At 46.5% G+C, this 1,087,862-nt stretch overlaps 1 protein-coding gene and 1 pseudogene across 2 annotated transcripts; one reads left to right on the top strand and one right to left on the bottom strand.

Moving 5' to 3' along the window:
- The first annotated feature begins 300,271 nt into the window (after positions 1–300,271).
- PRPSAP2 (phosphoribosyl pyrophosphate synthetase associated protein 2) lies at positions 300,272–1,047,197 on the top strand. Of its 2 annotated transcripts, none has more exons than XM_069645686.1 (11): positions 300,272–300,361; positions 455,985–456,126; positions 504,636–504,688; positions 537,336–537,402; positions 594,544–594,716; positions 598,721–598,836; positions 638,177–638,232; positions 742,457–742,605; positions 864,293–864,363; positions 960,643–960,789; positions 1,046,208–1,047,197. In XM_069645686.1, exons 2-11 carry the CDS (start codon positions 456,044–456,046, stop codon positions 1,046,364–1,046,366), a joined length of 1,074 nt encoding a protein of 357 aa, XP_069501787.1. In that variant the 5' UTR covers positions 300,272–300,361; positions 455,985–456,043; the 3' UTR covers positions 1,046,367–1,047,197. The 2 variants fall into 2 exon arrangements, with proteins under 2 accessions (XP_069501787.1, XP_069501788.1); XM_069645687.1 differs by lacking the exon at positions 300,272–300,361 and adding an exon at positions 343,663–343,682 and having other exon boundaries at positions 1,046,208–1,046,508.
- Positions 927,823–928,502, bottom strand: LOC138566107 (coiled-coil domain-containing protein 169-like; annotated as a pseudogene).
- Positions 1,047,198–1,087,862: the final 40,665 nt, after the last annotated feature.

Genomic DNA, 1,087,862 nt, shown 5'->3' with positions numbered 1-1,087,862 from the left:
CTCATTACGCCCTGACCACATCTTGCTGCCAGGCGGGGAGGTCCCCAAAGGACGCTAGGGGTCTGAGGTGATGTCTGTTAACCACCCGACCTGTCTTGAAACGCTGACCAAGGAGTATAACACGTGCCCGAGTCAGAAGGCCGAATAAAACCCTGTGATGTAATGATGGTGAGGGCCAGTGCTTGCCGATTGCAGTGGCATCCTGTCGCGGTGGGCCCTTCGCTGACCTGTCTCGCCTGCTCTGTCAGAGAGATGATGCATGAGCGTGTGTGATAGGACCCAAAAGATGGTGAACTCGGCCTGGTGGAGGTCCGTAGCGGTCCTGATGTGTAAATCGGTCATCCGACCTGGGTATCGGGGCAAAAGACTAATCGAACGATATAGTAGCTGGTTCCCTCCGAAGTTTCCCTGAGGATAGCTGGCGCACGAAAACCCCAGTTTTATATAGCAAAGCGAATGATTACAGGATTTGGGACCAGAATTATCTCAACCTACTCTCAAACTTTAAATGGGTATGAAGCCTGGCTCGCTATTGTATGAAAGTGCTCAGTGGGCAACATTTGGTAAGCAGAACTGGCGCTGCGGGATGAACCGAAAGCCGGGTTAAGGCGTGTGATGCAGACTCTCATCAGACCCCAGAAATGGTGTTGGTTAATAGAGACAGCAAGATGGTGGCCATGGAAGTCAGAATCCTGAAAATAGATGGTGCTGGAGCGTCATGCCCATACCTGGCCGGCGCTGAGAACCGCGGGGGCTAAGTCAGTCGAGTAGGAGGGCTGCTGTGGTATGCACAGAAGCCTGGTGCGAGGGCCCAGTTGGAGCCCCCGCATGTACAGATCTTGGTGGTAGTAGCAAATATTCAAACGAGAACTTTGAAGGATGAAGTGGAGAAGGATTCCATGTGAACAGAAGTTGAACATGGGTCAGTCGCTCCTAAGAGATGGGCAAACGCCGTTCGGAAGGGATGGGCTATGGCCTCCGTTGCCCTCAGCCGATCGAAAGGGAGTCGGGTTCAGATCCCCGAACCTAGAGTGGCGGAGACAGGCACCCTTGCAGCGTCCAGTGCGGTAACACAAATGATCCAAGAGAAGCCAGCGGAAGCCGCAGGCGGAGTTCATTTCTTTGTGAAGGGCAGGGCACCCTGGAATGGGTTTGCCCCGAGAAAGGGGTTTGAGTCTTGGAAAGCGTCACGGTTCTGGCAGCATCCGGTGAGCTCTCGCTGGTCCTTGAAAATCTGGGTCAGATGTTGTAAATCTTGAGCCAGGCCGTACCCATATCCGCAGCAGATTTCCAAGGCGGACGACCTCTGGCATGTCAGAACAATGTAGGTGTGGCAAGTCGGCAAGTTGGATCCGTAACTTCGGGATAAGGATTGGCTCTAAGGGCTGGGTCGGCCGGGCTGGGCCGCGAAGCAGGGCTGGGAGTGCACCATGGCTGGATGAGCCCCCCCCCCCAGGGGGGCAGCGCTGCCTCTGGATGCGAGCCGGGCCCTTCCTGTGATCACCCCAGCTGCAGTGTTCGCCTCTCTCGTTCCCCCTCTTGGGGTTCAGGGCCGGCATTCTGCCTTGGCCGACGCCTAGCAGCTGACTTGTAACTGGTGCGGACCCGGGGAATCTGACTGTTTAATTAAAACAAAGCAGGGCAGGGAAGAGTGGCAGCAGCTTAAGCACCGACCCCAGAGTATGGGGCGTGGTACCTAAAGCCTGTGCCCCTGGACGGGGAGTATGCCCAGATGGCCCAAGTTGTGGTTGCCGCGGCTCACTCCTGCATTTGTCTCCGGTTGGCATGGAAGTGCCACCCTGTGGCCTCCAGGGCAGCCGTGGCGTAATTACCGGCTTCAGTTCATTGGCATTTGTGGGTTGCTCCCGGTCCTTGGGCAAGTATCAACCATGTGTGGCCAGGTCCAAGACGAAGTGTGTGTCAAGGGGCGCCCTGAGTGGGTCCCTTTCCTCCACGTGCGGGTAAATGCGCTCGCCGTGGCCGGCCCCGAGTTCCACAGTGTGTGTGTGGGTTAGTGGGTAAGTCCTGGAGGGAAAGGCTCTAATGTGGTGGGAAAAGCTCTGATCAGGGCCCGGCCAGAGCTCCAAGGCGAAAGCCCCCGAACCTAGTGGTAGTCGCAGGGAGCCCTGGTGGGGTCCCCATTGCTCCCCACAGGGAAAAGCTCTAAAGGGGCCCTGCTAAAGCTCCAGGGTGGCTGGCAGGGGTCGGGTGGGGGTCCTGGCCTTGGGTGCCTGTCTCACGTCTGGGTTGACTGTCCCCAAGCCCGGTGGTGATCGTGGGAAGCACTGTCCCTCTCCGGAGGGTAAAGCTCTAATGTGGCGGGAGAAGCTCTAAGGTTGCCAGGGCCAGAGCTCCAGGGTGGCTGGGGCTGCTGCCCCCACTGGCCTTGAGTGCCAGCCTTTTGCGTGTGGGTCGAGAGTCCCCAAGCCTTGTGGCAGTTGCGGAGAGCCCCAGAGGGAGAAGCTCCAAATGAGCCCTGCTAAAGCTCTAGGCTGGCTGGGGGGAGGTGCTGGCCCCCCCTCCCCCAAGCACCCAGCCTTGGGTACCTGTCTCACATGTGGGTCGACTGTCCCTCCCCAGAGGGATAAGCTCCAAGGTGGATGAAAAACCTCTTAGGAGGGGGAGGGACTCTAAGGTGGCCTGGCCAGAGCTCAAGGATGACAATTGGTGCTGGCCCATGCTTTTGGGCACCTGCCGGTCCCCTGTCCTTTGTCAGGCGGGGGGGACAAAGGCCCTTCCTGTCCAGGCCCATTGGAATGCATTGACCTACCAGATGGCTGCTCTCCGAGCCTGGCCATCTGGTCATTGGCCAGAGGAATGGCCGGCTGGGCTGTCTCTGGAAGTCCCAATGGGCGTCAGTTTGACATTTTTCTCCAGTTGGGTCTATAAGAAGCCCGACGCTTTTGCCGAGAGGTCCCACTCTGTCACTCTGGGTACACAGATGACAAAGCTTAGTCACCTTCCTCCGGATTACTATAGACTGGGTGAGAGGGACCTGTCTGTGCTCCTCTTGGTTCTCGCTGCCCAACCCAGGCTCCATGGTGAAACCACAGCACCTCCTCGGCCCGGCCAGTGGGCGTGCCCCACGCAATGCACCAGCAGAGATTGGCCTGCTGGGGGTCCTCTTCCGAGCACTCCATGGGATTGATTTGGTCCATCTAGGGTTGATCTGCTTGGCCAGCCTCTGCTGTTTCAAGCAATTTTCCTCCACCCGCCTTGGGACCGTGTCAAGGGTGTGCTTCCCTCGGGGAGGGCCCCCTCGTGTGTGCGGCTCTAGAGCGAAGGCTGAGCAGCCCGGCAACTCCCAGTGGTCAGATCAGACGGGATCCCCTCACAAGCCACGACGCGACCCCTCCTCCACCAAGCACGTTTCTCCAGCAGTTCGGAACGCACCTTGGCTGCTGACCCCCTCTGTCGCCATACCAGTGGCAGCGTGCTGGTGAACCCCCCCCCACCGCTTCAAGATGTGCCTGGGCCGGGCCTGGGCTCTCCCACCCACCCACCCTGTGGCATGGCGGAGCAGGCCCGGCCGCCGGCACCCGCGTGACCAACCTTGCCACCTGACCCACACACGTCTAGGGATGCTCTTTAGCGCTTGGGTCCAGCAGACAGCCCCACAGGGTGCGAAAGTAGGCTCTGAGGCGGTCGCGCAGCTCCCCCTGTTGCCACCCTCTAGCACGTGCGGCTACCTGGTTGATCCTGCCAGTAGCATATGCGTGTCTCAAAGATTAAGCCATGGATGTGTAAGTACAAACGACTGGTACAGTGAAACTGCAAATGGCTCATTTAATCAGTTATGGTTCCTTTGATTGCTCCATCTGTTACTTGGATAACTGTGGTAATTCTAGAGCTAATGCATCTGCTAATGCTGACGAGCGCGGACGTCCCGGGATGCATGCTTTTATCAGACCAAGACCAATCCGAGCTTACCCGGCCGCTTTGGTGCCTCTAGAAAACCTCAGGCCGATCGCACATCCATGTGACCGCGATGATGCATTCAGATGTCTCCCCTATCAACTTTCGATGGCACTTTCTGTGCCTACCATGGTGGCCATGGGTAATGGGGAATCTGGGTACTATTCTGGAGAGGGAGCCTGAGAAACGGCTACCACATCAAGGAATGCAGCAGGCGCCCAATTTACCCCATCCCGAATCCGGGAAATAGTGATGAAAAATAACAATACAGCACTCTTTCGAGGCACTGTAATTGGAATGAGTACACTTTTTAAATCCTTTAATGAGTACACATTGGAGGGCAAGTCTGGTGCCAGCATGTTTATATGAAAGCGTCACAACCCTTGCCCAAAACCCCCTCTGGCAAACCCATTGGACAGGTGGAATCAGGACTCGGGCCTCTAGAGCCTGGCATCCTCTTCCAAAACCCTCTTGGGGCCACTCCTGGCGCCCATGGCGCCAGGCTCATACACCATGAAAAACATGTGCTTGGGAACTACTTATTGTGTCGTCAGCCAACATGGAGGCATCCACATAGCTTGGTTCCAGGAACCAAGCTATGCGGCCTAGTGTTTTGGGTGTGGTAGCCTAGGGACTACTTTACCTGGACTATTTTGTTGGGGCTATTTAAACCACACCCGAGCAAGACAACACGCTTTGCGTTACTTTGCAGCTTGGAGCGTGACGCTCACCGTGTCCAGCTATTCCCTCGAACCTCGGAGAAGCAGAGCCTGCAAGGAGACAAAAGGAATATCATTAGCAGCAGCATCTTACCTGCAGTCTTCATCCTTAGCCACTCGCAGCTACTGAGAACAGCTTCGTCGAATCTGCACGCCTCCCGGACAGAACGACCTGAAAGAGGAAGATTTGTATTTGTTTATTTATAACGCGCAGACCATCAGGCCCGGGGGCATCAGGGCGCAATTTGTACAGGGTTGCAAGAAAGATATATTGAGGCAACATTAAAGAAAGCAGTAGAGACATTTGTAAATTACGAACTGCTAAAAAGGTTTACCTGGCTGGTCGCCTCTCGGCTGGCACCACTCCGGACATCCACTCATGCTGAAGAACACCGCGACCTACAAGGAAGGAAAACCCAGGTTAGCAAAGGCAAGACTTTGCAGCGCTGCGCATAGCGCTTACTTACCACATCATAGCGCTCTTAATGCACCATCATTTACCAGCGGGGCTCAAGCAAGCCAGTTCGCCGCGCTGAAGCTCTGCATACCTAAGGGAGAAAAAAAGACATTTTAAACAAAGAAAGGCATGCAGGATAGCAACAAAACTAAAGAACAGCAATAAGACCTACCTGAACAATATCAAACCGGCCGGCGTCAGTGAAGTAACTGGACCGCACACGCCCATGAAAGACAACGCGCCCCTGCAAAGAAGGCAGGACGGAGAGCACGCCTAACTCTACCACAAGGTGAGGAGAGGGCCCCAGAGGGGCAGAAATCATACTGGCGTGGAGGGAGGATACTTACCCTGGTCGGTCAATCTTGAGCACAGTCCTCCTGTATTTTCAGGCAGAACCTTCCCCGTAGACCACATCTGGGCAAAGCTGAGAAGCATATCAGCGAGTAACACGGCTGGGTGGCGTCCCTGTGGATACCAGGTGAGCGTAACATAAAGTGGCTGCAGTTAATAAAACTCATAGTTGGATCTTGGGATCGAGCTGGCGGTCCGCCGCGAGGTGAGATACCACTGCCTGTCCCTGCCTCTTGGCGCCCCCTTGATGCTCTTGACTGAGTGTTCTGGGGGTCTGAAGCGTTTACTTTGAAAAAAGTACAGTGTTCAAAGCAGGCCGGTCACCTGAATACTTAAGCTAGGAATAATGGAATAGGACACTGGTTCTATTTTGTTGGTTTTCGGAACTGGGCCCGTGATTAAGAGGGACGGCCGGGGGCATTCATATTGTGCCGCTAGAGGTGACATTCTTGGACCAACGCTAGACGAACCAAAGTGAAAGCATTAGCCAATAATGTTTTCATTAATCTACTGTCGTAGTTCCAAACATAAACTATTCCTATTAGCGATCTGGCAGTGTTATTCCCATGAACAGCCGAGCGGCTTCCGGTAAACCAAAGTCTTTGGGTTCTAAGGGGGAGTCTGGTTTCAAAGCTGAAATTTAAAGGAATTGATGGAAGGGCACCACCAGGAGTGGAGCCTGCTTCTTGAAACCTCGCCCGGCCCGGGCACAGAAAAGAATGACAGATTGATAGCTCTTTCTCGATTCTTTGGGTGTTGGTGCATGGCTGTTCTTAGTTGGTGGAGCGGACAAGACTCCTCCATGCAAACTGATTATTTGCCATGAACAAGGAATTCCCTTAAGTGCGGGTCATAAGCTTGCGTTGATTAAGTCCCTGCCCTTTTGTACACTCTGCCCGTCGCTACTACAGATTGGATGGCTTAGTGAGGTCCTCGGATCGGCGAGAAGACGATCAAACTTGACTATCTAGAGGAAGTCGTACAGGTTGGGTTTACCTGCTGTAGACGTTCTGCCACCGGAGAGAGGGAGCCCCGAGTGACCCCCATCATCTCAATGAGCGGCCCCTGAGCCGCCAGGTATGGGCGCGCCCCTCCACCCTGACCCGCCAGCAGACGGATGTTGGTAAGCGCACCCCAGTCGGCCTGGAAGTCCAGAGTGTGAGCCGAGGGAAGCACGGCCGTTCTCGAGGGATGCCTCCCCAGGCGGACAGGGGCCTGGTGAGCCCTGAGCCATGGTGCACGTGGGCGTCTAGGTTCCCGCTCACCCACATCCGCGAGCGATGGCCAGGTCCGCCGACGCAGCGGGCAACCTTCCCTCTTGCCCAGGTCCCTGGAGCTCAGCTCTGTGCTAGACTTTGAAGACTACCCAACCCCCCCACACCCCCCCCTGCCTATGCTGTCTCTGGGCTGCCTCTCCATCCGACCCTCCCTTCCCCCCGAAAGGGAAGCAGCACAGGGGGTTGGGGAAGGATGAGCGGGATCAGGCCGGGTGGAATTACGTCAGAGCGCCCTGCCTCTGCCGTGGGAAGCCCTGCCGCCATGCTGTTGCAGGTGGCGGGCAGGCTTCCCGGGCTGATCGCCTGGATTTTTTTTTTTGGGTTTTTTTTTGTTTTAAGACCCTGATGGTCTCAGCTGACTCCCAAGTGGGGAAGCTAGACTGGGTGCTGGGCTGACTTGCCACGGCGGGCGGGACAGCCAGCGCTGCCTCCCCCCTGGCCTCTCTTCATCCCATTTTGCTTCTTCAATTTCTCATTTTATAAACAAAATGTTCGCCATTTTAAAGATTTGAACATTAACAATCCCCTTCCCCGCCTGCCAAGCCCTCCGGATCACTGCGCTGCATATCTTCTGAGGCAAATGTACATGGCATAACGGGTCGTAGTCTATAGTATATCCAATAGTCTTAGTCACTGAGGACACCATTCTTCACAGTAGTCTTTGTGCAGGAAGTTCAGGATGGCGTCCCACTCGTTCTTGAATGTAACGTAACCCCCATGGATAGTGAATGTTACCCATTCCAGTAAAGTGTAATGACACATTTTTGCTATCCATTCCTGTTCGCTGGGGATTGTTTTATTTCCACTTTTGTGCAACTAGGGAGAGGGACGCCATGATTAGAACCATATTTGCTTTCCTCTGTGGTTTAGTCGGGAGTGTGTCCAGCATGTCACTCGGGCCCAGCATAGCTTCTCCATTTTCTGTCCATATTTGGGTTGACCACTTCCCAGAACGGTTTTAGGATGGCGCAGGACCACCAGACATGGAGCCACGTGCCTACTTCTTTGCAGCCCCGCCAACACATCTGTGATACTGAGGGGTATATTTTATGTAGCTTCTCCAGTGTTAGGTGCCACTGCACTAGTATCCTGGTCCACATTTCCCTGATCTGCACCCCTCATCAATTTGGGGATTCGCTGCTACACTTCCCACCACTGTTCTTCGGAGATCGGGAGGGGCAGCATGTTTGCCCATTGTTTCATATAGGGCCACTGGACCTGTGCCTCTGGCATGTTGAACAATTTGTAAGTTTTACTGATCATTTGTCTATCACTGGAAGTTATTAGCAAGTACCTTTCTGGCACAGTTAATTCTCTGGTGGTGGATTGTTTCGTATCTCGAAGAGAGCCAGTGCTGCAGTTCAGCATAGTGATACCTCTGCTCCTCCCCCTGCAAACCCAATGGATTGTTTGCAGAGCTGGAATGACTTAACCTCCTGTCCCTCCTTGTCCCTTGTGCGAATGCTGCCCGCTTCCTCCCACCTGGCATATGCTCCTTTCTCTAGCCCTGGGGTAAACAGTGGGTTGCGGAATACGGAAGTGAACGGAGATGGGTAGGACATGATCTTTGCTTTTTTTAACCATACCATCCCATGTATCCCCCACCAGGGCTGTAATTCAGCTTATGTACGTGTTGGGGGGAGGGGGGCTGTCTGCTCTTGGGCACCACAGGACCTTGTCTAGGGGCCTTTCCCACCACTGCCTTATCCATCCTTTGCCAGATGCTGTCTGGATTCCCATTGAACCAGTTTCGGATTACCCTCGTTGGTAGTAAATTTGAAAGTTTGTAACTCCCATTCCCCATGCCCCTGTGGGAGTGACCAAGACTCTCAAGGCCACCCTCTGTCTTTTCCCTTGCCAGATGTAGTTGCGTACTAGTTTATTCAGGGTTTTGAAGAATTTCTGGGGGGAGAGCCTGAAAGTAATATAGCGCTCTGGGGAAAATTATCATTTTAATGACATTGATACGACCCATCCATGATTTGTCAAGGAACCTCTCTCTCCCAGCTTCGTCTTGATAGTTTCCAACAGGTGGGGATAGTTTGCTTGGTACATATCCTCTAGGGTACTGGTTATTGTCACCCCCAGGTATCGAAGGAATCCCTTTCCTTGTGCAAATTGGCCTGTATCTGATGTTTCTGAGGGCGTGCCTTCTTGTAGCACCATTAGTTCAGATTTTTGGTTGTTGGTCTTCAGGTCTGCCACTCTGCCAAATTCCCCTAGGAGTGTTGTTAACCTCCCGAGGGAAGTGTCCACGTCTGTTAGCACGACTAGGAGGTCGTCGGCAAAGGCCATTGCCTTATTGTCTTCCCCACCAAATGTAATCCCCTATATTCACCTCTCCTGTCTAATTCTAGCTAGGAAGGGTTTGCGAAAGTTTGCGTACAGGAATGGTGACATGGGCAGCCCTGCTTAGTACCCCGAGTGATCCTTATCGCCTGGGAGACATGCCCATTGATAGCTAGCCTGATAAGTGGTGCTCCATAGTTGGTTTTGACCAGGTGGAGAAGGTCTGGGCCAAACCCCATAACCACCATGGTAGCAAACAAGAATGACTATTTGACTCGGTCGAATGCCTTCTCTACATCTAGTGCTAACACCCCTGCCCTCAGGACTGCCCTGTTTGACTTCACTTTCAGATGGGATATTCGCCTAATGTTGTCAAACGTTTGTCTCCCCTTGACAAAGCCTGCTTGAGCGGGTGGATCAGATCAGTGATTACTTTATCCATTCTAGATGTTAGAATTGTTGTAAAGATTTTGGCATCAAGGTTTATTAGGGTGGTAGGAGCTACAGAGGGTTTGTTTCTTGTTTGGCTTAGGGAAGAGGATTACCTTGGCCTCCTCCATGGACTGGGAGATGCGGCCCGTATTGGAGGAGGAGTTGAACGGGGATGCCATGAACGGGACTAATGTGGCGGGGTACCCGTCCGGGCCTGGGGCTTTGTTTGGTTGTAGCGATTGGATCGCTGTGCACACCTCGTTTTAGGTAATCTTACCTTCTTAAGTGCCACGCTTGCTCTGTTCTAATCTTTTTAGCCAGCGAGATTTTAAGAAGGCCTTTTGGAGGTCACTCTCCGTTGCCTCTGTAGAGAACTCTGTGACCGCCTGCAGGATCTCTTCTGTACGTGTGGGTTCCTGTCCCTCCACCATCTGAATGTGGCATATTGTACCTGTCGCCTTCTTCTGCTTAACCTACCTAGCTAAGAGCCGGCCTGTCTTGTTTGCCTGGAGGTATACTTCTGCCTCAAGAATAGGAGCGTTTTTACTGCTTGTTTAGCTAGAAGGATATTGATTTGCCCTTTGATATGCCTGTACTCCCTCCTGATCATTTACCCCCCCCACCTTATCGGTCTCCATTACCCCTGTTCTAGGTCCACCTGGAGGGTCTTCTCCTGTTTGGCTCGAGATGCCTGCTTTGCTATGAGCATCCCCTGCATGGTTGCCTTAAAGGTGTCCCATACTACTTGTTCCTGCACCTCTGGGGTCTTATTTTCCCCAAAGAAGTCGCGGATGGACTTGTGTATCTCGTCGCAAATTACTGCATCTCAGCAGGTGTCAGGAGAACCGCCGCTTCCAGAGGTCCCCCCATTGGATTTTTAGCTGCAGGGGAGTGTGGTTGCGCAGTGCTATGGTTTCCCTTTCTATGATCCGTACTTGGCAAAGCAGTGTCACCGAAACCCATATGTAATCCTTGAGAATGTTTGGTGCACATGTGAGTAGTAAGTATACCCCTTGGAGTCCCCTTTTAGTTCATGACATGTGTACGCTAATGCCATTCTGTTATGCATGCCTGTAGTTTACTAGATGGGCCCTTAGATGTGGGTGTCCTGTCCGTGGATGGGTGCCACGCCAAGTTAAAATCCCCTGTCAATATAAGTAGGCTCGTTGTTAACTGGTCTAGCTTCTCCAAAACCCCCTGCAATTATCCGTCCTGCCCTGAGTTGGGGGCGTACACTGTAGCGATTGTGAGGGCCCACCCCCCATTGTAGCTGGATGAAGCGGAATCTACCTTCCTTGTCGACTTTTGTGCCTATTTCGATGTCAGGTAGGTGTCTAAACGCTATGAGGACCCCTCAAGCTTTGCTCTTGTCGTTGTGCTGCAGAACCTGGGGGTACAACTTCATTCTGTGTCCGCCTTGCTTATGGAAATGGGTCTCCTGGAGCGTCACAATGTCGGGCTCGGTATCCTGGAGGAGGTTCTCCAGTTTCTCATTTGTCTGTGTGTTTAGTCCTCTAACATTGAGTTTTAGTATTTAGATCCCTTTTCTGCTACCCATACCCAGTTCTGTCCTAAGAGTAACCATGTCGAAGCGATCCCCCTCGATTAAAGCTTCCCACCCTCCCTCTCGCCCCCTGTGGCTGGACTCGGCTCAACTTCCCCAAGCTGTAATGTCATCCTAGGTTGCTGGATCTCGTTCCCATCCCAGAGGATAACTGTGCCGGGAGAGCCATTCCTCTGCTCTCCCCTGTTTCCAAGCTCTGTCTCCCGTAGCCGACCCTTAGGCTGACATTCCCTGTGTAACCCCACCAGGTCTTAACCTTTGTCTCGTGATCCCCCACCGCTGCTGTTAGGTGGGCAGCCTATTCAGCCTGGGGCTTCGGTTGCTGAAACCCCCCCGGTCTCCTCCTGAGCCCTGCAATTGTTTGCATCTTGTCTTTGACCTCTCTACTCTTCTCCACCCCCATGGCTTCTCTTGGTGGCCTTCATATTCTGGCCTCCTATTATGTCCTCCCCCTGCATCCCTTTCTTCTTCACTATTCAGGATCTTGGGTCCCTCATCCATGGTAGTGATGTGGTGTTGGCGCCCTTCCCACTTGAAGACCATTCCAAAGGGGAATGTCCACCTGGTTCTTATCTGGGCTTTGGTCACCGGGCCCATTTGCCTACTCATTGTTAGTATGGATTTGGCCAGGCGCTGGAAAAGTTCTGACGGCGCTGTTCACTTTTATCGGGGTTGCTTTCCTCACCTCTTGGAGGATCCATTTGTTTTGGTCGTATCGCTGTAAAGCCATCGCCACTTCTCTTGGCCTGGCCCCGGGTTCTTCTCGATGCGGACCTTCTATCTAGATGATGTATCCCCAGCCATGTCCAGCAAATCTTTGAACACGTGCTGCATTGTTTCCTTGAGGTCCGCATCGCTCACATTTTCTGGCAGCCCCTTCACCCTGATGTTGGACCTTCCCGAGCGGTTCTCCAAGTCCTTGGCTTGGAGCTCCAGGTTGTGTCGCTACTGCCTGCTGCTTCGCTAATGCATCTATCTTCCAGGTGTTTGCTGTGAGTTCTTGAATGGCATTTTCATTTGCATCAATTCAACTGTCGCCTTTGATTTCCTGCAGGGATTGTGTAAGTTCTGTGCGTATTAGGCTTAATTGTGTCTGAAGGGTAGTAGTCATTTGGTCACTGAATGCCTTAAAGCTCTTTTGCAGCACCTTGCTCGTGACCTCTTGCCCTGTGGCAGTGTCGGGGGGTTCCATAGCTTTTTGAGGGTGCCTTCCTGTTTTCTTGAGATCTTGGCCCTTGAGGGGCCATTTTTGGCCTCCTTGGCCTTGGTTCGCAACCTTGCCTGGTGATGGCGAGTGCCTGCCTGCACCTTACTTTAGGGGGCTTCTCCCCAGGCCTCTTAGGTTCCTCTTGACCCCGGGGTATTGGCCAGTTCTTCTGTAAGAAGGGGATGCTTCTCTCTCCCTCCTGTGTGCAGTGGGGGGGTCTAGCTCCCCTTTAGAGCCTGGGTTGGTTGCCCCCTGGGTCTAGTATGCTCCAAGGTGAAAGTGGTCAAGGTTGTAGTGTCGCACTGGCCTGGAGCTTCTTGTATTTCTTCCTGGGGTGCCCCTGTGCTCCCACCGCTCCTGAGCCTCTAAGTATGCTCTTGTGCACCTGGATGTTCCTTCTCTGTTAATCTTGCATGGCAGGGTTAGTTTTCATAAGGGTGGATGGTGGAGTGAAGCAGCGCTCTCCTGCTGAGTCAAATGCTGGGGGTTGGGAGCAGGTGCTGCCCCCACCCCTCGCCCCCGGGTTCCTTCCCTGGCCATTAGGTGGGGGGGATGCTGCAGGAGACTTAGTGCTGTCACCCTTCTATTACTGCAGTTTGCCTCTGATGTTGCTGAATGTTATGGATTTGGGCCTTTGCCTGGGTCTGGGTATGCTGCGGTCTCCTGCTGTAGGGGGTCCCCTTCCAAGTGTAGGTTATGGTGCGCTGGGGCAGATGCTTTCATAAACCTCCATGTCCGTTGTTTGGGAGGTGAGCGTCTTGCATGTGACAACTGCCTTAATTATGCCTACTTACCCTGTGCCAGCTGGGGCGCATCACAGCTCATGGGGGGGCCCTGCGCTTTGTGGAGCCGGGCTTGCTGTATGGGGCAGAGGCAGGCGCAGGATTTCGGGGGAATACTACATGCTCCCTCTCATTTGTAGCTGGGTGTCCTGGCTGCGCTGGCTCTGCTGTATTGCTGTGCTGCGGTGCTTTTGCCAGTGTGTCCCAGCGGGCGTGCTGGTCCGGCAGCCTTGTCTCCCCCAGGTCGGCCGCCGGGGATCGGCGGTGGTCTGCTCACACTCCCCAGTCTCGCCTATGTTGCCTTGGCTGAATGGGCACCCTGCGTCTTCTGCACCACCCGCGTGGGTTCTCTGATCTTTTCCGGCTCAACTGCCAGTCCCCACACAGGCATCGCTGCTGGCGGTCTCGGGTCCACTCACTCTGCCCCCAGACGCTCCCGTTGGAGTTTTCTTGGGGACCGCTCGGTTCAGAGGTCGTCCCTTTTGCTTTTGCTGCCCTGGGCTCTTGTAACGCTGCTTATTGCTCCTTTTATGGGCGGCCGGGGAGGAGCACGCTCCTCACGGTGGAGTGGTCATGCGGGCCATCTTGGAATCTTATGAAGATTTTTTTTTTTATGCCTTAGTCTGCCCTTTCTTGAGTAATCTTTCTTCTTCCCCGCTTCTCAATCTATTTTTCGTCCAGGATGTGGCACAGAGGGGGTGCTGGTCTCCAACGTTGATGTGGCTTGGCTGCACGACTCGGGGAAGCGTCTGTGCTTATTACTTGACTTATCTGCTGCCTTTGATACCGTTAACCATGCCGCCTTGCTCGTCTGGGCCGGCCTTTCTGGTGCCGTTTTTTCCTGGTTTTCTTTGTTTGTTTCTAACTGAACAGGTAATTTCCACCCCCCCCCTTTTCACTCTGTACCGTCTGCCTTGAGATGTAGAGTCCCTCAGGTTTCCTCCATCTTCCAGGTTTTGTTTAACATGTACATGTAACCACTTACCAAGCTTATCTGCTCTCACAGCTTCCACGGTTATTCTTAACAGATGACGCAGATCCTGGTCCGTTTAGAGCTACAGTGACCAGATTTAGGGCCTGTCTCGAAGCTGTGGGTGCATGGATGTGTAATAGCTGGTTCAGGGGGGGGGAATGAGGTGTTGGTGGTGGGCCCTCCTTCCTCTACTGCCTTTTGGACCCCCTCTTTTTGGCCATCTTTAGGGGTAAATATATTAGCTTTTCTGTCTTCGGAATCTCAGATACGTCCAGTATGTCAAAGGGGTTATCTTCAATTGAAAACCCCTTAGTAAGGTTCTTTGTTTACTCCTTTCTCAGTTACGTGTCCTTACTTGTTATGTCCTCCATGGACCACTGCAACACCCTATTTCTGGCACAAACTGTCTACTTCTTATGGCATCTTTAGGTCCTGCGGAACTTTGCAGCCAGAGTAGCCACTTACACACCTAGTTGTGCTCACATTACTCCATGTGTGCCCCATCTTCATTGGCTATCCAGGGCCACGCCTATTCAGGTCAATGGCTAATGTCTACTTCATCATGCCTTTTATGGAACTGGGGCAGAATATCTACAGGCCAAATTCTGTTTGTACATTCCTGCTCGGCCACTTCGCTTTGTAAATGTCTGATATTAAATACTGACAAAACTCCCTTGTACATATAAATCCATTATACATCCATATAAAAGTGCTGTGTGCAAAATGGGTAATAAAGTCAAAGCAGGACCATATTACTTAAAAGAAAATCATAACTTGGAAATGCGAGTATAACGGATTCAAAAAGTGCCAGTTGCGCTTCAGAAAAGTGTCTAGTGTTTCTGAGTTCCTTCCACTCTAATCACATTTTTAATTTTTGGCAGTGAGAGTTGCTTTTCATGTTATTTTAACTTGCTGTCCTATAAATCCATATTTTGAGTGACATTTTAACTTGGAAATGTTCTGAGACCTTTAGTTGTCTATAGTTTACTTGTACTTGTTCACACCAGCGCCATTATGAAAAGCAAATAATGTATAGATCGATAATTGCGTTACAAACCTCCGGCACTGTGTATCAGCGTGCCTCTGCTGAAGGTGTGAAGTTGTGATATCTGTTGAGCCCTTACAGGAAATATTGTGACAAAAGATTGTGAACATTTGCAATAATTAACTTTACTTTTTCTGTTATCCAATTCTTGCAGCTATTCATGTGCAGTTATGAGAACGTTTTTTCCATAAATGTTTCACTATTCGGCTTCTTTTTCTTTCAATCCCCCAGGTAAAGGAGGTTCACGCCATATGGCTCCACCAATTTGATCTTTGGTTTACACATATATATGTATCATTTGTTGCTTTACAGTGTAAGCACTTGTCATAATAAAACCACTTCAATTACCCAATTGTCTATTTCTTTAAGCTAATGTGTTAGCAATTTTTATTTTAACCCTTTAACTGCTCAAATTCCAAGTTAGGAAAGGGTGATTTGTGCAAGTCAGGCAACATCTATGTAGGGAAAATGCCCATAGTTTGGCGAAAGATTTGAAAAAGACAGTTAAAGAAGGTATGTGCTGGACATGGTTGGACGTGTAATGTAATGGCTTTTGTGAATACTGAGAAAAGCAATGCCCCGCTAATTTTCCCTGACTTTTCCAGTTAGGAAATTGCATATTTTTTGTATTTTTTCACAAAACAAGCAATACTACAAGCCAAAAACAGAGCCATAGTAAACAGGAATGTTGTGCTGATGGCCTAAACAGACATGAGACTTGAGCAGATTACAAAAGCATACAGTGCCTAAATCAGCAACTACATTTAGTTCACATTTGGGAAATTAAAGGGTTGTGTAACAAAGTGCTGTAGCAAAAGTATGAAAATGTTAAACCAAGAGAAAACAACAAATGTCCCACATTCCCACACGTGTCCTGATGAAAACTGGACCTCGTGTCGGTGCACCTACATGGGTGCAAATGGAAAAGGCTAAACCACTGATAACATGAGTGTTTCAGGAGAGCAAACTCCCTTAGGAACCCACAGAGGTCTGACTTGTGCAAATTGCCCTAGAATTTATTACCCAAAAGCCTGGCAAAGTCAGAAATATTGGGAAAATAAACACAATTTTAAGACATTTCCAACCTGGAAACTACTGAAACATACTGCCAACAACACATGGCCTACCTTCCCACAGGTGTCTGGGTGAACACAGTACCTTATGTGTGGGTGTACCTACCTGGGTGAAAATGAAAGTGTGGAACATCCCCAAGTACAATGGCAGTCCCAAGTAGCACAAGCAGGGTCTCATCCATTACCCTGAGGGGAAATTCTGTAATGCTGCCTAGCCAGAGCTCCAGGATGGCCGGGGGTGATGTCCCTGGCCTTGGTTGACTCTACCATGTGCGTCCACCATCCCCAAGCGCAGCGACACTCCCAGGGAGCTCCAACCTTTCCCAGAGGGAGAAGCTGTAACACAGGCCAGCCAGAGCTCCAGGATAGTTTGTTCCTGGCCTTGGGCAGCTGTCTCCCATATGGAGTGACCATCTCCCAAGTACAGCGGCTGTCCCAGGGAGCCCTGACAGGGTCACCTTCCCTGAGGAGTGGGACGCTTCTGGGGCTTCCTGGAACTGCTGCTGGGCTGCGGGACGGTCAACCCACATGAGAGACAGCTGCCCAAGGCCGGGGACATGCCCTCCAACCATCTTGGAGTTCTGGCTGGCCTCTTGTTACAGCTTTCCCCCACCAGGGAGCCCCGGTAGTGTGCCAATACCTCCGTGAAGGAAAAAGCTGTAATGTAGCCCAGCCAAAACTCAGACGGCTGGAGGTGATGTCCCCGGCCTTTGGCATCTGTCTCCCATGTGAGACCACCATCCCCAAGTGCAGTGGCAGCCAAAGGGGGCCCGGCAGGGTTCCCCTCACGGAGAGAAATTGTATAATGCAGGTCAGCCCAGAGCTCCAGGATGGTCAGGGGTTGCTGTCCCTCATGTGGTTTGACTGTCCACAACCCAGTAACGGTTCCAGCGAGCCTTGGCAGGGTCCATGTCCTTCCCAGAGGGTGAAGCTGCAACGAAAACCAGCCAGAGCACCAGCACGGTTGGGGGTGCTGTCCCTGGGCATTCGTTTCTCATTTGGGTCTACCGTCCTCAAGCACCGCGGCTGTCCCAGGAAGCCCTGGCAGGGTCCCTGTCTTCTCCCAGAGGGAGAAGCTGTAATGCAGGCCAGCCAGAGCTCCAGGGAGGTGGGGGTGATGCCCCTGGCCCTGGGAGGCTGTCTCCCATGTGGGTTGTCCGTCCCCAAGTCCAGCTGCATTTCTGGGGAGCCCTGGCAGGGTCTCCATTCCTTCCCGGAGGTGAATTCTGTAACGCAGCACAGCCAGAGGTGCAGCCTGGGCTTGCGGACAGTCAACACACATGGGAGACAACCGCTCCCAGGGAAACACCAATGTTTTGCTGGCATGGTGGGAATTTGTGGCTTGACCCTACATTTGTGTCCCTGCCCACAAAAATACAACCCCAGACTGCCCAATCCCGTAGAATAAAAAAACTACTTGCATAATGCAGCTCTTTGCGTAAAGAAACCTGTAAAAAAAAAAAAAAAAAATTACCTATGTTCAGCCCAGCAAAAACAACTCGTAACTATCACGCTCCGATCACCACCCCCCTCAAAGCCATCCCTCGTGTTCTAGTGACCCTCATACCCCAGTAAAAACACATTTGCCCCTTCCTAGGGGCTGATTTTGATAAAGACTATTAGTGACCCTAACACCATCTACCAGTATAATTATAGGTTTATGGTTTTTGGTGGACCCCACCCACCCTCACCAAACTGGTTGAAAATCCTCTGCCCCCTCCCCTCAATTTCTTTACATTTTTTTATACCACTGATGGTGGGTTGGAGTCAGGCCATATTGGATTGTGTAATGGGTTGGAGGGGGTGGGTGGTGGCGGGGTGACCTACCCCAAAATCTGACATTAAAAATAAATTGGGTACAAAAGAGTTGGAAATAATTCAACTAGTTCAGGTTCAATTTTAACACACAGATCCATAATTAGGCTAACATATTTCACACTTTGGTCCAATTAAATGGTTATTATAAATCTAGAATATGATAAATATGTAAGAACCATGAACTGATAACTCGAGTAATATAATAAATGAAAATAAGGCCTACTTTAACAATATAAATACTTTCATGGAATATGAATGACTGAAAATATAAAACTGTGAATGAAAAGAATTGCATATTGAGTACAACAATGAACTGAGTGACAGCATAAAAAAAAGGAGAGAACTGTGACTGTTTCTAGGTGGACATACGGGAATGGAGCTACGAGACACTGGGGGGGGGCTGCACCTTCAGAAAGATAATAGCCAGTATATAAGGTATTCCCAAGGTGTCTACCCTATCCACTTTATCCTTTGCCAGGTACCAGTCTGTAATTTAAGAGCTGGTAGAGTTTTGAAGAATGAACAACTCTGCATTAGAAGGCCAAAAGATCTTTGGGTATCGTTTTTGATCCCACTAAAAGTACATTTGAATATACAGTCTGCAGGATGGACTGTGGAAAAGACCTACTTGAGCTTGGGTAAGCAATGAAGTTGGCAGATGAGGAGGGTCAAGGTTGGCAGAGTTATTGTGCATCTGCCTGCAGGAGGCACCATGGTGGGGTCAGGCAGCTACCATGACAGCGCTGATTGACTTCAAGTTGGCAGCAGACAATTTATAACTGATAAAAATCACTAGATCTGAAGATGGTGAGTTACTCAGAAGAGCCAATCACTTTGTCATGTACACACAAGGAGATGGGCACATTAATAAACACCCTTCCTTTTCCAGTATATAAAAAAGGGGCAGGACTATACAGGGAGGCTTTCGTAGAAGGCCTAGAATGGGAGTTGAAACAAGCATTGCAGTAAAGAGCGGAGTAAAAGAGGAAGAAGGAAAGTGAAGGGAGTTGAAGGAGAGTAAGATTTGAGGTGGATGGGAGAGGAAGGTGAAGATGGATCAAAAGAAAGGAAAGAGTAGAGCAGCGTGAAGAGGGGAAAACTAGCAAGGGGGAAAAGGAGAGATGAAAGGTGACACAAGAGAAAGGAGGAAAGTACTTGGAGAACAGTTTAAAAGGTGCTGTGATGACCCTTGCCCCTGGCCCTCACTGGCAAGTCAGCCTTCAAGTTAGGGCCAGGTCAAAGGCCTTAAAACCTCATCCAAGACTCTCTTGGAGTCAGTCCTGGCGCCTTTGGCGCACGCTCATAACCATCATGAAGACCAACATTAGAATGGGACTATTTACTGGGGACTATTGAACTTGGGGGTTTTCAGCCAACACAGAGGCACACACATAGCTCAGTTACAAGGAACTGAGCTATGCGGTCTAGTCTTTTGGGTGTGGCAGGCCTGGGACTACTTTACCTGGACTACTTTGGGTGTGGCAGGCCTGGGACTATTTTACCTGGACTACTTTACCTGAGACTATTTAAACTGCACCCAAACAGCAGAACATGCTTTGCGTTATTCTGCCTTGGGCAGTGTAACGCTCACTGTGTCCAGTTCTTTAAATCCAGCTTACCTGAAACCAAGGACCTGCAGAGGGAGAAAGAACACTAGGAAACTTACCTGGAACAGTATCCTGTCTTCAATCCATCGCCGACTTCAGTTCCACTCACCTGAAGGTACGAACTCCATCCTCCGGCACCGCATGCATCCTGGAATATCATGACCTGGAAAGAGGAGAAAGAAAGACCGCATTAGTAAGCGTTTATTCGTGTTTCCTCCCGAATGAAGAAAGCCACACAATTCTTAACTGGGTAGTCATCTCGTGGTCAGTATCATTGCTGGAACATTACGGCGAGGAACATTGCAACCTACAAGGAGAGAAAAGACACAGGTTAGCAATATAAAAGGCGAAACAGCGCTGCACATCGTGCATTACTCACCGGACAACATCGCGCACACCGTGCTTTCGCCTACCGGCCCATGCTCATCTTCAAACGGCATGACAACACTAAAATACCTTTCCATGCCTAAAAGGAAAGAAGCAAGACATTATTATTTGAACTAAGAGGAACATAAAAATTGCATATAAAGACTGTAAAGCAGCAAACCTACGGAGTGGCAGCAGGCCTGGATTCCCACAGGGGGGGCTTGCACCAGTGAAGTAACTTGGTCGCTGCTCGCCCCCCACATCTACGCGCCCCTGCCACGAGGAGCAGCACGGAGAGTCCACCTTTTACAATATTAAGGTGAGGAGAGGGCCCAAGGGGAGGAAGGAGTTTAGGCCGAGGGAGGTGGGAAAACATAAAGACAATATGGTATTGAATCCAGCTCTCCTATATTGCAGACCCATCTTTAACCAGAGTCCTTAACAAGGGACCGAGAGAGGGTTCGAGAGTGCAAATCATCCAACCAGGGCTGGGTGGCTGTTAGGGAGAATTCTCTGTTTAGGCTGAATTTCCTAACCTATTGAGTTCCCCAGCAGCTTTGCTGGATTTTTGGAGTTTATTTTTTTCTCCTGCCAAGAGTGAGACTCTTTTACCCTCACTCTTGGACATGATTTGAGTGTGTTCCTTTGACTCTAGATGTGTTTAATGGGCTACGGGGTCTTTTACTCCATAGGGCTTCATGTGTTTTTTGTCATGTGTGTTACACAGCACCCTCAGTGCAGTAACACAGGTGTGTCATAGTGACCCCCCAGTATAGACTCCATACCCTGGGGCTGACTACTGTCTCCCAGGGCATGTAAAGTCACCATTGACTTTACTAGTCTTGAATTCTGAACAGAACCAGTACAAACCATCATATTGTGGACGTACTGCCCCGGGGTCTGTTAGTCGAGGGGGGACGTCTCCGTCCGCCCTGATCGAATTTTGGCTGGTGGCAGTGGATACTACTTTTTATATTCAACCGCGAATATTTCTCTATGGGATTTTCCCATTGTTCGAGGATACTATCTTTATTTATTTAATTACGATAGCCTCGAAAATACCGCCGGTTTATTTCATTATTATTAATTCTCCGGTTGGTATTTTTTGCCAATTCGAGCCCTTTGTTCCACTTTTTGGCGGGCTTCTCCACAGAAGCCCTCCAAAGTGGTGCCACTCTGTCTGGGGTACTTAGGAGGGGTGGAAGGGGATTTAGGCACCTTGGACTGAGTTGCCTAGGCAACTCAAGTCGCACTCCGTCCTGATTGGCCCACCACTTAGCATGTTTGAGTGACAGCTAGGCTGAGTGAATGGGGGTTTGCTGCATAAAAGCAGGGCTTTGGGGACTGGAACTTCAGAAGTCGCCACAGGACCTAATAATCCGACGAGGGAGAAGCTGAGCCGACCTGCCACGACGACACCACCGGTGGAGCCCTGCTGGACCGTCTCACCACTTTTCCCAACGACCAAGGAGATCTCCCGCCGGAGAGTCTTCTTCCTTTGACTGGTGGGAATAACCGGTTTCACCGTCTTTTCGCCTTCCCGACGCATCTCGTGGCTGCCTTGCCTGTGCCAAGCACCCCGGCAACTGGAATACCACATTTTACCACGACCGCGAAATAAAGGGTAATACCTTTAACCGGAAAACTCTGCGGCTGGTTTCTTCCCTGGCAGGGCAACGACCTTCATCTTTCCTCCAATTCGAGATCTTCTCTTCCCCTGGACGACGCTGAGACTTGCACCCGCTGCCAGGAACAACTGCCACCGCTGGAGGATCCTTCCCACTTAAGGTACCGTGTTCCGCCTGGCTTCCCTTTCCACCGACTCTACGGGGTAGATTTTGCCCCCGGCTTTCGAACCTGAGTTAGCCTGGGACACCCTGGCTTAACTTTTCTGAGCCTCCCTAAACTCTTTTCGAACACTCTGCAAGACTTTCAAAGCCTAGTGTAACTGTGTGATCTTGGGCGCATTTGTGCTCTGCTCTCTCTAAGAGTGGGCCCAGCCTATGGACTTTGGCTCACAAGTGACTTTTGCTCTTCTGCCTTGCTAAAAGGGTTCCTAAATCTTAGAGTGGTGTATCTTCCCATATTCTGTCTTTTTTCCCTCCCTTCTTCATGAACTTATTGGAGTGCCATCTATAGGTAAGCGCTCACCTCTGTCTGGAAATAAGTGGTGTTAACTAAGACTTGTCTGATAAGGAATAAGGGTTGTATATATTATAATAGTAACTTTGTGTAGAGTGTTTTACAAATAAGAGTGCTGGAGTGTTTCAAAACGTGTCTTTTTAAATAAATAATTATATACTTTGATACCAAAGCTCTAGTCAGTGTTTGCTTGTGCTATTGTATCTGAGTGCCTATTGTGTATACTTTGCATACTGCCTAACTCTTCTTGAGGGAAGTCTGACTGCTCAGCCACAGCTACCAGGTAAATCTGGGTGGTACAGACTGCTACCAAGTGGGTTTACTGCTAACACCTGTAGTCCTAAATCTTTTGCAGTGTTCCCAAAGGGAACTGCGCAGGTTTCTGCCTAACAGTGGCATCCCCGTGGATACCAGCTGAGCGTAACAGGTACAGACAAAATCGGTGTAGGAAGATGAGGGCCACAGATGGAGGAACATTTTGGGAGAGGTACTGAGGAAGAAAAGGAATGTGGAGGAAGGAAGAAGTGCAGACGGTGGACACTGAAAATAAGGTAAATGCTGTGGAAGAAGGCCTGTGTCCATAAAACGATGCTAGCTGGTGCCTCGTTGTACATCTTAACCTAATAACTAGCCCATCAAAAGTAGAGAGGGCTATTGGAAAGACGAGGAGTGCAGTACCCTGGGTAAACCAACTTGACAATGGTTTAACTCTCAACACCAAGCTGAGTCGGCCTCTCTTCGGTTTCTGGCCCTGCCAATGCATCACATCATCAGTTTCTGGCCCCTGGAAGGGCCTATCTTTGTCTTCAAGCCCAGGATTGCCAGCACATCTTCAAGCCCAGGACAGACAAATGGTCTTTCTGGCCAGGAGAGCAAACAAATCTTCATGCCTAATAGGGTCACTGTGTCGTCAACCCATGTTCATATAGAGCACTAGAGGGAGACTAACTGAACCATTCCCACTTGGCAATACACCTCTAGTTGAGTAATATTAGAATACCGAAAGTGGCTATGGGAATAAAGTCCTCTAGAAGAAAGGGGGACTCCTTACAGTGTTAGGAATGTCAGCAGAGGGAATGCTATGGGTGTGGGATTTGAACACAGAACACTAGAAGAGAATGCACGGCAAGTTGTATGGTGCTTGGTGTAAGGGTAAGGACAGAGAGAGTTGTTACAGCATAAAGATGAACTTAAAAGAAATGAAGTCACACGTACTAGCTGTGTTCTGGTTCACTTCCTTAACTGGTGATGAGTTGCGGCAATGACAAAGATCCTGCACTTGCCATTGATTGTGGTTGCCCTGGCTGAGCAGGTACAGGGTTAGTTGCACAGTCGAATGGTGGCTCAGTTGGACTCTCCAGGTATGTATTGGGGATTATCTGGGCTGTGCGTGAGCCTGTGAGGACATAGGAAGCACCCTAGCAGCACAGCCGTGCATGCAGATGACAGAACACATGATCCAAGGACAGATCGTCCGGTGTTGCAAGTTCTTACCTGGCAATTTTAGACATGATAAGGAGTTGACATGTCTGTTGCATAGCTATGTAACAAGCTGAAGGCCTTTACTGCGGGCACTGCGCTCCGTGCAGAGCCCTTCCCACATGCAGTGTAGCGACCGTAAGAAACACTTGCACACACAAAGAAGGGAGCATGCCATAGTACAATTGTCTATTACTCTGAGAGGTACTTTTTCATTGCACCTTAAAAGGGAGATTACAGACATTTGTCCCTGTGAACAAGGTTGACAAATACCAAGACCACGAAAATAGGGAAGCAACAGAAACAAGTGCAAACATTATGGCAAATATACCAGGCACTGGGTTATTCCTAGGTTATTAAGTGGAAAGAAAGATTCTAGAAGTATATGTTAGCAGTATATGGTAGTAATTATTTGAGTAAAAAGAAAGAGGCACTGTTTTATTGTCAAGGTCGGCTGGACAACAATTCTTAAAACTAGCTGAATGCATCAAGATGGGCAACTAGTTTGATATATGCATAGCCAAGATGGACAAGCATTACGAGGTGAAGGGGAATAACAAGCCAAAATGTTATCAATTTGCCATCAGACAACAGAAATATTGTGAGACCATTGAGGAGTTAGTTACAGCACTGTGAGGGTTGGCTATAAAGTGTTGTTTTGAACATTATCAGACAGAGTACATTTGGGACAAGTTCATGATCAACGGGAGATCAAGAGGTCCCCTCGTCTAATGGGAATTAGCCCACTCACACTGAAGCAGCTATTTCCCATTAGAGAAACGGCCCTGCGACCTGGAGAGGCAGAAAAGTCAGAAGGCCGTTTCTCTAATGGGAAATAGCTGCTTCAGTGTGAATGGGCTAGTTCCCATTAGACGAGAGGACCCTTCTACCTCTCCAGGTCGGAGGGCCGTTTCTCTAATGAGAAACAGCTGCTTCAGTGTGAATGGGCTAGTTCCCATTCCATTTCTGTAATGGGAAACGGCTGCTTCAGTGTGAATGGGCTAGTTCCCATTAGACGAGAGGACCTTTCTGCCTCTGCAGGTCGGACGGCCGTTTCTCTAATGGGAAAGAGCTGCTTCAGTGTGAAGGGTCTAGTTCCCATTAGACGAGAGGACCTTTCTGCCTCTGCAGGTCGGAGGGCCGTTTCTCTAATGGGAAAGAGCTGCTTCAGTGTGAATGGGCTAGTTCCCATTAGACAAGAGGACCTTTCTACCTCTCCAGGTCGGAGGGCCGTTTCTCTAATGGGAAATAGCTACTTCATTGTGAGTGGGATAGTTCCCATTATTATGCAGGACTTGGCCACTAGGGGCACAAAGAGCCATTTCTCTAATGGGAACTAGCCTTCTCTGTGTGAGTGGGCTAGTTCCCGTTATTATGCAGGACTTGGCCACTAGGGGCAAAAAGGGCCATTTCTCTAATGGGAACTAGCCTTCTCAGTGTGAGTGGGCTAGTTCCCATTATTATGCAGGACTTGGCCACTAGGAGAGCAAAAAGGGCCATTTGTCTAATGGGAACAAGCCTTCTCAGTGAGTGGGCTAGTTTCCATTATTATGCAGGACTTGGCCACTAGGGGAGCAAAAGGGCAATTTCTCTAATGGGAACTAGCCTTCTCAGTATGAGTGGGCTAGTTCCCATTATTATGCAGGACCTGGCCATTAGGGGAGCAAAAAGGGCAATTTCTCTAATGGGAACAAACCTTCTCTGTGTGAGTGGGCTAGTTCCCATTATTATGCAGGACTTGGCCACTAAGGGACAAAAAAGGGCCATTTCTCTAATGGGAACTAGCACATTCACATTGAAGCAGCTATTGTCAGTCTGAGAAATGGCCCTAACAACCAATGGGAACTAGTATCAACCATGCAGTTAGTGTCTGGTCGCTTGCCGTGGATTTTGTCCGCTTATTTCCCCCTATTAACCGATTATTGTTGCGCTTATTCAGTTCTCTGATACAATCAAATGAATAAGCGGTTAAGAGGGGTAAGGGGCAAAAACCGTAACAAGCAGAATCACTTGCCCGGCAGTCAGCAATCCAATCCCTGCTGCGACGCAGCGACCCCTGCTGCTAAATTCCATTAGCAGCAGGGGTCACTGTCAGTGCCGAAGCAAGGATGTGAAGAAGCACTACAATAAGCCACGGGGAAGTTAACTCTTATTTAAGTCATGGTCTAGGAGTTAACATCCCAGTGGTTTACTGTGGCACCTTCACTTTTCCACATGCAGAATGCTTTCTATGGAAATCCTGCTTTTTTGTCATCTACCCGTGACTTTCACTGGACTGTAAAGGTTAAGGACACTCTCCGCTAGCAGTGCGAAACCACCTACCCCCTCCCCTTTTGTGCCACTTTTTCCTACAGCTCTGGACACTCTGATAGGCCTCCTTGTGCAGCCGAATTCGTCAGATCAATAACACAAATGATAGATATTTTTGAAACGATGGTGGAATAATTTAGCAGCAACGTAAACACATAGAAAGTAGTTTCTATTGCTCAAAGCTATCTTTTATTCTCGCCTGACAAAAATACACACTTCGTTTTTAGACCCAAAGGAATATGTGTGCTTCTGTGTGGGCTTTCTTGGTTCTATCCTGCTAACGTTTGATTTTTTTGGGAAGAATAGACATTAGGAGAGCACTGAGAGTGGTGCTGTATTTTCTATGTTCAAATATCTCTATTGATTTTTTTTTAAATGGGTACAAATAAACATTTAACAGGTGGAAGGAAGAACCAATTTTGCATTTTGGCGTTGGAGAAAAAGGTGGGTTTATACTATATTGTTCAAATTTGAACTCTGTTAAAAATAATACTGCCCCTAGAAAAGTTTGCTTGCTCTTGTTATATAGGTTCTCATTTTACTTTGTGCACATGTACCTTTTGTCTTATTGAAAAAACTCCACAACACGTGATCCAGAATCAGGAATTTGTGTTGGAATGCCAACATGCCCCATCATTTCATTAAGGAATGAACGGTTTCTGAAAAGATAATAAAATATATTTGAATACATAATAAAAACTGGATGGAATGGGTCCTGTGGACATGCTTGTGTTTGAGAAGTGCTAGCCAGGCTTCTTTCATGTTTGATGGAGGAGGTTGATATTGAGAGGTATTATGGTTTTAGGCAGAAAGCTGGGGACCACACGAGTGGAAGATCGCTGTGTGGCAAGCACACATAATAAAGACTTAAAAATAAAATACCATTTTTTTTTATAAATGCTTTTTCTTCGAACATTTTCTGTTTGGTTTTTCTCTATATATATGTGCATTATTGTTATCTTTCTTACTTTTGAGACCTAGCCACAGTGTTTTAGAGGTGCGCTTGTTTTTTCAGCTTGTTTGGGAGTCAGCTTGTTTTGGCCTTGTTTTGAGTGGGCATTCAGCTTATTTTCTCCTTTTGACCTGGCAACACTGGTTCCCATCCGAGAAACGGACCGTAGCAATGGCCCGCCTACTCTTCGTCAGAATCGTCACATGACTTCCAATGTCATCTTTGTGATTTTTGGGAGCAATTTTAGTGAATGGGGAAAGCTCTGGCTGCCAGTAGAAGTGGAACTGGAATCTGTGTGCTTTGGCTTGCAGTTTCAGCGGCTAAGGTGGGCATTTTAACAACAGATGGAGCCGTCTGGAACTCCGGGAGGCTCTGACTGCAAGAGCAGCAGGCATCGCAGGAAGGCCTCTGCTGCCGGTGCAAGTGCAACCAGAGCAACCAGAATCTGCATGCTTTTGGCTTGCAGCGATTACTGTGGGCATTTTCTTCGGGATACCGGAACGTTTCTACAAGACCCCTGATGGTGCGTCTGACTTCATCTTGTCCCTCATCGTCCTTTTCCTGAGCGAGAACCGGGAAGGCTCTGCCTGCCTGCCAGCCTGCAAGAGCAGCTGCAATCTGTGTGCTCTTGGCTGGCTGAGAATACAATTTGCATTTTCTTCGGGCTACCGTCCGTGAACGGTCCTGCAAGACACCATATTGAGATGGGGGAGCGGAAAATTACATTTACTTTAAAAATCATGTTCAGCTATTCAACGTGAAAGGTTTGGAGGGCTAAGTATAGGAACAGGGACTGTCGATGGTGGTGTTTAACTGATAAAAGGGGGCTAATAGAGTAATTTAATGTTTGATAAGGTTGTGTTTAGGATGGGTGGTTTTACAGGGGGTCAGCTGGGGCTATCTGTGTGGTTCAGGAGAGGCACATGGGCTTCTTGGTGTGGGTCTGCAAGGGGGAAGGGGCATCTTGCTATGTAGAGGGAGGATGGGGCATTATGTTATTGGTCTAGCGGGAGGGATGGGGCATCTTGGTGGGGTCTGAATGGTTGGATATGGGCATGCTAGTGTGGGTCTGGAGGGATGGGGCACAGTGGTGGATCTGGAAGGAGGGATAGGGACACAGTGGTGTGGGTCTGGGAGCAGGGATGGGGCACATTGGTGTGGGTCTGGGAGCAGGGATGGGGAACATTGGTATTGGTGTGAATCTGGGGGCACATTGGTGTGGGTCTGGAGGGCGGGATGGGGCATCTTGGTGGGGTCTACAATTGATGGAGGCACATTGATGTGGGTCTGGTGGGAGGGGTAGGGACACTGGTTTGGTCCTGGGGGCAGGGATGGGGCACATTAGTGTGGGTCTGGGGGAGCGATGGGGGCACATTGGTGTGGGTTTGATAGGAGGGACGGGCACATTGTTCTGGGGGAGAGATATGGGCACATTGGTCTGGGGAGGGATGGTGGCATCTTGGGGTCTGCAATGGATGCCGGCACATTGGTGTCGGTCCTAGACAGGTATGGGGCATCTGTTGGTCTGGAGGGTGGCAAGGGTCATGTAGGGGTGGGCTGGGAGGATGGGGCATCTTTGTGTGGGTCTGGAGGGAGGGGATGGGGCACATTGGTGTGGGTTTGATGGGGGGCATTGGTCTGTGTCTGGGGGAGGGATGGGGGCACATTGTGGGTCCTAGGGAGGGATGGTTTATCTAGGTGTGGGTCTAGAGGGCGGGATGGGGGCATCTTGCTGTGTGAATGGAGGGATAGTGGCATTGGGTGGGGTCTGCAATGGATGGGGCACATTGGTGTCGGTATGGAACCAGTATGGTGCATCTGTTGGTCTGGAGTGTGGGATGGGGACATATGTGCATCTGCAGGGTGGGATGGAGGCACATTGGTGTTGGTTTGATCGAAGGGATTGGGCACATTGGTGTGGGTCTGGGGAGGGCTGGGGCATCCTGGTTTGGGTCGGATGCCGACATCGCTGTGGGTCTGGAGGGAGGGGATGGGGCACATTGGTGTGGGTTTGATGGGAGGGACGGGCACATTGGTCTGAGAGAGGGGGGCACATTGGTGTGGGTCTGAGGAGGGACGTGACACATTGGTGTGGGTCTGCAGGCAGGGATGGAGCATCCCGGTTTGGGTTGGGTGGGGATATCACTGGGTCTGGAGGGAGGGGATGGGGGCATATTGGTGTGGGTTTGATGGGAGGGATGGGCACATTAGTCTGGGGAGGGGTGGGGGCACACTGGTGTGGGTCTGGGGAGGGAACGGGGCATCCTGGTTTGAGTTTGATGGGGACATCAGTGTGAGTCTGGGGAGGGATGGGGGCATATTGGTGTGGGTCTGGAGGGAGGGATGGTGGCATCTTGGGGTCTGTAATGGATGGGGGCACATTGGTGACAGTCTGAACAGGCATCTGTTGCTCTGGAGGGGGCATGGGTCATTCAGGTGTGGGCTGGGAGGGTGGGATGGGGCATCTTTATGTGGATATGGAGGGAGGAGATGGGGCACATTGGTGTGGGTTTGATGGGAGGGACGGGGCATATTGGTGGGGGTCTGGGAGATGGATGGATTGTCTAGAGGTGGGTCTGGAGGGCAGGATGGGGTATCTTGCTGTGTGGAGGGACTGATGGCATCTTGGGGCGGGGGTCTGCAATGTATGAGGGCACATTAGTGTCGGTCTGGAACATGTATGGTGCCTGGGTCATCTAGGTGTTGGTTGGGAGGATGGGATGGGGCATCTTTGTGTGGGCCTGGAGGGAGGGATGGAGGAATCTTGGTGTGGGTCTGGGAGGGATGGGGCACATTGGTCTGGAGGGAGTGATAGGGCAAATATGTCTGGGTCTGAAGGGTGGGATAGGGCATCTTGGTGTCACGGATTTCCCCCCTTTCTCACCTGAGATCGATCCTTGCAGGATTTCTTGGGAGACGTCTTCTTGCGCACGGATCGGGTTTTGTACAAGCCCGCACAAGCCTCTTCTGGCTCCAGCACGCGTTCAGTGTTCCGGGATACTCAGAGGCTCCGGGAAGTCCAGGAAACAAGGAAGGTGTACACGAAGACGGCACACGAAATCCGGGAAGCAAGGTAGAGAGAAGAGGGAGAAAGGGAGATGGGATTTAGAGGGTCTGGGAACCAGGAACAGGAGAATAGTTCAGCGAACTAGGGAGCACACGTCTAGCCACTACCAGCGATAGCGTTGAGACGCGCAGGGCCGCAGGGGCGTGGTCTATTTGTAGAATATGCTACGTCCGACGTGGAGGCTGGTGGAAGGCGTACCACGTTAGACGACCATTTTGGGAGTACCAAGGAGTGCAAGCCCCGTTGTGATAGGGACCAGGAAGTCCAAAAGGGGTGTGTTCTGTGGATCATGACAGCATGCCTCCTCCGAAAACCTGTTCCACCAGGTTTGCCCGGGTGTATAATATGATACCTTCTGAGCAATCGAGGGGTATTCAGATTAGAAATTGGCTCCCAGGTTCTTTCACTAGGAGGATATCCTTTCCACTCGACCAGGTATTGGAGTTGACCCCATTTATACCTGGAGTCGCATATTCTGGAAACTTCATGTTCCAGCTGGTCGTCCACAACCACGGGGTTGGGTCTGCAGGATTTCCGGGAGGATCGGATGTAAGGTTTTAATAAAGAAGTGTGAAAAACTGGATGAATCTTGTTCCAGGAGTCTGGCAACTTGAGCCGGAATGAGACTGGGTTTATGATTTCCTTTATGGAAAAGGGGCCATAATATCGGGGGGTCAGTTTGTTTGGTCGTAAATGTCGAGGCAGTAGTTTCGATAACAGCTAGACTTGATCACCGACGGCATAAGAAGGCCCTGGTCTTCTTTTGGTATCCGCATAACGCTTAGTGTGTGTCCTTTTCTAAATGTTCTTTGGCTTCCTTGTGTACGTTGATGAGAGTTTCAATCCAGGAGTCGACGGTTGGTACTGGTGTGGGATGTGGGAGAATGGAAGGTTGAACTGACGGGTGGAATCTTTGGCTGCAATAAAAAGGGCTAGGGTTGACTGCCGAGTGATCAGAATTAATGTAGGCAAATTCAGCCACGGGTATAAGGAGCGACCAGTTGTCCTGTACCTTGGTGGCGAAACAACAAAGGTATTGTTCCAGGGTCTGGTTCACACGTTCCGTAGCTCCGTTAGTCTGTGGGTGGTATCCTGATGAGAGGGAATGTTGGACTCCTAGAATGCGACATAGATGTTTCCAGAATTGTGAGATGTATTGAGGTACTCGGTCTGATAGGATCTTGGAAGGGAGTCCATGAAGGTGAAATATATGTTACAGGAAAATGCCAGCGAGTTCTGAGGAAGATGGCAACTTGTATAAGGGTGTAAAATGGGCCATGTGGGTGAATAAATCAATGGTGACCATAATAGTTGTATAGCCCCTAGATGGTGGTAATTCCACGATAAAGTCTGTAGCGATGAATTCCCAGGGCCTAGAAGGTAACATAGGTTGAAATAGGAGACCTGCCGGTTTCTTGTTATCATGCTTGTTTTGATTGCAGACTGCACAGGCTTGAATGTACCGTTGAACGTCAATTTTCATCTTAGGCCACCAAAATTGTCTTTGTACTAGATGGAGGGTGTTGGTGACGCCACGGTGCCCGGTGTGAAGAGTGTCATGACAGAGGTTAATGATCCATAGTTGCAGCTTCTGTGTGGGAATGACCAGGGCATTGTGCTTGAACAGGTACCCGTCTTTAGTTGCAAGACTCCACCGATTTGTCCCCGTGAATTCTTTCCAGATCTCAGAGGACTGGGTTTACATTCAAATATCTTCCAGGAGACTGACTGCTTGGGCTACAGAGATTGTGTGGGGAAACATCTTTGGGTAGGCCCGATCTTCAAGAGTTTTGTAATCAGGACGTCGAGATAAGGCGTCAGCAATTATGTTCTGTGATCGGGGGACATGATGGATGTGGAACTGGTACTGGGCAAAGAAGAAGGCCCAACGGGCTTGACGACTGTTCCTACACTCCAAAGATTGTAGAACTTGGAGATTTCGATGGTCCGTACGGACCTGGACAGGATGTTTAGCTCCCAGAAGTAGATGTCACCATTCGGTGAAGGCTTGGCGGATGGCTAACAGCTCCTTTTCCAAGACAGAATAATGAGTCTCGCTGGGAGTTAGGGTTCGTGAAAGATAAGCAATGGGGTGCTCCAATTTGTCCTCAAATTCCTGCTTTAGCACTGCTCCTATGGCGTAGTTAGAGGCATCCGTCTCCACTAGGAATGATCGATTAATATCGGGTTGAGCTAGGATGGGGCCTTGAGTAAACTCTGTTTTTAATCGTTGGAATGCCTTGTCTTGAGCTGAGGTCCAGAGAAAGGGAGTATCTTTCTTCAAAAGAGCAATGATCGGTTGAACTATCTCAGAAAAGGACGGTATGAACTTCCGGTAGAAATTGGCAAGCCTCAGGAAGGAATGAATCTGTTTCTGTAACGCTCACCTGATTCCCGTAGAGGCGCCGGTCTTGACTGGGCGAATACCGTATCTTCAAAGGTGATGTGTAGCACACGGTTGGCTCTTTAGGCTGGACCTCTGTGCACTGTATGTCTGACTCGAAGGGTAAGATGTCTGCAGATAGAAAATATGGGATTAATGAACTGGGTTATGGAATGTCTCTCTCTTCTTCCCTTTCTCTTCTCCTGTAGAACCCCAAGGTTAACGCTCTCACCTTAGGTAAGTGAACGCCGTGCTCTCCATCTGCCTTGGGGCAGGGTGCTGTAAACAGTTTCTTCACTGGATAAGGGGGGCAGGCCTCTTGACTTCAGAGGACTGCTGTCCGTCGTTTACTCCACGAACGGTAAGTTTCGAGTAGTTCAAATGTCTTTAAAAGTCTTTTGTAACGATGTCTCTTGTTTTGCAGGGTTCCGGCGATGGCGGATGACGGGCTGAAGTGAGTTGAAGATGGAGCCCGTGTGATGAATAGAAGCGCCTGGAAGCACGTAAGTAAGCGCTTGTTGCCTGCTTCACGATGCGCTCTAACTGTCTTTTTCTTTTGCAGGTACAAGTTCGGAGCGGCTGCAGGGTGCCGGAATACCCACTGGGTTAGGTGTGGAAAGGAGTAATGGCACGTGAGTATTAAAGTTACCCAATGTCTTTAAACGCACCTTGTTTTGTCTTTCAGGTGCGGGATGCAGTGCCGAAGGCCTCCGGAGCGTGCGAAGAGTTGGTAAGCTTTTGTCTTTCAGATGCCGGAATGCAGCGCGAAGATCTCCGGAGCGCACGAAGAGTAGGTAAGCCTTTGTCTTTCAGATGCCGGAATGCAGCGCGAGGCGTTGGTGACAGCCGATGGACCAGGTAAGTGATGCGCTGTCACTGAAGACCGTAATGCTAACCTGTTCTTTCTTGTCTTTATAGGTGTTGCAGAAGACTGGATTCAGGATGGTAAGCCTTTTTTCCTTAGGCCCAGGATCAGATGCAGAAGACACGATGAGCGTTCTGCTGCAGAGGATGCAGAATAACGCAAAGCAAGATTCATCCATCGGGTGTGGTTTAAATAGCCTCCTGTAGTGCTTAGGTGTCTCCTTCCACAGCCTCGCCTAGTTAAGAAAAGAGTTCCTGCTTTCCAGAAGAGTTCCAGTGTTCTGAACCTAGGGAGTGGCTCCTGCCCCACCCAACAGGAAAAGTAGTCCCAAACAGAAGAGGATCAGAGGCTCAACTGGCAGGTAAGTAAGCAGCATGGTCTGCTGCAGGTAAGTCCACCCAAGCATTATGAGCCCGGCGCTTCCAGCGCTGGGACTGGGCATATTTATGAGCCTGGTGCCACTGGCGCCAGGACAGGGTCCAAAAGGTCCCAATTGGGACTGGTTGGCACTCGGAACCTGGGTTATGGATCTGCTTCCAAGGGAGTTGGGAAAACCCTGACCTTTTGGAAGCAGAGATCATGACAGTTTCACAGAAGTGGGAACCGGCCAAGATAGTATGGCTTTTACCTTTGAATGGTCCATTCCAATTCCTTCTGGACTAAGGGCAAATCCTAAGTAATGAACAGAAGTGACATGAAAAAGGCACTTCTCGGGTTTAGCTAGGAGTTTGTGTTCACGTAGCCGTTGCAAGACTGCCTTTACATGCTCTTCATGCTTTAGAAGGTCCTTGGAGTAAATCAAGATATCGTCCAGGTAAACGATGACAAAGAGGAACAGCATGTCAGAAAACACCCTATCCATAAAGCGTTGGAAGACCGCGGGGGCATTAGCAAGTCCAAAGGGCATGACCAAGTATTCAAAGTGACCAAAGGGTGTTCTAAAGGCTGTTTTCCATTCGTCTCCTTCCCTAATACGGATCAGATGGTAGGCACCCCTGAGATCCAATTTCCTGAATATTACAGCTCGTCTCACCACTTCCAGGATATCAGAGATTAAGGTCAAGGGGTAGCGGTCCTTGAGGGTGCATTGATTTAATCCACGTTAATCAAGACAAGGTCTAAGCTCTTTAGTGTCTTTCTTGGGAACAAAAAACAACGAAGCTCCAGCTGGGGATTTAGATGGTCTTATGGTGCCATTTTCAAGGTTAGTATCCAAGTATTCTCAAAGGGCCCTTTTTTCCGGTTTGGATAGAATGAACATCCTTCCAAAAGGAATCACTGCTGAAGGTTCTGTATCTATAGCGCAGTCTTCAGGTCTGTGAGGGGGTAGGGCCTGGACTATAGCAGTTGAAAACACATCAGCGTATTCCTGATAGGCCTTAGGAACCTGTATGATATTAGAAACCATGAGTGGGCCTTGCTGGTCTATTGGCGTGTTTTCGGAAGATGTCAAGGAGGAATCCAGGAGTAGACAGTGAGACATGCAAAACTCAGAACCAAGAAACAAGGATCCTGCTGCACAGTTGATTTATGGATTGTGTTTCTGTAACCAGGGCATGCCCAGTACCATGGGGTAATGAGCCGACTTAATGATGTCAAATTCGATCACCTCTTGGTGATGGTTTATCGAGAGTTGGATCTCTTTGGTCTGCAAGGTTCTAGGTCCTGAAGTGAGAGGTCTTCCGTCGATCGCCTCCACAGGTTGCATGATGCTTTGTGTTTCGTATGGAATGTGGTGGCTAAAGACCCAATCTTGATCAATGAATATTCCCATAGCCCCACAATCCACCAAGGTCAAAATGGGGTAGGTCTCATTCTTGGATGGCGATAGGAAGGCCTGTAGAATCACTAGGTTGTTCTGTCCAGAAGAGTTCAAGGATGGAATAGATGTGGAGCAAACATCTCTCTCCCGAAGCCTTGCTCCATCTAGGATCGGGAGCTGGCGTTTCCCGAACGCCGTGGAGGGGCTAGAGGGCACTCTCTAACTAGGTGTTTATCCGAGGCACAATACATACATAACCCCGTATGGATCCTTCTCATCCTCTCTTGTGGGGATATGGGTCCACGGAAAGCCCCTAATTGCATGGGTTCTGGATCGTTGACAGAGACTGGAGTAGGGTCAGGTTTCGATGAGGTCTCTAAGGACACCTTCTGGAAGGGCATCTTGGACTTTTTCTTCTCTGCCTTCCTTTCCTGGATACGAAAGTCTATCTGCATGGCAAGATCGATAAGGGCCTGGAATGAACTTGGGCGAGCCACTCTGGCTAATTCGTCCTTGATCTCATTTAACCCCCTTCGGAAAAGGGTAAAACTTGCTTCTGAAGACCAATCCGCTTCCTTAGCCAATTGTTTGAATCGAGTTACATACGTAAGCATGTCCTGGGATCCTTGCTGAAAATCAAGTAGATGTTCCTGGGTGCTATAGACCTGTTCTGGGCGGTCAAACATGGTCTTAAGGGCCTGTATAAATCTGTTGTAATCATCCAGGAGGGCATCTCCAGAATTGACCAATGGTGTAGACGAGGTTAGTGCATTTCCGGAGAGGTGTGAGATTATAAAGCCCACCTTAGCCCTGGGAGTTGAAAAGTAGTAGGGCTTAAAGGTAAAGTGGACTAAACAGGAATCAAGGAATCCACTAAGGGTTTTTGCAGAACCATCGTATTTGTCTACAATGCCGCCCAGTAGTACGCTTTCCTTTGTGGCAGAATCACGGGACAAAACGAATTGTTTCAATGCAGCGTTTTCCGTCTTTAAATTCTGCACCTCGGTCGTTAATTCTTGCTTGCCAGGCATGAGATCCTGAACGGCCGCTTCCATGTTAAATTCAACTTCGGTCGTTTGGCGCCTCAAACTGTCACGGATTTCCCCTTTTCTCACCTGAGATCGATCCTTGCAAGATTTCTTGGGAGGAGGAGTCTTGCGCATGGATTGGGTTTTGTACAAGCCCGCGCAAGCTTCCTCTGGCTCCAGCGTGCGTTCAGTGTTCCGGGATACTCGGAGGCTCCGGAAAGTCCAGGAAACGAGGAAGGTGTACACGAAGACGGCACACGAAATCCGGGAAGCAAGGTAGAGAGAAGAGGGAGGAAGGGAGATGGGATTTAGAGGGTCCAGGAACAGGAGAATAGTTCAGCGAACTACGGAGCACACGTCTAGCCACTACCAGCGATAGCGTTGAGACGCGCGGGGCCGTTGGGGCATGGTCTATTTGTAGAATACGCTACGTCCGACGTGGAGGCTGGTGGAAGGCGTACCACATTAGACGGCCATGTTGGGAGTACCAAGGAGTGCAAGCCCCGTTGTGATAGGGACCAGGAAGTCCAAAAGGGGCGTGTTCTGTAGATCATGACACATTAGGCAAAGTTGACCCTCATAAACTTTGATCGCCTAAAAAACTTGACCCCACTAAAAGAGAAAAATTGTAGAAATAAAAGAGATTCTTATGCCTTCTTGTATACCAGAGAAAAAACCTCAGATAAGGTCCCTGTCACCCTAGAGAAAATAATTTCTGGGTAGAATTGATACAGGAAGCAGGAAAGAACTATTAGATCAGAATTACTTCCTCAGGGAGGGAAAGAAGTTAGAAAGGAGAAAATAACCTGTGTACATAGCTACATAGAAAATACCCAGTGACTCAAATCCCGATCACCATTTTGGGAAAGAAAGTAGATCAAATGGTAGCAATAATTCCTAATTTGTCAAAACAATTAGTCCTGGGAAGGGATGTACCCCAGTTCGAACAATGGGTTTCAAAGGTCGCTCAAATGAAAATGAAAACCTCTATAGGTGAACCTCCTCATCTAACAAAAATAGAGCTTCCTAACAAAACTAGCAGAGGAAAGAAAATCAGCAACCCGAAAACAAGCTCAGGAAATATGTGGCATTTCTTAGACCGACAATTTAGTTGTTCCACAGTGGAATCCCGGAAGGATAGAAAGCAAGGTATTCTGAATTTCCTTTCCTGGGTTCCATGTGAAACACTTCAGTCTAACCAGCATTGGGGAATGATATGTGAGAAACCTGAGGGTATTCTCACTCCTACTCCCCTGGGATCTTCTATGCAGGTGGCCAGGGGAAGGCCATCGCTATTGGATCCTGGCCCTGGGGGGGGCGAAGCGAGGGAGGATCACCTGGGTGGAGGGTCCTTGATGATTGGGAGTAGGGAACCCTTGGACTAGACATGGTACCTCCTTTTCCTATTGATGACAAGCCTAACCCTCCCCCAACCTTTATGGGCTATTATAAGCCAGCTCCCCTCATCTTTCCACATGGGACATTTGACAGTACTGGGATGAGGAAGAGATGACTAGGAGTTATGCACACCAACATGAAATTACACAACTTTGGTACAGAGATGAGGAAGATGGCCTCACAGGTGTACCAGTGTATAGACCAAGCATGTCTTACTAATCAGCCTAACTATAGTCAGGCAATTAAGAGAAAAGACACAGACCTGCAACCCGTTCACACAACCCAGGTGTATAAAAGGGATGTGGACAGGAAGGTGAGCCATTCTGCAGCAGGAGAAACCCAATGAGGACTGAAGTAGCTGAGAGTCCAGGAGAGTGTGAATTGGGAGCAGCAGCTCCATGCGGAAAAGATGAGGCAAAGGAAGCAGGCCAAATGAGGGGTCGTCCTTGATTCCATCAATAGGACTGCTCATTGTCCCATGTTGCTGCAAGAGAGTGATAGTGTCTGAGGGGCAGAGAAAGACCCCCTGCAAGGAAGTTGCCAAGTTTGTGGACAGCACAATATGAAAAATAATGGTATCCAGTCATTGCAGCGAGTACAAAGCATTGAATGCCAAAAGCATCGAAAAAAAAGCACCAAATGCATTTTTTCAAAGGTAAAGGTTTTATTTTAGTTATAATGGGTTTAAAGGGGTAAAAAAAACAGGAGTTGTAGAGGACCGCCATAAAAAAAAGAAAAAAAATGCATTCAATGCTTTTTTTTCATTGCATTTTTTTAGATGCTAAGGCATTCGATGCTTTTGCATTCAATGCAATCGCTATAAACCAAAATAAGCTCAAAGTGAGCTTGTGAGTTTTCCCGATAGAGAAATCCGGTGTCACTGTAACCGTGAGTCTCATAAAGTAAACCGCTATTGTTAAATGAGACCAGATACTTGTACAATGTAGCAAAGTGGTGCTCTGCCTTGTTAAAAGAACAAGCATGTTTTTGTAAGTCTCAGAAAGTTATGGATTCTTCCTTTTGGAACCAATTAATGTGCTGTTGAAGTGGTCACGTGCCGTAGAAGGAACGCTATCGAAAGTCTTCAACCAAGGAAGGAAAATAAAATACGTAAAGCGTGTGAGCTGCGAAATCACTAAAGGTTAATGCATATTAAACACCGAACTAAAAGTGAACCTTAACGGAAACCATTGCATAATGAATACCGGATTTAAGGGAAATTTAACGTTGAAGCAAGCCATTGAAACTGTGAATACTAAATGCATGTTGCACAACAAATTAACTTGAATCTTGAAGCTGAATATAATTAAGCAACATAAAACTACATTAAACTCTGAACTGCAATTGAATAATACTGAATAATTGTTGCAAAACAAATGAACCCACATTTCGAAGCTGAATACATAAAAGGCTGAACGAAACCCAAACAGCAAACTTTGATGAATGAATACAGTGTGTGTGACAAGGCTACCATTTGAAAAGGAGTGTGTGACACATGGTGGCAGAGCCACACAGCAGCTACGAAGAAACCACAGTTTCCAAGAGCACACCCTAAACCCAGAAACCAATAAAGGGAATCAAGTAAAGGTGATTTGGTGCACAGGAGCAAGTACCAAAGAACATGTGTGAGACATTGAAGTCTTGGGTAAGGGAAACTTGATACCTGGCAGGTCTATATGTGTTGTCTTGGGATCAGAGTCTCAAGACCCTCTTTTGTTTGGACTGTGTTTTTTTAAAAAACTTGGGTAAGGGAATCCCAGGGTTGATTCTGAACTTTATTGCCTTGAACTGGAGAAAGGTAACCGTCAATACTCTTTTTGTGTGGAACTTTCTTATGCTTGGGCAAGGGGAGCTGAGAGAAAGCTGTGAGCTGGAAGAAGCTCAGAACTTTGAGTTAAACACTGTTTCTTTTGACTTTGACATCCCTACACATTTTTTGTTTAGTTGTGAGGGCAAGAATAGGTTTTGGATACAGACAGACTATTGAGTTGATTGTAATTGTAATTGTATTGTTTATTTGTAAATCGCTTATACACAAGGGAGTTGTGAAGTGATTAAGTAGGGAAAGTTAGGCCTTCAACCATCCTGACATTTAAGTTGATAAATATCTCTTGTTTGTACTTTAAGTCTGTTGTCTGAGTCTTGCTGCTTCACAATGCTTTCACACATGGTGTCAGGTGTGGGATACTGTTCAACTGATACTAGTTGGGGGAACCCTACAGTTTGAAAAATTAAGTGCCAGAGCATAATACTCTTCAGTAGCCACTTCAGGCTCTATTGGGTTTGTGTCAAGATATCACAGGTAAGCACACCCCCCTCTGCTCACACCGCATTTCTCAATGCTACGACACCACTCCTACGGGTAGTACCAATAGGAAACGCTCTGTCTCATGCCATCCACGATACGGTTTATGGAAATCCGCAATGTCATTTGTCCGTAAAAGTGCGTTTCGTTCCCTTTGGGAGTTGCCATGGAGATGTTGGTCCTCTGGACACAGACTATGGCGCATGCCGTTGTGCAGGAGTGACTTGATCCATTTAAGCTCCGCCTTAACAGAGTTTGGTGCTTCTGATTGTTTTCACGTAGCTCCTTTGTATCATGCATTTTTTGAACTCTGTTTCCTGTGTACCGACCTTTTTCTTGTTATAACGGACCTTGCCCTGCCTCATCCCTGAGTTAGTCTAGATATCCAGTTTTTCGATGCTGTTTTGTTTCACAGACTTCTTTGCCTCTAGTTTTGTACCAAGACACCCAAACCTGCCAACTCGGACTTCAATTCTGGATTGCCTTTGTCTTCCGTTCTGTCATTGCAATTGCCTGCTTGTTGCCGAATACAGTTTTCCCTCTGGACTGCCTGTTACTCTACCCCTCTATCCTGCCATCTGCAATCCGTTTCCATCCAATTACAGTACACGGACTAGAGACTGCCTCATGTGTATTTTCTTACCTGGTCTAGGCTGTCTCGTGCCGTCGTGAATAGGTGGATTACTAGGAACTTTGTGGACATTTACTAGGCATCCTCGTGCCGGCGGGATAGTCTTCCTGGATTCTACGGACTGCAGGGAGGATCTACATCCTCCTACTTCTATCACACCTGTGGTAAGAACAATCCTGTATTGCTATCTTTCTCCTATTCTTGTTAGCGTTATTCCACGCTTACCTGGTTTTGTTTATTACAGGGGACTATACATATCCATGATAACAAAAGTGCACTGCTGGTATCTTTTTCTCGAAGTAAGGCCATGTGAGAATTCTTCTCCTACACAACATGTGCTACTACCATTATCAGCACTACGATATCTCAGCTGGTACGGTAGGGGCTATTCTGACAAAATCAGAAGCCTTTAAAAATGGACACAAACGACACTGTGGCGAATTTGGTTCAGATGCTTGCTGACATGGAAGCCGCCCATGACTCCATGAAACGCTGTATCATTGAGATACAGGCAGGTCTCAGACCATCAGGGGCTGAAGCCTCTGCTCAGGTGCTTGATGCCTGAAGCGTAGACAGGGTAGGGCCTGAGCGGACAAGACCCACCCAAAATCTGTAAAATGCCCACTCAGCAGCACTGTGTGGGCATTTACAGATGTTCATGTCACTGTGGTGGGCCCAACTACATTAGCTTCAGGCCCCACTTGTTAGACAATCCTGGCTGCGCCTCTGGTTGACGCCGGTCCCAGCTCCTCTTTGCCCCGGCAGGATACTGTTCCTGTATATATGGCGGCTCATTTCCCTTTGGCTTCGCCAGAGCGATTCAACGGCGACCCAAAGAACATTCGGACCTTTGTCAACCAATGTCGGTTGCACTTTTTGTGCAGACCAACGTCTTTCCCAGATTCCACGACTTAAGCCACTTTTGTGCTTTCATATTTGGGTGGTACTGCTGCCGTGTGGGCTAATCCTTTATTGGAACAAGGCAGTCACATGTTGTACGACTGCTATGCTCTGATAACTGCGTTAGGTCATGTCTTTGACACTCACTATAAGACGCAGGCCACGGATCTTGAGTTGGTAACTTTGCAGCAGGGTGAGACATCTCTATTATCCTACCTGGTGAAGTTTAATCAGCTGGTGGCCGAGACGTGATGGCCGGATGAGAAAAAAGCTGCCTTGTTCTACAAGGGGCTTTTGGACACCTTGAAGGACACATTGGCCACCGTGCCAGTTGTGCCTACGGCTTTCCCAGAATTACTCGACCTAGTCTTACAAATCGACGCCCGTAAGGCTGAAAGAAAGGGGGAAAAGAGAAGCATACCTCCTGTCAAACCTGTTGCACAGATACAATCCACTGGGAATGGGGAACCTATGCAAATCGGGGAATTGCGTGGTCTGTTATCCTCTGATGAGAGGGTGTTATACAAGGCATCACGAGATAGCTGGTTACCTTTTCTTCCTGGGGAGCGAGGAGATGAGGCTGCCAGTCTGTCGATGAATCTTCACAAGATGAAAAGAGCAACTCGGGGAACCGACCCAACACCCTCCTGACAATAACTGACAGGATTGAGCTGAACCAGCTCCCAACGCCACGGGTAGCACTTCTCTGAATTTACGTGACGTCAGGACAGTGTAAACACTGACAGAGTAGGCTAGGTGAAGTCCGCTGCGGTACCAGCTGATCGATGGGCAGTTCTTCGGTATTTCCTTGGTTGTAGAAATGGCACAGATACCGGCAGGACACAAGACCAGTAGAAGGGAACAGAGGACGCAGACTCTCGGATGCTGACGATCGCGCGTGCGCAGGACATTCACAATGGCTGCGCCTAAGGAGGCGGGAGCCCGGACCGCGGTACGCCGACGAAGACGCCAACGCGGATACAATGTTTTTTTTGTGGTTGTTCTGAGCTTTTTTTGTGGTCATGTCCCAAGAAGCCTTCAAAAAGCATGGAAACGCCAAAGCTAGGCAATATAAGGAGTCCAGTTGTAGAGTGGTCACTTCCCAGACCCCAAGTCCTTGGGTCCTTTCACTATTCCTGCTTCTTTTTCTGCTCCATCTGGCGATACTTGTTCTGCAGCAGCCATCCTCGACTCTGGAGCTACTGGTAACTATGTTGATATTCATTTTGCCCTAGAAAAGGGGATCAGACTATCCCGAAACCATGTCCTGAGTTGGTCAAAGCCGTGGATTGTACCACGTTAGTCTCTGGTCTAGTCACGGAAGGGACAGTTGATTTGTTGATGGCCACTAATGTGGGCATACAGAAACTATTGATTTTGATCTTATTGCTGCACCTCAATTTAGACTCATTCTTGGGTTACCTTGGCTCAAGCTACACAATCCACTGGTGGACTAGCATTCTGGGGAGATTGAATTCCAGTCCTCCTACTACGAGGCACATTGTCTGTGTTCAGACATCAAGGAATGAAATGATATGATATGATATGATATGGCATTTATCACGTGCCTAAACACAAGTGTTTCAAGGCACGACGAGGCAAGGGAGGGGGAACAGAGGAAAGACAGACAACGATCTTACTAGACCAGGTGTCATTCAGATTGTGCAAGTGCATGGGAAGGGGGAAAGGGAAAAGTGCGTATGGGGAGGGGAAAGTGCAGTACATGGCATAATAGAATAAAAAATACGGCCATCTGGTGGCAAGTGCAAGGTAAGTGCAGACATAAGTGCTGGTAGGGGGAATGTAGGGATACAGAAAAACAGTCCCCAGGTGCGGGGGTTGCCAGGGAGGCAGTGCAGGTGTGCAACTGGCGGGGCCTGGCCCGAGATCAGAAGGGTGGCCAGGTAACCAGTGCACTTTCAGTTTCAGCCAGGAAGTCAGCAGGGGAGAGGGGTAGAGAAAGCAGAAGCAAAGAGGAAGGTTTTAAGGTGCTTCTGGAACCGGAGATGGTTCTCCTCAAGTTTCAGGGAGGCAAGGCGGCTGTTCCAGAGGGAGTTCCCCAGACGAAGAAAGAGATCTACCACCAACTCGTTACTTGGAGAAGCGACTGACCCTGAGGGAGATGGAGGCGAATGAGCAAAGAGCTTGAGAAGGAAGATATTTAGGAAGAGAGAGTTGAAGCTATTGAGGCATCAGGCCCCAGAAGGCCTTGTGGACAATGCAGAGGATTTTGAACTTAATCCTTGCAGCCACTGGGAGCCAGTGCAGAGATTTCAGTCCTGAAGAGATACAATCCCTGGGCTTCAGGCCAAGGACAAGTCTTGCAGTCCTGTTCTGGATGAGTTGCAGAGGGCGCAGAGTAGAAGCAGGCAGATTTAGAAAGAGGCTGTTGCAACAGTCCAGCCTAGGGAGAACCAGAGCTCTGGAGACAGTGAGCTTCTGGGGGAAAGAGAGGAAAGGAAGAATACCTTTGAGGAGGGGCAGCTGGTAGTGTGACTTCTTAGAGACGTCAGAGATGTGAGGAGAGAAGGAGAGTGTGGAGTTGAAGATGACCCCTAAGGTTTTTAGCCTTGCAGGTGGGAGCAGGAAAAGGGCCATGCGAGGCCGGCCAGAGAGTGGCAGGAAAGGAGGGAGCAGGTGGGCTGATGAGGAGAATCTCAGTCTTACTGGCATTAAGGCAAAGATCATTGGTGGCACGCTACTCCTGGATAGCAGACAGACATTCAGAGATGAGTGAAGGAGAAGAGATGGCTGAAGGTATCCTGAAAATTAGCTGGGTGTCATGCGCATAGCACTGGAAGTTGGGGCAGAGAGCGGCAAAGCGGTGGGCAAGAAGTGCCAGGTATTGGTTGAACAGCCAGGGAGGGAGGTTAGACCCCTGGGAAACACCACAGGTAGAGATAAAGATAGAGGAGAGGAAGGACCCAAGTTGAACCTGGGAGGGTCGATCAGAGAGGAAAGAAGCCAGCCATGCCAGGGCCTGACCAGTGATACCCAGGTTATCACGGAGACGGTTGAGCAGGATGGCATGCTTGATTGTGTCAAAGCCAGAAGAGAGATCAAACAAGATGAGGACACAGAGGGTGTTGGAATGAAGGTTGGAGAGCAGGTCTTCACGGATGTTCAGGAGAGCAGTTTCCATGCTTCTGGCAGCTCTGAAGCCAGACTGATGATCAAAGACAAGCAACAGATTCAGTGTGGAGATTGAGCTGGAAGATGGCCAGCTTTTCCCGGAGTTTGCCCAGGAAAGGAGTGATGGAGATTGGGTGATAGTTAGCCGGGCAGGATGGGTCGGCAGAGGGTTTCTTAAGAAGAGGGTGCACAAGGGAGTGCTTCAGGGGGGATGGGAAGACTCCAGTGGCGAAGGAGTGGTTGCAGAAGTCGGCCAGAGCAGGAGCCAGGGAGTCGATGTGGTCCTTGATAGCTTTGCAGGAACAGGGATGAACCTGTTTTGACAAGACTTTCATAGATCGGACTTGTCTAGAAACCTCGTCTGGGGAGAACAGGGGAAAGGCAGAGAAGGAGGGAGGAGAGGTGGCTGAAGAAGGGCCAGAGGAAGAGCAGGGAGTCAAGGGAGGAGAGGGAGAGGAACAGAGAGAGGACAGGATATCCTGAGTTTTAGAGATGAAATGAGAAGCCAGGGCCATGCAGAGGGCCTGGGAGGGGACAGGAGAGGTAGAGACTGCAGCAGGATTGGCCAGCTCCTTGCAGATTTTAAAGAGTTCAGCCGAATTGTTGGATGACGCAGAGACACAGGCTTGGATGTGGGATCTCTTCTTGGTGCGGACAGAAAGCCGGTATTGCCTTTGGAGCAGGCGGCAGGCCAGTTTGTCAGAGGATGTACCGGAAGCACGCCATTTCCTCTCAGCCACCCTGCACTTGCGTTTAAGGGTGATGAGTTCTGAGTCGTACCAGGAGTTGCAATTTGCTTTGGACTTCAAGCGGATCCTCATGACAGGGGCAAGTACATTGATAGTATCAGATATTGCCTAGAGACCCAAGCTACTCCTCACTGATGAGCCCCAACAAGGGCGAAACATGTTTGGGGATTCTTGTGGTCTCGTGCAGAAGGGATGTGGCCTAGCAGTTCGGGCTGGACTGCCCCTTTTGGGGTGGGGCCAAGCCTGATTTGCATATGGCCTTTCCGCTTCTGTAATGGCTTGGCAGGCGAAGAACGGTGGTCTGGAGTGAAAGGGGCCCCTAGGGGTCCCTCGTGATATGGAAACAAGGCAATAACCATACACGTAAAGATGTGCCAGACACGAGGTTCAAATTCCCAATGCTAGGGTTTATTGCAAGCAAAAATAGTCCCAATTGGCCAATTCTGGTCTCACGCCCCGCAACTTGAGTTTCCTAGACCTCGAGGGACGCAAGAGAGCGAATTACGTACATAAGTTACATATATACAAAATGCATATCATACAATCAGCTATGTCATGTTTAACACCCTCCTTTATTAAGTTTCTTTGAACTCGGGATGACGATGGACATTTCCGACGGGTATGACAATTATGACACTTTCGATGTCTATTCTAGTAACAATGTGCAATTTAGAAAGTGCGGAGGCATCTTTTAGTTGTTGAACAGAACACGGTGGTTCTGTTCTTGGAAGCAAGCTGCACACGGGGGAAGAGCCACATTCCATGCTTTGCTATCTATGAGGTACTATTCGTGTCCTGGGAGCCGACACGCTCTAAAGGGTTTTGGGAAGGGGGCCGTAGGAAGAGCATAATTCAAGCCTTTAGCTGTTTTATTCTAACATATTCTACCATTGTACGAGACTGGCTGGCAGCTGTGAAGTGATTAAATGCCCTGCAGCTCTCCCTCAAGGCTACAGAGAGGGAGCGTGGGCATTCCTTTCTGGGCTACTCATGAGGAGTTTTCAACGAACTCCTCAGTCCCGCGACCTTGCCCTTTCATATTCAGACAACAATGTTAACAGTTGAGCAGAGTAAGCAGAATCCGCAAGAATTGCAAGCTGCAAAGCAGTTTTAGACAGAAAGCAATGAGCAATGGTTAACAAGCAAAATGGCGATTCTGCTACGTTTAAAATGGCCGCTTGTTGGTCAAGCATAACAGTCTATATTTCTATAATTCGGTGCATAAGACGGTTGGCCTACGGCCATCAAGTTACGTCTGTCATTCAAATGAAGGGTATTCACTTTTCCAGATTGACAAACCCTCCTTTTGGCCATATGCCAAACGTCTTATTCATTCATTGTATCCTCCTCCGATGAGGATAAGTCTGGGGTATCTATGTCTGAACCTTTCATGCTATTATCAGCATCATCTTCATCATTAATGTCTATAGCCATGAATTGTTTTACTGTTTTTGTTTCATCAGTGTCTCTGTTATTTTGGCCATGCGTTTGTTTTCCTCTCGACACCATGTGCACACATCCCTTAGTACATCTGTAGTATTCCACCTTGATGATGGTCTCCTAGCTACGGCGTCCCTGCATGCCGCGAGGTTAGGAATGTTTAGGTTTGAAGAAGGATTCCACGGTGAGGGTTAGAAGGCAGAGAGACATAGATGAGAGTGTGAGCGGCAGTGCAGGGCGCCGGATCGATACAAGTAAATAAACGTCCTATTTACAATCACGTTGTCTCCCGAGCATACCTCATTTGGCGACGAGGATTGCCGGCGTCCTGAGGACCCACGAAGACCTCGGAGATCAGGGACCGAGAGCGGGCCCTCCGAGCCGTCGCACAGCGTTGCTTTGGCTTGTGCTGTATTGGGAGAGAGAGAGCGGATGCTCCGAACTAACGTAAGATAAAACGTTGGTTTGTGCAGTTTGTACGTGATACCGAAGAAGGAAGGAGAGCGGATGCTCCAAATCGACGCGTGAAGCCGCGTTGATTTGTGCCGTGTGTTTTTTTTTTTTTTTGCTTCAAGCTGATCTGATTGGCTGCAGGGCCGACAAGAATACGTATAAACACTGTGTTTCCGGTGTATTAAAGAAAGGGACCCACCTCACAGACACAGATCATGTGATCCGTTCCTCCTGGAGTCAGGCAGAATGAGGAGCGAATGATAGTCTCCTCATCCTCTTCACAGTATTTGTGAAAAAAAAAGAAAGGGAATTTAAACAATTCAAGCCAGATTGAACAGATTGAACATTGAAATTGGAGCAAATTCATTAAAATCTCATCTAACACGGACAAAGCTATACAGAGTATTGCAAGGCATTAGTATACAACCCCCAGTGAGTTTCCTTCCAACTGCAGGACAACCTGTTGTCAATTGGTTGGAATGGAAGGAATTTTGGCTGAACTATGTCCAAACAGTTGACCAGGAAGGTCTAACACACCACAAGAAGAAATCGCTACTGCTTCACGCTTTGGGGTTGGAAGGGCAAAGAAAATACAGAGAGTTACCAGAGTTGCCAGTAGATGAAGCTGGGGATGTTGATGAACATGAAAAGGCTATAAGACAGCTAGACAAATATTATACCCCTGAGACTAACGTAGCTATAAACAGGTATAACTTCTACACCAGAACTCAAAAGGAGCATGAATCTATCGAAGATTATGTATCGGCTTTAAGAGTGTTGTCACGCACATGTCGTTTTGGCAATGGGATCACCCTGGATGAATTTATAAGGGATCAGATTATCATACACGCAAAAGACAGTTTAGTCCAGGACAGACTTTGGATGGTGGGGAACCCATCTTTGCCGGAAACTATGGCCATTGCCAAACAAATAGAGCACAGTCATTTGTGCTCCAAAGAAATGAAAAATAAAAAGCAAGAGGCTGTTCTAAATATGCAGCAACAGAATGACAAATCCTCATTAGACTCAGGAGAACAAGGCATGGTCAACGCACTGAGGACGAGAGAACGAGCAGAAAACTACGCTGTCAAGAGTAATAGATCTAGAGGATTTGAGAACAAAGGACACTCAGTCAGAGGGAAAGGTTGGGTGAAAGCCAAACCCAAGCCGAGTACCGCACAATCTAAAGAAGCCCACAGATGTTATAATTGTGGAAGGTTAGGACATTTTGCTTATGCCAAACATTGTCCTGCAATAGGACAAAAGTGTGGGAATTGTGGAGTTAAGGGACACTTTGCTGTCACATGCATACGGAAAAAGAGAATTTCTGTCATACAAGACGAAGATGAAGAATCGGATGAAGAAAGAGTAGTCGCCATCCGCGAACCACCTGGGGGAGAATTCAAATGCCCGAGTTGTGTCATAATAATTGACAATTGGAAACTCAAGGTAAAGGTAGACAGTTGTTCACCATGGACGATCATCACGAAGAAAACTTGGAAAAATCTATTGGCATGCGGTCTTAAAAGCAAATTCAATGAACCTGATATAAAAAACCCTGGTGGATTCGAAGGGTCAAGGATCAAGATGATTGGCTGGTTTTCAAGCATCGTAGAATTTAAGGACAAGCAAGCAGAAGTGAAGATCTACGTTGCAGAAAAAGGAGTTAACATTATTGGCTGGAGAGATCAAGCTGGTCTGCGGATCAGGTTAGATCCCTGTGAAAATGAACAAGTCTTGATTGTCAATACTAGTCACAAGCGGAGAGAAGAAGTTAAGATTGTGAACGGTACACAACAGAAGAAAATGGGACTATTAAAAGACTTTTCGCATAGGATTCGCCTGAAGGAAGGAGCTGTACCTGTCAGACATGTGAAGTCCAGACCCATACCTTTTGCCATAGCGGACAAGGTTGAACAGGAATTGGCGAAGTTGGAAGCAGAAGGAGTGATAGAAAAGATTGAATCATCGGAGTGGGCAAGCCCCATTGTGGTTGTGATGAAGAAAAATGGGAAACTTAGAATTTGTGTAGACCTCAGAGATGTGAATAAGAACGTCATAGTTGACATTTTTCCGCTTCCTGTAATACCGGAAATGCTGAATCGCATGGGTAGTGCAAATGTGTTTTCTACTCTGGATCTCTCTAGCGCATACCATCAAATATCTCTGACGGAAGACTGTAGGGACATCACAGCATTTGGTACCCCACATGGGTTATATAGATACAAGGGCATGCCGTTTGGGTTAGCGTCTGCGGCAGCCGTATTTCAAAGGGTCATGGAACATGCGCTGAAGGGGTTGAAGGGGATATTTGTATATCAAGACGACATCACTGTATTTGGCAAAGGTCGAGAAGAACATGACATGAGGTTAAAAGATGTTTTGTTGAAGTTGGAGAGCGTGGGATTGAAGATTGAAAAGAGTAAATGCAAGTTTGGCATGGATGAAGTTGATTATTTGGGACACACAGTTAATGGCAAGGGATATAAACCAAAGAGTGATGCTATGAAAGCAATCAGGGAATCTCCTAATCCCAGTAATAAGGATGAGCTTAGATTATTTCTAGGATTTTGCGAATATTATAACAAGTTTGTTGAGAAATTTGCAAATGTAACAGAACCATTAAGGAAACTGTTAAAAAAGGAGGCCAGATTTGTGTGGAGTAATGAATGTGATAAAGCAGTGAATTGCATCAAGAGGCAAATCTGCAATTCCACAGAATTGGGTGGGTATGTTTTTGGCAGATTGACCAAAGTTACAGTGGATGCTAGTGGTAATGGTCTAGGAGCAGTGTTATCCCAAATTGATGAAGGTGGCAAGGAGAAGACCATCTGCTATGCCTCCAGATCGATTTCAGACACAGAAAGCAGGTATTCTTTAATTGAAAAAGAGCTATTGGCATGCTCATGGGCTGTAAACTATTTTAGGAAGTATCTGTGGGGTTGCAAGTTTATCATACAAACAGACCACAAGCCACTCATTGAGGTTTTGACTGTGAAGGGAATGTGTAAAGCATCACCTAGGTTAGCTAGATTAAGCATCAAATTACAGGACTATCATTTTGTGACTAGGTATGTACCAGGTAAGAGAAATGTTATTGCAGACTACTTCTCACGGTTACCGTTAAAAAATATGGATTTGGAGTTAGAAAGTAATGAAGATATGGTGGCAGTTGTTCTTGAAGTGACCTCTAAGGAAAAGTGGCTGGATGAGATTACTAAAGACATAACACTACAAAAAATTGCAGATTTTAAAATGTTGGGATGGCCAGAAAAGAGATTAGTTGATGGAGAATGTATGAAGTTTTGGAAAGTGAGGGACGAGTTGTCCATGGAAGAAAGATTTTTGATGAGGGGGAGTAAGTTGATACCTCCGAAAGCGCTGTATGAGGAACTCATAGAGAAAGCACATCAAGGTCATCCAGGCATCACGGGGACTAAAAGTAACGTACGGTCTGTATACTGGTGGCCAGGAATGGATCTCTTAATTGAGAGATTTGTTAGGAACTGCTGGCCTTGTCAAAACAGTGATAAGAGTTGTAAAAGTTTCAAGTCAGAGCCTGTTGTCATAGATAAAGGAGAGCCTCCCTGGATGAAGTTAGGTATTGACATTGTGGGACCATATGCAAGACTAATGGGGGAGAAAAGGTTTTTGATAGTTATGATTGATTATTACTCAAGTTGGGTGGAATTGAAAGCTGTCAAGAAAGTTGATTCGGGAGAAATTATCAAATTTCTTAAGGAAATTTTCAGGAGAGAGGGTTTTCCCAAAACCATTATCAGTGACAATGGTGTTCAATTTAAAAGCAAGGAAATTAGAGAGTTTGCCACAACATCTGGGATTGATTGGAAGTATTCTTCTTTGTACCATCCCCAAACCAACGGGTTAGTTGAGAGATGTAACAGGATGGTTGTGGAGACAGTGGAGTTGGCTTTGAGAAACAACATGCCTGTGAATGAAGTACTTATGGAAAGATTGTGGAATATAAGAATGTCAGTCAAAAGGGGTATGGAGTTGTCTCCCTTTGAATTGATGAGGGGCAGAGCCCCCAACACTCTGCTCACTCCAGAGTGGGTAAATTGCAAAAGGGTATCAGAACCCAAGGAAGTGAGGAATCGTAAATGCCATGAAGTTAAGAATAAGATGTTGTTAGGATATAAGCGCAGGATTGAAATTTCACCAGGTGATATGGTAAGGATAAAACTAGGGCACAGTGTTAGGAAGGGTGATTCCAAATACAGCAAACCGGTTAAAGTTTTGCAAGTGCTTGGTAAGGCAATAAGAGTAAGTGGTGGATCAGTATGGAATATTGACAGAGTGAGCAAATGGAATTGGGAGGTTGAGCATGGTAGGGGGAGTCATCCCAGACGGGATCAAGGATTTAGTGAATGGATGAGAAATTATGTAGGACTTCAGAGGGGTAGTGAGGAGAATTTGAACGTGGAGACTGACGATAGATCTCAAAGTGTGGGGGAAGATGTACATGTAAGAGAGAACTGTGATACCATAGCTGGTAGTCAAGGTTTGGGAAGTAATCATCAGGAAGATGATCCTGGGGAAGACGGTATACTTCAGAGAAGTAATTCTAGTACAATTGCTGGAAGCAGAAGTGTTGATGACAGTCATTTAGAGTGTGAGATTGTGCGCAACTCTAGAGAAAAGAGGTTACCGTTCTGGTCCAAAGACTATGTCATGGGGAAGTAGAGACATACAAATTTTATTCTGTATTTTATTTTCATGTTTTTCCATCTGCATATTGTTCAATGTTGCATTAATTGTTATGCATTATCCATTATATAGACATGTTATTTTAGTCTTGTAGTATTCCATTGTTAATTGGTTCTCACCATATTCCTTAAAAATTAAAAAGGGGGAGGTGATGTAGTATTCCACCTTGATGATGGTCTCCTAGCTACGGTGTCCCTGCCTGCCGCGAGGTTAGGAATGTTTAGGTTTGAAGAAGGATTCCACAGTGAGGGTTAGAAGGCAGAGAGACATAGATGAGAGTGTGAGCGGCAGTGCAGGGCGCCGGATCGATACAAGTAAATAAACGTCCTATTTACAATCACGTTGTCTCCCGAGCATACCTCAACATCCATCAGTTATTTCAGTGCAAACTATTGGTAAGCATTGTATGCAACAGCAACATGTTATGAATATACCAAGTACCATCATTAGTATCGAAATTAACTTCCATCCCCAAGACCGCAATAATCCCCAAAACCAGGATCCTATCCCCCAACCCCCTTCTTCAGTAGAGAGTGTGGAATTTAGGACATGTAATTTCCGGATTGCTTTAAATATCGTAGGGGAGTAATCATCTATATACACACAGCATGCAGTTTTTACGAGTTTGCAAACTCCCCCACGATCAACTAATATATCGAGAGCCATCCTGTTTTGGAGTGCCATTAGTCTTATTCCTTTTTCTTCTAACGTCATATTCAATAAAATATCCGTTGTTGAATCTATTGTATTTTTTAATATTCTAGACAGTTTTCTTATATTGTAAGAATTTTCTATTTGGGACAAGAATGGTATAAATGATTTAGCTATATCTATTGCTATCATTCCATCCTCGCTACTCCTTTGAGTTCTACCTTTTGATCGTCTGGCTACTTCTGCTGTCTCCAAGAGGAACACTCCTGGAAACAGTAGACCTAGGTAGCATGTACCTCCCAGTTCCTAGGTAACCATGGATATGCTTTTTTCCCACATATAAAGTAAACAGGGTCCCCTACGTACACAGGTTCTATTTCGTGCTTTAAAACCACTGTGTTCAGGCAGTTGCTAAACGTTCCTACTTTATAGGAACCCTTTTTCTGTAAACATAGGGGAGCAGTTTCGGGGCTGTGATCCACTGTATAGGCAGGGGGCACAGCATCTTTATTCCATTCATCCCTCATTCGAAATGTCATTACTGATGTTTCTTCTGCTGGCGTGGTTGGACTATTTTGCCTATGTAATCTATCTAGTCTTGTTGTCTTTCGTGTATTCTTCCTCATGGGATCTGGTGAAAACATGCAAGCTTTGTGGAATATGGAACAACCCGCAGGTCTCATGATCACTTCCTCAAATTCATTCATATTGGTCTCATCTAGCTGACCCGTATTACTCTTGTTCCATTTCCCAAAGAACATTGCACTCAATGATACTTCACATGAATAAACCAATGGTAACGGTTGTACATACCAGCCTATCCCTTTCCCACCATGCTGTGGTAAATGGGCACAAACCCAGCAATCTTTTTTCTTTAAAACCGCATGATGAGCAACAATGTATTGTTGCTGTATCCTTCTCTATGTCTTTCTTCCATTGGGGGCAAAGTACCAGTGATTACATGAACCGGGCTTTCAGTAGCTGCTTTTGGCAAAAGTGTTTCTAATGGGTGCGCGTACTCCAGGAACCATAGTGTAATAGCTGTTATTGTTGGTACTACCATACTTAAGAAACACAGGACCAATGTCCAAATCAGTACCTTATTCCTTTTACCATGCTTTTTCCCTAAATTTACAGTCTCTAAATCTATCATCTTTTCAGCAGGGGTGCAGGAGAAGGCTGAAACCGGCCTTGATTTGTTCTTCATCGTCCTTCTTCTTGCTGGCAAAGTTCGTCGCAAATGTCTCTCGTTCTCGATGCCAGAAAAGTTCAACGAAAAATGTCACAGTTCAATTCTGCCAGCCCTTTCACAGCCTAGATCACCTACCCACTCCGAGCGAGATTAGTTGTTCTTTCTCCCACTGCTCAGACGATTTCTGAACAGTTCTTTATTGATAGAGTACTATGTGCATCCAGCTTGTCCCGCTCTAGCTTAGGACACATGTACTTTATCAGCCTTAGTACTTATGTGCGTCCAGCTTGTCCTGCTCTGGCTCCTGACACATGTACTTTTATAAGCGCACCGAGGAGCCGTGAGTCTTGAATTGTCCGACTTGCACAACTCTCACACTTCTCCCCTCTACGCCCCTGGCTCCTACTCCGTCCGTGAGTGGAACCAAAGGCAAAAGAAAAGCACCAAAGATCTGTGGATCACTTTGCCTGTCGAGGCCGCAAATTATACCGTTTCACTCCTGGTATTGTATGATCCGTGAATAGTGGCGTTGCACTTCCAGTATCAGGCTCAGTGTCAGCCTGTGGCACAATGATGGGTAGCGATGAGCGCCGTGGCAATGATGTAGTTTCTTTCTTTGGATTTGGTGCATTTGCAGAAACCGGTGGGCGCCAAAGGGGTACACGCGTTGTTTCTGCTCGTGTTTGCAATGCAGGGTTTGTGTCGCTCGGCAGTGATGTTGTTTCTGCTGAGCAACGTTGGGGCACTTTTCGCCCTCTCCCCTTACTGGCAGCCTCCTCAGGCTCTGTTTCGAGTTTCACTTCTCGCTTGGGCTTTGTTTCAACTTTCACTTCTCGCTCAGGCTGATGCTGTGGCAATGGACTGGCAACAGTTTCTTTCGTTTCCGAGACCGTTTCCTTTCTCTGGTTGTCGGAAGTTGTCAGTAGTCCTGGAAATCTTTTGGCATGTGTCGCATGGATCCATGCCTTCCGTCCGTCCACTCGGATGGCCGTTTGCGTCGCCAAAAGTACTTGGTAGGGGCCGCGCCACCTGGGTGCTAATGCTGTCTTCCGCTCAAAGTTCTTTATTAAGACCCAACTTCCAGGCTCCAGCGAGTGCTCCGGTCCGGTGTATCGCACTGGTAACGCCTCCTGCACCTGCTGATGAATCAAACGCAACTTCTGCATTAAAAGGCCACAGTACGTGCTTAACATAGGATGCTCAACCTCACATAATCTTTTGGGCTGCGGTGCGCACCATACATTTGCCGGTCTCCCCATTATAATTTCATAGGGGGAGAGCCCAGTCTTAGCCTGCACAGACGTGCGCATGCACAATAGCGCTAGGGGTAATGCATCCACCCAACTCAACTTGCTCCCAGCACAGATTTTAGCTATCTTTGACTTTAAGATTCCGTTTTGTCTCTCCACAAGCCTGGCAGAACTGGGATGCCTGGAACTGTGAAATCTCTTCTCTATCTGCAGACCTGCACAGATCTGTAGCACTACTGCGCCCACAAAGTGTGGGCCGTTGTCTTACCACAGGACACGGGGCAGCCCAAACCAGGAGAAATACTCCTTCAACATTACTTTTGCCGTTGACATGGCAGTACAGTCTTTTAAAGGATATGCCTCCACCCACTTGCTGAATGCACAAATCACCACTAACACATACTTGTAGTTCTGGCACCTTTCCATTTCTATGAAATCAAAATGGATCACCTCAAATGGCATAGAGTGTGGGCCAAAACTACCTACTGGAGTCATGGTTCCTTTCCCCACATTGTGTTGCAGGCACGTAATACAATTCTGCACTAGCCTTTCTGCATTCTTTTTTATGTGCTCATTTTTCCATACTGTGGATAAAGGCTGTACCATCTTCTTCGTGCAAATGTGGGTAGGGCTATGTGCCATTGTGACCATTGCAGTCACGTAACAATTTGGCAACATCCAGTTCTTTGTTTCTTTGTCCACCCAACAACCCTCCAAATCTAACTCAGCAGAGCCCTCAGCCCACCCCTGAATCTCTTCGGTCGTGGCCTCAGCCTGCATTTCTTTGACTGTGGCAACTCCATTCTCTATCATACAAGGTACTTCCTCAGTCTGTACTGTCATCATTTTATTTCCCAAATCTGTGGCTGTTTGCTTCGCAATCATGTCTGCAAATGCGTTTCCCTCTCCCACTTTACATGTTACTTTTTTATGCGCCTCGCATTTCACTATAGCTAGGCGCTTTGGAAACGTGAGTGCAGACAACAATCGCACAATCAAAGGGCCATGTTGAATCCTGGCCCCATGTAATGTCAAGAAACCCCTCTCAGCCCAAAGTCGGCCAAAGTTATGAACCACGCCAAAGGCGTACTGGCTGTCAGTATAAATATTCACGTTCAAATTCTCAGAGAGTTCACAGGCTCGGGTCAGTGCTATTATTTCTGCGGCTTGTGCCGAATTGTAGGGTATTCTTCTGCTTTCTACAACACTCTCTAGGGTAGTAATTGCATATGCGGCCGTTGATGTGCCATCAGGTAATTTAAAACAAGAGCCGTCACAAAATAACTCCCCATCTGGCTCTTTCTGTGGGATGTCGCTCATGTCAATTCTTCCCTTTGTTTCTTCTTCAGTGACCATTAAACAATCATGGGGTGGTGATTCGTTGTCACCAATTTCTGCTATGGGCAGTGGCATTAATTCTGCAGGATTCAATGCGCTACACCTCATAATTTGGATGTGGGGTGCAAACAAGATGGGCTCATATCTTGTCAGTCTAGCTGAGGTGAGGTGTTGCGTCTGTGTCCTATTTAATATAACGTCTATAGCATGTGGCACCATCAGAATTAAAGTGTGCCCCAATACCATTCCTTCCGTTTGTTTCACTGACGCAGCAGCCGCTGCGACGGATCGCAAACATCGTGGTAGTGCGCGCGCTACAGGGTCCAGCGCGGAAGAATAATAGCCGCACGGCCTATTTCTTCCACCTTGTTCCTGTGTCAAAACCACCAATGCACATCCTTCACTCTCACTCACAAATAGTCTAAAGATCTTTTTATAGTTAGGAGTGCCGAAAACTGGCGCAGCACACAATGCAGCTTTCAATTGCTCAAACGCTTTCTGACATTCCTCATCCCACTGTAAAGGCATCACTGCATCCTTTTTAGTTAACTTTATCATCGGCTTCACAATCAATGCAAAATTACTGATCCACTGCCGACAATAAGAGGCCATGCCTATTACAGCTCTCACTCCTTTTTGAGTTTTTGGAATAGGCATACTAGAAATACTTTCTATGCGTTCTGGTGTTAATCTTCTCCCTTCTTTCGAAAGTAGGTAACCCAAATAAGACACCTCCTTCTGATTATACTGGAATTTCTTCAAACTTGCCTTGTGACCATGGGTCGCTAAGTGTGTCAATAGTAATATAGTACTTTCTTTGCAGATCTCTTTCGTGTCAGCAGCTAATAACAAGTCATCTACGTACTGCAAGAGTACGTAACCTTCGGGTAATTCTAGCATGTCTAGCTGCTCTTTTAGCGCTCTGCTGTAAATGCTCAGGCTTTCTGTGTATCCTTGTGGAATGCATGTGAATGATCGACCTCCTAGAGTGAACGTGAACAGATATCTACTGCTTTTATCCACTGGAATGCTAAAGAACGTGTTCTTCAGATCAACTACACTAAAGTATTCTGCAGTGGCCGGTATCATTGTCAGTATCGGTGTGACATCTGGGACCAAAGGGAATTGTGGGTCTACCACTTTGTTTAATGCGCGCAGATCAATTATGAAACGATAGGGTACTTCATTGCCTCCTTTCTTGTAAACTGGAAGAATCGGGCTGTTACACGTGCTACCTGCAATTTCTTCAACCACCCCCAATCTCACCAGGTCAGTAACAATACTTTTTAATCCCTTCTCACCTTCAACCGAAATTTTATACTGGGGAATTCGTTGTAGTGTGACACCTTCATTCAAAGTTATTTTTGCTGGCTCTATTTTCAAGCATCCTACATCGTTATCATGCATTGCCCACAGACAGGTTGGTACTCTACTTAGCTCTTCTGGTAACGCTTTTGACATAAATTCCGTCACTGGTGCATCGTGAGGCCACATCGTGAGGAACACCCCATCTGCCGTACAATGTATGACTGCCCCCAATTTTCTCAACAAATTTAATCCTAGCAAGTTCTCTCTACAATTTTCTGTCAAAAGAAATGGACCCTGTTCCGTAAATGGTCCTATTGTAATTGGGACAGCTTCGGACATGGGGTTAATTACTGGTGTACCTGTGAACCCTACAGAAACATTCTTTTGCCCCGACAGTGGGATCTCCGGAACCAAGTGGTGGTCTATCAAACACTTCTGTGCCCCTGTATCTACAAGGAAACGGTGCTCCTTATTCCCGACTCTCATTTCTACTTAGGGTCCTTTCTGATTCACAGGAATAGACACTGGTTCTGACCCCTGCCGTGGGCTGCCCTATCGCGAAAATAACACATCGTCCGATGTGTAGTCACCACTGCTGCTATAATACGTGTTTGGCTGTGTATCAAAAATATTCCCATTTCCCCCTCGGTGTCCTCCACTCTGATCATTTCTCTGTTGGCCCTGCCCGCCCTGATTTTGGTTCGAAACACTTTGGTTCAATGCCTGGTTCTGTTGCGCTTGGTTTTGACCATAGGATTGGTTTTGAGTACCTCCATTGGTATATCCCTGCTGCTGCTGCATGCTATTTCTGCTTGGGCCGTTTGACCCCTGATGTCCTCTATGAGGCCTTCTCTGACCAAACCCACATCTATTCTGTAGGTGCGGGCATTGCGCTCGCCAGTGTCCTTCCTCCTTACAGTACGCACATTGATTTACTCCCAATGACACCCCATGCATATTATTCAAATTTCCTCTACCTTGTGCATTTCCTCTACCTCTATTTTATCCAATGACCTGCTGCAGTAACACCCTCGTTTTTAAATTTACTCTATCCTTCACCTCTCTTTCTTTCGCCACATTTACCCTGTTCTCGTAATATTGGGCTATGTGTAATATCTCTCACCGGTTTTGCTGCCCAGGAACTTTCCGATGTCATTAACATATCTTGAATTGGTGATACTAGTCCCCTCACATATTTATCAACAAATAGTCTTTTCCCCGACTCTGTGCTCACATCCTGCCCACTGAAGTCTGTGAATACTCCTTCAAATCTATTGAAATAATCAGTTACGGGCTCATCCTTGCCCTGTACACATGTAGTTAATTTGTCCCACTGAATCCTTTTTTCTGGAATTATTTCCCTCAATCTCCGCATTATCCGTTCCGGTAGATCTGCCATGCGGGTTCCCGGATTTTCCCCTACTTTTCTATTTTTGTCCTCCAATAGTAACTCCGCCCATGTTGCGCCAAAAGCCCCCACGTCATCTACCGTCCTCATCTGTTTCCATATATCTGCTGGCAAAATGACTGGGAAAATCAAATCTATATCACTCATAGTAAGCACTGCTCATCTCAGGGTTGACTCTACTTCTTTGTAGAAACCTGCTGGATTATTTCTTATATCGGTAATCGTCTGTTTTATAGTATTCACCTCTTGCCTGGAAAAGGGGACATGCACATACTGGGCGGTGAAATGGGCTGGTGTTACCTGCGCTCCTACTGTACCCGTCGCAGGGATCTCTACTTTTGGTACAAACGTGGGCGGAACCTGTCTCATTGGAAATGCCCCACTCACGATCCCTCCCCCTTCTCTTAGGTTCAATAGTATTCCTAAGTCCAGTGATGGCCCGTTTCTCCTGTACTTCGCTCGAATGCTCTCTTGTATACCGCTAGTATCTCAGGTGGACTGGCCTTATTATTTTTTATATCCTTCTCCATCAAATGTTCAGCCATCGATTGCAGTGCCTTTCTTTTCATTGGCATGGAATATTCGTCAAATATGTCATGTATGACCATTGTTGGGATACTAGGATTCGACACCCACTTTATCGCTTCTCGTATACACACTTTCAGCTTGTCGCCCCTCTGTACAGATGACATTGAATGTCTCCGCTGTATGTATGATTCTACCGTCCCTCTCCCCTCTCTTCTAATATCCCAACCCCTGTATCCAGATGCAGCAAACATTTCGGAATATACATTATCCAACTCATTTTTAAGATCAAAAAGTCCATTCACATGTTACTTTACTTCTTCATCTTTTATTCTACAACATGCTAATTGGTTCAAATCTAACAATCGTTGTGGCGGTAATTTGTCAAGTAACTTTTTCCATTCTCCCACCAAAAATTTCCCCATGCATTCCAACACTACCTGTCTCTCGTTGCTTCTTCGGTACCCATACAATGAGGCCAATGCTGCCGTCCCATCGTTTCCTTCTATGTACATTTCTGCCTCTTGCCGTAATTCAATCTTTCTTTCTTTGCTGATCGCGCTTCGAGTTACCCGTCCAAATACTGTTCCTTCAGCCCCGCCTCTCGCCTCCCCGGTCTCAATTTCGACTTCAGGAGGGGCGGATGGTGCTGAATCTGTCTCTGGAGCGGGAGGTGCGGATGGGACAAGTGACACAGGTGGCATCTGTGAAGGGCCTTCCTGGATGCTGGGAAATTGCGTGTCCGCGGTCTGCGCTTGTGGGAGGGCTCGAGCTGTGGGTGGGGCTTGAGTTAATGCTTGCGTGAGGGGAAGTGCTTGGGCTACGGGAGGGGGTACGAGAGCTACTGGTTGGGCCTGCGCAGTCACTACTGGCGTGTTTGGTTTCGATTCTGGTTTTGGGCCTCGACCCATATTAGTTAACAAATGTTCCATTAATTCGTCTGCTATGTGTAGTTCCCGCTGCGGGTATACTCCTTCTATGTTCATTTGGTCACGTCTCCCTTCCCGTCTTAGACTTGCCGTCCACTCCTCCTCCTCCTTTTCTTCTGCTACCTCAAACTTCGTTTTGTGCCTACGCGCATGCTTCTCTCTACTCCTAAATCGGAGCATTGCTTCCCTCCTCCAATCTTTGACAATCTCAAAAGCTGCGGGTCGCGCTTTTTTCCTAATCAGCACCCTTTCTAGGTTATCTATCCTCGCAATCTCAAAGCTACCATTAATCGGCCACTGATGGTCGGGTTGCTTTCTAGTTTGCCTATGCCAAATTTCACAAAATATTATCGCACCCACACCATATTTTGCATACATGTCATAAGCCGGCGTTCCCCCAGGCGGTGCACTTTGGCCATATTCCAAGGACTGTCTACCGCAGCTGAAAAGCCCTGCTAAAGTGGACAGTACTCCAGGCATGTTTCTTTAACCTTCCCCTTTGGTTAGCTAACCTTTACCTGGACGTTTGGATTTGCAAAATCAACACTCTACCAAAAATCAGGTTTTTATTTGAATCGGGGAATGACTCACCTGATAAAACAAGTCGCCTGTCCTAACGCAACCTCTCCCAACGTCATGTCTGCGCTTCTCTGGCTTCTGCCTCGTCTCGGGACCCTCGCCTCCTTTGCCCTCTGGCCCGGTACGTCGATCAATGATCAGATGTGTGCAGATCTGCGGAAGAAATCTCTCCTCACTTCTACAGGGCGCCCCGTACACCTCTTGATCCCGGCTCGATTGTCCGGTCCTCGCCGTTCTTCCGCCTTTACTCCGTTACAACGTATACGATGGGGCAAGTGGGGGAGGGTCCCTATTTGGGCGCCATCTTGAAAGGGGCCCCTAGGGGTCCCTCGTGATATGGAAACAAGGCAATAACCATACACGAAAAGATGCGCCAGACACGAAGTTCAAATTCCCAATGCTAGGGTTTATTGCAAGCAAAAATCATCCCAATTGGCCAATTCTGGTCTCACGCCCCGCGACGTGAGTTTCCTAGACCTCGAGGGACGCAAGAGAGAGAATTACGTACATCAGTTACATATATACAAAATGCATATCATACAATCAGCTATGTCATGTTTAACACCCTCCTTTATTAAGTTTCTTTGAACTCGGGATGACGATGGACATTTCCGACGAGTATGACAATTATGACACTTTCGATGTCTATTCTAGTAACAATGTGCAATTTAGAAAGTGCAGAGGCATCTTTTAGTTGTTGAACAGAACACGGTGGTTCTGTTCTTGGAAGCAAGCTGCACACGGAGGAAGAGCCACATTCCATGCTTTGCTATCTATGAGGTACTATTCGTGTCCGGGGAGCCGACACGCTCTAAAGGGTTTTGCGAAGGGGGGCCGTAGGAAGAGCATAATTCAAGCCTTTAGCTGTTTTATTCTAACATATTCTACCATCGTACGAGACTGGCTGGCAGCTGTGAAGTGATTAAATGCCCTGCAGCTCTCCCTCAAGGCTACAGAGAGGGAGCGTGGGCATTCCTTTCTGGGCTACTCATGAGGAGTTTTCAACGAACTCCTCAGTCCCGCGACCTTGCCCTTTCATATTCAGGCAACAATGTTAACAGTTGAGCAGAGTAAGCAGAATCCGCAAGAATTGCAAGCTGCAAAGCAGTTTTAGACAGAAAGCAATGAGCAATGGTTAACAAGCAAAATGGCGATTCTGCTACGTTTAAAATGGCCGCTTGTTGGTCAAGCATAACAGTCTATATTTCTATAATTCGGTCCATAAGACGGTTGGCCTACGGCCATCAAGTTACGTCTGTCATTCAAATGAAGGGTATTCACTTTTCCAGATTGACAGGAGGGTTGCCCAGAGCAATGGTAGTGGTTAAGATTCATTCTAAACCTTCCAGCCATCACCTCTTTGTTTTTGCTTTGTCACCCCGAGTGGGACGGGTATGCCCAGACATGGGTCCTGTGCCTGCTGGGCCTAGAGACACAAGCTACTCCTCACTGATGAGCCCCAACAAGGGCGAAACATGTTTGGGGATGCTTGTGGTCTCTAGCAGAAGGGATGTGGCCTAGCAGTTCGGGCTGGACTGCCCCTTTTGGGGTAGGGCCAAGCCTGATTTGCATATGGCATTTCCCCTTCTGTAATGGCTTGGCAGGCGAAGAATGGTGGTCTGGAGGGTTGCCCAGAGCAATGCCAGTGGTTAAGATTCATTCTAAACCTTCCAGCCATCACCTCTTTGGTTTTGCTTTGTCACCCGAATGGGACGGGTATGCCCAGACGTGGGTCCCATGCCTGCTGGGCCTAGAGACCCAAGCTACTCCTCCCTGATGAGCCCCAACAAGGGCGAAACATGTTTGGGGATGCTTGTGGTCTCGTGCAGAAGGGATGTGGCCTAGCAGTTCGGGCTGGACTGCCCTTTTGGGGTGGGGCCAAGCCTGATTTGCATATGGCCTTTCCCCTTCTGTAATGGCTTGGCAGGCGAATAACGGTGGTCTGGAGGGTTGCCCAGAGCAATGCCAGTGGTTAAAATTAATTCTAAACCTTCCAGCCATCACCTCTTTGTTTTTGGTATTGTCTTTGGAGCAGGCGGCAGGCCAGTTTGTCAGAGGATGTACCGGAAGCACGTCATTTCCTCTCAGCCACCCTGCACTTGCGTTTAAGGGTGATGAGGTCTGAGTTGTACCAGGAGTTGCACTTTGCTTTGGACTTCAAGCGGATCCTCATGACAGGGGCAAGTACATTGATAGTATCAGATATAGCAGAGTGGAGCATGGAAGGGGCTGTGTCATGGTGTGAGTCAGCCAAAGGGGGATAGGGGTGAGAAAGTGGCGGCGAAAGCCTCAACTGACACGCGCTTCATGGGTCGGTTGACCGAGAAGGTGGGTGGCAGTGCTGGAGTTGGCTTGGCCTAAGGGGTAGAGAGGGTGAGCTGGGAGGAGAGGAGAAAGTGATCACTCCAGGAGAGAGGAGTGGTGATAGGGATAGAAAGGGGAAGGTCTGAAGAGATCAGAACATCCAGAGTGTGCCCTGCAGAGTGAGTCAGGCCGGAGGGGAGAATAGAGAGTGAGAGTCGCAGAGGTCGCGAAAGAGTCTGGGGGTAGGACAAGAAGTATCCAGGTAGATGTTAATGTTTCCAAGAAGGAGGAGTTGAGTGGTCGAGACCAGGAGGGAAGAGGAGAGGTCCGCCCATTCAGAGAGGAAGGAGGAAATCTGACCAGGTGGCCGATAGATAGTAGCCACAGTAAGTGAATATCTAAGAGAGAGAGAGAGAGCCTGCAGATGAGGCATTCAAAAGAGGAGTAAGCCTGCGGGTGGTGTCCTTGTCAGGCTCTAATGGATACGGCTGCAGTGGTTGGGGCAGTTGTGACCGCGCCATTACCTAAGGAATATGAGGACTTCCTGGACGTTTTTGAAAGCTTGCTTCCACACCGTCCATACGACTGTCTATTGATCTGGTGCAGGGGGCTAAAATTCCTTCTGGACATGTGTATTCACTTACCCATAAGGAGGATCAGATCCTGAAGGAGTACATTGATAAATCTCTGGAAACAGGTTTCATTCACCCTTCACGCTCTCTGGCTGCATCCCCCTTGTTCATTGTGCCGAAGAAAGAGGGGGATTTACGGCCCTGTATAGATTACCGGGCACTCAACACAGTCACGATGCGCAACCAATAGCCGATACCTTTGATATCAGTGCTATTAGACCAGTTGGGAACCTCAGTGATGTTCACAAAATTAGACCTACGTGGAGCCTACAATCTGGTCAGGATACGTAAGGGGGTGAGTGGAAGACTGCATTCAAGACCAAATATGGACTGTTTGAATACTGCGTTATGCCCTTCGGGTTATGCAATGCCCCTGCAACCTTTCAAAGTTTTATGAATTATGTCTTTCGGGACATGCTTGATCAGTTCGTCATCGTATATTTAGATGACATCCTGATTTATTCCCCGTTCTATGAAGCTCATGTGCTACATTTTTCAGCGGTCCCACAGAGATTAATGGAGAACCACCTTTACGCTAAGTTGGAGAAGTGTATATTCCATGCCAAGGAAGTAGAGTTCCTTGGTTATGATATCACTAAGCATGGAGTCCAAATGATTCAAGCCAAAGTACAAGCGGTTCTGGACTGGCCTGTTCCCACCTGTCGAAAAGCCTTGCAATCGTTCCTCGGATTCGCTAATTTTTATAGGCGTTTTGTCCAGTCTTTCTCAGGCATTGTCGCCCCACTAACTGCTTTTACCAGTTGTAGGAAAGGCTTCACTTGGAATGAGGAGTCACAACAGGCTTTTGAGGCACTTAAATCCACCTTTACATCAGCACCAGTGTTGCAGCACCCAGACCAGGCCTTACCCTTTTATGTAGAAGCTGATGCTTTTGATGTGGCTGTGGGTGCCGTCCTGTCTCAACAATGCAAAGACTCAGGTCTTCTACACCCAGTTGCTTATCACTCCCAGAAAGCTAACTCAGTTCCCAGAGAAACTACAATTACTGAAAGGGAACTGCTCGCTGTACGCAATGCCTTTATGGCTTGGAGACACTATTTGTTAAGAACGGTGCTTCCGGTTCATGTATATACTGATCACCAGAACCTCTTTGCATTGCAGTCTGTCAAATGCACCACGGCCCGCTGGCATGAATTATTTTCTATGTTTAATTTTCATTACCTACCGTCCAGGGCCGTCCAGGGCCCTGAAGACTTTGATACAAGAATGGGTGCTTAGTAAACCTCCTGAAATCACGGAATATAACATGGATACAATCCAGACTCTGCCCTATGTTCAAGGCCGGGTGTACATTCCAGATACCCACACTCGTAGTATCGGCCTTCAGTGGTGTCATGATTCCATGTTAGCAGCTCACCCAGGTCAGAGAAAAACTTTTGATCTCCTCCACCGTTGGTGTTGGTGGCGTTCAATGTACAAAGATGTAGAAGAATACATTTCTACTTGTGCCCAAAGTAAAATCACGGCTGCCAAACCAATGGGTCTTTCGCAACCATTGCCTGTCCCGGAACACCCTTGGACCATGCTTTCTATGGACTTGGCAGTGGAACTACCGGCTGTGAGTGGTTTTGATACCATTTGGGTAGTCATTGACTATTTTACAACAATGGCTTTATTCATCCCTTGTCAGGGACTACCAGCTGCCCCTCAGCTAGCTGATCGGTTCATGAAGAACGTATTCAGGTATTTTGGACTTCCTGATCCTGATATCATCATATCAGATCGGGTGTCGCAATTTACATTGTGTTTTTGGAGAGCTCTCACTTCCGCTTTAGGCATCAACAAGCGTTATTACAGCACTTAACACCCGCAAACAGATGGACAGACAGAGCGTCTAAATGCCACTATGGAACAATACCTAAGGTGCCTAACTCTCCAACATCAAGAGACGTGGTTTTCCGTTCTGGTTATGGCAGAATTTGGATACAACAACTCATTGCATACTTCCACCAGTTCTTCTCCGTTTTATGCTCTTTATGGCCAGCATCCACATACTCTTCCACTAGATCCAGTGATCTCTTCCAACAGTCCTGCGGCTCAAGCTTGCATTCGAGACCTAGTTAGCCTACACCAGTCTGTGGAACAACATCTAACGGAAGCCCGGGACTGTGCTAAGACCTTTGCGGATCGGCATCGGAACCCGTCCCGGTTTACCAGCCTGGTAGGAAAGCGTGGCTGTCTTCTTAAGAACCTCTGTATCCCTGGTCGCCGGAACCTGATACCGAAGTTTGTTGGTCCGCATTCTATTACTGAGACTATCGGTCCCCTAGAGGTACGTTTGGCTATACCATCTAGTTGGAGAATCCATCCTGTGTTTCATGTCTCTTTAATTAAGCCCTGTGCTTCTGATACCAGACTTCCATCACGTCCATGTCCGGTTTCAATGCAAGGATCTGATGAGTATGAGGTAAACACCATCCTTGACTCCAGGCTCTATAGGGGGTCCACCAGTACCTTATTGATTGGAAGGGTTATGGTCTGGAAGACCGGCCCTGGGAACCCCAGGAAACATCCACGCCCCTGTTCTTTTGTCCTGTTTTCTGGTCGCTCGGGAGGTGGGGGGATCTTTGGGGGAGGATGCTGTCAGGATATCACAGGTAACCACGCCCCCGTCTGCTCTCACACGCATTTCTCAAGGCACAGCCACCACTCCTACAGGTAGTACCAATAGGAAACGCTCTGTCTTATGCCATCCACGATCCGGTTAATGGAAATCCGCAATGTAATTTGCCCGTAAAACTGCGTTTCGTTCCCTTTGGGAGTTGCCATGGAGATGTTGGTCCTCTAGCCACAGACAACGGCGCACGCCGTTGTGCAGGAGTTGTGTTCAGCGTCGTCAGATGACTTGATCCATTTAAGCTCAGCCTTAACAGAGTTTGATGCTTCTGATTGTTTTCACGTAGCTACTTTGTATGACGCATTTCTTGAACTCTGTTTCCTGTGTACCGACATTGTTCTTGTTATAAAGGACCTTGCACTGCCTCATCCCTGAGTTAGTCTAGATATCCTGTTTTCCGATGCTGTTTTGTTTCACAGACTTCTTTGCCTCTAGTTGTGTTCCGCGACGCCTGAACCCTGCCGACTCGGTCTTCAATCCCGGATTGCCTTTGTCTCCCGTTCTGTCATTGCAATTGCCTGCTCGTTGCAGAATACAGTTTTCCCTCTGGACTGCTTGTGACTCTACCCCTCTATCCTGCCATCTGCAACCCGCTTCCATCCAAATACAGTGCACGGACTAGAGACTGCCTCATGTACATTTACTTACCTGGTCTAGGCGTCCTTGTGCCGTCGTGAATAGGTGGATTACTGGGAACTTTTTGGACATTTACTAGGCGTCCTCGTGCCGGCGGGATAGTCTTCCTGGATTCTACGGACTGCAGGGAGGATCTACATCATCCTACTGCTATCACACCTGTGGTAAGAACAACCCTGTATTGCTATCTTTCTCCTATTCTTGTTAGTGTTATTCCACACTTACCTGGGTTTGTTTATTACAGGGGACCATACATATCCATGATAACAAAAGTGCACTACTGGTATCTTTTTCTCGCAGTAAGGCCAGGTATGGTATTCTCATTGTCTCACGTGTATTGTACCTGTGCCTTTTTCTTGCAGTTGGTGGTGTTCCGTGTGCGTCCTCTACATCTTTCGATTAATTGATCCCACTGCTGGTACTATTTAGCACATCAGAGGGGTACATTGGTAGGAAGAATTTTTCTCCTACACAACGTGTGCAACTACCAGTATCTGCACTACGATATCTCTGTTTGTACGGTAGGGGCTATTCTGACAGTTTGATATCTGTAGTAGTAGGAAGGAGACAATTCCTCCAGGTGAAAGAAGACTGATGCCTACTGGCTTGATATTGATTCTACCCCGAGCGAGAGGAAAACGCTAATTTCTGCCAAAATGCTGGGTTACAGTGTAGGACAACACTCCGTTAGAAGGCAGTGCATTACCTATGCAGTGAATCACTGGTTATATTTATTTATTGTTCACTTGTTAGGCGCTTATACAGGAAGCAAATACTGTTTCAAAGCACCCACAGGGCAACAGGGCGGGGGCAGGGAATAAAAGACAAGGCAATTAAACAATGTTAAATAGTTAAATACAGAGATATAAGAAGAGACAATGGGGAGGGGAAGACAACCCTACTATGCCTTGTGAGTTCAGATTGTGCAAATGTAGAGGGGAGAGGCGTATGGGATAGATTCTGTGGTGCTCATGGAGAGCAGCAGGTGAAGTGCTATGAAGAAAGGTAAGTGTGACCTCCAGTGGAGGGGGGGTGAGCTGAGGCAAGTGAAGAGGATGGACAGCAGCTGGAGGATAAGATGTGGGAGGTCAGGGCCAAGAGGATGCATAAGGGCCCTGCACACCAATGAAACTACTGTGTGATTAGCAGGGGAGAGAGGGAGGAAAGGAAGAGGTAAAGAGGAAGGTCTTGAGGATTTTTCAGAATTTAAGGAGGTCCTGCTCAAGATGAAGAGGAAGGGAAAGGCTGTTCCAAAGAAGGGAGGCCACTGAGGAAAGTGATTGACCACCTGCCCTCTGTTTAGCAAACAACTTTACACACAAGGGGGGTCATTACGAGGTTGGAGGTAACCATGCCGCAATATGCAGCATGGGAACCTCCTTACCGGGTACTAGGTCCGGGTTTCTCAAATGAGGACTTACCGGGCCATTCCAACCTTGGAGGAGCCAGTAATTCCTCATTCAAGGAACCCGGACCCGGTACCTCCCCATTCCCATTCGAGCCCCCATAGGGCTCAATGGGAATGTGGAGGGAGATAACAACGGGCCCGTTAATAACGGTGCCATTGTTAGCTCCCTGGTCTGCTAGCGGGACCCGCTAAGGGCACCTGGTTTTACCAGGCACCCATTGCGTGCCCCGCAAGCTGACTCGTAATAGGGCGGTAAGGGGTTAACGGCACCGGCACCATTACTGGCACCGTTAACCCCTTACCGCCCAGCTCGTAATGACCCCCAATGAGTTGGTGCCAGAGGAACGCAGGTGTCTGGAGGGGGAATATTTAGTCAGAAAGAGTTGCAGGTGGAGTGTTCCCCCGGCCCCTAGACAGCCTTGTGGATGATGCAGAGGATTCTGAATGTAATCCGTGCTGCGATCGAGAGCCAGTGAAGACTTTGAAGGGCAGGAGAGATGCGGACCCTGGGCTTGAGGCCAAGGAGAAGTCTTGCTGCCTTATTCTAGTTTAGTTGAAGGGGTTGCAGAGTGGACGATGGTAGATTAAGTAGGAGGCTATTGCAATAATCAAGCCTAGAGAGAACCAGAGCCCGGGTAACATTGAGTCTCTGGGGGAAGGGGAGGAAAGGTAGAATTCCTTTAAGAAGGAAAAGCTGAAAGCGGGACTTCTTGGCAATGTCCTGAGTATGAGGGAGGAAGGAGAGAGAGGAGTCGAAGATGGCTCTGAGGTTTCTGGCTTCCGAAGAGAGAGCAGGGGGAGAGCCCAAGGAAGAAGGCCAGAGTGAAGGGAATTAGCCGCGTGCTGGGGTCCCAACAGGGAGGATCTCTGTTTTTCTGGTATTGAGGCAGAGATCATTTGAGGTACACCAGGCCTGGATGGCTGAGAGGCCGTCAGGGATGATGGAGGGTGCATGGACATCTGTAGGAAGTTTGAAGAAGAGTTGTGTGTTGTCAGCATAGCACTGGAAGTTGGGGCAGAAGGAGGAAATGAGGCATGCCTGCAGAGTAAGGTAGATGTTAAAGAGCCAAGGCGAAGAATGGAGCCCTGGGGAACGCCACAGGTGGAGATGGAAGTAGGGGAGGAGAAGGTGCCCAGCATGACTTTGGAAGAGCGGTCAGATAGGACGGAGGTCAGCCAGTCCAGTGCCCACTCTGAGATACCAAGGGTGTCATGGAGCCTTTTTAAGAGGATGGAGTGTTTCACTGTGTCAAATGCAGAAGAGAGATCAAGGAAAATGAGGACAGCAGGGGACTTGAATCAAGGGATGCGAGCAGTTCTTCACAGTGTTCAGAAGGGCAGTTTCCATGCCTCTGGATGCTCCAAATCCAGATTGATGGTTGTGGAAACCGCCAACAAGTTCAGTGTGGAGGTTAAGTTGGGGCAGGGCCAACTTCTCAAACACTTTTCCCAGGAAAGGGGTGATGTAGATGAGGTGATAGTTGGCTGGGCAGGAAGGGCCTGCTGATTTTTTTTAAGCAGAGGGCGCACAACGGAGTGCTTTAGGGAGGATGGAAAAGAACCAGTAGCAAAGGAGTGGTTATAAAAATCAGCAAGAGCAGGGGTGAGCGAGGAAATGTTGTCCTTGATGGTTCTGGATGAGCCAGGGGTAACCTGTTTGGAAGAGAGCTTCATGGAGTTGATAACTCTGGTGACCTCTTTCGGAGAGACAGAGATGAAGGAGGAAAAAGAGGAAGGAGGAGGGTGAGTGGTCAGGTGAGGCAGGGGGGAGGGATAGATTAGAAAAGTGTGTGCCAAGGCTGTTCATTATGTCCTGGGTTTTGGAGGTGAAGTGAGTGGTGAGTGCATTGCCGAGGGCCTGGGAAGGAGTAGGGGCAGAGGATACTGATACTATTGAAGAGGCACACTGTTGTCAAATCTATTCAAGTTTTACTCAGATTAGGGTTCTGGATCAGCCTCTTTCAGAATTAACGCGAGGAAAATGATACAGTTCATTACTCATTGTTGATATTACAGATGAATGCATCTGGTTATAGCCATGAAGAAGCTCCTTAGCCTCCACTGAAGTAAAGTTGGGTGCTATGCGAAACACGTGTTGCCCTCAATTGGATGAAAACAGTTAGGATCAAATAGTTTGTTTTGGAAGAATCTGTTTTGGAACAAGTGAATGAAATAAATTCAAGAAGGAGGAATTATCTCTCTGTGGCAATCGTTTTGTCTTCTTTGTCTCTGTTTCAATTGGACTTGTTATATGGACTAGTGACCGGATCTCATTGCTCATGACTGTTATTTGAAGTTATACATCATGATATTATGTTAAAAATACTGATGTTTGGCGCAGTAGGGGTGCAATTGTCATGGGTGCGTTCCAATAAATATCTCTTGTTTGAACTTTAAGTCTGTTGTCTGTGTCTTGTTCCTTGTTGCCTTCACATAGGACAGTGGAATTTCCGCCTATGGAATTTCTGCCGGTGGAAAGTCGTCATAGCGCCAAAAGGAAGCAGAGCGGTTGTCATGATTCGACGTCTCTGCCCCTTCTGGACTGCTTGGAAGGTCTGACACCGCTTTGAGGTGTCCATCTTTGCTTCCAACATGGCCACCGTTCACTGGAAGGTTGCGGTCTAGATGCCTGGGCTTGTTTACAGCATCATCACTTAAGCCCCGCTCAGTCCATGTGTCAGCACGTCTCAACGCTCGGTACTGGTCTGCCGTGCTCAGCGCTCACTCCTGTACCTTCCTCTCCATTCCTTCCTGGTAGCACCGCTCCCAGGTTGTGCTGCCACCTCTCCTCGTGTCTCCTGGCTTCGCTTCCCTTGGGTTCCGTGGCTGCTAACCTTACCTGTGCTTCTACCTGTTGCTGCCTACCTTCCTTGTTTCCTGACTTTGCGCTCTTCTTACAGCGCGCTGTTTCTTGGACAGTACTCCTCCGTTTCGCCACCCTCCTGGCTGCGTGGCTGTTATCCTCCAGCTCAACGGATACTGCAATTACTACTTACCTTTGTATTCCTTCCTGGCTACCGTTCGGTAGTATCACTCCTGGATGAATCTTCCCTGGATTTGGTAACCGCCTTGCAACCATCATCACGGTCTACCATGGCTTAGGCAGTAGCCCCCGGTGCTAGCCTGTTTGGCCTCTGAGCCAGCAGGGTGGCGTCAGGGGAGACTTGCCCCTTTCTCCACGAAACACAGACTACAATAAAGAGAAAACAACCACAAAGAAGACATCAAACATTAAACAACTGAGAAAAGAATCACAATCCTCCGATTCTGACAGTTTGAGACGCCCAGATATCAACACAGCAGCCAATATGGAACCCTCACTCCAGGACCTCTTGCGAGGTATGCAGGAGTTGTCCACAAAAGTCCAAAACTTCAAGGCAGAGAACACAGCCTTGAGGCAGCTTGTCCTCTCCAGAGATTCAGCATTCCAAGTGAGCGTTTCCACAGGAGGCATAGTAGAAAAGTACGATGGAGCTGCTAAAACACTGCATTCATTCCTGGACTCATGTATGGTGCATTTTACCTTTAAGCCCTACTACTTTTCTACTAACAGGGCTAAAGTCGGCTTCATAGTATCACATCTCATTGGCAATGCCCTCACCTGGGTACACTTCTGGTAGCCGATGGAGACTCTCTGCTGGATAATTATGATGGATTCCTCCTGGCATTCAAGGCCATGTTTGACCGTCCGGATCAAGTAGTCTCAGCCCACGATAAGCTGCTCGAGTTCCAAACATGTAGCCAAGACATGCTGACATACGTTACACGATTTAAGCAGCTAGCCAAGGAAGCTGATTGATCACCCGAGGCATGCTTCACCTTGTTCCGTAAGGGGCTCAACGAAGAAGTCAAAGATGAACTGGCCAGAGCGGCTCGCCCTGGTACCTTCCAGGCCCTTTGTGATTTATCCCTACAAATGGACTTCCGTCTACAGGAAAGGAAGGCTGATAAAAGAAAGGTCTGTACTCTGCAGGTCAAACCCTTGCCTGTCTATCCCAGTCGCAGATAGGCTCATCAGCCTTCAAAAACAAAAGCAGAACCCATGCATGTTGGAAACCCTACAAGGACCCTTGACAGCGCAGGAAAGAAACCGAAGGATCAGTAGCGTGTTATGTATGTACTGTGCTTCAGATAAGCATTTGGTCAGGAACTGCCCGATAGCTCCACCAAGAAGGTCGGGAAATGCCAGCACCCGATCCTGAATGGAGCCCAGTTTCGGGGAGTGATACCTGCTCCTTTTTTTCTGCCTCCTTGGACCCGGCCCAAAGATCTACCATGGTAATTCTACAAGTGACCCTGGCTTCCCCACAGGAGTGGCTCATCCAGTCCTGCTCTTGGTAGACTGCAGTGCGATGGGCATCTTCCTGGATGATGAATGGGCAAAACAACATCTGATACCCAGGGAGTCCAAGGACTTGGTACAGGCAGTGGAAGGAATTGATGGACGCCCACCATCTTCTGGACCTATTACTCATCAAAGGGTGGAACTTCTGCTATCCATCAACAACCACCAGGAATTGTTATGTTTCGACATCACAAGGCTGTCCACTATCCAGTGGTCTTGGTCATTCCGTGGTTCCAACCTCATAACCCATACATCAATTGGGCAGCAGGATCCTTGTCCCTTGGTTCCAAGTTTTGTCTTTTGCACTGTCTCTCCTGGAAAGCTCAGCTAGTGGCATCTACCGAAAACAAGCAATTGGAAAGGCAACAAATCACTGTCTCCAACGTCAACCATGTTCCTGAAGCCTATCTCATTATTCTGATGTCTTCTCTAGTGCCATCGTTCAGACTCTGCCCCCCCATAGGCTAGAAGATTGTGCTATCAAAACTGAGGAAGGAGCTGTCATACCTTTCAGGCGGATGTTTGTTTTGTCAGAACCTGAGAAAAGAGCCGTCTGGGATTACCTGGACACCAATCTGGAAAATGGCACCATCCATCCTTCAAAGTCCCCCGCAGGAGCATCATTATTTTTTGTACCGAAAATGGACACCAAGGAACTCCGTCCATGCTTGGACTACAGAGGCCTGAACCAATGCACCCGGAAGGACCAGTACCCCTTGCCTCTCACTGCAGACTTTCTGGAAGCCTTGCGGGATGCCGTGATGTTCACGAAGAGTTAGATCTGAGAGGGGCCTATTGTTAAGCTGTGCGTCTCTGGGGCGCTGCGTACCTGGGGTTTCGGTTGCTGGTCTCACTGGTGACGCCAGACTGGTAGTCTCCAAACCGAATGTAGATATGCAACGCTAGGAAGCGACCCCGACCCAACCCTAATGGAACAGGGATGGATTGGAATCACCTCCCAACGCCACTGGCTCACCTCCCTGTGGATTACAGTGACGTCGGGACAGTGCAAGCACTGACAGGGAGGTGACTAGGTTGAGCTGGTACGGTCCGGTAGAAAGCCACAACTGGAGGACGAGAGGTCTTCAGCACGATCCACCAAGGCAGTTGATAATCCGGAGGGCTGGCACCCAGAGCCACAGTGACAAAAGGTTCAAGGCAAACAAGGAGGTCAGGAAGAGAGAATGGACCCAGGAACAGGGAGACCCAAAGAGAGGGAGAAGGCCAAGATGGAATCCCCCCAACCTCCTAAGAGCCACGGAGCCAAGGGAGCTAATCCCAAAGGAATTGGACCTAGGGAAGGGAAAGGAACTGGCGGGTAGCAGGAGTGAGGCAGCCCGTAGCCGGGAAAAGGAAACAGGAATCAAGGAGCAGGGAACTGAATGCGGGCACCAAGCAACGGTAAGTGGGGACAAACCGCGTTAAGACGCGAACAGTAGAGGGCTGGACGCTATTTACAGCGTCCAGCAGGAAAGCGAGGCGTGGACCGCTGGCGGGACAGCGCATGCGCGATGGCCGAGCGGGCACCGGAACGAGGCTTGGAACACAAGCTTGCCTGCCCGTTCCTGGTTACCCGCGGGGCCTGCGTACGCAAGCGAGCGCCGACCCGCTGCCCACAGCCACGCTTCCCAAGCTGGTAACAGGGGTAGAACCGCCACGTCCGGGAACGGATGCGGCGAGAAGGCCAGGTAAGTGTCCTAACACCATACCCCCCTCCGGAAAGGCCGGAAGAACCCGGCTTCCAAGGAAAACGGGCATAGAACTCCCTAACCAAACGAGGGGCGTGAACGCTCCCAACAGACTCCCAAGTGCGATCACTAGCAGGATAGCCCTTCCAGTCAATCAAATACTGCAATTTACCCCTGAAGAGACGGGAATCGCAAATCTCCTGCACCTCAAATTCAGGGAGACCACCCACATCAATAGCAGCGGGCCGGGGGCAGGCACGATGGAAGGGATCAGGAAGACAAGCTTTCAAAAGAGACACATGAAAAACAGGATGGACCCTCCAGGATTCAGGCAACTTGAGTTCAAAAGCCACCGAAGAAATCCTCCTGACAATCGGAAAGGGACCCAAATATTTGGGGGCTAGTTTCAAGGGTATGTTACGTGCGGGCAAATGTCTGGAGGATAACCACACTAGTTCACCCACCCGGAACGGTGGCTCAGGGCTCCGGCGTTTATCGGCCTGTCTCTTCATGGCCTCACGTGCCTTGGCCAGGGTACCAGCCACTCGACGCTGTAGATCCTGGATCTCGGTAACAAGGTGATCCGCCGAAGGAACATTACTTGGTAGCACCGGAGTGAAAGGTAGCAGTCTGGGATGAAGGCCAAAAGTACAAAGAAAAGGACTTAGTCCAGTTGCAGAATGAACCGCATTGTTGTACGCAACTTCGGCCATGTCGAGATGCGACATCCAATTGGTCTGGGAGGCATTGGCAAAACAACGGAGGTACTGCTCCAACGTTTGGTTCGTCCTTTCTGTCAGTCCGTTGGTCTGGGGATGGTATCCAGAACTGAGAGCCCTCCGGATGCCCAGATGCTGGCACAATCGACCCCAAAAGGAAGAGACGAACTGGGAACCACGGTCGGAGATAATCTTAACAGGCAATCCGTGCAGGCGATATACACAGTGCAAAAAGGCACGCGCCACAAGGGCAGCCGTGGGAAGTCCAGGGAAGGGTATGAAGTGGGCCATCTTGGTGAAACAGTCAATGACGACCATAATGCAGGTATGTCCTTCGGAGGGCGGAAGGTCGACAATGAAATCAGTGGCAATTGTATGCCAAGGAAAAGGTGGCGTTTCCACAGGATGTAAAAGACCCACAGCCTTCAGGCGCGGAACCTTGACCTGGGCACAGATGGGACAGCATTCCACATATCGTCTGACTTGCAGGGTCCATTTAGGCCACCAAAAATGCCGGGAAACAAGCTCCTGTGTAGAACGTATACCACGGTGACCCCCAATCTTGGAATCGTGAAAGCTCTGTAGGATTGTCTTGCGTAGCTCATCCGTGGGTAGGTACAACTTGTTCTGGAAAAAGAGCAATCCGTCCTTCTCCCTAAGCTGGCGACGTCTTACCAATGTATCCCGAGAAGAGTCCGACGAAGTGGCTTGTACCACCCTCTGCAGGAACGACGGCACGGCCAGTAGAAAATGCTTAGGAGCGATTACAGGCAGGTCCCGTCCCTCATGTTGCACATCAGCAGCCAAAGAACGGGAAAGGGCATTCGCCTTCACGTTACAGTTACTGGGTACATAGGTGATACGGAAATCATACTGTGAGAAGAAAAAGGCCCATCGTGCTTGGCGGGAGGTCCGACACTGTAAGGAACGTAGAAATTGCAGGTTTTGATGATCAGTGCGTACCTCAACTGGGAAACGTCCTCCAAGAAGGTGATGGCGCCATTCCTCAAAGGCGGTTTTGATGGCCAGTAGTTCTTTCTCGATGATGGGGTAGTTCCGTTCACTAGCCGTGAGTTTTCTGGAATAGTAGGCCACAGGAAACTCCATTCCAATGCTCGGATCCATCTGAAGCAGAACGGCTCCCACAGCAAAATCCGAAGAGTCGGCTTCCACAATGAACGGCTGGTCTTCTTGGGGATGGTGTAAGATAGGCGCGGAGCTAAAGGCCTTCCTTAGTTGCTCAAAAGAGGCGGCAGCATCGTGCCCCCAAACAAAGGTTTTCCTACTGCTGGTCAAACAGGTTAAAGGTGCAGACAGCAGTGAGAAAGACGGAATGAATCTCCGATAGAAATTAATGAAACCAAGAAACCGTTGAAGAGAATTCCTGTCGCTGGGAACCTTCCATCCTAGGATAGCACGAACCTTGGCTGGATCCATGTGTATACCCGACGCACTGATCACATACCCAAGAAATTCGATATGGTCCTGATGAAAATGACATTTCTCAAGCTTAGCGTAAAGGTTATTCACATGTAGCCGCCGGAGTACCTCCTTTACTTGGACAATGTGTTCTTCGAGATTTCTTGAAAACACTAGTATGTCATCCAGGTATACCCAGACTGAGGTCCCGATTAAGTCGGAGAATATGTGATCCATCAAACGCTGGAAGACAGCAGGGGCATTACATAGCCCGAAAGGCATGACTCTGTATTCGTAGTGCCCGTTTGGGGTCTTGAAGGCCGTCTTCCACTCGTCCCCGGCCTTTATTCGTACCAAATGGTAGGCTCCACGGAGGTCAAACTTGGAAAACATCCTTGACTCACGTAAAGATTCCAGGATGGATCGAATCAAGGGAAGCGGGTATCTGTCCTTTCGTGTAATGTCGTTTAATTGGCGATAATCAACACACGGGCGCAGGGTGCCCTCCTTTTTCTTTACGAAGAACAGCGGAAATCCTGCCGGGGAATTAGAAGGGGCAATATACCCTTTCTGAAGACATTCATCGAGATACTCCTGCAAGACCTCCTTTTCTTGAGCGGTCAAGGAGTACACCTTGCCGTGTGGAATCACAGCGTCTGGCAACAGGTCGATGGCACAATCGAAAGGTCTATGAGGTGGTAAGGGTATGTCCTTAGGATCAGAGAAAACCTCATGAAAGCCAGCATATACAGAAGGAACAGAAGAAACAGAGAGTAAGCGTGGCACACCAACCCCTTCAGTCTGGGTGGCGACTGATGATTGCGTTGGAGAAGAACCGACATGGCAACAGTCCCGCACACAACGCTCAGAGCTGAAAACCAAGGTCCGAGTCTGCCAGTTGATGTTGGGGTTATGATGTAACAACCACGGCAGCCCTAAGATGATCGGATAAGAGGGAGTCTTGATGATATCCAAAGCGATCTGTTCATGATGTTCGTCAATCCATAATCCTAGTGACTCGGAATGTTGATGGACCGGACCCGAAGACAACGGGGTACCGTCAATAACTTCCACCACTGAAGCGCAGTTCTTTTCGATCAAAGTGATACCATTCCTGATGGCAAAATCTGCGTCCATATAATTTCCAGAGGCTCCGCAATCCAATAATCCAAGCACCCCTATGGGTTCTCTTCCTGACCAAGAGACCCGGAGCGTTAAGACCATAAGCACGACTGATTGCATGGGTTGCCGAACCAGTACCGTATCGGGAAGGACTGTAGAAGGAGAGGGGCCCATCGTCGCCTTACCCCTGGACGACAGGCCATTCAGTTTTCCGACCTTCGGAGCGGCCTTGATGGGCAAGCACTGAGATAATGACCAGAGGCCCCACAGTACAGGCACAACCGTAGGTCACGCCTACGTTTCTTCTCGGCATCAGATAGGGGGCCTCTAACCGCTCCTAGTTGCATTGGTTCGGGGTTTGGTTCAGACGAGGTAGATGCTTTGGTTGGTACTGGGACGAATCTTGAAACCGTCCTTTCTGAACGGCGCCTCTCACCCCTTCTCTCCGATAACCTGTGATCAATCCGCATCACTTGTTCTTGTAATACTTGCAGGGTTTCGGGTTCTGGTATATGGAGGAGTTCATCCTTATATTCATCTCTCAACCCCCTACGAAAAAGGGTCTTTTGAGTAATCTCAGGCCACAGTGAATCGGTGGCCAGTTGGCGAAAACGACTGATGTAGGCGATTATATCACTGGATCCTTGCTTCAGGTCCATGAGCTGATTTTGCGCAGCAGCGGCAAGGTTGGGAGACCGGAATACTTCCAGAAAAGCCTTCTCAAAGGCCACAAAGTCTTCCAGGACTGGACTCTCGGCAGCCACCAAAGGAGTGGCCCAGGCCAAAGCGTTTCCGGTGAGATTTCCCAAAACGTACCCAATCTTAGCCTTATCCTGGTTGAAATGTGTAGGACGGCATAAAAAATGTATCCTACAATGATTGCAGAATTCAGCTACCCGTCTGGGGTCTCCGTCGAACTTTATCGGGGTGGTCTGAGCCATCACAGACTCTGCGGAGGTACCGGGGTGAGTCCCTTGAGCTACCAGCTGACGTAAGGCCACATTTTCCTGATGCAGTACGGTCATCTCGGCGCGCAGGGCCCTGATCTCATTCCTCAATTCTTCGGAGTCTTCCATTACAGAACCGGAGCTGGTTGTTAGGCGTCTTAATCTGTTAAGCTGTGCGTCTCTGGGGCGCTGCGTACCTGGGGTTTCGGTTGCTGGTCTCACTGGTGACGCCAGACTGGTAGTCTCCAATGTAGATATGCAACGCTAGGAAGCGACCCCGACCCAACCCTAATGGAACAGGGATGGATTGGAATCACCTCCCAACGCCACTGGCTCACCTCCCTGTGGATTATAGTGACGTCGGGACAGTGCAAGCACTGACAGGGAGGTGACTAGGTTGAGCTGGTACGGTCCGGTAGAAAGCCACAACTGGAGGACGAGAGGTCTTCAGCACGATCCACCAAGGCAGTTGATAATCCGGAGGGCTGGCACCCAGAGCCACAGTGACAAAAGGTTCAAGGCAAACAAGGAGGTCAGGAAGAGAGAATGGACCCAGGAACAGGGAGACCCAAAGAGAGGGAGAAGGCCAAGATGGAATCCCCCCAACCTCCTAAGAGCCACGGAGCCAAGGGAGCTAATCCCAAAGGAATTGGACCCAGGGAAGGGAAAGGAACTGGCGGGTAGCAGGAGTGAGGCAGCCCGTAGCCGGGAAAAGGAAACAGGAATCAAGGAGCAGGGAACTGAATGCGGGCACCAAGCAACGGTAAGTGGGGACAAACCGCGTTAAGACGCGAACAGTAGAGGGCTGGACGCTATTTACAGCGTCCAGCACGAAAGCGAGGCGTGGACCGCTGGCGGGACAGCGCATGCGCGATGGCCGAGCGGGCACCGGAACGAGGCTTGGAACACAAGCTTGCCTGCCCGTTCCTGGTTACCCGCGGGGCCTGCGTACGCAAGCGAGCGCCGACCCGCTGCCCACAGCCACGCTTCCCAAGCTGGTAACAGGGGTAGAACCGCCACGTCCGGGAACGGATGCGGCGAGAAGGCCAGGTAAGTGTCCTAACACCTATCATCTTATTCGCATAAGGAACAGCGATGAATGGAAGACTGCCTTCAGGACACTCTTCGGCCATTTTGAGTACTTAGTCATGCCCTTCGATCTCTCCAATGCCCCTGCTGTGTTCCAGCGTTTCATGGACAGGGTGTTTTCGGACATGTTGTTCCTGTTTGTCATCGTCTACTTGTATGATATACTGATTTATTCAAGAGATCCAGCCCTGCACCAAGAACATGCTACCCTGGTTTTGCAACGTTTACGGGAACACCATTTACTGGCCAAACCCGAAAAAATGCACTTTTCACGTCGCCACGGTCGATACCTGGGATTCATCCTAAGCCCTCAAGGGGTAGCCATGGACCCTTCCAAAATCGCTGCCATCACTTCATGGCCCACTCCATCCTCGGTTAGACAGATTCAGTCTTTCCTGAGCCTGCGAACTTCTATAGGAAGTTCATTCCGAACTTTTCATCGCTTGTTCAGCCAATTATTTCCCTTCTAAAGAAAGACGCACCTTTCATCTGGTCTACAGCACAGTAGTCTGCCTTCAAGACACTTAAGATGAAGTTCACTGAGGAACCTGTCCTAACACAACATGATGTTTCCAAACCCTTCCTGGTAGAGACTGATGCTTCAGAGTATGCCACAGGAGCTGTCCTGAAACAGAAACAAGATGACGATCTAGAATATCCTATTGCATACCTCTCCAGGACATTAAGCATCAGTGAAACACATTATTCATTCCTAGAAAAGGAGTTGCTAGCTATCTGCCAAGCCTTCACTGATTGGCAACACCTCCTACTAGGTGCTCGATTTCCTGTTCAAGTAAGAACCGACCATAGGAAATTACAGGTGCTTCAGTACTTGAGTGAAGAAATAGCCGTCAGGCCCGCTGGGCATATTTCTTTGCCCAGTTCCAGATAACCTATGTTCCAGGATCATCAAATGTACTGGCAGATGCTCTATCCAGGAGTCATGATTATATCCCTGACGAATCACTGCCCCTTCCCTGGATGTTTCCGGATAAGGTCTTCATCACCCAAGCCGGAATGCTTCGGGATGAGATCCGATCGGAGACTCAAACCTCGGGCCTGTGGAAAGAATTCTCCAGCACCAACCCATGGGCCATGTCAACTAACTACGGTCTTCTCTTTAAGGATTCAGCCTTAGTGGTTCCTACTCAGAATCTAAGAGAAAAGGTGTTAAGTCTTTGTCATGACTCCTTCTTCTCCAGGCACCGGGGAATCAAATCCACCCTACACACCCTTCAACAACAGTTTTGGTGGCCGAAGATGCGCCTGGATGTCCAAGCCTAGATTCAGACGTGTGCTGTTTGTGACTAAAAGAAGTATGACAACCAAAGACCAGCAGGACTCCTACTTCAACCAGAGCTTCCTTCACGTCCATTGGAAACCATTGCCACCAATTTCATTTTGGATCTACCTCCGTCGAAGGTACACACCACTATCATGGTTACAATTGATCTCTTTTCCCACATGACACAGTTCACTCCACTAAGAAGATACCCTCCGCCAGCGAGATGGCTAAAATCTCTGTAACAGATATTTTCAGACTACATGGACTACCATCCAAGATCATGCACAGGCACCACAGCCATCATGGAATCATTCACAAAGCTGATGTCCATGAATGTACATCATTGGATATTTTGTTTTACTGACTGGAAATTGAGGGAAATATCTATTAACCTAATCACACGTTTGGTACATCAAAAATGTGTTACCAAATAAAGAAGTGACATTCATTAAAAAAGCCCATACTATGGATTCTCCTTTTTAATATATGGAGATATGCTACTTCTATAGTTTTAAAGGAAAGCATCTTTAAAACTGTAAATGTATACTAGGGCTTTGAGTGAACTACCCTTTTATCCTTCCGAGGAGGTGTATTGTACCCTAACGGGCCCTGCAAGAAACAAACTCTTTTCAGCAGGATATTCTGTCTTTTTAATGGGAAAGTAACAGCATGTCTTAGCATTGGGCTGCTATACCTTACGTATGATAGGCCTAGCACGTCTGAGGTGGAGTGTGCAAACATACACTACTGTGAGTGATGGCTGGGCATAGTATTCTCTGTATGGCACCTTCATTAATCTAGTGCTCTACAATTCTAGACAAATGCTTGCACTGCCCCTTCCCTGCCAGCCATTCACAGACAGTGGTATGGTTGGTTGCATATGTGATAGTCCTAACAAACACAGTAGACTGGGCCAGAACCAGTCACAAATCCAATACACAGTGCGAATAACACAGTCTGCCCAAGAGGGCGTCGAAACTGCACCATCCTGTTACCAAATTAAGCTCAGTATGTTCGATTTAGATTTTATTTGTACACTTTCGGCTCATTTGAGACTTTCTGGACAGCAATTGAAATAACAAATCCACACGAAAAACACCATCAAATTCATTTGAAATAAAATACAAAATAGACTAAAATACAAACTTCATCAACAATAAATAGTAGAATCGTCTTCAGAAAAGTAAAAATCATCACAGAAATGAACCAGTTAAATATATAATAAGACCACTATCAACTTAGTAATGCTCATGGGTAGAGTTTAAAAAACATCTTTCATCATCACTCGCACCCCTGGCAATTGAAAAAAGAACACAAAAGCCCAAAATCAACATCCTTTCTCCACGCCCCAAAAATGGAGAGCGCTGTTGATTCAGTGATATTCCTGTTGAAGTCCCCCAAAAGAAAGGACATTGCCGACCTTAAATAACCATAGGCTGAACATAAAGAGGAAATGGTGCAAATATTATTCTTTAGCAGGACACATTCTGCGCATAGGGTTGGACCCACACTTCCTCTTTTCATGTTGCCAGCCAGTAACAGGTTGTCTGCTCTGGCCATGGAAAAGAGGCGTCTGATGAGGGGGTTTACAAGATCTCTCAAATAAGTTTGATGTCCAGCTCAACCAAAGTAGACATCCACCCGTCCAGTTGGGCCAGTCGCACCAGCTCATCCTCCACTTTGTCCTCATACTCGCCATTTGATTGTTTTGAGCTCTGCCAGAAGTGACCTGTAGGATTCAACAGCGCAAAAATGTGGGTCCACGTTAAATCACAAACCCAGTATGTTAATGAACATGCTAACTAGATGTATATTGAACCAGCAATTTAGATATGCCAAACTGGATGAAATAGCTCACTGGATTAATCTACACGTCGCATAGATGTATGCAACTGGGAGGTCATTGATTTGAAATCGAATTGAACCCAGAATAAGCTACTACTTCTCAATAGGGTTGCAATGACTTCAATGTGGCAATAATACAGGTAATTCACAGCAGAGCTTGCATACACCCTTTAGCAATAAAGCTTATTTTAGTTTATTTATTGTAAATAGGTAGCACTTTATGCCATCTTGCTACTACCTGTGTGTACCTTACAATCCCGTCAAAAAAGAGCTGCAATACATTTAATCAGGTTGTACTTGAACATCTCAGCAGGGCAGGGCAGCTGTATTTCTAATAGTATTGTACATGTACTTTTTCAACAATGCTGTTATACTTTTTAAGAGTTACTGGCACTTCTTAGCAGGACTTTTTTTTCAAAACGTTTAATAAGACAGTAGATAACTTTTGTAAGCAAGGCTGGGATTCTTTTAATAGGACAGAATCAGCACATTGTAGCAGTTCTGCTATACTTTTCACCAGATTTCTTAGTACTCAGCAGGATTTCTATAGATTATTGGGATACTCTAAATAATTTGTTGCAGGGTTTCCTTACAGCTGTTGCAGTGCTGACACCATTACCCTGCTGAGTAGGTATTATGAACACTCGTATGGTGTTCGCATGCAACTCGTTTTACAAATTCACCCTTGTTGACTGTCACTGCTGGAGGTGTTCTGCCCAGGCAAGTCAGTCTAAACCTGGTCCCAACTCCTTGCAGATGTAAGATAGCATCATTTGACAGTCTAGCTCCCTTCTAGACTGTAAAGGAAAGCTACCTTTGCTGGATTAAGATACATCTGCAACTTATATTGTCATGAATACAAGTGGAGGGTCTCTAATGGGTCCTAAGGAATTAATCACACTGCATATATTGGCAGACAGACTATCTAATACACTCAGTAGCCAGGAAGAATATCACCATTCCCATCCTATTTGGTAATGGCAGCCAATGAGAAGCCCTTTCAACATGGGCCACAGGGTTTCTGTTTGATCAAGAACCAAACCAGATGAAGATGTGTATTCTGAGCCCGTTGTAATTTACTGGTAAGACATAACTGGAAGGCATACATCAATAACTTAGCAGTAGTTGTAGTTGAGATGCAAGCTGATAACAAGTCCTACTACAAAACCACTATGTTTCCCCACCATCAGGGGAGCATTTGTTTTAAAACGAGAACATTGAAATCAGCAATTATTTTAAACCATCACCACTTGGGTTTGATGGAACCTGTCAGACTCCAGGATAACCCTAGTTCTTCATTTTTCGGGAAACAGAGTGACGTTGCAAGAAAATAAAGAATTTCAGAAATCAGCGTTGGGGAGTCTGCTTTTTCACTAAGAAAGCTCTCAGTCTTCTCAGCAATCAACAAGTGACTATGGTCATCCATTGATGAATGTGTTGCATGCTTATGAGTGGAGGAAGCAACAAGGGTGAATCAGGAAACGCATACAATATTAGTTCAGTGTTGTATGCATAGGATTGGACTAAGACCATTAAATCGCTAGTCAAGTGTATATTGAACATAATTGGAGAGAGTAGAGAGACCTACAGAAGTCTAACAATTTGAAACTTCTCAGATTGGAAAATCTGAAACCATCTTAATGATGTCGCAGACAGCCTATCAAAGGAGCCACTCCCATCCTTTATTTAAAATTATCCAATAGTGTCTGTGCATTGGGCACTGGACATGGGCATAGCTCTCTAGACAGCTTCTCCTCTCAGACTTTACTCTCAAAATATTTTCAGCTCTTCTTACATCCTAGGCCATGTTATCCTCACAGCCAGTAACAAGTGTGGTTCCAATAAGTATATATAGCCCATGGTTACAAACATTCTAATGCTACAGTGAGTTTAGTGCAGTGAGTTTTCATGATGTACTTAGTGATTCAAGCATACAACCCTTCTATCAGAGACATATTCATCAAGTATAAAGATCTGTGGTCAGTCTTATGTTCCCAAAATGGTCTTTGAATTCAAACAAAGCAGCCTGGGATATTCACTATGCTATTTGCCCCTCACCCTTTCACCAGGATTTACATCTTGGAATTATATACTTCTATTTAAAAAAACTGTGGGTCCTTTTATGAGCACCAAGGCAATGTGTAATTTTACCTGCTGCTAATAATTTACCCAAATTAGAAAAGTATAAATGCAGTTGCAGATCCTGCATCCTGGTCCTCCAAACCCTTGCAAGAATTGTCAGAACCCCGGTAACACCCACAGAAGCTATCCCCATTCTGATCACCTCTGCCAGTATGGTGAATGCACCCTCGGCGGGACAGTGACATTCCTATTATTTTTTATTTTATTTATTGAACATTTGTATGGTGCCTATAAAGCAAAACGTGTTTCCAGGTGCCACAAGACAAAAAAGAGGGGGCTTGGGGGAAACAGAGGAGAAAACAACAATAACGGTCCTACTAGGTCTGGTGACATTTGGATCGTGCAAGTGCAGTATACGAAGTGCAGGGGGAGGGTGCAGATCAGGGGGAAGAGATGGGTTAGGGCGAGGGGGAGGAGGGAGAAGTGCAGCACAGAGGGGCCCTAGGTGTCATGACCCACAGAATGCGCCCCTTTTGGACTTCATGGTCCTTATCACAACAGGGCTTGCACTCCTTGATACTTCCAACATGGCCGTCTAACGTGGAACGCCTTCCTCTGTCTTACGTCAGACGTAGCATATTTTACAAATAGGCCGCGCCCCACGGCCCCGCGCGTCTCAATGCTATTGCAAGCAGCGACTAGACGTGTGTGTCATAAATCTCCCCCCGTCTCACCTGTGATCGGGATCTCTCTTGTTCGGCCGCAGGACTCTTTCTGTGGGTGGTTCGGGGCTTGAATAGGCTCGCCCGAGCCTCGTCAGGTTGCAGAGCGCGTTCAGAGTTCCGGGAAGTTTGTGGTTCCAGGGTGTCCAGGATTAGCGATAAACAAGCAATGTAGGGGGGAAGTCCAGGAACAGGAAAAAAGGCAAGGAAGGAAGTATGAGGATCAAGGAAGCAGATGTAGAGAGCAAACACACGTCGGGTTACTATCGAAGATAGCGTTGAGACGCGCGGACCCGCAAGGGCGTGACCAATTTATAGTACGTGCTACGACGTGAAAGCTAGTGCATAGCACGGAGCTTGGTACGGCCATGTTGGGAGGAACAAGGAGTACAAGCCCTTCGTGACAATGACCATGAGGTCCAGAAGGGACAATTTCGCCGGGTCATGACAGCATGCCCCCTCCGAAGACTGGTTCCTCCAGGCTTGCCTGGGTGAATAAGATGGAATCTTCTGAGCAAACGAGGAGTCTTTAAATTAGAAACTGGTTCCCATGTTCTCTCGCTAGGGGGGTAGCCTTTCCACTCGACCAGATATTGTAATCCACCCCTTCTATACCTGGAATCACATATCCTGGACACCTCATATTCCAACTGGTCGTCCACAACAACAGGTGTGGGTTTGAAGGGTTTTCGAGTAGAACTAACGTAGGGTTTCAACAGGGAAGTATGGAAGACTGGATGTATCTTCTTCCAAGAATCCGGGAGCTTAAGTCGGAAGGAGACAGGATTGATGATCTCCTTTATAGAAAATGGACCATAATAGCGAGGAGCCAATTTGTTTGGTCGTAGTTGTCGAGGTAACAGTTTCGAGGCTAGCCAGACTTGATCGCCAACTGAATAGGAAGGTGATGGTTTTCTCTTAGAGTCCGCATATCTTTTGGTTCGAGTCTGGGCCTGTTCTAACTGATCCTTGGTCTCTCTTTGTAAGTCGATCAGCGTCTGAATCCAAGAATCAAGGGTAGGTACCGGAGTAAATTATGGAAGAACTGATGGTAAAACAGACGGATGATAACCTTGACTTCAATAGAAAGGGCTGATCTTGAGAGCTGAATGATCTGAGTTATTGTAGGAGAATTCGGCTAAAGGTATAAGGAGAGACCAATCGTCTTGAACCTTGGTGGCAAAACAATGAAGATATTGTTCCAGGGTTTTATTTACTCGTTCCGTTGCCCCATTGGTTTGTGGATGATAGCCTGAAGAAAGGGCACGTTGGATTCCTAGAACACGACAGAGATGTTTCCAGAATTGTGAAATATATTGAGGTCCATATATTGAGGTCCCCGATCCGAAATCATCTTGGAAGGGAGGCCATGAAGACGAAAAATATGTTCCAGGAAAATTCCAGCAAGTTCTGAGGAAGATGGTAGTTTATACAATGGTGTAAAATGAGCTAGATGAGTGAACAAGTCAATGGTTACCATGATGGTTGTATATCCTCGGGAAGGTGGTAATTCAACAATGAAGTCAGTGGCAATAACTTCCCAGGGTCTGGTTGGCAACATAGGTTGTAGAAGCAGACCCGCCGGCCTCTGATTATCGTATTTGTTCTCACTACAAGTTGCACAGGTCTTGATGTATTGAACTACACTGGACTTCATCCCTGGCCACCAGAACTGTCTTTGTATAAGACGGAAGGTGTTGGTTACCCCTCGATGGCCGGAGTGAAGAGTATCATGGCATAGATTCATTACCTTCTGTTGAAGTTCTTTTGTCGGAATGACCACTGAATTGTTCTTGAATAAATATCCTTCCTTGATTGTCAAACGCCAGGGATTTTTCTCGGATATGTCCTTCCAATAATACGCTGTCCTTGTTCGCGGAGTCGTGTGACAAGACGAGCTGTCTTAGCGCCGCATTCTCGGCTTTTATATTCTGCATCTCTGTGGAAAGTTCTTGCATTCCGCGCATCAGGTCCTGAATAGCATTCTCCATGGTAGAATCCGTATTGATCATTTGGCGTCTCAAACTGTCATAAATCTCCCCCCGTCTCACCTGTGATCGGGATCTCCCTTGTTCGGCCGCAGGACTCTTCCTGTGGGTGGTTCGGGTCTTGAATAGGCTCGCCCGAGCCTTGTCAGGTTGCAAAGCGCGTTCAGAGTTCCGGGAAGTTCATGGTTCCAGGGTGTCCAGGATTAGCGATAAACAAGCAATGTAGGGGGGAAGTCCAGGAACAGGAAAAAAGGCAAGGAAGGAAGTATGAGGATCAAGGAAGTAAATGTAGAGAGCAAACACATGTCGGGTCACTATCGAAGATAGCGTTGAGACGCGCGGCCCCGCAAGGGCATGACCAATTTATAGTACGTGCTACGACGTGAAAGCTAGTGCGTAGCACGGCCATGTTGGGAGGAACAAGGAGTTCAAGCCCTTTGTGACAATGACCATGAGGTCCAGAAGGGACAATTTCGCCGGGTCATGACAGTGTGCTCCGTAGTTCGCTACTCTGTTATCCTTGTTCCTGGACCTCCTAATTCCATTCCCATACCCCTCTTCCTTCTTCCTTGTTTCCTGGACTTGTGCGCCGTGTGCACACCTTCATCGTTCCTGGATCCCGCAGTATCTGAATCCCAGAACTCTGAACGCACCCTGGAGTCAGAAGAGGCTCGCGCGGGCTGATACAAGACCAGGTCTGTGCGAAAGAAGACACTGCCCAAGAAGTCCTGCAAGGATCGCTCCCAGGTGAGAAAGGGGGAATTCCGTGACAGTTTGAGACGCCAAATGACCGAACTCGAAGTCGACATGGAAGCGGCTGTTCAGGATCTCATGCGGGGCATGCAAGAACTAACAACCGAGGTACAAAATTTAAAAGCGGAAAACGCCGCTCTCAAACAATTAGTTCTATCCCGTGATTCTGCCACAAAGGAAAGTGCATTGCTGGGCGGCATTGTTGACAAATACGATGGCTCGGCAAAAACCCTTCGTGGATTCCTTGATTCTTGTTTGGTTCACTTTACTTTTAAGCCCTACTACTTTTCAACTCCCAGGGCTAAGGTGGGCTTCATAATTTCACACCTTTCCGGGAATGCTCTAACCTGGGCTACGCCCTTAGTCAATTCCGGTGATGCCCTCCTGGATGATTACGACGGTTTCATAAAAGCCCTTAAAACCATGTTTGACAGTCCAGAGCAGGTCTATAGTGCCCAGAAGCGCCTCCTAGACTTTCAACAGGGATCCCAGGATGTGCTTACATATGTAACCCGATTCAAGCAATTGGCAAGGAAGCTGACTGGTCTCCTGAAGCAAGTTTTACTCTGTTCAGAAGGGGACTGAATGAGGAGATCAAAGATGAGTTGGCCAGAGTGGCTCGCCCAAGCTCATTCCAGGCTCTTATGGACCTTGCCATGCAAATAGATTTTCGTATCCAGGAAAGAAAGGCAGAGAAGAAGAAATTCAAAGTAACCCCCCCGAAGGTATCCTTCGAGACTACCTCCAAAACTGACAATAATCCAGGGTCAGCTACTGAACCAGAACCTATGCAGATAGGAGCCTTCCGTGGACCCATATACCCGCAAGAGAGGATGAGAAGGATTCATACGGGGTTATGCATGTACTGTACCTTGGAAAAACACCTGGTTAGAGAATGTCCTCTAGCCCCTCCTCAGCGTTCGGGAAACACCAGCTCCCGATCCTAGATGGAGCAAGGCTTCGGGAGAGAGATGTTTGCTCCACGTCTATTCCATCCTTGAACTCTCCTGGACAAAACAGCCTAGTGATTTTACAGGCCCTCATATCGCCATCCAAGAATCAGACCTACTCCATTTTGGCCTTGGTTGACTGTGGAGCTATGGGAGTATTCATTGATTAAGATTGGGTTTTTAGTCACCACATTCCATACAAGACTCATAGTACCATGCAACCGGTGGAAGCGATCGATGGAAGAACCCTCACTTCAGGACCCATAAGCTTGCAGACTAAAGAGATCCAGCTTTCAATAAACCATCACCAAGAGCTGATCAGATTTGACATCATTAAGTCTGCTCATTACCCCATGGTCCTGGGTATGCCCAGGTTACAGAAACATAATCCTTATATCAACTGGGCAGCAGGATCCTTATTTCTCGGATCTGAGTTTTGTATGTCTCACTGTCTATTCCTGGAATCCTCCTTGACACCTTCCAAAGAACCATCAATAGATCAGCAAGTACCACTCATGGTTTCCAATATCATACAGGTTCCAAAGGCCTATCAGAGTTATGCTGATGTCTTTTCAACTGCCATAGTCCAGGCTCTACCCTCTCACAGACCTGAAGACTGCGCCATAGACACAGAACCTTCAGCAGTGATTCCCTTCGGGAAAATGTTAATCTTATCCGAACCTGAAAAAAGAGCCCTACGAGAATACTTGGATACCAACCTTGAAAATGGCACCATAAGACCATTGAAATCCCCAGCTGGAGCCTTGTTGTTCTTTGTTCCCAAAAAGGACACCAAGGAACTTAGACCTTGCCTCGATTATCGTGGATTAAATCAATGCACCCTCAAGGACCGCTACCCCTTACCCTTGATCCTGGATATCCTGGAAGCGGTGAGAGGAGCTGTAATCTTCACGAAACTGGATCTCAGGGGTGCCTATCATCTGATTCATATCAGGGAAGGAGACGAATGGAAAACAGCTTTTACAACACCCTTTGGACATTTCGAATATCTGGTCATGCCCTTTGGACTTGCTAATGCCCCTGCCGTCTTTCAACGTTTCATGGATAGGGTGTTCTCTGATATGCTGTTCCTCTTCGTCATCGTCTACCTGGACGATATCCTGATCTACTCCAAGGACCCTCTAAAGCATGAAGAGCATGCAAAAGCAGTATTGCAACGACTATGTGAACATAGACTCCTAGCCAAACACGAGAAATGCCTGTTTCACGTCACCTCTGTTTATTACCTAGGATATGTCCTTAGTCCAGAAGGAATTGTTATGGATCATTCAAAGGTAAAGGCCATACTATCTTAGCCGGCTACCACTTCCGTGAAACAAGTTCAATCCTTCCTGGGGCTTGCCAATTTCTACCGGAAGTTCATACCACCTTTTCTGAGATTGTTCAGCCGATCATTGCACTCTTGAAGAAAGCCACTCCCTTTCTCTGGTCTACACCTCAAGACAAGGCATTCCAACGTTTAAAGACAGAGTTTACTCAAGCCCCCATCCTAGCCCAACCCAACATTAATCGGCCATTCCTAGTGGAGAGGGATGCCTCTAACTACGCCATAGGAGCAGTTTTGAAGCAAGAATTCTAGGACAAGATGGAACACCCCATTGCTTACCTTTCACGAACCCTGACTCCCAGTGAGACACATTATTCCGTCCTGGAAAAGGAACTGTTAGCCATCCGCCAAGCTTTCACCGAATGGCAACACCTACTCCTGGGAGCGAGACATCCAGTCCAGGTCCGCACGGACCATCGGAATCTTCAAGTTCTACAATCCTTGGAGTGTAGGAACAGTCGTCAGGCCCTTTGGGCCTTCTTCTTTGCCCAGTACCAGTTCCACATCAGTCATGTCCCTGGATCACAAAACATAATTGCTGATGCCTTATCTCGACGTCCTGACTACGAAACTATTGAAGATCGGACCTATCCCAAGATGTTTCCCCATACGATTTTTGTAGCTCAAGCAGTCAGTCTCCTGGAAGAAATTTGGATGCAAACCCAATCCTCTGAGCTCTGGAAGGATATCTCAAGGAAGAATCAATGGAATCTGAGAACCAGGGATGGATAATTGTTCAAGGATAATGCTCTAGTCATCCCCACACAGAAATTACAACAAAGGATATTAAACCTCTGCCACGATACCCTTCACTCCGGACATCGTGGCATCACCAACACCCTCCGTCTTATACAAAGACAATTTTGGTGGCCTAGAATGAAGACTGACATACAACTGTACATCCGAGCCTGTTCTATTCGTAGTCAGAACAAACACGATAACAAGAGACCGGCAGGTTTCCTACTGCAACCTACACTACCAACAAGACCATGGGAATTCATCACTACAGACTTTATTGTGGAATTGCCACCTTCCAGGGGATACACATCTATCATGGTTACCATTGACTTGTTCACTCATATGGCTCATTTTACACCCCTGTATAAACTACCATCCTCATCAGAACTCGCTGGAATCTTCCTGGAACACATTTTCCGTCTTCATGGACTCCCTTCCAAGATCATATCAGACCGAGGATCTCAATACGTCTCACAATTCTGGAAACATCTCTGTCGCATTCTAGGAATCCAACGTGCTCTCTCATCAGGTAATCATCCACAAACCAGCGGAGCTAAGGAACGTATAAACCAGACCCTGAAACAATACCTTTGTTGTTTCGCCACCAAGGTTCAGGATGACTGGTCGCTCCTAATACCTGTGGCTGAGTTCGCATACAACAATTCCGATCACTCAGCGATTAAGACCAGCCCCTTTTATTGCAGTCAAGGATTCCATCCATCAGTGTTACCCTCTGTTCTTCCACATCCCACACCGGTTCCTGCCGTCGACTCCTGGATGGAAATGCTCATCAATGTACACAAGGAAGCCAAAGAACACTTAGAGAAGGCCAGAATACATACCAAGCGATATGCAGATTCTAAAAGAAGACCAGGGCCTTCTTATGCAGTTGGTGATCAAGTCTGGTTGTCCTCAAAGCTATTACCCCGACATTTACGACCGAACAAATTGACCCCCCGGTACTATGGTCCATTTTCCATCAAGAAAACCATAAATCCAGTCTCATACCGGCTCAAGCTACCCGACTCCTGGAAGAAAATTCACCCAGTTTTTCACACTTCTTTATTAAAACCCTACAAACGATCCCCCCGGAAATCTTGCAGACCCCCTCCTGTGGTGGTGGACGACCAAGTGGAATATGAAGTGTCCCGAATATGCGATTCCAGGTATAAACGCGGTCAGCTTCAATACCTGGTTGAATGGAAAGGATATCCTCCAGGTGAAAGAACCTGGGAACCAACTTCTAATCTGAACACCCCTCGATAGCTCAGAAGATACCATCTCATACACCGGGGCAAACCCGGTGGAACGTGTCTCCGGAGGAGGCATGCTGTCATAACCCACAGAATGCACCCCTTTTGGACTTCATGGTCCTTATCACAACGGGGCTTGCACTACTTGATACTTCCAACATGGCCGTCCAACGTGGAACGCCTTCCTCTGTCTTACGTCAGACGTAGCGTACTTTACAAATAGGCCGCGCCCACGCGCCCCCACGCGTCTCAATGCTATTGCAAGCAGCGACTAGACGTGTGCTCCGTAGTTCGCTACTCTGTTATCCTTGTTCCTGGACCTCCTAATTCCATTCCCATACCCCTCTTCCTTCTTCCTTGTTTCCTGGACTCGTGCGCCGTGTGCGCACCTTCATCGTTCCTGGATCCCGGAGTATCTGAATCCCGGAACTCTGAACGCACGCTGGAGTCAGAAGAGGCACGCGCGGGCTTATAGAAGACCAGGTCCGTGCAAAAGAAGACACCGCCCAAGAAGTCCTGCAAGGATCGCTCCCAGGTTAGAAAGGGGGAATTCCGTGACACTAGTAGCTTCACAAATACTAATGGGAGCCCAGCAGGGCATGTGCCCTGGGGAGCAAGGGTGGGGGTCAACTAGTAGGCGGACGGGGGTGGAACAGACTCAGTACGCTAGTCAGGGAAGGGTGCCTGAGGAGAAGTGCTGGTTAAAGGGATGTAGGGAAAGACTGTTTGAAGGAAGGCCTGGCCCCGGTAAGATAAGAGACACAGGTAACCAGTTTTTAAATAATGGGTTAAAATGGTGCATATACAGCACACTTTCTTTGAAAAATTAGGTAAAAAAACAGACACATTCCCAGACACTGTATTCTACACCCAGGCATCCACCCACCGAGAACACACACACACACAGTCACATTCCTACTCATTCACCCACCATTCACTCACTCACCCATAAACCTTCTCTCACATGCACTCACACTGCATTGTTCACACAGGCACGAACCCACCCAGAATATGCAAACACACACTATCACATACATAGTCATTTACCCACCAGTCCCTGGCCCATACCACATACATAAATCTGACATGCACCTCACACATGCAAAATACACATATTGCACATACAAAATACATTTTACAAATTCTTACCGGTTTCCTGCAGAAGCTTTGGTCCGCCGTGTAACTCCAGACCTCTGGCTTCTTTGCACTGTTCACAGGCAGGAACCAGGAAGCTCTCCTGTATATGACCCGGCTCGAAGAAGCTGGAGAAGTTGTAGGAGCTGAACATGACATGGGACACATGCCACAGCATGTCACAAAATTTCCTGTAATCCATGCCATGGAGACGTGGCATGCTGTGGCACGTATCGCACGTCAAATTTGGCTCAGACCTCTACTGTGCCGGAGGCGGAGCGCCTCCTTCCCACGCTGAGAGCCCCGACCTAGCTTTCGCTGTGATGGATGAGGACTGGGCAGGGGATCCCCCTTGGACTTAGTGTGGTGGAGACCCCCAAACTGCAGGGGCAGCGGGGGCCCCCGATGAGTCAGTATATGTTGTATTAGTAAAGTTTGTTACTGTTCTTTTACTCTTTATTAGATGCTATGATAAGTTTGATCCTATCTCCTAAAGAAGGATGTGGAGATTCCCGAAATGCATTGAGATGAACAAGTTACTTACCCCTGTTAACGTTCTTTCGACTGGATGTTTCTCCCATGTATTCCTTATCTTTGATATATTTTCAATATCCCAGCTTTGCTGCTTCAGAATTTGTTTTTCAGCAGGGTGCGCTCTGCGTCGATGTCCGTCGAGTCGATGTCCCTCGGAGGCCTCCGTCGCAACGTTGATGTCACGGCAGGCATATGTAGCATGCGCAGCGCCCCTGGCCTCAGTTCCATTTTTACGAATGGAGCATTACCTTGTGTTTGACGGTTACTCCCCCTGAGAAAGCGTAGGCTGCAACAGCAAGCAGAATTCTACTGCGAGATAGGTGCTTTCCCAAAGGCATAATCTTGGCCCGAGGAAGAGTCCAAACTGTAATGTTTAGTAAAGGTGTGCACAGACGACCATGTGGCTACTGCACATATATCCTTTATCGGAACTCCCTTCTGCAAGGCAGACGAAGTTGCAATGCCCCTGGTCGAATGAGCTCTTAGGTGTTCTGGTGGATCTTTACCTGCCAGTTTGTAGCTTTCCGATATATAGTTAGTATTATCCATCTGCATATAGTTTGCTTGGTAATGGCTAGTCCTAGTTTGTGACCTGAAAGCCCACAAACAACTGGTCATCCTGTCGTAATTTTGCCAATCTGGAGATGTAAAAGCTCAGTGCACATCTAGGGTCAAGCCTGTGATGTCTTTCCTCTTCTTTCCCAGGATGAGTAATATGAAACTCAGAGACGATTTTGGGGAGAAAAGAAGGCTTCACCTTCAGTACCACTCTGTCTTTATAAAAGACAGTATGAGGAAGCTTGCAGGATAAAGCCTGTAGATCCCTCACCCTTCGGGCTGATGTAATTGCCACTAGAAAGACAGTTTTCAGTGTTAGTAATCTTAAGGGACAAGAGTATAAAGGCTTAAAAGGAGCTCCCATCAAAATGTTTAACGCCAGGGTGAGATCCCACAGTGGGACTTGAAACGGGATTGGAGGGAAAACATTAGTCAGTCCCTTTAAGAATTGAACTATTAGAGGAATCTTAAAATAGGAGACTTCCTCTGAAATGCGCTTAAAAATAGAAAGCGCTGCCAGACATCCTTTGATGGTACCATTCTGGAGCCCCAGATTTGCCAGGTGTAATAAAAAGGATAACACCATCTGTGAATTACATGAAAAAGGGTCAACATTCTTATCTCTACACCAGCTGCAGAACTTATTCCAGCAGCAGTGGTACAAAGATTTGGTTGCTGGCCTTCTCGCCGAAAGCAAAATCTCCATTACGTCATCCGGGAGATCCCAATCTTTGTATCTCAGCCTCTCAGAAACCATGGATGAAGGCTGAGAGTCCTGATATCCAGATGGAGAACCCAACCCTCCTCTTGCGAGAGAAGGTCCTCTCTTTGTGGAAGACGTATCGGAGGGCAGATGGACATGTCCAGAAGGTCCGGGTACCATGTCCTCCTGGCCCAATCTGGGGCAACTAGGATTATGGATCTCCTGAACTTTCTCAACCTCCTGATCACGTGAGGAATGACGGGGATTGTAGGAAATGCTTACAGGAGTGGAAATTCCCAGTCCAACACAAACACGCCCCCTAGAGCTTGTCAAACTCACAAGGGAATAGGGGACTCAACCCCCTCTCCCGAACCACAGAAGCCGAATAGATCGACCCTCCCACCGTGGTTGGCACAGGCGCCTGAATATAATATCACAGGTAACCTGGTGGAAGCCAATGGGGGGGAAGACGGAGTTAGGGAAAGGGGGTGGATTGACAAAGGAAAGGAGGGGGAAACATAACAAGCAAGTACATAGCAATATAATACTTTGTAGGTCAATGCTCCTAAAACCTGTATCTTACTCCTATTCCTATATCCTAAACCTCATAGACCTGTAATGAACTTAGTACATACCATATCAAGCTTTTCATACTCCTAGTAATGTCCTTATGAGACACCACCCTTGCCCACAACACAACAAAATAGGGTTAGCAACTTAGACATGACATAAGACTGAACATCTTTTGAAACACTCTTGAAACATAGGGGTTTTGCAGATAAGCAAAATGGCACAGACAAATGAAGGTACGAGACTCATGGCCCAAGGGGCACATTGAAGCAACAAACATGGGTTCAACCATACTAAGCACATGTCCTCTGGCTGTGTGAGGCCAATGGAAAGAACTCTGAAATCATATTTTATCTCCACATGATACTCTTCTTGCAAAACGGATATTAGCCAGTGTTAGAAGTTGGCTGTTCAGAAAATAGATGGCGTGTTAAACATTAGCTGTTCAGAAAATAAATGGCTTGTTCCTTGACACGCTCTTCCTTATCGTGGCATCATAAGTAAACACATAATTCAGGCGTACACACATAAATATGCCAGAAGCGTGAGGAACTTAACTGACGGTCCGGACGCCTTACAGGACATCCAGACCCTGAAGATCAATGCCCCAACACGGAGAACGAAGCAGTTCACCGCCGCAGCCCAGCACTGGTTTCTTTCAGTTAAATAATGCACCGTCGCGGCCCGGAATACAGCTTCCCAGTCCTCCGGCGTCCCAGCGTTCGTGCATTACCTCGCGTCCTCAGCTGCCGCCGCCCGTGCAGACTATCTGTAATTACCTGCACTGAGGCACGGGCTGCGGCGGTCTTTAAGCAAAGCAGACCACAATCAGAACCAGCTGGCGTGCCGCGCAAACGCTAAGGACTACAGACTTCCCAAAACATGCTGGGAAATGTAGTTTTTAGCTACTTAGCGCCTTTTTGGGTACAAGAAGCGCCTTCCTTTGCCCCATATCTGATTCCTGACAGTACCTCCTCTCTTAGGGCCCTTTCCAAGTTTTGCTTTCTCCGGGTGATGTAAATGAAATAGGCGCACCAATCTAGGTGCATGGACCGCACTAGCCGGTTCTCATGAACAATCCTCAGGTCCATACCCTGCCCACTGAATGAGATACCACAATTGATTCTGTCTCCGCCGAGAGTCCAATATCTTCTTCACTTCGAATTCCATCTGCCCATCCTTGATAATGGCTGGTGGTCTCTGCACTCGCGTCCCGGGAGCTGCGGGTTTAAGCAAAGACACATGGAACACTGGATGTATCTTCAAAGTTTGAGGCAACTTCAATTTGACCGCTACCTTAGATATACATTTCACAATCTCGTAGGGTCCAATGAATTAGGGGCAAATTTACGAGGTCCTTTCAAAGGAAAATTGTGAGTAGCCAGCCATACCTTATCTCCCACCTTATACAGAGGAGTCTCTCTCCTTTTTTTGTCTGCATATTTCTTATACTGTTCCTTAGCCTGTTCTAAATTGGCTCGTGCCTTCTGTCTGATGTGTAGAAGTACTGTTTTCTATCCTGAAGCATAGGAATATTCTCCATGTCCGGTAAATGCTCTGGTAACATATTCTGTGTTTGACCATACAAACATTCGTTTGGAGCAATACCCAACGAAACGTGGTCAGTATTATTATACGTGAATTCCGCCAACCATATAGATTGCACCCAAGACTCTCTGCCATCATTTAAATAACAGCGCAAATACTGTTCAAGCGTCTGATTGACTCTCTTTGTTTGTCCATCCGTTTGTGGATGATAACTGGTGGACAACGCACAGTCAATTCCTAACATCTGACAGAAAGCATGCCAAAATTTGGAAGTAAATTGAGAACCTCTATCCGATACAATACTCTTAGGTAGACCATGTAATCTGACCACATTTTGTAAGAACAACTCTGCCAATTTCCCCGCTCCCGGAATACCTTTACAAGGCACAAAATGGGCTTGTTTAGATAAATAATCCACTACCACCCAGATTGTGTCGTACTGGTCATCTGGAGGCAAATCAGTAATGAAATCCATGTATATCTGTGTCCAAACCTTCTCCGGAGTAGGTAAAGGCTGGAGTAAACCTGCTTTCTTAGTAGGATTTGACTTACTTCGTACACATGTTACACACTCTTGAATGTATTTAATATAGTCTTGTCTTAATCCTGGCCACCAGAAATACTTTTCCAACATACTTTGAGTCTTTTTGCTTCCAGAATGTCCTGCCAGAGGGGAATTGTGACACCATTGCATCGCTTTTCTTTGCAGGGCAAGCGTTGGTAAATACAATTTCCCTGCATAATAGGGAAGACCATTGTGAAATGTTTCTGCGGGATTCACCCTTCCCCACTCCATCCTTTCCTTTCCTTTCATTTCTTGTTTTACTTGTCTCAATAATTGAGTCATTACCGCTCCTACTACTTTTTCCACCGGAATGATAGTCTTAACTTCTGTTATACTGCTGTCCAGATTTTTCTGCCTAGATAAAGCGTCAGCTTTACCATTATTTTTTCCTGGTCTAAAAGTAACCACAAAATTAAACTCATTAAAGTACTGTGACCACCGTAACTGCCTGGGACTCAATGTATGGGCTGTCTTGAAGTACTGTAAGTTCTTATGATCTGTGACCACTGTTACCTGATGTTTGGCCCCCAGCAAATAATGTCGCCACTTCAGAAAGGCTGCTCTAATTGCCAATAACTCTTTATCAGTAATAGAATAATTTTGTTCACAACCGGTAAGCTTACGAGAGTAGAAAGCTACTGGATGCCACACTCCTTCTTCATCCTTCTGAGACAATACTGCCCCAACAGCCACATTGCAAGCATCAGTTTCTACTTGAAATGGTTTCTCCGGATTAGGGTGTTTCAGTACTGGAGCTGACGTAAATGCTTTCTTTAACTCTTGAAAAGCTACTTCTGCCTCAAGAGTTCCAACAAAATTTAGTGGCCTTTCTTAATAATTTGGTAATGGGTGTAACAATTTGTGAAAAATTAGAAATAAATCGCCTGTAAAAATTTGCAAAACCCAAAAAGGATTGGATATCCTTTATGCATTGAGGCGCTGGCCATTCAGTAACTGCTTGCACCTTATTCTTGTCCATTACAATACCAGAGGGAGTCAAAATAAAACCAAGGAATTCTACTTGGGTGGTATGGACGGCACATTTTTCTAGTATTACATACAACTGATATTCTTGTAATTTCTTCAACACTGCCCTCACATGCCCTATGTGTTGCTCTTTAGAAGATGAATAGATCAAAATGTCATCAATATACACTATGACAAACACATCTAGGAACTCACTCAACACCTCCTGCATAAAGTATTGAAATGCTGCAGGAGCGTTACACAGTCCAAAAGGCATAACAAGATATTCGAGCAAACCAAACCTAGTCCTGAAGGCTGTCTTCCACTCATCACCCTCCTTAACGCGAATCGAATGATAGGCCCCTCTCAAGTCTAATTTGGTGTAAACCAATGCTGTTTTCACTTGGTCCAATAACACTGAAATCAAAGGCAAGGGGTACCTGTTTTTTACTGTCACCTTATTCAGCGCCCTATAATCAATACATGTCCTAAGAGTGCCCTCTTTCTTTGGGACAAAGAATAATGGTGATGAAACTGGTGAGGTGGAATGTCTAATAAAACCCTTCCTTAGCATGTCATCTATATATTCTCGTAAATGCTGGTTTTCTGTTTCAGTCAAAGCGTAGATTCTACTACATGGTAACTTAGCTCCTGGTTCCAAATCAATCACGCAATCATAGGGTCTATGGGGTGGTAACCTGTCCGCTCCCCCTTTGTCAAAGACTTTAGCTAAATCATGGTACTGATTTGGGATACTCACAGCCATTGCTCCCACCATTTGTGGTTCTGCCACCTGGTCTGCCAAATATAATGCAGGTCTAACTTCTTCCTCCATGTGACCCTCACATTCCACCCCAGCAAATACCACCTCACGCTTAATCCAATCAATTTTGGGATTGTGATGAAGTAACCAAGGCATGCCCAAAATGAGTCCAAACTGAGGTGCCGCTATTAAATCAAATACAATTTCCTCTACATGTCCAGACTCACACCTCATTACAATGGGCTGAGTTTGTTGACAAATGGGCCCTGAAACCAATGGTGATCCATCCACCGATTGCACCCCCTCAACCTGAGATTTTTCCCTTAACGGTAAATCCAACCTTTTTGCCAGACCAATGTCAATGAAATTACCCGTGGCCCCAGAATCCACCATTGCAGACACTGTTTCGCACAGGCAAAAAACAAAGTTACCAAAATGTACAAATGTGAATTTCTTTTCCCTGTCTTATTTGCTATCCAATTGGGGAACCTAGTTTTTTCTGGGCCTGTCGCCTGAGTTCCCCCTAAAGCCGGCCCAATCCTTTTCCCGTCTCCCCCTTGTTTCTGTCCACACCTGCTCCTTTCTTTGGAGTATTCGGGCATGTCCTGATATAATGTCCTGGTTGTCCACAGTAAAGGCACAAGTTATTAGCTTTACGTTGCTCCTTCTCTGCTGTAGACAATGGCCCCCTTATTCCACCAATCTGCATAGGCTCTCCTTCTATATTCCTGTTTCCTTTACCCCGATCTAATCTGGCAAAGGGCAACACTTCTGGTCTTTTCTTCTCTCCCCTGCGCTCTCCTATTCGATGATCCAATCTTAGTGCTAAATCAATCATTGCCGTACAGGTACTAGGTTGAGGTTCTACTTGAGCAAAAGCATCCTTCAATTCCTCATTTAGCCCTTGGTAGAACAACACAGTCTGTTTATTCTCAAGCCAATCTGTTTCAATCACTAACCTGTTAAATTGGGTAACATAGGATACCAAGTCCCTGGTTCCCTGTCTTAAAGCTAACAGTTCTTTGTCCTGAGCCAGGGAAACTTCCCGGCGATCAAACAATCTTCCAAATTCCCCCAAAAATCCATCCCAATTATACAATAAAGGATCATCTTTCTGCACCAAAGGCATTGCCCAAGCTGCCGCATCACCAGTTAAGTAAGAAATAACAAATGCTGTTCTAGCCTGTACGGTCTCAAAAGCCGTAGGTTTACACAAAAAATGCAGTCGGCACTGTGTCAAAAATGTCATATATTTCTTAGGGTCTCCTGTGAATCTTTCTGGTGCCGCTAATGGCACACTACTAGGGGACTGCACCACCACTGTAGGGGTGACTCTATCCGTTTGACCTCCTGTAGAGGTTCCAGACCCATCCAGAGGGGTGCTCTGTGCTACCAACCCTTGTACCTGGACTTTCAAAGTACTGGATTCCTGTCTAGCCTGCACTAACTCTACTTGTATATCTTGTAGTGCTTTTAGCACATCCGCTAAAGAGGGAGGATTCGTATCCATTTGGCCTGGGTGGTTCAATTACCCCGAAATCGGGGGCAGGTAATTCTGTCAAACTTACAAGGGAATAGGGGACTCAACCCCCTCTCCCGAACCACAGAAGCCGAATAAATCGACCCTCCCACCGTGGTTGGCACGGGCGCCTGAATATAATATCACAGGGAACCTCATGGCAGCCAATGGGGGGAAGACGGAGTTAGGGAAAGGGGGTGGATTGACAAAGGAAAGGAGGGGGAAACATAACAAGCAAGTACATAGCAATATAATACTTTGTAGGTCAATGCTCCTAAAACCTGTATCTTACTCCTATTCCTGTATCCTAAACCTCATAGACCTGTAATGAACTTAATACATACCATATCAAGCTTTTCATACTCCTAGTAATGTCCCTATGAGACACCACCCTTGCGCACAACACAACAAAATAGGGTTAGCAATTTAGACATGATATAAGACTGAACATCTTTTGAAACACTCTTGAAACATAGGGGTTTTGCAGACAAGCAAAATGGCACAGACAAATGAAGGTATGAGATTCATGGCCCAAAGGGGCACATTGAAGCAACAAACATGGGTTCAACCATACTAAGCACATGTCCTCTGGCTGTGTGAGGCCAATGGAAAGAACTCTGAAATCATATTTTAGCTCCACATGATACTCTTCTTTCTTGCAAAACGGATAATAGCCAGTGTTAGAAGTTGGCTGTTCAGAAAATAGATGGCGTGTTAAACATTAGCTGTTCAGAAAATAAATGGCTTGTTCCTTCACACGCTCTTCCTTATCGTGGCATCATAAGTAAACACATAATTCAGGCGTACACACATAAATATGCCAAAAGCGTGAGGAACTTAACTGACGGTCCGGACGCCTTACAGGACATCCGGACCCTGAAGATCAATGCCCCAACACAGAGAACGAAGCAGTTCACCGCCGCAGCCCAGCGCTGGTTTCTTTCAGTTAAATAATGCACCGTCGCAGCCCGGAATACAGCTTCCCAGTCCTCCAGCGTCCCAGCGTTCGTGCATTACCTCGCGTCCTCAGCTGCCGCGCCCGTGCAGACAATCTGTAATTACCTGCACTGAGGCACGGGCGGCGGCGGCGGTCTTTAAGCAAAGCAGAGCACAATCAGAACCAGCTGGCGTGCCACGCAAATGCTAAGGACTACAGACTTCCCAAAGCATGCTGGGAAATGTCGTTTTTAGCTACTTAGCGCCTTTTTGGGTACAAGAAGTGCCTTCCTTTGCCCCATATCTGATTCCTGACAGAGCTCCTATTGGGGGAAATTCCCTTGAGCAGTAAAGCTTGCACTTCCAGTTGACACCGGTCGTAAACAGATCCACTTGAGGGGTTCCCCAAAGGGTGAAGATCTCTTGAAGGAGTTCCGGAGCTAGTTCCCATTCGTGGTAGACTGTGCTCTGCCTGCTCAGAGCAGAGTGTCCATCGTTGAATTGTTCTCTCCGGCTAGGTGAACTGCCAACAGAGAGATTCCTTCTTGTATTGCCCAGAACCAGAGCTGCATTGCCTCTCTGCACAGTGGTAGTGACCCTACACCTCCTCCTCTGTTGTTGAGGTAGTACGTGGCCACTGTATTGTCCATCATTATCAGGACATTCTTTCCCTATACAGAGGGCAAAAAGGCCTTCAGTGCTAGTCTGATTGCCCTCAGCTCTAAAAGGTTGATATGTAGTTTGGATTCCGATGGAGACCAACAACCACTGATGGTCAAATCATTGGTATGGGCTCCCCATCCCATGAGTGAGGCATTCGTCACTTACCTCCGCCCATGGTTCCCAAAAAGGTTCTCCTTTCACAATGTTCTCCAGACAGGCCCACCAATGTAGATCCAGTGAGACTCTGTTTGGGATTTGTGGGAGATCTGCCATCCTTCCTGAGAATTGTGACCACTGGGTTCTGAGAGCTCACTGGAGAGATCTCATTCTCAGGCAAGCCTCTGGAACCAGAAAAATGCAGGATGCCTTGAGACCGAGCAACCTCAGAAAATCGAAGGCTGGTAGATGTTGGGCATTCTGGAATTTGGTCACCATCTGCAGAATGTCTTGAGCCCTCCCCTCTGGTGGCGAGACTTTTCCCAGGGATGCATCTAGGACTGCTCCGATGAATTGAAGTCTTTGTGATGGTATCATGTGGGACTTCTTTAAGTTGAGGGAGAAGCCCAGCCTGTGAAGGGAGTGACAGGTGGAGCTGCGATGTTCAAAGGCCTGTTCTGGGGACCTGGCCCTGATTAGCCAGGAGTAGACGTGAATACCCCCTCTCCTGAGACTCGCTGACACAAGCGCCATTAGCTTGGTAAAAACCCTCGGGCGGAGGTTAGCCCAAATGGCAGAACCCAAAACTGATAATGAGAACCGCCAACAGCAAACCTAAGGTACTGTCTGTGCTTGTGATGGATCGGCACATGAAAGTAAGCATCCTGAAGGTCCAATGATACCAGCCAATCCTGAAGCTGGAGGGCGTGAAGGATCTAAGAAAGGGTTACCATCTTGAACTTGTCCTTCCTCAGGAACTTGTTCAAGGGCCTCATTAGGACCCTGGCGGTATGGGTTTAACGGCACTGGTAGAGCTGCCGGCGCCGTTAAACACATACTGCCACATTACGAGGTCCCCTCGCGGGACCCGCTAAGGACATCTGGTTTTACCAGACGTCCTTAGCGGGTCCCGCGAGGGGCCCAGCATGCTAACAACGGGCCCGTCATTAATGGGCTCGTTGTTAGCATGCTCCCCATTCCCATTGAGCCCTATGGGAGCTCAAATGGGAATGGGGATGGACCGGGTCCGGGTTCCCTGGATGGGGAAATACCTGGCCCTCCAAGGTCGGAATGGCCCGGTATTTCCCCCATTCAGGGAACCTGGACTCGGACCCGAGTTTGGAGGCAGCCATGCCATTTTTTAGGGCATGGCTGCCTCCAAACTCGTAATGAGGCCCTAAGTCTCTTAAGTCCAAGATGGGTCTCAATCCTCCGTCATTCTTGGGGATTAGAAAATATGGGGAGAACCAACCCATGTTCCTCTCCACTACAGGTACTAGTTCTATAGCACCTTTCTCTAGCAGGGTTCAAATCTCCTGCATAAGGAACGGATCTGGAACCTTCAAAGAGTTGTTCCCCGGGGATGACTCTAAGGTTTATGCAGAAAAGGTAGGATGTAACCATGGCCAACTTTTTCGAATGCCCCAGCATCTGAAGTAATAGCCTGCCATTCTGTCAGAGGCTGTGACAACCTGCCTCCTACAGCAGTCTTATGAACGAACTCCTCAGAGCTGTTTTGGAGCGGCTGATGCAGTGGCTGAAGGTAAGGTAGCTGCTGCTGTTGCGGTCTTAGTACTACAAAGGCGGGGGAATCGCCTTTGTCCTCTTTGAGCCGGCTGCCCTCTGCCGCTTCCAAATGTGGAGTAATGGCGAAAAGGACCTACCACTCCAGGGTGTACCTGTGGGGCGGTTCGCCGTTTGTCTTATTGCAGCTCCAAGGGATTTGGCGGCCGTCTTGGAAGTTTGCAGCTTCTCCAAACTTTCATCAGCTTTGTTCCCAAATAAATGCATGCCATCAAAGGGCATGTTGAGAAGCCTGAATTGTACGTCTGGGGCAAATCCTGACTTTAGCAACCAGGCAAATCTGGGCATTTCTGTACTTGCCGCAATAGCTCTGCTGGTACTGTGAACAGAGTCGAGACCAGTCAGCATGGATTCGCACATTGTGTCTTTCCCTTCCTTGAAAACCGTCTCGCTCCTGACCTTCGGGGATATGGTCAGCCGCCATAGAAATGCACTCCCAAAGGGTGTGTGTTAACCTTGCTAGCGTGCACGTAGCATTGGCCGATTTCAAGGCCATACTGCTGGCCGAAAAAAACATTTTGCCCATGGCATCATACCGTTTGTCGTCTCTATCCTGAGGTATTGTAGGATAGGCATTTTGCCTACTTGTGGAAGTGGCTGCCTGAACTACCAGGCTTTCTTGTGTTGGGTGCTTGGAGAGGTAAAAAGGGTGAGAGCTAGAAACTCTGTACTTAGTTGTCAGCTTTTTATTTAAATCTGCGATAACCTCTGAAGCCTCCCAGTTAGAAGCCACTTGCCTTTGTAAGGCTTGATCAAAAGGGACAATTGGATCCTCCTGTGGCCCTCTGTCCAATAAGTCCGTAAAATCATCCTTTTCAAAAACAGATGTAGGTCTTGACCACCCCATGTATTCCATGACCCTTGACATTAGCTGTCTATATGTTACCTCAGCGTGTTCACCAGAGTCTGCTTTTCCAAATTCAACCTCAGGAGAGGTGTCAATTGCACTAGCCTCATGAAGGCATTCTTGTAAATTCTTTATACGTGAGTCCTCTGATACCAGTTCCTCAGGCACTGATGGTGTTCCATATTGTAATCCAAAAGGCCTTTCATCAGAGGATTCCTCTGCATCTTCATAAATGGAAGACAGGGATTTGGAGAAATCTGAACGTGGTAAAGGGGTATAAGTCTTCTCAACCGCAGTTGACATTATATTTGTTGTTACAGGTGCCGAAATTGTCAAATTGTCCACGTGGACATGGACGTTGATTGCTTTGACAATGGTGTCTATGGCTTTGGTGGTTGCATCGATGGCTTTGACGATAATGTTGATGGTTTTGACATGTTGCGTCGAGGAGGTCGACACTCGAGGCGTCAATGTCTTTTCCACAGTTATTGGTGCCTCGATCAAGTCTCTCTGCGCCGATGACGTTGACGGTTTAGTCTTCAAGGTGACTTTTTCTCGACTCGAGGGATGGGAGCGCTTTCGAGGAGACTTGGCCGCCGGGTCTGAGGATGCACAGCTTTTTTGCTTCCGATGTCTTTCGACTGGAGCATCGCCTCTAGGTGTATTCGAGGGGGGCAAGGCCGAGTTTAAACTCCTCCCACTGGCCCGGGGAACTGGATTTAGTGGGGTAAATGACCCGTTCCAGTGAAGTTCCAGTGAACTAGAAGACGTGGAAGATGGCAATCTGTGGTGCCGTTTCTTTCCTTGTTTTGACGAATTGTGTGAACCACTTTGTGAACAGGAACGTTTGGACATTTTCGATTAGGGGAAACTGTCCTCGACTCGTCTTACGTTTTTTGTTTTGACGGGGTAGAAGGGGATTTTTGGGCCTTACCTGCCGCAAGTTTCCCTCTATGCTCTCTCATGGCTTTGGACGTGATAGACAGTCAGTCCTCCCACTCCGAAGACAGATGTGTCGTCCCCAGGCAGATCCTGTGAGGGTCCGTCACGGTCATCTTTTCTCCGCAGACACAGCATTTTTTGAAGCCGGATCGAGGAGTGGATGCCGCCAAAGACGAAGCCATTGACCGTCGGAACTCAAGATATGAAGAGATTTCGAAGACGTTTTCGAAGATGTTTCTGTGAGGAATGAGGCATACCGCAACCGAAGCTGTAAGCGCAGAAAAACGGAACTGAGGCCAACGGGCACTGCGCGTGCTACATATACCTGCGGTGACGTCGATGTCGAGACGGAGCCCTCTGAGGGACTTCGACTCGACAGGCATCGACGCACAGCGCCCCCTACTGAAAAAAGAAAGCGTCAAAAGCTGGGATATTTGAACTATATCAAGGATAAGGAATACATGGGAGGAACATCCAGTCGAAAGAACGTTACCAGGGATAAGTAACTTGTTCATCTCAATGCATTTCGGGTGTCTCCACATCCTTCTTCAGGAGAATAGGATCAAACGTATCATAGTATCTAATAAAGAGTAAAAGAACAGTAACAAACTTTACTAATACAACATATAAGGTGCATCGGGGGCCCCCGCAGCACCTGCATTTTGGGGGGTTCCACCACACTAGGTCCAAGGGGGATCCCCTGCCCAGTACTCACCCATCACAGTGAAGGCTAGGTCGGGGCTCTCAGCATGGGAAGGAGGCGCTACGCCTCTGGCACAGTAGAGGTCTGAACTAAATTTGACATGCAATACGTGCCAAAGATAAGGAATATGTGGAAGGACACAATCCATTTGAAATATTCATATGGGACGTCTTGCATGGATGGATATTACAGTGTCATCACCAACTCTTTGTGACACGTACATTTGAATGTTTGCACATGAAAGTCTTGTTTAAGAAAGAGAACATAATTGCAATGTACTTTTTAATGTTTATGTTACATGCTTGAATTTGATCATTTTGATTGTAAATTAGAGTAAACTGTCAGAATTATACAAAACTTGTTTGTCAGACATTATTTGAAGAAATTAGGGATGCACTTCCCAGAAGTGTGTGGCATTGTTTGCACAAATTGCTGAGTGTAAGCAGACATACATTTTGTTGATATAGGTTTTAGTTGCGAACCTATGAATGCCTGCACCCATAATTACAATAATTACTTACAAGCGGTTTCAAGAATATCTTTAAAGTAGGTAGTGCAGTCTTGTTTTATCTAAATTATAAATTTTCCGTGCCACAGAAGTCTATTGCATTCGAAAAATGGTGCATAATTCAAAGTATTAAAATTACTCCACATGGTCGACATCTAATCTGTCCTTAAAATGGACGGTCAGAAGGTGTGTTAGAGGACAGAGGGCCTCATTACGAGTTAGGTGGAAATTCAGCAGTAAATCTGCCAAAAAATTGCCCTAAAGAATTACTGTTACTGCCACTTGGTCACGTGGTGGTGGTGTAATTCCTCATTTATTTTTGTACTCCATGGGCTTTTATTGCAGAATTACCGCAGCAGAATTATCACATGGTAATTCCACCAATTCTGCTGATTTTTCAGCGTTGAGTGGGAAGATTTACCTCCAGGGTTTTCCTGGAGGTAAATCCTCTACTTAAAACCCAACCTCATAATTTGGCATAGTGATAAATGTGGTGGTAACTCAGTTATGAGGCTGTGAGTATTGTTGCTTCCCAAACAAAGGGACTGAGTCCACTATCTAGTTACTGTTGGCTTATAACAGGGGTACCCACAAACATTTTCTAGGGGGCCAAAATGTTTGGTTTTCACTTCATTGAGGGTTTTCATTAATCACTTTATTCGGGGGTCCCGTTGATCACCAACATACAAAGTCCACCCCAAAACATTAATACCTTCATTATAAAAATAGTGGGGGATCCAAGTCCTGAAAAATAATTTGCTACTTTTAAAAACACATTGAGAAAGTAATATTTATAAAACATAAAATGACTGAATGATTGCTTCGTCTGTGATGCTAACATGTGCATGTGCAAGGCTGTACAGTACTTCACGCGCATAGCTGAATTGTGTGGGAGGATAGCGCGGAAGTAAAGCGATCACCTCTTTCACATGTGACCAGCCTGTCCTTTACAAGTTTGAATCCTGCTACAGTGCTTTCTTTTTAGCCTTCCATCTCTTTTGAAGTTGATGAATGCAGTACTATAAAATGGGGTAATTATGCCTGTTATAGAGTGCTATATACGAACAATTATGTAAGGCGTCTAAGGCACTATCCGTAATTGGATGGTATTATTGAGGCATTTGAGTGCTGCACTTGGCGTATGATGACTGCATCCATATATTTAAGGCCTTTACCTTATGTTTGGTGACTAAACTATGCTTACGACATTAACTGATATCACAGTGGAATGTGAGGCTGCATGACCTGTGATGGTGGCAACTGGGTGTGAAGTTGCCATTACATTTGCTGACTAAGTGATTCATGTGAGCCATTAACTAGCATTGGATGGCGTTGCTGGGGCATATGAGGCTGTGCTTGCATGTAATGGCAGCACCTGCACACCTAATGCACTTTTAAAATGAAAAGTGCTGACTAGATGCAAACATCAACAAATTACATTCAAAGGCTGAAACATTTGGTTTGTCAATGCATATTTTGTAATTGTTTTCTTCCTCTCTCATGGGATATATATTTAGATTTGCAAATTCCTGCTTGTTGCTCCCATTTACCACCCAAGTCTGCGACATGCTGACCTTCTGCCTTGACCCTGAATTTGATGGTAAAATAAATACTACTACTAAGGTTTAGCATAGAAACTCATAAAGAAGGCCACCTATCAGTGGCATCACTGCAGTGCCTGGATTTGCAGCATAGGCAGAGCAAACGTGAGATAGGGGGCTCAGCAAGTGGTCTGGATGAGAATCTATGGCTTGGACTATACCAATTTGCCCCAAAACTTAAAAATAAAGTCCTAAACTGAGCTTACGCCTGCTTCTACTGAAAGGAGGTAGCGTCTTTGCTGCCATTACCAGTTTACTAGCACCAACCCGGTTCTTAAACCCCATGATTTTAGTGAGGTGATGTAACTGGCCAGCACCCACTCTCTGAAAATTGTTCCACCGCTGTCCCGAAGCACATGTGAACTGTAGGTCAATTTGTCCCAGGGTTGTATGTCCAAAGCAAGCAGGGCACCCCATACCTGGCACATGGTTGCCCAGATTCAATGCATGAAACTGCCACACTGCCGGACAAATTATGCCTGCCCCCAGGGAGGCCCAACACACTGTGATACCATAGTACAAGTGACCTTGAATGTTGACTCGCCATGCACCTCAGCATGTACTAACGCACATTTCAATGTCTCCAGACAGACACTCAAGACACCCAGGAAACATCTGAGTGGCCGGACTCTCCACGTCACCAGCATCAACCGGTGTCATAAAGCCGACGGGCCAAGACAGTTCAGGGAGCCGGAGTATGCCACAAAAGAAAAGGCCCCATGGAAGCGTGCCGCCTATGGCCACGCCTACTGTTTGAAGGACACAGCCACAAGGCCTTCACAGGACCCAATTGTAGAAGCTGCGCCACAAGCACCATGGCCAAACACCACTACAGCTGGGGCAACAGTGGACTCACACATGAGTCAGGGTGGGGACGACAGCCTACAATGCCAGCAGGCCACTGCAAATACTGCAGACGTGCTGTCTGAGTCAGCATCCCACACATCAAGCCAGCCACAATCCCCCATTCACCATTTCTCCCCTGAATCCTCCCCCCTGCGCAGCCTCTCACCACTGCATTCACCACCTTCCCATCATTTATCCTGACGTGCTCTACATTACGAACAGGAGTCCTCCGACGTTCAGCACATCATCATGTCCCTGGACGTACACAATCACCACAGCCAGTGGTGGGCCCCACACTGTAGGCCATCTGAGACTGGCTAGACTGAATGGAGCAGAGGCAGGACAGAATGCGTGCAATAGCACAGAAGCAATTGTGACATTCACAGGCAATGCAGGATTGCATACAGGGGACATCCAGATGGTTGTCTTGATCTATAGATCGTCTGTGCAGGAGCATGATGCACAGCAATGCCCGCCAGTGTCTCGTGAGCCAGAGGGTGAGGGAGCTGGCAGAACAGTCTTCGTTCTCCAATGAATCCATGGCCAGGGACATTCACCTCACCATGCAACATCTCTGGGGAAGCGTGCAGGGGAGTTTCTTGTATACTACCCCTACTAAGGGGTCTTTGGCAAGCACTCCACCCAGGCGTTCACAGTGACGTATATTGAGATCCAATAATCCACACCTGTGAGGGATGTAACCAGGTCTTTATTGAGAGTTCATGTTAGGCTGCAGCTCCCTTCTCTGGTGAGGTACATAACTGACAACATCTTCTAATATAAAGATTCTTGAGCCTCCATGTTCCTACAGCATCCAAAAGCAGTGTTCCATTTGGAATGGTGTTACATCAGTCTCTGAGCTATATACAAAATTCACTATTTACAATATAACACCGTACATCACATTCCTAGAAGCCTTCGGACAAAGGAGAAAAGAGGAAGTGCTAGTGGGTGATGGGTGATGGTGTTGGGGCCGGGGTAAGGGGTGAATGAGGGTGTTGGGGCTGGGGTGTGGGTTGGGTGATGGTTTTGTGGCTGACATGTGGGGTGGGCGATGGTGTTGAGGCTGAGGGTGTGGGGTGGGTGATGGTGTTGGGGCTGAGGGTTTGTTGATCTGACAATTAAATTGTTACGCTCACCTGGTATCCACAGGGACGCCACCCAGCCGGGTTACTCGCTGGTATGCTTCTCAGCTTTGCCCAGATGAGGTCTGCGGGGAAGGTTCTGCCTGAAAATACAGGAGGACTGTGTTCAAGACTGACTGACCGGCGTAAGTATCCTCCCTCCACCCCCGTATGATTTCTGCCCCTCTGGGGCCCTCTCCTCACCTTGTGGTAGAGTTAGGCGTGCTCTCCGTCCTGCCTTCTTTGCAGGGGCGCGTTGTCTTTCATGGGCGAGTGCGGTCCAGTTACTTCACTGACGCCCCCGTTTGATATTGTTCAGGTAGGTCTTTTTGCTGTTCTTTAGTTTTGTTGCTATCCTGCATGCCTTTCTTTGTTTAAAATGAATGTCTCTTTTTTTCTCCCTTAGGTATGCGGAGCTTCAGCACGCCGAACTGGCTTGGTTGAGCCCCACTGGTAAATGATGGGTCATTAAGAGCGCTATGATGCGGTAAGTAAGCGCTGCCTTTGCTAACCTGTGTTTTCCTCCCTTGTAGGTTGCAGTGTTCTTCAGCACGAGTGGAATGTCCAGAGTGGTGCCAGCCGTGATGCGACCAGCCAGGTAAGCCTTTTGAGCAGTTTGTAATTTACAAATGTCTCTACTGCTTTCGTTAATGTTGCCTCTATATTCCTCTTTCAGGTCGTTCTGTCCGGGAGGCGTGCAGATTCGAGGAAGCTGTTCTCAGTAGCTGCGAGTGTTTAAAGACAAAGACTGCAGGTAAGATGCTGCTGCTAATGATGTTCCTTTTGACTCCTTGCAGGTTCTGCTTCTCCGAGGTTCGAGGGAATAGCTGGACACGGTGAGCGTCACGCTGCAAGCTGCAAAGTAACGCAAAGCGTGTTGTCTTGCTCGGGTGTGGTTTAAATAGCCCCAACAAAATAGTCCAGATAAAGTAGTCCCTAGGCTGCCACACCCAAAACACTAGACCGCATAGCTTGGTTCCTGGGAACCAAGCTATGTGGATGCCTCCATGTTGGCAGACAACATAATAAGTAGTTCCCAAGCACATGTTTCTCATGGAGTATGAGCCTGGCGCCATAGGCGCCAGGAGTGGCCCCAAGAGGGTTTTGGAAAAGGATGCCAGGCTCTAGAGGCCCGAGTCCTGACTCCACCTGGCCAATTGGTTTGCCAGAGGGGGTTTTGGGCAAGGGTCGTGACATAAATACAGTTAAATCATATATATTTGTGCAGTGTTTATTCCATGGTGTCCATACATGAGCATTCAATGAATTCACAGTGAGTTAAATGGTGCATCAGTGCCAAGTCAGAAGAAATTGTCCATGAGGTCCTGGTGGACCATTCGTCTTTCCCTCACTTCCCCATGTATGTCCTGTGGTGCCCTGTAATCATCTGAGCATGAGAGAAAATGGTCCTCATCTGGAGGAATGTCTATGTTCCTTTGTATGCACAAGTTGTGCATTGCGCATATGGCGACTATTTTACCAACTTTCTCAGGGCTGCACACGAGGGCACCACCTTTGTGGTGGAGGCACCTGAATCTGGCTTTCAGCAATCCATATGTACACTCAATGCATGACCTAGTGCTCCTCTGGGCCTCATTATACGCTCTCTACTGTGGTGTACCAGGGTTCGTCACAGGTGTCATTAGCCATGGTAACTGCAGATAGCCGGCATCACCTGAAAAACATGAATATACTGTGTGAGACATGGCATTGTGTGGGTCGGGGAGCATGCATATGGTCCTGATGTGAGGTGGGCCCATGTGCGCACCTCAATGTATGTGTATGGTGCACCTTGTTCAAATTTCTGTGGTTGGGAATTGGCCTACATGGTACACTTGCAGTCATTTACAGTGTATGAGACATCATTCATCGTGTATATGTCACTACAATGTTATCAACAATGCAATTATCGCTATTGCTGTGACTGAAGGCCAGGTACAGCCCATCTCCATGCTTAGTCAGGGAATGGGTTTGAAGGGTGCTCAGATTGCGTACTGCGTCCTTGCATGCCAGGATGTCCTGTGTCGTCACATGAGTACAGTCTGTGTACTGGGGTGAGTCATTCATGGTACGTCGCTTGTTCTGTGCATTTTTGTTGTTGCATCATGGGACTTGTAGTTGTGTCACATTACTACTCCTTCTGTTCCCGATGTGGGTAACAGTGATATGCCTAGTTAGGATTTACTACTACTTACCCACAAGCCAGGTACGCTGTCCTCTGAGTGTGTCCATATACACTTGTAGGGTGCTGTTCCTCAGTATCATGGCATCATGTGTGGCCCCAGGGTATCAGGCACAGTAGTGGCTGATTGTGAGGTCTGTGTCACATATTATTTGGACATTCATGGAATGGTACTGTTTCCTGTTCCGTTTTGCCTGCTCCATTGCCTGGTGGGAGGTTGGGGAGGGGGCACTAAAGCCACATGTGCGCAATCAAATGCTGCTATGGTGTTGGGGAAATGGGTAATGGTGTAGAAACATGCCTTTGCTGCGTGTACCTGCGCCAGGGTGATGAGCATGGAGATGAGCTGATGGGCATGCCTCATGAACGTATCCAGGACTTAGTCCTGCACCTTTGAGAAAGTGGGCTGGGACATCCCATGCTGTGTCCCCGACAGTGTTCTGGAATCCGCCCATGGCAAAGAAGTGTAGGACGGACACAAGCTTCATCAGGGTGGGGATGGAATTCCTAATTGAAATGGCACTCTGGAGATCGGCATGGATCATGGTGAGCAGGTCTGTGAGGGTCACTAATTCGCTGACCGTCAGTGTCCATGGGGATGGGGGCGGACACATGGTATGGGTGCCCTCCCAAGGGCACGTCTCCTGCACTTTTGTGGTGCCAGTCTCATCCCTGTTGGAGTTGTGCATGCTACTGTAGCTGGATCGATAGTAGGAGGTTGTGGATCTTATAATCGACATCTGCTTGTGGCTGCATGTTGCTTGAATGTGTGGGGGGGAAGTGCTCCTCCTGAGTGGATCTGATGCACCTGTGCCTTAATTTCAGTCACCTGCATGCATTTACCTCCACCTTTTTGGTGGAGGCAACTGCACTTTTTCTTTTGCCGAATTACCACCGATTTTTGGAGGTCATTCTGCAGATTTTCAACTTGTAATGTGGAAATATTTATTTTGGTTTTGGAGGCAATTCCTCAGATGGAATTAGCCCCTGCACTAATTCTGCCAATTCTCTGAGGAATTACCGGTGGTGGTAATTCTGCCTGAGGTAGTTCCGCCAGAGGAATTACCGCTGATTATCTGTGGGTCATAATTTGGCATAGTGTTAAAGTTGGCGGTTATGTATGTCTTCTCTAGCATCACCAATTTATGTTGTGCATTAAAAAAGTGCATATTTCCCCTTTTCATTTCGGGTGGCCCAAGATTTTACTTGCCAAAGTGTTAATTCTTCTACACATATTGTGGTAGATTTTCAAGAATTCACTTGATGGGTTTTTTCCTTCACATCAACCCCAGATGCGAACCCATTTACAGACAAACTGAATGTTTTACATATATCGCCCATAGCAGCCTGGCCTGGGCTATTTGAACTGCACCCGCAATAGGGCTGCTTGGCATGAGTTCCAAACGCTTATCATTATTTACAAGACAACCTAGAAATCAGAATAAGAAATGTTATGTTAGTTTTGTATTATTTTGAAAAGCTATTATGATCCAATTGAGAGCTGATGTTTTCTTCAGTCACTTGTTTCCTTACCTGTGACTGGCCCGCAGCGATTGTGGCTGGCCCTGTGCTGCGGGTCCGCCAGCCTCTCCTACTGTATGTTTCCAAAGCTTTCTCCCGTGACCAGCTGCCCACAGGGGACGAGCGGTGAAAGAACGCAGGGCACTCTACCATTTCCTTGAACTGCGTATCATTAAAAAACGCAACAAGTGTCTTCGTCTGCAGCGCTCCATCATGTTTTCAGACAACCTTTCCGTCATTTATTTTACTCACAATTTTATCTACTTTAGGACAGAAGCGCGGTGACCTTGCATTTTTTTTTTTGCAACAGTGCCTGCCTTCTCACAATGCCAACGGCCAACATTTCCAGTCTGCTGTGTTACTCTGTGATAAGCTTCTTTTCTCCATGAAATATTGAAGGTCCTTGCTGTATTTTGAAGCAAATGGCGCAACACCTTGGGATGGGTAGCAGGCGATTACGGGGGCCAACTTTACGAAATAGTTCGCAAGACACTTAAAGGTGGAACTGGCTATATCCGAAGAAGTCTGCGTACAGCCCCTCTTTTCCATCATACCCAGTTTTTGGGTAATAGTTGTGGAAAGTGGCAATTTAACACATATATAGCACAAAGGAAATACCCAAAAGATGTTGAACCATCAAGCATATAATGCACCACTGGGCAGTTAGTTTTGACTCTGAAGCCGGTCTCAGGATTTTCGAGACTCTATGCAGTGAAAGACATGCAGACCTCATGGAGAAACTCAGTAACTCCGACGGACACCGCACCACCCGAAGCAGGTGCACGTGCAGACTTGAAAACCTGAAAACCACTGCCGCAAAAAGGAAAAGACCAGAAAGCAAGCCTTCTCTGCCTCCACCCCAAGACTATGGAACTTCCCTCCTGCCCCCCAAACCCTGTCTGCATTAGACTCGCCCCCACGCTCCTACAATTGAGAAAAGAACTCAAGACCCAACTCCTCAAGGAGTCTCTCCTCCTCAACACCTACGCCATCATGTCGCCCCCGCGCCTCCTAACTCGCGAGAGGCTGTCAGCCCGTTTTTAAAATTTTTTTAATTTAAAAACCTTTTTATATTTTATTGTTTTAAGTGTGGTCCTAACTCGAGAGAAGTGGAGCACTGTACAGAGTGTGGGTGGCCGGCATTTGGGCTGGCATCCTTTAACAGCTGTGCAGTACTGTGAGGTCGGTGCATCGGTATGTGCGTTCATTGGAATAAGTTGTTGGTCAGGGGTTGTTGAAAGAGCCATCTTTTGAGAGATTTGCGAAATAGGAGAATTTTGGGAGCATTCTGAGCCAACACTGGGACCGAGTTCCCAAGGGTGGGTGCATGACAAGAGAAGGATTGTTTGTGGGTCCTCTGTAGACGAGTTGTGATTCAAGATGGTTAGTCAATTTGCGGCTCGAGGAGCGTGTGCCACCAGATATTAGCCACCAGATATGCTGGTGTGCTACTCGTGACTGCTTTGTAGATGATACTTGCAGTCTTGAACAGTATCCCGTCTTGGAGTGGAAGCCAATGTGGTTTGTGCAGGATGGGAGTAATTAGGTCAAATTTCCATGGTCCTGTAATTAGACATGCTGCTGCGTGGTGGGCTGCTTCTAGGGGAGCCAAGTGAACAGCTGCACGCCCTGTCAGGAAAGCATTTCCCCCATCGATGTGTGAGACCATAAGGGCCTGTAATATGGTCAGGAAGTCCTGAGGCAGGATCAAGGGTTTGATTTTTTGAAGGGTAGAGATTCTGTGCCAAGCTATTTGGTCCTTATTGGCTTTATGTTTCTGGAAGGACAAATTGCTGTCAATGGTGAAGCCTAGGAATTTTGCCAAGTCTGAGAGCTATTGATCAGATCCTTCTAGGTGCATATCATTGATCCATTGTTGGACAAGTTGTTTTTTTGTGGACGGACCATTTACTCTGATGTACAACTGAGAATCGTCTGCGTATTGGCGGATGGCTATATTGGGATCTTTGATGAGAGTGGCCAGAGGTTAAAGGTTAAAAAGGTTAAAAAGGATTGGTGAGAGGATGGAGTCTTGCGGGATTTCGAAGGAGAGCTTGAGTCAGATATAACGCAACAAGTTAATCTGGACAGCCTGGTGTCTGCCTGAGAGGTAGGAGGTAAACCAATTCAGGACATTGATAGAGAATCCCATCCCGTCACCTCCCCGCCACCCCGAACAGCTGTACCCCTCCCTGTCCCCCTCTGAAAAGCACTCCATTATGCATCTGTTCTATTCTTTTCTCTGTAAAGCACTCCGTTGCTTCTCGAAGCTAGGTCCACACTATATAAATGCAATAATAATAATTTGCATATGTATTGGCATCTTCAGAAGTAACATCACAAAAAACGACATTGCAAAGAGTGTCATCAGTGCATTATGGGAATTGGTAGCCGGCAGGGGCATGGTCTTGGCCTCCCAGCCAATGAGGAGGATCAGAACAGCTTAACCACACAGTAAAGCCCCAGCTCCAAGCCTCCTCATAGCTGGAGGCCACAATCTTCCCCCACTGGATAATGAGGTAAAAGCTCCCCCACACTCCGCATCCCCATCCTCCTCTCCTCCTCTCCCCCCTTTTCTACACATTTCACCCCCTCCAATCTCTGCCCACTTACCTTCCACTTCCATGTGCCTCGCTGGCGCCGGGAACAGTAGTGTTCCCGGCACGTCCCGATGCCCGACTTGCCGCCATGGAAAGGGAGAAGGGAGTATGTGTAGTTTCTTCTCCTCAGATCCATGGTAGCCATCATTCTTTGTATTTTTGTAAGTTAAGAAACAGCATGTGTGCTACAACTCCTGTGGTTTGACCTCATAGGCCGCTCAAAAAGAGGAATTCCATGCTCTGGAAACGGCATGCCGCTGCTCCTTTTCTCCGGCGCTGGAAGCTGCGTTGGAAGGGAGCAGCAGCCGCTCTCACAGGCATCTGTTGGCATGGTAATGCCGTAACACCAGCGTGGGCGCCAAGTCAGCTGATTGCTGCCTTCGGCCCTGCCTCCGTCTACACCTTAAAAGCGTAACCAAGTAGAAGCTTGCTGCCTCTGACTAGCGACTTTCCGAATTCCTATGTTTTCTTGGTACATCTCATTACTGCTGACCCAGCTTGCCTAACGGACTGTTTCTCGTCTTTGGCCCTTATCGGTACTTTCATCACGGACTGGTCGTCTTCCTCTGGTGTTCAACTACGGTCTGTTTCCTGCTTCAGACACCACCCAAGGTACGCTCCACTTACCTTCCGGCAGTCCTCTGTGCTTGACTCCTGTTGCCTGCCTTTTCAGGCTGGTTTTGAGGTACGATCCTACTTACCTCTTTTCCAACAAATAGCTGTTTATCTGTGTTACAAACTTGGCTCCTGGAACGGATTGCTTACGCCTCTGGCCCCAGTAGTTCCGCGACTTGGTTTAGACTCTTGGTTTAGTCTTCCTTGACTCCTCCCTCGAATAGCTTCCTCACAACTGTCCCATTGTCTTCATTCTCTGTCAGGATGTCTGTAATGTAAAATGTCTACCATCCTACATCCAAACCAATTTCCAATCCCTTACACTAAACTAAGGAAAAACTGGGCATCTTCTTAATCCAGGGGGAGGCTTCTCTCGCTCTCGGGGCACGGCCCTTTAAAGTTCAGTTCATGACGTGAAAACACAATGAGTGACACAGTTCTTAAGTAACAAAAAGTGGGGAGTCCCTTCCCCTTGTCTCCAACTCAAAACTGTAACGTCAAGTCTGGTACACTATCCTGCCAGACTTGACAATAGAATTCACAACTCCAACAAATGTGTATTTCTTCTAAAAGTGAGTCCTTGTCCCCTTGTTTCAACCTTTTGTACTTTGCCCCATGGATCCCAGATCCCTTTGGGCTGTCTCGGGCTCTCCCTGACTTGTTCTGTCGCTTCTGCATGGGTCCCAGACCCCTTTAGACTTCCTCGGGTTCTCCCCAACTTGTCTTTGGGCCTCAGCCCATTTTAAAGTGGCTCTTTCTCTTGTTCGGCTCCCTCACCCCAGTGCCTTGCGTTTTTGGTAGTTTGTTTTAACTTCTTGTACTCTTTCACCTGAGTCCTAGATACCTCTGGGTTGTCTCGGGTTCTCCTTGACTCTTTCACATTGGTCCCAGATCCCTCTAGACTGTTTCGGGTTCTCCCTGACTTTTTCACATAGGTCCTAGATCCCTCTCTCTGGGTTGTCTTGGGTTCTCCTTGACTGTTACATTGGTCCCAGAACCCTCTGGGCTGTTTCGGGTTCTCCTCGACTCTCTCACATTGATCCTAGACCTCTCTGGGCTGTATTGGGTTCTCCCTGACTTTCTCACATGGGTCCCCGATCCCTATGGGCTGTCTCGTGTTCTCCCTGACTCTTTCTGCCATTCCTGTGTGGGCCCCAGACCCCTTTAGATTTTCTCAGGTACTTCCTGACTTGCTTTGGGCCTCAGCCTCTTTGAAGTGTATCTTCCTTTTATGTGGGTCCCTGTCCCCTGTGGCTTGCTTGTGTGGGCCTTGCCCACTTTCATATGGGTCCCAGACCCTAGTGTTTTGCACTGTCCCACTGAACAAACCTGGTGTACTCTCCTGCCAGGTACTGTTCTGCATAGGCTATGTTACACAGTTTGTTCCAACTTTTCCTTCCCCTTGTACTTCTCTCGGGTCTCTGACCCGATTTAGCTTCTGTAATTCTGTTGGGCCCCAGATGCCTTTACATCAGCCTTCCAGGACACTTGGTTCACTCTCCTGCCAAGCGCTTTCTGATGTGGCACATGGGTTTGTCCTTGACCCATGTATCATTTGCTTCACCTTACTTTGGGTCCCCGACCCGCCTTGTTATATTGTTATGTTATAACATTTATATAGCGCCAAAAGCCCTAGGGCGTCCAGGCGCTTACTTACAACAAGAAACAGAAGAGACATGGTAGCTGTGAGGGAAGCTTACGTAAACAACGTAGTTTTCAGAGATTTCCTAAAGGCCAGGTGGTCCGTTTGTTCCCTAAGTATTTGTGGTAGATCATTCCACGCATATGTGGCCAGAACTGGGAAGGAGCGTCCATTTCCCTGTGTTCTCGTGACCCTAGCCACTTTCAAGAGGTGGGCAGAATTAGATCAAAGGTCTCTGGTAGATTTATGTATGGAGACTTATGCCTTTAGGTAACTAGGTGCTGATCCATGAATGCACTTATGACATAGAGCCAGGAGTTTAAAGGAGATCCTGGCTGATATAGGCAGCCAGTGCAATTCCTTCCGGGCAGAGGTGGTAGGTTCATTACATTTCATGCCATAGATGAATAGATGGATGGCCGCATTTTGTATTTTTTGCAATCTAAAGATGTCTTCCTTACTGGCGCCACCCAGTAAGGCATTGCAGTAGTCCACTGGCGGAAGAATGACGGCCCTAACCAGTTTTGCTCGATTGTCTTTAGATATTAGTGAGGCCACTTGCCTTAGCACTCTCAAATAATATTGGGTATTTTTCACAATGGCGTCTACTTGGGCACCTGCGTTCAAGGTGGCTTCCAAGCATGTGCCCAAGGTCTTTACCTTATTTACAACTGCTATCTGGCTGCCCTCTACCTGAAAACTGGAAATGGTAGGGGCTAAATTCTCCATAGATTTCTTGGATCCATATATCATTAATTCCGTTTTAGCAGCATTTTGACACAGCCAATTTGTGGTCATCCAGTTTTTTATGACTTGGTAGATCTCACTGAGCTTGTCTTGGTCCTCCTGATAATCACCTGACAACACCAGGGACTGCTGAAAGTCATCGGCATAGTTTAGTAAAGAAAAAGCCAAGTCTTTCTAGTTCTCTACACAACAGCACTATGTAGATTTTAAAAAGTAGGGGGGCTAAACACGCCCCCTGGGGGACACCACACATGATGGTCTCTACCTCAGAAGCAGAGTCTCCTCAGTACACTCTAGATTTCCTGTCTTCCAAGAAGGACTTGACCCAGTTTACCGCCCCATCAGCAAGACCACCTGTGTCATGTAGCCGCTTTAGCAAGATCCCGTGATCCAGCAGATCAAAAGCTGCTGACAAATCCAATAATATCAGCAACCCTGACCTACCTTTCTCCACTATGGTCAACATATAAGTCTGGAGGTCTACCAAAGCACTCTCCGTACCATGAAAACGTCTAAAGCCTGATTGTCTTCCATGCAACCAACCCGAGTTTTCCATATGGAGGTGGAAATGGATTGTTGCCACCTTGTCAATCAGCTTCAAGAAAAACAAGGTGTTAGTAATAGGTTCCCCTTGTTCAGTTTCCAGCCCCTCTCAAAGACCCAGGCAGCACCCGTAACTTGATTCTGGGCTCTGGCTGTGTGGTGTCCTGCTTGGGCTTTTCCGACTCTCTGGGTTCTCTCTCGCAACTCTGGGTCTGCCGGTTCGTGGCAGCACCTTCGCGGACGGTGAATTCCGTCAACTGCGTTCCCCGTCTACAGCTTCTTCCCGTGGTTCTACCTGGTATCCAGTGATTTTGACGAAATCATTTTCAGAGAGGGATGTTTCAACGAAACAACAATAACAAAAAAATACTGAATGTTTTAGTTTTGTATAGATAGGGCAGGGTTAAGGGATTTACTTCAGGTGGAGAGGGGGCTCGGGTGGGCTTAAATCATAGGGGAACCTGGGGCTTAGGAAGCCCCACCAATTAGAAAAAATAATTATTCAGTGATTTTTTCAGTGTTATGGTTTTCGGTAAAACATTATTCTCTGTAATTCTTACGTTAAAATCACATAGAACCGTTCTACCTTTGCAGCATTCAAACTTTGCTCTTGGTTCCTCCAGGCAGGCTTGATACCTGAGTTAGTCCATCTTCTAATTTATATTCTGTATGGCCAATAGGCACTCTCTAACGACTAGACTGCCTCTTCTGGTTCACATCAATAATCCTCATTGCGCCACTGTTCCTCCTCGTCACACTTCTGAACTGCTGATCTCTGTAGAGTTCAGTATCACTCTTCTTTGTCTCAGTATTTTCTTGAGACTTAACTTCCTAAACTCTACAAAGTTGAATGTAAGTGTGTGGAACTACAGGCTACTGAGTGGTACCTAGGGAAGGAGGGTCACACAGGAAGGAGGGGAATACTGCTTTACCCCAAGGTGATTGTCACTGGTCCCCTGGAGAGGTTCCCTCCCCGTGAGATTTGCCTGCCGATTACCACCCCCAGGGGGACTACTTGGTAGCAGCCTCACCTCCCTGGCCTCATAGTGAGTGGCTTCCCCCATGGAAGCAGGGACAATATCATGGGATTCATCACACCTCCCCTTCCTGTGTTCTACACTGAAACAGAAGGGTTGCAGGTCCAAGAACCAACATATGATCCTATTGTTCGTATCCTTTTGGAGACTAAGCCATGTAAGGGGCGAGTGGTTAGTGATAAGTCGCCATTTTCTACCCATCGGGTAGTATTTGAGATACCCTATCACCCATTTTATTGCTAGCACTTCTAGATCGATGGTGGCATAATTTCCCTCTCAAGGGAATAGTTTCTGGCTGATATATAGCAAGGGGTGTTCCACACCATTGTATTTCATGAGATAACACTGCACCTATCCCCTCCGTCTGAAGGATGAACTCCTTATTGAAGTTGGGGACCTTTAAGACTGGTTCACTTCATAGGATTGATTTCAAGGTGTCAAAACTAGCCTGATCTTCCTTTTGCCATCGCAGCTTTTGGGACTCTACATTCTTAAGCTTGTTGGTTAAACAGGAGGTGATAGCTGAATAATTAGGAATGATCCTCCTGTAGTATCCAGTAAGACCCAAGAAAGCCCTTAGGTCTCTTTTAGTTTTTGTGCCTAGTGTTTCCTGTACGGCACAGACCTTTTCTAGCTGGGGGTTGAACTAACTCATTCCCCTCAAAAAATCCCAAGTATTTTACAGACGATTGAGCTAAGTGGTGTTTCTTGGGGATGGGGGTTAGCCTAGCTTATCTGAGTACTCTGGTGATTTCGTAAAGGTGGACCATATTATCTTCACATGGCATACTATGGATGACATAGGGCCTCATTACACGGAAGGCGGTAAGGGTTAATGGTCACCGGTAATGGTACCGGTGACCGTTAACCCTTACCGCCTTACTACGAGGTCCCTTAGCGGGTTGGTACTTTAACGCCTGCTTTTAGCAGGCGTTAAAAACCAACACGCTAAGGGACCTTGGTGCTAATTACGGCATCGCAAATTTGCGGTACCGTAATTAGCACCTTCCCCATTCCCATTATGCCCTATGGGGATAATGGGAATGGGGTCCAAAAAAGCAAGGAGAACGTTTGGATTGTACCAAACATTTGGGTAATAACCGTGAAGCCAAACAAACCGGATGTCCTGCCTGAAATGTGAGTTCATTTTAAATCTGCATATTTCTTGGTTTGGAACGAGACGAAATGAAACCTGCCAAGGCCCTTTTATGTCCTGCTTGAATAACCCGAAATCAAGACGTCTGCAGAAGGTGACTTGCAGGAAGATGGAGTAAGCGAGGGTAGACTGGAGGGATAAAATCCAAACGTACATTGAAAGGGGCTTACTCCTATGGAGGCATGGGGGGATATTATTATATGCAAACTCTGCCAGGGGGAGTAAGTCTCTCCAGTTGTCTTGGGATGCTGAAACAAAGCAGTGGAGGTATTAGTCCAAGGACTGTAAAAAAAGATAGGTGAGGCGCGCACTCCAATTCCTGGCCAATATACTACCTGAAAAAATAAAAAGAATAAATGGATTAAATCCCAAAGTGTCCAATTCACTGAGTTAGATCCCAATTGTTGCAAAAATATTCACAAGGTTAGATCCCAATTGTTGCAACAATATTCACAGGGTTAGATCCCTTATGCTGCATTGGTACTGCTGTTCTCCTCCTTCAAATATTCATAGGGCTGGATCCCTTATGCTGCATTTGGGCTGCTGTTCTCCTCCTCCTAGCGCTTTCGTGTCCCAACACTCTTCAGGGAGGCTGTGTGGCCTTTCACTTCAGGTGAATCCAATTAAATTGCTAATACAGTCTCTAAGAATTATGGGAGCTGTAGTGAAATCATTAGTTCAATTCGGGTGAGCAAGGAAAGACTCCCCTCCAGGAGCACACATCTTACCCTTAGCAGGGGGAGGGGGGGAAAACCATAACTAGGATTCTCCACTGTAGGGAAAAACATTTCGGTGCTGCAGCCTCTGGAGTCCGGATCTCCACAAATTACATGTAAAAAAAGAGAGGTGAGGCGCGCACTCCAATTCCTGGCCAATATACTTCCTGAAAAAAGAAAAAGAATAAAGGGTTACATCCCTATGAAATGCAGCAGAAGGGATCCAACCCTGTGAACATTTTGGCAACAATTGGGATCTAACCCAGTGAATTGGACACTTTTGGGATTTAACCCCGTTATATATTTTTTCTTTCTTCAGGTAGTATATTGGCCAGGAATTGGAGTGCGCGCCTCACCCCCTCTTTTTTAGTCCAAGGACTGGTTAAGGCACTTGGGGCCCGATTCATAGAATTAAATTGCGCAGAAAAAGGGGCGCTTGCATGGAAAACGCGCGCTAGCGTCCGTTCGCTGATTGATGGAACACAATGCGCATGGCTTACCAGCGACCTGCGGGAATCCCTGCGTGTCAAACACGTCACTGCGACACTCCAAACGCCTTGCGCGAGACGCCCAGCGAAGGCGCATACAGTCTTGCGCAGTCAACTAAAAAGGGGGCGGAACACGTGGAATGGGGAACAACAAGCGTAAATGTGGGCGTTACGTGAGAAGTACCACAGTAAAATACTCGCAATGCCCACACGTGCGCTAACATGTATTCATGGAATCGAACAGGGCTCACCGTCATCCGGAAAATGACGCACTAATCCGGAAACACGTCCGCCACGCGAAAGCAGGCGTAAGCGTCACCGCAGACTAAAAAAAATGCATAAAAAGGGCATGCAAAAACCAACGTGCGTATACAGCTACGATGAATATCCCATTTTTTGCAGCAGTGATCGTGGGACACCGCAGGAGGAGGATAGCCAGGGCATGCATTTATTTACCCAGGACCATCCTTTTTGGGATGCCTGATGACCAGGTCTATGGCAGGTATAGGTTTCCACCTTGTATCATATTAGACCTGGTCACAGAGTGGGAAGATGACCTCACATCACCCACCCTGTGCTCCCAAGCACTGAGCCCCTTGGAAAAGGTGCGCAATGTACTGCATTTTTTGGCCACTGGTAGAACAGTGACAACTGCCATAGTCGGGGGGCATTTCACAGGCCACGCAGTCACGCTGTCTACAACAGGTGTTGGCAAACTTGACTGCACGCCCCTCAGTCTGCAGGCACATATACATGCCCAGAACACCCGCAGAAAGGCAGGTCGTGGTCCAGGACTTTTACGGGGTGGCGCACTTCCCTAAAGTTCTTGGTGCCATCGATTGCACCCATGTGGACCTACGTCCACCTAGAGCCACAGAGCACATCTATTGCAATTGCAGGCACTGGCATTCCATCAACGTGCAGGTTGTATGTGATGCCACGGGAATCATTACTTCTGTACATGCTAACTATCCAGTGTCCACACATGATAGTTTCACATTCAGAATATCACCCCTACACCGGGCCCTGGAAGCTGGGAGGCATGGCAACACATGGCTCATTCGTGAGTACAAATGGTCGGCAAATGCATGCATGTCTCACACAGACAAAACCACACCACTCACAACCCATCTCACCTCTACAGGGGACAGTGCCTACCCTCTGAGCACCTACATGATGACGACAATACGGAACCCCACCACACCAACCCAGGTAAAATACAATGCAGCCCATATTGCAACTAGGGCCATAGTGGAGTGCACATTCGGAGTGCTAAAGTCGCGCTCCCGCTCCCTTGACCACTCTGGTGGTGAGCTACTATATGCACCACCAGTAGTGTGCAGGATCATTGTGGCAGCATGTGTCCTCCACAACGATGCAACACGGCATGGCGTACCGGTGGACATGGTGGTGCCCCCACATCCCAAACCACATGCATGGCGGCTGTGCATGGAAAGGGAAAGGGCACGTGGCGAGGCTGCCCGTATCCAGCTTGTGGCACCATTTTTCACCTAAAATCCAACCCCTGTGGAGTGCACACAGCCCTGGCACATTCCAGGTGACAATCGATGATGACAAAGAGACAATCATCTGTCCCAACCTTAACACCCTGAGAATCTGTCCTTGGAAGTGCTACATTGTGTGCATCCCTTAGTACTGAAAGTATCTCAATCAGGTGTGCACAAAAGGAACACATGGAAGATGGAGTATGCCAATAACACCATGCCAAAGAACACATCTAAATTGCGGTATGTCACACAAACCCTCCCACACTTCATGTCACCTGGTTGACACATCATGACATGCAATGTCCAAACTGAGAAATAAATGGGCAACCCACTGTCACAAAGCACTCAACGATCAACGGAACAAGTTCAGAAATAACTCACTCATCAATGTGATAATGAACACAGGAACATGAATTGGCCAGTAGAACATACCAGAAACACAGGACCCAAGAGTGAATCTGTCTGACAGTGACCATTCAAAATTGCACATGTGTCTCAATGTGTAGTGACTTGCACATGGCACCCTTTTATATCCGTGTGGCACTGCCAACCAAAGGGGGCAGGGAAGCGCATACAGCAGGAAGGCTAACAATAATGGAGATAGTCAAGCCAATACATGAAATGGAACATGAACAAAGGATGGATCTCAATGTCCAAACAAAAATGGATGCCAACCATGCACTGGACAAACAATCATGAATCCCACTAGGGGTGTATACACAGGTCAGACTTGAGGCTGGCCACAGATATAATGGAAGCCCAATGCCTCTGTGTAAGTTACTTTTACACGCTGCACTCCTTGCAAGCCCATAGAAAGGGGAAGCAGGAGTGGCATATGTGTCTGGACCCTAAGGCACAAACAAGGAGGGTACCAACACGAGATAAGCCTGCATGGGCCCAGTTGGAATCTACAGTGGATGCCCTCGGCTGCCACACAAAGCAACACACTGTCACATAAATGCATAATAGACAAAAACAACTTTTTTAAAAAAATCAAAAATGCCCATGGGGAACCGGGGGAACCCAGGCGGGAGGATGTGCAGGGTGCACGTCAACACCCACATGTGTGGATGTTGATAAAAAAAAACCTCCATGGGTTAATGGGCCGCACGGCTATCATGGACCTGTCGCTGCTGTCGCCACCCTCTGGTGTTGCATCAGAATGTGGCAGTGTCAAGGGAGGATCACCACATATAGCCCTGGTCTGGTAGTCCATGGCAGTGGCCATGCGGGACTGAGATGCTTGCATCTGCAACATGAGGGCCCGGAGGTCCCCATGCAACACCTCACGGGATGCACGCAGTTCCTCTGTGATGGTACGATTCATCAGTTGCATCTGCTCTTCAGACTGTCTACTGCTGTCTGCCTCTAGTGCAGCCAATGTAGTTCTGTGGGACCTATACTCTAACCTCTGGGCTTCCCGGTGGGCCTGACCCTATGCAGCCATGGATGCACGCAGAGCCCTCAATTCTGCCCGTCGGCCCCTGTTACTGGCCACCATGTTCAGCCTGTGTGAGCAGCATGGGACCACAATGCCTGCTGCTGGTGCTCCACCTGTCTTGCTGGGGGTACCGTGAAATTGGCCACCCTATCCATGCCCTGAGCCAACATTTCATATGAAGCAGCCTGTTTTTGTGCAACAGCATACATGGACTGCTCACACACAGTATCGTCAACTAACACACGGCCATTGTGTTGGCAGACCCCATGCCTGCCTGGGCCAAGGGAACCTGGCCCTTGATGTGATGGCACTGTCTGTGGCTGCAGGACTGCATCCCTCCCTTGATCAGCTGGCCCAGGACCAGGAGTCAATACTGTGGAGCGTGACCCTGCAGCCGTATCCACCACAGACGGATGCACCGACACTGACTGGCCCTGTGAGGGGCCGCCCCCCTTCAGACGTTTGGGACACAACAGCACCCACATTTGATGCACTCACCTGTGACGACACAGAGGTATCCATATCTGTTTCACCACCAGAGACAAACGTTTCCTCAGAGGCAGACTCAGACTGAGTCAGGGCCAGGATGGCCTGCAGCACTAGTGGATCTTCATGGGCAACCACACCACATCCTCCACTGGTGGTTGGTCGTGGCTTAGTACCCTGTTCCTCCTCCACATCCAGTGCCTCATCACCTGCACATGGACAGAAAAATAAATGAAGAGCCATGTAAATAGCATCGCCCACACACATAGGCATCACAATGTCGTCATGCAACACATCAGCCTACCATGTCACAAACTCCCGCCCACGTACGCAGTGTCAATGCAAGTGAAGGGTAGAATGAAAGCAGCCATGGACATGTGTGGAAGAGCTAAATACAACATGTAACCTGCTTCACACACGAGCACCTGACTGGCATAGTTCATTCACCAACATCACTGATGCAAATACACATATGCCACGTAGCATAGTCATGCCTAAACTCTAAAACTCCATGAGATGGAACTTGGTCACTACTGTCCCAGAGCCATGTACAATGGATGTAACATGACATGTAATTCACAAACTCAATACACACAAGTGTCACAAGGTGCTACAATGCAAGGGTGGTGGAATAGAGTGAAGCCAGACACACCCAACCCATGAGGCCAGGTCACATTGACATCACGCGAGTGAATAGGCACGGTGAAGGTGAGACCTGGGGTTGGAAGTGGGAGTGGGAAGTGCAGTACATGGGAATGGCATACTGATAAAATACAACTACATAATCAGCAATGAAAATGCGGCGGCCTGGTGGAAGTGTAAGTGCAGACATCACGTGTCAAATTGCTGGTAGAGAGTTGTAGGGGTACAGTAAACAGCCACCGAGTGTGGGGGATGGCAGGCAGGCAGTGCATGGGTACAACTGGTGGCTCAGAGGCGGTGTCAGAGATCAGAGTGTGGGCAGGTGACTAGTGCATTCTCTCAGTCATCCAGGACTCGAGCAGGGGAGAGGAGGAGAAAAAGCACAACAGATGAGGAAGCATTAGAAGTGCCTCCAGACCTGGAGAAGGTTCACCTCCAGTTCCATTGAGGCAGGGAGGCTGTACCAAAGGGAGGCACCAGCCAAAGATAGACATTAACCACCAACTAATTGCTATGAGAAGTAACTGACCCTGAGGGAGTAGGAAAGGGATGATCAAAGACCATGAGAAGGAAGCAAATTTGGAAGATGAAGTTGAAGGAACTGCGGCACCAGGACCCATAAGGCCCTGACAATGCACACGGATTGGAAATGAACAGTCGTAGCCACTGGGAGCCAGTGCCATCAACGTACCAGCAATTGACATTTTTGAAAAAATGGTAATATCGGATTTAAAAAAAATCAAATATGGAGCACTAAGACACAAGAACCTCAGCAGAGGTGAAATGTCAATAGTTCAAAATTTATATTCCAATGACAAGATAACAATAAGACAAGCCGACAAAGGTGGAGCCCTGAGATTTCAGAACACACATGACTATGAAAGGGAATGTAAGAGACAACTTGATGATCAAACAATCTATTCCAAAATAGATCATGAGCCTACAAATGATATTCGCGATAATTTGGAAACACTTATAGCAAAGGCGGAAGAAAGAGAGATGATTACCAAGAAGAACAGAGCATTTCTTCAGACTCCAAGACCAACTATCCCACATTTCTACCTTTCATCAAAGATTCACAAGGACCTAACAAATCCACCCGGAAGATCCATAGTGGCTGCAACAGGAGGCATTTTGCAGCCCCTTAGAACATACATTGATTACTTTCTGCAACCGTTGATAAAGAAAACAGAAACATACGTTAAAGACAGCATGCATTTTTTGAACATTATGGAAAAGACGCTACAAATTTAGTGATAGCCAGATTGGGGACAAATAACCAATTATTTAGTAATAGAAAAATAAAGTAAAAATCTATTTCAAACGGTTCGCATTCAAGTTTACATTAATTTTCAAGAACAAGTCAAGATTCCATTATCCCTTAGTGGGTATCAAGGGTGTACGGCCTACACCAAAGGCTAATGAGCCTAGGTCGTTCTTTTCACTTCAGCCAGTGCCATCAACACAGTCCTAGGGAGATACAATACCTGGCCCCAAGACAAAAGGACTCACAGTCCAGGTCTGGATGAGTTTCAGAGGGAAGAGAGTAGAGGCACAGAAATCTTGGAAGAGGCCTTTGCAGTACCCCACTATAGGTATGCCCAGTCCTCTGGAGACAGTGAGCTGCTGGAGGAAGGAGAGGAAAGGAAGAATACCCCTGAGGAGGTGCAGCTGGCAGGGTGACCTCTCAGAGACATCAGAGATGTGCGGACAGAAGGCGAGTGTGGAGTGGAAGATTGTCACAGGCTATCCACCATCACAGGTTGGAGCAGGAAGAGGGCCAAGAGAGGCTGTACAGAGAGGGACATGGAAGGAGTGAGCAGGTGTGGTGATGGGGTTTGTCACGGTGTGCAGCACATTGTGCGTATGCAGTCTGCAGGACAACAAGCACGTGTCAGTCCACCATGACATGGTTCACCCGTGGCAGTCATTTAAATGCAGGCAGAACTGCCAGACAATCATTACACTTCATTCAAGCAACATACACATGTCCTGGAAACACACGCATCACCACTCACCAGACATTCCCTCTTACATTGGCAGGTCTTCCACACCTTGGATCTGCTCCACATCAACCATATCACTGATGATCTCTTCATGTGGAGTGAGTTCTTCGTCCTCTTGTGGTGGCCCATCCTCCAGTCACCAGAGTAGAGGTGTAGGTGGCACCCAGCTTATCTTTGGCTCGGCGCTGGAGGTCATTCCAACGCTTCACTGCCTCAGAAGCTGTGCGCCTCTCAATGCTATCAGGAAATAGTGTCTGAAAATGAGTGGATACAAGCAATGGAATCAGATGAGATTCTGAAAAAAGTGAGAGAAAGACTTGGAAGTGGTGCAAAACGAATAGAGATTAGAAAAGGTGAGCTTTCAGATGCTATTAGACATGTGTTTGATGAACTGCATGTAAACAAAGGTTTAGTTTTGAGGAGTGGAAAATGATATCCACCCATTGGAGTGAGGAAGAAAATATTGCAGATAGCGCATGAGGGACATCAAGGGATGACTAATACTAAACAGTTGGTCAGGCAAGATTTTTGGTGGCCTGGAGTAAATTTGGAAGTAGAAAGGCTCATTAGAGATTGTTGCAAGACTCTGCCAAAGGGTATGTTGCCAGACTAGAACCAATGACCATTACATCTATACCCACCATACCTTGGGACTGCATTGGTTTGGATGTCGTTGGTCCAGTAAGGAGCAAAGGTACTTTGAAATTTTGCATAGTTCTTATTGATACACTGCCAGGTGGGTGGAGGTTGAGTGGGTACAGAACAGTTGTTCCAAGGATATTATTTCATTTTTAGATAGAATATTTAAAAGGGAGGGTTATTCAACCACCATCATTACTGATAATGGGGTGGAATTGGTATTTGGAAGAGATCAAATCATTCTTAAATGACAATGGTATTGAGCATAGGACAAGTAATATTTATCATCCCCAGCCAAATGGCATAGTGGAAAGATTCAACAAGGTGATAAAGAATAGTATCAGGTGTGTGTTGGCAAGCAATTGTGATTGGAGGAAAGCAGTTGAAGATACACTGGTTGCACATAGATTCACGCCAGATTCTACCACTGGAGTTTCATCATTCATTTGTTAAGTGGTCCGAACCTATTCAAGTGGTAAAAAGATCCATGGGGCCATTGAGGTTTCGGAGGGTAGGGTTTGGAACGTGAACAGATTATGCAAGTGTTCTAACCAGGAGTGCAGGTTTAGGAATAATGTCAAGGTAGGCAGGATTCTGAGGAGGATAACGATTCCAGAAAAGGGCAATTCCTGGAGACGATCTGCACAAAAAGGGTGTGTAAAAGACCGTCATATTTTAGGGATTATGTAAATTAATTCCTCTGTAAGTCAAGTTCTTTGATCTTACATTTTGTTTACAGAATATTTTATGTCTAAATGTGTTATTTACGATATTGTACTATAGTTCACTTTGTTATACAGGTTTTGTTTATCTGTTATGTTGTAATTGTTCTGGTTATGTGTCCTTGTGCAAATACAGGTAAAGGTGTTACATTTTCATTGTGTTATATAAAGAACAGAGGTGTGTAGTATTGCATTGTTAGTAATCCTATAGTAATCCTGTATTTTCTAGGTTCCATATTCCTATCTAGAAATTATTGGAATATGGGACATAAGTTTACAGGTGGAAGAATGCTGCTGTAGCAGAATGTAGAATATGGAATACTTCTTGCTTTAGGAATAATGCAGTTATGTTCAGTTGCTTTTGTGATATTGATGTGGCGGTGGGCTAAACTCTCTTACTTAAATAAATTCCACTAACTATTCAATTGCATGAGAGAATTCTTCATTGTGTAAGATACACGTTGTGATCAAGAGACTGTCAAAGAGAATCTGAAATAAAGGTTGGCCAAGGACACAGGCTCATAGAGAGGAGGCCTGTGTTGTCGAAAGCTTGAAGAATAAAGAATCATAACAAAGTGATGACGGTTATCGGTTGCCTGACCTGTAATGGGTAGGCCGTGTGGTCTGACAACTGTGCCTAGACCGTGAGACCCCCTACTTGGGAAAAGCCAAATGTGAGAAACCTGAGGGCATTCTCACATGCAATTCCAAGGGATCCTTTGCTCAGGTGGCCAAGGAAGGGCCATCGCTATCGGATCCCAACCCTGAAGGAAGACAAGCGAGGAAGGATCACCCGGGTAGGGGGGCCTTGGGAAGTGAATGTGAGGAGTTCTTGGGTGAGACACAGTAGTTTCCTTTACCTATTGACGGGGAAACCTATATCCCTGAAGCCTTCATGGGATATTCTGACCTTTACCCTATGAACTATGGAAAACCCTAAAAGCAATATGTTTCCTTAGGTAATAGGAGAAGGAGAGGAATAGGAAACCATAAAGGCAAAACATGGCAAAACCCTTGTCCTAACCTTGATATTGACCTATCATTACCTCCCCTAACCTTCAGGAAACACTATGAATCTCATCCCACTCATTCTCCTGTGCCATTATTTAATACTCAGATAAGGGGACAAGAATTAGGAATAAGGCATACTATTTATTCAACACACCACCGTAATGCTAAGATAAGGAAGAGAGAAGTAAAAGTAATACATTCCCCCTTCTCTGACCCAGATCTACCCGACCCCGCTAGCCTTCATGGCATATTGTGGGTCCCCTTTCATCCATTCCCCAAAGTACTTACCTAGTACTGAGACGAGGAAGAGGGAACTAGGAGTAATACACTCTTCCTATGTAAAACACCACTCAAGTACTGGGATGAAGAAGATGACTAAAGAGGCACACCAGTATACTCAACAGACATGTCCCACTGATAGGTTCAGATAAAGTCAGGCAATTGAAGTTAAGCATGCCCACCTGCAACCTATCAAAGTCTCAGGAGAGTATAAAATAAGCAGGAACAGAAAGTATGTTGAATGTGTAGGAAGGCAAGTTGGGAGAGCAGCTGAAACGCCAGATTTGCCCAGGACCAGACAGAGGAGAATGGGATGCCGAGATGCTGTGAGTCTGCAGAGTGAGACAGCGAGACGAAACCTGGCGGGGGAGCCTTGTCTCCAGGAAGCTGGAGAAGTCCACAGAAGCGAGCCGGGAGGCATGTTGATTCCTTTTGAGCCAACTAGGAAGAAATGATTGTTCCCCTGGGCTCAGAAGGGAGCCCAGGAGTGCCTGAGGAGCAGGTGTGAGACCCTGACCTCAGAGGGAAAAGACGTTATCAAGAATTCCAGCCGTAAGCCAAGAAACACAACCAGTGAGTTTCAGACAATGGGAAACCCAGTATGTGGAAGGCACTAGTGAATACATTGAAGCAAAGTGGTCGCGAGTGAGGAAAAACTTGTTTTCGAAAGTCTCTGAACACTGTTAAACAGTGAACAATGAGGCAATGGAATGCTAAGGAATACTAAGTAATAGAGTGGTCGTGTGTCAAAGGAGATACGTTCTCAAAAGGCTCTGTAGGAAAAAGAAAGGCCTAGAGACCACCAGGGGGCGTGGGACAAGATGGCTGCTTAACTTCGCAGCTCCTGCTACCTCTGGTAAAAAAAAGGAGAGGATATCGAGTGTCATCGCCCAAGAACGTAAACTCTACATGCCTGGCGAGAGCTGAATGCTGCAGGGAGCATTTCTGCCAACATAGAACCCGTGAGACGGCCTGGTGCGGAGCAAACATTAGACCGAAGTCCAAGAGGCCCCCAGGAGAAGGTGAAGCGGACAATGTGCACCAAGGAAAGAAATCGCAGAATCTGGGGATTGCTGCAAACTGACCAGCCCATCTATGACACTTGGTAGCAGGGTAGGAGCTGATCCGAGACGCAGCTGTCCCGAGACCCAGCTGGAGCAGTGACGGCGTGAAAACGCAGCGGAATGGGCTCAGGACCACAGAGGTCCACGCGGTTCACTGGCAGAGCCAGGCAAGCAAGGCAGTCCGTACACCCAGCCCTGTTGAGGGGTACACTGCACAAGGGCAGTGAGTGATTGGACCAGCCAGTGTGGTGCACCCAACAAACGAAAGGAACACCCTGCCTGAGACTGCTGTGTTCTGACCTGGGAAAGCAGGGGTGCGCACGGGCTGCCAGTGGAGCCCGAACGCGGGGGAGACCGCATCCCCGGTCCCAGAGGGAAGTGAGCTGCTAGAAGGAGACAAGAGGATGGAAGCGAACTGTACGGGGTGCCTAGCGGTGGAGTGGAGAACCCTGAGAGGCACTGTGGAGTCAGGTACATCTGCCCCCCCATCCCCCGCAGTCCGGGGTAGAAAAAGATTGCAGATAAACCCTGTGTGGGGTGCGGAGCGGAGGGTAGCCGAGGGGGGGGGAACGAGACCACGTGGGGACACATCGGGCGGCCCATGACAGCAGAACATTGGGAGACCAACGTACCGGGATGATTGGGAGATTCAGGAAGCACGGAATGGTTGGACTGCAAGGGGCCATGCCATCTGAGCACTGATTAAGCAGGAGGTGACCCATGTGAGCAAAAGGGAGACACTTGGTCTAGTCAGGACACGACTACTGTGTGCATGAACCGGGGAGGCTGAGCTGGGTGCTGCCACTCAATCACCCACTGCTGCACAATCAAGGTAGTAGCCCTAACACTAACGACAAGAGGTGCCGGTAGCACATACAAGCAGGGACATCCAAGGAGAACCTTTGGACCATCAAGGCTCTGCCCCACGTATTGGAAAGACACTGCGCAATAGGACGCATGCAACGCCCTGACAGAGCCTAACAGCCTGAAGGTCGCCTCTGGGGCCCAGGTAGGCCTGCACCGACCCCAAGAACACCTGCCCAAAGACGGTGCACATAGAGGGAAGCAACGCACAGCGACAGCTGGGGTGCGAGACTGTGGTGACTGCTGGGTCCCACCAACCCGTTGCACCTTTCAAAGGGCAGAAGGCACAATTAAGGGGATACAAAGGACAGGACTCCTCCGCCTACACCACCTGTAGTGAGAGGAACACCGAGGGGCTTCCCCGGAGGTACTGGCTGGCAAAGAGCGTGGATACACCCCGTGAGGAGGGGGCGGGATAGGGAAGCAGCTGAAACCGGCTCATCAGGGCCACAGAGGCGACATGCGCTCACTAGAGGGAGAGACAGGCCAAGCCCTGCCGCCTGACACAAAACTGCGACACGTCTGAAACAGTGAGAGCCCTCACCCAGGCACAATACAGTCAGGTCGGCAGCGGAACCGAGATGTCCACCACAAGTCGAGACCCGCACTAAGGCCTAGGGTTGGGTGGGAGGCACCTCCCGGGTGGGAAAGGAACTATGGCATAGAAAGCTGGTGACGCTGCAAAGGACTCACCTGCTGACATCGACATGTCCAGATTCTCTACCAAGGAAGACTTTGGCGTATATATATATATACATTTTTAAGATACACTGACAGGTTTGAAGTCTTGAACTGAGCCAAGCAGCTAAGAGAAATAGAATTCAAGAGCTCCAAAGTTGCAATTTACCAGGATCTATCAAACCTCACCCTGGCTAGACGCAGAGCCTGCAGGCCCCTCACAACATGGCTGCAAGATAAGGGGATCAGATACAGATGGGGCTACGAGTTCTCACTGGAATTCGAAGAAGAGAGGATGGAATACCGCCTTACTTCAGCAGAGGAAGCTGAACAGGCCCTCTGCCACTTAACTGCGGACCTAGGTGCTGAGCCGGAGAGACCACAGGCCCCCTCCACAAGTGGCGAGGGGTCGAGACCCGCGCCGGGTCCGCAGAGGAGGAGGAGAGGGCAGACAGGGAGAAAGTACATGACGCTTAATGGACCCTTACCTCGCAAGCAGCCCGCTATGCAGGACAACAGACCAGAGCAGGAACCAAGGGAACAGGGTACATGAATGACGAAACAGAACTACAGGAGACCGGGCAAACACTCCCAGGAAAATTAGTGGTGATCCGGAGTGAGGCAGAATACTCCGCTCCAATGTGGCCCTCCGTGAAAAGGAGGGCGTCTCCAAGATCATGAACGAACCTATGCAACGTTTTTTTTCTTCAGTTCAAAAGTTACAGGGGGGTTTGCACAAAGGTTATGGCTATCCGGACAGAGGCAGCGATGAGGAGGACTACAGCTCCCATGTCGATGAGCAAAAAGTGAAGATGAGTCACACTCAATGTTGATTGCAGACATCAGAGATGGGAAGGGGTGATGCCGCAAGAGGACTGCTGGTGGGGACACTGAATGTAAAACGACTTAACTCCCCGGCCAAGAGATCATAAGTGGTGAGAGAATTCCGCAAGGTGCACCTAGACATACTCTTCCTGCAGGAGACGTGTTTACTCCACGGAGAGGAACGGGCGATCAGAGGGGCAGGAATTGGTCAAGTTCACTGGGCATCAGGAAGAGTCAAGAAGGGGGGAGTTGGCATTGTGATTCACAAACAATGTAAATTGTGAGACTGCACGACTACCCGCCTTCTAGAGGGGAGGTTATTGATACTTAAGGGGATTTTAGATGGGGCAAGGGTACTCCTGGCAGCAATATATGCCCCTAATCAGGGGCAGGCGCAATTTATAACAAATGCACTTAACGCAATACAGGAACAGGAGGCCAACCTCTACATAACAGGGGGAGATTTTATCTCATGGGCGGATGAAGTGAGGGATAGGAAGACTATGGGGACCATCTTACGGGGGGCAGTGGGTCCCAAACCCAGGCACCTGGGATGTACACTAATGGCCCGTGGCCTAATCGATGTATGGATGGAACAACCCCCAGGGGAGGAAGGATATACATTTTACTCGGTCCCGCACCACACATACACTAGGATAGACTACCTTATCATTAATAGGGATCAGGGGACGAGAATGACTCATAGCGAAATCAGGCCGGTGGGGTGGACTGACCACAGTATGGTGCTTATGTCCCTTGACATCACCAGGCTTTACAGGCCAGACAGTAATTGGTGCTGCAACAAAACCCTTTAAAAGGATACACTCTTCACTAAACAACTGGGGGAGGAAATTACTGAATACTTTGCAGTAAACGACAATGGGGAAGTGAATAGAGGGATACTCTGGCATGCAGGGCAGGCCACCTGGAGGGGACTACTCATCAGAGAGCGGGCGAGCCGTAAAAGGGAAAGAAACTACAGAGATGAAAAGTTGAGGAGCAAGATAGTGGAAGGGGAGGGGAGGATGCATGCGATGGAGGGGGACGCAGAGGAATTTCGGGAACTGATACGCTCCAAGAGAGAAACGCTCCAAGAGACAATCATTGAAGGCACTAGGAATGGGAGAAACTGTGGATATTGAGATACCTTAAACAGAAATAAAATGAGAAAGGTGACAAAGCGGACGCTCTGGGCGCAGAGGGCAGAGAGGTCGGTATCATCCCTGGCAAACACCAGGGAGGGCACGAGGGACTCACCCAGGGAGATAGCAGAGGGATTTGCACAATATTATGAAACCCTTTACACGTCTGAGGTGCAGAGGGGGGAGGACCGGCGGTAAGGGAATACCTGGATAGAATAGACTTGAAATCACTCACCAACTTAGAGACAGAGCAATTGGAGAGCCCCATAACAATAGAAGAGGTACAGGAAGCAATATCCTGTCTCCCCAACAAGATGGCTCCAGGGGAGGACGGATACACCATAGGATTCTACAAGAAATTTTTAGGGGCCATATGGTACAGATGTATAACCACATCCTGGAAACAGGGGAGGCCCCAGACATCGTCAGTAAAGCCCTGATATCAGTGATCCCTAAAGAAGGAAGGGACCCCACACATTGTGCGTCCTACCGCCCTATCTCACTATTGAATGTCGATGAGAAAATGTTTACACAAATATTAGCATCCCGCTTTGAGAACAAACTGCCACGGATCATTCACCCAGATCAGACGGGGTCTATAGCGGCAAGACAGTGCCCTGACACGGTTAGAAAAACCCTATTTCTCATGGAAAATGTGGGAGAATGCCAAGTGAACCACGCGCTTCTAAGCCTAGATGCGGACAAATGTCAGAACTTGATAGTCGTGAAGATTATGAAAGCCTCTGTCCCAAAGTACCACACAGAGAGATACCAATTAACTCTCTGTGCAATCCTTGAAGCCACAGGTAATAGGTACTGGAACGCCGGAACCCTGGAGCACCGGTACCCCCAAGCCGCTGTAAGGTAAGCAAGCAGTTAGCACAGAACCAAGCAAGCAGTAACAGACAAGGACATAAACTATGAATCACTAGACCACTTACCTAGTGGTGAAAGGGAGGAGGCTTTAACCAAACCGTGGGCTCAGGGACGAATAACGTGATGGGCGTTCTAGAAGTACCCTCAGTGTGTGGCAGGGGCGGCAGCAGTAGGGTGTAGATGGTTGGTCGCCGCTTTTGCTGTAAAACGTGCCACACACTGGAAATACCTGAGAAGACACTGTTGTTTCAGCCAAATTGGGTGAGGGAAGAACTTGAAGCGTGGTAGCAGAGCTGGTAAAGCTAAAAAACAGTCTGTGCAACAGATCTGTGGTCGAGTGTTCCAGAGAGGCAAAAGGTAGCAACAAATCCGAAGGGTATATCCGAAGAAGTCCAAGTACAAAAGTCTGTGGGTCGAGATACCGGAAGAGCAGGGAAGTAGGCAAACAATCCAAGGAATAAGCGAGCGAAATCCGTAGTCCATAATCCAGAAAGCCGGTAGTCGAAGTTCGTGAGTACGCCAAACAGTGCTGATTAGAACAGCTGTGAAGCACTGAAGGGCGAGTAATCAGAGCATTTATCCTGTCGCTATGGGAATGAAATCACGTCAGCAGGTTTTCTGTATCACGTGATCCGTAGGAATAACATGTGAACAGGTCTTCCGTGTCACGTGATCCAGAACAGATCATGGTTGCCTGACAACAGGACGCCTAATCCCGCCTGTACCAAGGCGCCAGGGAAGCTGCCAGGGAAGGAACGGACGTAAGCGTCCCGGGTGATGGTATCTGACGCCAGTCCATGAGCGATGCCAACGGGCACCGAACCGCTGCCGCCCTATTTGAGGACCAGGGGTAGGAGTGGATATGTGTGCGGGAGGGACAGTGGAAGAAGGGGAATCAGACTGCATGACAGAGCCCCCCCAAAGGCCGACGACCCCATGGGCTGGACGGGCACTCACGGTGAAACCGGGCAACAAGAGCTGGGGCATGGACGTCAGCAGCGGGAACCCAAGATCGGTCCTCAGGACCATACCCCAACCAATCCACCAGATACTGCAGCTTACCCCTACAGTTACAGGACCCCAGGATAGCACTGACCTCGTATGCATCGGGGGTACCCAAAGACACAGGAGTGGGGGAGACACAATAAGGGTCAGCGCAGGACAAGGCTTGAGCAATGACGTATGAAACACATGGTGAATACGCCAATCGGCAGGGATCAAGAGGCTTTAGGCAACAGGGTTCAGGACCTGTAGGGACCAAGAACCGGGGAAGGAGCTTGCAACAACCAGGCAGGTGCAAATGACGGGTAGAAAGCCAAACCCGATCCCCAACAGAGTATACAGGGGCAACAGACCGTTTCTTGTCCGCTGCAGATTTCATGGATGACTGAGCCTCAAGGAGATGAGCAAGGGTCAGGGCATGTACCGTGGACCGCTCCCTGATGCAGTCCGAGGCAGCAGGAGTATTAGATAACGAAAAATCAGGGAAAGGGAAAGGGATGTTGACCATAGAGGGAATAGAACGGAGAAAAGCCAGTAGAGGAATGTAGGGCATTATTGTAGGCAAACTCGGCGAGATGTAACATGTGAAGCCATGACTGCTGGTGTTGCAAAGATAAACTACGCAAATACTGCTGCATAGCCTGGTTCACCCTTTCCGTTTGCCCGTCCATTTCCGGATGGTAAGCAGAGGAAAAACGGGCATCTATACCGAGCAGTTTCCTGAGGGCCCGCCAAAACCGGGATGTGAATTGTGAACCCCTGTCAGAGATCAGGACCGAGGGCAACCCAAACAAGCAAAAAATAGACTTGAAGAATAACTCGGCCAAAAACGGGAGCGGATGGTATTCCTGAGCAAGGTATAAAGCGAGACATTTTTGTGAAAGAATCAACCACCACCCATACTGTGTCGTAACCCTGTACCCGGGGTAGGTCAGTGACAAAGTCCATCGTGAGAGTGTGCCAGGGTTTTGGGGGTACAGGTAACGGTTGAAGCAGACCCAAAGGGCGGCCCCTACGGTTTTTGCATTGGGCTCATACTGAGCGGGTGTTCACATAAGTGTCTACATCCCGTTTCATCGAAGGCCACCAACACCAACGTTTAAGTAAGGCTAGTGTACGCCTTTGAGCAGGGTGTCCATTGATGATGGCGTCGTGGGCCTATTCTAATGCAAAGTTACGAGTGTCACTGGTGGGCAGCACTAATCTATCTTGTACGAAAGGCAGACCGTCATGATATACAGGATTCCATTCAGATAGATGGTGTGGATGTTGGGAAACCCATAGCCGTATGGAAGCCAATAAAGACAGTGGAGGGGTGCAAAGACAAACTACATTACCCCGTTCCAATAGGGTTTCGGGAAATATCAGAAGGGAAACCCCCCCAGGGGAGCGTGATAGTGCATCTGCCTTTCCATGTGCTACACCCAGTCTGTGTTTAATTTGAAAGTCGTATGCAGCGAAGAACAGGTGCCATCGTACTTGGCGACTATTGATGCATTTGAGTGAAGCCAAATCTTGTAGGTTACGATGATCTGTAAACACTGTAGCCTGGTGCTTGGCCCCTAAGAGGTGGTGCCTCCAAACCTGGAAGGCATCCTTTATCGCTAGGAGTTCTTTTTCTGTAACGGTGTAATGGTATTCGGTGGTAGTGAATTTCCGGGAGTGAAATGCCACAGGGTGTAAGCGTCCAGAGGACGGGCACGTCTGAGAGAGCACAGCCCCCAATGCGAACGAAGATGCATCTGCCTCCACCACAAAGGGTAGTTTGGGGTCGGGATGCTGGAGGACCGGGGCTGTGGTGAAAGCGGATTTGAGTGCCTCAAAAGCTGCTTGGTGCTCTGTTGACCATGTAAATGGGACGTGAGGACTAGTCAAGGCTTTGAGAGGTGCCACAAAAAAGATGAACCGCCTTTAAAAATTAGTGAACCCAAGGAAGGATTGTAAGGTCTTGAGGTTTACTGGAACTGGCCAGTCTAGGACAGCACAAATCTTGGACTGATTCATGGGAAGTCCCCCTGGTGAGATATGGAATCCTTGGAACTCAACTTCCTTGGTATGGAATTGGCATTTTTCAGGCTTGGCAAAAAGAATGTGTTTACGTAACCGGGACAATACTTCTCTTACATGTGACACATGTTCCTCTAGGGTGGAAGAGTATATGAGAATGTCATCCAGATAGACAATGACATATGTGTCCAGAATGTCACTGAACACTTTGTTCATGAAACGCTGGAACATTACACAAACCGAAAGGCATAACCGTATACTCGTATAGACCGTGTCGGGTACAGAATGCTGTCTTCCATTCGTCCCCTTCTCGTATACGGACCAGATTATATGCCCCTCTAAGATTGAGTTTAGTGTAGATGGAAGCGTGTGTCAATCGGTCCAGCAAAGGGGTAATGAGTGGTATGGGATAACGGTTCTTTATTGTGATTGCGTTAAGACGCCTGCAGTCAACATAAGGACGAGATCACCCTCTTTCTTAGGGACAAAGAATATCGGGCTGGCTGCAGGTGACGTGGAAGTTCGGATATGGCCTAAACGCAGGGCCTTTTGGATATAATCTATTAGAGCCTGGTCTTCGGAGGGGGAGAGGGAGTAGATCCGTCCATTAGGTATCGTAGCGTCGCAAACAAGATCTATAGGACAGTCGTAAGACCGATGTGGAGGTAGGTCCTCAGCGGTCCCTTCTGTCATGCCGCGGCAGGGATGGCGGATGTGGAATCGCTGGCGGTTCTGTCCGCCGTAGCATTTCACTCCTCGTCTTTTCCGCGTACCGCTCTAGTCGTTGTACGCGATCGTGACCCGGAAGTATAAATCACTTCACTTCCGGGTCGCATACGCGTTGCAACGTTTCCGGCTGCCGCTCCCGTTACTGGTATTATTCCTGCCTTCCTGCCTTTCGTTTCGCTGTTTCCACGCAGCTGTGTTCCACTCTTGTTTCTCTGCCTTGCGCTTTGCCTCGTCCTTGTCTAGCCTTCCTTTCTCCTTTTCCCCTTTCTTTTTGCCTCTACTTACCTCTTCCTTTACCCCTTTTTCTTTTTCCCTTCCTTCCCAGTTTTGTCTTTCTTTCCTATCCCTTGTACCTATTTGGAACTCCGTCTACCAGACCCGTGCCTGCTTACCGGACTGCCTGTGTTTAATCCCTTGTACCTATTTGGAACTCCGTCTACCAGACCCGTGCCTGCTTACCGGACTGCCTGTGTTTTATCCCTTGTACCTATTTGGAACTTCCGTCTACCAGACCCGTGCCTGCTTACCGGACTGCCTGTGTTCAATCCCTTGTACCTATCTTGGAACCTCCGCTTGCCCGACCTGTGCCTGCTTTTCGGACTGCTCTTCCATCAGCGAACTTCATTCTTCGATCATCCACCTGAAATACTACTTCTAGGGGTTTTTTGTGCCTTCCGGCTTTTTTCCCCCTGTGAGGCGCTCTCGGTAGGATAACCCCCGTTGCCCCTATCTTAGTGGCACGGTGGCATCCTATCGAGGGCGTCCTTATCTTCACAAGAAAAAAGAGAAGCCTCCACGACATAAGGACGGAAAGATCAAGCAGAAAGAGGAAGGTGAGGAGTTTGGGGAAGGTGGAGAATCCGCCATTTCATCAGAAGAAGAAGATATAACCGACATTAGTGACAGTTTGCAACGCCAACAAGAAACTGAGATGGCAACCCGCCAGCAAGCACAGGAATTTATAGCTGCAGTCCAAAACCTTAATTTGGAGGTTCAGAACCTTAAGACAACCAACGCAGCATTGCAGTTAAGAATGAATGAACGGGAGCGACCCTCTGCAGACCTACCTTCGCTCCCTTTGGTTTCAGGCAAATTTGATGGATCGCCGAAACGAGTCAAGGAGTTCTTAGATGCCTGTAATCTCCACTTTTCCTTCCGTCCGCAGACCTTCACATCAGATCATGCCAAGGTAGGATTCATGATTACCCACATGACGGGTAATGCCCTGGCGTGGGCCACCTCTTTGGTTAACCAACCAGATCCTGTGCTGCAGAACTATAATGATTTCAAAACCCTGCTGCAGCAAACATTTCTACGCACAGAAAGCACCTTTCTGGCCTCTGAGGACCTCTTAGACATCCGTCAGGGAAACACAGATCTTCTCTCCTACATCACTACATTCAAGCAGATAGCCGTCGAAGCTGGCTGGCAGGAACAGGCCCAATATGCCATTTTCCGTCGAGGGTTGAGAGAGGATCTCAAGGACGAACTGGCACGTATCGACCGTCCGTCCTCCTTTTCGTATCTCATCACGGCCGTTCTTCGGATTGATTTCCGGCTCTCGGAACGACGGTCAGAAAGAAAAAAGAGCAAACTCTACAGTCTCCCTCCCCTAGAAGCCCAGTTGCCTTCTTCTCTACCACCTTCACGTCAAGGCAAAGAGGAACCGATGCAGATCGGTACTGCTCGTGCACCACTCACCCCGGAAGAACGGAAGAGACGAAGGGATGACAACATGTGTATGTATTGTGGAGCCTCTAGCCATCTGTTAAGGAACAGTCCTGACGTCCCTCCGAGGCGTTCGGGAAACGAGCGCCCTCGGTGAGTGTTGGGACGCACTCCCGAGGGGCCATTCCTAGTCCTTACGCAACTCTGTCGATAGCATCTTCTGGCATACCGGAGGATTCTAGGTTGATGGTTCTGTCAGTCACTCTTACTGTGGGCAGGACCGTGGTCCCAACTCAGGCTTTACTCGACTGTGGTGCAGCCGGCAACTTCATAGATACCTTGTGGGCTAAACAAAAGGGCATAAATCGTCTGGCCAAACAGGAGGATCAGAAAGTCGAAGGAGTGGATGGTGAGCCTTTAATTTCCGGCATGATCACACACACCACTGAAGAATTACACCTAAGTATCCAGCAACATACTGAAAAGATCTTGTTTGACATCATCCGAGCAGCCCATTTCCCTATCATAATAGGGAAAAGCTGGCTCCGAAAGCACAACCCTCACATTGACTGGGCAAAGAACGTACTCAGTTTTCAGTCCACCTTTTGTAGATCCGAATGTCTACCTGAACCAAGGTTTGAGACTGTACAGACTACCAGTGTTTACGACTCCAGACTCATACATTGTCTTCCACATCATCTACAAGAATACGCAGAGGTAGTGACAGATAAGAAGCCTAGCGACCTTCCTCCCCACCGACCGGAAAACTGCTGTCTGGATCTTGTTCCTGGTGCACTGGTACCCTTCTGTAGGATGTTCCCTTTATCTCTCAGAGAAAGACACTTCCTCCGGGAATATCTGGATAACAATCTGGCCAACGGGCTTATAAGACCTTCAAAATCACTGGCTGGAGCTTCACTGTTTTTCATCCCAAAGAAGGACACACAAGAGTTGAGACCCTGTATTGACTACAGGGGTCTAAACAAGGTGACCATTAAGGACAGGTATCCCATGCCTCTTATCACCAAAATCATCCAAGCTGTTCATGGCGCCACAATCTTCACAAAATTGGATCTCCGGAATGCCTACCATCTTCTCCGGATCCACAAAGGGGATGAATGGAAGACAGCTTTCAGGACCCCCTATGGGTTGTACGAATACCAAGTGATGCCCTTTGGGCTCGTCAATGCCCCTTCAGTGTTCCAGCGTTTTATGGACCGGCTTTTTTCAGACCTGCTGTGTCAGACCACGATTGTTTATCTCGATGACATACTGGTGTATTCAAGAACTCCGGAAGCACATGTAGTCCATGTCAAAGAGGTCTTCCAGAGACTAAGAGAAAACCACCTCTCGGTCAAATTAGACAAGTGTGTCTTTTCTGCAACCTCCATCCCATATCTGGGTTTCATATTATCCAGTCGGGGTGTCGCCATGGATCCCCGCAAAGTATCTGCCATTTTGGAATGGCCTTCACCTAAATCCATCAAGGATGTACAAAGATTCCTAGGTCTGGCGAACTTTTACCGGAAATTCATATCCAACTTTTCCCACCGGATTGTACCTATTACCACTCTACTCAAGAAGAGCTCCAATCCATTTTCCTGGTCCAGCGAAGCTGATGATAGTTTCCGCAATCTCAAGGAAGCCTTCTGTACCGCCCCCATCCTTCAGCAGCCAGATCAAGACCGGCCTTTCATTGTCGAGACAGATGCTTCTTCATCAACTATGGGGGCAGTTCTTTTGCAGGAACATCAAGGAGTGGAACATCCAGTCTCCTATTTTTCCAAGACTCTCAATGACAGCCAAAGGAACTACTCAGTCATAGAGCGCGAATGATTGGCCATGGAGTCAGCCTGTTTGGAGTGGCGTCACCTCCTACAAGGAGGTAAACACCCATTCTCCATCAGAACCGATCACAAGAATCTACAAGTCCTGCGACAGTTCGAGTGCTACAACACACGGCAAGCACGTTGGGCTCACTTCTTTGCCCAGTTCGATTTCGACATTACCTACATCCCAGGGCAACAGAATTTAGTCGCGGACGCTCTGTCTCGCAGAGGAGACTATGTGACAGAATCCGACAGGACACATGATCTGATGGTCCCTTTGACAAGGCGAATAGGAGTACTGTCCACTTTCTTGAGGCAAGTGAAAGAAGCTTCAAAAGGGGGTTTGAATCTGAGAGACACCCACAAGACATCGTCTACGACGTCAAGGAAGGACTCTACTTTGTGGATGGCAGATTCTATCTACCCACTCCAGAATTCCGGAGATTGGCGTTAAAGTGGTGTCACGACTCCAAGTTGGCAGGTCATCGAGGTACCAAGGGCACGTTGGATTATCTGCAGAGGCACTTTTATTGGCCGGAGATGCGACGAGACGTGGCCTGTTATGTACAATCCTGCCTGACCTGCCTTCGCAGCAAGAGTTCCCGTCTTAGACCTTTGGGGCTTTTGGAACCTAATCCTGTTCCCGACGGTCCTTGGGAAGTTGTTTCTACCGATTTCATCGTGGACTTGCCTCCTTCTCAAGGGTTCACATGCATTATGGTGGTGATCGATTTCTTTACTAAAATGGCTCACTTCTCCCCGTTACCAGGTGTACCGACAGCAGTAGCTATGGCCAAAACATTCATCAAGGATGTCTTTCGTCTCCACGGGATACCAAAGAAGATCATCTCAGATCGAGGTAGCCAATACACCTCTCGTTTCTGGAAGAATCTCTGCATCCGTTTGGGTATAGAGAGAGCTCTAACGTCCGGGTTCCACCCTCAGTCCAATGGACAGACGGAATGTCTGAATGCCACCTTAGAGCAGTACCTACGATGTTACGTGAACCTTCAACAGGATAACTGGGTTTCTCTACTACCCCTGGCAGAGTTCTCCTACAATAACTCCTTTCATTCTACTCTCGGTTTCACCCCTTTTTTCTGCAGCTATGGCTACCATCCCCAGTCTATACTGCCGGTCTCTAATGTCTCCACCTCTTTACCCACAGTTGATTCCACTCTCGCCTTGTTGAGAGACGTTCACCTGCAGGCTAAACACAACCTTAGCGAAGCACAAATGAGATACAAGGGCCAGGCCGACAAACTTCGGAAAACAGTACCTGATTGGGGGGTGGGTTCTCAGGTCATGTTGTCCACAAGATACCTACCACGATGGGTACACCCTTCTAAACTCTCCCCTAAATTTCTGAGACCATACGAAATCACCCAAGCCATCAACCCGGTAGCTTTTCGTCTAAAACTACCCAAGAGCCTTCAGAGGGTTCACCCGGTGTTTCATGCCTCACAACTTAAACCATTCCATGCAGACATCTGGTCCCGTAAAGAGAAGAAAACCCCCTTGCCTGCCACTTCGACCCAGGAGGAATTTGAAGTAGCCCAAATCTGTGACTCCCGATACCGCCGGGGACGGCTGGAATTCCTGATACGGTGGAAGGGGTATCACTGGTCAGAAAACTCTTGGGAACCAGCCTCTCATGTACATGCCCCACTTTTGGTCCGCAGGTTTTATCGCTCTCATCCGGGTAAACCGGGGGGAGGCCTCCATAGAAGGGGGCATACTGCCATGCCGCGGCGGGGATGGCGGATGTGGAATCGCTGGCGGTTCTGTCCGCTGTAGCATTTCACTCCTCGTCTTTTCCGCGTACCGCTCTCGTCGTTGTACGCGATCGTGACCCGGAAGTATAAATCACTTCACTTCCGGGTCGCATACGCGTTGCAACGTTTCCAGGTTCCCTCCTGTGTTGCTGCCACTCCCGTTACTGGTGTTATTCCTGCCTTTCGTTTCACTGTTTCCACGCAGCTGTGTTCCACTCTTGTTTCTCTGCCTTGCGCTTTGCCTCGTCCTTGTCTAGCCTTCCTTTCTCCTTTTCCCCTTTCTTTTTTGCCTCTACTTACCTCTTCCTTTACCCCTTTTTCTTTTTCCCTTCCTTCCCAGTTTTGTCCTTCTCTCCTATCCCTTGTACCTATTTGGAACTCCGTCTACCAGACCCGTGCCTGCTTTCCGGACTGCCTGTGTTTAATCCCTTGTACCTATTTGGAACTCCGTCTACCAGACCCATGCCTGCTTACCGGACTGCCTGTGTTTTATCCCTTGTACCTATTTGGAACTTCCGTCTACCAGACCCGTGCCTGATTACCGGACTGCCTGTGTTCAATCCCTTGTACCTATCTTGGAACCTACGCTTGCCCGACCTGTGCCTGCCTTTCGGACTGCTCTTCCATCAGCGAACTTCATTCTTCGATCATCCACCTGAAATACTACTTCTAGGGGTTTCTTGTGCCTTCTGGCTTTTTCCCCCCTGTGAGGCGCTCTCGGTAGGATAACCCCCGTTGCCCCTATCTTAGTGGCACGGTGGCATCCTATCGAGGGCGTCCTTATCTTCACAAGAAAAAAGAGAAGCCTCCACGACATAAGGACGGAAAGATCAAGCAGAAAGAGGAAGGTGAGGAGTTGGGGGAAGGTGGAGAATCCGCCATTTCATCAGAAGAAGAAGATATAACCGACATTAGTGACACCTTCATCAAATACTGTCTGGTAATCATGATATGCTGCGGGTATACCAACAGTGATGGCGCCTACTGTGTGTGAGGCTAATTCAGGCAGCTCATCGTCGTTGTTTACTGTAAGGAGCGCGACAGCCCCATAGGCCCGCGATGGTGTAAGCAATGCCTCTGGTTCTATGAGACAGTAATTCTGACAGATGTTGGATTCAAATTGTACCTGTCCTGTTCCCCAGTTGATAAGCGGGTTGTGTCTTTTCAACCAGGGAATACTCAGGATAATACCAAACTGTGGAGTGAATATTAGATCAAACTCTCAGATTTGCAATAAACCTCCCTTCCTTCCTCCTCACCTTTATCGTCTAGGTCGTCTTCTTGTGGTGCTGTCTTTCTTCGTCTGCGTATTTCCCTGGTTTTCTTCTTATCGTGTAAATAAGGTCGGTCTCTGCTGGAAGCCACGCTGTCGGGAGGTAAACCTCCAACCGCGGGGCTCCCCGGGAGACCGTCCTCCAACAGGGAAAAAGCCTCCTGGCTGAAAAAACCCTGTATTGGATCCTTACGGATGTTTCACAAGAATGGCTTCGTTCAAGGTACGTAGTCCACACGAGGAGGATGAGAGTGTGAGAGAGAGACGGAGTAGCTTGGAGATGCAATGGAGAAAGAAAAGAAAACAGGTAAGGAATACGGAACAGCAGAGCGGAGGGAGACAAGGTAATGGAGAGCGGAGAAGCCGGAGCTGCAGAATGTGCCTGATGCGAGGAGGACACAACACGGAAAGCAACGGAACGGGAAACGAAGGTAAGAACAAAAAGAAAACAGAAGTAAGTACGCTCGAAGAGGCGAGAGGGCAGAACAGTAGGCAACGATCGAAGGGACGATCGCGGGAGAGAAAGACAGAAAAGATAACAATGGAGCGTTAGCTCTGAGGGTGAAAGTTACTAGCGTTGACAGGACGGTGAAGCATGACACAAACGTAAGTGTCTCCCTCTGGGTATCCTGAATGATCATTGTGAGTGGTGCAGTCTGTTGTCGAATAGGGTCTGAAGCAAGTGATGTACCGTCCATGGCTTGCACCGGTTCTGGGTGTCTCTTGTTAATCAGAGGTAAATTGAGTGTACCTGCTAACGTTATGACAATGTAGTTGCCTGTAGCCCCAGAATCAATGATGATATGGACTGAGTGTGTGGTATCGGAGTCGGGATTCAGCACGTACCATAACAGGCCTTATGCAACCAAAAGCGGGGACTGAATCAGAGGGGGACTGGTGAATGCTCGCCCTAGCCCCCATGTTTAGGGACAAGCTTTCTGAAAAACCTGATTCTTGAGCTTTGGAGGACGTGGACATTCTTTAACAAAATGTCCGTTAAGACCACAGTAGAAACAGGCATTGGCCGATCTCCGACGTTCCCTTTTTGCGGTGGTTATGGGGCTACGAATCCCACCAACCTGCATAGGTTCCCCGGAAGACTCGGAAGGCAAAACATGGGATTGTGTGCCAGAAAACCCGACTTCGGCCTTCCGTTCAGCCCTTCAGGCATCCACCTGTAATGCCAGATCCACCAGGTCAGGGAATAGCGTTGGTAAAGACGGAACAACAGAGAGGGCGTCTTTCATGTGATTGTTTACTCCCCTGTAGAATACCACAGCCTTTTTGTTCTCTGGCCAAGAGGTTTCTACCGATAACTGGTTGAAACGAGTTATATACTCTATGAGGGTGTTTTTCCCTTGGGCTAATTCATGCAACTCTAGGTCTCGTGACTGAGCCTTGTGTCGGGTGTAGAAGACCCGGGTCATCTCTGCCACCAATAGGTCAAAATCATATAAGGCCAGACTGTCATTTTCAAGCAGAGAATTAGCCCAAGCAGCAGCGATGCCGGCCAAATGAGAAAGTGTGAAGGCAGCCTTAGTGGTTGAATCGGGGAACGCTAGTGGTCTACAAAGGAAGTGGAGTTTGCACTGGTTGAGGAACGTGCAGAATTTTCTGGGGTCACCATGGAATCTCTCGGGAGCTGCCAACGGAAAAGGATTAGGAACCACCAACGGGACAGGGACGGGCAGTGTACTGGAGGGGGCTATGGCTTGTGGGGGTGCTTCCCGAACTCAGGGTCAGCGGGTAGAACGGTACCTGCTTGAACCAAAGCGGCCACGGGGTCACCGGCTGAGGCCTCCATAATCCAAACGACAAACAGGCTTCACAGTCTATCAGAACTTGATAGTCGTGAAGATTATGAAAGCCTCCGTCCCCAAGTACCACACAGAGAGATACCAATTAACTCTCTGTGCAATCCTTGAAACCACAGGTAATAGGTACTGGAACGCTGGAACCCTGGAGCACCGGAACCCCCAAGCCGTTGTAAGGTAAACAAGCAGTTAGCACAGAACCAAGCAAGCAGTAACAGACAAGGACATAAACTATGAATCACTAGACCGCTTACCTAGCAGTGAAAGGGAGGAGGCTTTAACCAAACCGTGGGCTCAGGGCGAATGACGTGATGGGCGTTCTAGAAGTACCCTCAGTGTGTGGCAGGGGTGGCAGCAGTAGGGTGTAGATGGTTGGTCGCCGCTTTTGCTGTAAAACGTGCCACACACTGGAAATACCTGAGAAGACACTGTTGTTTCAGCCAAATTGGGTGAGGGAAGAACTTGAAGCGTGGTAGCAGAGCTGGTAAAGCTAAAAAACAGTCCGTGCAACAGATCCGTGGTCGAGTGTTCCAGAGAGGCAAAAGGTAGCAACAAATCCGAAGGGTATATCCGAAGAAGTCCAAGTACAAAAGTCTGTGGGTCGAGATACCGGAAGAGCAGGGAAGTAGGCAAACAATCCAAGGAATAAGCGAGCGAAATCCGTAGTCCATAATCCAGAAAGCCGGTAGTCGAAGTTCGTGAGTACGCCAAACAGTGCTGATTAGAACAGCTGTGAAGCACTGAAGGGCGCGTAATCAGAGCATTTATCCTGTCGCTATGGGAATGAAATCACGTCAGCAGGTTTTCTGTATCACGTGATCCGTAGGAATAACATGTGAACAGGTCTTCCGTGTCACGTGATCCAGAACAGAACATGGTTGCCTGACAGCAGGACGCCTAATCCCGCCTGTACCAAGGCGCCAGGGAAGCTGCCAGGGAAGGAACGGACGTAAGCGTCCCGGGTGATGGTATCTGATGCCAGTCCATGAGCGATGCCAACGGACACCGAACCGCTGCCACCCTATTTGAGGACCAGGGGTAGAAGTGGGTATGTGTGCGGGAGGGACAGCGGAAGAAGGGTAATCAGACTGCATGACAACAAAGCATTTGACTGGGTAGAATGGGGGTTTTTGTTTGAGGTGCTGAAGAAAGTTGGGGTGGGAGAGAAGATGTGCAGAGCTATTCAGGTGGTTTAATCTGGGCCCAAAACTAGAGTAGCAGTGAAAGGGGCGAGATCTAGGGAATTTGGGCTAAGCACGGGCACAAGACACGGCTGCCCGCTGTCTCCACTCCTCTTTCCCTCGCAATGGAACCCCTGGGTGAGGAAATTCGGAAAGACACGCAGCTCAGGGGAATAGGAGTAGGAGAGGTGTCGCATAAATTGAGCATGTATGCTGACGACATACTGGTATACCTCACCAAAGTGACGGAGGGAGTGCCAAGAGTGCTCCGGGTGATAGGGAGATATGGGGAATTATCGGGTTTCAAGATAAACATGAACAAGTCAATCCTCCTCCCATTAGGAGTGATAACGGGAGAGCGGAGTAGGGCATGGGAATGATTGGGGATACGAATAGAAGAAAACAGCTTTAAATACCTTGGGGTTAGAATCCCTAGAGAATTAGATAAACTATACGGAGAGAACTTCCCCCCCTACTGCACCGACTTTTTAGGGACTTAGACAACTGGGCAAAATTAACCATCTCATGGCTGGGACGCCTAAATGTGCTCAAAATGGTCCTCCTCCTCAGGCTGCTGTACCTCTATCAGGCACTCGCAATAGAAATGCCAGATGCACACTTCGGAGAATTAAAAAGGAGAATGATAAGATTCCTCTGGGAAGGGAAAAAACACAGCGTAGCCTATAGCCTTCTGGTGCAACCCAAGAAGAAAGGAGGGGTGGGGTTCCCTGAGATGCGTACTTATTATAGGGCAGCCCAGTTTAGAGCTCTTGTCCCCCACCTGAGGGGAGATAAACAAAAGAAGTGGATAGACATCGAGAACCACCTGTTCCTCCCAGTGATGCTTTGTGAATGGTTGTGGGTACCACGAGAAGCAGCTCCGGGTAAGGTGCAGAGACACAGAATTCTGGGCCCGCTCTGGTCTCTTTGGAGAGTTAAGAGGGAAATGGTGGGGGTAACAACCTGGCCCTTACCCCTAAGCCACATCTGAGCATCTCCCGGGCATGAGAGATTCCAACACTGGCTCAAGGGTGGCATGGAAAGGGTGGGGCAAGTCCTGAGGAAAGAGGTGTTCATAGAGGTAAACGAGCTAGAAGATAAGTTGGGAGGAGGTAAGATATCAGTATTTAAGTACCTTCAACTTAAAGGGGTACTGATGTTTGAAGATTGGAAAGATGGCCTGCAAAGGGAACTGACACATACAGAAAAGGTGCTGGACATGGGGAAAGGGACGAAGGGGCTCATATCCGAATTATATCAGGCCCTACTGGAGGCACGTGGGGGAGAGATAGAGGTGTACAGGAGGAAGTGGGGGAGGGACATGGAGATAGAAATGGAGGACAATCAATGGCAAAGATTACGTGAGAGTGCCCATCGCACCTCGGTGGCCTGTCAATATAAATTTAACGAGTTAAAACTCCTGTACAGGTGGCAATGGGACCCAGTAAGACTGGCATTAATGTACATGCATGCATGGATCCCCAGTGCTGGAGCAAATGTGGACAGAGGGAGGACTACTGGCACATTTGGTGGTCCTGTAACAGGGTGCAGAGATACTGGAAGGAAATCCTGGGCTGGATAAGGGATCTGGATGGGGTAGACAGACGGTTGGACCCACTCCTGGTGTTATTTGGGATAGAGGTGATTGAAGGCGACTGGTATGATGTATAACCAGTGAATGGGCAATTGAAGAATGATGTATGTTAACCATGTTGATCTAACAATAAAACCAATTTGGAAAAAAAAAGGCCTTTTGCAAAAAGGGGAGCTATGCGAGAAGACGAAGTGTGGGCAAAATAGCGTAAGGGGAGCTACACGAGAGGCAAAGTGTGAGTAAAACCCCCACGAAAGACTGTTAAGAGTGATTTACAAGCAAAAGAGCAACATGAGAATGATAGAAGATGTATTAAGAGGAGGAAAGTGTTAAAGAAATATACAGCAGAAGAAAATATGGTGAAACAGTGATTTACACGGAAAGTGAATGTTGAAAGAGAATTTCATTTTGGCTGACAAGTGAATCATAAGAAGAGGGCACATCTGAAGTCAAGGGCACCTGGTTACACGACCTATAATGGGTCGACCGTGCATTCTGACAACTGCGCCAATACCAGGGGAGACCCAAATGAAAGTGTGAACAAGCTGGAATTGAAGAACACAATATATCAAGTAGATCTAGATAAAAATCAGGACTGGTGTACATCTATTCAACAAGCCATGATAGATAAGACCACCAAAATAAAAGAAGGAAGGAATTGAAAAAATAAAAAAACAGATCCCGTTAATCCTACAGAAGGGGTTCAAACTTCCAATAGGCTACAAACAATACCAGAATTTTATTTTAAGAATATATCTGAGGATGAACTTAAGAGTTGTTCTCGCCAAATTGAAGTCGTCCACTTGCAAAGGAGATCAATTCCCAGCCATATCTTTTAAGGCATGCTCAGAACTGCTCATTGGTTCCCTTACTAAGATTGTCAGTACATCATTCAAAGAAGGCATAGTCCCTAACAGGCTGAAAGGTTCCTGGATCACTCCCCTTTAGAAAAATCTGACCGAGACCCTGGAGAGGCAAAGAACTATCAGCCTATTACCAACTCCACATTCATCCTAAAAATTATGAATAGAGTAGCTTATGAGCAACTATCGGCATATATTAAGGAATACCCTATTCCTGAACAATGGGCAATCAGGCTTCCGTCGGGGTTACAGCACAGAGTCTGCTCTTCTGGAACTCAAATCAAATATGATGTCAAAAATCAATGAAGGATCCACTATGCTATTGATGTCTTTGGATCTTTCAGCAGCATTTGGTGGAACATCAACTCCTCCTGGAAATGTTGGAGAACAGAGACAAATTTAGTGATAATGCTAGAAATTGGATGCAGTCTTTTTTAGGCTCAATAAAAATTCAGGTACGCAGCAAACTTTTCATATTGCCAACCATGACATCCAGGTGAAGGAAAAAATCAAAATCCTTGCAGTCACTTTTGATCAATCCCTGAGTATGTCGGCCCATGTTAATAACCTGGTGTCTTCATCCGTGTACTAAATCAGGCTCTTAGCACACATAAGACCATTTCTGTCGCAAGCGGGGTGTGAAACCATTGCTAGAGCTATTGTATCTTCAAAATTATACTACTGTGAATCACTCCTCATTGGTATAAATTAAGTTGAATTGAAAAAACTTCAAGTAGTACAGAATAGTGCTATAAGAGCCATCATGGGTTTACGTAAATATGCACATGTATCGGATGTAAGAAGGAAGCTGCCTTGGCTACCAATTGAAGAAAGGGTGGAGTTTACACTCCTCACCATGATGTTTAAGGCCTTATCCGGTGATGCACCACTCTACATTGCTAATAGATTAAAAATCAAGCAGGAACCTACAGGTACCGAAAACCTTCGTGGAAATAGTGAGAAAGGGCGCGTTTTTGTCAAGTGCTCCCATTAAATGGAATGCACTACCACCCATTATAAGAAACTGTGGGACATTCAAGGAATTTAAAAACAAACTTAAGATGCATCTCTTCAGAAAACCTGGCTCCAACCCCTCTTCTTTCTTGGATTAGCCCTACTTACAATCTGCACCCATATGCCTCCGGGCCAATTTGGTTGTGCATAATAAATAACAAGAAGAAGAAGAAGAAGAAAAGAAAAGCTATTGAATATGGGGAGCGGAACCCCTAAAGAAACTAGTTAAACTTTTGTGTTTTGGAAAAGTGGAACTTAACCAGTTGAACATTTGTGTTTGAAAAGTGGAACTTTGTCAAACCAAAGGGGCTTTGAGCTTGGGCAATGGAAGCATGAGAAGCCTTTCGAAGTGTGTGAACCAGAGGGCTTTGAGCTCAGGAAACAGAACCCAGGGAAGCCCAAGGAACCTTTGTGAACTAAAGTACTGTGAACTTGTGGCAAGTGAATCCTAAGAAACATGTGGAACTTTGTGAACCAGAGAGACTTGAACTCGGGGAAGGGAGCAATAGAAGAGCTCCAGTGATAAGCTATCTTTACTATTGAACACAATTTAGCTTACCAAGATATTGAAGTCCCCTACACATTGTTTATCTGTAGAAGTGAGGGCAAGCATAGGTTGTGAGACAGACTGTATTTTGCTTTGGACTGACAGACTTAGACTTCCCTTAGTTTTCTTTCAGGTAGGGAAAATTCCCACCTTAGAGTTAGGACAAGATAGGCGTTACACCATCCTGACCAGTAAAATAAAGGTTTTAGAATCATACTTCTGTTGTCTGTGTCATCTCTTGATACCATGCCTGTCTCACACAAGGAAAGCAAATGCAAATAGGTTTATGTTTTGCAACAACCTGAAATGGGAAATTTAAGTGAAGAAACAGAACTGTCTAAGTCAACTGGTACAAGATACTAATCTTAAAGAAGCTGGGAAAGTGTCCCAAGGAACCATAGTCTTTTGAAAGCTAAAAAGTTTGAACACTTGGAGAAGGGAACCCTGAGACTTTGTGAACTGTCTTGAACTCTTGGGGAAGGGAATCCCGAGACATTGTGAACTGTGTTGACCACTGAAGTGAATTACTGGATGACTAAAGATTTGAACTGATATTGTTTTGAAAGCCGGAAGAGTTGAACTCTTGGAGAAGGGAACCCTGATGTCTTTTTGGAACTGTTATGTACTTTTGGAAGAGGAAACCGAGTCTAAGCCAAGAGCTGGAAGGAGCTCTGAACTTTCTTTTGAAGACTTTTCTTTTGATGCTGACATCCCTACACATTGTATACAGTTAGCTGTGAGGGCAAGTATAGGTTTTTGACACAGACAGCCTTTTTATTTGAATTTACTGACATTGACCCGCATTACGAGTTCGGCGGTAACCATGCCGCTATTGGCGGCATGGCTGCCGCCGAAATTGCGTCGGGTCCGGGTCCTCGGAATGAGGACTTACCGGGCCATTCCGAGTTTGGAAGGCCCGGTAATTCCTCCCTCCAAGGACCCGGACACGGTCCTTCCCCATTCCTATTTCAGCCCTCATAGGGTTGAATGGGAATGGGAGAGGGAGCAAACAACGGGCCATTACGAGATGGCCCGTTGTTTGCTCCCTCTTCCCCTAGCGGGACCCGGTAAGCACGCCTGGTTTTCCCAGGTGTGCTTACCGTGTCCCGCGAGGGGAACTCGTAATGCGGCGGTACGGAGTGAATGGCACCGGCACCTTTTACGGCACCGTTCACTCCGTACCGCCAGGGTCGTAATAAGGCCCATTGACTTTCCTTAGTTTTCTTTAGGTAGGAAATCCCACCTTAGTATAGGGCAAGTTAGGCCTTACTCCATCCTGACAAATAAGAAAAATAAAGCTTTCACTTGGAAAGTTGAATCTCCTGTCTGTGTCTTACTTCATGATGCCTTCACAAAGGGTGTCAGGAGTGTGATGCGGCTCAACTGATACAAGTTGGGGAATCCAAAATGTTGAAAATCTATTTCCCAGAGCATAGGAGCCCTGTGAGACAGGAATGGTATCAAGAGATGACACAGACAACAAAAAGTAAAAGTTTAACAAACTTTATTTTGTTAATCAGAATGATGTAACATCTAACTTGCCCTAACTCTAAGGTGGGAATTCTCCCTAACTAAAATAAAACTAAGGGTAGTCCATGTCCGTAAGTCCAAATCAAATCTGTCTGTGTCAAACCCTATGCTTGCCCTCATGTCTAATACTAAACACAGTGTAGGGATAGTCTTAATTAATTAAACAATGTTCAAAATAAAGAACAGAGCCAGTGCTTGCTCCCGTTTTCTAGTTCAGGATACAGTTCCAACAGTTTCTAGTTCAAATGTTCCAACAGCTCTTGGGTTCCCCTTCCTCAAGTTCAAAACACACTTGATTGCAAAGTATATTGTTCCACTTGATCACACTGTTCAAAATTAAGAGCTTTAGGTTCCCTTACCCAAGCTCAAACCATACTGCTTCAAAATTCTTTGTACACAGTTCAATTAGACTCTCAGGGATCCTTTCCCTGAGATAACAATCACTTCACTTGATAATGATCAACTTGGCCTTCACCATAAAGTTTACTCTTTTATTTCCAATATGAAATTCATATATCTTCATCCAACTGTTTGGCTCTCAATACGCAATTCATATATCTTCATCAAACTCTTTGGTTCTCAATATGCAGTTCAGATAACTTAGGTTTTCTACAGGGTCTCTCTGGTCTGGGCGCAGTTGTCAGACTGCACGGTCTACCCATTTCAGGTTCTGCAACCAGGTGCCTGTCATGAATCCTGCCCCTCATGTCCCCAGCCCTCCAAGATGTCAGGCTGGAGCCAGGCCACAATCACCTACATGGCCCTCAATGGCCTCTCCATCCCTCCAAAGACCCACTTGGAGTCAGACTTGGCGCTTGTGGCACCAGACTCACTCACTCCCATAGGATAGCATTGGGAATTGGACTTGTAGTGCATTGATGGGGACAAGATGGATGCCCCCACATATTTTGGTTCCCTGAACTGCATGTGCAGTCTAGTCTTTTGGGTGTGGTTCAGCCCAGAGACACCTGGGATACCCAGAGACTATTTCAGCCACGTCCAGGCTGAGAAACATGTTTTGTGTTTTCTGCACCTGCAGCGTGACACTCACCATGTTCGGATCGGTCTCCAGTAGGCCTACATCTTTCTTCTGCGCTCAGCTCCTGCAAGAACAAGAACACTGTTGGGGACAGCCTTACCTTGCGGCGCTTCTGCCCATCATTCATCGCTCCTTCTGTTCTGCGGGAATCTTCGGCGGTGCCATTCCCATCCCGGCACGCCGCTTCCTAAGGAAAAGGGAAAAGAACAGAAAAAAGGCATTAGTAAGCATTCAGCAAATCTTCGCTTATTTTTAAAAACTGTACGAGCTTCAAACGCTTACCTGAATCCCAGCCGCTCTGGGGGAACTCTGTCTCCGGAACTTCTCATCCATCTGCAAGAGGGAAAAGACATTCCAGGTTAGCGTGGAAACATCTAGAGGCGCTGCATACCGCGCTTACTCACCGCATTTCTTCTTCATAACCGGCATCCACGCTGAAAATGTCGCGACACCTAAAAGACACAGAAAAATAACTCAGTTCAATACAAATACGAAAGGGTCGCATTGCGCATTGCACTCTCACTCACCTTCAGCGCTACTCATCTCAGCAGCACGTCGCCATCCCCGGACGCCGGCCATCATCTAAGGAAGGAAAGGAACGAAGTTAGAGAACTGTTCAAAAGACTCATTATACTTACCTGTCGGACTCTTGCAAGTGAAGTAACTAGGCAGCAACGAGCCTGCATCAATCAACGCGCCCCTGTGCTGAAAGCAGGACGGAGAGCACACTTTCCAAGAAAACAAGATGAGCTGTGGATCAAAGGGAAGGGTTGGACCCTGGGGAAGAAGGGGTTCAAGCACACAGAGACAATAGGGAGTTAAACTCTACCAATCCTGTGTTTCAGGCCCAGTCTCCAGTCGAATAGACTCCAGGCGCAAGGGTTTGAGGTCATAAGAGGTCAGAACAGGCTGAGTGACGTCCCCGTGGATACCAGATGAGCGTTACAGTGCCCTGGCCTTTTGTTTGATCACTCGGTTTCCTCTTCTCGCGCCTTGCTTGTTTGGAATCCCTTTTTGTTACTGTTTGTTCTTATAGGTGAACCCTCGGTTATTCACTGCTTTCTATTTTTTATATGTCATTATTTTGCTCACACTTCATTGCTCCCACTTCATGGCTCCCCTTTTCTGTTCATCAACAGCCTTTGTAAAGCCTTTCTGACTTGTTATCAGTTCAGGATACTTTTCAATTATCTTCCATTGTTCAGGGACTTTTGAAAAGTATGCATTTTTCATATGTGACCACTCTGACATTCTGTTTCCTTGTAATTGATTATTTATTTCACATTCACCTGTTTCATTCTTACAGAGATTTTCGAAAACGTGCCGACTGCATGCAACCACTCCGATACAATGTATCTCATTCACTTTCATTTGCGTACCGGGTTTCTCACATTCTATGAAACTCACCGGTAGCGTTGCTGTTCTTTTGCCTTTTTCCATCGGCACAACGTTCCTTTTGTTTTTCAGGTCAGGGTCACACTGCCTGCCCCTCAGACACTCCTGGGTTGGCTTCACTGCCCAGGAGAAAGAGCATTCAGTTTCCACATTGAAGTCAAAAGGGATCAGCATGCCCCTCGGCTCCCTTCTCTGCACTTCTCCGGCTTCATGGAGACACAGCTCCCGCGCCACGCTTCCTCTTGCTATCTCACTAAGCAGTCTCTTGGCATCTTGGCTTACCGTTCTCCACTGGCTGGTCCTGGGCAAATCTGGCATCTCAGCTTCTCTTCCCACTTGCTCGCTTTCCTTCCTTTTACTGCTTCTTTTATATCTTTGATGTGTAATAGGTTGCAGGTGGGCATGTTTAGTCTCATTTGCCTGACTTTGCCTGAACCTATTTGTGGGACATGTCTGCAATGTATAATGGTGTGCCTCTCTTCCTCCCAGTACTAGAGTGGTGTTTTGTATAAGAAGAGTGTATTACTCCTAGTTTCCTCTTCTCAGTACTAGATGTAGTACTAGAGTACTTTGAATGGGAGGAGTGTATTACTCCTAACTCTCTCTTCCTTGTTTCAGTACTAGGTACTGGCCACGGGGAATGAATAGGATGGGACTTGTAATCTCTCATGAAGGCTAAGGGAGGTGGTGATAGGTTAGTGTCATGACTAGCAAAAGGGCTTTGCCAGTTTCTGTCCTTGTGTTTTCTTGCTCTTTTCTTGCTTCTGTTATTAAGGGATAGATATTGTTTTGAGGATTTTTCCTGGTTCATATAATATAGATCAGAGTATCCCATGAAGGCTTCAGGGATGTAGGTTTCTCTTTCCAAAGGAAAGGTGCAATACTGCGTCTAACCTGAGGACTCCTCATATCCATCTCCCAAGGACCCTGTACCCAAGTGATCCTCCCTCGCTTGTCTTCTCCCAGGGTTGGGATCCAAAAGGTGCGGCCCTCCCTAGGCCACCTGAGCAAAGGATCCTTGGGGAATACATGTGAGAAGGACCTCAGGTTTCTCACATACCCTTCTCCTTTGATGATGGCTACCCACCCAAGGGCTTGAAGGTGGGGAGGATAGAGTCGGAATCTACTGTTCTGCTTTTGGGAGGTTAGACCAATTCCAGAGAGGTGGTGCTGGAGAAAACGTCTCTTCCTGCCAAGTGTAATGCAGATTGAAAGAAGGTGAATGTGGATGTATGTCTTGTAATAGGGAAGAACAACCTGTAACATCTCTTCCAATGATGACCTAATCGGGAAGACCAGGAATTCAAAGGTTACATCACTGTTTCATCCCAGCCAAGAACTTCACTGGACAGCTTCTCAAAACAGGATTGGTGCCGAGAGACAGCACAACAGGACTGGATCCGGGTTCGATGCATCCACCGTCTCTCAGTTCAGCTGAAGCTATGTGTCTCTTTTTGCCAGCCTCGTCTGATGCCCCCACAATCTAACTTACACAACTACAGACTAGTACTTTTCCAGAAAGGTCACCTAGTGATAGCACCTCACATAGACCCAGCCGATGTACTCTGGCTCTGTTTCTCATGGGAGCCGAAAGAACTCCTTTTGATTCCTGCAGAAGTCGAACAAACCTTGACTGGCCTGTGCAACAATAAGATGTTGTTCCAGTGTTTCAGTAAATGCAGACGATATTCAGAAATGAAGCTTTCACTGAGAATTGGAAGCAAACATCCACTGCTGCACCCAGCATGCATTTCACATAGACTCCATATTTGAGTCAAATATATTACATTTGTAAATGCATTACATTCCACCCTTGGAGATTCGACTTTCATAGCTCAGTGGCACTAAATTGGGTTTCTAAAATCTATGAAACATTATAGCTAAGCTAGAAATACATTCCAAACAACAACAAAACAAAATCAAAACCATCAAAATGATGAAGATGCAAGCAAACGTTTAACGTAGGGTCTCACCATTATTTGGGATCCATGAAAATAGCCAATCCCACCAGTTTCCAGAATGAAAAGAAGTAGCCTCCTTTGTCAAATCCTTCAATTTTTGGATGTGGTTTTGCACAGACTGGGAATGGTCACTCGGGTTAAAGCAGCACATTTCTTCAAAAGCATTGCACCCTAAAATATGTTTCAATAATAAGTAGTCAATAGCAGCTCTATTCTGCAAAACTGCTTTTCTCATAACTTTGCTATCTAAAAGCAATTCTTCTGAAGCTTGAAGAGTATTATTCAGCCCTTTCAATACTAAACATGCTAACTTAGAGATGTATAGCCCCAGTAGCTAATCCCCAAACTCCCGCCAAAGAATAAGCTAGAACTTCTGGTTCAGACAATAAATGCACATTTGAATCACAATCTGGGGTTAGCCCGATAGATGAAAAAATCAATCTCTTAAATCTAGGTAATGCTGGCTGCAAAGGAAACAAGGTTAAGGCGTGTCACGTTACTGCACATGGTCCTCCAGAGATGTTAGCAGGAATGTAAGTAAAAGTAGCATTCCTGCATGGGAATAACCATCCTACTGGAAGTTTGACATGGTTCAAACGACTAGCAGCTACAATTGTATGATTACAAGTCATGGTATTGGTCACGTTGGTGCACGTGCTTAGAGCACATGCACATAGTTCTTTTTTAAACACACTCCAGTTGATTTCTTTATTCATATTCAATTGCTGACACTTACCAAACTACTCTGGCTGACAAACATTAGAAAACAAATATCTCCTTTAGCAATATTATAGGTGTGGATTTTAGTGAGATTTCTCAATTTTTCGTTGGTTTCCTGACTGAACTTAAAATATTTATAAACTGAAAATGACTGATGAATATCATTATCCTCCACTGAAGAGTCATTAGGCATCACACTAAAAATGTGTCTCAAAGTTGTAGCAGGTGTTGGCACCACTACCAGGCAGGTTGTCAGTAGGTCCATTCCATTATGTGAGTTTGATAAGCAAAAGCAAGCGATATTTAAGATTCCTCGAGCCAAGTAAGTACATATATTTTCTGTTTCGCCAATTTGTATTTGGTTCATCCTCAATGCTTTGCGAATCCCTTTCTTTGTGCCTGCTTGGACTGGTATGTCGGTGTAGGCATTAAGTGACCCACAAATCTCATTCTCCAACCTCATCAGATTCAGATTGGTAGGTTGCGAAAATGTGACATTGTTAATTTGCTTCCGCTCTGTGTTACTTGAGTCTACCAAATGGAGTCCACTTAGAATTACCCTTACACCAGCCAGGCACAGAATCTGTAAAGCAATCCAGAAAAGGCATATCAGTGCTGATAATCATTATCATCAACCCCTTCACTGCTGAGGGTTTTCCCTCCTATTGCTGAGCCCTTTTTGGAGAATTCGGTATGTCGCCATTCAATCCCTTGTAACTTTTTTATTACATGGGATATCTCGGCCAAATTTGGCTCCTTTTCTTCCCACTTGTAGGCGTTCATACCCCCATCAAGGAATCCTAATTTGCTGTATGGGGGTGAGAGAAAATAATAAAAAAGAGAGCACATTTTGTGTTTTTTCACAAAATGCCAATAAAATGGTGTATAATGAAGCCTGTGGTTTCTTCCTTGTAAGAGCTAGGAACAAATGGTTTGCTGTTCTGAATTTGCCAGTCTTTCAAGAACAGGTTGTGTGGAAACAAAAAAAACATATTTTTTATAAGGTTACCATCAGTTTTGTGAGATGTAGGTGATATTTCCCTTTTTTTCCAATAGGGCATGCACAGACAGAATGGAAGAGGAGGGTAGGAAAGCTGAATGGGAAGACAGAAAGGCACATGGATTTTGCACGTTTTTAGACAGCAACAAATGAAATTAAAGTAGATATGTTTTGTAAATAGAATAGAATCAAAGAAGGCATGATTCCCACCAACGCTTCAGAAATGACCCGACCCAGTAACATTGTAGTTAAGGGTTGTTTAACTGGGTTTCATATTTTCCCCTGAGTCTCTTTTTGTGTTTTAAGACAGAAAGGCATACATTCCTTTTTTTTAAAAACTTTTTTTATTAATGGTCATGTCAAGAAACGCATTACATGGTAGTTAGTGTATATAGCGTACAGCATTACAGTCAACAAATAAATATTTAAAAGCGTGGCATTATGGTGTAAATGTTGAGGAGATGTCGTCATCAGATAGCAAATTACATAAATAGCTTCTAAAGGGGGCCCAAACATCTTTAGCGCGGCTCGTTACAGGCATGGATAGTACAAGCTGTTCTTTACACTCGTTTACATATGTTAATTCCAAAGAAAACAAATACTTTAGGGGTGCGAGAGAGGCCGCGATCTGTGTGATATTTTCAATTATATAAGCAACATTGCCCCAGAAAACAGCTATTAACGGACAGGCCCAATACATATGATTTGTATCCGCTTGTAGGCTGCCACACTTCAAACACTCGCCAGTACAATTTTAAACAAATGTAGCCATCTTTGCAGGGGTGTAATGCAGCTGGTTCAGGATTTTAAACTGGATTAAGCGTAACCCAGCATTTGAAGATACAGTTTTCGTCAATTGGCAGTATCTGCGCCACTGCTCTTCTCCTATCATGGCCACCACATTTATCTCCCATGTAGCTTTAATAGTATTTTGGGATTGGGTATGTGATTGGATCAGACCATACAGTGTGGATATGCCTACTTTCGTATCTTCTCAGAACATTATAGCTCGTATACACTCATGGGTATCTGGTTCTTTCGGGAACATCGGCCATCTACCGCTAAATGTAGCCCTCATGCAATGGTACTGTAAGAGTTTCAGCCGGTCGCGCCCAAGTGTGTTAACAAAGGCCTCCCGGCTAACGTAGTTGCCGTCTGGGTACATGTCACTGCATTTTCAACTGCTTGTCTGGGTCCCAGGTTCTTTGTTGTGCCTCACCAAATGTGTGAGTGAATCTGGGGAAGTGCCATAATAAGGCTTCAGGGTCGTATGGTGTCTCCATATTAATTCTCTCGTAGATCTTCGCCCACGCTTGGACAGTGGCACTAACTGGGTCATTGATACAAGGGTCTTTGTGGTGCACTTTGAATATAACAGAGTGTGATTGAGTGGGGGAGGTTGCATATCTCTCTAGTGGGATATGCATGGCAGTGTCTTCTGGACGATACCAATGGTTGGCGAATTGGGCTTGGGCTGCCAAATAATAGAGTTCAAAATCTGGCATGGCAAGACCTCTGCTTGTTTATGGCTCTGTCAATTTATGCCCTTTCATTCTCGCAGCGCCAGACCCCACACGAAAAAATGTAGTGACTAGGGATTGAAGTTTAGAAAATAATAATTTGCCTGGCCATAGGGGAACATTACAAAAGAAATATCAAAGTTTGGGGAGGACCACCATTTTTAAGAGTGATATCCGCCCATAAAGGGAGACAGGGAGTTTAGCCCACAATTGTAGTTTCATGGACAGCTGTTGTAAGTAAATTTCATGGTTGTCAGCATCTAACGTATGTCGTTCCCTTGAAATCTTAATGCCCAAGTATCAGACCCGAACCGGAGCCCATCTGAACCCACTGATATTCGATGAGCATTCAGTAGTCGGTGTGAGTGGGAATAGCTTGGATTTAGAATTGTTAATTTTATAACCAGAATATCGTTAAAAATCATGGATATCTCTCATAATAGGCTCAAGGTTCTGATCCGGATCCCGGACATAAAGGAGTGTATCGTCTGCATATAATGATATCATTTGTGGGGGCCCATCATCCTGATGCCCCAGTAACCGTGCATTTTACGTACAAAGGCAGCCATTGGTTCAATTGTTAAAGCGAAAAGTATTGGGGAGAAAGGGCAGCTTTCTCTGTTTCCTCTACCCAGGAAAAATAATGTGGATAATGTGTGGTTTGTCAGAGCTCTTGCACCCGGCTTGGTGTATAGGAGTCGTACACATCGTTGGAAGTATGGGTCTATCCCAAAGCTGTTTAGCACCAAAAAAAGGTATTCCCTGGACACAGAGTGAAACGCCTTTTCGGCATCTAGGGCCGCTACTACTGCCTTTGCATCTGGGTTCACCTGTGCCATTACCCCAAATAAACGCCGGAGATTGAGGGCAGTGGATCGCATGGGGATGAATCTCGATTGGTCTGGGTGTACTAACTTGGGCATCTGGGTGTGAAGTCTTGTTGCTAGGATTTTGGCAAATATTTTCGCATCTGTGTTAATCAAGGATAGTGGCCTGTAGGAGGCCATGTCATGTGGGGGGTGGTTTGGCTTCAGTAATAACATTATGATAGCTTCTCGCATTGAATCAGGGAGAATGCCTCGCCCCATATAGTCAATAGGATAGGGGCCAATTCTCCATAGAATTCTTTGTACAACTCTACTCCCAGGCCATCGGATGCCGGGGCTTTCCCAGATGTCAGTGATTTAATGGCATTTCCGATTTCCTCCAATTTTATGGGTAATTCTAAAGTGAGTTTAGCCTCGGGTGGAATCACAGGGAGACTCAGCCCATTTAAGTATTTCACCATTTCGTCCGACGTCATCTCATCATGATTGGAATATAACCTCAAATAGAACTGTGTAAATTGATCATTTATATCCTTATCTCGGGTCACAACGGTTCCGCCTGCTGTTTGGATCCCAGCCATGGGGCTACAGACATTTTCTGCTTTTAACATATTAGCCAGAGACTTGCTGACTTGGTCTCCCTCGCTGTATCTGCCGGCTCTTGCCGGGGCAACCATGTATAATACTTCTCTTTCCGCAAGTTTATGAAATTCACTTAATAGGTCATTCATCTTTGCCAGGGCCTCCCCGCTATGCGTACCGCTGAAGCTATTTTCACAGTCACGCAGCAGAGACTCAACCTTACCCAGTTCCTCCCTAGTCGTTTTAAGCAGTCTGGTGGTTTTGGCCATGAAAATGCCTCTGACCCAGACCTTAAAAGTCTTCCAGAGTGTAAACCGAGAGCTAACTGAGCCATTATTTAGGGCGAAGAATTCTGTAATTTCTGCATGCAGGGATTCGGTCACATTGGGGTCTCTCAGGACTGTGGTGGGCATCCTCCACCATTTTGCAGGTGGGGGGGGGGAGTCTCGCAATTCCATTATGGAGATAGGGGAATGCTTGGATAATGTGCATGGAAGTATGTCACAGCTGTGCACCCTGTTAGTAAGAGAGGCGGTCAGTAGCCAGTAATCTATGTGGGATTCTGAATCGTGCACCGTGGAGTAATAGGAATATTGCTTGTCTAGCAGGTGAAGGGTCCTCCACATGTCATTTAGGGATAATTGCAATAGCATTTGGTGTAGGGTGTGAGCTGATTTAATAAGCGTCGGGGGAGCATTGGATGACCGCTCTAGTACAGTGTCTAGTATTGTGTTAAAGTCCTCTCCCCATAACACCCATGTCTCATCCAGGGGGAGGAGCATATCCATTATAGCCTGATCAAAGTCTGGGTCATCGATGTTAGGCCCATATGTATTCACAAGTACCACCCGGTGACTCGATATTTCACCCCATACAAGCACTTATCGTCTCCTCGGGTAAACCTTGCTTTCCATATAGCAGAACTCCAATGAGGGATGAGTGAGTGTGAGGACCCCCCTAGCCTGTGTGGAATACTCTGTATACTATTGAAGAGGTCCCCAACTAGTGAGGAGGAAGTCCGTGTACACTTTCTTTAGTGCATGGGTTTCTTGTAACATCAGGATTTGCGGGTTGTGCGGCGGCACCTATGCACCTACCTTTTTAGCCTTACCTGGGTTATTGACACCCCTAACATTCCAAGTTAATAGCTTAATTTTCAGCCCTTTTCTCATAGAAACTTTATCTGCCATTTACATTCATCTAATTTATTTCTTCCATTGTCTGTACTCCTATTCCTCACCTCGTTCTTAGTGACATGACCATTGTTTTCAAACTTTTCAACTTTCCAACTTTTGCTAGTCTCGATAAGCCATACCTCCCACCCTCCAGGTCCATCAAGAGTTAACCATTGAACACCCCCCACCTCCCACAGCTCGCACCATCAACCTCAACTAGATGATGTTTCCCTAAAAACCTTTGGAACCTTCCCGAGGTGTGTATGTTGCAGCTTCCTGACTGCCACAACTGTTTGCCACTGCCCGGGTGTCAACTCACAAGTATGTATCAGTGCCACCCATTTGGATTTCTAATTAACACATACAAATGATATAACAGTCCACTTCCTTCAGTCTGCTGGGTCGCCCCTCTCTTCGTTGAGTCGTGGGCTCCTAGTCTGATCTGCCCCCGGTCACTAGGTGGCAGCGGAATTGAGGCTTCGATATAGTCCATAGCAGCTGCAGGGTTCTCAAAAAATGCACTCTGCCGCTGTGTTGTATCCGCAGTTTAGCCGGGAAAATCAGTGCTTATGGGATTTGGCGTATACGAAGTTGCCTTTTCACCTGTTCATAGGATCTCCTTTGGGCCCGCACGCCCGCAGCAAAGTCTGGATAGATGTGGATGTTGTTTTCTTCGAATTGTAATATTCCCATTTCTCTGGACATTTTGAGGATCGCGTCTCTGTCCCTATAATTTAGTAACCTGGCTATGATGGTACGGGGTGGAGCCCCTGGTTTAGGCATCGGGGCAAGGGTGCGATGGGCTCTTTCCACCAAGAAATGATCCGAGAATGATGCAGAGCCAAACAAGGATTTAAGAAGGGCTTCAACACAGACCTCCATGGGGCTCTTAAACGAGGATTCTGAGATGCCAACTATTCGGATATTGTTTCTTCTGGATCTAGATTCTAGATCCTCACACTTGCCACGCATCTTGGAGAGTTCCCCCTTCAGTTGCGTTATGTCGCGGCTGTGTTGCCCAAGTTCATCTTTGGTAGCACTTTTCCTGAATTCGGTTTCAGTTATCCCAGCAATTTCTTTTTCCACTCTCGCCTCGAGTGACCCAATAGTGGCCACGTTGTCATCCAACTTTACATTCACGGATAAGAATCCAGATTACATAGTGGCCAGTAAGTGATCATCTCTGGGGTTTCCCCGAGGATGTAGAAGGCGTGTCTCCAGCCGGAGTTGATGTCATAGCTATCGATGCTGGGGTCTTTGAGCTTGCAAATGAGTCCATTGGGCCCTTCTTTTTGGCACCCGAGCCTTTTGTCATTATCGTTGAACGGGATCACTGTGTGTATGGTGCTGTGTGAGCCATCCAAGGTGGGCTATGGATCTCTGTGAGGGGTGTCGTGGCCCCAGGGAGGTGACTGGTCGGCCAAGAAGGTGGTGACCGTCCATATCTCAGTGGTGGTGGCCTGTATTACAGTGCGGTCGCCCGGCCTGTTCTTTTATAAAAAGAGTATGTGATATAGTTGGCGACCGGAACAGTCTTCACTGTCTGGCAATAAATGGTTCCTTCACCGCACACCCAACTCCCCACACTATAGAGGGGATTTTTCCTCAGCTCAATGGTAGTCGTGGCCTTTCAACTCTGCAGTGGAGATTGGGCAGGCCGCGTTGGCTAGGATTATGGGAGCGCCCCACTCGCTGGCTGGTTGTATCGGGTTGCTCAGCCTCCGTGTATAGTTTTCCTGGTGGGGAAACCCGGGAGTCCAGTGTTAGAGAATAAGTGCACCAACGTGAGAAGGGGTAGATCACCAGGCTCTCCCAGATGGGTCCCGGAGGAACACAAACGCCATCAGCTAGGTGCCTTCACCCGCAATGCAACCCGCTCCTATTTTTAATGGCCTGCACTAAGAGTTCTCCCTTACACCCCGCTTAAAGGTTCTGTATGTACCGCATGACATGCGACAGGGCGTACCGCGTTCCTCCATTTTGTTGCACAGCCTTCAACAGTCCAACAGGATCACTGAGTGATATCTCAGCTACACCTTTCTGACCAAGCAGTGTCCGAATTATTGAATATTTCAGGTCTTTAGAGCCCCTGTTTATCACCTGTATAAGCTGTACTGGGCACAACTGCAATATCTGGATCACGTGTGTCACTCGATTAAAATATTTAGCTTAGTATGTATCCACCTCCGTATAGATGGGGCTGCTCTGAGTGTGTAGAATCTAATATGCTTCTCCCCTATTCTCGTTTCTGTTTGGTGGTTTATTCACACCTGATAATACGTTGCGTGGCAGGACAGTAATCTGGTGGGTCTCTGTGCCGTCGTGCGTGCAGGGCAACTCGGTCGCTCCAGGTCCCCATGCTCCGGGTATCAGGGACTGCACCCCAACTTGTCTGGCACACGGGCATCCCGGCTGGATAATCGGGGGAGAGGGAGTGGTGTTCCGATGTTATCACAACGGGTTAGGATCTCTTCACCACTGCGTCGGGATCCAGGCTATCTCGCCACAGCATCAAGAATACTTGCTCCATAGCTTGCACCTGCTTGGCGACTGGGAAAGACGAAGAAATTAGGGTTTAGAAAGTCGGGCAGACGTTGCAGCTGGCTCCTCCCCTTTTCTATGGCCTTCACAGCCGCAGCCTCTCTTCAGGTGATGTGCCTCATCTCATAGATATTGGCAACGGATCAGTTGTCCAGTAGCCACCGCTTTGTCTCGAGCCATTGATTTCTGCACACAATCTCGACAGATTTCCTCCAAAGTATATCAGAATGGGCCCCAGCTTTTCCCACACATGTAAAACTGCTTCTTAGGGTGGAGGGTGACCCTGATGTGGATAGATTCATAATCAGGATTTAGCCATTTTACAGCTGCGAAACAGCGCCCCAAAAGTCATACATTTCTGAGGAGTAGACAAAATTCCAAGTTTAGGAAGGGGTTATTTGCACAGGTGAGGCAACAACTATGTAGGTAAAATTCCCATAGTTTGGGAAAAAATTTGAAAAATGACAGAAAAAAAAGGTATGTGCTGAACATGTTTTGCCCTTTAATGTAATGGCTTCTGTGAATATTGAGAAAAGCAATGCACCGCTACATTCCCCCAACTCTTCTAGTTAGGAAATCACAAATTTTTTCGGAATGTTTCACAAAACAAGCAAGACCACAAGCCAAAAACGGAGCCATGGAACACAGGATTTTTATGCTTACGGCCTCAGTAGACATACTTAGCATGAGAAAATAAGGGAAACAAATGTGGTGAGGAATGGCAAGCATATATTTTCTGAAAAATACCTTTTGAAGGATAGGTGACTTGTGCAGGTTACAAAAGTGTACAGTGCCTAAAGCAGCGACTAAATGCAGGTTACATTTGGGAAATGAAAGGGTTGTGTTACAAAGGGAAGTAGCAAATGTATGAAAACGTTATCAAAACCAGGAGAAAACAACAAATATTCTACCTTCCCACAGTTTCACAAGTGTTCCGACGAAAACAGTACCTCACATGTGTGGGTGTACCTACCTGGGCGCAAAGGGAGAAGGCTACACCACTGGTACATCAAATGCCCTGGGTAAGACTGGATTTGGCATTGTGGACAACGCACAGATTTGGGCTTGGTGTGTCGCAGCTATCAAGGAAAACAGGGAACCCCATGCATTTCTGAAAAGAAGATACCCGTGGGAATACAAAGAGGTCTGACTTGCGCGAATTGTCCTAGAATGCATTACCCACAATGCCCTGCAAAGTCCAAAATGTAGGGAAAAAAACACAATTTTCACACATTTGCCACCAGGAAACCACCGAAGCACGCCGCCAACAGCACATGTCCTACCTTCCCACATTCTCACAGGTGTCCCAACGAAAATGGTACCTCACATGTGCGGGTGCACCTACTTGGCCGCAAAGGAAAAAGGCTAAACCACTGGTATTCCAAAGGGTTTGGGGAGAGGACATTTTTAGGATTTTTGTCTTGTGGACAACCTACAGATTTGGGCGTGGGGTGTCGCAGCCACCAAGGAAAACAGGGAAACCCATGCATTTCTGAAAAGAAGACACACGTGGGAATCCACAGAGGTCTGACTTGCATGAATCGCCCTAGAATGTATTACCCACAAGGCCTGGCAAAGTCCAAAATTTAGGGGGAAAAACACAATTTTCAGACATTTGGCACAAGGAAGCCACTGAAACACTCTGCCAACAACACATGTCCTACTTTCCCACATTCTCACAGGTGTCCCGATGCAAACAGTACATCACATGTGTGGGTGCACCTACCTGGGCGCAAAGGCAAAAGGCTAAACCACTGCTATCCAAAAGGGTTTGGGGAGAGGACATTTTTTGGATTTTGGTTTTTTGGATTTATGCATCCCATGTGGGTCGATCATCCCCAAGTCCAGCAGCATTTCCGGGGAGCCCCGGTAGGGTCCCCATTCCTCTCCGAAGGGAAAATCTGTAATGCAGCCCAGCCAGAGGTGCAGCCTGGCCTTGCGGACGGTCAACCCACATGGGAGACAGGTGCCCAAGGCCAGAGACATCACCTCCGACCATTCTGGAATTCTGAATGGCCTGCGTTACAGCATTTCCCTCCGAGAATGAACAGGGACCCTGCCGGGGCTCCCTGGAACCACCACTGTGCTTGGGGACGGCGGAAACGGCTAATATGCTGGAGCTGATTTTGCAGATTGTGATATCCTCTCAAACAATTCTGGTCTCTTGGACAATGGCCAACGTAATTCCGCTCTTTAAAAATGGCAACATACATGACTCTAGTAACTACTGCCCAATTGTTCTGCTGGACGCCCTTGGCAACATTTATGTAGCACTCCTCCTAAAGAGACTAACGCGCTGGATGAGTGAGCACGATTGCCTTGATATTTTCCAAGCTGGGTTTGTCAAGGGCTTGGGTACAGCAGACCCGATCTGCATCCTATCGATCTTAAAGGATAAAAAAACGGCAAGCTATACCTGGCTTTTGTTGACTTTCAGAAAGCGTTTGATAGCATTGACAGGGGCCACTTATGGCTCAAACTGACAGGTTGGGGCTGCCCTGAAGTCTGGTGGCCCAAATAAGATGTCTACACTCGAACACCTCTATCAAAGTCTGCCTTAATACCGAAGGCTGGCTAAGTGAAGCTATTCCAATAAATAGAGGTGTAAAGCAAAGCTGCCCATTGGCCCCATCCATCTTCAACCTCTACATCTATGACCTGAATAAAACATTGGACAAGGTCAGATGCTTTCCACCATCCATAGAGGGGGTAAGGATTCCCTGGCTATTATATGCCGATTACCTCGTCATTGTGGATCAAACTGCCATTGGATTACAGAGCCAACTGAATGCCCTAAAGGATTATGCTTCTGAAAACATCTTACAAATCAACATAGCAAAAACAAAGATCTTGCAACTAAGGAACGGAACCAAGCACAGAGGAAAGGTGATAGCTGGTTCCTTTTAAAGGATGAACTAGAGGCAGTGAAAACCTTCAAATACCTAGGGGTGTGTATTTCAGCTAGTTCGGTGGAAATACACACTTGGATTTCGCTAAAAGAGAAAGTCACAGCACTAGCAAATCAGCATCTGTCAGTTTTCCATTGTCCCCATCTTAGAAATGTACAAAATCAAGGTGGTCCTGATTCTAACATACGGAGCGGAGGACTTGCTACGGTTTCCCACCAAGCACTGGGATGTCCTTGAAGGGATCTTTTGGAAAAGGACACTGGGCCTTTCTAAATCCACCCCTATTCAGCTCATCAAGCAAGAGCTGGGCCTATGCTCTCTTCAAGCAAATGTCGAAAGCAAAAACGTAAACCTTTTTTGCAAATGTACCAACCCAGGAGCTCCGCCAGGGCTGGCAATCATCAGATTTGCTCTCCTTAAAAACAATACAAATATTTTGTTCTTCTGGGGAACAAAGTGCAGAACAAAACTAGCTGACCTTGGAGCAATTCAAATCAGATTTCATGAGAATCCATGAGAATCCAGCTGAACCGCTTCAAAGCCAATGAAGTGATTTTGACCTGGGAAGATCTCAGACTGCAGATTCTGTAGAGTTGTGGGACAGACAGAAAATCTGCGGCATCTATTTACAGAATGCAAGTCGCGAAGAACGCTCAGAACTAAACACTTCAGTCGATAGCTGACAGATTTTGTTAACATTACTTCAGAGGAATGGTGGCCTCTGCTGACAAGAGGGAAGAAGATCGGCCTCTCATTGGCTGAAGTTCCAGCCTCTAGGTCTTTTGGCCACTTGTCCTTTTGGGATGGATGATTTTTGATTTTGAAAACATTTTAAATTAAAACTGTTAAGTAAATCAAATAAAAAATGTTTAAAAAAAGAATCACCCATTTCTTCCAGTCAGGTAAGGGTTCCTACTGTGTTTTTTTCAGAATAAGAAAATAAACAGGTCTCGACTCCTTTGAATAAGGTTTCAAAGTCGTCTGATTCTTCTGAATCAGACTCTGCTGAAGAGAATGGTTTTTCTAGGTTGGTCTCTAACCCTAATGGTCCCGCAACGGATAGTAGTTGGGTACCAAAAAAAAGGGCGTCAACAGGGGGAGGTTTTAGGGCACTAGGCCTAATAAAGGTAAAGGCTGGTCGAACTTTCAGTATTATTCGTTCCCAATGTTGTATATTATAATGAGAGAGTGGGAGGTTATCTAGGAGTACCTGCGTTTTGAAGAAAAGATCTTGTTGACCAGTCGGGGTACTTAGTTGAGAAAATAAAACCTCTTTTAGAGTGGATACACGGTCAGAGTTAAGGAGTTCAACTATTCTATTTTCCCCATCTGGTGGTACGACAATTATCAGCATGGATCTTCAATTTTTATCAGTTGAATCACATCCTACCCTTAACACCATATGTGGAAGGCATGGTATGGAAGTCAGACTGACAGAAGTGACCACAGTTCAAGGGTGTTTATTGAACGTTCAAAGAGGTGTGATAAACGCCTATCTAAACCTAAATGTAAGATGGCAGCAAGCTACGACCATCAACTAATAAAGAATGCAGTCCTAGTGGGGTCTTGTCAAAATAAAAGGGCCTATACTAAAAAACCTATTGCCAATACTTACTGATAATTTACAAATAGTGTGGGGAATGTTCATGAAAAAGAAAGAAGTGTTCACAAAATGATAAGTCAGAATGTACGGGCCATTGGTCTCCTCATCCCCACGTTTTCAGCACGGGGCAAGGCGGTTCACTTGAGCCAAGCACACACTGTGGCTTTCTTCACACAAGGGACAAGTTCCAATTCCAGTATCAGGGCCTTCTGGGCTCAAGTCTCTTCTCCATCAAGGTCTCTTGATTTGGAGGGCCTGATGTACAAAACAAAAATAGAAAGTTCCTTTCTTCTTATATGGTTTGGGATCCTCTCACGGGATCCCCCTCAGCCGGGCTCAGATCCCTTTATTTTAGGATTTCAAAAGTAGTCCTTCTTGGGTGACTCACGGTTCACCCCGGACCCCACCTTTCACATTCAATTAGTCTCCTTCAGCCGGGCTCGGACCAATTGAAATTCACTTAATACTTATCGAAGACTTTCGAATGTGCACAGGGTTTTCCTTGACCTGTCGCAGGACCACTTTGATACAAAGTTCCTTTTTTACAATGCAGTTGCCATTCAGTTGGATACCTTACAGAGACCTTCCAATGAGCACCCACATGGCGCTGGACCACTCTATAACGGGTATCTTTATTTGGCCTTTTCAAAGTACATTCACTCCTTTAGTTTACACTTGTTCGCGCCTCTCATCACATGCGCTTCAAACACTGTCCTTTGTGGAGTTCTTCATACAATGTTGCCGCTTACAACCTTGGTTCAAACACAAGCTGATTTCGTATCGGTTTCTCCGACTCACCGGCTGGGCTGCTTTTAATGGCACAGCTTTCTTGCAGGAGCCAAGGACAGTACCAAAGTGCCAATTGCTCCTCCCGGCCTGGGTTATCAACACGGGAGCGCACCGGATACCTTTGATGCACAGTGTCGGATAGATCAGCATCAGTCCCGGTCTTAGGCTTCTCACATTCCAAGGGTTGTGAATGAAACAGTTTCTCGAGGTCAAGGGCACTTCCCTCTTTGCCACACTCCTGTTCTGACCTACAGAACGCACCCCTTTTGGACTTCCTGGTCTTTGTCTCAACGGGGCTTGCACTCCCTGGTACTCCCAACATGGCCGTCCAGCGTGAAACACCTTCCTCGCTCTACACGTTGGACGTAGTGTGTTCTATTAATAGACCACGCCGCCCGTGGCTCCGTGCGTCTCAATGCTATTGCGAAGTAACGACCAGACGTGTGCTCCGTAGCTCGCGGAATTGTTATCTTTGGTTCTATCCCAACAACCCCATTCCTAGATCCTTTCCCTTCTTTCTTGCTTCCTGGACTCGTGTGCTGAGTAGCGCACTCTCTTAATTTCCCGGATTCCTGGATCGTTGCATCCCGGAACTTTGAACGCACGCTGGAGTCGGAAGAGACTCATGCAGCCTTATTCAAGACCCAATCCGTCCGCAAGAAGGCATCGACCAAGATATCCAGCAAAGATCGGACTCAGGTGAGAAGGGGGGAACTCCTTGACAGTTTGAGACGCCACCCAACCGAACTCGATATGGACATGGAAGCGGCCGTCCAGGACCTGATGCGTGGCATGCAAGAGCTATTAACCGAGGTACAGAATCTAAAGGCAGAAAACGCCGCTCTCAAACAATTAGTGCTATCCCGTGATTCTGCCACAAAAGAAAGTGTCTTGCTGGGCGGCATAGTGGACAAATACGATGGGTCGGCAAAAACCCTTTGTGGATTCCTGGATTCATGTTTGGTCCACGTTACTTTTAAGCCCTACTACTTTTCGACTCCCAGGGCTAAGGTGGGTTTCATAATTTCCCACCTTTCATTAAATGCCTTAACCTGGGCTATGCCCCACGTTAATTCCGGCGATGCTCTCCTAGATGACTATGATGGGTTCATACATGCCCTTAAAACCATGTTTGACCGCCCAGAGCAGGTCTATAGTGCCCAGGAACGCCTGTTAGACTTTCAGCAGGGATCCCAGGATATGCTCACCTATGTAACCCGATTCAAGCAATTAGTCAAGGAAGCTGATTGGTCCCCTGAGGTGAGTTTTACCCTTTTCAGGAGAGGACTGAATGAGGAGATTAAGGATGAGTTGACCAGAGTGGCTCGCCCAAACTCATTCCAGGCACTAATGGACCTCGCCATGCAAATAGACTTTCGTATCCAGGAAAGGAAGGCAGAGAAGAAGAAATCCAGAGGAAATCCTCTGAAAGTGTCCTTTGAGAGCACCACCCAGACGGACACAAACCCAGGCTCAGTCACTGAACGAGAACCCATGCAGATAGGAGCCTTCCGTGAACCTATATCCCAAGAAGAAAGGATGAGAAGGATTCATACGGGGTTGTGCATGTACTGTGCCTCAAACAAACACTTGGTTAGGGAGTGTCCTCTAGCCCCTCCTCGGCGTTCGGGAAACGCCAGCTCCCAATCCTAGATGGAGCAGAGCTTCGGGAGAGAGATGTTTGCTCCACATCAATTCAATCCTTGAACTCTCCTGGACAAAACAATTTGGTGATACTACAGGCCTTCCTATCGCCCTCCAAGAATAAGACCTATTCCATTCTAGCCTTGGTAGACTGTGGAGCTATGGGAATTTTCATTGATCAAGACTGGGTTGTTAGTCATCATATTCCATATGAGACACGAAGCACCATGCAGCCGGTGGAAGCAATCGACGGAAGACCCCTCACTTCAGGACCAATAAGCCTGCAGACAAAAGAGATCCAGCTTTCCATAAACCATCACCAAGAGCGGATTAGATTCAACATCATTTGATCCGTGTCCGGGAAGGAGACGAATGGAAAACAGCCTTTAGAACACCCTTTGGTCACTATGAATATCTAGTCATGCCCTTTGGACTAGCTAATGCCCCCGCAGTTTTTCAACGTTTCATGGATAGGGTTTTTTCTGACATGTTATTCCTCTTCGTCATTGTCTATCTTGACGACATATTGATCTTTTCCAAGGATCTTCTAAAGCATGAAGAACATGTAAAGGCAGTATTACAACGGCTCCGTGAACACAAACTTTTAGCCAAACCCTAAAAATGCTTGTTTCACATTACTTCTGTTCACTACCTAGGATTCATCCTTAGCCCAGAAGGAATTGGTATGGACCCTTCAAAGGTAAAGGCCATACTGGCATGGCCCGCTCCCACGTCCGTGAAACAAGTTCAATCCTTCCTGGGGCTTGCCAACTTCTACCGGAAGTTCATATCCACCTTTTCTGAGATCGTTCAGCCGATCGTTGCTCTCTTGAAGAAAGACACCCCCTTTATCTGGTCTACACCGCAAGATAAGGCATTCCAACGTTTAAAGGCAGAGTTCACGCAAGCCCCCATCTTGGCCCAACCCGACATAAATCGACCATTCGTAGTGGAAACGGATGCCTCTAACTACGCCATAGGAGAGGTCTTGAAGAAGGAATTTGAGGATAAACTGGAACACCCCATTGCTTACCTTTCACGAACCCTGACTCCCAGTAAGACACACTACTCCGTCCTGGAAAAGGAACTGTTATCCATCCGCCAAGCCTTCACTGAATGGCGACATCTACTTCTGGGTGCTAGATATCCAGTTCAGGTCCACACGGACCATCGGAATCTTCAAATTCTACAGTCACTGGAGTGTAGGAACAGTCGTCAGGCGTGTTGAGCCTACTTCTTTGCCCAGTACCAGTTCCACATCACTCATGTTTCCGGATCACAAAACTTGATTGCTGACGCCTTATCTCGACGTCCTGACTATGTAGCCACTGAAGATAGGGCCTATCCTAAGATGTTTCCCCACACGATCTTTGTAGCTCAAGCAGTCAATCTCCTGGAAGAAATTCGAGTGCAAACCCAATCCTCTGATCTCTGGAAGGATATTTCAAGGAAGAATCAATGGAACCTAAGAGTCAAGGAAGGATATTTATTCAAGGACAAGGCACTGGTTATTTCTACACAGAAATTACCACAAAGAATAATAAACCTCTGTCAAGATACCCTTCACTCCGGACATTGTGGCATAACCAACACCCTCCGCCTCATACAAAGACAGTTTTGGTGGCCTGGAATGAAGTCCAACGTACAGCAGTACATCAAAGCTTGTACTATCTGTAGTCAAAATAAACATGATAACAAGAGACCGGCGGGTCTTCTACTGCAACCTACACTGCCAACAAGGCCATGGGAATTCATTGCTACGGACTTCATTGTGGAATTACCACCTTCCCTAGGATACGCGACCATCATGGTTACCATTGACTTGTTCTCTCATATGGCTCATTTTACACCCCTGTGTAAGCTACCATCCTCGTCCGAACTTGCTGGAATCTTCCTGGAACACATATTCTGTCTGCATGGACTTCCTTCCAAGATCATATCTGATCGAGGACCTCAATACGTTTCACAATTCTGGAAACATCTGTCGGATTTTGGGAATCCAACGCGCCCTCTCATCAGGTTATCATCCCCAAACCAACGGGGCCACAGAACGTGCTAATCAGACCCTGGAACAGTATCTTCGGTGTTTCGCCACCAAGGTTCAGGATGACTGGTTGCTCCTGATACCCGTGGCTGAATTCGCCTACAACAATTCCGATCATTCAGCACTTAAAACCAGTCCCTTTTATTGTAGCCAAGGTTTCCATCCATCAGTTCTACCCTCTGTTCTCCCTCATCCTACACCGGTACCTACTGTCGACTCCTGGATCCCAAACCCTCATCAACGTATACCAGGAGGCCAAAGAAAACTTAGAGAAGGCCAGAACACAGACTAAGAGGTATGCAGATTCCAAAAGAAGACCAGGGCCTTCTTATGCAATTGGTGATCAAGTCTGGTTGTCCTCGAAATTATTACCCCTACATATACATCCAAACAAATTGGGCCCTCGGTACTATGGTCCATTTCCCATCAAGGAAATTATAAATCCAGTCTCATACCGGATCAAACATCCGGACTCCTGGAAGAAAATTCACCCAGTTTTTCACACATCCTTATTAAAACCCTACATCCAATCCTCCCGGAAATCCTGTAGACCCCCTCCTCTGCTGGTCGACAACTGACTGGAATATGAAGTGACCCGAATTTGCGACTCCAGGTATAAACGGGGTCAGCTTCAATACCTGGTTGAATGGAAGGGATATCCTCCTAGTGAAAGAACCTGGGAACCACTTTCTAATCTCAAGACCCCTCGGCTGCTCAGAAGATTTCACCTCATACACCCGGGCAAACCTGGAGGAACGGGTCTTCGGAGGAGGCATGCTGTCATGAGCTACAGAACGCACCCCTTTTGGACTTCCTGGTCCTTGTCTCAACAGGGGTTGCACTCCCTGGTACTCCCAACATGGGCATCCAGCATGAAACAACTTCCTCGCTCTACACGTTGGACGTAGCGTGTTCTATTAATAGACCACGCTTCCCGCGGCTCTGCGCGTCTCAGTGCTATTGCGAAGTAGCGACCAGACGTGTGCTCTGTAGCTCGCGGTATTGTTATCCTTGGTTCTATCCCAACCAACCCCATTCCTAGACCCTTTCCCTTCTTTCTTGCTTCCTGGACTTGTGTGCTGAGTAGCGCACTCTCTTAATTTCCCGGATTCCTAGATCGTTGCATCCCGGAACTTTGAACGCACGCTGTAGTCGGAAGCGACTCGTGCAGCCTTATTCAAGACCTGATCCGTCCGCAAGAAGGCATCGACCAAGAAATCCAGCAAAGATCGGACTCAGGTGAGAAGTGGGGAACTCCTTGACACCTCCTCGGTCTCGCCGCCTTTCTCCTTGTGTTAAATCGCCATCTTGGAACGGCTGATTCCTCGTGTGATTTTTCTCGCTCAGAGTATGCTTTCGTGCTCCGCCTTTTATCCGCGTGGGGAAGTGTGATGGGAGTCAAGTGTGTATAAATTAGTAATTGCCTGACCTTGCCTGACCAAGGTGTTGGGACATGTCAGGTATACAACTTTGGTGTTAGTCCTTTGTCGCTCACGATGAACTGTCCATGAGAAAGTGTTTGTGTCAGGAAAGGGGGGTGGGGATAAGCTTCTAAGTATCCTACCGGGCAGGATGGGAAAACGGTGTGTCAGGAAAGGTGATAGCGCTTCTCACCCTTCGGTGTCCCACTTCCACTCCCCGTAGACCCCTCATCCAGGTGATCCTCCCGCACTGGTTCACCCCCAGGAACTGGATCCAATAGTAATGGCCGTGTCCTGGCCACCTGGATGACAGATCCCCGGGGACCAGCGGGTGAAATACCTTCAGGTTTCTCACAGTCTCCACCTGCGCTATGGGGTCCTTCAACCCTTCTTTGAGTCCCTGATAAAATAACACAGTTAATTTTGCTGCCAGCCAATCAGTTTCAATAATAAGTCTATTAAACTGTGTTATGTATGTCCCCAAAGCTCTTGTTTAGGGAGGTAATGCAAGTAATTCCTTGTCCTGCGCGAGTGAAACTTTCTTGCGGTCAAACCATTGCCCAAACTCCCTGGTGAAATGATCCCAATTGCACAGCAAAGGGTCAGCTAACAGAATTGCCCAAGCAGCAGCATCCCCAGACAGATACGAGATGACAAATGCTGTCCTAGCTTGTGTGGTAATGAATACTACTGGCTTACATAAAAAGTGAGGTTGACACTGGTTCAGAAAGATCAGACATTTCCTTGAATCCGTGGATAATCGTTCTGGTGCCGCTAGAGGCACATTTAAAGGTTGATTCACTACCACCGTTGTAGATCTCCCTGTGGAGGATGGCGAGACCCCCTGCAACGGTGTACTCTGGGCTATCAAACCGTTCACCTGAGCATTCAAAGCTACTGTCTCCTATCTGGAAGGTTCTGCTTGTATATCCTGCAAGCCTTTAGCAAACCAGCTAAAGGCGGGAGGAGGACTCCATTTAGCGTGTGTGGTTAATCTTCCTGTATGGGGGCTGATTGTTATGTCATACCCTGAGGGATATCCGCAACCTCTCCCTAACTACGAAAGCCGAATGGAGTACGACCCTCCCACCATGGTTGGCACAAATCCCTCAGGTCACCATGAGGCAGCCAATGGGCAGAAGACAGTTAGGGGGAGGTTGTGGATAGGTGGGGGAAAGAGGACCACTGGAAAGAGGGTTAGGAAACATACATGGATAGGAATGGGATTTCTAGGGAAAAGTCATGCAAACCATACTGGCCAAGCACTCCATTGATTAGTGCCTGAGTAATTCCTGCCAGTCTTCAAATCACCAATACCTACACTCCTGCCAGTAACCTAGATTAGGCCTCAGTCATACCAACACTGCTTTCCAAAACTTGAGGTACTTAATTGCCACTGTGAACAGATACATAATGAAAACATGATGGAATAAAACACATGATGGAATGTCACATGAGCACAGGTTTGCACTACACAAAATAAGTGCGAAAAGCCCCTGCACTTAGTTGCCCACTTTGGTCTCTCTCATACAGAGAGATGCTATCCTGTTAATTAACAGAGTGTTGCTTAAGCACATTAATTCATGCAGATCTCATTAGTTCATAAATAAATGCTACCCTGATCCTTCACAGGGCGTTTAACTCAAGCACAAAGATTCATGCATTGCGTGTTAGGTCATAAGCAAGCTCCTTAGTAGAGTGGTACTTCTCTTAGGCTAAAAGATTCATGCATTGCGTATTATGTCATAAGTAAGCTCCTTAATAGAGCGATAGTTCTCTTAGGCTCAAAGATTCATGCATTGTGGCTTATGTCACAAGCAAGCTCCTTAATAGAGTGGTATTTATCATAGGCCCGGGGAGTCTCCCAAGGCTTCCCCGAGCATATCGCTGTAGGCGAAATTCCTCACTCAGCGTCCGCAGCTCTGGGGGAGGTTGGCGTCTGCTCGCGGTCACCTCTTTCCTCTCAGTACCCAGGTTGATGTTGGCTTCACAAGCAATGCCGAGGCTCCCCGCCGCTCAGCTGCTATTCGTTCCGCATCCGTCCCGTGCCTCCAAAGTTACAAACAATCAGCACAGAGCACGGGCAGGTGCAGAGCTTTTCAGGACCCAGCGGCAACAGGAATCATGGGGGTTGTAGTCCAACAATGTTTGCAGGCCCAGAGACCCACAAAGCCAGGGCTTATTTGCCCATCCATGATGACTATGTCCACAGGGGTTGGTTGCCCTACAAATCCTTACAGAAGCAGCAAGCAGGACGCTGAGCACTTGCTGCCAGTTAGCCAGAAGGGAGGCAAAATATGCAGAGAAGAACCGGTAAGTCCACAGAAGGGCAGAGGGGACATTGGGGCATATTGGCAGATATGCCAAATATCGTTAATGAACAAAACAGTCCCTGAGCGAGTACATACAAATGAACATTGTTGTAAAAGTGATAAATTAAACAGAATAAGAGGCTTGTAATCGTATGCATGTATGCAATGCATATATGAAAGAAGTCCTGGCAGAACAGTGTACCAGGCAGATATAAAGCCAGAAAAAATCCAATATCAGAGACTATCTGTATCGGAGAGGTGTACAGAGTACACATAAGAAATCCCAGGCAGGAGAGTATACCAGGCAATGTGACGGTGTGTTTGAATGTGCAATAAAGTGCGTAAGTAACAAAAGCCATGGCAGGAGAGTATACCAGGCAGTTTGAAAGTATAAAGAAGTCGTTATGTAAGAAAACCCTAAGCAGGACAGTATACCAGGCAAATACAAGTTATGAGAGTATTCAAAGAAGAAAGTCCCTGGCAGGAGAGTATACCAGGTGGATGTTAATTGTGAATGCATGTTTCCAAAAGGAAGCTCTGATAGGAAGGCCTATCAGTCATCAAGTTGAACTATATCTAAAATAAAGATTGATTCAAGAAATCCTGAACAGAGCACATCAGGAAAAGGTAGGGGATATCAAAGGAGAAAGGAAACCTGGCAGGAGTACACCAGGTAGTCTAACACAGCAAATTCCAAGAATCAAGTTGCTGTGTGTGCCAGCCGCATTGCTATTCAAGACACTGATAATCCTGAAAGGAAACCAAAGTGAAGAGAAATCCAGGTTAAGGGAATCAACTTTTTGAGTTGGAGTTACTCATTTTCTTTGTGAACATTTATACATCACCCACAGCCAAAGATATTTTCCCTTTCCACTTTAGAATTACTTTGTTAGAATGTGAGGGTCAGGATAGAACTTGAGACACAGAATGTTTTGTTTTGGACACTCTGACCACTGTTTTGGGCACCTCTAGTGCAGGGACAGAGAGGCATTTTACCAACCCCTTTTATTTTAATAAAAGTCTTTGACCAAAGCTATGAACCCTTTGTGTCTGAGATTCCTTGGTGACTCCTCATACCACTCTTCTTCGTCACAGTACCTGGTAGGAGGGAAACAGGTCTGCCAACAAGGGTCAGGGACCCACCTCAGCTTGGAGGAGCCTCCAAGACACTCTTCTTTGATGAAGTACATGGCAGGAGGAAAACAGGTGTGCCAACCAGGGTCATCGACCCACCACAACTTGGAGGAGCATCAAAGCCACTCTTCTTCATCAAGGTACTTGGTCAAAGGAAGCCAGGTCTGCCAACCAGGGTCAGAGATGTATCCAAACTCTACTTCTTTGTCATAGTGCCTGGTGAGAAAAGTAGCAGGCTTGCTAATCCAAGGCTAGGGGACCCCAGAGACAGACAAGAAGTTGGACCGTGTTGCAAGCCTGAAGAAGGCTGAGGTAGGGAGACATTCCCAAGAGGTTGACAAACTGCACCAGAAGCCTAAGGAAGGCTGGGGAAAGGAGATATCCCCCCACCATTTAAAGGAACTAATAAACCCTGAACTGTCTTATTGTCCAGGGGATGATTCCTCTGGGCCAGGAAGACCTCCTTTTCATTTAGTTTAAGTTAGAGTGGGACAGACAGAGTTAGGATTCTGACATTGGACATGGAGACTTTTTGCTTTCGACATCCTGACAGTGACATTAGTTATTTTGGTTGAAGCAGGGATACACCTCTTAAGAGTTAGGGTCAGATAGGCTTTTCTTTTCCTTTTATAATAAAAGTTTATGTCAACTAGTAGGACCGCTGTGTGTCAGTCTTACTACTGCACCTTTACACTGGGCATTGCACTTTTTAATCATTTGTGGTTTGTCAGAGTAATCACACACATGACAATCAGTAGTTTTCAACAACTCTCTTCATTACTGTGTTCTTAAGGAATGATTTGGACCAAACACCTATAGGATGTAGGGGAAAACTGCAAATAATAAGACCTACCTACATTAAACAGGGTAAGGATGGGACAAAGTAACAGTGGTATGTATCCAGGTGTCCAACAAATAGTGGTATTAATGATCCAAACACAAAAGTTCAAAACCTATTCTTGCATGTTTTTTCCCTTATGTGGGGGCACCCTATTCTACAAAGAATGTTCAAAGGATGCAGCAAACAGAACATCTTCAGAACCTAATCTTAATGAGTCCTTAGTCTCTTGTCTTCAAACAGAACATTTGCACAATTTGGCCAACAAATTAGTTATTCGATCCTAGCCTAAAATGCCCAACCTTATCTAAGAAATCAAATAAACAATTGCATCTGGAAAGGTTCTTCTAGGCTTTACTCAGAGTCTGGACTCTCTTTGTGTCACGACTGTGCTAATGGAGCACCAATTGGCACCCATTGCGGACTATTTGGAACTCATTCATCACAAGGCAGAGAGGGGGAGTAGATCTCTCTCCCTGCAGGTGCCTCCCTCTGGAATGGCCTTCCTGCCCCTCTCAAACTTGAGCCGGACCACCTGAAGTTCTGGAAGCAGCGCAAGACCTTCCTTTTCGCTTCTGCTTTCTCTCTCTCTCCCCTCCTGACCGACCTGTCTGCTGCGCTGACTGGTTGCCCGGCTACCCTCAGAGTCTCACTGGTAGCAGACTCCCCCATGACCAGTCGCCCCTGCACTGCCTCTGGGCCTACCGTGCACTTAGGGGCTGTATCTGGAACCCTAAAGCCCCCTGCCTCCTTTCACTTATCCCGAGCTGCGCTGCCCTCGCTGCACTTACTCAGAGCAATGCTGCCCTGATTGCACGTGCCCTCTTCCCCCCTGCACTTTTGCGTATCGCACTTGCACGATCTGAATGACACAAGGCCTAGGAAGATTGTTTGTTTTCTCCTCCCTCTGTCTCCCCTTCCTTGTCTCCTCACGCCTAGAAACACTTGTGTACAGGCGCGTTATAAACAACTTATCATATCACATCATAATCCTTCCCAGACAATGCCTATTCATGTTTTTGTCTTTACTTTCCGTTTGCAAAACTTTGCTACTTCATTATTTAATTTCACGAATTACATATCCCATAATGCACCTTGCATCAGTTCTCATTCCATCTATTCCTATGCAGCAGTCTGAGAACTACAATCCCCAGAAGCCCTAGAGAATAGTGCTGCTTTCACTTTCCCATGTCCAGAAAGGGAAGAGGCAGATTACCTTCAGGCGTGGTGCTCCAGGTGCAGCTAACTAGCCTGCTTCCGCACTGGGCGAGACAGTATTTAAGCAGCTGCCTACAGGAGCACAGGGCTCTTGCACTGAGTTCGCTGCCTGCCCATTTTTCTTTGATCCTTGGATTTCTGCTGTGTTCCGTTGCTGCTGTTTCCAGAATCTGCTCCTGTTCCAGTGCACTATGTTCCCTGCCTTGCAGCCCTGTTGCTCTGCCTGCACTCCCCTGCCTTCTTCCCGCACCTCTGTGCTTCCTCTGCTGCAGCCCCCTTCTCCCCTAATTGCAGTCCTCTGTTCCCTGTCTGAAGCCCCTTGCTCTCAACCACCAATTATCTTGTGTCCTGCCTGCAGTAACTTGTTCTGTGCCAATAGCCCATGTTACTTGGCTTTAGCTCCCTAGATTCCAGTCCTAAGTTTCCTTATTATTTCTCTGCAGTCCTGCCCTTGTTATTCCAGTCCATTGTTACAGTTCCTTGTTACCAGTATGCAGTTCAGTACTTATCCCAGTCCAGAGTTTCAGTCCTGAGTTTTCTTGTTCCTGGTCTATAGCTCAGGCCAATGTTCCTTGATTTCTGGTCCTTAGTTTCTAGTCTGCAGTTCCAGTCTCCTGTAGCATTGTACTTAAATTCTTGCGTTTCCTCTTTCTTCCTGAACCTTCCTCACTGACTTCCTATTGTTTCCTTTGAAATTTCTGTTACTGTTCTTGATCTGACTTGTGCTTGTGTAATTCCTTTGTTTAGAGTTTACCTACTGGGTTTCCCAGCAGGCCATCTCAGCCCCTTTTTTTTGTCGTGTTTCAGTATTGTACCTTGTCCCATATTGTTAACAGTGTGCTGGTTCCTGTTTCAGGAGGCCGTCACTGTTCCGTTCCTGCTGGACTCATACAGGCTTCAGTCTTGTGAGTGCTGTTTCCTTGTTTGTGCTCACTCCTGCTGCTCCTTTTGTTGAGGATTCCGAGTGGGGCCCTGTAATAATAACCAGCTCAGAAGGCTAGAGTTTCCTCTAAACCTGTGAAAAACTCTTGCCCCATTCTGTGTACACCATATTTGGGAACCTAACATGTTTGTTGTTTTACTTGTACTCCCTACCCCTTTCTGTTCACTGCCTTTGTTGCCTGTCTGTATTTTATTTATTTATTTTGATTATTTGTTATACGCCCAGACCGGGAGGTATCACGGCGTAGGTTACAGGCGGCTTACTTTTCTGCTTAAAATTTAGGGTCATAATATGCATGCTTACTTTTCTGGTTACAATACACGGTTATTGCATGAGTTGAAGGATGTTAGCTTTCAGGTTACAAGGTATGAATATTACAGTTCTGATTACAAAGCAAGGTTCAATAAAATACACTACAGTATATTTACTTTTCAGGTTACAGGTATGGACACTGCAAGGTTTATAATCATGTCTGAGCAAGTAGTTATTACCTATCCTTTCTTTACTGCAGGATTCCTTACATTCCTGTTGCTTGTGCACCTTTCTCCTCCCGGCTTTGTGGACACGCTTCTGCCCTTGACGCAGCGGTCTTTCTGCTTTCACCATCACTCTGAAGACTTCCCCCAGGGGTCAGGTTCTGCAGTTTTCTTGTATCAGGTTTTCTTTTTGTAGGCTCTTGCTTGTAGCCTCTGGTTTCTTTAATGTTCACTGCAGGTCTTCCCCAGACCTCTGGGTTCTTCAATATGCACAACAGGTCTCTCAGAGACCTTGGGTTTCTCAACACTGTGATGGGTCAGGGGCTTCACCCTGCCATGGGGGATATGGAACCCTTTCGGCATGTAGCAGGGGGGCTACCAGGGGTTTCAACACAGCCAGTCCTGCTCTAGAGGTGAGGTGGGGGAGGAACTTGTGAGGCCCCCAGTCTCTGCCCCTCTTTGCCCGTTTGTGCCATTTTGCATGTAGTAGGTACCACTGTCTACCACTCAATGCCTGATTTACCTCATTCTGGCAAGAATTCTGTTTCTGTTTTTGCAGTGTAGGTGACTTGATACACTATGGAAAAAAAGTACAGTTGTCGCAGAAGAAAAAGAAATATTAACACCCTTCCAGTGAAGCAGACTCACAGCATCTCTGCATTGGCAGCATAACAGCGAAGACCTGCAACTTAGAGACTGCAATACACAAAAGAAGGGGGCGGGGCCTGAAGTGTTTTTGAAATCGCCCATGGCTGTGGCAAAACCTCAGGGTAAACAACGAAGGTAGATTGACTAAAGTAAGCAGGTGATCAAATGAGGCAATTGGGAGGGGAGGATAAGGATGACACAATAAGTTAGTTGTATAAAAACAAATCAGGCAGAATGAGAGGTGTTCGGGTGAGGTCAGGTGGAGCAAAGGCAGTCCAAGAGATCAGGCGGAGGAAGGAAGGTGGAGCAGAGTGATATGGAGGTTGGGTTGGAGCATGTTACAGGTGAGGTGTTGGCAGTGAGAGAGAGTAGTTATGGTGTGTGGTAGAGGTGCACTCAGTTTTCTTTTATCGTTACTGAATTCAAATCAAGTCACATTTTTTCACTATAATAACCTTCAGGTGCTCTTTGTTGGATCTGTGCTACCAGATCAAATGTAAGAGAGAAGACTTGGTCCCTCTGCATACACCGGGGGGCAAACAAGGGCACACTTTCAAACAATATAATTGTAAGTAATTTCAAGTATTCAGACACAATACTTAATCAAAAAATATATTTTATGTCAAAAAGTCATACATTTTGTAAGCAAATGCAATTTGTATTCCAAATGGATATACCTTTTCCATACAAGGCAATTCATTCACATTTCAATATGTACAATTTCAAAAAATCCTTCAATTTCTTAACATAATTACATTGACAGTAATGCTTTAGTAGAAAGGAAAGAAATTCATCCTATTTCGTGTATGGGTTCAAAACAAGTAGTTAAAATAAAGTTAATCCAGATATCCTGATAGGAGTTATTTGTTGGTTGTACAGATTAATTCTTCCTATCTGTTACTACGCGTTTCAGTCACCTCAGGCCCTTCTTCAGTTAAAGATATCTAGGGTTATTTCTTCTCTTAGAACAACTGGTTGGCCAGCTATTGTGGGCGTTCATTTCTTTTTTTTTAACCAATCTTTTAAATGTTAACATATTATCATTACAAAACTGAGTTCAACAAATTCCACATATCCGCAAAACAATAGCAGTAAGTATAAATGAAGGATAGAGAGAAAAGAAAAGAAAAAACACCCCAACCCCCAGGAATAAACAAGAACAAATAATATAAAGCATTGAAGAAGTCCGGAATGCATACACCAAGAAAACATCAAATTACAAAATATCTACATATATGAAACAACACAATCACAATAAAACGAACAAATAAAAAAACATGCATGTTCACTTATCTGAATACAGGATACAATATCTGATCTAATCTGCGTCCAGAAAGGACTTCCATATCTTATCAAACAAATGTCTCTTTCTTTGTGCTGAATATATCACATTTTCAATATTGCATGTTCGATACATCTCCTCCAACCAATTGTTCGTCGAAGGGTAAACAGTCGATTTCCAATTTCTTTAAATTAGCTTCTTCGCAAGCATGGCACCACGTAAAATCCATGTTATCTGATGACTACTCAAGGAGTCTAACATAGTGGTTTCTCCCAGGACTTAAGTTTCAAAATTAAAATCTAGATTTTCATTAAGAACCTTGTTCATCGTTGTTGCAATGTCCTCCCAAAATTTCCTGACCTTCTGACAATCCCATAACATATGTTCCATAGTATCACGAAAGTGACCACATCCCCAACAGTTGTCTGTCAATGATAGTTTTCGTTCCTTCAATTTCACAGGTGTCCAGAAAACCCTATTCAAGATCATAACTTGTAGGGATATTTCTTCCAAATTCAGGGATACTCTTTTTATATTTTCACATATCACATATCTCATTCCAACTTACTGCAGACATCTCCTTCAGACAACAAGACCATTTCCTTTTGAGCTTATCATTCCCTTTCGCAAAATTGTTCAGTAAGTTATACATTTTGGATGCTGAATACTCATTTTTGCCAATCTAACGTACAACTGTTGGCAAATCCGATGTGGTCAAAGAAGGAATTTTCACTGCTTTCTTTAACTTCCTATACTCGCCATATGTACAAGTTGATAAATCATACTCCAGTCTCAGAGCTCGAAACATCTTCCATTGCATTCCTATAAAGAGATCCATGACTCTAGTAACCCCTGCTGACAACCATGCAGGCCAGAATAAGGTTTTATTGTTCAATTTGATATCCGGGTTCATCCAGATAGACGAAACCTCCGTCTTACCAGGTGTCAATCCTGCAGATAGCTCATATGATCTCCATGTCGATCTGAGGAAGTCGGTTAAAACAGATTGACTAACCCGATCTAATGTGGTAGTGGACAGAAGGGCCCCAGTATTCAAGAGACCCACACCTCTAGTTCTGCCTCAGCCCATTCATCACCCACTTCTTCCAAAAAAGGTAGAACATTTCGCAAAGAAAAAGCTTGATGATATTTTTCAAAGTTTGGGACATTTAACCCTCCTCTGTCCTCTCGTAACTGCAATTTCCATAGCTTTAACCTCTGTGATTTCTTATTCCACAAAAAGCATTGTAGGATACTAGTCACCCTTTTCCATGTCTGGTCACTCACTGGAAGGGGGATCATACTCAAAATGTAATTCAGTTTCGGAGCCATAACATCTTTATAGCATTAACCTTTCCAGCAATGGACAGGCCTAGCTCGTTCCATCGATCCAACTCTAGTTTCATCTTTTGCAAAATCATGTCCGAATTCAGGCACATCATGACTCTCAAGTTTCTGGTAATCCAAACTCCCAGATACTTCATTTGTATCGGGCAACACTTGAAGCCTAGGTTCTCCAGAACCCTACCACTTGTCAAGTTTTAACCTGGCAGAGCCTCCGATTAAGTCAAATTGACTTTGTAATTTGATAGCTGGCTGAATTCTTCGATTAGACCCATCAACTCCCGGATGGAAGAATCCATCTCCTGAACGACCAGCAGCAAGTCATCAGCATAGAGCTACAATTTTTGGCATATCCCATTGTATTCGACTCCCACTATTTTCTCATTTGATCTAATCGCTTCCGCCAAAGGTTCAATTGAAATTATGAAGAGCTGTGAAGACAGGGGACAGCTCTGTCTAGTCCCTCGTTGCAACTCAAACCTCTCCGATATAACTCCATTCGTGTTCAACTTAGCAGTTGGATTTGTGTATAACAATTTAACCCAGCTCATAAATCCCAGACCAAAGTTCATCTTCTCCATTGTGTTCAACAAGAAGCTCCATCCCACCCGGTCAAAAGCCTTCTCGGCATCTAGAGACAAGGCAACTGCTTCCAAATTACGCTTTTGACAAACTTCCAGTGTAAGCAATAATTTTCTCATATTGACAGGCGAAGTTGTTCCTTTAACGAAACCTGCCTGTTTAGGGTGAATGAGCTTGGGAATTAGCTTTTCCAACGTACTGGCCCATATCTTTGAAAGAATTTTAGATTCACAATTCAACAGACTGATCAGTCTATAGCTACCTGTTTCGAGCTCAGGACGACCCTGTTTATGTAAGAGCTATATAGTTGCATGCCTTAAAGTTGACGGTAGTATCCCTTTTGATCTACTTTCCTTAAACATCTCCTTCATCAGTATCAACACATCTTCTGGCATCTCCCGGTAGAATTCAATCGGAAATCCGTCAGGACCTGGACTCTTCCCCAAACTAAGCTTCCAAATTGCCTTCCTTACATCAAGAGAAATCTCTGAATCCAGAAAGACCTTTTCTGCATGTGTCAACTGTTTTATATCCAATGACTCAAAAACGGATTCATCCGGTCTAAGTCCACATGAGTTTCAGCACCATACAAGTTGGTATAGAAGTCTCTAAAAACTCCATTTATTTCAGCTGGGTCTCTGGTCACAACCTGATTACCCTTTATGGCCTTAATTGTTCTGTCTCAACCAATGGGCCAACAGCCTGCTACATTTCTCACCCCTTCATAATATCTGCACTTGGTTTTGAAAATCATGAACTCTGCTATCTCACTCAGAATTTTGTTCAAGTCAAATTTTAGTTTCAGCAATTTCGTCAATTTCTCTGAACCAAAACTACACATCAGATCCTTTTCCATAATTTTGATAGACACGTTTAATTTTTCAGCCCCCTCAACCTGTCTCCTTTTTCTAATCCTTGATAACTTCATTGGCACTCCACGCATCACACATTTGAAGGCCTCCCATGGAACACCAGACCCGACCTCCCCATTCAAATTTGATTCAATATATTCCTCAGCCTCTTTAATTAACATCTCTTTCAAGCCCCCCTCCTTCATAATCATAGTGTTCAACCTCCAAATCTTAGACCTGTGCAAAGTGTAACTGAGAGACATATCCAATGTGATAGGTGCGTGATCAGAAATCAAGATAGATTAAATTTCACAATTTTCTACATTCTGGGCCACCACACGCGACGTCAAAACTGAGATCTATGCGAGAATATATATTATGAGCATTGGAATGAAAGATATATTCCCTCCCACTTGGATGCTTTAACCTCCAAACATCAGACAAACCAAAATCACTTATAAGTAAGTATAGATAATCCCTATCATTTTTCCTACCATCTCTGCCCATTTTGCAGGTCCTATCCAAAGCCGGGTCAACCACCAGATAAAAATCCCTGCAAATCATCAAATCCTTTTTCCCCACAGTGAACAGCTCACGTCCTAGTCAATTAAAGAAAACACCACTGTTCATGTTTGGAGCGTATATATTACAAACCGTGAATTCCAAATCCTGTATCTGGAGTGTGATTAACAACCAGCGACCTTCTTTATCTGATTTGGAGCTAACAATTTTACCTTGGAAATTTTTCTTAAACAAGAGAGACACCCCTCTTGTACTGGAGCTATAAGTTGAGTGTAGCATTTGCCCTGCCCAACATTTCCCAAACTGAATTGCCTCATCACTTGATAAATGAGTCTCCTGCAATAGGATTATATCTGCCTTCAAGTGTTTCAGGTTTGTAAGAACCTTCTTCCTTTTAATGGGATTACTCAAGCCATTAATATTCCAAGAAATCACTCAAATAGAATCTCTTGTTAAATTAGCTTGGACCGCCATGTCAGTCTTATGTGAATCTGGACTCTCTCAAAATATCATGAAAAAAACAATAAAAGAGACCAAACATAAAAGACCAACAAATTAAACAAAAGAACAAACCAAAGAAAAACCTAAACCTAAAAGCAAACAAATCTAACCTAAAAAACATACCACAAGACGGTGCTGAACTGAGAATAGAACAAGTAACTAAACTGTGTCCCCTTTCCTAACGGAGAGCTTCAACTCCCTATAACCTTTAAATCAATGAAATAGAACAAAACATACTATATCCCTCCTCATGAAAAAGAGTATAATACCCAGGAAACACTATAATGCGCTCTCAAAGTAATTATATACCCGAGATATAAACCTCAGAAAAAACATAAGGCATCAGCCATAAAAGAACCATTAAAAGTATCCCTCAGAAACCCCTAAGTACCTGCCCGAAAACCCCAAAACCAAAGGTCTGAATCTAAAATGGCCTATCAAGATACTGAGTAAAATGGCCTATCAAGATACTGAGTAAAATGGCCTATCAAGATACTGAGTAGTAAACTATTCACCTCTTCTCAACCCAAAACCCAAGTTCAAATGTAATGATGTGTAACAACGACGCACAATTAATATTAGCCAGCTTGCGAGTGCCATTACTAAGGACAATACTCCAAACCCTAATATTAACAGCTGCCAATATTCATTTGTCTAGCAGCAATGGATCTATCTTCGAATAATACCAACCCACTGGCTACGTTTGTTATATGCCATCAATATTACTATGCAAAGGTGTAACTACTACCCACTCCTCATCAGAAAATAACTGTATGCCCAAAGCAATCTAAAGCCAAACTGTACAGTGGAGCCAGCGACATATAATAATTGACTTTATAAAATAAGCATTTCCTTGCATAGCCAATTACAGTCGTGCCGAGAAAAAAACCCATATTTGAAATTAATGTTATACCATATTAATTCGACTATTTGTGATGTGAATATTAGCAATAACTAGAGCACCTCACCCAGCACTCATAAATACTCCAATATGTAGAACCCAAGCAGTATAGTTGCCAAGGTAACATCCTAAGAAGGCTGTCAATTATTTTGTATATGACCCATATTTGAAATCCGGCATTACCTAGGCATTACTTACAATTCGAACAAATATATGAAATAACTGGCCTTTTTTCCAAGACAAACCATATATATGTGTGGGGATGTGAGGGTGGACGGAGAGGGAGAGCGGGACGCACGGCCAGAAGAGCCCGCTGTGCCGCGGGCGTGTGCGGCGCCGTACACGGGCGCCGGGAAGGCGTCCCTCTTAAAGGGAGAGCCTTGTCGGCGTCCCGCGACGGTGCCGGCGTTGCAGCCGCGGCGCCGCGGGTGCTCACAGCCGCAGCGCCGCGTGTGCCCACGAGGACCGGGTTCACTGGCGCTGCGGCTGGGAGACCCGCGAGCACAACGCACCTCGGCGGCCTCCGGCGGCGAGCGGCGGCGAGGCTCGGGAACTAGAGAGCCCGACTCGTGCCGACCGCTCGGCGTCGGAGGTGTGCCAGACAGCTGGGCAAGGACCCATAGGGGGCAGCCAACCAGAACCCCCTCCTTACCTCATGCAGGGCAGACCCAGAGCGGCAGCGTCGGGCCTCAGGCAGGACGGGTCTCCGGGAGACATGCCTCGAGAGAGACACAGTGTTGGGGGGGCGGGGCCAATGGAGAGGGTGTGGCTGACAGCAGGGAGGGGAAGCTAGAGCCAGGCAGCCAGAATAAGGGAGGAGGTGGGGAGGAGGCAGCACTATTCATAGAGGGTGGGTGGCTAGGGTCCCCACCAATCAGACAGGGGGGGAGGGAAGTTGTCCCTTTTTCCCTCCAAACCCCAGGTATAAAAGGGACTGGCCTAATGGCGTTTTGGTTGCTTTTTGCAGGGGGAAGGAGAGGAGAGTGAGAGCAACTGGTGGGCCTATCCGGGTCCGTGAGAGTAGGAGACACTCAAAGAGAAGAGGAACTCCTGGTGCCTTTTACTCACAGTGAAGTAACTGTGGGATCAACCTGGAGTCCAACTACCTTGGTTAAGACATTGTGTAATAAAGGTCTACAAAACTCCACTCCGCCTACTGTCCTGATTTCTACAAGTGGCGTAGTCGGCAGGATTAAGGAGAACGCAATGGAGAAAATAATACAGACACTGTCAGAAGGGCAACAACAGTTGCAACAGCTCTTCCAACTTCAGGCCCAGCAGGCGGCCGCTGATCGCCAAGCCTTTCAGCAGGCCATACAATTGCAAGGTACCCTGCAGTCCACTTCTCAAGACAAACACCAAGAGACGATAAAACACCTGACGGATGCTGTCACCGGCACCCGAAACCAGCCCATGGTCCCTTCCGCAGTGTTGCAAAAATTCAAGGAAGGTGAAGACCCGGCTTTCTTTTTCACCACATTCGAGAGAATCGCCCGAAACGCTCAGTGGCCGGTGGACCGCTGGGGCCAGTATGTTGCTCCCCTTTTGTCTGGCATCATGCAAGGTGCCTACCAGGCCGTTAACCCAAACGGAACCACGCCTTACGCGGAAATAAAAAAGGCAGTATTGGACCGGTTGGGACTTGACGAAGAGGCCTACAGAATGAGGCTGCGCGACACTAAACTCAAACCGGGTGAGAACCCCCGACAACTCTTCTACCGAGTTAAGGACCTCACCGAGAAATGGTTACAAGTACCGGGAACAGGTCTCCAAGATGTCTTAGATAAAGTCACCCTCGAGCAGTTCATTGAGGCCCTACCCCCTCCGATGCAAAGATGGGTCCGACAACATCACAGGCCCACCTTATCTGAGGCGGTGGACATAGCGTCGGCCTACCAAAAGGCAGGGGGAGCAGGTAAACCCTTCGGAGTCGGATCTCCCATTCGCAATCCAATGACACCATTGGAACCCCTCCCAACCAAGAGCCTGCGAGGAGGGCTTCCCAAATGGAGAGCAACGGAAGGACGCCCTTCTGGATCCGAGGAGAAGAGGAGCGGTCCCGACCCGCGATCCACCCAGTTGTCCACGGGATACCGACAACCGCAATGTTATGACTGTGGCGAGTGGGGCCATATCGCCCGGTTTTGTCCCCGGAAGAGAGGCACCGAGCCGATGGAGATCGGATTCATGAGGACCGAGCAACGACCAAGATGCCAAGGTCTCTACGAGATGGACGTCCGGGTAGATGGGAACCAAGCCAGGGCCCTACTCGACAGTGGAAGTCGACAGACGGCGGTACTACCAACCGTAAGTGATTCTCCTTACCTCGCCAATGTTAGTATCCCGATTCGGTGTATACATGGGGATGTAAGGACCTACCCCATGAAATCCATAACAGTAGAGGTGGGCCCTAACATTGCAGAGATGAGAGCTGCCGTCCTCCCCTCCTTACCCGCCCCAGTGGTGATTGGGACCGATCTACCCCACTTCCACCAGACTATCAAGGCCCTAGACCAGGGATGGTGGGAAGAAGCACCCTTTGCCAGGGAGCCCATCCCCCCGAACACCCAGGGACGAGAGAGACCCACCAGGAAAAGAAGGGAAGCTCGCCTTGCTCAGTACGCATCCATGTATGCCACCCAACGGATAGCCTGGAACCCGGAGGACCATGAGGATTCCATCCGGGGAGAAACCCTGACGGACCCTACCTTAACATTGGCCCGCGAAAGGGCCATCACTAATGGGGACCCAGACCTGACCAAGGGAGCCGGTTTTATATCTAGACAGGGCCTACTCTATCGGGTTTACCAAGAAGAGGGAGGTACCCGGAGGGAACAACTACTCCTACCAAAAAAACACAGGGGCATTGTCCTCCAGTTGGCACATAATCACCCTTGTGGCGGCCACATGGCCTCCCTAAAGACACAGCAAAACATTCTAAAACGCTTCTATTGGCCGGGGGTCTATGGGGAGGTGGCGAAATTCTGTAAGGAAGTCTGCCAGTTGACGAGTGGGGAAAAGCCAGCCAAAGCGCCTCTGCAGCGGATGCCATTGATCACCATACCCTTTCAAAGGATAGGTATAGATCTGGTAGGCCCGCTCGAGCCAGTCAGTCGTGGATATCGATACCTGCTGGTCGTTGTGGATTATGCCACCCGGTACCCCGAGGCCTTCCCCCTGAAGGGGACGTCGGCTAACCAAATATGTGACCAGCTCATCCCCTACTTCGCACGGGTAGGCCTACCCACCGAAATCCTCACCGATCAGGGTACCAACTTCATGTCAGCTGTCATGCGACAAGTCTGTGAAAGACTACAGATCAAACGTCTACGTACCTCAGTCTACCACCCCCAAACGGATGGGTTGGTGGAAAGGTACAACCAAACAATAAAGAAAATGATGAAGAGGGTAACAGGCCCAGAGGGGAAGGACTGGGATAGAGTCATACCCCTGATCCTTATGGTATTAAGGGACACCCCCCAGTCCTCGACAGGATTCTCCCCATTCGAGCTACTGTTTGGAAGACAGCCCAGAACAATCCTAGACCTGGTTAAAGAGGATTGGGAAAACATTAAGGAAACATCCCTCACCGAGTACGCTGAGGACCTTAAGAACCATCTATCTACTTTAAGGGGACTAGCGGAATCCCATCTAAGTATAGCTCAAGACCGACAGGAGAAGACATACAACAAGGGCTGTCGCCTAAGAAAGCTAGAACCAGGGGATAAGGTACTGGTGTTACTACCCACCAGTACGAACAAAATGTTGGCTCGGTGGAGAGGTCCTTATGTGGTGAAGGACGTAGTGGGACCAGTGAATTACCGGATATACCAACCTGACCGAAGCCCATCATATAAGGTTTACCATATAAACCTACTAAAGAAATGGAACGAGCCTGCACCGGTCGATATTCTGACCACCCAGGATACAGGGTTGTTACACGCAACCGGCCAATTGGATGCGGTGCAGTGGGGTGAAACACTCACTGAACACATGAAGAACGAGATCCTAGAGACGCTCAAACCACACCGCAACACCTTCTCCCATTTACCTGGAAGGACCGACCTAATGGAGCATCGTATCGAAACCCTACGCGGACAGATAGTCCGGCTGAGACCCTACAGGATCCCAGAGGCCCGAAGGTTGATCATTAAGAAAGAGATCGAAGAAATGATTAGGTTGGATATCATTGAACCCTCAACCAGTGCATGGTGTTCTCCAATCGTGCTCGTACCCAAGCCAGACGGGCGGTACGATTTTGTATGGACTTTAGGCAGCTCAACCTGATATCCCAATACGAAGCCTATCCCATGGCCAGGATGGATGAACTGCTGGAAAGGTTGGGTGCTGCCCGGTACCTCAGTACCCTGGACCTCACCAAAGGGATACTGGCAGATCCCACTACGGGAATCTGACAAAGAAAAAACCGCATTTGCTACACCACAGGGGCTCTTTCAATATAAAGTGCTACCATTCGGGTTGCATGGGGCTCCGGCCACCTTTCAGAGGCTGATGGACGTCCTCCTACAGCCCCAAGACCAATACGCTGCAGCCTACCTGGACGACATCGTGATATACAGCGCATCATGGAATGACCATCTAACCCATCTACGCAAGGTGGTCGGCACCCTGACCCAGGCCGGACTCCACATCAACCCAGTGAAATCAGTACTAGGGACCCAGGAAACCAAGTACCTCGGTCATATAGTCGGTGGCGGCGTGATTCGGCCACAGGTGTCCAAAATCGAGGCTATTCAGGGGATCCCAGTACCAACTAACAGAAAACAAATTAGGGCCTTCTTGGGGTTTATAGGGTACTATAGGCGCTTTATTCCCTGTTTTTCTTCCCTGGCTGCGCCACTGACAGAGGCGTTGAAAAGCGGGGGTTCCCCAGACCTGTCAACCAATTACGCCGCCATACTGGCCGTTGAGGGACTGAAGCACAGTATATCATCCCACCCGGTGTTGGTATGCCCGGACTTCCGGAAGCATTTTTTTCTGCAGACGGATGCCTCTGGCATGGGGTTGGGGGCGGTCCTGACGCAAGAGGTAGACGGGTTCCTGCGACCGATCTGTTTTGTCAGTCGGAAGCTCCTTCCGCATGAGTTAGCGTATTCGACTATCGAAAAGGAATGTCTCGCCATTAAATGGGCGGTGGATTCATTGCGATACTACCTACTGGGGAGGAAGTTTACGTTATATACCGACCATGCACCCCTGCAGTGGTTGGCGAGACACAAGGACTCCAACCAACGTGTTCTACGGTGGTTCCTGTCCCTCCAGCCCTTCGACTTCGTTACCTTGCATAGACCTGCCGGCTTTCAGCTGGTGGCTGATTACCTGTCCAGGAGTTCGATCCGGCCCGACCGGCCTGGATCTGTGGTGGGGGTATGTGGGGATGTGAGGGTGGACGGAGAGGGAGAGCGGGACGCACGGCCAGAAGAGCCCGCCGTGCCGCGGGCGTGTGCGGCGCCGTACGCGGGCGCCGGGAAGGCGTCCCTCTTAAAGGGAGAGCCTTGTCGGCGTCCCGCGACGGTGCCGACGTTGCAGCCGCGGCGCCGCGGGTGCCCACGAGGACCGGGTTCACTGGCGCTGCGGCTGGGAGACCCGCGAGCACAACGCACCTCGGCGGCCTCCGGCGGCGAGCGGCGGCGGGGCTCGGGAACTAGAGAGCCCGACTCGTGCCGACCGCTCGGCGTCGGAGGTGCGCCAGACAGCTGGGCAAGGACCCATAGGGGGCAGCCAACCAGAACCCCCTCCTTACCTCATGCAGGGCAGACCCAGAGCGGCAGCATGGGGCCTCAGGCAGGACGGGACTCCGGGAGACATGCCTCGAGAGAGACACAGTGTTGGGGGGGCGGGGCCAATGGAGAGGGTGTGGCTGACAGCAGGGAGGGGAAGCTAGAGCCAGGCAGCCAGAATAAGGGAGGAGGTGGGGAGGAGGCAGCACTATTCATAGAGGGTGGGTGCCTAGGGTCCCCACCAATCAGACAGGGGGGGAGGGAAGTTGTCCCCGATTGGCCCTTTTTCCCTCCAAACCCCAGGTATAAAAGGGACTGGCCTAATGGCGTTTTGGGTGCTTTTTGCAGGGGGAAGGAGAGGAGAGTGAGAGCAACTGGTGGGCCTATCCGGGTCCGTGAGAGTAGGAGACACTCAAAGAGAAGAGGAACTCCTGGTGCCTTTTACTCACAGTGAAGTAACTGTGGGATCAACCTGGAGTCCAACTACCTTGGTTAAGACATTGTGTAATAAAGGTCTACAAAACTCCACTCCGCCTACTGTCCTGATTTCTACAATATGCAAAGGAGTTTACCTGAGCTCATTATGCAGCACATTAAACAGATATACTATCCTTTTCATACATGAGGATGCATTACCCAGAAAACTTAGAAAAACCCTCCCCCTGACACATATCCATGCAACCTGACTCCAGCACCGTTTCCACAGGAACCCCTGTTCACCAGACCCCATGGAATGACCACAATTTATCCCCACTAGAGGGCCACAGTAATCCATACCTGATTGTACTCTGCCATTTCCGTGAACACGCTTATGCTCCTTACAGAGAGCGTTACGTCACACTACGTATTACGCTTTCCCCACAATACCATCGTAATGCGAGGAAAGGACCTATAAAACTCTCACATTCAAAACATATTCAAAGACAAACATTCCAATACGTTCAACGGTAAATGTACTTCAATATCTCGTAAACTAGCCATTTTTAAACGAAATCTATACGAATTACAAACGAAACATTTATAAACTGAGCTAAATAAAATAAATAAAAACAACATTAAATTAGATTGTGTTTCTAAGTAATGCACACACACGCTAATTAGTGGAGCTACGGCTTTTATAATCCAAGATCCATATTTTGGCCTCTTCCAGATTCCCAGTTGTTTTCAAACCCGATGGAAAATATATTTTCAGAATCGCAGGTGTGACCAGAACTGCCTTTAACTCCCTGTCTTTTGGACTTTAAGTCTAGCATCACATTTTTAATTCTCAAATCCTCCAAATCCTTTCTCATATCATTATATGCTCTATAACTTCCAGAAATCTCAGAAGAGCCAGCTGAGTCTTTTTCCAACTGCCCAACCCTATTGTCCAGATTAGCCACCTTGCCATTCAAGTCAGCTCTCATCTCCACAACATACTGGGAAACCTTTAACAGTAGCTTGTAAATGTCCTGGATGCTTGGGGGTTCTTCCTCCATGTCAGCCTTGGTCTTTTTAGAGGCAGGATTATCAAGGGAATCAATGTTTTTTTTAATTCATTGCACCTGTATAATATCTAAGATCAGGGAGACAGGAGCTCTTGCTTCAGCCTGCTCAGCCAGCATTACGGAATCTATTGTGGGCCTTCAATGTCTCTATTATTCATGCAACGGTTCTAGGTATACTTCTTAATATTCTGAGCGAGATATGTTTCATTCACCCAATAGCCTGTGGGTTAGACTGTTCCGTGTGTAGTTCCTGTAGGTATCTGTCTATGTGAGAGATGTTGCTGTAATGTTTTCCTTAATGATATAGATTTGGTTGCGTGATCTCTAACGAAGTGATTAGCAGCTAAACTGCATATGTTCGTATATTTGGTCCTCCCTCTGTTCGCCGAGGTATAGTATACGTGGGTTTTTCCTCTGACTAGCTTTGGAATGTTGTCACAGCTCCCATTATAGCGGTTTATCTTGCTGTACGATACGTGTTGAGAGAGAGTAGTACCTGATTGAAAGAGTGTGGGTGAGTGAGAACGCTAGAGAGCGTGATGGGTGTTTGGTGTAGTGTAGCTGGATAAGTGTGTGAGAGTAAGGAGAGCAGTTTAAGGAGTGAAAAAAGTGGATGAGAGTGGTAGAAGAGGAGTGAGGTCAGAGATAGGGCGAGTAGAGTTGTGGGGAGAGTAGAGTAGGGAGAGGACAGGATGCTGATGACAGACAAGAGAGGGGCAGCCTTAGTGTGCCACAGTTCAACCTGTTGCCATCAAACCATTGCATTTCTTGCGGAACTTGAAATAAAAACCTGTTAACCTATTTCTCTAGTTTGGGTTTTAATACGGCCATCCTTAACAACTTTCACTAAAGGTCTCTTCCAGGCCTTGGGTTTTTCAGCATGAGCTTCAATGGGTCTATTCAAGATCTTAGTTTGAATAGGTAACCCACCCCCATTCAGGGTGATTTTCAGACAGCCTATATTTGTCACCCTCCTATCACAGGTCAGTCAAGAAACCCCTCCCCTCCAGCTTTCCTGTCCTGACACTGGACCCTGCATTGGGTACACATTTGTTTAAAAAGCCGTCATTTTGGGCAGAAGGGTTTATGTGCTAGGTCCCTCTGGAGTAGTTGCTAAAGGTTGGTCAAGGTAAGCTCTATCCAATCTCAGGTAGCACGGCCCCCATGCATCCAGGGACAATTGGAGAGTGCCTCTTCTTCCTGCCAAGACTTTCATTTTCCTTTTCCACTTCTTTTATATTGCCTATGGGGTTTTCACACTTCTTTTGTCCTTGAAGATAGATTGGCGCCTTCATGGTTTTGTATCTTCATTTCTGATTGGTTATCTTGCTGTGTTGCGCTGAACAGATATTTCAATCCTGGTTTTCTTGGTATTGGATACTTAGGAGATTTCACTCACCAGTTCTCTGCATCTATAAATGCTTCCAGTACCATTGACGCCATTATGGAATTAGTACCGTTCGTTCTTACTTGAGTGGGGAGATAATGCGCAACTTCGACTGTCATCTCTTTCTTCTGGCCATGGGAACCAAGGTCCACCAAACTCGGTTTATGGTGAGTATGGGAACTTCTGGGCTGTTTCTGCCTGGCTTTGCACTTGCATGTTTTGGCGCCAAGTTGGTGGGTTTCTTAAGCACTCCTCTCATGTCTCTGGCAGCTGTAATGTGGGGAACAGTTTATACATCGGACTCTGGAGTGCTAGTAGTCAGAACGGGTATCATAGGCAGATTGGCCTGTGAGCCTTGATCTGAGGTTTGAGCAGATGTCTCTGCCATCGGTTCTATTGGGTTAGAAGGAGCGATCTGAGATCCCTAAGTGGGTATATTACTGTGCCTTGTTGAAGGTGGCTCATCGGGTAGCAGCTGGACCGTCACAGTCCCTAGCGACTCACCCCCTCACATAATAAAATGGGGAGTTCTTGTAACCCACCAAAGGAACCAGGAGTCCCTAAACACCCTCACTGCCACACGTTGTACACACAAGGTAGATGACTGCAGACTTAACCTAGACCCCTCTTGGATGAACATGAACACATTAACTGGGTTGCAGATAAGGGGATCACGATCGGCTCTCAAACACCAAGCTGAAAAGGAAAACCAGGCCTAGCATAGGCCCTGGAGGTGGACGGCCATCTGGACCCTTGGACAACCACTGCTAGCCCTGGAGAAAGGACCCTCCCTCTCTAGTCCTATAGTTTCAGTGACCAAGCTGTCAACTGGAGGTGTCGCAGAGTGGGCACTGGCATTGGAGGCCATCTTAGCCGTTTGGACCCTAAATGTGGAGGATGGTGTTCTCGGCTAGCTGCAGACAGAGGGGGAACCAGGGTTCTCATGGCCAAAGTGGAACCACCAGAAACAGATGTGCACCTTTCCTCCTTACTCAAATCTAGACCCTCTGAATGAACTGGAATGGAGGAAAAGCAAAGATGAGAGATGTGGGCCATGGAAAGGGAAGGCATCAATGCTCAATGCAGACATGTACCTCAGGAGGGGAGAGTCCTGACTTGAAATGAACAGGTCCACCCTGGGAACAATGATCCTGCTGCAAATCTCCCTGAAGCTGGAGACCCTTAATGGGTACTCCATTGGGGGTAAGACCCATCCTAGAATTCTCCACCTCCGGATGTAAGAGGCCTGAAGGAAGAGAAGGTTGGTCTCTGCACAGCACATGTTCTCATAAGACACTTTCTGCAGGGAGTGGAACCGTGTGCACTCCTGCCCTTTAATGTAAGGGCCCAAAGTAGCACTCTACTGCAGCTGGGAGTCATGGGCATGGGAGGATCCAGGAGAAAGTCCTGGAGAAGTTGGGCCTCCTCGAGACACCAAACCTTGCTCTCCATGATGTGATACGTCATTCAGATCTTTCTCTGGAGTAACCCATGAAGGCATAGGCTCAGTGAGTCAGAAGGTGGATCATCAGTGACTTCATGCCTGGCCTAGGGGACCACAAAGACTGACACACCCATATCTACTAGGACCATCAGCCAATAGCAGGCCTTGGTATAGTAATTCTCCAGTAGGGCTAAATACCTGGTCTGTACGTTGAGCGTCTTGTGAGGAGGGAGACACTCCCTTCCTTGGTATTAAAGAGCCCTCCAATTAACTCCATGTCCTGGTTGGTGGTCAGCAGGGACTTTGTCATTTTTAGCAGCCAGACAAACTTCTTTAGGAGACTGTGCACAAGGAACAAGTTACTTACCTGTAACTGTTGTTCTCCAGCATGGGACTGGCATGGATTCACATGCTCATGAATATTCCCCGTCGTCAGGCCGGGAATCCTCGGTAAAGAAAAAATCAGTATCAGTTTCGTTTCTGATCTGTCTTTCTCAGTAGTAACCAATCACTGGTCTCTGAGTCATACTGCCCCCAGCCAATGACTGCCCTCTCCCTAAGCCCCGCCTCTGGCAGCCATCCTCAGATTTGGTAGCACGTAAAGTGGCAGTATGACCAAGTGAAGAGCCACAGAGGGATAGGAGGGAGGGTTTGCATGTGAATCCATGCCAGACCCATGCTGGAGAACAACAGTTACAGGTAAGTAACTTGTTCCTTCTCCAGCATGGGGTCTGGCATGGATTCACATGCTCATGAATATAACAATACATAGCAGTACACACATGCACAACCACGGGAGGTGGCAAAGGCTCAACATTAAGCATTACATCAAAACTCAACATTAAGCATTTCTTACCTCCTCATCAGGCTCACCTTAAGCGAACAGGTTGCGCAGCACTGCTTGGCCGACCCTGGACTCCTCCCTGGAATCCCAGTCGACGCAGTAGAACCTCGTGAAGGTGTGCGTCGACCTCCACATAGCAGCCCTGCAGATGTACAGCAGGGGCACACCAGACAAGAAAGCCATGGTGGCAGCGATAGCTCTGATCGAATGGGCTCTTGGACGGCCGGGCAACAGTCGGTTTGCCAACCGATGACAGTGCATGATGCAGCCCGTGAGCCATCTGGAAATGGAAGCCTTCGAGAGAGCCTTCCCTTGGTTCACAGGTCCAAAGTTCACAAACTGCTGTGATGTCCTCCGAAAACTCTTTGTTTGGTCCACGTAGAACTTCAGCGCTCTAGCTACATCCAGCGAGTGCAAAGTCCTCTCGGCCGGTGACGAAGGCGACGGGAAAAAGACTGGTAACACCAAGGGCTCGTTGAGATGGAAGTCCGACGGCACCTTGGGCATGAAGGAGGGGTGCGTCCTCAGCACTACCCTCGTATCGTGGAAGGTCAGGTATGGAGGCTTGCAGGATAGCGCCTGGATCTCTCCCATGCGTCATGCAGAGGTGATGGCCACCAGGAACGCTGTTTTCCACGACAGAAACTTCAACGGGGCCGAATGCAGCGGCTCGAATGGCGGACCCATGAGCCTGGTCAGCACCACGTTGAGCTCCCACGCCGGGGATGGTGCCTTCACCGGTGGGAATGATCGAAACAGTCCTTTCATAAATTCCTTAACCAGGCGATGAGACCACAGGAATGACCACCCTGTAGTCCTGGTGTATCGGGAAATCGCTGCCAGGTGTATCTTGATTGAAGCGTGAGATAGTCCAGCTTTGGCTAGTGACAATAGGTACGGCAACACTTGAGGGGCCGTAATCCGCAGAGGGTTAATCTTCTGTGCCCGGCACCAGATAGAGAACCTCTTCCACTTATGTCCGTAGCACTTGAGAGTTGAGGACGCCCTGGCCTTCGCAAGAACCTCTCTGCAGTCGGCCGGGATATATTACCCTCCAAACTCTAGTGTTGCACGAGCCAGGCCTGCAAGTTCAGCGACTCTGGGTCGTGATGAAGAATGGTGCATCCTTCTCTGGAGAGAAGATCTGCGTCCGCCGACAGCTTGACTGGTGGGGACGCTGACAAGTCCAGAAGGTCCGGGAACCAGATCTGTCTCGGCCACGGCAGTGCGACGAGGGTCATTCTGCACCGGGACTTCTTGAGCTGGTTGATGAGTCGGAGCAGCAACGGCAACGGTGGAAACGCATATAGGAACAGGCCGTCCCAGCGGAACGAGAAAGCATCGCCCATGCTCCTCGGTTGGGGAAACCTGCTGACGAACCTCTGGCACTTGGAGTTCGTCGCTGTCGTGAACAGGTCGATCTGGGGTTTGCCCCATCGCTGAAAGAGTCGGTCCACTTGGTCCTGGCGTAGTTCCCACTCGTGGCAGGAGAGTAGCTCTCTGCTGAGTGAGTCGGCAATGGTGTTTTTGATCCCTGCCAGATGAAACGGCACCAGAAACATCCCTTGAGCAACGGCCCAATGCCACAGATCCTGGGCTACCTTGGATAGGGATGGGGACCTGGTTCCGCCCTGCTTCCAGATGTAAAACATTGTGGTGGTGTTGTCGGTGAAGATCCTCACTACCTTGTCCTTGAGGGACGGGAGAAAGGAACTGAGGGCCCAGAACACTGCCCGGAGCTCCAGGATTTTGATGTGGAGCAGCTTCTCCTCCAGGAGCCAAAGGCCTCTCGCGTGGAGATCTCTGGTGTGCGCACCTTCTCCTCCGGGAGCCAAAGGCCTCTCGCGTGGAGATCTCTGGTGTGCGCTCCCCACCCCTCCAGGGAGGCATCCGTCGTCACCGTCACCTGGTGGGCGGGGGTCTGAAAATCTGTTCCTGCCTCCAGATGAGCGCGGATGCCCCACCACCGGATCGCTCGACGGAAGGTCTCGTTGAGAGGGATCCTGTCTTTGAAGCTGCCCGTTGCTTGTATCCAGCGGGCGTCGAGGAACTCCTGTAGAGGGCACATCCGAAGCCTGCACAGGCGCACAAGATATATGCAAGAGGACATCATCCCGAGGAGGGACTTGATGGACCTCACCTTGGCCACGTCCGTGGCCAGCAGATGCTGCACCTTGCCTAGGATGGCCTTTGTCCTTTCCTCCGACGGTGAGGCCAGACCCGCCACTGTGTTGAACTTGGCTCCCAGAAACAGTGCGACTTTTGAGGGGACCAGGTGGGTTTTGGGGAAGTTGATGGAGAACCCCAGGTCCGTGAGTAGCTGGACGGTCTTTGCTGTGTGTTCCACGGCAAGCTCCCTTGTCCTTGCGCGGATGAGCCAATCGTCCAGGTAGGGGTAGACGTGGATCCCCTGTAGGCGCAGCCACGCCACCACTGGAGCGAGGCACTTGGTGAAAACCCTGGGTGCCGATTTCAGTCCGAACGGGAGGGCCTTGACCTGGTAGTGCCGCCCTTGGACCACGAACCTGAGGAACCTTTGGTGTCCTTTTAAAATGGGGATGTGAAAGTATGCATCCTCCAAATCCAACAACGACAGGAAATCGCCCTCCTCCAGCTGTTCCAGCACGTGCTGGAGGGTGACCATCCAGAACTTCTGTGCCTTGATGTACTTGTTCAGTCGTCGCAGGTCCAGGATGGGTCGCCATCCTCCTGTCTTCTTCCTCACAAGGAAGTACCTTGAGTATACTCCGGAGCCCCGGAGCCTCTTCGGGACGAGCTCGATGGCACCCTTTTTTTGAGCATCGGCCTTACCTCCAATAGCAGTTGAGGGACGTGATTTTCCTTCCTGACCACGGGTGGAATGCGGGGGCACTTTTTTAGGAATTCGAGGGTGTGCCCCTGGGCCAGGGCGTTCAGCACCCAAAGTCCGGTGGAGATGGACTCCCACACGCTGACGAACTTCGCTAGCCGGCCTCCCACCGGGGTGCTTCGGTGGGGGCCCGACACCACGGTCGGTTCAATATTGCTTGGAGGACGCCTTGCCGCCTTGGCCTCCCTGGCGACGACGGCGGGGTACACCCGACTTGCCTCGTCCTCTATAGGCTTCCTGCGATGAGGAGCGGGCCGCTTGGCGGTACATAGAGTAGCCACCGCCGAATCCCTTGGAGGTACCCTGCTTGCCTCCGGTGCTCCGAAAGGACGGCCTTCGTTGCCGGAGAACACCTAGGGCCTTAGCTGTCTCCGTGTCCACCTTGATGACTTGGAGGGACTCATCCACTGTTTTCCCAAACAGATTGTTCCCCTCGAACGGCATGTCCAAAACCTTGGCTTGTACGTCCTGGCGGAAATCCGTTGCCTTGAGCCACCATCGTCGTCTAAGGCAAACGCTGTTGCCTAGCTGGCGGAAACCAGTGTCGGCAATGTCCGTTACCACCGTTATGGCGTGGTCTGACGCCACCTCGCCTTCTTGCAAGATCTCCAGGGCCTCGGCCCTCGTCATCCGGTAGGAAGTCCAACAGGGGGGGCGATCTTGTACCATAACTCCCTGTCGTAGCGGGCCACGATCGCGAGGGCGTTGGCCGCCTTAATCGTTGTTGCCGCCGACGAGATAACTCGTCGTCCCATTGCGTCCAGCTTCTTTCCTCCGCCGTCCGGCGGGGAAGTTGACGTTGAGGCCGATGCCCCCCCCCCCGCTTTCTTCTTGGCTGCCGCTAAGACGACCGAGTCAGGGGTCGGTTGTGCCCTCAGGCACAAAGGGGCCGCGTTGGAGACCCGGTACTTCTTCTCGTACCGATCCCTGTTGGCAGGCGTCGTAGACAGGTTTTTGAGAAGGGTGAGACCCTTGTCCCAGATGTCATCCAGCAGAGGCACGGCGAGGACTGTTTTCCTCTTGGCCTCGTGCCATGGTAAAGGAAACCTCCATTCTTCTTCTCTTCGGGGCAGAGTTGGAAAAGCTTGGATGCCCTGGTGATCATTGCATGGAAAGATTCGATCTCGTCGGGCGGGGAGGCCCGGGCTGGGGGCAATGGGAGCTCCGTCCCGTCGTCATCGTCGGTACCCGTCGTGGCCGTGTCCGTTCCCGTGTCATTTCCAGGAATGGGGGACGTGGGCAAAGGTTGAGTACGCCGCAAGGTCTGAAAAGGCGGGGCTGGATGGATCCGTCTTCTCTTGTTTGGGGGGCTTCCCGCTGGGCCTGGCTCCTCCGTCGAGCCTGGTTCCGGTTCCTCCGTTGGTGGTAAGGGCAATCTCGCCCTTATCTACGAACATAAGGATTGTATTGCCAACAAAATGGCCGCTGAGTTGTCCTGCGGCTCCGGAAGCGACGGGTGACTAGGACCCTCGCCGGTGCCGCCGTTGCTCTCGTCGTCCCCTTCGTCGGGATCCCTCCCGTGGGAACGGGCCTCTTCGACGCCCTCGTCGAGGCCCTCTTAGACTTCTACCAGCTCCTCCTCGGATGCTGTGTCCGTGTCCACAATGGCCACCGGCCCCCCCTCTTTTTCTGCCGGGGTTTTCACAGGGGACTTTTCGATGGGTTTGTAAGAGGCTTCCCTCCGCGGAGGCAGGGAGACTCTGGGCCCCGAGGTCGCCTCCCCTGGTGTAGCCTCCACAGGCTGCGCCAGGGCCGCAGCAACTTCCTCGATAGAGGCCTTGGCCAGGTGAATCATGGCCTTTACCACCTTCTCTGGGCCTGTGGCCTTCACCTTGGGGGTAGAGTCACCGCCTCGCTCCCCCTCGGCTGGATCCTTCGAGCTCGACCGGGGCCTCTCCAGAAGCTTCGCCGGGTTCTCGGCCTTCCTCTTCCCTGAGCCAGAGCGTTGGCTCGTGGTTGATGGCGCTTGAGAGGATGCGCACTGCCTGGCAGCCGAGGAGCCCGACCGTTCAGCGCTCCCGGTGCCCACAGACTCGCAGTGCTTTGCCTTCTGTTGGGCCCCTGTCACCGGGGTGCCCTCATAGGACTTAGAAGACCGCTCAGACTTCTTCTTCTTCTTCTCACCTGACGGGCTCTTTCCTTCCAGCCAGTTGGAGAGACGAAGGTGTCGGTCCTTGATGGTCCGTTCCGACATGTTCCTGCAAAACGCACAGTCCTTCTCCACGTGCGTTTTGTCCTCATGAAGGCAGTAGAGACATTTCGAGTACTCGTCCTCCTTGAACACATTCTGCAGCTGGCATCCAGGGCAAACCCTGAACAGCTTTCCGGGCGTCGAGCTTCCCTTCTCCTGGGCCATGTTCGGGTAGGCCGCATAAACTCCTGGACTCCTCCAAGAAGCGTAACTCGAAGAAATCTTCACCCTTGAGGGGCGTAGAGAAATCCGACATGGATCCCGTTAATCGGATGTAGAGGCGGTGGAGCGTGAGGCTCTATTTGACCGAAAAATTTGAAATTCTCTTTGAAAAAAGCGCGAAAACGCAGCAAAAGCTCGAGAACTAAACACGAGGACTCCCAACACTTGAGCGTGCGGTAAAAATCTGAGGATGGCTGCCAGAGGCGGGGCTTATGGAGAGGGCAGTCGTTGACTGGGAGCAGTATGACCCAGAGACCAGTGATTGGTTACTACTGAAAAAGACAGATCAGAAACTAAACTGATACTGATTTTTTCTTTAATGAGGATTCCCGGCCTGACCACAGGGAATATTCATGAGCATGTGAATCCATGCCAGACTCCCATGCTGGAGAATAGTCCTGTCCCTACATGTATGGGCAACGAAGGAGCATGGAGGACCTAATCTTCCAGAAAGGAAAATACACAGATGCCTGAGCGTGTAACATCGCCATCATGGGAACCAGAAACTTTGCAAAAACACTTGGAGCTGAGGTAGACAAAAAGGCCACAGCTAAAATGGCAATGGTCTGTCTTCACGGCAAACCTGGAAAATCTCCTATGTCCTGGAGGATGAAGATATAGAAGTAGACATCCATGAGATTGATGGATGCCATGAAGTCCCATATGAAAATTCCGGAGAGGGTCCCCTGCAGTATCTCCACCTTGAAGAGAGCCTCTTGGATGAACTGATTTATCTCATTTAGGTCTAAGATGTGGCACCAGTCCTCAGATGATTTTGGCACAAGGAAGAGGAAGTAGTTAACACCATCTTCCCACCGTACTCTGGAAACCAGGAAAATCGTCCACTTTTGGAGGAGTTTCAGAATTCCCTTGTGTAGTGCCATCCGCTTCTGATGATTATTGTGCCATGTCGTGACTACTACACCAGAGTGTAGGGATGGTGGAAGAGAGCACAGTGGCCAGACCCAAGTGTCGCAGACTTTTTCTTCCCAGCCCTTGCTGAAGGTGACCCTTTAAAACCTCCTCCTCCCACCAGAGATAGTAGGTGGGGATCTGAGCTCCAGAATTCAAAAAGTTTCCCAGGCTGAAGAGGGGGTTCAAATTAGGCTTCATGCGCTTATAACTCCCTCTACCACTAATCCTGCCTCAAATGCAGCGCTAGGTCCCTAAAATGATTGCCTGGACTGGTCCCTATAAGAGGCCTTTGGTTGGAAAGGCTAGGGCTTGGAGGGCATAGTCAGGGCCTTGTCCGCCTTAGCCTGTTTGACTAACTCATCAATCTATGACCAAAAAAGCTTTTGGCCCAGGAAGGGCAGACACATAAAGATGGCCTTCTGGGACACTTCATTTTCTAGGTCTAAGCCAGTATCGCCTTCTGGATGACACCACCATATCATCCCCCAATGCTATGCTTAAGAACACGGTGTGCAGTCATAATTTCGAATGCATAATTCGAATGCATTAATCTTGAAAATAAAAATGGCGACATTTTTTTCTCAAATTTATGTTTTTTATTTTATAGGTTTTTTTTGGGTCTAGTTAGTTAAAAAAGGGTTAATAAACAAAAAACAGGGGGGTGGCGGGGAACCCCCCATTAAAAATAAAATAAAAAAAAATAATGAAAAATTCAACATTTTTTTTCGACATTTTGCATCCGACATTAAGGCATTCAAAATGATTGCATTCGACTTATTGACTATGAACCGGAGAACACATTGCAGGAGATATCAGAAGCCAGCATGATCTCTTTTTCATTTATCTTCAAAGGATCTTTGCAGTCCTGCCCGTCCTCCAGGACGGGGATGAGGTACTGGAAGTCTTTTTCCGGAGAGACTGATCATGTAGCCACAGAAGGCAGTTGCCCTCAGTTCGATGTTTGGGGCTTCATGTGACCTCTTGAGCACTGATTCTACACTCGTGGCCACTGGATCTGATGGGGCAGTACTCTCTGTAGCCATAGATGAGTGTCTGATATAGGAGGCAGGAATAAAGTCCACTTTAAGAGTTTCTGGGAATTCTTGAAGGAAACTCTTCAGTGGACAAACCTTCACCCACCCTATTGGAACAGCGTCTTTCTCAGGTTCCCTCCACTTCTCAGTTTAAGCGTCCCAGATACTCTGTAGCAGTGGTAGGCGGGTCTTCGGAATGGGAACTGTGAGAAACTTATGGTGACAACAAGTAAGACAGACACAAGCGATCACAGTTCAAGTGTGTTTATTTCAACAATGAAATGATGTATGCAGGTTGGAAAAACGCCTAATCTAAACCTAAATTTAAGATGGGAGCAAGCGTCAACCATGAAATCAAAATAAGGCAGTCCTAGTAGTGTTGTGTCAAAACAAAAAGGGCTATACTAAGAAACCTATTGCCAAACCTCTCAACTAATACAAAAAGGGGTGTGGGATAGTTCTCAAGAAAAGAAAGAAGTATTCTCAAATAATATGTCAGGATGCAGTAGCCTGGATCTTCCTTCCTCACGTTTTGAGCACAGGATAATATGGGTGCTTGGAGCACAGTACAGTCCCAGGCTTCTCCAACACGAGATGACAGTTCTTTTTTAAAAAAAACTTTTTATTAAAACTATCAAGAGAACATACATGAAGAATTCAAACTTATTATAGTAATGACATTAGAAGAATATCAATAAATCAATTTCTATATATTTTTATATTCACCCCATACATCCCTCCCCCCTCATATCCCCAATCTATACCTCTTTTCATTTAAAAAATGTTAAGTCTTTAACTCCTCCCCGCTCTACCACTAACTGTTTAAAGCATTTTATTGAGAGGATAGCGAGGTCAAGTAACCAGTCATCAATAGAAGATCTACTATAGCTCTTTCAGCATTTTAAAATGTGCTTCCTAGCAATCATCAGCGCTCTGTAAGTCCAAAAGAGTAAGACAGCAGACACCCCAAGATCCACAGGAAAAACCCCTAGCACACATATCAATGGAGTATGAGGGTGTGAAGAATCCAACACAAGATCTATCCGCTCAATGATAGCCTCTGAAAAATCAGCAATCTTCGGGCATGACCAAAACATGTGTAAACCTGTTCCAATAGCTGATTTGCAATTCCAGCAAGTATCACCTTGAGTGAGTTTACAGCGTTTCATCTTTGAAGGGGACCAATAAATACAATGTGTTACCCGTTGCGGAGTGTATCTCAAATCTAAATCTATTTTATATCTACATGGTCCTGCACAAATCTGGTTCCATTTGCCATCTAAGAGATCAAAACCTAGTTCTGAACTCCATGTCCCCCTACCACAATCAGAAGCCATATTAACTTCCTTTAATGCAAGGCGCTTATACAAGATAGAGGCCAAAAGTGGTTCAATCTTAGACAAATGCAATATAGGGGGGGACCTCATGTAAGGAAGCGTTCAATGGAGTGAATATTAATTCGAAAATTCCACATAGCACTCGATAATGGCATAGTTCAGATAATTGCAGCTTATAATTGAATCTCAGGAACTCAAAACTTGTAGTTTATCTCATGTGGGGTTCGACCAGAGTCTCTCGAGTTAGCACTCACGTGGTGCCAGTTTGCCTTTGCAGCTGGTCTCCCCTTTACACTTTCAACAGTTCATTCAAAGTTCATCAGCTTTGGTTCAAAACTTGCCACTTTGTGATTCTCACTCATCACAGCCCGGTTTCTTATCGGTTCTCCCCTCGACTCATAGGCTTTGTCGAACCGCTTGGCTTTTGGCATCTTTGGAGTCACAGCGGTACCACGGGTACAGGAGCTTCCTTTGCGCCTGCTTATTGGCATAGGCTTGCCCCATGTACCGTTGACATCTGCTTCAGGACACCTGTGCTATTGTTCGCAGTGTTAGGCTCTCTTCCTCAAATGTTCTGCGGGCCTGGGACAAAAAGGGCAAGGTCACTTCTCGCCTCTCCACCCTCTCAATTCCTGCTGCCTTTCTCCTTCTTTTGAACTGCCGCTTGTCAGCTGTCTCGTTGGGCTGTCTGCTATGCTCGCCTTGCTCATCCTGTGCTCTCTGGCTCCACCTTTTATCCCTGTGGAGAAGGGAAAGGGCTATCAGGTGTGTGTGATTCTGATCAATTGCCTGACTTTGCCTGACCCTTGTATTGGACATGTCAGGTAAATGGCTCGGGTGTTAGTCCGTTGTCCTTTGCGTTGTGCGAAAGTGTTAGTGTTAGAAGGGGGGGGCAGTGGTTTAGAATCCCCTCTCACTCCCCGAGGAACCCCCATCTAGGTGATCATCCCTCACTGGTCCACCCCCAGGAACTGGATTCAATAGCGATGGCCGTGTCCTGGCCACCTAGATGACAGATCCATGAGTTTTAGACAGGGAGACACTGTCAGGTTTCTCACAGCACGTAGAAACCATACACATCAGTGATCCCTAAGCGACTGGGGCAACGGTTACATGATGCAAATTCAGGTTATGCAAGTGATTCTTCGAGGTTCTCCTTTTGCAGGAGTTTCCTTTAGCCCATGGCCCACATAAGGCCTGGCTACATACCTGTCCCCTTAGAGAAAATTAGAAATAACGACACAGACACAAAGGTGTAGCAATAAAATACTTTATTTTGTGCAGTGTTTGTTTGCATTGTGTTTACTGGAAAGAGCTGCCTGCACTATTCCAACCAGCCCACCATGACACTGGATGGAATGTTGGAGAAAAAAAAAAGAGTGACCCTGCCCACAAATGGGATAGACAGGGGAAAAACATGTTGAAAAAAGAAACCGGTAAGAAGGAAAGAGAGAGAAAAGCAGCTCTCTGTGGGCTGTGCCCTTGAGTGGAACCCCCAGGCCTAGAGACAATTATTTTTGGCCAGGCTGCGAGTATGGAGCGAGATGGTGTTCTTACCATGGGCTTGGGCTGTGTACCCAGAGAAAACTGGGCACCCACAGGATGATGCCTTGAGTGTACTTCAAGTTTAATGATGGCGGCATCCTCATAATAACAGCAACACCGCCTGAAGAGGAAATGGTAATAGGCTGCACCAGTGAAGGTGGGCAAGCTCCCAGAGCATGAGGCCTCTGACAAGATAAAAACAGGGCCGTGGGGCATAGTATTGGTTGTGGGCACCCTCTCCAGGGAATACAGGCACCCATAAGATAAGAAAAAGCTGTGGGAGTGCCAGTGAGTGTGGAGGGCCCCCAATCAGGCATAGGGACTGCTTAAAGAAAGAGTTTGTGTGTGCTGGGCCATGCTGTGAGATTGGGTGGCCCCATGTGGTGAATTGGGCCTCCCTAGAAGACCACATACTAGGGGGTAAACAGCCCCCATTTGCATTAGGTGGCAGACCCCTCTAGCCCCCCATCTAACCATTAGAGACAGCACCTTCAGTCATTGAAAAGGGGTTGCTGACTACAGTAGTCACCCCTATGTAATATAATGTGTTTTATATGTTATTGCTTTTGTCTATTTAAATTCATAGTTAGGTGCATGTTTATAGTAATATTTATGTTTATAGTAATAGTTATGTAGTATAATATTTATGAGAGAGGGTGAATGTTAACAGTTAAGCATGGGGGGATGAATATATTGGGGAGAGTTGTTAAAAAAAAAGGAGGGAAAAAAGGTTGGTGTTAGTACCATGGCATGGGGCAGGTAAGGAAAGGGCAGGACCCTGAGAGGCCAACTAGGGTGTGTGGCCACCCACTGAGGCCATCCTCTGGCCTCCCTCTTCAGTAGGTGGTGCCAGGTATAGTTCAGGTTCTGTTGCATCAGTTCAATCCTATGGGTCCACCTCGGACCACTCTAAAGACAGGTGGGCTGACGGGACAGATCCCTTTGGAAACAACTCATACTAGGGGAATTTAGGAGGGGACTAGTGCAAGGAATGTTTAGTAATAAAGTTCATTTGTTTTTACAAATAAAGAAGGGTCCCCTTTGGCATCCCTAAAAAATCCACCTTGACGTCTGTGTCTCATGAAGGACTAAGTTAAGGAGTCAGGGTGTAGACCATCTCCTGTTTAACAGCAATTTTATTTGCAGTGGCAGTGCCCCTCCCTATCAGCTGGACAGGTGTAAGGGAGGTGTACACCCTTACCCCTGATGGGGACGGAAAACAGGGGCTACACTTCCCAGCCAACCCCTTCATCATCAGACACCGCACCTGGGGGCTTGGATCCTCTCACTGAGGCACGAGTCTAGGGAAAGAACAGCTAGAGCAGATGCAGGGGCGAAGACAGGGGCTGGAGGGGAGGCAGCCTTGTCGCAATAGCATTATTTACTGTGCCCGTAATCATTGCACCCAGCCATAGAAACATTGATGGTGAAAGCATGGTCAGGCATGAAACCAGATGGTACAGGGGCCAGGATCCTGAGAGGAGCAGGATCATTTCTGCTGCTTGGGTTTCTCCTGTGGAAATGTGATTTGGAGCAATGCCTTTCACTTCTAGGTCTGTCCTATCCCCCCTCGAGCAGAACATGTGACCTTCCATCATTCGTTCTATAGGGCTAAGCAAGGACCTTTGGATCGGCTTCTCCCATGTTATCAAAAATAATGCAAAATGCTTGTAGCGTGCAATAAGTCTTATGCCAAAAAGGAGCAGGTACATCTTACTTGACGAGTTGCCACTATATAACGTGCTGCAACCGCCTGCTGTTTCGGATAATGGTTCCCCCCAACTACTCCCTCCTGCCGAATTCCTAAAGCTGTTCCATGGAGTGCCACATCCCTTTCTCTCACACTAGGGTTGTCAGATGACTCCATGCCATGCGGGGCACCCTACTCCACTCATGGGCTTTGCTTTTACTTTAGATTCACTTTGTGTATGAGGTCTGTCCTAACAGAGTCAACCATACTTGACAACATTCTATGACCAAAAAGTGGCAGGATTTCTCAGGTTTAAAAAATACTAATTAGAACGATGATATCATAACAGGGAATTACATCATGTGACCTTTGACATGGGATAGAGAAGAGGATTCCCATCTTAGTAATATAACATTTCCTGCTGGCCATTTTCTGACCAGAAGTAAACCAATCACCATGTGTAAATAACAACCCACGCTTTGTTACTTTTCATTGCTGTGTCCCACCTGAAAGTAAGCATTTTCTATGGCACCAAGCTGTGCATCATATGGGCCCATATCGTTATGAAATGGGAAATTAAAAATCCTGGCCTATATACTAGCCAACAGAATGCTCGGGGTAATCGAATCTCTAGTCCACCCAGACCAGTGCGGATTTATGCCGGGCAAATCCACGCGAATGAACCTACGCAGGGTCCAGATTGCCCTAGACCGAGTATCTGAAATCCCGGACCCACTAGCCCTCCTTGCGGTCAACTTCGAGAATGCCTTTGACTCTGTGGGTTGGGATGCTCTATGGGAGATCATGAGGCGGATGGAATTCGGGCAAGGCTTCATGTCATGGGTCAAACTCCTCTATGCTCTTCCCGAAGCATTTGTAAGGGTAACGGGCGATCATCCAGGATGTTCCTGCTGGGTCTTGGGACCAGACAAGGCTGGCCCTTCTCACCTCTATTGTTCCTTCTTGCAATCAAACCTTTAGCGAACAGACTAAGAACAGATGTAAACTGGACTGGGTTCACCTGGCCGTGGGGAGGAGAAGATTAAGCCTTGCTGTATGCAGATGATCTCCTTATATACCTCGGCAACCCACTGGTCTCCAGCCCAATCATGTCCCAGATTCTCGTGGAATATCAACACTTTGGGGGACTCTGCTTGAATATACAAAAATCAATTTACTTCCCTTATTCAGGGGCACGATGCAGCGATCCCCGAACCTTGTCCATACCCTGTCTCGGTATTGGGCTTCACCTACCTGGGCATACGGGTCAGTTTGACGCTAGATGATTTCCTCATGCTTAACCTGCAACCGGTGGTGGATAGATTCATGAACAATGTTTCACACTGGCAGTCTCTTCCACTATCACTATTGGGGAGGGCGGCACTGTTTAAAATGATGACGCTTCCAAGGCTCCTCTAAGTCCTACAGAACGCCACACTTCCCATCCCCATCGAAACCTTTGTAGCAATTGATAAGACTCTACGCACACTGCTCTGGGGTGGGACGCAACCCTGCATTGCGCTCTGTACTCTCCAACGCTCAGTGTGGGAGGGTGGTATAGGATTACCGAATATTCACATCTACTACTGGGCCACACAAATAGGGATGGTAAACAAATGGCTGCATGGCTACCCAAGGCTCCCGCACAGCTGGGTAGAAATGAGCGATAGCAGCTCTTTTTTCTCACTCCAGATACTGTACGATGACAACAAGAGCCTGAGAGGGATACCAAGAATGTCACATACCCTGGAGTTTGGGAGGAGGCGCACTGACACATAGGATGGGTCAGAAGACCAACACTCATCCAGCCCTTAGGGCACAACACATACCTCCCTGAAATACAGAGAATGCGACACTTCGGAACCTGGGAGAAGAGTGGTTTATGCACGCTGGCGGATATTATTCAAGAGGGGTGACTTGTAGACTTTGAGACCCTGAAAGGGAAATATGGGTTGCAACCTATAAATCACTTTAGACACACACAGCTCATGCATGCCATCAACTCCCAATTTCCGAAGCTTGCTGAAATACCCGCCTGCTCCCCTCTAGAAACAAATGTTCTCCCGGACCGCATTCCTTCTAAGGTCACCTCCACACTTTATCAAGCGCTCAACTCCTTCGGCACTGGGGAACTTACAACACTGAAAGAAAAATGGGAAAGTGACCTAGGCACATTAGAGGCGGAAGAATGGGTACAGGTGTTGATGTTCTACCGGGAAATAGGTATTGATGCCAAGTTCGGACTTATACAGCTCAGAATATTACACAGGTCATACTACTCTAGATCAATGATGGCTAAATGGGACAGGGCCAATGATGGGGAATGTCTCTGATGTAAAAGAGCAGAAGACACCTTTTTCACATGGTCTGGGGGTGCTTAGTATTACAGGAGTTCTGGGTGGCGTGCATCACTAGACTCTCCGGGATAATGGGATCCCCAGTACCAAAGAGTCCCAAAACTGATAATATTGGTGGTGTGGGAAGAAACAGACTTCATCAAACATGAGAAAGCATTCCTTGGAGTGGCACTAGCGGCAGGAGAAAGAGACTAACCGCTGCCACGTGGGGTTCTACAGATACAATATGCATGGACCGATGGTCCAATGAAGTGAGCAGATGTGCCTCCCTGGAACGGCGTATTTACACCACAAGGGGGTGCCCTCGGAAATTTCAGAAAATATCGGGGAAGTGGGAGGAATAAGGACTGAGTTCAGAATACCGACGGATGTCATAGAGGAAGCAAGTGACCCTCGCCCGCTGGCAGCCTCCCCCTCCCCCTCGCATGCTGAGAACTTTGGTGATCCATGTATGGCTTATGGTGTCTATCGTCTATATTGTCTTCTTAGGACCCCGCTGCCTGTATTGCTAGTGTGCATTCATATTGTTCTTTCTTTCTTGTTCTGGAAAACTTAATAAAAAGAGTTATAAAAAGAAAATACATGTATTTCCTCTATTCCTCTCATCTGTGGTTCAATAAACTCCCACTTTGTTGCTGCTGTGAGAAACCAGAGGGTGTCTCACCCGCTAGTCCCCGGGAATTTCTCTCTCCGGTGGCCAGGTCACAGCCATCGCCTTTGGATCCAGACCCTGGGGGATCACCTAGGTGAGGGGTCTTCAGGGAGTGGGGGTGAGACAGCCGATGGTGAGACGTGGTATTCCCCCCTTTTTTGTTAATCTAAACCACCCTATTTTGTAGGATTTTCCAAAGTCCCAACTCCCCCTCCCCCTTTTTACTCAAACACTGGGCCGAGGAAGAGGGTGACTGAGAGTAACCAGACTAACTCTCTCACAACATACTGGACATGTCTCGTTAATCGGGTCAGGCACTTTACACTAAGTGCATGCACCTGATAACAGTTAGCTCTCCTCACACAAAAGGCAACACCTGAAGACACATGTTAGGGAGAATTCTCTGTTTAGGCTGAATTTCCTAACCTAGTGAGTCCCCCAGCAGCTTTGCTGGATTTCTGGAGTTTGTTTTTTTCTCCTGCCAAGAGTGAGACTCTTTTCCTCCCACTCTTGGACATGATTTATGGTGTTCCTTTGAATGTTAATGTGTTTCATGGGCTATGGGGTCTTTTACTCCATAGAGTCTCATACGTTTTTTTCTATGTGTGTTACACCGCACCCTCCGTGCAGTAACACCGGGGTGTCATAGTGACCCCCCACCATAGACTCCATACCCTGGGACTGACTACTGTCCCCCAGGGCATGTAAAGTCACCATTGGCTTTACTAGTCCCAAATTACTAACAGAACCAGTACAAACCATCATATTGTGGACGTACTGGTAGGGGCAATTTGATTGCCCCTGGGTCTGTTATTCGAGGGGGCACTGTCCCGTCCCCCCTCGTCGAGTTTTGGCTGGTGGCAGTGGATACTACTTTTTATATTCAACCGCGAATATATCTCTATGGGATTTTCCCATTGTTCGAAGCTAATACTTTTTAACATAGCCTCTAACATACTGCCGGTTTAATTATTTAATATTAATTCACTGGTTGGTATTTTCTGCCAGAACTCGGTTTTAAAATGGCGTTTGTGTTTGCCTCTGTAACTCCAAACCAAAGGTTGAGCCCTTTGTTCCACTTTTTGGCGGGCTTCTCCACAGAAGCCTCCGAAAGTGGTGCCACTCGGTCTGGGTACCACAGGGGGTGTGGGAGGGGGTTTAGGCACCATGGACTGAGTTACTTTGGTAACGGAAGTCGCACTCTTGTGTGATTGGCCCAAGTGGTGAGCCGGCCGGCTCACCACTTAGCATGTTTGATTGACAGCTAGGCTGAGTGAATGGGGGTGTGCTGCATAAAAGCAGGGCTTTTGGGACTGGAACTTCAGAAGTCGCCACAGGACCTGAAAATCCGACGAGGGAGAAGCTGAGTCGACCTGCTACGACGACACCACCGGTGGAGCCCTGCTGAACCGACTCACCACTTCCCAACGACAGAGAAGATCTCCTGGCTGGAGAGTCTTCTTCCCCTGACTGGTGGGCACAACCAGTTTACCTTCCTTTCTCGCATCCCAGGACGTCTTGTGGTCGAATTCCCTGTGCCAAGCACCCCAGCAACCTGATAGCCACTTACCACTGGACCGTGAATAAAAGGACTGCTCCTTTTAATTGAGAACTCTACGGCTGGTTTCTGCCCTGGCAGTGCAACAGACCCCTGCTTTCCTCCCCGACGAGATCCTCTCTTCCTCCGGACGAAGCACCGACTTGCAACCGCTGCCAGGAACAACTGCCCCCGCTGGAGCGTTATCACCATTTTAAAAGGTACCGTGTCCGCCAGGCCTCCCTTTCTAAAGATTGCTACAAGGTAACAATAATCCCTTAACCGACTGGGCTGGCTGCCTTGACCATCTAACTGGTCCCTTTCTTTTTGGTCCAACTCTTTCTGAACTTATTGCGAGACTTTTGGGCACTTTGAACCGTGTGCCCTTGGACACATTTCGACCGGAGCCTCTTAAAGTGGGTCCGGCCTTGTTAACTTTGACTTTACGGTTTTAACCTGCCTTCTTCTCATACTGTGTTCTTCCAAAAGTGTTGGGATCTGTTTCTATCTTTGCTCTGCCTTTCTCTCCCTTTTAAACCGATTGATTAGAGTGCTATCTTCGTTAAGCGCTCACCGCTGTCTGAACATAAGTGTTGCTTTACTTAAGACTAGTCTAATAATCGTTGAAGGGAGTGTATATCTTTTAGTGACCGTGTTTTTGAACTGCTTGATATTAGTGCCAGTGTGTTTAACTAGATGTGCTTTTAAATAAATAATTATATCTCTTTTACACCAAGCTCTGGTCAGTGTTTGCTTGTTCTACTGTGTTATTTTGACCTATTGTGAATACTCTGTATACTGCCTAACTCTTCTTAAGAGAAGTCTGACTGCTCAGCCACAGCTACCAGGTAAATCTGGGTGGTACAGACTGCTACCAATTGGGTTTACTGCCAACCACCTGTAGTCTTAAATCTTTTGCAGTGGTCCCAGAGGGAACTGCACAGGTTTCTGCCTAACGCTGGTGTACAGCGGTGGGATTTGTATTGAGTATACACTTTAGTGTGCTTTTTGAATACTTTAGGACAACTAACCACAAAGCTTAGCACTAAAAAGCTGATTTTCTAACTATGTCTGCTATGGAGAGTTATACCCTAGAATCATTGTCTGCCAAAACTGCTGATTGCTTAAAAGTATTGTGTGGACATAAGAATCTCTCTGAGAAGGGCAAGAAAATGGAACTTGTAGAAAGATTGTTAGAAAAGCAAAGTCTGGGTGATACAGAGGAATCTACCCCCCCAGCAAATGTAGAAAACAGTGATGGTATTGATCTGAATCAAAGTCTCGATAATGAGTCAGAAGAGGAAAGTGAACCTAATGAAGTTAGCCACTCTGAGCCTCTGTCTGCCTTACCTACTGGGCCTTATCCAGGTCCTACATGTAACCCTGCTTATTTTGAACTTGAAAAAATGAAGCTTGAATTAGAGTACAAACGTTTTATTGCTCAATCTGAACGAAACCAAGAGCTAGAGTTCAGAAGAATGAATGCCCAGGCTGAGCAGAAGCAAGCGGAGTTGAGACTCAGAGAAATAGAGCTTAATCATGAACTAGAAATGAAAAAGTTGTCTGTGGAAAATGCTTCTCTCTCCTCTGGTTCCTCTAGGAGTTCCAGTCCCAAAAGACCCCTGATGCCTGAGGAATTAGTGGGTATGTATGAACCTAAGTTGGATGTGTTGGATTGGTTAAAAATGTTTGAGTATAATCATGGGCTCCAGGACATCACAGGGAATGAACTACTTCCCTGGTTGTTCTCTAGGCTTCCCCCTGTTGCAACTGATGTGTTAATGGAGTTGGGGGAGGTGGATAAGAAGTATTATGAATATGTGAAACTAGCTTTAATAGCTAGATTTGGGAAGACCCCTTCCCAGTACCTTAAGAGGTTTAGGACCCTCAAAAAGCATGATGGTACCCCTTGGGCTACCTGGGTGAGTGAAAGTTTGAAAAACTTAGAGGGATGGATTAAGGGTTACAGGGTTAACACTTATGAATGTCATGATGCCTACCCCCGGAGCACCAGGCCAGACCCAGCACCCCCGGGAGCAGGCATCACGCCCCCGGGTAAAAGCCAAGCGGCCCTTTATAGGGGCTCTTTGGACTCCGTCCTGGCGCCGTTGGCGCCAGGCTCATGTTGGACATCAGTCCTGGCGCCATAGGCGCCAGGCTCATAAGGGGAAGTGTTTGGTGCACTTACCTGAAGCAGACCATGCTGCACACTCACCTGATGCAGACCATGCTGCATGAAGAACCAAGCCAAATGAGGCTTAGGAGGGACTATTTTTCTGAAGGAACTATTTTGTTACTTGGGTGGGGCTCTGGAAGAATACTCACCTGGAACTTCTTCCAAAGCTATTTAAGCCACGCCCGGACAGCCACACGTGCTTCGCGTTGTTCTGCATCCCAGCAGCTGAACGCTCACCGTGTCTGCTCCTGCACCTGGACTCCAGCCACGCCCGCCTCGAACCTGGAACACCTGTAAGGGAATAAGAGAAGAGAAAGGTGAAAACCAAGAACTTATTCAACCTTCTTACCTGCATCCGGAATCTTCACGCCAGCATTCCTGAAGGAAGACTTCCATTTAAAAGCACCGCGTTGCTCGCTGCAGCGCCGCGCTTCACGCACCTGTTCCCGAGACGCCGCCCGGCTCCATCGCGGCTCTCAGCACCGGTCGCCACATCTCTGCACCTAGGGGAGAGAAGAAGAGACAAAAGGTGAGCAAGGGAACACAAGAGGAAAGCCGAATTTTCAGCCATATTACTTACCGGCTTTTCTTGGTGAACCATTCCACATCTCGGGTCGGCGCCGCATCTTTGGCAGGTACCGCACCCCGGCCCCTATGGGGAAAGGACAAAAGACATTACTGGGGAATTATAAAGACATTTAGAGGGGTCGCCCCCATCACTAACTCACCTGATTTACCACCGGCAATTTAACCCCTCAACGCATCGCCTTTGTTCTGCACCTGAAATAAAGGACAGAAAAAACAACATAAAAGGAGGCTCACACTTGAACTTTTGCATCTTCATACTTACGGCTTATCGCTCAGAAAAGTCAAGTGGATGTGCCAGCGCCATTCTGAAAACCAGTGAAGTAACTGGACGAACGCGCACCCCTGCACCAGAAGCAGGATGGAGAGTTCATCCTTCCAAACCATAAGGTGAGCTTAAACCGGGGGTTTTGGAGGAAGTCAGAGAAGAACAAAGGGGGGAAGGGGGGGAGCAAGCACACTATTCAGCAGACAGTTAATCCCCTTTCTCATCTGCAGAAGGATATTCCTTTGGGCCTGACAAGCAAGATTTGGGGGTCCTGTTCAATCGGTGGTCCGAATTCTGCACATCACGCTTGAAGAGGCCACAGCAACCCAGACCAGACCAGCGCCTCCGTGGGAGCCAGGTGAGCATTACAATGAAGGAATGAAGAATCTTGTAATGTTGGAGTCAAATTATGATGCCTGCTCTCCTGAGCTCAGACAGCACTTGGCTGATTCAAAGGAATTGGATTCCAGGAAGTTAGCTAAGGCTGCTGACTTGTGGGTTGCCAACAGGGCCACTCACAAGGATTCTGGGGCTACTCAGAAAAAGGATGAGGGAAAACAGCCAAAAAAGGACTCCAAAGAGAATTCTCATAATTCCAATTCCAAAGAGGGCCCCAAACAAAACCAAAAGGGTAAGCCACAAGGGAAACCAAATCAGGCTAGTGTACCTTCTGGCGCCAAACCAGAAGGAGGTCAGAACAAGCCACCATTCCAGAAAGCATTTGGTAAATGCTTTGTTTGTGGCTCTATTGACCATGTGAAAGAAGATCCCAGATGTAAGGGTAAACCATCAGGGGTCCAGCTTGTCTCCTTAGCCTTCGCTCCAGAGGGGGGAAGTACAAATGGCAAGTGGAAACTTTCTATTACTGGCTGATGAACCCACTGGAGTCTCAGCCAGTGTTTCTTTAGTGTCTCTGGGTTTGTGAGAACAACAGAACTTAGATGTCTATAATTCTATCCCAGATAATACTAAAGAGTATTATAAGGACAGTGTCCAGGTGAATGGTCAGGAGACTCCTGCCATTAGGGACACTGGGGCCAGCATAACTGTGGTGGACAAATCGTTTTTTCAGGCTGAGGATGTTGCTAAGGCACCCAAACGCCTCACCAAGTTAGCTGGAGGGCCTGTGCAGATGCTTCCCCAACTACCAGTTCTCATCCAGTGTAATGACATGACTGTGAAAATACTTGTCAGCATACAAAGTGAGGTGCCAGGAAGGGTTCTGTTGGGTAATGACTTGAAAACTCTTGGAGTAGTGTCACATACCCCCAGACTTCCTAGTAAAAGGTTACAGGAGCTCACCAGACCTGCAAGGGAGAGAACCATGAGAGGTCCTCCCAAGGAGATGATGAAGACAGAGATCACTCCTGCTCCACTGAAGATGTCAGCTGCTGTATCTATGAAACTAGAAGAAAAAGGGAAACCTAAAACTTCTAAAAAGAACCCCACAGCCAGCACTCCAGTGCAGCCAACAAGGACTTCCCCTAGGTTGTCCAGTTACACAAGTAACTCCCCCTCCAGCTGAGGCTGAGAGGGAGGTACAACCCTGTGTGGTTGGACTAGACTCTAAGGAAGAGCTAGTGGAAGGCCAGGAACTCATTGGAGATCTGGATCCTGTTGACCATCCTGAGCTGCAGTCTTTACTGGCAGAAGGTGGACCCAACAGGGCAGACTTCAGTAAGGGACAGAGAGAATGTCCAACTCTGGAAGGTCTTCCCCACCAGGCAGATGCTCAGGCTGAAGGGCAAGAGCCTGGGAAATATAGGTTACACTGGGAAGATGGCCTCTTCTACAGTGAACCAACGGAGTCTGCACCTGGGGACAACAAACGACTTGTAGTAACCCAAGAGAACAGACCACAGTTCTTGCAGTTAGCCCATGAGATTCCTTTGGCTGGTCACTTGAGTTTCAAGAAGACTAAGGAAAGGCTCTCACTCTACTTTTATTGGCCAAAGATGGGGGCTGAAGTAGATAAGTACTGCAGGAGCTGCCACACCTGCCAGACATCTGGTAAGGTTGGCTCCAAGAATGTGGCACCTTTAGTGCCACTCCCTGTAGTGGGAGTCCCATTTGAGAGAGTAGGGATTGACATTGTTGGTCCCCTTGATCCTCCAACCTCCTCAGGCAACAGGTTTATACTTGTTGTAGTAGACCATGCTACTAGGTACTCCGAGGCAATTCCTATGAGGACTGTTACGGCTCCGGCTGTGGCTAAGGCCCTCCTTGGTATTTTTACCAGGGTTCGGTTTCCTAAGAAAGTAATCTCTGACAGGGAGTCGAATTTTATGTCCCACTACATGAAAGCCATGTGGAAAACCTGCAGAGTTACTTGCAAGTTCTCAACAGCAAACCACCCTCAGACAAATGGGTTGGTTGAAAGGTTCAACAGAACCATGAAGAGCATGATTGGTGCTTTAGAGGACCCCCTTAAAAGAAAGTGGGTCCTTCTACTGCCATGCCTTCTCTTTGCTTATAGAGAAGTCTCTCAGGAGGGAGTAGGTTATTCTCCCTTTGAACTTCTTTATGGTCATCCGGTCAGAGGTCCATTGGCCCTGATCAAGGAGGGATTGGAGAGTGCTTCTTCCCCCAAGTCAGTCAGAGTGACTGACTATGTGATAGGTATCCGAAGGAGAATGTCGCACATGATGGCAGAAGCAAGTGACAACTTGAAAGCTGGACAAGCATTGGTCAAGCACTGGCATGATCAAAAGGCTAACATGGTTGAGTTTACTCAAGACCAGCTAGTTCTCGTTATGATTCCAACAAGGCAGAGGACCTTGCAAGACAAATGGATGGGACCCTTCAAGGTTGTGGGTAAGCTTGTAGAGGTCAACTATCTGGTGGACTTGGGCAATCCCAAGGAGGCTCCAACAGTCGTCCACACCAACAGACTCAAAGCGTATGCCTCCAGACCTGATGTAGGAGCTTTGCTTCTAGCATCATCAGAGGAAGAAGATGTCATGATGCCTACCTCCAAGGAGCCAGGTCCGACCCAGCAACCCCAGAGGCAGGCATCATTTCCCCCAGGGAAGTGCCAGCGGGCCGAAGCTGGGGCCCTTTGGACACAGTCCTGGCGCCTTAGGCGCCAGGCTCATGTTGGGCGCCAGGCTCATAAAGCTAGACATGTGTTCAAGTGTTTTAAGGTACACTTACCTGATGCAGACCATGCTGCTACATCCAGGCCCTCTTGAGGCCTGAATGGAACTACTTTACCTGTGGAACTACTTTCCACTGGGTGTGGTCGGGGAAGGATACATACCTGATCGGTGGAATGATACATACCTGGAACTTCTTCCAAAGCTATTTAAACCACGCCCTATCAGCAACTCACGCTTCGCGTTGTTCTGCTCCTCGCAGCTGGACGCTCACCGTGTCAGCTCCTTCATCTGGACTTCAGCCACGCCTGTCAGCATCCTGGGTCACCTGCTAAGAGAGAATTGGTAGAGAAAGAAGACCTTAGCTGCTAAAGCTGCATCACGGAGACTTCACACCGACGATCCTGAAAGGGAAGACATCATTTTAAAAGCATTTCGCTTCGATCGCTGCAGCGCTGCATTTCACTCACCTTTCCTGGGCACCTCCATCTTCAGCAGCGATCATCCGGATCCGCAGCCACTTCCCAGAGCCTAGAGAGAAAAAGACAAGAACACAAGGTGAGAGAAGGAAGGGAATAGGAAAAGCTCAGTTTCCTTCTAAGACTTACCTGTTGGGTCATTCCCATTTCATTTCGGGTCCTGCCGCTTCCTGGCATTCCGGACCCCGGCTCCTATGGGGAAAAAAGACAAAGACATTGAATGAGCGAATGCAAAGACATTACCCGAACGCTCATCCAGAACTTACCTGTCATTTACTGGAACTGCACGTTTCACTTCGGGTCGGCGCCATATCTCCGGCATTCCGAACCCCGGCCCCTAAGGGGAAAAAGACATAAGCGTTAGCGCTTGCTGCAATAAGACAATGAACATTATTATCAAGCTTGAACTTTTGAACTCTTGCTACAGAACTCTTACAGCGCCTTACCTGAATAGTCAAGCTTATTTGAACTCCCATCAAACCTCAATCCAGTGAAGTAACTGGGTTTCAACGCGCCCCTGCATCAGAAGCAGGATGGAGAACTCATCCTTCCAGACCCTAAGGTGAGACTTCACGGGGAATCGAGGAAGGGTATCGTGGAGGGTTGGAAGGGAGTGGGAGGCTTGAGCATTATTCCGTCAGTAGGTAATACTCCCTTTTCACGCACAGGGGAATATTCCTGCGAGCCAGTGAGTCCATCTTCAGAGTCCTGCGCTTCACCATAGAAGAAGCACCAGCACTCGAAGCCAGACCTGCGCCTCCGTGGGAATCAGGTGAGCGTGACAGAACGCGAAGACTACCCACAATTTCCCACCCGGGCGCTATGGAGACTTCCGAGACAGATCAGCTGGCCCAGCTTTTGGGGGAATTACGGGCAGAAGTGCACTCAGCCCGCCAGGAGACTAACGCTCTCAAAAGAGAACTGATCCTATCCAAGGAAAGAACAGATGACCTGGCCAAAAGGTTATTGCAGGCCCAGGCAGGGCACACTCCTTTACCTAATTCCGGAGATACTTCCACATCAATGGGTTTGAATAACCCGGTACAAATCAATCTACCTGGACACATGCCTTTGGCCCCGCCTTAACGTTTTACGGGGGATCCCAAGAAATATGCCGTCTTTATGAACCAATGTCGTTTACACTTTCTATGCAGACCCGGGGCCTTCCCTAACGACCAGACCAAGGTAGCCTTTATACTATCTTACCTCAGTGGCAGTGCTGCCGATTGGTCTATTCCATTGGTAAATCAGGATGATCCCATTCTCCAGAATTTTCAGGGTTTCCAGGCCAGCATGGAAAGATTGTTTGCTCGACACTCTCAAGGACAGGCCCTTGATAACGAACTGCTATCCTTACGACAAGGTAATCAGGATCTTCTGTCCTACGTTGCCACCTTTAATAGACTGGTTGTGGAAACTGGATGGCCAGAAAACAAAAGGATCACATTGTTTCATCGAGGCCTGCGCGGAGAGCTTAAGGATGTTCTAGCTCAGATAGTAGATCCATCCCAGGTCTGCGCAGACTACATAGACTTGGTGGTTCAACTTGATCACAGACTTCAAAATAGAAAAGCAGATCGGTTCAAGTACGAAACCCGAGTACCGATCAAAACCCACGCTAACTCCAAGAGTACCGACGTATCCGAACCTATGCAAATCGGCGGTGTTAAAGGACCATTAACACAGAAGGAACTAGAGAGAAGGCGGCAAATGCAACTTTGCCTGTATTGCGGGACTTCCGGTCATTTTCTTCAAAATTGTCCGGTTAAACCACCTAAGAAGGTGGTTGGAGCCACTGATAACGATTTATTGACACCTGATTCGGGAAACGACCTAGCCCGACAAGCATAGGGGTCCGCTTGCCGAGCTTGAAAACAAACTCTTTGACCTCGCATTTTGTCATGCCAATGGTGCTCGTGGACCCAAAACAGCCTCAGCTGTTGCATGCTATAAAAGCGTACATCGACAGTGGAGCTATTGGAAATTACATAGACCGTGAATTGGCTTCCAGGATTAAGCTCCCTCTCCGCCCGAAAGTAACCCAAGATGTCATTACTACAGTAGATGGAACCGAAATAGCCTCAGGGCCTGTAACGCATTCCACTGTTGAAATGACACTGGTGGGTCAGGATGGACATCGGGAAGCAATCGTGTTTGATGTGATCAAGGCCCCACAATTTCAAGTAATTCTTGGAATTCCTTGGTTAGAAACACATAATCCCAGAATTGACTGGCGAGCAAAGAAGATAAGTTTTCCTGATTGTGAACCAACTTGTTACCCAAGAAATCCAGTTATGGGTCTAGCCTCAGCAACTTTCAACCCTGTACAGCTACCGTCAGAATACCAAGAATTCCAAGACGTTTTTCAGAAGGAACAGGCTAACACGTTACCTCCCCATCGGTCTTATGATTGCCAAATCGATCTGGTACCCAATGCTCAACTACCTTGTAGTAGGATTTATGCTCTTACGGAACCTGAGAACCTACATTTGCGTCAGTATTTAGATCAGTACCTAGCCAATGGTTTTATTCGCCCGTCCAAATCTCATGTCTCCTCAGCTCTGTTCTTCGTGCCGAAAAAAAAGAGGGCGACCTTAGAACATGTATAGACTATCGCGCCCTAAATCAAATAACGATTAAGAATCGTTATCCTCTGCCCCTGATCCCTGAGCTTATCGACCAGGTGAAAGACGCTTGTGTGTACACCAAGTTAGATCTCCGAGGAGCTTATCACCTGGTGCGTATAAAAGAAGGCGACGAATGGAAGACTGCATTCCGCACCAAATTTGGGCTCTTCGAATATCAGGTGATGCCCTTCGGTTTGTGCAATGCACCTGCCGCCTTTCAGTACTTTATGAATGATGTTCTTCGGGAACTTATCTACGTCTGTATCATTGTTTATATTGACGACATCCTGGTGTACTCCTCTTCAGAATCCGATCACAGAAAACATGTTAGGGCAGTTCTTGAGAAATTGCGCCAGCCCAGACTATTTGAAAAGCTCGAAAAATGCGTTTTTCATACCACAGAAGTGGAGTTTCTCGGATTCATCCTGACACCTCAAGGAGTCCAAATGGACTCGCGAAAGGTGGATGCCATCCTCAAATGGCCATCTCCTAGCTCGGTGAAGGGAGTTCAGAGCATGCTCGGCTTCGTCAATTTCTATCGAAGATTCATCCCGGAATTTTCCCGAACAGTCCAACCCATCACAGCTCTCCTAAAGAAAAACAAACGCTTTGAATGGACTCTTGAGGCCGAACAAGCCTTTCAGGACCTGAAAACCAAATTCACCTCTGCACCTATATTGAAGCACCCGCACCCAGATCTCCCTTACATTGTGGAAACCGACGCATCCAGTTCGGCCATGGGAGCTGTCCTGTCGCAAAGAGACCCAGAAACTAACCAACTACACCCTGTGGCCTTTTGGTCCAGGAAATTTTCTCCTCCTGAAATCAACTACGCAATTACCGACAAAGAGTTACTGGCTATTAAATCTGCTTTCAAGGCTTGGCGTCACTACCTTCTCGGGGCAAGACACACCATCACCGTAATTATGGACCACAGAAATTTACAGTATTTAAAGACGGCCAAGGCTCAATCTTCACGACAACTCCGATGGGCTCTATTCTTTGCAGAATTTGATTTTGTAATTACCTATCGCCCTGGCTGCAAGAATGGTAAAGCGGACGCCTTATCCCGGATTGGCATGGAAGAACCCAATTCGAGTTTAGAACCTGTGCCAATCATACCTGAACAAAGAATCTTAGGCCTAACTTCATTGCAAACTATTGAGGACATCCAAACGCAAGTAAAACAACTTCTAGACTCTTCAGCCTTACTGGAATGGAGTCAAAAGGGTCCTCATTACACCGTTAAGGATGACTTGCCCTACTTCCAGGAGCGGTTGTTTCTGCCTAGTAAAGAATTGCAAGAACTTGTTATTGCCCATCATCCTTAATCATTAATGGAAGGACACCCTGGTATCGCTAAAACGGAGGAAAAAATCAAACGCCACTTCTGGTGGCCTTCTTGGAGAAAAGACAAAGTCTTTTGTATTGTCTTGCGGAATTTGCGCCCAAAACAAGGGTCAAAAGAAAAGGCCAGCCGGCCTACTTCAACCCTTGGATATTCCACCGGCACCATGGCACACCTTGTCAATGGACTTTATAACTGACCTGCCTCCTTGTGCTGGTTACAACACTATCCTTGTAATTGTGGATTTATTCCCCAAAATGGCCCACTTTATCCCTTTAAAAGGTTTGCCTTCAGCTTCCACCTTGGCCAAGGAATTTCTGGAGAATATAGTTCGCATACATGGTTTCCCTTCCATATTAGTCTCGGATCGTGGAAGTCAATTTATCTCCCATTTTTGGAAGAAGTGTTGCCAACTAGCACAAATAGATGTGCGGCTATCCACCAGCCACCACCCCCAGACCGACGGACAAACCGAGAGAACCAATCAGACTCTCGAGCAATATCTTCGGTGCATGTTACACCAATCCGAGTTAAATTGGAAAGACATCCTTTGGATCGCAGAATATGCATACAACAATTCAGTGCATTCTGGAACCGGACAAACTCCTTTTTATACTTTGCATGGTCACCATCCTCGGACCTCTGATCTAGATTCACCTCTGACCCTGGAAATGCCCGCAGTAAATCATCTGCATTCCACAATAACCCGAGCCTTCAAAGAAGCTGCAACTCATTTACAGCAAGCCAAGAAAAAGTATAAAGAAAACGCTGATTTGCACCGAAGTAAAACTCCTCCTTACCAAGTAGATCATCAGGTATGGCTAGCAATGAAACATTTACCACTCCAGGGCCCGCGAACCTTCAATCCCAGATTCATAGGACCTTATCCCATCAAGGCTATAATCAATCCCGTGGCCTTTAAACTGGATTTACCGTCTAACATGCGTATTCATCCAGTTTTTCATGCATCACTTTTGAAGCCAGTACAACCAGGGACCCGACTGTCCAAGCCTCCAGACCCAGTTCAAATTGAAGGGGAATTAGAATTCGAAGTTAAAGACATTTTAGACTCCAAGGTGTTAAAGTCCAAACTCTTCTATCTTGTTGACTGGAAGGGATATGGACCTCAGGAGAGATCGTGGGAGCCTAGTAACCATGTTCACCACCTCGATTAATACAAAGGTTCCACCGGAGATTTCCGAACAAGCCAAAACCCCCGGAGGGAACAACCTTATGATGCCTACCTCCAAGGAGCCAGGTCCGACCCAGCAACCCCAGAGGCAGGCATCATTTCCCCCAGGGAAGTGCCAGCGGGCCCAAGCTGGGGCCCTTTGGACACAGTCCTGGCGCCTTAGGCGCCAGGCTCATGTTGGACCCCTGTCCTGGCACCTTAGGCGCCAGGCTCATAAAGCTAGACATGTGTTCAAGTGTTTTAAGGTGCACTTACCTGATGCAGACCATGCTGCTACATCCAGGCCCTCTTGAGGCCTGAATGGAACTACTTTACCTGTGGAACTACTTTCCCCTGGGTGTGGTCGGGGAAGGATACATACCTGATCGGTGGAAGGATACATACCTGGAACTTCTTCCAAAGCTATTTAAACCACGCCCGATCAGCAACTCACGATTCGCGTTCTGCTCCTCGCAGCTGGACGCTCACCGTGTCAGCTCCTGCATCTGGACTTCAGCCACGCCTGTCAGCATCCTGGGTCACCTGCTAAGAGAGAATTGGATAGAGAAAGAAGACCTTACCTGCTAAAGCTGCATCACGGAGACTTCACACCGACGATCCTGAAAGGGAAGACATCATTTTAAAAGCATTTTGCTTCGATCGCTGCAGCGCTGCATTTCACTCACCTTTCCTGGGCACCTCCATCTTCAGCAGCGATCATCCGGATCCGCAGCCACTTCCCAGAGCCTAGAGAGAAAAAGACAAGAACACAAGGTGAGAGAAGGAAGGGAATAGGAAAAGCTCAGTTTCCTTCTAAGACTTACCTGTTGGGTCATTCCCATTTCATTTCGGGTCCTGCCGCTTCCTGGCATTCCGGACCCCGGCTCCTATGGGGAAAAAAGACAAAGACATTGAATGAGCGAATGCAAAGACATTACCCGAACGCTCATCCAGAACTTACCTGTCATTTACTGGAACCTGGAACTGCACGTTTCACTTCGGGTCGGCGCCATATCTCCGGCATTCCGAACCCCGGCCCCTAAGGGGAAAAAGACATAAGCGTTAGCGCTTGCTGCAATAAGACAATGAACATTATTATTAAGCTTGAACTTTTGAACTTGCTACAGAACTCTTACAGCGCCTTACCTGAATAGTCAAGCTTATTTGAACTCCCATCAAACCTCAATCCAGTGAAGTAACTGGGTTTCAACGCGCCCCTGCATCAGAAGCAGGATGGAGAACTCATCCTTCCAGACCCTAAGTTGAGACTTCACGGGGAATCGAGGAAGGGTATCGTGGAGGGTTGGAAGGGAGTGGGAGGCTTGAGCATTATTCCGTCAGTAGGTAATACTCCCTTTTCACGCACAGGGGAATATTCCTGCGAGCCAGTGAGTCCATCTTCAGAGTCCTGCGCTTCACCATAGAAGAAGCACCAGCACTCGAAGCCAGACCTGCGCCTCCGTGGGAATCAGGTGAGCGTGACAGAAGAAGAGAGTGAAGCTCTTCCTGATCTCCTCAGAGGCTTACCTTTAGACGAAAAGATTGAAGGAGTAAATCTCTCTTCAAATCTGACACCTGAGCAACAGGAAGAGTGCAAATCCATGTTAAATCAGTTTGCCTCTCTGTGTTAATGATAGCGTCACGAGGGCGCTGCGTACCTGTTCGTCCGGTTTGGGGCCTCGAAGATGATGCCAGACTGTCTGATGATCTGTGGAGATGTGACTGATGGCGCGGGAAACCAGCCCAGCTCCCGCCCAAATGGTACCGGATTGGAGGTGAACCGGCTCCCAACGCCACGGGTTCGCTCACCCCTGATTAGCGTGGCGTTGGGACAGTGCAAGCACTGACAGGGGGAGCCTCCTTGTCGATAGTTCAGGGTCCACAGAAGGCAATAGGATCCGGATGGAAACTGACAAAGACCAGAAGGCTTGTGGTAGAATAGTTCTTCCAAGTATCAGCAACAAGGCAGCTTGAGACAGAGGCAGACAAGCAAGGAGAACCAGAAGGAGCAGTAGGACCCAGGACCAATGGGAAAAGGCCTGCGGGGGGGGGGGGGGGACCACCCCAAAACCAGAATGGGAGCCAGGAAGAACAAGCATCCCCAACCCCAGGAACGGAAGGAGAAGGGAACAGGGGAAGAGACTAGAAGGGAACCAGGAGGGAATAACAGGCAGGAACAAGGGCAAGGCAGAAGGACTCAGGAAAAACAGGTAAGTAGAACTAGGAAACAGCGTAGACACGGTCCGAAACAAACCACGTTGAGACGCGGTTTGAATAAGGACCGGGGCTCCTTATATGTGGCCACCAACACCTGGGAGGCTTGCCACGCAAGCAGTGCTGTTTCCCAGGCATTGGTCTGCCCACAACGAGGCTTGGGCCGCAGGATCCCCCGAACCGAGTACTCTGCGCACTGCGCATGCCTGGAGAGCGGCCGCCCGCGCATGCGCCGAGCAACGCGCACAGAAGACCCGGAAGCGCCCGAGACCCAGGACAACCCCGGGCCCCGAAGACGGAAGCGCGGGTAAACCCTCCAGGACGGGGAGCGCCGCAGCAGGTAAGGGAGCCCCAAGACAGGCGGCGTGACACTATGCCCCCTCCCAGAAAGACCCGGGGCCCCAGGCTTCCAAGGAAAACGAAAGAAAAAGTCACGGACAAGCCGGGGTGCATGCACATTACAGCGCGGTTCCCACGTGCGATCACACGTAGGGTAACCCTTCCAATCAATCAGGAATTGGAGCACACCCCGACGAATCCATGAATCACAAATTTCCTGAACTTCAAACTGAACAGAAGAGCGACGTGGACCGGAGCGCCTATAGACATCCTCTACATAGGGCTTCAAAAGGGAGACATGAAATACAGGATGTACTCGCCAAGAGTGGGGTAATACTAGCCGAAAAGCCACCGAGGACAAGCGCTTGGCAACCTTGAAAGGCCCATAGAACCGGGGTGCCAACTTAGTGGGTAAATTGCGTACTGGCAGGTTCTTAGAGGATAACCAAACCAAATCGCCCACCTGGAAATCAGGCTCTGCGTTCCGGTCCTTATCTGCCTGCTCCTTCATGCGCTCTCGTGCCTCCGCAAGGGTACTCCGGGCCAGGTCGTGTTGTTTCTGGATGTTGAAGACCAATTGATCTGCAGACGGAACAGCGCTGGATAACAAAGGAGAGAAGGGAACAAGCATGGGATGTAGTCCAGCCGAACAAAAAAAAAAGATTGATACCGGTGGCGGCATGGGTTGCATTATTATAGGACACTTCAGCCAGATCCAGGTACCTCATCCAGTTGGACTGAGTGCCATTGGCATAGCATCGTAAGTACTGCTGTAGGGTTTGATTAGTCCTCTCAGTCTGACCATTGGTGTGTGGGTGATAGCCTGAGCTCAAGGCTCTGCGGATACCAAGATGCTTGCACAACTGATGCCAGAAAGAAGAAAGAAATTGTGAACCGCGATCTGAGATGATCTTCTCTGGTAGACCATGTAACCGGTAGATGTTGTGTAGAAATGCCAGAGCCATCTGGGAGGAAGTCGGGATTTTAGAAAAAGGAATAAAGTGTGCATACTTCGTGAAACAATCCACAACCACCATAACACATGTGTAACCCTCAGACGGTGGAAGCTCGACAATAAAGTCAGTGGCGATAGTATGCCAGGGGTAGGGTGGTGTTTCAGTAGGCTTAAGTAAACCCAAAGGCTTTCTCCTGGGCGTCTTGGTCTGAGCGCAGATGGGACAACTCTCCACATACTGTTTAACTTCTTTGGCCCATCCGGGCCACCAGAATTGTCTGGAAATCAACTCTTGGTTAGCCTTGATACCGCGATGACCAGCTATCTGCGAATCGTGAAACCCATGTAGAATGTCCAACCGAAGAGTACTCGTGGGTATGTATAATCGGTTAAAAAAAGAACAGAAAACCATCGCGTTCAGTGACTTGTAGTCTTTTCAGTAGGTTAACTCGTTCTGGATCCACCAAGGTCTCTTGCATGATTCTCTGCAGATGCGGAGTTATGGTCAGTAGGAAATGTCTGGAAGATATCATCGGAGTGTTCAAACCAATACCTTCTTCTTCCTTCTCCAGAGAGCGGGATAAGGCATCAGCCTCCTGGTTCTGATAGCTAGGAATGTAGGTGATGCTGAAGTCATAGTGGGAAAAGAAGAAGGCCCATCTGGCTTGCCGAGCGGTGCGACACTGCAAAGGTCGCAAGAACTGCAAGTTGCGATGATCTGTACGGACTTCTATGGGGAAACGGCCACCAAGCAAATGGTGCCTCCACTCCTCAAACGCCGTCTTGATGGCCAATAGTTCTTTTTCTATGACTGCGTAATTCTGCTCACTAGAATTGAGTTTCCGTGAGAAATAGGCCACAGGGTGTTCATCGCCGGATGTAGGGTGTTTCTGTAAGAGGACAGCGCCAACAGCGAAGTTGGAAGCATCAGCCTCGATGACATAGGGAATCTCGTCGTTAGGATGGCGCAAAACGGGAGCTGTACTGAACGCCGTCTTTAAACGATCAAAAGCTGCTGACGCCTCTTGATTCCAAAGGAAAGGTATCTCGACACTGGTCAAACGTGTCAATGGAGCCATGACACGCGAAAAGTGTGGGATAAAACGCAGATAAAAATTGGCGAACCCCAAGAACTACTGGAGAGACTTCAACTCGTGCGGTTGTTTCCAGTTCCGGATAGCCTTTACCTTGTCAGAATCCATGTGTATTCCTGCATTGCTAATCACGTATCCCAGGAACTCCATACTACTCCGATGAAAAGAACATTTTTCGGCCTTGGCGTACAATTGATTTTGTGATAGTCGTTGAAGTACTTCTCGGACATGCGAGACATGTTCCTTCAGATTGTCAGAGAAGATCAGAATGTCGTCCAGGTAAACCCAGACCGAGATGCCAATCAAGTCGCCGAAGACGTTGTCCATAAACCGTTGGAAGACGGCTGGGGCATTACACAACCCGAAGGGCATTACCCTGTATTCGTAAGGCCCAAAGGGTGTCTTGAAGGCCGTCTTCCACTCATCCCCCTCTTTAATTCTGACCAGGTGGTAGGCTCCACGGAGATCCACTTTGGTGAAGACATTGGCCGGACGTAAGGACTCCATGATGTTCTGAATCAAAGGTAATGGGTACCTGTCCTTTAGAGTTATGTCATTGAATTGGCGATAATCGATACAGGGCCGCAAGGTCCCTTCCTTTTTCTTGACAAAAAACAGGGGGAATCCGGCGAAGGATCTGGAAGGTACGATGTACCCCTTCCTTACACAATCATCAAGGTAGTCCTCTGCACTGCGCATGCGCGGAACGCGGCCGCCCGCGCATGCGCCGAGCAACGCGCACAGAAGACCCGGAAGTGCCCGAGACCCAAGACAGCCCCGGGCCCTGAAGACGGAAGCGCGGGTACACCCTCCAGGACGGGGAGCGCCGCAGCAGGTAAGGGAGCCCCAAGACAGGCGGCGTGACACTCTGTTCTCACTTTCACCAGGCTTGACCCCTTGGGGACAGCATGACATACTCACTGGTGACTGTCTGCCAGTCAAAAGCAGAGGATAGCGAATGTAAGAACCCACATCAAAGGTGAGGTCAGCAAGATGCTTGATCTCGGGGTAATAGTGCCCTCTACTAGTCCATGGTCTAGCCCAGTTGTGTTAGTACCAAATGCAGGATCTAAAGAACTTAGATTATGTGTGGATTACAGAGCTCTTAATGCAGTCACTAAGACTGATGCCCACCCTTTGCCAAGGACAGATGAGTTGGTGGATAGACTTGGTGCAGCCAAGTTCCTCAGCACATTTGACTTGACGTCAGGCTATTGGCAAATAGCCCTGACAGATTAACAAGGGGGGGTCCTGGGAGTCACTCTGCCAGACATTAGTCCTGGTTACGAGAGACTTACCCAGAGTCTTTAGCTCACTATCTTTCACAGAGAAGAAATATCCCAAACATATCAATCTTTGTCCTGCCCTGGGGCAGTCCAGCACCGAAATGCTAGGCAATTCTCCTCTGAACAACAGTACCAACAGAAACCCCAGACGCGTGTTTCGTTCTGGTTGGACCTCATCAGTAGGGTGGATCTGTGCCTCTCTAAGAATAGTGAGCAAGGGGTCCACGTCTGGATTCCCCTAGTAACTTAGGGTGCTGGACTGCCCTAGGGCAGGACAAAGACTGATATGTTTGGGATATTTCTTCTCTGTGAAAGATAGTGAGCTAAAGACTCTGGGTTAGTCTCTCATAACCAGGACTAATGTCTGGCAGAGGGACTCCCAGGACCCCCTCTTGTTAATTTGCATATTTAAGTAACTTTGAGTCTCACCCTAAGTTACTAGAGAAGCCTGGGAAACTTGGAAAGAAAAACCGCAGCGTTTTCCAACACAATAACGTTGTATTTATGTTTTCGGTCGCTTCAAAAGCGACCGCAAACATAAATACAACGTTTTTAAAGCTGCGGTTTTATTTCTAAGTTTTCCGGGCTCCTCCAGCCCGGAAAACTTAGAAAAAAACCCACAGCTAGTGCTTATTTTTTTAAAAAATAAATAGTACTTACCGAGATTCAGCTGCAGCTTTCCTGCTCTGGTCTCCGGTCCCCGTCCTCCGCGAACAGCACTAATGAAGGGAAAGCCACCCAGCGGTAGCTTTTGTTTACAACAGCTGGCTGGCTTTTCCTTCATTAGTGCCGCAAAAGCCAGCACAGGAGGCCATCCATTTCACAAAATGGATGCGCCCATGTGCTTGCTTTTGCGAATTTTGAGCTTGAATAGCTCAAAATTTTACATAGGAAGTTTTAAAAAAGAGAATGCTAGTATTTTTTTTTATGTTGCCTATCTATTTTTTAAATAAAATGTTTTACTAGACCATGCCTTTAAGCACATGATGATTGGAGAAAGACATGTAGAGTCCCTTTGACCTATTCGTGTTTGCAAACCGCATTGCCCAAACCTGTCCGGTGTCCGATTTATTTGACTATTGATCCTTCCTATTCACATGAGTTCTGCCCATTCTCTGACAACACAATCGCTCTCCTGAAATGCATTACTACTGATCTCCGTAAGTGTCCTGGGTGAAGCCATCTGTTCAAAAACCCTGCAGGTTTCACAAATGCCTATCCCTTACAACAATGGGCTCTCCTATTTTCCAGGGATCATATCTTCCCTTCACCCTCCAGCACTTGAACCATCTGCAAACTGACCACAACCACCCTATTTATCAGCTTGCAGAACCAGTTCCCCGACTATTGATGTGCCTTTGCCATGATTGCGCAAACACCCCTTGATACATAGAGCAACCACACCTCATGTATTTAATATATTTTACTAAATTTGTAAAATTCTGCCCATACATGTATACCATTAGGTGTGCATTTTATACCTATTATGATCTCCTTTCATGACCGCCATTCATACAGCTAAACTCCATGTGCATATAGTGATCGCCTGCTTCACCTGAGTGTGGAAGGTTTCATTCTTATGTTTCTGTCTGCATGCAAATTTACAAATGTATCACCTCTACACAAAATAACACAAAGTAACCTAAATGTAACACTTATCCCATTGGCACACCTCTGGAGTATCACACAACTCCTTCCTAGCCACGGAAGCCAAATGTAGTTGACCCCTCCCACCTTGGTTGGCACGAGCCCCTGACTTAAATATAACAGGTACCCTAAGGCACCCGAAAGGGGGGGGGGAGAGAGAGGGATCGGGAGAGGTTGTGCAGGGGGTGTTTAGGGAAACCAGGAAAAGGTTTAGGGTTTCTTTGCAACTGGATAGGTATGGGGAAACATAGGGAAATAGACATACGAGATAGATTACCCTGAAACAACTGCACCACCTGACACCTCCAAGTCAGTACTACACCCTTCTTGATTAGGATGTAACTACCCTAATGGTTCCGGCCTAATCCTACTTCCTACCTAACAGAGCAACCAACATAAGCCCATATAGTTATTGCTGGCCATAGATAACTGCCACTGCTAACAACATGAAAAGACAATGCACAACTTCAACATGTGATATTTCCCATGCACCACTTCCTGAAGGGCACTCTTCAGCTTCTCCAGTTACCACCTTAATGCGCTCTCCATGTTTAATATAATGACCGTTTGACAACATGAAAATGACAAGAGCAAGCAGTACCTACAACATTTCATTTCCTTCTCTGCCGTTGAATTGATGCAAACAAATGCGGTCCCAGATTTCCACCCATGCAAAATGTTCTTAGCAAGTTCACAATGTTGCCCGCACTTTAGTTTCCACAGCGGACTTCATGAACGTTGAGCGCACTCTGAATGGTGTGTGACAATACCAGTCAGTATCAACGTGCTCCACATTAATCTTCAACAGCATGCAACAGGAATTAGTGTAACGCACTGGGAATGGTGCGCGACGATGCCAACCAGTACCAAATGCACCCACAAGTCTTCACAGCATGCACTAGAGTTAGCGCAATGCACTGTGTTTGGTGTGCAAAGACAAGCCGGCAAATATCAAGTGTGCTCACACACTCTCATGTCACTTAATGAGACCTGGGGGCGGGGGGCAGCTCGCCCGCACCTCCCCAGGTATGAGCTGATACCGCGTTGGACGGGCCACCGTCATAGCCTGCTCTGCCCCATGCTCGGAACAAAGCGCCACAAACGCTTTGTTTCACGGTCCGGCCCGGATTCTTCCGTTCTCCTGTGTCCATGCTCCTGCTCTCCTCGGCCCATGCCTGCCACGGCAAAAATCACCAACAGGCAGCACGGGCCAGGGAGAAACTTAAGTAGTGCTTGCACAAGTTAGCACACCTGTCTCCAACTGTCACTGGGCTCATGGGAAATGTAGACTTTCCCCATTTCCTGCAGCACTGTGTATTTTCAGAGCTGCTGGCACCATGCAGCCCCTATTCCTTAAACCCATTTACCATAAACATTGTAATATTTGTAGCAATTTGCGTAAGTGACAGAATTGACAATGACGTGTTCCCGGGAAATGTTTTCCTAAACTTCGAACATCTGGCCGAACAACTTGGGTGGGGAAAGAACCTTAAAAAATGCTATTTGGGGCCCTTGCTAAAAGGGGAACTCCAAACTTATCAACTACTCAACCTTGTTACGGGAGCCTCGTTTCTATCCATCAAGGAAGGCTTGTTGAAAAGAGTAGGGCAAACCTGCAATTTTTATCGGTAGAAATGACGAGACATTAGGTTGAACCTGGGAGAAACTCCTTTAGAGATGGGCGAAAGGATCAAAAACACGGTAACCTTGTGGACTAATAATAAAACTCTAGAAGAGCGGACCGAGATGATTACCTTAGAACAATTTACAAATTCCTTACCCCCTTTTGCATAAATCCGTCCTTCAATTAAATCGACCTACCCTAGCCATGGCGCAAAGCCATGCGGATGCAGCTAAATACTTGCAGCCAGCCCATCGATGGGAAGAGATCATAAACACATCCATCGCCCTACATCCCAGGGACTATATAAACAAGGGGGGTCATACAGAGTCAAGGAAGGGATACCTCGAGAAAGAGTCGAGATAAAGAAACCTGATCCGAGACCTAAAGATGAAAGCAGAAGGGAGGAAGCAAAAGGAAGCAAACCACCTCCCCTTGTCTGTTTTTCCTGTAGAGAAATTGGACATCTAGCTAGACCCTATCCAAAGACTATAAAAGACGAACGTATGAAAATAGGCTGCTTGAAGGGTGAAGTGTGGGAAGAAGCTGAGGAAGAGCTAGAGATATTTAGCATCTGCTTATGTCAAACCCCTACCGAGTTCACCTATGAAAAGGCTTGGGTAAATGGGAAAACAGTAAAAGCCTTAATCGACTGAGGTAGTAAATGGACAGCAATACAGGCCGAGTAACTTGTGTACATGGGGACAAAGAAATATATCCTAAGATACCAGTACACATAGAAATCTGGGGCAAGACATGCAAAATACCATCAGCCATAATCCCAGGGCTCCCTGAAGAAGTTATTCTGAGGCAAGACTTCACCATCTTATCTACTCTCCTACAGGAATCTCCACCTCCCTTCTGAGACTTTCTGCCCGAAGGTTCTGCCAGGAAAGTCGCAATTCCCAGAACTCTCCAGTATGGAATTGGGAAAACTCAAAACCCATCAAGCCCGAGACAGACTTTGAAACCCAGTTCGTAGGTTATTGTAGTATGTTAGATAAGATCACTTCACCTCTAGCTATTAAAACCGATCAGTGGAATATGCGAGAGTGCCTGGACATCTTTCACCCCTGTTCGTTGGCCAGTCTTAACGACAAGAAATCTAACCAAAAAACAGGTATATCAAACTCGCATACGGGAACGATATGTGAGAAACCTAAAGGTGTCTCCCTAACTAGTCCCCGGGATCTATCATCCAGGTGGCCAGGACACAGCCATCGCTATTGGATCAAGTTCCTGGGGGTGGACCAGTGAGGGAGGATAACCTGGATGGGAGGTCCCTGTGGAGTGGGACACCGACAGGTGAGTCGTGGTATTCCCATTTTTGGTCACCTTTTCCCCATCCTACTATGCAGAATACTCCAGACACTGTCTCCCCCCTTTTCCGACACAAACACTTTCACACAACACGAAAGACAATGGACTAACACCAGGGCCGTTTACCTGACATGTCCCAATACAAGGGTCAGGCAAAGTCAGGCAATTGACCAGAATCACACACACCTGATAGGCCCTTTCGGTGGGGCAAGAGAGCACAATACGACCAACGCAGACCGCACGACGTGAGAGCTAACTCAGCACAGCAGTTCAAAAGCAGGCGAAAGACGGCGCATACCGAGGGGGTGACAAGGAGAGAAGCAACCTTGCCCTTTCCGACCAAGGCCTGTGAAACCTCTGCAGATGGAAACCTAAGACTGAGAACAATAGCCAGTGTGTATTTCAGCAGATATCAACGGTACAAGAGTCCCTCCTCCGCTGATAACCAAGGCGGGGAGAGACACTGGTCTCTGTGGTACTACCCTTGACTCGAAGGAGAAGAAATCCAAGTGGTTCATCAGAGCTAGTGAGTCGAGGGGAGAGTCAATTAGAAACCGTACTGTGTTGAACGAAAAGTAGCAAGCAGCTTATTTGAACTTAAAAAGGAAGTAATGAGAAAACCAGCCACAGTGGCGTCCGGCACCACGTGGGTGCTCACGCAGGAAACTCTGGGCGATTACCCGATGGTAGAGACTACCGTAACCAGAAAGCCTTGGGAAGAGGCGAAGATAGGTCAAAATGGTCAGACAGGGGTCTTGTAAAATCCTCTGTACCGTCGAAAGTCTTTGACCGACGGATGATTGTAAAGCTAAGGGAAATTAATCCTGCATGGTGAAATCAGTATATGAGCAGTGCGTCGTAAAGGTTGGCAAAAGTGAACCTGGCGGAGGGATGCTAATGGGAAGGGATGAAGTCTAAAGTGCCACAGTGCACGGTCTGTAAAGGTTGGCGAGAGGTAACTCGGCAGAGTGAAGCTGACAATCAGGGGCAAAGCCTGAAGAACTGTTTAAAAAGACATTATGAATGTAAGAAGTATTGGAAGACCAGGGGAAGTGAATTGTCCCCCTTGTCAGTTGGGTCCAAGCCTGACCGAGGGAGATCCAGGGGTGAAAAGTCATCACCCAAAGCTCATTGAGAAAAGAACTGTTTGTTTTGTTGAATACGTTTTGTGAGGGATCTGTGCCCGGAAGAGGGGAAACCAGTGGTGAAGCCATCAACCAACGTTTATGTGGAAAATAACTTTGTTTGTTTGTTGAATACATCAGGCCTTCGTAGGCAAGAGGCTTTTATTAGAAAAAGAAAACCAGCGAAGAACCCGAATGGAACTGTCGGCTCGTGCTGAGAAAGCTTGAGCGTGTGCTCTGCTCCAAGACCCCATCTTGTCCCCTGCTGAAAACGTGGGGAAGGAAGACCCCTGGCAATCACATCCTGACTTATTATTTGTGAACACATGTTTCTTTGTTGAAAACCCTATCCCACACCCTTTCTATAATTAGTTGTAAGGATTTGGCAAAATTTTTAGACTCTTCTAAACGTTGTAGGACTGCTGCTAACCGGTCGTGGTATTCTTCTGTTGTTGCTCCGTACAATAGGATGTTGTCACTGATGTTTGTGGTGCCTGCCAGGCAATTCAGGACTTTCCGGATTTCGTTTTGAAAAACTTCTGCGGCTGAGGATATCCCGAAGTTCAGCCTCCGGTATCTCCTGAGGCCTAGGTGGAACAAGAATGTTGTGATATAGTGTAATTTTCGGGCTAGGCATATTTGGTGACAGTCTGAGCGTAAGTATAATTTGCTGAAGATCTTCGCTCCTGTTCGATCTACTATTAGCTTGTCAATCGCTGGGGTCACGTGTCATTCACGTCCTATGGCTCCATTGGGTAGCCACATGTCAATGCGGGTTCTGACTGCGTTTGGTTGTTTTGTGGTTTTTGAGCCACGACCATGGGGGATACCCATGGTGCCGGTCCTGAGGACTTCTCAATTATCCCATGGGATTCCAGCTTCTCTAGTTCTCTTTCTACCGCTTTGCGCAGATGAAAGGGGACCTGGCGGTGTCTCAGTCTTGGGTTTGATCGTTGGATCAATGTGTAGTTTGTCTGTTCTCCCTCGAAGGCATCCTATGCCTTGGAACACCTTGTTGTGTCTTGCTACAAGGTTGTCAATGTCAGGTGTGTTGAGGCTGAACGCAAACCGCACTAGCCTCAGCTTTTCGGCAGTACGGCAGCTCAGGAGTGTCTCTAACCCTGCGTGTACTACATCCTTGGCACGTTGCACCATTGTGTGTTAGGTCTGAGCGGAATGATCCAGTAACTGGTAGCGGCTTTTGCATCCATATGCGAATAGCTGCATATGTCTGTCATGGAGTCGGGACACTGATTCGATTTTATTGAACTTCAGCAAAGGCATGACATTTACTGTCGCTCCGGTATCAAATACAACCTTGGTGGGGGTCCCGCCGGCTAAGATGATGCAGGAGGGTCGTCTGGACTCCCTTCCTCTGGGTTTGTTTTTCTGGGGCTTGATGGCGTATATCATACGGACGCATTCCCCTTTCTTCTTCGGTTGATACTGTTGTCTTTCTGGGGATGCCTCCTCTTCTGAGGTGCCACCCGTGTCACTGCTGCTGGGTGATCTTCTTGCTGTGGCTATGGCCCTTGCCCTGCCCTTCTCCTTCCGTCTGGGGTTTGACGCCTCTGGTTGATCGCTTCCCTTCCAAGGGGGTGGATTAAGACAGACTGCAGCAAAATGATTCAGTCTCTTGCGACAGGTGAACCCTAATGCTGGGCAGGGCTCTCCTCTATGTCAGGGTCCTCCGCACAGCTTGCATGAGTCCCGCCGTTTTGATGTCTGTCCAAACGTGGTGTTGGTGTGTCGTCTGCCATCTTGTCTTCCTCTAACTGCTGCCATCTCCTACTCTTTCTGAACGTTGTCGAGTGGCAGGAGCTGCATGGTGGCCTCCATGATTACAACTAAGTCATTGGTGCGTTATCGCAGTCTTCCCATGGCCTGGATGCAGTCTAGGGCGATGTTCTTCTCAAAGAGCACAGCTCTGCGTAGTTTGTCTGAGGATATCCCTTTGATAATTTGTTGGTGGACAGCAGATTCCTCATCTGGGAATTCGCATCCCAGCACCATTTCCCAGAGGTGTGCGTCGAAATCATCAATGTTTTCTTTTGCCCCTGCTGGGTAATGCTGAACTGGAATCTTTCGTAATCGGGGGTTTAACTCAGGTTTGAATTTGTCGTTCAGCATGGCTGCATCACAATCATCTGTTGCGCCTCTGTTAGGCGTGTTGAACAGTCTGAGTGCTAAGTCGCCAAAGTTAAATAATATCAAGGTGCGCAGTTTCTTTGCTTCCGTTGCATTTTCAGCTTGCATGTTTAATTCAAATTATTGGAGCCATATCTCCTAGCGTAAAGCTGCTCCTGTAGCATAAGGAAAGCTATTCACTGGGCCCATATGAAACAATGAGTTAGGCCCAAGATCCTTTCCCTGACTTACAAGTGCCAACACAGAGTAGCCACTCAATATCTTCTAACAATATCCATCAAACAATCCGTTCAGTCATTACGATCCAATGATACTCTCTTACTGAACCAACCACGCTACTGCTTGGAGAAATTTGGTGGCAGAAGCTTTGAAATTCACGCATCCAGCGAATGGAACTCACTCCTGAAGAATATTAGAGCATCCTCCTCTCTGACTATTCAGGAAATCAGTGAAGACCCTCCTTTTTAACTTGGTCCAACCGTTCCTCTCTTAGTCTGTCTCTCTCTCCTCTGCGCTCCGAGGCCCATTTCCGTGTAGCACATAAGAATTAAAATAAATTAAATAAATTAAATAAGGGTCAAACGGTGTCATAAAAGTCCCATGCGTGGGATCAAGTCCTGGTATTGGCCCCTCCACTACGTTCTCACCTCATGCAGGCTGGCATGCTGTGGCGCTCTTTTCCTTCACCTGCAATTATGAGTGTGGACTCCGGCGGTGCACTGTCTTTCCGGATCGCTGTCTTTCCAGATGAGCCAGCAGCTGTAGCGTCACCGATGGCATGCGGCGGAGCGCACGTGGGGTCGGTCAACCTTCGTCGCCAGTGTGAATATCACTCCCCGACCTACGGATGTCAGCGGGAAGGTCGGGGTGATTCTAAATATACAGCGCACGCATGCGTTACGGAGCGTTAATGAAATGTGACCACACACACGTCTGTGTTACTCGGCTCTGCCCATTTCTGGCCATCGCTGCATATTTATTTCCTGTCACAATTTCCCCAGTGACGTGAGCTGGGCGCCGCCTCACTCATTTGACTCAGGGTATGTACAATCACCACAGTAAGGTGTCCGATGGAAGAACGTGGCAACTTTTCAAATCCTTTCCTGCTTGTCTTTTATTTTATTTGACCAACTTTTTGTGTGTATCCCAAAACAGTTTTCAAAGGCCACTGTACTCGTATTTTATTAATTTTCCTATTATTTTTAAGTTACATTATTTGTATTGAAAATGTCATAAGCAAGGTTACATATGGGTGAATTAAACGGATTCCTATTTCTGATTAGTGCATTTTTCTCTTTGGTCTCTCCGAGTAAGTCTTCCATTCCTTGTCCTTTTCTTTTTTATTTCAAGGAGCAAGAACGATGCAGTGTGATAGACAAAGCAATACAAAGATGAGACTAACAAATCGATCAATCTTAATAGGAAACAGTGCTGCCATCTTACATTTTCTGTTTTCCACTGCGTTTGTACGAAATTCGTGCTTAATTTTTAACCGTTGTTGCATTTGCAGGATATCGGTTTTCATTGCGAATGTAAAAAAATCACAAGTAATTGGTAAATGTTATGACATATTTGGAAGAAATACATTTACACATTGGATTACTACTTAAATACCATAATAATTACTGGATCTGAAATATTCTGGATTGACTTGCAAAAACATAATTAGTTGAATGTTGATGCCCATCTCCCCTTTCAGTTAACAAACTCAGCCCAACATTCTAAAACAGCCGCCATTGACTTTCTCCATCCTCTTCTTAACTCAGATGCACAACCCTGATTGGCTGGCTGACGTGGGCCTGCCCCCGGCCCGCCCCCTTCTCTGTCAGGTTGTTTGTGAGATTGTGCGGGAGACAGATAGGAGAGAGGCGTGTAAGCAGCGGAGTCGGAGTCCTAGCACAGGTACTTATAGCAGCTGTGGTGATACTGTAAAGAGGCTTTTGGAAAAACAGAACTCAATATAGAAATAGGCCACAACTAAGAGATAAGCAATATGTTAATATACTGTTACAGGTGTACCCCTAAACCCCTCGACTCCATTTCCCGGCTATACCCCCTTTACCAACTATCCCCGCCATCTCGTGGGCTGATGGATGCACCCGCTTGTATAGTGTGCATTTCGGGTGGCGAAGTCTAACCGAGGGTTACATTAGATGTAATTGTGAAGGGTACCTTATCTGCATAACGTGGCCTAAGGATTGAATGTGCATGCTCCTACCAGTTTCAAAGGGAAATACTCCGCATATGCAGACCTTGTTGGTGCTTGTGTTTTGGAGGCAATGGGGTTGCTATGACCAACCTTGTGAGGTCGGGAAACGTGGTATTTAATATGGTGAAGGCACAAAGTAAAACATGGTACCCTTCATTTCTCCGAAATAAAGTACGAGGAGTTGGACTGGAGGATAGCTTTCCATTGAGGTGTGGTAGGTATGGGCGATGGTGAAGCCTGCCACCTGGCTTTAAAGGAGGATGGGGACACTAGAGGGAGGTGGCTTTTGTCGTGATTTAAAGACCTCAAGAAGTCGTTTGTCTAAAATATTTCTAGAGCTTCCTGCTGACAGTGGCAGACATCACGTGCACACGAATATAGAAACGATACACACGTGTAGCCTGTTTGAAAGCAAATGGGCTTTACTTCATACTTATTTAATAAACTTTTGGTGCACTGTATGGCCATGTGGTGTTTCAGTTATGAGAAAGAAACTAAATGCTTCTGCTGGGAGGTCTAGAAGTACCGTTTTTATTTGTTTTATTAATCATTTTCCTGCGCTGCGTTCCTTTCTAAAAGTTGTGGAACGCAAACAGACCCAAGTCAAAAAGGAAGATCAATCTATAATCATCCGGTGACTCCATTCTAGAGTCATCAATGGCAAGTTCGGGGAGATCATCTGAAACCATCCTGAAGTATGTGTATAGGCCAAAATATTTAAATGAGCGGACTCATTACAGAAACTGCTCCAGGATGAGTTCTGATTACTTCCAGTGATGATCTTGTATTAGTCCAGGATGACAACATGACAACTTCAGGATGGGTGGGGATTACACCAGGATGACCCCATGACAAGTTCAGGATGGGTGGGGGTGGGGGGTTACTCCAAGATGACCGCATAACAAGTTCAGGATGGGTGGGGGGGGGGGATTACTCCAGGATGACCCCATGACAACTTCAGGATGGGTGGGGCTTACACCAAGATGACCCCATGACAAGTTCAGGATGGGTGGGGGGATTACTCCAAGATGACCCCATAACAAGTTCAGGATGGGTGGGGGGGGGGGATTACTCCAGGATGACCCCATGACAACTTCAGGATGGGTGGGAGGATTACTCCAGGATGACCGCATAACAAGTTCAGGATGGGTGGGGGGGGATTACTCCAGGATGACCCCATGACAACTTCAGGATGGGTGGGGTTTACACCAAGATGACCCCATGACAAGTTCCGGATGCGTGGGGGGGATTACTCCAAGATGACCCCATAACAAGTTCAGGGTGGGTGGGGGGGGGTGGGGGATTACTCCAGGATGACCCCATGACAACTTCAGGATGGGTGGGGGGATTACTCCAGGATGACCCCATGACAACTTCAGGATGGCCCGTGACAACTTTAGGATGGGTTTGAAATTGTGAACAATTATTGCAGACAACTTCAGGAGGAGTTATTTCATGTTGCTTACAAACGATTTAGGAAAAGGCTTTTGATTCCTTATGTGTAAGACGGGTGTATTACTATAGGATGAGTCTAGTTAGACTTATGGATAGTGTACTGGAAAACCTCAAGGGAATTTTCAGCCGTTACTTTCCATCTTTGCCTTCTTGGCTACAGCACTCAAATGCCATTAACTAAGGTTCGCTGATTTAGTATACAAAACTACAAATCCAGCCCGCAATGTCACAAACCAACCTGTAAACTACCTCATTTCACTGCTAGCTAACTTGGCATCACACCCAATAAACTCCCACAATTACAAATCACTGCACTAAAATTCACACTTTTAGTGACCTAAAAAGAATCTGGTAAAGGTCGACCTCCATGACAGCCGATCACTTCTCCCAATACCACTATGAGCAGCTAGCAATTAGTTTGACCATTCACCACACCCAAGAAAACACCAGCTGACCCCAACAGAAATCCATAGCACAGAAATGTACCATTTACAAGTTGGCACCAACCTACAAATTCACCAGATCAAATATATAGTTCTACACACAAGAGCACTTGCATCTTCAGTTTCACAGAGCAGCGTGTGAGGTACAATTACGTTGTCGATTAGTAGCAGGGGCTGACATAGCAACCAAACTCGGTTGTGGTGCTGTTCCAATTCCATAGTTTTTTTAAGACCGTAATCAGAATGATTGCGCAGGTGTGTGGGAAAGTGTAGGTCTCACTTTACTGTCCAAACAGGCATGGCGGTAATACTGTAACAAGGACACACTGTTGAGAAGAGGTGGTGATAGAGTTAAATTAGATCTGTTTGACAAAACATTTGTAGCAGACAATTGACTTACTTTATAGTCCAATATTTTGTAGTTGTTGCGCAGCTACATCTTTGGGAACTGTAACACTACATGGAGATCTGCTGATTAAATGCAGTGTCTTTCAATTGTCCAGGTGATGTAAAAGGCGGGTTCTGAGGAAGGAGTGTAGGAGGAATGAAGAACACAAGCCATCCATGCCAAAAGACTTAGGTTTTCCAGCTTTTGTGAACAGCCATTAATAGGTTTTGGAATAGTCAGTTTCCACCCATCAGCTTTTACAATACAATTCTCTGTTTTTTTACTGCATCTTCTTCTTATAGTTCACTCCAGATTCCACCAGTAGCTGCTTTTTCACTGCTACCTTGCTTTTAAAGCCTCAATTAGTCCCTCTGCTTCACAATAGGTTTTTATTATTTCGTCAAATGTTTCTGTGTCTTAATACTGTTTCTTGGTTGCAGGTATGAAAAAGGCAAGTTGAAAATTCATAATGCGACTACCAATACAACAAACATTTTGCTTGAGCTGTACAGTGGGATAAGTGACTCCCCTTAAGCGCGATCCTATCCGTCCCCATCCGTATCCTTGGATTTTTGCTTATTCTTGCTCTCCTTGGCGCTTTCCCTCCCTCCCCATGCAGCTACTCACAACTCAGTCTAGCTGCACACATACTCTGACCTGTACTACGGTCCCCGAGGGCGTTCAACCCATAGCGCTTTGACAATAACTTAAGAGAAATCAGTAGACCATCTATACTTCAGAGAGTTACTCCAGAGGAAAGAGATGCTGTAAAAGAGTGGTGGAAATTGTGCAGCATTAATCTGTATGTGTGAAAAAGGTAAAGCCTCCGCTTTGGGACGTTAGATGTACCCTCTTCCCCGAAACAGCAAATATATGAATGTCAGGAATCCTCATGTGGCAGGGGGAAGCATGCAGCGTCAAATAATTACAGACATTGAGAAACACATGTATACTGTCAAAAAGAGGTTAAAACCTCTTTATTTCAGGACTTTGCTTTGTGTCCTATGCAGGCAGAAGGCTGGGTTAGGGCAGAGAAGCCTATCCGCCCCTAAATACACTGGCAGAAGGAAAAGGACTTCAACTCCCAGCAGCCTCGCCTGTCCAAGAGCCACTGGGAAGCTGGAAGCCAAAGCCTGACTGAGCGCGCATGCGTATCGCGAGCACGGGGAACTCCGCTTGCGCTACGGGACCCAGGGGAGAGAAGACGTGTTCCGGCGGGCTCCTGCAGGCAGCCTTCAGCGGGGCCACACCCCGCCTGCGAACTCTGCAGGCCCCGCTCACGTCTTCAGATAAGTCTAGTTCTCATTTATTTATGTGTTGACAGCTCGAACACTCGTTGTGTGCCGAGCAAGTTTTTGGGGAATTTGTATGCAGGGCTCCAGGGCAACGTAGTTCAGAGCTCTGGCACTGTTAATTCATGCTGATCCTTGAGTCGGAGCACCGGCGCTGTTAACCCTTGCTAATCCTTCGAGTCGGTGCACCGCCACTATTAATACTGCTAATCCTTCGAGTCGGAGCACCGGCACTGTTAACCCTTGCTAATACTAACACTTCAGAAGTTCCTAAGTAAAAGCTGGGCTCCGGCGGCACAGGTTACGATGTTTAAGGCAATTAACCTTGATCCCTTGATGCTCACTCATTAATGTTTTGATCTCTTGTAGCAGAGTTCCGTCTTTCGCAGTACGACTAGAACATTGGACAATAAGGCCCGAGGCACCCGCTGCACTACTGAAGCTAAGTGCCTTCATTTCGTTTGATTCTTTGAGATAATAAGTGTTTGCTCTACATATGATAGTATTCCAACTGTTCAATGCTTGATGTAGGGTGGCTAATGGGTATGATAGTAATACCCAATAGGGACAAATCACTAGGGAAAAGCAAAGTCAATCGTAGACTCAATGAGGCTGAATTGTACACTACTGTAGGAGTCAAGTTGAGGAAAAGCTTGCCCAGGTGCACTAGCAAAAGCATATGCATACTTGTGAAGGAGTGAAGGAGTGAATGGGCGGAGACTTTGCAATCTTATGAAACCCCAGGAGGGGCATCACGTCGAGTCTTCTCAAAACCTTCCCTATCCCTCCCATTTCCCTTTCCTACCCAGTTACCCGGTTTTCCTAGTCTCCCATACCTATCCAGCCAGCGGACCGTAACCCTCTTTCCCCGGAGGGTCAAGGAAGCCTGTGTTGTTAACACTCCAGGCCCCAAGGCCCAACGGGGAGGTAGGTGTACGTGCTACCTCCGCGCAGGACCACGAATCGTGACAATGAACAACAAAAAAATACATTGCTTACCTGACTAGAAAAGCACGACTGCCTTGAAATCCTTTTCTTCACGTATTTCGCTTCTACTTTCATCAAGACCCTCTATCAGCCATTTACAATTAACTTCACCAGGAATTGCCAAATCCTCAAATTCCCCATCCTTTCAAATACACAGAATTGTCGGAATCGAAGAAAAGCACATTAAAGAGTCCCATGATTTGAGTTATTGCCTAAAAGAAGAAATAAAAAAAAAAGTAAATTTAGTATGCTCCAAGTATTTGTGAACCAGGCCTGCACTCAAAACCATTGATTTATAGTGTGCTTGCTATGGATGTTCCTGCCTGATGTGTCCCATTTTTTGAGTGACACGTCCCTTGGTGCTTGGTAACTTCCTCCAAGAATTTCACCCATTGTGGCTTTAAGTTGCATCTGCTCGCTGATAACATTAGAGATGTGTGTTCTGGAGAGGCAATACGTTCTTAACTGCAGAGCTCTTGTACCTAAAATGCTGCAGTCATTTTATGTGTGTCCTTTAAAAGACAAGCACCTGTTTCAGTTTCTTAAATGTAAATATCAACTAGAAAGTCCCAGCTTGCAGACAGCAACATGTACAGGAAATGATAGGGACTAGAAAAAGGAGGGTATGCAGAGACAGAACCCATGACCAAAGTGATCTTTACTGGTGGGAACAAAAAGTAAATATTACACCTTAGCAGGAAGGTCTTTGCTAATATGAGCCAGTCACTATCCTCCAGAAGGGTTAGAAGTCTCCCCCCGTCCCCATAAGCATTACTACTGTGCCATCAATTATGCACTACAGCTGAACTAGTGCAGCACTCATAGCAGTGGAAAATCCTGCAAAAAAGTCAATCAAGCCATGGGTAAGTTTTGCAGAGGCATGGTTTGTCACACATGCACCACGGCCTGTTACATGTAGTGAAAGGTAACCCAATTTACAGGAGTACCCCTTAATTACGCTCACACCAAAATGAATGCACCCCTCTAGGGAATTAAGGCCAAGAGGCTGTATCTTGCAAGGATAACAAATTTAATCTGTACAGAAATGAGGATGGGGCAAAGGACTCTGCCCCTGAACAGTATATTCTGTCCCTCAACCGCACCAAGCTCCTGCAGGCTGATGCCAGGCAGGGAGCTTACTCTTGACTTGGTCACTGGATACTGGTATGCCACATCCAAAACTGTCCTTCTTCCTTCCCGCATGGCCGGGTTTCCGTTTAGGTCAAACTACTTAGCTTACTACATATTTCATCATTTTGCTATATTATGAACATTATATATATATATATATATATATATATATATATATATAAATAAACACACCTTCCCGCCATACTCTCCACACATTATTCTCATATTTTTATCTGATCCAGGATATTCCCCTTAAACCCTTGGTTGTCCCATGATTCTGCATTGTGTGCATGAGCCCCAGCCTGCCTGTTTTTTTTTTTTATGGACAGGAGACAGCTGCCAAGTTATGTGCTGGGCTGCTAGCGCTAGCAGGGCACACCACAGCATTGCCTGTAGTCTATTCTGAGCACAGGCTGCATTCTTTCTGGGAAGGGAGGCGGGGGGAGTATTTTTGACTAACACCATGCTAATAACTGCATAAGTTTTAACATTTACAAATTCATTCTGCTAATGGTTATTTGCACCTTTTATTTAAATAACTGCCTTATATTAATGCCTCTCCTCCCCGATGGTCTTTTGTGGTACCTAGAAATAGTAACAGAAGTCTTGCCCAAAAAAAATGAACAGAAGTCTTGTCTAATCCTAATGCGCTTGGAAATGAAGGAAGGCGCTAGCTCCTTTCCAACATACCTCCCTTTTGTTATTTCTACAGTAACAAACTCATCCCCACCAGACATATCTACAATCCCAGAAATATTAGTCTGTGTTTCGCTGCTTATTGTATGGCAAGGTGTTTTAGATCCCCCAATTGATTCCATCATCTTTGCACCATTAGGGTCTATATGAACACAACATCGGAGACGCAGTTGGCATGTGCAAAAGAGGACCAAGAAGAACACGATTACAGGCACCAGTATTTTTACTGCTGCCCCCAGCCAAGACGGGACCCAATCAAAGGCAAGCGATAGCCAATCTGTGTTCTTCAGTTGAACACCTAGATTGTGCACCGCCTCAATGACGTGGGATAGTGACCCATTCTCAGCATCCTTCCGGGGTATCAAAGTGCAGCAGCTGCTTCCCAATTTATTTTACACACTCCTCCTTCTATGGCTGTTAGCAAATCCAACATGTAGCAGTTCTGCATCGCCATGAGTCTCAATGCACGAAGCTCTAATTTGATGGCATTGAACCCATTCTCTGTGTCGTTGGCCAGCTGGACTAGCTCCCATCGGACGATCTGAACCCACTTAGTGTTAGGACACGTACCTGGAAGGCTGCGGGTCGCCACTTTCCTTGGCATCTCTATTCCAGGTATCGGATCAGTGGGAGGGAGATTCCCCGATGTCCGAATCAGCTGTTTGGTTCCGGCTACGGGCGCACGCGTGTGCCGCGGACCAAGGCGATCGATGGCTTGTGCTCCAAGCCTCGTTCTCGCCCCGGAAGGACCGCAGTGCATGTGCGGAACTCTCCACGCTCCAAGCCTCGGTTTCGTTACACGGCTGTAAATAGCGGTTCGGTGCAGGAACGAATCGCGTCTTAACGCGGTTCGTTCCTGACCCACTGTTTCGCCGCCCGGCTCAAGTTGGATCCTGTAGCCTTTCGCTCTGCTTCCCTGCCTGGACTTCCAGCCCCCCCCCCCCTTGCCTGGCCCCTTTGTTTTCCTGCCGGACCTTCCAGTTTTTCCCGCCTGGTTCCCTGCTTTCCAGCCAGGCCGTTCAGCTTCCCTGTCTGGTTCCCCTGTTTTCCTACCGGGCCATCCTGCCCTCCACTGCTTGGTTTCCCTGCCTGGTCTCCTGCATATTGCCTGGTTTTCCTGCTTCCCTGGCTGGCTCCCTACTCCTTGCCTGGCCTCCCTGTTTTTCCCGTGGTTCCCTCTCCCTGGTTTCTCTCCTTTGGGGTTCCCTGAGGTCATTCTGTCAGCCTTCTTGGTATCCCTATTTTTGTTGCCTTGCTGGGGTACCAGTCTTCTTGCCTGCCCCAATTGAACCTCTGCATCTTTTGGACTCGCCAGGGCCTGTACTCTCCGGCTACTCGGCTACCCATCATTCCTCAGCCTGCATATTGACTGTTACTTGGATTCCCATTGAACAGAGAGTGCCTGGTTCATCCCAGCGACCTTCTGAGCTCTCCTTCTGGGCTATTCTACAGAGCTCTCACCACACTGGACTTCAGGACCTCCTTGTTGCCCGTCTTGCCCGTGCCAGCTACTTCGAACCTAGATCAACTACAGCAAGAAGATCTTTGGCGTCGGGGTGTTGTCCTCGTCCATTCCTGTGCCCTCAGGACTGGATTGAGGCTGCTTCCTTGTGCCATAATCTCTACTGGTTTACCCGAATTTCAGACTGGCTTCCCCAACGCGGACATCATCCGGAAACAGAGGTACGTCCAAGTTGCGTGACGCACACCTTAACACTTAGCGTTAGCTGCTGCTTGAACTCCAGGAGCCAAAAAAGATGAAAAGAAAGTCTCTGCTGAGCTAAAAAGCCAACACTTGTCAGGTATTCCTTTGAGCAGTGTGGAAGAGTCCTGTGAGACATAGTTTGATCTCTTCTTTCTTCCCTGCTATTGAAATCATCCTTTTTTCTGACAGCATACCAAATTCTTGTGTGGTCTGCAAGTTTCTTTCTGCTTATTTATGTGCTGGAATGGCTGCTGGCACCTTGACAGGCATTTCTTCTCCCTTCAGGTGTTCTTCTGGGATTACTAGCAAACCCACTAGTAATCCATCACTGCTGCCTTACCTTTCGTCATATCAGGGATCACAAGAGTGTGGTTGAACTGTGTGTTTGCACCAACAGGAACTGGTCCTTCATTGCTAAAACACGTTCATAATTCGTGTGTCTATGTATTCGCACTGACTTCTGCATTGTTGCAATTCACGTCAGCCTTGTCATGTATTGGGACCATATTTGCGCACACATAGTCTCTACTTGGGCTATTGCTTCTCCGCTGTACTCGATCAGTCCATCTGCCAGGCATGTCACTGTGGTGCCCTGCAATTTGTCGGTGACATGTGAGTAACCTCCCAAGGAAGAATATTGTCATGACCACTGTGAGGGGGCACAAGTTGTGCCACAAGCAGGCTCCCACCAGAACCCTGAGGGCCTTAAAACCACTGCAAAAGGGCACCTGGAGCCAGTCCTGGCGCCTTTGACACCAGGCTCATATGTAGGAAGGAAGGGCTGTTCAAACTAGGTCCCATTTATGTAAATGGGCCTTTAAATCCAACATGGAAGCACCCACATAGCCTAGTTCTAAGAACCAAGCTATGCGGTCTAGTGTTTTGGGTGTGGCAGGCCTGGAACTACTTTCTCTGGTACTACTTTACCTGGGCTATATAAACCACACCCTGACTGCAGAACACGTTTCGCGTTATTCTGCAACCAGCAGCGTGACGCTCACCGTGTCCAGCTCCTGGTCTTCAGCATCTTCCTGTAGTCCTGCAAGAACAAGAACAAGATTATTCTGTCTTACCTGAGAAAACACCATCCAGCCCTCAGCATCTCAACCAGGCTACAATCTGTGGAAATCGAGAGAAGAAGAAACATCACTCACCTGTGAGTACTATCTTACGGATCCCACAGCTGCTGCATCGCGACTTGCAATAACGAGAAAAGGAAAAACAATATTAGAACGTGCGTGCTTCCAAAACATCGAATTTCATAAGTCTTACCTGAATTCCATCGCGCTACACTGCGCTTCCATCCGGAGCACCACAGCAACATCTGCAAAGGAAAAAGAGACATATTCAGGTTCACTTTCAATATTAAACAACTGCACAGCGCTGTACTTACCTTGACGGATTCCGGGGGCCTGTTTTTCATCACGCTCTCATCCACTCGCAGCACCACAGGGGCCTGTGAGGAGACAAAGAAGAAAACACAGGTTAGCTTTAAAAGACAATAAAGGCGCTGCACGCTTTCTCTTACCTAGAAACGTGCCTCTCCATCCGGCACGCCAGCATCAAGACCTTTGCACCTGAAAAGAAGGAGATAAAGACATTAACGAATTCCCACCATAAACAGAACAAAGACTTACAATTAACAAACCTACCTGCCTACCAGCAGATTTGGGGTCACAGCAGGCCTGGGCCCAAGGAAGGCATACTGCAACAGTGAAACAACTCGGGCAGCTCGCCAACAAACGTCAAGCGCCCCTGCACAAGAAACGCAGGACGGATAGCTCACCCTACAAATAACTAAGGTGAGAAAAGAACCCAGTGGGAAGGGAATCGGTCAGTGGGAGGTGGGAGATTCACCCATTAGAGACATTTATGCAGATTCATTATTCAGCACTGGGCAACTACGCATCCAAGGTTCAAGATCTCAGAGACTTCCAGACGCCCCCGGGGATATCAGGTGAGCGTAACAGAACGCAAAGCCTTTAAACCTTATCCACCTGGGCGTCATGGAGACATCTGAAACCAGTTAGCTCAGCTTTTGGGACAATTACGCACCGAGGTACATGCAGCCCGGCAAGAAACCAATGCCTTAAGACGAGAATTAATAGTCACGAAAGACCGTACTGATAAACTAAGCAAATAGCTACTACAAACACAGGCACGGCAAGCTCCATTGCCTGGATTCGCCCCATCCGTTGCTACACCGTCATCAGTCAACCCAGTACAGATAACGTTGCCGGGAACAGTACCTCTGGCACCACCAGAACGATTTAATGGAGACCCCAGAAGGTACGCAACATTCATGAACCAGTGCCGTCTCCATTTTCTTTGTAGACCTGGGGCTTTCCCAAATGACCAGGCGAGGGTGGCCTTCGTGTTATCATATTTGAGTGGAAGTGCCGCAGACTGGTCGGTACCTTTAGTGAGCCAGGATGACCCGTTACTGCAGGACTTCGGGGGTTTTCAACAGGAGTTGCAAAAGCTATTTGCTCGACACTTGCACGGACAAGCTCTTGATAACGAACTCCTGTCCCTCCGCCAATAAAATCAAGATTTGCTGACTTATATTGCTGCCTTTAATAGACTCGTCGTGCAAGCGGGGTGGCCTGAAGACGAAAGAACCACGTTGTTTCATCAGGGTCTACGAGGAGACCTGAAGGATGTCCTTGCTCAAGTGGTAGACCCACCTAAAGACTGTGCAGAGTTGATCAACCTTGTAGTGCAGTTGGACCACAGATTACAGGATCGAAGAACAGACCGAAGTAGACTCGAAAACCGTGCCATGTACGTACGTTCAAAGGACAAAGTCCATCAGAAAATACTACAGAACCCATGCAGATTGGAGGAGTATGACCCCCTTTAACCAAGTTTGAAAGAGACAAGAGGAGACAGCTACAGTTATGCCTATATTGTGTAATAAATCTGGTAACTTCCTCAAAGAATGCCCAGTGAAACCTCCAAGGAAGGTAGTAGGCGCTACAGAGAAAGAAGATGATGGAAAGGAATCGGAAAACTACCAGGCCTGGCAAGCGTATAGGTCAGCCTGTCAAGCGAGAAGGACTCACATTTGGCCCCCTACCAGTAATCTTGATCAATTATCAACGACTGTCTCGGATGCATGCCATAGAGGCGTATATAGACAGCAGAGCAGTTGGTAATTACATAGATCGAGATCTGGCAACAGAAATGGGACTTCCCTTATGCACAAAACAAACAACTGAAAAGGTAACTACCGTTGACGGTACAGAAATTGCTTCGGGACCAGTAACCCAACGCACAACAGAATTAACCCTTCTGTGTCAGGATGAACATCAAGAAGCAATCACGTTTGACCTCATCAAAGCTCCTCAGTTCCAGTTGATCTTAGGGATGTCATGGTTAGTAACTCACAATCCCCATGTAGACTGGCGTGCAAAGAGACTGACCTTTTCTGACGAATGTGCCCACGCTTGCTACCCGAAATCTATACCACAGCCAAACCTGAAATCTGTTCAAGGAATAGCATCGGGGATCGCGGAACCAATGGACACCTTACCAAGAGAACATCAGGATTATCAACATGTTTTTCAAAAGGAACAGGCTAACACATTACCGCCACATAGGCCCTATGACTGTCAGATCGACCCGATACCTGGCGCACAGGTTCCTTGTGGTCGAATTTATGCACTTACGGAAACCGAAAATCTCCACTTGAAGTCCTATCTGGATCAATACCTGGCTAATGGGTTTATCCGCCCGTCAAAGTCACCGGCAGCCTCTCCTTTATTCTTCGTACCAAAGAAAGAAGGAGATTTGAGGACTTGCATCGATTACTGTGCACTTAATCAAATCACAGTAAAAAAACGCTACCCTTTGCCCCTTATCCTGGAACTGTTGTACCAAGTCAAGGATGCCCAAATCTACACCAAATTAGACCTCAGAGGAGCATACCACATTGTACATGTAAAGAAAGGGGATGAATGGAAAACCGCATTTCGCATCAAATATGGCCTGTATGAATATCAGGTAATGCCTTTCGGGCTGTGCAATGCCCCCACAGCGTTCCAATACTTCATGAATGATGTATTACGGGAATTAATCGATGTCTGTGTCCTGGTCTATATTGATGACATCCTGGTGTATTCCCCCTCTGTAAAAGAGATCATGTGGAACATGTGCGCTTAGTCCTTGCAAAACTTCGCCAGCACTAACTGTACGCTAAACTTGAGAAATGCTCCTTCCATGTCACCGAAGTGGAGTTCCTCGGTTTTGTTCTCTCGCCAAAGGGAGTCCAGATGGATTTACTCAAAGTAGATGCCATCCTTAATTGGCCATCACCTTCTTCACTTAAAGGAACCCAAAGCATGCTTGGCTTTGCACATTTTTATCGCCGATTTATTCCAGATTGCTCACGGATAGTCCACCCAGTCACATCGTAACTGAGAAAAAACAACAAAAAATTCCAATGGACTGAAGAGGCGGAACAGGCCTTTCAAGAACTCAAGAAAAGATTCACCTCTGCACCAATTTTACGACATCCTCGCCCAGATCTCCCCTATGTAGTGGAATCTGATGCTTCCAGTGTAGCCATGGGAGCAGTTCTCTCTCAAAGAGATCCAGAGACAGGCCAATTACACCCCGTGGCCTTTTGGTCACGTAAATTCTCACCACCAGAACTTGAATATGCAATTACAGGCAAAGAATTGTTGCCAATAAAATCAGCCTTCAAAGCCTGGCAGCATTATCTATTAGGTGCCAGAGATACCATCACAGTAATCACAGATCACCGAAACCTTCAATACCTAAAGTCAGCAAAAGCCCAAATCGTCATGAGAGTTGCGGTGGGCTTTATTCTTTGCAGAATACGATTACGTAATAACATACCGACCGGGAGTTCGGAATGGGAAGGCCGATGCCTTGTCTCGTATGGGTGTTGAAGAGAAAACAAACTGTACCCTGGACTATGTTGCCATCATCCCAAGTGATAAACTACTGGGACTCACCACTCACCACCACATTGACTCCGAGTGAACTTCAAGATAAGATTTGAACCTTAATGAACCCCGAGATCTTGCAGAAATGTAATTCCCAAAAGAAAAAATAATATTAGAACACGCATGCTTCCAAAACAACTAATTCCATCAGTCTTGTAACGCTCCCCTGGTATCCACGGGGACGTCACTCAGCCTGTTCTGACCTCTTACGACCTCGAACCCTTCCCTGGAGTCTACTCGACTGGAGACTGGCGTTGTTTTCTTGGGAAGTGTGCTCTCCTTCCTGCTTTCAGCGCAGGGGCGTGTTGATTGATGCAGGCTCGTTGCTGCCTAGTTACTTCACTGGCAAGAGTCCGACAGGTAAGTATAATGAGTCTTTTGAACAGTTCTCCAACTTCGTTCCTTTCCTTCCTTAGATGATGGCTGGCATCCAGGGATGGCGACGTGCTGCTGAGATGAGTAGCGCTGAAGTTGAGTGAGAGTGCGATGCAACCCTTTCGTATTTGTATTGAACGGAGTTCTTTTTCTGTGTCTTTTAGGTGGCATGACGTTTTCAGCGTGGATGCTGGTTATGAAGAAGAAATGCGGTGAGTAAGCGCGGTATGCGGCGCCTCTAGATGTTTCCACGCTAACCTGGAGTGTCTTTTCCCTCTTGCAGATGGATGAGAAGTTCCGGAGACAGAGTTCCCCCAGAGCGGCTGTGATTCAGGTAAGCATTTGAAGCTCGTACAGTCTTTAAAAATAAGCAAAGATTTGCTGAATGCTTACTAATGCCTTTTTTCTGTTCTTTCTTTTTTCTGTTATTTTCCCTTTTCCTTAGGAAGCGCCGTGCCGGGATGGGAATGACACGGCCGAAGATGCCCGCAGAACAGAAGGAGCGATGAATGATGGGCAGAAGCGCCGCAAGGTAAGGCTGTTCCTAACAGTGTTCTTGTTCTTGCAGGAGCTGAGCGCAGAAGAAAGATGCAGGCCTACTGGAGACTGATCCAAACACGTTCAGTTTCATGCTGCGGGTGCAGAAAACACAAAGCATGTTTCTCAGCCTGGCCGTGGATTAAATAGTCTCTGGGTATCCCAGGTGTCTCTGGGCGGAACCACACCCAAAAGACTAGACTGCACATGCAGTTCTAGGAACCGAAATATGTGGGGGCATCCATCTTGTCCCCATCAATGCACTACAAGTCCAATCCCCAATGTTATCCTATGGGAGTGAACAAGTCTGGTGCCACATGCGCCAAGTCTGACTCCAGTGGGTCTTTGGAGGGATGGAGAGGCCCTTGAGGGCCATGTAGGTGATCGTGGCCTGGCTCCAGCCTGACATCTTGGAGGGCCGGGGATATGAGGCAGGAATCGTGACAGTCTTACCTGAATTCCAGGGAATCGGTCAGAGGGAGGTGGGAGATTCACCCATTAGAGACAGTTATCACAGTTATCACAAATCTTCCCTTCCTTGCAGATTCATTATTCAGCACTGGGCAACTACGCATCCAGGGTTCCAGATCTCAGAGCCTTCCAGACGCCCCCGGGGATATCAGGTGAGCGTAACAAATATGGTACTTGTAGACACTGGCGGTATTTTGTGTTGCCATTGCATAACGCTGGGTCTAGATCAATGCTCAACTGCACGCTGTGTGCCTGGAATGTGTCCTTTATCCTACATAGTGCAAGATGTACTAGGCAGTGTGCCTCTATAATTGGGACTGGATGTGGAACCAAAACCTTAGGAGTCCCTGATGCGTGCGGTATAGGTGAACACATAACTGTAACGCTCACCTGGCTCCCACGGAGGCGCTGGTCTGGTCTGCTGTGGCCTCTTCAAGCGTGATGCACAGAATTCGGACCACCGATTGAACAGGACACCCAAATCTTGCTTGTCTGGCCCGTAGGAATATCCTTCTGCAGATGTGAAAGGGGATTAACTGTCTGCTGAATAGTGTGCTTGCTCCCCCTTTCCCCCTTTGTTCTTCTCTGACTTCCTCCAAAACCCACGGTTTAAGCTCACCTTATGGTTTGGAAGGATGAACTCTCCATCCTGCTTCTGGTGCAGGGGCGCGCGTTCGTCCAGTTACTTCACTGGTTTTCATAATGGCGCTGGCAAATCCACTTACCTTTTCTGAGCGATACGCCGTAAGTATGAAGATGCAAAAGTTCAAGTGTGAGCCTCCTTTTATGTTGTTTTTTCTGTCCTTTATTTCAGGTGCAGAACAAAGGCGATGCGTTGAGGGGGTAAATTGCCGGTGGTAAAATCAGGTGAGTTAGTGATGAGGGCGACCCCTCTAAATGTCTTTATAATTCCCCAGTAATGTCTTTTGTCCTTTCCCCATAGGGGCCGGGGTGCGGTACCTGCCAAAGATGTGGTGCCGACCCGAAATGTGGAATGGTTCACCAAGAAAAGCCGGTAAGTAATATGGCTGAAAATTCGGCTTTCCTCTTGTGTTCCCTTGCTCACCTTTTGTCTCTTCTTCTCTCCCCTAGGTGCAGAGATGTGGCGACCGGTGCTGAGAGCCGCGATGGAGCCGGGCGGCGTCTCGGGAACAGGTGAGTGAAGCGCGGCGCTGCGCTGCAGCGAGCAACGCGGTGCTTTTAAATGGAAGTCTTCCTTCAGGAATGCTGGCGTGAAGATTCCGGATGCAGGTAAGAAGGTTGAATAAGTTCTTGGTTTTCACCTTTCTCTTATCTTATTCCCTTACAGGTGTTCCAGGTTCGAGGCGGGCGTGGCTGGAGTCCAGGTGCAGGAGCAAACACGGTGAGCGTTCAGCTGCTGGGATGCAGAACAACGCAAAGCATGTGTGGCTGTCCGGGCGTGGCTTAAATAGCCTTGGAAGAAGTTCCAGGTGAGTATTCTTCCACAGCCCCACCCAAGTAACAAAATAGTTCCTTCAGAAAAATAGTCCCTCCTAAGCCTCATTTGGCTTGGTTCTTCATGCAGCATGGTCTGCATCAGGTGAGTGTGCAGCATGGTCTGCTTCAGGTAAGTGCACCAAACACTTCCCCTTATGAGCCTGGCGCCTATGGCGCCAGGACTGATGTCCAACATGAGCCTGGCGCCAACGGCGCCAGGACAGAGTCCAAAGAGCCCCTATAAAGGGCCGCTGGGCTTTTACCCGGGGGCGTGATGCCTACTCCCGGGGGTGCTGGACCTGGCCTGGTGCTCCGGGGGTAGGCATCATGACAATAACAGCTTTCATTGATTACATTCCTTCCTGCAGTGCGCATATCGTAGTATTGGCTATTGGAGGATTCTGGATACTCGATGTCAGAAATGGCGTCGAAGCCCAACCCCTTATATAAAATCATACGTCATTCGTACTTCCCGTTTCATTAGTCTAAGAAAATTTGTAGGGGTGGCCGGCCAAAAGTGAGACATTTTGTGATTGTCTTCTTGTTTCATAGATATGTTAATACCAGCATTATTTTCCAACTGTCCACCCCCCCCTTATATGGCCATCCCATATAACAAACATGCCTTCATCCACTCCAACAACCACGACCAGTGTCATACAAAACAACAGAATACTAAAAGACACACTGCATCATTTCTAGAAAAAATATTAATGTAACTTAACTGTATCCCTACTTAACAGAGAGGTTGGAAGATGTTGGTCAGGCATCCTTACATATTCCTGGAGAGGAGAAAAAAAGGCTATCAAGAAAGAGAAAAAGAAAGAGAGAGAGAGAGAGAAAGAAAAAAAGAGAGAAAAAGAGAGGGAGAGAGAAAGAGAGAGAGAAAGACCCATTTTTCCCACCAGGGCCGTCAGGGTTCTGAACTTAAAAAAAAACAATACAACAGAATCCCTCCTGCACTGTTGTTCCTTTTCACTACATACCAGCAGATCATCCACATACTGGATGATTATGCTAGGCACCTGAATATTTCCCAAGTCGGCATGCAGCAGTCTATTGAAAATACTTGGACTTTCAAAGTACCCTTGGGGTAATCTTGTGTGCTCAAGGCGCTGTTGACCATGTGTAAATGTAGTGAGATACCATGAACCAGGGTGAAGGGGGATTGAGAAGAGCGCATTATTTAGATCCACCACTGTGAAGTATGTCGCTGTCTTGGGAATGCTACATAGGATTGTTGCTGGATTTGGGACTACCGAAAACTCCCTTCTGCACCACGTCATTAAGAGGACGTAGATCCTGGATCATTCCCCAACTACCCCTTGTTGCTTTCTTGACTGGGTATATGGCCGTACTACATAGATGGCACAATGACCCCTTGCTCTAATAGAGCCTGAATCGTGCCCTTTATCTCTTCCTCTGCTTCCCTTGATAACGGGTACTTCCGCACCCTTGGGAGTACTGCTCCTGACTTCAATGTAATCTGTACTGGGGTCACATCTCTCAGTAACCCAACATCATGTGGATTAACACTCCATAAGTGTGCTGGCACATATCGCATGTCCTCCACAAAAAATAAAGACGGGATCACCACTACCATCAGGGGGCACTGTACCTTCCTATATTGCAACATGATATCAGAGGGGAAGCAGATTTGCAAAATGATCTCCCCATTTTGCTCAAGGTCCTCAAATAACTCCTCATCAGTCATTTCCTTCAATTGTACTGTCGGGTCAACACATAGTACTGTGCGCCACTCGCACCCATCCTGGTCTGTTCCAATCAGGAATACTCTTTTGTCTGACACTACTAGTCCTTACAAATCTAATGACAATATTGTCCCTGCTACCACCTCGGGTGGCACCATGGGTTGGAAAATAAAATCTGTGGGCACTCGCCAACATTTTGTCGCAATTTGAGGCACTGCTTTTGCTAATACCTTGATACCGTAGACAAATATGTCTGGGATCACAGGAACCCCACGGTTCTGTCCCCCCTACCCCATTTTCCCTGTCCTCCTTCACCCCATAATGCCGCAATAGTGGCATTCACAATTTGTTGAGTGTCTCCTGTCCTTTCACCCTGAACCGGTGCCGTCACTGGTGCTTGGACGACAATCTTATTTAGTTTCTTTTCCACTGGTTTTGCTTCATCCGTTTGCCGCTTCTGGTCTGTCTCCCATTCCCGCTCCTTGATTCTCTTACAATGGTGGACTATTATACTTTGTATCTCTGCCCACCCTTTGGCTTCAATTCCCACAATTGTATCTAGTGCCTTCTGTACCTCTTTTGGGAGTCTCCTCTTTACAATAAAATAGAAAAATGGTACCAAATGGTCCCATTGCCCTCCTGTCTCAACTCTCCACATTTCCTGTAACTTCAGAATAAACCTAACTGGGTCCTCATCATCACCCATTATGCACTGCATTAAAGAATGTAAGTCAGGGGTATCTGGGTACATCCTTTGTAGGGCATCCCATACCCTTGTTCTTACCTCATTAAAGGCTGCCCCATCATATTCATTATCTGCCCTTGCAATATGTACCCAACCTGGTCCCCAACTTTGACAACCAGTAAACTCTTAAGGTCTCCTAGTGCTAAAAGGTACCCCTGCTGTTTGTTTTTCAAATTCATAAATCCATTTAGTGTTGCCGGCTGTAAGCTGGGGGAGAGCTTTAATACTGCTTTATCCCTACTCCTTTATGTCTAAGAGGCATCTGCCTATCTATTTTGTTATTCTTCTTGTACTACCACCATTAAATCTGGTCTATCCCTCCTCACTGCCTCCTGTGGCAGAGACGGGTTTCTCACCGCTTCTTCTCCTTGATCTCCTTCTTGCCCTGCCTCTTCATTATTTTTTCCACCTTGATCTTCATTTTCCCTTGCTTGTTCTACTTGTTGTCCCATGACCGTCCATACCCTCTCCCCATCATCTTTTCCAACACAAAACATTTCTTATTGCCCCAGGGTTGAATCTAAACAAAACATCTTCTGACTTTCAATCCCCTATTTTCTGTACCGCTACCCTTATTTCTGGTGATGCTTCTTCAGGTTCTTGTAACCTGACTAACCTTTCCTGCAACACTCTTAACTTGTTGTCTATATCTACTTGTGGACCCACTCGGTACACTGATGCTATGGGCATGTTAGCGCTTGTGGATGGGTTATATGGAGGTGGAGGTGCAAAAGCTCTTGAGCTCCCCCTAGTTGCTAATCCTGTTGACACTCTCTCTACCACTGGAGGCTTATAGACTGGGTTTGGATACCCACTGCAGGTTTAGGCGTTACAGGGAATATCCCTCTAAACTGGACCTTTTTTTTTTAACCTTCCTGATCTTCCATATCCTCAAATAATTGATCTAGAATCGCTTTTCTTTTTTGGAATTTCCTGCCTTCATATTTTGCTGCTAAAAAGACCGCACAGATTCACGCACTTGGGAAAGAGACGAGATGAAAGTTTCGTGAATATTTTTTCAATCAAATTGAAATGAATTGTTTAATCTTACACATGACTTTTGTGTAACTCAGGATCAACGCGGCATTGACGCAGAAGGGCAGGAAGAGTGTAACTGCTCATAAAAGTGCACCGTAGCCACCATTCCAGAAGGGATACAAACAGCATGTAGACAAGAACTCTTGCTGCGAGTATAGAATACACATAATACATAGAGTAGTTACGTTTGAATAATATTGACCAGTACTTATATGATTTGTGCCTTCCCTCTCCCTGTTTCTTGACCGATAGGTGACAAACCATATAGGAGGCTTTCCCTGAGACGTTGGCCGTATATAACAAAGGAAAATTGAGAAATAAACCACGGATGTGGAACAGCACCGCGAGGTAAACTGAAACAAAATTTGCATGACATGATGTGATGACTAGGTGCTAGGTCTCCGTAACTAATAACCAGTAGGGGGAAAAAGGAAAAAGTACATATGGGCAGATTTAACTGCACAGCAACAAATTAGTTGTTGTGAAGTTAGTTTTGAAGTACGAAAGCAGGAAAGGTTAGATACGCGGTTCCGCAAGTACTATAGGACAGAACCGGTTTATAAGATAATGTGAAAAGTGGAAATTCCGGTTATATCTAAAATTGGGTCAACAGAAGTGATTCATAATCAAATTTAGAAATACATATGGTTTTTCTCCAGCTGGGGAAAATCATGCTTGGTATGAAATTTCGAATACTGAGAAGATCAGAATAAAAAGATCCTCACACTCTGAAAAGAAATCTCAGGTTAGTTTTTCTAGTATATCCCCAATATATTTTACACAGTGCTAACTGTTTGTACATGGTGATAACATGTTTATATGTATGTTTAGATTTTAGATTGTCTTGGAGCTTAATATGCTGGACTATACAACACGTCAAATGTAACAATGTGGTGAAAATAAGAAGTGTCCTGAAGACAGAACCCATGGAACACGCTATTAAGATAAATTCAATGTCGTGTAGTTTTCAAAAAATTGGTTCTAGAAACACATTTTGATTGTTGACACATTTTTGCAGACTACTGTAAAAGACATGTTTGGAAACAAATTTGAAAGGTTAATTGATTGAGTAATTGTTTTACTTTGTTTTTGATCATTCATACCCTCAAACTCATCAACTTTGGATGAAGACCGTTTATATTAAGGTGTTATGCAGAATAAGATTGAGTCATGTCTATTCTCTATGATTATTTTAATATGTGTATGTAAAAACGGTGTTTTGTAAATATTAAAATATGAAGTTTCAAGTTGATGTACCTTCAGCCCAATTAATTAAAATGCTATTTGTGATAAAATAAGGGGGATATTTACAACAACACAGTGTTAGGACAGGAAGCTGTTTTTGTGGAATGCTTTATTGTTCCAATTCCTCAGTCCTCATCCACACAGCCCCTCAAAAAAAAAGAGGACATTTTCTCTAGTATGTTTTTCATATGGGAGCCCTGCTCTGGCCAGGAGCAGGACACCCCCCCTTCCTTTGTTTCTACTATCCATTGTTTATGCTACCTATTTATTCTTTCACTATACAGTGGCAGCACCCTATGCATATGTTTCATTGGGGTTTCTTCCTCCATTATGTTGTCTAATGCTTCACTTGGACCCTACTTCTATGCTGCAAGAGCTTCTGTGTATTAACCCAAAAATACAGATCAACCCACTTTTTCTTTGATCTCTCTCTCTCTCTCTCTCTCTCTCTCTCTCTCTCTCCTTTTTTACCACAAAAGACAGCAAGCGAAAAAATCTACAAAAAGAATGGACTAAACTCTAGGCCCATTCCTTATACCGAGCCACTACTTGCTTTTTTTTTCCCCTTATATCATTTATAATACCACCTTCCCCACTTAGTACACTGAGGAACCTATTGCTTTTATCGTCATAAAAGAATAATGCGTGGTACTACCTTCTCAACCTAGCAAGGCTGAGGATCCCTTACTTCCCACTCCTTATAAGCGGAGGCTCCCTTTTTCCATTATAAAAAGTAGAAAAACAAAAATGTGTTAATTTCAATACAGAACCCATCTCCTATCCAATCTACTCCTTAACACATCACCTGAAATCCAATGTATTCCTTAACAAATCACCTGAAATCCTATCCAATTTATTCCTTAACAAATCACCTGGAATCCTATCCAATCTATTCCTTAACAAATCACCTGAAATCCTATCCTATCCAATCTACTCCATCAACCTCGTACTTCATCCACTTCACCATACTATCATTCATACATACATGTCTCCTTTTTATCTCTTGCATTTATACTCACATGTGTTCACTCGCGTATCCTCCGTTACGAAGCTGGCCTGTCTTGCTCTCTGGAGCCACGCCCTGCTTCAGTGAGCTGAGAGGATTTCTTTTAAATGGCTCCTTCTAAAACTGCTTTTATTTGGAGCACCGATCTCTGTAGATGGGCATGGCTCTTTCCTGGTGACTGGCCTAGGCTTCACAAAGTACGGGGGAAAGACTGAGATTACGTCGGGGTCACCACTGAAAGGTAACCCAACTTACAGCGGTACCCCTTAATTACGCTCACACCAGAATGAATGCACCCCTCTAGGGAATTAAGGCCAAGAGTCTTTATCTTGCAAGGATAACACATTTTATCTGTACAGAAATGAGGATGGGGCAAAGGACACTGCTCCTGAACAGTATATTCTGTCCCTCAACCGCTCCAAGCTCCTGCAGACTGGTGCCAGGCAGGGAGCTTAAATACTCTTGACTTGGTCACTGGATACTGGCATGGCTCATCCAAAACTGTCCATTTTACCTTACAAGGGATGCTGCAGCCTGCACGGCCGGGTTTCCGTTTAGGACAAACTACTTAGCATACTGCTAGCATGAAGGCAGGCGCTAGCTCCTTTCCAACAGTAGATAGCTTATTAATTAGAGGTTTGGGTGCACCTATCTGAGGAAGGCATGGACCTATTTGTGTGGAACATTGTAGGGGAATTGGAGCAGCAACAGCGGTTAAAGCCAGTGAGGGGCAGCCAGTAGGAGCATTTATCCCCTACATCGCGACGGTTTGAAAGCCATTAGCCTGATCAGTAGAACAGTCATTGTGTGCAACTGGGATGGAGTCGCCCCATCCACAAAAAGGGGGCCTCTGTATGCTGAACAGCTAGGGTGCCTTAAGGCACTGGCCTTCAGACTGGGGGGCCCGAAGGAGGCCCGGTGGTGGAGGGCTTGAAGGATTATGGTGACTGTTTTTAATAGAAAATATTAGCATTTATGGTGGGGGCCAGTAACTATATTTTACTCAAGAGGGGCTCAGCATAAAAAGACTTGAAGACCACTGCCTTAAGGGAATAAAGTGACCTCCCACTTTCAAATAGCAAAGCAATTAATAGCACTACTTTCACACCCAGGTCAGTAAACTCCTGCTAACGCACCAGTCCTCTGATACACAAGGTTGCTGGAAAATCTGGAAAAGCAAGAAAATAGCTCAAGCTCCACAACATCTAACTGTTACGCTCACCTGGACCCCACAGGGTTGTTGATCGGACCCGGACAGCTGCGGTCTCCGTCAACGTGATGCGTAGTGCAGAGATGACTGCCTGGACTGGCCCGCCTAGTCTTGTCTGTTGGACCCGAAGAAGTATTTTCCTGCAAGTGGAGACAGGGATTGGCCACCTGCGGGTTTTAGGGATGGCCTCCCAACTGTTCTCGCTCTCCCCCACTAATCACCTCCGATATCCCCTTAGTAACCTCACCTTATGTTTGTAAAAGATGAGCTCTCCATCCTGTGTGTCTTCCAGGGGCGCGTAGATACCAGTTACTGCACTGGTTTGAAGGCGTTGGGAGAGTTCCGGTAAACATTGACTCTGAAGTCCCATGGGAGATTGGTAAGTATCAAGTTCAAAGAGTTTAATGTGCCCGATGTTCACTCTTGTCCCCTTCCTTCCTTAAGTTGCAACTGAGTTTGTGAGAAGAAGGTCTCGTAGCTGCTGCTGGCGTTCAGGTAAGAGTCTGTGTTACCCAACGCTGTCCGGTAACTATTGCATGCGTTAACGTGTTGTTTTTCTCCCTCTTTACAGATGTGGCATATGAAGATATGGAGAATAATACCGGCGGTGGTAAATCAGGTAAGTCTATGGTGCTAAGAGGTATTTGTTGATTCCCTTGGCTCACCTTGTTATTCTTGTGCCCCTAGGTGCCGGAGTATGGCGAAGAAATGATGGAGACAGTGCCGGATCGAAAGATGCTGTGAGAACTGGTGAGTATGGCGCCGTGCTGGAGCTGGTGAAGCGACGCGTGCAGGACTGATGTACTTTCCAGGTCGGGAGATGAAATGGATCCGGAATCAGGTGAGGAATTTGAAATAAGTTTGTTTTCTAACCTTGTCCTTCTCTTCCTCTTTATTCTAGGAGCTCCGGATTCGAGGCGGGCGTGGCAGAAGACTGGATGCTGGCTGAAGGCACGGTGAGAGTCACGCTGCTGGATGCAGAATAACACGAAGCATGTGCTGCTGTTCGGGCGTGGTTTAAATAGCCTCCAAAGTAGTCCCAGGAAAGAAGTTCCCCAGGACCACATCCGAGTAAAAAATAGTCCCTGTAGTAAAATAGTCCCATCCAGGCCTCACGTTGGCTTGGATTTATTTGCAGCATGGTCTGCATGAGGTAAGTAATGTCTATGAGCCTGGCGCCTATGGCGCCAGGACTGATTTTTATTATGAGCCTGGTGCCTACGGCGCCAGGACTGAACCCAGACAGCCCCTAGCTGGAGCTGCTGGGGTTTTTGTAAATGTCTGGATGCCTGCTCCCGGGGCTGATGGGCTTGATCCGGATGCCCGGGGGTAGGCATCTTGACACTAACGAGAATGAACTGGTCCCATCATTAGAGACAAAAAAAAAACAAGAAAACACCATCACGATAAAAAGCATTCACCCCAAATCATCATAAACAATGATCACAAAAGATCTTTTCAAAATGAATGACAGGGATCACTAGCCCTAGCAAGCATTCAATAAAGTTTATAGGCAAACTATCTTCCATTAACTGCTGAGGTCAAGTGGTTGGAAAAAACAAACTGTATTGAAGAGGCAATAAAATCCCTCGGGGAACCTCATCAACCTATATAGAGACTGTGACATAAGTAGAACTAGAACATGCAGTAATCCAGAGTCCCTGAAACGTACATTTGTAAATATTTATTAAATCATGTAGAGATTTCCCCAAAGTGTTGAACAAACTAAACATGATGGAGTAGAGCACAAGTCAATGGGGGGGGAATTAGGACACTGTCCCCCGCGCATAAAGGCTGGTACAACTAGCCCTACTGTGAACCGCAAAGGCAATGAAAAACGGGGGTAAACAAACCCTCTATGTGTTCTTTAAAATAAATGGCATAAAATGTTCTCCCTCACGGGTATAGCATCCATAACTTCCAGCAGTGAAAAAATTATATTCAAAAGCATTACAATACAAAATGACGGTTTGCTTTTTATAGGGGCAGCAGAACCTCTTTAGGGGTGCTTTGACCTTGAACTTAACAGAGTACTTGTCCTGTACACTTTTCACATTACACAAATCACAAAAGGATGCACATACTGTAAACAATCTTCCCCAGCTTGAACAAGGTGGGGACGAGGTGGCTGAGACTCTCCTTTAATGCAAATTCAGTTGCTGGACAATTAATGGATGCCACTTTTCAATGGCTTAAGTGAAAGCAATTATCAGGTTGCAAACATTTTTAAGAGAAATAAATAGATGGGGCATCTGTTGGTCAGAGGAGACATTTTCTCTCCCTTCTCAATAAGAGCTTGGATGGCCAATATCTGCAACCATTCCCTGTATACAGAATCACAAATGCAAATCTAATTGGAGCTTTTGTAAAGTAAAGTCCAAAGCGCCCTGTGCCACCAGAAGCAGGAACGCAGGAATCAAAGAACGCATTCATCAGGGCATTTCAAACAATCCCAACCTGAGACTACACCTGGTGGTGTGTGCAGCACACCCCGTACCACACAACAGCTCAAACAGTCTGCCACACACTTCAAAACGTAGCCAGCCTTCATGCCAGCCAAATAAAATGTTGCCACTTGGCACCCTGCTTCAGAATTTAAAGATGCTGCGAAAGTCTCACACGAGCCACACATGAACAATCCTCACACAAGGGAATCTATGCCAGTGGGCATCTGTGCACCAACATGCAGCTGTCTGGGCAACATATTGAAAATTACAAGCACTGTGCCCTTTATATAAAATAGACACATTGTCACAGGGGCTATGCAACACTGCAATGTTCTTAAGCAGACAACAGAGTCACATCTTGAGTATCGCTGGGCCCATGTAACTCTTTCCTTCACAGTAAAGCACTGGAATGATTTTGCTCGTATCCACTGAAGGTGCGGTCATGTGTACGAGTTGTATATGCACCGTACCGTACACATAGCAAGTACGCAGATAATGGACCACTTGAAAAAGCAACCTGGAATTTTGCAAAGGTTTGCTTAGTACATTAAGCTTCCGCCATTCAAGCCCACACGTGCACTGTCCCCTAGGGAGTGGGGCGGGTCCAAGTGCTCCTCCAAACTAGCAATCAAAATATATGTTAACATATAGCGGTGCCAGCAATATAGCAATTAGGTCTTCAACAGTGGTCTTCAAAAGTTTTTGACCCAGAGCCCCCTTAAGAAAAAGGTACCTTGCTTGGGCCGCCCTATACACATGGACTCCAAAATGTTTATCGGTATGCGAACGGTTATCGCCCGCTGGTGTAGAATGTTACCCCAAATGGAGGTGTGGGTGCCAAACACCAAATTATTTCAAAATCATTGCTTGCAATAACTTAAATTAGAGGACAAGTATTTGTAAACACAGCGTTCAGAATGTTTTGCTACAGAGGACTTGACTAAAAGTAGTGTTGGATATTTATTTCCTACAGTAACGTTTGACATGTAACAATTTGTTTAAGTACAACTTGATTACTATCAATGCAGTTACTTGCAAGTTGGACAGTGGCATACTGGAGAATTAGTGTTAAGGGTGGGCCTGTTTTTCAGAGGCCAGCCTGTCCTTATTGGGTTCCATTTTTGCAGTAGCCAACCACAGGTTTTCTTCCAGCTTTGACCGATATTTAGTCTTTAGTGCTGCAAGTGCTAAGAATCCAATCTCGCAAAGGTACGGGGTGCTGAAAGGTAACAGAACATTTGGATAAAGTTGGAAACTTTGCATTTTGCCAAAATCAACCGAAAGACCATTTTTTGAATTGGCTCTCCAGTAGGCGGTCACTTTGGAGCTCCATTAGTTCCTCCTGGGGTGTATTGGGAGGTGAACCCCTACGTCTGGTAGGAAAGGTTGAGCCACTCAGTTATTGATGCTACAATTGTCCTCTGGAAAGTACGTTGAGACTGGTTCTGAGATGGTTTCCTATTAGTTCAGCAACACATGAAAGATCATACTCTGTCTCCTCAAGAGCATCTGCTAATAATGGAAATGCATCGGAATGCGGACAACAAACCTCCTCCTCCAAAGCTCCAGCTTCTTTTTGAATGCTGATATTTTTGCGCTCATAGCCAATGATGTGGTTTCTTTCATGTGCCTTGCCGGGAGAGGTTTAGAATATATAGCTTTTCAAAGAGGTTGCCATAGTAAGCTAACAGTACAAGCCAGTTTGATTCACACAGAGGCTCTTCTTTCGTCTGGTCTAAGCCCAGTAGAAAGTGTCTCACTTTGTTCCTGAGTTCCTAAATGCGATTTAAAACCTGTCCCCGTGAGAGCCACCTGACCTCTGTGTGAAACAACAAAGCATCATGTTCAGCTCCAATTTCTGCACATAATGTGGCAAACAAACGGGCTCTTGTGCGGTGCATCTTAATAAAATGTACAATCGAAAATGTACAATCTTCAGAACAGAAGTGAGCACCTCTGAGAGTCCATTCCCCGCATTGCGCACAGGCAAAGCTTCCCAGGGGATCACGCAATGTGTCCACAATATATGTGGAGCTTCTGCCAACACTTTTGCTATTAGTCCAGCTCTAGCACCGCATATTGAAGGGGCACCATCCATGCAAACACCAACACACGCCTCCCACTTTAGGCAGTGGGAATTTAGGAAGTAGTTAACAATGTCAAAGACTTTAGATGCAGTTGCTCTGCCCTGAATTGGTTTTCAAAATATTTCTCCAATATTTCTTTTCCACGGCAGTACCTCACAAAAGCAATCAAATGTGCTTTTTTTTTAAACGTCAGGGGCCTCATCCAACGGTAGGGCAAACTGACCATTCCATGCGGAATATCAATTCTGTACTAATATCAGAGGACAGGTCAGTGATGCGGCAGAAAATTGTGGTGTTAGACATAGGGATACTTTTGCATTTCTCTGCTACACCGTCACTAAGCATTACCCGTTGACAGCGAGAATTGTTGGAAGAATTACTTTCTCAGCATCTGTAAAGGGCTTTTTGTTTTGGCCCAGATAATGTGGTAAGACGCTTCCAAAGCATTTACAGGTACTGAGGCTGCATTTTTAACAGTGTCTTTTTGCTTTTGTATACCTTGCAAGCTGCTGTACAAACAAATCCCTGGCCTTTTTTTGCTAAAATCGGCATGTTTGTTTCCAAATGGCGCCTTAATTGTGTTGGGTTCAGGCATGCTATAGCGCCGTAAATCACACACAACAGCTTAACTTGTCCAGCAACTGCGAACGATGTGAACCCAAAGTCAAAATAAGAGACATCATATTTCCGTGTTTTTGCATTTCTTTTGTCTGTTTCCACCTCTCCTCCTGCTTTCCGTTGAGATTCCTACCATCCTTGGGCACTAGGAAACTATACAGTTGTATGTGATATTTCTGCATTTTAAAGCCCAAACACAAAAAAGACAGATTTTTTTTCGGCCATTTGTGTATTGGCTTTAAAATGCAGAAATATCACATACTGCCCCAATCCCTTCCCGACCCGCGCATTATCTCGTTAACCCCCAATTTCACCACCCACCACCCCCATCCCACCCACACACACACACACACACACTCCAAAACTCACCTCTGCCTCCTGCGATGACTCCGCTGGGGTTCACAGTGCCTGTCAGCCCCTGCGCGCACTCGTGTGCGGCAGGGGTTTGACAAGTATGATAGTTCAATTTAGAAAGAACGCTCTGTGTGGTCATGGATCTGTCTTTCAATATCGACCCCTCCACCCATCGGTACAGTGAAAACGATCTTTTCACTTAGTAGCAACGATCCTTCTAAAAAAGGAACCTTCATCTGTGAAAACATTGCAAAACCCCATTTTAATTTATGTCACCATTTCAAGTTTTCAAAAATGTTAAATGTTTTACAAGATTTAAAATGGCAAACACCATATGCAAAGATTTAAAACGAACCATGTGAAAAGGATGGGGAAAAGAAAATTATTAAAAAAAAAAAAAAAGTCCCCAAAATAAACCATGTGAACAGCTTGGGGGAAAAAAACTCAGCAAAAATGGGTCAGCAATACTGGTTGGATAAAAATAAAACACCACATTGATGCAGGTGTCAGATTGTGAAGATTGTGAAGTTTTAGCTCGATTTTGAAGTGTGGCCCTGGACCAGGCCACAGATTGGCGGCGAAAACCACACACGGATGCACATTGCACAGGGCGATATAAACCATCAGCATTTCTACTCAACCAATAGTACATATGGAAAATAAATCCTTACCTGACTGTGTGACTGGTTCAAGTGCTTCACTGGATTTTTCTTGCTGGGACACATGTGGTTTGGTTGACATACCGACGCTTGGAGCGATGCTGCTGCAATGAAAAAACAGTTAGCCAAGGATACATAATCTACCTGAGACTTCAAAATTAAGATTAGATGAGCAGGGGTTAAAACCAGCTCTTGGGCATTAGGCATCAGCTAGTAAGCAGGACATAATGCTGGGAAACTAGAAGAGAGTACACATTGCACTGTAAATGCAACTCCCACATGAGACATGAACTTTCAGTACCGCCCCAAACTGTAGATGAGAAAGGAACAGCCTCAACAATAGGTTTGAAATCCCAGATTGTGACTCCCAACTATACATTTAAAATTGCCCCACCGGGGGGCTCTGTTACGCAACTTGGAAATGGCTGCCTTAACGTATTGCTCAGTTCAGGGCGACATCCCAAATTGCTTAGAAACCTCTTTGGTGCTAACCTAATCTTCGCAAAGATGGGCTTCTACTGGCCAAGGGCACATAGCATAGTCTGCCTTTCCCTGGTGCGCTGCAGCGGAGCAAAAGCCGAGATATCCGACCCATTGAGACTCCCACACGATTCCAACAGACGTCCCGCTTCCAACGTCATCCTCTGCGGCGGTTCTCCTGGCGAGAGAGCGCGGCTTCCGAGTTCGCTGAGAGGAGCCCCAGCGGACCGCTGGGTGGGCACAGAATACATCATGGCTGAAATTCTTCCGCCGGAGTGATCTTATTTTTGGAACCTTCATCGCAGACTGTGGCGGGCACCCTCCCTGTCCCTGCGCCGTCCACGGCGTCACTCTGGAGCATGAAGTGACTGTGTTGCCGAGGGCGGGAGACCTCCTCGGTCCTGACCTTGGGATCGGAGTGGTGGACTCCGATTTCTGATTCACAAATTTATCGACTGGCAGCGGCGGGTACTCAACCCAACTTCACCTTATCTGCTTTGACGCAGACACAAGTTGGAGCCCATTAAATCAGAGGCAGCGGACCAACAGCCACAAAAGACTGAGGAGCCCCTCCGGAGACCACTGGCAGATACCAGACCCCCCCACTTCCAAATCTTGGTGGGAAGCGCAAATACGTGCCAGGCCACTGCTTCCTCTGGGGAGGTCCACTCTGGCTCCACAGTGTTACCGAGGCAGCAGAGCCCTTGCACGCCCTGCCCCTCGAGACCGGGCTGGTACTAACATTCCTTGCAATTATATATGCACCCTGCACCCCTGCTGAGGTAATCTCTTCCCGATCTTGGGGGGGAATAAGACCGCCCCCTACCACACTTTGATTCCGGCAGCTGGAGCACACTACGGCCTGCGTATTACATCACCTTTAAGTGCACGGCTCTCTGCCATCAGGGAGCAGGCTGGGCCGCATGGATCAAACAAACTGTCAGGCTCCCCCGAACACACAGTGTGTGAACCTTACGTGCTGCCAGGCGCGGACCACAGTGCTCTCTTCACCTTGAAAGGCATCCTCATAGCAGCCTCCTTAGCCCACATCCAGTCGGCGGGAACAATGCTATCTAGTTCACTTGAGACGCATCCTGCTGTTATACGCCACTGACGTATGGGTCAAATCAACTACAGTCATTAGGAAAACTGGTGCCACTCGCTGTGGACGCCGAGTGCCATTCTTCCTACATGAGAGCCCACAATCCATTCTGCCCTGCATGGGGCTAGTTTCTCTTGACGTTGTTGGGGTCATGGCCCACCTGACTGCGGTAGTGGAGTTAACGACCATAGGCGTAAGGTAGCCCCAGCTCGGGGACTGATCTAAGCGCCCATTGCCTCCTATATACCATCCGGCCTGTGCCTTGGTAGTCACCACGCCAAGCTTCATCTGCAGCTCCCGGCCTTGTTGAGACTCTACTATCGTCTCCTATACCCAGCACTCATGCGACACCTAGACCGGGATACAGTGCGTGATTTGCTAAGATTGTACTGCCTTGCGTCTGCTGGGCCACCGCCTGTCGACTGCAGTGAAGAGATCGTACCACCTCCTGGGATATAAAGCTTGTTTGTTTATTTATTTATAATGCGCGACAGACCCGAAGGTATTAGGGCGCTGAAGAAACAAGAAGACTTTCAGCTTAGGTTACATAATGGCATATAAAATACAGGTCAAAATAATGTAGGCATAATGTACACGATATAGCAGAAGCATAGATACATACGATATAAGAATAACACTGTACAAACGGGACATAAATACACAGAGCACTCTGAAATCTATTTACAATGCGGGTGAAATGAGGGCAGGTGCATTACTGGTCATTATCTTTGAGCCATTTGATAAGATTCTGTCTTAAGTTAACGTATGTTTGGTCAGCTCTCAAGGTAGGCAGCAAGGAGTTCCACAGCTGTGCTGCTTTAACTGGGAAACTGCTGCCCCCTTTAGACAGTTTACATCTTGGCACAGTTAGGCAATTGGTATTAGCTGTTCTAGTAGGCCTACTAGAGGATTTTCTGTTGACTCTCTCAGTAAGGTAGCTAGGCGCCGCATTATTTAAGTATTTATAGGTGAGTGAGGCAGTTTTCAGTCGGATTTTATCGCTAGTGGATAGCCAGAAGTACTGCCTCAATCACTGAGATGTGCTCTTTCCTAGCTATACTTAAGGCAGCTCTAAGGGCATTATTCTGGAGTGTTTGAATTCTCCTGACAATGTATTTATTGGCACCAATGTAGAGGGAGTTACAGTAGTCAGCTTTTGACAAAATTAGGGCTCTGGCCAGGATATGATGGCTATTCGTGGATAAGAATGGTTTACCCACTCGAATTACTTTGCATGTGTAAGCAGTGGCAGACGTTATAGAGTTTACTTGTTTGGTAAATGTGAGGGTGGAATCGAGGTTACCCCTTTGGCGACTTTGATGGAATTCCCATCAATGTTAAAGGAGATGTATTCAGGGGCAAGTTTTTTGAGGTTGGATGTAGTGCCAGGATAATAAGCTCAGTTTTGTCATCATTCAGGCATAGGCCATGGGCTGCCATCCATGCCTGAATGATGATGTAAACTCTATTTACCAAGGCAAAATCCTTATCATAATCCCCGGAAAGTGGTAGGAGAATCTGGGTATCATCTGCATAGTTAGTGTAGGTGATACCAAGAAGGTCCAGATCATTGAAAAGGGGCTTGGTAAATATCTTGTACAGTGTGGGTGAGACACAAGAACCCTGGGGCACTCCACAGGTGATAGCGATAGGGTCTGCGGCTGCTGAGGGGGAGAAGACCCTCATAGTCCTATTGCTGAGGAAAGATTGTATCCAGACTATGGCCTCCTTTGAAAAATGTGCTGCTGAGTCCAGATGGTTACATAAGACCTTATGATCCACCAGGTTAAATGCAGCCGAGAGGTCGAGAAGGAGAAGCAAGGATGATTTACCCTTGTCCCTGAGCTCATCAATTTGGGCCTTGAGATCAATTAGTGCTGTTTCCGTGCCATGTTGTGGCCGAAAACCTGATTGGCGGGCTCCTAGGAGTTGGTTGAACTCCAGGTAATTCTGTATGCCACTTTAAGATTTTGAGGAGGAATGGCACTGTAGTGATAGGCCTATAGTTAGTCGGTATGGTTGGGTCTAATGTCTGTTTTTTAAGTAGAGGGAGTACCCAAGACTCCTGGATGGTACCTGAGGAAAAAGAGGCATTGATTAGCTTCGATATGAAAGGTGCTAAATCTCTTGCAGCATCCTTAATTAGTTGGGCTGGGCATTGGTCGCCCTGACAGTTCGAAGGTTTGAGGGAAAGTATAACTTTTTCAACCTCGAGAATAGAAATTTTGGAGAAACTAAAGCTAAAGCGGAGTGAAGGTTTGTGGGAGGGCGTAGGAGTATTATTGAATGCAGTCCTGTTGGATATGGATGCTTTTTTTGTGATCTTGTCCTGAAGGGTGGAGACTTTATTGACTAGTGCGTGCTGAATATTGGAGCACCACATTTTGTCCTTCACGCAATTGTCTTGTGCTGGGATAGGAGTTTCCAATTCTTTTAAAAGTACAAATAGTTCCTTCATACTGGAGTTTGCTTTCAAGATTCTATTGTTATAGGTTTCTTGTTTAGCCAGTAGTATTTCTTTCTTGTATTGAGAAGATATATTGATTAGGTTGGTTCTATTTTCAGCCGAAGGAAGTAACCTCCATGAGACTTCAAATGTTCTCTTTTCTTTTCTCAGAGTTTTCAGGTGTGGGGTAAACCAAGAGTTTAGGTGGACTTTAGGCTTACTTTGTCTCAATTTTAGAGGGGCAATGGCGTCAAGAGCTGTGGTCATAATTTTGTTGTATTCGTCAACAGATTGGGCGTCATACTGTCTGTTAAGGAGTTGCCACCCAGTCAAATATTCTCCCCTTGTTGTGTGTTGGTAAGTTCACTCTCTGGGTGAGGCCTCTTTCTGTCATGATATTGGCCACGTTATTTGCTTGTTGGTCTTTAGGGTCATTAAAACCCAAGTTCAGATCCCCTAGCAATAGTAATTGCGAGGTACTTTTTAGATTGTCTGATAGAATGGTGTAGATATCCTCATCAAAAGAGCCGATAGGTCCTAGAGGTCTATATATAAGGTGAATGGTAAGTGTTTGGGAGTTAGCAATAGGTAGTTTGGCTGTAAGGGATTCACACAATTTGATGTCTGGGGAGGGGGCTAATCTCATGGATAGATTAGATTTGGCAATGAGGGCTATGCCTCCTCCTCTTGCTTCACATCTGTCTGCTCTTAGGATGGTATATTCATCAGGGACTTCTAACATAAGGGCAGGACCAGCTGCAGCATGGAGCCAGAATTCGGTGATGGCAAGAATTTTCTGCCAAGATAAGGTCAGCTATCTCTGTTGCATGTGCAACTAATGATCTTGCGTTTATTAGGGCCCCCTTGAGGTCTGGGGCAGAACTAAGAATGGGATGGAAAGGGTACTAATAGAAGCTTCAGCGGCCTGTGATCTGATGTGAGGCTTGATCTGTTGGGATTAGTTATGCGAGAGGCTATACGATGTGAGAGAGTAGGAGTGGGCTTTTTTGTAGTAGTGATTTGTCTATTGGGTGGGTTTTTTCTCTGGCAGTCTATGTTAGTCGTGGAACTGGCAGGAGGTTCGAATAGTTTGGGCAACCGAGCAAGTGTTACACAGTTGGGTGAACTTGTAAACAAGGGCAAGCCAGCCCTCCACCCTCCTGACTTCTTCATTCTTTGGATCGGGCACTGCGTAAACCTCTACCATCGGGCGAGAGCTACACAGGTGCACTTGCTATTGTCATATCTCCCGGAGGGTCTAATCTCCTGAACTGCTGTGCGGCACTGCTGGTGGGCAGACATACTTGCTTTGATCACCGAGAAGTGGACCCGTAAAATGTCTACTCTTTGCCCTGCTGGACCTGTCCCGTCGCAGAGCCCCGCCTCAGCCTTACACATATCCTCGTTTGGCCATGACTAAAGAGGCCAGCAAGAGGCAGGGCTCAATTAACATGTTCGCTAAATCTTCATCTAAGCTCGGCGAAGCCCTGCTAGCAAACAAAGCCCTCCCTACTATGTCCACAGCATCTACAGAACCCACAAAACTCAATAAAAATGATGGACTATATGCGAGGGGTTCACCACACTTCACACAAAACTGACGATATGAGCAGTACGATCAGTACTATTAAGGCCCGGATGGAAAAGACTGACAACCGAGTGACCGATGTGGAGTCTAGGGTCCGCCTGGCAGAAGATTATATATTGTCACTCCGATCCGAGGTGACCTCACTATCTATGCAAGTGCAGGTGATTAGCAAGAAAATTGAAGATCTGGAGTCAAGGTCTAGGCGCAATAACTTGCGAATTATCAGCATTCCTGAGGAGAAAGTCGCCGGCCCTATGGAAGATTTTGTGGCACGCATACTTCTCTCACTACTAGATGTGCCTAAACCCTCACTGCAGTTTGCGATCGAACACTCCCACCCATCACTGGCAGTGAAACCCAAGCCTGGTGCTCCCACCCACCCCATCATTACCGGAGTACTAATCTATTGTGATCGGGATGCTCTGTTGCGCGCGGACGGAGCCGAAGGTGAGCTAACGCTCAGCTACGCCAGGATCCACTTGTACCCAGACTTCTCCGTTGCCATCGAACAAGAGCGGAAAACATTTCTAGCCGCCAAGAAACATCTTCGGAAACTAGGCGTCAAATATTCCATGATGTACCCAGCGAGACTGAGGATCGAACATTCGGATGGTCTACTTTTTCACTATTCTGGAGGAAGCCTCCAAGTTCATAGATGAGCATTTTCCTGGCTAGTGCTCACCTCACGTTCACCCTTGGTCAGTACCGGATTGCTGTAGCTACAGGGGCCCTCCCATACAACCCTGGGGAGAGGTACCAGGCCCACCTGAGTTTCTTTTTCTCATACCAAGGCCTATTGATGACTTAGGTTCTTGAGTGCCTGAGGGCCCGCTCTGATTTTGTTTCAGTCCCACACAATGTTTTTCTCTTGCTGGTTTAATTATGCACCACACTATGGCTTTTCAACCCCTACGTCAGTTTGGACGCCGTTCCTGGCCAGCACACAGCACCCATGCAGTGCTGCCAATGTTGCTGTTTTGGTTGATCGGTTTTATGGGGTTTCACCCTTCTGATTGGGAGGGTGGTGAAGGAAGTGGGAGGGGTGGAATTAAAGGTTGAAAAAATGCTTGACATGTGATTCAAGATACAAGCTGCAACTTTCCTTCACGCTGAATGGCCCATGATTCAATACTCTCCAGCTGGGACTAGGCCATACTGGTCACATGCATTTCGGGTCTCTCTTGCGTTGATGCTGACTTACCTATTGAGAGGACAACCCCCTTTAGTCTGGTCCGAACCCCTTGGAGCATGCTCCTGTTTGGACGTGTCCCTACTGATAATAGCCTACCGTTTGGATGGTGGATGAAAGCATTGTATTTTTGAGCTGGAACATTGGAGGATTGGGTAACCATACTAAAATGCGTAAACTGCAACTGTACGCTGAGCGACACAAAGTTAAGATTCTTTTATTTACAAGAAACTCACGCTTTGACCAAGGGTTGTGAGGGGTTTGCTAGCTCATGGGGTCCTCAGCGCTACTACACCACCTACTCTTCCCAAAGCCATGGAGTTATGATCCTAATCCACAAAACTCTCAAATTTGTACATAAAACAAATACATGTGGACCCCTCGGGCACTATGTCTTATCTCTACTCTCCTCTCTGCTAGCTGGGTTCCCCCTCATTCCTATAATTTGGGGTGGCGACTTCAACACTATTGTTGACACTGACCTTGATAGATCTGGAACAAAAGGTTTGCCAGCTCTCCAAGGCTCCTAAAACCATCATCGAGGTGCAGTCCCAGCTGGGTGTGGTAGATGCATGGAGACGTACACACCCTGACTCCCGGGTTTTCTCTTTCTACTCCTCAGTGCACGACTCACACCCACGTATTGACCAGTGGCTAGTCTCCAACATACTCATGAGAACTATCATCCAGATGACTATTTTGCCCAGAACATTCCCCAGTAACTATTTTGTTAAAGTGGGGTGACAATAAAGGGGGGGGGAACGGAACGTGCTCGTGGAGATTGAAACCACAGGCATTGCTAGATACAGCATTTGAATCTGAACTTGGCTCTAGTATTGATGACTTTTTTCTACCAGGTCTTTCGAGTCTCAGGCAACCCTCTGGGAGGCGTTTAAGGTGTACATCTAGGGTGTTGCACTAGTTGCACTAGCCAAGGAGGCGGGGATCCTTAGATTAATCCGGAGAACCATTGTGGAGAATGAGTCCCTGCTTGCCAGTCTCGAAACCCAATATGCCTCGTCCGCATCTGTCACCATTCTCAGTGAAATAGGGACAGCATTAGATACCTTTCAGGCCCAGGCTGATGGTGAGCGGAAGTTCCTTGATGACCCCCAGACTGCCCGCAGGTATGGGGAAGGGAAGCGCCCTGGCCGTCTCTTAGCTAGATTGATCCTTCAAGAGAGGGAGGCACCCCATATCCCGGGTATTGAAAGAGCAGATGGTTCACAGGAAATCAATGACAAGTTCTGCTCCTTTTATGAAACGCTTACTTCTAATACGGACACAGCCCCCAAATCTTCCTAGACAGTCTGCTGCTCTCGACGCGGTCCACAGAGACCAGGGACGCCCTTGATCGCCCGTTGTTGGCGCGGGAGCTATCCAATGCGATAGACACATTATCCTCAGGGAGGGCAACCGGCACAGATGGGCTCTCCACCAAATTTTATAAATATTATAAGGCCTGCCTTGTTCCCTGGTTGCTGGCTGTGTGGGAAGAGGCTTGTAGGGTTGGTGTGCTTCCCCCCTCCCTTCGAGAGGCGGTTATCTCAGTGCTACTCAAACCGGCTACACAATGTGGTTCATACCGGCCTCTCTGCCTCATCAATTGCGACGTCCAAATATATACAAAAGGTACTGGCCAGCTGGCACCGTATATGTCATTTGTTGTTCACCCAGACCAGTCGGGTTTCATTCCGGGACGCTTCACTTCTCTCAATCTACGCCGGCTGTTCAACATCTTTGCCCGAATTTGGATATGCAAAAAGCATTCGACTTAGTTTCTTGGAGGTTTCTGTGGTTGGTTCTGGAGAAATGTAACTTTGGTCCCCATTTCCTATGCTGGGTGAAACTCTTGCACTCCTCTCCTGTCACCAGGGACTGCACTGAAGACCGCTGTTGCACTCAATTTGAAATAGCTAGAGGCAGCAGACAGGGTTGCCCTCTCTCGCCACTAATATTCGCCTTAGCCATTGAACCCCTAGCGGAAAGGATTCGTCAACGGCATGCGCGCAGGAGTATAAGACTGTCCGAGACCCCTGAGATCATTTCTCTTCATGCAGACAACGTTTTACTTTTCATCCGCTCTCCAGAAGACAATTTGGCCCCAATATTGGACGGCATTATATTTTTTGACGATTTATCAGGTCTAAAAGAGAGCTGTTCCAAATCCGTATTGTTCCCACTGACCGATACCACTGTGGCCCCCAGTGACCTCTGAGGGTTTACCTGGTCCCAAACAGATTACATACCTCGGGGTAGTGGTCGCACGACACAAGACTCTGCTATATGACTTTCATTTTGGGAATTACCTCACCACCCTTATCTGAAAGACAGTAGAATGGGTCAAATTCCCAATCACACTGGCCGGCAGAGTGGCTGTTCTAAAAATGTTAGTTCTGCCACAACTTCTGTATAAATTCATGAATATACCGCTATGGCCGGCCTGTGAATTCTTTAAGACACTGACCCGGACTGTTAACTCCTTCCTTTGGCACTCTGTGGCTGTCCGCCTGAAACTAGAAACATTAGCTACTCCAACTGCACAGGGTGGGTTTGGGAATTTTGAGAGATACTGGATCATTGCGCAGGCCCACTTTGTAGCGTTCTGGTTTGTATCCAGTGACTCCACTCCCCACGTCAAACTCGAGCGCCTGGCCGTAGGTGGGCGAGAAATCCGCTCCTTGGTCCTCCCTTCCCCAGGCCCCAAACTGGACCCCATGGATCCCGCCGGGTCCATGATTATGGCATGGAACAAACTCTGGAAACAGACGGACACCCCACGCCCATTCCATGGTGACTTTCCCCTCTCGAACCACCTCCCTTAATCTCCCAGAGTAGACGCTGCAACAGAACGTCACTGGGCCGAGGCAGGCCTCAACTCTGTACGTAATGCATTCACCGTGGGTACCTTCTCTAAGTGGCTTGACTTGTCTGTATCCCTGCGAAGACTGTCATCCTGCTGGCTTCACTGTGCCGGTTTGGGTCGGTCTCTCAAGAACAGATGGCCCGACTCCCCCGCGATATCTCCTGACAATTCAATATTGTCGGAGATCATGACGAACACTGCGTCCAAAGGGAGGGTCTCCAGATTGTATGGCCTTCTCCAGGGTAGCATAGCCCCTCATGCGACAAGCTCAGGGCAACTTGGAGTAGGGATTTGGGTGTTGAAATAACTGATAAACGGTGGGAGTTCATGTGTGCCCGCACCCACAAAGTCTCCTTCAACTCTAGGTTTAAATTGATCCTATTTAAAATACTTCACAGATAACACTAGACCCCAGCCAGATTACATCATATGTCAGCGGACCAGCCTGTCAGCGGACCAGCCCTCCGAGTGCCCCAGGTGCAGAATAGACAACACTGATTATATACATATGCTCTGGTTCTGTCCAGAACCTTTCTCCATTATGGGAAGAAATATGTGTAACTGTTACGCTCACCTGATCTCTGCGGAGGCGTTGGGGCACGGTTGCAGCCCTCCCAGAACTTGAATCAGCCCCTTCAGGCCTCTCCCCCAGTAGAAAAGCTTTGATCGGTGGTACGTGGTGATACTGCTCCTGTGTGGAGATAAGAGTGTGTGAGTGTGCCAATCTGTGCTTGTTGTACCTCTCGAACCCTTCACCCCAAAGTACGGTTTCTGTGAGCATGCGCCGGCCCATAAAGCTCACCTGTGAATTATGGAAGATAAGCTCTCCGTCCTGCTACTTCTGGCAGGGGCGCTTCGAATGGGATCTAGTTCCTTCACTGATCCCTGATAAGGATTAGTCCAGTCCAGCTGCGACTATGCTTCTCCTTATGATTGGTAAGGAGTTCTTGTGATGCTGCTCGTTCTCTTTAATGTCTGTATATGTTGCTCCTATTTATGCCCGCAGTAATGTCTCTCTTCTGTTTTCTTCCCTTAGATGGAAATGCGGCCTCAATGCAGCTCTGAGACGTGAGATGCGGCCGGATGGAAGATGGATGCAACCGCAATGCTTGACAGCAGGTAAGTGACGGTTTAAGGGAAAGCACGAATTATGGCGAAGCGCAACCTTAAACTGACTGTTTTTTCGATGTCTAACCTTGTCTTCTGTTTTTCCTTGCAGGCGCTGCTGTCGACGATGGAGCGTGTCGTATTGCGCGTTCTGGAAAGTGTAAAGATGAATACCTAGTTCGCCAAAGAGATGTACAGGTAAGAACAGCTTCCCCCAGTTGGTAAGTATGCTGGCAGGAAGCAGGATGTCCAGGAAGCAGGATCTTCAAAGGTAAGCCTGACCTCAGGCGACGGTGAGTGTTACGCTGCTTGCAAATGCAGAATAACGCGAAGCGTCTGTCCTGGAGAGTGAGCACATGCGAAGGCATTCCATTAGCAGCCACACCCAAGAATACACTTGGGGCTGCTTAATGGATGGAATGTTCAAGGTTAATGCATCCTGCTTAATGGATGGAATGTTCAAGGTTAATGCATCTGAAGTAAAAGGTCCATAATAAAAGTCTTTTGGTGTTAAATGGATGTTCTTGTTTACTTTTGTTCATGAGCCTGGCGACAAAGGCGCCATGACAGTGTCCACCCAGCTCTCCTGTGCCTGCGACCCCTGCATGCCTGTGCCCGACCTCATGACCATGACAGCAACCGTATCTAAAATACTCAATTGCACTATTAACCATCTCCATTGCCATGCCTCTTCCATGAGTTTCCCCGCCTCAGCCGTGAGCTCAGGAAATTGGCCGGACTATGTATGTTGCTTGCAACCTGCTGTATTCTGCTACTCTGGCTTCGTTCTAGAGTTCCCACCCTCAACCAATGGCTTCAGGCTGTTACCCGGGCTTCCAACACAGAGAAGCGCTGGGCCAGCTTGCAGCCAGCAGTGTGTAGACCCAGAAACATTTGGACCCCCTTCCGATCCTATTTGTTCTCCTTATCCAGCGAAGACGAAGATGACACCAACAACCCTGTTTCCCCTGTGCCCAGTTCCGTTTAGGCTGCTTCTACGATGGTTTTGGTTCCTAGTTCAAGGTTTACAATGCTCATTATTACACTATCATTGTCCTGCCCGACCACTCTGCCACTCTATGTACTTCCCATGTAAGTTTGCCGAGTACTCACATGCTGCTCACTGTTCTCTGTTGTACTGTCAAGCATAATCAATAAAGTATAAAAAATAAAAATAAAAAGTGCCCCACCATCACTTTCGGCAAAGGCATTCTTACAGTTGGTAAGTACTACTACAGATGTCAGCATTATTCATGGGGCCATTGCTGCTGAGGACTATTCTGTCCAAGATGGGATGATAAAGCCAATTTGTGTTCCTGCAATTGAAAAAGTACAATAAAAAAAATATTAGACGTACCAGATTGACTGTACCAATATTATTTGCGCACTACACTCTGCCAGTCGGCACACATCCTCACCCGCACACAAAAGGGACCTAGGGTGCAGGGTCCTACCGGGAAATCTCCAAAGTTCCCTATAGGCCAGTCCACCACAGCTGGCAGAGAGAACAGAGAGCAGTCAGAGCACATACCTGAAAACGTGACTCATACTCAGTGTCACGACTCGCTCCCTTCGCTTCCGTTCCCGCCACTTGGGGGCATGTTTTGGGACTTATTCCTTGCTGGACATTTCCTCCGAACCTAATGCCACAGTGCTGTAATGAATTGGGAGCGCTAAATCCCTATTTTCCAAACTACTTCCCTTCCGGATCCATTCCAGGTTTTTGGCAGCCAGCATGCTTCTTTAACCAAATGACTGTGCTTCCCAGAATGCCTGGCCCACTGCTCCACCTCCACCCTTGCAGGACAAGGTTGGGTGGAGGATAGGCAACACCTGTGGCTGCAGGTGCAGCAGTCAGCACACCTGAGGCGTGTGCTCGTTAAACAGCTTTAAAAGCCTCAGTCTCACTTCAGTCCAGGGCTGGTCATCGTTTGCAGTGTTCCTGTTTTTGACTAGTCCCTGGTTCCTGGTTCCTTGCCTTTGTACCTACTTCCTTGTTCCTGTTTTCTTGTTTCCTCCGCCCTGAATTTCGGATTCATGAGCTAATTGATTTCTGCTCCCTTGATTTCCCTTTTTGTCTTCCTCTATTTGCAGGCAGCAATTCTCAGTGCTTTCCCCTTTTAGATGCAGCCCAGTTTGTCTGTGTTCTATATTTCTTTGACTCTGTCCTTTGCTGCTGTTACCCATTTGCCTTAGCCTTCCTCTTAGTTTAGTTTCCTGTCTTTTCCTTGGAGGGGTAGGGAGAAGTTTGCATAGGTTATTTCGTTTTTCCCTGCTCCTGATCCTTACTTTCTAGAGGATCCATTCCATGTTTTCCACTGCACTTCTGCATTTATTTTTCCCTTTGATTATTAGGTGTGGTGTGCGGTAGTAGCTAGCTCCTGTGTGAATGCTTATGTTTTCCTCACTATTTTGTAGACACTATTCCCACTTAGGTATTTAGTTTTCCTTCCATTGCTGTTCTAGCCTTTCGGGGTCCCAGTTTCTTCAACAGGATTCGTGGGCTAGCTGACATTCAAGAGGTTTATCTCGTCCTCGTGAGTACAGTTCTTAAGTTCCCTTCTGTAATACCATCAAGAGTGTTAGTACACAGATCCTGTCATTGCTTGCCCTCCACGTGGGTTTAGCGCTGTCAGTACCTTTAACAGCAATTGGGGGTAAGGCGCTTGCCGACTTTCCTCGCGGTCAGGTGCTTACCCCACATCCCTTTTCATATATTGGTTTTGATGTCACACTCTATTTGCACTCCTGGGTTCTAGCATACCTGAGTCGTAGTTCCTGGGTGCACATTTCCCTTGCCATATTCGCTGCCTTTGTACTCGCCTGACTAATCCTGACAGTATGACCAGCCCAAAATTCCCATTGAATATGGCAAGTTTAAGAAAGAAAGGCAGCAAGGCCTCTAACAAGTTAGTACAGAAAGCTTCCCCTACATTTACCTGTGACAATCAAATCACTAGTCTTGGCTTAAATGAACTCCTTGTCACGAATGGGCATTTACGAGCAAAGTATTTTCCCCATAGGATGGCACATCCTACATTGCCTGATCCTAGTTCGATCTTTTGTTCTGATCCCGATTCTATGTCAGCGCAAGCCTTAGCCGCAGAAAACAACACACTGTTAGACTTATTATACAAGAGTACCTCTGTTGTTGAACCCCATGATTCCAGTTGTGCTTCACCTCAGATAGAACAGTTTCATGGTACAAACATAACGAATGGAGGGGTTCCTTGCATAACTTCAGTTTTCTACCCTCAGTCCAAATACTTCTTTGCACAAGTACATACGGTAGTCCCTAATGTCAAGAGGTCTAAGGTCAATAGATTGCTTAAGGGTAATACAGACCAAGTTAGTATGAGAAAGTATAAATCTCAGAACCTGAAAGCAGTTGAGGACAATGCACAATCGGTGCACATCCAGATTGCTAGTGCAGGATCCAGCCCTGATGCCACTATGCCTCCCCCTGTGCCTACTGATAGTGATGTACAGTTACTGCAGGGCATGCTAAGAGCTAAGCTTGAGGAGTTAACACAAGAATTCATTTCTTTACAAGAGGAGAATAAGATCTTGCACGCATTCCTGAATACACCTCAGACTTTATCCATTGATGTTGATGAAGTGAACACAGTTCAGCCCCTGAGTGCAGAGACTTTGGTAAACCATGATAATTGCCAATATGGTAGATCTATTGGAAGTGAAAGTCTTTCTTCTAGCACAGCGCTCAATCTGGGCACAGTTTCTAACAATTGTTCTGCTGATTGTCAGGGATTGCAGTTAGCTGAAGATTTACAAGCCACTCCTTTACCTAAAGTTTCCTGTGTAGCAGTCTGTCATAATTCTGAGCTAGCACACATACAAGCTTCTGATCTCCAAACACAATACACAAAGGTGGCATACACAGATTCAGTCACTACAGTAGGCTTAGGTCCTGCTCTTGATACAGCTGCTGAGACTGAAGTAGATGTTAAAGCTGATGTGGAAGACGATCTTACCTCTGGGTTCACTCTTCCTTCTGCCAATTCTGATCAATACGAACAGTCAGAGACAGTACAGATTTCATGTTCTGATGAACTCATTCCACAGTATACAGAACCAAAAGACCAGCAGGCGATTCCTGAACTGTTGATTGTTAATCTGCCTCTTTCAGAAGCTAAGACAGAGGAATGGACAATTGACGAAATCCTGATTAACAGAGACTTTACTATGGTGATTCCACTGGTTGATTTTGACTTCCACAAAGAAAGAGACTCTGTGTCACCCACTAAAGAAAAGGACTGCAAGGGTACAGTTCAGTCCTTGGTTACTGGAGCCAAGGAGTCTAATGCCCTAAAGGTGCCCTCCATTCCTGAGCCACTAATGTGTCTATCAACTTCTGAGACTTCTGTGTGTCCTCCTACAACCATTGACTCTTCTATGATCCAATCCACAGCCCTGCAGTCATCTTTGGTACACCTGTCTTCAATCAATGAACCGCTGCCATGTCTGCCATTTAATCAAGAGCCTCCACCATGCACGGGGTTAGTCCCAAAGACCCTGACATGTTTGGATTCAGCTACCGAGATGGCTCCAACTCGCATGCCTTCAGCTTCAAAGTTTCCTCTAGCCTGCCTGTCTTCAGCTACAGTGACTCATCCAGAAGATCATCCTTCAGCCAGAGAGCCTCCGGTAGTCCATCATATGTGCATGTCTTCAGTTCCAGAGTTTATTGCTTGTTTGCCTTCAGTTCATGATACACCGGTATCCTGCTTAGCTTCGCTTCCAACATCAGAGGTATACCTGTCTACACCATCAGATCCTGCTATATTTTCTACTGCTCCAGACAGTCCTCCTGAATCCCAAACATTTACTGTCGATGAACGTTTAGATTGCCTTTCTTTTGCTTCAGGAGGAGCACCAGAATGCCTGCCTTTTCCACAAGACGATTCTCCCAACTGCTTCACTTTAGCATCAGAGCCTCCTAAAAATGCAGCATCAGAGTTTGAGACTTTTGCCAGCTCCCGCTTCAGAGTCATCAAGCTGGACCAAGTGGTGAGTCAGAACCACTCACCTGGGTGTGCACAGGGGGTGGTGCAGACCGGCGTATTACCTACAGAACTTGTGCAACAGAATTCCGCCAAGAAGCACCAGTTGGGTGCTAGTAGCCAAAGGAAGGGAATGACGGCTGCAGTTCAAGATGTGTCTGTTATTGCTCCTTCTGCGAGTGTGCCTGAAATACCAAGTACTGTGTCTATCACTCCTATCGGTATGCCAAACGTCCCTGCTGTTGTATCCAACGTGCAACAAAGTGGCTACACGACTGTCACCAGGAGTACCAGCCTCGTACAACCCATGGGACTTCCAGGCATCCAAGGCGTAGAATATGTGCAGTCAAACCTTAATCATTTTCAACCACAAGCCTTTTCCCAGATGGATGACAGAAAAAGATCTGAACCTCTACCTCAGCCGCCACCTTCTCTAATGGCTGAACATGAACATTTCCTGAAGCCAGCAACTTCCTCACCTCCCGCAGGTCCGCTCTCGGCAGAAAGGCTAACAGAACTTCTACCATCGTCTAAGGCAAGTTGCACCAGCCTGCCTCCCTCCTCAAAGACTTACAAGGGTCCACTCCCAGTGACTGAGCTTCCTGGACCTTCCAACTCTGCTCCAGGTCCTGCAAGTTCTTCATGCCTTTCTTCGAACCATGAGTCTCTTCCTCACCCGAAGTCACCGTTTCCATCAGTATCACCTCCAAAGACAACACACTCCTATCATGGAAGCCCATCTGCCTTTGCCCACAAGCCACCATTTCCATCAGTGCCACCTCCAAAGAAAAAGCACTCCCATCATGGAAAGAAGAAGTCTCGTACGGGTGGCGGGCACCCGAAGAGGGCCGTAGGAGGGGGTATACTGTCACGACTCGCTCCCTTCGCTCCCGTTCCCGCCACTTGGGGGCATGTTTTGGGACTTATTCCTTGCTGGACATTTCCTCCGAACCTAATGCCACAGTGCTGTAATGAATTGGGAGCGCTAAATCCCTATTTTCCAAACTACTTCCCTTCCGGATCCATTCCAGGTTTTTGGCAGCCAGCATGCTTCTTTAACCAAATGACTGTGCTTCCCAGAATGCCTGGCCCACTGCTCCACCTCCACCCTTGCAGGACAAGGTTGGGTGGAGGATAGGCAACACCTGTGGCTGCAGGTGCAGCAGTCAGCACACCTGAGGCGTGTGCTCGTTAAACAGCTTTAAAAGCCTCAGTCTCACTTCAGTCCAGGGCTGGTCATCGTTTGCAGTGTTCCTGTTTTTGACTAGTCCCTGGTTCCTGGTTCCTTGCCTTTGTACCTACTTCCTTGTTCCTGTTTTCTTGTTTCCTCTGCCCTGAATTTCGGATTCATGAGCTAATTGATTTCTGCTCCCTTGATTTCCCTTTTTGTCTTCCTCTATTTGCAGGCAGCAATTCTCAGTGCTTTCCCCTTTTAGATGCAGCCCAGTTTGTCTGTGTTCTATATTTCTTTGACTCTGTCCTTTGCTGCTGTTACCCATTTGCCTTAGCCTTCCTCTTAGTTTAGTTTCCTGTCTTTTCCTTGGAGGGGTAGGGAGAAGTTTGCATAGGTTATTTCGTTTTTCCCTGCTCCTGATCCTTACTTTCTAGAGGATCCATTCCATGTTTTCCACTGCACTTCTGCATTTATTTTTCCCCTTTGATTATTAGGTGTGGTGTGCGGTAGTAGCTAGCTCCTGTGTGAATGCTTATGTTTTCCTCACTATTTTGTAGACACTATTCCCACTTAGGTATTTAGTTTTCCTTCCATTGCTGTTCTAGCCTTTCGGGGTCCCAGTTTCTTCAACAGGATTCGTGGGCTAGCTGACATTCAAGAGGTTTATCTCGTCCTCGTGAGTACAGTTCATAAGTTCCCTTCTGTAATACCATCAAGAGTGTTAGTACACAGATCCTGTCATTGCTTGCCCTCCACGTGGGTTTAGCGCTGTCAGTACCTGTAACAGCAATTGGGGGTAAGGCGCTTGCCGACTTTCCTCGCGGTCAGGTGCTTACCCCACATCCCTTTTCATATATTGGTTTTGATGTCACACTCTATTTGCACTCCTGGGTTCTAGCATACCTGAGTCGTAGTTCCTGGGTGCACATTTCCCTTGCCATATTCGCTGCCTTTGTACTCGCCTGACTAATCCTGACACTCAGTCACAGAGACAAAAAAACAATAGCGCGAGAGAAAGAGCATCAGCTTGTCATATTTTCCCCTTTCTATTCCCTGCCTAGAATAGTTGAGAAGTCCAGCCTGCTGGCATTCGAATCATTCATCTACATATGTTACATAGAATCCGACACTGTAGTGCTCAACTCACCGAGCTAACTTTCATTAACATTGAGTAATAGCCATGTAGCTTTTACTGCGGTTCGGTGACCGCGCCGACGTAGCAGCAGACTGATGCGGCTTCCATGCCAGACACGAGGGCCCCTGGCTTCTCTGCAACATATGGTGGCCCATGCAGACAAAGGCCCGGCACCCACAGCCAGGAAGATATACATGAATTCCACTTTAAATCACTTCTATGGCAGCAGTGCACCCAAAGTACTGTTGGTAATGCAGTGATTTTAGTACATCAAGGGATGCATAGACTCGCTCTATAGTAGATGGCTACCGGGGTAGCTCAGCAGGTTGACAGATAGCTGCTGAGGCATTATTTATGCAAAATATAATTATGTGTATTGATAAATTGTTTTTTTCTTTTAATGTGCTTAAGGTGAATTTAACCAAAACAATAAAAACAAAATATATGCAAAATGTGTTACTCTAATGACTTTTTGCAATTACTTATGAAAAAGGAAGTGCTATAAAATGTGTTTGGCCAAGGGATGGGTTGGGCAATGGGTTCAAGTATTTCTGCCTCTGTACTGAAAACCAAAAGTTGGCACCAATGAACCCAGTTTAATTTCCTAATAACTGCTGTCAGCACAACGGAAGCATTTATTTGTGATTAACCAGTTTGATAAACATACATCTTTATAAATATAACCTGTATATGTATACAATACATCTCAAAGAAAACCAGTGAACGCAAGTTTTAGCAGTGTTTTTGAGTTTGGAAATGACTTTTTTCCTATGAACGTGTAAAATGCACATGTGAACAACAACGTGTCTAGCATGTAGAATGCTTGCTTGCAACAGTGATCCCCCTCTCCCCGCCACAGTGATGTTCATGCCCCATTGATTTCCGTGGTGTCCCTTTCAGGACAGAAGAATACAAACGGGATGAGCAAACGAAGCCAGGAAAAGCGTGAGTGACGGCTGCAGAAAGGAGCACCGTGAGGATTAGGTCACTGAGCCCCCAGCTTCCCTCTGCAAAGCAGGGGCTTGGTAAAGCTGGTCATGGGTGAGGCAGGCTGGGTCCCAAGATCCGGCCAGACATCTGATGCTGGATCTCGGACCTGGCCAGAGCCGTCCCATGGATCAGAGGGGTCTCAAGGCAGAGGGGCAGCCAAGGCAGGCGGGTCCGGTGTTGTATGATATCTGGCTCCCCCGCGGCAGATTGCTGGAGCCCCCGCCTGCCTCCTCTCCCCTGTGGCCCCAAAGGTGGGGGCACAGAGGGAGAGAGGTGCAGGGGGACCAGGATTGCAGTGATCCAGCCCCCCTGCTCGCCTCCTATCCCCACAAGTTGGTCTTCGTGGGTCCAAATGGGGAGAGGGAAGCAGAGGGACCGGCAAAGGCCAGTAAAGCTTGCTTCCCGGCACCCCCTCCAAATGTGGCGTGGGGGGGCTGAGCTGAGAAGCGGCATCCCTTATCAGGCAAGAAGACGCTGGCGGCACCAGCAGTAAGCAACAACGCAGCATGGATGTGCGATCCAAATGCAGGAAAGCGCACATCCAGCCTGCGTTTATTTCCGGTTTCGTGGCCATGTCGCACTGACTAGGCTTGCGCATGGGGGGGCAGTGGTTCGCCATGCACAGTTAAGTGAGGTAAAAAGAAAAGCATTTTCTCTTTTCTCGCCGTCCTGGATAACCCGTCCCACAGATTGAAGACCTCTGCCTACAGTATGGCCATTTTTAAGGCAAAATACTCAATTGCTATCTTGCTGGTAAGACTACATAGGAGTCCGCATTTTCAATGTATACCAGCATAGTATAAATGGGCATGCAGGCACCTAGTCAATAAGACAACGCAGGGAAATGAAGATACTCTGTCCTATACAGACAGATGAAGAAATGCCGTAGGGGGATGGGGGAGAAATCAAGAAAGACATCTTGTGGTACAAACAGACTCTGGCCGGTATAGCTCAGTGCACTGCCTGGCAGCACTGAGTGGTAAACTTAGGCACATCTCCCTGCAACGTTCAAATCAGAACCCCTCCAGTGGCGGCACATATATCATCCCCAGCGCAGGATGGCTCGGTAGCCGGAGGTATCCAAGCCTGCGTGAGCCTGTGCAGCAGTGCAGAAAAAGAAGCAAGCCTGCGGCAAAAATGGGATCGACATGGGGCTTCATTTCCAACTGGGTGAGCTCTTTGCTGTTTTAACAGTGAAAGCTGCACTGCGCAGATAAGGGTTAAGAAAGATGGTGTATAATCCGACTTGCCGCTGGCAGCCGAATTTGGGAAAAACATCTGCCCTGAAATTCCCTCGGCATGCACAGCCACAAAACACTTCTGTTAGGGGACTGGGGAGCCGGGATGGGGATAATACCAGCCAAGACGACACACAAAGATCTGCTGCAATCAAAATAGGAACAAACCCACCGGCACCTAAATATACCTGGCGCTTCAAAACACTTCCGAGATGTAGAAGCGCCTTATAAATACACAATAAAAAATAAATACCTGCCCCTGCATGACATGGAGTGGTCCTTGCTCCGTGATTCTCTTCCTAAGCGCACAAATAGATGTCTGAGATGAATGAATTGGCAAATATGGAGAGTGTGATGTATAGGAGACTTAGTAAATTTGCTTTTTTTGAGAAAACATGGGGTAGATTTTTGCAGTTGTTTTAAATTGACATTATAGTTGTTTGGTGGGGGTAATTGAGAGATGTATTTGAGATGTTGGGGATTTAGGGTATTGTATATCTCGCTGTGTACATAGTACTGTGTAAAATGTGCTTTTCTTGTGTTTTTTTTTCATGTGTTATTTGATATATGCTGATTGTATTGGGATTTGTTATGGATGTTGTGTAAATAAAGTTTAAAAAAAAAAAGAATAGGACGTCCTACGTGAAAACGTCACAACGACTTAACAGAAATACATCATGACGCCCGCCGTAAAGGCATATTAGAAAGTATCTGCAAATTTTCAAACATACACAGAATGCTATCGGGTCTCATAGGGACTTTAAACGTGGGATTGATAATGAAAGCAATATAAAGTCTTTCTTTAGCCTTCTCTGCCACGCATTACAAAGGGGAAAATGAACAACCCCTCCACGGGGAATGGCAAATCGTCCCCTAGGCAGGAGAAAAAAAAGAACTGTTATGCTGGAAATTCTTACCCAAATGCGTCTGGACGAAAAAGAAAAAAAACACATATCCCTATTTGATACACATACATATCCCCATCTGCTGCACATAACAAATCCTTCAGCCCTCATAGGCCCCCCTCCACCCGGCCACCTCCAGCAGGGAGAATAACTATTCAATGTACTGTTCACTGGTACAGTGGAAGCCCCAGTGGGAAGGGAGAAACACGCTGTGCCCAGCCCCACTGCACAAAACACATCTCCCCGCGGCAAATTATCCATCTGCATCAGAAAACCCCAAAAAGAACTGAATCCTCCTGTACTTTAAGTAAATCTCACCATGATGCACATTACAAACCCCCAAATTTCACAGAAATCCCCCCTTCCCTATATTGCCGCTCTGCATTAAAGTAACAATCAACATCAGATAATTTTAAGACTTGTCATTAACCAAATTCAATCACCAAATAACACGTTTTCAAGCAACAAACGACAATCAACTTAAATATAGTTCGCCTGCAACGTCTTGCCTTCCCACTCGTGCCGTCCAGCTCTTGCAAAAGAGATGACGGAGTGAACGTTGAAACCCACGTGATGCAGAGCAGCCTACGTGATTACGTGCAGCGGAGCGTTGCTACGGTCCGTTACTCGGATGGGCACACTAGACACTACCCTTTCCGAAACGCTCATGTCCTGATTCCAGGCAGCATCAGGTGAGAGCATGCGAGCCAGCTCTTCTAGTGAATTTTATATGCATTTCTTTTAGCATCCATTAATTTAGACGTTGTCACCCCTTTGTTATATTGTTAAGAGGAGCCATTTTGCAACCTCTTGAAATGCATGTTGAAGCTGTGATTCGTTGTATTGTACTTATGACATGTTGAAATTAAACATTGTAAGTACGTGACTTTCCAATCATCTGGTTTTGAAATTACACAGTATTGTAGACACAGTAGCTCCTCCGAAGCTCATTTGCGGTACGGTTCAGGCTCTGGAATGCTCGAAGACCCAGTAACTGCTGTAGAGCTACTACACAGATCCTGCTCTGGTGTAAGCAGTGGTGTCGCCAGGAATCAAATTTAGGAGGGGCACAGAGGGGGCCAAAGACAAGGGTTGGTGGCGGGGGCACAGACAAAAGTGGGGGGGGGGGGCGCCTATGAAAGCGAATGTGTCATGTCAAACGCACTCCTCCAGAGAGGCTTTTGTGCACACCAGCTACCCCCACCACCTCCCTTTCCAGCAGAATGCAGGCATGAAACCATGCAGTGACTAATGTCCCATCATTAGCGGTTTTGTGCGCTAAATTCTGTTTGGAGGGGCTGGTCTTAGCTGCTGAGGGAACTGAACTGTTTTGATTGTTGTGCTTATGAAGAATTATGACAGTCTCCATTCACTATCTGTTTCTGCTCAGCAGTACACTATGCTGTTGTTCAGCTCTTGTGTTGTGTTGCATTGACAGTGTAGAGAGCAGCCCAGCTGAGGTAGGGTGGGCACAGTGGGGGGACCTAAGATTTCAGAGGGGGGTCCCTGCCCCCCAAACCTCTCCTAGCGATGCCACTGGGTGTAAGTGACTACATATATAATAATCAGGCCTGTTTCTTGACTTGGGCGAAGTGGGCAGCTGCCTGGGGCGCAATTGCCCTGGTCCCTGGAGGGTGCAAATTCCCTGGGTGTGGGGCGCGATTGCTGTGAGGAGAGTAGCCGCAGCACAGTAGTGGCAGCTGCTGACTGGCAGTCACATAGTACTTGCGTAACGTTATGGAAGTCAGAGGTTCTTTGAACTTTCACGCCACTTGTGGTGGAGGCATAAAAGGGCACCTTTCCTGGTGGCCGTCCGCCTTTGTAATCAAGCAGGAAAAACACAACACTGAGGAAAAAAAGATTGCTGGCTTTGAGTGTTCCCGGCTTCCCGCCAACACTCTAATTGCTTTTTCTCCGGACCCGTGCGCAAAGAAAGAAGACTGCATTGTCTCACTGACTCGGTTGTGTGCAGAACTACTCAGAAGTAAGGTAGGTACAGCCCGATGCTTCTGTTGACATTTCAGAAAATGTTCCTTTAAATTGTGTACATAGCGTTTGGCTGGTGCTCAAACAGTAGTTTGCGTAGTTCAGAGTGCATTCTGGACAAGAACAGGTAAATGGGAATATTTTGTTTTACGCTTTCTAGCACAGATTTTTTTTTCAACGTGTAGACGCCTGCCTCGGTTGGATCGAGTGCGTGCATTGGAATCGCTTTGCTGTATTCCTGCTTCGTCTTTAGAATGTGTCCCGCACCTGAAAGGGTAAATGGCAGAACGTAGCTTCACTCTGTTCTGTCCCAAAAAAAAGTCTAAACAGCAGAAACATTTCTCAGTTAGAGTTGAAAGCATATATTGGATGTTGCTGCTGTTTTGGGCACTTTCAGTCGCAACCTTCCTTATTTGTTGGTTTTAATTGGACAGGTTTGAAACTTGGTACTGTTTTTTTGCAGTTCAGAGAACTTCATTTGTTTAGAGTGAGGATTCGGGGTAGGAACATATGGAACTAATTGCACTTTTTTCATAGTTCCATTGAAGTTTTATCCCCATGCAAATTGTTCTTCGTCCTGGTGGGAGTCCTTTCTCGTACTGAGTTGGCTGCAGTGGTGCAGCTAGGATTTCTCGACCGGGTGAACCTGCGCTGTGTACACGTGGGCCTATGGTACAGGGTGAACCTGTGCTGTGTACACGTGGGCCAATGATAAAGTTACCCATAAACCAAGGGGAATATATTTGATGAGAGGGTTTGTTTGCTTTTAATCGGACCCGCAGACAGGATCAGAGTTTGAGCTTTGATGGTATATCTTTATTTCATTGTTTAGAACAGCAAAATGGTACTCCTTTCATCGGCAGGGCAAGGATGATGGGCAGAAAGGTTCTGGGCAGAATTCGAAAAAACACAGGCAGCGCAAAGATCTCTGGAGGTTTATATGCATGTGTAACTGGCCCTATGGGGTGAGCCCCTTGCATGGACAGATGTAAATGTTTTCTGCTGCACAACAGTTAATCTGCATACAAAATAACTCTGAAGTGTGAATATCTGACCACTACTAATGCAGTGAGAGCAATGCCCACTTTTTGTCACATGCTTTTTTTTCACACTTTCTTTAAAATAGGCAGAAGAAGCATGCCAAGGCATACATTAGTTTTCAAAATTGATTAGCAGAGTTTGCTAATCAAAAAGTTCTTGATTAGCAAACAAGCCCATTTGATTAGCAATGCTGTACTAATGTGTTTGTCACCAGAAGTTATTTGTACCCAAGACATAAAATGAGCAACAGTACAGCATGTTTGTGTACCGCTGAAGTAAGAAATTAGTGAGATGAGGCATGGCTTGCAACTTCTTTAAAATTCCACTAGACCTGCAGTTCGAGTAACTTAGTTCACCTATTCGACCTAAGAAATACACTCGACCCATGGCAACGGTTGACAAAAAATGGAAATGCGCTTTCAGTAAAATGGTGCATACCTCTACAAAACCACTTTGTTTGGCACACTGCTGCCACCCAAAGGCTAGCCATGCACAGTGAAACTTGTATTTGACATTTACTCCAACAAAGTAAACGCTAACTTAAAGTGTCAAACATTCCCTGCAAATGGTACTCGCCCTTTATCAAATTTCTCGACTATGCGAGTGGGCGAGTAGACTTTGCGATTCCCTGGTTGAGTATTTAAAATGTAAATGGTTTGCTGCATGAATAGACACAAATAAATAGATATAAAAAAACATGAAAATAGGGTGGCCAGCCCTCCCGCAGGTGCTAATATATAATGCAATCATAATCATAGAGCAAAGCGAGCTCTGGAGGTGATTGGTGTGCGTTATTGCTGTAGATCTGTAGTTGTACAGACTGGATCGAACTATTGATCACAACTTTGCAGAAACTTCTGGTTAGCTTTGTGTATTCATTATGTAAGAGGAAAGAACATAAAAGACTAAGCAGAGTGGATCGCATAGCAGGAAGGGAACTGGGCAAACTGGGTGGAAAAATATAGTTTGCATTTCACTTTCAGGGTTAGCTGGTATAAAGCAGCAGACTGATAAGATAGAATGTCATGGAATTTGTGCGATTAGCTTATTGGTGGAGCATCCATTTCACAGATGTATGCATGCAGCCAGCAGATTACAGAACTAGGTGTGCCATCAAAAGCATTTGACTGGATCTATATTTTCAAGTGTTCATGTGTGATTATGATGCATCTTCCCCCAACAAAACGAAATATAGTTGACACTATGAGATTTAGATACACTAACCTTCACTGTAAAGCATGGAAACAATGCAGTGTTGTATAGTAGCAGTACTGTAATTATACATTATGTAACTTTTTTTTAGTAATAGAATTACATGACTGTCTTAAAAAATGAATAAAGTTAACACATCCTGGTCTTTGTCAGACAGGATATAGTTAGCTTCATTAAAACATTATCCCGATTACTTTTGATTTGAAATTATTTGAAAAAACGAAATCCTGCCTAGCACTCATACACATGCCTTTGGCACTTATGAGTGGAGCAGATGAGTACTGCTGCCATTATACCCTTTGAACTTGCAGTGAACAGAGAAAAGAGGGTGGAGAAAGCCTTGAGGGCAATAGAGGAATTCAGGGTGAGCTAGGTTTTCATTGAACAGGGAAACCTAAATAGCTAGCTTTGCTACACAAGTGTCAATTTAATTAACAAACCTACAGAATTGCACAGCAAATTGCTATGCGACACTGCTTATTTAATTGCTTGTACGCTCTAATCCACTTTTACAGGCAGCTGCCATTTTTATGTGTTTCATTTTGCAGTCCTATAAAGGTTATATAAAACATGCCTACAAGTACCAGAATGCAATCTGATATGAGGTTTATTATTTCAGTCCAGAAATTGGACTACTTGAGATCCTGTTATGTGGGTTGAATTACTTTGGCCCCTGAAGGCCATGTGCGATGGACGGATGGTATAGTGAATGGGTTCCACTTCTATTTAAAAGTGTTTCTGCCATTTAATAACTGACCAAATGTAAGGTGTCTTTCACTGTAAGAGATTATGCCCAGCGTGTGTAAGGCTCAGGTCATGCAGACAGCGTGAAAGAGATTAAAGTGGGACAGAAAACGAGATTGTCAAGGAAAAGGTGAGGAAAGCGAGATTAAGAAAGGGGGAACGGAAAAGAGGAAAATATAGGCCCTATAGGGTAACAAAATGGGGCAGAGATTGCATGTGAGAAGGGGAGGCAATGGGCAGTTAAAGAGCAAGAGTGAGATGGAAGAGAGCTGAGGGTAGGGGTAGATGTGACTCGCAGGAGGAGGAGGTGAAATATAACTGGGAGAGAGCACTGTGTAGAGACCGCTGTATCTCACTTGCTGCGAAATGCACACTGTAATGTGAAAATTGGCTATGCTCCAGGGCTGCCGGAGGACTATGAAGTGGAGTCCAGCCCTCTGTGCTCACATCAGCTGAATGCCTCCTTTTGATGTTTCGTCCGAAGAGTTGTTTGCTGACTGGTACTTTGCTTTTGCACAGAGCACCCTGCGGGTACTGAAAAGTGAAAGATCATAGATGTGCCAGTATTCAGGATGCAGTGATTTGCATCCTATGTGGGAAGTTGGTCCTAGGTGAAGTGAGGTATGCTCTTACCCTAAGGCCAGCCACAACCTGCTTTTTATTTACCTTAGTGCCCCTTGCTTCACTCTGGGCTCGTAACGAAGCTCACTAGCGCTCCTGTTGTGTTCTGGTTCCTCACCTCTGTATTGTTCCATTTCAGATTTTGCTTTCTTAATGGTTAAAACAAAGGCCATTCAGTTGAGGAATATTGTATTAGATCGATTAAGTTTCTGGTCAGATGCTGCCTGCCTATTTCATCTGGAGGCTGGTATCTATACTGTAGATAAGTAGGATGTTTCTACTGTATGGCTATGTGAAATGAGTCGGAGGCTGTGATTGAGACCTTCTGCCCTTTCATTCCGCACAAATAGAACTATCTGAAAGCACCATGACTTTCAAATGACAAACAGCACTTCAAAAACTGCTGAACAATCTGACCTGATTTGACCTGTTTGAGGTCATTGGGGAGATGTAATTGAAAGGAAACCCTGTAAATAAAATGTGCCATATGGTCCTAATTCAAGCAGCCCTCCCTCTGAACCAAAAGTTATTGCCTCTCATAAACCGTAAAAGTGCAGTTGTTAACACGTGGAGTTTCCAGACTACCTTTTTGCCCCATCTGCCAATTCAGAGCCTTGTTTTGTTGTAGTTGGATTGCAGCGTATTTGGTTGAGAGAGGGTTTGACACTTGCAATGTGAGATGGTTAACTGCAACTTGTCAGCCAGTGGTAGGAATTGGCATACAGTCCAAATGCTCAAAGTTTGCTTCAAATAGGTAGGGCCATGATGTGTAGCCTCTCCAAATTTGGCCCACTTTCAACTCCTCGCCTTTAGAATGGAGCCTCCTTACTGCTACTTTGCTTGGCAATAAATGCATCATTTAAAATGAATTAAAAAAAAAAAAAAACTTTTGGGGGAGTTTGGATTATTCCTAGCAAGAATGTTGCAACATATTATAATTGGGCCATACTTTCTGGCTATTTCTTTTACTTCAGGCATTTGAATGCACTGGCTATGTCGAAACCAATAAGACCTTCGGGAGCACACAACTGGGAGAGAAAAAAACAAGTGGCACAAGGTATCAAAAGTGCCAAAGTACTGTCTTCATTTTTTAGGAGGCAAGAGAAGACTTCAAAAGAAGTAGATAAGCGTGCTCCCCAAGGCCAGGCAACGGGCATTCCTGAGGAAACTGTACTGCCTGTGGTCATGCCACAAGTTTCAAGAGGTGAGGCCTCAGGAACCCAAGCACTAGAGGGCAATGATGACCAACAGGAACAAGGCACTAAAACGTGTTGGTTTGAAGACATTTCTTTATGGCCTAAATTAATGCCTGGACACGTGCATGATCAAATTGTAATGGGAGGGCCACAGGCTATGCCACCTCGTAGTTATTCATACCCAAAGGATGACAAAAATAGACCTTTTTCTTCTTCATATGGGCTCATGGCATTACCTAACAAAGAAACAGTCTCCAGGCCATGGCTACAATATTCTATTTTGACTGATGGTCTACTGTTTTTGTTGTAGGCTTTTTGACCCTATGCCAAAATCAAAACTTGGTAGTGATGGCATTAATAACTGGAGACACATTGGTAACTATTTGAAAATGCACGAAGGGTCTCCTGAACATGCCAAATCCAGTGGCAAGTGGGTGGATGCTGAAAGGTTCCTCACAGGACACGTTGGTATTGATTCTCTCATGCAAGATCAAATACAGGCAGAGAACAAACGTTGGCGGCCTGTGCTTGAAAGAATTATGTCAATTGTTTTTCTGTCCAAAAATAATTTGGCATTTCATGGCTCTTCAAACAAGTTACTTACTCCACACAATGGAAATTCATTAGGCCTTGTTGAACTACTAGGGACATTTGATCCAATCATGATAGATCATTTGCATCGAGTGACCTGACGAGAGATCCACAGTCCCTATTGCAGAAATGACATTCAGAATGAAGTAATTAGTTTAATGGGGTCACAAGTAAAGAATACAATTTTACAAAGGGTGAAGGCTGCAAAATATTTATTTTGGATTGTACTCCAGATATCGGCCACACTGAGCAACTGTCTTACACTGCGAGAATTGTGGATATTACAGGCAAAGACATTTCTGTGAAGGAATATTTTATAGGGTATCGCCCCGCAGACGACACATCTGGTGAAGGACTTGCAAACCTTCTGTATTCTGAAATGTCAAAATGCGGTCTAAAGATGGACAACTGCTGTGGTCATGGGTATGATAATGGTCCAAACATGATTGGGGTAATCAAAGGAGTCCAAGCGCGGGTTCTCGAGCAATACCCCTGTGCATGTTTTAACCCATTTGGCTGCCACAGTTTAAATTTGGTAATTGCTGATGCTTCCAAATCCTCTGTGAAATCTGTTTCTCCTTTTGGTGTACTTCATAGACTCTATAATTTGTTTGCAGCTTCAACCAAACGCTGGAGCATTCTCAGTAAGCATGTAAAAAATCTTTCCTTGAAAAAGGTCTGTGAAACACGAAGGGAAAGTAGAATTGACAGCTTGAGAGCTGTCCGGTATCAATTTTGTTGAGATACACACAGCACTCATGAGCATTGACGAAAAAGTAAATGACTCAACATTGTCCTCAGAGGCTAAATCCCTTGCTTTACACATGGAATATTTCGGTTTTATTTGTACTTTAGTTGTGTGGTATGACTTTCTATTTCAGGTGAACATTGTAAGCAAATCCATGCAGTCAAAACAAACTGATTTGCCGGCCTGCAATGACCTGCTTAAGAACTGCATTGCCTCGGTCAAAGGGTATAGGAGTGTTGGTTTTGAGTCTGCTGTAACAGCAAAAGAGAGCACCTTACTTTTAGATGTTGATCCTACTTTTAAGACAACTAAACGGCATAGGAAAAAAAAGAAAATGTTTGCGTATGAGACTCAGGACGAGACCCATGAGAATGAAGATCTTTTAAAAGTAACTTTATTTTGTACCCTGATTGACACCATAACTACTTTGCTTGAAAGGCGCTTTTCCAAGTTGTCTGCGCACAATACAAGCTGGGGTTTCGTGTAAAACATAAAGCTCTTACATGGAAGAACTAATACAACTGTGCAAGCACCTGGAGCAATTATGAGAAAAGGGTGGTGATGGTGCACCAGAATCTGATATAGATGGTTCCCAGTTGGCTGAGGAACTGAGACATATCTAGCCATAGCTTCATAAGTTCTATTATGCCCCTTGAAATTTTCCAGCACATTCATCATACAAAAACACATTGTTTTTTCCAAATGTGTGGGTTGCCATGAGGTTCTTACTAACAGTTCCAATTACAGTGACAAGTGTTGAGAGGCGCTTTAGTAAATTGAAACTGATAAAGACATACTTGCGCTCTACAATGGCCGAGGAAAGGCCATCATCCCTTGCAATACTTTCAATTGAGAGGGAACTTGTTGAAAAAATGAATTATGCAGCAGCAATAAAGGCTTTTGCAGCAGCAAAGTCAAGGAGATTGCCCTTAACATAGACTAAAAATTGACTCAAAACTTCAAAAGTAGTATATACTGTTTGTGTACTCTGTTTTGTCTGAGGAATTACTGCAAAGTTCTCGAATCATGATGTAATAAAACCGATTGCATTTGGTTAGCAGTGATTTGTTGACCTTGGGTAGGAGTTGCTTAACAGTGTAGTTTGGGAGTGGCACGCGGGGGTAGGGGTGCATTTTAGTGTTTTCCCTGGGCACCAAATGGACTAGAAACTGCCCTGATAATAATACCTCTGCAGGCTGATTACAGACGTGTACTGTCTCCTGCTCCTCTATTTTCGTTATGTCCCCCTTCCCCTTTTGCAACGATTGGACAGGTCAGCTCTCATCAATTGTCCCGCAAGGATAACTCTGCGGCAACGTGCTCGCCTTGGAAACAAGACAACACAGAGCAATACAGGTTCGATCCCTAGGTCCGTGCTTAGAACCCTCTGGGTATTAAGTGCGTTATAAACACGCAACTAAGAGACATATTCCTGTAACAGTGCCTCGATGCCCACGTGCTGTGTGAGTGCTTTAAAAAAGCAAATCAATAAATAAATGTAAACTGCGACTGAATGGTGTTCGCTGTCTTGTCCCCAAAATCCTGAAAGCATTGGTGAAGGATCTCCTGGATGACCACTTGATCTTTTGCAGTATCTGCCAGCGCTGCCAAATCCTCTCCTGCCCCGGACCCCTGATCTCCCTAAGCCGGTACCCTGCTGTCTCTGCGCCAGAGTCTCTGCAGATTGCCCTCCTGTGGTTTCTTCAGACTTGGGGGCAGCTTGCATGCCCTTCCCCTTGTTTTTGGAAATGGTGCGTAGATGGGTCTGATTTGAGGGGGAGGGGGGCTGGCTCATCCTCTTCTCCCTGATATTGTTTCGCATCCTTCGGACCTCTTCTGGACATTTTTTCAGGGCGTAGGAACCTCCTCCCTCCGCCGCTTTGTGGGTCTGCCCTTGACTGTGGGGGTTTGGAACTTCCCCCTAACTTTGTGCAGTTGAGCCACTGTTTATCCTCCTCCTCTGGTTTCAAATGACCCTCCTCCTGGTCCTGGTGCCAGGATCACTCTACCCTGAGCCCGACCAAATGGCCTCTCCCTTATTCTTCCTTGCCCACCATGGATGTAGATGGATTCTTTAGCCCTCTATTCAGCCTCAGGATTGGCCTGGGAGGCCGGGGCCCCACGGGTCATTGTCTTTTATGCATGGTGCGTCTCTTGCTTCCTTGTCTCCCTTGCTGTGCTTCTGGATCTGGGTGCGCTGGCTGAGGCACTATATGCAGTTGCAAAATTTACCTCAATGGGCCTCCAGACGCCCCGGCTATAACACCACAGGGCCTCCCCTGGTCTTCTCTGCAAAGAGCTGGCTTCAAAGCTTGGGCAGGGGCCCTCCCCACTCCTCAACGTCACTCTGCTCAAAGCTGGTGATCACTGCCTGTACTGGTCAGCTTCTGCCTGCTTGCATCCTTTCCTTGGGCCAAGGCACATGCTGACCTGTGATGGTTCTCCCGCAAGGAGGGGCGAGGGGAGTCGAGCCACTCGGGGTCGCCGCCTTCCTGCCTCATCGCTGTGCGGCCCCTCCTGAGCCTCTTGGCCGCTCCGGGTGCTCTTCTCCACTGCGCAGCTCTCAGCAGTGGGCTACCGGTATGGCCCCTGCGAATACTCCTGATCTCTCTGAGACGCTGCTTTGCCGGGGTGGTTCGGCCCCGCCTCGATCTTCCCGCTGGTGCTCGGCAGCAGGGGAGCCCCTGCACCACGAATCCAGCCCCGGTGGGCCTCCAATATTGCAGGCAGCTCCTTCCTGACGGGCTCCTCTGCCGTTGACAGCGGCTGCTTTCTGCCACCCTGCTTCGCAGCCGCACAGGATCCTTTGCCGCCCTGGGTCTCCCCCGAGTGGTTCTTCATGCTCGCAGTCTGCAAACGTGTCTCGGCTTGGCCTGCACTGGCCACGGTCGCAGTGCCCCCGCACCTCAGACACTTTGGACACAAAGGCCGCACACCCGCCTCTGCCGAAGTCCCCCAGCAATCCGGGCCGTTGCACTCCACCACCGCAGCCTCCATTCATAAATCCTCACCTAGGGAAGGCTCTTTTAATCTATCTTTTATCTTTGGCCCCGGGGGGAAGGGATGGGGTTAGAATCCCAATCATGATGCACTTTTTAATGGGTATCCATCATAGATGCCAGTACAAAATACTGTTTTTAATTATTTATTTTTATAGAAAGGATGAAATGTGCTTTGATGTGGCTGCACTGGCATTTTGGGGCATGCAGTCTAGCCATTCTTTGCTGTGGCATGACATTCTTTTTTTTTTTTAACGGGATTCTATGACAAAGCAAGCATGATGAGTGTTATTATGTGTCTAGACTGGCATTTAGGGCAGCCAGCAAGCCATTTCTTACTGTGGCATGGCTTTTATCACTGGTATCGAGGGGAAAGCAAACATGATGAGCATTATTATGGTTCTAGACTCGCCTGCATTGTGCAGCTAGCTAGTTTGGACATGTTTTCTTGTTGTGACAAGACATTTTTAAAGGCAAAGCCAACAGGAGTGTGAGGCAGAGCCATGATGGGCATGTTTTCTTATAGTATCATTACTGGTATTATGTTATGTTCAGTTGATTTGTGTCGCATCGCTACCACCGAGGGGCAGTCTCCAGGCACTCTCGTTGATCTGCAAAAAAGTGGGGTGGAGGATTAGTGGGGGAAAAGGGTTAGAGGGTAGGTTCAGAACCAGGAGTAATTGTTGTCTGTGAGTGTTTTGCATGTGGTCACTTGTGAGCGGCCTCGCGCATTAAGATTCCATGCCTCGGGTGTGTGGTAGTGTTTTGTGTTGGTGTTAGTGTTTTGTGGTTATGATGGGTTGGTCGTGTGCACTAGTTAGGTAGTGTCCATAAGGATTCAGAGTCACAGGTGGTCGTAGCTGTAAGGTAGTCGGGCATCTTGTTGTGGTGTTGTGTTTTAGATGGTATTGGGCCTTGTGGGTGGTTCACTCTGGATGTCGGCATAGTAATGGTTCTCTATATGTTTGAGTGTGGCTAGTCCAAGATCTGGTGTAGAGGCGTCAGTTATGTAGGAGGAGCAGGAAGGGAAGAGGGTTAGTAAAGTCAGTCAGTTCTTTTTGGTCTGTCTGAAGCGGCCCTTTGGATGCTGCTTGACGGTATCTAGCCAGGTTCTTGTTTGCGGTTCTTTGTACCCTCTCGTCTCCTCTCTAGTTGTTTGTCTGTGGTGTTGGTGTTGCTGGTGTCACTTCTAGGTTGTCTTTGTCTGCTGTATAGCCAGTTTTTGAGCAGCTTCCTGAAGGTGATGTGGTCTTCTGTGGTTCTAATTACTTTGGGCATGTTGTTCCAGGTGTTAGCAATTAGACGTGAGAACGCTGCTCCGATGAATTTTCTTTTTTCGTGGCGTTTTGCCTCTATTTGTAGGTCGTTTTCTGGATCTTAGTTCCCTTCCTGGGCAATACCGCCTAATCTTTTCTTGGAGGATTTCCGTTCCTTGTCTGTGCAATGCTTTGTGGGCGATGCAGAGTGATTTGAATTTGATGCGTTTTTTTTTATTGTTAAGCAGTGTAGGGTTTTCAGTGCTGGAGTGATGTGGTCTCTTCTGTTTAGTCGTAGTAGGATCCTGTCTGCTGTATTTTACACCCTTTGGGGTATCTTGGTGAGTCTTTCTGGCATTCCTAGGTAGAGGCTGTTTGCATAGGTAATTCTTGTGAATATCTGGGATCTGAGTAGTTGTAGGAGGAAGAAGCATTTTTTTGCGATTGCATTGACTTGCGTTTCCTGTCATAGTCCGTTGACCATGAGTATTCCTAGGTTGGTAGTCTCTGGATGCGTTCCCATGCTGATTGGCCAGTCCCATTGTGGGTTCCCTCTGTCGAACCCTGTGGGTTCTGTTTTTGCCAGGTTCAGTTTGAGGTTGTTCGTTGTCATCCAGTTGTATATGTCTGTGAGGCAGTTGTTGAGGGTTATTATTTTGTTCCTGTGTTCTGTTTGTTTTCACAATCAGTTGTGTCGTCTGCGTAGTTGTAGGCGGTAAATCCGTATGATCGACTCAATTTCATCAGTCGGCACATGTAGATGTTGAAAAGTAGAGGGGAGAGGCTGGAACCCTGTGGGACTCAGCAGGATATCTGTTTGGTGTTTGAGGTGAACGGTGGCAGCTAGGTTCTTTCGGTTCCGTTTGTTAGGAATAAGGTAATCCATTTTAGTGCAGATTCCTGCATGCCACATTCCATCAATATTTGTATTAGTGTTGAGTGGGGGATTGTGTCAAGAGCTGCTGAAATGTCCAATAGATTGGGTGTGGTCTGCGTTTATTTTCAGGTCGTCCCATATCAATAGAAGTGCTGATTCTGTTCTCTCATCGGTCTGAAGCCAACTTGTGATTGGTCGGGTATTCTGTTTGTTTCAACGTGTTTAAGATGGATTTTGTAGACGTGGTTCTCCAGGATCTTCGCTCGTTAGGGCAGGTTGGCTATCGGTCTGTAGTTGCTTGGGTCTTCCGCGCTTTCGGACCTTTTTTTTTAAAAATCAGTGGTTTGATGTATGCGGATTTGAAAAAAGGATGGTACTATTCCTCTTTACTATTCTTCTTTTGAGTGATAGGTTCATTAGGTTCCAGAAGAGTGTTGCTGGGGTTCTGTGGTTGATGATTCCTTAGAAGACGTCCCGGGGTGGGGGGGGGTCAGGAGTCCCTTGGAGATCCTGCAAGGTTTGTGTCCTTAACCCTTTAAGTGACATGGGTTCCCCCCCCCCCCCCCCCCCCCCCCCAGTGCCAAGGCCTTTTTTGGTGATTTGGGTATGTCACCATTCAATGCCTTGTAACTTTTTTTGTTACATAAGGTATCTCTGACACATTTGGCCCCTTTTTTTTCCCACATGTAGGCGGTTCTAACGCCACCCAGGAATCCTAGGTTGCTGTAGGGAGATGGAGAAAATAACCAAAAAGCAGGAAAATGTTGTGTTTTTTCAAAAAATGCCAATAAAATGATGTACAAAGAAGCCGGTGGTTTTTTCCTTGCAAGAGCTAGGAACAAATGGTTTGTTGTGCTGAATTCCCCAATTTCCTTGCTTTCAAGAACAGGTTGAGTGGAAACGAAAATAAATTATTTTGATGTGGTTATCAACTGTTTTGTGAGAGGTAGGCGATTTTGCCCATTTTTGCCAATTGGACATGCGTGGACGGAATGGAAGAAAAGGGTAGGAAAGCCGAAATGGAGGACAGAAAGGCATACATTTCTGAAAAGTAGACAAAATTCCAAGTTTAGGAAGTGGTGATTTGCACAGGTCAGGCAACAACTAGGTAGGGGAAAATTCCATAGTTTGGTGGAAAAAGCGGGAAAATGACCACAAGGTATGTGGTGGACATGGTTGGCTTGGTATGGCAATGGCTTGTATGAATTTTGAGCAAAACAATGCTCCGCTACATTCCCCCGACTCTTGCAGTTAGGAAATCACACATTTTACGTGGTGTTTCACAAAACAACCAATACCACAAGCCAAACACTGAGCCATGGTACACAGGAGTTTTATGCTTACGGCTTGAACAGACGTACTTAGCATGTGTAAATCAGGAAAACCAATGTGGTGAGGAACGGCAAGCATACATTTTTTTTGAGAGCACAGGCCGACCTTTTAAAGGGTAGGTGACTTGTGCAGGTTACAAAAGTGTATGGTGCCTAAAGCAGCGACTAAATGTAGGGCGCATTTGGGAAATGAAAGGGCTGTGTGACAAAGGGCACCAGCAAATTGGTCGAAACGTTATGAAAACCACACAAACGCAACAAATGTCATACCTTCCCGTGTTCCCACACGTGTCACGATGAAAACGGTACCTCACATGTGTGGGTGCACGTACCTGGGCGCCAAGGGGAAAGCCTGAAACACGGCTAACCCCAAGTCTTTTCCGACAGCTGAATTTCACGATTTTTTTCAGAAGGGCACACCATACAGAAATGGGCCTAGGGTGTCCAATCCACTAAGGAAAAGGGGGAACCCCATGCGTTTCCAAAAAGAGGACACCCGCGGGAATCCGCAGAGGTCTGAATTGTGGGTTTTTTCCCCCCAAATTTGGAATTCTGGGGCGATTTGCCCAAATCCGACCTCTGTGGATTCCCACGGGTGTCCTCTTTTGAGATGACACAAGGTGTCGTTGGAAAGGGGAGATTGAGTTTTGCTTTAATCTGTGTTTCGTCTGGTGTCTGTGGTCCAGTGGTTGTATTTGCCCCGGCTAAGTTGGTGGTCTCTTGTATTGTCTATTTATGCTCTCAGGTGGTTGGTGATTTTGTCACAAAGTGTTTGCGATGGGGTGATGGAATTTTTGCTGGAAGAGGTTTTTTTAATCTCTGATTTTGAAGTTATTTCTGTGAATTGTTTGCCGATTCCATTCTTGTGGCGTAGTAGGTTTTATTTTTTTCATTATTATAATAATTATTCAGTGTTTTTTTTGCTTTGCGGGCTGTTTCTTTGTACAGTTCGAGCTGTCTTTGGTATTTAATTTTGTCTTGTCTGGTGTATTATTCTGTCAATTTTGCAGTTGTTTTTTGGAGTTTTTTCAGTTCTTCTGTGAAACATTTTGCTGCCAGTCTTTTTGGTGTTGCTTTGAATGTTTTAGCTCGTGCTAATTGGTTAAGGGTTTTGGTGATCCAATTGTTGAGTGTGTCTTCTGTTGTATCTATGTTTGTATCGGTGGGATCTCTTTTGCCTAGGTTGTCGTGGTGGGTTGATGGAATGGCGGCCTTGTCCGCTAGTTTCTTGCAAAGTTGCGATTGTAAGAAGATGGTCTGTAGATCTGGAGGAATACTATGTTGGATTGGTCATTGAGTTCTATCGTGATTAGGAGGGATTCATAGTCATCCGTGTTGGTTGTGATGATTGGAGATGCTCGGGCGTGTGTTTTTTATTTTTTTTTGTATAATTGTGATTCCGCCTCCTCTTCGGGTTTTCTCTGTTGGCATGTATTAATTTATAATTGTCGCGTATTCTTTCATTCACTATGGCTTTATAGTTGTCTGATAGCCAGGTTTCTGTAAGGAAGCGCACGTCTCGCTTAGGTCATTGATTTCTGTTAGTGTTCTGCCATGGATCTAACGTTGACGAGGCTGCAGTGTAGTTTGCTTGATTTCCCTTTTGTGTTATTGTTGGTATGGTTTGTTCTGACTGTTGTGTTGTTGGCTGGGTTTCCGTTCCATGGTGGGTTTCTCCCGGTTGAGTCTTTTGGGTGGGGTGGTTCTTTGTTGGTCAGCCTCTTTGTCGATTAGACCGATAAGGTTTATGGCGGCGTTGGTTTTGTTCTGGGTGGTAAATGGTGTAGCTACCCCTCTGTTGTTCCAGTCTTGCTTATATAGGGGGTGTAGAGTGTGATGGATTCCAATTTTTTCCTTGTTCTGGTTGGGGTATTGTCCATGGTGGAGACCGTGTTGGGATGGTTTATTAGTTGTCGTGTTCCTTTTGGTGTCCTGGTTGGGTCTGTATCTGTGATGCTTGTTGGATTTCGGTTTGTTGTTTTTGTGCTGTTTTTTTTTTTTTTGTTTACAACGTTGTCGTAGGTGGACTGATAGCGAGCATTATAGTCTGTCTTTGCCCTGCTATTTGTATGTCTCCTTGGGCCATCTCAGATGTTTGTCGAGTTTTTTTGCGGTTGTGGGATCATGCTGGTCGGTGCCTTCCCCAGTGGTTTGGGATTTCTTAGTTCTGTTTTTTCTGGCTTCTTTGTCTTTCTTGTGGTGAGGCATGATGTGTGGGTTGTGTACCTTAATGGGTGTCCTCTTTCAATTGGTGTTTTTCCTGGTCTTTTGGGTTTAGTCTAGTTTTTGCTGTCTGTGGTTTGTTGATTGTATTTGGTAGGTTGTGGGTAGTTGAGACCTTGGTTGATGGGACTTTGTTGTTCTGTTTGTTTATTGGTTCTTTCTTTTTTGGATCCTATGTGTTTTTTCTTTTGTGTTTTTTTTTTATTTTTTTTATTTTTTTATCCTGGAGGTACTTTTGGTTGTGGTTGTTGATTATTGGATTTTGCGCAAAGCAAACATGAATACATTGTGAAGGAGTACATGTGAATACTGGCATATATTGGTGCAGTCATGTTGGGGCGAATTCTCATTTCTGTGCTAATTCCCTTCAACCTTAGAGACTCCCACCTCTTTTGCTGGACTGTAGGACATTTACATTTTAACCCTGGAGTGAGTGAGACCTTTTTCCCACTCCCTCATGTGTTTTGACCTGAATTGGATTATGTGTTTTGTGGGAGTCTAACAAACTCCATAGGCATCTACTTTTTGTATGGTGACACACACTACCTTCAGTGCAGTGTCACTGAGAAATCCTTTAGATTTCTCATAAGGTTTATAATACCTTTTCTTGTGCGAACTGCTGTTCCCAAGAATAGTAAAGTGAAATTGACTTTACTTACCTTTTCTCTATGGGTCCAGAGCACACCATTTAATGTGGAGTGCTGGGGGGGTTACCGAGTAGCCCCTTATTCTACCTTATCAAGTAAAACCTTTATTTTACCCTCCCTACTTTAAATAACTGGTGGCAGTGGTTTAATTTTTTCTACCGCAGGCAGAAACCTCCGCTGCAGTATAGCACCCATTGGTGAACATTTTATCAAAATGGCCCCGGTCTTCTTTTTTCGTCATTTTCGTGAATTCGGCTAATTTCGTGCATTACTGGCGGGAGGTTGAAGAAAACAGCTATTTTTAACAATTAACAAATGGCATCTTGTTTCCCTTTGTTTAGAGGTACTAGACAACGCTGTCCCCAATTATTTATATTAGCCTTGCAACCTTTTCTGGAAACAATTAGAGGTGATACGACAATACAAGGCATTGACCCCAGAGGTGTTAGATTAACGAAGTGGAAAAACCTGTCTTTGAGAAAATAAACTGCATGTCCCAGAATCCAATAGGGACTGAGACGAAGAAGAGGGCTGAAGAAGCATGTAGACGTAGAGTACAGGCAATTAGGCCTTACAGCCTTTGCAAGAGTCAGGCAATTGATATTAATGGTTTGCACCAGAAAACCAATCGCCCCACTGAAGGCTGCAGCAGAAGAGGGAAGGAAGGAAGGAAGGAAGGAGCTGGAAGGCTGGCAGTAGAAGTAGAAGTAAGAGCATGAGACTGGCAGTTGATGAGGAAGTGTAATCGCCTAAAGGACGCAGAGACGTGGAGACCGCAGATTTCACCTGCAAGTTCTGGGAGGGTCCTGTGTTCACAAACCCTGCACTGCACTGAGAAAGACGTGCTGAGAGTGAAGGTTTTCCCAGGTGCGTCTAGTGGCTGTAATTGCAGAGCCGTGACTGTGCTGAAGCCAGATGCCCGTAGCAGAAAGCAAGCCGAGGGACAGAGGAGTGAAGTAGACTTCCAGTTGGCATTGCTAGACCTGAGACGCCCGTGCTGAAGAAGGGTGTGGGTCCCAAGTGTGCCCAAAGCCATAGAAGAAGTGGAAGAAGTCAGGAAGGTGAAGCAGCCTGCAACTGCAGTGTTCCTGGAGCCGGCGAATGAAGCTTGGTGTTCATGTTCACTCCGAAAACCTTTAAACCTGCAGCGAGCTGACGACATCGTGCCACTCGCCATGAACACGACACACGGCTCAGACTCCAATGAATAAAGAATTTAGTCCCAGATTTCACATCGCGGACCCCTGTGATACTTACACGGAGCCCCAAGTCGGATGGCTCTGCCCACCACCCTCCTCACCCCATTATCAACATGCTTACAGCACTGCACCATCACACCAGAAGGACCTTATTTGACACACTCATGAATACAAGCTAAGAGCATTGCCAGACACGAGCCTTACATACCTTGTGCTCCTGATTGCTCATTCCATAATGTATGATCTTTATTTGCAGACCCTCATTGGAATAAAATTTGCCTTACAACAGTCTATCCAGCCCATTCCCCCAAGCCACTAGCAGCGTGAGACATCCCCCGTCTGCAAACGCTGCCTGGTCAGCTCGTACCAGCAGCTTTCACTGTTTTTCTCCCTCCCCCACCCCCCCCTCGCACCTCGGACCCAAGCACAAGGTCAGCAACACTATTTTAGACAAAGACAACATCACTTTGTCTGTCTATGATCCTTATCTGATCGTTATCCAACATGTAGTTTCATACAACCCTAAGGGGTAGCTCTTTTTAAGAGATCTACATATTTTTTGTTCTTATTTTGTTCCCACAATTATAGGGAGACACAATCCTGAGAACCAAAAGAAGGCACCACATCTGAGAGCTCAAACGTCTGAGGACCAGGCTTGACACCATCCCAGCCACTTTCATCCTTGGGAAGTCTATTCCTGACGTAGACCGAGGATCGGTCACCATTGTGCCATAACAAAACCCATACTAAAAGGGTTTTATTGTCTAGAAGGACATGTTTTCCTTTGTCTCCCATGCACTACTTTCTTTGGTAACCCATGTTTACTTGTATCGCTATGCTGTTTGTGTACATGGATATGATTATATTGGTTTTTAACAATACGATGAAGTTGCTTTTGCTTTTACTTACACTGTACTTAAAATAAATGTGAAACATTGTCACTGTTGTGTGCTTAAAAATGTTGGGTTTATGATTCTGAATCTGAGACTTATGCTTTGATGGATGTGCTTGCTTCAGACAAACTGGGATGTACCACCTTGATTGTTCTATTACCAGAATGCTGAGCAACCTGAACTAAAACTCGTGTGTAAGCCATCCAAGTAAGGCTATCGGGGAAGTCTGTAATTTGTTTACAAATAGCCTTCACTATCACTGTACTTTTTTATACCTAATGAAAAAATGGGTCACTGATGACTGTCATCACTATGTTAATCTTGTTGAACAGGAAGACTTACACAATTAAGAGTATTTACTCATTTAAATCGGCGGCTACCCCCTCTGTGACACACTCACTCCAAAACCTTGCTGGGAACTATTAACCAGCTCTAAAGTGGCTTGCGTAAGAGTAGAAGCAAGTATAAACTGTTCATTCTAGTATTGCTAACAATGGAAATTAATCACACGCACTTCTGGTAAAAGTCGTAGTGATCGAGTAAGAAGAAAAGCATCATATTTCCCATTGTTGAACTATTAACTGGAGTTCTCGCATTTCCCTAATCGAAGAGGGAATGCTTGGTAAAAAACATTCCGAAAACCCCAGCGTTGACTTTCACAATTGTTACACGTATTTACAGCATCAAAGCAAGGTCACGTTTGGCCAGTTGTGATTCCTGGTAGGAGTTAGAAAGCCGCTCCGTGATAATACGTGGGAATACAAGCACTTGCAGTCATTTACGGTTAAAGATCTACTACCTTAAAAAGTGGTTGCATGTGCCTAAATCTGCTTCTACTTTGAAGAATGAACATTGTAACATTAAGAACAAGTATTCTTTAAGTTGTTGTACTAACGAGAAGAACAAGCATTACCCAAGCCAAGAGGCAAACCCTGTTTAAATCTATCCACCTGATTTGCGAAGTTGTGAAGTCCAGTGTCCTCTGAAACAAGTGTGATATTCTTACCTGAACTCTTGGGCAAGTGCAGGATTGCATTAGCGTGGAAGTCCACTGGAGGTCCCTGAATAGAGGTGTGGTGGGAAGACTTGAGGAAATGCGTGGAAGCGGAGACAGTGGTGTGGCACCGAGCAGTGTTCAGGGGGCAGAGGGAGGTTAGTGATGTTGCGGCATGGAATGCATTAACTCGGGTGATGTACGCCCCGCATCCCCCGGATGAAATGCCTCCATGAGACCCGCATGGCGGCTGCAATGGGTGAACTGGGGAATAAGGAGTTGGGATGGGGAAGGGGTGGCCGGGATGGGAAGTAGATGGAGGAGGCGTTTTGGGTACATTTTGTTAAGCTGTTGAAGTCCTAGGGCCTAGTTTTGCTGTGTACAAGTGGGCTTACATGGACTGCAGCATACTTTGTCGTGAGCATCAGATGGACACAATGGATGGATGTGACAAATCTGCGCAGAGGCATCGAACATGGACTCAGAAATTCCTGAAGCTAAGCCATGCATGTTTTATAATTTATTTTATTTATTATTATTTTTATTTTATTGTACAAGCCCTTCTCTTTGTTGAAACAGCAAATAAAAATTGAGACGAGCATGCAGTATATAAATATATTCTAATGTGATTAGCATGGAAAAATTGTACATTTTAATGAATCTGCTTTTCCTTTTAAGCATATAACAATCTGTGAGTGATAAGGGGGAAAACCATATTGTTCTCCAAACGTAACCATGCCAATGCATTACTATGATTTACAGGTGCAAACCACATCTGAGCCTGTCTTAACAGAAATGCTGAGTGATACTTTCTAAAATCCGGAAACCCCACACCTTTCTGAATGGGTCTTTTGAGTTTACGAATCAAGAGTGTATGTTTTCTTTTTTCCCATTAAAAAATTGGCCAACATGAATCAATCCTTGGGATGAAAGGAAACTGGCAGCATATATAATGTATACAAGATAAATGGAGAAATCATAATTTTGATGTTTTCAAGACGACCCCACCAGGGCAAAAACAAAAGGGACCATGAATCGGTTAATTCTTTAGTTATGCTCACCTGGTCTCTGCGGAGGCGTTGGGGCACGGTTGCACCCTCCCGGGGTGAGGTAGCTCGGGTCCGACTTCGCCCTCTGCGCTTATGTGGTGACTGGTGCTAATAGGTGATGCTGCTCGGGACTGCTCCTGCGTGGAGAATAGGGGACGCGAGTATGCCAGCTTGTGTGCCTGATCCCCCTTCCAGACCCCTTCTCCCAAACCGTGGTACCCGTGGGATGCGCTGTCCCTGGAAAGCTCACCTGATGATTCGTTTTGGCGAGCACTCCGTCCTGCTGCTTCTGGCAGGGGCGCTTGTATGATCTGGACCGAGTTCCTTCACTGGTCCCTTGCACGTGGTAGTCCAGTCCTGCAGTGACTAAGCCACAATACTTCAGGTAAGTGTTCCTGTTTGTCTGTTTTTGTTGTATTGTAAAGTTTGTTGTCTTGTATTGCTGTCCGTTCCACTTTTGATGTTTGCTCTTTTGCTTTCTTCCCTTGCAGGTGATGTTGCCAGCCTGCAGAAGCTGCGGAGCTCGAGGCGGCAGCCGGGGGGAACTAGGAACGAAGCTGCAGCGGTACAGTAGCTGGTAAGTTGTTAACTAGGGGGCGCGCAGGGTTAAAATGCAGCCAGCCCTAGGATGGATGTTCTAACCTTGTCTTTCTTCTTCTCGGGGTCCAAGTTCATGGATGAGGAGTGCGGTGCTGCGGCGTCGGGATCAAGATCGCTGGATGTCAGGAGATGAGTCTGCAGATGAAGCGATGAAGCACCGGTTTCCTGGAGGTGAGTATGCAGGAAAACGCTTGATTTCCAAGGTAAGTAAACTGGTCCAAGCGGCGGTGAGCGTCACGTTGCACGCGAGTGCACAGTAACGCGAAGCACCGGCCATAAGGATGGAGCAGCTTCTATAGTTGAGCTTCTGAAGCCATGCCTACCAGGTTCACCCTGCCTGCCATACCTTGCCACACCCGATGAGTCAGCACATGAGGATGTTCTCTGGAATAAAGGCTTTCAGCTCCTGGAAAGTTCTTGTAAAATAACTTGGGCGCTGAAATATAGTGTTCCTGCTCGCATCGCTATATGATCCTGGCGCCAAAGGCGCCAGGACTGAGTCCAGCTAGGGCCCCTGTGTTTATGGGTCCCAAAGGGACATAAGTGAGTCAAGTGACCCATTGCCCCCATCACTAGATGGTGTGGTTTTTGTGTTCTGGGGCCTGTGGCCATGACATTAATTCTAGACAATACACTATTCATATTTTCTTTTATAGAAGAGGAAATATGTATACCCAAATATTTAATCCCATTAGGGCACGATTTCATACCATAAACTTGAATGTGATGTTTAGAGCAGTGGATATTGCGGGGTAACATTTCAGATTTGTACATGTTTAACTTGTAACCCGAAGCCATTGAAAAACGTGCAATGACACCCAGAAGATTATGTCAACTAGTGTTGGGATTTTTAAGGAGCAACAGAACATCTGCATGGGCAGCTAATTTTATTTGTACACCTCTGGGGTCAATGCCTTGTATTGTCGTGTCACCTCTAATTGTTTCCAGAAAAGGTTGCAAGGCTAATATAAATAATTGGGGACAGCGTTGTCTAGTACCTCTAAACAAAGGGAAACAAGGTGCCATTTGTTAATTGTTAAAAATAGCTGTTTTCTACAACCTCCCGCCAGTAATGCACGAAATTAGCCGAATTCACAAAATACTCGTGGTATAAAATAAACAAAACCAAATCCGAAATAATCCCCTTAACGCAGTCCACAACACAATCCGAAGCTACATCCCAATTCCGATGGTCCCCGACGTCGGCTAGATACTTGTGCATCATTATGGCAACTGATAAGCGCACCTTCTATATTAATAATTATGACCCATATTTATCTTTATTGGAATGCAAACTCCTCCTTTCCACGAACGGCCGAATATCCCTTTTAAAAATGGTAGTCGTGCCCAAGTTAATATACCTGTTCAGTGGTATCCCGATCTGGCCTTGTAGAAAATTCTTTGATAACTTGGCTACTAGCTTTGTGTGGGCAGAGGGCGTGGTGAGACTCAACTGGCCCAAATTGTGCGAAAAGTTTGATACAGGAGGTCTGGCTGCTCTAGACTTCCAACTATATTGCTACACATCACAAGCACATTTTGCAAAATACTGTTCTACATCTACCGAGCGGTTTGCCCACATAGGATCAACATTGGGCAAAATACTGCAACTATACTAAGTCGGTTTTCCTGTGCGCCAATTTCAGGCTGATTCAATTTAAAATGTTGAACCATCTACATATTACCCGCAGTAACATGTCCAAATTTGACCCTTCCAAACACATGTACTGGGAATGTCCACCCATCAGAGAATTTTGGGAAGAAGTGGCCAACATTCTTAGTGATATACTAGACACACGTATACCAGCCACACCACTGAAGTACCTACTGCGGGACAGTAAAAAACTGCAGACTTTTCTCAGTGGCGGGGGCAGTGGCCAAGAGAAACGTTCTCAGGAATTGGAAAATTAAAGCCCCCGTACCCCACATGCATGTTTGGCTACGGGACCTAATGTACCTCCAAGAGTGCGAAGAGAACTATGTCAGGGGTATACAGGCCATCTCTAGACCGAAAGACATCTGGGTGACCCATATTCATTATTTGAATAACACACAGGACGAGTCAGACGAGGATGACCACCAATCGGATAGCAGATGCTGTTGTTCTAGAGACACTTATGCATGTTATACGATATAAAGTCCAAATGTGTACGAATGCAACTAAGAAACTCGTGCTTGCTGTGTAGTGTTTGTCCGTGAAAAATAAAGTTTAAAATAAAAATAGCTAGCTTTTTTCAGATGTGAATAGAATGCCTTTATCATAGATGGAAAGGAGTTACTGAGACCATGCCGTTTAAGTGCGTCAAACATAAAATCCCGTTCACCCTAGCAAATGCTTTTCTGCATCAAGAGCTATAGCTGCATAACCAATTTTAGAATGATCAACAATATCTAAGAATAGTCTTATATTGGACGAGGACAATCTGCCCTTTAAATATCCAATCTGATCTTTTTTAACTAAAATAGGTAAAAAAAAAAAGGAAGACCTGTTGGCCAAGACCTTGGCAAAGATTTTATAGTCTGCATTTATTAGGGAGATAGGCCTATAGTTTTGGGGGTGCTCAGGGTCTTTATTAGGTTTTGGGAACACAATAAGCATGGCTTCTGAAAAGGTTCCTTCAGATTTACTATGTGCCATAAAATGAGTGAAAAGCTCTTCCAGCTTGCGAACTAATACGTTTTTAAAATGAGAATAGAAGTACATGGAAAAGCCATCTGGGACTTTACCTTTTTTGAGATTATTAATCGCTTTGCGGATTTCATTTTGAGTAATGGGAGTTGTCCAACGAGCTAAGATCAAGCGTAGGATAAGAGAAGAGACCCAGCGTATCTTTAACAAAGGATACTCTTGTTCCTTCTCTTTTAATCTTGTGATGTTTGCTCTAACACCACTTATTGTTGATCGTTTCTACCTTCTAATCACCACTATTAATCTTTGAGTTGTGTCCTGGATCTGAATGTCTTTCACATACCCGTAGCCCTTCTATTTTTTGCCTGGCGGTTCACATGCTCTTCCACCCCCCCCCCCTATGCCAGGGACAAATCACTTACAACCCTCCTGCAGATGAGCTGCAAGCATAGGAGTGCTAGGTAGTCTGCTAAATAAAACTGATAGGAATACCTCCCCCCTATTAGGCCCACCACCAGGTTCCCCCCTCTCAACCAAGCCTCCCGTTACCTGGTTGACCATGGGCTATAATGTAGCATGGTATACACCGTATGCGCATTGGGCAGAGCTTGATTGAGCCATCCCCATTGCACATGCTCAGTTCAGTATGGTATGGGTAGAGCAGGGAGGCTTGCTAAACCGCGTCCAAATTGATGTCTTGGGGCGTTAAAAGTAAACGCCCTCAAGGCGTAGATTACAATGAATCCCTCCTTGTCCTGTCTCAGACTTGTGTGGGGTTGGGGGCTTGCCGACCCCCTGCTCAGCCTGTGTAGGGGGCCTAGTTTGGTTAATGTATGATGTGACAAGCTATAGGCTGGGCAAGACTGGGTCTTCAGTTCCCACCTACACCTTCGTTCAACTCGTGACACTCGTTTTAGGGTACACTTTCCTCTCCTGTGACCCAAGGCTTCACCCTCCTCACCCCCATGCTGCTGAGCAGTACGCCAGAAGAATCTTCTGGAAGCACGTGCTCAAGAGAATGAAGATGAGCCTTGGGTCTATACAGATCTTGCAGATAAGGAACATTGTGCCCCCACATGCCTGCTCTCCTTCTCCCCACTCGTGATCTGCTCAAAACACAGCATACCTCTTGTAAGCAAAAAATTAAGTAAAAGGGGCATGGCCCGTGTACTTTCCTTTTACTTTTGACATGAAGCAGTGCTGTTAGGAGGACTCACCTGCTGACTGCTCTACAACCCTTCAACTGCTTAGGTGGCTGCTCACCTTGGTTCCCTACATGGAGTAGTTGGAGATTATGACCGGAAAAAAATCGAAACTGCCTTTAAATAAACGTCGTCTTTTAGTTCTTGATTCAGTTGTAGTACCCAACACATATAAGGGCTTGCACACCATCCACATTCACCATGTTACATTTGGGATGGTTGAGTGACAAATCATGTGGTGTCATGTATATTGATTTGTATTTGACAATGCCTCTTTTGTTTGCTTTCTGTGTGTAAAAATGTCGTGGTCTAGGAAGTGTTGCTACAATACTACATTGAGCAGCATGCGATATTCGTTTCACTAGAAATGCTTATTTATTGGAAGGTACTAAGTAATCATGAAGGCAGACCAGTCAAGTATGTATTGCCAAAATAAAATAAATATTTTATTTAGGTGGGAGCCATTTCTGGTAAAGAGAAGGCTTGGGTAATGGTACATATTAGTAAGGAGCAGGGCCCAATATTTGCAGAATATCTATATTATGACTCATATTGACAGCTGGATGTTTTTTAATGCTGTGAGTGTCACGATGCTGGATACCTGCTTTGCACTTCTCTATATGTTTCAGACTGCTGGTCGTTTTTTTTTTTTTACACTTGTGTTTCATCCTGCAAGACCGTCCTATATTTCACACTTCATGCTCTCATGTGAGCCATGTGCTGTCAACAACTTTGTGAATTCCTCTCCTTGCATGGTGGTATTAACTGGCCGTTCATGGTAACAGGTGCAAAATGGTGCGACTACATGGGCATTTAAAAGCAGTGCCTGGCAAATACCTATTACGTATACACAAGCCAAAACTGTTGGCTTTGCCATTCTTTGTTTATCACAGGACTTCAGTGAAGGACACACAGCATGCTTCTACATGATGGCTAAAGGCAGACCTGTTTTAAGACATTTTTATTACACCATTAGCAGGTTTACAACTTTATTTAAGCCATTAACTCTCAGAAGACTACTTTGTAAAAACACTGGCAGGCACTTTGAGCAGAAGGTTTGATGGTAATGCTTGACTAAAGCCAGCTCAGAGTTCCATGTGGTGGTGCTTGGGCGTGGAGGGGATTGTACTGGGTGCGAATGTCCATAGAGATTAACATGGGCAGTCAATAGGTTGCAGATTACCAAACGCCTACAAGCTGTGAGTCCTGCTTCATATGCCATTTCTCCCTATCTGTACTCTAATGCAGTAGTTTCAGCATGTGTCGCAAGCGACGCCTAATGGCCCAAAATAAAAATAGATGTGATGCTGAAGTCTTGACTTTGGATGAGAAGTTAAACATTCCTAGTGTAATTGGAAGACAGCATTTCCTTCTCATGAGTTAGCTTCCATGCAGTTCAATGCTGTGTGAAGAGAAAACATGTTCTAATGCAAATCAAGTGAATGTATCCGCTGAGGTCATGCACTGCACCAGTACCTGAATAAGCTGCTGGGTTGGCATTCTCCTGGTGTGATTTAACATTATCCAGCATCACCGACTGTAGATGTGCACATTCCATGTGCTAATTAGCCCCCCCCATTATTATTCTGCTCCTCTGGATGCGCTACTAGTAACGTAAACACGGACAAGGCACTGCTGACGTTTTGGATGGCAAAATTAGATTCTAGTGTCCCATTGACAAAGAAAACAAGCATTTCAGCAATTTGCATGCTCATGGTACTGCAATAATCCCCTGCTACGCGATCCTTGCAAAGTATTTGAGAATGGTGTAAGATATACAAGTGGTATTGATTTCAGAGGCGGTAGTAGTTTCATACTGTATCAGCGATTGCCTAAGTGATGTGGCACAAGTATGCATCCATCTACTGTAAGAAGTTAGACTAATTCCCTGATGGACTCATGCAAATTCCCTGATGCAAAATTCTCTTTACTGTTGATGACCTGGGATCTGAAGTATTGGAATATTTTTTGTTTCTCTTAGAAAGCTGCTTGTAAACCTATTGGCTTCATATAAAATATTTTATAAAAAATTGAAATGACATAATGCACCATTCACATTGTTTAAAAACAAACCAAATCCTGGGGGAGACCCATCCCAGCCCACCTCTCAGAGGCCGTTGGAAGGGTCCGCTCACTCACATATTTTACACCCCACCACTTAAACCTTTTTACATTTCACCTGCCACCGCTGAAAACTGTTGTTGACCCTACATGCAACAGGAGCTGGACTACCTTCTATCCTACCTTAATGCTATAAGCCTCTTCCGATGGACATCAGACACCAGAGTGTTTTTTTTAGGAATACCGGGGATCAATTTTTATTTCAAACAAAACAACTGTAAACTTTGCCCATAAATAACTCCCTATTTTTTCTATCTACCCTGACATGATCTCCTTCATAGGGATCTGCACTACCAGCCCACCCAACTGGTCTGGTTTCTGGGGGGTCCCTTAGGGTGAACTAATGGAACAAACCCTCCTGCCCTGCCACGTGTTAGCCATCTAGGAAGATGGGCCAGAGGATGGCCGCCATGGGCAGTCACTTCTCCTACTTGGCCTCTGGTATGGCAGGCCGCCACTTCCACTTTACCCCCCTCGTGCCAAGATATTATCTTTACCCCATTACTTGAGCCCCATCCTCTAAATTGTTACCCGCCATTCAGAATAATAACCTGCATCTATCTTTTAAGCATAAATACATATATATTGTATGGGTGTGACTGCTGCAGTCAGTCACACACTGAGTTCTTCAAAGCTGGCACAGTACCTGGCTGCTGTGGTGGTGCAATGGGCCAGTGCTTGCCCCTCTTTACTGCTTCTCAGGGACTGGGCTGCCATGCAGGCCCTGTTCTTGTCATTGCGGTACATGGGACACCGCAATCGCTGCTGCATTTCCCCGTGCCAGTAGGAAGTGAAGAGTAAGGTCTTGAGGAGTTTCCGGAATTTAAGGTGCTCCAGCTCAAGACGGAGAGAGGCAGGGTGGCTGTTCCAGAGGGAGGCCCCTGCAGAGGATCAAGATCTACCCCCGAATCTCTGTTTGTGAAAGCGGCTTACCCGCAGAGAGTTGGTGGACGAGCGTAGCACTCTAGAGCCAAAGTATATAGGAGAGCGTTTTTGATAGTTCGAGCCCCGGCCCCAGAAAGCCTTGTGGATTATGCAGAGTGTCTTGAACTTGATCCTTGCAGGCACGGTGAGCCAGTGGAAGGATTTCAGCATTGGAGAGATGCGGTTCCTGGGCTTGAGGCCAAGGATAAGTCTTGCGGTTCTGTTCTGGACGAGTTGTAAAGGACAGAGAGTAGAAGTAGGAAGATTGAGAAAGAGGCTGTTGCGATAGTACAGCCTAGAGGGAACCAGGGCTCTCACGGTGGTGAGCCTTTGGGGAAAATGAGAAGGTAGAATACCTCTGAGGTGCAGTTGGTATTGGGACTTTTTGGAGATGTGAGATGGGAAGGAGAGGGTGGAGTCGAAGATGCAGGCTTGAATGCAGACTCTTTTCTTGGAGCAGATACAGAGTCTATGTTGCCTTTGAAGAAGATGGCACGCCAGTTTGTCAGAGGGTGCACCTGAAGATCCCCATTTGTGTTCCGCTGCTCTGCACTTGCGTTTAAGGTCATCTAGATCGGAGTCTTACCAGGAGTTGCACTTTTTGGCAGGCTTCAGTGTCATGACGGGGGCAACAATGTCAAGAGTGTTGGAGATGGAACAGTGAAAGCTAGAGAGGGCTGTATCGGGGTCGAAGTCAGCCGCAGGAGTTGAAGGAGGAGAGTAGGTGGAGGCAAAGGCAGCCACTCACACTCTTTTCATAGGTCGGATGACCTTGAAGGCTGGAGGTGGTGTAGGGTGTGCCATTGCTAAAGGAGAAGAGAGCTTCAAGTGAGAAGAGAGTGATTACTCCATGAGAGTGAGGTAGTGAGAGGATTAGAGAGTGGGATGTCGGTGGAGATGAGAACATCCAAGGTGTGGCCAACAGTATGCGTTGGACCAGAGGGTAGAATTGAAAGAGAAAGGGAGTCACAGAGGTTGCAGACAGGTCCGGAGAGTCAAGATTGATGTTAAGATCCCCCAGCAGGAGGAGTTGGGAAGAGGAGGAGAGAAGAGGCCAGGTCAGCCCATTATGAGATGAAGAGGGTGCACTGGCCCAGCGGCCGATGCAAGGGGGGGGGAGTTGTGAGGGAGGTGGTTGAGGTTGGCAGGAGGCAAGGTAGCCAAGGTGTGCATAGTTGGCAAGGGAGCTTGGGCGGCCGTAGAAGTAGGTGGCAGGGGAGCCTGTGAGGAGGAAAGTTGATATGGCGAGGAAGGAGCCTATCAAAAAGTAAGAGGTTGGGTTGAGGCCCTTGTACCAGGATGGTACCATTTCGATAGACATTTATGATGGCCCTGGAGGTGGAAAAGGAGGCAAGAAGGGCCTCCCAGCGGGTGACACAATTTATGTGAGGAAGAGCAAGGCGAGTGCAGAGCGGCCATATGGAGAGTCCATAGGTCGTGAGAAGGAACGATAAAGAGCATGTCTGTGAGAGTCTCTCTGTTGGAAGCACTGACTTAGTTGTTGGCGATGGGAAGACCTGGGTTGGAGGCCAGTATGTGCTTCTTGCGTTTCTTCCTGCCAGACTTGGTGAGAGGTTAAGGATAGGAGATGGATAAGCAGTTTGAGAAGATGGGGGAGATAGAAACCGCCATAGTGAGGGGCACAGTGTGTGGTACACAACCAGGCAGAGCAGTTGGGATACTTGGGAGGAGGTAGGCAAGGAGGTAGGCAAGGAGGGAGCAAGCGCACAGGAGACACAAATGGGATAGGGAAGAAACAATGGGAAATGAAGAGGGTGAGGGAACAGGTAACAGACCAGAACAGAGGGCAGAGGGGGGTAACCAGTCGGCACAATCCCATGAAAAGCAGGATGTGAACACACCTGAATTCGATTTTCAAAAGAAGCAGCAAAAACATGTAGGATGAAATGAAATTATATTTTATTTATATTGTCGCGCCCGCACACAAGTGTTTTAGAGCACGACCAGGCAAAAAGGGAGGGGAACAAGGGAAAAACAACCAAAAAAAGAAAACCGCAATCTTACTAGGCCCAGTGACATTTAAGAAAGCGCAAGTGCATGGAAAAAGGGAAAAGGGAGAAAGTGTGCATAGTGGGGGGGGAGTGTGGAGCAGAGCAGAGGAGAGAACAGAATAAATACTAAATAAAGTAAATAAAGGCAATAAACCATAGTAGTGTGGCAGGTGAAAGTTTAGTCAGATAAGGTATATCTTATAAGTGCAGACGAAAAAGTGGGAGGGGCCTGTATGGGTACAGATACAGAACCCCAGTGCAGGGGGTGGCCTGGATGCAATGCAGGAGGGTGACAGGGTAGGCAGGTACCTGGGCCCGAATGACAGAGGGTGGCCAGGTGCACAATGCCAAGAGAAAAAACAGATCAACGGGGAGAAGGGGGGTAAAGGCAGAGGCCAAGAGGTAGGTCTTGAGGTGCTTCCGGAGATGGTTTTCCTCAAGTTTCAAGGTGGCCGGGAGGCTGTTACAAAGGGAGGCCCCAGCCGAAGACGATCTACACCCAGCCCGTTTCTTTGCAAAACAACTAACCCCGAGGGCGAAGGGCGAGCGAGGGGAGGTATTTACAGAGGGATAGTTGAAGGTATTTTGGACCCAGGCCCCAGAAAGCCATGTGGACGATGCAGAGGGTTTTAAATGTAATCCTCGCATCCACTGGGAGCCAATGAAGGGAACTCTGGACTGGAGAGATACGACCCCAGGGTGTATCTCAGGATGTGCACACAGCTAAATTCGATTTCTTTTTTTTTTATTTCTTTTTTTGGTCAATGGGTATAGCAGCACAAAAGTGTACAGGGGTGTAGGCAGTGTAAGTGTGAGCCCAAGAAGGAAGAAAAGTGTTATGGCCTGGTGCTTGGAATAAAAGAGAGAGCTGCCTTCTGAGCTGGATTAGAGAGATTGTCAGGAGAGGCACAGGCACAAAGTCGGGAGGATGATGCAGGCAAATATAGCAACAGTCCACACAATCATGATAGCTGAGGGGGGGGGGGATCCCATAGCCCAAGGGCGCCTGGATTAGATACCCAGCCTCCAGGTGCATATTGATGATTGGAGTGAAGTAAAGGGGTCTACAACGCCCAGACAGGCACAGAGGAGCAAACGATTTTTCTTCAGCATCAGAACCTTCTTATAGAAGGCATAAGGAGTAATACATCTTTTTAAAACAATATTTTATGGCAAACTCGCCGCTCGATCCAAAAAGCCCTGGAGGGTTTACCTTGTTAGGCGGATGGTGCTAAATTCGGTGGTAGGTCTCAGGAGGGCTTGTGGTGGTGGGGGCGGCAGGGTGCCACCTGCTCCAAAGCAGCCTTCACAAAGAGTGGGTACGTAGAGAGAGTTGGCGCCCATGTGTTGGTGCTCATGTGGTACCTTCATGCTCCTTTTCAACCCTGCTCACTGCCACACCTCCAGTGCTTGTTTTCACCTTCACCGTGCTCTCTCGGAACCTTATTGTAACTCGCTCCTTCCACACCTGTGCAGCGCTAGGAGGCTGACCTGCGCATTCTTTGCTGCGCTCTGGCGCACTCAACTGTTCGCAAGGATGCAGTGACCTAGGACTTTGAGGGCTTCCCGGCCCACCTAACACTAGGTTGGTGGATTTCAGGCAGGCTCTACTGCCAGCTCCTAGGCTACACCTGGCATCTGTGACCACCGAGCATTTGTCTTCAGAGCCTGCCCTGTCTGGCCACGCTGCCCGGTCCAGTGCTGCCGCTCACGCCGCTCTGGGTTGGGGTGCCCTGATCGTCTTGCTGGCTTTCTCGTTCTGCGGCTTGGCTTTCAGGTGCCCCGAGTCCCCGTCCCTGTTGGTTCCCAGACTGTACCGGGCATGCAGCCCCAGTGCGCACGGCTTAGCTGGTCCTCTCCTGCCATACAAGGCCTGTTGTGTAAAGTTCCAGAAGGAGCTCAGTCGGCAACCTGTTTCACCCAAGACCGTTAAATCCAACGGGTTCTCTGTCCTTTTTTAATGTTCTCTTCCCCGCTCAGCCTCTTCCTTGGGTAGGGAAGGGCTGTCCATGGTCTTTACTGGATGGTTTAGACCTTAGTAAAAGAAGTAAGGAACATAGTAAACGCACTACATAAACAATAAATAAAATACTTTACAAATTCACCCGCGAAACCCCCCCCCCCCCCAGACTCGCCCTGTCATTATTTTACCTTGGGGGACAAGCAATGTAGCCCCCTCTAACTGGGCCCTACTTGGGCCAGGGGCTACGTACCTCAGATACTGTAAACCAGTCTGTTTAAGCAATCGTGCGAATTAGGAATCTTGATTACTAAACTGGGAATGGCGTGATCGTGCAGGTCCATGATGTGCTTTGTTGGAACACGATGCTTTGTGAGGAATGCTCTGCAGGTGTACTTATTGGTAAGTTTACTTTTTGGTGAAAAAATGAATCTGCTTTAGCACTTTTTGCAATCTGCATCTGATTATTTGTAATGCATCTTAAGAGGAGCTTTTGGTCACTGGTATGAAGTGCTGCCGATGTGACAGGGTGGCTGATTGCCCTGTTGTAGATTGGTCCCTCTGTTAGCTGGAAGTCTGATTTCGACTCCGCTAATATGTCCTGCTCTAAATTGTAGTATCGCTCTATCTACTGATGAGGGTCAGATTTGAACTTTGGTGAAAGGTTGGATGAATTTATTTTGTTGACCAGAATGATACAATATCTTGTTTCAACAGTTGCTTCAGAATAACAGCAGCTCTTTTATGTATACACTTTAATATGTGCACCTTGTACCATCCTTCTGACATTTGCCCAAATAAACATGGCATGGTATCTGTGATCTCTCACCCCTGCTCTCCTCATGAAATTTTGCATGCGCTACAGGCTTATTTATGCGCCTTACAGCCAATGCTCCAGATGGGATTTTGAGGTGGGAGTTTTTTACCCGATATTTTGAGATTTGAAGAATAAATCCAAATTCAAGCGAATAAAAATGAGTGTTCACCTTTGCAAGAGAGTAAAAGGTATTGGACATCGATCCATTGTGTGCATAAAGTTTAACGTTTGGAAAATACTATAAACAACAATATAGTTGTATTTCAAGTTATGTGGCTTCAAATAATGTATAGCAGATGTGGAATATGCTCTCTCACGTAATAACTTGTAGTTGTGTGCTAGCCAGCTGCATTTTCCTGACATTAGGACACATGGCCTCTTCTATAGCTACAGAACCATATACCAATTAGTTGGGTATTGATAAAGTCCCTTTCTCTACCAGCATCACTACTATGCCTTTTCTCTCTGACTGCTGCCTCTTTACCTGTGTTTCATGGCCTCTTCCTCATGTTTTTGCTCTACTCTCCCTATTGCTACTTTGTTTCCCTGTCTCCCACTTTGTTGCTCTACCCATCACTTTTGAGTGTTTCCATGCTTGTTGTTGTGGTCTCTTGCTCTATATCGCTCTGCATATCCTGCCGGAATACTGTTATTGCTGTTTCTCTCTGTCTTGCTGTCTCCATTGCTGTAACTCCAGTGTCTCTCGCTCGTGTTATTCCTCAGTTTTCTCTCACATTGTATTACTCTGGCTCTCCCTCCTTTCTATTACGGTCTCAGTTCTGTCTGTCCCAACTTCAGCCCTTTGTCATGTGTCTCCTAGGTTCGTTATTGCTCTTACTCTCCTTTTTTATTTGGAATTTGGCATATCAATAATAAGTGATACAAGCTGAACATGCATTTCCATCATTAAATATAGCTAAGTTTGAAAATTAGGTGGTGGTTGCTTTTTAAATGTATGCAAACTTATTAGGCTGGAAATTGCAGATTTAGAGTTTCCAATCAGCAAATGCTGAACTTGTTTCCGTGCAAATGCTTTACCTGCATTAAATGCCAAGTATGGCAGCACTTATGAGATGTGAGCTCTGAACCATCAAACATTTACCCTCTTATCTCCTTATTAAACACATATCACTGCATGCAGATGCATGAGCTCACTGAGCTATTGACAGGTTTGGAACTCGCAAGTGAAACGTTTATCTGTGCGGCAGGTTTATAAACCCGCTGAACTAAGTTTCCTGATGGGCTTAGTCGGGAAACAAACTTGTCTGAAAGGCTTTTGGGGTTGGCGCATCGGCAGTCCCATGCATGACTTGCGCGACATTCGTCCCACGCTCCATGCCTCTTTCAATGAAATATCCTACACATGAAGCGGGAGATTTATAGAGGTACTAGAGATTTGGCAGTGTCGCACAACAGTCAGGCATGAGAGAATCGGAAGTTAGGAAAAGCGCAATACTGAGAGCAGGATGGCTTAAAGCCTACCGCAGCAATTACGTTTTTCTCACACTGTCCACCAGTGTGCAAAATACCATCTCAGGAGAATGGAGGGGAGAGGAGAGGTTAGTCTGTGTTTCTCTTCAGTGCTTTAGCTACATACTGAAACTGCAAACACATGTTGGTGCTGCGTCATTACCATGTCACTGTTGAAAAATGCAGGTAGTTCAAAACATAGCAGGCCTGCTAAGAAATCTGGTGTCAGGAAAGGAAGAAGGCGATGGATATGGCAGGGGAAATGTGCACAAAATACACAGTAAACAACCTTGAATATAACAACGTGCATTCAATACCCAAGACTCGTGTATACCACTATAAGAAAAGGAATGTAGGGTAAGCACTTAGAACCTCCTTATGACTGAAAGGAAAGTCGGCAAACTCCTTACCCACTATGCTATTACAGATACTGACAGCGCTAAGCCCACATAGAGGGCAAGCAGGGACAGAATCTGTAAGCTGACACTCTAGACAGTACTGGATAAGGAATTTGGAAACAGTACTCACAAGGACCGGAATGACCACATGAATGCCAGTACTCACGAAGACCGGAAAGACCACTTGGATGTCCGTATTCACGAGGACCGGAAAGACCACTCAAAAGTCAGTACTAACCCACAACCCTGTAAATCAAACAAGAACCCAGAATGCAGTAAAGGCAAAGAGTGAGGATGACTAAATACCTAAACCCAAGTCAAGAGGCAAGAAGGAATAGTACAGTGTGGAAAACAAAAGATAATCACACAGGAGCTAGTTACAACAGCTTCCCACACCTAATAATAAAATAGGAAATAAATGTAAAAGTGTAAAGGAAAACATGGCATGGATCCCAATAGAAGGCAAGGATCAGGAGCAGTGAAAACGATTTCAAAAGGGAAACTTTCCCACCCATCCAAGGTGAAAAGGCAGGAAACTAAACCTGTAAAGGAAAGATTAATGCAACAAGTCTTTCAGTAGCAAAGGGCAATTTCTAGGAAACAGTGAACACAGGCAATTGGGCTACAGCAAAAGGAAAGCTCAGAGAAAGGCTGCCTGCAGACAGAGAAAGGGAGAAAGGGATTTCCAAAAGGCAGAAATCAATTAGGCATACAAAATACGAATTCCAGGACAAGGAACAAGAAACACTAACTAGAACTGGGCACAAAAACTAGGAACCAGGAACAAGGGACCAGTCACGACAGGAACGCTGCAACAATGACCAGCGCTGGACTGAAGCAGACTGAGGCTTTTAAAGCTGCTTAACGAGCACACCCCTCAGGCGTGTCGCCTGCTGCACCTGCAGCCACAGGTGTTGCCTATCCTCCACCCAGCCTTGTCCTGCAAGGGAGGAGGTGAGGCAGTGAGCCAGGCATTCTGGGAAGCATAGTCATTTGATTATAGTAGCAGTAGCATGCTGGCTGCCAAAAACCTGGGATGGATCCGGAAGGGAAGTAATTTGGGAAATAAGGTTTTAGCGCTCCCAATTCATCAGGACACTGTAGCATAAGGTTCGGAGGAAATGTCCAGTAGGGAAGAAACCCCAAAACATGCCCCCAAGTGGCGGGAACGGGAGCGAAGGGAGCGAGCCGTGACACTATACCCCCTTCCACGGCCGACTCCAGGCGGCCGTTACTTGCACAAAACATCTTCTTTCCATGACAGGAGCGCTTTGTCTTCAGAAGTGGCACTGACGGAAACGATGACCCACGGGCAGAAGCAGAAGGACTGGAATGAATAGAAGCAGGCCGCAGTCTATAAGAGCCATAGGTGGGTTTTCGGTGAGGAAGAGACTCATGGGTCGAAGAAACGCATGAAGGACTTGCAGGCCCCGAAGCAGAGTTGGAAGGTCCAGGAAGCTTAGTCACTGGAAGAGGATATGCATACATCCTTGAGGAGAGAGGCAGGCTGGTGCTACATGCCTTAGACAATGGTAGAAGTTCTGTTAGCCTCACTGCCGAGAGTGGACACACAGGAGGTGAGGAAACAGCAGGTTTCAGGAAATGTTTATGTTCGGAAGAGGAAGGTGGCGGCTGAGGTAGAGGTTCGGATACTCTGTCATCCATCTGGGTAAAGGTTTGTGGTTGAAAGTGACAAAGATTCGCCTGCATAAGTTCCTTGCCTTGGAGGTCTGGAGATCCAATGGGTTGTACTAGGCTGGCACTCCCATTGACAGTCATGTAGCCAGTCAAGTAGCCACCTTGTTGCACGTGGGATACAACCGCAGGAACGTTTGGCATACTGATAGGAGTGTTAGACACAGTACTCGGAACATCAGGCATACTAGCAGCGGGAGCAAAAACAGGCACATCTTGAACTGCAGCAGACATTCCCCTCCTTTGGCTACTAGCACCCAACTGGCACTGCAGCTGGAGGGCCGTGCCCGTCCCTTCCCTCAGACTCATGTGGGATCCGGCAACAAAAGGGTTGTCAAGCGGTTGATCCAAACCGGACTCCAAACGCGGACCGTCCAGCCCGCTATCCTGGTCGGCTACTCGTTCGGTGACTGGGCCGTGGTGGATGGCATCCGTTTCTCTCTCGTAATACTCCAGGCAAGTCCAGCGGCCTTGCATGTAAGGCCCTCCCGAGTCGTGAGCCGGCTTGATGTTTCTGAAGAGAGAGCTGGCAGAAGTCTCAGGCTCAGATGTTGCATATTCGGGAGGCGCTGATGCTACAGTCAAGTAGTTGGGAGAATTGTTTTGTGTACAAGGCAGACATTCTGGTGATCCCCCTGAAGCATAAGAAGGGCAAGATGAACGTTCATCAGTAAATGGTTGGGATTCAGGAGGAATCTCTGGAGCAGAGGAATATGCAGCAGGAACTGACAGTGTAGACAGGTACACCTCCGATGTTGGCAGCGAGGCTGAGCAGGACACAGGTCTCTCATGAACTGAAGCCAAACTAGCAGTAGGCTCTGGGACCGAAGATATGCACCTAGAATGTACTACCGGAGGCTCCATGGCTGAAGGATAATCTGCTGGATGAGTCACTGTAGCCGAAGACAAACATGCCAGAGGAAATTCCGAGGCTGAGGGCATGCAAGCTGGAGCCGTCTTGTTAGCTGAAGACAAACTTGTCAAGGTCTTTGGTTCTGACTGCGTACATGGTGAAGGCTCTTGGGTGACTGGCAGACATAGCACTCCTTTATTGATCGAAGATACGTGTGCCAACGATGACTGCAGAGCTGTGGACAGGATTATTGAAGAGTCAATGGTAGTAGGAGGACAGTCTGAAGTCCCAGAAGTCGGCAGACACACTTGTGGTTCAGAAATGGAAAGCCCCTTTAAGGCAGTTGACCCCTTGGCACCAGTAACCAAAGTCTGAGCTGTACCCCTGCCACCCCTCTCCTTAGTGGATGACACAGAGTCTCTTCCTTTGTAGAAGTCAAAATCAACCAGAGGAATCACCATAGTAAAGTCTCTGTTAATCAGGATTTCGTCAATTGACCATTCCTCTGTCTTAGCTTCTGAAAGTGGCTGATTAACAATCAACAGTTCAGGGATCGCCTGCCGGGTTTTTGGTTCAGTAATCTGTGGAATGAGTCCATCAAAACATGAATTCTGCACTGTCTTTGACTGCTCGTAGTGACCGAAATTGGCAGAAGGAAGAGCGAACACAGAGGCAGCATTGTTTTCCACATCAGCTTGAATGTCTACTTCAGTCTCAGCAGCTAGATCAAGGGCAGCACCTAAGCCTACAGTTGTGACTGATTCTGTGTATGCCACCATTGTGGATTGTGTTTTGAAATCAGAAGCATGTATGTGTTCAAGCTCAGAGTTATGACAAACTGCTACACAGGAAGCTTCAGGTAAAGGAGTGGCTTGTGAATCTTCAACTAACAGCAATTCCTGACAAACGGTAGGACAGTTGTCAGAACCTGTGCCCTGAATAAGCTCTGTGCTTGAAAAAAGACTTTCACTCCCAATAGATCTTACATATTGACAAGTATCATGATTTACAAAAGTCTCCGCACTCAGGGACTGAACAGTATTCACTTCATCAACGGATAAAGTTGGAGGTGTATTCAGAAAAGACTGTAACATCTTATTCTCCTCTTTTAAGGAAATGTATTCTTGTTTTAACTCCTCAAATTCTGCTTTTAGCATGTCCCGCATTAACTGTACATCCCTATCAGTAGGCACAGGGGAAGGCATGGTGGCATCAGGGCTGGATCCTGCCCTAGCCATCTGGAAGTGCATTGATTGTATATTGTCATCTACTGCTTGCAGGTCTTGTGATCTATACTCTCTCTTCCGACGTGGTCTGTGTTTCTTTTAAGCAGACTATTGGCATCAGACCCCTTGGCATTAGTGACCACAGTAAGAATCTGTGCAGAGGAGTAAGCTGTAGACTGAGGGCAGAAAACAGAAGATATGCAAGGAACCCCTCCATTCTTCATGCTTGAATCATGAAACTGTTCAATCTGAGGTAAAGCACAACCGGAGTCATGGGGTTCAATAACAGAGGTACTTGTGTGTATAAATTCTTGCAGTGTGTTGTTTTCCACTGCTAAGGCTTGTGCGGACATAGACTCTGGATCAGAATTAAAGACAGAGCTAGGATCAGGCAATGTACGATGGGCCACCCAGTGGGAAAAATACTTTGCACGTAAATACCCATTCGTGTCAAGGAGTTCATTTAAGTCAGGAGCAGAGATTCGATTTTCACGGGTAATTGTAAGGGAAGCTTTCTGTATAGACTTGTTAGAGGCCTTGCTGCCTTTCCTTCGTAATCTGGCCATGTTTGAACGGGAACAACGGCTGGTCATTCTGTCAGGAAAGGAAGAAGGCGATGGATATGGCAGGGGAAATGTGCACAAAATACACAGTAAACAACCTTGAATATAACAACGTGCATTCAATACCCAAGACTCGTGTATACCACTATAAGAAAAGGAATGTAGGGTAAGCACTTAGAACCTCCTTATGACTGAAAGGAAAGTCGGCAAACTCCTTACCCACTATGCTATTACAGATACTGACAGCGCTAAGCCCACATAGAGGGCAAGCAGGGACAGAATCTGTAAGCTGACACTCTAGACAGTACTGGATAAGGAATTTGGAAACAGTACTCACAAGGACCGGAATGACCACATGAATGCCAGTACTCACGAAGACCGGAAAGACCACTTGGATGTCCGTATTCACGAGGACCGGAAAGACCACTCAAAAGTCAGTACTAACCCACAACCCTGTAAATCAAACAAGAACCCAGAATGCAGTAAAGGCAAAGAGTGAGGATGACTAAATACCTAAACCCAAGTCAAGAGGCAAGAAGGAATAGTACAGTGTGGAAAACAAAAGATAATCACACAGGAGCTAGTTACAACAGCTTCCCACACCTAATAATAAAATAGGAAATAAATGTAAAAGTGTAAAGGAAAACATGGCATGGATCCCAATAGAAGGCAAGGATCAGGAGCAGTGAAAACGATTTCAAAAGGGAAACTTTCCCACCCATCCAAGGTGAAAAGGCAGGAAACTAAACCTGTAAAGGAAAGATTAATGCAACAAGTCTTTCAGTAGCAAAGGGCAATTTCTAGGAAACAGTGAACACAGGCAATTGGGCTACAGCAAAAGGAAAGCTCAGAGAAAGGCTGCCTGCAGACAGAGAAAGGGAGAAAGGGATTTCCAAAAGGCAGAAATCAATTAGGCATACAAAATACGAATTCCAGGACAAGGAACAAGAAACACTAACTAGAACTGGGCACAAAAACTAGGAACCAGGAACAAGGGACCAGTCACGACAGGAACGCTGCAACAATGACCAGCGCTGGACTGAAGCAGACTGAGGCTTTTAAAGCTGCTTAACGAGCACACCCCTCAGGCGTGTCGCCTGCTGCACCTGCAGCCACAGGTGTTGCCTATCCTCCACCCAGCCTTGTCCTGCAAGGGAGGAGGTGAGGCAGTGAGCCAGGCATTCTGGGAAGCATAGTCATTTGATTATAGTAGCAGTAGCATGCTGGCTGCCAAAAACCTGGGATGGATCCGGAAGGGAAGTAATTTGGGAAATAAGGTTTTAGCGCTCCCAATTCATCAGGACACTGTAGCATAAGGTTCGGAGGAAATGTCCAGTAGGGAAGAAACCCCAAAACATGCCCCCAAGTGGCGGGAACGGGAGCGAAGGGAGCGAGCCGTGACATCTGGTTATGATGCCTCCAAATGTTCTTTAGCCCTGCTGTGAATAGTTCATTGTCCCATATGACCGCTCTGCTGAGCAGCTAGGGTACTGTCCTTGAATATATAGCAGAGCTGTTGGGAAGTACTAGCACAGTAAACCCTACTAAAAATACATGCAGCAATGTTGGGAAGTGTTGACCTGGCCTCATTTAAAAAATAATAGCTAGTTCTGATGGGGGAAGTACTGCTAATGTCTCATTTAAATTATATAAAAGGCCATCAAATAATTACTGGTAGATTTTAACCCTCCCTATCTGTATGAATTATTACCTCCTCAGTGCAGGGGACGGTGGCGTAGTAAAAGTAATACTCATACCACACGTCGAGCCATGCCTTGCTCGCTCTGCTATGACTAACAAGTGAATGTTCCCTTTCATGCATGCACACACGCACACATGCAAACACTTTTAATATTTTAAAACTATACCAAACATATCTACTAATTTAACATCACAAGCCTTTCGTAATGAGAAATGCCAAACGGCTGCTTGCTCAGAGGCTCTCGTGAAACTAAAACACATCAAAAATCCCAAGCCATTAAATGTCATTGATGTGCTTGTGAGATGAAGAGAAAACCTAGTATGAAATGCCTATGCGAATAACTAGTAAACTTGAAAAATGATACTTCAGCGGAGCAGGCTTTATTAAAACCAATGAAAACAGCAGAGATAAACACAAAAATGCAGCCCTTGCTAGAACACACTTTTACACTGTACTACACCAATCATCAAAATCGGGCTCAATAAGAATACCAATTTTAATGAAACTCCTAAAGTGTCAAAGCAATTTGCAATGCACATTAGCGATGCAAAATTCTTAAATAACATTGTAACACAGAAAATCAAAGCATTTGAACAAAGTGAAACACACACGCACAATTTTTTTCCAAATGGTACACTTTACAGACTCAAAGTATTGCTAGATGAAATGACCAACACAGGAAAGTGTTAAATAAACAGATCATAACTCTTCCCAGGTTGATGTCAGCAGTGAACTCCATGATTTATGGGGCTGCGGCTAAGAATAGCCTTGTAAGGGATGACTAGGAAAAAGAAATGTGCCATATTCCCAAGAATTAAGTGAGTAAAAGGCCAGATACGTACCTTACCCAGGGAGGTGGGGGGGGGTCAGGGGGCTGCTTACAGCATCCGTATTTATTGAAGTTTCTTTAGTGCCTTGCTCAAATTTAGTGTTTGTCACCCTTATCTGCCAAGAGTTGACTTTGATTAGCTTGTTACTTTCTGACCATGCTGTCTAAGCAGCCCCTTCTCTATAGTCCGTTGTTTTTGTTTCTGCACATAATGTAGGTTATTGTTTTCCAGGGCTCGAAATGTTTTTACCACTAAGAATTACTAATTAACATATTTCGAGTGCATTAAGCTAAATGCAATCTACTGAACACAATTGGATTTTCTGGAATCAAGGGGGATTTAAAGACCATGCAAATCGATGGAAAAATCCTGTAGTAATGTACTTTAAATCCAGATTTGTTTTGGTTGGGCTGGGTACATGCATCACCCAGTAAGCGGGAGCTACCGCTCGGTAACCAGGAGTGAGTAGACCATGAACTACAAATCGAACTTCCACATGAGATGCACAGTACTTTTTGGTTATTATGTATAATCCATTGTATTTAAATGTCCTAATTAGCGATTTAATTCTTTTCGACCATTGGGCTATTTCATTACGAGTTTAAAGGGTAGTGACCTGGTGAGTTTTAGAAGATTGGTTGTATTAGTCTCTCATCCAAGGGCAGGAGTATCGCCCGGTCCTGGCTCTTTTGGGTTGAAATGTTTGTCCAGGTTTTCTTGGGCACTTAGACACGATTAGCAAGAACGAGACTTTCTCGCGCCCGTTAAGTGGCTTGCCCTGTAGTCCATTGTAAAGGACATCTGCGACTGACCATGGCTATTTCTCATGTATCTTAGGTTTTTGTGCCACTTTGCAGCTGTGCTTTGATAGTAACGCCCTCCAAATTTTGCTGTACATGTAAGTGTACATGTTATGTGAAGTTTCTGTATCCACCATTTTCCACGGCAGTCCATCTTCTGTGGCAGTGGGCAACAAAGTGAACTAATTGCTTTATCCCTTCTTGACACAGTCGGCTGTGAGCATTTAAGAGATTACTTGTCACCCTTTGCCCATCTGTCAGAGAACAAGTGACGTGTGCCTTTTCCCCCTCTAGTGTTTTAACTCTTTGAACAGCCTTTCCTGCTCTCAGCCGGCTTATGGTGATCCTGTCTCTCCTGTTCTTGTTTCAGCAGGCTCCATTGCAAGAGGTGCTTCCCCTTCCCTATTGTCCTGTTGATTGGTTGGGTGATGGTCACAGGTTAGGCGGGTGCTGTTTCCACAACACAAGCCTTGATGTGCATAAACAGAGAGGTTTATACTTGCTTCAACAAAACATCTGTCCCCATAGGAGTCGTCTTTGTAAAAGTGCAATCCTCTGACCGAGATTTCAGGCGGGTATTCTATCCCCTCTGCCCCATCTGAAGGTAAATGGTACACATTAATATTATGCTTAAAATGGGTATGCCACTGCCATCTTGAATACAGTATCAAAGGCAAAGGTTTGTCCTGCAGCTTTGAAGGAAACCTAGCAAGAGCTGTAGCGGCATGGTTCTGCTGCTTGTGGGCAGCGCTGTTTCATAGTTGCTTCCACACAGTGTTTCTCCTAGTCGTCCTTTACCTGCGATCTCTGTTATACGTGAGTAACTGGAATGCATATACAGGCATACATCGACTGTTTTCGCCAGCTCTGCGTTCCGACTCCTGCTCTGTGCATCTATAAGCCGATTTGGCTCGGCGTTTTGGGGGTTTGAGAGCAGTGCTGTGCAGACATGTTACTCTTTCGTGGCCATCAAAGCTGATTACTATCAGCCGCCACATTCTAGCGTTGATTATGGCTATGAAGGGTTTAAAGTGCGATGTTTTAATTGTGCAGTTGGTGTTCATTAAAAGGACAGGACAATTCGGAATAGGTGTAACCTCGTTTTGTCATTAAGTAGTGTCATACAATTCAGCAGAACACGCTTCTTCAAAGCAAATCTTTTACTCCTGGCCTGTGCCAATGCATCGAGTCCTTCTTTGTTGGTTAACATGTGCAGCTGCGGAATGTGTGCTTTGTTGCTGCTTTGATAAACTTGGCAACGTGGCTTGCTGCTACGCTGTGTACCGCTGCCTTGCCCTTTGTGTTTTCTCATAACGGCAGAACCGACTGGCATCCCGCTTATCATTTGGCACACTTGGATCGTTATAAGTATTTAAACTCTTCAGTTTCTGCCTTGTGGTATACTGATGATGGGGTTTGTGTTCCAACGGAACCGAGCCTGATTCAAATAGATCAACTCTTCACGCATGGGAAGTGGCTTTATAATCTCTGAATCCTCTCAAGAAGGCTGACCGTCTAAAGGCCATTGTGCGTGGATTGGATCATGGTGGGAGGGGGGTGGGGGAGACATGAGCCTGATGGTACTGCTACATATGTGCATTTTCGCATTGGTAACCTGAGATCTGCACACAGGCCGTCATTTTAAACCTGCATGTGGTCAAAGATAACATCTGCACATGGCTTCGAATATTCCTAAAAATGTTAGCGTTTCCTAACCACAGGAATTTCCTATTGGGCGCACTTTTCCCACACATTCTGCTCCATTTGCAGTCCAACTCCGGCCCTCGAGGGCCAGAATCCCGATGGGTTTTCAGGATATCCCTCATTGATATTAATGAGGAAAAAATTGCATACCGTTTTAGAATCATTGTATGCAAATGTCTCATTAATATTAATGAGGGGCATCCTGAAAACCTGACATTGATCCGGCCCTCGAGTCCTGGAGTTGGACAAACCTGATGATCATTCCGCTGCAAGTTAGTTGTGCAGGAAACTGATCTATGTACATTTGAGAATATGCAAGTTTGGGACTGTGTGGGTGTTCAGAAACATGCATTACCTCTACTACGTCCCGCTTCCTTGTCACAGTACGTGCTTGTGGCACCAGGTTCAAAGATGTTTTCTGTAAACCCTGCTATTTCTACTTCTCTAGTATAAAGGCGACCTTCTTCTCCTGGAATACACCAGCTAAAGAATGTCCTGGCTTCTGGCACAAGTTCTTGGTGAAAGGCAGGGCAGTATGCTGCCATTTCTACCCTTTCACTGCTGCGCTTCTGAGGGTTGAGAAGTCCATGGTTGAGGGTGCAACTGGCTAGCTCCCAGGGTGGGAAAGATCATGGCCCCCTGCTGGAGTCCGTTTGAGCAAAAAGATTGACCGGCTAACTTATGAGGCGAGTGGAAAAAGCCCTTCAGAGACTGTAAAAACAGAAGCTGCTAGGTAGTGAATGGCATGAAAAGTGCGTACCAGACTTTAAAATAGTAGGGTTGCTGCTGAAGGTAAACATTGCCACCCTAAAGAAGCCCAGCACAGCATTATAGATTCTTTAAAGCTTGTTGATTGTGAAGCAGGGTACAAGTTCATATTCTTGCCTGTCTGACGTCCCTAACTTATCAGAGCACCCGTACATATTGGGAAGTACCTTAAGGAGTCGTAGGACCACCAGCTACCTTGACAGCGATCATTGCTGGATGACAGGCACAAGCATGGATAGTGGCTCACAGGTGGCCATTGTGTACAATCCGTTCTACAGCAAAAACCTGGCGCATATTGATTGGATTGTGTCCTCCCACGTATTCCTCATCTTTGATATCCGATATCCAGCTTCAGCTGCTTTGGAAAAAAACTTCGGCACGGGGTGCTGTGCAATGATGCGGTCGACCTGATGTCCCTTGCGGCCCTCAGTCTCGAGGATGATGTCATATAAGACGCAGCACCCGTTGGCTTCAGTTCTGTTTTTCCACAAATGTTATTGCTTCGAGAAATGCAGCGTGCTTCATAACTTCATATGCGAGTATGTCTTCTTCGTTGACACCGACTACCCCGAGCAGAGATGCAAAAAATATTTGAAAAGCAGAAACCCATGGCAAGCCATGCTCCTACTGCGCCATCCAAAGAAGCCGGTAAGGAAAGGGCTTGACCTAAATCCTGCGCGCCCTCGATCCCGGGAGGAAACCTGATCCTCATTGAGAGCCGTTGAGGCCTTGATGTGATGACGTATCATCGAAAGATTTGTCGAGCCGTAAGCATAAGTCGAGCGCCCTCGACGCCAGCCAAGCCCTCATCATTGACGTCGCCTTCGCCGAAGGCAGCTGCGCCATCATTGCCAGCAGCGCCGTCGAAATAGACGTCGAGCGCCCCATCAAAACCAATGGCGCCTTCAAAAAAGTTTTAGACTTCTCCTCCAGCGTCAAATCCACTATTCATCAAACCCTTGATGCCTGAAAAAGCATATGAGGAATCAAGGTTGAAAGACCTTTATGACAATCTGCAGACGGCTAGTGGGGTGGACACCTTACCTGAGCCAGAGCTTGGCAGACCAGAGGCTGGGGAGCATGCTGGTGCGTCATATAGACAGTTTATGTTCAAGGTAGTCGAATATATGTGGAGTAGGCTTCTGTTACCATTTGTACAGGATGATCTGACGGACATTCTGGATAAGGGTCCTCAGATTCTATACTATCTTTCCACATTGCTCTCCAAAAAAGGGTGGCAGCGAATTGAAGACGCCAGAAACCAATCCACTGAATAAAAAATTGACCAAGTACCACTGCCCTTGCAGTAGTAACCCCGACGACTACCTGTCTAAACACCCCACTCCAGAGAGTTGGGTAGTACAGGCAGCTACTGCAAATTCTAAGCAAACAGATTACCCTACCATCCCTACAGATGGGGACGAAAAAAGAGTAGATGGATGGGCAAGGAAGGTATTTTCTGCAGGGCGTATGGCGCTCCAATCGGCCAACTCCACATGTGCCCTTGTAAAATGTACATTCATTCTATGGGACTGCATATCCATGGCGACAGAGCACATTCCTGAGGGGGATGAAAGCGACAGGTTCTTAGCCATGATTAGAGATGGCAAAGAAGCCATGTGTGAGTCTCTTCAGTCAGGTCTGGATTCTGCTGACTGCATCAGAAGAGCCTTGGCTACTGGCAACATTATCTGCAGATTTTCGTAGTTGAGGAAGTCTGGTTTTGCACTGGATGTGCAATCCAGACTCCTCAATTTACCATTTGACGGGTCTCCTTTTTCTGGCACCAAGGCTGATGAAAGTCTTGAAGTTGCAGACCTCTAAGGCGGCAGCCAAATCTTTAGGTGTCGCTATTAGGCAGCCTCAGCCTTTTCACCCTAGTGTACAGACTTTGAGGGGTAGCTCTTTTCGCTAATACTCCTCAGTTGGAAGAGCGAGAGGAATGGCTGGTCAAAGAGGCCAAAGAAAGTTCCCTTGTGATGGATGAGGTAGAGGTGCAAAGCCAGCTCAAGCAGGGGCATCTTTACCATCTGCCACTGCATCAGCTGCCTCAAAACCTCTCTGAGGTCTTGCGTCACAGTTCACCAGTGGGGGGCACACTGTCTCAGCATCTAGAAGAATGGCGAGACATTAGTTTGGATGCTTGGGCATTGGAACCATAGCCTTCCTTTCATGCAAAGACCTCGGAGCAATCCACTGGGGAGCCACTCTTTGAAGATTACAGATACACTCCTTGTGAAGGAAATTTAACGCTGCTAGAGAAAGGCGCTATAGAGCTGGTGCCTGTAGCAGAGAGGAACAAGGGGTGGTATTCCGCATATTTCCTAATACTTACCCAAAAAGGACAGAGGACTGAGACCCAGCTTGGACTTGAGATACTTGGACAAGTTCCTCAGGAAGGACAAGTTCAAGATGGTCACACTTTCTCAGATTCTTCAGGCCCTCCAACGTCAGGATTGGATGCTGTCATTGGACCTTCAGGATGCTTATCTGCATGTAGCAATCCATCTCAAGCACTGAAAATACCTGAGGTACGCTGTTGGCGGTTCTCATTATCAATTTCGAGTTCTGCCATTCTGGCTGACCTCCACCCAAGGTTTTTCACCAAACTGATGTTGGTAGTGGCAGCGAGTGTCGGGAGGGGGTATTCACGTTTACCGCTACCTGGACGATTGGCTGATCAGGGCGAGTTCTTCCGAACAAGTCCTGGATCATCTCAACGTCACCTGCCACCCTCTTCACAGACTGGGCTTCCCTCTCAATCACAAGAAGTCCCATATGACTCCTTCTCAGAAACTCCAGTTCATCTGAGCTGTTCGGCACCCGAAATGAGGGCTCAAGACATTCTACAGATGGTCACCAAATTTCTCTCGTCTCCCGGCCTTTTTTTTTTTTTTTTGTTTAATTTTATTTTTCTGCTCGGCCCCATGGCATCCTGCATATTTCTGGTGCCAGAGGCCCGCATGAGAATGAGAGCCCTTCAATGGGCTCCCAGAACTCAATGGTCCCAGTTATCAGGAAAGATGTTGGACCTACTTCAGGTTCCAAGCAGGGTCGCGCAGGATCTTCTGTGGTGGGCCTGCGAGGACAACATTCTGAAGGGAGAACCGTTTTGGCAACCATGGCCGGAGATAACACTATAGTGATGGAGGCCTCACTGGGTGGGGAGCCCACACCAACCATCTGACAAGTGGTCGTTGCTCTCCATCGGAGTCCAAACTACATATCAATCTTTTGGAACTGAGGGCAATCGGACAAGCGCTGAAGGCCTTTCTGCCCTCTGTGCAGGAAAGAATGTCCTGATAATGACGGACAACACAGTGGCCATGTACTACCTCAACAAAAGAGGAGGTGTAGGGGTCACTACCAGTGTGCAGAGGCAATGCAGCTCTGGTACTGGCCAATTCAAGAAGGAATCTCCCTGTCGGCAGTTCACCTAGCCGGAGAAGAGAACACTGCGGCAGACGCTCTGAGCTGGCAGCGCACAGTCTCCCATGAGTGGGAACTATCTTGGGAAGTCCTTGGAGATTTTCACCCTTTGGGGAACCCCTCAAGTGGATTTGTTCGGGACAAGTGTCAATCGGAAGTGCGATCGGTACTGCTCCAGGGAATTTCCCCCAAGAGGAGCTCTAGGAGACACGTTTGTAGACTGGGAGTTTTCCCCTCCTGTACGCGTTTCCTCCAGTCCCTGTCATTCCTCACGTGATCAGGAGGTTGAGAAAGTTTGGGAAATACATGATCCTAATTACCCCAGATTGGGCCAGTAGGAAGTGGTACCCGGACCTTCTGGACATGGCCATCTGCCCTTTTAATACGTCTTCCACAAAGAGAGGACCTTCTCTCATTAGAGGAGTGTCTGGTTCCCCATCCAGAGGTTAAAACACCCAGCCTTCACCCATGGTTTCCGAGAGGCTGAGATGCAAGGATTGGGACCTCCCGGATGAGGTAATGGAGATTTTGCTTTTGGCCAGAGGGTCAGCAACAAAGTCTTTGTACCGTTGCCGTTTGAACAAATGCTGGTGCAGAGACAAGAATGTAGACCTTTTTCTGTGCAAAACACCCGAGCTGTTATCCTTTCTACTATCGTTCTGGGGCTCCAGGTTGGAACTATTAAGGGCTATTTAGCTGTGCTGTCCATCTTTAAGTGCTTGTCTGAAGAATGTTCATATTTCAAGATTCCACTGGTGACTCAATTTGTAAAGGAGCTCACCAATGTGTTCCCTCTCCCGATCTCCTTTCCAGGTACCAATTTGGGACCTTAATCTGGTACTAACATTTCTAATGTGTGCACCCTTTGAACCTTTACACATGTCCATTAAGGTTAACTTTTAAAACAATTCTCTTGGTAGCTCTAACTTCAGCCCATAGTGAGTGAATTGCAGGCACTTTCATCAAGGCACCCTTTACTACCTTCCATAAGGCTAGGGTTGTTCTGAGGGTTAAGCCTTTATTCGTACCCAAAATCATTTCTCATTTTCACGTAGGTATCCCCCACCTCATCCTGGTAAGGAGGAGGAGAGATTACACAGGTTGGATCCTCGTAGAGCACTGAGCTTTTATATATCTAGGCTGTCAAAGCTTTGCATTGATGATCAGCTTTTCATTGGCTATACAGGCCACAAACTGGGTCAGGCTGTTATGAAGCAGACCTTATCCAGGTGGATCATTCTGGTAATTTCAGAATGACAGACTGGCAGGTAAGGGTCCTCCTGAAGGATTAAAAGCCCATTCCACCAGGGGCATAGCTACCTCTACAGCCCTGAAGAGGGGTCTACCAATAAGGTATTTGTGAGGCAGTAACGTGGTCTACTATTCACATGTTCACAAAACATTACTGCCTGGAGTCTTCCCTCGGTCAGGATGGGAGCTTTGGAAAAGCAGTCCTCCATGCGGTTAAAATTCGTACTCCCTCCACCGAATCTAATACTGCTTTGGGAGTCTACCAAAAATGAGGAATACGTGGGAGGACCCAATCCATTCCAAGAACAAGTTACTTACCCCTGGTAACATTAATTCGACTGAATGTCCACCCACGTATTCCTCATCGCACTACCAACCTACCCCACAGTAGAATTACCCATGCTATTACAGCTTTCGATCCTTCATAGTGGAGTATGGTCATTCCTGTGGTTATGTGGATATTTCTACTGTAAGAAAAAACAGAACTGAAGCCAACTGGCTTCGATGAAATCATCCTCGAGACAGAGGCCCTCGAGGGACATTGAGTCGACCGCATGAATGCACAGCGCCCTCTGCCGAAAATGTTTTCCGAAGCAGCTGAAGCTGGATATCAAATATAAAACATGAGGAATACGTAGGAGGTACATCCAGTCGAAAGAACGTTACCAGGGGTAAGTAACTTGTTCATCTCATTGAAACCATTGGCTGGACTGAACCTTCTTGTTATGGGAAACAGTCCCAGCAATATTTGTGGTGCATCCAGATCAGACTGCAGTTTCCATGTGATATAGATGGAGTCTGCACCCCAATCGACACCCTTGCTCTGGGATGCAGTAAGCGAAATGAAGAACCTTCAACACTGCTGGTGATGGGAACCAATTCCTCGATATTCACATGGCTGTACGGTTGGTAGTTGGCTGAACCACGATATTCCAGCAAGTTTTCTATGCACCACATGTGCCAGCAGGTGTATCTTCAGAGCAATCAAGTCCAGAGCTCCTCCTGATGGACATGATCCGTGTGAGTGACGAGGTACCCTTTAGGGAGGGATTACGGCTCTTAACCCCAGAAACGTGGACCATGTATGCTACCACCCAAATGATCTTCCAGGAGTCTAGGAGCCCCAACACTTCTCCCATCGTTCTCGCTCAGGAGAACTGGGATGTCCGGATGATATAGACTATCGTCGACTTAACACATGCGCTATTCTGGACTAATGCACCATGCCCTGGGTAGTCTAGGCATTGGATTGCCTGAAGAGTAAGTGGTTTTCAGTCCTGGACTTGCAGAGTGGCTCTTACCACATTCTCATGCACCCAGTGGATCGTGCGAATACCGCTTTCATCTGCCCTCTCTGATTCTACGAGTTTGTCAGGATGCCCCAAGGGATTTCCAGTGTATCAGTGTAGTTCAGTGTCTTATGGAGCAGACTCTCTGCAATATAATTCTCCTAGAGGTGCTCTTTTACCTTGATGACATTGTTTGGTAGGACCCTGGAGGAACGCAACAGGATGCTCATGAAAGTGCTGGATCGCCTATGGGTGCAAGGGCTAAATGTGTGAACTTTGCCAGTTTTTTCGGGCAAGCGCCAAGTACATGGGAAACATTGTGTCAGTGGATGGCATTGCCGTGGACCTGGCAAAGATGGATGCTCTCACCTGGCCACGGCCTCGGACATTAGTTGCAGTTTTTCCTGAGATTCTGCAACTACCGGAGGTTCGTTGCGGCATATGCCAACATAGCCTGACACCTTGTATACCTCAAACAATGGAAAAGGAACTGTTGTGGTAGCACGCTGGTGTCAAATGTAATCTCAATAACTCTTTGTATACTTCAAAGGATATCCGTGCAAACACTGTAAGGGTTCACACCCTAAAACCCACACTAAAAATGAATAATCCATAAATTCCTGAAGAACACTTTGTAGTAAAAGTGCATTCACACAGGGGAATCCCCAAATCTAGTTTTCTTTATTAATTATATATTTCTTTTATATATTTAAACACAAAAAGAATTCTTGGTTCCAAAAAAAGGTTTGACACTAATATATTTAAACAAGAACCAATTAATTTAGTGATCCTTAAACTGTGTAGTTGGGAACATACAATTGCAGAAGGTCATCAAAAATGTGTCAGGAGAATCTTAACATAAAATATCAAACCATGTACTTTAGGTAAATTCTATATGCATACACCACAAACTTTTAGAAAGTCCACAATATATTCAGAGTAACAATCTTCCAATCATTTTTCGTCCTTGTATTCAAAGAAACCAAATTTGTGTCCTTTTTAATCATTCGATGCATTTCAGGGGCAATCCATCAGGAACAGATACAAATGTTCATAAATTCTAGAACAGTTAATAAAAAATAAATATCCTCTCTGACCTTTGTCCAAATAAGCTTAACTATTTTTATAAAATTACTTAAATCAAACTTCGATCCCGTATGGCCCCACAAGCCACCATTTTCTATCCTCAAGAAGCTATTCTACGGTAATAGGCCTTCAACCAATTATTTTTGGAAGAATCTAAATAAATACAACTAACAATAATCACTAAAATGTTATTCGATTACCTAATACTCAAATGATTAACCAAAATGTCTACACTCTCGGACTTCATTTAGATGCATCCATAACAAACATGGATACTAATCTTTGTTTGCTAGTTCCCTCATGTTACTACCATTCTCATCTATATTTTACTAAAATCTTGGTCAAAGAAAGTCATACCTATATCCAGATAGTTCTATGTCAGAACAGGGACTGAATTGGTAGAAATGAGAGTTAACTAACATCCTCTCTGCTGTTCATCGTCAATGAGCTGATCTTATTTCAGTAAACCATAGAATGAAGAATAACTATTACGTTGTCGAAAGGGCTTATCCAATGTTTTTTTCACCTGCTAACTGTGAAAACTGTGTGCGCGGTTCATCACCTCTTGAACACTACCCTTTTTTCCTGCTTTATGTATGAGGAACATCTAGCCTGTACGATCTTTCATGGGAGCTATATTGGATGTGAAACTCATTTCACTTATGTGTTTGTAAAACTACTTTAGGATAATGATGGCTGTATGTAAATTCCCCTTAATTTCCATTACTGATGAGGGTGATTAATCACTCAAAATGAGTCATATGAAAGTATTTAGCTATTATTTATTTTGTTGATCATTGTATTTTATTGTAGTTTGAGACAGAACTACTCAAATACTATTTCAATAAACAGTATTGAGTTACATGTCACTGACCATAAAGAGCATTTCAAAAAGACATATAATTCTGGGAGTCAACATAACTGCTCTGTAGGGTGCTTACTCAACCTATATGTAGGGAGTTCACCGTTGGTCAGTATGAAGGCATGCGCACATCAATTGATAGATATTACATTTAGTGAGTCAATTATATCATGGTGTTACAATCACTTCGTTCTTATTGTTCCCATTACTGAAATAACTATTCTTCGTGCAAGTTGAAATTGTGTTAGGTGGTGTACAATTTTTAGATCGTAATGTGTGCAAAATCATATATTGATTGAACAATTATGATATTGTTTGCAAATAATATAAAACAGTTAATTTATTGCTGATTCCAGCTTGATTATGTTGTGGTGTTTTGCCAACTTTATTATTTTAACTGGTAGGCAGTCAGTCATAGTAATATAACAGTGCAAGGTTCGAAATTTCTGGGAGCTATTTTAGCTCCAGCTCCTCTTCCTTAGGAGAGCCGGATTACCTTGAAACCAACATCTACCAGGAACTAAATTTGGCTCACCCAGTCCAAGTGTTCCCTTACAAACCTGAAAATGTTAATAAAGAAGAACTGGGACACATCTAGGATACATCAGATCAGACATAATGTCCAATAAGTTAAACTTTGCATCTCGTGTGGAAGTTAGATTTGTGGTTCGCTGTGTACTTGCTCCTTTTTACCTAGCTGTAGCTCCTGCTTACTGGGGGATGCCTGACACCTAGGAGCTGGTTTTAGCTCCTACTCATTGAACCTTACTTTTGAGCCCTGCAGTGTGTAGCCCTGCAGTGTGCAGCCCTGCAGTGTGCTTTGGCCTGCGTCTCTACATGGGCTGGCTCATTGTTATTCATGAACCTGATGACTTAGGTTGGTTGGCAGGGCTATTTATCCATTTTTATGAATAACAATGAGTTGGACTCTGACAATGCTGGGCACTGATGCTGGCCTTGTCTGCATGCTGCTCCACTTACCTACATTGCTAGAAATTCTCTACTGCAATAACCATCATGGTGGGTTGTCAACAATAGGACGGTCACCAGCCAGCAGCCCCAATATACGGTCCAGGTCAGTGAAGAGGAGTCGTGAGTGGCACCCTATAAAAGACAATCCTGCTGCAGTGTTTGATAGCCTAGTTCATCAGTTAAACAATGATTTTGCCTTCATTTGGACATCGATTTACTATAGGAGGAAAGCATGCTGGCTCTTTTGTTCTGTGGGTAGATGGTTAACATGTTGCACTTGCCACCGAAAGAATCGGAGAAAAATTTTAACAATGTGTTTTAAAGAAACACTTACAAATGTATTGTATTTCCAGACACAGCTATGTCGATTGATAGCTGTAAATCGCATAGTGGATCCATTACCCTTGATTAACAGGTGGGATTTGTAGCTTTAACCACAAATATGTTGACCGTAATGAGCAGCCGCGGGGAGTAGCCAACCCCAATGTGTAACAGGCATGCTAAAAGATATTTGGGCCCTGGCACTTCTTTTCTTACAAATTAAGCTCTGGTTATCATACATCTTTGATCCCACATATCCCATAAAGGTGTTGGCATCTGGAGAAAAGGGATGGTGCCTATTGTCCCTCTCTGGGTTTTTCCTGTCCCTCAAGGGGGTGTGGCATCACCCCAGAGGGATCCTGCTTACCATGTCCCCTTGGGGGTATTAAGCGTAGGGGGCTCACCTCCTTAGACCCAAAGGGAGTGGCTCCCCTTGGGGATAGGTGACTAACTCCTGGGATTCGTCACAGGAGACTACTTGGAGGACTAGGTCTAAACCGCCTTCAAATTGGATGGACATGCTGATAAGCTAAGGCAGCAGGGAAAACATTGGCCAAGACTCGTGGGAAGACATCCAGATTCAGTCGATTAGAGATGTTATCTTGAAATCTGCATCGGACATTCGGGCAAAGAGTGTCGCGCCAACACCCGGAAAATGTCTACACAACCCCTGTGCCAGAAGTCCTGATGCCAGGCCAGTGGGATCAAGAATCCGCTGGTTCTTAAGAGTGTTGAAGACTGCCCTCAGACTGGTGTTTGAATAACATTATCCACTTTGTTTACTGTATAGAATGGTCAGCACAACAAGACCCATCACGACAGATCTAGACTCTGCTTCCAAAAGGAAGAGACTTGCATTGCTGACCAGAATACTGGAGCTATGGGAGGAACAGGCAATAGCCCGGGTTCTCGGGGAGGGGGAGAATCTGGACTTCGACTGTCAAATTCTTGTGCCAAAACCGAATGGGGAAATCTCAATTGGTTCTCGGTGTGAAAATCTGAATACGTTGATGGCCTTGGAGAAATTAAAAATAGAGCCACTACAAAGGATAAGCCTGATGATCTGAGATGTGGCTTTCTGAACATCGATAAACCTACAGGAGGTTTATTTCTCTTGTCCCTATAGACAGAAATTGTCAGGAATTCCTGAGATTCACAGTAACAGGGTATCGTTGTCAATTCAAACTGCTCCCATTTGGGCTCAAAACGTCACGATAGATGCAGCATTGCAAAAGAATGGGTGTGAATGTCTTCCCATTCTTGGATGATTGAATAATCAGATCCTAAATAAATGAGCGCTTGAGAGTTCGCACTCTGGGAAACCTGTAGATTGCTGAGATCATTGGGTCTGCACCAGAAATCACAATTGGAGCCATGCCGGGATCTGCAATTTATCGGTATACACATTCCCATACTGCAGAAATTGAAAGATTCCCCAAATTCATGACTGGTATTCAAAAATTCCTCTGGGGTTTCATCCCCCACATAGTTCTTGCTACAGACTAGAGTGTCCTAGGATGGGGAGCCATGCTGGGAAGAGAAGTGCAGTAGGCAAGAGGCGAACAGGTCCTTCAATTGAAGTGATTCTGTGATCTTTATGGCCATTGGAGATGGCTACTGATTGGTATCTCGTGCCTCCTGGGATGTCTAACATCCTCTCACAAGTGTCACTTGAGCGTGTCCACGATGGTACAAGTTGCATGGAGATCCTCTGCTCCTCCCTGAACTAGAGTGTCGCCCATGGACACCTGCATAGTTCACTCAATTCAAGAGATGGACAGTTACTGATATCTCCTACATTCCTGAATGTCTAACCTTCTCCCACCACAAGTGTCATATAACTGTCAACACAATACCACAAGCTATGCTCGGGGATGCTATGCTCCTCTCTTCACCACTGTCTCCCAAATGACATGTGCAACATTGATTCAGTCCATGAGAGACTCTGACGCCCTGCTTTTTCTTTTCTCCCTAAATGTCTAACTTCCTTACATTGTGATTCACCAGAGATGGTAAATGGCACACAGTGTGCTGAAAGACTACTCCCTGCACTGGTGTAACCCAAGGGCTCCTGCGCAGTGACTTCAATTTAAGAGATGGACACTGATGGTTATCTCCTGTCTCTGTGGATCTTAAACTTCCCCCCCGCAAGTGTTGCATCAAAATGTCTGCACAATGGCACAAGCAACGCTAGGGTATTCTCTGTGCCACTGTGTCGCGTTGGGGCACGTGCACTGTGCGTTAACTCACTTCTAGACTCTGTACGTCTTGCCTCCCTGAACATCTAGCAGTTTATCCTGCCAGGTGTTGCTTTTCTTTTCTCCATACGACAATGAGTCTTGCCCAGTCTTGTGCGTGTACCCCTTGGACCAGATTAACAAGCTGATCTCACTCGGAGGAAATCATTCCTCCCGTGCAATGCCACTTGTGCAATGGATAATTGAATGTTGCAGTAAGCTATCAAAAAATGCTAATGACCTTTTTTAAAATATTGCTCTAAACCCCCCCCCCGCACACCCTCTCCCAACCCTTCATCTCACTTAACTACTCTTTATTGTCACTTTCCCAAATGTCCAAATCCTGCCTCCACAAAAACCTCCTGCCTTTCTGAAGGCTGGCCAAAAGTGAATAAAGTTCAGCCACATGACTCTTTACATAGCCAGCGGGTTCAAACCTTTGGTTCGAACGTTGGGAAGTTCCACGGTTTAGAACTTTTTGAGCCACCTGAAATTCGGGTGGTCTGAAGTTTGAACTATTAAATTTGCCTAGCATTGGCAGCTACGCATAAGGTTTTTGATAAGCATTTGAAAAATGTTGCATTTGGGTGAGAGGATAAGGGCTTACATCCTCCAAAATGTGCTATCCCATCAATTCTCCAGTTCTTGCATGAAGGGATTGAGATGAGTCTAGCGATATATTTCCTGTCAGCGTAGTGGGTAGCAATAAAGCTATTTAGAGAACCTTGGGGCCAGTCTAAAAACAGAATAATTTGGGGTCTAAGCTACTCCAGCTTTTTCACATGCCATGCTGATGGTACCAGTAGGCTTGCCAGCATAAGATCTTCCTTTGGTGTTGAAAGCACTTAGGATTCCCCTGTTTTAACCTTTAGAATCGATGTATCCTAAAATCAATGAAGGCAATATATTTGGCTCCAATTACCCCAGCTAGAAGGTTGGGTCATATTGGGGCCTTATCATACAACCATCCGTATCTGCAGGTTTTTCCAGACTCCTTAGTGCTGCAGTGTGTCCAGGGTTTCCGCTAAAAGTAGTGCACAAATTTCACCAATCTCAGGAACCGGTTCTGCTGGCCACCTTTCAAGAGAGACCATCCCCAGAGGAAGAGCTCTGACACGTGCTGGACCTAAATGTCTATATTGGCATACTTGGATAGAACTCCGCCATTTAGCAAATCTGACAGTCTGTAATCTTCAGGGGTAATAATCGTGGTAGAAGACATCTGTTCTGACCATCAGATGGATCAAGTGGGCCATAGAGTAGGCATATACAGCCGCAGCTCAGTAACTGCCAGGTGATTCAGGGCAGGTGGACTACAGGAATGTCTGCCCCTTGTCCTTTATTGGTATGCCTTGTGATTCAGCCCATCTTTAGGGCAGCTACATGGGCTGATCTTTACAGACTGAACATTCCATTCCCTAGCACTGTGACTTTTGGGAAAGGGGTATTGAGTTCCAGTAGTTTGGTATGCATTGTTGAATACATCTTTGGTGGAGTTACTTTTGGATCTATCCATCTGTAAAAGCTTTGGAATACCTCACAAGTAAGTGCTGGGACGAGGAAGAGGGTCGTTGACCTAATGCAGGATTTCTTACAGTAATTTTCATTACTCCTAATCTTTGGAGACACACTACTTGCAGCCAGCTCTCCCTTCTCGAGATTCTGTATGGGCCCACGTTGTGCTATTGAAAATGAAAGTGGTTCATCATGGGAGGGGGAGGTGTTTATGCTTTAGAAGGAGAAAAGATTGGTGTTTGCAGAAAAATCTTGGGGAAAGGGTTCCGGTCATGGAGGCAGGCGCCTGACGAGTACTTTGAGGAAGAGTAGGACTACTGACGGTTACGGTCCCAACATTACCTAGTTAATACCTTCTCTGACATTCTGGGATGCACTGCCACTTACTGGATATTGTATGTGCTGTACTCATTCTTCCGATTCTAACCGGGCCATAATAAACACTGTTTGAATTGGGCATTCCTTACTGCTTTTTCCAGCTGTTAACATGTGAATGGGCCAGATGATGTCCATATGGACTCTGCCCCGTAGCAGGACATATTCGTTACAGATATTATCAGCGACTGCGTTGCTCTATTGTTAACATGTGCAATTTAGTACGTGTGTGCTGAGCAGACAGAGGGCGGATCTTCAGCCTGAACACCGATACCGTGATGACCACCGGCGCTCTTGAAGTCAGAATGCGAGACGCCAAACTGAACACATAGTTTTAATTGCTCGCGGGCGAGTTCAGTCACATGATATTTATTGTTGCACTGTGCCTGACATTCTCCGAACAGATTTTTTTTTGAAGGTTATCTTATAGGACCTTGAAGGACTGTACCGGGATATGAACTCCCTAGACAATGCTAATTTTGTCTTAAAAAATACGTTTTCGCACTCTGTGCTGGAGCCATTAAAATACACAATTCCGACCTTGTCCACAGAATTCATCTTGCGTTTTAAAAACGCAAGCATTACTGTGGGGCTTTCTATCGGTGAAGAGGCTACTCTCCTCTCACAGAGCAGTGCACGGATTACTGTCTGCATCTTCACAGGCCGCAGATGAGGATCACCGGGCCCTACAGGAATAAGTGAGAGGCAGGCTGCAATGCTGTGAAAAAGCACATTTGCCCTTTTAGAACGTTTCATTTGTCACGTTACCTAAACCTTAGCGATCTTTTATTGAGACTACTTGTGCCCAGTGTGAACTTGGGTAGCCTTGCGCCTCGTTTTCCCACGTAACATCGGAGCAGTGCGTTTTACCGGGTTGACATTTGACTTGCTTATTGATGATTTAAGACTAAACAAATGCGGTTGGTCAATTCCGTTTTTCTGATGAATGTTCTGCGAACCCTTAAGCGCACGTTAAAGTGAGAAGTCCTTCATTTCTTTACTTTGTGTAATGCAGACATCACCAACGTGCCCTTTTACGTTCTCTGAGGCAATCCTACAATCAGTTATTTCCTGCCGGCGGGTTAATGTCACGTTTTTGATGACATCACTCCTCGTTTTGGTTAGAAACGTGCTTATTTGAGGGGGAACGCCAAATGTGTTAATCTGGTTAAGCTTCTGCACCTTGTATAAGAGCAGAAGTCCTACATCCACAACTAGCAGTGCCTCGTGTTATTCGGTTGTTTTCAACTTTAGGTCCTGTACCACAGTGTACACTCATTTGAAATGTTGTACCTTTATCAACAAGTGCTTCCTTTCCCTAGTGAGCTTGAAGTTCATTTGAAGTCCTTAAATAGACTGTACTGTTCCTGCTATTACGTTCGCTCCTGCTGCAATGTTGCAATTGGCCCTAGGAACACCCCCCTTCCTGTTGCAATTGATAAAGTAGCCGTTTTAATTTTAAGTTTGAGGCAAATGCATCAAAACACCAAGATGAGGAAAGCACGGAAAGTTTCACGAAATGATGGACTACAGGTTGGACAGGGTGTATACCTTCCAACCGAAATATGATTAAGGAACATGAGCCACATCCAGAAGCAGCACACCTGGCTCATCACCTGCCAGCTCTGATGCTGACAGTGATGGAGAGGTAATTTGTTATATTACTCAGAAGTATGAATGTATTACTTTGGTTCAAATACTACTTATATTTGTTTTCCCCATTTTTGAACGTTTTGAGGTGGGGGTGCTGGGGATGGTGGGCGGGGGGGGGGAGTTTTCCCCCATGATTTACTTTCGTCTGAAAGATGAGCGAGTTGATAGAAACACCTGAGCAACAGAGGTTGGGGAAGAGAAATGATTGGGAGGGGCTTGTTTGTGAGAGAATCTATCCTCACTTCCTGCATACCCAGTCCTTCACTACATATGGCTTCCTCTGAAATGCCAGTTAATACATTGCCATGATCCTACTTGCTGCCTTGCATGTCAGATGAATAATGAGCCTGATTATTTGAATCTGTAAGGATGTAGCTAGATATTTTTTGGGGAGTGGAGGGGGGTATTGTATAGTGCAGCATACACTCATGGGTATCTTCCTGCCATAACATCTCGATTAGCGAGACCATTCAGGCTATCTAGTAACAGAAATTAAAATTCGATTATAAAAAGGTCCTGAATCTAAATTGATTAGCTGCTTGCCGAAGAGATTTTGGGAGGGTGCTCCATTACTTTGATGTCGAGAGAATGTAAGGTTTTTCATATATTTGGCATCATCTGGGCCTATACTGATGATAATTACAAGGGTCCATTTGATGTATAGTTTGATTGAGGTGGAGGTCGATATGTTATTCTAAATGGGCTTATAAACCAAGCACATTGAATTTAAATAAGAGCCTGTTGTGAACTGGGAGCCAGTGCAGAGCCCTTAGTCCCATAATATTGATCACATGTATACAGGATCTATATAATGTGGGTAGCAGTTTTATGTACTTTCTGCAGCCAAACAATCAATTTAGATTGTACTCCCAGAAAAATGATGCTGCTGAAATCGAGTCATGGAGAAATTAAAGCATTGATCGCCATAGCTTCATGTGGTAAGAAAAGGTATAGTAGGACGTTTTCATTTCTTTAGATTTACATAGGTTATAGTTTACCGTTGATGATGATTTGTTCTACTGTTTACTTTTTTGGACTTAAAATGTTGTGGATTGTATTATGTAGAACATTTCAATAAATGCATGTTGTGAAAGTGTTTTGACTACCGAGATCTGATGTTCATCAACTGTTGGGTCCAACTCTTTCAGATTTCTTATCCTACTGCTGAAGGGAGTGGACGGTGCCAAAGAACACTAGTCCAAGGATTAGTGGTTCCTTTAATCACAAAAACGTCTGTTTTAATTATTTTTAGTTATTGCCCATCCTGATCTGTAAAGCTTTCAAGCAAATTCTACATTTTGTAGCTGCAACATTACTCTTCCCAGATAGTTTTATAAATATGTGGGTGTCAACTGCATAATTCAAAGTGGGTTTAACTCTTAGATCTATCAATGAGGCCTCATGTGCTGGGGGTTGAATGTACAGATTAAATGGTAATGGAGAAATTGGTCAGTCCTGTCGAACCACACATGCACAAGATTTTATTACAGGACGTACATTGGTACAATGTTTTCTTTTGTGGAGGAAGTATGTTAACCAACACAGCACCTATTTTCTGACACCAGCAGGCTTCCACACAGTAAATCATGGAATCATTTTGGACAGACTGAAGGCCGGTAACTGATGTACTATCAGGGGGCACAGTACCACTAGCATCTGCCTCCTTTTAGTTAATCCATGATTGCTGTGGTGGTGTTTAGTGCAACAGTCAGATCTGAAACCCAGTTGTGCTGGGTATAGGAACTCAGTTTTCCACAATAGTTGTATCCATTCAATTACTACCTTCTAACTCTTTTGCAAGAAAGGGTATTTCAGAAATAGGGTGAGCATAGAAAGTTATTTTGTTAAATTTGTTGCATTGTTTTTGTCTGAGAAAAGCCTTTTCGGCTTAATTAATTTCTTTTGTGTTTTACAATTGATTAAATGCATTTTTCGCAATGGGGCCAACATTTGTCCTCCTTTCTTTGCAATGTTCTCAAATGATGCCTTTACAAGTTTGTTTGCCATTGTCTGATTTCAATTTTATCCACAAAGAACAGTAATGTATTGCTCAGGCCTGTTTCTAAGAACTGCTTGTTTGACAAAGGGGAGTGGCTGACTGTGTCAAAAGCTAGAGGTGCTTAGAAGAAAAACTGAGTTACTTTCAAACACTGTAAATTCTCTCCCCGCTGCTGCCTTTCCCCCCAGAGTTAGCTATCCAGTGTCGCAGTTGGTAGTATTCCATTCTATCCGTTTCCAATAAACCTATGTCCTGCTTACATTCCATAAAGGGATGTCAGTCCCCTGCATCATATCTCTCAACTTTGTACAACCCACCTTTCGCCATTGTATAAACGCTACTTGCATGGTCCTTGGTTGGAATTGTGGGTTCCCAAATAAAGGAGTAAAGGGGGATGGTTGAGTATATAAGTGACCCCTTTCAAGTAGGGGGTCCCGTATGTGACATACCACCGCCAGTATGTGACTGTTCTGGGGTCTGTCTAGCCTATTTAGCTGAAGTATCCCCTCAAGGAGGCACCCCGCTACTGCCCTATCCATCCTATCCCAGGGTTTCGATAAGTCCCCTTTAAACCATTCCCTCAATACCGTTAACTGTGCAGCCTCGAAATATTTTATAACATTTGGGAGTTCTAGCCCCCCCCCCCCCATCATCCCTAGATGCCATTAAGGTGTGCAATGCTACCCTCTGAGTTTTATTACGCCATATAAACCTCTAGACCATTTTGTTCATTGCTGTGAAAACATGACGCAGGATTAATAGAATAATAGAGCACCGTTGGAAGTATCACCATTTTTATAGTGGCCAACCTACCCATCCACGAAATACAAGAGGGGTCTCTGTCCCCAGATCTTCCTTCACTTGTTTGAGGAGTCTCGGGTAATTGTTTTCATACATCTGTGATATTGCTTTAGCTAAATTGACCTCTAAATATCTTATGCTATCATTGGCCAACGCAAATGGAGAGCACTGAAGTAAGCCGTCTCTGAATCTGAGAGTCCCAAGGCAACAACTTCTCCATGTTTACCTTGAGACCTGCCACAATTCTATTTCTGCTAGTTTCAACGCCGCTATTGATGTCTCGGGGTGTACTAAGGTCAAAATAATGTCATCCGCAAAGGCGGCTACTTTATACCCCACCCACTCCCCGGCCCAAAGGGATTCCACTTATTTTCACCTTCTGCCGAAGTTTGACCAACAAGGGCTCTAAATATATACCGTAAAGCAGTGGCGACAATGGGCATCCCTGCCTTGTTCCTCGCCGTATTTCTATTTCACCAGATTTTTGTTTAATTGACAAGCGCATTATGGGAGCCTTATAGTTTGCCTCTACCATCTGTTTACATTTAGCCCCCACCCCCATGCGTGCCATTGTAGTAAACAAGGCTACTCCAACCGATCGGGTGCCTTTTCTGCGTCTAAAGACACCAGTGCCGCCAGGATCTGCCTTGTATTAACCTTCTCTATCAAGTGGATGACTCTTTGTATTATCCCACGTGTGTCTCCACCTAATGAACCCTGATTGGTCCATATTAATAAAATTTGGAAAGGGAGGCGCCAGTCTCGCTGCCAACACCCTGCGTACACTTTCGTGCCTATATTCATCAACGCAATAGGTCGATATGTCCCATGTTTAGTTAGGTCTAGGTCTTTTCCCTGTTTTCCGAATACCGCCACTTTCGCTTCTGTCATAGTTGCTGTTACTCCCTCTTTAGCTGTAATTGAGTTGAATAACCCTACCAACCTTGGGGTCAACTTGCTTCCATATTTCATGTAAAATGCTGCCGGGAATCAGTCTGGCCCGGCCACTTTATTAATCGGCAATGCCCTGATAACTGCCTCCTCCTCCCTTATGTCCCCTTCAAGGCACTCTATCTATAGGTGTAATTTTCGGCATTGATACATCTAAAAAGTATTGTTCTACCACCCTTGGGTCTGGCCGCCCTGAGGCATACGTTTCATAAAATTTTGCAAATGCCTCTACAATGGTTTCTGAATCTGTGACCATCGACCCGTCGGTTTGCGCAATTTACTGCACCATTTTAGCTACTTCTGATACCTTCAACTGCTGAGCAAGCAGCTTGTCTGTTTTGCTAGCTTGTATATAGTATTTTCTGCTTAGTTGTTAGCAATGATCTCTGCCCTACATGTACGCAGCAGCTCCAATTGGCTCCGGAGTTCTTTTAACCTTTTGTACAGTGGTTTCGTTCAGTGTTTGGCTATAGCATATTGGGTATCTTTTAATTGGGTCTCAAAGTCTTTCTCCATTGCTATTCTCCGTTTCTCCCTCTGAGCTCTTAACGTAATGAGTTCCCCTCGCATAACTGCCTTAAAGGCATCCCAAATCCCCCTCCGGTGATATATTTATACTATCGTTAGCATGAAAATATTCATCTATTTGTCCTCTATAACCTCTGCCATTCATCATTCAGCATTTCCCCTGGAAATTACCAAGTCCACAACCCGCTACACCACCCTCGTTCCTTAATACCAACAGTGAGGAATGATCCGACAGTGAAATTGACCCGAGTTAGACTTCCTTCACCTCTCCCATCAGCCTAGCTGTCACCCACACAATCTATTTGATTGATAGATATGCGGAAAGCACGTGTAACTCTTCTCGTCCCACCTCCTTGTCCGCCATACGTCTTGCAAGGTCAGGTTATCAAAGCTTTCCTTTTAATGCCTGTGATGGAGGTGATGATCCCCCTCCTCACCCCGTACTCCTATTCTTCTTGGGATCCCATGCCAAGTTGAAATCTCCTGAGAGTAAGATCTCAACCACTGCAAAGCCCTCCCAATTTCTCTGCCACCTCCCGCAAGAAGCTATCCTGTCCTGGATTGGGTGCATAGACCGTTGCCATGGTAACCTGTTCCTGTTCCAATTGCACAATTACAAAAAGATATCTGTCCCCCAGATCTGCCTGGACCTTCACCACCTTACCGTGTCTCTGAATCCCATCAAGACCCCTAAGGCCCTCCCCACCACATTGGATTGGTAAATTCGTGAGAATTGCTGCCATCTAATACCCGATTTTGCCAGCCTTCTTTATGTGCATTTCTTGTAGCATGATAACATCTGCCCCTCCCTTCTCATTAATGCTTCCACTTTTTTGCGCTTCACCAGGGAGTTTAGTCCCCTCACATTAAGTGATAAAACTTTAAATATTAGACACAATGAGAGCATCTATAGTCTCCTTTATTTTTCCCCATTCTCCAGATAATTTCACCATCCCCCTGCTTCTGCCCCTTTGTCCCTTCTACATCCCCCCCACTTTTCCAACTAAAACTACCCCCCAACAACAAACCATCTGAGGCCCAGACCAAAGATCCTAAAATACCACCGGGGACTACACCCAAGGCCTTGGTCCATGAAAAGGCCTGAGGTAACCCCCATCTGGAAGTGTCCGAACACCTCCCTCAGATTCCCTAATTGTACACATCAGCACCCCGCTGCAGGTTAAGTACCCAATATTAATCCTCTCATACGCCCCCCCCCCCCCCCCTCCCGCATTGGCTGTATCCCTTCCCCTAAGCGAGAATCTATCCATGTCCCTCCTCTGCTCCTCTCCCTTGGCCTCCTCCCCCTGGGCTTTTCAATCTTACCCCTCTACCACCCAACCACCCCTGTACTGTGGACCAGTCCCACTGTCTCTGGCCTTGCTGGAAGGAGGGCCTTTGTCGTCTCTCTCCTTGGCCTTCCTCCAAATTCAACAATGTTGGACCTTCTGCACACGGTGTGATGCAATGTTGCACTCCTTCTAGGTTGAACAGCAGTCCAAACGGAAATGTTTTGCAACGAGGGCCTGCGTCACATGCCCCATGGCTCTACGCTTTTGCAATGTTACCAAGGGCAAGTCCTGGAACGGCTGTATTTGTATCCCATTCACTATAACGCCCTCTGCCAACCTTGCTGCTCTCAGAACATTCTCTTTCATACCGTATAAGGTAAGGGCAACCAGTACATCTCTAGGTCTTACTCCCGGCTACCTTCTCCTGGGTCCCACTATATGTATACGTTCAAACCCAACTTCTGGTTGCACGTCCCTCAGCAAGTTCCAACACATTGCTGTATTGTGTTTTTCAAGTCTGAGCCCAAGATTGTTTCACTCAAGCCTTTCACGCGAATATTGGACCGACACAACCTGTTCTCCAGGTCGTCGTCTTGCAGCTCCAGATTGTGGGACACCCTAGCCAGTTGGTCCAACAGTTTACTATCCTGACGTACCTCCTCCAATGTCTCCGCCACCCCCTGTTCAGTCACAGACACTTTCTCCCAATGTCTCCACTTCGCCTTTGACTTAGGTCAGCAAGGTTCTCAGTTCGTCTTGCATCGCTGTAAACTGCTCTTGGAACGTATTGGTCATTCTCCCCTCCGTATCCTTGATGCATTCCTTGAAATCTTCTTAATTAAGAGCCATCTCTACCGTCTCTTGGGCGTCCCCTATCTTCTCCTCCGTGTCGCCTTTCTTTACTTCTGATTTGCCCCCTTCACTATGCCTCCATAAGCGCTCCAATTGTCCTTCTTGAGCCCCTGGTGATTGCATCCTTCTGGCCCGAGTGCCCTTCCCTTTCGCTCCTGGCATCTGATTATCCCTTCACCACCAATATGTATAGCACAACCACACGTTTCAGGAGGTTATAACCGTGCAGGTAGTTGCAAATGTCAAGTCTCACTCTTCTCATGCATGTGCCTCTCAGGTAGTGCTTGGCTTCTTCCCTCTGTGTTCCCTACCAACTGCCACTTTGCCACCTCCTCGGATCTGTTCTTTCCCCCTTTGTTCCACCTCCAATAACTCACTCCGGTGGCACTCCTCTGGGTGTAATCTTCTTGGGGGGCCTTGCTGTTCAGTTAAACTATTGCTTCCTGGTCCCCACTGCCTTGCTTCCTTACTCCTTCCCACGCCTGCCACCGGGCCTGCTGTCAGCTGTCCACCCTTTCTTCCTTCCTATTCATTGGCCTCCACCCTATTGTCCTCATTTAGCCACCATGGCACACTTATATGGCTCCCTCTGGGATCACGCGGTCTACCTCAGGGGACCAGGTGTCCTTGATTGGCCGCTCTCCTGTATTGAGATAATCCTCCCGCACAGTTACTCTCCCTGACTGGGCGTTTCGGTTCCCCTGCTCCGACTCCTTTTCTCTGCCTGGGGGTCTCTATCTGCTCTGTCTTTCTCACCTCCGATCAGCTGCTTTCAGGTCCTGTCAATGCAGCGCTGCGAAAGACATCCACATCAGCCGGCTCCTCTGTCTGCCTTCCGTGCCTCTGCATGCACATGGGCCGCTCCTCGTTGGAAGGTGAGGGGGGCATCCCAGGCTACCCACCTGGGTCGCCGCTCAGTTCTGGGTGCCTTACTGCCTGGCCCGCATCCAAATCACGGATGCCCGGCCTGCTTCTCCATTATTATTTTTTTCTTTTTTTTTTTTTTAGCGTAGCGGAGGGCAAAACACCCCAATTCACTGGCTGCCATCTTGGAATCTGTCGGAAGTCTGCATTTTAGGCTATTTTGTAACCTCACGTACTCCAGTATCTTTGCAAGGTGCTGTTACATACTTTTCTTCTTTTTTTCTTTTTGTGGTGCCCCTCTTCTCTGGTTCATCTCTAGTTCCACAAAGTGCTAGGTCTAGGCGTTACGGATGTGTCTGCATTGCCAGGGAGCACAGGATTAGAGCTATTTTTGTATGTTTTGTGGTGTGCTTGCTTCCTTGCCTAAGGTTGACGGTGTAAAGTAGATGTCCTTAATACTCTGCGATCGATATTTACTTTTTGCTTGTTCAGTTATGGTTCCCTCTTTACTACAAGAGCAATGTTTGAAATGGGTTGTGTCCTCCCACGTATTCCTCATGTTTGATATCTCCAATATCCAGCTTTAGCTGCTTCAGAATTCTTTTTTCGGCAGAGGGCGCTGTTCGTTGATGCGGTTGATTCGATGACCCCCGAGGGCCTCCGTCTCGAGGATGACGTCATCACAGGCATATACAGCACGCGGAGCGCCCGTTGGCGTCAGTTCCGTTTTTAGGAGTAAGCTTACACTTCAAAAACTACGGCGTGCTTCATTTCCTCGAAATATCCGAAAATGTCTTCGTCTTCAACACAGACTACCCTGAAAACCTGGTTTAAAGTGTCAAGACTGCGATGTCAAGATGTTGCTGACTGATCCGCATCGAGTATGTTTGTGGTGTCTTAGTGTGGAGCACAAGACCTTGGCCTGTTCAAAGTGTCAGTCGATGACCGGAAAAGCTATGAAGTAGTGTAAGGCGAAATTGGCGGTAGGTGGATTCCCAAAGAAATCCCCATCGACTACCCCGTCGAAGAAACCTTCTGGCGAAGCGAGCAGTGACTCTCCTCCAAAGAAAGAAGGCCATACAGGGCCAGGTCAAGGAGTGGCTCCCACCACTCCTCCTCGTCGAAGAGGCGTCCTAAATTTACTTTGACACCCTTGTCCAACTCCTCTCCTGAGAGGGCTATATCTTGTCCCACTAAGGCCTCCACTCCAGCTGAATGGAAAGCATTCAGGCAAGAAATGCTTAAGATGTTCGTTAGCCAGAACCCCTCCAAACAGGCAGGCCATGCTCCTACTGCGCCTTCTGAAGCCAATAAGGAAAGGGCTCAAGCCAAATTCTGCGTGCCCGGGACGTAGGCCATATCCCTATCGAGAGCTGTCGAGGCCACGACACAATGAGAAATCAAGGGATCCTTCGAGTCATAAGTCGAAAGACAAGTTGAGGTAGAGGATGCCAGCGGCCCCATCGACTCAATCAGCGTCAAACGTCTTCGATGAAGACATCGACTCCTCTGGCATCAGGCTTGACATTTTTGAAGCCTTCGACGCCTTTACCTGAGATACAGCAAACCTTCCCTTCTTTACCAAGAAAGAATTTAGTTAAATCTCTGACCTCTATTTATGAGGAGAGTGAGCCATCTGATAATGATGTGCCCTTTGGTTTGCAGTATGACATACCAAATGTCCATGATAGTTTCATAACAGAGGAATCCAGACTGTGCAGACAGCCAGTGGGCTGGACACTTCACCGGAATTGGAATTTGGATAGCCTGAGTCAGATGAGCATGCCTCTTACAGGCTGTTGATGACCAAGGTAGTGGATTACCTGGGATGGAGCAGACCTGCCCCCCCTTTGAACAGGATGACCTTACAGATATCCTAAATAAAGGTCCTCAAAAGGATCCCATCTTAACTTTTCATATTGCTCTTCAGAAGAGAGTAAGTGCCAGTTGGGAAGCACCGGAGTCGAGTCCGGTAGTAAATAAGAACCGGACCAGGAAATACCGTCCAAGTAGTGAACCCAGCTACTTGTTGAAACACCCTATCCCAGAAAGTCTGGTGGTGCAGGCAGCAACCGCTACCTCGAAACAGGTAGCTTATCTGACCATCCCACCAGATAGGGATGATAAAACGGTAGATGCCTGGTCAAGAAAAGTATTTTCTGCTAGGAGCATAGCTCTTAAATCAGCCAACTCCACGTGTGCCTTGGCAAAGTTTTCATACACTCTATGGGACTGCATTTCTATGGCAGCTGAGAATATTCCTGAGGGGGAGGAAGGAGACTGTTTCTTGGCCATTGTTAAGGATGCAAGTCTCTTCAGTCGGGTTTGGATTCTGCTGACGGCATCAGCAGAGCCGTGGCGGCAATCACTGTAATTCACAGATTTGCGTGGTTAAGTAAATCTGGATTGCAGCCGATGTGCTGTCTAGATTCCTTTTTAAAATGCCTTTTAACGGGTCTCATCTTTTTGGCAGCAAGTCTGACGAAAGCCTTGAGAAGCTGCAGACCTCAAAGGCGGCAGCCATCTCTTTGGGTGCCGCTATTAGGCAACCTCAGCCTTTTCATCCCAGAGGACCTCTTGGAGAGGTAGATCCTTTCGCTGCTAATAAGTTGGAAGAGCGAGAGGGATGGCTAGTCAAAGAGGCCAAAGAAGATTCCCTCGTGGTGGACAAGGGAGAGGTGCAAAGTCTGCTCAAGCAGCGGCATCTTTACCAACTGCCACTGCTTCAGCTGCCTCCAAACCTCTGAGGTCTGGAGTCACAACACCCCTGTGGGAGGTAGACTGTATGAACATTAGAAACCATAGCCCAAGGTTACTGCCTACCCTTCATTGAGAGACCTTGGAACCATCCACTGGAGAGCCATTCTTTGAAGGTTACATATCCGTTCCTTGTGCAGGAAATGTTGACCCTGCTAGAGAAAGGTGCTATAGAGCTGGTAGCTGTAGCTGAGAGGAACAAAGGATGATAGTCTCCATATTTCCTAATCCCAAAGAAGTATGGCGGACTGAGACCCATCTTGAACTTGAGATACTTGAAGATGTTCCTCAGGAAGGACAAGTTCAAGATGGTCACACTTTCTCAGATCCTTCAGGCCCTCCAACTCCAGGATTTGATGGTGTCATTGGACCTTCAGGATGCTTATTTTCATGTGCAAATCCATCTGCACAAAGTAACTGAGGTTCGCCGTTGGTGGTTGTGCCATTTGGGCTGACTTCCACCAGAAGGTTTTCACCAAACTGATGGCGGTGGTGGCAGCGAGTCTCAGAAGAGGGGGAGGGGGGATTCACGTCTACCCCTGCCTGGATAATTGGCTGATCAGGGAGCTTTCTCCCAAAAAAGTCCTGGATCGGCTCAACGTCACCTGCCAGTCTCTTCACAGACAGGGCTTCTCCCTTATTTACAAGAAGTCCCATAGAACACCATCTCAAAAGCTCCAGTTCATCGGGGCTGTACTGGATACATTCTTGGGAAAGAGCTTGCCACCTGAAGTGAGGGCTCGAGACATTCTGCAGATGGTATCCAAGTTTTAGAGTGCCCAGCGTCTCCCGGACTTTGACTTTATGAGATTGTTTGGCCTGATGGCATCCTGCATTCATACTTCAGGTTCCAAGCAGGGTCAAACAATCTCCTGTGGTGGGCCTGCGAGGACAACATTCTGAAGGGAGAACCTTTTTGGCAACCATGGCCGGAGATAGTGACGGACGCCTCACTCATAGGGTGGAGAGCCCACGCCAAGAATCTGACAATCGTCGGTCGTTGGTGTGAGAAACCTGAAGGTGTCTCCCTGTCTAGTCCCTGGGCATCTATCATCCAGGTGGCCAGGACACCATCGCGTTTGGTCCAGTTCCTGGGGGTGGACTAGTGCGGGAAGATCACCTGGATGGGGGTTCCTTGGGTAGTGCGAGTGGGACACCACCGACGGTTGAGATGGGATATCCCCCTTCTTTCAACACCTTTTCCCCATCGTACCACGTAGGATACATTGGCAGTCTTACCCCCCTTTTCTGACACACAAACGTTTGCTTTTGCACACCAAAGCACAACAGACTAATGTGAGACATGTTTACCTGACCTGTACCGACGCAAGGGTCAGGCAGAGTCGGGCATTTGACCTAAATCACACACACACCTGACGTCCCTTTCCTTTCCCCACAGAGTTAAAAGGTGGGGCAAAAGAGCACAGTATGAGCAAGGCAGACTGCATGACGCGAGAGCTAACTCAGCACAGCTGTTCAAGAGGAGGCGAAAGATGGCGGAGGTCGAGAGGATACCAAGGGGAGAAGTGAGCTTGCCCTTATTGACAGGCCCGTGAAGCCTCAAGAGAAGGAATAGTATGACCGCGAACAATAGCCAGCGTGTGTTGCAGCAGATGTCCACCGTGCCAGGGCGCCCGACGCATGGCCCAAAGGTACCAGCCTTGAAAGCAAAGGAATACATCACAGCCGGTGAGTCGAGGGGAAAGCCGATCAAGAAACCAAACTGTGTTGAACGAATGTAGCAAATGGCTAATTGAACTTTGAATTAATAAAGGAACTTTTGAGAAAGTTAGGGGAAAAGCCTGTAACAGAGGAGTCGGGCACCACGTGGGTCCTCACACAGAAATCTATGTGCGATTACCCGAAGGTAGAAACTACCATAACCAGAAGGCCTTGGGAAGAGGCAAAGAGAGGTCCGTGTTCAATCAGGGGTCTTGTAAAATCCTCCGTACCGTAGAAAGTCTTTGACCGACAGATGATTGCGAAGAAGGTAAGTGAATCCCGAAATCGGTAATTAATTGTTTAGTAAAGTTGGCAAGAGTGAACCTGGCGGAGGGATGCCAACGAGAAGGGGCGAAGTATGAAGTCCCTATGAACAGTGTGTTGACAAGGTGAACCAAATCGAGGGAGACTTGCACTGCATTGTTTAAAAATACATTAATATTCGTGAAAGCAGGAAATATTGCAAGATAAGGGGAAGTGAAGTGTCCCCCTTGTCATTTGGGGTCAGAGCCTGACAGAGGGAGAGTCAGGGGTGCAAAAGTCATCACCCTAACTACCGTATGAAAAGAACTGTTGAATTGAATTGTCGATGAACGACTGTGAGGGGGTCTGCGCCCGGAAGAGGGGGTCCCAGGGGTGAAGCTGTCACCCAAAGCCATACGAGGAACATTGTATTTGTTCAAAACTATCAGGCCCATGAGGGCAAGATACTTTTTATCGAGAAGAAACTTCAACCACTAAAGATCCTGATAGCTGATACAGAACTGTCATTTAATTTGTGAAGGGTCAGTGCCTGGAAGAGGGGGACGCAGGGGTGAGAGAATCACCCGACGGACATTTGGAACTGAACTTTATTTTCTTTGCTTGTTTTTTCGACCCTCAATAGTAAGGGACTTTGAAAGTAAGAGACCTGGCCATCGAGCCCCTGATATCTAAAAACAGAACAGCCAGCTCGTGCAGAGAAAGCTCGAGCGTGTGCTGTGCTCTGAGGTGCCACCTTGTCCCGTGCTAAAAACATGGGGAAGGGAGACCTCTGGCAATCGCATCCTGACTTATTATTTGTGAACACTTCTTTCTTTATTGAACCCTAATCCCACTCTGTATAATTAGTTGTAAGGAATTGGCAATAGGGTTTTCTTAGCGTAGGCCCTTTTACTTTGACACAACGCCACAAGGACTGCCTTATTTTCATTTGATGGTCAACGCTTGCTCCCATCTTCGATTTAGGTTTAGATTGGGTGTTTTTCCAACCTGCATACAGTTTAATAAACACCCTTGAACTGTGATCACTTTTGTCTGTCTTTACTGTTGCCACCATGAGTCCAAACTCCACATCAATCTTTTGGAGCTGAGAGCAATCAGACTTGCGCTGAAGGCTTTTCTGCCCTCTGTTCGGGGAAAGAATGTCCTGATAATGGACAACAGAGTGGCCATGTACTTCCTCAACAAGAGACGAGGTGTAGGGTCACTACCACTGTGCAGAGATGCAATGTAGCTCTGGTTCTGGCAAATTCAAAACGGAATCTTTCTGTCGGTGGTTCACCTACCCGGAGAAAAGAACACTGCGGCGGCAGATCTTCACCCTTTGGGGTACTCCTCAAGTGGATCTGTTTGCGACCAGTGTCAACTGGAAGTGCAAACTTTTACTGCTCCAGGGTATTTCCCCCAAGAGGAGCTCTACGGGACGCGTTCGTAGTGGACTGGGAGTTTCCACTCCTGTACGCGTTTCCTCCAGTCCCCGTCATTTCGCGTGTGATCAGGAGGTTGAGAAAGTTCGGGAAACACATAACTACCCCAGATTGGGCCAGGAGGACGTGGTAACTGGACCTTCTTGACATGTCCATCTGCTCTCCAATACATCTTCCACAAAGAGAGGACCTTCTCTTGCGAGAGGAGGGTCGGGTTCTCCATCCAGAGGTCAAGACACTCGGGCTTCACGCATGGTTTCTTGGAGGCTGAGATACAGGGATTGGGGCCTCCCGGATGACGAAGGCCAGCAACAAAGTCTTTGTACCGCTGCTGTTGGAACAAATTCTGCAGCTGGTGCAGGGACAAAAATGTGGACCCTATGCAAAACATTAGCAGTGTTATGCTTTCTGCTGTACTTGGGCAATCTGGGGCTCCAGGTTTGTACCTTTTTAAAAGTTATTTGGCAGCGCTTTCCATCAGCTAGCACTCATCTGAGGAAACTTGATATTTTAAGGTACCTTTGGTGATGCTATTTCTGAAGGGACGCACTAATGTGTTCCCTCCATCTCCCTTTCAGGTTCCTGTTTCGGACCTTTGTGTGCACCATTTGAACCACTCCATTGTTGTCCCTTAAGGTTATTAAGGTTCAAGACCATATTTTGTTGGTAGTACTAACTGCAGAGCGAGTGAGTGAGTTGCAGGCACTATCCTCTAAACCACCATTTACAGTATTTGATGAGGACAAGGTTGTCCTGAGGGTCAAGACTTTATTTCTGCTGAAGTTCATTTCAGACTTTCATTTAGAACAAAAGATTGTGTTACCCACTTTCTATCCTCCACCTTATCCTGGCAAGGAGGAGGAGAGGTTGCACAGGTTCGAATCACAAAGGGCTCTGAGCTTCTACATTTCATGGTTGTCACAACTTCGTCTGGTTGACCAACTATTCATAGGTTATGCGGGTTATAAACTGGGACAGGCTGTAACAAAGCAGACCTTATCCAGATGGATTATTCTAGATATTTCCAAATGCTACAGGCTGGCACGCAAGGATTCTACAGAAGGCTTGAGGGCCCATTCCAATAGGGGCATGACTACTTCTGCTCTGCAAAGAGGTGTTCCTATTAAAGCATTTGTGAGGCAGCTACGCGGTCTACAATACACACTTTCACTAAGCATTACTGCCTTGATTCTATCCTAAATCAGGATGGAAGCTTTGAAAAAGCTGTCCTCCATTCTGTTCATGGAAACCATTGATGGCAAAATTCTTACTCCTTCCACCAAAACGAATGCTGCTTTGGGAGTCTATCAAAGAGGAGGAATATGTGGGAGGGTACAATCCATTCGAAAAACAAGTTACTTACCCCATGTAACGTTCTTTTGACTGGATGATGTTCCTCCCATGTATTCCTCATCGCCCTCCCAACATACCCCTCGGTAGAATTTCCCGCGCCATTAAAACTTCCGTTCCATCAAGGTTGAGTACCGTCATTCCAGTGTTTTGAGGAACATCCAGTCGAAAGAATGTTACCAGGGTAAGTAACTTGTTCTTCCATTAGTCTTTGACTATGCTGCCATTTCTTGTTACCTTTTTATTTATGTGCCAAGTACCTTACAGTACCATGCATAGGGGTCCTTTTTGTTTCATGGCTCTAGCCACCCTCTAAGGATTTTTTGTTTTGTTTGTACAAGTGTGCCTAGGACAAACTGGTGGCAGCAGTTTACTTTTTAAGTATCTTTACTTTGTTTTAGGGACCATACTGTGTTTTACCGTGTTTGGCCCAAAACTGTGGCCAGTGCCAAACATGGCCGTGCCACGAATCTTTTGTTCTGTTCTTTGGCCATTTTGTCCCTCTGCTTTCCCCCAGATCGAGAGACATGGGTATTCCTTATTTGGACATGCAGCCTCCCACGAAAACCACATCTTTCGTAGGCTCCTGCATGTCACATGTGCTAGTGCCCAGGACGAGGGTTGGGACTGTCTGGTCCCAATCCACACCACTGGTACCAGTATGTCTGGTAGCCTGAATGACTGGAACCCCTGTGGGTCACGATTGGCCCATGCCTGGCGTGCATACAAGAGAGCAGATCTTCCATTGGTTATCCTAGAATAGAGCGCAAAATGAATCTTGGATAAAAGAAGGGGTTCTGCATCCATTCCAGGTCGATCACCTGAAGTTCACACCGTAGCGTTCAGTATCCTGAACGCAAGATCCGACCTGTGGAACCGCCGGAGACGTGCTAGGAAGGTTTGGCACCCTGGCCACGCTGTTTTCCTGTCGGACCCCTGCTTCTGTATCGTACCAAGAAGGTCTTCAAGGGCGCTTCAACCCTTTGGAGTAGTGGGACCAACTACTCTCGGCACATCCTGCTTAGCCTCTCAAAGAGCCTATTCAGACGTTTTCTTGGGCCAGCTAGCAAACTGACCAGCTCGAACCTAGGGTATCGTACAGGAGCGCTGCCGTCCCTAGTTGAGACTCGAGACTTTGGGCATCGCTTACTTGTAGTCCTGGTCCCTCTCCCACCAGAATTTGTTGTCTTAGCTCCTCTGTTTTGCAATTTATGAGTGTGCCACGCCGCAAGTATTTGAGGTCCCTGTGTTGCCCTGCTGTGATGACTGTCACTGAAAGTGCCTGCAGACCGACCCCACCGTGTCCTGAGACATGCTGCACCGGAACTATCCTTCTCCTTTCTTCGAGAGCTGAGCAAAGGCTACTGTCCCTCCACGGACGATCGTCCTGTCCCGCAGCCGCTGAGAGCCAGAGCACCATGTAACTGCAGGAGTGAAACCTAATAGCGAAGGGGACTAGACCGGCAAAGTTTGGTCTGGACTGTGTCGATGGTCGGTGAGTACTTGCATCACTTACCGGTGGCCCCCTGGCTCATCCATCTGTTTTTACACATGAGAATCCCTGAAAAGATACTCCCCTTAGGTGGGCTAGCCTGCGCTCCCCAGCTAGATCCTCTTCAAGGAGTACAGCTTTATTCTTCATCGCATCAACCCCCTTCCTGAATAGCTACAGCTCTCTGAAGAAAACCCACTTTTTGCTTTACGCACTACTGCGGGCTGTTTACGCACTGCTGTACTTTGAGCATACGGCTCCTCACTTCTTAGGGCTGGACTGCATAAGATAGGGATTGACTTCTGCCTAATGCGATATCTGTGTTGAACCTAACCCCTTCTGTTGCACGTTGTGGTTATTTTCTCCCCTTTTAGCAGCATTAGGCTAAACGCATTTTGGTATGTTACATGGTGAAAAGCGTGTGTAGTAACTGTTACATTATTTACTTTGGTTTATTCGTGTTTAGTAATAAGGCCTATAGTAAATGTATTTTTGATTCACATCTGTCTAAGAGTAATCGGTGAAGTGTTACTGTGTGTGCGCCTTGTGGGCTTCTGATCACTCTCGCCCTTCCTGAGACTTAGTCTTGACCACCTACCAAGCTACCGCAGATTGGTCTGGTTTGTCCAGAAGGTTCCCCTGTTCCACTAAACTAGAGTGACCTCCTAAACACCAGGTCAGAGTTTAGAAATGCATCTTAACATTCAGTGCCATAAAAATGTTAAATCCCTGAAGCATGACATTTTCCGGAACGATAATCGGGAGAGTTTGAGATGTTTGATAGGGTCAGATACGAGACAATTCTTGGAAAAAATCAATTACATTGCGGGCAGGCCTACCCCTCCTAGGGGTGACCATCTGCAATAAACATTGGTCAACTGCTACACTAGGAAATCTAGAACCCCTGAACATCTGGAAGCTCAGGAGGGTCCCACTTAGAGACCATGGGCTGAATGCCCATGCCCGTGGGACATCGAGGATTTGGTTCTGGGCTATTGGTAAGCTCAAACCCTCCAGAGTCCCATGCACGGATGGTCTGCCCCCTTACGTTCTGAAAAAAGATCCATGAATATGGTCTTATATTCTTAAGGTCCAGTTTCATAAACTTTTTAGAACACATGAATTGCTGCTTTTTTGGACCTTAGCATCCCTGTTAATAAAAAGGGTGAACATCGGACCTCTTTGCAATTATAAGCCAATCACGCTGATAGATGCGGTTAGCGAGGTCTTTTAACTTTTGTTACTCGGAGACCTTAAAAGGTTCCTGAGGGAGTATTCTATCTTGTATCCCTGCCAAGTTGGCTTTAGTTGAAATATGGGCACTCCGTTAAGTGCCACTGTACTGGCCCACTTGCTCCACAAGGTGATACATGAGCAGGGTGGGAACATGTATATGACCTCGCTGTACTTGTTGGTGTTTGATTGCATTTATCGTCCGCTACTGTGGAGGAAGCTCCAGAATTGTAACGTCCCTTTTAATGCTGGTACAAATGATTGCACTTCTCCATAAAAATTCTAAGGTGAGGATTCGACTAAACCAAGAGGGGTCCGTGACCAGCTGGATTCCTGTTAGAGATGGTGTAAATCAGGCTTGCACCCTTGTGCCTACCTTGTTTAATACATATCTCCATGACATGGAGCCTTCTCCTCCTTCTGCATCAACAGCAACCCCACCCCTGTTTCCTCCCATGTCAAAACTCTAGGAGTTTACTGTGATGCGGAACTCAACATGCACAAACACGTCAAGACTGTCTCCTCATCTGCGGCCTACTCAACAAAACTCCTCAATTTATCCAGGAAACTCACCAGTGACAACTGCCTCTTACTAGCCAGAGCCATCATAGGAAGCAAACTCTACTACTGTAATGCCATCCTTGCAGGTACCTCCTCAAAAAATCTAAACCACAACTACAGCTAATCCAAAATGACGCCCTCAGAGCAGTATGGGGATGAAATGCTCCGACCACATCTCCAAGGTCAGACGTGAAGCGCACTGGCTGCCAGTTCAGGCTCGCATAGAGTTCAAAATCCTTTCCATCACCCATCGTTGCTTTCATAACACTGCCCCACCCTACCTCACCCATTGCATCACAAAGAAACCCATCACACTCTGCCTGTGCTCCGCCTCCACTCGCTCCCTAAACACACCTAGGTTCGCCAGGAAAAGAGCAGGAGGATCCATATTCAGTCATCGCTCCCACCCTTTGGAACACCCTGCCCGCAACATCAATGAAGACCCCTCCTAAATGTCCTGCCGCTAAAAGATCAACACATTTCTTTTCAACAAGTATGAATGAACCAGTATGATTGCTTCTATGTTTGCTTAAGCACCCATGACTCTATGCCTGTAAATATCCTTTATCAATGTACCGTTTTCTCTGCAACCTCTAGCGCCGTGATACCTCCCGAGTCCTGGGCTCTATCAACAAAGTCAATAAATAAATGAAAATACAGGTTGTGGGTGCTGGTCTTCAAGGAATCATCATCATCACAATATGGTCTAGCTATGAACCCATAACTCTGCACAGAATATATTAGTGGGCATTCCAGTAAGCAATACGTCCAAAAAAGTCATACCTCTACTGACACCTCTTTAAACTATACGCAAATAATCATTACTAGGCAGATACACCACGAGTTCCGCACTTGGGTTTTTATAGTGCGCGGCATAAATATTCAACATGACATAACGTACTGTGTCCGTTCTTTTGGTCAAATCGCACATTTGCATGTCACAGAATTAGTCACAAAAAAAGACACACTTGACAAGACGCTGCTTCGAGCAGATAGTTCCGAAAAGCAGCAATGTAAAATATATGCTGCAACAGGAACATGACGAAAAACCAGAAAATTGTTTTGCTGTTAACGCCTGGGATATATCATCTCTGTAAGAAAAGTAGATCCAAGCCCCCCGCCCCGGCTCCCTCGTCCAGCACTGTTTTATGACACAAACCATACCCCAACTCTCCTAAATACCTACTCTCCTAAATACCTAGTTCCCTTCATTACTATGTCTCTGTTCCACTCTTGAATAATTTAGTTGCTACTTACACTTCTGGCATATATTGTACGCATCTTACTATAATTCATGCATGTCCGTTCAAGCTCGCTTGCGCACCTTAGGCAGCCCTCTCTATCATCGTGCGAGACAGGGTGACCTTGCGTGCTCATACTAAATACGTCTCCTGTGTGTTCATTCGCTTGTCAAGTTGCCACATGAAGCACGAGGAACTAGGCCTTGTGCCAATCAGCCATGCTAGTGCATAGGGGAGAAGTGCTGGTGAAGGGGGTGGAAGGAGAAGCCTATGGGTGTAGAATTGCTGGAGGAGGGCCGTTGACGATAAGAGCTAAGGGGAGCCAAGGAGGAGAACATCATGCTAAGTGCTAGTATGGTCAGCTCTCGAGGGTGGTATGTGTAGTGATCAAGCTGGGGCAGTTCAATGTTGGGTCAGGGAACCTGTGGGATTCATGAGGATCAGACCACTGGTCACAGCGACAGTGGGGTGATTACCGGTGACGGGGAAAGAGGCATAGAAGGGTAGAGTTTTGGCCAGTTTGTCGAACTGAAGCAGGTGTACCAGAAGTCTGAGAGGGGCATGGATGCTGTTGAGAGGCCTGGCAACCACTCTCAGATTGGAGAAGTATTTGACCTTCATGGAGTTGGAATTAGAGGAGCGTACGGCTGTGTCGGGGTAGTATTTAGAGAAGGAAAGTAGGAGATTGCGTGGTATCGGGCCCCAGAATGGTTTGTGATTGATGCTGAGGGTCTTTAATTTGATCCTTGTAGCCACCTGGAGCCAATGGATAGATTCTGGGGCTGCGATGGCATCCTATTCACCCCTTCCCATTGCCCTTTCAGAAAACGTAGTGTTGACGGAATGCACCTCCACTTCGTCCATATAAAAAACATATCCCTCATTGGAACGACTTATTGCGTCTGCATCACCATATCCACGAATGACATTCGATGCGGTTACCCATGCTTCAATGCTTAGAAATGCGCATCAAAGTCTGCAACTATCTGCCAAGTGCCTGTACAATGTCAGTTTCACTGGGTGTCTTTAGCTCAATTGTTCGTCTGTAGAGCCCATAGATACAATTACCATGCACAACCACAAATTCCTCTCCTTTCTAGCATTACATGAATGCAAAATAAATGTCATCTACCATGTTGTACATGTGAACAAGGTGAATGGTGGTTGGTGAGTTGTAAGCAAATGTGCAAGAATAACGTGGTCTAATGCAGTTGGGCTAATATGTACAAACATTAGCGCCCCTCCAACTTTTACTTGCTAAGATTGCTCGAGTAATAACAGCCATGCACCTACTATTTATAGTTAAGTCGATCCTTTTTTGTATTTCATTTACTTTATTTGTTTGTGATGTTTGTAATGCGCTTATAGATACCATTATTTGTATTTCAAAAAAGCCTCAAGACCGAACTGGGGGAGGCGGGACCGAAGGTGGTCATGAAAAGGAGAAAGATAATGGTGGTTCTACTATGCCATGTGATCTAAGAATTGTGCAAGTGCATTAACGCAGTGAGAGGAAGAGCGGCGTGTGGGAGTGCCGGTTAGCAAAATGCAGAGTGCTAGTGAGGGAAAAATGGAGCGTGCATGAGAAAGGAGTTGGAGGGTGTGGAGCGGGGTGTGGTGGAAGATGTTAAAAGGGGCTAGACTACTGCTAAGGGGAGGCCCTGAGCGCAAGTGCCATGGATTGCATCTGTTGCAGGGGGTTTGGGTCTACCAGAGGGTTTGACGGACACCAACCCTGCAGACGAGGCATTCGAAGGAAGAGGGAGTCAGATTGTGAAGGATGGTATCAGGCACTCATTCAGGGAACAAAAGGGCCACCCCACACATACTTTTTTTTAAACCACTAGATAATCTGAAAGCATATGTATTAATAAATTAAAAACAAAAATAGTTTTCCTTGATTTAGAAATGAAGGCACATGCTTCAAATAATCAAATTTCCATTTTAGGGTGTGTGTGTGTGTATGTATATGTATATATATTATATATATGATAAGCAATATAAATGAAGGAAAGGTAAAATAAATACATGAATGCATATGAAAGATGATTACATTGGTGCAAATAAATACATTTTAATACATTATCGAGCATTAGAATTGCAAGTGTTCTACCATTAGATTGTTTCTGTACAATGTTCAAACATTGGAGAATATATTGAAAATGTTACTGTGAACAGATTTTGAAGACTGCTACAAATCATTTAAATCTGGAAGTCAACCTTTCAACAAGTTTCCGTTTTGGAGGACAAGGCTTGTTTGCAATGTTCTATGCCATTGTCTGTGTCCTGGGAACAAAATCGGGAGCCATTCCATGAGTATGCATGGCCAACAGAGTCAATGTCCGATCTTTCATGAATTCAAAATCCATTTCCTGGTATATTGGCTTTGACACCCATTGTTTGCTTCGTTTTGTAAAGGCCTTGAGGTAACAAAGCATTCCGAAAGTTCCTGCAGTTCATGCTTGTTCCCTCCCAACGTTCTCGTTGTGTGCAAGTACAGCCAATCTTGTTCTCGCCCCCATACCGTCTATGCCGAAATGCAACCTTTTTGGCCTGTACTTTAGGCAAATATTATGTAACACCTCCAAATGTCTAGTATGGCAGAATTCAAAGAGTTCCTTCAGGTCTCTTGAAAGCATTTTAGTGTACACAATCTTCTCAAGTGCTGTGTGTGTGGAGGGGAACCTGGCACTAACCACTTCTTCCTACGCTCCTGCGATAAAGGTCCATGTCCACATTTGTGGAAATGTTCGTGTTCTCTCCATGAGTGTATGTTGGAACAATGGTGCATCAGTGAACACAATTTTTCAAGTAGAATTTCTACAGATCCATCACCGGTTTTGGAGCTCCACCAAAGATGGTTGCTGATAGACTGAGACCACTTAAAAATGTTTTCCGAACCTTTTTTTTTTGTTTTTTTTAACCAGCCGCTGTACTTTTTTTTTTTATTTTTTTTTTTTTTAGTGATTGATTTTGCAACGTGCCATACATTGAATTGATGCTGAACTTGTAGAAACTGCTCTTGCATGGCTTTGCAATTCCAACGTGCCTGTCAGTGGCTGTCAGTTCTAGTTGCATTCCCCTGGATTCCAAAAGTTCGATGGATTTAATGAAACCATCTTTCTCCATGGCCACAGACGATGTACAGTCAGACACCTGCACGATGACCGAACTCGCCATTTTTTTTACTTTCCATGTCTTGAAAGTTTTAAGTGCAGTACTTACCGGAAAGTCCTGCACTGTCACTCTGTCTGTCGCCAGCTAGGCAATCTTTTTTTCCAGAGAGTGTACTGTCCATTGACATCTGTTCGATTTTCCAGGAATGACTAATGGCGGGGAACAAGAATCCCCTCTGATGTTTGTAGTACTGGGTTTTAGTAAGGAAATCGAGGCCCACAAATTGACAAACTGGAAATCTTAGTGAAAATCGATCTGCTGAACAGCAAAGCTGCTGAACAAAGTACATTTCCAGCAGGCACTTCACCAAGCATCGGTTGAGCAGACCATGAAAATTGTCATGATCTCTGCTTCCAAAAGGTCAGGGTTTTCCCAACTCCCTTGGAAGCAGATCCATAACCCAGGTTCCGAGTGCCAACCAGTCCCAATTGGGACCTTTTGGACCCAGTCCTGGCGCCAGGCTCATAAATATGCCCAGTCCCAGCGCTGGAAGCGCCGGGCTCATAATGCTTGGGTGGACTTACCTGCAGCAGACCATGCTGCTTACTTGCCTGCCAGTTGAGCCTCTGATCCTCTTCTGTTTGGAACTACTTTTCCTGTTGGGTGGGGCAGGAGCCACTCCCTAGATTCAGAACACTGGAACTCTTCTGGAAAGCAGGAACTCTTTTCTTACCTAGGCGTGGCTGTGGAAGGAGACACCTAAGCACTACAGGAGGCTATTTAAACCACACCCGATGGATTAATCTTGCTTTGCGTTATTCTGCATCCTCTGCAGCAGAACGCTCATCGTGTCTTCTGCATCTGATCCTGGGCCTAAGGAAAAAGGCTTACCATCCTGAATCCAGTCTTCAGCAACACCTATAAAGACAAGAAAGAACAGGTTAGCATTACGGTCTTCAGTGACAGCTCTTCACTTACCTGGTCCATCGGCTGTCACCAACGCCTCGCGCTGCATTCCGGCATCTGAAAGACAAAGGCTTACCTACTCTTGGTGCGCTCCGGAGGTCTTCACACTGCATTCCGGCATCTGAAAGACAAAAGCTTACCAACTCTTCGCACGCTCCGGAGGCCTTCGGCGCTCCATCCCGCATCTGAAAGACAAAACAAGGTGCGTTTAAAGACATTGGGGAACTTTAATACTCACGTGCCAATACTCCTTTCCACATCTAACCCAGTGGGTATTCCGGCACCCTGCAGCCGCTCCGAACTTGTACCTGCAAAATAAAAAGACAGTTAGAGCGCATCGTGAAGCAGGCAACAAGCGCTTACTTACGTGCTTCCAGGCGCTTCTATTCATCACACGGGCTCCATCTTCAACTCACTTCAGCCCGTCATCCGCCATCGCCGGAACCCTGCAAAACAAGAAACATCATTACTAAAGACTTTAAAGACATTAGAATTACTCGAAACTTACCGTTCGTGCAGTAAACGACGGACAGCAGTCCTCTGAAGTCAAGAGGCCTGCTCCCCTTATCCAGTGAAGAAACTGGTTACAGCACCCTGCCCCGAGGCAGATGGAGAGCACGGCGTTCACTTACCTAAGACATCTTACCCTTCAAGTCAGACATACAGTGCACAGAGGTCCAGTCCAAAGAGCCAGCCGTGTGTTACACATCACCTTTGAAGATACGGTATACGCCCAGTCAAGACCGGCGCCTCTACGGGAAACAGGTGAGCGTTACAAAAATGTGTTATGGAGGTGGACACAGCTGGCCTGGATTTTCAGGTCGGTGGCTTGGACTACACGAGAGAAATTCACAAATGGCTCCCTGCATATTCTCCCATGTAATTTATGATCACATTTAATCATACACCTACATCCCATTCCCTTTCCTCCATAAATGTGGGATATTCCGTCCATTGGGATGGGGCCGAGGCACTTTTAAAGCATCTAAAAATGTACTTTTTTGTCCAGCCCTGGCTTCCTAAGCTCCTCCCTGCGCATCGCCCTCCAGTCCTTTCCTCAGTGCGGTCGGGGTTGGACGCACTTGCATCTCAGGGAATATTTTTCTTTTTGTTCCCTTGTCCTTCATTTTCCTGCTCTGGTTCCACGGTCATCTTTCTTCCGTCTATGCCGGAGCATCTGGAGATCCACACTCTTTGCCTGGAGTGCTTAGGCCCGGAACACCGGTGGGACTCGTGCTTCTATTGCGACTCCCTCTCGGTTCGGGCACTCCAGCGTCGGCTTGTCAGGTGGGAGGATGTGTTCCAGCGGATTCCTCCACAACATTTACAGCAGTTCATTGAAGAAAAAAGGAAACAACCAGCAAGTTTGTTCCCATTTAGGGCACCCCAGCCAGGGGACTCCTTCCCGGGTTCTTCGGGTTCTGGGAGGGGCTCAAGTAGCTCTGTTATCAGGGATCCCCCTGAGGTGTCCTGAACGGGATCTAATCGGCACTCCGGAGTTTCGTCCGAGGTCTGCCAGGACCAGATCTTCATTCGAGGTTCCCCTTTTGGGGGCTAAAGTTAGGCCCAGTATTTCTGGGGCTGTTTTCACCGGAATCAGTCCTGAGGTTTCCACATCTGGAACCAAGTCTACCGCGTCTCGGTTTGAGGTTCCTGTTAAAGTGACTAAATGTACCAGGTTACCCCCGAGGTTCCCCATCTTGGGGCTATATCTAAGACCAGCAAAATTGAGGGGCCCCCTTTGGGGGCTCTGACTTCAGTGGGTGACCCTGAGACTTCCCACACATGGGCCTGTGGTCGAGGCAAATCTGCTGAGGGGCAATGAAGCCAGTTAACACCTTAAGTCTTTGAGTACCGGGTCCGCCGAGGTTCCCTGACTGCAGGCTAATTTATCAGCAGTTACGAACGGGTCGCAGAAACACTCTAGGTCTGCTAGCACCGGCTCTGCCGAGGTTCCTTGTCACAAGGATAAAATGTAACATAAGTCCCGTGATTTCCCTGTGGTGGCACGGCCTCACTGGTACCTGTGACGCAGTTCACCTCAGGCGTTAACAAAATGGCGGTCTAACCCGTGTGTCCCACGGCGGCCATTTTGTCTACCTCTCTCACACCAACGTTCACAACAGCTGGAACTGAGGGGCCCGTCTTTGGGGCTGAGCAGCCTTTTCCATGATTTGTGGATAACAAGAACCCGTTCCTCCCTCCAATGGTTTTGTGTGCTCGGACTCCGCTGCTGCACAGTCTCGCTCCCTCCTGCGTCCACTCCTTTGGTTTACGTGGATCCAGTTGGTGGAGGACCATCCTGGCAACCATCCTCTTTGCGATCCTGGGTGTATACCCCTTCCGCACCGCCTCTGCCCATTCCGAGTGCCTAGACCACCTTCTGAGGTTGTGTATTTTGGCAAGTTTCAGATGCTTATGCATTCTGATCCCATGAAAGCGTACTTTAAGGATTTATTTAAGGAAATGTATCCTAAGCCGCCTGAACCGGCCCCTGCTCCGGCAATCCCTTTGCAGGTGCTGGTAGTGCCACCACTCCCTGTGGGGCCTCCACTGCCTCGGCTTGTGGAAAAGACTCCTGTTGCACAGTTAACCCTGCCCTCTCGGCCTGAGGCGCCACGTGCAGTGGATCATGTTTCTGCTCCCGCCTCACTGGATGAGGGCCAAGCGGAACAGGACAGCGATGACCCGCCCCGCTCTATTAGAGCCTTTCACGACTGGGTTGTGTATATGATGGCGTTGCTAGACATCCCAATACCCAAGCATACGGCTCCACAAGAACGGGTACTTTCTCGAGCTTTTACGCTGTCGACACAGGACTCACTGTCCTGTTCCTTCAAAAGAATGTCCTGGCCCAAGCCCGCAAAGTCTGGAAAAACCTAATTCTGGGCAACACCTAAACAAGAAAATGGATGCTCGCTACAAGCTACACTCGTCTGAAGACATACCCTTGTCTGCATGTCCGCTCCCCTCATTGTGGTGGCAGCAGCTACATTCCAGTCGAAACCGGCCTCTACATCCTTCACTGCAGTGTCTCGGATCCTTTCCAAAGAGGACAAGCTTCTTGACGACATTGGTTTTTTTTCCCAGTTCAGCTCTTCAGCTGTGTCGGGCTAATGCCTAGCTTATCCTGCTGGCTGGTAATGTCAAGCTGTGGAAGGAGCTTGCAGAGTTTCGGGAATGTATTCCTCCTGATAGGCTCGAAGACTTTAAGGGTGGCTTATCCGATGCCAGAGTTCTGGCGCGGGATCTACTTGAGGCTGCGGTTCATCAAGGAGACACTTCTGCTTGAAGCCTTATGGTTGGAGTAGATCTTTCCTGCCAAGCGTGGCTGCGGGCTACAAAGTTTTCAAAGGAAGTTCAGGACAAGGTGCTTGTTTCCGCCTCCGCCCTGTCCCCCCCCACCCCACCGTCAAAGGTACAGAACTGTTCCACTCCTCCCCGGATGAGGAACTCAAAAAAACCAAGGCAAGCACTCAAACTGGGGGCAAAACTGTGGCAAAGAAGACTGGAGACCCAAGCGCTTGTAAACTAATTGGTAGAGAAATGGAGGCAGGTCAGTGTATGACGTGGGTATATTGCCTGATACTCCACAATGTGAACTCAAACTGCCAAGCCATTGTCGATCCTTGCAAAAACCCCAGCAAAGGCACCTTATACTCAAGAGGTTGGGGTCTCAAACAAGGTCCTTCTCTGGTTTCAGAGGCTTTCAGGACCGCTCTGCGTGCTGCGCTGCTCAGAGGCTCCCGCTAGTGACCCTCGCCGTAAACAGCAAAGGCAAGGTGGCCAGTTTTTCTCTCAGTCAACCGCCTCCTCTTCAGCAACGGGTAGTCTCCCCGTTGATAAAACATCTAAATTATATTTTCCAAAGGTCGCATGAGATTCCGGTGGGAGGACACATTTTGTCTCATCTGGAGGCGTGGCAGACCATCACAGAAGACTGATGGGTTTTGTCTGTTGCCCGGGCAGCCTTTCGCTTGCCCCTCCCACTTACCTCACCATCTCATCCTCCTCTCCAGCAGACTGCTCGTGCACAGTCCTTGCCTGCAGGTTGCTGCGGCCAATCTTCAGTCACTCCTTCAGTTCCTGTTCTATCTTGGGCGGTCGATGAACTGGCAGAAATCGTTGATGGCGGTTGCTCAAGACCTGAACTTTCTAGGTTTCTGTTGGGATACCGCCAGTACCAGAGTGTTCCTGATGGAGGACAGGATTACGGACCTTTCAGCCACGTGTCAACCCATCCTACAGCCCTCCCACATGTTGGCCTAGTGGTTCCAGAGACTCCTGGGCCTCATGGCCTCTTGCGTGTTAGCTCAGCCTCTTGCATGCCTGAAAAGGAGGCGCACTCCGCTTGCTCTTAGGAGCTGCTGGTCCCAAGCTACGGCTCCAGATTTCAAGATGATTGCAGTCCCATCCTGCATGACGATGGATCTTCAATGGTGGTCATCCGCCAGCAACCTTTCAGTGGGCACCTCCTTCCAGTAGCCCTGCCCAAAAGCAACAGTTACTACAGACTCCTCCCTTCTGGGATGGGGAGCGACACTGCGTCGCCTTGAAGTGTACAATTTGTGGACGCCTCAGGACAGGTGGCTCCATATCAATTACCTGGAGCTCCTGGCAGTTTTTCTGGCGCTCAAGGCTTTTCAACACTCTATCACCAACAGTGTGGTTCGAATTTGCACAGACTATTCCGTAGCAGTGTTCTACATCAACAAACAGGGGAGCACCAAGTCTACCCCTCTGGTGGACCTTGCTATCCAAATTTTCAATTGGGCTATCCAGCACAATGTTTGGCTTCAAGCTGTGTACATTCCAGGTCGCATCAATGTGGCTGTAGACTGCCTCAGCCGCCAATCTGCGGCGAGTTACGAGTGGGAGATAACACTGATGTTCTCTCCAAGATCTTCCAGCAATAGGGTTCTCCAACGGTGGACATCTTTGCGACATCGAACCGGAAACTTCCTCTTTGTGCTTCCAGGGACGGGCTCGGAAGTGTCTTCCTTGAGGATGCTCTCGAGATCCCGTCGGACAACATGAAAGCTTACGCTTTTCCTCCTTTGCTGCTGATTAATCGGTCGCACTGGAAACTCAGGCAGGAGTGCATCAAACAGCACTCTCTCTTCATAGCGTCTTGGTGGCCAGCCAGCTTCTGGTTTTCAGAACTACAGCACGTGTCGGTGTGCTCCCCGATCAGGTTGCCGCAGATTCCCGACCTTCTTCACCAGAGCACAGTTGTGGCCCCCCTCCCCACAATCCTTCAGCTTGGCAGCCTGGTGCCTTAGTTCCGATCATTGGCGCAGTTCAACCTCTCCGAGGACATGCGTATTATTCAAGCAGCACAAAAGCCCTCAGCGAGAGCTCAATAGAGGAGCAAGTGGCTCTGTTTTTTTCATTGGTGTCTAGCCAAAGAGCTTGATCCCAGACAGGCTTCTATTGGCTGGGTCTTGTTTTTGTATCTGACCTTGCATACTCTGGCATCCATGTCTTATCATGCAGGACATATTTATCTGCCATTGCGGCTTATCTGGCTACAGACAGTTGCTCTTTTTTACTGGTGATCCCAGTCATCAAGAGACATTTTGCAGGTCTTCATCTTTTCCCGCTGGTTCGAGCCCCTCATCCCAAATGGGATTTGAATGTGGTCCTCACTGCTTTGTCATAAGCCTTTTGAACCCATGGCCACTACCGAGCTCAAATACCTTTCTTGGAAGGTGGCCTTTCTGATTGCAGTGACATCGGCAAGATGAATAAGTGAGCGTCAAGCTCTCTAACTTTCCACAAGAATGCTGTTGTGCTTCGCACTTGCCCTTTTTTCTCTACCAAAGTGGTTTCTGAATTACATTTAAACCAGTCAGTATCTTTACCGGTCTTCTTCCCGAACTCGGTCCCCAATGCTGAGAGGGTTTTACGCAATCTAGACGTCAGACGTGCTCTGAAGTTCTACTTCGACAGAACAAGCAAACTTAAAAGTTCTTCACAACTCTTTGTTACCTTTGGTGAGACGAAAGGGAAATCAACCGCGAAAGCGTTCATCTCTTGTTGGATAGCCTCCTAGCAGTTCCTATTTTTAGGTGTCGTGAAGCAAAAAAATTGTTTTGTACAAAGTAGTGGTTGCTTAAGTGTTGCCTCTCAGCAGACCTAAATTTCAGGCTCTGTGAAGCAAATGATTGTTTTGTACAAAGTACTGGTGACAAATATGAATTAATATTTTGTTTAACCAACACATAGATAACAGAATAGAGTAAAAAGGTAGTATTGTGGAGCCAACAAACTACACCTCTCTTCTCTCTAATGTGTTCTTTCTTAAAATGTAGGTAGATTGCCTAAAGTGCAGTTTGATTTCGGTACGCCTACAAATACAAAAAGCTGCCTTTCTCCCATTGTTTAAATGCTTACGTCCTCGCTGTACACAATTGAGTAAGCTGTTGACTAAGTTGTAGGTTTTTCTGTCTACTGTTTATTTGTAAGTTTATAAGACAGTGGTAGTACTTAAACTACGCTGTAATATGTGACCTAAAGTAATAAAGGTCTAAAGACTGGTTTTCCAGCCCTTTCAGAATTTGGATTTGTATGTTTTTCCTCCCAAGATGCATAATCTGTTAAGTGCGCAGTATTGTATATGGAGATGTATGAGAATTGTGCCTACAGCAAATCATTGTAGCCTAAATGTTTGAGGTCAGGACTACCCCCCTGTTCTAAATGTATTTCCGAGGCCTACAAAATTCAAGGCTTTCAGCCCTCAAAGGGCATTCATGCACATCTGGTCCATGGCAAAGCGGCTGCTGTTGCCTTCCAAAAATACATACCTTGGGAGTCCATAGCCAAGGCTGCTACATGGGCTGCACCATCAGCTTTTTGCAGACATTATTGTCTTGACCTGAGCTCCCGGGCTGATGCCCAATTCGGCCAGGCAGTTCTTTAAAATGTGTTACAATAAGGGATTTTCCAACCACTCGTAGCTCCTATGGTCAGTGCTTGGTAATCTCTCAAGTATGGAGGAAAGGGGACGGTACGTAGGAGTATGACAGTTACTCACCGTAGTGGCTATTTTACCCCTAGTCCATAGTCCCCTTTCCTCCATATGCCCGCCCGCCCCCCCTCTAATAAGTATCCTCTATTGTTGCTAAACGGTCCTGGATCTGGCGATAGAAAAGGACTGAAGCACAATGCGCGGGCGGAGCTCAGGAAGGCAGGCTGCGGTCAAGAGCGGTGGCACTGCGTAAAAATAAAAGGACAAAAAGTAAAAAAAATGTAATGCTGTAAAAGTGCTCCGGTCCCGTCCCGATGGACGGAATGTCCCACAAGTATGGAGGAAAGGGGACTATGGACTAGGAGTAAGGTAGTCACTATGGTGAGTAACTTTGTCATTTGTACAATATCTAGCAGGCAGCAGTCGAATACAATGTATTTTTGCTCCTTTAATATTCAATCGTCCTACAGTACTGTTTTGCGACTCAACGGTGGTGGCTAGGCATACTGAAGTCGAGATCTTGAGCAGATTAGTCAGTCAATCGCGTTGATGCTTCAGCCTCTGTTAGTTCAGGCTTTGATATTTCCGCATGAATTGCAGAAACGGGTAACATTGAATGTTTGGTCTGTGGAAAATGTTTACAGGGTGTAGATTGTGTCAATTGGTCTGCAAGCAATTGCAATGCATCTTCAGTGTCTTCAGGTTCATCTGGGCGACTTTTCACAAAGTAGCAATGGTCCGTGGTAACTTTATATGGTTCGCAGGTGAGATTCCATACTTTTTCCGGCCCCTGGACATATGCATCACGACTCTGAATATTGACTGGACCACAATGTGCCTCAAAACGTAGTTGCTCCATTTCGACATTCCTTTGGCAAGCGACATCTTTGGTTTCAGTTGTTGTCTGAGTCTTTATACTCCTCTTCCTTCTGGGCCTCTAATGGATTTATAGAAACACATGCTCAATGTATAGCACACATACAGAAGATATGATTTTCCAACTAAAAACATATGACTAAAACATCCTATTAAAACTTCTCCAAAACAAACTGGTTTGTTTTTTACCCTCGTTTTCTTAATTAGCTTCTAAGCTGTGGACTTCGCTTTACTGACCACAACACCAAGCTGAGAAAAGAGCATTTTATATGGTTTAAATCTATCTTGAATCTTTTCGACTCAAAGAAACATATCTACAAACAGAACCAACTTGACGGACGTTAAAACATTATAACATTTTAAAAATGTCATCCCAATCCGATGTGATGCTCAATTATATTTCATATTATGTTATCTATACCTCTGGTCCATGTCTCTTCAATTTCGACATCTTCAGTGGTACATTCCTTGGACATAATCATACGAAAAAGTTAAATGTAAAATCTTTCACAGAGCATTTCTCCACAAAGTACTTTAAAATGATTGCGAACATTATACTATAAGGTTTGTTGTTGCAATATGAATGGAACATTCTTATGACCATAACCTTGAATACTGTGTATGTGATTTGGTCATAATATACATTTCACATTTCACCCGATAACCTTCCGAGATGACACATGGACTTGATCTGAGATCACCCTGCAAAACATAGTGATTATAATGTTGCCTTCAAAAGTAGTTTGCTTTGGAATCTATTCTGCATTAGGGAGGAAGTATAATGTTAGTAACAAAAACTGAAAAGTTTCAAATGCTGCAAGGTTACATGCATTTCTTTCTCAAAGTTTATCTTTTGTAGAATTTAATTTCATTGTAGCACAGAAACTGTAAGTACGTATACCGCATACTCTGGACCTGTTGCAAACGAGGAAGTGATTGCAGTGGAAGTTCCACCATCCCCCTGTAAGAAAGTACTTATTTTAATATGGATGTAAAAGCAACATAAAACTGAAAACATGAGATGCACACAATGCGCCATACTTAGACACCCATACATGCCACTTTGTGTAAATAACTAATACTATACATAATTACTTTCAATATGTCTAAATTCCAAGCATAACACATGCATGTATTCAGTCGCATATAAAGGACTAGTACAATATAATTACTTGATGGGCAAGTGAGGTTGCTGTTGACTTTGGAAAAGTCATTGATGAAGAATCTTGCTCCTTCATTTTCAGTACATTGTCAGAAAAGTGTACAATGGAAAAGGTACATTAGTATAAAAAAAATTGGCCACACCCAATGCTCCATTATATCACTTTGTGCATGTCGGTTGGGCTCACCATTGGGATAAAGGATGTGTTGGTGGTTTTGTTACTGACAAGGGTCTGTGCTTCCGTCGGTGAGCGCCACGTCAAGGGCATGTCAACCGACATATTTCCAAAACATTAGGTGACTTTTAAAGGGCACTACGGATGTTTTGACTAAGGCTCCCATTTCACTGATTTATTTGGGTGTCCCGAAAGCAGGGATAGAGAAAGCAGACTAAAGTGAAACATTTTACAAGTTAGGTAATTCTGGTAACAAGGGCAACTTGCGTAATATAACATTGATGGAAATAAAAACTGAAAACTCAAAACCGTTTATCAAGTTACCTTTTCAATATACTATTTTAATGGATTGAGAGATCATTGAGAAGACATATTTATACAGACCATGTCTTACATACCAACAAACATAACCAATTCATCGTCTACTACTTACCTGAGCCAGCGTGTGCCGAAATTGGGTCGGAATTGCATTTGGAAGCAATTTACAAAGAATTCTGTGTCGAATCTTTTTTGTATACTTTGATTGTTTGTACATAACGTCTGTAGGCTCTACTTTCAATCTCATCCACTGCAAATCCGCAATTTGTAATCCATCTTCTTATTAAATCTATATCCTTCGGAAATATATGCAGGACTGTGCCCGGAGTTTTGACATGGCTCACAGAAGGGCAACCGAAAACGATACATGTAGGCATTCTTGAAAAGTCCCTAAGATGTGTAGAAAAAATATAATTCATTACAAATATTAATTTATGAATGTGAATAAAGCAAATATTCCACAGCTTTGTCTGTAAAGTTTGTTTTAAAGAACGGAAACCTGTGTAACCTAGTCTAATTAACACAGCGATTACTTTTGCCAGAACTGATTGTTATACCACAAATTGTAACGTATTACTGGTCCATTGAATGAACTTTCAGCCACCAAACGAAAACATGCTTTAAACATGGATCAGGAAACATTCCATTCTGTTACAATGCACAGTGATGCAATGTGCTATTTACCGAGATCATAATGCATCACTTAAGATAATGGTGAAGTCTTTAGGATAAATGAAAATTGGAATAGTGTGTACATTAGGCGGAAAACAATAGAAACTTTCAGAGCAGCGATCGATGAACATACAGAAACGAATAGGTGACGTACCCTTACTTGGACAAACAAATTAGCCGGGGAACAGGTAGGTTGATGACGATGTATCTTGTGGATTGCAGAGATGTTCTACTGGTAAATGTCAAGGTGTTTAAAAAGGCTTAGAAAAGTGAGTGTGTATGTGAATGTGTGAAGTGTTTGTTGACACCCACTCAGCCTCGATGCAATGTTTCACATCAGCCATACCCACCCATGCAGCCCCCTTGCGAGCGCACGGCATAGGCCTGCTCGTACTGGCCAATAGGGCCAAGGCTGAACCACAAACGCAAAATGCTTGCGTGGGCCATTTTTAAAAAATCAATGGCCCACTTTTTGGGGCAATGTGGCCCAGTTTGATGAGTTACTTCAATATGCGACTAGTTGTAGTGAACACTTACTGAATAAATATATATATTTTTCAAATATATTTTATTAGTGAACTAGCGCAAACAAAACTGATATGAACAATGCTTCTTCACACCGTGTGTGATTCACCATAAAGTACCCCCCAAACTTTATTCTTCCACACCCCCCATTGATCCCCCACCCAATCATTTCCCCTCCCTCACCCCATCCCCGTTCACACGCAGGGTGGCTGTGTCGGATATCTCATTGGAGCCTACTTTTCGAGCTCCTTCAATAGTTTGTTCCACCTTTTGATGAGTCTTTATTCCATATTTGCTTTGTGGTTTCTCAAATGTCCTTCCAGGGTCTGGTCTAGGGCTTACTGGCACTGTTCATTCCCGATTCCCACTATCTCCGGCTCATGTCTCCTCTCTCAGGCTCTTCTCTTGTCAGTTGTGACCGTTGTACACAGTCTATTCCCTACCCGTAAGTCTTTCTGTAGTCTCTAGGTCCCCAGTCCTGACCCCAGTATCTGAGCGTGACCTCTCTGGATTGTACTTCTCGAGAAAGGCTGCCCACTCAATTTCTCTCGATGGGGTCAAGTCATGTATTTGCTTTGGCAGCTGTTCCATTCTATACATGTACAAGGCTTTCAAGATGCATTCACTTGGAAATTTCTCTTCCTTCCCCCTACCAAGCAAGCCCTGGCTGCCAGTAGCAGGTAGTGGGGCATATGCAGGAGTTTCACCCATTTCCCCCTCCACTGTCTCCATTCCAAACAATAGAAGCAGAGGGTCCTGATGTCTTTCCACCCTGTCCAAGACCTTTATCCATCCCAGGACCTCCTTCCAGTATTCCTGTACCTTCCCACACACTCACCACATATGCCAGTAGTCTATTGTTTGCCCACATTTCCTCCAGCAGTGGGGGGTTAGCCCCTGGGTACATTTTAGATTGTTTTACTGGATCCCACTGCCACCTGTATAAAAGTTTGATCCCGTGCAACTCATACTGACAGGCCACTGACGTTTGATGCACGTTCACACATAACCTTCTCCACTGGTCAACTTCCATTTCTATTCGCATAGCCCTCTCCCATTTCCTCCTGAATGTTTTGGTCTCTCCGCCTTGCCTCTAGTAGAGCCTGGTACAGTTTGGATATTAGACCCCTTGTTCCCCTCGTATTCATTATCATTTCCGTACCCATCAATTTTCTTTGCAATTCATCCTTCCATTTACCTGACATCAACACCACTTTAAGCTGCAGGTATTTGAATACTGAGATCTTACCTATACCCAAGTTCTTTTCAAGCTCTGCAACGCCTATTAATTCATCCTTCTTGAGGGCTTATCCTATTCTTTCCAGCCCTGTGTCAAACCAGTCTTGGTATCTCACATGGTCTGGGATGTGGACCTGTATTGGGGTTTGGGGGGTATATAAGATGCAATGGGGATGGCCATGTTGTGACTCCTGCCATTTCCCTTTTTTAATCCTCCACAACTTTGAAAATGGGCCCAGGATCTTGTGTGCCTTTAGCCTTCTCAGAACTGCTTTCTGCAGCGCCCAAAGACACTCCCCCAGCGTGACCAGTCTCAATTGGTAGTTCTCAATACCAACCCATTGCTTCTGCTTGTCCACCCATAGGTGAGGGACCAAGGGCCGGAACTGAGCTGCTCTATAGTAAGTGTGCATGTCTGGTAGGCCCACTCTGCCCTTTTCTTTGGGCTGCATCAGTATTCTGTATGCGACTCTGTTTCTTCCCTTGCCACAGAAATTTCACTAACCTTCTATTCAACTCTATAAAATGCAGGTGTGGCAACTCTATTGGCAGTGCCTGGTATAGGTACAGCACCCTGTGGAGAAGCATCCTCTCACCCGCGTTTAGTCTGCCTATTCAAGAGATGGTGAGCTTTGACCAAGTTTCCAGCTCACCGAAGAGCCTGTGCAGTAGTGGGGGGGAAGTTCAGCTTGCAAATTATATCCAGTTCACAGGGTATTCTCACCCCAAGGTATTTTATGCTTTCATCTTCCACCAGTATCCCTAGCCTTCCCATTCTCCTCTTAGTTCCCCAGTTACGCCTCTCAAGGGAAGTAGTACTGACTTATTTACGTTTACTGTAAAGCCTGATACACTTCCGGAATCTTCCAGTATCTTAAGTACCCTCGGGACTGATGATATCTCTGAAAGATATAACCGTATATCATCTGCATACATACTTACTTTGTAGCTATCCTCCCCCACCTCGACTCATCTTATCTGGTCATCCTCACGTAACTTCTCCCCCAGCGGCTCCATCTTCAAGGCGAATAGAAGGGGTGACCGGGGGCATCCACCCTCGCCATGGGCCCTCATTAGATCGCCCTGATTGCCTGACACATTCTGTCTACAACCCCTGTCTTCCGCAGTATAGCAAATAGGAAGCTCCATTCGACCCTGTCGAGGGCCTTTTCTGCATCTAAGTTCAGTAGAGCATAGGCCGCTGGGTCTCCCTTAACGTGTTCAATGAAGTCCAGGGTTTTCCGAATCGCATCAGGGCCCTGTCTACCTGCTTAGCGAGCCCCGCCCACCTGGTGCCTTCCTGCTTTCTGCTCTTTTTCCTTACTTAAGGAGCCCTCCAGCCTCTTTTTCTTTGCAGATGGGGAGCAGGTGCAAGTGGATCTAGGTCACCTGGCCTAAACACCACCCACCTTCTTAGCCCTGCCTCTTGCTGCCTGCTCTTAACTATTAGATCAAGGGCATCTGTCGCCCGGCGTCTGCAGTGAAGGGCTGACTAAGAAAAGGGCAATTCCTGTTTGGACCTGTTCAGACCAGGAGGACCCAGGGCCCGACCCCCTTCTCAGACAGCAGGTAAGCAAGCACCAACATGTGTTACTCCTCCCTCCACACAGGCCGTCCCCACCCCCTCTGGTCCCTCTGTGATGTCCCCTTGTGCCCCCACCATTCTCGCGCACATGTGTTGCCTTTTAAGCTTGATTCTTCTACCCTGCTCCCCCCTCAACTCCCTCAAGCCTACTTCTGCAGGAGTCTGTCCTGATACATTCTGGTTTCACCATCCCCGTCTTGTGGCCAATGCTGGATTTGACTTTTACGGATTTAATTCATGCACAGTGCGTCACCCTTTCTCAACTCTCATGCTGGACTTTCTTTGCATCTTGTACTCATGGTGGCCCTGAATCATGCTGTTCCAATCTTCATCTTGTATCATGGGTTGCAACATTGTGTTACTACCGAATTCTGCAATTGTATTCACTCTCCCCTCTTGCTTCCCCACTCTTTTTGACTGCTAACTCTCTGTTCTCTCCTCCTTTCCCTTCTCCCATTTCCTTTTCTCCTCCCCTTACTTTCTTTTATGCACTTACTCTATCAGAATTGTCCCTGAACCTAGTATGATAGCAACCTCATCTGTCTCCTCCCCTTTCCCCTTACTTGTTTTTTCCTCTCGCCCCCTCCAGCACCATCTGAAATGTCATCAGACCTAGTATGATAGTCGCTTGTTTTGTTCCTCCCCTACCTTTCTGCACTCCTCTCCCTCACCTCCTTGTTTTTCTCCGGCTCTACCAGAAATGTCGTCAGGCCTAGTATGGTAGTCGCCTGTCTGTTTCCATTTCCTTCCCACTCTCCCCCTCCCTTCCTTATCTTACACTATCTGAAATGTCGTCAGGCCGAGTATGATAATTCATTTCACATCCTTACTGTTCATGGCCTGTAAGAATGTCATTGTATTTTCCCTTGTTCCTTCCCTTGCCTTGAAACGCTTTGAAACACATTGTGTATAGGCACTATATAAATAAACTATCATATCATATAAATCCCATTTGGTCTGGGTGGACGATGCAGGGCATTTTCCCTTTGAAACGTGTCGTTAAGATGTGTGAATATTTTTTCATCTACATTTAAGAGTAAGATGAGACGACATGATAAGCATTGGGCTGGATCCTTTCCTTCCTTTGAAATTACTGATATTAATGCCCTACTAATTGTTGTCAGCGCCTCCCCCGTGTCCAGGATGTGGTTATATAGCTTCAACCTTTTGTTGTATCAAGACCCCAGCATATCTCTTATAAAACCCTATGGTATATCCCGTCTTCTCCCGGTGCCTTCCCGTTCGGGACGCGTGATATCTCCTGTACCTCTTCGGCTGTTATCGTGCTCTCTAAGTGTTCCACCTCTGGGCCTGTGAACCTGGTTATTTTCACTTCCCTTAGGTACTTGCCCACTATAGTTTCCTCCCTGGGGACTTAAGATTTCTAGAGCTTCTCATAATATTGGCCAAAACCTTCTGCTATGTCTTTTGGTGAGTCCCTGCGGCCCTCTTTGAGGCCCCACAAAGTGGACACCCATCAATCCGCTCTCTGCACCCCGAAGCCTTGCCGCTAACAGTGCGTCTGTCTTGTCCCCTTTTTCATAGTATTTCTTTTTAAGGTACCTCAATTTCCACAGGGTTTCCTCCATCCCTAGCGCTTTGAACTCCACCCTCCTTTGATAGCAGCTCTTCCCTCATCTCGTCAGTTTCCCTACGTAGCGTGCATCCTTTCCTCCCCTCCACTATCTCTTTTCGCAATCTCTCTTCCTGCAGATGTCTCTCCCTTTTCCGTTGCACACCTTCTCTAATCAAAAGCCCCCTCCAAGTTGCCTTCCCTGCATCCAAAACCACCCCTGCACGTACCTCCCCTGTGTCATTTATCTCGAAATACTCTGTTATTGCTTTTGCCAATTGGTCTGCAAAGAGAGGGTATTTCCAAAGCAATTAATTACAGCACCAGCTACTATCCGGTCTGTGCAAACCTTCTATATCTAAGGTCACTTGTACCATGTCATGGTAAGTCCACCCCACTGGTCTGTTACTGCAGCTCATCACACTCGCCCCCTGGTCCCCATTTAGGAATAGATCATCAATCCTAGTGTACATTTTTGTGTGGGGCTGAAAGAAAAGGTATAGCCTTCTCGTGCGGATGCTGCTTTCTCCACACATCCACCAGACCACGTGCCTCTATTGCCCACCCTAGGTGTCCTAATCTGTCTTCTCTCTCAGGCCCTTCCTCCCCTCCTTGCATTTCTATCCCATGTTTCATTCGCCTAGGAGTTAGTCTCCTCCTATGATATATAGGTCGGCTTCCAGCCTTTGTATTGGGTCAAGTGCACTCTGTGTGAATCGTGCTTGCCCCTAGTTGGCCGTATACCGCTGCCAATAGTACTCTTGCCCCCTCTGAGGTACACTGCAGTATAAGTAGCCTTCGCTGCAGCAGTTCGGTGGCTACACACTCCTGTAATCTACATTGTTTATGTATGACAATTCCCACACTGCCTTTCTTGGTCGTCCCGAACACCCAGTGAACCTGTCCTATTCCCACTCCTCCCCTGCAGTTGACGCATTTCCTTCAGAAAAAGCACATCCAGGGAGGCCTTACGGAATTCCCTCGCGACTAGAGACCTCTTCGACTAGAGACCTTATTGTTGGGGAATTTACGCATTTTACATTTAATGTTCCCACTACCAGACCCCTGTTAACTTCCTCTCCCCATTTTGTTTGTTCCACCATGCCCTCCTTTTCCTCCTTTGTATGGTTAGTGACTCTTCACTTGCCTCATCTTCCCTGTCGTGGAATCTACTTTTTCTTTGACTGAGACCGTCCTCACTGGGGCCCACCCCATTACATATACCCCTTGTCAACTTCGTAACGGTTTGTAACTTTAACCTGTTGTGTTCTATAAAGGTGGTTGGGACGTGCACTCTTTACCACAGAGAGCCACATTGGGGCAGAGTCTTTTTCCTCCCTCCAGTATTCAGTTTTCATACCTTTACTTTCCACCTGATATCACAAATGTGTCTCCAGCCGTGTCACAGTGTTTTCTCTGGAGTTATTCTGATGCGGCTGTTCTGGTGTCATGGGTGTTTTATGAGGCGATGGTCCATTCAGTTGCATGTATTTTCTACCCGTTTGTCCTCTTTTCCTCCTCTACGGCCTGGTGTAGGTCTTGGTTTTGCCCTGCTCGTGATTGGTCCTTCAGGGCCCCTCATTTCAACCTCCATGTTTGCGGTGAGGTGACGTAAGTCTTGCTCTGCTTCATCTGCTGAGGTTATACGGTAGTCTACTGCCTCTACTTCGAAATGCAGTGAAAATGGGTAGCCCCATCTGTACCCGATGCCTTTTTCTTGTAAGCACTTTGTGAGGGGCCTGCAGTCTCTACGCCTGGAGAGCATGAGGTTGGACAAATCTTGATAAATCGTAACCTTAGAGCCTTCAAAGTCTATTTCCCTTCTTTGCTTCGCTCTCTTCAATACTTCTGTTTTGTCCTTGTAGCTCCAAAACTTCGCTACTATGGAGTGGGGGCCTCTCCCGTATGGTTTGTACCCTCTCCTCCACTTGCCTTGGGGTCTCCCTTGCCATCTCTTTCATGCCTAGTATCCTTATGTTATTCCTTCTCTCTATTTTCTAAAGCATCCATTTTCAGCATCACTTCCTCTTCTCGAAGCTCCAGCTCCATCATCCTGATGTCGAGCCTCATTTCCACCAAGTCCACGTTGAGCTGGTTGAGTTCTAAGCCCTCTACATTGCTCTCTACAGTGGCAATCCTGCTAGTTAGGTTGGTCAGCGAGGCCTGTATGTCTCGCCTGAGACCCTTAATTTCTGCCAGGATATGTCCTGAATCTTTCTCCGTGGAGAAGAGGGACATGTCCATCTCCGCGGCCTTGCTCGTTGACCCTCCTTGTTTCCCAGGTTGCTGTGTCATTATGAGCATCTTTTTCTTGCTGCCAACCTAGGTGCTACCTTTGCTCTCTTACAGGTCCATTCTTTTCTTCCTTCCTTCCCCCTGTCTGCATCTTTTCCCCCTTCTTCTGAATGCCCAGCCTCTGCATGTTGACTCTGCCCTCTGAATCCTCTCCGCGAGCGCCTGACCCCCGAGTTCCTCTCCTCTGCACCACTTCTATTGCTTTCCTTCTAAGCCTGTGGTGTCTGTACCGTCTATCACTGTCTTGTCTGTTTTGTGCTCTCTGCACTTCTTGTTATTCAGTTCGGTGGCGCCCCAGGGTTTGAGTTTGGCCGTTGGTTAGCAGTGTTTTGTACTTCTCACTCCCACTTTGTATCTGTCCTGGCCAGGCCCCAGTTCCCCCTGTATAGTCTGCAACGTTTATGGAAGAGCTTTCAGTGCTTGGCGTGCTGCTTCTCCTCACACCCTTGTTATCCTGTGTGGGATGGTGCCCCTGGGGTTGTTTCAACTTTGCTGTTGTTTGCTGCCCCAATATTCTCCTCAAAGCTACGTTCAAGTCTCAAAATGGGCTTTAGGATCCTCTCGTCTTGTTCCCCGGGAGCCTGTCAATCGCTACACCTTCCGGACACTTCTCCGGGCTCCTCTGGTGCCTTGCTGTGCTTTTAGTCAGACGCCCACTACGGGGCTGGAGGGGTGGGCTGGGGGTCAGCTTCTCCACATTTGCCCTCTGGTGCCCTTTTCCTGTCCCCCTGGCCTCTCCATTCCGCACTCGGCCTCTCGTCCTTGCCTCCTCCTCTCCCTGCTCTTCCGTGGGCTGCCCCCTCTCCCAAAAGGGCTCCTTCGCCCTCTGCTGCGGTCTAATCTACCTGCTTGGGCTCCTATGGCGTATACACTCTTCTCGACCTGTGCCTGATGGTGCCCCTCGGAGTATGTCGACTCTGCTGCTGTTTGTTGCCTAATGATTGTTGAGGCTTTCTCTGAGACTCCTGGGGGGGGGGGGGGTTGTTGACCCCTTACGCTTTGCTTCCCAGGGGCCAGTCACTTTCTGCACCTTTCAGCTGCTCCACCAGACTCCTCTACTGCCTGCCGTATCTTTGTATATCAAAACACCCACTTCAGGGCTGGGGGGAGGTGGTGGGGGCCCAGCTGTGCCAGTGTTTCCCTCATGCGTCTTTTGCCTGCCCTTCCGGCCTCTCCGCTTTTCACACGGCCCTCTCCCGCGCCGCCTCCTCTCCTCGCTCTTCTGGGGGCTTCCTCTCTCCAGCAGTGGCTCCTCTTACCTCCGCTGCAGCCAAGCCTTCCCACCTGGGTTTCTTTTGGAGCACAGGTTCCTCTCTGCTCCCCTGTGGGCTACTGCGCCACAGGGACTTCTCCTCGCTCCGCCTCGTTGGGGTCAGCCCACCTGGATCTCTTCTCAGGCACTCGTCCTTCGTTTCTGCAAATGCGGCTCGGCCTACTTTCCTCCGCTATTCTGCTGGGATGCCCTTTGCTTCATTTCTCTGCAGCTGTACTCGCAGAGCTCCTGGGCAGATCCTCCGTGCTTTTGTGCACTCCTGCCCGTTCCAGGACAGAGGCTGTCTCGTCTCTCCTTCTGTTGGAAGACCCCACCTTCGCCTTCTGTCCCGCTAGCTCCTTCGGATCTGTGTTCCCTCTTCAGTATGCAGCTTTCTGGGATCCTTCCGTCTTCCCCCATTACTTCTCACCCTTTTTGGATGTCTTTTCTGGGTGGAAATGCTAGATCTCATCTCGTTCTTGCTGGAGGGAGTGGGATAAATATTTTTTTTAATGCACAATTTGCATCACCTTTTCATCAAAATACTGCCACTTGGTACTATTCCAACAGTGTCTGAAAAAGAATGAATAGCGACTTTGAGCTGTGGGCCACGTTTTCATTGGTGCCCGAGACAATCTTATGGCCCAGTATGACCCTGTTCATAGGTGCCAACTTCCATTGATACTAGGGAGGAGGATGGATAGGGAAGAGGTGACCGCAAAAGGCAATGAACACTGCTCAAGGGACAAATGCATATTTCAAAGGGATTGTGTCCTCCGACGTATTCCACATCTATGACAGTTGTGTCCCACAGCTGTGCACTTGGGAAAAATTTCAGCAGAGGGCATCCTGCATCAATGGCATCGAGCCGATGTCCCTCGAGGGCCTCCGTCGAGGGTGTAACGCTCACCTGATTCCCGTAGAGGCGCCGGTCTTGACTGGGCGTATACCGTATCTTCAAAGGTGATGTGTAACACACGGCTGGCTCTTTGGGCTGGACCTCTGTGCACTGTATGCCTGGCTCGGAGGGTAAGATGTCTGCAGATAGAAAATATGGGATTAATGAATTGGGTTGTTGAATGTCTCTCTCTTCTTCCCTTTCTCTTCTCCTGTAGAACCCCAAAGGTTAACGCTCTCACCTTAGGTAAGTGAACACCGTGCTCTCCATCTGCCTCGAGGCAGGGTGCTGTAACCAGTTTCTTCACTGGATAAGGGGAGCAGGCCTCTTGACTTCAGAGGACTGCTGTCCGTCGTTTACTGCACGAACGGTAAGTTTCGAGTAATGCTAATGTCTTTAAAGTCTTTAGTAATGATGTCTCTTGTTTTGCAGGGTTCCGGCAATGGCGGATGACGGGCTGCAGTGGGTTGAAGATGGAGCCCGTGTGATGAATAGAAGCGCCTGGAAGCACGTAAGTAAGCGCTTGTTGCCTGCTTCACGAAGCGCTCTAACTGTCTTTTATTTTGCAGGTACAAGTTCGGAGCGGCTGCCGGGTGCCGGAATACCCACTGGGTTAGATGTGGAAAGGAGTAATGGCACGTGAGTATTAAAGTTCCCCAATGTCTTTAAACGCACCTTGTTTTGTCTTTCAGATGCGGGGTGCAGCGCCGAAGGCCTCCGGAGCGTGCAAAGAGTTGGTAAGCTTTTGTCTTTCAAATGCCGGAATGCAGTGTGAAGACCTCCGGAGCGCACGAAGAGTAGGTAAGCCTTTGTCTTTCAGATGCCGAAATGCAGCACGAGGCGTTGGTGACAGCCGATGGACCGGGTAAGTGAAAAGCTGTCACTGAAGACCGTAATGCTAACCTGTTCTTTCTTGTCTTTATAGGTGTTGCTGAAGACTGGATTCAGGATGGTAAGCCCTTTTTCCTTAGGCACAGGATCAGATGCAGAAGACACGATGAGCGTCCTGCTGCTGAGGATGCAGAATAATGCAAAGCAAGATTCATCCATCGGGTGTGGTTTAAATAGCCTCCAGTAGTGTTTAGGTCTCTCCTTCCACAGCCACGCCTAGGCAAGAAAAGAGTTCCTGCTTTCCAGAAGAGTTCCAGTGTTCTGAATCTAGGGAGTGGCTCCTGCCCCACCCAACAGGAAAAGTAGTTCCAAACAGAAGAGGATCAGAGGCTCAACTGGCAGGCAAGTAAGCAGCATGGTCTGCTGCAGGTAAGTCCACCCAAGCATTATGAGCCCGGCGCTTCCAGTGCTGGGACTGGGCATATTTATGAGCCTGGTGCCACTGGCGCCAGGACTGGGTCCAAAAGGTCCCAATTGGGACTGGTTGGCACTCGGAACCTGGGTTATGGATCTGCTTCCAAGGGAGTTGGGAAAACCCTGACCTTTTGGAAGCAGAGATCATGACAGTGGGTGGACGTCACCGGATGTTATATATAGGACGCACTGCGCCCGTTGCCTCGGTTCCGTTTTTTCTGACAGCGAACGTGTTAGCTTCGTTAAACTCGGCGCGCCTCGTGGATTCTTCGAATGTCTCATGATGTCAATTTCTTCGACCCCTCTGACTCCAAGGTCCGGGTTTAAGACTTGCCGGGACTGCAAGTCCAAGATGTCGTTGACTGACCCGAACCGTATTTGCTTATGGTGCCTGGAGGAGTTGCACGACACAGACGACTGCTCCAAATGCCAATCTCTAACATCCAAGGCCTTGCGTGAAGGAAGGGGAAGCTCTGTGCAGGTAAGCCATAAAAAAAAAAGTCCCGTAAGACCGGATCGAAGTCTAGGGTTTCCACCGACGACTGGAGGGGCGACTCTCGGCATCGGGAGGAAACACGAGGTACTCTGTCCCGGAGTGGGTCCCGCCATTCCTCGTCTTCGCGGCATTCTCTGAAGCACCGCCACCGGTTGCCTTCCTCGTCCTCCTCGGAGGATGGTGCCGGGCGTAAGGTCGCCTGTCCCACAAAGTCCTCGACGCCAGAGGAGTGGGCAGCGTTTAAAGAACAGATGATGGCGATTTTCCAGTCGCAAGGCACGGTTCCTGTTCCGCCTTCTCGCGAAGCTGGCAGAGAACGTTCTTGATCTGCGGCTCGCACACCTTCGGGCTTATGTCCCGACTCGCACCGGTAGCCCTCGACGACCCGTGCGGATAAGAGCAGTTGCAAGAGACGTGCATCCAGGTCTCGGTCCTCGTCTCCAGTGAGACCATTGCAGCCTGTCGACTTGTTCGGCGCCGGGCCATTTGGACTCGAACAAGGCTATTCCGTCATATCTACCTGTAGCGGCGTCGACGCCGAAGGTCTTGGCGTCGACACCTTCGATGCAGATTCCGGCATCGAAGCCCTCGGCGTTCTCAACCTCTATTCTCGACGCCTTCAGTGTCGAAGCCCTCAGCACCCTTGGCGTCGAGGCTCTCAGCGCCATCGGTGCTTTTTGGGCGTCGGGTGTTCGAGGAGTTTCCTGCAGCTTCCTCTGTCTGGGAGGCCGGTATTGGGATCCAGGCCCTATTCTGTCAATTTGGCTGGGCTTTCGAAGCCTTTGCCTGACGTTTTTGAAGAGGGCGAAAGATCAGACATTGAAGATCCTGTTTCTCAGGATGATGCTCTGGGATTGTTGGGTGACAGTCCATTGGATGAGTTGCGGCAGTCCCTATATCACACTAGTGGCCTGGATACTTCTCTGGAAGTTGGGAGTTGGAAGGCCTGAGCCGGGGGCTCATGCAGACTCTTCTATAGGCGGCTCATGTCTAGGGTTTGCGAATACCTGGGGTGGTCCAGTCCTCCCGAGGATTTTATTCAGGATGACCTTACTAACCTCTTGGACCAAGGTCCCCCCTCTGACCCGGTATTGTCTTTGCATTCTACATTGCAAAAAAGGGTGTCATCGGCTTGGCAGACCCCAGAATCACTTCCGGCAGGCAATCTGTTAGCGACCCCAGCTATTTGTCTACTCGCCCCACTCCTGAGAGTTTGGTGGTTCCGGCGGCTAAGACCACCTCGAGGCAGCAGGTGTACCCTACCATCCCTCTGGATAGGGATGACAAGCGCTTCGACGGATGGGCTCGGAAGGTCTTTTCGTCAGGGAGCATGGCCCTGAAAGCTGTCAACTCTACATGTGCACTGGCAAGATTTACACACACTGTGTGGACCTATGTTTCCTACGTGGCTGAGCATATTCCCGAGGGGGAGGAAAGGGATGGCTTCCTAGCCATCTTGTGTGATGGCAAGGATGCTATGTGTGAATCCCTTCAGTCTGGGTTGGACACGGAAGACTGTCAGCCGGTCTATGGCTGTGAGCACCGTACTACGCAGGTTTGCGTGGTGCGGAAATCAGGGTTTGCTCCTTATGTGCAATCCCGTCTTCTGAACATGTCCTTTGATGGCTTTCATTTATTTGGCAGCAAGTCTGACGAGAGCCTTGAGAGGTTGCAGACCTCCAAAGCTGCGACGAAGTCTTTGAGCGCTGCAGTACGTCAACCTCCGCCTTTTCGTCCTAGGGGACAGCAATGGAGGAGAGGTTCCTTTCGTTTCTACTCTTTTGGTAGATTGAGAGGAGCTGCCAGTCAAAGGGGCCACAGTAAGAGCACCCGTGGTGGAAAACAAGGTACTCGGGGTGCCAAAGCCGCTCGGGCAGTTGCCTCTTTGCTCTCAGGCACTGTTGCAGCCGTGTCAGCTCAGTCATGAGGCCATGTCCCATGGTTCGCCGGTTGGGGGCAGACTTGCGCAGCATCTTGGAGAATGGCGTGCTATTGCTTCGGATGTGTGGGTTCTGAATATCATAGCCCATGGCTACTACCTTCCCTTCCTTCAGCGGCCTCACGACAATCCACCGGGGAAACTCTCTTTGAAGCATCCAAGCCCGCTCCTGGCACAGGAAATCCTATCCCTGCCGGAGAAAGGCACCATAGAACTGGTGCCTGTAGCAGAGAGGAACAAGGGATGGTATTCCCCTTATTTTTTGATCCCAAAGAAAGACTTTGGATTGAGACCCATTATGGATTTGCGTTGGTTGAACAAGCTTCTCAGGAAGGACAAGTTCAAGATGGTCACTCTTTCTCAAGTCCTCCAGGCCCTTCAACTTCAGGATTGGTTGGTGTCTCTGCACCTCAAGGATGCTTACTTTCATGTGCCGATTCATCCCAAGCACAGGTACGCGGCTGGTGACTCGCACTTTCAGTTTCGGGTCCTGCCGTTCGGATTGATCTCCGCCCGAGGGTCTTCACCAAGCTGATGGTGGTGGTGGTGGTGGCTGCATACCTCGGGAGAGGGGGGATTTACGTCTACCCCTACCTGGACGATTGGTTGATCAGGGCGTGTTCTCCCGAGCAAGCCCTGGATCATCTGTCCGTCACCTGCCATTCCCTTCACAAGCTGGGCTTCTCCCTGAACTTAAAGAAGTCGCATTTGACACCTTCCCAGCGGCTCCAATGCATCGGAGCAGTGCTTGACAGGTCCCTGGGGCAGTGTCCGCCTCCCCAGGTGAGGGCTCATCACAATCTGCAAATGGTGAACAAGTTTCAACGGGCCCAGAGTCTCCTGGAGTTCGAATTCTTAAGGTTGCTGGGCCTTATGGCATCCTGCTTTTTTATTTGGTGCCAGAGGCCAGACTGCGGATGAGATCCCTGCAATGGGTCCTCAAGATGCAGTGGTCACAGTTCTCCCGCAAGATGTCGGCTCCCGTTCAGATTCTGATCTCGGTCGCCCAGGATCTTCTATGGTGGCTGACGAAGGGAATCTGATGAAGGGGGCACCGTTTTGGCAACCATGGCCAGAGGTGACGATCATGACGGATGCGAACTTCACAGGATGGGGCGCCCATGCCAATGAGTTGACAGCCAGCGGCCGTTGGTCTCCGTCAGAGTCCAGACTTCATATCGATCTATTACAGCTGAGAGCCATCAGGCTGGCTCTGAAGGCTTTTCTGCCTTCTGTGCGGGGGAAGACTGTCCTGATTATGATGGACAACACAGTTACATCAACAAAAAAGATGGGGCAGGGTCACTCCCGTTGTGCAGGGAGGTGATGCAGCTCTGGTTCTGGGCCATCCAACAGGAAATCTCGATCTCTGCAGTTCTTCTGGCAGGAGACAACGCGGTGGCGGACGCTCTGAGCAGGCAGAGCACAGTCTCTTTCGAGTGGGAGTTGGCTCTGGTGGTCCTTTTGGAGATCTTCGAACCTTTGGGGGACCCCGCAAGTGTATCTCTTCGCCACCAGTGGCAACCGGAAGTGCGAGAGATTCTGCTCGCGGGAATTTCCACCAAGAGGAGCCCTAAGGGGATGCGTTCGTAGTGGAGTGGTCCTTCCTACTGCTGTACGTGTTTCCTCCAGTCCCTGTCATTCCTCGGGGGTTGTGGAGGTTCGGTTCCTGAATGATCCTCATTGCTCTGGATTGGGCTAGGAGAGCGTGGTGCCTGGACCTTCTCGACATGTCCATCTGCCCTCCACGCCTTCTTCCCTACAGAGACGATCTGCTCTGACGCGAGGGGGGTCAGGTTCTCCATCCAGAGGTCGGGTCTCTCAACCTTCACGCTTGGTATCTGAAAGGTTGAGATACAAGGATTGGGACCTCCCGGATGACGTGATGGAGGTGTTGCTTTCGGCCAGGCAGCCTGCAACAAAATCCTTGCACCGTTGCCTTTGGCGGAAGTTCTGCGACTGGTGCAGGGGTCAGAATGTGGATCCTTTCCAATTTTCCATTCCAATTGTGTGGCCTTTTTTCCTTTCTTTAGCCCACAAGGGCCATCAAGTGGGTACCATTAAGGGTTACCTGGCGGCGCTGTCTATATTTAAGTGCTTGTCTGAAGAGTGTTCTTACTTTAAGATTCCTTTTGATTTCACAGTTTCTGAAAGGACTGTCTGTGTTTCCACCGTCCCCTTTCCAGGCGCCGGGTTAGGATTTGAATTTGGTTTTAAAGTTCCTGATGGGAGCTCCGTTTGAGCCTTTACACTCTTGTTTGCTGAGACTGTTGTCTTTTAAAAGTGTTTTTGGTTGCGGTTACTTCCGCACGCAGAGTGAATGAATTGCAGGCACTTTCTGCCAAGCCACCCTTTACTGTTTTCCTTAGGGACAGGGTTATCCTGCGGGTGCGACCTTCTTTTCTTCTGAAGGTTGTGTCTGAAATTCATTTGAGCCAGAAGGTGGTTCTTCCGGCTTTTTATCCTCCTCTGCATCCTGGTAAGGATGAGGAGAGGCTGCATAGGTTGGATCCGAGGAAAGCTTTGAGCTTTTATCTTTCACGGATGTCCCGGTCAGAGTGGACGATCAGCACTTTGTAGGTTATGCTGGACACCGCTTGGGTCAGGCTGTTTCCAAACAGTCCTTGTCCAGATGTATTGTTTGGACTATCTCTGAATCATACCGTTTGGCGGGGACGGACCCTCCGGTAGGCTTACAGGTTCACTCTACTAGGGAGAATTCTCTGAAAAGGCTAATTTCCCAAACCTAGTGAGTCCCCCAGCAGCTCTGCTGGATTTTTGGGGTTTCTTTTTTTCTCCTGCTAAGAGTGAGACTCTCTTACTCCCACTCTTACACATGATTTGAGGTGTTCCTTTATCTTTCCATGTGTTTTATGGGCTATGGGGTCTTTTACTCCATAGGGTCTCATGTGTTTTTGATGTGGGTTACACAGCACCCTCCGTGCCATAACCCAGGGGTGTCGTAGCGACCCCCCAACATAGACTCCATACCCTGGGACTGACTACTGTCTCCCATGGCATGTAAAGTCACCATTGGCTTTACTAGTCCCAAATTATGAACCGAAACCAGTACAAACCATCATATTGTGGACGTACTGGTTGGGGCAATTCGATTGCCCCAGGGTCTGTTGTTCGAGGGGGGCACGTCTCTGTCCCCCCTGATAGAGTTTTGGCTGGTGGCAGTGGATACTTTTTATATCCGACCGCGAATATATCTCTATGGGATTTTCACATTGTTTGAGGCTACCAACTTTAATTATTTAATTCTTATAGCCTCAAACATACCGCCGGTTTATTTATTTAATATTAATTCACCGGTTGGTATTTTTTGCCTGAACTCGATTCTAAAATGGCGGTTGTGTTCTCTTCTGTGACTCCAACCCAAGTCGAGCCCTTTGTTCCACTTTTTGGCGGGCTTCTCCACAGAAGCCTCCAAAAGTGGTGCCACTCTGTCTGGGTACCACAGGGGGTGTGGGAGGGGGTTTAGGCACACTGGACTGAGTTGCCTTGGTAACTCAAGTCGCACTCTTGTGTGATTGGCCCAATGTAACGCTCACCTGATTCTCGCAGAGGCGCCGGTCTTGACTGGGCGACTACCGTATCTTCAAAGGTGATGTGCAGCACCCGGTTGGCTCTTTGGGCTGGACCTCTGTGCCCTGTATGCCTGACGTGCAGAGTAAGATGTCTGCAGATAGAAAATACGGGGTTAATGAACTGGGGTTATTGGGGTGTCCCTATCTCTTTCCCCTTCTCCTCTCCTGTAGACCCCCACAGGTTAACGCTCTCACCTTAGGTAAGTGAATGCCGAGCTCTCCATCTGCCTCGGGGCAGGGTGCTGTAACCAGTTTCTTCACTGGATAGGTAGCGCAGGCCTCTTGACTTCAGAGGACTGCTGTCCGTCGTTTACTGCACGAACGGTAAGTTTCGAGTAACTCAAATGTCTTTAAAGTCTTTAATAATGATGTCTCTTGTTTTGCAGGGTTCCGGCGATGGCGGATGACGGGCTGAAGTGAGTTGAAGATGGAGCCCGTGTGATGGATAGAAGCGCCTGGAAGCACGTAAGTAAGCGCTTGTTGCCAGCTTCACGATGCGCTCTAACTGTCTTTTTATTTTGCAGGTACAAGTTCGGAGCGGCTGCAGGATGCCGGGATACCCACTGGGTTAGATATGGAAAGGAGTAATGGCACGTGAGTATTAAAGTTCCCCAATGTCTTTAAACGCACCTTGTTTTGTCTTTCAGATGCGGGATGCAGCGCCGACGGCCTCCGGAGCGTGCGAGGAGTTGGTAAGCTTTTGTCTTTCAGATGCCGGAATGCAGTGTGAAGACCTCCGGAGCGCACGAAGATTAGGTAAGCCTTTGCCTTTCAGATGCCGGAATGCTAACCTGTTCTTTCTTGTCTTTATAGGTGTTGCTGAAGACTGGATTCAGGATGGTAAGCCTTTTTCCTTAGGCCCAGGACCGGATGCAGAAGACACGATGAGCGTTCTGCTGCAGAGGGTGCAGAATAACGCAAAGCAAGATTCATCCACCGGGTGTGGTTTAAATAGCCTCCTGTAGTGCTTAGGTGTCTCCTTCCACAGCCACGCCTAAGTAAGAAAAGAGTTCCTGGTAAGAAAAGAGTTCCTGCCTTCCAGAAGAGTTCCAGTGTTCTGAATCTAGGGAGTGGCTCCAGCCCCACCCAACAGGAAAAGTAGTTCCAAACAGAAGAGGATCAGAGGCTCAACTGGCAGGCAAGTAAGCAGCATGGTCTGCTGCAGGTAAGTCCACCCAAGCATTATGAGCCCGGCGCTTCCAGCGCTGGGACTGGGCATATTTATGAGCCTGGTGCCACTGGCGCCAGGACTGGGTCCAAAAGGTCCCAATTGGGACTGGTTGGCACTCGGAACCTGGGTTATGGATCTGCTTCCAAGGGAGTTGGGAAAACCCTGACCTTTTGGAAGCAGAGATCATGACACCCAAGTGGTGAGCCGGCCGGCTCACCACTTGCATGTTTGAGTGACAGCTAGGCTGAATGAATGGGGGTGTGCTGCATAAAAGCAGGGCTTTGGGGACTGGAACTTCAGAAGTCGCCACAGGACCTGAGAATCCGACGAGGGAGAAGCTGAGCCGACCTGCAACGACGACGCCACCGGTGGAGCCCTGCTGAACCGTCTCGCCACTTTTCCTGACGACAGAGGAGATCTCCAGTCCGGAGAGTCTTCTTCCTTTGACTGGTGGGGATAACCAGTTTTGCCTTCTTTTCACCTTCCTGGAGCATCTCGTGGCCGCCTTGCCCGTGCCAAGCACGCCGGCAACGGAATACCACGGCTTACCACTACCGCATAGAGAAGGGTAGTACCTTTTAAACGAAGAACTCCGCGGCTGGTTTCTTCCCTGGCAGTGCAGCGACCTTCATCTTTCCTCCACGGCGAGACCTCCTCTTCCTCTGGACGAAATACCGACTTGCACCCGCTGCCAGGAACAACTGCCCCCGCTGGAGCTTCCTTCACACTTAAGGTACTGTGTCCCGCCTGGCTTCCCTTGCGACAGATCGTTCGGGGTGACAGTAAAGCCTCGACTTTCTATCCTGGGCTGGCCTGGGACAACCTAGCTAACTTTTCCTGACTTTAATTTCATCCTTTTTGTGCGAACTATCTACAAGACTCTTTGGGCATAACCCCACTGTGTGAACCTGGACCCCTTCTGCTTGCTCTCGCCAAGAGCTGGGCCTTGCAATTGACTTCCTTGCTCTCCAGTAGAACTCTGCCTATCCTGCCTTACTGTGGTTCTTTTAAAAGTATTGAAATTTGTGTTTCCATAACTCTGCCTTTTTCCCTCCCTTTTTTTATATAACTTATTAGAGTGCCATCTTATGTTAAGCCTCACCTGTGTCTGAAAATAAGTGGTGTTTCTCACTAAGACTTGTCTAATAAGTAATTAGGGTTGTATATAAATAATAGTGACTGTGTGCTGAATTTACTTGCCTCTTTTGTAATAGTGTAATCTACAAGTGTGCCTTTAAATAAATAATTATATACTTTTACACCAAAGCTCTGGTCAGTGTTTGCTTGTGCTACTCTATCTCTGTACCTATTGTGTATACTGTATATACTGCCTAACTCTTCTTGAGGGAAGTCTGACTGCTCAGCCACAGCTAACAAGTGAATCTGTGTGGTACAGACTGCTACCAAGTGGGTTTACTGCCAAACACCTGTAGTCTTAAATCTTTTGCAGTGGTCCCTAAGGGAACTGCACAGGTTTCTGCCTAACAAGGTGTGTGGCTGCCTCCACTGCTCTACAAAGGGGTGTTCGTATTCGCAATATTTGTGAAGCAGCCGCATGGGTCTCTGTCTATACTTTTGTTAAGCACTATTCCCTGGACTCCATCCACGGGCAGGATTAGGCCTTTGGTAAGGCAGTCCTCTGTTCAGCCATTTGATTGGGCAATATAAATTTCCTGTTCTAAATTCTTTCCCTCCTCCATATGTGTGGTACTGCTTTGGGAGTCTGTCATAGATGTGGAATACGTCGGAAGAAACAATCCCTTCGAAGAACAAGTTACTTACCAAACTGGTAACGTTCTTTCGATGGGATATTCCTCTGACATATTCCACATCGCCCTCCCAATCTGCCCCTCTGGAGAATTTCCTCTGTGATTGCAGCTTCCATTCCGCAAGGCTGTACGATGTTATACTGGCAGGAGACTGGTGTCACACGTTCTGAGGGAAAATACTAAACTGAGGCAACGGGCGCCGTGCGTCCTATATATAACATCCGGTGATGTCGACCCTGGACGGAGGCCCTCGAGGGACATCGGCTCGACGCCATCGACGCAGGACGCCCTCTGCTGAAAAGTTTCCGAAGTGCACAGCTGTGGGACACATCTGTCATAGATGTGGAATACGTCGGAGGAACATCCCATCGAAAGAACGTTACCAGTTTGGTAAGTAAATTGTTCGTTGATTTCAGGGACGGGTCTTGAGGAGGAGTCTGGAGACACTGGGTCTGGCCTGGCCATGTGGACAACGGATATCACAGAATATGGGACACATTCTTTTAGGATAGGCGCAGCCACATCAGCATGGCACGGAGGCATGGGGACATGACTGGTCAAGGAGGCAGGAAATCAAATTGTTTCACAACATATATAAGACCAGAGCTAACATAAACAAGATCTTTTACTACCATTTAAAAACTTGATCACATCTTGGTGGGGCACCGGGGGGATGGAATGGGACAGCACACATGAAAGATTAGTTTATTTAGTGGCATTCAGGGAACCCCTCGGAATACTTTGTTATACATCTAGGAGGAAGTGGTCTGGTGGATTTAGGGAGACAACTGACCCAGGACATATGCAAGTACTTAGAAGGGATGGCATGTAACTGGAGAAATATCGAAATATTTGTCCGAGATACTGCCCAGGAGGATCTGTTGAGGGGTGGCATCTAACAGAGCCATAGATATGGCCAGAATAAGCTAAATGGAAAAGTGGAAGCATTTTGTATAAACAGGGGCCTGAATTTCATAAGGCACAGGCGCATAGTCTATTCTGACCCAGAGTGTTTCCACAAAAATGTAACACACCGATCAGTAAATGGGATGAAATTATTCCATACAAGGATTTTAAACATACTAGCAACAAGGGGATGCGAATAGAGCTTTAGGAGAGCAAGGGTCTTTTGAGTGAACCCGCGTGGCCCTGGACCCATTCGGGTGTGGCGACATGAGCCTGGAAGAAAGCTGCCAGCAAGCACAAGAGTGCTCACCAGACAACCTGAGAGCCCACAATGGGGGCATTCGGTCAGCTAAGAAGGGCAACTTCCGGTTTCCCGGTTAAGTGCCCAAAAAGTACAGAACTATGATAACACTGCACACCTTTTCATTTGTGAAATAAACACAGTAATTGTGTTTGGTTTATTATGCTTAATAAAAGCCACAGCCTTTTATTGCCAACACAAAAACATTCTGCATATTTTTGTATGATGCGTAATGTATATTTTCAATGCTACACAGAGGCTAGCGATTCCACAGCTTGTGTGGTACCTTGAGCAGCCACACCCACCCAGCTGACTTGTGAGCGCACGCCCACAGGTGTAAACTGCCATTGATGCTGGGGAAGGAGTGGGATGGATGTGGGCGAGCGCAAAAGGGTACCAACCTTCTTTCATGACCATAATAGATGGTTGGGCGTGTTCTTGACTCACTGAAAAATTCAAACTACTATTCATATTAACTCATTTGTATTTTATTTATTTTAATGATGTTGATGGCACAAACTACAAATTGTATAGATGAGGTTGCGGCACAGTGTTTAAAAATCCCCTGTACTGTCCGTTCTGGGAAATTTGGCACGAATGGCTTACACAGGCCGGTATTACTCGTTGAACGCAGAATCCAGGCCTTTCATGAATCCACCCACACGATAGGCCACAAGCCTGTACCATTTGAGAAAGAGAAACTGAAATATTTTACTTGAATGAACCAGATAAATGTACTAATTTACTTGAAAATGCATCCTAATTTCGATGCCATAGTTGCACTTAAAGTAGCTTTCAGAAAAAACGTACTTGTGCTTTGAAGTAACGACAAATTATAAATGCGAACACCCATTCAAACCAGAACGGTTTGGGACATTGGGAAATATTGTTTTTAAGTCGAAAGAGATAGACCTGTTTGGAAGTTAAATCTAGCGATGAACACTCTGGTTTGAAATAAGTAAGAGAAGTTTATTCAAGTTACAGAATTCGAAGCTACAACAATGTAGAACAACATGAAATGTTAGTAGTCTCAGTGGTCAAATATACATCAGATCTAGAGTATACTTACTCGTTGTATTCCAAGGGCAAACTGTTGCTCGAAGTTTGTGCATAAGCATCATCATCATCATCCTCCGCAACACGAACCATGTGAGGCAGGCTGCCCTGAAGTCCTGCAGCTCGGTAAGACATAGTGGTGGTGTCTTCTTCAGCTACGTAGGCCAAGCATTCAGAATTTTCTCGACAGCAGCAGTTCTCCACCTCGGTTGGGACGACCTTTCAAACAGTGCAGTTACACCCGGTGAAAACGTCTTACATGCGATCAGGCTCTGGTAATTGATCATAACAACTCTCATCCGCTTCCCGATCGTTTCCACTTCTTTGTCTTTCAGTTAGTTCCTCTTCTGAATATTCCGGCTCGTACTGTTTGGGCTGTATGGTTGCCATAGTTCCTGAAAATTGAATGCTTACAAAATCCACAGTCGGGGAAAAAATGTTTTGTTTGTGTACACCAACTACTGTTAAAGAAGAAGAAAATACATTGCAATGTTACAAATACCCATAGAGCAAATAAATGAACATTCAGCACAAACTATGACATTTCGCATTCACACAAGTTAAAATAGAAGTTCAATAAGGTTTGGTGAAGACATTGGTAGATAATATGGGAAATATTTAAATAAAATGCAAGTACAGAGTTAAATCAGTTCTGCTAGTGTAAGTACCTGTTCGCTGGGTGTCTGACTAGGAAGATAGCTGAACAGAGCAGAAACGAGTCACGGGCGATTGCAATAGTGAGACGAAGGAAAAAGCAAGTGCAATGTCTGCTCAGAAAGGGTTTGTTAAAACTTGTCTAAAGGAGACATCCTGGCATTTCCATGGAGACACGTCAATAGCCTGCCCACAGAGAACATTGATACGAGACGTGCTTTGGCGTTGTGAAAAGGGGCGTAAGCATCTATTGATGTCAGTTTGACGGGTGGGTGATCTGTTTTCTTGCTGCGAGGGCACTTGAATTTAGGATGATGCATCAACAGATGAGATTAGCACAAGATGGTGGCTCCTAACCTGTTGTTTTCTCATGTGTAAAAGTGAGGAAAACTCAGGTAAGATGCGTAGGATTTTTTTTTAATATCGATTACAGTATGCTTAAAAATACATGCCTGAACGATCAGGACAATAACATTTTTGAGCGAACGTCCCCTTTTAATACGTGTTTGAATGTGGACGTTATGATGTAGCGCCGTTCCCCCAGAATGGGATCAATGGTTTCAGCCTAGAGGTGTAATTAATGTTCTCTCGGTACAGCCACATTTGGTGGAGGACGTCCAGAATGTGGTGGAGTCGGGAGTCACTGTGCCTCACGACTTGGATAAGTGGGGTTGAGGTCCTTTGAACGTGTTGGCAGGACCCTAAACGGTAATCGCTGCATCTTATTGCACAGTTGTTCAATGATTTGTGGTGTTCGCATTTCCCATGGCCTCACTTGTGTTTTTGTTTCAGGTTATTTGGCCTATAAGCTGACGCTACTGCACTGCCTGGTAATAGGCGAGGTGGCTGCGAGTGCTTCAGTTTCATTTAAGTTATTTCTGATCAATCTAAAAGAAAACCAGAGGAACACTTAAAAAAAATATATAGATTTAAAACGACATCGAGCACCCATCTTCTTTTGCTACCTTTATTGCATAACATAGCGTGATTTTTCTTTTTTTTCTTTTTTTTTTTATTATTTCAAAGCAGGTGTATACACATGGTGGTGCATTATCTTATTGATTGCCCATTTCTTGGTGGCTCCAGGCCCGAAGATTATTCTTCGTACAATCAGCTGAGATTCATACCAGAACAACGAGGTATTCAGCAAATCACTCTTAATGCCTTAGGACCGACAGGAGGCTTGCGTTTACAGCATTGAAAGGTTTGCTTGCGTACACCCCAATTGTGGAACATGCTGCATAAATCACTGTCTTTTTCTTTTCTAGATAATCTTCCCAAATGACTACTAGGGAAACGTATTTGTAATCAGTAACACGCCCTTTCTTAGACATCCCACCCCCTGCTCGGAATCTCTGCAATATATCGCCGTGTGTCCCTACAGAGGCCCGCCGACACTTGCTTCGTGTTTTGTTTCGTTTTACTTTCGGTTCTCCTTGGATGCAAGCGCATTTTGTAGCCATCCCATAACATGTGCGCACGGTGCACTAAAACCTCATTTCTTAAGGAAATGCTACCTTCAAACTGCTTGCATCTGTAGTGGACATAAATGCACATTCCCTCCGTTCTTTCAGAGAACGTGCACCAGCACTGCACCTACCAACACCTGCATTTCCAGACAATTTTGCACCACTTGGTGCTTAAATAGGGGACGTATAGAACCTAAAATTCCTGCATCCATACAACACATTTGCGCCCTAAAATACCACATTTATATGGGCCGTATCCACCTCACCCACTGAAGTTTCCCATAAAATACATTGGTGATATGCAGACAGAGCAGTTTCTGCTAGGGGGCGGGGGGGGGGGGGAGGGCAGTGAATTCATAGATGGAGCCGAGCCATTGGGTCAGCTCTGGCTCAAGGAGCCAAATGCGAGGCAGTAAAAGACGCATGGCACCCGCAGCCCTGCATCCCCACAACAACAAATCCAAATCTGTTGTCTTGCCCCTCCCCCAACACCTCAAAACTCTTACCAGATGCTCACACTCACCAACATCACAGTCCCAGCTTCTTGTTCTGCCTCCCCGTTTCCCTGTGGCTCACAACAGACCCCTGCATGCTGTCCTACGCCCCCACAACCCATACGTGGAACCCAATTATAGCTCAGTGAAAACTTGATTTGCTGAGGATCACACATTTAGTTGAAATGAAGCTGGGATTTTAATACAATTTTCACTTTAGACATGAAGCTCTTCAATCCTTATATTAAGAAAAAAGTATAAATGCAGCTTTACATTCTAGTGCGTATTCTCCCATGCACAATAGAGCAAACAAATTAATTGAAGTCTAAAAATAATCCTTCTGTTATTTCCAGATGCACACAACGTTTACATGGTCACCTAAGTATACCCATTGTTTGACTCACGCAGGAAATGTATTTTGTATGATCCGAAACCGATGTTAAGATGCACAATGTTTTCTTTATTTGTGCTGCTCCGAGCAGGACAACTAATGTATATAAACTACACACTTCAAAAGGGTGTGTCTATTTTCTGACTGTTTAATTGTCAGGGAAAGCACAGATTCGATAGAAACCTGCAGGGTCGAGGTTGGGAGGGGTGGTTTTCGTTACAAATACACCTATGAATGTTAATCATTTAACATTCAGCTGCCTGGGAAGATTACACCTGCTGCATTTAAAGGCACAGCTGACGATAGGATGAATGCTTGCAGGACCCTTGCTCTGCATGTCTCCTCGATGGGGGTGAGCTATATGCTATGGGGCGAGATGAGATTGGGCTGTTGAATCTCTGAGGCCCGTGGCTTTATTCTCTGGTTACTTTTGACTCAGCCACTTGGCTCAAGTCACCCTGAGCCCTCCCTCCCCAAGTGAACCCTAGTATACTTCTCGTGTGACAGAATGCCATTTGTGAGTGTGCCATCATGAGCTTTTTTTTAAAAAAAGATGTTACTACGCAAATGAGGATGGTTTACTCGCTCAGAAAATGGGCTCTGCTAAAAATGCCCAACTTTCAAAATGCTCCAGTCTGAAAAGTATAGTGTTCGAGATGGGACGCTAGCAGGGGATTGGCCAACACTACCTTACCTTTGTATTGTCTAAAATGCACACACGCATTGTAACTCCTGTGACGTATCTCCCATACCACAGGTCCCCAAGGGTGTTCATCCTACAGCACTTTGAGCCCACACCAATGGGGAAATGGTGCTATTCAAATGCCAAGTTACAGTACATGCATAATGTGCAGAGCCCTGTCTACTGACACACCAGCAGCTGCAATGTGTCTTGCAAACATGGGAGCCACAGAGTAAGATGTGCCTCCCTAGAACAGACTGCTGGAATCAAACTGAATTCCAACAGCCATGGGCTACCTTTTTAAATGTATGTTTCCAAATACATTTAACTGAATTTCCTCTTTGCATGGTGGCAGTTCTTTGATTACATATACATGTAAGCTTTGTATGATTATGACATGGTAACATTTTCTTTTTAGTAGCGCAGAGCTGAAGCTGTTTTTCTTGCAGGAGCAGTAGCAAACGCACTTTTGGTTGCTAGCTTATCTTGCAGCCATGCAGAGCCCAGAATTGATTACTTGAAGTTACGGGCACTTCCATTTTGGTGCATTTTTTTGCATCCCTTCGGATTGTGCGAGTACCGTATGTTGGAGACGAATCAAAGCTTGTAGGTGTTTGGTCATTTTTCCACCCATTGACTGACCATGTGTATAGTATTGGGCATTTCGGAGGCACTGCTATTAGATGCCCACAAAAGCCCCGAACTGTTGGCATAGCCAATGCTTGTTTTTTGAGCTGTTTATTTTATAGGCATGCAGTGATCATTTCCCCCATAATTTCACACTTTTGGAGGGTTTTTCGATTTCCACATTGGGCGAATAGTTCAGAGAGTAGCAAAAAAAAAAATGCTGAACTTGCTAATGGAAAACAGCCAAGAAGTTGTTTGGGCCTTGATTGGCCATGGGTGGAGAGAGGATTCCGTCTAGAAGTAAGAGTAAATTAATCAGTGGAGGAAGTGGGCCGGAACAATATGGAGCTCTGCTCTTTCAAAATGTGTCTTACCATAGCGCTTTCCATTGAAGCCCGAGGCCCAAACCCCTCATGTTAAAGGCGCCCTATTCCCTCACAGCAATTACGTATGCAATTGATTTGCAAGCTGCATTTAGGGAAACTGGAAAGTCTTCTTTTGTTCATGCAGGTCAGTCTAAACCTTCATGTTGAAGTTGTTTAAAGGGGTATAATGGGGCTCATCAATTGTAGACATTTTACTGTTCGTGTCAATTGTGACAGATGAAGTATTGCATGTTTGAATTGCTATGCGATATGTGGCTGCTTTGCATGACATCATTCAGGGCATCCCACATTGATCTAGTTCACTGAGGCTGGATCTCCCCTCCCCTCCCGCCCCACTCCCCTCAACTGCCCTATTAGGTTAGGGGGTTGGTGTTCAGAGTACATGTTGTCCATTTCCACCACTGAAAGAAATCATGGCATCAAGAGAAGTTACGTAGATATGGGCGGCCTGGAGCCAAGGGGAGCCAGCCAACTGCCTAACCACAAGGTAAATCTTCAAATAAATATAAAGAAGCCTTCCAGGATCATATTTAAACGGGAACTATAGAAGTCGACCTCGCACACATGGGATCGCTGCCTAACGTTGCATGTAAACGGGTGGTGTTCATGCAATTGGCTGCTCATTTGACGGAGTTACTGCTATGAATACAGCATAAACGCAGCTTTAAGGGTAAGACATGGGAGTGCACATCCTTCCTCGTTGCAGGTGGGGGAGTGTTTGTGCTTCACAACAGGGGAAAACACTTAAATACTTGCTGTCTACAGTGAACTCTTGCAGGTAAAAAATAAAAATGCAACGTGTTCTTATTTCTTGTCGCAATTTGTATTACGCATTCGAGGAGGCAAAGCAGTAGGTCTGTCTGAATTATGGTCATGGGTTTTGCGCAGAGGTCCCTTTCCCTCATTGATCTTGATGAAGGACAACCCGTCCCTATTCTGGTGTGATATGCTGAGTACCTTGCTGTTCACGATGATTCCACTCTGCTAGATCTACCACTCACCTCTGGAGAACACCAAGAACCGTGCTCTCATGTTGCCCCTTGACATGCGCGATTTGGCCACCCATTCGTGTTTTTGCTTGAAGTTCTTGGACTTGTAGTTTTCTTTAAAATAAAAATGGGAGCGAGGCATTGATCTTTTAAACTTACATAGAAGTGAGCGACAACACCTTTGACAATAAGCTGATTGTTTGAGTGTAGTTGCAATGGGTAATACAAACCACATTGGCATAGTCTGGTTACAGTTCACGCATAATGTGAAACTATTAACTATGGAAATAATTGTGGTCTGATTAAATCTTTAGTGCTGGTAATGTTGTAGTTGAAAAAGTGCCTTACAAGCAGCATACACTGCCCATGCTGCTCAGATCACTCTTAGTTGGAGGAGATTGGCGACTTTTGAAGAGAGATTTTGTAGAAGTAAGATTTCAGAACATTTGATTGTTTTGATTATGGTAAGTTGGAAAGGCTTTGTTTTCTTTTAGCAGTGGCGAAAAGGACCTGGCTTAGAAATACTATCTTTAGCTATGTTTGTAGGAGTTGTCGCCCCCTCACCCTCCACCCAGCCATCTTCCACATTGCAAGTTTAGATCCTAATTTCACTTTGATGTAAGGCTGGTATAATTTCCCAACAGAAGCAACTAGCCACCGATTGACAGTGATGGCCTACAGAGCGTGCAGCATGAAGCAAAATCTTCAGCCAAACAGGTTCACCTTTTCAAAAATAGCTCTACGTGATCCGTGTCCAATTAGTTGCTATTTGTATCACATCACGTGGCACCCTGCAGATGGCGTTGAGGAGTTATGCCAATCAAGTGCGCAGTTTGACTAATTTTAGTTTGAAGATTGTCTGCACATTTCCTTCAACGCATGTAAAATATTTCACAGGGCAAATTAACAGCTCTAGATTTGCTTCCGTGCAAAACAGTAGCAGCACATTGATCAAACTCTGCAGAAAGTTACCTACAAATGCAAAGTCGTAACTGCAGAGAACTTCTCAAATGACCTGCCATATCGAATTCAGCCCTCCCCCCAGGTTATCAAATGTATAGTTGATAATTATCAACAATGGTTAATGTCTTTCGAGCACTTAAGAGTTTCATGGTCTGTTCTTTGATCTGGTTGGTGGTTCTATTTAGTGAACACGTCTAACAGAGCAGAAGAGATGGGCAGTGTGCTGCTTTGTGGAGGCTTCAATCCCTCTGTGGTGCCCCTTCACTCTGCTTTGGGTGTATGATTTTATTATTATGGTATTTATTGAGCCCGGAACTAACTTTGAAAATCAATGGAGCCCTTGAGGTAAACAACCATACAGATACATAACGGAGCACTTTCCAGAGGTATACATCAGTATAGATGCATAACCGAACGCTTTCCAGAGGTAACAGAACAGATATACTGCTAGGGGTAGGATACAGAGGAGGGGTACAGCTGTGGCGGGGCGGGCTTATAGTGCGTCATGTGGTGTGAGGGGCGACATGATGGCCTAGGTGTTGAGGAGGAGAGACTCCTTGAAGAGGTGGGTCTGGAGCTCTTTTCTGAATTTTAGGAGCTTGGTGGCGAGTCTGATGCTGACGGGGGAGGAGGTCTTGGGGCGTTGGAGGAGAAGACTTGTTTGCTGGTCCTTTCTTTTTGTAGCAGCCGATTTCAAGTCTCCACGTGTCCTGGCTTCTGGTGGTGCACTGTTTGCTGGAGATGCTGAGTTTTTCTGCGCGGTATCTTGGTTATTTGAGGGTGACTGCCTTATAGATGATGCAGTAAGACTTTAAGCTGATTTGTGCATGCAGTGGGAGCCAGTGAAGGTCGATGATGGCCAGGATGATGATGATGTATCTGCATAGACCCTTGATGAGTCATGAGGCCGTGTGGGGGCACAAGTGAGGACGGGAGGCCTTCGCTCTGAATCATTTTACCAATGCAGGTTTGCTTTTGTGTTATAAACCTCAGGTCAACAATCTGTCTTACATTCAGGTTGTTTTAGGTCTTGCTGAGTTTCTGCTATAATTTGCTCTCTCCACCGTTCTCTTCGCCAGCTCTTAATCTGTGGGTGGATACTCAGGTTTGTTAGCTTCAGTGTTTCATAAATCTGTTTAGTGGGGGCTACACCATCTTGTCCTGGGACCTACTTGTATTAATGTGTGTACCCTTAATGTCCTTTATTCTGCAAGCACTCATGAACTCAAAGCATACTCTCGGGGCAAGAATTCAAGTGGCAAAGTACCAGCCAGCTATCAAAAAGTAATTTTCCACTTCAGTTGTATACATACACACAGCACACCATTTCTCACTCGCCAATAGACAAATAACGTTCGCTAGTGGTGAGTGCACATTTCGCACCCCGATACTGATTTTGTGTTTCATCTTATACTTGGTACTGGTTCTGTATTTTTGGCTTTCTGTGAATGCTCTCTGGTAGCAGTGGCAAGGAGTCTAGTTTTGCTCGTCTTGTTGGATCTCTCTTCAGCATATGAATGTTGACCACAATATTTTACTCCCCAATATTTTACTCCCCACATTTGTGTCACTGAACCACATAACCAGTGCCACTTATTTGGGTTGATTTCCAGGAAATATTGAAACCAAAATTCCCCAACCTCTCAAGTCACCTGATGGTGCCGTAGGCGGGGGTAGGAGGGTCCTTACTCTGCCTGGTCTTGTATATTAGTTATTTAGCTCCCCGCTTTAACCTCGTTCACAAGTTGACCTAGTTAATAGTGAGCAGTTGTTGTTTTTCCACCTAAAATTAAACAACGTTTTGGCTCCCCTCCTCTCAGTCAAACACAGGCCCTCGGACAGGTTGGGGGGGTGAGGGGTGTGGTATACTCCAGTTTGGATAATGCCCTCTTTGCAGGCGCACATTCTTTCTTTCTGCTTAAACATCTGAGGCCCTTGCTTGAATGCCATGGTTTACCTGGTTTGTGGCTTGCCTTCATGATCACGTTTTCATCATGAAGATGTACGAAGTGTGGAATGTCCAGTTCAATTGAAAACTAGCTTGTTTGGACAATAATTCCTCTAACCTACCTGTCCAAAAGAAAATGATAACCTGGAACCGCAGTGTTTTGTTATGCGATTGGACAATCTGCAGGCTATATGAGCTGTTGTAGCCCACACATTGTTCAGCATGTTGCAGAATGCCATGCTCTCTACTGGGGCTGCCAGCAATGTTTCTCACCGCACTTCAGTTCCTGCTCTGCATCAGCACCTACTTGCCTCCCAGCATGGAGCATGGTGCGCAGGACACCAAAACAGGTGTTCTCAGTAGGATTTCCCATGGCTGCTTCTGATCTTGATTCACATTGATGCATGATTTTCTTCCCCCATTCATGTCTGTGTAGCTTTCTCAACACGTCGCATATTCTCCCCTCTTACCTGCCCCCAGTGATGCCTTCCACCAGTCGGCCATAGCACTTCCACATCCCCAGCCATGCAAATGATTTCTGCAGCACCTTCTGCCCGCCTTATTGGTGACACTATAAGAGAACTCTCCTCCCAAACAGCCACATACTCCTTTGTCCCGTCCCCTTTCCTCCATACTTGTGGGTTATTCCGTCCTTCGGGACGGGACTGTAGTTTTTCTGTAGTACCATACTAAAATGTTCTGTCTGTGTTTTGTTTTGTTTTGTTTTTTTTTTGTTGTTGTTGTTGCGGGCCCGAGCACATGCGTTGCTACGGGATCCACCTCCCTATGCCCAACCTCCGGGCCTCGCACTTCATTCCGTTTCTCTGGGGGGTGGGGCCGGATGATTCAGCACCAGCGGGTGATTTTTCCTGCTCTTTCCTCTTTCATAATTCATACCCTCATCTCCAGTATCAATCTTTTTTGACCTGCATATGCCGGTACAAAAGGGGGCTGCCTCCTGTGCGTCGTGTTAATCTGTTTCAGATCCCCTCTTGCGCTGCTTGGATTGCCCGGGCCCGGATCACAGGTGGGATGCGTGTTTTGCCTGTGATGCACCTTCGGTTGGGGCCCTCACTCGACGTCTTCACTGCTGGGTAGGAGTCTTCCGTCCGGTACTGTTTGAGCACATTCGAGAATTTGTTGCTGTGAAGAAACATCGACGCGTAAGTGACTTCCTTTTCAGGGTACTCCAGGCTGGCGGTTCCTCTTCAGAGGCCCATGGTCGATGGGAGGGGCCGTTAACACCCTAGCAGTACCGGCACTCGTCCTGAGGCCCTTGAGGATAATTTGGATACCAGAGCTCGCTCGGGGGCTAACACTCTTACTGTTCCCTCGAAGAGGGCTAAAGTCCATACCTGCAAGGCAGAGGTTCCCCTGCTGGGGGCTGAATCTACTGGTGTTCCCTTCAGCAGGGTTAATCTTCCCAGCAGCACTGAAGCTCCCAGGGAGCTACATATACCAGGGTTCTCCCCGAGGATCCCTCTTTGAAGGCCAGGTCTAATACCAGCATCATTAAGGTTCTCTGTCGGAGGGCTAAGCAGGTCAAGGTTCCAACTACTAAAAACCATTCAGTGCTGTTGCAGTTCAAAATGGACTCTGCCTCCTCAGAAGCGTCATCCTCTGTGACATTATCCCCATCTCTGGTGCCAAAGGAGCAACCCAAATCCACTCTTTGTGCATCATTGGGAGGTGATCCTTAGAGGATGGTTCTGAGGGCTTTAGGAGAGAATGATCCCTTTGCTCCCTGGCTAGAGTGGTTGGCTCAGACTAGAATGTCTCTGCCCCTTACTCTCTGTGCTGGTCACCCCCTCACCACTCTATTATGCGGATCTGTGGTTGTCTACTCCCACTTGGCAGCCTGTTCCTAACGAGTCATGGTCACAGCCTACTCCAACTCGGAGGCCTACTCCTCAGCAAAGGTTGCATCAATCAGAAGAGGCATTCTTTCTGAGGTTCCAGATGCTGATGCATTCAGACTCTATGAAGGAGTATTTCAAGGGCATCTTTAGAGCGATAATGCCAGCCCTCCAAGGATACGCCTGCGGTGGCAACCCAACCTCTGCCACCACTCCCCCTTGAGCTTGAGCCTAATCCGGTTCCTCTGATTCAGGAACCGGCTCCTCCTCCAGGACTGGACTCGCAGGCCCCCAGCAGATCCAGATCTCAGAGGAGGGGGGGAGGAAATCACACTGTAAGCAACGACCTTTCATGATCGGCTCATGGACCTTAAGGGCTTTCTTGAAATCCCAGACCCACCTCCTTCGAAGGCGGGGCTGCTGGCGTGGGCAAAGTCAATCAAGAGGTCTGACAGAATGGGGATTGTCCTGCAGAAGGACGTGCTAGCAGAGGTGAAGAGGATCTGGAGTAAACCACATTCGGTCACTCCCACAAACAAAAATATCGACCTCTGTTAAAGGCTAGTTGCGCTATCGGCCTGTGCGCAACCTTCATCTTCAATGGTCACAGCAGCAAACAATGTTTGTGAAGACAGCACCTGTGTCTTCCTTCTGCATCACAGGTGCTCAGCAAGGAGGATCGTATCCTTGAGGGCCTGGGCAAGAAGGTGGTTGCAAACTCTGCCTTGCAGCTGAGGCAGAGCTGCTCGCAGCCACAAATCAAACTACTTCAGAAAGATTTCAGATTTTCAGAAGTTCATTCCTCAAGACCGATTGGACAGGTTTTCAAGGGCTGTCCGTTGGATACTAGAATGGTCATGCAGGATCGCCTTTTTCTGTATTCGGGAGATTCCAGGAGCACAAGGGCGGGACTGCAGGACAAGATCATCCAGTACGCAGCGAAAAAAGCAGCAGAAAACTGCTCCCAGTGGCTTTTTCTCCCACCAAGCTGCATCAACCAGCTCTTTCAGGGCCTCCGCTGACGAGGCAACCAAATGATGACCTTGTTCGGTCCCTCTGAGCTCTTGAAGCAGGCGGAGTCCAAGCTCCTAGAGATTAAGGCAATAGAGTTCCAGCCCCATAAATTGGAACAGAGGTTCTAGTCCCATCTGTTCATAGTGCCTAAAATCAGCCAGGCAGACCTGCGCACCATTTTGGACCTTGCAGACTTCAATTCTTTCCTCTTGCTAGGCCCTGAAGACCCGCCGCATGTGGAAACCAAGGCACAATCACCATATACTAGTGATACAACAGACACGAGGTTCGATTTTCCAAGTACTATTGTTTATTGCAAAAATATGCTCAGTCGGCCGACTGGGGTCTATCGTCTCGCAATGTGTGTCACCCAGACCTCGTGAGACGCAAGAGAGTAAGCATCATTTACAGTTACATATATACAAAAAGCACGCCTTCCAGGCACCTCAGAACCGCCCATAATGTATCTTTTTGAGCTAGGGTTCGGTGATTGACAATTATGACACGTTATGACAAGTTTCTTATACTTAGCAACAGTTGCAGACATATGTGTTTTGTTATACAGAACATAAAGCACTTGTTCAGCAAAGATCTTGTGTTTGCGAGAGAGACACTTTCCAAAGCACGTTATCTACTAGTTTCTATTCGTGAACTAGGGGGCAGCCTGTTGTACAAAAGATCCGCGAAGGAGGACCGCTAAAAAGTATAATTCATGCTTTAACTGCCTATTGCTACAGCTTTAGCGAGACAGGCCGGCACCCGGGCCGCTGATTAAATGCCATTTCTGCTTGCTTTCAAGGACTCAGTGAGGGAGGAAAACAATGTATTTCTGTACTGTTTGGCATTCCTGTCTGGGCTGATCTTTCAACATGCAAGCTGTGGCCTCGTACCGTGTATGAGCTTTCAGAGTATAATACGCTTTGCAAAGCACTTTGACAGAAAGGGAAAAAAGCAAATGGCGGATGTTACACAAGATGGACGCCCTATGGTTATACTGACGATTCTGTGTTTGCGATGTAGGTCATACGATGCGATTTGGTTTTCGGCCAAGATTATATACCTTCTATTCTTGGTTAGGGTCTTTTCTGGACTTACACTCCCACTCCAAAATTCAAGGTGATCTGCCCCGCTGAAATCTGGTCGGCTTTGCAGGAGGACTGGATCTGTGCAGTGGATCTGAAAGATGCTTACTTGCATATCCCTATATGGGTCCCTCATCTGAAGTTTTTGAGCTTCTCGTTGGGGGAGCACCATTTTCAGTTTTGAGTTATTCCGTATTGGTCTCGACTCGGCATCCAGAGTGTTCACAAAAGGATGGTCACAGTGGCCTCCTTCCCCCGTCTGCAGGGTATTCATGTCTTACCTGGCTAGTAAGGGACCTATCCCCAGAAAAAGTGAACTCTCATCTTCATTACCTTCTGAACTTACTTTATGACCTATTTCTTTCAGTTAACTGGAAGAAGTCAAACCTGACCCTGTGTCATCGCTGGGTCTTTATCGGCTTGCTTTGCGACACGCGGGAGGCCAAGGTCTTCCCTACAGCAGAGAGGGTAGAGGACATTCAGATAACTTGGTCTGTGTTTTATTTCTTCCAGCGGCACTATTGCGTGGTAGTTTCAAAGGATGTTGGGGCTGATGGCCTACTGTGCCCAGGCAGTTCTGCTAGTCAGATGGAAAGAGGACGACTCCGCTGATGCTCTCCTGGTCACAGGGGTTGGATCATCAGTCACAGTTCATTGGCATTCCTCAAGACTTGACTGAAGACCTTCTCTGGTGGGCAGATCCCCAAAATCTATTGCAGGTTGTACCCTTCCAAGGCCTATTGCCCCAGGCGACCACAAAGACTGACTCCTCCCTGCTAGCATGGGGAGGGGGGCAATGCTGGACGATTTCCAAATATACGATCTTTGGATGGGGGTGGACCGTTCCAGTCACAAACGATTTGGAACTGAAAGTCATCTTTCTGGCATTAAAGGCTATTCTACCCAACTTTCAGGGCAACACTGTGTCCACAAAAACGGGCAATGCTGCCTCAATGTTCTATATCAACAACCTACCCTCGTCTAGCCCTGGAATTGTGGGAGTCCGCAGTCTGCAGTCGCTCACAAGGTGCGGACCCAGGCATTCCACCTTCAATGTGAAAGCAGACCAACTGAGCCGGGTTGTGGAAGCCAACCACGAGTGGCAGCTACACCCAGAGGTGGTGGTGAGGGAATTGTTCCACCAGTGGGGTTTTCCCTAGGTGGATCTTTTCGCCTCCAGGCTAAACAGCCACTGTCCTGCCTATGCATCCAGAGGGGGGACAGGCACTGGCATCGCTGGGGTACGCATTAGAGATCCAGTTGAATGGGATGATGGCTTACGCCTCCCCTACCCCGCTAATGCAATGGGCCCAGTTTCAGGAAGCAGAGCACTGTTTGCTCATTCAAGTTGCACCATGGTGGCCAGCCAGGTTCTGGTTTTCGGATCTACTCAACCTAACGAGGCAGATGCCATTATCTCTACCACTTTGCCACGACTTTGGAGGAGGTCAAGATTCTCCACTTCGTCCCACAATCGCTGAGCTTGACAGCATGGTTCCTTAGGTCCGATATCTAGGTCACCTGGGACTCTCAGATGACAACATGCAAATATTACAGGCGTCCCAGAAGGGTTCCACTAGGGAGCAGTACAAGAGTATGTGGCTTAGATTCTGCCACTGGTCGTTGGAGAAACTCAAAAACACTTTATCGGCTTCTCTAGATGGTGTACTTTCCTTTATTTCTTACTTGGTGGAGTCTGGCAAGAAGTCCTACACCTGCAGAACAAACTTGTCAGCTGTGGGTTCCTATTTGAATTCAAACAGCCAAACCTTCTCCATCGAGGATCCCGTGATAAAGTGTTATTTTGAGGGACTGCGCAGGTTGTTCCTGGTGGCCAAGTCGCCTCATTTCAATTGGGATTTAAATGTCGTTCTAAGAGTCTTGTGTCATAAACCGTTAGAGCCAATGGCTTCTGCGGATATCAAACTGGTGTAGTCAAAGACTGCATTCCTGGTGGCCACAACATCAGCCAGGGGAATAAGTGAAATACCGGCCCTAGTGGCGGATGAGACGTTCATGACCTTTCAAGACAAGGTTGTGTTATTCAAAGACCATCTTGGGAAGAAACGATGAGTGTGTGCATATCATATTAATCAGGAGATTTGCCTCCCGGTATTGTTTTCAAATCCAACCTCTGAGTCGGAGAGAGTGCTTCACTCCTTGGACATTTGGAGAGCTCTTAAGTTTTACATCAACTGGTCTAGGGAATTGAGGAAATCTAAAAGTGTTTTTTTACTTTTGGAGGGACAAGCAAGGGCGCATCAGCTTCAAAATCAACCATTGCCAGGTGGATTGTGGTAACCATTCTGGGAAGCTATTCCATACAGAAACTGCCACCACCAAAAGGTCTTCAAGCCCACCTGGTCAGAGCTAAAGCAGCCAAAGTGGCATTTCAAAAACACATTCCATGGGGAAAAGGCAGCAACCTGGGCTTCACCATCGGCCTTCTGTAAGCACTATTACCTTGACATGAGCTTGAGAGATGATGCTCCGTTTGGTCAGCGGTATTGAATGAACTAATCTTTATTTCAAAGGACATGAATTTCATAAAAACAATACAAATTTAAAGAAATACATTGAGTTTTATTGCATAATGAAATAAGCAAAATGCATTCAAGCATACACAATTTGAATGCGTGCACCCACAATCATTCGAGCAAGTTGTCTGCAATCAACTGTATTGTGGCTTCTAGGCACATGTGCACAGCCCTGCACGCTCTTTCGATAACAGTGATGGTATAAAACTAGTTGCTTCTTTTATTGAAGTACAATTTGACCTTCTTAAAATTTGGAATTAAAAATCTTGACCTAGGTTTGTAGAAAAGTGGGCAGAAAAACAAAAGATGAACCAGCTCGTGGGATAGATTAACATTGCAAGGACATCGGATATTCGATTCGGAGCCCATACAGTTCATGCCGTCCTGTCCCTTAAGTAGTGACAGTCAACGGCTTGTCCTCAAGTGTAGCAAGACACTCGTCTTTCGTTTGTAATTAAACCAATGCATATAATCAGCATTTTGTCCACTGCTACCATAGTCATGGTACCCGAGGACAGACTGCTTTTTGCACTCAAGATGGCCACGCAAGTACCTTCCATGCGTGTATTTTTCTCGCACCAGAAGAACGTCAGCTTTGGAATCATTTGCTGGAACAGCATAAAGCCCTGACAAATCAAGGCTCCCAAATGCTTCTTCCAAATAACTCAGCCAAGTAATATTCCTACAGGTGTCTGAAAGTGTCAGATCCTGTAGGATCTCATATGTTAAATGATGCTCAGTTTGGGACCATAGTATTATCCAAAATAAGGTTTTAAGCCAAGGGTTTGGTGCGCTGATATAAATGCAAAACATAAAATAAATCTATAGTTCAATCTTAATTCTCGATGGAGCAAATGGATTGAGGTGCTCTTTGTTACCCCCGAGACCTTTCGGGGGAATCTATTTTCCTTAACGTGAATCAATTGGACTGGATACGGACCCCAAACCTATGCACCATAAACACATGATGCACGGGCATAGCCCGGTAGATGTTGAGTGTTGGATTAATATTTAAACAACCCATCTATAGTTCAAACCTATGCAACGCACCAAAAGCCTGTACATATTTCTGCGTTGTTTCGGAAATATGATCAGACCAATTTGCCCCACTACAGAAAGTCTGCCCTAAATAGATGATATTTTGTCCACTCACTCAAGATTATGTCCAGATGCAAAAATGAGGCAGGCTTTTGACTTTTGAATGGCCTACCAACACACACAACTTGGGTTTTCTTTATATTTATTGACACATCTCTACCACCCATATAGTTCACATAGGCATTAACAAGTTTCTGTAGTGCTGACAGAGTGCATGCCAGCAACACTGGTTCATCTTCGTATGTCAGCACAGTAATATTTCTCCCCGTCTTTTTGTGACTTTATTTAATCCAGTTGCAGACAAAGGTTGAACAATAGTGGGGCCAGGACACACCCTTGCATGACCATGCGTGAAATGTCAAATGATGTAGATAATTTTCCTTTATTGTTAAACCTCACTGTTTCCTTCAGGCCTGCATGTAGGGAGATGAGTATATTCAAAATGGGTGCTGGTAAGCCCATTGTTAGGAGCAAATTCCACAGCTTTGTGCGGTTAACCCTATTGAAAGCTTGACGGGAGGTCCATGAACCCTATGTAGACTGGGCAGTCATAGCCTTTAACATACTTTTCCAAAATCAAGCTGAGGTTCAGGACCTGCTCCACTTTGCCAACTCCTTCCCTGAACCCATATTACTACTCTGGCAAAATGCTGCATCCTTTCACCCAGTTTGCCATAAGAGTATAGATCACCCAGCCATTTTGCAGTGGCATCAATCAGGGATATTGGCCGATAACAGCTGGGGTTCATCATGGCTCCTTTTTTGAATATCTGAATTATTGTGGATTCCTTTCAGCTATCTGGAAATGCGCTTCTGGCCAAAAACTTATTGAAAAGTTTTAGTAATCATGGGCACCCATATTTGATTGTAAGTATTAGGATTGAAGGTGAATCAGATGCGCTGATCCGAAGTAATCAATTTGAACATAAATCAATGGAGCTGATAGCACGAGAAAAGCTTCTTGGGCTTCAAGTCTTGATAACTGTGTGAGTCTTTATAGTAAAATCAAAACAGAAGAGTCTTGAGATTCAAACAAAATATTTATCGTGAAATCAAAATGCAGGAGTCTTGGAAGTCAGCCGACACGTGTTTCGACTCTCAAGGTCGTTATCAAGGCTGTATGATTGACAATACATAAGTTCAAAAGTGAAAATGAATATTTTAACATGGCAAAAGGAACAACATATTGCAAGATGGGAAACCAAAAATAAGGACATTGTCACATAAAATCAAGAAAGATGGTGTCAAAAAACAATATCATTCCATGGTTCATTAGTGTAGATGATACAAGCATGTTCATGTTGAGAAATAACCAGCCAGATGGCAACACAGAGTAAAGTGAAAACATTATATTAATTTAGTGGTCACAGAGATGTGTGAAAATGACCAATTGTAGGTAAATATATTTTACATATTTGAGAACCCAGATTCCCATATTAATCAGAAGTGAAAATAGTTGGGTCACCCATGCTGGGAAGATTTTACCTACAATCTCTTTTTTTCCACTGGAGTTTTCCCAACTGCTCTGAAGCACTCCCTTGTGCACACTGCTCTGAAGCACTCCCTTGTGCACCCTCTGCTCAAGAAACCCTCTGCCGACCCCTCAATTCCAGAAAACTACCACCCTAGCTCTATCACTCCTTTCCTGGGCAAACACCTGGAGAAGTTGGCTATCTCTCAGCTGACCCTCCATACTGAATCTATTGGTTGCTTCCACGGCCATCAGTCTGGCTTTAAATCGCCCAGAGGCACGGAAACTGCTCTTCTGAACACCCGTGAAGACCTGTTCTCAAACCTTGGCACCAACACCCCCTCTTTCCTCATTCTCCTTGACCTCTCCTCTGCCTTTGACACGGCTAACCACAGCATCCTGATCGCACGTCTCTGCGACACCCTGGGAATCACAGGTCGGGCTCTGGTGTGGTTAACCTCCTTTCTCTCTGACCGCCCATGCGAGGTGGAACTCGGAGCCTTTCTCTCGAATATCGCTTGCTCACCTGTGGCGTTTTTCAACGTCTATATGATTGCCACTTTCATCTCTAACTTGCAGTGTTATGCGGATGACACACAACTATCTTTCAGGCTACCCTCAGCCGCAGCCTCCTCCTCCTTGCTCATATCTGACTGTCCGCTATTCAGTCTTGGTGTGCTGCAGACCTCTGCCTCAATGCGAGTAAGACTGAGATAGTTTGAATTGGGACCCCTGCTCCCACTTTCCCACTTTCACTTAGGCTGGCTTCCCTGGCCTTGCGCCCGCGCCCACCTGCAAGGCTAAAAGCCTTGGGGTCATCTTTGACTCCACTCTTATTCTCCTCTCACATTTCAGACATCTCTAAAAAGTCTAACTATCAGCTACACCTCCTCAGAGGTACTCTACCTTTCCTCATTTTCGCTCAGCAGCTCACTGTCTCCAGAGCCCCGGTTCTTTGTAGGCTGAACTATTGCAACAGCCCCTTCCTCAACCTCCCTGCCTCTACTTTGCACCCTCTGCAACTCATCCAGAACAGAACTGCGAGACTAATCCTTTGCCTCAAGCCCAGGGACTGCATCTCTCTGGCACTGAAATCCCTTCATTGGCTCCCTGTGGCTGCAAGGATCAAGTTCAAGAGCCTCTGCATTGTCCACAAGGCTTTCTGGTACCCGGGACCTACCTACCTTAATACTGTCCCTCACGAGCCCTCAGCTCATCTACTTCCAACCTTCTCCAAGTGAGCCGGTTCTCCAAGCAGAGATTTGGAGGGAGATCCTTATCAGAATGTGCCTCCCTCTGGAATAGCCTCCCTGCGGCCCTCCGACTTGAGCCTGATCTTCTAAAGTTCTGGAAACTCATCGAGACCTTCCTCTTCTCCTGTTCCTTCTCTCTCCCTCTACCTTGCTAACCTTGCTCTCTGCTCTCGCCCTCCTCTTCCTTACAGCTTGCTGACTGGCCACCTGGTGTACCTCAGAGTCTTACAGGTCCTGGGCAACCCCGCCAGTCCTCTCTTGCATTTGCCTCAGGGCCCTGCACCCCACCCTCACTGACTTGAGAAACAACCCATGAGAGTGGCTCTCTGTACTTACCCCAGTCTCCACCGACTGGATGCACTTCACCCCCACCATCCCCCGCACCCCTGGACCGTCTGTGCACTTGCATGTTCCGAATCCACCATGCCAGAAGATAGTCTGTCTGTCTTTCCCCTGTACCCGCCCCTTACTTGCACTTGGTAAAACTGCAGAATTCCGGTCAGGCCTGCTTGCTGTGTCTCAACTGTTAAATGTATTGTATGCCTCTACTTTGAATGTGCAGACTATTATTGTTTCCGAATTTCAACGGCCCTGAGTGACTGTTTTACCACCTGTTTCCCACACTCCTTGAGCACTTTGAAAGACTGCTGGTCTATAGACGCTATGTAAATAAACAATACCATGCCATAGTCTCCTTTCTGCCATACGGCCTCCCTCCCCCATAAAATGTCCTCAGTTACTTCTTACCTGCCCACGCTGGCCAAAAAGTACTCTGGTGCAAGGCCTGGAGACGGAGCTTGGGGAGGCGGAGCCTGTAGCCAAGCATACGCTCTGCCCGTGACACATAAATAGGACAGAAAATGTTTGTATGGTGCTACAAAAAGCTACGGGCTTGTCCCGAAGGACAGAATAACCCACAAGTATGGAGTAAAGTGGACTATGGACTAGGAGTACAGTAGTCATACGTTGAGTAACCTTTCCTAAATGGGCCACTGTTTTGTCTTTTGGCAAGGCGTGTTCTAATAGCTTTATATTGACCAGGTCCAAAGGGCTGGCCTGGATGTTATGAGTCCTTAAGCCTTGTTAAATGTCCTTTCTGCACTCAGGCCTTTTACTCTGTTCTCAGAGTTCATAATGCCCAGTGCAGCCTTCGGGTGCGGTCTATGAAGCTTAATTATTTGCTGGAGGAGTTTTGTGGCATCCCCTCATTGGTCATTTTCCCTTCTCTGTGAGACAGCATAGCTTGGAAATCTCGTTTAACCCACAAATTGACCAATGAGGCAAGGATGGGGCACATCCACGATCTGTACTGCCGATATAGCTCTCGGCAAGATGCTTTCTTGCAACACAGCCGTGTTGCTGCTATCCCCTGCAAGCACTGCTGCCTGGGGCTTCTCCAAACTGATGCGGCCTGGGAACACAAACCTTTCCACCCAAGATCTGTGAAACCTGGTCTTGATTGACAACCCTCCTCCCACGCCGCTGCTCCATTTCTTGGCTGGGCCATGCCCAGACGCAGCCGTGTGTGGTATGTTGAGAGCAGCGGACCCCCCCCCCCCACAGGTAATTTTCCACACAATTTATTTTATTGTGCAACCGCATATATATATGCTTGATGGACCCTGCCCTCTCTTATGGCTGTACTGGGAGTTATGGGCCTGTAAATCTTGTTAAGCATCCTTTCTGCGCTCTGCTATAAATCCCGGTGTGGACAGAGGGGTGGGTCTGTGAAGCTTAAGAAGATCCAACCACAAACCTCCTGTGCCACCCTCTAGCCTTTCCACAAGATTAAGACCTACAAAATATAGAGTCGCTTATAGCCAAGGTTATTTTTACTGTGGCCTGCTGACTGGCCCTTGGTACCAGGCCATATTGGGATGAGGTGGGCACTAGTCAGCCAACCCCCATTCCAGAAGAAATGACTGGGTTATCCAAGCTCTAGAGTAACTTGTGCATAGTGGGCTACACGATTCAGTGGAAAATGGGTGGCCTAGAGCACCACACAGACTTTTTAACAAGTGCCTAGGTGAACCTACAGGTTAGTATGTAGTACTGCTTCGCCTGTCATTTGTAAACCAGCTGGCACCTACAACCTAACACAACTAGCATGCAGAAATAATTTTTCTAGATCTGAAATTTCAAGTTCATAATCGGCTTGCTTCTAAATTGTATAGACAGCTTACTTCATTTAATTCTACATGCTAGAAGTTATCTTAAACCTTCAGGGATTTTACAATGTTGAAAAAGCACATTGTAGAGCACAATCCAGACAAGGGAGTGATCTGTTTAATGCACAATCCAGTAAAGTAGATCAAGTCCCTATTAGATTCATCACAAGGTTTAATAATCAAGTTGGAGCTATAAAAGATACTTTCTAAACATTGACTGATACTTGAGTGACAAAGATTTTATCAAACTATTAGATGCTCCCCCCAAAGCCCCTACTTTAAAAGACAAAATAGACATGAAAGTGAGATTGGGAGAGATCGAACGGCTTCTACACGTGTAACACTTGTAAAATATGTATGCATTCTAAGATCTGTAATCATTTTAAATGAATGATTTAAAAAAATGGAAAACCAAACGTGTTAACTTGTTTAACGAAACGTGCAGTTTGTGATGGAAGGTCCTTGTAAACGTATGTGTATTGGTCCACAATAGCACTTTTAAAACTTTTAACACGATGGATTATTCAACATTGTAGAGTCATAAAAAATGGTGGTCAGTTATCATTTGACTTTGCACTTTTCAGAAGTTCATGGTCGTTATGTGACACTGACATTATCTGCCATTTCTCATGTTCTAGAACAGAATATATAAGAAAATGCAATAGGGAACTTGAATCGGCCCATTTAGAATCTAAACTCCTAGTTTAATTTAGCGTATGAAAACAAATAGAACGTTGATGGAGCCTTTTGTCTGTCTTGATTAATTCCATACACATTCTGTAACTTCCTATTTTACAGTATGATGAAATTGCTGACATGTGTATTTAATTGTAAGTTGCTGTAATTTTTCTTCTTAAAATATTATTAGCGTTTGTTAATTTGACGTGAATTCCTTCGTAATTCAATGAAGTGATGCTGCCCACTGGGGATGAATTATACAATGTATTTTTCTGTCATGATTCTGCTAGTCGCACTTGCACTTTGGCTCCATAACGTCTGGGGTAGTTGGAATGGAAAAATGTGCTTACTTAGAAATATTTGGTTTCTGAAGGATGTTAACTAAAATGTATCTATGTTGAGCCTAATTTGTTCCATTGAACCTCAATGCTGACATTTTTGTGAGATGGCGTTGCTTATGGAGCAGCCATTGGATTTGTAACACTGATCAAATGACGTATTTGTATTTTATTTATTTGTCTAGCGCATCAAGACCCTGGGGCAATTTATAGATAATTACATTATAGTATTATACATTTACATTTGCAGTAGTGTACAATGAAAACACAAGAGCACAAGCAGTGAATGTACAGATCTATCCAGGCGGGGGGAGGGGGGATTTTTACACTAATGGTTATATCCCTTCTCAGTTATGGTCCTGTTCCCTAAGCCAAGTTTTGATCTTATTCCGGAAAGACATGAATGAAGGCTCTGCTCTAATGGAGATCGGGAGCGCATTCAATTTTTTGGCAGCGGGAACTGGGAAACTAACTCCGCCCGCCCGTTGTTGGTTGAAATGTGGAATGATGACAGTGTGTTCGAGCAGTTCTGCTAGGTCGTAGTGAAGTGCGGCGTGAGAACATGTCGCAGAGGTATATGGGTGCCCGATTATATAAACACTTATGTGTTAGAGTGAGTGTTTTGAATTCGATTCTTTGTTTGATATTTAGCCAGTTTAGATTTTGTCTAGCTGTGGAAATATGGTGTTTCCTTGGGATATTGCTTGCAGATCTAACTGCATTATTCTGCATGACTATTTTGTTGGGACATTCCTAAGTATAGCGTGTTGCAGTAGTCAAGCTTGGCTAACACTAGGGCTCTTGCTACAGATATGCAGTTGGTTGTAGATGGGTAAGGGCGGCAAGCTGTAATAAGCTTACATGTGTATCCTGTGGCCGATGCTAGGGCATTGGTTTGTCTCGTGAGACATAGTGACGAGTCAATGTAAATACCGAATGTTTTCACATCATTAGCTACATTGATTGTGTTACCATCGATATTGAATGTTTTAAAGGATGAATCTAGTTTAGACAATTTGGATGGGGAGCCAAGTAGGAGTACTTCGGTTTTATCGTCGTTTAGACATAAACCATGTTTGGCCATCCATATTTGAATAACGCTGTAGATGTAATTCAGTATTTTGCTGTCTGCAACGTAGTCACCAGTGATGGGGATGAGCATCTGGGTGTCGTCTGCATAATTTGTATACGTGACACCCAGATGGTCAAGTATATCAAATAGAGGCTTGGTCAATACATTGTGGGACACTGCAGGAAACTGGCGAGGGTAGGGCGGAGGCTGTTGGGGCAAAGACCCTCATGGATCTATTACTAAGGAACAATTTGATCCAGGAGTTAGCTTGGTCAGAGAAATGTGCAGCAGATCACAGGTGCTTGCATAGTATATCATTGTTCACTAGGTCAAATGCCGAGGATAGATCAAGTAGTAAAAGCGGGGCAGATTTACCTTTGTATTTTAGAGCCTGGATCTGGTTCTTTAGGTCAATAAGTGCTGTCTCTGTCCCATGTCTAGGTCTAAAGCCTGTTTGTATTAGACCTAGTAAGTTATTTGTTTCCAAATATTGCTGAATTTGGAGATAAGCTGCTCGATCCTGAATTTTCAGCAGGAAAGGAACGGTAGTAGTCTGGCGATAGTTGGATGGGTTGTTGGGGTCCAACGTTGCCTTTTTAGGAGTGGTAGTACCCATGCATCTTTCAAACTGGTGGGCACGGTACTTGAGGCAAATGAGGCATTAATAAATGCAGTGATAAAAGGAGCTAGTTAAGTTTCAGCTTCTTTGATTAACTTAGGAGGACAGAAATCACCTTTACAGTTGGATGGTTTCAGCTCGAGTATGATCCGCTCTACTTCTTTGATAGTTAGAGGTTTAAATTTGAATTGTGGCGATGCATTAGTAGATGGAGGTGGGAGATTCTGGGGTATGCTGTTATTAATGAGGTTTTTTTTGGAGTCTATTTTGTTGAGAAGCAACGTTATTTTGTCGTGAAATGCGTTTTGTATGTTAGTACACCATTAGATGTCCTTAATACAAGGGTCAGGTATAGGGGCAGGCGACTTAAGTTCTTTTAGAATGTTGGAACAATTCCTTAGTGCTCAAGTTCGCTTTGGCTATACGGTCATTGAAATTATCTTTTTTTGGCTTGGACAATTGCTGTCTTATAGTTTAATGAAGCCGCAGTGAATGTCTTTATTTTGTGTGGAAGGGGAGTTTTCCCAGTTAGTTTCTGCAGTACGTTTCTCTTTCCTCAGAGTCTTTAAGTGAGGTGTATACCATTTGTTAATATGGGCACGTGGTTTGGATTTTTGTAATATAAGAGGGGGTATTGTGTTAATAGCTTTAAGGATGCTCTCATTGTATATATTCACTAAGTCAGAAGGATCCGACAGGGTGATATTAGGATGAGTTATTGGGCGCAGTAAGGGTAACAAGTTTTCTATTGTAAGGTTACGTTTACTTCTTTTCATTGAAGCCAGAGCTTTAGTAGGTATAGTGGGGGTTACGGCCTTGTCAATGGTGAAAGTAATAAGGTGATGGTCAGTCCAGGCGCAAGGCGTGTTGGTCAGTATCTTGATGGTACAGTTAAGGTCCGCTAACCATCCTAGGGTGCGACCTTTGATGTGCATAGGGCTAGTTATGCGATGGGTAAAACCAAGTCCAGGTAAGGTATTCTTGAGGGTGGATGCTTTTGCATCTTTTGGATCCTCAAGGCTGAGGTTGAAATTGCCTAGGATAATAACTTGGGACTTACATTTCGTGTTGGACAGTATTTGAGATATGTCATTTTCGAAGGTAGTGGGGCCGCCGGGAGGACGGTAGATTAGGTGCATTGTAATGGTAGCTGTGGATAATTTGACAGTGAGTATTTCAGCAGATGGTAGGTTGTATCGGAGAGGAAGTTGAAACTTCTCTTTTCTACTTGTGCGCAGAGCCTGCGAGCTGAGAAATGTATTAGCCTGAGGAAGACCTGTTGTAGGATGGAACGTGTGGCAACATTTTAAACGTTTTGTAGGTTTTTCTGTTCCTCTTTTGTTGATGAATATATTGCAAGCTAGCATTTTGGACAATTTTACACTTTCTAAATAAATTGCACGTTCTGCACTGAAGCACTTGAATTTGTGCCTGTGTAATTGTTTTGACCTCTTGTACCGTTTACTACTAAAACGGCTGTCTTTGGTCAAGTGTTAACGTTTGTACATGGACTTACTTTGCCAGGACCTGGAGGTTATGCACATTTTCGGTCTTTTAAATGTAATTACCGGCTTCATGGGTCTACTTGAGGAATTATGTTGATTTAGCAGCACTTTTTGAAATAGTATGCTGAGAAGTTGCCTTAATTGATTAATTATAAGCTACATCGAGTAATAACTTTAAAAGTCTGAAAATACATCAAGTTAGCGATCGCACACACCGAGCATTGTCAAAAGGCTGGCATTGTAAAAAGACTTGCAGTTGACTGAAGCCTTTTTCACTTTCTTTTGGCAATGTCATGAACGATGTCTGGGTGCCACTGCATCCAATTTGAAAATATTAAATCCAAGTTTGCAAATTTCAATTGTTTTGGGGGTGGTTTAGAAGCAACCACAGAACCAACAGATGCATGTCTCTGCATTAAAAGTAGCACAATTTCTGAGAAATATTTCTTTCAACAAGGCAATCCAACCTAATTTAACATGCCAAAGTTGAAAGCTAAAACATGGAACAATATTTTTACTATTTTAAAGAAAATCCGTTCTTTTCAACATTGCACCTAATGCATGCTCCCGCTGAAACTCATTAAAATGTTTGCCTTATAAAGACAACTTGGGTATTTCAATGTTCCAAAAAAAAAACATATTTTATTTAACAAGTTTTGTGTCCTTTACTCACTATTAAACAAACAGGTTTTACTTCACCATCACAGCGCCAAACCCCTTAAAGCTGTTACCACCATGTGCGAAAAGCCTTATAGACATCTGGAGGAGTCGTAATTGCTTGTTGGGATAATGACTCTTCCCTGACTTATGGCACTCGGCTTCGCGGGTGGCGGGTCATCATCCCACCATAACGACCCCTCACTCTGTCACAAGACTATAATGCGATGCATTGTTAATGCTTTTAACATTGTTCCCTGGAAAAGGTCCTTTCTTTGTCAACTGTCCAAAGTTCCGCATCCGTCGGGCTATGAATGGAATTAGTTTGAACACTGTTAAAATCGCTCTATAGCGAATTATTATTTAGAGCAAACAACCTTCATGCGTTTTCTCAGCAGCCATGCCTGAAGATCATTCAGTAGATCGCGTTCCCGCAAACGTTTTTGTACGTGTAGGATCATGCATAAGTCTGAAATATTTATGCACAATAGTCTGAGGCCATAAGTATATTGACAGCGACCTTTGTTTTCATAAGTTTGACATGTCTTCTCCATAGAAATGTTAAAGTAAGAACCTATTTTTTTATATTAAAAAATGGTTCATATACCAATGTCTAATAGTGTTTCACTTGTTTTCTCTTCGACTTGCTTTTTATTTCTGCCAGTTTTATCATCCTCCTTATTTTGTACCGTTTGAGATATGGACTCAAACACAAGTGTTTAAATACTACTAGCAGGGGGAGCCTTGTAACTTTCAAGTGCTACCTTCCCTTGAATCCCTACAAGTAGATAATGAGGACGTGGGCCGGAGTCCAGATACTCCATTAGCAGGATGTTTGCGGCAAAGTTAGGACTGTAAAAGACCAGATTGGTTCCTTTGTAGACTTCCCATAGGTCTCCTACCCCAGTAAGTAGTGATTTGAAGGAATGCATATATATATATTAGTTAAGGGAATAGTTCATGGATAAGTGGTAAATTGTTAGTCTCCTATATCATTTGGCTGTCGAATTGTAGGGTAACAACCATTTTCCATTATTGACAATGACCTAATGTTTACTGAGAAGTTATTTACTTTTGTGTGGAGAAAAATTGATTCTGGGCAGCTTTGCTACCTTAATGTTCTCTTCCATAGCAAGGATATTGTGCGAAGGAAGCAATTCCCAGGGTTGGATTGTTGTTCTGAGCCTTTGGTAGCTACCATTGACTTTGTCTCCCTCCTTTTGAGCACAGAAACATGAACTACTGGCACACACACATTTATGTATCAATGCCTGCTCTGTCTAGGAAGCTGCTTTCTGAACTGGTCTGGTAGGGCTAAATGATAATGGATCCCCTGATTAATTGAATTGAGTTTTTATGTAGAAACTTCGTATCCTGTGTAACCATACCCACGGAATCAAAATTAAGTTGGACCAATTCGACTTCCACTGGTTAGCAAAGGAGATCTGGGCCCAACGGGGGTTTTCCAACATTCGATTGAGGGAAGAGTTGATCTGGTCAGCCAATTACTTTCCAATCTTCGGACCTGCTTACCAAAGCTTTGAATACCCTGTCAGGGACTTTGATTTGTCACATTGATGTCCAGTCACACAGAAGGTAATATGCCTTTATGCTGTAATAAACCCCAAAAATTAAGTGCTCGTCAACAACTCGGGTCTGTGTCATTTGAAATTATTTTGTACTACTGCGCTTTAACATAGTTAACTAAACACATGCCAAAGGGGCACATGGCCAGTAATGGTCAGCAAAGTATAAAGACACATCGAGGGTAATTGGGCCAAGGAAACTACATTTACTGCTTATTAGCAACACCCTGAATAACTGCATATGAAGCCTGGTAAAAGCGTATTTAGCTGCAGCGTCAAGACAAGAACAGGGAAGGCGTCATCCCTTAAACATGTATCTTTGTTACATTGTATTGAAAGTTTGAGTTACTCTTATTACAAGCAGCGCATTTACCGTCCATCCTCTTACTCAGCCTAGGCTCAACTGACATTCACAGAATCCTGCACACATCCAACATTGTCCTGTGCTGCCGTTCACTCGGATACCAACATTCTAACCACATTCCTGGAGGACAAGATCGACACACACATTGGACCACTGACCCATCCATTCTCTCACAAACTTAAAGCTGTAGTTCGGTCAGAAATGTTACTCGCCCAGTCGATCAGGCATGTATTTTAGAGCATACATCACTCGTTCTTTAAATAAAATAAAAAATGTCCAAGGCAATTTACGTGAGTTTTTTTTCTCACTTTAACACGTGAAAACAACTGGTCGGATAACGCCATCTTGTGCTAATTGTGTCAGTTGATCCATCGCCTTAAGTTCAGGTGCTCTCGAGGCACGAATTCAGATCACCCGCCCCTCAAACTGGCATCACTAGACGCTCACCATGAGCACCCCCTATTTTAATGACATTAGTGGGCAGCGTAGCCAAACGTACCTTGTCACCACCAACGTCAAAACGTTATGTGACGGAGAACCAGGAACATAAACGCGTATATCCACAAACAGACACAAAACCTGTTTTTCACAAAAAGGATAAAAACTGTTTATTTTGAAGAAAGCAACAATAGTCAAGTACTTTTAATTTTGATATAATGCTGAAAAGGGGTAATTAAGTCCAGGAAAACATGGGCAACTTTTCCCAATAGAGGTTATAGCTCGCGAATATCGCATGGTTCTACTGTGATCTTAGAATTCTGATTCCGTTCATCGATTAAACCCAGTCTTTGCATTCTTCACAGAGTTATTTTCCATCGCTGATTTGTGATTGACGCACATGCCGTTCCATTACAATGAAGGAATGAGTGGTTTCAATTACAAATGCAACGCTTTCACATCTGCATGTTTCAGAACCTGTAGGCTGCCATGTTGCTCCTTATCATTGCAACCCGCAAAAGGACAGATTGGATCTGGCGATCGTCCCAGATAATGGTTATCACAGATGCGTTGCTGATGATTGTCCAATTGCAGTTGAAGAAGCTGTTGACCGGTAAACTATACCCATGTCAGGGGCACATCTGTATAGTAGAACTATGAAAAATCCACAATGCAAAAATATATTTAAGTACCCAATTTATAATTGTAAATACACATTACATATTTGTTACTATCAATTTAATTTACAATTACCACATATTATGTGTATTTGCTTCAAATTGAGCATTCATCCACCACAACGTGAATCATGTAGAATACGTATTATTTAAAACTTTGTTTCCATTTTACCATGTGTTTCCATTCTCCCTATGTGACGAATGACCAACCGCTTCGAAAGACATCTCAGTAATAGAAACTTCCTATGTAAGCTTTCAGTATAGTGAATCTTTTCACTTCTTTATGAATATTCGACACATTATGACCTTGAGATTGCTAGGGCAGTGGATTTAAGAACACATAACCATGCAACCCTTCATCCGTGGGGACGTTTTTTTGGCCAAAGTGGACCACTTTTCTTCTGAATTAAAGAAGAACTTGAATACAAAAGCGGTGGGTTAATAAATATATATGGATGGACCTGGAAGGGAGGGGGGGGGGCGATTTTTCACCAGGCTGGGTCGACTGTTGCAGCCAGGGCAACACATGCAATGAGCAAAACTAAAAAGAAAAAAAAATGTACGAACACTAAAATTATAGCATGCCTCGAATGAGTGCAGTTTTGAAAGGCTTACTGACTTCTAGGTCTATCCATTTCAGCAATCATATTGATTTCTGCATTGATGCATGCATGCCTGGTTGTTCTCCACATGTGGGCTTCCACAGTAAGATGTAAATGTGCAAAGGCCACAGACGCATGTTCATAATGCACATTGGCAATATATATTTCTTCGCCCGTTATTTCAATGTTGGCTAACATTGTAGCACATACACCTTTGGTCTATTGCTATCTGCAGCCACTTATCATGATTCCTACTTTCCAGCAAGGTTAGACATCATTTATTTTATTTATTGGTTAATTGTAAAACGCCCATGCAAAAAATTGTTTCTAGGTGCCACAAGAAAAAAGATAGGGGGGAGGTGGGGTGGGAAGGGGGCAGGGAATAAAATTGAACAGCCCTACTAGGCCTTGTGCCATTCGGATCATGCAAGAGCAGTAATAAAAAGTACAGGGGGGGGGAGTGGGAAGGGGGGAGGTGTAAGTCGTGCAGAAGGGAAAAGGCTAGTGTGGGAGGGAGGTGTGGGGCAAGAGGAGGATCTATAAGTGCAGAGGGAATGAGGGGTGGGGGAGTAAGGGGGTCAATGGGGCTAGGCAAGAGCTAAGGGTAGGCCAGGTGGGCAAGTGCCAGTGGAAGCAGGGATTGAGGACCACATGTAAAGCGAGAAGACTGGGGAGGGCCAGGCTCGGTAGGGAGGCACACCCCACCAGGCTTCTCAGGGGAAAGGGGCCTGGAAGGGCAGGTGCAGGCTGTGGGCGGCAGGAAGACAGGGTGCTGGGGTCTACTGGGCAAGGAGGGCCTGGTGCCCTGTGGAGCACAGAAGGGACCAGGCAGCCAGTCAATCCCCACAGGTGGGAATTAGCAAGGGGCAGTGGGGGGGGGGGACTGAAGAAGAGAAAGGTTGGGTCTTGAGAATCTTCTAGAACTTGATCAGGCAGAATCCTGAGGGGGGCAGGGGGGGCTTTACAGAGGGATGCTCCTGCTGAGTAAAGAGATCTACACACTCACTGTTTGGAATAGTGGCTGATCTGCAGGGAATTGCTACTAGATGACTGAAGGTCTCTCTAAGAAGGAGGTATTGGGGAAAGAGTTGGATGTAGTGGGCTCCCTGGCCCAAGAAAGACTTTGGGATGATGCAGAGGATCTTGAACTCGATCTTTGCAGCCGCCAGGAGCCAGTGGAGATCTTTTTGGGCTTGTGAGATGCAGTCCTTGGGCTTGAGGCTAAGGAGAAGTCTTGCAGTCCTATTCTAGATTAGTTGAAGGGGGCAAAGGGAGGGTTTAGGCGGTTGTTGCATTAGTACAGCCTTGAGAGGACTAGAGCTCTGGAGATATTGGGTTTCTGTATGTCTGCTGCTCCAATTTCCTTCTTAGATTTTTCAGCAATTGTGACTTCATTACAAACAGGGCTTGAAATTAGGATTGGATAAACTGGAATTACATGCGTTGCCTGGGTATCCAGCAGTAACTTGTCACTGGGGGCTAATATTATGGAACAAGGTGCTATTTTATGGTGCTGTATTAGTTGGCCTGGGGGAGCCAAAAGTAGCTCCTGTTGACTGTTGCTTTTAAGCTCACCACTCCCTTCTCCATTTGATTTGAGTCACATCCTTGAAATAATCATAATGACATTTATTGTTCTAATGTAAATCAATTATATTGATGGTAATAAAATGCACAAATCAAAAACAGAAATGTTAAGGCCCATCTAGTGACATTACTTCATAAACAGAAAGGGTATTTAGCAGAAAATCCTGGACTGTCACAGTCCATCACCAGCAAGCCAGAGCCTTTTGGCAGTGGGAGCATTGTCCATTGACAACAGTTCGAGTGTCCATGCCTGGCTAATAGCGGGAACCACAAGAAATCCTTCTGATATTTGTAGTACTGTACCTATGAAAAGATCTGAAGTCCCACAAAGTTAGAAAAACTTGAAATTGTACTGTGCGTTGATCCGCTAAGCAAAGCAGATGAACAAAGTTAATTTACAGCAGGCACTTTCCCAAGTATAGTTTGAGCAGACCATGAAAATGAGTTATGGTGGTGTACACAGTAACTGCACAGGGGGCCTGGCCTAGCAGTTTGGGCTGGGCTGCTACCATTGGTAGCAGTACCCGACTGATTTGCATCTGGCTGGACCCCTTTTGCAATAGCGCAAGATGGGCTAAAAATCTGTAGTGTGGAAGGTTGCCCAGAGCAATGCCAGTGGTTCAGATTCATTCAAAACATTCCCCCTATCAACTTTTGTGGTTATGGTGTACTCGGCTACCCTTGATCTTCAGGTTGGTGCCATTGAATACATAGGTGAACGTCACCAATGGCTCCCCACAAATCCTCCGACGCAATTTATGATCACATTTAGTCGTTTTCATAATCTTGATCAGGCAGCAGTCTAATGCAATGTATTTTGGTTCCTATAATAGCCAATTGTCCAAACAGTAAAGTGGTTTGTGATTCCATGGTGGTGGATAAGCCCTCAACACTAGGAAGAGTGAAGTCCACATCACAAGTACAATCGTCAATGAGTAGCGAAGATGCTTTGATTACTTCTGTGTATTTCCGATTTGCCCACGTGTATTTCTTTTTAGAGGGCATGGATTGTGTGAGCGGTTCTGCAAGCAATTCTGAAACTTCTTCTGTGTTGTCGGTTTTCTTTGGGTGACGACGTGTGCTGTAACAATGATGTAGGGTTACTTTTCATTGGTCAATGCTGCATTCAATTAAAATTCTGGCCACTGGACATCTGCATCACGACACTGAATCTTGTGAGGACCATGCTGAACCGGATGCTGAGCCTCAAAATCTATCTTCCCCCAAGTGACAACGGTTTGGAAAGCGACCTCATTAGTTTGTGTAGTTGTCCGAGTCTTTATGCTCCCCTTCTTCCTAGGCCTCTAATCGAAGAGAATAAAAACATGCTTTATAGCACTCATACAGGATATATGAATTGCAACATGAAAATGTAATATCAATAAAATAACTAATCACTCTAAAAAAAAAAAAACCTTTATATACCCTTGTTTTCCGAATTTTCTTTGAAGCATTCAAATTGGATTTGCCGACCACCAGACCAAGCTTAAAAACAGCCTTTTGAAATTGTTCCAACCTTGACATTTGCTCTTCCACTTAAAGAATCATGCATACATATATAACGAAATCTCACTATGGAAACAATTAAAACATATTAAATATGACCTCAAACATGGATAACTGATATTTTGCAATATCTTAATTATACCTCTTGTCCATGTCTCTTCAATTTCGACCGCTTCAGTAGTACATTCCTTGTGCATAACCAATTCAAAGAACATTGATTCAATTGTTAAACAATTTAATGTTAAAATCTTTGATCTCACAAAGTACATCTTGAGAAAGTTAATGATTGTCAACGGTACAATATCAGTTAAACTATGTAAAAAGATATGGTTTATCGTTTGATTAAAATTTCTAAATTGGTATGCACATAAAGTTGAACACTGTGTACATGTAACATTTCAAAAAGACATTGAAAACTGTACCTGATCTTCAGAGATGTTGCAGGGAGTTGTGGGAGATCATCCTGCAAAACATATTGATTAAATTGTGGCCCCTTTAATGCGTTGTAATGTTATTTTTTTTTTCACCTATTCCATTTTTCGCTAGGCAGCTAAAAGTGTATAAACTTAAGGCTTTTACCTAGATTCAGCTCTAACCTTAAGTAAACAGGTTACTGCTATGTCCTTGGATACCGCTTACACTTGTAAGTTAATCAGGGCTTGCAAACCATTCTTATCGAAAGAAAGCTGTACCATCTTAGCCAGAGCCCTCATCCTCTTGAAGTTGGACTATTGCAATGCCTTGTACTTCGGTGCGAGCAAGTACATTGTTAATAAAATCCAAATCCTCCAGAAAAATGCTCTTAGAACAGCACTTGGCATACCTAGGAGAGAGCACATTTCGGAGATGAGGAGACCGAACAAATGGCTCTCCATCAATGACAAAATTCTGCTTAAAACGGGTTCATTAACCCTCAAATGTCTCAATAAAGCTGCACCACTTTACCTCTCGGAGAGAATGGTCAAAAAATCTACTTCACGCCCTACCAGAACAGCCTATTCATTCTGTCTGGTCGTTCCAAGATTCAAACTAAAAAAAGCATGCGGAAGTAGTTTCCAGGTTATGGCAGCGCAGACTTGGAACGCACTCCCTCATTCCCTTAGAGCGGACTAATCTTTCCACAACTTTAGGCTCAATACCCTAAATTGTCTCATAACAAAGGACATTTGACACCCTTGTTCGACTGCTGACACATGACCCCTTTGGCGTTGTAACCTTCTGCCACTGACTGTCTAATGCGTGCCTATTCCTGTTTCTTACTGCCTTTGCCATGTACCATTATGTATATTCTAACTGCATCATGTAAATATATCATCCTGTATATGTCCTATGTAATATTATGTATATTCTAACTGTATCATTATGTACATACTATCTGTAAACTTATGTAACATTTGCCTAAAGTATACTTTTAACATCTTGCGCCCAGATACCTTTGGGTTTGGTGCGCAATATAAATCAATAAACAAACAAAACCTTTCATATAGTGAAAGGGTCTGTTATTCAGTGACAAAGTACATTTTTCTGAAGGTTTACTTTCATTGTTGCATACGTTTCTGCGATAAATACATTAAGGTTGTTGATCTAATGCCTTGCAATTTGCTGACAGTATTGCAAATCATCCTTAAGATAAGTTATCTTACATGTAGAAAAGATATTGTTAATCAAAAACTATTAAATACATTATCAATTCTCATACCTCATCCTCCAGACCGTAGTATGCTGTTGAAGATCTAGGCTCCACCTTTATAACAATAATTTGTATAATAAAGATGTAACATCAACAACAAAAAAATTACATGTAAAAGATGGTTGATATTAACAAGGGACCATACAAGTCAGTTTGTATAAAAAGCTAATGGTATACATAACAATAATCAATACGTTTTAAGTTTAACTTAAACAAATACATATTTTGTATAGTCGCATCTGAAGGAATATTCTAAAAAAATGACTTGAAAGGCGAGTGAGGTTGCTGTTGACTCTGGAATAGTGGTCGAGGTAGCATCACAGTCCTTTATTCAATGTATAAATTCATACCATTGTTCAATAGAAAATGGACATTAGTATTATAATTTAGACCACAACAAAAATGATAAATGTTTGTGTGCAAGTTGGATGGCCTAACCAATAGGATGTTGGATGTGTCTGTGGTTTCCTCCGTGGTAACGGTCTGAAATTCCATCAGTGCAGTCTATATAAAGACAAACATGGTAATTAAAAAAATAAAATGACCTTTTATTAAAGGACGCAATGTGAATGTATTTGGAAATGCTCCCACTGCACTGAACTATTGGAGTATCTCTAAAGTAGGGATACAGAAAGTAATCTAACGTTCAGAATGTACAAATCACAGTACACCGGGTCACGAAGGAAACTTGTGTAGTAAAATATCAATTTAAATATTCCCCAAAAACTGAAAAAATTTCATTATATTACCTGTTCAGAGACTATGTCAATATATTGAGTGGTCATTTTATACAGGCACATTTTGAAAATGGTAAACTACTTTTAAAAATTCACTGTCCACTATGCACCTGGGCGAGCGTTTGCTGAAATTCAGTTGGAACTGCATTGGGAAGTAATTTTACGAAAGAATCTGGGGCAACACTTTTCAGTTTACTGTGATTGTTTGTACATATCTGACAAGTGCTCCCTGCAGACACGGAATTGATTGCCCCTCATGTTATCCAAGACATCCTTTGCTCTGCTTTCAGTTTCGGACACTGGAATTCCAAAGCTCAAGAGCCATTTTCTTATTAAATTTAAATCCTTTGGAAATACATTTAGGACTGTACTCTGACATTTAGCATGGCTTTTATTAGTGCAACCCAAAAAGATGCAAGAAGAACTTGTTGGATTGTCCCCATGGGCGGTTCAAGAAATATAAATAAGTATTACTATTAAAAAAAAAAGTATCAGTGAGTAAACCAAACATCATATTGCTTTGATAATAAAAAAAAGAACATACTTTATATAAAAAATGGCACCTAAAGCAAACATGAATTGAAAACATGCACTATGAAATATTACATTTGGAAACCATACTCTGTAATGTTATGTGCTAATTACAGCGATAAAAATGCATAGGACGGTTCATAATGGTGTAGACTTTTTGAAGGAAGTAAAATGAGCAATAGAAAGGGGCGTAGCAGAGAACCTTGACACTACAGAAAACAATAGTAAAAGTTGACCAACCGTTACTTGGAAGAACAGATGAGCAGACTCAGCAAGCAAGGTAAGAGATGTTTTCTTGTTAACCCCCACGTTGTTTATAAAGGATTAATGAAGTTGGTGTGTATGTGAATGTCTGACCTGTTCGTTCACACCCACCAGGCCTCTATGACAAGATTTGACATCCTCAATTATGCCACTGCAGCCCCCCCCTGCAATCCTGCAATCGCACGCCCATAAGTGCAAACAGACATTGATAGCGCAGGGGGGATGGATGTGGATGAGGAGGGCACAATAGGCCCGAATGATAGTCAAAGGACACAGACATAGAGTTCTTCCAAGGGGAGTCTGGAGGCACCGGGTCTGGGCTGGCCATGTTGATAAGGGTGCCCATGCGAAATAACCCTTTGATGTACATGGTATTCGGCACCTTGAGCGTTCCATCCTACTAGCCCCCTTGTGAGGGCATGCCCACGGGTGCAACTGTCATTCATACTGGAGGGGGGATGGATGTGGATGCGATGAGCACGATAAGCCACTAAATTTGTTGAAGCACACCAATCTTTTACGATGCTCTTAGATGTGGACTTAAAATAAATACTAACAACTGTTCAGATTAACTCATTTTATATTTTTTTATTTAGTTTGGTAAAGTGGCTTGCAATGACGCTATAAATTATACTGCTGCGGTCGATGTACTCTGTATAAATCCATGGTATTGTCCGTGGTCACTGGAGGAATTCATCACGAATGGCTTGAACCACACAGGCAGCTATTACTCGTCGTACATGAAACCTCAGTCTTGCATCAATCCACCATGTAAAGTCATGATCTGCCACAAGTCTGTACCTTCTGTGTAAGCGATACAGACATAGTTTACTTGAATGAACCCAATAATTGCTTTTTTGTGTTTGCAGTATCTTGTAAAATGTAAGGCATTGTTATGCTTTAAAAAGTACCTTTTCGTGCAAAGTACTGACAGTACTTGTGATTTCAAGTAGGCATCAATTAGAAATGTGAATGCACATACCACCAAAAACTGTTTGGGAGATACAAGTGAAAGAAACATAATTTTTCAGATGCTAAATCTAACAGTGAACAGGTTTGTTTCGGATTAGAATGAGTAATGTATTCAATGTACAGAAAAATTCTTTAGTCAGTGATCCATCCAAGTTATATTGATGTAGGGGAACAACATATTATGTTAGCCGTCTCGGTCAACAAACATAAAACATATATAGAGCGTGAACTTACTTGGTTTACGAGGGCGAACTGTAGCTCAAAGTTCGTGCATAAGGACCATCATCATTCACACCACAGACGTTGAAAGGCAGGCAGCCCTGAAGTCATGCAGCTCAGTAATGCTTAGCAGTGGTGTCTTCTTCGATAATGTAGGCAAAGAAGCCAGAGTTTTCTCTGCAACGGGTGGCAGGTACACCAGGTGGAAACGTGTTCCATGGGGTTCGGGCTCCTGTGATTGATCCTCATGAGTTTAATCTGAATCCACAATGGTTTTCTCTTACGCGGATTTCCTCTTCTAAATATTCGGGCTTGTACAGGTAGGGCTGAAGTTTTGCCATAGTTCCCGAATAGTGAAGAAGCACAGAAACAACAGTGAGGTAAATAAAATGTAGTGTAAAGGTTCAATGAGGTGAGATAAAATTACAGGATACTATGTGGGGTTAACAACTATATTTATTAGCAGAGATATTATATATATATATATATATATATATATATATATTTTAGGAAGGAGCAGTGTCATACAGTCTTAGCTCCACCAGTTGTTGTCGTTCAACTCTCATTCCACATTCCGTATGATGTAGTAGGAATCCACGGTTCGCCCTCTAGTGCAGGGAATAGTCAAGAGGGCCATTCCAGTCTCCCTATATTCTGAGTAAAAGAACAATACTACACAAAACAGTTAACAGTAAAGAAGCAAGGTTTCCCATTGAAATTTAAAAGAAAGACAAGCAAATAAATAACCATTTTACAAAACACATTGTGAAAAGACAAGTTTAATAGGCTCAAACTTTAGTTTGCAAGGACATTTGTCCGTAATATAACAAATGAAAAGCAACTACTGAGTTAATTCATTTTAGGCAGTATAAGTACCGGATCTCAGTGTGTCATACTTGACAGATGGCTGAGCAGAAAGAGGTCGGGGTGTCATGAACCATCAAACTCTCCCTTTCTGGGTCTCCTGGTCCCTGACACGTCGGGGATTACACTCCATAATACTACCAACATGGCTGCAAGCTCAGAACGCTGCGCACCAGTCTTCACGTTCTACGCAGCGTACTCTATAAAGAGGCCACACCCCTGCGGCGCCGCGCGTCTCAACGCTGCTGTTAGCTGTGACCGAACGTGTGCTCCGTATTCTCCCTTGTATTATTCTGTTGTTTCCTGGTTCGTGGAACCCCTTCTTCCAATCTACCTTCCCTCCTTCTTATCCAGCCCTTCCCAGAACCCCTGCACCGCCTCCGCGTGCTCCATATCCTTTTTCTGAATTTCCTGGAGTTTTCCCTTGATCCCGGACATCGAAGCGGAACGAACACTGGAAACCGAGGACGGTCGAGCGGGCTTGTATAAGACCCGAACCATACGAAAGAAGACTCCTCTTAAAGAAGTCATCAGACAACGAAAACAGGTGAGAAAGGGGAACCCTGTGACACGGGGAGCTCGAAATTAAATGCACTTAGACGAAGGAAAAAACTCCAACGTTGTGTGATCAGAAAGGGTTTGTTTACACTTGTCGAGGAATGGCGTGTCTTGCTATTTCCACGGAGACACATCAATAGAATGCACACAGAGGACGTTTACATGAAACGTGCATTGGCGTTATGAAAAGGGGCATGAGTGTCTAGTGATGTCAGCCTGGGGGGGGTGGCGGGTGATTTGAATTAGTGCCGCAAGGGCACTTAAACTTAGGGCGATGGATCACCGGATAAGATTAGCATAAAATGGCGGTACCCTACCTGTGGGTTTTGCATGTGTTCGTGTGAAAAACTCGGGTAAATTGCATTGGACATTTTTTTTTTAAGAACGATCGAGGTATTCTCATAAATACATGCCCGATCGTTCACTTCTTCTCAAACTCAGATGGAATCTCCTTCCTACTAAAGAAGTCCTTTATAGAAGGAAGGAGATTAGTGATTTGGACCTTTTATGTCGATTCTGTCACACCTCCGGGGTAATTGAATCTACACGTCATCTTTTCTTAGAATGTACTGCTTTGAAAGGTCCTAGAGATATTTACTTGGGTAGATTTAACACCCTGGGTCTATTGGGGGCAGAGAATGTTATTTGGTCCCAGTCGCTTTCAATTTCTAAAATCAAAGACGGGCTCGCTGTGGCAGGCTTTAAGTCTCTTGATTTGTATTCCCATTCTATTTGATCAATCTGTTTGATGGATTCTATCTCTATATTCTATCAACTTCACCATGTATGTATACAAACTCTAGAATCCTTAATGACACTGCTGCTAAATTCGTTTTGTGGAAATTTTAATGTGCACTGAATTTTTTAACTAATTCTTTTTATATGTGACTTATTGATAGAAAAAGGAGATGTGGATTTTTATGTCTTTTTTTTATCATATTGGCAACGAAATTAATATGCATTGTAACATTAATGTATGATCCTTCTTGTTTTTTTGTAAAGGTTTCTTTTGTAAACCATACACAATAAAGAAAAAAAAAATACATGCCCGATCAACTGGGCCAATTACATTTCTGACCAAACAACCCCTTTAAAACCCCTTTTGTGTGAATAAGGATGTCCATTTTATTTGACTGACTTTGACTTGTAATTTTCAGCCTAAACCTGCGTTTACCATTATATTGATAGCCAATAAGCTGAAGTATTTCTTTTGTGCACTGTTTAAAAGCCACCATTTTAAAGTGCTTTATATTTTCAGTTACAGACGTTAAGTAGGAGAAACATCTGGCTTTGGGAATAAAAACTGATAGATGTTCTTCTGCAAAGTTGTTGGGTAGTGTTTTGCAGTGCACTTGTTAACATGAACATGAAGTCATTTCAGTGTCTCTCTTAATTTCCCTGTTGATAGGTTTTTATAGGTGGAAGGACAGTTGGTCCTGACGTGTGGCAAAAACGGACAGAACAAACATGAACGCTACAAAGGGTGGACTGATGCTGTTCTCAGCCAACTCCAATTCCTCCTGTATGGAACTGGCAAAACGGGTTTCTGAGTAAGTATTATTTGCTAAGAACTGTATTCCCTTACGCAGCGTGGTCGTTTTTCATTCGTTCATAATCATCTTATCTCATTTGAAACTGGATATAAATGAAATACTGTGTGTAGGCGTTGGATAATGTAGCTGTTTGTGGCATAGTCACCTAAGATAGGCCGATATTCTGCATGATTAGTTCATACATTGTGCGTGCCATGTTTAAAGAAAAATGGTCTGCTTTTAAAATACTTGGGTTTGATATTTCTACTCTATACCTCTAGTTTTATCACAGAAGTAGTTTGATCCTGAGTGAACAAAGCTTGAGTTTTGATTGGCTGGTTTAAGTTTTTTGATACACACGCCTCTTTTCATGCTGAGGTAGTTTAAATGAGGCTCAAATGTATGGGTTATTTTGGGGATTGGCGTTGGAGGAAAGAGATGGCACTGAAACAAGATCTCATCTATTTTGTTAGTGAGTTTACTTTATGAAATGACTGGCTGCAACTCGACTTCTTGGTAGAGTGGGCTAAGCTGCAAGAGTGAATTGTAATGTCTGCCTTTGTAAAACAAACAATATGCAATACAAATGCACACTAAGCCATTTAGAAATATAGTTAAAACTGCTGTCACTTCACCGAGACGTGCGTGCAGAAATGGGTAAGGAAAGGCCTTTCAAGTGTTAATACTTGACAGTGTCTGTTCTGACGCAGAATTGTTGAAATCATCAAGTTTGAGCAAATCTGTCTTTTTTTTACATTTGCTAAATTCCGAAAGAACAAAAAACAAATTCATAGTTGACGCACAGTTTTCCTCTTGGAAGTGAGTTTTCATCAGGCGCTGTAGCCATACTGAAGGAATACAGTGAAGGGCCTTGAAGTCTTTCTCTCGTGTTGCTTAGTATTCCTACTCGGGCAATGATTGTTGGTGTTCTTCCTTTTGGCTGTGTCTAAGCCTTTAGATGTGATGCCAATCAAAATATACATTTCTTTCTTGAAAGTAGTAAAATCATTACTCCATTTTGCAGATTACTGCTGCAATCTGCTTCTCTCCATTTATGTTGATTCTCTGAAGTGCTGATTTGGGATATTTAAGATATTCCTTCTGCCCAATCCTGATCCAAAGAGCCCTTTTGGGATCTGTCCAGACTTAGCTACTCTGATCACAGGATGCTCCACAAGAAGAGCATCTGAATTACCTACAACCTGGCTGAGAGTTTGAGGGTTGGAAGACTTGAGAACTCCCTCTACTGGTTGGTTCCTTGAGAACTCCCTCTACTGGTTGGTCGGTCCACTGGGACTGTGAAGCTTTGATCTGTTTCACCAAACACCACACTTCCTGGTGCAAAGTGGCTCAACACACACACACACTTGTATGGAAATGTTTCTATGAGAGGAAGCAGTAATTGAGTGTGAATGGAGGGACGGCATTGGTAGGAGAGAGAGAGCGCGAGAGAGAGACAGATAGATATCACTTGGATTTAGGATTTGCACTCTTGAGCTATCTGACAGGCTATGAATATTGAGTTAAACATTTGTTGTTGGATTGGGTTACAGAGATGTCATTTTAAAGAGTTCACATACAAAACAATACAACATGAAATGTATACGTAATTCCATTGCAACCCTACACTTTGTGTTATCGAGAGTTGGGTGAAGAACAGTCTCTCGGTTGTCATTCTCTTATTGGCGTCACCGGTACATAACGTGGGTTGTGGCAGCAAAAAAAGAGAAAATCCAAACAGTGGTTTACCCAGGATTTTAACAGGGCAGGGCATTTTTCACATGGGGCGTGGGGGGAGTGAAATGCCTCTTTCGACAGTGCTGCCATTAACACCAAAACACCAGCTAAAATAAAAAACTATCAAAACCCAGGAAAAGGGCCCAACTATCAGTGATGTATACAAAAGTACACACCCTATTCTATAGGTACAGGGGATGAATGAAGCCAGTCATTGGTCTCCACCAAAGAAATGTCAATATACCCAACCGTTACATTACAAGAAGGGAGATGTTGAGCCTTAGGAATTAAACAAATGCCTCATATCTGGTGTTAACCATAGTTTTGGTGAGAAACAAACATATGTACGTCGGCAGAGATCTAATAGTTCATAACCTTTAGTGCTCAGCATAGTCCATCCATACCATTACACGAGAGTAAAACATAGCAGTTTTAGTGCTATTAAATCATTTTTATGATCTTTCCTTTAAGCTGTTTCAAATGTGCCCTGGTGATAAGTTTACAAGCCAGTGAGGGGGGAGGTCCTTTCAGGTTAACTTACATTTGCTGACAAATACATCTGTTTACCAGCGATTTATGAGGTTATTCTACTGATAACGATATTGTGATTTATATAGCACAAATACTTCAAGCACCATCTCTTCAATCACCATCTCTTGTATTTCCTTACTGATCTCTCTTCAAATGGGTTCCTCTTGCTTACAGGTCAACTTGGGTGTCAACACCAGCAATTCAATTGTCCTGTTTTATAGCAATTCTGTTGAATGTGCATACCACAGAAACAGTGTGACATGGGCTTTTCTGCGCCTAAACACGTTCTGCATGGTTGACATGTTTTCTGGCCCTTACCGAACGACCAAAGTAGAGCCAATTCTGAAGGGCTGTTAATTGAAGACCATTAAGTATCTTAATGTGCTTGCAGGAGTATTGTGATTCCAGGATTGTCAGCAGAAATGTATTCTGCATACCTTTTGAAATATCAGCTGGGGCACCTGGCTTCTATATAATAGAATGTGGACTACTTCTGCTGGTACAGTTTGAGACACTGTGGAGTTTGAGGTACATATATAAAATACATACTCTACACCCCTCTAACTGCAGTTTATGCATAGCAAAGAGCTCTATTCCTCTGTGGCCTATAACTTATGGACCTGGCATCTATCATGGCCATAGGATGCAACACATTCAATTTGCTCCCTCTGGATATACCAGACCATCTTTGTTTTTGCAAGGTTTACCGGTGGTCTGTCTGTTTTTATGTAAGGCAGTTAGCCATTGCTGGGCATCCTCTGGTGTTAAGTTCGTTATATGCGATTTATCTGCATGCAAATTGCAAATTACTTAAGCAATATTACAAGAGAAGGGGAGCATTACCGGGCCAGGTAATGCCCCAGGGCCATAGTTGGATTAACGAAGCACGGGGCATTACTAGGCCCGGTAATGCCCCCCACCTCCCATGTAATATTGCTATTAGTACCCCGGCACATTGTACCAGGCTATTTATAGTTTTTAAGTTGAACAAAATGGCTGCCATGGATCAGGAGAAAGGGACTATATGTAGTCCCTTCTCACTTCCATGGCGGCCTTGCTGACGTGGGTGCTGCGCCGGGAACCCTACTGTTTCCGGCTCCACCAAAGGACAAGAAGGTAAGTGGGGAAGGGATTGTGGGCTATCTTATTGGGTTGAAAAGGGGGATGGGAGGTGGGGCTCGGGAAAGCACATTTACCTGAAAACTTGGCGAGTGAAGGTGGCCACCAGCTCTGAAGAGGCTCGGAGCAGGGACTTTACTGTGTGGTAAAGCCCCCACTCCGAGCCTCCTCATTGGCTGAGAGGCTGCCACACCCCACCTCGCTGGGTACTGAAATAGAATATCGTCTCCCAAATTTAGGGTATCTCCTATAGCACATTTTTCAAATCTAAGAAGTATGATGGCAATAACATTGGTGCTAATGGACACACCTGGCTGGACCGCCCCCCTTGTTGATACAAATGCCTTATGTAATTCTTCCTGCAGCCCCACATCCTACTGATGATTTAGAGCCGTTATACACTTGCTGTATCTGTAAGTGCAAACGTCAGCCATGCTTAAACCTGCCAGATGGGCCCTCTGGATATTTGTCACTGCAGTTTCAAAAGCAAGCAAGGTGACAAACCGTTTTTGTTTTCCTCACCACCCCATTTTTCAATTGGTCAGATATGACCCATTGAGGACTGGCCTACTCAAAATATGGCTTGCATATATAGGTTGTTATATTGTTGGATTATGCTTAGTCTTCTACTTAACTTAACAGACACTTTCTGTACACTTTGCCTGAGATATCCAGCAGCGTTAGTTGGTCCATCTTTGGTCCGTATTTTCAGAATCACACCCACTTTAGCTGTTGCCTTTCCCTGTAGTTCCAGATATCCCGCCCAACTAACTCTGCTGGGGCACACTATATGAGGCCATTTGGCCAGTCAGTTTTGTTTTCTCTGTATCCCTGCTAATGGATTATGAGCTAGTCTTATGTTGGTTATAGTCATGAAATTAGGTGATATTGTGGATGCACATTGCCATCCAACAGCAGTTATTCATAATAGGTAATTCATTATTCTGCTGTGTTACACCGAGATTTGTTTCCTTCGAACACACATGAGAAGAATGCTGCTGTCATTTTGCTGGATACATAAAAGAAAGTTGTCCCATTGCTTAAATTCCTTAGGTTTTCCTCATTAGGAGCGTTTGTTGGATATGTTCAGTTCTTAGTATCAAAAGATCAGACCAGGACTACTTGAACATTTAATTAAGGTGTACCAGGGGTGTTTCATATTCAGCATCAATTTTAGTTCCTGGGTTTCTGGCCTAATGCTTTATGAACGGTGCGATCTGTCCGACCTGTACAGATCTCTCAGGCAAAAGTCCCTGGATTAGTTTGTGGGGTTTGGTCATGCCAGTCCTCACCTGGACGCTAATTTCGTCTGATTTCTTTTAAAATGTTAGAATTTGCCATGCTGGACGGGTCATTTTTCGCCTTCAGAAATGTGTATGCCCTCAAGCAAAAAGGTCGGGTTTACGTGGGATTTACTATTTGATATTGTCCTCAGCACGGAAGTAAGGTAGTACAAGAAGTTAATGATGACTTTCTGAAGGTTACTTTAAATTCTGCACACAATATCCATTTGAACACTTTCACCATGGCATTTTCTTTCAGCTGAAATGTGGCCTGGGCTGAGGTGTACACTATAAATCTATCATATTGTCTCTGCAAAACCAAAAGTTTGACTGGAAGGTTTTGGATAAATCCTAACCACTGGCACAGTCCTTGCAACTCTCCAGACAATCGATTTTCAGCCTGAGAAGCCATTACAGAAGGGGGAAAAAAACATAAGCGAATCAGACTTGGTCCCAACCCAAAAGGGGGCAGTCCACGGGAACTGCTAGGTCACATCCCTTCTGTACCAGACTACAAGCATCCCCAGACATATATTGGCCTTGTTAGGAGTCATCCATGAGAAGTAGTTTGGGTCTCTAGGCCCTGCAGGCTCGGGACCCCCTGCACCAAATTTGGTTCAGGCTACCCCAAAAAGACAGTGCAAGAAAACATTTACAAGAGACAAACCTAAAGAGAGCACTCTGGCACTGGATAAGCAGGTGGAGTGCTAGAACTAATTTCTAACTCCCAAGATTGTGATCCTGCTAAATACTTCAATGTCCCTCTGGAGGAGCTGTTCAGTACTCCTGTCCGGTCTAAACCTTTGGAGATTTTGGCTCCAATCTCCTCTTAGAATCAGAAAATGTATTTTTTCTTCTGCACAAAAACATGTTGTATTGACAAACATCCAGGTTCTTATGCCCATGATGTTTAATATTTATAACCCATGGGCCACTTCAGTACCTTCAGAATTATTGGCTAGAGTAGATTCTTACACTTCCTCTAGGAGGACAGAAGAGCAGGTTGACCCTCCAGCAATGGCAAAGGAGAATACTTCTACTGGACTTGCAACCATGCTGTCGGCACCTTTCCTATTGGTATTAGTGCAGAGAAAAAAGGAGAAATTGGGTCTTTCAGAGGTCCCACCTGATGATGGTGCTCCTGCTCCAAAATAAAAAACTGCTGTCCAATGACGGACACAGATTCTGAGAGTGAGCAACCAGCCCTTTCCCCTTCCAAATTATTGTTAGAAACTTTGTCCAAAACAATGTATGCTCTGGAAATGTTCCCGGTGGGTAAACAGGAAGCATCAGGAGTTTTTTTTTAATTTTATTTTTTTATTGTAGAGGCTCGAGTATACCTGACATTTATTGACCCAATGCTCGGCACTTAGACAAATACACACTACACATTATTAATCATTTGAGTTTAGAAAGGAAGACATTGGGAGTGATCAATTCTGGTTGAATTATACAGGGCCAAATCTAGGGTTATTTCCAACGCTGCTTATTTAATATGGAAACACATTATTAGTAAATGGAATTTTGTTCATAGGATGTGAAATTAAATTATTTAGAGGACATTTTATTTTAGCTTTAAATTGTAGCTCAGCATTTTTTAAAATGTTTTATTGTTTTAATTACAGATGAAGCAACATTAACACATTCCCCAACTTCCCCCTTTCCCCCCCCGCTTCTCCCTCCTCTCTCTCTCCGGAAGATCATTTACCCTCCACTCATGTGGGGATTTCTCTCATGCCGCAAATAAGTCCAATGTTCTCCAGCATGGGGTCTGGCATGGATTCACATGCTCATGAATATTCCCCGTCGTCAGGCTGGGAATCCTCATATTCCCCGTCGTCAGGCTGGGAATCCTCGGTAAAGAAAAAACCAGTATCAGTTTTGTTTCTGATCTGTCTTTAGTAGTAATAACCAATCACTGATCTCTGTGTCATACTGACCACAGCCAATGACTGCCCTCTACCTAAGCCCCGCCTCTGGCAGCCATCTTCAGATTTTTACCGCACGTTCATGTGTTGGGATCCTCGTGCTATTGCTCTCGGGGGTTAGTGCTATTTTTTCACGTTTTTTCTCAAAAAACTTCTTTTTTCGGTCCAAAGAGCCTCAAGCTCCATCGACTCTCTATCCGATCAACGGGGACCCGTGTCGGATTCGTCTGCGCCCCTCAAGGGTGAAGATTTCGTCGAGCTACGCTTTTGGAGGACTCCAGAAGTTTCTCAGGCCCGGTCATGGCCCAGGAGAAGGGAAGCTCGACGCCCGGAAAGCTGTTCAGGGTCTGCCCTGGATGCCAGCTGCAGAACGTCTTCAAGGAGGACGAACACTCTTTTTGTCTCTACTGCCTACATGAGGACAAGACTCACGTGGAGAAGGACTGTGCGTTTTGCGGCAACATGTCGGAGCGGACCATGAAGGACCGCCATCAACGTCTCGCCAACTGGCTAGAAGGGAAGAGCCCGTCCGGCGAGAAGAAGAAGAAATCATCCGAGCGGTCTTCTAAGACCTTTGCGGACGCCCCGGCGACGGGGTCCAACATAAGGCCAAGCACCGCGAGTCCGCTGGCACCGGGAGCGCCGAACGGTCGGGCTCTACGGGCGCCAGGCAGGGCGCACCCTCCCCGGCACCATCAACCACGAGCCAACGCTCTGGGTCGGGTAAGAGGAAGGCCGAGCACCCGGCGAAGCTCCTGGAGAGGCCCCGGTCGAGCTCGAAGGCGGAGGGGGAGCGAGGCGGTGTCCCCCCCCTCAAGGATAAGGCGGTGAGCGCACCTAAGGTGGTGAAGGCCTTAATCCATCCGGCCAAGCCCTCTATCGAAACTGTCGCGGCGGCCCTGGCTCAGCCTGTGCAGGCTACACCAGTGGTGGCGACCTCGGGGCTCAGAGTCTCCCTACCACCTCGGAGGGAGTCCTCTTTTGTGCCCATCGATAGGACCCCCGTGAAATCCCCCGAGGGGAAGAGAAAGGGGGGCAGGGCGTCGTCGTAGATTCGGCCTCAACCTCGGAGGAGGAACTGGTTGAGGTCTTAAGCCACGGCCTCTGCGTGGAAGAAGACCGACCCGTCGGGATGGATCCCGACGCAGGTGACGATGACATCGCCGAGGGTACCGACGGGGCCCCTGTTCGCCCGTCGGATTCCCCTCTGCCAGCGCCGCGAGACAACTCGGCGGCCATTTTGTTGGCTATACAGTCCTTATGCTCAGAGATAAGGACGAGACTACCGTTGCCGACGGAGGAACTTCTCCCGTCTGGGGACCCAGAACCCGGACCTTCTGGTGTTCCCCCTACTAAGAAAAGAAGGATCCAGAGTGGGAGAGATCCACCTCCTTTTCAGCCGTCGCGCCCCGTCCAGCCCTCCTCCCCGTCCACCCGAGGGGATGATACGGGGACTGACACGGCAGCGACGGGTACGGACGACGAGGTATACGACGAGGATGTACCGTCGTCGCCTCCCACCAGGGCTTCTCCGCCCGACGAGATTGGATCGTTCCACTCCATGATCACCAGGGCATCCGAGCTTGTCCAACTCTGCCCTGAGGAGAAGAAGAAGGAAGGTTTCCTTTTATCAGCGGCGCGAGGCCAAGTGGAAGACGGTCCTCTCAGTGCCTCTATTGGACGACATTTGGGATGAGGGCCTCACCCTCCTCAAGAACCCTTCCACGACGCCAGCTAGAAGAGACCGGTACGAGAAGAAGTACCGGGTCCCGGACACGGCCCCCCTGTGCCTCCTGGCGCAGCCTACCCCGGACTCCGTCGTCTCCGCGGCGGCCAGGAAGAAAGCGGGGGGGGGGGAGGGTGGCCTCCACATCGACTTCCCCACCGGACGGTGAGGGAAAGAAATTGGACGCTATGGGACGCAGAGTCATCTCGTCGGCAGCGACGACGATTAAAGCGGCCAACGCCTTGGCTATCGTGGCCCGCTACGACAGGGAGCTCTGGTACAAACTGGCTCCCCTGCTGGACTTCCTGCCGGACGACAAGAGGACAGAGGCCCTGGAGATCCTGCAGGAACGTGAGGTGGCTTCTGACCACGCCATTACCGTTGCGACGGACATCGCCGACACTGGGTTCCGCCAGTTGGGCAACGGCGTTTGCCTTAGGCGGCGTGGATGGCTCAAGGCTACGGACTTCCGTCAAGACGTTCAGACCAGAGTCCTGGACATGCCCTTCGATGGGAACAACCTGTTTGGGAAAACAGTGGACGATTCCCTTCAGGCCATTAAAGCGGACACTGAGACGGCCCGGGCCCTGGGAGTTCTGCAACGACGACGGACGCCCTTTCGGAGCAGCAGAGGCAAGGGCGCCTCCAAAGGTTCCGGCGGCGGTTTCTCCACCTACCGTCAAGCGGCCCGCTCGTCGTCTCAGGAGGCCTACAGAGGACGAGGCAAGTATGGCGGACCCCGCCGTCGTCGCCAAGGAGGTCAAGGCGGCAAAGCCTCGTCGAAGCAGGATTGAACCGGCCGTGGGGTCGGGCCCCCACCGAAGCACCCCGGTGGGAGGCCGGCTGGCGAGCTTCGTCAGCGTGTGGGAGTCCATCTCCACCGACCGTTGGGTGCTGGACGCCTTGGCCCGGGGCCACGCGCTCGAGTTCCAGAGACGGTGTCCGCGCGTCCCCCCCGTGGCCAGGAAAGAACTTCACGTCCCTCAACTTCTCCTGGAGGTAAAAGCGATGCTCAGGAAGGGCGCCATCGAACTCGTCCCAAAGAGGCTTCGGGGCTCCGGAGTTTACTCGAGATACTTCCTCGTGAAGAAGAAGACGGGAGGATGGCGCCCCATCCTGGACCTGCGACGTCTGAACAAGTTCATCAAGGCGCAGAAGTTCCGGATGGTCACCCTCCAGCACGTCCTGGGTCAGCTGAAGGAAGGAGACTTCCTGTCGTCGTTGGATTTGGAGGATGCCTACTTCCATATTCCCATTCTAAGGGGGCACCGAAAATTCCTCAGGTTTGTGGTCCAAGGGCGTCATTACCAGTTCAAAGCCCTCCCCTTCGGACTACGGTCGGCACCCATGGTATTCACCAAGTGCCTCGCACCGGTGGCGGCGCAGCTGCGCCGCGAGGGGGTCCACGTCTACCCCTACCTCGACGACTGGCTCATCCGAGCCAAGACTAAGGAGCTCGCCGTGGTTCACACGGCAAGGACCGTCCAACTTCTCACGGACCTGGGATTCTCCGTGAACTACGCCAAATCCCACCTGGTACCCGTGCAAGACGCTCTGTTTCTGGGAGCGAGGCTCAACACAGTGTCCCTTTTGGCCTCCCCGTCGGAGGAGAGGACCAGGACCATCCTGGGCAAGGTGCAGCGGATGTTGGTGGCCGACGCGGCCAAGGTGAGGTCCATCAAGTCCCTCCTCGGAATGATGTCTTCCTGCATCTACCTCATTCCCATGTGCAGGCTCCGGATGCGCCCGTTGCAGGAGTTCCTGGACGCGCGCTGGATCCAAACGACGGGCAGCTTCGAGGAAAGGATCACACTCGACGAGAGTTTCCGACGAGCGATCCGGTGGTGGGGCACCCGCGCGCATCTGACGGCGGGCATGGACTTCCAGACCCCAGCCCACCAGGAGACAGTGACTACGGATGCCTCCCTGGAAGGGTGGGGAGCGCACACCGAAAATCTGCACGCAAGAGGCCTTTGGCTCCCGACGGAGAAATCCCTACATATCAACGTCCTGAAGCTCCGTGCAGTGTTTTGGGCCCTCAGGTCCTTCCTTCCGTCCCTCAAGGGCAAGGTGGTGAGGATCTTCACCGACAACACCACCACCATGTTTTACATCAGGAAACAGGGCGGAACCAGGTCCCCAGCACTGTCCAAGGAGGCGCAGGACCTGTGGCATTGGGCCGTCGCCCAAAGGATATTTCTGGTGCCGTTTCATCTGGCAGGGATAAAAAACACCATCGCCGACTCACTCAGCAGGGAGCTGCGCTCGTGCCACGAGTGGGAGCTACGGCAGGATCTAGTGGATCGCCTCTTCCGACGGTGGGGCACACCCCAGATCGACCTGTTCGCGACAGCGACGAACTCCAAGTGCCGGAGGTTCGCCAGCAGGTTTCCCCAGGCGAGGAGCATGGCCGATGCTTTCTCGTTCCCCTGGGAGGGCCTGTTCCTCTACGCGTTCCCTCCTTTGCCACTGCTAATCCGGCTCGTCAACCAGCTCAAGAGGTCACGGTGCAGGATGATCCTCGTCGCACCTGCGTGGCCGAGGCAGATCTGGTTCCCGGACCTTCTGGACTTGTCAGCGTCCCCGCCAATCAAGCTGCCGGTGGACGCGGATCTACTCTCCAGGGAAGGGGGCGCCATCCTCCACCACGACCCGAAATCGCTGAACTTGCAGGCCTGGCTCCTGCAGCGCTAGAGTTTGGAGGATACGACATACCGGCCGACTGCAGAGAGGTTCTTGCAAAGGCCAGGGCGTCCTCGACTCTTAAATGTTACGGACACAAATGGAAGCGGTTCTCTGTCTGGTGCCGCGCACAGAAGATTAACCCTCTACGGATTACGGCCCCCCAAGTACTGCCGTACCTGCTGACGCTGGCCAAAGCTGGACTGGCACACGTGTCCATCAAGATTCATCTTGCGGCGATCTCCCGATAACACCAGAACCACGGGGCGGACGTCCTTGTGGTCTCATCGTCTGGTGAAAGAGTTCATGAAGGGACTGTTCAGATCGTTCCCGCTGGTGAAGGCTCCGGCCCCGGCGTGGGAGCTCAACGTGGTGCTGACCAAGCTCCTGGGACCTCCGTTCGAGCCTCTGCACTCAGCTCCGTTGAAATTTCTGTCGTGGAAAACAGCGTTTTTTGTGGCCATCACCTCCGCACGACGAGTGGGAGAGATCCAGGCCCTTTCCTGCAAGGCCCCGTACTTGACTTTTCACGCAACGAGGGTAGTGCTCAGGACGCACCCCTCCTTCATGCCCAAGGTACCGTCGGACTTCCATCTCAACGAACCCTTGGTGTTGCCTGTGTTCTTCCCGTCGCCTTCGTCGCCGGCTGAGAGGACTTTTCACTCGCTGGATGTGGCTAGAGCGCTAAAGTTCTACGTGGACCGCACGAAGTGTTTTCGGAAGACGTCACAACTCTTTGTGAACTTTGGACCTGTCAATCAGGGGAAGGCTCTCTCGAAGGCTTCCATTTCCAGATGGCTCTCCGGCTGTATCATGTACTGTCACCGGTTGGCAAACCGACCGCTGCCTGGCCGTCCGAGAGCCCATTCCACCAGAGCGATCGCAGCTACCACGGCATTCCTATCTGGTGTGCCCCTGCTGGACATATGCAGGGCTGCTACGTGGAGGTCGACGCACACCTTCACGAAATTCTACTGCGTCGACCGGGATTCCAGGGAGGATTCCAGGGTCGGCCAAGCAGTGCTGCGCAACCTGTTCGCCTGAGGTGAGCCTGGTGAGGAGGTAAGATGCTTAATGTTGAGTTTGATGTAATGCTTAATGTTGAGCCTTTGCCACCTCCCCTGGTTGTGCATGTGTGTACTGCTATGTATTCTTTATTCATGAGCATGTGAATCCATGCCAGACCCCATGCTGGAGAAGGAACAAGTTACTTACATGTAACTGTTGTTCTCCAGCATGGGTCTGGCATGGATTCACATGCGAACCCTCCCGCCTACCCCTCTGCGGCTCTTCACTTGGTCATACTGCCACTTCACGTGCTTCCAAATCTGAAGATGGCTGCCAGAGGCGGGGCTTAGGTAGAGGGCAGTCATTGGCTCTGGTCAGTATGACACAGAGATCAGTGATTGGTTATTACTACGAAAGACAGATCAGAAACGAAACTGATACTGGTTTTTTCTTTACCGAGGATTCCCAGCCTGACGACAGGGAATATGAGGATTCCCAGCCTGACGACGGGGAATATTCATGAGCATGTGAATCCATGCCAGACCCATGCTGGAGAACAACAGTTACAGGTAAGTAACTTGTTCCTTCTTATTTTGTCTGGACACTATTGTTCCATATAGTCTGATTGAAGGTAAACCAGCACTGCCCCCATTCTTTCATAAAAGTTCCTTTTGTACCCTGCAAGGTATGAGTTAGTTTCTCCATTGTCACCAATGTCCACACCTTCTGTAGCCAGCCGTACACCGTTGGTGGGTCCTGCTGTTTCCAATTTTGGGCTATAGTAGTCCATGCCGCTATCACCAGGCTCATAAAAGTCTGCTGTTGTGATTTAGTGTATTGCCTAGCTACTGGGTCCGTAAACCCGTATAGCCAGACCTTCTCTTCCAATTGGGCCACGTTTGGGAACATCCCCTGCATCTGTGACTTTACCTCGGCCCAGAATCCCTGGATCTCCTTGCAGTCCCACCAAATATGCCTCCGATTCTCCCCCCCTCCCCAACCGCCCTGCAGTCTCTCCAGCAGAGTTTGGACGTATGCGGGAACATCTTGTTTAACCTCACCGGAGTATAGTGCCATGCATTTCACCCACATTTCCCTCATTTGGACTGAACGGGTCAGATTAGGACTGCTTCCCCAAAGCTCCTCCCATTGTGGTATGCTGATTGTTTCCTCCAGGGTTACGTCCCACTTCAGCATGTAGCTCCACCTAACATCTTCCTTCTGTACATTAATAAATTTGTATAGTGCCGACACTAGCTTCCTAGACCCAGAGTTGGTCAAAGTGAATTTTTCAAAAGGTGTGAGCTCCGTCGAGGCCACATGTTTTATAGTGGGTGTTACCAGCCAATGTCTTAGCTGTTCATATTAGCACCTGTCTGATTCTTTGAGCCCTAGTTATATTTTGCATGCCTCGAAGGAACTGACCTCCCGGGCCTGTATCATTTCTCCCATTTTTGTGCACTCTGCCTCCTCCCATTTACTAAACGCCCCCTTTTCCATTCTGGCGGGAAATCTGGGTTCCCAAAGATGGGTGTGAACGGGGCCAGCGCTTCTGTCAAGGTGCCCCTCCGCGTTTGGTCGTCCCATACCTCCAATGGAGCCCTCACAACATCGCTGATGTGAAAATTCTGGTGCCTATATTGCCTCCCTTTTCACAACATCTGCACCAGGGGGGGGAGTGGGGTGGTAGACCTAGCCACCGCCCTGTCTTGCTCTGCCCAGATTTTTTGCCGATCCTCCCCCATCCACTCCTTTAATACCCATAGTTGCTCAGCTTGATAATACCTGAAGAAATTGCCCCTTCTTTTACTGGAGCTGTTAGAGCCAATCTAGCTACCCTTGGGGGCTTCTTTTTCCATATAAATTATATTACTTTAGTGAGTGCTCTGAAAAAAGACTTGGAAACTGTTATCGGGATAACCTGGAAGTAGTATATCAACTTGGGCAGCATGGACATCTTTACCAAAGCTATGTGTCCCCTCCAAGAAATTGCCAGGGGGTTCCACCGCTCCAGGTCACTCTTAATTTTCCCCAACAATTCTGGATAGTTTTCCCCAAATAGAAGATCCACCCTGCTGGTGAGGGTTACGCCCGAATATTTTATCCCTTTATCCGCGATCTCCCTACAAATTGTGCTAAATCTCAACTGCCTATGAAGACGTTGGTTCTAGAACAGGCTTGAAGTTTTTGGGCAAAGCCTCATTTGGTGTCTTAGATTTCAAAATCTTTGGATTCCAAATATGATTCCTTAAGAAGATCCTTTTGTACTGATAGGAAACTTGCTAGTTCAACCCTCTGTAATTTCGGCAGGCTTGGGGTCTAAAGGCAAAGGGCCACACCAGCTTTAGCTTTGAATAAAAATGCTGAAGCATGTGAAATTCTAGGCAATCGAATCACATGTCAAAACATCACTGCGACCGAGACCGATAAATGCAGCCACGGTGTTATCAGGCTTTATTCTCAATTGTGAGAACTTGAGTGATTGACAGCATTCCTACTGCAGTTCAGCTTCTGGATTTCCAGTGACAGAGTGGCTGCGCTGTTACAACTTCATTATAAAAAGACTTTACAGATATAACGGCAAAATCCATGACGGGAGCGATATGCATGTGGAGGCATACCGATTTGTTGGCTACCTCCCAGCACCAGGATATTCAAGAGAAAGTCTTGGATTTACAATTTGATGGTGAAACATTGTTTGATCTGTTGACAGTGTTGCAAAAGTGCAAGGCAAGCGTTACAGCAACAGAATCCTTGAGCACTAGTTCTTCAAGACAGTCTTATCAAAGTTTTATAACCTTTAAGCCACAATCTTCTGTGAATAAAGGTATAGCATCCTGTACTTCCAAGGCAAAAATGCTTCCCTAAAGAGATACAGGTACAGACCAAAGGTGGAGGCTGTTTCAAAATCTTAATCTACTTCTAGGCAAGATCTTAAGTCTATTTCACATCCAGCCGGGCATGTGCATGTCCACTTTAAGGAACATACATCTCCGGTAGCAGGGAGAATTTCCAAATGTGTACATCAGTGGGGAAATATTACTCTAAAGCTGGTGGGTCTTAAACATCATCTGTCTTCTCTTTGACCCTTTCTGCTGTTCCACCTGCCATCGGAGCTCCAAAACTCATCACAGGAGATTCTAAAACGTCTCTCCAAAAAAGAATGGTGGAATAAGAAGAGTTCTGGATCTTTCCGATTTGAACCAGCTCCTTATAGTGGAGATGTTTGGGATGATGACAGACCCTCAGATCCTGGCCGATCTTCCAACAGATGGTGTAATTAGACTTCCTGGATGCTTACGTTCACATCCCTATCTTAAAAGAACACAGTCGGTACCTAAGGTTCTCATTAGGAAAACTATTATCACTACACTTTATCACTACACTTTTCTCCCTTTTGGTTTAAATTCTGCTCCCAGAATTTTCACAACAAGAATTTTTACAACAGTGGCTGCACACCTACAGCTGAAGCAGGTCGACCTGTACCCTTGCCTAGATCACTGGCTCAGAGGCTGAGGCTGCAGACAAAGTGATTTTAGAAAGTACAAGTGAAATGCAATATGTTTTTCAATCTAGTTTTCTCAGTAAAGGTACACCAATCAAACCTGCTCCCATCAGAGGATTCAGTTGTAGCCGTTATGGACACCACTCTTACCAAGGCCATCCCTCCTCTAGACTGGGTCTTGGCAGTCCATGTGATTACTATTCACGACCATGACAATTGATGTTGGCTTGGTGGTTTCAAAGGCTTTTTGCATCCATCTTATCCATTTCACAAGATTAAGATTGTGGACTGTTGCAGGAGGAGGACTTGGACTACAATGGGTCATGGTGCAGATTATTTTTATTCAAATAAAAAGAAAAATGCCTATCTGACGCGATAGCTATGAGGGAAGTTCCCTACCTTCTGAAACAAAAACTAAGTGTGCTCGCTGTGATGCTGCAAATGCATTGGAGGGACAGGGCCTCCGTATTCTTGTCCTTTATTGCTTTTTCATGTATGTACTGTCTTGTTTTCTGTGCAGGAGTTCATGTGGGACTCCTGGCGGGGCGGTGCGGCTCTTCCTCTTTTTGGTTTGGTGTACAGACCCTTGGGATACCCTTTTGGCACCCATGGGTGGGAGTACGACCCTGTACTCCTAGTGTATGTTTTTGTGCACCTGTGTGTGGCCCACAGAGCAGGGCATGGGCTGGTGGCAGCTCCATGCTGAATTTGACAATGTTCTATACCCAGGCCCTGCCATTGGAATCAGTTGATTCCTGATAGGAAACAAGATAAGCCCTGTGGCCTTGTGCTTTCTATCACCTGTTACCTTATTTTCCCGAAGTCCCGGGAAGCCCTGACTCTGTCCCTTCTCCCTGACTGTCTGTTGGGTGGAAGTTCCATATATGGTAGTGTGTGGAAGTCCCTGCCAGACTGGCTGGAGCCTTCCCAATGACTGTATGTTGTGGGTACGCCTGTGGGGTGGTACCTGGGTGAATGGAGTGGGTGACGAATACGCATTTCATGTTATGGGTGTCTAGTATCTGGTGTTTTGACACAATGACTGAGACAGCCCTGCCCGAAACTGGGATGAATGCCTTGTGGAGTGCCGAATGGCAGAGTGCTTGTCCGAATCCACTTTGTGTTGGGAGTGTCTGGATGGAGAAGAATGGCCTGAATGCACTGAGAGCCTGAGTGGCTTCCTGACTGTCTGAATGCCCTTCTGAATGATTGGTTGCCTGAGGGTGACACAGCAGAGTGAATGGGAGATCAACCGTATATCTGGGGGCCTCTCACTGATGGAAATCGTTCAGAAGCTGAAGTTGAATTTTGATGTTTAACCTTGAAGCCAATCTGAAAGCTGCTGTGCCTTCAAGGAACTGATCCAAGAGAGGACCTGGCTAGGAGACCTCTTCCTGAGCTATGAGGGACCATCGTGCACAAGCTGACCTTCGCCAAAGCTCCCTGGAAGTCAGTCCTCGAAAGGCTGCCGACCGGAGACTGGGACAGCCGCGGAATCACAAAGCGAAGCGCCCGGAAATTGATCACGGTCGCCGACCGGAGCCGCAGTGCTGCTTTGCCTAAGAACACTTTGAACGAAGGACTCCCTCGCTCATCACTGACGACCACTTTCTCCCACCGGAGAAAGTCAAGGCCGTCGACGCACTGAGGAGAATCTGCCAGTGCGTTTCCCACCACCCGAAGACAGCAGAGACCGCGACGACCCGTCGCCCTGCTGGGCCGAAGTTCTTCAATGACTCTTTGCGGTAACTAACTATTGTCGTTAAGGTGCACCACACGCCTCTTCTTCGCAGGGCGTTCACGGCCGATTGTCGACGAGCACTGCCAGGACCGAAGCTGCTTCCTCGACGCCTATTGGTCACCATTTCCTTGTGGGATCTCGACAATCCATGGCTCCTGCCTTAAAGGGAGCCGCTCAAGAAGGACCAGTCGACGACCCGACGTCTAACTCTGCTATTCCATGTATATTGGGGTGGTAGAACCTTTTTAGAGGGAAATAAGACTCCTAAACGATATATATGGACTGGGCTTGTATTATATTTTTATTTATAGCTTGCCCAGGTGGGGGGATCCTCATAGAGCACCTAGTGGTAGGGTCCCAGTATTCTGCCTATTGTTCTAACCAACCTGCTTTTCTCCTAGGTCTATGGTTGGTTTACTTTATTGACTGATTTGTATGACATTTGAACGGAGTACAGTAGATGCATTTTAATGGAATCGGAGTAATTGTGGTACCACATAGAAACTATATATTTACAATTTTAGAATTGTCGGAGCACAAAGTGTGTTATTGTGTACATAACTTGAGCCTGTTTATATAAAGAACTGTGTTTTTACTAACATATTGTGTGGACATTCCTTTGTGGGAGCTTGGGGACTACACTGTACTTAAGAACCAGCCTGCATCACCTCCTGAGAGCTTAAGCCTTGATTTCTCACCCATAGCTACCGAATAGAGAATCTTTGCTGGGGTGCCCTGTGCTTCCCCCTCTGCCATATAGAGAGCAGGAGTGCAGACACCCCCTCCAGTCTTTACACTCGCCAACGTTCAAAATTAAAGAGTCTGGAGTATACATTCTTAGTTACTTACTGGCCCTACCACCTTAGAAATTCTAACTAAACGGAAAAGGAGGATTGCTTAATAGTCTCGGAATGGGCTTGTTCCTGGCCAGACTCATTGAAGACTTCTCATCAGTCTCAGAGTTCCTTTAGAATGTCTTTACACAGTTCAGTCTTAGTGTAGAGTTTGTTGTTTAATATATATGTCCTCTGGAAGTTTTTCTCCTCCGCCCTTTGGGAAAAAGACAAATTCTTAGTTTTTCAGCTTTTTACCACTGGTTGAATCCCTCCAGGAATAATTTCCTCACACTTTGTGGCACTGGCACTCCCCAAAGACCTATGACTCTTTGGTAAGGTTATTGGTTCTCAGTCCAGTTAATCTCATATATTTGTCGGCTCTCCCAACCTTGATAACAAGCGCACATATCCCTTTTACTCTTGTTCACAGGGTATGTGTCCATTTGAGTCTCTTAAATTCTTTTACTGAGGGCGGCTTCCCCAGCCTTGATATACAGTGTTGGTATCTCTTCTCCCACTGTTTTACTTGGGTTGTGTGCCCTTTCCACTTTTTCAAATGTTCATACTGTTGTCTGCTTCTCCAACCGTGGTATGCAGTACTTGTCTCTCTCTCTGTTTTATCTGGGTATTGTGCTGTTTTCCCAGCTTCTCGTATCGTGGATGGCTTTGGCAGTCTGTGACCTCAGTTTACAACCCTCACTGGCGTCCTCATGTTGGGAGCTTTTGCTTCCCTTTTTGGGCTCGTCTCATTGGTACCAGCACTCACGTGGTGGAGCTCGGGGACTGGTGCTCCTTTCTTTCTGCTGGTCTCGGCGTCGGTTGCTGGAAGCCAGGCCCACCACAGTTCTCTAGTGGTCGCACCACTGGGGAAGACTGTTTTCTTCCTGTCTTTGTTCCCTGCCTGACCGGAGCCTATTGCTCCGTCATCGCACCCATCTCATAGCCTGTAGCTAGTGAGTCGTGTTTCTGCTACACAACTGCTGTCTCGGTGGCTTCACGTAGCTCCACCACTCCAGGATGTGTCCTCCGAGGCTTGCCTCTGCATATCTACGATTCTCCTCCCTCTATCGTTGCGCACTACGTAGGTCTCGCTCCATTCACAGTTCTTACTGTGTTTAACTATGTCCTCACAATCAAAAAAGGTGCCCTTCCTTGGCGGTATTCAGATGTAAGTCAGCATAACCTGAAGCCAACAGGGTGGAAGGAGGATCACTGGTAGTTGTAGTTAAAACATGAGCACAAACCAGTTTTTCAAGTCCCACATAGGCAGACAATGTAGTCCGTTTTGGGAGGCCCTCATTGGACTGGGAGTCCTTGTCCCAGAGTGGGGGAGTCCCTACCATTGAGGTCCCATTTGCCCAGACCCCTAGCGAGTGTTTTGCTCCCCTCGGGAGAAGGGACGAATTGATTCAACACAGGACCCTGCAGTTTCATCTGGCCAGCAGTTGGAATACATATCAGATCCTCCAGGCATGATGGTTTTCATCCCGGAGCAAGTTTAGGAGGGTCTGGCCTGGTGGAACAAGGCATAAAACCTCCTTTATAAGTTTTTTCATTCCAGCCAACTCCGATTTTGGTGACTGCTGACTTTTCGGAGTACGGTTGTGGAGCTCAGTGTTCGTTTAACAACTTACGTCTTTGTTCTAATCAGGATGCAAAAGATTGCATATGTTCTGGAGCTAAGAAACCTTTTCTATGTTCTGAAGTCTTCCCTACCCTCAATTGCAGGCAAAGGGGGTACAGAATTGCATAACCATTATTACCTCCATGTTTTATATGCATAACTAGGTAGGAATCCCTCCCGATTCCTATGCCTGTTTTTTGGAACAAATGTGGTATTGGGGTCCTCCAAAACTACGTTTTAGATTGTATTGTGTCCTCCCAAGTATTCCTCATCTTTGATATTCGACATCCAGCTTCAGCTGCTTCGGACAAAATGTTCAGCATAGTGCACTGTGCATCAACGCAGTTGACTCAATGTCCCTTAAAGGGTCTCTGTCTCGAGGGTGATGTCTTCGAAGGTATATATAGCACGCGCGGCTCCCGATGGCTTCAGTTTAGTTTTTCCGAGTAAGCTTACGTTTCGAGAACTACAGCGTGCTTCTATTGTTCATTTGCGAACACCTACTACCCTGAAGACCGGCTTCAAGAAGTGTCGGCACTGTGGCTCCAAGATGTCAATAACTGACCCACAAAGGGTATGCTTGTGGTGTCTCGGCGTGGAGCACAAGACCTCGGCCTGCTCGAAATGCCAGTCGATGACTGGAAAAGCTCGGAAGGAGCGAAAGGGGAAATTGGCAGTAGGTAGAAACCCCAAAACATCTCCATCGCTACCCTGTCGAAAAATCCATCGGACATGAGAGAGGTGACTCTCCTTGAAGGAAGAAGGTGAAAAGGTCCAGGTCGAGGAGTGGCTCCCACCACTCCTCATCGTCGAGTAAATCGAGGCACAACAGGTCACCTCTTCGACATCAGACTCCTCTCCTGAGAGAACTTTATCCTGTCCAGCAAAGGCCTCCATCCCGGCCGAATGGGAAGCATTTAGGTTAGAAATGCAAAAATATTTGAGAAACAAAAACCCTCGACAAGCCATGCTCCTACTGCGCCTTCTAAAGCCGATAAGGGAAGGGCTCAAGCAAATCCTGCGTGCCTGTTAGCCCAGGACTAAGGCCAAATCCTCATCGAGAACTGTCGAGGGCTTGACGCGATGAGAAATCATTAAAGGATCCTTCGAGCCACAAGTCGAAGCATAAATCGAGCTAGAAGTCGTCGATGCCAGCTGCTCCATCGACACCAGCTGCGCCATTGACACCAATAGTACCTTCAACACCATCAAAGCTGTTGAAGCCGAAAAAAAATTCTGTAAAAATATCGATGACTCCTTGAGCGTCGAGTTCAACATTTCTGAAGCCTTCGATGCCCATTACAGATAAGACTTGCACCCGTTTACCAAGAAAGGATAATTTCAAATCACTAACCTCAATTTATGAGGAAAATGAGCCATCAGATAACTATGCGCCATTTGGGCTTCAATATGGTACACCAAATGTATCAGAGTTATATCAGAAGAGTCCATGTGGAGTGGACACTTAACCCTAGCTAGAATTTGGTAAACTGAAGCTGCTGAGCATGCAGATGCATCATATAGACAGTTAATGTCTAAGGTTGTAGATTACTTGGGATGGAGTGGACCTACCCTTCCCTTTGAGCAGAATTATCTAACCGACATCCTTGATGGGGGTCTGCAAATGGATCCCATTTTACCATTCTACATTGCTCTCCAAAAAAGGGTGATGGCCAATTGGGAAATGCCAGAATCAAGTCCGACAATAAACAAAAACCTAACTAGAAAATACTGTACATCTAGTAGTGGCCCAAACTACTCGAGGAAGTCTGGTGGTGCATGCAGCTATGGCAACTTCAAAACAGGCAGCTTAACCAAACATCCCTCCAGATAGGGATGACAAGAGAGTAGATGCATGGCTCTTAAATCGGCCAACTCCACATGCGCTTTGCAAAAGTTTTCATTCACTCTATGGGACTGTATTTCCATGGCGGCTGAGAACATTCCCGAGGAGGAGGAAAGAGACGGGTTCTTGGCTATTAGTTGGCAAAGAACCCATGTGCGAGTCTCTTCAGTCGGTCTGGAGTCTGCTGACAGCATCAGCAGAGCCAAGGCAACAAGCACCGTAATACGCAGATTTGCGTGGTTGAGGAAGTCTGGATTTGCGCCGGATGTGCAATCCAGATTCCTTAACATGCCCCTTGATGGGTCTCCCCTTTTGGCAGCAAGGCTGACGAAAGCCTTGAGAAGTTGCAGACCTCGAAGGTGGCTGTCATGGTGCATGCTCCTAAACCCCTGAAACTGGTGAGCCCATCCCTGACAACGGCATCCTTAAGGGCTTATCAAGCCCAAAATAGACTCTCCTGGACTCGGTCCTGGTGCCAGGCTCATAGTAGGTGTTGACTTCATGGGACTATATTCTCAGTTTAGGGAGGCTGAGCCTTTCTGTGCAGGGTGTGGCTTGGGACTACTTTACCTGAAGAGGCAGGATACGGTTAAGGGGCTATTTGTCTGGAACTACTTGCAAGGCTATTTAAACCGCACCCTGCAAACAGAACACGCTTTGCGTTATTCTGCACTCCTGCAGCGTAACACTCACCGTGTCTGTTCAGCTCTTGCACCTCTTCGGCCACGCCCGTCCTGAGTTTTCCGTCCATCGCCACCTGTGAAAATAGAAGAACAAGAGTTATTAAAGCGTCGAAGGCCTTACCTGCAGTCTAACATCCCGGCCTCGCCTTCCGGTTATTTATGGACCACCGCATCTGCAGAAGAAGCAGAAAAGAAGGTACCCACGCGGGTAGCTACACTCGACTGGGGTCGGCATCCTCCATCCATCGAGCGGGTCTTCCATCATCCTGAATTGCGCCGCACCTCGACATCATCCAGGAACTCCATCGAGTGGTTCTTCCATCTTCTTCCTGGAATTGCGCTGCTGAACAGAAAAGACACAGCAGGTTAGTCACGCACAGCAAAGGAAAGCTATTCAAATGAACATTTAGCGCGCCTCGCACAGCGCTATACTCACCTACAGGAAGCCTGCTCATCATTGTAAGGAGAGTCAGTCCATTATCCAAAAACCGCTCAACACCGCGCCTGAAAGAAAAGAACGAACATTAGTTAAAATTGAGCGAGAAAGACTTTATGCAGCTATTCCAAGAAGCTATTGGGATAGAGACTTACCTGCTTACTCCAGTTCTTCAAAATCTGCAACCTCCATCGGATCAGTGAAGTAACTTGATCTTTGGAAAGACTGTACAAACCGCGCCCCTGCCAGAGTGTGCAGGACAGAGTGCTCACTTTTAAGAAACCCAAGGTGAGCGAGAGGAAGAGCGGGAAATCGGAAGGAGGTGAAGCCAAAACCAGCTCCATTCAGTTGGCTAATATCTTGTTTCGACTTTGCAGGCAAACGCCTCCTGAGGTGAGAACAAAGGGAAGACGCGGGCTAGCATCCTCATTTAAGCAGCGCAACGCCAGTGCAGAGATCATCCTTCGGGCACGTGCTACGCCCCCGTGGAGACCAGGTGAGCGTGACAGAACGCAAAGCCTTACACAAATTCTCTACCTGGGCGCTATGGAAACCTCGGAAACCGATCAGCTAGCCAACTGTTGGGGGGAAACTCTGGGCCGAGGTACATTCAGCTAGACAGGAAACCAATGCCTTAAAAAGAGAACTGATTGTAGCCAAGGATTGCACCGATGATCTCGCCAGACAGCTGCTCCAGTCACAGACGGGGCAAAAGCCACTACCGGGGTTGGGATCAACAGTACCCCCTGCATCAAGCAATCCAGTTCAGGTGGTCCTCCCAGGAGCTGTACCCTTGGCACCTCCTGAAAGATTCGCTGGAGATCCAAAAAGGTATGTGGTTTTTATGAATCAGTGCCGTCTACTTTCTCTGCAGGCCAGGAGCCTTTCCAAACAACCAATCTAAGGTGGCCTTTGTACTTTCATACCTCAGTGGCAGTGCTGCAGACTGGTCTGTACCGCTGGTCAATCGGGATGATCCCATCTTGCGAGACTTCCAAAGATTCCAACTGGATATGGAGAAGCTGTTTGCCTGGCGTTTCCAAGATCAGGCATTGGACAACAAGCTTTTGTCTTTGCGTCAAGGTAACCAGGATCTGCTAACATACATTGCAACCTTTAACAGACTGTTAGTGGAAACTGATTGGCCGGATGACAAGAGAACAAAGCTGTTTTACCGCGGTTTGAGAGGGGATTTAAAGGATGTTTTAGCTCAAGTGGTTAACCCACCCAGGAGACTGTGCTGAATACATAGACTTGGTGGTCCAGCTAGATCAGACTTCAGAACCGTAAGGCAGATCGTGCTAGAATGGATTCTAGAGTATATGTACGCCCCAAGGAAAACGCTTCCAAGACCACCGACTTGTCGGAACCCATGCAAATTGGAGGAGTGCGAGGGCCGTTATCCAAGGCTGAAAGGGATAGGAAAAGACAACATCAGTTGTGTTTGTATCGCAGATCAGCCAGCCATTTTGCTCCGAGTGCCCAGTGAAACAACCCAAAAAGGCAGTAGGGGTTGCTGGCAAAGTTGAAACAGTCTGAGCCGTAAAACTTCGCCACCCGACAAGCGTAGAGGTCCGCTTGTTAAGCAAAAAGGACTCCCAGACCTTGCACCTAGTTTTGCCCATGATCCTCATAAATCACCAACAACCGTCTCAAATGCATGCAGTCAGAGCATATATCGATAGCGGAGCCATTGGAATTTATATGGATCAAGAATTGGCTTCAAGGATGAATCTTCCCCTTTGCGAAAAGGTAACAACAGACTTGGTCACCACAGTCGACGGAACTGAAATCGATTCGGGTCCGGGAATGCGCTCTACGACAGAGGTGACACTTTTGTGCCAAGACGGACATCGGGAAGCCATCGTGTTTGATATAATCAAGGCTCCACAATTTCAAATAATTCTGGGAATGCCATGGCTAGAATCACACAGTCCATGCATCGACTGGCGTGCCAAGAGGCTGACCTTCTCTGTCGAATGTGCTCAAACTTGTTATCAAACGAAAGAACCTTTGGTCACTGGAGCGACTACGATCATGAGCCCAACCAACCCTCTACCTCCGGTATATCAAGACTATCTGGATGTATTCCAGAAGGATCAAGCCAACACGCTACCCCCTCATAGATCTTATGACTGCCAGATCGACCTTATACCAGGTGCACAGATTCCGTGCGGTCGAATCTATGCACTCACAGAACCCGAGAACCTGCATTTGAGAAAATATTTAGACCAGTACCTGGCTAACGGTTTCATTCGCCCGTCCAAGTCCCCGGCGGCCTCACCCTTATTCTTCGTGCCTAAAAAGGAAGGTGACCTTAGGACTTGAATTGATTACTGCGCTTTGAATCAGGTCACTGTAAAAAACTGTTACCCGTTGCCCCTGATTCCCGATGTATTGGACCAAGTTAAAGATGCCCGGATTTCCACCAAGTTAGACCTCCGCGGGGCATACCACCTAGTATGGATCAAGAAAGGGGACGAATGGAAGACCGATTTCCGCACCAAATACGGGCTATTTGAATACCAGGTGATGCCTTTTGGCCTTTGCAATGCCCCAGCGGCGTTCTTGTATTTCATGAACGATGTTTTGCGAGAGTTGATTGATGTGTGCGTCGTAGTATACATCGACGACATTCTGGTATATTCCCGTTCAGAACAAGAACACGTGAAATATGTCTGCGCAGTTTTGGACAAGCTTCAACAACACAGATTATTTGCAAAGCTGGAAAAATGCTTCTTCCATGTCAGAGGTCGAGTTCCTTGGGTTTGTCCTAACTCCTCATGGTGTATGGATGGATTCGCGAAAGGTTGATGCCATTCTCAACTGGCCGTCGCCAAACTTAGTTAAAGGAGTTCAGAGTATGCTCAGATTTGCAAACTTCTATCGTCATTTCATTCCAGGATTTTCGCAACTAGTGCATCCAATCCCCTCACTGCTGCGCAAAAACAAACGTTTTCAAAGGTCTGAAGAGGCTGAGAAAGCCTTCCAGGAGTTAAAACAAAAATTCATATCTGCCCCAATCCTGAAACACCCTCGTCCAGATCTACCGTACGTGGTGGAAACCGATGCTTCCAGTCTGGCAATGGGAGCGGTCCTCTCACAAAGAGACCCCGAAACTGGTCAACTTCACCTGGTAGCCTTTTGGTCACGGAAGTTTACGGCTCCCGAGTTGAACTATATACTATTACGGACAAGGAGCTGTTGGCCATCAAGGCGGCCTTCAAAGCTTGGTGGCATTACCTCTTAGGGGCGAGACACACCATCACGGTAATTACTGATCACCGCAATCTACAGTACCTGAAGGTGGCGAAAGCTCAATCATCTCGCCAACTTCGATGGGCTTTATTTTTTGCTGAATTTGACTTTGTAATTCCTTACCGACCTGGTTGTTGAAATGGCAAGGCGGATGCACTGTCCCGTATAGGAGTAGACGAGGAATACACCAATCCCGACCCAGTGCCTATCATTCCTGGAGAAAAGATTCTTGGAATCACAACATCTCTAACGTTAGATGACATCCAAGAAGAAATCTCACATCTCATGGATTCCAACACCCTAAAAAATTGGCCGACCAGAAGTGCTCACCACTCAGTCTCAAACCAATTACCATATTTTCAAGGACGTCTCTACCTGCCCAGCAGGGAACTTCAGGAAAAGGTCACCTCAAATTACCACGAATCGTTAGTAGAAGGTCATCCTGGAATCGCTAAGACTGAGGCCAAGATCAAACAGCATTTTTGGTGGCCAACATGGCGTAAAGACATCAAGCAGTTTGTATTATCCTGTGGAGTTTGCGCTCAAAACAAGGCCCAAAAGACAAAATCACCAGGCCTGCTACAGCCATTAGACATTTCACCTACACCTTGGCATACCCTATCTCTTGATTTTATAACGGACCTTCCTCCTTGTAATGGATACAACACGATTTTAGTGGTGGTGGATTTGTTCTCAAAGATGGCCCATTTCAGCCCACTAAAAGGGTTACCTTCAGCTTCAATCCTGGATAGAGAATTTCTGGAACAGATAGTCCGAACGCACGGATTTCCTTCCATCCTGATCTCAGACCGTGGCAGCCAGTTCATCTCGCGCTTCTGGAAGAAATGTTGCGAGTTAGCTCAAATCCATGTAAGACTTTCCACCAGTCACCATCCCCAAACTGATGGTCAGACTGAGAGGACAAACCAGACCTTGGAGCAATATCTCAGGTGTATGCTACATCAAACTGAAAGCAGCTGGAAGGATGTTTTATGGATCACTGAGTACGCCTATAACAACTCCCTACATTCCAGCACAGGTCAAAGTCCTTTCTATACAATATTTTATTTATTTATTTATTTATTTATTTGGATTTGTATAGCGCACATCTGCCCAGGGGCATCGTGGCGCTGAAAGCATTCTTACTTGTTACAGGCAAACATGGTATGGATATAGATACATTGCTGAACATATATGCATGTTTATATACAGTTGCGCTTATTTATATACAGTTGTCAAAAAACAGTTAGGACGTGGGGTGGAGTTAGTTAAACAGCGTGGTTTTGAGTAGTCTGCGGAAGACATGGTAAGAGTTTTCGTTCCTGAGCGCTGTGGGGAGAGCGTTCCAGTTTTTGGGTGCTAAGTGTTGGAAGCTAGCCCCCCCGGCTTTGCTTCTTTTGAATGTCGGTACGTAGGTCTGGTTGGTCATGTGTGACCTTCTGGGTCTAGTAGATGTGTTAAGGGTGATTCTTTCAGAAAGATAGGGCGGAGCCTTGGCTGAGAGGCATCTGTGGGTGATGGCCATGGATTTAAATAGTATCCGCTCTTTTATTGGTAGCCAGTGGGCTTCTTTCCTGGCTTGGGTGATGTGCTCCCTTTTAGGGATGCTTAGGGCTGCTCTTAGAGCATTGTTTTGTGTGACTTGCATTTTTTTTAGGTTTTGTGCAGACGTGCCCAGGAAGAGAGCATTGCAATAGTCCAATTTGGTACCTACTGTGGCTCTAGCTACGGCTAGGCAGTTTTTAGTGGATAGGAAGGGTTTAACAGCGTTGATTATCTTCGTGGTGAGTGCGGCAGAGGAGGCTATGGCATTGACTTGCCGTGTCATGGAGAGGGTGGAGTCAAGGTATACTCCTAGCGTTTTTAGTGCAGTGGAGACTGTGATGGTAGAGTTATCTATGTTAAAGGATTTGTAGTGCGGTGGGAGTTTTAGTGTTTCTTTGGTGCCAACTAGTAGGATTTCTGTTTTGTCCCCGTTTAGGCAGAGGCTGTTGGCTGCCATCCAGGTTTGGATGGCTGTATAGATCTTGGTTAGTGCTGCTGCGTCTTGTTCATAGACCCCTGTGAGAGGGAGAAGGACTTGTGTGTCGTCAGCATAATTGGTTACACCCGCGAACTTCCAAACTTGACCCGCCGCAACTTCTGGAAATGCCAGCTGTGCGAAGCTTGCACTCTACCATCACTCAAGCCTTTAAACAAGCAACGGACCATCTAATACAAGCTAAAGAAAGATACAAGAAATCGGCTGACGTGCATAGAAGTGAAGCTCCGAGATACCAGGTTGGGGATGAAGTCTGGTTGGCGTCAAAGCACATACCAGTGAAAGGAACACGTACCTTCAACCCCAGATATTTGGGTCCATACACCTATAAGGCCATTATAAATCCGGTAGCTATGAAATTGGACTTGCCCCCACACATGAAGATTCATCCTGTGTTTCATGTCTCACTTCTGAAACTAGTGCAACCTGGAACACGAATTGTGAAACCACCGAAACCGATCACAGTCAACGGGGAACCTGAATTCAAGGTAAAAGAAATCCTGGACTCAAAAATCACCAAATCAAAACAATTTTACTTAATAGACTGGAAAGGATACGGACCACATGAAAGATCGTGGGAACCTAGCGAACATGTGCATGCTCCACAGTTAGTAAAAAGGTTCCACTGCAATCACCCGAACAAACCAGGACCAATGGGTGAACCTCCCATTAGGGGGGCCTTGAGGGGGGGGGGGCGAGGGAGTGCTGTCATGGTGCATGCTCCCAAACCCCTGAAATTGGTGAGCCCATCCCGGACACTGGCATCCTTAAGGGCTTATCAAGCCCCAAATAGACTCTCCTGGACTCAGTCCTGGCGCCAGGCTCATAGTAGGTGTTGACTTCATGGGACTATATTCACAGCTTAGGGAGGCTGAGCCTTTCTGTGCAGGGTGTGGCTTGGGACTACTTTACCTGAAGAGGCAGGATACGGTTAAGGGACTATTTGCCTGGAACGACTTGCAAGGCGATTTAAACCGCACCCTGCAAACAGAACACGCTTCGCGTTATTCTTCACTCCTGCAGCGTAACTCTCACCGTGTCCGTTTAGCTCTTGCACCTCTTCTGCCACGCCCGTCCAGAGTTTTCCATCCATCGACACCTGTGAAAAGAGAAGAACAGGAGTTATTAAAGCGTCGAAGGCCTTACCTGCAGTCTAACATCCCGGCCTCGCGTTCCGCTTATTCGCGGACCACTGCATCTGCAGAAGAAGCAGAAAAGAAGGTACCCACGCGGGTAGCTACACTCATCTGGGGTCGGCATCCTCCATCCATCGAGCGGTTCTTCCATCATCCTGAATTGCGCCGCACCTCGACATCATCCAGGAACTTCATCGAGCGGTTCTTCCATCATCTTCCTGGAATTGCGCTGCACCTGCTGAACAGAAAAGACACAGCAGGTTAGTCACGCACAGAAAAGGAAAGCTATTCAAAAGAACTTTTAGCGCGCCTCGCGCAGCGCTATACTCGCCTGCAGGAAGCCTGCTCATCATTGTAAGGAGAGTCCGTCCATTATCCGAAAAACGCTTAACACCGCGCCTGAAAGAAAAGAACGAACATTAGTTAAACTTGAGCGAGAAAGACTTTATGCAGCTATTCCAAGAAGCTATTGGGATAGAGACTTACCTGCTTACACCAGTTCTTCCAAATCGGCAACCTCCATCGGATCAGTGAAGTAACTTGATCTTTGGAAACACTGTACAAACCGTGCCCCTGCCAAAGTGTGCAGGACGGAGTGCTCACTTTTAAGAAACACAAGGTGAGCCAGAGGAAGAGAGTGAAATCGGAAGCAGGTGAAGCCAAAACCAGCTCCATTCAGTTGGCTAAAATCTTGTTCGACTTTGCAGGCAAACGCCTCAGGTCAGAACGAAGGGAAGACGTGGGTTAGCATCCTCATTTAAGCAGCGCAATGCCAGTGCAGACATCATCCTTCGGGCACGAGCTACGCCCCCGTGGAGACCAGGTGAGCGTGACAGTGGCAGCCAAATCTTTAGGTGCCGCTATTAGGCAGCCTCAGCCCTTTTGTCCCAGTGGACAGCCTTGGAGGGGTAGATCATTTCGCTACTACTCCTCAGTTGGAAGAGCGAGAGGAATGGCTGGTCAAAGAGGCCAAAGAAGATTCCCTCGTGCTGAATGAGGGTGAGGTGCAATGCCCGCTCAGGCAGGGGCTTCCTTACCAACAGCCGCTGCTTCAGCTGTCTGAAAACCTCTCTGAGGTCTTGAGTCACGGAACAACAGTGGGAGGCAGGCTGTCTCAGCAGCTGAAAGAATGTTGAGTCATTACTTTGGATGCTTGGGCGTTGGAAACCATAGGCCAAGGTTAGTGCCTTCCCTTCATTCAGAGACCTCGGAACCATCCACCGGGGAGCCATTCTTTGTGGGTTCCAGATCCGCTCCTTGTGCAGGAAATGTTGACCCTGCTACAGAAAGCTGCTATAGAACCAGTGCCTGCAGCGGAGAGGAACACAGGATGGAACTCTCCATATTTCCTAATCCCAAAGAACGACGGAGGACTGAGATGCATCTTGGACTTGAGATGTTTGAACAAGTTCCTCATGAAGGACAAGTTCAAGATGGTCACACTTTCTCAAATCCTTCAGACCCACCCTCCAACTCCAGGATTGGTTGGTGTCATTGGACCTTCAGGATGCTTACTTTCATGTGCCAATCCAGCTCAAGCGCAGAAAGTACCTGAGGTTTGCCATTGGCGGTTCTCATTCTCAATTTTGAGTTCTGCCTTTCGGGCTGACCTACGCCCCCCGGGGGTTTCGCCAAGCTGATGGCAGTGGTGGCAGCGAATCTCCGGAGAGGGTGGAATTTATATTATAGTAGAAAGGTTGTCTTTTGACTGCAATCTGTTGGCGAGTCAAAGTTGGAAGGTATTGATTTTTGTCAGGTGTCAACCAGGCGAATGCCCCTATATTGTGGCTGCCCAATAATTAGGTCCAATTGTATCTCAATGATGGATCATTCAGAATGCGCCAGTTCTGTACCATTTGTTGAAAAGAGCACACTTTCAAACTTTATAGTTACTTCGATTCACTTTAATTCAAGGTTGTGCAAATAGGTCTTGGTTTCGGTTTCAGATGTCAATCAAGTACTGCCTTATTATAGATTAGTCAATTGTTTACAAGATTACTGTTGCATCTTCCATTCAAATTGTTAGGACCTCAATCAATTCATTATATCACCTCTACATGTGTTTCTCCACTTTTTGTCAGTGGATTATCAGGAGGATTTGTTTTGTTGATAAATTGTTGATCTTGAGATTTCAGGGTGATTTGGGGATCCATACCATTGTTGGTAATCCCTGATTTGCTTTGTTGAGAAGGTATTCAGTTGTCCCACAGTATTCTAATGTCGGATCTGCTTTCCAGGGGATTCATGTCTACTGCTAACTGGGTGATTGACTGATCAGGGCGTGTTCTCCTGAAAAAAGCACTTGATCATCTCAACGTCACCTGCCACACTTCACAGACTGGGCTTCTCCCCCAATTGCAAGAAGTCCTATATGACACCATCACAAAGGCTCCATTCATCGGGTCCGTACTGGATACATCCTTGGGAAAGAGCTTGCCACCCGAGGTTAGGGCTCAAGACATTCTGCAGATGGTCTCCAAGTTTGAGTGCCCAGCGTCTCCCGGCCTTCGATTTTCTGAGGTTGCTTATTGCATCCTGCATTTTTTCTGGTGCCTAAGGCTCGCCTGAGAATGAGATCCCTTCAATGGGCTCTCAGGACACTGTGGTCTCCGTTCTCGGGCAACATGTCAGACCTACTTCAGGTTCCAAGCAGGGACGCACAGGATCTCCTGTGGTGGGCCTGTGAGGACAACATTCTGAAGGGAGAACCTTTCTGTCAACCATGGCAAATGCAGATATGCAGGTGACGCCCAAGTCATTATCCCCCTTACTGGCTGCTACGATCAATCACGATGCTAAATTACGTAACGATATCTACTTGGAAATCCATGCCTGGATGGCATCCAACAGCTTATGCCTTAACGATAAGACCGAGCTCCTGATTGTCTGCACGCAGGCACGTTTGAATAAGCTTGACCATAGTTGCACATCCTTCAACATAGACAGCAACACAATGAAAATTTCCAAGGAAATAAAAACATTGGGGGTCTTTCTTGATTTAAATCGATCCCTCAAAAAACAATTCAGCTCCTTGGCGGCCACCACAGCTTACACCAACACATTCATTTACAGCTGCAGACCCTACTTGTCCACCAGTAGGTGCCTTACACTAGCCAGAGCCCTAGCACTGTCAAAAATCGATTATTGCAACACACTCTGCTTAGGTTCTTCTGAACTTAACCTAAACAGGCTGCAGGTGCTGCTAAATAATTCATTGAGAGCAGCACTCCAACTACCCAGATCCAGCCACATCTCAACGCCTTGACGCAATGCCAAATGGCTGTCAGTTCATGATAGAGTAATCACGCATAAGTGCCTCTTGAACTCAGCCCCCAAATACTTGTCCAACAAAGTTTGTAAGCACCATTCCTCTCGGACTACCAGATCTGCCCTCTCTCACTCCCTGGCAGTACCCAGGTCCAACCTAAAAACTGCGGGAAGAGTTAGTTTTCCCGTCCAAGCAGCCAAACGTTGGAATTCCTTGCCCCTTACCTTCAGACAAGAACCATCCTTCCTGACATTCAAGGCTGTAATCAAAAACTGGTTAAGCAATAAGCCACCACAATGAGACCCCGTCGGTTGCACCTTGATTCTACTCCTAACCCCTTAACTTCCTCCTTATGATTGCTGATCATTGACTACACTTGTGCACTTGTTATGTTATTTATGATTCTTGTCTCCAGACCTCCCTGTAACCATTGGTCCGTCCCATTGTAACTGTCTTGTACCTCTCATTGTTCTACATTTATGTAACGCCCACGTTTTTTCCAGTGCTCAGTTACCTCAGGGGTCGGTGCGCGATATACATAATAAACAAATACAGATGGCCAGAGATAACAGTAGTGAATGACGCCTCACTTTGTGGAACCCCTCAGGTAGATCTGTTCACAACCACTGTCAACCGGAAGTGCAAACTATACTGCTCCAGGGAATTTCCTCCAAGAGGAACTCTAGAAGACACGTTCGTGGTGGACTGGGAGTTTCCACTCCTGTACGCGTTTCCTCCAGTCCCTGTCGTTCCTCACATGATCAGGAGGTTGACAAAGTTCGGGAAACTCATGATCCTAGTTGCCCCGGATTGGGCCAGGAGAACGTGGTGCCCGGACCTTCTGGACATGTCCATCTGCCCTCCAATACATCTTCCACAAAGAGACAACCTTCTCTTGCGAGAGGATGGTTGGGTTCTCCATCCAGAGGTCAAGACTCTCAACCTTCATGCATGGTTTCTGAGAGGCTGAGATACAGGGATTGGGACTTCGCGGATGATGAAATGGAGATTTTGCTTTCAGCCAGAAGGCCTGCAATGAAGTCCTTGTACCCTTGCCATTGGAACAAATTCTGCAGCTGACCATTATATATAGTATGTAGGCCATTTACTATTCAAAACACCAGAGGTGTTATCTTTTCTACTGTACCTAGCCAATCTGGGGCTCCAGGTTGGAACAATTAAAGGCTATTTGGCCATGCTATACATTTTTAAGCACTCGTCTGAGGAATGTTCATATTTTAAGATCCCACTGGTAACACATTTTCTGAAGGGACTCACCAATGTGTTCCCCCATCTCCTTTCCAGGTTCCAGTTTGGGACCTTAATCTGGTTCTAAAATGCCTTATGTGTGCACCTTTTGAACCTTTACATTCATGTCCTTTTAAGGTTGTTAACCTTTAAAACCATTCTATTGGTAGCTCTAACATCAGCCTCTAGAGTGCGCGAGTTGCAGGCACTTGCGTCCAAGCCACCCTTTACTATCTTCCACAAGAATAGGGTTGTTCTAACAGTCAAACCTTCATTTTTTCCCAAAATCATTTCTGATTTCCATATAGGACAGAAAATTGCTCTCCCTTCTTTCTATCCCCCGCCTCTTCCTGGCAAAGAGGACGAGAGGTTACACAAATTGGAGCCACATAGAGCTCTAAGCTTCTACATGTCTAGATTATCCAAACTTCGTATAGATAAGCTTTTTATAGGCTTTACAGGTCACGAGTTGGGTCAGGCTGTGACAAAGCAGACCATATATCCAGATGGATCATTCTACCAATTTCAGAATGCTATAGGATGGTGGCAAAGATCCTCCAGAAGGCTTGAGCGTACATTCCACCAGGGGCATGGCTACCTGTACGACTCTGCAAAGAGGTGTCTCGATCAAAAAGATTTGTGAGGCAGCTATGTGGTCTACTATACACACGTTCATGAAGCATCACTGCCTTGATTCTTCCTCAGTCCGGCTGAAAGCTTTGGAAAAGCGGTCCTCCGTTGGTTTCATGAAAACCATTGAGAAAATTCTTACTCCATCCACCAAAACAAACACTGCTTTGGGAGTCTATCAAAGATGAGGAATACGTGGGAGGACACAATCCATTTGCAGAACAAGTTACTTACCCCTGGTAAGTTTCTTTCGACGATGTTCCTCCCACATAGTACTCATTGCCCTCCCAGCCTACCCACAGTAGATTTTCCCATGCTATTACAGCTTTCGCGCCATTAAAGCTTAGTACGGTGAAACCCGTGGTTAGCCGGGTAGTTCTACTGAAAGAAAAACGGAACTGAAGCCAACGGGCACTGCGTGCTATATATACCTTTGATGACCTCCTCGCCTTCGAGACGGAGGCCCTTGAGGGACATGGAGCCGACTGCATCGGAGCACAGCGCCCTCTGCCGAAATTCTTTTCCGAAGTAGCTGAAGCTGGATATCGAATATCAAAAATGAGGAATACATGGGAGGAATATCCAGTCGAAACAACGTAACTTGTTCTTCCAGATTGTGTCCTTCTGAACAGGAGGAGGAATGTGTTGATAGACAAACTAAGCAGGATTGTGTCTGCACAGCACGAATATGAACTGAAGCCTTGAGTGTCAAAGATGCTGTTACACAAATGTGGGCATCCAGTGGTGGATTTATTTGCCACAAAATTCAATATGCTCTGTCCCCAGTATGCATCACAGAATGGGCAGGGACATCTCTCTTTGGGAGATCTCTCCTGGTGGAATGGTGAAAGAAAACGCAATATACTTTCCCTCCACCTGACCTAATCGACAGGACTTTAGTGAGATTCAAATCAGTGTGAAATTCAACATTTATCATCATAGTTCTATTCTGGCCTACTCAGACTTTGGTTTGCTGGTCTCTTGTACTTGGGGCAGTTCTCCCTCTGTTGGATCTGCTTCTAATGATCGATGCTTTAAACTCAGCAGAAGGGGCAGATGCTTCGTCTGTCACCTCAATTGCTGGACTTGAACGCCTGGTTCATGTTGAATTAACCTATGCTCATATTCACATTTCAAAGCAAAATTTGAAAATTATGACAGTGCCCACAAGGCAACCATATAAGAGCAAATGTTTGTTTTTCCTGTTCGGCCCTTGATCAGAACTTAAAACCTGCTTCAGTGAACAGTATCCTGTCCTTTTTGGCATCTACAGGAATGACACATGGCACCACATGGCACTGCTGAAAGTAGTTTCTGAATGTCTTGAATCAAGGGATTTCCCTTCCCATTATTCACCTCACACCATATTCTTCTCCAATTTAAGAGGCCTTAAACAGTCGAACGTCTCTAGGGCTGTGAAGTTTTACATAGAGCATACTGAAGTGAGATCAGTTGTTTGTATCCTTTGGTGGTCTTTCATCTGGTAATGGAGGCTAAAGCCTCTACTGCCAGGTGGGTCGCCTCTTGCATAGAGAAGGCTTATGCAGAGAATTTGGGCTCATTCTACTAGAGCCAAGTCAGTATCGGTGGCCTTTTATTAGGCACTTCCCTATTTCAGAAATGTCTAGGGCTGCCAATTGGGCTACTCCACTTGCTTTTCACGAACACGATTCTTCTAATGGATTTTTTCCTCCAACGCATTTCTCATCTATGATATCCCTATCCCAGCACACTTTCTACTGCCGGGGGGGCACAGCACGGCTCTGCGTCAGCTTTGTCTGATGCCTCTATGCGCCCTGTGCAGGATATGGCTTTTGGGCCAGTATATACAGTAGTGTTGCAAGCCATTACCTCTGTTCCCTTTTTCTGTGCACTATGTTTGGTAATTGGAAGAACATTCATCGAGCTTAAAGATTTGTTTTCTAATGATGCCATGCCTAATCTGCTTAATCTGCTTCAGGTGTTGGATTCTAAGCCGTGTGCGGATTGCGGCCGACAGATGTCGGTCTCGTATCCGCAATGGATCTGTCTATACTGATAGGCTGAGGACTGCGGCACCCAGGACTGCGGGTTGTGCCAATCCATGCACCCGAAGGCCCTCCAGGAAAGGACCGCAAAGAGTTTTGCCTTTGTCCACTGGCAAAGGGTGAGGCTCTGCGATCTCAGTAGAGGTTGCACGGCACGGAGCAGTGCTCCGAAGAACAGGTGTCTCCTTGGAAGGAAAAGACTAAGGAGTATCGGAAGAGCTCTGAGTGGGTCCTCATACCGGCATTAGACTTTTTGTAGAGCCACCACTCCAGGATTTCACCTGAACAGCCAAGAGGTACCTTTTCCAACCCAATCCTCCACTCCGTAGGCATGGGAGAACTCCCGCCTGAAGATGTCGGACATCTTTGCCCAAGTGCTGATGGCTCCAGCATCGGCACCTATGGCGCGGGCAACAGTGGCGTCCGCTTCAGCTACTGTGCTGCAGGGTACCACTGTGTCTGTTGTGACGGGCAGGGCACCCTCAACGGACCACCCTGCAAGCCTGCAGGCTCGGGCCTGGCCCAAAAGGAAGCTTTGGTGGCTCAGCACCCACAGGCCATGTCTTCAGCATTGCGGTCCCAATGCTGGCACCAACATCTTGGTTGTCAGTACTGTGGACAGTGCGGTTCTGCTGGAATATGTCCCAGTCCCTATGGATGCTTTTATGTCTAAGGCGATGAAGGTGACAAGATCCCTTTTGGGCTGAAACCTCTGGGCTCTAGGGAAGTGAGGGATTTCCCAGAGGAATGTTATGGGGAAGGTGACAGTGCACTGGCACAGGCAGAGGACCTGCAAGGATCCAGCTGCCTCGACATCTCCCTGGAGATGGATTTCTTGCCAGCGCCCGCCCCGGGAAAGCCCCAAGCCGTGTTCCAGCGATTGATGGCAAAACTGGCCTGTACTTTGTGATGTCTGCTCCATCAAGGTCCAGGGTGCAATATGAACTCTGAAACATTCTGGATGAGCCACTTAGCAAGTAGACTCGCCTGCCCTTCAGTGTGGCAGTGGAGAAGCCTGCTTCTGTTACGGCTGTGGACAGACATGGTGAAGAAACACTGTCCCGTCAGACCCGTCCTTTCTCTCCTACCATGCTTCACGTGAGTGCTTGCTGGTCCAGGCCGCTACGGCTAGTCTGAAAACATCTACCTTCCATCAGACACAGTAAGAGGTTGGATGTATGGGACAAGGTGGTGTTCGCGTCAGCAGTCTGGCACTGCGGGATGTGAATGCCTGATGCACTGTAGCAAAGCTTTCCTTCAGCCTTTGGACGGCAGTGGCCAATGCAGCCGAGCACATCCCCGAAGGGGAAATAAGGAACTGCTTCCAGGTCCTGGTCTCTGATGGCAGGGAGGCAGCACACCATCAGTCTGTAATCCGTGCTACTCGACACAGCGCATTGTGTGGGTAGGGCCATGGCCAACAGCACCATGGTCCGACTCCACTCCTGGCTAAATATGTTGGGATTTGCAGCCAATGCCCAAACCAGATTGTTGGACCTGCCATTCGGCAGCAACAACCTTTTTGGAGCCAGGGCTGACGGCCTCCCGAAGTTTGTCATCGCAGACAACAACCAAGTTCTTGGGGCTTGCCGTGCAACAGCCCTCCACAAAACCGTTGTCTCAAAGCAGGGGTTTTCACCCCGTCACTGGCTTTGCCCGAGAGGCCACGGCTAATCTGCCCCGGGAAGAGGTGCCCAGAGGGTTTGCATTGCTGTGGCCTCTGTCCCTGCCACGCCACAAGGGACCAAACCTAAGTGACATGTTTTGCCATGCATTTCCGGTGGGTGGGGGGCTTTCCTTGTTCAGCACGGAATGGTCAGAGGTTATTGCCTTCGGTTTCTCCAGTGGACTGCAGACCATGCTGCCCTGGCTACCCCCTTGTCTCCGGACCTCATCCTCCTGGAGGAGGTGAGTCTGCTTCTGGTGAAGAGCACAATCAAACTGGTTCCATGCTCAGAACAAGGACAGAGGCTTGCACCTCATTCTTGATCTCCGTCTACTGAACTTGTTCTTACGCAAGGAGAAGTTCAAGATGGTTACTTGTACCCAGATCCTGCAAGCCGATGCGCAGGACTGGTTGGTTTCCTTGGATCTTCAGGACTGCCTACTTCTATGTGCCGAATAATCTAAAGCACAGATAGTACCCGAGGTTCCTAGTGGGCCAACAGCATTATCTGTCCAAGCTCCTGCTATTCTCCTTTCACCGGCGATCAGGGCTTTCACCAACCTGCTGGTAATGGTAGTGGCTTTCCTCAGGAGCGCAGGCATCCCATGTCTTTCCCTACCTGTCCAAGCTTGCTTCTCCGAGGTAGTGTTGGAGCATTTACTCTGCACATGCACTCGATTGCACAGTTTGTACTTTTTCCCTGAAATTCATAAATTCCCAGGTTCTGCCGTCCCAGACACTCAGATTCATCAGGCAGTCTTGGACACTCGCCTGGCCAGGGCTTTCCGGCCTGAGGATCAAGTGGCAAACCTCTTTTGGGTGGCCAATGTCCTCCAATCACAGGAACAAGCCTGTGTCTCTGCTTTTCTGCACCTTCTGGCCTCCTGCATCCTTGTGGCGCAGTAGTGCCGTGACATGTGCATGAGATTGCTTCAGTTGCTTCTCTGTTGCCAATGGTTGCAGTTCCAGGGCTACATGTTGGACCTTCCACATGTCTCGAATCAGGTGCTCCCGGGTTTTGTGCGGTGGTCATCAACCTTAGCCCCAGATGACGGTGGTCACAGACGTATCTCTGACTGGCTTGGGGGTGGGGGGGCTTGCCATTCAGACCTGACAGTGAGCGGTCTGTCGTCTCCTGTGGAGTCTGGCAAACACATCAACTTGCTGGAGTTGAGGGCGATCAGGCTGGCTGTGGTCGCTTTCCTCCCTTCTCTGAAATGCAAGAGACTGTTGATTCTGACGGACAACACAGTGGCAATGCACTGCCTCAACAAACGAGTTGATGTCGGGGTCCTAGTCACTGTGCAGAGAAGCACAGACTGTGTCTCTGGGTTCTGGAGAACAGGTTCTATCTAACAGCGGTGCACTTGGCTGGACGAGAGAATGTCGCAGCAGATACCTTGAGCAGACAGACTTCGGCCTCCCAAGAATGGGAGCTCTGCCAGGTAGTTCTGGAGATCTTCTCCTCAAGTGGATTTCTTCGCTATTAGTGCTAACAGGAAGCGTGAGTGTTTTTTCTCCAGGGAATTTTCTCGTCTGGGAGCTTTGGACGGTCGACTTGACCTCTTTTATGCATTCTTGCCAATCCATGTCATTCCGCTGGTTCTTAGGAGATTGTTCCTGTTTGGAACCATGATGGTCTTGATCGCCTGCGACTCGGCTCAGAGAACGTGGTATCTGGAGTTGCTGGACATGTCCATCTGCCCTCCCTGGTGCCTTCCGAGGAGAGTGAAAATGCTCTCTCAATCCCATCTCAGCAGCCTGGACCTCTTGTCTATCGAGAGGCTGCAATCCAAAGAGTGGGACACCTGCCGGATGACGTCTTATTTGTGGTCCTTTCATCTTGGAGTCCCACTACGAAATCCATTTATGTCTGCAGGTGGCATACATTTTCGATTTGGTGCTAGGAGAAGGATATGGATCCACTGTGAAGGGTTAACATGCTACTGTTTGTGTTCAAAATGTCCCAAGAACAGGGCTTGTTTTACGCAATCCCCATTGTTATGCATTTCTTTTGGGGGTTGTGTAACGAGTTTCCTCCCCACCACGTGGTATTTGAATTTATGGGCTCTTCATTCCTTTTCAATTGGATTGCTCACCCTTAAGGGGATTTTCCTGGTTGCCATCACTTCCACGAGACGGGTGAGTGGGTTCCAGGCGTTGTCTATTTTACCTCCTTATTCAGCTTTTCTTAGTCCTCACTCTGCCTCCTTCAAAGCATCCACCCAGCCATCCCCAGTAATGCATATACTTTGTCACACACGCCTATAGGCGTGAGAAGAAACGGAACGGAACTGGGTGTGGCTGTTCGTGATGTGGGACAGGTCTGTGGAGTGACGCATGTGTGCAAGTGTTCCAAATATTTGCAAGTTCTTAAGGAACAGCTATCTTTTGGAGCCTGCTTCTCCTACTCTGCAGGCTTCGGTAGTGCCTCCTTCTCTTCCCGTTTCGCCCCCTCCTACACTGTCACTGCCTCCACTTTCACCAGTGCTTAAGACGCCAGTTGCGCAAACAAGTATGCCCAGTGTCTGAGCTACCATGAGCTGCAGATCAGTTTTCTGTTCCTGCCACAACTGACGAGGACTAAGCAGACCAGGAAAGCGAAGACCCACCCCACTCTGTCAAAGCTTTTCAATGCCTGGGTCTTGGATATGATGCCGTTGCTGGATATTCCAATACCCGAGCCTCCGATTCCACAAGGAGTCCCTTCAGGAGCGTTAACTCTTATGACACAGGAGCACACAGGCCTTTTCCTTCAAAAGGATGTTCTTGCTGAAGCCTGCAAGTTCTGGGTGAAACCTCTTTCGTGGGCAGTTTGTAAATGGGAAAATTGATGCTCGCTACAAGCTACACTCGTCAGAGGACATACCTTTGACTGCATGGCTGCTCCCTTCATCAACTGTAATGGCAGCAGCTACACTCCAGTCTAAGCTGTCCTCAACATCCTCCACGGCTTGCTCTCAGGTCCTGTCCAAGGAGGACACAATTATTGACGCCGTTGGGATAAAGGTTTTTTCCAATTCTGTTCTTCAGCTGCGGCAGGCAAATACCGAAGCAAATCTCCAGCTGTGGAAGGAGCTGTCTGAATTTCAGGAATGTATCCCACAGGACGGGGTGGAAGATTTTAAAGAGGGCCTACCTGATGCCAGAGTTCTGCCTCAGGACCTGTTGGAGGCCGCGGCTCATCATGTCGACACTTCTACTTGGGGCCTTATGTTTGGGGTAGACATCTCCCGCCAAGTGTGGTTGCATGCTACAAAGTCCTTGAAGGAGGTTTAGGACAAAGTACTCGACCTTGCCTTCAGAGGTAAGGAGCTGTTGCACTCCTCCACTGACGAGGAACATAATAAAAACAAAGGCAAGCACGCAAACGGCTAAATCTTTGTTAGTCCTTGCAAAACCCTGAGCTAAAGCGGCCTATACACAGAGGTCTGAGACCAACACAAGGTCCTTCTCAGGTTTTAGAGGGTACCAGGAGCGTCGAGCACGCAGGGCAGAAGGTTCCACTGGGGCACCTCGTCGCAAGCAGCAAAGTTAAAGTTCCCGGTTTTTCTCTCGATCATTAGTCTACTGTTCGGCAACAGGTGGTCTCGCCGCTGACAAACCATCCAAATGATGTTTTCCACCTGTCACACAAGACTTGGGTGGGAGGATGTATATCGTCTCATCTGGAGGCGTGGCAGACCATCACAGAAGACCGATGGGTTTTGTCCGTCGCCCAAGCAGACTTCCACTTGCCCCTCCCTTATACCCCACCCTCTCAGCCTCCTCTTCAGCAGACTGGGTCTCCCTCCCTCAGAGCCGAGGTATAGAAACTTCTGAAACTCAGAGCGATCGAACCTGTTCCCTTGTGGGAGCAAGATGAGGGCTATTACTCCTGTCTGTTTACAGTGCCCAAACCAGGATGGCCTGCGCACTATCCTCGACCTCTCCAATTTCAATCTTTTCCTACCCCAATCGAAATTCAAGATGATCCCGCCCAGGCAGATCAGGTCCTCTCTCCAGAAGGGCGATTGGCTCAGTGTGGTAGATCTTCGGGACGCTTGCATGCATATCCAGATCTGGGGCCCATATCGGAAATACCTTTTGGTTTTCCGTGGGAACGGAACACTTCCAATATCGAGTGCTACCGTTTTGTCTCAGCTCAGCACTGCATGTCTTTACGAAGTTGATGGCGGTTATCGCAGCTTTGCTCAGACTGCAAGGGGTTCATGTCTATCCATATTTGAACAATTTGCTTCTGCAGAGTCCTTGTCCACGAGCTGCAACAGCCAATCTTCAGTCACTCCTCCAGCTCCTGTTCCAACTGGGGCTGTCGGTGAACTGGCGGAAATCGTCTGACGGTTGCTCAAGACCTGATTTTTCTAGGTTTCCTTTGGGAGATTGTCAGTACCAGAGTTTTCCTAATGGAGGACAGGATTGCTGATTTATTGGCCGTGCCATCTTTTACTGAACTCCTTCCACATGTCGGCCTGGTGGTTCCAGAGACTCCTGGTCCTGATGGCTTTATGCGTGTTGCCCTACCTCTTGTGAGACTGAAAATGAGACACGCACACAGCTAGCGCTCGTGCTGCTGGTCCCAGGCCGTGGACCCGGATTCCAAAATGATTCTGATACCATCATCCATGACAGCCGATCTTCAGTGGTGGTCAACTACCAGCAACCTTTCATTGGGAACCTCCTTCCAGGAGCCCTGCCCACAGATTACGGTTACAACAGACTCCTCCCTCCTAGGGTCGGGAGCGACGTTGGTTCACCTCGAGGTGTTCGATCTGTGGGCGCCCCAGGACAATATGTCTCGTATCAACTACCTAGAACTCCTGGCAGTCTTTCTGGCATTGAAAGTTTTCCAGCTTTCTATCTTCAACAGAGTGGTGCAAATTTGCACGGACAATTCTGTAGCTAAATCAACAAGCAGGGGCGGGGGCACCAGGGCACCTCTTGTGGTGGATATACCTATCCAGAATTGGAATTGGGAAGTCCAGCACAATGTCTGGCTACAGGTCTGTGCGCATTCTGGGTCAGATCAATGTTGTGGCAATTCTCCGAGCCGCCAGTCTGTGGCGAATTATGAGTGGGAAATTAAGAACCATGTTCTTTCCAAACATTTCCAGCAATGGGGTTCGCCAACGGTGGATCTCTTTGCGACTGCAACAAACGGGAAACTACCACTCGGCTTCCTGGGACGGTCTCGGAGCATCTTCCTTGGGGGATGCCTTTGAGATTCCTTGGGACACTTCGGGCTTATGCCTTCCCACCTTTGCCGTTGATTCATCGGTCGCTCTGGAAACTGAGGAGTTGTCTGCAACTGCACTCTCCTTTTCATAGCTCCTTGGTGGCCAGCCAGGTTCTAGTTTTCGGAGCTGCAGCACCTATCAATATACGATCCGATCAGGTTGCCACAGATTCCCGACCTCCTCCACCAGAGCAATTACCAGATGTGGCACCCCTGCCCACAATCCTTCAGCTTGGCGGCATGGTACGTGAGTTCAAGTCCTTAGCGCAGTTCAACCTTTTGAAGGATAATATGCGCATAATTCAGGCAGCACGTAAGCCTTCTATGAGGGCTCAGTACTAAAGTTAATGGCTTGGTTTTTGTCATTGGCGTCTAGCTAAACAGATTGCTCCTTGCCAGGCTTCTATTGTCTGTGTCTTGTCTTTTATACCAGACCCTGCAGCCTCCGGCATCCACGTCTTATCGTACAGAACATATCTGTCAGCCATTGCAGCTTATCTGTCTACAGATAGTTGCTCTTTTTCTCTGGCAAACCCAGTAATCGAGAGGCATTTCGCAGGTGTTCACCTCTTTACGCCGGTCAGGCCTCCTCAACCGAAATGGGATCTGAACGGGGTCCTCACCGCTTTGTGTCATAAGCCATTTGAACCAATGGCCACTACCAAGCTCAAGTTTCTTTCTTGGAAACTGGCCTTCTTGATTGCCGTAACATCTGCGAGAAGAATAAGTGAGCTTCAAGCTTTCTCTGTCGAACATTCGTTCTTAACTTTCCACAAGGGTTGTGCGTCATACTCATCAGTCTTTCCATCCAAAAATTGTCTGAGTTCCACTTAAATCAATCAATATCCTTACTGGTTCTCTTTCTGAACCAGGTCTCTGATGCAGCGAGGGTTCTACATAACCTATATGTCAGACAAGCTCTGAAGCTTTACCTCGACAGAACAAGCGAACTTGGAAGTTCTTCACAACTCTTTACTTTCGGTGACCCAAAAGGGAGACCGGCTTTAAAAGTATATCTCGCGCTGGATCGCTTCATGCAAACTCAGAGGCTTATACAATTCAAAGCCTTCAGCCTCTGTTGCCTTCCAGAAATACGTTCCTTGAGAGTCCATAGCCAAGGCTGCTACGTGGGCTTATCCCTTGGCGTTTTGCAGACACTATTGCCTTGACCTGAGATCCTGGGCTGATGCCCAGTTTGGCCAGGCACTTTTTAAGAACCTGTTCCAGTAAGGGAAATTTCCATTCTCCCGTTTCTTTGGTCAGTGCTTGGGAATCTCCCAAAAGTATGGAGAGAAGGGGATGGGACATAGGAGTATAACAAAGTGACTCACCATAGTGACTACCTTACTCCTAGTCCATGGTCCCCTGTGCTCCATACGCCTGCCCGTCGTCCCCTCTAAAAAGTATCCTCTATTTTGCTAATGGTCCTTCAACTTTGGTGATAGAAAAGGACTGAAGGGTGATGCGCGGGGTGGAGCTCAGGAAGATGGGGCTACGGTCGCGTGCGGTGGCCCTGTGTACAAATAAATGGATAAAACATTATTTTTGATTCAAAAGTGCTCGGGTCCCATCCTGATGGACGGAATGTCTCCAAAAGTATGGAGGAAAGGGGACTATGCACTAGGAGTAAGGTAGTCACTATGGTATGTAACTGTTATTCACATTTGGAGTATTTTCTTGCCATGCTGTATTAGGAGACTGTCACCAAGCAAACATACATTGTTTCATTGAACTAAATGATCATTGATTCTGGATTTCTATCTGCTTTGCTAAAGCAAACATATAATACTCTAGCAAAACAAGCACATGAATTTTTCTTTTTTTTTTTAAATCTTTATTTTCATTTAACATTGTTAAATGAAATATTTTTGTTTAAAAGTGTCAACCAAGTCAGCACGAGAAACGTAACATTGGCTTATGCAGTCTTCTTGACTTTCTTTTAAGCTGGTTCATAATATGGAAAAGAAAAAGGTGCTTCTTCTTTTCTAGGAGCCAAATGATTTAATTTCACATATTCTCAATTGTGCAAAGGAAGAAGATAATCTTTCCACACAAGAGGAAACTACTGTTTAGTGTTGGCGTAAGATTATCACTTGAGCACTTGGATTCAGATAAAGCTAAAGTGACTTTCATGAGTTCACGATGTGACTTCTTTAAAACCCCATCAGCAAACCTGTGTTTTGAATTGTTTACCAGTTGTCTGGAAGTTTATTACATTAGCTCGCCCTGTGAAGAAATGATTTCTGGACGCCCATGCCCTAGTCCAATCCTAATCCGGTAAGGCTAAACAATGGTACAGAGGATTGAGAACATTTGCAAGAAATTGAGTTAGATCTTTGTGTGACCCCTTTATTTTACATTTGCTGAAAAAGCATTTAAATAAAAATCATTGGATTAAATCACTTGTTTATTCGTTGGTTTTTAGCTAGCCTGTTTACTGGAATGCAACCCTCGGGAGAACTTTGCAGTTTTGTTCAAATTGCATGAATTTCTAATCGCTATCAGTATCCTCACCACCTTTTATTGTTGCCTTTTGGACTTCTAACAGTCTGTTGCCAAAATACTGTAGCGTCCTCAAATGTGTAAGAGCCCTCTGTCCGTATATCTTGCAGTTGCCCTTCCTGTTTGGTAGGCCGGCAGTATTCAGTGCCAGTATTGGTAGTATCACTCTCATTAATCTAACTTGTGCCCTCCAAACTGTTGTGGCAACTGGGCTAGCATGAATCCGTATACTTTGTTCTTGGCTGACTTTTATTGAGAAATGTTGCTCTGTGCCTGACCTAAACATGCTTTCTTGCAGCAGAGCGTTATATATTTGTGTTGAAGGTCCAACATTGAATTGTGTGCATTATTAACCTAATCAGTTGCAATAGCTCCCACTGTCTTTGCCATCTGTTTGCAATGCTAAAAATACCATGCAGGGTTGCTAGTAAAGTAGCAGTGGTGGGTGAGACCCATGCATCATACAGGGGTGCGTTCTTAAATTGGACTCCTTAAACACCACAGTTCCCTGTTAAACTTTTGGTCCTTTTCCTTACAAGATGCCAGTTCACAAATTGTAATTTTCAATGCCCAAGTGCAATTCCCAGCCCCGGCAGTATGGATTGCCTGAGAGCTGGTTGTCCTTGGAGCCAATTGCTCACCTTGGCTAGAACTCCCAGTTAATGTTGGAATTCAATTCTTGTATGTGCATTTTGCCCACGACATTCAGAAATTAATATTAGGTTTTTTGTTCTCAATCCCTTCAGCGTTTCTTTGGTCTTGCATTGCATCTGGGGGTTTCTCCTGCCTCCTACACCTTTCCCTTGATCATGGGTACAGGTTATATATCCTTTCTTATTCCCATGTGTATAATTTCTTATCATTTAACACTCATAATCCCATGGGATTGTTCGTTTTACTCCATGTGGCAGTTTAGGGATATCTCCAACTAAACATGTTGTGAAAGTGGAGCTCTAAACGTGCTCCCTTGTGTTTGAAACACTGTCCCTTGTGTAATGTTTTGTTTGTCTATAAAGGCAGTGTCTGTGTAGTAGCTGGTGCCGTTTTCACCTCACCAACCTTATTGAATTTGTTTTACTGAGCTGTTTATTCCAATATGCATGAGGCACATTTAGTGACGTGTTCAGATTATTTTGACCTTTAGGTGTTTGTTGCCATATGCGATTATGCAGAGTTTAATAGTTGGCATATCTTGGTTATCTTGTCATTCAGAGATATGAGGTGGTCCTATTGCTTTCCTCTTTCATACTGACCCCCCTTTTGACTTATCTTTATCCCTCCACTTGGTGATTTAGGTTTGCGCAACCCTCTGGGCTTTCCACGGCCTTATTTTTGTTGTTTCTTTATCAGAGTCCGCCGATGATAACTGTTTTTCCAGCCAAGGCGTTTCTTGAGGTCCGAACACATCTTTCCCCTTGATGGCTCCTTGAGTTGCTCTTTGTTTGGTAGCAAATGGTTATTGAATAATGCATGCCAAGAAGCCTTTCGATTGAAGACCATTAATTCAGTAACCTAATTTTAAAAACAATTCGATCATCTTTCCAAAGACACTCAATTGATCACAATAATGCATATACAAGTTATTATTTTGTATAGCATATTCATTTAATGCTTTGTGATCAGCTTTCTTGTATTCATATAGGCTGTTACCCACACTGTGAATTCATGTATGCCCTTCCTCATTGTTACTGATTGAGAGCTGCCTGGGATGGTTTCTGGGGAACGTATTTTAATTGACTAAAAATTGAAAGGCCTGCATTCCATCTGATGGTTGGAGTTCCAGTGGAGATGATGGTTAAGTGGTTGAGAACATCACTGCCCTTGGTGCCACACAAGTTCTTAAGGTGCAGTGATTCAATAACACACAAAAGTGGAAGTATGGTTGTGTAAGGAATTCTATTATTGTATACCACATAAGCAGCAAGTTATTTGATGGAGGACTTGTGTGTTCCTTTCTTCCTTATCCATGTTTTCACTTTATCTGACTAGCGACACAACATTAGGGACTCTGATTAATCAAGTAACCAAATCCTCACCTCGTATGATTCCTCCGATTTCTTCACTTCGACACCTTGGTAGCTGCAGCGACCAATAGAGAAACCACAAGCTGAGGATAGACTGTTTTGGCCTTGCTTGTTGTTTAAACCCGTAAACTTTAATATCAGTCTCACCATCAGAGGTTGTTTAAAATTGGATATAAAATGTTGTATTTAAGTCGTTTGCCGAGTGGTGCGATTCATACCATTCAAGTGGCAGTTAATGGTACAGTGATTTGCATGCATTGGAATTTGTGCAATGTAAGGAATTGGGACATAGCTGGACTCTGTCCAGGTCTCCTGTTGCTTTCACTAGCAACAGTACACAACTTTACTCTCCTACCTGTGCCTTCTGGGTGTGTGCTGCATTTATCCAAACCGTATTGGCGATCCTAGCCATTTCCCTTCCCTAGACTACAACATCCAGTACTGCTTGGAATAATGCAGTATAGGAAGAAAAAAGCAAAACAAAGTGAAGTATCCTTAAATGCAGAAACCTTCCCTAGAACTTAATTTAGCCCACTTCTCAGCCAAAACTAAAAATGCAGTTCTAAGGCTGGAATTGCTGTTTTGAAGATGTGTAATTTGGCCTATAACATTAACACCCCTTGTCTACCAGCTTTCTCAGATCTTACCTGGTTCAACAAGGCACCCCATTGAGGGAAGATTTTTGCATTGGACAAAGTGATTTGCTACTTGCTTTTTTATGGTCTATTTAGTGGAGCAACGTAATGGCACTTGTTGGTGGATCTGTTCATTGTACATAGTTCTGTTTCTTTTGTCTTCATCAACAGGCGGTTAGGGGAAGAACTTGGGAAAGTGCAAGTCTTTCAGGAGCCAAACAGAGGTAAGAGTATTGCTTTCAAAAATGGTTTATTCCTTCATTTTTGCATTTTAATTTCATATGTATGCATATGGATGTTTTATGCACTTTTTTTATTTTGTCTATCACTAGTTTCCAGCTCACATAAAATATTTGACATTTAATTAGCAAGTTGTTTGGAACAACCAATACAAAATGTACTATAATTGAATAAGTGCTCATCGATTAACTGGCAATGAAGATTCATTGGATGTGCCCAGTACCTGATCTCAATTTTTCTAAGAACCAAAGGATACACACTGCCTTACAGCAAAAGCCAGGTCACACCTAATTGTGGACTCGCCATGGTCTATACAATACCTACTTCGGCCGAGAGGTTTCCTTCTTAAATAACTCAATGGCTCAGGAATTTGCCTTAGTCACACCTTCCCCACAGAAGCCTTTGTGTGCACCATCCGTCACATTTCCATTTGCCATTAACATTCTCCTTTAAGCCCTGTGCATGTCACACTGTTAAAGGACCAAGATTGAAAGGCCTATGAAAAGGGAGATTTTCCTGTTTTCAGCAGTTATGGGGAGATGACAGTACTCATAATATGGTCATTTAAGTATTCCCTACTGAGGACAGTTCTTTTTTTGGAGGCCAATTTGGTGCAAAATGTGCATATAAAGTTGGAGAGCAGGCATTTATCTTGGGGCCCTGACTTCGGTTCCCGCATAGGGTGTATTGGTTCTCCTTTACTGAGCAACCCCATCTTTGTGGCTCCTCCTTCAGATGATGAGGTACCCAGGCTCAACTAGAACATCTGATTCCTTAACAGAAGCACCTCCTATTGGTACAATACCCTCTGCAACAGAAAACTGCTTTTGTGTGGCGCAAGAAATTATCAAGCACGTATCGATTTGTGTGCTTGGTAAAAGCTGAAACTGTTGCCCATGGATACTCGAATATGCGACCCATTCTGGCCTCCATCGCAATTTGTGCATGTTTCTTTCTCTAACCAGTTTTAATTCCGGGAGCTTCTTTTTGGTCTGAGCAATGGCTCTAGCGTTTTCATCAAGGTTCAGGCTGTTGCGATTCCTGTTTTAAGCAAAAGGGGCATTTATATGTACCCCTTAGTTGTACAACTGGCTTGTGTGCTAAAGCCAGATGCTGTACCTTGGTCTTTTAGGTTGCCCTCAATCTAGTTTATGCATTGGGCCTGCTAATTCGAGTTCAAGAAGGTTGCGCGTTCTCCACATTGGAGTTGTTGAGTTTGGGATATCAGCTTGGGCAGGGGCTTTCCTTCCTCACTAGAGGATCCAGATGAGGTTTTGATGACCTGCTTTCAGATCTAAGCTGGCAGTGCCTACTGTGTTGCCTAGACTTCTGGGTCTCGTGGTCTCCTGTATTCATGTATCATTTGCATGACTTTGCAACCAGATTTCTCATGGCACTCAATTATTTTGGATAACTACCTCAATTGGTGAACGGGGGTAGACCAATCTGACCATCTATGTTCCAGTCTACTGCCCCGCTCTGACTATACTACTTAAGATGAAAGATCAAAACTGTGACTTGCTCAGCCCCCTGCAATGTTTACTTCTCCTGGACCCTAGTTGTTCAGACCAAATTCCCACTCAGTTCCTTTCCGTGATGTAACTGTGTACTTGTAAGTCTCTAAGGACTGAAATCACCCTCTAGCCTGTTTCTCTGAGCTAGTTGCCCTGCTCGGCTGCTTGTGTTCACTTACAGATTGGTAGCAGGTACTTTTGTTTTTAGAAGGGTGCACACTGCTTCAGCTTTCTTCTGATCTGGGAATGAAGACTTGTTCCCTGCAGGTCACTATTAAATGTATGACCTAGGATTACAAGTCTTGAGATGCCACAACAAAGCTGCGTTTACCAGCTAAGCATGGAACAAGTGTCGTCTCTATAGGCCCATGGCCTTCTTAAACGACTATAGGTTTGGAGCTCTAGATATCCCCACTTAATCTGTACACCCGTTTAACCTAGTTTCTTTTAAATGCCTTAACTTGTCCGATATTAAGCATTTTATTGTCATAACATAATTTCTTGATTTAATGTTACTACAAATTGGTTAGGATATAAAATAGTTCTCCCACCCAGTCCTCACCAACTTTCCTCCTGCACCCTTCCCAATTTCCTCTTGATCTAATATTTGAAATAAAATGCAGATGTGTTGCTTAATGGAGAAGTATCCTGATCTAATTGATAAGTTCTGTATATCAGACAATTTCTTATGCTTGTGAATCTGCTTAGAATCGCATGCTGTGCATATAATCCCACATCTGGTGGTAATCGCAGAGTATTGCATCTTTTTTTTGAAGATCGAAAAGGGACGTTGACCTGGGCATGTCTGTAACAGTATCGCTATCGTGAAGTGTAGTGTACCCATGATCCCTCACGTGTCAAGGTCCCCCCCCAGATTGTGTTTTTCCGCCATCCTGGTCGATAGCTTTAATGCAGAGCTTGTACTAATGAGATTTATTGCTATGTTCATCGGGTCTTCGATGCATCCTTTTGGCAATTTCATCAATGGCAGTTTCTGGTTTCCCGTCCTGCGAATCTCTGGTTGAATTGTTGACGTCCTTAATCAGGCTTCAGCCTTTACACTAGGGAAGTGGGAACTCTTATTCTCGACATTACTCTTTAAAGAATGCCTTTTCTTTCCTTCTCTTCCTTCCATTTCCTGGCTGCTCTTTTTCCACTTAATAATTGAGAGAACTGAATTAAATGTTGTCCTTCCTGTAATCAGAAGTTTCCTTGGAGGGACACTCATAGTGATTGTAATAACTGCTTACCTCGTGACCAAGACTAGCGGCGTAGCAAGGCCTGTCTACTCTTTAACCTAAGACGCTTAAAGAAAGGTGCACAAAGTGGTGGGCGACCTACACCATGCTGGCCGAATCCCATGACTCCACCGGTGCTGTTGCATTGGACGAGGACCCCTCCAGCAGCCACGGCTCCAGTTCGGAGGGCGAAGACACAGTTGCGGAATCGTCCGACTTCCGCGTGCCCATCCCTAGCCCCACTGGGCATGCCGAACGCACTGCTATGGGGAGAACACCCACTGGTGACAGGTGCACACATACACCACTGAGGCTAAACACACAACACCTTGGCTTCCCTCGATGGTACCATCAAAAAAGCCTCTGGCACCCGCAGGTCAGTCAAGCTTCGGCGGGGCCTGGAGAACCTTCCGGTTCTTGACCCTCTGCACCTCCTCTGCAACGTGTGATGCATGGTACAAAATATTTCACTCTACAGGGTGCCTCCCCTAAAGTTTTGGTGCCTGTATCTGACACGTCGAAAGACACAAAACACGATTCTTTAAGTAAAACTCACCCTAAATTGAGGGAAAAGCACACGAAGGCCCTTTCCCCACTGGGACTCCCGTGGTTCTGGTCCACAGTCAATCCCTCCTTTACCTCTAGGCTATACCCAGGCCTCCTCTCAATTGTTAGTCCTTACAGGGGCCTAGAGGCCCTATTCAGGAAAAATTTGCTTTCACACTTCCAGAAACTCCAACTTCAGCTCATGGACCAGGGAAAGGTTTAAGAGGGTGTATGAACAAACCCTGAGTTCCTTGGTTTTTCAGCAAGATTTGATGAGATTCTTCATAAGAGGTGGATGACCCTATGCCCTGCACTTCTCCTAGGCTTCAGTCCCCTGTGGTCCGCCCTACCTCTCCTGGACTCGAGTTACATGATGCTGCTGAAGTTATTTTTCAGGCGGATCAGTATAATAAAGATGAAGACATATTCTATGTCCCGGACCAAGATGTGTCCCAGGATCCTTTCTCTCACGACACGGACGCGTGACTTGATACAGATGACCAGGAGGCCTGGACCACTACCCCTGCTCATGAGGCAGAGCCTGACTATTTCTTTGGACGCCACTCGGAACAGGGAGGCTTCCCCTGTTGATAATCCGCTGTTCTTCAATAACATTCTCAGGAAGCGGCAGACCATTTCAAAATTGTTACTCAGGAAGCGATGCCTGACTCGGACTTTGTGGAGGACATCCTCAAAGAGAAGGTTCTGGTCAGCCAGGTAATTCACCTTCTCAACTCCATTAAGAATCGTTTTGCCCCTTCTTTACTTGAGCCCTCCTTTACTCGGGCAGTGAACCCAGGCGTCGAGATGTTATGACCTCTAATGATCTCCTCTATTTATTTTATTTATTTGTATAGCGCACCAGACCGAGGGGCAACCGGCTGCATCACTTGGTTACAACATAAGTAAGACAGAATAGAACAATAATTACAAAGTTTACAGGTATAGTACAGAATTAACAGGTATACTAATAGCAATGAAGGACAAGCAGATTGTATATACATGGGTACGGCTATGTACCAGTTAAGCAATGAACCCAGAGCTAGATGTCTTGGGCGGTCAACCAGGTTTTGGTAAGGTGTTTGAATCTCAGGAAGGAAGGTTCAGCTCTAAGCTCATTAGGAAGCGTGTTCCATAATTTAGCTGCCATGATAGGGAAGCTGGTTCCACCTGATCTTTGGAGATTGAAACGTGGAACGACAAGGTAGTTTGAATGAGCCATTCTGCGGGGTCTACTGGAGTTGTGGAGGGCAAATCGGTTGGCCAGGTAACAGGGAGCTTGGTTATGAAGGCATTTGTGGGTAAGAGCCAAGGTTTTCAGGGAGATTCGGTGTGGGATTGAGAGCCAGTGAATGTTGCGTCTAGTGTCGGATATGTGTTGGCGCCTGGGAATGTTGAGGGCAGCTCTAATCGCATTGTTTTGGACAATTTGTAACTTGTTTAGGTTGCAGTGATTGGTGCCTAGGTACAGTGCATTGCAGTAATCAATCTTGGTTAATACAAGAGTCCTAGCCAGGGTAACACAATTGGTTGCAGAGAGAAAAGGGGCAGGCTGTAATAAGCTTGCAGGTAGATGCCGCTGCGGATGAGACTGAGTTAGTTTGTCTGGTCAAGGATAGAGTCCAGTCAATGTAAATCCCTAGGGTTTTTGTGTCCTTGGCAGTTGGGATAGTATTCCCATCGGTGATGAAGGACTTAAACGCAGGGTCGAGTTTGGTAAGTCTTTGTGGCGAACCAAGAATGAGGAGCTCTGTCTTTTCATCATTAAGACAGAGTCCGTGTTGAGCCATCCACTCTTGGATGACCTGGTAGATGACATTGATAGCGAGGGAGTCAGCAGTGTAGTCACCTGAGATAGGGATTAGTATCTGGGTGTCATCAGCGTAGTTGATGTAAGTGACACCCAGATAATCCAAGATATTGAAAAGGGGCTTGGTGAGCACTATATTCAGGGACACTCCATTCTGGACTCCCTGGTAGTCACTACAACCAGAAAGCGCGTAGGCGTTCCCTTGTTTTCGGCTTGGGCTCCTCCCGATAAGGAGTGTAAAAAACTCTTTGCATTGGACAAAATAATTACTTCATCTGCGGCTTATAGTACCTGCATTGCTAATAACAGCACTCTGCTTACCAGCTTCAGTGATGTCCAGTGAGGTCTGGTACAAGACTGACTATAGAATCTTCTTGAACCAGCTAAGTCACAGCTGCTTGCGATTGTGCAGCAGGGACTTCAGGTCACACAGAATATTCTAAAAAACACACTTGACGCCGCAGCGAAGGCTGGCAGAGTGTTAACAGAAGCAACTCTTTTAAAACGCTGTGCATGGCTAAAGAACTCTGGGTCTAAACCCGAGACGCAAGCCTCTCATCAATAAGCCCATTGAAGAGTCTGCTCTCTTTAGAAAGGCGCTGTACAAGGCTCTCGAGACTGCAAAGAAGGAACATGAGACACTGAAATCTCTCAACCAGATTTCCAGCAAGCCGTATGTGCAGAGCAGGTTTTTTAATACCTGCTGCTCCTTTCGGGGACAATCCTTCTCTAAAACCGCTCCCAGTTCCTACAGTACAGGAGGCTCACCCTAGTACTCTGGCCAAGGAGCATCCAAACAGTGGGGGTTTTGGCGCGGCAATGGAAGAGGTAGGAATGCAGCCGCCAGAGGCTCCCCTGCCAGCAAATGACTGTCCGGTCCAGGTCCCTTCCCATGCATCTCCAGTAGGAGGTCGGATAACATGCTTCACCCACGCATGGGAGGGGATCACTTCAGACAAGTGGGTGCTCAAAACAGTAGGCGAAGGTTATTGCATTGAGTTTCTTCAAACGCCTCAATATCACCCACCAAAGAATGGATGAATGTCTCCAGACATCTCCTCATCCTTCAGGCAGAAGTGGAGGCTCGGCTGCAAAAAGGAGCAATAGAACATGTCCCAGATCATCAGGTAAACAAGGGTATCTATTCAGTATACTTCCTTGTACCCAAAAAATACCTAACCATGCACCCTGTATTAAAGCTGCGCCCTGCAAACAAGTATGTCAAGCCTCAGAGGTTCAGGATGACCATTTGTCAGATTGATTTGTCAATCAATTTGTTCCACTGCTGATGCCTAGGGCTTTCATGGCCAGCCTGGATATGAAAGATGCATACTTTCATATTTCAATGTGTCCAGCGCACAGAAAAGTACCCGGGGTTCAAGATAAAGTACTTCCTTTCGGCATTGGCTTATACCCGAGAGTTTTTACCAAGGTTCTGGCAGTGGCGGCAGCTCACTTGCGCAGACGCTCTGTTCCAGTGTACCCATATCTAGACGACTGACTCATAACAGGAGACGCACATCAGGCATGTCTGGAGAACACCTAGAAAACTATAGACCTACCCTTTTAACTGGGGTTCTTTATCGACAAAAAGAAATGCAGCCTTGTCCCCAGCCAAATAAATCATTTCTGGAGGCCCTAATTTTAACAAGAGACTGGCTTGTCTTCCCCCTCCAACAAGAGGGTCTAAAACATTTTAAGGGTACAGATGAATATGCAAGTATCGAGCAGAGTGCTTCGACATAGTGCTGTTTGCTGTGGGGGCACTGTCAGCTGGAAGAGCTGCGGTTCAATGGAGTTGCTCACTGACTTTTTTCCAGTTGGACTTTAAAGTGGGCAGTGTGGAACTGTAGCCCCGCCAACCGAAAGCCAGAAACTGTATAAAATTGGCAGGCGTGCATATCGAGCCAAGTGCCTCGACAGAGTGTTTGCTGTTCGCTGGGGGTGAGAGGGTTGGGGTGTTTGGGCTGGGGCATTCTCTTTTATTTTTGTTTTTTTCCCGAGCCAATATTCGTTCTGACTCGATTTCAGGCATTCAGGAAATGCAGCACTGATCCAAACTACTGGTGCCGGTAACAATAACGAGCATCTGACAACTTGCATAAATAGCTGTGGGAGTCCCACAAGGTCATTTTTTATTTGTTTGTTTTTTCTACCCTTTCTGTTTGTCCGAACAGGAGGATACAATGTATAAGGGTCTGCCGGTACAGGGAGCTTCCACAAGGAAGATTGACAAAACTGCAGGGTTCAACACTCGGAGGAGAGCAGAGGCTTGTAAATCAGGCCAATTAGTCAACTATCTTCTGGATAATGAGGAAAAAAAAAATTATGTCCTCGAGAAAGGACATCTTAGCTGCCACTTTTGGCATATCTAGGGCTCTGGCGCTACCCCTACCTCCTTCTCCCAAAAAAGAGCGTGAGGAGAGGAGTTATGATCTAGCCAATACCCTGGAAGACACTGTTGATTGCTTGAATATGGGGAGTCAAGACAATTCCAAATCCCTTAATATTGAGGATGCAGACTCTTTGTTTAAGCAATAGTAATGAACCTGTGTGTCGGGCAGTTAATATAGACCGCCTTAAGGGGGATGGAAGGGGGAAATCACCCTATTGGGATTAACACAACACCTGGATGGTTGTGGGGAGGGCGGGGAGGCATGCAAGGACAATAAATCTTCTGATACACGCACATTACTGGACCCAAATGATAGTACACCCATAGTCAAGGCTGTTGGGGATTTGAGGGACAAACTTCTACTCAAGCTTAAAGCACAGACTTCGAATGGATTGTGTCCTCCCATGTATTCCTCATCTTATGCTGCTTCGGACATTTTCCACTAGAGGTTGCTGTGCTCGAGGCCGAGGCGTCGAATGTCCCTCGAGGGCTGCTGTCAACCATCGACCTCATTCGTAGTATATAGGGCTCGAGCCGCGCCAGTTAGCCTCAGTTCCGTTTTTCCAATAGCTTGCTTCGTGAGACGAGAACGACGCCTCAGTTCTTCAATCATTGTCTTCATCATAGAATCCTTCCACGCCTAAAACTGGCTTAAAAAAAAAATGTCATGTGCGGAAAGAAAATGTCGATCACTGACCCCCCCCCATTGAAATTCTCTCTGGTGTTTGGGCCCTGACCATCGGGTCGATGAGTGCGGTTCCTGTCAGGCGATGACCATTAAGGTTCGGAAGGAACATAGAGCTAAACTGGCGGTGGGGGAGGAATCCTCGAAGTCGTCTTCTAGAAAAAGAAAAGGATCGAGGGAATCGGATGAGAAGTCTCGACATAGGTCGAGGAAATCGAGATCGAGAAGTCGCTTGAAGGAAATCTTCCTCGTCTTTGTCCAAAAAATCTAAGAGGCGACACCAATCTCCTTCTTTCTCCTTGTTGGCGGACACAAGCGTCATCCCCTATCCTTCTAAACCAGATTCCCCTGAGAAATGGGAAGCTTTCCGAACCTCCATGTTAAAATTTTTCGAGAATGCGGCCCAGACCCCCTCGAAAAAACTGCGTGGAGACCATGCCCATACTAACTCCAAAAGTGACAGAGGGAGGTCAAAGACCAGATGCATGAGATCCACTGATAAATCGTCGAGGGGGATGTTTCCCTGACACCTAGTAAAAAGTCAGACCTACCGGTGCATAAATCAGAGGTAACATTGGGCAAGATGGCGTCGGGAGCCCACCCGCCATTGAAAAATATGTCGAAGGCTACTTCGACGCATCCTCCGAAGGCGCTCTCGAAGTCGACCTTGACACCTCCCTCGACGGCATTGAAGCCTCATTCGACGTTATGGAAGCCAGTGTCGATGACCTTGACGCCTTCGACGCCATTATCGAGGTCATCGCTAATTCCGCCGCCAAAATCGACATCCTTGTCGAAGCCAAGAGCAATGCCGGGCGAAAAGGGTTCCAGCCACAGCCTAGACAGGATTTCTTCAGATCAATGTCTTCCATTTTTGAGGAACAATCCTCTGAGGAGGATGTTACTCCGGCTGGAGTAAAATTTGGGACTAGGGATGTCCCAGAAGAATTAGTAGACCCTAATTCTAAAATGGCGGATTTATATGAATGCCTTCAGATGGCCAGTGGCCTGGATACCTCCCCTGAGGTAGATTTTGATAGACCCGACCCTGCAGACCATGCAGATGCAGGGTACAGAAACTTCGTGAATAGAGTAATTGAATTCATGGGATGGAAATTCCTCTGCACTCCTATTGTACTCTGTAAAGATCTCCAAGTCTGAGTTACCTAGTCTTATTTTGCCTCCTTGTTTTGAATATTTCAGTATCCATTTTTTATCTTTGTAATTGTGCATTTTAGCAATTATTGTTTGAGGTTGTGCTCCACAGGGTGGCTTTGTAGTCAGTGCCCCTGTACTCCCTTTCCACGGCGAATCACTGCAACAACATCCCATGACCCATTTCTTGCAGTAGCATATTTTCTACATTGATGGACCAATCGTTTCCTTCTCCTTATAATAAACCCAACACTCTGATAATCCTTCTAGCTCTCCCTTCTTCATCCTCAACTTTTTCTTAGTGTTGTCCTCTCGACTAAGTTCCCTACTTGTTTTTTCAGTGTCTATTTGTGCCAATGTTTCTACAGTCTCCGCTTCTGATGCACCCCCTATCACTGATAATTATTATTAATGTTTGCAGGTCCTGCCTTAGCAAGCAAACACCCACCTTTACCTGCCCCATCATAGTTTCCAGGACAGATCTGAGTGCTGCTATTGCAGCCAGAACAGGACTCTTCAGCTGGCTCATCTTGCAGAGTGGGCTCTCAACCTGCAGCCCCAGTAGCTCTCCCTAGCAGTCGCGACTGTACTTTTTGGGCCGGAAGCATCCATTCCTTTTGTTTGCAATGTATCTGTGGGCCGCGAACTGGGATTTGGAGAGTGTTAACAGTTCTTATTCAAACTGATTTGTCATCGCCACGCTCTGTTAATTATACAATTGGGTGCCTCTGATACATGTTATTTAGGGGGGGGTCATCTGCTATATTTTGTTTCCTGGTGCCCTTCTTTCCCTTCGCAGACTCATCTCAGCCACCTCCTCTCTGATCTCTTCTAAGCATTGGGCCTCTTTTCTGTTAGCACGTTTCCTCCAGGGGTTTGCGGCAGTGTTTAGCGTCTGCCATCTCTGGGATCTGGCGCTCCAGATGCATTGATCCACTTTGCTTCTTGTTATGCTGTCTCCTATTAGGTACACAGTTGTCTCTGCTCTTTGAGGGGCTTTGAAGGAGTGTCCTCTGTAGCTGCTGCCAGTTAAGCCAGACAAGATATTACCGCAGTTCGGAGTCTGTGCTCTTGCCCCCACCCCACCCCAACCCTACGTATTATTTCTTGGCCCAATTGGCAAGCACTGCTTCAACTTCTGTTTCAGATAGGACCCGTTCGTTTGTCACATTGGTTATCGTGAGTGCGGTGTGGTCCTTTCTACGCACACTTATTATCCTGAGAGAGTCGTACTCTGTTCCTAGTCGTCTGTTACCTTCTGAATTCTCTTCTAGTTTTCGGCAACCGTGTTGCTAGCGCTTGATCGCTGCATTTGATACTTGCATTAGCTGCTTAGAGGACTTCTCCCCTGAAGACTAAGGCTTTGCTCATGCACTCTAAAATTCAAATACAAAGTACTATTGCTATCTGCACTCTTCAGTTCTCATTCCAGTGATCCCTTCCCTTGACTCAGTATTCATAGTCCAGTTATTCACTTCGGAACTCTAGGATTGATCTGAATTTCATTTGCTAGCAGCATAACTGGCTTACTTGTTGTGTGCGGTCTCAGCTTTCCAATGAACCATCATTGGGTAATGTTCGATACCTTACTTTCCATGCATCATCGTACCTGCTTTGGAAATGTTGGTTTCCCACCTGCATTGGTTTGTTCGAGGCTACAAGAGGTCTCCAGCATCAGGTTCTTCTTTGACTCCAGCAACCTTGTGCGCACCTTCACAGCTGCACTGTGACTTAAATAGCACCTTGATCATCCAACCAGAGGACTGCCTCTCAACTGTCGCATCAAACACCATTGTGTCCATTCAAACCAATCGATGCAAGCTAAGCACAGCTTGGATTTGTGCGCTCTCTGCCTTAATTTTCACAGCTCTGCTTCACTGTAATTATGATTTTCCTTCTTGGGTTTGTCCTGTTTCACATTGGATTTTGACCAAATTCTAGAGTGCAAACTTAAAAAGCACTGCACACTTTATCTCTAAACTGTGACTTGAATATTTAGTAACTTCAATAGAAGTTGGTGTAAGTGTATACTTTAAAATAGATGTACTGTGTGGACATTCACTTATTGTGATGTATTCTACTCTTTTCGCTGCTCTTGAGCTTCTAGCCATGACTGGTAGGTAGGGTGGGAGGAGTTAAAGTGAAGAGGGCATCCCTGCGGTAGGCCGAATACCAAAAAATCTGAGTGGCAGTGTGCTCTTGCAGGTTTCCTTTGCTTGTGCAATTCTTGGTGCCAACATCAAAACCAAAGTCTGTGGGTTTACAATGAAACCTGAGCAGGAATCCCGGTGGGCCAGGGAAGACTAGCACAGTGGAGAGAGAGACTATCAAATGCAGGAGGGTGGACCCGGTATCGAGGCAGGACTTGGGCCTGATATCAGGATGGCCGCCAGGCTATTTAAAATCTCAGGAAAATGATTATCTCTGATCCATGTGTGGGGAATCCCCTTTCTTCGCAGACACCTGGGGAGCAACAATGATGCATTCTATCAAAAAGTTTTTTTTAATGGTTTTTTAGAAATGCTAAAGATTCTTCAAGCAGTTTTATGAAAAACAGATCAGGCACCTTCTTATGGAAAGAGTCTGGTCCTGAAGAAGACGGACATCAGTTGTATTGCTGTCCTTGATGTTTATCTGTCGAAACTAGAACCAGGGTAGTTACAACCTTTTAGTTGACGACTGTAAAAATATTTTATTCCATATTTCACAACACTGAGCGTGGAAGTGTTTACAGTAAAAACATTAGTTGCTTTGTACTTTATGCATATTTGCACTCTTCATGCATGATTTTGAACATCTGTCTGTATACAATTGAATCATTTTTATATGGTCTTTGTCTAATGTGTATATGTTGTTGAAACGCAATTTGATATTATTACGAATCAATAAATATTCTATATTCACTTTTTTGCCTGAACTGATCCATGATCTTGATCTTGGCCCTAGACATTGAGGATATTATTAAACCTCCAATAATGAAGTCTCATACAAAGAACAGGCGAGTTTAGAAAATCTGATAATCGCAAAAGAAAGTGAATTAACCGAAGGGCCTACAAAAGATCAAGTGAGTCTTGGTAGAGCAGGAGCAGCCAAAAGAAGAGCCTGCAGAGTGAGCAGAAGAGGCTGACACAGGAGCAGTTGCACATAAATTTGCTTTGAAACCTACTATGAACTGTACCTTTGCCAGTGGGGCTTAAGAACCAGGAGAGGAAAATGCTTGGCGATCCTGATCCACCTAGGGAGACTGACCCACTTGCTTTGGCTGAAATTAAGATTGGGTAATAGAAGCTGGACCTACTTAACCTGGTAGGAATAGAACTAATTGCCAATAGTGGGCCGGGCACTATGGTGATAATTATACTGTCTCCATGTAATCCTCAATATAGTGGGAAGAGCATGATACCCCTCAATATGGTGGGATTCGAACAGTATTCCTTCGATCGTGATCCAGAGCTCGAACATCCTGCCCGAGGAAGCAGTGTTCTAGACCCTATCCTTCTGGCTGGATTACAAATAGTGGGGCGGGTGCTAAATCCCTGTGAACAGGTGGTGTGACATTGGAGCTGGGTGCCGTATCTCTGTAAAAGTGTGCAGAGAATTTGGAGGAAACCAGTATCCCAGAACCCAGACATCTTTGACCTTTCCTGACATATTGTACATTACTCCTGGAGATGAACTCCTACATTTGTTCTAAATGAAATCCAGAATGTGTTTAGTGCTACCCCTTCCTAATGAATACAATCTGTGATTGTTTACTCTGGAACGTGTTTTGTCGAGTAACCACAAAAGTGAAGACCCTGGAGAAGATGCGACCCTAAAATTGATGTACCATCTTGAAAGATATATTACAGCTAGCGCCGATGGGAGTGGTGTCCACAATACATTTTGGCACAATTTGTGGTTCAACCCTGGTGATGCAGAGTGTAACTTAAAAATCCCAACATCGAAAGACCTGAACCAAGATCAAGGGCCGGCCGGTCTGCGCAGCCACCTAAAAAGGGGGCGGAACATGTGGAATGTGGAACAAGCGCGTTACGAGGGAAGTCCCACAGTCAAATAATCATAACACCCATATGCACGCCAAGTAACTGTATTCATGGAATTGAACCGGTTTCGCCGACACAAGGAAAATTCCGTGCAAATCCTAAAACACATATGCCACACGATAGCTGGCGTAAACATTAACTCGCACACAAATAAATGCATAAAAAGCCAGCGCAATCAATAAACGCACGTATACAGCTACGATGAATGTACCATTTCTAGCAGCAGTGATTGTGGGACACCGGAGGAAGAGGAGGATGGCCAGGGCCCAGATTATTCTACCAAGGAACCAGCCTTTTTGGGATGCCCGAAGACCAGGTCTATGCCAGGTATAGGTTTCCACCTCATATCTGGTCACGGAGTGGGATGATGACCTTACACCACCCACCCTGTGCTCCCAAGCACTGACCCCTTTGCCAAAGGTGCTCAATGTACTGCATTCTTGGGCCACTGGGTCATTTCACTGGACAACTGCCATAGTTGGGGGCATTTCACAGCCCACGCAGTCACGCTTTCTACACCAGGTGTTGTTAATAATTACTGCACACTCCTCAGTCCGCATGCATATCCGCATGCCCAGAACACCTCCAGAAAGGCAGGCCGTGGTCTAGGACTTGCATCCACCTAGGGCTACAGAACACATATATCGCAATCGTAAACACTGGCATTCCATCAACATGCAGGTTGTATGTGATGCCAAGGGCATCATAACTTCTGTATATGTTAACTATCCAGGCTCCATCCATGATAGTTAGTTATATATTCAGAATGTCACCCCTACCAGGCCTTTTTACGCATGAAAAGCTTGCAAATATGACAGCTTTATTATTTTCCTGGGTACATTTACACACAGGTTTAGAGCAGAGAGCAGTGCAAAGGTCAGGTTACTTGATAGAAACTAGGAGGCTTCTTTTGATTTGTATCTACATGGATTTAATTGCAAGCCACCTCTGAAACAGAATGTATTTCTCTGAAGTCTTTAAAAAAAAAAAAAAAAAGAAACTGCACACTGATTAAAGGAATGGTTTCTTTCCATTCAACTTTACAAGCACTGTTCATAATTTCCTAGAATTTTAGGATTGTATAATTAGAAGGAAAACTAGGTTGCAATTGAGAATTAATATTTTGTAACAAATTATGCTTTTTTTTTTCCAGTGAAAGCAAACCAGTATTGCACAATTGTATTTTTAAGAGTTCTGGTGCTGTGGGCATAATCTTGCGGAGGCAGATCATTTTTACACTGATAATTTAATTTACACTTTAATTATAAGTGTGTAAAATGAGGACTATGCACACTCTATATTACATCCATTCAACCTTGCAGTAAATGGGGTACATTACTATAAATGGTCAGTGGCGGCAGAGTCTTTTCTCAAGCATGAGTGATTGTCATTACACCAATCACAGGTGTTCTAGCCTCTGAAATCTTCAAGACTACAATTAAAACATCCAAAATCTGACTCTCCAGGAAATGCAAGCGCTGTTCAAAAACAAACGAATGAAAGTTACATTTGTAATTGAAATAGAAACTCAGCAAAACCTGTCCCTGTAATAATCCAGATAGGTATTTAACTTCATGTAGTGCTTCATAAATGGTTCGTCCAACATCTAGGTACTGTGATTATTATACCTTAGTTGATACTCAGTTAACTGACCTCTGAAGGATGTTAGCCAATAAGATAGCTCAGCCGGTTGAGCACTTATTGCTGCAATCTGTGCGTGATCTGTAGGTTGCAGGCTTGAATCCCGGCAAGTCCAACTCAGCCTTTCATCATTTCGAGGTTGATAAAGGAGTACCGACTTTGGTTTGGTGATGATTGTTATAAATATGTTCTATGTACAGCGCTTGGCCAAAAGTGTTATATGAATAACCATTTGACCATTAGATTAGATGTAGAATTTAGCATGGAGTCCTTGCCTTTCTGCACTGTTGTATCATAAAATTGGCATACCATTAGGTAGTAATAGCTCCAGAAAATGAGGACTCATTAAACATCAAATGGCAATTCTGCTATCGGACCTCAAAACACACAATACAATTCATGTTTGCTTTACTATGTAATTGGCTAGGTTTTTATGATTTCAACATTTAAATATATACAGGAGAGATCAAATGGCCAGACCTTTGAGAAATAATGAAAGGTGTATTCTGTCACAATGCAGAAATCTGCTGTACGGTAATGATTTCCATACAGTCTGTGCATGCGTTGGCTGGATGTCACATACATTTTACTCTCTTGCAAAGGACAAAAGTCATTTTTACTCTCTTAAAATCACATATACTCTCAAAATTTAAAACCAGGGAGTAAAATACTCCCACCTCTAAATCTTATCTGGAGCACTGCAGACAATTTCACAGGGAGGAGATATTTGCAATGATGGTTCAGTACGAGCAGCGGGACACCAATATGGATGACTTACTAAGATTTACTCAGCCATCCAGACATGGATGGGGGCCAACGGTCTCTGCCTAAATGGGGACAAAACAGAGATCCTTATCGCTGGCACTACGGACACGCTCAACATGCTCCCACCACAATACACATTCTTTACCATAGAGAACTCCACCATCACAGTCTCGGGAGCGGTAAAAACCCTAGGAGTCTACCATGACTCTTCATTGTCCATGTCACACCAGGTTAATGCTATAGCCTCGTCTGCCGCACTCACCACTAAGGTGATCAACAACGGTAAGCCCTTCCTCTCTACCAAAAATTGTCTGTCCAGAGCCACAGTAGGTACCAAACTAGACTACTGCAATGCACTATTCTTGGGCACCTCAGCAAAAAACCTCCAAAAACTCCAATTCACACAGAATAATGCACTCAGGGCAGCCCTGCGTATTCCCAAAAGGAGACACCTCTCTCAGGCCAGGAAAAACGCACACTGGTTACTGGTAAAAGAACACATACTTTTCAAAACACTGGCCATCACACACAGGTGCCTCTCATCCGATGCCCCACCCTACCTATCAGAAAGAATCGCCTGCAACCCCTCCAACAGACCCATTAGATCTCACCTGACTAACGAGATCTACGTGCCAGCCTTCAAGAGAACCAAAGCTGGTGGGTCTAGCTTTCAACAGCTGGCACCCAAAAATTGGAATGCACTGCCCACTACCCCAAGAAATGAACGCTCCTACACTGCATTCCACAAAATGTTGAAAACCATACTATTCTGCTAGATCCAACCAATATGTGTAGTTACGCTGTTCAACTGTAACCTCATGAACAGCAGCTTGCACTCCATGTACCCTGCTTGTGCTACATATTGCTCACCCATGCTCAATGATACACCTGTCTGTAAGTGAGTTCTCTGTAACAGTGCCACAATGCCCCAGGGAACGATGCTGCGCTTTATAAATGCTAATAAATAAAATAAATGACAGCCTCATGGACTTCTAAACTGACCTATTTCAAGCGAGACATGAGTGAGTGAGGAGAATAAATAATGAAGATGGTGTTAGATGGTGCAGCAGTGCGGAGGTTAGTGTTAGAAGACCCTGTCACTAGTCAGTTGAGGCAGTCTAGTGTATGAAACATACTTATGTGGTGCGCGTGCACACCAATGGTACTGTGAAGGAGTACTAGCAGAATATACAGCGGATGTATTGCCAATCATTCAGCCACTCACCTCTTGCACCTCGACCAGAACCATGCTTGACATCACAAAGTACTTCTACACACCGATGGAGCCTCAATGGAAGACATAAGCAGATAGCACAAATAAATATGAAAACCTATGAACAACTTTATGCCAAAAGTACACTGTGAACCACCAGACCTTGTTCAATGCCAACTTCATTGTCACCGCATAGGAGTGGTGTAATACTGCATCTATTCCTGCGCAGCACCACCATACACCCACAAACCACACTGAATCAGATGTGCCATCAGACCAAGTATCCCACATAACATCAGACATAGCAACCTGTTTGTGGCTTCACAATGCAGTAGCACACCTCAATAATTCAACCATATTTAGGGCATGCCAGATGTGAGAAACCGCCGTAACCCCACAAACCCTGCTAGGGTTCATATGTGTCCCTCAGTAGACATGATCAAAGTTCAATGAGGCACACCTGTGCCCAAACTTCGGCACCTGACACAGCCCAGAAAATGTTGACCATGCCACACACTTGAAAATAACCATGAAAGCCCATCACGCAGTTCAAAAGCACAGTGATCCTGACCAGTGCACAGTGATCCTGACCAGTGAACAGTGTCCCAAGCAATCCATCGGATGAAAATGACCATATCCAACATTAAAAGCACTGTTGTGGCAATCATGCACCCCACAAGGAATGGTGTATGAGCCCAGTGTAAGTCATTCCAAAGTTCCAAAGTGAAGGCACACAGTGCCACACTCCCATGCAAACACTGCTGAAGTGTCTGCAAATGCCATGCACTTACGTGCCCATGTAACTCACATGCTTTGCATACGATGCACACAATTGGGAGAAGCTTCACTTGAATGTATACAATGCAGAGTAACGGCACAAACAACATGCACATACATGATTGTACGGCATCATAGAAAGAAATTGTGCATACAACACAGTGTGCCACACGGAGAATGAGAATCAATAATGAATCGTGAAGGAGCACAGTGTAGCACAACCAAGAGATGGAGAGAGAGTGACGCAGAGGGAATCGCAAGGAAAGAGTGATCCAGAGCTCCTAGGACTGGTCTTCTGATGCACAATAACATGCTGCACACCACTGTGCGCGCCCAGAAAGGTATACACCTTGGTATGTCACACAGTGACCTGAGCACAACTCCATTCACCATAACGGCATGCCAGCATGCAGAGGACATATAAGAGAAGCAACACATGAAGCAAACATGCACACCAATGACGCATGCGCAACATGCAAGACAGTGCAAAAGCTTACCCACTGTCTGTGCCTGCATGACGTCAATCCCACATCACCTTCACCAGGAAATGTGTTTCCTAATTTAGTACCGGACGGACAGTGTCTGGCGGAAGTCGAGGGGAACATGGACTTGAAATGGTGCAGGGTTTCTCTCCCAGGACAGCAGTCACCACCACTTCACAGATTACTGAATATACATTGGAGAACACATTAAAACAGCCATTGTGAAGTACAATTGACACAGCACACACATGCAGCGGAACACAGAACAAATAATTACCTGCATATGCCATCCTGTGCACCCCATCCAAACATGTTACTTCATTACACTAGGCATGCCTGCATGTACACCACAGCGCATGGGTAGTTCTTGAGGAGTTAATGGCACACCTTAAGGTGAAGCACAAAAACAACAACCAGGAAAGAGCAAAACATGCTATGCCAACATCTGGCAAGGGGGTGTAAAAAAAGAAAACATTAAAATTAATTCTGGGCTGGGGGTGTCCAGTCTGGTGGGGGCTGCCCGCAGGGGTGGTCAACAGGTGAGGGGGCTGGGGTGGGGGTGTCCCATCTGGTGGGGGCTGCCTGCAGGGGGGACAACAGGTGATGGGGCTGGGGTGGGGGTGTCCCATCTGGAGGGGGCTTCATGCAGGGGATTGCGAGGTGGTGACGTGCGATTACGCTGTGTTGCGATCGGGTAATGCGAGGTGTTGGCGCGCAATTTGGCTGGTGTAGGGGCTGCCCTTGCGTTGGAGGGCACATGTTTTATATGGGATAGCAGGGTGTTTTAGCGCGATTTAGCTGGGGGGGGGAGAGCTGTATGCTGGGCCTGGGATGACGCAGATGCTTGTGCCGTGTTCGGCATTTCACTTGCTTTTTGGTGTGCGTGGAGGCGTGTTGGGGGCATTCTGTGCGCAGCTTGCTGTTACTTGCGCGACGGCTAGTGATGCCTCTGGGAATCCATGAGTACGCGTGCCATGCAAGTATTTCTCTGAGCCACGGCTCGCGCAAGTCCTTCTAGGCGCGCGGCCCTTACGCATTTTCTGCACCCGATTCCATGAATCGGGCGCAATGTATCAGCAGTCTGCCACCTTTTTATACCCTATTAGGACGGAGATATCCAATCAGCCCCAGCTTGACTCTATCCTTTTTCTATGTTCACTGTCTTGTAAGCCCTGCCTGCCCTTTCTTCCAATGTTGTCCCTGTATGGGGCCGCCAGGATGCCTTGCCAGGGAACTCTGGTCGGGGCTCTTTCCCCATGAATACCTGGGTGGATATTCTGAGCATCCTATGACCCTCCCCTAGTCTGTGGAGACGTCTGATTGTCTCAGGTAAGAACGGGCACTTCTGTTCACTTGCTGCATTTGTTACAGCTCCCTTTCCTGGAGTTCGTCCCGGCGCCTCCACTCTGCACATGGTGCTGCAGTCTGCTGACCCTTTCCCACAATATTACATCCCTGCAAAGAGGATGGCTGTCCGCTTACCTCTGCTTTCTTCTACCTGTCCCATTTCTTGTTTGCGGCTGCCATCACTTATTGTCGCAGTCTTTTTCTTTCAAGTCTCCTTTCTCATTCTCCCTCAGTCTGGTTCTGGCTCTCTTCCTGCGCTACCGTCGTGCTCTCTAACATGCATGCCATATTTTGTTCACTACAGTGCTTGAAATGGCTGGACATGTTGGTTAAGCCCAATCTTTGTGCTTCACCTGTTATTTTGTCAGTCTTCTGCCTCGGTACGGTTTCAAAATTACCATATGTGGTCATTCTCTTTGCCTAGAGCCTTGGAAGTAGCCTCTGTGTGTGTGGGTGTGCATGCGCAACTGATTTGGACTGTGTAAGGAGCCCCATTACATTCCAGGTCCTCGGATATGTGGTTTTGGGCCCATCCAGCCCAGGTTTCTATGAATTTGGAGAGAATCTGGAGCAAATAGGCACACATGAAGCCACAGAGTTTCTGTAAGACTTCTGCTGGTGAACAACTGGCCAAGCATTGTACCGCAAGGGGAAGCTCTGCAGGCCACACTGCCTCACTACCTTGAGCTGTGTGTCTAACCAGTTTGGAGTCTGCATTGCAAACATCTTCCTCCTGTAGCTCACAAGAGTCATGTGTCTGTAGCTCGTCTCCACCATCTGAAGAGGGGACGTCTCCTGTTGCCTTGGTCTTGTGCAATCTGGAGCTGTGCAACTTGCCATTCACTCTGATTGTGGCTCTTGAAATATTGCTGCTCTTTGCTAAAAAGAGAGGCGTCCTTCAATAGCTTAGGTCCTCGGTCTTGGTGCATGAAGATCTTGTGCAGTGTCAGCTCATCTGCTATGCTAGTTTGTGTATAATCTGTTTTTGTGGGATCAGAAGCAGAAACCCTTCAGCCAAAGTCTAGTTCGCTGAGATTTGGAACAGTTTGGTCGGGGACTGGGAACATCAGACCCAGCTACTGTCAGACCTATCAAAGGAAGCCCCTGCAACCATGAGTGACACCAAATGCTACAAGCTATTAAGAGCAGGTGCCCCCAACACCTTAGACTTCGCTAAGGCAGTTGGTCTTTTTTATTCGGATTTGGATATACCTGTTTTGAAGCCCCTCTGGTCCTCAATAATTAGCATTGGGCGTGAAGTACTTCTCTGCAGCCAGCCTTCCATTTGGTACTGAAACTTAATTATGGATACATTCTCGGGGGACCTCCTAGACGACTGGGATCCCTCTTACTTTGCTGGGAACCTACTTTTGAGATATGTATATGAATGTGGCATGAGCCATAAAGTTGGTCATTGACCAATATTTAGCCCTAACTGTGTTAATTCTGACCAATATGATATGATATGGCATTTATAACTCGCCTATACACAAGTGTTTCAAGGTGCGAAATACCCCTGTGTTAATTCTCAAGCGTGTTTGGTGTCCAAACTGTACACTTAACTCTGATTGTATTTCTTTTTTTAACTTGTAGTGTTGTATCTTGGTGCATCTGTGCTAAGTGTTTTTATGCTTAAGCCTACAGACAATATATTGCTTGCCAAATTCTTCTGTATGCTAACTGTACTTTCAACCATGCACCTGAACTCCTTACTCTAAGCCTTGCTGCTCAACCTTGTTACCAAGTGAGAGTTTGTGAAACCTTAGCTGTAAACCTGTGCAGTACCCCCCAAGGTTGGCTTCCCAGCAGCCTCCACCATTAGCAGTTATGAAAAAACCTACCATAGTGTGGCGGTATGGAATGTGGAGTCTGACAAAGCGGTGGCATAGCGATTGCTATAAAACTTTATTAACAACCAACAAACCTATCTTACCCCAACTAAAGGTGTTTTTCCTACTTTAAACTAAAACTTGGGCATTCAGGAAGTCTGTAGTCCAAATCAAAGGTTCACCGTCGTAGTCCAAACTCCTATTTTATCCCTACCACTTCAACATTAATCCTAATCTAAGAAAAATTATTTCTACAACCCAGTAGCATGACTCCATTCTCCTGTGTATGGGTTTCTCAAGTTGTAGCTGTCTAAACTTTTGGAAATATTCCAATGTTCTTGTTTTAAGAAAAACAAAGTTCCACAATATTCCAGTGGGTCTAGAAGAACGACTCCCTTTCCCTAGCTTCTTCACCATTATTTGTAAGCCTCTTCCGGGCTATTTAAATTTTAACTTCAACAGCTCTTGTAGTTCCCTCCAAGGACTTCCTTCACTTTCTACTTTCTTCAGCTTGCCCCCACTGGGTCGAGGAAGAGGTTCCCTGAGTTGTCCATGACTTTCCAGCACCACACTCTTGTGGAACCGGTCAGGGAATTGACCTACAACATTTTCCACTACTTCCTCTTCTTAATTTACTTCCTCTGCTTCACTTTCTCTTGAGGCATTCTTCACTGGTTTCACTAGGGGCCACGGGATTGTTCTTCTGCCTTTTACTTCTGCTCTTCGTAGGCCTGGTTGTCTTCTTGGCCAGGTGTACTGTAGATGCTCTCTGTGCCCGTTCCGGACGCTCCACCCTTTATAGTTCACGCCACCACCACAGTTTCTTGTGCTCCCTATAAATTTGCCTACATAGCTCTGCAGTAGGCCGTCTGGGTGCAGTCCTCGAACTGCGCTGTCCACCCACTACAGGTCACACCACGACTCTGTTTCTCCACCTCCCAGCCGACTCGCAAGACGCTTCGTGGAGGTTGGGGGGGACACAGGGAGGTCCTGCTGTTCGTCTTTGCTACTCTGGAGAGTCTTGCTGCAGTCTTCTGAGGCAGTGTTTCAACCCCACGGCTTCTCAACGGCGTCCTCCCTCACTAGGTTCTCCTCACAGATTCAGAAGGAAAGTCCTTAAATAGTGGGGTCTGCCCCAGCGTAACAGGTCGCTTTACAACAGCTGGTCGAGCACTGTTTCTACTTGATGGCACCTTGCTTGCGATCTTCTTTGTCCCCGTACTCCTGACAGCGAGTCTGTCTAACAGATAACAATAAAACATATTTCAGACCTCATCATAGGTAGAGAAGGTTTGGGGGTCGGTGTTACTTTGTGGGGGTCTGGGCTTAATGGGGCTGTGTCCCGGATTCGCATCCTTTTCCCCAGGAGGGGGGGTTCCTCCCCATGTAGCCCTCCTGCATGTTAGCACCCCTAGGGGATTCTTGATTAGCGGCCACACCTCCTTAGCCTCATGGAAAGGAGCTGCTCACTGGGGTGAAGTGACGCCACCTGAAGGATCGCCACAATTGCCATCCAGAGCAATTTGTGGCCTCCAGTCTGTAGCTCACACAAGCAGTGACCAGATAGGGTCACTATGGTCCTTCCAGTTAGCTTGTGTAATACCTACTCAAAATGCTGCAAAGAGTCCAGTAGCATCGATTCTGAGGCTTAAGACAAATACCTTACCCCAGAACTGTGAACACTACATTAGCTCTAATTAAAACAGAGGGCACACTTCAAAATGGTGCATCAACCAGTGGCCCGTCCACTGCATGTGCCAACATACATTCCAAGAAATTTCCTTGATAACTCTGGAGCACACCTATCCAGAAATGTTTTTGCAACAGTCCCAAGCTTCAAACGAAAATGCCACAGAGGATCTTTTCTTCTCCTTACTCTCAACAAAGCTCAAGAATTTTGTTCCCAAACGCATTGACACAGAAGACCACCTGACCTTCAGGGCAACGCTTAAATCCTGGCTATTCAATTTACACCAGCATGAAACAAGCATGTGAACGTTAACCATAAGATGCCCACACACTGTGATTTCTACCTGAGGGAGCTTCTGTCTCAAAGTAATGGAAACTTCGCACAAACCTACGTGCGACTAGTCTGCTAAGAACTATTGGAGAATACTCATTCTGGTTTGATGTTGTGTGACATTAATGGAATACACCCCTCCACCCCACACTATAAAGTCCCATTCGATGTTCCCTTAGTATGTTCTCTTCCCTCTTCTTCGATTTACAGACCCACAGCTAATATCACTAAACCTTACACTAGACTCACAAATCACCCAAATTCAGTGACCTCCTGCCCTTCATATATGGCATCAGCATTAATGTTGTTGGAATGAAGCTCACTTTGAATGGATTGTGTTCTCCCACGTATTTGTCATCTTTAGATGGATATTCTTCCAGCTTCTGCTGCTCTGGAAGGGCGCTTTGCACGATGCTGTCTATTTGATGTCGCTCGAGGGCTTCCATTCCAGGGTCGACGTCATTGTCTGTATGTGTAGCAACTGCAGCGCCCGTTGGCTTCAGTTCAATTTTTTCACGAGAGCTACTGCTTCGAGAAATACGGCACGCTTCGGTTCTTGTCAGAACTGCGATAGAGTATGATGACTCATCAAAATTCATCAACCCCCGAAGACCGGGATCAAAAAGGTGAAGAGAGTGACTGCAGCACCAAGATGTCCCTCATGGATCCTCACTGAGTGTGTCTATGGTGCCTTGGCATGGAGCATAGGATAGCAGACTGTGAGGCCTGTCAGTCCATGACAGGTAAGTCTCTGAATGAGTGCAAGGGAAATTAGCGGTGGGTAGGCCCCCAACTAAATACCCCTCAATGGCTCTGTCGAAACGATTGTCCAATGTGCTGTGAGACGTCTCCTCACCTCTAAGGAAAAGATCGAAGAAACATTCATGCTGCAGGAGCGGGTTGCACCATTCTTTGTCGTCGAGAAAATTGAACAAAAGGTGCTATAGGTTGCCTTCTACTTCTTCTTCTGCTTAATCTTCTCCCGAAAGAAATACAACCTGTCCATCAAAATCATTCACTCCAGCTCAGTGGGAGGAATTCAGACAGGAAATGCTTATAAGATTCGAGAAGGACGCCCGACCCCCTCGAAACAGAGGAAAAAAAGCCATGCTCCTGTCAAGCAGTCAAAATCCAACGTAGAACGAGCTAAGGCCAGATACTGTAAGCTTCGAGTCCGGGGCACAATCTGGAGACCCCTCGAACCGTCAAGGTCTTGACATGATGCAAAACAGTCAAAGACTCCATCGAGTCGAGGGTCAAGCCCTTCAAGGTTCCATCGACACCTAAATCTGCACATAAATCGATGAAGTCTTCAACGCCATTTCTGTCGAAGCCATTGATGCCTTTGCTTTCAAAAAACACCAGTAATTGCAAAGGAAATAAAAGAAAAACAATCATACACACCTTTGCCCAGGAAGGATTTTTTTCAAATCCTTAATATCTATTTGAGGAACATGAGCCGTCTGACCTGGACACTCCCCCTTTTGGTTTGAAGTTTGGCTCTCCAAATGTTCCAGCTGCTCTTATCTCGGAGTCTAGGCTAAAAAATACATATGAAAATCTTTGAACAAACTGGCCTGCGACAAACCAGAACCATTAGTCAGCTTCCATCTGTCCCAACAAATCCGATCATAAACCAGGATTGGTCATGGCTGTCGTGCGCCTTAATAGCACATGATGACCTCTAGCAACTCACACCTGTGATACTGAATGAGAAGAATCTAACTTGCAACCCCAATTTGAAATACCCCCGCTTGTCAATTGCTTCATGGAACACCCAAGGCTTTAGTCATTTGACAAAACCTAGCGAGATAAACTTGGGTTCTTGTGATTTGTTATGTCTTCAAGAGACGTGGCTACGTGTAAACCCCGATTTTGGATGGGTTTGCAACATCACTAAGTGCTGCTATAAAGGGCAAAAAGAGACGCCCGGCTTCAGGCTTTTTAACGGCCATTAAGTCCAGAAGTTCCCTGACTTTAATTAAAACAAGCTCAATGAGACCTGTATCAAGAACTGCTTCTTACCTGGGAAACTGAGAATAATGTCTCTAACTCCGTGACTGCAGCCAAATTGGTCATAATCAATGCCTATTGGAATCCGGGTGCCACATCTAATGAAGGCTTCATCGATCATATATCCGACCTGATAGATGACGCATACATAGTCCAACAAACACAGAAAGCGATTGTGTGCGACTACCTAAATATCTCATGCCTACCCGCTAATGTAAGGACACAGACTACATCACACTCGTCCTCACACCTCCAGAGCCATTATGTGGAATGCACTAATGGCCTCAAAAGACATGTATATGCTTAATGGAAACAGCAAAGAAGACTCGCCACCTCATGCGACCTGGGAAAGTATGGGCCGTTCGTCTGTGATCGATTATATCTTTGTGTCGGGCTGCTTCTTACCATCAGTTGCCTCGTTCAAGATAATTCGAACAAAGAATAGCGATCATCACATGTTATCCATGGAATGTACAGGCTATGTCCCGAACATACGACAAATTGTCGTCAGATGTGTCAGTCTCTGGTGGTGGCACACGCTTAAAAATGACAACATGATGAATTTCGCTGTGTCCTTTAGGTCCAGAGGTTCACCGGTGGAGTATACTCCCCTCTTAGAACTTCACCTGTCCGGCTCCAACAACAGATGCTGACCACGCCTTAACCATCTCCATGTCTTAAATGTGGAGCTTGTCAAGCATAGAAAAGCGTTGAGATGGCTCACTAGAGTGGCGAAGAAATCAGGAGAAGCACTTGACTAAGAAAATCTCAGGCTGGGTAAACGGAGCTATGCGAATTGGCTCAATTCATTCAGACAAACGTTATATGAGCAGGACTCTGAAACCATACTCAAGATATTGGTAAGAAAAAAAACAGGAGATTTCTGGTCCTTAATAAAATCAGTTAGACCCTAGTTGAACGATGACCAGACAAACCCCATTACCAAATCTGTCTGGATCGAACACTTTAAAAATCTATATGCTGCTGCCTCTGAGACACTTGCAATCGACTCCACCTCTGTTGATATAGTCCCTTGGTTTTCCTCTTCGACTATCAATGACATTCAGACCTGAATTGCAAAGTTGAACAACTCGCGAGACCCCGGGACCCGACGGATTAACAAATCTCATGCTGAAGGAACATCTAGATAAATGGGCACCATTGATTCATGCGTTGTTACAGATTTCCAGCTCCTGCAGAATTCAGAGTTCCTTGAGGAGGGCGATTGTGGTCCCCATTTTTAAAAACGGGGAACGTGATAACCCAAAGAACTATCGTCCCATCGCCCTCCTCGATGTAATTGGAAAGTTGTATGGTACAATTATCCTAGACCACTTCAGCGCCTCGTGCAGGGGTGCAAGAGTCAATGACCCACTACAAATAGGGTTTGTTAAAGGCGTTGGGACTTCTGCGAACATCTTTATTCTTAACGTGCTAAAAGGCAGAGTGAAACATGGGAAACCGAAACTCAACATGGCTTTTGCCGATCTGGTGCAAGCATTTGACCAGATCGACCACCAAAAGCTGTGGAACAAACTTGAGGCAAAGAATTGCCCGAAGTCTATTCTGTAACCCATAAAAGCCCTGCACTGCACAACCACCTTTAATAGTGCGACTGAACAAATCTGGCCTCCTCTCTAAAGAAATTCCAACTGCCTGCAGAGAAACAGGGTTGATCCATGGCAACTGCTCTGTTCACCTTCTGCTTGGCTGACATCAAGAGATCGGATCCTGAATTAAGGGCCTTCCCGCCAACAGTTGGCAGAGTTCTGTTACCTCGCATACTATACGGTGATGATATAGTTCTAATAGACCAGATGCCTATAGGTCTTCAAAGGCAACTCAATGTTCTACTTAGTTTTATTAAAATCAACTGCTTGCAGATTAATCTAAAACAAAGATTTTAAGCTTTGGGAACTCCAACAAAGGAAAGAATCAGCACTTCTCGTCGCTGGAGGGCCGGCCATTGAGCAAGTAAGCACCTTTAGCGATACATCAGCAGAAACGCTGATGGTTTCTCACTTAAGAGCTAGAACCAAGGCTCTGTCTAGCCAAGCATGCGCTTTGAACCAAAAATATGGCCGGTTCTCCATCCTCCCTGTTCTCTCCTTTTACAAAACTAAGGTTGTACTAACTATCCCCTATGGATCCGAAGTTATGCCCAACATTCCTGCAACCGTCTGGCCACAACTGGAAGGCCTTTTTTGAAAATAGTTCTGGGTCTCACTCCAGCAACTCCAATCCAAATAATACGACGTGAGTTAGGTCTGTTATCATTAAAATCAAGTGCTGATTGGAAGAGTCTCGCTTTTTGGAGGAAATGTTTCCTAGGTGAGCGTCTGGAAATTTTAGAAATGCTACACAAGGTGATTGTAGCTTCTGACACTCCCATGTTGCATAATTGGTGAAGGACAACGTGCCCCTACTAGAAGAGACTGAATGTTCGATTAAAGTTCTTCTCACCAATCCTATGCTGATCCAACGAAAATTGCGTGAGCTGGACTTGATCAACACTTTAGACTCAGCAGCTAAATACAAATTGACCGCCCACATTCCAACAACAGAATCACGGAAACTAGATGCAGTGTGTGAATACCTAAATCAATCCCCAGATCAAAAATTGAGAGAGCAATTCCTCCGTATTCGCCTCAATCTCTATCCAACAAATTGTCGGTTTTGTAAAATACACTGGTCGTAGAATCATTGAAGCATTTGGTCACCTCTTGCCGAGCACTTGTGGAGAGCCGCACCAAACAATTTAGTCATTTATTATATGATCACCAGAGTGAAGAAAATGATGCATGGTGGTCACTGCTGATAGCATGGAACAAAACATGCTATGTGATTGCCTTGACTACATTTCTGGAGCCTCTGCTAACCATATAAAGAAATGTGAGGTTTTGCAGTTTTCCCTCTCCTTTTTATAATATTTTCAGTCCCGTCTGTTTTTTATCTTTCTATTAATCTTTTTTTAAATGTCATTTCTTTTCTTTCCTTTCTCTCCTTTCCTGAAGATACTAACCAAGAATGGAATTGTATACCGATTACTTGGATATAACGCAGAACTGTGATTCTGCTTTTGGTAAAAAATTGTTTTCAATTAAATGCATGCAACAAAATAATATAATATTATTTTTTTTTTTAAATCTTCGAACAGCTAGTGGGATTGACACATCGCCCGAGCTTAAGCCAGGCCCGGCAGACCATGCTGATGCCTCCTATAGGCAGCTTATCCCTAGGGTTATTGATTTGCTGGGATCGGGCAGACCACCATTCAAGCAATACGACCTAACGGACATTCTTGACAAAGGTCCACAGAAGGATCCTGTACTTCCTTTTCATGTTGCCCTCCAAAAAAGGGTTATACCAAATGGGAGGTTCCAGAATCTAGTCCAGCAGTTAATAACAACCTAACCAAAAAATACAGGCCTTAAAGTAGCCATCCTAGCTACTTATTTAAGCACCCAACACCAGAGAGCCTCGTGGTTCAAGCAACATCGCCTTCTGAACAGGCTGCATACCAAACCGTCACATCATACAGGGACTATAAGCGTTTCGGTGCTTGGGCTAGAAAGGTATTTTCTGCTGGGAGCATGGCTTTGAAGTCTGCAAATGCCACTTGTGCCCTAGCAAAGTTTACATTCACCCTGTGGGACTTTGTAGCAATGGCGGCTGATCATATTCCTGAAGGCGAAGAAGGAGACGGCTTCTTGAATATTGTAATAGACGGTGAGGAGGCTGTGTGAGTCTCTTCAATCGGGACTGGATGGCAAGCACTGTAATACGCAGATGTGTGGTTGAGGAAGTGGTTTCGCACCGGACGTGCAGTCTAGGTTCCTCATCATGCCCTTTAACGGCACTCAGCTGTTTGGCAGCAAGGCTGACGAAAGCCTGGAGAAACTACAGACCTCAAAGGTGGCAGCCAAATCCCTTGGTGCCGCTATCAGACAGCCTCAGCCATCTCACCCCAGTGGCGGAGTAGGTCCTTTCACTTTTGCTCTTCAGTTAGAAGAGCAAGAGGACTTGCAGGTCAAAGGGGCCAATGAAGATTCCCTCGTGGTGGATGAGGGAGAGGTGCAAAGTCTGCCCAAGCAATGTCTACCTAACCATCAGCCACTGATCCAGCCGATTCACAAAACCTCCTTTCACGTCTACCCCTACCTGGACGATTGGCTGATCAGGGCCCATTCTCCCGAACAGGCTCTTGAATATCTCGGCATAACTGTTTACTCTCTCCCCAAACTGGGCTTCTCCCTCAATTACAAGAAGTCTCACATGATACCATTTCAAAGACTCCAATTCATTCTAGCGATCTTGGATGCATCCTTGGGAAAAGCCTTGCCACCCAAGGTGACGGCTCAACACATTCTGCAGATGGTCACCAAATTCCGGAGTTCCCAGCGTCTTCCGGCCTTTGACGTTTTGAGGTTGCTGGGCCTCATGGCCTCAAAAAAGTAAATTGAGGCTTACTAGAGCAGGCCTGTAACTCACTTACCCTGAGGGCTGATTTCGATGCAACTAACGGAATGGTTTTAAATGTTAGTACCCTTAATGGGCATGAATAGAGTGGCTCAAAGGGAGCGCACATTAGAAATTTACACACAAGATTGAGATCCCAAACCGGCACTTGAAAAGGTGTAGGAGGGAACACGTTAGTGGGCCCTTTCAAGGAATTGAATGATTAACGGCATCTTGAAATAAGATACCTCTTTAGATGTGAGCTTGAAGGTTGAAAGAGCTGCCAAATAACCTTTTAATGTTCCAATCTGGAGCCCCAGATTTGCCAAGTGTAACAAAAAAAGACACCATAGGTAAATCGCACTGAAAAGGGTCCACATTCTTTTTCCTGCACCAGCTGCAGAATTTGTTCCAACGGCAGCAGTACAAGGACTTTGTTGCTGGCCTTCTGGCCAAAACCAAAATCTACATGACATCATCCCAATCCTTATATCGTAACCTCTCAGAAACCATGCGTGAAGGGTGAGTGCCTTGACCTCTGGATGGAGAACACAACCCCGACGGGGACTGGAGGAAACACGTACAGGAATGGAAACTCTGTCCACTACGAACGTGTCTCCTAGAGCTCCTCTCGGGGGTAATTCCCTGGAGCAGAACAGTTCGCACTTCCAATTGACAATGTTTGGAAACAGATCCACTTGAGGGGTTGCTCAAAGGGTGAAGATCTCTTGAAGGACTTCCTGAATTAGTTCCCACTCGTGGGAGACTGCTCTGCCTGCTCAGAGTATCCGCCACCATGTTCTCCTCTGCAGCTACATGAACCGCTGATGGGGAGATTTCTTCTTGAATTGCCCAGAACCAGAGCTGCATCGCCTCTCTGCAAAGTGGTAGTGAACATACGCCTCCTCTTTTGTTTAGGTACTAGAAGGCCACTGTGTTGTCCGTCATTATCAGGACATTGTTAACCTGTACAGAGGGCAGAAAGCCCTTCAGCACAAGTCTGATCGCCCTCAACTCTAAAAGATTGATGTGTAATTTGGACTCCGATGCAAACCAATGAACGCTGATTGTCGGATCGTTGCCGTGGGCACCCCACCCAGTGTGTGAGGCATCCGTAACTACCGTTATCTCTGGCCATGGTTTTCTAAAAGGTTCTCCCTTCAGAATATTGTTCTCGCAGCCCCACCACAGAAGATCCTGTGCAACCCTCCTTGGGGGATTGCACAGGATGCCATGAAGCCTTCTTTTTTGCCAAAAATTGTATCTGATTTTCATTCATCCCAGAAAATCGTGCTACCAACATTTTATCTGCCGCCTTATCCTAACAAGGAAGAGGAAAGAATACATAGGCTCGATCCCAGAAGTGCTTGGAGCTTTTAGATCTCACTGATGGCGAAAATATGACAGCATGACAAGCTTTTCATCGGGTACACTGCACATAAACTGGGGCTTCCAGTTACAAAACAAACTTTGTCCAGATGGATAATTCCTGCTATTGCAGAATGCTACAGAATAGCTGGAAAAGATCCCCCTGAAAGCCTGAGAGCTCATTCCACAAGAGGCATGGCAATATCTTCTGCTTTGCAAAGAGGGGTGCCTATAAAATACATTTGTGCGGCAGCCACTTGATCTACTATTCACACATTTACAAAGCATTAGTCTGGATTCATCCTCTAGCCAAGGAAGAGGATTTGGGAAAGCTGTCCTATATTCAATCCGTGACAAATCTGAACATTCTTATTCCCTCCTCCAAAACATTACACTGCTTTGGGAGTCTATCTAAAGGAATATGTTGGAGGACACAATCCATTTGAAGAACAAGTTACTTACCCGTGGTAACATTCTTTCGATTGGATGTTGCTCCCATGTATTCCTCATCGCCCCTCCCATCCTAACCTGCTGTACAATGTCCAGGCATTACAAATTCCGCTCTTTCAGACTTATGCTTCTATAAGAGGAAAGTGTAAAAACAGAACTGAAGAGAATGGGCGCTGCGCGTGCTATATATACCAACCCAAGCCAGGGATGGAACACTTTGAGGTTGACCGCATCGACGCACAGTACCCTCTGCCAGGAATCTACAAACTGAAGTGTCACATCCTCACTGAGACATGGTTGCAACTCACTGCCGCTGGGGCAGGAAGTGGGATGAGGCAGTCATATTGGGTGTGGTTCAAAGTATCACAGAATATAGCAGAAATATCAGACGCCTCACAAAAGTGGCAAAAACTAGTACTTAGAGTTGCTCAGCGTGGGAACAACTGTACTTCTAGTCCCCTTTCTGTCTCAGGTGCCCCTCCCACCTTCCTGCAAATATGACAATCCAAATTCAAGTTCATAGTGACTGATGTATGGTCAGTGGCAAAGGTAAATTTCCTGTGGGGAGTACAGTAGGTTGCATTGGAGTATCTCAAACCTTCTAGGACATCACAGTGACTGATTTGTGCATACTATTGTGTACTGTGCAATTGCTATGTTTTACTCCCTGTTGGTATGTAAAGCTATAAAGGGATCCTTCTTCACTGTATTGTCTTGAAGTTGTTAACCAGGGTTCTGAAGGCGTCTAGGAAATGGATATCCTCTTACTTCACATGTTCTAGCTTCATTAATTGAATCTGCTGCATCATTACTATGGTAAGAAATGTTGTGTACAATTGGAACGAGTTTGCCAGCTAACCATTTTTCATTTCTCCAAAGAAACCAGAGTACAGATTCAAGAATCTGTGAGGGGGAAAGACGTCTTCATCATCCAGACAGTCTCCAAGTAAGTAATAGGTGTGCTGGGAAATAAACCTAAAAGAAAACCATGGGCATTTTGGATTCAGATGTTATCATGAGAAAGGAACTGTTGGAACTGGTTCCAAAGTTTAAGAAGTTAAATGTTTTCTTGATCTTGCAACATAGGCTGAAAAACCATGCACCGCACTTTCATGAATGGCCCATGCACGGAAGTATTTTCTTTGAACATTATATTTGATTCATTGATATCTGAATTTTGTGTGCTGTCCGATTTGTCTGCCCCCACCCTTACCCCCATACCCCCTTTCCTCCAAGTCTGTTCTAAGCTAAGGTATTTTTCTTTGAAGTGCTGGTTACTATAACTTATTTTAAAAACTCAAACGTAATCGACTCACCTGATTTCTTTTCTGTTTTCTTTCTCTGTTTTACCTAGTATCAATAGTTATGTAGTGATCATTGTGAATGTATGCATGATCAACAGAGATCATTTTCACTGTTCTCTAAATGTAATCCTTACCTTAAAAAATGTAGAGATCAGACCAATCCTGACCACTTTAAGAAAGTAAAAGAATCCACCACTTTGATTTTAACCGATCATCCTACTCACCTTAATGTGTGGGTGCCTTGTAGTAAAGTGAAATGCTCACATCGCCAAAAATACAAATGTTTTGCTTGGTTGCCACCTACTTGTTTACATTTAGCTTAGAGAGGTGACTTGCAGAACTGCAATGTCTCTAGGCCTCCAGAGAGTATTACTCATTATTTTCCATTCATGGGATTCCACAAGGAAAATTCTGTATGCATCGTGATATACCCAACAACACCTTATAAATATGCATAGCTGCTTTGTATTGTTCTTTGGGGAAGGAGGGCAATGGATGACATTTGCTTCATTTTTTTACCCATTTTAAGTTTGCTTGGTAGAGCATAAATATGGTCTCTTGAAGATGTAGCTTTGCTGCCAACATTTGTTCCTTTAACTATCTTCACAGTCAACATCACAAATGCACAGACTGACCGACCCAAACACCGACCGAGCCACCCACACACCGACCCACCCACCGACTTAAACTGAAACCGACTGACTGACCGATCCACCCCAAAGACTGACCCACCGACTGATCCACCCACACACAGACTGATCCACCCACACACCGACTGAGCCACCCACCCACGACTGAGCCACCCACACACCGATCCACAACCATTGACCCATTCACTCACAGGCCGATTGACCTGCCGACTGACCCACACACCGACTGACCCACACACCGACTGACCCACACACCGACTGACCCACACACCGACTGACGCACACACTGACCGACCCGCTGACTGCCCCACCCACTCACAGACCCACCCATACACACACCGACCGACTAACCCACCCACCGACTGAAACTGACACACTCACCCACTGACCGACCCATCCACTGCTCCTGTTTCCGGCTTAGTTCGTGTACAATTATATGAATAAGTTAGTAAATGTGCCCTTTCACATTTTATTTTGATTGACACAAGCCTCAAGCTATGTTCTTTCCTTAAGTTTGCAGCCGTGTGGGCAAAGTACCACAAATGTTCAACCTTCATGCATTATAATGTGGGGGTTGTACTGTCCTTAAGAGATACGCACTTTACCATAAACAAAAGTAGTCTGCCTACATTTAACCATCTGCAAATGTAAGGGTATGAAAGAGGCATGAATGTGTGGTGCTGCAGGGAATCCCTCAGCTACCCTTTGGACTGTAACCTTTTATGTCCCGTAATGGCAAAAACCCATTGGTCTGCGACAAGCATTTGTTATATTATGTTTGGAATGGTAACTAGGATTCTCAGGGTGTGCTGCAGAAAAGATTCGTTTTTTACATAGCTGGGTTTCTTAAAGGGATATGCCTTTAAGATCCTACCACGCATAAAAGTTGCATGGGAAGCCAGGGGATTCTCCCTGCATCAGTCCTGGGTCCAGCATTGCCGCTCCTTAAGGCATGCCTATCCCCACCATAGTCAGCAAAAAGAGTTGCGGCCCCTAGTTAAGCCATTTTTATCTAATCCTGCTATCAACGTCTAAAACGCTGCACTTCAGGTAGGAACCTAAGAACCTGCTCTTCATGGAATACCTGCAGTGACTTGGGACTTCCTAATACTAGGTATATACCGCCCCTGTAGGTATGGGATATCAAATCTACTAAAATCTGTAACCTCCCCTTCCACCAACCCCTTCGCTTCAAATGACTTGTACAGTAGTACTTTGCATCCTTGCTAGGTTTGCACTATGTAAATCCAAACACATTTTCTAGCCGCATGTCCCTCAGAGAAAAAGTCTGCCCACCTGTCCCACTGTGATCCTAGCAAGGCAGACCTATGTTGGCGCAAACCTCGAACTATGGGTTTGTGCAAAATAAACAACCCGACCATGAGGCCTCTGAGCTCAGCCTTCCCACTAGTTCATTTTAAACCAAGTGTATTCATGTATGCAGCTAATCAAATAACACAAAACATAGTGTTTACCACCACACACACACACACACAGGCACCACACACACACACCACACACTCACGCACCACACACACAAACCCCTCTCTGTTAGCTAAGTGATCACACTTGGGCTATCAGGCTACTCGGCACATACCAGCTACCCATACTTTAAGAGAACCTCACAACAAAATTGTAATGTAAGCAGTCTTCTCAGGGAGGGTCACACACCCTTGTGTGGAAACATAAATGGATCTGATCAGTGTATAAATTGTGGTGGTGGTGGGGTTTGCCAGGGCTCAGTCCTGCCCCTTATTTCGGGGCCCCGGCACGTATTGTCTCACTCGTATTGATTATGAAGTGATGATAGCCAGAGCAACCATCAACCCAAATGAGCCGGTGCAAGCTGTAGTTTAACCCCAAATGTATTGCGACTGTAGGGAGCAGCTATGTGGTTGGTGGCAGCAATGGGGGGGAGGGGTGCGTCGGGCGGGACTGCACGCCTGCAGTGTCACATGCATGCTAGAAATTATTTGGGCACCAGCACTTATTTTGTTACAAATGAAGCACTGGATCTGATATCTCCCTGGTGGACATTTTACAACTGTATTTTATTATTGGGTGAGGGATGTTGCAGTCCTACCCTCTGACACCCCCCCACGTCCCCTATCGTATGCTTCCTATTTTACTACCCCGATTCTTTACCACCACCCATATAAATACTGTGGTAAAATAACAGCAGAATGTCACTTTCATGAAATGACTTTATGGAAAAGGGGGTGGGACGCTGTGGGGAATACCAGCAGATGAGCAGCTCCACTGGACATACTCTTAGTACATGGAAACTGAACAAGTCAGACCTTGCCTTCTACAGAGGTAGTTACCCAAAAGCTGCCACTCCCGTACTTTTACCTCCTATCCTCCACAAGGTTTTCCTGTACTCAACCATGGGCAGACCTAAGGTTATGGGTTATAGGTTGGTCCTTTCCCCTCTATTGCAATTCAGTTCATGGTTTGCGAAGATACATTTTCCCATTATACCCAGCAAGGCTTGACATAAGATTGCTGGTGATCCACTTTACCTTTCAAATGCTTCCATCTTGATTTTCCCTGACGAGATGTGTTCCAGCCCTGTATATTCCTCGATTAGATCAGAAGTGCCATATTGAAGGCAGACTGGCTTAACACAGGAGAAAAACCAGGGTGGCTGTACACTTGAACAGAATCAATCACTTGATTGCATTTAAAATTAATTTGTTTGATCGCAATTGTTTGAGGAAGTGCTTAGTGCAAATAGACAAATACAGACATACACATGAAAAACAATTTATTTTGCTCAGCACTACAAACCTAAATATTTGTGTTGACATTCATTCACACATGAAATTTTAGAGAAAGATTAAACAAACACCTTTGCAATCTCCGAAAATACAATTGACTTCATAAAATATTACACATACAAACCTGCCAAAGGGTAGAGTCAATCAAACGCTTCCCATTGCACTCCCAAAACCAGTGGACCAACACCATAACTACACACCATGCGACAATTGTGAAAAAAACTCAATTCTCCTGTGTTGCTGGTTTTGATCCCACTTTTAAAGGGGGCTGTCTTTCAATTTAGTAATGTGGGTAACCTCTACTTCTCTTGTTATAGGCGTACTGACTTAAGGCAGAAATATACTGGCATGGCTAACTGATCTGTGTCACTGCTCGCCCCGGCCAGGACCCCTTTTGAATACACGTCCCATACACATAATTCTTCTCACTCAGACATTTGGGCAGCTTCTTTCCATTCTTACACCAAGATCGGAACAGGGAACTCCCCTTGTGCATTAACACTGCGCAGATGCACCTACCATCGGACAGTTTGTGTTTTTAAAAAAAAAAAAGAAAAAAAAATTGTTTTTAGCTTGCAAACAAACTTTTACAACATCATTCTTCACAAATTATAGCAACAATTTTAAATTCACTATGATCATCTAACAAGCTAAACATTCCAAATCAATGTGAGAACTAGTAACTATTCTGTAGACGGCAATTAAAAACAAGTATCAAATAAAATAAATCACATTCAACTTGTAAACATAAGTGGGTCGCAATATGATCCTGCTTCTTTGTGCATATAGCAAGTGTGCAAATCAACTCAGAGACGTGTAAAATTAAGCATTATTCTATTAGTGCGACCACAAGATTAAACAAACAATATACCATTTAATAGTAATATCAGTTATATCTAGATATAGGCACATAAAAGTACTCAATGTGCTGACCTAAAAGAAAAAAATAAGTTTGTTACATAACTACAGCTTTATATCACTAAAATTGGCTTCTACAATACAGTTGAAGTAGCTAGACTGTGGCAGCCTCCTTTGTCATATGTTGTGTACTCAGTTTTGCTGAAAGTTCCTCATTGATGATGGTCAACAAGCAGGTAAGAGACAAGATTAACAAGGTATTAGTTCCCCAGATACATCTAACCCACAACCATTCCCTTCAGAATACAGTATCTCCGATATCAAATTTGCCAAAAGTCAATACTATGGACACTTCAAAGTATTGACAGAAGATGACTAAATGTTTTAATGTTTCTAATTGTTGAGAACATGGACGATAGTGACAAGCACCATTTGAGTTAACCTCCATGTTAGTTTTCCAGTATTTAATTCTCTCATTAGTCGAGAATTGATTTAGTTTGAATCTCAAATACAGATCTCGAGCCTTATCACAAGGAAAACAAATTAGATACGGTGTTTGAGGAACTCTTTTAGTTATAAAATGTGCATATTCTTTATAACTAGTATATGTGCTTAGCGCTTCAATAGTACAAGACCAGTCAAATTTGTGCATTTTATTCTTAACATAAGCCAGCCTCATAAGAATATCCTCGATATTGGCATCGATTGTTGTCAATAGTTTTTTTCATTTTACCATCATATTTGGATATGGAACCCGGATAGGCTTCTTTGAGCATGGTAAAAAGGTCTTCATGCAGAGAGTTGCAGTGAGGGCAATTCATTTTTGGTCAATAGTCTCAAACCATATCTAGAAGAAAGAGAAGCAATGCCAAGGCCATGTCGCAATATTGCGTTGGGCAACGTGCTGGCTAATCTTAAAATCGGCTTCCATATGCGCCCCTGCATTTTTTCAATATTCACGAGGCACATATCTAACCCATAAAGGATGATAGCTTCTACTTTTAAGATATAGAAGTCTATCACCGGGATCATGGAGAATCTGCAATATTTTCTGTAAATAACCTTTATCTGGGACATGAGAGGATTCGCTTTTTGATTAAGAGCGGACCTCCACATGGTTAATGATGAGGTATTGCATACATTGTATCCCAGGTATCTAAGTGAGAGTGTAGGTTCAATCGGAAGTCCATCTATAGACCAATTGAACAAACATTATTTTTTTCTCCTGTTATTAAATATAACAATCCTCGATTTACTGGAATTAGAATGCCGATTTAGCTCCTTTGCATACTTGGAAAATAGTTCTCATTTGGCTTGAAGTCCAAAGGGCGTTCTGTCAAAAAATAGTGGTCATCGGCAAACGCCAACCAATGGAGATGAAGTTTACCGAGCTTAACTGGAAAACTAACATCAAGTTGCCATATATCATACAAGTCACACCAATACAAGTTAAACAATGTGGAGGTCAAGTTACAGCCTTGTTTGACCCCTACGAGAGTGTCAATGGGCTTATTAATAGCACCATCTTCGCTAAACCTCACCATTTAACTAGTGTTTAAGTGCAACCTAGATAACAGGAGAATTAGCTGGGGAGAGAACCCAAACCCATTCATTTTATCCCATAAAAGTTTCATATCACAGTCAAACGCCGCAGACATATCTAGGGATGCCACATATACAGGACCAGCGTTAAGTTGTTTGGTTCGTTCAAGTATATGTGATAAGATGGTAGCATTCAAGGCAGTCCCCATATGTTTATGGAAACCGACTTGGTAACGGGATAGAATGTCATGTTGCTGTATGTGACTTTCTAATTCTGTTAGAATCAAGATAGAGAACACCTTTGCAGAAACATCCATGGGTGCGATCGGGCGAAAGTTCGCAGGATCAGAAGGATTGCCCTTTTTGAAAATCGGGGTGATGATAGAAATGAGCCAAGACACTGTTAGCCGATTAGAATTATAGATGCTATCATATTTATCAATCTTTAAAATTGATGCCCACAAAGAGGGATCATATTTGAGAATGCACGCAGGAATGCAGTCGGGTCCTGCTGCTTTAGAGTATTTTAGTTTCGATATGACCGACTTCATGTCTGCCACAGACCATGGGCAAGAGCCCGTAATTGACCAAGTGGAGTTTTTAAACAACACTTTAGTGAACGTAGTCAGCATTTTAAATGTTTCTGTAATATGATGTCCACGACTCTGCAGATATTGACGAAGGCAAGTTCCCTGATGATGAGGAAGATGCTTTTCTCAAGGTTGCGCACACAAATCTCTTGTTATTGAGACAGAGATAGGAAATTACATTTTGATTGTCAGCAATGTAATATGTGTGCTTAACAGATAAAATCTTGTTTCTATACAAGTAGCATATCTGTTTCTTTTTATTTAAATAAAAGGCGAGAGGTTGCTTAGACGATTTGAGATACCTCAATTGTTTGTTTTTCTATTGTTTTAATAGCCACACTGCCCTATTGTAGATGTGGGTATGTCGCTCGTTCCTCTTAGTGTGATTTAAGGCCAGTTTACCAAGCAGACATTTAATTGTGGAATTATTGCTTTCTTCCACTTGTTGAATGTCCAGACCGTGGTTTAGCTCATTTATACCCAGAATAATGTATTTACTGACCATCTGGGTTGGTTTATGGCACAATTGAGAATTCCAATGAACAGAAAGAGCAGGGCGTTCAATCTCTAGAAGTTTTAAATCAGGCAGTGTCATAAAGATGACACACTATATTGATATTAAGAGTAATAATTAAATGACCGCCCAGGCCAGGTCTTAAGGTGTTCAATGGGTCACACTAGCTGAGTAAGTTTAAGGACACCGCAAAATAATCTATATAGGATGTTTGTCAAGTGAAGTTATCTTTTTTTTTATCTATCCCTGCAAAATGGATACCTCATTGTGCAAGAAAGGAATTCCATCTTTTTCCTCTTGATGTAGACTGAGAATTGCCACAAGAAATGTAACTATGAGCTGGGTGATATAAATTGGTGATGCAAGTCGAGTTAGTCGCCACCAATTGGAATCCTATAATCCGATTTGCAGAGAAATGCAACTTCAGGGATAGAATACAGATGTACAAAAATGTGTTCCAGCGATCTGCTAGGTGGGTTCCAGTAAATGCAAATTATTAAATAAGACTGTGTTCTCACCTTGGATCATCAAGTCAATAGCCAAAACATCTTCCAGGGCCATCATCATCCTAGTCTATGCCTTCATATTATTATTGACAAGAATAGTTAGACCCCCAAAGAGTCGGCCAGAGACCCCAATGTTGGCCGGGACCGAGTAAGTGGAGTAGCCATTTATGTGAAACTTTTGTAATTTCATAGTCTATTGGAAGAGCACTATGGACATATTGTTACCGATAGACATCAAATTAGCCCATGAAATAAGATTGTTATACCCACATGAATTCATGAACTAACACAAATTACTTCTTGGCTACGGTTCCGTATTGGCGCTTTTAGCTGGTCAAAGACTTTTCACTAAGGCTTCAAGCCATGACCAATCCATTATAACAGAAGAAAGAGAGGCAAACTGTGACATAAGCAATTCATTAGGGAGCTTCGATATTTCATTGGTCAGTGGTGAACCTTGGGTCATCCCGCTTACAGTATCCTGAAGCTCAATAAATATTAAGGCTGCTTCCTTAGTGTTAAACAGGTGTGGCATTAGGCCTATTTGGATGAGATCAGATCGATATTCCCATACCAACTTTGTGATAATAGCCAAATGAAATTGGCATATTATTCAGTTATTTTTTATGAGGCTCAGCGCAACCCAATCAATATCCTCAGAATTAAATATTCTAAGCAAAGGGATATGATTGAATGCATGAAGAATATAAGAACGATTAATTATGCGCCTGCCATTGATTTTAGAATCACTTATCCGACCAATTATATTTGATGTTTCAGACGTAAAGTTGATTTTAGGAGGCTCAACTGAAGGCACAACGTTTGTACTACAGTCGGTGTTAATAGAGTGCAACGGTTTAATCTCATTCCCAACGATCAAATCTTGTGTCTTATTATTTACCAGAGGAATTGTTGTTATTAGGTACGCCGACAGATACTGGTGTAGGATACAGCTTTTTGTTATTGATGACTGGAAAAAAGGTGGAAAGTTGTGTTTGCTTGGTGCCTGTGAGATCCGACATTAGAAGTATAAAGGGCTTTATAGAATAAATGCTTTTAGGTAACATTGGATCGGCTAACTCCGCATCTACAACAGAACCTGATTCAATTAACACATTTTTTTATTTTTTTTGTCTTTTTGGAGTCACATCCGAGTTAGCAAGTGTAGCAGACAATGCTTTCAGTTGAAGTGCTTCTCTACTCTTTTCATTAAGCTGGTTTAAATCCAGCATGGCATCTTCATTCGACAAATTGCATAGGCTTTTAATGTTGAATTATGGCCTTTAAGTTTAGGAGGATTTAAGTTTTTTGCTTTTTTAACTAATGCATCTTTTTGAGTCTTTCTATTAATCCTTCTCTTGATTGCTCAATTTTCATGACGTATGGCTCTGCATGACAAGTAATGATTAGAAGTACCGATTTCCACAGAATGTGTTAACAAATCAGTAACCACTTTGCCGTTTAGAATCCCATTATTGGCTTGTTCAATTAAATTGGTCAGAGTGGAGGGACTATCGGGATCCTCACACATGGAGACTATCTCTATAGCGTTGGCATGTGGAAGGACACAACAATTAGAGTGAATAGGACTATTTGGCAAATGCACATTTCTAATTTGAGTTTCTATATTAACAATGTTTGCTTAATTAGATTTGACATTGAGCCATATGTCCTGTGGGTCAGCACAATCAATTCATTATTGAATAGATTAAGAGTTGACAGCCTGAGCATATGACATGTTTGAGGAACCTACCATGCCATTGCAATTACTAGTTTGTGTTGAGCTGGCACATACACTTACAGCTTTCGCTTGAGAGGAGCATGAGATCAGTAGCTCATATTTTGAGCGAGTTAATTTAGACTAGTTTATGGCTATGATAGTTTCCTGTGCACACACAAAGCCTTCACACTTATTCAATTTTGCCAAGATATCAGAAATGGAACATTTTATGTCCCTAATTTCATATCCTTTATCCAAGAATTTCAGAATGCGAGTGAGAACAGGAAATGAGTAGTAGTCGGGATTATTTAAGTTATGAGATGGAATTGAATTTGCCATCGAGGCATTGAGATATGGAGTTAATGACTATGGTGTAGTTGCTCGGTACTTATCAGATGATGGCACTCATGATGGTTAGAAGTGCAACCTATGCCATCATGCATTGCATTGAATGAATTAAGATTAGGGGAACTGGCCATAGGAGTGGCAGGAATCGTTGAGCTATGAGTTTCACATGGGCAAGGAAGTTCCGTTGGAAAGTCCTCACTATGCTTGTTATTATGGAGATGAACCTCTTCAATTCCACTTGTCACCGACACAACAGGTGTCGAAAGTCCAAGGGATAGACGCATCCTTTTGCCCAGTTCAGCCATTACAGGAGGAGCTAACATTGAAAAGTCGGAGATCGATTTATTAAAACAATCCGACGGATTAGGAAATAGCCAAGTGTTAATCAGGTTTCCCGGTTGGTTGTGAAAACTTTGATGCATGGAAAAATCCATATCATGTACCTCTTGGAGAGCAAAATACTTTGTCTCTCATGTAGAATTAAATGGAGTATGAATTTGTGCATGAACATGCGCAACATGTGCAAATGCCATCTCCTGACAAATCAAATCTTTCCCAGGATCATCTCCACTCTCCCCATGTAGAGAACTCACCTCTGAGGAAATGACTACCGATGCTGCCAATGCAATGTCGTGCTTAACTGCATTACCACTAGACATAGCTACAACTTGCAGTGCGGTATCATTCATCTTATTACAACTTGCAGATTTGTCTTTACAGACGCTGCAACTTTTAAGACTGCCGACCATGATGAAAAAATATAGCCCAGCAATCTGTCTTAATTATGTAGTGGTACTGATACCCTGTAACAAAGTATTATTACCACCCCTGGTGCAATAGTTTGAAAGGGTTAGATTTTGTTAGCTGTAAAAGAAAACCAACACCCCTATTACACGTCTTGTGATGTCCTCATTTGAGTAATCTCTACGCTTTCCAAGAAAATTATCGCTGATCGAGTGCGCGTCCTCACAACAAAAACGGCCACGGGAATATTGGACATACAGTTACTAACAGCAGGGGAAGCATACAGCATAAATGGGCCAAATTGCAAGGTTTGTCAGAGTGTGACCGGCACCGCTTCATAAACCAATTGCCGAGTATCGCACTGAACAACTGTCGAATTTGAATGGCGACCAAACAGTGAATATGTTAAAGTTGGGACTGCACAAGAGAGCAGCCCTCTCTTGTTCCACTAAGCACTGGGTATTACACCAACAACAGTGAGGCGAGCCACACTTTAATAAGGGATACAGTTAGAATAAGTTCAGCCAGAGTCTATGAACGTGGTCTGAAGGTACGTCAAGTGAGGGGTCTTGAACAGGACTCTTGTGACGCTTGGCACACTAATGTAGCAACGTAGCCAACATAGCCTACAGGCTTAGCAGATTTTAGTTTGCAGTATCCACAACATGGGAAATTGCTTACCGGAGACTCAGCGCTTTTGTGATGCACTCATCCACGGCATTGATTGTACATGCAATTACCAGAGCTACAAAACAGTATAATGTAGCTCATAAATCCCCACGCCACCCGCCCAGCCAAACAACCAAACGTGCACTTTGGTGCGCGTGTGGTGCACGCGGCAGTGCCTTGAAATAGTGCTGCTGGGTAGACGGGGGCGTAGCTTCTTAGAAACTATGTAAATAAAGACGTATTAATAATGGAAATGCTCAATATAATGTCCAGAGTGTACAATAAAGTCCAATAGTGTAAATAAGATGCCAGTTTAGGAGTTCCAACCTTTTTCCCAAAATGATGCATATCAGCCAGAGTACTCACGGGCAGCGTGGTCAGCCAAACAGGCACTTTGGGCCAAACAGGTACACCGGACAGTATGTGCATAGCAAACAGCAATTCCGGTTGTGAATTTTCTGATGGTGTTAGAGAGATCAGAAGACTGCAACAAAGATATGCTGTGATGGGTATAATGTTCTTAAAGTTGTGTATCCAAATAAAATGACCATACTGAGAAAGTGTAACAGGTACGTACCTTTTTTTTTATAGACGTGCACAATGATTTCGTATAGAATACAAGCTGCTTTAGAACCCCTACATCGCTTGAAAAATGTAGAGTTAATGTTTTTTGTTTTAAGCTCGAAGGGCCTAGCTGCCACTGGATTTTAGCCTTCCATCGTTTGGTCCATGAAGTTTGCATTAGGGTCCCCACACCTCTCCAACTACAGACTTCTTTGATGTCCATACCCACGGTACAAGGATTGAATAATTGTTTTCCAGGCAGCACAAAAATATATAAATAGTTTTCTATGCAGTAGGCATTCTGGTCAGTAAGTGATTGCCTGCCCAGTTTGATATTTCTCTTCTATACGGCTCATATTGGAAGCCATTAACTATTTCCTTTTCAAAATGTCCTTTCTCTTATTGTGACATTACTGCAGACCATTATGAAATTCATAACGCTCCCTCTTCACCAGCAATGTTAGTCTATGGGGACAGCGCAGGTGTGGGGAGGAGGGGCATACACTATAGAAAATTACAGATGGGTAGCTTTTGACTACTGGCTGTATTCTTCCTCATGGCTCTGAGTGACGGCATAGACAACTAGAGCATTGCTTTCGTTGATCACATGTCGCTCTGAATCCCACGTGGAGTATATCGACAGTTAATAGCCACCCATCGAATACAATGGCCCTTACATGCCTTCTCTTTTTAATCTAGGGGTTACACTTACTTTGTGTCAAGAGAACACCTGACAATTTGGAGCTTTACGAATTGAACTTTTACTTAATTGATCAAAGGTTTGCTACGTTAGTCCTTCATTTGCTTAGACCACACACATTATATTACCACGGTAGGGACATCTCCGGATGTAAGGCTTGTGTTACATGGCATTTTTGTGACTTTTTTTATTAGACGTTAGCATTTTGGACAGAATCGTCACCTCCTATATCCTTCTAGCAATGGCATAGCACTGTTCCCATAGTGTATGGAAATCTCTGCTTTCAGAAAATTGTTCTTGGTGATTCCACAGTTTTCATTGTTTGCTTTCTGCTTGAGGATAAAAGGCTTTTTATTTAAAATTTCGAATTGAGATTTTAAGCATTTGATACCAGGCAGTTTTCCAAGTGAAAGCGGAATAATGCTGCTTGTGCCTTTGACCAGTCCCTGCTGCTAGATAAAGCTCACCCCTTTTAGGAATATCTGCATAAGACTGAAATACCTCAAGGCTTCTTGTTCGCCTTCTCCAACTAGAGCTCAGCAAATTCGTTCATTCTTGGATCTAAAGTCACATTGCAGAAATTCAAAATTTGCCTTCTAGTATATTGTAAAATGTGCCCCTAGAATATGTCAAATTGTTTTCAGACAAGTCAGTGTTTTCAATAAGATGAATTCTTGAAAAGTCATTATCAAAATGATGTTACAAAATTAGTGATTTGCATATTAAAATTTCGAATGGATCTTATCCTCCCACGTATTCCTCATCTTTGATATTCTCCGATATCCTGCTTGCAGCTTTGGAAAACCTTTCACAGCAGAGGGCGTTGTGTGTCGTCACCGGCCTAGTGTCCTTGGACAGCGTCAGTCCGCTCTCGAATATGACGTTGGCGTCAGTATAAATGACACGCACTGCACCCATTGCCTTAGTTCTCATTTTCTGCACAGCTGCTTCGAAGCGGCTCACTCGCCTTAGCAATAATTTTATTTATTTTTATTTTTCTAACTGCGTATTCAAGTTTACTCGATGATGTCTACCCGAAAAACCAGATTTAAAAGATGTTACAATTGCGGTTCGACCTTGTCGATCATGGACCCAGATAGGATATGTCTTTGGTGTTTGGGTACGGGCCACAAAGTCGATAACTGTGGCTCCTGTCAGTCAATGACAGTGAAGGCCTTAAATGAGATGAAAGGGAAACTCGTCCTGGGTAGGCCTTCTCCCAAGTCCGCTTCCACCACCCCGTTGAAGATGAGATGTTGGCGGTATTTACAAAGGCGGCAAAACCTACCCCTTCAGATAAGTCTAAGAAGGCTGCCAACCCCATCAAGCCGTGTCAGGCTGACATGAAGTCCATGAAAACTTCTGTTTGCGTGCCTTGGAGCCCATAGAGAAATAGCTTGAAGGTTCGAGCGCCACTTGTGGACTCGACACCTTTTGTAAAATCAAACTCTGATGTTGTTGAAGCCTTTGATATCTCCATCAAGCCCATCTAAGGTCTTTAAGCCACAGACGAAGAAAGAACTTAAGTCAATGAGCTCCATTTATGAGGAGAAGGAGAGCCCATTATTTGGGTTTGGACTTAATTATGGCACAACTAGGGTCCCAGAAGAGCTGAGCTCGGAAGAGTTGAAAGAGGGATTTGGTTGACACCCTTAAAGATGCTAGTGGTCTGGACACATCTCCAGAGGTGGAGTTTGGTTCTCCTGATAGATCTGTGTTGTCGAACGTTATTGAATATATTGGCTGGGGTAGAGCTGCTGCGGAATTTGAACAGGTTGACTTAAGACATCCTTGATAAAGGCCTTGCAAAGGATTCAATCTTTCCGTTCCACCCTGCAGTGAAAAACCGAGTTCTGGATAATTGGAAGAAACCAGATTCTACCCCTCTGGTGAATAAAGACTTCACCAAGAAGTACAGAGCCTCCTCTCTTGATCCTGAGTTTCTTTGAAAACATCCAAGACCAGAGAGCTTGGTGGTACAATCGGCCACCTCAACTTTCAAGGGTGCAGCATATGCCTTGATTACACCAGATGGGGACGACAAGAGAGTGGATGCCCTGGGGAAAAGTGTTGTCAGCAGGTAGCATGACATTGAAGGCGGTTAATGCCACTTGTGCCTTGGTAATGTTTTCACACACACTGTGGTAGGTTGTTGCGATGGCTGCTGAGCACACCCCCCCCCCCCCCCCCCCAAGGGGGAAGAGAGGCAGGGGTTTCCTCAATATAATACAAGATGGAAAAGATGCCATGTGCCAATCTCTGTAGTCTGGGTTGGACATGGCAAGTTGCGTCAGCAGCTCCATGGCAGCAAGTACTGTTTTAAATAGGTTTACATGGCTGCAGAAGTCTGGTTTCGCACCTCATGTGAAAGCTATGCTTTTGGATATGCCCTTTGAGGGATATCAGCTTTTTGGCTGTAGATCGGATGAGAGCTTAGAAAAGCTGCAGTCTTCAAAAGCTGCTGCCAAGTCTCTGCTGCAATTAGTTAGCCACAGCAGGGCCAATCGACTTGAGTGTTGGAGGGGTTAATTATTTCGATTATATGTTTACGTTGCAAGATCGGGATGCCAGTTTTGAGCGGACAAAAGAGACTGCCTTGTGTTTCACTTGGACGTGGAGGCAGAAACGCTTCAACCCTTTTCCTCTGCCTTCCGCAGCCTCTACGCCTCCAAAATTGCTTTAAGGCCTTCACTCAAATGACTGTGGTAGGAGGCAGGTTTCTCAGCATCTGAAAAAGTAGTGAAGTATTACTTCCGATGCTTGGGCACTGCAGACAGTTGCTCATGGTTACTGCCTTCCTTATCTAAAAAGGCCTCCAAACTGCCCTCCCCTACCCCCTCCCCACAAGAGGCCAGTCCTTGAAAGATCCAGATCCGCTCCACTTACAAGTGGTGTTAACCCTGTTAGAGAAAGGTGCAGTCGAATTGGTACCTGTGGCGGAGAGGAATCAAGGCTGGTACATGCCGCGTTTTCTGATTCCCCCCCCCCCCCCCCAAAAAGGACGGAGGATTGAGTCCCATCTTCGACTTGAGACACTTGAACAAGTTCAAAATGGTCACTCTTTTGCAAATACTCCTGGCCCGTCAGCTCCAGGATTGTATGGTGTCATTGGATATCCAGGATGCCTACTTCCATGGGCCAGTACTTGGTAAGCGCAGGAAGTACCTGAGATTCGCCAATGGAAGTTCTCACTATCCGTTTCAAGTTCTGGCTTTCGGGCTGAGCGTCTTCACCAAGTTGTTGGTTGTGGTGACAGCGAATCTAAGGATGGAAGGGATGCACATCCACCCCTCCCTGGATGACTGGCTGATCAGAACTCATTCCGCCGAACAGGCTCTGCAACATCTAGACAGCACCGGCCACTCTCTCCACAAACCGGGCTTCTCCCTCAACTTCAAGAAGCCCCACATGACACCTTCCAAAATCTGCAATTCATTGTAGCAGTCTTGGAATCTTCCTCGGGTAAACTTTGCCACCCGAGGTAAAGGCCAATAACATTTCGTAGATGGTACGTACATTTCATGCCCAACGTCTACCGGCCTTAGATTTTCTGAGGTTGCTGGCCCTCATACCATCCTGCATTTTCCTGGTGCTAGAGGCGCATCTGACGATAAGATCCCTTCAGTGGGCACTCAGATCCCAAAGGTCACAGTTCTCCAGCAGGATGACAGACCTTATTCACGTCCTGAGCAAGGTCACTCAGGATCTCCTGTGGTGGGCCTGTGAGGAGAGCGTGTTAAAAGGGCAACCTGTTTGGCAACCATGGCCAGAGTTACTCGTAGTTATGGAGGCCTCTCTGAGTTTGGGGGCCCATACCAACGTTTTAACGATCAGCGGTTGCTGGTCTGCACGTCAGAGTCCAAACTACACAACCTTTTGGAGCACTTTTTGACATCTGTACGAGGAAGGAGTGTCCTGATGACGGACAACACAGTTGCCATGAATTACCACAACAAGTGGTGGTGTAGGGTCACTACCACCGTGCAGCGAAGCAATGCAGCTCTGGTTTTGGGTGCAGCAAGAAGGAAGCTATCTGCTGGCTGTTCACCTAATCGGAGACAAGAACATGGCGGTGGATACTCTGAGCAGGCAGAGCAGTGCCTCCCATGAGTGGGTGTTGGATCGGGAAGTCCTTTCAGAGATCTTCACCCTTTGGGGAACTCCTCAAGTGGATCTGTTCACATCCAGTGTCAACAGTAAGGACAAAATGTACTGCTCCAGGGAATTTCCTCATAGAGAAGAACTGGGAGACGCGTTTGTCAGTGGTTTGGGAATTTACGCTCCTGTATGTGTTTGAACAAGTCCCTGTCACTCCTCATGTACTCAAAAGGTTGAGAATGTTCGGAAGTCTGTGATCCTGATTGCACCAGATTGGGCCCGGATGACGTGGTACCCGGAACTTCATGAAATGTCTATCTGTCCTTTATTTAGTCTTCCTCAGAGAGAGGATTTGCTGACTGAGGATGTAGGTCGCCTTCTTCACCCAGAATGCAAAACTATGAACCTTCAAGCTTGGTTTCTGAGAGATTGAGATACAGATAGTAGGACGTTCTGGAAGACTTAATGGAGGTGCTGCTTTTGGCTAGAAGCCCAGTGACAATATCGCTATACCGCTGCCGTTTGAACAAGTTTTGCAGCTGGTGTAGAGCTAAGGAAATTGACTCATTCGCTTGTGGCACACTATCAGTGTTATAATTTCTTCTGCATTTGACTAAGGGGCTTCAAGTTTCTATGGCTAAGGACTATCTGGCTGCACTGTCCAATTTTAAGCGTTTTCCAGGAATAGGGCTCTTACTTCCCTATTGTCATTGAATTTCTGAAAGGCTTCACTAATATCTTCCCAGCGGTTTCCTTTATTGTGCTGGGCTGGGAACTCAATCTACTCTTGTTTCCCAATGGGCGCTCCTTTTGAGCCTCTGCATTCCTGTCATTTCAGGAAGCTGTCTTTAAAAACTGTTTTAACGGCTGGTGCATCTGCTTGCAGGGTTAACAAGCTTCAGGCATTGTCATGTAAACTGCCATTTGTTTTTTGTTGTTTTTTTTAATAAAGACAAGTTACCTACCCAAGGTGATTTCACAATTCCATTTGGCACAAAAGATAGATTTGCCTACTTTCTACCCACGCCCCTTCCTCAGTCCATCTAAAAAGAAGGAAAGACTCCACAGACTGGATCCTAAGAGCGTGTTAAGCTTTTATATTAACACACTCTAAATTAAGACAGGATGATCAGCTTTTTGTAGGTTATGTGGGCCACAGGATGGGACAGGCGGTTACAAAACAGACCCTATCTCAGTGGACTATCCTGTGCATTTCCGAGTGCTACAATCTGAGTGGAAAGGAAGTTCCTGGAGGTTTGAGGGCACATTCTACTGCTTCCTCTGCACTTCAGAGAGGTGTACCGGTGCAGAATATTTGTAGTGCTGCCACCTGGTCTTCGTTGCATACCTTAACAGAGCATTATTGCTTAGATTCTCTATCTGGCTAGGACGCCAGATTTGGAAAGGCTGTTCTACACAGCATGAATCATAAATACTTTCTCCTTTCCCACCTCCTGCAAACATGAGTAATATGTGGGCGGCCACAATCCATTTGAAGAATAAATACTTACCCCATGTAATGTTATTTCCACTAGATGTTCCTCCCACGTTATTCCTCATCGCCCTCCAGTCCTACCCCACTATACAGAGAGAATTTCTGTGATTTACACTTTCCTCTCTGTTAATGCTCACGTCTTTATCCTTTTCGAGACCGCTGTGCTGGTGAGAGGAAAAACATGAACTGAGGCAACGGGTGCGTTCCATTTATACTGCTGCGGACATCCTAGTCTGGAGTGCACAGAGGCCGTCAAAAGACATGAGGGTGATGACGTGCAGCATCTTCTGCTGTGAAGTTTTCCGAAGCTTCAAGCAGGTTATCGGAGTATATCCAAGCTGAGGAATACATGGGAGGAGCATCCAATCGAAAGACCAATACCAGGGGTAAGTAATTGGTTCTTCTGTCAACAAGATGCATCCTTCTCTGTGAAATCCCTGTGCAGAAAAGCCTGTCCATCCTGAAAGTCACAGGTGCACATCTCTTAAGAGTATTTCTGCTTTTATCCTTCCTGGGAGGATATTTGAATTGTTGAATTTGGCAATAAATGGCACTTAAGTGGCAGTAGATAATTGAGTAGGTGCAAGGCATAACATAAGCAGTGTCACATAGCAATGTGCTACGCAATTCTGTAGGTTTTCTAACTAAATTGACACTTCAGTAACACAACTAGCTATTTAAATTACTCTGTTCAATTAAACAGCAGCTCGCCCTACATTGCTCTCTTGCCCTCAGGGCTCTCTCCGCCCTCTTTTCTCTGTTCACTGCAAGATCAAAGGGGCTAATGGAGTGGCGAGAGAGCGCAGCACTAATCCTCTCCTTAACTATTAAAAGTGCCAAAGGCCTCTGTGTGCGTTAGGCAAAAAATGTTCTTTTTCAAATAATTGCAAGCCAGAAGTAATCGGGATGATAGTTTATTAAGCTATTCCCCGTTTGTCAAAGACCGGTTTGTGTTCACTATTTTTTTAAAAGACAGTCCTGCAAGTTGTTCCATAATGCAGAATTACAGTGTTGCTACTGTAAAGCACTGCATTTCCTGTTTTTCAGTAAAGTTCAGGTTAGTGTTTCTCAATCTCATAGTGTCAACTATATTTCATTTTATTGAGGAAGGTGCATCATATGGACAAGTGAACTCTTTTAAAAATGTGCATGATCACAAGGCAAAACGATTTTCTGGGAACTGCTGGTTGCATACATCTGTCCAATATTTGCTCAACCCATGAGCTGATCCCAAACTCCTTGACATTCTATCTTATCACCTTGTTGCCTTGTACCAGCTACCCTGAAAGTGAGAAGGCCGCAAACTACAATATGCCACAAAGGTTGCCTGCTGCGCCATCCACTCCGTTTAGTGTCTTACTTTCTTTCCTCTTGTATAATGAAAACACAAAGCTAACTAGAAGTTTAAGCAGAGTAATGATCAATATTTCCATCCAGTCTGTTCATCTACAGATCTACTGCAGTACCATACACCATAATTAGGCTCCGGAGCTCGCTTTGTTGTACGATTATGTTTGCATTCTATATTACCACCTGTGGAATAGCTGGCCAATCCGGAGGCCCGGAACACAAGCAGAATCTGTAAGTAGCAGGCCACATTTCATGCCGGGCAGCTGCACTTCTGCCCAGGCTTGTCCATGGATGTGATGCCCCGGGACAATAGGTGCGCCGGACTGGAATGCTACGCTTGGGCCTACCTGTCTTGGGCTTATGGAACTTTAGCAGGTCTGCCCTCACTGAAAGGGGTATTTAACGCTATATTGAAAAGTATACATCAGTGACGGGAAAAGGCCATCTTGTCCACCTAAAGTTGGCAATTGACCGGTCTACTGCAAAACCATACTAGGTCCTTCGTCTCAGGCTGTGACTTTCCTTTAACATAGTGAAATTTTTGATTTATGAAACCTCTGAACAACAAATGATGGGTCAAGCATAACATATACGAGTCACTGACCTGTGCAATACTGACTGCACCCAGCTGCACAAAGCCTTGCACTGAAAAATGGTCAGCCGTTAGCCCACCCTTACATTTTACAGACAAGCTTCTCACCAATGTCTTCTACTGTACACAAATATGGTGTATTTTTGGTAATTTTATGTCTTGAGTACTAATAACTTCTGGTGACATTACAATTATAAGTACAAAATTGCTAATCAAATAAGTGTTTTCTAATCAAGAATTTTAATTGGTAGACTCTGCTAATCAATTTTTGAAAACAAATGTATGCCTTGATGTGAACTGCACAGTGGTCCTATTATTATCATTATTATATTAATCTTTACATTTTAAAGATAAGCCTCTCTTGTCCTAAATGGCTTTTCTTCACAAGCCGTTATTTTGATGGAGAGACTAATATACATGGCTCACAATGACCTTTATGGAGGCGTGGAGGAACTTCTCAGAAAAACACACAACCCAACAAATACCCATTTCTGGCGGACTTGGTACTGAATGAAACCATGCAGTTCCAGAGCAGAGGTGATTTCTTGCTGCCTAAAGACTGTAAAACAATGTAATGCAGAGTAGGGACAAGTAGCCCCCCATCCAAGATAAATAGATTCTTCTGAAACTCGAAGGATATGCATTCCAGTAACCCCCAGGAGAACCTTCATGTCTTGTCTAGTCTAACCCTTTTAGAGTCCTTGGTTTTGTCAGAAGGCTTAGACGTATCTGATTCTGGTATTGATTGAGATACCGGCTGGGTCCTACTTGTCTTTTTGAGAAGTGACACAATGCTATACTTGGTTTGGTCTTGGGGTATATTCAATCTTCTTTCTGTGTTTTAGGTTTTGTTGCCTTGAAAAGAACATATTGAAAAAAAAGTTGAAACCAGCAAAGCAAATAAGAAAATGCAAGTAAAGGAAGAAAGACATAGATTCATGGGACTTTTACCTACTCCTCCAATAAGAAGGGATGAAGCGACTGTTAGGGAGAATTCTCATTTCTGTGCGAATTCCCTTCAACCTTAGAGACCCCCAGCGCTTTTGCTGGACTTTAGGACTTTTTAATTTTAACCCTGGAGTGAGTGAAACATTTTTCTCACTTTCATGTGTTTTGACTGGATTTGGATTATGTGTTTCCTCTGTTTTTGGAGTCTGGCAAACTCCATAGGCATCTATCTACCTTTTGTATGGTGACGCACAGCACCTTCAATGCCGTGTCACAGAGAATTCCTTTAGATTTCTCAGAAGGTTTAAATACCTTTTCTTGTGTAAACTACTGTTCCCAAGAATAGTAAAGTGAAATTGACTTTACTTAGCTTTTCTCTTTGTAGGTCCAGCACACCCCATCTTATGTGCATTGCTGGGGGGGTTACCTAGTAACCCCTTATCCTACATACTCTTATGTCCCGTCCGCTTTCCTCCATACTGCACGGGTGTCCCTTGCGAGGGACGGGAGACAACCTTTTTCACCAGAAAAATCTTCTTCCCCTCCAACTTTAGAGGCGCACGGAGGGGCGGCCCTGGGAGCATGCGCTGCCCTGACTCCACCCTCCGGCGCCACAACCCAGACCCCTTTTCCGCCGACGGAAACTGGGCCGAATTCACGAGCGCTCCTGGGTTTGGTTTCACGCGCGGATTCTTCCTCTATATCTTCTTTTATTTTTTGTTCAATAGGTACTTGGTCCTCGGATGCCACAGCTCCTACCCGGCGCATGTCGACGTCGACAGTGTTGAGCAGGTGCCCATCCTGCAAAGGGCCTTTTCCAACTTCAGACCCCCACGCCCTCTGCCTACGTTGCCTTGGCCCAGACCACGGTTGGCAAGCCTGTTTGGCGTGCGGCTCGCTGTCCACGAAAGCGCTGAAGAACAGACTAGCCAGGTGGAGGGAGCTCTTCCAGCTGTCTCCTTCCGAGGACATCAAGAGTTTCGTGAGACGCGCCAGGCCACAGGTAGGGCCTATATTTTCATCTGCACCTCGCAAGGGAGACTTCTTCCCACGGACTCTCCTACGTGGGAGGGACCGATCAGGTCCTTTTACCAACTTGCGCACCGAGGCTGTCACAGCTACCGGCCTTCGGGCTGAGGGGTCTTCGGATCCTCCCAGTGCCAGGATTGAGAGGCTGCTAGGCTTTTTTACCGGGCTTGCGCCTGAGGGGCTCCACCCTTGTATCGGCTTCATGGCCAAAAGGGCTGCGCCCTGTTACCGGCAATACATCCCAGGGGGCGACTGAAAGCAGCTCTAACGACCCCCGGGTCGAGGTTAATAAACCTACTGGGCAAGTGCCCGAGGAGCGGGACAAGTTGCGTGCCTCACACAAGAGACTTGGCAGAGGATCGCAGCGACGAGCCAAGCAACACGTCACAGCCATGTGGTAGGCAGCTCAACAAGATGGCCAAGATGGCCGACAGGCCAGAAAAGGATACCTGTTTGACGCCTCTGCAAGACTTCGGCGAAGAGTGAGTATCGAGGTGGGACTGGCATCAACCAGGTACGTGGTCTACGGCTTTCCCTTCTTATGCACAGGGCTGCTTTCCCTTGCGTCCGTATGTACATGGTTGGCAACAGCCTCAGTTTCCTCTAGTAACTCCTTCAGTGCCCTCCTCCTTCAGTGCCCTCCTCCTCCTCCTCCTCCTCCTCCTCCTCCTCCTCCTCCTCCTCCTCCTCCTCCTCCTCCTCCTTTGGCCAGCGAGGACCGGATTTTTGAGAGGTTCCTCGGCCTCATGAAGTCTCCTGATATGGGGGCTATCATCAAGGACGCAGTCAGGGAAGTCCTTCCCGCTATGCTAGTGGCACCACAGACATCTGCGCCGACGCCTCTGACCCCAGCGCAGCCGCCTCCTCCAGCTCTTCAGCCTACTTCACAGGTGGTTCCGTACCAGCCTCCACCCCTTCCTCAGCCTCCGGCGGTGGTCCCCGTGCCCCAGCCTCTGGCTCCGGATCCTCCTCCTCCGCAGGATCCCACAGAGCCTCAGGATACTGATGAGGAGGAGGATCCTGACACACCATCATCGGCCAGGGCCTTCAACGAACGTATCGCGGGCCTGACGAATACCTGGGCCTACCACAGCCACAGGTCAAACAGCCAGCGGAGGGCGTCCTCGCTGAAGTCCTCACGAGGCGCCCTTTCGCCAGAACGGGAATTCCACTGCAAACCGATGTAGTCTCCCTCGCCAAGAAGGGTTGGCTCAAACCACACTCCGTCCAGCCACTCAACCGCCACCTGGACGCCAAGTACAGGCAGATGGAGGGGGATACACTCTTGCTTTCCTCCCATCCTCCGCCACACTCCTCTGTGATCGCTGCGGCATCACTGTACTCCAAACATCAGTCGTCCTCGTCTTCCTCATAGACGGCGATGTTAGGGAAGGAGGAGAAAACCTTGGAGGCATACGGTAAGAAGCTGTATTCCAACGCTTCCTTGCACCTGTGTCAGGCCAACGCAGACGCCATGCTGGTGGCTGTTAACCAGAGATTATGGCGGGAAATTGCTGACTTCCTCTCAGAACTCCCCTCCCACAGCCAATCCCGTTTCAAGGCGGGTCTAGCCAGAGCCAAGCTCGTGGCACAGGTAATCATGGAGTCCATGCTAGCACACATCGATACCTCTGGATGTGCCATCTGTATTGCCACGGACATTAGAAGGATGGCCTGGCTCCGGGCAACCAAGTTCAACCCGAATGTCCAGGAACGTATTCTAGATCTGCCCTTCGAGGGCAGCGACCTCTTCCACTCCCCCACAGACGAAGAGCTGGACAAGAAGAAGAATAGCTCGCAGACGGCAAAGTCTTTATCCATTTTGACAAAGGCCACGCTCAAAGCATATTCCCTGTCTCGGCAACGCTCGGATAAGGGTCGCTCATCCGGAGGCTTCCGCCGCTTCCAGGAGCGCAGGTCTAGGCAGCCGGAACGCTCGCCGACCCCCCAGTCGGCGCAAGCATCAAAAAAGGGTGGTGTGAAGCGAGGGCTTTTTCCAGTCCCCCTCCTCCGCCTCTGCCTCGGAGTGAAAAAAGTCTTGACACACCCCTCCGGGTCCACGAGTCGCCAGTGGGGGGCAGGCTTGCCCTTCACGCACACTATTGGCGACAGAAATTTGCACACCCGTGGATCCTGTCAGTAGTCTCCTCGGGGTACTGTCTATATATTCCGGCCTCTCCTCCCTCCTCTCCTCCCCTCCCCCAAGTTGGGACATCAGCTCTTTTGGTAGAGATTCAGTCGCTCGTCCTGAGCCAGGCCATGGAGGAAGTCACAGCCTTCCAGCGAGGTTCAGGTTTTTACTCCAGGATCTTCGCCATTCAGAAAAAGAACCAGGTGGGCCTGAGAGTTGTACTGGACCTTTCCACCCTCAACCTCTCCTTACCTCTTCAGAGATTCAAGATGGTTATGCCAGCCTTTATTGCGGAGACATTATGCAGGGGAGACTGGATGTGGTCCCTGGATCTGAAGGACGCGTATCTGCACGTCCCGATCTGGCAACCCCATCGTTCTTTCCTCCGGTTCAGGATCATGGGCTGCCATTTTCAGTACAAGGCCCTCCCTTTTGGCCTCAACTCGGCCCCCATGGTCTTTACCAGACTCATGAATGCGGTGCCAGCCCTCCTCTGGGCTCACGGCCTCCACATATACCCATACCTAGACGACTGGCTCGTCAGGTTTACATCTCCGGAAGCAGTCCAACACTCCTCACATGCACTGATGCACACACTACACGACCTGGGCTTTTCGCTCAATCTCAAGAAGTCGCAGCTGCAACCCACGCAGTCTTTGATCTTCCTGGGCCTCATCTGGGACACGCTCTCTGAGAAGGTCTTCCCCTCGTAGGACAAGATCGCAGCCATCTGGAAGGCCACGTCCCACTTTCTCAGCCGAAGCGCTACTTCGCTGGCTGTCCCCCACACAAGACTCATGATGAGGAGGATTCAGCTCCACTTTGCAGCGTCGTGGAACCAGGAGAGGGGGCTCTCAGGCCAAAATCCTCAAGATCCCCATCCCTCTCCACCCGGACCTCACATGGTGGTCCAAGGACTGCAACCTGCGGGTGGGCAAGCCCTTCAGGCCCCCGTCCCACAGGTTACGATTACCACAGACTCCTCCCTAGAGGATCTCTCGGTGCACGGCACGTGGACCCGTCAAAGAACAAGAATACCACATCAATTGGCTGGAACTGAATGCCACCTGATTAGCGCTCAGAGCCTTCCTCCCACGTCTCAAGGGAAGGGTTGTCCTCATCCAGACAGACAACTCAACCAATGTGTACTACATTAACAAGCAAGGGGGGACCAGGTCCCCTTCCCTGTGCAGACTGGCGATCAACATTTGGGAATGGGCCATGGAGAACGAGATTTTCCTCACGGCAGTGCACCTTCCGGGGGAATCCAACCTGGAAGCCGACAGGCTCAGCAGGTTGGGAGCGGACAACTACGAGTGGCAGCTGAACGACCTCGCTGCACAGGAGATCTTCCACAGCTGGGGCCACCCCCAAGTGGATCTCTTTGCCACCTGGCACAACAGGAAATGTCCCCAGTTTGCATCCTGGCAGGGTCAGGGACCCGGCTCTCTGGGCGACGTCTTATGGATTCAGTGGAATGGCATGTCAGCATATGCCTTCCCGCCCACTCCACTGATTCAGAGTCCTTTGCAAGTTCAAAGAGTCTCACCAGCTCAACCTCATTCTGATAGCTCTGTGGTGGCCAGCCAGGCCATGGTTCTCGGAGCTGCTCAGCCTCTCGGCGGCCCCTCCAATCCACCTCCGGATGGCCCCAGCACATCTTCTGACACAGCAGGGGGGCAGGGTCATCCACCCCGCCCGTCAGAAGCTGGCCCTCACTGCGTGGTACCTGAGCAGGTGACGCTCAGCCACCTCAACCTATCTCAAGCCAATCTGGAGATCATACAGGGGGTTAGGAGCAAGGCTACCCGAGCCCAGTACAAAAGTAAATGGACCAGGTTCTGCCACTGGGCGCACTCCAAGGATATCGACCCGCTGGCTTGTTTCTTGGACGACGTGCTATCATTTTCCGCGCACCTCGCCAACTCGAGCGTGCAGGTAGACACCTGCTGCACATACCTCTCAGCCATTGGGGCCTACAGGAATTTGGAGGGCGGGTGGGGGTCTTCTCCTCCAACCCGGTCATCAGGAGAAATTTGGCTGGACTCGCTAGACTCCACCCGCCCATCAGGAAGCCACAGGAGCCTATGGCGTCCGCGGACATCAGGCTGGTCACCATCAAGACGGCACTGCTAGTCGGCCTCACATCGACGCGCAGGGTCAGCGAGATCCAGACCCTAGTCGCCTCAGAGCCGTACACCACCTTTCACAAGGATAAGGTGGTCCTACGGACCCATCCGGCATTTCTGCCTAAGGTGCCATCAGCCTTTCACTTAAATGAGATCGTCCTTCCTACATTCTTTGCGGACCTAAAGGACGAGCCTCAAGAGTTCTGCACTGCCTGGATGTCAGGTGTGCCCTGGAATTCTACCAGGACAGGACTAAGGGCTTCTGCAAGTCAGATGCCCTATTCATCACCTTTGGAGGCGCCAGGCTATCAGGCCTCCAAAACCTCCATCTCCCGCTTGATGGTCGCGGCCATCAAGGAGGCGTACGAGGGCCAGCATAGACCCCTTCCGGCGAACATGCATGCTCACGCTGTCGGGCCAAGGCAACGACCATCGCCTTTCAGCGCCATTTCCTCTGGCAGGTCATAAGAATGAGCGGCCACATGGGCCACTCCTTCGGCTTTCTACAAGCATTACTGTTTGGATGCCGGCTCCAGATCAGATGTGGCTTTCGGACAGGCGGTTCTCCGGAACCTGTTTGCTTAAGGAGGATCTCTTCTCCACCCTGGGGCTACATTCAGTTGTAATCGCCCATGCAGTATGGAGGAAAAGGGACGGGACGTAAGAGTAATAAGTTACTCACCGTAGTGACTAACGTACTCTTAGTCCATAGTCCCCTTTCCTCCATACGTCCCACCATCCTCCCCCTTAATAATTTGGTGTCATTAGGCAATGCAAATCTATTGTCGACACGTCTTTGGGGACTGACGTGTGGTGCCGGAGGGCAGAGTCGGGGCAGCGCATGCTCCCAGGACCGCCCCTTCGCGTGCCTCTAAAGTTAGAGGGGAAGAAGATTTCTCTGGTGAAAAAGGTTCCGCCTCCCTTCCCTTGCGAGGGACGCCCGTGCAGTATGGAGGAAATGGGACTATGGACTAAGAGTACGTTAGTCACTACGGTGAGTAATTTAGAATTTCTCATGTAACATTTTTTGTTACCCTCACTACTTTAAATGGCTTGTGTCAGTGGTTTAATTTTTCTACCTTTATGCTTTCCTGCCACAGGCTGAAGCCTCAGCTGCTTTACAGCAAGTACCCATGGGTGAGCTTTTCTGTCAAAATTGTCCCAGTCTTCTTTTTTTGCCATTTTCTGTTTGTGAGGTCTTTCTTGGGTTTTACTCTGTGTGTTGAGCCAGGTTTGAGCCCTTTGTTCATTTTGCCTTCGGCGGGCTTCAGCCCTGAAGCCTGCCTCTGGCTCCGTCAGTCTGTAAAGGCATGATGTGAGGGAGGTTCCCGAAACTCCCCTGTCCTCTGTCTCTAGGAGTGGATGAATGCAACCAGTCCCGATTGGCTGGCTGGCTGTCCTTTTAGGACAGCCACCCTGCTGTATGATTGACAGCCTATGCTATGCATGAATGGGGGAAACCTGCTTAAAAGGTGAGGGTTTTGGGACTCAAGGCAGAGTCGACCACTGGGAGAAGCACCCGACGAAGAAACCATGAATGAAGCTAGCTGCATCCTCCTGGACCTTTGAATTGCCTGGTGAAGCCCTACTGCTGTGCTGGAACTCCTTTTTCAATTCGACAGGGAAGCTCCGGAAGGGACAACTGCTTCCTTTGGGTTAGTGGGACCAACTAACCCTGAGACGAACTCTACTGGACCATCTTCCCTGATTGGCTGTACTTCTTCGATGCTGCAAGAACCAAGTGCCTGGGGTCGAGAAATACGTAGTCTAGTGCAATGTCTGAAATCTGGCCAGAAGATCCAGGAGTCTCCTAAGGACCTTCCAGAAGCAGGACAACCCAAGCAAAAGTCCCCTCACCAGAGTTCAGGACTCAAGGAGTGAAGGAAGCCCAACTGGTATCCGCGACAGTGCTGTTTACGGAGCGCTGAAACTGCAAAGTGCAGCTGAACCAAAAAGAGCCTGTAGCTTCCGAAGACCTCCAAATTCCTGCTGCAGGAGCCCTCCAGACGTCCTCCCTCGTGTCCTCATGACTGAGGCTCAGGAACCCAGGGTATGCATCGATGCAACAGGACAGAATCCAGATGGACCAGTCTTCTACTAACCAGAGGTACTTTTTAGACTTGAGGTACTTACCTCAGTGTCTTTTTAGCTGTGTTCTTCTCAGTTGGGAATTGCATTAGCTCACCTTAGAGTTGATTTCAACTCTGCTTATCACAGGCTTCACAGCTTGTGACCCTACAAGTGATTTCTACAAAACTCTCCAACTTTGTGCAAAACTTTTTATCTAAGTAGTGCCTCAGCTCCATAGACTGTGCTCCAATTGACTTTGGCTGTCCTGGCTCCCTGCAGACTTTTCTAGTCCATTGACTTTGATATTTCTGTCCCTCATAGGTGGTAGCTTGTTTTAGACGGTTATTGCTGGGAAAGGCTTGTCTAGATCTCATTGGAAGATTTAAGTGTCCTCGCCTATACTGAGAACCCGTTTAACCTTTTTCCTTCCTTAAACCTTTCCTTTCTACAATCTCAGAATCTGCAAAGTGTGATCAGTGTGATCAGTGCTCCAGAAAAGATTTTGAGGTGGGAGTATTTTACACATTTTTGAAATTCGAGAGTAAATGCGATTTCAAGTGATCACAAATGAGTTTTCTCCTCTGCAAGAGTAAAACGTATCCAACACATATACTCAATGCATACGTAAAATCAGACCTGTAGATCAAAAGAGTTGTAGATCAAAGTTGCCTGGCTTGCGCAGAGCCCTTCACTCTACAAGCAAACGGCACATCCTGTCTGAGCACACATAGTAACAGCACATCACTCCACTTGATAATGGCATATCCTCCTTGAACATGCTAGCTACACATCTCCTCTTGACATATACTAACAAGTACGACACGTACTCTGTGCACATGGTGAAGGCACATCTCCTTTCAGCATTTTCAGAGATGTGCTGTTAGCACTTGAAGAGCAAATTTGTGTAATTTGCATGTGTAAATTGCACCTTTACACCATGCGCATGCTGACCGCACATCTCTATGCATATGCTAAATGGCAGACATTTTTTTCACGTATTGATAGAACACGTTCTGTTTAGCCAGCCTGATATTTGCACACGTTGACAGGACATATTTCTACCCATAGTGACCTCAAATCTCTTCTCTGCGCATGCTATTGGCACATCCCTTCTTGTCTGCTAATGGTGCATCTTCTCTGCGCACATACTAGTGGGACAGCTCTCTCTACATGGACAGAGGAGATGTGCATGCTAACGACACGCCTTCTCGATGCACATGCTAATGGGATATACCCTCTCTGCACATGCTAACTGTACATCCCATCTCTGCACGTACTAACTGCACATACTGTGCAGCGACGGGATGTGCAGTTAGCATGTGCAAACTCCACATCCTGTCTCTGCACATACTAACAGGACATCTCTGCTCTGCATGCTAATTGCACTTCTGTTCCATACTAATGGCACATCTCTTCTTGGCACGTGCAAATGACACATCTTTACTAAGTATGTACTAGGGGACATTTCTTCTCTGCGAGTGCTAACGTAGCATCTCCTCTGCCCATGCTATAATGGCACATCTCCTCTCTGCCAGTCTTAACGGCAGGGCTCCCTTCTGCACAGGCTAATGTTGGCAAAGCACATGCTAACGTTGCATCCAAAGAAAGGGTGGAAAGCTACCGGGCAGGAGGGCGGCCTGCACTTCCCAAGTTCCTATTACGTGGATGGCTGACTCAGCCTTGATGGGTGTGGCGCAGAGGGAAGACAGCAGAGGAGTCGCTTCTTTCTTAAAATAAATGACATAATGAAGAGTGACCGTTCACACAAGTTACTGTCAGTGCTGGAAATGGACAAAATGTACTGGGGCCAAATGTGTACCCGAATTTCCCCCTCCCCTCCCCTTTCCTTTTTCAGTCTTACTCGAACACGTCCTCGTCAGCCCCCACCACAATGTCCAACAGTGCTTCCCTGGCATTCTGCTCGGTTCTTCTGTAATGAATCAAGTACCATTCGAAATGGGATAATAACTGTTACCACAGTGCTTAAAGGCTGAAGGAATTTGGCTAAAAGTGCTATGTAAGAGCACATACTCCCTTTCCACATATTATTGGCACAGCCTCCGTACACATGCAGCAGCACATCTCCTGCTGCATATCTCCTCTCGGCACATGCTAACTGAGCATCTCTTTTCTGCATGTGCTAGTGGCACTTGGCCTCCCTACATGTGCTAATGGCAAATATATTCAGTTCCCGGGCTGCCCCACGTCTCTCGTGCAGGGTAATGGAACCGTTCATCCCTGCATGCTGTAACAGCGTATCCCTCGTGGTATAGACCAACAGCAAGCGCACATTTTACTACAGCCAGCATAACTTTATAAATTATACATTACAGAGCAGGTTTGCAACGGGCCATGGTGCAGCAAGTAAAGGAATTATTGCCGATGTGTTGGCTCCCGCCCCTTTATTTCAGCACTGTGAGGGGAGCAGTGGGGGTGGCTGGTGGCTTGAGAGTGAGCCGACCTACCTGACCTCCCTCCGATGCAGGGGCGCAACAAAACCTATATTTCGGGGGGTGGGGGGGGGGGGAATTAAGTCGTGATGGGAGGGGCCATTTCAGAAAATAGGCAGGGCAAACTTGGAGGCTCTGCCCCCACTGTTCTACCCATCTCCCCCCATGGTCTGGTGTGGGAACCAACTATCGATTCAGTATATTTTAAAGCGCAATATGCAAAGAGGTGATGGAGGACTTTCTTGAAAGTAACAGCTTTAAAGTTTTATTGCTTTTGTTCAAGTACATTTTTCTGAACAAACACAGTAAAACTTTAACGCTGCCAATTTTGGGAAAAGGCTTCCCTCACCTCCCTGCCTAACAAAATGCAAGTCCCCAATCTAGGGGTTCCACCTAGGCTAAAATGTAGGCTTAGACTAGCCCTTCAAATGTTGGGAGAGGCACTAACTTCAGAGACTGTGGAAAAGTGGCAAACTTACTTGTGTAGGGGCATCTAACTTCATTAACCATTGTAATAAGAATATTCTAGTACAGCTTAAATGTTACAATCAGTTAACTGCTCCCTCCTTTTGAGTCTGAAACACCCACTTCTTGCAGATCCTGAAGGTCCTAGAAAGTGTGAAAATGGCAGCTGGTGTGCAATGAAAGACTCAATATGATAGCATAACAGGACATTGCAGTGTGTGGGGCAGTACTCTGGACGGCCCAAGCAACTTCATTGGCTGGAAGCAACAGGGGAGAAAATGTATGTTGGTTCTACCACAGTCCGCTATAGTAGAATCTCTGGTGCACTGACTTGCTAGTGAGACTGTCTGCCTGTCAAATCCAGTGTTACAAGACTGGGGAGGGCCAGTGCAGCAATTATGCAATTCTATGCAGCAGTATTCGAGCCACTAGCAGAGGAGCACCAGGATACACCAATGTGTCCCTACACTTATTAAAACGGTCCTATTGTAAGGGTGTAAGCTTAATCATTTAGAAGCACTCCAATTTTTTGCAATTTAAGTCAGGTTGAGATTATTTTATTCGCCCAGGATCACACACTTATGCTAAACAGCGAATCTTTGATTTTAACCCACCCTTAAATTTGGGCACAGCCACCTTCTTCCACGTTTTACTTGGAACAAAAATGTAAGTTTTGGGTGTCAAGACCTACAATAATACTGTGCTATAGAGTTTACTTGCAAAATAAACATTGCATAGAAAAGCATCATGACAACATGTAAATCCTTATAGCAGCATGTTGGGCCGAAATAATATCACTATCTTTATTTTCCACATCCTGAATGGAAAGCTATAAGATGCAAAAGGCAAAACATCCCGATTTACCCACTTTATTTTCAGTTTTTTAAAAACGCAAAAAAATTGGTTCTGCCATAAACTCACTTAGGTTTGGAGATTCGTCACAAACCTCCACCGTGTTATGTATGGTTAAAGAACATTCAACTGAAGATATCGTAGTAAACTTGACTTTTTAGCATATGAAACTATTGGACATTACGGTATGAACACGTTTTGTGCTGCTGATGACAAAAGAAACGCTTCAGTGCCATCTAGTGGTGGAAAGTGTGTTTTTTTTTTTTTTTTTTTAAATGAATAAATGCAGCGTAAACGGTAAGCAGTAGAAAATAAAATCATCTCTATTGGCTACAATTACATGCGTAAAACCCATGCCTTTTTCCATTTATTGGCTCTACCAAAAGGGACCTTTCAGGCATTCAAACGGCCCTCCCCCGCTCATTAAGATTAATTTCTGTGGAGTGTTTAGTTACTTGAGCTTTCTGGATCCCTGGACTTTTTTTCTTTCAACAGTCTTCTGCCATTGGTTGTCGACTAATAGCGGATCTCTGTCTACCTTTATCAACTCGCTTGAAACTCTGCCAATGTCGTCTGTGACAAAATATTTCCTACCATGCCATTCGAAGGAGATTGAGTATACGCAGCTAGATCTAATTCCTTGGAGTCTCATCCTTTGCTTCACATTGCTTGCACCTTGCCTGGATATATATATGCAGAAAGATCTTTATAAATGGAGACCTTGTAGTTTCCATATTCAACAGAGGCCAAACTTCTCACTTTGTCGAGGATCCGGGTCTTTTCAGGATAGTAGTAGATCCTGACGAGGATAGATAGTGACCCCCTCCCATCTCCACCATTTCTATGAACCTTCTCTCCCATGGCCTCAAACCTTTCTTAGTCTTTCTTAGTCTTTGAACAGAGAGCACCGAATTTCCTTCATTGACAATTGCAGTGTTTAGGGGACTCCTTTTTCTTGTTTCCCAAAGAATCATAAATTGTTAGATCTTTCCCTGTTTTTTGATGCTGTCAGGCACTAGCAAATAAAATAAACACCCTACAAAACAAAATTCAACTAAAAAAAGACTCCTTAAACCTCACTAACTCTCCCACATCTCCGCCTAATGCCTTACCAAGCACACACACTAACTCATTCACCTTCTCTAAAACCACCACCCTGGAGGTTGAGAAAATCATTCTTTCTCTTAAACCCTCAAACTGTAAAGGCGACAACTGCCCTGCACACATAATCAAGGACGCAGCCAGAGACCTGTCGCCCTTTATCTCCAAACTCATAAACGCCTCTTTTTCCTCAGGCAGTATCCCTTCCAACTTAAAACAATCCAGGGTGCTCCCCCTCCTCAAAAAGCAGACGCTTGATCCTCTCATCCCCACCAACTACCGACCCATCACCACGGTACCCTTCCTACTGAAAATCTTGGATAAAGTGGCCTATGTCCAGATTCAAAAATACCTAGAACTACACAAATTACTAGGCTCCAGACAATCAGGTTTCCGCCCATTACACGGCACGGAAACAGCCCTCATTGATCTGAAAACCCAAATTGATGATCTGAGGGACAAGGGTAAGACAGCACTCCTCCTCCTACTCGACCTCTCCGCGGCATTCGACCTTGTCGACCACAAGGTCCTCTGTAGACACCTTGATTCAGCTGCTCATTTCTCCCCAGAAGCTATCAGATGGATTGAATCCTTTCTGAGTGAGAGAACAATGAGTCTTCTCCCCTTCAGCAGCAGCAGACCCCTCTCCTATTACCTGCGGAGTCCCGCAGGGCTCATGCGTCTCCCCCACACTATACAACATCTTCACCAAACCTCTGTTCGACGATCTGGACCATCTGGGTGTCACCTACACTAACTATGCAGATGACACTCCGATTCTCCTCCCACTTTCAGGGGATCACAGTAAGGACAGAGAGTTGGTGAATAGGGTATATCTCATCATTCAGGCATGGATGGCATCTCATGGTCTATGCCTGAATGATGACAAGACAGAGCTCATCATCTTGGGTACCCCCGCTAATATCAACAAACTAGGCCTTGAATATGCCGAATTTAACATGGATGGTAACTTTATCAAAGTATCCAGGGAAGTAAAAACCCTCAGCTTTTATCTGGATGCCACTATGTCATTCACTAAACAGGTCAACTCACTAGCATCTACCACTGCGTATACTTGCAAATTAATAAGAGCAGGCAGACCATTCCTATCCAATGACAGCTGTATGATCCTGGCAAGAGCACTCATACTATCTAGGCTCGATTATTGTAATGCCCTTTATAGCGGTGCTAACAAAGCCATTATCCATAGGCTACAAATCCTACAAAATAATACCTTGAGAGCTGCCCTCGGCATTAATAAGAGAGATCATATCTCCACTACCAGACGCCAACACAAATGGCTCTCCACAGACAACAAAATCAAACTAAAGTTGGCCTCCCTAACCCATAAAGCCCTCAACAATGCCGCCCCTAGTTATCTGATGGATAAGGTAAAGAGAAAGTCTCCCATCAGACAAACAAGAACTATCAATTCCAACTGTCTGATAATTCCCAGATTCAAACTCTCCACCATTGGTGGCAACAGTTTCCCGGTGAAAGCTGCCAACTTTTGGAACTCTTTGCCACACAACCTGAGAGCTGATCAACCATATTTGCACTTTAGAAGGCACCTCATCAGTCACCTGAACTCCAATAACCCCTGTATTTAGTTGTACATTCTATACCTATGTATAGATATTGATACTCTTTGTTTGCGGCCTTGCCCTCGCCTCTAACAGCCCCTGTACACATCTGTATATTTCTCTCCTGTATAGATATTGATATTTTTTTATGTATGAAGATTTGTATATTTCTTATTCCTGTAATCCTTGAATATCTTTAATTTTACTTCAACTGTATATTTCTGTAACATTGTAAGCCTCGAATTATCTTTTTGCCTGCGCCCTGTTGCCCCTGGGTAAGGTGCGCCATACAAATAAATAAACAAACAAACAATGTGCAGTTCTTCTCTGTCTTTCCATCTTTGATATGCTGACTTCCATTTGGATTTCTATTGGCTCCACTCAGGACTGGTTTGCTTCCGAGCCTTGCACCCTTTCTTCCATGTCCTCAATTCTGTTCATCTCCTCCAACCTGGACCCCTATGTCTGACTGCATTCCCATTCTTTTTTACAGAATGGCTTTTATGTCACACTTTGTTGCCTTTTGGTCTTCTGTGCATGAGGGGGGTTGTCTTTGCGGTTCCAGTGCTTAATTCTTTCCCCTCTATCTTGCTCCCATCTTGTCTCTGAAATTGTTGAAGTGTCCCTTTCCAACTCCTATAGTTTCTATGGTCACCGAGACTATGACCACCTGTTTCTAGTGTTTATCGGATTCAGCCTTCTGGACTTCTTCAAGCTGGAAATACCGAATAATTCTTGAGCTCCTTGGTCTCTTATTGTAGCTCCTACCACTTTCTGGGGTTATCTGGGCTCATTCTGTATTTGACACATGGTCGCATGAAATGTGTACCAGCCCCCACAACCGCACACCCCAAAATGCTCCTCATAACCACAGGGGCCTCTCTTGAGACCCACATTCAGGACAGCGGTCCTGTCCCATAGCCCTGCACTCCTCTTACATCGGCGGCTCACGCCTTGGTCTCCCTCTCGCTTCTCCTTTCAACTTGGGATTCTATTCCTGGGGTTTGCTGGTGCGAAGGTCCCAGAATAGCCCCAACCGGGCTTGTCTCAAGGTTACTGGACTCCTGCCTGATCTCTTTCCATGGAATTGGCTCCACTGAGGGACAGCACCAGGCAACTTGTGCATGCCCGTCTCCCTGTCTCACTCTTGCGATGGGCTTCACCGCATTGGTCCGCTCCTTTTTTTGGGCCCTGGGAAGGTGTGGGGGGCTAAAAGGGTAGTTACTCTCTGCCGTCTATTGGTTGAGAAGGGGTACTGGAACTCAGCTAGATGGCTGCTATCTTCCCCACACCCCCTAGTGGCTTCACATTAGTGAGCACTTTTGATGGTGTGGATGTAAGTAGTAAAGATTCTGTTGTACTATATCAAGGAATTTCTGATTGTAGCCTTTCATGGAGTCTGGGATCAGTGTTTCCACACATTAGCTTTCAGGATTATCTGACTAGTAAAATTGTGTTAATTTCTATTAGTAAATATGTTACTTTTTGATACGTTTACAGCCTCAATATTTGAACCCCCATCATATTGCTTGACCGATTTGGTTTTCCTTTTAAAAATAATGTTCTTGAGCAAATGGAGTACTTAACCATCTACTTGCCAATGCGGACAGTGTCAAGGGGTGCAAGTGCAGGGGGACCTTATCCCCATACCTTTTTCTCTAAATGTCTTTATACTCTTTAGAGTGTTCCTGCTTGCTGGTGGCAGCAGTACTCCTATTTTAATATTTTACTGATGCATTGCAGTTTACCTCTATTTTTAACATGAGGGTGCCTCTTGGCCACTATAAAAACTAAAATGGCTACCTCATTTAAGCCTTGTTTTGAACCACTGACTGTTTGATGGTATTCCTCCTGTTCCGAGGTGGGAATGGCCAAATATGCGCTGAAGTCTTTGTGGGCTCTGTACAGAGCCTGAGAGGGAAACCTGTGTACTTGGAACTGGTTTGCACTAGGTAGGAGCGGTCCCAGACCCCCTAATCCACACCCCAGACCTATGTGATGTCAAGAATGTATCTGAGCGTGTTATCTAGGATTGGATAACCACTTGGTTTTAATGGTGTAGGTCTATTTGGAGGTGGGCCACAGTAGCATTCAAACTAGTTGTGTATATCACAGATGGTTTTATAGCCAAGGTAACCACCATTGCCAAAGGCAACTCCAGTGAGATGAATTCTCTGATTCTCTTGACCAGAAGAAGCCTTTCCAGGAGGGGGCAAAACTGGTTCAAAATCTGAACTCTTCCTTGGCCCTCTCTTGGTGCTCTTCGTTCTGATGCCGTTTTATGTCAATAGACCAAGTTAGTTTGCTTGAACTAAAGCCCTTACTTTGCCTGTGCTGCATGCAAGCCTTTGCTGGTGCACCTCGAGATTGCTCACTGCTTGTTGCATTTCCTTTCAGTTGAATCTTTATCCCTTATTTACTGTCATGGGACTCAAAATAGAGGCCATGCTCAGGATCCTGAAGTCCTGAAACAGCCAACTTCCATGATTGAAACCAAGCGGAAACCAAATCTGCCATTAAGCAGGCCAGCAAGTCTTAGTCGCAGGAGGGCTGTGAGTGTTCTAGGGCTGCAATGAGTGCACACAGAACATTACCAATAATTCAAGTAAGAGGGGAAGTACAAAAGTAAACAATGATTTATTAGGCCTTTATAATACATATTAAGAGAAAACCTCTAGTGAAATATTTTCACACTTACTATAAAACACATTTCTGAGGTATGGGGATTTGCTTAGAATAGCATGCTTTGCATAGGCCGACATCTAGTGGTAGATGCAGAGGAGTGCACATGTTTTCGAAGGTCGAAAAAAGGGATGTCGACTGGGTGCGTTTGTAATATTATCCCTAGGGTGAGGTCTACTTTACCCATGATCCCTCACGCGTCGAGGTCCCTCAGATTGTCTTTTTCCACCATTGTGGCCAGACATGTTACGCAGAGTATATAGCGCTGCTACTTTTCAGAGTTAATTATAACTTTAACTTCTTTCAGCGGTTGCAGTTCGATGCACCTTTCGACGAACATCCGGAAGACCTTGCGACTGCCGAATCTGACGAGCCCTCGGATTCGGTGACCGGCTCCGGCCTACACCAGGCTTCGGCCTTGCTTAAGGGAGAGTGTGGGGGGAATGCATACATTCATTTCCCTTATATACTGCCTTTATGTAGCTGCCTTTTCACTAAAATGTCAGCAAAATAAGAGGTGATGGCTGGAAGGTTTAGAATTAATCTTAATCTCTGCCATTGCTCTGGGCAACCCTCCATACCATCGTTTTTTGCCTGCCAAGCCATTACAAAAGTGGAAAGACAATATGAAAATCGGGCATGGTCCCACCCCAAAGGGAGCAGTCCAGGCCGAACTGTTTGGTCACATCCCTTCTGCACGAGACCACAAGCATGCCCAAACATGTTTCTCATTGTTGGGCCTCATCAGTGATGAGTAGCTTGGGGGTCTAGGCCCAGCAGACACGGGACACACGTCTGGGCATACTCCCACTCGGGGTGACTAAAGCAAAACAAGAGGTGACGACTTACTAAATGTTTGGCTGCCCACACCATGATGGCAGAGTCTTTGACCCCGACCAGCACCCGGAAGGCCAAGGCAGCAACGGCTCAGTTTTGGAAGCCGCTGACATTTCATGGCAAAAGTCCGGCTCCCGCGTGTCATTCGCCAACCCAAAAAGGTAGTCGCAGTTTGCTATATGGAAAACCCCTGGCTACAAAGACACGCACACACATAAAAAGCACACAACCCCTAACTGTTATTCGGATGCGCCGGAATAAGGCTGTATCACTGCTGAAGGCACCTCGCGGCCTACCGATCATAAGCCTGCTGCGCACATTGATAAAACCAAACAGGCGTCAGTGGGCGTGCATCTGAGTCCCTCGCAAACACTCTAGCAAAGAAAAACATCCTAAAAAGAGTCCCAGGAACACATATCTCACCCACCCACTGACTCACAGAAGGTGCCAGAATATACTGGGGCTACCTCCCCTTTATCTCAATCTCTGCAAAAGAAGAGGCCTAGAGAAGACCCTGGGTCTATTCTGTTTCCTCTGACTGAGACACCCAAGACAGGGACCTTGTCTAGAGAACCTTTTGAGGACAAAATGGAAAAGGTTTCCTCTTGTTAAATCCAATTAGGCAAAAACGTTAGACTTGGAAATGGGGCAGCCTTTACCTAAATCCGCTAGTGTCTGTCTTCTCCCACACATACTATTGGGGGCATTTCTGAGCAACTGCTCATTGACACGCAAGCCTCTCATGACTGTTTGCAGGATCAAGGTGGTGGGGGAAGGAGGTAGATTAATGTGTGGTATGATGATCCAGATAATGCAGAGGACTATGATCAGGATAACCCAGACATCACAATTATAGACCCCCTGATATTATTTCTGAGTGAGCCACAACCCCCTAACCCCTCATTGATGATCAAGTTCTATTAAATGACTTGTTTAAAACGGCTGCAAATCATTTTAATATTCAGACTCAGGAAACACTGGAAGACACTGATTTCATAGATATTTTAAATGAGGAAGGCCATCAGTCAGGCTAATCCTCTTTTGCAGTCTATCAAAAATAAATTGCCCCATCTCTAACTTTTTTTAAAACCATCACCTTTAGACCCTCTTTACATTAAAGGTAATGTAAAACCTGATTCACTAGTTGTCGCCGCCCTTAGGAAAAGGGGCATGCGTACACTGCCCAGTGCTGAAGCACCATCTAATAAAGAATGCAAGAGGAGTGAGCACTCCACTTTTGATTTCTTTTGCCAGTGAGCTCGGTGCTTGGCTCACAATGTCTGCAGCTGCCTTCAAAAAGCCATTGCGCCACTCCGCCCAGTATCCAGTACTCGACTGCGGCACTCAGTCTACTCTCCCTAACCTAGCCCGCTTTGCCTAATACCTAGCTGAATGCTGGCTAATATCTGCTTGTGGTGGGAAACGACAAGCCCCAGACTGACCAGTAACTACATTATGTATTCTTACCAACCAAACCTAGCCCCTCGAGCATTTCTCACCATTCTGATAGCTATACTCGGCACCATTGTATACATCGCCATGCCAACAACCCTCCCCCTAGAGGGCTTAGTTGCCCATACACAACCTATCTCCAAATCACATTGTAATATAGCTCAGAGAAACTACAGACTTAGAGCTCGCCTACCCAAAATATTTGAACCTATCAATAAATACAACATTAATCTGGGTCACCTTCGACCCAAACTACTTCCACCTCTAGAAACCACTGCTCCTCCTAGCTACAAACACTATCCTAAAAGAAATAAGCCCTCCACCAACCCGCCTCCCACGGTACAGCTGGATCCTGACCTAAAAGCTGCCTTAATCAATGCCAGATCATTAGTCGCTCATGCTATAGACATAGCAGACGCAATCCTAAAAAATGATCTTGACTTCCTCGCCATTACTGAATCATGGCTCCACGAAGCAGCTGAACCCGCACTAACCTTAGCAGTCACCGACAACTACACCATCCTTAGAGCTGACAGACCAAACGTTTGAGGCGGAGGAATAGCGATTATCGCCAAAACTAATCTCTCCATGAGAATTCTCAACACCTAACCTTGATTCCTGTGAGTCCCTCTCGATCAAACTACCTACTGCCAACTCTCAAACATTAAATATTCACCTCGTCTACAGACCCCCAGGCCCTATCAGTACCTTTAATGAAGATATCGCCACTATTATCTCCGAGAAATTAAAAAATTCGTCACAAACTCTTGTGCTAGGAGATTTTAACCTAGGGTACAATGATATCAATGATCATCAGGCCACTGCCGTAGCCAACACCCTAACAGAACTAGGCTTCTTCCAGAAGGTGAATGCATCCACCCACACCAAAGGGAGAACTCTGGACTGGATTGCATGCCACAATTGCAACCTATCCATCACTACTATTGCCCCCCAAATCTGGACAGACCACCACCTAATTTCCTTTACAATGAATACCAACAGACCTATAGGTCCAACACCCCTCGCCACAGCCACATTAACCAGAAACAAGAAAAATATCACGGCGGATAAAATTCTGCCACATATCATTCCCAAATTTAACCATCTACCTGACCATGTTGATCCAGGCCTTCCTAGTGGAGGAATTCAATAATGCTATGACCCTTGCTCTCGATAGCATTGCCCTGCTCAAACTTAGGAATAGTAAACCTAAAAAGCACCTGAACTCTTGGTTTCCACCCCACCTAAAAAACTTAAGACTTCAGAAAAGAAAATGCGAAACAGCATGGAACCTACATCCCACTGCGGAAAATAAAACTAACCTAATAAACACTTCAACGCAATACAAAAAGGACAATCATACTGGCCAAACAAGAAACCTATAATAACAGGATCACCGAAGCCAATTCCAGCATGAAGGAGCTATTCTCCATCCTAAAAGAACTGGAAACCCCCATCGTAGCACAGGATGACTCCATCAAAGACAAAATCTGGTGCACAAACATACAGTTGGCATTAACCAACAAAGTGTCCAAACTCCAACCCAAAATTACTCTAAAGAAAGCCTCACTACTAGCCCACAACCTGACTCCCTTGAACAAAACTACCATAACTATACCTAAAGAAATTTCCCAATTCAATTTCTCCAAGGTCTCAGTGATCGAGGTAGAGAACTATTCTGAGCCTTAAACCCTCCAATTGCAAAGGCGACCAAACCCAGCACAACTGATCAAGGACGCTGCAAGAGATCTAGCTCCCTTCATCACAAAACTTATCAATGCCTCCTTTACTACAGGCGCCATTCCAGGTAACCTAAAGGAATCTTGGGTACTCCCTCTTCTGAAAAAACAAACACTGGACCCCAACATTCCCACAAACTATAGGCCCATTACCACGGTGCCTTTCTTACTAAAAATACTAGATAAGGTAGCCTATACCCAAATTCAGTGCTTTTTTGAGGCGAACCAGCTCCTTGGCGTCCGCCAATCTGGTTTCCGACCTCAACACGGCACTGAGACTGCCCTGATCGACTTAAAGGCCCAAATTGATTCACTCAGAGACGAGGGCAAACTAGCCCTCCTCCTCCTGCTAGACCTCTCAGCCGCCTTTGACCTGGTGGACCATAGAGTCCTGTGCAACCACTTAGACTCTGTGGCCCACTTCTCAGGGGAGGCCATAGCCTGGATACAGTCATTCCTCAATGATAGGACTATGAGGGTGTTCTCCTCCTCAGCGGCTGCTGACCCAATACCCATCACCTGCGGAGTGCCCCAGGGATCCTGTGTCTCGCCAACACTTTACAACATCTTCACAAAGCCACTCTTTGACGATCTTGACAATCTGGGCGTCGCCTACACCAATTACGCAGACGACACCCAGATTCTCCTACCACTTACTGGGGATTACGGTGAAGATCTGGCTTTGGTAAACAGAATCTATAGCATTGTGCAGGCATGGATGGACAACCACGGCCTATGTTTAAATGATGATAAAACAGAGCTCATCATCATGGGCACGGCTGCTCGCATCTCTAAACTTAACCATAACTATTCAGCATTTATCATCGATGGGAACACTATAAAGGTCGCCAAAGAAGTAAAAACATTAGGTTTTTCCCTTGATTCGACCCTCTCCCTTACCAAACAGGTGAATTTATTGGCCTCATCCACGGCTTATACATGTAAATTAATATGAGCCGGGAAACCATTCTTATCAGCTGACAGTTGTCTTATCCTAGCCAGAGCCCTCATCTTATCAAAGTTAGATTATTGTAATTCCCTCTACATAGGGTCTACCAAACAAATAATCAACAGAATACAAGTCCTCCAAAATAATGCACTTAGAGCAGCTCTAAGCATTCCTAGAAGAGCTCACATCTCCGAAATAAGACGAAAATACAAATGGCTATCTACCCAAGAAAAAAACAACCTCAATGCTGTATCCCTCATCCACAAATGCTTAAATAATAAATCCCCCTGCTACCTCACAGAACGATTCTACAGAAAAAACCCCACTAGACCTACCCGAACAGCTAGTCCCAATGGCCTCCAGTGGCCAAATTCAAACTTACCACCATTGGAGGAGCCAGCTTCCCAGTTAAGGCAGCTCAATTATGGAACTCTCTACCCAATGCACTTAGATCTGACCAGACGTTCAACAAATGCAGACAGAACACTATAAAATGGCTAACTGAGAATACTATGTAACCTGCTCTGCCCCTTCTACCCACGACTCGTGCCTCACCTAGGCTAAAGATGTCTGAACTGCTACTTGGAAATCTAGTTTTTTCATGTCTGTTTGGCCATACGACTGTACTTGGTATTGTCTCACCTTGTGGTGCCATGTTCTATGAATGTGTAACTTCTGTAAATGTAACCTTTGTAACTAAGCTGTAAACCTACCTGCTCTCATGCGCCCTGCTACCTCAGGGTTTGGCGCGCACAACAAATAAATAAACAAATAAACAAACACAAACAAAACAAATATTACAAGCTGAAATGCAGCAGCTTGGCAGTTGGTGAGTAGGTACAATCCATCTTGGAAATTACAACTGTACTACGATCTCTGCTCCTGTACTGCTAGTGGCATCTCATTTCCTAAGTATTGTTTGGCACTTTGAGGGGCTGCTCACGCTTGGCTTTGGGTAGCCCTTTATTTTTCTTTCATAAAAAAAACCTGCGTCTCGGCCATTCTATGGCAAAGGCTTTGCGCAGCAAGTCTCGGCCGACAAGTTTTACTGGGGACACTGCTGACATTCCCCTCATGTCAGCTTGTGTGGGGTCGGTTGCATCGATTCCCTGACTCCTTCATCTCATTCGCTGTCGGATCAAGCTATGCCTGACTTTCGCCAGACAGGTTCAACATCTCGATCCATCAAAGGCCTATTCTGCTCTGCCTGGAACTGTGTGCGCACCTTTGGAAACGATAACCACCTACGTCTTTCGATCTGAGGGACCTGACTGGCTAATAACGGGTGAGACACCTCAGCTGTTTCAGCAAAATACTCAACAGTCAATCTGCTGTTTCAATTGGGCTTCTCCATCAACGAGAAAGTCAAGTCTAGTGCCCAGTTAAGTCAAACAATTTCTGAGGGGAATCTACATTGCACGAAGCCGCAGCTGCTGCCATGGCAACCCGCCACAACAATGTGGAGAGCGGGAAGTTGCCAGCGAAATCTTCAGCGACTTCAGATTGCCGCCATTGGCCCCTGCACCCTGCCAGCTCCTCCCCTCCTGGCATACATGGAGGAGGAGACCGGCAGGCGAAGCCGCAAGGAGAAGGCCGTTGGAAAAGGCCTTTCTGCCTCTCTGCAGCTCTCCGCTGCTCGGAGCTGCCGTCCAGAGAGACCCAACACAATTCGGAAGGTAAGGCTCCAACTGCCCTTCTTACCTGCCTACTCCCCAATGCAGGCACACATGATGTCTCCCGCTGCAACGCATTGCTATATCTGCACACCAAGACCTACTCCCCCCGCACCTACCCACCCAGCCTTGCTGCTCGGAATGCGCGTATTGGGAGGAGATATGCGCAACGTCGCCGCCTCAAACCGCATGCCCCAGCTCATAGCGCTACCATGCCTCCTCAGGCCAAGGTCCCAAGAGCAAACACTGCCCTTTCACAGAAAAGCACACAACACCGCATGTTGCCCTACTGCCCATTGATACTGCGCCTGTTGCCCCTAATGCACTGCCCATTGATGTTGACGCTTGTGTGATGCTGGTCCCTGTTGCCCTAAATGCACTGCCCATTGATGCTGCGCTTGATGCCCCAATTGCACTGCTCGTTGATGTTGACGCTTGTATGATGCTGGGCCCTGATGCCCATGTGTTAGGCAGAAACCTGTGCAGTTCCCTTAGGGACCACTGCAAAAGGCTTAAGACTACAGGTGTTGACAGTAAACCCAATTGGTAGCAGTCTGTACCACCCAGATTTACCTGGAAGCTGTGGCTGAGCAGCCAGACTTCTCTCAAGAAGAGTTACAGTATATAGAGTATACAAGATAGGTACCAAAAGAGAGTAGCACAAGCAAACACTGACCAGAGCTTTAGTATCAAGTATATAATTATTTATTTAAAGACACACTTAGAAACACTCTAGCACTATTATTATAAGTAAGTTCAAAAACACAATCACTATTATCATATGTACATCCCTTATTCCTTATTAGACAAGTCTTAGTTAACACCACTTATTTCCAGACAGAGGTGAGCGCTTAACTAAAGATGGCACTCCAATAAGTTTAAGAAAAAGGGAGGGAAAAGGCAGAAATTAGGAACAGCACACAACACAATCTTTCAGAAGCACTTAGCAAGGCAGGAAAGTCAAAGTCTACTTGTGAGCAAAAAGTTCAGAGGCCAGGCTCCCTCTTGGAGAGAGTAGAACATCAATGCGCCCAAGCTCACACAGTTTCAAAGGCTTGGAGAGTCTTGCAGAGAGTTCAGAAAGGAATTAGTTCAGTTTAGAAAAGTTCAGTTAGCCAGCCTAGGGCCACCCTAAGTGGTAAGTTGAGGCTTTAAGAGTCACCCCACACAGGCCGTTGCGAGGGAGGCCAGGCGGACACAGTACCTTTAAAGTGGAGAGGATTCTCCAGCGGGGGAAGTTGTTCCTGGCAGCGGGTGCAAGTCGCGGCGTCATCCAGAGGAAGAGATGTTCTCGACGTGGAGGAAGGCTGAAGGTTGTTGCACTGCCAGGGAAGAAACCAGCCGCGGAGTTCTCCGGTTAAAAGGTACTACCCTTTTATTTGCGGTAGTGGAGAAAACGTGGTATCCCGGTTGCCGGGGTGCTTGGCACAGGCAAGGCGGCCACAAGATGATCCAGGAAGGCGAAAAGGCGGGCAAACTGGTTATCCCCACTAGTCAAAGGAAGAAGACTCTTCGGATTGAAGATCTCCTCTGTCGTCGGGAAAAGTGGTGAGACGGTTCAGCAGGGCTCCACCGGTGGTGTCGTCGTTGCAGGTCGGCTCAGCTTCTCCCTCTTCGGATTCTTTGGTCCTGTGGCGACGTCTGAAGTCCCAGTCCCCAAAGCCCTGCTTTTATGCAGAAAACCCCCCATTCATCAGTCCTAGCTGTCACTCAAAACATGCTAAGTGGTGAGCCGGGCGGCTCACCACTGGGCCAATCACACCAGAGTGCGACTTGAGTTGCTGAGGCAACTCTGTCCAGGTTGCCTAAACCCCCACCCATACCCCCTGTGGTACCCAGACAGAGTGGCACCACTTTTGGAGGCTTCTGTGGAGATGCCCGTCAAAAAGTGTAACAAAGGGCTCGACTTGGGTTGGAGTCACAGAAGCGAACACAAACGCCATTTTGGAACCGAGTTTCGGTAAAAAATACCAACCGGTATATTTATATTAATTTAATAAACCGGCAGTATGTTCGGGGCTATATTAAAAAGTGGTAGCCTCGAACAATGGGAAAATCCCATAGGAATATATTCGCGGTCGAATATAAAAAGTAGTATCCACTGCCACCAGCCAAAACTCGTTCGGGGGGGGGGACTGGACAGTGCCCCCTCGAACAACAGACTCCGGGGCAATCGAATTGCCCCGACCAGTACGTCCACAATATGATGATTTGTACTGGTTCTGTTCACAATTTAAGACTAGTAAAGCCAATGGTGACTTTACATGCCCTGGGAGACAGTAGTCAGTCCCAGGGTATGGAGTCTATCTTTGGGAGTTGCTACGACACCCCTGGGTTACTGCACAGAGGGTGCTGTGTAACTCACATACCAAAAACACATGAAGCCCTATGGGGTAAAGGACCCCATAGCCCATAAAACACATACAAAGTCAAAGGAACACCTCAAATAATGTCTACGAGTGGGAGAAAAAGAGTCTCACTCTTAGCAGGAGAAACAAATAAACCCCAAAAATCCAGCAAAGCTGCTGGGGGACTCACTAGGTTTGGGAAATTAGCCTTAACATAGAATTCTCCCTAACACCCTGTTGCCCCAAATGCACTGCCCTTTGATGCTGCGCTTGGTGCCCCATTTGCACTGCCCTTTGATGCTGCGCTTGGTGCCCCATTTGCACTGCCCTTTGATGCTGCGCTTGGTGCCCCAATTGCACTGCCCATTGATGTTGACGCTTGTATTATGCTGGGCCCTGTTGCCCGAAATGCACTGCCCATTGATGTTGACGCTTGTACTATGTTGGGCCCTGTTGCCCCGGTTGCCCCAAATGCAAATGTGCCCACTGATGCTGCTGACAATAGGTTAGGCCCTGATGTCCATACTGCCAATGCTACCACACGGCCCACTAGCCTCCCCTTGACTAGCCTTAACTGTGCCCTAGTCAACACACGCTCTATCCGGGCACACATGCTCGATGTGCATAACCTTATCACTAGGGATAAGCTTGACATGCTCTTTCTATGCGAGACATGGCTACAAGACACCTCTGGACCAGCCCTCTCACTGGCCATCCCTGACGGTTATACCATCTATAGACAGGATCGGACGGGACAAAGGGGGGGGAGGAGTGGCCATTATAGCCAAAGACTCTCTTGACATTAGAAGAACCCAGGGAGAAATAGGCTTCAACTCGGATTATCTACCAATCAAACTCAAAATCTCCCATAACACTACCATTGCATTCCATCTAGTATATCGCCCCCCAGGACCTTCAAACCACTTCCAGGAAGCCCTCATTCACTCGATCTCCGATAATCTGAAAAAGACATCCGAAGTAGTATTGTTGGGTGACATGAACCTAGGGCTCAACAACGCCAAGGACCCCAACGCCCAATCCCTACAAAAGGCGCTAGTTACACTAGGATTTAACCAAGCTATCACCAAGCCTACAGACATCAAAGGACGCACCTTAGATTGGGTGACACAACATAACTGCCCTATTTTCCACCACACCATATCTCCCATCCCCTGGTCGGACCACTTTAGCATCAACTTTCACATCGACACCTCACCAGGACCTGCTAGACCCACCATCCTTCTTCCGGCAGGGCTCTCAAGGAGCTCCAAAAAACTAACCAAAGATACTCTCCTCCTGCACTTGTTCATCCCAGTATTACAACATCCATTCCCCAATGATCCCACCCTCTTAGCCAACACATTTAGCCAAGTCATAACCACAGCTGTAGATGCCATCACACCCCTCACGGCAACAAAAGCAAAAAGAATGAAGCATTCCAACGCCTGGTTCTCACAAGAACTCTCTGATCTCTGCACTAAAAAGAGAGCGCTACTGGCCACATGGAAAAAGTACCCCACTGATTCCAACAAAATGGCCAACAAGTCCATTTCCAGAGACTTAAAATAGCTACCACACAGGCTAAGGCAGATTCCTACAACACCAGGATTAGCAATGCAAACTCAGCGACTAAGGAAATCTTCGCCATATTCAGGGAACTGGAGTCACCCTCCTATCCACCATCCACCCTTACCAAAGATGAGACCTGGTGCAAACAAATTCAAGACGCTATGCTACATAAACTAGATACCTTACACTCTAAAATTTAGCCCACCAAAAAGCGCCATCTGCTCTTCTAGATCGCGCAGCGGCACATCCAGCCTGTGACGCTCCTAGCCAAATACCTAAATTTGAATTCTCTAACATGACGGAATCTGAAGTCATTACACTCATAAAATCCATTAAGCCATCCAACTGCAAGGGAGATATTTGCCCCTCCCACATTATCAAAGACTGCGCACCAGCCCTGGCTCCCATCATTACCGCCTTCATCAACTCATCATTCCAATCGTCGCATGTACCGACGTCCCTAAAAGAAGCTTGGGTCAGACCTCTCCTAAAAAAGTCTCTCGACCCATCTATCCCAGGGAACTACCGACCTATCACAACGGTCCCCTTTCTGTTAAAGATTCTTGACAAAGCAGCCTACCTGCAGGTTCAAAAATGTATTGAAGACAACCACCTCCTTGGACTACGCCAGTCCGGTTTCCGCCCTCGACATGGCACCGAGATGGCACTACTTGACCTAAAAAATGGATGGACGACTTAAGAGACGCAGGCAAACCGGTGCTCCTCCTGCTTCTAGACCTCTCGGCGGCCTTCAATTTGGTAGAGCATAAAACTCTATGCCACCATCTCACCGCCTCAGCCCACTTCTCAACCAAAGCATGTGACTGGATCTCCTCATTCCTTCAGGAGAGGGTAATGAATGTCTTCTCAGACTCCGCTAACGCTACACCCAGCCCCATCAAATGCGGAGTCCCACAGGGCTCCTCCATAGCCCCCACACTATACAACCTCTTCACAAGACCTCTGTTCAGGATACTTGACTAACGTGGCATCTCATATACCAATTATGCAGATGATACGCAGGTTCTCATCCCCCTGTCGGTGATTACAATACTGACCTGAAGACACTTAACAATATCTACTCCACCATTCAATCCTGGATGGCTGAGAATTGGCTCTGCCTAAATAGTGACAAAACCAAACTCCTCCTGGTTGGCTCCCCATCCACATTGGGCAAACTTGATAAAAAGTACCAGTCATTCACTGTGGATAATATTCCCATCACAGTCTCTCAAAATATTAAAACATTGGGTGTGTACCTCGAACCCAGCCTCACCATGGACAGACAAGTCAATGCCGTCACCTCCTCCGCAGCATACCACTCTAAACTCATCAATGCCATCAGGCCTTTCCTATCACGGCAAAATTGCATCTCAATAGCCAGAGCCATCATCGGTTCCAAACTGGACTATTGCAATGCCCTGTTCATTGGAACGTCTCAAAAAAACCTCGCCAAACTCCAGATTGCCCAAAATAATGCCTTAAGGGCTGCTACAGGCACCTCGCGTAGGGAACACATATCTGGGGTCAGGAGGTAGGTACAATGGCTCCTCATCAAGGAAAGGGTGGCTTTCAAAACCTTGGCCCTTACACATAAATGTCTTCATGATCAGGCCCCTCCCTATCTGGCACAAAGGATCACCAAACAGTCACCAGACCATCGAGGGCCACCTATGCCAACCGCATCACGGTTCCGCACACGCCAGAGTATGTGCAGGAGGCACCAGCTTCCCCACTATGGCTGCAACCCTATGGAGCAACCTCCCAGCTCAGATTAGATCAATCGACTCACACACAGCCTTCCACAAGGCCTTAAAAACCCAGCTCTTTGACTATAGAGCATTTCCCATTATATCTGCACCTCTTATGTATCACCATGTATATGATATTTACCTTTTTGCATTCTGATACCTAGACATGAATATGAGTAATCAACTGTAAAGTTCAATGTGTAACATCTGTAACTGAACAAATGTATCTAAGCATAGCTTCTTGGGCTGCTTTTTGTAACCCGCAAGTAAGCCTCTTTAAATTGCCTTTAAAGGGCCTCGTTGCCTGTGGGCTGTAGTGCGCTTTACAAATACAAAATAAATAAAAAAATAGTGTATGTAAAAATCAGTAATGGTGAATTTTAAGGCCCAACCTTTTCCTAAGCTGCATGTGTGCCCACTACTTGGTAGTAGGAACACCACGGGACTAAGGAAGCAGGAAGAAAAGGAAACCCAAGACACACTAGAATAATACATTCACATAGCCTCATTAAGGACCCATAATGTCTACACAGATAATAGTCGCATGAATTGATAATGAAAATGCACCGTATACGGTAAAAGGGTATGGCGCTTAAGAACCTAAGCCTTAAGACCATCAAACATCAGAATACGATTCAACTGCTTGTGCCATACTCTACACTCTTAGTAAATTGGATACTGTGCATAACTTCCAGTTATTAATGTAGCCAAGCATTGTCGACAAATAGGAGTGTAATGCCAACATTTTTTAAAAAAACACTGACACTTTCAAAATACATAAATCAGTGGCACATCCTAAAAGTAGGCTTTGGCCTACAGCTGCATGATCCCAAGGGGTACCAACGCAACCTGTCCAAATGCTGGTAAGTACCTTTAAAGTTGCAGGGCAGTTGTGGTTGTGGTGAAAAGGATGGTAAGTTAAATTTTTACCCCACAGGTGCAGGCACTGCCAGAGGAAGCAGTCTGCTTTCGGCCTGGCTCGGGACCCAGCAACCCCGAAATAGAAAACTGGCATGATGTGGGCCATTGCAAGTGAATGACAAAACGTGGCATAAGGGGCCCTGCAGAATCCTCTGGCCATGAATATCTCTGAGGATAAGTATCTCTAATAACACACCAACCCAGGGCCCAAAGGTAAGTACTTACCATGATCATTCCTTAAAGACAGTTCTGGAATGGTAAAACAACCTGCTCAGTAAAAGATCTTCCCTTTCAGGATGATTTGCAGGGTTTGATCACCTGGGACTTGAACCCCAGATGAGTGACGACCCGGACGACTCAACAAAAATTATCTGCCTTCAAGGGAGTGGGTGCACTAGCAGAAAAGATGGCTTGAACATGGAGAAATCCATCCATTCAGATTCAGACAGCTTGGTGGACGATGAGGAGAAGCCAACCAGCAGCAAACGGTTGCAAGAAGGAATCAGTGGGAAAGACCAAGGGTGACACAAACTAACAGAAGAAGCAGGGCTGGGTGACGGAAGGCTAACCTGCAAAGCGTGCAATCAAGAATGTTTCAGGAGAGTGGCCGTCTGGTGGCTTAGAAAAGGTCCCAGTCCAGCCAACAAGGTGGACCAGTGAGAGGATTAGGACAGCCCAGGAAGGACGTCCAGCAGCACAAAATCTAAACCGGAGTTGTGTAGGACACAAGTTCAACCAGTATGGGCAAACTTGGGCCCAAAATTGCAGAATCAACTTCTTGGTGATAAATCCTCCAGCATGTAAGAATGCATGCAGGGTTCAAAAGAACTCTAGGAAAAATCCAGCTGAACAAAGTGTCAGGGTCTCCCTTCAATAAAAACCCATACGCTCATGGGCTGACCCAAGTCAGCTCTCATCTCACACAAGGGCTCTCAGGTTTTGGCAGGCAGCCTATCCCAGCAGTCCCAAATAAAAACTGAACACTTATGTCTTTCCACACAGGATGCATATAGGCCTGGCTTTGGACAGCTGTACAATGACCCTTTTAGGTCTTCCTACTAGTTTCTCCAAACCAAAGAATTGCCCCCAAAAAATGGCTGTGTCCAGGAGTAAAAATAAAAAAAAAATTAGTATATCAATGGCTACTAATGAAGTACATTGGGCTACTAATGCAGCTGCCACTAGCCTACTCTCGAAAATCAATATAGCATTATTTAAACATCCTATGGCCAAAATGAGGTGCTTAAACAGTCATACCTTAGGGGACACATGGTCTGAATTATATACTCAAAATAGGTTTCTGTGGCGGGGTTGGGGATGGGGGTACTCGGTAGCCAAACACTAAGTTTAGGGGTACCACCCAAAATGTAATCGACACCAACGTTAAGTTTGACTCTTTTCGTAATAAAAAGCTTAACTTTGTCTTTTTAATCTGATGCCAGTTCACACTCTTTCACACATTGTTCAGTAGGTTTCAGATTAATCTAACCTGTTTGTGGGTTTTGAATACCTTTTGAATAAAAAGCAGACTCATCATTCCAACGTCTTTAGGTAAGTGGTCTCCTTCAGGTTTGCAGTGAGTAGCCAGCAGGCCTGTTAACGCATAACCTATGCATTAAAGCCTTTGCTGATGAATACAAATTAATCATTTAAAGGTGGCTGTTGACGCAAGTAGCAGATCTGCATTGTTTGCACCCGATGGATTCCTGTGGCCCACAATGCTATTCACAGCAAGACAAGTGGAAAGCCTCTGATTAGAGGGGAAGGAACTGTCAAAGCAGTTCAGCATAGGAGGCATATGGTTTTCAGAAATTGGCTCAAGGATCCTGGAGGACATCTCTAGAGTGGAGAGGTGAACTGAGGTGCTGGGGTATGGTACCGCTACTTCAGTAGCTAAGATTGCATTGTTGGCGGCTGTTGGGAGTGTTTTCAGAACCAACCACTGCTGCTGTCTTAGGTTTCTGGGAAGCTAAACTTGGTGGATTAGACTGGTACCAACAGTCTAACCATTCTCACTTGGTAGTTTGACTGAGCAGTAAGTCTTCGAGGGGGTGGACTGGTGTAAAGTACAATTGACATAGACAAAGACTAAGAAATGGATTGTCCGTGCATGTAAATGTAAATAAAATACTTCATTGTTAAACACACACTTTATTCAGCAAGGTAAACCACAAATGTAAGTAAAGACACTATGTATAAATATGCACTATCATAGTTGGTTAACCAGAGGGACACCCACCAGACTTTAGATTTCAAATGGAGTTTGTGCAAACCCTGTTATACAGCTAAAGTGGGGGGAAATTAGTTTAGTTTTGGTGCTACCTTATAATTGTCAGGTATTTGGTAAATTTGTCTTGAGTCCTTCCCTATTCTAAAAACAATGTCCAGCAATGTTATAGCTACCCGCATTGGCTTATGGAGGCTATGGGGTTTAGTCACTCAGAAATCGGCCATATAGTTAACTAGGGCTCAAATCAATAGCCAAAGATTTAGATAGTAGAAATGTGATCCATAGAGGGAATCTTTTTCTTCATTGGAAACTAGAACTACCTTTTTTTTTATATCAGTGGATTCCAGGCAGGATTTTTATACCCAGATTCCACAGCATATTTCACGACCAAGGTAGCTGCTAAAGTGGAATGTTCAGCCAGTTGGTTTCTGTGGGCAACAGAGGGGCATAAAGACATGTATATTACCCAGCCCCTCGAATCCCAATCACGAGAACCAATTGCCCCAGAACTTTTAGAGTTGTTGGGCACAATTTTTCTCTCCATTGGTTCTGTTGCTGGAGGTCCACCAGAGACTTCAGGAGAACACGTTTGAAAGCTTGGCTGAGCGATTTAGTGGTTCCAGTCTCAGTGGTTCCCATCTCAGGCAGTGACCTAACAGTTGAACCCCCACCACCAGTATGGGCCACGGCCCGAAGTGAAGAAGACTTTGTACTCCTGATTTTGGAGGAACCCACAGATGGTGCAAATGGGAAGTGGAGTTGGAAAGTCACTGCAGATGGTCACCAGGGACAGTGCTGCGGGACAGATGAACCTAGGCTTCAAGTAGGCCCCGCTCTTTGGTGAAGAGTAGCACGTGGACAAGGTTAGTTGCATGACGAGACACCACTTCTGTGAGTTACAGAGAATGAACAGAGTAGGACGCCCACAATCCAAGGGGGAGGGAGGCACCAGTTCCAGGTCTCCCGGATCGATAAAAAGGCAGCGATTTGCTTTGCAGTGTTTTGCTTGCCCAGTGGATGGTCCACCAGCAGTCCTACGGCATCTTTTGTTGTCCCTCCGGCTTCGGATTCTTTGCTTCGCTGGTCGACATTCCGATTTGTCTCCAGGCGCTTTCCTTTAACCAGAAATTGGGTGAGGGAGACTTCAGCTCACCAGTGCAAGGACCTGCGCTATTCTAGCAGGGAGGAAGGCAGCCAACAAAGAGTGCATCAAAAGAACAGGGCTTAAACTACGAGGAACTGTGTTTTTTGTGCATGCAAATGGGCAAAATGCGTTCCTGTGGTAGAAAGATTGTCCTGTAGTTCACCTTTCAAGTTTCAAAATAACACTGCTGCCAACGTGTTCAGAATACACAAAGTACCAAAACCTACCAGTTGACACAAAAAGGGAAACCGTTTCTCTGTCCCACTCCTCAAAAGGTAGGTGCTGCTGCTGCTCCACAGATTTCAAGTAAAGCAGGTTGGTGTGGTTTAAGGGCTTGCTCAACCAAAAAGTCAGTTTCGGCCCAAATTAGTCAGCGGATAAGCTTGGGGTCCCATTAAAGTTGTTGGGAAAGTTGCTAAAATAAAACTATTTCCTAACAGTGGCCAACGGGGTGCAGGCGGTAGCCTAGCGGTTCCAGAAAGATTTGGACACTCGTCGGTCCGACTCATTGTGCTGCTGGTGATTTGGGATTTGGGGTTTCACATGCAAGTTGAGCTCCTACAAGTGCTACTGAATGAATCCAGTAGTCCTGGTGGAGAGTTAGTCCTCAAGGGAAGGAGCACAACAATGCACGTTCAGCTTCCACTCTGGTACACTGCACCATTCGAACATTTGGCATCTTCCCAATCGAGACTGGTCGCCACATTCAAACCTTCTAGGGCAAACTCGGGATGTGTAGTCAACAGTGAATCGCAGACACCCATTCATACGCCTGGTCAGATCGGAGCTCCCACTCTGGAGTCACTGGTAGGCCATGACTGTGTATGATTAAACTACGTGATTAGACTCCTAAAAAGTCCTCCGTTCGGTTGACTTACTTTGATCGACTTATTTCCTGTAATGGAGGGATGGGGGGGGAGATTCTCCCATACTGCACACCATCCATCTACTCCCCCACACACGTACATGTTTACATACACGTGTACATACACACATGCAGACGCATATACACATGCATGCACGCACCCAGGCATACACGTACGCTTGTGTGCATTTGATGGACTCAAAGTAAGTTAACCAAACTGAACTTTAAAAAAAAATGTACCTGCAAAATCCAATCTCAAACATTTGTTTTAATGTGTAACAGGTGACTTTTTTTGTGGCGATAGTGAAATTCTAAACAAGGTTTTTATTTTAAAACAGCCCCGCAGGAATCCAGCCTTTGTTTCATGAGCACAAAGGCTGGTCCTATGACAGTTTAGTTGCTGCATGGGGGGGGGGGATGTGCAAGCACAGCTCAAGTGTATGAGCCTGCCTTTCTTTTATATTTTATTCCACCAGTCTTCATGTTATGAATACCTTCTGCTACCAGCTTCCCTTCATCTAGAAAATAAAGGAGGAATGTATACACTACATGTTTTCCTACATAGTCCTTAAAATCTATATAGGCTTATACGATTTCCCTTCTTCGCAAAGGCAGTCATTTGGCTTTTTGTTTACTGGGCTCTGCTTGCAGAACTCTGTTTATAAAAACATTATTCTATACGTTGGAAAGTTTTGGGGTTTTTGTTACCAATTTCTACTTGAGTTCTCAAAATGGAGTCGCAGGTGCGTGAGGCAAAAAGAGGCAATGACTCCAACCTCTTTAAAATAACCAAGTGAAGTCTATCAAGTGTGGCGCAGTTTGTTAATGTGTGTGGCCAGTTACTTCACTTGATGAGTCTATAAGTGCCAACACTATCCTATTTGACTGGATCAAGGCAACCAGGGCACATTTTTCCACTTTGACAGAGACGTTTTGGCTTCCAGTAAGAAGGATCAACCCATAAAATGGTGCATCTTGCATGGGTGCATATACTTCAGCACCCCATTTTGCCCAATGTGTAAAGTAATTTTGTAAACCCCCTTCCTGAACATAAAGTCAACCCATTGGCCAAACATTTTTGGGCACATTCGAAAAGATCTGGCCACAAACCTGCATGTCTTGCGCGGAAATGAAACCCCCCTTTCTGGACATCCATGCAACCTCACCTCTGCTTACATCTTGCAAACCAATTTGCCCACAATGACCTGTCCCTCCTCTCACTTGCTCCCAACTTGTATTCCACTGATCAGCCCTCCCACTACTCCCATTTTATCGGCTAAAAGCATGCCACCCACAGTGCTTTGTTTTACTGCATTCCACATCTATTCTACAGGATTTTTGGCCATGTCAAATCTGTGACTGCTCAATGAATCGAAAAATGCTTTTGACTATGTGGATGAACTTGAGGGATTAAGCTGTGAGTGAGTAAGGCATCTGAACATAATTATCTCCTTCACATTTCTGAAATGCTATGGTGTTCGGGAATATTCATTTAACAGAAATATTGTCAACATCCCCATGGAAGCTATTGTTACAGATAAGTTCCTTTTTTAACTTGATATTTGTATTTTTCAAATTCCATGCCTATCACTTTGTGAACCGTGCATTCCTTTAACACTAAGATTATTTATAAATTGTTACTTGATCTACTTCAACTTGTCCGCCTTCATAAATTCTCAACCTCTCCAGCTTGCTGCCAGTTCCCGAAAGAGCCAAGCCAATCTTGTGTTGTATATTCTGTTTGAGCATCTTTTGCCTTCTGGAGCTTAACGTTAACAGGGCCCCTGCTTCAGAATGAGTCTCCGAAGGCAGTTGTTCCACAGTGATCAAAAGCATGCACCCTGTGTTCACTTACTTGCATACCCAGACATCATTTAGAAGACTGCTGAAAAAAGTAGCAGAACTAGTGTGTTGTATGGATATTTAAATTGTGGGACCATTATAGGGGATTTTCCACAGAGCCCCTCACTTATTGACTAAAACATTGCTGAACTCTCCTGCTCAAGCAGGTTCTAAGTGTTGTTCAGTTGCTAATTGTTGCTTTGAGCTTGCATAGTTAAATTGCTTTGAGCTCATCCAATTAAAAAGGAAATTCAGATGTTAAGTATGCATGTCTACAGTACTCCAAACTTCTCCCGTTTCCAGGGACGTGAATACGACAATCATGGAACTCCTGATCATGGTGTATGCATGCAGGACCTCCTGCGCGAGGAGCATCAGCGGTGTCATACCCTACTTCCCATACAGCAAGCAGTGCAAGATGCGGAAAAGGGGCTCCATTGTTTCTAAGTTACTGGCTTCAATGATGTGCAAAGCCGGTAAGACAGAAAGGATGTTGTGCTATTACTGGAAAACAAGGGTGAGAGGGGGACAGCTGGGGAGAGGGGCACAAAGTGCTTACGGGAGGTGGGTGGTGTCTGACTTTGTAAATCACTTGTAGAGGAGTGCTGATCTTCAAACATACCAGACCCAGCCTGGAAGATGCAGAAAATACCACCATTTGAAGTTTTGTCACTGCATTTGTTAAGAAAGCAGCTGCCCAGCATCACGTTTTAATTACGGAATGAGTTAGGATGGAAATGTTTTTAGTTTAAAATGGATTGACTTGTCCCAATTAATGAAATTGTCGACATGAACATGTTTCTCAGTGACATTGTGAGCTGCACGGTTGCCTCGTGTGAGAACAATAAAAACTCCAAAGCGGCAATGCATACATTCTCAATGCTGAAACACTGCCATTTCATAGTTGTCAATCTATATTGTCATTACCAAATTTTAGAGCTACGTCTTGCAGTGTGTTAACCCTCAATCTATCTTGTGCCCTGCAGGAAGCTTATTTTCATTCCTGCATTCTAATCTTTTGATTTACTGGGGCCCTGAAAAATACCACTCGTGCACCCTTTCTAATCTCTTTTGTGATTTCTACATCTTCAGGTTTGTGGCTGGTATGTTCTCTTGATTGGTACATAGTTGTTTCAGCAGCATTGGAAAGAGGAGCTGCAATTATGATGCAAAGGCCTGAGGACATGTTTATGTGATTGGCACAACAGACGTTTCAGTGTATTCTGATGCCACCATGCAGTCTGGCTTAGTTACCCGTTGGACTTATTAGGCTCAGCATACATTACTCATTAAACTGGACATACACAAATGTAGTTTTTCACGTATTGCCGCAGTACGATTGGTGCTCATGCTGCGTCAATTAAATGCTGCTGCACTTAGGCAAACAAGGTCATTTTAATGTGCTCTTTAAGCTTTCCTGGTAGCCAGAATATAGTAACCAACCAATCGCAGTTGTGTTGGGTACCACAGTAGCTAAAAACGGTGCTTTGAAGGAAATATGAAGACATTCTAAGTGTGGTCCTGATGTTGATATTCTATGAAAGAAGCCTGTATAATTTAGAGAAGCATTTTGTTATGCAAATCAAGCTTTGTTCAATGCTTCAGTTTGGCCCCCAGGGACATTTTATTCTGATAGGTTGTCGCCCACTAAGGCATACACAGAATTGTATACATGCAAACATCTTGAAGACTGTAGCTTGAGCAACTGATTCCCGTCTAATTGATGTAGTGGGAAAGCTGATGGTGTATCCCCTCCACAATACTTGGCACACCTGCACTTGCTTTTGACAGGTTAAACTAATTTATTATCACTCTGCCCTGTCAATAAATAGTATCTTCCCACTGTTCCCCTTTCATTTAACTGATCCACCGTTGTAGTGCTTTATTTTCTCTTAAGTAACTCTTCTAAAAACAATTCACATGGAACTATTGCTGTCATTGAACATTTTCATTGACTTAATGGTGTGTGGTTTCCAATATCAATGAGACCGCCCACATTCACGTTGTGTTTCTTTTTTCATTGCGTTTACTGGTGCATGTTGTTTGTCCACCACTGCTACTTGGTAGCACATGTATCGGATATACTCTTTTTCAAGGAATAGCTCGCCCTTAACACCTAGGTCCACACCCCCACCACTCCTGGTGTAACCTGAGACTGGGCCTTCCCGGTTTGCTTTTAGATCCCTTGCAGCCGAATCACCCAACCTCACCCGCCACATTGTTGCCTCCCCACTCCCTTACATTGATCCCTTGCAGTATGCTTTCCCTTACTGTCGACTTCCCCTTATGACTTGTATGGCTTTCCGCTGCTTCCCAGGGTTAGGGCCATTGTCAATAAATACTCAAATAATGAGCATCACTGTTTAGCTGTTTAGCCTACCACCACTGCTCGTTGCTCCAAAGACTCACCTCAATAATATTCTTTACTCATGTTCTCTTGAAACAAGTACGTTCAGTCTAGCAGCATGCAACCACACAGCATCATTTATTTAGTCTTTAATTTGGGTAAATGTTTGCATGTTAGCATTGTACATCTCTTTACAATCCTATTAGAAGTGTAACCCCTTCAATACTGGGACATACTCGTGTGCAATTATCTATGTGAAATGGAAGATTAACAAAACTATGCTAAGCATTGTGCCCCTTTCAAGTACAGTTTTATGGATTTCCGCAATTGAGACTGCAATTCTTTTTCGCTTTTCATTCAGAACATCACATGGACCACATATGGTTCACCATAGCGATTGTTTAAATTGCTTCTCTTTTGCAAGGCTGATCGTTTATCATTGCAGGAGCAACATCATATTGATATTGATATGGATATTTTATTTGTATCACACTCGTACACAAGCGTTTCAGAGCACGCCAAGACAAGGGAGAACAAAAACACTGATTTTACTAGGCCCAGTGACATTGAGAATGCGCAAGTACATAGTTGATAGAGTTTCACTTTGCCAGATACAATACATTTGCACCCCAGGCAAACCATTTGCTGCTTGTGTTGATTAGCGCGGAGCGTCTTATCGCAGCTTGAAGGGTAGCTTTTTCAGCTTTTCTTTGGCTAACATCACGATCTTCATTAACGTTGAGTGTTGACCATATTTGTTAGTGAGGAAACATTTGAGATTATAAAAGTGTAAAGGGTCCTGTGAAGCGCTTCCTTTTGGGACTTGAAATGTATCCCGTCTGACTAATAACCTGCATCAGTCTGTTGTGAGGCCTCACCTGATGGACATTCTCCAAATTTGTAACCACAGTGATATGAAGGTCCTGTTTATGACTGACTAGAGTTAATTATTTTTAACCTTTTCAGTATGTTTCTTCCCTCTTGCTTTGTGGCTTACTAAAAGTAGTGAACTGAAATGTGGAAGGAAAACCATGTATATATGGTATAAAATGGGGCAGATCTGTGCTAGTTTGTAAAATGAAGCCAAAAAGGCCATGCTACTTGTCTGAGAGATGGACAGTCCTCATAGTTGGAGATCTTGAGTCACTCTGAACAGTGGCGTTAATGGTAAATTGTTCTATTCCAATATAACTAAGCGCTTGCATAATAAAGAACAATTCTTTTCTTGTTTTGCTTTCAGTAGCTTAGGCTTGCCAGACAAGTTACAGCAATGATGTAGATTGGTCTGTGGCTACATTGAATATACTGATTGTGACCCGTGTAACAGTGAACGTGGTTTGTCTAATGTAGCAGTAACAGATTAGAAGCTGTTTTGTTATAATGATCTCGTCCGGAATGTGCATGCCCAGTGAGAATGTGGTCTATTTTAATTCTTTGGAAAGGTGAATCTTGAAGGTCAATTATATTTTAGTTCCGTTTAAAGGATGTGTGTTTCTGGTCGTTTGGTTTAACTGTAGTGCTGTTGATTGTTATGTAGGTTTGAGCTGGAGTAGCTGGTCTGGGTTTGTAAAGAGGACTGAGGTGATGAGTCCTTGCTGCAAAACAGCCTGCGAGTGCTTTGCAGCACTGGCGAGCCCTGCAGTGAAGCGGCTAACGATTTTATTCTTTGCTAGGAGAAACACATAGTGTGTTTAGATCGGGGCTGGGGGTCGGGGGGAGCTACAGCAGTTTTAATGATGTTTTAAACTATATAAGGTTGAAATGTAACTAACAAGTACAAGATGGTACCCTTTCTGGACAAACCATGTGTTTTTATGCCTATTGTGTGGCTGATTTCTACTAGTTATCTGTTTCTGATGGCTTAAAGACCGACCAGGGTACTGTACCCTCAGTTGGAAGCCAGCCTCGGGATGATCACTACATGATCTGGCACCGCGTTATTTTCTTTTAACCTGTGGCTATTGAATGCCGTATACTTTGATGTGGGAATGTAGCACTTACTTTCTTTGTATCTTATACATTGTACATAACTGCAGCACACTTCCTCTTGTTATTTGTACCAAGATCTGATTGAACCAACTAGTCCCAAGTATAAATGTCAGACACTTTTAATGTGGCATCTCTTTTTCAAAGGTCTGACTCACTTAATCACCATGGACTTGCATCAGAAGGAGATTCAAGGTTTTTTCAACATCCCTGTGGATAATCTGAGAGCGTCCCCCTTCCTCCTGCAATATATCCAGGAAGAGGTGAGCATGAGAAGTGTCAACCAATACATTAATTTTTTTCGGTGGGTAAGGTTTTTTTTCTAGAGGAAAATAGCTGATCGATAGGTTGTAACACAGCACTGGAATCATTGTGTGGACAATTGTCAATTTCTAAATGGCAGAGCCAAACTCATTGTAATTTGACTCGCACCTGGTGCTAGTCCTTTATAGGACTGAAGGCCATTTTTGATGATGCCTTCAATTTTTGTTTCCCTAAACGTTTTGCCTGCCAGCCTTTTTTTTTTGTTAGACTTATACTGAAGTCTACCTAACACTAAAACTGTTTTACCGCATGATAGACATTTGTGCACTACACTGCACAAAATGGCTCGCCATATTGGCTAAGCCAAGTCTTTGTGCTTCACTGTCTTTTTGGCTGTCTGCCTCCCAGGCATGGGTAGGATGTAGGCATACACGGTTATCCTCTTTGCAGTCTCTGACCTGCGGAGCCTGGGAAGTAGCCTTTTGTGTGCTTGGAAGTTCAGGCATTGATACACATCTTGGGCCTTCTGTGAGGTCATGGCTGTACCTAAGCTGGCTATCCATGATTGAACAGCCACCCAGGGTTTGAATATTTCAGGTGCCAGGATGTTGTGCATCTGGGAGAGGATATTGTTATAAAGTTGGTCCATGCACTGATAAGAGTTTGATATTGATTTGTACTTGAGGAGAGAACCCACCCACACCAGCAGCCCAGTCGACCTGCTCCAACCCCCTCATTAACTGTCAACATCAGACCCACTCATCCGCCAACGTTTGAGAAATGTGATGCAAGGACCCTCACTATGTTATCATATACTAATAACCGTGAGCAAGGCCCAAAGCCCATTAATTGTACTGAGTAACACTTCCCTTCACTATTACTAATTATATATCTTTTCCCCCAGGAAGAGACAGCATGGATAAACCTTTACCAGTTTATCATGTGCAAAAATAAATACATTTCGTAGGTCCACACCTGACCATACTCTTTGACCACACCCTTTCTTCACTTTGGCAACCCACATCGGGTAACCAAACTGTTTCCCCTGTTTGCATCTTTACAGACGTTTTAACCCTCAGTCATCCACCTTCAGACACTTGACACCCCTTATAACGTGCATTTGATATAACTTGTGCCCCTTTCACTCTTAACCACTTCTGTGTCCACACACTCCTAGCCACGCACCCACCCACCGCAAGAGTGGGTGATAGACAAAGGGTCTGGTCTCTTTCAAGCACAGTATCCTTCCTATTTTCCCCGCACTCCCCATCATTCAAATCCATCAAACATTTATTCACCAATTTTTTCAGCACCTTTTTAAAAAAAATATATATGTTTTGTTGGCAGAGGCATACAAAAACACACACATCAGGATGGATATTTACATGCAATAAGTACATACAACGACAAGGTAATATAAGACAGTCATCTTGCCAGGAGACAGGCCAGCTCGAACAATATGCACCAACACAATACCCCACCGCCCTAGAGTTCCATCTCAATGGCCCACAGATGAGCCGCTCTCGGAGGCGCTCACTTTCTGGCCATTGAGGTAAGTGTTGAATGCAATCCAAATGTTCTGGGGGCGAGAGCGTGTGGGGAGCATTTCAAGATATTCCTCCGCGCAGTTCCGAGACCAGGTAAGCAAATTCAACCATTTCTGAAAGGTGGGAGGAGAGGAGTTTTTCCAGTTTTGCAGTATGCACTTCTTGGCCACCATGCAGCTTATATTTAGAAATGTAGCCATGCCCTTAGCGGTCTTAGAATTCCACACCCCAGACAGCACTCCCAAGGGGTCTGGGTTAATAACGCACTCGTTGATCTCCGACAGGGTCGTTGGTATTCTTTCCCAAAATTCTCCCAGTTTGTGTAAAGTCCAAAAACATATGTAGATGGTCTACATTTTCCATCCTACAGCTGGGGCAAGCGTGTAAGCCAGTGTTAGCAAATTTGGAGATCTTAAGGGGGGTATAATACAGCATACTTAGCAGTTTGAATTGAATGGCGCGGTATCTGAAGTTGAAGGAGACTCTATTGGTGTGCGCGCACATTTCCCCCCATAAATGATCAGAGACTTCAAGGCCCAGTTCCTCCGCCCACTCGTCCCGTGCTCTTGAGGGTTGAGATGGGGTATTCGCTAGTAGTAGCTTATAAAGCGCGGATACAATGCTGCAAGCGCCTCCTGAATTAGCGATATAAGCAATCCCTGGGAAGTAGGGGGGGCTCAGCCGGGAAGTAGGGCCATGCAGCACGAAAGGCAGCACGGAGTCTGTATTATTGCAGAAGTTCTAGGGCCGAGCCGGAGTGACCAGGCTTCCATGTCTGTGGGTTAATAAATTGCCCATCTGGGTAAAAGTCTGTTAGAGCCCGATACCCCAGACCGCCCCAGTGTTGTGAAAGGGCCACGTCGTGTAAAAGCTCTAGCGCGGGGAACCCCCACACAGGGAGCCACTTGTAATAGGGGTGATGATCCGATGTCAACCCAAAGAGACGGTGCCATGCGTGTACGGTGGTGCCAACTGGATCTATGGGGGAATCCGGAATGTAATGTCAGTGTAAAATTAGAGTCATCACATTGACATTATCAGCTGTAAGTATTTCCAGTTTGACATGTGGGCGGGGAGGGGTCCCAGGGTACCGATGGGAGGCGTACTGGGCCTGCACCGCCAACCAGTACAGCTTCAATTCGGGGGCGGTGAACCCTCCTCTATCATAGGGAAGGGTCATGTCAGACCATTTCTTGCGTACGGCACCGGAGTGCCACAAAAAATGAGCACACAGTGTGTGCAGTTTTGCAAAGTATGCTTCGCCTGGCCAGATGGGTATGTCAGAGAAGGTGTATAGGAACTTGGGTAGTAGCACCATCTTAATGAGTGAGAGCTTACCAGCAAGTGACAATGGGAGAGAGCGCCAGCGGGTCATTTTAGCTTCAGCGAGTTGTGACACCCCCATGTAATTGTCGGTAAAGAGGGAATCCTTGGTGAGAGAAACATTTACCCCCAAGTATTTGATCCCGGTGGGAGACCAGCGGAGTGGGTATTCCGTGGCTTGTTGTTTGGTGGAGCTAGTGAGTGGCAGGATCTCGCATTTGGTATAGTTAGTTGTAAACCCTGAGTGAGTGCTGATTAGAGTGATATCCCGCAATATTGGTTCTAAGTGGGTGGAAAGGTCTCTTATGTACAGCAACACATCATTCGCGTATAGAGATATGCTCTCAGGAGTGTCCTTCATCCGGATTCCCTGGTGGGCGTGTTCTGATGTGGTCCACCATGGGCTCTATTGCTAGGGCGAAGAGGATAGGGGAGAATGGGCAGCCTTGGCGGGTGCCTCTGAAGAGTGGGATCAGAGGCGATGTTAAGGAGTTGACCCGTACCCTGGCTACCGGGGAGGTGTATAGCAATTTGATATAGTTGATCATGTTGGGGCTTACACCCATCGTCTCCAGCACCATTCACATGCATTTCCAGGATACCATGTCAAACGCATTTTGGGCGTCCAATGTGACCGCAACCGCATTCGAGCCCTGATCTATCCGCAACATGACGTTGAGTAATTGTCTGTTATGGGAGGTGGATCTTCCAGGTACGAAGCCTGCCTGATCCTCGTGGACCATATAGGTCATCACTGGGCAGAAGCGGTTCGCTATTATTTTAGCAAAAATCTTTGTGTCTAGATTCATTAGTGAGAGGGGTCTGTAGCATCCGCATTCCTCGCTGGGTTTTCCGGGTTTGAGTAATACCGTTATTACGTCTTTGCGCAGAGTCAGGGGAAGGGCAGATGCACGTAGGGACTCCTCCCATACCTCTAGGGGCCTAGGGGCCAGTATGGCAATGTGTTCCCAGTAGAATTCGGCCCCGAGACCATCAGGGCCTGGGGCCTTACCCCTAGGGAGATCTGAGATGACAGACTATCTCGTCGAGTCGGAGCGGGGCGTCTAGTTCCCTGGTAGCAGATGCGATACTTGTTGTGGGTATGCAGTCAAGGAGATCCCTCATCGACTGCTCACTATGTTTCAGGGTGTTGGGAGTAAAGATTCATGTAGAACTTGGTGAAGATGTCAAAAATCTGCTGGTCAGTCCGTTGTGTGGTGCCCTGTTCGTCTTTGCAGGTGATCTGGGCCTGTCCCCATTCACCCCTTGTCAGGGTGGCCAATGTTCTACCGGGTCTGTGACCCTCCCCATACTTTCGGGCAGCAAGCGGGCGGCTAAAGTATTGGATTTCCCTGGTGGTGTGCGAATTAAATAGCTGGAGTTCCTCACTAATAAGGGCCAGGGTAGCTGGGTCGGCTGATGTTGCGCATTGTTGCTCCAGTTCACGTAGCCTGGATTCCGAGCAGCTGAGGTTGGCCCTGATGGTCTTTAGCACCCCAGCTTCCCTGGATATGGACATCCCTCTAATATAAGCCTTGAAGGCATCCCAGCGTACTCCCATGGTGGTGGGCTGGGGGATGTTATGTTCAAAGAAAGACTCGATATCTGCGAGGATATCCGCTTTAAACACAATATCGCGCAGTGCGGTGGATTTAAATCGCCAAGTATTGAATGTTGGGGCGGGGGTTCCCAAGTCCATCGATAGGATGATTGGAGCATGGTCCGAAAGAGTGCGAGTCAGTATCTGTGCTGCCACAGTCCTCCCCATCATTCCACTTGACCCCAAGAACAGGTCAGTTCTGGAGGAGCTGTCATGCACAGAGGAGTAATGAGTGTATTCACGTGACTGTGGATGTAGAAGTCTCCAGACATCGCGGATATCGAGTGTGTGGGAGTGTTAGTAGCCTATGTGCCGTGCTAGATAGCAGCCTGGGCGCCATCCCTGTTCTGTCAAGGGTAGTGTCAAGTATGAAATTCATGTCCCCTCCCCAGATAATATGGATTCCCAACAGTATAGAGACCACACTATCCACGAAGTCCAGGCTATCTACATTAGGACCATATGTGTTTACCAAGAGGTATTCTCTGTCAATGATTGTGCAATGTAAAATGACGTAACGGCCCTCGGGGTCGATGTAGTTCTTGTGCATTACAAATTTAATAGATTTATGGATCATTGTTAGAACACCTCTGGTCCGGGTGGAGTAAGAGGTGTAGTACCTGTTTGGACCCCAGGACGTCGCCATGTTCTTTGCAAGGGAACCCTCTGTGTGTTTCCTGTAGGAGTAGTATCTTACAGCCGTGTCTGTGAGCATAGGCCATAGTCTTGCGGGTTTTGGTGCGGTTACAGAGGCCCTGGACATTCCGGGACATTATGGTAGTGGTCATTTTAGAATTCTAGGGGACATCCCAGTCTTGACGATATTGTACGTGCAGCTGGGACTCTGCGTGTTGGCCCCTCGGCGCTGCCTCCTTGCATCTGCTGCCTGAACCTGCCGCCTCCAACAACTCCCGCAACACTTGTTGTGAAGGCTCTTGAAGTTACATAGCTGCAGTGCTCTATGGGTGGGAGGGGCAGCCCACTCACCTGCCTGCTTCTCTAGTCTTTGCTTACGGCTCAACCTTCCTCTCTGGTTTGGCGGGATCCCAAATACATCTTGTTAGAATCACAGACTCTGGCCATGTTCCCTTCTGCCCCTCCCTCCGGCCCTGTACTACTAATAAATCGGGTCCTGGGCGAAGCCTGGTTGCAACTGCCTGCAGCTGGACGCTGACATTTTGGTCGTAGACTGTTTGATTTACCATGCTTTTATCTACTCTTTTTCTTGTCGGGTCAATGCAGCAATCTTTGCTTTCTCCGGCTTACCCTGTTGTGGCACGCCCTGCCTCCTGACTTGCTGGGTTAACACTGTTTAACATTTTAGTGCCGGCTATATTAGTACTCCTTCAACTTGTTCGGCTCTCCTTTATCGTTACTGCTGACATGACTTTTCCGATTCCTTGTCTTTGTACATCACATGGCCGTACTATTTGCTCATCCTTTTGTAACTACTCTAACCTTACCTACCCTTCTTGTTTCTCTCATTTGCCTCCTATCAATCTTGCTCTCTGGAATGTCAGTCGCTTTGCAATAAATCCCATTCTGTACTGGACCTCTTTTTTTTTGCTTTAATCTTAATTTCCTGTGCATTACGGAGAAATGGCTTTGATCTTCTAACACAGCTTTCCTTGTTCTCTTTCTACTTCTACTACTACTTTTCTTCACACCCTTCAACTCTCTGCCCGGACAATGGGACTGATATTCTTTACCGCTCATCGTTTCTCCATTCCTGGCTCTTTGTCTCTCTCTACCTTTTATTAATTTGAATATTCTTTGACTACCTTTTCTAAACCTTACCCTTTGCCTTTCTTACTTAGCCCGCTGGTCCAACTACCACTTTTGGTGATCTCTGGTTGCCTTACTTTTAATCTTCCACCCCATTTATACTTTTGGGTGATTTTAATCTCCCTTCTGTTCATTTGTCAATTCCTTTTCTTGCTATTCTTGATCCTTATCAGCTCTCCCCACTTTGTACTCCTCCTGCTCATGTTTCCGGTTCTTGTCGGTCTAGATTTTATTTTCACTTCATTATCTACATCTTCTGTTTCTACTTGTCCTGTCTAATCTTCTGATCACCATCTTCTATCTTTCTCTATCCTTCCTTCTCTCTCATTACCTACTTTATCTGTTTGTTGCTCCTATATATTCTCGGCGTGATCTTCGTGCCTTTAATCCAACAGTGTTTGTTTTTATCTTGTACTTCTAGTCTTCCTTCTCATCCTTTGGTTTCTGCTCTTTCCGCTGATAATGCTGCTTCTATCCGTTCTTCTCTTTATTCCCTAGATCCTGCCTCTCCCTTTTTGCCTTCTCGGAAACCACCTAAATCATGGCTTCTCTTTGGTCAATGCAGCAAGCTCTTTGTCGCTTTGAGCGCCGGTGACATAAAAAACTCTGATTCAGATTCTGTCTTTTGCTTATGCTCTATATGATGATGCTCTTCTCTCAGCTAAACGTTTGTTCTATTCTGATATTCATTCTCAATCCTCTCACCCTAGACGCTTGTTTCAAAAACGTGATCTTTCTCCACCTTCCCCAGACTATTCTTTTAACTCTAATATAACTGCTTCTGGTTTTGCTTCTTAATTTTCCTCAGAAGTGGCCGCTCTTCAAGCAGCCATTGTTCCTTTGTCCTCAATATTTCAGTATTTTATTTAGCTTTTATAAACCTTTCGCCCATATCTAAAATATACATAACACTATCGAATTGCATTTCCAATGACAACTTAATAAACATTTAAAAAGTCACAATGTGTCAAAATGGAGGTCAGGCAAATAACATTAGACAGAAAGATGTATATCAAGCTGCCCCATTCATAATTCAAACTTGGCGACAGCACTTCTGCTTTACCATGAGACCTGTTGAATACGTCCTTAACTCGTTCCTATGTTTAAAGCAGTTTAAACAAGTCTTCTAGGAATTTAATGAGGGATATGACCATTGTCACTCTTTCCCCGCACATAGAGGTTCCACCAGTCTTCAGGTACCGAAGCAAGTTCTTTAAATAATTTTCCAAGGTAGCATGTTCTTTTTTCAGTTAGACCCGCATAGAAAAGCAAGAGATGCTGCAATGTTTCCCTGCTGTTCAGTTTAGTACAGAATCTTCATGTTAAATCGCTTCTCCTACATGGCTTCCTTGAAATTAAGATTTTGTTAGTCGGATACCTTAGGCGGAATCGTAAATATCATCTGTAAAAGCTAAATGGGAATTTCGATAGGTATTCAGGGAGAGTGTTGTAAGGCCGATATTCACAAGAGGGAAGTTGGTGTAACCTAAATTGCGATTTTTGTTCTAATGTTTCTGACCAATCCTTTCTCCATAATTTTATTTCGACTGAACAAATTTAGATAGCCGCCCCTCCTCCATTGTATCTAGGTTATCTGTTATCTTACGGCACGCTGACCTCCACTCTTCTAGGATCGGTTCACTCTGGCTGTTGAGAGCTTCCTTTATCAACTGGAATCCTCTTGTTGCAGTCTTAGTGATACATTTGCGATATAAGGAGAGCGATTTCCATGCCACCATGGCATATAAGGAGATAAGGCCAAACTCATACCGGACTACCTTTATGGGGACCCTTTTAGGAAATCTGAGCACTTACTTCGAAAAAAGGCCCTCTAGAACCGGCAAAGTTGTACGGAGTATCAAAAACGTTTTCTGCACTGTATCCAAGTATACAGACCACCTTTAGGTGATAGAAAGTCACTTCTGGAATCAAGGAGTATCTCCCATGTTATTGCGCAGGAGATGCTGCCCGTCAACACATAATACGCTGTATTAACGTTTACGCATCGGAACCTTTGTGGCAAACCCCTCGCAGGACAAAGTAGCGGTGTTGTGGTCTCCACCCTATCGCTGATACCTACACCAGTGCTTCCTCCAGACAGACCCTTACCAACATCATCTTTGTTGTTCCCTCTCCAGGGCTGTGGGACACAATATGGTCTGTCCTCTCCCCTTTTTACCTCCTCTTCCATTAATGGTGGCACTCAGTGGGAGGTCCTCCTGGCCCCCTTCCCATACCCCCAAGACCATTGTTAATGTCCATCTGAATGTCACCATCTTGGTCCAGTTCCCTAAGCCTAATTTCCTTTTTGATAGAAGTTTCCTGCGTCTTATCACTTTATTCCTTCTCCTGCTACTCCTACATACACCTCTCTGGCTCCTCTACCACCTCTGTTCTGCCACCTCTCTGCCCCTTCCTCATTTTCTCTGGCTGCTCTGGGCCCTCCTTTCTCTGCCACCTCTCTGGCATCCTCCTCGTCCTCTCTCACTACTCTGCCTTCTCCTCCTTCCTCCTCTGCCCACTCTCGGGCCCCTCTACCACCTCTGCAGGCCGTACCTCATGCCTGTACCCCTCATGCAGAAGTCTTTCAAATGTGGCAATCTGCTCCATGTCGCTACTTTTAACTCTCGCTCTGCTGTCAGGAGTTTGGCCAAGAATGTAGAGTGGTCTTTCATGTTGTCGGTTAGTGATTTGTGCAATGTTAGGAAGGGAGCCAGTGTGATGGTGAGTGCCAAAATAGTACTCTCGTTCATTCTTCCACTTAGTCACAGGCTGTTCGGGGGCTCTGGTTAGTGGCGTTGATCGTAGCAATTATTTGTAAAAACAGGTGTAGAGCACTCTCATGAGTCAGTATTGCTAAAACTGTCTGAGGTGGGGGACGATACTCTACAGAGGTTCAATGTTGACAGTTTGCACGGTGTTGTGAAGCTTGTTAGGAATTGCATCTTGATTCAAATATCTTGTGATTTTGTGGTTTTGACTTTCCTACTGTGCGCAGTCTCCGGGTCGTCCCCTTCTGCATGCTGATGGTGCCAAACATCTTGGGTAACTTTGACAAATGAATTTGCTGCATCAATCAGAGAAATGTGGTCATTTAAAAAAGTGAGAGATCTTGGCTCATACTCCATAATATCTGTGATGGTAGCAATTTCATCTATCAAGCAGGCTGCTAGTGAACAGTTGCCTCTCGTTGGTGGTTTACGGCTATGCACTCACATTGGACCTTCTTTCCCAGGCATACTACTCGCTGTCATGTGTCTTATTAGAGGGTTTGCAAGTGATGCTTTATAACTGAAGTTTCCGGCCTCTCTAGGGGTGTAACTGTCCATCAATTCCATGCTTTCAAATAGGTCGACTTCTGCGACCCCTTCCATCTCTCCCATTCGTTTTTCGTATTCGGACCTCTATATATATTAAAAAAAACTCTATTTAAAAAAAGCCACGTTCAAGACTTGGTTAATAAAAGCATTTTTTTAGCTTTGAATCTGAGGTCTTTGGGTCAGGTTAAAGATATTGCACTGCTCCTGGGAGTTGAACTGTTAACGTTCAAAGTTGACACTAGGACAGTTACCTGACCTTTTACCTGCTCTGGAGTAGCAAAGTCATTTAAAAGGTGTTTTGAAGCTGGTCGCTCTGATGTAAATAGGCGGCTCTGAGCATCTGCCCTCATATGACTAGTCCCCACCCTTAGGGTGCCGGCTTCATGGTCCTTTAGGGCAGAAGAAGCCTCTCGATTTAATTCCATCTAGGCAGTTAGAAGAGCGCTGTCCGATGAGCTGCCAAAGTCAATTATGTCAATATTATGCAGATTTTCAGCTTTCCTAAGTGTGATGCTGGAAATGCATCCGAGGGACAGGGCCTCTGAATCCTTGTCATTTATTGCCTTATCTATGTTCTGTCTTGTTTTCCACGCAGGAGTTCATGTGGGACTCCTGGCGGTGCAGCTCTTCTGTATTTGGTTTGGTGAACAGACCCTTGAATACCCTTATGGCACCCATGCGTGGGAGTACGACCCTGTACTCCTAGTGTATGTTTCTGGACACCTGTGTGTGGCCCACAGAGCAGTGTACAGGCTGCTGGCAGCTCTGTGCTGAATTGACAGGTGCCCTGCGCATCCTCCATTTTGGGATGCCCATGCCCTGTCATTGGAATCAGTGGATTCCTGATGGGAAATGAGATGGCCCCTGTGGCCTCTTGCTTTCTATCACCTGTTGCCTTACTTTTCCCGAAGTCCCGGGAAGCCCTGACTCTGCCCCTTCCCCCTGACTGGCTGTAGGCTGGAAGTTCCACATATGGTTTGTGGGAAGTCCAGGCCAGACTGGCTGGAGCCTTCCCAGTGACTGTATGTTGTGGATATGCCCGTGAGGTGGTACCTGGGTCAATGGAGTGAGTGACGAATACGCATTCTGTGTGGTGGGGGTCTAGTATCTGGTGTTTGACACAATGACTGACGCAGTCCTGCCCGAAACTGGGATGAATGCAGTGTGTAGTGCTGAATGACAGAGTGCTTGTCCGAATCCACATTCTGTGTTGTGAATGTCTGGATGGAGAAGAATGACCTGAATGCACTGTGCGCCTGAATGGCCCTTCTGAGTGGTTGCCTGAGTGTGACCCAGCAGAGTGAATGGGAGATCAACAGTATATCTGGGGGCCTTGCACTGCTAGAAATCGTTCAGAAGCTGAAGTTGAAACAAATGCTTTACTTTGAAGCCCAGTGGAATAAGAACTGCTGCTGCTGTCCTTCACTAATCTGAAAGCTGCTGTGCCTTCAAGGAACTGATCTAGACCTACGAAAGGCTGCCAACCAGAGAAGGGGACCGCTGAAGAAAACGAAGAGAAGCACCGGACCCCGTCGCCGACCGGAGCTGCAGTGCTCCCTTTGCCTAAGAACCGCTTTCATCCTGCCGGAGAAAATCAAGGCCGTTGGCGACCGAGAAGAATCCGCTGGTGGGTTTTCCGCCACCCGAAGACCTCAGAGATGCTGACGAAGCTACTGAAGCCAGCTGTGGTCATGTCCCATTCGCCGATGCCAACGACCCAGCGCCCTTGCTGAGCCAAAGTTCTTCATTGACTCTTTGCGGCAACAAACACTCGCCGTCGATGTGACCGCACGCCTCAGCTTCCAGGACGTTTTCGACCGATCGTCAACGAGCACTGCAAGAACTAAATACACTTAATAAAGATGGAAAAGGGGAGCACGTATTTAAAAGTGATCAAAGGAAGAACAAAAGTCCACTAATGGGAAATAAGAAAAGAGACTCGCCTAGATGCCTCTGATTGGAAAGAGTTGTAAACAGAGAAGAGAACTTTATCCTAAATAAGTCTGTCCTGACCCTCCTCCAATGTATCCCTAACGCAAGACAAAGTACTACAGACGATATAAAAGAAAAATAGAATTTGGACAAGAAGACTGAACAGATTCGGTATATATACACTTTTGCTCAATAGTGGTGAAGCAATTATTGCTGGACTCAACTACGAGTTTCCAGATACTGGGCTTTGATTTAACCACAGTGGATGATACGAGACTGATCGAACGAAATGATCCTCCAGCAAGCAAATAAGAGATCCATACAGTAGGACCTTGGCGTGCAGTTGGAATCGCACAGTACGAAAGACAACCATCCAAGAGGGTTACATGGGCTGAGTTGGACCCAGTTGAAAGCGGGAGCTTTCAAGATAGGGCCACAAAGGGGGAATGAGGGGGAAAGCTATGAAAACCTCAAATTTACAATAGACAATACAGGACGAAACTTCACTGGATTGAACAGGAGAACACAATTTCAAAGATTTTTGGAAACTCGTGATGAAAACCACTGGTTTTGGCTCCCAGCAGCATTGGAAAAAGAAACTAGCAAAGAAATCTGAAAATATCTCTCTAGCACTAATTTCATGGAATACTAGAGGACACACATCTCCGGAAGGGAGGGGAATCTAAATTGAATGATAACTGCCTATGCTTCCAGGAAACTTGGTTGTCCTCGAAACCGCCCGTAGATGGCTATACCAGCTGCTTGAATCTGGCCATAAGAGGAGAAAAAGGCCGACCATGATGTAAGGCTGTATGCTTGCACCAGCACTCGTCAACCTCTATATCTCTGATCTGGGCCCGTTTATGGAGGGATGTAAAAGCTTCCCCCCTAAGATAGGAGGAGCACATGTGAATCGCCTAGTATACGCGGATGATCTAGTACTCATGGATCATACAGAGATAGGGCTGCAGAGGAAGTTGAGTAGATTGGAGGAATATATATCTGAAAACCACCTCCGGATCAACGTTAAAAAGACAAATTCTGTGTCTGAATGGGGGCAGGTGCAAACACATGAAAGCATTCCAATGGAAACTGAGAGGACACCCTTTTGAAAAAATAAGAGTATAAATATCTTGGGACGATAATTAGTAAAAGCCTGGTGGAAACGGAGAACATCCTGGCTCTGAGATCCAAGATACAGATGTTTGCAAACCAAGCCCTGGTATTAAAAAGAAGGTTCTGCCAATATACAATGCTCCCCCTTGTTGAGTTCTATAAAGGGAAGGTGGTGGCTATTCTGTCATGATGCCGATGCATTGATAAATCTATCAAAGAAACAGTGGAACTACCATGAAAAGATGTTCTGGGAAAAACTACTTGCACTGCCAAAGTCAGTTCCAATACAGGTCATTAGAAGGGAACTCGGCCTGACCTCCCTGCAAGCAATCGTAAACTAAAAGATCATATTCTTGTATGGTAAATGTATGAAGAAGGGCGAAAGACCAATTCTGACAATAATAAAATTTGAAGTGGAGAGAGGTGCAGAAAAAGCAGTACAGAACTCTGAATGATCTTGCAAAGATCTGCTGGCCCTGAGCAATGTAACATTGGAGTATCTACATAGGAACCCAGACAAGGTAAGCAAAAAAACATATGAAGACGATTGGATCTTGACGTGCGAAGAGGCAAATCGGTACAAGTTACACCCGAATGTAGTTAGTGAAATAAGGGCCCTAGGAAATATGCCTAGCGAAGAACATTGCTAGATCCCATATAAAGGACACATTTCTAGGATGAGACTCAACCTGTATAACACCAAGGAGATTCTATCAGTGAGACACATAGGGCCCTTGAGATAAATCGTGCAGATTCTGTAGCAAAGCGGGATCATTAGAAAATTTGCAACACATCCTCACGGTCTGTCCCACGGTAATGGAAATCAGATCAAGGTTTTTTACACGCTATTTGGAAAAAGGGGACCACCACCACAGATAACTGGTGGACAGAATTGCTGAGGGGGGGGGAAATGCCACCACTAGTAATCGCAACAATCGCATTTTTAAGGGAATGCCTTGGAACTGATGGCATAATAGTTGGTCATTAAAACAAACTGTACTCTTGAGTTGGATCGAAGGCACGGACCAAATGTTTAATACATTTAAATGCTAAAAGTTTTAATAAACTAAAATGCAAACAAAAGAAAAAAAAACACTCTGACCCGACCCCTGGAGCTCCATTGTCTGAACTGTGGTGAAAGCAGCTGTCCCAAATGGCTCTGACTTATCTGGGTTCTTGGTTCTGATTGGGGTATTATGAGGGTCTCTAAAGTCCCCCCTGAATGTTTTGAATCCCCACTGGTCCCCATGCCCTAACATTGGGAATAAAGCCGGGCTTCTCTGCAGCTACCTTTGATTTGCCTTGCCTTTGACATTGAAACCTGTGCATAGAAATCCTATCTGGCGTCCCCCTGGACAGCTGGAATTTGTAGCTGCCCCGTATCTACTTTTAAAATCCAACACATTGAGTCACTGACTCAAGCGTATTCCACATTGGCCCACTTTATTCCCTCATTGCATAACTTTGAAAACCTTTTGAAACTATCCCAACATAACGTAAGCTGGGTTACTTACTTTTGTGCAATACTTGTCCTTAGGTTAGAGATGGGGCTTGCTAAGTTTAGCTACTATAGGCTAGTATTCCTTATAAATGATATGGCGTGTGATAATTTTGGTAACCTCTCTTCACTTTACATTGTGTTTTTGCAGTTCACCTTTATACTGTCTGGATTTTGTTGTACTCCACCAAATAGCTTGCATATGTGAATATATTCTTTTAACTTGATGCATCTGTGTTGCTAGTTAAGTGAAATGCTTGTGTGAACCCTCAGTTGCCTGGAAATATTTTGTGTTGATTAATTTTACTTTACATCAAATCCCTTGATCTCTATAGTTTAAGCTTTACTGCTCCGCCTCCTTGCAAATGGATTTGAGTCAGGTTTTTGTGGTAAACCTTTACAGGTCCACCACAGTTGGCTTTGGAGAACCCTACGCCATCAGTGGTTTAGAAACACTTTGTAACATTGGTCATATGGGTACTAAGGGATTTTTTTATTTCTTATTATTAAAATATTTTTAACACATGGTGCTTTTACATTCTACACAAAACATGATTTAAATTAAACATTGCCTAGGCATATATACAAAACAACTAATCACAAGGCCAATTCGAATTCTTCGTATTCGTCACTATCAATTTCAAAAGATCTTCTAAAACTAAAATATAGTAAGTCAAAAAAGCACAAGCATACAATATTGTTATATTGTCTTAAAACCAAAGAATAGAAAGAGAATTAAATAAAGCGAAATGTAATACCCCCGCTGTAGCTGCTTGTAGAACACCCTGTAATGTTCAAAAATCCACATCAGGAGTTTCACCAAGGCTCATATAAGGGAGAGGTGGGACGTTGTAAGCAACCCGTGCCACAGGTCGACCCCTATGACCCCTGCCAATGAGGTCACAAATGGTCCCAAAAATAATATCCTTTTATCCGACACAAATTGGCATTCTATTACCATGTGCTTCAGTGATTCTGTTGCCGCGCTGCATAATCTTCAGTCTCAATTCTGGCAGAATGCCCCACTTGGAGCCATTACTTCTAGTGTGGGAAGACAGTTTAGTCTTAACTTAAAGTATCGTTCCCGAAATCAACTGAAGGAAATTTCCTAACATATAATCTCTGCTGTTTCGTGGGTAAAAACGCTATTTCAATGGCCTTATATAGTCTTAATCTGCCTAAATGTTGGTCTGTTATATTATCCAGTTTTTTTAAATCCTGGCCTTTAACACCCCATCGGACACAGGTGCTTGCAAATCAAGCACCTCCATGAATCCATCAAACACTCTATTAAATTTTACCAAGAAGGGATTCCTCCCTTTTGTCATGTAAGCATGCAGAAAGTGGTCCATCTCCGGTTCCTCTGCCGCCATCATCTTAAAATAGAGGGTGATGGTGCTTTTCATATGTTGGGCCCACCACAACACCAGACCAACTCCTGTCTGATCAGACTCACCGGAACTGCCCTTGGCAGGCCCAAAACTCTTTTCAATAACTTCCCCTCCATAATATCAAAGAACTTCCTATCCCTGCTCGATGTTAATTCGCACCGATACAGGACCAGAGCAGATATCTTAGCCTGGTAAAATTTGATGAATGGAAGAAGGGAGAATTCACACAGGGTTGTTTTGACTCTCCTGGCCATTGAAGCGCAGGCCGCCTCCTTTACTTCCATCCTGCTTTTTTCAACTCTCCTTTTCATTTTGAAGGCCACAGGAAGCCCCAAGTATTGCAGACAATGGACCTTTCTGAGTGGCGAGTTATTAATTCTCCATGTGTAGCTTGTCGTTTCCTTTTCTTGGTGCATGTCATAACCATAGATTTGTCTGGGTTCACATGCAAGTGGTTCTTTTGCAAATAAGTACACAGCCCAGTAAGGCAGCGTTGTAATCCTGCCGGAGTAAAGCCAATGAGTATTACATTGTCTGCATATGCAATGCACCCCACCTTCAGCGGTCACCACCTAGGAGGAAATTCCAAACCACTCCCCTCAGCCCACAGGGACCCGGCTTACTACCACAAGTCCGACAGGTATAGATTGAAAATGGTGGTTGCGACTAGGCAGCATTGTCCGACGCCCTTGGGACCTGTGTCCCTAAACAGGTCACCTATGCGGTTCAGCCCAACTTTTGTAGAGCTGTTGGAGTATAGCATCTGAATCATAGACAACAAACCCCCATCTACGTCCTGGTCTACAAGCTTCTTCATTAGGCATTGATGGTCAACTTTATCAAAGGCTGCTGACGAATTGACAGAGGCCAGATACAGGGTTGGGTGTGGGTTGTTGCCAACCTCTGAAAGGCAAGCCTGGAGAATAATCCACCTCTGCAGGGTACCCACCCCTCTTCTAAGCACTGTCAGGAGTAGATGAAGGTGATTGGTCCGCTCTGCCCAAGATCTCAATTCCCTAAGAACTATGGAGGTGAAGACCTTGGAAGTCGTGTCAATTAGGCAGATAAGTCGATAGCTCCCTGGGGATGCCCTTTCTCCCTTTTTAAAAATGGGTATCGGGATGGAAATATGCCATGACTCGGGACAGTAGCCTGTTGGGGTAACATGCCTAAATAAAGTTACTAGAATATCCGCCCAAAGGTGAGAATTATTTTTCCTAACTGCATTTGTAACGCTGTCTGGGCCACTTGCGCTGGAGTTGAGCTTGCTGATAATCAGTTGGAGATTTTCTTCCTCAAACGTGACGTCCCACCTCTCCCATTGGGCGCTGGCAGATTTCACATTGTTCTGTTATCCCGAATGGCTGCTAAATTTATTTTTATTGAAGGCTATCCAATCTTCTTCGGCCAGTTGAGGATTACAGAACAGATTGTAGTCTACTTTTTTGGTTTAAAATGCACCAAATTCCCAGCGTGTCCTTTTTTTTACCAACTTCCATTTCATGGCCTGCTTATTATTAGTGTATTTTTGAACCCTGTGATGTCTCCTCCATAATATGTATTTCTGCTTGGTGAGCATAGTAATCTTTTTCTCCTGAGCCTTGTCCTTTCATGCTGATCTTTTTATCATTCTAATATCTCTGGCTAACAGGCCCTTCCGCGCACTCATCTCTCTATCATATTTGGAGGCATGGCCCTCTGTGCATGGCCTAACGGTACCTCCCTGAGCAGGGTCCCCCACAATTCCCAGACTATCCAACACATTTTGAAACGCATGTGGAGTGCAAGCCCTTAATCTATCACAAGGGGTTAGAACCTCCCACCATCGTGCCAGCTTCTCATTAGTCAATCCCACGTTAGAACTTTATTGGGTCCGTCTCCCCCTTTGTCCCCCCATGAGAATTTCTCTAATACCCATGAATTCAATAAGCTCCCTGGGAAATGGTGTAATCCGCTTCAAGAAGAGAAGGTTGTGATCATTGCTTTTAGTTTGCACAATTTGCATATCGTGCAAAGCCTCGTGAGATATATTTCTGGTGACGATATAATCAATAATTGCAGGGGAGAATGCATTGGTCCAGGTCGGAGTAACTTTTACCGACGATCCCACAGTAAATTGGATTGAGTAAAGTTCCACCTTGCAAGAAACCATGAGCATTCCTTCCCTATGTTGACTCTACTAGATGACCCACCTTCAGTTATCTTGGCATCTGACTCCCCTGCGTCACCCTGCTACTAGAGTTGAAATCCACCCCCTAAGACGATTAGGCCCTCTTCAGATTCTTTCTCCCATTCCAGTATGACATTTTCATTTTCATCGGCCGCTCTTTGAGAAACACTAGTTTGTGGATTAAAGTAGATGTTAATTAGGAGAAAATTAACCATGAGGGCCCGACACATCAGTTACTTTGTGAAACATCAGACCTTCAATAGCTGTTTTAATTGAGAGGATAAACCTGCGCCTCTGCATTTTTATCGCTATCAACAGCCCCCCCCGCCGGTCTGCCTTTAAGGCCCTTCTTTGCATTACTCACAAAGGACATATATCCATCTTGCCTCGGGAGGATAGCTCAGCGAGCAACGTGCTCGCCTTAGAAGCAAGACGACACAGAGCAACACATGTTTGATCCCTGGGTCCGCACTTAAAAACCTCTGGGTATTAAGCGCGTTATAAATAACCTATCATATATCGTATATATCATCTATATTGGGTGTCTGCCTTAGCATGTCTCTTGTCAAAAAAATGTCATCTTCCTTAAACCAAGTGTTTTAGTCGGCACACATGAATGACTTATGTCCTCTGGAATTCCAGCTACAGATTGTCGGGCAGGATTGATCAGAATCCTGGCCTTGCACTTGAGTGGATTGGGTGCGAGCTGGATAATCACCCGATCTGTCATGGTCATTCTGGTCGACCTGCCTCGGAGGTCCATTTTCAAAGAAGCATTTTACAGTCTGAGCCACCTTTCCTCCTACAGATTCTTCTACGTCCTCCACTTTTGGATACTACGTTTCGAAACCATTGAGCAGGAGCTCCTCTTGGCGACTGCTTACTAATTCTTTGACCAATTAGGAGTGGAAGAAGACTGCACATTTTCCTAACATTTGGTGATCAAACAAATGCACAAAATCATATGTTTGCTGAGGATATGGACTTTGGTCCTGGAATGACACTCCGAAGGGTCAGAATACAACACCTGTTGAGGGGGATGTTATCTTCTTCCTTAAAAATGGATAAAACAAATAGGCCGTATTCCTAAATCCTGCCCTGGTAGCCCCTGGTGCCTGTTTCTCTTCTTCCCTCCTCGTCTGATCCTGGTTTCAGCAGTACACAGAGGGCCTTGAGCTACAGCCAACGCTTTCATCAAGTTCTGGCCTTGAGGCCGCTGGTTACACCCAGCCGCCTCTGTTGTGCTCTTCAACTGTGGCAGACCTTCCTTAACTACACTAGCAGCTTTATGAAGGATCGCCATCATTGATGCCAAGTTTGTTCACCACAAGTGTGTTGATGGAAGAGTGCGCCGGAGCCGACCCTTCTGTGGGTACTAGGAAGGTAACAACAAATTTGTTTTTGGAGCCACCCTTTGGTCTCTGGCTTCCCCACCCTCTTTTCTTGGCCCGTAATACTTCCATTTGTCTTTGAGGCCTCTGACCACATTGCTCTTAGGAATTTTTTAGGGCCTTTTTATGGTCTTTGCATCCCCCACCCACTCCCCCCGCCCCCCTTCCCGTCTTCATATTTTTTGATTTCTTCTTGTTCACTTCTACTATTCCTTGGGGGGTGGAGCAGAATATTTGTTGAGCCATCCATCCTGGGGTATATGACCCGGAGCCTGTTCACCAGCTAACAGGGCAGATTTAGGGTCAGGAGACTGTTCACCCCACAGGAGCTTGCTCTCTACTGGTCTGTCCCCCCTCACCAGCCCCCGAACCTCAGTCCTGAGGATGATTGCATTCCTTCTCCAAGTCTTCTATTTATCTTATCTAAGGTGATGGTGTTTGCTTTTACTTCCAGAGCAATGCTCTCATAAACCCTGATAAACGCTTGGAGGACTGTATTTAATGCCGGCAGGGGGCTGGATTCAGTGTTAAGTCTGATCCTCCAATCTCGTTTCCCCGCAGAAGAGAGCAAATCTGCTGATTCATACTTTGAGAGGGCGCTTCCCATAGGGACCGGGGCGCAGGCATGCTTTGTGAGTTTGGCCCTTCTCCTTGCGTATTGAAGAGACCCGGTGACATGTTTAAGCGTTCGTACACGCTCTCTGCCTCTGATTTCTTTCTCCAAGCTGTGGTACACTTCCATGATGGGTAAGCTTCCCTCAAATTCCACCTGGGAGAGCACCACTCCTGAAATAGCCAAATCTGACCTTGTAAACTGAAGTCCCTCAATCTGTTGCAATCATTATGGGTTGGCTTGGCCATTAGGACTGCACTGTAGATTTTTGATTGCTTGTGTGGGAGAAATCCTGTGATTTTACCCTGTGCAGACAAACACCCCTTTTGGGGGACCCCAGCTAAACAAGGCTCCCGGGTCCTTGGTGTAGCGAGTTTTGACTGGAGCTCTGAACTCCTCAATTGATACTGTTTGGTGTTCTCTTTAAGCTTTCCCTTCTTTACATGGGAATAGTTTGTGGTTGATCTTCTCTTGCTCCGAGCAGGTCAAAGGGATTACACCCTGCAGTCCCTGCTCGGATGTTTGCGCTGCTAAAAATAACTCGCTGCAGATAATCTAAGAGCGGGTGACTCCACCTTCAGAGCCCAAAGAGCACCTCACCTCACCACAATACAGAGGTAAATCTGTGCTGCGCTGGCTGTAATGCCTGCCACCCACACTCACCGAAGGCTTTTCTGCAGTGGTTGGAAGGACGCTGAGCCAAATCCTGTGGCTGCTCGTCAGGACACTGTGGCCGCCGGGAGTTCCGGGTCCGAAGCACTGAATTGCGGAACACGAAACACTCTGCACGCTACGCTGGAGCCGGAGTTGAAGTAACAGGGGTGGTGCTGCAGTAGTAGAAAAAAAAAACAGACTTGTGGACTTGCAGTGAACAAACAAAGAACCTCTCCACATGAAACACTGAGCACATTTTAGAAGTCCTGCAACACTTCCATATTGTTGTGGCCTTTGCTTGTCTAAGCCACAAGGGATGGCCAGGATGGCCAGGATGACTGCCCTGCCTACAAAGGCCTGTCTGTTGATGCCTTTCATTTCCTGTTGGATCTTGGCCTGGCAGACTTTCTATTCCACAAAAGTTTGGATGGCCAACCCTCATTCGATTGGCTGTCTGCCAAAACCTGAATGCTGCTTGCCTGCACATTGGTGGCGATCGTTGTCTCTGCCCCTGAATGAATGTGGCTGTCTTGGAGGAACCTTGTACTATGTCCAGATCCATTCAGAACATGTCTCGAAGCTCTCATGGTGAGATTAAGGTCTTCTGATGAACCTGTGATGACCTATCTGGGTGGGCCCTGTCCTTGTGTAGAGTTCAGTCTGCTGGAAGAATCCTTGCTGGCTTCGATACTGCTGCTGCTCTCTGTGATGGGTTGCTGGAAACCTCTGAACTCCTATGCTAGAATCCTGCAAGCTTGGTGCTCTCCTGGAAGCTCCCTGTCCTGCTGGTCATCTGAGGTGGGAACGTAGGAGGAACAGAAGAGTGGTGGGTGGAGTAAGGTGAGGGTAAGGCAGTACGAGTAAAACAGTCAGAGTAGATGGGAAAGGTAAACATGGGCATGCCTGACCCTGAATAAGGGCAAAACTCGTTCCTTCGCCTTTAAAATACTCAGCTGGCTAGAGTAGGGACAGGTAGAAAGCCCATGAGGGAGTTTGGACAGCCAGAGTTTAGGGAGATTTTTTTGTTAGACCGTAGGGATTACTGTTTGGTAGAACTAACCTAAGTTACAGATGTCTAGTTTAGGGCCTACAAAGAAAAGAAAAAAAAACCTTGAACCATCCTAAGGACTTAATGGTTTTCTGTGACACTCTATAGAGGCGGAGGAATCTGTTGTACAGTGGTGTGTACATAGGTTGATACCGCAAATTAGAATTTAGTTTAGGAAAGTACTAGCTTCCCCAATCAGGTAGTCCCTTGGTATAACTTGTCATGCTTTTGCTGTAGCAACTCAAACGAGTGCCCTTGGTGCACCAACAGAAAGTTTTCTAATGTTCACATAAGTGGCATAGCAGGCCAGCTAGAATGAGGCTGATGATAAAATTTTCCTAGACGTTATGTTCATGGATTAGGAAGGTCAAGCGGTCCTTTTTTTGCCATTGTCACCACATTGCCTGACTTTTCAAGGGGTAAACTTGGATGTGAAATTAAGGCTGTACACTCACGAGGGGGTTGTGTTGGGTCACAGGATAACATAAGTGATCTTATATAGTGCTCTTCTACCAATAATTTTGGCCTCGCAGTGAACAGCTATGTAAGAAAGGTGGAGGGGTAAAGGGTTTTTAGTCAGATAGTGGGAAAGCAGATGTGAAAAATCGGTGGGAGTGCTGGGTGCAGGTTGGCAGTATTGGTCCAATTAGATCTATCCGGGACATTTTATACTGTCAACCATCCCATCCTGCTTGCCAGTCTGGCTGGGGCGGGGATATCTGGACAAGTACTATCCTGGTTTTCTGCTTTTCTTGGTGATTGTACACAAACTCTCTCTTCCACCTTTTTGATCAGGCTCTGTCTCCCTGACCTGCAGAGTTCCCCAGAACTCTGCCGTGTCCCTGCCGCTATTTAATGTTTATATTCAGCAATTGGTTAAGCTCATCCATTCCCACGCCTATAGTGCTGCTCCTATGCCGATGACACCCAGATTATTCTGCCGCTCGATCTCTCCCATCCTGATCCGGCATCTCGACTTCAGAGTTGCTTGGTGGACGTGGCCAGATGGATATGCCACAATTGGCTTAAGCTAAATGGGGCCAAAACAGAGATCTTGGTGGTGCCCCCCCCCCGCTATGTCTTCTATCTAGACTTCTGCCTTTTGGCCTTCCTCCCTTGGCTCCTGTCCTATTCCAGTTCACACTGTGAAGGACCTGGGGGTTAAACTCTACTCCTGGCTCTCTCTGGAGGCCCAGGTGGCTTTTCTTTGCAGGTCTGGACACTATAAGCTGAGAGTCTTGAGTAGGGTGTTGGGTTTTCTTCCCTCGCAGTTCCATGCGCCAGTGGTGACTGCACTGGTGCGCAGTGTATTGGACTACTGCAACTCGCTATATTTAGCTCAGCCTTTGTATTTGATCCGCCGCCTGCAATTACTGCAGAATGTGGCAGCTGGATTGGTGGTCTGTACCCCCTATCGCATGCCCATATCTCCAATTTTACGACAGCTTCACTGGTTCCCTGTGGTCCAGAGGGTACAATTTAAGACCATGTGCATAGTTCACCAAGCCTTCTATGGCTGGGGTGTAGAGTATCTGCAGTGTAAACTGCGTCCCCAATCGGCCACTCCGCTCCCTCGACTTGTACACTATCTTTATTCCACGTGTGTGCCTCTCTCGAGTTGGGGGTGTGCCTTCTTGGTCAATGCAGAAAGGTTTTGGAATTCTCTTCCTCTTTGCCTTCAGGCTACAGTGGTTTACTAAGTTTTGTGCTGATTGCTAAAAACGTTTTTGTTTAGAGGGGTGATATAGGGTATGAGCTGCTGAGTGTACTCTGCATAGCGTGAAGATGCCTTTGTGTGGACGTGCGCTTTATAAATTCATATAACATAACAAGTACCCGTGACCTGTGTCAATATGAAAACTTTTTTTTGTCATGGGTATAGATTGGCTGCCCCCAGGTTGCAAAGTATTGATGTAAAGAGGTTGGTAGAAGATGGGTACAATACACTGGTTCTATTCTTAAAGGCTATAGGGGTGGTGTCAAAGGAGAAACTTCATGCCATTCAGATGTGGTAAGAGTACGAATATTCAAGCGCAAAGAAAACCAATCCAAAGTACTGCACTCTGAAAAAGGAAAAACCCCAAAATTCAAAGTCACAAACAAGGGAAAAACCAATCCAATGAAAGTTTCAGTAAAATGGAATCCATAGACACTCCAAAAAGAGTTCCAAGAAGTCAAGAGTCCAGGTGATCCATCCAACGAGTCGTCAAAACCAAATGAGGGTATAGACGGCTGCAGTTGGGGGTACATCATGTGCATGGATGGACAGGCGCGTGTAGTGCTGGGAATTGAAGTCTGCACGGCCTATCCTGAAGTCTCCATGGCAACCTCCAAGAGCGGTCTGTCTTTCTGAGAGACCGGCGTCCGGCGTTTCTGAAAACACATGGGCAGGTATGGAAACCGTGACAGGTGCTTGCATGTGCCAGTAGTAATTCGTCATTGGATTGCAAAGTTCAAGAGCAGAGAATTGACCTTAATTGGATATGTTCTCCAACTGCTTCAGAGTGTCCCTCTGCCTTCCTCATTGGGTTTCTGTCCCTCTCACCAGGGTGCTGACTGTGTGTGCGTCTCTCACACTCTCCAATTGCCCAGCAGGCTTCTTTCCTGCCAGTGTTCTGGCAGTGTATGGCTGCTCTTCCTCCCAGAGTTGGCTGTCGCATCTTTCCTCCACTGGTTCTCTTGCTACCACTACTAATGGCCTCTGTCGGACACAGGGTCGTCCAGTGGTGTCGTCTGATAGCTAAGTCCCTCTCTTTCCGTGCTCCCCTTCACAAGTGATCAGATGTATTTGCAAAATCAGTCCAGGTGGGAGCATTTTGGGACGTGACCTTATTATGATGAAAAGGGGAAAACAGAGTTTAGCCATAACCCAATCAAGCTGAGGTAGTAGAGCAGTCGAGGCTTAGTCACAGGAAGGGTGTGAGACTGGTCCAGAGCTACAATGAGTCCACACATTAACATCAGTAATTCCAGTTAGGCGTCAGTATATCAAAATACAATTATTTCTGAGGCCTTTAGTCTACACACTAAGCATATCAAAATTACATGCAAGTATTGGCACACAAAATACTTATAAAACACATATACACATTCACCACTAGGAGAAATCAGATTGCATATGTATCAATTACCATTGCACTACAGGAGAGTCAGATCCAGTGAAAAGTCGGCATAACTCTTTTGATTCAACACAGACAGCTTTCATAATTCTTATGAAGTCCAACCCTAAGATGGTTTGGGCTTTGTGCCCAAATGTCACCAGTTCCAAAGCATATAGTTCTTCAGGTAAGTTCTCATAGAAATAGCAGTGCCAGTGGTTATGAATAATAAGATTTCCAAAGTTAGATACAAGTTAAGTAAAGGTCAGGTGAAGGATTCTTAACCCAGATTGCACCACCAAAGGTCAGTTCAGAGTGAGTTGGGGTCAGGTCTTTACGCAGAGAAAGTAACAGCTAAGTGTTCTATGGATAGTATGGTTTCAGGTTGCAGACTACATTCCAGGCATGTTTTTCTGTTCTGGTTCATATTACAGGGGTCACCTAGGCCGAGGAGACACTTTCTTTCACAGGAATTAGTTTTTGTTGGTTGTGGTGCACGAGAATCTGTTCCAGACAGCTTGAAGACCCAAACAAAGACAAGTGAAGACTTCTGTGGCAGAGACTGCCACGGAACACTGCAGGGATATGAAGATAAGATCCAACAAAGGTCACCATGGTCTGGCAGCAACAGGCGATCTTACAGCAGCAAACATAGGAGCAGCCTCAGCACAGCTTCTCTTGGAGTGATGCAGCAGCAAGCGACTTGCGGCACAAGCTGAAGATCTGCCAAGTTCCAATGCTCTGCTTAAAACGATGACTGTTGCATCGAGGTAACCCAGGGAGAGAGCTGGTCAATCTGCCGGTTGATCCAGAGACCCTTCCAAAAGCTCAGTAGACATGGATCCTCGAGCAAGAGTCAAGACTGGTTGTTCCCATTGGTCTAGCGGTTGAAGCACAAATGAAGACGACCTTGAGATCAGGACAGAGGAGCTGGACTTTACCGGGACAACTCTGGTGTTGATGCTGGTAAACTGCATGAGTCCTCTTTGGGTTATCAGCGAGTTGCCCTTCCTTGTAGAAGTCTTGGTTCCAACTATCTACCGGACAGTCGCAAGAGTCCTCCCATTATCCAAGATTCAGGCTGGGAGCAAGCCCACCAATGTTAAGGATCTTCCTTCAAGCAGCCAGTGGCTATCTTATCACGGAATAACACTGGTCATCACATCTGACCAGCAACACACTCCCTGGCACCAGAGTTGTGGATTTGGACTAGACAGTCCTATCCCCCTTCACTGGCTCACACAAAATGCCCCTTAGCCCACGAAAGCCACAGCTTTCCCCAGGAACGGGATTTCCATTAAAGGCATTTCTTAACTTGAGAAGGCAGGAAGAAGGCCAAAGAACAATATGGTCAAAGAACAAGCGAAAAAACCTTGTGGGATGACCATTTTAGGGTGCTAAACACCTTTTAGTAGACATTTGCAGTAAATGCAAAAGTGTATGAGTATAATAACACAAAAACTGTACAAATGTCACAGCTGCCACCTGCTTTTCTTAGGCACATATTAAAAATAAACGAAAAGCCAATATATAAAAGGATTTCTGATGCTTGTGAATCTGCTTAGAATCACACCCTGTGCATATAGTCCAACATCTAGTGGTAATCTCGGAGTATTTGAATTTTCTTTCGAAGATCGAAAAAAAGGGACATCCACATGGGTGTGACCGCAACGCTATCCCTAACATGACGTGTAGTGTACCCAAAATCCTTCATGCGTTGAGGTCCCACCAGATCGTTTTTTTCCACCTATCTAGTCAGTTGCTCAATGCAGAGCTTGTTAGAGTTTATATTGTTGTCTTGCTTAAGTGGTTCTCGCTAGGTTTCCTCGGAGGCTGTCTTGACGACTACTCGACATCCTCTCGACAACTGATCCTAACTCGCCGACGTTCCATCTACCAGCAACTGATTTCTTCTCGCCCTTGGCCCTCCGACCTGGCCTCACAGTAGAGAGAGTGGGGTCCTATTTTACGGTCTTTCTCTTGAGAATCCCTCTTCATTACTCCTCCTTTTCTTTTTTTCTTCAGTCTGGCTGCAGTTTCTTTCTGTTATGGAGTGAACACCCTTTAAAGTTTGCCCGTCTTGCAACAGCAAATTGCCCTGGAAAGCTACTCATAAAGAGTACTATCAGTGCCTCCTTTGTGGCCACAACGAGCAGCGTTAAAAAGCTTGTAAACTTTGTTGGGCCAACACCTTAAAAGACAGGCACACCAAGCGGTGGGCAACCTACGCTATGCAAGCCGAGAGTCACTCCCCCGCTGGTGCCGTCGCCTCGGACGAGGAGTCAGTCGGCAGCCGCAGCTCCGATTCGAAAGCCATAGATGTAATGGTGGATCCTGCAGGTTCCAGCGTGTTCGTCCCTGGCCCCTGACAAGCATGCCACTAGCAGTCTGATGGGGATATCACACCCCGGCCACAAGGACACACACCATACCACTTCACAAAAAAACACAACCCCTAATCTTCCCTCAATGAATTAATTGAGGAAGCCATCGACCCCCGTAGGCCCGTCAAAATTCGGAGGGGCATACTGAATCTCGCGGTGCAGGGCCCTCTGCGCAACCACCTGCAGCTGGCATTAAGACTTCATCTTTATCTGGCACTTCCCATAAATCTCCAGCCCTTTGTGAAGTAGCGTCGAAAGACGTGCCGAAATGGGCCCACCCATCCGAAACATTTCCAAAGCTCCGGGAGAAGCTTTCTAAGGCCCATTCTCATGGTTCTGACCCTAAATGGCCTCCCCTTTGCCTGAGGATATTGTCTAGCCTCTCCCCCTCTATCTCAGACCCTACAGCAGGATCGTGCTGCAGCTGCTCCACCCTTCCCTCCCCCTGATGAGCCCAATTTCCCTGGGTGGACTACAGACACATTTGAGACGTGTATGGAGAAGATGTCTTTAACAACTTTTCAGATCAGTTTGATGATACTCTTAAGAGACATAGGACTGTGGATAGTTGTCCTATATCTCTAAAGTCCCCAAGGCTCCTTTCTCCAGGTGCAGTTTGCATCCCTGTCTGAGCAATGTCCACACACACCTACTGTAGCTGTGTTCTTTGACGACCAGGGTGACCCTGACAAAGACATTTACTGTGTTCCTGACCCAGATAAGGCATCACAAGACCCTGTGTTTCAAGACACAGCCTGGGTCCTAGCTGATGTCCAGGACACGTGGCACACTAGCCAAAACCCTGACCCAGACAACATTTTCTTGGACACTCCTCCCGTTTTTCAACCTCGGCATTCCCCACCTATTGATGACCAAATGCTTTTCACCAACCTCCTCAAGAAGGCTGCTGACCGCTTCAAGATAGTCACCTAGGAGGCCGTACTCGATACAGATTTTGTGGGGGATATCCTTAAGGAAAAGATCCAAGTCAGTCAGTCAATTCGCCTCCTTAACTCAGTAAAGAAACGCATGACCCCCTGCTTGCTTACACCCTTGCTCACTCAGACTGTCAACCCTCGAGTGGAGAAGATGTTCCGTCCGGCGCCTTCAGACCATTTTGTATATTAGAGGCTGTGTGTCGCAGACACCCTGATGGTTACAACCACCAGAAAAAGCAGGGGTGCCATTATCCTCTTCTGTCTCCTGCAGACAAGGATTGTAAATAGCTTTACGCTCTGGGCAAACAGGTCACTTCCTCTGCTGTTTTCTGTGCTGGTATCAGCAATAACACCACGCTCCTTGCCAGCTATAGCGATGCCCAATGAGGACTCCTGCAGGAAGGCTTTCTTAATGTCCCAGAACCTAGTTGCACCCAACTCTTTAACAGTGGTTGCTGAAGGGTGTCTGGTGACGCAAAACATCCTCAAGAACACCCTGGATTCGGCTGAGACAGCGGGACACATTCTTGCACAAGGAACTCTGCTAAAGTGCCACGCATGGCTCAAAATCTCAGGATTTAAGCCAGACTCTGGCTTCCCTCATCAACAAGCCTGTGGAAGACTATGCTCTCTTCGGTAACGCGGTCGATAAGGGAACTGGAAATCGCTAAGAAGGAGCAGGAGACGAACGTTGTAAATATTTACTTGCCGAGGTATGCTTTCGCATCCGTGAGTTCCAAGCTTTGTGTTCTCCAATGTGGAGATAGCTTGGTAAGGTATTTGCTTGCTGCTCTAACTGTTGGAAGACGTAGGACTTCGTACAGCCGACACACACATTACTGAATGCCCTGAGGCTGCATTTCATGGTGCAGCCTTCTTGCTACTGACGCCTGAAGTCTGTTTGTTGTACTACATACTTTATTTCATTTATTCAAGATATCTGTTTGTGGCTTTCACATTTATTGAGGAACCTTTGTATTTACAACAATGAATGACCAAAGCTCTTACTCCATGGAATTCTCTTCAATTAACAAGGGCATGGCGTCTTGTGACACTTAAACCATATATCAGCAAAACCCTTTGTCCGAGGCACCTGGTCCTTTCACGGGCAATCCTTTTCCCGATCCTCCCAGGGGAACTATGGAACAGGAGGTGCCCATTGGTTTTCCAGTCAAGGTACTTCCAGCAGCTTCCAGTCCCCGTCCCCCCAACCCCCCCACAGCATGGATTTCAATGCGGAAAGGGTTGTGGGAGAAACTCTGCAGCCAGAGGCCCCCCCAACCCCGGCCAACAAATGGCTCAGTAGTACGGATTCCCTCCCATGTCTCCCCGGTCAGGGGCATTTAACATCTTTTACCCACGCATAGGTGGGCATTGGTGGGTACTCAAGACCGTCGCCCATGGGTGTTGCATAGAATTCCTACAACCACCCCACTACCATCCACCCAAGAACAGATGACTGTCGGCAGAGCATCTACAGATCCTGCTAGAAGAGGTCCAGGTCCTTTATAGAAAAGGGAGCGATCGAAGTTGTCCCTCATCTTCAGGTAACCAAAGGGATTTATTCAATATACTTCCTTGTGCCCAAAAAGGATCTAACCATGCACCCTGTTTTAGATCTCTGTCCTTCCTGCAAAAAAGTATGTCAAACCTCAAAAGTTCAGGATGACAACTCTTCAGAAAGAAATTCCATTTCTGCAAGAGGGGGATTACATGACCAAATTGGATATGAAAGATGCATACTTTGTCCGCTGGCAACATTGAAATATGAAAGTACCTCAGGTTCAAGGTAGAGAACACTCACTATCAGTTGAAGGTACTCCCCATCGGCATTGCCTCAGCTCCAAGGGTATTTACAAATAGCGGTCGATTCCAGTGTACCCATATCTCGATGACTGGCTCATAACTGGAGACTTGTCTGGAACGCGTCTGGAGAACACTCAAAAGATCGTAGATCTCCTCTTCAATCTCTGATTCTCAATCAACGTGAAAGTCAAGTCTGGTCCCCAGTCAAGTCAAGCAATTTCTAGGGGTATTAATTCGGACAGAAGATGGCCTTGTCTTCCCCTCCTACGAGAGGATTCAAAACATGTTGTTCCAGATCCCTCAGTATGTAGCCAGTCGTTGGATAACCGTGCGGAAAGCCATGCGACTACTGAAGATGGCATCCGGCATCTTCCTAGTTCCACACACCCGTCTGCGCATGCACGCCATGCAGGAGTGGCTCTCGAGCCAGTGGTGTTAGGCAAGCGGTCAGTGGGACAATCTAGTGGTTGTCACGACAGCCCTTGTTCAGTCTCTACAGTGGTGGTCCAGGGAAAACCTTCTGAAGGGGAAATCCTTCACCAGCCCTGCAGTAGAAACCCCTCTCACCACGGACACATCTGTCGGGGTGGGGAGCATACTTCCTACAACAGCGCACGGCATGTGGTCTCAATTAGTAGCATCCAAACGTATCAATCTGTTGGAACTGCTTGCAGTGTTCAAAGCCCTAAAAGCCTTCCAAGCACACATACAGGGGAAGACCGTTCTTGTACTTACAGGCAGCACCACACCCATGGGTGGGGCCGGGGTTCACCCACTCTCCAGGGCTATCCAAACCCGCCCAGAACATTTGGAAATGGACACTCAAACACATGTTCCTACTATCGCAACATGTTCCAGGGGAACACACTCTTCTGGCAGACTTGCTCAGCAGAGGCTTGCACCTACCCGTAGAACATGAGTGGCGCTTGCAAGAACATATTCTACTCAATGGCTTGGCAGAATTGTGTCATTCACATATCGATTTGTTTGTGACTCTGGAGAACGCCCAATGCCCAGATTTTGCCTCCAGGTACCCGCATAGGTGGTTCAAAGGGAACAGTCTCTGGATAACATGGTCTGGAAGATTTGCCTATACACCCCACACCTCCACCCCAGCCCCCTTCCCCTTCCCAATAGGATAGTGCACATGATGCACCTTGAACAAGTCACACTGATCCTGGTGGCTCCAATGTGGGCTCTAAAGCCATTGTTCACTCATCTCATGAGAATGTTAGTCTCCCCTCCCAGGAAACTGCCCTACCCGTACAACATGCTGTCACAAGACCTAGGTAAGACACTGTGCTCGTGCCCCCAAACACTCATCTTTGCAGCTTGGCTTTGGGCATCTCCAATTACCACAAAGATGTATTTACATACTTAAAGAGGTGCATAAACCTAACACCAGTTCTCCAGAATGGGGACTGGCATGGATTCACAGGCTCATGAATATTCCCCGTCGTCAGGCTGGGAATCCTCGGTAAAGAAAAAATCGGTATCAGTTTAGTTTCTGATCTGTCTTTCTTAGTAGTAACCAATCACTGATCTCTGGGTCATACTGCCCCCAGCCAATGACTGCCCTCTCCCTAAGCCCCGCTTCTGGCAGCCATCCTCAGATTTTTACCGCACGCTCAAGTGTTGGGAGTCCTCGTGCTTTAGCTCTCGAGTTTTTTGCTGCGTTTTCGTGCTTTTTCAGGAGATTTTCTCATTTTTTCAGTTTAATCGAGCCTCAAGCTCCACCGTTTTTACTTCCGAGAACGGGGCCCCGTTTCGGAATTCTTCTACGCCCCTCAAGGGTGAAGTTTTCGTCGAGTTTACGCTTCTTGGAGGATTCCGGAAGATCTGCGGCCTGTCAACGGACATGGCCCAGGACAAGGGAAGCTCGACGCCCGGATCCAAGCTGTTCAGGTGCTGCCCTGGATGCGGATTACAAAACGTTTTTAAGGACGAGCATTCGCAATGTCTCTACTGCCTTCATGAGGACAAGACGCACGTGGAGAAGGACTGTGCGTTCTGTAAGAACCTTTTGGAACGGACCAAACAAGATCGTCGTTCCCGCCTCGCCGCCTGGCTGGAGAAGGGCACAGCAGGTGAGAAGGCGAAGAAAAAGTCTGAGTGGGCTTCTAAGTCCTGTGAGGGCGCCCCGGCGACGGGGGCCCAACAGAAGGCCAAGCACCGCAAGTCCGCGGGCACCGGGAGCGCCGAAAGGTCAGGCTCTTCGGCTGCCAGGCAGTGCGCGACTTCCCCGGCACGTTCAACCACGAGCCAGCGCTCTGGTTCGGGGAAGAGGAAGTCCGAGAACCCAGGTAAGCTGCTGGAGCGGCCGCGGTCGATGTCGAAGGGGGGAGCAAGGCGCTGACCCTCCCCCCAAGGCGAAGGCCCAGGACGCACCTAAGGTGGTGAGGGCTTTGATCCAGCCGGCAAAAGCCTCTATCGAAGAAGTCGCTGTGATCCTGGCAAAGCCGGCTGAGACTACGCCAGTGGAATCGGCCTCTGGGCCCAGAGTATCCCTGCCACCGCAGAGGGAATCCTCTTTCCAGCCCATCGTTAAGACCCCCGTGAAGTCCCCAGCGGAAAAAGAGGGGGGGGGCGGTGGCCATTACAGACTCAGAATCAGCCTCTGAGGAGGAGCTGGTGGAAACCCAGAAGGGCCTCAACGAGAGGTTCATAGGCCTCAACGAGAGGTTCATAGGCCTCAACGAGAGGTTCCATCCCAGGGGGCGGTCCCCACTGACGTGATGGAAGATGGCGACGATGACGACGAAGAAGGCCCAGTGGAGCGGCCATCACGTCCGTCGCAGCCATTACCCGAGCCCCAGGATAGCTCAGCGGCCATTTTGTTGGCGATCCAATCCTTATGTACCGAGATAAGTACGAGATTACCACGGACCCCGACAGAGGATACAGAACCAGACCCATCAGGAAACCCTCCGAACAAGCGGAGGAGAGTCACCCCTCTCCGGCCTTCGTGCCCGCGAGGCCTGTGGACCCTTGGTCCCCCTCGCCGGATCCTAGAGAGGATACGGCGACGGGGACGGACGACGACAACGACAACGGCGATGACACAGCGGCCATCCCGTCATCACCCCCCACCCCTCGGGCTTCTCCAGCCGACGAAATTGGCTCCTTTCACGCCATGATAACCAGGGCATCCGAGCTCTTCCAGCTCTGCCCTGAAGAACAAAAAAGGAAGGGTTTCTTTACCAACGACGAGAGGCCAAGAGGAAGATGGTCCTTGGGGTGCCTTTGCTCGACGACATCTGGGACGAGGGACTTGCTGTCCTCAAGAACCCTTCCACGACACCCGCCAAGAGGGACAGGTACGAGAAGAAGTACAGAGTCCCCGATGCCGCCCCCTTGTGCCTCGGCAGCGGCTAAGAAGAAAGCAGCGGGTGCGGCGGCTTCAACTTCCACTTCCCCGCCAAACAGCGAGGGCAAGAAGTTGGACTCCATGGGACGACGAGTCATCTCGTCGGCGGCAACGACGATTAAGGCGGCCAATGCCTTAGCTATCGTGGCCCGCTACGACAGGGAGCTCTGGTTCAAGATAGCTCCCCTGCTAGACTTCCTACCTGACGACAAGAGGGCGGAGGCCCTAGAAATTCTGCAGGAAGGCGAGGTGGTGTCAGATCACACCATAACGGTGGCAACGGACATTGCCGATACCGGATTTCGCCAACTGGGCAACAGAGTTTGCCTCCGACGACGAGGATGGCTCAAGGCGACAGACTTTCGCCAGGACGTCCAGACCAGAGAGTTGGACATGTCGTTCGACGGCAACAACCTTTTTGGTAAGGCGGTGGACGAGTCTCTACAGGCAATCAAGACCGACTTGGAGACTGCCCGGGCCCTAGGGGTGCTTCAACACCGACGGCCCTTTCGGAGCTCCGGAGGCAGACAGGGTGCCTCCAAGGGATCCAGCACTTACCGCCAGGCGGCCCGCTCCTCTTCCCAGGAGGCCTACAGAGGTTGCGGCAAGCAAGGGGGATTTCGCCGTCATCGCCAAGGCGGCAAGGCCGCCTCCAAGCAAGACTGACCCGGCCGTGTCGTCGGGCCCCCACCGAAGCACCCCGGTGGGAGGCCGGCTGACGAAGTTCGTCAGCGTGTGGGAGTCCATCTCCACCGAACGTTGGGTGTTGGAAACCCTGGCCAAGGGGCACTTGCTGGAATTCCAAAAGAAGTGCCCTCGCATTCCTCCCGTGGCCAGGAAGGAGAATTGCGTCCCTCAACTGCTGTTGGAGGTAAGGGCGATGCTCAAGAAAGGTGCCATAAAGCTCGTCCCCAGGAGGCTCCGGGGCTCCGGAGTGTACTCCAGGTACTTCCTCGTCAGAAAGAAGACAGGCAGTTGGCGCCCCATCCTGGACCTGCGTCGGTTAAACAAATACATCAAGGAGGAGAAATTCAGGATGGTCACCCTCCAGCACGTGCTGGGACAGCTGGAGGAAGGCGACTTCCTATCGTCGTTGGACCTGGAGGATGCTTACTTCCACATCCCCATTCTAAAAGGGCACAGGAAGTTTCTCAGGTTCGTGGTTCAGGGACGCCACTCCAAATTCAGAGCCCTACCGTTCGGATTAAAGTCGGCACCCAGGGTGTTCACCAAGTGCCTGGCACTAGTGGCGGCGCGGCTGCGCCTGCAGGGGATCCACGTCTACCCCTACCTGGACGACTGGCTAATCCGGGCAAGGACAAGGGAACTTGCCGTCGAACACACAGTGAGGATCGTTCGGATGCTCACGGAACTGGGGTTAGCCATCACCTACCCCAAATCCCACCTGGTTCCATCGCAAGTAGCACTGTTTCTAGGAGCGAAGCTCGATACAGTGGGGCAATTGGCCTCCCCGTCAGAGGAGAGGACCAAGACCAGCCTGGGCAAGGTGCGGCGCCTGTTAGCCACGGACGTGGCCAGGGTGAGGTCCATCAAGTCCCTTCTCGGGATGATGTTCTCATGCATCTATCTTGTACCCCTTTGCAGACTTCGGATGCGTCCGCTACAGGAGTTCCTCGACGTCCGCTGGTTTCAGGCGAGGGGCTGCTTCGAGGACAGGATCCCTCTCGACGAGGAGTTCCGTCGGGCGATCCTGTGGTGGGGTACCCGTGCTCACCTCACTACAGGCACGGACTTTCAAACCCCGGCGTTTCAGGAGACTGTGACGACGGACGCCTCTCTGGAGGGTGGGGGGCCCACACCAGAGATCTCCACGCAAGAGGCCTTTGGCTCCCGGAGGAGAGGTCTCTCCACATCAACATTCTGGAGCTCCGAGCAGTGTTCTGGACGCTCAAGTCGTTCCTTCCGTCCCTCAAGGACAAAGTGGCGAGGATCTTCACCGACAACACACCACGATGATCTACATACGGAAGCAAGGGGGCACCAGATCCCCAGCCCTATCCAAGGAGGCCCAGGATCTGTGGCACTGGGCCGTCACCCAGGAGATGTTTCTGGTTCCCTTCCACTTGGCAGGAATAAAAAACACCATTGCTGACTCACTCAGCAGAGAGCTGCGCTCGTGCCACGAGTGGGAACTACGCCAGGATCAAGTGGATCGGCTCTTCCAACGATGGGGCAAACCCCAGATCGACCTGTTCGCGACGGCGACGAACTCCAAGTGCCAGAGGTTCGCCAGCAGGTTCCCGCAGCCGAGGAGTATGGGCGATGCTTTCTCGTTCCCCTGGGATGGCCTGTTTCTATACGCGTTCCGTCCGTTGCCGTTGCTGCTCCGCCTCATCAACCAGCTCAAGAAGTCCATGTGCAGAATGATCCTCGTCTCACCGGCGTGGCCGAGGCAGATCTGGTTCCCGGACCTTCTGGACTTGTCAACGTCCCCACCAGTCAAGCTGCCTGGCGGACGCGGATCTTCTCTCCATAGAAGGAGGCGCCATTCTCCATCACGACCCACAGTCGCTGAACTTGCAGGCCTGGCTCCTGCAGCATTAGAGTTTGGAGGGTACGATATCCCGGCTGACTGCAGAGAGGTTCTTGCAAAAGCCAGGGCATCCTTAACTCTCAAGTGTTACGGTCATAAGTGGAAGAGGTTCTCTGTCTGGTGCCGTGCACAGATGATTAACCCTCTGCGGATTACAGCCCCTCAAGTACTGCCGTACCTACTGTCGCTGGCCAAAGCTGGACTGGCTCACACCTCCATCAAAATACATCTGGCTGCCATCTCTTGATATACCAGGACTACGGGAAGGGCGTCCTTGTGGTCTCATCGCCTGGTGAAGGAATTTATGAAGAGACTATTCCGATCGTTCCCGCTGGTGAAGGCTCCTGCCCCGGCGTGGGAGCTTAATGTGGTGCTGACCAGGCTCATGGGGGCCACATTCGAGCCTATGCATTCGGCGCCTTTGAAGTTCCTGTCATGGAAGACCGCGTTCCTCGTGGCCATCACCTCCGCACGACGAGTGGGAGAGATCCAGGCCCTATCTTGCAAGCATTCATACTTTTCATGACACGAGGGTGGTGCTGAGGACGCACCCCTCCTTCATGCCCAAGGTGCCGTCGGACTTCCACCTCAACGAGCCCTTGGTGTTGCCAGTTTTCTTCCTGTCGCCTTCGATGCCGGCCGAGAGGACTTTGCACTCGCTGGATGTAGCTAGAGCGCTGAAGTTCTACATGGACCGCACGAAGAGTTTTCAGAAGACGTCACAACTGTTTGTGAACTTTGGGTCTGTGAATCAAGGGAAGGCTCTCTCGAAGACTTCCTTTTCCAGATGGCTCTCCGGCTGCATCATGCACTGTCACCGGTTGCCAAACCGACGGCTGCCCGGCCGTCCGAGAGCCCATTCGACCAGAGCGATCGCTGCTACCACGGCGTTCCTGTCTGGTGTGCCCCGCTGGACATCGGCAGGGCTGCTACGTGGAGGTTGACGCACACCTTCACAAGATTCTACTGCGTCGATCGGTACTCCAGGGAGGAGTCCAGGGTCGGCCAAGCAGTGCTGCGCAACCTGTTCGCCTAAGGTGAGCCTGGTGAGGAGGTAAGAATTGCTTAATGTTGAGTTTTGGATGTAATGCTTAATGTCGAGCCTTTGCCACCTCCCGTGGTTGTGCATGTGTATACTGCTATGTATTCTTTTATTCATGAGCATGTGAATCCATGCCAGACCCCATGCTGGAGAAGGAACAAGTTACTTACCTCTAACTGTTGTTCTACATCATGGGTCTGGCATGGATTCACATGCGAACCCTCCCTCCTACCCCTCTGCGGCTCTTCACTTGGCCATACTGCCACTTTGCGTGCTGCCAAATCTGAGGATGGCTGCCAGAGGCGGGGCTTAGGGAGAGGACAGTCATTGGCTGGGGGCAGTATGACCCACAGATCAGTGATTGGTTACTACTAAGAAAGACAGATCAGAAATGAAACTGATACTGATTTTTTCTTTACCGATGATTCCCAGCCTGACGACAGGGAATATTCATGAGCATGTGAATCCATGCCAGACCCATGCTGGAGAACAACAGTTACAGGTAAGTAACTTGTTCCGTATTGTTACTCCAATAAGTGTAGTACAGTTTTTCATGGTTGAAAATTCCTGTAATTAAGGCATTTATGGAAGGCGTAAAGAGACTTCACCCTCCTAATTCTAACCCAACTCCCGATTAATGGGACATCCTTTTGAGCCAATGCATAAGGCTAGTCACCTGTAAGACTGCCTTCCTTGTGGCCATTATCTCTATAAGGAGAGTTAGTGAACTGCAGGCTCTCTAAGTTCAGGACCCATTTGTGACTTTTCACAAAGATAAGGTTGTATTGCGCACACACACACATTTTGCGCCTAAATTAATTTCTAAGTTCCATGTGCATCAATCAATCGAACTTCCAATTTTCTTTCAGAATCCATCTAATTAAGCTGAAATAAGCCTGCATACAATAGATGTTAGGAGAGAGGTGGTATACTACCTTGAAAAGACGAAACCACTAAGAAAGACAAGCCAATTCTTTGTCTTTGTGGCAGCTGGTAGAGAAGGGGGACCCCTTCGCTAAATCAGCTATTTCCAAATGGATTGTTCAGTACATCACACTGTGTTACTCTTGCCAAGAGAGACTTGCCCTCTATGCCTAGAGCTCACTCTAATCATGCACAGGAGCTACTATAGCCCTTATCGCACATGTTCCTCTTGATTCTATTTGCAAAACAGCTACCTGGATTTCTTTTCACACTTTTATTCAACATTACTGCTTAGACGCACACTCTAAGTCGGATTCTCAGGTGGGACAGGTCGTGCCAAGACATCTCACATCCCACCACCATCTCCTGGTTCTGCTTGCTAGTCTATGCATCACAAGCATCAGAAGACCTACATAACTCACCTTAAAGGGATAGTCCAGTAAAACATTTTATTTAAAAAATAGATAGGCAATATAAAAAAAATAATGCTAGCACTATTTTTTTTAAAACTTCCTATGGAAAATTTTGAGCTATTCAAGCTCAAAATTCGCAAAGCAAGCAAATGGGCGCATCCATTTTGTGAAATGGATGCCCGCCTGTGCTGGCTTTTGCTTTTGCGGCACTAATGAAGGAAAAGCCAGCCAGCTGTAGTAAACAAAAGCTACCTCTGGGTGGCTTTTCCTTCATTGGTGCCGGGACTCGGAGGACGCGGACCGGAGACCAGAGCAGGAAAGCTGCATCTGAATCTCGGTAAGTGCTATTTATTTATTTTAAAAAATAAGCACTAGCTGCTGGAGGAGCCCGGAAAACCTAGAAATAAAACCTCAGCTTTAAAAACGTTGTATTTATGTTTGCGGTCGCTTTTGAAGCGACCGCAAACATAAATACAACGTTGTGTTTGAAAACGCTGCGGTTTTTCTTTCCAAGTTTCTCAGGCTCCTCCGGCTCGGAGGAGCCTGAGAAACTCGGAAAGAAAAACCGCAGCGTCACTTACCTCCAAAAAGTCAGGACAGGGTTCGAAAGAAGCAAAAAGAAAGTATGCCCCGAAGAAATCTATGGCGGGAATGGTGCAAAAAGACAATATTTTCTAACGACCAACCTCCCCCCATCGCTATGTGCACTGCTCATCAGCGTCTTGCTTCCATTCTTTCAGTGCAAATGATCAAACTATCAGCATGTTGTAAATTTGGCCAATGTGTTCAGAACTGTCCTAGCACAATAAGACTCAACACTGAATAAATGAACTTGGAAAACAGGAAGTCATTGTTATATGTGTAAATGGTATAGTGATGCCGAGGCTGCATAATCAGTAAATGTTATTTTGAATTGCAGTTTGGTCAGTTTATGGTAAGTCATAGCTTATGCTGCAGTAGCAGGGATGTTTTAACATCACATCATATTGTGTTTGCAAATCCACTATATGATTTGTTAGGAGAAGAATTCTTTAGTCAACCTATTTTGTCTGTTCTCAAAGGGAAAAAGTCTTGGCAGTGGCACTACAGAAGTGTTCGAATAACCATGGTTCTATTAGTGGAAAATGTTTAAATGCTTTATTATTTTTGTCTGGAACTTTGTGTGTTGGTGCATGGCCCTCAAGCTCAATTTCTAACGTATTACAATAAAAATATAGGATGGTGTATTAATTTTTTTTGTATGGCAACTGTGCCTTTCAAATGATAAATGTTTTTAAAAATGTGTTGTGGCATCTGCAATGAACACATAATGCATGTATACCCCTCATATTGTGTAATGAGATTAAAACCAGGAATCTTTGTTTTAAATGTTTTCTTTAATTTGTGAGCTCAGATTGTTAAAAATGCCTTTTGTTTTTCCACTAGATTCCTGATTACAGAAATGCTGTGATTGTGGCCAAATCGCCTTCATCGGCAAAGAGGTGAGTGACAGTCCCTTTTTCAAGTACGTTTGAGGCGGTTTCGCCAGGTCTTAGTTCATTAGACTGGAATGTAAGATATCGTTGTAGCTAATGTGATTATTAGTTAATATATGTAATGTGTAGATGTACCATGTCAAATGGATACCAGAAGTTTACTTTTACCCGCTCCCAACAGCAGTGTTGGGACACCGGTTAGGAAAGACTTTCCTTTATGCTGCTTTTTAGTCTCATCTCAGCATCTTTTTCCTGACCATTTTTGAAAAGTGAAGTTTTTTTCAATGCTCCCCACCCCGTCCAGCCCCCCCCTTGGCTATGTAAACTCCCTTCTTGAAGCAAGTTTCACCCATTTGCCTATTTTTACCTTTTTATGTAGCACTTCTACCTTCCTTTTGCATATATCGTGCAGGTGGATCCTGTCCTGGAAATTTTTCTTTTGTGTATTTTTTCTGTGGGACAGGCTTGTTGCAGCGTATCCTTATTTTTATGTTTACTAGGGCACTACGATGCAGCGTGATATTTTTTCCTGTGGGTAGCCTTTTGTCCAGTGTAGTTGCCAAAATGGGTACTTAAGTCGTGTAATGGTGACTCACTGCCTTTGTTCACCACCTTCCTCTGGTTTGTGGTCAGGAATAACCTTCTACACTCATGCTATTTAGTTTTGGCTCTGAAGAGAGCCAGGGAAGAGAAAATATGCGTTTAACTAGTTTGGACTTGGACAGACACCTCACCTTGACTGACGTCACAAGTGTCTCTGACCTGTTAAACCAGCATTGGATAACCTCTGAGATTGAATTGTGTGTGTTTCTTGATAGGTGGGCTAGGGTGACCTGCAGCTCGACTCTTTGTAGATCTGGGGAGGTTTTGGAGCCATTTTCTAGTTGTCTATTGGAACTTGTATTGAGCCATTGAGAGGACATTGAAGACTGCAACTGCCTTTGGCAAGGCCAACTTTCATAATGTGATAACCCTGCTCAGCTCGACCAGGAGAAGCCTATCACAGGTGTCTCTCTCCCTTGAACCAGTGGGAAATATTGGTCCTCTGTGCTGCTCATTTGGCACTCTCAGGTCTCTCATAGGGCTCACAGATATTCTCCAACTGGGATGGTCTGCACATCCTGAGAGGGTAGCATATTTATTTTCTTGGCCACAAGCTGCTCTCCCTGCTGCCTACTATGCTGTGTGACACAGTCATGGGACCTCTTCATGGCTGTGCTTCTTGTGGTCCTCAGGCTGTTCGCCTAATGGCCCAGAAGTCCTTTGTCTCCTGATCATTGTCAGCAGGCCCTTGTTGGGTCACTGTTGGGGAGATTTTCCTCAAACCCTATGGTCAGTTACTTGAAGTGTCTTCATTCCTTAGGAACCAGGCATTCCTTTTATCCTCCCCAGGTAGCGGAGTAGTCCTGGCTTAACTCTTAGGTGGTGAAGTGCTTAAACGGTATAGTACACAATTTTCACAAATACTAAAATTAGAAATTGTCCATTAACTATATTTTTGTACAAATATGTTCACTACAAAGCGAAAGGAAATTGATTAAACACTACACTTACAACCGATACACTGGCAGGTCAGTATCAAGTGTAATAGTTCTCAGAAGCTCAAGAAACAAAGTAGAGAACATGCAGTTAAAAGCAATTAAGCTGAATTTCCTATCTAGGGCAGTGGAAGTGGTTTCTGTGGATTTGGGCTTTGCAAATATGCCCAAAGGAGCAGTTTCTGGAGTTTTATTGGAGGTTTTGCAACAGAATACTCTTGAAGTGAAAGATGGGCCCCTCCAATTGGAGATCAAGCTGAAGATTCTCCAGCTGTGTGGCAATCAAATTCCCTCAGTCCAATAAGTAGTCCTGCAGCCAGTTGCTTTGCAGTTCCCAGAAGATGTCACTGAAAGTTTGGTGACCAGACTGTTTCGGCATTGATGCACCAGTGCAGCAGTGACCCCCAAGACCCTTGAAGTACCAATGTTGAATATTTGGTGTTTCCTGGGTTGAGGGTCTGAGTCCGAAGCAGAAAGGTAGGCAATGAGGTTTCAGTTGCTGGTGGTCTGCGATGTAGGATTTCTTCATTGGGCTTGTGATTCAGCTTCTGAGGATAGCATTGGCTTCAGAACACCCAAGGGTAGGATGTTGCCAAGATTTGCTCAGTGACACCCGAGGCGCCAGCCATGGAAGAATGACCATGAGGAGAGTTTGGCAGTCCATTTGAAGAACAAAGGGCAGCACAGGCAACTGGAACTTCCCAAAAGGGGGAGATTGTCCTTGCCTGATGTCTTTCATGTAGGAATCTCCAGTCCAAATGGTGGAGTCTTCAGGTTCCTGTCAACGAAGGAGCTCCCACTTCTGCATCCGGCAATGCAGGCACGGTCATGAGGTTAAGGGAGATGAGGCATTTAACCAGGGCGGTGGGTTTGGGGGAGGAAGGAGCACTGCAGTCTTTGTTCTGGTCACCTACAGAGGCAGAGCTTTGATGTCTCATTCAGTGGGACTTGAAAGGTGCTAGTGCAGAGCTTTGTCCTACCCCATTGCAGAACGGTGAGTGGGTTAGGGTTGGGTTTTTGCTTTTGATCCCCCTTCATGAGGCAGTGAGTGAACACATCACCCAGTAACAGATCGTGCAACATTCAGATGGGTTGTCAGCCAATGGCTGACCATCCCTTTAACGTACCCCGATATTCGGGAAGGACACTGGCGAATCTGAGAAATTCATCCAATTTCTCCAAGGGGGAGCTATCACCATTGATGTTAGGGAGGTGAGCCTGTTCCGCAAGACTCCCTCCCTAGTGGTTTGGGGAAGCAGGACCACACTGGGAGTTAAATACGCTTAGGGGATGAGAGCTCCCAATCTAGAGTGAGATCTCCATAAAGACTACTTGCCACCTATATGGAAGTCCAAGAAGTTGTAAAAGTAATCAGGGCTTTTTATTTGTCTGCCACCGCTGCTGAACCTTCTGCAGAATCACTATCAAATTATTTCTGAGACGTCGCATCTCGTTACAGAGACTCATAAAACCAATGAAACCCTCACTTGGAGGAGATTTGCCTGATGCTAATCCGAGCGACATGGGGTGTGGGGGAGGATGGGGGGTGGAGGGGAAGACACAGAGTGGATGCTGCTGTTGGAGTCCAGAATGGAGGAAACCTGAAAGCAGGACCACCAAGTGGGTGTTAAGGAGAATTCTCAGAAATGTGCGAATTCCCTTCGACCTTAGAGACCCCCAACTCTTTTGCTGTACTTTAGGACTTTTCATTTCTAACCTGGAGAGAGTGAGACCTTTTCTTCACCCTCTCATATCTTTAGTGTGATTTGGACTCTGTGTTTCTTTTATTATGGAGTCTGACAAACTCCATAGGCATCATCTTTTTACATTGTGACGCATATCACCTTCGGTGCAGTGCCACAGGGAAGTCTTTCAGATTTCCCAAAGGTGTAAATACCTTCTCTTGGATGAACTACTGTTTCCAAGAGCAGTGAAGTGAAAATGACTTTACTTACATTTGTAACTTTCTAGACCCAGCACACACTATCTTACAATAGGGTGCTGGAGGGGTTACTTAGTATCCTCTTTGTCTAGTTTCTCATGTAACAATTTTGAGTTACCTTTTCTACAATTAATGGCTTGTGGCAGTGGTTTACTTTTAACTACCATTGGGAGTTTTTACTGCGGGCTGCGTTCACAGCTGCTGTAAAGCATCCATGGGTGCCCATTTCGTCAAAATGGCTCGGTCTTCTTTTTTCGCCATTTCTTGTTGGAATGGTCCATCTTGAGATCTACTCTGCACGCCAAACCAGGTTTGGTCCCTTTGTGCGTTTTTGTCTTTGGCGCGATTCAGAGTGAAGTTTGGGAGGGGCCCAAAACTCCCTGTGCTTAATCCTCTTGGTTACAGGAACGCACCGGCAAGACAGCCACCCTGCTGGGTGATGGACAGCTAGGCTGGAATGAATGAAAGAAACCTGCATAAAAGGCAAGGCTTTTTTGCTTGGAAGGCAGTCGATCACTGGACGAAGGAATCTGAAGAAGAACTTGGAAGAGATGCCTGCTGCAACTCACAGACCGTTGGTTTGCCTGGTGAGGCCCTGCTACTGTGCTGAAGCTCCGGAATTCGCCTCGACTAGAGAAGCCCTGCAAGGACGACTTCTCCCCTTGAGTTGGTGGGACCAATCAACTCCAAAGTAAGCCCGTCTGGGCATCCTCTCGGAGCTGGCTGTAGTTCCACTGCTGCTGAAGTTCCAGGGAGAGGAACACCAGGTTGTGTGCGTTGCTTTTAAGTCGGACCTGAGTGCCAGGAAGAGCCTCCGGACTTCCCTGAACCAGGACCGACCAAGCCTGAGCCACCTCAAAAGCGTGCTGGACCCCAGATGCGAGGAAAGTCCAGATTGGTATCCGAGAACCACAGTGTTGCTATCAGACGCGAGGAGCTGAAACACAGAAGGACCACTGAATTGAAGTTTGCCCATTGCTGCTGCTGACCTTCACATGGCAGAGCAGGAGTCCCCAGACGTCCTCCCTCTTGTCCCCATGAGTGAGGCTCAGGAACAACAGGTTCTGCAGAGCTGTAAAGGAACAGAAGCCAGCTGGAACCATTTCTTCTAACCAGAGGTACTGTAAAGTTTAAGAGAACTTACCTCTTGTTGTGTGGCCTGGCTTGCTCTCAGTTGGAACCTGTCTTGGCTACCTTCCAGAGTTGCTATAACTTTGCCCCTCACAAGCCTCCCAGATTGTGTCCCTTCAATTGTTCTATTTTCTACAGACTTTTCTAAAAACATTGTGCAAGACTTTTTTACCTACCTGCAAAGGAGATATTCAGCTCCCCTATACATTGTGCAATTAACATTGACTGTCCTTGCTCCCTGAGAGACTCTTCTTTATCTCTGACTTTGTGCTTTGGCCTTTCCCCCTGGAAAGGGTTAATTTACTCTGCATTGGAAGGTTCCAAAAGTACTTACCAGTTTGTGAATTATTTGTTAACCTTTGTTTTATTCCCCTATCTATCTTTTACACCAAACTCAGTATTGCTCTAAATGTACCAGTGATAGATCAAGGTCCACAGTGTCCTAGTTATTTAAGTCAACTGAGGGTGTAGGAAGTGTCTGTGTGCCATCCCCAATGGGTGTCATCTGATTTAGAGAAACAGAGTGTGTTTTGAAGTGTATTATAAGTGTTACATATATTGCTCCCTTCTGAAGAAGGTGTATATACCAGACTGTGAAATAAATTGTTTTATCAAGAAGCCTTGAGTGTAAGAGTTTATTTGACTAACTGGTACTGTGAAACTCTGTGTCACAACATTACTGCTCACATTGACCCCTCTTGAGATGAGCCTGGCTGCTCAGCCACACTACCAACCTGCGTAGTTCAGACTTATACCAAAGGTTGGGTCCCTATTGCCAGGAGCACCCAAAGGGTACTGCATACAATCTTGCCTAACACTGGGACAGAGCCCGAGTAATGCTGTTGAATTGAGGAATGTGGGGGAGGGAGTTGCAGGGGGGGTAGCTCTTTGGTAAACGTGGATGTGTACTGTAAAATAATGCAAAAATTGTAAAAAATGTCTGCTGCCACCAGCCTGTCTTTAGACGCATATAAAAGTAACCAAAAAACCCAAGTGTAAACAGCTAAGCTGATAAAAAAATTAACCCAATTGCACTGCATTGTGAGATGCTGTGTGCAATGGTAAGTGAAGCCATGCAAACAGGAAACCTAGTTTACCAATACTGATAGTCTGAAGGACTGATCAGATTCCCCATAACAAATCGACAAAAGGCATGGGAAGTGAACTGAAAGTTTACTTCCCTTCAAAAGGTCAGAACAGGTTCAAAAACAGAGTAAAAAGATTATGTCGAAAGGAACTATGGAGGGAAAGTTGCGAAAAGAGAAATCTTTCTTAACTAGTATGGTCACGACCAGAGAACCTGATCACCCACACTTGACTTCTATGCAACATGCACAATGCTACTTGCCTCCTGTGACAAGTCTATACATGCAAAGAATTCCAGGGTAAGGTGATTTTATTTGCTTAATCATGATGGTTGTCTTCCCTGGTGTTAATGTAAAATAGTCTCTACAAGGTCCTGGTCCTCCCTCTGGGTTAATACCCCAGGCCACTTGTCTGGCTTTCCTCCTCTCCCTTGGTCAGGCCCTCTGTCTCTCTTCTGCTTTTCTTTGGTTGCCTCCGTCTTTCCTGTCTCCATATTTTCTTTGGTTGGGGCTTCAGCCTTTTCTCTCTGCTGTTTCCTTGGCCAGAACCTCTGCCTTTACTTTTGCTGCCTTTTCATGGTCCACTACCTGTCTTCTCTTGTGTAAAGGTGACATGACCTCCATCTATGGGTGTAATGTGCTTCTCTACCGTTTTCTTCACCCATACTGCTTTAACCAATAGTTCACCACCCCATGTTACAACTTGACAATTCTTCAAATAAAAACTCAATTTCAGTGCTATCAGTGTAGCTGACCAGCATAGCGGGCATGCAGTGAATAGGCTCTGATTGGTTGGAAATGTCAGGGGTTCTGTCTGAGCATGCATTAGAATGGAAATTTCTAGTGACTCAGGGACTCTTGTAATGAGTATCACTCACATCAATGTTTACACAAGAATTCTTAGTGATCAAAACAAAAGTAACTCCATAACAGGAAGATAATGATCCTAGTTACACAGGAAGAGAACACAAATGGCAGTCATGTGATCCGAACAAGTTAGATGACAAATACACATTTGGAACGTAAAATTTAAACATTGACACTACATGTTGTGCAGAACAAAAACAAGTTGGTACCATACAGTCTTCTGTATGGTTGATCTAAACAACTTGGAAGTGACAGTGTCAACGGTAGACACTGTGGAAGAGGATGTCAACACCGTTGTGTTTCGGCCACTGGTAGCAGATCAGGTGTGCTTAGGATTGGGTGGCTTTCATCAGGACATAAGAAGAAGAAATGGGTTGTGTAGTGGTGGATGTAGAATCCTTTGTTACTCTGTATGAAATGGGACAGAGGAAAGTGTGTGAGACGCTATGTTGCTGATAGGTTAAATTGTTTATTATTTAGTAAGCTCCTAAGTCTTATATTAGTGAGAAAATGCAGAGAGAGGCTTACCGTGTGTTTCTTGTTGGACACGGTGTGTGACGGACTCCACTAGCATTAGTTGTAGGGGGTCCAGGTCAGGCTCGAGAGGGAACAAAATATGGATTTTGACATTTAGGAGACAACAGACACATAAATCCCTTCAGTGATCATGACCGAGAGGCATTTGGAAGTCTTACAAATGTCCATGGTCTTAGTCAGGCGACGAGCGATACAGTGCCCTGAACTTATGGTGTCTATAGTGCTTGCCCAAGAGAGTGAGGGCATGGTGTCGCATAATCAAGTCCCTAGGAGATTATTCCACACGACCATGAGATTGAGACCATTTTTCACTGTGTCTAGACGATATATCCATCTTTGCTCCAATTTGGTCAAAAGTTGCTTTCTCCCCCTCTTTTTTGTGGGATGATCATTTGAAAAACATTTTTAGTTCTGAATAGCACCATTAAATGCTTGGATTATTAGATGGGTGACCGCCACACTTAATAGTAACAGCGCGTCACTTTTCGCTCTACCCGACGATTGAGATTCCTTGAGTATGCACATGTTTTTCCTTTCCTGGGTAGATTGCATTTTAGCAACATACGCACTGCCTTATACTTTTTACAGCATGGTCCATTTTGTTGGGGACACAACAAGCAACTGTGCCTGAGATTATGCACCCCGCCAGGCACTAACGGCACGGGAGGCTTTTCTCCTTCATTCTAACAGATTGGCACGTTATACGCTACACCATCCGAACAGCAGAAAATATTATATATTTTTTTGCTGAACTATCTAATAACGCACAGGTGCCCAACACATCAGTGTGTATGCCTAGATCAGCTACTAATCACAGTTAGCCCGCACTCTTTAGAAATCATCGTAAGGGGCTATTCCGGCACACATTGAGAAGCCTCTTTCCTTTCTGTTTTCAGTATATCGTTACCTACAAGGTCAAGCTCCAAAGAGTTCCCTCTTGAGCCTGACCTGGACCCCCCCCAGCCCCCCCCCCCCCCCCCCCCTAGGCCTCTCTCCCACTATACAGGACTTTCAAATCAAGCTGTGTTCAGGATTGTACTCAATTGTTCTGTTGGGCATAGGCCTCTCTCCCACTATACAGGACTCTTGGATCTAGCTGTTTTTAGTATAGTACAGAACTGTTCAATTGACCCTCAATTGCTCTGTTAGGCGTAGGCCTTTCTGCCAATACAAAGAACTCTCAAAATCTAGCCATGTTTAGGACTGTACTGAATCACTCAATTGTTTATCAAATCTAACTCCATGTAGCCTCTTACTCAATTATACAATTGACTCTCCGGTTTAACTGCATTTAGTATTGCACCCAATTACTCAATTGACTCTCAATCCTAGCTGTGATTGGTATTGTACTCCAATTGCTAAACTAATTCTAGCTGTGTTTAGTATTGTACTCCATTGTTCTGTTAGGCGTAGGCCTCTCTCCCACTATACAGGACCCTCAAATGCAGCTGGATTTTAGGATTGTACTGAATTAGTCAACCATCTCTCAAATCTAGCTGTATTTAGTCTTTCACTCAATTGTCCAATTAACTCTTGGGTCTAACAGCGTTTGGTACTGTACTCAACTGCTCAATTGACTCTCTATTCTAGCTGTGTTTGGTATTATAATCAATTGCTGTGCTAAGCATAGGCCTCTCTCTCCCACTATACAGGACCCTCATATCCAGCTGTGTTCAGTCACTATCTGAAGCCAGGCCTCCCCCGCTGTACAGTCACCTCAGTTCTGGGCGCTCCATTACTACCCCCTAAAACCCAGACCTTCCTCTAGTTACCAAGGGGTCACAAAACCAGCTACCATGACGACCACCTGAGACAGTTTGAAACAGGGCTCCCGCCCGGGCCAGGCCACAATTGAAGCGTTAAGCACTGCCTGCCATGACTGATCATCCACACCGATGAAACCAAGCCCCTACATACGGGCCAATACCTGGTATCTATCACTATCGTCGTGAAGGACAGGTTGAACCTGAGAGCATCTGAGCATATCAAGACCAAAGAAACATCAATACTGTGCTTGCACAATACATCACAGAGGACCGCTTACCCTGCTACCTCTGCACCGTGAACCAAAATGCCCCGACCCAGAAAGGGGCGCTGATAAAGAGAGCAAGTTCGTGCAACAAGAGCCACGGACACACAAAACCAACAGCACCCAGCAGAAGCAGCCTCAGATACAGGAAACACCCCGCCTAACACGGTTATCACCAGAACACACTATGTAAGAGAAAAATCCTTACATCTCACACCATACATCGCGACAACCACGGAGCGTTGATACCTTAACAACACTGAAATCTCGACACATACAAAGAATCCCCCAAAACACCTGGAAAAAAGATGGATGCACCTAACAAGAGTGGGATGATTCCATCCCCCTTACACCATATATCACAAGAACAGAGGGGCACCATTGATACCCACAATATACCAGACAAGATGACGAAGCTCTGGTAACCAACAACCCTACCATTACCTAACCGACATGTTCAATGGAGACGCCATCGCTGATCTTCAACCAAACGTCTTCACTGGAGAAGCACCACGATAACAGCTATGCAATCAACCCAATGGACCGCTTCAATAAAGAAGCAGCCGTCACTGTTCTTCATCCAATGAACATTAATACAGAAACACCATGACTGAACTACAAACCAGAACAAGGTACAATCAATAAACGAAACCAGAGCAAGCAAATTCACTGTAATTTAATAAACAAAAGGTCAATGTCCAAACATTCAATCTATTTGTAACTGAAACATGGCTAGACGACAACTACAAGATCACCCTCAACAACTGCTTGCATGAAAACTTCAAATGCATTCAAGCAAACAGGAAAACTAAAAGGGGGGGGGGACTGCCAATCATCCACGAGGAACACCTGGCTATCAAACTAGAAGATCCATTAAACATCGATAAATGCAAATCCTCAATACTGCGCCTATCAGTAAACCCCAAAACAAACCTGAAATTCATACTGATTTACAGACCACCAACCTATGATGCAACTTTCGTAGACGCCTTCATAGAAGCAATCACCATTTTAGCCATCAAGCACAATCATCTGATCATCCTCGGAGATTTCAACATTTGGTTCGTTGAAGAAACCACAACCACACAAAAATCTTTAACCACCCAACTAGCAGCAATGAATCTACAACATGTAGTCAAAGGAGCAACACACTCTGCAGGACATACACTTGACGCAATCTTCGCCAATAAAGAACTCATTACCACGGCACCCCCAATTCAAATACCCTGCAGCGACCACCTCATCATCCCATTCATAATCACAATGGCCATTCCAATAAACAACCAACAAGACAAACCACCAATCTAACTGAACTCCTGGAATTTAGCAAACCCCAAGCAGCAATTATGGAAGAAGCTGACTTGGGCAAAAAAGTAGCTTTACTCCACACCTGGATCGTAACAACCCTAGACGACATCACCAAAGAAAAACCTTTTACTACCTCCCTCAAAAAAAAAATGGCAAAATGGTTCACCCCATTAATCAGCGCCATGAAAAGAAAAGAACAAAACGAAAACTAGAATCAGAATGGAGGGTCAACAACAACACTGCAAACAAACTAAAATTTCTACAACAGATCTGCTCATACAAAAAGGAAATACAAAAAGCGAAGAGGAAACACTACGACAACCGAATCTTCAAAGCACCAAACACCCAAAAAGAATTCTTCAAAATCATAAATGGAAAAAAAAAACACTGGGATGCAACAACACGCCAATTTTATCGATGAAACTATGCATTGACTTAGGAGACCACTTCAAAAATAAAATCATTATCATCCAACAAACCATACAACCATACACAATCACATTACAGACCCCACCTATCCTTCAGAACAAACTACAAAGATTTCCCGAAATATCAGTGGAGATTTTCGTCAAACTTGTAAATCAAAGCAACAAATCGGGCTCTCCCGAAGACCCCTGTCCCCCTGTTAGGCAAAGTTTGTATGCAGTACCCTCTGGGAACACTACAAACAACTCTGACTACTGGTATAGGAAACCCAACCTTTGGTATAAGCTTGTACTACACAGTTTTGGTAGCATGTTGAGCAGCCAGGCTTCACTCCAGAAGGGTCAATGTGAGCTGTAGTGGAGTTATACAGATATTTACAGTTACAAGTATTCAAATAAACTCTTACATACATTGTTTATTCAAGAAACCATGAGTGTATCAGTCATTTATAATAAGCCTTCTTCAGAAGGGAGCGATATAACACTCAAATACACTTCAGGAAATACACACTCTTAATATCTCTAAATCAGTAGATACCCTTTTGGGATGGCCCACAGACACTACCTACACCCCCGGGTGACTTCAATTGCTAGGGTGCTGGGGACAATAATATATCACTGTTGCATTTAGAATATAGTAATAAGTCAAAGGAAAAGATTATTTGGAACAAACAAGAGACCACAAATATTCTTAAGCAGAAAAATACTTTCAGATCCCCCAATAAGAGTCATTCAGTGGAAGAGGCTAAGCCTAAGTCAATAGGCAAAAGTATATGTGAGCTGAAGCACTTCTTTGTAGGTAAGTAGAAAGTCTTTGCACAATGTTTTAGAAGTCTTTGAAGAAAAGAAGAATCGAATGTAGTGCCACAAGCTGATTAGACATGTGAGCAGTAGAAGATGCAAGCAACTCTACAGTAAGAGGTCATTTCTCTCAGACTTTGTACAGTATCTTTAAAATGAAGAAAGGATGCAGCAAATGACTATTGTTCCTGTGCAGCTCTGCAGATCTCACTGTTCCTGGGCCTCAGTCGTGGGGACAAGAGAGAGAGAACGTCGGGGGACCCCTGCACTGCACTGGCACGGTCAAAACTTGCAACCGGCAAACTTCACTTTCAGTGGCTGTTTCAGCTCCTTGCGTCTACCACAAATGGCAACACTGTGGCTCCTGGCTGTCGAGATGGACTTTCCTTGCTTCTGGGGTCCTGCACTCTGTTGAGGGGGCTTAGACTCGGTCAGTCCTGCTTCGTGGGAGTCCGGAGGATCTTCATGGAGTGCTAGGCCAGCTTAAAAGCAATACACACAATCTGTTGTTCCCCTCCCTGGCTATACGGTTTCCAGCAGCAACTCTGTGGAAATTCAACCAGCTCCGAGATGGATGGTCCAGGTGGCTTACTTTGGAGTTGATTGGTCCTACCAACTAAAAAAAAGAAGTCGTCCTTGCAGGGGATTCTCTGTCGATGCGTTGTCCATGAGTTGCAGCAGGCGTCCTCTTCATGTTTTTCTTCGGTTCCTTCGTCCAGTGGTCGGCTCTGCCTTCCAAGCCAAAAGCCTTGCCTTTTATTCAGTTCCCTGCCATTCATTCCAGCCTAGCTGTCAATCACCCAGCAGGGTGGCTGACCTTGCAGGGACTATCACTAGGCATAGACTATCACTAGGCCTAGAGGTCCATCATCACAGAATGCCTTCGGGTCTCTTAGTAGTCTAAGCACAGGGAGTTTCAGGCACCTCCCTCACTTCCTGCCTACCCCAGACACCCTGGAGCCAGAGGCAGGCTTCACTCGTGGATCCTGATAAAGGCAAAACGAATAATTGGACCAAACCTGGTTTGGCGTGCAGAGTAAATCTCAAGAAGGACCTTTCCACAAAGAAATGGCGAAAAAAGACGACCAAGGCCATTTTTACCAAAAAATGGCACCCTTGGGTGCTTTACTGCAGCTGCGAACGCAGCCCGCTGTAAATGCACACCATGGTAGTTAAAACGAAACCACTGCCACCAGCCATTCACTGAAAAAAGGGTAACATAATAAATGTTGCATGAGAAGCTAGACAAAGGGGATAATAGGTAACTCCTCCAGCACCCTATTGTAAGACAGTATGTGCTGTGTCTAGAAAGTTACGAATTTAAGTAAAGTCAATTTCACTTTACTGCTCTGGGAGTCAGTAGTTTATCCCAGAGCAGGTATTTAAACCTTTGGGAAATCTGAAAGTATTCCGTGTGCCACTGCACTGAAGGTGCTGTGTGACACAATGTAAAAGATGATACCTATTGAGTTTATCAGACTCCACAACCAAAAGAAATAGTGTACAAAATCACATAAAAATACATGAGAGAGTGGAAAAAAAAGTCTCGCTCTCACCAGGGAAAAAAAATCAAGTCCTCAAAATCCAGCAAAGTTGCTGGGGGTCTCTAAGGTGGAGGGAATTGGCACATTTCTGAGAATTCTCCCCAACACCCCCAGACATATACAAATCAATTCTCAAGCAAGGAAATCCGATGGAATACCATAGGAATGTCCTCAACCTTTCGATCGCGACAGGCAAAGTACCACAGGCCTTCAAATTGGCATACATCAGGCCGCTACTCAAAGACACAACAGGAAACGTAGAGGATTTATCCAACTACAGACCCATATCCAATATCGTGTACATAGCCAAACTGCTTGAAACGTACGTTTACAAAACAACCCAAGAATTCATAGAAGAGCACTGCCTACTAGACCAGGCACAAGTAAGATTCAGACCAATGAGAGGAACGAGATCAGCTCTCCTCTCAATATGGGACAACCTAAAAACAAACGCATACCCGGAGAACAGTACTGCCCTGATACTTCTAGACCTATCTGCAGCATTTGACACTGTCAACCATGACATCCTCTTAATGAGATTAGAAGGACTGGGAATAACAGACACCGCCCTACTATGGATCAAATCCTTCCTAACAAACAGAAAAGAAACCGTATGGATGAAGCCTTTCAAGTCCAACCCAAGAGACTCCACATGCGGAGTACCACAAGGATCATCTTACTCCCTGCTTTTATTCAACATCTACCTATATCTATTAATCAAAATCATCAAAGGACACTGCCTCACCTGCTAAAACTACTCTGATGACACACAAATAATCTTCAAAATAGAAGACACCCAAGAAGAAAACACAACATTAGGGAACTGCCTTCGTGATATATTCAATTGGATGAACTTGAACCACCGCAAAATGAACCCAGGCAAAACAGAGATAATGATAGTCACAAAAAAGGAGGAGACATAAACTGCATCCTGTGGCCAAAAGAACTCGTACTACCCCAGCACCATCGCTGATTGTAAAAGACCTGGGGGTCAACAATCTTACTCTAGAGCCACAAGTAAACGCTCTACTCAAGAAATGCTTCTTTCTCCTGCGAGCAGCAAAAAGGATCCTACCGTTCCCATCATTCACCAACATAACACCATTGCTCTGGTCATGTCCAGAGTAGACTATGCCGATAGCCTATACCTGCGTATGCCTGAACGTCTGCTAAAAAAAACGACAACGCGTACAGAATGCAGCAGCCGGACTCCTTTTCAAACTACCCGAAGAGAACACATCACACCCGTGCTATAAATACCACATTGGCTACCAATAAAACAACAAATACAATTCAAATCATGTGCATCACGCACTGTGATAATTCAAAATCATTACATGTACTCGGACTCCAATACAAACAAAACTCCCACCTCGCTCTTCTTTGGGATTGATGGCTCTGTAATCTTTTGAAGTAATGGGAAAATACCTAGAAACCCCTCCACCATCCGACTTTGGAGAGTCCGACAGTGGTGGAGCCTCCAGTCCACCATCCGACTTTGGAGAGTCTGACAATGGTGGAGCCTCCAGGGAAAGATCCCTTACGGGGGCAAAAACCCTGTGAAGGGCTGCTAGAGAGTGTAGTTTCCTGAAGGCTGCTCTCTGAAGATATTTCCGGTGGAGAATAATCAGCTCCTTCGGTTGAACTTCCCAATCTCCTCCAAGATCTATAAGTGCTAGGCGCAAGAAGACACAGAGAGGAATTAATGACACGAAGGATAGATGTAACAGACCCAAAGAGAGGATATTGGCTAATCTCTAAAAGGCTTACCCTAGGAACACCTAAATCAAGCTCGGAAGACCGGAGGGTTAAGTTCCTGGATGGCAGTTTTGGAGAAAACAGGGGGAATAGTTGCAAAGTGTAAAGAAGGAAAATTAGACTTAGTCTTTCCCCTCCCAATCCTGATCCTGTTAACTGAGAAGGAAAGTAATTTAGCTCACCACCTGAAGGAGACTCTGGAGAGACTGATCCCCTGCGAGTACTGGGAGGAAGTAGGTAGCGTAATGGCCCATGTAGAGATATGAATGAATCCTTAAGAAAGGAGATTGTGATGAATGGAAAAATACCGGGTAAAGCAAGAGAAATGCCAGTGAAGGAAATCTGACTCTATAATAAAGATTGTACCAAGACCTGCGTTCTAAAATCCCTGGATGAAGGATCGTCTCGTAAACATAAGAACTCCTCTGATTCCACAGAAGGCCTAGAAGAAGGCGGAGGATCTGAGCCGCGATCGGATGATTGCCTAAAGCGAACGGTAAAGGGAGTTTCAACAAGTGGGAGCGGAGAAACAGACACAGGATAGCCACTTAGCACTACGAGGAAAGAAGTGGAAAGGCAGCAGGTACGAGTGCGTACTTATGTCTGCGAAGCGCGGCTGGACTCTGGAATGAGAGTAGCAACGTGCCGATGTGCAGGTGAGGGATACGGAAGTACTGCTCGCCAGTCTGGGGGCGTGGCTACAGCCTCTTCCTCGTGACCCAACGGCTATACCGTATCTTGCCGCAATGGGATTCTCCATGTTGGATGAGTAAAATGGACGCCGTACATCTGGCCTGTTATCCCAAGGTTCGCGTATTCCACGAACCATCACAGTATGCCCCCTTTTAGAGGTGTTTCCCCCCACCCCCTGGTTTGTCCGGATGTTTCAGATAGAACTGTTTTACCAGTTTGGGAGCATGTACTGCAGCCTCGGATTCCCAAGTCCGGTCAGCGGGAGTGTAACCCTTCCAATCTACTAACAATTGCAACTTTCCGTGATGGTAACGAGAGTCACAAATACCGGAAACTTCATATTCCGGACCAGTAGATGATGCGATGAGATCTGGACGTGCGGAAATATGAGGATGGAAAGAACTCCGCTGGTCAGGCTTCAATTGGGATATATGAAACACTTGATGGATGCGAGACCAGCTCTTGGGTAATCGGAGTTTGAAGGCAGCTGCTCCAATCTTTCCCAAAACTCTAACGGGACCCATGTATCTTGGAGAGAGTTTCGATGGTCGTAAATGCCGAGGCAAAAAGCGAGAAGACAGCCATACCCTGTCTCCCGGGTTCAGGATTGGAGCTGGGGTACGATGCCGTCTGCAAACTTCTTCACCCTCATCTGGGAGTCTTTGAGGACTTTTTCGGCGGATTGATGTCCCTGACGAATCTGTTGCATTAGATGGTTCATATCTGGGAATTTGCTATCTGTAAGTCCAGTTTTGGGAAAGGACGTTGGATGGAATCCATAAGTACAGAAAAATGGTGAGGCGTTGATTGTGGAGTGATAGGAGTTATTATATGCGAATTACGCCATAGGTAATAACTCCAACCAGTTGTCTTGGGCTGCGGAAATATAACTCCGCAGATATCCTTCAAGGGTTCGATTTAGTCTTTGTTTGGCCATTAGTTTGAGGGTGAAACCCGGAACTCAATGCTCGTGTTATCCCCAAGATTTTACAGATTTGTTTCCAGTATCGAGAAGTGTACTGAGAGCCTCTGTCTGAAATTATAGTTTCTGGAAGCCCATGGAGCGTAAAAATTCGGGTAATAAAGGTCCGAGCCATTTGAGCGGCCGTGGGAAGACTCCGGAAAGGCTCAAAATGTGCCAATTTTGTGAAGGTGTCAATGGTTACCATTATCGTGGTGTGACCTCCAGATGGAGGGAGATCTACCACAAAGTCTGTAGAAATTATCTGCCAGGGTCTTGTAGGTATCGGCATCTGTACTAAACTCCCGTAAGGAAAGTGTTTAGGTCTTTTTGTCTGAAGACAAATGGGGCAGGATTTGACGTATTGTCATATGTCTTCTCTCCAGTATGGCCACCAAAAATGACGAGAAATTAATTCTCGTGTGGTCGAGACACCTCGATGTCCTGCTGTCTTTACATCGTGACTCATCCTCAATACCTCCTTTTGTAGAATCTTGGTATGTACGTATACCTGCTGATCATGGAAATAAATTCCATCCTTCTTTGTCAAGGACTTTTGTTGGGTTTTTGACAGTTTGCCTAGTCTGACTCTTCCTGATTGAAGTCTCAAGTGCTCCAGGAAATCTGATGGTTTCGTCAATTCAGCTGCCACAAATGGAAAAATGGGTTCAGATCTAAAAGGTTCAGGAAGAGAGTGATCCTTCTGGGATAATGCATCTGCCTGCAAGTTGTATTTCCCCGGAATAAAGGAAAAGGTAATCTGAAAGGGGGAAAGGAAATGAGCCCACCTTGCCTGTCTGCTATTGCAAGTTTGAGCATATTGTAGAATTCTGAGGTTATGGTGATCAGTTCTAACTTCCACAGGGTACCGTGCTCCCAGCAGTAGGTGTCTCCATTCCTCAAATGCCCGTTTTATCGCCAACAATTCTTTTTCCAGCACCGTATAATTCAGCTCAGCAGGTGCAAGGGTCTTTGATAGATATGCGATAGGACGTTCCTGACTCTGATCATCCTTTTGTAGTACTACCGCTCCCAAGGCATATTGGGATCCATCTGTCTCCACGTGGAAAGGATATGATTGGTCTGGATTCATCAATACTGGTGCAGTGGTAAACCTGGTTTTTAATTCATCAAAAGCTTTTTGAGTCTGTTCCGTCCACAAGAATGTCACTCCCTTCTTGAGCAAATTAGTTGAGGGTTGTGTCAGAGCGGAAACATTAGGAATAAACCTTCTGTAGAAGTTTGAAAACCCGACAAATCTTTGTATATCCTTGCATGACACCGGAGTTGTCCAATCTTTCACGGCCGAAACCTTTTCAGGGTCCATAGCAATTCCTTGGGCTGATAGAATGTAACCTAAATAGGTCACTGTGGGTTGGTGAAACAAACACTTCTCCAGATTGCAGAAAAGATGGTTATGGCTAAGCCTCTTGAGTACTTCTCTCACCTGGGATTCATACTCGATGACAGTCTTAGAGAATACCAGAATATCGTCGAGGTAGACGATGACGGAATGTAAAAGTAGGTCTGCGAACATATGGTCCATGAATCTCTGGAATACGGCGCGGCATTGGAAAGCCCAAAAGGCATTACCTGATATTGAAAATGCCCGAATGGGGTCCTAAAAGCCGTCTTCCATTCGTCTCCTTGTCTTATTCTAATCAGCTGATGAGCACCTTTGAGATCCAATTTAGTGTACACTTTGGCTCCTTTGACTGCCTCCAGAATATCCGGAATTAATGGCATGGGATATTTATCAGGAATGGTCATTTTGTTCAATCCCCTGTAATCAATACAGGGCCTAAGCTCGTTGGTATTCTTCTTGGGAATAAAAAATAGCGATGCCGCTATTGGGGACGTGGACTCGGTAATCAATCCATTCTTTAGATTAGTGAGTAAATATTCCTGCAGAACCTCCTTCTCAAGAGCGGAAAGAATGTACATTCTCCCAAATGGCAGTGGTTGTTGGGGTACTAACTCAATGGCACAGTCATCTCTTCTGTGAGGCGGTAGCTGTGAATTTTCCGACGTGGAAAAGACCTCTGCAAATTGATTGTATATGGTGGGAAGTCCGGATATGCAATTAAGGATGGTTGTTTGAGTAGTAGAAGATTTGGTCGGGGTGAGTCCCTTCTCCTTAATATGATGAGCCAGACAAAACTCGGAGCCTAGGAAGAAAGACCCAGCTGACCAATTGATGAATGGGTTATGCCTACGTAACCATGGTAACCCTAAAATGACGGGATAGTGAGCGGCTCTGATCATGTCCATTGAAATAATTTCGTGATGGTTTGCTATGGACATGATCAGTGACCCGGTTTGACTGATTATGGGACCTGAAATAAGAGGACTCCCATCCACACTTTCGACCGGTATGGCTTCTAGTTTATTGGATCATGGAAGATTATTCTGGGTGTCCCATAGATCTTCAATAAAATTGCCCGCCGCTCCGCAATCATTCAGAGCGGAAACTTCATGGCCACTATGATTCCCGAATCTTAAAGTGACTTGAAGAACCATCATGTATGAATGAGAAGACCCTGTACACATGGAATTCTGTATCTTGTTTGAGGAACCATTTGAGGTAGTGGGTTCCCGAACCGTGGTTCCTCCTACGGTCGGGCGTTGGCGTTTCCCGACCTTCTTGGAGGAGCGATGGGACACTCCTGAACTGAATGGGTATTTGCCCCACAATACATACACAGGCCCTGTGATCTCCTCCTCGACCTTTCTTCTGAAGATAATGGACCCCCAGCAGTGGTACCCAATTGCATGGGCTCTTCTGAGGTGCTGGCCTTATTGGATGAGGATGCTGGAGTAAAGGGACGTTGAGTTCTTCCCTTTCTTCGCTCACTAATCCGTTCTTTCAGACGGTAATCAATCTGCATCACCAATGCAATAAATTCAGACAAAGATGCAGGTCTGGGTATCCGCGAGACTTCATCTTTCAATTCTTCGGACAGTCCTCTTCGAAACAGTGTGACCTGTGCATCGTCCGACCAGGTAGTTTCACTAGCCATCTGCTTGAATTTGGTGATATATGCTAAAATGTCTAGGTTTCCTTGTCTCAGATCTAATAGATGTTCTTGAGACGCAACCCGTATCTCTTGTCGCCCGAACATCGTTCTTATGCTATTGCAAAAGGCTGTGTGCGATTCCAACATCGGGTTATTGGAGGTGACCAATGGGGTTGCCCAAGCCAATGCAGGACTGGTCATCCGGGAATTCATGTAACCAACGCGGTCTCTATCTGTGTGAAAATAGGTACCCTTGAATGCAAATTGAATGGTACAGGCGTCTAAGAACTCTTTGACTTTATGTGGATTTCTAAACTGACCTCCCGACAAAGGTCCAGGAGGCACCTCCAAACAGTGGCGGGGATCGGTTTGTTATGTTGGGCGGCTGCTAGCTGAGTTGTCTGCTATTGGTTTTGCTGTGATGCCTGCTGTTGGTTCTGTAGTAACGTGGCATTCTCCTGTTTAAGAGTTTGAACCTCGGATGTAAGAGACTGGACTGCCGCTATCAATTGCTGTATTTGTTGATCCATTTTAGAATCAATGAGTTTTCTGAATCCGTATTCGAGTCAGAGTACTGTTCTCGTTCCTATCTTTCTTGGGGCGTTGCTAACTGTGATAATTCAAAATCATTGCATGTACTCGGACTCCAATACAGACAAACAAAACTCCTACCTCTCTCTTCTTTGGGATTGATGGTTCTGTAATCTTTTGAAGTAATGGGAAAATACCTAGAAACCCCTCCACCATCCGACTTCGGAGAGTCCGACAGTGGTGGAGCCTCCAGGGAAAAACCCCTTACGGGGAAAAAACCCTGTGAAGGGCTGCTAGAGAGCGTAGTTTCCTGAGGGCTGCTCTCTGAAGATATTTCCGGTGGAGAATAATCAGCTCCTTCGATTGAACTTCCCAATCTCCTCCAAGATCTATAAGAGCTAAGCGCAAGTAGACACAGAGAGGAATTAATGACAAGAAGGATAGATGTAACAGACCCAAAGAGAGGATATTGGCTAATCTCTAAAAGGCTTACCCTAGGAACACCTAAATCAGGCCCGGAAGACCGGAGGGTTAAGTTCCTGGATGGCAGTTTTGGAGAAAACGGGGAATAGTTGCAAAGCCTAACAAAGTGTAAAGAATGAAAATTAGACTTAGTCTTTCCCCTCCGAATCCTGATCCTGTTAACTGAGAAGGAAAATAACTTAGCTCACCACCTGAAGGAGACTCTGGAGAGACTGATCCCCTCCGAGTACTGGGAGGAAGTAGGTAGCGTAATGGCCCGTGTAGAAAGATGAATGAATCCTTAAGAAAGGAGTTTGTGATGAATGGAAAAATACCGGGTAAAGCAAGAGAAATGCCAATGAAGGAAATCTGACTCTATAATAAAGATTGTACCAAGACCTGCGTTCTAAAATCCCTGGATGAAGGATCGTCTCGTAAACACAAGAACTCCTCTGATTCCAAAGAAGGCGGAGAAGAAGGTGGAGGATTTGAGCCGCGATTGGATGATTGCCTAAAGTGAACGGTAAAGGGAGTTTCGACAACAAGTGGGAGCGGAGAAACAGACGCAGCATAGCCACTTAGCACTACGAGGAAAGAAGTGGAAAGGCAGCAGGTACGAGTGCGTACTTAAGTCTGCGAAGCGCGGCTAGACTCTGGAATGAGAGTAGCAACGCGCCGATGTGCAGGTGAGGGATACGGGAGTACTGCTCGCCAGTCTGAGGGCGCAGCTACAGCCTCTTCCTCATATGACCCAACGGCTATACCGTAACTTGCCGCAATGGGATTCTCCATGTTGGATGAGTAAAATGGACGCCGTACATCTCGCCTGTTATCCCAAGGTTCGCGTATTCCGCGAACCATCACACGCACAGAACAATACACAACCAAGGCACATAATTCCTGAGAGTTAAATTACGCCTACACCAGCCGACAAGAACGCTCAGATCAAGCAACGACATCCACCTGGAACCAAAACCCTACAACAGAAGAAAACTCGGAGGATCCTCTTTCTCTCACCAGGCACCAAAAACTTGGAATGACCTACCAAAGAATATACGGAACACAAGAAACCACCTAGTATTCATGAAACTGCTCAAAACCTTGCTCTTCACTGCGTAACTAGAAGACCACCCAAAAGAATCTCCCCACTGCTAAAACGATGAAGGAAGACACCGATCCCAGCTCCCACCAAGCAACCAAATACGAATGGATGCCAAGGAACGCACTCCCCAACATATCGTAAAACATAAGAAGAGAGAGCCACAAGAGGATGACACTAAAGACTGAACACATAGACAGACCAAGACGGAAGCACCTAAGACGAATTATCGTTAGCATCCCAGCCCTGTACCACACCTGAAGTTCCAACAGACAAATTCACTTAGATAGTAGGGAAAGGGGACACCACATCTCTTGATCCGACACCCAAGGAGGAGTACAGACACTCCAATCTCACTATACATAGTTCACTAGAATACAACAGGGAGTACACCGCGCAAAAACCCCAATTGTTCTGTTGGGCGTGGGCCTCTCTCCAACTATACAGGACTCTCAGATCTAGCTGTTTTCACACGATGCAGGTTTCCTGAAATCTAGGCATTCAGCCATACTGTGAAGATTACCTGCAAAACATATAACCCACTAACCAAAAAAGCTCCAACTTTCTGCATACTTAAACCGCTCAAAAAACTCACACAGCCACCTCTTGCACCGCAAGCCGCATGCACTTGACCACACCGCAACAACACATAAACTGCACCAACAGCACACATGGACTGACATCGCTCCGATACTGCCACCAAAGCTCAGCGCACAGTGTATACCTAGATGAAGCTGCCAACAGAAGACCACACCTCTCAGTATCATACTGCCACTTCACCCTATTAACATAACCCGCCTTCGCGTTTGCAGATATACCAGAGTTCCTGGACACCAACTCCTTTGGTGACGGTGCACGGTACAAATGCCTTTAACATTTAACTAATGATAGTGGAGTGCGTGTCACACCGTGTCCAACGAGAAACGCACAGTAAGCCTCTTTAGTCTAGGGGTTTTCTCACTAATAGAAGCATTAGGAGCTACTTAATAATAATTTACCCAATGGGCATCGTAGTGTCTCACACACTTTCCTCTCTCCCATTTCATACATAGTAACACAAGATTCTGCATCGACAGGTACACCACCCATTTCTTCTTCTTTTGTCCTAATGAAGGCCACCCAATCCTAAGCACACCTGATCCCCTACCAGTGGCCGAAGCACAACCATGTTGACATCCTCTTCCACAGTGTCTAACGTTAACACTCACTTCCAAGTTGTTTAGATCAACCAATGTTGAATACGTTTTACGGTCCCAGAAGTCTTATGGGACCGACTTGTTTTTGGTCTGCACAACATGTATTGTCAATAATGCTTCTGCTCCACATGGGCATTTGTCAACTAACTTGTGCGGATCACATGACTGACATTTGTGTTCCCTTCCTGTGTAACCTCTTCCTGTTTAACTAGGATCATTATCTTCTTGTTATTAAGTTACTTTTGTTTGGATCACTAAAAATTCTTGTGTGAAACTTGATGTGAGTGATACGAGAGTCCCTGGGTCACTTGAATTTGCTGTCCTTTTGGGACGCCCTAATCATCTGTGCACATTACCGCTTGACTTACCTGGATAGAGCCCCACCTTTTATACTACTGAGCATGCCTAAGAGGCAGGGATTCTTTGTATTCCTTAGTCTTGGTTAGAAGTCTACAAATAAGTCACCAGCAGTTTTTTTTATTTCTTTACTGCCTGAATCTGTGAGCAGTTGTGTTGGTTCTGCTTTTTTACTCACCACGCCTTCTGGCTGCAGGATTAGTTGAGCACAATAAAGTCAGTTTTTTTTAAAAGGGGAGCTTGAAAAAACATTTCTATTGTCTTCTTCAGCATTGCATCTTTCATAGATTCAAATGCTGTTTGAATGTTCCCTGAAGTCAGGCTGGGTTCCTTGCTAACGTTAAGCAGTTTCATAGAAAACCAGAAGCTGCATTCACTTTAGTGATCTGAGTTGTTTCGGGTCATTTACCCTCTAGTCAGTTGGCACTCCTCCCTTAGCTCCACCGCTGGAGGCCATCTTCAAATTATTTACTGCATGTTCAGAGTTGGTAGTGTTTTCTAAAGTTCCCTTTATTCGATGTTTTCTGGGACAATCTTTATCGCTCAGCTTTACTTTTACCATCATTTGAAAGCTACAGATCAGTAGCGTTTTCTGGGATTTAGAAGTTCATGCACTGATTTGGTGCTCCCCTCCAGGGGACAAGTTCAACTGAATTGTTCTAGGGTTGAGCCTAATGAAGGGTCCCTTCTACCTTGCACCATGACTGATTCGAAGACCAAAAAGAACCTTTTCAAGACTTGATGCACATACAAACTTAAAAAAATCTATGGAGGACAGGCTCCGGGATGTCTGTCTGTACCCATAACATAATGTGGATTCCTGCTCCATCTGCCATTCTTTCTCTAATTAGACTCTCAATGATAGAAACAGTAGACTTGACTTGGCTCGACTAAGGCACTGTGGAATCTAACTCTGCTTCTGTGAGAAGCTGTGCTTCAATGCATCCCAGTAGGCCCCAGAGCGCACTCACTTTTCCAAGAGGTCGGGATGCCATGAGGAGAATTTCTGTGGGAATAGAACGATGAAAGCGGATTCCACCAATTCTCTACCAGGCTCTGATAATTCTGCCATGCCTGATCAAAATTTGTCACACACCATCTACCTAGACGACGAAATTGTTGACTCTGAGATCTAGGAAGCCCTCGACTAGCGCATCCTTGAGCCATATCCTCCTAAACGGTGTATGACCAAATTGTCCACCAAGCTCAAACTGTCGAAGACTCCCAACAGTGACTTTATTGGGACTCCACAGCTTCGTAGGCAATGACTAGGAAGCACCTAAGCTGCCTCCGACGATGACCACATCTAAACCTTTGACATCCATCATGTCGACTACCTCGTCGACAATTCACTTTACGGCCTCGTCGACAAGCCTTTCATCAGTGTGTCCATGGCCAGTTTCTACTGCGCTCAGGTCGCACAAAAGGTCTGAACAGCAGCTGTTCATGCTGCAGCCTTATGCCACTCCCATGTTATCAGTGCCCTCCGATATGCCTCCTTGAAGACCTCCTGGAGCTCACTATTGACCTGCACTTTAAGGGCTCAGATGGAGCTTTTTCCGAGGGGGAGTTATCTGTCTTGCCTTCGAAACAGCCCCTCTAACAGTGTTTCAGACACCAGCACCCTCTCCGATGGACTTGCCATGACCCTTGCAACTGCAACCTGAGATGCATTATCTATCAAGGACATTTTATCCACCCTTCAGACCCTTGTATTTGAACTCCAGATGAGAATCCCTAATGTTCCTCCTCCACTGGACCCAATGCCTGCTTTCCCGACAGCTTAGACCTTCCCACGCCATCCATGCCCACCTCTCTAGAGGAAGAACATCATCAAAACATCTCCTCTGACACTGATTCACACGAGGATATGTGCCCAGATACGGCCTCTAATCACTCTGGTACTGAGTTTGATCTTGTACCTACTTATGGTGAACCAATGAGGTTCCACCAATGGATTCACCTCCAGATGAAATTGGCACATTACATTCTGTCATGACTAACGCTGCCAACATTTTTGACCTCCCCACTGAACAAAGAAAGGTAGAGTTAATTTATCAGAAGAGGGAGGGGTCCAGAAAGAGTGTGGTGTCCATTCCATTCTTAGACATCTCGGAAGACTGCTCGTTGCTATGAGAATACCTTTCACAGCTCTGCCAAAAAAGTACAGTTTTGATTTATTTATTTTTTAAATGCAGGGTACGCACAATGCCCCGCTCCCCAAATTCATGTGCACCCAACATAGACCTGGCTCTGGCCCTGTGGTCTCTGCTGTAGCCAGAAAGAGGATGGCCTTCCCTTCATCGCCATGTGCTGTCCCTCTGGACAAGGAAGGCAGGCAGCTTGCCTTCTTCGGCAAGATAATCTTTTTCTACAAATCTTTTCTACGGTGGTCACCACAATTGAGATTGCCAGTTCGCTCACCGTTATTGCCACATATGACTGTGAGCTGTTGTGCAAAATCAGTTCCATCCTTGAATTTCACCATGACATGAAGCAAGAAGCTTTTGCACTGCTCAGGGGGGGCTAATCCGCCTCATACCATCTCAGTGGTAGTTGACATTGATACAGGGTTCCACCAGATGGGCAGCAAAGCTGTCCTCAACACACCAGGGCTGGCTGAAGGCCACAAATTTCAGGTCTGAAGTCATCAATATGCCCTTTGATGGGATGCAGGGAACCTTTTTTAGTGAAAAGGTAGACGGTACTCTTCAAACCACAAAGTGGATCTGTGCCCAGCCCAGTGCCTGGGCATCTTTAACTACAGCAGCCATTTAATTCTTTGCTTTAACAGCAGTTCTTGCCAAATCAAAAAACTCTGAGAAGTTCCAAGAGAACGGCAGAGACTAATTGGAAAAACTTCCCAAATATCCTAAACAAAGCTAAATTTGCTGTGGCTGCCTTCAACTATAAACAGGCGATCCTCCACACGAAAAGTGCTACTTACGAGAGGATTGCCAATGCTAAATCAGGAACGAAGGAACTCTTTGCGATCCTCAGAACTAGAATTGCCAGTACCTCCAATAGAAGCCTGCAACAAAGATCCAAATTGGTGCACAAGCATCCAAAAAGCCCTCTCTGATAAAATAGCCCTCCTACAGTCTAAAATCGAAATGCAAAAAGTCGGCATTAAACCGGCTCTACCACCACAACTGACTCCTTCCCACAGAGTGAACAACACCATCCCTCAATTTGAATTCACTCCTGTCTCCAACTCTGACATCCTAAAAATGATCACGAATCTCAAACCAACAAAGTGTCAAGGTAACCCATGCCATGCGGCGGTCTTTAAAGACTCTGCATCTGAGCTAACTCCTTTCATCATGAGACTTATCAATGCGTCTTTTGAAAATAGTACTGTCCCAATCAATCTTTAAAATGCTTGAGTATTACCTTTACTAAAAAAAACTTGCTTGACCTTAACATCCCAACAAATGTTCGACCCATAACAACTGTGCCTTTCCTACTCAAAATAGCTTATCTCCTAATCCAAAACTACCTGGAATTGAATAACCTCCTTGGCCTACGACAATTGGCTTTCCGCCCGAGACATGGGACAGAAACAGCCCTGCTCCTCCTACTTGACCTCGCCGCAGCATTTGACCTAGTAAACCACAGAAATCTGTGTCAGCACTTAGTGTCAGCGGCCCACTTCCTGGAAAGCCATTCATTGGATTCAATCTTTCCTCACAGACAGAACAATGAGAGTATTCTCGCCCAGCACTGCAGCTCAGCCAAGCCCAGTAACTTACAGCGTACCACAAGGGTCTTGTGTCTCACCGACACTCTACAACATCTTTACGAAACCTCTATTTGACCAACTTGAGGATTTGGGTGTCATCTACACCAGCTATGCTGACGACACCCAAATCCTTATTCCCATCTCTGGTTCTCATTACAACGATACCACCTCTCTAAATACCATCTACCAAACAATCCAAATCAGTAAGGCCCACTATGGGGTTTCCTGTTTTAGGGGTTTATTTATTTTTTACTTCTGCGGTTGTTTTTCCAGTGTTTGCAAAACGTTCAGAATCTGTGTTTTTCAGTGTTTTCTCACATGCACCCTGCAAAAAAATCAGGGATAACGATTTTTTTCCAGTGTAAACACAGAAATATTTCTTTGTTTCATTGCGTGCATAAGTAGGATAGGATTGTTTTTCTCAACTCCCTTCATTGCTAGCTCTAGCTGGAACAAGCAGCAACTTTTCTGAATGCTTATTCTCCCATTGTTTCTTACCCTATTCACACCTGTTTTTCTTATTTTGGCATATCGGAACAGGTGTCATTGGCCCTCACCATCATTGTGGGAAAATATAACCTGGTAGAGCCCTCTCCCCAATGTTTCTGATCAACCATTTGTACTGTAGTACAATGGGCACTCTGAACATTAGTCGACTAATAAAAATTCTGCGCTCGAACGTCTGGAAAAATCCGATGTTCCAAGATGTCAAATGAATGATCACATTTGCAATTTGCAGGCTCTATAAATAGTTATCCTTGCCATCAGCGTACCTTTTGTGCAGAAATGTAACTATCGTTTCCTTCGTAAAGTTACAATGCTTAGCAAATGGTATCTGTTTTGGGGGCCTGCAACCTGTCCACTAAGTAAGAACATCCTGGAATTCACTCATCTCCCACATGGAGGGAGGGCCTAGTACATGTCCTGATGTGTTTGTGATTTACAGCCTCCTGAGTGTGTCTTCCTGGGCATTTGTCATGCAACCTTTCACAGATCAGGTGCTGTATATCAGACAGTCAGGACAGACCCCGTCAACAAGCGCTGAACTAACAGCGTGCTGGTGAAGGCCCACTTCCCCTGGCCTCCCTGCCCTGATTTAGCGGGTGCCCGGCAATTGGATCGGCGGAGGCCTGGCTTTTAACAGCAGTCATTTTTCCATCTCAACGGCAAGTTAATGTCTCCTTAAGCACCGGCTCCCACCTCTCTTAAGTACTGAATAATCACAAATATCATAACAAATGCGACTTTTATTGTTATTGTCTATTGCGTAGAAGAGCAGTAACAGAAACACATGAAACAAAATAAATAGGGGCTTCGCTCTGCACCCTCCCATTAGTGACCGCTGAGGCAGACCCCAGAGCACTCCAGATCAGGTAAGTGACCTGCCTGTCATGGTAGCCAGAAGCCTTCTCAGTGATGAAAGACTCAGCTCCCTGGCCCCCACTCCCCCAATTTATTGACACCACACATAAAATAACAGGCATCTGATGCAGCATCTTCAAAGTGAATACCCTCCCCGCCAGAGTAAGCAGGGCACATCATGTCTCTAGAAAAGCATCTGCTCAATCCCTCAAGACAGCTGAGCGGGTTGAGCGCCCGCCTCCGAGATCTGCGCGTAAGCCTCAGATCGCATATCGCATTCTGAACAGGGATGACTGAGACTTTCATCCACCTCCGGTCAATAAAAAAGGCAGTAGTGTGAACCTGAATTATACGTTTTCTCGAAATATCCAGCACTTGATTGAACAGCTGAGCATTATTAGTAAGGAGCTAACATCTCAGCACAGGGAACGCAAGGATTTTGTTGGCAGATAAATATTGCAGTGCAAATGACGCAGCCAGGACCTCATCGGGACACAGTCTCTGAGTGCTTGCAGCCAACTATAAACTCCAGCTGCACGTACATCTGCTTCCTGCCACTCAGTAGAAATCGCGACTATGGTAGGGCTAAGCCTTCAACACTCGCATAGGTTTCAGGTTCTTTAAGACTGTGGAATATTAACCATTTTGTGAAGGACAGTATGGAAAGGTCTAAACGTACAGGCACTTTGACACTTCTAACATTCACCTCTCTGCACAGGTCATCCAGTATAGCTCTGACCACTGACCAGATGGTTCTGCGTGATGGTGGCCAGCCATTTTTGCATCATAGTTAGCGCAAAAATGCTGCTCCTGCTCTTCATTCTGCTTGCCGACAAGAGATTCAACAATGCCATCTAGTTGCAGGTATAAAATATCACTAGGTCATGAATTCACATAGGGAGCAATAGAGAACACTACAAGGGCTTGGAGGATAGCTGACCCGCAATGCGTCAGACTTTGAAACAAACCGGCACAGAGCAGCATGGTTTCAAATCCCGCTGGCGCAGGGATGAAATTAATGATGAAATCTATTGAAATACCAGGGTTTATCAGAGTCGCCCAAGGTTTTTAAAAAAAGAAAAACTGCTGTCAAATATCCGCATTTTTCAGTATTCCCCGAAATCCGGAAACCCTACCTATGCCTTAATGATAAGACTGAACTTCTCCTCCTAGTCTCACAACTGAGGCTGAACAAGCTCGATGACTCCTTTGAATCCTTCAATATGAACAGCAACACTATAAAGGTGTCAAAAGTAGTCCAAACTCTTGGTTTCTACCTGGATTCTGCCTCACCCTTACCAAACAAGTCAATGCCACATCATCAGCAGCAGCCTACACGTCTAAGCTGATCAATGCCTGCAGAACCTTTCTATCGACAGACCGCTGTGTCGCCCTAGCCAGAGCACTCATCCTGTTTAGGTTGAACTACTGCAGTGTCCTACACGCAGGCACAAAGAACTGTAGCATCAAAAAACTGCAGGTAATACAAAGTAATGCTTTGAGAGCAGCCTTAAATATACCAAGAAACTCCCACATATCCACGACAAGAAGGAAATCCCACTGGCTCCCCGTCCAAGAACAGATCATCTTTAAAACTCTCACTCTGATTCACAAATGCCTACATAAGTCAGCTCCAACATACTTATCAGACAAAATCACTAGGTCACAGTCCAACAGTCCCACACGCTCTGCTCACCTCCATCTGCTTGCCACACCACGATTCAAATTGCAAAAAACTGGAAGCAACAGCTTCCCAGCTATAGCAGCCAAACACTGGAACACCCTACCAACCACACCTAGGTCAGAAGACTCATTTTGGACATATCGTAAACAACTGAAAACAATGCTCTATACTCGGGAAAGTCACCACTAAGTTCAGATAACCTTGAGCAATTCGGTCACACCAATAACAAATCTTAGAAATGTTTGTTATAACCAGTCTGTAACATGCTCCCGCTCATGTTTATGTACAACTATGTTACAATTAATACATTTTAATGTATTAATGACCTCTGTAAGAACAGCGCCTAGATGCCTCAGGGTGGGTGCGCTATATAAATTGCAAAATAAATAAAGCCTGACATATGGACAAGCAGACATTTTTTCACAAACATAAGGTAGCTTTAAAGATGCTTTCTTGTTTTTTTTAATCAAAGTATTTTTACTTCCCTTCTTTCTTAAACCACCTTCTACAATAGAAAGGTATTTAGACTAGATAGATCTGAAAAATAGGTAATCATCTGTCACGTTGCACTGGGTGTCCTGCTTCCAAACAGTTTGTTTTACATTTCCCTATATGATAAAAAGGGGTTTCCAGATCTACATCCACATTAAGAAACATTTCGTCCTGATGAACTTTAGAAAGACCTCTCTATATACTGTATTTCATTTTTGGGAGAAGAGTAGATCTCCTCTAGCCAATAATTAATATTTCTAGTTTAGAGGCCTCCTTTATACTCTAGATCTTGATATTACTTGGGCAAACTGATAATAAGGTAAGGCCCTTGTAAAGGACCCCAAACACATTAGAAAATGACTCCTGAAAACCAATGTGATCAACAACTGATTCGATGCATGGTTCCCTTTCAATCATTCTATATATCAAGAAGTGAAGATTAAGGCTTATTTAGTGCTCAAAAATTGAAAACTCCTTGTAATCATTTAAAAACAAGTGAAGACTTTGCTTAAGCATAGTTCTTAGGATGACTCTTGCAGAGGCAATTTGCAAACAAGCATTGGCAACCTCAAAGGTTTAGATGTTCTAGATCTAGTCCTTCCTCAAATTTCCCTATCAATTCAGCATCTGATGAGTCATTAAAGTAACTCTAAACAGGCTCATACTTCAAACAAAAAAGTAAAATAAAATACTGTACTAACAATCTTTGAACATAGGAGATTCTTTCCAGCAATTGAAAGATGTAAACACTTGTAAGTTGGGCATTCTAGTGGACTCATTCCTCCAATGAATCTTTATCTGTCATATCTATCTCCGAGTGCAGCTCTTCTTTGGAAAGTTTTTCGCTGCCAGAGGGCGCAGCGTGGCTCTGCTGATGCGTGGATGTGTATATACATATATATAACAGTAGTTATGGATAAGTTGCTCAACCCATAGGACAAGCACGTTCTGGGCGGCTTATAACTTTGCCCCCCCCCATGGACAAATCCTTAACAAACTTAGCAAAATAAGTATATGGCCCTGTCTGAATTTTTCTGACAAGTTTGGTGAGGTTTCATCAAGGGGTAAAGTTGTGGGGGGGGTCGCAAACTGTCTCTCTTTTCCATAGACACAATGGAAAACATTTGTTGCTCACATCTACAGCCCAAACCGCTGGACGTATTTTCACTAAATGTGCGACAAGAGTGGCAGCTTGGACCCAAATTCGTGATTTTGTAAATGTGGTGTAAATCCATCCAGTATTTTTTTTTTAAACGGCCCAAAAGTAGGGAAAAAATGTGATATCTGGGTTCGGTCCGCAGACGGGCATCTGATTGGCCTAGAGGGCTACATGATGTCTGCGGACATCGGACACGCACACTGATTGTATGGTGAAAACCGTGAAGTGCGTCCGATTTTTGGAAACGCCCGCCATATTGGATTTGCGGACAGCCGCCGTTGTCAGCGAACATCGAAGTAAAACATATTAAAAAACACAACATTGCACTTATCAAACAATCTCTGGGGAGGTGAGGGGTGGTGAGGATGGGGTGGCATATGGCCGTAAGAAGCCAAAAAACTGGTGCGTTTCATCACTGTAGTCTGTGAACTGTCCAGATGTTCGGGTACAGTCCTGTGATGTTCGAAAAACTTCAGATGTTCAGGGACATCTATGCCTATTTCAGCATTACAGGGTTGGAATGTTATTCTAGACCTGATTCGGAATGGTTTTGGAAAGTGTGGAGCTGTTTTGTCAAGAGGGAACAAAATTAGAGGGAGGACCCAAAATATTATAAAGGCTTATAAATGTGGTGCCCTTTGACGAATCTACAGAAAAGGTTGCAAAACCATTTTAGATCTAGATATAAATGTTTTTGTAATGTTTTGTGGGATATTGTCAAGAGGGGGCTAAATTAGAGGGGGTTCTCAACATTTTTAGATGTCTTATAACTTTGTTGTCGTCTGACGAATGTGGGCAAAGTTTTTCAGAAAGATTATAGACCCAACCATGAATGTTTATGTAAAGTCTGACTGGATTTTGTCAAGTGGGGGCTAGGTTATGACTATTGTATGTACATACATTTTGACAACTTTGAAAAAATAAAACATGGGCGGATTTCCAGTGAACATGTGTAAGAAGCATTGGCAAGGACCTTAAAGCATGGTTTTGCAAATGTGCCCGTGTTTTATTTTTTGACAAGTGTGCCATAATGTAGGTACAAATAATAGTGTTATACCTTTGGTGACTGAGGTATAGCCGGTGGGTATGGACCATGGCCATATTGTGCGGGTCATAGCATAAGGTCATGACCCGGACAATCGGGCTACTGGCCATGACCACGAGGGACGACAAATGGGGTTAAAGTGGCCATGTCCACCTGGGACCGGCTATGTGGTTGTTATTCGAAAGTGGGATAGGTTTGAAAGGGCAAAACAAATTTGCTCATGGTAATATGGTCATAGGGTCCTCTCTTTGCCTTCTGCAGGCTACCATCGAAAGTGAAGAGAGAGCGGCTCTGTACAGAGCCCCACCTTCCCTTTCTATGGTGGCCACCTTTGAAAAGGAATGTCGCCTTGAAAAAAAACTTTTCTTTTTTTTTTTTGTTTTTCTTTTTTTTTAGCACCCCGGATTCCTGCTTTGGGAACCGGGGGTGCTAATGGCCTTCCTCGCCTATTGCAGAGGCTGGAAGGGGGAAATAAGTGTCTGGAGCACTTTTTATCCACCCTCGCTTTGCTTGGGCTGCTGGGCTGTTATCCCCCATTCCAGTGCCTGGAACGGGGGATGAACGCCACATTTCCATTAGCATAACACAAAATACTAATGGAAATGTTGGAAAATCTTATTGTGTCTGTATTTTACTGAGAAATGTTAAGTAGATGGAGTCTATAAGATTGTTTTTTAGTTCCATTAATTTAACTGTGAAAGGTGGTTCCTAAAGAAACCTTTCTTTTGTTGTTTTTTTATGTTTTTTATTTTTTTTAGAGGTTAGAACGTAAGGTGTGGAGGGAAATTAGGGAAGAGGCACCAAGCACTAATATGGAGGTTCAGGGGACAGGGGAAGATGTTGCGCGTGCGTTACTTCTAAGGCAGGGGGCAATGTTTCTCGTGCTCCTTGATTACAGCTTCTAAAGCACTTCGAAATTGCTTTCCCCTGCAGGGTGCAGTATTTACAGAGGACTGTTGTCTACGAAAGATATGGATCAACAGCCTCTTTTATTGCTTTCAAGGTAGCTGGTGGGATTTTATGTCCCACAGAAGTAGGCGGTGTGGTTACAATATTGGTTGAGGAAGATGAGGGGGAGAAAGACAGCCTACTACTTGCTAAGAAAGGAACAACCTTTCTGAGAGCATTGCAGTGGTTGTATTTGGTGTGGCAGCGCATGGAGGTGGTCCCGTAGGAGTACTGTCCAGGTAGTCCGCAACTGAAGTTGCACTCAGTGAATTTCACTTTGGTAGCTTTAGCCTTTGGTACATACCCAACAGTGGTAAAGAGCTGCCCCACACATTACTCTCTCTGGGTGCTAGAGGTAGGCACTTCCTCTACCTAATCTTCTTGATCCTCTTCATTGTCTTTCGAAATACTGTGCTTTTTTGTTGTGTAGGTCCTCCAGCTGCTGCTGGTGGCTATTGGATAGGAGGGATGGCAATAGCTGATGCCATTTTTAAGATAAATCGCACTTTTGCTAATATTCTTCCGAGTATGTGCTTTGTACTAGATTGTTAATGGATAATGAGTAAGAATAGATATAGGAGCTGTGCAAGGGTACATTTTGAGCTTAAAAGTTCCTAGATCAGTAGAAAATGCAGCGAAGTGTCCTCAAAGCACAGACCTGATGGCGAAGTGCTGACGCATTCGCGTACACGTCCTCATGCTAAGCGCATGTCACGTAGAATTAACGTTAGGATCCATGCTGCTATGAATTTAGTTTCAAATTATTTTTTGAATGATTTGAGTGCATCATTACCAATATAACTTCAAAAATGATTTAGGCCACACCATGTTCTGAATGCAATCAAAATAGTCTTATGTAAACTCAAGGTTTTTATTTATTTAAATGTAATAATTATTAGTTCAAAACAAAATTTCAAAGGATAAGAAATATTCTTGATAAAGTGTGAAGAGTAAAAACCACACATGTTCAAAAAACTTAAAGGTGTTAATCACGTTTAGAATTGAAAAATAAAACAATAAGTAAGGGACAATCATTACTAATCAACAGACATTAAGTAGTACTGAGGCACCTGGCTAAGGTGCTATTTGGTACTCTGCCAATGCTCTATTTTTTTAATTGGCTTATTAGTTTAAAAAAAAACAACATTTTATTGGGTTTTTTAGCAATACAATAATTGTTACCGTTAATGCACCAATTGAGAAATCTTGGATGTCGCCCCCCCTCGCTCCCCTCCTGCCCAACTTTCCCAAGACCACAATTGCCCATCTACAGTTCAGTATAAACCGGGTGACCATCATGGGCTGCCTGTGTCGTCGGTGGACGTGGCTTCCTCTCTTGGATAAAACAATGACACCGTGAGCGCCACCCATTGTTGGAGGTCCTGGCTAGTGTCCAGTTTCTGTTCTCTTTGCGCTTTTTCCCATGCTCCAGTTTCTGCCATCGACCAATTTCGGAGGTCCTCCCACCACAATGTTACGCTAGGGATTTTGGGGCTTTTCCACCCCATGGCTATGCGTCTCTTCGCTAAAATGTACATCAGGCTCATGAGCCTGTTCAGAGGTTTGTTCTCCTGGTTTCTTTTGTATCTGCCCAGGATGCACGCTTTAGGTGACTGTACCTCCAAGGTGATGTCCACCTTGGCTACCTTAGCTGCGATCTGTGACAAAAAAGCTTGTATGGTCCGGCATCCCCAGAACATGTGGGTCATCCCAGCGCGGGGTTCGTTGCATTTGGGGCATTCTATGATTCTCGCCCCTTTAAATTTGGAGAAGACTTCTGGTGTGAGGTATGCTCTGTTAATGATATAGAACTGCATGAGATGCAGTCTGGCGTTTCTGGATACTTTTTTATGATAGTGTGTTATAGATTCCCATTCCTTTTCCTCGAATTGAAGACCTGGCTCATGTTCCCCTTTTTTCTTTGCACTTAAGGTCTTGCTTGGTTGTGCTGTCTAGCAGTGTCTCGTAGAGCCTCGAGGTTTCGTGTCCACCCTCCACGGCATTTAGCATGTTTTTTATGCTTTCATGCCCGGTTTCGAGGTTCTCTTCTTCTGGCCATCTGTTTATGAGCCTTCTTGTCACCGCTCCGTGGAGTAGGAACTGCCCTATTGGCAGTCCTGAGGTCTCGTGTAGCTCCGCAAACGTTAAGATGCTGTGGTCGTCCACTAGGTCTCCCAGGGTGGCGACTCCGTAAGGTTCCCATGAGTTCCTTATCTCCTTCAGGCCCCTGGGCCTGTTAGTTATGATTGCTGCTATTGGGATCTGGGGGAATATGGGTCGTTAGATTTTGTGGCTTTGCAAGCTCGTTTCCAGATCTGGATCCCCAGCTTCATTAGGTATGGGTTGTGCAGGCTCGCGCTATCCGGGGTCCAGAATAGGTCTCCGAGTAGCATGTGGGGGATGGCCGGTTGCAGGAGTCGAGTGTTCGTTGTGGTTTCATCTGCCATCCATTGTGTTACGTGTTTCAGTTGGCCTGCCAGATAATATAATTCAAAGTTGGGGATTTTCAGGCCTCCCTTGTCGTAGGGTCTCTGTAGCACTTCTAATGCAACTCTATGCCTTCCCCCTTGCCACAGGAATCTTATGCAGAGTTTGTTTAGGTCTTTGAAGAACTGCTGTGGGATGTTGAATGGGACGTTGGTGAAAAAGTGTAAGAGTCGGGGCAACGCCACCATCTTGAGAAGCCCAGCTCTACCTGCCACTGAGAGCGGTAGTCTGCCACAAAAGTCCATAGATTTTTCCAGGGGCGTTGCTAGGGGGGGGGGGCTAAGGGGGCTATAGCCCCTGATCTTTTGGTTGTAGCCCCGGATAGAATCTCAGCAGCTACAGCCAAAAGAAGAGCTAGCCCCCAGTCCCAACAGTTCTGACATCAGCTTAGCCCCGGGTCTTTTCCAGACCTAGCAACTCCCCTGGATTTTTCTAAGTTTATTTTTAAATGTATTTTTATTTATTTTCAAAAAACCAAACAGAACAACACACAATACAACTGTTTATGACGTACATAATCAGCATCAAACCATCACATTATACAGTGTAATTCTCCGTCCTCCCACCCCACAAACTAGAGCCGGCTCACTCATGTCATCTACAGGAGCATTATCCGGTATCGCAGTGCTTATGCACTCATCCGAGTCCTCTGGATCGTTATTGCCCTGGTGAGGGTTTGCCATAGAGGTCACCAATTGCCGCCAGGCCAGCAAAGGCCCTACTTCCTCCTCCCCCCCCCAGTAACCGCTTCAAACCAAACTATGGATTCCGCCTCCGCCAATCTGAGGAGGTCCGCCCACCATAGCTCCACCTTGGGTCTGTGGGCCGCCTTCCAGCCCATTGCAATCCTGCACTTGGCCAGGATGTAGGCTAAGTCCTTCATTTTGCTTATGTGCTTTAAATCCCGTGGCCTGGGAAAAATCCCGAGCATGCATGGCCAAGCTGATCCCACATCCAGCTCCACTCCCCCACCAGCCAGTTTAGTTTTAATCTCATCCCAAAATCTGTGCACCTCTGGGCAAGCCCAGAACACGTGTAGCAGCCCCGCTTCCACCTCCCCACACCTGGGACATTTCTGCGTAGCCGAGCCTCCAAACCTTGTAATTTTCCCGGGAGTCAGATAAGCCCTGTGAGTAACATACAATTGGAGTTGTTGGAGTCTCCCATTCCGGGACACCTTTTTATGGTACCTTTCGGCTCTCTCCCATTGCCCTTCTGTCATGGGTCCTCCTATTTCCTCCTCCCAGTCATGTCTCAGTTGAAGCAGCTCCTTCCCTGCCTTTGCTCTCAGAAGCTCGTATATCCTTGATATTTCGTGCCTGCCCTCTGAAACATCATACATCGTTTCCAGGTAGGCATCAGGGTCATCCGGTAGCACTGTCTCAGGCCATCTCTCCCTAACCTGTTTCATGAGCCTAGCGTAGGTTATATAATGGCCTCCATGCACCCCTGTCTCTTCTTGCAACCTCTGAAATTCCAATGCCTCCCCTTACTGCCATATGTCCCCAAGGGTGGCCAAGCCTACCGGTTCCCAATATCTACGGACCGCCTCAAACAGTTGAGAGTTGTTCCCGCATAGCGCCACCAGCAGGGCCTGCTGAGAGAACAGCTCCGAGTCACTCATCATTCTCCATGTTCGCGCCAGACCTCCCAGCCCAGCCTCAATAGCCGCCCTCTTCCCACCAGTTTGTTCTTTTGTAACCACACCACTTCCCTCAAAATGTATGGGGCGAGTCTCCCCGCAAAAGCCTGGCTTCTGCCGCGTCTTCAGCCAACAGCCACCTGGCCACAAACAGCAGCTGCCCCGCCAGATAATAAAGCTCAAAGTTCGGCCGGCCTATGCCCCCCTTGTCACACGCGTTCTGGAGTTTCCACAGGGCCACTCTGTTCCTAGAGTTACCCCATACAAAGCCCCTGCACACGCTATGAAGTCTCACAAATAGGCTCCTGGGAATCAAAAACGGGACATTCACAAAAAAATGCAAGTGTCTAGGCACTACCACCATCTAGAGCAAGGCCGCTCTCCCCATCATAGTCGGGGCAATCTAGACCAAAACACCATGCTGTTCTTAACTCCTTCTATTGCTTTCTCCGTATTATGTTTGTGCTCCACCTCGATTTTGTGGTAAATATTTGCTCCCAAATACCTAAATGTCTCAGTCTGCCATGGTATTGGCAGGATAGGCAGCCTCTGTAACGGGACATTCTTATATCTACCCAAGGGGAACAAACTAGACTTCCTAGAGTTCACCGATATGCCCGAGAGGGTGGCATAACGGTCCATCACCTCCAGCACATATTGCAGGTTCTCCTCCGGATAGCGCAGATAAAGGAGCATGTCATCTGCATACAGCGATACCAGGTGTCTACCACTTACCGTGCTAATCCCCACCTCCCCGTATTGTTGCCGCAGGCATATTGCCAACGGCTCTAATGCCAGAATGTATAACATGGGTGACAAGGGGCATCCCTGTCTGGTCCCCCTGCTGAGTTGCCAAGTATCTGAGATTATGGATCCTGTTTTAACTCTCGCCATCGGGGTGCTGTATAACAACTGGACCCACCTGATATATCCAGGGCCCATTCCGTATCCCCTCAGGGCCGCTTTCAACCAAGGCCATCGCACCGAATCAAAGGCTTTGACCGCGTCTAGCGACACGATAGCCAGCTCATCCGTATATTCCTCAGTGTAGTCAATGATATGGTGTAGCCTCCTATGGTTATCTGTAATGTTCCTGCCGGGGACATAGCCCGTCTGATCTGGGTGTATCAGCTTACCGATCACCCTCTTCAGCCTATTGGCCAGCACTGCCTTAAGTATTTTGCTGTCCTGGTTGAGCATGGACAAGGGTCTGTAAGACCCGCACTCCACGGCCGGCTTGCCTGGTTTCAGGAGTGGGATGATCATCGCCTCGCGAAGGGACAATGGCAGTTCCCCCTGCTCATAGGCCTCGTTGAACATGGCAAGCAGTGGCTGAAGCAGCTCCTGTTTGTATGTCTTGTAAAACTCACTAGGCAACCCAACCGTCCCGGGTGCCTTGCACGTGGGCAGATGTTGGATCACCACCTCCAGCTCATCCGAGGTGACAGGGGCGTCCAATTCCGCGCGTTCTAGGTCGTCCAGGGTGGGCAGCTCTATGTCCTCTAACGTGTACAGTATGTCTTGACACTTATCCTCCCCTGTGTCCTCATATAAGTGTCTGTAAAACTTGAGGAACTCCTCGTTTACCCCCTCCTGGGTATTACAGATGCGACCTTCCTCATCCCTAATCTCACTGAACACTGAGCGGGGGGGGTCTCACTCTTATACAGCCAGGCCAGAAATATGCCCGGCTTATCGCCCCCTGCGTGTAGCCTCGCCGTGTATTTCTTGTAATTTAGTCTACATAGCCTATCCCAGAGTCCACTGCAGGTTAACTGTAGGTCTTTTATCTTGGCGCTATTCTCACGGGCGGTATCCTCATGTCGTGCGAGACCCTCCAGCTACTTTTCTGTTTCCTGAAGTTCCCTTTCGATGCCCCCCTGGACCCCTTTAGATTTTGAAATGGCTACTCCACTCACCACCACCTAACGCCTCCCATAATGTTCCCACAGAGCGTACACTGCCCGTGTTTATATCAAAATATTCCTCGATGGCCTCCCTCAGATCCTCCCGGAACCCCTCATCTTGTAATGCCTCAGTCCTAAGTCTCCATGTCGGGATCCGCTCTGGGGGGTTGGTGTCGCCACTCTACAACCAAAGGCGAGTGGTCGGATAGTACCAGGGCCTTGTATTCCGCTCCCACCATTTTTCCCGCTATCTCAGCCGCTACAAACACATAATCTAGCCTCGTGTGCAAGTCAAGTGGCGCTGCGTAGTGCGAGTATTGCCTATCCATTGGATGCAACCTTCTCCACACATCCTCTAGGCCTAGGTCTATTAACATTGTCCCCAGTGCTTTGGCCGGCAGCGCCTGCTTCCCCGCTTTGTCAACTGACCTATCCATTTTGGGATTCAGGGTGCAATCAAAGTCCCCTCCCCTCACCACTGCACCCCCAGCCAGGGAGCTAATTTTGCTGTAAAGGGGCCTAAAATAAGCCCCTGTATCGTGGTTGGGGGCTTACAGATTTATGATATGCACTTCCCTGTTCTCCAGGAGTCCTGTCACCGCCACCATTCTGCCCTCTGGGTCTACTTTTGAGCTAAGCACCTGAAACAGCACATGCGGCGCCACCCAAGTGATAACCCCTCTAGCATACGCCGAATACGTAGCCCCCACAACGTAACCCCTCCATTTTCTCCTGACCACCTCCAACTTCTCCCTTGTGAGATGAGTCTCCTGCAGCAGGGCTATGTCAATGCGCATCCTTTTTAAATACAGCATCACTTTATTACGTTTCAGATAGCTATTAAGGCCCCGTTTGTTCCTGGTCACAATTCTGAGGTTACCCGATGCCATCTACTCGGTTTGTTCCCAATCCACCTCTCTTTAATGCTTCCCTTGATAGTTAATTTTCCGACTCTCCCCTTTCCCCCCTCTCAACAGTTCCCCCCCCCTCCCTGTTCCCCAACTCCATTTCACTGCACGCAACCCAGCCCCTCCCCCCACCCTACCCCACCCCAACAAATGCCCAGCTCCATCCCTGGATCTCAGGCCCACCCGCGTCTGGTCCTGTCCCGTATCCAAGGACTAGGACCCCACGGGCGTCACCGATCTAACAGTGACCTAACTAAGTATATTACTATTGGGTTCAAGGGATGCCCCCTAGGAGCTCCCAGTTGTCTATTTTAGGATTGGTGCGTCCAACGGGTCCAGCCAGTTGATAATACGACACACTTCCCACAAGCTTAATACAACTATATTCAAGTCCCAATGTCTTGGCCATGTCACCCTAGGTGCCACAGCTGCGTGCTACTTATCTTCCGCAGCTCCCATCTGGACATCCGGTTCTTGAGGTCGGCCCTGCATATCCAGCCAATCCATCGCCTCAGTCGGCGTCTCGAAAAAAAGGGATCTGTTCTTATAAAACACTCAACTTGGCTGGGTAGAGCAACATGTAGCGATGGCCTGCTTCCTTTAGCCTCCTTTTTACCGACCTTTAGTTCATCCTACTACGCTGTACAAGCAGCGTATAGTCCGGGTACGCTGTGATTTTTGCTGACCCCTTTTCAATCGTTCCTCCCCTATGGAAAAATTTGAGTATCTTCTCTCGATCCCGATAATTCAGGATCTTTGCGATCAGCGGCTGCGGGGGGGGGCTCCTGGGGGCTGTCTCCTTGTCAAGGCCCTGTGCGCCATTTCAACCGCGAACCCCTGGGTCAGCACCCCGCCTGTTATCTCCTGCAAGAGCATGGTTTCCACGTATTCTGTGGGGTTTGACCCTTCCATAGCTTCTGGCAAGCCCACTATATGGATGTTATTGCGTCTGGTGCGCCCCTCTGCTTGCTCAGCTCTGTCCTCCAGATTGCCCACCCGTTGCACGAGGGCATGGAGCTCCTTTCCGTGTTCGGGGCCATCTCCTTCTCCAAGGCCCCAGTGCGCTCCGCAGTCGTTCGCACATCCTATCTCAGCAGGTTCACCTCCTCCTGGACCGCTCCGATCTTGAGGTCCAGGCCCTCCTGCAGCTCTTTCATAGCCAGGCCCAACTTAGTCTCCCAGGCCACCTTTAAGTCTGCAATCGCTGCCAACACCTCCTGGATCGTGCCCGGTGTCTCTGCCGTTGCCGTGGGGGTCTCCTTGCTCTTGCCCCCCTCCGCACCCGGGGGCGACCTGGCATAGGCCTCCATCGTGGGCTGTTTGATCCTGGGTCCAACCACTTTAGAGGACATCCTGCTATGTTAACTGGGCGAAAGCCTGCCGTGCCTCCCTCCGCACGAATGTCCGTGTGGTCACGAACCACTCTCAGCAGTCCAGGTATGTACTTGTCTCTCCCCTCGCACCCAGAGTGGGCCGTGTCCTCCCACGTACTCGTACACTTTCGGTGTCGTGGCACCGGTCTCTGTCGTGTTCATTCCGTGGCCAGTGCTCGAGTGCGCTCACCTATCCTCCGCACTCCCTTTGTTCCCCCTCTTCCGCGATCACGAGGCCATCCACCCCACAATGCAGTTCCAGATGTAGTACTCCCGTACCCAGGCTCAGGGGGGCCGCTTTAAGTGTCAGGGGATCAGCAAATGTCTCGCATCATCCTCCTCAACTGGCCTGCGCCAATGTTTCGTGATGCAGGCCCACCATGGTCGGGCCTGGGTACCCCCTTTCAGTGTACCGTATCTATGTTGGGCCCCACGGTGCCGCGGTGTCCACTACACCTCGTGTTTACAGGAGGGGGCCCAGCGCTCCTTGCAGTGCCCGCGACCACCCTCTCCTCAGGCAGCTCAGTTTAAAGGTGTTCAGAGCGTGTGGAATATTGGCTGCAGTCTACTGACTGTCCCTATGGGATTTCTCCCATCTCCCTGCGTGCACAGAGTTAATCCGCAGCGCTCTGAAAACTACAGCCACCACCGCCCGCTCGTTCGCGCTGGCCCCAGGGTCCGCAGCTACCTTGTTGCGGCGCAACATTCGCACATTCTTCCCCAAGGTACGCTGCCACAATGTATCTTCCTGGGTTCCGCCGGCATTCGATCTGACTACGCTGCGGGCCCAGCGTCAGCTACCAGTTCACTCTGCGAGTCTGGTCAGTGTACAATCCGTAGATTGTATCGTGCGCCTTCAGATGTGCGCTGCCTCAGTGAAGCAGCAGCGCGTCCCGGGAAAACCGATACTCCTCCTCTGTTTCCCAACGCCGTGGTCCGCCTCTGATCGCAGATCTTGGAGTTTGATGCAGGGGCTTTGCAGGTCCTACATTTGTGATCGCAGCGGTGCTCTCGTGACCCCTGTCGTCCTCTTTGTCTCTGCCGCCATTTTGTTCCATTCACCGATTCGGGGCCCGCGGCGAGCTAATGAGTATAACTCGGTGTCCGCACCTTCCACACGCATCAAAATTTCAGCGAGTGTAGCCGTCATCTTCACAAGCATGGACGTTATTTTTCGGTAACGGCGGGCTCCCGTGCACGCACTTCTCCTCCAGGATCATTGTAGGATCAACGGAGCTCCACAAGAGCACGTCCCTTTACATGGCTGTCCAAGCCACGCCCCAGATTTTTCAAAGTTATCTTTGGCTCTCAACGTGTTCAGGATGTGTTCAGTCTTAGGGTCCCGGTGAATGGTTATCCCTAGGTACTTAAAGGAGGTGGTTTCCCACCTAAAGGCCATGGTTGGAAGGCTTTCTTCTCCGGCATCGCTTAGTGCAGCAAGGGGGAAGAGGCATGATTTATCGTGATTGATTTGAATCCCAGTGTATCTAAGGAATCCGTCTAACGTCTCTAGTATGTATGGTAGTATGTGTTCTGGGTTGTTCAGGCAGAGGAGTGTCGTCTGCGTACATGGAGACCAGATGGGTCACTCCGTCAATCACTATGCCTCCGTCCCCATACTCCTGTCGTAGATAAGCTGCTACAGGCTCTATTGCCATGATTTTTAACATGGGGGAGAGCGGGTATCCCTGTTGCGTGCCCCTGTAGAGATGCCATTTTTCAGAATAGGTGTTTGTTCATAACCTAGCCGTGGGGTCGGTGTATACGAGCTTGGTCTACTTTAGGAAGGCCGGCCCTATTCCCATCTTAGGCATGGTGGCGTGCAGCCACTTCCACCGGACAGAATCGAATACCTTAGTGGCATCCGCTGCGCATTTCCCAGGCCTGCCATTGGTGCTGTGTATGACGTGGTACAGTTTGCGTAAGTTCTCCGTAATGGTTCGGCCTGGCACATAACCGGTCTGATCATGGTGGATTAGTAGCGGGATCGCTTTCCTCAGCCTACTCGCTAGTAGCGCTGTCAGAATCTTATCAGCGTTTAGCATAGATAGGGGCCTGTATGAAACCGCACTCCTCTCTGTCCTTGCCCGGTTTCAGTAATGGGATAATTACGGCTTCTCTCATGGTGTCTGGGAGTGTGCCTGTATCATATGCTTCATTAAACACCTGGGCTAGGAGGGGTGCAAGTGCATCCTCATATGTTTTATAAAATTCCCCTGGGAGCCCGTCTAATGGTGGCCATAGCCTCCTCTGGGGTGATGGGGTCATCCAGGGCCTCGGGCATTTGCGTGTCTAATTTGGGTAGCTTGATGATATCTAAGACGTCCTCTATTTCAGTGTCTTTGGGCGACGGGGGATCGGTGTGAAGGGCTTGGTAGAACCCGGTGAACGCCAAGTTTATCTCGGCCTGCGTGTGTACTACTGTGCCGTCCGGCCTGTGAACTTGGCAAATGGGGTTTCTGGGGGCTTTGCATCTGTAGAGCCAGGCTAGTAGCTTCCCCGGTTTGTCCCCGAAGAGCGTGACTTCGTTCGGTGTGTTTTGTGTAGCTGAGTTTCCCTAGCTTTTCCCAGTGCACTAGGCAGCCTTGTTTAAACTCTACCACTTTTTGTATGCGGGCTAGGTCCGGGGAGGCCTCGGCATCTAATGTCTTCAGCTCTACCTCGGTGCGTATCAGTGAGGATACTATGGACTTCTGAGCTCCGCCTATGGCTGCGATCATTTCCCCCCTCATAACCACCTTGTATGCCTGCCAAGCCGTGCCAATGCGTTGCACGCTATTTTCATTTATTTGCCAGTAGTCTAGTGTGCTCTTCCTTATCTATTCGCAGAAGGCCTCGTCCAGCAGTGCTTTGCTTCTGAGCCTCCACGTGGGCTCGGGGGCTCTGGGTGCGAGCACCGTCCAAGTGGTTATTAATGGGGAATGTTCTGACAGTACTCTGGCTAGATATTGTGTGTCCCCAAACAAGGCCAGTTGTTACTCGCTCACGTGTATATAGTCTATTTTGGTATGTACGGTATGAGGGGCTGAATAGTAGGAATACTCCCGTTTATCGGGATGATGTTCCCTCCATAGGTCTCTAAGCGCAAATTTTTGTGTTAGTGCTTTCAGTATTTTGGCCGGTAGGGAAGGGCGGGTGTGTTTGGTATCTGATCCGTCTATGCGGCGGTCTAGGGTGCAGTTATGGTCTCCCCCCAGCCCTCATATCAGGGTGCTGTCTCTGTACGGGCCGAGGCGATTGTATAATGACCGGAAAAAGACAGTGGCGTAAGAGTTAATTAGGCAGACTTCTTTTCCTTCTATGGTGCCGTCAACCAAGGCCATTCTGCTTCGTCGTCTGTTTTCGAGTGCAAAAGTTTAAAGGGAATAGTTGGGGCTATCCAGATCAGGACTCCTCTTGCGTACATAGAGTACGTAGATCCTATCAGTGTCCTCCTCCAGGTTTTAGTTAATGCAGCTACCTTTTGTGCATCTAGGTGGGTCTCCTGCAGGAGAGCGATTCCAACCTTGTTCCGTTTAATGAATGTGTGGATTCGGCATTGCTTGACGTAGCTGTTCATTCCTCTGACATTCCATGTCATGATTCTAATTTTGTCAGCCATGGGTTTTGCGTGGTCAAAAGTTCGAGGGTGGCGCCTGTGACGAATCCTCCATCGGCTCCGGTGGCGATGGGTGCTCTGGTGGTCTTGGTTTTTCTGTGTATAATTCCCCAACTAAATTGCCAACTCCCTGGTTCCCTCCCCCCCAAAACTTTAAACTCCCCTGTAACAAAACATGTCCAGCAGGGTTCCCCCCATTCTGACTACCCCGTTTCCGCTCCATTTGACCTCTTGGTGGTCTCCTGGTGCCCTACGGGCGGGTTAAATGTACCCAAACTACTTCTGGGGGCAGAAGTGGTCACTTCGGCTGCTGTCATGTTGTGAGCAGTCTGTCTACAGTGTAGCACCTATTAGGATCTGTCTTGCTGCATCAGGATGTGAGTTCAGTTTATTTCAAGTGTGCATGCCCATTTCAGCTATAAGGTGATCTCCTAGGTTGCGGGTTGCCTTGGTTTGCGCTCTCTCATTTCGAGGTCGGGGAACTGATCTCTGTCCATCCACTCTCCAGCTTCTGCCGGTGTATCGAACAGGTGTGCTTTGTTGCTGTGCAATACTTTAAATCTTGCTGGGTATAGGAGCATATAGCGCAATCCTGCTTTTTTCAGTCTTGCCTTGGTGTAAATAAATTGGGCTCTTCTCATTTGGACCTGGAAAGTGTAGTCAGGATATATGGCTATCTTTGCTGCGTCTCTTTGTATGCAGCCACCCGATCTTGAGAAGGCCAAGATTGTCTCCCTGTCTCTCTAGTTGAGCACCTTTGCAATTATTGACCTGGGTGGGGTCCCCGGGGGTGGCCGTTTGGTGAGAGATCGGTGTGCTGTCTCGATGGTGAAGCCTTGTGTTAGTTTCCCGGCCCCGATTTCTTGTAGTAGGAGGTTTTCTATATAGTTCTTGGGGTCGTTTCCTTCTATTCCCTCTGGCAGGCCTAAAATTCTGATGTTATTTCGGCATGCCCACCCCTCCGCCTCATCTGCTGAGTCTTCCAGGTTTTTCACCTTTTGCGCCAATTCGTCGACGTCCTTCATGAGCTGGGTTTTGGTCTTGGTGTTCTCTCGAACCTGGGTTTAAAGCACCTCCGTTCTGCCCGCTATGGAGCGGACATCTTGACGCAGTAGGTTCAAATCAATTGCCACTGCATCTATTTTGCTTTCCATTGTCTGGAGCGTTTTGATGGCTTCCAGTAGCTGCGAGTTCGCTGGTTCTGCCGGAGTTTCTGGGGTCCCGGACCGCGCTGTCATGGTACCAGTGGTGCTGGCGTCTTGCCTCCCTGTTCCTCCAGCCGTATAGGTCTCCATGGTAGTGTGTTTCTGTTTGGCTCTCGCTCCTTTTGCAGACATTACACTGTGGGAAGAGGAGCCTGCCGATTCCCCTGGTGGGATGCCCCGTTACTGGAGGTGGTGCACTGCCCGGAGGCTCGGCTGCCACTGTGTGCACTGTGTGCACTGTGTGCACTGTGTGGGTCTCTGTCGGCACTCTTTGTAGTCCATGGGGCCTGCGCGATACCATAGTGTTCTCCTGGGAGCGAGTAGGATGGGTGCCAGGGCTTATTCTGGTGTTTTTAGTCCCCTTTATTTTCTCTGTTTAGCGTATGGGGGGGATCCTCTCGGCCGTGTGTGGCTGATCGCCAGTGTCTAAATGGGCCCATTAGTGTGTGGGGCACCGGGGGGTTCAACTCTGCTGCCAATTGTTGTTTGGCCCCAAGCTAGTTCAGTGGGGCCGCTGGATCTGATGACTTAAGTGCAACAAGCCTGCACCCATGGCGGTGGCTCACAGCGTGCAGTCCGCACCCAGTATGTACGGATCTAGGCCTTGCTCAGTTCGAGGCCCCAGCCTTTGTGTCTCTAATGTGGGCGAGGGCCCGTGGAGGGGGGGGCACGCACGCCTCTCTGGTGCTGTGGACGTGGCAGGCCCAGCTGGGTCCCCCCCGCCAGCCCCTGACCCGGTACTTCTCTGTGCGTCCGATGTTCGTCTGATCCCGTGTGCTGGCTCGTCTCCCTGGTCTTTCCCAGTTCGGGTCCTTCCGTGTGCTCCTTCAGGTCGTGGCGGGGCGGTCCACCTCAGGGCGCTGCTTGTCAAATCCGTTGTGTCGCTGCAGGCGGTGCGGGCAAGGATCAGGTTGAGGTGCCACCGCCACCAGCCAAGGTGGAGTTCGGGGCCCGGATCCTTGCGGTGGTATGGGTCACCGGGTCTCGAGGCCGTCTGGCGCCAGGCCTAGTGGCTGCTCTGTCCTGGGTGCAGTCCCCTCACCCAGCTCCCGGGTCGTCTTCCGGGTGTCGCCTGCACTCTCAGGGCCCTCGGGGTGTTCCTGGAAGCGGTCTGATGAGTCGGGGCTCTGCGCTCGCCGTCACGTCGGCTATTCAAATGGCGGGCACCATTTTCTCCCTGCACTCCGTCTCACCGCGACTCGGCACCGTGTCGCAGGGAAGGGTCGGAGCTGCGTGAAACTTCGGGCGAAGCTGCCTAGCTTGCTTTTGCTGCAGTTGTGCTGGCACTCGGTCGCTTGGGCTGCTCAAAAACGTGGTATTTAGCAATATTATAGACACATTTTACGGAGCGCACTGAATAGGCGACCTACTTACATGGCGGTTAGCCAGCCCCCCCCCGAATTGGCTTATTAGTTATGAGCAGGTCTGCACATGGTCACGTGGCACTGTCCGCAAGGTCGGGATGATGTCGGATGTTCGCGGATGTCGACGGACTCAAAAACAGTGGGAAAAGTTGCAAAAAGTGTTATACAAGTGTTAAAAATGATGCTAGAAGGTCAGGAATGGCATAGTGTTAAGGTGAAACTTTGTAAATTGGACAAAAATGTTGCTATAATGGGGTATGCATGATTTTAGTAAGTTGTAGGAAAATAGCATGCACCGGTTTAAACCCATGGAATTCACTGAAAAACTTTGTTAAAGGGAAGTTATGGTTAATTTGCACTAATAAAAACCTATGAAATTCAATGAAAAAACGTTGTTAGAGCGCCGTTATGGTAACAATTTAAACCGAAAAACCTCAGAAATTTGCCAATGATGGTAAGCTAAGCAACCATAACTCGCGCCACCAGCGTGCACTGCTAAGACTAACACCCAGGACATCAAAAATGACATCACAAATGTCATTGAGGTCATCACTGATGACATCGCATATCTGGGCCTCTTGTTTTTGTTCACTGACATATCTAGGGCAGGTGGTTTTGTTCACTACCAGTCAGAATATTAAAATCCAAAAGGTGCTATATAGCTAGACGTTAACCTTGTCGTATGTTTTTAAAAATAGTTCCTTAGGGTTTGGTCTCGGCTCATGGTGCACATATATGGGGTAATAAGCAGGCCTCAAACACACAATTCATTTGCATACATGAAGATGAACTTTAATGTTATTAATATTTTCTGGTGATGCTGTTTCTTTTTTCCTTACTTTAGGTTCCCTGTATGTACCTCCTAGTTGTACGCATTGTGGGTCTCCATATGTATTGTTTGTACTAGCAGAAGTGTGTAGTAAGTCTTGAATTGTTAGCTAGTTATTACATTTTTAACATTACTCAAAACTCTGATAAGGTAGCATTCATTATTTTACTATTCAAAATTACAAGGTTATAAATATTGTACTTCTATGGTGCATGCTGCAGCCATTGTCTCTTTATGTATGGTTAGGTTCCTGTATTAACAACAACACTCCAATACAATGTTGTTTAGATGTGTACATTCCGTAATGATTGCATAGTTCATGATGGGTCTCCCGATCACCCCTGACATCTTGTTACCAACATTATAAACACAACTTCTTGTAGGGACTTCATCAAAATGAATTCCACATGTATCAATGACATTTGTGATGTTCATCTTTGATGTCATGTGTGTTAGTCTTAGCAGTGCATGGTGGTGGCGCGAGTTATGGTTGCTTAGCTTACCATAACTGGCGAATTTCTGAATTTGTTTTCGGTTTTACTTGTAACCATAACATCCCTTTTAACAAAGATTTTTCATTGCTAGATATATATGTATTTCTGAGGCTTGTGGAATCTGCTGAAAGGCTGACATCTAGTGGAAGTTGCAGAGTATTAGTTGTTTTCGAAACTCGAAAAGGGATGTCGACCGGGCGTGCCAGTAATACTATCCCTAGTGTGACGTCCACTGTACCCATGGTCCTTCACGCATCGAGGTCCCTCAGATTGTTTTTTTCCGCCATCATTGTCCTTTCCGGCTAACGCCATTTATTAACAAAGAAATTAGAGCTGGCTACTCTTGCTGTCCTTTTCATAGCCGTTCCTCGACAACAACTTAGACAACGGTTTTGAGAACAAAACTTCGTCATATCTTAGCCTACTAAGACAATGCATATTTTCCCTTCTCCCCTTTATAATCACCAAACTGCCCTTCCAATTAATCATGGAAATTCACCCTTTAAATTTTGTCCCAATTGTAACAAAACATTTCCCTGGAAGGACTTGCACCGGGTGTGCAACCTGTCTTCTGAGGGATCACAACGAGGGTCATTGTAAAGCCTGCATGCTTTTAAAGCCCAAGGCCCTAAAGGACCGAAACACAAAGAGCTGGGCCCACCACGCCATGCAGGCCGAGGCCGCCATAGATGTGGAGGGTGCTTCTATCGACGGCAGCATCAGCGGCTTCTCGGACGAAGGTGAAAGGGAACCTTAGGATTCCCACGTGCAAGCCCCCGACCCCACCAGACAGGCCGGTGGTGCTGTTACAGGGACGAAACCCGGCGGCATCAGCACAGACAAGTCATCCCACACAAAACACACACCCCAAGGCCATAAGTAGACAAAAACACTATCTACATTGCCACACACAACGTCGAGGGGAAGGTCCATTAGTTCCCTGTCCTCTGGGCACATTTGCGATCACGTTCGCCTCATGACAAGCCCTCAAAGTCGAGAGATAAATCTGACTCGGACGCCGGGTCCAATAATGCCCCTGAATACCGAGCGTCGAGAGACGCGGCCCTGGCTCGCCCATCTGCTGAAAAACCACTTTCTTCAATAACATTGAAATTGGCAAATCCCCTGCAGACTTTGAAATTGTGTCATCTGGTAAAGAAACATGTCCCTGAAACACTGCTTAAAGGGCGGACTTTGAAACACCACACATCGAAGAGCCACAAATCCCATAGGGAGAAAGAGAGTGCATCGCATAGGGAGAGGGAACTCCTGGGGGAGGGAACTATATCTGCAACTATGAAACACAAGAGGCAGCCTACACCCGAATTACCTCCCACTCCTGTAACTATCCCAAGTTCCTCACAGTGGTCTGCTGAGGATACAGACAGAGTGATGAAACCTACGTCCTTTAAGGACGATTTTCTTTTTAGAAAAACCCTCAAGCTTTGGGAATTTTTCAGAACATACCACCAGCTAGTGTGGCGACACTGTCACAACCCCCAGCAAAAAGAGCTGAGCCAGACACCTTTCAAGACAACCCTCAACAGGACCCAGACCAATTTGATCTATATGACCCCGATACAGATTCTGAGGATCAAGAGAATCTAGGGAAGGTAGATCATTATTTTGATGACGACGAAGAGGACGTTTACCTCTTACCCTCTCCAGATCAAGTAGAGCCGCCTGTTGCAGACTCACCGGTGGACAACCAACTACAATTCAATGACGTGCTCCTAAAGGCAGCAGATAATTTCCAAATTCAGATGCAGGAAACAGAGGTCGACAAGGAGTTTGTCAAGGACATATTGGGCGACTAAAAAAGCAGTAACCCAATTTATTCCCTTATTAAAATCCATACAAAGGAGGATACAACCCTATCTAGAAACCCCTAACCTGACGTGGGCAGTAAACCCCCGCTTTGAGAAAATGTTCCGTCCAGCTCCTTCAGACCTCCTCTACATCAGGGGTCAATTAAAGCCAGACTCACTGGTCGTTACCATGACAACGAAAAGGTTGGGAACACCTCTCCCTTCATCACAGGCACCTCCCGATAAAGAGAGCAAAACAACATATACTTTCGGAAGGAAAGCGGCCACCTCTGCAGCATTTCAAACAAGAATTGCCAAAACCACCACTCTGCTGGACATTTACAACTGCCACAAGTGGGAGGCCTCAGCCCCAGAACCATTAATATCTCAACTATCCCTCGCAGTAGCAGAAGGAAAGGCTGTGTCCAACTGTATTTGAAAAAATTTAGATGCAGCTGATAATGCTGGAAGAATTATCGCAGAGGACACAATTATAAAGCGCCATGCATGGCTGCGCCAATCAGGCTTCAAATTAGAGAGACAAGTAACCCTCCTCACTAATGTTCTATGCGGCAAAGCAGGAGAGGATGCATTAAATAGTGCAAAGGAAGAGTATGACACTCTGGGTCAGCTCACCAACAAACCCTCGGGCCAAAGGGCCGGAAATAATTTTTGTTGCTTCAGGGGCCAGAATTCTCAGAGGGGATCCGGATACAACCAGAGTCAGGGTTCATCCTGGGGTTCCAATCAAGGACAATCCTCTCAAGGCTCCCAGAGGGGCCAGCAAAGATCTCACGGCTGGGGCAGTCTCTCCTCTTCCAGGTGTAGGTCCACATACCCAAAGCAATGACCACCTGCTTCAGGTCTCCTCCCATGTCACTCCAGTAAGAGGACGTATAACACATTTCACCCACGTATGGGAGGGGATCACCTCGGACAGGTGGGTGATGTTACGCTCACCTGGCTCACACAGAGGCGTCGACCTGAACTGGACAGCTGCGGTCTCCACCAATGTGACGCGTAGGGCCGAGATGACGGACTCGACTGGCCCACCTAGCTTCGTTTGCTTGGCCCATAGGAATATTCTTCTATAAATGGAGAAAGGGAATTAACCACCCGTGGGGTTGAACGTAAATCCCCCCACCCCTGCTGTTCTCCCCACAGATCACCTTTGATGTCCCCTCTCATAGTCTCACCTGATGGTTTGAAAAGATGAGCTCTCCATCCTGCATTGAGCGCAGGGGCGCGTTGATAACCAGTTGCTTCACTGGCTCGAAGGAATTGGTGAGTTCCAGAACAATATTGACTCCGAAAGTATGTAGTTCGTAAGAGTTCACCTGTCTGACTTTCACTCTTGTCCGATTCCTTGCAGTTTGCAGCTTGACCCCAGCAAAGAGTTCCTCGTGGTAGCTGACGAAGTTCAGGTAAGGATTTGTATTATCCTACACAGTTCAATAAAATAAGGCCAGAATGTAACCTGTGGTTTGCTCCCTTATTCAGGTGTGGAGAGAAAATATGAAGTTCGGGGAATAATGCCTCCGGCGGTAAAATTAGGCAAGTCTATTGCGGTGAGGAGAGTTCCCCTTGTTTGTCCTTTCGTCTCACCTTGTTGTCCTTTTGTTCCCCTTAGGGGCCGGGGTACAGCGAGGATGCAATGGAGACTGCGCCGACCCGTGAAGAGGAATAGTACCCCCGGCGGTAATCTGGTAAGTCTATGGGGGTAGTTACTATTGCCTCTGTTTATTCCCTTGGCTCACCTTTGCTGTTCTTGTGTTCCCCTTAGGTGCCAGATTTCGGCGGGAACGTGCAGAAGGATGCGGTGGATCGTGAGGATGCTGCGAAGGCGGCGTTGCAGCAGGCGAGGCGGCACGTGTAAAATGCTTCTTTCTTCCAGCTCGAAGGCGCGGTGGATCCGGAATTCGGGTAAGGATCGAAGGTTTTGCTCTTATTCTAACCTCTTCTCCTTCTGTTCCTCCCTTTTTCTAGGAGCTGCAGACTCGAGGCGGGTGTGGCAGAAGACTGGATGCAGGCTTGCAGACACAGTGAGCATTACGCTGCTGGATGCAGAATAACGCGAAGCGTGTGCTGCTCTTCGGGCGTGGTTTAAATAGCCTCCAAAGTAGTCCCAGGTAAGTATTCCTCCCCAGCCCCACCCGAGTAAAAAATAGTCCCTAGGTAAAATAGTCCCTTCCAAGCCTCATTTGGCATGGAGCTCTGCAGCATGGTCTGCATCAGGTAAGCTTGCAGCATGGTCTGCATCAGGTAAATTCTACTCTGAGCCTGGCGCCTATGGCGCCAGGACTGACTCTCCATATGAGCCTGGCGCCGTAGGCTTGCTCAAAATAACTTGATGCCTGCTTCCGGGGTTACTGGACCTGGTCTGGTTCCCCGGGGGTAGGCATCATGACAGCACTCCCCCCCGGTCTTTCCCATACCACCTCCAAGGCCCCACCTAAAGTAGTTCTTCCCCGTGGTTTTGGTTTGTCTGGGAAATTTCGGTGGAATCTTTTCACCAATCGAGGTGCATGCACGTGGTCACTAGGTTCCCAAGGCCTTTCTTATGGTCCGTAACCCTTCCAGTCGATTAAATAAAAAAGTTTTGACTTCACCATCTTGGAGTCCAGGATGTTCTTAACTTCAAATTCGGGTTCCCCGTCTATAAGGATGGGGTCTGGTGGCTTGGTTAGTCTTGTCCCTGGTTGCACTGGCTTCAAAAGTGACACATGAAAGACGGGGTGAATTCACCTATTAGCAGGTAAGTCTAACTTGACGGCCACCGGGTGTCACGATGCCTGCTCCCGGGGAGCCGGCTCAGGCCCTGCGTCCCCGAAAGCGGACATCAAGTCCACGGGGAAGGTCCCAGCAACCCCTTATAGCGGCCCTTTGGACAGCGTCCTGGCGCCTATGGCGCCAGGCTCATAGAAAACATCAGTCCTTGCGCCATAGGCGCCAGGCTCATTATGAAAGTGTTTGGGTGCACTTACCTGATGCAGACCATGCTGCAGAACACCGGCCTCCTTGAGGCCTGAAAGGAACTACTTTACCTGTGGGACTCATTTACCACCCGGGCGTGGTCGGGGAAGGATACATACCTGATTGGAGGAAGGACACATTCTAGGAACTTCTTCCAAGGCTATTTAAACCACACCCGATCAGCCACACGTGCTTCGCGTTGTTCTGCATCTAGCAGCTGGACGCTCATCGTGTCTGCTCCTGCATCTTGACTTCTGCCACACCTGCCAGCATCCTGAATCACCTGCAAAGGAAGGGAACAAGAGAACAGAAGAAGGAAAAGCCCTCACCTGCTAAATCTGCATCCCAGAGACATTTCGCCGACAATCCTGAAAAGGAAGACATTTATTTTTAAAAGCACATCGCATCGATCGCTGCAGCGCCGCATTCTACTCACCTTTACAGGGCGCCTCCATGTTCAGCAGCGACCATCCGGATTTGCAGTCGCGCCCCCGCGCCTAGGGAGAAAAAGACAAGAACAAAGGTGAGAGAAAGAAGGGAAAAGGGAAGCTAAAACTCCATGTCAAGACTTACCTGTTGGGTCATTCCCTTTTCATTTCGGGTCCGCGCCGCATCCAGGCATTTTCGGACCCCGGCCCCTAAGGGGAAAAAGACATCAGCGTTAATGAGTGAATGAAAAGACATTACCAAAACATTCATTAAAGACTTACCTGATTTCCTCAAGGATTTCACCGCTCACCTCGGGTCGGTGCCTGTTCCCCGGCATTCCGTACCCCGGCCCCTACGGGGAAAAAGACACTAGCATTAGAACATTAATGCATGGACACAAGGGGAACCACTTATAGAAAAACTTACTTGGAAGCCAAGCAAGTTTGGTTCTCACCCATCCGAAAATCCAGTGACGTAACTGGATACCAACGCGCCCCTGCATCAGAAGCAGGATGGAGAGCTCGTCCTTCCAGACCCTAAGAAGGATATTTCTGCGAGTCAGACAAGCCAGATCTGGGGCCCGGTCCAGTCCGTCTTCCGAACCCTGCGCATCGCCTTAGACGAGGTCACAGCAGCGCGAACCAGGCCAGCGCCCCCGTGGGAGTCAGGTGAGCGTTACACCGGGTTGGTAATGGCCTTAATAGAGTAAGGTCCCAAATATCTAGGGTTAAAGGTCCGCATTCCCTTGAGTGGTATGTGTTTTGTGGCCAACCATACTTGGTCCCCGACCTGGTACTGTGGAGTATCACTTCTATGCCTATCAGCATCTTTCTTATATTTCTCCTTTGCCTGTTTTAAATGTGCAGTTGCCTCCTTAAAGGCTTGTGTAATCGTAGCGTGTAGCTGGTCCACTGCGGGCATTTCTAAGTGTTGGGATGAGTCAAGGTCTGAGGTTCGAGGGTGGTGCCCATATAGGGTATAAAAGGGGCTTTGTCTAGTTCCAGAATGTACTGAATTATTGTATGCATATTCGGCGATCCTTAGAATGTCTTTCCAATTACTCTGTCTGATGTAACATACAACGCAGGTATTGTTCAAGAGTCTGGTTGGTCCTCTCCGTTTGACCATCGGTCTGGGGGTGGTGACTGGTCGATAATCTCACGTCAATTTGCGCCAATTGACAACATTTCCAAAAATGTGAAATGAATTGACTTCCCCGGTCAGAGACCAACACGGATGGAAATCCATGTATGCGAACAATATTTTCGAGGAATTCTTTGGCCAGGATTGAGGCTGAAGGTAGTCCTTTTAAAGGAATAAAGTGGGCCATCTTGGAAAAAAGAGCCACAATAACTAGAGTGGTGTTAAACCCATTACACGGAGGTAGATCGGTAATAAAGTCTAACGATAAGATGTGACATGGTGTAGGCGGAATGTCTAAAGGTTGTAAGAGTCCAGCTGTTTTTTTCTTTTGACTTTTCTTTTGGGTGCAAATGCCATAAGACATCACAAATGATTTAATATCCTTTCGCCAGGTGGGCCACCAGAATTGTCTTTTAGTTTTAGCTTCAGTTTTTGCGATACCTGGGTGCCCCTCCATTAGGGTATCATGAAAACGGGAAATGGCTAGCTCTTGTAGTTCCTTGTGTGGCAGAAATAGCCGCCCTTGGAAATAAGGCAGATCATTGGTGACAGAGTAATCCGGGCCTTTCTTTACCCAGTCCTGCAGGGCTGTAGGATCAAAGAGTTGCTGGATCTTTACTTGAATGTCCTCTAGTGTCTGTAGAGTAGTCATGCCAAGAATCCTTTGTTCGGAAATTATAGGTACTGGTTCTGGGTTCACTTCTGCATCTCCCATCCCTATTCCGGATAAGGCGTCTGCTTTACCATTCTTACAACCTAGTCGATAGGTTATCACGAAATCGAACTCGGCAAAGAACAATGCCCATCGGAGTTGACGTGACGATTGGGCCTTGGCTGTTTTTAAATACTGTAAGTTCCGGTGATCACAGTAATGGTATGCCTGGCACCGAGAAGATAGTGCCGCCAAGCCTTGAAGGCGGATTTAATGGCTAATAACTCCTTGTCGGTAACCGCATAGTTTAACTTGGGTGCCGAGAAGTTTCTGGACCAAAATGCTACTGGGTGAAGCTGGCCAGTTTCAAGGTCCTTTTGAGACAGGACAGCTCCCAGTTTCCTCTATGTGTGGAAGTTCAGGGCACTGGTGCTTTAACCTTGGTGCAGACGTGAATTTCGCTTTCAGCTCTTGGAAGGCATTTTCAGCTTCTTCAGTCCACATAAAGCTTTTATTTTTTCGCAAGAGTGCTGTGATGGGATGTACGACATGTGAAAAATCTGGGATGAATCTGCGGTAGAAATTGGCAAAGCCGAGCATGCTTTGTACTCCTTTAACTGAACTTGGTGATGGCCACTTAAGGATTGCGTCCACCTTTCGTGAGTCCATTCGGACTCCCCTTGGGGGTCAGGATAAACCCAAGGAATTCAACTTCTGTGGCATGAAAAACGCATTTTTCTAGTTTCGTATATAGTTTGTGCTGGCGCAATTTCTCAAGGACTGCTCGGACGTGCTTCACATAGTTAGATTCTGAAGAGGAGTATACTAGAATATCATCGATATACACGACAATACAAACGTCAATGAGTTCACGAAGGACATCGTTCATGAAGTATTGGAAGGCTGCTGGTGCATTGCACAACCCGAAAGGCATCACCTGGTATTCGAATAACCCATACTTAGTGCGGAAAGCAGTCTTCCATTCGTCGCCCTCTTTTACACGTACCAGATGGTATGCCCCCCGGAGATCTAATTTAGTGTATATACAAGCGTCCTTCACTTGGTCTAGTAGTTCAGGGATCAGAGGCAATGGGTATCGGTTCTTAACAGTTATCTGGTTCAATGTGCGGTAGTCTATGCACGTTCTGAGGTCACCTTCCTTTTTGGGCACGAAGAACAAAGCTGAAGATGCAGAGAACTTGGATGGGTGAATAAAGCCATTGGCAAGGTACTGGTCTAAGTATTGTCGTAGGTGAAGGTTCTCAGGTTCCGTAAGGGCATAGATCCTGCTACAAGGGGGTTGTGCACCGGGTATGAGATCGATTTGACAATCGTACAATCTGTGAGGAGGTAAGGTGTTTGCCTGTTCCTTTTGCAAGACATCCTGGAATTCTTGGTATTCTGGAGGTAGTTGCATGACTGCTGTGGTTACTGTGGCCAGGCCTGCGTTATTTTTCTTTGGGTAACAGGTTTGTGCACAATCTGGGAAGGTTATTCTCTTCTCTCACCAATCAATACAAGGATTATGTGTTTCCAACCAAGGTATCCCCAGTATTATTTGGAACTGTGGGGCTTTGATTAGATCAAACACAATAGTCTCTCGATGCCCATTCTGACCCAATAGTGTCATCTTTGCGGTGGAATGAGTTACAAGCCCAGAGGCAGTTTCAGTTCCATCGACTGTGGTGATGACATCTGAGGTCGTTTTTCGGCAGAGAGGTAGATTCATCCTGGAAGCCAATTCATAGTCCACATAGTTTCCTATGGCCCCACTATCAATGTATGCCCTTACTGCGTGCATACGCGATGGCTGCCCTGGATCTACGAGGACCATTGGTATGATGAAATGGATGAAATGCAAGGTCTGAGTATCCTTCTTAAAGCTCGGCAAGCGGACCTCTACGCTTGTCGGGCGTGGTCGTTTCCCGAGTCTGACTCCATATGGCTTTTATCAGCAGCGCCTACCACCTTCTTGGGTGGTTTTACAGGGCAATCCCGTAGAAAATGTCCAGAAGTTCCACAATATAGACACACTTGCATTTGCCGTCTCCTTTCTCTTTCCTTCTGGGTTAAGGGTCCTTTAGCCCCTCCGATTTGCATGGGTTCTGAAGCATCTGCTCCTTTGGGGTTAGCGTGGGTTTTGACCAACACCCGATTCTCAAACTTGGCTCGATCAGCCTTTCTGTTCTGAAGTTTGTGATCTAACTGGACCACTAAGTCTATATATTCAGCGCAGTCTTGAGGTGGTTTCACGACTTGAGCCAAGACATCCTTGAGTTCTCCTCGAAGCCCTCAATGAAATAACGTGATTCTTTTTACCTCGGGCCATCCAGTTTCCACTATTAACCTATTAAAGGTTGCAATGTAGGATAGAAGGTCCTCGCTACCCTGTCGTAGGGACAAAGTTTGTTATCCAGGGCCTGTCCTTGGGAGTGCCGGGCAAATAGTCTTTCCATGCTAGTTTGAAAGCCCTGAAAATCCCGAAGAATTGGGTCATCCTGAGTAACTAGTGGAATTGACCAATCAGCTGCACTGCCGCTGAGATATGACAATACAAAGGTTCCCTTGGCTTGATCGTTTGGGAAGGCTCCAGGTCTGCATAAAAAGTGGAAGCGGCATTGGTTCATAAACACGGCAAACCTTTTGGGATCTCCGGCAAAGCGTTCGGGTGGGGCTAATGGAATATTTCCTGGTAGGTTTATTTGCACAGGTTACTCGATAACACAGGAGCTGGATTTCCCCCGGAACCAGGTAGGGGTGCTTGTCCAGCCTGGCTTTGCAATAGTTGCCTAGCAAGGTCATCAGTTCACTCCTTTGACAAAATCAGTTCTCTCCTAAGAGCATTGGTTTCTTGATGGGCGGAAGGCACTTCAGCCCTCAGTTCCCCTAGTAATTGGGCCAATTGGTCAGTCTCTGAGGTATCCATAACGCCCGGGTGGGAATTTGTGGGTAGGCTTTGCGTTCTGTTACGCTCACCTGGCTCCCACAGAGGCGTCGACCTGAACTGGACAGCTGCGGTCTCCACCAATGTGACGCGCAGGGCCAAGATGACGGACTGGACTGGCCCACCTAGCTTCGTTTGCTTGGCCCGTAGGAATATTCTTCTGTAAATGGAGAAAGGGAATTAACCACTCGTGGGGTTGAGCGTAAATCCCCCCACCCCTGCTGTTCTCCCCACAGATCACCTTTGATGTCTCCTCTCATAGTCTCACCTGATGGTTTGAAAAGATGAGCTCTCTATCCTGCATTGAGCGCAGGGGCGCGTTGATAACCAGTTGCTTCACTGGCTCGAAGGAATTGGTGAGTTCCAGAACAATATTGACTCCGAAAGTATGTAGTTCGTAAGAGTTCACATGTCTGACTTTCACTCTTGTCCGATTCCTTGAAGTTTGCAGCTTGACCCCAGCGAAGAGTTCCTCGTGGTAGCTGACGAAGTTCAGGTAAGGATTTGGCTTATCCTACACAGTTCAATAAAATAAGGCCAGAATGTAACCTGTGGCTTGCTCCCTTATTCAGGTGTGGAGAGAAAATATGACGTTCGGGGAATAATGCCTCCGGTGGTAAAATTAGGTAAGTCTATTGCGGTGAGAAGAGTTCCCCTTGTTTGTCCCTTCGTCTCACCTTGTTGTCCTTTTGTTCCCCTTAGGGGCCGGGGTACGGCGTGGATGCAATGGAGACTGCGTCGACCCGTGAAGAGGAATAGTACCCCTGGCGGTAATCGGGTAAGTCTATGGGTAGTTACTATTGCCTCTGTTTATTCCCTTGGCTCACCTTTGCTGTTCTTGTGTTCCCCTTAGGTGCCAGAGTGCGGCGGGAACGTGCAGAAGGATGCAGTGGATCGTGAGGATGCTGGGAATCCTCGGTAAAGAAAAGAATCAGTTTCAGTTTTGTTTCTGAACTGTCTTTCTACTAATAACCAATCACTGGTCTCTGGGTCATACTGCCCCCAGCCAATGACTGCCCCTCTACCTAAGCCCCTCCTCTGGCAGCCATCTTCAGATTTCTACAGCACGTTCAAGTGTTGGGGGAGTCCTCGTGCTGCTGCTCTCGACCTTTTACCGCGTTTTGCGAATTTTCAAAGCAATTTAATCTCCTTTTTCGATCAATCGAGCCTCAAGCTCCACCGATTCTACTTCCGATCAAAGGGGACTTGTTTTGATTTTTCTACACCCCTCAAGGGCGAACTTTTCGTCAAGTTTCACTTCTCGCAGGCTTCCGGAAGATCTTTGAGGCCTACCCCGCGTGGACATGGCCCAGGAAAAAGGTAACACGACGCCCGGACCCAAGCTCTTCAGGAGCTGCCATGGATGTGGACTACAAAATGTCTTCAAGGAGGATGAGCATTCCCGATGCCTCTACTGCCTTCACGAAGACAGAACGCACGTGGATAAGAACTGTGCGTTTTGCAAGAACATGTCCGAGCGGACAATGAAGGATCGTCATACCCGCCTCACCAACTGGCTGGAAGGTAAGAGCCCAGCAGCGGGTGAGAAAAAGAAATCTGAGCGGTCTTCTAAGACCTTTGAGGGCGCCCCGGCGGGGCCCAACAGAAGGCAAAGCACTGCAAGTCCGCGGGCACCGGGAGCGCCGATCGGTCGGACTGCTAGGCAGGGCGCATTATCGCCAACGCCATCAACCACGATCCAACGCTCTGGCTCGGGGAAGAGAAAGTCGGAGAACCCGGGTTAGCTTCGGGAGAAGCGCCGGTTGATCCCGATGGAAAAAACCGAGGGGGAGCGAGGCGGCGACCCTCCCCCCAAGATGAAGGCCTCAAGCGCATCCAAGGTCGCGAAGGCCCTGATTCATTCGGTTAAGGCGAGGCCTACGGATGGTACCCCAGTGGAGACGACCTCGGGGCATAGGGTTTCCCTGCCACTGCAGAGGGAATCCTCTTTTCAGCCCATCGATAAGGCCCCCTTGAAACCCTGGGTGGAAAAAGAGGTGGGGCCCGCGGCCATTACGGACACAGATTCCGCCTCCGAAGAGGAACTGGCTGGCATCGCAAAGATCCTGGATAAGAAGTTCAAGGAAGTCCGGTCCTACGGGAGGGATCCCGACGAGGCGGGCGAAGAAAGCGACGGCAGATTCGACAGAGAACCGCACACCGTGGAGGGGACGGACCCTGCTCCCCTACCGTCGCTCCCGTCGCAGCCGGTGCTGACTCCACAAGACAACTCGGGGGCCATCTTGATGGCGATTCAGGCCTTGTGTACAGAGATAAGGACAAGGTTGCCCTTACCCCCAACCGACGATCCAGCGGAGCCTGGACCGTCGGAGAGTCCACCAAACAAGCGGAGGAGAATGCATTCCCCCGCCCCCCTCCTTTCCAGCCTGCACGGCCCTCACAGCCCTCATCTCCTTCCCCCGTTCCGAGGGATGATACGGGAACAGAGACGGCGACAACTGAGACGGACGACGACAGTGGGGACGACGGAATGGACCTTCCATCGCCACCCCCTCGGCCTTCCCCTCCCGACGAAATTGGCTCCTTCCACACCATGATCGCCAGGGCATCTGAGCTCTTCCAGCTCTGCCCCGAAGAACAGAAGAAGGAAGGCTTCCTCTACCAACGGCGTGAAGCCAAGAGGAAGACGGTCCTCTCAATTCCATTGCTGGACGACATCTGGGACGAGGGGCTCGCACTCCTGAAGAACCCGTCAACGGCTCCTGCTAAGAGGGACCGGTACGAGAAGAAGTACTGGGTCCCGGATTCCGCCCCCATGTGCCTTAGGGCGCAGCCATCCACAGATTTGCTCGTCTCGACGGCGGCCAAGAAGAAAGCGGCAGGGGTGACGGCTTCGACCTTGGCTTCCCTGCAGGATGGCGAGGGAAAGAAACTGGACGCCATGGTACGACGCGTCATCTCGTCGGCAGCGACGACGATTAAGGCTGCCAACGCCCTCGCGATTGTGGCACGCTACGAAAGGGAGCTCTGGTTTAAGATGGCTCCCCTGCTGGACTTCCGGACGACAAGAGGGCTTAGGCCCTAGCGATCCTACATGAAGGAGAGGTGGCGTCGGACCGTGCCATCACGGTAGCCACGGACATCGCTGACACCGGTTTTTGCCAAATGGGCAATAGCGTTTGGCTTCATCGGCGCGGCTGGCTCAAGGCAACCGATTTCCGCCAGGAAGTTCAGACCAGGGTTCTGGACATGCCCTTCGTTGGGAACAACCTGTTTGGCAAGGCGGTGGACGAGTCACTGCAGGCCATCAAGGCGGACATGGAGACTGCTCGGGCCTTGGGTGTCGTTCAACAGCGACAGCCACCCTTTCGGAACGCCAGAGGCAAGCAAGGTGCCTACAAAGGATTCGGCGGCGGCTCCTCATCGTACCACCAGGCGGCCCGTTCCTCGTCGCAGGACAGGGGGACCTCGTCGTCGCCAAGGAGGCCAGGGCGGCAAGGCCGCGGCCAAGCAGGACTGAACCGGCTGTGGCGTCGGGCCCCCACCTAAGCACCCCAGTGGGAAGCTGGCTGGCGAACTTAGTCAGCATGTGGGAGTCCATCTGCACCGACTGTTGGGTGCTAGATGCCCTGACCCACGGGCACACACTGGAATTTCTAAGAAAGTGTCCCTGTATTCCACCCGTGGCCAGGAAGGAAAACTACGTCCCGCAACTGCTACTGGATGTACGAGCAATGCTAAAAAAGGGAGCCATCAAACTTGTCCCAAAAGGCTACGGGGCTCCGGAGTATACTCGCATTACTTCCTCGTAAGGAAAAAGACCAGCGGTTGGCGACCCTTCCTGGACCTTCGTCGTCTAAAAAAGTACATCAGGTCCCAGAAAGCCTGGATGGTCACCCTCCAGCATGTTCTGGGACAGCTGGAGGAAGGCGCCTTCCTATCGTCGCTGGGCTTGGAGGATGCCTACTTTAAAATCCGCATCCTGAAAGGACATTGAAAGTTCCTGCGATTCGTGGTCCAAGGACGGCACTATCTGTTCAAGGCCCTTCATTTCGGACTGAAGTCGGCACCCAGGGTGTTCACTAAGTGCCTAGCACCAGTGGCGGCGCGGCTGCGCCTGCAGGCGATCCACGTCTACCCATACCTGGACGACTGGCTCATCCGGGTAGAGTCAAGAGAACTCGCCGTCGATCACACAGGGAAGACCGTCCAACTGCTGGGATTCTCAATCAACTTCGCAAAATCCCACCTGGTACCGTCACAAGTCGCCCTGTTCCTGAGAGCCAAGCTCGACACGGTGGCGTGATTGGCCTCACTGTCGGAGGAAAGGACGAAGGCCATCGTAGGGAAGGTGCAACGGCTGTCGACCATGGACGTGGCCAAGGTGAGGTCTGTCCAGTCCCTGCTCTGCATGATGTCCTCCTGCATCTACCTTGTGCGCCTTTGCAGACTGAGGATGCGACCACTGCAGGAGTTCCTCGACGCCCGTTGGATGCAAGCGACGGTCAACTTCGAAGACAGGATCCCACTCAATGAGCGCTTTCGGCAAGCGATCCGGTGGTGGGACACCCGTACGCATCTGTCGGCGGGTATGGACTTCCAGACCCCGGCCTATCAGGAAATGGTGACGACGGACGACTCCCTGGAGGGATGGGGGGACTCACTCCAGAGATCTCCACGCAAGAGGCCCTTGGCTCCCGAAGGAGAGGTCACTACACATCAATGTCCTGGAGCTCCGAGCCGTGTTCTGGGCCCTCAGGTCGTTCCTTCCGTCCCTCAAGGGCAAGGTGGTGAGGATCTTCACAGACAACACCACCACAATGTTCTACATCCGGAAGCAAGGAGGCACCAGATCCCCAGCCCTATCCAAGGAGGCCCAGGATCTGTGGCATTGGGCCGTCGCCCAAGGAATGCTTCTGGTACCCTTCCACCTGGCACGGATAAAAAAACACCATCGCCGACGCGCACTGCAGGGAGCTGCGGCAGGATCAAGTGGTTCTCCTCTTCCGACGATGGGGCAATCCCCATATCGACCTGTTCGCGACGGCGGCGAATGCCAAGTGCCAGAGGTTTGCCCGCAGGTTTCCCCAGCCGGGGAGCATGGGCGATGCCTTCTCATTCCCCTGAGACGGCCTGTTCCGTTATGCTTTCCCACCGTTGCTGCTGTGACTCATCAACCAACTGAAACGGTCCCGGTGCAGGATGATCCTCATCGCACCGGCGTGGCCGAGGCAGATCTGGTTCCCGGACCTTCTGGACATTGCAGCGTTCCTCCCCCACCCCCCACAGTCAAACTGCCGACGGACACGGATCTCCTTGTCAGAGAAGGAGGCGCCAGCCTCCACCACGATACGGCGTCGCTGAACTTGAAGGCCTGGCTCCTGCAGCGCTAGAGTTTGGAGGGTACGATATCCCAGCGGACTGCAAGGGGGTGCTTGCAAAGGCTAGGGCGTCCTCGACCCTGAAGTGCTATGGACACAAATGGAAGAGGCTCTCTGTCTGGTGCTGTACACAGAAGATAACCCTCTGCAGATTACGGCCCCTCGAGTGCTGCCGTACCTACTGTCGCTGGCCAAGGCGGGGCTGGCGCACTCCTCCATCAAGATCCATCTAGCGGCAATTTCCCGCTACACCAGGACCCCGGGGAGATCATCGCAGTGGTCCCATCGCCTTGTGAAGGAGTTTATGAAGGGACTGTTCCGGTCATTCCCGCTGGTGAAGGCTCCGGCCCCGGCATGGGAGCTCAACGTAGTGCTGTCCAGGCTCATGGGGCCGCCATTCGAGCCTCTGCATTCGGCACTGTTGAAGTTCCTGTCGTGAAAGACAGCGTTTCTTGTGGCCATCACCTCCGCACGATGAGTGGGAGAGATCCAGGTCCTCTCCTGTAAACCTCCTTACCTGACATTCCACGAGACGAGGGTGGTGCCGAGGACACACCCCTCCTTCATGCCCAAGGTGCCGTCGGACTTCCACCTCAACGAGCCCTTGGTGTTACCTGTCTTCTTCCCATCGCCTTTGTCGCTGGCTGAGAGAACTTTGCACTCACTGGATGTGGCTAGAGCGCTGAAGTTCTACGTGGAAGAATTTTTGGATGACATCACAGTGTTAGGCAGAATCCTGTGCAGTTCCCTTGGGGAACACTGCAAAAAGATTAAGACTACAGGAGTAAGCAGTAAACCCAATTGGTAGCAGTCTGCACCACCCAGATTTACCTGGCAGCTGTGGCTGAGCAGTCAGACTTCTCTCGAAGATTAGGGCAGTATACAGAGGATACACAATAGGGCTAAAAACACATTTAGAGCAAGCAAACACTGACCAGAGCTTGGTATCAAAGGTATATAATTTATTTACCACACACTTAATGAAATACACTAGCACTATAAATCAAAGCAAGTTCAAACACAATCAGAAAAGTATACACACCTCCCTTAAGAATTATTAGACAAGTATACGTCACTTTTTGTCAAAACCGAGGTGAGCGCGTAACTTAGATGGCACTCCAATAATTAAGTAAAAGGGAGAGAAAAAGGCAGGTCATGAAAATAAAACAGTTCCCAACACTTTTAAAAGACCAAAACAAGTTAAAGACGACAGAGTCTACTGTAGAGCCAAAGTTCATAGGCCAGGCCCACTTTAAATGGAGCAAGGTGAAATGTGCCCAAGATCACACAGTTGAGAAATGCATTCAAGTCTTTGTAGGAATGTTCAAAAGAGGTTGGGTTGCTTCAAAAGGTAAAGTTAGAAGGTCTGGGGGCCAACCCAGTTGGAAAGCCAAGGATTTAAGGGTCACCTTTAGCAAACCATAGAAAGGGAGGCCAGGTGGAACACAGTACCTTTTAAAGTTGAGGAAGCTCCAGCGGTGGCAGTTCCTGGCAGCGGGTGCAGTTTGTGGTTTCGACCAGGGGAAGAGAGGATCTCGTCGAGGAGGAAACGTGGAGTCGTTGCACTGCGCAGGGAAGAAACCAGCCGCGGAGTTCGTCGGTTAAAAGGTGTGTTCCTGGTATTCGCGGTCACAGTGGTGAAGCTTGGCTATCCGGCCGCCGGGGTGCTTGGCACGGGCAATTTGACCAAGAGACGTCCTCGAAGGCGAAATGGCGAACTGGTTGATCCCACCAGCTCAGAGGAAGAAGACTCTTTCAGCAGAAGATCTTCTCTTGTCGTCGGGAAAGTGGTGAGGTCGTTGCAGCAGGGCTCCACCGGTGGTGTCGTCGTTGCAGATGGTTCAGCTTCTCCCCTCTTCGGATTTCTTAGGTCCTGTGGCGACTTCTGAAGTTGCAGTCCCAAAAGCCTTGCTTTTATGCAGAAAAACCCCCATTCAACAGCCTAGGTGTCACTCATACATGGTAAGTGGTGAGCCGGGCGGCTCACCACTGGGCCAATCAGAACAGAGTGTGACTTGAGTTGCTAAGGCAACGCAGTCCAGGGTGCCAATTCCCCCACCCACACATCCTGTGGAACCCAGACAGAGTGGCACCAGTTGGAGGGCTTCTGTGGAGAAGCCTGCCAAAAAGTGTAACAAAGGGCCCGACCTTGGTTGGAGTTACAGAGACAGACACGAACGCCATTTTAGAAAAGAGTTCTGGCAAAAAGACCCAACCAGTGATTTTATATTAAATAAATAAACCGACGGTATCTTTGACATTGCACCAAAAAAAGTGGTGCATTTAAAATCAATGGGAAAATCCCATAGGAAATATTCAGGTGGAATATTTTGCGTGGTAACCACTGCCACCAGCCAGAAACTCGACAAGGGGGGACTGGACAGTGCCCCCTTAAAAACAGACCCACAGGCAATCTAATGAACCCCTTCCAGTACTTCCACAATATGATGGTTTGTACTGGTTCTGTTCACGATGTTGGACTAGTAAAGCCAATGGTAACTTTACATGCCCTGGGAGACAGTTGTCACTCTGTCACTCCCAGGGTATGGAGTCTGTTTGGGGGTCACTATGACACCCCTGTGTTACTGCACTGAGGGTGCTGTGTAACACACACACTAAAAACAGATGATACCCTATGGAGTAAAAGACCCCATAGCCCATAAGCACACAAAAAGTCAAAGACATACCTCAAATCATGCCCAAGAGTGGGAGGAAAAGAGTCTCACTCTTAGCAGGAGAAAAAACAAACCCCAAAAATCCAGCAAAGCTGCTGGGGGACTCACTAGGTTTAGGAAATTAGCCTTATAAGAGAATTTTCCCTAACATACAGCTGTTTGTGAACTTTGGACTTGTGAACCTAGGGAATGCCCTCTCGAAGGCTTCCATTTCCAGATGGCTCTCCAGCTGCATCATGCACTGTCACCGGTTGGCAAATCGACCGTTGCCCGGCCGTCCGAGAGCCCATTCAACCAGAGCGATCGCTGCTACCATGGCGTTCCTGTCTGGTGTGCCCCTGCTCGACATCTGCAGGGCTGCTACATGGAGGTCAACACACACCTTCACGAGATTTGACTGCGTCATCCGGGATTCCAGGGAGGAGTCCAGAGTCGGCCAGGCAGTGCTGCGCAACCTGTTTGCTTAAGGTGAGCCTGGTGAGGAGGTAAGAGATGCTTAATGTTGAGTTGTTGTATTGCTTAATGTTGAGCCTTGCCACCTCCCGCGGTTGTGCATGTGTGTACTGCTATGTATACTTATATTCATGAGCATGTGAATCCATGCCAGACCCCATGCTGGACAAGGGGTCTGGCATGGACCTGTAACTGTTGTTCTCCAGCATGGGTCTGGCATGAATTCACATGCGAACCCTCCCGCCTACCCCTCTGCGGCTCTTCTCTTGGTCCTACTGCCACTTTACGTGCTACCAAATCAGAAGATGGCTGCCAGAGGAGGGGCTTAGGTAGAGGGCAGTCATTGGCTTGGGGGCAGTATGACCCAGAGACCAGTGATTGGTTATTAGTAGAAAGACAGTTCAGAAACGAAACTGAAACTGATTTTTTTTCTTTACCGAGGATTCCCAGCCTGACGACGGGGAATATTCATGAGCATGTGAATCCATGCCAGACCCATGCTGGAGAACAACAGTTACAGGTCAGTAACTTGTTCCATATGTATCAAGCCGGTCACCAGATAAGCATACGCAAAGCTATGCGTTTGCTCGGCATGCTGGCATCTTGCATTTACCTGGTCCCACATGCACGATTGAGAAAGCGCCCGATGCAGAAGTGGTTGGCGGAACAGTGGTTTCAGGCAAGGGGTCAGTGGGACAGTCTAGTGGTGGTTTCGCCTACACTAGTACAAGCCTTACGCTGGTGGACAAAGGAGAATCTGTCGAAGGGAAAACCCTTCCACGACCGGGCGGTACAAGCGGTAGTCACAACAGACGCATCACACTCCGGGAGGAGGGGGGGGCCCATCACCTTCATCTCACAGCACGGGGTCTGTGGACTCACATCACAGCACAGAAACATATCAACCTGCTGGAACTTCTAGCTGTATTCAAAGCGCTCCAAGCCTTCGAAGCACACCTGACAAGTTCTCACAGACTGCACCACTGCAATGTTCTATATCAACAAGCAAGGGGGCACACATTCTCCAAATGTGTCCAAGCTAGCACAGAAAATATGGAAGTGGGCACTCAAACGGACGATGTTCCTGACTTCCCAACATGTTCCAGGGCAACTCAATATCCTAGCGGACTCGTTAAGCAGAGATCCTCTACCAGAAGATCACGAGTGGCATCTCGACAGAAATGTCATACTTCACATTTTCTCACAGTGGGTTTTCCCCATGCTACACTTTTTCGCTACAAGAGAAAACAAGCAATGCCCAGACTTCGCGTCCATGTTTCCCCAACCAGACTCAAAGGGAACGCCTTTGATGAGTTGGTCGGGGAAATTTGCCTACACTTTTCCCCTAGCTCGACTAAGGAACAGAGTGGTGAGCAAGATTAACAGAGTAGAGATGACGCTTATCCTAGTTGCTCCCATGTGGGTGAGACAACCCTGGTATCCACATCTGCGGAAACTGCCAATGTGCGATCCCATCAAGCTCCTGTGCCAGACCAATTGCTATCCCAGCACAGGGGAACAACGTTGCACCCTCAACCTCACTCGCTCAACTTGGCAGAGTGGCTCCCGAGGTCATAGAGTTTGGACATCTTAATTTACCACAAAGGTGTGTATGGATATCCTCAAGGAGGCACGCAATCCAAACACCAGACACTGTTATTTCGACAAGTGGAGGGGGTTTGTAATTTGATGCCAGTCAAAACAAATAAACCCCATAGAATGTACTCATCTGATTTTCTTCATTACATGCTCCACTTGCTAGACTCAGTGTTATTTTTTTACTTTATAAAGGTTCACCTGGCAGCTTTATAAGCATACAACACCTCTCGCAAAAAAGTATCATGGTCGAAGGTTCCGGTCATTAAGGCATTTATGGAGGGAGTAAAGAGACTCCACCCTCCTATTTCAAACCCACCGCCAGGCTGGGACCTCAATGTAGTACTTGCAAATCTCATGGGACCCCCCTTTGAGCCTATGCATAAGTCAAGCCTTAAACACCTCACGCACAAGACCACTTTCTTAGTGGCTATAACCTCCATAAGAAGAGTCCGTGCAAGACCCTTTCTTTGTCATCCACAAAGACAAATTGGTATTGAGCACACACCCTAGGTTTTCACCTAAGTTCATTTCAAAATTTCACTTAAACCATTCCATTGAGGTACCAGCCTTCTTTCAGAACCCAACAACCTCAGCTGAGAAAAAACTCCATACACTAGATGTAAGGAGGGCGGTTCTTTACTATGTAAACAAGACCAGACCGCTCCTCAGGAAAACAGACCAAATGTTTGCCTCTGTAGCACCAGGCAGAGAAGGAGACCGCATTTCCAAAAATGCCATCTCCAGATGAATAGTCAGATGCATACAGCTCTGCTACTCTTTATCAAGCAAAACACTGCCTTTCACACCAACAGCTCACTCCACAAGGGGTACAGGAGCTACTCTGGCCTTTATCGCAAACGTTCCGCTGGACGCCATTTGCAGAGCAGCTACATGGAGCACTGTACACACCTTCACTTAGCACTACTGCATTGACACACACTCTAAAGCAGATACTCGGGTGGGACAAGCGGTTCTAAAACATCTTTGCCGCTAGACCTTTTTACAACCCACCACCTTCTCCTAACACTGCTTGCTAATTTATGCATAGCATGTGATCTAACCAGATTCCACAAGCCTCAGAAGGGATACATTACTCACCGTAATCATATTCCTGATGCTCGTATCTGCTTAGATTCATATGCGCCCACCTTTCCTCCCCTTGGAGCAGAAGGTGCATAGAATTTTTTTCGGAAGTTTATCTGGGCTTTCTCTGCTACATATCTACTTTAATACACCTGTACTCACTCTACACTTCATGCAACCTCGTGTCAGAAACAAAACAATCTGAGGGATCTCGACGTGTAAAGCACTATGTGTACAGTGGACCTCACACTAGGGATAGTATTACTGGCACGCCCTGTCGATGTCCATTTTTGAGTTTCAAAAAAAAAAAAAAACTTTAATACTCTGCAGCTTCCACTAGATGTCGGCCTATGCATAGCATGTGAATCTAAGCAGATACAAGCTGAAGAAATATGATTGCGGTACAAGTAATGTATCCCATATATATTGGCCCAGGCATGTCCGGACCATATAGAGGCACTGCGCTCAATCACCTCGGTTCCTTTTTCCGCACACTCTGCTCCCTTTAAGAACACTGCTCCATTTTAATTAGTCTCAATTTGTTATTAGGCGTAATACCGAATCCGACAGTCAATCTGGTTTCAAACTCTGCGTGGATTGCGGGTGTCAAATGTCTGTTTTGGATCTGCACTGCATTTGCCTTTAGTGCCTCTGTGAGGTACACAACATGCAGGATTGCGCATCAACAATAGATGCCCCCAAAGGCGCTTCATGAAAAAGAGGCCAAACTCATTACCTTTCTCCACAAGGAGCGAGGTGTCAAACTAATGTGCTCGGCATAGCTGGGTGTGGCCCGGTCCATATTCCGCAAGGAAAAGAAAATCTGCCAGCGGTCCAGATCTCCTGGCGGTTATTCGGAGTACCATTCTTCATCAGTGGAACCACCAATCGAAGGACGCTCCAGGAGGAATAGACTCCACAGGTAACGTTTTCACCCAGTCCCCTACACCTGAGCAATGGGAGGCATTCAGGATGAAGATGCTTGACTTCTGTGAACTCAAACATACTGAAAGAGGGCCCAAAGGACACTACTGACCTTTAATCAGGCAGTGGAAGAATCAGTGTTTTGGGGCTCTGGGCAAAGCCTGCCTCTGTCCTCCCAGTAGATCCCGACCTGGCTAAGAAGCACAGGCCAGCTCTGTCAGACCCCATGTTAATTTCGACCCATGTCTCTTCAGAGTGCTTGGTAGTACAGGCTGCTACGGCAAATCTTTAGACCACTTCCTTTCCATTTTTGCCCCCGGATAGGGAGAGCAAGAGGCTGGTGCATAGGGGAGTATGATTTTCAGTTCTTGGTCTGGGGCTCAGATGCGTGAATGCATCCTGTGCACTGGCCAAGTTCTCCTCCTGACTGTGATCCGTTATCTTAGACATCTGTGCATATCCCTGACGGGGAGATGTGCGGCGGCTTTGAGGCCCTGATCAGGGACGGCAAATAAGCCTCCTAGCAGATTCTGCAGTCATGCCTTGACACTACAGACTGTGTAGCAAGGGCCATGGTGACGAGCATGGTCTTGTGCAGGTTCTTGTGGCTCACAACGTGAGGGTTCTCTCCGAATGGTACCGAGAAACTTCTTGACATGCCTTTTGATGGCATTAACTTATTTGGCACCAAGCAGTTGTCTCTTCAGAGGTTTCAAGGCTACAGCGAAGTCATTGGGGCTTGCAGTTCAGCAACTGCATCTGGCAAGCCCTGCGGGCAGGGGCAGAGGCTTTTGCCCCTTCGCTACCTATGCCCAAGTGGATAGAGGTCACGGTGCCTTGGGCACAATAGTTATACATCGATCCTACATGGCAAGGGGCACTCCCAAACAATGTGTTTCTACCTCAACTCTGCCCTCTGCAACCCATGGTGCAGAGCTCCTGTGAAGGGGACATCAGCCATCAGTCACCCATGGGAGGCAGGATATCCCAGTTTGGAGAACAATGGAAGATTCCTACTTCTAATGCTTGGACCTTGCAAGTCATCCAACAGGGTTATTGCCTTTCCTTTGCTCTTCGCATGCCAGACAACCCCCTCCCTGGCCTCCCCACCCAGTCACCAACCCTTGGTATTCAACCTATTTTCTGGTGCCAAAGGAAGATTGTAACCGAAGACCCATCCTGGATCTGAGGCTGCTGCTACGCAAGGACAGGTTCAAGATGGTCACCCGAGCGAAGATCCTGCAGGTTCTCGACCTGAACGACTGGCTGTTTTCCCTGGATCTCCGGGATGCACATTTTCATGTTCCCATCCACGGGAAAAATCACTACTAGTTCCATATTCTGCCATTCTGTCTTTCTTTGGCATGTAAGGTATTTCCCAAGCTGCTAGCAGTGGTGGTGACTCACCTCAAAAAGCTGGGCATCAGTGGTGACTCACCTCAGAAGGGAGGGCATCCTTGCCTTTCACTATGTGGACTGGCTTATCTGAAAACGGTCCCCATACCTAGCGTTGGCACACCTATATTGGATATGCAGACTTTTAGCCTTCTCCCTGAACTTCAGGAAGTCTCAAATGTAGCTGTCTCACTGCCTCAGATTTATCGGAGTGGTCTTGGAAACACGCTTTGGGGAGGGTTTCCCGCCAGAGGACAGAGTAGCAAACGTCCACAAAATGGTCCAAAACTTCCCACCATGTGCAAGGTTCCAAGCCTATGATATTCTATGATTACTTGGTCGCAAAGCCTCCTGCATCTGGTGCCACAGCCCTGACGTTGCATGGTCACTGCAGTGGCTTTTGAGCTCTCATTAGTCACAGTTTCAGGGACAAACGTCAGACCCTCTCCATGTGCCTGAAAGAGTGTCCAGAGACCTGCAATGGTGGTCTGAAGGACAACCTCTTGAGGAGGTTGTTGCTTCGTTAATCTTGGCCCCAGATGAACCTGGTCACGGATGCATGCCTGAAAGGCAGGGCCGTTCCCCTTTCAAGACCTTAAGGTGAGCAGCCTGTGGTCTTGTTGGAGTACTGTGAGCACCTGAGTTTGATGGAGTTGAGAGTGATGGCTCTAGTCCATTTTCTCCCCTCTGTGAAATGCAAGATGGTGTTGTTCCTGACCGACAACACAGCAGCTATGCATTAACTCCACAATCTGTGTTGTGGGCAGCTTGTGCCTATGCAGAGAAGCAATACAGTTGTGGTTCTGAGCTCCAGTCTTCGACCTCTCACAAGTGGGAGCTCTGCCAAGAAGTTCTGGATATGTTCTCCCATTGGGGTACTGCTCCAGCAGTTCTCTTCGCTTCCAGTGTAAACAGTAAATGCAAGTTTTTCTGCTCTGCAGAACTCCTTCTTCGGAGAGCTCTAGGGGACGCCTTGACAGTAGAGTGGTACTTCAATCTTCTTTATGCGTTCTGTGTCGCAGAGGACGAACCTCCTATACCACTTGCAGGGTCGTTTTTGCTCCCAAACCTCTGCAGCCCGAACCTTCATGCCTGGCTACTGAAAGGTTGAGGTATAAAAGGAGAGGGATTTGTTGGGAGGACGTTCTGAACAGACTACTCTCTGCTAGAAGGACAGTCACCAAATTCATCTATGCTTGCATTGGTGGAAGTTTTTGGCTTGGTATCTTTGGCACGGATGGTCCTGCTGATTAGTACAGTTAAGGGGATTCTTGCAGCCATTTCTAGAGCACCCCGGAGCAGGGCTCCTTCACAATCCTTACAGGTATGCAATTCCTGAGGGGTCTTTATAACATGTTTCCTCTGCGCCAGTTTGTTTTACTGGCATGCGATTTAAATTTAGTTTTGAAGTTGTAATGGGCTCTGTTTTGAGCCCCTTCATTCTTCTTTAAGGTTGCTCACCCTGAAGGTGATTTTTCTGGTCGCCCATCACGTCCGCTAGACTGGTGTGTGAGCTTCAGGCTTTGTCTGTTAAACCTCCCTACTTGGTATTCTCCAAGGTGAAGGTTACTTTGAGCTGCATTCCCTCTTTTCTCTCAAGTGGTCTCGTATTTCCATCGCTCTCAAAAGATCCAGCTTCCTGTCTTTTTTCTTCCAGCTCACCCTTCCAAGGCAGACGAGCGTTTCCATCAGCTGGACCAAGTGCAGGCACCTAGCTAGGTGTCCGGTCAAATGGTTGAAAATAAAAGATCGAATGACCATTTGATCGAATCAAAATGGTCGGAAAAAAAAGGTCGAATTTTTTTATTTATATATTTTTTTTTAGTTTTGGTTGCTTAAAAAATATTTTTAATAAAGAAAAAGTGGGGTTGGGGGGGAACCCCCCATAAAATAATAAAAAATAAAAAATGTGATCTTTTTTTTCGACCATTTTACTTCGATCAAATGGTCATTCGACCATTTGGTTTTCGACCATTTGACCTACAACCACCTAGCTAATATGTCTCTCGGACAAGAGAGACCAGGAAAGGTGACCAGCGTTTCATTGGTTATGCTGGTGCCCGTGCTGGCAAGGCTGTGACTAAATGGACCCTGTCAAGGTGCATCATTCTCTGCAGCTCGGAATGCTACTGGCTGGCAAGGCTCTAGGAGCACACTCCACCAGAGGATTGGCTGCTACTTCAGCTTTGCAGCGAGGAGTGCCTGTCCTGGACATTTGTCAGGCTGCTATGTGGGCATCCTTACACATGTTCACTAAACACTACTGTTTGGATTCCATGTCCGGTCATGCTGCTCGTTTTGGTTGAGCTATCCTAAGTTTTCTGGTTTAAGAAGTGTCCTCTCCGAACCTCCCTGCTCTAGGTCTTTGTACTTCTGTGGGAGTCGTCATAGATGAAGAATCTGTGGAAGAAAGGAGTCCATGTGCTTTCCGATGGATGTTCCTCCCTCGGATTCTTCATCACCCTCCCTACCCAACCCTCTTGGCAGATAGCCAATATACCATAGTTCCGTGGTCGCTTGGCGTCGGAGTGCTAGGGGTAAAGATGTTACTGAGGTCATGTGGTCAGCAAATCACAGTGCCAAAACAAAAAGAGGGCATAATTACTAATCAATAAGATGAATGTGTACTATCTCAGGTACAGCAGAATTTGACACCCAAAACCCAGATGGTTATCTAAAGTTTCATGTTCTCGTTACTGTTAGGGGTAGGAAAGGTGCTTCCTTTGGCCAACAGGTCTTGTGCAATCTCTTTGCTGGAACCCTGGCCGGCATATGCTCTCTTGTTTTGGGTCTGAACAGTACAGTCTGGTCTCCCAACCGGTTGGAAAGGAAGGGAGAGCATGACTGACATTGGGGGAACAGAAGTACCTGAAGAGCAACAAAGCTTAGAGACCCACAGGAAGGGAATCCCGCCGTATTCAGCAGAAGGAGCACGACAACGAACTCAAGGAAGAACACACAAGCACAACAGAAGAAATGTGTTGACGAACGGAAGGAAGAATCTAGAAGGAAGAATCTGGATACTAACAGAAGAGCGAACGTGAGGACGAACACAAGGACGAAAATGGGATGGGACTTGCATATACGGCAAGACAGTTTCCCCTCCTAGGATGGTCGACTGCACTTAAAAAGGAGACGGTCTTACTGAAGGGGCGTACTCCGGATCCGTCTTGCAGCACGAGACTAAGTCCAGGACGACCTTGGCTGCGAGCAGGGAGTGCCGCAGTAGCAGGTCGGTGGGCAGAAAGTCGGCAAGGGCTGGAGAAGAGGGCAGAGCCAGGAAGCTTCTCCCTTATTATGGTTCCCGAATCCTAGCAACAGAGATTTAGCGTGGGTTGATGCTTGCTTCCTCTTCTTCAGCAGGACAACGTCCAGCGTGGAGACTCCCGACCAAAATGAACATGTTGGGCATCCAGAGAGGAATGCAACCCGCCTAGCCTGAAGACTGTGTCTCTTGGCACAGCTAGGAGGCCGACTACAGCAGAAAGAAGAGAACCAAATATTAAAGAAAATTAGCACGGTGTCTAAGGGTCCTGTTGTCTCTGCCCACAATGACACTAGAGTACGAACACGTACCTTCACTGTGATTCTTCGGGTACAGTTATTCCTTGCTCTTCCTTCTTCACAGCACCCTTCCAGCATGTCCCCTCCAAGTGTGTGCCTTTGCAACAACCTCCAAGTTAGAAAAATCTGGTGAAACTGGCAGGTGATGGTTGATGGTGCACTGGTTGGAGGTGGGGGCTGGGCATGCATGTTGCTCGTGAATACAGTCCCATTGCACAACTGAGTGACGGCATCCCATTTTTGATAAGTATTTTTTTTTGTCCAGCCTGAAGTGAAACCAGTTGTGAAGGAGGGAGAGAAAAGGACTAATGTTAACAAAATCATCATGAAGGTAATTTTTCTTCATTTTTTAAATTTCCAGATCGATGTCTGTAATTGTTAATTTGACCTGGTGATCAAGGATGGAATATCCAGCGCATTGCCTGGCAACATAACATTTTATACAAAAGGCATGATGGATTCAGTGACTCTTCTAAGCAGCATGCCTTTTGCAGAAAGCTGCAGAACTGCAACATAATGTTCAATCCACATGCTAAGCAAGAACTGCATGCATTTAAACACTCGAGGAAACGTAAGAGTGGCATACTTAGTATTGGTGCTTGTGTTCTCAAGGAGGCCAAAGACCTTCGGTCGGGTACTAAAAGGAATAAAACCTTTTTTGTGAAAGGATGGCGATCTATGAAAAGAGAAATGCCTGAGATAGTTGCTTGTAATGTGATTCCCCCAATCCTTGTATCTTTTTTATGTATTTGCATGCAACCTACCCACCTCCTGTTAAGGACAAGTCTCAATGCCTTTATTATGAGTGTATAAATCATGATGATGTTTCAAGCTTCAGTTCGTGTCCTCCTAAAAGATGTAGTGGTTTGCATGTTCCAGGTCCAGAAATGTCTGTCCATGAGTCGAGCAGTATGGAGATGCATAATAACTCAGTTTACTACACTTACGTTCATGCCAGCACCGTGTTCCTACCACATATGACATCTGTTATCGACCTTTTTTTTGGCTGCTCACAGATTCCCATTAATTCACTTTGACCAGGTCTTGTGCACATTTCATACGCTTTTTGAGTGTCACTTCAAAGCATCTATAGATAACGCCTTTCGTTGCGTTAAGTGTCCTTTTCTCCTTTTTCGTCCCGTTCTCTTGTGGCTACGTCCAGAATTGTAAATGCAAAATCCAGGGGTGTATGTTGAAGGATGTATGTACGTTTGCTTGTTCAGGCGCAGCACGGAGGCACAAAGCATTATAGATGGCCCTAATGTTATAGCCAGAAGGCTGGAAAGTGACATTCGTCATCAAATCATTCTACTGTGTACAGAAACCCACACCACTATTGTCCTTCTCCAGGGAAAGAAAACCGCCCGCGAAATTAACTAGAATTCGTAGTCCCCAAACGAACATTTTTAAAAAGAAATGTGATCCACTTTTCTTTATTTAGAGGTTTCGAACCAGGATCAAATTTGGGTGTTTAGATATGCTTGTTTTCACTGATTGGTGGCATGCATGCATGCAGGCCCTCGAATAGAGTTGATTCTTCGGGTAGTCTTACTGCACCACAACTGTACCTCAACACTTTGCTGTATACTTTTCCGTGGCAGGTGTTTGTGGTAATCCCACACAATGAAGGCTAGACTCAATGTACACTATGTACAGGGGAGCCACCTCTGGTCGTTTAATTGAATGTCCATTCATCCATAGCATGGGTTTTGTTATCCATCTCCTTTTGTATCTGCCTTCATTTGGCTCTCCATGACAATAACAAGGAGTCTGGTGATAGATTATTGATTCAAAGCGGGTTCAAGTTCTTGGGCAAACTTATTGTGCTGGACAAGGATTGCATGCATCCGTGCTGGATAGGTCACACGAGACTGCCTACATGATCATGTAGCTACAGTTACACATCAGAGTTTGTTTGTTATAAATGATCAGACAAAAGGTATGAAGGTCTTTCAGTTAACGGAACAATTCCTGGTTGACAGCTTTTTTGTGAAAGCCTCAATATCAAGTTCACGGGAAAGGTTTCTCACCTGTTTTTTGTGGCATGGCAAGGGCTTTGAGCAGATCGAGGCAGTTGACCCACTGTTTGCATTTGTTTTATTTGTATTGCGCACCTGGCCCAAAGGCATCTTTATGTGGTATTTACTCCACTCTACTCGACCCAGGGTGTTCACAGCTCCACAGGCTGGCCACACCATGTTTTGTATTTGGTTTATTTGTATTGAGCGCCTGGCCCGGGGGCATCTGGGCACATAGCACTTATTCGTTGGCAATTATTTTGAACACACACGTTATCATATTGTTTAAAACCTGTTTCGTCTTAAATGGTGCTTTTAAGGTCCTTGTTCATTTGTTTTGTAAACCATTGCCATTAGGTGCTCAAAACGCAGCCTGATGTCATTTTATCTGTACATTGTCTGTGTTTTGTCTCTGTTTCCTGCAGGTTTGTGAATTTGCTGCATATTCTGACATTGTTAACAAGTATGACTTTGCCATATTTAAGTTGACATTTTCAGAGAGCCTTCACAAAGGTTTTCCATTGCACTACTGTTTGCCCCCTTGCAACCAGTGGCGAGCGAAACACGCTCCTTTAATGTTGTGCGTCACCCCAGAAGCCTTGCATGGAGTGTCTAGGACAAAACTCTCATTTTAGAAGGTTCCAGCGATTCCTTTTCGCTCTTAGTATCTCTCAGTTTACTCTGACATAAGAATTAATGGTATTACAGTAACCTTTTGTGGTGGCAGTTTCTAGTGATGAATTAAGAGCTATTCAGGGCCAATACTACGAACTGTTTTGTTGGCCTTTGGGCCTGTTTCTTTTATTGATCCAAGCAAGTCCTTTACTCCGTCGTTTCTAGGACTTTATAAAGGCCTGGTATGTCTCTGTTAAGAGTAGTCTATTGTTTTGTGTCTCTTGGAGTGAGCTGGAATTTGACTTTTCCCTTGTGTTTTTGCTATTTACTTGCTCTCTTAGTACATTTTAAAGTACTTGTTTGACAGTGGCATTTTATCTTCGTGCAATATTACATAAATGTACAGCTATTTTTATAGTATATTGTGTGGTATATTTTATTGTATGTTGATGAGACTAATTGTACTTTGGTATAAGCTTTCCCCCCTCTTCAGAATAAAGCCTTCCTCCTCTGTTACCCACTTAATGCATTTTTGCCTGACTTGGGCACAGTCTTCCCACTAAAGATGGGTCTCTTGGCACCCCTCAACAGAAAATTCATCCCTACAGCGGTCAAGAGAAATGTCAACAAAAACTTTTCCAAAAACCTGTGTGGATAAGGACTCCAAACAGCTCTGCCTCTCGCCTAATGTATTTAAGGTGATGTGTAGTGCACTAAAGGTTTCCCTAGTAAGACATATTTTAATGTTATGCCACTCTTCACTTTATGATATGGCATTTGTAACGCGCCTATACACAAGTGTTTCAAGGTGCGACGAGGCAGGCAGGGGGGGAACAAGGGGAAGACAGACAATCGATCCTACTAGGCCAGGTGTCATTTAGATCGCGCAAGTGCAGGGGTAAGGGGAAGGGAAAAGTGCAAGGGGAAGGGTAAGGGGGAAGTGCAGTACAGGGTAAGTAGAATAAAAATAAATAGGGCCAGCTGGTGGCAAGTGCAAGGTAAGTGCAGACAAGTGCTAGGAAGGGGGGGGCTGTAGGGATACAGAGACAGTCCCGCAGTGCAGGGGTTGCCAGGGAGGCAGTGCAAGTGGAGAGTGGCTGGGCCAGGGACCGAGGTCGGTGAGAGTGGCCCAGTTGCAGATTCAGTGCAGTTTCAGTGACGGATTTAGCAGGGGAGAGGGAGAGAGAAAGCAGAAGCAAAGAGGAAGGTTTTGAGGTGCTTCCGGAACCGGAGATGGTTCTCCTCAAGTTTCAGGGAGGCAGGAAGGCTGTTCCAGAGGGAGGCCCCTGCTGCGGAGAGAGATCTACCCCCAGCTAGTTGCTTCGAGAAGCGGCTGACCCATTTATCTTGCAAATGCAGTGTTCGACATTGGAACTGTTCCTTTCTTTTGAAAACCTGCCGTGGTGTTACCCAAGGATGTATAAATTAGAGGTACATGCAAATAAGCAGAGATTGAAAAAAAGTTTTTTTTTTTTTAAATGCTCAGTATAAATGTACACGCTTTGACAGCAATGGCTCAATCAAATTCCAAACATGTGAAAATAAACAGCCATTTGGAAAAGCTGCCCTTGTCTGTGGTCTAAGCTCCCCAGAATGCACAAATCGGATGAAAAATCCAGTTATCTTCCCCACCAGGAAAACCAAACAGCAGATCTGATCCTGAAACCTCTCCATCATGGACCCATAATTAAGTCTGAAAATTGGCCTCGGTTATGAGGGCAGTTTGTGTCCCTGAATTCCATCCCATAGTATTTCAACGTCTGGTTCTGTGTAGTATGCCAAACTTGTATGGTACCAATAATTTAAGCGACTGGGACTTTGATAACTTTGTGTGGTTTTGTTTTTACGCATGCTACCCTTTCCTGGTCTTGAGTTAACTATTCTCCACCTACCTAGGGTACCACCCTCCCAGACCTGTACCAGTCACAAGCTTAATATTCACGATTGGGTTACAGATGTCAGTGCAGTTTCCTAATTTTAATAAACCAAAGTACAATGGTCCGAATAGTTTTGATGCAGCGCTTGGGCGAGAGGGATGAGTGTCAACATATGTTGGATAAATGGATATTCAAGTGACACTAGCCTGTTTCAGTGGCACAACCGACTTGGATTTGTATCTATGCTCTCTACTTGAGTAAACTTCCAAAATTCCCTGCAGGGAAAATCTGAAGAAATGTGTTTTCTTTTTTGCATTTTTAAAGGGCTCACACAGCCCGGGGGCATCGAGGCGCTGTTACAGGAATATGTTTTAGTTGCGTATTTATAACACACTTAATACCCAGAGGCTTCTAAGCGTTGACCCGGGGTCGAACCTGTGTTGCTTCGTGTCGTCTTGTTTCCAAGGCAAGCACGTTGCTGCTGAGCTGTTGCCATCTTCCCAGCTCATCTTCTATATGGAGACTTTTGGACACACACCTCCAGGTACCTAAACTGAAGGTTCTTTGTTCACCTTGAAGTCATGAGGTGTCACATGGCTATATCTTGTCCCTGTGTGTTGTGGAAATTGAGCATATGTGGCACAGGATGCGAGTGTGTGTGTGTGTGTGTGTGTTTGGCTGTTTCAGCCTGAGCCAGTTCTCCCTGGCCTAAGTAAATGCCCGTCTGGGGAGAATATGAATTTGGTCCTTGGTTTGTAAAACCCTTCCCTGAATGCTGAGGGTTGCTGGAGTAGGTGGCCAGCCGTTGACTGGCTGCTGTTAGGAAAGATTTCGTAATTGTAGGTAATTTTCCTTCCATGTGGCAACCCCTAAACTTTTTGCTGTTGTTTTTCACCTTGTTCTTGACTTTGCTAGAGAAGTGCAGCCTTCTGCCGCACTCCTCTGGGCTTTCGCTCCTTTCTTACGGGGATACTGACATGCCCTTAAGACTGTCAGTACCGGGGAACGCTGTTTCCCGTAGTTTCTTTTATCATGTTGCGGCTTTCGTGCAACATGACACAAGAGGGCACTGTAAGCTAAGTTACAGCTCTCTTGGGTCTCTAGCCTTCTACAGGCCCTAGATACTCGTTTAGGATTGTATCTGATCGGTGCAAGTAACTCAGGGACGGGAATGGTGGCAGCGATCGTTTCTTGTGTTTTGAGCTCCTTTTGGCGTTCTAAGCGCGTTTCTCGCGCTTAACCCAAAATGGTGGCCTGGCTCCCAAAATGGCCAGACCACGAGGCTCCTTTGTCCTGTCCGCTGACCGTCTTGCTCCCTTCACCTTCCCCAGGTCGAGCCGACCCGGGGCCTTCCTTATTTGGGCATGTACTTTCCCGCGAAACACGGATGCTTTCGCGGGCTTCTACATGTCTTGTGTGTGCCTCCAGGATGTGGGCTGGGATGTCTGGTCCCAATACACATCCAGGGTGCCAGAGAGTCTAGGGTGGTGTGAATGCCTGGGACCACCGTGGTCCGTGATTGGTCCACGAATGGTGTGAGTGTTGATGAGCGGATCTCCCATTGGGTCCCCTCCGTTTTGGCGCGAAGGGAACCGTGGATAAGAGGGGGCTGGAAACACCACTACGATGTCGATCTCCTGAGTTCTCACGAACGAAGGAATACAGGAGCCAAGTATCCTGCAACCAAGAGGCTGGACCGAGGAATCGCTGGAGACCCGCTGAAGGACTTCTCCTCTGCACTGCTGTCGGCTTGTGAAACCCTTTTCACCTTTGATCGAACCAGAAGGCCTGTACTGGTACTTCGACCCTTTGGAATAGCGGGAACAGCTATTCTCGGCATCTTCACCATCTCCTGCCAGTAAGCCTTCGGAAGCGTCTCTGGGCCATCCAGCTGACTGACCAGTTTACACAGGAGTCTTGCTCTGTAACCGCCGCCAGGTTGTGTAGTATTTCGAGTCCTTGTCACTCTCACACGCTTCGTACACTTGGCGTTCCCAGGTCTGAAGTGAGTAGTGTACATTTGGCTCAGATACACACGGCCGCTCCGTTGCCCTGCTGTGGTAACAAACTGTGCGGGTTTCTTTGATTGGGACGTCTTTTTACTCAACACGACGACGAGGCGTTCCCTGCTCTTCTGAACCTACCAGCTACTGAAACGGACGCGGAGAAGCCTGGGTCTGCTTGCATCAGGGACCGGTGAGTAGCATAGCTAGGATCTGGTCGCCCTCCTGCAGGAGCCCATTGCTTTTCCCCGCTGTGTCAAACAGCACCCTTTTTCGTACTCGCGCTCTGCTTCTGCCCACTGTGGAGGCTGCGCTTGAGTCGCGGAACTTGTTCTTCTTCTTTTGTGCTCTAAACTGAACTGCCTGATTTCCCTCGAAGAGCTTCTCCTTTTGCCCGTTGGCACCAGCGCGTGCAGGTACTTTTGAGCATAAGGCTCCACTCTTCGCAGGGCTCGGACTTCCATCTAGTTAGGTGCCTCTGAAGGTGAACTGGGTCTAAGCATTATTTCGCACTGCCTGTCTTCCTTCCCTTTTAGGTTGACTACCCATTTCGTGCATCTAACGCTTGAGACTGTCGTATTTGTATATATATTGTGTTGATATGGTATGTGTTGGTTTACTATCGTTATATTGTGATTTTCTCGCTACGGTCATTGTTTTAAAGGCCTTGAAATAAATGTGTATATATTTTTAATATAACAACTGTTTGGAGTAGTTTGTAAGTGATCTTGCTTTGTGTGCTCATTGCGGGCTTTCAGTCACCCTCACCCCTCTTGAGACCTAGTCTTGACCGCCGCGATCGCTACCTTGATTGGTCTGGCTAGTCCAGAGGTTACCCTGTTCCAATTAATTAGGTTGGCCTTCTGAACTTCTGCGCCACCAGGACAGAGTTCAGAAATCCGTCTTAACAAATTGGTGTACAGCGGTGAGATACGACTGAAGGTATCCAGTGTTGCGCACGAACTAAGGCATTTCAGGTTATTCCAACCAGGACACGTAGTGAATTGTTGAGTATAACTTTAAAAAGGCCATAGTCCTATTTAACAGTATGGAAACAAATACCTTGTTAACTTTAAATGCTTCCAAATCAGAAACATTGAAAAAGATGTGTGCGGAGAGAGGTGTTTCCTCTCAAGGCACGAAATTGGAAATGATCCAAAGAATCGTGGCGTGGCAAGAAGCGCAACTTGACGCTATAACTTCTGAGGACAGTGCGGAAGGTGGTGGGGCTGCTCTCACTGGTAGAACCGACGGTTCTGCCGCTGCACTGATCCATCGCGACCACGAGGACAGGGAGGACAAGATGTCTAATGTTTCCTCTGCCAGTGCTGATGGGGAGGCTATGCTTGAATTCAAGAAGCAAGAGCTGCGGTTTAGGCAGCAGGAGCTTGAATTCAGCATAGCCAAACTAAAAATCGAACAGGCAGAAAAAAAAAAAGACCGGGATCACCAGTTGGAACTGGCCAAGCTTCAGGTTGCAAATGGGTCCAAGGGTCCTGGACATGGTTCTGGGGCCTCCTTTCATCCACTGTTTCCGAAAGATCTGCTCAGTGTGTACGAATAAGGAATGACATTATGGACTGGTTGAATGCGTTTGAGTATGCATGCGAAGTTCAACAAGTTGACAATGCTGATAAGATTGCATGGTTACTCAGCAGACTGCCCCATTCTGGCTGTAGTGCCATTATGGAAATGTCGAAGGCTGAGCGAGCTGATTTCGCAATGTTAAAGCAAACTCTCATTTTAAAGTTTGGGAAGACTCCGGCCCAATATTTGAAACGTTTCAGAGAGTATAAGAAAAAGGAAGGTGGTACTTGGGTATCTTATGTCACTGAATCCTTGAAAAACTTAACTGGCTGGGTCGAAGGTTATAAGGTTTCTACCTTCGAAGGCATGATAAATCTTGTCATGCTGGAACACATTTTTGCATCTTCTTCCCCGGAGCTTAAGCAGCATTTGGCCGATTCGAAGGAGATAGATCCTAAGAAGCTGGCCATTGCAGCAGACTTATGGGTGTCACATCGAGTGTCCCATAAGGACAAAACTCATCCTGGTAAGCAGGAGGAAGGGAAAATTCCAAAGATATGGAGGGTGTAGAATCTGATAAATCTTCTTCTCATAAGGGCCACAAAAAGAAAAATAAGGGTAAGACACAAGAGAACTCACAGGGTAGTGGAGGTCAGCCTCCGAAACAGAACTCTGGTTACAATAAGCCTCCCTATGTAAACAGACCCAATGGATCTTGTTTTGCTTGTGGAGCAACTGACCACGTGAAGGGGGATCCCCGGTGTAAGGTTAGACCTTTGGGGGTCCACTCCGCTAATCTGGCCTTCTCCTCCTATGAGGAAGAAGAGATTACAGGAGCATCCTTCTCCTCAGACTCATTTCCCAGCGGGATAGAGGCTGAGGTAGTTTTAGTGTCCCTGGGTTCCTGGGAGCCTAAAGTCGCAGAGGCTTATGCTAGGAGTCCGGATAATACCAAGCACTACTTTAAAGACAGTGTGCTGATCAATGGAGTAGATACTCCAGCTCTTAGGGATAGTGGGTGCAGTCGCACTGTAGTGGATTCTACCTTGGTAGACTCAGAGGAGGTTGCCAGAGCTACTCTGATGCCCACTAAGTTGGCTGACGGCCCACTCCGTATGTTCCCAGTAATACCTGTAAATCTTACTTTAAATGGTACAGCAGTCAGGATTCCAGTGAGCATTCAGAGAAACGTCCCAGGAAAGGTCTTGTTAGGTAATGATCTCAGAGCTTTAGGGCTCCTAGGAGACACTGCCGAAAGACCCTACACACGGTCTCCAGCACGGGCAGCATTGGCCAAGACCAATACGCCGCCCCAGCCGAAGGGGAAACCCAAGGCGAAAGTAGTCGACAAGTCAAGACGAGGGAAAGAGAATATTCCCCCGAGCTCGCCTACCACTGCGGTGGAGGAAGTTGGTCAATCGCCCGGCCTGACGAGGAGGTGGCGATGCCTGAAGTATTTGACCCCAACGATCATCCTGAACTAAAAGACTTGTTAGTTGAAGGAGGTCCTGATAGGGACGAATTCAGTAAAGGCCAACGGGAGTGCCCATCTCTGGAAGGCCTAAGGAGACAGGCCTGCTCCCAGCTTGAGGGTGAACCTCCTGGGACGCATAGGATTTATTGGGAAGGTGGACTCCTGTATAGTGAGCCCACAGAGTCTACAGAAGGAGACCATAGGAGGTTGGTGGCTTCCCTTGCTGTTAGGCCCTTCCTCCTGCAGTTGGCGCATGAAGTTCCCCTTGCTGGTCACCTTGGTATGAAGAGGACCAAGCAAAGGTTATCCATGCACTTCTACTGGCCCAAGATGGGGGTGCAAGTAGAAAGTCACTGCAGGAGTTGTGCCTCCTGCCAGTTGTCTGGTAAGGTTGGCACGACAATCCAAGCTCCGTTGGTACCGCTCCCAGTTGTGGGGGTACCATTTGAAAGGGTAGGGATCGACATCGTTGGTCCCCTTGACCCGCAAACATCCTCGGGCAATAGGTTTATCCTGGTGCTGGTCGACCATGCAACCAGATACCCTGAGGCCATCCCATTGAAAACTGTAACTGCCAAGTCAGTTGCAAAATCTTTACTTGGCATATTTACTAGGGTTGGCTTCCCTAAAGAAGTTGTGTCGGATCGTGGCAGCAACTTTATGTGTAAGTATATGCAGGCTATGTGGAAAGCATGTGGGGTCACCTACAAGTTCTCTTCTGCATACCACCCCCAGACCAATGGTCTGGGGGGGCATTTTTACAGGACGTTAAAGAGCGTGATTGGGGCTCTGGAGGAGCCTCAGAGAAGAAAATGGGATCTTCTTGTTTCATGCTTACTGTTTGCCTACCGAGAGGTACCACAGGAGGGTGTTGGCTTCAGCCCCTTCGAACTTCTGTTCGGTCATCCCGTACGGGGACCCTTAGCCATCGTCAAGGAGGGATGGGAGATGCCCACTCCCCCTGTTACTACCAACGTAGTTGATTATGTGCTAGGGCTCAGAAAACGGATGGTACTCCTGATGGGCTTGGCTAGTGGTAAATTGAAGGCAGGACAAGCGCTGGTGAAACATTGGTACGACCAGAAAGCTTCCCTCATCAACTTTACACCTGGTCAGCAAGTCCTGATCATGAATCCCATAAGGCCTCGAGCTTTACAGGACAAATGGTCAGGCCCTTACCCAGTGGTGGAGCCCCTGGGTGAGGTTAACTATTTAGTGGGCCTTGGAAGGCCTGGACAGGCTCCACAAGTGTTTCACGTGAATAGGCTGAAGGCTTTCGTCCCAAGCGTCGAAATCGCAGCACTGCTACTGGCTTCAGATATTGAGGAAGAGGAGTCTGAACCTCTCCCCGACCTGTTCCAAAGCAGTCCTTCAGATAGCTCTTTTGAGGGTGTCCGAGTGGCCCCTCACCAAAATGGACAAGGCTCAGTGGTTTACCTTGGACATGAAGTAGGTGGAGGGAGGATACAGCCTCTTCCCAGTAAAGTACAAGCAGTACAAGGCTGGCCTACCCCCACTACGCAAACCCAAGTGAGAGCCTTCTTAAGACTCACGGGGTATTACCGCAATTTTGTGGCAGACTATGGCACCATAGCTGCCCCTCTGACTGCCCTCACAACTCCGAAGAAACCCAAGAAGGTAACTTGGACCGACGAGTGTGAGAAGGCCTTCAATGGCTTAAAAGACTCCTTGTGCCAGGCCCCTGTCCTCAGGGCCCCAGATTATCAAAGACCTTTTATCGTGCAGACGGACGCCTCTGACACTGGGATAGGAGCTGTACTATCACAAGTAGATGAGAAGGGTAAGGAACACCCTATTGGTTTTATTAGCCGCCAGCTTAAGGACAGAGAGCTCAGATGGTCCACGGTAGAGAAAGAATGTTTCTCTGTTGTGTGGGCCCTAAGGAAGCTGAGGCCCTACCTCTATGGGACCCACTTCACTGTGCAAACTGACCATAAGCCCTTAAAGTGGCTAATGAACATGAAGGGGGAGAATCCAAAGTTGCTTAGGTGGTCCATAAGTCTACAAGGCTTCGACTTCACTATTGAGCATAGGCCAGGTGTCCAACATAGCAATGCTGATGGGTTGTCCAGAATGTTTAACCGACCTGAACAAGAGACTCATCCAGGGGTGGATTAGTTCCCCCTGTCCATAGTCTGGGAGGGGCGAGTGTTAGGAAAGATTTCGTAATTGTAGGTAATTTTCCTTCCATGTGGCAACCCCTAAACTTTTTGCTGTTGTTTTTCACCTTGTTCTTGACTTTGCTAGAGAAGTGCAGCCTTCTGCCGCACTCCTCTGGGCTTTCGCTCCTTTCTTACGGGGATACTGACATGCCCTTAAGACTGTCAGTACCGGGGAACGCTGTTTCCCGTAGTTTCTTTTATCATGTTGCGGCTTTCGTGCAACATGACACAAGAGGGCACTGTAAGCTAAGTTACAGCTCTCTTGGGTCTCTAGCCTTCTACAGGCCCTAGATACTCGTTTAGGATTGTATCTGATCGGTGCAAGTAACTCAGGGACGGGAATGGTGGCAGCGATCGTTTCTTGTGTTTTGAGCTCCTTTTGTCGTTCTAAGCGCGTTTCTCGCGCTTAACCCAAAATGGTGGCCTGGCTCCCAAAATGGCCAGACCACGAGGCTCCTTTGTCCTGTCCGCTGACCGTCTTGCTCCCTTCACCTTCCCCAGGTCGAGCCGACCCGGGGCCTTCCTTATTTGGGCATGTACTTTCCCGCGAAACACGGATGCTTTCGCGGGCTTCTACATGTCTTGTGTGTGCCTCCAGGATGTGGGCTGGGATGTCTGGTCCCAATACACATCCTGGGTGCCAGAGAGTCTAGGGTGGTGTGAATGCCTGGGACCACCGTGGTCCGTGATTGGTCCACGAATGGTGTGAGTGTTGATGAGCGGATCTCCCATTGGGTCCCGTCCGTTTTGGCGCGAAGGGAACCGTGGATAAGAGGGGGCTGGAAACACCACTACGATGTCGATCTCCTGAGTTCTCACGAACGAAGAAATACAGGAGCCAAGTATCCTGCAACCAAGAGGCTGGACCGAGGAATCGCTGGAGACCCGCTGAAGGACTTCTCCGCTGCACTGCTGTCGCCTTGTGAAACCCTTTTCACCTTTGATCGAACCAGAAGGCCTGTACTGGTACTTCGACCCTTTGGAATAGCGGGAACAGCTATTCTCGGCATCTTCACCATCTCCTGCCAGTAAGCCTTCGGAAGCGTCTCTGGGCCATCCAGCTGACTGACCAGCTTACACAGGAGTCTTGCTCTGTAACCGCCGCCAGGTTGTGTAGTATTTCGAGTCCTTGTCACTCTCACACGCTTCGTACACTTGGCGTTCCCAGGTCTGAAGTGAGTAGTGTACATTTGGCTCAGATACACACGGCCGCTCCGTTGCCCTGCTGTGGTAACAAACTGTGTGGGTTTCTTCGATTGGGATGTCTTTTTACTCAACACGACGACGAGGCGTTCCCTGCTCTTCTGAACCTGCCAGCTACTGAAACGGACGCAGAGAAGCCTGGGTCTGCTTGCATCGGGGACCGGTGAGTAGCATAGCTAGGATCTGGTCGCCCTCCTGCAGGAGCCCATTGCTTTTCCCCGCTGTGTCAAACAGCACCCTTTTTCGTACTCGCGCTCTGCTTCTGCCCACTGTGGAGGCTGCGCTTGAGTCGCGGAACTTGTTCTTCTTCTTTTGTGCTCTAAACTGAACTGCCTGATTTCCCTCGAAGAGCTTCTCCTTTTGCCCGTTGGCACCAGCGCGTGCAGGTACTTTTGAGCATAAGGCTCCACTCTTCGCAGGGCTCGGACTTCCATCTAGTTAGGTGCCTCTGAAGGTGAACTGGGTCTAAGCATTATTTCGCACTGCCTGTCTTCCTTCCCTTTAGGTGGACTACCCATTTCATGCATCTAACGCTTGAGACTGTCGTATTTGTATATATATTGTGTTGATATGGTATGTGTTAGTTTACTATCGTTATATTGTGATTTTCTCGCTACGGTCATTGTTTTAAAGGCCTTGAAATAAATGTGTATATATTTTTAATATAACAACTGTTTGGAGTAGTTTGTAAGTGATCTTGCTTTGTGTGCTCATTGCGGGCTTTCAGTCACCCTCACCCCTCTTGAGACCTAGTCTTGACCGCCGCGATCGCTACCTTGATTGGTCTGGCTCGTCCAGAGGTTACCCTGTTCCAAGTAATTAGGTTGGCCTTCTGAACTTCTGCGCCACCAGGACAGAGTTCAGAAATCCGTCTTAACAGCTGCCAAAAGTTTCTAGATTTGTATTTGATGGGAGACTGTGGCGTCCCCAAAATCCCCTATGGGGCTAAAAGGCCACTCACCTTGTCTTGGTGAAATCCAAACCTGCACACTTGAAAGCTCCGTACCAGCATCTTAAGCGCTCCAAAGAATTAGACGACAAAGTGCTGCCTATCCAGCAACCAAGAAGGAGCAGACAGTTTTGCTACCTCGCTCCACACCTCCGCTTTCCCAAAACTCTGTCTCCTTGAAGGTCCTGGCTGTGCCTTTATTGCCTGCCCCAGAAACGGATAGCCCCTATGCTGAAGCGACCCACCAATCCTCTGACTGCTTGACGCAATATTCATCGGAGGATACCTGGCAAGCACCCTGGTTCCATGTCCTCCTTTTGGAAGCTCTAGGGGCTTGTGCTGCCCATTAGTTCCAGACCACTTTGGTAAACCTGCAACTTGAAGACGGAAGTTGCTGGCCCCTCTTTGGTGTGGTCCAAAGGACAAATCGCTTATTATGCTACTTCCCTTGACACCCCCGTTGGAATCCAAGTCTTGAGCGTGTGCACAAAGTAGGAATCTAGCCTCCATTTTCGTCACCGACCATGACTCTGAAGACCCATTACCTACTTTCTGTACTAATAGTTACCCATAGCTGAGTTGGTGGAGAATCTTCACTAATCTGTCCTCCCAAGGGCTCTGGTCCCCCCCTGCACTGGTGCATCATCGCAGACGCCTTTGGGAGTCTCTGGAGAGTCTTACCTCTGAACCTCCCCTGAAATGGCTCTTCATACCTCCACTGAGACTGCTGGATGCATCTTTCTTCTCTCAGGGATTCATTTTTCTTCCCTCTGGGATTCATCTTTGTTCTCTGTGGTGTTCCTGGAGGGCTTCTTTGTCTTGCTGCTCATTTGGGGTTCCCCTCTTCTTATCCAATGGTCTGACACACATCAGATCTGACCGTAACTGTTGTACATTTTGCAAAGGTGATACCTTTCTCCTCTAAGAACACTGATTTTCCACAAGCCGTTATCCCATTGACATACTTTGAATTGACTTTCCCTGCTTTTCTAAAAGGTAGAAAAAGCTTCACCTAAGCTCTCTTGTTCCTCTGAAAGACTTTCCACAACAACCAAGAACTTTTAGAGACTTTAAACCATTGTTGCTTACTGAACATCTTCATCTTACAAAGTTTTACTTATGAATGTAGTGATTTTGCTTCTATTTGTTTAAGAATAAATTGAGGGTGGTCTTTTATCGTGCCCTTCAGTGTTTGCTTTACCTTCGAACCATCCTGCTCACCTCCCAAGTTAGGCCTGGCCTGCTCTGCCCCTCTATATTTGGAGACCTTGGTTTACTTGAAGGAAACCCAGTGAACCTAATGATGTCAATGCACCTGGGCCTTAGAACCAGTGCATAGGAAAAATGGTAGCCAGGCGAAATTAGACCTTAGCATATACTTTTCCTGGACTCTGTCTTTTAGTAGCTATACGGTTAGACATGGTAATATATAGCTGAATATTAGTTCTTTCCCTCAGGGCCTGTGCGCTCTTGGTTTCAGCATGAAAACCTGCTGCAAAATTGAATGCGCTTATTTGAAGTTGCATGTAAGGTTTGTATTTTAAATGTATCTATTTCACCTTTCAGCTGCTGATGTCTTTGGACTGTTCACAGTAGAAGTATACATGTTTTCCCTATATGGATGGCAGTGATTATCCACTCACCGAGTCTTGAGTCAGTACAGGTGTACCAGCTGACACTTTTTAGTCCGACTATATGTGGAAAGGGATTCATAGGGCTGGGTTGCATTCTTCCACACTTCTGCTTAGAGTAAGTGCTATTGCACCGATAGGACATTGTTGGCAAAAGCTCAGACTAGTGGGGCTCTTTATGACTGCACTGGTACAGGGAGATGAAGCTCACACAGCTATAGACTTGCAGGGAACAGCTAGGGCCCTTTCACACAGTCCTTTTTCTATAGGAATGCACAACTTGCTTGGAGTCCTGTAGTAATGGAGCAAACACATACTGTTCATTTTTTGTAGCACTGACAGGATGTTGTTGATGACTTAGTAGACCCTGTGCACTTCTTGAGGACCTTTATCCTGCTGGGATCTTGTAGCTCTGACATATCTCTGCTGGAAAAAGCACATTGCACCAGGACCCTCACTATTCTTGTATCCTACAGCATGGACAAAAGTTCTATTCCCATCACAGGACACTATTTGAGGAAGGTCCTGCTGTTCGGTCCCTTATGCATGTCAAAGCAATACATAAGGTGCTTGCACAGCTAAAGTCCTAAAGAACTGGCAGGTCACGGCTGAGACTTTATAGCACTGACCCTAAAAGTGCTTGAATTCAAATGGTTTGTGTCCTCCCATGTATTCCTCATCTTTGATATAGTTAAGTCTGCTTGCAGCTTGCTTCGGAATAAAATGTCATATGGTCGTGCAGCATCGAATCTTGGTCCTTGTAGCATCCTTCATGACATTGACACAGATATATATTGGCAAGCACGCTGACCGTTACCTCAGTTCAGTTTTTTCTGCATTGCTACTCGCCTCATCAATTAAACTACGTTTTACTTCGAGAATGGCCGCCACACCGAAGACGGGCTTCAAGCAGTGTTCGGACTGTAGGGCCAAGGTGTCGATTTCAGACCCGCACTGTGTTTGTCTGTCGTGCTTGGGATCGGGCCACAAGGCCAATCACTCTAGCTCGTGTCAGTCTATGACGGTTAAGGCATTGCGGGAATGGAAGGGGAAACTCGATGCAGGTAAGCCCTCCCCCAAATCCCCGGCCCTTACCCCTTTGAAGAGGATACCTTCCTCTGACTCAAGTAATGTCTCTCTTGTAAAAAGAACGTGCAGAACATAGACTTCCGAGGTCTGGTTCACAACGCTAGTCTTCCCCTTCCCATGAAAAGGGTAAGAAGCAACACCGCAGGTCCTCATAGTCATCTTCCTCTTCTAAAAGAGGTACCCAAAGAATAACTCGACTCCAGCGGAGTTAGAAAACTTCAGTTTAAAAATGTCTAACATTTTTAAAAAACACGAGTGTTCCTCTAAAGGAGTCTGAGAAAAGTGTCTACCCTCAGCGTCTTTTGAGACCGTTGGGGAGACCTGGTTGTCCCCTTCTTGTGCGCCTAAGAGCCCGAGAAGAGAGGTTCCTTGACATAAATCGAAGGAATCTTCCTCGACGCACAAGAAAAAGCTGGTGTCTGTTACCTCAAAACATTCACTAACGGCATTGAAGCCTTCTTCAAAGGAATTGAAATGTTTGTCACCTGAACCTTCAAGGCATATAATTCATATTGAGCCTTCGAAGCAACATAAGCTGTCAATTCATTCGTCGACAGTTTCAAATAAGGTGTCGAAGCCTTCAACCTCATCGGAGCATTCTTCGCTCTCGAAAGATTTTTAAATCTATTCCTGAGCCTAAATTGTTCCAACCCATTCCAAGACCTTATTTCTTTAGGCAGATGGGTTCTGTTTTGAGGAGTCAGAGGATCAGCCCCTTTTGGGTGCGAGTATGGAACTTGAAATGTTCCTGAAGAATTCATTTCAGATGAGTCCAAGATGCAGAATCCTGTGGAAACATTTAAGGAAACCAGTAGTTGGGAAGCCTCACCAGAAACAGAATTTGGGAATGCTGAGATATCTGGTTATAATGATCCTTCTTACAGGATGTTTATTGGTAAAGTATCTGAATATCTGGGATGGTCCAGACCGGCAGCCACTGTGGAAACTTATGACCTCACTGTCGTCTTAGACAGTGGGCCAATTAGAGAAACTGTATTACCATTCCATGCAGCCCTGAGAGTAAGGGTAATGGAAACTGGTTGAAACCAGATTCTATTCTGTCTGTTAATAAGTTATTAACAAAAAAATACAAGACCGCTTCTGTAGATCTGAACAAGCACCCAAAGCCTGAAAGCTTAGTGGTTCAAGCAGCAACAGCATCTTCAAAGGCTGCAGCCTATCCTTCTGCTGCAGCAAATAAGGAAGGTAGGAAGATTGACTTTTTGGGTAAAAGAGTGTTTATTGATGGAAGTATGACATTAGAATCTGCCAATGCTACCAGTGTATTAGTGAAATACACATATACCCTTTGAGGTGTGGTTGCTTTAGCGGCAGAAAACATACCAGAGGGAGAAGAGAGAGAAGGTTTTTTAAGCCTGATACAAGATGGTAAAGATGCCATAAGGCGCAATCTCTTCAATTTAGTTTAGATACAGTGGACTCGACCAGTAGAGCCATGGCTGCCAGCACAGTACTTACTCATATGTTTTGGTTAAGAAAATCTGGGGAAGTGTGAAGGGGCAATAAACCTTCAATTGAGCTGAGAAACCCCACCTTGCGTTAAAGGAAATGACAGTTGGTAGCAGTTGAAGGAAGAAAAAAAAATGATCCAGTGACAAAGGACAGCCATTTGTTTCCAAAGACTATTTTATAAATAACCTTTAAAGACTTTTATCTCTGCAGCAAGACTTTGTAAAAATGTAGAATTGTTGCCGTGTAAGTGATTTTTTTGGGCTTTCTTTTAAGACATGGTAATATTCACTGACACCTTGGGGACAGAAATGGCAAGGTATTGCGGATTACAAGAAAAGCATCCATGTTGCAAATGCACATTTTTCTACATATATCCCTTATGATAATCCACACCCATGTATAAAGTTATAGAATTTTGAGTAATATAAATCCCATTGAAAAGCGCGAAAAACTGGTAGAAGGGCGAAACAAGGTTTCACGGACTGGAGGATTGGACTGCTATGTACTGCACAAAATATGTAACTTGCGTATATAATTTGCTAAGAGATTGCAATTGTATAAATGTATGTTTGTGGCAAAATTGGATTTTAATTAAAGTAACTGTGGCAGGTTTTTTGACATTGTAAAACTTGCATCATAAATCTGACGTCATTTTCCTGAAATCCAACCAGCTGAGAGCGACCAGCTGAGAGCGAGGCAGAGACGATCACCCTTGTCCAATCCCGTTGTTAGAGGCATGTTTAGTTAAGCCTGCCCCAGTCATATACTTTGATGTCACTATCATTTTTCTACCATTAGTGCATAAGTTACTCGCAGGTGGTTTCCACAGCTGCAGTACAGCACCCTTGGGTGACCATTTTCCCCAGAAGGCCCCAGTCTTTTATCGCAGTTTGAGTTTCCCTTCATGGCCCTTCTTCTGCCATTTCAGGTGGGGGTGGGCGCTCTTAGGGTTTTTCCTTTGACTGGATCCCTTTGTGAAGCCTGCCAAGGCTCCAGTGTGTCTGCTGAGGAACGAAGCGAGGCAGGAGCCTGAACCTTCTCTGGCATGTGTCTGAAGGTATGTCTGGCTGGAACCAGTTTGAACAGGGCAGCTGGCTGTCCTGCAAGTACAGTCACCCCCAAGTGACTTGACAGGTCCATAGGACTGAATGAATGGGTTCCTGCATAAAAGGCAAGGCTTTTGAGACAGAAGGCTAAGTCGACAACAGGAAATAAAACTCTGAAGAAGACCAGAGATGCCTGCAGCACCTCCTGCACCTGCAGAAACACTGCTGCTGTCTTGACCCTGTTTTTGAATCGACAGGAAAGCTCTGCCAAGAACGACTTCCTCCTTTGGGCTGGTGAGCATAACCAGCCTCAAGACAATCTTAAATTTGAGCCGTCCTGCGGCCTTCCAGGCTTGAAGAATCCCAATACCGGGGTGCTTCGACCAACTTGGAGTGCACAGTCTTGCCGTTGATTAATCTCTCTGGAACTTCAGTGACATCTGTGTGGACCTCGAGAAGCAGGAATACTAGAGTCCTCACACCAGATTGCAGGGCCGGGAAAAGATTATTCCAACCGGCGGTGCCCGTTCGCGCCTGGTGCTGATCAAAAGTTGCCAAAACTACGCACCGACGCAGGAGTGATAAGAATTCTATGCTGGAGAGTCCGTCTCTCTACTACTGCTGCAGGATCGTATCCAGGGTTCCCCTTTACGTCACCACAACCAAGGACTAGGAGACTGGGTTTGCAGCCGTGCATCAGGAAGGCGTCCAGCTGCATCATCTTCTTCACTCTCAAGGCACTGTGGAGATCTTGGTAAACTTACCTTGAGTCAATTGCGTCGCTCTTTTGTTCTTGGAGTGCTGTTTTTGCTGTTTGGGTGTTCACCCAGTTCCAGTCGTCCAGGCCTAAAAGCTTGTGCCTCTACAGGAAGGCTTCTCCAAAGCCCCTGTACCTTTACAAAGAACTAACTTGCTACATACCTATAATAGGAAGATTTTCATCAGAACTGTTGGTTCCTCTTGACTTTGGCACTGCAGGTTCCCCTACAGTCAATCTTCCATTCAGACTGGCTTTGGCATGCTTGCTTACCTCAAAAACCTGAAGTGAAGAACTCCTTTCTAGTTGGGGGAAAGACTGCCTAAGCCTTACAAGGAATTGCTGCAGTGTTGCTTACCTGCTAATGTTGCTTCTTTACATTCGTTACTTGTGACACAATAATGCTGCGTTAATTCAAATAAGTGATTTTACAACTGACTGAAGTCACTCAGTGAGGCTAGAAAAGTACATAATTTACTCACCTGATTTATTTCTCCTTATTATCCTGATGTGTATTTGATTGTTAGTTGATACAATACTTCTTTAGTTCCTTTATTGTCTTGTGTATATATAAAAATAAACCTCTATGTTTAACTAAGTGTGCGTTTTTTTTGTATATTTTTATATTCTGATTTCCTTCTACTGATTTACATTTCCCATTCCTCCTCCTAAAATAAGCCTGGCTGCTCTGCTATTCTAGCACGTAAGGAGCACATTTCTCTTTATATTATGAAATGTTTGTACTTGTCCCTCTGGCAGAATCCTTTTTTATGAACGTATGCATATTTACAATCCATTCGGGAGACCAATGAAGCTAGAGTGCTTGCAACTAGATCTGACTTCAAGGTCCGTCCATTCTCCAGCATGGGGTCTGGCATGAATTCACATGCTCATGAATATTCCCAGTCATCAGGCTGGGAATCCTCGGTAAAGAAAAAATCAGTTTCAGTTTTGTATCTGAACTGTCTTCCTGCTAATAACCAATCACTGGTCTCTGGGTCATACTGCCCCCAGCCAATGACTGCCCTCTACCTAAGCCCCTCCTCTGGCAGCCATCTTCAGATTTTTACCGCACGTTCAAGTGTTGGGCGTCCTCATGCTTTAGCTCTCCATCTTTTACTCCGTGTTGCATTTTTCCAAAGAGTTTACTCTTTATTTTTCGGTCAAATTGAGCCTTAAACGCCACCGTTTCATCTTCCGATTAACGGGGACCCGTTTCGGAAATTTCTATGCCCCTCAAGGGGGAATTTTCGTCGAATTTAACTTCTTGGAGGATTCCGCAAGACCATTGAGGCCTACCCCGTGTGGACATGGCCCAGGACAAAGACTCAATGCCAACTGGATCCAAGCTGTTTAGGATCTGCCCAGGATGTGGACTACAGAACGTCTTCAAGGAAGATGAGCACTCCCGGTGCCTCTACTGCCTTCACGCTGACAAGTCGCACGTGGAGGAGGACTCTGTGTTCTGCAAGAACATGTCCGCTCGGAACGTGGTACACGACTCGCTAACTGGCTGGAGGCGAAGAGCCGAGCAGCAGGTGAGAAGAAGTCAGAGTGGTCTTCTCAGACTTTTGGGGGAGCTCTGGCGACGGGGGGCCCAACAGAAGGCAAAGCACTGCGAGTCCGCGGGCACCGGGAGCACCGTTGGTTCGGGCTCCTCGGCTGCCAGGCAGGGCGCGATGTCACCGACACAGTCAACCACGAGCCAATGATCCGGTTCGGTGAAAAGGAAGTCTGAGAACCCGGGTAAGCTTCGGGGGCAGGTCCTGACGGAGAAAGCCAAGGGGGAGCAAGGCAGTGACCCTGCCCCCAAGGTGAAGGCCTCAGACGCGCCCATGGTCGTGAAGGCCCAGATTCACCCGGCTAAGGCTTCGATTGAGGGAGTCGTGGCAGCCCTGGCAAAGCCTGCGGAGGCGACCCCAGTGGAGACAACCTCCAAGCCTAGAGTTTCCCTGCCATCCCGGAGGGAATCGACTTTCCAGCCTATCGAAAAGACCCCTGTGAAAACCCAGGATGAGAAAGAGGGTGGGGGGGCGAGGTAATCTTGACGGACTCGGATACCTCCTCCGAGGAAGAACTTTCTATCGTCAAGGCAACCCTGGAAACGAGGTTCGAGGAGAAGGCCCACGGGCGGGATCCCGGCGAGGCAGACGTAGAGAGCGATGGTGGAGCCGACGAAGAACGGCAGATCATCGAACCGGACACCACGCCGCTGCCGGCGCTCCCGTCGCAACCTTGCCACCTCCTACGTATAGGCAGGATGACATTTTGCTGCTACTGCATACCCTGTGCACCGAGATAAGGACGAGGCTACCCTTGCCTCCGGTGGACAATCCAGCGGCATCTGGACCGCCGCGGAGTCCTCCACCCAAGCGGAGGTGAGTCCACCCTCCCCCACCCTCCCATCCTTCACCTCCATCCCCTCAACCGAGGGATGAGGCGGAGGCGGAGACGACGGGGACGGACGACAGAGGTGAAAACGGAATGGATCTCCCATCACCCCCTACCCGGGCTTCCCCTCCCGACAAAATTGGCTCCTTTCACACCATGATCACCAGGGCATCAGAGCTGTTCCAGCTATGCCCCGAAGAGCAGGAGGAGGGGTTCCTCTATCAATGACGGGAGGCGAAGAGGAATACCGACCTCTCAGTCCCGTTACTGGACGACATCTGGGGCGAAGGATTGTCCCTTCTGAAGAACCCGTCCACGGCCACTGCGAAGAGGGACCAGTACGAGAAGAAGTACCAGGTCCCAGACTCTGCACCTATGTGCCTCAGGGCACAGCCATCCCCGGATTTGGTTGTCTCTGCGGCGGCCAAGAAGAAATCGGCAGGGGCGACGGCATCCACTTCCACTTCCCCACCGGACGGCGAGGGGAAGAAACTGGACACCATGGGACGACGGGTCATCTCGTCGGCAGCAACGACAATCAAGGTGGCCAATGCCCTCGCAGTCGTGGCCCGCTACGACAGGGAGCTGTGTGTTAAGATCGCTCCCCTCCTGGACTTCCTCCCAGACAACAAGAGGGCGGAAGCCCTTGAAATCCTGCAGGAAGGCAAGGTGGCGTCGGACCACGCCATCCCGGTGGCCATGGACATCGCCAACACCGGTTTTTGCCAGATGGCCAACAGCGTGTGCCTTCGCCGGCGCGGTTGGCTCAGGGCCACCGATTTCCATCAGGACATGCAGACCAGGGTACTGGACATGCCCTTCGACGGGAACAACCTGTTCGGCAAGGCAGTGGACGAGTCTCTGCAGGCCATCAAGGCGGACACTGAGACGGCCGGGCCTTGCTCTCTCTCTCCATCAGTGACGCCCGTCCTTTCGGACTTCCGGAGGCAAGTTTCAAGGTGCCTCCAAAGGATTTGGCGGCAGCTCCTTGTTGTACCGTCAGTAGGCCCGCTCTTCGTCACAGGAAGCCTACAGAGGCCGCAACAAGGCCGGTGGACACCATTTTCGTCGCCACCAAGGTGGCAAGGCCTCGGCGAAGCAAGATTGGCATGCCCCGATGGGAGGGAGGCCGGCTGGCGAACTTCGTCAGCGCGTGGCAGTCCATCTCCACCGACCGTTGGGTGCTGGATGCCCTGGCCCACGGGCACACGCTGGAATTCCAGAAGAAGTGCCCCCATTTTCCACCAGTGGCCAGGAAGGAAAACCACGTTCCACAGCTGCTTCTGGAGGTACGAGCAATGCTGAAGAAGGGCGTGATAGAACTCGTCCCGAAGAGGCTTCGGGGCTCCGGAGTATACTCGCGGTATTTCCTCATCCGAAAGAAGACCGGCGGCTGGCGGCCCGTTCTAGTCCTCCGCCATCTCAACAAATTCATAAAGTCCCAGAAATTCCAGATGGTCACCCTCCAACACGTGCTGGGACAACTGGAGGAAGGCGACTTTCTGTCGTCTCTGGAATTGGAGAATGCCTACTTCCACATCCCCATACACAAAGGACATCGAAAGTTTCTGCGCTTCGTGGTCCAAGGGCGGCACTATCAGTTCAGGGCGCTGCCCTTCGGTTTGAAGTCGGCGCCAAGGGTCTTCACCAAGTGCCTGGCACCGGTGGTGGAGCGGCTGTGCCTGCAGGGCATCCACGTCTACCCCTACCTGGACGATTGGCTCATCTGAACGAAATCAAGAGAACTTGCTGTCGACCACACAGCGAGGACCGTCCACCTGCTTACAGAACTGGGGTTCTTGATAAACTTTGCGAAGTCCTGCTTGGTTCCATCACAGGACGCCCTATACCTGGGAGCCAGACTCAACACGGCTGGCATCCCGGTCAGAGCAGAGGATAAAGGCCATCCTGGGCAAGGTACAATGGCTGTTGACCACGGAGGTTGCCAGTGTGAGGTGCATCAAGTCCCTGCTCGGTATGATGTTGTCATGCATCTACCTCGTGCGACTATGCAGGTTGCGGATGCGGCCGCTGCAGGAGTTCCTCGACGCCCGTTGGGTACAAGTGACGGGAAGCTTCGAAGACAAGATCGCCCTAAACGACTTTCCGGCAGGCGATACGGTGGTGGGGCGCGCATCTCGCACCGGGCATGGACTTCCAGACCCCAGCGCATCAGGAAACGGTGACGACGGACGCCTCCCTGGAGGGATGGGACGTGCACACCGGAGATCTCCACGCAAGAGGCCTTTGGGTCCCAGAGGAGAGGTCTCTACACATCAACGTACTGGAGCTCCGGGCCGTGTTCTGGGCTCTCAGGTCCTTCTCCCGTCTCAAGGGCAAAGTGGTACGGGTCTTCATTGACAACACCACCACGATGTTCTACATCCGGAAGCAGGGGGCACCAGATCCCCAGCTCTATCCAAGGAAGCGCAGGACCTGTGGCACTGGGGCCGTCACCCAGGGGATGTTCCTGATACGCTTCCACCTGGCAGGAGTAAAGAATACCGTTGCTGACTCACTCAGCAGGGAGTTGCGCTCGTGCCACGAGTGGGAGCTCTGACAGGATCAAGTGGATCTCCTATTCTGACGATGGGGCAATCCCCAAATAGATCTGTTTGCGACGGTGACGAACACCAAGTGCCAGAGGTTCGCCAGCAGGTTTCCCCAGCTGGGGAGCATGGCCGATGCTTTCTCCTTTCCATGGGACGGCCTGTTCCTCTATGCGTTCCCGCCGTTGCTTCTGCGACTCATCAGTCAACTCAGACGGTCCCAGTGCAGGATGATCCTCGTCGCACCAGTGTGGCCGAGGCAGACATGGTACCCGGACCTTCTGGACATGTCAGCGTCCCCTCCAGTCAGGCTTCCAACAGACGCAGATCTTCTTGTCAGGAAAGGAGGAGCGATCCTGCACCACGACCCGGGGTCGCTGAACCTGCGGGCCTGGCTCCTGCAGCACTAGAGTTCGGAGGCTACGATATCCCGGCTGACTGCAAGTAGGTACTTGCCAAGGCCAGGGCATCCTCGACTCTTAAGTGCTATGGACATAAATGGAAGAGGTTCTCTGTCTGGTGCCGTGCACAGAAGATCAACCCTCAACGGATTACGGCCTGCCAAGTGCTGCCGTACTTGCTGTCGCTGGCCAAGGCGGGGCTGGCGCACGCATTCATCAAAATTCATCTGGCGGCTATCTCCCGCTACACCAGAACTCTGGGGAGGTCGTCGCTGTGGTCGCAATGCCTGGTGAAGGAGTTCATGAAAGGACTTTTCCGCTAGTTCCCGCCGGTGAAGGCTCCGGCCCCGGTGTGGGAGCTTAATGTGGTGCTGACCAGGCTCATGGGCCTGCCATTCGAGCCTTTACATTTGCCGCCGCTGAAGTTCCTATCGTGGAAGACAGCGTTTCTTGTGGCCATCACCTCCGCACGACGAGTGGAAGAGATCCAGGCCCTCTCCTGTAAACCTCCATACCTGACATTCCACAAGATGAGGGTAGTGCTGATGACTCACCCCTCCTTCATGCCCAAGGTGCCGTTGGACTTCCATCTCAATGAGCCCTTGGTGTTACCTGTTTTCTTCCCTTTGTCTCCGGCTGAGAGGACTTTGCACTCGCTGGATGTATCTAGAGCACTGAAGTTCTACGTGGACCGCACAAAGAGTTTTCGGAAGACATCGCTGCTGTTTGTGAACTTTGACGCTGTGAACCAAGGGAAGGCCCTCTCCAAGGCTTCCATTTCCAGATGGCTCTCCGGCTGCATCATGCAATGTCACCGGTTGACAAACCGACCGTTGCCCAGCCGTCCGAGAGCCCATTCAACCAGAGCGATCTCTGCTACTATGCCGTTCCTGTCTGGTCTGCCCCTGCCGGACATCTGCAGGGCTGCTACGTGGAGGTTGACGCACACCTTCACGAGATTCTACTGCGTCGACCGGGATTCCAGGGAGGGGTCCAGAGTCGGCCATGCAGTGCTGCGCAACCTGTTCGCTTGAAGGTGAGCCTGGTGAGGAGGTAAGAGATGCTTAATGTTGAGTTGTTGATATGCTTAATGTTGAGCCTTGCCACCTCCCGTGGTTGTGCATGTGTGTACTGCTATGTATTATTGTATTCATGAGCATGTGAATCCATGCCAGATCCCATGCTGGAGAAGAAACAAGTTACTTACCTGTAACTGTTGTTCTCCAGCATGGGCTGGCATGGATTCACATGCGAACCCTCCCGCCTACCCCTCTGCGGCTCTTCTCTTGGTCCTACTGCCACTTTACGTGCTACCAAATCTGAAGATGGCTGCCAGAGGAGGGGCCTAGGTAGAGGGCAGTCATTGGCTGGGGGCAGTGTGACCCAGAGACCAGTGATTGGTTATTAGTAGAAAGACAGTTCAGAAACGAAACTGAAACTGATTTTTTCTTTACCGAGTATTCCCAGCCTGACGACGGGGAATATTCATGAGCATGTGAAACCATGCCAGACCCGATGCTGGAGAACAACAGTTACAGGTAAGTAACTTGTTGCTTTTCATCAATCTAAATGGAATGAATTGTGGAATTTTATTAATTTGAAATAATCCTAATCCTCATAGATTTGACAATGTAAGACCCTTGGACTGTACTCCTTTGCATGGAATTCCATCTCTGACTTGGACCAACCGTACAGCAAAATGAAGCAATGTGAAGTGTTTCGAGCTAGATTGCCGAGTTTAAGCGAGATGTTGATACAGGTTCTAACTTCTTGTGTAGCCTGTTGAGTTCTTTACTGGCCCAGCTCACTTGGCAGTGCCAAGACCAATTAATTTCATGTTCAGGCGGTGTGCCAGCCTTCTTGTTGCATCGAAAACTGTTTAAGTCCGATAAGGCCACCAAGCAACATCTCAAGGGGCACCAGAGTACCACATTTAAAGATGGCCCCAAATTTGTGTTGCTTCTTGACAAGAGTACCAGACATCATGCAATACCCTACCATTCGTTAAGTAAACATGTAATCTCTTCTGTCCCTACAAAGGAAACAGCTGAACAATGTGCCGTGTGTTCTGCTGATCCTTGGGCCATGTGTGCATAGAGGACATACGGTTGCTTGGTGGCCTTATTTGTGGATACTGCCATTACTTGCTGGTATTGAGTTGTGTGTGCAGTTTAACTGTAACGGCACCAGCGTACACTAAAGGCGCCCTCAAGCATTGTTGGCAGAAGCGATTATTGCAAAATATCTTGTAAATAGATTAACGCATTAGCTAGTGAGGGTGTGTGCATGCTGAACCTGCAATTTATGGCTTTGAATCCTGGCTAGGTTCACTGTTATCCTATTTATTTTAATTTTATTAAAATTATATAGTATATATATATATATATATATATATCACATGTGTACAATTGCTTTGCATAGTAGCAATATTTGTTTTCAGCAGTACGGGTTTGAGAGCATATATTCAAAAGCCGTTATTAGTTTAATGCGCAGAGATTAAAGTAATTTTTTTGTCTTTTGGGTGGTTCTTCCGTTTGTAGGGCTCAGTCATTCGCTGAACGGTTGAGGTTGGGCATCGCAGTGATTCATGGGGAAGCCCAAGACGCTGAGTCTGACATGGTGGATGGCCGTCATTCCCCGCCCACCATTAAGCCTGTGGCTTCCATCCACCCTACTCTGGAACTACCAAGTAAGTATATGTTTGAGTCCTTTGCATGACAAGTAATGTGATTGGGAGTGAGTGAGATTAGTACATATTACTATCAGCTGAATCTACCATCTCTCCAGCAGATCTCTGCACTATGTAAGGCTCCATTTTTCTCCAATTCAAACCAGGTAGCGCCTTTGTTAAATGCTGGTTATTTCGGCACTATGTAGCATTTGATCATGCAGCCGGGTTCTCAAGCACCCACACGTTCATGTGCTGGCCCTTGCCACAAATGCACATCCAGTAGGGGTGTTGTGTGACACAGGTGTTCTTTGAATCACATTGGTGCTTGTAGCACCTACCTTGTATACCCATATAGGATTCTTTACCAGGGCTTCAACTTGGTATGTGCCACATCAGCTGTGTGACCTGTGAATCAGCTGAGTCCCAGCTTTCATTTTGTCCTCCAATTTATTTTTAATGGATTCAATATACTCTACATGTAGCACCTGCACTATTTATGCATTCATGGGTTTCATTTATCTAGTACTTTGGGTTTATGGATTTGTTTGGTTTCAAAAAATAAGCACAGGATGCCAGTGAATGTGCTGAGTAGTTTACTTGGGTCTTCATTTAGCGCTATTTGTCTAGTAATCCATTTGAATAACTAATGTTTTATTTCTGTTTTTTGAGATATGTATAGCTGCATTTTTTTTCCATTCGGGGACTACACTCCCCAGAATGCATGTGGCATATTAATATATACTACAAACATCCTATGCTTATAGAGGCCATTGGGAAGACATCCTCCTACACTGTTCACGGAAACCATCTCCACTTAATGCCCCCCCCCTCCTCCCCAATTCACCAGCTTGTTCAAAAACGCCGTTCACCTGAGGCGTCCTTCCCTTTGCTTCCCTCCCACACTGGCGTTTAGGACCAATCAGGCATACTTTGCCTGTGGCACTGACTTTCCAGCTAGCCAAAAGCCTCCTCCAAGGCGTGCCACACTAAATCAGCTGGATCCCAGATTTTGATCCACGCCACTGTTTGAAATCATTAAAGAGTAGATTTTTACACATTATTTGTTGTATCTTATCCACTGATTTTTTAATTAAATATTCAAATCTTTCTTGCGTGCTGCACGCTTATTTTTTAATTAGTCATGCTGCCATTGAAGGTCGTTTAAACATATTTTTGGGTATCTCCCGAGTGAATGGTTTTTTAGAATTTATTTTTATTTTCCCCTTTTATTGCAGGCAATTGCTGGTTGACATGGAATTGTGACTCTCCATTGCAAGGGTCCATAACATCAACATAATGCATTTTTTTTAATTGTAGTTTACCCGGGAAGTTTGGTTGCGTGGCAATTAACTATCTAGTACGAAATGCCCGAGAATATATGGGGCATATTGGCATGTACTGCAGTGCCACGTGAGGGAAATCTCAAGAGTGGCGTGCCATTGCTTGAGTTCTGCAACTGTCATGACCACTGCCTCCAAGGTGTCAGACCTAGCCCAACATCCTTGGAAGCAAGGTCACGACCCTTATTCCAGGCACAAGCAGGCCCCCGTAGGGCCTTTTGGACCTTGTCCTGGCGCCAGCGGCGCCAGGCTCATGCTCATAAAGGGACCCAGTCCCGGCACTGGAAGCGCCGGGCTCATATAAAAAGGATTGGTGCTTGGGTGGACTTACCTCCTGCAGACCATGCTGCTTTCCTACCTGCAGGATGAACTCTTCATCCAATCCGGCAGGGACTACTTTAACTGCTGGGTGGGGCCAGCACCACTCCCAAGAATTACATACTGGAACTCTTTTCTTATCTCTGAAAGCTGTGGAAGAAGACGCCTAAGCACTACTGAAGGCTATTTAAACCACACCCGATTGGTTTCACGTGCTTCGCGTTATTCTGCAATAGCAGCAGGACGCTCACCGTGTCGGCTCCAGCTGATCTTCTTCTTCTGCACCTGAAAACAGGAAAATCTTCAACTTACCTTCCTGAATCCAGCTCTAGCCTTCCGCGACATCTGAAAAGGAAAACGAGAACATTAGAGTAGCACGAGAAAGTACCAGAGCCGCTCTTACCACCTTCCGGCGCCTTCCAAGGCCTCGTGCCGCGATTCTTCGTTCTCCAGCCATCTGCAACTACAAAGAATACAGGTTAGCGATAACTCTGAGATATCTGCTTACCTGTGCCACGGTCTCCGCGAGCTCTGTTCAGCGCCATTTGTCCGCACCTGTAAAAATACAAGAAGGACATTATTAGAGCTCAGGACTCCATTTCTACTCACGTACCTTAAGTGGTGATACCTGTCCATCCTCCGGCACGATCCTTCGGTATCAGTCTTCATCGCCGATTGCACCGCGACCTGAAAGAAAAGGAAAAAGACTTTTAAAAGGGGATTTAACTTCAGATGAACCTTTTGCTTGCCTGCAAAAACTCCGGACTTCTCCACTTACCGGATCAGCATACCGGACCTGCAAAGAGGCAAGGCTCTGAAAGAACAATAAAAAGACTCATATAAGGCACTCACCGTTCGTGCAGCTAACGACGGTCTTGCCTTCTGGACTCTACCTCCGCATTAAAAGGCTGAACTATCGTCCAGTGAAGTAACTAGCTACAGCGCCCCTGCACAGACGCAGGATGGAGAGCGCCGCTTTTATCTACCTAAGGTGAGCACGTGCGGCCTAGGAGAGTTGTAGGAGTGTCAGGAAGGGGAAAGGGCCGAAACCCCGTCAGGCAGACGTTAACCCCTGTTTCTTCTCTGCCCACAGACATCTCACTCTCCAGATTAAGATCACAGTAAGGAGGGGGCCCTTCCAGGGTGGTGCCAAAGACCTGCGAGTGACTTTGGAAGGTTCGGAGAACGCCCAGACCAGACCCGCGCCTCCGAGGGATTCAGGTGAGCGTTACAGAACGCGAAGCCAACCACAAATATCCCACCCAGGCGCAATGGAAACCTCGGATACAGACCAATTGGCCCAATTGGTTGGGGAGCTGAGAGCCGAGGTGCATGCATCTCGTCAAGAAACAAATGCCTTACGAAGGGAATTGATCGTTTCCAAAGAAAGAGCGGACGACCTGGCCAGGCAATTGCTACAAATTCAAGCGGGGCAAGCACCTTTGCCTACCTCGGGAGGGAATTATCCACTTACAACCTCAAGCAATCCGGTGCAGATTAATCTGCCAGGGAATGTGCCCCTGGCTCCACCAGAACGTTTCTCAGGTGATCCTAAACGCTACGCAGTATTCATCAACCAATGCCGCTTGCACTTTTTGTGTAGACCCGCTGCATTCCCAACTGACCAAGCTAAAGTAGCGTTTGTACTTTCCTATCTTAGTGGCAATGCGGCTGATTGGTCCATTCCTTTAGTGACACAGGATGATCCGGTCCTCCAAAACTTCCAAGACTTTCAGGCCAGTATGGAAAAGTTGTTCGCACGACACTCACAAGGGCAGGCCTTGGACAATGAACTCCTATCGCTAAGACAAGGTAACCAAGATCTCCTGGCGTACATAGCATCTTTTAACAGACTGGTGGTTGAAACCAGGTGGCCAGAAGACAAGAGGATCACGCTTTTCCACAGGGGGCTTCGTGGAGAACTTAAAGATGTCTTAGCACAGGTGGTAAATCCTCCGCAAGAGTGCTCCGATTATATCGACCTAGTAGTTCAATTAGATCATCAACTACAGAACAGAAAGGCCGATCGCTCCAGATTTGAAACCCGGACGTTCTCAAAGACTCAAAACCCTGCTAAAGGAAATGATTCCGTGGAACCCATGCAGATAGGCATCGTGAAAGGACCTTTAACTCAAAAGGAACGAGAAAGGCGAAGACAGTTACAGCTGTGCCTCTACTGTGGGAAGTCTGGACACTTCCTTCGAGATTGTTCAGTAAAACCGGTCAAGAAAGCCTTGGGAGCTTCCGATAAGGATGCAAAACAACAAGAATCGGGAAACGACCTCGCCCGGCAAGCGTAGAGGTCCTCTTGCCGAGCGTAAAAACCAGTTCCTTGACCTCGCATTTCGTACTGCCCGTGGTCCTCATAAGCCCCGACCAACCTAATCGTATGCATGCTATTAAGGCATTCATTGATAGCGGATCAATCGGTAACTACGTGGACCAAGATATGGCAACTAGGATAAATCTTCCTTTATGTCCTAAATTGGTAAAAGATGTAATCACTACAGTGGATGGTACAGAAATAGTTTCCGGACCAGTCTCTCACACCACCGTGGAAGTGACGCTGCTCTGCCAGGACGGACATCGGGAAGGAATCGTGTTTGATGTAATCAAGGCCCCGCAGTTTCAAGTAATTCTAGGAGTTCCTTGGTTGGAAAAACACAATCCTCAGATCGACTGGCGAGCCAAGGTGATCCGGTTTCCAGAGTGCGCCCAAACTTGTTATTCTCGGCCCGACATCAGGCTGGCAGCCATCGCTTCCGAGAACCTCCAATTGCCTCCTGAATACCAAGAGTTTAGTGATGTCTTCCAGAAAGATCAGGCCAACACCTTGCCCCCGCACAGATCATACGACTGCCAGATAGACCTGATACCCGGATCCACTCCACCGTGCAGTAGAATATATGCTCTTACTGAGCCAGAAAATCTTCACCTCAAACAATACTTAGACCAGTACCTGGCTAACGGATTTATTCGTCCCTCAAAATCTCCAGCTTCTTCAGCTTTGTTCTTCGTCCCGAAAAAGGAAGGTGACCTGATAACGTGTATAGATTACCGCGCCCTGAACCAGATTACAGTCAAAAACAGGTACCCGCTGCCTCTGATTCCCGAACTATTGGACCAAGTAAAAGGCGCCTGCATTTACACAAAACTAGATCTCAGATCAAGGCTTACCACTTGGTACGAATCAGGGAGGGTGACGAATGGAAGACGGCCTTTCGCACAAAATACGGATTATTCGAGTATCAAGTAATGCCTTTTGGATTATGTAATGCACCGGCCGCCTTCCAGTTCTTTATGAATGACGTTCTCCGAGAGCTTATTGATGTTTGTGTAGTCGTCTACATTGATGACATCCTGGTATACTCCTCCTCAGAAGCTGAACACCGACGACATGTCACCGCAGTTTTGCAGAGGCTTCGCCACCATCGTTTATTTGCTAAGTTGGAAAAGTGTACCTTTCATGTAAAGGAAGTCGAATTTTTGGGGTTCATTTTGTCACCCAACGGTGTTCACATGGACACAAGAAAAGTGGATACAATCACCAAATGGCCGTCTCCGACTTCGGTAAAAGGAGTACAGAGCATGTTGGGCTTCGCTAATTTTTATCGAAGGTTTATCCCCGAATTCTCTCGAATAGTCCAACCTATCACGGCTCTCCTAAAAAAGAACAAAAGATTCGAGTGGACTCCAGAGGCCGAACAAGCCTTCCAAGATTTGAAAGCCAAATTTATTTCTGCTCCAGTCCTGAAACATCCTCGTCCAGAACTTCCTTATATCGTCGAGACCGACGCATCTAGTCTTGCAATGGGGGCTGTTTTGTCACAAAGAGATCCTGAAACACACCAATTACACCCTGTGGCGTTTTGGTCCCGCAAATTTTCGGCCCCGGAAATCAACTACACAATCATGGACAAGGAACTTCTGGCAATCAAGTCTGCATTTAAGGCCTGGCGGCATTATCTCCTAGGAGCCCGGCACACTGTCACTGTAATTACTGATCATCGTAACCTCCAATATTTGAAGTCCGCCAAGGCCCAATCTTCAAGACAACTCCGTTGGGCTTTATTTTTCGCGGAATTTGATTTTGTGATTACGTTCCGGCTGGGCGTAAAAAACGGAAAAGCTGATGCCCTTTCACGAATAGGCGTTAACGAACTCGCAGCTAATCCAGAACCAGTACCCATAATCCCCGAACAAAAGATTTTGGGAGTCATCAACACAATGTCTCTTGACGACATAAAAAGGAAAATCAAGCAAATAATAACTCCCGAAGATTCCTTGACTTGGCTGCAAAAAGGAAAGGATTTTACGATAGATCAAGATCTATTATACTTCCAAGGCAGACTTTATTTACCGTGTGATGACTTACAGAAACAGGTCATCACCTGCTATCATGATTCCTTAATAGAGGGACATCCGGGTGTAGCCAAAACCTCCGAAAAAATTAAAAGACATTTCTGGTGGCCGTCCTGGAGAAAGGATATCAAAGACTTTGTGGCCTCATGCGGCATCTGTGCACAAAACAAGAGCCAGAGAGAAAAACCAGCCGGGCTACTGCATCCGATAGACATTCCACCGTGCCCTTGGCACACCCTCTCAATGGATTTTATCACGGATTTACCCCCTTGTTCCGGATATAATACAATTCTAGTAATTGTTGATCTTTTTTCAAAGATGGCTCATTTTGTTCCACTGAAAGGATTACCCACAGCTGCCATTCTAGCCCGAGAATTCCTTGAAAACATTGTTCGTTTGCACGGGTTCCCTTCAGTCCTAATCTCTGATCGAGGGAGCCAATTCATTTCCCATTTCTGGAGAAGTTGTTGTCGTCTTGCACAAATTGACGTGCAACTCTCTACCAGCCACCACCCTCAAACTGACGGGCAGACTGAGAGGACTAACCAAACTCTGGAACAGTATCTTCGTTGCATGTTACAACAATCAGAGGGTACTTGGAGGGACATTCTTTGGATTGCTGAATATGCGTACAACAACTCAATACATACCGGAACAGGTAAAACCCCTTTCTTCCTGTTGTATGGGGTTCACCCTCGGACCTCTAATTTAGATCCGCCTCAAGATCTCGGAACACCCGCTGTGGACCATCTTCATGCGACCATAACTCAAACATTTAAGGAAGCCGTCGCACACCTTCAACGAGCCAAAGAATCTTATAAGAAAGGTGCTGATCAACATCGGAAAGAGGCCCCTCAGTACCAAGTAGGAGACCAAGTCTGGCTATCTACTAAACATCTGTCTCTAAAAGGACCACGCACCTTCAATCCAAAGTACTTAGGACCCTACACGATCACGGCTGTGATAAATCCTGTGGCGGTTAAATTAGAATTGCCCACTCGAATGAAAATACATCCTGTCTTCCATGTTTCACTCCTGAAACCTATGCAACCCGGAACCCGTCTGACTAAACCTCCAGAGCCAATCCAAGTAGACGGAGAAAACGAATACGAGGTTCGAAACATCTTGGATTCTAAGTTTTTCAAGTCAAAACTGTATTACCTGATTGATTGGAAAGGGTATGGTCCCCAGGAGAGATCTTGGGAACCTTCAGAAAATGTCCATGCTTCTCGTCTAATCAGAAAATTTCATCGGACCTGCCCCAACAAACCAAAGCCTCCGAGGAAGACCAATTTGGGAGGGGCCTTGAGGGGGGGTGCTGTCATGACCACTGCCTCCAAGGTGTCAGACCTAGCCCAACATCCTTGGAAGCAGGGTCACGACCCTTATTCCAGGCACAAGCCGGGCCCCGTAGGGGCCTTTTGGACCTTGTCCTGGCGCCAGCGGCGCCAGGCTCATGCTCATAAAGGGACCCAGTCCCGGCACTGGATTCCCTTTGGATTGGTATTGGAAAAAGGATTGGTGCTTGGGTGGACTTACCTCCTGCAGACCATGCTGCTTTCCTACCTGCAGGATGAACTCTTCATCCAATCCGGCAGGGACTACTTTAACTGCTGGGTGGGGCCAGCACCACTCCCAAGAATTACATACTGGAACTCTTTTCTTATCTCTGAAAGCTGTGGAAGAAGATGCCTAAGCACTACTGAAGGCTATTTAAACCACACCCGATTGGTTTCACGTGCTTCGCGTTATTCTGCAATAGCAGCAGGACGCTCACTGTGTCGGCTCCAGCTGATCTTCTTCTTCTGCACCTGAAAACAGGAAAATCTTCAACTTACCTTCCTGAATCCAGCTCCAGCCTTCCGCGACATCTGAAAAGGAAAACGAGAACATTAGAGTAGCACGAGAAAGTACCAGAGCCGCTCTTACCACCTTCCGGCGCCTTCCAAGGCCTCGTGCCGCGATTCTTCTTTCTCCAGCCATCTGCAACTACAAAGAATACAGGTTAGCGATAACTCTGAGATATCTGCTTACCTGTGCCACGGTCTCCGCGAGCTCCGTTCAGCGCCATTTGTCCGCACCTGTAAAAATACAAGAAGGACATTATTAGAGCTCAGGACTCAATTTCTACTCACGTACCTTAAGTGGTGATACCTGTCCATCCTCCGGCACGATCCTTCGGTATCAGTCTTCATCGCCGATTGCACCGCAACCTGAAAGAAAAGGAAAAAGACTTTTAAAAGGGGATTTAACTTCAGATGAACCTTTTGCTTGCCTGCAAAAACTCCGGGCTTCTCCACTTACCGGATCAGCATACCGGACCTGCAAAGAGGCAAGGCTCTGAAAGAACAATAAAAAGACTCATATAAGGCACTCACCGTTCGTGCAGCTAACGACGGTCTTGCCTTCTGGACTCTACCTCCGCATTAAAAGGCTGAACTATCGTCCAGTGAAGTAACTGGCTACAGCGCCCCTGCACAGACGCAGGATGGAGAGCGCCGCTTTTATCTACCTAAGGTGAGCACGTGCGGCCTAGGAGAGTTGTAGGAGTGTCAGGAAGGGGAAAGGGCCGAAACCCCGTCAGGCAGACGTTAACCCCTGTTTCTTCTCTGCGCACAGACATCTCACTCTCCAGATTAAGATCACAGTAAGGAGGGGGCCCTTCCAGGGTGGTGCCAAAGACCTGCGAGTGACTTTGGAAGGTTCGGAGAACGCCCAGACCAGACCCGCGCCTCCGAGGGATTCAGGTGAGCGTTACAGCAACTGAATACTCTGCACAAAAACGATCCCTCAGCTTGGTACTCCTTTCTGGGCTGAGGATTTTGGGCATTGCAGTCACGGCATGTGCAGTGGCTGAATTCTAATGCACAGCAATAACTACGTGTGTCTTCAAAACAGGGTCCTTAAAATGTGTGCATTTTAAAGGAGGAGTAAACCAGGTGAGTAAACGTGTGCAGTTTAGACAGTTCACTGTAAGTACAGCTATCGACACCGTGCAGTAATCTGGGCCTAATGCCATTGTGGATCCTTAGGGAGTAAACCAGGTGAGTAAAAGTGTGCAGTTTAGTTCTTTTATAGAGCAATGTCTTAAGTACAGCTATTGACACCGTGCAGTAATCTGGGCCTAATGCCATTGTGGATCCTTAGGGAGTAAACCAGGTGAGTAAAAGTGTGCAGTTTAGTTCTTTTATAGAGCAATGTCTTAAGTACAGCTATCGACACCGTACAGTAATCTGGGCCTAATGCCATTGTGGATCCTTGTGTGTTATAGCATCGTGACTGAATGCTATGTGCGAGGGTGTACAATCATGCAAAATGGCTTTTTTCCTCTCTGAAAGTGGATTCTGCTAAGCCGGCCTCATTTTAAAAATGATCCATGCTGAAAGGTATTGTTCTCACACGTGTACTTTGCTGGCCCTTGTCTATTGACATCTGCAGCTGCAACTTGATACATGGTAACCTGTGACTTCATAAAACTGCCGGTTAGAACCAAATTCCAACCGCCAGGGACTAACTTTTAAAATACTGGCACCCATTTTCAGAATACATTTTACTACATATCCTCATTTGTCTGGTGGCAGTGCTTTAGTTTAACTGGTTTGATATAGTGGCCAATTAAGAGATGGTTACAATTACCAAAACCCATCCTGAATTCATTTATTATTTGCACTTGATTGCCATTGGTCCTGCAGCTGCTGGGGGATAGCTCAGGGGAACGCGTTTGTCTTGGAAGCAAGGCAACGCAGCGCAATGCAACACAGGTTCGATTCCAGATCCCGCGCTTAGAAACCAATCTCTGGTATTAAGCGCGTTCTAAAAGAACAATTCTAATTAAAGGCATGGTCCAGTAAACATTTTTATTGTCCCTACGGGTCGGCCATGTTTTTTTAAGCCTAAGTGGCTCGATTTTAGAAAACTTTCCTATGGACCTTACCCGAGTTTTCGTCCATTAAAAGCACGCGAAAACGGGCACCAGGGAGCCGCCATTTTGTGATAATCCTATCACTTGCCGCATTGCCCTGGCTGACCTGCTTCTGCGGCACTAAATCAATTCCCCCGCCCCTGAGCCTGACATTATCAAAACATTCATATTCCCCGCCTCTCTCCGTGACGTTACTGTGCTGCGTAGGCAAACGCGCCCAGTCGTCTTCTACGCGACTCCACACAGAACCCGGAAACCAACACAGACCATCTCACAACACAGCGCACCACAATTCGGAATATGAAACTGTACTTTAAAATGAAACAGCAACACGGTACATTTGGTAAAGTACATTTATATGACATTAAATGTTTAGAGAATATTCAGCAATTGCCATATGAACTCCGAAAGCCATTTATTTTCTTTTATCTGTATCCGCAATGGTACACAGGGTGTTGCTTTTCGTTAAAAGAAGCACTTTGGAAGCACGGTGAACCGCAAGGCTGTTCCATCAACTAGGCACTAGTCCATCGTAAAGGTTGATATGTTGCTTCTAGCCACTAGTAAAGCGTAAGGGCATGTGGACCCTTGGCGATCGTCCCATAAAATTGTCAGTGTGCTCCAGTTGTTCACATGAAGCTGCAGGTGTCTGACGAAAAAACCATCTGCCGGTGTCTCAAACCGATGACAGTAGCAGAAGGGGAGCAAATACCTGTTATGAAAACAAAAAAATTATAATTAGTCTCGCCAGCCGATCTTCATTAATATTACTCATTTTATTTATTACGGCCGATCAGAAACTATTTGCTTGCAAGGATAGTTCAATGGAGTATGTTCGGCTCTAAAATCAATGCGAAAAGTAACGAAATAAATCGAGGCCAACACACAATGAGAAACGACAGTCTACATGCGTGTGGAATGATATGATATATGATATGGCATTTGTAACGCGCCTATACACAAGTGTTTCAAGGCGCGACGAGGCAGGGGGGAACAAGGGCAGACGGACAACGATCCTACTAGGCCAGGTGTCTTTCAGATCGCGCATGGGGAAGGGGAGAGGGGGGGTAAAAGTGCTGTACATGGTTAGTAGAATACAAGATAAATAATAGGGCCAGCTGGTGGCAAGTGCAAGGTAAATGCCGGGAGAAAGGGTCTAAAGGACACAGAGCCAGTCCCGTATGCAGGTAGGTAGTGCAGGGAAAAGTGGCTGGGCCAAGGACCGAGATCGGTGAGACCAGTGGACCTGCATGCCCATGTCCCCACTACGAACACATTTTCCTTGCTTTTCCTAGCTCTTCATTCATTTATTCATGCATCCATTCATTAATTCTTCATTCTGGTATAAAAGCGTCTAAAGATTTACTCACATTATATTTGAAATTTCCATTGTGTCTCTGCGTAATGCAGTCTGTAAAAGGGACCGTGCTCTTGACAATGATTTTTTGTATACTGAACTAAAATGAAACTCGGTCTAGTTTCTGAATTTTCTGCCTTATCGTCTCTTACGTTATTGCGCACCCCCTTCAAATGAAGTTCTTTCGGCATGGTCCCTGTCTCAAGGTCAAAAAACAATAGACGCTTATACTTCCAGTGTGACTTGTGGGCCTCTTCTGGGCGCGAGCTGAAAATCAAAGCCACTGTCCTTCGCATTCTTTATTTGCAACATCCCGTAGTAAAGGCATCTGTGAGAACTTGAAGTTTAGAATCCCTCTATGTAATGCGCCTCAATGTGCAAATGCGAACTGGCTTCTCTCCCAAATGCCACGGCCCGCTTGGCGCGTTATAAGGCCCCCAATTTTGTCCCCGTTGTCTGCGAGCTTTGCAGCCCCAATGAAGACATTTAATTTTTGGCGGAAGGTCAGGGAAAGTATAAAGTACCACAGGAGTTGAGTTAAAAGTGAGATTTATTGTTTTTGTTTTATTATTTGCAATACGCAAGCCTCCCCTCCATCACCAGTGCGCAGCATTTACATTAAATGAGATGAGACATGAGAAAAATATATACATACACATATATGAGGTGAATAGAGAGAATTCAAAGATGACACCCAGCTTGTTCGCCACCCATGATGGTGAAGGTAGGGGTTAGGGTTACAGGTACACTTTACAATAACATTTATTTACAAAAAGCCAATCGTATTGCAATTATTTAAACCGGTATTTGTACTTCACAACCAGCTGTGCTTCTGGTGGACATGGCACAGTTGCAATGTTCGGTGGCAATGGATCACTGCTCTGTACAGAAACGTCCAAAATTCCATATCTGTGCTTCTCTAACACAGCAACAATAAGGCCTTTCACAAAGTCGAACTGCATTTCATCATAGACTGGTTTGATCACCCATTGCTTACTTTGTTTTGAAAACACCTTAGTGTAGCGAGGCATCCTTACTTTACCCCTAGTCCTAGATTGTTCACGTCCGACATTGCTGTTATGGGCCAAGACCGCTAGTAGAGTGCGATGTTTCATGCCCCGAAAGCTAAAATGCAAGCGCTTTGGCCTGTACTTTAGGCACATATTGTGGAACACCTCCAAATCTCCTGTGTGACAGAATTCTGTCAGTCCTCTCAAATCTCTTGATGAGTTTTGTCGAAAACAATCTTCTCAATGGCTTTGTGTGTCGGTGAAGATGGAATCAACCACTTCTTCTTCCTTGCCTCCTCTGGGGACAAAGGGTCATGTTCACATTGGTGGAAATGTAGGTTTTCTGACCAGCGGTGAACGTTGGTACAGTGGTGCATCAGTGACCGCCATTTTTCAAGTAGTATTTCCACTGACCCTTCACAAGTTTTTGAGCTCCACCAAAGATGGTTGGTGATAGACTGGGACGACTGCAAAATACTTTCAAAACCTTTTTTTTCCTGCAGCCGAGATTTTCTTACTGATTGATTTAGCAAGATGCCATACGTCAAATTGATGATTAATAAGCGGGAACTGCTCTCTCATTGTCTTGGCAATTGAAACGTGTCTGTCCGTGGCTATGAGGTCGATGTGCATTCCCCTTGATTGTAGATATTCCACTGATTTTATAAATCCTAGTTTCTCCATGGCCACTGAGGATGTACATTGTGTTACCTGCACGACCACCAAACTCACAATTCCCTTACTATCCATGTCCTGAAAGTGGTAGGTGCAGTACTTTGCAGAAAATCCAGGGCTGTCGCACTGTCCATCGCCGGCTAGCCTGAAACGTTTCCCTTCGAATGTACTTGCTAGAGACAATTGTTCAATTTTCCAAGCATCACTAATGGCCGGAAACAGATAATCACGTTGGTATGTGTAGTACAGTGATTTAAAAATGAAATGGAGTCCCACAAACTGAAAGAAAGCCTCTAACTTTCTAAAACTGGAGCCTCTAAAAAGTGATACAGCTGCACACAGTAGATTGCCTGCTGGCATTTTCCCCAGCATCGTTTGTGCAGACCATGAGAACCTATGATTTAATCTACAGGCGGCATTTATTTTGACGTTACTGCCTTTTATTTGACGAGTCACATTAATCAATGGCTTCCCACATACTTTCCCTCTAACGGAATGCACACATTTCAGCATACTTATAATTTCCATCAAACAGCTGTCGAATACAATGTATTTGCTCTCTTTCATTAGACTGTCTTCCTGCGTCAACGTTGTTTCGGCCTGTGACGTTGCAGAGATTTCAACACATTGGAAAGTAATATCGCTGATATCAAGTTCTGATGCGTCTATGTATGCTGCGGCTGGTTCATTCTCTGTCATTTCGACATCTGTTACTTCAACATTGATGGGAGAACACAACAATGTCGACAGGTTTTTGGGTGGCAATTTTTTGGCGGGTGTAGATTGTGTGAATTGATCTGCAACTACTTCAGAGCTATCTTCAATACATTCAATATCATCTTCTTGTGGTGGTGCGGTTGCACTGTAGCAATGGTCCAATGCAACTTTGCTGTATTCTCCAAACACAGTTAATTCATGTTCTGGCCATTGGACATGAGCATCTCGAGCCTGAACACGCCTCGCCTCAATTAATAGTTCCTCCATAGTGTACATGGTCTGGCAACCAACATCTCTCATTCGCTTCACTGTCTGTGTATGTATAGTTCTGACACCCACGGGTAACTAGAGGAGAGATTGGAAAAGGGATGTTCAGTTTAAACACAAGATAAAGTGTAGTCCAATTGACTGGAAAAAAACATAAAATAGTACCCAGTGCAAACATTTTTTTAAAGTTATGAACTGTTTGTAACCTTTTTTTGGTTTTTTTTCTTTGCAACTTTTTTGACTCGACTTCAACATCTGCACGCTGTAGCTCCGATTCCTTTCCGCATGTCCTCCCTTTCTCTTGCGCTGCAACGACTATATTTTCTGTATCCGCATAGACGGCATGGAATGAGGCTCCATCGTCTCCCTGAAACATAGTACTTTCATTACTATGTATCAAAATATTGTTAGCCTAAAACACACGTGAGGACGAACACACAAGTACATCTCAATAGCCAAACATGATTTAAACATTGTGTGCAACAATCAAACGACAAGTATTCGACCAGTGATGATCTATTTCGATGGAGCTGTCAGTATCCATACCTCTGGCTCTGCATGGACTGCCATGAATGGTTGTATTGGAGAGGAGGCATCAGCATCTCCCTGAAACACAGTGCTTGCATTAGTATGGTTTTCAATATTGGAAACATAACACACACTTGGGTTCGACGGCACAGGTACATATAAAGAGAGAACCACAAATGATGCATTGTCTAAAACAATCAAGGAAAATATAAATATGCAGATTTCATCGACTTATTTCTCCGATTTATTTACATCTGCTTCATCTAAATGGGATGTTGTGATTATATTGGAAGCTCCGTCGTCTCCCTGAAACACAGCACTTGCGTTAATAGGGAAGAAAGTATAGCAAATGGAATCACGTTATATGATCACGCATGATGGAGTTGTCAGTATCCATACCTCGTGCTGCTGAAGAATATCTATGGATGTTGCAAATGTAGTGCGCACTTCCGAAAGCTGTTGCGCCGATTCGTATACGCATGGTCCCGCTTCCACTTCCCCTGGAATTACTTGAATGTCAGGCTCTGCATCAAGTGCAGGGGTTGACGCTCCATCAACTGCCTGAAACATAGTACTTGCATTAGTGAGGATTACAATAGTGAAAACATAACACACACCTGGGGGCACAGCTACATATCAACGGCTAACCACGAATGAAACATTGTGTAGAACAATCAAACGACAAGAATTCCAGCTCTGATGATGACGCCCGATGGAGCTGTCAGTATCCATACCTCCTGCTGGTGAAGAACATCTAGAAATGTTGTAGATGTGGCGGACGCTTCAGCATCTCCCTGAAAGACAGTACTTGCATTAGTATGGATAACACTAATTATAACTGAAAACAAACACCAGTGGACGATAACTAAGGTGTATATCAATTGGAAAGCACTAACCAAACATTCGGTAAAATAATTACACGATAGAATAAAACTATTACTTGACATGCATAAAACAAGTCTGTAGCAGATTAGCCTAGTAAGATTACCTGATACGCGCTAGAAGTGGTTGATAACTGCGACCACGTCAAGGATGTAGAATGTTCTTGCTTCAGATTCAAGGGATAGTCAAGTTGTAAAGGTAAATTAATGATTGATCATGAAATGCCAATATTAAAAATAGCCATGTAAGGCGACAGAATACTTGAAAAATGCTCAATACAGCACAGTTCCCTGTTCCCATATATATACATTGCGTTTGTGGGTTATGAAATCGAAAAAGAATATATTGATAAATGTCATTATTCAAAAAACTATACACTCATATCAATATCGAAATTATTACAAGGGATAGAACACCTACAATATCAATTAATCCATTCGGCTACCTACACACTACTGCAAGGCCTAAAGCTAAATCCGGACACTTGACTCACCGGTGGCGGAATGTGGACGAATAGAGTGGGAATAGCGTTTTCGAGCAATTTCTGTGTCGTTCGCCGTTTATTCTTCTTTGTTACCCAAGATGTTGTGTACATGTCCAAGGAAAAGTGCCGGCTGCAGATGCGGTATCGATCACCCCTCTTGTCCTGTAAGACTTGTTGGACTCTACTTTCCAGCTCATCCAATGGATATCCGCAATGTCTGACCCATTCTCTTATTCGATCAACAGTTTTCGGGAATACATGCATTGTAGTGCCTTCAGATTTCGCATGGGTCTTCGAGGGCAACCGCTAATCGAACAGGCAGGCATTGTTGATAAATCTGAAAAGTAAATATCGACATTATTATACGATCTTCAAGAATAAAGATTTGATACAAAAGTAAATGAATCATACAATGATCAATGCAAGGTTTGTTTTGGTCGCAGGAACTATACCAGTTCATTATGTGCGGCTTAGTATTTGCATAAGTTGCAGAAATGTATAAATGATGTGACTAAAATCTGAACATGTGACTCGTCCCTTGGATGTTCTGTCTTGCACGAGAAGGAAACATGCTTACATTATAGACTGGACCCCCGAAGGATGCAATTCGATGACAATAGACACAGATGAAAATAAATAGATCTATTGATAGCATAGCAATGGAAACTCAAGTCAATAGCAATGAGACCAATGAACATAGCACTATTGTGTACTCTACTAGCAAATAGATAGAAATTTAAAAATCTGCGAAATATCACTAGGATACATGGCCTTACTTTGACCAACAAACAGTTGGATTCAGCAAGCAGAGCAGTATGTTGCAGGAGAATAGGTGGGTGGCCACAGGTAGCACACTGATGGGTTTGCTCTAAGCGGTCAGAGAAGTTCACGGATAGCACGACAGTGAGCAGATTAGCGTAGATATCAGTGGTTGCCAGGTAGCACGTTCAGGAGTTGACTTGCAAAGCACAAAGATGTTCTCATGAGACATATCAAGTGGTTTATAAAGTATTAGAAACAGGGGTGTGTTTGTGAATGAATGACGTATGTATGTCATGGTATTAGGGGGGCGGCCTGCTTCAAGGGGAGGCCTGGCAGGAGACACGGGGGTCTGAGGAGGCAATGTGACCGATGGCCCCTTGGCGTGGGATACCTTTTGAAGTGTACATGTAGTTTGGCACCTTGGCCTTTCGCGCCCGTGACAGCGCGCATCCACTGGCGCGAATCGCCTTTCATAGTATATCGTTGCTTATCAATAACAAATGCCACATACCGGAGATTCTTGTGAGCACAGACCCACACTTCAACCGGTGTATTATAGTGGTCAAGACCCTAAGGCCTGTATAATCCAATGGTAATTGTTAGTATAGATATATGTGACTTTTATAGAGACATAACCTACTGAAAGACTTTGAACAAGTGTTATTTAGTGCATGCATTATCGAGAATATGTTATGTTAGCTTAGATAGATAGTGACCACCCTGCTTCACAGCGACCAGACCTTCACCCATTCGGAGCACAGATGTCTGACGTCCATCCTTGAATGGAGACACACTTGATTCATTTAAAAAATCGAAACAACCGTTGTTAAAACATATGTGGTGTTTTATTTTGTATCTTATTTTCATGACACAAAAATACACGACTTAAAGATTATACAGGTCAGGTTACAGCACAGCGAGAGAAAATCCCCTGTACTGACCGCTGTCACTCGGGAACGTTTCTCTTATGGCACGAACGGCACAGGCGGGTACCACTCTTCGAACACGGTGTCCAAGCCTCCCGTGGAGCCACCATGTAAAGGAACGATAGGCCACCAGCCTGTACCACCTGTGAAAAGGAATGAAACAAACTGTTTGTAAATGACCAAGATAAGTTTAATAAACGTTTGTTGTCAATGACAATTCTTGTAACTAATGGCATTCTGCACGGACAAATGCTATCTAGACAATGCACACAATTGAACGACTTTCATGCGTTACTATGATATGAATATATAATTTTGGATATAGTAGAAGAACATGAAATAGGAGTGGCATGATAAGCAGAGTGTACTTACTCGTTACTCGGATTACGAGGACGAACAGTTGCGCGAAGTTCGTGCATAAGCACCATCATTATTCGCAACACGGCCCGTGTGAGGCAGGCTGCCCTGAAGTCTGGCAGCTCGGTGATGCATTGCGGTCGTGGCTCGCCTTCCGAAATGTAGGCCAGGCATCCCGAGTTTTCTCGGCAGCAGCAGTTCTCCTCCTCGGTTGGCATTAGCTCGCACCGATTGCATGTGCACCAGGTTGAGACGCCGTCCATGCGACTAGGCCCAGGCTCTTCATCTGTTGATTCTTCCTGCTAACTGCCGTTTCGCGTGCTTCCCTTTCCAGTAGTTCCTCCTCGGTATACTCGGGCTCGTACATGTAGGGCATTATTGTAGCCATTGTGTGGTAAACAAAGTAAAATAATTTACCGAGATGGTACAGGTGTTCACACGGGCTACAAGCGGCGAAGGTAGCTGACCAGAGCACAGAAACGAGTCACAAAATACTCTAAGTAACACAGAGAGGAATGGAATCGAAAATCTGCTGCTGTGTGTTGTGAAACGGTCTGTTTATACTTATTGGGGAAAGAGGCGTCCTGACATTTCCATGGTGACACGTCATTAGCTGAAGCGCAGCGAATGTTGACACAAGACGTGCTTTGGCGTTGGGAAATTCGCGGTACGAGTCTGCTGATGACAGGCTCAGGGGCGGGGGAATTCATTTAGTGCCGCAGAAGCAGGTCAGCCAGGGCGATGCGGCAAGTGATAGGATTATCACAAAATGCCGGCTCCCTGGTGCCTGTTTTCGCGTGCGTTTAATGGACGAAAACTTGGGTAAGGTCCATAGGAAAGTTTTCTAAAATCGAGCTACTTAGGCTTAAAAAAACATGGCCGACCCGTAGGGACAATACAATTTTTTACTGGACCATGCCTTTAATTACTAATTTGTGTATTGAGTCTGTCCTGGTAGTTTCACCTACGTTTGTTGACATTGCCCATTGTTAAGGCAGTTTTTGTAGAACCCACTGTTCATGCTACATTAACTAACCCTATGGGGAAGGGTTGGGTATCGGGGTCAGAGTGATAAGGCTGTAGCAGGAAGTTCCTCTGGAAGAATTTTCAACAAGTATGCAACCTTTGTCTCCCCAGGGTCCACGCCGAAGAACAGTGCAAGTCTTGCAAATTGTTCAGGCCAAAGACTTTAAAGGACCACAAGATTAAGTGCTGGGCCCCCCACGCCATGCAGGCCAGGGCCGCCATGGACGTTGAGGGAGCCTCCAGCGATGGCAGCATCAACGTTCTAAGTGATGCCGAGGGCGATCGGGATCCATCGGATTCCCGCAAGCGATCCCCGACACCAACAGGCAGGCCGGTGGTTCTGCTATGTGGTCGACACCCTGCGGCTCGAGCACTACCAAGTCACATCACACCAAGCACATCCCCGATGGCCGAACGTCGACCACGTCGTTGACCGATAAGCCACACGCAGTGACGAGGGGAAGGTCCGAACGGTCCCTGTCTTCTGTGCCATCGCAGTCACCACACTACAGACCCCAGAAACAGACGTTAAAGTCTGTTTCCGACATCGCGTCTAAATCTGGGAAGTCCTCGGGTGTCGAAGGCCCCAGGAAAAGCTCAAAAAGCACAAAATTGAGTGAGTTAATAAAAAAACATGTTCCCGGCGCCCTACTAAAGACCAGAATGTCGAAAAACCATAAGTCTTCGACGCACCAGGTTGAAAAGTTAGACTACTAAAAGCAGGGATTACACTACCCCTGAAGACACCTTTCAGGAGCCATGCGTCATAAAAAAGACCCCTGTCCCAGAACCTCCACCCACCCCGCCTGCTCCTGCTCCCTCCGTGTTGCCAAGCTCCTCAATGGACCACAGAACAATTCGATAAGGTCATGAGGAGATTGTCCAGTTTCATAAACTTATTTGACGACCACCCCAAAGCCCTCCACAGCCTTCAGGGGACCTCACAGAGCAGTCACTCAGCCCACTACCAAAAAAGCCCACCCAGACAGCACTCGTGCTACTTCCTCATCACATCAGGACCTTGGTCAGGATACTTATTATAGCCCTCAGGGCTCACAGAACTCTGGCTCATACACAGACCCAGAGGACCAAGGGGACACGGCAGACTTGGACCAATTTTATGATGATAATGACGATGAGGAAGTTTACATCATCCAGTCCCTGCACCATTCCGACCCACCAGTGGCTGACTCCACAGTAGATAACCTACTGCGATATGATTACCTGCTCCTGAAAACTGCAGAACACTTCAAAGTAGACGGCCAAGAAGCCCAAGTTGACAGAGACTTTGTGGAGGACATCCTTAGGGATATACAATCTGCAACTCAATTTATCCCCATTACAGTCAGTTCAGGGACGGATTCGGACCTCTGTGCTTACACCCAATTTGACACGGGCAGTCAACCCGCACATTGAAAAGCTGTTCAGACCAGCCCCCTCATATCCTTTATATATTAGGGGCAGCTAAAGCTTGACTTCCTAGTAGTCCCCACTACAAGGAAAAAAGCAGGAACCCCTCTGGCCTCTGCCAAAGCCCCTCCTGACAAGGAGAGTAAGAAAATCAACACCCTGAGCAGGAAGGTAGCTTCCTCAGCAGCCTATCAAACAAGGATAGCTAATAACGGAACACTATTTTCCAGCTATAGTTGCCACAAGTGGGACGAGATTGCACAACAAATACTCAGTCCCAGAGCCCCTAAAGACACAGCTCTCACTCACCATCGCTGTGGGGAAACAGGTAGCCAGCTGCATCCTTAAAAATAACCTGGTTGCAGCAAACAATTCGCGAAGAATTGTGGCAGAATGCACACTGATCAAACACCACGCATGGCTCCTCAATCGGGCTTCAAACTAGAATCCCAGGCTACACACTTAAACATGCCCATTGAACCCAACGCTTTATTTGGCAAAGTAGTGGAGGATGCACTTAAAAGTGCGAAAGAGGAATATGATACTCTCAAATCCCTGGGACAGCTCACTAACAAACCCTTTGGGCAGAGAGGAGGCTCAAACTCTCGCCGGGTTGGAGGCCAGAACTCCCAGCTGTCATCTAATTACAAACAAGGTGGGCAATGTTTTTTCTGGGGTTATTAAGGTCAGTCCACCCAACAGGATTTTCAAAGAGGCCAAAGAAGGTATAGGAGTAGGGGTAGATCCTCCTCCTCAAGAGAGTGCTCAACCTCTCCTAAGCAGTGACCACCCGCTACAGGTTCCCTCCCATGCCGCTCCAGTAGGAGCTCGTGTTTCACACTTTACCCACGCATGGGAGGTGATCACTTTGGACAAGATGGTACTTTCCACCATGGGGAGGTTGGGGTGGGGCATTGCATAGAGCCAATTCTAACTCAAGCCAACCACCCGCCAATGCAAAGACAAACTTCACAGGAAGAACTCATCCTGTTGGAAGAGGTCAAAGCCCTACTACTAAAGGATGCCATAGAAATCGTCCCAGCAAACCATGTAAACAATGGTATTTATTCAGTGTACTTCCTTGTGCCAAAAAAGACCTGTCCTAGACATGTGCCCTGCAAACACCTATGTCAAGCCACAGAAGTTCTGCATGACAACGCTACAGGAAGTAATCCCTCTGCTGAAGCTGGGACACTACATGGCAACCTTGGATATGAAAGATGCATACTTTCATATCTCTGTGTTCCCAGCGTACAGAAGGTTCTTGCGTTTCAAAATGCCAACACTGCCAATTCAAGGTGCTACCCTTCGTCATAGCCTCTGCTCCAAGGGTATTCACCAAGGTGCTAGCGGTAGTGGTAGTGCATCTACACAGAGACTCAATCCCAGTGTACCCCTATCTGGACGACTGGCTGATAACAGCGGAATCCCCCCAGATTTGCTAACAAAACACCCAGAGAGCAATCCATCTCCTGTTCCAATTGGGATTTTCAATCAACGAGAGAAAATCAAGTCTCGTTCCAAGCAAGACAAAACCGTTCTTAGGAGCGGTCATAAAGACAGAAGAGGGTCTAGTTTTTCTGGCAAACAAAAGAGTGCCCCCCCCCCCCGAACCCATACAAATCCCAGCCTTGGTTCAAACATAGGTCCATGTGCATTCCCCAGTACAACACCAGGTACCTATCATCACGGCAACCCCACCTCAGGCACAGCCCATGAACACGACGCAGCTGCCTTCAGCCCTCACCAGCAGACACCGCTGACCTGCAGGACACAGCAGGTGACAGACGACGATGAGGAGGATCCATAACGCCATCGTCAGCTAGGGCTTTCCATGAAAGACTGGCTGGAGTGGCTGAATATTTGGGCATTCCCAGCCACAGGTTGAACAGCCAGAGACAGGGGTCTTGGAAGAGGTGCTTACCATTCGCTCGACCACCAAATCGGGCATACCTTTGCAGAAGGATTTGGAGTCCCTTGAAAAGAAGGGTTCGGCAAAGCCGCTACACAGCCGACCAACAAACACTTAGATGCCACCCCCTCGTCCTGTCTGTACACCCTGAGCCGCACTCTTCGGTAATAGCAAAATTCCTTCCTGACCTTCCAGCCCACAGGCAGACTCGTTTCAAAGCAGGCCTGGCAGAGGCAAAGAAAGTGGTCCAGGACATCATGGAGTCTACTGTGGCACATATAGACACTGCAAGTAGGGCTATATGTGTGGCCACTGACATGAGGGGGACTGCATGGCTTAAGGTGACCAGGTTGAACCTGGACGTTCAGGACTGCATACTCGACCTGCCATTCGCGGGAGGGGACTTGTTGCAGTCATCTACGGATGAGGAGCTGGACAAGAAGAGAAAGTGCTCCCATACGGCAAAATCCCTGGCAATATTGACCAAGCCGGCGTCTAAGAGTCAGTCATCCACACTCTGACAGAAGTACCTTTGGCTGATTCAGAGGGTTCCAGGAATGCCACATTAGGCAACCTGACGGGTCTCCCAGCCAACACCGCCGGAAACAACATAAGTCATCACACAAGGGGTTTTTCAGTCCCCCTCCCAGGCACCAGCCTCTGAGGGAAAGAAACAATGACTGGTCATCCAAATCCACAGTTCTCTGGTGGGGGGAGGCTCGCCCTTCACATTCAGTCCTGGCGGACAAGGAACGCATACCTGTGGATTCTCTCTATGGCTTCCGCCTACTGGTACCTCAATATCCTCTTCTCTCTGACAGATTGTGATGGCAACTCTTCTGGCGGAGATCCGCTCGCTGGTAGTGGGCCAGGCAGTAGAAGAGGTTCCACCCTCGCAACGAGGCATGGGATTCTAGTCCTGCATCTTTGCCATACATAAAAAGAACCAGGCTAGCCTGAGAGCTGTCCTGGACCTTTCCACGTTGAACCTTTCCTGCCCCTCCAAAAGTTCAAGATGGTTACGCCAGCTCTGATTGCGGAATCACTGGGTGGAGGAGACTGTATGTGCTCCCTGGATCTGGAGGATGCATACCTACACGCCATCATTGGGGAGCCCCATCCTTCCCTGCTACGCTTCAGGGTCATGGGCTTCCATTTCAATGCAAGGTCCTTCCATTTGGTCTCAATTCGGCCCCCTGGGTCTTGACTAGGCTAATGAACGTGGTGGCAGCTCTTCTCAGAGCATAGTCACCACCTCTATCCATAGCTCAGAGACTGGTTTGTATGAGCAGAGTCTCCGGAGGGAGCCCAACGCATGGCAACCAGGCTTATGCACATGCTATTCGAACTTGGGTTCTCCATCAACCTCAAGAAATCACAGCTGCATCCCACTCAGTCCTTGATATTCTTGGGTCTAATCTGGGATACAAGGACATAGAGGATCTTCCCCTCTGAGGACAAGATCACAGCAATCAGGGCCACCATGGGGCATTTCCTGAGCAGAACGGCAACTTCGGCATAGTGGTACCAGCACTTGTTCGGCATCATCGCAGCGTGTTTCCTGACGGTGCCACACACAAGTCTCAAAATGAGGAGGCTGCAGCTACATTTCCAGCCTCTTGGAATCAGGAAACGGGCTCCCAAGTGGCTCTAGTCAGCATACCAGCATACCTTCACCAGAATCTTATCTGGTGGAGGACAGTGACAAACCTTTTAGTGGGCAAGCCATTCAGGCAGCCACAGCTAGCACTCCACATTACCACGGACTCGTCCCTGAAAGGATGGGGTGGAGGGAGCAGGCTGAACAAGCACAGGGTCCATGGCCTCTGGTTTCAACAGGAACGACTGAGCACATCATTTGGCTCGAGAAAATGTCCATATGGCTTGCTCTCAAAGCCTTCCTCCCGATCATCAGCGGCAACCCGGTCTGCATTCAGACAGCTCCACCTGCATGTATCACCTCAACAAACCAGGGGGCACCAGGTCTCTTCCCCTCTGCAGATCAACCATCAACATATGGGAGTGGGCTCTAGCGAACAACATTTACCTCTCTGACGTCTTCCTTCTGGGGGAAGCAAACCTGGAGGTCGGACAGACTCAGCAGGCTAGGGGTTGACAACTTCTAGTGGCAGTTGAGCGAGGGTGTCCTGATGGAGATCTTCAGGTGGGGTCATCTGCGGGTAGTCCTATTTACCACTGTGAGCAACCGGAAGTGTCTCCTATTTGCGTTCTAGATGGGACAGGGCAGAGGCTCACTGGGGGATGCAGATTCAGTGGAACGATATGTGGGCATACACATTTCCTCTGACCCCATTGATCTACAGGATCATCTGCAAGGTCAAGGAGGCGCAGCGGCTGCTGCTCATCCTGGTATCTACACGGTGGCCAGCTAGACCTTGGTTCTCGAGGCTCTGCAGACTGCTGAGTTAACCTGCAGCCCCCTTGCCAGTGGGGCCAAATCCCCCATCATCTCAACAAGGAGGGACAGTGGTACACCCCACCCGGAAGAAGTTAGCCCTAGCGGCCTGGCTCCTGAACACGTGACCTTGAAACACCTGCACTTGTCACAGGACAACTTGGACATCATTCAGGGGGCAAGAACCAGCTCCACCAGGGGCCAGTACAAAAGCAAATGAACCGGGTTCTAGGCCAAGGCAAACAATGTAAACCTTCTGGAGTGCACGCTAGACCATGTGTTGTCTTTTTCCGCACATTGGGCTCATTTCGGGATGCAGATGTACACCTACCGTACTTACCTGGCACCCATAGGGGCTTAGAAAAACTCTGGTGATGGTGTTTTTTTCCTCCTACAATCCGGTGGTCAAGAAACATTTGGCAGGCCTGACCAGGCTATACCCCCCAAAGTCAGGCGGCCACACCCGGTTTGGGATCTGAACATGGTGCTGGGCGCTCTGGCTCACAAACCGTTTGAGCCCATGGCATCGGTAGACATCAGGTTGTTTACTATTAAGACAGCTCTTTTAGTCTTCCTTAAAACAGCACGCAGGAACAGCGAGATTCAGGCTCTAGTGGCATCTAAGCAGGACACAATGTTCCATCGTGACATGGTGATGCACCCTTCATTTCTCCCAAAGGTTGTGCCATCTTTTCACCTCAACGAGGAGATAGTACTTCCTACCTTCTTCCCAAATCCTAAGGATGAAGCAGAGAAAGTGTTGCACTGTCTGGATGTCAGGCGTGCACTGAGATTTTACCTGGACAGGACCAAGAGTTCTCCAGCATGGGGTCTGGCATGGATTCACATGCTCATGAATATTCCCCGTCGTCAGGCCGGGAATCCTCGGTATAGAATAAATCAGTATCAGTTTCGTTTCTGATCTGTCTTTCTCAGTAGTAACCAATCACTGGTCTCTGTGTCATACTGCCCCCAGCCAATGACTGCCCTCTCCCTAAGCCCCGCCCCTGGCAGCCATCCTCAGATTTTTACCGCACGTTCAAGTGTTGGGAGTCCTCGTGCTTAGCTCTCGAGCTTTTGCTGCGTTTTCGTGCTTTTTTCAGGAGATTTTCTCATTTTGTCGGTTAAAAGAGCCTCAAGCTCCACCGTTTCTACTTCCAATCAACGGGGATCCATTTCAGAGTTTTCTACGCCCCTCAAGGGTGAAGATTTCGTCGAGTTACGCTTTTGGAGGATTCCAGTAGCTCCGAGGCCTACACCGGACATGGCCCAGGAGAAGGGGAGCTCGACGCCCGGGAAGCTTTTCAGGACCTGCCCTGGATGCCAGCTTCAGAATGTTTTCAAGGAGGACGAGCATTCGTTAAGCCTCTACTGTCTCCATGAGGACAAGACGCACAAGGAAAAGGACTGCGCGTTTTGTGGAAACATGTCGGAGCGGACCATGAAGGATCGCCACTTCCGTCTCGCCAACTGACTGGAAGGTAAGAGCCTGCCAGGCGAGAAGAAGAAGTCCGAGCGGTCTTCTAAGTCCTGTGAGGGTGCCCCGGCGACGGGGGCTCAACAAAAGGCTAAGTACAGCGAGTCCGCGGGCACCGGGAGCGCCGAACGGTCGGGCTCCTCGGCTGCCAGGCAGGGCGCACCCTCCCCGGCGCCATCGACCACGAGCCAACGCTCTGGCTCGGGTAAGAGGAAGTCTGAGAACCCGGCGAAGCTTCTGGAGAGGCCCCGGTCGATCTCGAAGACTCCGGCAGAGGGGGAGCGAGGCTCGGACCCTCCCCCGAAGGTGAAGGCCCCAGGCGTACAGAAGGTGACGTTGGCCGTGATTCACCCTGCTAGGACCTCGATTGAGGATGTCGCCGCGGCCCTGGCTCAGCCTGTCGAGGCTACACCAGTGGAGGCGCCCTCAGGTACCAGAGTCTCCCTGCCACCGCGGAGGGGGGAGTCTTTCAGGCCCATCGAGAAGACCTGCACAAAGTCCTTGTTGGAAAAAGGGGGGGAGGGGGTGGTGGCCGTTGTGGATACGGACACGACCTCTGAAGAGGAGCTCATCCAAGTCGTGGAGGAGACCCAGCCCATCGGGAGGGATCCCGACGAGGGCGACGGTGACGCAGACGAGGCTCCTCAAGAGTCCTCACGCCCGTCGTTTCCGGCGCCGCAGGACACCTCGGCGGCCATTTTGTCAGCCATCCAGTCCTTATGCTCGGAGATAAGGACTAGGTTGCCCCTTCCCCCCCGACGGAGGAGCCTGAGCCAGACCCGACGGAGGATCCGGAGCCAGGACCTTCGGGGAGCCCTCCGCCTAAGAGGAGGAGGACGCATCCTAGGCCTCCTCTCCCGCCTCTGCGGCCTTCTCTGACTTCCCCCCCGGTCCACTACCCACAGGGATGATACAGGCATGGACACGACTACGACGGGTACGGATGACGATGGAGGCGATGATGGGACGTGCCCCCCGTCTCCCCCTGCCCGGGCGTCCCCGCCTGACGAGATTGGATCCTTCCATGCTCTTCCAGCTCTGCCCCGAGGAAAAGAAGGAGGGGTTCCTCTACCAGCGGGGCAAGGCTAGAAGGAAGCCGGTCCTCGCCGTACCGCTTCTAGATGATATCTGGGATGAGGGGCTCGCCCTCCTCAAGAACCCTGCCACGGCTCCTGCGAAGAGGGACCGGTACGAGAAGAAGTACCGGGTCCCCGACGCTGCCCCCTTGTGCCTTAGGGCGCAACCAACCCCCGGAGTCGTTTCGGCAGCGGCCAAGAAGAAAGCAGGGGGGGCCATCGGCCTCGACTTCAACCTCCCCTCCGGACGGTGAGGGCAGGAAACTGGATGCGATGGGACGACGGGTCATCTCATCTGCAGCGACGACCATCAAGGCGGCCAACGCCCTGGCCATCGTAGCCCGCTACGACAGGGAGTTGTGGTTCAAGATCGCCCCGCTGTTGGACTTCCTTCCGGATGCCAAGAGGGCCGAGGCCCTGGAAATCTTGCAGGAAGGTGAGATTGCCTCAGACCACGCCATTACGGTGGCCACGGACATCGCAGACACCAGTTTACGTCAGTTGAGCAACGGCGTTTGCCTGAGACGACAAGGATGGCTCAGGGCGACGGAATTCCGCCAAGACGTTCAGACCAAGGTTTTGGACATGCCCTTCGATGGGAACAACCTTTTTGGCAAGGCGGTTGATGAATCCCGTCAGGCGATCAAGACGGACACGGAGACGGCCCGTGTACTGGGTGTCCTCCAACGACGACGGCTATCCTTTCGGAGTTCCCCGCAGACAGGGTGCCTCCAAAGGAGCCGGCAGCAGCGCCTCTACTTACCGTCAAGCGGCGAGGTCTTCGTCGCAGGAGGCCTATAGGGGACGCGGCAAGTCAGGTGGATCCCGTCGTCGTCGCCAAGGTGGTCAAGGAGGCAAAGCGGCCTCCAAGCAGGATTGAACCGTCAGTCGTGTCGGGCCCCCGCCGAAGCACCCCGGTGGGAGGCCGGCTGACGAAGTTCGTCGGCGTGTGGGAGTCCATCTCCACCGACCGTTGGGTGCTGGACGCCCTGGCCCTGGGGCACGCCCTCGAGTTCCAGAAGAGGTGCCCCCGCATTCCTCCCGTGGCCAGGAAGGAAAATCACGTCCCTCAACTGCTGTTGGAAGTACGGGCGATGCTCAGGAAAGGTGCCATCGAGCTCGTCCCGAAGAGGCTTCGGGGCTCCGGAGTTTACTCAAGATACTTCCTCGTAAGGAAAAAGACAGGAGGATGGTGTCCCATCCTGGACCTGCGACGACTAAACAAATACATCAAGGCACAGAAGTTCCAGATGGTCACCCTCCAGCACGTGCTGGGACAACTGGAGGAGGGCGACTTCCTGTCGTCGTTGGACTTGGAGGATGCATACTTCCACATCCCCATTCTAACGAGACACCGAAAGTTCCTCAGGTTCGTGGTCCAAGGGCGGCACTACCAGTTCAAGGCCCTCCCGTTCGGATTAAAATCGGCGCCCAGGGTGTTCACCAAGTGCCTAGCACCGGTGGCGGCGCGGCTGCGCCTGCAGGGGATCCACGTCTACCCCTACCTGGACGCCTGGCTCATACGGGCAAGGACAAGGGAGCTCGCCGTGGAACACACTGCGAAGACCGTCCAGCTGCTCACGGACCTGGGGTTCTCCATCAACTTTCCAAAATCCCGCCTGGTCCCGTCGCAAGTCGCCCTGTTTCTGGGAGCACAACTCGACACAGTGGCGCGGCGGGCCTCACCGTCGGAGGAAAGGATAAGGATCATCCTAGGAAAGGTGCAACCCACGGACGTGGCCAGAGTGAGGTCTATCAAGTCCCTCCTCGGAATGATGTCCTCCTGCATTTATCTGGTGCCCCATTGCAGATTTCGGATGCGGCCCTTACAAGAATTCCTCGACGGCCGCTGGATCCAGACGACGGGCAGCTTCGAGGACAGGATCTCGCTCGACGAAACGTTCCACCAGGCGATACGATGGTGGGGTGTCCGCGCTCATCTTACGGCGGGAACAGGCTTCCTAGCCCCGGCCCACCAGGTGACGGTGACGACTGATGCCTCCCTGGAAGGTTGGGGAGCTCACACCGGGAGCCTCCACGCGAGAGGCCTTTGGTGCTTGGAGGAGAAGACTCTCCACATCAACATCTTGGAGCTCCGCGCAGTGTTCTGGGCCCTCGGGTCCTTCCTTCCGTCCCTCAAGGGCAAGGTGGTGAGGATCTTCACCGACAACACCACCACGATGTTTTACATTCGGAAGCAGGGCGGAACCACATCCCCTGCCCTGTCCAAGGAAGCCCAGGATCTGTGGCATTGGGCCATCGCACAAGGGATGTTTCTGGTACCCTTTCATCTGGCAGGGATAAAAAACACCAACGCCGACTCACTCAGCAGGGAGCTGCGCTCGCGCCACGAGTGGGAACTGCACCAGGATCAAGTGGACCGACTCTTCCGACAATGGGGCGAACCCCAGATCGATCTCTTCGCGACGGCGGCGAACTCCAAGTGCCGGAGGTTCGCCAGCAGGTTTCCCCAACCGAGGAGCATGGGCGATGCTTTCTCGTTCCCTTGGGACGGCCTGTTCCTTTATGCATTCCCGCCGTTGCCGTTGTTACTCCGGCTCGTCAACCAGCTCAAGAGGTCCCGGTGCAGGATGATCCTCGTCGCACCGGCGTGGCCGAGGCAGATCTGGTTCCCGGACCTTCTGGACTTGTCAGCGTCCACACCAGTCAAGCTACCGACGGACTCGGATCTTCTCTCCAGAGAAGGAGGCACCATTCTTCACCACGAACCAGAGTCGCTGAACTTGCAGGCCTGGCTCCTGCAGCGCTAGAGTTTGGAGGATACGACATCCCGGCCGATTGCAGAGAGGTTCTTGCAAAGGCCAGGGCTTCCTCAACTCTCAAGTGCACAAATGGAAGAGGTTCTCTATCTGGTGCCGGGCACAGAAAATGAACCCACTGCGGATTACGGCCCCTCAAGTATTGCCGTACCTACTGTCCTTGGCCAAGGCGGGCCTATCTCACGCTTCCATCAAGGTGCATCTGGCTGCCGTCTCACGTTACACCAGAACTACAGGACGGGCGTCCTTGTGGTCTCATCGTCTGGTGAAGGAATTTATGAAAGGACTGTTCCGATCATTCCCGCTGGTGAAGGCTCCTGCCCCGGCGTGGGAGCTCAATGTGGTACTAACTAGGCTCATGGGGGCCCCATTCGAACCTATGCATTCAGTGCCGTTGAAGTTTCTGTCGTGGAAGACCGCATTCCTCGTGGCCATCACCTCTGCACGACGAGTGGGAGAGATCCAGGCCCTGTCTTGCAAGCCTCCATACTTGACTTTTCACGACACGAGGGTGGTGCTGAGGACGCACCCCTCCTTCATGCCCAAGGTGCCGTCGGACTTCAACGAGCCCTTGGTGTTGACAGTTTTCTTCCCGTCGCCTTCGTCGCCGGCTGAGAGGACTCTGCACTCGCTAGACGTAGCTAGAGCGCTGAAGTTCTACGTGGACCGCACGAAGAGTTTCCGGAAGACATCACAGCTGTTTGTGAACTTTGGACCTGTGAATCAAGGGAAGGCTCTCTCGAAGTCTTCCATTTCCAGATGGCTCTCCGGCTGCATCATGCACTGCCACCGGTTGGCAAACCGACCGCTGCCCGGCCGTCCGAGAGCCCATTCGACCAGAGCGATCTCTGCTACTACGGCGTTCCTGTCTGGTGTGCCCCTGCTCGACATCTGCAGGGCTGCTACGTGGAGGTCGACGCACACCTTCACGAGATTCTACTGCATCGACCGGGATTCCAGGGAGGAGTCCAGAGTCGGCCAGGCAGTGCTGCGGAACCTGTTCGTCTAAGGTGAGCCTGGTGAGGAGGTAAGAGTTGCTTAATGTTGAGTTGTTGTATTGCTTGATATTGAGCCTTGTGCCACCTCCGGTGGTTGTGCATGTGGATACTGCTATGTATTCTTATATTCATGAGCATGTGAATCCATGCCAGACCCCATGCTGGAGAAGGAACAAGTTACTTACCTGTAACTGTTGTTCTCCAGCATGGGTCTGGCATGGATTCACATGCGAACCCTCCCGCCTACCCCTCTGCGGCTCTTCACTTGGTCATACTGCCACTTCACGTGCTAACAAATCTGAGGATGGCTGCCAGGGGCGGGGCTTAGGGAGAGGGCAGTCATTGGCTGGGGGCAGTATGACCCAGAGACCAGTGATTGGTTACTACTGAGAAAGACAGATCAGAAATGAAACTGATACTGATTTTTTTCTATACCGAGGATTCCCGGCCTGACGACGGGGAATATTAATGAGCATGTGAATCTATGCCAGACCCATGCTGGAGAACAACAGTTACAGGTAAGTAACCTGTTCCTTTCTGCAACTCCGATGCCCAGTTTGCCACCTTTGGTGGGTCACAACCAGGAGGTCAAGCATCCAGAGTGTCAATAGCTAGGTGGATGGTTCTGGCCATCAAGGCTTACAAGGGGCAACGCATGGCGATGCCGGCTAACATACATGCCCATGCGGTCAGGGTCAAGGCCACAGCTGTGGCCTTCCAAAGACCTGCGCTGTGGCAAACAATCAGCAAAGCGGCCACTTGGGCTTCTCCATCATCCTTCTGCAAGCTTGGACACCAGTGCCAGATCAGACTCAGCATTTGGCCAGGCAGTCTTGAAGAACTTGTTTTCCTAGAGGGGCAACTCTCCTCCCCAGGGCTTAATTCAGTGGTAATAGCCCATACAGTATGGCGGAAAGGGGATGGAACGTAGGAGTAATAAGTTACTCAATGTAGTGATTAACATACTCCTAGTCCATAGTCCCCTTTCCTCCATACGTCCCACCTTCCTCCCCCTTTAAAAAATCATGTAATTAGGCAATTTGTAACATAGCCGACGCGTCAAAGGGGACTGAGGAGTGGCGCCGGTGGGTGGAGTCAAAGGAGTCCATGCTTCCGGAGCTGTGCCCCTGCGCAACTAAATTTAAAGGGGCAAGACAGTTGTTCTGGTGAAAAAGGTTCAGTTTCCTGATTGATTGAGTGGCTCACTCTTCGGCACTCCCACGACTGCTGAAATCAAATTTGATACTCTATAGGGCCGGCGGTCCGCTAAATGGCCCGAGGTTGGTCCTGGCCATGTGCCATTACTTTCGGCAAGAGAAAGGAGCCTTTTGAATTCGAAGGGTCGCAAATTAAAATATGTCAAGATCTGTCAGTGATGACGCTCTAAAAACGAGAAAGCTGCAGAACAAGGAATCCGGTATAGGTGGGGGTTTCCCTTTTCACTTAAATTTGAACACCAAAGAGAGGTCTACCTCGATAACCTTGGAGGAAGAAGTCAACAGAGCCTTGCAGAACCTACAGTCTCAGTCCCATGGCAACGAGGTGGTAGAATTGCATGTTCCTCGAGATCCCACGAGCCGACTGAAAACCTTGGTGCCACGTAGAGGCCGCACTCATGGCTCCAGGAAATTCAAATCTTTTAACACTCCATGAAAGAGAGATCTCCGGTCAATACAATGGAAAGGATTTCTTTTTCTATTTAGGTGATAGCGGTGTGCTACCCACCCGTTAAAAAAAAAAAAACACTCCAAGAAGTTTGGGAGATGTTTTGTGCGACTTAGATTTCTGTTGTGAATATAAGATGCTGCATCATACATGCCCCTCCACTTACCCGCCTTAATATTAGTGAGTTTGTAACTGGATCTGGGGCCAATGACTATTTACGTAATGCAAACTTGAAGTGTGTTTGCATAAGCATATTATAGAGGGCTCAGCGAGGGACCCCACTAGTATGGCCCTATAGTTTTTTTTAACGTTTTTTTTAGGGCATCTCCATTATTGAAGCAGTGAGGTTGTTAACACTTCTTGAGAGGGAGGGTTGGGTACTAGCGGAGGGGGTTCACGTAAACATCACGTTACTAAGCAAACAGTGTGTAGAGCTGTAACAGTGAAATGGTTAAGTATATGTTTCACTTCTCGGGCCTTGTGGCGTCTCCACAACACATACAAAGAATAAATCTACCATCCAGGGACATACTGAAGCCAGGGGCGAGTTGTCACGATGCAGGCTGACGCTATACAATTTGGGTCACTGAATGTCAAGGGCTTAAATTAGCCACATAAAAGTTCTGTGTTACTGAGGGAATTTCAACTATCCAGATTACATGTCCTGTTTGTCCAGGAATCAAAGTTCAGTAAAGAAACAGAATTTAAGCTGGGACGCCCACACATAGAAATAGAGAAGGGAGGTTTGTGGTGGTCAAGAGCTTTAACTGATCACAGGGAGTTACCCTTTGTTCCGCCTATGCCCCCAATCAGAACCAGCTTGCCTTTGGCAAAGATCTTTTCGCCTTTTTAGACAACTGGAAGACAGAAATTCTAGTATGTGGGGGCGACTTTAATATAATTTCAGACCCCGCCCTAGACTGGGATTCTATGAGGCAGAATGCAATCCCACCACAGTGCGCAGAAGACAATAATTTTTCCACACTTTTGACAGCACATTACCTGACACACGTGGAGAGCCTCACACCCACAAGGTTGCACGGTCACCTTTTACTCCTCCCCACACTTAACTTAACTCCTGGATCAATCACATCCTATTAGATGCAGCACAGGAACATGCAATTCTGAAGGCGGCGATCAATATCGTGTGGTAGTCAGACCATGAAATGTGTTTGTTAGAGCTAGACATGGGCCTATACCCCACAGAGATCACAGATGGGTTTGCAATGACGCTCTTAATGATACGGGGATACTCTCCCTAAATACAGTCTTTGAAGCTGCAAAAGCCACTAGTCGAGGGGTGTTGATAGCAGAGGGTCTTTTAGGAAACAAACTGGGTTTTTTAGGGAATCAAAGCTCAAGGCGGAAATAAGCACGAAAGAGACTCCTTCGCACATTAACCTCCTCAAGGGACGACGCCCTGGCTGATATTAGAGAGCTAAGGAGGGAGTTGATTGATTAAATTGTTTACTTATAGAGCGATTTATGCCAAGGCGCTGTACAATGGAACAACTCATACAGTGAACAACAATAAACAAACAATGTGAGCAAAATTACATGATGAATCATTAAACAGTAAAACAGTGCAAAAAAGCAGTTGACTTGGAGAAGGGGAGGTAGAGAGGAAGTAGGATTAGCGAGGGGGAATAGAAAAGAAAAGAACAAGTGAGGAATAGGAAGGTGGGAGAATGGAGGGAGAGGGGACTAAGGAGTCAGAAGAGGGAGGGGGGGATGAAGATAGAATGGAAAGATCTTCAAGGAGGAGAGTGGAGGAGAAGGGATTTAAGGGATGTGCGAAATGAGGGAAGGGTAGTGGAAGAGCGGATTGAGAGAGGGAGTGCGTTCCAGTGAAGAGGAGCAAGAAGTTGGAAGGAACGAAACCTGGAAGAAGCACAAGGGGAAGGAGGTACAGTAAGGAGGAAACGGTCAGCAGAACGAAGAGGGCTTGAGGGGGAGTAGAAGGTGAGAAGTGAGGAGAGATGAGGAGGAGCAAGACCATATAAGGATTTAAAAACAAGGCAGGGAAAGCAGAATTTTAACTGAGTGGAAAGGTAGCCAACGAAGAAGAGAGAGCGAGGAGGAGATGGAATCACGGGAGGTAAGGAGACAAAGGGTACGAACAGCAGAGTGGTAAATGGATTTGAGGGGGGTAAGCTGGGAGGCAGGAAGTCCAAAGAATAAAGGGGAGCAGTAAAATAGCTGGGAAAAGATGAGCGAGGAGATAAGGAGTTTGGTTGCATGGAAAGTGAGGGAGGGACGGATTTTGCAAATGTATAGATGGAAGCGGCAGGAGCGAGAGGTAAGTGAAATGTGTTGTCAGAAGGAGAGAGAGGAGTCAAAAATAACAACCAGATTGCGAGCCTTGGAGGAGATAGGGAGGTCGGAGGGGGGGAAAGTGAATGAATGGGGGAGGAGAAGGGAGAAGGAAGTGAGTTAGAAGGGAAGAAAAGTACTTCCGTCTTATCAGTGTTAAGAGAGAGGAAGCGGGAGGACATCCAGTTCTTGATAGCTGTGAGACAGGAGGAGAGTTTGAGATGAAGGTCAGGTGTGAAGGAGGAAAAAGAGAGAAAGAGTTGAGTATCATCAGCATAAAAGTGATGGGAGATGTCAAAGGAGGAGATAACGGGGGCGATGAGTGATGTATAAAGAGAGAAAAGGAAAGGACCAAGTACAGAGCCTTGAGGAACACCATATGTTAGAGGGAAGGAATAAGAGGTCTGACCGCCCCAAGAGACAGTAAAGGAACGAGAAGAGAGGTAGGAGGATAGCCAATTGAGAACAGGGCCCTTGAAACCAAAGGAGGAGAGAGTGTGCAGGAGGAGTGGATGATCTACAGTGTGAAAGGCAGCAGAGAGGTCAAGGAGAATAAGGATGGATGATTGCTTGGCATGCCGAGCAGAGAGGAGAGAGTTGAGGATCAAAGTTGAACGAGATATGGCAGGCAAAGGCATTAGGCAAAGGCATTAACCCAACTTCGCTTTCTGAAACAGATGTTTTACGAGAAGGGGGACAAGGCCCACACTATGTTAGCAGCATGCCTGCATGCCCGCATGCCCAGGGAGCTGAGAGGGCAGTTCATAAACACTTAAGGGAGGGCAGGAAACATCTGACAGACCCTGTCGCCATCACAGACAGTTTCGCTCATTTTTACAAGACCCTGTATGCAACAGAGAATAATGGCACAGGGGGCATGATTGCCTGTTACTTGTCTAACTTTCCCGGCAAGCGCTGTCCTCTGTCGATGAAACAATGCTGAACGCCCTGGTCATATAGAGGAAGTGCAAGAGGCAATATCCAACCTGAAAGCTGGCTCTGCACCAGGGCAAGATGGTTTTATGCCATCCTTGTATAAAGTGCGACACTGTCCCCTTTCCTGAAAAAACTTCAACGGTATCCTTGAAACTGGCCAGGCTCAGGCCTTGTTTATGGAATCTCATATTATCCTCCCACAGGAAGGCAAAGATAGGTTGGAATGCGGCTCTTAGCAACCCATCTTGCTTATAAACATTGACGCCATGGTCTAAGTGATCGTTTTGGCTGGTAGGCTCTCCAAAGTACACCTGTGTCTGGTCCATACAGACCAGGTCCGATATGTTAAGGGCAGGCAGGGGGCTGAAGACGTCTGCAAAACTCTCGATTTGATTTCCTTGATCATTGATCATTGATCAGGAAAGTCCATCCCTGATGTCGGTCGACACAGAAATAGCGTGTGACGGAGTAGAATGGCCTTTCGTGTGTGCAGTAATGCAGCTAGTCGGATTGGGTGAATGTTGGATATCTGGCGCCTGGGCACTGTACCGGAACACGAAAGCTAAGGTAGTGGTTAATGGTATCTCATCCGAGACTTTCCCTTGACTTTGGGCACTGGCCAAGGTTGTCGCCTGTCACCACTCTTGTTCGCCCTGGTTCTGGAACTCCTAGCCCAGTCTTACTCTTACGTCCCGTCCCCTTTGGGCAAGAATACAAATTGGCTTTATGCAACAATGGTATTTTAGCATATATCACCCAGCCTGTTTTATACATCCCGGCTCTTTTCGCTACCATTCCAGACTACGGCTCTTTGTCAGGGTTTTGGGTCAATCTGAAAAAGACAGTTGTGCTCCCTCTGAGGCAAGCCTCAGTGCTCCCTAATCACCTGATGGACACCTGGGATTTTCAGCTACAAACTGATGGGATTAAATATTTGGGAGTAGTTATAACCAGACAAATTACAGACATGTACCATGTTAATTATCTTCCTTTATTGAACATAATTAAAGACCTACCGAGATGGGCCACGATTACAATCTCTTGGGCCGCGAGTTTTACGACTATTAAGATTAATATATTGCTGAGGCTTATTTCTCTTCCAGTCACTTCTGGTAGAAATCCCAGATAAATTCTTTGGAGAATTGAAACAATCAATATGGGCCTTTCTCTGGGCGGACAAGAAGCTGAGGGGGCGTACAAAGCAATGATGGAGCCCAAAAGCAAGGGTGCTATGAGTTATCCAGACTTCTTTGATTATTACAGAGCGTCACAACTGCGCATTCTCCCGGACCATCTGAGGAATAATCCAGAGAAGCAGTGGGTGAGCCTGAAAAATTGCCTTTTTCGTCCCAGTGTCTTTAGGGGAATGAATGGCTGTGGGTCCCCCAGAACTTCCTCCCGTGCAGAATTCACATGCATCCAGTGCTTAAGGTCCTGTGGTCTCTTTGGAGGCCATTGCCCAACATGTAAGGGCTAACGCTGTGGCCCTCGCCACTTAGTTGTATCTGGGCTCTGTCAAAAAGAGATCTACTGGTAGACCCCATCCGCCTTCAGCCCCAGTATGAGAATGGTCTAATTAGAGCCAGACATATGTGGAAAGAGGGGCCCTTTCTTACGAGGGATGAACTAGAACTAGCACAGAACGGCATGCAAATACATCCATTACAGTACTTGCAACTAAGAAGTGTGCTGACAGACCCGCGATGGGTCGACTGTCTGCGACACCCACTTAAGCTTTTAGAACGTACTCTGAATGAGCGCCAATGTTCGAAAAGGTCGGGAGTAGCGTTGTATGCTTCCTTGATTGGAAGAGGTAATTTAACGACACCACATACGCAAGCCAACTGGGATTCAGACTTGGGTGTGGCAGGTGACACAGAGACCTGGTCTGCAATATACAGGGCGGTATGGTCCTAGTCTATCTCAATGAAGTACAAATTGCACATTGGCAGACTGCTCATGTGGTGGCATCTGATCCCTCAGAGATTGGCAAAAATGCAACCGTGGGTAATCCCATACTGTTCAAGGGGCAGTTTGATAAGCGATTATTGGCACCAGTGGTGGAGCTGCCCGAAAGTCCAGGCCTACTGAAAGGACATTTAATGCTGCATATGCACCATCAACGGCATACACAGGGAATTAACCCCCCTTCTAGTGTTTGGAGTGGAGACCGATTCCGATGGGGGGGTTGCTCAGTATTGTCTTGTATGCCTAGAAACCCACTGTTAGCAGCTAGAGTCTGCCTCACTTTTCACCGGAAGAATGGCCCGTTACCCACGTAACAAAAATGTGTAAGTGAGGCTCACAAAATCTTAGCCATGGAGGGCCTTACACTTGTTGGAATCGCACTCAGTCTGGCTTTCCTTCTTAGAGTATTATGCAGAACTGAGAAACACCCTTACACAAGCAGTGCCCTGAGTCTCACTTTGTGACCCAGCAGTGCAGGGTATGCAAGTCAGCAAGTTGTAGATATGCACCTTGTTCAGGTACAATAGATCTCAATGTGTTTTTTGTTTTTTTTTTTTGTTTTTTTTTACAAAAAGCTAACGAGGCTCGGAGATCTGGTTGCCTAGTCCTGAAGAATTTACACATTGGGTTGGAAAATGTGCTGTTAATGTATAGTTGAGCTTTGGGGAATCGCTAATTGATGTGACCGGGGTGCGAGGTGGGGTTTTCCTCTTTATCCTGGTTTATACTTGTAGGCATGCTCATTTGCTGCCAGTTATGGGTTTTCAAACGATGGGACAGTACAGGTTTCTTTTGGTGATGGTTTAAACTGATTTACCGGAAACATGTACTTGCTCTGTTCTGATCTGTTGCCTGTGCTGTTGATCTAGGCATCGCATGTGAGTAAATGTAAGGCATAACTTTTATTTCAAATTTCAATAAAATGGCATTATTAAAAAAATTAAAGGCACAGAGAAAAAAAATACACTAAAAGATAGAAATTTTGTGTGGCAAGAGTCACTATTTCTGATGCTTGTGAATCTGCTTAGAAACTGTGCATATAGTTCAGTCGTCTAGTGGTAATCGTGGAGTGTTTCATCTTTTTTTCGAAGATCGAAAAGGCAGGTCGACCTGGGAGTTTCTGTAACACTATCCCTAATGTGACGTACAGTGTACCCATGATCTATTGCAGGTCAAGGGTCCTGCAGATTCTTTTTATTTCTGCCATACTGGTTGGTAACTTTAATGCAGAACTTGTCTTAATGAGATTTATTGAATATATATGCTCCAGCATGGGGTCTGGCATGGATTCATTCACATGCTCATTCCCCGTCGTCAGGCTCAGAATCCTCTGTAAAAGAAAAAACAGTTTGACTTTCACTTGCATACTGTATTTCTCCCATAGACTAATCACTGTCCTCTGGCTCATACTGCCCCATCCAAAGACAGTCCTCTCCCTAAGCCCCTCCTCTGGCAGCCATCTTCCTATGTTTACCGCACACTTCAGTGTTGGGAGTCCTCGAAGTTCAGCGCCCCTCAAGGGCAAACATCGTTGAAGTTTTAAAAAGGCCATCGGGCGAAGATATGTGTGTGCAGCTCCTGCCAGATCGGGCCCTACACAATACTAAGTTTGTACAGAATTACCTGCAGATGCCATATAAGCAAAATGGGGACAGGGCCAAGCAGACTGTCATGGAGGCCTTCACCCAGTCTGTGAGCCAGCAAGGGGAAGGTCGGATATTGGCGGTGATTGCAACGTTGCAAGCGTCCATCGAACATAAAATTGAGACAGTTGCTATCTATGTTAGCCTTTTGCAACAGGATGTGCACACAATTGCGGACTGGCTTTGTACCAAGGAGGCCTAGGTGCAGGAGAACAGGACCAACATTGCTAGTGCTCAGTCGGAAATTGCTACGTTGACGGAGAGGGTGCGAGAACTGGAACAATTTACTGAGGATGCAGAAGGCATGGAGGAATAATGTGCGGATCCTAGGACTGCTTGGTGGGTGGCGAGTCAGGACCCCACCTCCTACGTTAAGAACTTGCTATTACAGGAGGTGGGCCAAGGAGCGCTGACACAGGGGTTCATGGTGGAGAGTGCCCACAAATTTCTAGCTAAAAGGACCCTCTGGGGTGCCCCTCCCGCCCAAGACCGCTGATTGCTAAGATCTTGAACTGTAAGGAGAGAGCGCATACTGGCCTTCTCCAGGGAGGGTGGGGTGATAGACCGAACGTCCCCCAAACAGACTATCCAGATTACACACAGTTGCTACAGAGGAGGGCAGCGTTCGCTCCTACCAAGGAGCGACTGCGCAGGGCCAAGCTGCATTATATGTTGATTTACCAAGCCAAGTTGAAAGTATTGCATAATGGCCGATCGCACTTGTTTAACGATACCATGGCCGCACACTCATGGATGGACTCGATGGGGATTGCATAGTTACCGGCACGGCGGAATAATGACCCTTGATTGTTGTATTCGCACAGTGCAGTTGCACAAACTGCGACAAGTTTACAGAGTCTTGATGAGCTAAGGCAGGAGCCTGGTGGGTGGTGCCCCAGCCTACTACTGTTTCCTCAGTATCTTCTCTTGGTTTCCTTTGGCGACATCCTGCCGGCTGCATGTGCTGCCGAAATGCTACTATAGACGTTATACCCTTTGATACCAGTTTTAGGGTATTGGCTGCTGTTCGTCTCATGGGAGGTGGGAAGGGGGGTGCGTGCGAGGCATATTCTGTATTGTATTATTTGGTTGGAGGGAGGCTCAGGGTGTTTTTGGGGGGGATATTTAGTTTTGTTGCTGCTTAGCTTTTTATGCTCAAGCTGGGGTTTCGGCGGTTGTTGGGTTTGTATCATGTGACTGATTGGATGTTGGGGACGGCGCTGGTTTGGGTGCTGTTAATTCTTTTGGTGTATTTCAGTTTGCAAGAATCTTTTCACACCATTTTCAAGAATTTTTAACATTAACATTCAACATGTGTAGAAATCGGTACAGTGGTAGGGCATCCGCTCCAACATCGCCAGTGGCACAGGGTTTCAGAACCCTCCGTTCAAGAAAACTGTCACGATGGACACTTCCCTGGAAGGCTGGGGAGCCCACAACGAATGTCTGCACGCCAGAGTCCTGTGGCTACTGGAGGAGAAGGATCTCTGTATCAACATCCTGGAGCTACGTGCAGTGTTCTGGGCCCTCAAGTCATTCCTTCCATTCCTGAAGTGCAAGGTGGTGAGTGTCTTCTGGACAACAACACCACAATGTTCTAAATCAGGAAACAGGGGGGCACTCGATCCCTGGCACTCTCCAGGGGAGCGCAAGAATTGTGGCGCTGGGGGGGTCAGACAAGAAATGTTCCTCGTCCCTCTTCACCTAGCCAGAGTCAAAAACAATATTGCAGATTCCCTCAGCAGGGAATTGCGCTCCTGCCACGAAGGGGAACTTTGGCAGGACCAGGTGGACCACATCTTCGGCAAATGGGGCAGGCCCCAGATCGATCAAGACCATAATTAAACCCAAATAAAACCATTTCAGTTCCAGATTGATGTAAAACCGTTTCAGTCCCAAGTTAACAAAACTTTCACTCCCAAGCAGCCAGGGCGTTCTTCAAAAGTGTCGCTCAATAAATCACCAATCACTACAGTGCTTTTAACAAGCCCAGACCAAGCTCAGATCATATTCTCCCTGCTTCATTAACTTATAGAGTGCAGAAAAGATGATATAATTTTCCCAAGGCTAATATGAGAGATTGATTAGAAGTTGGCATTAATCTGCCGCATAAACAGTTCATCAAAACCCAAGTGGTTGAATTAATAAAAGGACCCAGATATGTGATACACTCATTCAAAAAAGCAGGACATTCCAATACCAAATCAAAAAGGGTTTCCAACGGTGCCTGCCCACACCAGCGAGTTCCTTCGGTAAACCTACTTTAGGACCAATCACCGCAACGGTTGGCAGACAATTAAAATGAAATATAAAATGGCGTTCCTATAATCTCTGAGAAGGAAATTTACATAGGTACAATCTCTGTTTATCAAAGGGGAGGTAGAAATAAATTTTTTCTTAACGCCAAACCCCCCAAATCCTTGAAGCCCATACACATGTCCCAGAGTTTGATTTCCTTTTTCAGTACATAATCTGAATCTAGAAAGTCCAGATCAATCATTTTATAAAAAGTCAAACATCTATCAAATTGAGTTAGAAAAAGACTGGGGTTCGACTTTATTAACAGTAATTCATAAATGTAAAAAACCATTGTTGGTTTTGCAGAGTGCATACATTTGTTTAAATGAAAGACACTTTGCTTGGCATACTGGTCCTACCATGAAGTTAGTATCTAATTACACTGATTGGGACTGACTTTGGAAGAACCATGTTGGATCTCCAGATTTTGCCTTCCAGGCGATCCAAAAATGTCCTATTTGTCATTGTCACCAGTTCACAACCATACGTAATAATTGCAGTGACTTTCAGTCAGTAAAACTCTATTAGGAGAAGTAGAGAATACGCACATAGTTTGTGTTCCACCATCTTCATCAGAGAAATACAGGAACACGTCTTTTCCTTCATTCTCTCTCCAGATTTTTCGACTGAGTTTGCAGATATAATGCAACCCATATAGGAGTGTTGTTCAATTTCCAAACATATGATTTAATGTTTTGTTTGGTTGTACAGATCATCACATAGGAGTTCATTGGATTGATCATAAGGTAATTCTCATTAAGATAGCTTTCCACGCCATCTAAAAGACGTTGTGGACCTGCTGGCGTATAATCAAACCATATCAGATCAGCGTACGCTATAATGTTCACTGTGAGATCTGACCATTTTGGGGATCCCCCACATCTTGCTCACCCCCCACAAATCGGCTAAATAGAGATTAAAAAGAGTGGGGGCTAAGACGCAACCCTGACAAAGTCTCTTAAATAAGGGAATACTTTGAGACAGATCTCCTATTGGTGTTCAGTCTAACCTTCGTTGAGTTGTCAGTGTAAAGCAGATGAATCATACGTAATAAACCTGGGTCGATGCCCCAGTTTTAGTTTTTGCCATAACCTTGTAATATTGACATTGTCAAATGCTGCTGACAAGTCAATTGCAGCCACATATAAAGATTTCCCAGACATCCCACCGATGTCAGAAATACGTGCACAGAGTGCTGAAGCACTCATTATAGTCTCCACACCTTTCCTAAAGCCAGTTTGTAGTGGGTTGAAAATCTGACTAGGCTCAGCCCAGGAGGTTAAAATTAGCTTGGCAAACATTTTTGATGAAGTCAATAAGAGAAATAGGACGATAAATCGATTGGGTCCTCTCTCAATCCTTTTTTAAAAATTGCTACCAACAGCATTGCCTGCCCTCTGCAAAATGTGAAAAAGATTGAATAAACTGTCCTCCCAAAGAGAAGGATCGTGCTTAGAAATTCTATTTGAAACCCCATCCGGACCACTGGCCCTAGAATTTGTTAACCTTCCAATTAGAATTTCAACTTTGTTGAAAGAAAAACCAGATAGGGGCATCCTGAGCATTCTACTCCAATCTCAAGGGATGATCTTTATTAGCTTTAAATTTATTAGACTAATACTCCACCCAGGCTTCTTCTGACACACAAATAGAGTGTGCCTTCGATTGAGAATCACTTCTAAAATTTAAGATACATCAGATCGAACACGTATCTTTCCTTACCAACATTTAAAACGAAGCCTGGTTTTTTACAGCGATATATTGTTGCATGCCTTGGAATTTGAGCCACTCACGATGGGCATGTCTCAGGATTTTTTTTAATTGCAATTTCACTTCCGTCCCGAACAGTCCAAAACCTTTATTTAATAATTGTGTAGATCTTTGTAATTCATTTTTTAATTTTTTATTTCATTATCATTTTTTTCTAGGCCTAAATAGGCAAGGACCAATAGCATGGTAAGTTTTTTTTATAACCACCTTCCCCAATCTAGATAATAAAGATGGAATTCTGAGGAAAGAGAATGATTGATTTTTCTCTCAGCCGAAAGCTTACCCCACCATATTCGTAGACTACCATTCACATTCTTACCGTTCCCAAACTGCATGACTCTGTTCTGATGTCCATTAACAACAAGATGCTGAGGCCCTAGGGGATCTGGGTCACTTTTGCTTTTAACCATAACAGTTAAATTCTATATCACATGGTCACTCACCACCGTTTTTTCCATGTCAAAGTACACCAATTCCCTAACATCTATATTTTTTGTGAACAGAAAGTCAATAGTCGGTGATGCTATAGAATTAGACCAAGTCGGTACATGCTTCCATCTATCGTCAAACAGCAAATTCATTTGTAAAAAGCCCCATCTGGAGAGAAACGATGACCTTGAATCAAATTCAACATCCACAATATCACAGTTAAAATCACCCCCGAAAATAATAGGACTGCTTAGGTGACGGGTCTCTCGTCATTAATTTCATCTAACACATCTATGTCTGAACGAATGGAATTAAAATAAATGTCTAGGATTGAAATATTCACACAGATCTCACAACGGCTATATCCACATATGGGAATCACTATTGTCCTACATTGTGGGTACTGCCTTTTAATCTACAAAAGGAAAATATATATTGGGTGTCTCTACCTTAGGGGGGGCAAGGAAACCTTCACGAACAGTGTTTAACTGCCAGAACATCATTTGTTACTTAAATACAATTTTTACTATTCATAAAATACATTTTCAAAAAAAGATGCTATCCCCAGTCTTTTAACGTGTAAAGAGGAATATCACGAAAAGTACACTTTGAAAAAAGTCTAGTTTGTAGTTTACACACACAGTTTGTACTGTGGACATTTTGTGTACCAACTTGTGTGTGTTTTACATTATTTTTAATGTAATATCTTTTTCTTTTTTTCAACCAGATGTTTGTTTATTCATAAAGATTCACAAGAGTAATTAACTTATATTTTTGCTCAAATGTTACATCAAAACATGTTAGAAAAATAGTTACCCTTCATATGTAATAACTCATCCAAAACTTCCCCAAGGATCCCCCTTGCTCCCCCCAGTTCTTAATGGTAAGTCACAAAGACCCCTTAAGCTGCCGTTCCATTCTCCTCTCCTTCCAATATTCCCATGCCTGCAATCCCCTCGCAATGTACAAGTGTGTTGTGTCTTTAATTGCATAGTGTATGAAGGGTGACCAAACCTTGCTGAAGTTATTTAGGGAGCAGCGTATCGTCGCTGTCATCTTTTCAACATCCACCGTCTCCCATAGGGCATAGTACCATTGTGTGATAGATGGGGCTTTTTTTCCCCCCATTGTTTGACGATGCACCTCTTTGCTGCCAACATTAAGTTGGCCCACAGCTTTCCCGCTCTCCCTTCTAGCCCCTGCCTCCCCTGCAAAAGTACCCCCAGGAGCACCTCCGATGGCGTGAATTCCCTGTCGATACCCATTATTTCTAGGACTTTTGTCTTCACTTCTTGCCAGAAGTGTCTAAGCCGTTGACACCCCCACCAAGTATGCTCCAGTGTGCCCACCTCCCTGCACCCTTCCAGCATTCTTCTGATATCGAGGGGAATATCCTATGAAGCCTCTCCGGGCTGTAGTGCCACTAGTGTAGAACCTTATATTGCAATTCTGTGTTGTACTGAGGTGTGTGAGATGTAACAACTTTTCAGTGCCCCTCCCATTCCTTGTCCATGAACGCCTTCCCTCTCACCTTCTCTCATTTGTCCCTCAGCGCTGTCCACTCGTCCGCCTCTCCTCCCAGAAGGATCCTATAAATTGCTGATATCAAGCCCTTATTGTCCTCTGAGGATGTTGTTAATTTTTCCCATGCTGTGCGTACCCTCGTGGCCCCTTCCATCATTTCGACCGTACCTGCCCAGTGCCTCAGTTGGTGGTATGCGTATAGATCCTTGAGTGTTAGACCAAGGTCCCTTTTGCAGTCTATAGTGGGTTCCCTCATTGAAGTCTCTTTATCCCTCCCTCCATCCACTGTCTGAATCGGCTATATTCTTCACATGGAGGAAAGGCTGGGTTACCAGAGACGGGTGTCTTCGGAGACAGGCAATGAGAGAGCCCACCACACCTCTTATTTAGCTGTTTCCAGACACTTAGTGTTTCTCGTTATTGGGTTCTCCCCAAGATTCTTTGGCCTATCCGCCACCCTCATCCCTGAGGTTTTCCACAGGTGTTCTCCTGCCACTGCCTATTCCATATTTATCCAGTGTTTCTCATTCCCCTCCCTCCCCCACTCGAAAAACGCTCGCAGCTGTGCTACCTGGGAATATCTCGTTATGTTGGGGCAAGCCACTCCCCCTCGCTCCATGCTCTTGAATAGCGTTTTCCTCACTCCTCGGCTTCTTCCCTCCCGATATGTATTCCATAATACATTCTTGGGTATGCTGCCACATTCTCCCCGGGACTGCCAGGGAGATCACCTGAAAGAGATAAGAGCCGGGGAAGTATATTTATTTTGACTCTGGCTATCCTTCTGAACCATGAAATATAGAACCCCTTCCATCTCCTTATATCCGCCATAATTTGTTTCATCAGTTGCGGGTAGTTTGCCCGCTCTATCTGCCCTATGGATGCCGTTAGGTGTACGCCCAAGTACCTGGCTGGTCCCCGTGACTATTTAAACAGGTTACTATTTTCCAATTGTTGTTTCTGCCTCTCGCCTGTGGATATATTAAGTTTATCGGACTTCCCGAAATTAACCTTAAAGCTGGACACCCTTGAGAAGGTCAGAATCTCCTCCATTATTGCTGGTAGTGATTTCTCCGGCTCAGTGACGATCAAAATCACGTCATCCGCAAACAAGCCTGTTTTGTGTTGTGTCCCTGCCGAGCCTACCGCGTGCATCTCCCCATTCTCCCTAATCCGATGCGCGCAGGGTTCCATAACCAAAGCAAATAGGAGAGGGGAGAGCGGGCAACCTTGCTTGGTTCCCCTCCTTATGGGAAACTGGTTGGTCAACTTCCCATTTACCCTAACCTTGGCCCGGGGGTCCTTATAATTAGCTTGAATCATCTTCCTAAACGTTAGTCCCAGTCTGATCCTTTGAAGGGTTTCATTCCACGGAGGCCCAGTTGACTCGGTCGAACGCCTTCTCGGCGTCTTGCATCATTAGACGTGTGGGCGAGACCCCTCCCCTCTGCCTTGTCTACAATATGTAGCATTCTTCTTATGTTGTCAAATGTATTCTTCCCTTTTATAAACCCCGATTGATCCTGATTCACCAGCTCTGGGAGAATTCCCTCTAATCTAGCCGCCAGAACCCGAGCATATAATTTGGCATCGACGTTGATCAACGCTATAGGGCGGTACGAGGAGCATTGATGCGAGTTCTTCCACTGTTTCGGGATGAGAGTGACTTGTGCCATACTCATCATTTTGGATACCTCTCCACTCTCTGAACCAATTAAATACCTTTGCAAGGGTTTTGGTGAGGAGTTCTTAAACATTGTGTAGAACCCCGTCGTTAACCCGTCCAACCCGCGGGACTCTTGTTTCCCTTTAGTCGAGTTATAGCTTTTAGCGGTTCCTAGTGATAGCCTCGACATCGAAAGCATCGAATGCAAAAGCCTAAAAAAAAAATGCATCGAAAAATGCATTTTTTCTTCATTTTTTTAATGGGGGCAGGGGTGCTCCCAACCCCTGTTTTTTTTTTTTACCCCTTAAAACTCATTTTAATAAAAAAAACATTACCTAACAAAAAAAATGATTTTTTTCGATGCATTTTTTTCAAGACTTTTGCATTCGATGCTATGTATTCGAGGGAATCCCTGAATACCCTTTTAGCACTTCATCACAGGTTATGAGTTCCTCTAGTCAGTCTATTTGCTGCGGAGTGAGGAATGGACCCGCCTAACCCTCCAGATATTTCCCCTGTTGCTCCTCCTCTGCTGGTTCTTCCCCATAAAGGACCTCATAGAACTCTTTCACCACCCTCCGCTTTTCACCCTCTGCCCCCACTTGTCTACCCCCCTTTTCCTCTAACAAATCTATGAACGCCTTCTGTTCCCTGGCCCGTATTTGCCACACTAGAGCTGTCTCTACCTTATTACCATGTTCATAGAACCTCTGTCTATTTCTCTGCAGGGTTCTCTCTACTGCCTTATTGGTTATCTGCCTGAGTGCTCTCTCACATGGGCTAATCTTCTGGCCACTCTGTTCGTTTCTCTCCCCTTGTGCATAGCTTCCAACTCTCATCTCCCAATGATTGGGGGCATACACTGATGCCAGTGTGTATACCCAGCCCCCTATTGCCCCCTTGATGAACACATACCTCCCCTCCATATCCTGCTTTACCTTAACCCCTTCCATTTGCACCGTTCTATGTAGAAGTATCACCACCCCTGCCCTTTTTGGTCCCTCCCGTGGCATGAAATTGCAGTGGCTAGTTCTTCTGAGGCGTAACTAATCTCCCTTGGCCAGATGTGTTTCCTGCAGACAGGCTATTGCTGGTTCCTCCTTGGCTTTCTCCCTCAGAATCGTGACCCTCTTGTTAGGGCTGTTCAGTCCCCTTACATTCCATGAAATTAGCGTATACAGCCTCCTCATCACCATGTTCCCATTGTAGCCTCGGCACCCCTCGTTACCTTCGGTCTGCCAAATCTTTGTCCTGCAGCTTCTTACTTCTCTCCAAACTGGTTACCCCCCCCTTCCCTCCTTGCTTATAACTGTCCCTGGACCCATTGTCCAGGTTCATGACGTGGAACTCCTCCCGTGAACAGTGGATAGTTTTGCCCCCCTCCCGCATTAACCCGCAATTATTACCCCCAACCGGCTATATTCTAGTCCATTTACGTGGCAGCGGATCTGTTCCGCACCTCCGGAGCACATTTTCACATCATCTTATTTTTTTTCGTGACCCACCCCTGGGGCCTGGTCTCGTATCCCAGGTGTCTGTTTGGTGGTCTGTCGAATTGGCCCCTCTTGTCTCTCCTTGCAACATCCGTAGGGTTCTTAGTCCATCCTCTGCTTGGGACACGGTCTGTTCCTCGTTTCCCATGCAAAATTGCAGTCTTGTTGGATAGAGCCACCTGTATCTCATTTTCCTCTTGTTCAGTTCCTTTGTGTGGCTTGAATGATGGCCTCTTTGCTAACGTCATTTGGGATAGGTCATACAGTTGGACTTCACAGTTCCGAATGTAGATCTTCCCCTTCTTTCTCGCCACTCCTGCTAGCTGCGCTTTGTCCTTGTAATTGTGCATTTTCACCAAAATGTCCAGGTGTTTCGCCCCTGGTTCCATCCTGTGATTGCCCATTATGTGCGCCCTTTCTATCCCCATGGTTTCGGCTTGATCTGCTTCCACAAGGCTTTCAAACATTTCTCAAATGCTGGCTTCCAAGTCTGGGGCCTCCACTCCCTCCCCAAGGCCTTTGATGCAAACATTGTCTCTTCACTATCTGTTTTCTAAGTCCTCACACTTCTCTTCGAGGGCCTTTATTCTCTCCTCCACACCCTCTGTATGTTGCGCCCATTCCTGACCTCTGGCATCCAGCTCCACCATATGTTCCTCCATTTCCATCACCTTCTCCCCTAGCGAGTCAATATCCTTCCTATTGCTCGCAATGGTCAGAGACAGTTCTTCCGTTATACTTTCTCCTTCCGCCTTGACTGTCTCCGTAAGCTTCTCCTTGAATTGGGCCAGTGCCGCTAGTAGGTCTTCCTTAGTAAGCGCCATTCCCTCGTCCGTGCTGCCCGTCACGTTGCAGAAGGGGAGTTTTGTTTGGATATGTGCTTTGTGGTGCCCTTCCTTTTCCCGCTCTCCTGGGTTTGCGGTCTACTTCAGGCATATCAGTCGTCCTTTTTTTCCATTCCGGTGCGCCCCTTCTGTCTACTGCTGCTTGATTCCTTACTTTTACCTTCCATTAGCTGCCTTGTGCTCCTCCTAACGCTCTATTCAGTCCAGGGTCTTCGTCCCATCATAGGGGTTACTTCCTCGCTAATTCGGGTCGTCACGTTCTGTTACTGGTCTCTCATTGTGCTTTCTCCAGTGTCCTTTTCTGACCGTCTGTGCCGCCCCCGGGCTGTGTTGCCCATTAGGCCCTCTCCTTGCGATTGGAAGGTCTCTCTCTCTCTCTCTCTCTCTCTCTCTCTCTCTCTCTCTCTCTCTCTCTCTAGAGGTCCTCTCTCTCTCTCTCTCTAGAGGTCCTCTCTCTCTCTCTCTCTCTCTCGGTCCACTCTCTCTCTCTCTCTCGGTCCACTCTCTCTCTCTCTCTCGGTCCACTCTCTCTCTCTCTCTCGGTCCACTCTCTCTCTCTCTCTCTCTCGGTCCACTCTCTCTCTCTCTCTCTCTCTCTCGGTCCACTCTCTCTCTCTCTCTCTCGGTCCACTCTCTCTCTCTCTCTCTCTCGGTCCACTCTCTCTCTCTCTCTCTCTCTCTCTCTCGGTCCACTCTCCCACATATCTTCATGGAGGTCCCTGGAGGTGTCCACCACAGGTTCTAATCACTCCTCCACATGTCCTGCTGCCCGACAGGGACTGACCACATTCAGGGTTCCAACTGATTCATTGGGACCTGTTGCGCTCATGTGCAGGCTCCTATGCCTTTCTTATTTGTGGAGTTGTTGCTCTGGTCCCTTTATTTAACAGGTCTCTTGACCCCCTCAGTCCCCCCAGAAGACCACTGCTAAATATCCTCCTCCCTCCTCCCTCCATGTGTCCGTGTCACAGGGGTCTGGAGCTCTCTCAGCCTCTACCGCCAGCTTTTACCCTCTTTCCAGCCTGGGCTCCTCCTCACCTGCTCTCCTTGGATTCTCCTCAGGGGCCTTCTCTGCTCTGCCCCCTCCACGATCGCTTCCTCGCTGCTGCTCGGTCCCTGTCGCGGCTCCTCCTTTCCTTTGATCTGCTGCAGTTTGGATGGGCAGTCCACCTTCTTCCTGGGTGCCTCTCCCTCACCCCGCTGCTCTGTTGCTCCTTTTGGCGGCGTTCGGGAGCCCAGGCCAGATAGGACTCCTTCTCTCTCGCCAGTCCTTGCTTCCTCGGAGCTGTGCTCTCCCGTCCCGGTGCTCTCAAATCCCCTCGCCAGGCAGACCTCTCTCCCTCCGCTGTCCGCTCCTACTATGTTGCTGGGCCAGGCGACGCTCGTCACCGGGGGGCCTCCACACTCCAAGGCTCCTGCTACATTGGAGTTTTCCGTTCCCTCGCCGGAGCTTCTTCCTCCTAGTTATGGCTTGTACACCCTTCCGGATACTCTATGGAGCCTTGCCACCTTCATTCACCAGGTTCACCGCCTCGTCTCCCTGCTCAGAGGTCGGGTGGGCCCGCCCACCATTTTCTTCACTCGGCCACCGCAGCTCCGTCACATCTGTCTCCTTCAATTACTCTGCAACCGGGATCGAGTGGCTTTCCCCCCTGCTCTCTGTTGTTTCACCTCACTTTCCGCTGTTTTTCCCTACCTCAAATTGGCGTGCCTGATGGGGGATTCACTGTGTTACTTGCGGGTCGGAGCTCTACAGTTCCACGTCCACTTAGCCCGCCATCTTGGCCACACCCCCGTGATCTTTTTATGAGTGTGTTTTATGAATAATAAAAAAAAATTGTTTTTATAAGTAACACATGGTGTTCTGCAAGTTAATCCCTGTTCGTGAAGGTTTCCTTGCCCCCTAAGGTAGAGACACCCAATATATCTTTTGCTTTTGTAGATAGAAATAAAATATTGACAGCGTTTTTATCATGGGAGTCAATAATCTTAGTGACCAATAGATCATCTGAAAAACATTTCCAAATTAGTAGCGAACAATGGTTACTGATCTTAATAGCAGTTAAAAGGCCTCCCGTGGTCCTTTTTTCTGCTACCTTTTGGTTTAATATAAAACCATCAATCACTGGAAGTTCAGTCAACCAAGTCTCTTGTAGCAAAGTACAGTCCTACCCAACCAAAGACTTAAAGGAATGGTTCGGTCAGAAATATTATTGTCACTATGGTTCGGACATGTGTTGTTAACCATAAGTCGATCAATCGTACAAACATTTCCTATGCACCTTACCCGAGTTTTCGTCTCTTGAACACAAGCCAAATCGGGCAGCAGGGCGTGGCCATTTTGTGATAATCTGATCACTTGCCGCATCGCCCTGGGTGACCTGTGTTTGCGGCACTAAATCATATCCCCCGCCCTGAGCCTGACATCACCAAATCAATATTCTCCGCCCTTCTGCTTGACGTTACTGGGCAGCGTAGCCAAACGCGCCCAGTCGTCACCTACGCGACTAGACGCGGAACCCGGAAAACAACACACATTGTCTACCAGCACAGCGCGTCACTATTAGGAATATGAAACTGTACTTTAAAAGGAAACAGCAAGACTGTACAATTGGTAAAGTACATTTATTTCACATTAAATGTTTCGATAACATTCGGCGTCTGACATATTCAATCAAAATGGGACTTTTTTTCTTTGCTCTCGATCCGCAAATCCGCAAATGTTTATCGTGAGTCACGCACTGTGCCTTTTTAGTACACAGGGTGTTCATTTTGGCTAAATTAAGCACTTCGGTCGCACGGTGAATTGCAAGGCTGGTGCTTCAACTTGGCACTAGACAACCGTTAAGGTTGTTATGTTGATCCTAATCGCTGGTACCACGTACGGGCATATTGGACCTTGTCTGTCGTCCCAAAAGATGGTCCAGTAGATCCAGTGATTGACATGTAGTTGCAGCTGGCGATTGAAGAATCCATCGGTCGGGGTCTGGAATAGATGACAATCGCAGAATGGCACGATGTACCTGTTTGCAAAACATAAAAATAGAAATGTGTCTCAGTAGCCGATCTTTATTACAATGAATCATTTTCTTTATTAGCGCAGAGGTGATACAATGTGAACCGAGAGAATACAACGTGGAATATCAAAGTACTCTGCTATTTGCTTCCGAGGATCGTGCAATGGAGTATGTTGAGCTCTAAACGTAATGCGTAAACTGGGGCAACAATTCGAGGTGCACACACAATGTAATGATTTATTAGCGTAGAACTAGGGGGAAACCAATGGTGGTCTACATGCGTCTCGATGCTGGCCTGCCCATGTGCCCGGCAGATAGCCCAGCTCACAAAGGTTGTACTAGCACTTCATTGCAATATGCCACACAGAACGAACAAGTACAATATGACCCATCAATAACAGTCAGCTATTCGTATTTCGACTAGTTCTGGTATGAAATCGTCTAAAGAAAAACTTTTATTATATTCAGCATTTCCATTCTCTTGGCGTAATGTAGACCGTAATGCAGACTCCTCTGTTCGTGTCAACGATTTTTCATAAACTGAACTTATATGTAACTAGGTCCAGTTTCGGAATGGAGAACCTTATCATATCATACGTTATTACACCCCCCCACCCCCTTCAATTCAATCCCTTTCGGAATGGTCCCTGTCTCTCAAGGTCAAAAAACAATAGAACCTTATACTGTGCGCGGGACGTGTGGGCTCCCAGCTCCCAAGCAAAAATTCAAAGCTGGCGACCTTCACTCACAATGAACATAAATTCTTACTTTGCAACATCCCGTGTCAACGCATCCATGAGAACATTTAGAATTTTGAAGCACAGGAGGACAAAATTGGGGGCTGTCACTGCTCGTTGTTTGTGGTGCTGCTGAGGTGTACGGGAAACTTGCCAATGACCGAATTCCCCCTACTCCCAAATTATAGTAGATGTAACACAAAAACAGAGTCAAAATGTGTCTAGTAATAGGCCCACCTCTGCTTATCTCATGGCCTCCTACCCCATGGCATGTTTTCACAGTCAGTACTACTTGCGTGCCTAGAATGTTATGTAGCCTAGGTCTAATCCCTTTTGTGTGACGATCAGATATTCAGCTGTTTGGGGTACTATATGGCAAGACAACTTCCAAAACCCAAAGATTCTTACACACTGTTATCTATTGGTCATTAAGACGAAAAATGAAGGTTCCACAGTAGCTCGACTAAACTGTGAAATCAATCGTAATAATTGTACTTATTTTTTTTTAAACGGACTAAGAAGATAGATTTCGAAAGACAAATTGCATACTTTATCTGGACACTTTATATAAAAACCTTTTTGGCAAAAATAAAAAAAGATGTAAATCATGTAAACCGGGATTGGAATAGTTGAACGAGCTCTGCTTTTGGTGGACATGGCACGTTGGCAATGTTTTGTGGCAATGTATGTGTGCTCTGAACAGATTTGTGCGCAATTCCATGAGTATGCATCTCTACAACATTAATAATAAGATCTTTCACAAAATCGAATTCCATTTTCTCATATACTGGTTTGACAACCCATTTTTTGCTTCTTTTCATAAAGGCCATAGTGTAGCGAAGCATCCCTAAGTTTCCTGCAGTCCTAGATTGTTCCCGGCCTACATTCTCATTATGCGCTAATACCGCTAGTAAAGTCCTAGATTTCATCCCTTGGAAGCCGAAATGCAATCTCTTTGGCCAAGTACTTTAGGCACATATTGTGGAACACCTCCAAATCTCCTGTGTGACAGAATCCTGTGAGCCCCTTCAGATCTCTTGATAGACTTTTGTCAAACACAATCTTCTCAAGGGCTTTGTGTGAAGGTGAAGATGGGATCAACCACTTCTTCTTCTTCCGTGCCTGCTCTGGGGACAAAGGGCCATGTTCACATTTGTGGAAATGTTGGTTTTCTGTCCAGTGGTGAACGTTGGAACAGTGGGGCATTAGTGACCACCATTTTTCCAGTAGAATTTCCACAGACCCATCACATGTTTTGGAGCTCCACCAAAGATGGCTGCTGAAAGACTGGGACCATTGTGAAATACTTTCCAAACCTTTTTTTTTTCCCTGCAACCGAGATTTTTTTGATTGATTTGGCAACATGCCATACATCAAATTGATGTTTAATATTTGGATGCTGCTCTCATTGTCTTGGCTATTGAAACGTGTCTGTCCGTGGCTATGAGGTAGATTTGCATTCCCCTCAATTGTAGATCTTCCAGTGATTTTATAAAACCAAGTTTCTCCATGGCCACTGAGGATTTACATTGGGACACCTGCAAGACCACCAAACTCATAATTTTCTTACTTTCCACGTCCTGAAAATGGTATGTGCAGTACTTAGCAGAAAATCTGGGGCTGTCACACTGTCCATCGCCGGCTAGCCTGAACAGTTTGTCGGGGAATGTACTTTGAATAGGCAATTGTTGAATTTTCCAAGCTTCATTAATGGCAGGGAATAGATGGTATTTGTAGTATTGCATTTTAGAAATGAAATGGAGTCCCACAAACTGAAAGAAACTGGATAACTTCGTGAAACTAGAGCCACTGAAAAGTAAAGCTGCTGCACACAGAAGATTGCCAGCTGGCAGTTTCCCCAGCATCGGGTGAGCGGACCATGAACATGTTTTATGGAACTTTTCACAGGTGGCATGTATTTTGAAGTTACTGCCTTGTGTTAGACGAGTCACGTTCACCAATGGCTTCCCACATACTTCCCTTCCCACTGAATGCACACATTTCAGCATCTTTATAATCTCCATCAAGCTGCTGTCGAATACTATGTTTTTGGCCTCTTTTATTAGACTGTCATCCGGCAACACTGTTTCGGACTGAACCGTTGTGGACATATCAGCCAAACTGGACATACTATAGTTGATATCTTTTGTCTAGTTCGTCGGTCAATAGTGTTGAAGCCTCAGTCTCTGTCATTTCAACATCTGCTACTTGACCATGGATAGGAGAAAACCTCAATGTCGACTGTTTTTTGGGGGGCATTTTTTGGCGGGTGTCGATTGTGTCAAGTGCTCATCGGATAATGTAAAACTATCTTCTATAAATTCAGTTTCACTGTCATCTGGCGGAGCAGGCGCATTGTAGCAATGGTCCATAAACACTTTGCTGGATTCGCCGGTCAAATTAAATTCATTTTCTGGCCATTGGACATAGGCATCTCGAGTGTGAACACGCTGCGCCTCAATTAATAGTTCCTCCATGGTGAAAACAGTTTGGCAAGCAGCATCTGTCATTTGTATCGCTTTCTGTGTCTGCATAGTCTGAACTCCATCGGGCAACTACAGGACAGATGGGAAAAGGGATGTTCAGTGTAAATCCAACATAAAGAAGGCCTCAGCACAAAATGATTGCCAAAAATATAAACGGTTTATAACTAAACTTATTTTTCTTTCTTTTCTTCGAAACCCTCTTTACTCTAACATCACCATCAGCAAGCTGGTGCACCGACTCAGATCCACGTGCCTCCCGTTCAATGTACAGATCTTGTATACATCCCTACAAAAAAGAGTATCCATTTAAAATAAGTCATTTGCATTACACATATAATTAGACCGACTTTCTTTCATTAGAGGGTACTGTCAGTACGCATACCTCTGGCACCGTATCAACTACTTGGTCTGGTTCTGGAACAACTAGTTGGTCTGGTTCCGGAACAAATACTTGGTCTGGTTCTGGAACAACTACAAGGGATAATGTAATTGTAGAGGACGCTCCAGCAGCTCCCTGAAACACAGTACTTGAATTAGTATGGATTAAAATATTGGAAACTGGACACACAATTTGGAAAGACGACAAAGGTACATATCAATAGTAAAGTACAAATGAAACATTGTGTAAAACAATTACACGATATGTAAATATGATCAGATTATCTCGTTCAATTGAACTGTCAAGACCCATACCTCTGGCTCCGGATCTACTACGAGAGATGTTGTAATTGTAGTGGACGCTTCAGCATCTCCCTGAAACACAGTACTTGCATTAGTATGGATTAAAATATTGGAAACTGGACACACACATTGGGACGCGGACAAAGGTACATATTGATATCAGACCACGATAAATATTGTGTAAAGCAATGATATGTTGCGAAAATATGATCACATTATCTAAAATTCTGTGCATAAAACCAATCTGGAACAGAATAGCTAGTTAAGATTACCTGATACGCGCTCAAGGTGGTTGATGACTCCAGGCAAGACATGGTTGTTGAATCTAGTTGCTTCATATTCGGTGGATAGTCATGGAGTTGTAAAGGGAAAGTATTATTCGATTTAGAAATGCCAACATTAAAAAGTGTCATGTAAGGACAATACGAGAAAATTATGCTTATGTAATTGCATAATATAGCATAGTTATCTGTGCCCATAAATCAATTTTCTATGAGGGTTATCAAAAACAAGGACTGATGTTTAGCAAAATAGTCATTATTTAAACAGCTGTTCAATCATATAAATATCGAAAGTATTAAAAGTGACATTTACACCGAAAATACAGGCGTAAAGCTAAATCCGGAAGCGTGACTCACCTGTGGCGGCATTTTCACGAATAAAGTCGGAATAGCATTTGGGAGCCATTTTGGAGTTCTTCTCAGTTGATTCCTCCTTGTGTACAAGGATGTGTCATACATATTCGGGGTAAAGTACAGGCTGCAGATGCGGTATCGATGACCCCTCTTGTCCTCCAAGACTTGTTTGACTCTACTTTCAAGCTCTTCCGGTGGATATCTGCAATATCTGACCCATTCTCTGATTCGATCAACAGCCTTAGGGAATACATGCATTGTAATGTCTTCAGATTTGTCATGGGTCTTCGAAGGACAACCGAAAATAGAACATGCAGGCATTGTTGTAAATTCTGCAAAATAAAGGTCTACATTATTTGAAAATTATTTTGCATAAAAATGTGAGAAAAAGGAATTGGACCATTGTTCATTGCACGCTTTCTTTCGGGCACCACAGCAAAACCAGTGCAGCCTGGGCGGCTGTTTTATAGGATCACTTTCACAAACCATTGATGTGTTGAAAATCAGAACATGTTACTCGTCCCTTGAATGTTCTATCGTGCATGAAAAGGAAACATGCTTATACTATGGACACGGTCCGCGAAGGATGCAATTTGATGCCAATTGATACTGATAAAAATTGATATATCGATAACATAACAAAAGAAACTCAAGTCAATAGCAAGGAGACAAATAAACATAGCACTACTGAGTACTTTACTTCGAAATAGATATAAATGTACAAATGAAGGAGATATGATTAGGAAACATGCCCTTACCTTGAACAACAAACGGTTAGATTCAGCAAGCAGAGTAGTTAGTGGCAGGAGAACAGGGAGATGTTCACAGGTAGCACACTGACGAGTTCATTCGAAGCGGTCACAGAAGTTCACAGATAACACGACAAAGAGCAGATTAGCATCGGTCACCGGGCTTCTCGAGTAGCACGTTCACGAGTTGACTTGCAGTGCTCAAAGATGTTCTCATGATAAATATCCAGTGGTTTATAAAGAATTTAAAAAAGGGGTGTGTTTGTGAATGAATGACGTGTATCTATCGTGATATTATGTGTATTGCAGGGGAGCAGCCTGCTTGATGGGGAGCCTGCCTGGAGACATGTGGTCTGAGGAGGTCATGTGAACAATGGCCCCTGGGCGCAAGATGGCTTTTGAAGTGTACATGGTGTTTGGCACCTTGGCCGTTCGCGCCCCTGACAGCACCCCTTGCCAGCGCACACCCACTGGTGCGAACTGCCTTTGGTAGTGGAGGGGGGATGGATTGGCCTGGGGCGTGCAGACAAGGCACCGGAACATTGCTGAATGGAGGCACACTTGATTCACTTAAAAACTGAAACAACCATTGATAAAAAATGTTGTGTTTTATTTGGTTTCTTATTTTGATGGCACAAAACCACTACAAATTGTAAAGGTCTGGTTGCAGCACAGTGAGGGAAAATCCCCTGTACTGACCGCTGTCACTTGGGGAAAGTTTCTCTAATGGCACCAACGGCACAGGCGGGTATTACTCGTCAAACGCGTTGTCCAAGCCTCCCATGAAGCCACCATGTAAACGAACGATAGGCCACCAGCCTGTACCACCTGTGAAAAAGAAAGATAGAAACTGTTTTTAAATGACCAAGTTAAGTGTATTAAACCTTAGTTGTCAATGACAATTCTTGTATCCAATGGCTTTTTTGCCAGGACAAATGCTAACTAGACACTACACAATATTGAACGCCTTTTATGCGACTATTACTAGAGAATTGCAAGACTAAACTGATATGACAATGATTTATTGAAGTTATGAGAATGTAGGAGACAACCATGAAATAGTAGTAGCCTAACTGACATCACAACCAGACTATACTTACTCGTTACTTTGATTACGAGGGCGAACTGTTGCGCGAAGTTCGAGCATAAGCACCATCAAAATCCTCAACACGGACCGTGTGAGGCAGGCTGCCCTGAAGTCTGGTAGTTCGGTAACGCATTGTGGCCGTGTCTCGCCTTCCGATATGTAGGACAAGCATCCAGAGTTTTCTCGGCAGCAGCAGTTCTCCTCCTCGGTTGGCATTAGCGCGCACCAATTGCAGGTACACCAGGTGTAAAACCGTCCATGCGACTTGGCCCATGCTCTTCATCTGTTGAAACGTCCGCCCAACTGTTGTCCAAAGCCCCAGCGTTTCCGCATCTTTCTCTTTCCAGTAATTCCTCCATGGAATACTCGGGCTCGTACAGGTAGGGCATTATTGTTGACTTTGTGTGGTAAACAAAAATAATTTAAAGCGGTGGTACTTATATCTGTTCACACGGGCTACAAGCAACGAAAGTAGCTGGCCAGAGCACAGAAACGAGTCACAGAATACTCAAAGAAATACAGTGAGAGGAATGGAAAAGAAAATCTGCTGTTGTGTGTTGTGAAACGGTCTGTTTATACTTATCGAGGAAAGAGGCTTCCTGCCGTTTCCATGGTGACACGTCATTAGCTGAAGCGCAGAGAATGTTGACACAGGACGTGCTTAGGCGTTGTGAAATGGGCGGTACGTGTCTAGTGATGTCAGGCTTAGTGGCGGGGGTTACGATTTAGTGCCGCAAACAAAGGTCACCCAGGGCGATGCGGCAAGTGATCAGATTATCACGAAATGGCCGCGCCCTGCTGCCTGATTTCGCTTGTGTTCAAGAGACGGAACCTCGGGTAAGGTGCATAGGAAATGTTTGTACGATCGATTGACTTATGGTTAAAAACACATGGCCGAACCATAGGGATAATAATGTTTCTGACCGAACCATTCCTTTATTCAAATTGTCGTACAAAAACAATTTGTAGCCTCTTCGAGTTGCAGGTCAGGATAGTGCATTTAATGTTTCTTAATTCCTGGTGTAATAACTGTGGTTGATGGAAAGGCAGTGGTAAGCCACCCCCACCTTGAAGAATACTGGTGTTGCTTGATATGCTTCCGTTGATCATTGTCAGTGGCACGTCACAGTCCAGTTCCTTTGGGGAGATTCCGCCACTACTTAAGTAGGTTTTAAGTAGTAGCTTTGGAAACCTTTTAACAGAATGTCTTCTTGTTGGGCATTTACTAAGTTCTGGATTAATTACGAACAAAAATGTATTCCACATCTCCCTTTCGGAGATTTATCAAATAGGTGAACACATTTTAGGTCTGAGGGAGCAATCGAACTTCATTCTGGAAATGAAGACAAAATTGCCAGAATTCTTGCTTGATTTAAAGGAACATGACGATCCTCCCCAGAAACAGGCAAAAAAAATATTGGTTGTGAAATCTGAGTTGTTTCCAGCTGGACAATCACCATTCCTGTATGCCATATCAAAACCAACCAAAGAAGTAACATTTGACGTGTTATTGGGTACATCCATCATACAAGGAGACTTACGCTTGTCAATCGAATAAATCTCTGTATCAAATGAGACATTAGCTTGAGAATGACCGGCTCTTAGCCCCTGCTTACTCATATCACTGCCTTGAGTCCTGTTGACCTGAGTGAGAGACAAGGAGTCAAAAGAGCAGGATTCTTTCAGGGAGGTCCCTACTAATCCACTGGCTTACTTAGATTTCCTCTGTTTCTTTTTACCTAACGAGGTATTGCGTATATGATTGGCAGCATTCTTAGAAGGCTGCTGTGAAAATATGGAGGAAGGCTCTGTATTCGTGATTACTCCAGCAGACACCACTCTGCCTGAACTATAATGATAGTTGGTGCCAAGACCTAAATTTCACTTTCCTTTGACACTCTTTGGTTAACAGATTGTGAAATAGTTCTCAAGAATTTTCGCGAGCCTAGAGTATAAAACCTGAAAACACCTTTAATATTTTTAGATTTCTTCCTGTTTGTATCTGTAGATAACTGCTTCATTCCACAAACTTGCAGGTCTTTTACTATGGATACAGGATGCTCGGCTGGAGCAATCGAACCAGACTGCATATTCGCTGAAATCTGCCCTTCACCTTGCTTCAGCATACCACTTCGTGCCTCCATCTCAGTATTAACCAATGTTGTTACAGATAGATTACCTGCCCCCGCCACCAATAATGAATGAATTTCATTTAGTGACGTAGAATTCGCCCTAACTTCGAGCGCTACGGTATCATACAAACTAGTGAAAGATTACAGCACAATATTCAGAGCTGCTAACATGCTCATTCCTGAGTCAGAGGTGACCTTCTTACAGGACGGGTCGTCAACTTGGAAGAAGATCTAGCTCCCCTAACTGACGTGTCCAAGCGGGGCGGGGGGTTCAGTATCTTGATTTATAGTGTCTGAGATAGTACCCACGTCTTGAGTGTTAAATATAGCAGACGACATGTTCAATCTCTCATTAGTTTCAAACTCTTCCATTTCGGTTTCCAGACTAATAGTCAGCAAAAAGTGTCGTACTGATTCCCTGTTCCACTTCGGTGAGAACTGGAACTGAAATTTCAAACACTGTTTTACGATCCAACCTGGCCCTCATCATTGAAAAATCCAGAATTGGGCAAGCCAATTGAACCGCCTGACTATATAATGTAACTTTTTGCAGGAACAAAGTTATTTTCCCTCGATCCTGCGACGTACACGATTTGCCTTTTTTCCCAATTTTTTTCTATCTCCTTATCAAGGGGAGTTGCAGCCTTGCTTCTCAGATTGTAGCGATTGGCCACATCTTTCATTTTTTACAGCCAAAAATGAAAGACACGATAGAGGCAGCCCACTCCAAACACACAGCGGGTGCTAACTATGAAACAATGTCACTAATCGCAGAGCCTCGATGCTTCCAGGTAGGGTAGCTGTTGCAGGCATGCAAGGAAATGAGAAAGCAGCGAGTCACTACCAGACTCCAATGACAAGTGAAATGTAGTTGCCACTACAAAGCGTCGTGAATTCTCACACGATTGGAGAAAGTACTGTTTACCCACCATATGAGTACACCATTACTGCAGGCAGGCTGATTAGGGTCGAGACAGCTCTTCGCTCCATGCTCTCTGGCTGCACCTCCGTGGACCACGGACCCTGGACTGAGAGCCTGTGCTCCAACCTTACAGCCTGGCTGCCCGGCTCCCAGGCTTAACTCTGAAAGGTCGCTGATGCTGCTCACTGGCTCCCAACAAAACACTCAGAGGAAAGGACCTCTGAGAATGCTGTCAACCTGCGCCTCACAGGAAGCAAAAACCAAACATAGGTGTCTTCCGACACCTTTGGGTGTTGTTGCTGAGTGGGGCGAGAGGGGTGGATTTGGGGAGATGGGGAGAGGTCGATGGGGTGGAGCAAGACCTGGAACATACGAGGGATGGCTAGCAATGTGTGGGTGGCTACATGGAATGTCTGTTGCTTGAATGGCTATATTAAACGGGTTAGGGTGTTTGCATATCTGCGTAGGAAGAGTGTGGGCATAGCCCTGCTTCAGGAGACACACCTCACGAGGGATTGGCAGACCAAGATTGCTAGGAAATGGAGGGTAATTTTATGGCTCCCCCTACTCTGCGTTTGCTAGGGGAGTCCCTGTATGGATTGCCCTGACTGTCCCTATCAGACTTCTGGAAACTAAGGGGGATGATGAAGGCAGGATGGTACTAGTTCTTGTGCTCTTCCTGGAGGGTAGGGAAGTATGTATCATAAACTAGTACATCCCAAATCACATGGCTATATCCATTTTTGCTTCACTGTACTCAAGGTTGTCCCTGTACAGGGGTCCCCATGGATTTGGGGAGGTGATTTTAATTGTAAACTAGACCCATTAATAGATAGGTCGGATAGCAAGTTTCAGAAGCCTGCTCCCCCGGCGAAGGTCGTGAATGGATTGCTGGGGAGTTTTGGGCCGATGGACATTTTGAGGGCAACCCAAGAGGCAGACCGATCCTACTCTCACTTCTCTGCCCCTCATGGGTTACATACCCATTTTGATTATATTTTCATGGGAAGTGCTTAGGGAATTTTAGGACGCTGCTTATCAGACTATAGTTCTTTCTGATCATGCCCCGTTGATGGTTATGTGGCAGAGGCGATTCGACAGATCTCTGATTCCTTGCGTGGCATGGTGTGGGGAGGGGGGAGTTGGGGTGAGTCTGGTGAGCTCAATAGATTGAGGCAACATTGCCTTTTAGCATGTGATAAGTTGGGTAAATTTGACTTTGCAGAATACACGCAGATGTTGCATGCAGATGGTTACAAACCTGGTAGGCTGCTGGCATGGTTATGCAGCAAAGAGAAAATAAGGGATATGATCAGTAACATACAGGATGGCCCAGGGGGTCGCTCGGTATGGGCAAGCAGAAATCCACGCAGTGTTCTCCACATACTATGAAGCTCTATACTCCTTTGGAACGGAGGCTAGTGGCACTGATGTTGCAGAGGTCCTGTAACGCATAGCGTTAAGCTGTTTTGAAATGGAACTGAGGGAATTGTTGGAAGCCCTGCTTTCTGTTGGAGTTGCTGGTTGCCATGCATACATTGCCATCTGGGATGACCCCTGGGGCTGATGGTCTTCCAGGGAAATTCTACAAAGAGTATGCTGAGGTGGTGGCTCCTCGGCTCCTTGATACCTTACAGGAGGCCTAGGAGACCGGAATCGTACCCAGTAGTTTGCAGGAATCAATTGTAGCACCAGTACTTAAGCCAAACACACATCCATTGGATTGGAGCTCCTACAGACCCTTCTCCATGATCAATCAAGACTGAAAGATCCTTATAGCTCTACTGGCAGCTAGACTAAAGTGAGGGGATGGGCACCTTTGTCCCCACGGACCAGACTGCGTGCATGCCTGGCAGAAACCCAACATGGAATTTGAGGAGAATACACCAAATTATTGATAGCTGCGAATCTGGATTTGGATTAAGCTGCTGCCTCGTTAGATGCAATTAAGATATTTGATTTGGTCAGTTGAGACTGGTTATACGAGCCCCTGCATTGTTTTGGTATTGGGGAGGTCTTCTTGTGGTGGATGAGCTTGGTGTACTGCTGTGCTCCACCCTCCTCTAAGTTCTCTTATTAATGACTTCTGTTCCTGATGCCCTTTTAACCTGATTTGCTTACCGGACTGCCTGTTTTTTTGCCTGCTCTTTTGCCTGCTCTTCCATCTGAGCTCTTGTCTACTTAGTCAATCGTCTACTATTGTCTTGTCACTTTCTGTCTTGTCTGCTTGCACCCCTTCTTGTGTCCTCCCCTAGTGTTTCCCCCCACCTTTCCTCTCCACCCCTCTTATCCCACTTACTCTATGGTGCTCTCTGTTTCTCCTATCTTTTCAAACTGCTTCTCTATCAACTTTCCTGATCACCTCACTAAATCTGGTAGGAAGAAGTTCAAAAAGGATATCCTGGTCTCCAACCCAGGCCTCCCTATCGCTGACAACTATACCAGTGCTTCCTCCAGACAGACCCACACGACATCCTCTTTGTTGTTCCCTTGCCAGACCTATGGACTCTTCATATGGTCTCTGTGCTCTCTTTTCTCTTCTTCGCCTATTTATGGTGGCATCCAGTGGGAGGCCCTCCTGGCCCCTTGCACTCCTCAAAGGTCATCTTTACTGTTTAACTGAATGGCACCGTCTTGGTCCAAGGCCATCAGGTCAACCTTCTCCTCTTTAATAGACGCTTCCCGCGCCTCATCAATTTCCTTTCTTTTCCTGCTGTCCCTTCTTTGGCTTCCTTGCCTCCCCCCTCTGCCTCCTCCTTGGCTACCTTGCCCTCCTCTCCTTCCTCTTCTGCACCCCTCAGGCTCCTTCTACACCACTGCAGGGCGTACCTCTGATTTTTACCCCTCCCAGGAAGTCTTTCAAGGTTGGCACCCTTCTCCATATTGCCACTCTCAACTCTCGCTCAGCTGTCAAACACTCCTCTGATATCTGCCGTCTCCTGGAAGAACTTGATCTCGATATCCTCAGTCTCACCAGACATGGTTCATGGCCAGCTCTGTCACAAGCTTTGACACTCTCCTCCCTGATGGCTACAGATCCTCTCCGCGCCCAGATCCAACCGTTCCGGAGCAGGTGTAGCCTTGATCTTCATGGAGTGGATTCCTGCCTCTGTCATTCCTATGCAGGCATACTCCTCTTTTGAATGCCTTGTCGGCAAGCTCTCTTTCTCTCTCCTCACCACTCTTACCGTGGCTATCTATTGGCCACCTGGTCCGATCACCTCCTTTCTCTCTGAGTGGGCGGACCTCTCCTCCTGGCCTCGACCACTCAACTCCTCCTTCTTGGAGACTTTAACATCCACCTGAATGCTTCCTATTCCTCCACTGGACTTTCGCTACCTCTGCGACTCTTTCTATTCTGCCCTCTGGCCCGACTCACTCTGCAGGGCACACTCTGGATGTTCTGATCTCCTCAGAGCTCCCCTCTCTGTCCCCCTCACCAGTCCTCTCTCCTGGAGTGATCACTTTCTCCTTTCCTCCCATCTCTCCCTCTCTCCCCCCCAGGCCAAGCCAACTCCAGCACTGCCACCTACCTTCTTGGTCATCCGACCCATGAAGCGTGTGTCAGTTGAGACTTTCGCTGCCACTTTCTCTCCCTCTCCCACTCCCCTGGCTGACTCGCATCCCGACACAGCCCTTTCCATGCTCGATTCTTCCATCTCTGATACTCTTGATGTTCTTGCCCCTGTCATGAGGATCCGCTTGAAGCACAAAGCCAAGTGCAACTCCTGGTATGATTCTGACCTTGTCTCCCTTAAACGCAAGTGCAGGGTAGCTGAGAGGAAATGGCTAGCATCTTGCGCATCCTCTGACAAACTGGCCTGCCGCCTGCTCCAAAGGCAATACCGCGCTCTCTCTCCGCACTAAGAAGAGAGCCCACATCCAGGCCTTTGTCTCTGCAGCATCTAACAACTCAACCAAACTCTTTAAAATCTGCAAGGAGCTGGCCAATCCTGCTGCAGTCTCTACCTCTTCTATCCCCTCCTAGGCCTTTTGCATGGCCCTGGCTTCTCATTTCATCTCTAAAAAACAGGAAATCCTGTCCACCCTCTCATCCTTTCCTCCTCCCTCTACTCTCGCCTACCTCCGGCCCCCCTGTGGCCACCTCTACTCCCTCTTTCTCTTCCTTTCCTCTGTTCTCCCCTGACGAGATTTCTAGACAAGTCCGATCTATGAAAGTTTCCTCGAAACAGGTTCTTCCCTGTTCTTCCAAAACCACCAAGGACCACATTGACACCCTCGCTCCTGCCCTGGCTGACTTCTGCAACCACTCCTTCACCACTGGATCCTTCCCTTCCGCCCTGAAGCACTCTTGTGCACCCTCTTCTCAAGAAACCCTCAGCTGACCCCTCCTGCCTGGCTAACTATCGCCCGATCTCCATCACTCCTTTGCTAGGCAAACTCCTGGAAAAGCTGGCCATCTTCACACTGAATCTGTTGGGTGTCTCCATGACCATCAGTCTGGCTTCAGAGTAGCCAGAAGCACAGAAACTGCTCCCATGAACATCTGTGAAGACCTGCTCTCTAACCTTGATTCTAATCTCCTCTCTGTCCTCATCTTACTCAATCTCTCTTCTGCCTTTGACACGGTCAACCATGCCACCCTGCTCAATTGTCTCTGTGATAACCTGGGTATCACCGATCAGGCCCTGGCCTGGCTGACCTCGTTCCTCTCTGACCCTCCCAGGTCCAACTTGGGTCCTTCCTTTCCACCATCTCACTCTCTACCTGTGGTGTTCCCCAGGTGTCTAACCTCTCTCCCTGGCTGTTCAACCAATACCTGGCACCTCTCGCCCACCACATTGGCACTCTGTTCCAACTTTCAGTACTATGCGGATGACACTCGGCTTGTTTTCAGGCTCCCCTCTGCCACCTCTTCTCCTTCGCTCATCTCTGTCTGCTATCCAGGAGTGTGGTACCGCCAACGATCTGTGCCTTAATGCCAGTAAGACCGAGATTCTCCTCATCGGCACACCTGCACCCTCCTTTCCTGTCACTCTCTGGCCGGCCTTCCTTGGCCCTCTTCCTGCTCCCTCCTGTAAGGCTAAGAACCTCTGGGTCATCTTTGACTCCACACTCTCCTTTTCTCCTCACATCTCTGATGTCTCTAAGAAGTCAAACTACCAACTGCACCTCCTCAGTCACTGTGAGACTTGTCCTTGGCCTCAAGCCCAGGGATCGTATCTCTCCAGCACTGAAATCTCTGCATTGGCTCCCAGTGGCTGCAAGGATTAAGTTCAAGACCCTCTGCATTGTCCACAAGGCCTTCTGGGGCATGTGTCCTCAATACCTCCAACTCTCTCTGCGTAAATACCTTCCTACTTGACCTCTTCGCTCCTCCAACTCCCTCAGGGTCAGTCGCTTCTCCAAGCAACAAGTTGGTGGTGGATCTTTCTTCGGCTGGGGCCTCCCTCTGGAACAGCCTCCCTGCCTCTGAAACTTGAGGAGAACCTTCTCCGGGTTGCGGAAGCACCTCAAGACCTTCCTCTTTGCTTCTGCCTTCTCTCTTCCTCTTCCCTGCTCTGCTGATTTCCTGTCTGATACTGCACTGGTCACCTGGCTACCCTATGATTTCGGGCCCAGGTCCCTGCCCAACCAGTTGCACACCCGCACTGCTTCTCGGCAACCCTTGCACTTGGGTCTGTATCTGTAACCCTACAGTCCCCCTACGTGCACTTTTGGCCACCTGCTGGCCGCACTTCTTGTTAATGTTGTGATCCCATGTGCCTCACTGCCCCCTCCCCTTTCCCCTGCCACTTTTCTCCTCCCCGCCTCCCCTGCACTTGCATGATCTCAGTGTCACTTGGCCTAGTAATATCGTTGTCTCTGTCCTCCCTCTGTACCCCCTTTCTTGCCTCGTCACGCCTTGAAACACTTGTTTATAGGCGCATTACAAATACCATATCATATAACCAAGGGCTAGGGTGAGGACGGGCAGTCAGATTTCCAAAGTGTGGGTGCTGGGGAAAGAGACAAGGCAGGGCTGTCCGCTATGCTGTTTATTCTGGACATCGAGTCACTCGCAGTATACCTGCGATTTGAATATTTGGAAGCGGGCATTCTGATTGATGGAGTTAGATATTTGATTTGACTATATGCGGACGATATGCTTCTCTGTCGCACATCCGGAAGTAAACTTGCAGCACCTTCTGGATGTAATAGACCGATTTGAGGACTATTTAGGGGTACATATCAGCAGGAGTAAATCCTGTCTTGTTTCCGTTGATTGGGTTGTGAGGTCTCCCAAGAAGTCTGTTGCCTTACTTAGATTTGTGTTGGGAAACAGACACATTTAGATACCTGGGGGTAAATGTGAGGCATGACTTTTACGCCGCACGTGTAGACAACACTCTGACTGCACTAGACGGAATACAGAAATCCGTTGCGTTTCGGAACAGGTTTACCTTGACAATGATGGAAAGAGGGGCACTTTTGAAAATGGTAGCGTCCCACTTTATCACTTCAATATTCCCTTCAACATCACCAAATTTCTTTGCAATGAGTAGGAATCTTTTGTTTGGGGTTTCATTTAGAAGGGTCAGAGAAACTGGACAGCACTGAGTACTTTGCAAAGGGATTGTACGGGCGGAGTGATTCGACTTGCGCATTTTGTTGTTTTTTTTGGCGTGGCAGCTGCAATTTGTAATGGATTGGCTGGCAGGTGAGCCGTCTCTAGACTGTGCCTACTGCAGCCCTCTCTTACATGTTATTATTTGAAGGAGGTCTTGTGGATCGGTGAGAGTGCATTTTCGCATCTTGCCCCACCTTCTGGCACTGGGGAAGGCTGTGTGGTGGAGACTGGCGCCTCCTGGGAACTCCCAAAGTAGCATCCTAGTGGTGGTATCCGGCGTGCGACACAAGTCCATTCAAGAGATCAGCAGACACTGGGAGACCATTGGGGTGGCTAGAGTAGGTGAGCTGATGTCTGAAGGAAAGATGATGAACTTTGAGTCCCTAATGCATATGTCTGGTATAAATAAGGATACATTTTTACTGCACATGAGCCTCCTGAAGGAGATTGGTGGGAGATGGCCTGCTTTTCTTGAAGGCGCAGTGCCGGTCTTTGATACCATGTATGATATATCAGATGGAGGTCATGCAGTCTCCAGAGTGTATGAACTGGTCCTGAGCAAGCTAAGCGAACCCAGCCTGAAAGTTCGAAGGCAGTGGGAGTTGGATCTGGGCAGGTCCTTCACAGACAAGGAATGGGCCCAGACCCTGCTTTACACCATGAGGGTCTCTAAGAATGCCCGATTTAAATGATCACAATTGTATGCAACACACATGGCGTACATGACCCCTCATAAAATATCAGTTTCATGGCGCAGCCTGCCCTTGCTGTGCAGGTGAGAAGGCTGACATGTTGAACATGTTTTGGAGTTGCCCTGTAGTATGGAAGTTCTGGGTGGCTGTTGTGGACAAGATTGCCTGAGGTGGTAACGAGATGCATTTGTGGCACATAGAGGCGTGCTCTCTAGGGATTCTCCCAAGAAGTAAAAAACATACTGCACACCTCACCCGATGAAAGCGCAGGATTATAATAGGCGAAAGAGGGACCCAATGTGGATGCGTGGTGGTGTGATTTGAAGAAGTGGGCAACAGCTGAGACCTTGGCCTGGAGTTGAGCTGTATACAGAGGACTGAAAGAAGTGAGCGATGATGTGGACCCTTGTATAGACTTGACACAAGCTATGTTTCCCTGCCAGAGGTCATGCAGCTATAATTGATTCACTTTGGACAGACTAAACCATGGTGATGAGCTTTACAGTTATTCTTCCTGTGACATGTGGGGAACCCCATTCTGGATTTGCTGTAACTGTGGATTTGTGTATTGAAAAACGCATGAGCAGATGTTAATGTAAGTTTCCTTTTGGTTTTCATTTTTTATTTTTTATTCCTGAGTAGCTTTGTGTTGATCTTTCGTTTGTTTTCACATTTTGATCGTTTGTGTTTTGTACCGATTGAAATCACTGTTCGAACAGTGATGATAGCAAGCCAAGGGCTTGAAATTATGATTGGAGAAGCAGGAGCTAAAAGCAGCTCCTGGGTATCCAACATTAACCAGTGACCAGCGGCTACCACTGAGGAACAGGGAGCTAGTGAATAGCCTTTTGCAAATCTAGCTTCCACAAAAGATGGAAAGCAATCATTTTGTCCATTATTTATGACCCCTTATGCTTTAATGCTTTAAATATCATATGGATTTGTCCTAATGCTTATTTACAGGTTGTCCCAAATGCAGAGTTCAATTCACATAGGTGTGTTGGGCATCAGTTGGGCTATGAGCCCAAAGTAGTTCCTGGTAACTGTTGGTGTCCAGCCAACCAGGCCCTTCTAGGCTAAATAGCTCCTAGCTCTCCTGAATTTCGAACCCTGAAGTCCATTAGCTGTATTTGTTGACTTGGTTATGAGTGTTTATTTTGGAAATAAAAACAGTTTTAAAAGAAAAAAGATTTGGATTGGGACTATACAGTCTCCTCCCCCTTCCTGTGGCCAACATAGTAACTGCCCCCTAGCCCACGAAAGCCACAGCTTTCCCTAGGAAAGGGATTTCCATATGAAGGGGAAAGAACAATATGGGCAAAGAACAGGCCAAAAACCTTGTACTCTATAATAGTAGTGCCACCAGTTGTTTGCCTATCCTTTGGTCATCTTGTATTTCAGTCTTCTCCCTGCCCACTCCAGGCTGGATTTGCCACCACTTGTTCAGCTCCCTGAAAAGTATGTTATTGGGACTTGTAACCCTACTATGGCCTATCCTTTCTAGATGGGGCAAGGGACTTTAAATTGTAGTGCCTTATTTTATGTCTGTGTATTTTTTTCAGCTCCTTTCTTACATATTGGTTCTCTAATTTGATTCTTACCTTGTTACACTACAGTTGCCAAGAGTGTTGTGTGTTCAAAAGTAAGTGTTGGTTCTCTGTAGCCATAGCACCCCAAATGTCAATGGGCCTCATTACGAGTCCGGCGGTAACCAAGCCGGAAAAACCGGCAGGTTACCGCCAGACCCGTATTACCATTCTGTCTTTGTGATTCCCGGAATCACCGGGGCATTACGACCCCGGTGACCCGAGAATTCCAGAGGCGGAATTGTGTAAGTCCCCATTCCCATAGGACTCCATGGGGATGGGGACAATGGAGACACTGGTTCCGTCAATGACAGAGCCAGTGTTTCCATGTCGGCCTGCAGGCGGGTATGACACCTCCCGCCTGCAGGACTCTTAATCAGCCGGTCCGGAAAGAACAGTGGCAGTGTTTTACCACCATCGTTCTTTCCGGACCGGCAGGGTCGTAATGAGGCCCAATGTGTATATAATAGTGTCTGTTCTGTTTAGTGTGATGCTTACCTGTGGTTTTTAATGTTTATCCACGGCCTAACCAATTGTCTTAACATGCATTCTGCCTAACTTGTAATAAGGTTGGTGTGTGTGCGCGCGCGTAACTCAACCCTTCATCACCCCCACACTCTCCTATATCTAAGACTTGCTGCTCAGTCACACTATCAGATAGTTTGGCTAGACATTAGTGTCTTGCCCTGTTGACCCGATTATTGTGGCCTCTCGGAATCGTTCCACAGAGCTGATTCTGAAAATCCCTCTGAATATTGCTGGTGCAGAGTGTCCTTCCTCGAGCAGCAGTCCTTCCAGAGTTCAGACTTGGAAATCCAGCTGTAGACTAGGTGAGTATGCATGGGTGGTCTACATTCTATCCCTCTCAGGAACCAGTGAGTGAGCACAGCACCCATCACACACCAAGCATAATTCAAATAAATGGGTGGCAGGGGCAGCTATTGGAATACCATCCCTCCAAGCGCAGGCATGCGTTCTGGAAAGGCTTCTCAAACAAAGAAATGAATCCACACTGTTCCAGAAACGCTTCTGCATTTACCATTCAGAAATTGTCTCTGAAGTTCTACAGCCCACAGAGCTGGGACACAAACATCCAATGGCCAAATATTGCCACCTTGGCCCCACACACAGGGACAAGGGATAGTCCTATGACCCCCTTAGGTCTTTGAGGCAATTACTAAGAACTACCTTTTGATGGAGGAGACGGTCAAAAAGGAACCCATGCAGTTAAAATGTCCATCCAGTAGAAACATTTTAAACAGGTGAACAATAGCCATCACCAACATATCCACATGAATTACAGGTGTAGGGCACTCTGTGTGGGTAGACTAGAGGGTACCTTTGGGTACTGTAAAAGGTCAGAAATGAAAGCTGGACACAGTTGCCGTGTTTTTGGTTAAAGACTTTTGCGAAAATGGCTCTCTGACCCTGCTCTACTAGGAGTTACCTACCTATAAGCAAAAACTAAGGATCTGTCTTTGTCCGGATGTCAGAAATTAAAAGCTGTCCTTGTGTCCATCAAAACATGATATCCTGAACCTAACACTAAAAACTAAATAATAAAGTCAGATGGGAAATGTCTTTAACCTAGTTCCAAAAAGTGTATAAATAAAAATATGACTCCAAAATAAAATGTTCTCAAGGGTAATAGAACCTTTGTTCCAGAGGGTGGCTCCCTTCTCCTGGATTCTTCAATGGGATGGCAATGTCTCTCGTAACAGTTTTGGGTCTCTCCTTGGTCCACAACAATCCTGTTGGGTATAAAGCTGTTTAGTCTTGTAAGTCTTTCTTTAACACAAGTTCCTTCTTTGTTCAGCACACACTGTCCTTTCTTGACACTTTTTGCCTGGTGTACTTTCCTGACAGGACTTATTTCCATATATTCCTTATAGTCTCTCTTTACATTCACAATTGTATATCTGGTATTTCTCATGCTTTCAATGTTCACTTTCAGTTTTTCCCATATCGGCATTCCATGCCTTGATAAATTGTTAGAGGCTGCCTTTTGTATTCTGCCTTTTTGACTGACAAATTGTTTCTGCTTCAGTGGCATTATAAAGTTCAAATTGTCTGCGCTGGTCGCCGAACCGCCCTAGAGTCCCCACTTCACTTGGGCTAGCTCACAGGCTCATGCATTCGCCTCCCATATTTTGAGCCACTTGTGCTCACTATCTTCATACATTTCAAGGCCATACAGGATACTGGGTACAATACCAATATTATCAGCTTGCTGCATACCCTCCACAGTACCCCCCACCCCCCTAAATGTGCACACAAAGCTCTTCACACGTTTCCCTAAACAGTATGTTCAAACAAAGGCTCTCCGCAACAAATTGGGATTGATGGAGAATCCAGAGCTCAACAAGTCACCCAGATATACGTAGGACAGGACCACCTCAACTTTATCATTTCGATTTTCCAACTGAAATTCCCATATTTTATTTTGTACCCCACAATCATGATTTTTTTAAGCTTGTTCAGTTGAAGACAATTTGCATGGGAATAATCCCATAATGTGGTCAGTGAGCGTTGGAGCACAATTGGGGTACTGTCCAAAAGGACCGTATCGTCGGCATACATAAGCCAGGCAACCAAATGGGAGCCAATCCTGGGGGGAGAGGGCGCATTTCCACAATTTTTGAGTTTTGGGTTAAAAAAGCAAGATACAAATTAAAAAGCATGGGTGCAAGAACGCACGCTTGTTTCAAGCCTTTTCCCGAAAGGGAAAAACTTAATGCAACCGTTGTTCCTTCATGTAACTGCTTTATTAAAGAAATTACCATTGCATTTAAATCCCAAGAGGACAACTTAGCCCAGTGCCTATTTTGATCAACAGCCTTTGCTAAATCATCAAAGGTGGCACATAGGGATATTTTCCTCTGTATAGTTGTCTGTGCTAAATATTAGAGTAGAGAAATCCTGCTCAGTTCCCACCCCCTTCCGATAACCTGATTGCACAACTGATGAAATCTTTGAGTGACCCAATCCTGTTACATCCTTAATAAGATGGAACAGAAGATCTTACCAGGGGAATCCAGCATGGCCAAAAGCCTATCATTTGCTGGATGTCCCTTATTCCCCCTCTTGAATACAGGAACCAGGAGTAATTGTTTCCAAGAAAGCTGGATCTTATCAGCCCTCTGCATTATTTGAAACAGGTCAAATAAGAAGTCCACATATCTGGTTGGGCACGAATAACCATATTCCATAAGCTGTTGGGGCCCGGTGCTCTGGGAAGCTTTAAACATAATTACACCCCTAACATCCTTCTCACTCAAAATTATTTCAACAGGGGAAGATGGAGACTGCATAAGAAATAAGATGTATAGATACACTGGGCTTAGTCCATAAAGTTCTTCGATTTAAAAGTCCCAATCCTTCTCCGCTATGCGGTTAATGTCAGCTGATGAATTGATAGACATTTTGCTAACTGCCAGAAACGTTTGCCACCGTTGGTCTTTAATAGGTTGAATATAATCTGCCAACTAGCAGGTCTGGCAGAGTTCCTATACGTTACCATCAATTATTTTGGTCTAGTACGGATATTAGATACCTCCTGGTTATAATAGGGCAGGGAGATAGAACTATTGTTCCATAATCGCCAATGCTCATTTATTCCTGACCACCGCATGCTTCTTTGCGGCTATAACAGCCTTGTAGATCTTTCCAGGATGGTCCTTGGCATCCAGGCTAAATTGAACCGGAACAGCCACAATTCTATGAACAACTGAAGACCAACACGTTCCAGTTTCTCAATCCCTAAGGAGGAATTCAAGGAGACAAGAGTGGCATCAGCTAATTCATTATTAATAGCACAGACCCTACCCTGGGTCCAAATGATTCTGTTACCATGAGAGTTTGCGGTATGAGAACCCTCCAGGTATGACCAGGTTAACCCCCCGCCCCCATCTCCTTGCGTTAGATCGACTTGCAAGATTTTGTGGTCACTGCCCTCATTCTCAATTTGCACAAAAGACATAACAGATAACGTTACAAAAAGGATCCAAAAATATATAGTAAAATCTACAGGTCATATGACCATTTGTCCATGATCTAAATATCCAAGTCCACACACATTCATGAAATCTAAACATCTCCTACCTTGCTTAGCGGGGCCTGCGTTCCCTGGTCGATTAGCCCCTACTTTATTCTTCTCTGCTAGCTTAATATAAGCATTAAAATCCCCCGAAATCAATACTTCCACCATCAGGGACATTCTGCAAGAGCAACTGCAATGATTTCCATGCTTTTTTCATGTACTTACTCCACCTGGAGGATCGTATACATTATTAATCCAGCAGTTCTTTGGCACCCTTTAGTTCTAAACCCTTTACATGAGCCAACAAAACATGTTTGGAAACCCGGGCAGATCAAAATTCAGAGCTGAAAAACATTCCTCGCACCAATAATTAAACCCCCACTTGTACGTCAGACATAGCCATCCAAAGATAAGGCTGCTCAGAGCCAGGTTTCATGAAGTAGAAGATCTGCCTCCTCCAATTTCGACATACTCGCCCTTCCACATAATAGGTGGGAATGCCCGCGGGTATTCCAGCTCAAAACGCAGAAATGACTAGACTTTGAAAGATCATTAAATCAACTTTACTTATTTTATTTTTTAATGAAAATTGGCACCAAACCCATTCTCCTGTATTAATAAAGGGAGTAATGCCCTCCAGGGGGCAAGGCACCCTCCCAACCTCATCTCTTATAGGCATCCTCCCGACTTCTCTCTTATAGATGACACACACTGAGGATGCAGCGGCAGAGCACAGTAAGGAGAGCGCGACAGTCATCCAGAGCCAGGGAGCACAGCATGCGAGAGACTGTCGAGGCAGAGATTAATTTGGAGGGGGGGTGGCTAGCAGGACAGTGAGGGAGTGGACAGGCCAGTACAGGTGTGAAAGTTGGGAGAAACATTATTTAAGGAGAGCCTTGTTTTTTTTTCTTTTTTTGGTGGGTGTGTCTGGGCTGCAGGAGGAGAGATGCGAGGAAGAGTGAGGAGGTGGAGGGGAGGCGACGGATAAGCATGCCGCCAGTGAAGCGTTTCAGTGGGACTACTGACCGTGCATGGAAAGACTGTAAGAAAACAGGCTATGCTAAATGTAGAATGCCACTACTGAGACAAAGGTTAAATCGGCAGGAACAGGTGACTATTGATGCGGAACGCTGCAACAGAGGGGGAGATTAAACATGCATGAACTGGTGATTGTAGGCGCAGAACACAGCCACAAGGGAGTAGGTAAACCTGCATGGTCTAGCTAGGGTAAGTGTTGTACGCCGCCACCAAGAGTGGCTCCATCATAAGAAAAATTGGTCTTTCCATTAATTGGAAGAGGAGCGGAGGACAGGAATACTAATAGAAAATAACTTGTATACATCAACATAAGAATCACCCACCTCCAACATACAGCCCGTTTAAAAAAAAATCAGTCGACCTATCATTCATGAAATCTGTCATTTTACGACTAAAATACCATACAGGACCAATTCACATCTGTCGCTTGGTGAGGTAAAACTAGGGAGTATGTCCTTAGAGGAGATAACCCTTAATCGAGGCAAGATGTGTAGGAGATTTAATACAGCTTGCCTATTAAGAAATGGACTGTTGCACCTTGCAAAGAGGTCTGTGACCAGTTATCACCAATTCCCCTAAGCTAGACAATGTTTTCCGTCCAATCCCACTTCAGTTGAGTTGGACTAATTGCAAATGGAGGATATCTTCCTCTTTGTGTTTATCGTATGTTTCCTTTGTGCAGAAGTTATCGAGAAATAACCATTCATATTTCTATATTTCGAATGGATTGTGTCCTCCCACGTATTCCTCATTTTATGATAACTCGTCGTCCTCAGCTTCACTGCTTTGGAAAAAAAATTCTCTCAGCAGAGGGCGCTGTGCTCGAGGTCGTGGCGTTGATTGTCCCTCGACGGACTCCGTACTCTGTCGACGTCACCATTGGTATAAATAGCTTGAGCCGCGCCCGTTACTTCAGTTCTGTTTTTCCGATTGCTTCGCTATCGAGAACGGTGTGCTTCAGATTTTCTGTGAAGAAAATGTCGTCATCTTCAACTCCTTCGACACCCAAGACTGGGTTCAAGAAGTGTGTAGAGTGTGGATCAAAAATATCGATCACGGATCCCCACCGGGTTTGTCTCTGGTGTCTAGGTTCCAGTAACCGAACCGACGACTGCAGTTCCTGCCAATCCATGACCGAGAAAGCTCTTCGTGAGAGGAGAGGTAAACTGTCGGTGGGGAGGGAAGCCTCTAAGAAGGCTACGTCTAAAAAACATAAGAAAGCGACTGATTCGATGTAATCGGATCGCCATAGGCACTCCAAGAGATCTCGATCTAGGAGTGGATCGAGACACTCTTCGTCATCATCTAAAAAAACGAAGAGGAGACATGTCTCTCCCTCATCATCTTCAGAGTCGAGGAAGAAATTCGATGTCCGACAAAATCGGATTCTCCCAGTAAATGGGAAGAATTCCGTAAAAAGATGGTGGAGGTTTTCGAGAACGTGGCCCAACCCCCTCGAAAGAACCTCGAAAAAGCCATACCCCTAAGGTTGCTCCATTGGACGACAAAGGGAAGTCCAAGACTACCATGGTAAAGACCAGTAGTGTCGAGGATACTAAAAAAAACTCTTCGAGAGTCGAGCACTTCTCTGGTGCCATACAAAAAACACAAGTCCTCGAAGGCTTCGACGACTTCGACGCCGTCAGCGGCAACCATTTCGGCACCAAAAACATCCTCAATCCCTTCGACGCGTATGGTAGAAGAAGAAAGGAGATTCACTCCTTTGCCCAGGTCAGACTTTTTTAAGTCCATGTCCTCAATTTATGAGGAATCTGGCTCAGAAGAAGACGAAGTTACTCCTTTTGGAGTTTCTTATGGCACAAAGCAAGTTCCTGAGGAACTTATTGACCAGGAATCTAGAATGAGACCTGAGTGATATATTCTGCCAGTGGAATTGACACCTCCCCAGAATTAGAGTTTGCCAGACCTGATCCTGCAGAGCATGCAGATGCTGGGTACAGGGGTCTTATGACCAGAGTAATAGAATATATGGTTTGGGGTAACACTTCACCCGTTTTTGAAGAGGATGACATGACGGATATAATTATCAGAGGGCCTCAAAAGGATCCAGTTCTCCCCTTTCACAGGGCCCTTCAAAGGACGGTGGAGAAAAACTGGGATAAACCAGAGAGTATTGCTGCTGCAGATAGCACTTTTCCAAAAAATATAGACCAGCTGGAACGGATCCTGAATACTTAAATAAGCATCCGACTCCAGAAAGTCTAGTCATTCAGGCAGCATCTACATCAAAACAAACTGCATATCCCACTATTCCTCCAGATAGAGAGGATAAAAAAGTTGACGCATGGGCACGTAAAGTTTTCACGTCAGGCAGTATGGCCCTTAAATCGACAAATGTCACTTGTACCCTGGCCAGGTTTACCCATACCCTGTGGGACTGTATTTCGGCGGCGGCTGATCATATTCCGGAAGGCAAGGAAAGGGAAGGCTTCCTGAATCTAGTCAAAGATGGGAAGGAGGCAATGGGGGAATGTCTCCAGTCTGGACTGGATACTGCTGATGGTATCAGCAGGTCCACGGCTGCAAGCGTTGTGCTACGCAGATTTGCGTGGTAGAGGAAGTCAGGGTTTGCACCAGATGTGCAAGCCAGACTCCTTAACATGCCCTTTGATGGTTCGAGGCTGTTTGTCAGCAAGGCTGATGAAAGCCTAGAAAAACTTCAGACCTCGAAAGCGGAAGCTAAATCGCTTAGCGCCTCTATGCACCAGCCTCTAAAACCCTATTCCGGCTCATCTTCCTGGAGGGGTCGTACTTTTCGATACTACTTCTCCTCTTTTGGTAGAGGAAGAGGACAGGCTTCTCAAAGGGGCAAAAGAAGCTGGTGCAAAATCGGCCTCAGGAGCGGCATCTGTACCCTCAGCCACTCCTGCAGCCGCCTCCAAATCCCTCTGAGATCTTGTTGCACAAAACACCAGTCGGAGGCAGGATCTCTCAGCATCTGAAGGAATGGCGGGGCATTACCTCAGATGCTTGGGCACTGGAAACAGTAGCCCAAGGTTACTGTCTCCCCTTTCTAAAAAGGCCTCAGAATCATCCACCGGGAGCCAACTCCGTCAAAATTCCAGATCCGCTCCTGTTGCAGGAAATTTTAACCCTGCTAGAGAAATGTGCCATAGAACTGGTACTGTAGCGGAGAGGAACAGGGGTTGGTACTCCCCATATTTTCTCATTCCAAAAAAGGACGAAGGACTGAGACCCATCTTGGACTTGAGAAACTTGAACAAGTTCCTTAGGAAGGACAAGTTCAAGATGGTGACTCTTTCTCAGATCCGTCAGGCTCTCCAACTCCAAGATTGGTTGGTATCGTTGGACCTTCAGGATGCTTACTTTCATGTGCCAATCCCAAAGCACAGAAAGTACCTGAGGTTCGCGATTGGCAATTCTCATTATCAGTTTCGAGTTCTGCCATTCGGGTTGACCTCCGCCCTGAGGGTTTTCACCAAACTGTTGGCGGTTGTGTCAGCGAGTCTCAGCAGAGGGAGGTATTCACATATATCCCTATCTGGACGACTGGTTGATCAGAGCAAGTTCTCCAGAACAAGCTCAAGAACATCTTTCGATCACCTGCCACTTCCTCAACAAATTGGGCTTCTCCCTCAATTTCAAGAAGTCCCACATGATACCATCCCAGAAGCTCCAGTTTATCGGAGCAGTCTTGGACACTTTCTTGGGAAAAGCCTCGCCTCCTGAAGTGAGAGCTCTCCACATCCAGCAGATGGTAATAAAATTCCAGAATGCCCAACGTCTACCGGCCTTCGATTTTCTCAGGTTGCTCATGGCATCCTGCATTTTCCTAGTACCAGAGGCCAGGTTGAGAATGAAATCCCTTCAATGGGCACTCAGAACTCAGTGGTCCCAGTTCTCAGGGAATATGTCGGATCTTCTGCAAGTTCCGAGCGCAGTTGCTCAGGATCTTCTATGGTGGGCTTGCAACGACAACATTCTCAAGGGAGTGTCTTTTTGGCAACCATGGCCGGAGATAACAGTAGTGACGGACGCCTCACTCGCAGGGTTGGGAGCACACACCAACGATCTGACAATCAGCGGTCGTTGGTCTCCATCGGAGTCCAAACTACACAACCTTTTGGATCTGAGGGCAATCAGACTAGCGCTGAAGGCCTTTCTGCCCTCTGTACAGGGAAATAATGTCCTGATAATGACAGACAACACATTGGCCATGTACTACCTCAACAAAAGAGGAGGATTAGGGTCACTAAAACTGTGCAGAGAGGCGATGCAGCTATGGTTCTGGGCAATACGAGAAGGAATCTCTCTATCGGTAATTCACCTAGCCGGAGAGAAGAACACAGCGGCAGATGCTCTGAGCAGGCAGAGCACGGTCTCTCACGAGTGGGAGCTGGCTCAGGAAGTCCTTCTGGAGATCTTGGCCCTTTGGGGAACCCCTCAACTGGATCTGTTCACCACCGCGATCAACCGGAAGTGAAATCGGTACTGCTCAAGGGAATTTCCTCAAAGAGGAGCTCTGAGAGACGTATACATAGTGGAGTGGAAGTTTCCACTGCTGTGCGCATTTCCCCCAGTCCCTGTGAATCCTCAAGTAATCAGGAGGTTGAGAAAGTTCAGGAAAACTATGATCCTAATTGTCCCGGATTGGGCCAGGAGGACGTGGTACCCGGACCTTCTAGACATGTCCATCTGCCCTCAAATACGTCTTCCGCAAAGAGGCGATCTTCTCTCGCAAGAGGAAGGTCGGGTTCTCCATCCAGAGGTCAAGACGCTCAACCTTCACGCATGGTTTCTGAGAGGTTGAGATACAAGGATTGGGATCTTCTGGATGACGCAATGGAAGTCTTGTTTTCGGCCAGAAGGCCAGCAACAAAATCTTTGTATCGATGTCGCTGGAACAGGTTTAGTAACTGGTGCAAAGATAAGGATGTGAACCCTTTTCAATGTGGCACTCCAGTAGTGCTCTCTTTTCTATTACATCTAGCCGATCTGGGGCTCCAGATAGGAACAATCAAAGGATACCTTGCTGCGCTGTCCATTTTCAAGCGCACCTCGGAAGAGTTTTCATATTTCAAAATACCACTAATAATTCAATTCTTAAAAGGACTTACTAACGTATACCCTCCAATACCTTTTCATGTCCCATCTTGTGACTTAAATTTAGTATTAAAATTCTTGACTTGTATACCTTTTGAGCCTCTGCACTCATGTCCATTGAGGCTTTTAACACTAAAAACTGTCCTCCTTGTGTGCCTATCATCAGCCCGCAGGGTTAGAGAACTTCAGGCTCTCTCATGCAAACCACCATATACTATTTTTTATAAGGATAAGGTAGTCCTTAAAGTTAAACCTTCATTCTTACCAAAGGTAGTTTCGGACTTCCATTTGTCACAAAAAATAGTACTACCAACTTTTCTCCTCCTCCTCATTTGGGCAAGGAAGAGGAGAGACTGCACAGACTAGATACCAAGAGGGCTCTTGATTTTTACATCTCAAGGATGTCTAAATTGAGACAAGATGAGCAACTATTCGTGGGTTATACAGGTCATAAACTAGGCTTATCTGTAACAAAACAGACCATATCCCGCTGGATCATCTAAGCCATAATTGAATGCTACAGATTAGCGGGAAAAGACCCACCAGATGGGCTTTGTGCCCATTCTACAAGGGGAATGGCTACTTCTGCGACTCTAAAGAGGGGTGTCCCGGCAGCAGATATTTGTGCAGCTGCAACTTGGAAAACAATGCATACTTTTGTCAAGCATTACTGCTTGGACACTGCCTCCTCCAATGAGGGATTATTTGCTAAGGCAGTTCTGCATTCTGTCCATGAAAACTGAAACTAGTACTCCCGCCTCCAAAATTGCCACTGCTATGGGAGTCTATCATAAAATGAGGAATACGTGGGAGGACACAATCCATTCGAAGAACAAGTTACTTACCAACTGTAACGTTCTTTCGACAGGATGTTCCTGCCACGTATTCCTCATCAACCCTCCCATCCTACCCCACAGTACAGCTTACGTTTTCTTACACTTTCCTCTCACGAAGAATGTATCTGTCATGGGGCATGCCTGGGTATTCCTCCTTACAGTTGGTAAGTAACTTGTTCTTCTATTCATACTTCCGTACAAGACGTTTCCAGTCCAACCACTAGATACCGACAAGGTTAGTGGGATGCACAAACAGGATGAAAACCTTGTAGTATATTAGGGCATGCCACCATGTTTTTTAAATATTTTAGTAACACACATTTCTGCACTCAGTCCTCTATTTCACAGCTTCCTGAAAAATCTGTACCATTGGAGAATTAGTGAACATCAGATCACTTTTGAAAATACATCCATTGTCCTGAAGAGGGCTGAATTTCGAAGAGCAAGACACTAGGGATGATGTCTATGCAATATCTTAGCCGAAACATATGTAGACATCTTTAAAACTCAAAATGCTGTGTAACTCTGAAAACGGACTATTAACAACATTCCTCCCACAACTCCCCTTATCAAATGTTAGATTGAAAAATGAATATTAGTTACAAACCAATTTATGTCGCATACTAACCACAGTCACTGATTTTGTTGGCTTTTGAGAAAGTGTATTTCTTCTTTTTCTCGGCTTTATTGAGTTTGGTGTACACTGTGCCTTGCGGAAAGCACCCAGGACCATTCTTTGTTTTTACAAATCTGTTTTCGAATACATTTTTGTTTTAATCGTGTGTAATGATGTGGCAGGTCTCTCATATATAACCCAGGATGCATTAAACATTTAAGACACCCTAACATCCTTCTACCTAGCTAGAAAGGTGGACTGAGAAAGAGTTAATTAGGCTGTGGGTGGTCCTGCTGTACAGGATAGAATAGGCAGCATCTTTCAAACAGAGTATGCTTGGTACACTCCGGCACCGCATTATATGGGAGGACAAGCCATGGTGCAGAAATAGGTATTCAACAGCAAAGGAAATTAAGAGGATTCTGAGAGAACCTGTCTTACCACAAGTCACCAACTCAGCCCTCTTATCAGTCTGACTGTTACTGTAGGAGCTCTGTGGAGACTTACTCAGATCTGAGTCACCCCCAGGCAATCCGACTCTGGCTCTACCCAACACAGCCCAACATAAAACCTCCAGCTTCCTCTGGAGGATTGCACAGTCGCATGGCCAAAAAGCAACACTGCGAATGCTGGGCCAGAGAGGAGAACCCTAGAGTAACAGTCCTAGCAACGTCTTCCGTTTCATCAAGCTGCACCAAACGCAAGAACATGCAGGCCGCTTCTGACAATCTAATCCTCTTGAACTGGGTTTCCCAGCCCGTTAAGATGAGTAGCAATACCCTGGAGATCGATGCGGATGCAGATTTTATTCATACATCAATAATCCAAACAACTTGGGTAGTTTGGCAAAAGGGGAGTCAGTTTTATTGACAAGTAAATAAAACCGGGAGTACAACGAACATCAGCATTCGTTCGGTCCTCTTACTCTACTCATTTTAGTAGAAACTGAGGTTATATTACATAAAATCCTCATCAGTGACATATTGACCTGCGTCACTACCTACGTGGCAAACTACAAAACCTATCGAGGAAAGTGATAGGTTCTGAGTGACTAAGTATAAGTTCCATATCAGTGTAGAACCGTGAAGGAGAGTGATAGGGTACTTACCATCAGGTGGGGCAACTAAGCCCGCCCCTCAAAATGACCACTATGAACGTCACTAAATGTACGACGTTCCATTGGCTACACAAACTATAGGACCCTTGATTACACTGTCCTCTACAATTGGTTGGCTCTTAACCCCCGTCAGTGCTTTTCCACCTACGTCTAGCAGCACGCAGACTGAACATCCAGGTGCTAGTGGGCATATCTAACCACTAGCTTCCCATCAATTAATATATCAATCCATCATCACCTCAGTGGTCCAGTGTCAATTAGTGCTTTGAAGTTTGGCCTTGAGTTTGGACTGTGCTCTGAGAATTTTTAAGGCGTGAAGACACAGCCTCCCCTCGTGCGTAGGTGTGACCACCTCAATCGTCCAATTTCTTCCCTCCAAGTGACTGGACACCATGAAATCGAGCCTTTTCGTGTATTTAATATTATTTTTTAATAGTCCTCTAACGTCTTTTGTTTTGCTGAAGCCTTCTGAACAGGTTCCTCTTGTTCCTTCACACAATGTCAGCCAATTCCTGTTTGATAAGACTTTGGCTTCTTGGCTCTTCCAACTCCTGCTGAGATTCATTTGTAATTAATATTGCTTTTAACTGCAACACACTGAAGTGAGGCCTTCTTGTTTATGTTCAGCACTGCTTTATAATGCGTAGTGGAAACATCCATCTTCTATTTGTCCATATGCATCTATATATATATTGGCCCTTGCCGCAATCTATTTACTATAAAGCTTGAAGCTAGTTTTCAAGAGTACTTTGCTGCTTGCGTTTCTGTGGCATCTGTATGCGTATATACTAGCTTAATGTCTTCATCTGTGTCTGTGGCATACGTTTCTTCACCTTGATCCGAAGATGTCACTTATTCTTGGTACTTTCTTGATGCATTTATAAAATATCTGCATTCTCTGGTCTATGCATCTCTTCTGTGTGCATCATCTCTTTCTGTGTGACGTCACCATTTAGCCTTGCCTTTCATCTGCTCTGCTTCTTCAGGAATCTCATTCAAATAACCATCATATTGTCTTGCATGCAGGTACGGTTTTCTCAATGGGTGCCTTGCCTCACAGATTCTCTTAGGTACTGGTACTCTTATGGGTACTGCACAGAGTCCATGCTCTGCTCTTTGTTGGTTCTGCATACGTCACATGCTTTGGTTCCTATAGGTAATAAGGAAGGGGCAGTTGGAGGGTGGGGGGGGGGGGTACTTGGCTCCTCCTCTACACTCACGCACCACCTCAATTTAAGGTTATTTTCCCATAGCCATGGTAGCCCAGACAAGCTAGTCACAGTGATACCTACTTTTATGCTTTTTGGGTTCACTCTTATGCACCTTTTTATTTCTCAGAGATAGCCACTTGGTCTGTGGTAAAAATGGATAATCTTGTTTAAGCCCAGTCTTTGTGGCTCACTTGGTTTTACCGGAGAAGCGTAGGAAATTACCATATATTGCTACTCTTCATCTGCTCTGGGCAGACAATAATAAAGAGCCTTTGTGTGCCTGAGAACACTTTAAAACACACTAATCCGCTACCAAGCCATTGTTGTCACAATTGTACCTGATCAGACTATCCACGATTGGACAACCACTGATGGTTTGGATGCTGCACGTCATATCATAGCAGTTTTGGTCCTCCGTAGCCCAGGTTTCTGTATAATCCGGTAGGGATCTGGAGCCATTCAGAAGAGTGAATGGAACTTAGAATCTGAAGCAGGAGAGCGATGCCAGGAAACGGCTGCGACAAGTGCTGCCCAAGCCAACTCCAGCTCAGCTCTTTTGACCAGCAAAGACCTGCACTGTGACTCACTTGTTGAACGGGGTGGCACAACCAATTCAGTCTTGGACTTCAGTGGTCATCCTTTCCATATTCGTTTAAGTTGTGGACCTATAGCTGGAGTTAAATCATCCCGAGTGGGGACTCTGCGCTCAGGATTTGTGCAGCCTCCTGTGCTATGCAACCTGCTGGGTGATTTTCCAGACCAATACGGATTCTGAGGCGCTACTTCTCTCCACCAGAAACAGGGGGCTTTGGTTGAGCTGAAATCCTTTGTTCTTTCTCAATATCACCTGCGGGCTGTTGATTTGTCACTAAGCCTGCTCTCTCCCCTGCTACAGCACCAAGATCCTTCATTGGGAGCAGTTGCGGTCTTTCGTCGAAGTCCTGAATCCCAACCTGAGGGTATGTCGAACAAGCAGAGACAGGAACCGCCAATAAGCCGGACCCAGCTGTTAAAGCCTCCTCTGCACTTGTGAATGCTGGACCCCCAATGCTGCAAGAGTAAGGACAGTCGTCCTAAGTGGCTTAGGCTTATCTGGAGTCTTTGGCCTTAGTCAAGGTTTAAGGTGCTGGGATGCATACCTGTTTAATTGCCATAGCTGGGGTCCTTCTAGGTACTTGGGTTTGATAGCTGACTTTTTCCTTAGCAGAAAACATGCAAGCACTGTTATGAGTTGTCACTATCTAACCGCACCTACCTTTCATTGAGAGCAATTGATTTCTGAAAGAACTTCAAAAACCTTTTAAAACTCCCCTGCCCCCCTAAAAAGGGTTAATTTCTTCAATATATTGTTCTGAAGATGCATTGTACTCCTTAAAATTGTTTATTCAAGTTTTTCTGCCTTCTACTTTTATACGGCTGATATTTTCCAACATATTCCGGCCCTGCCACTGTTTCCTAGGTAGCAGTATATTGTGGTAACGGTTTTAACCTAAAGTGTGGTGGTGTCCGATTTAGACAATGTGGGTCTGTATGTGTACATAGTTTGTGTTTTACTTACCTTGTACTTTTCTTAGCATATGATAACCGTATTTTTTTAATCAGTATAATATTCATACTTGCATGTGTGGCCTATCTGTTTGACAATCGACAAGTATATTCTGTTCTATCAAAAGCCCCAAGCACCGACTGGAGCCGACTTGGAGAACCAACCCTACATCTCAAAACAAAACCTCTCTTGCAAGACTGGTAAGGGCCTACTGGTCCAAAATTGGAAAAGCCAAACAAACCTTCTATGGGAACTAAATCGCCAGCTCCTGTAACCCTAGCCAGAAACTGCACAGAAAGATCACAGAATTAACGATGCCTCGCTGCTGAACCCCTCCCTGTTAGGGAGATTTATCAGTGTTATGCTTAATCTGCTCTCCTAGTGAGACCCCCAGCACTTTTTGCTGGACTTCTGGACCTTTTCTTGCTATCCTTAATGATGGCAGCCTTTCCCCCCCCCTCATTCATTCTTATAGGCTCTGACTTTTGGAACTCTGTTCTGTGTTTTTACCTTTTTCTATGGAGTCTGTTTTCCTCCATATCTCTTTAAAAGCATCCGTGTTTAACGTTTGCAGCACGCCGCACTATGTGCAGTGTTGCTGGGAACCCTTTGGTTTCTCTTTGAGATTCTTCCACTATCCTTGAGAACTTTAGTTCTCCAGGATAGAGGGATACTTTGTGTCCCTCCAAAAACGTTATGCTATGAGAGATAAGCACACACCACCTTATGTGCAGTGCTAAGCCAGGGGATAACTAGTATTCCATCCCCCTTCTCTCTGTTCCTGTGACATTTTAGCTACATATACAACCCTATAGTTAAGGCTGGTGACAGTGGATGTCTTCAACCAGCTATTGTGCTATTTTCTACTGCATACTGTATTCACAGTGTGTTATGCACAATAACCTATGCACAATAACCTATATTCTAACATGGTGGCTCCTTTCTTTTTTTGCCATTTCTATCGTGGCTGGTCTTTGTTAGTCCTTCTACTATTCTGGGAGGGGAGGTTTCCTTCCCTTTGGCTGGTGGGACCAACTAGCCCCAAGACGTTCTACAAATTGAGCCATCTCGTGAGATGCTGTGCCTTTTCAGAGCTGCAGACTGCAAATACCAGGAGACTTTGACTCATTTGCAGTGCAACCTCTTGGCGTTGACAAATCTGCCACAAACTTTGGTGAGCTCCAGTTAGACGTCCCGAGGCACAATCCCACTCATCGAAGTCCCCTTGCCAGGGTGCAGGACTTCAGAATCGAAGATTGACCAGGCCGTAACCATCCTTTGTTTGGAGCTGATAAAATGGCACCAAAACCACAGACTGGAACAGAAGACCGAAGAAACCCTTGCTCAGGGTCTTCTCTCGCGACTGCTGCTGTGACCTCCTCTTCAGAGTCCATCCTCTCGTCACCAGACCGAGGAATCCGGAGACTGGGTCAGTCGCTGCTGTAAAGGAAAGAATCCAGCTGAATTTACTTTTTCCAACCTAAGGTAGTGTGGGGCTAAAGGTAGCACTTACCTTGAGCTGAAGAGTCGCTCCAATGTGACTGGACTGCATAAATAGGTATTTGGGTGTCCACCCATACCTCTGGTTCAGGCTTGTCAGCTTGTGTCCTTTATGGAGTCCTTCGCAGGGTCCCCCTAACTGTTGCTGGGCATCTTTTTCTAGTGACTGAAAGATTTGCTTATTCTGCTACTTCGTAAGGCTTTGCCTCCACTCGTGCACTAACTTTTCGTATAGTTAGGGATTGGACTCCGAAAAGTGTCACTATACTGTTAAGATTTGCTGTGTGTATAACCAACCTTTTCCCTTCCGAAATACTTTATCTGATGTGGTTTTGCTAACTAAATACAATTACTGTTTATCTGTAAAGTAACACGAGTGTGCGTTATTACCGATAATACGGTAGAACTGTCATTCGTGTCAAATTCTGTAACAATTGTAACCGCAAGCAACTATTATTGAAGTGATCCCCTCTGAAAAGTATTAAGAAGTCCTATGTGTGTTGGTTAGTGAAATAAGTATTTATCTACCTTCTTTGTGGAAATAAGAATAAATGTATATCTTAACATTTACTGTGTAAGAGTTTCTTTGGACTATTGTATTTACTGGGTTCAGTGTACTTACCTACAGCTCACATCTTCCTCCTATGATAAGCCTGGCTGCTCTGTCGTTCTACCAAGATCCTTTGGGCAGTACAGACTGATTTCTATTTGTATTTGTATTTTGTTTATTTGTAGTGCACACCTTGCACCGGGGCATCTGGGTGCATGTTTAAAAGGCAGTTACAGGTAATAGATACAATGTATATTTAACACATATTTACATAGAGTTCAGAGTATCGAATAGAGATGCGCATCGGGCGTATGTTTAAGAGGAAGTTACAGGTTACAGCAGATAGAAACAATAGACATTTAACACATATTTACATAACGTTCAGAGCAACGAATATAGAGGAAGGAACAAGTCTGAATATACAGCCGAAGCATTCTAAGTACAGTGAGCCAACAGTAATGGGATTGGCAAGGTGTAGAGATTATGATGAGGAGGCTAGGGCATCCCGTTCATGTAACCACAATTTAGTTTTAGATTGAAGGAGTGAATGTACAGAACATTTCTGAGAGCATTAGGTAGCGTGTTCCAAAGCTTAGCCGCGAGGACTGGGAAGCTCGAGCCTCCAGCTGTCTGAAGCTTGAAGCTAGGAATAGTCAGCGTTTGGGCCTGAGAAGATACTGATCTGATACTGACCTGATACTAAGAGCTGGGGACCTGTATGCCAAGGGATAGTTTTATAAACTATTGCCTCAAGTGGAAGTGGACTTTAGGAAAACTCCCCTAACACTCCTCCTCCCCCTCACCCATCCCCTCATTCCCAATCACTCTGCGACACCCTGTCCGAACACTTTCACACAGTGGCGTAACACAAGATGCGGGGGCCCCCCTGCAAGCCATGCTGAGGGAGCCCCCCCAACTCAGCAAGAAATCAAGGGTCGCGCCACACTCTGGGCCAGCCTAGATTATCACACTTGCGCAATACGCACAAACGTCCTGCTGAACGGATATGCCGCACACTGCACTAGGAGAAAGATATACATATGTGTTTTAATATAACATACAGCACACTGTCTGAGAAAAATTGGTTAAAAAGCCAGAGTGTTTGCAATTGTTTTGTAGGATAACGCCAATCTAATAGATGCAAGTCACCAACAGAGCACAGGAACATGAAAGCTTTGCTATTAAAAATGCCATGCCACAATGAAAACTTGTCCAACTGGCTGCACAAGGTAGACGAGTGTTGACATGTAATAACAATATAGTAAAGCTTGCCAGGTCACATTTAGACATATCTAGACTGGTTGCATCAAAATGGCAGTCGAAGCAATAACACTCATCAAGAATAGAACACACATTCAAGCCTGTGTCTCTGTGGCCTCTAACAACACGGCCAAACTCTTTAAAATCTGAAACGAACTGGTCAATCCTGTTGAGGTCTTTACATCTCCTGTTCCCTCCCAGGCCCTCTGTATGGCTCTGTCATCTCACTTCTACGCTGAAACGTAGGACATCCTGTCCTCCATCTCCTCTTCCTCTCCCTCTTCCTCTCTCGGCCCCCCTTTGGCCATCTCTACCTCTCTTCCTCCTTTCTCCTCTTTCTCTCTGACAACACCTGACGAGGTTTTTAGACAAGTCCGATCTATGAAAGTGTCATCCAAACAGTTGCTCTCCTGCTCCACCAGAACCATCAAGAACCATATTGACACCCTCGCTCCAGCCTTGACCGATTTCTGTAATCACTCTTTCCCCTCTCCCATTAAGCGCTCCCTTATGCACCCACTCCTCAAGAAGCTTTCTGCCGATCCTGCCTGCCCGGCAAACTATCGCCCAATCTCCATCACCCCTTTCCTGGGCAAACTGTTGAAAAAGCTGGCCATCTCCCAGCTTACTCTCCACACGGAATCTGTTGGTTGTCTCCATGACCACCAGTCTGGCTTCAGTGCCAGAGACATGGAAACTGCTGTCCTGAACAACTGAAGTTCTGCTCTCTAACCTTGATTCCAACATTCCTTCTGTCCTCATCCTCCTTGATCTTTCCTGTGCTTTCGACACGGTCAACCATTCCATCCTGATCAATCGACTCCATGAGAACCTGGGCATCACGGATCAGGCCCTTGAGTGGCTGACCACCTTCCTCTTGGACTGCCCCTCCCAGGTCCAACTTGGTCCCTTTCTCCCTGCTCCATCCTCTCACTCTGGCTTTTCAACCTCTATCTGCCCCCCTTGACCCACCTGATCTCTACATTCTCCTCTTACTTTCAGTGTTATGCGGATGGCACTCCGCTTTCCTTCAGGCTCCCCTCAGAGTCCTCTCATCTCTCGCTCATTCCCGTCTGTCTATCCACGATTCAGGATTGGTGTGCCTCCAACTATCTCTGCCTTAATGTCAGTAAGATGGAGATTCTTCTTATTTGGACTCCTGCCCCTGCTTTCCCTCTCTCACTCTGGCCGCCCGCCTTGGGCCCTTTTCCTTCGCCTTCCTGTGAGACAAACAACACTGGTGTCATCTTTGACTCCACTCTTTCTCTCCTCACATCTCAGACGTTGCCAAGAAGTCCCACTACCAGCTGCTCCTCCTCAAAGGACTCTTCCCTTTCTCACTTTCCTCCAGAAGCTCACTGTCTGCAGAGCCCTGGTTCTCTCTAGGCTGGACTACTGCAACAGCCTCTTTCTCAATCTGCCTTCCTCTACTATCCAGCCCCTGCAACTAATCCAGAAAAGGACTGCAAGACTTATCCTTGGCCTCAAGCACAGGGATTGTATCCCTCCAGCCCTGAAATCTCTCCACTGGCTCCCAGTTGCTGCAAGTATCAAGTCCAAGACCCTTTGCATTGTCCAAAAGGCTTTCTGGGCCCGGGGCCCGCACTACATCCAACGCTCTCTTCCAAAATATCTTCCTTCTCAAGCCTTTCGCTCAGCTACCTACAACTCTCTAAGGGTTAGACGCTTCTCCAGGAAGAGAGTGGGGGGTAGATCTCTCTCCTCTACAGGTGCCTCCCTCTGTAATAGCCTCCCTGCCCCTCTCAAGCTTTAGCAGACCACCTGAAGTTCTGGAAGTAGCTCAGAACTTTCCTCTTCTCCCTCCCCTGCTGACCTACCTGTCTGCTGTACCGACTGGTTGCTTGGCTACCCTCAGAGTCTCACTGAGTCGAGACTCTTTCTTGATCAGTCACCCTTGCACTGCCTCTGGTCCTACCATGCACTTAGGGGGCTGTAACTGTAACCATGCAGTCCCTTGTTCTCCCTGCATGCACTACCCAGAGCTGTGCTGCCCTGACAGCACTTACTCAGAGCATTGCTGCCCTGTTTTTCCCCTCCCCTCTCCCTTGCACTTCCCCTGTCCCTTTCCCCTTGCGCTTCTTATCGCACTTGCACGATCTGAATGACACAAGGCCTAGTAAGATCATGTGCCTTGTCCTCCCTCTATCTTCCATCCCTTGTCTTGTCGCGCCTAGAAACACTTGTGTGCAGGTGCGTTATAAATGACATATCATATCATTTGATCACAGATGCCCAGAAAAATATACAATGCTGCAGTAAGAAACGGCTGACTGGCAGCACCCAAATGGCAGTCTAGCCAGGTTATTCACTTAGCAGGACTGCTTTATCATAAATGCCCCATTAAAAAAAAAAGTCATACCAAACTGAGGAATGACTAGACTGGCTGCACCAAAATGCCTCTCTAGCCACTAATACCACATGCCTGCTTAGCCTGGACATGGACAGCCATTATAATTTGTCGTATAATCCTGCCCCCCCCCACACATCCCCTCTCCCTCCCACCCCAACCTCCAAAATCAGCTCCTTGGCCCAGAATTACCTCCACGTCCCTCTTCCTTGCCCCAGAGCTTACGGTTGAGGCTCCTTGCCTCATAGGTAAGTACTGGGATGAGGAAGAGTGGGACTAGGAGTAATGAAGATTACAGGTAGCTAAATCATGCATTCCTTCCATGTACCTCTACCTCATCCCAGTACTTGTGTATGAGGCACAGTGCCTTATACACAAGTACTGTCTCATACACACTGGGACGAGGAAGAATAGGGCTAGGAGTAATGAAGATTACCAATAATTAATCCAGGCATTAAACACAAGTATTGGTGCAACACCATTGAATTGACTGGGATTCAGCACTCCAAGCCCCCCCCTGCCCCCCCCCCCCACCACCCTCTCAAATGTTGGGCTATGTTGACCAGACCTGGCTGACCTTCAGAGCAGTTGCCAGACAGAAAAGGACACAGATGTTAAACGGCACTTGGGTTTCTCTGTTAACAAGAATCCACCAATTACTAACATAAAGCAATTCACTGTTAGTACCTGCATTCAAATGCCACATTTTTTAGGCAATTGAAATCATGATGTGGGTTTAATACTTGCATGCCAGGGGAGTGATTGGAAGGGTAGAGGGGGAACAGGAGACCACTCATTCTCACAGCAGTCCATAGGTGGGTGCTTTAAACCTTAAAGGAGAGAGTTAACTGCTTGTGACATTGAAGCTGCAGTAGAATAGTCTCATAAAAATGCATAAAGAAATTAGATGACCCAAACAAATAAGTTTGCCCCTCCCCCACCACCCATGAAGTTGGCACCCCTCACAACATTTGAAGGGTTAGCCCCCGAAATGTAGGTTTTGTTGAGCCCCTGACCGCAAGCACACACGCCATTCACCATATACACACGCACACCCAGCCATCCATACATTTAAGTGTGCATTCTTACACCATACTGGCACACCCAGGCAGCCACCCATAAAATTACGTGTGCACCCTTTCACCATACATGCACACCCACCCAGGCACCCACTCATACATTTAAGTGTGCACCCTTTCACCATACACTCACACAGGCAGCCACCTATACATTTAAGTGTGAACCCTTTCAACATACACTCGCGCACACACATCATGGGGTTGAGGGGAGCCCTAACACTTAAAAAAGAAATTGGGCCTCATTACAACTATGCCGGACTGTAAACAACGGTGCTGGTAAGCTCACCTGCACTGTTTCCGGGCCGGCATATTACAGCTCTGCGGGCGGTTGCCGTCCTGCCCGGCAGGTCAGACCTGCCGGGCAGAACGGCACCCACCTCATAGTTTTCAAGGAAGCACTGGCACCGTTATTAACAGTGCCGGTGCTTCTATGGTCCCCATTCCCATAGAGTCCGATAGAACTTTATGGAAATGGGAACTTACCATTTGCCGGCGCCTGACTTCCCAGACCGCCGGGGTTGTAATCCCCCGGGTTACCGGGAAGTCGGGCGCTGGTAAATCATTACAGGTCTGGCGGCAACCTGCTGGTAGCAATGGGACGGTTGCCCCAAACCCGTAATGAGGCCCATCGTTTCTTTTTGAAGTCACTCTGACTTCATAAAGAAATTATTTCTGCTCCAGAAATAATGTCTTTATAAATGCAGAGGGAATTCAAAAAGAAAAAAGATTTTTATTTTTGCAAAAAAAATAAAAATTCTACAAGTGGGGGCTCCTCCCAGGGCATGTGCTGGTGGGGCCCCCCGCACCGTGGGGGCCCCTGTTAGGCCAGTGCTTTCACAATCACAATATCTCCATTGATGGACACCGCTCATCCTCTCCAAACTAGCCTGGACGCCCCCACTCCACCTAATCCCAGCCCTAGTCCCCCCCCTAGTCCGATCTTCTTCTTTCTCCCCCATCTCACACCATGAGTTCCTCAAACTTGTAGCTCAAACCAGACCTTCAGGCTCCCCTGATTACCCCTGTCCCCCCGCTCTTTTAAGATCATCCTAATGACAAAATGTGCAGGCAGCATTTCACGGTCCATCCTCAACCAGTCCCTCCCCTCTGGTATCTTCCCGACGGCCTTCAAAACCTGGTACGTCAAACATCTCCTCAAAAAACCCTTGCTGTACCCCACCTTCCCTCTAACTACCGCCCGATTTGCAGCACCCGCTTCATTGATAAACTCTCAGACCGCACTGCATGCAAACAGCTCTGCCTCTTCACAGAAACCAACAACCTTCTTGGCCCAACCCAAACAGGCTTCAGATCCCTTCAAGGAACTTGTCCTCTCTTGTCGGTTTTGAATGACTTAAAAAGAACAGATTCAGATGGATGTGCATCTCTCATCCTTCTAGACCTATCTGCCGCCTTCTACACCTCTGACCACACCATACTCTCAGGAATCGTATGCTGCACTAACATGGATATCCTCCTTCTCTTGAACCGCTCACAAATTCTGCTCCTCCTACTTTTACCTTCCTCGCCCTGTTCCATAAGGGGGCCAGTAGGGAGCCTATCTGTCTCCCTTCCACTATAATATCTACCTTAGCCCGCTCCCGATCTCATAACATGATCTGCTACAACTATGTGCACAACACCCAGATCATCGTGAAGATCCCCAAGTCGCCAGCCTCCCCCTGCCCTCTCCTCATGCCTTTCTGAAATCAACCACTAGATGGCAGTGAACCACCACCACCTCCTCCTCAACCCTGGCCAAAACGGAACTCCTGATATGCAGCAACCTGGCCACACTCCCTAGGATCCTCCCTTGCAGCATCCACTTCTGTCAACAATCTCAGATGCAGGAGCTGCAAGTGGCACAAAATGATGCTGTGTGTATCATTTAAAAGAAAAACTAGGAGAGAGTATATACTAGCAGTTGACAAGATCTGCACTGGCTCCCAGTCGCTGCATGTGTACAATTTAAGGCAGCGGTACTTGTTTACAGGTGCATTCATGGAACGCTTGCACTCTATCTAAAAAAAACATGGTGTCATCTTACGAGCCCACAAGAAGGCTCTGATTATCGGCACTGGTAAACAATCTGAGCTTCAAGCAGGCTAATGGCCTAGGAAGATCATTCCCGGTCATTTCAGCCAAGATATGGAACGCCCTCCCGTTAGATCTGAGACAACAAAGGAGTACAAAATGTTCAGCCGCCAGCAAAAAACTACTCTTTCGGTGAAGCCCTTGGTTTAGTTAAACTGTCTGTCCCATCTTTGTTGTACTCCTGTGTTTGTTTGGCGCCCCGATGCCTGCAGGTCTTTGGCACCTTATAAATAAAATAAAATACATGCTGGACTCGAATCCATTTTGGACCCCATCAACTCTGTGTCCAGAACCTGCCTTTTACCCCTACGCATCCTCAGGTGAATCTTCCTGTACTTATCCTACCCACACCGAGTATATGCCATCCCGGCCATCATCCTCTTCCGCACAAACTATGTGAACTCCATTTACTTTGGCGCTCTGGCATGCCAACTCGGGAAACTCAAAAGAATCCAAAACTCTGTTGCCTGCCTCCTCCTTGTCCTCTCACCAAGAGAGCATATCAGCCCACACTCGGAGTGCTAGACTGGCTCGCTATCAGCCGACGGACTACCATTAATGCCATGTGCATCACTCACTGGGCCCTCCTTAACACTGCACCTGAATTCCTTCAGGATAAGCTTACACGCAATCAACCCTCCAGACACCTACGATGATTATGCTCTTATCCTGGTTATCCCCCACTACAACTCCTCCAAATTGGGAAGATCCTCATTCTCCATCCAAGCCCCCACCATCTGGAACTCTCTTCCACTCCACATCTGCTTCACTGACCACCATCTCTCCTTCAGAAAGGCCCTCAAAACCTGGCTATTCCCCATGGCAACCTGAAATTCTCTTCCCCCCACCCCCATCATCACGGCGTCATTCACGTGTATCAGTCTCACTCACTTCGAAACACCAACAAGCCATTTGTACATACACCCACAAGTAAGATGCCGGCTGCTGCCTCAGTGGCCTGCCCTACAAATTCTGCACACCCCCTAGTGTACACACACACAGCCCACCAGGTACCTTCTTTCAGACTGGTGCGCCCTGACAGTCTGATGGTAGCTGGTACTTCACCAAAGAAATGTATTATAATAGCTGCCCAGGGCATGAAATTCAGCACTGTGTTCCCATTCATTAGATCTCACCTTGGCTACACACATTGAGGATCCATACCAGTAGCATACCAGCAGCCAAAGCGCTATGGGGATTGCTGATAAAACACTCAAATAGGCCAGCGTATCTGGTTCCAATGTAGTGATTATGCAGCCTTTACAGATGACCTAATCACCCAGCTACTTCAATGTCAATTTCACATTAAGAACTGTGAAGGATAGGACATGTACCGCCCTAATAAAAAATGTAAAGGTTAGCTCTGATATTGCACTTAGAAAATGTCTGTTGGTACATTACAAGATAATACTGCCTATTGCACTTAGGGAATACTATGATCCATACATCTAAGGTAGCCTGTCTGCCACGCGTACAAGGCGTATTAAGATTGCCGGTCTGTTTGCGCCTAGAGGACTTTGAGGGAAGCCTGTCTTTATTGCCTAGAATAGCTGTTAGCAAAGTTTGTATGCAGTACCCTTTGGGACCACTACACACAACTAGGACCGCAGGTGTAAGCAAAACCAACCTTTGGTATAAGGGTACTACTGTTCTGTTTTAGCATTGCTGCGCAGCGAGGCTTAACTCAAGAGGGGAATGTGAGCTGTAAGGATGTTACACAGAGGTCTACAATCACAAGTATCCAAATAAACTTACACTCAAGGTTTCTTGGTAAAACACTTATTAATTTATCTCAGTCAGTTATAAAACATTCACTAGAAGGAGGCAATCTATATCGCACAAAAATATACTTCAGCACTTCACACTGTCAGATTCATTTAAACTACTTTGGAGGAGGAGCAAAATGGCATTCACAGCATTTTAAGTTGGAGAAAAAAGGAGTAGGTTAATAAAAAGATGATTACAGTTACTCTTATACAGTGCAAATAGTTTGAGTTCGCCAGAGGAGTCAATTCAATGCAATAGGTTAGGCCAAAGTCAATGGGCTAATGTCTTGTATAGGATAGGCAGTTCTGGTAGTTAAACAGAAAAGTCTTTGCAAAAGTTCTCAGAAGTAGTTCGTAAAAGAAAGATTTGTATGTTGGGTCACAGGCTGACTAGGCCTGCAAGTTGCCAAAGTTTCAAGCACTTTTCCAGTGAGAGGTAAGTTCTCTCGGTCGGGTTTTCACAGTACCTTACAATGAAGAAAAAGATGCAGCTGAAGACTTCTGTTCCTGTCAGTTCCTGCAGATCTCGCTGTTCCTTTTTTTTAAAAGATTTTTTAAATTTTTATTTTTTTATTTATTGTATATGGTTTACAAAGAAACCTTTACAAACACGATTTCAAAAGAGAAATTAAAACACTTGTTACATTCAAATTTTTGGTATACAAACATATTAAAAACATAGATCCAATTTCCAGATAGTAAGGGACACATTTAAAAGATTTAATGCAGTAACAATTCGACACAGAAATTTGAGATATAGAAAATACACAATAGAACTTCAAATAACTAAACAGGAATTGAAAATTTCATGTAGACGGGCATGATCATGAAAGCGGGGCGTACAAATCTAGAGCTTTAATAAAACCCGCCACAGCAAGTCCATCCTTGATATTAGTAATAGCAAGACACTGTGACCAGATAATATTATCAGCCCCCAATTGACCCATTACGTTGAATCTAGCTAAATATTTGTCTCTTAGAGTTGTCAGAGCAGGGCATTCTAGAAAAAGATGGCGAGAAGTCTCACTCACCCCCAAAATTTTGCAGAAGCGACAGGTAGGATCTAATTCAGAAAACTCCTTCCTTTTGTGTAAGACTTCCAAGGTGGGAAGGAGATTCCGTCTGAGTTTGAGGAGAAGTGAACGATAATATCGATTAGGGAATTGAGTCAGAATAAAAGACAACATACCTCTTTTCTTATGGTCAAATTGTAGGTCTCTGAGAGGGATAAGAATGCAGTTTTTCAATGGTATTACTCAAATCATGACTAAAAAGACACTCCTTAACCTTATTAGGGTTCGTTAGCAGAGTGTCCCTATCCGAGGAAATATCTGACAGGGTCTTATCACAGAGATCATTGAATGCGTTAAGATAGAGATTACGATCCATAGGTCCCTGGGGAAAAAGTCGTATGACCCACATCAGCGTAGAGGGTATCAGGTTTCGGAGAAAGTAGAACTGAAAAAAGAGTGAGGACCCTCCAAAGAATCCTGGCTCGCAATGAGACTAGCCCTAGTTCATATCTTATGGCTACTATTGGAATAGAAGTCGGCAATTTCAAAATTTTTCTGCAATAGATACCCTCAAAAGAGTCCCAAAAAGTCAAAAGTGCCGAATAGTGAAGTTCCATTCCATAAAGTAGCTTTGGGGTGACCTTACCCTTGAAAAAGTCTACTACAGGTTTGAGAGAGAACATGCAATATTTGTTGTCTAGTCTTATGGATTGGGAGATAAGTGGGAGCAGTTTGTGTCTAAGAAATCGTCTAAATTCAATCGCCGAGGGTTGGGCCAGAATAAGAAATCCAAGATAGACGATTTTATGCGTTCTGATATATTTTCACCACCTATTTTCCATACTTTGTTATTCCCTTTTCTCCCCTTGGAAAAGACCATAGTACGGGTTTTGCTCGGATTGATCTTCAGCCCATTTAGAGTAGCATATTCTTCAAATTTACAGATGAGCCTCTGCAGTCCAACTTTAGTGTGATCGAAGAGAAGAAAATCATCGGCATATGCCAACCATGAGAGCCTAAGATCCTCAAGTTTAGCGCTTACCATGCCTGTATTTCCCAAAAAGTCGCCCAGATCTGCCATATAAAGGATAAAAAGACAGGGAGCTAAAGAGCAACCCTGTCTCACCCCAATACAGGTCCTTATCCTTCTAGAAAGAGCTCCTGCCAAGTCGAGCCTAATATGAACCCCCGAATTTTCATACATTGCCATGATAAGAGTAAGAAGGCCAGCCGGAATACCCCATTTGGTTAACTTTTCCCAGAGTCTTGACCTAATTACCAAATCAAAGGCATTTGACAGATCAATTGAAGCAACGTAGAAACAGCAGTCATATTTACCCCAGGTAGAACTTTGTAGGGCAGTAATGATGAGACCATTAAGATTAGTTGAGTGGCCCGCCCTAAAACCTGTTTGTTGGTTCGGGAGAATATGATTATCCTTAATCCAGACGTTAAGGTGGGACAGAAGCATAGAGGCAAAAAGCTTGCAGTCTGCATCGATAAGAGAAATAGGTCTATAATTTTTGACCAAAGTACGTAAACCTCTCTTAAAGATGGGCACAATGTGAGCGGTTTGCCAGCTAATGGGTACATTCCCAGAATTAACAACGTCTTGGAAAAGTAAGGAGAGGAGTTTGGCCCAAAGATGTGGTTCAGCTTTAAATGTGTTGTTAGTTAGGCCATTAGGCCCCGGAGCCTTAGATTTCTTGGCTTTAGAAATAAGTCCAAAAACTATCTCTGAATCAATTACAGGCTTCCAGGAGTCCTTAGGCATATTCTTCCCCGAAGGACAAGATTCTAATCCCTCATCCCCTGTATCGAACAATTCAGTGTAGTGCTTTACCCACTGAACCTCTGGGATGGCATTCAACGGGTCGGCCTCCGCCACATCGTCTAGGCTAGACAAAGTAACCCAGAATGCCCTCAAATCTCGTTTGATTAGTACTGCAAGCATATGTTTCGGCGTCATTTTGTAGCATAATAGCTTTTCTTGACTTACAGTAATTTTATATTTTTGGCGGATGGCTTTAATTTTTTTATCGACCCAGTCAGTGTCTAGAGCTTGTACACCTCTAATAAGTTTCCGAGTGTGGGCCTTTACATTAGCCAACTCTTGATCGAATCTATGAGGGTGAGATGTTTTGAAGACGGTCTTCCTAAGATGGCCATGACTACTACTGTGAAGAGCATTAAGAAAACTATCAAAATAAACTGTACTGAAAACTGCTAATTTCCAAGAGAAAGAGGTAAGATTAAAGGAAGATATCAGTTTGCGGTTAAGGAAACTGATATTAATAGGTGACCAAAGTACCCCTGTCCCTTGTCCCACAGTTTGGAGATGGCTTGGACCCCCAGCAGGCAGAAACTTAATGGGAAAAGGACAGACAAATGAAACCCGGAGAATACCATGATCACTCCATGAATTAAGAGACCTCGACTTCGGACGAGAGAGGAGACAGAGAATGATCTACATAGACATAGTCTAGAGTAGATGTTGATAAGCATCTACGCCATGTAGGACGAGGTAATTTAATGGCATCATAGTAGCCGTTAAGACAGGTTAGACCAACTGAATCCAAAGTGAAATTCCAGAGACGGCCCTGTACAAATTTCAGGCCTGGGCGAGAGTCATCCTCCATAGCCAGTCCCAAGTCGTCATATTTGGATTCAGAAAAAATAGAACAGTCAGAGTTGAGATCACCTGCAAGAATCACTTTCCTTTTAGGGTACAGAGATCTCCAGGAAAGAAGCATATCCGTTAACCTTTGTAGAAACGGCTCAAGTGCGGAGATTCCCTTGTGCCTCCAATATACATTAATGAGGAGGAGACAAACCATTAAATCAAGGGAAGTCACCTCCAGGGCCAAGATGCCAAAAGGCATATCCGGAAGAACGTTATTCCTAAAACCAAAGGAGGTTCTAATTCCTATAAGAAGACCCCCAGAGGGCCTCCCTGCCAAACTAGGTTTAGCATTTTGAGAAAAGATATCAAATCCATCTAGAACGGGAATAGAAAGCTTCCAGGTTTCCTGCAGAAAAAAACAGTGTGAAGCCCTAATCATAGATACAGTGTCCAGATTCGTAAAGAGATGGGAATTACCTCTGGAATTCCAAGATAGAAACGCAAAACTATTCGAGGGGGAAACCTTTGTAGAAAGTTCAGAATTAATCGGATGGTACTCATTTCCACAGACCTGCAGTAACCTGTGCCCAGTTTCGAGAGTTTCCATTAAATCTGGGCGTAAATTGCCTCCGTTGGGGCTGTGGAACTCTTTCCGGGTGATATACCATAGTGAGGTTTCCCCTGTAGTCTGCACCCCCTCCCTTGTTACTGGGAAACTGAGTGGATTCTAGTAGGTTTGCTTCGAAACCAAGTTGCTTTAACCCTGCCCTATGCCCCATAATCAGTTCCAGGACCACTCTTGATTTAAGAACGATATTATTAACATCTACCCGACCCTGATAAGGAAAAAAAATACTATCCATGTCATAACTAGAGATGAGAGAGAGCGAGGGTAATTGGTGAAAAATCTTTAAAATATTGCCGTGATTAAGACAGATTGGCATGTCTTGACCCCAGAGACTTGAAAGCTGAAGAATATCAAGCGGATCTTTCACTTCTGCTAATTGAGATAAAGAATCAGTGATCTTTTTGGTGAACTGAGTTAAGGAGTCAGCCTCCAAGTCGGTGCCCCTTGCACCCCTTAATATAGACCTATTTTGGATTGCGTTTGGACCCACAGTGAATCTTTCACATGAATTGAAAGAATTACTGTAATGGGCAAAATCGGGCCCAGGGCGATCACCTTCATTGCCCATAGCGGGGCCAACACTAGACATACTTGGATAAGCTAAATTAAGAGAGTTTGGTACGAAAGAATCCCCCACTGATCGTGCTCCCATACCACGGTCCCTCATTATAGGCTCGGTATTGGCAGGATGACCCTCAGTAACGGCAGGGAGAAGGGGGTCCAAAGATAAAGGAGTAGTAGATGGAGCCCCATCCTGAGAAGGGATTATAATTGGATTAGGCACTGCCCCACTAACAATTTTAGGAACAAGTAGCGCCTGGAATAGATGTTTAACCATATCAATATTAACCAAGTTTGCCGTGATCGACAGGATAGTGGTCTCTGGATGACAGGAATCCTCCCCAGATATGGGATTAGATGGAATAGTTGGGATTTCAGCAACTGCGGAGGAATCCTGCGGCTTGGTAATAGAATTGGGGGATGATTCAGCTGAAGTGTTGGTGGACGTAGGTTCTGGTAGAGCTGAAACAATTATAGAAGGGCTGGAGACCGAAATGTCCACAACCCCCTCAGTATTAGGCCCCACTACTAAAGGAACAGTATTGATGGTAGTAGGGCCATCTACCAAGGCGTCAGATGAACTGGATAGTACTAATGTAGTGGGAAGTGAATTAACTGTGGCCGGACTGGCCACCATATTGGGAATAGAGGTCACAGAAGCTGCAGGTTCAGCAAGATTCCCAGTCCCCTTGGAAACAAGTGAAGGGGTTGTAGAAGCTAAAGTGTTTGCCAGAAAAAGATTTTTAAAAAATTGATTAAATTGATTAGTATATGAATTGATGTTTTTCAAATTCTTCTTATTTTTAGTTTTCTTTTGCTGAATGATTTTTTTTTCTCCTTCCTATACAAGGAAAACATTTTTTGAAGTATCATTTCTTTAGTGAGGTCAATAGGATCAGATGTGTTCTCTACAGTCGGAATGGATATAGGGACCACAGAAGAGGTGAAGTGGACTCCCTTAGGTGGCTCGGCCGGTTCTAAAGTCCTCCCTACACGGAGAAGAACTTGAACAATAGAATTAAGAGGATAGCCCGAGGACTCCACTTGGACTTTCTCCTCCATTAATTCCGTAATGACTTTGGTGTGAGGGGTAGGGAGTTTTACCTCCATACCAGAAACCTCTCGCACACCCTCAGATGTCATTGGAGGGATCATCAGAGGATGATCACAGATAACCTGATCCGAGCATCGGGGAACAATGATACCCGAGCCCATATCTGAAGCTACCCCTTGTGTAGTCAACATTTTCCTAATGAGCCCTTGATTTACCATTTGGGCATCAACAGTTAACTGGTTAGAGGGGATGGGCTCAGAGCCATGTGTAGGCATTACAAAGTGGTCTTCCTTAATAATTTTAACTAACTCTTCAAATCTATCAAGGCCCTCTAACCTGGAATACATTTCAGAGAGAAGAAGTGAATGTGATCTAACCTCTGACCAAATGTTGTCATACAGGCTCACAAAGGAGCTCAGAACCATGTTGAGAGCCGAAAGGGTAGGTCGAGAAAGTTTAATTCTGTCATCCGCCTCTTTAAGAGTATGATGCAGAATGGACTTGCTGCCATGATCCTTTTTAGAGTCAGGGAGTAGACCCCTTTCTCGCAGCCAATTTTGTTTTTCTGTATACTCGTCAATAAAGTTGATGAGATCAGAGGGAGAGCCCACATAGGAATCGTCACAAATTTGCTGGGTGACATTGTTTGTATTATTAGAGTTGAGACCCAGATGGCTATCAGCGATTGCCCTATCTGCACATTCTATTATGCTAATATCAATATCCTGGGCTTGAGGGTCTTCAATCACTAATTTGTTAGCTACATTGACTAGATGAGAATGTTCCAATGTGGCCACTATAGGAAGTGAGTGTAGAGATTTGACCAAGGTACTAGTTGCAGTCCTCTTTCCAAAAAAGTTAGAGAATATTTTCCCTTGGATAGGTTTCCCTTGGGTACCCAAATTAGATTTTGTTTTAGGGGTGAGAGTATGGGATTTGTTAAGTGGAGTTTTAAACACAATGGGTTTCACTGTAGGAGTATTGGGAGCTCCAGCTAGATTGGCAGAAAGATTAACATGAATAGAGGAGGTATGATTTACACCCCTAACAGAGGAATAAACCTCTAGCAAAAGTTTAGTAGAGGGAATAGCATCGTTCCCATTGACCACAGGAGGGGAAAGGCGGTCAACAGCCTCTTTTGTCACCACCGAGAGTCTGTAGCGTTAGCTACAGAGTCATCCACCATACCAGGCAGTGTAGGCGTCTTAGAATGTAATTGAGCAGGGGTTGAAAGCACACTATTTACCATGTTGTTGTTAGAAGAATGATCCATAAAGCCCCTAGCCCTTGGTAAACTAAGGCCTTCCTCAAGATTAGAGGCTATAGTGGCTGCTAGGCGCTCTTCCTGTGTGTCCATGGAAATGTCTTGCTTCCCAATAAAAATGCAACTGTTATAGGCTGTTGTGCGTGGAATAATACCCATAGCATTAAATACCTCAGACCTATCGCTGGCATGAATTTGGGCCTGAGCCAGGGTTTTTAGGGGAGAGGAGTCAGGGGGAACAACTACTGGTACATGATGTGAATTATCCAAAGCAGCAGGGATGGAAACATCTGAAGCAATAGTAACTGACGAAGCAGAGAGGAGATTTTCTGTAGCAGAAGGAGTAGAGACAAAAGAAGCCTCCATAGCTGTCTGACTTTGAAGTCCCTTACGTGTCATTCAGGCAAAACCAGAACCCCGGGGTAAACAGGGGGAGTAGAGGGATGACAATAAGGAATTTAAACTATACAACTAGTTTTCAGTATATAACAGTTCGAATAGAGATAACCAAAAAATAGCATATAAAGCAGTCAATGGAATAGTAAACACTAATATGTGGAATATTGCACTAAAACCAGAAGCAACATAAAACAAGTCTAAAACTGCCCAGAAAGCACACTTAGAATTAGAGATTGCAAATAGAAATGCATCTATGCGTATTAAATAGAAAATTATGAATACAAATATAGTTTAAAATGTATTAGAGCTAAGAATGTCCTTTTATCAGAACAAGATCAAGTTAAATAATTTAGAAATAACTTCATTCAGCCATAGAACCCGGTGAGGCACACAGTCTCAGGGTAGGGAACGCCCGACAGCTTATGGAGCTGCCGGAGTCCGACTCTCCACCCCTAACCCTGAAGACTGGAGAAGCTGGTATAAATGTGTTTACAGCTCTCGAGCCCGGACCGATTTACTCACAGGTCACAGCCAAGCAGCACAACAGCGGCTCCAGCCCTTACTGCTTCCAGGGCTTAACGCCGCAAGGGTGGTTGGGCCGGCAATTTGTGGCACAGATCAGTCACGTGATGCGTCACGTGTCCGTAGATGGCCCCGCCTTCTCCAGGAAGCAGGGGAAGCAGCAAGAGCTTGGCTCGCAGTGCTGCTCGGAGCGAAGTTATTGCAGGCAAGTTGGAACGTTGACGTTCAGAGCACCAAGCACAATGTGCTCTCACACAGGGAACAAAAACCACTGTTCCTGAGCCTCAGTCATGGGGACAAGAGGGAGGACGTTGGGTGACTCCTGCACTGCACGGAGACTGGTCATAAAGCTGGCAAAGGCAGATCATCAATTCCAGTAGCTGTAGACAAGCACACAAACTGGTGTCCGTCTCGCTGGTTATTCGGTTTCCTTCAGCACTCTTGTGGAAAATAAAAGCTGCTCCGAGAATGGTATACATGTGGCTTACGGGTCGAGTTGATTGGTCCCACCAACTCAAAGGGAGAAGTCGTCCTTGAAAGGGTTTCTCTGTTGAGATGAACTTGGCGATTCGGGCCTGCAGCAGGGCTTCACCAGGCAAACCAACGTTCCAGGAGTTGCAGCAGCCGTCCTCTTCCAGCTCGTCTTCGGTTCTTTCTTTCCAGTGGTTGACTCTGCCTTCCAAGCCAAGAGACTCGCCTTTTATCCAGTATCCTACCATTCATTCCAGCCTAGCTGCTACTCACCCAGCAGGGTGTCTGTCCTTGCCGGACAGTCAGCCAGCCAATCACGCCAGAGTGCATTTGGGTCTCCTAGGAGACTAAGCACAGGGAGTTTCGGGCACCTCCCTCACTTCCTGCCCACCCCAGACACTCGGGCGCCTTAGGCCGTCTTCAGTCCTGAAGCCCGCCAAAGGCATAGGAACAAAGGGACCAACCCTGGTTTGGCGCACAGCGTCTAACTCTCGAAGGACCTTTCTAAAAAGAAACCGCGAAAAAAGGAGACCAGGACCTGTTTAAACAAAGGGGGCTCAGACGCCATCTTGAAAAACATGGCTCCCGTGATTTAACGCTACCGGTGTTCGTGGTCGGGAAAAATCATGGTAGTTTGTTGTAAAACCACTGCCACCAGCCATTTCGAGAGGAAAGGGTAGCATTTGACTGCTACATGAGTTTCTAGACATAGGGGATACTAAGTAACCCCTCCAGCACTCTATTGTAAGATAGGGTGTGCTGGGTCTAGGAATTTGAATAAACTAGTAAAGTCAATTTTATTTTACTTTCTCAGGGAAACAGTAGTTTATCCCAGAGAAGGTATTTAAACCTTGGGACAGCCTAAAAGGCTTCCCCTGTGTCACTGCACTGAGGGTGCTGTGTGACACACATGAAAAGATGATGCCTGTGGAGTTCTCTAAATCTCCGTAATCAAAGAACACAAGAGTAAAACGCATTCAAAATACACAAGAGAGTTGGGAAAAAAGTCTCACACTTTCTCCAGGTAAAATAAATCAAGTCCTCAAAATCCAGCAAAGTTGCTGGGGGTCTGTAAGGTGAAGGGAATTAGCACATTTATTAGAAGTCTCACTAATAGCCTATGCGTGTAGCTTGTCTTTTCACACAGACTATTGAATCGTACATTGGGATCAAAGATGAGCTCCATCTCAGCTTAAGGTACATGTAGATGCACCACTTAGGTGGACATCTGCCACAGGCAGGGCTTTCCATCCACCCACTTTAGGATTGCAGCTATGGCTATGAAATATTCGGTCTAGCTGGACACACCGGTTTTTGCTTCCCAACACCAAACTTGCCTCAACATCTCTGCCATTAGAATACAGCGACAATCTACAACCATATTCGGTCTAACTGGTAACATAACGAATCTCTTGCACTAGCGCACTGTTGTGACCTCCCTCAGCACCCATCCACTTAACTGACCTCTTGGGTTGCTTACTGGAGCCTAGCCAGCCCATCTAATGCCTAATGTTGGCTAAGTACACAAACTCATTGTAAGCCGTGTCTCTTCCCACACCTGGTCTTCAGTCCCGGAGGGCATTCCCACCACAAGCATGTTGCGGCCATACAAATGAGAAAGCCGTTATATAAATTACTACCACTCCTACTACTACTGTTCCCTACACCAGTCTCCTGATTTCCATAGTCTAAGCCTTGCTACTTAGCAGCACTACCAATTGTTAACTTTGTTCGTTCTTGTGGATCCATGAAGGTTTGCTTCTGTGAACCCTGTATCCACAAAGGTTCTGCAAACCCCCTTTTAGGAAACTTATTTTTACAGCTTTCCGATCTCTTTCAATGGGACCCCCAGCATATCTGCAGAGTTTGTGAGCTGCCATACTCCTTTTTTGGGAGTGAGGTCTTTTTCAGACTCCCTCCCAGACTTAACCCATTTGTTTTGAGGGCCCTGGTTAGTCCTTAAGATACTACCAGTGCAGAGCGGACCTTGTACCTACCCCTTTACATCTGTGGTAAAGTATTAATGCATCTCATAAGAATAATTGGGGGAGGTCTGTTCTCCCCAATTCGTTTTACCATCTTAACCTCATGCAGAAGCTGGATATGGCTATATTTGGTCATTCCTCTTCCCTGATTGTCCAGCGCTTGGAAAGCAGGTAATTTGAGTGTCAAACTGGTTTGATCTTTGTGAGGTGCTGCAGACAGCCCCAGTGCACAAAACCAAACTTGTGTGTAAAATTGCTGTAGCTGAGCTTGCTGTTCATGACTGGACAACCGCTAAATTTGATTTTCATGTCGTCCTACTGGTTGGCTGGGCCCCTCCAGCCTAGGATTTCTTTCATCAAGATGGGATCACTAGCCATTATGCAGTTGACAAATGGAGTGAAGCCTATGAAGCAGATACCGGAGGACTGTTGCTGAAATCTTCATTGTACAGGGCAATCCACAGAAAGTTGAAGCTGTACACTTGACAAAGCATTCCTTTGATGGGGCCTCCATTGACCTAGTGGGTGTAACCAATTAGGAGTTCTGTATCACCAAGGATGATTCTCTGGAGCTCTGAGGAATTATAGTCCTGTACCTGGATCACATCATCCTAAGTGGGGGCTTCTCCTGTTGTCTCATGCATCCTGCAGCTGTGAAATGTGCTGTGCATTATCATTGTTGGCCTGGAACATGTCTGCTTACCAAGAGCAGGATCTCTGGTGTAACTTTAGTCCAGTGGTCTTTTGTCCTTGTACCAACAGATCCTGTGGGGATGTGAACCCACTTGTGCTTGTGGTCACATTGTGGTCCTTGTGAGAGTAGTGTGTCCTTACTGCAGTTCCCAATACAGCTGATTTATGATTCATTTTTGAAAGGTGGCTGAAATGACTGGAACTGCTGGACCAAGCTGTCAAATCTGTCACCTGAAGAACACTGCATGTGGAACTCCTGGACCTTCAGCGATGGAATTAAGAGCTGGAGTAGTCATTCCCAATGGCCCCAACTTACCTGGGGTTGTTGTTTTGGACCTGGGATTCAGGGGCTTGGCTGCATACTTTCTAAAAGCCCCTTGTTGCCTATTCATTCGAATGGTTGTAAAGGCTGATCCTGGGCCTGGCATTTGGGGGTGGAACATAATCCTGGGCATCCTGCCTGGGGTGACAATGGACAGTAGGATAGGTTTGAGCCCCATCCCGTCCTGGGAAATATATTTTTGTTATATTGTACGAACTACATTACTAGAGTGGCATTGTGCTCTATGGGAAAACATTACAAACTTCCTTTAGCGTTTTCTGGGAAGGGTGCTTGATTTACACATTGCTTAGCATGCAGAAATAGGGGGTTTAGCCCTGCTAGCGCTAGCCTTTAAGAAATTATGAACTTATTTGGTCCGTGACAGTTACAATATGTGATCTTTATTTTGTTGATTGTATAAGATACATATTAAACAGTTTATACTCAAAACATTGGTTTCAGTTTGCATCCACTGGTTCTTCACTGAGAATGTTCAGTTCAATGTTGCCTTTCGATAAACAATTTACTTTAGTATAATTTGTTCTTTAGTTGTTCATTCACCAGTTAAAGTTAATTCACTGGGACTAGTGTGTGTCGTTGTATAGTTCAATTCAATAGTACATCAATTTTTGTAATTGTGCAATGTTTATATTAGACGGTTGTCTTTTGTGCAGTTTTCTTTTTGTTGTGGACTCCCTAGTTTCAGTTTCTTCACTGAGACTTAGTTCATTCTAACGAGTTTGGATTTGCAAAATTGTCCTCCACAATAATTGGGAGATATTTGAAGTTTTGCTTTCAATTGTTGACTCCCTAATCTCAGTTGCTTCACTGAGCCTTAGTTTATTACAGCAAATTCGTATGGGTAAAATTGACTTCCAAATGCCTCCCTCAGTTAATCCACTGAGCTTTGGTTTGTTGCAGCAAATTCTTGTTTGCTAAATTGACTTCCAAATGTCTCCCTCTTGTTAACAAAATGAACTTCCAAATGCCTGCCTCAGTCACTTTCACTGAGCTTTGGTTGATTACGGCAAATTCTTGTTCACAGAATTAGTTTCTAGATATCTCCCAGAATTTGCTTCCAGATACCTGCTGACACGTGTTTCCCCGCCCCTTTGGGTGCGGTTCTTCACGGGAGGGAATGCTGTCACTGTTTTAGTTACGAATATGTTGTAATGTGATATGCTCACAGTATTAGGCTTTAGAAACAGATGTTTTTGAAAGTTAGGTTTCTTATAATTCTAAAAGAAACCAAAACACTCAGTTGATATAATTCATTACTTCTATATGTTCTAGGCGTAATATAGGAATTGCGGGCCAATGCTTAAGACCGTGTTGAAAAATAAAGTGCGCTCGAGATTGAGCTTTGGAGATAAATCTTCTAAAGGATGGTGTATCCTAAAGAGAATGAGGGGCTTGCATAAATGAATTTAATAACATTTGTATGCCTATTATCAAGAAGGAAAACGTGTTCAATGCTAGGACTCTATTTTAAGAATTGCTTAGCCAAGTGTGCTTACCTGCAATAGTAGGTGTATTGCTATCTTTGGTCAGATTCCGTGTGTGAAGTGTGCCGGGGACTCGGCGTATACTGTGTTTAAGCGCCACTGTGACTGGCTAAACCCCCTATTTCTGCAGTCGATCATAATCCTGACCAGTCACAGGATATAGCCCGGGCAAGCAGCTAACCTAAGTGCTTACACAACTCTACAACAATATTGGGTTTAGCGCCTAACTGTTGAAGACTGGAAAATAATTTTTCTATACATTGCTAAACGTGGCCTATAGGATTAAGTTTGGATTCATTTACCTTAGTTTTGGGCTGTTGTTTTTGCGTTTATAGTAGAAGGAATATGTGATAATGTCACATCTCTCCCCCTTTTAGTTTTTGTTTTGTTTTACTGTTCAGATTAGTAGCATTCACACAGTGTTGTGTGTTCTAACTTAAACACAATAATTGTTTGGTGACAATGTATGTATTTTACTCGCCTTTAGTGTATTTGCTTAAGGCATACATGTTGCTAAATAGACTTATTTACCCGAACTCTTGAGTTTAAAGCCCCTGATCTTTTTTTTTTCTCAGCGTAACTGCTTGCCTGTGTAACGAAGAGAGTTCAGACTTGTAAATCCTTTGCAAGTTCACTAAGGTGGGCTTCCCAGAACCCTACATTAATAGCAGTTCTGAAAACCCTAGCAGATGGCGTTGATAAAACCTCACCAGAGAGCCCCCACACCATCAATACAGCTCGAGATGTTGACATCTATTTGGACAAATGGGCACAGGGGCTCGTAACAGTCACGTGACAACTCGGCTCTGACAGCTATGAAACATCTCAGCAGACAAAGACACCTCTGTGAGATCCTCTGACATTTGACAGCCTTGAGAGATGTTTTAACAAACCCTTGCTCACTCACTGAAACAGTCATGCGAGATGTCAGTGGCTCTGACACAGAAGACAGTCCAGCAAGACTGTTATGGCCGATGTATTCTGCCCTCTGAGGCCCAAACAACCACGAACCCTAAAGGGACGCAGACACCTAACAAGAATGGGAAGCCAATGCTCTCTTAAGCCTTGCACTGTCCATGCTACTTACCTTAACACTCAGTAGTACACTGACACAAAAGTACATTTATCCACACACATCACTAGAAAATACACCACCCTGATGTACTGAAAAATGTATACTCTAGATCACACACAGAACTCTTATCAGGTCAAATAAGTACTTTGTTATAATGCACGGTATTAAAACGGTAGCAAGCATATTATAAAAACAGTAATTACTTCAGAAGTTTAACTCCACTGTTTACATGTGGGCCCACTAGCAGAGGTAGGCACCTAACATAAAGGAACAGGGAGCGGCATCATTCAGGGATCCGTAAAACCTATCAAAAAGGTAAGCCCCCTATGGGCCTGCAGAAGTTTGTGCAGTGTCCTAAAGACACAACCTAACCCTTACATATGTGGAAGGCCCTAGACCTGTTGGTGAGTACCTTACCCACATTGGTAGGGTATGGAAGAAAAAGTGGAACCAATTTTACCAGTGAGGAAGAATATGCTAAAAATCCATAAGGCCATATGTACTCCACGTTATTCTTGACCCCACAGGTTGTAATATTAAAATGGATGCAAATGCGCATATGCCAATAAAGCAAAGCCTTAGAGGGTAGGAAACCATGTCAAACCAACACTACATGCTTTCAGGAATGATTTACTCCTTTTACAGTTGCCTTGTCAATACATTTCACGGAAAACAATTTTACAGAGTTGCCAAGGTTTGCCACAATGTCAAACGTACATTCCAAGTGAAGAAATGCAGAGCATAACTTTATCAATGAATACAAAATCAACGATAAGTACCAAAATTATAATACTTAGTCCAGAGTTCAATTAATTCAAAATGTCCGGGACAGTTCCAGAGCAGGTTCATAGTTCCATTGGAATGAATGATAGAAGAGTCAATGGGCCATCCACTTTTCTGGGGGTAAGGGGGAGATTGGGGAAGGGAACCCTTCTCAACCTGGGGCAGGAGGCTCACAAACATAAATCAGAACAAGCCCTGCCCCAGATATGTGAAGTGGAAGCTGGGGGTTCCCCCAGGTGCGAAACATCTAAACCGTGGTACCACTGTCTCACAGTGCCTTTGAAAATAGTTTCTGACCACGGTTCCCTTTATTTCAGAGCTGCAACTCTCAGAATTCCCCTTGCAAGCAACCAAGACGACCCAGCTTGCATTCGAACCAAGGGAAAACGAGCAAAATGACTGCCAAGACGAACCAAAAGCCTTCACCACACCCTAACAGTGTCTAGAACCTCTGAGTAGCACAGAACACATTGCAACTTCAGATAAACGAATTTCCAGCCACAAAGCTTGACATAAAACCAGCAAGAAAAACCTCACTGTTAATAAAACCGTGCTGGAAAAAGGGAGGGACTTTGAAGGTTCTTTAAAACCTCTCAACTCTTTCCTGGGGGAAAGATCGGCCCGATTGCTAGTGAGCGTCAGGTCAGTGCTGCAGCCAGTGGGAAGAGGAGGGAGTCACAGAACCACCAGTCAAACACTATAAAAGCAGACAGCCGAAAAGGCAGACTGCGGATTGTACAGGTGACGTCATAGGAGGAGGTGAAGGTGGACCGAGGGACCAGGCAGAGGGACGGACAGGGGAGCGAAGGTTTGAAGAGTTTGGTGCAGAGGTTAGCAAAGGTGAGGTATTTGAGTGAGTGTTACAAGTTGTAGGTAGTGTACTGTATTGTAGGAATTGGGAAGGCTGGTGCGTACGGTGAGAAAAAACGAGATGGTGTGGCTGATAGTGGTATGGGAGTGAGGGTAGAAGTTGGTGTGAGAGGGAGTGAGTGCTAGGAGAGAGTGAGGCTGTTAGAGACGGGTATTAGAGTGGAGTGCGAGTAAAAGGGTGTGAGAATAGGGTCTTGTGTAATGTAAGGGTGAACAGGGCACTGTATCCTGGAGCTTAGGGGAGAGGCGAGCTGTAGCAGTGCAGAGGGAGTGGTACGTTGGAGTAGTAACATCAAATGGTGGAGTCAGGTACGAAGTGCGGAAGTCAAGGGAGATTAGTTGAGGCGATGAGCGTAGTGGTGAAGAGGCGGCAGAGTAGTCCTGAAGAGTATTATGAAGGAAAGCAAGAACGTCGGAGGGGGGAGGAGAGGGTAAAATCGATTGTGGGGAAGAGAGAAGGTGGATAGAGTTGGACAGAGGAGGAGGAGTAGTAGTAGGCGGGATAGAGGGTTGACAAAGTGAACAGCACATTCATACATCACCCTATTCGAACTAACTAACGATTGTGTAGAGCCAGTTACTTCATGCAGAGACTGCAATCAAGACCTAAGCATATACAGAACTTCAAGGCCTGCTAAGCTGAGTGGTGTAAGGTGTGTCGATTTTATATTTTCGCAGAGCATTTGTAAGTCTGTAGCTATTCATTATTTGGAAAAGGTGGGACTGGTCTTGTCATCAGAAATTACTGATAAACCATTTTCATGCTGTCACTCAATGGTGCATGATGTGTAGGATTGATGACCAGAAGTTGTCTGCCAACCAAGTTCATAATCTTCAATCATCTTTTTTTTATGGATGGATGTATTTTAATTTCTTATGTTTCATTTTGAAAGATCTTCAGGCCTAAAAAGAGTGTCCAGGCAACTTTTACTCTGAAGTCATGTCCTAAAAATGTCCATATTTATAGTACAGTTGTGCAATTACAGCACTAGTATTCTGAAATTTTATTTTTCCAGTGATACATTTTGAACAGTTTCAGCTACAGTATCAGCCTGCAGCTGTGCTTTTGTGTGCTAAATTTGCCTTTTCACTTTTTTCTTCCCTTCGATCTATGCCTCAGAGGGTTTAAATTCTGTTTTTCCAAGAAGCAATAAACAGTCCAACTCGCATCTTGTGCTTGCAATGTGCTAAACCATTTTGGTCATAAAAATACTTTGACACATTTTCCCACAGGGCTCTCTTCTTAGGTGAAATGCAGGGAGGAAATGTACGTTGTACCCCAATGAAACCAGCCCTGCGTGGTGTCCCTGCCTCTTTTACTCCCTAGAAATGGACAAATACTCCCAAAAATGATAAATAGGGAGTAGAAATACTCCTAACAAAAAAATAGGAAAAACTCATGTACAATCTTGTGCCCCTGCATTCACCCCCACAGTTCCATGGATATGTTTTGACCAGTAGTGCATGTAGTAACGCAGAAAGAAACCCCTGTTTTAACTGCCTGATTGGAAGAAGTAAACCTGCATCTTTTTAATGTGCATGAATAAATAGGTGCAAACAAATATTATGAAAACATTTCTGGTTTTCGGTAAAAACCTCTTTTACTCGCTTATAAAATACTCTCATTGGGAATTGGACTTGTGTTTTTACTTCCTAAAAACCATTTTACTGCCATATCCTATCTGGAGCATTGACAAGCAGTTCAACATTTTGATTAAGTCAAATTATTGTGAAGGGTTCCCATAGCTCTCTAACATACCACTTTAAAATCGGAGAGTCTCATTAGACTCCACTATCAATCCTGAAGTACCACGTTAGCGCTCATCACCTACCATTGGGTTCAATGGTCCTTAATTACTACAAGCACATGGAATTTTGCCAGAGGGTCTGAGTTACTCCCAGTGGGCTCGGACTCCACCGTAGTTGCTAACTGGTGCTGCTCGAACACAAGGATGGACCACTGTTTTTGCTGGAATGGGGCCACATACTCCTGCCTTAGATGCCACCCATCGTTGGACACTGCTATGCCACCTAAGAGACGAGGTGTGTCACTGTTAAATTGTCCCAATCTCTGCATGTGTGCATTTCTCCTTTGGGTTATCCAATGCTGGCTCATTGATAACACACAAAAAAAGCCAAGACTTGATTACCTGCTTTCGGGCATGCTCTGAGCCCTGTAATCTAGCTCAGGCGGTTTTTCTCTGGGGGCCACCCCTCCACTCCTCAAGAAATCTACTCAGACCATAGCAGCTTTAAAACATTCCTGAACAAAGCCTATGTCAGCCTATCGCCCACTGCTCTGCAGAAGTGAGAACACCATATAATTCTACAATCACAGTTTCACTCAGCTAATTGGTTGGTGACACTCCAATGGGCACAGACTTTCATTTGACCTTATGCAACCCTCATACTGCTAGAGACCACAGTGTCGTACTTGGTGCATACTCAGGCATTACCAATTATCAATGGGACCAATCCCTTCTTTGATGGTGAGATCACCTCTGTAGGATTAGTCTAAACAAGTTGAGGCAGATTACATCTTCTCCCATGATCTTTTTCAAGGATCTGTTTGCAGAGGCTGTTCCTCTGGCAGCTCTCTGCCTCCAGTGGCACCTTTGCCAACTCAGTATGCAGAGCCTTTTCAAGCATTTCCACCAATGTTATTTGCCACCACTGAGTCAGACACTCTCCCACCTTCTCAGTCACCAGTGTGTGGCTTCTTCACAGATAAGGGTACTACAGAAGATGAGGACTTGGTAAATACAGTTAAGGCTTTTCATGAGTCCATGGTGGGAGTTGGGCTCTTCCTGGACGTATCTATGGACTTCAAAACTGTAATAGAGTGAAACAGGCATTCTAGCAGCATACTAATTGGAGAAGCAAGAGAAAACTGAAATCCCCCTGCTACCTGATGATTTGTCTTTGAGGCAAAGAAATTAAGAGAGACTGCCTGCTCCAGAGCAGTGACCAGTGGATGACTGTAGTCTCCTGGGGTTCTATATTTAGCATTCAAAGTAGGCCTGATGAGAAGTCTGGCCCAGTCTCCTGAAGTTGCTGCAGCATTTTCTCAGAGCAAGAGCTCCTCAGCTCCTTCACCAACAGCTTCCACCCCCTTAGGCAAGGAGGGCAAATCTGACATCCCACCATATGTGAAATGTGAGGTAAAGAGACCTCCAACTTATATTAAAATTGGGATCTGAAGGGAAAAAATATTTATAATCACAATCCTGCATTGTTTCAAACCTTTGGCAGCCACTACGTCTTTGGAGGCTTGCCATATCCAAATATTCCCGGGCATCTTGACGGGCAAACACACAGGTTGTGGTTTCAGCCTTGAATGCCAAGCCAAACCACCTATTCATGCACAGGCTTTATTAGATCTTAGCTACCCTCTTTCCATAAAGCAAACCAAAGTGTAGCTACGGAAATCCTACAGGAGATTCAATAGAATGGGCTATATTCAAACCACCTTGTGGTCCAGTTACCTGTGCATGCACATGGTTTTTAGCCCAGGCACACATGCAGTACCTTGTGGTACCCCACCCTGAGAGGCCTAAGACTTTTGTCTCTAATGAGGCGATAAGGTCTGGGAGCACTGACCTGTGTGCCTATGGTGCATTGCAGGCCTGGTTGCTGTGCTTCATTATACGTACACTCTCCAGCTTCTTCAGGAAAACCTGGCCGGCAGAGTATAACAATAGTGCATGTGTTACCAGGTTGGAGCATCCAGGAAGGCCCTGATTGCTCTAGCCTAGCCAGAGCTGGACCCCCTTCATATTAAGCCCCACTATCACTGGTCCAGGACGCCCAAGCCCGGCAGAAGTTGTCAGGCCCTGTGACTGTAGACCTAGGACCTACTCTGAGATTCCTGATTGTAGAAATATATTTCATACCCCCTACCAATCTACTCCCACCCTACAATTCCAGGCAAGAATGCTTAAAACTTAAATGTATTTAAAGAAAATGTGTCAAATCCGTACAAAGGTAGTCTCTACCTTTACGCCTGCAAAGTCACCCCAATGATACACAATCACAAACATCTGGTCTTCGATCACATTTTCAAATGCATCAAATTGTCTTTATTTTCCCTTAATGACACCCACCATTTACAGAATCGAAATACCTTTCTAAAATGTGCAGCTTCTCAACTAAATGTGGAGCAGGGCTTCTCAACGTGTGTATGCAATCCACACTATGCTCACAGTAACTTAGATCTTTAGATTTTATGCTTAAGTAATTCTACACCGTTTCAGTTCTCCCTATCCAACCTGGGAGAGTGTTTAGATTGCTTTAAATGGATCTCAGCACCCCTGCCCTTTCACTTCACATACAAATACACCTCTGCACTTCAGAATAAGGGGGGTTGCACTCCATTCACACTTTGTACTGCTATTCTCTGAATTGAAAGAATCTTTTTTAAGCTAGTTTCCTTTGCAAATCTCTCTTTAGCGACGCAACTCACATCAGTGTTAATTATTGTTGAATTTCTGTCAGATGTTATGACACGAGCCACTGACTATGGTGGTAGAAACACAGGAATTCTATTTTAATTTTGCTTACTTTTATTAAAAAAACCATTTAAGTTGCACAAAATGCTGTCCGTATTCCCTTGTTACTTTCAACACAAAAAATGCAATGGGTTTTCTAGAAATAATTCTCAATGTACACTTGCCTACAATCGAAAAACATAGTACATTTGTATCTTGTTCTGCGCCTGTCTCTCTTTAAAACTAGCATTCCTGTTTTGTTCCCAGTTCTCCCTCACTCCTGGGGAGTTACCCTGCCTGACGAGACTATGTAGCATTCTGGATTTACCTTAGGGCTTTATTACTTTCATTCAAATGTTGCTTTCTGTTTTTGGGGGTCACCCTGGACCCTCTCAGTTTGGGGTTCCTCAAGTTGCAAGGTCCCTTAAACTGCTGTGTGTGCACTGAATGGATGCAAACCCTCCCCCTTCCATAATGCTGTGAACTCGGGGAAAATACCAATATTCACAAAACGGTCCTGCCAGCAGACCTTTAGTTCATATTTTTATTATTATGCATATAATTACATCAATGCTAATCATTTAGATCAAGCGGTTTCTAAATGTATTCAAATGCAAAACATCTTGAGTTTTTGTTATTAAATAGACTAAACAAAACGTGCATACTTAAACTGTTTTCCTCGGGACACTAATGTGGCTCATATTTTCATGGATAGCATTGACAAGAGACTGTGCATAAAATACAACATTAAAGTGCAAAATGTAATCAATGTACAATAAATGGTCCCTGATAATTATCTTTACATCTATCAGGGAACACTGTGCAAAACTTCGTTTTTATTAAATGCCTTCATATCAGACTTTATGAAGAAAGACTAACAAGCTATGGGGTTATACATTCGCAACACTGTGCCATTTGTATCCCATCTCCTCTCATTGCTATACCCATTTCTTTGCTTCAATTAATGTCCCAGTATATGGAGATACTTCACTTGAATGCCCAAATATGTAAACACTGAGGTGTCATCCTAAAACCCTTGCAGTTCTATTATTACTTAATATAATCTTAGGGTTTATGTTAGGGGTCTATGTCTCAAATGAATTAATTTTGAAATATGATGATCCCTCCATCTCGAACCGGAGAACTGTTTCTTCTCAACATAGACGTTTTGGCAAAATAGATCTCTCCTCTCCTCGCCTTTGTTAGGACAATGTTGATTTATATGACCCTGCACGAAAAACATGTTGCGATAACTTGAGTTAAGGGGAGTATTCTGTTCATAATTATTGAGATCACCTGACCTTATCTCTATGGCATTGGTGTGCCACCTGCAAATGTGTGGGCTATTAGTTTGATAGTTCCATGTCTACAGCTAGGGAAATCTGCCCAAATGCCATGGACTGACCTGCAACATAGAACAAAGATATCCATATATCTGGTTCCCTGTATAGCTTTCTATTTCAAATTCTAACCATCATGTTGCTAATCCATACCAGATTATGCGTTAATAAATGAATGATCAAGGTTAAGAAATGAGTGGACGCATCTTTTCCGATGTGGAGAGCGGATGTCTGTGTTGTCTTTTGTTAGTGTGTTTTGAAATTCCTATGTGGAAGAACAATAAATCCTTTACAATGTGTGGCTCATGTATTGAAGTGTGCATGATTGCCACGGTAAACTGCATTAAACCATTATCCGTTTGAAAAAACAATATGTACTTTATGACGTGTGGCTAATGTTATAAAGTGTGCATGATTACCGCTACACGTTGCATTCAATTGGGGTGTGGGGAGGCTCTGCCTTTCTTTCCAGTTAATTGGTTGATGCCATCATGTGCTTTGATGCAGCTCCTGCTTGTGTGAGTGAACGCTGGGCTCCTTGACCTGGTTGTGTGACTGGAGCATACGTACCCGTGCGTTGGATGACCAGACCGAGCTGCAGGCTTGGAGCCCTTAAGATGCTGTAGCCAGGTTCCAATATAGACTGCTCATCTCCTTTTTGAAATGGGAATCCTCTTTCTGCAGTCTCTATGGAACTCTCGGCTCTCCCATTTGGTGTTTAGTTATCACTCCTTATTCCTTCGCCAGCCAGCCATCTTATTTGATTAATATCAATAACCTTTTCTCCTAAATGCTGTCTTTTATAATCAAAAACCGTGCCCTAATCTTGTGACCTAACAGGTGGTGGCTATCCACTTATGTCTTATGACTTGAAAAGGTGTGGGGAAATTGTAGGTAGGAATGTAGGTTTCCCCCTTGACTTGGGATGTGAATGTGATAATTTAATAAAACAAATGCCATTATATGATGTGTTGCCCTTCACCCAGACATACTTTGCTAGAGTTGGTTGCATATGCATTTTGGGAGTTATTGATTTTTCATGATTTAGATGATTGTAAACCATGCAATTTTTTATATTGGCTAAACAAATGTCTTACCTACACATCACAATTGATCTCAGGTTCCTAGCAAATACTACTATAAAGTTATGCATTTTTAATTAAATGTTTTGGTTCCTTGGCTAGACATGAAGCTTTTGATTTGAATGCAGCCTTCAGTTTTGTATTAATCAGTATTATGGAAAAAAGCCTGTTTGTAATATAAGTTTAAACCTATGATTTTCACTTCAACTACCTCTCTGGAAAACTGGTTAAAGCAGGATTAGGCAGGTGATTCTTACTGTGGACAAAACAACATGCTTATATGAAGTCTTATGACACTTTTCTGGGGTTTGGGCTAACTGCTCCAAGCTGAATCAGAGTTCACGTGTATTCAGAGCTATGGCAAACTGAATAGAATGCGGGGTTATACTTCTGATTATTCTTTTATACTTTCATCATCCGAGTTAAATGAAATACATTGCAAGATGCAACAAATAATATACTATCATGTACTGTTTTCTAATTAACACATGCATCTTTCTCTGTAAACATTAGGAATATGGAAATATGGTGAAATTCTAGGATTTTTCATTTGTGTGAAGAGTTTAAAAATAAAAAGGTGCTCAAGCTGAGTTCTGTTGCTAGTAATGGCATTCCAAATGATTGGCCTTAACACTTTTGGATGTAACCATATTCCTAGTTCTACAGAGATGGTTCTCATGCTCCAAGTACTTCTCATTTTAGTTAATACCGAAGATTTCCCAAAACGTTTTCCTTTTAGGAGGCCAAACATAAGGAGCACTCAAACGTAAGTGTTTTTAGTGGGGTCGGGGTGAGAGGTGTTCAGATGTAGTTTAGGGCCCAGCATATCAAATGTAAACTCTTAGCTGCTACGTGGATGGAAATGGGTAGAAAAGATGTATCAAATTTACCCAGCGAAGCGTCATAATTCTATTAGGATTAATCTATCGTTCCTATAGTATGTCATTATGTGAAAAGGACGGTTCCTTGTGTTAATATCCCATCAAAAATATCGTCATACAAAAATATCGCCATATTTTTGGGGCAATATTAAGGCATGAAATCTGCGGGGGACACCCGCCGATTATTTTCAAAGGAGCAGGGGACACCCCCGCAACCCCTGATCCCAAAACCCCCAAAATGATCCCCCCAAAAATAGTGCTGTTGGCCATTCCAGACGACCATATATACGGCAATATTTTTGGTCGGAATAATATGTAGTGATACCAAAAGGACGCCAACATTTAGTCTTTTCCCCAAATTGCACTTATGTTCTCATTTATGGAAGGAGACCATTGGACAGTTTTGAAGGATAGAACGTTTCTTGTAGCTGAGCGCTCTGGAGAATCAGAGCAACGACACTTGTTGATCTCAATTCAGGCATTAACTGCTAGTATTGCTGTCGAATGCTTAGCGTGAAATACCCAGCCATTTTACTTACTTGCGTGACTGTGGTGTATGTTGCAACTGTCAGAATGGAAAGAGAATGGTGGCGCCTTCTTTTTTGAAAGCTCATCCTACTTTTCATGGTGGGCATCTTAACTTCCTTTTCATAAGTAAAGGTTATTCTGCTCAGAGGGCAATGTATTTGCTTATTCAAAATAAAAAGCACCTGATGTAGCTCAGGTGCTCATAACCTTAAAGCCCCTGATGCAGGCTACAACAGCAGTTAATGGCTGAGACTGTTTTGAAAGCCCTTGCTATACAAGTCTGTATCCTGTAAAGCAGTAAACCTCTTGTGCGACTCAAGTTTTATGGAACTTAAAGCACTTTACACAAAGCACCTTACACATAAGACAGATGCGCATGTAGGTCTTTATTTGATTTTTTTTCAATAATAATTGGAATGGTCTAGTCCTAGGTTGCATAGTGTAAGTGAGAAATTTGACATCTAGCTGTGTTAAGTTACTTGCCTTCGATGCATTTAACAAAATGTATTAAAGGCTGGTTAAACAAAAAGTGACGGTGTGCTCCTTTTGCAGTATGTCTTTGTATGGAATATTTATATGAAGTTGTACACCTATGGTTTTGCTTTTTTTAGTCTCTAAAGCAAAAATGTTGAATGTTTGCCCTTGTTTTTCTTTACCTGTCAATCAGTGTTGATTCCAAAGGAAAAGCCTCCCATTACTGTTGTTGGGGATGTAGGAGGAAGAATAGCCATCATTGTGGTATGTACATTACTTGGTCAGATAAACTGATTGTATATTATTTTTTGTTATTTTAATTGTGGTGCTCCTTTGCTGTGATCGATTGATAGATTTTGGTAGCCAAATGCTGTAATCGAATACCATTACAGGCACTACTTCACTAAAAAAAAAGTAGCAGCATTTGTCTGCAATGATTTACACTTCACCTCTGCACTTTGCCCATATTTTAACATTTGATGTTAGTGTATTTTGACCAAGAAGTGGTGGTATAACCTTCTCTTGCTAGTACTTCTATTTCAGTTCCTCTGGGGGGCTTGCAGGATGACCGTTACCTGTATTTGGGCTCTGCAGGTGAGGTGGTACAGTCAGTTCTTACTACACTAAACGTGATATTGGGAAAATGCTAACTAGAACCGCAGAAGGAGCATCTAACTAATTGTATTCTTCCCCTCCTTTTTGACTTCAATGCACAGGCCGCTAATTTGGTATTCAGTCAGAATTCCAATTATTGGGGATTCTAGGTCAATTTTTAGGTGCCCTCAACTTTTAGCTTTTGTGTTTTATTTTGGATCATAGACTTATTTTTGGTGGCCAGAGGAGGACTGCTGAAGTCCATGGGCAATTACATCTTTTTTGAACTTACATAAGGTACATTATATTGGGACGGCCCACTCTGTCCTAGGGGTGCCCCCCAGGCTACCCATTTTTACCATAGCGTAATTAAATACCCTGCAGATTTTAGATGGTAAATTGGTGACATATTTACTTCACCAGGGGTGCAACCCATTGTACTGCTTTGGTAGCCCAATGTACCCTTTTGGTAGCCATTGGGTTTTTTAAATCCTGCTTTCTGCCATTTTGTGTTTGTGGTTTTGTATTGTTCAGGGTGACCAGGAGGTGACCTTAACACTGCTGTTCTGACTGTGTGGGTTCTTTGTGAGCCCACAATGGCAGCCTCCATATTGGTTCACTCTGGTTTAGGCCAGTACAAGTCCCTGGACTTTCCCTCACTTCTTGTGGGGATGGCTTTGGCTATGGCAGTTCCAAGGGCCACCCACAACGGTTGACCTTTTGCCCCAGCCCTCTTTGATTGGCCTTTGGTTAGCCCCTTTGTACAAGAATATTTAGGTTCTCCTCCCATTAAGCTGCTTTCAGCTTAATGGGTGGAAAGAGCAGGTTTCAAAGCTCATTTTATGGAGCTTTGAAACCTGTTCTGGAACTCAATAAAACTGGGTTGCTCACCTGCCCGTGGACCTTTTTCCTAGGGGTTTAGTGAGCTATGGACACCTCAACCAGCTGCGCGTATTCTATTGCTGGTAGGCCACATCCTTTCTATTATCAGAACCTACAATAAGGCATTGCAAGCATCCAAAATAGTCTTTCAGCTCATATTGTTAGTGAAAAACAATATTGAGGAAATTACGGTGTGAAGATGGATTCCCAATATCCACCCTGGGAGTGGATTTCTAGAGGCAGACCCATTATGGTAAACAGGAAAGACACTAAATTATAGCCAAACCCAATCAAGGTAGGTTGCAGAGCAGAGGGATAAGGCTTAGAATTGAGGGTGAGAGTGATTTAAGGCAGCAATGAGTCCACACAGAAACACCAGTAATCGACTGATAAGAACAAACATGTACAATGGTTCATTAGACCTTATAAAATACACACTAAGCAGTGAGATTTCTAGGCGTATATTATTACACACTTATTATAAAACATAGATATATAAATTCACTATTAGAAGATAGAAAGCGTATTATTAAAAACCACTGCAATACAAGTAAGTAGTCGGATGCCTAAGATTCAGTGGAAACACTTACGAGCAACAATAGAATGATTCCCTAGCACTTAGTAAGTCGAACTCTAAGATGGATTTGGACCGAGTGCCCTAAAGTCATACGTTCCAAAGTTATCATTTTTAGGTATGTTTAATATGCAACTGGACGATGCCACTGGTTGAAAAAATCTTTCTTAAAAGATGGCACCTGGAAAAGCTTTCTATGCCAAGTATCACAAATGAAATGTACCCAGTAGCAGAAAACTAATCGGTCATGCTAATCGCATTAGTGGTTGATTCCCCCACCTGCTTCTAGACATTACCACCTTTATGGGATATGTGGGAGCTAAGGTGGGTGATGGCTCTAGAACACCCTCTTTTAGTTTCCTATTCTGCTTCTGCCTACAACTATCCCTGGCCCCCCTGGAAAAGAGTTGAGGGGAAAACAGACTAGCCCTGGGAGCAGCGTCATGGAGAAAACCAATCTGGAAAGCAGCTTGGTGAAGCTTGTAGAGTTCAATTCTGCTGGAAGGCTTTGGAGGTGATGTGGCCGGTCTGAGAGACGCGACGAAAGACAGTATCCCGGCCCACAGTCTGCTGTGGGGAAGTGCAGTGAAGCACAACAGATGAGAAAATGGAAGAGTCGGGTTGGAAGATGCAAACGAAGAGGAACCTTGCAGTGCTGTGGCAGACGCTCGAGTAGAAATCGTATTCCCACTTGAACTCAGCAGGAAAGGAGTAGCCAGCAGCCAATGCTGAACCCAGCTGACGAATTGCGTATGCATCTCTGTGACTGACAACTCCAAGCACCGCTCAGCAGAAGCAGTTAGGGTTGTTGAAGGGAACCGGGAGACAGGCAGTGAGGCAAGGATGAGGAAGCAGGACCCCGTAGCAAGAAAAGAACAGGCAAGCCTTAGGGTGGGGGGTGAAACGGGAGTTGACCACAGAGTTGGAGTGGAAGAGAATCGAGAAGCCAAGAGTGGGGAGGAAAAAAAAGCCGACCCCCAGAATGGTGTGAGGATCGAGAAGCCCAAGCGTGAGGAGAGAGAAAGAGACCAACCCCGTAGTGGGAAGAGAATCGAGAAACCCTTGAGTGGACGGGGAGAAAGCAACCAGCTCCAGAGTGGGGAAAGAAGAAACCCCAAAGTGGGGAAGAAGACTGAGTGAAACTAGACGGAGGAAGCAAGAAAGACAACCGTCTAGCCAAAAGGCAGAAGGACTGTGAGACTTATACGTTTGAAAAGGAAGGAGAGGGACATGTCTGGAGACCGGGACTGCATTCTCCAGCATTGGATCTTTCATGGATTCACATGCTTAGAATATTCCCCGTCGACAGACTGGGAACCCTCGGTAAGCTTATATAGCCTTTTCCTATAGGAAAACTTTCGACACTTTAGTGTCCTATCTACGTCGCTTTGGGCCGCGCACGCATGCCCTACCAAGACGTAGCGGTATAAATGCCCTGCCCCCACGGCTCCTTCCCAATTTCGACCGTCTCCAAAGGGGGAACACCTTGTGTTTTTCTACTTGGTTAGGTTACACTCTTCTCTTGATGTCAGGAAAAGCACTTTTCCGCCCATGCGCTACGTGCGGCCTAAAGAAGGTCTACGAGGGGGATGCGCATATGGACTGCATTTACTGTCTGCACCCTCACCACTCGGCCGACGACTGCGACATTTGTAAGGGCTTCTCCCAGAAAACCCTTAAGGATCGGAGTCGCGGACTTGTCGCATGGTTGAACGATGGTGCGGGGGCATACCTGCCTTCAGAGATGGGCTCGACACGCAGCGTGGCCTCGGCATTGAAATCTTCAGGGGCCCCGCGCCGCTCATCGTCATCGGAGCCCCAGGTGACGAAGCCCAGACCGGTGGTCAAGGAGTCGTCGGAAGGCCGCCTCAAGGACTCTGCTTCGAAAGGGGCCTCTTCGTCCTCATCTTTGACGAGAAAAGATAAAGAAAAATCGAAATCCTCCTCAGGCGATCGTCATGGATCGACCTCGAGTAGAGAAAAGGAAAAACGCAGGTCGAGTTCAGAGAAGGCGGGAGCAACGCATAAACCTGCACGACCACCACCGTCGTCGACGGTTGGACGGTCGTCGTCGACGACTTCTCTGCCATTGGCGCAGTTAACATCTACCGCACCTGCATTGCAGACGTCGACGCTGACAGGAACAACTATGGCTTCGTCGACGGATGTCCCTCAGAGGGCCTGGTGCGACCCAGTTTTACCGGGCACACTCCTACACACTCCTACAGCAAGAGGCCTTGTCGATGTCTTCGGGGGACGAGGTTGAAAGGGTAGCTGCCCCAGCAGACCTGGGGTTGCAACTTACCAGGCCGGTCTCCGAAAGCTGTCTGGGTTCTACCTCCCTGCTGGATCCACAATCGATTCTGTCTTTGGAAGTCTTATCCACGCTGCAATCTCTGATACGGACACTAGACGATAGACTGCCTCGAACAGCCCCGCCCGGATTGGTCGTCGACGACCCGGGCCCGTCTCGCCGTCCTCCACCTGCAACCCCCGCCGCAGGTCCTCCAGAAGCAAGCCCGTCGGCTCCACGACGCGAGGAAGGGGAGCTGTTGGATTCGGAATCAGGCAGCAGGGCGTCGTCAAGTGTCTCACTTTCCCCCTCCAGGGATCCAGACGATATTGGGTCATTCCATAGCATGATGGCTAAAGCCTGCAAGGAATTTGGTCTGGCACAAGAAGAGGAAAAGAAAGATTGCTTTCTTTTCGACCACATGGGTCAAAGGAGAAAATCAGTGTTTTCAGTGCCCATCCTAGAACATGTGTGGAAGGAAGGTCTGCAAACTATGCATCACCCTTTCTCAGAGCCAGCGGTTAAAGGTCGTCTGGAAAAGAAATTCAAGGCCGCGGACTCTACTCCCAAGTGCCTTTCCTCTCAACCGACACCTGACTGTGTGGTATCGGCGGCGACGGCGAGAAAGGCGAGGGCTCAACACAAGTGTACGACCCCGCCGGAAAGTGATGCTAGACGACAAGATGCGTTCGGCAAGAAGGTCCTGATGGTAGGTGCCACCACGGTTAAGGCGGCCAATTCTCTTGCCATTGTCGCTAGATACGACAGGGAAATGTGGCACCGGCTGGCACCCATACTCGAACATCTTCCGGATGAACATCGAAAAGCGGCTATGCTACTAGTCAGGGAAGGTGAGGAAGCTTCAAATCATGCAATTAACATCGCAGTAGATCTTGCAGAGTCGGGTTTCAAGCAGGTGAACAACGGTGTGGTCCTCCGACGGCAGGTGTTGCTGAAATGCACCAACTTCCGACCAGAGGTGCAGTACAAGGTACTGGATATGCCTTTCGAAGGAGACCTCCTTTTTGGCGAGAAGGTCGACGAAGCCCTGAAGGGCATGAAGGAGGACTCGGACACTGCGCGTTCTTTGGGAGCTCTCGCAAAGGGGTCAAGGGGTTTACTCCCGGTACTTTGTGGTGAAAAAGCCGAATGGAAAATGGCGTCCCATCCTAGATCTGCGAGAACTGAACAAGTCGTTGAAGGACATAAAGTTCAAGATGCTCGCGCTCCAAGAGGTAATAAGGTCAGTTCAAGAAGGGGATTTTCTAGCGTCTCTGGACCTGCAGGACGCGTACTTTCACATACCGGTGTGTCCGCGAAACAAGAAATACCTCAGGTTTGTGGTGGAACACAATCACTACCACTTCACAGTTCTCCCTTTTGCACTAAAATCTTCCCCCAGAACGTTCACCAAATGCCTGGCTCCGGTGGCGGCCTGGCTGAGGAGGCAGGGCCACCATGTATACCCGTATCTCGATGACTGGTTGGTGAGGGGATCTTCCCCGTCGTCGACGCACGACAGTCTACAGGACACATTGAGCCTATTGGAACGATTGGGGTTTGCGATAAACTTCGACAAGTCCTCATTAACGCCGTCCAGAAGCTTACTGTCTCTGGGTGCCCAGTTCGACACCCAGCTGGGATTAGTCGAACCATCCCTCGACAGGATTACCAGGCTCAGTCGTTTGGCAGGCCAGCTGAAGATCAATTACAGGTTGTCGGTAAGAAAATATACGTCAATCCTGGGAGCTATGGCGTCCTGCATTCATCTAGTGCCCAACTGTCGCCTTTTCATGAGGCCAGTTCAGCAGTTTTTGGCAGACCGTTGGACGCAGTCTCAGGGCCTTTGGTCAGACAAGTTGACCATCGACGACGTCGAACTCATGTCAACCCTACGGTGGTGGAGGAATCGTTGGAATATTTCCAAGGGTGTGCCTCTGCAGGAACCGGAATTCCAGTTCACGGTTGTAACGGACGCGTCCCTAACCGGCTGGGGAGCACATATGGGCACACTGCAGACACAAGGCCGCTGGTCTCAGAAAGAATCTCTCCTACACATCAACATTCTGGAATTGAGAGCAGTACGCTGGGCCCTGAGAGCGTTCCTGCCTCACATCAGGGGATCCACAGTGAGAGTTCTGACGGACAATACCACGACAATGTTTTATTTGCGAAAGCAAGGCGGTACGCGGTCCAGGACCCTCTCCATCGAGGCCCAGAAGGTGTGGCACTGGGCGCTGAAGCATGATGTATCCATCATAGCCCATCATCTGCATGGAGTGAAAAACGAGCAGGCAGACTCGCTCAGCAGAAAGATGGACCAGATTCACGAGTGGGAAATAAACGACGATCATTTGGCGAAGATCTTCCAGAAATGGGGACAACCGACGCTGGACCTCTTTGTCACGAAGGCAAACAAGAAGTGCAAAATGTACGCCAGCAGATGGCCACAGGAAGATTCAGTGGGAGAAGCTTTTTCCTTCCCGTGGATGGACAAGTTCCTCTATGCCTTCCTTCCGTTTCCCCTGATACGGAGGACTCTGCAGTGGATACGCAGGTACAGGTGCCGAGTCATCCTGTTAGCGCCGTGTTGGCCGAGACAACCATGGTTTTCCGACCTCCTTCATCGGTCAGCGGACCACCCGATAACGTTCCCGAAAGAGCCCAACCTCTTGTCCCGGAACGAAGGAACGGTGTGGCATCACGACCCGAACAGTCTCAACCTCGCAGCTTCGCTCCTGACTTTTTGGAGGTTGGGGCCTTGACCATTCCATCGGACTGTCGGAAAATATTATAGGCTGCGCGGGCCCCATCCACCAACAAGTCTTACAGGAGTAAGTGGAAAAGATTCTGTGTGTGGTGCCAAGGGCAGGCGGAATTGGAGCCTCAGAGTTTTTCCGGAACAGATCCTCCCGTATCTGTTACATTTGGCGAGGAGTGGCTTGTCTTTTTCATCTCTAAAGGTTCACCTGGTGGCCATCTCTAGGTTCACAAGAAGGTGGAACTCTACGCCTTTGTATAGTGACAGATTGGTTAAACATTTCATGAGGTTTGTTTCGGACGTTTCCCCCGGTTAAGCCTTTTCCACCAACGTGGAGCCTTAACTTGGTACTTGCAGGTTTGATGAAATCACCTTTTGAGCCAATGGCTACGGCGTCCATGAAGTTTCTATCTTGGAAAGTGGCTTTTCTAATAGCCATAACGTCGGCTAGACGAATCTCAGAGTTACAAGCATTGGTCATAGACCCTCCGTATCTCAGATTCTTCAAGGACAAGGTGATCTTGTCGACGAGTCCTCGTTTTATCCCGAAAGTTCCTATGATTTTTCATAAACACTCTACCATGGTCCTACCCACCTTCTTTGCAACGCCATCGTCAGCAGCGGAAAAGGTTCTGCATACCCTCGATGTCAAGAGAGCTCTAAAATTTTACCTGTATCGTACCCAGCAACTTCGACTGACACAGCATCTCTTCGTTGCGTATGGCCCTTCAGCAAAGGGGAAAGCAATTTTGAAAAAAGGTCTGGCTCGATGGGTCTCGTCGACGATTGCTTTCTGTCACTCGAAAGCGGTTAAGCCGCTACGTCCGAGAGCCCATTCGACCAGAGCGACCTCGTCGTCGACTGCATTATGGGCGGGGATCCCGCTGACAGACATTTGCAGAGCAGCAGCATGGTCAGTGCCCCATACATTCACCCGCCACTACTGCTTAGAACGACTGCATGCGGACAAGGTTCAAATGGGCCGACCAGTCTTGCGGCATCTCTTTCAATAAGGTAAGCCCTTTCTCTTCGAGAGGGTTCTATGCTGATTGGATATGGTTTTTATACATGCAGATATGGGTGTATATATATATATATATATATATGTATGCTTTTGATTTTATGCACGAATATGCGTATGTGGTGTCAATGCGTGCTTTATGTACCCTGTTTTTTAACTTGCGTATATTGCGGTATGCAGTAAGGTGACAGGTGGTTGATATCGAATCTTATGTAATCATGGTTTGTTTTCTTTGACAGAATGGGGTGTTTGCTCGATTGCAGTTACACCTCCTTCATTGTTTCACGTTCACTGCTGTGCATTCTATTCTAAGCATGAGAATCCATGAAAGATCCAATGCTGGAGAAGGGAATAGTTTCTTACCTGTAACTCCATTTCTCCAGCATTGGTATCTTTCATGGATTCACATGCGCCCTCCGGCCTCCCCGAAATGCAATCTTCGCATTTTTTCTGGTTTCACCCCGTTCCACTTGGAGGGGTCGAAATCTGGAAGGAGCCGCGGGAGCGGGGCATTTATACCGCTACGTCTTGGTAGGGCGTGCGTGCGCGCGCGGCCCAAAACGACGTAGATAGGACACTAAAGTGTCGAAAGTTTTCCTATAGGAAAAGGCTATATAAGCTTACCGAGGGTTCCCAGTCTGTCGACGGGGAATATTCTAAGCATGTGAATCCATGAAAGATACCAATGCTGGAGAAATGGAGTTACAGGTAAGAAACTATTCCCTTCCAACACACCGCTAACTATATAGCTTGGAACTGTGAACATAAGCAAGGGCCTGTCATAGTTATAAGATTGAAGGGCAAGAAGCTATTGTCCATCCCTTTCCTTGGCAAATCCCCCACAACATGTTTTGGTTGATTTGTGTTTTCTGTTTTAGAAGATGGGGGAAAGAAGCTAGGTCCGAATAAGATTTCCAGACAGAGGACTTTGTTTATATCTTGACATCCTGACGAACACCCTTTTTTATTTTGTTTTATTTTATTGTATATGGTTTAAAAAATAAACTTTACAACACAATATGAAAAAACACATCATCATAGTATTCATAAAACAATTCCATCAAAAGTCCATACAATTATTATACAATATCAAATATTAAAACCTGGGAAAAGTAATAGGTTAAATATCACAGTAAATCCATAGATTTACAGTTGAAGGAAGACAAGTCCTCTACGAAGAAGAGCAGCCTGTTGACCCAAGTATGTACCCTGCTGCTGACCAGCATCAAATCTAGTGAAGATCTGATCCTGTGCTAGATCTCAAGAAGACCCACATCGGTGCTTTGACCCCATGACTGGTGGGAACAACCGGTCTTTCACCTCTGCTCGAAGATCCGTGCCTTCTGAGCCTTTGAAAGTGTCCCTAAACGAACCAGTGAACTGACCAGCTTTCTCCTGGGATACTTCGCTGCAGCTGTCACTATTCCCAGTGCACCCCTGGTACTTCGAGAATATGATATGATAGGTTATTTATAATGTGCTTAATACCCAGAGTTTTCGAAGCGCGGACCCGGGGATCGAACCTGTGGTGCTCTGTCGTCTTGCTTCCAAGGCAAGCACGTTGCCCCTGAGTTATCTTCCCGAATCTTCAACCTGTACAAGAAGACGCCTTATCTTGCATTTTCAGCCTTCTTGCATCAAAGGAAGCTGTGCAGAAACATCAGCGAGTGGACTTGGGAGTATTCAGAGTCAGGGGCCAAGTTAACATTCCTGTCCCTCCCCACCCCAGGTGGTCTCCATAGGGTACATGGGTGTAAAGTCCTTTAGCTAAACTGCTCTTTCCTGAATTTGGTCGGTGGTGGCCTGCTCAAGGACCCCTTCACAGGACTTCCCAAGTGACTGGGATTGAGTTGGTTTACTTACCTAGACTTTACCTTTGAATCATAACCACAGGCATCGTCCAAATCTCTTGATAAACTTACCCGAATAGTATAATAATAATAATTCACATTTATATAGCACTTCGAACCCTCGGGTATTGCGCTGCTTATTACCCACTGTGTGTGGTGCTCATTTATCGACCTCAGAAGGATGAAAGACTGAGTTTGGCCCTGATGGGATTCGAACCTGTGTCGGCAGGTTCTGCACTGATGTCAAAGCAAGCAATCTAATCGCTGTGCTATCTGACTGGATATATTTGGATGTGATGACTTTTGGGCACAAGGCCCCAGACCATCTTAGGGTTGGACTCATTAAGTGCTAGGGGACTTCCCTGTGATTACTCTGTCTCTTTACTGAATTACATGCATCTGAGTACTGACCCTAGTTTTGCTGGTTATTGAATCATATGCTTCCTTACTACTTCTAAGGGTTGGAGCACTTTCAACGCCCTCCCGAAACTAAGCCTTGCTACTCTGAACAGGTTTTCCTGTTCATATTGGGAGTGGGGGGGGGGGTGGGGTGGGGGGAGTGCAACCAAAAATTCACTCCCTGGGTTGATTTTTGAAATCCATCTCAACAATTGTCTGTGTAATATATATTTCAGTGATTGTGTCCTCCTACGTATTCCTCATCTTATGATATCTGTAAACAGCTGCTTCGAAAAAGAAAATTCTTCTCGGTACAGGGCCTGTTCCTCGGCACTGTCGACCTGATGTCCCTCGAGGGCCTCCGTTTCGGTTGACGTCGTCATCTAGTACATATACCAGGCGCAACGCCCGTTGACTTCAGTTACATTTTTCCCAAAATGTAAGAGCTTTGAGAATTACGGCACGCTTCCGCTTTCTTCAGAAAACTGTTTCGAAATGGGCTAGTCTTCGACTCCTACTACTATGAAAACTGGTTTAAAAAAGTGCCTAAATTGCGGCGCCAAGATGTCTATTAAGAACCCGCATATAATATGTATTTGGTGCCTGGGCGTTAAACATGAAACCTCTGACTGTTCTTGTTTCTTTCGTTTCCTCCTCCTTTTTCCTCCTCCTTTTTCCTCCTCCTTTTCCTGGAAGTCTGATGACTAAGGTTATAGACTTTTTAGGTTGGACTATACCTGCTCCACCATTTCAGCAGTATTTCTCACCGGTATATTGGACAAGAGTCCACAAAATGACCTGATATTGCCATTTCATGTAGCACTTCAGATAAGGATTATTGACGTTTCATGTAGCATTACATTTAAAGTTAATGACGAACTGGGAGATGCCAGAGTATAGTCCTGCAGTAAATGGAATTCTCAACAGAAAATACAGGCCATCCAGTAGCAACCCAAGCTACCTGTCTAAACATCCAATACCTGAAAGCTTAGTGGTTCAGGCAGCTACATCTGCCTCTAAGCAAGCTGTGTACCCTACTATCCCTACAGATAGGGGTCATAAACGGGTTGATACCTGGGCAAAAAAGGTCTTTTTTGCAGGTAGCATAGCCTTGAAATCTGCTAACTCGACCTGTGCATTTGCAAAATGTACATTAACCCTGTGGGAATGCATAGTGATGGCGACTGATCACATCCCTGAAGGTGAGGAAAGAGAGAGCTTCTTGAATCTGATAAGGGATGGTAAGGAGGCCATGTGTGAGTCTCTGCAATCCGGTCTGGACACTGCTGAAAGCATCAGCAGGGCCATGGTGGCAAGCACTGTCATACGCAGATTTGCGTGGATGAGGAAGTCAGGATTTGCACCTGATGTACAATCTAGACTCCTCAACATGCCCTTTGACGGCAAACACGTATTTGGTAATAAGGCTGACAAAAGCCTTGATGCTGCAGACCTCAAAGGCGGCAGCCAAGTCCCTATGTGCTGATATCAGGCAGCCACAGCCTTTTCACCCCAGCGGATCATCTCGGAGGGGTAAGCCCTTTCGCTGCTACTCAGTTGGAAGAGCGAGGGGACAGTCTGATCAAAGGGATCAAAGAAGATTCCCTTGTGGTGGACGAGGGAGAGGTGCAAACCCTGCCCAAGCAGCAATGTCTTTACCCTCAGCCGCTTACAAAACCTCTGAGGTCTTAACTCGCGACACCCCAGTGGGAGGCAGACTGTTGCAGCATCTGAAAGAATGGTGAGGTATTAATTCAGATGAATGGGCACTGGAAACAGACTTACCTCCCTTTCATACAGAGACCTCGGTGTCATCCACCAGGAAGCAATTTGCTAAATGTTCCAGACCCAGTCCTGTTGCAGGAAGTCCTGACCCTGCTAGAGAAAGGTGCTATTTTTTTATTTTTTTATTTAAAATGTTTTGGTTTACAAATCAAACCTTTCATCTTATTGTCATATCACACATCTGTTTCTACTTCCTCTCATATTCACAAGTGTCTTTCACAATTGTCTTTTTCCCTTGATAGTTTCCGTTGGTTCTCCTTTATCTCTTTGTCCATATTCTTCCTCATCCCATTTGTCTGTTCTCCATTATATTATTACAAAAAGATATCAGGGCAAATATCATTTTTTTCTCGTTTCCTGCTGCCAGTAAGGCCCATCGATCTTCAGGTGAGAATGGCGTTTGGTTATTCATAAACCATCCTCTTGATAGGTTTCTTTTTTCGGATAATGCAGGACATATCATATTGATATGATGCAGACTTTCAGTTACTGCTCTGTCATTACAAAATCGGCAGTGTTTTTGGGTTCCGGGGATTTGTTATCTTGCTGCCATGATTTCACGTGTTGGTAAAATATTTATCCGCAATCTCATAAAGGTGTCTCTAATCTTGGATGATGGAAATATCTTTAAATATGCTGGGAGTTTATTGATAGGTCTAACTTCTAGTTTACTTGATATGTCATGATGATACTTGGCTTTAATCTTGTTCGTATGTATCCAGTCATTCTCTGTGATTCTCAGTTTTGCTTTTTGTGGTCTTTTCAACAGCATGTCTAAAGAGATCAGATCTTTTCCAGTGTTCCAGTGCTTGTTCGCTATTTCCTTCTTTCTTACTTCTTAGGATTTCGAGTGGTGGCGCATATGTTTCACTCATTATTTTCTGATATAAATCGAATTGTTTCCAATCGACAGTGGAAGCCAAAGATTGGAGGGCGAGTTCTGCTCGGATGCAGGGCATTGGAAGCGACTTAGGCAGATTTAATACTTTCCTCCAAAAGCTTCCCTCTAGTTGTGACCAGATGGAATTATCAATATTTATCATTGCCTCTGCTCCATACGTTAGAATTGCCGTAACTTTTTGTCTGTAGAATGTTATTACAGGGGTCATAGAAAATGTTCCATATTTCCGATGGAGTATTTTGGCTTGGCGCGCTAGTGATAAAGCTTTGGCTTTAAGATGTTGGGACCATTCTTTTTCAGTCGGAGATTGCGACAGCCATACCCGAGGTATTTTATCTTCACTTGTTCCACTTTTTCCTTCCCAATGTAGAAGGAGATGGATGTTCCTTTCTTTGTGGTTTGTTTCATTAGGGGCATCATTTTTGTTTTCTGGGCATTTATTTCTAGCTAGTTTTTCATCATGTATTCTTCTAATTTATGAAACGCAATCTGCAGCCCTCTCTGGGTTTTCGCCAATATTACACTATCGTCTGCGTACATGATGCACAATATTGTTATGTTGTTTAATTTTGGTGGATTCATTAGCGGCGTATAGATATTTGCTTCAAGGTCAGCCATGTATAGATGAAACAAAGTGGCTGCCAATGGGCAGCCTTGTTTCAGACCATTCCATGTTTTGATCTGTTTCGAGAGTATTCGCTCCTTGGACATTCTAATTCTTATGGTGGTGTTTTCGTATAATAGTTTGGGTTCTAGGATGTTACTCGGGACGGCCCATGAGTTTAGTTCTTTCCATAGGTAGTTTCTGTTTATTGAATCGAAAGCTAATTTTAGATCCACAAATGCTGCATAGATCTGTGTTTTTGTTCTTATAGCTTCATGCTTCAACAGATTCAGTATAAACAGGTTGATTTTGGTTCCTATTGTTTTCACGAAGCCTGTCTATCTGGTGGCATATTTCTTTTCCTTGGTTGCCCAGGTATTCAAGTTCTATAAAAGGAGCTTCGCGAATATCTTTCCAAGAGGGTCCAGTAGTGCCAGTGGACGGTAATTTCTTGGTTCCTTAGTTGCCCCATGCTTGAATATTGGGATTCTAGTCGCTTGTTGCCATTTTTTTTGGAATAGTCTTGGTCTTCTGTATTAACTTAAATATACTATCACATATTGATCCCCAGGCTTCTGGGTTTTGTTTGATTATCATGTTAGATAGGCCATCTGGGCCTGGTGCTCTGGAGGCATTTAGGCTCTGTATTGCTTTCTGTATATTGCCAAACTCCCATTCAAATTGCCATGATGCGTTTTTCTCTGGCTGTGTTTTTTCATTTTGGGGTTGGCGTATACCGTAGAGCTCTGTGAAATATACCGTCCAACTCGCCTCAGGTACATCGGCAATCATCGCATCTTGCGTGTGTGTTTGGCCATTTAGTATGGACCATAATTGCCTCGCGTTCCTTTTCTTCAAGGTTTGCAGCATCTTCTCTGCATCTTCTTACATGACTGTATTTCTGTTATTCCTCATCCAATTTTTGTATTGCTGTTCTGCCAATTTGGTTTGTTTGTATTTATCACTCGAATTTTGTTTTGTTATCAGTTTTATCTTCTGCCTCAGTTCCTTCTTTTTTTCTACTACTTTGATGTTATATGCATGGAGATGGTTTTGTGATATTTGTTCCTGGTTTGTTCTATTCTGTTGCTTGAATGGATAAAGCAACCATTCATAGTACATTTTTTGTGCATCTTCTAACGTCGATTTTAGCATTAGATTTGGCAGCTTTTCTATCATCTTTTGTCTGATCCTTAATCTGTGCCTTCCATTATTTATCTCCATTTGTGGTAGTATTCTTTTTTCATTATTTAGGTGTTTGATATTCCAGGCTCTTAACATTATATAATGATCACTTTTGTTATTTTTGATGTTTCGACTGCTGCAGATTTCATCATATATTCCTTTCGTCATAAAGATAAAGTCAATTGTTGCAGTTGACTTCCCCATCAGGCGGCCTGTGATTGTATCGTAGCTGTCCAACCTGTGCATATTTCTATTCGCTACTTCTTTGCACCAGCTTTTGGCTCGGGTCTGCAGATTGTGTTCGTCAATTTCTTTACCGCTGATATCAAAAAGAGGGATATTTAGGTCTCCACAGATTATAAACTCTATCTCCTTATATTTTGCTTTTGCTTGATCGATTGCCGAGAAGACGGTATCTATTAAGTTTTCCTCTGTTACAGCTGTTGGATTCCAGGGGGTTGGTCATCGCCCTCGCTATCTCACGGCGTTTGCTCGTAGGTTTAATTATCGTTATTTGAGCCCACGGGTGCAGATTTTCAGATTCAATCATATCAATGTTTGTTCCATTTTCGCTCATGGTTAAAAGTCCCGCCGATGGGCGGCCTTTTTTCCTTTGGATAGCAGGATTCATTATTACTGTATAACCATCGCATATCGGTTGCTCTGTTAACCAAGATTCTTGTATACAGATTAGATCGGAGATATATAGGTTCTGATTTATTATACTAAATAAGTGTCTATGTCCCTGTGTGTTCAATGAACACAACGAGATTGTTGCTGTCTTCTCTGTATTTGGTTGTTATCTTCGTTATTTGAGAATTTCTTGGTCTTTTGATATTTTTTCGTCCAATTGTCTCCATATTCCATACTTCATGTATACTTCATGCCGATTTTGAAATTGTTTTTCATCGTTTCCTTCATTCTCATTTGTTCTCCGCTTTCTGTTGGGCTCATGGGAGCTATTCTGATAGTCGTCAGCGTTGTTATTCGCATGTTCTTTTGGATTAGATTGCCCTTGTTTTATCGGCATCTCTAGTTTTTTCTGTATTTTTTGTTTCGTCGATCATTGTTACTTCAAATCCTAGCTGTAGAAATTGATGATTGTTTTCCATTGTTCTGGCAAGCACCTTCTCTGTGGTGAATTCTATCCATACTTGGTCCATTATTGTCTCATCACAAAATTGTACGGAGTGTATGTCTTTTGTTGTTGTTTCTTTCATATCAGGTATGACCTGCATCAACTGCAGCACATTTGTGCGATTCATGATTAGATTATTGCTTTTCGTTACTATTCTTTGTAGGTTTAATATTTTTTCCTTTTTTTTGTATTTGTTTTGCGGATGACGAAAGTCGGAAGTTATTATGTTTTCCAAGGCTTCCTTAGTTGTATTTCTCTGGCCCTTATTATTCATCTGACTCCCTACCAGCAATTGCGTCTCATTCATGTTATGTCCTTGGCAAGGTCGTTTAATTTTCATTTGACCTTTGCGATGAATCATCTTCAAAATCAAATTTCGATATCTCGTCAAATGTCAGCTCAATTCTTGAGATCTCTTGCAAGCTATCTTCGTTGTATTGATCCAAGATGATAATCGGTTCTTCACTCATTTGGATTTGCGCTTCCTCCGATTGGTCAATTGTTTCTTCCATATATATTAAGAGCTCCATCAGTTCCTCTACTGTTCTCTCTTCAATGTAACAATTGGGTGTTTGTTCACTTTTGGGATTACTGCAACAATTTTTTCCTGCTGTGGTAATTTTGGCTTCAACTGATTTTTCTTTGTCTCGGTTTGTTGGTTCTCCTTTACTGGAATTGTCAAATTCCTCAAAAAAGCACGCAAACCTTTGTCTTTTATTTTTGGAATATACTCCTTTTTTTGTGTGGTTTCTTTGGCTGCTGGTGTCTTGTTTCCCTTTGTAAAGATCCCGTAAGCTTCAGGACCTTTCAAGTTCGCATTTATTCTGTTGCTGTCCATTATATTTCTTTGATCCTCTTTTTGGTTCATAACTGCTTTATCCACCTTTGCAACAAGTATGCCTTCTTCTCTTATATCGATTAGGTTCTCTTCAGCAATGTGCTGTGCGTTTGTTTCATCGCTGGGTACACTTTCCTCCCTGGGTACACTTTCCTCCCTTATTTGTCTTTGTGGCTAAGCTGTTGATCTCCTGTCTTTGATATTGCGTTGACTCATTTTGCAGTTTGTGATTTGATAATTCTACCATAGTGGTTTCCTGCTGTTTGTTATTTGATGTCGTCCTTGTGATCAGAGCATGTGTCAGATCTGGTTTTTTTGGCTCTGTCCCTCCGTGCAATATCAAATAATCTAGTTTGCCACATATGGCTAGCTTGAGCTTCCAACTCCAGTCGTTCTTGTATTTTATTCATACATGTTTGTAAAAAACTTTGGAATGTATTAGTGCGAGTAGAGTCGTTTGATCCTTTATCATCTCTGTGAATGCTTCTTTTAATTTCATATATGGAATCAATGATTGTGATGTGGTTGTACATATTTTGTAGGTTTAGCATTGACGTTGGAATCGATGCCATTTCCTGATTGTAGATAGACGCACAACTGCATTTGTCACGTATGGACTGGTCTTCTTGCTGATCAATTCCTTTGTGGTCAGAATGCGAGGCATGTAGATGTTGCACTTTTCTGTCAGTATATTTATAGTTTTGTTCGTTATGGGCTTGTACTTTTCCAGTTGGTCGGTCAGGAGTCAATACTTCCCTTTCATCTCGTTTTACAGGGGAGTGTATTTTTCCAAAGACTTCTCTTCTTTTTTCATGGTTTCTCATAAGATTTTCAATTTCTGTTATGTCTAGTGACAATTGAGCTGCTTTGGGATTTATCTGCTCAGTCGTTCTTTTATCAGATTGTTGTGAGTGCCCTCTGCTCTCATACAGAGATTGCCATTACCTTTGGGCTTTTTTTGCTTTTTCTTGCTGGGTTATTTCCTTTCTCTCTTTTGGTGGCATATCTTGTTGTTTGCCATATACTTTTTCATTGGTATTGCCCATAAGTGGCGCATTCATTTCCAATTCGTTACGAGGAGGGACCCGCGCTGGCTTCCATTTTTGTTAAGTTGTCCCTTCTCCTCTTTTCATCTTCCGTGAGTTTGTCCACAAGTTTAATTGGCGTTATCTTTGTGCCATGCACTGGGTTCACATGTTCCTCATTCCTCCCTTTTAGATCTTGTAGATCTGTTTCATCTTCCGTTACTCTGTTTTCCTGGTCTTTAATCATCCTCATGATTTCACCTTGAGCATTATTCTAGTTTTTTGTGGTGACTTGATGTTTTGACACTTTGTACACTGGGATTGTGTCACCTGATGATTTGTTCTCTGCGTCACTTCTCTGAGGATTTTTCCTCCTATGTATGGGCGTACTCTGCATTTGTGGCTTCTTGTCACTCTTTTGCTATGTTGTTATGGTAATACCATGACCTGGATGGATCCAATGTTGCTTTTTCGATTTTTTTTTTTTTTTTTTTTTTTTTTTTTTTTTTTTTTTTTGTTGCTATATTCTCATGCTATGGAGTGGATGCATCCAGAATTGCCATTTCAATCTGTACGCTTTCTTTTATTCTGTCTCCGTGGCATAGCGTGGTTGCATATGGTATTGCTATCTCGATATTTTCAAGTGCCTTTGCACTGATTATGTTCTGGCAGGGAGTCACCATAGTCTTTGTTCTCAACCTCGTCTGAGGCAGGTCATTTCTCTGTTTTCCCCATGCCTCCACGATCACGTCTTTCTCTCCTGTATGATTGTGACTACGGGAGCTTTGTTGAGGGGCGGAGCCAATAGCCGCCTTTCTTTAGTTTCGTATCAACTCCATGTAGTTAGTCCTATGTCGCTCACGCTCCTCCACGCTCTCCTCGGCACTGTTTTCGCGACCCGCCGCAGTCAGAAAGCCGGTCGGCTCGCCCAGCGGCAGCCACGTCCCTCTCCGCCGCAGCATCACCCGCCGCAACCCCGGTAGCAGACCCACAGGTATTCAAATATCTTTTTTGTTCGTTCGTGTGCTGTTAGGCAGAAACCTGTGCAGTTCCCTTAGGTGCCACTGCAAAAGATTTAGGACTACAGGTGGTTGGCAGTAAACCCGATTGGTAGCAGTCTGTACCACCCAGATTTACCTGGTAGCTGTGGCTGAGCAGTCAGACTTCTCTCAAGATGAGTTAGGCAGTATATAGACTATACACAATAGGTACAGAGATACAGTAGCACAAGCAAACACTGACCGGAGCTTTGGTGTAAAAGTATATAATTATTTATTTAAAGACACACTTGTAAATTACACTAGCACAAAAAGAGGTAAGTAAATTCACACACAGTCACTATTCTATATATACAACCCTAATTACTTATTAGACAAGTCTTAGTGAGAAACACCACTTATTTTCAGACAGAGGTGAGCACTTAACCTAAGATGGCACTCTAATAAGTTACATAAAAAGGGAGGGAAAAGGCAGAGTTATGAAAGCACACAAATTTCAATACTTTTCAAAGAACCACAGTGAGGCAGTTTAGGCAAAGTCGACTGGAGAGCAAGGAAGTTCAAATGCCAGGCCCACTCTTAGAGAGAGCAAGCAAAATGTGTCCAGGATCACACAGAGGGGTTATGCCCAAAGAGTCTTTGTAGGTAGTTCACAAAAGATTGAGATCAAGTCAGGAAAAGTTAGTTAACAGGCCCCAGGCTAACCCAGGTTAGAAAGTCGAGGATTTACTGTCACCCCGAACGATCTGTCGCAAGGGAAGCCAGGCGGGACACAGTACCTGAAAGTGGGAAGAAAGCTCCAGCGGGGGCAGTTGTTCCTGGCAGCAGGTGCAAGTCGGTGTTTCGTCCAGATGAAGAGTAGGTCTCGACGTGGAGGAAAGCTGAAGGTCGTTGCACTGCCAGGGAAGAAACCAGCCGCAGAGTTTCCCGGTTACAAGGTACCACCCTCTTCTTCGCGGTAGTGGTAAACCGTGGTATTCCGGTTGCCGGGGTGCTTGGCACGGGCAAGGCGGCCACGAGATGGTCCAGGAAGGCGAAAAGACGGGCAAACTGGTTATCCCCACCAGTCAAAGGAAGAAGACTCTCCGGGCTGGAGATCTCCTCTGTCGTCGGGAAAAGTGGTGAGACGGTTCAGCAGGGCCTCACCGGTGGCGTCGTCGTTGCAGGTCGGCTCAGCTTCTCCCTCCTCGGATTCTTTAGGTCCTGTGGCGACTTTTGAAGTTCCAGTCCCCAAAGCCCTGCTTTTATGCAGAAAACCCCCATTCATTCAGCCTAGCTGTCACTCAAACATGCTAAGTGGTGAGCCGGGCGGCTCACCACTTGGGCCAATCACACAAGAGTGCGACTTGAGTTGCCGAGGCAACTCAGTCCAGGGTGCCTAAAAACCCCCTCCCACATCCCCTGTGGTACCCAGACAGAGTGGCACCACTTTTGGCGGCTTCTGTGGAGAAGCCTGCCAAAAAGTGGAACAAAGGGCTCGACTTGGGTTGGAGTCACAGAAGCGAACACAAACGCCATTTTGGAACCACGTTTCGGCAAAAAAATACCAACCGGTGAATTTATATTAATTTAATAAACCGGCGTTATGTTCGAGGCCTCGAACAATGGGAAAATCCCATAGGGATATATTTGCAGTTGAAAATAAAAAGTAGTATCCACTGCTACCAGCTAAAACTCGGTCAGGGGGGACTGGACAGTGCCCCCTCGAACAACAGACCTCGAGGCAATTGAATTGCCCCGACCAGTACGTCCACAATATGGTGGTTTGTACTGGTTCTGTTCACAATTTGAGACTAGTAACGCCAATGGTGACTTTGCATGCCCTGGGAGACGGTAGTCAGTACCAGGGTATGGAGTCTATGTTTGGGGGTCGCTACGACACCCCTGGGTTACAGCACGGAGGGTGCCGTGTAACCCACATATCAAAAACACATGAAACCCTTTGGGGAAAAGGAGCCCACAGAACACATACATAGTCAAAGGAACACCTCAAATCATGTCTAAGAGTGGGAGGAAAAAGAGTCTCACTATTAGCAGGAGAAAAAAATAAACCCCAAAAATCCAGCAAAGCTGCTGGGGGACTCACTAGGTTTGGTAAATTAGCCTTTACAGAGAATTCTCCCTAACACGTGCCTGTAAAGACTTCCCTTGGGGCGCACGAGTTTCGTTAATTCACAAAGGTTTTTCAGTGGAACACTTACTGCCAGCATCTGTGTGTATATCAAGATCTTCCCTGCTCCGAGTGCTGGTGGATCAAAGGCAAAAGGCGCCTGCAGTCTCCACCTGCGTTCTGCAGATTTCAAATGCAGCAGTCTGTGATTTTGTTGTATCATACACTTCTAGCAATGATTATTTGGAGGTGCTGTTTACGCTGCAGATTTGAATTTAGAAGACTTTGATTATGTCTTAGCTCTCATCAAATTTCCTCTCACATCTCAGTGGGAAATCCTCAGGGCCTCTGATTCTCTTTATCACTAGCGAATTGGGCAAAATCTATGGAGTGTCAGAGCCCGGGGGCCCGTCCACGCCCGTACTGCCCAGACTGTGTCACACTCACGACCGCACTTCGCGGCCCGCTCCGCGGTATGAAGGTGGTTAAGTTCTGCTATGCTCCTCCTCCAAAAGCAGCAGCAAACAGTGTAGAAAGACTTGGTTCTAGTCACTAGTAGAAGAGAGTGGACTGGCCAGACTTTGTCACACTCACGACTGCACTCCAAAAGGTGCTATAGAACCAGTACCTACGATGGAGAGGAACTAAGGCTGGTATTCTCCCTATTTCCTAATCCCCAAGAAGGATGGAGGACTGAGACCTAGCTTGGACTTGAGATAACTGAACAAGTTCCTCGAGAAGGCCAAGTTGAAGATGATCGCACTTTCTCAAATCCTTCAGGCCCTCCAGCTCCAGAATTGGATGATATCATTGGACCTTCAGGATGCTTACTTTCATGTGCCAATCCATCACAAGAAGAGGAAGTACCTGAGGTTCGCCGTTGGTGGTTGTCATAAGTTTCAAGTTCTGCCTTTCTGGATGACTGCCATCCCAAGGGTTTTACCATGTTGTTGGTGGTGCTGGCAGCGAGTCTCATGAGAGGAGGGATTTACGTCTACCCTTACATGGACGATTGGTTGATCAGGGCACAATCACCCGAAGAAGCCCTGGAACATCTCACCGTAACATGCCACTCCCTTCACAGACTGGGCTTCTCCCTCAATTACAAGAAGTCCCACATGATACCATCTCAGACTCCAGTTCATTGGAGGAGTCCTGGATGCATCCCTGGGAAATGCCTTGCCACTAGAGTTGAGGGCTCAACACATACTGCAGATGGTAACCAAATTCCGGCCTTCGACTTCTTGAGGTTGCTTGGCCTCATGGCATCCTGCATTTTTCTGGTGCCAGAGGCTCGCCTGAGAAGGAGATCCCTTCAATGGGCTCACAGGACATAGTGGTCTGAATTCTCAGGCAGGATGTCAGATCAACTTCAGATTCCGAGCAGGGTCACTCAGGATCTACTGTGGTGGGCCTGCAAGGAGAACTTTCTGAAGGGAGAACCTTTTTGGCAACCATGACCGGAGATAACAGTAGTAACGGATGCCTCACTAACGGGATGGGGAGCACATGCCAACGAGTTTGAAAATCAGTGCTTGTTGGTCTCCATCGGAGTCCAAACTACACAACCTTTTGGAGCTAAGGGCAATCAGACTGGCACTGAAGGCCTTTCTGCCCTCTGTACGGGAAAGAATGTCCTGATCATGACAGACAATAAAGTAGCCATGTACTAGCTCAATAAAAGAGGTGGTTTAAAGTTACTACCACTGTGCAGAGAGGCAATGCAGCTATGGTTTTGGGCAATCCAAGAAGGAATCTCTCTATCGGCAGTTCACCTAGCCGGAGAGAAGAACTTGACAGCGGACGCTCTGAGCAGGCAGAGCACAGTCTCCCACGAGTGGGAGCTAGCTCAGGAAGTCCTTCAAGAGATCTTCGCCCTTTGGGGAACCCCTCAGGTGGATCTGTTCGCCACCAGCCTCAACAGGAAATGCGATCTGTTCTGCTCAAGGGAATATCCCCGAGAGGAGCTCTGGGAGACGCGTTCATAGTGGACTGGGAGTTTCCGCTTCTGTACGCGTTCCCACCGGTCCCTGTCATTCCTCAAATGATCAGGAGGTTGAGAAGATTCCGGAGAACCATGATCCTAATTGCCCCGGATTGGGCCAGGAGAACGTGGTACCCGGACCTTCTAGACTTGTCCATCTGCCCTCCAATTCGACTTCCACTCAGAGAGAACCTACTCTCACAGAAGGGAGGTCAGGTTCTCCATCCAGACATCAAAACCCTCAACCTTCACGCTTGGCTTCTGAAAGGCTGAGGTACAAGGATTGGGACCTCCCTGGTGATGTTATGGAGGTGTTGCTTTCGGCAAGGAGGCCAGCAACAAAGTCTTTATACCGCTGCCGTTGGAACAGATTTTGCAGCTGGTGTAGAAAACAGAATATCGACCCCTTTTCATGTGGTACACCAATGGTTTTTTCCTTCCTACTATATTTGGCGAATTCAGGCCTTCAAGTTGGCACCATTAAGGGCTATCTCGCAGCGCTATCCATCTTTAAGCGCACTGCGGAAGAACCATCCTATTTCAAGTTACCCTTGGTAATACAGTTTCTAAAGGGGTTAACCAATGTTTATCCCCCAAGACCATTCCAAGTTCCCCTATGGGATTTAAACTTAGTCCTAACTTTCCTGATGGGCACACCTTTCGAACCACTCCATTCTTGTTCGTTAAGATTCCTTACCCTTAAAACTGTTTTATTAATAGCACTTACATCTGCTAGAAGGGTGAGCGAATTACAAGCTCTTTCTTGTAAACCCCCTCATACAATCTTTCACAAAGACAAAGTTGTCCTGCAAGTGAAGCCTAATTTCCTCCCAAAGGTGGTGTCTGAATTCCATATCACTCAGAAGATTACCCTACCATCTTTCTATCCTCCTCCTCATCCGGGGAAAGAGGAAGAGAGGTTACGCAGGCTAGACCCTAGAAGGGCTTTAAGTTTTTACATCAGTAGACTAGCCAGGATAAGACAGGCAGACCAGCTGTTTGTAGGTTACACAGGTCACAAGCTGGGGTTACCAATAACTAAGCAGACCATTTCCAGATGGATCATTCTAGCCATTCTGGAATGTTATAAACTGCAGGGAAAGAGCCCCCTCAAAACCTTAGGGCTCATTCGACCAGAGGTATTGCAGCTTCATCGGCCCGCAAAAGAGGTGTGCCGGTTAAAGACATCTGTGCGGCCGCTACATGGTCGTCTATCCATACCTTTACACGATTTTACAACTTGGATTCCTCCTCCAGCCAAGAGACTAGGTTTGGAAGGGCTGTACTGCACTCTATTCATCAATAGAAGACAGCGTGAAGTCAGTACTCCCTCCTCCAATAATAGAATACTGCTATGGGAGCCTATCTAAGATAAGGAATACGTCGGAGGACACAATCCCTTCGAAGAACAAGTTACTTCTTACCTTGTAACGTTCTTTCGACGGGATGTTCCTCCGACGTATTCCTTATCGACCCTCCCATCCATCCCCGCAGTTCTACTTCCCTTGTTGTTGCAGCTTACGCTCCTTCAGGGTGATTAGTCTAGTCCAGACAGAAATACTGTGGGCTACAAAACGGAACTGAGCAATGGACGCTGCGCGTGGCCTTTATGGGCAGGATGACGTCGACGTCGATACGGCGGCTGTCGAGGGACATCGACTCGGAGGACGTCGACGCGCAGCGCCCTCTAGAGAAAAAATTTCCGAGGCCAGCAGAGCTGGAAGGAGATATCTAAGATAAGGAATACGTCGGAGGAACATCCCGTCGAAAGAACGTTACAAGGTAAGAAGTAACTTCTTCATCCCACTCTAGCGTGTAACACGAAAAGCTTGTGTCACAGCATTCCACTCAACATTTCTCCCGAATATACGTGATTATTTGTGGTACCCGGCAGACCTAGGAATCTTACAGTGTAGCACATAATAATCGTGCAGAGGCACATCATTATGCCTGGGTTTCAGGACAGAAAAATTCCCCCATAGCATTTAAGGTAGACGGCATACACCGGGCTCAGTAAAGCACAAGTGTCTGTCCTGCGCCGTCTGCCTTAGAGCAATTGCGTGGCCTGGGACTTATCTTACCTCCACAGATGAGCGGCTCTGATGCAAATGAGAAACCGAGTGTGGAAAGAACCACCTTTAAATGGAACTTCTCCATGTCTGGACCCATATTCATGGATATAGAAACAGGACTGAGCTACAGCCCCTATTTTTTCACAACAAGCTCGAACAAGCGCGAGTGAAAATGAAATCATGGCATCTTTATCCTCATCCGCCAACACAGCGGACTCATGAATTATGAAGAAATTCATCTCAACTATTATGGTGCAATTATTGAAAAATTATTATTGGAAACCGGATAGGTTCCATATTATGACTACCCATTTGGCACCTACAAGAAGGCATCTCAATGACCAGTAGATTGGAATTAAATCAGTTTGTTCCACTCTATGGAAATATTCATCCCATGTTTCACTGAGTCAAAAGCATGGATCCAGCGCTGCTCTAGCCTGTGCAATTTAGTACTCGCATCACCACCTCTTGCTGACACCCTTATGGTTTGTAACACAAACCATTTGATATCTTTTTCGGTGTGCCCAGCTAGGGTGAAGTGCTCAACCAAGGGCTAGTCCTTCAGCAGATTTTTTTTCACACTACCTTTGCTCAGAGATTCTCTGTCGAACTCTTGTGTTTTTTCCCATATATATCAACGGACAGGGACATAGAATAATATATACTGCAGTTTTGGTCAGGCAATTGGTATGGCTCTTCAGTTGCCCTTTTACATGCCATGCTCAAACACATCTCGTCTCTGTGTAAGGGCATGCCGCACAGTTCCCACACTGATGTTGGCCAGTAATCGGTTGTAAGCCCCATTGGTTCATAACAGTCCGATTTCTTTGTATATCCAGATGGGTGTGGACAAGCTTTTGCTTCAAATTGTTATTCCTCTTGAATGCAAACATGTTTTTTTTTTCAGGCTTCCTGGCAGTTTTATCAGGTGCCATTTCTAATTTATACTTTTTTTTTTTTTTAAGCTTTGCTGATAAGTGAGTATGTGGAAACACAAATCAATTGGTTTTTCACTGGTTTTATCGTTTTAGTATGACAAACTTCTCTGTGTGTTCAATGCTCGCTTCATATTTTGGCTCACCAGCTTCTTAGGATACCCTCTGTCGACTAGTCTCTCCTTCAGTTTTCCTGCGTGTTCCAAAAAGTCCTCCTCATTTGTGCAATTTCTCCAGATACAGAGAAACTGCCCGTAAGGTAGATTATGTTTAAGACCCTGGGAGTGAAAGCTAGAGAAATGCAACAATGAGTTCGAGGGGATTGGGTCCTCCGACGTATTCCATATCTTTGACAGTAATCACCACAGCTGTGCTGCTTCGGAACCATTTTCGGCGTCTGCGTCCGACGTCGATGACGTCGATGCGCCGTCCCCAAGGACCTCCTCCGACGGCCGACAACGCCCGATTTGATAAGTAGGACGCACGACACCCGTAGCCTCAGTTCCGTTTGTTCCGCGAACGTGTTTGCTTCGTGAATCTCGGTACGCCTCGACTCTTTGGAGTTTCTGTTGTAATCTTCTCGGTTCTTTGAACCTGTTCGATTTTGTGAAAAAGCCTGTTCGTGCCGGTCTACCTCGTCTTCAACCCTGCGTCCGGGCTTCAGAAAATGCGGGGACTGTTGGGTCCAAGATGTCGGTAACGTACTCGCACGACGCCTGCCTCTGGTGCCTCAGGGAGGCCCAAGACACTGACGACTGTGTCGACTGCCAGTCGCTCACGGCCAAGGCCAGGTGGTCGGCACGGTTCGCGGGAGAGGTCCCGCTCGGACAAGGGTAACCGTTCTCGCCATGCCCGTTCCAGGTCCCGGTCCTCGACGCGCTCGAGACTGCGTGATCCTGTGCAGTCTTCGAGGAAGACGTCGACGCCATCTCTCGAGGCTCCGCCTCCGAGGGGGTTGTGAACGCTGTCGGCACCTAGGTCGTCGAAGGACACGCTCGGAGCTCTGGCTTCGAGGCCTGTGTCGACGCCATCGATGCTGGCGCCACTGCGGCTGACGTCGACGCCGATTCTCTCGGCGCCGATTCGTTCAAGGCGGTGGTGTCGGAGGGGCCCCGTGGCACAGGGGAAACGCCTAGAAAGGCTCTGGCTAAGGTCAGGCATAGCTTTGGTCCCCAGATGTCTTCCTCTCACCGCCTGGAGTACATTTCAGAGGTTGATGAGGGCTCTGATGATGGCTTGGTTCCGGTTACGGTGCCAGATGAGCTGCTCTCGGGCCATAGCCAATTTGAAGACCTGATGCAGTCACTGGACACCTCTCCGGAGGTGGAGTTTCGTAGGCCTCAGCCTGGCACTCATGCCGATTCTTCGTAACGGCGCCTTATTTCTCGGGTCACCGAGTACTTGGGATGGTCGGCTCCCCCACGGGAGTTTGTTCAGGATGATCTTACAGACATCCTCGATCTTGGTCCCCCCACTGACCCGGTACTGCTGTTTCATATGGCTCTACAGAGAAGGGTGGCGGCGGCTTGGACTGCTCCGGAGAGTCTCCCGGCAGTGAGCAAGTCTTTGTCACGAAAATACCGTCCAGCCAGTAGCGACCCCTGCTACTTGTCCAGGCACCCAACTCCGGAGAGTTTGGTGGTGCAGGCAGCTACGGCCCCGGCAAAGCAGGCGTCGTATCCTGGATAGGGACGACCAACGTTTTCATGGCTGGGCGAAGAAAGTTTTTCTTCAGGGGGTATGGCGCTTCAGGCGGCCAACTCCATATGTGTCTTGTCTCGTTTCACACACACTCTGTGGAACTGTGTTGCATTAGCGGCTGAACATATTCCCGAAGGGGACGAACGGGATGGTTTCCTTGCTATGGTCCAGGATGGCAAGGATGCCATGTGTGAGGCCGTTCAGTCGGGTTTGGACATGGCAGATTGTGTCAGCCGGTCCATGGCGGCGAGCACCGTAATACGCAGGTTTGCGTGGTTGCGGAAGTCGGGGGTTCGCTCCTGATGTGCAGTCCCGCCGCCTCAACATGCCCTTTGACGGTGAACATCTTTTTGGCAGCAAGGCTGACTAAGCTCATGCCAACGAGTTGGCAGTCGGTGGTCGTTGGTCTCCGTCGGAGTCCAGACTCCATATCAATCTGTTGGAGCTGAGGGCCGTCAGGCTAGCCCTGAAGGCTTTTCTGCCGACTGTGCGAGGAAAGAGTGTCCTGATCCTGACGGACAATACGGTGGTCATGCACTACCTCAACAAAAAGGGGGGGGAGGCTCACTTCCTCTGTGCAGGTAGGCGATGCAGCTTGAGTTCTGGGACATCCAGCAGGGAGTTTCGATCTCGGCTGTTCATCTGGCCGGAGACGACGACGAGACGGCGGACGCTCTGAGCAGGCTGAGCGCGATCTCTCACGAGTGGGAGCTGGCTCAGGAGATTCTCCTGGAGATCTCCACCCTTTGGGGGACCCCTCAAGTGGTTCTCTTGGCCTCCAGTGTCAACCGGAAGTGCGAAAGATTCTGCTCGCGGGAATTTCCTCCAAAAGGAGCCTTAGGAGACGCGTTCGTGGTGGAGTGGTCATTCCCACTGCTGTACGCGTTTCCTCCAGTCCCTGTCATCCCGCAAGTACTGCGGAGGTTACGGAGGTTCGGTTCCCGGATGATCCTCATTGCTCCGGCGTGGGCTCGGAGGACGTGGTACCCGGACCTTCTCGACTTGTCCATCTGCCCTCCACGTCGTCTTCATTACCGAGACGATCTGCTCTCACGGGAGGGGGGTCGGGTTCTCCATCCAGAGGTCAGATCCCTCAACCTTCACGCTTGGCTTCTGAAAGGTTGAGGTATAAGGATTGGGACCTCCCTGAAGACGTGTTGGAGGTGTTGCTCTCGGCCAGACGGCCGGCAACAAAGTCTCTGTACCGTTGGTGTAAATTCTGCGACTGGTGCAGAGTTAAGAATGTGGATCCTTTTGAATGCGACATTCCCATGGTTCTGTCTTTTTTGCTTTCTTTGGCCCAAAGGGGCTTGCAAGTGGGTACCATTAAAGGTTACCTAGCGGTGCTGTCCATATTTAAGCGTTCATCTGAAGAATGTTCCTATTTTTAAGATTCCTTTAATTTCTCAGGGCTCACTAATGTGTTCCCTCCGTCACCTTTTCTGGTGCCCGGTTGGGATTTGAACCTTGTTCTTAAGTTTCTTATGGGTGCTCCGTTTGAGCCTTTGCATTCTTGCCCTTTGAGACTGTTAACTCTTAAAACTGTTTTTGGTTGCGGTTACTTCCGCTCGCAGAGTGAGTGAGTTACAGACACTTTCAGTTAAGCCACCCTTCACTGTGTTTCATAAGGACAGGGTTGTCCTTAGAGTTCGTCCTTCCTTTCTTCCGAAGGTGGTTTCGGAATTTCATTTGGGCCAGAAGGTTGTTCTTCTTATCCTCCTCCACATCCTGGTAAGGAAGAGGAGAGGCTCCATAGACTTGATCCTAGGAGAGCGTTGAGCTTTTATATTTCATGCTTGTCCCGGGTCAGAGTGGACGATCAACTCTTCATTGGTTACCCTGGAAAGCATTTGGGACAAGCTGTGACGAAACAGACTGTCTCGTTGGATTATTTTGGCTATCTCCGAGTGTTACCGCTTGGCGGGTAAGGACCCACCGGCTGGCTTGCGGGCTCATTCTACCAGGGGTATGGCTGCATCTACTGCCCTACAGAGGGGTGTTCCTATTCGTAACATCTGTGATGCAGCCACCTGGGCTTCTGTACATACTTTTGTACGTCACTACTCCCTCGATTCCATCCGAGGACAGGATCTGGCCTTTGGTAAGGCAGTCCTTTATTCCGCAATTTGATTGGGCATGCTAAATTTGTGTTCTAAATTCTTTTCCCACCTCCTTGCTTTGGTACTGCTTTGGGAGTCTGTCAAAGATATGGAATAAGTCGGTGGACCCAACCCTCTCGAAGAACAAGTTACTCTCTTACCTGGTAACGTTCTTTCGATGGGATGGTCCAACGACGTATTCCATATCGCTCCCTCCCTACCTTCCCCGCTGCAGAATTTCTTATGCGATTGCAGCTTACGTTTCTGCAAAGCCTTGTGTGTCTGACTGGCAGAAGACTGGTGGCACACGTTCTGGGGGAAAAAAACTACAACTGAGGCTACGGGCGTCGTGCGTCCTACTTATCACATCGCGTGACATCGGCCGTCGGAGGAGGTCCTCGGGGACGGCGCATCAACTTCATCGACGTAGGACGCAGACGCCGAACATTTTCCGAAGCAGCACAGCTGCGATGATTACTGTCAATGATATGGAATACGTCGTCAGACCATCCCATCGAAAGAACGTTACCAGGTAAGAGATTAACTTGTTCTTCTTGTCTGTTGGTTTCCTATATAATGACTGACAACAAGATCTAACAAACTCACTTGTGTATGGTTCCATTCTATGGTGAACCTGATATTTGGATTGCAGGTGTTGATCCACTCAAAAAATGTGAGAAGATAGCTGTCACTTTAAGAAAATTAAGGATGGTGGGGCTACGTCACGCATGGTACCTCTGCATGCCGGCCCCACATCTCACTCCCCTACGTCACCAACATTCCACACCCAGTTTGTTTTTCTGCCTACCGGGCAGGTCAGAATTAGCTGCGCTCCGTGACTGCCCCCCCACCCCTTTTAGTGGTGTTGCTCTTGGCTGTCCATCCCATTTTTCTAAGCAATTGGTTTTCCTTTTTTCTTTTATTCATAACACAGTGCCTTCCTCTTGACGTATGCCATTTACAACAGGATTCAAGCAGTGCATCCTTTGTAGGAAGCAATTCTCGCTGCTGATCCCCATCATGCCTGCGTCTGGTGCCTGTCACTGGGTTTTCTGCTGTGGAATTCTCTCTGCATAGTAGTCTTCTTTCCATGTCACAGCTGGAACCGGTATCGAAGGCGACCAATGACTTTGTACGGACCAGGAAGGAGGCTGACATTGGTAATAGGGGGACTGTACCTACAGATGAGGTATGTGTTTCGGCACCTGCCTCTGGTACCCACGTGAAGACTGCTGCCTCAGTTCCAGGATCTTCACAGGATCATTTAGGGGGACACCCCAGGCGCTTACACCAGTGTACTTCCGGGTGGGAACACGCTATTATCTCTGAGTGGGAAAGCGTTAGTACCTCCAGGTGGGAAAGGTTCTGAAAAGGAAGACTGGTTCCCCAAGTGATACACAAGCAAAAGAGATAGTCCGTTGACAAACTGTCAGCTTCGGTAACGTAGAATCAATACAACCGTATTAGTCTTATTTCTGACTCTGAAGAATTTGATTCTTCTAAAAGTTTTTCCTGAACAATTTTTCAGTTCGCCTGTAAGGGTAAACACTCTAGAAATGTTGCCACAGTTTTCGCCTCAGGTTGAGGATGTTTTGGATCAGATTCCTACATCTCAATCGGGTCCACAACTGGTTTTAACAAATATTCAAGTACCCAGACCAGTGGTATTTAACATTTATAATCCTGCTCATCAGAATACCCGGATTGACTCTTCAACAGCCCCATTTAGATCTGATCCATCAGACATGGCAAATGATATTACCAATATGGTTCTGGAGACTATGCTGTCTGAGTCATTTTTGGAGGTCTTGCTCAACTCATTTACGACCAGATGTCTCCTGTTATACCTACTCAGGGTGTTGATCCCATCTATCGAGTCCCTTTGCCAAGTGCTGTTTCTGTTAATTGTGAGTACTCTGCTCCTCCTCCCAAGAAGTGGACAGTGTCCAAGGACACACACTGATTCAGATGACGACACCATGGCTACTTCTTCTAAAGTGTTTCATGACATTGTGGCGAAGGCTATGCAGCCTTTAGAAATCACTCCAAAGGATAAGCCTGCGACTGTGGGTGTTTTTGGCAAACTGCCTCCTCAGCATTCTAAAACCCTGCTTCCAGTGGAATTATCAGCTATGGAACAGGCATTGGCTCGGTGAGGAAAACCTCACATTGCTAAATATTTGGACACCAAGTGCAAGGTGCCTAAAGAAGAATCATTTGTGCTTATGGGACATTTTCCTTCACAATCTGTTGTGGTTTCAGCTGCCTTAGGTGCTAAAGGTAAAGGCCCTTCACCTTCTCCATCTTCTGTTCTAGATAAAAACTCTGAGCTTGGGAACGCAGGGCAAAATATGTTATGCTAACGCTTCTCTTCAGCTTAGATAAATGAACACTGCTACTGTTGCTAGGCTTCAATGTCCTTAACTGGGGGAATCTAGAACGATTCACTGACCGGTTTCCTCAAGTGGCTGCAGATGAGTTTGCCTTTTGGGTTTCAGAAGGGAGGGAGGTGGCCATCCAACAGCTTCGGGTTGTTAAGGAACTGACGCCACAGCAAGAGCAATCCTAGGCGTGGTTTGCATGCGTAGACATGCTTACTTAGCAGCCTCTTCTCTGCACCAAGACATACTAGAGATGGCTTTAGACCTTCCCTTTGACGGCAAAACGCTTTTTGACCCCTCCACCGATGAGGTCTTTCAAAATTGCAAAGCCAGCGTTACTGCAGCTAAATCGCTTTGTACCATCTCTGTGAGAAAACTTATCGACAAAACTTCATCATTTACGCCACGTGCTCAAGGAAATAGTGGATCTTCTGCATCCTCTAAATCTTACTATTCTACAAAAAGAGAAGATACAGGCCAAAGTCGGGGGTCACTCCTCCTTCCGCCTCTTCTCAAGGAAGAAGTCTGAGTTCCATTCAGGGATGTAAATACCATCCGCTCTGATTACTATCAAAGAGCCTACATCCCTGGTAGCAGGAAAGATTTCCAGTTTTTTTCCTCATTGGGAGAACATCACCCAAGAGGAAAGGCTTTTGAATATCATCCACCACATTAACCCTTTAACACTTTAGCCCTTGCTACTATTCCATCTTTTCCCCAAAGGTCATCACTGGAACTTCTATTAGAGATTCAAAAACGCCTCTCCTTGGGAGCAATAGAATTGGCCCCAGAGGAAGAGCTGGGTCAGGGGTTCTACTCCCATTATTTTATAGTCCTGAAGAAGACTGGAGGGATTCGCCCAATTCTAGATCTTTATGATCTGAACCAGTTTCTACTAATCTAGTCTTTCCACATGGTCAGCCTACCTCAGATTATTGCATCTCTAGAGCTTAACGACTGGATGGCTTCCATAGATCTACAGGATGCTTATTTCCCTTTTCCCATCTTAAAGTAACACTGCCAATATCTGAGGTTAACCATGGGAGAGTCTCATTACCAGTACACTTGCCTCCTTTTCGGACTCAATTAAGCCCCCAGGGTCTTTGGGGCTATGGCAGTCCATCTACGGTTGAAGACAGTGCATCTATATCCATACCTGGGTGATTGGCTTTTTGAAAGCTCAGTCTCTGGGGGAATTGCTTCAAAAGATGCAATTAACATGCAACACTTTTCGACCTATGTTTTTCTATAAATGTGGCATAGTCAAAACTCATTCCTTCTCAAAGGATTCAGTTTGCGAGAGCAGTACTGGATACTACTCAAGAAAAAGCCTTTCCACCGCCAGAAAGGGTGGTGGCAATTCAGCAAGTCATCTCTGTATTCAGAGTGCATCAGCTTCTAGCAGCATGGTGATTTCAAAGACTCTTGGGGCTAACAGCCTCTTGCATCAATCTAGTCGCCTATGCAAGACTTTGCGTGAGAGCCATCCATTGGCATCTCGCCAGCATCTGGAACCAACTGCTGAATTCTCAGGATAGGAAAGTCCAAATCCTGAGTCAACTTCAAAATTCCCTGACATGGTGGAACTCTCTGAAGAACGTATTAATTGGGTCTCCCAACCTCATATTGTAATTCAATTACAACACTCATCAGAGTACGAGTGGGGAGCCCACTGTCAGGGTCTGACTGCTCATTGCCTCTGGTCAACCCAGGAAAAAAGAGATCACATAAATAGAGCCAAGAGCCATTTTTTACACTCTAAAATCATTTCTTCCCTCCCTTCCAGGAAAGGTGGTCAACATTCTTACAGGCAATACCACTGCAGTGTTTTATGTCACAAAGCAGGGGTGGAATCTTGTTCCCTTCCCCTGTCTCTCCTTGAAGGGAGAGTTTGGTATTGGGCCGTGCAAAACCACATTTTCTTGTTGGCGTCCTATCTGGAGGGAAAGAATGTCTTGGCAGACCAGCTCAGCAGGCTAGAGTCTGCTCCGCAAGAATGTGAGCTGAAGCTGTCAGTGAAGATATTATTTTAGAAGTGGGGCCATCCATTTAATTAGAAGTCTTAATTTAGCAATGGTTATACCTTTGGCCTAGTAATGTCACTATTCTGTAGCTTCTCCCCCTATATGTCTGTTAGTATTGTTAGTGGATTTGTCTTTTATGGTTCATGTGCGCCCTGATGCCTGTGGGCTACAGCGCGTTATAAGCATTAAACCTAAACAACCAGCAGTAGACCTCTTTGCCACCCAGCACAATTTGTCCTTGGTTTGTTTGAAGGCAGGGTCAGGGTCTTCAGTATCTGGAAGATGCCCTACACACGGACTAGTCAAACAAAGCAATTTACGCCTTTCACCCAATCCCCTTGATACACAGGATGTCACTCAAATTCAAAATGTCCCGGAATCTGACAATGGTTCTTGTAGCCCTGTTCTGGCATCGCCAGATCTGGTTTCCGGACGTCTTGGAGCTAGCAGGGACTTCCTTCGATAATGGGGAGCTCTAATTTGGCTCAAAAGAAAGGGCATGTGTGTCACCCTCTCCCCCGCAAGTTCAGCCCACTTGCTGAACTTGAAGGCTTGGTTCCTGAAAAACTGACCTTCTCTCATCGACATTTGTCACAACCAAACCTAAAAAGTATATCAGCCTCCTACAATTAAGCAATATCATAGCAAATGGCTATGGTTCTGTCATTGGGCTCTAGACTGCAGCCTTAATCCTCTAAAAGCTTATATTGATGACGTTGTGTCCTTTGTCTAGTGTCTACAGATGTTAAGGTCTACACTTGAAAACATTACTTGTCTGCTATTGGAGCCTATTTGAAAAGAGAACAAAACACTTTGAAGGCCTTCTGAGTTTGCATCCTCCTGTCCGCCAACCTCTACCTAAGTGGGATCTGAACATGTCCTTTCAGCTGTAATGCACAATCCATTCGAGCCTATGGCATCCTGTGAATTAGAGCTTTTGACTTGGAAAACAGCCGTTTTAATAAATATTACATCGGCTATCTGCTAGAAGGATTGGAGAGATCCAAGCTCTTTAAGAACCTTATTTAAATTTCCATAAATATAAGGTTGTACTTCATATGGTCCCTTCCTTTTTACCAAAAGTGTTCTCTGATTTTGATTTAAATCAGGAAAGCTTTCTTCCTGTTTTTCATCCTAGAACTCATGCTTCTACGGCAAAAGAGATCCCTCGGGAGGATAGCTCAGCGGCAACGTGCTCTCCTTGGAAGCAAGACGACACAGAGCAACACAGGTTCGATCCCCGGGTCCGCTCTTCGAAACCTCTGGGTATTAAGCACGTTATAAATAACCTATCATATCATAACCTTGATGTTGCAAGAACTCGTTCAGGAAATCAGACTAGATCTTCAATACTTATAGTGGTCCTTCTCATGGCAATAAGGCGGCTAAAGCTTCCATCGCCATGTGGGTTGTTTCCTGTATCACAAAGGCTTACGACATGAAAGGGCTTGCAGCGCCACAGGGACTTCGGGCTCATTCCACAAGAACCAAGGCAGCGTCAGTAGCCTTTAATAGGCATGTCCCCAATGCAGAGGTGCTACTTGGGCTACTCCTCTTGCTTTTTGCAAGCACTATGCTATGAATACATCCTCCAGAAATGATGCTAAATTAGGCCTAGAGTTGCTCCGCAACTCGTTTGCTTGAATTGCGTATATGCGGTCTCCTCCACCCTTATTAATTTTAAGGCTTTTAGTCTGGTCCCAACCAGTTGGGAAGGAGGGAGAGCCAGGACGAAAGAAATTAAAAATGACCATGGTGTTTCAGGTTCTCTTAGTCCAGGCTCTCCCTCCTTCACACAAGCCACCCAGCCATCCCCTCTTCTAAGCATAATCCTTAATTCAACGTCACTGGTGAAACCAGAAACTGGGTTTGGAACGTTGGTGACGTAGGGGTGAGGTGTGGGGCCGGCACACGGAGGGGCGTACTCGTGGCGTAGCCCCACCATCCTCAATTTTCTTAAAGTGAAGGCTATCTTTTGTAGCCAGTTTTTTCCAGCCCGCCTACCGATGCAGGTGTACCCAATCAGTTGTGTAGGAGGGAGAGTCTGGACTAAGAGAACCTGAATCACCATGAAGGTCATTTTTCATGTATACTAGAGGATAAGCCCATGTACACCGGCTAATGTATTAATATATTATGTGGTGTATTTTAATGTAATTTAGGTTAATAGAAAAAACATTTGTAAAGGATCTTGTCAAGGACTTAAGATGCTTGAACAAGTTTCTCAGGAAGGACAAGTTTAAGATGGTCACCTTTTCTCAGATCCTTCGGGCCCTCCAGCTTCATGATTGGATGGTGTCACTGGACCTTCAGGATGCTTAATTTCATGTGCCTATCCATCACAAGCACAAAGTACCCGAGGTTCGCGGTTGGCGATTCTCATGATCCATTTTGAGTTCTGCCATGCCATTCGGGCTGACCTTCACCCGAGCGTTTTCACCAAGTTTATGGCAGTGGTGGCAGCGAGTCTCGGGGGGGGGGGGGGGGCATTCACATCTACCCCTACCTGGACAATTGGCTGATCTGGGCCTGTTTTGCCAGACAAGTCCTGGAACAGCTCAGAATAACCTGCCACTCTCTCCACAGACTGGGCTTCGCCCTAAATTTCAACAAGTCCCACAGGATAACCTCTCAAAGGCTCCAGTTCATCAGAGCAGTCCTGGATGCATCCTTGGGAAAGGCCTCGCCACCCGAGGTGAGGACTCAACACATTCTGCAGATAGTCTCCAAATTCCAGAGCGCCCAGCATCTACCGGCCCTTGATTACTTTTTTTAATTTTATTTTTAGGTTGCTTGGCCTCTTGGCATCCTACATTTTCCTGGTGCCAGAGGCTCACCTGAGAATGGATCCCTCCAATGGGCTCTCAGTGGTGCCAGTTCTCTGTCAAGATGTCAGATCTGCTTCAGGTTTCCGAGCAAGGTTGCACAGCATCTCCTGTGGTGGGCCTGCGAGAACAGCATCCTGAAGGGAGAAACATTTTGGCAACCATGGCCAGAGTTAACAGTAGTTATGGATGCCTCACTCACAGGGTGGGGAGCCCACACCAACGATCTGACATTCAGCAGTCGTTGGTCTCCATCGGAGTCCAAACTTCACATCAACCTTTTGGAGCTGAGGGCAATCAGATTTGCGCTGAAGGCTTTTCTGCCCTCAGTACAGGAATGTAATGTCCTGTTAATGACGAACATCACAGTGGCCATGTACTACTATCTCAACAAGAGAGGTGGGGTATGGTCCCTACCACTGTGCAGGGAGGCAATGCAGCTCTGGTTCTGGGCAATTCAAGAAGGACTCTCGCTATCAGCAGTTCCCCTAGCCAGAGAGTAGAACACTGCGGCGGACGCTCTGAGCATACAGAGCACAGTCTCCCACGAGTGGGACTGGCTCAGGAAGTCCTTCCCCCATTGGCGAACCCCTCAAGTAGACCTGTTGGTGACCAGTGTCAACCCGAAGGGCGAACTGTTCTGCTCCAAGGAACTTTCCCCAAAAGGAGCTCTAGGGGACGTGTTCGTACTGGACTGGGAATTTCAACTTCTGTATTTGTTTCCTCCAGTTCCGGTCATTCCTCAAGTAATCAGGAGGTTGAGAACATTCGGGAAATCCATGATCCTAATTGCTCCTGATTGGGCCAGGGGGATGCAGTAGCCGGAGCTTCTGGATATGTCCATCTGCCCTCCAATGCATCTTCCACAGAGGACCTTCTCTCGCGAGAGGAGGGTCGGATAATCCATCCAGAGGTCAAGAGATATAAGGATTGGAAGATGTAATAGATATTTTGCTTTCGGCCAGAAGGCCAGCAACTAAGTCCTTGTATCGCTGCCGTTGTAAGAAGTTTGGCCGCTGGTGCAGGGAAACAAATGTTGACCCCTTTAGGTGCGATACACTTATGGTGGTGTCTTTCTCATTGCATCTGGCAAATCTGGTGCTCCAGATTGGAACCATCAAAGGGTACTTGGCGGCGCTTTCGATCTTTAAGCGCACGTCGGAAGAAGCTTCATCTTTAAAAATGCCGCTGATTATTCAATTTCTAAAGGGGCTCACAAATGTGTGTTCCCTTCAGTCCTGTATCTGGTCCCAGTTTGGGATTTAAACCTAGTGCTGAAATGTCTTATGTGCGCTCCTTTGAGCCACTTCACTCATGTCAGTTGAGACTGTTTACTTTTAAGACAATCTTATTAGTTGCTTTGACATCAGCCTGTAGTGTGAGCGAGTTACAAGGCTTATCAAGTAAGCCACCATTTTCAATCTTTTATAAGGACAAGGTGGTCCTGACAGTTAAATCAACTTTTCTTCCGAAAATAGTATTGAACTTTCACATTTCTCAAATTGTTCTGCCAGCATTTTATCCACCTATGTGCCCTGATAAGGAGGAAGAAAGGCTACATAGGCTAGACCCTAAAAGGGCGCTTAGCTTTTATATTTCACGAATGGCTAAAATAAGACAAGATGACCAACTTTTTTTGAGGTACAACGGCCACAAATTGAGTCTGGTGGTCACTAAGCAAACATTATCCAGATGGCTACTCCTACGCATCACAGAATGCTACAGGCTTGCAGCAAAAGATCCCCCACGAGGCCTGAGGGCTCAATCCACAAGGGGCATGGCTACGCCGTCTGCCTTGCAAAGAGGGGTGCCAATTAATGACATTTGTGCGGCAGCCATCTGGTCTACCATTCATACCTTCACAAAACACTACTGTCTGGACTCGGCTTCAGGCCAGAAAGGAGGATTTGGAAAGGCAATTCTGCATTCAATCCATGACAAAACCTGAGAATTCATTTTTATGATTGGAAAATTCTTCATTGCTCCTCCAAACCTTACACTGCTTTGGGAGTCTATATAAAGATGAGGAATATGTGGGAGGACACAATCTATTCAAAGAACAAGTTACTTAACCCTAGTAAAGTTCTTTTGAATGGATGTTCCTCCCACGTATTCCTCATCGCCTCTCCCAGCCTACCCCGCAGTAGATTACTCCTTGCGCTCCATCATCTAATACTGTCGTTGACACGCTAATGCTGGTAATTCTGTGGGAAGAAGGTGAAAAAACTGAACTCAAGTAACGGGTGCTGCGCGTGTTATTTATACCTGCGATGATGTCGACCTCTAGACGGAGGGCCGGGACATCGAGTCAATTGCATCGACGCACAGCACCCTCAGCTTAAAACAACTATTCCAAAGCAGCTAATGCTGTAAGGGAAGAAATCTAAAAATGAGTAATACTGGAAGGAACATTCAGTCGAAAGAATGTTACCAGGGGTAAGTAACTTGTTCTTCTCCTTCACTAATTAAGCCCTTTGCTACTAAACCAGTTAATTCCTGTATAGAGAGAAAATATAAATCTTCCCCCTAGTGACCCAATGTACATTCAAGGCCACCCAGCTCCAAACCCACTAGCACTCGCAACAGCCAGAAAAGGCTGTACTTCTTTCATATACGAAGCATCCTAATGCAGTATGTATATTTATTCCTTTGGATGCAAAGTTGCCAACTCTGCAGCATATAATGTGTGAATAGCTAATGCTGCAGTGCTTATGGCAAAGTGGGATGACCAGGACGCTCTAAGTAAAGTGATCCCAGTGGAACTTCAACTTCCCTTCCTAAAGATCCTTCAGGGGGGAAAGCAAATTGCAAATGATAATGAAGAACGCCTTTGATGCAACAAGCAATATTGAGCTTGAAAGGATAGTCGTTATCAAACGACATCCCAGGCTGAGAGGGACAGTTTTAAAGTGAGGGAAACAAGCCACCCTAATAGACAAGCCAGTGGATGGTTCATTACTCTTCATAAGGGAAGTAAACAATGCCCTAGAAAGGGTAAAAACAAGATTAACACACTCAAAACCATAGGGGAGAAACTACCAACAGAGGCACGTCCTTGCAAATTTCTCCGATCAAGAGGTAGAGGGTAGACCCCCAAGTGGAGCAGACTCTAACTTCTTTTTTTAAATATTTTTTTTTAAATCTTTATTCAATGGTCACATTAAAAGCAGCATGATTCACCATTATATACATACAGTGTGCAACACTTCATAAATAATCAACACGTTTAGCCTCTCCAAATGATAACCTGTTTGGAATCAGGTGCTGTCTATTTGAGATTTAATCTGATGCAAATATACTCTGAATGGGGCCCAAATGTCTTTAGGGCGTCATGTCGTGGGTACACAGAGGACAAATTGCTCTTCACGTTCATTAACATATGTCTGCTCGTGTAACCAGTCATCTAGGCTGGGTGCATTCTTGGACTTCCAAAATGTTCATATGCATTTCTTCGTAACAGCACATGCAACATTAAACAGCCATCTTGTAGTCTGAGACCTTGCCAATGTCCCTAAACAGGTATTTGAGTGGAGCGAGTGAGGATGGAATATGTACGATGTCTTCTATGGCCTCAGAAACCCTACCACAGAATGTCGCAATCCGGAGGGGCATGCCCAATACATATGGAAAGCGTCGGCTTGCGGACCCCCACATTTTAGACATTCGCCAGTACATTCCGGTACAGACATACATCCTGGCAAGGGTGTAGTGCAATTGGTTCAGGACCTTAAACTGAATTAGTCGCAACCCAGTATTCAGAGATATCGATTTAGTCAATTGGCAGTATTTGCTCCATTGATCATCTCCAATTGTAGACCCAACGCACACCTCCCACACTGCCGTAATGGAATTCTGAGGGGGGCAGGGGGTATGAGACTGTATTAACCCATATAATCTGAACACTTCATTTTTTGTACCATCATTAGACATGATGGCTCTTATACATTCCTGTGACTGTGGTTCCATCGGGAATGATGGCCATGTCTTACAGAATGCAGCTCGCATTCGGTTGTATTGCAGCAATTTCAGCTGACCGCCCCCTTAGAATCCACAAAATCTTTCTGGTTAACACATTTCTCTTCAGGGAACATGTCGCCTATCTTTAATTGCTTTGCAGGATCCCAAGATTTTTGAAGCATCTCGTCGAATGTGGGGGAGATACCCAGAAAGCACCACCGTGGAGCTCTGTGGTCATAGGGCTCCTCAACACCAATCTTCCCAAAAATGTTCATCCATGCACTTACGGTGGTACTTACAGGGTCGAATGTACAGTAGTCCCTATGCCTCTTGCTAAATACGACTGAGCTAAGGTTTGTCGGGGATGCCGTGTATCGCTCTAGTGGTACGTGTGGCTGTCTTTTCTGGGTTATACCAGTATGTCGCAAATTGAGCCTGTGACGCCAGATAATAAAGTTCAAAATCAGGAGCCACGAGACCCCCACTTGCCACTCTGGGTCCCCAAACAAAAGCAGAGACTAATGGTTTATGCTTGGTGAAGAAGCCACACCTGGTCCACGAGGGGATATTACAAAATAAGTAGAAAAATTTCGGAAAGGACCACCATTTTCAAAAGTGCCACTCACCCATAGAGTCAAATTGGGATTTTTGCCCATAGCAGTAACTTGGTAGATAATTGTTGCAAATAGGTCTCATAGTTGTCTACATATGATTGTCGGTCACCCAACACCATGATGCCTCAGTACCGGAAGTGTATCGGAGCCCATTTGAACCCCCCTATATTAGGCTGTGAGGTAACAGGTGTGATGGTTAACAATTCCGATTTGGAATAGTTTATTCTATAGCCTGAATAGTGAGAAAATGTATGAATGTCGTTCATTATGGGTGCGAGATTGTGTTCAGGGTCCCTGACATACAGGATAGTATAGTCAGCATATAACAATATGATCTGCGGAGGTCCATTTATTTTAATCCCCCTGTGTCCATACACCTTTCTAACTAATGCGGCCATGGGCTTGATCGTGAGATCAAACAGTAATGGAGAGAAGGGGCAGCCCTCTCTGGTGCCTCTCCCAAGAGAGAATGCCAAAAGTGTTTGGTTTGTTAAGACTTTTGGCCCTGGGTTAGTATACAGTAGTCGTGCAGAGCTCAGGAAGTATGGGCCAACCCCAAAACAGCGCAGCACCATGAACAAATATCTCTAACAGTCAAATGCCTTTCGGCGCCAAGGGCGGCCACCACCGCCATCGCACAAGGACTCACCTGTGCCATCACCCAGAATAAATTATGAATATTCAGCGCAGTTGATTGCATGTGGATATATTTCCCAACTGCTCTGGATGCACCAATTGGGGCATATTCGGGAGAAGCCGTAAAGCCAGGATCTTTGCAAATATTTTCGCATCCTTATTGATCAGCTACAAAGGCCTATACGAGGCCACATCATGGGGGGGGTCGGTGTGGTTTAAGTAACACTCTGATAATGGCTTCGCGCATCGACTGCAGGAGTGTGCATTGTTCCATGGATTCCTCCCATACCTCCAATATATTTCCCTATAAAGTTCGATCCCCAGGCCCTCCGAACCTGGCGGCCTTCCAGACGCCAATGACCGAATGGCACTGACAATCTCATCCTGTGTTATAGGTTGATCCAGAGTGAATCTGGTTTCAGGCGACAGCGTAGGGGGCCCCAATTCTGTTAAGTGTCGGGTGAGTTCATCCTCTGTGACCTCATCTCGATTGGAATATAGGGTATAATAGAATTGTGTGAATGTGGGATTTAAAAAAAAAATATTTTCTTTTTTATTCAAACCGTTGTTTTTAGTTTGATCCAAATGGGAGTGCCTAGTTATCTGATACTATTAATTGCCAAATTGCATCAAAATACCTCTTACTTGGTAAGAGTAAATGATGTGGGAGCAACCACTGATTCAATTCCGATTGAGGTCGGGGTAAAGCGGGGTTGCAACCTGGCAGCAACCCTGTTTAACCTCTACCTCTGTGGCATTAATGAAACCTGGGATAATGCGATCAGTTATCCTGCAAGGCTGGGCCACTTGAAGATCCATTGGCTCGCCTTTGCAGATGATATCCTGATCTTTGATCGAACTCCCTTTGGTCTGCAAACAAAACTATATTTGTTTGCCGAGTATGCCAGAGCCCACAACTTGAAATTCAATCTAGCAAAGTCGCAAATTTTCATCTTCAGAAATGTGAAGAGGAGACCGTGCCCTTGGAAATTGACTACTGAAAATATACCAATTCTTTGGGCACCCACCATTAAGTACTTGGGGTATCAAATATCCGACACTAATTCTATCACAATGTGGAAGGAAACAGACACTTATCTACGCAAATGCGTTTGGTTTACTCCAAATACTGCACATTTTCACTAGAGCCACTCATAGAATTCTACCCCCTCAAAGTGGAGGCAATTATTCTATATGCCTTGGATATGTGTCTTTTAGACAGTGGTAATCTTCTTGATCATCTCCAAGGAGGACTCTGGAAGGGAGTGCTCCGTCTGGCTAAGTCCATACCGAATGCAATAATCAGGCAGGAGCTAGGTCTGACTGCCTTATCAACTAGATTGCACTGGCGACTTTTATTCAATTTAGCAATGATGTTATTTCCACCTGTAAACTCCTTATATGAGGATTTAGGAAAAATGATAGCAGTCCGAAATCCACACTCAATAGCAAAATACTATGACGGGATGATCCTTTTTTTATCTGAAATGGCCCTGACTCCGGAAGACTTCAAATTTAGATTACTCCATGTCAAGAAACGTCTCTTTGATTATGATTGGAGTAAAACCCTAGACTTGATTGAATCCTTGAAATCTTATAAAGAAGTTGCAAAATTCTGCACCAAGCGCTTACCTCGCAAACTTTACTTGGTACAATTTCCATGTAATCAAGCACGGGACATCTATCTGAGATTCAAACTAAATCAAATGCTATGTCTTGACAGAATCCATAGAATGTACTGGAAAAATGCTATAAGGCTGAACTGAAGTGCAGGTTTTGTGAAGAAGACTCTCAGATAGAAACCTCTAAACATCTGGTGACTTATTGTAATTATTTTAAAAATGAGCACATTAAAATTATTGGAATCGATAGTGGGTGGTACACTCATTGCAAGAGAATGGTTCTGGACGACATACATGTGGGGCAATAGTGTTAAGTTCATATTGCTACTGCCAAGGTATCTTGCACTTATCAACGCTGAACTTGAACAAAAGATGCCAAAAATGCTTGATGCTTAAGGAGATTTTTCTTGGGTTATCCTAAACAGGGATATTTCTTTGAGGAAATTGCCTCTTTGTGATGTGAATAGGAATTGGTAGACATGAACACTGGCCTCTTTATAATAACTACTGTAGGTAGCTACATTTAATTTTTTCTTTGGTGTCTAGTAGCCACTAGTGTCAATTATGCGCTTTCTTTCAGCTTGAATGTAAATGTGGTTTTATGCGTCTTCTCTAAATTGAATGTAAATGTTGTTCATATATATTTTGAGATGTAATTTTATGTTGATGTTGTAAAAGTTTGTTGATCAAACTAAAAACAACTGTTTGAATAAAAAAACAAATGTCATTGATGCCCTCGTTTTTGGTCCTAACCATGCCATCTGCAGCCTGAATCCCGGTTATAGAGTTACGATAGCTCTTGGCTTTTAACAGATTCGCCATTGATCCAGATCTTTGAGCCCTGACCGGGGTAATCATATACAGGACCTCCCTATCTGCTAATTTGTGGCATCCACCCAATAACTCCTGTATACGTGCAATGGTCTCCTCGTTGTGTGCCTTACCATATTTGTTTTCCTGTTTCCTGAGTTGGGTTTCAATTTGGCCCAGTTCCCCTCTAATTCTTTAGAGTGATCCGGAGGTTTTGGCCCTTATCATGACCCTTACCATGACCCTTACCCAAACTTGGATTGTCTCCCAGAGCACTGTACGAGTATGGACCGATCCCACATTAACGGCAAAGAATTCAGTGATTTCACATGTAGGGCCTCGGTCACGTTGGGGTCTCTCAGGAGAGTGGAAGGCATCCTCCATCTCACTGTCTGTGGTGGAGAATCGGACCGTTCAATGGTCAAAGAGTGGTTGGACAGTGTGCGCGGGAGGATAACACAACTCTGAACCATATTGGTGATCAGGGGAGTCAACAACCAATAGTCTATACTGAAGTAATGAACTGAAGAATAATACATAAACTCCTTACTGTGTGGGTGGAGTCTACGCCATATATCTGTGAGGGGGGAGCTGTGCTAAGATTTGATGTAGTGTGTGTGCCGCTATCGTGAGCACCCGTGGAGCATCAGAGGACCAGGCCAATTCCGTGTTTAGGGTGGTATTAAAATCCCCCCGCCCCCATATCACCCGAGTCCCATCTAGTGGGATCAGCATGTCAGCAATTGCATGGTAGAACTCTGGCTCATCCAGATTGGGTCCGTAAGTATTAACCAATACAATTGGATGGCCTGCTACCTCTCCCCGCATTAGCACTTACCAAGGATGTATTTCTGCAGAGCGTGTGTCTCCTGAAGCATCAATATCTGTGGCACGTGCCTTGACACATATGCACTGACTTTCCTAGCCTTAACCAGGTTGTTAAGGCCACGGACATTCCAGATCAGTAGCCTAATTTGCAGCCTTCTGCCTTTGGATCCTTTAGCTGCCATATAAGATTAATTCTGCCAGCAAATATGATGTGTGTACACTTATCAACCATTCATTTGCTTTCAACACCACCATTATTTTCAAAACCTTTAACTCCTTCAAACAACCCTTGCTCGTTCCCCACCCACCCACAACATATCTACAACCTTCCTCAGAAGTTTGCCCTCCCGACATCTCATGCACATTCTGCCTGACATATTGACTTCCAACTTAGGTGCAAACTTGGTCTGATTAATACTTGGTCCCAACCCACCACCTGCACCATCGACCCCAACTGGCAAAAACCCATGGCGGCCACGGGCCGCGCGCCTCCGCCCAGGCTTCTTTTAAACTAATGTGTAGCTGCTAACTGATTACTCAAGCTTATTGTGCAAAATATAAAGGATATAATAAGTTTCATAGATAAGTCTGCGGGATCCCTTCTATCCTCGTCGGGCTTCGAGCTTCTGTTCTGGTCTGCCTCATGGAGCCGAGGAGGGAGCGGAATAGAAGATTCTACATAGTTCGTGGCTTCAGCAGGATTTTCGAAAAAATGTACCCTGCCTCCGTGTTGAATCCACAGTTTTACTGGGAACATCAGTGCATACGGAATCTGGCATAGTCTAAGTTGTCTCTTCACTGGGTCATATGATCTCCTCTGGGCCGGCACACCCGCTGCAAAATCCGGGTAGATGTGAATGCTACTTTGCTTGTATCTCAACGTTCCCAGTTCTCTCGACAGTAAAAGGATTAAGTCTCTGTCATTTTGCAGCTTCGCTATAATGGTGCGGGGAGCGGCACCTGGTTTGGGTGTCGGGCCAGGGCACGATGTGCACACTCCACAAGTAAATGCTCAGAGAACACAGCGGTGGCAAACTGGGGGGTTTGAGAAGCGCTACCTCAGACATTTCCATTTTGGCCTTTGCAGGCGGACCTTGGGATTCCAAACTCCATATGTTTCTCCTGGATCTCGGTTCCAAATCTCCTCATTTGCCTTTTATTTTGGATAGCTCTCCCTTCAGGTGTGTAATGCCCCTGTCTTCAGTCGCACTTATTCTGGCTTCAGTATCGGTTATTCGCGTGCTCTCCTACTCCAGCTTTGATTTGAGTGACCCAGTTGTTGCTACTATGTCATTGAGTTTAACATTTATGGACAAAGCCAGACTGCACCGTTGTTAGTAAGTGGTCTTCTCTAGGATTGCCGGTTGATGTTGATGGTGCCTCAGTTGCAGGGAGTGCCGATAAGCTCTCCCCTGGACTCTGGGAGTTGAAGGAATCCATTGGACCTTTCTTCTTCCCTTCTGCGCCCTTCATCATTCTCGTCAAAAGTTTGTAAAGAAGATATCCCTCACCAACCAATCGGATCTCTACTGTTGATTCCCCCCGGCGAAGCAGCTTTTTTTGGAATTTGCAGTTGATCAGCCGGGCCACTTCCTCGTAAGTTCCAGTGTCCAGCAGCCACGGGACCCAGTCCCATTGTTAGTTATGCCCAGGGCAATGCTCTTAAACTGCTACACAGTAGGTTCGGAATTAGGAGATCAGGTTGGGATCAAGCTGCCTCTCCATCTGCATAAGGAAGTGTTGCGCCAGTAGCAGAGCAGGTCTGTAGATCGGAGAAGTTCCCCCTGTATGACGATAGCTTGTCAGCAAATATAAAGTGAGTGGCATGCCTTTATGCCCAGAGTGCTCTGCTTACTGCACTGTCTCTGCAGGGTTTACTCCTATATAAGGGTCCTGGGGTGGATGGTGGCTGGTCCGCACTCTCCAACACACATATGCCACAATGCGTGCCCTGTAATTGAGTTTTGATGTTAATGACTTCTACTGGGCGGAGATGCGCATATTCACTGTTTATTGGGATATCAATATATTGTCAGAACTTGAAAGAGCAAAGCATTGCCTCCATTATTTATGCCTTTCATGTTTAGCCATACAAAGATTCCAGACGGATTGTAGTCTCCCACATATTAGAGGACAGCATCATGCACCAGAGGCCCCCCACCCCACCAGGACTCTGTGGGCTTATCAGCAATTGTGCCGTCACCAGAGCACTGGATGTATATCGTTTCCAGCAGTTGGCAAGGTGCCCAAGATTTTGTGTTGCTGCAGGGCCCATTGCTGTGTCTCCCCGTTTCCCGGGGAAGCGCGCCTGTTCGGTGACCGTTTGGCTGGATGGAGGGAGGGGGTCTCATTTACTCACGGGTATACTGGATCGGTCGACCAATCTTCTCTTGTTGCACCTGGGGGATTTATCCCTCACTGCACGTCCCAGCTGCATGTGTGTCCGCTCCAGGCTACGCCAGCCCTCCGGATCGGTGTATCACCCCTATTGCAGGATATTAATGTTGGGATCCAGTTGGAGGCGGGGGACCGCCTCAGGACGCACCAGTAACGACAATTCAATGCAGCCGATGTGTTTCACCACCCGTCAGGATGGGGGTGGCCAGATATGAACACCTCCGCACTGCCTCTGAGCAGCAGCATGTCCCACTATCGGTCGCTGTGGGGGCCCACCTCTCAGGCTACACCTCTGGAAGGGGATTCTGTGTACCGTGTAGTCTGCGGTCCTTAGCCGGGGGCTGAGGCCATCCGACTGATGTAATGACGTAGCTCAGTCCCGCCGAGCGGGAGAACAGTTTGGGGCCACTCGGCGGGAGGGTTGGTCGAAGCCTCCAACCCGTCCGGAGCCCAACATTTACCGGCAGCCATCACCGATGCCTCAGCAGAGGAGCAGGTTCTTGAAGTTCCCCAAGGGCATGTGATGAATGGCTCCTCCCCCCACCTCGGTCAGCGAAGGTGCACACTTTCCAACAGCAGAGCATCTGTACCCACGGAAGTCCAGCATGGGCTCCAGACACTGCACCCCTCGGTCAGCTCACACCAGGGATTTACACGCTGTTACCGAACATGAGGAGCGAGACATTTGCCGCACCATGCCTTCCGTCTCCCACTGTTCAAACTTTTATGCTGAAAGAAAGCACAGTTAAGGATATTTAATTGTTTAAGATCTTGCCCGAGACAGACCTACACAGCTCAACAGCGCCCCCCCAGCAGCCTCTAACTTTGTTGTCAACATTCAGTAGGAGGAAGAATTTATACTGTTAACCTATACATAATAGATCACCATGTCGGACAAGTGGGTGTTGGATTGAGAGGCCGAGGTGCACTATTTAGCCCAGATTCCCTGTTACCACGCCAGCACGCAGATCACGTTCAGAAAAGTCATTAAGCTGTTAAGAATGATGGCTTCCTGTATTCACATTGTTTAGCATGCATGTATGAATATGCGCCCTCTACAACATTGGCTCTCAGACCAATGGTCACTGGTGTCTGGGAGGATCTAGTGTTGGTGTCACAAAGGGTGCTAAATGCTTTTCAGTGATGGACAGTGTCAAATCATACCATTCAGCAATCTACCAGTACAAATATAATTACAACCAACGCCTCTCAGTTCGGCGGGGACTCCCATTGTGAAGAGCTCACTGCGCATGGGGCATGGACACAGCGACAGACAAGTCAACACATGAACATGTTGGAACACCTTGGGATCACAATGGCCCTATACTTGTTTAAGAACTAGTTCCAAACCGTGTGCTAATCAGTACAGAAAATACCACAGCCATGTTCTACATAAATGGGACGTCACGCCATGCTTAGTTTTGTGTAGGGGCTGACCAGGGCTCAGCCCCGGCACATATTTCTGAGCCCCTGCCGTTAATGCCGATTACAGCTTGATTATGTTGTGGTGTTTTGGCAACTTTATTTTTTTAACTGCCAGTCAGTCGGTCATAGTAATGTAACTATGCAAGGTTTGACATTTCTGGGAGTGTCTTTAGCTCCTACCTCTACCGTTGGAGAGCCTGATAACCTTGAAACAAACATCTACCAGGAACTACGTTTGACTCCCACTGTCCAATTGGTGCCTTACAAACATGAATGTCACATTAACTTGAGTGTTTGAAAATGTTAATAAAGAATAACTCGGACATATCTAGGACACACTTAAACCTAATGGATCAGACATAATGGCCAAAAAGTTAAACTGTGTATCATGTGAAAGTTAGATTTGTGGTGTGCTGTGTACCCGCTCATGGTTTTCTAGCCGTAGCTTCTGTTTCCTGGGTGATGCCTGACATCCAGGACCTGGTTTTAGATCATGCATGTGATGGCCGCTGGCTCATAGTTAGTCTTGAACCTAATGACCCAGGTTGGCAGGGCCATTTATCCATTTTTGGGAATAACAATGAGTTGGACTGTGACAATGCTGGACACTGATGCTGGCTTTGTCCGCACACTGCTCCACTCACCCTGCATTACATTGATGAAAATGCTCTACTGTAATAACTATAAGGGTGGGTTGTCAACAACAGGACAGTCACCAGCCAGCAGCCCCAATACACGGGCAAGGTCAGTGAAAAGGCCAATATCAAAGAGGAGTCATGAGTGACAACCTATATAAAACAATCTTGCTAGTGTTTGATAGCCAAGTAGATCAGTTAAGTAATGATTTTGCCCGCATTTGCCAATTTTCCATAGGAGGAAAGCCTGCTTGCTCTTTTCTCTGTGGATTGATGGTTAACGTGTTCCACTTGCCACCAATAGATCAGAGAAAAATGTTGCGTTTTAAAGAATCACTTAACTGTTTATTTTATTTCAATATGCAACTAATGTTATGTCGATTATCTGTAAATCGCACAGTGGATCCATCACCCTCAATTAACCGGTGGGAGTTGCAGCCTTATCCACAAATATGTTAACACAGTATGGAGTAGCAGCGGGTAGTGTCAACAGTGGGCAGGGAGTTGCCCACCACAACGTGTAACAGGCATGGTAGAAAATATTTGTGCACTGGCACTTATTTTCGGACAAATTAAGCACTGACATCACACCCTCAAAACCACTGTTGCCCAAGAGATTTGGCATGGGTGCCTCTGGAGACACATCTTCATTAAAGCACAAAATGTAAGTGAAGATCACAGCTTCCTGACTGTAACTTAGTGATCCTGCAAGAACAAGAGTGGGAAATGACAAATACACACTGATTTTTTTTCAGTGTGGTGTCTAGCTTCAGTGGATCTGTTTGCACCATCTCAGAAGGCTTAATACCAATACTTTGCATTCAGGTACCCACTACAAATGAAATGGTCGGTTAGATTTGTTCTGTGTTCCCAGACACCTCTTGTCCATAAAATAGTTCACAAACTACAACACTAACATATGACTTTCATTCTTTTTTTTATTTTTACTAAAACAAAGTAACTTTATTTTTAAAACAGTAAAACACGAGGAGAGTCAGGTTAGAAACTTTCATCTAAGGTTACATCTCAGTGGTTAAAAGATGTAATAAACAAGATTCACAGCATTTCCCCATATTCTTAAGTCACTTATTTTCGGTAGGTGTTTCACTCCAGCTGTTTTCTTTATTGGCCCCTTTCTGGGATCTAACATCCTCTGATTTGGTGGAATATTATACATCCCTCTTGATATTGTTACTCACACGTGTAAAAATGAATAGAACAGACACTCCCTGGGCAGGGAATAAGGCACTAAAGCGCAGGCTGAGAGAGTTCAAGGAAAAGTTTATCTAGATCTCTGAGAGCGCTCTGACCACATCAAGGTTACAACACATTTATATAGTACATCTACATTTTTAACATATGATGCTAGGTTGGACCAGGATTGGTCAGCCGTGGTGGTGACTTAGGTGTGGGCATCATCTCTTCCTCCGGGTTGGTTGCTTGGTTGGTGGGAGGATTGACGTCAGACATTTGTGCTCTGGATGGGTGAAGGTCAGGTCGCTGTGAAACACGGTGGTCACTATCCAAGCTAAGAAAATACATTCTGAGTAATGCATGCACTAAATAACAGTTGATCAAAAGACTCTCAGTAGTGTATCATGTCGTTTATACAAATCACTCAAGGGTTTATACCATCTACACATTTGGGTTTCACAGGTTTAAGGGCCTTGACCACTATAATACTGTCATTGAACTATAGGGTTAGTCTCACAAGGATCTCAGGTATGTGGCACTTGTTAGTATTGGGCACGATAAACTGCACAGGGGTCTAATGTTAGTTGGGGGTCTGCTGGGTGGGTTTCATAGTATGGTTGGCAGTCTGGCACGTGAAAGGGGTGCCTTGCAAGGACACAGGGTTAGAATGGCAATAAGTTTCAACTGGCGAGGGTAAGAGGGCAAGGACACTTTTGTGGAGATGGACGAGCCCTGTGCTTGGGTCATGTTGGTTCACATGCAGGACAGTGATCTCAGAGGAAAAGGGATGTTACATTTATTATTTGTTGCAAGCAGCTCCGGCCTCAGCGTGAGAATGGAGCCGCAGAGTTTTCCAGTTGGAGTGGGGACGAGGGTGGGGGCCATGTGCTCTGAGCTACAGCGGCGGGCAAAAGGGAGAGATGCATTTTGTACTATCGCAGTGAGGCCTAGTTACCAAGATGGAGTCGAAAGGGGGTACAGAAAATGGATGCCCTGTGTCCTGCTCGGTGGTCCCATCTACGCGAATATAACCAAAAGTTAGTATTGCATAAGGGTGAGGGGCGTACCCACCACTAGAGGCACTTGGTCCAAGTTTTGGACTGAGAAGTGATGGTAGAGAGGGGCCCATTGGCCCCTCAGTCTCACACATTCCCCCTCTTTCGTTACATCTAAAGTAAAGAATACTTCTACTTTTTATTCTTTTCATTCTCCCTTCGGTAGTACTCAACCTCTGCCACCGCCTCGTCCCACGCGGGGGTACCTTTTATGGGCATCCAAGCTCTGCAAACGCTTCTAAGGCTGTTTCCTCTTGTGGCATATTCATCTGGGGTACACATTAAGTAAATACCTCCATCCCCATTTAGATCTACCCATACTTCTTGGTACCATTGCAACTCTCTTGGTTCCTTTATCGTTGTGTAATGCAAATTATCCACTATATCCCCATATTGCCTGTAAATTGCTGTCATTCTGTATTGTGGTGCGGTGTACTCTCCTGTTTGCATTTGTGCATCTATCATGGTAGCTACCGTTGTCAGTCGGCCCATTGTCACCATCATCATAGTCGAGGTTGGCATGCTTTTCTCACAACACTGTAGTCCCAGTTGGCACACACAAAAGAACAGGAGCACAAAAACGATGATGGGGATCAGTATTTTCATTGCCACATTTATCCATGATGGTATCCAGCTGAACAAATTGTCGAACCATGTACTTTCTTCTGCTCCTCCTTCCGCTCTCATTCTCTCCCCTAAGTTGTGCATTGCGTTTATTACATGGGAGAGTGTCCAGTTATCAGCGTCTTCAGTTGGCACGAATGTGCAACACGCCTCCCCAATTTTTCAGCAAACACCACCGTCCATCGCCGTGAGGAGATCGAGGACATATCTATTTTGCATTGTCATTAGGCGCAACGCGCAGCGCTCCATCTTTATCACATTGAACCCCTCTTCAGTGTCGTTGGCCCATTGAATGAGCTCCCAGCGCACTATATGCAACCATTTGGCGTTTGCTCGTGCTTGCAGTCCAGGGGCAAGAAGTGAGGCAAAGAATTTCTCTGCTGATGAAGAGCTTGTATTTCTGCGGGATCTCAGCAAGGAGTTTTGATGATTCGGATGAGATGTAATTGGAGGATCTTTTACTTCGTGTCAATGTTTTCTTTAGTTCATATTCTGACAATAGTTAATATGCTGGAGCTTCTGTTCTTATTAGTTGGGGCGCTGCCGATGGTTCAGCTGATTGCCCTGCTGCCGATATGCCAGCCGATTGCTCTGCTGCCGATATGCCAGCCGATTGCTCTGCTGACCCTTGTATGTGGCTCTCTGGTATTACCATCAGGGCTGTGTGGAGGGTGGCTAAAGCACAAGTTCCTTTCCACGATGCGGGGAGGTGCAGGTAAGCTTGCTTGCTGCAAACCCAATACATGTCCATTAGTGCAGCTGTGCTTTTCTTCATGTCGGGAATTATTACCGTTTTGTTACATCTCCTTGCTTCCCCCATGTTCACTTTACCTTCCCCACGGAAACACAGTTCATGTGGCACTTCTTTTTGTATTTTGATAAGTTTTTCTAATGCTGTGACCCATGTTAGCTTTGCGACATGTTGCGACCAGATCACCAGATGCCCCTTTTATCCATTGGAAAGTGTCATTTGGTAGGCCTCGAAGCGCTTCGGCTTTGCATTGTATTGTTTCTTCATGCCATTTATTTTCTGCAAATCGTGTCCCCTTGATGACAAGAAATGGTTCCTCGAGGCAAATTACTCCTTGGCGCCTGCTTGTGCATGTTTTCTCATTCTCCAGCTTTTCCAATGTGACAGTGTGCGCCTGGAATGTGCTCTTTATTCTGCATAAAACCAGATGAATTAAACATTGGGCCTCCGACAAGGGCACCTGTGGTACTAACATTTTCGGTGTTCCTGATGCATGCGGGATGAGTGAACAGACGTAGCAGCTCTCATTTGTTGCTTGCTTTGCCGTGGCACTCATGTCAGAATACCATTTATTTGATTGATCAGGGTGGCGGGGATCTTCAATTTCATCTAACTCCAGGTCTTGATAGATGTCGTATCTTTTCCCTCCTGCCCCCCTTTTTCTCCTCCTCCTCCCTTCCTGATCATTGTTTTTCACCCTTTTGTAATGTATTGGAAACATCCCAGCCCATGTTGTATCATTACTAGTCAATATGTCATATGTATCATCAGTAGCAGCAATATTGTGTGAGGTAGGGTGTATGGTTGTCTGTGCATTAATACTAGTGTTAATTAAATCATTTGTCCAATAATAATCTACATCATATTCGTTATGTCCGTAAGCATTACTCCTATTTACATCGAAATGTAACACTGACACACTTGTTGATCCCACAGTGAAGTATTCTGAGGGTTGCATTCCATCTGTTTTGTTACCATTAATTTCATGTGACTCCTGCCATATAGTCTTCACCCCAGTCCATATCATTTGCGATCCTTCTCTTATCATGTTAGCCCCGCTCCCCCCCCCTTTGCATGTCATCAAGAGATAAAAGGGTATAGTACCAAGTTGCAAAAAACATTACGGACATAAAAATTGCAGCACATTTCAAAACGCATTCAACATCACTGAACCTTTTAGCCCTAATGACGACCCTATCGCTATCTAACATTAATTTGCTCTCTCCGATCGTGGGTCGTTGGGCCATTGTTCACCTGGAGGGGCGATATAAATTCGTTAAGTCATCACAATATATACATATATTTACATTCTTGTTCAACTTCACGTTTAATCGTTATTTCCAGTCCGGCTTGTTCTTTTACTCTATTGCTCATGTACTTTTGCTGTAGGGACAACCATCAAAAAATGAAGGTGGGCGATAGAGAGGGAGAGATAGGTGAGGTATATAGACAATATGCTGGCCAATTGAAGGAGAGAGGGGGAAGAGACAGAAAAGAAAGAAGGAGGAAGTAAGCTGTGCAGAACAAAATACATATCATCACTTTTATCTCTGCATATTCTTTTACTTACTCTTTTGTTATTTTCTTTCAACCTCATTTGTTGTCCCAGTAGCGCTGTCTTGCTCCTCCTGGGGGATTGTACTACTGTGTGCCCTCCTCACATCGGATAAGTGCACCCAATACTTCAATCCCTTCACCTTCACCGCAGTGGGTGTACTATAAATGACCTTGTAGGAGCCATGAAACCTGGGTGAATTCCACCTTCTCACAAAGCTGCGGACATACACATGTGCCCCCGGCATTAGTGGCCCGTTTGAACCATCTGTGGCCGGTGTAGTACTATCGGTCATCACATTTTCAGTAAAAGGCGGTGCTATTTGTCGCGCTATGCTGCGTACTGCGCGTGCTAACTGGGTTAGGTATTTCTTGAACTCTTCCCCCAGCACTGTGGCAGCCCTGTGTGCATCCGATGCTCTTCTAATCGGGGATACTGGTGTGTGTATTCTCCTCCCAGTTACAATTTCGTGGGGGCTTAAAGGGTGGTCTTTACACGGTTGCGTCCTGAGTTGGAACAGTGCTAGAGGCAAGCAATACACCCAGTTCTTTTTTAATGTGTTACACAACTTAGACAACTTACTCTTTAATAATCCGTTGATCTTTTCTACCACTCCATTCGCCATTGGGTGATAAATTGAGCATAATTTGTGCTTCACCCCCAAGAGTGATGTCACTTCCTTAAAGAGGTCATTCACAAAGTGCGTACCGTTGTCTGATCTAATCACATCGCATATCCCCCATCGTGAAAACACCTCGCGCACAATGAACTTGGCTGCACATTTCGCGTCTGGGTATGGACATGGGCCCACTTCCACCTTGAAAAGGGGCACACCACCACAATCAAATATCTTGCTCCGTTACACCGTTCTCCCATATCAGAATAGTTTATGTGGAGCTCTCTAATTGGTCCTGTTGGTCGGGGCAAGGTAACACGCAGTGTTCTTAATGTCATTCCAGAATTATATGTTTGGCATGTTATACATTCTACAATGAATTTTGACAAGTGCTCTTGTAAATTGGGGACGAACCAGTGTTCCTGAATGTCTGCAGCAATGTGTTGTTTCGCTACATGGCCGGGGAAATGCAACTGTTGGAATGCTATTTCTAGGAACTCTATGGGCATTACAACCTTTCCTGTCGTCTCTTGCCTCCAAATGAGATCTAAGGCTGATTGTGTACGTCCCCGTTTGCTCCACAGTTCTTGCTCCTCTTGGGACGCTCGTCTTCGTAATGCTATTATCTGCACTATTGGGGTATTATTGTATGCGTCCTCTCATGGGTCTGTGGTGGTTGCTTTTGGGATGCACTCAAGTGTTGGTGCCACATTGAAATACGAAGCCTCCTTCGCGGCTGCATCGGCTGCCGAGTTTCCCAATGAGATTGCGTCTGTGTTGTTGGTATGGGCTTGGCATTTCACCACTGCCACTACCAATGGTACTGCTAATGCATTTATCAGTTTATTCAACAATGTTGCATGCTGTACTGGAGAACCGTCTGCCCTCCTGAATCCTCTTCTACACCACCGTGACAGCCCTGAGTGCACCGTGGTAGTTGCATAGGCTGAGTATATTTTCACCGCACAGCCTTTGGCTGTGCGCAGGGCTTCAATCAAGGCAGTTAATTCTGCTGCCTGTGCTGAATAATGGGATGGGAAGCGCTTTTGCACAATTCTCATATTCTTTATCTTCCATGCGCACTACTGCCATTCCAACGTGTTTTCCCCCTGTCTCAGGGCTTATTGATGCTGACCCATCTATGAAATATATTTCTCCCTCCTGTAGGGAATTCTCACTTGCTTTCGCGATGTCGTCACCTTCCCCCTCATATGTGGCACAATCGTGTTCTTGTATGTCCTCTGTCGTGCATGGCTCTGTAATAAATGATGCTGGGTTCACAGTCTTCCACCTCACAACGTGTACGTTGTGGCTTGAAATTATTACTTCATATGCTGTTGCTCTTTGTGTCGTTAGTCTTGATTTTGATCGCTCAAGGATGGCGAACAGGGAATGCTCCGCATATAGCGTTACCGTACATCCCATGACAATGGTGGCGCTTTTTTCAATCGCAAAGGCCGCAGCTGCGAGGGCCTGTTCGCACGCGAAATGACCTTCCATTACTGATTCTAGTGTCCCACTGTAGTAAACCAATGGTTTGTGACCTAGTGATGTCTTCTGTGTCAGTACTGCTGTCATCAGTGTCCCATTGCAGTGTAAAAACAAGAAAAATTCCCTCTCATAATCTGTGTTCGCAAGGACTGGAGCGTCAGCGATGAGGTCTTTTTAATTTCGAGTACTGTATTATCATTTCATGCGTCCATTTTATTGTCGCCCTATTCTTCTGTGCCTCTTTTAATGCTTGTAGTAGGGGGCGTGTATATGCTGCGTAATCAAGGATCCATGCTCGGCAATAATTACAAATGCCAAGAAATGTTTGCATGTCTTTCACAGTTTTTGGTATTATTATGTTGCGTATAGCAGCTGCTCTGTCTGGGAGTATTCGCTTCCCATCTTTTGATATTAACTGTGCGAGGTATACAACCTCAGCAAGGCAGTATTGCAATTTCCCTTTGTCTACCTTGTATCCTTTGGCAGCTAGCACATTCAGTAGTGCTATCGAGTCTTCTCGACACTTTTTTCTTCTGTATTGCTACAGATGAGCAAATCGTCTACGTATTGAATGATGGTGCTCTCTACATCTATGTTTCCAATGTCTTCCCGTAACACCCTGTTAAAAATGCTGGGGCTTTCACAATACCCTTGTGGGAGTCGGCGGTGTTGGTACCTGTTGTTCCCTATTGTGAACGCTGTCAGGTACTGGGATCCTGGGTCGAGTGGTATGGAGAAGAAAGCATTCTTCAAGTCAATTACAGTAAAACATGTTGATTCTTTTGGCACACTGCACAATATTGATGCCGGGTTAGGCACTATTGGGAACTCTTCTTGAATGACGTCATTGGGTAGGCGGTGATCTTGGATCATCCTCTACGCCCCTCCCTTTGCTTTTTTGATCGGGAAAATCGCTGTATTACATGGGGAGGTTGATGGCTCTATGATGCCTTGTTTCAGGAGTGGATTTATGGTCTCTCTAATTCCCTCCTCCGCTTCTTTTGATATGGGATATTGATTTACTCTCTGCAGCATTGCACCTGGTTTGCGTTTTATTTTTATTGGTGTCACCTCATGCAGCAGCCCTACATCGTGGGGCCCGGTGGTCCAAATATCAGGTGCTACTTTTGTCATGTCTTCCTCAAATATAGTCAGTGGGGCTTTAACGCTAGCCATCAATGGGTTATGTACCTCCCTGTATTGGACCATAATATCACATGGTATGCTTATTTCCATTATTATTTCTCCATCATCCTCACCATCAGTGAACAATTCCTCATCTGTTATATCTCGTAGCATTATGTTTGGGTCTATGCATAACACAGTCCTCCACTCGCACCCCTGCGCGTCCAGTCCTATGACCACAATACGTTTGCTGGATACTTGAACTGCCTCAATGTCTATGGACATTATCGTGCCTGGTACAATGTCTGTTTATGCAATTGGGCGGAATATGCAATCTGATGGTGTTCTCCATTCTTTTCTCGTTATCTCTGGCACCACTCGTGCTAACACCTTGATACCATATATGAACATGCTCATATCAATGGGTACCCCTCGCACCGCAACTTCATTCATCACTGTGCTGATCATCAACATTGCTCGTACTGGGCATACTCCTGGTGTTGAGCACACTATTCCTCGTTCTGTAAAGGAGATCGTCATATTCAATTTGCTCAACAAATCTCTACCCAGCAGGTTTATTGGCGCGTCTTCGTGGTACAGTAAGGGTGCGCGCACGGTTTTCCCCCCACCGTTATATCAAGATCTTTAGTGTAAGGAACTTTTAAAATAGCCCCAGAGAACCCCTGCGCCTCTAAATTCCTGCCTGAGAGCGGAAACCGCCCTTCCATAAGACATGATTTCTCTGCTCCAGAGTCTACCATAAAGATAAACTGCTTATTTCCTATCTCTGCCCCCACTAGTGGTTCCTCTTCTGCACATAGGGTGGTGGATAGGACTGGACACACAAGTGTTCCCTGTGGGCTGTCCTAATCTGAATGTCTTTCTTGCCCTGGCACGGAGAAGACATTATCTCCGATCACGGTCACGCCACGGGCGCTCCGTTTGCAGATGTTGCATAACAGTTATTGGTCACGCTTCCCACTGCATTTTGTCTTGCCATTGGTTGTGGTGGTGGTTGCTGTCCTTGCTGTACCTGAGGTTCGTTATAGCAGTAGTATTGCTGTCTCCCACTTCCCATCGGTAGTCCGTAGGGGCTACCTGGGTGTGGACACCCCCAACCTTGTTTGTTCTCCATAGGCCGTTGCCCCTGGAAATACCCTGAAGGCCGCATTCTACAATCTCTAGAGTAGTGTCCCCCATCTCCCACAGTTCCAACATGACCCTTGTGATCCGCCTCTCATTCCTTGGCCGCCAAATCCCCTATTTCCCATACCTCCAAACCCCCCTCTCTGGCCCTGGTACCCACCTCTTCCTCTTGCTGGTCTTTCTTGCCACTGTTGCCCACCGTATTGCTCTTCTCCGTTCCACTGTCCTTGTGCTCCTGCGGCCCGCAGTTCCGCTATTGTTGCTGGTCTGTTTCCCGCTCCTTCGTCCCCCTCGTTTTCTCAGTCTGTGGTTGCGCTGGCGTTGACGGCGGCGACCTTCACTAATTTGTTCTGTACACGCTTCGCCTCGTCTGCCAGCCTTTTTTGTGCTATCTCCTGTTCTCTCTTTGATCCTCCTGCAGTGGTGCACAATTATACTCTGTATTTCAGGCCAGCCCTTGGCTTCTATCCCAGCTATTTTGTCCAAGGCCTTCTGCACCTCCTTCGGGAGCCCCTTCTTGATGATAAAATAAAACAAGGCGGTGGACTGATTCCACGCCGTGCCAGTTTCGCTTCTCCATAAATCCTGCACCCGCAGTATGAATTGCGTAGGATCCTCGTTCTCCTCCATTGTGCACTGCATCACCAAATGTAAATCTGGAATATCTGGAAACGTGCCCCTCAATGCATCCCATACTTGTGCTCGAACATTATTGAACGCCGATCCATCGTGGCGGTCACAACTCATTGTTACTCCGGGAAATCCGGCCTTTTCCCACACTGCGTCTGCTTGATCACCAATTGCTGACACTAATAAGCTCTTCACATCCCCTATCGCTAGCGGCACTCCTGCTGTGTTTTTCTCAAAGGCGTGTAGCCATTTCCCAGCCCCTCCCGACAGTGGCGGTGGACTTTTAGCAAGTTGTTTTTATCCATTTGAGCCCACGGAATGTAATGTGGCCTACCTGCTCCTTTATGTATCAATGGCATTTGTAACTTGTGTTTCTTCCCTACCTTACTTAACGCACCTTTCTTTGTCTTACTTACCATCATATTTCCCCCTCGCTGTCTTGGCCTACCCTGCCATAGTGGTGGCGATGGTGTGTCTGTGTACTGGCGGTTTGGCAGTGGGGACCCGGTCTCAGCAGCTGCCTCTTCATATTCGTCTAAGTCACTCCACACTTCTTCTAGTTCGGATTCTTGCTCATTGTTCACTTCACATCCTTCCCCTCTCTCACTGTCTGGGGTGGGTGGGCATATAATCCTCACGCGTTTGTCATTTAGATGGAACAGAATTCCCTTGACTGCCACTCTCTCTTGTGGTATGCGTGTTCCTTGTGATTATACTGACCGTGCTGGCTCTGAGATCGCTTGCACCACTTCCCCTGCTGTGCTCAATGTTGGTGTTAGATCCACAATGGATAATGGTGGCACCTCTCCTCCCCCTGGTAGCATTTGGCTCCTGTCGCACAACGCTCGTAGCTGCATTATCTCCATCTGTGCATGCGCTAGCTGGCGGTCTAATTCTCCAGTGATATGTGCTAAATTCACGGGGGGTGCGCTTGTTGGGCCATACAAACCTCCTTTATCATAGGGGGGTGGTGCTGTGGCAACTGCTCCTGTTGTAGGTGTAGGAGTTGGACATGCTGGTACGTACAAGGGCTCACTATATCCTACTGCTGGTCTGGACATTAGAGGATATATTTTAGTTGTATCGCCTTCAGCTGTAGTGGTTGTGCACTCGCCCTTTGGCGTTCCACTTACCTCTTCCTGTGTTTTCTGTGTTTCATTCACTTTCTTTTTACTTCTGCTGCAGGCGTAACTTCTTCAAACATTCGCCATAGGTCTAGTACTTCCCTTCTGTTTTGCAGTTGTTTCCCCTTATACCTTGCTAACAAGTGTGTAGATACTAGATCTAATACTCTCTTGTCGAATGACCCACCCTCTGGCCAGATTGGCGTCACACTGTCCCCTTTTATCTCCGTCAACCATTGATCATGGTATTTTTGTATTTTCTCACTGTATAACGAAAGGTGCTGACAAATATTTGCTAGTGGTGTTATTCCTCCCATGACGATGTGTTTCCTTCCCTCCCTCTGTCTGTACTTATCTTTCGACCTCCCTTTCCCCTTAATCACTTCTTCACCAGTTGGATAATATACCACTAGTCTTATCAATTAGTTGTCATTTGTATGCATATATATGTATCAAGATATATATATATATCAACCCCCTTTTCAACGTTAACCTTTTAGTTATTGCATGTTCAAATTCAACAGTTCATTGTTGCATATTTTGCCACTTTAACCACAAATGAATCACAGTACTTGGATATCCTTGACAAAAAATGGACAGAACACAAAAGCACATATAACACTTAAAATGCACCTGCACTACCTGCGCGTTTTCTCCCTGTTGCTCTTTTTCCACCCCTTTCCCGTTTCGCCTACTCTTCTCATTCACTCCCCACCTCTTACACCCTCTTAATCTTTTCCAAGAATCCTTTCGTACCCAGAAAAAGAATGTTCTAAATAACTACTCCGAGTCTACTCAATATACGAGACTCCTACTATTTTCTCTGTAACTTCACTTATTTATTCTGCACTGGACGAGACAATGCTACGCGGCGCCGCCTTCTACCCCGTTCGGGCTAGGATACCACTTCTCTTTTTCTCTTCACTTCTTACCAAAACCTAATGGCCATATAAAGGATAGATCAGAAAAGCCTCATCATCACTCACACAGGCCCTACTCTTCCCTACTACCCGTTACCAACTGTCCCCCGTATCTCCTCCTTACCTTTCCTTCGTAACCTTCGCAACCGGCACTCATGTGTTCAGTCAGGTGACCCGAGGGTCGCCGCTCGCAGTCCGACCCCAGTCAGGCTCGCTCCCCAACCAAGCCGTGGCCCGCCTCGGCGAGCAGCTTTTCAGTCAGGTATTCGTCAACCGGGAACCCCTTGACCCTTCTTCGTAGTGCGCACAGGCTGGTCGGCCGCAGGGGCGATGGTTTCGCTGGGGGGCGTCCCGGATCTCGCCGCTCGGCGCAGGCCTCGAGGCACCTCTCCGATCACGTCGCAGGGGGGTCACCAAATGTTTGTGCCCACCCTGACTCACACGTGTAAAAATGAATAAAACAGACACTCCCAGGGCAGGGAATAAGGCACTAAAGCGCAGGCTGCGAGAGTTCAAGGAAAAGTTTATCTAGATCTCTGAGAGCGCTCTGACCACATCAAGCTTACAACACATTTATATAGTACATCTACATTTTTAACATATGATGCTACGTTGGACCAGGATTGGTCAGCCGTGGTAGTGACTTAGGTGTGGGCATCATCTCTTCCTCCGGGTTGGTTGCTTGGTTGGCGGGAGGATTGACATCAGACATTTTGTGCTCCGGATGGCTGAAGGTCAGGTCGCTGTGAAACACGGTGGTCACTATCTAAGCTAAGAGAATACATTCTGAGTAATGAATGCACTAAATAACAGTTGATCAAAAGACTCTCAGTAGTGTATCATGTCGTTTATACAAATCACTCAAGGGTTTATACCATCTACACATTTGGGTTACACAGGTCACAGGTTTAAGGGCCTTGACCACTATAATACTGTCATTGAACTATAGGGTTAGTCTTGCAAGAATCTCAGGTATGTGGCACTTATTAGTACTGGGCACGATATACTGCACAGGGGTCTAATGATAGTTGGGGGTCTGCTGGGTGGGTTTCATAGTATGGTTGGCAGTCTGGCACATGAAAGGGATGCCTTGCAAGGACACAGGGTTAGAATGGCAATAAGTTTCAACTGGCGAGGGTAAGAGGGCAAGGACACTTTTGTGAGATGGACGAGCCCTGTGCTTGGCTCATGTTGGTTCACATGCAGGACAGTGATCTCAGAGGAAAAGTTATGTGTTAGATTTATTATTTGTTGCAAGCAGCTCTGGCCTCAGCGTGAGAATGGAGCCGCAGAGATTTCCAGTTGGAGTGGGAACGAGGGTGGGGGCCATGTGCTCTGAGCTACAGCGGCGGGCAAAAGGGAGAGATGCATTTTGTACTATCGCAGTGAGGCCTAGTTACCAAGATGGAGTCGAAAGGGGGTACAGAAAATGGATGCCCTGTGTCCTGCTCAGTGGTAACATCTACGCAAATGTAACCAAAAGTTAGTATTGCATAAGGGCGAGGGTCGTACCCACCGCTAGAGGCACTTGGTCCAAGTTTTGTACTGAGAAGTGATGGTAGAGAGGGGCCCATTGGCCCCTCGCTCCCTCACAATATCTTGTTTTCTCTTGTGCAATGAGGTAGGTCTGTTTTCTGCTTCTTGGAAGAGTCAATTGCTAGAGAGGTCTGTGAAATTTGTGAAATTTCAGCAACATAAACACATCGATCATCATTAACTTTGTAGTATGCCTTTGCCTCTTGTTCCATTCTAAGTAGGAAATCTTTAAGCTGGTTCTCGAGGCTAATCTTTTCCATTTCCAGCTGCTTAAGAAATTGATTCAAAGCCCCCAGAGGCATTTCATCATATGAATGGATAGAGGCCAGTCTATCTGCAGGATTTCTACTCATATGTCCTATCTTTTCTTTGAGAAGAGAAATTTGATTTTCTAGTTGTTGGTTTAGTTCTATTTGGGTTTCATATCTTGTTTTCCATTCATTCCCTTCATCCTCAACATGGTTCAGTCATTTTTCAAGTTCTGCAACTGTGCTCTTCATTTCAAAGGTCGACCTTTCCAGCATTTCCTTCATACGCCTCTCCTGCTGCAACTCAAGTTTGAGCTGGTCTCCTGACTTTCATTCTCAATGAACCAATGTGGGCGATACAAAGTGGTAACCCTACCTCATGAGGATGGCGGTCCAACCATCAATTGAGCTCTGTCAAATTCACAACTTACTGACACAACCAGCTCAAGTAACACCCCTAAACCAGCATACACAGAATTTGGCATCATTGCACCCGAGGTCATAATTTGGCCAGTTGCACTTGCCCCCAGGATGAAGAGTTTAGAAAACCAAAAACCAGAACTGCTACTACAATAAATGGAAGGTAGTCATCTGGTGTTCAAATATCAGTCCTATCGACTGTTTCAGCATACTTGTTCTACTTTCTTGACTCTAATTTTGTTTACAACATTAAGGCTGCTGGCCACATGACCAGACCCTGCCGCTCAGTTGCTCCGCCCATGCAGTTGGTGAGCAGGTACAAGTGGATTTGGATCACATCATCGAAGTCCCACACAACTGCTTAACCCTGCCCCTTCCTTTCCTTAACTTTTAGATCAAGAGTTTCTCTCACCGGGTGTCAAAACGAAGAGCAGATGAAGAAAAGGGCAATTCCTGTTCTGACCTGTTCAGACCGTTAGGAACCAGGACCAGAACCCCTGCTTCTCTAACATCTGGGAAGCTCCCTCAAATGTGTTTCTCAACTCTATCCCAGCAGCCCATCCCTGCCATCGCCACTCATCGCCAGCACCGCCGCTTGACAGCAACATCATGAACACCGAACGCATCATAGCAAACTTTCCTGCGTCACCCTAGACCCCATCAGGACTTAATCTACCACTAAACGAAAACGGATGCTCAGCAACTAACCATGTAGCAGACATCGCCAACCTAATCACCACACGTGACTTGGACACCATAATCATTACTAAGACTTGGATGACATTCACCTCTAGACACATAGATGTCCTCATCCCCAACAGTTACAGAATTCTTCAACAAGACCATCCAAACAAACGAGATCAGTGGAGGCCTCGCCATCATTCACAAGGCATCATGGCCATGCACCCAACTGTATGTCGCCATCATTGGCTCTTTCGAAAATCTTTCCTGCCACTTAGTATGACTTTTCACATCTAAAGACCACCCGAGCCCAGCACCTTCTTCATAAAGGACTTCACTGACTTGGTCACCACCATGCCTCTCATGCAAGCCAACATCTTCAACATGCCTGGCAACCCAGCATCCAAGTAAATGAAACCAGATCTCCACTGCATACTCAAAACTCTGAACCTCACACAGCACATGAAAGACCCAACTTGCAGGAAAGGTAATATCCTCAACCTCCTTATCACTGCCCTACCCACCCTCCACCAGAGCTCTCCAATACCGTTCAACTGTTCAAACCATGCGGCCATCCCCTTTGACATTAGTCAAACCACACCATTCAAGCAAATCCATCGGAAACTGCAGCAAACAAGCCTTCAGATCATTGAAGAACATCCAGTAGAGGCTCTCGTAGAAGACCTCACCAAATTCCTCTTCACATGTGCTGAGCTACCTCCGATGAACCAGGACTGTGACTCGCTTCTCAAAGAACTAAACACCACCTTCACAACCAACATCAACTGCTATGACCCAGTGACACAAAGCACCTTCTGCACCCTGGTACACTGAAGAACTCAACTTCAACAAATGAAACATCAGAAACAAGAAAAGACGTGGCACAAAACCTTCATCCAACCTCGCCCTGGTCAAGGAACTCTGTGCTAAATGCAGACTCATAACCACTGCCAGGGAAAACTACTACCGAAACACCATGGCCAACAATGAAAACAGAGCCCTCCTCAAAGCCACCAAGCACTGAATCATCCCTCTGCCGGCCCACCCATTACTGCACGCTGTTGAAAAATCCACTGCCTTCAACAAGATAATCATGATCCACCCACACATAGACACCAACGCCGCAACTGATGGCAAACTACACATGCCATTGCGCAAAACCACAACTACCTGGGCATCTTTCAAGACGCTCACTATGGAAGACCTCGCTGCCCCCTAGCATCCCTCAAGACCACATCATACGTGAACGACTTCCTCCCTGCCTATGTACTCCAGACCTTTCCTACTGAAGCACTCCTCTTACCTAGACCCTCAAGGCTGGAAAATCCTCCTGCTTCTCAAGAAATAACTACTGAACCTTAACGACCTCAGCAACCACCACCCCTTCACCCATCTTCCCATTCTAGGTAAGATCCTTCAGAAAGCAATAGCTACGAAGCTCTACCAATACATAGAAGCCAACAACCTCCTTCAGTTCGACCAATCTGGCTTCAGACCAAGATGCAGCATAAACCGTTACCATCAAGGTGATTGACAATGCCCTTAAAATCCTTGATGATGGCTATCCTGGCCTCCTGGTTCTCCTTGATCTCTGAGCAGTATTTGACACAATAGTCCACCAGACATTCAACGACAATCTACATTGCTGCATGGTGGATCAGCGTATTTGTCCTCACTGGTTCAAATCATACCTTGCTAATCGCCACCAGTTTGTACAAATGGATTCGTTTAGATCACCAACTTTACCCATCACCTATGGAGACCCGCAAAGGACCCATCCTGTCGCCCGTCATCTTCAATCTTTACATGGAAGCACTTGGAACCATCTCGCTCCACACAGCATCCACATCCACCAATGTGCAGCTGACCCACAGTTCTACCTCAAGACATCCATAGTCTCAAGGCCTGCCTCTCATTGTTCCAGTCGTGGATGTCCAGTTTTTACCTGAAGATCAAACCCTGCATGGCTGAATTATTTTATCCTGACCACCACCCTGACATCCAGACCTGGCTCTTTGCTATGCACCTCGAGGGCTTCACACCCCAGCTGGCCCCCTGCGCCAAGTCCCTTGGGTTCGGCATTGACAGACCTCTCCTTCATACAGCAGACAGCTTGCTACAAGCTTTCTACAGTTCAGGAAGGAGCTCAAGACCCTCCTCTTCAAGGAATGGCTCCTCCATAACACCTAGGTCCACACACCCTCTGCCACCCACGCTACCTAAAACAGGGTGATGTGATCCCCACTGTTTCCTTCACTGGCTGCTTGTAGATCACTTACTGACAAATTGTCCACATTCCTCCTCCCCTGTTATTAGCTCCCCACTGTTAAGGGAATTTTCCTAACGTCCTACTGGCAGTAAGACTTTAATAAGCTATACCAGTGGTTTGTAGATGCCCAACTCTTAGAATCAGTCTGTACTAGCTCAGGACCTTGGTAGTGTGGCAGAGCAGTCAGGCGTATCTTAAGAGGAAGATGAGCTATAGGTAAGTACTCTGAATCTTAGTTAGACAGGTACAGCAAAGAAGCACTTACACAGATATTTATTTGAAAGATATAGAAATATTATATGTGCTCCAGAATCACTTTAAATACTTTACTCTCCAAACACATATAGAAAAGTCTTTTAAAGGGAGGGAAATAAGTGGTTAGTGCAACATGAGCTTAGTTAAAGGTTCTAGAGTCGGTTTCTTCACCTTGCAAGTCTTTAGTCCAAAAATGCAACCCTATCTAAAGGCAGTTCAGAGAGGGCTTGAAGTCTTGACAAACGGCAAATAATGAAGAATTCCTGCGGATTTCTTCCCGTGCCTAAAGTCATTGAAGAAGCAAGTTAACAACTAACAAAGGAGACCGAAAAACAGACTCGTAAAGGGGACACAAGCAGCAGCTTGGGTCAGAAGTAAGAGTGGGTTGCCCTGGACACCTCTAGGTGCACTCCAGCGCTTTGGAGCAACTTCTCGGAATCAGTTAAGCAATACCGTTGTCCCCACAGTACCTTTTGGTTTGAAGAAAGTGTTTGTGTTGGCTCCTCCGCAATGTGGCAGCTCTTAAACCGACCTCCGGATTCCTTGGTCTGGTGATGAAAGGCAGGACAATGGACAGTGTCTTCCAGCAGCAGTATCGAGGGGGGACCTGTGGCACGATTTTCAGCAACTTCTTGGTTTTATCTGCGGTTTTGGCACCTTTTCCGCAGCACAAACAAAGGACACGGATCGTCTGGTCAATCTTCTTTGCTTCCTGCAGTCCCACACTCTGGTGAGGGGGTCTCGACGCGTTGGAGCACATCTCTGGAGTGTCCCCACGGGCTCCGCACAGATTTGGATGGATTCAGCCTTTCCTCAACGATACTCGAAATGGGCAGCAGGTCTCCTGGTATTGGCGTTCCGCAGCTCTGGAAGCTTCTAAGACCTCGGGAGATGGCTTGTTTCAAAGTTTGTCTTGGGACTGGTTGTTCTCACCAGCCAAAGGGAAGGGAGTCATCCTCTTCAGAGCTCCTCTGTTGCATAGAAAACGGGGTCAGGACAGCAGTGGTGGCTTCACTCTGTTGCAAAGGGTCTGCAGGCATCTCTGGTAGTCTTCTTCGGTTACTTCAGTTTCCAGTGGTTGACTTGCTTTACACTCCAGAAGCCTTGCCTTTTTCCAGCACACACTCCTCTGCAATCTCTCTCAGAATGTTTACATATAGGGGCGTTCGGGTGTCCAATTGGGACAGCCAGGGGGGGTGGAAGACTCTACTCCTCCCCCACTTCCTGCCTGCCCACATACTCTGGAGCCTATGCAGGGATACCTACTGGTTCCCTCCAAAGTCTAAACACACACATAGAAGGGTAGAAGAAGGGCTAACAAAGAACAACCACGCTAGTAAGGTTCTATGTCCTTTCATCGTCAGGCATTTCAAAGCCTACAATTTAAACATTTATGAAAGTTCATCGAATAGTTTTTTTTGTGGGGGGCCTCCCCCCAGCCCTGCGTCCTGCACCTATTTTTAACTATACCTGACCCTCCCCAACCCCTTATTTGCCATTCCCACCACCCCCCAAAAAATAGATTAACTTTTGTACACCTTTAAATTGCAGGCTTTGAAATGCCTGCCGATGAAAGGACGTTGTTCCGCTAGTAATGGGGGAAAAACGAAGCGAGGCCCCAATTTGGTACTTGGGTGCCTCCTATTGTGCACTACCGAGGCTATGGACATAGCCTGCGGTATAAAAAATACACAATAGTTGGTAGAACAAGTCCACTGCCACCAGCCATAACTAGGTGATAGTCTGTGACTAAAAAGTCACAGGAACAGAGAGAAGGGGATACTAAGTATCCCTTTGGCACTCCACTGAATGCGGTGTGTGCCAGTCTCTTAGACTTTGGGGGATTGGGAGAGGCACCAAGTATCTCTCTATCCTTAAGAACGGTAGTTACTTAAAGATATAGGAAAAATAATCTTAAAGGAGGACCCAAAGGGTCTCCAGCAACACTGCCCACAAGGAGCTGTGTGCTGTAGTAGTAAAACAGAGATGCCTTTAAGAGTTATGGAGCGGACAGACACCATAGTACAGGTAGAATACAAAGAATTAAGTTCCAAAAGACAGATCTCGTAAGAATGAATGAGTGAAAAAAGGCTCCACTCATTCAGGATTAAAAGAAAAGATCCACAAGTCCAGCAAAAAGGACTGGGGGTCTCGCTAGGAGAGAGGATGAAGCACAATATTGATAAATTCCCCCTAAAACCCACTCCTTGCCTTTGGTTGTAAAGCACTTAGTTGCCTCTTGAGGCATATACCACACCATATCATGACCTCCCCGCTCCGTACCTCTCTCTCTCTCTCTCTCTCTCTCTCTCTCTCTCTCTCTCTCTCTCTCTCTCTCTCTCTCTCTCTCTCTCTCTCTCTCTCTCTCTCTCTCTCTCTCTCTCCCCCCAGTTGAGGCTTTTGCTGCTACTTTCTCTCCTCCTCCTGCACCATTGGCTGACTCACACCCTGACACAGCCCTCTCTAACCTTCATCTCTCTATCTCTAACACTCTGGATGTCCTTGCCCCTGTCACGAGGATCCGCTTGAAGCCCAAATCCAAGTGCAACTCTTGGTGCGATTCTGACCTCGCCACCCTTAAACGCAAGTGTAGGATATGGCAGAGAGGAAGTGGAGGGCCTCGGGCGCACCCCGGGACAAACTGGCCTGCCACATGCTCCAAAGGCAGTATAGATTCTGTCCTCTCTAAGAAGAGAGCCTACATCCAAGCCTGCATCTCGGCGGCATCTAACAACTTGGCTGAACTTTTCAAAATCTGCAAGGAGCTGGCCAATCCTGCTGCAAGCTCTAACGTCTCCTGTTCCCTCCCAGTCCCTCTGCACGGCCTTAGCCTCTCATTTCTCTAATAAAACTCAGGACATCCTGTCCACCCTCTCTTCCTCTACTGCCTCCTCTTCCTCCTCCTCTACCACTCTTGGCCCGTCTGAGGCCGTCTTCCCTTCTCCTTTCTCCTCATTTCCCCTATTGGTATAACGTCCTTAAATCGCAGGTTGTTTTTTTCGCTGGGATTTTTACTGCTAATTTTTTTGCAAAAAAAACACACTGCACATTTTTTAGGGGGGGTTGGAATAATATATATTTGGGGTGTGGGTGTTCGGGATCATATATATAAAAAAAAGTGGATGCGGGGTTTGCGCGGTGGGGGGACCCCCAAAAATAAAATAAAAAAAAATATTCAATGAGTTTTTTCATTGAAAAATCTGCGGTAAAAAACCCTGCGAAAAAACATCCTGTGATAAATGACATAGAACCCTCCTGTTCATCCCTGACGATGTTTCTAGACAAGTCCGATCTGTGAAAGTCTCATCAATGCACTTTCTCTGCTTCTCATCCAGAACAATCGAGGACCACATCAACACCCTTGGTCCAGCCTTGGGCGGTTTCTGCAATCACTCCTTTGCCACTGGAACTTTCTCCTCCCCCTTAAGCACTCTTGTGCACCCCTTTCTAAAGCCCTTCGCCGATACTTCCTCTCCTCTCCGGATAACTATCACCCGATCTCCATCACTCCTTTCCTGGGCAAACTCTTGGAAAAGCAGGCCATCGCCCAGCTTAATCTACAAACTGAATCTGTTGTTTGCCTCCATGACCACCTGTCTGGGTTCAGAGCTGCCAGAGCACAGAAACTGCTCTCCTGAACACCCGTGAAGAATTGCTCTCCAATCTTGACTCTAATCGCTATTCTGTCCTCATTTTCCTTGATTTATCCTTTGCTTTTGACAGGGTCAACCATGCCATCCTACTCAATCGTCTCCAGGACAACCTTGGTATTACTGATCAGGCCCTGGCCTGGTTGATCTCCTTTCTCACTGACCAACCCTCTCAAGCTCAACTGGGGTATTTCCTCTCTTCTATCGCTCTCTCCACTTGTGGTGTTCCCCAGTGGTCTAACCTCTCTCCCTGGCTCTTCATCCACTACCTGGCACCTCTTGCCCACTGCATCGCTACTTTCGGCTCCATTTTCCGATGTTATGCGGATGACACTCTGCTCTCTTTCAGGCTCCCATCAGCCACCACTGCTTCTTCTCTCATACCAGACTGTCTGGCCGCAACTCAGGAAAGGCAATGATCTCTGCCTTACTGCCAGTAAGACGGAGAGCCTCCTCATTAGGACACCCGCTCCCTCCTTTTTTCTCGCTCTCTGCGCGCTCTCTGCTCTCTCTCTCTGCTCTCTCTCCCTCTGCTCTCTCCTTTCTCTATCCCGCCCGCACCCACTCTGGGCCCTCTTCCTGTGAGGCTAAGCACCTTGGTGACATCTTCGACTCCACCCTCTCCTTCCTTCTCTCCTCACATCTCGGACCTCTCTAAGAAGTCAAACTATCAGCTGCAGGCATTCTTCCTTTTCTCACTTTCCCCCAGAAGCTCACTGTCTCCAGTGCTCTGGTCCTCTCTAGGCTGGACTATTGCAACAGCCTCTTTCTAAATCTTCCTGCCTCTACTCTTCGACCTTTACTTCCAGAACAGGACTGCAAGACTTGTCCTTGGCCTCAAGCCCAGCAATTGTATCTCTCCAGCACTGAAATCCCTTCACCCTGTGGCTGCAAGGATCCACTTCAAGACCCCCTGCCTTGTCCACAAGGCTTCTGGGGCCTGCGACCGTTCTACCTCCAACTTTCTCTTCCAAAACATCTTCCTTCTCGAGCTCTCTGCTCATCCACCTCCAACTCTGAGAGTCAGATGCTTCTCCCAAGCAGAGAGTTGGGGGCAGATCTATTGCCTCAGCTGGGGCCTCCATCTGGAACAGCCTCCCTGCTCTATCAAACTTGAACTGAACCACCTCTGGTTCTGCTTTCTCTCTTCCTCTCCCCTGCTGATGCACCAGACTGGTCTGCGCACTGGTCACCCTCTGAACTCAGGCCCAGGCTCCTGCATGTCCAGTTGCCCTTGCACTGCCTCCATGCTCCCCAGGACTTAAGGGTCTGTACCTGCAACCCTGCAGTCTCTTCTCTCTGCACTTATGAGCCACCCGCTGGCTGCACTTGTGAGTTAACTGCACTTCCTCCTTCCCCTCCCCCTGGCACTTGCGCAATCTGCCTTGTAAGATTGTTATTTTGTCTTCCCTTGTTTCCCCCCCTCCTTGTCTTGTCGCGCCTGGAAACACTTTATACAGGCGCGTTATAAATGCCACTTCATATCATAACATACATAAGGTGTCCTGGTGGAAGGTGCCTGTTGTCAAAGCTTTTATGGAGTGTGTCAAGCGTGTATGCCCACCAATCGCTCACCTTCGAGAAATCCGAAGACTAGCTTTGACCATGTCGAGCCTCGTGAAGCTGAAATGGTTTCAAAGAAGGTTTCCACTCTCACACCCCGGGCTCAAAACCATCAACCCCCTCAAAGACTCTAAACTTCGAGAGGAGAGGCCCAGCCTTCGATTACCTCGACAAGTCTCGGATCGGATACTTTGGCGTTATAGCCGTCGACATCATCGGCGGAACCCTCAAAGGTTTTTCAAACCTCAACCAAGACTTGACTTTTAAGTCAATGTCCTCAATTTTTGAGGAAGGATGAGGCTTCGGAACAGGGCACCCCTGCTTTTGTTTTGGAATTTGGGACACCTAATGTTCCTAAAGCCTTTATTTCAGAAGAGTCAAAGATGCAGCATCTGGTACACTCGCTGAGGGATGCAAGTAGCTCAACTAACATTGTATTGTCACCTGATTCTCCACTGCTGAATGCATGTATGCAACTTAATAAAAATATTGTCCTATGTAACACCTGCGGACATGAACTTCATATAACTAAGTTTAAGCAACACTGTAACAAGCGCCACGATGCCTCCGGTCTGCTGTGCGCTCAACAAATGCGAATAAATAAATAAATATACACCTAGAGCTTGCTAGTCCAGAGCCCTTTGCTCAAGCGGAGGCCTCTTACAGGGAACTTATTAGGGTAACAGAATATTTAGTTTAGGAAAGGTCTGCTCCAGTTTTTGAGCAGGATAACCTAACTGATATTTTGAATAAGGGTCCTCAAAAGGATTCCATCCTAACTTTTCATACTACTCTGAAGAAAAGAGTAATGGTCAATTGGGAAGCCCCAGATACTAACACTGCAGTTAGGAAAGACCTCACAAAGTATAAACCTTCTTGTGTGGATCCAGACTTTCTGTCTAAACATCCATCCCCTGATAGTTTGGTAGTCCAGACTGACACCTCATTATCTAGAGCTGCTGCATACCCAACTATACCACCGGACAAGGGTGCCATAAGATTTGACACCTTGGCCAAGAGTCTTTTCTTCCAGTAGCATGCCTTTAAAATCTATCCACACTACTTGTGCTCTGGCCAAGTTTTCCTTCATGCTATGGTATGTCATAGATATCCCTGCGGAACATATCCCAGAAGGGGAAGAAAGGGATGATTTCATAAACATCCTGAAAGATGGAAAGGAGGCCATGTGCGAGTCTCTTCAAACTGGGCTTGATTCAGCTGACAGTCAGGCCGGTGATGACAGCAAGCACTGTTTCACCCAGGGTTGTTTGACTATGTAAATCTGAATTTACACCTGATGTTCAGGCAAGATTGTTAAACATGCCCTTCGATGGCTCCCACTTGTTTGGTAGCAAAGCTGACGAGAGCTTAGAAAAGCTCCAATCATCAAAAGAGGCTGCAAAGTCGCTTGGTGTGGCAGTCTGCCAGCTGCAGCAGTCCCACTTGGCCCCTCAATCTTGGAGGGGCCGGTCATTTCGATATTACTAATTCGGAAAGGTTGAGGGGTCAGGCTACACAAAGGGGCCATAGACGATTTCCTCGCAGTGAACGAGGTTGAGGTGGAAAAACCACTCCAACAGCTACAGCCTCCTTAACATCTGCTGCCGCCACACCACCACCAAAACCTCTTTGAGGCCTTGGTCCACAGGACCATAGAGGGGGGCAGGCTGAGTCTGCATTGGAAGAATGACGGGTCATTACTGCCGATGCTTGGACCTTGCAGACTGTAGCCCAAGGTTAATGCTCTCTGTTCTTGAGAAGGCCTCTTGATTGCCCACCAGGGAGCCATTCCCTCAAGGTCCAGGACCCGCTCCTTCTGCAGGAGATTGCAATCCTTCTGGAGAAAGGTGCCATAGAGCCGCTACCTGTGGCAGAGAGGAACCAAGGGTGGTACTCCCCTTATTTAATTATTTATTATCCCAAAGAAGGACAGAGGATAGAGACCTATCTTGGACTTCCAATGCTTGAACAAGTTCCTCATGAAGGACCAAGATCACTCTCTCAAATCCTCCAGCTCCAGGATTGGATGCTATCATTGGACCTTCAGGATGCTTACTTTCATGTGCCCTATCCATCACAAGCACAGGAAGTACCTGAGGTTCTCCATTGGCAGTTCTCATTTTCAGTTTCGGTTCTGCCATTCAGGCTCACCTCTGCACGAGGGTTTCACCAAGTTAATGGTGGTAGTGGCAGCATGTCTCGGGACAGGAGGAGGGCTTAGGGTGAGAAGATTCACATCTCTCCCTTCATGGACGATTGCCTGATGAGGGCCCGTTCTCCTGACCAGGTCCTTGAGCATCTCCATATCACCTGCTAATCTCTCCATTATCTGGCATTTCCATCAATTTCAAAAAGTCCCACATGGTACCTTCTCAAACCTTCAATTCATTGGAGCAGTCCTGGATACTCCCTCTAGAAAATCCTTGCCGCCCAATTTGAGGGCTCATTACATTCAGCAGATTATCATGAAGTTTCAAAGTGCCCAATGGCTACCGGCCTTCGATTTTCTAAGGTTGCTTGGCCTCATGGCATTCTGCAATTTTCTGGTGCGAGAGGCCATGCTGAGAATTGGGTCTCTTCAATGGGCCCTCGGATCCCATTGGTTACAATTCTCCGGCAGAATGACAGATCTACTTCCAGTCCCGTGCAAGGTTGTGCAGGATCTCCTATGGTGGGCCTGCAAGGAGAATGTACTGAAGGGGGGGGGGGGGACCCTTTTGGCATCCATGGCCGGAGATTACAGTACTTATTGATGCCTCCCTCAAGGTTGGGGAGGTCATAGGCTGGTGATGGAGACCAACGACTGCTGATAGTCAGATTGCTGGATCGGACGATCAGCGGTTGTTGGTCTCAATCAGAGTCCAAACTACACACCAATCTTTTTAGAGCTGAGGGGAAATCAGACTAACGCTGAAGACCTTTCTGCCCTGCGTACGGGGAAAGAATGTCCTGGTAATGACTGACAACGTAATGCATTACCTCAACGGGAGAGGTGGTGCAGGGTCACTACCACTGTGCAGAGAGGCAATGCAGCTCTGGTTTTGAGCACTTCAAGAAAGAATCTCCCTATTGGCAGTTCACTGAGCTGGAGAGGAGAAGACAGCGGGTGCTGTGAGCAGGCAGAGCACAGTCTCCCATGAGTGGAAGCTAGCCCAGGAAGTCCAAGAGATCTTCACGCTTTGGGGAACCCCTCAAGTGGATCTGTTTGCGTCCAGGGTCAAAAGGAAGTGCAACCTGTTCTGCTCCAGGGAATGTCCTCCAAGAGGAGCTCTGGGAGATGCATTTGTAGTGGTCTGTGCCTTTCCACTCCTGAACACGTTTACTCTAGTCCCAGTCATTCCTCACGTCATCAAGAGGTTGAGGAAGTTTGGGAAAACCATGATCCTGGTTGCTCTAGATTGGGCCAAGAGTATGTGGTACCCGTAACGTCTGGACATGTCCATCTGCCCTCGAATTCTTCTTCCCCCAAAGAGAGGAACTCCTCTCGCAAGAGGGAGGTCGCATTCTTCACCCAGAAATTGGGTCCCTGAACCTTCACGCTTGGTTTCTGAGAGGTTAGGATACAAGGTTTGGGACCTCCCGGAAGATGTAATGGAGGTGTTGCTTTCGGCCAGAAGAGCAGCAACAAAGTCTCTGTACCACTGTCATTAGAATAGGCTTTGCAGCTGGTGCAGAAATAAGACTGTAGACCCTTTCACCTGCGACACACCGGTGGTGGTGGTTTTTTTAATTTTTAAAAAAAAAAAAGTTATTTTTTTACTTCGTTTGGCACATCAGGGGCTATCTGGCAGCGGTTTCTATTTTCAAGCGTTCGCCAGAGCAAGGATCGTTCTTTAAGATCCCTACTGTGGTCCAATTTTTGAAGGGACTAACAAATGTTTTCCCTCCTGTTCCATTCATTGTTCCCAGCTGGGATCTGAACATTGTGTTAAAATTCCTCATGGGCGCTGCGTTTGAGCCCCTTCATTCATGTCCCCTAAGGATGCTGACCCTCAGCTGTCTTCTTAACGGCCGTTACATTGGCTTGTAGAGTCCGTGAATTGTCTCGATCTTGTAAGCCTCCATTTACCACCTTTAACAAAGAGAACGTTTTGTGTGTCCGCTCTTCCTTTCTTTCGAAGGTAGTTTGAAAATTTCATCTAGCACAAAAAAGTGTGCTTCCTACTTTTTTCCTTGCCACTGCATTCCTCCAAGGAGGAGGATAGACTGTCTTGATCCTAAGAGGGCCTCAAGCTTTTACATCTCTAGAATGGCAAAGCGTAGGCAAGGAGACAAGATTTTTATTGGGTGCTGTGCCTGGCACTGGATCTACAGGGGTGGTCAGTGGCCTCATCACCTCCCCGGAGTTGTAATTTTTGCCAGCTCCCACCTCGGGAAAGCCTCACACCGTTTTCTAGCGCTTGATGGCAGTACTCTGGGGCTATCTGCTACATCCAGGTCCAAGGTTCAATATTCAGGACGATACCCCCAAAAAAGAGGCTCCTGCCCTGCAATGTGGCAGTGGAGGCCCCCGTATTTGAAGTGTGGGAGAAGGCTGCCTCTGTTCCAGCATGGAACAGGGATGTGGTGAGGAAACACTGTCCTGCTCCAACAGACCTGGCCTTTCTTTCCTCCCATGCTTTGCCTGAGAGTTTGTTGGTTCAGGCTGTGACTGCTCGTCTGAAGATTTGCACCATCCCATCCACCGGATAGGAAAAAAGTAAGAGGTTCGATTCATGGGGCAAGGAGGTGTTTGAGTCAAGCAGCCTCGCACTGCGGACCGTGAATACCTCTTGCATCATGGCGAAGTTCTCCTTCAGCCTTTGGATGACGGTGGCCAATGTGGCTGAGTACATCCAGGAGGGAAAGATACAGGATGCTTCCTGTCCTTGGTCTCAGACAGTAAGGAGGCAGCATGTCAGATATACGCTAGTCAGGGCTGGACACCATAGACTGTGTGGGAAAGTCCATGGCCACTAGCATAGTGGTCTGGTGGCACTAGTGGATGAGTATGTCCGGGTTTGCAGCCGACGTCCAGAGCAGGCTGTTGGATATGCCGTTCGACAGCCGTAACCTTTTTGGAGCTAAGGTTGACAACGCTCAGCAGAAAATCCAAATGACTTCTAAGTCTTTGGGGCAAGCAGTGTAACAGCCTTCCTCACAGCTGTTGTCTCTGGGAAGGGCTTTTCCGTCCCTTTCCCGCTTTTGCCCAGTGGGGCTGTGGTCAGTCCAAAAGAGCAAGGCAGGTGCTTACCGAGAGGCAGAGGAAGGGATGCCTACCGAGGGGGTGGTGCAGCGGCTGCTGTCCCGCCGCACCCCTGGGCACTAAACCTATTGACGAGCTTCACAATTAGTCACCGGTGGGGTGAGGCTTTCCTTGTTCAGCCCGGAATGATTGAAGATCACGTCCGACGCTTGGGCCTTACAAGTCATCCAGCAAGGATATTGTCTTATATTTCTACAGTGCCACCCCGGGTCACGACCCTCCACCCACCCCTTTGTCTCTGGGACCCATTCTACTAGCGGAGGGCTGTATGCTTCTGTCAAATCGTGATTGAGCTAGTTCCACTCTCACAACGAGGGAAGGGGTGGTACTCCACCTATTTTCTGGTGCCAACGACTGCTGAACTTGTTCCTATGCAAGGACAAGTTCAAGATGTTTACTCTAGCCCAGATTCTACAAGCCCTCGGTGGACAGGACTGGTTGGTTTCCCTGGACCTTCAGGATGCCTACTTCCATGTGCTGATTCATTGAAAGCACTGGAAGTACCTGAAGTTTGTAGTGATGCAACACCATTACCAGTTCAAGGTCCTGCCGTTGCTTTCTCCGGCTCCCAGGGTTTTCACCAAGCTGCTAGCAGTGGTGATGTCTCGCTGAGGGAGGAAGAGCATTTATATCTTTCCCTGCCTGGATGATTGACTCGCCCAAGCTTGCTCCCCAGATCTAGTGTCGTAGCACCTAACTCTGCAGGTGCACTCTATTGTGCAGCCTGGACTTTTTCTTGAACTCCAGAAAGTCTAATGTTTCGCTATCCCAGTCCCTCTAGTATATCAGTGCGGTCTTGGATACTTGCCTGGGCAGGGCCTTCCCACCGGAGGATGGCAAATCTTTCAGATGGTCAATGTCCTCCAATCCCACAGACAAGTCCTGGCTTTGGCCTTCTTACGCCTACTGGGCCTCATGGCCTCCAGCATCCTAGCGGTGCCAGAGAAGAGGTTGGGCATGAGATCGCTTCAATGACTGCTCCGTTGCCAATGGTCGCAGTTTCAGGGAACATGTCGTACTCTTTGCAGGTCTCGGACCCGATGGCTCAAGATCTTGCATGGTCGGCCATGTGAACTAATTCCTAAAAGGTGCGTTGTTTCACCAACCTTGGCTCCAGGTGATGGTCATGGACGCATCTCTGACTAGTTGGGGCGATCACCTGTCAGACCTAATGGTGAGAGGACTGAAGACTCTCAGGGACACATCAATTTGCTAGCTGAGGGCGATCTGGCTGGCCCTGGTTGCTTTCCTTCACTCTGTGAAACGCAAGACTGTGCTGATCCTTTATGGGACATAGCAGTGGCCATGCATGACCTCAATAAGGAGGTGGTTTGGGTTCTTTGCCTCTGTGCAGAGAAGCAATGTGACACTGGTTCTGGGCTCTGGAGAATGGTGTCTCGCTGACGGCATCTCATCTGGCCAGATAACTGTCACAGTGGATGCCTTGAGCAGACCCACCTCGGCCTACCGCGAGTGGGAGCTCGGCCAGGAAGTTCTGAAAAGTGATCTTCTCCTTTTGGGGGAACACTTCAAGTTGACCTCTTTGCTTCTGGTGTCAATAGGAAGTGTGGGTTGTTCTGATCCAGGGAATTTCACTGTCAGGGTTAAAAATTATCTGTTGCTTCTTCCGATTTGCCTTATAAGCAAGCAGTCAATGTATCCCAAACTATTCTCTTCTCAGGCACTAAAGTTTTCAATTTCTCTACTATCCGTAAAGGCAAAGTCAAAATTGCTTGCAGAGGCTTTCCCCCTTACTTTCGCTATCAATTCTCATGAGGTTCTCCCATGTATCGCCTAACATCGGCGCATCATTTATACTTCTAGTCTCTTTCCATATGTCTGCAGGAAGAATCACAGGGAACAATAAATCAATGTCACTTAGCATATAAACAGAGGAATTTAAAACTGATTCAATTTCCTTATAGAATTGCGCCAGATTTTTCCTAATGTCAGGGACGGTCTGCTTTATCGTATTCACTTCTGGCCTAGAAAAGGGAACATGTACAAACTGTGCGATATAATGGGCTTCTATCATTCGCGCTGGAGTCGATCCATCAGCGGCAACCTCTACTTTCGGGACAAACGTGGGAGGCACCTCCCTCATGGGTAATTGCAAAGTAGGGGATTCTACCTCTGTTCGTCTGTTAAGCAGCAAAGCTAACTCAAGAGAAAAAGCAGTTGTTCCGGTGTCAGGCGAAAATGCTCTTTTATAAATCGTCATTAAATCAGCAGGACAACACACCTTTTTCTTCATACATTCATCCTGCAAATACTCCACCATAACTTGTAACACCTTTCTCTGCATCTCTGGTGTATACTGACTAAACGTATCATGCACTTCAATTGGGGAAATGGCGGCATCCGTAATCCATCTAAGAGCGTCTCACGTACAAATTTGCATCTCTTCACTGACTGGTTTCAACGGCGGGAGAAAACGTTGCTGAACATGACATATGCGGTTCACTTTTTACTCATTATCTCTTAATGCAATCGATCAAGTTCTCGCTTGAACACAAATATTCATTCTACATGTTCTTGTACTTTCGCCGCATTCTCATATATTGGAAAGGACAATCAAATCACGCAACTCTTGTGGTACCACTGTATTGGTCAAATCACTCCATATTTTAACAAAATAATCTCCCATACATTCTAACAATACCTGTTGTTCGCCAAGGCCTCTGTGATCACAGATGGAACTTTGCACTGCCACTTCATCTCTATCATCAATATAGGTCTCGGCCCACTGTTTCAGTTCGTCTTTCTGTTCCTTGCTAATCGTATTTCGAGTCCGTCTAACACTTCCTTTTCTAGGCCCCATTGATGCAGAAATACCAGCTAAAGCGTATAACTCATGCTCTGAAGGAGGTGGAGGAAATTATGTCACGGGTGCAGATGGGACGGCTACTGCAGGTGCAGATGGGATCGTGGGATAGCAACAGGAGGGGATACATAAGGAGGCGGTGCAACTGGGTCAGTGCTTAAATGTTCATTCCTTCGCTCATTCAATATCTTATTTATCAGTTCATCTGATGTATGCAAATCTTGTGAAGTATATATTTTCTGTATGTCTAAGTGGAAGGCCCTATCAATGTTCCTTATAGCTTCTATATGCTTCTGCTGATCATGCTCTAGCGCTTTTTCTGTATTTGATGTATGTCTACGTGCATGTTTTTCTCTACTTTTCAAGCGCAGATTCGCTTCCTTCCTCCAGTCTCTTACAACGTCGAATGCTGCAGGTCTGGCCTTTTTCCATAGCAAAACAGATTCTAAATGTTCTATACACGCTAACTCAAAACTCCCATTATTCGGCCACTGAAGGTCTGATACACGTCTGGTCTGCCTATGTCAAACTGCATTAAACACTACTGCCCCTATTCCGTATTTTATGTAATTATCATGCCCCTCAGGTGGCGCGACCTGGCCAGTTTCCAAAGATTGTCTACCGCAGTGAAAAAAACTCACTAGACAGGCAGACAATTTCCCAGGCATGATTTAACGTTTACCCTTTTCTTACCCTGGGCGTTTGTACTTGCAAGTGCAACTCTCGACCAATATCAGGACGTTTAAGAATCAGGGCACAACTCACCTGATCAACCAATTCGTCTCTCAGGACGCAATTCGCCCGTACACAGGCGCAACCAAGAATCATTCGGACACTGCGTGACTGTCTCAATTTGCCTCGCTTCCAGGACCCTCGCCTCGATGCTCTCTAGCTGCCGCTCAGGGATCGGCTGTGTACAGATCTGCGGAGGAGTCTCTAATCGCTTCTGCAGTGGCGCCCTGAACATCTTCCGATCCCGGTCCGACAGCTTCGACCTAATCACTGCCTTCAACGTATGGGATGGAGCAACACATATCCCTATTTGGGCGCCATCTTTGCTAGCCCATATATGGAAATAAGGCACAATAACCATATATCCAATGACACATCAGTTGTGAAGTTCAATTTCCAAACAAGTCTGGTTTTATTCAAAGTATTTCAGTCGGCCGACTGGGTCTCAACGCCTCACGATGTGTGTTCCCAGCAGTCATATATATACATAATACATCATCATTTGTTAATACGGTACGTCCCGCCCTTATACATGTCATTCAGGCTAGGATTCGGTAATTGACAGTTTATGACACGTCTACATTTAGTCTAAACATTAGTTATTCTTGCAAAGGCTGCAGAGACACTTTTCTGTTATGAGGAACATGGAGCGCTGGCACAGAAAGGATATCTTGTTCTTAGCAGAGAAACCTTCCATACACGGTTATCTGTTTGCCGCGGCTCATGAGCTAAGGGTCAGACAGTTCCGAGGCAGAAATACCATTCTTCGCGAAGGAGCACCGTTAGTTGCATATAATTCATGTTTAATTGCCTTTTACAACAGTGCTTGCAAGACAAACCGGCACCTGGACTATTGATTAGGCGCGGCTTCTGCACAGCCACAAGGCCTCATTGAGAGGGAAAACAATGTATTTCTGCATGGCTCTACATTCCTGCCTACGTTAGTATTTCAGAGTTCAAGCTGTGGCCTTGCACCATGTGTGAGTCTAAAGCATATAATATACTTTGCAAAGCGTTTTACTAAAAAGAAAAACAAAATGGCCGGCATTTACAAAATGGACACGCTATGGTCACATTCAGGTTTCTTGGTTTGCGAAGTTTGTCACATGATGCGATTTGCTTATGGCCAACATACTATTCATATCATTCGGGCTATGTGATTACTTTTACGATATAACACCAGAACGGATTGCTAGAGTAACTGTCCGTTTCTGGCTACTCATCGTCCGACAGAATCCAGCCGGAACTATATAAAACCAGTACCTTGTGTCTTGCTTCAGGGGAATAGACACACTGAGTGTTCCTCTACCCCAACACTATATCCAGTCCATCGGGAGACATGGGCTCTACGCACCCTAACAGCTCACCGCAGGGTTTTTCCCCCAAGGAGGGTTTCCCTGATCCTAGTTTCTCAAGATGACAGAGGGGTGACTAGGTGGTTTCTCATATCGGCTACTTCACCATCAGAATCAGGTAGGTGGCTTCCACTGACTTACAGCTGTTGTATCCAGTTGTGGTACCTTACTGACTCCTTGGGGTCTCAAAGCATAACAGGCGTACGCTGTGTACCATTGACATCTGCTGCAAGACACTGGTGCTATTGTTCGTGGTCTTAGGCTCTCTTCCACGAAGGTTCCCCGGGTCTGGGATGAAAAGGTCAAGGTCACTTCTCTGCTCGCCACCCTCTCGATTCCGGACACCTTTCTCCTCTTGACCTACTGCACCTGCATAGCTCTGCCATCGTGCTGTCTGCCGTGCTCGCCTTGCTCGTATTGTGTGCTCTCCTGCTCCTCCTTTTAACCCTGTGGGGAAAAGGAAGGGTGTGTGTGATTTAAGTCAATTGCCTGACTTTGCCTGACTCTTGTGTCGGGACATGTCAGGTAAACAATTTATTACAAGACCGTAAATCGGTATTTATGTCGGAAAAGGGAGGGGTTGGAGTGTCGGATTGTCCTACGGGACATGATGGGAAGTAATGCGATTATCAGAAGGGAGGCGGTTGGTAGACCGAAAAGGATAAAATGGGTAACATTTGTGAAATGGATGAGAATGACCAGGATTAAGAACAGAACATAGGGGATTGTGGGAACGGTAGTATTCTGTCATAGTAGATTGGGATTTTGGAAGATGTCAATCAGAGGGACGGGGTTGGAAGGGTTTGCGGGGTAAGTGGGGAATAGCTTGGGTCGTGACATGAACAAAGGGGATTGTGGGAATCATAGTGTTTTGTCTGATCAGGTTAGAAATGCAGAAAATGATAATCAGAGAGGGGATGGGTGGGAAGGATGGGGAGTACTCAAATGGAGACCTGTGAAACAAGGATTCTGGGAGTTATGCTTTTTGGGTGTAACCGGGTTTGGGACCTCAGAGGATTGATTACGTACGGAGGGGTGGGTTGTTGGATCTGGGCCAGAGAGACCTTATGGGAGGAGGTGGGGGGTGGGGGGGGACAGATGCAATACAGCCCATGAAAGGCTCAGATATCTCGCCCTCCTCTCCTTCTCTGGCACAATACTAGTCTCCACCTCACCCCAACCCCTTAGCATAACCCCAGGTTCCCCTACCCAGGTCATCCTTCCCCACTGGTGCACCCCCAGGAACTGGATCCAACAGCGATGGCCATGTCCTAGCGACCTAAATGAGGGATTCTCAAGGTCTTACTGGGAGAATACCCTCAGGTTTCTCACATAAGTCACTCAATTCAGTTGAACAAACTGGAAAGGATATAGATCGTGGAAAGAGGTTTTCAGACGCATACATAATAGAATTGCTCACTGATGCACGTGGGCTCCGGCGAGTTATAAACGGACAAATAAAAAATTAATAAATAAGAGCACGCTGTTTATATTTATCATTTCTCAAACGGGTTTTAAAGGAATCAAGCAGGTGGAATTCAAATCACCACAGATTAATATAGCATTTGTGTTCTCATATCAGATGCCATCCAGTGGTCTAAAATCGCTTCAATAATATCCCAAAACTCCTGCTGGTTAGTGCTGTGAGGGTTCCAGTACACATTTACTAATAAAAGGGAGCCCTAACCAGGAAATGTACTCCTCCCATGACAATTCAATGACCTGAACATGGGGGTAAGGTACTTTATCCTTCAAGTTGCAACTACCCCCAAAGTGTTATGAATTCCTACCAGAAGAAGCATGGCAGGTCTACCACTCGTGCCTTTAATCATCGGAGTCAAGCATAACTTAAACCTGTTTAACATGGCGGATGCTCAATGGCCACGTTTCTTGAAAAACAAAAATATCATAATGGGCAGAATTCAAATTTTAGCTTCAAGTAAATGGGCAAATCTCGGTATTGCAAAAACCCACAATATAAGTGCCTTGATTTATTACCATTTTGCTATCTTTTACCAGAATGGAGGGCTCATGCTAATCAAGACCAGTTTCCATCAAGGTCTAATACAAACGTTTTTGGATTACTCATACAAACCTTTCTGATTCATATTTTTGAAACAAGTAAGAGGGGGCTAACTGGAGGTTTGCATATCATCTTTTTGCCTTATAAGTCACCTGTTTATCTAATATCTCAGATATATTGATTTCAATTCAATCATAACCCAGAGGTAGTAAATGGGGGTGGGGGTGCATCAACTAAACAACTAAAACCTGAGTCACTATTCTAGATCTAATATGTAAAGATACTCAATCCAAGTTGTAATCATTTACAAATGCAACTTGGTCTGGGTCTCTAGACAGGATTGCCCGCAAACAATGTGATCCATTTAAAATAATTTCAGCCGAAGATATCAAAATATGTTCCAATAATAGGCACTTAACCGATTCAAAACGACTTTCCCAATACTGCCTCTTTATTCTGAAGGAAAGAAGCCTGCTGTTGCCTGGATGGGGATTTAAAGAAAGATCCCATAGACTTTACTAATATAACAGTCGGAGAACAAGTCAAAGGCAAGGATGTCGTTAATGTTAACAGCTTTTACAAGTTTACAGGGAATACCGGGATCTAACACAGGGGCCCCGTTAATGGGAATATCATTAATTGAATGTGTGGATACGCACAATAAGTCCTCATGTGCTTTATCGTTTAAATCTAAGGGCCAGGTTCTAACAGTTCTCCCACGTTGTATGTGCTCAATTCAGTTTGATAGATTATCCAGAAAATTAGTCAGGGCTTCCACTCTGGTGTTCTTTTTTTCGACTCAACCTAGAGGCGCCACTTTTCTAGACCCGCAGTTATTCTAAATGTCTGTTGATTTAATATTTTTGCTTTTTTTCCCCTTAGTTCCCTTTTTTGCCCCCTGTTTTTTCCTCGGTCTCTGATAAAAGATGGAATTATTTGAAGCGTCAGAATCGACTACCACAGCGCATCCTGGTCAATAGGTAATGTAGTGTCCTGTTGTGGATTCACTACCACAATACCTCGATCCGCTGCTTGATGGGCTAATCCCAACTTGGAACCAGTAAGGTCTTGTACAAACTAATGCTTCATCCACTTGAACCTTCTCATAGCTGTTGCCTGAAACATTTCACATAGCAAACAGGAAAGCTACGTTGTGTCACCTACATAAGATGAGTGGATGCTCTCGAGCCAACACATTGACAGAGAATAAAGAATCAGAGGGTGTATTCTCTGAGGGTCATTGTGGGAGACAGCACACATAGTGTTGGGATGGCCCCGGTCGATGCTTACTTTTACTTTGATAGTGAACTTGAACTCTGGATGAACCACTAAAAGGTGGAATGTGCAAAGCATGTGACTCTAAGGAGATAAAAGCATCAGAAACACTATTACTGGGTCAGTAACACCGGCCTATATTTTATATTTTGCTGGGGCTACTGAATGTGTTGAGATTTGTTTACTGTTAGTTCAGAGTAAAAGATGGATATCAATAGGGGCATTCTTGTCCTTTTATCCCTATCTTATGGATAGCCACAATGTGCCTCCAAGTTGAAAACCTCTGATTGTTTGAGCATGGTGTGAGAGGATAGAAAATGACACAAGTGAAGGAAGATGCTTTTGGTCCTGACAAAGCAACACGGTTCAGAGTTTTGGTCGTATGAATTCGGATTTGCTTCAATTTAAGGCATTAAGCCCCCAGGGACGAGAATTCACACAGAGAAAAGGCAACTTGAACTCTTCCTAACTTGTAACAACTTCTCATTGCCCGACTGGGTCTGTATCCTTTGTTTGCCCAGAGACCATGTTGAGGAGACTTGTAAGTCTTGAGAAAAGTTCAAGCCTAAGAAGCAGAGACCAGCGCTGGCGTGTTTATACGCTGTGGTGGTCACCACAACCTATGCAAGAGCTGCAGATATTATCACAATTGAGTCCCCCCGGGATGACAAGGTAACTAACCTGAGGTGATAGCCTAAAAGGAAACAATATTTAAATGGAAAATGTGAAGCTCCTGCTCAGTTGAACCCCCCCCCATCTCCAAAGGGGCCATGAAAATACGAAGACCACACACAATGCAGAAAAGTCAACCGCCAAGGCACCCACATCCCAAATCGCTGCCAATAGCAGAGATTGGCATACTGCCCACCCTAAAATGAAGCAACTGAGCACCTCTTAACAAGGTACCAAGCAACTTGGTACCCCTAAATCACTGTACAGAGGAATGCAGCACCAACAAACGCAGCACCAAATTCTCAGTCACTCTGAAGAAAAAGGCAGACAACACAATCATTCGGGAACCAAACTCAGCACAGAGAAGTGTGATGCCACAGAAAAGCTCAACACGGGTTCTCTGTGCAGTGAGACTGAACCCTACAGTGCACCGCTAAAGAGATGGAAACCTGCACGATACAGCTTTTGATTCCAAAGGCTGCATAGCTGGTATCACCGCCATCTATTTTCATTACTACGTCGGTTTCGGGGGGGAAATGCCAGGAAACATGCCATGGGTTGACGATACACCAAGTAGTTCAATGCACAACCATCGGAAAGAGCATTCCATATTCTCATATGACGCCCAAGGGTGTGATGAGAATTATTTCGGGGGCACTCTTCATGTAAGGGTCACTTTTAATATTGCACCACCTGCATACACAGACGCCATGCCCATACATAGGCACACACAATGGCTAATCTGTATATACTAATGATAATCCAAGAGAAATCCCAAGTCGGATGAGGCAAAACTCCATTAAAAAAAATAGTTATTTACATACATCCTGATGCGCAACAAGACAATCCAGAAAGAGATACGAGACCTGTTGTAAGGTTTATCATTGCTAATGAATCCTGACACCGATATGTAGAAATTATCATTTTATTCAGAAACATAGATTACAGGCTGTTGCAAGACTCACCAGTCTATCAACTGGCAGAATGTAAACTATCCGCAAACAATTCCACAAAGAACTTTGCAACGGAAACGTTCCATCATGACCTGACTATGTACTGAATATATATACAGGAGAAAACATATGAAAGACATAACTAACTCTGAAACCTCAATAAACTTTAGTAAGATCACAACAAGCCCGTTTTAGGTGTGGTGATTTGGAAGAGTTCTCCAAGGCCATACTTCTTCCCCTTCTATGGCAAAAAGAATCTGACTTTGTCCCAACACACACATGCAGTGAATCTACAACTCTGTACCCTGTCATACCTGCATTTCACAACCTCTGCATTTAGAAAGTTAATAGGCTTCCTCCCTCTAAAAAGTTATTACACCAGTAATAGCATGGGGTGTCACTCTGTACTGAAATATTATCCACAAGTCTCTTTTCCAATCCCCACCATTAGCCTCTGTCCTTCTCACACCTTCCATGATCGTCCTGTTGAACCTCTCTACACACCCATTGGTCTGAGGATGATGGAGAGGTTTTCTTATGCCGAATCCCTAAGGATCTTAGCCAATCCTCAAATTTAACAGACACAAATTGAGGACCATTGTCACTCAGAACATAAGTAGGAAATCACTCCCTTAGAAACACACCTTCCAAGAATTCATTTACATGTCTTGATGTTATTTCCTTCACTACTCTGACCTCCGGCCACTTGGACATGACCGCTACAATTACATTGCACCCTCGAACTCCCTAAAAATTGAGTGGCCCTAAAAAGTCAACAGCCACAGTGTCCCAGGGGACTGTACCCACCTTGGGTATCGTTTGAGCCATCGCTGGCTTCAAAACAATGTCACTTTCTTTGCACATACTATACTTATCCACTGATTGTTCAATGTTTTTGTCAATCCGAGGCCACCAATAACCGCCCTAATAACATACTTGGTCCTCGATATCCCCATATGGGATTGTGTGACCCACTAATCGCAATCGCTCTCATCCCTAACACAGTCTCTCCTCTATAGACCAATCAGTCATGAATACTCAATTCATTCTCAATTCTCTTGAAAGCACAAACCCCAGGGCACTTCTCTTCCCATTTCTCAAAGTCCACATTACGCCATCTCTCTTCTGTGAACTACTTCACCAACTGATGCAACTCATCACAGTTGCATTCCTCTGACCAACGCATCTCATCCAAACATTCCTCTATAGCGAAAATATCCAAAATAACTGTCAAATTCTTCAACCTCATGAATACCTTCTTTATCCTCAATATCATTGCAAGACAACCCATCAGCTACCACATTCCTTTTCCCTTCTGTGTGTTCCACCATGAAATCCAGTCCTTGAACTTTAGTTACCCTCTTGACAATCCATCTAGACACCATCTAAACCGCCTCTGTTAAAAATGTTGACTAAGGATTTATGATCAGCCCTGACAGCAAATGACATCCCGAACAAGTACACTTTGAATTTCGTTATGGCCCATACCACGGCCAGAGCTTCTTGGTCAATGACAGAATAAGGCCTTACGGCCTCCTTTAATGTCCTGAACGAGAACGCTATAGCCCTCTCCCTCCCTTCATATACCTGCATCAAAACCCCTCCTAAGCCCTAATCACTGGCATCAGTCTTCAAATCACTTTTATAACTACTCGGGTGTGGGGCTCCCACCATATACTCTTTAATGGCTTGAAACTCTTTCACACACTCTGAATCCCACACAAATGTCACCCCTTTTCTCGTGAGTTATCTGAGAGCAGGAGTACAATTCGCCAAACCCCTTCATGAACTTTGCATAATACTCTACCAACCCCAAAAAAGATGCCACTTCATCTTGTTCCTGAGCTCAGGCATCTCCACAATAGCCTTGACGGTACTGCCTTTTGGTTCAACTTCCTCACTCAGCAATTTATGCCTTAGATACTCAACTTCATTTTGTCTGAAACAACACTTTTCAAGTATCAATGTTAGTCCTGAATCACCTAACCTCTCTGGTACCACTCATTCTTATGTTCTTCTGCATTCCCTCCCACGCTAAAATATCATCTTGATAGCAATTGGCACCTTGGAGGACTCCTAGGATGATGTGCGTAACTCTTTGAAAAATGCTAGCTGCAGATACCAGACCTAAGGGCATTCTTACACATCTGAACATCCCTACGTGCATTATAAATGCTGTCAGGTCCCGTGAGTTGGGGGGCAAAGGTATCTCTGGTATGCTGATTTAAGATCCAAAAGAGAAAACAACTACACCCCTGAAAGATCAGGAATTAGCTCATCAATTTTCGGCAACTGAAATTTCTCTCACATTCCTATTAAGATTTCAAAGTCAATACACAACCTCACCGATCCACTTTTCTCACCACCACGATGGGGCCGACCCATTCCGACGCCTCCACAGACTCTATCACACCATCCTTTGTCATTCTTGTTTCAGCTCTACTTCTTTTCTGATAGCAAGGGGCTCCGTCCTCACCTTCGCCACCACTATCCTTGCTCCCTTTCCAAGCTGGATCTTATGCATAAACTCCTCCAAACATCCCACTTTATCAACAAAAATCTGAGGCACCCATGTCGCTACATAACCACTCACCTTGGAAATAGTTCCTTCATTTAAACGGGTGACAAGAGCATTTCTTTTCACCCCACTCTTACTCCCACTCCAGAACAATCTACCAGCAATGTGTAAACAGGTCGATCAGCATTGGGATCTAATTTCATTCCCACGGCTGCCTGAAAGCCCCATGAAAGAAACTCACCTCCTACATTTGTCGCATACACCTTTTACTCTTGCACCTTCTCTTGAAATTTGAAAACAACATCTAATTCTCCAATAATGTGTAATGGATTTTCTACATAAGCATTTGCCTTTAACTTGGCTACCTTCGGTACGCATAGCTTGAACTTTGTTATCCAAGTTTTTCTCCCAATGAGGTTATAGTCTGCTCCACCATTTATTAACATTAATATTTCAATCCTATTGACTGTGACAAGTTCGTTCATCCTCTTACCTGACGCAGCATTCACAATTTATATCGCTCACATCACCAAAACCTTCCTGTTCTGAATCACTCAATACACTCCTGAATGTTTCCAAACTTGTCAGACGTTCTGCAACATCTGGTAAGATGTCCTCTAACTCCACACAAATGGCACCCTACATAAACAGCAATGCATTCTTGAGAATTCGCCAGGTGCTATGTTCCCGCATCTGAAACATCTCTTTTGTTGTTGTCCTCCAAGACGCTCAAACCTCTTAGTTTCTTTTCTGCTATTCTCTCCTTTCCTGTCTTTGTAGCTTTTCAATTTGTGAGTAACTTGTCCCTTGTCATCACTCTGATTTTGCATCCTGGTATTAGTAACTGCATTGACCTTAGAAATATCCTTCTCACAGAAATCTTTGTTCCCTTCTTGATTGAGTTTTTTAATGCAGAGTGTAGCATGTTCAACTGGTTTAGGTATCTCAATTATTCGATCAAGATTAGGGTCCTTCTTCCACAACTCTTCCCTTATTTTATTGTCTGAGCACTTGATCATAAACTGATCTCGAGTGTGCTCATTGTAGCAATGTTTGCAGAACTGACATTTGGCTGCTAGGCCTCTTGGGACAGTAACAAACACTTCTATTGATTCTTCTACTTTGCTCGCGTGTGCCTAAATGGTATCTTGCTAAAATCTTGTTCTCCACTATTTCATAATGTTTTTCCAGTTCGGCAACACTGGTGTCATAGACATTCACGTGCTTGCTTCTGACGGTTGAGGTGGTTCAGTGTGTCTCGTGAAAACTTCTTGTCCGACATGTCCAAGATGGTGATACAGAAGAGCATCCTTCCTTTCTGCTACGTAATGTATTCCGTACACTGCCAAAACAAAGTCCAGGAAGTCTTCCTTCCATTCTCTCCATTTCACTAATAGTTCCCCAGGTTGGGATAAGAAAAATGCTGGATCTGGTATATTTGCCATAGTCTGCATTGGATTTGAGTGAGAAATATGTCAATAGTCTTTTGTTAGATAATCAGCATGAATAAATGGCTTGGATTCAGTATTCTGTTCCTTTAATCGTTTCTGTAAAAATGTGTAACTGTCTGCTTATGCGGCTTTTGAGTCACCTCTGCAGTCCAGTCGATAATCAAATGGGTCCTCGTCTTGGCATGCCACTAAAAGACAGACTAGCTGCGTTCAGTGCCTCCAGCTTTGTTCCGTCACGTGTTGCTAGGCAGAGTCTTAGCTCTCCCTTTGAAGTGTAGCTCTGCTAACTTACCAAGATGGGTTGGTGTATTCACTCAGGATGTAGGACAGGATGGCTAGTATAGGGTTCCTTCCTAACCATCCTGTGTATTTTTCTACCGTGACGGGGTCTGTCCTTGGTGGGCATAATCACAGTCCTAACATTTCTGAACAGTGTGCTCAGTTCAGCTTCTCACCTTAGTGTATGGATGGAGATCCTTGGTCTCGGAACAGCAATGTTTTACTCCTATGAGAGCGCAGCATTAGATAACCGCTGCCCTTCCTTGTATTCCGGTTACTGCCTTCATGTAAAATCTTTTTTCTCTTATGAGTGCACAGGATTAGAAAACCACTGCTGCCCTTCCCTGTTTTGCAGTTACTGCCATCATGCCAAATCACTGTCTGCTTTTCTCCACCACAGCCTGGAGAGAGACAGCTTGTTTCCAGTGTTGTGAGGTTGATCAGTGCTAATGAATCCCGACAATGATGTGTAGAAATTATCATTTATTCAGGAACATACACGCCTGGGGCAAGACTCACCAGTGTCTATCAACTGACAGCATGTACACCAACCACAAACATTTCCACAAAGAACCTTAAAAGGGAAACGTTCCATCATGAACTAACTATGTACAGAATATATGTACAGGAGAAAACATATGAAAGACATAACTAACTCTGAAACTCCAATAAACGTTAGTAAGATCACAACAAGACCGTTTTAGCGGTGGTGATTGGGAAGAGTTCTCCCTGGGCTCACCAGATCACAAGGACTTACCCCATGCCAACTCCTTTATAGAAGATGAATACACATGAATTGCAGTGCTGAAATGACAGGCAGCACTGTTTAACTTCTGAACACCAGACGAGGAGGACATTTTGTTTTGTTTGTGAACCTAATGAATCTAAACCTATAGCACAATGTATTCCAATCATGTATGCGATCAAAAAGCAAATGTGCCATACTATGTTTTAAGATGAATTTCCAAAATCCACCCTGGGGTGAATTTTGGGAGGCCCACTAATTTTAGTGACTAGAGAGTCACTGAAAGTAACCAAACCTAATCAAGCTCAGGCAGACGAGGGGCTAGACGTAGTCCCGTAGCTGAGAGTGGTCGAAGGAAACAGTGAGTCCACACAGAACGGCAATGATTCCAGTAAGACCAGTAAGTACAAACATTTACAATTATTCATCAGGCTTTAAAATACACACTAAGTAATACTGCTAGTAAAATATATCACAAACGTACTATAAACCAGATATTAGCATTCACCCTTACGAGAAGAAAGAAAGCATGTGATTCAGTAACCAGTGTATCACTGGTAAGTACTGAGAAGCATGAAATGCAGTAAAAGACACTTTGAACGACTACAGAACACTTTCCGTAACACTTAGTAAGTTCAGCCGTAAGATGGTTGGGATCTTGTGCCCTAGAGTCATCAGTTCCAAAGTTATACTTTTCAGGTAGTTTTACCAAGAGATTGAACGATGTCAGTGGTTATGATAAAAAAAAGTCAAAAAGGTAAGTAAACTCACTCCATCCGAGTTACTAGGATAGGCCTAGGAGGCAATCTGTGATCAGGCCTTCACCCACCAAAGTCAGGAAAGCATGATTTAGGGACAGGACTTTACGCTCATGTAACCCTATGAAGAACAGCGGGTGAAGGTATCTGTATGATACCTTACCTCCCTTGACTCTGAATACTCCAGAGACCACTGATGAGGGTCTGAAATCTGTTGGGGACACTGTCTTCTGTGTTTGGTCTGGTCAAGGAAGGTGCAGAGGTCACTTTTAGATGCAGGATTTCGTTTTTCAGCTGCTGGTGGTGCTTAGGAGTTGGTTTCCTGACACCTTTCAAGTGAACACCCACACGAAGACAAGGGGAAGACTTCTCTGGAGCAGGTTACCTCGGGGGACCTCTAGGATTCCGAGACTGATTGCAACAGGGGGTCACCATGATCAGATGATCTTCCAGGGTTGAACAAAAGAGCAGGTCTTCCACACAGCTTTCGTTGATTCAAGGAGACTGAAAATGCAGGAACAGACCTTGTAGTACAAGTTGAAGATCTTCAAGGCTCCAAGTATGCATTTGTGACGACTGCAGCTAGGTAGCCCAGGGGAGAGCTCATCAGTCCACTGGTTGATCCAGGGACACTTCTGAAGGTACGCAACCTCGAGCTGGTTGTTCCCACAAGCCATCAGGGTTGAAGCAACGATACTGGTCTTCTTGAGATCAGGAAGAAGGGCCTGCTTTCACTGATACTTCAATGGAATTGGTGCTGGTCAGCTGCAGGGGTTGTCCTCAGGTCGAAATTGGGCTGCTTTTCTTTGTAGATTACTTGGATCCAATGATCTGAGGAATGGCTTCAGGAGTCTTCCTTTTATCCAAGATCTCGACTGGAAGCTCGCCCAGGTTCACCAATGGTAAGGATATGCACCATTCAAACCGGCAGTGGCTATCCAATTATGGATAGTCACTTGCCACATCTGTCCAGACATGCACGCACCAGGACGTGTACCGGGACCAGACCGCCAAGTCCCTGCCTCCACATCCAGACTCTTACACAAACTGCCTCTTTTTCCTTGAAAGCAGCAGACGCGCTACACCAGCCCCCTTTCACATGCCAAAAAATCTGATGGTGAAGCTCTGTCTCTCCAAAGAAGGCCAATTGCTGAACATCCTACGAGCACATCCAAGCATCCAGGAAAGGTTTCTCACACAAAGAAATGAATCCTCACTACCCCAGACAGGCATCTGCTAGTCGGAACTGGTTTCAGCCTGACTACAGCCCCAAGTCCTGCGAGACACACCCAGTGACCAAAGATGTCCTTTACATCTCACACACAGACAGAGGGACAAGGGATGGTCATGTTGACCACTCAGATCTTTGGTGCAAACAACTACAACCTCCATTTTGATAAATGGAGTGTGTCAAAAAGGAACCAGTCTGGAAAAATGTAATCCACCCAGTGGAACCCTTTCACACAGACAACAAAACCACCCCCAACCAAGCTACATGACTAACAGAGTGAGGGTACTCTCTCTGGGAGACTAAGGGGTACCTTTCGGCTTTGGATACTCCTGTGTTAGGAGTCATATGTACTCATATGGACTTCAAAGCAATCAGTTTTCAGAAATGAACATTCAGACTTATATTCAAAAAGCATATGTTTTATATTGTATTGATATGGATAGACAATATTCATCTCATATTGTACATTACACTGACAATTCAAAGGAATCAAAATACAATAAGTTCGACCATAAAAATATTCAGGAAAACAAGAACAGAATCAAAAAGAATTTAAAAAATGAATTTGTAAAATCAAAAGTTCTACGCGTTTCGGGATATAGTATCCCTTCTTCAGGAGATAGACAATGTATCCAATTGAAATATTCTTAATAAGTGTTTCTCTTCACTGTAAACAAACAATAGGAATAGTGTCAGTAAATTAGGTTCTTAAGCCAGAATGATTTCATACACTATGCTACCAGGCCGGGTTTGTTCCTACCTGCTGTGAGTGCCAAAAGGAGGTCCTTTAAATCCTCACCAGGATGCCGATCTTTTCAAGTGCCTCATAAAGTACATGTAAGTAAAACATTCTGAGGGCATAGACTTGCAGGAAAGGAATAGTGTGACAGAAGGGCTCCCATTGAGCATAGTCGAAACAGATAATGGCTGCAGAAAGACTATTACTGGAAACATTTGAAACCAGTGGCACCCATTGTGGTTGTGCTCCTGTTTAAGTTGTATCCTACGAGTTTCACACAAATCAACTTTCCTAACTGCACTGTTGAGTCCTGGCTACATTCTTCGAGCTACTTTGGTGCAAATCCCAGTGATTGGCAGTGGTAAGGTGTAGAAACCCCTATTTCCCCCTTCTGGGGAGCTGAATGTACCTTCAGATTCACTTTCTTCAAACATTTGGTGACCTCCAGTTCAGGGGCGGCCACTGCACTCTCACCTTCCCATGAAAAACACAGGATGTGTATTTAGCAGTGAATTCCAGGCACTTTGTTTATGCAGCTGGCCCGTTCAGTCATGGCTGCTCTGGGATCACAACTGGGAACTTTGTGCAGGCCATGATCATATAAAGCTGCACACATATACGTGGCTTTGCTCATTGTGAGAATCTCTTGGAGAGGTAATACGGTTAGCCAATTGCCCTATGTTCTGCATGCCTGCTGTTTTGGGGGTGTATATGGGGGCTTTTAATGGGGTTCTGCTTTAGCTGTCCAAACACACAACAGGTGTTTGTACATGATATCAAGTTTACCTGTACAGTAATGTAACTGGTGGGCTTCCCTGGTTTGGCCAATATTTATTGATCATTATTCAGCATAGTGACACATCAGTAGTGCAGGATTATTTGATGTACAGCTGTTTGAATTGATTTGTTGACTTTCAAGTAACCTGGTCATGTCCAGGCTGAACACAGTTCTGATTTTCGGGTTTGTGCCGTTTTCTGCATTTACAGGATGATATCATTGATGATGTTGCCAGTTTTCTTGCTGCGGCTGATACGCTTAAGGAAAGAGGAGCCTATAAGATCTTTGTCATGGCAACCCATGGAATACTTTCCTCTGATGCTCCAAGGTTAATAGAGGAGTCTGCGATTGATGAGGTAGGACTCTGTTACATTAGAGTAAATCATGAGGGGATGATTTGCCAGAATGTTCCATTCCATGATATACAATTGTGGGCATTCATTTAAAACTGTGACTGCATTACACGCAAGGCTACATCACAGCAAATTAGGGGGAAGGTGGCACAATGTTTTTTGGGGTTTCTGCTGGTCCTTTAAAGGGATGCTTTAACCTTTTTTCCTTGTTTTGTTTGGATTCCTTCTACTGAAGTCCCCCTGCAACTAGACTGAGTTATACGGTCCCATGTTAGCCCATGAAGCTCCTTGGACAGGAGTGCTTTTAAAGCTCCCCATTTGCTGCTGGGTGACTTGAGAACCCTACTTTGGTTTTTGCGAGTAGGCTCGTGGCAGCTGTAATTTAGTTTTGTCTCCAACTGGTGTGCAAGCCGAGTTACCACATTAGCCTGGTGTAACTTTATTGTAGACGTTGGGCTACTAATGTATTTTCTTAAATCCTTGTTTCTGCCATTTTGCTTTTGGAGCCTTTCCTTCATCCGGCAAACCACAAGGTATGTATGTCTAAAATAGAGATGGGGTAGCCTGGGCTGGCTCGGTCCTGGTTAGAGCCAAATGTTTGAATCTGCCTTTGTATTGTATTGTTTATTTATATAGCGCCTATACACAGGAAAGTGTTTAAAAGCACTCAAGGAGGGTGGGAACAAGGGGAAAAACAGTCGCTCAGAGCCCTTGATATTCTGAGATAATAGTCTGCACAGGCAGAGTAAGTGCGTAAACTACATTTAACAGTTGAGGCACAGCAAATAGACCTGACAGCGATGCTACAGTTTTACAAGAGCAATTAAGGAGAGAAGACGGGGAGAACAGACAGACGATCTTCAGGCATGTGCATTTGGATCGCGCAATTGCATCGAGGATAACGGGGAGGGGGACGTCCAAGTGCACCCAGTCGGTGGAGACTGGGGTAAGTGCAGAGAGAGCCACTCTCTCTGGTTATTTCTAATTGCCTTGATGGTCGGTGGCTGTAGGACCCTGAGGCAAGTGCGAGAGAGGACTGGCGGGTGTGCCTGAGACCTGTGCAACTGTCAAGTATCTGTCAGATCAGGCTCCGCGATGACTATGTATACCTCTGTCCCCAAGCACCAGCCAGAGAGAAGTCAAATACCACCCCCCTGGCCAGTTATTGGGCCACAGGTGCAGAAAGCAGGAACTCTGGTAACTCGGGCAACCAGGCAGCTGCAAAGGAACAGGCAAACGAGTATGAATACTTCACAACTATGTCTGTAACAACTCTCTAATACTAGGAATGTAATGACACCTACCAGAATAGCCTGAAAAGCTGCAGTAAGGAAAGCAAATCTTGTGCTGTCCCTCCCTAGGGTGGATGTCAGGAAACGGAGTCCAACAGCAGCAAGATGAACGGGTATTACCCAGTACCTGTGGTAGTTCTTTGATGTTGATTGCACCTGGTTGAAAAGGGAAGAGGTGATAGCTTCCCACTTGAAAAGTGCAGAGTTTCAATAGCCAAGGGATAATCCAAAGCAGTCCATTATACAAGGCAGTAGTCCAAAAACCAGAAAAGCAGGAGTTCCAGTACGCCAAATCCAAAGGGGTAAGCCAAAACAAATCCCAAGTCCGTTAGCAAGGTTCAGAATCCGGCAAAAAGACACCAAGAGTACGTAACGCCACTCACCATCAGAAACAGCTGAGAAGCGTGATCTTTCGTTGCCGGTAGCTTTTTATACTGATTACTTCCTTGATGGGTCACGTGAGCGCATCTGCAACGTCGCGATGTTGCGTGCAATCACGTGACCGGGAAGCCCCAACCAGTGAGGGCGGTGGTCTGCCTCGGCCGTGAACAGTGAAACCTGTTGTCCCCCAGCGCCAGCGTGACCAGAGTTGCCAGGACTTCGGACGCCGCCTTCCTCGTCCTCCCGCGAGCCTTCTGGAGGAAAGGAGCGTGACCGAAACATTGCGCTGCTGGGAGGCAGGTATTATGATTCAAGGAGGATCTGGGCAGGACGTGAGCGGGAGCGGGGAAGGAACCTGGTGGGGAACGTATGGGTGCCGGGGAATGTGGGAGAACAGGCATAACAGAAACTGTGAGGTACACCAGGCTGCCAGTTATCAAGCTGTAAAGAGGAGGAGGGAGAGATGGAGAGAGAAGAGAGCTAGTGTTTAGCAGGGTAGAGGGAGAGCGAAGGAAGAGAAGAGGAACGTCTTGAGTTTCCAGAACTTAGGCTCAAGACAGAGGGCGGCAGGGAGGCTGTTCCAGAGGGAGGCACCTGCTGAGGAGAAGGATCTCCCTCCAAACCTCTGCCTGGAGAACCGGCGCACTCGCAGAAGGTTGGAAGTAGATGAGCGGAGGGCTGGTGAGGGACAGAATTTAGGTAGGCACCGTTGCAAGTAAGTCCCAGGCCCCAGAAAGCTTTGTGGACAATGCAGAGGGTCTTGAACTTGATCCTTGAAGCCACTAGGAGACAGTGAAGGGATTTCAGCACTGGAGAGATGCGGTCCATGGGATTGAGTCCAAGGATAAGTCTTGCGGTTCTGTTCTGGATGTATTGCAGAGGGTGTAGGGCCGAAGAAAGGAGGTTGAGGAAGAGGTTGTTGCAATAGTCCAGCCTAGAGAGAACCAAGGCTATAGAGACAATGAGCCACTGGGGGAAAGTGAGAAAAGGTAGAGTACCTCTGAGGAGGTGTAGCACCTCTGAGGAGGTGTAGCTGATGGTTAGACTTTTTTGAGATGTCAGAGATGTGAGAGGAGAAGGAGAGAGTGGAGTCGAAGATGACCCCAAGGTTTTTTTGCCTCGCTGGTGGGTGCTGACACAGGGCCAAGGGAGGCCGGCCACAGTGAAAGTGGAAAGCGGGAGCAAGGGTGCCAATGCGAACGATCTCAGTCTTACTGGCGTTGAGGCAGAGGTCGTTTGCAGCACACCATGACTGAATAGCGGACAGTCGGATATAAGCGAGGAGGAGGCGGCAGCTGAGGGTAGCCTGAAAGATAGTTGCGTGTCAGCCGCATAGCAATGGAAGTTAGAGGTGGAAGTGTAAATCACACGTGCCAAGGCAGACATATAGACATTGAAGAACCAGGGGGAGAGGTTAGATCCCTGGGTAACGCCACAGGTTAAGAGAGCAATAGTCGAGTTAAACGCTCCAAGTTCCACCTGGGATATGCGGTCGGAGTGAAAGGAGATTAACCACGCCAGAGGCTGACCTGTGATTCCCAGGGTGTCCCGCAGATGTGCAATCAGGATGTTGTTAACCGTGTCATAGGTAGAGGAGAGGTCAAGGTGATTGAGGACAGAGGGAGTGTTAGTGTCAGGATTTGAGAGCAGGTCTTCACGGGTGTTCAGAAGATCAGTTTCCATGCCTCTGGATCCTCTAAGGCCAGGCTGATGGTCATGGAAGTATCCAATAGATTCAGTGTGGGCGTGGGTCAGCTGAGTGTGATGGCCAACTTCTCCAGGAGTTTTCTCAAGAACGGAGTGATGGAGATAGGGCGCTAGTTTGACGGAATGGAGGGATCAGCAGAGGGTTTCTTGAGCAGAGGGTGCACAAGGGAGTGCTTAAGGGCAGTTGGGAAAAGAAAAGCCCAACTCGAGCTGAACCAACCATCACCTTATTCTCCAACATTCAAAAAGAAAATTGGTGACCCGCTGCCACTCAGTAACTGTTAAAAAAAAGTGCATGCAGTCCTCTATTTGCAGAGTGCTTTGTTTATTTCTTGCCAGGAATTGCATGTTGATGCAAAACTAAAGATGCAATGGCAAGGAGCATGTGTTGTCTGAAACCTGCAAAATTGCTAACTGCAGCAAGAAACCCTACACTTGACCAATCTATGCATTCCTGAGCAAATGACTCTACTTAAATGAGTCATATTTTCCAGTTAAATCCCAGTTGGGTAGATTTTCATTCTTATGTGAAATCCCCTTCACATGTGAGTCCACTAGCACATTTTGCTAGACTACTGGATTTTCTTCAGTTCTCCTTAATGGGAACCTTTTTTCCACACTTGCTCATTCTTTTACCCTATCTTTGGGATCCTTTTATATTTCTTTGCATACCTTTTTCTTGGAGTTCTGCTTTCCTCCAAATTTTGTAGCATCTGTTTTTGACTTTTGCAGCACACAGCACTCTGTGCAGTGTTGCTGGAAGCCCTTTGGGCTTCCCTTTTTATTTTCTGTTATTTTCCTTTGGGAACACATGCTCCCAAGGGCAGGGAGATTTTTATCCTTCCTATCTTTTTCTATTGTGAGATCAGCACACCACGTTATGTGGAGTGCTGTGGGGCTGAATTACTGCTCCTGTAACATTTTGGTTAGTGACACGCTAATCTGAATGGCTGGTGGCAGTGGTTTCATCCTACCTACTTTTGTGCAATTTATACTCCCAGCCACGGTAGTGCACGTTAGTGCACAGAAGGGTCACTATTGACCTGAAATGGTGACTGTGTTCTTTTTTCGCCAATTCAAGATGGCTTGTCCTTTCTTGTTCCTTCTGCTGTGCAGGGTTGGGGAGGTCTTGGTCTGACTTGTCTTGGGCAGGATCCCTTTGTGAAGCCTGCCAAGGCACCAGTGTGTCTGTGAGGACAGGAAACGGCTCAGGACTCCGAAACTCTGTTCTTTGTCTTCTGCTGTGCCTGCCTGGAACCAGTTCCAACTGGGAGGCTGGCTGTCCTGAATCGATCGGGTGGTCAACGTTCTTCAATGGTGCTTTGAAAAGGGCACCAAATCCACAGATCCACAAAGCATCCTTTGCCTGGAGCCTTTTCACTCGATTGCTGCTGCAAGATCTATTCCGGTGTCCCTTCTTTCGTCTGCCTAACCAAGAATCCAGTGACCGGGTCAGCTGCTGAATTGCGGCGCATCATGCTGCATCCTCTTCTTCAGGTTTAAGGTATTGTGAAACTCGTGGTAGAACTTATCTAGAGTTGTTTTGGCGCTCCTGTGTGGCTGGATTGCTAATTCATGTGTTTGGGAGTTTGCCCATACACGTTTGCCCAGGCCTTACGCCTGTGTGACTTTCGGGGAGCCTTTTCTGAAGTCCCTGAACCCATTTTACGACAGAAAAGCTTTTCTCACTTGTTACAGAATTCTCCTCTGGAACTACTGACTGTCTTCAGCTGGTGCCTTGGCTATTTTGCCCTCCAATCTGACTGAGACTCTCATAACCAGATAGGGATGGACTTCTACGGTGTTAAGCCACTGAGAAAAGTATTACAAGGGTGAACATGTATTTACCTGCTTTATGCTAGTTGTGTTCCATTCATTTTTACCTGGTAGAGTTATTACAAAAGTATTTTACTTACCTTTTGAATTACATACTGCTATTCTCAAAGTATTAGAAAAGTGTTTAACTTACTGTGAATATTGCATTGGTTTTTCTAAATTATTCATTGTGTGTTATAGTACTTAGCTTAGTTTATATAAAGAATAAACGGTTATTTTTATGTAACTTTTAGTGTGAGTGTTTCTTTGGCCTATGTGTATACTCTTAATTTCCTCCCAACAGCCCTTTTGTCCTCCTAAAATAAGCCTGGCTGCTCAGCCATTGCTACCAATGTAGTTGTGTGGTTCGGTCCTTTAGAGTTGGAGCACTATGCCCAAAGTGTGAGTCTTCTAACGCCCTACTTTTGGTAAACTTATGCAAAACTCCCTAACACTATTTACTTGAAATTACTAATGAAGGGAAGCAGATGGCACAACATATGCTCAAAAATATCCTCGATTCAGCGGACACCTCTGACAGAATCCTAGCTGAGGGCATCTTACTCAAACGCCATTCATGGCTTCGTAATTCAGTATTTAAACCCAAAACTCCGGCAACACTAAAACAGGCCCGCACATAGAAGACACTGTCTTCTTTGGAAAGGATGTAGATGACGCTTGGAGACCGCAAAGATAGAAAATGAAACATGTTAAACACTAGGACAAATATCCAACAAACTCTTTATTCACCGGGGGAGCTTCAATACCTGGCATTCATTTCGGGTCCAAGCGTTCACAAGAGCCTCAGTCTGGTTTTGGGTCCACTTTATCCTCGTGGTACATTCCTCAAGTACAATCTTCCTGTTCTCAAACCAGCCAACAAAGGGGTTTTAAACGATGTAAAGGTTGGGGCAGAACTGCGGCCTCTAGAGGCTCTGCTGCCCTACAACAAATGACATTTCAGTTCAGGTCCCCTCCCATGCTTCCCTGGTAGGGGGTTGCATAACTGTTGTTGCCCACGTATTGGAGGGCACTACATCGGACCAGTGGGTGTTAAGTGGCCACGGGATATTCAATAGAATTTAATGAAAGACCTTGCCATCATCCTTCAAGATGTAGGAGAATGTCTCAAGACCATCGGCTCATTTTACAAGAAGAAATACAAACACTACTAGAGAAGGGAGCAATAGAGCTGGTTCCACTTCTAGAGGTAAACAAAGGTATTTATTCAATATACTTCCTTGTCCCAAAAATAAATCTAACATGTGCCGTGTCTGTAACATTGGACATGAAAGATGCATACTTTCATATTTCAATGATGCCAGCGCGCAGAAAATACCTAAGGTTGAAAGTGGGAAAATCACACTAACAATTCAAGGTGTTACCCTTTCGGCATAACCTCAGCGTCAAGAGTGTTTACGAAAGTACTTGCAGTAGTTCCAGCGCACCTGCGCCGCCAGTCGATTCCAGTGTCCCCTTACCTACACGACTGGCTAACAGGGGACACTCCTCAAATGTGCCTTCAAAACACTCAGCAGGCAATCAAACCACTTTTTCAGTTTGGCCTCTCAATCAATGAGAAACAATCCAGTCTTGTGCCGAGTCAGGTAAAACAATTTTTAGGGGGCGCTAATTCGAACACAAGATTCACCAGCCGTGCCCTCCAACAAGAGGGTCCAAAACATGCTGTTTCAAATCACACAGTATGTAGCAGGTTGTCATGTTAACGTGCAAATGGACATGCGTCTTCTAGGGATGATGGCTGCCTGTATTTACCTTGTGCCACATGCCCGTTTGTGCATGAGTCGTATGCAATAGTGGTTGTCAAAACAATGGTTGCAAGCGGTCTATTGGACGATCTAGTGGTTGTTTTACATCCCCTCGTTTCAGCACTGCAGCGGTGGACAAAAGAGAACCTATTGAAGGACACGCCTTTCTCCAGCATTGGATCTTTCATGGATTCACATGCTGTGAATATTTCCCATCGTCAGGCTGGGAAACCTCGATAACTTTAACCTAGCGTTTTCGTAAGAAAACTGACACCTTGGTGTCCTATCGACGTCTTTTTGCGTGCATTAGGCTACACCAATAGGACATCTGGTATAAATAGCCCCGCCCGCCGCTTCCCTTCAGATTTCAACCGTCTCCAAACTGTTGGGATCACCTCGTGTTTACTCTTTGTGTTCTACACATGCTTTTGGTATTTCGGCGATAAAGTCATCTGTGGCCCAGAAAAAAACACTTTGTAGGCCTTGTGCAACCTGCGGCCTAAAGAAGGTCGTCGAGGGGGACAGCCATGCAGATTTTCTGTACCCCAATCATTCTGCGGACGCCTGTAAGATCCGTTGTGGATTTTCTCAGAAAACACTGAAGGGCCGCATCCACCAGCTGATTTGTTCACTCAACAAGGGCACTTACCCGGGTTTGGAGTTTTTGTCCCGGGGATCAGGTCTTCAGCTCCGACGGTGAAGGTGTCATCTACGCAGCGAAGGGCGGGGTCCGCGGAACCCCCCAACAAGAAGCAGCGCACAGAGGTGCCCACGTCGGAGGTGGGGAAAGGTGCCAGTTCCTCTGGATCCAGGTCGCATCATTCTAAAGGGGGTGAGTGGCTCTTTGCTGTCCAAGTCGGCGAGACCGGACAAGTCCAAGGTGTCGAGTGCTAGGCCCAAGAAGTCCGGGCTGAAGTCTGCGTCGGTGGAGAGAGAGAAGTCGAAGGCGCGGGAGTCTTCCTCCTCGAAGCACTTGTCTAAGGAACGTCATAGGTCATCTTCCAGCCGGGACTCGTCGAAAAACCGTTCTGGCGATTCATCCAAGCGGTCCGCTTCGTCGGAGAAGGCCAGACCTGTGGAGGCCTTAGAACCGACGACGAGGTCGTCGATGGAGGTTCCGTCACCGACAGTTGTGGTACAGTCCTCACTTCCGCCTTCGACGGTGGTGTTGTTTGCTCAGTCTACGGCCGTGACTGTCGGTGGGCTGCAGTTGCTGTCGACGGCTCCGCTGGAGAAGGATGGTGGTTTGTTCCCGACGGGGGATCCGTGGCAGTCTGGTGCCGGCTTCGGGCCGTTGCTCACGGTAGACATTCTTCAACAGGATCCTGCTCCATATTCTGTGTCCTCTGGTCTGGAGGAGGAACATGAACCAGGTTTCGATCCATCAGCGCTGGGTCTGTAGGAGGCAGGTCCGTCTACGTCTAGTGGGGTTGGGGCTGAAGCCCACTGTACCCGTTGGTGAACCCGCACTCTCTGCTGTCCATGCAGGTTTTGAGTACACTCCAGTCGTCGTTGGAACAATTGGATGCAAGACTTCCAGCGACTCCGGGCCCGGTGGCTCCAGTGGTGCGTAGTGTGTCTGTAGAGGCCCCTCGACCAAGTCTCCCCAGGAATTTACCTCCGGTGCGGCTGCCATTGCCTTTGCCGGTGGGATTGGGCCTTCCCAAAAGTCATCCAGAGGAAGGGGAGCGAGCCGATTCAGATCCGGAGAGCGTGCCTCGTGCCACGCTGTTGACGGTGTCCTCGTCGCCCAGGAGAGACGACACTTGGGATACAGACCGTGAGGTGGAACCGCCTAGTAGCCCGGATCAGCCGGATGATGTTGAGGCGTTTCACGCTGTGATGGTGAAGACATGCCAAAAATGTGGCCTTCCTCCTGAGGAAGAACGAAAGGACTGTTTTTCTTCGATCACATGGGCAAGCAAGGAAGGCAGTCTTCTCGGTTCCCATATTGGACCATGTGTGGCAGGAGGGCCTGCGCACAATGCGCCACCCTTTTTTCGGAACCAGCCGTGAAGTGGTGTCTGGATAAGAAGTTTAAGGCTCCAGAATCGACCCCCAAGTGCCTCATGTCTCAGCCCACGCCAGAGTCAGTGGTTTCGGCGGCGGCTAGTCGGAAGGCAAGGAGCCAGCGCAAGTGTTACGCCCCCGACAGTGAGGCCAGAAAGCAGGATGCATTCGGGAAGAAAGTACTCACGGTGTGTGCACAATGGTGAAATCTGCTAATTCCTTGGCCATTATGGCCCAGTATGACAGGGAGATGTGGCACCGGTTGGCCCCGCTCTTAGATCATTTCTCGGAGCAAAAACGCAAGGAGGCTATGCTGCTGGTTTGAGAGGGAGTGGAGGCCTCCAACCACAGCATTAACATTGCAGTGGACTTGACAGAGTTGGGCTTCAAACAAATAAATAATGGTGTTGTGCTCCGGAGGCAGGTGTGGCTATGCTGCACTGACTTTTGTCCATAGATCCAGCATAAAGTAGTGGACATGCCCTGTGAGGGTGAGCAGCTCTTATGCGACAAAATCGACAAGGCGCTAAAGGGGATGAAGGAAGATTCTGAGACGGCGAAGTCCCTGGGGGCTTTGCAACTGGGCTCTTCTTTTCTCCCCTTTCGAGCATTTCGAGGGGCCTCTGGTAATGCCAGGTTTGCGACAGAGGTTACAGTTGCTCCAGTTACCCTTCCCAATGCTTCTGGCGCTCATTCCAGTCTGCGCAGAACAGCGGGGATTATGAGGCACAACGTAAGAAGGGTCCTGCCGCTTAGGGATGGCAGTCTAAGTCTCAGCAAGGACTGCCATGTGGGTAGTCACCTTGGAGGCAGAGTGTCGCGACACATCGACGAGTGGAGTCTTATTACTACGGGGCGCTGGATACGGTACGTCTCGGCCACTTGTTTGAGTTTGGCATCCTCAACTCCCAATTCCACCTGTGCAAGTGGTGCAGCCGCATCTACCAGTCTTGCGGCAGGAGGTGGAACTGATGTTGGCGAAAGGGGCAATGGAACCAGTCCCGGTGTCAGAACGGCACACCCAGTATTTTGTCATCAAAAAGCTCAATGGAAAGTGGATGCCTATTCTAGCTCTTCGGCCGTTGAACAAGAATCTGCAACGCCTGAAGTTCAAGATGCTTACGCTGCAGATGTAATACGGTCAGTGCAGCTGGGAGAATTCCTGGCGTCATTGGATTTGGAGGATGCTTACTTTCACATTCCGATGCAGCCAAACCATTGCAAGTTCCTGCGCTTTATGGTCGGGGACGATCATTACTAGTTCCGTTTCTTCCCGTTTGGGCTGACGTCGGCTCCCAGGACGTTCACAAAGTGCCCCGCTCCAGTGGCTGCCTTCCTCCACAGGGGGGACATAATTTCCTCTTTCATCCTACTTCCCCTCTTCTTCCCTTTCTTTCTCATACCTCCATCCCATCTCCTGTTATCTCTGTATTCTTCCCCCGCTCTGACCTCCCTTTCTACTTCACTTTCTTCTTCCTCTTATCTATTCCTCCTTTAGAACTGGTCAATTGATCTACATAATGTTTTTGATGGTTTGTTTCATGTCTTTGTAACTTAATGCTTCTTGTTAAATATATATTCTTGTTGTTGTATTGTAAAGCGCTTTGGCGTAAAGCGTTATATAAACCTAATAAATACAAATACATGTGTACCTGTATCTGGACGACTGGTTGGTATGGAGGTTGTCGCCGGAAAGGGCGTTGGAGTCTCTCCAGGCGTCCATGAGCCTGCTGCAACAGCTGGGGTTCCCCGTCAACTTCGCAAAATCCTATCTGATGCCATCCAGGGAGTTGGTTTTTCTCGGTGCTCAGTTTCTCACATAGGAAAATCTGGTGAAGCCTTTGGACGAAAGAGTGGTGAAGTTGCAGTCCAGGCGGCCGAATGGGGCAGAGGAACTTTGGTCTCGGTCCGCAGTTGCATGTAGCTGCTAGGTTCCATGGTGTCCTGCATTCCGCTTATTCTGAATTGTCGCCCGTTTATACGGCCGGTGCAGGAATTTCTCGCCGACATGTGGTTGCAGAGTCTGGGGGTTATGGTCAGACAAGGTGGTCATCTCCCGGGGGCTGGTGGAAGCCCTGTGATGGTGGGCTTGCACAGACAATCATGTGCGGGGCATGCCCCTGCTGGAGCGAGACTTTCAGTTCACGATAGTGACGGACGCTTCCCAGGTGGGTTGGGGGGGGCGCACCTCGACCAGTCACAGATCCAAGGCCTGTGGTCCCGCGAGGAGGCGTTATTGCACATCAATGTCCTCGAGTTTAGAGCGGTGCATTGGGCCCTGAAATCCTTTCTACCTCACATCCAAGGTGCAGTAGTTCGCGTGTTGACGGACAATACCACCAAAATGTTCTATTTGAGGACGCGGGGAGGCATGCATTCTCAGCTCCTGTCCAGAGAGGCTCAGGAGGTGTGGCATTGGGCCATTGCACAGGGAATTCACATTACGGTTTACCATCTGCTGGGGACCCAGAATGTTCAGGCAGATGCTCTCAGCAGAGACGAGGAGCAGTTGCACGAGTGGAAGCTGGAGGAAGAGCAGATGACGAGGATCTTCCAGAAGTGGGGGTTTCCCCCTCTCGACTTGTTTGCCACGCCAGAGAACAAGCAGTGCCCATAGTTTGCCAGCAGAGTGGCCCATCCAGAGTCAAAAGGCGATGCGTTCCAGTGGACGGGCTTTTTCGGGTATGTGTTCCCTTCGTTTCCGCTGATTCGGAGGACAATCCAGTTGGTGCGCAAGTACCCGTGGAAAATTATCTTGGTCGCCCCATTCTGGCCAGGCAGACGTGGTTCTTAGATCTCCTTCATCTCGCAATCGAAGAGCTGCTTCGTCTGGTAGCAGAGCAGGATCTCCTGTTGCAGGACGAGGGGAGTGTGGCATCACGATACGGCATCTCTCAGCCTCGCTGCGTCGCTCCTGACCACTCTGAGTTCAGTCATCTAGGTATCTCACAGGTGTGTCGTAGCATCCTGGAGGCGGCAAGGGCGCCTTCCACCAATGTCTTTTACAGTAGAAAATGGGCGATATTCTGTGCCTGGTGTGAGCAGCAACCGGACATGCAGCCTTTGGAGGTTTCTCCGGCCCAGGTTCTTCCTTACCTGCTGCATCTGGAGCAGGGGGGCCTGGCGTTGTCTTCAAAGTACATTTGGCGGCCATTTCCAGATTCACCAGACAGCGCCATGCTTCTGCTCTGTTTAGTGACAGACTGGTTAAGCACTTTCTTAAAGGACTTTTTCTGACATTTTCCCCCAGAGAAAAGGTTTGCTCCGGTATGGAGTCTCAATGTGGTTCTATCTGCTCTCATGAAACCGCTGTTTTAGCCCATGTCGATGGCGTCCTTGAAGTTCCTCTCGTGGAAAGTTGCATTTCTGGTTGCAATCACATCTGCCAGAAGGATTTCAGTGCTTCAGGCGCTGGTCATTGACCTGCCGTATCTGCGATTCATTAGAGACAAGTTTGTCCTGTTTACTAATCCGCACTTTATACCGAGTTCCTTTGGCGTATCACAAACACGCTATGATTGCCTTGCCCTCATTCTTCGCTAAGGCGCCCACGCCGGCGTAAAGAGCCCTGCATTCCCTGGACATCAAGAGGGCGCTGAAGTTTTATCTGGCCCGTACTCAGGACTTCATGAAGTCGGAACAGCGGTTTGTGGCTTTTGGTCCCTCCAGCAAGGGACAATACATTTCCAAGCAAGGACTTTCCCATTGGGTCTCATCCACAATTTCATTTTGACGCGGGAAGGCTTGCAAGCCCTTGAGGGGCACTCCTAAGGCCCATTGTACGAGGGCCACGGCATCGGCGGTGGCACTCTGGCTTGGAATACCGCTCGGTGACATTTGCCTGGCAGCTTCTTGGGCGGTGCCGCATACCTTCACCAGACACTACTGTCTGGGACAGCAACATGTGGAAGATGTGCTGGTGGGACGGGCGGTCCTCCAATGCCTGTTTCAATAAGGTAAGCCCAGAAGCTTCCGGGGTTTTTGTTTTACTCTATCACTTGCTGGTTCTGTTATCAGGAATGTTGTTGGATGTTATTCCTTGTGTTCGTGGTTATGGTCTGGGGGCATGGGGTTGGTTCGCTTGTTCTGCACCGCCAATGGTTGATCATACTGCTATGTGTAATCTATTCACAGCATGTGAATCCATGAAAGATCCATTGCTGGAGAAAGGAGTAGTTTCTTAACTGTAACTCCATTTCTAATGGATTGTGTCCTCCCACGTATTCCTCATCTTAGATATATTCGTGTCTTGAGCTTTGCTGCTTTGGAAAAACAAATTCACACAAGAGGGCGCTGTGTTTGAGATCACTGCGTCGATGTCCCTCGAGGGCTGCTGACGAGCGTCGACATAATCTGCAGTATAAATTGCTCAAGCCCCGCCCTTTGGCTTCAGTTCCGTTTTTCCGACAGCTTTCGCTTCGTGGTACGAAAAACGGCACTTCAGTTCTTCGAACAATGTCTTCCTCTTTGAAATTCTTCCACGCCCAAATCTGGTTTAAAAAAAAAATGTCAGAAGTGTGGAAAGAAGATGTCTATCACTGACCCCATCGAAATTGCCTTCGGTGTTTGGGTCCGGTCCATCGGGTAGACGAGTGCGGTTCCTGTCAGGCAATGACCAACAAAGCTCTCAAGGAACGGAGAGGTAAATTGGCGGTGTGGGAGGAATCCTTGAAGTCTTCTTCGAGGAAAAAGAAAGACTCGGGTGAGTCGAATAGTAAATCACAACACAAATCGAAGAAATCTACATCGAAGAGTCGGTCTAGAAAATCGTCCTATTCTTCTTCGAAAAAATCGAAGAAGAGTCGCCGCCGATCTCCCTCTTCCTTGTCGTTGACCGATACAGGGGTTATCACCTGCCCTTCAAAGCATGATTACCCTAGAAAGTGGGAGGTGTTCAGAGCCTCGATGATGCAGATCTTTGAGAATGCGTTCCGGACCCTCTCAAAGAAATCACTGGAAGAACTTGCCCCGGCTCATTCTAGAAATGACAGAGGGAGATCAAAGCCCAAACGGTTAAAATCCGGCGAGAAATCGTCAAGGGTGTCATTGAGGGAGACTTCTCCGACACCTCATAAAAAAGCAAAACGGGCCTACTGGTGCATAAATCGGAGGCATTACCTGACAAAATGGCGTCCGGTCCCCAAACGCCATCAAAGTCGGTATCGAAGGTCTCCTCGACGCCTCTGTCGAAGGTGTACTCAATGCCGGTATCGAAGGTGGCGTCGACACCTTACTCAAAGGCACTTACATCGAAGGCTTCTTTGACCGTGTTGAAACCTGTGTCGACGATATCTTTGTTTCCGCAACATGAACCTGATACAATCTGGTTTCTTTTTTAATTAATGACAAGTAAGTTTAGCTTTATAGCCTTTCATGGAACTTTATACAGTGGGAGCAGATTCAATGATTTTAAGAAGGCGTACAGTTGCCAAAATGATTGAATTACAGCTTCCCCACATGCAGGTAGCCCACACAAGATTCCTTCCTGTAACAGTATTTGCATGGTGGAAGGCTTTCAAAATGTTAAGTCGCTCTACTTCAAAGTGCTTACAGAACAGAAAAAGATGTTTTAAAGTTTCTTCTGCCTGTTCATTTTTGCAGAATCGACAAGTAAGAGTGTCAAATGAATTTAATTGTATTGACCAGAACTTAGTTCTGGATTTGGTATGGAGTAGATCAAGATAAAATTGCATATATAGTGTGTGAGAAGTTGGACAAGGAAAAAGCAATAAATATTGCAAGCGAGGATATTGCTTATGTCTGAAGCTGGCATATTCGGAAAATGAACAATACTTCTAAATTAGGTCTGATGTCATAGCCCAATAGTTTAGGAAAATTATTTTTCTGGCAAGACGCCTTTTCCATTGTAATTCTTCAGGCAAGATATTAATCTGAGATAGCAGCTTGAAGATCCATTTTTGAAAGAAGTGAATGGATTTCGGTTGAGAAATTTTTTGCATCAATGAGAAATCTTCATAGATGGAATTTGACGGTGGAAAACGCATTTTTATGTAGGTATTTAAAAGTCTCCAATTGTAAAGTGATGCTAATGAATTTAAACCCAATTCATGTGTTAAAATGGCATTGGGTAGATAATTTGGGAGACTCAGCGTAGACTTCCAAATCCTTGCTTGCAGTTTATTTAAGAAGACATCGAGATCTACAAGACAAAGGTCCAGTCCGTATAGTATTATGGCTTCCACCTTCTTCAAATAGTATTAAAAAAGGGTGGTCAATGAACATTTTAAAAATTTCCGAAGAATTGTTTTCATTTGTCCAATCAGAGGAGTTACTTTGTCGGCAAGCTCTTTCTGCCAGAATAACAATGATCTATTATGTGGAAGATTATATTCTAAATAGGTTAGATGGCTGACTAGATGGATTTCAGATGAATCAATCATCCATTGAAATTTTCAGTTTTTTTTTCTTGTTTGAAGATAGAATTATGATATTGGATTTCATTGAGTTTACAGTTAAGTTGTTTGTTGTACAGTATTTAGAAAAACATTCCAGTTTATTCTGAAGCCCTGCGTGCGTTTGATCTAGAAGAAGGACATCATCAGCACATGCTAGCCATGAAAGATGTAAGTCGCCTATTCGTACTGAAAAGGATTTATTAGGATTCCAGATACTCCTGATGTCAGACAAATAACGATTAAAGAGTACCGCTGCCAGGTTGCATCCCTGTTTGACTCCGATGAAGGTTGGGATTGCTTCCGTCAGACAACCTTCTTTGGAGATTCTTACTTTAAAGTTGGTATTATGATGAAGTAAGGAAATAAGTGCAACCAGATAAGGGGGGAATTTGTATTCCAACATCTTTAGCCACAGTCTGCCTCTGATAACACAATCAAAGGCGGAAGAAAGATCTAATGAGGCGATAAAGATGGGCCCATGAGTGTAATATTGAGCTGCAGCGGTTAAATGAGCTAAAATTGTTGCATTGAGTTGAGTACCCATGGATTTCGGGAACCCCGATTTGTGCTTTGCTGAGGATGGAATTTTTGGTTATTAAAGTTTCCACCTCACCAAGTAACAGCAGCCCAAACACTTTAGCTGCAACGTTAATGAGCGCAATAGGGCGGAAGTTCAATGGATCATTCAAAGTGCCCTTTTTGTGAATAGGAATAATGATGGAAGTGACCCATGAGTCTGGTATTGACTTAGTTTTGAAGACAATTTGGAAGATCCTTAAGAAAATGATTGCCCAAAATTGAGGATCATCTTTTACCACACATGGAGGTAGACCATAAGGCCCTGGGCATTTCGATGGCTTAAGTTTGTTGATAGCAAACACAATATCGTTAGTAGTCCAGGGGCAGTTAGATGGAATCGTGAGCAATAAGTTTGAAATGTCAAACAGAGAGCCTAAACGGAAAGGAGTATTTAGCTTCGTAAAATGTAAACCAGGTGGTACCATCAATAGAAGAATCTAAAGAATCGCGGACGATCCCATTTACGGAACGTAGAATACGCCAAATGTCTCTAGTGTTGTAATTACAGATGTAATTAACCATTTTTTGATTTATAACAAGCGTAGTTTGAAAGCGTATTCTTTTAGTTTTGTTTTTGAATTTCTGTAAAAGAAATGTTTTTGCAACACAGCATTCCACACTACCAAGGTGGAAGCCACCTTTCTTTAATCGCATTAATTAAAAAAAAATTGTGTGTCTTTAAATTGGCAAGCAAGACTGAAAAGGAAGGGCGTGCTACGCGTGTAGGCAAAATAGGATTGGAGTGTGGAATCAGTGATTTGAGATGTACTTGGATCATGTTCAGATTCCATTTGAGAATTTTTTCAGATGGGTTATGATGTCGGTCACAGTCTGGCCAGAGATCACGATTCACTAAGAATGTTAGGCGTCGGCATGTGGAAGCATTCCAATGAATTGAAAGTAGAGTTCTATCAGTTTCGATTAAAGCTAAAGTCGGTAAGTTTTGGAAACGTTCTACTGCAGTTGCAATAGTAGTGAATATACTAGCGTGATCACCAATAGTAACAGGAAGGGTGACAATGGGGTAAAGTAAGCCTGATAAAAGACACCTCTCCTCCACGTAAAATTATTTTGCATCGACATTGGAAGGATTACAAATAAGTCCCAATCAGAAAAAAATCGGGACCATTTTCTACCGTTGGGAGAGGCGTGTATGAAATGACTGGATATGGTAGAAGATAGATCTAAAGTAGTGGTGGCATATAAAAAAGAATTGAAGTCCCCTCCCAAAATAATTTCTGCTTGAGTGTTATTTACGGTTAGTTCAATGAAGGTATTGTTTAGACTATTAATGGTGGAATCAATGGACAGAGCAGCAGGGTTCCAGTAAAGTGAGATAAGAATAACATTTTTTAGAATGTGGCTACAAATGATAAGGTCGATCAGAATAAAAAATGATGTGTTAAAAGTATGGTTTACAGTAAACCGTAGATTATTATTAAGCAGGATGGCTGTCCCTCCTGAGGGCCGACCTTGACTGTTCTTAGTGGCCGGATTATAAAGAGAGGTAAAGCCATCACATTCAATGTCTTTGGAGGACATGGTTTCCTGAATGAATCAAATTGATGGTAATGGCTGGAAGCTCCTTTTGAGAAACCATGATTTAAAATGTTTCAAACCGCAGCAATTCCATGACCCAATTATTAATTCATTACATTATGAGGGCTGCAAGGAGGAATTTGAGGATGCCGCTTTTGTGAGAGGTAATACACCTAATAATCCATTTAATGCAGTTGTCGGAGAGGCTAATTGTGCCAAGATTTCAGAGTTGTCATTCTGAGTGGCAATGGAGGACAGTTTCCTTTTGACGGGAAGGTATTACAGGTGGAATTAACTCAAGAAAGTCCATCGCTTTTTCTATCGAAAGGAATGCATGTAATTCAAGCCCCAAAAATGCCAAATCCGATTTAAACTCCCACAGTAGTTTTCAATGATTGGAGTTTGGTCTTTGCAGAGCATGCAGTTATTATTGATATTTGCAAGTTTGATCCATTCTGCATCTTGTGTTACAAGAATGCGAAGAGAGGGAATTTTGTACAGAGTGTTCATTAGGAAGGTGCGGTTAACACGGGAGGTACCATTCACCTGTCTATTGCTAATCCAGCCAATTGTACATTGCATATCTGGGGAAATTTCTTGAAATGGAAGTAAGGTTTCATTATGTATTACCAAAGGAAAAGAGGGCAAAGTAGGTTCTTCCAACTTCAAGTCTTTTTCCAATTTTTGAGCTTGAGCAATGAAGGCCAGAGGACCTTTTGGAGGATTGCGACCTGGGATATCACCACAAGCAAGTGCATTGTTGTTTGGTTCTAAGGAAGGTGCCTTAAGCATGGATATTGCTTGTCTGGACGCTTCCTCGGTAGTTGCAAGCAAAGGTGGAGAATGAATCAAAGCCTGAACAACAAGAGGCGCAGGGGGAGTCGACCCTGCAATGTGTGGAATCGAATGTTCACTAGAAGCAAATGAACAGTTTTTTTTATTTTGTACAGTTGGAAAGTATGTATTCATGTTTGCTTGCACTATGTTTGAGGGTTCGGCATGACACAAGTTGGAAGAGATCAAAGAAGGCACACCAGGCTTGCTTATTTCAACTTCTGGCATCAACATAGATTTGGTAGGAGGTGAAGGATTTGATTCATTGCAGGGTACATCAGATGACGTCTTCTGTAGTGATTTGATTTGAAGTGCTTTTTTGCTTTCTTCGTTAAGTTGGCTCAGATTTAAGAGTTGTTCTTCAGTAGGTTTAATACCTCTTTGCTCTGAGCCAACAGAAGAAGCCTGAGACATGTGTGAGCTGTTTGACGGGTTTGGTGTTTTATTGTTTTTTGCTGTTTTTTTTTACTGGCCTTCTGAAATGTTTTTTTAGTCCTTCTTGACGTATGATATATATTTGAGACTGTAGAAGCTAGTACAAGAGGCTCCGCAGTTGAAGCAGAGCTTGTCTCTGTTTTCTCCAAAATCTCTGAGGGGGAAGGACTGTCAGGTGCCTCACCGTCCGTTTTTAAGGGATATTCTCCGGATTCATTTTGGAAAAAGGTAAGAGGAACTAGTTTAGCATTAAATAGAATTTGTTCCAACTGTTCATGCTGCAATTTAGCAACAGAAACCAGATCAATGGGAGGTGACACAGTAATACCTTCACCAACACAGGAGTCTGAAGACAATACTGAAGCAAACGAGGTGGGAATTCCTTTTGCTAGCAAAAGGTCTTCCTTTGTTTGCGTTCCCTGTGAATGTACAACCAAAAGAGCAGAGGCTGCAGACAGTTTTATTTACGATAGCTGCAGCACGCTCATGACAAGTTGTATGAAAATTGTGGCATGCTTCTTGAGCCAGAATATACCCTTCAATTCTGGCCAATTTCTAAATATTAAGGGTCAGTTTCTCCCTCATATCCTTTAGCAAGTGATGGGTATATTCATGTCCTTTGTCCAAGAGGTTTAGAATCCTGGAGAGTACAGGGAATGTGTGAAGCTCGTGTTGCATGGCATGCACGGAGTCGCCCTCTTAAAGTATGGAGGACACCGGGGAATGAGATATAGTCGGGTTGGGTGGAGTATCTTCAAGAGTGTGCTTGGAAGGAGAATGGACATTTTCTGCGGGTTGTAAAAGTACATTCTTGCGAGGGAATAATTCCCTTACAGGAGAACTGGCAAGCTTATTAGCACCAAAGAATGGATTAGGCTTGCTGCAGTTGGCATGTGCGTTGGACAAAGAAGGTAAAGGAAGTGGTGCCGGATGGAAATGCACCCGCTTGCGAAATGCTCTCGCAGAGGAGGCAGGGGTGGAAGGGCCAAGTGAAAGACTAATTCGCTGTTCAAGTTCCGAGATTACCCCTGGCGCAAGCATAGAGGTGTCTGAGAGGGGTGCAAATGACATATTGTGTGGGCCTTCATTAGAGTTCATCATTTACAATGCCCAAAGCTGTTGCTTTAAATTTCACCGTAGAGTCATTAGCTGCCTTTAAACTGAAGGGTGGTGTTAGTGTTTTAGACTCTTCCAATGGCTCTGGAGCAGTAATTAGGGGGATGGGAAAGGACCAAAGGTAGATTTTGTTTAGGAACAGCACACACGTCTTCTTGGACTGATGCAGAGAGTAAAGACTTTTGTCCTGTCCCCAGTGATTGCCTGGATTCATCATTTTTACGAGGCATTTTATTAACGGGCATCTTCTTTGGGGAGTCACAAATTTGTTTACCGTTGCTCAAAGTGGATTCCATGAACAGATATATAACAGTACTGTTAATGATGTGGAGGAAGGCTGTAGGTTTTATTTTCCCACTTATAGCAGTGCAACTGCAATAAAATTTACTTTGTACTCACAGGTGTGCACGCAATAAGTAGATGCAGCTGAAATAGTGATAGATACTTGTATACATCAATAATTGCCAGCAAGTGTATAGCGAATCACAATTCTTAATTTGCACTTTACACCACACGCACACGGCCTAACTACTACTTTGGAGGCCACATTAAATGTGCCGGGTGTTTAAATTGCTGGTAGGGGGATCACTTAAGAGGAGTGGCCCGCAGGCTGCACCTCGCACAGCTATCCGCCCTCAGATCGCACTTCCAGCTCCGGGCTTTGTCTGCTGCCTAATAGCTGACTGCTGGGCCAGGATGTTTTCCTTTTTTATTTTTATTTTTTTAACTTGCAACACCAGCACAGAAAAATCAAACTACAAATCCCAGGAAGCAATTGTAGGTAACAGGAACAGACACAAGTCCGTTCACCAGCAGAGCAGTTCTACTTGCTACCACTGAGTTCGAACGCGCAGCATACTAACGCTCACAGTTCAGACAATGGAGGATTCGAACAAAAACAGCTATGCAGCGGGATCAAAAGGGCACAGCTCCGCAGACTCCCACTATGTAGATTACACGGCACACAACCGCTCGTAAGTTTTCTGAGGCAGAAATTCACAGATGGATCAAACAGATGAATCTCGGCAGTCTCCCACTATGTTTAGCCATTCAGCACACCGCCATTCACAAAGACAGAACCAGATCAGCAGGATCAAAGAGACGCCGCTCCGCAGTTTCCTGTTATGTTTAGACACTCGGCATACCGCCGTACAACAAAAACAAGACCTGGTCAGCAGGATCAAAGAGACGCTGCTCTGCAGTCTCCTTCTGACATATGAGCCTGGATTGCTTTACCGAGGTATCCGACCTTCGAGCACAATCACTACAATGTTAAATCAAAACAGCACAGCAGCGCTGATTCCTGTTGCTTTCATTTTTCACAGTACATTTTTTACAAATATTTTTCCCCCCGCAGACAAATCTTCGGATCACCAGGGTTGTGGCTTCACACTTCGCCACCAATATCGATTTGTAACAGTCACTCGCAGATAAGTAGGTCTGTTTTAGTAAGTTATTTCAAAGTCACAATGTTGGCTGTTGTGACGAGATGAGTGCAAAATTAATGGATCATGTTTCCTCGCAAAAAAGGCCAAAGCTCATGGAAAGTACCTTATCCTTCTCCGTCCCCCAACGGACCACAACAGACCACTTTCTTCCCCACTTCCACTCCGCGCAGCAAGTGGTGTTTTGTAGATAGTGGAGGCAGGGGCTCCCTTGATGCTCCTCCTCCAACAATAGCAACAGAGGAAATACTCCCAGGCAGTTAGGGCAGACCGCAACAGACCACTTTCTTCCCCACTTCGACTCCTTTGTCGAGGCCAACGTAGATTCCGGCACCTATATCGACGCCTTTGTCGAAGCCAAGGTCTATGCCTACAACGTCCTCGGATAAAATGTTCCATCCTGTGCGTAGACAAGATTTTTTCAAATCTATGGCTTCTATCTATGAAGAATCTTCTGAAGAGGACATTTCCCCTGCTGGGGTAAAATTAGGAACAAGAGATGTTCCTGAGGAGTTAATTGAGCCTCACTCCAAAATGGCTGACCTATATGAATGTCTGCAGACTGCTAGTGGACTGGACACATCTCCTGAATTGGATTTTGAAAAACCTGATCCTGCTGACCATGCAGACTCAGGATATAGGAGACTTATGAATAAGGTAGTAGAATTTATGGAGTGGAATAGAAATTCCCCTATATATGAACAAGATGATATGACGGACATTCTCAATGAAGGTCCTCAAAAGGATCTTGTCCTTTCCTTTCACATGACACTTCAAAAGAAGGTTATGGCCACATGGGAAACCCCAGATTCGGGACTAGCTGTGAATAGAAATTTAAACAAGGAAATACAGATCCTCTTCCTCTGACCCAGAATACTTAACAAAACATCCCTCACCTGAAAGCTTAGTGAGCCAGGCAGGCACATCCTCTAAACATTCGGCATATCCTTCAATTCCCCCAGATAGGGATGATAAAAAAATTGATGCATGGTTTCGAAAGATTTTCTCTTCGGGCAGCATGGCCTTAAAATCAACAAATGTGACTTGCACCCTTGCAAGATTCGCATACACCCTGTGGGATAGTATGACTGCAGCGTCTGAACACATTCCTGAAGGCAAGGAGCGAGAAGGCTTCCTTGCGATTGTGAAAGATGGAAAGGCGGCTATGGGGGAATGCCCCCAAACAGGACTGGAAACTGCTGACAGCATCAGTAGGTCCATGGCATCTAGCACACTGCTATGCAGATTGGCGTGGCTGAGGAAGTCGGGCTTCGCTCCAGATGTGTAGGCCGGGCTACTCAATATGCCATTTGATGGCTTGAGGTTGTTTGGCAGCAAGGCGGACGAAAGTTTAGAAAAGCTGCAAACTTCAAAGGCAGCGGCTAAGTCACTTAGCGCCTCCATAAAACAACCTCAACAACACTCCTACTCGGGCTCCTCTTCCTAGAGGAGGTGTCCTTTTCGATTCTACTCCTCATTTGGGAGAGGGAAGGGACAGGCCAGTCAAAAAGAACAGCAAAGAAAATGTCCTCGTGGTGTAAGAGGAAAGGGTGCTAGTTCAACCCCAGCAGCGGCAACGGTACCCTCTGTCACTGCTGCAGCTGCTGCAAAGCCACTCTGAGGCCTTCACCCACAAAACCCCGGTGGGAGGCAGGATCTCCCAGCATCTGAACGAATGGCGGGGCATTACTTCAGATTCTTGGGCACTGTAGACAGTAGCCCAGGGTTTCTGCCTTTCTTTTCAACGAAGGCCTCTGGGCCATACGCCGGGAGCCAACTCTGTCAAAATTCCAGACCCGCTCCTTGTGCAGGAGATTTTAACCCTGCTAGAGAAAGGTACAGTAGAACATGTACCTGTAGCGGAGAGGATCAAGAGTTGGTACCCCCCCTTACTTTCTCATCCCAAAAAAGGACGGAGGATTGAGACCCATTTTGGACTTAAGAGACTTGAACAAGTTCCTCGGCAAGTTCAAGATGGTAACCCTTTCTCAGATCCTTGAAGCTCTCCAACTCCAAGACTGGTTGGTGGTATTGGACCTTCAGGATGCTTACTTTCATGTGCCGATCCATCTCAAGCACAGAAAGTACCTGAGGTTCGCGGTTGGCGGTTCTCACTATCAGTTTCGAGTTCTGCCATTCTGCCATTTGGGCTGACCTCGGCCCTGTAGTGGCAGCGAGTCTCGGGAGAGGGGGGGATTCATGTTTACCCTTACCTGGACGACTGGTTAATCAGGGCGAGTTCACCCATGCGAGCCCAGGAACATCTGACCATGGCCTGCCACTTCTTACACAGACTGGGCTTCTCCCTCAATTACAAGAAGTCAAATATGATAGCATTCCAAAGACTCCAATTCATCGGAGCAGTCCTGGATACTTCCTCGGGCAAAGCCTTGCCTCCTGAGGAGAGAGCTCATCACATTCTGCAGATGTTAGCAAAGTTTCAGAATGCCCAGCATCTGCCGGCCTTCGATTTTCTAAGGTTCCTCAGCCTCATGGCATCCTGCATTTTTCTGGTGCCAGAGGCCAGATTGAGAATGAGATCCCTCCAATGGGCCCTCAGGACTCAATGGTCCCAATTTCCGGGGAATATGTCAGAACTTTTGTAGGTTCCGACCAGAGTGTTTCAAGATCTGCTATGGTGGACTTACAAGGACAAAATTCTCAAGGGAGAACCTTTTTGGCAACCATGGCCGGAGATAACGGTAATGACGGATGCCTCACTCATGGGGCGGGGAGCCCACACAAACGATCTGTCAATCAGTGGCCGTTGGTCTCCATCAGAGTCCAAGCTACACATCAACCTTTTGGAGCGGAGGGCGACCATACTAGCGCTGAAGGCCTTTCTGTCCTCTGTACGTGGAAAGAATGTCCCGATAATGGACCACACAGTGGACATGTACTACCTCAACAAAAGAGGGGGTGTAGGGTCACTATCACTGTGCAGAGAGGAAATGCAGCTATGGTTCTGGGCAATACAAGAAGGAATCTCTCTGTCGGCAGTTCACCTAGCCGGGGAGAAGAACACGGCAGCAGAAGCTCTGAGCAGGCAGAGCACAGTCTCCCACGAGTGGGAGATAGCTCAGGAAGTCTTTCAAGAGGTCTTAACCCTTTGGGGAACCCCTCAAGTGGATCTGTTCGCGACCAGTGTCAACCGGAAGTGCAATCAGTACTGCTCCAGGGAATTTCATCAAAGAGGAGCTCTAGGAGACGTGTTTGTGGTGGACTGGGAATTTCCACTTCTGTACGTGTTTCCTCCAGTCCCTGTGATTCCTTACGTAATCAGGAGGTTGAGAAAGTTCAGGAAAACCATGATCCTAATTGCCCCAGATTGGGCCAGGAGAACGTTGTACACAAACCTTCTGGACATGTCCATCTGCCCTCCAATACGTCTTCTACAAAGAGGATCTCCTCTCGCAAGAGGAAGATCGGGTTCTCCACCCAGAGGTCAAGACACTCAGCCGCAACGCGTGGTTTCTGAGAGGCTGAGATATAAGGATTGGGACCTCCCGGATGACGTAATGGAGATTTTGCTCAAGGCCAGCAACAAGGTCCTTTTGCCGGTGTCGTTGGAGCAAGTTCAACAACTGCTGCAAGTACAAGAATGTGGATCCATTCCTATGTAATACTCTTATGGTGCTTTCTTTCCTTTTAAACTTGGCCAATTTGGGGCTCCAAGTTGGCACGATAAAGGGATGCTTGGCAGCGTTATCTATTTTTAAGCGCTCCTCAAAATAAGTGTCCTACTTAAAAATGCCTTTGGTTATTCAATTCCTGAAGTGTCTCACAAATGTGTACCCTCCAACTACATTTCAAGTACCTGTTGGGGATTTAAATTTAGTATTAAAGTTCCTTACATGTATTCTATTTGAGCCCTTGCACTCTTGCCCGCTAAGGCTCCTTACTTTAAAAACATCCTTCTAGTGGTAGTTACAGACTCTCTTGTAAGCCTCCTCATACCATTTTTCATAAGGACAAGGTTACGCTTAAAGTAAAACCCTCATGTTTGCCAAAGATACTCTGACTTTCACCTGTCACAGAAAATCACTTTACCTTCTTTCTGCCCTCCTCCTCATGCGAGTAAGGAGGAAGAAAGATTACACAGACTGGACCCCAAAAGGGCTCTGTTTTTATATTTCCAGATTGGCAAAATTTTGACAGTGTACAACTTTTTGTCAGATATACTGGACATAAATTGGGTTTAGGGGTAACGAAACGAACACTGTCCAGATGGATAATTTTAGCAATCACTGAATGCTACAAGTTAGCTGGAAAAGATCCTTCGGATGGGCTAAGAGCTCATTCATCTAGGGGCATGGCAACTTCAACGGCTCTTCAGAGGGGGGTCCCGGTGCAGGAAATTTGTGCAGCGGCAAGCCTGGTCGACTATACACATGTTTGTAAAGCACTATTTTCTAGATTCAACATCCTCACAAGGAGGTCTGTTTGCCAAAGCCGTCCTTCATACAATTCATGATTAATATTTTCTGGTACTGCAACCTCCAAATTCATACTGCTTTGGGAGCCTATCTAAGAGGAAGACTACATGGGAGGACACAATCCATTCGAAGAACAAGTTACCAACTGTAATGTTCTTTCGATTGGATGTACCTCCCCCGTATTCCTCATCGACCTTCTCAGCCTACCCCACCGTACAGTTTACGTCAATTGCACTCTAAATTCCTTTAAGGACGCCTATTCAACTACTCAGCTGGTACATCGAAAAAAGCAGAACTGAAGCCAACGGGCGTGGCTCGAGCCCTTTATACTCCAGATGACGTCGACAGCAGCCCTCGAGGGACATCGGCGCAGTGATCTCGAGCACAGCGCCCTCTGGTGTGAAATGTTTTTTTCCGAAGCAGTGAAGCTGAAAACACGAATATATCTAAGATGAGGAATACGTGGGAGGAACATCCAATCGAGAGAACGTAACAGTTGGTAAGTAACTTGTTCTTCTCCCACGTTGGTATCTTTCATGGATTCACATGCGCTCGCCGGCCGCCCCTGCAGGTAAACCTTGGTTCGGGATTCCTCTACTTTGGGGTTAAAATTTTAAGGGAAGCCGCGGGGGTGGGGCTATTTTTACCAGACGTCCTATTAGTATAGCCTGAAGCACCCAAAAAGACATCGATGGGACACTAAGGTGTCAGCGTTTTCCATAGGAAAATGCTAGGTGAAAGTTACGGAGGTTTCCCAGCCTGATAACAGGAAATATTCACAGCATGTGAATCCATGAAAGATACCAACGCTGAAGAAATGGAGTTACAGGTAAGAAACTACTCCCTTCACCACCCCTGCATTCGAGGCCACTGTTAGACGCATCACTATCTGGGTGTTGAGCACATTTTTTCCATCAATCCGCACACAGAGTCTGGACACAAGCCTTGGCAAAGGAACATATCAACCTTTTTAGAACTGTTGGTGATGTTCAAAGCACTTCAGGCAACAACTGCTGGGGAAAACAGTCCTCATTCTGACAGACAGCACCACAGTCATGTTCTTCATAAAGAAGCCGGAAGGGTCAAACTCTCCTGGGCTCTCCGAACTAGCCCAGAACAATTAGGTATGGGCTCTGAAACACAACCTGTTTCTCCCATCACAAAATGTTCCAGGGGAACACAATTCTTCAAACATGAGTGGCAATTGCATGCAGACGTCCTACACAGTGTCTTCACAAACTGCGTTTTTCCAGACATAGCTATATTTGCGACCAAAGAGAACGCACAATGCCCAGACTATGCATCCAAGAGAATCCAGAGGGAATGCACTGGTCAGGTAAATTTGCGTATGCTACCCAACAACCCCCCACATTCCCAACTGCACTTCTCAACAGGATAGTCCACAAACTACACCAAGTCACCATGATCCCGATAGCTCCTATGTGGGCACATCAAACATGGTTTTCACACCTGTTGTAAATGTTTCTCACTTCAGTCTAGACCAGAGATGTATGGACATCTTCAAAGTAGCACGCAAACCTAACACACAGCACTGCTATTTCAATAAATGGAAAAGCTTTGTCTTGTGGTACAAAACGCACAACATCAACCCTATTGACTGTTCACCTTCTCATGTAGTACACTATTTACTATAATTTTTAGACTAGGTGTTAGTCTTTAACTCGCCAGGAGTGCACCTAGCAGCACTTTCAGCTTACACCACTTCCCAAAGTAAGATATTGTAGTGGAAAGTGCCTGTAGTTAAGGCCTTCATGGAGGCAGTCAAAAGATAAGCCGCCAATTTCAAATCTAACTTCCTGATGGGACTTGAATGTTCTTACGAAGCTCATGGGTGACCTCTTCAAGCCAATCTTAAACATCTCACTTATAAGACTGCTTTTCTGGTTGCCATTACATCTATGTAGGGTCGGCGAACTGCAAACTCTCAGTTCAGGATCACAAGAAGAAAGTAGTATTACGTACACATCCACGTATTTCTCCGTTATTCCAAAGTTCCATGTTAACTAGTCCATAAAGCTTCCTGCATTCTTTCAAAACCGAAAGAATTTAGCTTCCATACAATGGATGTCAGAAGGGCTGTCACGTATTACATACAAAAAACAAAGCTACTAAGAAAAACCAGACCGTTTCTTTGTGTCTTTAGCGGGAGGAAAAGAAGGGTACATTCTCTCTAAGTAGGCTATCTCAAAATGGATTGTCAGACTTATTTATTTGTATCGCGCACCTAACCCTGAGGTACCTGGGCGCATTGCATAGGTTATATTTAGTTACATGACAAGCAGATAAGGTACAGTACAGCTGAAAAAGGAAAATGCAAGATAAAAACAAATGCTTGCAGAATATATGCAGGTAATTAGAAGGTAGTGGACATTTGGGTGCCTCCTAAGTAAGGCGCCAAGATTTTACATTTCTGCTAAAACAATTGTAGGATGGTTCAGCTCTTAAGGCTGCCGGCAGGGAGTTCCAGGATTTAGCCACCAAGACAGGGTACCTACTGCCGCCAGCTTTTACCAGTTTAAATCTGGGAATTTGAGGCAGTGCGATTGTGTCGATCTAGTAGGTCTGTTGGATAGGTTTCCAGTGAATTTGCAAGTCAAGCATTTGGGCGCCGTGTTGGAAAGACATTTGTGAGTGATACGTTTTTGTATGCAATTCTGTTTTCGACTGATAGCCAATGGGCATTGTGTCTAGTCCAGTGGCGGCTGGTAATTTTTTTGATTGGTGGGGCGTAAATATTTCCCATAAATGTGCCTTACTGACCGAGCGTAGCGAGCGAGCCTAAACCAATCAACAAGGGTTTGGGGGGATAATGGCTTAAAATGGTCCTTTCACAGTATACTTTCTGTGAAGAAAATGGGTAAAAGCCACACATCTTTCAATCGATTTTCAGGGTAACATGTCAGAAAGACCAATTGATGCCAAGTCATCAACAGTGCACGGGAGCATTTTCCAATGTATTTTGCCCACAATATGCCAGTGTAAAAAATACCCATTCATGCTGGCTTTGCCCATATGCGTTCATGCTGGCTACACTATTATATTCTAGTATTGCCACATAAGAAGATACTCCGGTTTGGTTTGCCCATAATGCTGGTAAAGATACTATAATATGACCATGCTGGTTCTATCCATGTAAGCGCATCCTCCTGTTGGATTTGCCCATTATGCCAATAAAGGAATGCCGTACTACTGTAAGAAAACATGGCTATATTGGTGGCACACCCACTCAGATTCTGGCTGTGCATCCCCTCAAGTCCTTTGTGATGGATATTAAGGATTTCCTGAAATGCTGGGGTAAAGTTACTCATTTAAGAACACAGGGAAAACCAAAGAGAGTGATGGAAATTATAGAGCAAACACTTCTAAGCCACAGGACTTCCTCTCTGTAGCATTCTAATTCACTGTACTTTTTCTCTCATCTGTGCTATTATCAAAATGAACCAACTATAGTAATGTCAGTCTTAATAGTGTTCTTGAAGGAGTACCGATGTAGGCCATTATGCCCACATAAGAACACTCATTTTGGTGATGCCTATAACGCCAATACAGTACAAAATGCCATGCCACTGTTAGAAAGCATGTCTATGCAGGATGTGGCAAGTAATGAAACTCTGTCTGCAACCATGGATCATAAAGACAGTAATCAAGCAAGTCGTGGCAACACTGTCCGCTTTCCTTTTGTGAAGGCATGGGATAAACATTTGCTAATCACTTCCATAATGGTACTACCCTGCTATTAGATACCAACAGCCTGAAAATGGTGTGTGCAACTTGGCATATGATGTTCGTGTCTGACAAGTGACAATCGAATATATATATATATATATAAGGTTTTCTTTGCCACTGCTTTTTTTAATTGGACGTGAGTGAAAGGAACACATGAAAGAAGACGCATGGCGCTTATAAATCAGTGCCTAACAGCACACTTGGTTAAATAATTTTCATAACACCAGTAGCACATTTACAGCTGCAATTGAGCCATGAACTTGTAGAAGACTGCTTAGAAATAATACTGGCTAGCTCTATGCAGCAAAAAGCTTGATATTACTGCATGTCAAAGCATGTATGCAACCAAATAACCCCCACATGCTGTATGCTCCCCAAAACAACTCAACTGCCTCCTAACTACTCCACTGTACTCATTTCAGTTTACAGGTGGCTCCACTTGATAGTCAAAAATAAAAATGCACAAAACAATCTCTCAGGACTTCTGTTAGCTACCTGGCTAGTACCTCACCGCATGTTGTGTGTCCTTTGTTCATGGTGGCAGAACAAACACCCTGAAAAAGTCCACCTCATGCGATTCTGGACCAATCACTGCTTTTATTATTCCATATGAAGTACTTGCCGTATTTTACATTATGAACTAAAGAAACCAAAAAATGATGCACAGCTGCAGGCTTATCAACACACTGTGACAGCTTACTTTGTTAACCATTACAATTGTTTTAATTAATTTTGGGGTCTGCACATGATCCATCTTTAGCACAAATATAGAAGGCATTATCTGTACTTCAGAATTCGGTTTCACAACACACAGGATGTCATCGGGAATGCTATGTGAGAAAGTTGCCTAAATGCTTTACACGAATGATGCTGGAGCAGCCACCTCAGTGGCTGTAGGGAACACTTGTTTGTCAATCATATTCGTTTGCATATAGATCACATTATGTTTTGTTTTTAACACATAGCTTGTTCAATGTGACAACTGGTCGTAAAAATACATTGTTTTCTCATAGTGTTTACAGGTTCACAGTGCTTTGGACAATACGTTTTACCGTTATGTATAAACTTCCCATGCCACACATCGCTCTCTCTCGCTCGCTCTCTCTCTGGGCTCTGGCCAGAAAGGACCACATGATGGCGCTGTGGAGCACTGCATTGAGTAAAACTGAATGATCGATTAAAGTTCGGTGTCAATTTAAATAAAAATGTGCGTCGTCTTTTCTGCTACTGCAGAAACATGGGCGGCTCCGTCCCTGCGCCAATTCAAACCAGCCGCCACTGGTCTAGTCGCTGAAATGTGGCGACTTCTCAGGATGTTGAGCGCAGTTCTTAGCGCACTATTTTGGAGTATTTGTAACTTTTTTAGGTTGTGCTTGTTTGTTCCTAGCTAGAGGGCATTGCAATAGTGTAATTTTGATAGTATAAGCGCCCTAGCAAGCGACATGCAGCTGCCTGTTGATGGGAATGGTCTGCAAGCGTTAATTAGTTTGCAGGTATATGCAGGGGCAGATGTTGTTGCATTGACTTGTCTAGACAGAGTCAAAGAGGAGTCCAGGTATATTCAAAGTATTTTCTCTTCCTTGGATACCTTTATGTTTATGCCATCAATATTGAATACTTTAAACTGGCTGTCGAGTTTGTTCAGTCTGGTCTGAGAATCGATGAGCAGAAGCTCCGTTTTGTCATCATTGAGACAGAGGCTGTGAGTGGCCATCCATTCTTGGATGATACGGTATATCTTGTTAAGCATTTTCGTGTCGGTGTCACAGTCCCCAGTGATAGGGATGAGTATTTGGGAGGCATCGCCGTAGTTAGTGTAGATGACACCCAAATAGTCAAGTTTGTCGAAAAGAGGCTTTGTAAAGATATTATAGAGTGTTGGGGATACGCAAGAACCCTGTGGGACTACACATGTGACCAGGGCTGGCTCTGCCGATGCTGTTGGTGCGAATACCCTCATTATCCAGGAAGGATTGTATCCATGTGGTGGCTTTGGGTGAGAAGTTAGCTGCTGACGAGAGTTGATTACACAGGACTTCATGATTGATGAGATCCAATTAACGGCTCGGGGCAAAGGGCCTACTCTTGCTTTTATTGCAAATGTATATTTAGGTGTCATTTGCAAACCTGCTACAAACACTTTTCTTTACTTCCTGTACTCAAGCATACACTTCATGGTCACTCATGTCAGAAACAAAACAATCTGAGAGACCTTGACGTGTGAAGGACCATGGGTACAAATCACACTAGGCATAGTATTACAAACACACCCAGCGGACATCTCTTTTCGAACTTCGAAAACAAACTATGCAATACTCTGCACCTACCACTAGATTTCAGCCAATCAAAGCATGTGAATCTAAGCAGATACAAGCATCAGAAATAAGATTACGGTAAGTAATGTATGCCATATAGATATATTTCTGATGCTTGTTAAGCTGCTTAGAATCACATGCTGTGCATATTTTCCGGCATCTAATGTCAATTGCGGAGAATTGCATCTTTTTTTCAAAGATCAAAAAGGGACGTTGACCCTGGGGTGTCTGTACACAAATTTCCGTAACATTAACGTGTAGTGTACCCATGATCCATCACACGTCAAGGCCCCTCAGATAGTTTTTTTTCCCACCGTACTGATTGGTGGCTTTCATGCAGAGCTCGTGTTATTAAGATGTATTTCCTTTTTCCTTGGGTCTTGGATGAATCCTTTCAACGATTTCATAGACATTTCGCATTTGCCGTCCTCAAATCTCTGATTGAATTCTCGACTGCTGGCGGCGGCCTTTATCTTCAGGCTTCAGCCTTTACAGTAACGAGAGTGGTGGATCCTTTTTTCCTTTCCCTCTACCTCTTTCCTTTGTCTGGCTGCTCGTTTTCCACTTCATGATGGAGAGAACTCCATGTACATTTTGCCCTTAGTGTAATCTGCAGTTTCTGTGAAAGGATACACTTAAGGAGTGTAATAACAGTTTACTGCATGACCACGACGAGCAGCAAGGCCTTTCCACTCTTTAAGCCTATGATGCTTGAAGAAAGGCGCACAAAGCGGTGGGCGGCATACGCCATGCAGACTCGGTCCCATTCTCCCGCTGGCGCCTCGTGCGAGGATTCCTCCAACAGCCATGGCTCCAATTCAGAGGCCGAAGACAACATTGTGGAGTCGGCTGACTCCCACGTGCCCATCCATAGCCCCACTAGCCAGGCCTAATACACTGCTATGCGGAGACCACCCACTGGTGACAGGAGCACACATTTTCACACCACAAAGGCTAATAACACAACCCCTTGGCCTCCTTCGATACCACCGAAAAGGCCTTCGGCACCCACAGGCCTGTCGAAAGTTTCAGCGGGGCCTGGTGAACCTGATGATTGTCGACCCGCTGCACCTCTGACGCCGCGTATGGCGCCTGGTCCCAAGTCTTCCGCCTCCCTGGGTGCCTCTCCTAAAGTTTCGGCGTCTGTTTCTAACGCCTGGAAAGATACGGTGGAACGCGCTTCTTTAAGCGAAACTCGCCCAAAATGAAGGGAGTAGCACGCCAAGGCCTTTTCCCACCGGCACTCGCATGGTTCTAGTCCCCAGACACCCTCTTATTTTCCTCCATGCTTTATCCAGGCCTCCTCTCCATTATCAGTCTTTACAGGGGCCCAAAAGCCCTATTGAGGAAGATTTAGCTTCCCCACTTTCAGAAACCCCAACTACCAGCTCCTGCACTAGGGAAACTTTTGAAGAGTGTATGGACAAAGTATCTGAATTTATTAGGTTTTCAGCTAAATTTGATAGGTTTCGTCACAAAAGATCTCATTCCTTCGTGGAGGACCTCAGGCCCTGCAAGTCTCCTAAGCTTCAGCGCCCTCGTTGTCTGCCCTGCCTCTGCTGGGCTCAAGCTGCCTGATCTCTCTGATGATATTTTTCAGGAAGATCAGTATGATCAAAGTGACAACGTGTTCTATGTCTCAGACCATGATGATGGGTCACAGGACCCTGTCTCCAGATGCCTTCCTTAATACAGACTACCAGGGGGCATGGCCCACTACCCCAGCTCATGAAGTAGAGCCTGACTTTTTTTCTTGGATGCCACTTCTGTTACACAGCCCAGGGAGGCCTCTCCTATTGACAACCAGCTGCTCTTCAATAACATTCTTTTAAAGGCAGCGGACCAATTCAGAATTGTTAGCCAAGATGTGGTGTCTGACTCTAGCTATGTGGAAGACCTCCTCAAAGAAAAGGTTCAGTCAGCCAAGCCATTCCCCTTCTCAACTCCATTAAGAAGTGTATTGCCCCCACGGATCCACTTTATATTCGGGGACACTTCATTCTGGACTCTCTAGTGGTCACCACAACTAGAAAGCATGCAGACGTTCCCTTGTATTCATCTGAAGCTCCTGCCGGTAAGAACTATACTACGCCAAGAGAATTACTTGCTCGCCGGCCTACAGTACCCACATTGCCAATAACGGCACTCTGCTCACCAGCTTCAGTGATGTCCAGCAGGGTCTAGTACAGGACGGTTTTGCGAATGTTCCTGAACCAGCTAAATCGCAACTTCTTGAGATTGTGCAAGAGGGACATCATGGCTCAGCTGCAAGGGAAGACCGTTCTAGTCCTTACAGACGGCACCACAGCCTTGTTTTACTTAAACAAACAGGGAGGTACTCATTCTCCAGGGCTGTCCAAACTGTCGGAGCATTTGTAAATGGGCACTCAAGCACATGTTCCTCCTGTCACTGCATGTTCCAGTGGAACACCATTTCTTTGCAGACCTTAACATGAGTGGTGCTTGCGCGAACATATTTTGCACAATGTCTTTGCAGAATGGGGACATCCATACATTGCCCTCTTTGCAACACCGGAGAATGCACAATGCCCAGACTACGCCTCCAGGTATCCCCAAAAGATGTCTAAGGGGAACGGTCTCTGGATCAAATGGTCAGGGAGATTTGCTTACGCTTTTCCTTCCCAGCTCCTCTCCCCAACAGGAGAATTCACAAGATGCACCAGGAACAAGTTACACTAATCCTGATGGCAACAATGTGGGCTTGTCGGCAGTGGTTCTCACATCTCATGAGAATGTTGCTTTGCCCTCCGTCGAAGCTGCCTTGCCCCTACAAAATGATGTCCCAAGATCAGAGGACAACACTGTACTCTTGCCATCAAACTCTCACCTTGGCATCATGGCTCCTGAGGTCCTAGAGTTTGGACATCTCAACTGCCTCAAAGGTGTATGGGCATTCTGAGTGTCACAGGAACCAAATACCAGGCACTGATGTTCCAGTATGTGTAAACGCTTTGTCATTTGGAGTGGTACTCATAACATCAACCCAATTGACTATTCACCCACACACAGTCCTTTATCTAATTCTCCTCTTAGATTCAAGACTAGTTCTTAACTTATTGAAAGTCCACCTTGCTTCCTTCTCTGCTTACACCACCTCTCAAAGCAAGATTTCCTGGTGGTAGGTCCCAGAAACAAAGCTTTAATGAAAGGGCTGAAAAGACTTCACCCACCTATTTCTAATCCAACTCCTGGATGGTACTTGAATGTTGTCCTTACTAAGCTAATTGGCCCTCCTTAAGAGCCAATGCACAAAGCTAGTCGTAAGGCTCTAAGCTATAAGACTGCTTTTCTGGTGGCTATTTCTTCCATTTGGAGAGTTGGTGAACTGCAGTCTCTCTCAATTCAAGACCCATTTGTTACTATTCATAAGGAAAAAGTGGTTGTGCGCACACATTATCAGGTCGCAGCTCTTCATTCCAGCAGGAGTGTCGATTGCCCACCAAACCCTCCAATCCTGCACACCAGACAATTTTTTTTAATTACAATTAACAAGCTGGCAAAACCAAGGGGAAATGGGAAGTGGATAAAATAACAAAAGGTCAGGTCTCCTCAATTGCCCACGCCACCTAGAACCTCCTCTAAAATTAGCTATTGTTCAGATGACCAAAAAATGAACACAGAACATCATTAGCACCCTTTACACTCTGCTCTAGGAAAATACTCAGTGAATTTCCTTACACCCTTCCCAGTACCTGTTCCCTAAGCCTTATTGCTGATAGGCTCTTGAAGAAATTGATAAGTTGCTGTATTTATTTTAGTGTATTTTCTTAAATCTAAAAGGCTACTTTGGTTTATTTTGCATTCCTGTTTAGAAACCTTAACTTTTGCTATGGTACTATTTACACCTGTAATGTGTGCTGTGCAACGTTCATTTATGTCCTTGACACAGAAGTTTATCAGAGTTCACTGAACAAACTTCATTCACCAATTGTTTCTCTGCTTTCCTTTTTATCTGCGTGACCTTGTGCTACTCATTCTCAGAAAAAAGAACAACTTTCCTGGTTTTCCACACTGACTGGGTTCATAATGCGTGGCCTGGAGTCCTAGAAGCACATCGCCTTGCCCAACACTCTGCGTTTGAAGATGAAAGACTTTTTCTCTCATAGATTTCAGAAGATTATGTGCATTACGCACACTCGCGCCAAACCGTCTTTTTATCTAATGCATCCAACAAATGATTCTCTTCCTAGCGCGGTTTTTAAATGAAACGTTAGTCTTTCACGCAAGTAAGTAGATTTACTGCAGATCTGCACACGCATGAATTGTAATTGATATTAGTCACGAGTAATCTCGCTCGCATGCACGCCTCAATTAGTACGGTTTAAACACACCCACTCTATTAAACTTTCACTCCAAACAAATCCTCTCGCTTTTTCAGAACTGTACAAGTAAGCAAATTATGGAAGATAGATTTTCATTCCAATGCTCACGGTTTCTGGCTTCCATCAACTTAAACAGAGTTTTCATTTTCAAATATACAAGTTTCTTTCTTTACTAAATTTTCTTTCTCTGAAATAAATTCACTTTTCTCTCATAAAACTGCAGCTGGTTTGACTTGTTCTCTGTCTGCTCGCCACTGGAACTTTTAATGGATGATTTTTCTCACTTGGTCTCGACTGCTCAAAAACTCAAATCTTCTCTGGTTACTGAATAAACTCTAATGCTGCTTCAAGTTGATATGGCCTGAACAGTTCTTTGTGCAGTACTCGGTGTGTTTTTATTTTCTGGACCCAAGCTGCTGTGACCTGCTCTAGGATTCTCTCTTCTACCTTGGACACAGTCAACCATACCATCCTGCTCAACAGTCTGTAACAACCTGGGTATCACCGATCAGGCTCTGGCCTGGCTGACTTCTTTCCTCTTTGATTGACCCTCCCAGGTCCAACTTGGGTCCTTATTTTCATTCCTGACACTTCACGTGCAGGACTTGCAATGTAAAACTGAGCACACTGAGTACTGTCGCATGTCATGTGTCCGTGTGATTTGCAATGATGGAGCCATGGCGTCATCTCTTTTTGGAGACTGAGTCAGCCAGGCAGGCCTCCCTTCTCAGGCCTCATTTCGTCAAGGCACCAGCATTACACGTTCGAAGTCGAGAGCTACCTGCTCAGCCGCTCAGGCAGCATCAAGTTTGGATCCATAAAGTAAACGAACCTCCGTGCTTCTGGGACATGGAAATGCGCTTTTGGGGAAGCTATGTGACCGGGACGGCCATGTTAAGTGCAGTGGTCAAAGTGTACGAAGAAAAGTAGTGGAACTATGGTCCCTGATGGCCTGCACCCACTCCCCAAAACCCCATCACCACACCCCCTCCCACACACAATACAAACCCCGAAACACTTGCACCTGCTGTTTAAGGGAACGTTCAGTGCAGTGCACTGAAAGTGCAAGTTTGAACAACTTCCTACACTTTTTTATTTTAAAACGAAACCATTCCGTAACAGTTTCTTTGTAAAATCAAAGTATAGGAACAGTAAAAGTTAATTAAAAAAAGTAGAGGAGCATGGCTCCATCATTGCAAATCACACGGACACATGACAAGTGGTAGTTCCTAGAAGCAGCAGCTTCTGATATAGTGCAACGGAGAGTATCAGCAGATTTCTTAGGCAGCCGCATGGGTGAGGTACAGTCGGACGCCGCCAACCCCATTATCAACAGTGTTGGTCACTGGTCACTCTGTAAGCAGTTGTATCGCTACAAACGCAGGACTTGACGGGCGACTGTAACATGCAACCATCATATACAGAGCAAGGTCGGGCCTGTATTGGTTTCCGAGTGTTGTCAACTGTTTCCATAGCAAACACCATCACTGATCTCTGGCGCAGACCTCCCACTCTCTTGGCAGCTCCTCCACAGGATGTCTCCACCCCACCTTCAATCTATCCCTCCTCTTTGGCTATCGTAATCCCGTGTTAATGTTACATTGCAAGGACTGCTCACACATGAGTTAGACAGCAGGTCTGTCTCTCAGGTTTTATATACTCCTCTCAGAAAGCGGTTGGGGCTATTGGGTGACTGGCTGGATAACGGCAGTGACAGCATGTCAATGTCTCGTCCCATTGCTCTAGCGGGCTCCTTTATGTGACAGCAGAGCTGCCTCCTGTGTTGCCATCATTGTTCTCAAGTTCACGCCTGTGATAGCAGTGCTGCCTCTTACTGTCATCACCCAGGCTCCGGCCTATGGGAGCAGAGCTACCTCTTGTTCTGATTACTTCCTACTCACACCTGTGAGAACAGAGCTGTAGCCCAGTACGATCTTGCATACTTGCCTGGCACTACTTTCTCTTCACTAGAGGTTGCTTTGCTTCCACCCCCCTTCCGTCATACCATCCTAAGGATGCCCATAGCCATTGGTGCCCTGGCTTGTAGCACTAGCTTTGCGTGCATACATTGGCAGTTAGGTGTGGATGTTTATACAAAGGTGCTACTTTATACAGCGGTTGCCACCACACGCTGCCAGCTTCAAAGCTCTACAAATGGAGTTTTGGAATTATACCTTCAATCCCTCATTCTCTTTTATCAACCACAGGAGAGTGAAGGACTGTACTTGTGATTTGCAAAGTTATTTCAGCAGTCGCCAGTTAACCCACTGAGAAAACTCGCCTGCCATTTGATGTTATTTATGCCGACTGAATCGATGCCAGGGTTGTGATGGAGAGGGGACCAGTGACCGATTCCTGGACACAGCTCCCCCAGCATCATCTGCATGGCCTGCCATGGGAGCCTCACACATCTTTATAATGCATTTTTTATGGACAGGGCCTTTAACATGGCAGAGTTCTTCATTTGTTGTTGGTGGCAGCAGAAGGGAACATATCAATTACGTGACCATTGTCACTGATGAGCACCTATAAGAAGAGTGTATGTTTGTGTGAGTAGAACTGCAGCAGATGTATGTGCATGTGAGCGCCTTAGAAACTCACAACAGTGTGTGCTTCCAAGACAAACTGACACAAAACTCCTTTTAAGACCGTCTAGTTTATCGAAAGGATTCAGCCTTGTTTGTGCATGTTCACACCATGCCTAATGACAGGCTGCATATTTGTGTCAAACACACACTACAAGCAGGTGACGTGATCAGTCGCGTGTTGTCTTGAAGTCATGGAAGTACGGTGGCAAAACCCACAGGAGATCTCTTAGGCTTGCATTACTATTCATTTTGGAACTTAGACTTCCATTGAGTGCAGGCAAACAAAAGTTCAACTATACCCTTGCTTTGCTTTACCAGTTTCTGGAAGGACTGAAATATTTCTCATGTTGGTATATTATGCAATGTACGACTTTAAAACCGAATATGATTTTATTTCTTGGAGGCCAAACGTTCACACCCATTTGCACCAATTAGAGCTGAGAGAAGTTATGTGGTCAAGTGCCTACTTTGCAGCCTCTGCCCAAATCATGGCTTCACCACTGAACTAAACATGTTGCACCTGCGAACAGTGTGGAGTTCCCAGAGGTGATTCGGGCACGTTGGTTTCCAAAATGATCGTCTGGCTCCATATATAAAAATTGAAATGTTGCACATTGCAAAGATTTGTGTCTTGGCTTACTTGTGACAATGTTAACTTCACATGATGCTCTTGAGGGTCAGACTGAATCACTCCCTCTGATGTCACTTCCAGTTGTATTAATAGATATGCAAATTAGCGATTGCTTGAAATAGCGTCTGTTCCTCAGTAAAAGTGTATACCAAAGTCTTCTGAGTGCCATAGTTTATTTTGATTACATTTTTAAACGATTTTAATAAAGGGCTACAATATAACATTTGTTCATATATCTCTCGCTCTGCTAATAATTTGGTCTGAAACCAGTTTTTCGCCTTTTGCTGACCTCAAGGAAGTCTGGTTTCCTTATCCGCAAAGAAGTGCAGTATAAGCCTTTATCCCATAGACCTCTGTCATAGCAGCCTGAAAGGGCAATGACAATTGATTGCCTTGAATGTGGTGGTAGCCGTGGTGTAAGCTCTTTTCCCAAGGATGTCCAGACACCTAGTTTGTCTAGCGGCACAGTGGGTTATTACAAGGAAAAGGATGTTACAAGAGAAGATTTCTAATGTCCTATGACCCGTCCCCTTTCATCCACTGGATTGGCATCTAGCTTATCAGCTCAGGGTGCAACCAGTGAAGTTGTGGTGTAGGGCATGCTCAAACGAGAAGGCATCTCTTTGATTGCTTTTGTCACACTCATTTTTCATCAGTCCCCTGGCCTCCCATATGTTAACAATTATTGTAACGTACATTGAAGCAGTGTGATTGGATTAACAACTATGCCCATTTGGCTACCCACGTTCCTAAACCTATGTTTCAGGTGTGGTTCACCGATTTCTCTAATCTCATAGCTATGTGAGGCAGTGCCCTAACCCAGCGATGCAGAGTGTCCTACTGAGGGTATGGTATGGATAAACCAGTTGCCATTGATTATTTTTCGTGGTGCTCAACTTGGGTTACCCGTACAAGATAGGGGCTGCCGTATATGTAAATTGCCTGGCATATTGGAGACCGCAAAGCACCTTTTCACTGAATGTGCAGCTCTGGGCTCCGCATACCGACTATCTTGGGCAGATTTGTAGACAATTATGAGTCAATAAAGCAGGAAGCATTTTGGAACTGCGGTCTCAATACTGAGACCGTAGTTCCGAAAGCATGCACATTGACTTGTACCGGCTATGGTGTATCATCAAAAAGCGCCTGCCTAGTACTAATTGATTTTATGGGGTCAGTTCATGAGGAGCTAACTTTGTCTATTTAAATGTCATTTTAATGTTTATTTGATTATTTCATGTTTTATATTCACAATCTATACACATTATGCAATTATTGTATGAAATGTATATCTGTGAATGATAGTGATTTTATTTGGTTTGCAGTTACAGTAGTTGTGAGATTTAGCACTTGTTAATGCTACTAAATGTTGCAATGTTCCGCCAGCTAATTAATGCCCCAGAATATAAGTGATTCAGAACCTGTTGATTTTTTTTTTTTCTTTTTTTTTTTTTAGAATTGGAGTGTTAACCAAAGAAATTGGTTAAACACTCTAATCATGCTCATTTAACTAAGGCCAGAATTCCTGATTACTTGTTATGGTCAAATTTGAAAACAAAATGGATTTTAATAACGTTGGCCCGATTTAACTTGTGGGCAGTGTCTGGAAAATTGGCAACAGCTTATACTGATACAAGCACTGCAGTGCTCTGTCCTTTGTAATGCCCCCTTGGAAGATATGCATTTCCTCTTTTTTTGCCCTGCTTAGTCATATCAACTGCCCTGAATATATTATTGCGTGATTTGAACATTAGACATTTTAGACCAGCTTTGAACTTTTTGCTTCTAACACCGCTGGTAGCTTGGAAACTGTTAATTTACATACGGCAATCATTAAGACTGAGAGATTAATTAACTCCATTTTAGGCAAATAGCTTTATAACAAATGTTTGTCTGTAAAGCCGATTTTTCCCCTACCTTCTAAGTTATTGGATCTTGTAATTAATGTAATATTAGAATATTTATATCATTGTTCCATGTACTTTCATGGAGCCTTTTTATCTGCAATAAAGTGATTTGATTATTGACAACCCTAAACTGGACCGGTCCAGACCTATTTGACCCACAAAAATGAACATTGCAAAAGTTGCTGGTGGGGAAGGTCCTGGTGTAATCATGCTCCACTAGCCTGCCCTCCTGTGCCACACCTCAGTCCTCTTTTTCTGCACGGATGCCAGTAGACTTGCACTGCTCGCTCGACTTTTACTTTCTTTTCTCCTAATAGTTTTATTTTATTGGATTTCTTGACCTCAGCCTCTGTTGCCCCTGTCCCACAGGCACATGTGTCTCTAGGGTTTTCTGGTGTCTCCTGTGAAGGTTCCTTTATGGCACCTGGTCCCCAGGTGCTATGCAGTGCCTGGGCCTGACCACCGATGGGGACTACAGCGTAGTATGCTGCACCTTAACACTTGCAACACTAAAATACATGATTGCCCGTTGGTGGGAAGTCTTTTCCAGTCCCCCCGAACCCTGTCTTACCTGCTGTCTGTTGGCTCGGAAGGGTTGCACAGATCCTTTGACCCAGAGTCTCGAGGCCTGGAGCGCTGGTACTGGCGCTCACACTGACATGCCTTCTGACTGTACTCCTGTGTCTGGCTATGAGAAGCCTTCATGCTCGAACACTGGACCTTCGCCCGAGAACCCTACAGTCCCTTTAGTGGGCCTACACCCAAGGGGGTAATGATATGCAAAGGGACTACCATGCCTTGGCCTGAGGGCTCCAAGGCTGCTTGGATTCGTTCAGAAGTCTCCTAGAGTATGAGCTGGGGCTTTGAGGCTCATAAGTGACCTTCAGTACTCTCAGACCAATTTTTTCCATGCATTCCCTCCTCGCAGGGCTACCGCTGAAAGGTTGGTGGCCTGGAGGGAAAGCAGTATGCTGCACTCATGTGACGCAGATACACCCTTGTTTGGTGGTGGTTCTCCTTTAAATAAAGCCACTGAATTGAGTGGCTGCACTGGCAGCTAGCACTTGGTCTGGTTACCTCCTGTGACTTTGAGGCAAACATTCTCCCAAGGGTGGATTGGTCTCTTATGGACACCACATAGTGTACATCCTACCCCATGCCCAGCTCCCTTCCGTATTCTGAGGTGTTTTAATTTCAGGTATGCTCCTTGTGTACAAGCTATCGCTAAATTGACTCTTTGCCCCCTCCCCCCAGCCCCCTTTATTCCAGGCTACTTCTACCGTGGGGATATTATGACCACTTCATGGGTCCCATTAAGTCTTCCCAAATGTCTTTCCACAGGTGTTGCAGAATTGTGCTGAAGCTGCCCCTCTGCTTCCTCTCCAGCCTGTGGTTCCTAGGCTTCCTTGGCTCTGGTGCCTTCTCCCCCTAGGTCCTGCTGCCTCCTTGGGCCCACTGCCTTTTGTGGTACAGGGGCAGCCCTGGACCTGAAGGAGCTATATCCCTGGACCTGAAAGAGGCATACTTGCATGTACTAATTTTGAGAACCGCATAATTTTCTGCACTTCAGTGATGGGAATGCATTTTCAGTACAGAGTCCTCCTGTTTAGTCTCTACTCAGCCCATCAGTGCTTACCCGAATTTTGAATGCACTTCTTGGCGTGTACACAGATGTACTTTACAGATCCTGAACGATATCCAGTTTGAACTGGAGTTATCAATCTTCAAAAACAGAACTGAAAAGATAGGGTAAAGTTTTCCTTTCCTCAGGCTCCCCTCATTAATTGTAAACAGCAGATTGAGCATCCAAGGGATGCCCAGTGATCTAGTTGGTTTCTAGACCTGGCTCAGCTTTCAGTCCAACGTCCAATTTTGTTTGAAATGAGGCATCACATTCTCTTGCAGAACTGAGGGCAGTCATTCGCCCAGCTCCAGTCTCTGGTGCTAGCTGCATGGCTCCTGAAGAATTGACTCTGGGCTCTGTGTGAAACCTGATGGTCTCCTCCCACCCACTCTCTCTGGATCTTCCATTGAGGAGGCCAGGGAAGAGCCATCACTTTTGGATCCAAACCCTGTGGGTGGACAAGCAAGGGAGGATCACCTGAGTTGGAGGGCCATGAGGGATTGGCAGGAGGATGCCTGAGGGCAAGACATGGTCTTCCCCCAGTCCCAAAAATACTCCAATCTTCTCTCCCTCAGCCTTTATGGGGTATCTCACCCCATCTCCCCCTCCCAATTTCCAACAAATTCCGAGACGAGGATGAGGCAACTAAGATCAGTAAAGATTGCCCATAGGAATAACATGGGGAAAATAAGGGCAACCTACCCTAGAAAGAACTCAGGTTGTCCCACTAAAAGTCATGCAGGGTCAGGCATTTTATATTAACCATTCACACCTCACTTCACTTGACTGTTTTTTTGGAGCGACTTGGAGAGCAAGCAGGATAGCGAGTTGGGAGGAGAACTGAGATGCCAGGGTTGCCCAGGACCAGAGACAAGGGACCGGGATGCCGAGATGCTGAGAAGCGGCAGTTGGAGGGAGCTGTCTCTCCAGGGAGCCAAGAGGTGTCCATGTATGGGAACCGAGAGGCGTGCTAGTCCTCTGCGTAACCTGTGAATGCGATTGCTTGTTCCCTGTGGGCCGGTGATGCAGCCCAGGAGTGTCCGAGGGGCAGGTGCTGAGACCCTGACTTCCGAACAAAGAGCCATTGTGGAGCTGAAGTGCAGAAGTCAGTCCGATGAGTCTGAAAGCATTACAGAGCCGGGTTGTGAAGAGCGAGATACAAAGTAACATTAGAAACGCCTAAGAAAGAGGACCTCGTTGTGAGTGTTTGATTGAAGCTAATCAACAGATTAAACAAGGCAACGATGGAAGTAACAGTGTAAGCGCAAAACTAGCGAAACGCACATGTTTGAAATAATAATTGCAAGCATGTCAGATAATAAAGTGATGCGAGTGTAAAGAGGGCTAGAAGCCAATGGAAAAGCTGCAAGAGGCACAAAATAAAAAGACATTGTAAAAAGGGTGCGATTGACTCAGAAGGAAAGAAGCAAGTGCAGGAGTGCGTGAAAGAAGCGTGCAAGAGTCACAAAATAGAGAAGGAATAAAGGACAGTGCAAGTTGTACCACAAAGGGAAAATTACAGAGAACAAAGAGAGGGGCAAGAGGGTCAGAGTGGTCACGCTGAGGACAAGTAAAGAACCTGGCGTTTTCAGAAAGCCTCCGATAGGATGGCATATAAGATCGAAGAGAGATATATAATATAGAAAAGGCATATCCTGACCAGCTGAATTGGTGTTTAAAACTAGAGGGGCCTAAGCTTGAGGAAGGGCACCCTGAGAATCTAAAAAGGAACTGTGACAGACTCTGTGTTTTGAAAGCTGGACGAGACCTGAACCTGGGGAAGGGAACCCTGAGGGCCTATTGAGGAAAGTAAAGTGAACGAGTCGAAGCTTTGGGAAGGGAGCCCCAAGGAACACAAAAGGCACTGAAGGCATTTGAAATCACTGTAAGGGCCATGTGAAGTTCTTACGAACAACCCTGTGGTGTGATCCCATCTGTGTGACAATGACCATATTGCACCTGGTTAAAAGACTACCTGAAACCAATTTTGGTTTCGCCATTTTTGTTGAATCACTATTTTTCCTTTAGAATAGACTTCCCCATCACGTTTTTGTAAAGCGTGAGGGCAAGCATAGGCTTAAACACAGACTAACCTTTATTTTGGACTATTAGACAACGACGGGCATTAGAAACATCAGTTAAGGGAACCATTCCTTTAGTGTTAGGGCCAGTCAGGCATTGCACCAGCCCAGGAATCTTAGTAAAGAAAGGTTTTACAATGAATCATTTTGATTCTGGATCTCTTGATAGCATGCCTGTCTCTCAGACCCTTGGGCTGTCCTCTGGAAAATCTGCAGATAATAAAATTGGCTAGGATGAAAGCAAAGGCCATGGTTTTGTTATTGGGCAACACAGTTCTCTGGATGATGTGTTGTCTTTTTCTGTTCCTCTGGCACTGTCTGGTGTACAACTTGAATACCTGCCAAACTAACTTGATAGCTTTCAGAGCTTGCAGGAATTCAGAGGTGCCGAGTCTTTCTTTTTTTCCCCTCTGCTAACCCAGTGGTGAAGAGCTAGATGGAAGGTCTGTGCAGAGTCTTTCTGCATCTGTAGGGGATTTAAATGTTAGTGGAGGCCATGGCCAGAAGCAGTTTAATACCATGGCATCCTTCGATATCGTCACCTGGCAGACTGTATTTGTTTCCCTGATGCCTGCTGGATGTGCAAGTTCAACTTGAGACTTTGGATTCTTCTGAACCATTCACTGGCTTTCACAAAACCAGGTGGCTGTGCACACTCATTCAAACTTTTCTTCCAAAAGTGGTCTCTGCCTTTTACGTAAACTGAGATTGATGCAATCTCAATGCAATTCTCATGCAATTCTCATGCTCCTCCAGACTCTTCTCTATGCTGACTCCTCCCTCTTCACGGCGCAAGTCTTACTATTCTGAGCTTCTCTTATTCCTTACATCCTCGCTGCCTTTTCCAAACTCGGAACTTGTATTCCATCTACCACTTCTGCTTCTTTTTCCTCTTTCTGCTGATGATCTGGCATTTTACTTCTTCTCCGAAGTCACCCTACTTCGTTCTGCCGTGACAACTCCTCTGTCTTCACCCTCTCAATCTTCTCCTGGGGCGTCCTACTCCTCCTGCACAGCTCTTTCTGATTCCAAAGTTGCACTATTTTTTGCTAAGGCACATCCCTCTTCTGCTTCTCTGGATCATCTCCCCTTTTGTCTTCTAAACGTCTATTCCTTCCTTCCTTCCTTCTATTTCTCACCACTGTTCAACATCTCACATCAATCCTCGTGTTTTCTCTCTTCTGTCAAACATGCCTCAATCCTTCCTATTCTCAAGTAACCCTCCTTGGATTACGCTCTTCCCTTGGCCTAGCATCCTATGTCCCTTCTTCACTACATCTCCTTTCTTCTGGAACATGTAATCTATTCACAAATCTCTTCTTTTATCACTTCTAATTCACTACTTCCATGTTTTCAATTTGGTTTTCGTCCTCACCAATCCACTGCGATTGCCTTATTTTCTTTCTGCGATACCCTCCTCTCTGCATGTTACACCAAGCACTCTTCACTTCTAATCCTCCTTTATTTGTCGTCATTGTTCAATAATGTCCATCACTCTTACTTGCGTGTCTCTCCTCTCTTGGGTTCTCCGGCTCTGTTCTCGGCTGCTTTTAATCTTACCTATCTGGTCTCCTGGGCAGGTACCAACTCGCTCCTCTTCCTACTACATCAGAGCTCCCCAAGGTTAGGTACTGGGTCCCCCTCATGTTATTTCTATCTACATGTTCTCTTGTTTCTCTCATCTCTTCCTTTGAGGTGTCTCACCATCTTTGTCCTGACAAGACCCAGCTTTTTCTATCTTTCTTTTCTTGCTCCTCTGCAATCCATGTTCACTTATCCTTCTGCCTGGTGGCCATCCAATCCTGGATGGCCGATCACTAATATGTTCTCAATTCTTCTAGTACTGATGTTCTCTTCTTTCGGTCTCTTCTATCCCTTCCTTCCTCCCTCCCTGCTTTCTCATTCCCTCCCTCCTCTCTAACCATTTTATCTATTGCTCTCAACTTGGAAGTCTACCTCGACTCCTCACTTATACTCACCATATTTCCTCTTTCGCATTATTGCTGTGCTTTTTTATCAATCATAAGGCTAGACCTTTCCGTTCATGCTTCCAAGCTTCTTGTCTCATCTTATTTTTCACGTCTTTTCTACTGTTCTACCCTTCTCTTTGGCCTACCTTTCTCATCTTGCTCCTCTAAAATCCACCTAGACTCCTCAATTTATCTTTGTTCCCCTTGTGTACCCATTATGCCCACTCTCTACTCTTCGCCGACTGTCCTATCATGCTTGTCCTGAATTAAATATTCTCTGCTTCATATTCATCTCTTCACAATCTCTCTACTCCCTATTTTTCTTCTCTTCTCATTCTACTCCCCTGCTCGTTCTCTCTGCTTACAATCTTTGTTCCTCCTAGCAGCACCTCGTCGTCCTTGTGCTCAGTTTGTCTATTTCCCTTTTGGCCCCACTACACTGGAACACTTCACCACTCTCTCTCCGATCTTTCTCGCTTTCCTTTGTTCCTTCTTCCTTTCATTTGTTCCACTCTCGCTTGAGTGATCGCTGTCTGTCCTCCTAATTTGGTTTTCTCGTGATCATTCTCCACTTATTTTACCGTTTTCCTCAATGATTTCTGTTCAGCGTCTAGCGCTGTATAAGTACAAAGAAAATACAAATACTTCTTGGACTTGTGAAGAGCTCTGCCTCTACTGGTAGGTGGATGGTGGTGGGCATTGTGGAATGGTACATGGTCCAGAATCTGACTGCCACCCCCCCCCCCCACAATCCCCCAAATTACCCACTAGCCTGCCAGGACGTGCATGCGCATTCTGAAAGAGAAGAAGCTACAGCTGTGTATTTTCAATGTCACTCTTCTGGGAATATTATCAGTAAGCCAGCTACATGGGTTTCTCCCCCTGTCTTCTGCAAACACTACTGCTTGGATGTGAGTTTGAATTCTGATGCAGACTTTGGGCAAGCAGCGTTGAAAAATCTTTTCATGAAAAGGTAGCAAAGTCCCTCCTCCCGTTTGCGTGAGCTGAATGACACATGGCCTAATAAGATTGTTGTTTTGTCCTCCCTTTGTTTCCCCCTCCTGGTCTTGTCTCGCCTAGAAACACTTGTGTACTACTAGGACGCTACTTAGAATCTTCGATTCTGCCAAGTTGCATTGTGCTCAATCTCGACTCTGCGAACTGGGTAAGCCAAATTTGGCTCCCTTTGGGTATTCATCATCTTTAAGCAGATATGGATGACATATTTAGTGTTTCCATCCTTGTTTTCCTTATATCAGATCACGTTCACCGAATTCAGAGACACAGAGAGTTGATCTATACTATGTCCCATGGGATATGCATAATCGACAAACTGGCACTAATTTATTCATATATTCGTTGCTAGTAAGATGATTCGTTCACAGAGACAAGAGTCCCACCACTTTATCTAATTTTTATACTTGGAATCCTCAAGATCAGAAGAACGGCCTTGTGAACAGGGGTCACTGAGATTGTCTGAAGGCTGCTATTAAACAGTCCAAGACACAGGTGATTTTGTGGTATGGGTATAAGATGATCACGAAAAGGCTATCAAATATTGATTGTTGCAATATATTTATATTCAGTTTTTACTTACCTTATAGATTATGCTGAAGCTTCAAACATTGAATCATGAATTCGACTTTGCCGAACTTAAATATCCCTTCTTCTGGGAAAAAAATTAGGTCCCCAAACACGTTGGGCTCATTGAACTTTGAACACATTTGAATAGTACATACACTGTTGAATGATTAAAAATAACACTTTTATATGTGTAACTATTGTCAATCTTTAAAGGTTGAACACATGAATGTCTGCATTAATATTCCGAATGAATAATAGATTGAGCTAAATGATGAATTTGTATAACTATTGTCTGTTTTTCCAGTATATGCGAGTGCAGGGGACACGAGTGTCCGTCAATGGAGGACACCTTTCTTTTTTTTTTTGTTTGCCATTATTGCAGCAACTTGTAGTTTCAAAGTTGCCATTTTCTCCCCTGCACCCTTTAATTACACAAACATCTAGTAACTTAGTCAAGTAACACTTTACTACTGCACTTTAACTAAGGTGTGCGTAGGTCCCTCCATATATTCTTTTGCCAAGGTTAGGATGCCCGTCAGATCGGCTCAGGGTTGTATAGAAGTAGGGAAGCGTGGAGCGTATTTGCAAAAAAAATGTCTGTCTAACGTCATAACCAGAAGAGAGAATGGACTGGGTCGAGTTAAGGTACCAGCAGACTTCCGAGTATTTGATCAGGTATTTGTAGCCTTCCTGAACTTGTTTTGTGTGGTTCTTTCTGTGTCGCTCTAGATCTTTTTGGGTGTTGTCAGCTGGCACCTCTGTGTCCTCTGCTGGCTGTGTGGAGTCTTATGGAGGCTAGCCTGGTACCCTTTGTGTGGCTTCCATTGTCCTGTGACATTTAGCCACTGTAGAAGCAGCATTTAACATGAAAGTGTCTAGCTTCTTGAAGTCTAATGCAATGGTGACTGATCTCTTGCCATTCATGCTTTACCACTACCAGGCTGTTTGCCTTTGTACGGGACCTCTCTCTGCCTTATACAAATTCCTATAAAGACTTTTTCACATATTTAGGGTTTTGCTAGTATTTCAGAACAAGACTGTAGTTCTATCCTGGAACTCTCAACAATGGACACTATTTTTCAGCTTGTATAAATAATCTTCAAACAGTGTAAAACTATTTCGAATGGATTGTGTCCTCCCACGTATTCCTCATTTTCTGAAAACTCCATATTCTGCTTTAGCTGCTTCTGAAAAACTTTCCAACAGGGGGGCGCTGCTCGTCAATGCCTGTCGAGTCGATGTCCCTCGAGGGCCTCTGTCTCGGTGTTGATAGTATATAGCCTCTATGGTGCCTGGGATCCTCTCATTCAACTTCGGAGTATGGGTCCTCCCTATCAATGACAGCAAAGGCCCTGAAAGAGCGTAAAGGCAAACTAGCTGCAGGAAGATCCCATAAATCCCCATCGAAAAGGCAATCCTCTGACAAGTCGAGAGATGACACTCATCGTCGGAAGAAAGCTAAAAGGTCCTGATCACGAAGTGGCTTACACCACTCATCCTCACAGCATTCAAAGAATCGGTAACACCGGTCGCCATCGTTGTCATAGAGTTCCTCCCCGCAATGGGTCTCGTGCCTGACCAAATCGGCCTCAACGGCTGAGTGGGTGAAGTTCAGACTAAAAATGCTCGAAGTATTCAACAAAGTAGCCTCGACCCACCGAAGAAAGATAAGAGCCATAGCAGTGACGACAAACATGACAAAAAGAAGGCAAGGCACAAAACCTGTGCATCGTCCAGTCCGGATGTCCAGGAGTAAATTCAGAGGTTCCCTCGAATAGAGAAAAGGCTCCACCGAAGCCATAATCATCGACGCCATTGGCACCGAAAGACTCCACGTCGGCCCGAGTGAAGACTTCGACGTCATTGTCGACGCAAGTCCCAAAATCCTTGAAGGATGTTGAGTAAACATACACTCCACTGCCAAGGAAGGATTTTTTTTCAAATCCCTTTCCTCAATTTATGAGGATGATGAACCATCTACAGATGAATTTCGTCCATTTGGATTGCAGTATGGGACACCTAATGTTCCAGAGGCCTTTCTTAATGAGGACTCAAGAATAAAGGACCTACATGACACCCTGCAATCTACAAGTGGGCTGGACTCTTCCTCAGAAATAGTTTTACCAGGCCAGACGCCTAGGACCATGCCAATGGATCTTGCAAACAACCAATGTCTAGCGTGATAGAATATCTCTGATGGAGTAGGCCTGCACCACTTTTTGAGCAGAATGACCCGACTGACATTTTGGACAAGGGACCACTGGGAGACCCTATTCTACCATTCCATGTAGCTCTGCAAAAGAGGGTTAATGCCAACTCTGAGACGCCAGAGTTACTTCCAGCTGTGAACAAAAAACTAACTAGCCAGTAAGTACCGTGGGTAAATAGGTACCCATACGACCTAATAAAACCTCCAACGCCTGAAAACTTTGTAGTTCAGGCTGCCACTTCTACATGCAGACAACAGGCATGCCGTACTACCCCCACACAGAGATGACAAACGTTCTGACGCTTGGGCTAGTAAAGATTTCTCTGCGGGCAGTATGGCCCTTAAATCAGCAAATGCCACAAGTGCACTGGCCAAGTTCACTTACACATTATGGGATTGTATAGTGATGGCGTCTGAACATATCCCCAAAGAGAAAGAACAAGACAGCTTTTTAAACATTGTCAAGGATGGGAAAGATGCGATGTGCAAATCCCTCCAGACTAGTCTCGACTCTGCGGACAGTATCAGCAGAGCAATGGCAGCTAGCACTGGAATGCACAGATTTGCCTGGTTGAGAGAGTCGGATTTGCTCCAGATGAACCGTCTTCACTTCTTCATTTATTTGGCAGCAAGTCTCACGAAAGTGTGGAGAAGCTGCAGACCTCCAAAGCTGCAGCCAAATCCCTTGGTGCAGCAATCAGACAGCCACCTACTCGCCCCACTGGTACAGCTTTGAGGGGCATGCCCTTTCACTATTACTCCTCAGTTGGAAGAGGGAGAGGACTGTGGAATCAGAGGTCAGAAAAGAGTCCCCCGTGGTGGACGGGAAGAGGTGCTAAGACTGCCCAGCAAGGGGCTGTTTTACCCTCAGCCGCTGCATCAGCTTCCTCAAACCCTCTCTGAGGCCTTACTCCACAAGACCTCGGTGGGAGGCAGACTCTCACAGCATCTGAAAGAATGGCAGGGTATTACTTCAGATGCATGTGCATTGGAAGCAGTTGCCCAGGGTTACTGCCTTGAATTGTTTTTGAAAGCCTAAGGATCATTCACAGAGGAACAGCTCTTTAAAAGTTCCAAATCTGCTCCTTATGCAGGAAATGTTTACCCTGCAAGAGAAAAGTGCTATAGAACCAGTACCTGTAGCGGCGAGGAACAAGGGTTGGTACTCCCCTTACTCTCTAATACCCAAGAAGGACAGAGGATTGAGACCAGTTTTGGACTTGAGAAGTTGAAGATTGTTACACTTTCTCAGATCCTTCCGGCCCTCCAGCTTCAGGACTGGATTGTTATCATTGGACCTTCAGGATGCTTACGTTAATGTGCCAATCCATCACAAGCACAAAGTACCTGAGGTTCGCCGTTGGCGGTTCTCATTATCAGTTTGGAGTTCTGCCATTTGGATTGACCTCCACCCCAAGGGTTTTCACCAAGTTGATGGTGGTGGTGGCAGCGAGTCTTGGGAGATGGGGGATTAATGGCTACCACTACCTGGACGATTGGCTGATCAGGGCATGCCCCCATCCCCCAACAGGACCTGGAACATCTCTGCTCCACATGTCACTCCCTCCACAGTCTGGGCTCCTCAATCAACTTGATACCATCTCAAAGGCCCAATTCATCGGGGCTGTCCTGGACACTTCCTTGGGAAAAGCCTTGCCACCCGAGGTGAGGGCTCCAGACATTCTGCAGATGGTCAACAAATTCCAAAATGCCCAGAGTCTTCCGGCCTTCGATTTTCTGAGGCTGCTCGGCCTTATTGCATCCTACATTTTCCTGGTGCCAGAGGCTCACCTCAGAATGAGATCCCGCCCACCCCCTTCACCCCAATGGGCTCTCAGGACTCAATGGTCACAATTCTCAGGCAAAATGTCAAACCTTCTTCAGGTTCCAAGCAGAGTGGCACAAAATCTGTTGTGGTGGATCTACCAAGAAAACATTCTGAAAGAAGAACCTTTTTGGCAGCCATGGCTGAAGAGAATTGTAGTGACGGACACCTCACTCACAGGATGGGGAGACACACCAACAATCTGACAATCCGCAGTTGTTGGTTTCTGTCAGAGTCCAAACTATACATCAGTCTTTTGGAGCTGAGGGCGATCAGACTAGTGCTGAAGGCCTTTCTGCCCTCTGTACGGGGAAATAATGTCCTGATAATGGCAGACAACACAGTGGCCAGGTACTACCTCAACAAGAGAGGAGGCTTAGGGTCACTGCCACTCTGCAGAGAAACTATGATATATTATATGATAGGTTATTTATAACACTCTTAATACCCATAGGTTTCTAAGCACGGACCCGGGGCTCGAACCTGGGGTGCTCCGTGTCGTCTTGCTTCCAAGGCGAGCATGTTGCCCCTGAGCTATCCTCCCGAGCAGCTCTTGTTCCGTGTAATTCAAGGAGGAATCTCTATCAGCAGTTCACCTCGCCGGAGAGGAGAACACGGCACGGACGCTATGAGCAGGCAGAGCACAGTCTCCCACAAGTGGGAACTACCTCAGGAAATCCTTCAACAGATCTTTGCCCTTTGGGGAACCCCTCAAGTAGATCTGTTTGCGACCAGGGCCAACAGGAAGTGTGAACTGTACTTCTCCAAGAATTTCCCCCAAGAGGAACTCTAGGGGATGTTTTCATAGTGTACTGGGAGTTTCCACTCCTGTATGTGTTTCCTCCAGTCCCTGTCATTCCTCAGGTGATTAGGAGGTTGATAAAGTTTGGAAAACCCATGATCCTAATTGCTCCGGATTGGGACAGGAGGACGTGGTACCTGGTTCTGTACATGTCCATCTGTCCTCCAATGCATCTTCCGCAAAGAGAGCACCTTCTCTCGCAAGAGTAGGGTCGGGTTCTCCATCCAGAGAACAAGAGTCTCAACCTTCAGGTATGGTTTCTGAGGGTTGAGATATAAGGAGTGAGACCTTCCGGATGACATAATGGAGGTGTTGCTTTTGGCCAGAAGGCCAGCAACAGTCCTTGTACTGCTGTCATTGGAACACGTTCTGCAGCTGGTGCAGGGATAAGAATGTGGACCCTTTTGCATGCAGTACACCTATGGTGTTATCATTCTTGTTACACCTGGCTAATCTGGGGCTCCAGGTTGTTATAATTAAAGGGTATCTGGCAGCGCCATCTATTTTTAAACGCTCCTCTGAAGAGGTATCTTTCTTCAAGATTTCACTGGTTCTTCAATGCTTGAAAGGATTGACAAATGTCTTTCATCCAGTCCCCTTTCAATTCCCGGTTTGGTATCTCAACCGAATTCTAAAATTCCTAATGTGTGCTCCATTTGAGCCTATCCACTCCTGTCCTTTAAGATTGTTGACCTTAAAGACCATTCTTTTAGTGACTGCCCTTATACCAACCTGTAGGGTGAATGAACTTTAAGCCTTGTTCTGCAAGTTTTCTTTAAGGATTGAGTGGTCCTTAAAGTTAAACCTACTTTTCTACCAAAAATGTTTGATTTTCATTTAACTCAAAAAATCAATTTACCTTCTTTCTATCCTCCACCTCGTCCTGGAAACGAAAAGGAGACCGAGGCTTGACCCTAAACGTGCCCTTAGTTTCTACATTTCCCGAACGTCTACATTAAGACAGGTCGATCAACTCCTTATTGGATATACGGGCCTTAAGTTGGGTATGGCGGTTTCAAAACAAACCTCATCTAGGTGGATCATCCTTGCAATCTCTGAATGATGCAGGTTATCTGGAAAAGATCCTCCAGAGGGTCTCAGAGCACATTTGACCAGGGGCATGGCTACTTCCTCTGCCTTACAGAGGGGAGTCCCAATTCAGGATATTTTTGCGGCGCCGACATGGCCCTCAGCCCACACATTCACCAAGCATTATATTCTGGACTCTTCCTCAGGCCGGGAAGGTGGTTTTTGGAAGGCAGTGTTACATTCTTTGCACACAGGCCAATAGGAACTTCTACTTTCTAATTTCAAACTGAAAATTCGGACTCCCTCCTCCAGAAATACAAACACTGCTCTGGGAGTCAATCATAAGATGAGGAGTACGTGGGAGCAGTGAGAAGCATTTTGGAAAAACATTGCTGTTGCAGAGTTCCATAGCGTGAACAGACCAGAGTCCTTTCACTTCCTCCATTGCTACAAAAGCTTCTCTGCAGGTGGAGCCTTGGTGGAGTGAGGCAGTGTGTTCCGGTGTTCGCGCTGTGAGGGCGGCCACACTGAGAGTTACAGATCTCTAACTGACCGCTGCTACCTTCTGCCAGGGAGAATGGGAAACGCTGTGCCAGAACATGAGGCTCCTCCCCGCCAGCAGGTAAGAAGATTGGCAGCTACATCGTCTGTACATACCTCCTCTCGTTGTAATACGAGAGGTAGCAACACTGAGGATTCCACGCCCTGCGAGCATAGTCGTTTTGTGCCTATGATGGGCAGCCTACTACCCCTCTCCGCAGGTGAAACTGACAGCCCCTGAAGGCATGCATAAGACTTTATCTCCCAGGGAGAGCTGGGTGAGTAACGGCGGGCAGGCGTGTACAAAAAGAGTATGCTGCGAGGATTTAAAACCCATCAGCATGTTGCAGAGCCTGGTTATGCCAGTTTATCAGGAAATTAACTAATTGAGCGCTCTGGACTTAAATCCAGGGTCAAATGTAGGGCAGGAGGGCAAGTCGCTGAGCTCAGAAGTCTTTGATGCATTGTATCAAGTCATACAGGAGGCGCTAGATATGCTGGAAAATGTGCCTGTTCCATCTGGGCAGACTTTGGACAACACATTACCCGCCTTGCCGACTGATGACCATAAACTGAAGTGTGATGTAATAGGTCGGCAGGACCAGAAAGCAGTTAACAAAGTGACGAAGTTGGCCGGCCAAGATGGGGGAGAGAACCAAGACCCTCAGAGGGGTGATGTAAATAATTCTGGGCAAGAAGTTGAACTGCCAAATCCCAGACGGGTTACGGATTTAATGGCTCCCATAGCTCCCATTGATTCCCTAAATGACTTGAATGGTGCTAATATCCACCCAAAACTCAGCTTTGGCAGCTCAACTATCCAAAGATCTGGGACCACTCACAGAAAATATCAACCTCCAGAAAAGGAGAAGTCTGACATCAATACATCAGCGTATTTAAGAGTTGGACATGGCATTTCCTGCTACAAATTGTTCAACCCCACTGTCTTCGAGGCAATTTAAGACTCCTTTGGAGAATCCAGGGAAGGAGACCTTGTGGAGTGAGCCCTAAGATATTGAAGTGGTACCTCCCTCTCAAATATCTTCAGAAGGCAGCCCCCCTTATGGCTTGTTGTCGATGGAGGAAAGCATGCCTAAAAGAGGTCCTGCTTCAAAATACTGTGATGGCTACACTAGCAATAGCACCGTTCTGTAAGCTATACGAAGCTCTAAATGCATCATTACAAGACCAAACTACCCTGATTGCAATGTCTCATACCAAATTGATCAGTTTAGAAACCTTTTTGTCAGACAAGTGGAAACAAGATTAAATCAGGAAGCCGAGACATCTGCACAATGGCAGGCAACACTGTGCGACTTAGCTAGGAGGGAAACTCTCGATAAGACAGCTCTTATGGAAGCTTTCACGGAAGAACAGAGATGGAGGCAAACTGAAGGAGGGAAAACGCCAGGACAAAAAGAAAAATCAGCTCCTCCGGTGCAGTCTATAGATCTGGCGACAAAGGAGCTCCAACCTCTGGGCTTGGACAGCACATACCAGCAATTGGGTTTAGTCATTGTCACTGGTCTGCCTGATCCTCCTACCTTCCCAATTTTTGTTCTGGTTAAGCAGCCGGATTTGGGGGCCTGTAATGCTAAAAGAAAAAAGGAGCCAAGAAATCCAATAACATCAACCAAGCAAAAAAAAGGAAATCAAATGACTAAAGAGCCTTTTGGCGGAAAAAAAAGCACCTGCACAAGATGATCGCCGGCAGCCCGCTAAAAAAATCCCAAAGAGAATTAGTGATTGCAAGTACTGAAACCTCGCCAGAAAGGCGGTCGGAACCTCCACTAATACCTACTAGCTCAACTGAGCATAACACCCTAGATTCTTCAGGCGAGGCCTGCCTCAGTGACTTAATCGAAATCATGGATAAAGAGGATGACGATGATTTGAACAATTTAAGTGAAGCTGATTTGCAGGCAATCAAGACCCAGGAGGCTCAAGTAAGCCACCAGCAGAGGTTTGAGAAGGAAACCAAAACTGGTCCCCGCCATTGCAAACATTGAAGACCAAAAGATTAGCACACAAAACAATAAATAAGCCAGCTGAAGAGAGGAGTCAGAGTGAGTGTCAATAAGCCAAAAGAAAAGTATCAGCCCAGGCATGGTGCAGCAAAAGGGCAGAGCATTGGACTTGCTCTGCCCTCTACCAACGTGATGGAGTTAAGACTATGCCTAGAAATAATTTTATTGAGTCGGGAGGAGCCGAATTTAACTAGATTCAATGTGATGAAGTTGCTACACATGATCCATGCTCTACGATTCACGAGGACAGAGGACATCAGGGTGGTGGAATTTGTCAGTGAAGATAGAAATGACAATGTCATCTTACACTGATTAAAGATACGCTGTTGGAACATAGTGTAAAGTTTCTGCACATGGGGTATGATATTAGTGCATTCTGAGAGCGCCCCTAGCAGCAAGATCACAGCCCTGATTCTAGGAGAATTCAATGGAAAAAGCCAGAGGAGCTAAATGACCCTGCTGGTAAATCTAGCCAAGATGTGAATTCTAGGACAGAAAACCTGAATTTCTCAGCAATGAAATTTGGAGCGGCTATTTGTACCAAAGGTTATGACAGGACTGCGGCTAAGAAACCCAAACTAGATGACTTGAGCCTACTTGCAACAAAATTCACAGTGAGAAATTCCCCATCAGTTCCGGGTCCTTGGGGGGCGGGGGGGATGGGGGGTTACAGAAGTGAAAGAATGGAGCTGGTTGGCGGGAGCCTTAACACAAAGGAAACAAAAATAGACTTTACTGCAGCTATCGGGAGATGAAGTCCTCTTGGGATCATGGAACTCTCTGGGTTTTAAACCATTGGTCAAGAAGGATTGGAAACTACTTGCTTTGTATGACATCTTGTGCTTCCAGGAGACATGCCTCCGGTCCACTCCGTCTTGTGAGGGCTCTGAGGCCCTGCTAAATCCGGACCTTAAAGGCCAACTGGGTAGGCCTTTTTCTGGTCTAGTCACTCTGATTAAAGTGGATAGAGGCTTTCAGATATGCAGCCATGAGAAACCGAATCCCTATGTTCAAGTTGTAAAACTTCAAAGTGTCTCAAAGGAGGAAATCTTAAATCTACTTGTGCTTAACTGCTATAGAAGTGTAAATAACTTGGAAATTGAAGTTTTCACCAAGGCGGTTATGCAGTATGGATGAGGCACTGCTCGAATTAGTAGATCCACGGATGATCATATATGGCGATTTAAATCTGAGGTTGCTATCCCAAGGGGGCATCCCGCTTGATCTATCTAAATTAGCAGCCAGAGCAGCCAAATGGGATAAGGAACGCAAAGCCTGTGAAATGATGATGCGGAATGGTCAAATGAATTGGGACACCCCTGGGGTGCATGCATGAAGAAATGGGAACCAAAGAGCATGCCTTGACTATTGTATTGTCTCCAGGGGGTCTGGCCTATGGTAGAGAAATTGGAGGTTATCAGGATGCCCCATAGTGATCATGACCTCTTATCTACAACTTTGGGAGTGCCGCTCCTAGCTCGCTCAGATGAAAAAGAAGATGCAGTTGGTAAATCTGTCTGTTGTCTGTGGAAAGAAGGAAACCATATGTTTTGCGCCCTCAGCTCATTGCTTGTTTTGTAAATGGAGAAGATTGATTTGGCTTTATTTATTTTTATTTTTTATTTTTTGTTTCAAATCAGAGCAACATCCATACACCCTCAACAGGTGTTTCACTGTCTTTTTGTGTCACAGTTCTTCAGGAGGGAAAGGAAGCCTTTCTTCGGCTTAATGGTTCATATGCATTTGTCTGAAATACAAAATAAAATTTCACTCTTGTACCTTCTATTTCATTTCAAGCACCTCCATATATTTCTTCCCAGATCATTAGCCAAAAACAGTGTATCTCATTGTTGTAGACTAACGTTATAATGAACATTTGTGTGAAAAAGAAAAATCTATGAAAAGTGACCATGAGTATAAACATATAATAGTATTGGAGTGGGCACTCACTTTTAAATGCGATCTTTGGGCATTCTCGCTAAATTTGCAGCTACATTCATGTGTGAAGGTTTCTTGATTAGTGTTGCTTGCTCTCCCTTTCTTGCAAGTTTGAGATTTATACTAAGTAGAGGAGGGAGAAAGCTCTGAGTTAGCAGCTCTCTATTCACATTATATCTCCTTCAAGTGTCGTAGTTTGCTTGCTTGCTTGTATGCACTATTTTATTAGTACGAGAAAAGGGGGAAATCGCTACGCTTACCTGTAGAGTTTCAGACGATCCTTTCAGATGCGGGATCATAGCGCGGCTTGATAACCTGCGTTCTGGTTATTTTTCTTCCGTATTTTGTTTCATTTTGATTCACGGTCATGTGATATTCATTGCCATGTGACCGCTAGTCATCCATTTTAGTTCGGGACCTATTTTGGATTCCTTAAGTTTGTTTTTTAGTTTTATTTCTTCAAATATCATCCTAAATAGTGTTACTCGTGCTATGTTGATATTTCTCTTTTTGGATATATATATATGGTTTGGGATTACATTACTTACCAGTTTTTTATGCGGGAGTGCGCCATTTTGGATTGGGAACTACACTATTTTGCGGTTATGTTTCATTACACATGTGTTTTGTTCCTTTTTAAATTTTAAACACTATATTGGTTTGGTGCCGGTTTTAGAATATACACAGTTTTTAAGGTGCTTATGTAATATTCAATTACATTTTTACATTCCATTTTAAAAAAAAAAAATATATATATTTTTTTTTAACAACATATGATATATGTTACATTTTTCTCTCTGGCTGAACAGCTTTGGAGATGGTCCCATTAGAGGAGATGAATCAGTTCAGCATCCATGTTCAGACCTGTATGGCACCTGTCAAGTGTACATATCCAAAATGCTTCTTGGGATCTGAGAGCGGTCATGACCCTCGCCCCTGGCCCTCACTGGCAAGTCAGCCTACTAGTTAGGGCCAGGTCAAATGCCTTAAAACCGCATCCAAGACTCTCTTGGAGTCAGTCCTGGTGCCTTTGCCACCAGGCTCATAACCATCATGAAGACCAACATTAGAATGGGACTATTTACTTCGGACGATTTAACTTGTGGGAGGGCGGTGTTCAGCCAACATGGAGGCACACACATAGCTCAGTTACAAGGAGCTGAGCTATGTGGTCTAGTCTTTTGGGTGTGGCAGGCCTGGGACTATTTTACCTGGACTACTTTAGCTGAGACTATTTAAACCACAACCAAACAGCAGAACATGCTTTGTGTTATTCTGCTGTGGGCAGCGTAACGCTCACTGTGTCCAGTTCTTTGATGCCAACTTACCTGAAACCAAGGACCTGCAGAGAGAGAAAGAACACTACAAAACTTACCAGGAACAGTATCCCGTCTTCAATCAATCGCTGACTTCAGTTCCACTCACCTGACGGTACGAACTCCATCATCCGGCACTGCATGAATCCTGGAATACTGTAACCTGGAAAGAGGAGAAAGAAAGGCAGCATTAGTAAGCATTTAGTCACGTTTCCTCCTGAACGAAGAAAGCCACACAATTGTTACCTGGGTAGTCATCTCCTGGTCAGTATCATTGCTGAAACATTACGGCGCTCTGCGAGGAACATCGCAACCTGCAAGGAGAGAAAAGACACAGGTTAGCAATATAAAAGGCGAAGCAGCGCCGCACATCGCACATTACTCACCAGACAGCATCTTTCCATACCTAAAAGGAAAGAAGCAAGACATTATTATTTGAACTAAGAGGAACATAAGAACTGCATATAAAGACTGTAAAGCAGAAAACCTACGGAGTCGCAGCAGGCCTGGATTCCCACAGGGGGGCTTGCACCAGTGAAGTAACTTGGTCGCTGCTCACCCCCCACATCTACGCGCCCCTGCCACGAGGTGCAGGACGGAGAATCCACCTTTTACAATATTAAGGTGAGGAGATGGCCCAAGGGGGAGGAAGGAGTTCAGGCCAAGGGAGGTGGGAAAACAAAGACAATCTGGTATTGAATCCAGCTCTCCTATATTAGACCGATCTTTAACCAGAGGCCTTACCAAGGGACCGGTAGAAGGTTCGAGAGTGCAAATCATCCAACAAGGGCTGGGTGGCGTCCTCGTGGATACCAGGTGAGCGTAACAGAGTTCTTTCCAGATTTTCACCTCTCTGTAGCTTTGTTATTCTTTCAATTCCAAAGAACTTCATTTAGTTTTTTGATTGTTTTTTTGTGTTCCGTCAATGATGGTATCCTAGCTGGTATCTTATGTCATTCCTATTCATGGCTCTGAAGTGTTCTTGAATTCTTGTTTTTAGTATCCCCATTGTGCTGCCTACGTAGATTTTATTTTATATGTATTTTATAGCACAGATTACTGTTTTTGTGTTGCAATTTATGAAATCCATTATTTTATGTTGTTTTCCATTCTCAGAATATGGGCAGCTTATGCATGTTCCACATTTGAGGTTTCCCGTAAGGGATTTTCTGTCTCATAGTTGTAGTAGACCTTCTTTTGGTATTTTTGATGAAAAATGCGAATGACTCAATATTTCTTTTTAAACTTTTTGCTTTTTTAAAAGTTAACATCCTCCTCAGTACATCTTGTAATATCTTAATCAATTTTTAAGATGTGCCAATTCTTCTTTAGAAATCTTTGGATTTGTGTGCATTTGAGCTGTATGAAGTCATGAATCTAAGTTTTTGTTGTTGATTATCTTCTTTTGTGACATGTTAGTTTGCTAGGAGTTCTGTTCGTGGTCTTGTCTGTTTTTTCATAGATCTTTTTCAAGTGTTTATTTTTGTACCCTCATTCTTTACATTTTCCATTTACTTTTTTGCATGTTTTTCATCTTCTTGTGGTTATGATCAGTTCCATTTTATTCTCAACATCTCGCCATAGGGTATGTTCCTTATTACATGTTGTGGTTGAGGACTTCCTGCATGTACCATTGTTTCCAGCAGTTGGTTTAATGTACAATGTGGTCAGTATTCTTCCATTTTTGATAGAGTTCCAAATCTAAGAATTGTATTGAATTGGGACTCTGGTTCACTGTGAATTTATTTTAAGTTGTATTGGTTTGCCTTGAGGTGGTCGAAGTAATTGATTAGAGCTGCTAAATCTCCATTCCAGATCAGAAGTATATCATCAATATACTGACCCCAATATATAATATTGCTGGTTTTGATGAAAGCTTCATGGATCCAAGCATGTTCTAATTTGAAGTGTCCTACATATAGATTAGCATAGGATGGTGCGAATTTCGCTCCCATGGCCGCCCCCTGTGAAAACGTTCTTATTCAATGTGATGTTAAGCATTTCCAAAAGCATCTCATTTTGTCTTAAGTATGAGACTGATCTCGTCTTCAAAAAGTAGTTGTTGCTAAAACTTTTTCATGGGTATGCTCGTGTATAAAGATGAAACGTCCAGTGTTACTAACTTAAAGTTCTGTTCCCAATTTATTTCTTCTACTTGATGGATAACATGTTTAGTATCTCTTATAAAGGAAGATAGACCAAGTACTAAGGGCTGCAGATGTGTGTCAATATATTTGGACATGAATATCATGTGACCGCGACTCAAAATGAAACAAAATACGGAAGAAAAATAATCAGAACGCAGGTTATCAAGCCGCGCTATGATCCTGCATCTGAAAGGTTCGTCTGAAAACTCTACAGGCAAGCGTAGCTATTTCCCCCTTTTCTCGTACTAATAAAATAGTGCATACAAGCAAGCAAGAAAACTACGACACTTGAAGGAAATATAATGTGAATATAGAGCTGCTAACTCCAAGCTTTCTCCCTCCTCTACTTAGCTTACAAATCTCAAACTTGCAAGAAAGGGAGAGCAAGCAACGCAAATCAGGAAACCTTCTCACATGAATAAATCAAGCCAAATCAATCTTCTCTCTTCATTTACAAAACAAGCAATGAGCTGAGGACTCAAAACATAAGGTTTCCGTCTTTCCAAAGACTACACATTGATTTCTTCATAAGTCCGATCAGCCTCAGACTTGGAAACCACAGTGCAGCCCAGCAGAAATCAAAAAATAACAAACGTTTATACAAACAACAAATCCTAACGGAAGGCTTGCCATTGCGCTGTGCATGGCAGAAAAAGGACCTTTTGGACCTTTAAACTATACTAGTTACTGAGAAGCAACCTAGGCAGAACCAAATAAACATAGCCCACAAACTACTGAGATATAAAAAAAAGAAAACCTACAGTCGAAATGGCATCAACCTAGAGGCTGAACAGCTCTTTACAGGACAAACCCCCCAATCAAGAAAACAATTATATGAATACACAATCATTAAGATCACTGTTCAATAGATTAGAACAATTACAAAAGAAAGATCTTTCACGATGGTGGGGGTGAAAACAATGGAACAATATCTCAAAGTGAATCAAAATACCAAGAGGTCTATTTATCTGTATCTTTCCCTCCTTTGATGAGGAAGATATACAAGGATTTCAAGAATGGGAAGAACTCTTGACGCAAACCTCAAAAGAAATGATGAGATTAATTAACAATGCCAAAAGGTTCATGATAAACTAACCAAAGAAATGGACACAATTAAGGAGGAAATAGAACAACTAAATGCACCAGAAGCAATGTTTAAAAACTACCAAATACTAGATGACTATATACAGTGGTATACCAAGTAACTAAAAATAAAAAATAAAAAGTTCAAAAGAGACGAAATGGACTATAGGTTCAAACGGGTATACACATTTAAAAAAAACTACAGGACAAAGAAAATATGCACTGAAGAAAAGTACAAAACCCAAACCACAGAAGCCATCACCGACCATTACACCATCCTCAGAAATGTAACCCTTAAGTGATATAGAAACAGAACAACCAGCCCTTCTGCTACCAACATCAGCTAGCATAGGAGTAATCTCTTCAGCTTTTTTAGAGGAGTACATCAAATTCAAAAATATGAAGACTACCCAATTGTACTCCAGAAACCAACAAACACAAGGTACAACGACCCAAACAGGACAAGGAGGGGCAGGGGGTCAGGGGCAGTAATACAAATAACAGTATCAACAAGCAAAGGAGTAAAAACCAGATCCAAAAAATTAAAAACCATACAAGAAAACATAGTGGTAAACTTATCAAAATTAGATCTATCACTGGAATTAATAGGAATACTAAACAAAGGCCTGACCTTCTGCCCTTCAGCCAACTCGGACTACTTTTCCCTAAACTTGGATTTGTACAGATTTTGTAGAAGGTTAAAACTCAAAAAATACTTTGTGCAAACTGAGGCAATAAGGAAGCAACAAAATACCGAAGTTCCATCAGAATGAACAATTTCCCACATGGAAAACATGCCCAAACTTCTAAATCTAGCAGAAGAAGAGGATGTATACACACTGGAAAGAATTACGGAAGAAATGGACATTGAAATAGATCTGATTGAGGAAACCAAACTAAGGCCAAAATCAACATTCATACCAGCTCTAGCGCAAGAAAATGTTATAGACCTATTCCACATAGCAACACTAAGAGAACTGAGATCACAGTATTTTTCAGGCAGATTATCAAATACCAAGCAAAATCTTAAATGGCAACAGAAAATGGAAATAGACAAATTAAGAAAAAACCCAGAAATAACAATCAAAAAAGCAGACAAGTGAGGAAATATCATCTTGATGAACACAACAGACTATGTTAAAGCAGCAGAGGAACATTTAAATCCGGAATCCTGTTATGAAAAACTACAGACAACCCCAATATCTGAATTAGTTTGAGTGGACCTCAATGCTATCAAACTGGACAGAACAAAGCTTGCTAACAGACGAGGAAAAAGATGTTCTCACAACTCTTTCCCTATCTTAGGTACCATATACTTTACCCCGAAAATTCACAAACCGTACCAATCATTCTCTTCCTTTAGGCCAATTATCAACAGCATAGGATCCCTCACTGAGTCAATATCCAAATATATTGACACACATCTTCAGCCCTTAGTACTTGATCTAACCTCCTTTATAAGAGATACTAAACATGTTCTCCAGCAAGTAGAAGAAACAAATTGGGAACAGAACTTTGTTAGTCACATTGGACGTTTCATCTTTATATATGAGCATACCCCATGAAAAAGGTTTAGAAACAACAAACTACTTTTTGAAGACGAGATCAGTCTCATACTTAAGACAAAATAGATGCTTTTGGAAATGCTTAACTTCACATTGAACAACAACATTTTCCTGTTTAATGACAAAGTCTACAGACAGAAACAGGGGACGGCCATGGGAGCGAAATTCGCAAATGTCTATGCTAATCTATATGTAGGACACTTTGAAATTAGAACATGCTTGGACCCATATAGCTTTCATCAAAACCAACAATATTATATATTGGGGTCGGTATATCGATGATATACTTCTGATCTGGAATGGAGGTTTAGCAGCTCTAATCAAATACTTCGACCACCTCAATGCAAATCAGTACAACTTAAAATTCACAATGAACCAGAGTACTAATTCAATACAATTCTTAGATTTAGAACTCTGTATCAAAAATGGAAGAATACTGACCACATTGTATGTTAAACCAACTGCGGGAAACACAATTTTACATGCAGTACATCATCACCCACAATATGTAATAAGAAACATACCCTCTGGCGAGATGTTGAGAATAAAAAGGAACTGCTCAGAACCACAAGAATATGAAAAAATGCAAAACAATCAATGGAAAAATGTAAAGAAAGGGTACAAAAATAACACTTGAAAAAGATCTATGAAAAAACAAAGACAAGACCAAGAACAGAACTCCTGGCAAACAAACATGTCACAAAAGAAGATAATCAACAACAAAAACTTACATTCATCACTTCATACAGCTCAAATGCAAAACAAATTTAAAGAATTCTAAAGAAAAATTGACACATCTTAAAAATGGATCAAGATATTACAAGAGGTATTGAGGATGATGTTAACATTACTTTTAAAAAAGCAAAAAGTTTAAAAGATATATTGAGTCATTCGCATTTTTCATCCAAAATACCAAAAGGTCTACTACAACTATGGGACAGAGAACCCCTTAAGGGAAACTTCAAATGTGGAACATGCATAAGCTGCCCATGTTCTGAGAATGGAAAACAGACTATCACTTTGCCAAACGGAAAAAAACATAAAATCAAGGATTTCATAAATTGCAACACAAAAACAGTAGTCTATGCTATAAAATGCATATGCAATCAAATCTATGTAGGCAGCACAATGAGGAAACTAAAAACAAGAAATCAAGAACACTTCAGAGCCATAAACAGGAATGACATAAGATACCCGCTAGGATACCATCATCTGACGGAACGCAAAAACCAATCATAAAATGAAGGGAAGTTCTTTGGAATTGAAAGAATAACAAATCCACAGAGAGGTGGAAACCTGGAAAGAATTCTCAGATCCCGAGAAGCATTTTGGATATGTACACTTGACAGTTGCCATACGGGTCTGAACACGGATGCTGAACTGATTCATCTCCTCTAAGGGAACCATCTCCAAAGCTGTTCAGCCAGAGAGAAAAATTGAACATTAGAGATAAAAACTGTAACACATCAAATGTTGTTAAATGTATGTATATTTATAGTTCAAAATGGAATGTAATAATGTAATTTAATATTACATAAGCGCCTTAAAAACTGTGTATATTCTAAAACCGGCACCAAACCAATATAGTGTTTAAAATTTAAAAAGGAAAAAACACATGTGTAATGAAACATAACTGAAAAATAGTGTAGTTCCCAATCCAAAATGGCGCACTCATGCATAAAAAAAACTGGTAAGTAATGTAATCCCGAACCATATATATATCAAAAAAGAGAAATGTCAACATAGCACGAATAGCACTAATTTGGATGATATTTGAAGAAATCAAAAATCAAACTAAAAAAACAATAAACTTAAGGAATTCCGAAATAGGTCCCAAACTAAAATGGATGACTAGAGGTCACGTTTCAATGAATATCACGTGACCGTGACTCAAAATGAAACAAAATACGGAAGAAAAATAACCAGAATGCAGGTTATCAAGCCACGCTATGATCCCGCATCTGAAAGGATCGTCTGAAACTCTACAGGTAAGCATAGCGATTTCCCCCTTTTCTCGTACTAATAAAATAGTGCATACAAGCAAGCAAGAAAACCACAACACTTGAAGGAGATATAATGTGAATAGAGAGCTGCTAACTCAGAGCTTTCTCCCTCCTCTACTTAGCTTACAAATCTCAAACTTGCAAGAAATGGAGAGCAAGCAACACAAATCAGGAAACCTTCCCACATTAATTTAACGGCAAATTTAGTGAGAATGCTCAAAGATTGCATTTAAAAGTGAGTGCACACTCCAATACTATTGTCTATGTTTATGATCATGGTCACTTTTCTTATATTTTTCTTTTTCACACAAATTTCCTTTATAACGTTAGTCTACAACAATGAGATAAACTGTTTTTGGCTAATGATCTAGGAAAAAATATATGTAGGTGCTTGAAATAAATAGAAGGTACAAGAGTGAAATTGTACTTTGTATTTCAGACAAATGCACATGAACCATTAAGCCGAAGAAAGGCTTCCTTTCCCACCTGAAGAACTGTCTGACACAAAAAGACAGTGAAACACGTGTCGGGTGTATGAAGGGTGCTCTAATTTGAAACAAAAAATAAATAATAAAAATAAATCAAGCCAAATCAATCTTCTCTCTTCATTTACAAAACAAGCAATGAGCTAAGGGCGCAAAACATAAGGATTCCGTCTTTCCAAAGACCACACATTGATTTCTTCATAAGTCCGATCAGCCTCAGACTTGGAAACTACAGTGCATTTATACAAACAACAAATCCTAACGGAAAGGCTCGCCTTTGGATTGTGCAAGGCTGAAAAAGGACCTTTTGGACCTTTAAACTATACTAGGTGGTAAATCTGGCATGGGGTATAAACCGACTGAAAATAAAAGCTAGTGATGTTGCAAAGATTCTGAGCCGATTCTCCCAACTCATTAACCAAGAGCCGGGCAATGTTGAGTATGTGTGGATTTTGAGGGATTTCTCACATGCCAGAGCGCATGGGGAAGTTATGTCCGTAAATCCTAGGTATGCTTATAACTATGCTATAGAACAGGCAAATAGGGAAATGTGCTTAGATATTAAAAGATTGAAATAATAAGAGTGGACACTGAAAAGAAAATAATGTTGCGTAGACAAAGATATAAGAAGTGGGTGAGGGGCCACAAGGTGGAAAGCCAGCAATTGAATGCAGAACAAATGCTGAGAGCCGTTCGGGGGAGGAATTTGAGGCAGATCTGGGACTTAATAGACAGGGTAGGTTCCAGTAGATCCACATGATGGGCCAAATCACAGAGGAAAAATGGTTCGAGCATTATACCATCCTCTTTGGGGTGCGAGGGAATTTCCCCGGAGGTAAAAGACCAGAAAACTGGGGGTGGCTGGCCCTTTGTGTTTGATATTAGGGAGGCAGGATCAATGCTGTCAAAATTTAGTTTCTCAAGGGCAGCGGGCCCACATGGCCTCTCAAATTCTGCCCTCAAAGCAAATATTGACAATTGGTCTAAATTGGTGGTGACTCTTTTCGACCAAGTAATGACCACTAAAAGAGTTCCGATGTCCTGGCGTGAGGCGATTGTGGTGCCTATATCCAAGAGAGGCGATAGAGGCGATCCTAAGAACTATTGCCCTATCGCCCTTCTTGATACCTTGGGGAAGATTTTTGCTTCTGTCATTCTGAGAGACTTAAACATCTGGGAAATACAGAGCAGATGCCTTGATCCAAGGCAGTCCGGCTTTGTTAAGGGAGTGGGAACATCTTTAAACCTGTTCATCCTCAATTTTTTGAAGCAAGAAGCCATAAAAACTAGACGGTGTACCTATATGGCTTTTATTGACCTCAGTCAAGCATTTGACGGGGTGGATATACAACTCCTGTGGACTAAATTAAGGGAATGACAATGCCCGGAACATCTACTGGAGGCCATAGAGTGTCTGTATACAGCCACGTCAGTCCAAACAAGGATAAGCTCGGATGGGACCCTGTCTAGGAAAATACTCACGTTTTGTGGGTTAAAACAGGGTTGCACTCTTGCACCTCTGCTTTTTTGTCTTTACCTATCAGACCTGGGACTTTCGCAGTGGGAGATTAGAGCATTCCCCCTGAAACTAAATGGCCAGTCTGTCCCATGGGTACAGTACACCGATGATGTTGTATTTTTGGATCAGACACCCATTGGCCTCCAGCGGCGTATTAAAGCTTTTAGATGCTATCTGGAGTGCAGTGGGCTGACACCAATGTAGGGAAATCAAAGATCCTGGCAATGTCTTTGGCAGCCATTAAGCGGAAAGGACATTTCTGCTGGAAGGTGGAGGACGCATCACTGGAGCTAGTGGAATTGATAGTGTACCTGGGAATCATGATTAATAAAAATATATCGGATAGAGGTCACTATATTTTTCTGAGGAAAGAAATAGAACATTTGTCTACCCAAGGGCTTGCCATTGTCAGATATTATTGTGGATTCTCGTTGATGCCATTGATCACGTTTTATAAACAAAAGGTTGTCCAAACGCTTACTTATGGGGCGAAAGCAATACTAAATTTGCCATGGGAAGTATGGTCTATATTAGAGGGATATTTCTGGCGTAAAGTACTGAGGCTTCCAAGAGCACTACCGGTAGCAGTGATTGGTCATGAGCTACATATGCAATCTATTGGGGTCATTCCGAGGTTGGAGGTAAGTATTGGTTTTTACCAGCATGGCGGAAAGAGCGAGTCCGATCTGGTACCACGCCGCTAATTACAGGCTATTCCTACCTCCCGGGCACAAGCTTTCCGCCATGCCGGTAAATCCCCCTAGCGGCATACCGCTAAAGGGCCCGTTAAACCCCTTACCGGCATGAAGCGAGACGTTCTTAACAACACCGCCACCGAAGCTTCGCCGTCCGTAATTAGCGGTGACCGTAATTTACCGTCACCGCTAATTAACGGATACGGAAATTACGTCATCGCACAGGAACGGGAAGGAGCGCAGCGGCCATCTTTAAAAACACAATCCATTGTCATCCTCTCCAGGCAGCACCCTTGGGACGAACCTGAACCTCGGACAAAGGCCTACACAACCGCCAGCTATGCCCAAAGCCCCGAAAAAGTCATCGGACTGCCTCCGCAAGCAGTGCTTCAGCCCCAAGGAGCTGCAGGCCATGGTGGGCCACCTGGAGGAGCACGCAGACGTAGTGTTTAGCAGCGACATGCGCAGAGAGGCAGTGGTCCGGAAGAAAAACATAGGGGCAGAACTTGCTCAAAGGGTGAGCGCAGTAGACACCACCCCCCGCACCCTCAGGGACTGCCGCAAGCGGTGGGACGACTTGTGGTTGAGGGTGCGGAGCATCCTCGCAGCCAACCGCAGCCAGGCACTGCTGACTGGAGGTGGACCAAGTTCACCAATGAAACTAGCGCCATGGGAGGAGACCTGCGCTGCATTGATTGGCACAGAATCAATCGAGGGCGTTGGTGAAATGGAGTGTGGGGCTCCGTTGTCTGCTGATGGAGGCGAGTGTCCAAAGTCAACACTGCCAATGGCAAATACATGCTGAATACACTTCCAAGCCCCGTCCAATGCACCTTGTCATACTGCCCTCCACCAATTCTGATAATGGCAAGACAACTGCAACCAAGGGACAAGTGCTACCACATAATGCCCACCAACCACAGTGCAGTAACTAGCACATCCCAATAAGCACACTGTGCAGCAGGCTTGGCAGTGTACGAGTCAGACTGCACATGACGAGGCCAGGATTAGTGACTCCCACACCTGCGTACATATCCGACACATCCGTAGAAACCAGTGATGTAGTAACGGCCAAAATGCCACCAATCCAAAATGACTGAAATGTGAATGCTGCCATTAATGACATTAGCGTCTCACACAACCACTCATGTTGTACCTTTGTTCTACACCCACAGGCAGTGAGCATGAGGGCGATGAGCCTGAAAGAAGCCGTCCCACCACATCCAGTGCCAAAGGCAGGGACCACCGCGTACCGGCCAGGAAGGACAAAACCACCACAGCTCCTCCAAGGCCCATTGAGGTTGCACCACCCCCATCCCTCACTGCATCAGCGCCTGCAACAATCACCACACCAAGGTCAGAGGAGTCCAGCATCTCTGGGGAGGTGGCAGCCACGGCCCCTCTGCAAATCGTGGACAGCCCCTTGTCCATATGTGGGGCATCAGAGGAGGACTCCTACCCCACTGTATACACCCCCGAGCCCTGCAATGTCCCCCAGGTGTCGTGCAGGGACTCTGGGGAGGGTGACACACCAGTCCGAAGTGCATGTGGCGATGCACCGGGAGACGCAGATCCCGTGCCCATTACCCCATTCGAGGCCCTGTCAGGGCATGTCGACCCAATCCCCAGCAGGGATGATATGCCATCCCAGGAAGCACTACGTGCAGGACAGCTCACTGCCCTCATCACTGACTTCAATGAGGAAAACCGCCAGGGCAGGTTGGAGTTACTCGAGGAGCTCAGGCAAATGCGTCAGGTGTTCACAGAAAGCACCAACCGTGTGTGTGAGGCACTTGGACGCATTGCAGACGCCCTTGTGGCAGCATGTCCCATTCATGCGACTCAGCAGGAAGACACCCCCTCAACCAGTCCCCCCACCCCGGCAAGCCCAGCGTGCCGCTTGCTGTGTTCTCAGCGGCGCAGGAACATGGGGGCAGGGGGGTGAGGGTGTGTATGGGAGTTGGGGGGAGGGAGGTGAGGGTGGAGGTTTTGTTGTTCACGTGTGAACCTACTAATACAATACACCGGTTGTGCATAAGAAATATCAGAGTGGACATTGATCAATGTGCATGTGTCTTTTAATGACTCACAGTGCATGGTGTACATGTATCCCCACAACCAGTGCCCGATGCCCTGTCATCCTGACACCCTCAGCTGACTTGAGTGTCAGAAATATTGTCCAATCAATGATTGCCACACGGCACATCCCTCCTGTGCATCTGCACTGTGATGCTGTCCTGCCAATTCTTCATCCACCCCCTCATCATCATCTGGTGGTAGTAGTCCCAGGTCAGGGGGCAGTGGCACGTTCCGACGGATGCACATATTGTGCAGCTTTACATATGCCATGGTGATCCTGGCCACCTTCTCGTGGCTGTTGACGAGTGTTCCACCCGAACGGCTGTGGCAACAAAATGGTGCCTTCAACAGGCCAAATGTCTGCTCTATGGCCACCCATGTACGGGTATGGGCTTGATTGTAGTCCTCCTCATGCCTGTTCTGTGGGTTGCGGATAGGGGCCATGAGCCACGACTTCAAAGGGTAGCCACCATCACCTATATGGAAGGGGAATGAAGGTAAGTGTCTGTACATTGATGGTGGCGAACTGTAGCAGTCTTGCATGGCAGCTGGTGATTCCTGGTCATACACACATGTCCCTGGTTGCATCAACCCCATTACTGGCCCGACTATGTGTCCTGTGCCATGGAATGATGGAGGGGTAGCTTCTTCAAGATGGCTTATGGTGTGCACTCACATCTTGTTGCACGTGCACCGTATATGCGTGCAGCAGTGTTGGCCTGAATTCATTGATGTGTTGGGTTCTGTGAGATTTGGTGGCAGGGGGTGTCGACTGTAGTCAGTAGCATACTTGTCTTACTGCACTGATCAGTACCATGTTGACTTGCACCACTACTATGGGTGTGCGGAACCAGTGACACGCTGCTGTATCCCTGTTGGGCTCACTTCTATGCACTCCCAGGGACATCTGTCTTGTGTGGTGAGATGCAGGAGGCTGTGAGATAGTGCATATGCAGTGCATGGCGCAGGATGCCCTTACGGTGTGTGAGGTCCGCCAATGAGTGGTGCTTGTGTTGTGGTATTGGGCCAGGTTACCTGTCGGACGAGTAGTGTTGTATTTTCTACATTCTAGCATCGCTGTGAGGTTAAGCAGTCATGTGCCATATCGATTGCCTTGGGGCACTGTGTTCTGTGGGGTGCACATCGTGCACCGGCGTCAACATTCCCACATAGGTGTAGTATGCACCCCCCCCTTTCGCACCAAGTTGGGGTATGCATCCACCCTACTCATGGCCCCAATGCGCTGCCATGACCCAATCAGGTGACTCACCAAGCAGCCAGGCACGTTGTCCAGCATGTTGCTCCATATAGCGGGGTACCGTGGAGTTCCGCAGGACCAGGGGGGTCATGTGTTGATCGGGGTTATCGGGCCAACAATGTGTGATGGCTTTACTGGCATTTCATACCATCTGGGCGTCAATGGAGTGGTATTGCTTGCGGTTGCGATACGCCACCTCCATTGCATGTGGAAAGACCAATTCCACGTGGGTGCAGTCGAGGGCACCTATGCAATTTGGCATGCCTGCAAGTGCATGGTAGGCAACTTATGTATCCAATATCTCCTGGGGTGTCCGGGGTAGGGATATGTAGTCCCTTGTGTGTTTGATGAGGGCATCCAGCACTTGGTTGAGAATATGTGAAAATATGGCCTGTGGTATGCCATGGATGTGCCCCACTGTATGCTGCTACAGGCCTGTGGCAAGGAAGTGGAGAACAGACACTATCCTGAGTAGAGGGGGATTGCAGTGTGGATTTCTGAGGCTCACTATGTCGTCATGTGTCAGGTCCACTATGGTGGGGATGGTGTCCCGGTCAAGGCGGTACAGGGTGTGCATCTGCTCTGGTGTGAGGTTGAAGGGGGAGGCTCTGATGCGAGGGATTGGGGGCTGCCGGCGTGGTAATGGTGGCTGCACCGGTAGGGCATGCTGGGCCTGTCTCACCCTCCTTCTCCTCCTGTGTATCCCCTTTGGTGGGGGCTGTGGATGTTGTTGTTGTCGTTGCTGCCTTGCAAGCAGGGCCTCCAGCTCCAGTAATCCTGCTACAATTGGTATCATCTTGGTGTGGGAGGGGGTGTGGTGAGTGGGTGTGCTCCTTTTGTGCTGTGCCAGACGCCATTGCCTCCACCTGTGCTGGTTGAGTGCACCTGTGCCTCTTAGAAACACTGCTCAGGGTTCTTAACACCTTCTCGGCGATGCCGGTATTTACTCCATGCCGGTAAGGTACTTTGCGGCCTTGTAGAGGCCGTTTTTTGCATGTCCGCATGACTTGGGATCAGCTCCGGTTTACGTCATGCCGTTAATTTCGGCATGGCGTGTCGTGCGCGCTCCACGAGACCGCTATTTACGGCCTCGTACTTTACGGCACCATAAATAACAGTCTAGAGGGTCAGAATGGCCCGTAAAGGTAAACGATGCCGGTAATCCTTTACCGGCATTGTTTTTCCCTTTACGCCCAACTCGGAATGACCCCCTATGACTTTGGTGGTACTTTGGAAGTCAATAACCCTCTATCGGAAAGCCACATTACAAACAGCGATTCTCCTGTTTGAAATCTTGAAGCCGAGAGAAGGAATGTGGAACTAAAATTGAAGCCCAATGAGCCCATCACAATACTGAGGTAGAGAACCTATTGGGAAACCCTGATTAAAGTAAAGTTGGCATTTCAAAGAGCAGATTGGATAAAAACTGTCAAGGCAAAGGATAAGCAAATGCAGGGGATGGGCTATGGGTTGAAAAAAAAGGCCTTAATGACCCCCGAAGTACTTGCAGAAATTCCCTTCCTCTAGACACATAAATGTATTGTAAAGATGCAGGCTCAACATTATGAAGACAAAAGAGATCCTACTGAAAAGACATCAAATAACAGCAGGAAATGCTTCATGCCAGTATTTTAGGAACCCAGCACAAGTGGAGTCACTAGTGCACTTAATGGCAGGATGTCCTGCCCTGGCTGAATTATGAGATCTATATGTGGGTGATTACATGAGAAAAACACAGTCATTGACAAGGGAGGAATGGTGGCAATGTGTTTTAATAGGAGAAAGGGTGGGCATGGCTCTCACCGCAATGAAGTTCGTGGAGAGAATTTTTAGAGCGTGTGAACTGTAACTGGAAACTTTCAGTCTGTTTAGTATGATGGTTGGCAGCTGTTCCCCCACTCCCTGTTCATTATTCCTTTTTAAATGCCTACTAAGGAACCCATGGTTCGGATGCTTGTATCTCCTATGGTGGATTTTGTTTTGTTTTATCTTTTTTTCTTTTCAAGGAACATTTTGTTGTCTTTGGTATATGGAAATGATGTGTACATGTTAAAGGTTTCTATTTTGCTTTCTTTGTGTTTGCTTGAAACCAATAAAAAAAAGTTTTTTTTAAATACGTGGGAGGACACAATCCATTAGGAGAACAAGTTATTTACCTGTGGTAACGTTCTTTCGACTGGATGCTCCTCCCATGTATTCTTCATCACCCCTCCCAGCCTATCCCGCAGTTGAATTTCCATCTTATTACATAAACTATACACTATGTCAAGCTTAGGGGTACAGCTGGTCTGTTTGGTGACTTCAGGGTCCAATATTGATGATGGTGCTGTTTGGTCCACTTGGGTAGAAGATGTTCGGACAGTTTAAGGGGAGTTGGAGACCCCCACTTTCCCTAAATGTGATATTGAGTTAAGGTCACAGTTCACTGGATTAACGGTAAGCCTCTGGAAACCCGTCATAAACTATGCAAAACACGAAAATAAAGATCCAGGATTCTGCGCCCTATAATATCACTACGTGTTTTATTGAGTTGACCTTTAGATAACATGTGTTTCGGCCATCCTTGCCCTTTCTCAAATCAGGGCTATTGTATTATTGTATTTCACTGTATTCACCAATTGGCAAAATTAATGTCATTGAACCAATATATTAGTTTACAGTATGCACACAACCCAAACACCAACAAAAAAGGGAGAATGTGGGCATCCATTAAAGAACATTGTAGAATCACAGCAAAGAGAAATGTATGTGGAAAGTATCCATAACAATGTGTTTAAATCATCACAGACAGAGAATTACGGGTTGGCATTGGAGATGGATGCATGGGGTAAGGAAAACAACAATAGAACAAAAATATAAAAATACTTTGCATCAATGTAAAGTCAATAAACGTGTGGGAAAAATAATGAGAAACCATTATTATCGGGGGAGGGTGTCAGAAACAAGGATGGCGACAAGAGAATCAAAAAAACTAACAAGAGAGAAAGAGAAAAGAAAAAACTGGTAAGTATGTTGTCATAATTTCCCATTTCAGATAAAATATTCAAAATTATGTCATAGTGTTACAATGGACTTACCCAGCGTGGGGTTAAATTGATACATTTTTAGCCTTATTGCTTGCGTTCTCAAATTACGGGTACAATCCCATGCTCAGGTTTCTGGTGGGGTGTTGTTTAATGAAACAGCCATTAGTTCCTATTTATAAATATTAATGTTCTAGAGATCCGTATTGGAAAACATAATACTAACTCCATCCACTTTCGGAAACAACCAATCAAAGTCAATGACAAAATATAATAGAAAACTTGTGTCCAAATGTGCCATCACTTTGTATCCTACTTCAGTTAGCATTGTGTAAACAAAACACCCCATATGCTTCTCAAAACCGCATGTGACAGCCAAAATGACTTGCTAGTACGTGAAGGTATATTTGCCCTGTTTCAAAAAAGCCCTCTGTACTTGAATTCTTACGAGTTTTCCTTGCTCGGATTCCCGTTACGCTATCAATAGGCCCCCAGTAATTATCAAAGTTATATATACAAACACGAGACAGTGCTATTTCATGCAAGTATCTTCGTTACATAACGTGTGTATCTCAGCTATGAGGGTTCCTGCACTACTTACTAGTGCTCAGTCATCTGCGTTGGCTGATCGCTGTTGAATCACAGCGTACGCCGCCATTTTGGGAATATTTGTGTTGTCAACAGCCTCAAACGGCATGAGAGAGAGAAAAAAGGGGAATAACATTTTCCCAGTTATTTCTATTCAAGTCAGAAAGAGTGGAGCGTGACATAGTTAATAAACTAAATACATCTGAGAAGTCAGTTTTCTCATATTTGCTGAGCATGTAAGACTTACTGTTATTGTGTACACGATTGTGCGGTTAGCATAACCAAAGAGAAACCACCCTCCTTAAAGACGTACTCACGGCTCATTAGGTCTGTGGATCACTTAAGTTATCCAAATCTAACAGTATTGGAGGTCATGTTTCTCCTATGTAAATTAGTTTAATCATTTATATTGCCCCGGACGTGGCGAGCCAGAGCAATGCATTATGGGAAAGGTAGTTCATGGTTTGATCATTTCTAATTTAGATTGCCCCTGATATATATGGCTGGGGCAATGTATTGTTGACTCCATAGTTATGCCCCAAGTACAGTCACCGTAGTTCTCTTACAATTATTTTGGCAAGTATGATACAAGCAAACCTTGTTCCCGGTGTACTTGTAACTTTACCAGATAATACCTACGATATTTTGTATCCAGTAATGTAATTCAGCTCGTATGAGGATATACTCACAATTCCCCTTCCAAATGAGGTATTCAGCATCCCAATTACTATTCCATTGTAAATATTACTTTATCATGAAGCATTGTTCATCAATATTCATTAAGAAACATCATGTGTTAGTATTGGCAAAGACACATTCTTTGTACTTAGCAATCAATAACTGTCATCTGCTAAGTAGAATATGAGAGACACCATACCAAATTTGTCAATATAAGAGACACATAACAAAATTATACTATTGCAGCTTTTTAAACAAATATTAAACGTTAAAATATATCGGTAAGTGGCTTTACACTCTGTCTTCCATCCAGAACTGTTGTACATGTACTAAAGTTTCATAAGGTGGTGCTACAGGAACAACGCCATTTCCGTATCAAAATTGAAGCCTAACACTGTTGTGTTGAATAAGCAAATCAATCTCGCTTCTGCTTGGCGTAGTGCTTTCACTCTGTTGCCTCCTCTTTTGGATAATGTTACTTGCTTTAAGCCCACGAGCTAATGAGGCTTGTATCATCCAATTGGTGTTTCTTTTGCCAGCGTGTGCCTAATGGTAAAGTTGAATCTTGGCTTCCAGTCTTCGTCAGGTGCTCCCGAATCCTAATTCTGAGCTCCCTTCTGGTGCTGCCTATGTACATTTTTTTGCATGTACAAATTATTACGTACACCACATACTTTGTTCTGCAATTAATCATTTGTTGTATTGTAATGCATTTCCCATTTTGACCTATTAGTTACTTTGTTTTGTCATTTGCAAATGTGCACATTGCACAAAAGCCACAATTTCTGAAGCCTAGTTGTTTGGTATTCAGCCATGTGTGTTGCATTTCTTCTTTTGTGTCTGGTAACAATGATGGACAAATGATTGATTTCAAAGTACTTGCTTTCTTGAAAGTAATAGGTCTATCCTCAATATAATTGTGTAAGTGTTCATCCAGATGGAGTAGGTACCAATGTTTCTGTAGGATCTTCATAATTCTTTGGTGGTCCTTGTTGTATTGGGTTATGGCACTGTTGTCCTTTGTTTCTCTTCTGATTTATTTTTTAGAGGTAATGTGTCCTGTAGTCTGAGATTATTTTTTTTTCGAAAGCCTTCTGTAGACATTTATTCGGATATCCTCTTTTCTTGAAACGGTGTCTAAGTAGATTACATTCCTGTTGAAATTTCAAGTCATCTTTGCAATTACGTCTCGTTCTAATATATTCCCCAAGAGGGATATTACAAATGGTTGTGCGTTGGTGACAGCTGTTAGCATGCAAAATAGAATTGACCTCAGTTGGTTTCTTGAAGGTGTAAGTTTCCAAATGGTCATCTTGGACATGTATGGTATGATCCAAAAAATTAATTTGGTGGGATTTGTTCTCTCCGGTGAAAGTTATATCAAATGGATTCTGATTGAGTCTGTTGGTAAATTGTTGAAGTAGTGAGTGGTCCATCCCAAATCAGAAAAATATCATCGATATATCTAATCCATAATTTAACTCTCTCCTGAAGCATGGATCTTTGTATATTGTGAATTCCTCAAGCATGCCCATAAAGATGTTAGCAAGTGCGGGTGCATGTTTTGTCCCCATTGCTACCCCTTTGAGTTGTTGATACAAACTATTGTTAAAAGTGAACAAATTAGAGTCAAGTGTTATTTGTAACATCTCTTTGAGCACGTCAATTTGTTAGTAGTACGAAGCAGAGTCGTTCCAGAAAGCAAAGTCGATGGAGGCAAGTGCCCATTTATGCTGAATTGATGTATATAGTGCTTTGACATCTAGAGTGGCCAGTCTAAAAGAATCTTGCCAGGCAAATGATTGAAGTATGTTGATAACACTGGACGAGTCGCGTAGGTAAGATTTTACTTGACTTGATCTTGGTTTCAGAATACTATCCAAATATTCGGATACATTTTCAGTCACCCATCCTATGCCACTTAAGATAGGGTGACCCTCGGGGATCTTTTGGTAGTCCTTATGAATTTTCGGTAGGAAATACATAGGTAGGGTTACTGGATTTTTCATTATAAGGTAAGATCTTTCTTCATCAGTAATAAAACCTTTTCTATGCCAGCTCATTATTGATTCTTCAATATTGACTAGTATTGTTTGATGTACTGCAAGGTTAATTAGCCTGTAACATCCTGGTGTTGATAGATGGTTAGCAGCCATAGTTAGGTAATCCTCTGTCCATAATAACAATATTACCCCCTTTATCTGCCTCCTTGATAACTATAGAGGTATCCTCTGACAGGTTCTTAAGTGCTTTCCGGTCTCCTTTAGTCAGGTTATCTTGTTTCGAAATGGGCCATCTTGTGTCACATGTGGTATGCTGCGAGAGGTTCTATAGTTCTTGCGTGACTGCTCTGTAAAATGTATCAATGATATTGTCATTCGATAATTGAGGAATTAATTTAGATTTAGTTTTCAACTCTTTAGTATTCAAGAGATCTGGTTTGATTTGTAGTTCATGTAGTAAGTTCCGTATCTCACAATTCTCATCTGTCAATGATCGTAGTACAAAAGTGTCTTCAATGTCTTCTATAGTTAGGTCACTAATCTGTATTGGTGTTTCTTTGGCTCGGTATTCCCCTGGAGCCTTCGTGGGGAAAGATTTCTTGAGTTTAAGTTCACGTATAAATTTAAACAGGTCAATGTGGATATCAATATCCTGTAAGCTTCTTGCTGGTGCAAATGATAATCCCTTATTCAAAAGTTTTCTCTCGTCCAATGTAATGGATCTTTTAGAGAGATTCATGACCAAGTCCTGATTTATTTGTTCTTGTTGATTTCCCTCGAACTGGCCCTCGTCTGTTTTTTGTTTTCTGCTCGTGATATCTTGTCCTCCGCTGCCCGCGTCCCTCCCCCCTCCTTCCACTCCTCCTAGGTGCACATTGGGAATATTCACTGTTGGTGGTAACTGAAAACGGACTGTCTTCTGCACCAAGTTTCTGTTCCCTTTCTTGTAACGTTTAATCTGGTTCATGTATCCTTTGTCCTGTTTATCTATTTATTTGCTGTGGAACTTCTGGAGGATGTTTTTATACTACTATCATATTTTGTTTGGAAGGTGTAAACCCTATGCTCTCGATAATCACGATCATCTCAATAACTTTTTCTTAATTTTCACTTGATCCTAGTATATTTGTAAAATATCATACATTTTCTCATAATTTTTGAGTTTCGTTTCTTCATTTGATTTCATCTGTTATTTTCGTTTTGATGGTTTCAATGCCTTCTACTGCTCTTTTATGCTCTCTTGTGGCGTGTTCGATTAATAAGTCCATCATTTTCATTGAGCTGTTACAGAGGTTAGCTTCCCGTGCTTCTGCCAAATCATTATCATCATTACTGTTAAAGTTAGGAAATATAAGTATTCTTAGGCCACGTGGGACCTGATCATTCTTAACATAATTCTCCAGGGAGAATTTCTCCCAATACTTGTCTATTTCTTTCTTAGACAGTCTTTCTAGACGTATGAATTCAGAACGGAGATCTTCTTGTCTTTTACTTAAGTTTGAAAAACCGTGTGTCATGTCACCTTTTTTAGTAAATAGATTCTTTGTTTGTTCTTCTCGATTCCTTAAATATGCTGCCATTGTTGTACGGTACGTTCACCGGTCTGCCTTGGACACAAGTTTTCTATTATATTTTGTCATTGACTTTGATTGGTTGTTTCCGAATGTGGATGAAATTAGTGTTATGTTTTCCAATACGGAACTCTAGAACATTAATATTTATAAATAGGAACTAATGGCTGTTTCATTAAACACCCAACCAGAAACCTGAGCATGGGATTGTACCCGTAATTTGAGAATGCAAGCAATAAGGCTAAGAATTAATCAATTTAATCCCACACTGGATAAGTCCATTGTAACACTAAGACATCATTTTGAATATTTTATCTGAAATGGGAAATTATGAAATCATACATACCAGTTTTTTCTTTCTCTTTCTCTCTTGTCGGTTTTTTGATTCTCTTGTCTCCATCCTTTTTTCTGACCTCTCCCCCGATAATGGTTTCTCATTATTGTTTCCACACAAGTTTATTGACCTTACATTGATGCATTGTATTTTTATATTTTTGTTCTATTGTTGTTTTGCTTACCCCATGCATCCATCCCCAACCCGTATTTCTCTGCCTGTGATTATTTAAACACATTGTTATGGATACATTCCACATACATTTTTCTTTGCTGTGATTCTACAATGTTCTTTAATGGATGCCCACCTTCTCCCTTTTTTGTTGGTGTTTGGGTTGTGTGCATATTGTAAACTAATATATTGGTTCAATGACGTTAATTTTTCCAATTGATGAATACAGTGAAATACAATAATACAATATCCCTGATTTGAGAAAGGCCAAGGATGGCCGAAACACGTGTTATCTAAAGGGCAACTCAATAAAACACGTAGTGATATTACTGGGCACAGAATCCTGGATCTTTATTTTCGTGTTTTCCATCTTATTACAGTTTATGCTCTTTCAGGGTGAGTAGCTGTTGGGCGTAGGATAAAGTAACACATGTAAAAATCAGAACTGAAGCGAACAGTTGCTGCACGTGGTTTATACCATCGATGACGTTGAGACTGAGGCCCTCGAGGGACATTGAGTCGACAAGGCATCAACGAGCAGTTCCCACTGCTGGAAACATTTTCAGAAGCAGCTAAAGCTGGATATGGAGATACCATAAAATGAATAATACGTGGGAGGAACATCCAGTCGAAAGAACGTTACCACGGGTAAGTAACTTGTTCTTCTGCTAAAAAGTCCAAGTTTTAAAGCAAGAATAACATGTCAAAGAAAAGAATTGGAGAAAACAGCAAGCCTTAAATATTTATAAAAAAGCCAATTTTTATGGCAATAGCCAGTCTTTAGCAAAACACAATATAACAAGTCCATTAATAGGCCTACAGAATGGGAAAATTGTGCCACCGTTCTATTATTCCTAGAGCTCTGCCCACCTTTAAACTGCCAAACTAATTTAATAATTTCTTTGTAGATGAAATTAATCAAATTCAGCACGAAATTTGCAAAGCTGGCCCATCCTTGATACTACCCTCTCTCCAAAGTTCATTCCGGAGCTGGATTTTGCCCCAATTTCTCTGGAGTCAATTCTTTCTTTCTTGCTACTAACTTCAACCATGACCCTATAACTGCATACGTTGCGCAAAAACCAGCATACTATGACAGATTTTTTAATTGCAGTTGTTAATCTTTCACTCAAACAAGGGGTTGTTCCATGAGCCTTGACGTCCTCCACAGTCATCCCTCTTTTGAAGAAGGCATCCCTCGATGCAGGTGTTACAACATTTTTGACAGCAGGGTTGCTTTGGCCAGCAACAATTTTAAAAAAAGAATAATTGTACAACCTCAGATCTTATATCCCCTCCAGTCAAGTTTCTGTCTGTCCCATGGAAAAAAATTGGTCCTGTTAGCTGTATGGGACGATATACTAAAATATTCCAATGGTGCTGATTATGCTGGAAGCTTTTGACACAGTGGATCAGGATGTCCTCTTATGTTGGGTGTGCGATATTGCAGGAGTATCTCAACATGTTGTTTTCGCTCTTTTCTGTCAAATCGTACCCAAGTGGATCACTCGATGTCAATTTCTTGTGTGGCTCCTCATTCCTCAATTATTAATGTCTATATCCAACCATTGATGTCCATTTTTTTACAACTTCAATCCCCAGGATCGCTCCTATTCAGATGACATGCAGATTTATCTTCATGTTCATAACTCCATTTTCCTTCCAAAACCCTGTTGGATGCATGCAAGAAGTTAAAAGGATGATTTTGAATAGGTTTCAATAGAATCCATCTAAAACAGAGATTATAATGTTTGGACCCAACTATCTGGTTATGAATCTCTCATGAATTCCATCTTCTCTGTCCTTATTTGAACCCCTTATTTCCTTTACACACAGTGATACATTTGGGTTGCTAATGGCAGTCCAACTTGGGGTGCGATAAACAGTTTGGTGATATTAAGTCTATCTTCTGCAGGCTTTGTTTGTTACGCTTTTCTCTTTCCTTTGTTCCAGTCGCAGATCATCCCGCTGTGGTTCGGACTGCGATCAACTCCAAATTTGACGATGCCAATGCTATATTAGCTGGTATCCCACAGCAGTAATTCACACCTGCAGACTCCAAAAACCGCAACTTCTAGACTTATCCACCATCTGCTAAAGGTGTCCTTAATTTGAAAGGTCCCGTCATTGGCTGCCATTTAAGCAGAGGATACTGTTCAAAGTCGTGTGTTCAAATGCATGCATGGCCTAGAATGTTATTTTGCAGATATGATTCAACCTTATAGGTTGACCCAAAATCTTCGATCTACACAAAACCATTTGTTAATAGTTATGTCATGTTATGTTTCACAAGGTGACCACCATTTTACTGTTCTGGTCCCTCATATCTGGAACTCTCTCCCTATTAGTCTGAGAAGTATGGAGTCTGACACTTTTTAGGAAAAATCTAAAAACCTATGTTTTTTTTCTCCGTTTAATTTTTCTTCTGTATCCTCTACAATTAGTAACAATCTGCGCCCAGATGAAGATGTTTCTGCTTGGTCGTGCACGATATAAATGGTTCCAATCAAATGCTTGCAATATTCGGTGAGACTCTCCTGTTGAGTAGACTCTGACAGCAAACAAATCACTGTCATAATGTCTGAAGTCAAATAATGTCAACTATGCCCCTGATGCTGCAGATATGCTGATGGACCTGGGGATGGTGGCTAGCCACTGTGACAGACTGATGAAACCAATCTCACACAAGAATGGTCACCACTATTTGTATCAGGGTGAGATTGGGATGAATATCTATGGAAAGCAGGGGTTGAGCTAGTTCGGGCTCATCTACAACTAAAGTTTCTTTCTGGCTTGAAACTAAGCTAAACATGTCTGGATGGGTTAGGTTTTATTACCTGTCTGGGTACTTGGTCTACTAATGTATGGTTCTTTCGTAGGATTTGAGGTGTTCCTCCTCATCCACTTGGATTGACGAGTAGTAGGCTTCTCAGTACCTTAATATTCAAATGTAGAATGTAGTCAAATAAAATGCCTATAGAAGTATATTTATAGCTAAAACTTGTTTTACTGTCACAGAACAAGAAAACCTGCTGTGATTGGTGTAACGATGGTGTGTCAGGCTTCTCCTATCACTGAATCTGAGATATAGTACCCAGCACATTACTTTACCTTGGTCAGTCGCAGGGATATAGCACCAAGTTGGCTGTTTGCTATTCACCCTTGAGGCTAGTGCCTAGATATATTCTCCATAAATAGAATCCTCCTACTCACTGTTCAGCAGTCCCAGGTATTTTGGGGAAGTCGGCATTTCCAACCTTTCTGGCTTCTTATGATCAGGCTTGCAAGCTTTCCCAGGTTTTCCAGCTTCTTCAGCTCACTGCCTTATAGCCTCGGAAAAAGACATGTCACTCTGTTTTACTTAGATTTTACTATTCAATGTTATTCTTGGGGGCTTGCACTAATCTATATATGATTAACAACATTCACTTTTACAGCAGAACATTGAATAAAAAGGAAGACATATTTTAAATTGGTTTTAAGCATATTTTAAACATATTCTGAGATTCCACCTATTGTTGGAGCATATCAATGTTTGTGTGTATTGGTGACTATCCCTTGATGGAGAAGATAAAAAGCATGCAGTAGACTTTTGAAAAGATTCTTTTTGGCTTATATACTACGTATGACTTTTATAAAACATATATTGATGCCAATGCTTTATAAATTTGAAGCCAACTTCACTTAATGCCACAGTACTGCCCTACATCACTGTGATAAATATGCAATAGATAATATGGAGACAGACCTCAACTCTCCAATGTTCATGCTTTGAAGCATCCTTAACTTAATAGCACGTTTTCTTTCTCCCAATGACCAGTAAATGGTAGTGTTGGCTGGAAAGGGGCTTGAGGTAGAAAGAAACAATCCGCACTGCAGGTGAACATATAGAGTAAAGGATGAATGAGCCCACACAATGTGAACCAGGAAACTGTTTGTCTTTGACACACTTTCTTCTTCTCCAAACAGGTGGTGGTAACCAACACAATCCCACATGAAATCCAGAAGCTGCAGTGCCCCAAAATTAAGACGGTTGACATCAGCATGATCCTTTCTGAAGCAATCCGCCGGATTCACAATGGGGAGTCCATGTCTTACCTTTTCAGGAATATAGGAGTGGATGATTGATTATTTATTAGGATTGTGTTTTTTTAAAAAATATATACCAAGGGCCAAACTGGAAGAGTACGAGGTATCTGAACTATCATGCTTACCATAATATTTCAATACTGCCATCCTTTCTCTTTTCTTTTCCTGGCTAAAACCTTTTCATCAAATTAGATACAACAGAGCTTATTTTTTTCATTGTTATCTTTTTGAACAAAACCAATATGCCACACAAAAAAGTGATTCTTATTTGCTTTTAGTTTGGATGCACTATTAATGAAATGCACTGAAACATAGCCGCTGCTTGAAGATAACTCCTCCCCCCCAAATACTTTTTGAACACACTGGAGGGGTGTAATGTACAGCTGGAAAGCTCTTTACTTGTGGACTCAGCCATCTTTTGTAAATAAATTCAGGGGCATGTGAGAATCCTCTGATACAAAGCCTTGGCATGTCATTAGTATGACATGTACACATGCCCAAGATGGCTATGCCTAGTCTTCAATACAAGGGATTTCCAAGCTGTGCTTAAAACATTTCCCAACTTTAAATTAAAATGACTATGGCAGCCTCTAACTTGGGGGCTGCACGTTCTTCTTTTATTTCTTCGGTGTTCCTCTTTAAGCATATTTAACTCTTACCGAAAACCGTGTGTGCTCTACGTGCTTTGAAAGGGGTAAATTAAGTAACAATACGCTGTATATTATCTGCATTTTAAGAGCCAAAAAAAGGGGTTATATGACGTAAGTGAATATTTGTTCAAGTGCTTTTGTAGATCATCATAAGGAATATGCTCTTGTATTTATTTTCTGCAAAGAAAACAAAAGAAATAAAGAATAATTGTTTTGTGTGTTTTATATTTCCTTATTAACTGTTGTTGGATGTGTGCTTAGAAAGAAATCGATCTTGCTTATTCAAAAATATATGGCACAACGAAAGCTGACTTTGAACACTAATAAGAGGCCAGTGAAGGCTTATTGAAGGACTTGATGCAGTGAAATGCTAGGGTAGCTCTATGCTTCCTACATGTGAGATGTGTGACCTGCAGGTCGTATTCAAATACCTATACTGTAACACCTCTTGGTACTACCCTTGGGGTGTGTAAATATAAATTAATAATATACTGATGTTCGAGCTAGCAATGGCGGCTCATAGTTCTGATCAAGCTTCAAAAAATGTATACTGAACTTTAAGAACGATAATTCTTGAAGATATTCGCTCACAAGGTGAGAATCAACAAGTTTGTTGCCTCTTTTCTCCCAGACTTCGTGACATTTGTTGAGCCCAAGGAGAAGAAACAATGAATTTACAAAATACCTTGCTAAACCTTAAGACACATGAAGCAAAGGGGACAGAAGAGACTGGCCATGATCCTATGTTTGTTTATTTGTAAACATTAAACGAAATTCCTATGATGCAGCATGTGCTTGGCAGCAGGCACAGCCGATAGAGACAAAACAGGCATTTCTCAGTACAAGTGGGAACGTCTGGAGTGGAAAGGGCCATAAAAACTCTCAGAAATAAAGCCCAGGGTCTGGATGGTTTTACCGCCACCTTTTTATAAGAAGTTTGGGCTGCCTCACCCCCTATGTAACAAAGCAGTTTAATGTGTTCCTGGTTACGGGTAGGATTGGAGGAATTGACCACCATATTAATTGCTAAACTGGGCAAAGAGCCGGCCAGTTGTGACTCTTACAAGCCAATTACCCTACTGAACCATGATGCTAAGCTTTATTCCAAGGTCTTGGCTCATAGGCTGTTGGGGGTACTCCCAGGGCCGATGCACTAAGACCAAACTTGGTTTATAGTGGACCGGAGCACCCACAATAATATACAGAGAGTTTTTAAATTTAATCGGGATTCGGCTTAGAGACGGGGTTGAAATGGGGGGGGGGGTCATTGCTTTTGATGCTCACCAGGCCTTTAATGTAGGGAACTGGACTTGCGTTCAGGGCATCTGGAAAGCCTTTGTTTTGGACTCAATTTTAGGAAGCTGGTTTTAGTAACTAGCAGGTGCAGTCGACCTCCATTAGGGCTAGTGGATCTTTCCCCTCTCCTCAGGCACTCCTTTGTGCACCCCCTCCTAAAAATGCCTTCTGCTGACCCTACATATCCGGCAAACTATCGCCCGATTTCTATCGCTCATTTCCTGGGCAAACTCCTGGAAAAGCTGGCCATCTCCCAGCTTACTCCACACTGAATCTGTGGGCTGCCTCCACGACCATCAGTCTTGCTTCAGAGCAGCCAGAGGCATGTAAACTGCTCTCCTGGCACCTGTGATGATCTGCTCTTTAACCTCGACTCCAGCTCTCCCTCTGTCTTCATCCGCCTTGACTTTTCCTCTACTTTTGACACAATCTCGCCACCCTGATCAATATACTCTGTGTTGAACCTGGGCATCCAGGATCAGGCCCTGGCGTGACTGACGACCTTCCTCATGGACCGTCCCTCCCAGGTCCAACTTGGGTCCTTTCGCTCCACCTCTCTCTCCACTTATGGTGTCCCCCAGGGCTCTATCCTCTCACCCTGGCTCTTCAATGTCTATCCGGTCCCTTTGGTCCACCTTCTCTTCTAACTTTCAGTGTTATGCAGATGACAGTCAGTTCTCTTTCATGCTTCCCTTAGCCTCCTCTTCTCCCTTGGTCATTCCTAACTCTCTGGCTGTGCGTCAGGAACGGTGTGCCTCCAACGATCTTGGCCTTAATGCCTGTAAAACAGAGATCCTTCTCATTGGGACCCCTGCTCCTGCTTTCCCCCGCTCACTCTGGCCACTCTCCTTGGGCCCTCTAACCTCGCCTTCTTGTGAGGCAAAAACCTTGGCGTCATCTTCGACTCCTCTCTCCTTCTCCCCTCACATCACAGACCTTGGCAAAAAGGCCCACTTCCAGCTGCACCCCATCAGAGGCATTCTACCTTTCCACACTTTCTCTTAGAATATCACTGTCTTGAAAGCCCTGGTTCTCTCCAGGCTGGACTACTGCAACAGTTTCTTTCTCAATCTGCCTAGCCCTACTCTTTTCCCCCTGCAACTAATCCAGAACAAGACTCCAAGACTTATCCTTGGCCTCAAGCCCAGGGACCGTATCTCTCAAGCCCTGAAATCGCTCCACTGGCTCCTGGTGGCTACAAGAATGGCGTTCAAGACCCTCTGCATTGTCCACAAGTCTTTTTGGGGCTCGGCCTGCATTACTTCCAACTCTCTATTCCGAAACACCTTCCTTCTAGAGCCCTTCGCTCAGCTACCTCTAACTCTGAGGGTCAGACGCTTCTCCATGCAGAAAGTGGTGGATAGATATCTCTCCTCTGCAGGTGCCTCTCTCTGGAACGGCCTCACTGCCCCTCTCAGACTTGAGCCTGACCACCTAAAGTTCCGGAAGCAGATCAAGACCCTCCTTTCTCCTTTGTCTTCTCTCCCTCGGTCCCTTGCTAATTTACCTGTCTGCTGTGCCGATGGGCTGCTTGGATCCCTCAGAGTCTCAATGGGTACCAGGCTCCTCCACGACCAGTCTAGCTTGCACTGCCTCCTGGCCTACCGTGCACTTAGGGGCAGTAGCTGTAACCCCTACAACCCCCCCCCCCCCCTGTCTCCTGAACTTACCAAGAGCCGCGCTGCTTTGGCTGCACTTACTCAGAGCCTTGCTGCCCTTTGCGCACTTCCCCTCTTCCTCTCCCTTGCACCTCCCCCTACACTTCTATTGTTGCATTTGCACGATCTGAATGACACAAGGCCTAATAAGATCGTTGGTCTTATCCTCGCTATGTCTTCCCTCCCTTGTCTTGTGGCGCCTAGAAAAAAAAACGTGTGTACAGGTGCGCTATAAATGCCATATCATATTCCAGTGATATCTATTTCAAGAGGGACCCAGGAGGGCTGTCCCCTATAACTACTGATTTTTGCCTTCTCTATGGAGCCACTGGCCAGAAAGGTGAGGCAAAATGTAGGGATCAAAGGGATCAGGGCGGGTAGAGGAATACCAAATATCGCTATATGCTGATGACATCATGGTAACTTTACGGGATATGAGTGCCTCACTGTGAGTGTGTTGCTGGTGGAATTTACTGACTTTGCGTCCGTTTTGGGCTTTGTGGCCAATTACAATAAATCCTGCGGCCTTGATGTCTAATTTCCTCACTATGAGAGACCACATAAATAAGCACTATGACCGATTAAAATGGGTCTCAGAGTCCATTCCTTACCTCGGTGTCCAGATCCCGAGCAGCACCTCAAGAATATACCAAAGCAATTTCCCGCAGGAGTTTTCAGTGGATCTTGACAGATGGAACAAACAGGAAATCTTCGTGGTTTGGCAGGACTGCAGCTGTAGAGTTGAACCTGGTCCCCAGGTTGCTGTACCACTGCCTCGTACTGTTGATCAAGATCCCGGATCCTGGTCTGTGGTCACTGCAGTAAAATTTTCAATTAATCTGGGGGACCGATATCTAAAAGGTCCTGATGCATTAGATGAGTTGTGGGAGGTTGGGGATCTCTGATGTCCATAATCGGTATAACCTAGCCACGCAGGTTTCTCAATGTATTAGTTAAGGGAGGACTTGTTGCCAAAGCATTAGGTGATAGAGCAGGCGATATCTCCAGTTCTTTTGTCCCAGGAATAATCGAGAGTTCCAACAGGGCATGGATAAGAAACATTTTCATGGCTGGATCAATGGAGGCTTAGTAACTTTTCAGCAATTATATAAAGAAGGCAAGACAATGACTTTTACCAAATGCAAAACTGAGTTTCAGCTAAGTGAGGCAGAATTGTTTTCATTACGCACAGCTGAGAGACTGGGCTTCCCAGCCCAACACCAAAACGAGAGGCTCTAGGCCACTGAACGCACTGAAACTCACATTTCAGGGAGGATTATTAAAATCCAAGATCTCAACTCTTTATAGGTTGCTCAATAGAATGGCTCCCCAGGAACGATTACCATAGATGGTTCAATGGGAACAAGACTTGGGGAGGAAATTGATGGGGAGGCCTGGCACTGCATATGGTCCCGTATGTATAGATCCTCACGTTGCGAGTCTGATAAGGAAAGTGTATTCTAATTGTGGTACACACAGTATTTAACCCGCACAGAGATTGTATAAGATGAATAGCGTTTACTCTCCTAATTGTTGGAGGGGTGCGATGCTGAAGGAACTTGGTTGTACTTACTGTGGACATGCGCTAAGGTGAAACACTTTGGAAAGTTATTGACCCAGATCAAAGATCACTGACCTGCAACTGCCAATGGACCCCTTGATTATACTGTTGGGTGACTCCCGGGAGGGAGTACTTCCTATGTTAGGCCAACAAAATTACTATTACCCGCAATTGAAAAACCATGATGGCCCTCTGGTTCAAATGTGATGGGTGAAGGTTTAGGAGATCTTGGTGGGAAGGGCAGGGGTGATCACTGTTGTAGGCGGGGTATGCAAAAGTACACGTCAATATGGTGGTCATTCATAGAATATTCTGAAAGGGTTCCAGCGATCACTGTGAAACCACCCATCCTTAGACAATTTTCATTGCTATGATTTATCTTGGATGGTACTAACGTATAGTTTTATGTGGGTTGGGGTTGGTACTAATGTGTAAGGGGCTGCCAATGTCTATTGCGTTGTAGACTCTCTGTAATGTGTGGATCTAATCGTGTTGAGTAATTTATTGGAAATCATTGCCTGTGATGTTTGCCTTGCATTGACTGCTGTGCTCACAGTCCAAAGTTGTTGAAAAGAAGAAAAGTCTGACGTTTACTAGAGTAACAGCAGGGCGTGTTGGGAGGATTATGCTTTGGACTCAGTACCAGACCATGCAATTGCTGTACCTGAGTGAGCTGCTAATAGATTGATCATACAGCTACAGCAAGCAGAGAAGAAACCATGTTTTTAGGCAAATATTTTTTAATACAGGTAATAAAAGAACCTCCTCCCTATACTAACACCAGCAGCAGTTTGTGCTATACACCTTAGAATAGAAACTACACAGACGAAATGTAACAAGCATGTGCCACAGGGCCCAGTTACGGTCAGGTCAGTGTGCACTGGACCTATTGTAACCACAACCCTTTTTGCAGAGGAAAGAAATCAATGCAATAGGTTGCAACACGATTCACAAGGTGTTGTCAATTCTCCACAAGGGGAAGCCCATTTCCATGAGGATAGGGAGGTGTGGCCGCTACCCAATAGTCCCCCTAGGGGTGGTTTAATGCAGGAGGACCCTATGGGGAGAGACTAGGACAAGGATGACCACCTGGGGTGCAGCCCATTCAATGTTGTCACTCCCCAACATTCCCTAGCCTTCCCCACTGTTCAGAACCATTTTCTGGAAAGTAAACCTATTTACTTATGTAATACAGGGGATTAAGCTAAAACCAAAAGTAATAGGATGAAGAGGAGCACAGGAGACATGAGGGTCATTGACTGTGCTAGTACTGGTACGAGGTGACCCCGAGGAGGCGTGCAGATTAAGCTATCAACCAGAACAAAGGACCTTTACTACCCGCCAGGGCAGGACTGGCAACATTGTATAAGTATAGACAACAGACTAATCAAGCTCTCAAACCCAGCCAAGAGAAGCAACAGGCAAGGAAACTAGCAGGAGTTTTGAACGCTGTGGGCAGACCAGAGTTGGAGAAGAGCAGAGGATGCCGTTGAGGAAGAAGTTCTCCGCTGGTCCAGCTGATACAGACCGAACAAGAAACTGGAGTGAAGAGCTGAGCAGCAGACTGGAGCGCAGAGCCAGCGCAGTGCTGTGGAAGCCAAAGAGAGAAGACCGGTTTTAAAAGAAAAACCCCAGTCCCAGGAAGTCCCGTTTGCGTGCCGAAATCCCTTAGAAGGTAGCCTAACGGGAGGTTCGAGAGACCGGAGGGGCACAGGTAGACTGGCTCGGGGAGCCTAACCATGACCTACCACGCCTCCGGGGAGAACTTCCTTGTCGCAGTGGTGGCCATAAACCGACCGACTGACTACCAGAGAAGGGTCAGAGACCCTAACCAAAATAAGCCAAGCATCCGAGGAGAACATCCCCGTCGCATTGATGCCCATATGCCCACTGACCACCAGAGGTGGTCAGGGAACCTAACCAAGAGAAGCCAAGCATCCAAGGAGAGCTTCCCTGTCGTTCCCCCTGGCCTTGTTATGAACTGTGGAAGCAATACCAGGGGAAGGGAGTCCTTCCCCCTAGTTTTATTGGAAACAGTACCGATTTACACCATTCTCCTGCATTTGGAAGTGTGTGTGAGACCTGCAAATCCTGGGAAGGGAGTCATTACCCTTGGCATGTATTTGTTGCAAGAGAACATTCTTTTAAAGATATCCAAGCACCAGGACAAGGGAGACATTCTCCTGGAGAAGGAACTTTCTGTTAGATTATCCTTTAGTTGTATTGTGAGGAATAGAAGTAGTTTATGACACAGGATGGTGGTATTTCATTTGATAGATATTCTGACAGACCTTCTTAGTATTCGTTTTGAGGCAGGAAAAACCCCTCTTAGAAATAGGAATAGTGAGGGAGTTTCCTATATTGATTGATTGATTTGTTTATTTATAGAGCGCCTTACACCAAGGCACTGTACAATGGAACAACTAATACAGAGAACAACAACAAACATTGGGAGCAAAAATTACATCATGAATCATTCGACAACAAAACAGTGCAAAGAGCAATTAACTGAGGGGGAGGGGAAGTGGAGTGGGAGTAGGATTGGTGAGGGGGGGTCAAGAGAAGGATAGAACGAGTGAAAAATGGAAGGGAGGGAGAGGAGTTAGAAGAGGGAAAGAAGGGGGAGGAAGAGAGGACAGGGGAGGCCTTCAAGGTGGAGAATGGAGGAGAAGGGATTTAAGGGAAGTGCGAAATGAGGGGAGGGTCGTGGAAGAGGGGTTTGAGAAGGGGAGTGAGTTCCAGTGAAGAGGAGCAAGGAGTTGGAAGGAGCGGAACCGGGAGGAAGCACAGGGGGAAGGAGGTACAGTGAGGAGGAAATGGTCAGCAGAACGAAGTGAGCGAGAGGGGGAGTAAAAGGTGAGAAGGGTAGAGAGATAAGGAGGAGAAAGACCATGTAGGGATTTGAAAACAAGGCAGAGAAAGCAAAATTTTAGCTGTAAGTGGAAAGGTAGCCAGCGAAGGTGAGAAAGCGAGGCGGAGGTGGAGTCACGGGAGGTAAGGAGACAAAGGGTACTAACAGCGGAGTGGTAAATGGATTTAAGGGGGGCAAGCTGAGATACAGGAAGTCCAAAGATTAAGGAGCAGCAGTAGAAGAGTCGGGAAAAGATGAGAGAGGAGATAAGGAGTTTGGTTGCATGGAATATGAGGGAGGGACGGATTTTGCGAATGTTGTAGAGGTGGTATCGGCAGGAGCGGGAGGTAAGTGAAATGTGTTGTGAAAAGGTGAGAGAGGAGTCCAATAGAACACCTAGATTACGAGCATGGGAGGAGATAGGGAGGAAAGTGGATGAAAGGGGGAGGAGCGGGAGGAGGAAGTGTGTTAGAAGGGAAGAAAATAACTTCAGTTTTATCAGCATTAAGAGAGAGGAAGCGGGAGGACATCCAGTTCCTGATGGCTGAGAGACAGGAGGAGAGTTTAAGATGGAGGTCAGGTGTGAAGGAGGAGAAAGAGAGAAAGAGTTGAGTATCATCGGCATAGAAGTGATGGGAGATATCAGAGGAGGAGATAACGGGGGCAATGAGGGAGGTGTAAAGAGAGAAGAGGAAAGGACCAAGTACAGAGCCTTGAGAAACACCGTATATGAGAGGGAAGGAAGGAGAGGTCTGCCCCCCCCCCCCCCCACCCATGAGACGGCAAAGGAACGAGAAGAGAGGTAGGAAGATAACCATTTCAGAACAGGGCCTTTGAATCCGAAGGAGGAGAGAGTGTGTAGCAGGAGTGGGTGATCGACAGTGTCAAAAGCTGCAGAGAGATCAAGGAGAATAAGGATGGAAGATTGCTTGGCATGCCTAGCGGAGAGGAGAGAATTGAGAATAGAGGTGAGAGCAGTTTCAGTGGAGTGTTTGGGACGGAAGCTAGATTGGAAGGGAGGGATGAGAGTGGAAGAAGAGACGAAGGAAGAGAGTTGAGAGTAGGCGAGACGCTCAAGAAGTTTAGAAAGGAAAGGTAGAAGGGAGATAGGTCTGTAGTTAGTGGTGAGGAGTGAATCAGCAGAGGGTTTCTTCAGGGTAGGAATAATCGTTGCATGTTTGAAAGCTGAGGGAAAGGTAGATGAAGAGAGGCAGGAGTTGAAGAAAGTGGTAAGGTAAGGGATGAGAAGAGGGTAGATCTTGGGGATGAGAACGGAGGGGAGAGGGTCAGAGGGGGCGGATGTGGGGTGGGCTTTGGCAAGAAGGGAGGAAACATCTGAAGTAGAAACAGATGAGAAGACGGACATAGTGGAAGAGGGAGGTGAGGGGGGGGGAGAGGGAGCTAGAGGGGGAGTTAATTTTTTGGCGGAGTGAAATGATTTTGGAGGAAAAGTTAGCAAAGTCAGAGGGAGAAAGCGTGGAGTTGGATGAGGGATCGGGAGTAGGAGGAGAGAGAAGGCGGGTAAGAGTTTGAAAAATCCGACGAGGATGAGAGGCTTGAGACTGGAGAAGGTTAAAGTAACAAGATGACTTGGTGGTTGCAAGACAAGAGTTGTAAAGTGCGTGGTAAGAGAAGTAAGGGGTTTGATTAGAAAGTGAGGGAGTTTTGAGCCAGAGTCTCTCTAATTGCCTGAGAAGGCGTCGCATAGAGCGGAGATGGGAGGTAAGCCAGGGTCGAGAAGGTTTCCGAGTAGGGCGAAAGTGAGAAAGGGGGTAAAGTTGGTCAAGGGCAGTGGAGATAGAAGATGAAAGGGAAGAGAGGGCATCATCAGCAGAGAGTAATGCAAAGTCTTGGTGAGATGGGAGAGAAGAAGAGCAGGTGTCGAAGAAGAGGGTAGCGTCAAAGTTCCGGAGGTCACGATGTGAGTAGATTGGGGGAGAGGGATTAATATTAGTAGGTGGTGAGAGAGGGGAAAGGGAGAAAGAGAGTAAGGCATGATCAGAGAGATAAACGGGGAGAGAAGAGACGGGGGAGGAGGGGTAGGAGTTAAATATGAGTTCAAGAGTGGAACCAGAGGAGTGAGTAGAGGGTGAAGGAAGGAGGGAGAGGAGGTAGGAATCAATGATGGAGAGGAGAAGATTGTGGGGGAGAAGGCAGATGGATATTAAAGTCGCCAAGTACCACTAGAGGAGAGGTAGGGGGAGAAATAAGTGGGAGGAGGTGATCCAGATCTTCAAGGAAGGAAGAGAGAGGACCAGGGGGTCGATAGACGACCAGGAAGGAAATAGGGTGGGGAGAAGAGAAGGTCTTGTAGAGGAATTCAAAAGTAGGGAAGGAGGGGAGAGTTGGAGATGAAGAGGAGGAAATGAATTTAGGGTGTAACAGGAGACCAACGCCACCACCACGACCAGAGGTACGAGGGGTATGGATGAAAGAGGAAGACAAGGTCGTTAAGGAAGCAGGGACAGAGGTGTTATGAGGTGGAATCCATGTTTCAGTTAGGTAGAGGAAATGAAGGTTGAGGCGAAAGAATAGATCAAGGGTAGCTGCGGTTTTGTTGCAGATGGATCTGGCGTTCCAGAGAGCAGTGTTTATGAGGGCAGAGTGGTTGGCTGTGGGGGGTAGAGAAGGTTAGGGCGGTGAGAAAGAAGGAGGATGGCTAGAGGAGTGGGGGGAGAATAGTGGAGAGGACTAGGCATCAGGAGGAACAAGTAGAATCGGAGGGAGAGGAGGAGATGGTAGGGTGGGGAGAGGGGGGGAGAGTGAGGTGGGAAGGAGATATGGAGGATCGCATACCAAGGACTTCGATACGGACAGGTAGGTAGGAGCAGTAATAGGAATGTAGAGGGTAGAGACCAGCGTGTTCTTTATATAAAGGGGGGGAGGTAGAGGGCAATGTGGAATCAGGAGTGAGGAGAATTGGGAGGAAGAAATAATTGGAGGAGACCAGGTGAGGATGGCGTTGACTGTGGATTCAAGTCAGAGGTGAGAGGGAGCCAGAGGGAACCAAAAGAGTCAGAGGGTGCAGGATCTCCAGACTGTGGATGGAGGGGTCCAGTGGTGCTTGAGGCAGGACAAAGTAGGTACTCAGTTATCACCACACCGCTGAAGGTGGTGACAGGGTAGAGTTGAGAAAGCGACCACAGTACAGGGCTGTAAGAACACTCAATGACAAAGTGGGCTGAAGAGGGGGGAAAAGAAGCACACAAATCGCATTCAGAGCCGGGTGAGCCAAGAACCGTGGGAGTAGAGTTGGAGAAGAGCCAGTGGAGCAGTAGAATGATCCGGTGCCAGAGGCAAGTAGTGGACTCGGGAGGTCCTGAATATGGAACCAGGTGTGGTTGCTGACTCACCAGGGCTCTGCGTAGTGGAGAGGGGAGCGTTGAGCGGGGCACCGCAGAGGGGACACTCAGTGCTGACCCGTTTCGACTACTGGGAAGGTGGAGGATCCAGGGGGTCCCGAGGGCTGCACATAGGCACAGTCACAGGTTCCACCAGACAAGTGAGGAGAAGGAGGGGCCGAAGAGGAAGCAGGCAGGACTCCACCAGGACACCAGGAGGGTGATACGAAAGGAGGCTCCGGGAGGGCCCAATGCGGAGTGCTCCAAGAGAGCGGAGTGCGCTGGAGCTGCAGAGCACACCAGGACCCTATGGGGTGAAGGGGAGGGCCGGTGTGAGAGCGGACTGCGCCGGAGCTGTAGAGGGGCAAACAGAACCAGCACAGTGGATAGTCGCTGGCTCAATTGGTTCCCGCGTAGTGCTGAGGCACTCACGGGGCGAAGTGTAGCGCAGAGGCCCCAGGAAGCAGCTATGCAGATCAGCCGGGGTCCAGCGTAGTGCAGACGGTGCTCCGGGGCTGAGTGAAGCGCAGAGGCCCCAGGAAGTAGCGATGCAGATCAACCGGGGTCCAGCATAGTGCAGACAGCGTTCCGGGGCTGAGTGAAGTGCAGAGGCCCCAGGAAGTAGTGAAGCAAGTCCGTCGGGATCATATGCAGGAGGAGGAGGCTCCGAGCCCTGTGGAATGAAGAAGGGGCTCAGAGAGCTGAGTGGGAGGCAGCTGTGTGGAAGAAGCCGCAGGAAGCAGCGAAGCGAGTCCGCCGGGATTGCACGCAGGAGGAGGAGGCTCCAAGCCATGTGTAATGAAGAGAGGGCTTGGAGAGCAGTATGGAGGCAGCCGTGTGGAGGAGGCCCCAGGACGCAGCGAAGCAAGTCGGGCGGGATCGCACGCAGGAGGAGGAGGCTCCAAGCCCTACGCAACGAAGAAGGGGCTCGGAGAGCTGTGTGGAGGCAGCTGCGTGGAGGAGGTCCCAGGGAGCGAAGGAAGAAGGAGGGGGCTCCGAGGGCCACGAGGAGCCCGGCGGTCCAGAGAGACTCCAAAGAAGGACCGAAGCTGGTTCCGTGAACAGCGGCAGCCGCACCCGCTGTCATGCCCCCAACCAAGGACAAGGGGCTCCGGGGCCTGTCCTGTGCAGGATCCGCCGACGTCGACCGCACAAAGGAAGGAGGGGGCAACCGCCGCCCTGGATGTCTGGAAGGCGGGAATGACCCACGCAGGACGACCCGATGGCAGAGCGGGAGGAAGGCCGCTCCGGGGCTCGATCCCTCCAGGAGGGTCCGATCTTCGCAACCGCCGCCCTGGATGGCGGGAAGGACCCCGCAGGCCGACCCGATGACAGAGCGGGAGGAAGGCCGCTCCGAGGCTCGATCCAGAAGTCACTCCAGGCAGGTCCGATCTTCGCCGAAAAAGCAGACAGTGGAGCCTAAGTAAATAAGTCTAAAACCAAAACCATGCCACCTCTGTGTCTGCTTCCTTCTTAGACACCGTTACAGTAGATACATCAGCAGCACACATCACTACTGTCTCCACAGCACTGTTAGCTAGTTGTGGGAGATGAGTGCTATATTTATTCAGAGGTGTTTGCAGGCTGCTCTATTTAGTAGCCGACTACCGACTTCCCCACCAGACTTGATAACTGGTTTAACCTTTTTTTTGTCAGTGCAATGATGGGGACACCTCCAGTGTACTGATTTTTCTGAAGTAACAGTGTAACAAATTTTTACAAAAAAATGTAAAAATGTTTTTGATTCACAAATGAAACCTTTACAATATAATAACTCAAACGTAACATGGAAGAGAAAAACAAAACCAAACTGGGTTCATGAGAAAAACTGAGATAACAAGGTTACAATTGCTTAGAGCTGGTAAGAAAAACACAGATTAAAATCAAAGATACAATTACTTAGTTATGTACAGTCTCACATATAAAACGATTACATGAAGTGATATACAAGAGTGCATCAATTGTGTGAAATAGAGAGCCTGCATTCCCTTTTCAAGAACAATCGTATCTTGTTTTTGACAAGACAATTAATATTACAGTTAAAACACCAAATCCGCTTTTCATGAAATAGAAATCGCATAGATAATTTTCGCAGAAACAATAAAATCATCTCTATTAGACAATATGACCATAGTAGTCACAACAAAATGCCTAAAACTATGGTCCCCTGATCAGGACATTTGAGCAAGAAAAACATAGATAGTTCACTTCGCATGTCAATTGGGCATGGGGCCCTGAAAAACTATTCATGCTATAAAAATGCATGATGTCGTCAAATTAGCTCCATCAGTGCACCACTACATTGTCATAACATACCCATAGAGTATATTTTACATTTAATGCACTTAGTGGTTTACTAAGATTGATGCTACCAGGCAATTCATTAATTGTCATTGATTTGTTCCCCAACATACCAAGAGGTGGAATACACCAGCTCTATCTTTTGAGTGTGTTCACCATAATCAATGATTCTTCAACCTTAGACAGTAATCGTGCAAGTGCCACGATAAGACTAGCATTATCCCCACTTAAACATCTTTCCCAAAAAGATTGTCGCTACATTTCCGTAGCCTCCGGCCAATAGATACCCAACAACTTGCATCTATCTTCTTCAAATTGGGAACAATATAAAACAAGGTCTTTTAGTGTTTCACATTGGTCTCTGTTTAAACAGAACCGACAGATGTTCACAACATTAAAATGTAAAGATTTATACCAGTGTTGGGTACGCTCTAGTGTAGGGAATTGGTTTAATTTAAAACTGAGGTAAATTGTTCTAACTTTTGCACATGGGAATTTTGCTATGTAAGGGGAACGAATTTCTCTTTCTGGGATCTAAAGCATATTCTGAGTAAGTTTTGTATATGTTGTTGGTCTTGATTGTTTTAATCCAATCCCATTCATAAAGTTAGCCCCAATTTGTGCCGAATGATAGAATTCGGAACAGCAAATACCAATCCCAAGGTTTGTTTCCATATTTGCGCTGGAGGCTATTTAAAACTGCATCCAAGTCCAAAAGGCATGTATGCAGGCCAAACAGTAGGATTGGTTCAACCTTCATTAGATACAAATCTACAATTGGCAACAGGGAAAACCTACAATACTTTTTGTATACAATTTTCATCTGAGATAAAAGCGGGCGTGCTTTGATTTTTAGACTGGAGGAGCAAGATTTGGTGGAATTAGTCAGACAGGGTGTAACCTAAGAATTGTAAGGAGTTCACGCGTTCAATTCTTACACCGGATATGTTCCACTGATTCGATCGTATCCTCTTTTTATTGGTGAAAATAATCTTGGATTTTAGAGAATTTGCTTGTAGATTATGTTGATTGGCATGTTCATCAAATTTATGAAGTTTTTACTGTAAGCCATAGGGTGTCCTATCAAGCAGGATAATGACATCGGAGAAGCACATCCGGTGTAATTTTAGCTTCCCTAGTCTCGCCGGATACATAGATGGATCGAACCGCAATTTATCCATATCGCAAAGATAAAGGTTGAATAAGGTTGCAGCGAGATTGCACCCCTGCTTGATTCTGGTCGTAGTAGAAATGGGAGGAGTAAGAGCCCAGTCTTGAGTTACACAGTCTTGGAATGTCGTGTTATCCTGGAGCATTGCTACTAACTGCACAGGACGACAAGGACAACCCAGTTTCAACATCTTCAGCCATAACAATTCCCTGACTACAGAGTCAAAAAAAGCACATGGCCATTCTAATGCTGCAATGTATATAGGGCCTGAGTTGGTTAATTTGGATTTAGCTAACACATGCGCAACAATGATGGCAATCAATGACATTCCCATTTCTTTCCGAAAGCCCACCTGATACTTTGAATAGATATTATTGTCATGGATGAAGCTTTCGTTGTGTTTCAGAAGTAAAATTGCAAACACATTGGCGATCGCATCCAAGAGGGCAATATGTCGAAATTTGGCAGGGTCATGAGGATCACCTTTCTTGTGAACAGGAATGATAATGGCATTTCGCCAAGAGTCAGGGATGGAGTTGGAGTGAAGAATGTGATCAAATTTGACATTTGAAGAGCTGTCCGGAAATGTGGGTCTGATTTAAGATTGCATGAAGGAATGCCAACCTGCCCTGCCGCTTTTGATGTTTTTAGTCTGCCAATGGCCCAGTGTTAAGCTCACCTGGTTCCCACAGGGGCGTCGATCGGACCCGGACAGCTGCGGTCTCCACCAACGTGATGCGTTGTGCAGAGATGACAGTCTGGACTGGCCCGCCTAATCTTGTCTGCTGGACTCGTAGAAGTATTCTCCTGCAAGTGGAGAAAGGGATTAAGCCACCCATGGACTTTAGTGATGGCCCTCCAACTGTTCTCGTTCTCCCCACTAATCACCTCCGATATCCCCTCTTGGTAACCTCATCTTATGTTTTTAAATGATGAGCTCTCCATCCTGCATGGCATGCAGGGGCGCGTAGATACCAGTTACTTCACTGGTTTGAAGGTACTGGTGGAGTTCCGGAGGAATATTGACTCCAGTGTCTAAAAAGTTCAAAGAGTTCAACATGTCCGATGTTCACTCTTGTTCCATTCCCTTGTTAGGTTGCAGCTGGGTCCAAAAGAATATTGCCTAGAGGCAGCTGATGGCGTTCAGGTAAGAGTCTGTATTACCAAACACTCTCCGGTAAAAGTTGCATGAGTTTAACTTGCTGTTTTCTCTCCCTTTATAGGTGCAGCATAGGAAGATGCAGTGAATTAAAGGATAATACCTCCGGTGGTAAAGCAGGTAAGCCTATGGTGGCAAGAGATTGTCTTTGTCGGTTTTCTCTCTCACCTTGTTATTCCTTTTGTTTTCCCCCCAGGTGCTGGGTTTCGACGAAGAAAATGATGGAGGCAGCGCCGAGTCGAAAGATGCGGTGGACTGGTACGTATAACGTGGCGTTGCTGCTGGCGAAGCGACGTGTGCTGAAATAATGTCCTTTCCAGGCTCGGAGCTGTGCTGGGTCCGGAATCAGGTAAGGAATCAAAAATGTCCGTGATCTAACCTCTTCTCCTTTCTTTTCCTTTTGTCTAGGAGCTCCGGATTCAAGGCGGGCGTGGCAGAAGACTGGAGGCTGACTTGCAGACACAGTGAGCGTTACGCTGCTGGATGCAGAATAACACGAAGCATGGGCTGCTGTTCGGGCGTGGTTTAAATAGCCTGCAAAGTAGTCCCAGGTAAGAAGTTCCCCAGAACCACACCCTAGTGAAAAATAGTCCCTGTAATAAAATAGTCCCATCTCATGTTGGCTTGGACTCATTTGCAGCATGGTCTGCATAAGGTAAGTAAAGTCTGAGCCTGGCGCCTATGGCGCCAGGACTGATTTCTATGATGAGCCTGGCGCCTAAGGTGCCAGGACTGAATCCAAACATCCCCCAGCCGGGGCTGTTGGGGTTTTAATAAGTATCTGGATGCCTGCTCCCGGGGCTGATGGACTCGATCCGGATGCCCGGGGGTAGGCATCATGACACCCAGATGATGTCTTCCACAGAGAAGCTAAGCTGCTCTGTGTATATATGTTGTAAAGCCCCCGAATCACAAGATAGAAATTGTGGAGGTAATTAAAATTTCAAACCGATGTAGGATTGCCAACAATTTGAAGAAATGGAGGTAGCAAATTGCATTGCTCAGTATAGGAGTTTCCTCTGAGTAACAACCATATGCTACGAGTATCTCTTTTTACTATTAAGGACATCATTTTTTTGGTTGTCCTTCAGATGGAGCTGAAATTTGGTAGATTTCAGTTTGTGACGATACCTTTTGGCAAATACAGTGCCTCATTTCCTGGTAATTTAAATCACTCAACTTCAAAAGGGCTAATGCTCTAAGGCTGTGGTTCTTCTCGCGTTTGTGTTGCACTATGAAGGCATTAAACGAATGGCGATGGAATTTAGAAGAAGAACACTTAGTTACTCTATAGTTCATGTAAGTGAGTTTTAATAATAAGATTATTCCACAACTCTCTATGAGAAGATAAATAAGACAGTTGATCGGGCCCATTAACTCGCCAACAATCTCTGTGCACAAATAGGGGAGTTTCCTGGACAACGTGGGATGTCAATGGACCGATGTCCTCAGACGATCAGTCTGAACCAGAGCCAAGGTAGTGTCAATAACGAGTGGGTTGCTTTTCAAGTGCACCCCAAGTAAGATAGGGGAGTGATCACTCAAGTGGTAATACAGAATGAATACAGGATCAACCTTCCCCAATAAACTAGTTGATACAAAAAAGTAGTCAATATAAGAGGATGCCTTTCCCCGTGACCAAGTACCAAGTGGCAAACCACTCCCATATTCCAGTCAAGTAAGTAATTGACCCATCGTTTCCCCCTCTTTTAAGAGGTTGAGCAAAAGCTTGGCCCAAAGCAGGAGTTAGGAAGCACGGGTGATTTTAAACAAGTGGAATTGAAGTTTCCTCCAATGATGATATGATGATGAGGATTCTTAAGTCTTCAAGATTAAAGAAGTGATCAAGATCCAGTTTGCCTGGATTAAAGTAAATACAGATAATTAAAAAGTTGATTGGTGTACTGGATTGAAAGTATTCTATCGCCAGTATTTCGCTACTTCACAAGAGAATAAAAGAATGATGGTTCGCAGTGTTGTTGATTAAAATTGCCAACCCTTCAACAGGTCTACCGCAGGGACCTTGAGCAGCCAGAGAACAAAAAGTAGTGAAACCGTCGACACCAAAAAGTCTGGAGCACATGGTTTATTAAGCAATCAGAAGACCAGGATTCTCTGCAGGAGTTTGTGAACTCAGCCAAGCATTAAGATTAGTGAACCCACAACAGTTTCCAAGATACGATCCTTAATGGAAACTGGCTAGGGTTTTATGATACCTTTTTGTTAGTTCTGCAATTGCAGATAATATTTGCAAGTCATGTGAAATTGGAAGCTGCCCCTACCAAGTAAAATATTAGCGTAATTAGCTCAATATTAAGCAGAGAACCCTCCTGAGTAGAAGTAGCGTTTGCGTTCCGAGAGGCAATACTTGGCAATTGTTGCTCCAGAAATCTATTTGCCTCTTCAATCGAACGAAACAAAGTGATAGACCACGCATTCCAAAATCACCTCTGTGATCCCACAGTAATTTAGTGATGATGACGTACTGCGGGCCACAAATCATCTGAAAATTGTTATGGTTCGCCAGTCTAATCCACTCAATATCATATAAGTGCAGTGTGCGAAGTTGTGGACTATTTCTAAACATGTTAAATAAAAATGAACGATTTAGTCTTTGGGGACCATTTTCGTTGGAATCGCTAGTCCTCTCCAGAATATTCGGGGTTTCTATAGTGATGTGTAGTTTAATTCATAACTGTGTTAGAATCGTTGCACAAGCGAGCAACATCAGAGTTTTCATCGGGAGTAAGAGCTGAATTGGTATTGGAGAGTGTGTTGGCAACGAGAGTAGGTTGTCGACTTCACTAGAATGATTACTAATACAATCTTTAAGCGCGCTGACTTGAGAATGAGCAATCAGAGTATTGACTTCCTTAGGAGTAGCTGCAACTGCATCCGAGCCAGCAGAGAGCCTAGTGTTTACCTGGGAACCTGATTTTAAGTTCTGTTGGTGCAGTTGATGAGCATCGGACCTGATCACCGGTATGGTGGACAAAGTAACAACCTTAGAGCAACACATTAGAGGCTCTGGTTTGTTTATTGCAGGCCATCGGATAGTAATGAGATAATTGGCGTTGTTTTGAATGCAAGGATAGAGTGGGTTGTTCAGGAGTGACTACGTTTTCAGATTTTGTTGAATGTCTATATTCAATACCGATTTCGACTCCTCGTTTAATTGGTTAAGGTCAATGATTTCATTATCTTTTGAAATATTACACAGGCAATTTGTGTTTGAGTTTTGACCGAGAATTATAGAAGATTATGATTTTGGGATTTCTTTTCTAATGTTCTATATTTTTTGGGCATTATTTTACGTTTGGGAGCTCTTGCATGCGCTCGTCTCAATTTGCATGAGTACAAATGCCCGGTTGACAGGGTAGGCTCGTTGGAAATGGAAGACTCGTTTGTAGCAACCTGAGCCGCATAGTTGTTTTCTAGTTGGTCCACCATTTCAATAATAGGTGTCAGGCTATTAGGCGACTCTTCCTGAGGCGCACATGTGGGATCCGGGTCATTGACATGGTACCATAACATTGCCATGTAAGCTAGGGTTTTGTGAGATAAGGTATCTAAATACATAATCCAGTTTCAGAGCATTTAATTGGACAGCTTTAAGCAAGGTGGGAGCGGGAGTCTCATGCTCTGTTACGTTGATGACGGCACCAGCAGACACTGCTTCCACATATTAACGCAGCACAGGTGCACCAGACATCCCATGAGGAGAAGTTTGAGTACATTTGCTAGCTGCTTTTGCAATGGTTGGTGACTGGAGTTTATCAATAAGAGAATCTAAAAGACAACGTTTCTCAACCTGGCAAGTGGCCTGCACCATCATAAAGCCTTCTAGTTTACTCATTTTACTTATTAACTCTGTAATAGAAGATTTGATATTATCAAGATGAAGATGTGTCTGATCATGTCCTTTGTCAACAAGATTAAGGATCCAAGTAATTACAGGAAAAGAAAGAGTATCGGAATCGGATGTACCACAAGAATCGGATCTAATATTGTGTTGTGGTGATTCATTTAGTGTTTTGTTGTTAAGATGAGGAACCAAAACCACACCATTGGGTGACACATTTGATTGACCATGTGTGTGAAAATCCTTGCTGGAAGTGGCCACAATGTTACACAATGTGGGAGAGCTCATCGAGGGACGGTCCGCCTTAGAGGTGTACTGCCGACCATGACAGATATTCGCATCCATGGTATTTCCCTCATGCATGTTATGTAGGCAGATTTCTTCAACTTCGGAGGGTAATATTGAAACAGGAGATGCATGACCCAATGAATTTCTATAACGTTTGCCCCATTCTGTTTGCAGAGTAGGAGCCAAAATGTAAACATCCGATACATGATTGTTGAAGGGTTCCTCCAGACAGTAGTCGGAGTATACGGTTGTTTCTCCATTTGCAACACTTGCCTGAATTCGAGAGTGGGAATGGCAAGATTGAATGCCGCTCCCACTGGGGGCATAGTGCTGAAAGTGAGTCCGTACAGCAGTGGAATTATTAAGTGTAAACGCTATCATTTGGTTCGATAGCAATGGATTGTTAACTGTATGGAGTGGTACTAGAATCCATGGCACTTTCAATAAGTATTGGATTTTGAGTGATATGAACACCCGTGTCAATGCTGGAATCGTGCTGCAATATAGGGGAAGTAGTGTTTAATCCTGAATGAGCCATTTTGTCTGCAATACACTTGCCGCTATGTAAGCTGCCAACCATAATGCAAGCCCTGACCTGGTGCCTTATAACACAAAAGAACAGTAACTAGTACAAAAGTAGAGTGCAGAGTATCAAGATTACTTGTTACTGTGACAGTGGAGCTTGAATATGTGTTCAAATGACAAGAGTTACAATCAACGTCTACGCCGAAGCACAAAAAGGTGATATTCTGGTGTAGAGCACTGTGCTGGAGTAAAGTTATAATGCAAGCAGCATAAGTACATCTGAACAAAAAATGTTCACCACATTTGACAAACACAATTTTTGCTGCAAGCCGAACTCTTAACAATTATTGCGGGAAAAAGCTAAAATAGCCAAAAGAAACTGATAAGCAAATGTTTTAAGAAACAAAATTAAGAATAAGAAAAGAATGAAAATGATCATTTGTTAAAGTGAAAGGGCCCACCACAGCGCCAAACAGCCGACACGTGCAGGGCACTTCGGGAACAGGCGCGCGGTGCGCATGGACACCGCAGATGTAAGGAGGCTGGGTGGATGTGGGCGCAGTGAGGGGCGGAACTAAGAACAGAAAAAAAAGAAAGAAAAATGAGTTAGGCGTTCGTAGTGGAAAGCAGTTTAAGGTTTGTGACAAAGTCCAGAGTAGAGCACTACTGTAATTACTTGAGGTAACAAAGTCCAATGAGTGGCAGTGTTACAACAGAGGCGTTTCTTCCCCTCACAGGCGAGACGCTGAGTATCAGAAGAAATGCTGTGGCAAGTCCAAGGCCATTACAGCCTAACAGCTGAAACTTGCAGGGCACTTCCGGGTGCCAAGTGCAACAAGTGCTTTATGACTGTTAATATGTTTAGGTGGCATCCACACCTCTTGCTGTATTGGAGCTGTGTATCAAACCTTTGTGCCAGTACATTGTGAACACTATTACTCACACTGCACGTGCCCAGGGACGTGAAGTGATTTTGACACCCAAGCCGTTTTTTTAAAATCCTGTAGGTGTGCTTGGGCAGAGTTCTATATTTTTTCAGTGGAATTTACCAGGGATGTCATTTCACCAAAATGGCAGTGGTAGCAGGAGTGACATCACAGGAAACGCAGAAAGATTTTTGTTTATGTTGTGCTGGCAAAGAGTGGTCTAATTTCTACTCTTTGTACAGTTTCAACTCATTTACATAGAGTTCTTAAGTTAAGTAATTTATGTTATGAACCTATGGCATTCCACAATCACTAAATGTTGGTTGGTTCACAGGATTGTTGGTTTTTTTACTTTTTTTTTTATTTATTCGCACATTTATGTAATGTTTATTTGTTTTTTGATGTTGAGCTTGGTTTTCAGTATTCAAAATTGAGTTTATGTATTAATATATGGATTATGTTCAATGATTGACAACATGTTTATATGTGACAAAATATCTGGATTAAATATGAAAAGTTTAGTCTTGTAAAATTTGTAATAGTCTAGACTGATTATTTTGTCAGCTATCTAATGGTTCAGATAGTTGATATATCGGTGAAAGTTTTTGTCTTGACCTAATTAAAATACAGGTCTTCAGTCTGTCCTGTTCTTTTTTTGAAGGCAGAGGATGGGGGAGTTTCCCACCTCAGTCTTCAGTTTTGGTTTGAAGCAGCTTTTTTGAAAATTGTAGATGGATGTTGGGACCTCACCCCTGGTACATACAGGATGGATCACAGGAAGTGATGTCATTTGACCCCACCCCAAAGTGACATCACGGCAAGTGATGGAACATGACCGTTTACCCCTTGACAAAACAGGAAGTGGCATCACATAGCATTGTTTCTAAGTACACTATGAAAAATATGGTTACAATATTACTGTAACGTGATATACATTTCATACACGAATGGATCACCATAAATATCGGCAGAAAAAAACTTGCTATAACTGCAACTTTTGGAAAGCAAAATACATAGTCCGAAATGGATGCTTACTCTACTCGAAATACTTTTTGGAGGATTTTGTCTGCATTGTAAATTTGAGGTGTTTAAGAACAGACTAAATCAGTGACTCACCCCCTGAAGGGTGTCTGGAATAAACCTTTAATGAGTCTACCAAATATTGTGTGGAATTTCAGAAAGGCAAACAGCCACATGACATTGGCCACAGCCCAGGAGCTTCAATTTGGGGGGGGGGGTTCTTTTTTTATAGGGGTAGCAATGGAGACCCGTAAATGACGTCCCTCAAGTTTTCAGGCTGTCCCGTCTACAGCTGGCTACCAACTTCCCCACTTGAAGTGATATGGGGTTAACTCTTTTATCAATGCGATGACACCCCAGTGCAGTGATTTTTCTGGACATTTTGCTGAAGTAACAGTGCGACAAGTGCTTTTGGATTTTGCTAAAAGTTTAAGGTGGTATCCAGAACTCTTGCTTTTGACAAGTGCTGGAGATTTGGCATTCCCAGGTTACTCTGTGTCCATCCTGGCGGGTCTTACCCCACACCCTGCAACTTTGGATTTATTGCAATCTTTTGCCCTTTACGACTATGTAAGCTCCTCGAGAATCTTTTAATGGCTTGGAGAAAGGATCCACCAAGGCAGATTTATTGGATGAAATAAAATCTGAGAAGCGAGGTCCAGACCTCGGTCACGGAGTTGAAGGGGAGAGTTGGTAGGTTGGAGGACCGAATGGAGGGATTGGAAAAAACACCTTTCCATTGATCTAGTGTACATGAAGATAGATGCAAGGCTTCAGGACCTAGAATCTAGGGAGGTGGATGCAGCTATGAGAATTGATGACCTTGAGAATAGGGAGCAGAGATGTCATTTACGAATTATGGGTCTACAAGAAAAACAAGGATACTGTCTTCTTTGAAGCTCTCTGTGTGACGCCTGCTAGCCACCTTGTTTGAGGGGTTTGTGCTTTCCGGATTTTGTTTTTGATGGGGTGTTTAGAGGAGTAAGCCTGCGTTCAGTGCTTGTCAAATGCCACTATTCTGTTCAGAAAAATATGATTCTACAGAAAGCAAGAGAGAAGGGGCCATTTACTTATGAAGGCTCCAGAGGGCAAATATAGCAAGATCTATCGGCCCTCACCTCGACCAAGAGGAGAGAGTGCCGCCAGTTGAAGCAGTGGCTCTGAGATAATGATGTGAGGTATAAGTGGGGCTTTCCCTTCTCTCTTAATTTTGAACAGAACATGGAGCTCTATCGGATTACTACAATGGCAGAGGCGGAATGTGCGTTGGGACGTTTGCGGGATGGAACCTTGACTGAAAGTACTGCCAGGACATTGAAGGGTCTGCCACTAACAGCTGAGAGGAAGTAGGCACAGAGGAAGGTGAAGAGGCTCCAGGAAGTTTCAGAAGTTAAGAAGTTTGAGAGTTTTACGCTTGATGTCATTTGTGGTTTTTGGGTTTGTCTATCGATCTCTGGGAACTGTGTTCATGCTTTAGATTTGGTGATAGATGGCTGGCTGGTAATGTTGGTCACATGCCCCAAGAATTGTGCTTTTAAAAATTTCGGGCTGCTAGTGTTTATTTTTCTCTCATATACTCCAGACGCAGGGCCTTCTGATTTATTTCCCTGTGTTATGTGTTGTTAAATCATCTTCCATGGGACCCATTTGGGTGGCTCTATTTCCATAGGAATGTCTCCAGACTGGGGTGGCAAGTGTCTTCTTGGGGATTTGGAGGAAAGGGAACCTGAAGAATTGTACCAGTTTGCTTGGGCCAAGTTTTTCTTGTTGATGACCATGGAAACCGTTGTAGTGATTTGTGAAATTGCTATGCTCTGGCTGTGATTAGTTTGTGTATTGTTGCTTTCGAAGTTGCTCTCATCTGTGAACATTTATGGCAATCACAACAATCTTGAGTCTCGGTTCCCTGAATGTTAAGGGTCTCAATTCACCACAAAAGAGGTCCATGTTGGGGAGGGAGTTTCGCTGTTGACATATTGTTTGTCTAGGAAATTAAATTTTAAAAGGGTGAGTTTTCCATCAGGGGTAACGGTATTGGGTAGGTGGTTTGGGCATAGGGCTTGGAGCGAAATGCCGGTATGGGGATTTTGTTTAAGAAGTTGCTTGGCTTACACTTGTTACAGAGCCAGGAAATGCATGAGGGACTCCTCCTGGCCATTAAGGGGAGGCCTAATGTGGTGGAGGTGACTGTGTATTATACGCCCCCAACCAACAACCGTTTGCTTTCTGTGAAGTCTTGAGCAATGGATTAGGGGGAAAATAATCTAGGTGGTGATTTTAATGCGCTAGCAGATTTTTCGAGAGACTGGTTTTCTTTGAGAGGAAGTGACCCAGCCAGCCAGGGTGTAGGATGATCATTGGGTGATCTTTTTGTTACCTGTCATTTGACTGACACGTTTCGGTTTTTGCACCCAGAGCTTAGGACACACACGTTTTACTTTGCCCCACATAAGACCCATACACAAATCGATTATATACTTTTTAATTCCAGTAGGGCCTGTGATATAATAGAATCTTCTATTAGACTGGTGACATGGACAGACCATGTTATGGCCTTGGCGACTATAGGTTTGGGTATCGTCCATTTGCTGATAAACGCTGGACTTGCAATGATGCTTTGTTCAAAGATATAGTGTGTTGTGACAAATTCCGGGAAGATGTTAGTCAGTTTTCTAAAATTAATGACACTGGAGAGTTTAGCAAGCATATGCTATGGGAGGCAGCAAAAGTGACCTTTCGTGGTCTGGTTATAGCAGAAGGATCGGAAAAGAAGAGGATCCGAACTTTGTGAGATGCACAGCTGAGGGAGCAGATTAGATCCGGGAGAATGCTGTGTATAGTCTGTCTGATCTGGAAGAGAATCTGAAAGCTATCATTTATCAAGGGTGCAGCTCTGTTTCAATTTAGATATTTGAAGCAGAGATTTTTCAAGAAAGGGGGTAAAGCACACTCCTTTATGGCAGCGAGGCAACGTAAGCAGCAGGCAGATGGATCAGTTACAGAGTTAAAGACCCCTCATGGAGACAAGTTGATGGCTTCCGACAGTATCGTTCAGAGGTTCGCTGAATATTCTAGGGCTGTGTACACTACTGCTCCTGCCCTAGCTTCTGTAATAGAGGGATATCTCCCAGATGCTAGCCTTCCTACAGTGGTGACGGTTGATTTAGCCACTCAGAGTGCACCGGTTGTCCCCCAGGAGGTTTTGCAAGCAATTGCCAGACTAAAATTGGATTCGGCTCTGGGCCCTTGTGGCTACACAGGAGCGTTTTATAAGAGGTTTGGTTACTCGTTGGCACTGTCTATATCTAATCGTTTTAATAGTATAATGGATGGGCAATTGGCGCCTGACTCTTTTAGCCAAGCGAGGATTGTTGTGATCCAAAAGGAAGGCAGAGATCGGCTGTGGCTCTTACCACCCTATATCTCTTCTGAATGTAGACGTAAAGATCTACTCCAGTGTTCTGGCGGGGCCCCTGGGTAGGTTACTGCCTACTTTGATACACAATGATCAAGTAGGTTTTGTGCGAGGAAGACAGGGAGCGGATAATATTTCCAAACACTCAATTTAATTTCTTCCATCGACCCTGCTGACAAGGACACACTGTTGGTTTCACTCGATGCAGAAAAGGCCTTCGACCGTGTCAAATGGTGGTTTCTAAGAGCTGGTTTGATAAAGATGGGGTTTAATTCTCGCTGCTGTGAAGGAGTAATGACTCTCTATGAGATCCCAAAGGCACAGATGTCTGTGAATGGTCTCATGTCAGATTTGTGTTACCATTACAGAGAGGCACCCAGCAGGGTTGCCCCCTTTCCCCTCTGCATTTTGCTTTGACCCTGGACCCACTCACAGATGAGATCTGTAGGGATGGAAATATTTATGGGTTAATGTGACAGGGAATGGAATATCAATTGGCACTTTTCACTGACACATTGCTGTATGTCACAAGACCAGAGACCTCCCAGATAAGACTGAAAAGGGTTTTAGGGACATATGGAGGCTGCTCTGGTTTTAAATTATGGTATATCAGAGGTGTTGCCTCTGGCAGACCTCATCTGATCTTTTTAATTGGGTTACCCAGAATGGTTTTCCGATTGCAGTCAGAGGGACTGCGCTATTTTAGGTTCACTCTTTCTAGGGACTTGGCGGATTTGTATAAAGCCAATTATCCTCCTTTATGGACCGCCATTAAGTTAGATTTGGTGAGATGGTCAAAGTTTATTTGCTCAATGGGTGGGCTATCTAATTGCCATTAAAATTGTTTTTGTTTCAAGTTCTGCCAATAGAAGTCCCACAGATGTTTTTTGTGGCGGTGAAACACACCCTTCTAACTTTTTTGTGGAATTAGGCAAAGCCGCAAGTGGCTTATACCACATTGATACATCCAAGATAAAGGGGTGGGAGGTCTTCCTGATTTATGGAACTAGTATAGGGCAGCTCAGTTGTGGGTTTTATTAGATCACCTTCAGGGCGCTAGCAATAAGCAATGGGTTACCCTTGAGAACAATTTGATAGCTCCAGTCACAATGGGGGAATGGTTGTGGGTACCAGGACCTCGCCTCCCGCAGAGAATTAGGAAGCACCCAATTCTTGCCACCTTGTAGAAGTTATGGCGGAAAAATGCATTACCGCAATATATAACGACTTGGCCTTCTTCCTTGAGTTGTCTTTAGGCTCCCCTGATCCGAGACAAGATTCACAATCCACTTTGATTTCATTAATGTTTTGAGAGAGGTTTTATACAGGTGGGCCAGCTAAAGAAATGGGGGTCTTTTCTCTCAAAGCCTGCTTTAGATGAGATATTGGGTGAGGGCCTATTGTCAAATTTGATGGATTTACAATTAAGGGGAGTTCTCACAGATCGATCTAGAAACACTCTTAAGTCGAGCCCAGACAGCTTTCGAACGTGTGCTTGACACTCATGTGGGTTCTAGATGCCTGATATTGAAGCTTTATTCCACCTTGTTGTGAACTGGCGGAGAGCACCCACAGATGGCCAAACATCATTGGTCGCATGACATTCCCTCTCCAGAATGCAGAGATCCCTGGCCATGTGTGTCGAACCCTAAGGTCTACATCTGTAGCCATGCAATACCAGATGCATGGGTACAGATTATTGTAACAATGGCAGTTCTCCCTGGATAGGCTCTCCAAGATGTTTCCAGGTTCTAGCCCCTGTTTTGGTGGGGGTGTGGCAATGTTGGCACTTGTTGATATGTCTGCTGGGAGTGTCCGGCAATGCAGACTTTCTTGAAGGAGGTGTTGGCTCAGGTGAAGGCCATAGATGGTATGGCGAGGCCTTTGATTCCTTTGTTGCTCCTTTTTGGGTTGTCTGAAGATTGAGAGATTTATGCTAGAGCTACCCATGTTGTGGACAATTTATTTTTGGCTGCCAGGGCCTGTACAACAATATATTGGAAACAGCCTCACACCCACGAGGAATGGCTGCATAAATCACATGAAATTTATGATACAGAGAGCCAAGTGATTTTATCCAAAAAAAATAAGGGAAGGGTAATGGAATGGCTCGCGTTGATGTCTTACTATGAAGGCCAGAGGCTGCTATCTTCAGCAGGGTCCTCCAGGGTGGGGTTTGATGTCCGTAACTTCACTATCCACGTTACCATGACCATCTTTTAAATGACCCTGGTTCATTGTGTCGTCCATATGTGAATACGTGACACTTATAAATCTCGAGGGGCCCTTAACTCTGTTGACAGTAACTGAGCATTCAAAGGGTATTAATGTTGCATATAACGGTAATGTTTTTGTTCAAGGACTTGGCAAACATAGTTTCTTTCAAGGTGGTTGGTTCCCTTGGGAGGTCTGTTGTGTTTTTATGCTACTGGTTTTTAAAAATAATTATCTCATGATTTCAATTGACCTGTTCTAACTTTTACATTAGAGATTGAGAGATGCAATGCCATTGAGGGATGGATGTGACTTGAATATGATTGTGCATAGAATGTTTGGATGACGCCTCTCATTTTTATTTGAACTTTGGTCAAGTCTCTGGAAATGCTTGATTGAAAAGGCATTTTTGAGTTATTTTGTGCTTACCTTCTGAATAAAAACTTGAATATAAAAAAAGAGAATTAAAGGTCAATTGGGGGTGCGAGCTACATGTACTTCTCTTAGAATGGTAAATAAATGAGGCATGGCCTTCCATGAACAAATATGAAAAACCAGTAGTGTGTCCTTTCAACGATGCAAGCATGACACCAAGACACATTGTCGAGATCTTGGAGGGGGGTGGGGGTTTGGGTCAAAGAATGAGTGGAAGTGGAGATAGACCATCCAAACCAGGGGTCTGCAACCCTTGGCTCTCCAGATGTTTTTGTCTACAACTCCCATGATCTCTCCCCATTGTATTAGGGGGGATGTAAGCTGTAGTCCAAAGCATCTGGAGAACCAAAGGTTGCAGACCACTGATCTAAACAAAGACTTCTTAATGATCTTCAACCAAGTCACCCCGGGCAGTGCAAAACTAGAGCTCTTCGCCCCCACACACACAAAATGGCAAAAGAAAAATCAGTAAGGTCAAATAGCTTCTAACAATTCAATGTGGCTACTGTTCAATTGATAAAAAGGCCATAAAGAAGACCACAGAATAAAAACAGTTTGCAAAAAAGAGCATGAACCTTTCTCCATCTCTTTTGGAAATTAAGCCACTCTTAGAATAGGAGGCCATAGTGGAATTTCATGATGATCAGAACCACTGTTGTCGATTCAGTCTGTCCCAATTTCAAAGAAATATGGAAATCCTAGGTCCATTCTAGCCAAAAAAAAATTGAACATGTGGGTAAACACTAAAACGAATTGCAATGTAGAACACTGCAAGATGTTCACTACAGAAGAAACCAAGTCAATGAAGAAAAACATGCTTTCAGGTAGGTACCAAATGTCAGCACAAAGTAGTTTGGAATCCCAAGTGTTCACAAAATGCCTGTTGATAGTAGGCAGAAATGGAGGTGCATGCTTACCCACACCTAGACAATTAGGTGATAAAGGGAATCATGTCTGCCACGTCATCCTGCGTTAAGCACAAAACTGTAAATATACTTGGTATTTACTGCCTATTTCAAATTAAATGTAGTTCCAGATAAGAGGCAACCATTCCTCGGTGCAATAATGGAGTCAGACCAAGCTGTTTATTTTCTGTTAGAATGAATAAAGCCCTTCCAGGATGTGATTCCCCTATAACAGATGTTTGTTTGTCTGAGTCCTAGGGATTATGGCTTTGTGGATTATGGCTTTGTGTATCCCGAATGTCTTATTGCACACAAGACTAGTAATAGATTTAATCTCAACAGTCGCAAGCGAAAGGGGACAGGATGTAGTGGGTGTGAAAAACAAGTTACATGGTGGAATATATACTAAACAAGGGGTGCCTTCCCCCCCTCACAACTTCCCCCTACTCCCTTCCACACAAGTGATCCTAGCAGATGCATCCTTAAAGGAATGTGGATAATTGCTATTCTAATTAACAACTCAGGGAAATTGTTCAGGCATTAAAGGGTGTCTTAATATCAATGCCTTATAGTTGCTAGCTGTGGTGTTAGCACGGAAATCATTTCACAAGCATGTCAGTGAAAACACAATGCAATGTTTTAAATCAGCAATCGGGTGTAAACTCCCTCTTCACCACATAGCAGTAACAGCACTGCAAATTCGTAAATGGTCATTTCAAAAAGGGCGTTTCCTTAATAATCCCACACACGGTACGAATAAATCCCATTACAGGGCCTATGTTGTCACCCCTTGAAGGCATGCATAAATGTCGTGGAGTATACCAAGTGCAGATGTATGCCCAACACAGGAAAATGCAGATGCTTTGCCTCCAGAGACCCACAAGAGCAGTCGCAGGGCAATGCATTGCTTATCAATTGGTAAGGGATATTTGCTTCTGCTTATCCACTACTTCCAGTGATCCACAAGGTAATACTGATGATATGCATGTTGGCAATGTCTACGTGCAACAAGGCCAGTTTAAGACTTGTGAAAGTGGATTAATCTTATGAACGCAGCACCTACTATGCTCGCTTTATGGGTGAGTTAACTATACTAAACGGATCTAAAATCTAGATACTTTACCTACCAATTCCCTGAGAAAGATGGGTCTCGCTTGTTTAGAACTGGGATAATTATTCAATGTGATCACCTTGTCCATGACAGAGGGCAAGAGACTTTGTGAGCCCCTGGAGGTACACAAGTTTAACCCGCTACACACGCAAAACAAATCATCACCAAGAGGCCTTCTATGATTTACCCCCTCCTCATGTATTTCTGGTTTTGTGTAGGGTGACACATAGTCTATGGGACAAACCGTTCTTTGACCCAACTGCTGATAGTTTGCATCCCAGGTTTTCAATGTTTGCTAAAAATCCCTAATGTGTTGCTCAAGGGGATTGTGGATCTCACCCTCACAGCACATGTTCCTACAGAAACGAACACCTGTTAAGGCTAATATGCACAAATGTTACTATATACAAGATTTCTCTTGGTTAGCACCAGAATGATCCAGAGAGTTATGCCCAAAATGATTCTGGCCATGCACTGATATGCCCGCTGATGTGGCAGGCATTAGAAAGAAAACAAGTGTTTGCCGTTAATGGAGTCTGTACATATGGAGCATTGTCCAAAAGGCCCGAGACCAGGCCTCAAAATTTGCACTTGCCACTAACTAGAGATAATTGACTCTTGGCGAGTATGAAATGGCACGAGGGTGTATGTGAAGAGGGGTGAGCAACATTTTATGCTGTGGTTGGTAGCTTGTAACTTGAACTTTTTCCTGCAGTAGGGCATTACTTTTGAACCTTTTTCTGGAACTTGTGAATCTGCTTAGGTTCACAAGCTTTCACAAGTCTGACATCTAGTGGTTGTTTCAGAGTATAACATTTGTTTTTCGAAGTCCTAAAAAGGGGCATTCCTGTCACACTATACCTGTCCTATGTGCACAGGATCCCACGATCCTTCATGTGTCAATGTCCCCAGATGTTTTTTCCTGCCGTTGGTCCATAAATTCTGATTTGTAGCATAGAGAAACATTGATGCCATCACACATGGATCGCCGATATTGAGGCAGAGTTGGACGAAAGATTCCTGTGAACCAACACAAACAAGGTTTGCAGTCGAGAGAGTGGGGGGTGGAGGGGTTATTTATAAACGGGTGTAGATTTATTTACAGTTCATGACACAGGCTAGCGTGGTTTCTCCAAGGCTCTTATGGAGAACACACAGTTTAAATTCTGCCCACGGTGTAGATCCAAATTTCCCTGGAGAGAGAGAGAAGGAGAGAGACTGGGTGTGTAACAAGGCTCTCCCAAGGGACCACACTAAAGACCACTGCCGGGTGTGCCAACAATTCAAACTGAAAACTCTTTGGAAGGACCGTTCAAATCGCTAGGCTTTTTACCTGAAGCATGCAGTTTCAGAGGTGGCCAAGTCTGGCACTCGCACAACAGAACTTAAGGTCAGGGCTTCAGATGCAGGAGTTGAATCTGGCCCACAAACAGCCAAACAAAGAGGCGCTTTTCGAAGAAAGCACCGTGGCAGGTTCCCAGCTCCGGTGGCTTGACCTCATGGCGAGTTATGGAGAAATACCCTGGTGACCTAGAGACTTGAAAGATGCATAAACACAGACACGAGCATAGTAGGTGTTTAGACTTCGACATTGCTTAAAACAAAGGATATGACATACTGTTAAAGGTAAAAGTGGAATGCAACAAGTTCTTAAACACTGTTTCACAAAAGGGTTAATCAAAACAGATGGCACAACCTGTTATCTCTATCCAATTGACGCTGGTGTAAATAAAATGCTTGCCGAGACTTGGAACATAAAATGCTCGTAGTTATCTCCGACTTCGAGGAGTCGGAAGAAGAGGAGAATATGGCTGACCTCTATGATGTCGGCTCTGCCATTTCTAGACCGACTCTGATCCAGAGTTCTACCACCTCTGAGCCGACACCAACGTGACAAAAAGAATGGTCCATGCAAGAGATCAGACACCGTCTAAGATGGTTTTTAGGGAAAGGCAGGAAATCCACTAACAAACAAAATCTTTAGTTAGAGGGGGCATCCACCCTCAAAAAGATCAAAAGGTTATGCCCAAAGAGACACTAGTCAGAACACTTCACAGAACAGGAAGTTTGAAGACACTGATTCTCATCAGGAGTTTAAGGGTGTAGTTCCAGCGGAATACTTAGTTGTACCCTTATGAGGTCAGCCCCCACCACACCCTAGTTTCCTCTTCACCAACATCAGACACATTTCCAATATCCAGACCTCTTCCAAATAGCTTGCAGAACATTTTTGTATTGTCACAAAGCAACCAGAAGAAGATAAGGATTTATAATAGAGGATGTATTGGAGGAGACAAAGATGGTGGCTCATTGAATTCCACTGCTAACGGACATTAGAATAAGGGTGAACCCGTTGTTAATAAAAACCGGTCTCCCAGAACCTGTTAAACCAAGGGTGGAGAAACATCACAAACCTAATTCTAACCCAATCGACGTCAGAAGGCAACTGGCACCATACTCTCCATTGGTTACTGCCACTAGGAAGAGAACATATACACCCATGACCACCCAGACAAAGATGGGCAGAAATATAACTTGGTAAGAAAGGCAGCATCAAATGCTGCATACAACCTCAGAGTAGTCCACGTGATCGCACTAATGTTACAGATACAACAGGGCTCCGTGAGATGACATGGAGGACTTGCTTAAACATGCAGCTGCAGATGTGCAGGCTACCTACAGGAAAACTATTGCAGAAGGGAAGAAGTCTCCAACCGCTGTAACCAAGAACACCCTTGTTGCAGCGGACACAGTAGGATGATAAATTGCAGGGGCAAATGTAATAAAAAGCTATGCATGGCTTAGAGGCTCAAGTTTTAAAACAAACTCTGGGTACATTGCTAGTCATAGAGAAAGCATGTCTTTTCAGTAGACAGATCAATGAGACTTTGGAAAGAGCTAAGAAAGACAATGACACACTGAAGCCACTGGATCAAATGTCGGGCAGGTATTTTCCAATCTAGAGCAGACCGGTCCTGACGGCCCAACAGCCACAAGGTGTTACGCTCACCTGGCTCCCACAGGGGCGTCGATCTGAACTGGACAGCTGCGGTCTCCACCAATGTGACGCATAGTGCCGAGATGACGGACTGGACTGGCCCACCTAGCTTCGTTTGCTTGGCCCGTAGGAATATTCTTCTGCAAATGGAGAAAGGGAATTAACCACCCGTGGAGTTGAGCGTTAACCCCCCCCACGCCCGCTGTTCTCCCCACTGATCACTTTTGATGTCCCCTCTTATAGTCTCACCTGATGGTTTGGAAAGATGAGCTCTTCATCCTGCATTGAGCGCAGGTGCGCGTAGATAACCAGTTGCTTCACTGGCTCGAAGGAATTGGTGAGTTCCAGAACAATATTGACTCTGAGATTCCCGGCAAGACGCCGTAAGTATGTAGTTCGTAAGAGTTCAAATGTCAGACTTTCACTCTTGTCTGATTCCTTGCAGGTTGCAGCTTGACCCTAGCGAAGAGTTCCTCGTGGCAACCGGTAATATTCAGGTAAGGATTTGTATTATCCAACACAGTTCGATAAAATATTTTCAATATATAACCTGTTGCTTTCTCCCTTATTCAGGCGCTGAAAGAAAGTATGAAGTCTTGGGGAATTATGCCTCCGGCAGTAAAATCAGGTAAGTCTATTGTGTTGAGGAGGTTTCCCATTGTTTGTCCCTTTGTTTCACCTTGCTGTCCTTTTGTTTCCCCTTAGGGGCCGGGGTTCGGCGAGGATGCAGTGGAAGCTGTGCCGACTCGTGACGAGTAATAGTACCCCCGGTGGTAAAATCAGTTAAGTCTATGGGGGGTAACTAATATTGCTTCTGTGTATTCCCTTAGCTCACCTTGCTGTACTTGTCTTCCCCTTAGGTGCCGGAGTGCGGCGGGAACATGCAGAAGGATGCGGTGGAATGTGAAGATGCTGTGAAGGCCGGTGAGTTCAGCGCGGCGCTGCAGCAGGCGAGGCGACGTGCATAAAGTAGCTTCTTTCTTCCAGCTCAAAGGCGCGATGGATCGGGAATTCAGGTAAGGATCAAAGGTATTGCTCTTGTTCTAACCTTTTCTCCTTCTTTCTCCCTTTTCTAGGAGCTCCAGACTCGAGGCAGGCGTGGCAGAAGACTGGATGCAGACTTGCAGGCATGGTGAGCGTTACGCTGCTGGATGCAGAATAACGCGAAGCGTGTGCTGCTCTTCGGGCGTGGTTTAAATAGCCTCCAAAATCAACGCAAGTGAAGAACACATTCCAACCATTACCAACTGCCTTCCAAAAATAAACCATTGGATGAGTACCAACAGCCCCAAACACAACCCGAACTAAACCGCAATCATGATCGCGCCCAATGACACATCAAACCATCACCACATTCCATAGCCTTCTCAATTGGGATACCCACCAGGACCATCCAAAGTGGTCAAAAATCTTGGAATATTAATGAGGACTTAACACTCCAACCGCAAGTCTCAAAGCAGTAGTAATGGAATAAGTCTTCCACCGACACACAATCAAGTGGATACGTGCCTGCTTCACCTTCCCACATAGAACACTCGCCGTAATTTCTCTCGTCATGTCAAGATTATACTCTGCCAACAGCATCTATCTAAGAATGCCAGAATACCTTATCAAAAATCTACAACTAATACGGAATGCCGCAGTAAGACTACTCCGACTCACTGAGAGAACACATCGCACCAACACCGAGAACACTAAACTGACTAACGGTCAAAAAATGCATTTTCTTCTAAACACTCTGCATAACACAGATCAGTGTACGGCAAAGGAGCAGGGGAAAATGTCCATATACAAACCAAAACTAACATTATGGTCCAGCAATGACATTCGCCTCAAGCCTAAACAATATGCAATGCGTACATTTAGGGTGACAGCTTTCTCCTGCATAGTGGCAAGACTTTGGAACTCGCTCCCAAAGTAAATACAAACAGAAGATCACCTATAGCTCCGAAAATGGTTAAAAACATGACTTTAACTCACTGAGCTAAATAGGAAACATCAACAAAGGGAAACTGCCAACACATCACAATAGAAACAGTGAAATACAGAAACCTGATGGGCCGAAACAGGCTACCCAAAGAAATAAGGCATTCGACCGCAAATCACCATAGAATAATATTAACTCAATGGATCAATATAACCCTGTACAAAAGTACTCGGATGACTCCCTACTAAAAACTCTAATACTCTGCCTACTCCTTCAAACACTGAACAAATCATACACATACCTCTGCCGCAGAGAGAAAACACAACAAAAAACCACTGCGAACTACAGACCCTTCACAACACTTAACAGGAAACTAAACTAAACGCAGACATCACCCCATACAAATTCATGCACCAAATGCCACAACATCTACCAACTCAAAGCAAAACAGCACGCAGTGACTGTTTTTCCGAACTGAAGCTACCAACAGCACATCAAAGCTCTTGTGCTTTTCCCTCTCAAATCCCAGTAAGCCCTCCCAACCCCTTTTTTTATTTCATATCTACCAGAGAGCCTGAAGACTATGAAAATAGCAGCGGTGTTCAGTATGAATCACAATAACATAACACGTCTAAACATGAGAAAAATACAACAATCGCTGTCAAGACAGTGGCCCCAGGTTTCAGGCCAATGGGATGGTCTAGTGGTGTTTTCGAAAAAGGTAGTAGATGCTCTGCAGTGGTTGACAATATAAAACCTCTTAAAAGGCAGGCCTTTCAAACCACCAACAATTCAGGCAGTAACAACAGATGTCCACAGGAGGGATCACCGGGGAATGACCCAAGGATGAATTAGACGGGGATATTTGCTTATGCTTTTACCCCCGAACCCGCTACTGCGCAAAGTAATTCACAAATTATTATACAATAGTGCTACAGTAATAATTACGCCAACAGAACAATAAAGATGCAAACTGATCACACAATGGATAATTTAACCAGAGTGATGGGGAGGGTTCAATGTCCTGTATGCCTTTTGAAACTATAGTGGACTAAGTCCCCATTGCTCCCATGGTGTTGCATATAAAACCTTGTGCAGAGATTTCCCTGAAACCAAACATGCCTATATGCTTAAATGGGAAGCTGATTTCCAAGTGGAGGTTATGCTGAGCGCCTGGAAACCTATATGGTCTAGGGTCATCATGATCAAAATCCAATTTATTCAAATTTCACAATTCATAAAACTATATATACACGTCAAGACATAAATGTGGGTTAAAAGGAGTACTACAAGTTGATGTTAAAATATACCACAATTAATATGGTCTAAACATTTCATCTAAAACTGCTGAAGACTGAACATAATACACACATTGCTCATGTGCATGTACAAATTACATGCCATTCTGTACATTGTACTTTTTTTTTTTTTTTTTTAGGACTTGGACTAAATATTTCGTCCTCGATCTCTTGGACAAAGAACAAAAGAATAACGCATGTAAACTTGATCTTTGCATTACCCCGTTAGCCACAGATAGAAATACTATTGTGATCCTGTTTGGTCATAGGTAAATGTGCCAGCAATTGATTAAAACAATATTTAGGGTGAGGCCACCAGGGGGCGCGCTGATGTAAGCAGCTGCAGCGTGCAACTTCCACATCAGGGTCTAAAGAGGTGGATCGAGCACCCACCCCCCGAAGGAGTGGGTAAAATCGTGCTAGGATTGAACCGCAATTGTGTTCACAAAGTGAGGCCAAAAACGAAAGTAGCTTTCCTCCACGGCTGGTGCGCCAACGCAGGAAGACCATCGAGGAGAAACGAAGCTCCATCGAGCAGAGGAGAGTGGAGTTGACCGGGAGGGGAGGTAAGCCATTGCCCCCCCTCTCCCCCGCCTCACGTGGGGCACTCTCACTGGAGGCACTGAAGAGGTGAGAGCCCCCCCAACTGTTCAGTAGCCGGTCAACTGGGGGGAGGGACGGTCCCCGCTTAGGACAGAGGAGTGTTCGGAGGGTTCCCCAGGCACATTGAAGAGTCGGAGCAACCCGCGGGAGGCCTGCAGAGCCTGGCAAGGACGCAGGGGGACCCGCTGGGGCACACCAGTAATGCAGCCCAGTGGGGCATTGAGTGAACAGCCAGCCAGGCCCCTGATGGTGCCCCTGCTAGATTGTGCAGGGGGCGTAGGGCTCCGACGACACCCATTGCTTGAGTGGAATGCTCAGGAGGAGCCCAGGTGGCTTTTGAGCCTGGACATGCAGACGCAGGGGGAGGAGACCCCAAGGGGAACGATGACCCGAAAACAGGCGCCACAGCCACTGTTTGAGGTCAAGAGATGGCATAAGAAGAAGGGGGACAGCTGGGAGTGGCGGTCATCTATGGAAAAAAGACAAAGAAGCTGCCCAAGGGTGCGGAGTGAGAGGAGACCTCCCCGCTCTGACGGGACCCCTTTAACTGTTGCCGAGTCCAGCCTCTGATAAAGGACATAGCCGAGAGGTGACCCCATATTTCTCACGGAGCAGTGACTTAAAAGGAGCACCCACAGTGCTTGCCTGCCAGAGTCCAGGACAAAGTAGACTGAATGACCCTCAGACCCAGCTCCACCCAGGGAGAGCCTGACCGGGTGTGGGCCCCCAGGTACATCCCTGAGTGTTAGGAAAGATTTCATAATTGTATTTAATTTTCCCTCCTGTGGCAACTCCCAAACTTTTTGCTGCTGTTCTACATCCTGATCTAGACTTTGCCAGAGAAGCGCAGCCTTCCGCCGCACTCCTCTGGGCTTTTGCTCAATTCTTATGGGGAAACTGACATACCCTTAAGACACAGTACTGGGTGACTTTGTTTCCCTTAGTCCTTTCCTCATGCTGCAGCTTTTGTGCAACATGAAACAAGAGTGCACTGTAACTTACATTACCGTGCTCCTGGGTCTCTAGTCATGCCAAAGGCCCTAGAAACTTTCGCTTCCCGAGTTTGGCACGAATAGGTGGCCTGGCTCCCAAAATGGCCAGGCCTCGAGGTTCTTTGTCCTGTCTGCTGACCGTCTTGCCCCTTCACCTTCCCCAGGTCGAGCCGACCCGGGGCAGTCCTTATTTGGTCATGCACTTTCCTGCGAAACCCCAAAGCTTTCGCGGGCTTCTGCATGCCTTGTGTGTGCCTCCAGGATGTGGGCTGGGATGTCTCTTCCCAATACACATCCTGGGTGCCAGAGAGTCTAGAGTGTCCTGAATGCCTGGGACCACCGTGGTCCGTGATAGGTCCACATATGATGTGAGTGTTTGTGAGCAGATCTCCCATTGGGTCCTCTCCGTTTTGGCATGAAGGGAACTTTGGATAAGAGGAGGCTGAAAACACCACTACCATGTCGATCTCCTGAGTTCACACCGAACAAGGGATAAGGAGCCAAGTATCCTGCAACAAGAAGCTGAGTCGAGGAACCGCTGGTGACCCGCTGAAGGTTTGGCACCCTGAGCCGCTGTCGTCCTGCGAGACTCCTCTCCATCTGATCGTCCTAGAAGGTCTGCGAAGGCGCTTCGACCCATTGGAATAGTGGGATCAACTATTCCCGGCACCTTCATCAAACCCTGCAAGTAAGCCTCTTCGGAAGTGTCCCTGGGCCAACCAGTGGGCTGACCAGCTTACTCAGGATGCTTTGCTCTGTCACCACCGTCGTTTCGGAGAAGCCCTCGAAACTTGGTCTATTGCTTGCTGTGCGTCCGCAGCACCCTCACACCGAATTTCGTACACCTGGCATTCCCAGGTCTGAAGTGAGACGAGTGCACCCGGACCAGAGTAAACGCGGTTGCCGTGTTGCCCTGCTGTGGTAACAACCTGTGCACGTCCACTGCATTTGGGGACACCCTCGACCCTGCATCCTGCTACACAGAATCTACACAGTGTCGAGACGTCCTGATGATCGCAGCTGAACCTGCCAGCAATGAGAACTGAACTGGAGAAGTCTGGGTCTGCCTGCGTCGGGGACCGGTGAGTAGTCCATATCCCAACCGGTGGCCCCTTGCGCAGGAGCCTGTTTCTTTTCTACCGCTGTTGAAAAATAGCGACTCCATCCCGCACTCTCACCCTGCCTCTGCCCACAAGTGGAGGCCTTGCTTGAGTAGTGGGGACTTGTTCTGCATCGCTTCATTCACCTTCCTGAACTGCCTGAGACCCTTGAAGAGACCCTACTTTATCCATTGGCACCAGCACGTGCAGGTACTTTTGAACATAAGGCTCCTCTCTTCATAGGGCTCGGACTTCCTCCTAGTTAGGTGTATTTCTGATGTCGAACTGGGTCTAATGATTACTTGCACTGCCCGTTTTCCTCCCCATCTAGATGGTCTACATATTACGTGCTCATAACTCCTTAGACCCCTCGGTCTTGCAAATATATTGTATTGATTGTGATGTGTTGGTTTACTTTCGTATTATTGTGATTCTTTGCTATGGTCGATGTTACAAAGGCCTTTTAATAAATGTGTCTATATTTTTAATATGACACCTGTCTAGGGTTATTTGTAAGTGTCCTTGCTTTGTGTGCTCATTGAGGTCTTTCAGTCACCCTCACCTTAGTCTTGACCGCTGCCATCGCTACCCTGATTGGTCTGACTTGTCCAGGGGTTACCCTATTCCAAGAAACTAGGCTGGCCTTCTGAACCTCTGCCCCTCCAGGTCAGAGTTCAGAAATCCATCTTAACACTGAGGCGTGTGCCCAACTTGTGGAGACCCCAAGACTTTAACCAATGGGGAGAACAAACGATGTGGAGCAGGAGAGGGGAAGACGACACAAAGGGGAGGGCCTGGACTGGAAACTGACCCCGCACAATTGTCCCTGTGGTTACCAACAGCCTAAGGGACCAGGCCAAGGTGAGGGGCCCCAGGTCTCACACCCGTGGCGTGTACCCACCTTGCTAAGGAGCAGCATCATCTAGACTGTATGTCTGGATGGGGTAACTGAAGGTTAACGACCCCCCCCTGCGCCTGAAGGAGGGAGGGAAAGGAGCGACCCACGGCCTGGCCCCAGGCATTGGTACACTCCATGAACGAGGTCTGGGGGAGCTGAAGAAACGGGACCAACGCTCATAGTGGGAAGCAACCCCCCCCATACCCCTCAGACGAGGGTGCACCGGATTCGCGGACGGGGAGTTCATCACCAGGGGAACGGGTCTGAAGCATTAACCCACCGAAGGAACCAGGCACTGGTCCACACATGGACTGGAGAGCAAAACTTGAGCACTTTGAATACTGGAAATCAGAGTTGAGGAGCGAAATATCCACTCCCATCATGTCCGAGACAAGGAGTGACACCATGTTCACCAAGAAAGATATTGCCTCTCTCCTGGAAGAAGTTAGGGGAATGAGGGCAGATATCGGTGGAAAAGTTGACGGAATAAACCTTCAAATTGACAGCACGGGCAAGAGGTTGCAGACGGAGCGCAACCAGACTTCCCTTAAAATACTAGAAACACAGATGGATATGAGGTTGGTGGAACTGGAGAGAAGGGAGGGCGAGGTAGCCCTAAAAATTGATGACTTTGAGAACCGGGAGAGGAGATTTTTTGGAATCTCAGAGAAGGAAGGTGAAACGCAAAGACACCTGCAGAGAACCATACACAAGATGGTTAAGACGCTGTTCGACGATGAGAATATGGACAAGCCCAAACTTGAGGGTTCATAGAGCGGGGGCAGCCAAGAGGGGACCGCACTCGGTGCTTGCGCGCTTCCACAACTATCCAGATAGACAAAACATTTTTGAGGGCACAGGGGTTGAGAGCTGTGTCCATGGGAAACCTGAAGGTGGCGATCTTTCAGGACCTGTGAGCGCTTACACTGGCAAAGAGGCGCCTGTGCTCACACCTCACAAAGTGGCTTACTGAGAAGGGGGTGAGATACCGATGGGGATTACCCTTCTCTGTCTCCTTCGAGGTAGAAGG

The sequence above is a fragment of the Ambystoma mexicanum genome, chromosome 2p (assembly GCF_040938575.1).
Source record: "Ambystoma mexicanum isolate Mex_15411 chromosome 2p, UKY_AmexF1_1, whole genome shotgun sequence".
Classification (NCBI taxonomy): domain Eukaryota; kingdom Metazoa; phylum Chordata; class Amphibia; order Caudata; family Ambystomatidae; genus Ambystoma; species Ambystoma mexicanum.
This window is presented reverse-complemented; position numbering and strand designations above follow the sequence as displayed.

Bases quoted from the DNA above. Each gene is read 5' to 3' on its own strand.
- PRPSAP2 (XM_069645686.1), top strand. From the start codon at position 456,044: ATGAACGCTACAAAGGGTGGACTGATGCTGTTCTCAGCCAACTCCAAT. The intron at 504,689-537,335 runs GTAAGAGTATTG...ATTTCTCCAAAG, and splicing joins CTTTCAGGAGCCAAACAGAG to AAACCAGAGTACAGATTCAA. The intron at 537,403-594,543 runs GTAAGTAATAGG...TCCCGTTTCCAG, and splicing joins ATCATCCAGACAGTCTCCAA to GGACGTGAATACGACAATCA.